The sequence below is a fragment of the Microcaecilia unicolor genome, chromosome 2, assembly GCF_901765095.1.
Source record: "Microcaecilia unicolor chromosome 2, aMicUni1.1, whole genome shotgun sequence".
Taxonomy (NCBI): Eukaryota; Metazoa; Chordata; class Amphibia; order Gymnophiona; family Siphonopidae; genus Microcaecilia; species Microcaecilia unicolor.
The window spans coordinates 293,934,878-294,899,943 of record NC_044032.1 but is presented as its reverse complement, the minus strand read 5'-3'; the positions used below and the strand labels follow the sequence as shown (position 1 = coordinate 294,899,943).

Below are 965,066 nucleotides of genomic sequence, written 5' to 3'. Positions count from 1 at the left end.
CATGCTCAGTGGGGCAAAGGCGCTACATCCCCAGTCGTAACACCACTACGGCTGTCTTCCCTGATCGCCCCTTTACTCCTCGGTCCAAACCAATCTTTTGCCAGCTTCCTGCTTTAAATATACCTAAAAAGTTTTTACTATGTGTTTTGGCCTCCAACGCAATCTTTTTTTCGAAGTCCCTCTTAGCGTTCCTTATCAGCGCTTTGCATTTGACTTGACATTCCTTATGCTGTTTCTTATTATTTTCAGTCGGTTCCTTCTTCCATTTTCTTAAGGATTTTCTTTTAGCTCTAATAGCTTCCTTCACCTCACTTTTTAAAACAAAGACTTAAGCCATTGTGCTCATCACTGCTTTGAAAGCAGATGCCTATATGCCACCAGTACTAGCTTGTATCTCACTTTCCCTTTCCTGAGCTTCTCTTCATGATTCTAATCCATTTTCTGAAAATAAAGCAGATTTGGAATCCAACCGAAACTAGGAAAACTTCCTCCTATTGTATCTGCAGGGCCAAATTTGCTACCTGCTGTGACGGAGTCAAACCGAGGTTGCTGCGGCCACAACGCAGAGTACAAACCACTATACGATCACAGCCAGCCACCTTACAGCGGGCCATAAATCAGTGGCGTAGCCAAGGGTGGGCCCAAGGCCCAACCAACATATCATGATTTTTTCTTTCCCTCCTGGTTCTATTAATTCCAATTTGAATATTGTTCTTTGGTCTCCAAGGGACCTTTTTACTAAGCCACACTAAAAAGTGTCCTGTGTTAATTTTAGCATGTGTGTTTCCCACATGCTGAGGCCACTTTTAGCACGGCTGTAAAATGGTTGCAATTTATTTATTTTTTCATTAATAGCCATGTGTTAATTTCCCAATTAGCGCATGGCCATTAGCGTGGGAGCCCTCACTGCGACCTATTTACGAGGTGGAAAGGGCTCCTATGCTAAACCCACATTAATCAGCAGAGCTTGGCAATTTGCCAATTAGCACAGACCACACCTACTCTCCACCTCCAAACATTCTCCCCACGCTAAAAAATATTTAACATTTTTAGCGTGAGATTGGCACGCGCCAATGCCAGAACTACCACAGGATGCCTGAGCATTTTTCCATGTATTGCCTTCTAGCATGCAATAAGCATGCATCAGTGTTTATCTCCACTTAGTAAAAGGACCCCTAGTCTTGTTTGCCCTAATATATTTTGTATTATTTTTGTCCCTTTTGCATAATCTCAGTTTTAATTATACCCTTCTCGTTTAAAAATGGCCCTTCTCTGACTCCACTCTTCAGATATTTCAAGCTCTGTTCATGCTTTATGTGTGTCGTGTGATGCCTGCTTGGGATTTCAAGATCAGTACAGTAGAACCCTAATTTATCTAGGGCCCTGTTTACTAAGGTGTGTTAGCATTTTTTAACGCATCTACAATTAACACACAAGATAACCGTTTAGGCACCTACAGGGATATTATAGTCGCATACACGGTTAACGCTCATACATGGTTAACACACATTAAAAACGCTAACACGCCTATAACACAGCTAGTCAACAGGACCCCTAGATTCTTAATGGTAAGAGTGACAAGGAAGAAACCACTTAAAGAACGTTAAATACTCATTTCATACCAGGAATATAATATGAACCAGAAGCTAAGAGTGAGAGATTTAATGATTTTGTTGTAACTACTAACTAAATTATCCAAGAAAAATCCTTTATTGTTGTTTTAATAGGCAGCTATTCACTTCTAAATAAAGACAGGGTTGCCTAATTCTTCCTGAATTTCAGTTCCTGAAAGCTTTTTCCTCGCTATTTCTGCCAGGATGTACTAGTTCCACTAGTGCCTGTCCCAGAACAACATGGAAACCAAGTGTCCCTGGCAGCAGAGTGAGGATTTTACTGTAGCACGGTAGGTTTCAGCCAGATTAGCCTGTGGCTATAATTTTTGAAAAATTATCTATACATATGCAAATGCTTGTGTTTGGCATGGCCATTGTTAGTGTTAAACACTCTGGATTAATACACAGGCAGAGAGAAAGAGGGTGAGCGATAAGAGATGCAAATGCATATTCACAGCAGAGTAGAGTAGCACCATTAACCCAAAATGAAATACTGACTGATTAGAGCCAATCAAATTCAAATTATGTTATTTATAAAATTTCCTCTCAACAAAATTATATGTTTGTATACCCTAGGAATTGTCCCTCTATAAGTAAAATGTGGAACATTCTGGAATCCCTTTGCCTAATGTGACCTATGAGTGCTGTGATATAATAGAGGATGAGCCTTTATGGCCGTCACTGGACAGAGGTGTATCCTTTTAAGATTTAGAGGGAGTTATGTAAGGCCCTGTATCTTGGGGCCGGTAGCTCTTCCAGAAATGGAATTCTGAGATGTGGAGATTCAGCAGAAAGCTGCCTCTCTTCAAGGATGGTCAGGCCTGTTCACAGAGAGAGGAGTTGCCCTAGTTTGGCTTGAACTAATGAACAGAATTTAGAAGAGATCTAGACCTAAGGGAGTATCTGGAAAGAAGAGAACCAGTGTAATTTTAAGCATCCCACAGGAAGTAAGTGGGATCAGTACAATACATCCAATCTTAACCCCTGTGAAATCCAGTCTGAGTGTAAGAGATTGAATCCCTGTTCATCCCGAATACCCATGGACTATTGAGAGACTTCTGTTAATTTTGTCTTTTGGTAATTTTCCTTATTTTGTACCTTCCCAAAGGAAGTTTCAATTCCTTCTTGAGCAGCCATCTAGGTATAACCTGAAAAAAATAAAACCATTTTATAAAAATGGTCAGCTTAAATAAATTAGCTACTTACAGGACCAGAAATAATTTGTTAACTTTCAGAAACGCAGAGAATAATCTCAATTCTTTCTTCCAGAACACAAATTTCAGAAAGGGAAACAAGTCTTCCCATTTAGGAAGTATTTGAGAGAAGTCCTGTTATATCCCCAGGTTTACTCTGGGATTTTATCTAATATCTACCTACAAGTCCAGGAAAGGTAATGGAGTAGGAGGGCTGGGGATATGAATCCTATTTCCTTTAGTGATAGCTTGGAATTATGTCTTCCTGGACACCTCTCAGGATGATATTCCAATGCGTCTCTACAATCTGAGATGGTGAAGAGAATTTGAATCTTTATTTTGCAAAGAAAAAGTGTTCCTTTTTTTGCAGCCAGAACATTGATATCTTTCCTGATATGGCCAGACTTAGATAATTTCATAGGAAAACATTTCTGGAACTGTGTTTTAGCTCTGAGGGCTACTTTTTTTTTTTTCAATTCCCTGTGTCTGATCACATATGAAGGGAATAGATATATTTGTTCTGGATCCTACTCATGTGGATAAACATTATTAATAAGAAACACGGCTGCAAGACTTATTTTGGGCAAATCGAAATTCGAAAGTGCATCACCTCTTCGAGCAAAGCTTCACTGGCTCCCATCAAAGAAAGAATACATTTTAAGATCAACACAATGACCCACAAGATCATCCAGGGCGAATCCCCTGGCTATATGAATGAATTGATCGACCTCCCTGCTAGAAACAGATCTAATTCTTCACGAACTTATCTTAACCTACACCTTCCCAATTGTAGAGGAATTAAGTACAAGACCTACTACGCATCCAGTTTCTCCTTTTTGGGCAGCCAGCTTTGGAACACTATACCCAGACCAATCCAATTAATAAACGACTTCTTGCCCTTTAGAAAAATGCTGAAAGCTCATCTCTTTAAGCAAGCCTACCCAAATGCCCCAACCTAATCTTGCCAACTTCCACCCCCAATTCTGTTCTGACTTAAATACCAACCTCCCATCCTTCTCTTTCCATCTCTCCTTAATTTTTTCCCTCCTTACCCTTTCTCCCAAATTACACTATCCTATCCTGTCTACCCTCTTTTATCCTAGTCATATATTATCTAGCTCAACTTATCATACACTACTAAGCCCAACTTTATATTGTTTTACTACTGTTTTATTAAAATTCTATTAACTTTGTATTTCAAATTACTATGTAAGCCACATTGGGCCTGCATTATGTGGGAAAGCGTGGGGTACAAATGTAATAATAATAATAATATTAGTACTGTTGCTAATGCTGCTGCTGTTACTTGGGGCTTCTTTTACAAAGCCATGCTACTGATTCTTGGTGTGGCAAATGAGAGGAAGCCCATTCAATTCGTATGGGCTTCCTCTCATTTGCTGCGCGGGAATCGCTAGCGCGGCTTTGTAAAAGAAGCCCTTAATTTCTCCTTTGTTTCTTGGGCAGGGATAGCAAAAGTGGGTCTATAATGATAATCATAGGATGTGGGTTGCTCCATCTTTTTCTTTTGTTGATATTTGATTCTGTTTTTCTTTGAATACAGGCTGTTTGTCCGCATAATATGCACTAGATGATGTAATCGGTTTTCTTTTGTTGTATTTCTTATTTTGTTTGTTTCTTTGCTTTTCCTGCATTTATAATCTAATATAATAAAACGCACCGTGAACGTTCTGAAGACAACGTTCTGAAGTCACTCAAACACTCCCTGGCTGTAGGGTTCGTGGATTCATGGTGTGAAGCCAGCCAGCCGTCTCTGCCCCGTCCTCGCGTCAAACGTCATGACGTCGAGGGCGGAAAAAAAAACAAACAAACGGATTTACCTACGTGGTGGCGGTTCCGGCAGCATCAGGGAAGGAGGCGGCGCTCCTGACGTCTCTAGCCTTCCCTTCGCTGTGTTCCGCCTTCTTCTGACATCAAGGATGACGTCAGAAGAAGGCGGAACACAGCGAAGGGAAGGCTAGACGTCGGGATCGCCGCCTCCTTCCCTGACGCTGCGCTGCCGGAACCGCCACGGAGGTAAATTTAAAAAGAAAAAAAAAAAGGGATGTTGAGGGGAGAGAAGAGGGTGGGCAGTAAAGTTGAACAATGGGAGCGGGAGGGCAGGGGAGAAACGACAGCATGGATGCGAAGGGGGGGCATGGATGCGAAGGGGGGGAAAAGAGGGCTGGCCAGGCTGGGACATGGGAGAGAGAGGAGCATGGATGCGAGGGGGGTCATGGAAGGGAGAGAGGGGAATTGCTGGAAAAGGATGAATGGAGGGGGCAGGGGACAGAGGAGCATGGATGGGCATGGATTGGGAGGGCAGGGCTCAGGGAGAGAGGGGAATTGCTGGATAGGGATGAATGGAGGGGCAGGGGACAGAGGAGCATGGATGGGCATGGATTGGGAGGGCAGGGCTCAGGGAGAGAGGGGAATTGCTGGATAGGGATGAATGGAGGGGGCAGGGGACAGAGGAGCATGGATGGGCATGGATTGGGAGGGCAGGGCTCAGGGAGAGAGGGGAATTGCTGGATAGGGATGAATGGAGGGGGCAGGGGACAGAGGAGCATGGATGGGCATGGATTGGGAGGACAGGGCTCAAGGAGAGAGGGGAATTGCTGGAAAGGGATGAATGGAGGGGGCAGGGGACAGAGGAGCATGGATGGGCATGGATTGGGAGGACAGGGCTCAGGGAGAGAGGGGAATTGCTGGATAGGGATGAATGGAGTGGACAGATGGGCATGGATGGATATGGATTGCAGGGCAGGGCTCAGGGAGAGAGGGGAACTGCTGGATAGGGATGAATGGAGGGGGCAGGTGACAGAGGAGCATGGATGGACATGGATTGAGAGGGCAGAGCTCAGGGAGAGAGGGGAATTGCTGGAAAAGGATGAATGGAGGGGGCAGGGGACGGGCATGGATTGGGAAGGCAGGGCTCACACTCTCTCTCTCATATACAATGTCTTTCTGACTCACACTCTCACACACTCTGTCTCACAATGTATCACATTCACTCTCTATGTGCCACACAGTCACTCACACACTCGCTTGGTCTCATACACTCACTCTCACAGAGAATCTGTGTCTCACACACACACTCTCTCTCTTGCACACACACACACACTCTCTCTCAAACTGTGTCTCACATACACACTTGCACACACTCTCATTCTCACACACACACTATCTCACAAACACACTCACACCCAGACTCACTCTCTCTCACACACACACACACTCACACTTTCACTCTGTCTCTCACACAGTCACTCTCACATACACTCTCCCAAACATACATACTCCGAGGAAAACCTTGCTAGCGCCCGTTTCATTTGTGTCAGAAACGGGCCTTTTTTACTAGTTGATATATAAATCCATTTCAAATTTATGAAATAAAACAAATGTAGCAGCTTGGTTAAATCCATGTTGGCTCCATCCCATTAAACCATGTTTGTCTATGAGCTTGGTAATTTTCTTCTTTATAATAGTTTCTATCATTTTGCCTGGCATTGACATCAACGGAAAAAACTGTTGCTTGTTGGTTCTCTGGCTCTTTTTCACCTCCTTCTGCTCCTATGCAATTCTTTGGAACCCCATTTACCCCAGTATTTAGCTTCCATTACCTCAATGTCATTCTTGACTCTTTTCAGCCTCAAATCTCACATCTGTCAAAAGTTAGCTTTCTTCTTTTCCATCAGTTATGGATGATTCGCCATTTCTTCAACCGTAATCAATTTCACGCTGATTCTCGCTTTCTTCACTTCTCGGCTTGATTACTGCAACATTATCTATGCAGGCCTATTCCAGATAGCTCTAAAAAAAAACTTCAAACGCTCCAAAATATGGCCATAAGATTACTATCAGGCTTATTTTCGAAAGTGATTGCCGGCCATCTTCCAACATAAATCGGGAGATGGCCGGCGATTTCTCAAAAGCGGCAAAATCAGTATAATCGAAAGAGGCATTTTTTACACCATCGCCGCTTTCCCGTTGCCGCGCCGGCAAAAGTGCAAGGGGGCATGTCGGCGGCGAAGCGAAGGCGGGACATGGGCGGGCATGGGCATGGCTACCAGATGGCCAGCTTTCGCTGATAATGGAAAAAAAAAAGTGGCGTTAAGCAGTATTTTGCCGGGTTTACTTGGTCCTTTAATTTTCACGACCAAGCCTCAAAAGAGTGCCCCAATTGACCAGATGACCACCGGAGGGAATGGGGATGACCTCCCCATACTCCCCCAGTGGTCACCAACCCCCTCCCACACTAAAAAAATAAAAATGAAACACTTTTTTGCCAGCCTGTATGCCAGCCTCAAATGTCATACCCAGCTCCCTGACAGCAGTATGCAGATCCCTGGAGCAGTTTTTAATGGGTGCAGTGGACTTCAGGCAGGCAGACCCAGGTCCATCCCCGCCCTACCTGTTACACTTGTGGTGCTAAGTGTTAAGCCCTACAACCCCCCCAAAACCCACTATACCCACATGTAGGTGCCCCCCTTTGCCCATAAGGGCTATGGTAATGGTTTAGAGTTGTGGGGAGTGGGTTTTGGGGGGATTTGGGGGGGCTCAGCACCCAAGGTAAGGGAGCTATGGACCTGGGAGCTATTTGTATATATTTTTTTAATTTTTAGAAGTGCCCCCTAGAGTACCCAGTTGGTGTCCTGGCATGTCAGGGGGACCAGTGCACTACAAATGCTGGCTCCTCCCACAACCAAATGCCTTGGATTTCGCCGGGTTTGAGATGGCCGGCATTTTTTTTCCATTATCGCTGAAAAACAAACCCGGCGATCTCAAACCCGGCGAACTCTGGCATTTGGCCGGCCTAAACCGTATTATCGAAAAAAAGGATGGCCGGCCATCTTTTTCGAAAATACGGTTCCGGCCAGCTGTTGCGCCGCCGCCAAAATAGATCGCCGGCGACGTTCGATTATGCCCCTCCACGTCACGCTTGTCATTTTGACCACACAACATCCCTTTTGAAACAATATCACTGGCTCCCGGTTCAACAATGCATTATTTATAAAGTGGCAACTTTAGCGTTTAAAGCTTTCAGGCTAGATTCCCCTAGTTATCTCTCCTGTCTCACTATTCCATATTCTCCAGCTTTTTCTCCCGGGTACAAAACTTGCCTGTCTCCAATTAACCAGGCACAGTGTCTTTTTCTTGCTGTAAGCCCATATTTGGAATAGTGTCTCTCTCTCCATCTCTGGGGTAACCTTTCTTTCAAAAGTTTTGTCAGAACTAAAGACATGACTCTTCAAACAAGCCTTTGGAGCAACAGACCAGCAATGTCTTAAAACCTAGAACTCCAGCACCAAACCCCCCAATCAACCAACTGGATTTATTTTATTTTGTTTCTCCTCTTCCTTTGTCCCTCCTACTCCTTACTGCTTTTGCTTCTTTTTCGTATGATCGCTCAGCTTTCCTGTCTTGAATTGGAGTTCTTTTTCTTGTTTCTCACTCTTTAGTATGTGCACCGCTCTGTTCTGCTCATCAGTTAGAGCGGTATAGTAAGTGTTAATAATCTGTAAACTGTAAACTGTCAATACCGGGTTACACTAATATTTTATTTTAAAAAAAACCTGGGTGCCCAGATGCAGATGAAGAGTAGATCTCCTACTGCACATCCTCAGGACACCTAAATGAAGGTGTCCAGGTGTAGAATTGCCCCCTTAGGGGAAAATCCTATAAATGGCACCTAATGTTAGATGCTAATTCTGCACCCAAATTTAGGCACGGAAACACATTCCAACAGATGCAAGGTGCCAAAACAGGGCTGAAATAGCATATCGGCATGGAAATGTAATCTTTACAGCATTCCTCTCAAACCATTCCTACACTGTGGTCACAGACTCATCCAGGGCCACTCCGTGGTCACTGCCCTGTGGTGTCTCACAAAATTCTGTGCTTTCTCCTATTTAACATATTACTTAGTCCTTTGGCAACCTTAATTCAATACACAGGTATTTCTTTTCACTTACTTGCAGATGATATTCCCTTACTCTATCCCACTAATCCCAATAACCCTTCTTTAGGACCCCTACAGGACTGTCTTCAACTCATCTCTGATTGGCTCTCCAGTCACAAACTTGTTCTCAACAAAGACAAGACTATAACATGCTGGTTCACAGGGGGTCCTACTGTCCCCTCCATTCCACTTCAGCTTTTCAGGTCTATCGTTCATCCAGTTGATTAATTTTGGTACCTTGGGATCGTACTTGATTTATCTCAGATTTCAAATATTTATAAAACATGGGTTTTTTTTGTACTTCGCCAGCTTCATGCTATCCATCATTATATCAGTTGTGATACCTTTCAGTCTCTTATTCTATCTCTGTTGACTATGAGATTGGACTATTGCAATATCATATACTTAGAATGTACACAGACTTCTATTAAAAGGCTTCAATGTCTCCAGAATACAGCCATTCAGCTGTTCTGCCACACCCACAGCTATGACCATGCATCCCCATTACTTCAGAAATACCATTGGCTACCAATTCATCATTTTTAACCTGTTGGCCCTTACATACAAATCCTATACATTCAGTCTTTCACACTATCTGTTCTCCCTCACTATTCCATACTCCCCGGCCCGTCTCCTTCGTTGGCTAAATGATCATCATTTAGTTCTACCCAGCCCCAAATCTGCCTAGTTAGAGTCTACTCACCACCATGCTTTCTTTTTGGTTGCCCCCTCTCACTGGAACATCCTCTCACTTCACATCCATTCTGAAACCTCTTTCAAAACATTCAAATCAAAATTAAAGACTTGGCTCTTTGTTAAAGCTTTCATCACAGCTTTATGTTTTGGCAAACTTTTCCTACTTTCTCCTTAGTTCTCTGTTTCTCCGACTTTCCCTTCCCTCTTAGGTTTTCTGCTCTATCCATTGTCCAATTCAATTTTATAGTTCCTTTCATGTTCTAATGAAAGTTTGTTTTATTGTATTGTAAACCGCGAGAACTGTCAATCAGTCATGGCAGTATAGCAAATCTAAATAAACCATAAACCATGTAACGTAATATGGCTCTTGTATCCCACTAACTCCCACTAAATAAAGGTTCAGAGTGGGTAACAAAAAGACATAAATATAAAAAAGAAACAGTACTTTCAACTAATCAAATCAGAAATTTTTTTAAATACCTATGTTTTCAGCTTCTTATGAAAACAATAATAATAATAATAATAAGAGGCTCATAAATATAAAGGTAAAGAAAGCCAAATATGATCTACCTGATAACAGAACAAATCTTCCAAAATTTTCTTATACCTCGACTCCAGAAAAAGATTTCACTGTTAGAAGAAAATGAGAGCAAACCAATAAGATATTTTTGACTAGTTCCATCAAACATCTTAAAAACCAAACAAGCTAATTAAAAACAATTGTAGGCTTGAGCTGGAAATCAGTGGAGGGAGATCAGTACTGGGGTAACCCTATCAAATTTTTTCAGGTGAAAAATAAGTTTTGCAGTCGTATTCTGCAAAATCTGGAGTTTAGTATGTGAGTTTAGATGAAAAAAGACTATTGCAATAATCTAGGTGGGATAAGATAAAAGTCTGAACCAGTAAAATAAAATGCCTTTCATTAAAATAATGATGAATATTATGCACTTGCCACAGTTTGAAAAACACAGTCTGAACAATATGATAAACATGTGGTTCAAAAGAAAGAGTAGTATCTAAAATAATACCCAGAACCTTAGAGGTGTGCTCAACCTTGAAAGAAAAATCTAATCTGAAGCAACTAATAATTCAGTAGGAATTAAACTTCCAGAATGATCCAGTCAAAGCAATACACTTACACACCCAGTGATAGGATAGTGCCCATGGGAGGGGGCATTCCCATGGGAGGGGCATGAGCGGATTGAGGCGTTCTGGAAAATTGTGCACAGTATTAATAGAATACTGCAAATCCACGCTCAGTTTGCATACCAGGATTTACACCTGATTTCAGTTGGTGTGAGTGGTCATGGAATTCAGTGGCCAAAAGTATTTTCTAAAGAATGCTCATCCTAGTGCGGCCTTTATAAAATAGCACCCATATTTGGAAGCCATTTACTAAATTAAGGCCCTTTTTAAATTATTAAAGTCAATGTACGTGATATTCATCCGGCATTTGTCTCACCACTGATGGAGTTATTTCCTATCAGTGCATGCAAATTAATTTAAGTGCCATTATGCTATGATTTAATGTACATAAAGTTGATTTCACTTGTTAAAAAGTCTAATGCATGGTTAAAAAAATTTAATTGACACAAATTTGAGTGGCGGAAGCCCTTAGTTATCATTTTTGCAGCAAAGGCTGTACTATAGCATGTCATCCATAGTGGTAGTTCAGAATCAAAACCAAAGCTTTAGAAAATTCATCAGATATGAGTCATTTCAATAACACATTAGAGAGCCCTTTTACTAAGGTGCATAGGAAAGAAAATTATCAGGTTATACATAATTTTACCTTCCTTAGCGTAGCAGCAGATACATCCAGAAAATGATGGTATGTACAAAAGCAGTTCCTAAATAGGGAGGGAAGCTGCTGCTCCCTTGGAAAGCACAACCACCTCAAAACTGGCATCCGACCATGTAGCCACATCCAAATGGAAATGTCAAGATAAGGTATGCAGGGATACCCAAGTAGCTGCCTTACAGATCTCCTCCAGAGAAAAAGCCTGTACCTCCTCCCAGGAGATCACTAGCAAATGAGTGAAATGTACCCACAGCGAAATTGGAGCGCTATGCCCTGCCAGGAGATATACCAAGGCAATCGCGTCCTGAATCCACCGCACAATTGTCACTTTTGACGCACCATTGCCCCTATTGGGCCCTGGCAACAGCAAATCATTGGTCACCTGAATGTAGCACAGTAAAGCCCTGCGAATATCCAAGCACCGCAGGACCCCAAAGTTCACCTGGTGGTCCTCCTCCCGAAAGGAAGGCAAGAAAATGGGCTGATTGACATGAAATGCCGAAGCTACCTTTGAAAAAAGATGGAACCGTCCATCATTACCCCCGATTCCGTGAACTGAAGGAAAGGCTTCCAGCACAAGGCCTGGAGTTCTGAGACTCTCTGAGCTGATGCCATAGCAACCAGAAACACCATTTTCAGAGTGAGGTCCCTTTCCAAAGCCTTGTGTAGCAGCTCAAATGGAGCCTGCTGCATGGCCCAAAGCACAAAGTTAAGGCTCCATTCTGGGGAAGGCCAGTGAAGCGGTGGTTTAGGCAATTGACTTCCCTTAGAAACTGCATCACATACAGATGAGAAGCCAGAGAGGACCCTGCTACGTGCCCCCAATAACAGGCAAGAGCCGCGACCTGCAACCAGAGCGAGTGATAGGCCTGACCTTTCCGCAGATCTTCCTGCAAAAAAGCTAACAACTGTGGCAAGGTATCCCATGCCCAAGTAGAGCATCACGTACACCATAATCGTAGACCACTTCTGCGCCTGCAACAATGTTGCAATGACCAGCTCTGAATAACCTTTCCGTCTCAGTCTAGACCTCTCAAAGGCCAAGCCTTAAGACCAAAGCAGAAGGCGTCCTCCATCTGTATTGGTCCCTGGTACAGCAGGTCGGGAGTTCCAGACAAATACAGCGGAGCGCCTGCCAGAAAATGAATCAAGTCTACTACCATGGACAATGAGGGTAGTCCGGAGCCACCAGCACAACCAGGTCCCTATGATGCCCGATCCTGTGAAGAGCCCTGCCTATCAACAGCCAAGGGGGAATACATCTTTCCCCCTTGGCTGTTGATAGGCAGGGTTCTTCACAGGAGCACCCCTCCCGTTGGCCAAGGCTGAAGCAGTGCATCCAGATCCTCCAACCTGACCTCTCTCCTGCTACTGAAAAATTGGTCTACCTTTGCATTGGCCCTGGTCGCCATGAGATCCATTACCGGAGAGCCCCATGTCCTTTTGATCATGTGGAAGGCCTTTGATGACAGTTCCCACTCTGCATGGACCAGAACATGCCTACTGAGGAAATCCACCCTCATATTGAGGTGGCCCACAATGTGCGCCGCTGAAAGGCACAACAGCTGGAGCTCCACCCACTGCAAGAGCTGCTGAGTCTCTGCCACCAAGAACACACTCCATGTGCCACCCTGCCTTTTGATTCAGGCCACTGCCATCGTGTTGTCTGACATGACCCAAACCAGCCTGTCCTCAATTAAGGACTGGAAGGAGCACAGGACACAAGCTATTATCTGGAGTTTCAGCCGATCAAACACCACACCCCTGCAAGTGACTGGTGAAGACAATGAGCCCCCCAGCCAGAAAGTCTGCAATCCATCACCACCACCACCCACTGGGGGGATGCCAAGTGCACACCTGGCTCAGGTTGGTGGGATGCAGCTACATGCTACGCCTCGCCAACAGTAACCACCGGAGATTATCCTGGTAGTCCTGTGATACAGGTGACCAGTGACTCAACAGAACCTTCTGCAAAGGACACATGTGTGCCTTCACCCAGGGACCCACATCCAGCGTCACCATCATAGACCCTAGAACCTGAACATAATCCCTTGCGCAAGGACTCAACACACTCAACAGCTGGCCAACCTGCCCCTGTAGCTTGGCTATCCAGTGCTCTTGCAGGAACACCTTCCATAGCGACATGTTGAAAACAGACTCCCCAGATGTTCCAAGGTCTGAGAAGGGTTCAGATAAATCTTGGAGAAGTTGATCACCCATCCCAGAGACTATAGGAGAGCAATCACCCTGGAAGTGGCCACTCGACTCTCCTGCTCTGACACCACGCATATCAACCACTTTGAGGTAGGGATGTGCCCTGATTCCCTCCTTGTGCAGAAATTCCGCCTCCACTGTCATGACCTTCGAGATGGGAAGCCATGGCAAGATCAAACAGAAGCACTTGAAATTGAAAGTGGCAACCTGGGCCAGCAAACTGAAGAAACTTCTGGTGTTGTGACCAGATGGGGATATGGAGGTAGGCCTCCTTGACATCCAGGGCTGTAAGAAACTCCTCCAGCTAAACCACCACCAGCACAGACCCTAGTATCTCCATGCGGAAATCCTGGATTTTCAAAAACTGATTCACCCCTTTCAAGTCCAATACCAGCAAAAGCCATACTTGCTGGGCACCATGAAATAGATGGAATACCGGTCCCGGCCTCTCTCATGGGAGGGTACCAGCATCACTGCCCCTAGATCCAAGGAATGGAGGATGGAATCAACTGCCAAACACTTCGAGGAAGCACGGTACAGGGACTCCAAGAAAAAATCTCCAATGGGAGAGGAGAATTCTAACTTGTAACTATCTCTGTTAATATCCAGGACCCACTGATCTGTAGTGATGTTGGTCCACTCCTCATAAAAGACAGCCTACCGGCCTCCTACCCTGAGGATGGAAGAGTGGACCTGTGCCCCATCATTGGGAAGAACTGGCTGCCTGGTCTGGGCAGGGAGAGACCTTCGGCATCCTGCTTCTCCTTCCAAAAGGAGGAATTCTAATGGACCACTGAAAGGCAACTGAGAACCTACCTGATTGGTACCACCGCACATCCTGGAGGGGCGATCTCGATATACCTCAGCGGAAAGAAGGTTTAGGCTTGTCCTCCAGGAGTCAATGTGATTTGGTATACTCCAAGACCTTCACCAGCTTCTTCAAATCTTCCCCAAATAACAACTTACCCCAAAATGGCTGCCTGGTGAGTCACTGCTTAGAGCAGGAATCCATCACCCAGTGGCACAGTCACAACAAACAACAAGAAGTGACCACCAATGCCATCTGCTTTGTTGAGGCAAGCACCAAATCATAAAGTGAGTCTGCCAAATACACAAGAGGAGGTTCCATTTGCAGAAGAGGGGCCAAGACCAGATGCACAGTTCAATCACCTGCAGCACCCAGCTAAGGCACACCCAAGCCATGTAGGATCTACAAATCGAGGCCTGGAGGGCAAAAGCAGAGACCTCAAAGGAGTGCTTCAACAAAGCCTCCAACTTTCTATCCTTCACTATCAATGGGGAGAGTGGTGTTCTTGGTGACAGCCACCACCAAGGCATCCACCATAGGTAAGGCAAACAACTCCAGAGAGTCCGCCAACACGGTGACTCATTGTCTTAGCTACTTTGAGCCCCATGTCTGGGGTAGTCCACTGAGCCTTAGTAAGCTCATGAATAGACACATGCATGGGAGTACTAAGGGTACTACGAGTACTACGGATACTAGCCATTTTCGGGTTCACCAGAGGAGTCACCTGAGCCTCTGGATCTGTAATATTGAGGGCTTCCAGGGTCCTAGAAATTAGGGAGGGCAACTCTTACTGTTAAAAAATGCAAACCACATCAGGAACCTCCAGAAGTTCCCCCCTCTTCCATCTCATCCAGCCAAGAAGGACACAGAGACGCCACTGAAAGTCCCTCCGAGTGAGTGGGGGATAGGAGCCCCAACAACCCAACCTCAGAAGCAGCCACCACCTGACATCGCTTCTACATTGGGTCCACGGAAGACAGCATCCCCGAAGGGTCCAGCCCCCTGCCCCCCTACCAGGGGGGCCAGAAAAGAGGCTGATACTGGGGGCAAGACCACTTTAATAAGTAGGCCTGCACAGACCCATGTCCCCCTGTTGACCTCCGAGGAGGTAGCACATCTGTGAGGGAAAATAGGTCCAAACAGGCTGGTTTTTCACAAACCGCGGGCTCCTGCACAGCTGACTCACCGGCGGGAAGGTCAAAGCATGCCAACATGCCATGCAGTCCCACACAAGAAATAGTCTGGTTGGTGGGAATAGAGGCCTCCGCACTACCCCCCATATCAGAGCACCCACCTGGGCAAAAAACAGCTGCCGATCACTGTTTATCACAATGGAAGCATCTCTTTACAGCTTCCATTCCCATTTCAAACTGGCCCTGCAGCTGTGACCTGACAGTGCCATAAAATGGGGCATGCACCCCAAAACTCACCAACAGCAACACTACCTCAGATCTCTGTCCCAACTATGGATCTGCTCCAGGGAAGCCTCTTACGTCATCCTCCCAGGCTCAGCTGCCTCCAACAAGGGGTCCAGCTGCTCCAATTGCCCTGTTTGGTTGTTTGTTTGTTTTGGATGCAATCTATGAGGATGTGCCAAGCACAAAACAGGCAATTGACACTGGGGGAAGGGGAACACAGGGTGGGGTAGGGACCTGAGACCACCAGATATACCCCCAAAGATAGCACTGCTCAGTCAATCACCCCTAGGCTCAGTTGAGCTAGCCAAGTTAGGACAGGAGCACCCCAAGCAGAAGAATCCAGGAGCTGGTTTGAGGCCATCCACTGCCTGCTGGAGATAGATATATACTGATTAAGGGAAGAGCTGAATATTCTCTAAGGCTGAATTCAGCTCAGTGATTTCTATCTCCATCTGCTGGTAGATTGACACAACCCATCAGTTTGTGGTACGCTAATGAACACAGGATTAGCACGTGAGCCCTTACCGCTTAGAAAATATATGTTGGTAACTGCTCACATGCTAATGTTCACACCCTAATGGGAAAATTAGTTTGTGGCCATTATTTCAGAGATATGAAAATTGTCCATTTACCGACAGCACTAAAAGTGGCATTAGTGGATGGGAAAGACCCACGCTGGGGATAGCAGAGGCCACTTTTAAACACTGCTTAGTAAAATAGCCTGTTACTGTTGGATTAACCCACACTAAAATGGCACTTACTGGAGGACAACTGAGGGTGTCCCCACGATATGCCATTTTAAGGTGAATTAGGTGGACGTCAGTGCCTAACGTAGCTTAGTAAAAGTAGGGATACCATATGGCTCCAGAAAAAGGAGGACAGATTGAGCCGGTCTGGGTTTTACTTCCATCGCTTTCAATGGAAGCAAAACCCGGACTGGATCAATGTGTCCTCCTTTTTCTGGAGCCATATGGTAACCCCAAGTAAAAGGGCCCCTTTGTTTGGATGATTTTCTATTTGATAAGGTTTTCTGAAAGACACTTTATTCATATTACTTAACTCCTTGAAAAGGCAGACATAATTCATCCTGGTTAGATGTGAACTCGAATCCAGTCTTCCAACAAAATCACTTAACATCCCCTGCATTCCTAGAATCAAGAGCAGTCAATTTAACTTCATCAAATCCCTGACAAGAAGCACTGATAAAAGAAAGGAGAGAAAATAAAGTAAGGGCAGTGAAATAGCCAAAGCCTTACAGTCTATGTCACGATTAAAACCAGATGTTTCATTCAATGGTCAGTTCTGATAAACACGCCAGTCATGTTGACCACAGGATGTTAGTGTTTTTCAGGGCATAAAATCCCATTCATAAATGTTTTCTTTTTATTGTCATTCACAAAGACAGAAATTATACAGCTTGTTAACATATAAGGGCTTTTTAGAAATACTTCAGTTGTTTGCACCCCTTTATCTGCTTGTTTAAATAGGTTGCTGCAGCTTAGCAGTTTCTGCTGCGTTTGCTATGGCAACATTTATCCGATATAAACAAAGCACAGTGCTTTTATTCTTGAAGTAATCGTCCTGGAATTAAGACAATGATTTATGTAGTGCTATTCAAACATTCTAGCATATATAATGCTTTAATTGAGGGTATTGTTCCAATACCAAACTTCCTTGAGTCGATACACTCTGCCCTCAAAAAGGCACATTTTTTCTCTCCTCTTCCAGGTATAACCACCTGCACTTACCCTTCTATAAACAGGGCCGCCGAGAGGGGGGGACAGGGGGGACAAAAGTCCCGGGGCCTGGGCCTCCAGGGGGGCCCAGCGCCGCCGCCGCCTGGCCCGCCCTCTGTTGCCGCCTGGCCTGCCCTCCGTCACTCCTGGAACTAACCTTAAGCCTCCTTTCACTTCGCAGCAAGCAGCAGCAGGTCAGGCCACTCCTTCCTTCCATGTCCCGCCCTCGCCTGATGTAACGTCCGCGATGGCTGGGCACGGAAGGAAGGAGGAGAGGTCTGCCCTGCCGCTGCTTGCTGCGAAGTGAAAGGACGCGTAAGGTTAGTTCCGAGGGCCTGGCCCGATAGCGGGTGGAGGGGGGCCCGGCGACCTCGGGTGGGTGGACGGCGGGGGGGCCCGGCGATCTCAGGTGGGTGGCGACCTTGGGTGGGCGGGGCCTGGCGATCTCGAGTAAGCGGCGACCTCGGGTGGGAGGGGGCCCGGGGGCGGCATTGTCCCAGGCCCGGCTCCAGCTCTCGGTAGCCCTGTCTATAAACATATGAAATACAACTGCTTTATACCTTTATTGAAAAAGAACAAATCGGCTACAGTTTTTTACACATCAATCAATAACTTTCCTAAACATGTTGCTGAAACTTCACTGTTGTAAACTAGTCACCAAACAAATTCCTTTGCTTGTAGCATGTGAGGGAGCACCACAGGACACACCACCCTTAAGACAGCTGACTGCCCACTCTGTTTTTGTATCCTCTACTGCTGCTCCACCACCCCCATCACCAAATGGTCCCTTAACTCTTCCTTACATCTTATGGGTGGAGCTTCTGTTCTTAGGTGTTTCCAGCTAATTTGAGATTCTTTGAGGAGTCAAAAAATGGTGTTTATCTATGGACTTGCACCACATATGCTGTTGTTTGGTACCTTTTCTAGAAGAATCTCCTGAATCTCTTCTGGCATTTGTGGTCAAATTTAGTGGTACTCAAAAGACACCACTCCCAACCAAAATGTCACATTACTAATGCTAATATATGACAACTATGATGTTAACCTTAGAACCACAAATACATTTTTAGGGACCCTTCTACCAAGTTACGGTAGTTTTGGTGCGTGGATTTGCCATGCACCGAGGCCCCCTTTTACCACGGCAGGTAAAAGATCTAAAAAAAAAATAGGAAATGGCCGTACAGTAAGTTAAACACTTGCTGTGTGGCCATTTCCTGGGAAAGCCCTTATTACCACTTATTTAAGAGGCGGTAAGGGCTCCTGCGCTAACCCAGAAATAACTAAGTATTTTTTAAGCACTGGAAAAGATGATACGTTATCTCCAAAATTCTCTCTCTCTATCAGAATCTGTCTGTTTATCTGCATCTCTTTCTGTGTGCCAAAAGCTCCACCCCAGAAATTTATAGTTCTTTCATTGTTATTGCTGTCCATCTGATTCTATAAAGGTCGCTGAAAATTGTGTGCAGACACGATTCCAAGTTGCTTGTGTAATCTAATTAAATAACAAGCCAATTAACTCCCAATAATTGGCTTTTTAACTAGCAATTATTGCCACTAATTAAATTTAACTGGGTGATACGCACCTACCATTAGGCGCGTGATACGCATCTACAATTTACGCAGAGCTCAAAAAAGGGGGCATGAAAAGGGGACAGTCATGGGCATTTCAGGGCAGAGTAGTAGCGGAGTTTTCAGTTACACGCATAGGACCCTGTTTACTAAGATGCTAGCATTTTTAGTACGCGCTAAAAATTAGCGCACTTTAATGCTAGAGACACCCAAATATTCTTATGGGTGTCTCTAGTGTTAATGAGCGCTAATTTTTAGCGTCCACTAAAAAAGTTAGTGCAAATACAGCGCGGCTTAGTATACAGGGCCCATTATTACAGAATAAAGGCCCTCCACATGTGAATTTAGGCATGGGCATTTGCACCATGTTTTTGTTGGTGTAAATGGTAGCACCTACATTTACACAAAACGATAATGCTTAAGTGTTATTCTATAACCTGCACCTAACTTTAGGTGCGGCTTATAGAATATGCTTAAGGAGTTTTTTCGGCGCCTATTTTTAGGTGCCATATATAGAATTTATCCCAATTTCCCAAATTCTATATATCGCTCCTTAATTTCCACATGGAAATCGAATCATATTTAACAACAATACGTGCAACTTAATTGGTTAATTAGCTAATCAGTACTGTTAATTAGATGTTAACAAGCAATTATCAGTACTAATTGGTATGAATTTTTACACGCATAACTTGCTAGTGTATTCTGTAACATGATGCATGTACATTCCAAAACAACCAAAAAGGAGAAAAAACACCTCACGAAGCTGTGAGAAGTAAAAAAGAGACAGTGAGGTAAATCCAAGGAGGATGACAAAGAAGTCTTTATTGAAGATACTTAAAAACTAACCCGACATCATTTACATCAGCCAACAACTTGGCAACTATTATTCAGCAATTTTACAAGACAGAGAATAAAACGAAGGATTTTGACTACCAGATCCGCATATTAAATTTCTCTGTTGTAGAGTGCTATACTGCAACACCAGAGATTTACCAAGACCCCTGAGGCAGGCCTTCGGGCCGAAACACGGCCGTGTCAGGTCGGTTTTTAAGTATCTTCAATAAAGACTTCTTTGTCATCCTCCTTGGATTTACCTCACTGTCACTTTTTCACTTTGCATGTACATTCCAAGTCACATAGTTGAAAAGGTGGTGTGGTTATGGGTATGGAATGGGAAGGTTGTGGGTGTTTCGAAAATCTATGTGCCTTATTATAGGATACAACTGCTCTGTACCTAATTTAAGTGTCAGGATTTATATCATGTAAAATATGACCAAAATGGACAGGACCAAATTTGGTGACGTGGAGAGGCGCTCGGTGTATTCTATATACCGCATGGAAACGTAAGCCGATTCTATAAAATTTAGGTGTACTTTAGAGAATATTTTTTTACCATGCAGATTTTTCAGGTGCCATATATAGAATCTAGTACTATATAGATAATTTTTTCATTTTTTTCTTCTCTCCACCTGTTCACTATACAAATACCCACTCATTCTATTTCTTTAGGTCCTAAATTTAAGTGCCATTTCTGTGTTAATATTATAGAACACTAGCAATAACATGGGTAAGTGCTAGATGCACAATTTGTTAGCGTGTAAATGCAAGAATGCTCTAAGTAATGTGCTAAATTGCTGCATTAATGCACACACATGTACACCTGCTATTGATGTGGTATAAGTGACTGCACATAATTGTAGGTGAATAGATGCCAGTTTACACTACTATTCTCTAATGGAATCTTGCTGGCCAATATTCAGCCTGCAATGAACAGTATTTGTTTTGTCTGCCGCTGGTATTAAAACCAGAAATTCTATGTCAGGCCCTGTGTGGGCTTCGGCATTGAATTTCAGGGTTTTTTTTTTAAAGCCAGGTAGCACATGTGTCCGCACATTGAGTATAGCATTCAATTCTGGTTGCCATATCTCAAAAAAGATATAGCAGAATTAGAAAAGGTTCAAAGAAGAGTGACCAAAATGATAAAGGGGATGAAACTCCGCTTGTATGAGGAAAGGCTAAAGAGGTTAGGGCTCTTCAGCTTGGAAAAGAGATGAATGAGGGGAGATATGACTGAGGTCTACAAAATCCTGAGTGGTGTAGAACAAGTAGAAGTAAATCGATTTTTTACTTGTTCCAAAAGTACAAAGACTAGGGGACACTTGAGGAAGTTACATGGAAATACTTTAAAAACAAATAGGTGGAAATATTTTTTTCACTCAACACATAGTTAAGCTCTGAAACTCTGCCGGAGGATGTTCTAACAGCGGTTGGTGTATCTGGGTTTTGGAAAATCACTTTTATTGAAGACTGCCAGACATTATATAATTACCATAAGATCAAGTAAAAATAATTAACAGTCAGTCCTCCAAGTTTTTTGTCTTTACTATATCATCTGGTTCAAAGTCTAAGAGATAATATACCCCCAGATCCACTCTAAAACATGAACAAATCTTAGCCCAGTAAACCCCTCCCCCGGGTTCCCTCCCCAATTCCCCTTCCCCCCTCCCCTAGTAATAAAGGACGGGGGCAGTAAACATATTTGCAAGTAATATCCGCTCAAGGAAGGGAAAGGGAAATGGGACTTGATATATCGCCTTTCTGAGGTTTTTGCAACTACATTCAAAGCGGTTTACATATATTCAGATACTTATTTTGTACCAAGGGCAATGGAGGGTTAAGTAACTTGCCCAGAGTCACAAGGAGCTGCAGTGGGAATCGAAGAGAAAGAAAAACAAAAACCATAGCACTAGATCCAATATATATGAAGAGCTTGGACTGTTTTAGCTCGCCACTAAGATATGGCAACTCTGAGTAATCATATCAACAACACTCTACCCCCTTACCCTAATTAACATCCTCCTCCCTCTAAGCTCACCCTCTTCCCATTCAGTGACCTATACCAGCATTCCTACAAGCCTACAAAAGGGTTTGGTTCATTAGGAGACTATCCTGCTTATAATCGAACGAGAAAAACGCCCAAGTTCCGACCTAAATCGGGAGATGGACGTTTATTGCACAAAAACGAATAACACAGTATAATCGAAAGCCGAACTTGGACGTTTTCAACTGCACTCCATCGCGGAAGCGTACAAAGTTGACGGGGGCGTGTCGGAGGCATGGTGAAGGCGGGACTGGGGCATGGTTATCACCCGAACAGAGATGAGCGCCTTTCGCCGATAATGGAAAAAAAGTATGCGTTTGTAGCTAGAATTTAGGGCACTTTTCCTGGACCCTGTTTTTTCACGAATAAGGCCCCAAAAAGTGCCCTAAATGACCAGATTATCCCCAGAGGGAATCGGGGATGACCTCCCCTGACTCCCTCAGTGGTCACTATCCCCCTCCCACCACAAAAAAATGATGTTTCACAACTTTTTATTTTCACCCTCAAATGTCATACCCACCTCCCTGGCAGCACTATGCAGGTCCCTGGAGCAGTTGTTAGGGGGTGCAGTGGACTTCAGGCAGGTGGACCCAGGCCCTTCCCCCCCCTACCTGTTACAATTGTGCTGCTTAATGCTTAGTCGTCCAACCCCCCCACTGTACCCACCTCTTAGGGCTATAGTAATGGTGTAGACTTGTGGGCAGTGGGTTTTGAGGGGGATTTGGGGGGCTCAACACACAAGGGAAGGGTGCTATGCACCTGGGAGCTCTTTTACCTTTTTTTTTGTTTTTGTAAAAGTGCCCCCTAGGGTGCCCGGTTGGTGTCCTGGCATGTGAGGGGGACCAGTGCACTACGAATCCTGGCTCCTCCCACGAACAAATGCCTTGGATTTATTCGTTTTTGAGCTGGGCGCTTTCATTTTCCATTATCGCTGAAAAGCAAAAATGCCCAACTCACAAATTGTCGAATAAAACATGGACGTCTATTTTTTTCGAAAATACGGTTCGGTCCGCCCCTTCACGGACCCGTTCTCGGATATAAACGCCCATGGAGATAGACGTTTTCGTTTGATTATGCCCCTCCAAGTACTCTAGGGGATAATGCCATAATGTAACATTCCCAAATAGACCAACATTTTTGTTTATGTTTCGGGGTCAATAGGTGCAATTATTGATACATGTAATTTTTAATGAAATATTATACGTACCCCAGCTTTCTTCCCTCGTGCCGGAGCTTCAACATAATCCCCGACCCACCAGGCTTGTAATTTACAATGCTCCCCACCCTGTACCCCTCTACCCATCCCTGACTAACCCTACCCAATCCCTCTTCTAAACCAAACAGCTCTTAGGAATTATCACGTAATGATCACCCCCTCCCATGAACCAGATTCCCATCCTCCCATTACATCAGAACAAAACATCAAAATATAAACATATGAACAAGTTTCCCATATCCCTCTAACAGTCCATGGAAAATTTATAGCAACCCAAATGACATGATCAGGTATTCAGAAATACATAACAATAACACCCAACCTGTTTATCCAGGAAGCCGTCGAATAGAATAAAAGCTACCTCATTGAGTGCCAACATACTGACCCCCTCCTCTCATAGGGAGGGGCATTTTCGAAAGGTCATCCAAGTCTGAATTTGGACGTCCTCACAAAGTCATCCAAAACCAGGTAGGTATAATCGAAAAATAGTATGGACGTCCTTAGACATTCCAAAATCGCAGTGCGAAACGTTCAAATCAAGGACATCCAAAGTGTAGTAAAGAGGATGTGTTTATCGCGAAACTGTAGAAGGACATCCATCTTACAGAACCGCCGTCCTTCGGCAGTTCTGAAAGAAACACGTCCTTTTTAATGTACTTTGCACTATGAATGTTATTTATATTTCCCGTACTTGGATGTTCTGCAACTACATTTACTGTACTTGCGGAACATCCAGGTATTAGAAATATTCAGAACATTCATATTTTATTGTATATATGAAGAGGTTCACACACTTGATAATGATCTATTTAAAGAAGGGTCCGCACGTATGAACACGTACTCATCCATATAAGGCCCCGCACGCGTGACGACGGTCCATACACGTCATGGACATCCATGCGTGATGGTCATCCACATGCAGACCCATCATATATGGGCTAGGATGTCCACATGCTGACCCGTCCATATATGGAACTGTGCATGTAAGGACGTCACTCACGTATGGACGTCCATATAAGGCGATGCACGTTTTCCAACAGTTATTCACTGAGAAACATGGTGCTCCGACGAGAACCAACTTCAGCGTTACTGAAAGCCTGGTTCTCGTCCAGCTATGCCTAAGGCACCATCGCACTTTGTTTATGCACCGCCATCACCTGCCCCTCAGGACTGTCTGTATTCAAGCCTGGACTCAAATAAGAGAGGTTGCAAACGTAACTGTTTGTTCCCCACCCCCTGTCCTGGGCTATCAGGTCCACCTCCTGTAGCTACACATATAAGAGCTCCCTCAGCAATGTAATCACTAACTGTAGTCTGCATTCAAGGGTAACCAGTATGTGCACACGCATATTAATTAATTAATTTATTTATTTATTTTAGTACATTTATATCCCGCTTTTTGCCACTGAAAGCAGCGTCAGAGCGGTTTACCATGAACTGGGTAAAATTACAATTTCAAAGATGGGGAAGAGAAAGAGGAAGAGGGACAGGGAAGAAGGGGAAAGGAAGGGAGGTGAAATCAATTACAATTGCATTAGATAGGGGCAAAAAGGACAGGGAAGAAGAGAGAGGGGAAGGGAATCAATGTACTAGAAAGGAAAACCATACCCACTTCCCAACAATACTGCACACAAACGGTACTCTCTGTCCTCATGTCCACCTCAATGACATCACCTGTACCAATGTAATGTTCTCCCCACCCCCCCCCCCCACCCCCAATCATCAGTGTTGTGTCTCTACAATTTGGCTGCCAAATGAATTTATGTTGTGAAGGCAAAAAGGGCCATCCCCTGACTCCTGGTGTACAAACTTGTATCTTGCAGACGTTTTGGCAGACGTCAGGACCTCGAGTCCCTGAGGTGACATCATTCGGAGCATCCGACGGCACCTCAGGGCTCCACGTAAGTATTACAAACAGGTCACCTGTAGTCCTTTGTAAATGTTTTTATTGAATAATGCAAATTTCATGTACAATATCAGTTTCCTTGTGGCTAATAGGCAAATAGTAAGTCATAACACTTCTGTCCCAGATCAAGGCCTGAGGTTGCAGCTACCCTCCCATGAGTGTGGCTGCAACTTCCAACTAACCTCCTCTGAGATGAATGAGATGACATAAAAAGGAATGGCTGACATTGCAACAACTACAGCAGGGAAGGGTGGGTGCCTCACTTCTGTATCCCCCTTTCGGGAGTGGATACTGTTTCATGGTATTCCTGCTTGAGATCCTGCTCTTAGTGGATGTCATAGCATGATTTTAAGTAAAGTAAATCAATAGTGCTTACACCCCCCTCCCTCCCCCCCCCCAAAAAAAACCCACTGGTCATCCAACCATAGTCACAACTCAAAATGCTAACATGCTGCTGAGGATTGAGTGTGCCCTGCCAACACATGTTGTGTACTCTGTGTCAGACCAGCTTCCAGGGCTCCCTGTCATGTCATCTCATGCATCTCACACCCCATGTGTCTAGCCCAGGGCTCACCACTGACCCCACCTTTCCCCATCCCTGCCTCTTGCCAGCCAGCCAGCTCCTGCACTATGCAAGCCATGTTGAATGTGCTAATCTGAAGGAAAATCCTTTTATATACACAGGGCGGCAGCAGCAGCAGGAGGAGGAGGAGGAGGCTGAGGCTGAGGCTGAAGCAGCACTGGTGGTGGAGTTAGAGGAGCAGGAGGAGGAGGAGGCAGTTGTGGCAACACCGGGGGAGAAGGAGAAGGAGGCAATGGGGGTGGAGCCAGGCCAATGGGAGGTTCCCCATGTGGCTGACCCCTGGCATGATATGCCCCCCCTTGAGGGGGATGAGGAGGAGGAAGAGGCTGAAATACAGGCATCTACACCACCAGCCCTATCCACACCATCACCACCACCACCATCACCACCAGCAGCACAGCAGTATAATGCTGCTGTATTGCACCTCCTGCAGCAACTGGTTGATACCCAAAACCAGTTGCTGCAGGAGGTGGCAGCGATGCTGTAGGCTAACGAGCAGCACTTTGGGGCACAGAGGCAGCTCCTGGTGCTGCTCATTAGCCTGCTGCAAAGGTCCATGCAGGGAGGAGGACAAGGCCTCCCTTGAGAGACTTAAAAAAATACTTGTACATAGTTCTATTTTTTTTTTTTTTTTGTTAAATACATGTTTGATATTTTTGATATAACAGGGTGTGTGTCTCTACTTTGTGCACTACATATTATCAAATGCTGGGGTTGATGTGAGAGGAGGCAGCAATCTGGGTTGCATGACAGGTGAACTGTGGCAGAGACACTTTGATACATATGTGTCATAAGTGTGGCCATACAGAAAGCCACCTGTTCCTTCCAAATTGCATGGCTGTATGGTAAGGGGGGGGGGGGGGGGGGCTGGGTGGGCATTTCTGTTCAGGAACAGAAATGCCCATCCAGCCTCTCCTCCCTTACCATAGAACCCCACAGCACAGAGTTGTGTAAATAATAGGTATGTTGTCTAGCACTAGTGATCTGCAAAGTACAAACTTGCAGATAACCATAGGTAGCACCTAGACTATGTTTGCTCTGTGATCATCATACACCCTTACCCACAACCAAACCACATTGGTGAGGGCCAGGAAGGAGCTACAGACAGCTGGGTCATCTTTTCACATTCAATGTATCAGCAATGGTATATAGTGCTGAGGAGAAAAGGGAAAACAATAGTAAATAGATGTAAGATTTGAAGGCAGAGAACATACAGAGAATGGGGAGCCCTTGACCATGAGGAATGCACACATCCATTCTCAGGGCCTCTTCCCCTCCTCCACCCCCACCTCCACCCCACAGGCAGCCACAACTGAGTGTGTTCAATAGAGAACAAGACATCTGTACAATGAATTGGGTAGAAACAATCATCATTATCAAAGCCCAGTGTATTAGAGTCCACTGCTGTCCCTTGCAATCCTCTTGACCAGCTGCAGTGCAAGATGCAAGAAGTGTTTGTTTAGCACCTACATAGCAGAAGGAGAAGAGGTGGCTGAGAGAAATATGAGCTTACCTTGAACTTGTGGTGCCAGAAATTGCCAAAAGGAACACCAATCTGTTTGCTCCAAGGGGCCAGAGGCTGGCTGCTTCAACTAAGGAGAGAGAATGGGGGTCAGTGAGGGATCGCATCAAACACAGCAAGCAGTTCCTGGAGAATTGGTCAGATGCAGAAAATGCAAAGTATATGCTAAGCTGCCAGCTAATACCCAGTCAGAAATTTTTTGAAAGGAAAGGTACACAGCCCACAAAAAAAAAAAAAAAAAAATTTAAACCCAAAAATACAAACAGGTATACAAAAGCATACAGTGGCAAAAACAAGGTTTACTATAACTGAAGTTAAAATGCTTTGAAATACCACCCCATAATCTAAAGAAAAACCTCTAAAGTGCAAGCACAGAGAAAGCTGTTTTAAAGAGGCGCCAATAAAGGGAATGCAAACTTCCAAACCGGAAGAGCAGCTGGGGACATTTATCATTTCCACCCATAATCGAAATTAGGGCGTCCAAAACACAGAGCAGCTGGGGACGCCCATAGTTCCCACACATAATGGAAATGAGGATGCCCAAATCGGAGGGAGCAGCTGGGGACTTTTAGGGATTTTGCCCATAACTGAAATTAGGACGTCCATCTTGGGGATGCCCATCCTGCTCTTACATGGGCGTCCTTGGGATGTCCTCAGTATTTTCGAAGTTTTGCATCCCATTGTCAGAATGACACCAAAACAGTCACCCACCCGCAAAGGTAATTTCACTGTGTGCTCTGCACTCCTTCCACAGTTCTATGTCTACCCACCTGCCTATGTGGCTCTCTTGCACATCAGTCTATAAAGTGCACTCTACTCATCGTCTCCAGCTCTGTACCATCTACAATCAGATCTGTGATTACCTGCTAATACCATTCTTCACTATCTGTTTCCTGGGTCTTCACATATGGGCCTATGCATATAAATGCTGCAAAACAAAACTGGGTTATTTTGACCAACACACTTCCGCCCCTTTTGCTATGCAGGTGATGACACCAGTCAGACACAGAAGCTGGTCTTAGTTGCCACCAGCCCCAGCATACTGAAGGGCATATAGAGCAGCAAACCAGGCACACAGACAAATGTAACAGGGCACTGAACAACTCTAAACTTTCTCTCCCAACAACGATCTCGCCACTCTCCAACTCCACAAGATCGCTAATGGGTCTAAAGACTTCCCTCTTACCCTAGTCGCTTTTATTTCAGGTCTAACTAAAGACGCCCATGTTCCCGCCCATGCAAAACCATTTTGCTATCCGTTATACGTTGGAGGCGCCACCCATAACACGCCTCTAACACACACCCCCTGTGGGGACGTCCATAGATGGGCCTCCTCGCGCTGAGGACATCTTTACATAGTAACATAGTAGATGACGGCAGAAAAAGACCTGCACGGTCCATCCAGTCTGTCCAACAAGATAAACTCATATGTGCTACTTTTTGTGTATATCCTACCTTGATTTGTACCTGTCCTCTTCAGGGCACAGACCATACAAGTCTGCCCAGTACTATCCCCGCCTCCCAACCACCAGCCCCGCCTCCCACCACCAGCTCTGGCACAGACCGTATAAGTCTGCCCAGCACTATCCCCGCCTCCCAACCACCAGCCCCGGCACAGACCGTATAAGTCTGCTCAGCACTATCCCCGCCTCCCAACCACCAGCCCCGCCTCCCACCACTGGCTCTGCCACCCAATTTCGGCTAAACTCCTGAGGATCCATTCCTTCTGAACAGGATTCCTTTATGTTTATCCCATGCATGTTTGAATTCCGTTACCGTTTTCATTTCCACCACCTCCCGCGGGAGAGCATTCCAAGCATCCACCACTCTCTCCGTGAATAAATACTTCCTGACATTTTTCTTGAGTCTGCCCCCCTTCAATCTCATTTCATGTCCTCTCGTTCTACCGCCTTTCCCTCTCCGGAAAAGGTTCGTTTGCGGATTAATACCTTTCAAATATTTGAACGTCTGTATCATATCACCCCTGTTTCTCCTTTCCTCCAGGGTATACATGTTCAGGTCAACAAGTCTCTCCTCATACATCTTGTAACGCAAATTCCATACCATTTTCCTAGCTTTTCTTTGCACCGCTTCCATTTTTTTAACATCCTTCGCAAGATACGGCCTCCAAAACTGAACACAATACTCCAGGTGGGGCCTCACCAACGTCTTATACAGGGGTATTAAAACCTCTTTTCTTCTGCTGGTCACACCTCTCTCTATACAGCCTAGCAATCTTCTAGCTATGGCCACCGCCTTGTCACACTGTTTTTCGTCGCCTTCAGGTCCTCAGATACTATCACCCCAAGATCCTTCTCCCCGTCCGTACCTATCAGACTCTCCCCGCCTAACACATACGTCTCCCTTGGATTTCTACTCCCTAAATACATCACTTTGCATTTCTTCGCATTGAATTTTAATTGCCAAACGTTAGACCATTCTTCTAGCTTCCGCAGATCTTTTTTCATGTTTTCCACTCCCTCCGGGGTGTCCACTCTGTTGCAAATCTTGGTGTCATCCGCAAAAAGGCAAACTTTACCTTGTAACCCTTCGGCAATGTCACTCACAAATATATTGAATAGAATCGGCCCCAGCACCGATCCCTGAGGCACTCCACTACTCACCTTTCCCTCCTCCGAGCGAACTCCATTTACCACCACCCTCTGGCGTCTGCCCGTTAACCAGTTCCTAATCCAGTTCACCACTTTGGGACCTATCTTTAGCCCGTCTAGTTTATTCAAGAGCCTCCTGTGGGGAACCGTGTCAAAAGCTTTGCTGAAATCTAAGTAGATTATGTCCATAGCATGTCCTTGATTTAATTCTCCGGTCACCCAGTCAAAGAATTCAATGAGATTCGTTTGGCATGATTTCCCTTTGGTGAAACCATGTTGTCTCGGATCTTGCAACTCATTTTCTTCTAGGAAATTCACTATCCTTTCCTTCAGCATCGCTTCCATTACTTTTCCAATAATCGAAGTGAGGCTTACCGGCCTGTAGTTTCCGGCTTCTTCCCTATCACCACTTTTGTGAAGAGGGACCACCTCCGCCGTTCTCCAATCCCACGGAACCTGTCCCGTCTCCAAGGATTTATTAAACAAATCTTTAAGAGGACCCGCCAGAACCTCTCTGAGCTCCCTCAATATCCTGGGGTGTATCTGTTGGAATGTATTGTATTTTACATGCATTGCCTGTCACCTATTATTTCTCTGTGATTACTCTGTGACCTCTGATGTGAATTACTTAGAGAGGTCACATAGCTATGCAACTTCCTGTGGGGGTTAGATGCAGCAGATGCAGCACATGGAGCACATGGAGCTCATGATCTCTCCTAACCTGAGAGGATCTATGGTGGTGTGAGCATCCATTACCATCTAAGCACATGGAAGGAGCTGATAATACAAATGTATAGTAATATGTATATATAAGCCTGTCTGATTATAATCTAACTACAAACTGTGAGTAAACAGATGTTTTGTTACTTCAACTTTAAAGTGACTCAGCAGTGAATTATTCAGGGGTGAATGAGAGAGAGATGAAGAAAGAAATTAACATTTCTAAAGCTGAAGCTGTGTGTACTAAAATCTGCTAATTATTTACTACAAATAATCCAACAAAAGGGTTATGGGCCCAGGGTCAGGAATTGAAAAAGAAGAGAAATATTACCAGGCAGAAAAAAAGGCCACATTTTTTCTCTTAAGTTTTAAAGGAAAGATTCAGTCTGTCTCTCTCTCCCCCCACACAGCAGACAGAAGGCTAAGAAAATGGCTGAGGGAGAAAATTCACCATTTTTCTATTCTCTCAAGGTGCCTAAATTAACTGAGTTTAATTATCAGCAGTGGGAACTAAGATTCATATGTCTCCTTCGAGCAAAAAGATTAAATATATGCTTAGACCAAGACAGAACAGCTGAAAATATGGCTGAATGGGACAATGCAAACTATTATGTAAAGTGCATGCTTTTGGAAGCTCTCTCAGAGAAACAAGCCATATTAGTGGAGGGAAAAGATACACCAAAGGACATTTTATATAAACTGAGAACTATGTATGCAACTACATATGCAAAGCAGCAACCAATTTGGTTGGCAGAGTTGAATGAAACCAAATTAAGGGATAAAAGTAAATGTAATGATCACATTATGCATCTTATGTCTTCATTTCAAAAGTTAGAACTTTCTGGAATTCCCATGTGTGATGCATTGAAAAGAGCATTTCTTTTTACCTCACTATCAAAGAAGTTTGATGTTTTTAGGTCTGTAAATGAGGCCATTGAAGGGCAATCTTTTGAACAGGCAACATCAAAACTAAGGCAGGAATGCATAATAAATGATTCTGAGGAGATGTGTTCTCAAAGCAAGTCAGAGAGAAATGAAACAAATTTCTTGGCAAAGAACAGAGGAAGGCGGAGCTACGGGAAAACTCCACCCAAAGGCAAGCTGATTTGCTACTCATGTGGAAAGGAGGGACATGTATCTAAATGGTGTAAGGAAACACAAAACACTCCCTCTAGCTCACCTAAGCCAATGGAACTAAAGAATTTTCAAACCAGGAAATGTATGAAGGACAAAGATAAACACAAGGGCTTTCTAATGGCAGAAAAATCTTTGACTATGGTAAATAATAATTCAAATGAAAGTACTTGGATTTTGGATTCAGGGAGCACATGCCATTTAACCAATTGTAAGGATTTCTTTCAGGAAATGTGTCCAGAGGAAGGTATTCTTAAAACTGCAAACGCAGGGACTGCTAAGATCCAAGCAAAAGGTATTGGATTCTTAAAATGCAAAGTGTCTAACGAAGTTAAAGAAATTCCTGTAAGTGATGTCTTGTATATTCCCCAAGCAGTTTGCAATATGCTTAGTGTATCTACATTAGATAAGAAGGGATTTGTGATTCATTTTGAAAACAGTAAGTGCACAATCTCTAAAAATGATGAAGTGTATGCTGAAGCTTTTATGCATAATGATGTTTATAAACTGAGCATTTCAGGTGAAGCCTCACATATGGCGCAAGTAAGGAAGAATGATGGTAAATGTAGTCTGGAAATCTGGCACCGCCGCCTGGGACATCGTGATTTTAAGGTGATCCAGGATCTTTACAGTAAGCAACTGGCCACCGGCATTCAGATAAGTGCAGATGCTGGTAAAATGGAGAAATGCATAGACTGTGTTACTCAAAAAGGTGTGAGACCCTCATTTCCTGCATACACAGGAAATAGGAGTAATAAAGTGCTGGACTTAATACACAGTGACTTATGTGGACCGTTTAATATCCCATCATTGGGAAATAACAGATTTGTGCTAATATTCTTGGATGATTTCTCTAGATACTGTGTGGCCTATTTGCTGAAAGAGAAAAGTCAAGTCACAGACATGCTGAAGAAATACGTAGCCATGGTGAGCAATAAATTTGAAAGAAAACCAAAGGTTCTTCAGACCGACAATGGTGGTGAGTTCACTTCACAAAGCATGCGCACATTTCTAGAACAAGAAGGCATTCAGCATATCACAACAGTAGCTTATACACCAGAGCAAAATTCTGTTGCAGAGAGAAAATTTAGGTCACTTGTGGAAATGACCAGATGTATGCTGTCAGATAGCAATCTCCCTAAAAGACTATGGGGAGAAGCCATTCTCACAGCAGTGTACCTACAAAACAGAATGCCAACTAAAGGCGCTGAGCGCACACCACATGAGACATGGCATGGTAGGAAGCCAAACCTGTCACACATAAGAACATTTGGAAGTACAGCATATGCTCATGTACCAAAGCAAAGAAGGCATAAGCTGGATTCCACAACAGAAAGGGGCATTTTAGTTGGCTATGCTCCAGGACACAAAGGATATAGAATTTTGAATCTGAAAACTGGCATTGTTGGCATAAGACATGTTACATATTTTGATGAAAACAAAAGGGTTGATAAAGGCTGGATTATCCCAGATGAGCCTTATCATCCAGAATATGAAACTAGAACCATAATAGACATGCCAGTGTATATAAATGCCATACCAAGGCAGATGTCTGAAAGCAACTCACCTGTATCTAACGAGGAACAGACAGAGGAAGCAGACACAGAAAGGATCATTGAAGAAGACAGTACAGTTGGAGAAGGGGAATCAATTGGAGAAGAACTCTCAGATTTAGAGGATGCGGAAAGGTCAGACCAACCTGTTGTCAGACGCTCATCCAGGGAAAACAAAGGTGTTCCACCCCCAAGACTGTCTTACCTAACAAAGTCAGCAGAAGCTCAAGAGCCCTTAACATGGGATGAGATTGAGAAAATGCCAGCAGAAGAAGCTGCTGAATGGCATAAAGCTGCACAAGAAGAAATTGATGCATTGGATAAAAATAATACTTGGATTCTTACAAAATTACCTCCTGGCAAGAAAGCTATAGGATGCAAATGGGTATTCAAGTTAAAAAGGAATGCACAAGGAAAAGTGGAAAGGTATAAAGCCAGATTAGTGGCAAAGGGATATCTTCAAAAATATGGAGAAGATTTTGATGAAGTGTTTGCACCTGTAGTGAAACACACGACAATCAGAACACTTCTGAGCATTGCAGTCTCAAAAGGCATGCAAGTCAACCACATTGATGTGAAAACAGCGTTTCTTCACGGAGATATAACTGAAGACTTGTACATGGAACAGCCAACAGGTTTCATAAATACAAAACAAAGACAGCTAGTGTGTAAATTAAACAAAGGTCTTTATGGATTAAAGCAAAGTGCAAAATGTTGGAATGAAAAATTGCATGAAATATTGACAAATTTAGGATTTAAGCAAGGTGAAGCAGATAAATGTTTGTACACTAGGTGCACAAATGGACAATATGCATACATTTTAGCTTTTGTTGATGATCTGCTCATTGCAAGCGAAAGTGAGCAAGAGTACAAGGACATTGTAAAATGTTTAAACCAGAATGTTGAGATAAAAGAACTTGGTAATGTGTCATACTATCTTGGTATAGAAATTGAGAAACAAAATGATGGTTCTTATCTTCTAAGCCAGAAGCAGAAAATAAATGAGCTTATTGAAAGTTTAGGTATGCAAGATGCCCAAGTTGTAAGCACTCCCATGATCACTGATTTTCTGAAGGATGAAACAGTAAGAGAACCTTTACCAGATAACATCCAATATAGATCAGCCATAGGTAAGCTTTTATATCTAGCTACCACATACAGGGCTGATATAGCAAATGCAGTAGGAATTTTGAGCAGAAGGGTCAGCTCACCTACCAAATCAGATTGGACTGCAGTTAAAAGGATGGTAAGGTATTTAAAGGGTACCATTGATTGTAAATTAAAGATTTCAGCCAATAGTAATCCAAAACTAATATGTTACTGTGATTCAGATTGGGCAGGGGATCATTCTAATTATAAATCCACAAGTGGATATGTGTTTATGTATGGAAATGTACAAATTTCATGGGCCAGTCATAAACAAAGTATTGTGAGTCTGTCTTCTACAGAAGCTGAATATGTGGCCGTATCGGAAGCGTGCAGAGAACTGATATGGATTGAAAAACTTTTGCTGGATTTTGGAATAGCTGAACAGAGACCAATCCAGATAATGGAAGATAATCAGAGCTGCATCCGACTGTCACAGAATGACAAGGTTCAGTCACGCACCAAGCACATCGCAACGAAATACCACAACGTGCGAGAGTTGGCGAAAGAAGGGGTCATCAGTCTACACTATTGTCACACCAGTGAGATGACAGCTGACATCATGACCAAACCGTTACCCAGAGAACATTTTGTGAATCTGCGTATAAAGCTTGGACTTTGTATGAATAAATAATTGCATGACAGTTATGCATGAGAAGGGGTTTGTTGGAATGTATTGTATTTTACATGCATTGCCTGTCACCTATTATTTCTCTGTGATTACTCTGTGACCTCTGATGTGAATTACTTAGAGAGGTCACATAGCTATGCAACTTCCTGTGGGGGTTAGATGCAGCAGATGCAGCACATGGAGCACATGGAGCTCATGATCTCTCCTAACCTGAGAGGATCTATGGTGGTGTGAGCATCCATTACCATCTAAGCACATGGAAGGAGCTGATAATACAAATGTATAGTAATATGTATATATAAGCCTGTCTGATTATAATCTAACTGCAAACTGTGAGTAAACAGATGTTTTGTTACTTCAACTTTAAAGTGACTCAGCAGTGAATTATTCAGGGGTGAATGAGAGAGAGATGAAGAAAGAAATTAACATTTCTAAAGCTGAAGCTGTGTGTACTAAAATCTGCTAATTATTTACTACAAATAATCCAACAGTATCCCGTCCAGTCCCACTGCTTTGTCCACCTTTAGATTTTTAAGTTGTTCATAGACACTCTCTTCTGTGAACGGTGCTATATCCACTCCATTCTCACATGTACTTTTGCCAGTCCATCGCGGTCCTGCTCCTGGATTTTCTTCTGTGAAAACAGAACAAAAGTATCTATTTAGCAAATTAGCTTTTTCTTCATCATTATCTACATAGCGGTTTGCAGCATCTTTCAGTCTCACAATTCCCTTTTTTGTCTTCCTCCTTTAACTAATATACCTGAAGAAATTTTTGTCACCCCTCCTTAAATTTCTAGCCATTTGTTCTTCCACATGCGCTTTCGCCAGACGTATCTCTGTCTTGGCTTCTTTCAGTTTCATCTGGTATTCCTCCCTGTGTTTCTCTTCTTGAGTTTTTCTGTATTTCAGAAATGCCAACTCTTTAGTCTTTATTTTCCCAGCCACTTGTTTGGAGAACCATATCGGTTTCCTTTTTCTCTTGCTTTTATTTACTCTCCTTACATAAAGGTTTGTGGCCCTATTTATAGCTTCTTTCAGCTTGGACCACTGTCCTTCCACTTCTAGTTCATCCTCCCATCCCATCAGCTCCTTCCTCAAGTATTCCCCCATTTTACGAAAGTCAGCATGCTTGAAATCCAGGACTTTGATTTTTGAGTGGCCGCCCTCCACTTTAGCCGTCATATCAAACCAAACCGTTTGATGGTCACTGCTGCCCAGGTGGGCACCCACTCGGACATTTGACACACTATCCCCATTTGTGAGCACCCTATTTCGATTATTGGATTTGGACAACCTTCTTTCATGGGGATTTCCATGTGCCTTGTGTGTCACTTTTTGGACACCCTTCTCTTTCGAAAATGAGCCCAAGGGTATCCCTAGATTATACAACATTGCTTTCACATCCCCACTAATATGAAGACAATAACTCTGAGAGGAAAAAAAAAATAAACACACTTTCCCTCCTCAGAGAAAACACATTAATAATCAAATTCCTCTCATCCTCATCCCACCAAAAATAGAGGGATAACTCCACCCACATATGTTAACCCACCACAAAAACTTCTACAAGATAATAGTGGGAGTGGTATCATGTATTCTATTAAACAAGACAGGATGAGTCTACAGCCAAAATGTACATATATGCAACATCTTGGTTCTAAGATGTCTCATATAGGAAAAAATAAAAAGGAGGGGGGGCAGAAAGTTTAACAACAGGTAGTAATAATCCAATAATAAGGATAATCGCATCCCCTCTCAATTTTAGCTGAGGCACCGGGTACTGAGATAACAGTTAGTAGAGCTCGATTGCCCAGGGTTCCAAATTAAGCATTAATGGCCAACATATGATGAATAAGCCAATTGCCTCAGGATACTGTCCTCAGTAAAGAAGGAGACTGCTGCAAGAATTCCAAGAAGGCAAGGGCTTCTCCAGGTGTAGCGAAAAAATGAGTTTGACCCCCATGAGTAACCCAGAGTTTTGCCGGGTAGAGCAAGGCCAAGCGTATATGCTGCTGAACCATCGAGGCACACACTGAGGCAAAAGTTTTCCTTTTGCTGTTGAACCTGTAAAGAATAATCTTGAAAACAAAGTACCTTGTGATTCTGATGTTGTAGAACCGTCCCTCCGCGAATAGAACGTAGAATCAGCATTTTCTGAGAGTACTTCAAAAACTTCATAATCACCACTCTGGGTTTATCTCTCGATACTGCCTGTCTGTGGTTACAATTAAAGCAGTTTATATATTATATACAGGTACTTATTGCATCTGGGGCAAAGGAGGGATATGTGATTTACCCAGAGTCACAAGGAACTGTAGTGGGAATTGAACGCACTTCCCCTGGTTCATAGGCCACTGCACTAACTAGTAGGCTACTCCTCCACTCAGACAAACTGCACTGGCTCCCAATCAAAGAACATATTGCTTTCAAAATCTGCACCCTGGTTCATAAAATCATCTAAGGCGAAGCCCCAGGATACATGACAGACCTCATAGACCTACCAACCAGAAACACAACAGGATCAACACGAACATACCTAAATCTCCACTACCCAAGCTGCAAAGGACTTAAATACAAATCACCCTATGCATCCAGCTTTTCCTACATAAGCACACAACTATGGAACGCATTATCAAAAGACGTGAAAACAACTTATGATCACCTAAACTTCTGGAAATCATTAAAAACTAACCTGTTCAGAAAGGCATACCCTACCGACCCAACTTAAATGCCTGTACCTTCAACACAACGAAACCAAAACTCGTAATGGACATATAATAACTCTTCCTCTCTATGATTCTCTTCCTCTCTACAATTCCCTAATGTGTCTGTACACACGAACCTTATTTTACCACAACATTACTGTATTTGTTCATACCAGAATTGGCGAACGCCTTTATGGTACTATGTAAGCCACATTGAGCCTGCAAATAGGTGGGAAAATGTGGGATACAAATGTAACAAATAAATAAAATAAATAAATAAAGTAGAGTAAAACAACTTAAATTCACTGTAACTATCCAGGGCATATTGTGACTGTAATTCTCCAAAGCTTGCCTAAAGTTAAGCGCTGAGATGATGTACACTAAGGGCTAGATTCTATAAACAGCATAGCACTTAAGTCCCAGGAGTAGCACTTAAATTTAGGTGCTTCCATTTCCACCAACAAAAACTTGGTGCAAATACCCATGCTCAGATTTAGGCATGGAGTCCCCTTATTCTATAATTGTGCATTTAACCAAAAACCACACCTACGATCCGCCAATGACCCTCCCATTTCTGTGTCCTCTTTTTCAGGATGTGCATAAAAGTTAGGCACTGGTCATGCACCTAAATTTATGTGCGCAAATTAATGCCAATAATAGTTTGTTAAAAAGCTATTTATTGGTGTTAATTGGCTAATTATTCAATTAAGATGCATGCCCAATTTGGACACATGCCCACATTTGCGCACGGAACTCAAAGAGGGGCATAATCGAACGCGAATGCCCATCTCCATGGGTGTCTATCTCCGAGAACGGGTACGTGAAGGGACGGGACAAACCGTATTTTCAAAAAAAAATGGGCGTCCATGTTTTTCCAATAATACGGTTTGTGCTGGGCAAATGCATCGGATTTGATCTGGGCAGTATCGGTTTTCAGCGATATTGGAAACCGAAGGTGCCCAGCTCAAAAACGAACAAATCCAAGGCATTAGGTCGTGGGAGGAGCCAGTATTCGTAGTGCAGTGGTCCCCCTCACATGCCAGGACACCAACCGGGCACCCTAAGGGGCACTTGTAACAATTAAAAAACAAAAAGTAAAATACCTCCCAAGTCCATAGCTCCTTCCCTTGGGTGCTGAGCCCCCCAAATCCCCCCCCCCCAAAACCCACTGCCCACAACTGTACACCATTACCATAGCACTTATGGCTGAAGGGGGCACCTAGATGTGGGTACAGTGGGTTTTGGGGGCGGTTTGGAGGGCTCCCATTTACCACCACAAGTGTAACAGGTGGGGGGGGGGATGGGCCTGGGTCCACCTGGCTGAAGTCCACTGCACCCACTAACAACTGCTCCAGGGACCTGCATACTGCTGTGATGGCATTTGAGGCATTTAGCATACAGGCTGGAAAAAAAGTTGTTAAAGTTGTTTTTTGTTTGGCGGTTTGTTAGTGACCACTGGGGGAGTCAGGGGTGGTCTTCCCTGATTCCCTCCGGTGGTCATCTGGTCATTTAGGGCACTTTTTTGGGACTTGTTCATAAAAAAAAGGGTCCAAAAAAGTGACCCAAATTCGCGCTAAAAACGCCTTTCTTTTTTTGATTATCGGCCGAGGATGCTCATCTCTCCTCAGCTGATAAACACGCCCCAGTCCCGCCTTCACCATGCCTCTGACACGCCCCCGTCAACTTTGGCCATTTCCACGACGGAGTGCAGTTGAAGACACCCAAAATCAGCTTTTGATTATACCGATTTGGGCGCCCACGGGAGAAAGACACCCATCTCCCGATTTGGGTCAAAATATGGGCGTCTTTCTCTTTTGAAAATAAGGTGGATAGTGTCCCTTATAGAATTGTAGGCTAAGCGCCAATTCTGTAATGGCAGTTACATGTTTAACTGCCATTATAGAATACTAGCATAGTCCAAAGTTGCAGCCCTAACTTTAGACACAATGGCTGGTGTAAATTCTTAGGCAGTTAGATACATACCTGTTTTCTATAACCCATGTGCATAAGTACTATGCACACCCCTGACCCTCTCATGCTCCTCCCAGGTCCACCCCCCTTGCAGTTGCCCACTTTGAATTTTGCACACATAATTTTCAGAATCTGAACTTAAAGCAACTATACGTGTAACTACTAATTAGCACCAATTAACACCAAGTATAGCCAATAATTGGATGTTAATGCCAATTAGCTGCTACTTATCATATTAACTTACATGTACAACTGACCATATTCTATAACTTGCGCATGCAACTTTGTATGCTAACTCTCAAATTTATTTATTTATTTATTTATATTTATTTTAAACACTTCTAGCCCGACTATAAACTAGGTGGGTTCTATAAAAACATACATACCAATGTAAAACAAAACATTATCAATTAACAAAAATATAACATAAAATACTACTAACATAATTCAAAACAAAAGGTGCTTCTGTCTTAAATACCAAAATTGCACTGTATCAATAGTATGCTTGAAGAAACAGCTATGTGTTTAATAAATGCTTAAATTGCTGGAAACTAGTAGTTAAGCGAAGCTGACCTGGCAAGGCATTCCACATTAACGCTCCTGCTATAGAAAAAGCAGAAACCTGAGTAAAGACATAATGTACTGAAGACACCAATTGCAAAATTCTTAAGCGTACAGTTGTGTGCACAAGTGTAAGCATATGAAGCACAGACGTTTAAATGCCATTTCAAAACAGGGACTATTCATAGATGTCAAAAATCATTACAATTAAATGGCAAGGGGACAGGTGTAGGACAGGGAGAGGTCAAGGCAAAAGCTAATCTGAATACATGGGGTTTGAGTGCAGTTTTGAAGTATCGAAGAAGGGTTCCGAGCGAATCTGCGGAAGGAAGGAATTCCAGAGCACAGGACTGATATAACTGAAAGAAGAGGCACGAGTGACATCCAGACGAATGACAGGAGGAGGAGATAGGGAGAGGAGACCAGTATTAGAGGTTTGAAGTGTATGAGGGGGAAAGTAGGGAATGAGTAGATATTGTAAATAAAGCAAGTAGCAAAATGAGAAGGCCCACAAATGCAGACAAACACACCAGAGTAGCAAAAGCACAAAAGGGCCTTCAGGAGTGGAATAATCAAGAGTCCTTTAATCATAAAACTAGACATGGGCTGTGTTTTGGCACTCATGCTCCTGCATGGGTCAAATGGAGATCAATTCTCTTAAACAAGACTGTAAAAGAAATGCCATTGGATTCTATCAAAAAGAAATGAAAACCGTGTCTCAAGCTGACACGTCTTCAGTAATCAATGTCTAGTGAAACCACGTTGTTATAGAATACATCCCATTTAGTCACGGGCAGTTGCACCATAAATTTTAGAAATGCTCAGAACCCTCTCATTCCACCTCCATGGCCACACCCCTTTTTCAACTAGGCGACTTAGAATTTACACACATCACATTGACGAATATGCTTAGACAACTGTGCATGTAAATTCTAATTAATACCAATTAGTGTCAATGATTGCTTGTTAATTGGCAAGTATTGGCACTGATTGGCTTGTTTCGATAATTAAGTTGCACACGCAGATCCAGAATATGACTGGATTAGCACACAACTTATGTCACACAATATAGGATGCAGTGGATGATGCTTTTTCGTGTCCTGCAATTATGCCATTTTTGCTGTGTTAGGTGTGCATTAGTGCAGTTTAAAAAATGACCCCTAAGCTTTTTCCTATTGACACAGAATGATGGAAAAGGTGTTTGGCGGAGTAATGAAAGACAAAATGAAAATGATTTCTCCAGATTCCCTTAATGGTTCAATCCATTATTCAATAAGCATTAACTGTAAACTGTAGAAACTGGCAGAATAAATGAATCTGGGCAGTGGAAAATGTGCTTGTCAAGAAAAAAATATATATATGTTATTAAAGAAGCGAGGATGGCTTTCACTTTTACGTAGTTTTAAGTGAATGCAATTAAAACATTGCTTGGGGAACCATTAAAAAAGAGTTAAAGGAGAAAAATGAAGAACCGGAGGTGATTGGGGTGCATGAGAAAACTGTGACTAGTAGCCATTGAGGTTTGAAATACTATAAATTACTAAAAGCTAAGGTTAACACATGCTGTAGTGGAGTGAAAAGGATATAAGGGGATATAAATTATAGAAAAGTGCATTCGGTTAGTGTTTTTGGCTTGGAAAATATTATGCACATAAAGAATTATTGGGCATCAGATTGATTTATGTATTTTTAAACATTTGTATACACTTTAATCAAGTTTTACAAACATTCATTTCTGGAACAAACCAAAACTGTCCAAAAATCACCCAACAAACCTGAAAATTATCTGTAAATGAACCCCCCCCCCCCCCAAAAAAAAAAAAAAAAATTTCTGTGCACTCTCCTAATAAATTAAATTAAATTAAATGAATCCCTACAAAAGGAAATAGTTTGGTGCCAAGGTTTGTGAAATTTGCTGTCTGTATCTTTAACATAGGTCTTGATTTTTATTTCACACCCAACAATTTGGACCTCAGTTAAAATTCATAAATTGAATTCATCTAAGTCAAATCTCATCATGGTTGTTCGTGTATTGAAATGGGACACCTTGTCTGCAAGTATGCACCTTTTTCTTCCATACATATATTGCATCTCAGATGTGTGTGGAGGCACTTTCAAGGTGGGGTTAATTTGAGGGATGCAATTAGATGCATAATCAGGGCCGGCTCAACCTATGGACTAGGCGAGGCACTGGCCCAGGGCACCAGTGATAAAGGGCATCAAAATCCCAGTCTGGTCTACCTTCAGACTCCTAGAGAGATAGATGCCAGACTGGGATGTTGGCACCCTTTATCACAAGCACCCTGATCCAGTGCCTTACCTGGTCCAGCAGGAGGGAGGGGTTTGAGAAAGAGGAGGAGATACTGGATCACATATGGAGGGGAGAGGGGAAGAGTGGAGGGAGAGATACCAGATTGTGGGTGGGGGATGGCACCAAAGCAAAAGTTAGCTCAGAAAGCCATAGTCCCTTGAACTGGCCCTAAGCATAATTTTGCATTTTCAAAATTATACACATTAAAAATAGGTGCAGTTCTATAAAGTGGTTGCTCACAGTTACACCATGATTATGGGGCCCTTTTACTAAGCCCCGTAAGCGTCTATGCACGCCTAAATGGAGTTATCGCCCAGCTACTATGTGGCTCTTGTGGTAATTTCATTTTTGCCGCGCGTCCAATACGCGTGTCCGAAAAATAATTTTTATTTTTGGACACGCGTATCAGACTCGCACTATGTGGCATTTCACATGCATAGGTCATTACCACCCGCTTACCACATGAGACTTTACCGCTAGGTCAATGGCTGGCTGTAAGGTCCCAGACCCAAAATGGACGCGCGGCAATTTTCATTTTCAGCAAATTTTTTAAAAAGGCATTTTTTACAGGTGCACTGAAAAATGATTCTGTGCATGCCTAAAACACACGTCTACACTACTGCAAGCCATTTTTCAGTGTGCCTTTGTAAAAGGGCCCCTATGTACGTAAATATTTAGAATAATGACACATATACATGTGTATGTATGCACATAGGTGTGTAAATGCCACTTAAGTGCATACATATCTTAAACAGCATATATTTTACAAATTGATGTACATAGAAGTGTAGTCTTGATGGAATGTGAGCAGGACTCACACACACAATGTATAAAATACTATGGTGGTTATGTTAGAAGCTCTATTCCTATTTTGGATATCTGAAAACTGGTATTTAGGCATTCATATTGCATGGACATCCAAATCCAGATTTTATAAAGCCAGGATATGGATGTTTAAAACTGTTGTACATCCATATGGCAAGGAGGCGTGGTCTGGGCGTGTTTTGGGAATAGCTAGGAAGGGGACTAAAGATGGACGTTGAATGTCAACTGCAGAAGGGGAAGGGATGACCATGTCCAAAAACATGGACATCCATATTTGGAACTGGTACTTGGCATATCCAAGATACAGAAAGGTGCTCTGACTGAGCAGTTCTCTACTAGAGGGAGTAAGGGAAGTCACTGTAGGTATTTTTCTGCCCATTGAGGGCTCACAATTTAAACAATATAAAAAGAAAAGAAAATTACAAACAGCTACAGTGGGATTTCAAGCTGTGACTTTCAGATCTCTGCTGTGGTTCTCAGTGGGCTGCTGTAACCTTTAGGCTACTCCTTACGTTGGCATCTGTGTGGCCATTTTATGATATGGATGTTCCTATGCTGCCACAAAGACGTTTATGTCTCTTGTTTAGCCTGGTTCATAGTTTGAATGTGTCAATTTTGTAAAATGGAGGTTCATGCTTGATGTATCCAGAACTTGGACGTCCATGTTTCAGTATTTTAGAGCAGGCTGTATATCAGCAAGTCCTGTTCTTAAATTACATGAGAAACGGACACCCAGATCTGAAGGACAGACTTGGAAGTCCACATTCTGAGTTGGATGTCCTTTCTAAAATTCTGATCTATATTATATCTGCTGCATTAAGATGACTGGCATAAGTGCTCATTCCTACTACTACTACTTATCATTTCTATAGCACTACTAGATGTACGTAGTGCTGTACACTTGAACGCGAAGAGACAGTCCCTGCTCAACAGAGCTTACAATCTAATCAGGACAGACAAACAGGACAAATAAGGGATAAGGGGATTACTAAGGTAAGAATAAAACAGACTTGGTACTGAACACGTGAATAGGGTCAGGAGTTAAAACCAGCCTCAAAAAGGTGGACTTTTAGCCTAGATTTGATGGTGAGAGATGACGCTTGATGTACTGAAGCATGTATTTCCACTGCCAAGCTAGTATTCTAGAAACAAAAGTAGCTATCTACTTGCATTATAGGATAGGCACCACATAGGCACCTGATTATAGAATTACCCCCATTATTTTTCATAACAAAAAGTACCCACAGAAAGTATGCCATACTCTCTTTTAGAAAACTGGTGCAAAATCTGTGGACTTAGTGTCACAGCTTAGGGTGAGTGATTCCTTGGGCTGCAGTCTTGTTTATGCTGCCTACTCAACCTGAAGGCTAGTTGGGCCCCAGCTGGCGGCAGGTGAGTCATGCCCTGACAAAGACCAGATTAGACTGTGGCTCTTAAGAGAGCCCTTGGGGGTGCCCTGGCAAATCAAGGTGGAGGGTGGCTCTTAAGAGAGCCCTTTGGGGCTGGCCTGATGGAGCCAAGGCCAGGATGTACCTAGAACAAAGCTGGAACAAGACTGAAAGCACAGAAAAGAACAGGACTAGAACAAGGCTGGAACAAGGCTGAAGGCATGGATTGGAAAAGGACTAGAACACAGGCTCGAACAGGACTGGAGACATAGATAGGAACAAAGCTGGAACAAGGCTACAATACGCTAGACCAGGCTAGATGACCCATAGCAAAGGCACTGGTATAGAGTCAGGAACTTCCTTATATACCACAAGATAGGAAGTGATGATATCAGTCAGCTCAATCTTGCAGGGCTATAAAAGAAAGTGCAAAAGTTCCAGAAAGTTAAACAGATTCTTTGGGCACAGAATGCTGCTGGAGACCATAGAAAATAGGTGAGGGGCGTGACAGTACCCCCTCCTTGAAGCCCCCTACCAGATCCATATGTTCAGGTTTGAGAAGATAAAGGCGATGAAACAGTGGCGTTCCTAGAGTGGCTGACACCCGGGGCGGATCACCAATGCGCCCCCCCGGGTACAGCACGCCCCCCCCCAGCGAAAGGACACCTCCCCCCGGTGAAAGGACAGACACCTCCCCCGGTGAAAGGGCACCCCCCCCCCAGGTGCATTTTTACCTGCTGGGGGGGTGCCGCGCGTCTGTCGGCTTCGCTCGTTCCCTGCTCCCTCTGCCCCGGAACAGGAAGTAACTGTTCCGGGGCAGAGGGAGCAGGGAATGAGCAGAGCCGACAGGCGCACAGCACCCCCCCCCCCAGCGGCGTGCACCCCCTTGGTAAGCCACTGCGATGAAAACACTTTATAAGTGCAGGGGCAAGAACATTGATAGCATGTTTCCATGTATTATCTTCAGGTCTAATGCCCTTCCAAGCAAGAAAATAGTATAGTCTCCCCCTTATCCTTCTGACATCTAGAATATCTGGCATACCATAAGACATTTGGGGCACCAGTTTTGACGTACCCCCAATTGAAGGGTTTTCTTTTTTCCTGGGCATCCTGTAGACTTAAAGATATGTGTGCAGCACAAGGCCCGCTTTCTTGACCTCTTGGGGACTGGAGGTTTCCCTGGAGGTACAGTGATCTGGAAGACAGCAAGAATCTTTGCAAGGGCCAAAATGGGTCGGGATTCCGAGGTGGAAAGCAAGGAAGCCTTTTCCTCGGGTGTCATCTTACCTTGCTAAAGGTAGTTAGGGCGGTCACACTTCCGATGAGGAAGTAGTTTCATGGCTTGCTTCTTGCCATAAATGTCTGCATTGGAGGCAGAGGTGAATCCATCTTGGGTGGGGTTAGCTGAGGGTAAATAGGTGTGAAGCAAGACTGAGAACAGGTTGGGCTGTAGGCTAGAATATCTCCGGAGCACCAGTCAATACGAGGTTCATGTTTCTGCAACCAGGGAAGCCCCAAAATGACCTGATGGACAGATCTGGGGAGTACTTGAAACTCAATCATTTCTTGATGCTGGGGACCCACCTGAAGGGAAATAGGTTGAGTAATAGCCCACAGATGCCTGGCAGTGGGTCTCTATATTCCAAGGAGATACAGAGAGGCTTTCTGAGGGGATTCATAGAAATATCATACTGGCTTATTAGCCATTCATCCACAAAGTTCCCGGCTGCACCAGAATCAAAGAGAGCTTGGACAATGATTTGTTTATCTTCCCACTCACAGGTGACAGGTAGAGTAATAAGGGAGGTCGTAACAACTTGGGAAGGACCTAGGGAAGTCTTCCCTACTACTCCTAGGCCTTGAAGTTTTCCTGGTTTCTTTGGATCTCAGCATAATGTCCCAGGTTCACACAGTATAGACAGAGTGCTTGTTTTCTCGGATGCCTTTTCTCCTTCTCTGGAAGTCGCAAATGTCCTATCTGCATGAGAGTGTCTTCCTCCAGAGTGGCAGGAGGAGCTGGTGTCTGTGAGTCTGTGGGGTCCAGAAACTGGGGTGTCAACCATGTAGAGCAGCATTTGCCTCCACATTCCTTAGCCCTCTCTTGAAAGTGGATGTTCACCTTGATGCATAGGGGAACCATGTCATTCAAACTGGTGGGGAGATTCTGTCTCCCCAGTTCATCCTTAATGTGTCCTGCCAGACCCTGTCAAAAGATGGCCATCTGAGATTCCTGATTCCATTGCAGCTCTGAAACCAGGGTCTGGAATTGGATGACTTATTGGCCCACAGTAAGTGTCCCTTATTGAAGGCGCAGAAGCTAGGAAACTACCGAGGATAGATGTCCCAGCTCATCAAATACCTGCTGGAAGTGTGTGAGGAAGGCCACCAGATTAGACGTTAGTGGGACATTCTGCTCTCACAGGGGAAATGCCAAAGCCAGCACTTGCCTGGAAAGGAGAGAGATAATAAAGGTGATCTTGACCCAGTCAGATGGAAAGCTGGAGGATTGTAGTTCAAAGTTCATCAAGCACTGGTTAATAAATCCTCAACATGCTTGGGGTTTCCATCAAAGTGCAGTGAGGTCAAGACTCAAGACTGAGGCACCAGGTAAGCTGGAGTTGGTACCACTGGAGTGGGTCCCTGAGGGGGATTTGGAGCCGGAGGCCCTGCAGTTTGCATTGCCACAAGCTGAGAACAAACCCCCTGAAGGGTTTCCATATCTGTCAAAGTTGAGTCCGTTGTTGCTGGGCCTCTTGGGCAAGGTCCTGGAGAAGCTTGAGGTGGTCCATATGGGTAGACAGGTTCTGAACAGAACCAGAAAGTTGGTGGAGTTGGAGGGCAAGCTGCTGGAGCCTGCGTCAGGGATCTGTGCATAGCTACCATCTGTCCTCAACCGGGAAACTGTGGATTGAGCTATTTTGGGGTGATTGTATATTGTGGAAAATTTGTGACAGCAAAACATACCAACAGTGTCACCCAGTGTGTATATACAGTGCCACAGACTGATCAAATGTATATTTAAGATTCTTGAGTTCAGTATTTGGCAATGAAATGGTTAAACTAACTATCTGAAGAATGCCAGCTTGAGGTCCAACATCCCTGGAAGGATCTAGTTTCAGCAACTGAGTTCTAAGTTTAGAAGATGCTATAAACACGAGCTGAAAGGCTAGATGTTAACCGCACAAGAACTTAAATGAACCCTCTAAACCCATGTCCCATTGCATTAGCTTTTTTCTTTTTTTAATTATATTTTAAACTTTGTCTACTGCAAAAACATGATGATCAGAATAGAAAATAAAAATATTTCTAATATAAACAGAACACTATATATTTGCTTCTAGTCCACATTGTGAGATACAGTACATCGACTTTGGATAAAAGGCATGGAAAAAGAAAAAGAAATAAAATAAAGAAAACAAAGGCACAATTCAGGGGAACTTTTACTAAAGGTTAGCGGAAGTTATTTGCCACAGGATCTATTTTAATCTTAAGGGCCCTGCTACAGATAATGAGGGGCATTTCTGATGTGATGTCTAAATCTGATTTTGGGAAGAACTTAGAGATTTTCGTACCAGAAAAATGTCTATTTTTTTGTTTCAAATAGTCATTTCATAGACATTTGTAGACATTTTATGCTCAGTATGTTTTACTTTTGTGACCATTTTTGAAAACAAAAATACGTCCAAGGGAAAAACATACTAAAACAAACCATTGTGATATATGGAGGGCAGCATTCTTAGTAGCTGGCCACACAGACATCCTCATAGTCTCCATTTTTAAAGTTCAATGCTAACGTATTTGATTTCCACTCCTGCTTATAATCGAACGAGAAAAACGCCCAAGTTCCGACCTAAATCGGGAGATGGATGTTTATCTCACAAAAACGAATAACGCGGTATAATCGAAAGCCGAACTTGGACATTTTCAACTGCACTCCATCACGGAAGTGTACAAAGTTGACAGGGGCGTGTAGGAGGCGTGGTGAAGGCGGGACTGGGGCATGGTTATCACCCGAAAGGAGATGGGCGCCTTTCGCCGATAATGGAAAAAAAGTATGCATTTGTAGCTAGAATTTAGGGCACTTTTCCTGGACCCTGTTTTTTCACGAATAAGGCCCCAAAAAGTGCCCTAAATGACCAGATTACCACCAGAGGGAATCGGGGATGACCTCCCCTGACTCCCCCAGTGGTCACTAACCCCCTCCCACCACAAAAAATGATGTTTCACAGCTTTTTATTTTCACCCTCAAATGTCATACCCACCTCCCTGGCAGCAGTATGCAGGTCCCTGGAGCAGTTGTTAGGGGGTGCAGTGGACTTCAGGCAGGTGGACCCAGGCCCATCCCCCCCTACCTGTTACAATTGTGCTGCTTAATGCTTAGTCGTCCAACCCCCCCAAACCCACTGTACCCACATGTAGGTGCCCCCCTTTACTCCTTAGGGCTCTAGTAATGGTGTAGACTTGTGGGCAGTGGGTTTTGAGGGGGATTTGGGGGGCTCAACACACAAGGGAAGGGTGCTATGCACCTGGGAGCTCTTTTACCTTTTTTTTTTGTTGTTGTAAAAGTGCCCCCTAGGGTGCCCGGTTGGTGTCCTGGCATGTGAGGGGGACCAGTGCACTACGAATCCTGGCCCCTCCCACGAACAAATGCCTTGGATTTATTCGTTTTTGAGCCGGGCGCTTTCATTTTCCATTATCGCTGAAAAGCAAAAACGCCCAGCTCACAAATTGTCGAATAAAACATGGACGTCTATTTTTTTCGAAAATACTGTTCGGTCCGCCCCTTCACGGACCCATTCTCGGAGATAAACGCCCATGGAGATGGACGTTTTCGTTCGATTATACTTACTTCAATGCTAGTATCAAATCCGAACATATTATGTTCACTGTTATCAAGCGGCCCCAGCACCATTACCTCCTTCACCAGATCATACGTTCCACTAAGGACTAGGTCTAGAATTTTTCCTTCTCTCGTCGGCTCCTGTACCAGCTGCTCCATAAAGCAGTCCTTGATTTCATCAAGGAATTTGACCTCCCTAGCGTGCCCCGATGTTACATTACCCAGTCAATATTGGGGTAATTGAAATCACCCATTATTATTGTGTTGCCCAGTTTGTTTGTGTCCCTTTAACATTTCTGCATCTGTCTGTTCCTCCTGGCCAGGTGGACAGTAGTACACTCCTATCACTATCCTTTTCCCCTTTATACATGGAATTTCAATCCACAGTGATTTCAAAAAGTGTTTTGTTTCCTGCAGAATTTTCAATCTATTTGATTCAAGGCTCTCCTTACTATACAATGCTACCCCTCCACCAATTTGATCCACCCTAAAAAGCAGGAAGCCGGCAAAAGAATTGGTTGGACCGCTAGATGACCGAGGAGTAAAAGGGGCGATCAGGGAAGACAAAGCCGTAGCGGAGAGATTAAATGAATTCTTGTTTTGATCTTCACCGAGGAAGATTTGAGTGGGATACCGGTGCCAGAAATGGCATTCGAAGCTGATGAGTTGGAGAAACTGAATGAATTCTCTGTAAACCTGTAGGATGTAATGGGACAGTTCTACAAAGTGAAGAGTAGCAAATCTCCTGGACCGGATGGTATTCATCCCAGAGTACTGATAGAACTGAAAAATGAACTTGCGGAGTTGTTGTTAGCAATATGTAATTTATCCTTAAAATCGATTGTGGTACTGGAAGATTGGAAGGTGGCCAATGTAACACCAATTTTTAAAAAAGGTTCCAGAGGAGACCTGGGAAATTATAGACCGGTGAGTCTGATGTCCACCCTATCACTACACTATCATTTGTACCCCGGTATGACAGTGTCCCACTAGTTATCCTCCTTCCACAAGGTCTCAAAGATGCCTATTATATCTAATTTTTCATTTAGTGCAATATATACTAACTCTCCCATCTTATTTCTTAGGCTCTTGGCATTCACATATAGACATTTCAAACTATGTTTGTTGTTCCTATTTACATCATGCTCAGTACTTGACAGTATTAATTTGCAATCTTTTCAATGTTTTTTATTTTTATTTAAGGACACCTGATCTACTATGGTCTCTTTTGCAACCTCACTGTCAGGATACCCTATCTTCCCTGTTTTGGTGATATCTTTGAAAGATACCTTATACCATGTGCTTTTGAGTGACTGTCGGACTTCCCCCCGTTTCTAGTTTAAAAGCTGCTCTATTTCCTTTTTAAATGCCGATGCGAGCAGCCTGGTACCACCCTGGTTAAGGTGGAGCCCATCCTTTCAGAATAGGCTCCACCTTCCCCAGAATGTTGCCCAGTTCCTAACAAATCTAAAACCCTCCTCCCTGCACCATCATCTCATCCACGCATTGAGACTCCGGAGCTCTGCCTGTCTCTTTGGCCCTGCGCGTGGAACAGGTAGCATTTCAGAAAATGCTACCCTAGAGGTTCTTGATTTGAGCTTTCTACCTAAGAGTCTAAATTTGGCTTCCAGAACCTCTCTCCCACATTTTCCTATGTCATTGGTACCCACATGTACCAAGACAGTGGACTCCTTCCCAGCACTATCTAAAATCCTATCTAGGTGACGTGCGAGGTCTGCCACCTTCTAAGCAGGCAAGTCACCAGGCGATCCTCACGTCCAACAGCCACCCAGTTATCTATATGCCTAGAGTCTATCTGTTAATGCTGTGGTACAAAGTTAAAAACTAAGGGAAAAAGACTATGGAGATTAGTTGATAAAATTTGCTTTTTTATATTTTTATTTTGCCTATTACTAACCTACAATTCCTCATTTAAACCCCAATCTTTAAGTTTCCAAAGCACAAAGCAAAATAGTGTTCACTTACCAGAGAAATGTCCTCTTCTCTCAAAACTTCTCAGAAAGGTTGCCACATCGCTTACAACCTTCTATTAGTCTTGCTGCAGCGTTCTGAATCAATTGGAGCTGGTGCAAACCCTTTGTAGTCAGACCAGTGTGGAGTGCCTTACAATAATCCAGTCTTGATGTTATCATGGCGCACAACTGAGACAAAGCTTGCCTTCTCAATGTAAGGGGAGAGGCAGTGTAGTTGTCGCAAATGATAGAAGCTGCTCTTGAAGGCTGCTTGGATTTTGGGATCAGAGTAAGTGTTGAATCAAGCTGCATTCCAAGGTTCCTGACTTGAGATTTGAGGGGGGGGGGGGGTCATATTTCCAAAAAGTTATTCAAAGTTATTAAATCACAAAAGGACTGTGAAAAATTGCAAGACGACCTTACGAGACTGGGAGACTGGGCATCCAAATGGCAGATTATGTTTAATGTGAGCAAGTGTAAAGTGATGCATGAGGGAAGGAGAAACCTGAAATATAGCTACGTGATGCAAGGTTCCGCATTAGGAGTCACGGACCAGGAAAAGGATCTAGGAGTCATCATTGATGATACTTTGAAACCCTCTTCTCAGTGTGCTGCGGCAGCAAAGAAAGCAAATAGAATGTTAGGTATTATTAAGAAAGGAATGGAAAATAAAAATGGGGATTTTATAATGCCTTTGTATTGCACCATGGTGCAACTGCACCTTGAATACTGTGTGCAATTCTGGTCACCGCATCTCAAAAAAGATATAGTGGAATTAGAAAAGGTACAGAGAAGGGCGACAGAAATGATAAAGGGGATGGGACGACTTCCCTATGAGGAAAGGCTGAAACAGCTAGGGCTCTTCAGTTTGGAGAAAAGATGGATGAGGGGAGATACGATAGAGGTCTATAACATAATGAGTGGTTAGAATGGGTAGACGTGAATCACTTGTTTACTCTTTCCAAAAATACTAGGACTATGGGGCATGCAACGAAGCTACAAATTAGTAAATTTAGAATGATTCGGAGAAAATATTTCTTCACTCAATGTGTGATTAAACTCTGGAATTCGTTGCCAGTGAATGTGGTAAAAGCAGTTAGCTTAGTGGAGTTTTAAAAAGGTTTGTCTAGCTTCCTAAAAGAAAAGTCCATAAGCCATTATTTTTTTCTTTATTTACGAAATTTTAACAAATAAAATCCAAGCAATTTCACTTGTACAGAAAAGTGTTTCTAAAGGTAACGTGGAGGAGCATATTCGACGTCCAAGTTTTGCTGAGGACGTCCTCACAAAACTTCCTGGTGGAGGGGCGGGGAAACCCGTATTATCGAAACAAGATGGACATCCATCTTTCATTTCGATAATACGTTCGGGGACACCAAAATTTAGGTCGTCCTTAGAGATGGTGGTCCCTACACTTGGTCATTTCTGATTTTCGGCGATAATGGAAACCAAGGACACTCATCTCAGAAATGACCAATTGCAAGCCATTTGGTCATGGCAGGAGTCAGCATTTGTAGTGCACTGGTCCCCCTGGCATGCCAGAACACCAACCAGGCACCCTAGGGGGCACTGCAGTGGACTTCAGAAATTGCTCCCAGGTATATAGCTCCCTTACTTTGTGTGCTGAGCCCTCCCAACCCCCCCCCCCCCCCAAAATCCACTACCCACAACTGTACACCACTACCATAGCCCTTACGGGTGAAGGGGAGAACCTAGATGTGGGTACAGTGGGTTTCTGATGGGTTTTGGAGGGCTCACATTTGCCACCACAAGTATTACAGGTGGGGGGGATGGGCCTGGGTCCGCCTGCCTGAAGTGCACTGCACCCACTAAAACTGCTCCAGAGACCTGCATACAGCTGTGATGGACCTGAGTATGACATTTGAGGCTGGCATTGAGGCTGGCACAAAATATTTTTAAATATGTTTGAGGGTGGGACTACTGGAGGAGTAAGGGGAAGTGATCCCCGATTCTCTCCGGTGGTCATCTGGTCAGTTCGGGCACCTATTTGTGGCTTGGTCGTAAGAAAAACAGAACCAGGTAGTCATCCAAGTGCTCATCAGGGACACCCTTTTTTTCCATTATGGGTCGAGGACACCCATGTGTTAGGCACGCCCAAGTCCCGCCTTTGCTACGCCTCTGACACCCCCCCCCCCCCCCGTGAACTTTGGCTGTCCCCGCGACAGAAAGCAGTTGTGGACGCCCAAAATCGGCTTTCGATTATGCCGATGTGGGCGACCCTGTGAGAAGGACTCCCATCTTCCAATTTGTTTTGAAAGATTTATTTATTTATTGCATTTGTATCCCACATTTTCCCACCTATTTGCAGTCTCAATGTGGCTTACAGAGTTTGTTATGACATTGAGCCTGATAATCTTTTACAAAGAAATTCTCAAAAAAGGAAATATGATTTACACTCAAGTCCACAATGTTGGATCCAAGACTTAATAAAGAGGAAAAATAAGAAAAATTATACCTGAGGAACATGAGCTAGATATTTACTTTATGAAGAGCTCTATTCATTCTCCTGATGTTCTCTTAGTTGTCACAAATGCTGACAAGTGAGCAGATTCAAAGAAAAAATATTTAACATCTTTCTATCTAATGGTACATTTACATGGGTAACTTAGAAAAAAGGTTCCACCTATTTGTAGAACCCCAGGTTTCAGCAAAAGAAACTGCTTACGTCCACGCTGGGTATCTCTTGATACATCAGGAAATAATTGAATCTTAAAGCCTAGATATAATTTCTCTCTATTTTTAAAGAACATCCTCAATAACCATTGTTTATCAGGGGATAATGCCACCGAAGCAACCAATGTCACTGCGGTGGCTATTTCTGAGTCAGAAGTTTCTAATATTGTAGAAACATCCAAAAGGTTCTTGCAGGTGCTCCACTGCTTTCCTCGGCAGATAGTAAACTTGTGAAAAAGGAGGAAACTTGTTTTCCATTAAACCCTAAATTTCTTTCATATAGTGCTTCAACATTTCCAGGGGCCTAACTGTATGCACCCTCGGAAAATTCAGAAAGTGAAGGTTAGTACTTCTTGCAAAATTTTCAAAAGTCTCACATTTAGTTCTCAAATTAGTCAAATCTTTAACCAAAGAGGTCTGTAAGTGTTGAACAGTAGAAAGGTCTTTATCAATTTGATTTACTCAAGAGAGTAACTCCTTCGCTTCTGTTTCGGGTTTTTTCTACTCTCATCTCTGCTTGAGAAAGCTTCTATGTAAGAACACCAGTTTGTGAAAAGAGAGTCTTACCTAAGTCAGAAATTAAATGTCATAAAGAATCTAACATTACCTCAGAGGGTTTCTTTTGCAAAAATTCAGGAAATGTGACACTCACAGATTCAAAAGACTCACTTATCAGTCCAATTTCAGGCATTCTTCGCTCCCCTGTTTTAGTCGCTGCAATGTTGTTCACTCAAGGATACGCTTCCAATTCCTCTCCTCCAGTCTCCCCTTTCATTAAATGAGCCTCACTCATGGTAGTACCCTGCAAATTTCCCGCAGAAGGTACCACCGTCTCTAGAAGGGGAGAACTCGATCCTTGTGGCTAGGGGAGAGGGGCTCTTCTGTCGGGGCTCAAAGACGTTTCTAGCCCTGGAGATGCCGCCATTTCCTCTGTCAGAGCCGGCGACTCCACTGGGACCGCACCTGACCTCTGCTCCAGACCCTGACTTCTCAAATGGCGGTCCATCAGACCTATAGTGGGTTTAAGCGGCTGGAAGGCTCGAGCAGCCACCTTTCCCCAACGCTTAGGCATTTCCAGAAGAGCGGAGTGGAGTCAGTTGCACTTCAGGTACGTGTGGCCATCTTGGATCCTACCATAAGCCATTATTAAAATGACTTGGGAAAATCCACTGCTTATTTCTAGGATAAGTAGCATACAATGTATTGTACTGTTTTGGGAACTTGTCAGGTACTTGTGACCTGGATTGGCCACTGTTGGAAACAGAATAGTGGGCTTGATGGAATTTCGGTCTATCCCAGTATGGCAACATTTATGTACTTATGAGATTTTGATATCAGGTATGTCCCCACTTGTGTTAGGGACCCATAGAAGTTCATTTTTACTTGGGTTCAGGCAAATTTTATTGTTTTTAGCCCATTCTTGAATTGATTTTAGACAGGTGGTCAGCTTATTCAGGGCTATGGGTAAGTCAGGTTCAATGGGTATGAGTAACTGCACATCATCCTCATAGACGTAGAATCAAGTGTCCATTGAGTGAATTAGCTTGGGAAGTGGCTTGAGGTAGATATTGAATAGAATAGGTGACAGTATCATTATATCACAATGATAGAGTGGGTCAAATTGTAGGGGCATTGCGCTATATGTTAAAGAGGGAATTGAGTCAAATAAAATAAATATTCTACATTAAACAGATAGCAGCATGGAATCCTTGTGGATAGAAATTCCGTGTGTGAAAGGAGTGAGTATACAGGTAGGGCTGTACTACCATCTGCCAGGACAGAACAAACAGACGGATAAACAAATGTTTACAGAAATTAGGAATGCTAGCAAATTGGGCAACATTATAATAATGGGTGATTTCAATTACCAAAATATCATTCAAAAATTCTACTAGATAAAACCCTGTATTGCAGGTGTTAATTCACGTATATTCATGAAAAAATGTGGAGACAAAAAGACTTCAGAAACCATGGAGAAATCTCTTTAAAGGAACACCTTTCAAAGTTTAGAGAACTCCTCTTCAATCACTAGTCTTCACAAAAAAACCTCCACTCTTCTTATTCATGAAATACTTGTACACACACCTTTAACAGTACAATAAGGTAGAGGCTAATTTCTACGCCATATGTGCGGTGAAATACACTTTCATATAATACTTAGCTTGAGTAATCTTAGTATCACCAGTCTGTGTTCTATTCCCCAGTGTCCAGTGATCATAAGCCTAACAGGAGAACCCTGTTTCGCCGCAACCTGGCTGTTTCAAGGGCTAAACAATCCTTCCAATTTCCAAGCTTCTCACATTCACCAAGAGTAATGCCTCTTCTTGATTTCAATTACCCCAATATTGACTGGATAAATGCTACATCAGGGAGCACTATGGAGGTAAAATTCTTAGATGTAATAGATGACTGTTTCTTGGCTTAACTGCTATCATTATTCCTGTATTTATTTATTTATTTTTCATGCTCATAATACTTAATATATTTATTCAATGTATTTATTTTCTTTCATAATTGTTCTGAAGGCTTTTAGCATTCTGTACTCCATGTTTATGTGTAGCTGAGCTCCTTTCGTTCCAATGGTGTCATATGCATCATTGGGACACTTAAGTTTTTCGTCAGTTTTCAGCAGTATTTTTAAGTAATAATCAGCGATTTTAGGTGGGCATAACATGTAGATTTTGTATCTACCCTCGGTTTTTCATTTTTGGAGTAGCGCTGAAAATGTGTTTTTAAACCACTTTTAATTGGTTTTACAATTTTTCATTTCTGCCATTAATAAGGGTCTTTTGAGCTTTTAGTCATTTTAAGATGTTTTAGCAATCTTCTTTTTCTAGGTTTTGTTTTTATAAGTTGTAGTAACCTCTCTCTCCCCCCCCCCCCCCCCCCCCCCCCAGTGTGCATAATAAGTACTTTGAAATTCAACATGGCTGGTTCCATTGTGGGAGTGAGAGGAGAAGCTGTTGCCCTGCGTCTAATTGCCTTTGTGTTTTTAAAGAGCTGCTGATGGTGAGTACGCCTTTTTACTTACATTTTTCCTTTTCTTTTAGTACAGCCCCACTTTTTCAAGATTTTTAATTTTTGATTTTATTTTCTAACTAATCTTTTATGCCCCATACTGTTTTTAGGTAGTCTTGGATACACATTTATCAGCCAGGGGAAGCATAGCTTTGACCCCTGGTTAGGTATGTGTCCTTTTAGATTGGTTATATATTTGGAATGTGTGTTTAGTCACATCTAAGTACTGTTTGTTTTACTTTATCACTTACATTATGCTCTATTATGAACACAAGATGTGCACGCTGTGTTCTCATAGTTGTTTGTGACTCATACTTGGTAGATATTCTCACCTGCTTCACATTGTGATGTTGTCAAATCACTTTGTTTGTAGTCATTGGTTTTAACATAATTTTACTCTTGGATTTAGATCACCATATGTCATTAAGCATTGTTTGCACATATTTATAGTGCAAGTATTTATTTATTTTCCTCACACCTTTTTCAGTAGTAGCTCAAGGTGAGTTACATTCAGGTACACTGGATATTTCCTTGTCCTTGGAGGGCTCACAATCTAATTTTGTACCTGAGGGAAAAGAAGGTTAAGTGACTTGCCCAAGATCACAAGGAGCAGCAGCAGCAGGATTTATTAATATTTATTATTATTACTGCAGTCTTATAACCCACAAAGCACCACAAAGTTTGCTGCAGGTAACAACAGACAAGAACTGAACAAACATCAAGAATTACAAAGTTTAAACCACATTATACAATAATTTCCAAAAAAAACTCAGTTACCACAAATTAATAAGTTTCTTTGAATGTTCACTAGCGTGGATTTTATCATGTATTTTTAACCATTGTTTATGAGTTTTTATTCATTGTATTTGTATGTTTTGTTAGTGTTTTGACAAACTCCTAATACAGCCATTTTGGCAAAACATAGCCACGCCAAGTCTATTTTAATAAAGAATTTCCTGGACTCCATGTCTACTTTGTGCTCTACTTCTTGCTGTTTACTGCGGACCTGAATAGCCTCTTTGTTTGGTACTTAGTAGAATGCAGGGCATGGTATGAGACATAACAGTGTTGGAATCACAGGGAAATAGTGATCATAACATTATCACATTTGAGCTGATATCTGGAGTGAAGTCACCAAAGAAATCTATTGTAGCAGCATTCAATTTTTGAAAGGGTGACTATGACAAAATGAGGAAAATGGTTAAAAAGAAAGGGTCAGCTACAAAGGTTAGGACTTTAAATCAGGCATGGATGTTGTTTAAAAAAAAACATTGTGGAAGCCCAGACCAGATGTATTCCATATATTAACAAAGATGGAAAGAAGAGCAAACCTGGAAGATGTACTGAGCCAAATTGACAAGTTAAAGAGTGATAAATCACCTGGACTGGGTGGCATTTATCCCAGGGTACTGAAAGAACTAAAACATGAAATAGATGATCGTTTGTTAGTGATCTGTAACCTGTCATTAAAATCATCCATAGTACCTGAAGATTGGACGGTGGCCAATGTAACGCCAATTTTTAAAAAGGGTTCAAGGGGTGATCCTGAAAAATTACAGACCGGTAAGCCTGACTTCAGTGCTGGGCAAAATAGTGGAAGCTATTATAAAGAATAAAATTATGGAGCACATAGACAAACATGGCTTAATGGGACAAAGTCAGCATGGATGATTCAGCCAAGGGAAGTCTTGCCTCACCAATTTGCTTCATTTCTTTGAAGGCGTAAATAAATATGTGAATAAAAGTGAATTGGTTGATGTAGTGTGTCTGGATTTTCAGAATGCTTTTGACAAAGTATGAAGCTGTTGGATGCTCAATTTTACTACCAGGGCTAAGTCTTGTGTGTCCCTGGTTAGTTGTTTATGTTTTACCCCTGATGCAGCCTAATTGGCGAAACGTGGCCACGTCAGGATTGTTTGAATAAAGACCTTTTGGACTTCATAGTGTCTGCTTTGGTGTCACTTCTTTCTATTGTTGCAAGACACTCAGTGCCTCTGTTTTAATCTTGTTTTTGACAAAGTTCCTCATGAGAGACACATGAGAAAATTAAAAAGTCATGGGATAAGAGGCAATGTTCTATTGTGGATTAGGAATTGATTATTGGACAGAAAACAGAAGGTAGGGTTAAATTGTCATTTTTTTTCAATGAAGAACATAAGAGTAGCCAAACTGGGTCAGACCAATAGTCCATCTAGCCCAGTATCCTGCTTTCAACAGTGGCCAAGCCAGGTCACAAGTACCTGGCAGAAACCTAAATTGCGGCAACATTCCATGCTCAAAATCCCAGGGCAAGCAGTTGCTTCCCCATGTCTGTCTCAGTAGCAGACTATGAACTTTTCCTCCAGGAACTTGTAATGCAGGCACAGGTAAAGTCAATATGCAGGCAGCAGGCAAGAGAGTAATCCATGTATAGGCAAAGTCAGCAACGAGGGACAAAGTAGAGAAGAAGCAAACTACTGAGCAAGTAACACCTACCAAAGTAGAAGCCAAAGCATGGAGTCCAGGAAGAGCTCACCTGATAAGTGCTGGCATCTGACATCAGCAGCAACTAGCAGGGAGAAGGAGCACAGCAATAGGACAAGAGCAGGGGAAGGAGGAACCGGAAGACCAATAGGAGAGAAGCAAGGGAAGCCAGGCAGAAGGAGAGCAGACACAGTTTTTCTTCCTCTTCTTTTTGTTTGTGGCCTCTGTGTATGTGTGTGCTGGTTGTAACCAGCGTGTCCTTGATTGCTTCTCTGCAGTGCAACTGGGTCTGTCCTCTGCCTCATTTCTCCCTGCCTCTGTTAGGCAGCCTTTCTATCTGTGGTAAACTTATTCCTGCTTTGTTTGTTTAGTTTCCCTTTACTCAGTGTTAACCCTTTATGTGCAAAGCTTGGTATTTGCCTTCTGTGAGCCCTGCCTCTGTTAGAAAGCCTTTCTGTCCATGGGAATCTCATTCCTGCTTTGTTTGTTTAGTTTTCCTTTACTCGGTATTAACCCTTTATGTGCAGTGCTTGGTATTTGCCTTCTGTGAGCTCTGCCTCTTTTAGGCAACCTTTCTCTGGATGTCTGCCTTATCCTTTCTGTAATCTTGTGAGCCTGCTTCTTTCCTGTCCTTATATTTGAAAGCAGCCTTTCCTTCAGTCTGTTTTTCCCTGTTCAGCCATTCCTGTGGAGCTTCGCACTTGTAGGTTCCATGTCTATAGTGTCCCATTCTGACCCCAACTTTCCATTTTTCTTTGTGGTTTTGCCCTCCGCTACCTGAGTTACTATGTAGCCTTTGTTTGTATTCTCTCCCTCTGGTCGTAGTCTGTATCCACCAATTTTGTCTGTCGCCCTTCCCTTTGTGTCACTGACTGGTGCTGTGTGCGCTGCTTGGGCGCCAGTCCCTTCGGGGACCCCTTGTTGTTCTTTTCCCTTCCCTAGTGTATGATTTGGTTCCAGTTTGGCCTTGTGGTCCATATGCTTGGACTCTGTATGAGTGGGTTCCAGATCGGCCTTGCGTCCCACCTAAGTGATCTATCTCCCTTTTCTGGTGGTGCTTGTTGATTGTCCTGATTGTGCAGGACTTTGTAGCCCGTGGTATTGCTTAGTGCCTGATTGGTCTACCCTAGGCCTGGGCCAAAGTCCTTCCTAAGCCTCGGCCTAGGCACAAGGGTTCACGATCAGATTAACATTAATTTTCACAGGAGTCTCTCATGAGGAACTTTTATCAAAAGCTTTCTAAAAATCTAGATACACTACATCAGTGCTTTTTTTGTAGAAAAAAAGGTGCCGGTACTCATTATGGGCGGGGTCACCACATATGGCTCCACCCCTATGATAGCCACACCCACATTAACCACACACCCTATACCAGCCATGGCGCATATAAACAGACATCATTGAAAATATTACAGTACTATAGGAGAAAAAAATAACGTGATTTGCTAAGTAGTAGCAGTAAATAAGACAGCCAATGTAAATTCTCAAATTGGACATATTACAAACACTAAAATGAAAATAAAATGATTTTTTTCTACCTTTGTTGTCTGGTGACTGTTTTTCTTTCCATATTGGTCCCAGTCTGTGATTCTGCTTTCCTTTGTTTTCGCTTAACTCTTCTGTGCCATTTGTCATTTTTTGTCTCCTTTTTCTTTGCTTTCTTCAATATTTTTCAGGCTCTCTCTCTGTCCAGATTTAATTCATTCTTACTATCCATTCTTTAATTTCCTTCATCTACCCGTGGCTTTTCATCTTTTCCTCACCCTTGTTCTCCGCATGCCCCTTCCTCTTATTCTCCAATCTTTCTCTATTCCCCTTTTCCATCCAGCAGCTCTGCTTTCTCTCCCCATCCTTCCAGTGTCTCCCCTATTTCTTTCTGCATTCTTCCATCCAGCGTCTTCCCTCTTTCTCTCCCTATCCTTCCGTTTTCCCTCTCTCTCTCCCCATCCTTCCGTTTTTCCCTCTCTCTCTCTCCCCATCCTTCCATCTGTTTTCCCCCTCTCTCTCCCCATCCTTCCATCTGTTTTCCCTCTCTCTTTCCCCATCCTTCCATCTGTTTTTCCCTCTCTCCCCAATCCTTCCCTCTGTTGTTTTCCCTCTTTCTCTAACTCCCCAATCCTTCCCTCTGTTGGTTTCCCTCTTTCTCTCTCTCCCCAATCCTTCCCTCTGTTGGTTTCCCTCTTTCTATCTCTCCCCAATCCTTCCCTCTGTTGTTTCCCTCTCTCTCTCTCCCCAATCCTTCCCTCTGTTGTTTTCCCTCTCTCCCCAATCCTTCCCTCTGTTTTCCCTCTTTCTCTCTCTCCCCAATCCTTCCCTCTGTTGTTTTCCCTCTCTCCCCAATCCTTCCCTCTGTTGTTTTCCCTCTTTCTCTCTCTCCCCAATCCTTCCCTCTGTTATTTTCCCTCTTTCTCTCTCTCCCCAATCCTTCCCTCTGTTGGTTTCCCTCTTTCTCTCTCTCCCCAATCCTTCCCTCTGTTGTTTTCCCTCTCTCTCTCCCCAATCCTTCCCTCTGTTGTTTTCCCTCTTTCTCTAACTCCCCAATCCTTCCCTCTGTTGTTTTCCCTCTTCTCTCTCTCCCCAATTCTTCCCTCTGTTGTTTTCCCTCTCTCTCTCTCCCCAATCCTTCCCTCTGTTGTTTTCCCTCTCTCTCTCTCCCCAATCCTTCCCTCTGTTGTTTTCCCTCTTTCTCTAACTCCCCAATCCTTCCCTCTGTTGGTTTCCCTCTTTCTCTCTCTCCCCAATCCTTCCCTCTGTTGTTTTCCCTCTCTCTCTCTCCCCAATCCTTCCCTCTGTTGTTTTCCCTCTCTCCCCAATCCTTCCCTCTGTTTTCCCTCTTTCTCTCTCTCCCCAATCCTTCCCTCTGTTGTTTTCCCTCTTTCTCTCTCTCCCCAATCCTTCCCTCTGTTGTTTTCCCTCTTTCTCTCTCTCCCCAATCCTTCCCTCTGTTGTTTTCCCTCTCTCTCTCTCCCCAATCCTTCCCTCTGTTGTTTTCCCTCTCTCTCTCTCTCTCTCTCTCCCCAATCCTTCCCTCTGTTGGTTTCCCTCTTTCTCTCTCTCTCCCCAATCCTTCCCTCTGTTGGTTTCCCTCTTTCTCTCTCTCCCCAATCCTTCCCTCTGTTGGTTTCCCTCTTTCTCTCTCTCCCCATTCCTTCCTCTGTTGGTTTCCCTCTTTCTCTCTCTCCCCCCCAATCCTTCCTCTGTTGGTTTCCCTCTTTCTCTCTCCCCCCCCCAATCCTTCCCTGTTTTGGTTTCCCTCTTTCTCTCTCTCCCCCCAATCCTTCCTCTGTTGGTTTCCCTCTTTCTCTCTCCCCCCTCCCCCCCCAATCCTTCCCTGTGTTGGTTTCCCTCTTTCTCTCTCTCCCCAATCCTTCCCTCTGTTGTTTTCCCTCTTTCTCTCTCTCCCCAATCCTTCCCTCTGTTGGTTTCCCTCTTTCTCTCTCTCCCCAATCCTTCCCTCTTTCTCTCTCTCCCCAATCCTTCCCTCTGTTGGTTTCCCTCTTTCTCTCTCACCACAATCCTTCCCTCTGTTGGTTTCCCTCTTTTTCTCTCTCCCCAATCCTTCCCTCTGTTGGTTTCCCTCTTTCTCTCTCTCTCCCCAATCCTTCCCTCTGTTGGTTTCCCTCTTCTCTCTCTCCCCAATCCTTCCCTCTTTCTCTCTCTCCCCAATCCTTCCCTCTGTTGGTTTCCCTCTTTCTCTCTCACCACAATCCTTCCCTCTGTTGGTTTCCCTCTTTTTCTCTCTCCCCAATCCTTCCCTCTGTTGGTTTCCCTCTTTTTCTCTCTCCCCAATCCTTCCCTCTGTTCTTTTCCCTCTTTCTCTCTCTCCCCAATCCTTCCCTCTGTTGGTTTCCCTCTTTCTCTCTCTCCACAATCCTTCCCTCTGTTGGTTTCCCTCTTTTTCTCTCTCCCCAATCCTTCCCTCTGTTGGTTTCCCTCTTTTCTCTCTCTCCCCAATCCTTCCCTCTGTTGGTTTCCCCCTTTCTCTCTCTCCCCAATCCTTCCCTCTTTCTCTCTCTCCCCAATCCTTCCCTCTGTTGGTTTCCCTCTTTCTCTCTCACCACAATCCTTCCCTCTGTTGGTTTCCCTCTTTTTCTCTCTCCCCAATCCTTCCCTCTGTTGGTTTCCCTCTTTCTCTCTCTCCCCAATCCTTCCCTCTGTTGGTTTCCCTCTTTCTATCTCTCCCCAATCCTTCCCTCTGTTGTTTTCCCTCTCTCTCTCTCCCCAATCCTTCCCTCTGTTGTTTTCCCTCTCTCCCCAATCCTTCCCTCTGTTTTCCCTCTTTCTCTCTCTCCCCAATCCTTCCCTCTGTTGTTTTCCCTCTTTCTCTCTCTCCCCAATCCTTCCCTCTGTTGTTTTCCCTCTCTCTCTCCCCAATCCTTCCCTCTGTTGTTTTCCCTCTCTCTCTCTCTCTCTCTCTCTCCCCAATCCTTCCCTCTGTTGGTTTCCCTCTTTCTCTCTCTCTCCCCCAATCCTTCCCTCTGTTGGTTTCCCTCTTTCTCTCTCTCCCCAATCCTTCCCTCTGTTGGTTTCCCTCTTTCTCTCTCTCCCCAATCCTTCCTCTGTTGGTTTCCCTCTTTCTCTCTCTCCCCCCAATCCTTCCTCTGTTGGTTTCCCTCTTTCTCTCTCCCCCCCCCCCCCAATCCTTCCCTGTTTTGGTTTCCCTCTTTCTCTCTCTCCCCCCAATCCTTCCTCTGTTGGTTTCCCTCTTTCTCTCTCCCCCCTCCCCCCCCAATCCTTCCCTGTGTTGGTTTCCCTCTTTCTCTCTCTCCCCAATCCTTCCCTCTGTTGTTTTCCCTCTTTCTCTCTCTCCCCAATCCTTCCCTCTGTTGGTTTCCCTCTTTCTCTCTCTCCCCAATCCTTCCCTCTTTCTCTCTCTCCCCAATCCTTCCCTCTGTTGGTTTCCCTCTTTCTCTCTCACCACAATCCTTCCCTCTGTTGGTTTCCCTCTTTTTCTCTCTCCCCAATCCTTCCCTCTGTTGGTTTCCCTCTTTCTCTCTCTCTCCCCAATCCTTCCCTCTGTTGGTTTCCCTCTTTCTCTCTCTCCCCAATCCTTCCCTCTGTTGGTTTCCCTCTTTCTCTCTCTCCCCAATCCTTCCTCTGTTGGTTTCCCTCTTTCTCTCTCCCCCCTCCCCCCCCCCAATCCTTCCCTGTGTTGGTTTCCCTCTTTCTCTCTCTCCCCAATCCTTCCCTCTGTTGTTTTCCCTCTTTCTCTCTCTCCCCAATCCTTCCCTCTGTTGGTTTCCCACTTTCTCTCTCTCCCCAATCCTTCCCTCTTTCTCTCTCTCCCCAATCCTTCCCTCTGTTGGTTTCCCTCTTTCTCTCTCACCACAATCCTTCCCTCTGTTGGTTTCCCTCTTTTCTCTCTCCCAATCCTTCCCTCTGTTGGTTTCCCTCTTTTTCTCTCTCCCCAATCCTTCCCTCTGTTCTTTTCCCTCTTTCTCTCTCTCCCCAATCCTTCCCTCTGTTGGTTTCCCTCTTTCTCTCTCTCCACAATCCTTCCCTCTGTTGGTTTCCCTCTTTTTCTCTCTCCCCAATCCTTCCCTCTGTTGGTTTCCCTCTTTCTCTCTCTCCCCAATCCTTCCCTCTGTTGGTTTCCCTCTTTCTCTCTCTCCCCAATCCTTCCCTCTTTCTCTCTCTCCCCCAATCCTTCCCTCTGTTGGTTTCCCTCTTTCTCTCTCACCACAATCCTTCCCTCTGTTGGTTTCCCTCTTTTTCTCTCTCCCCAATCCTTCCCTCTGTTGGTTTCCCTCTTTCTCTCTCTCCCCAATCCTTCCCTCTGTTGGTTTCCCTCTTTCTATCTCTCCCCAATCCTTCCCTCTGTTGTTTTCCCTCTCTCTCTCCTCCCCAATCCTTCCCTCTGTTGTTTTCCCTCTCTCCCCAATCCTTCCCTCTGTTTTCCCTCTTTCTCTCTCTCCCCAATCCTTCCCTCTGTTGTTTTCCCTCTTTCTCTCTCTCCCCAGTCCTTCCCTCTGTTGTTTTCCCTCTCTCTCTCCCCAATCCTTCCCTCTGTTGGGTTCCCTCTTTCTCTCTCTCCCCAATCCTTCCCTCTGTTGTTTTCCCTCTTTCTCTCTCTCCCCAATTCTTCCCTCTGTTGTTTTCCCTCTCTCTCTCTCCCCAATCCTTCCCTCTGTTGTTTTCCCTCTTTCTCTAACTCCCCAATCCTTCCCTCTGTTGGTTTCCCTCTTTCTCTCTCTCTCCCCAATCCTTCCTTCTGTTGGTTTCCCTCTTTCTATCTCTCCCCAATACTTCCCTCTGTTGTTTTCCCTCTCTCTCTCTCCCCAATCCTTCCCTCTGTTGTTTTCCCTCTCTCCCCAATCCTTCCCTCTGTTTTCCCTCTTTCTCTCTCTCCCCAATCCTTCCCTCTGTTGTTTTCCCCTCTTTCTCTCTCCCCCCAATCCTTCCCTCTGTTGTTTTCCCTCTTTCTCTCTCTCCCCAATCCTTCCCTCTGTTGGTTTCCCTCTTTCTCTCTCTCCCCCAATCCTTCCCTCTGTTGTTTTCCCTCTCTCTCTCCCCAATCCTTCCCTCTGTTGTTTTCCCTCTTTCTCTAACTCCCCAATCCTTCCCTCTGTTATTTTCCCTCTTTCTCTCTCTCCCCAATTCTTCCCTCTGTTGTTTTCCCTCTCTCTCTCTCCCCCAATCCTTCCCTCTGTTGTTTTCCCTCTCTCTCTCTCCCCAATCCTTCCCTCTGTTGTTTTCCCTCTTTCTCTAACTCCCCAAGCCTTCCCTCTGTTGGTTTCCCTCTTTCTCTCTCTCCCCAATCCTTCCCTCTGTTGGTTTCCCTCTTTCTATCTCTCCCCAATCCTTCCCTCTGTTGTTTTCCCTCTCTCTCTCTCCCCAATCCTTCCCTCTGTTGTTTTCCCTCTCTCCCCAATCCTTCCCTCTGTTTTCCCTCTTTCTCTCTCTCCCCAATCCTTCCCTCTGTTGTTTTCCCTCTTTCTCTCTCTCCCCAATCCTTCCCTCTGTTGTTTTCCCTCTTTCTCTCTCTCCCCAATCCTTCCCTCTGTTGTTTTCCCTCTTTCTTTCTCTCCCCAATCCTTCCCTCTGTTGTTTTCCCTCTTTCTCTCTCTCCCCAATCCTTCCCTCTGTTGGTTTCCCTCTCTCTCTCTCCCCAACCCTTCTCTCTGTTGGTTTCCCTCTTTCTATCTCTCCCTAATCCTTCCCTCTGTTGTTTTCCCTCTCTCTCTCTCCCCAATCCTTCCCTCTGTTGTTTTCCCTCTCTCTCTCTCTCTCTCTCTCTCTCTCTCTCTCTCTCTCTCTCCCCAATCCTTCCCTCTGTTGGTTTCCCTCTTTCTCTCTCTCCCCAATCCTTCCCTCTGTTGGTTTCCCTCTTTCTCTCTCTCCCCAATCCTTCCCTCTGTTGGTTTCCCTCTTTCTCTCTCTCCCCAATCCTTCCCTCTGTTGGTTTCCCTCTTTCTCTCTCTCCCCAATCCTTCCCTCTGTTGGTTTCCCTCTTTTTCTCTCTCCCCAATCCTTCCCTCTGTTGTTTTCCCTCTTTCTCTCTCTCCCCAATCCTTCCCTCTGTTGGTTTCCCTCTTTCTCTCTCTCCACAATCCTTCCCTCTGTTGGTTTCCCTCTTTTTCTCTCTCCCCAATCCTTCCCTCTGTTGGTTTCCCTCTTTCTCTCTCTCCCCAATCCTTCCCTCTGTTGGATTCCCTCTTTTTCTTTCTCCCCAATCCTTCCCTCTGTTGGTTTCCCTCTCCCTGCCAAGTTTCCCGCGAACGGCGCGAAGTCGCGACGCACGCGGCACCAGCCCCTATTTCCGGCCGCTGCTGCTTCTCCTGTTGAGCAGCAGCGGCCGCTACACAAAGAAAAAGAAGATTTTTAAAAAAAAATTGAAACCTGGCTGAAACGCGGCACCCCGGCACTGTAGACAGCCATTAGGCATTGGCTGTTGCCCCACAGCCGCTCCTCCTCTTTCCTCTTCGTCACTGCCCCTGGAGGAAGACCCCGGAGGAGCGCAGTGACGTAGAGGCAAGAGGAGGAGCAGCTACGGGACAACAGCCAATGCCTAATGGCTGTCTACAGTGCCGGGGTGCCGCGTTTCAGCCAGGTTTGAAGTTTTTAAAAATCTTTTTCTTTGTGTAGCGGCCGCTGCTGCTCAACAGGAGAAGCAGCAGCGGCCGGAAATGGGGGCTGGCACTGCGTCCGTCACGGGGCGGGGGGAGCAAAAAAAAAAAAGGTGCCGGTACGCCGTACCGTTGCGTACCGGCACAAAAAAAGCACTGCACTACATCAACCAGTTCACCTCTATCCACATGTTTATTCACACCTTCAAAGAAATGAAGCAAATTGGTGAGGTAAGACTTCCCTTGGCTGAACCCATGCTGACTCGGTTCCATTAAACTATGTTTGTCTACGTGTTCCATAATTTTATTCTTTATAATAGTTTCCACTATTTTTCCCAGCACTGAAGTCAGGCTTACTGGTCTGTAATTTCCTGGATCATTCCTGGAACCCTTTTTAAAAATTGGCATCATGTTGGTCACCCTCCAATTTTCAGGTACTATGCATGATTTTAAAGACATGCTTGAGTTCTTTTAGTCCCCTGGGGTGTATGCCATCTGGTCCAGGTGATTTACTACTCTTTAATTTGGCTCAGTACATCTTCCAGGTTCACAAAAGTTTCTTTTAGTTCCTCTGCATCATCACCTTTGAAAACCATTTCCAGTACAGACAGATCTCTTATATAGAGACCAAAGTTTCTCCACTATGGCCTTGTCCTCCCTGAGCACCCACAGATTCCCTCACAGGCTTACTGCTTCTGATGTACCTGAAAAAGTTGTTACTGTGAGTTTTAGCCTCTGTGGCAAGTTTCTATTCATATTCTCTTTTAGCCTTCTTTATTAATGCTTTGCATCTGACTTGCCAGTGCTTATCTTGCTTCTTACTTTCTTCATTTGGGTCCATTTTCCATTCTTTGAAGGACAATCTTTTGGCTGTAATGGCCTCTTTTACTTCATCTTTTAGCCATGCTGGCTGTCGTTTTCTCTTCTTTTCACCTTTGCAAATATGCGGAATGCATCTGGTCTGGGCTTCCAAGATAGTATTTTTGAGTAACATCCACGCCCGATTTAGTGTCCAAACCTTAGCAACTGATCCTTTTAGCTTCTTTTTAATCATTTTCCTCATTTTATTATAGTGCCCTTTCGAAAATTAAATGCAGCTACAGTAGATTTCCTCTGTGGGTTCATCCCAGATAGTAGCACAAACCAAGGAGATGGGTCAAGTCTGGAGCCAAATAACTCCCAGGGGTTTTGCAAATCTATCTCATGCATAGTCATTATGAGTGTCCTTGAAAGCCTGACTGCGTAATCATGTCCCATGGACTGGGTTGAAGACCCATGATCTATGCAGTATGGTTCTTTACTGAAGGCATGTAAAGGTCACACAGATGTATTATTGTTAACAATATATAGTGCAGATTTATCATAGTTCCCCTCTATTTCCCAGGCAAAGGATGTCTGAATAGAATCTAGTGCTGCAAAAGAAAAAAAACCAAATACACCCCTAAACCACCACAATGACAGGATCAACATTTGTTGCCCTAAACTTAAAAGGAGCAGGTATACTCTTTAATATATACTTGAGCCACTACAATCTGACGTTTATCCTCTACATTCATCAGAAACAGCCCTTGCTAAAGTTTCCCGTGACCTGTTCCTGTCCAGATCAAGAGCCTTTACTCAATCCTCATGCTTCTTTATCTATTTACTGCTTTTGACACTGTTGATCACCACCTACTCCTACGTACACTGTCCTCACTGACTTCCAGATCTCTTTCTCCACATCAGAAATTTCAGCAGGAATACAGGCTCAAGTCTCAGCCTGCTTGTCTAATATTGTTGCCTGGATGTCTCACCAGCATCTGAAACTAAACATGGCCAAGAATGAACTTCTTATCTTTACCCCTAAACCAACCTCTGCTCTTTCCCTATTCTCTGTTTCTGTGGCTAATACTCTCATTCTCCGTGTCTCATCAGCTTGTAACTTTGGGTTCACCTTTGACTCCTGTCTATTTTTCTCTGCATATATCCAACAGACTGCTAAAACCTGTTGTTTCTTTCTCTATAACATCACCAAAACTCATTTCTTCCTTTCTGAGCAACTACCAAAATCCTTAGCTAAATTTTCATCAGCCCATATTTAGATTACTGCAACTTGCTTCTCACCAGGGGTGTAGCTACCATAGAGCAAGACCAGCAAAATGCCCAGAGCTGCTCAATGGTAGGGGCCACCTGCTGTGCCACTCCTCCTTATATTTTTCCTGATCTGTGGGCCAGGCATGCTCTCTTCCTTCCCTGCTCCTCTTTCAGGTCCAGTATCCTTCCCTCTACCTTGCCTAACACCCACCCATGTCGTGGCACTGCAAATATACAGCTGGCACTCAGCACAGCAGTTCAGATATACGGATACAAATATGCTGCTGTTGCTTCTTATCATCAGACCCTGCTGTCTTTCTTCTTCCGTATCCTGCCCAAAGGAAGTTGCATCAGAAGAGGCAGGACTTGAAAGGAGGAAGACTGTGGGGTCTGCCAATCAGGAGCAGCATGTCTGTATCTGCATCGCTGCTCTGAATGCCGGCTGTAAGTTTGCAAGGTAGAGGGAAAAGTACTGGACCCACGGGAGAAGCAGGGAAGGGAGAGAACTTGCTGGATATGTTAGAGAGGGGGGAGTAAATGAGACATGCTAGACCCATGGGATGGAGGGTGTGAGAGTGTGACATGCCAGACTCATTGGGAGGGATAGGGAAGAAAGAGAGAGATGCTGGGCTCCATGGGCAAAGGGGGAAGAGAGGGAGAGGCCAAATGGGGGGAGGGGAGGAAGAGAGATGCTGGCTTGGAGGGAGCAGAGGGAAAACATATAGAAAGACCGAAACCTGGGGTGGGTAGAGATGCTGGACCAATGGAGGGAAGGGAGGGAGAGGTGCTGGCCTCAAGGTGGGGTGTGCAGAAGGAGGGGGCATGAAAGGGCACAAGCTGGGTAAGGAAAGGGAAAGGGACATAGAAGAGATGCAGGGCATGGAGGGAGTATAGAGGACAAGAACAGTGAGTGTTAATGCTAGACACAAGAAGAGGGATAGGGACACTGAGAGGATGGATGCTGAACATTGGAGGGGTGGAGACAAGAACACAGAGAGGAGATACTGGACAGGACAGATAAGAGATGCAGAAGGAAGAAGGATAGTGGACATGGAGAGAGCAGAAATGTTAAATGAACAGGAGACCCCAGAGAAGAGGAGAAATCAAGAAAAGGAGAAAAGAGACACTTGGACCAAAACAAATGGAAAAATAAAATGCTTAGACAGTCAAGGTAGAAAAAAGTTTACATTCTGGCTGTATTAATTAGAATATGTAATCCTCTTTATATTCACCTCACTTCTGTGTTTGATGCTATTTAAACCTGACTCAGAAAGAAAAATCCCTCCCCCCACCCATAAGTTTATAACACCATATTATCAGCCAAGCAGAAAAAGTAAAATCCATATTCATAGTCAGTATTTTTATAGGATACTGGAAATTTAAAAGAAAGAGTAGTACCAACCGTAAGCATTCTAGGCTTTAACTGTAGAACGTTTTTAGGCTAAACTCGCTTAGGTTTAGCCACATCAGGAAATAACCGCATACGCTGGCCACAAAATCGGAATCTTTTTTCTTAAATTGAGTCTTCATAACCCAGGATTTATCTTGGTCAGACAAAAATGTGACTGAGAGGGTAGCACGGGTTTCAATAACATCTGGAGAAATGTCAAGGAAATTAGTAAGATTAAAGGAATTAGATGAATTCAAGACATTCAAGGCAGTCTGTCCCATTTTGCTGAACACTGGCAACAGGAAGATAGTAACAGTTTCCAACAGCAATAGTATCTACATTAGCTAATAATAGCCCTCCTTAAAGAATTTCCTAAGCAGAATTTCTGCAGATAGAAGATGACAGATAGGAAAATTCAAGACATGCAAATTCTTTCAGCTACACATTTTCTAATGCTTCCAACTTCCTATGCCTATCTTTAACTGCAGATGGTCCAGCCCCTTGTAGAGTAGAAACCTGGGCTTCAACCCGAGTCATCTAAGCTTCTGTAGCAGAAAGCAGTTTGCTTTGAAAATTTATCCATTTGACTAATAGAAGTCTTCAATATGTTTTCAGTTCTAGTAACCACAGACCAAATATCTGCAAAAAAAAAAAAAAAAAAAAAGCTCAGCTCCTGCTTGGTTCCTGAAGACTGAGCCAAAGTAATAGAGGACAATTCAGCAATCTCCACAGGAACAGGAGCCTTAACATGGGCCATAGAACGTGGCATAAAATCAGAATTTATAACGCTGGCAGAATTAGATAACAGAGAAGCTATTATAGGGAGTCCTATTAGCATGCTTAAGGAGTAAGATAAGGGATGTTGGCGTAATTTGAACCCAGATCTTAATGAGACCCTGAGGCAACTTGATCATCCAAAGTAGCAGGGAACCTATTACAGGGAGTCCCGTTAGCATGCATAGGAGTAATTCCCCACAGGTCACCTAAAGTTAGGTGCTGGGATGATGTGCACAAAACGTGAATTCTATATAGGTAATTATAGCTAATTATAGGTTGTTGATGCTAATTAGCAGTGAATTTAACAATTAAGTTATGAGTGAAATTGGCACTGCTCTATAATTTGCACATGCAACTTTGTGCACTAAGGCGCTCATTTTCGAAGCAGATGGAAGTCTGAAATCATCAGAATTTGGATGTTTTACACTGCATTTCATCCAAATAGCAAGGGGGCATGTTGGAGGTGTGTTTTGGACAAGACTAGGACGTCTTTCAGCAATAATGGAATGGGAAGAAATGTTCAAGGCCAAAAACAAAAAAGGATGTTTTTATCTAGACCTGTTTCAATCTTGCCCAGGGTAACAAAAGGTGCCCTTGATTGAGCAGCTGACACTGGAGGGATGAAGGCATGGTCCCTCCTTCATCTTTCAGTGGTTATTGACCCTCTCTCACTCTCCTGAGAAAGTGAAAGTGACAGTGGATACCAGGCTGTATGACTGCTTCAGGTATTATGGCCATTTCTCTTTCCGCTACTTGGGGGTAATCCTCGATTCACATCTAACATAACATAAGAACATACAGTGGGGGAAATAAGTATTTGATCCCTTGCTGATTTTGTAAGTTTGCCCACTGACAAAGACATGAGCAGCCCATAATTGAAGGGTAGGTTATTGGTAACAGTGAGAGATAGCACATCACAAATTAAATCCGGAAAATCACATTGTGGAAAGTATATGAATTTATTTGCATTCTGCAGAGGGAAATAAGTATTTGATCCCCCACCAACCAGTAAGAGATCTGGCCCCTACAGACCAGGTAGATGCTCCAAATCAACTCGTTACCTGCATGACAGACAGCTGTCGGCAATGGTCACCTGTATGAAAGACACCTGTCCACAGACTCAGTGAATCAGTCAGACTCTAACCTCTACAAAATGGCCAAGAGCAAGGAGCTGTCTAAGGATGTCAGGGACAAGAGCATACACCTGCACAAGGCTGGAATGGGCTACAAAACCATCAGTAAGACGCTGGGCGAGAAGGAGACAACTGTTGGTGCCATAGTAAGAAAATGGAAGAAGTACAAAATGACTGTCAATCGACAAAGATCTGGGGCTCCACGCAAAATCTCACCTCGTGGGTATCCTTGATCATGAGGAAGGTTAGAAATCAGCCTACAACTACAAGGGGGGAACTTGTCAATGATCTCAAGCCAGCTGGGACCACTGTCACCACGAAAACCATTGGTAACACATTACGACATAACGGATTGCAATCCTGCAGTGCCCGCAAGGTCCCCCTGCTCCGGAAGGCACATGTGACGGCCCGTCTGAAGTTTGCCAGTGAACACCTGGATGATGCCGAGAGTGATTGGGAGAAGGTGCTGTGGTCAGATGAGACAAAAATTGAGCTCTTTGGCATGAACTCAACTCGCCGTGTTTGGAGGAAGAGAAATGCTGCCTATGACCCAAAGAACACCGTCCCCACTGTCAAGCATGGAGGTGGAAATGTTATGTTTTGGGGGTGTTTCTCTGCTAAGGGCACAGGACTACTTCACCACATCAATGGGAGAATGGATGGGGCCATGTACCGTACAATTCTGAGTGACAACCTCCTTCCCTCCGCCAGGGCCTTAAAAATGGGTCGTGGCTGGGTCTTCCAGCACGACAATGACCCAAAACATACAGCCAAGGCAACAAAGGAGTGGCTCAGGAAGAAGCACATTAGGGTCATGGAGTGGCCTAGCCAGTCACCAGACCTTAATCCCATTGAAAACTTATGGAGGGAGCTGAAGCTGCGAGTTGCCAAGCGACAGCCCAGAACTCTTAATGATTTAGAGATGATCTGCAAAGAGGAGTGGACCAAAATTCCTCCTGACATGTGTGCAAACCTCATCATCAACTACAGAAGACGTCTGACCGCTGTGCTTGCCAACAAGGGTTTTGCCACCAAGTATTAGGTCTTTTTTGCCAGAGGGATTAAATACTTATTTCCCTCTGCAGAATGCAAATAAATTCATATACTTTCCACAATGTGATTTTCCGGATTTAATTTGTGATGTGCTATCTCTCACTGTTACCAATAACCTACCCTTCAATTATGGGCTGCTCATGTCTTTGTCAGTGGGCAAACTTACAAAATCAGCAAGGGATCAAATACTTATTTCCCCCACTGTAACATAAGAGTAGCCATACTGGGTCAGATCAATGGTCCATCTAGCTCAGTTTCCTGTTTCCAACAGTGGCCAAGCCAGATCTCAAGTACCTGGCAGAAACCCAAATCGTGGCAACATTCCATGTCACAAATCCCAAAGCAAGCAGTTACTTCCCCATGTCTGTCTCAGTAGCAGACTATGGACTTTTCCTTCAGGAACTTGTCCAAACCTTTTTAAAACCCAGATATGCTAACTGCTGTTACCCTATTCTTTGTACTTTTGGAATGAGTAAAAAATCAATTTACTTCTATTTGTTCTACACCACTCAGGATTTTGTAGACCTCAATCATATCTCCCCTCATCCGTCTTTTTTCCAAGCTGAAGAGCCATAAACTCTGTAGCCTTTCCTCATATGAGAGGCATTCCATCCCCATTGTCATTTTGGTCACTCTTCTTTGAACCTTTTCTAATTCTGCTATATCTTTTTTGAGATACAGTGACCAGAATTGAATGCAATACTCAAGGTGTGGTTGCACCATGGAGCGATACAGAAGCATTATAGTATTTTTGGTCTTATTCACTATCCATTTCCTAATAATTCCTAGCATCCCATTTGTTTTTTTTTTTGGCTGCCACCATACACTGAGCAGAAGATTTCAGCGTATTATCTACAACGACACCTAGATCTTTTTCTTGAGTGCTGACCCCCAAGGTGGACCCTAGCATCAGGTAACCATGATTCGTATTATCCTTTCAAATGTGCATAACCTTGCATTTGTCCACATTAAATTTCATCTGCCATTTGGATGCCCAGTCTTCCAGTTTCCTAAATTCTTCCTGCAATATTTCACAGTATGCATGTGTTTTAACAGCCTTGAATAGTTTTCTATCATCTGCAAATTTGATCACCTCTCTCATCTTTCCGATTTCCATATTATTTATAAATACATTAAATAGCACTGGTCCCAGTACTTATCCCTTTGGCACTCCATTGAGAGAAATGACCATTTAACCCTACCATCTGTTTTCTGTCCAATAACCAATTCCTAATTCACACCAGAACACTGCCTCCTATCCCATGACACTTTAATTTTCTCAGGAGTCTCTCATGAGGAACTTTATCAAAAGCTTTCTGAAAATCTAGATACACTACATAAATGGACTCACCTTTATCCACATGTTTATTCACACCTTCTAAGAAATGAAGCACATTAGTCAGGCTTACTGGTCTGTAATTTCCTGGATCATTCCTGGAACCCTTTAAAAAAATTGGCATCATAATTAGTCACCCTCTAATCTTCAGGTATTATGGATGATTTTAATGACAGGTCGCATATTACTAATAGCAGACCAGCAAATTTTATGCTTGAGTTCTTTGAGCACCCTTGGATGTATGCCATCTGGTCCAGGTGAGTTACTACTCTTTAATTTTTCAATTTGGCTCAGTACATATGCATCATCACCCTTGAAACCCATTTCTGGTAAAGGCAGATCTCTTACATCATCTTCCGTAAAGACTGAAGCAAAGAATTCATTCAATTTCTCCACCATGGCCTTGTTCTCCCTGAATGCCACTTTGCTCCTTCATGATCTATCGGTCACATGGATTCCCTCACTGACTTTCTGCTTCTGATATACCTGAAAAAGTTGTTACTGTGAGTTTTAGCCTCTATGGCAAGTTTCTCTTCATATTCTTTTTTAGCCTTCTTTATTAATGCTTTGCATCTGACTTGCCTGTTCTTATGCTGCTTCTTATTTTCTTCATTTGAGTCCTTTTTTCATTCTTGGAAGGAGAATCCTTTGGCTGTAATAGCCACTTTTTCTTCACCTTTTAACCATGCTGGCTGTCATTTTCTCTTCTTTCCACCTTTGCAAATACATGGAATGCATCTGGTCTGGGCTTCCAAGTTGGTATTTTTGAATAACATCCATGCCTTATTAAGTGTCCTAATCATAGCACCTGATCTTTTTAGCTTCTTTTTAACCATTTTCCTCATTTTATTATAGTTGCCCTTTCAAAAATGAATTACAGCTACAGTGGATTTCTTTTGCGGGTTCATTCTAGATAGTAGGTCAGGCTTGATCATGTTATGATCACTGTTGCCCAGGGCACCCAACATCACTACCTCTCACACTATGCCCTGCATGCCACCAAGGACCAGATCCAAAATGGCTCCCCCTCTCATCGGTTCCTAAACCAGTTGCTCCAAGAAGCAGTTGTTTATTATATCTAAAAATTTTATCTCCCTGTGAACTCCCTGATGTAACATTTATCAAGTCAATATCAGGGTAATTGAAATCACCCATTATTATAGCATTGCCCAATTTGCCAGCTTTTCTAATCTCTGTAAACATTTCTTCATCCGTCTGTTCATTTTGTCCTGGCAGACGACAGTACAGCCCTACAAGAATACTCTTTCCTTTCACACATGGAATTTCTATCCATAATGATTCCATGCTGCTATCTTTTTCATGTGGAATGTTTATTTTATTTGACTCAATTCCCTCTTTAACATGTAGCATAACCCTCCCCCTCCTGCAATTTGATCCTCTCTATCATTTTTATGCAATTAGTACCCTGATAACACAGTATCCCATTGATTGTCCTCTTTCCACCAAGTTTCTGAGATGCCTATTATATCTACCTCATCATTTAGTGCTATATATTTTAACTCTTCCATCTTATTTTTTAGGCTTCTAGCATTTGTATACAGGCACTTCAAATTGTGTTTTTTCCTTGGATCTACAAACTGCTTAGAAGTTGAAGGGGATAATGTGCATCTTTTAAACTGCTCTCTCATTAAGCACAACTGGCTTACTTTCAACATTGTTGAAACCTCTGTACTGGGATTCCCTAAATGTCTTGTTTCAATAGTATCTTTCAAGGACACTCCATACCGATCCATGCACTACTGGGCGACTGTTGACTCCCCCCCCCCCCCCCCCCCCCCCCCCCCCCCCCCATTCTACTTTAAAAGCTGTTCTATCTCCTTTTTAAAAGTTAGCACCAGCAGCCTGGTTCCATCCTGGTTAAGATGGAGTCCATCCTTTCTGAACAGTTTCCCCTCGCCCCTCCCCCCCCCCCCCCCCCCCCCCCATATATCAACTGTTTGAAAAGCTGGATTTTCATCCTCAGACAGCTTACGTTCAGTCCGCCGTTACTTTAATTTCCAATCTTTTCTTTCACTTATACTGTCCCTTCTTATTACTAGACTCGACTACTGCAATATAATCTGTTCAGGCTCTCCTCACTATCAATTTAAAAAGTTATAATCCTTACAGAACACTGCCATTTGACTTTTATGTAATGCACTTAGGTTTGTGCACTTTTCTTCCTTACATAGGTTTACCACTGGCTCCCTGGTAAGCAGAGGATCACATTCAAACTCCTAGTCCTAACTTTTAAGGTCTTCCAGCAGGGTCTTCCATACTACCTTTCTATCCTTAGTATTCCTTACTCTCCCGCTCGCACCCTCCGCTCGGTCAATGACCACCATCTAGTTCTTCCTTGACCTAAGTAGATTAATTTGGAATCAACACGTCACTGCACTTTCTTTTTTACTGCTCTCTCTATGTGGAACTCACTCCCAAAAGAAATTAGGGCTGAATTGTCTCTTGAGAAATTTAAGTCAGCCGTAAAATTTGGCTGTTTAATTTAGCATTCAGTGTTACTTAAACAGGTTGTTTGACCTTTTCATTACTGGAGCACCTTATACCCTTCCCCCTCCCCCAGGGCCACCAAGAGACAGATCTGGGCCTGAGGTGGGGCCCTGGACAGGGCCACTGCCGCCACCACCACCACCACAGCCCATCCCAATCAGGTCGCCGTCAACACCCCGCCACTCAGGCTGCTGCTACTGCCGCAGCCCCCTGCTCCCTTACCTTCCTGCATTTGCTCTTTGCTCAGTCTGTCACTCTCCTACTCCTGTGTAACGGAACCCAGGTTATCTTGTAAACACAATCACCCAGATCCCAACACACAAGAGCAGGAGAGAGACAGACCAAGGGAGCAGAATCTTCTGGCGCCGGGACCTCCTTGGAGACCCACCCAGGGAATCATGCCTCCCTGCCCCCCTACTCTCTTCTCCCTATTCTCCTCAATATTCTTGTGTATGAATGGCCCCTTCTTTCCTTTATTATTGTAGTTCCTTTCTGATTATTGTAGTTCCTTTCTGATTTCCTAAATCTTATTATGTTAACCGCTTTGATGTGCTGAGTTATCAAAGGCGGGATATCAAATACCAATAAACTAAACTAAATTAGATTAGATTAGCAAGCAAGTGTAAGGAGTAGACTAGCGGTCAGTGCAGTGAACTTTGAACAATGAGATCCAGGTGTACCTCCCACTTTAACTCTTATATTTGCACAGATACGTAAGCCCTCTTGGAACATAGAAATACCTACTGTACCTAAATTTATAAGACACCTGCAAGCTACTGTAGGGGTGTACTTTTTGGTAAAGTAGGTTTTTATTTGTTTCTGGAGGGTTCACAATAACATTTAAATTAAAGTCCACTGCACTGACCACTAGGCTGCCGCTCTGCTGTGCAGGGACTTCTGTGTGGCCATTTTTGTACAAATTATCCCAGATAGATGTTTTTGTGCCTGCTTTTTTGGTATTCATATTTTGGACATTTCATTTTGGAAAAAAGTTCTCCATTTTGGACATGTTCAGAAATCCTAAATTTTCCCTGTTTGAAAATGGCTGTGAGATGGGTGGGTGCATTTTTGGATGTTATGAGCTGGATGTCCCAGATCTGACTTGAACATCCTATCGAAAATGCCTCCTTAAGTGTCAAATTATGCTCCAAACATTATAGAATTAGGGAGTTAAGGTGGAAGACATAGCGGGCAGCAGGGTAGGTCAATGCCCAGATCTTAATGAGACCCTGAAGTAACCAAAGAAACCCACTAAATGTAACCCAGCCAATATTCAGCTGGCAATGGTCAGCATTTTTAAATACTGACCTCTGCTGGCTATATTAGCCCCCGATTTTCAATACCAGTCCGTGTCTGGAAACCAGCATTGAATATCCAGTGGTATTCACACAAGCAATGGCTGTTGGAGCTCATGCAGATCCCAGCTGCTATTCAGTTATGTGAGTGCCGACAATATTCAGAGCCGGCACCTGCATAGATAACTGAGCAGGACCACACATCAATAATAGAGATATGAAGGCAAAAAACTGAACTGGAACCCTCAAAAAAGTTGGATGCGCATATACAACAACACTAGTGGAATAGAAACTAAAATTTAAGATATCAAAGAAATGCATTTATCAAAATTGACATATTCCAATTAATAAATTTAGAAGAAATATTGTTTTCTATCTTTGTTGTCTGAGTATTTTACTTTTCTATTTGCTTTGGTCCCAGGTCTCTCTTCTGGTTTTCTCTTGTCTGGGTCTCCTGTCCATTTCAAATTTCATCTCGCTAAGCGGCATAATTTAGGATAACTTTTGAGCTGTCCTAAGTAGGCTTCTTAGCAATGTGGGTGCCGGCAGTGAATGTTGCCAGTACCCGCATAACCCTGGGCCCCTCCCTAATGCTTCTCCCTGTACCGCCCCTGACCTGCCCAGAGGCAATATTTAGAGGCACTGCCCAGTTTAATGGGTTAGGTGGCCCCAGGGGATTTAAGCGGGCAAGAGCCTCTCAACTTGTCAAGTTAACAAGTCTTGCATCTCCAAATCACCATTCCTCTAGACTCACAGACAACCTCACAGTAGGACACTGCCAGGTTTCCCTATCTAGCAGCTTGCAGATAATGTATGCTCTTTTAATTGCACTCTCATTTCATCTGGTCAAGCCTGCCATTCTAGAGCACCAGACCAAGCCTCAGAGTTCCACCCAAAGGTAAAGATTGTGTAAATATATTTATGATTGACTTACTTTGGAAGCGCCTGCTACTGGTAAGTATGGGAATGCAAACAGATTTCCTGTTTCACTGCAGTTGTACATGTGTCTTGGCCTAGCCTGCAGTTCCTTGGTTTGGATTCTGCTGTAGGTGTTGTAATGAAGTTTCTACTTCTTTGTCATAGAATCATGTATTTTATAGAACTTAGTTTACAGTAACTTATGTATTTCAACTGGTGCTGCAGTATTGAAAGAGCAGCATACTATTTGGTTTTTGCATTCTTGAATAGAACGAGTTTAAGTTGCGTACTCCCACTAAAAGTACACATATGGGAGTGACATTCTTGTAGTCACAGCAATCACCCCTTCAGATCAAGATGCTGAACTCCCATCTGTCTCCTCTATTAGCCTCCATGCCCTTGACAACATGTCTCTGTCACTGTAAGTCTTAAAACACAGAACAGGATGGCAGATAAAGACCATATGGCTCATCTAGTCTGCCCATCCACACCTCCTGCTCAGTTCTGCAATTCCTTTCTCTCTCTCAGAGACCCACTATTCTTATTCCGTGCTTTCTTGAATTCTGATACTGCCCTTCTCTCTACCACTGTCATTGGTAGATTATTCCATGTGTCCATTACCCTTTCTGTAAAGAAATAATTCTGCAGATTATGCCTGAATCTACTCCCTTTCAGGCTAATCCCATTGCCTTTCATTCCAGAGCCTCTTTTCTACTTCCAAAACATTTATTATGTGGCGTTAAAAGTCTCCACCATATCGACCCTTTCTCTTCTTTACTCTGGGAAATACATGTTTAGATCTTTAAGTACCTATCCTAAAAATTCTGTACAGATCAACCAAAGTTTGGCATGAAATCTTGGGCATGGAAAAGTAATTAGCTAAATTGGTAATAACAATCATAATTGGCCTTAACAAGTGCTAATTGGCACTAATTATAGGTTACATGTGTATCTGAGATCCACGCCTATCCTATAACCTGCATACCCAATTCATCTTGAGTATAGTTCCAAAGGGTGTGTGGCTAGGAAGGGGCATGGGTAGGTCAAGGATACTTCCAAGATTTCAGTGCAGAGATGACTGAGGGAAGATATGATAGAGGTCTATAAAATACTGAGTGGAGTGGAATGGGTAGACGTGAATCGCACATAATTCACACATAACTCCTAATTACTACCAATTAAGTGCTTGTTAACTCCAGTAATTGATTGTTATCACCTAATTGACTAATACATGTATGTGCATTTCTGGGATCTGCACTGAAATTTGGGCGCTCACATTTGGGTGACCTATACACAGCCCAGGTGATATTGTATAAAAGTAGGAGTTACATTTTCCTAGCTCCTATTTTTATGCATCTAGATAACAGGGTCAGTTTATAAGCGTTTCCTTGAGTATGTAAAACACCGTTATACACTCAAGCAAACTGCCACCACCTAGCTCAGCATTTAAAATAAAATAGATTCATCATGTTTGCTAGTAAATTCTCCCATTACACTCAATGTTTAGCTAAGACTCATAAAACAAGCAAACATTCACCAGATTGCCCTAAAAGTGATGGTCTGGGATTTATTTTAGAAACTCTATTCTAATAAACAGATTATTGTCTTAAATCACTGCCCCTTCATGTATGGCATATATTCAGGGTACTGCAGAGATTATGAAACATCTATACTATTTTTATTGGCACAAAGCTTACTGTTGGCTTCCAATAAATAAATCTTCACTCTGTACTTGTACCCCACAATACGTGGAGGTTGCAGCAACTAAATGACATCCTGAGAAGCGAGTGAATGAGTTTTGTAACTTGCATGTGAATTTTATGTTAGTGACAAAGAGGGGCATTTGTGAAAGAAACGTCCAAGTTGGGATTTGGACGTCTTTGTAAAAAGTTGAAATCCAGGGGCGGGGAAAACCGTATTTTCAAAAAAAGATGGACGTCCATCTTTCGTTTCAAAAATACCAAAGACGGATTTAGATGTTCTTAGAGATTTTTTTATTTTTTTGTTACATGTGTACCCCGCGCTTTCCCACTCACGGCAGGCTCAATGCGACTTACATGGGGCAATGGAGGGTTAAGTGACTTGCCCAGAGTCACAAAGAGCTGCCTGTGCCTAAAGTGGGAATCGAACTCAGTTCCTCAGTTCCCCAGGACCAAAGTCCACCACCCTAACCAAGACGTCCTTAGACACGGACATCTTTGACTTTTGGTGATTTTCAAAACCAAAGACGTCCATGTCAAAAATGTCCAAATGCAAGCCATTTGGATGTGGGAGGAGCCAGTGTTTGTAGTGTACTGGTCCCCCTGACATGCCAGGTGTTAATCCATTCGTGAGCCCTTGAGCCGAGGCCGAGGCTTAGGAAGAATCTTGGCCAAGGCCTAGGGGGGACCAAACAGGCGCTACGCAAACCCACAGCCACAAAGCCCCGCACACTCAGAATACTCAACCAGCACCAGCAGAAAAGGGAGATAGACCACTCAAGCGGGCCTCACGGCTGAACAGGAACCCACTCGTACAGAGTCCAAGCGTACGGGCCTCACGGCCGATCAGAACAAAGTCACACTAGGGAAGGGAAAAAGAACAACAAGGGGTCCTCGGAGGGACTGGAGCACATGCAGCGCACAAAGCACTAGCTAGACACAAGGGAAGGGTGACAGACAAGGACAAGCCGCCTTTGACACTGTCAATCATGAGACACTGTCAATCATGATTTACTTCTTGCCACACTGTCCTCATTTGGGTTCCAGGACTCTGTCCTCTCCTGGTTCTCCTCCTATCTCTCCCACCGCACCTTCAGAGTCCACTCTCATGGATCCTCCTCCACCCCCATCCCGCTATCTGTTGGTGTTCCCCAGGGATCTGTCCTTGGACCCCTTCTCATCTCAATCTATACCTCTTCCCTGGGCTCCCTGATCTCATCCCATGGTTTCCAGTATCATCTCTATGCTGATGACACCCAGCTGTATCTCTCCACACCAGACATCACCGCCGAGACCCAGGCAAAGGTATCAGCCTGCTTATCCGACATTGCTGCCTGGATGTCCACCTGCCATCTGAAACTGAACATGTCCAAGACCGAGCTCATCGTCTCACCAAAACCCACTTCTCCTCTTCCTCCACTTTCTGTCTCAGTTGATAACACCCTCATACTCCCCGTCTCATCTGCCCGCAACCTCGGAGTCATCTTTGACTCCTCCCTCTCCTTCTCTGCGCATATCCAGCAGATAGCCAAGACCTGTCGCTTCTTCCTCTTTAACATCAGCAAAATTCGCCCTTTCCTCTCTGAACACACCACCCGAACTCTCGTCCATGCTCTCATTACCTCTCGCCTTGATTACTGCAACTTACTCCTCACCGGCCTCCCACTTAGCCACTTATCCCTCCTTCAATCTGTTCAGAACTCTGCTGCACGTCTTATATTCCACCAGAACCGATATACTCATATCACCCCTCTCCTCAGGTCACTTCACTGGCTTCCAATCAGATACCACATTCAGTTCAAGCTTCTCCTTCTTACCTATAAATGCACTCAGTCTGCTGCCCCTCACTACCTCTCTACCCTCATCTCCCCTTACGTTCCCACCCGAAACCTCCGTTCAAAGGACAAATCCCTCCTCTCATTACCCTTCTCCACCACTGCCAACTCCAGGCTCCGCTCATTCTGCCTCGCCTCACCCTATGCCTGGAACAACCTTCCCGTGCCCATACGCCAAGCCCCCTCCCTGCCCATCTTCAAGTCTTTGCTTAAAGACCACCTCTTCAATGCTGCGTTCGGCACCTAACTCTTTCAGGAAATACAGACTGTCCCATTTTGACCGCCCCTATCAGACTTACTGTTCACGTGTCCTTTAGATTGTAAGCTCTTTGAGCAGGGACTGTCCTTCTATGTTAAATTGTACAACGCTGCGTAACCCTAGTAGCGCTTTAGAAATGTTAAGTAGTAGTAGTAGAACTGGCAGGTACAGGCTACGGCCAGGGGAAGAGAAAACCACGGACAGAATGGGACACAGACTCTATAAGAGTGAAGCTCCACAGGAACACTCTAGGCTGTACCAAACAGCACACATATACACTAGGCTGTGCCACACAGCACCCAAGGGAAAAAGGAAGCCACCTATAGGAATACACAAGGCTGGGCTACACAGCGCTCAAAGATAAAGGGAAACCACTTCTAGGAATACACAGGACTGTGCCACACAGCACTCAAGGGTCAAGGGAATCCACACACAAGAGTACACAAGGCTGTGCCACAGAGTCAAATAACAGACACTAGAGACAAGGAAAAAGCAAGCAAACAGGGAAAGCTGCCTTTACATACACAAGTCAGATAAGGAGGAAAGCTCACAAGAATCCGGAGACAGACACAGCAGACAAGAAGTTAAAGCAGGCTAAAGGGAAGGGTTGCTTCTAAAATACATCAGAAAGAAGCAGAGCTTTCACTGCAGTCAAAGGTTTAAAGCAAACAATCTACAGTGGCCTCAAGTATAAAACCACTTACACCACCACCTTCTCCTAGATTAGAGCACAACTGTGGAATGGCCTACCTAGATTCATGAAAGTTATCCCTGATCATCCGACCTTCAAAGGATACCTTAAGACCTACTTATTTGGAAAGGCTTACGCTCTTGACCCACCCCGCACCGCTACCCATTGAATTCTATTTTCTATCCCTATTTTCCCACCTCTGCTATTACTCACTTGCTCCTTTCCCTACAATGCCATTGACTGTTTGTTTGAAGATTTGATGTATGCTTTTGTAAATTACTGTAAGCCACATTGGGCATACCCATGGGTGGGAAAATGTGGGATATAAATGCTGTAAATAAATAAATAAACAAACAAACAATGTTCCTACCAGAACTCAGCAGAACACAGAGACAGAGCAGCACTGAGCACCCTCGGGTGAAGGGAAGCAAGGTAATCAGAAAAAGCAGCTTAGCTAGGTAAACAAACAAGCATACGCTGGGAAACCAGCACACAGAGAAGCTACGAGCAAAGAGAGGAGAAACAACTCCCAAGAAAGCACAGGCAGAGAGAAGGTAACAGGCTTCAGATGACCGGGATCAACGCTAAAGCATGGACTATAGGGAAAGGTAGGTTTAAATAGCTCTGACTTCTGGCGTATGCTGCCTCAGACGTCAGCTCAATCCTTTCCCTGCCTGTCTAGCAGAATCATAACACCAGGACACCAACCGGGCACCCTAGGGGGCACTGCAGTGGACTTCATAAATTGTTCACAGGTACATAGCTCCCTTACCGTGTGTGCTAAGCCCCCCAAAACCTACTACCCCCAACTGTACACCACTACCATAACCCTTACGGGTGAAAGGGGGCACCTAGATGTGGGTACAGTGGGTTTGTGGTGGGTTTTGGAAAGCTCACTATTTCCTCCACAAACATAACAGGTAGGAGGGGTATGGGCCTGGGTCCGCCTGTCTGAAGTGCACTGCACCCACTAAAACTGCTCCAGGGACCTGTATGAGCTGTCATGGACCTGAGAATGACATCTGAGGCTGGCATAGAGGCTGGCACAAAATATTTTTAAAGATGGTTTTTGAGGGTGGGAGGGGGTTAGTGACCACTGGAGGAGTAACAAGAGGTCATCCCCGATTCCCTCTGGTGGTCATCTGGTCATTTCGGGCACCTTTTTGTACCTTATTCGTAAAAAAAACACGCCCGGGTGAAAACGTCCAAGTTTTAATTTAGGATGTCCCAGCTTTTTTCAATTATGGCTCAAAGACGTCCGAGTGTTATTTATTTATTTATTTATTTGTAGCATTTGTATCCCACATTTTCCCACCTATTTGCAGGCTCAATGTGGCCTACGTTTTCCATAATGGTGATCACCAATTCCGGAAGAAAATTACATATTTAAGGTGAAAGTGACAGAGAGGATTAGGTATACAGTTATAGAAAGTGCATTTTTGTAATCAGAAAATAAAAGGTGTTGGATTAACTTCAATCGTAATAGATTAATTTGGACAATCAGGAATGTTAAACTTCAATCTTGTTGATTAATATAGATAATCGGGAAGTACAGAATTATGTTTAGTGAAGGTTCACCATGCCTCCTTGAAATTTGGACGTCTTGATCTTTCAAAGAGATTCCTTTGTCTAGGACTAGGGTTAGAAGGTATGTCAGCCTAACATAACAGATAAATTTAGGAGCCCTTTTACTAAGGCACACCCAAAAGTAGCCTGTGCTGGTGTGGGTGCATGTTTTGGATGCAATCTAGTCCATTTCCTGAGCACATCTGGAAAAAAAGGGGTTCGTTTTAATGTGCTGGAAAATGGACGTGCGGCAAAATGAAAACCAGCACATGCCCATTTTTGGCCTGAGACCTTAACACCACCCATTGACTTAGCAGTAAGGTCTCACGCCCTAATTGGGTGGTAAGCGTCCAGCACACGCCAACTGCTGGTTAACGCCAGGTAAGCATCCTGCGATAGACAATAGAAAATAGTTTCTACTGTGTGTTTTGGGCACATGCCAAAAATTGAATTACCGCCCGGGGCACGTGGTAGCCAAATGGTAGTGCCAATTTTACGCATATTGGACACATGTAGGTGCCTACACGCCTTTGTAAAAGGGCCCCTTAATTTCCTGCTAGCCTGGTAAGATATTGGTTTGGATGGAACTAAAAAGGGAACCACTCAAAGGCAATTGAAAGGTCCATGACTTACAATGACTCTGAAATAAGGGAAGTCCATATGATATGGATTCAAATTGGGCATCATTAGTGTACTTTTGTTCTATGAATTATAAGGAAGTTGCAATTTAAGTCAGAAATAATTGTGAAGCTCTTCTAGAAGAGTTTCAGCTACATAAGAGTTGAGATTTCAAATGAGGCATTCTACTTGAGTTTTCACTTGCATACTTGTCTTCTTTTTGCTTTCAGTTCTTTTTACAAACATAAAGCAAAGCTCTTGGGGCAACTTTGCCCTTCACATGCTGGTCTGTTCATGGCTTGATGGGAACACGTTTTGACTATCAATGGCCAACAGGATTCTTTCCAGAAATATATACATTTATTTAGAAGTTATTTTGGCATCTGATTAATTTGACCTCAATTTAATGATCCATCCTATACACATTTTCTGGATGTTTTGTTCCTGACAAAGCCTGAGGGAGAAACATGGCTACGTTGGGTATAATTTTAATAAATGTTGATATCTTCATTGTGATAATACTTGTGCTTTGCTTGTTAGAACTTGTTATCACCCAGCCTCTCTGTCTTGCCTGTCCAAGGATGACCTTCATAACAACCTATATTTTTCAAAAGGAAACTTCATGCAGCTCAGTATTGAGAATGGACTCGGACCTGTGTGAGGCTGGTGGTGACAAGGGAGATAAGGCAGTAGGAAGGCAAAGGAAAGAAAACCCTCCCATTGTAGTGCCAGAATCTCTTGCGAGTAAACCCTCTATCATGACACCTGGAATCTATATGGTATGCAATGTCAGAACTTTGCTGAAACTATCCAGCCCACAGTGCAAAGTTTGTTGACTCAAATAAATGATTCAGGGCTCCTTTTACAAAGGTGCGGTATCATTTTTAGTGCATGCTAAAAATTAGTGCATGCTAACTGCTGGATTCTGTATATCGTGCCTAGCATTCTACGCCTAAACCTAAGCATATTCTATACCAATGCATGTAATTTAATTGGCTTAACAAACCAATCAGCGTTAACAGCGCAATAATGAACACTAATTGGCAATAATTAGAATATACGCACATAACTTGCTAAGTGTGTGCTTTAATGAACTGCGCCTAAATTCTAAAGTGTGCAGTTCAAAAGGAGCATGGCTATGGGTGGGGAAATGGGTGTTTTGTGAGCATTCCAAAATTTATACACATTGTTATAGAATACGGCCCAGTGCATGTAAATCTACGTGCAGGGATTTATGTCACATTTTCATTGGTGTAAATGGAGGTGCGTAGTTTTAGATGCTGTGATATCAACTAAGCATATTCTATATACTGCACCTAAATCTTATAGAATATGCTTAGGTGAAAATTATTTCCATGCGGATTTTCCAGGCACTATGTATAGAATCTCCCCCTGTATAGATGCCCATAGGAATATTATGGACATCTAGATGGTTAGTGCGTGATAAAAACGCTAGCACACCTTTGTAAAAGACCCCCTTAGAGAGGAGTGGCCTAGTGGTTAGGGTGGTGGACTTTGGCCCTGGGGAACTGAGGAACTGAGTTCAATTCCCAATTCAGGCACAGGCAGCTCCTTGTGACTCTGGCCAAGTCACTTAACCCTCCATTGCCCCATGTAAGCTGCATTGAGCCTGCCATGAGTGGGAAAGCACGGGGTACAAATGTAACAAAAAAAAAACAAAACTTGTGCATTATGAATCTGAGTTAAAGAAGCTTAAAACTGAAGTTGTTATGATGACATTGCCTGATCAAAAGATATCCCAATTACGAACAGTACAAAATAGGATTTGTCTGGGATATGTCAGCAATTAGAAATGGTTGAGAATTCATCAAGGAGTTCCAGCATAAGAATGGTGAACTTTCCAAGAGATATAATATTTTCAAGAAGCTCTTCAACTGAATTTACAACTCATTTGCCAACAATGTTGGAAGCATTTTTTCTCCCCTCAAAGAAAAGGGGGGATAATATTGTTATAGGGGAACTTACGTTAGACTCTTTGGTACCACAGGCTTATGTGTTAGGAAAGAGAGGACAAGCTTCTTCAACTTTAATTGTGACTTTGGGTAGTAAATTTGAACATTACAAACGCCTTGGTTATTATTTTCAAACATAGGGATAGGCTTTTCAAGGGGACTAAAGTGATTTTTTTTCCCTGACTTGTGCCGTACAGAAAAAAGGCAAAGACGATTTGTTTCACTACGCCCTGGTATGCTCCAATTAGGGGCCTACTTTCTTCTAAAGTTCCCCTGTAAATTCATTATAGTGTTTTAATCTACTAAGTATATTTTTGGGACCTTTCCCACTTATCTTTCTTGTCTTCCAAGGGTATAACGAGGTCTCATCTCAGCTGCAATGATGGAACTGTATAGGTGTTCTCTCTTCCTTCGGTGACTTGTGCCTGTATTTCCTTTTAGAGTTTAACTTTTACCTTTTTTGTTCAAACTGTTTGGTATTGGACCCTATTTTGGAGTTATGATAGCAATATAAGTAATCTGGTTATCCTTTATTTCCTATGATTAGTTTCCTAATATTAATTATGAATGTGATATCTTTCACTTGTTAACTTTTCCATTCAAGTATTTGATGGTTGATTTTTTTTTGTTTGTAGAGACTTATAAACGTAAAATAAAGGGAATGAACATTTATCATTCTTGCCTCTTGATCAGAAATATATACAATAAGTAAATCCAAGAAAAGGAATGTCATGGAAGGGCTAAAAAGTATTATCAATCCTTTAAAGTAAAGGCAGCTGCTAATTATATTGGATTAATGGGTAAAATGACAACTCTGACCATTTATATCTTAAATCAGCTTGCTGTGGTCCAGTGGATATTGATGGTATACAATGGTTGATACTCATTTTCCCATGCCAGATAGCCAAGCAAATTCTCAATCTTAAAACTAATTCCAAAATAATCCTAATAGTAATAATAATACATCCTGCTTGAAATTACATTCTGACTCCTGTTGTTTCCTAGTGATGTACATTCATTAGAGCACATTTATTTTGTGAATTTTATAAGTGCAAAAGTGTACATAGAGAATTAATGGGTTGTAACCAACTAATTATGCAAAGAAACTTTTCTACATGCATTACAAGGTTTTTAAACTTTAAAAAGTTTGAAATAAACCAAAAAGAGTTCAAAAATCAGCATGACACAAAATTGTTTTCTGTATATCCCTACTATTCTATTTGGTGTAAAACAAAATTAAAAAAAATTGAATTATTGTCTGATTTAATTTCTATATGCACCTATATTGAAAAAAAATCTTTTGATAGCAATGCTGGAAATCAAGTTTGCAGGCACGGTACATGGATTTTTTTCCTCTCCACCATCCTAGATATCTGATGTATGTACCAGTAATGTCCCATCTAAGAGCTCTTCAAGTAGGCTAGTGTTTTCCAAGTTGGTCCTGGAGTACCCCTTTGCCAGTCAGGTTTTCAGGATATTCACAATGAAATATGTATGAGATTGATTTGCATACACTGCCTCCATTGTATGCAAATCTCTTCATGTATATTCATTTTGGATATCCTGAAAGCCTGACTGGCAAGGGGGTACACCAGGACTGACTTAAGTATTCTTATAAGTATTTTTATCATTGTTTTCTTTACTGGAATAGGTTTTCTTGATTTAGTATAGGAAAAAAGCAACATGGAAGAACTATAAAGATTTTGCAAAATAAATACAAAAACACACACATGAGGCCAGTATCTGTAGCATAGCTCATTTTATTGTTTAGACAGTTTTTGCATAGGAAATATATCCGCTTCCAGTAATTGACTGCAGTATGAGCAGCTGCTAGCAGTATAGGCTGCATATAACAGTAACAATCACATTAAAGTCAAGCTTGATTTACACCATTCAAAAACTTGTGGCAATTCAGGGTTCACTGGTCTACCCAAAAGAACATAAATGTCCTTCAACCAGGCACTATAAAACCTTTGCTAATATTCTGGCAAAAGCCAGATTCTTGATGGTAGAGGCTCAGGTTGCAAAAAGAGAGGTTACCTCTAGTGTAATATATCCTATCACTAATGGCTGTTACACTGAGGTTGGGCATGCACCTTCTTTTTGTCTTTTTTCCCCCCTTATATAATAAAAACATCAGTATTTATGGCCTTGAGGGGTAGGAAATGCCAAAAGTTTGAGAATGGATCAACCCTGGTGTGTAGCTAGCAAGCAATAACTGACTACTTTGTCACGTACAGTTGTACTAAATGTAACTAGAGAAACACACAGCCCTACGAAGGATGTTCTCAGAGAAGTATCATTGAGATGGGGCACCTTTTCCCAGTTTACTAGAAGTTCTATATGATATAAGCACAAATTAACAGCATAATGAAGACATAATCTAAATGCAGCTTTTTGAGAAGCCTATGCCTGGGATCGAGTTACCCCTCACATTCTACATGTTGTAGATACTCATTTTTTTTCTCGAAAATGTTATCTGAAACATATTTACAACTGAACTCAACAGAGACTGTGAAATTGAACAGGCACTGCTCATTAGTTTGAGTTTTTTGGTAAACATTTTGCTGGTTTTTTTTTTTTGTTTCTTTCTTGTTTTGCATCAACTTTTATCAGTCCATGCAACTTCAATGCCCTCAATGAAGGATGCATATTAGCCCACACTGCTTTTCTTGAACAAAAAAAATAAAAAATAACTTCCTTCTGCATAAAGAGATACATTTGTCACATCAGTCCCTGTAGCAGTTTCAAACCCATTCTGTCAAAAATACAGTAATATAAAGACTGGCTTTAGTGTCACTAGCTTGCACTGCTTTCCATTCTGTGTAGGCCACCTTTAATGTATTTTACCATGCAAAAAAAATAGTATATCAGGCTTAGTTTGACACACTAATATGCTAGTGACACTGAAGCCTGTTTCATAAATTCAACATACATTACAATTGCAACACACAAATATTTCTAAAGAGTAATAACTAGTGAACCATTTTATTATAAAAAAAAAAAAACTACTTACAACCGTTGAAGAAAATAAATGCAACAAAACTGTGTAAAAATTGACCATTACCAACTCATCCCCCTCCCCTATTTTACCGTCAACAATGTGACCAACAGAAGTGTGGCATGGAAACAGCACAAAGAGTTGTCATGGCAATAAGTTTGGCTGATGCAAAGGTCATTGTACAGGGTCAAAGGCAAAAATCAGTGGTCCAAGCTAGCCTCCAACTGCAGTGCTCCACCATGCCCACACAATTATTTGTGAAATTAGAAACAATAAAAAAAATAAAAATAAAAGCAAGAAACAGGGGAATTAGCAGAAAGTGCAAAGAAGGCGGCATTCAATTTTTGTATGGCTCCTTCTATACAAATGAATGTTCAGTTTGAGCTTTTCCTGTTGAACTTGTTTAGCCTGTACATTTAAACATTTTCTAGGAAAACCAATAAAATTAATATAAACAAAGAGTCCAGGAAGCATGCAGCTGGTTATTGAAGACCTTGCTAGAAAATATGGACTATACTGGATGTCGTGCTCAGGGCCTAACTGCCAGCAACATTATAGAGTTGTATTTTTCTCTTGTTAATGAATACTGTACACTGAATATGGGATAGCGCTTTGCGGGCCTTCATAATTTCACACAGTACATACAATTTAGAATCTAGGTAAAGAACACACACTGGTGTCACAGCTGAATACATCCCTATACAAACTCTTTCCATGAAGTCCTTATCAAGCAACAAGGTTCGAATCCAAAAACCCTTCTCCCTGAGGACATGGTGATATGAGACACATAATTACTGGTTTAAGTTCTTTGCTTTCTCATGAATGCTCTGTGAACCTAATCTTAAATACCACATGTAACAATCACAAAATGTTTTCTTTCTAAAGGCCACATATACTAATAAAAAGACAGTGTTGTTTCCAACGTCCCAAAATGTTCTGAAAACCAACCTTTCCAATACTAAATACAACAAAATAACCTTCATAAAATATAATTTTTCTCCATTTACAATTTCTTTTCAAGGATTAGAAACCTATACTTTTCAAGTATAGGAACCTGTGAAATAATTCCTAAGAAGGACAGGATTTTTCAATACATAAATTAAGAGACTGGAGAGTTTTAACTCAAGTCCAGTTTCTATGCAAGGAATATTCTTGTCTTACTTTTAAAAAATGGAAATAAAATATATCCCCATTACAAATGTTAAAAAGTTAGCTTTACAAACAAGGGTACTTTAATTAAAAAAAAGTTCTTAACAAAACTATACAGCATACAAATTACTGTCTACCAGATAGGCGGTTCATTAAAAGGAGCATTTGCTCTCTCTCTGCTTGCAGCTACATAGACTCACTCGCAAATTGTAATGAAGCTGCCCACCCGAACATCACCCCACAACCATATTGCTATAATTAATATTGTTTTCGCCATGTCTTTATGTACAGTTTCCTTCACTGCTTTATTTTTGTTTTCCTCAGTTAAGCCTCAAATTTTCATGTCACTCCAGGGGAAACACGCTTCAGTGGCACTGCCAAATGACCAGGGCTGCAAAGCAACTGAACAAAGCAAAACAGTGCACATAGAACGGGGTGACTTGATTTAGTCAGAATACACTTCCTAGTGAAGGAGGAGGCGGAAGACTGGATTTGAGCTGCTTGAACACCTTGCTTAGGGCCCCCGTTTACTAAGCCAGGCTAGAGGTCCGTTAGTGCTTTTAGCGTGTGCTAACCATTAGTGCACGCTGTGTAGGCGTCCACAGTATTCCTATGGGCGCCTACACAGTTAGTATGTGCTAATTTTGTGCATGTGCTAAAAACGCTAGCGCACCTTAGTAAACAGGGCCCTTAATCAGATGAGGGTACAGAGAAGGGGAGGAGTCAAATTACCATTTTTTGTTTGTTTTCTATTTTCTCTAAATCGAAGCAGGCTTTGCTACTGGAGAGTAAAAAAAAAAATAAGAAGAATCCCATAGAGGAAGAAAGAGCCCTGTTCAATAATGCTTTTTCTCAATTTTAGATTATAGGACACCATGAAAAGTAGTGAACTAAATGGTCCTGCCATATATCTCACCAGACAAATTTTGCCTGTCATAGCCTTCCTTGTTTTTATTTGAGTGAATCAAATATTTAATTAGGAGCACTGATTATTACACTTACAAATGGAACTGTGATAGCCTGATTCTGCAACAAAACTTTGGAATATTAGACTGAAAGCAGAGGCAGCGAAATGGGGTGGGCTACTGAGGCCATGGCCCAACCAATATTGTGCCCAACACAGAATTAGCAACTTGAGTGCTAGGAGAGGGACCAGAAATTTCTTTCTGTGGTCCCTCCAATCAAAATTCTATTCTGCTGCCTCTGACTGAGAGTTAATCAAATACAGTTCTTCAGCACATAATCCTGGTTCATAAAAAATGTTCATCATTAAATGATGTGCTTTATTGAAACCAAAAGTTCAAACTGGTAGGGGCTCATATTAAGATCCACCACGCCTCAGTTATTCTCACATCCCATTTACTGAATGAAAGCACAGATTGTAGGGTTCAAAAAAAGAGCACATTACATAAAATTGCTTTCATTTGAGGCATACTTTCATCTAAATTAATTATGTTTCTTTCTTCTTTCATTATTGAATTGCATATATTCACAACATTCTTAAAAAAAAAAATTAAGTGCCCTTATGTATGTGTCAACATTTCAAGGGTACATACAAGTAACAATTCACACCTTAAGGTCATTATTTGTTAAATTGTTTCAGATGCTCTACTGTGTTCCCTTGGAGACAGTACATTAACTATTGAATGACAACCTTCAAGCTTCATCTGATTTTGTTCATGTTCTCACTGACATCACATATGACCTGAAGCATTCCGCATGAAGCACGAAGATACCAGAATCTGCCTATGATGTCAAATCTGAGTCTCTTGCTACCAAGGCCAAATTTAGGCCCCAAGGTGAACCAATTAAAGAATGTTAGATGCAATTAAGTACATTTTAAACAATGTCTCTTTTGTATTTTTTGCATTCAAATCATGGCCTCCTCTATAATGAACAAATAACAAATTAACTAAGAAAGAGAGGAATACTGGAATATGTCCACAGGGCACGTAAACTGTGGAAATTTAAATATCTTATCCCAAATGTTGCAAGGTTCTTTCTTCCTCACCTGAGACTTGATTTGTACAAAACAAAATGCAAACAAAATGGAAACAATACACATATTAAAAATGTACTTCCTCAAGTCAAGTCTGCCTCCAGTGGAATTCATTCATTTTATTTAAAAAAATGTTTTTTTAATCCAGAATTGAGTTCATCTTGCACCCCAGGTGGAAAATTGAAAGGAGGAAACCAATCTGAGATATTCTCACAGTAGGGCAAAAAAGTTGCTTTGCAGCCAGTGCCTGGCTAGAAGGTGTATGGCTTCACAGTTATACTGTAAAGAATTTCAATATCTTCCCACCTCCCATCTATCCCAACAATACATATATATACACTCACACACACATATATATATATACATATACATGTGTGTGTTTTTATGTATGTATTTATGTATATAAAACTCTTCTTGCCATCCCTTAGTACACAAAAGGACCTCATCACACTGCAAAAATAGCAGTACCCACTTTGGTCAATTAAAACAAAATTAACAAAAATGCATACAACATTCTTTTTTTCTTTTTTTTTTTCTTTTATATGCGAACTTACCTAGAATAACCAATACAGCTAAAAGCACTACCTACATAGGCAAAACTTGGTATTGCATAATTCGTATAAATTGGAATCTACCCCCTCTCTTTTTTTTCTCCCCACCCCTTTCCCTGCCCTCCCAAATATTAATTGGAAGATGAAAAACATGAAAGGTAAATAGAAAAAACACCAAAATACTGAAAATATTGCTGGTCGATTACAATTTTTTTTCTCTTAAGCAGTAACTATACACAGCCATGATATGCTTTTTATAAATTTGAGATAAAGGTATAACTGTTTTAAAAAAATCCAGGATGTCGCATAGGCTTTTTATTTAATACCCTCTGGAGTACAAAATATTTTGTCATAAAAATGGTAAAAGATTTTAAATGATAATAAATGCAGCAAAACAAGTGTAGTGACGTCACTTTTTTAATATTTCAAGGCAAGGCACGTAATGTGGACATTATATCTTCGTGCAAATTAGGATTACTGGAAAGAATAATTGTAATTGTTTTTGTTCTCAGCTATTTTATTTTGTTTTAAAGAGACAGAGAGGCAAAGTGTGTCAGATCATGCTCGTTACAATTCTGTCAATGCTAGAAACTTGTTGAACAAGGCTCATTTTCAGAAAGCACCATGCAAGTTTTTTTAAGCACCCCTGCAATTACATTTCCTTCAGAGTGCATTTATATATATATATTTCATATATATCTCCTATATATTTTTAGTTATCTTTATTTTTTTTCATAGATCTGGTATTCCCAGTCTGCAAGCTGTAAGCTTTTCTCTTGCTACAATGGCTTTGCCTCTTTTTTTAAAATGTATTTTGCCTCTGTAATGCAGATTTTCATAGAAATCTTTTTTTTTGTATGTGCTACAAGCTCTTCTTGCAACCAGTAAATTTTAAATAAATAAATCCTGCCTCAGCAGAGCCCAGATGCTAAACCAATATAAGTGCTATATCCGCCATTCATCTCATCCTCTAAAGTACATGATTTGTCTGGGTTCAATGCCATTCAGATCCTCTCAAAAGTGAGAGAAAAAATACATTTGTTCAAAATTCTTCAAAAATTTTATATTAGTCCCCTCTATTTAGAGTCCAAGAGGACAGGTGGACTTATAGTGATTCCCCAATATACTTCGTAAATGGCACTTGCCTGTTCTAAATGTTTTTATTGTGGGGAAGTGGAGCATAGAAGTGACTTATACTGTTGCATGAGGAGGTAACACTGTACCTACACTGAAGCTTTTCCTCAGAAGAGCCTTAACTTTGAACTCATTTTGCAATTCATACTGGGTCGTATACTAAGAAAGGCTGGGTTAAGGGCAAATGTTTGATACTCTGTTTCTTAAAATCTGTATTGGTAACTAAAAGACTATATAAACTCCATTTTCTTTTCACTTTGTAAAAATGTGAACGTTTACAAAATGGCTGCCCAGGAGCCCTATGGCCTCTTTAGCTCTGCTGCCACCTCCTAACCTTTGTTTTATGAGAATAGAACCAGGAATAGTGATCCCATGCGTAAACAACAAGAATACTAGACCGATAAAACTAGCTTATCATGCAAATATTAAGGCATCTAGAAAGTCAGTTAAAATATATTGTCATAAGAGACTGAACATCTATATCCCAGTAGACTTCAGATAACAAAGGCTAGTTTAGCAGGAGCTGTATTCTACCCATCAGTGAAAAACCATTGACCCTTTCTTGTGTCACAAAAGAGTTTCAACCGTAAAGGGAAATTAGTGATTGTAAGTGCTGCAATTGCTGGTCTGTTTTTCTTCTCTTTCTTAATTTTTTTTTTTAAATGTCCAGTCTCACTTTCTTTCTTTCTTTCTTTTTTCACTCCCATTCTTTCTCCTTCAGATTTTTCTCAGTTGCTTGTTTCTGCTTGAAGGAAAGGTTCTCCAATTAGGTTCAGTCCATAATTTTGGACATTTGTTGGCAAGATTGGAGTCCTGTTTGATACTTGAAAAGGGACTAAGCTAGCCCAGGTACCAGGACTGAAAAAGAAGAAAATAAACACTTGCTGGTTAGTTATATGACAGAACAATATTCTATTATTCTCTTGTCAACAGTGATTCTTCACTATGATTGTACTGGTCGAACATTGCAGGACATGTTTACTAAAGTGTGCTCAGCAGTTAGCATTTCAATGCACATAAGTGCGGTAACATATTGCTCAGACAGTTAGCTCACACTAATACAAATACTAACTGCGTATTGGGGCAGGAAAATGGATGCTATGGAGTGCAAAAGGGCACAGACTGTGCATTGCAGTTATTCTATGGTGCTCTTCTGCATACTGTCACTTGTGCAATTAGGGGGCAATTGTATTCCTGGGTACTTATAATAAACAGAGAAGGCACTTGGTAGGAGCCTATAATATAAAGGAACACGGCACCTACTTTCTTTATAGAAATATACACCTAAAACGTATACACAAGCACTTATACCAGCCAGTATTCTATAAGTTACACACCTGAGTCCTGCCCACACTCTGACCAGACTCTGCCTATGTGTATGCCCACCTGTAAAATACAGGCTATGGAAAATATGTGTGCATTTACAGAATAGCACTTAGGCAGAATGTTGTAATTTATGTGCATATGTGCACACATATGTGCACACATGCTATTAGTATAATGAATTACATGCATAATCAGTGTATAACTGTTTACGCATACTTTGGAGAATTACCCTGTTACCCTCGGATTCTATATAGGGCGCCTAGAGTTCCGTGCGGTTCCGCGTGTAAATCTAGGTACATTCTACAACTACGCATGTAGATTAATTGTTTTAACAAGCTAAGTGTTAACAGCTCTTAACAAGCAATAACGAGCACTAATTGGCAAAACTTTGAATTTACGTGCATACGTTGTTAGTGTATTCTGTAATGTACTGTGCCTAAATTCCAACATGCACAGGTAAAAAGTGCATGCTTAGGGGCGTGGAAATGGGTATTTTGTGAGTGTTCCAAAATGTATGCACATTGTTATAAAATATGGGCCAGTGTGCATAAATCTATGCACAGGAATTTATGCCAGATTTAGTTGCATGAACTATGCCTAAGTGTATTCTAAATACCATGTGTAGATTTATAAGTGCTATTTAGAATACACTTAGGCGTGATTGCCTAATGCGTGTTAATTTTAGGTGCCATATATAGAATTGGGCCCTTAGTGTGGGTGTTGAGAACACATGTAACATGCAGTAAAGAACTTTTTTTGTGTAGTAACTGTATGGAGAGATGCTGGGAAGTTCCCCTACGGCTAGCACACAAGCTTAGCACTTACCACATGTTAAGTTTTGTATTTAACATTCAGTAAATGCAAAACTTTACTGCACTTTAGTAATGAGGGTCCCAGTATGTTTTATACCTTAACAGGGCCGGCCCTCCTGCAGTCTATTAGTCGGCGCCCCTACCCATCCCGAGGCAGGATCACTATGGCTCCGCCCCCACAGTAGACACACCCCTTTTACCAGCCATGGCATCATTGAAAATATTACACCAGTATAGAAGAAAAATAACTTAGCACACAGACCAGGAATTAGAAGAACAGACAGCCTTGCCAACTCTGAAAAACAATGTGTTATCAACATTTCAGAATCTAACAAACCGATCCCTATTCAGACACTTGGCCTTGCAGTCACACATGTAGCACAGAGATAGCCCCTCTTCAAATTCTTCAAAAATTAACCTGAAATCCTAAGAAGTTAGACTCTGCATGCAGCACAATAACCTTCCCATCGAGCACAGCTTTGGATCTAGCTAGGACAGACTTAATCAGCATAAACTAACATATTCTACAATCTGAGTTGGACAGACTAACAGGAGTTACTGAAGTGGGAATGAGAAATAGGTGATGGTTAGGAATTGAAAGCAGGCATCTAGCCCTCCTGTCCTGTCAGTTGCTGTGTTGGGGGGGGGGGGTGGAAAAGGGTGGGTCAGGTGCAGCACTAAACAGCAGTCTCTGACAAAACAAGGGTCCAGGCTCTGCTGTGCTGTCCAGTGTTGCCAGGTGGGCGTTTTTACCGCCCAATTGGGCGGTTTTCCGTGACCCGCCACGGGAAAATTTTGCCCGTGGCGGGTTGCGTTTTTTTGGGCTCCTTTTGGGTCTTTTGGGCGGTTTTAAAAGCGTTTTTTTCGGCCGCGGGGGCGGGGTTAGTGACGTTTTGGGCGGGGTTAGTGACGTTTTGGGCGGGGCCGATGACGGGGGAGGCGGGGCCGATGACGGGGGAGGCGGGGCCAGTGACGGGGGAGGTGGGGCCGATAATGGCAGGGGTGGGGTTTGACTTTGGGCGGGTTTTGGGCTGGATTTGGGCTCGATTGGGTGGGAAAAATTTTTTCCACCTGGCAACCCTGGTGCTGTCTCTGTCTGAGCCCTCTCTGGGCAGAGGACAGAGGTTAGCTGAGCTCCCACAAGTTATTTCAGAGCCAGATTCATTTGGAGTAGTGACAGTGATGTCCTCTGACAAACACAAAGAGGATATTTCTCTGCTTGGGAGGGGGGAGGGGACGGGACAGAAAGCTGACAGCTTTGGAGCCAGACTGAGATGAGCAGCAGAGATTAGATACTCAGCAGAGCTTGATTGCTTGCAAAGTGGCGCCCTTGAAGGCAAGCGCCCCCCTGCAGTACCCTGCTTACACAGTTTGACCGGCCCTGTACCTTAAGAAGTTCCTAACAACCAGTTAGCTTTCAGCTTTAATGGATACTTCATTTTAGTAGAGTGCAAGTTGGCACTGAAAAAATGGTCAAAGGGAAAAAAAACTTTTAAAACATGCTGTTTCTTAGATGTTTTGATGGAGAACCGTCTTGCACTACAGGCCCCCAATGCCACTACAGCAGACATAAACAGAACACGGTACAAAACAACATGGTTTCATTTGTGTTTTGTCACATATTCCTTTTTCCCACTGGAACAAAAAAAAAAAATAGCAAAACAATAAATGTTAAATCTTTTAGAATATGTTCTTTTTCAAATAAATACTCAAAACCAGTGCTTCTCACCCCAGTCCTCAGGGTACAGCCAGCCAATTGGGTTTTCTAGATAGCCACAATAAATTTTCATGAGATAGGTTTACAAGTACAGCCTCCTTGGTATACAAATCTATCTCATACATATTCACTGTGGAAATCTTAAAAGCCCAACTGGCTGGGTATGCCAAGGACTAGGTTGAAGAACACTGCTCTAAGCAAAGAATATCAGCAAACATCCATCGGGGCCTTTTTGCTAAGCTGCTTTAGCTGTTTAATGCGGGCATTAGCATGAGATAACGGTTAACATAGGGGTCCTTTTACTAAGCCACAGCAAAAAAAAGTGGCCTTTGGCAGTGCAAGCACATATTTTGGGTGTGTGCCGGGCCAGTTTTTGTTGCATCCTGGAAAAGGGCCTTTTTTTAAGGGTCCAGAAAATAGACGTGTGGCAAAGTAAAAACCAACGCGCGTCCATTTTTGACCTGAGACCTGACCTCCACCCATTGATTTAGTGGTAAGGTCTCACATGCTGCCCAGGCATTAGGCATGCAGCGTGTGCACATCTTTCTAACATGTATGTAAGCAATATTACTGAAGGGCTGTCTGGCAAGGTTTGCCTCTTTGCAGATGATACCAAAATCTGCAATAGGGTAGACACCCCTGATGATGTGTATAACATGAGGAAGGACTTAGCAAAGCTAGAGGAATGGTCTGGAATTTGGCAGCATAGATTTAATGCTAAAAAATACAGGGTCATGCATTTGGGCTGCAAATACATGAGGAAACGGTACAGATAAGGAGGTGAAGAACTTTTGGGCATGAAAGAGGATCGGGACTTGAGTGTGATCATATGTAATGATCTTAAAGTGGGCAAACAGATAGAAAAGGTGACAGGGAAAGCTAGAAGGATGCTTTGGATCACAGGAAAAGGAACGGCCAGTAGGAAAAAGATGGTGATGATGTCCCTATATAAGACTCTGGTGAGACCTCATTTAGAATATTGTGTACAATTCTGAAGATTGCACCATCAAAAAGAAATAAACAGAATGGAGCTGGTCCAGCAGGCGGCTACTTTAACAGTCAGTAGTCTTCATCATAAAGCGTATGGGGTCAGAAAGATCACAATATACATACTTTGGAAGAAAGGCAGAAGAGTGGAAATATGATAGAGATGTTTAAATATCTATGTGGCATAAATGCACAGGAAGCGAGTCTCTTTCAATTGAAAGGAAGCTCTGGAATGAGAAGGCATAGGATGAAGATGAAAGGGATAGACTCAGAAGTAACCTGAGGAAATACTTCTTCACGGAAAGGGTGGTGAATTCATGGAACGGCCTCCCGGCGGAAGTGGTGGAGATGAAAACAGTATCTGAATTCAAGAGAGCTTGGGACAAGTACATAGGACCTCTTAGGGAGAGTAGATGGCATGGATGGGCAGGTTTCCTTTTACTAAGCTGCAGTAAGCACTAGTGCATGCTTATCACAACTTAAAATGGCTTACTTAATGGATGCACACTAATTGCAACATTACTGTATGGCCGTTAATAGGTAAAATAGAAAATTGGCTATATTTTGGCTGCAGTAAAAATGGTCTTAGCACGTGGGAAAGACCTGCATAAGGGCACACTAAGACTACGATCTACCACAGCTTAGTAAAAGGACCCCTTAGCTGTCCTGAGTGAATTTATCACCTATTTCTAATCAAACCTAAGGGATTCTTTTACTGAGCTGCTGTAAAAATTGGCCTTAGTGTGTCCTTATGCAGGTCTTTCCCATGTGCTAAGACCATTTTTACCGCAGCTGAAAAAAATGCCCATTTTCCATTTTCTCTATTAATGGCCATACATAATGTTGCCATTAACAGGCAGCCATTACCAAAAATTAGCAGATAAGCACTTACCAGTATCCATTAGTAGGCAATAAGGGGTCATGCGCTAATCCCACGCTAATCAGTTAGCCTGCAGTAATGTGACTATGCTAACGGATTCACGCTATCATGCCCACCCTCCACCCCCAGAAATGTCCCCTCTAAGAAAAATAAAGAAAACATTTTAGTGCATGGTTTATGTGCGTACATTGGGTTTTTACCGTACGATGCCTCTGCACATCCTGCAGTAAACCCTTTTAAGCTGCAGTAAACATAGGCCAGCACTTACCAAAGCTCAGTAAAAGGAGCCTTAAGTTTTCTACTGAATATATTCACCTAAATTTCAGAGTTTAAAAGTTATGCTCTTAAATTTAGGCCTGCCATTCATTTGGCTGGATTTATGAGCCTAAGGGGTTCTTTTACCAAGTTGGCCTTAGCATGCCCTTACACGGGTTTTCCCATGTGCTAATGCTATTTTTCCACAAAGAAAAAAGCACAACTGGTCCTTCAAGACTGAGACAACAGGAGTCCTTTATTGAAAAGAGACCCGACACGGGCCGTGTTTCGGCGTCGACGCCTGCCTCAGGGGTCCAATTTTAATTGCAAAGAGTGCAAAGTTGGAAATTCAATTCCCCAATCAGATGAATTATGGTATTGTTGCAAAACGTTGTCTCAGCTACAACAGTCAAATGCTTCGTTAAACTCCTGTCAAAACGCCATCGGTCAGATAAAAAACTGATGGCGTTTTGACAGGAGCTTAATGAAGCATTTGACTGTTGTAGCTGAGACAACGTTTTGCAACAATACCATACTTTATCTGATTGTGGAATTGAATTTCCAACTTTGCACACTTTGCAATTAAAATTGGACCCATGAGGCAGGTATCGTTGATGCCGAAACACGGCCCGTGTCGGGTCTGTTTTCAATAAAGGACTCCTGTTGTCTCAGCCTTGAAGGCCCAGTTGTGCTTTTTTCTTTGTATACTTTTTGTGTATGCTGTAAATTCCCTCTCTGTTTGCTTTGCCTCAATGCTATTTTTACCATAGCCAGAAAATGGCCAAGTTTCCAATTAATGGCCATAAGCTAATGTTGCCATGAGTGTGTGGCCACTAAAAACAATCCTGTGGGAGCACTTACCAATACCTATTTTGTAGTCAATAAGGGCTCCCACGGTAATCCTGTGGTAATCAGTTAGCCTGTGGTAATGCAGATGCTCTAACTGATTAGCGCTGGAACAACCACTCTCCACCCACAGACCGGTAGCGTAGCTAGGTGGGGCCACAGGAATCTGGGCCCTCCAAATTTGCTCTGGGTCCCTGATTGGCTGAAGACTTCATCAAGTGCTGGTCTGTGGCAGTGCCACTGCATTACCTTGCCTGCTCTCTCTTCCCCTCACGTCAGGCACGCTCCTTTTAGTGAAATTGAGAATACTCAGTTTCACTAAAAGGAGCGTGTGTCAGACATGAGGAGAATTCTTCAGCTGGTGGGGGTTCCTAAATTTAAAAGTTTAGGGAAATTTTGAGAATTAATTTAGTAACTCAACCCTAGTAAATTTTCAAAGAGGCCAATTTAAAAGACAAACTGTTAATTTAGAAGAATAAACCCCTTAAATATCAGCCTCTCAGGCTCTTTCATTGGCTTAAAATTAGATCAGCTTTTATTTTGAAATATTCGGCCCCCAGTTTATTCAGGAAATGTTTACGGAGAAGGAAAACAAGAGAAGAGGGAGAAATGGCAGTAAAGAGAAAAGGCAGAGGAAAAAAGGTTAAACAACAGTGAAATTCATCACATGGGTCCCTTTTACTAGTGCACCAAAAAGCACTGCCTCGGGATAAGTCAATCAGAGCAAGCTAATCCTGCGCTAAAAAAATAGGGGATTTTTGGAACCGGGGCGTGTCTATGGACAGAAAGAAGAAATGTCCTGTGCGAATCGAGTAGCATGGGTGCACTGCCACAGACTGCCTGATTACCGTGGGACTAGTGTGGGAGCCCTTACTGCCTAATAAAAAGGTAGCGGTATGGGCTCCTGTGGTAATGGCCATGCGCTAATTGGGAAATTAGTGTGTGGCCATTACAGGAAAAATACTGCCATGTCATAAGTGACCGCAGTATGTGGTAATCCATGTGCTACAAACAGCGCCAGCCACTTTCAAGTGTGGCTTAGTAAATGGGCCCCATAGTTTTCTTCACTTTTTTTCAGAGTCAAATTTGGATTTTTCTTTCAAGTAGTACAAACCCTAGCCTCTCAGGATGGGAATTTTATTAAATAGAGGGTTCAATATCTTTTAAATTTAGGTTAACGATGTACCAGTACTCTTCTGGTTTGTTCAGCATGTCCATCTTCCCAAATGTTATAGTAATTTAGAGGTTTCCAATGGCACTATTACATCAGGGCAGTGAAGAAGGGCATCTGTCTACAGCATGCCTGTGACAAATTCTTTACAGAAATGTATATGTAGTATATTATTGTCATCTTCTTTCCAACTTCTGTCCATTCTTATTTATGTATTTATTTTCTTCCTTTTAAAAAAAGGAAGGATGGCCTAGCATTAGAGTACCAACATTTTTTTGCTAGAAAACATAACGAAACAGAAAATCAATGTAGAAAACTATGCAATACTTGCATATAAATCATTAAAATCTCCAACTCCCTTATATAGTCACAATTCGCCTGCCACAAGGCCCCAAATCTCCACCTCCAACTAAAAACTAGAAGGCATCACCAAATTATAATGTTTCTTCAAACTGCTACAGTCTGACACATTTCTAATCCTTCCTGGCTTCAGCATCCACCACTGTAAAAGCTCTTTCTGTTAGCCATATACCAGACCAAATAATGAGGTCTTAACATGTTTCCTAAAAGTTCTGCACTCTGATACCCCTTTAATATCTCTCCAGAGAAAGTTCCACAATGCCACACACATACACACACAGCCACTTTGACATATTCTAAATCAGCATTTTTTAAGCAGTGTGCCACGGTCCCATCCCCAGTCAGTGACCTGGAAGATTTCTTCTGTAGCGACTGGCAGCAGCAGGCAGCAATTCAGACAGCCTGCTAGACCACCGAGTCTTCTTTCTGACATAACTTCCCACTTTCACGTAGACAGGAAGTGTCAGAGAGGGGGCTCAGGTTAGTGCGAGCAGGCTGTCTGAATCGCTACCTGCTGCCGCCAACCTACAGAAAAAAAGGTGAGGCACACATATTCTGTTTTATGGCAATAATTATGCAGGTTTACAGTAGGAACATATAGCACTACTGTATAACAAAAGTACACTGATTGACTGTGCTAGAGCACTCTGCATACCTATTCCTCAGGATCGTTTATTGGTTTTTTCATACCATCTTTGCAAAGCAAGTTGAAACAATTTACAATACAATATATAAAAAATTCAGTAGACTGAGAAAAGAGCTCCCTAAATTATAGGACAGAAAACACACTCTCCAATCACACAAGAGACAAAGAGGGGCATTTTCAAAAGAAACGTCTAAGTTGGGATTTGGATGTCTTTGTAAAACGTCCAGATCCGGAGGCGGGGAAAAGCATATTTTTGAAAAAAGATGGACGTCCTTCTTTTGTTTAGAAAATACCAAGGGCGTCCTTAGATTTGGACATGTTTGAGTTTCAGCGATTTTCGAAACCAAAGACATCTAAGTAAAAAAAAAGTCCAAATGCAAGCCATTTGGATGTGGGAGGAGCCAGCATTTCTAGTGCACTGGTTCCTCTGACATGCCAGGACAGCAATTGGGCACCCAAGGGGGCACTGCAGTGAACTTCATAAAATGCTCCAAGGTACATAGCTCCTTGTGTGCTGAGCCCCCCAAAACCCACTACTCCCAACTGTACACCACTACCATAGCCCTTAGGGGTGAAGTGGGGCACCTATATGTGGGTACAGAGGGTTTCTGGTGGGTTTTGGAAGGCTCACTGTTTCCTCCACAAATGTAACAGGTAGGGAGGGTATGGGCCTGGGCTGCCTGTCTGAAATGCACTGCACCCACTAAAACTGCTCCAGAGACCTGCATGCGCTGTCATGGACCTGAGTATGACATCTGATTCTGGCATAGAGGCTGGCAAGTAATATTTTTAATGAAGTTTTTGAGGGTGGGAGGGGGTTAGTGACCACTGGGTGAGTAACGGGAGGTCATCCCCAATTCCCTCCAGTGGTAATCTGGGGCACCTTTTTGTGCCTTATTCGTAATAAAAACACGTCCGGGTGAAAACGTCCAAGTGTTAGTCATGAACATCTCTGTGTTTTTCCATTAAGGCTCAAAGACATCCAAGTCTTAGGAACACCCAAGTCCCGCCTTCACCACGCCTCCGATACGCCCCCTTGAGATTTGGACATCCTTGTGACAGACTTTCGCTAGGGACGTCCAAAATCGGGTTTCGATTATACCGATTTGGACATCTCTGAGAGATGGACATCCAAGTACCGATTTATGTCAGAAGATGGACATCCATCTCTTTCGAAAATGAGTCTGAAAATCACACAATCAAAAAAAATCATAATAGATCAATTAAAACAAATTAAAATAATATATAAATTGAGATATTCCTCCCACTGCAGAAAACCCTGCTCAAAGAGTGTCAAATGCTAACTGAAAAAAATATGTTTTAAGAATTGTCCGAAAGAGGGGATAAGATGGTGTTTTGTCATCTTCTGTTGATATCTCTAGCTCTGTGGTCCACCATGGACAGGAACGTATGTACAGAAACACTGCAACTAGCATGTGTTATTGTATTGATAATCTACTATAATAAAACTCACCCTCAACGTTCTGAAGACAACGTTCTGAAGTCACTCAGTCACTCCCTGAAGGGTTCATGGATTCATGGTGGTGAAGCCACAACACTGACCATGTCTCTCTGTCCCACCCTCGCATGACGGAACAATCAGAAAAAACACCCTCAACATTCTGAAACACAAAGGACCATCACAACACCGTTCCCAGGCAACACTAGGCAATGTAAGACGGACCAATCAGAGGAAACTACGTGACAATAAGGGAGGAACATTCCCCAGCAGAATGGCTCATTATCTGTGCAGCACGGAGAGCACAGAACCACCGCTGGAACGAGAGAAGAATATTCCTGCTGTGGGTATGTGCAAAAATAGACCGGGGGAGGGGGAGGGAGAGAAATTTTTAAATGCCTAATGCCAGTACTGAAGAGTGCCAGAGGGCCTATAGCACAGACTATATTTGGGATCGCTTGACATGGAGTCAGAGGAGCCGGAAAACAACGTGCCCATCACCATCTGGGACGTGGGCAAACAGGACAAGCTGCGGCCCAGCTGGAAGGATTACCCGCGACCCAGCCAGCAGCAAACAGCGACCAAGGAAGGGGGAGGAGTACTCCATCCCTGCCTACGAATCGCTGGAGAATGGCTGCCAAACTAACGAAACAACCGCACACCGACGCACCACCTCCATCATTCGAAAGGCATTCACTCTTTCTTCAACAGAAATGCAAACTAATAATACAAAACAAACAAAGAATACATGGTTTCTCAGGCGGCTGCAGATAACTCCTCACCCCCTTCCTCTTCCCCTTTTGCCGAAGCGGCCAAGGACGTGCCCAACCATCCCCAGCCTCAGGTAAGCTGTCTCCCACCTCGGGGATTCCCCGAGCACCCGGAAAAAGGCGGCGCTGATTCCTGCAGCACATAAATGTACCAGCATTCCCCTGCAGCCAGCCTGAAATGGACCAAACATACCGGATCACCCCCCAACGGCACGAGACTGTGCTCTTCTCCCTTCCGCCAACTTAAAACAACCATCCCCGTCCTCAGGCAAGCCATCACCCACCTCCAGGATGCCCAGAACCCCAGCCCAATGGAAAAAAATGGCGCTGCTTCCAACAGCACATTTCTCTTTCAGCATTCCCCTACAGCAGCCCTGAAACGGCCAAAAAATACAGACAAAGAACGTGCTCCTCTACCTTCCGCCCATCTAAAACAACACTGCTGCCTCAGCACAACACAAAAAAAAAAACCTGGAAAAAAAAACAACACTCAGCAAAAGCTAACCCCCCTACAACCACATTTACATTTCACCAACAGAAAGACCCCCCTCCACAAACCTCCTTGACAGACAAAACCACACACACACACAATACAACAGAAACACACCCTCAAAGCCACACACCAATCCAACCCACTTTGCCAGCACAGCACATCCCCCAACCCCCAAACAAAAAACAAACAAAAAAAGACACACATCAACAACCTGCACACACACCGCACCCTCACACACTCACACACACACACACACACACACACAAAATTACTCTGTGACACATACACACACACACACACACAAAAAGCCACATGCTAGCGCCCGTTTCATTGGTTTCGGAAATGGGCCTTTTTTACTAGTATCTTTATAAACAGTAGCAAATGTTTGTTAAATGATAAAATATATCCTTAAAAAAACTGATGGTGTGCCTTGACAATTTTTGTGCCTTGTAAGTGTGCCGTGAGATGAAAACGGTTAAAAACTCACAACTCTAGATAACCCTGCCACGACAACCTCTGGAATAAACAGCAACCTAGCATGTGATGAATGGAGCTTCCTTCCCAGTACAGACTGGGCTAAAGTCTGAGATAAACACAACAGCCTCATACTGGGCAATACCTTAGAGGTCAGCATCAAGATCTTGAAAACAAAGTTGGCAAGCAATGAAAATGATTGCACAAAATGCCTTTGGAAAAGAGCTCAGCAGCTGTGTTTTGGATCAGCTGAAACTTAGCCAGTAATGGTTTAGGCAGCCCCAGGTACAAAGCATCATTCTAACTTACTAATCACTCATCAACACCTGTGCCATTGCTGCTAGATCTTTCGCCCTTAAAAACAGCCTGATTTGCTGAATTAATTGTAGCTGGAAAAACGCAGCTGGACAGATTTCCAAAATCTGAGGGCCATAGAAAGAGTGGAATCAGCTACTAAGAAGAAAAGGTAGCTTTATTCTGGCTCTGTATTTATTAGTTTTTCTTTCTGTTGAAAAACTATTGAGCATATTGCTATAGCTCTGCTCTGCCCGTCTTCAGCTCTGGAAAGATCTATGCGGATATCTCATTAAAATAGATGATAGGTTTCCTAAGAATGCACTTTTAACGCATGTAATCTCCCTGGGCAATTATATAAGCATCTACTAGAGCATGTAATTTGCGTTTTATAGACTCTAGTGGCTTATAAAATTACCCCTCCCCCTCCCCATTAGTCAATGTGTATAAAAGTGGGGTGTATATGCAAAAACAAAAATCTTTGTTTCATTTAAGAATAAACTGAAGACACATCTTCTTCAGAAAGCTTTTGGAGTCCCAGATACTGGGAGATGAATGGCAATAACATTTTTAACATGCTTTGTTGTTTCTTTGTTTTTTGTTTATTACTATATATTTTGTAGGATTGGCCTTGAAATGGTTGTTCTGTCCTATATATTATTCGAGTTCCTTTTCAGTGTTATTTTGTGTTGGTTAGCTTAGATCAGTGAACCAGTAAATTTTAAACAAACATAAACAAATAGACATAAATATTTCATTTTCACTTTCTTTCTTTTTTTATCCCTAGATTTATATTGAATATTTTTAATATAACAAAACCAAAAAAATCTCAGTACAAAAGCCCCCTCATTCTATAAAGTGCACAAAAGAATTTTTAAAATAGTTGTATTCTTGTATTAATATTGTCTTATAATGCTTCTTCTTAATTTGACACTGAGCTTTCTTGGAAAATGTGGGGTAGAAATGTCATACTAAATAAATAAATAAATAAAATGTGAGGAATTTAACAAATAAGTTCAATTAGACCAAGGCGTTACACGTAGGTATGCACATAAGTTCACTTACTGCCCTGTTTACTAAGCTGCACTGTACACGCGCAAACATTTTAGCGTGTGCTAAAAATTAGCATGCACTAATGCTAGAGACATCCATAGGAATATAATGAGTGTCTCTATCATTAGCGCCCACTAAAAAGTTTGCACGTCTATAGCGTGACTTAATAAACAGGGCACTTAAGCACCTAACGCCTATGTTTACTAAGAGGCACTATGGGCGTGTTAGCATTTTTAGTGCATGTAAATGGTTTACGTGTGTTAAATGCTAATGTGCCCATAGAAATGTATAGGTGTGTTAGCGTTTAACGTGCCTTAACTTTACAGGTGCGTTAAAAACACTAACGCACCTTAGTAAACATACCCCTAAGAGATCTAGAAATTTACTGAAGACATTTCTTTTTAGAAAGTAGTTTTAGGAGCTTAAATTAATGATTTGTTTTGGGCTGGTTTGGTTTGGGGGTAAATTTCTGGAGAATACTTCAGATTCTTTTTTGTTATGCGCATTGGACTTGGTGGTTACTGCGGGATATAAGACTGTAATGTAACTGTAAGAGGGGCATTTGCATCAGGCCATGGACATCTTGCCAAGCAACACGCGTAACTTATAGAATACTGCACATTTCATGCACAAGATGCCACATAACTGCCAACTTAAGCTAATATTCTATTAACATCTGGCATGTAAAGTTGCAGTTACAGAATACCAGCATAGTGCTCAGATTTTTTGCACCTAATTTTTAGCACCCTTTGTAGATTTGCCTCCTAAGTCTACAATAAGCCCATTCTCCCACAGTGAGTTGAAAAGAAACTATGGGCCCCTTTTACTAAGCAGTGGTAAGCCCAACGTGGGCTTACCGCTCGCTAAACAGGAAGTACCACCAGACTACTGCAGCAGCCTGGCGGTACTTTCCACCCCTAACACACTGTCATATCTGACGCTACAAAAATATATTTATGGGCCCCTTTTACCAAGCTGCAGCAAAAGGGGGCCTGCACTGGTGCCAGAGAGAGCCCCTATATTTTTGTAGCGCCAGAGTGTACCCAGCGATAATCGGGGCAGTGATGTGCGCTGCCCAGTTACATAAGTACATAAGTACATAAGTAGTGCCATACTGGGAAAGACCAAAGGTCCATCTAGCCCAGCATCCTGTCACCGACAGTGGCCAATCCAGGTCAAGGGCACCTGGCACGCTCCCCAAACGTAAAAACATTCCAGACAAGTTATACCTAAAAATGCGGTTAGTGTGAGAGCCCTTACTGCCACCTCAGTGGGTGGTGGTAAGGGCTCCCCCCCCCCCTGAAATGGCCGCGTGGCAAGTGCTTTACTTGCCGTGCGGCCATTTTTTACAGGAAAGAGAGACTTTCCTTTTACCCGCTGCGGTTAAAGGGAGCCTCGGCACGTGTGAAAAACACACACCGACGTCAGCGCAGGCCCCCTTTTGCCGCAGCTTGGTAAAAGGGGCCCTATATATTCAGAAAGAACACAATCTACCTATGTATTTCTCTGGGTAGAATCTTAAGATCCAAGGCAAATTCCATTTAGAAGAGATGCAGAAAACGCACCACTGTCACTGCTTCACGCTGAAGTTTCAGATCTGCATTTACTGTTACATTTCTGTCAAGAACTGAAAGATTCTACTCTTTGGAAAGAAAGTGTGGTAGTTATCCTTAATCTCTGATTTTGGCCAATCCAACCTGCGTTGTTGTCTGCTCTTTGCATGAAATCCCTCTGCTTGAAATTCAATAATATTAGAGGTCCCCAACTGGTAGTGTAGTCAGATGGAACTGAAGCCAGTTCATACATGAAAAATTACCCAATGTGATCTAAAGAAAGGACTGTGGTTCATAAAAAAAAAAAAAAAAGCAAAAAACTGACAAAATCCCTCATCAAAAAGGTTTAATTATTTCACCATATCCCTTCATGTTCCCGCACTGGTAATCTTGAACAATGAAAGGTTTGTTCATTATTTCATATTACCTCCATTTTGGGCAGTATTGAGTAAAACGCTGAGAAGGAATCATTGCTAAGACTAAGCCAAAAGGTAACAGAGAAAATGTATTATGAGTGCAGTTGCCCAAGATATGTTATGTTCGTTAGGGATATGCAGAGGGCAAAATGTTTCGGTTTGTTTCAGTTCATTTGGGCTTTTTTTCTCGCTTTTTAATATTTTTCTCAATTTGGTTCAAACATTTGTTTTAAGAAACACTTTGAATATATATTAATCAATTTGCTCCTGTTAATTCATAGGCAAATATATGTTAAATCATTTAGTGCTCACTGAGGAGTCCTTTTAGTTAACATAAATTAATGTGCCCTCACTGAGTACAGTAAGTATTACCGTGGTGGTGTGACCTTTAAGTGCGCTACTTTACACATTAACTGCATGCTGTGTTGGGTAGTAGGAACTGGGTGGGTTATGGGTGGCAAATGGGAACGGATTGCACACTGCAGTTAGCAGTGGAAGCAACTTGGGGAATCAAAAGTAGAGTCAGTCAATAAAAGTTGGAACCAGGAGAATCAAAAAAGCTGGCTCTGTATTCAATAATTCACTTGGAAGCAACTTCAGTGAAGCTCAGCGAGACGCCCTGTGACTTACGTCTTTTTTAGGATTTTTACTCACTGAGCTTCACTGAAGTTGCTTCCAAGTGAATTATTGAATACAGAACCACTACTACTACTACTACTATTTAGCATTTCTATAGCGCTACAAGGCGTTCACAGCACTGCACAAACATAGAAGAAAGACAGTCCCTGCTCAAAGAGCTTACAATCTAATAGACAAAAAATAAAGTAAGAAAATCAATCAATTAATGTGTACAGGAAGGAGGAGAGGAGGGTAGGTGGAGGCGAGTGGTTACAAGTGGTTACGAGTCAAAAGCAATGTTAAAGAGGTGGGCTTTCAGTCTAGATTTAAAGGTGGCCAAGGATGGGGCAAGACGTAGGGGCTCAGGAAGTTTATTCCAGGCGTAGGGTGCAGCGAGACAGAAGGCGCGAAGTCTGGAGTTGGCAGTAGTGGAGAAGGGAACAGATAAGAAGGATTTATCCATGGAGCGGAGTGCATGGGAAGGGGTGTAGGGAAGGACGAGTGTGGAGAGATACTGGGGAGCAGCAGAGTGAGTACATTTATAGGTTAGTAGAAGAAGTTTGAACAGGATGCAAAAGCGGATAGGGAGCCAGTGAAGGGACTTGAGGAGAGGGGTAGTATGAGTAAAGCGACCCTGGCGGAAGACGAGACAGGCAGCAGAGTTTTGAACTGACTGGAGAGGGGAGAGGTGACTAAGTGGGAGGCCAGCAAGAAGCATTTGCAGTAGTCTAAGCGAGAGGTGACAAGGGTGTGGATGAGGGTTTGGTAGAGTGCTCGGAAAGAAAGGGGGCGGATTTTACGGATGTTGTAAAGAAAGAAACGACAGGTCTTGGCAATCTGCTGGATATGAGCAGAGAAGGAGATAGAAGAGTCAAAGATGACCTCAAGGTTTCGAGCTTAGGAGACAGGGAGAATGAGAGAGCCATCAACAGAAATAGAAAACGGGGGGAGCGGGGAGGTGGGTTTGGGGGGGGGGGGGAAATGAGAAGCTCGGTTTTGGTCATATTTAATTTCAGGTGGTGTTGAGACATCCAGACAGCAATGTCAGACACCATGCTGAAACGTTGGTTTGGTGCAAGGTGAGATATCAGGGGTAGAAAGTGTAGATTTGGGAGTCATCAGCATAGAGATGGTAGGAAAGCCATTGGGATGATTGATGAACCAAGGGAAGAAGTGTAGATAGAAAAGAGGAGGGGACCAAGAACAGAACACTGAGGTATGCCGACAGCAGAGGGATAGAAGTAGAAGAGATCCACCAGAGTGAACATTAAAGGTGCGGAGGGAGAGGTAGGAAGAGAACCAGAAAGGACAGAGCCCTGGAATCCAAGTGAGGACAGGGTATCGAGAAGTATGCTGTGATCGACAGTGTCAAAAGCAGCGGAAAGGTCAAGAAGAATGAGGATGGAATATTGACCTCTGGATTTAGCCAGTAATAGGTCATTGGAGACTTTAGTAAGCGCAGTTTCGGTTTGAGTGGAGAGGGCGAAAACCAGATTGTAGTGGGTCAAGAATAGCATATGAGGAGAGAAAATCAAGGCAGCGGCGGTGAACAGCATGCTCAAGTAATTTGGAGAGGAAAGGAAGGAGGGAGATGGGTCGGTAATTAGAGGGACAAGTAGGGTCGAGTGAAGGCTTCTTAAGGAGAGGTGTGACCACAGCATGTTTAAAGGCAGCAGGGACAGTCGCAGTGGAAAGTGAGAGGTTGAGAATGTGACAGATAAAAGGAATAAGAGCAGGTGAGATGGCATTAAGAAGGTGGGTGGGAATGGGATCAGAGGAACAGGTGGTACATTTTGAGGAAGAAAGGAGAAGTGTAGTTTCCTCAATAGTAACTTCAACACCCGCAATTTTTATACAAGAGATCTTACCCCTGAAGCAGGTGTTGTTGTATGCCAGAAACACAGCGTGTCGGGTTTTCCCCTCATTTACAGTTGATGAGTCAAATAAAGAATCATCTGTTTCCAACTTTTATTGACTGACTCTACTATTTGATTGACCATATGAGTATATGGCAAAGAGGCATAGTCTGATGTGTTTTGAGTGGGGCTAAGTGAAGCCATAAAACATGCATGTATTTCCCATTTCAGACGGGGAATGTATGTCTATGATCTCTGACGTCAACACTGGGATTGACACCTGCTGCCTAGGCTTTGTAAAGGTGCTTGTTTTGAGCAGATGGATTAGGGGAAGTCACCTCCTTAATCCCCTACTGCCCCCCCCCCCCCACACACACACACACACATACACTAAATTGATAATGCCACATGATTGCAGGCTCTGCACCTAATTGTGAGAACATAGAAGTATAAGTTTCCAAAATGACATAAATATACATCTTAGGGAGTCTTTTAATAAACTGCATGAAGCATCTGGTATGAGTTTATTGTGCAGTAGACTATTAGTGGGGGGCCCGTGCTAACCGCTACTGTGCTTTAAAACTAGCAGCATGGTAAAATAAAATGTGAACTAACTTCTTAACATGGGTAAGGTATAGAAGCCAGGAGTGAGGTCAGAGGAGTGGCTAATTGTGACAACTAGCATGTGATCAGTACCAGGTGCTAGTTGCCATGACTGATGATAGTATGGTTGCACTTGGTGCCAATTTATGATTTTTGACTTCTTATTTTGATGTAATTAAAAAAAAAAACATATGGGGTTTATTGTTACCTGAATTAGCCACTGCTAATAGTTATTGTAGAATGGGTGGGAAATGGGGTGGAATTGCATCTTACAGTTAATGCTGATGTAGTAGTGTTAGCTAAAGCACATCACTGTCAGAAGCGGAGCCAGGTTGACAGTGCAAGGGGAGCGAAAGTGGTGCAAGAGCGGACTTCTGCTGGTGCACGTTGAGAAAAAATAGGCGCCGGCAGAACTCCGTTTGGGGGAGCAGCCGCTCCCCTGGTGCCCTCCCTAGCTATGCCACTGATCACTGTATGTCTAGAAACCAGATCAAATTGACAAACTCAAGAGCAAGCAGAGGACAAGATGTCATTCACGTCAGAATCCAAAAAGAGCACAATCATAAATTTATTAATGGTTCCTTCAATTTCAGGGTTTAATTGATAAACACTGATATTGGGTTCCGAAATGGCCAATGGCTGATGGTTGAGCTAGATGAGAAATTGGGGACTGAACACCTGTATAGTTGTAGATAAGGGGTCTGAGAGATGTATCCCCAGTAGGGGGCAGTTACAATTAAGATGGAAGTTCATAAATGGAAAAACTGCCAGAGGTAAAAAAAGGAGTAACCATATTGATGTATGATGAAATGTGTATTTTTTTCTCTTAGATTTTAGGAACATGGCTTGATTTTTGTGCCTGTAGGAGTCTGAAAATTTTTTTTTAACTGGATGGACATCAATGAATATTTGGGGCACTTCTAAAAGGATTCTATGTAACAAAATGCCTTGAAGGGTTGTAGTAAATGTGTTATTGATTTGCCTGTTTACGATCCTCCAAATTCTATAAATGGTGCCTTAGGTTGAGATCGCACGCACAACTTAATTAACAAGCCATTCAGCACTGATAATTGGTACTTAACAACCAATTAGTGGAACTAATTGGCTTTAATTAGAATTTACATGCACAACTTCCTAATCATATTCTATAACGTGGTGCATGTAAATTATAATGTGCACAGCTGAAAAGGGGCATGGCCATGTGCGTGGAATGGGGGGGGGGTCATGGGCATTTACAAAAAACTACAGCTACTGTTATGGAATACCCTGATCTGCGCCTAACTTAGGCACAAGTATTTAAGCCTGGTTTTAGGTGGTCTAAATGGGTGTGCCTAAACTTTAGTTGCAGAACGACATGTAAGAATATTCTCTATAAAATGTGCCAAGCTAAGCACGTGGTTTTTGGCATCGATTTTAAGGTGTCATTTATAAAATTGGTCCTATGCCAAAGGAAATTAAAAGAAAATTGCATTGATAGATTTAGAAATTTAGGAATTATTTGTTACTTCTAGACATTCCTAGATTATATAGCTTCAGGACATTTTACAATAGACAAACCCCCCCCCCATAAAAACACAATAATAATAAAGCAATAATCTACAAATGTCATATGAATGGCATAAAAGATCAGTTTTGCTAGAACCACTGCTTTATTATTTCATATGGGTATAATGATGACATCAAATCTTGCACCAAAATAAAGCTGCTCTGTATGATTATTGTTTGTTTATGAATGAAGCAAGTTAATGCTTATATTTAAGTAGGTTAATTATTTGGTTAACTCACTGATGGATAGCAGCAGGTAATGGGCTTGATTAGTTGACAGAACTATGGGTCCTTTTATTAGGCTGCGGCAAAAAAACGGTCCTGCGGTAGTAGCGGGGGCTGTTTTTCCTGTGTGCCAGGGCCCTTTTACCACAGCGGATAAAAAGCCCCCAAATAACTCTTACCGCATGGCCATGTGTGGGGAGCACTTGACGTCACCTATTGAGGTGGTAGTAAGGGCTCCTGCTGGGTTAGCACCAGAAATGATACGCACTCAACCTGGAATTACTGCCGACGGCCGCATTGCCCCGGCGGCAGTTTTAATGTGCAGTAAGCCCGCGTTGGGCTTACCGCAGCTTTGTAAAAGGGCCCCTATAATTGAAAAGAACTAGCATATGCTTTATAACCATATATTGTAGGCTTTATTGACATACTAGTAAAAAAAGGCCCCGTTTCTGATGCAAATGAAACGGGGGCTAGCAATGTTTTCTTCTGTGTGCATGTGGGAGTGTGTGTGTTCCTCTGGCCTCTCTCCCCTCCCCCCCTCTGAGTCCTCACTGTTACAGAGCCAGAGATTTGATTTCGTGCTCTGCTGTTTTCCTTCCACTGACTGTGTTACAGAGAGGGCGGGGCCAGTACACTCATAGGGAAACTGGATATCTCGCCCCCTTCACACCTCCGGCTGAGGCTTCATAGAACGTTGGTGTTGCCTTTTATATAGAGAGATTATCCAAAAGAAGAAAGTAAGCGCATTGATGGGGCACTCTCCATGTAATATGAATAATGCATCAGTATCTACCCAACTATTCAAATGTATATGTATATATAGGGGATCATTTTATAAAGGGTATTTCATAGTAAAAAGACTTTCATAAACATATGCATGGTATGAAGAAGGCATGCGCTTTTATACAATCTGAGGGTAATTCTATGACTGCAAACCTAGGTTAAGAGGGCCAGCAGGTGCTATTTCAAGCTAAGCACCTACTTTTCTTACAGAATACTGGCATGAATGGAAGAACATGCTTATATTTAAAATGTGATCACTTAAGCCAACCCTATTCTGTTGGAAATGCCTTTGCCTTGATACTAGCAACAATATCGTATATTATAATATACTAGAATTTGTTTATGGGCACAAGGATTTACGCCTGATGAAACCTGGTGTAATCCTGGCACACAAGTTCTATAGCACCACGCCTAACTCTTGTGAATGCCTCAGACCTGTCCATATCCCTCCCATGGCCATGCCCTCTTTTGAGTTCCGAGCAATCCAATTTAGGCATCCATTGTCATAGAATAGCGCAGCTAGATCCACGTGCAAATCATAATGAGAGGCCAATTAAGTGCACATTAACTCCAATAATTAAATAATTGGGGCTCATTAACTAATTGCACAGCCCAGTTTTGGATGCCTTTAGAGAATCTGGGGGTATACACATAAATGTCAATCCTGTCCATGTTCCACTTGTATGCTTCCCTGTCTCTGTTTTTATGTGCTCATAGCTCTAAGTATACAACAGCTTACTTGAGTGCATAAAATACTGTTCTACACAAACTGATATATGGATAAATCAAATACATTTTTCTCAGCACATACATGTTCTCTTTAAATTGTTGGCAGTTTAAACAAAAAGAAATATGCAAGCTGTGGTAAACAAATTTAAGTTATAAATAATGGGAGATAAAAAGACTTAAGCTTATTTCATAAAGAACTCATTACTGTTGCCAATATATTTCTCACCTGGGGCTCTTATGCAGTAGACATGCATCTTTTCCCTTATTTATTGTGCAAAATGTTCAATAAAAATAAATCATGGTTAATGATTAATAGGTCTGTTGGTACAGTCTAACAAATTAATTGAAATGTTTATTTAAACCGTTCAGACCTCCCGTGTTATATTATTACAGCGTCAAAACTGCAGTGTGCAATATATTCGTCAATAATTCATTCTTCTTGATGAGTCCGAGGAAGGGGGTTAGGGGGGACAAATCTGGCATATGCATTAACAATATTCAGGCCCTATGGATAAGTTATATAAGGGCTTGCCACCAGCATGGAGGTCAAGAACAGAGCTGGAAGGTATGTGAATTTGCTGTGATGGATATTTTAGACTATTCTATGCTAGGAGTTTCTTGACTTTTTGGTTTCCTATTGCAGAAATTTCAAAAGTAAGATTCGCAGTTGTGTTTAAATTCTACAGTAGAAATGGAGCAGTTTGGCCATGGAATTCCAGCAAATCATACTGTAACCTACGGGGCTCATTTTCAAAAGAGAAAAACATCCAAAAAATGTCATAAAGCACCATTTGGATGGATTTTTTCTTAAAATGTCAAAATCGGTATTTTCGAAACCTATTTTGCAGACATTTATCTATGAATTTTGTCTGCAATGCATCCAGATTACAAGGGGGACATTTTGAAGGCAGGATTAGAGTGGGCTTAGGGCGTGCCTGTGGATGTTTTACAGCCATAATGGAACAATACAAAAACGTCAAGGTGAAAACGTCAACGTTTTGGCCTAGGCCTGTTTTTATAACGAATAAGGCAACAAAAAGGTGCCATTAATGACCATATGACCACTGCAGGGAATCAGGGATGACCCCCCCCCCTTTTTCCCCCGTGGTCATCAACCCCCTCCCACCTCTAAAAAAATGTGAATAAAAACAGTACTCACCATCCTCTAAGACAGCCTCAGATGTTATAGCCAGATCAATTAGAGCAGCATGCGGGTCCCTGGAGTAGTGTAGTGATTGATGCAGTACACTGTAGACAGGTGGACCCAGGTCCATACCTCCCCCTACCTGTTACACTTGTGGTGGAAACTTTCAGCCCTCCAAAACTGACCAGAAACTCATTGTACCCATATATAGGTGCTCCTTTCACCCATAATGCTACTGTAGTACTGTACAGTTGGGGGTAGTGGGTTTGGGATGGGTTTTGGAGGGCTCAGAAGACAAGAGAAGGGAGAACAGTGAGATGTGTACCTGGGAGCATTATATTAAGTCCACAGCGGTGCTCCTAGGTTATCCCATGCTCTCCTGTGATGTTTGGGGGACCTAGTCTGCTAAAATGCTGGCCCCTCCTACATCCCAATGGCTTTAATTTCTATTTTTTCCACTCGTACAGGGTTTTTTTTTAGGGGGGGGGGGAATGGCCTGAAAAAATAAACGCATAGAGCACAACACCTTCTTACAAATGGTATTTTCGAAAAAAAAATAGACTTTATCGTTTTTTTGAAAATGGTCACTGGTTTCTATTCTGATTTGGGATGTTTAGTGCAAGACATTCAAAGTCCTACTTAGATGTAATATCGAAAATACTCCACCACATGTCTATGTTTGCTAGAATATTTGCATCCCTGAAATGTTTTATATAACAGATATCCAGAGAAATCACCATACAGATAGATGTGGCCAGGTAGCTCACACTACTTCAGTGCCAGGTAAAAACAGGCACTAAGTCTGTTAATGCAATTAGGTGAATGTGTCTGGTTGCACCATCTCATGAAGACCCAAGACAGAATGAGAGTAAATCTTCCCATAGTGTATAAATATCTGTCCTGTATGCAATCTACATATATCTATATACTCACATACATAAGACTAGATTCTGTAAATGGAACCCAAATTTGAACACTGAAAAAATGAGCACTGAGCACTATTCTATAAACAACGCTATGAGCTGGCATTACAAACCATACGAGGAGAGACTTGCCGACCTGAACATGTATACCTTGGAGGAAAGGAGAAACAGGAGTGACATGATACAGATGTTCAAATATTTGAAAGTATTAATCCACAAACGAACCTTATTCGGAGACAGGAAGGTGGTAGAACTAGAGGACATGAATTGAGGTTGAAGAGGCGCAGACTCAGGAGTAATGTCAGGAAGTATTTTTTCACGGAAAGGGTGGTAGATACATGGAATGGCCTCCCGCGAGAGGTGGTGGAAATGAAAACGGTAATGGAATTCAAACATAAGTGGGATAAACACAAAGGAATCCTGTTAGAAGGAATGGATCTACAGAATCAGATTGGGTGGCGATGTCAGTAATTGGGAAGCAAAACCGGTGCTGGGCAGACTTCTACGGTCTACACCCTTATCGTAACTGAATAGATATGGAAAGTTCAAGAACAGCGCTTGACTTACAGTCTGTGCCCCTGAGAAAGGCAAGGACAAATCAAACTCGGGTATACATATAAAGTATCACATACCAGGTAAATGAGTTTATCTTGTTGGGCAGACTGGATGGGCCATACAGGTCTTATCTGCCATCATTACTATGTTACTGTGTTACACCAACCAAAACTTGATGTAAATCCTCAGATGTGAATTAGACATGGATCCCCCCCCCCCCCCCCCAAAATAAATAGTGCATGCATTTTTAGTGAATGCTCTGATCCGCCCATGCTCCTCCCATGGCCACTCCCCCTTTTCAGTTGCGCTAAAAAGATTTATGCTTGTATATAGAATCTTTTTAGCAAGTTGCATGTGTCAATCTAAATTGTTGTCAATTAACACCAATAATTGATTGCTAGTGCCCAATTATTGGCACTAATTGCCTCATTCCTCAATTAAATTGGGTGCACAATTTTGAGTGCCATGTATAGAATCTGGGGAATAATATATAGGGGTTGATATTCAGCATGTGTGGTTTAAGTAGACAGGAGAGGCTCCTGCCCGCTTAAACCATGCTTAGCAACCTAGCCAGGGTGATCCATGGGTGGAGTCGGAGAACAGCAGTTATGCGGGCACTGGCTATACTCAATGCCGGCACTGAATAGCAGCTGGCACCCGCATAACTTTCGGGTCTGCGGGTGACCCTGAATATTCAATGCTGGTGCCCATACATGGCCGAGCATTGAATATATAGGCTTAATTCCGCTCACAGCTGTCTGTGGATTAAAAAACGCTGACCTCTGTGAGCTGAGTATTGGTCATATATCTGTATCTATATCTATCTATACATAGACAGATGGATGAGATGAATTTTAGGGATTTGTTGCATGTCTTAAAAAATTAACTGTGCATAAAATCTATTTAATGTGTATTAATTTCATTGATGAATTAATCCATGTATAATTGATTTACACGCATTAAATGTGTTCTAATGTGCTTTGGAAAACTGAAAACAAAAGTGCCTGAAAATAAAACAATTTCTGAAAATTCTGTATTCTCTCTCACTATAGAAAGAGAGAGGAAACATATACGTGTTATGTGTGTGTATATCTCTAATATGTATTCTCTCTCTCTCTCTCTCTCTCTCTCTCTCTGGTAGTAACTTGTCATTGCCTTTCAGAGGTTTCTACTTTTTTTCTCATGTATCTGATATCCGTCATCATGATATGACTTTCTAATCATTATTCTTTCCATCTAGAAAAAAAAAAAGCTTCAGTAGTGGGTTGATATTCAAAACAGTTATTTGTTTACTGATGACCAGTGAATGTATAACATGTCTATTTTGTATAGATAATATCTAGCTATTTAAGAGAGGCAGGCACTAACAAGCATTAGAGGATTAATACATGTTAACTGCAAAAGTGTGTGTTATTTACCCTTAATGCACATTGTGGCAGTGTAATATGAGTAATAATGAGATGTACAGCATACAAATGCATGCAAAGCACCTCATTATCATGCAAACTGAATAACTCAGCTTGCACTTAACTTCACAAGCTTATTTTGTGGAAAGATAATGCCAGCTGCTCTTTCCTTCCGTGGAGTTTTGGGCCCCTACTGTATGGCATGATGCTCCTAGGAAGCATTTTGAAGGGGCTGGTGCCTGCTCTTGTTCCCAACACCTAGTTATTTTCCTGGCAGTCCAATTTTATCCCCCCATCGCCCAAACCTGAGCCCTTCAGGCATCTACCATGTGGTTCCCTGGTGGCTTCTGTGGTGCCATGAATGACTTGCCTACTTGATTCATAGCAGTAGAGTTTGAGAAGTGTCATTCTGAGACCACCAGCTGAAGCAGCAGGAGGGTCTGGGTGTCACTCCTGCCCCTTCCCTACTAGCCACCAGGAAACCCCTAGTAAGTACCAGTTAGGTGTCAGAGGATCGATGGTTGGGACTGGATTGTTTGAATGTGTTGGGGGATTGGATTTAACTATTGAGGGGTGTCGGGGATAGGAGGATTTATTCCACCACTGGGCCCCTTTAAAAGATAGTAGGTTCAGCTTAAGACTTGGTATTGTTTTGTTACTGAATCCAGGAAAGCATGATGTTCCTTGTTGCAGCAATACAAAAAGAAATTTATCACAGAAGTTCCTAACCTATGATATGAGGGTACCACAGATTAGTGACACTTGCAGTAAAATGAGCTGTTGTAAAATGTGTAACCAGTTTCTAAGTGCTTACAATGTAGGGGCTTGCACTTATGCCAGCCATAGAGCTGGTGTAAGTGAATGTGCATAAGTGTGGTAGTGACACGAGTAACTTTACTATGTCCCATTCATGCTCTGCCCCTGTGCTCACCCCTGCAAATACATGCTATGAACGTTAAATGGGAAGCTGAAGAATTGAGCTTAGGCATCATACTAGCATTTACACATGTAAGTTTGCACATACAAGTATAAATGCTAGCATTCTAAACATTTACACACATAGGACTAGATTCTATATATGGCGCCTGAAAAATCGGCGCCAAAAATATTTCTGCCTAGGCGTATTCCATAAACCGTGCCTAGATTTAGGTACGGTTTATAGAATATGCATAATTGGTTATACCTACCGGCCATGCCTAACTCTAGGTGCATCCATTTATGCCAAGTGAAAACTTGGTGTAAATACCGGCGCCTAATTTAGGCACGGAGCAGGTGTATTCTACAACCCTGTTTGTAGATTTTCAGAACGCCAGCAGCCCACCCATTCCATGCCCATGCAGTGTACATTAGAATTTACGAGCACCACTTTAAAGAATATGCTTAGTGAGTTGTGCATGTAAATTCTAATTAAAGACAATTAGTGTCAGTAAATGCTTGTTAAGTGGCAATTATTGACACTGATTGGCTTAAGTAATTAAATTGCACATGCAAACCCAGAATACAACCAGATTTGCACGCGCAATTTTGGTCATGCTATATAGTATCTGGAGGATGGGGAAATTTCTGTAAATGGCGCTACAAAATGAGTACCGGAACAGATCGGCGCTAAGCACTGTTCTAAAAGGGCACACACCCTTAACAGAATAACACTTAGTGCCGACTGCTGTGGCCCAGATCTTGGTGCCAGACTTACACCTGCTGAAACCTAGTGTAAATTCTGGTACCTATGTTGGATGTGGAGGTCAAGTATTCTGTAACACTGTTGGAATGCCCTTGACCTATCCATGCTCCTCCCATGGCCACGCCCCTTTTTGGGTTGCCCTCAGAGTTATAGAATAGTGCGTAGCCAGATGCATACACAAATTCTAATTGGTTCCAATTGACATTAATTGGTTTGTTAGCATCCAATTATTGCTGGCCAACAGCTCGTTAGCCAACTAAGTTGTGTGCACATCTTGAAAGCGTGCCATATATAGATAAGGGATAATGTGTGTGTACTGTGAATACCTAGATCATAGAATTGCCCTTATAGGAAGCAACTCTATAACAGGGCATCAATGTTTAGGGGCCATATTTACGTGGGCAGTGAGCCTACCCTATAAGAACACTTATGCACACAAATGCTCTTATAGCATAATTGCATAAACCAGCGTTGGCTTGCATAAATGCACCCTTTATGCACGTAACTTACACTATTCTGTAAACAGCCCATGCAAATGTTGGTCATGACTATTGCACAGTCTTACCTCATCCCTCTAAACGCCCTCCCCCCTTTGCATTTACACCTTAAGCCATTTTATCACGTAATTACAAACTAGTGGTTAGACATGCTACTCCTATTTATGCATGTAAATATACCTTTGCCTGTGTGAATGGCCATATTGTAAAAAATTAAGGGCCCTGTTTACTAACATGCACTAGAATTTTTAGGATGTGCTAATGCTAGAGACACCCATAGGAATATATGGGTGTCTTTAGCATTAGCATGCACTAATTTTTAGTGCACACCAAAAATGCTAGTGCACCTAAATTTAAGTGACTTTTGCGCACTTAGGGTCCTTTTACAAAGGCACGCTAGTGTTTTTAGTGAGCGCTAAAAAGAAGGACGCACTAAACACTAGAGACACCCATAGGAATATATAGGTGTCTCTGGCGTTTAGTGTGTACTAAAGATGCTAGTGCGCCTTTGTAAAAGACCCCCTAAGTGCACAAAAGTCACTTAAATTTAGGTGACCCGTTATAGAATGAGGGGGATAGTCCTAGTGCAATCACTTGGAGTAATTTTATAACAGATCCTCTAGGTTGGGAGGTCAAGCAGGTGCCTATGAGTCATTATAAAACTGTCCCAGCAAAGCTGCAGAAATCACAGCTGTAAAGAAGCCACATATATTTACACCAGCTCTCAAGCGGTGCTGAATATATGAATGAACTTAAGCTTCTGTCCTAGTGCTTTTAGTAACAGTAACTGCACCAGCTGAATACTGACCCCTAGAATGGTTCCTTTCTTTTTCTTGCTATATCCTATAGTCTGACCACCATCAAAACTCTATTGTGATGAAACCCAGCAGCCTTCACCCCCAAGACAGAAAGAAACTGTCTTTGTTTTTTGTCTCTGTGTCCCATGCTATATCTGTGGGGCTAAGCCTAGTTTTGTACTAGCCAGACTGGTAGAGAGCTATTTGGCCATCTTCATGTCACTGGTTGCACTCATCATGAAATGTCAGAGGAAACATTCCCCCAGAAGGTTAATATTTTCCACTTCTGGTTGTACATGCTGGTTCAGTCAAACTATCTATCATATTTCCTTTTCCAAGATAAGTAGCAGCTCCTCACAAGTACTTCTGATAAAGCCACTAATGAGACCTGGACAAAACTAGAACTGTACAATCTCAAATACTGTGTTTTGAGTGATCAGCATCTAGAGGCTATTTAGGTTTAAAAAACAAAATGATGAATGAATCTAATAGAAACTCCTATTATCTAGAAGAGCCTGTATCTAGGAATATTTTTGCTCTGAACAACAATCTCTTTAAAAAATAATTTTTAAAATTAAATTGGTTAGGATAATATGCCGATTGTGTAAACCTCAGCAGCACACACAGTTTTTCTTCAATAAAACTCTTCACAGAAAGTGAAACAAAACCTTCACAACAGATCGGATTAGTTAGTCCTGGTCTGCAGGCCTCTACTTGCAGATTAATGCCACATTGCAGCTGGCAGGGTTTGTGGGATTTTCTTTCAGCCCATGGGATCTACTGCATTTTAAGATGCACTAAAAAAACTTTTTTCACTACAATTTGCAAGGAGGGTTCTGCATTTTGGATCAATATACATTTGAGTCCTGCTAAGCCTTCCAATTTGTAGGCAAGAAGCTGTCCAAATACAATGTATGAGGAAGAGAGAGAATAAATGTGGACCCCCTCCTCTTAAACCCACAAAGGGTTACAGTGGGAGAATTTTTGTACACGATGCTCCTCCCTCTCTCACAGCACAGCCAGAAATCATCTGACAGGAAACATAAGATTAAGTTTGTCCTACCTAAAGTGAACAAAGAAAGCTCAGAGCAGGCTGTGTGCGAAGCGGGAAATCTTTTTTTTTTTTCCTAATCCTGCTGGAATCTGCCGTGCTGTTCAGAAAATATTACTGACCAAAAAAGAAAGAAAGAAAGAAAAAAGTTGCTCCTCTTTACTCTCACATCTTGTCTCTGGATCATCTCACTTTGGTCACACTGACAGATCCTGCTGCTCTCTTCCATAAGTCCAAGCATAATCATGTGGAAAATGGACATTATTGATTCCTATAGTCCATTGTTCCCCCATTCTAAGTCCCCGAAGTTCAAGTTCAATCTGGAATTACATCATGTCTGGTTTCTCCTGGTTACCAGACGGCTTGAGACGTGACCACAGTTACAGAAAAAAAGCAAAAAAACAAAACAAAACAGCCTTCTTTACGCTTCAGCTCTCCTATCGATTCAAATGTAAACTTTTTTTTTCCATTGCTCTCAAGTAGGTTTCGAGTATGGAGCATGGTTAATTTAGAGATTAAGTTCTAAATTAGATTATCTAATGGCATCTTAATGGATTGCTGACCAATTTCCTGTGGGATGGCAGCATGCAAGTCTGGCTAGAATGCAATTAATTTCTTAGGAAAGGATCTGAAGACACTAGCCCGGCTGGAAAGGAAACATTATGTGCTCCTGTGCTTCTTTCTTTATTTATGACCCGTTGGGTGAAACAGTAATAGGGAGATCTACTGAAGCTGATAAAGGGCAAATAACTTCTTGTATTTATTCACAGAAGTCAGTTTAGCGCAGCTCCAGGGCACTAAATTATATTTGCTTTGCCAAGTTCAGCTTGAAGGGACTCCGCTTACAAGCTGAGATCATAGAGTACTGAAATGATCATGGTGGGGAAAAAAGGAAATCTCAAGTTTTAGACAAGAATTTGTACCTACAAAACTATTCAGTTTATATCTGTGGAAGCAACTGGCGGTAGAAATACCAGGACCCACTCTTGATTACTAGCAAGTCTCTAAGAAGCCCTGGGTTACAGCTAACTCCAACCTTATCCTGCACACTGTTAACTGCAGCAGTTAAATTTCATTAGGGTTTAGCCTCCCTTACAACAAAGAAATCCCATGGACCCCCAACCATTTGCTGTAAAGCTGGACCAATGTACTTAGAAGTAATTAATTTGTATACCCAGCCCTGTTTGAAAATCTGCTTTACCTGAACACCAAAGAGTAATTTCTACCGTTCTAAAAATCTTTATTTATTTATTTATTTATTTTTTTTGGGGGGGGGGGGTCCTAAACAAATTGTTCCAACCTCCTATTTTATCTGCATTTTATCATAGTCTGAAAGTAATGCCCCCCATAGGTTGGGCAAACAGATGAATAATAAAAATAATAAAACAGTTTTGGTATTATGTACACCCCTAAGAGCTGAAACCTGAAAAGGAAATTCAGCACTGGGAGTATAAAGCTGCCCTCAGGAACCCCAGGCACAAACCAGCTGCTGTAGTGTACTTATATGTCAAGATAAGCTGAAAGCAGGAAATGCTGACCTCCTGTTTTTGCCTGGGCAGGGTCTAACACTGCAGCTCTGCAGGAAACATTAACCCTTTAACAGCCCTGAAGTGTTAACAAAAAAATAAAATAAAAAAAAACAAACAAGTGATACCTTTTTACTGGGCTAACTGAATAAAAGGAAAACATTTTGGACAGAGCCAGTTTAAACATGAAGCAGTCGAAGCAGTTGCCTACAGCAGCAACTTTTGAGGGGCAGTAAAGATCCTGGCAGGGGCAAAGAAAAGATCCTGACAGCCACACAAACTCAGAAACACCAGTGCACAGTTTTCCAAACAATCCACTGACCCAGATAAATGCCTTCTGGAATATTTTTTTAAAGTATAATATCCAATTATGCACTTTTACAGGACTGTTTTAGAAGAGCTTGTGTTGGGATGATCGTACTTTTTGTTCAGTTTTCGAAGTTGCTTCCGGTTAACTGTTGTCTGATCTCTAACTTACCATTCAAAGCTAAATTTGTGGAGAAGGTAGTGATTCTACAAATTGATAGATTATCTTCGGTGTACTACAGTGCTATGTACAAGGCAATTCAGATTTTGGAGAGGTTATAGCACAGAGAGTACAGTGACAGCACTGCTAAGGGCCCCTTTTATCAAACTGCGGTGAAAGGGGCCCTGTGGTAGAGTCAGCGCGTGGATTTGTCATGCTCCGAGGCCCCTTTTACTGCCATGGGTTAAAGGTAAAAAAACAAGGTAATGGCTGTGTGGTAAATGCACATTCGCCACATGGCCATTTCCGGATGGAGCCCTTACCATCATCTATTTTTTTGGTACCAGGTAAGCCCCCAGCACCAAAAGAAAATTTGTCGTGCCAGAAAATGGCACAGTGGGGGGCGGCACTGTTGCCAGTTCCTGCGGTGGGCCGTGGTAGTGCCAAAATGATGCATGGCAAAGCAGCGGTATGCATACTGCTGCTTTGTAAAGGGGGTCCTTAGTGAGGTAAGAAACCATTTGGACTTGGGATGGTGTTCAATGCTGTATCCCTGAATTTACCACTGGCGTTCAATAAGATGGATCATGCCATTTATTCTGTGGGATTACAGGATACAGTACTGAAATAGTTTGTTTCTCTTCTTTCAGAGAGATCATTCTCTGTTGCTGTTGTGTCCTCAAGTTCTTCTGATCACTGTTTGCCTTGTGGAGTTCTGTGAGATTCAGCCTTATTGCCAATTTTGTTTAATGTTTGGCTTTGGTTTATTTTGTGCAGCCCCTGGCTACTCTGATGCGATCATTTGGGATCAGTACGTATATTTATGCTGATGATATTCTTTAGGTGGTTCCCGTGATTGAGCCAGTCCTGATTTTCTGCCACTGCAAACCTGTTTGGAGGCAGTGGCTTCATGACTGTGGGATCAGGGTTTGGTCAATACGGAGAAAACCAAAATCTGCATGTTATTCAAAGCGATATATGTGCCCACTTAAATCACTTGGAGCAGCACAACCACCGATATTCAGTGGCACTTAACCAGGCAGTGCAACTGAATATCGGCTCTGACTGCCGATGTAGAAAGTGGCCATGTTAGGGATGGTATAGTGGGCAGCATTGGGAAGGAGCCGGTAGTTATGCGGGTGCTGGCAATATTCAATGTCAGCACCCATATAACTAACCCTAAATCAGCCAGTTAGCCAGGGCTAACTGGGGAGGGGGGGGGGGCAGTGGAGCAAAATTCCCCGGGCCCAGGCCTCCAAAGGGGGCCCAGTGCTGGGGTCTCTCTCTCTCTCCTGCTCCTGACGAGACCCAGGTGATTGCATTCCGTCAGGAGCAGAAGAAAACTCCGGTGCTGAGGAGGACCTGGAGAAGAAGACCCAGCAGGACCTCTGGTTTGCCTGGCGGGGCTCCCCCCCAGTCCCTGCCAGCAGAAGAGGTCTTCCTCCAGTGCTGCTCTTTCCTTTGTCACATTGCTTGCCAAGCCAAAACTGAGCCGCAGGAACAGACAATGTAGCAGAGGAAAAAGCAGTGCTGAAGGAAGATCTCTTCTGCTGACGGAGCCTCAGGATCCCTGCCAGCCAAGGTTATTTGCAGTTCCAGTGGGGGAGGGAGGCAGCAGCGGAGAGCCTGGGAGGGCGGCAGTGGTGGTGATCCTGGGGGATGCGGCAGCCCTGGCCCTGTGGTGGCCCTGCCCCGGGCCTGGATCAGTCTCTTGGTGGCCCTGCAGTTAGCTATGCAGGCCCCAGCACTGAATACCGGCCAGCACCCACATTAAAAAAGAAATCTAGTTTTCGTCCGATCTCCCCCGCCCACATTCTGATGAGGTCTTCCGCCTTCTAACCCACCCATAAGAAGACAAGATCCCCCCCCACATGTACATCTCCCCTCCCATTCCCCCCCCCCCCCCCCCCCCCCCCCGCGCCTATCTGAAGTCCCTTGTGGTCCAGTGAGGTGACAGGGGCAGGAAAGAACCTCTCTCACCCCTGTCCCTAGTGGCTGCCTTTACAGAATAGTTGCTTCAATTTCTACAGGCTGAATATTGGCCAGGACCCGCATATGCTCTGGTGGTCACTACCATGTCAGTTAGGCCCAGATGTTCAATGCCTGTGCCTGGACTTGATCCATCACTGAATATCTGGGGCTGAATATTACTCACAATCTGTTGGTTAATGCGCTATCTCCCCCGATCCACTCAGATTCCTACATTGTTTGGTCGACTACTTAGAAGCCATTATGAACTAACAACTAGTTTTCACTGCCCAAATTTCTGTGGTGGTGAAACAGGGTTTTCGATCATATGCAGGTTAAGATCAATGCGGTTAAGATCTTGGCGACTCTCACGGGCGTTTCTGTGTTCTTTACTGTTATAGCGTATTGACTATTGTAATGATGTCTATGCAGGAGTGATGACCGCTAATCTGAGGCATTTGCGAACACTCCAAAATGTGTCAGTTTGTCTCCTGTATAAGATTTGTAAATATGACCATTATCATTGGTTGCCGGTTTCATACCGAGTGAAGTTTAAAATCTTGATGTTGGTTCATACAGTTTTGTACTAGGCTGTACCAGATTATTTGTCAGTTTTATTGGTTCCTCGTGTACCAGACAAGTCTCTTAGGGTGGTACATGACTTAAACTGGTGATTCCTCTTCCATCTATGGCACACTTACTGTTCACTAGGGAGGGTACACTTTTTGTCAAGCCCCAGTGTTGACAGATGCACAGAATTGTCTGTTAAGAAATTCAGGAGCCCTTTTATAAAGTTTCAGCACAAAGTGGCCTTACCACGTTGTTACATAGGTCTTTCCCATGTGCTTAGACCCCTCTTTGCCACGGTTAGAAAATGGCTGATTTTCTATTTTTGGCATCAATGGCCATATGCTAATGTTGCCATTGGCATGTAGGGCCTTACTGCCACCCACTACATGCTTTTCAATAAACAGAATAGGGCTTACTGCCGATGCTTTATGGCACCCATTTTTGAGTGGTATTTATAGAATTCCCTCCTGTGAGCTCCCACCAGTCACATAAACATATGCCAGTAGAGTTCTTGGGTGAAACACCCTCCACTATCATAACTCCTTCCTCAAAATATAACGTTTGACTGCCTTCAATCTATAATTCTGTAACCTTCAAATTAATTTGCTACTTTCTGTGCTAACAGGTGATGGACACAAACTGCATGTGAGATGTTCCTTTTTTATTTTTTTTTTTAATATTCATCATGAGTTCCTAAAAGGGAGAAAGGAGAGAGTATTGGCCTCCAAAACCAATTTGGATTTTAGAAAGCAAATTTTGAAAAAAAAAAATCTGATATGGGTACAATAAGAATGGCACACTTTTAATGCAACATATTTGTAAATATGTGAAAAATAAAAAAGATTATAATAATAAATGAAGACCCAGGAATAAAAATGATCAGAGAGATTATTGAAATGTCAGGTGATAGTTTGAGCAATCTAACTAATGTTGCAGGTTATGTGCCTCAGTACATTGACTGGTTTGCAAAATATCAACTCATCACGTGTCTTTCTGAACTGCACTCTCTAGTTTCCCGCATCTTCTCTGTCACGAAACTGGAGACAGAAGATATGAGAAACTGCAGGCCTGTAACCTTTACTTCAGTGGTTGGAAAGGTAATAGAAGCACTGAATTTCCTGGAATCCAATGGATTACAAGATCTGAGGAACCATGGCTTTTCCACAGGAAAATCATGTCAAATGAATCTGATTGATTTCTTTGACTGGGTGACCAGAGAATTGGATCATGGGCGTGTGCTAGATGTAGTCTGCTTAGATTTCAGCAATGCCTTTGACACAGTTCCTCATAGGAGGAGTTTGATGATTTATTGAGGCCAATGATAATATCTGGGAATTCCTTTGGGAAAACTGACACATTTGCTCAGAACAATGCTCTTTGAGCTTTGAGGCCTTGTTTATTTCATTTTGAGATGTTTGTAGCCACCACCCCCCCAATAGTATGTGTTAGCCGTTTTGTTATCAAACTGCATGTTTCATGCTTTTTGAGGATATTTTGAAAATTTGCTACCCCTTGTGTATTTTCTCATCATAGAAGAATCATGAATAAACTCAGCAGGCTAAAGTTAGGACCTAAAAGTGGTAAACTGGATTGGAAACTGATTACTGATGGACAACAGAAGGTGATTTTAAATGGCATTTACTTGAGGAGTACTGGAGTATCTCAGGGATTGATACTGGGCCAATTCTATTCAACATATTTGTGAAAGGCATTGCTGAAGAGTTACAAGCAAATGTTTGCCTGTTTGTGGATGACACCAAGATTTGTAACAGAGTGGACACCCCGGAGATCGTGGACAACAAGACAAGGGATCAACAAAAATTAGAAAAATGGTCTAATGTTTGGCAGTTTGGCATGCACTGGCGTTCCTGTTGGAGGAGTGGAGGTTGAGCTGTTCCCGCTTCAGCATAACGTTCCCCTGATGATGCTCCCTGCGAAACATGCACGCATGTAGGGAACTACAAACATAACGCAGACAGGGAACATCCTTTGAATCACGGCTATTTTACTGCACATTATTAGGAGTGCTGGGGCCCGAACTGGACTGAGTTGAACTAACCTCATAGCACTAACATAAGTACTCCACCTCATGCTGTACTTGATGTGAAAACATGAGTTTTGGATATGTGTTGTGGAATTTAACCTTATACAAAGCCTGCTAATGCACAACAACTGTTGACAACAACAACATTAATGAACTACAGGTAGGAGGTAGGGGGTGCTATGATGTTAAGTTGGGTATAAAACAATTTGGGACTGCCAGTCAGCCTAGTGAAAGCTACCTAGTCACTGAGCACCATTAAAATTAAAAAAAAAAAAATTAAAAAAATGTACACTGGAGCACTATCATTAGTTTAATATGGTTTTTTGGTAGGCAACACTGAGTTCAAATGTAATGCCAAGAACTGCAAAGTGATGCATTTGGGGTGTAGAAATCCAAAAGAGCAGTATGCACTAAGGGGCGAGAGACTGATGTGCATGGATCAGGAGAGGGACCTGGAGATTATGTTATCGGATGATCTCAAGGTGGTGAAACAATGTGACAAGTCAGTGGCAAAAGCCAGGAGAATGCTAGGCTGTATAAAGAGAAGTATAGGACCCACTTGGAGTACTGTGTTTAATTTTGGCGCTTATATCTCTCCAAAGACATAACAAGACTTGAGGAAGTTTAGAGGAAGACAAAAACAAATGGTACAGGGGTTGTGCCAAAAGACTTTTGAGAAGAAACTGGAAGACCTGACTACTGGCCTCATTTTCGAAAGAGAAGGGTGCCTATCTTTCGACACAAATCAGGAGATGGAAGTCCTTCTCCCAGGGTCGCCCAAATTGGCATAATCAAAAGCCAATTTTGGGCGTCCTCAACTGTTTTCCGTCGTGGGAACGACCAAAGTTCACGGGGGGGGGGGGGGGGGGGGTCAGAAGCATAGTGAAGGCAGGAATGGGGCATGCCTAACACATGGGTGTCCTCAACCGATAATGGAAAAAAGAAGGGCACCCCTGACGAGCACTTCGCCGACTTTACTTGGTCCATGTTTTTCTTAGGACCAAGCCTCAAAAAGGTGCCCAAACTGACCAGATGACCACCAGAGGGAATCGGGGATGACCTCCCCTTACTCCCCCAGTGGTCACCAACCCCCTCCCACTCTAAAAAAATGTCATACCCAACTCTATGACAGCAGTATACAGGTCCCTGGAGCAGTTTTAGTGGGTGCAGTGCACTTCAGGCAGGCGGACCCAGGCCCACCCCACCCCCCACCTGTTAAACTTGTGGTGGTAAATGTGAGCCTGGGAGCTTTTTCTGAAGTCCACTGCAGTGCCCCCTAGGGTGCCCAGTTGGTGTCCTGGCATGTCAGGGGGACCAGTGCACTACGAATGCTGGCTCCTCCCACGACCAAAGGGCTTGGATTTGGTCATTTTTTAGTAGGCGTCCTCAGGTTCCATTATCGCCGAAAATCAGGGACGACCATCTCTAGGGATGACCATCTCTAAGGTCGACCTAAATGTGGAGATTTGGGCATCCCCGACCGTATTATCGAAACGAAAGATGGCCACCCATCTTGTTTCGATAATACGGTTTCCCTGCCCCTTCGCCGGGATGTCCTGCGAGGATGCACTCAGGAAAACTTGGGTGATTATGCCCCTCCACGTATACACTAGAGGAAAGGAGAGATAGAGGAAATATGATACAGACATTTAAGTACTTGAAAGGTGTTAATATACAAACCAATCTCTTCCAGAGACATGGAGGTGCTAGAACTAGAGGACATAAATTTACGTCTTGCCCCATCCTTGGCCACCTTTAAATCCAGACTGAAAGCCCACCTCTTTAACATTGCTTTTGACTCGTAACCACTTGTAACCACTCGCCTCCACCTACTCTCCTCTCCTCCTTCCTGTACACATTAATTGATTTGATCTGCTTACTTTATTTTTTGTCTATTAGATTGTAAGCTCTTTGAGCAGGGACTGTCTTTCTTCTATGTTTGTGCAGCGCTGCGTACGCCTTGTAGCGCTATAGAAATGCTAAATAGTAGTAGTAGTAGGTTGCAGGATGGAAGACTTAGGAGTAACATCAGGAAATAATTTTTCACATAGAGGGTAGTTGATGCCTAGAATGCCCTTCCAGTAGAAATGGTGAAGCCAGAAAAGGTGAGGGAATTCAAAAGTTCATGGATAAATGCAGGAGATGCCTAAATAGAAAGAGGATAGCAGCAAAACATGGATGTTGAGGCATTATGTTGGGTAATAGTAGTTAGGAACTAAGGCCAGTGCTAGACAAACTTCTATAGTTTGTGTCCTGCAAATGGCAAAAGACAAATATAGATTCAGTAACTCCAGTAGTTGGAAAGAAAGACCAATGCCGGAGAGACTTCTACAGTCTGTGTCCTGCAAATAGCAAAAGACAGATAAGATCAAATCTGTATATTGTATATTACTTTATAATATCATGCTATCAGTGAGGGTGCTGTGCATCTCAAGGGGGAGGTGAAGACATCTTAATTTTGAAATTTACAAGCTAAATACTGTTAGCAAATACTTTTGGTGTTAGCATATATTATCACAAGACTGCATCATATTTAGCTGCCTATATGTGGTTGGCATGATGACAAATTGACAACCGGTATTAAATCATGAATGATTATAACTTGCACAGAGTGGTGGACAGCTCTGGCTGCTTTGTTGGTTATACTGGATGGACCATGCAGGTCTTTATCTGCCATCTATACTATGTTACTGTATGTTAGTCTTTTAACTAAAGAACAAAGCTGGATATGGACATGCCATAAAGACCAATAAAGAATCCTTTATTTCAGCACAAGTCCATATCCATTTAAGGGACCTTCATCAGGGACAATGTTTCTGATGTTATTTTGAGTAGAAAATAATCTCCACTCATGAAGCCTCAACCATCTCTGTTGTATTATTATGCTGTTTGAGTGCTTTTCAATTCCAGGTCTTCCCTTTCTATCTCTTTCTCTCCCAACTCCTTTCCTGCCCAACAGGTTAGGTTTTTGGGGAGTATGCAAACTCACCCCATCAATATTCAATGTAGTTATCCCCAAAACAAGACTTGCTGGGGGATTCCTGAGGACTGGGTTTGGGAGCTACTGTGTCAGAAAAACCAAGGTGACAGCACAGGTACAAATGTTGATGATCAGCATAACCACAAGGGGGCAATTCTATAACAGGGCCCTTCAACTTCGGTGCCCAAATTACACAGGCTGTGAGCCTATTCTATAAGAGTAGGAATGCACGTAAGAGCCCTTATAGAATTCTAGCAATAGTTTGGCATCAGCATGCCTAAATTTAGGTGCACACACTTACACCATAAATATGCGTGCATAAATTAACAGTTGTGCAACTTACAGTGAATGGAGGCTTTGCCGATGCCCCACCCAAGCTTCTCCCCTTCTGAATGCCCCCTTGCATGCATGCTTATGTTATATTATTATTATTAGCATTTGTATAGCGCTACCAGGCGCACGCAGCGCTGAACACCTGACATAAAGAGACAGTCCCTGCTCAAAAGAGCTTACAATCTAAATAATACAGACAGACAGTTACGGGTGAGGGACGTAATGGGTGAGAAGAAAGGAAGGGACAAGTGGAGGGCAATTGAGTATTGGCTAGGAGCTAAAGGCAGCAGTGAAAAGGTGGGTTTTCAGCATAGATTTGAAAACAGGTAGAGATGGAGCTAGACGTATAGGTTCAGGAAGTTTATTCCAGGCATAAGGTGCCGCGAGAGAAAAGGAGCAAAGCCTTGAGTTAGCAGTGGAGGAGAAGGGGGACGACAAGAGAGATTTGTCCAGTGAACGGAGTTCACGGGGAGGAATGTAGGGAGAGATGAGAGTGGAGAGGTAATGGGGGGCTGCAGAGCGGATGCATTTAAAGGTCAGTACAAGAAGTTTAAACTGTATGCGGAAGTGAAGTGACCTGAGGAATGGGTTAGTGTGGGTAAAACGATTCTGGCGGAAAATAAGTCGTGCTGCAGAATTTTGGACAGATTGGAGAGGAGAGTGTGTGCATGACCAGCACTTATGGGTGTAACTGTAACAGTCATGCATGTAAGTGCTAGTACTCTATACCCTATGTGCACATTTGCCCCCTGATTCTATATATTGCACCTAAAAATCCATGCGGAAATTGAAGCGTATTCTATAACAGTATGCATAACTTAATTGATTAACTAGCTAATCAGCACTGTTAATTGGATATTTAGGCATTGGGATTTACACCAAGTAAAACGATGTAAATGGCCACTACTAAATTTGGTTGCATGGAGAGGTGATCGGCATATTCTATATACCGCATGGAAATTTAATCCTATTCTATAAAATATAGCCATGCTTTAGAGAATATGCCTTGGCCTAAGGTGCTTAATATTAGAGAACCTATTATAGAGTGATGGGGAAGGTGCAATATCGATGATCAGCATAGCCACATGAATTAATGTACACAGTTAGATAAAAGAGGCAGGAATGACAATATGCAGAGCTTCGAAAAATGATAAGCCATGTGCTTTACTTCAATGTTGAAATGAAAGTCAAAATAGAAAGCAGTGTTTTAATGAGCATGGTTCTTCTAAGCAATAATGAAAGTATGTAGGGTGTTTTATACAATGTTCCTTCTTTAAGAGGTAAACTAATTTAATATCTATAGTATTTAAGTGATTATTAATATGTGGCTCAAGGGCTTTCACTACAGGGCAGCTAGAAATGGAAGGTACCGTGTAAAATCCTTTCAGTGAAGCCTTTCGTTATCAGTGCTATTGAACAGATGGTATTTATACACTTTGCCCTCAATGTTACTCGCATATTTGAAACATCTGAAACCTTCACTTTAGTTTATATAAATATAATCTCTCACTTGGCACCTTCAAAGCTTCATGAATCTGCTGTCTTGCCTTGCATTCCAATTGTTTCATTTTTTGTCTCCTTTAATAATGTTTCTGGAAGATGCTAAGGCTAGATTTGTTTCCGGGGACACTTTCAAATCTTAGAGCTCCTTTTACAAAGCCACAGTAGTGATTAGCAATCTACCAAATGCGACGAAGCCCATTCAGTTCCTATGGACTTTGTTGCATTTGGTGCAGGAATTACTACCACAGCTTTGTAAAAGGAACCCTTAGATTTTAGTAAATCCTTTAACACAGTTCCACATAGAAAACGTATAAATGAGCTGAGGGCCCTTGGTATGGCCCCTAAAATGACTGGGTTAGGAACTGATGGAGTGGAAGATGGCAAAGCGTAATGATAAATGGAGCTCACTGAGGAAAGGGTGGTGTGCTGCAAGGATCAGTTCTTGGACCGCTTCTTATAAGTGATATTGCAGAAAGGCTACCTGGTAAGGTTTGCCTCTTTGCAGATGATACCAAAATCTGTAATAGAGTACACACCCCTGATGGTGCAGATAACATGAAGAGGGATCTAGAAAAGCTTGAAGAATGATTCAGTATTTGGCAGCTAATATTTAATGCTAAAAAATGCAGGGTTATGCATTTTGGCTACAAAAACCAAAGGGAGCAGTATTGTATAAGGTGTGAAGTACTTCTGTGTACAAAAGAGGAGTGGGACTTGGAATGATCATATGTGATGATCTTAAAGTGGCCAAACAGGTAGAAAAGGCAATGGCAAAATCCAGAAGGGTGCTTGGGTGCATAGGGAGAGGAATTGCCAGCAGGAAAAATGAGGTAATAGTGCCTCTGTATAAGTCTCTGGTGAGACCTTATTTCTAGAGAACGCACCTTAAAAATGATAGAAACAGAATGTAGTTAGCCCAAAGGGTGGCTACTAAAATGGTCAGTGATCTTCATCATAAAGAACAATTCTGCAAATGGCACCCAAATTGGAGCACCAAAAATATGCACACTAAGCAGCATTCTATAAATGACACTGAAAGTTGGGCGCCTTTTATAGAATAGTGCTTAGTGTTGGGATCCTTGCTCAGTTCTGGGAATGAGGCTTTACACCAACTGAACTCTAGTGTAAATCCCTGTGGTTAAATTAGGCACAGATGACCCCCGGCCCCAATTCTATAACACTGCATGCAAATCCAACAAATGCCCTGACCTGCCGATGCCCTTCCCATGGCCATGCCCCCTTTTCAGATCCACAAGGAAGAACTTGCATGCACATCTTTATAGAACAGCAACTATACAGATGTGCATGTAAATTCCAATTAGGGCCAATAAATGATTGTTGGCCAATTACAGGTGCCTAATTAGCTCATTAAGCAATTAAATTGTGCACACAATTTGGGCATGTGCCCAAATTTGTGCATGCAATTTTAAGTGCTAAATATGGAATTAAGAGGAAAGTATATGGGGACAAACTTAAAGATCTCAATATATGTACATTGGAAGAAAGGCGGGAGAGGAGAGATATGATGAGACATTTAAATACCTCTGCAGCATAAATGCACAGGAGGTGAGTCTCTTTTAAATGAAGAGAAGCTCTGGAATGAGGGAGCATAGGATGAATGTGAAAGGGGACAGACTGAAGAGCAACTTAAGGAAATACTTCTTCATAGAAAGGATGGTGAATGTGTGGAATGGCTTCCCAGTGGAAGTGGTGGAGACAAAGACTGTATGTGAATTCAAGAAAATTTGAGAGACGTACATAGGATTTCTAAGGGAGAGGAAGGGATAGTAGATGGCATGGATGGGCAAGACTGAATGGACCATGTGGTCTTTATCTTTTATTTATTTATTGGGATTTATTAACCGCCTTTATGAAGAGATTCACCCAAGGCGGTGTACAGCAGGTACAGTTTAACATAAAACTTACAATTTTGTTAACAGCATAACAATGGTAAAATAACCAAGAATAAACATAAATACAATAAATGAGATACACTTGAAAACAGTAAATTGAAACCTAATAATAGAACTACCGTGAAACAGTGTCAAAAATATACGCATTTAAGAGCATATAATGCAATGTTAGCAGGATACTAATGATATGCCTAATAAGCATACATTAGAACATTCAACTAACATATCTGCCTTCATTTTCTCTGTTTCTACATTTTAATGTTAAATCTATGCATGTTAGCATAGGAAACTACTAGTCAGGGAAGTGAAACAAGGGTACAAGGGTAATACATGAAAAAAATGTTCTATAAAAGTTCCATGTATGCAGAACTGTATGCAAAGCTTGAAACCTTCACATCGTGATTTCCTTTTGGGGCAGGGAGAGGAAAGAACAAGAGTGGGTCAAAGCCCAAACAGCAGTTCTTTGTTTGTGCAGCGCTGCGTACGCTTTGTAGCGCTATAAAAATGCTAAATAGTAGTAGTAGTAGTAATGCTTCAGTTTTCAGATGAGAAAACCCACATATTTCAAAAATTAATTGCTTCTACTCCTTTATCTGCAAGATTTGGGAAAGGAAAGAACATTTCAGATTCAGGCTAATGAAAGCTTTTCTTGGATGTATCCAAATCAGATCTGTCTGTGGCACGGTGACTATGGAAGTACCACTTTGATCACTGTTTAGCCTCATGAAGGTGACCCTCCGAGCCGTGGCCCAAGTCATAGTTAAGACCCTACTAGGTTTTTAGAGCCGTTACCACCTGATCTTAATGCAAAAGAATCCACTTTTCACACTCTGCTGATATTTACTGAATAAGGGGAAAGAAACTCATCACAGTAATGCTGCACTGCAGTCGAAAGAGAACTTTCTATTGCAGACAGCAACTCTTTGATTATAAAACTGTTAACATGGAACACTGAAACTCTCCTGAAAAACACGGGCCTGAAGAATTGCTGAGGAAAGAATGAAAAAGAAGAAAGTAACCAATGAAAACATAAGGGGTCCATTTTCAGCCAGCACTGACAGCTAACTTTAATCTGTATATTCCGTGTAATCTGTATATTCGTGGAGCCACATTGAATAAATGGATAGCGCAGTGACCACACATGCACTATGCATGTAGCTTAGGCTACATAAATGGAGAATTTTTCAGCCCGCCCTCATTCCTCCTCTAACCTGGCCCCCCGAAAAATATATATGAAATATCTGGCAGTTTAGCAATTGAGATGGCCTAATGTTATGTGTATATTTTTTGAAAATGCATGTATATCAAAATTATGAATTCTGCAATTGCTTAACACATGATTGACTTTTAATATTGGTTCAACAGTTTTCAATGTAAGATATAAAGAGTGCTGACTGCATGAATTTTCCTCCTTGAAATATTACATCAGGTTCTGATTTCTCCTTGTATTAACAGACAAACCAACTGCAAAGAATCACCTCTCTGTTGCTTTGAACTTTAGGATTCTTTGGTATAGATGGAGGGATCAAAGCTAGGAAAGCAAATTCCAAAAAACTAATAACTTTCTCCGTGTCCCCAGAAACAGTATCAGTTTTTTTCAGCCATGCCTCAAAACAAATACTGTAGATGGAAGGAAAAACAGGTAGGTACATGAACGAAGGTCTGAACCCTGCATGTGTTCTGTGTAGAAGCCTCTGAGGTGTCTTTTCCATGCTGCTGTAAGAATGCAAAGCTAATCTTTCTAGAAGGAAGGTCATTTACTTCCTGTGCTAGCTCTGACATGGATGTTCCCTAACAGCTAGGAAGAAGAGACTGCAATCTCTGCCAAAAAGATATCTGGAGGTGGAGGGGAGTATGTGTTGTGGAGAATGTAATATGAACTGGTGCACTCTAAGGACTGAATGAAACCACTGTATTATCCCTTGAGACTATTTAATGTTTCATGCGAAAGGGGATGAAGAAATTCTTCATTCACACACCCCTGGCTTCTTCCACCTGAATTTTTTTTTTTAGCATGTTCCCCACTTCCAAATTTTTATTCATTTACACAGTTAAGTCTAAGAAGTGCATGTGAATTACTAGAATTAAAAACAGTATTAAAATGAAGATGATCTGTTTACACAATGTTGAACGTTGTCATCTTAACTGTGAAGTTTATTATTTACAAGGCTTGCTGTACTTATAACATTAATGGAAAGAAAGCTCACAATGGAGCTGTAACCTTTTCTGGCTTCTGTTCTAAGGTGAGAGCCCCCAGGTTCCTGTTGCAGCTCAGGGGTCAGGAATTATATGGTACAGTGGGATGTGTGAAATAGCCCTGAGATGGCTTCCCAATGCATGATGCTCTTCCAACAATATCATTGGTTCCACTAAGTTACAGAATTATTCCATATTTTAGTGATCACATTTAGATCAATGAGGGTTGGCTTGCCTGCACCTCTTTTTGATGAAATTATCCTGCAGATTTCTTCTCATCTTTTGTGCTCCAATAATGACAAGTTGTTATCAATTCCCCCTCCATCACAAGCATGATGGGTCTCTGCACTAAGCACTAAGTTACTCCAAAGGAACTGTACACAGTAAAGGGAAGAGAGTGCATGACCAAGAAAGAATTTGGGGTGATAGTGGCTGATGATCTCAGTAGCAAAACAATGTGATAAGGTAAAGACCATCGGAGGGAGGGGAGGAAGAGGGGGAAGTAGGTGGTATTCCAGGTACCACAGAGAGAAACACAACCAGCAGATGACAGGAGGTAATAATGGCCAATAAGTGAATACAAGGCTAACACAGGAGTTCTTCACTCTATATCGCGGTCTGTCCACCCTGACAGGCGAGCTTGGTTTTCACAGATTTTCCCCATTCATTTTGGGAGATATTGGACATAAATACAATTCTAAACAAATTACATTTAGACCCTGACCCCTAAGGCAGGCGTTTTTTAATGCCGAAACACGGCCCGTGTCGGGTCACTTGTCAATAAAATACTCCTGTTGTTCCAGTCTTGAAGGCCCAGTGTTGCTTTTTTTTGTTTGTGTACTTTCTATGTATGCTGTTTACCCTCTCTGTTTGGTTTGTACAATCCAGATAGCATCAGGACATTCTGGAGTAGAGTTGGAACTTATCCGGGATAAGTTCTGAAGGTCAGGCTATGTCCAGATGTTCAGCACTAGAATTCATGTACTGGCCGGCAATGAATATCCAGGTATAACTTTCAAGTGCACAACTGGTGTTTAAAAACAATACTCACCAAGGACTTTAAATATCGGGCAGTCCATTTTTACAGTTTTACCCAATAGGATTAACTGATCTCTTTCTTCAGTTAAACTACACCTATTAGCCCATCTTGCAGATTTAAATCCTTTCCCTGATTCAGCCAAACTCCTTTGTGTCTTTATATCTGTCTCTTAACTAGATTGTAAGCTCCATAAAGCAAGTTCTTATTCTTCTGTGCATTTGTACAGTGCTGCATACATCTTGCAGTGCTATTGAGGTGTTTCATAGTTGGAGGAGGAGGCGGAGGAGACAGTGGTGTCACTCCTCTGCTTCCAGTCGTGTTCACCCTCACAATTCCCACCCTTTCTCTCCCTCTCTCTATAGGTCTTCCTTACTGTATATTCTATTTCTCTTTTTCTCTTCCTGCTCTGCTTGTTCAACCTCCCCAACCCAAGTACTTCTTCTATCCCTCCCTGTCCTCATCCCACATGCCTAGATACACAAACGTATGTACATTCATCCTTTCCTAGCTCCTATTTCATACAGAGCATCATCCCTAGAGAATGACCCGGGGACGGGGGCCCATGGTAACCGAGGGGATGGGGACGGGGACAGAGCTCGCAGGGACGGGGTGGGAACAGATCCCATGGGGACAGAGCCGACGATGGGGACAAAGTTTGTCCCTGTGTCATTTTCTACTTTGAAGTCTGTTGATGAACTGGACTGTTATTTATGTTTGAGTGATGCAGACAACGTTATTTTGATTTTTTGGAAAAATAAGCAAACGTGTTGGCCACAACTAGCAAAATTTGCATGGGGTATCCTATACATCCTGCTACCAGCACATCTTCTTAGAAGACATATTTGATTGCAGGAAGGACTGTGGAAGACAGGAGAGATAGACTGAATCCTGAGATTGTTGATGACTTATTCATCTACAGAATAAAAAACCATAGGGCACATTTCTCCCCTCTAGGGCATACAGAACAGGTTGCATTTTGTGCCCCTGGACATTTTAACAGGGTGGATTAGGATTCCTTGGGATAGTATATCAGCTATTGTTGGGGTTGGAAGGATAGAGGGTGATGGTGTGGTGGGGAGAGGGTTATTATAGTTTCTCATTGTTATTATTGTTTTCTATTTGTAATTTATAAACAACAGTTGCTAGGCATATTGTTGCTTTTTATACTTTAATAAAAAGATTTAAATATAAAATTATGTGTTCGAGGCTTCTGCAGATGATGACAGGGTCCATGGGGACGGGGTAGGGATGGGGATAGAACCTGCAGGAACAGGGCAGGGATGGAGACATGGACTGCAGGGATGGGGCGGGGATGGAGACAGAACCTGCGGGGATGGGGTGGGGATGGAGGCAGAACCCATGGGGCCTGTGTCAATCTCTAGTCATCCCTCAGGCTCCTTTCACACATACGCTATCCCCTAAACCTTCTCTCATTCCTCCACTCTACTATCGCATACCTCCCTCACCCCAAAGCCCTTTTCACTCTAAATCCCCCTACTGCAGTCTTCAATGCCTACCCTCACCCTCACCTCCTCTGCTACTCAGACCTTCACAGCTATTTAGAAACAGAAGAAACTCTGTGCTCCCTGTATTCAAAGCAGCAGATGAGGCTGGAGCCCAAGGTTTGCTCACTCTCTCCCTCTTCCAGAACCTGATCAATTCAAAGGGGAATGCTCATGAGAGGAAGCTGTAAGCCCTTCACAACTCAATGGCTGCTTACTGAACTCAGTTTGGCCCCTGGTCTACTGCAGTGATTCTACAGGGGATCAGCAAATTCTGCAGGAAGAGCCAAATTCTGAAACTCTTATGTTACCACGGAAGCCTTGGAGACTAGGGGCAGTACCATAGGCTCCTTTGACTGTAATTACATCCAACTGGAGAGGGTGGTTCCATGCTCTCTGTTTATTCCTCCTAACATCAAAAAAAAAAAAGATTTGAAACAAGAAAAGAAATTGAATCAGTCCAGAAGTATTTTAGTATGAGTTTTTTTTTTAATGTAATTGTTTTTTATTTGGGATACCTGGATGTTTCAGATGTACTAAGCAGGTTAGCAAGCATAATAATGTTTCTGGGCCCTTGGGGAAAACATGGTAACTATGTACATTGGCCGCTGCGTGAGAGTAAACAAAGCATAAGAGCTAAAGCTCGCAGATGTCTGTCTTTCAAATCTATGCAACAGTGCTGTTTTTAGCACGGTCTAAGTTGCAGCCATGTTATTTTAACAAGTATGTTAAGATGATCTTGAACTATACCAATTTTTCAGCATAATATTCACAGCCTCTGGCTTCCTGCAGCTGATTTTTTTCAAAATCTGCAGCAATTATGCAGACAATCTACTTCTGTCTCGCTTCCCTATATTGATCCCTTCATTCAAACTCCGCATACCCTTCGCCACCCCTACTCTCTCACATTCCCATTTGATCTTCTTACTCTTTTCCCATAGCAACTCTGATCCCCTCACTCACTCACTCTCACCCCTCAATGCTCTTATACCCCACAACTCTTTCAGTCCCCTCACTTACTCTCCTTTGTCTCCATGCCATACTCAGTCACTTTTCCCTTACACCTATCTACTCATTGCCACCTCAATACCCAATCAATCTCCCTCTCCTTACCCTTTCCATCCCCAGAGAACCTCTTACGTATCCCCCATCCCCAGAAAAGCTCATTCTTCCTTCTTGCCATCTCTTGCCCTGAACCCTTCACTCACCCTCACAGACACAGAAAGAGGACACCACTGTCAGCTTGGCATCTCAGACCTTATCCTTCCGAGCGTCACTACTCTGAGCCACTATATCCTTTGGCAATTTTATAGGAAACATGGAATTCCAAGGGAAGGGTTGGACTTTGCAGATCTTCCCAGTTCCCGTAGCTGCAAAATGCAGGAGGCTGGAGGTCCTAATAACATTGATATATGAAACCTAATCTATAGACTTCATAAATCATGAGTCTTTATTGACCTGTGTTTCCTTTCCATATTCCATGAAAATCTATCTAATCAATTGCAAGGCACCTAAATCAAGGTTTGGTGTTGTTCAAGTCTACTGTACTGCACAGTTACCAAAACAGAAAAACTATAACAGCTAGACAGAAGGCAAATTGTTTAAAAGACTGTTCTGGAGTTTATATGAGGAGTAAAATCAAAATTCACTGAGTAATAATAGCAAAAAGACTTTTCTTGGGAGAGGATCAGGGAGTGCAATGTTACAGTAAGGATAAATCTGAACAAGGATGTTTGACTTTGCCTCGTGAACTCACCTCCCAGGCATCATCATAAAACTACAGAACCTGCAGCAAATACTCATCAGACACCATCCTGGAACCACATTTAATACAAAATCATTTAATGCAAAACTGGGAGGGACTTTCAAAGGGAAGCAACAGAAAAAAAGGAATAATCTATACTGAAAAGGTTCTGGGGCGTTATTGATTGTTTTTCTCCTGAGTTTGTGGTCTGGAAATTTATTATGTTTTAAATCTGGTCTTTCTACATCAATATTTATAAATTAGTCAGACAAAGATGATTTAGAGACAACTAAATCAAGATGTCATCAAGTATGTCATCTGAGCTTTTGAACCAGGGAAGCCCCATAAGAAATTAAGATGTTGAATATTTCTACCTATAAATTGTAGGTTTGTTACACAATTCCTACTTGATTCTAACTATAATTCAATAATTATGCTAAAAAAAAAAACCTCCTATCAAAACTGTTTTCAGTATAGCAGCAGATGCCTTACATAGTGTAGATAATGCATGTAACTAGATGTCAATAAGATTTCCAGATAGTCTTGTTAGAAAAGCTAGGCTAAGCCAGTCCTGGTTTCGACCCACGCTATGTATGAGCCTGTGGCCCTCCATGTCATATTGAAAGCAAGACTGCAAGTACATCTGTATGTTTTTGGAAAACTTTTCTTACCCCAGGATTATAAGATAATGCTTACAGTTCTGCAGTCTACAGATTTCATGCCATGCAGTTTGTTTGTTTGTTTCTTTCTTTCTTTCTTTCTTTCTTCTCATTAACAGACAGCCCTGTTTACTACCTATTCCTGTCTTTCTTACATGCAAAGAGAGAAACAAAATATAACTTTTTAATCAGTTATGAACTTTAAAAATGCTACTTGAAGATATAACACAGGGTATACTTTTTTCTTAGCTTCCTTACCACATTTCTAATTGATTCAGAAATTAGTTAGTCAGTTAGTTAAGTTGTTTGTTAGTTAATGACTGCTCCTATGGAGAGACAAATGATCTAGTCAAGATAAAGGCCTAAAGATTGTGGGACCTGCTACACACCACACATTCACTTTCTAGCATAAGTAGATTCTCTCTAACCTCTATAATAAACATGTGGCATTTAAAATGCAAAGGCCCAAAACAGACAAAGCTTTAAGTTTGTAAAACAACCTTGATGTTTCGCAGAGGCTGGAGCCTGCAGTTCCTTTAGATTATAAACTCTACACATTTGACAGTAACTGTCTGCTGTAGCCTACATAACTAGAAGATCCAGAACCTTCAATTTATATCCAGAGATACACTTGAACTCTGCAAAAGCACATGGATGTGTTTCTAGGAGATATTGTACAGATATGTTTTCTTTAACTTTGAGATTTATCTCAAAATGAAACAAAACCTTTTCTCTGGGGAAAGATAAAACAGATATTGCAACTCAAATGTAATTTCTACAATTTATAGATGGAGTGTAGGGTTGGAAATAATTAAAATGTTACCTTTGCCAAGTAATTCCCAATGTATCCTCACTGGCACTGGGGTATAAATGCCTGCCGTTTTGATTCATGGTCCAGTCACAAATCCTCAGCTGTCAATTGAAACCTAGCAGTCAGATATGGATCGAGCAGTACTACACGTTTTCTTTTTAGTATTTAAATGAACACATGCAACGCCCACAAATCTTTCCAAGAGGCAACTTAATCTAAGAATCAAAGTTCCTCCTGATTATTTTTTTTAATTTGTTTTTGTTTTAAGGCTTTTTTAATGTGCTTTGTAATTAATGAAAGCAAATGAGAGTAACTTAGCATTTAAGCACATAACAATTAGCTATTAATAAAGTACAAACTGAGCTGTAATAAAAGAAAATGTTAATAGTGAATAATAATGTCAATAGTGCAATAGTTTAGAAAGTAAATCAAAACTGGTTTCTTAAGGGTTCTATTCAATGTACCATATTGTCTATAGGACGGAAAAGAGCAGATCAATACGACTTGGAGGCATGCATTTGTGAAACTTAGAAGACATGCAGTTCATAGAGGGGGGGGGGGGGGTAAAAGTGTTTCCAAAATATTCAATGCACTGCAGCTCTACTTCCATTAGTTTGCAAAGGAAAGGAATTTCAGAGCAGAACCTTTACCAGTTTAGTGATACTGAAAAGCAATCCAATGTGATAAGCCAAGCTTACTCTGGATTTCGAACAGGTTGCTTCCAATCTTTTATTGCATCTGATCCAAATGTGAAATACTTCCCAGATCTCCAAAGGCCAAGCACTGCCCTATATCAATTGTTTCAGTAACTTCACTCAACCCTGTTTATTAGCTGGCCTCCTGCACTAGCAGAATTTGTTGAAAAAGTGCAGCACTCTTTAATATGTTTTGAGTAAAAATACATCTCACAATTGTGGGGGCAAATACATGACATTTGTGATTTTTATCTATTTGCCTTGCTGTCCTATTAATGAGTTATGTTAGGCAAGTAAACTGCTTTCCATAGAAAATGAAATATAGTCTACTCTATAGTCAGTGTTTTCTTGTAGGTTTCATTTTTAAGGGAAATGTGAGTGTTACGGAGATAGAGACATAGATAAACAGGGAGATCTGTGTCAGACAAGATTATTTGCTACACACAGTTGGCTATTTTGCAGAAAGAATGCCAACTTGCATGCTATGAATTCCATTCTCATCTGACTGATAGTTGCTGGATGTGTGGAGAGTAATTCTAGAACAGGGGGTCTAGGATAAGAGGGTAAGCAGGTGACTATTTGAAGCCTCTGCTACAGGGGGCTATTTTTCTTTATAAAATACTTGCTCAAGTGACAGTAAACATGCAGACATTTAGAATGCTATCACTTATACAAACCCTATAGCTGGTGTAAATGCCCACATCTAGACATTAGCCAGAATGTGTGTAAATGAAAGTATTCCATAATTTACACACATATTTGTGTTTCACCCAGGGGCGTAGCTGGGTGGGGTCACGGGGGCATGGGCCTCCGCAGATTTAGCCCGCCCTGCTTTCACCCCCCCACCCACCGCCAACCCTCACCCGCCACATTCAACCCTCCCCTGCCTCCGTCAGGTACCTTTGCTGGCAGTGGTCCCCAACCCCCGCCAGTTGAAGTCCTCTTCAGCACCGGTCTCCGGTTCGTTGCTGATCTAGATTCTGTTTCTGTGAGTCCTGACATCCTGCACATAGGAACGTGCAGGACGTCAGGACTCACAGAAACAGAATCCAGATCAGCGAACGCGCCTGACTGGGAGACCAGCGCTGAAGGGGACTTCGGCTGGTGGGGGTTAGGGACCTCCGCCAGCAAAGATACCTGGCGGTGGCGGGTTGGCGGCGGGTCGAAAGGTACGGGGAGGGGCAGTGGCGCCAAGGGGGGGCAAAAGTGGCGGAGGGTGGCAGCGGGAGAGGGCTAAAATATGCCCCATCACCTTGGGCTCTAGACCCCCCTCCCGCCGAAGTCTGGCTATGCCCCTGGTTTCACCCATGCGTTCCCAAACTTCTTCCATGTGCACACCCACTGGCAAAGTATACACCATCAAGATATGGAAGGGAATTCAATAAATGGCTCCTAAAATTTGTCACTGAAGAAACTGAGTGCTAAGTGCTATTCTATACAGGGAGCGCATGCTTTATACAACAGCATTTGGCATGGATCCGGCACCTAACGGCCTGCTAAAAAATAGTGTAAATGCCGGCACCCAACTTAGACGAACTTTGGGCAAATTCTGTAAATCCATGCACAAGTATTTGGAATGCCCCTGACACGCCTCTGGCCACACCCCCTTTTCAGATACACATGATTGAAGTTAGGCTCTGTGCTTTACAGAATAACGTATAGCGAGATGTGCCTGCAAATATTTAAGACTGTCAATTAACATCAATAATTGATTGTTAGCACCCAATTACTGATGTTTCTGAGCTCATTAGTCAATTAATTTGTGCATGCACCTCTGATGTGTGCACAAAGTTGGGTGCGGAAATTTGAGTATGATATTTTGAATCTGAGGGATGGTGTGTACTTTTCTGCTAGTCAGGATGCTATGAGAGCCACCTACATGTACGTAAGTGACTAGAATGCTGCCATTTATGCTCTTGATATCTAAAACTAGGTGGCTCCTTATAGACTGGCCCTCTTTCTTTCTAAAACCCCTGGAGGACTTTTCTTTAGTCAGCTGACTGTGTGCAACAAGGAGGTTTGATTGACAGGAGACAGCATCACGTGACAAGGCTGATGCCGTTTACATCCAAGGAAGTTTAATTGGTTCCCTAAGCAGCAGCTGCCATGTTGATCCACTCACAATACATTACTTTGTATGGCAGAAAGCTCCGCCTACTGGCTTCAGGCCAAGCATGCTGCCATCCTCTCCTGTTAATTAAACCTCCTTTGTGTGCAAGAATGCCATGTTGAGTATCAGTACACATTTTGGCATTTTTCTTCCCATGTGATTAACATAATAGGCGTAGATTTCACCGAGCACAAATAACTTCAACAGTTGTTATCATAGGCGTAGACTGGGGGGGGCGAGGGGGGGGGCAATGCCCCCCCAAACGACGATGACGTGGACTGGCGCTAGAATGAAAAAAAAACAAAAAAACAAGCAGGCACGCGCTCGTCTCCGTCCTCTTCGCTGCTTCCCTGCCCTCTCTGTCTGCGTCCCGCCTTCCTCTGATGTCATTTCCTTTTGGGTGGGACGCAGACAGAGAGGGCAGGGAAGCAGCGAAGCAGACGGAGACGAGCGTGTCTATAATCTACCCCCTCTCTTCCTACCCTCCGGCGCAGGCAGCACCAATCTTCTCTAAGTCTTTCTTGTTCCTGGCAGCGGTAGCGACGTACACGCTGCCTTCAGCTCTGCCCCGAAGCCTTCTCTTCAAGTTCCTGTTCCCGCATAGGTGGGAACAGGAACTTGAAGAGAAGGCTTCCGGGGCAGACCGAAGGCAGCGTGTACGTCGCTACCGCTGCCAGGAACACAGAAAGGCTGAAGAAGACTGCTGCCTGCACCGGAGGGAGGGAGGAAGAGAGGGGGTAAACGGAGTCACGATCCTGGACCTCGCGGGGGGGGAGGGGGGCAGCAGAGGGAAGATGAATGGGACTGGGAGGGTGGAGAGCAGAGGGAAGGAGTAAGAGATGGATGGGACTGGGAGGGGTGGGTGGGGAGCAGAGGGAAGGACCAGGAATTGGATTGGACTGGACTGGGAAAGGAGGTCAGAGGGAAGGAGCAGGAGATGGATGGGACTGGGAGGGGTGGGAAGCAGAGGGAAGGACCAGGAATTGGATTGGACTGGACTGGGAAAGGAGGTCAGAGGGAAGGAGCAAGAGATGGATGGGACTGGGAGGGGTGGGTGGGGAGCAGAGGGAAGGACCAGGAATTGGATTGGACTGGACTGGGAAAGGAGGTCAGAGGGAAGGAGCAGGAGATGGATGGGACTGGGAGGGGTGGGAAGCAGAGGGAAGGAGCAAGATATGGATGGGACTGGGAGGGGTGGGTGGGTGGGTGGGGAGCAGAGGGAAGGAGTAAGAGATGGATGGGACTGGGAGGGGTGGGTGGGGAGCAGAGGGAAGGACCAGGAATTGGATGGGACTGGACTGGGAAAGGAGGTCAGAGGGAAGGAGCAGGAGATGGATGGGACTGGGAGGGGTGGGAAGCAGAGGGAAGGACCAGGAATTGGATTGGACTGGACTGGGAAAGGAGGTCAGAGGGAAGGAGCAAGAGATGGATGGGACTGGGAGGGGTGGGTGGGGAGCAGAGGGAAGGACCAGGAATTGGATTGGACTGGACTGGGAAAGGAGGTCAGAGGGAAGGAGCAGGAGATGGATGGGACTGGGAGGGGTGGGAAGCAGAGGGAAGGAGCAAGAGATGGATGGGACTGGGAGGGGTGGGTGGGTGGGTGGGGAGCAGAGGGAAGGAGTAAGAGATGGATGGGACTGGGAGGGGTGGGTGGGGAGCAGAGGGAAGGACCAGGAATTGGATTGGACTGGACTGGGAAAGGAGGTCAGAGGGAAGGAGCAGGAGATGGATGGGACTGGGAGGGGTGGGAAGCAGAGGGAAGGACCAGGAATTGGATTGGACTGGACTGGGAAAGGAGGTCAGAGGGAAGGAGCAAGAGATGGATGGGACTGGGAGGGGTGGGTGGGGAGCAGAGGGAAGGACCAGGAATTGGATTGGACTGGACTGGGAAAGGAGGTCAGAGAGAAGGAGCAGGATATGGATGGGACTGGGAGGGGTGGGAAACAGAGGGAAGGAGGAAGAGATGGATGGGACTGGGAGGGGTGGGTGGGTGAGTGGGGAGCAGAGGGAAGGACCAGGAATTGGATTGGACTGGGAAAGGAGGTGAGCAGAGGGAAGGAGCAAGAGATGGATGGGACTGCGAGGGGTGGGGAGCAGAGGGATGGACCAGGAGATGGATGGGATTTGGAGAGGTCAGGCACAGCAGAGGGAAGGAGCAAGAGATGGATGGGATGGAGGGATGGTGAGCAGAGGGAAGGAACAGAAGATGGATGGGACTGCGAGGGGTGGGGAGCAGAGGGATGGACCAGGAGATGGATGGGATTTGGAGAGGTCAGGCACAGCAGAGGGAAGGAGCAAGAGATGGATGGGACGGAGGGATGGTGAGCAGAGGGAAGGAACAGAAGATGGATGGGACTGGGAGGGGTGGGGAGCAGCGGGAAGGAGCAAGAGATGGATGGGACTGCGAGGGGTGGGGAGCAGAGGGATGGACCAGGAGATGGATGGGATTTGGAGAGGTCAGGCACAGCAGAGGGAAGGAGCAAGAGATGGATGGGACGGAGGGATGGTGAGCAGAGGGAAGGAACAGAAGATGGATGGGACTGCGAGGGGTGGGGAGCAGAGGGATGGACCAGGAGATGGATGGGACTGCGAGGGGTGGGGAGCAGAGGGATGGACCAGGAGATGGATTGGACTGGACTGGGAAAGGAGGTCAGAGGGAAGGAGCAGGAGATGGATGGGACTGGGAGGGGTGGGAAGCAGAGGGAAGGACCAGGAATTGGATTGGACTGGACGGGGAAAGGAGGTCAGAGGGAAGGAGCAAGAGATGGATGGGACTGGGAGGGGGGGGTGGGGAGCAGAGGGAAGGACCAGGAATTGGATTGGACTGGACTGGGAAAGGAGGTCAGAGGGAAGGAGCAGGAGATGGATGGGACTGGGAGGGGTGGGAAGCAGAGGGAAGGAGCAAGAGATGGATGGGACTGGGAGGGGTGGGTGGGTGGGTGGGGAGCAGAGGGAAGGAGTAAGAGATGGATGGGACTGGGAGGGGTGGGTGGGGAGCAGAGGGAAGGACCAGGAATTGGATTGGACTGGACTGGGAAAGGAGGTCAGAGGGAAGGAGCAGGAGATGGATGGGACTGGGAGGGGTGGGAAGCAGAGGGAAGGACCAGGAATTGGATTGGACTGGACTGGGAAAGGAGGTCAGAGGGAAGGAGCAAGAGATGGATGGGACTGGGAGGGGTGGGTGGGGAGCAGAGGGAAGGACCAGGAATTGGATTGGACTGGACTGGGAAAGGAGGTCAGAGGGAAGGAGCAGGAGATGGATGGGACTGGGAGGGGTGGGAAGCAGAGGGAAGGCGCAAGAGATGGATGGGACTGGGAGGGGTGGGTGGGTGGGTGGGGAGCAGAGGGAAGGAGTAAGAGATGGATGGGACTGGGAGGGGTGGGTGGGGAGCAGAGGGAAGGACCAGGAATTGGATTGGACTGGGAAAGGAGGTGAGCAGAGGGAAGGAGCAAGAGATGGATGGGACTGCGAGGGGTGGGGATCAGAGGGATGGACCAGGAGATGGATGGGATTTGGAGAGGTCAGGCACAGCAGAGGGAAGGAGCAAGAGATGGATGGGACGGAGGGATGGTGAGCAGAGGGAAGGAACAGAAGATGGATGGGACTGCGAGGGGTGGGGAGCAGAGGGATGGACCAGGAGATGGATGGGATTTGGAGAGGTCAGGCACAGCAGAGGGAAGGAGCAAGAGATGGATGGGACGGAGGGATGGTGAGCAGAGGGAAGGAACAGAAGATGGATGGGACTGGGAGGGGTGGTGAGCAGCGGGAAGGAGCAAGAGATGGTTGGGACTGGGAGGGGTGGGGAGCAGAGGGAAGGAGCAAGAGATGGATGGGACTGGGAGGGTGGGGAGCAGAGGGAAGCCTACTGGAAAGAAGACACTGCATAAAACAGAAGACACTGGGATCAAAGCGAATAGAAAAACTAAATGATCAGACAACAAAGGTAAATAAAAGTTTATTTTATTCATAATTTATTAATTGAAATGTGTCAGCTTTTTGAAATGTGCATCTGTGATATTTTGCCTGTAAATTTCATTTCCTTCCTCCATATTAGCATATTCATTTGCATATGTATATATGCAAATGATATGCTAATATGCTCCGCCCATTCTTTGCCCCCCCAAATGAAACAGTCAAACTACGCCTATGGTTGTTATCCTTTAAAAATATTACAGGCTGTCCCCCTTATTCCATAAAAGGTCGCTTACATTTACACGCTGATTGCATGTGTACATTTATAGAATACTAGAGTACACTTACCCACCTAAATAGCAGTATTGCACCTAATTATTGTTCTGCAATTCCATGCTGATATTGCATAGTATGGAACTGTTAGAAGGATGTTCATAGGGAAGAAGCATAGGGTGGGCACAGGCAACTCTGACATTTATGTGGTCAACTTACAGCATTTAGGCGCAAGCCATAAACCTGTCTTAAATGTTCAGATGTACATTTTGCCACACTGATGCCAGCTTTATACTAGTATTCTATAAGGAAATATGCATGCACAAGGATCCTTATAGAATAGGATCAGTATCCACATTATCCAGCCACCTAAATGGAGGTGCTCTGTTACAGAATTGTCTCTGCTGTGTATTTTTTAAGACCTTTGTGATAGCACAGAGACATTAAAGCTGCACTCCATACCCCTGTCTCTACCCTATACACCCACCTGCTGACAAGTTGGAGCAGGTATGCAATAATCCGAGCTAGTCTGAGCCCTTCCTGTCCAGACTCACCTCCACTTTGGACTTTCATGATGATGACCCTGGCAAAAATCTATGCTGTGCTCCTCAGAAAACAAAATCGTTTGCCTCCTCCCTCAAAATCTTTACACCCTTTTGCATTCTTTTCATAGTTGGTTATTAATAATAACTATGGGGTCGATATTCAAAACAATTTAACTGGCCAGAAATGACTCCTGACTGGTTAAATTGCTTTTTCAGGACTAACTGCTAATTTTCAGTGGCACTTAACCGGTTAGTAAGTCTGCAAATGAGTGGTTACTACCTATCTCAAAACCAGCTAATTGGGGGGGGGGGGGCATTCCGGGGGTGGAGTCAGCACTTGACCAGTTAAAAGTCGATATTCAGCACTTAACCAGCCAGGTTAACTGCATAAATAGGACCACATAAAAATCAGTCCTATCTTTATGTAGTAACTGCTTTTAGTGGGAAAGTGCGGGATACAAATGTAATAAATAAATAATAAATAAACTGATAGCTGGTTAAGTGGTGATAATTGCACTTGACTGGCTATGGTGCAGCTAGCTTTGTAAACCCAGAAGTTCAATGCCAAAGCTCGGACTTGGGCCAAAATTGAATTCACGGTCATAATGCTGGTGGCAGTCAGCAGAACACTGAGCACCGCCAGCTAAATATCGACCCCTGAAATGAATACTTTCATGTGGCACTTACCCCCGATTCGATATCTGGGCACCTGCATTTATGCATTGCTTGTGCATGTAAATTTAGAGAATACTAGCACTTTGGTAGGTAAGTGTACACTTACACACAAGTACAAGCAGGGCAACTAATTGCTGTTCTATAAGGACATGAAGAAGTGGCATAGGGCCAGATTTTATAAATGGCACTTTAAAAAACCACGCTTAGCACTATTCTATAAACTTCACCTAAAGTTAGGTGCGGTTTATAGAACATGCATAGCACCCATCCCCACGACTACAATTTAGGTGTGACCATTTATGCCAACTAAAACCTGGTCTAAATGGCCACGCCTAACTTAGGCGCAGATCAGACATATTCTATAGCTGTGTACATACTTTTTAGGAATGCCAATGACCCGTCCATGCCACTCCTATGGCCACACCCCTTTTGAGATCCATGCATTAGAATTTATCTGCACCACTTTTACAGAATACACTTAGAAAGTTGTGCGTGCAAATTCTAATCAGTGCCAATAATTGCTTGTTATTGCCCAATTATCAGCACCAATTGGCTTGGTAATCAATGAAGTTGAGCGTGCATTTTGGCTACACTGCCAAATTTGCGCACACAACTTTAGTCGCCATATATAGAATCCGGACCATAGTGTGTAACTACAAAGGGCCATTCACATGGATGGAGCACGAAAGGGGAATGGGTAGGACTCCCACTTATGTGCATAACAGACAGACTACTGGTGTAACTGCAGGTGTGTAAATGTAGAGCATATCAAAGTTAGGTTACGCTACCTTTCTGTAAGGCAGAGTTGTCCGACCTCAGCCCTCGCCAGGTTGGGGTTTCAGAATTTCCACAATGAATGTTCATGACATCTGTTTGCATACAATGGATGCAATGCATGCAAATAGATCTCATGCATATTCATTGCTCTTTATTATTTATCACAAATATCAAAACCTTTAAACCCCTGAGAATTGTAGTACTCCATACGCATGCGTCGGCGTTTTCGCTGGGGCATGGCCGCATGGAAGTACTGTGAGTTCCTGTCTGCCCGATATCCATGAATGAGGTGGAATCAACAACTGTAAGTTGGGAAATGTTATGCTGTGAGTGTGAGAATAGGAGATACATTTGCATTATGGTGGTTAATGTGTTTTAGGAATCCGACCCCTGATGACGCTCTTGTAGCGAAACACAGACTGTGTAGGGTACGGGAAACTGTGTGTGATGAAGGGTTGATTTGTGAAGATTTGCTTGAAGGATCCAGATGTTACAATTGAATACCTGCCAAACTACAGAGAAGTCTGTCGATTTTGATTTTGAACAGTCAAACGTGGAGTTGAGGAGAATGCTCCGTAAGTAGTAACGAGAACAGTAATAACAGTGTGGGCTGATAATATGGACAATCAGTGAAACTACTTTAAGGAAATTTTTTGAAAGAACTTTTAATTGAAACAAGAGTTTACTGCTATGGTTTAATATTGCAGGCAGACATATGCAACGTATTAGATAGGTTTATTTATTTTTTATTTTATTTATTGCATTTGTATCCTACATTCCCCCACCTAATTGCAGACTCAATGTTTGGTCTAAGGTTTGGATGAATGTGGGTTTGTGTATATCTGGTTTATTTTTGACATATGATTTTAAAAGGTTTTGATATTTGTGATATATAATAAAGTGCAATTAAAAAAATATTTGATATATGGTTGAGTATTGACATACAGAGTACTGCTATTAATATATTTTACCCAGTCTAGTGATTTATGCATATTCATTGGGGAAATCCTGAAAACCTGACTAGACTGTGGCCCTCAAGGTCGGACCCCCCCTGCTATAAGGAAATGCGGGTGCCCTAATGCTGTTATAGACTAGGCTCTCACTGCACAACATCAGGGCTAAAGCTACACTGTGGAAACCAATCCTGCCGCTGTTCCTTGTGACCCTGGGTAAATCACTTAGGGGCCATTTTACAGAGCGGCAGTAAACCCAACGCGGGTTTACTGCATGCTAATCTGGAGCTACCTCTGGCCCAACATGGGCACTGGCAGTAGTTCCAGCCCCATCGTGTGCCATTTCCTACGCTGGGGGAAAATAGGGCTGTATTTTTTAGCGCAGTGCTAACCTGGCAGTAATCGGGCAGCACTACGTGCTACCCAGTTACTGCTGGGTTAGTGTGGAAGCCTTTACCACCACCTCAATGGATGGCAATAAGTGCTCCACCTCACATGGCCACATGATAAGAGCAATCTTACTGCATAACCATGGTTAATTTCTGACTTTTTTACTCGCTGTGGTAAAAAGTGCCACAGTGGTCATTCCATGTCAAGTGGTCTGGTGGTCCCTGCGCGACCATCACGGATTTCGATGAAATTTTCTGTGAACATTCATACATGTCCCCAATGAACATTGGTAAAGTTTTATATTCGCCAATGCAATACTTGCTGAGATATAGTAATCTGTTTGACCCCATACTGCAGCCTTCGCACAGGGACCACCAGACCACTTGACATGGAATGACCAAAATGGCCCTTGCCACTAGCGCAGGGCCCTTTTTACCGAAGCTTGGTAAAAGGACCTCTTAGCCCTCCATTTCCTCAGGTAGAATTCAAAGTGCCTTTTACTAAAGTGCATTAAGCGGTTAGGGGTCCTTTTACTAAGCTGCGGTAAGTGCTAGTGCATGATAACCGCTGGTTAGGAAGGCTTAACAAACGTCCAACAGTAAATTTGCAATCTGTGCCCATAAACTACACACTAATAAATTATTTTTATTTCTCTGAAAAAGGGGATGGTGTCGGGAGGGGGCGGAGAGTGGGCATGACAGCATGAACCAGTCAATTCAGCTACATTATCACACACTAACTGTGATTTTCTTGCTGGGTGCTTCGCCTTTACCTGCTCCTTCGATGAGATAAGGTAGACAGACACTGCCCAGTAACTTTCTCTCCCCTGCTACTCATAAGGACATGGGGAGGTGGGGGGGGGGGGGGGGGGGGAGCGAGATCCCTATTATCAAGTGGGAAAATGTTTTCATAATTTGGCATAAACCAAGTGATGCTCAATGTAATAAAAAAATAGACATTCATATTAAAATGTATATAAGTTTAATACTAAATGTTAATGTTATATTGCACTATTGATAAGCCTGACAAATATATGGAAATGTTTCATAACCAGCGCAATAAAAAATGTGCTCTCTCTGTTTAGTGCATAAACTCCTAAGTGATAAAGAAATTCTAAGCAATTATAAAGAATATCCGCCACTTAGAGCTTGTGGTTTTGTTATGGCTGTGTTTAACAATATGGATCCTTCTCAAGTAGACACATTTTATTGTAAAAGTTTATATTTATATCTATCTATCTATATCTATCTATATACATATTTTTTTTCTTTGAAGTGAATAACATTTTTCACGTTTGTGGTCATTCCTAGCCCATAATATATTCTCCTTCAAGACTAGAAAAAGACAGGTAACTTGTTGATAAAATGATAACAGGCAACAGAAGGCAGAAAGCACAATACTTTTGACTTTTTACTTTCTAGAGTAACAAGTTGTTGTATCTTCCTTTAAATGTGTTTCCTTCAGTTAGTGTATATGAGTGGTGACCTTTATTCCATTTACATACCACTCTTACGGTCATGTAAGTTGGTTTTACATGATAAGATGTACAATATGAGCAGTCTGAAAGCTGATAGTTGGTCTCCTGGCTTTATGGAGACGTTTTACTTGAAACTGGTTTTCAGAATCCACTTCTCTTCTTACTGCTGACCCCTTTCTGTCAAGTTAAAATCTCATCTTTCAGAAGGTTTGAAAGTGTTACCAGTGCTCTCAGGGGCCCTTTTACTAAGAGGTGGTAAGCCTACTGCGGGCTTACAACACACCAATTTGGAGTTACTGCTGGCCCAACGCATGCGCCGGCGGTATTTCCAAGCCCAGCATGCTGCATTTCGATGGTAGCGGAAATATTAAAAAAATATTTCCACAGGGGGTTACCCGGTGGTAATTGGGCAGTCCCTCGTGCTACCTGGTTATCGCCAGCTTAGAATGGGAGCCCTCAATGGGTGGTGTGGTAAGAGCTCCCCCCCCCCCTCACATGGCCATGCAGTAAGAGCAATTTTATTGCATGACCATGTCTTTTTTTTCAATCTCAACACGCAGCAAAAATGTCACACACACCGCCCCCCCCACCGCTACCACAGAGCCCTTTTTTACTGCAGCATAAAAGGGCCCCGAAGTTTGGCTTATGCTTCTGGATAATTAAATGGTTAGTTTTAAAGTTATGAGATAAAACATGCATCCTGAGCACCCATGCCTCTAGACCCCAGTACAGGCATGCTAACCAAAGCAACGATCTTCAAAGCAAATCACATGAGCAGTACATAAAGAAGAAAGAAGACCAGATTTTAATACCAGCTTGCTATTTTAGGGAAGACTAACAGACCAAAATATTGACCTTCCTGGAAGAAATTTATGGCATGCGTGAACACATACTGTGCAATATGGTGGCCAAGAGTGGGCTTCTGGCTTACATAAATTATTAACAACTTGTTGGTGGTTCACAGTATGGCCAAACCTGCAAACCTTCAATGCATGCTCCCTTCCTGGAAAGCCCAACCCTGGAGATTCTGCTAGCATCAGCATTCCAGGAGGAAAATGAATTAAGATAATCAGAATCAATAGAATAGAATGGATCATTTATAACTTTGGGGACTTTCCTATTTAGTGGTGTCAGCATGATGTGAACAGAATAAGAATGAGGAGCACTATGATTCTCCCACAGTATAGTACTGACACTGACATCCACTTATGTGTCACACAGTTGATTATCACACTAATTGAATGTATTCATTATCAAGATTGCTTTTTTTTTTTTTAATTTTGATCATTTCTGAAGTGCTCTGTAGTTATCATTTTTACATGGGCCACTCATGAATGCTCTCTTCATGCTACCCTACTGCTACCAAATTAGTCATTTTGTAGTCTTCCCCTCTCTTGGAAACCTCTCATAAGACATTTCTTAGCAAAGACAAGAGTATTGAAGGCCTCAAAGCATAGTTCATTAGTTCATCACACCACCACCACAAATTTTAAAAGCAAAGTGAAAAAAATTTAACTTTTGGCTCAGTTAATTGCAAAGTGAAATTTTCACCAGGAATGGGAAATAAAGCAATAAACCTGAAGACAGTAGTCTATGACAAGTGGTTAATAACATTTATACTGGTTATAACAGATTTAATGCTGCAACTTGGTAAACATTGGCATTTTGTAATACATGTAACCTAAGTTATCAAGAGAAATCCCCTGTTACATTCCTGCAGAATAAAATATATCCTGATAAAGCTGACCCATACGTGTTCAATAGTAAAGCATGTTGCATTGATTTTTGGCTTTGGATAGTGGTCTAACTTGACCTTATTATCAGCACAATTAGCATGAGAATGTCATTAGGCCTGCACTACCTGGCATTCTGAGGCACAGGGACAGAACTACAGATTAACCCCTCCTTCAGAGCTATCCTGTGACAAATAACACATATGTTGGCAAATCTTTCACTAGATTTACATTGGGGATCGGGTATCAGGTCAGGTTCCATGTAGGATCGCTGTTGGGCATCTTTATTACTGTTCACTGTGTTACTCTAATTAGTACACGTAAATATATTACTCCCACGGTTCATGAATGTGATTCTGTGTTATACCCTAACCATTTTCAACCACAATTTATAGGATCTCTGCACACAATAGAGTAATGGATTCTTTTATGGGAAGTTATCCTGAGCTATCAGTCTGTAGAAAGGCTATTTATGAGATATAGCTGCAAACTATCCATTTTTCATGATATTTACAGAGGGTGCTAAAATTTATGTCAGCTATTTATTTTTTTTTTTCAGAAAAATAAAAAGCACTCAACAATGCAAGTCAATATATCTCATAACCGAAGAGGATAAATCTTTATGAATGCTCCTTCCAAGAAAGTAAAGAATGCTACCTGTAATGATATTGATTTTGAAGGGGTCAGTGTATATTAAAAAGTATACTTGGCTAATACCACCAACATTCCAATTTAGAAACTCTCCTAGCTCATATAAAATGATTGATGGTTTTTCTTTCATGTACCCCCTTGATTTTCTATTTCATTCATCATGGGCTGCTTTAAAACAAATGCATTTAGAACCTGCCACCAGAAGAGTGGCCTCTTTTCAATCTTTGTAAAGTAATCAAAGGACATAGTAAATCAATCTCATTCCTGTCTCACCAAGGGATAACCTTTACACTACCAAAGTAAGTTAAGCAATTTCTAGGGACAGTTTCCCCTTTCTTGGCTGGGTAATTAACATGCAAAGATTAACATTTTTGCAATCTTCTACATGTTAAAATTGACGAGGGGCAACTCCGGCAATTATGTTGGTCTGTATGCTCAGATTTTTCTGCACGATTCAAAATATTTGCTATTTTTTTAAGGATAGTGTTTGGTACAATTAAATTGCAATAGCGCTAGGTATTCACAAGATAATGATTTACATCAGAAATCATAGCCCAGACAGAAAGAAGTATACATACCAGCTGCCATTTTAACATGGTGCTGTTACACCATGAATATCAGACTTGATCCAGTGTAACTAAATACGTTTTACTTTGGAATGTACAATGTTTAGGTCACAGGGATAGTTTTATGTGTGAATAGAGCATGCAATTTTGAAAGGAATGTGCGCAGATGGTTTCATTTACAATTTACAGTTTTTATGTTAGAAATTACCGATATTCAGTAATCATGCATTAAATGGACCTAAATTGATCTATTCCACAATTGGTGGTATATCAAGCTTTAATAAACCACATAAACTATAAACCATAAATTATTTTGTTTCTTTTCAAATTAGGGTAAGCGACAAACTCAAATATGCTGACAATCCGCTGCCCACATTGCTTTTAAAATATTTGCAGGCTTATTTTCGAAAGAGAAGGGCGCCCATCTTTCGACACAAATCGGGAGATGGGCGTCCTTCTCCCAGGGTCGCCAAATCGGCATAATCGAAAGCATCCTTAACTGCTTTCTGTCGCGGGGACGACCAAAGTTCACGGGGGCGTGTTGGAAGCATAGCGAAGGCGGGACTGGGGCGTGCCTAACACACGGGCATCCTCGACCAATAATGGAAAAAAGAAGGGCGTCCCTGACGAGCACTTGGCCGACTTTACTTGGTCCATTTTTTTCTTAGGACCAAGCCTCAAAAAGGTGCCCGACTGACAGATGATCACCGGAGGGAATTGGGGATGACCTCCCCTTACTCCCTCAGTGGTCACTAACCCCCTCCCACCCTAAAAAAAAACTTCAAAACACTTTTTTGCCAGCCTCTATGCCAGCCTCAAATGTCATACCCAGCTCCATGACAGCAGTATGCAAGTCCCTGGAGCAGTTTTAGTGGGTGTAGTGCATTTCAGGCAGGCTGACCAAGGCCCACCCCCCCCCCCCCCCACACACCTTTTGCACTTGTGGTAGTAAATGTGAGCCCTTCAAAACCTACCAGAAACCCACTGTACCCACATGTAGGCGCCCCCATCACCCCTTAGGGCTATGGTAGTGTTGTACAGTTGTGGGTAGGGGGTTTTGGGAGGCTCAGCACCCAAGGTAAGGGAGCTATGCAACTGGGAGCAATTTCTGAAGTCCACTGCAGTGCCCTCTAGGGTGCCCGGTTGGTGTCTTGGCATGTCAGGGGGACCAGTGCACTACAAATGCTGGTTCCTCCCATGGCCAAATGGCTTGGATTTGGTAGTTTCTGAGATGGGCGTCCTCGGTTTCCATTATCGCCAAAAATCGGGGACGACCATCTCTAAGGTCGACCTAATTTTGCGATTTGGGCGTCCCAGGCCGTATTATTGAAATGACAGTTGGACGCCCATCTTGTTTTAATAATATGGGTTTCCCCACCCTTTTGCCGGGACGTCCTGCGAGGACATCCTCAGGAAAACGGACGCCCCTTTTGATTATGCCCCTCTAAGTGTACTGGACAAACAAGACCTATAGTTGTTTAAATTCTGTACACCGGGAAAGGAAGGGAAAGGAGGATATACATAGCTGCTGTTTGTATCTTTTCAGATTCAGTTGCGTGACAAATTTGTCAAGCAACATGATGTATTCAAGAACAAAAGTGAATGAAATTTTTGAAAACTGCCTCTGGGTGCCCCCATATGTGGTAGGAATTTTCTTTCTAAAAATTTTAAAATTTCAACTTTCAGCACAGGAAACTGAGGGGCTGGTTATGTTGGTTAAAGCCAGCAATGTCATAGATTTGTTCTGTTCCGATTTCTCAGCATGGCTCTGACCTGTGTTGCACCCTATTGCTCTGGTCCCTGGCCTGTCTTGAACAAGGAACATCAGTAATGCCAGTCCGTGCAGTGGCTTTGCAACAGAGACAGATGCCAGGCAGGGACTAGGTGTAGAAATGTCAAGTTCTTTTCATTTGCAATGTCATAATAGACACAATCCTGGGTCCCTACAATGAAAATTAAAGCTCTAACCTATCTCGTCATGCCCTTTCCTAAATGTATTTTTTTTTTTAAAAAAGTAGCAGGATATTACAGCTGAAATCCCACAAATAACATCTCTGCAAGCTATTTGTAATAATTTAAAAAAAAAAGTTCCAAATCTATAAATCCCTGCTCAAGTTTTAAAAATACACTGAGCATACGCATGTGTCAAGCAGGAACATAGTACAATAATTATAACACATTTCATATTGCAACAATTTTAAATGGGAAGGGGGAGGAGGAAGCAACACACCAGAAAATTATACTGCAATGCAAATGACTGGCAAAACCCACTAATTATTATTTGGTATTTTCATAACCATGTACAGATGGTGTCAGTTAGTTCTCCCTCGTAAAGAAAGCTGGCACAACGTCAACTATGTTGAATAAAGTAGTGTCTTTATGATTTTCTCTAAACTCTCTCCATGTGGTGACCTGTAATGTGCACACACTGTCACACTAAGCTTGGACTTACAGTTTCACATTTGGGAAATATGTAAAATTTGACTGGTAATATGAGTGAGGTTGCTGGGGTGAGATGATTAGGGAAGGAGACAGCATTTTGGGTTGTCTCTAGTAGTTCTACTTGCCAATTATCTTGCATTGTTTTATGTGAGTGTTCTAACACTGTATATAATGATCGCTCTTAGTATTTTGTTTGAAAATCACTCAATGACTTTTGTGTGAGGCGATTTCTAAGTGGAATAGATTGAAATGAATTGAGTTGATTGGATAAGGATTGGGTGGTCCTAGATACAGTGAAGTTTAGCTATCTCACGGAAAACATACATGAGGAAAAAAATTGATAGGAGCCACAGACACCACCAGAATGGCCAGCTAACATATTGCACTTCTGAGTTTCCTAAATGCAAGCTGGATTAAAAACATGATTCTGCTGTTAATCAGACTGCGGCAAGTAAAAACACCTTAAATATTTAGGGCCCCTCTGACAAAGCAGCAGTACCTGTAACGCCGCTTTGACGTGCGCCAATCTGGCACTAATGCTGGGCTACCGCAGGAGCCTGGTGGTAGTGCCTGCCCCCAATGCACGCCATTTCCAGTGCTGAAAAAAATACTTTTATTGTTTTAGTGCTGGGGGCTTATCTGGTAGTAATCGGGCAGCCCTGTGCACTGCCCGGTTACTGCCAGGTTAGCGCTGGAGCCCTTACTGCTTTCTAAATATGTGGCGGTAAGGGCTCCCCTGGGAAATGGCCACACAGCGAGTGTTTCACTTACTGTATGGCCTTTAAAAAAAAAAGCCTTTTACCTTTTACTGCTTTAGTAAAAGGGGGCCTCGGCATGCAGCAGGGCCCTTAGTTCATCAACAAGACTGAATTTATATGTTTTGCTTGGAATTTCCTCTAGTGCCATTGCATAGCCCTGCTGTTGACTGTGGCTCATATGTTTAATCCGCTATAAATCCTGGCTGTATATTTTCACACCCGGAGTAAATACTTCATTTGCATTAAATTTACAGCATGGATGAGATGTGAAATGTAAAATGTTACTTGAAACATCAATGATGCAATGGAACAATTTTTTCTTTATCACCCGGTCAGAAATCAGCAAACCAATTTAAACCTCTTACACTAGGAATGATGATGACGTGTTTTAATGAGAATGCAGCAACAGAATGTAGATTTCTTGAACTGAAATGCAACAATTTAAATAAATATTTGGGAAGGAATAAAGAGCCGAAGGTCGACAAGCCCTCGGTCTTGAGTTTCTTAATAGGATGGATTGCAAATTGGTTCTCAGATTTCTCTCTTGGGCCCCTTTTAACAAGCTGCAGCAAAAGGGAGTCGACGCGTGTTTTACACAAGCGCCAAGGCCCCCTTTTACCGTAGCTAGTAAAAGGGAAGTCTCATCTTCCTACAGGAAATGGCTGGGTGGCAAGTAAAGCACATGCCGTGCAGCCATTTTGGGGGAGAGCCCTTACCACCACCCATTGAGGTGGCAGTAAGGGTTCCTGCGGTAACCCTGCAGTAACCGGGCAGCGATTACCGTTGGGTACACTCCGGCGCTACAAAAATAAATACATTTTTGTAGCACCAGACATGACGGCATGCTAGGGGTGGGAAGGACTGCCGGGCTGCTGCTGTAGCCCAGCGGTTCTTCCTGTACAGCGAGCGGTAAGCTCGCTTAAGCTTACCGCCACTTAGTAAAAGGAGTCCTTATATTCCTTTTACATATAGAGAGCAGTCCATTTTCAGTTGCACTAATAAATCTTTGTTCATTTTACCTTGCTACACTTTATCATAGAGATTCTGTTTAAATGTTCTTGCTGAACAAACAGGAAATAAATTTGTCTTTATGGTCCACACAGTTCCAGGAACCTGGGGACATTCTATGCTAGTGCATTTCAGTTCAGGAAAATTGAAGGTTATTTAACAAGTTTGGTCTTGGTCTGAATACAGCAGGAGCCCATACTAATCAAAGCTCTCAGTGGCAGCATGCAGGGAGGTACTAACAGAACACATTTCCAGATCACTATACCTATGTGAAACGTGCCCACCTGTTGCTGGTGAAGGAAGGCTGGATCTCTTGGACTTAATCCCACATATCGATTGGCTTGAGATGTGCCTGAGGCTGTGTAGGCTGGTTAAGGAAGAAGGAAGGGATCGATTAATACAAGTACCTCTTTCAAAAACGAGCTTTCCTAATGTATGAGTTACACAATCAGCTCGCCTTTGCTTTCCTCAAATTTTAGGTCAAGGACGCTACCAGAGAGAATGGCACATGCTATGGATCCCCTAATTATCATCAAATTTGAAGAGAAGGCGGGCTTGTGAGATCTTGACTAGAAACACTGGATTCAATCTACATTCATTGGAATGCCTGTGAATAGTAAGGAGGAATTTACAAAGATAATAAATGCAACATATGATTTGATTCTATAATAGAAAATTAAAATGTCTTTTCAAAGGCAAGTATCATATCATCATCCAAGGGATGTCACTTATAAAAATATTCTAAAATACAATAAAACTCTAAAAAGACTTTTCTGCATCATCTTAGCAGCAACATGGGCCAATAGCTCTTTTGACTAGAAAAAAAAAAGATCTTTAAAGTAGAAATTCTCCAGTGATGTCTCTGATTTCACCTATCCCAAAGCAACTTGTGGAGCTGAGTGACTGCTGCTTTAGCAAGACATGATCTGACTTGGTAAATTCATGGTTTTGATCTCTCGTCTATCTTCTTTATGAAGCCAATTTCAACTTTAAAAAAATTGGAAAACTGAATCTATGTGAAGGCATTCTCCAGTTTCTAGAGGTCAAAAATTAATTTGTTAAAATTCATCGGCTTAATGTTTGCTAAAAATCAAACAATAAAATCCTCTTCTACAAATACTTGCTTTCACTCACTGAAGTAGGGGTTCAGCATTTCCAGATAGCTAAAAAAGCCGCAATGATATGTTGAGATACAAAGCAGTGAGTGTCATTCACTTGGTCATGGAAAGAATACCTACCAATGTGGGTATCATTAACACAATAATTACAATCGATGATACACTCTGTTTGCTAAGGAAGCTGTTTTAAGTCAACTTTCCTACAGTTAATGAACCTGAGGCTTTATTTGCAATAACAGATTTTCCTTCAAGAGATATCTTTCCATTAAAATACTACCAATTGATATTTTGACTCTCAAGACAGCACTTTCTCTTCAGTTCTCATAATTACGCAAATCTAATTATTTATCAGTGAATTGCTAAACAATCTCTCCCTTCTGCCTTCTTTGTAATGATAATTCCTTTGCAATTTTTCCTACTTGTGTTGCATGCGGAGCCTTCATTGAGCCTCGTTTTCATTTTTTCTAGTTATGGGTTTCAGGAACTATTAGCTACTTAGGAAACAAACACTTACAGGGCTTGATTAAATGTAATCAGCTATCTAGGGCTGACATTTTAATTTTGCATACTAATACATCTAAAATGAGTACATTTTGATGTACTGGAACTGCCCCAAACTGAAATTCATATTCATGAATATACATTCAGTGTCTTTGCTTAGCTTATTTTGTGACAGTCAAAGGAGATATGCATGGCTGGAGTGGTATCCTCTATACAGATAGTTCACTTCATGCTGCTTCACCTAGCTCCTTTTACTGCTTGGCTAAAATCTTGAAATTTGCTTTAGGAGGAGAAGGTTTGACTACCAGTAAAATGCAGATTGTTTTCCATTTTTATTTTTCACAATGAAACAAAAGTTGGAAAGAATGATATGAATGCAGCTGAGAATGCTTTTCTGTTTGTCTGTCTATCTGCCTGGGAGCAAAATAATTCTCCAAAAATTTAACGGAATGGGATGAAACTTGGCATAAGGGAAAAACCAGTGAAAAGATTCAATAATTTTTCAAATTGTTCAATTCAGACTGGGAATTCTGGGGAAACAACCCCCCCTCCTCCTCCCAAAAATGGTTCAGTGCATTTCTAAGGGAGAAAGAATTCCAGCTTATGTGGCATAGAAACTTGGACAGAGTGAAGTGGAGCAGTCAGAAAACAGGGCAAGATAGTCTATAAGGTGGAATTCTCTACTCTTCCAAATCCCCAACTACCCCCACACCCAAAAACTATATTTGAATGCCCATTGAACACATACATGTTTAGAATAATAGCATATGTGTGTTTAGCTGTGTACTTATGCGCATATAAGACAGTATTCCATCTAAGCACTATTCTGTAAATACGTGCCTCTCTTGCATTGTGCATATTTACAAGAAGGGTATACGCATGGGTGGATAATGGGCAGGACATAGGAGGGTTAAGCCTCATCCCTGCTGCATTTAAGTGCTGGAAGTTCCACCAGCTCTATGGCTAATGTGTGGTTGCCTAAATATTAGGCATGACAATACTATGTAATGCTAGTATTCTGTAACAGAAGCCAGGCACTGCGCCATCTGTTCAACTAATACTATTAAAAAGTCCAATAATCCAGGCAGGTATTAGAACCCACCTACTCACAAAAAGCTACATTTTATGTTTATTTATTTTATTTGTTACATTTGTATCCCACATTTTCCCACCTATTTGTAGACTCAACGTGGCTTACAAAGTACTGGAGCGGCGTTTGCAGACTCCGGTGTAAGCAAATACAAGGTGATGTTGTGGTAAGATAAAGTTCATGTGGCAGAGCCACATTAGGGAATCATACAACGGAAGTGTTGTGTTATGTCCTTTACGTATTTTAGTATTAGTGTGTTGTAGAAATCGGCATTTATGCAGGGTTGGTAGGGTATGCCTTTTTATACAGGTTAGTTTTTAGTGATTTCCGGAAGTTTAGGTGGTCATACGTAGTTTTCAAGGCTTTTGGTAATGCGTTACACAGTTGTGTGCTTATGTAGGAGAAATTGGATGCGTAGGTAGATTTGTATTTGAGTCCTTTGCAGCTTATTTGAAAATTGGATACAAAGGGCTCCTTTTGCTAAGGTGTGCTAACGGATTTAGCATGTGCTAAACGATTAGCACATAGGGATAAAATGGGCTTCTTAGCATTTATCCCCAGATTTTATATATCATGCCTAGTGTTCCGTGCTGAAATCCAAGCATATTCTACAATGCATGTAAATTAATTGGCTTAACAAACTAATCAGCGATGATAACAGCACTTAACAAGCAATAATGAGCACTAATTGGCAATAATTAGAAAGTAGTACACAACTTGTTAAGTGTATTCTGTAATGCAGGCAAAACGAAGCATGGTTATGAGTGGGGAAATGGACGTTTCATGGGCGTTTCATGGGCGTTCCAAAATGTACACATGCCCCTCTGTGCCTAAATCTATGCACCAGTATTTATGCCATGTTTTCCTTGGTGTAAATGGATGTGTATAGCTCTAGGATATCAACTAAGCGCATTCTATATACTGCGCCTAAATCAAGGTGCTGCTTATAGAATAGGCTTAGGCAGAAATGTGTTCCGTGTGGATTTTGCAGGCGTCATATAGAGAGTTTGGCCTTTAGTGGGCACTAATAGTTAGCACTCGCTAAATTCAATAGTGCACCTTAGTAAAAGGAGCCCAAAAGCTGTAGGCAAAAATAGAGTCTAATCCCACTGCAGGTTCAGTACCAAGGAAACAAAAAAACAAGGTGATATTTTAACAGTAGTCAAACCAGCTAGGTAAAATAATTCATTTCAAGCTCATTTAATTGCATCAACTTGTTCATTAAAAAAGACTATTTCTGAATCAAATGCCCAACATGTTTCTGTGATGAGCCTGCCCCAGGGCTTGCAATAAAATGTTTTAGCTAGGCAGATAGTTGGAAAATTACCCCTACAATTATCATATATGGTAGTGAGGGAAGGCAAAATAGAGCAACTAGTCTTTTACGGTCTGTACCCTGAGAAAGGCAGGGACAAATCAAACTCGGGTATACATATAAAGTATCACAAACCATGTAAAATGAGTTATCTTGTTGGGCAGACTGGATGGACAGTTCAGGTCTTTATCTGCCGTCATTTACTATGTTACTATGTTACTAGTAACTGTAGGAGGCTCCCTATATCCTTGAGTAAAGATGCCTTAAGAAAAAGGGAAGGGTAAAGCCCTAGCAATAGACAGAACCCTAACTGAAAGTCATGAGACAGCTAAAATGGCAAAGCATTATGGGTTGAGAGGAAGAGCAGCAGTTTCACTGGCAACATATAAAATATACAGTGGTGGAAATAAGTATTTGATCCCTTGCTGATTTTGTAAGTTTGCCCACTGACAAAGACATGAGCAGCCCATAATTGAAGGGTAGGTTATTGGTAACAGTGAGAGATAGCACATCACAAATTAAATCCGGAAAATCACATTGTGGAAAGTATATGAATTTATTTGCATTCTGCAGAGGGAAATAAGTATTTGATCCCCCACCAACCAGTAAGAGATCTGGCCCCTACAGACCAGGTAGATGCTCCAAATCAACTCGTTACCTGCATGACAGACAGCTGTCGGCAATGGTCACCTGTATGAAAGACACCTGTCCACAGACTCAGTGAATCAGTCAGACTCTAACCTCTACAAAATGGCCAAGAGCAAGGAGCTGTCTAAGGATGTCAGGGACAAGATCATACACCTGCACAAGGCTGGAATGGGCTACAAAACCATCAGTAAGACGCTGGGCGAGAAGGAGACAACTGTTGGTGCCATAGTAAGAAAATGGAAGAAGTACAAAATGACTGTCAATCGACAAAGATCTGGGGCTCCACGCAAAATCTCACCTCGTGGGGTATCCTTGATCATGAGGAAGGTTAGAAATCAGCCTACAACTACAAGGGGGGAACTTGTCAATGATCTCAAGGCAGCTGGGACCACTGTCACCACGAAAACCATTGGTAACACATTATGACATAACGGATTGCAATCCTGCAGTGCCCGCAAGGTCCCCCTGCTCCGGAAGGCACATGTGACGGCCCGTCTGAAGTTTGCCAGTGAACACCTGGATGATGCCGAGAGTGATTGGGAGAAGGTGCTGTGGTCAGATGAGACAAAAATTGAGCTCTTTGGCATGAACTCAACTCGCCGTGTTTGGAGGAAGAGAAATGCTGCCTATGACCCAAAGAACACCGTCCCCACTGTCAAGCATGGAGGTGGAAATGTTATGTTTTGGGGGTGTTCTCTGCTAAGGGCACAGGACTACTTCACCGCATCAATGGGAGAATGGATGGGGCCATGTACCGTACAATTCTGAGTGACAACCTCCTTCCCTCCGCCAGGGCCTTAAAAATGGGTCGTGGCTGGGTCTTCCAGCACGACAATGACCCAAAACATACAGCCAAGGCAACAAAGGAGTGGCTCAGGAAGAAGCACATTAGGGTCATGGAGTGGCCTAGCCAGTCACCAGACCTTAATCCCATTGAAAACTTATGGAGGGAGCTGATGCTGCGAGTTGCCAAGCGACAGCCTAGAACTCTTAATGATTTAGAGATGATCTGCAAAGAGGAGTGGACCAAAATTCCTCCTGACATGTGTGCAAACCTCATCATCAACTACAGAAGACGTCTGACCGCTGTGCTTGCCAACAAGGGTTTTGCCACCAAGTATTAGGTCTTGTTTGCCAGAGGGATTAAATACTTATTTCCCTCTGCAGAATGCAAATAAATTCATATACTTTCCACAATGTGATTTTCCGGATTTAATTTGTGATGTGCTATCTCTCACTGTTACCAATAACCTACCCTTCAATTATGGGCTGCTCATGTCTTTGTCAGTGGGCAAACTTACAAAATCAGCAAGGGATCAAATACTTATTTCCACCACTGTACATTAGTCATGCAGGGGCTGAGAAGGTCCTCCAGAATAGAGAATGACACGGGGACGGAAAAACGCAGTACCCAAGTGGATGGGATGGGGACAGAGCTTGTGGGGACGGGGTGGGGGCAGATCCTACGGGGACGGGATGGGGGCAGAGCCCTCAGGGATGGGGACAAACTTTGTCCCCATGTCATTTTCTAGTTGGAAGGGTAGAGGGTGGTGGTGGGAAGGAGGGTTATTATAGCTGCTCATTGTTATTATTGTTTTCTATTTGTAATTTATACACAACAGTTGCACAGCATATTGTTCCTTTGTATACTTTAATAAAAAGCTTTAAATATAAAATCATAAGTGTTCAAGGCTTCTGTAGATGAGGACAGAGCCCACGGGGACAGGGACAGAACCTGCGGGGATGGGGCGGGGATGGAGAAGGGCGCGCGGGGATGGGGCAGGGACGGAGATAGAACCTGCGGGGACGGGGTGGGGATAGAGACAGAACCCACAGGGACAGGGACAAACTTTGTCCCCGTGTCATTCTCTACTCCAGCAGAGCCTGAATCCTAGAGATCAACAGGAGAGAAGGAAGATAGCTTGGATATAGATACAGAGTTTTTAGAGCCTGTTGCTCCTAACCCTGATGAGGTGGAATATATAGAATAAGTTACTTGGTTTTTCTAATAGCTCTGTGCTAAGACTTTTACAATTTGTTATTGGCAAAGCAAGTGGTTATAGCACTTTGTGTTGTTCTATGGACAGTGGTATGCATATAAACCTAAGCTTCTGACCAAATATTTGGACTGTCTGAAGGAACCGTGAGTGAAATCACTGAAAACCATATTCTTGTTTTATAATCTAACTTTTTTTTTCCTTGCTGGACGAATAGAGGTGCAAGACTACAGATCTGAATGTAGCCCTAGTGTAAAAGTGGAAGCTTTTCTTGCTACTCGGTTGAGGTGGTGCCTGGATGTAAGAGGTAGCTGAAATAGTTTAAGAAACATTGTGCCTCCCATACTATTTGGAATGCACTGCTTAGAAGCAGCATCAGACACTGAGGAGGAAAGTTATCAACATGGGCTATCATTAAGACAGACAATTTTACTGTTAACCTAGGTTATTAGTAACTAGGTCTCATTGCATAAAATGGGACCAGTGCTAAAACAGCACAAGTTCTGGTAAAATAACCCATCTTAACAGAAGTCCACATTGATAACTTCCCACCTTAAAGAGACAGCAACCTGGCTATGAAAGGAAAGATATGGACTGAGTCTAGCCACTTAAACTAGTAACTGGTATTTTGGGAGCTCATCATAAGTACGTAAGTACATAAGTATTGTCATACTGGGCCAGACCGAAGGTCCATCAAGCCCAGCATCCTGTTTCCAACATTGGCCAATCCAAGTCACAAATACCTGGCAAGATCCCAAAAAAGTACAATACATTTTATTGTCCGTTTTAATAATGGTCTATGGACTTTTCCTTTAGGAAGACATCCAAACCTTTTTTAAACCCCGCTAAGCTAACTGCTTTTACTACATTCTCTGGTAATGAATTCCTGAGTTTAATTACATGTTCAGTGAAGAAACATTTTCTCTGATTCATTTTAAATTTCCTAGTTTGTAGGTTCATTTCATGCCCCCTAGTCCTAGTATTTTTGGAAAGAGTAAACAAGCAATTGACATCTACCCATTCCCCTCCACTCATTATTTTATAGACCTCTATCATATCTCCCCTCAGCCGTCTTTTCTCCAAGCTGAAAAGCCCTAGGCGCTTTAGCCTTTCCTCACAGGGAAGTCGTCCTATCCCCTTTATCATTTTGTCGCCCTTCTCTGTGCCTTGGAAATTCTGGCTTTATTATTGGGGAGGGGAGGGGAAAAGGGAGTTATCAATGTGGGCTACCTTTAAGATGTGTTAACTCCAGCTATTAGTAACTAGGTTTCTTTTCATAAACTGAGACCTGTGCTAAAATAGTATGAGTTGCTGGTAAAATAATCCATCTTAATGGTAGCACATGTTGATAATCACCCCTGAGACTGTGACTCCTGCAGGACAATTGCCTATGAGTTCCCACAGCAGCTCTGCCCAGGCTCCATGGACATGTACATCATGATGAACACTACAGGTAACACTCCAGTAAGCAGTCAGTCAGTGTTTAGGGGTGTAGTTATCAATGTGGGCTACTGTTAAGATGGCTTATTTTATCAAAACTCATGCTATTTTAGCACAGGTCCCATTTTACGTAGTGAAATCTAGTTACTAATAACTGGGGTTAACAGTAAAATGACACATCTTAACGGTAGACCACATTGACAACTTCTCCTATTAATGCTCCTTGTAAACCTCTATCTACAGAGATTAATATCTCTTCTAAATTTGGGGGTAAAAGACATCACTGAAAACCATCCACATTTCAATAACTCCTAATGAATGCCATCTTCCTAAATATCTGACAAGTAGAAAAATTAGAACCAGGCTGCACTACGCTTGATATATAAAATGGTAATACCTCCTTCCTTTTTATCTTTAGTCTTTTTTATGGCTTAACACAGTTCAGTTCTTTTCCTATTAACTAGTGCATGCTGTCTAGCAAAGCCATTGGACAGTGAAATTCACTCTATTTTTGAGGACTGTCATCCCTTTGGCCAGGTTTTCAGGATATCCCTATGTTTGTAAGAGATTTGCATACAAAGAAGGTAGTAAACATGCAAATTTTTATCAATCAAATTCATTAGGGATATCAGGAAAACCAGACCCTCTGACTGCCCTTGTGGACTGGGAGTGAATAATAATCCTAAAGGAGAGTATACCCCCAAAATATAGCCACATGAAATGAACAATCCAGAAAATCCAGAAACTAGTTATGGAAATTATATTCATCAGTACGGTGCTTCTTGTTTGATCAGCTACAGATGATTGGGCTTGGGCGTGTCTATAAAATTAAAAATTCATTAGCGCGCCTTTTAAAAATATAGTTGCTGTACCACATATGCTCATAATGCTTTTCCAATGTGGTGCAATTGTATTATATAAGGGGCATAATTTTAAAAGAGGAAGGCCTTGTATTCAGATCACATACCTGATAACAGGTCGGACAATGAGAATCCACTGATTCCAAAGCTTGAAGCAGTTTAAATGGACACTAAGGGCCTCTTTTACTAAACCGTGCTAACGATTCCCAGCGTGGCAAATGAGAGGAAGCTCATTCAATTCCTCTCATTTGCTACACGGGAATTGCTAGTGCGGTTTTGTAAAAGAGGCCCTATAATATTGATCCTTTAAGGACCACGTTCCTTATCCTATCTAAAATACTTACTGGTTGCTGTTGGTGAAGCTGCCTCACCTTCAGTGGATGTAGTGATGGGCTTCGTGTCTGTCATGGTCAGAGTCACAGGCCGCACTGCTCCATGATGGGGAGAAGGTGCCAACACTGGAGTAAAATGGCCAGGCACTTTTCCTACTACTTGACCACTGCTATTAGGCTGCAAAGAAAACCACATCATTCATAAAAAATCATACATGTTGCATGCTATATTAAATAATAAAATAAAATTACCCCCTCCCCCTGTTTACTAAGCCACATTAGCAGCTGCTGTGTGTTAATGCTGATACAACCTATTTACTTTGAATGGGCTGTGTTGACATTGCTGCACTGCTTTGTAAACAGGGACGTAATATTATAAGCATTTAACCAGGGTTAGAAAAATTTCAGACCCCCTGGGACAGCCTAGTAACTCAGTAATCATGCTCTGCATTGCCATATTGAAGAGTCCTGATTCGATCCCCTAGTCAAGTCTTTTGGTCTTGGTTGACTGGAGCTGGAGCTGGGGAAAGAGTGATGGTCATTAGTCAAGGGTGACTCCAAATGGCTATATTTAAGGCCCATGATTTCAACAATCCAGAAAGGGCCCTGGAGCATTGCCCCTACACCAAGGTCTGTTGAACCAATTATTACATTTGTAACACGGGTGATAAGACTGGAGGAGTTGAATAAATTATTAGTGGGGTATTGTATGATCCTCTTGATTATACCACAGTATCAAATGGAGTTGTAATAATGTAAAATAATACAAAACCCAATATCAACACCTACACATTATAAACAAGTTCTAAGACTCACTTTGTGCTACTAAATACTTATTAAAACAGCGTTGAGTATTTTTTTTAAGAAAAGATTTTTTATGGAGAAAATGGAGACCTCAGAGATTTGATTGAGTGAAGGAGCTATATGAAAAAAGAACTTGTAAAGAATCAGCGATTGACACAATTTATGCAATAACAGCACAAGTTAAGAATGTTTAAGAATTGCACATCACATGTAAAAAGAGTTTTTTGGAGATCAATGAAAGAAATTGGACACCGGCATTGTTCTAAACAGAGCTTGAAGTGCCTGGGGTTGGTTCTTGTGAATCTCTGAGGTCTCCATTTTCTCCATAAAAAATTTTTCGTGAAAAAAATATTCAAGACTCTTTTAATAAGTATTTAGTAGCACAAAGTGAGTCTTAGAACTCGTTGTTTCACAACTGTGGAACATTTGCAATGTGTAGGTGTTGATTTGGGGGTTTGTATTGTGTGGTCCTCTCAAGTTTTTAGCTACTTGGGGAGATTTTATTTTTAAGCGTTCATATTTGTGGAGGTCAGCACCATATGAGCCTATAAATGATGAATCTGAATAAATGAGGATGACCTGTGCATTAGAGGGGAAGACTTATACATTAGGAGTTGTTTTATTGGTTTGCTTAATATTTTTATGTTTTACAGGATGTAGCAATGAGCTCCGAGTGGCTCAGTATAAGTAACCATACTTGTGATTGAATGGTCCTATTTGAGTAAAAAAACATTTTTGGTATGTGATTTAGCATATCTTTTCCTTACTAAGATACAAACCCTCTCATTCTATACAGTGCATCAAACGTTGGGCACCAATTCAGCACATAACTTCTGTGCTACAATGACAGTTCCATGCCAAAATGGGGGTGAAACAGCAGGAATGCTCATAAGTGCACTTAGGAGCTCTTCCGTAAATTGGTGCCTAAGAGATCCTTTTACTAAAGAATATAATGGGCTTCTTATCATTTAGCACACTCTAAATCCATTAGAAACACCTTAGTAAAAGGACCCCTAAGTGTTCTGGTGTATGCAAGGGGGCATTCATGTGGGAGGGGCATGGGCAAGCCATGGGTGTGTTACCAAATGATGCTTCCAACTTATGGAACACAGAGGGGTCCTTTCACTAGCACATGTTTTTGATATGTGCCGAGGCCCTCTTTTACCGCAGTGGGTAAAGGACTGTCTTTTTTTCTCAAAAAGAAACGGCTGTGCAGTAAGTGAACCACTTGCTTTGCAGCCATTTCTGGGAAGAGTACTTATTACCATCACCCATTGAGGTGGCGATAAGGGCTCCAGTGCTAACCTGATTACCGCTGGGTAAGCACCGGTGCTACTTGGCCGGCAGTAATCAGGTTAGCACTGGAGCCCTTATCGCCACCTCAATGGGTGATGGTAAGTACTCTTCCCAGAAATGGCCTCGGCACATATCAAAAACATGTGCTGATGCTAGCACAGGCCCCCTTTTGCCACAGCTTGGTGAAAGGACCCCTCTGTGTTCCATAAGTTGCAAGCATCATTTGGTGACACACCCATGGCTTGCCCATGCCCCTCCCACATGAATGCCTCCTTAAATACACCAGAACACTTGTTTTGTAGGTAAGGGCTCATGTGATAATCCTGTGCTTAACAATTAACATGCAGACATGCTAATTGATTAGCATAGGAATGCCTACTCTCCACCCCCAGACAAGCCCTCTGCAACAAAAAACTATATTTTTCACGAATGGTTAGTGCATGCCAATTTGAAACTTACCGCAGGATTCCTGAGTGCGTCCCACAGTAAGATATTTTAAGCTGCAGTAAGTACGTGCTAGCACTTATGCAGCTTAATAAAAAGACCCCTTAACCCTCCATTACCTCAGGTACAAACTTAGGGATCCTTTTACTAAGCGGCGATAATCCCAACGCGGACTTACCGCTCGCTATATAGGAAGTACCACCGGGCTAATGCAGCAGCCTAGTGGTACTTCCCACTCCTAGCTCGTCGTCATTTCCAGTGCCACAAAAATGTAGTTATTTTTGTAGCACTGGAGTGTACCCAGCGGTAATCGGGCCGTGCAACGCTGCCCGGTTACCACCGGGTTAATGCGGGAGCCCTTACCACCATCTCAATGGGTAGCAGTAATGGCTGCATGGCAAGTGCTTTACTTGCACTGCAGCCATTTCCTGTAGGAAAGTGAGACTTCCCTTTTACCAGCTGTGGTAAAGGGGGCCTCGACACAACTGTACAACACACACCAATGCTAGTTTCAGTCCCCTTTTGCCGTAGCTTGGTAAAAGGGGACTTAGGGCCCTGTTTACTAAGGTGTGCTAGTGTTTTTAGCGCATGTTAAAAATTAGCACATGCTAACCGTGTAGGCACCTATAGGAATATTATGGGCATTTACATGGGTAATACACGCTAGCACACCACCTCTAGTGCAGTTTTGTAAACAGAATCCTAAGATCATAAGTTGGAATTTGCTTTACAAGACTGCACAACAGTGGCGTAGCTACGTGGGGCCTGAGGGGGCCGGGGCCCCCGCAGATTCACCCCAGGACCCCCCTCCCGGTGAACCAGCCCCCGCCGCCGCCTACCTTTACTTTTGCTGGCGGGGGATCCCACTCCCCGCCAGCCGACGTCTTCTCAGTCCTTCCTGCTCTTCAATTTGTTTGCTGACGTCCTGCACGTACAACGTGCAGGACGTCAGCAAACAAATTGAAGAGCAGGAAGCGACTAAGAAGAAGACGTCGGCTGGCGGGGAGTGGGATCCCCCGGCAGCAAAAGTAAAGGTAGGCTGCAGAGGCGGCGGGTTCGCGGCGGGAGGGGGGGGCGGCAATGTCGGCGGTGGGGGGGGGGGCGGCGCCGGGGGGAGGGCTAAAATGTGCCCCCTCCCCCCGGGCTCTGGCCCCCTCCCCCACGGAAGGCTGGCTACGCCCCTGCTGCACAAAGAGAAAAGAATGGTTGGAGAGAAGTGGATTAAAGACAAAGTGACTACATAGGAAAGAGCAAAAATAAGTAAAAAGGAAGCTGGAAGGAGATAAGGGGACATGCGGCTAAAAGTGAAGAAAAGAAGCTGAAGTATGGGAAAGAAAGAACAAAGAATAAAGAAAAGTTTTTTTTTAAAAAGAAGAACCCAAGAACTATAAGCAGACAACAAAAACCCATAAATAGATTTTTTTTTAAAAACTTGAATTAAAAAAAATAAAATAAAACGTTAAATTGTAAGAATTTGTTTCCATGGATTCTAAAAATTTTGACTGGCATCCAAGTCTTCTAAATATTTTCCACCTGTTGGCACAAATTAGCATAAAGTACTCAGGGGTCCTTTTGCAAAGCTGCGGTAGAAAGTAGCGTGCAGGTCTTTTCTGTGAACAAAGGCCATTTTTATTGCTGCTAGAAAATGGCCAATTTTCCATTTTCTGAATTAATGAGCATGCACCAATGTCACTATTAGCATGAGACCATAACCAAAAATTAGCCCATGAGCCCTTACCCCCACTTATTTTGTAGGCATTAAAGGCTCATATGCTAATCGCACACTAGAATTAGCATATGAAAATGTAGATGCGCTAACTGATTAGCATAGAAATACCCACTCTTCACCCCACACATCCCCCCCCTGAAAAATTGTACATTTTTTAGCATGTGGTTTGCGCGCACACATTTCGAACTTACCACAGGACACCTCAGCGCATCCCATTGTAAGCCCTTTGAAGCTGTGGTAAGTACACGCTACAAAAAGGAATTCTTAAACTAGTGGCTTGGCACTTCTACAAAGCAACTTATCCTTATAAAAACTAATCACACTTATTTTGGCATGTTTGATGTATCTAAGGTACTATTACAGTTGGTCACCAAGACTTGAAAATGTAGAGTCTCTTTCCCAGGTAAAATTATGTACATGCTACCAATTCATGCCCACTTTAACTGATGAATGGGTAGGCAGAGGGAGAACATTTTTAAAAGTATGCATCCATTTTAATCAGAAAATGAATGCATACAAATAAGTAGATGTAAATGAGAGTAGACAGTTTTTTTCTGGGATAATTTTTAAAGTCTATGGAGTGAAAAGCACGTACGCATGTGTCACCAGTGAAGACAGTTATAAAATGACCTGCTATGTGGGAAATGAAGCAAGATGTGATCACAGAAATCTAAGACATTTTGCTTTTTTGCATCTATATTATACAAGTATTTTTCATCAGTGAAAATGGGTTTTCTTTATAAATAGTCTGTCCCAAAATGGCTTTCTAGAACAATTCCTCAGTTATTATATCTCAGTAGATACAAAGTTTAAAAAAAAATAGAAGCACTGTCAATGCCTCTCTCTGGGTTCTCATATTCATACAGAAATACAAAACATGACATGACAGTGCTTGGCAATACATTGATAAACTAGCTATCACCATCTGTTATAGAAGGATAAAATGGCTAAGGAACTGCACCATCTATACAAAATTCATAAACTATATTCAGTTCCCCCCCACCACCACCAAACTATTTACAAACCACTGAATGTTCTGGCACATTTCATATTTCAGCAAGGCCTCCTGTTTTTAACATTTTGACCAAGAAAAAAGAATAATCTAAACCATACACAGGTTGAAAGCGCCACTATTTACCACAAATTACCCCTGAAACTTGGTATCTAATTATTCCTTAATTGTATTTCCTCCCAAAAACTGAGGGTAATTCTTCAGTGGTGAAAACAACCATAATATTTTAAACGCTGACAGACTCAGATGTAAATTTATAAAGAAGGTGCAAAGATTTAGACACCAGGAATGTGTGTAAGTGACCAGAATACCGGCATATACGTGCATGTTTTTAACTTTATTTTATAAACTATTTATAGTTTTCACAATCTAGAAATCCTCAGAGATTACAATTAATATATACATAATTTAAAATAACATTTAAATACATAAGAACAATACATAATAAAAACAATTAATTTTACTCCATCATTATCAAACTCCAACTGAAAAAACTGTACTAATCACTGTAAGCTGGCTGAAACAACATTTGTTTTTAATTCTTTTTTTAAATGTCTCCATATTTTCTATCACTCTCAACTTTAATGGCAAAGGGGGTCATTTACAAAGGCACGCTAGCAGTTTTAGGGCACACTAAATGCTAGCGATACCCATAGAAATACATGGGGGACTCTAATGTTTAGCATGCAGTAAAAATGCTAACACGCCTTTGTAAACGAACCCCAAAGAGTTCCAGAGCTTTAGGCCAGTCTTACAAAATGACATGTGGGAACCTCCAACAATGCCATCTTGGCTGATCTTATCGCCCTAGGTGGCTAGTAAATATGTAGGTTTGCAGAAATAATCACAGAGATATTATTATTCAGTATTTTGAATACCAACAATAATATCTTAAATCTAATTCTCTGTTCTATCGGTAGCCAATGAAGTTTCTTTAGAACTGGCTGGGGAAATGTGAGCCTGTAAGAATTCTTGCAGTAGCATTATGTGCTATTTGTAATGCTTGTAATGTGTTCACAGAGGAACATAAAATGCCATTTTATAAAGACATGCCTAGTTAATGACCTTTTTAACTTTATCAAAATTTCACAAAAGTTTAACATATTTTAATCCACATGGGATATCACAGAAATAAAACTAAACACCACAATCAAAAAGGAAAAGAATCAAACATTTGTCCACAAGTAAGGAAATATAGATCCAAGAATTAGGCAATTACCAAACATAAGAAATAAAATAAAAAATTATGAAAACTGCCACCCCAGAAAGACCCTCCCCCAGCCTGCCCCTGGCAGCATGCATATAGGTTACACAATAGCAATTATTTCCTCTTTAGCATTTAGAAATTCTTCTAATTGTTTAGGTTCCAAAAACTTGGGAGGGGGGGGGGATCCTAAGGTGCGCTGAAAAATGACTTGTGGTAGTGTAGGTGCGGGTTTTGGGCACGCGCCAATCCATTTTTCAGTGCGCCTGTAAAAAGCCCTCTTTTTTGCCGAAAATGGACGTGCAACAAAATCAAAATTGCCGCGCATCCATTTTGGGTCTGCAACCTTACCGCCAGCCATTGACCTAGCGGTAAAGAATCCGGCCAGCTGGGGGGCAGAATTACTGCTGGGCTGCTGCAGTTGACCGGCAGTAATTCCAGACTGGCGTGTGGCAAGCCTATTGCTGTGTGCCAACCCTTTAATAAAAGGGCCCCATAATGACTTTCTTTACGTTTAATGGAGGCCTGCCTTTGTGCAGGTCTAAAGTAAATGCATAGACTATTTGAATAGCTGCTGAATATGGCCACTATCAGTATAATTTTTAAAATAATTGCCCTTTCTAGTAACACACAAAGAAGATGACTGTCCCCCTTGTTTACTAAGCCACACTAGGCGGCTGCCACACAGTAATGCTGGCACAGCCCATTCAGAGGTTTTTTTTACAAAGTTGTGCTAGCGGTTTTAGTGCGCACTAATGATTAGCGTGCGCTAAATGCTAGAGATGCCCATAGAAATATATAGGTATCTTTAACGTTTAGAGTGTGCATATTTTTAGTGCACACTAAAAACGCTAGCGCGCTTTTGTAATAGGATCCCTCAAAGTGAAATGGCTGTTTCAGCTCTAGCGTGGCTTAGCAAACGGGGAAGTATGTTCAGGGCTTTTTTGAGGGGGTACTTGGGGGTTCTGAGTACAGGCACCTTTTCCACTGTCTGCTAAAATTGACCCATGGACCCCAAGTTTTAATGAAAGAGCTCAGGCTCTACACACCAATTCTGCCTTGTCATAGATTCTGTGACTAGTTGCAGAGGGCCTAGCTATTGTGGGATGGGTCCATCAGTGATCACCTCACCCCTGAAGGGTGGCCTTAGCATTTCAGTACCGGCACCTTTTTTGCTAGTAAAAACACACTGTGAATGTTAGCTCACAAGACAAAACTGTACTAAGTCAACCATCTTTCTTTGTATTGCCATATAACTCATAAATCAGAAGCATTTTTCTTTATATGGACAAGCTGTTTATGTTTTTGCTATAAGGACTTATAAATGTTGTATATTTTAAATGGTAGGACCCCGTTTGAGATTACATACTGCATGATCACTGCAAAGAACAACTGGTGTCAATTGTTTCCTGGGGGTAAGTAATAACCATGAACTCCGCAACAAACTGCTGAATTGCACTGGTTTCACCTCGATTCCATTGGAGCCGACTCTGTGGGTGCTGTGGGTGTTTGAGCACCCCCAATATTGAGAACATTCCTTGTATGTGTCCAGGGAGGGGTTATTTCCATTGAGTTTAGCACCCCCAATAATTTTGAAAAGTTGGCTCCTATGCTCGATTCTATTGGATTGTTAAATTCCATCTGAAAATCAGCATAACTTTTTTTCTTTTGGAGAAATGTCCAGATAGAGGTCTGCCTGATTTGACTTGTAACCAGTAGATTCAAAATACTGACCCAGCTTTCATTTCTCTATCATAGGGTTTTTCCTACTTTTCAAATTAGAAGATTTAATTTTACAAGACAGGGTTATTCTCTCTTCTCTCTACTAATAACATATACAGACACAGACAGACACATACTAGGCATGTACTTTTATTTGAAAGGACATAGGAACTGTTAACACAATGTCCTATGTTGATTTGTGTCATTTTCTTTACCCCAAACAAAAGGAAGAACCTTGAAATTTGGGGGGTTTTCTTGTGTCATAAGCGGTGTGTAATTATGTCAGGAAGAATGCGTACTATTCTCAGAGTGTGCACTATTACAAAATAGTGTATTTTCCTTTGAAAGAATACACGCTCTTGGAAGAATTCACACTCTTTTATGATACAGCACACATGCACACGCTATTTGTGCATGTATGACTAGTGCACTTATGCGCACACTGTTGGAAAACAGTGTTCGCTCTTCTGAAAGAGTGCACCCATTGGTGTACTCTCTTCAAAAATAGTGCACACTATGGGAGAAATTCTATATATGGTGCCGAACATTAGACACTAAGGGCACCTTTTACCAAGCTGCGGCAAAAGGGGGCCGGCGCTGGCATCGGCACGTGTTTTACACTTGCGCTGAGGCCCCTTTTTACCACAGCAGGTAAAAGGGAAGTCTCGCTTTCCTACAGGAAATGGTCAAGCGGCAAGTGGCGATAAGGGCACCCACATTACCAGGCGGTAACCGGGCAGCACTGCCCGATTACTGCCGGATACACTCAGGCACTACAAAAATAGATACATTTTTGTAGAACTGGAAATGATAGAGTGTTAGGAGTGGGACGTATCGCCGGGCTGCTGTGGCAGCCTAGCAGTACTTCTTGTATAGGGAGCAGTAAGCCCGCCTTGAGCTTACCACTGCTTAGTAGGGGAACCCTAAAAGTGTTTTAATGGATGCAAGGTACCGAAACAGGGCAAAAACAGCAGATCCATGTGAAACCACACTTATGTGCCCATTTATAGAATAGCATGTGTTTCTGCAAGGATCTGCAAAATGGGTGTGGCCATGGGAAGGACATGGGTGGGGTGAGGCGTTCCCTTAAAATGCGTGAAGTGTTACAGAATTCGGGGGATCCATACCCAACTTGCATGCCAGGATTTACACCTGGTTTCAGTTGGTATAACTCCTCACTCCCAAAGTTGCACACGGATCCCATTACTATGCATTATTCTTTAAAGGCCGCAGATCCTGGAACATTCACTATAGAATACCATTCGGCACCAATTTTTGAGCACCATTTATAGAATTTTCCCATGTTTCCCAATACTGCACAATCTTTCGGAAGACTACTTACTCTTTCCAAAAGAGTGTGCAATACTAACAATATTACTCTTAAAATGAAAAAAGGTTAAAAAAAAAAAGAAGAAGAAAATTCCTGTAAATGACATGGAAACTAAACAAAACAAAAATCTTTGGGTTCCACACTCCTAACACATACACAGAAATACACATCTATGCACCATTCACATCCAACACAGCTGCAAATTTATTCTCACCACATTCACAGCTCTGTTCCTCAGCCTTCTGTTGTCTCATAGGTCATCACAAAACCCAGGAGCAAAGCTTTGGCATGTATTCGACCAAGAATGGCATCTGGCTACTTGGCAAGCTCTTTAGCCCAGTTGTGTTGCCAGAGCTGGAGCTGCCTCAGGGCCTGTCATTTGTTTAAAATGCTAATGGGCTTTATGATCCATTTCTCACCTTTAATATGTAAATGTCATTTAGGGGGTAATTTTGTAAAGGTTTTTCCATGTATACAGCCAGGTTTACATGAAGGAAAGGTTAAAAAAATAATAAAAGTGTGCAATTGCATACACTCTCAAAAAAGTGTGCACAGAGACAGAGGGTGATTTTATAACAAGTCACCTAGGTTGGAAGGCAAAGTAGGTGCCTATTTTGAAGCTGTTAAAAGACACATAAGCACCCAGGTATTTTTCAGGGGGTACTTGGTGGTAATAAGTATCAGCATGTTTTCCTGTGGTGCCCAAGTATTATTGAAAGAGACCAGACTGCACGCTTCAAATACACACACAGAGATCCCCCCCCCCCCCCACACACACACACACACATAGAGGAGCAGTGTCTTTAGCCAATCCCTGCGAGTCCAAAGGAAAATATAAAGATACATGCTGCAGCCAGCACATAATAGCTCAGCCCCTGTAAAATGTGGGATCCACTCATTAGAAAGACTGAGCTGTCAAGGCAAAGGTAGAAAAAAAAATAGTTTTGATTTAGTGATTTGAATATGCCAGCTTTGGGACTCAATGTGCAGCATCTCTGATATCTCTACTTTGCACCGTACAGAGGGAAATTTCTGTTTCTATTTCTACCGTGTTGTACTGCAGGCAGAGTTCATCTCCTGTAGATGTTCAGTTCAGTTTTTGTCTACACCATATATTGCTAACAAAACTATTTGACCATCCACTAAAGGAAATCCAGGCATGCTGATGCAAACGTTTCTCATGGAAGATAGGACAGGGTATTACAGAAGCAATTCCTGGTCACCTTGATACATGGATTTCTGCTATCAGACTCTAAAATGTCAGAGAGCATCTTAATTTTCAGAATTCAAAAGAAGTAAAAGACATAATCTGATTCATAACATTTTGGGTTAGGGTGGTGGACTTTGGTCCTGGGGAACTGAGGAACTGAGTTCAATTCCCACTTCAGGCACAGGCAGCTCCTTGTGACTTTGAGCAAGTCATTTAACCCTCCATTGCCCCATGTAAGCCGCATTGAGCCTGCCATGAGTGGGAAAGCGCGGGGTACAAATGTAACAAAAAATATAAAAAAAAAATATGATTGAATTATAGTGAAGTTGGAGGAAGTATCTCATAGGTTAGTGCAGCAGGCTGAGAACCAAGGAAGCCACTGTTCAAATGCCACCGATGCTCCTTATGAATTTGGGCATCACTTAACCCTCCATTGTCTCAGTTACAAAATTAGATTGTAAGTCTTCAGCAACAAGGAAAATCCCTACTGTAACCCACCTTCAACTACAATTGACAAGGCATGAGCTAAACTGTTTAACTGTACTTGCCTTTAGTTTAGCCACCCTTCTATTTATCCCAACTGCCTCTGTACCACCCATCTAGTCCCCTCAGCTATATGGTAAGCTGTATTGCAGAAAAGCATTAGTATCATAGCATTATTATTTCAATGCTCTAATGCGAGCTTATTAGACATTTCGTTAGTATTATGCTGACATCATATTGTATCTTTTTATTGAATTTCACTGCTGTTAAATGTGTATATTTTTGATAATGTTTCATGGCCGTTCTATTATTAGATTTTAATTTGCTGTTTTCAAGTTTACCTCATTTATTGTATTTATGTTTATATTTGGTCATTTTACTATTGTTATGCTGTTAACAAAATTGTAAGTTTTATGTTAAACTGTATCTGCTATACACCGCCTTGGGTGAATCTCTTCATGAAGACTGTTAATAAATCCCAATAAATAAATAAGGGCTCCTTTTACAAACAGAGGTAAGCCCACAGCAGCCCAGCGGTAGTTCCCACCCTCAGCACACCGTCATATCCGGTGCTACAAAAATATATTTATTTTTGTATTGTAGGTGTGTACCCAGCAGTAATCTGCCAATGCTGTGTGCTGCCTGGTTACTGCTGGGTTAGCGCAAGAGCCCTTAGCACCACCTCAATGGGTGGCAGTAAGGGCTGCCCCCGAAATGGCCACATGGCACGTGTTTCACCTGCCGCATGGCCATTTCTTTTTAAAAAAAGAAAGACCTACCTTTTACCCACTGCGGTAAAATATGGCCTCGGCGTGCATCAACAACACTCACCGATGCCAGTGCAGGCCCCCTTTTGCCACAGCTTGGTAAAAGGGGCCTTAAATGAATAAATTAAAAAACAATGAAACATCAAGGGCCCTGTTTACTAAGATGCGCTAGAGGTGCGTTAGCGTTTTTTAGTGCGTGCTAGCCATGTACAGGCCCATAATATTCCTATGGGTGTCTACACGGTTGGTGCATGCTAATTTTTGGCACATGCTAAAACCACTAGCGCATCTTAGTAAACAGGGCCCAAGTTTCTGAGATGTCATGAGCGTCTTCATCAAAACTATCACAAACAATAGAGTTTGACTGTTTGAGGGCAACAAAGAAGATGGAAGAGGGAAGGAAACTGGGTATTTAGGACAATAAGGGGGTTGTTTTCTAAAGCTTAACTCCAGTTATCTGCAGCAGGGCCCATAAGAATAATGGGCCCTGCTGCAGATAACTCGAGCTAAGCTTTAGTAAAACAGAGGGGTAAGTTTTCTAGAGGGAAGAAATGTGACACAGAAATTGTCTTCAGAAAACAGGCTGGGAAGAAGAGCCCATTTAAAAAAATATGTATATTATTTATTGAGAATTTCCAAATATATAAGCTAGATAAAGTCTTGCATAAAGAAGTACAATGGACTTTAGTCAAAAAAATAGTAAATAAGAAAACAAAAATATAAAGAGAATAAGTTGAAAAATGTAGTTACAGAGAAACCAAATAGTGTATTTCGTTTTTCTCCATTCACAAACTCATGCATGTGTGTTCCAGGAGGGGTGTGAAAAGATGGAGTCTCCCCAACAGGCACTATCGCTTGGGTGAAACATGCCTAAAAACTCATCTCTTATCATATGAAAACTAAAATTCCATTTATAAGAGCATCAGAAGGGGGGGCAAAAAGTCAAAAGAGTGAAAAGTTATGGACATCCTGTCACATAAAGAAGCAAAAAGAAATAAAAATATGAGAAATCAACAGACCCCAGCTAATCCTATAGGAGCCAATCCTCAAACCCCCAACACAAAGTAGCAACAGACATTAAATCACAGGAATTCTATCCTGAAGAAAAGTTAGTGGTCTGGAGTGATAGAAAATATACTTTACACCCTTCAACTTAACACAGAAACACAAAAATCACAACAGAAAGGGAACTCCCAAGAAACAACACGTGGGCACTCATTTTCAAAGCTTATGGATGTCTCAAAATGCCCAAATGGAAGTCCATATGTTTGAAATATTCAAATATCAATTTTGAAAAGGCAGAAAAGGGACCTCCGATAACTGCAGCACATCCAAATAGCATGAGGAAGTGTTGTGGACGTGTTTTGGGCAGGACTAGGGAGGGTCCAAAATCAGGACATCCAACAGTGATTACTGAATGGGAAGAAATGTTTCAATCATGTCCAGGGTACAAAAAGGTGTTCTGATTGAGCAGCTGACCACTGGAGGAATGAAGGGCAGCTGCTCAGAGCTTAATTCCCCAATGGTTGTTGTCCCCCTCCCTTGCCCCTGACAATGAAACTGAAAGGGTATACCAGGGCCTATGATAGTGTCAGGTATTATAGACATTCTTACCAAAACACAAAGCAAGTCTGAGGAGTAGCCCAGTGGTTAGTGGAGTGGACAGTTAGTCAAAGGGCCCAGGTTTAACTCCCATTTTAACTCTTTTTTCTTTTTTTTATTTAAATTGTGAGCCCTCCAGGAGCAGAAAAATAATTACTGTACTTGAATATATAAGCCACCTGTAAGCCAGAAGGCTATCGAAGTGGTGTACATTCAAGTACAGTATACATTTTTCTGTTCCTGGAAGGCTCACAGTTACTAAATAAAAAAAGTTAAAGTGGGATTTGCATTTGGGTCTTTTGGTTCATAGTCCACTGCACTAACCACTAGGCTGCCCCTCTGCTTTGCATAGACATCTGTACAGCCATTTGCTAAGAGTGCTGCCATACTGACTTCCATGTCCCTTGTTTCTCACTGTTCACAATTTGGACATTCAAGTTAGTAAAATGGCTGTTCATGCTGGACATCTCCATCACACGGAAGTCTATCTCATGTATTTTCAAACAGAAAATCTTGACCTATTTCCTGTTTTGAGATGGACATCTGTTTTGGACATTATGACCTGGACGTCCCTATTCTGACTTGGCCATCTTTTCGAAAATATCCATCTTTGCCTTGTAGCCAGGAAAGCCTTACACCATTCTTGAGAGGCCTCAAATATATCAGAAAATACAGATATTATAGATCCCAGAACACTGACACCTTTAAACTTAAAATTTGTCTCGAGGGGGGCTCTAGAGGGTCTTGGCCTGAATGGCTGCCTAATTGAGTTGCTCCTCAGCAGTCCTTCTTTGATCCCTTTAATAGTGGCTTATTTAATTTGAGTTTTAGTTAAATTTTCCTTGGAAGGTTTGTCAAAACCAGCATGTTTAGAGTTCACTAATACCTGTTTCCAATTGTCTAGCAAGATGGCAACAACAAAACATCCTGAGCTGACAATGAAGTCCTTAATGAACAAACTCCTGCAGATTAAAGAAATTGTGCAAGAGAACAAGGGAAGCACTTGGAAGTATGCGGCAGGAAATCAGTGATATTGACACTAAACTGCATTCATTTACACAAAGAACAGACTATGGACTCATTTTCAAAGCACTTAGACTTACAAAGTTCCATAAGTTACTATGCAAATTTGTAAATCTAAGCGCTTTGAAAATAAACCACTAAAAGACTTAAATCAGGGCTTAAAAGAAACCTTTTTAGCTACAATGAAATCTTGACTTAAATAATAGTAGTTGGAGGAACAACTTGAGAATCCTTTCCATGGCAGAGTGGGCAGAGGGTACAGATATGATTACTGTTCTGAAGCATTTGCTTACAATACTCCCAAGACCTGGAAATTTTTGTCTCTTTTGAGATGGAGCTCATTGCTTTCCAGGAGTCAGAACTCCTGTCACTTGTGTCCAATGTACTTAAGATTCTTCAGTACTTGCAGGTTGCTGTGATTTTACAAAAGGCTATACTGAAGCTTGAAGGTCAGTTGGTTCTTATTTTTGCTGATTTGCATAAGGACTGAGGCTGGTGCCTCATCAAAACCATCCACAGGAATGGAACATATTTAGGGGGCTGATTTGGAACAGCCTCTGAGCCCCTATGTATAATTTGCTGCCTACTTAATGTTCTAGAATGCTGCACAATGTGTTTGTTTTGCTCTGTTTACTGTTATTGGGTTGTGAAACTAGTAAAGGTATTTGAACAAATAGGTGACCAACAGCCTTGCTCTTGCCCAGGGCTCTAGCTGGAAATCTTACAACAGTCCAGAAACATCAAGGCTGTCAGCAAACACCTTCATTTCTTGCTCACTTACCGTATTTTTCGGACTATAAGACACACTTTTTTCCCCCAAAATTTGGGAGGAAAATGGGGGTGCGTCTTATAGTCCGAAGGTAGCGTTTTTGGACCGCCGTCCCGTACTTACACGATTCCATGTTCCCTGGTGGTCTAGTGACGTCGGGGCAGGAAAGAGCCCCCTCTTTCCTGCCCATCGCGCTGCTCTCCGTGCTCCTCACTGCTTTTCTGGTGGTCTCGGCGAGATTCAAAATGGCCGCCGAGAATCTCGGCGGCCATTTTGAATATCGCCGAGACCGTCAGAAAGCAGTGAGGAGCACGGAGAACAGCGCGATGGGCCTGCCCCGACGTCACTAGACCACCAGGGAACATGGAATCGTGTAAGTACGGGACGGCGGTCCAAAACTCGGACAAGACGCACCGGAGCACCTAGGTTTTAGAGGAGGGAAAAAGGAAAAAAAATTTTTTTCCTATTTCCCTCCTCTAAAACCTAGGTGCGTCTTATGGTCCGGTGCGTCTTATAGTCCGAAAAATACGGTATCTCTTTTCTCCCATCTGCTGAACTCTGGGGTGAATATATAGCCCTGGTCTTTGGTGGAAATGATTTAGGGGAGACCTGAAGTACCTTTCTATAATATCTCCTAATCTATCAGAGATAACAATACGAATTGGGGAAAGTTTAAAAATCTCAAACAGAGTCTAAGTATAGTTCTCAAACTTTTACATTTTACTCTGCACCACTCTGACATCTTTATTAGAGCACTATCACACTTCTTCATCTCTTCCATTTGATTCCCCATCGCAACAAATCTGGCCTCCAAGCTCACACACTCTTAATTCCATCCACTGCTCTTCCAATTTAGGGGTCCTTTCAGTAAGGTGCCCCGAAAAAAGGCCTGCACTGGTGTAGACGCATGTATTGGATGTGCGCAGGTCCATTTTTCTGCGTACCTGCAAAAAAAGCCTTTTGGCCAAAAATGGACATGCGCCAAAATGAAAATTGGCGCACGTCCATTTTGGGCCTGAGACCTTACCACCACCCACTGACTTAGTGGTAAGGTCTCATGCGTTAACCGGGTGGTAATCATAAGCGTGCTTACAATGCCGATTACCTCCCGGTTAGCACCGCGCGCCGGAAACTTTTCCAGTGCACGTAGCGGGCAACAACCATTGCGGAATTAAGCTCTGAGCGAAAAAAATGAAATTACTGCCCGGACAAAGTGGTAGTTCAAAATTGATTCATGTAGGACGCGCGTACACGCCTATGCGGCTTAGTAAAAGGGCCCCTTAGTGATACATCCAAAAATGCCATCAAAATGCTGTACAATTGATTCCTTCACACTGACAATGGCTGACCAAATACAGTCCAAAGTCACTTTCTCAGGTTGACTAGAACTAGTGTAAGCAAGGTGGTTACTCAGCAGAGCGACATCCTCCAGCATCTTGCTTCTCCAGGATACCTTTTTCCAGGTGGCTGTAAAAGGGGGACTCGACGAGCAGCAAACCTGCACACCGAACACCACTAAGTGGCCCTTTTACTAAGCTGCATAAGGGCCTACGCGCTTACAGCATGCACCAAATTCTGAATTTTGCATGTGCCAAATCCCACGGTAGAAAATAATTTTCTGTTTTCCACCACGGGCCACTTACCCGGCTGTAAACAGCAGTTGGTACATGCTGCATGCTTACCACGTGGGTCAATGGGTGGCGGTAAGGTCTCAGGCCGAAAATGGATGCGCGCTGGTTTCAATTTTAGCGCACATTCATTTTCCGGCCCCTTTACAAAAAAGGCCCTTTTCCCTAGACATGGTAAAAAATGGCCCAGTGCATGCCCAAAAGATGCACTCGGCCATTTTTTACCGCGGCTTAGTAAAAAGATCCCTCACTGATTTGTCCAGTGTTACAAGAAGCCACATAGGATCGGAACCCCCCCCCCAAAAAAAAAACCCAGACACCCCTAGTTTGTAGCCCACTACCCTTAACCATTAGGCTGCTCCTCCACTTATTTAGAAAAAGTATTACTAATTCAGCGTTAAAATTAATAAAGTGTAATGAGCAAGTAATGAAAGAGTGGTCAGTATGGTAATGCTAATAGGTGTCTTGGTGAGAAGGGAAGGTGGGTAGGTAGGGGGGTGGGGCGGGTTGAGGGAGGGGGATTTACCGTTATATAAAACCTTAAACAATTTTGAAGTTTATTGAGGTTAAAATATGGATGTTACAGATGTAGAAAGGGGGTGCGCTGGGTGTTTCTTGTGTGATTGTATGCCTTATGAAACAGTGCATCATTCTTTTTGTTACCGGAGCAATCCTGTTTTGTTCTCTTGTTTAATAAAGACTTCATGCAAATTAAAAAAAAATTAATAAAGTAAAAAAAATAAATTCCTCAGTTGAAATAAATCTATTTCCAATGAAATTTTAAATTATACATAGAAAACAAGCACATGTGGATTGCACACTCTCTCCTGAAGAAATGGGCAGCAGCAGTTTCAGTGAAAACACAATAGCAGCAGTTTGCAGTACCTATCACCCCTGAAGTTAACACAGTTTTGTTTTGTTTTAACAGACAAGCTCTCTGTTCTTGTTTGACATAAAAAAACATATGCCTTCCATCATATGAAAGCATGAATTGTTTGTGGAAATGACAGTTATGAGATGCCAAAACTTAAAGGCAGCTCGGTTTAGTGTAAAACACTCGAAAACAGAAATTTAACTCTTTCTCAGGGGCATCTAGCAGTCACTCAGTTGCCCCCAACTTTCCAAAATGATCAAAAGCAGTGAAAATATGTATGAAAAAATGTTGGAAATAAAAAGTAAACGCTGTTTTTTTTCTTTCTAACATTGTTGCTGGGTGTTTTCTGTTAAAGCATTGGTTAATTTAACAGCTTATTAACTAATAAGGATTTTGAGGTATAGGTACAGATATGAAGGACTACCAAAGACTGAATTAAGATGTCAAAGATTTATGCATAGGGCCAGAAAATTCTCTCAGCCCTTCAGAAATGGTTCCCTCAGTCTTGCCCATTTTACCTACCACTGAATACAAGTTTGGCAAATAGGAGACAATATATAGAAATATGTTAATGCTACTACATGCATTAAAGAGTGAACTAACTTTGCAAAAGTGTGCTTTCCATGAAAAATAGCACAAAATACCTGAAAGCATGCAAAAAACAAAAGCGCCACATTTCATTATACACCATTTTCCAACAAAGTATACTTTTCTGAAGTCAAACTCATTTTGCAAAAGCATACTTTGCAGTAATAAGCTTTCACATGAAGTCCGTTTTTCACAAAAGCTTGTACACATTCATTAATGAAATGCTGTGATGCATATTCATGCAAAGCAGCTCATGAATGATGAATTTAGTGAAAACAAACATGCAAAAAAAGGCTTTGTGAGCCTGTTATTGCTAAAATAACAATAGCTCAAGAGCTCTAATTATTTTCCCCAGTGTCTCAAAAAGACCCTTCATCTGGTGGCAGTTTAGTTTAAAGGGCTCAGATGGCCTGTTTCAGAGTCCCTCTGTGGCACCCACAAACCTCCTTCCTCTGCCCTGATGCAGGACATAAATGAATACAAAACCCTAAAACCTCCCCTCCCCTTCCCCAGAGGTGGACCTCAAAACTTTGATGGTCTACTGTGCAGCAACTCTCCCAGCCCCATCATAGGGTATAAACGGCTAAATAATTCCCCCTGCCCCCCAATCTCAATATGAAAAAAAATCTGAAGGCCAGCTCCAACCCCAGGACTCCAACTCACTCAGAGGATATGAGAAGAAGTGATCCCTACTTGCTCAGGTCATGACAGCTTCTGCTTCTTAAATGGAACTGCCTGAGCCCTAGTGGCATAGATTTTTTTGAGAGTGGGATTTTGGTGGGGAGGGGGTTCTTTGGCCATTAATAATTGATATCAGGAATGGGGAGAGGGTTGCAGCACACTACACTACCAAGGCTTTGAGATCTTCCAGGGAGGTCAAGGGGACACCTTCTATATTCATTTATGCTCCATGTTGAGGCTGAAGAAAGAGGTTGCTGGTCTATCTAAGAAGCCCCCAGAGACCTTCAAACTAGGCTATTGGCCCCTTTAAGTTGTATTGCTGCTCCAGAAAATGCGTGGGCTTTTTTCGTGAAAATGTTTCTGTAACGCCATAGCTGGGAATGTTCAAAACGCCCAGTTGTGGAACCAGATGAAAAATGACTTGCAGAATTAAGCTCTGGGTTGGATATGAGCCAGGAACTCATTTGCATTTAATAACTAAATTTTCCAAAAGTAGGCACTAACTTGTGAACATTTGCACAGCTTAGCATGAGAGGGCTGTTGAATGCTACCACCATCAGATGGATGGCAGTTCTATTGCAGTGCAGATACAGGTAGAAAAACAGGTAGAATATGCATCTATCCTTTAGCCATAAGCAGTGCATTTTTTCTAGCGAAAAAGGTGCCGGTACTCAAATGCCAGGTCACCTTTCAGGGGTGGAGTGATCAGTGAGGGACCCACCCCAAAATAGCCAAGCCCCCAGCAACCAGTCACAGAATCTATGACAACACTGAATTGGTGTGTATAGAGCCTAAGCTCTTTCATTAAAACTTGGGGGACCATGGATCAATTTTAGCAGACAATGGAAGGTGCCGGTACTCAGTACCCCCAAGTACCCCCTCAAAAAAAAACCCTGGCCATAAGTGCTTATACCAGCTGTAGAGCTAGCAAAAGTGCTCTCGCCTTAATGTCAGAGATATGCGTGTAACTTGTAGCATTCTATAAGTTACTCACATAAGTGCTGCACTCTATCCATGTGTATGCATACCTGTAAAATATACATTATAGGGCTCATTTTTGAAAGAGAAGGACGCCCATCTTTCGACATAAATCGGAAGATGGACATCCTTCTCCCAGGGTCGTCCAAATCGGTATAATTGAAAGCCGATTTTGGACATCCCCAACTGCTTTCCGTCACAGGGACGGCCAGAGTTCACGGGGGTATGTCGGAGGCATAACAAATGCGGGACTTGGGTGTGCTTAACACTTGGACGTCCTTGACCCATAATCGAAAGAAATAAGGACATCTCTGATGAACACTTGGACGACTTTACCTGGTCATGTTTTTCTTACGACCAAGGCACAAAAAGGTGCCTGAAATGACCAGATGACCACCGGAGAGAATCAGGGGGTGACCTCCCCTTACTCCCCCAGTGGTCATTAACTCCTTCTCACCCTAAAAAAATATCTTAAAAAATATTGATTGCCAGCCTCTGTGCCAGCCTCAGATGTCATACTCAGGTCCATCACAGCAGTATGCAGGGCCCTGGAGCAGTTTTAGTGCGTGCAATGCACTTCAGGCAGGTGGACCTAGGCCCATACCTGTTATGTTTGTGGAGGAAACAGTGAGCCCTCCAAAACCCACCAGAAACCCACTGTACCCACATCTAGGTGCCCCCTTCACCCATAAGGGCTATGGTAGTGGTATACAGTTGTGGGTAGTGGGTTTGGGGGGGAGGTTGGGGGGCTCAACACACAAGGTAAGGGAGCTGTGTACCTGGGAGAATTTTATGAAGTCCACTGCAGTGCCCCCTAGGGTGCCCAGTTGGTGTCCTGACATGTCAGGGGGACCAGTGCAGTACAAAGGTGGTTCCTCCCATGACCAAATGGCTTGCATTTGGTTGCTTCTGAGATGGACGTCCTTGGTTTCGATTATCACCGAAAATCAGAAACGACCAAGTCTAGGAAAGACCAAATCTAGGGACGACCAAATTTAAGGATTTGGACGTCCCTGGCGATATTTTCAAAATGAAAGATGGACATCCATCTTGTTTTGAAAATACGGGTTTCCCCACCCCTGGATCAGGACGTTTTACGAGGACGTCCATATCAAAACATGGACGTCCCTTTCGAAAATGCCCCTCTATGTAGCATATATGCATATTTAAAAATAACGCTTAGGCAAAATGTTTTAGTATTTATACATATATGTGCAGACATATGTATATATGCCAGTATTCCAATCATTAAAGACAGGAAAATGAAGCACAGAAACCAAATAATTCCAGTGTCCATCCATATTTTGCACTTGAGGCAATACATTATTTGGAATTTTGTATCCATTGTCCACATTTCCAAACTACAACAGTTTGCTATTGGTTACTTTTTAAAATCAAAGAAGATTGCTGATGCACACACGATTCGCTATAAGATATTGTACTGAGAATCTTCAATGAAGAATTGATGATCTTTGTAAATTCTTGGTTTCTGTGCTTCACTGTCCTCTCTTTGTTGCTGTATCTGTGAGGCTTTCACCTCCTTTCTGTGCACTACCAGTATACCAATCATTTACATGCATAGTCTACACATAAATGTTAGCACCTGCTTTATAGAATTACCTGTTTAATACACATTAACAGTGCTGTAAACAGATGGAAGCTATTTTACTCACAATAACTGTGCTAACGAGCAAACCAACTTGCAATAATGTTGGCAAAATCTATGCTGAGACAATGAGATGAAAAGTTATGCAAAATATCTCATTACCTTTTAGCACAGCAAAAAACAAATAAAAGCAATACATGGGCAAGCACATTGATGCAAAAGCTTATTTAATGTATGATTTTTTAACATTGCATTCACACTGGTCATTATTTCGAGCATACTAATGATCAATACTGGTGCATTTAATTCATTGGCCTTTAAGAATTAATTCACAAAAGTGATCAGTCATGTATTTGGTGTACAAAAATCCAATAGGGTTATATCAAGTGTAACAAAATGAACACTGGTTACCAATAGCTAGTGCATTACCAATGTGGAGCGTCTGTTTACGCTTTCCAAAAATACTAGGACAAGGGGGCATGCGATGAAGCTGCAGATCAGCAATTTCATATTTGAGTTCTTTCAATACCCTGGGGTGTATACCATATGGTGGGGAACTGAGTTCGATTCCCACTGTAGCTCTTTGTGACTCTGGGCAAGTCACTTAAGCCTCCTTTGCCCCTGGTACAAAATAAGTACCTGAATATATGTAAACCTCTTTGAATGTAGTTGCAAAAACCTCAGAAAGGCGGTATATCAAGTCCCATTTCCCTTTCCTGGTGATTTATCACTCTAAATTGTGAATTTGGCTCAGTACATCTTCCATGAAGGTTTGGCATTAATTAACCAGAAGTGATCATGCGATCACGATAGTGTAGAGAACAGAGTGTTTTGAGTGAAAGCGGCAAGTGATTGAGAGTTCCGAGGACTTAAGCAAGATATAGGTATATGTACAATCAATAAATAAATTGAAGAAATTAATGCTTTAAGGAGTACTTTATGTATAGATAGTGCCAAGGATAATCAGAAATTATTTTCAGATGCATTATCTGAAAACATGAATATGGCCCGAGAGAGTGTCACTTATGTCTATAGGGGCAACGATTACCACCAGGCGTGCCACCGCCACTCAGAAAAATAAACAATTTTGTCATGCCAGAAATGGTGGGCAGTAGGGGCAGGAACTACTGCTGAGCCCAGCAGTAGAGCCAAATTTCCATTCGGCAAGCCTACAATAGGCTTGCTGTGCTTCTGTAAAAGGGCCCCTTGGTGAGTTGCAGAATATAAATCCATTGTATTGTGTTGTATGTGTACCAATAAATATTGGGTCCTTAGTGGATCATCTTCAAAATCTGCACCTTAGTCCACAAAATCTTATACGGCGCAGTCCCAGGATACATGACAGACCTTATAGACTTACCAATAAGAAACAAAGTCAGATTGTCAAGATCCTACCTAAACCTACACTACCCAAATTGCAAAGGACTGAAATATAAAACAACTTACGCATCCAACTTCTCCTGCATAAGCACAAAACTATGGAATGGCCTCCCAAAAGCTGTGAAAACAATCCACGACCATCTGAACTTCAGGAAATCACTAAAAACCAACCTCTTCAAAAAGGCCTACCACAACGACTCCACGTAACCCTCTTCACCTACCAACACAGCATATCTCTGATCAAACAGGACAACACACAATCTTCACCCCTTCCGACCCTCCACTTATACCGCATTCGCTCACTATACAACTATGTTATCAACCGACTGCGCAAACGCCTCTGACGGTACTATGTAAGCCACATTGAGCCTGCAAATAGGTGGGAAAATGTGGGGTACAAATGCAACAAATAAATAAATAAATCGTATCAGCTTCCTAGTCCATCCCTGCCTCTCAAGCCAATCATTTTCCTCTTTAAATCTCAACTTAATACTGCCCCTTACATTTCATCATGAGACCTCCTAAAGGAGCTCTGCCGTTATACCCAGATTTACTTCAACTTTACGTGGAGGGGCATAATCGAACAGAAACGCCTATCTCCATGGGCGTTTATCTCCGAGAACGGGTCCGTGAAGGGGCGGGCCGAACCGTATTTTCGAAAAAATGGACGTTTTTGAGCTGGGCGTTTGTTTTTTTTAGCGATAATGGAACTAAAAACGCCCAGCTCAAAAACGTCCTAATCCGAGCCATTTGGTCGTGGGAGGGGCCAGGATTGGTAGTACACAGGCCCCCCTGATATGCCAGGACACCAACTGGGCACCCTAGGTTAGTGCGGTGGACTTCAGAAAAAGCTCCCACATGCATAGCTCCCTTACCACGGGTGCTGAGCTCCCAACCCCCCTCCCCCAAAACCCACTACCCACAAATGTACAACACTACCATAGCTCTTAGGGGTGAAGGGGGCACCTACATGTGGGTACAGTGGGTTTTGGAGGCCTCCCATTTACCAGCACAAGTGTTACAGGTGGGGGGGGGGGGATGGGCCTGGGGCCACCTGGCTGAAGTGCACTGCGGTACCCACTAAAAGTGCTCCAGGGACCTGCATACACGCAGGCCTCTAGGACTGGCTGCTGCTATATAACATTGGCACACCAGTTGACACCTGAAGACTAATCTCTCCGAAAACGTACTTTATTGGAATAACCGCCTTTACTCACAGTTAACTGCAGATCAGAGGTTGTGCCCCACTGGCAACGAGTCTCCCTGGTACTGAGATGAGCAGTAGGTCAGAGCTGGCAGAATGCTGTACAATGCCCTCTTTCAGCCACATTCAAGGGAAGAACTAATTTGTATAACGTGGCTAACACAGGAAAGGGAACTAAAACTGGCTTACAAAAATGGCCACTACCGCATGGACTACAACAGGAAACACAACAGGGCACACTCTGACCCAGTAGGCAGGGGGAAAAGCACCATGGGAGAAGAGCCTACCAACTACCAATATTGTGAGACTGTAACACAAGCTAATGAAATCACGGAGCCCAATACCCTACACCCACCACAATGCAATTCTGATGTGACCCTGTAGTGCACCCGAGAGCCATATCTGACCCAGGGAAAGGCTGTGAGAGGATCAAACACATTCTGCTGTCATGGAGGTGGGTACGGCATTTGAGACTGGGGTTTATTTGGTGGGAGGGGGTTAGTGACCACTGGGGGTGTCCGGGGAGGTCATCCCCGATTCCCTCCAGTGGTCATCTGGGCAGTTGGAGCACTTTTTTGGGACTTGTTCGTGGAAAAAAAAGTGACCCAAAATCGCGCCTTTTTTTTTCGATTATCAGCTAAAGACGCCCATCTCTCCTCAGCTGATAATCACGCCCCAGTTCCGCCTCCACCACGCCTCCGACACGCCCCCGTCAACTTTATTCGTTTCTGCGACGGAGTGCAGTTGGAAACGCCCAAAATCAGCTTTTGATAGTAAAGTAAGGTATTTAAAAAAAATTTTTTTAATTGGTATGAATGCTTATGAAAGATGCATGGATGGAAAGTAGCTAGGAGCTTTGAGGAATGGCACTACAAGTTTCATACATATTCTAATTCAACCCCTTTGTTTGTGTGCTACCTTCTACTGTGCTGTAAATCACATAGAACGGTTTAACAGTCTTGCTGAAGTTTGTAAAACTGGGTTTTATTTTCAAAAAACTCATTTTTGGATTTTGCTCACACCTTTTTTGGTAGTAGCTTAAGGTAAGTTGTATTCAAGTGGATGGGGTATTTCCCTATCACGGGACCGCACCTTGAGTATTGTGTTCAATTCTGGTCGCCACATCTCAAGAAAGATATAGTAGAACTGGAAAAGGTGCAGCGAAGGGCGACAAAAATTATAGCGGGGATGGGAAGACTTCCCTATGAAGAAAGACTAAGGAGGCTAGGGCTTTTCAGTTTGGAGAAGAGAGGGCTGAGGGGAGAAATGATAGAGGTATATAAAATAATGAGTGGAGTAGAACAGGTGGATGTGAAGCGTCTGTTCACACTTTCCAAAAATACTAGGACTAGGGAGCATGCGATGAAACTACAGTGTAGTAAATTTAAAACAAATAGAAGAAAATTTTTCTTCAGCCAACACATAATTAAACTCTGAAAATCATTGCCGGAGAACGTAGTGAAGGCGGTTAGCTTGGCAGAGTTTAAAAAGGGGTTGGACGGTTTCCTAAAGGACAAGTCCATAGACCGCTACTAAATGAACTTGGGAAAAATCCACCATTTCGGGAATAACATGTATAAAATGTTTGTACATTTGGGTAGCTTACCAGGTGCCCTTGACCTGGATTGGCCGCTGTCGGGGACAGGATACTGGGCTCGATGGACCTTTGGTCTTTTCCCAGTATGGCATTACTTATGTACTTTTTACTAAAGCTTAGCGCACACGCTAAGAAGCCCATTTTATACCTAAGTATAAGGGCCCCCAAGTTTGTAGCAGAGGCAGTAGGGGGGTTAAGGGGCCCCTTTACTACGCCATAGTAAAACCTGGCCTGTGCTAGTTTTGGTGTGTGAAATTGGTGCACACTTGGGCCATTTTTTATCGTGGTGGGGAAAAGGCCTTTTTTTAAATGGGGCAGTAAATGGCCATACGCTAATATTAAAATTAACATGCGGCTATTTACTTACTGCCACCTATTTAGAAAGCGGTAAGGGCTCACACGCTACTTGTGCGGTAATCAGGCAGTGCACAGCAATGAGGCCGCACTGCCGACAGGATCGTAGCCAGACTTCGGCGGGAGGGGGGTCCAGAGCCCGAGGTGAGGGGACACATTTTAGCCAACCGGCGCTGCCAACCCCCCTCCCCCGCCATTTTTGACCTCCCAGCCGCCACCACCACTTTTGACCCCCTCTTCCCACCACTGCCAACCCTCCCCCACCGTCAGGTAACTTTGCTGTCGGGGGTCCCCAACTCCCGCCAGCCGAAGTCCTCTTCTTCGGCGCGGCTGCGTTGCTGATCTGCAAGGGTAGGCTTCTGTTTCTGTGAGTCTGTGACGTATGTGCAGGATGTCAGACTCACAGAAACAGAAGCCTGCCCTTGCAGATCAGCAGCGCAGCCGCGCTGAAGAAGAGGACTTCGGCTGGCGGGAGTTGGGGACCCCCGACAGCAAAGGTACCCGATGGCGGTGGGGGAGGGTTGACGGCGAGAGGGGGGGTCAAAGGGGTTGGCGGCGGGGGGGGGGGGCCAGGGCCAAATCTACAGGGGCCATGCCCCCGTGGCCCCAATTAGCTACGCCCCTGGCTGCCGATTACCACCCGGAATGCCCCCCATGGTAGAAAATAGAAAATTATTTTCTACTGCAGGATATTGCGCGCACCAACTTCAGAACTACCACCGGGCGCCTGCACTACCCTGGCAGTAGGGTCGATTTGGCGCATGCTACCCGCATGGTAGCCCTACCGCAGCTTAGTAAAAGGGTCACTAAGTGACTTGCCCAAGATCACAAAGAGCAGCAGTGAGATTTGAAGCAGGCTTTCCTGGTTATCAGCTCCAACCACTAGGTTACTCCTGCACACTTACAATCTCTGCGCATTTTTTTTTTGATACATACAAGAGAATCCATCCCAGATTTTTACTTTTAAAATCTAAACAATGGGATACTTTAAAGTGGGTAAGGCTAATTTCATGTGATATGTTATTCATTCTACTGTAACTGATACAAGAGCAACCTATGGTTTACTAGATCCTTGTCCTTTGAGGTTGATTAAGCTGTTACCTGAGACAATCTTAAAACATCTCTGAGGGACTGTCAGTGGTTCACTGAGGGAAAACCATTTTCCTATCTATCTTCACTGGGCAATTGTGATTCCTGCACTAAAATCACCTTCTGACTGAGTGAATTACAGGCACAAATATTCTTTTCTTTGCTAAACTGTTTGAGAGAGCAGTCATTAGACAGCTAACTTCTTTTCTTGACAATAATGATAGCTTAAATCATTATCAAGCAGCTTTTTTAGTGGGTCACAATACCCAGACAGGGAGACAGTGTTAGCTATGGTGAACAAAGACCCTTTAAGATGGGCATATAGGAAGGGACTTGTACATTTTGTTAACTGTAGCCTCTGTTTTTCATCTAGTGGATCAAGACATTCTCCTATACAGATGTAGATTGGTTATTGGTTTAGTTCTACAGCCAATTTCATCATTCTTTCCAGGTAAATTAGCATCTGTAAAAGTGGAGGGCATGCTAAAAGCATCAATGAGTTTTGCATGTGGAATTGCTACAAAAGTCATCATTGTTCCTGCTGGTCTTTAACATTTTCATGGAGTCACAAGGAAGAGGGCTGCTTTGTTCACAAAAGGAAGAGTTGGTTGTATGTGGATTTTATTCAAAATTATAATGCCAACAGATAAAAATATAGACTTGGCTCTCTCTCTCAACTAAACCAGAGAGTAGGGAGCAAGTTTTTGTTTTTTGTAATTATTTGAATACTGCAATATTGATTAAATACCATTCTAAGGGCCCTTAAATACCATTCTAAGGGCCCTGTTTACTAAGGCGTGCTAGCATTTTTTGCACATGCTAAAAGTTAACACGCACTAACGCTAGAGACACCCATATATTCCTATGGGTGTCTCTAGAATTAGCGCACTAAAAATGAAAGCGCACCTACAGCACAGCTTAGTAAACAGGGCCCTAAACGGTTTATAACATATTACGCCTTATTCCATAAAGGTTATGCTCCTAAATGTGTGCTAAATCTATGAACATAATAGGCCCTAAATTAGGGGCATAAATTTAGGAGCATAGATTACGCTCATAATTCAGGAGTGTAATTTTAGGAGCGTAGCCTTTATAGAACAAGGTATTGATCCAGAAATGTGGTCACTTACCCTGGGCATGGAAACTGATGGCATGTCTTCTGTTTTGGAGATGAAAACTCTGATGGTAAATTAGGACTCTATGTCCAGTTGAGAGAAGCATATCTCATAAATAGTGTATAATTCTTTTGTTTTAAATCAAATTAAGAGCAGTTGGAAGGCATCATCACTTCCTAGATCAGAAGTCTTTTGGGTCAGTGATTCATGCAGTCGTTATATCACAATTAGACTTCTGTATTAGCCTGTAACACTAGAAGTAGTCCAACATGCTGCAGCCAGTGTAATAAAGAAATGTTCAAAAACACATGAGCTCAGTAACTAATTGCTTCTGGGTTTTTGTGAATTTTTAACTTTTTGATTTTTTTTTTTTTTCAATTTGTAATTTTTTTCAATTTTATTTTATTTTAAGTTTTATTCTCTAGGGTATTGTGTAGCTTGTATGATGTACTACTGTTTTTATTTCTCACACTAGGGTCCTTTTACTACATTGAGTTATGCATTAACATAAGCCTAAGGTAGCAAAAAAAAAAATGTTTAACAAGGGACACACTAAAGCACCCTGCATTAGTTTTGGTATGTGTGTGCGCTGTATGATAATAATTTTTGTGGAACTGTTTATTGAGGGGGCGTGTCAGGGGCTTAGAATAGGCATTCCTGCACTGACTGCATCTACATTACCACATGCTGTTAGTACATGGCTAATGCAGGAGCCCTTACAGGTAAGTGCTCTCCTGGTAATTTTTTTAAATGGCCATGCAGTAATGGTAACATTAAGGCACTGCAATTAATGAAAATAAAAGATAAAAATAAGGCCCTTGCCAGCCATGGTAAAAAATGGCCTTAGTGTGCGGGAAAGACCCAGGGAAGGGCGTATTAAGGCCAATTGTTGCCACAGCTTTGTCAAAGGACCCCATTATTTGTTTCATTACATTTTGTACATTGCTTTGGGCTGTCTTGTGAAAGACTGGGAATGTGGTTTAAAAGAACCACAAATAAATAAATACTGTAACTGTCTAGTCTGAAGTAACTGTTTGATTAAACAATAATAATGATATCCTATTTAGAAGAGTAAACCTGGCCTTGAATCACGGGATACTATTGTTTCAGAACAATTGCCCATTGTCAGTCAAATCCTTCAGTCAACTGCACTGTTTAAATGCACACACACACATGGATACCTCTTTTCTTTCCTATATGGTGTGTATCTATGATTTTTAAACAAAACATGTTGCAGTGAAGAGAAAGTCTAGACAGAATGCACTACAGGAGTCTCTCCTGGAAGAGGATCAAGTTTAAGCTTAAGTGACGAATATTCTCCTAAAGAAAAAAAAGGCATATCCACACTACGTCATTAAGGAAATATGTTTTAGCTACTACTCCACTAGCAACATCAAACTTTAGAAAGGTTTTCTTTTTATATATTATTTTCTTCCTGTTTAAAGTGATCCATGAAAGGTTCTCAGATGTATACTAATCTGAATTTATTTATATTTAAAATATTAGTCACTGTCCCTAGGATTCTATATTTTGCGCTGAGAATTTTGTGTGGAAATCAAAGCGTAGTCTATAAGACCATGCATAACTTAATTAGTTAACAAGCTAATCAGCACTGATAATTGGATGTTAACAAGCAATTATCAGCACTATTTGGAATTAATTAAAATTTACACGCACTACTTGCTAAGCGTATTTTGTAATGTGGTATGCGTAAATTCAAAGTCACATAGTTGAAAAATGGGCATGGTTATGGGCATGGAATGGGCTGATTGAGAGTGTTTCTAAAATCTATGCTCATTGTTATAGAATACACCTGCTCCGCACTTAATTTAGGTGTCGGGATTTACACCAGGTTTTGGTTGGCTTAATTGATCGTGACTAACTTTAGTCGTGTGGACCAGTGCTCAGCGCATTTTATAAAGTACCCCTAAATTAAAGCGTACTTTATAGAATACGCTTCAGTTTCCATGTGGAAATCTTGACACTTTATATAGAATCTAGCTCTGTATCACCAATTCTAGGCAGGGAACAACATTACATACAGAATAGAATATGTCTTCAAAATGGGCACAACATGAGCATAAGCAATGATGATCAAGTTCAGAGCTTATGATGACATTTCTGATTGCCAATGACAATAACTCTATGTCCCTTCCACAGTTTACATTTACATTTTCGTGTATATTTACAGGGGAACCTCAGCACAATGAATTAAAGTTAAAATTGTACACCTTAGCAATACAATGATCTGTTCACCATGTCCTACACAAAACTGACAACATTTTGCACTACCTGTCCTGGAGAATGGTAACAAGTAATGTTATGCATTTTCATTTCCAGTGATTGAGGCCAGACAAAACAAGTGCCTGAACCAAAGCCTGCAGATTTCCTAAATCCTAATACCTGTAATATTTCAATCTATATGGTAACGTTTAATTTTTTTTAATGTATTTTTAACAAAAGCCCAGTGGTAGTCCCAGCCTCTGGTGCTAGAAAATGCATTTTTATTTACCTCCAGGTGAGCGCAAGAGCCCTTACTGCCTCCTCAATGGGTGGCAGTAAGTGGTCCCTCAGGAAATGTCTGCACAGCAAGTGGTTCACTTACCGCAGGGCCATTTCCTTTAAAAATAAAAAGCCTTTTACCCGCTATGGTAAAAGGGGGCCTCGGCAGGCAGCAAATCCATGTGCTGATGCTACTGCAGGGCCTCTTTTTACCGCAGTTTGATAAAAGGGGCCCTATGTGACAAACAGTGTTGAAGCAAGTGTTAATTATTCTATGAACATGTGAGAACACGCCAAATACTTATTTTGAAAAATTCTATTCCATAAAATAGTTAAATCACAAAGGTACCTCAATTGTTCCAAAAAAAAAACCCCGAATGAAACAATAAGAGGCCTGCGAATAACTAAAACAAAGAAAGAAAAACTGAAATGTATAGAATGAACTTGCAAAAATTACTGTTGGTATAACTGCTGAATGAGAGTGGGCTCAGAATCACCAAAATCAAAAAATACTGCATATGCATTCACCCTCGGAATCTATATAGCGAGCCTAGAGATCCGTGCTAAAATCCACGCGAATTGTATATCAACGTGCATAACTTAACTGACTTAACAAGCTAATCAACTTATCATCAACGATGTCACCAAGATCCCTTTCCTGGTCGGTGATTCCTAATGTGGAACCTTGTATTACATAGCTATAGTTTGGGTTTATACTTCCCACATATATCACTTTGCACTTTCTCGCATTAAATGTCATCTGCCATTTGGATGCCTAGTCTCGTAAGATCCTCTTGCAAATTTTCACAATCCATTTGTGATTTAACAACTTTGAATAACTTTGTGTCATCAGCAAATTTAATTACCTCACTAGTTATTCCCATCTCTAGATCATTTATAAATATGTTAAAAAGCAGCGGTCCTGAAACAAACCTCTGGGGATCCCCACTATCTACTCTTCTCCATTGAGAATGCTGACCATTTAACCCTACTCTCTGTTTTCTATCTTTTAACCAGCTTTTAATCCACAAGAAGGAGGGGGAAAGAGGAGTGGGAAAGGGGGGAGAGGGAAAGGAGGAGAAGAAGTAAGGAAAAGAAGAGAAAAAGAAATGGGAGGGGAAGGGAAGGGAAGAGATGGGGAATGGGAAGGGGAGGGAGAAAGCAGAAAGAGAAGGGAGAGGAGGGATGGGAAAGAAAGAAGGGGGAGAAGGGGAGGGGAAGAGGAAAAGTAAAGGAAGTAGATAGGAGGGGAAAAGGAAGGGAAGAGGGGGGGGGAAGAGAACAGAAACATAATTAGACAAGGGGGATTGAACAATGTATGTCACAACATTTAACGAAATAAAAAGAAAATGATTATGTTAACCATATTTATTTATTTATTGCATTTGTATCCCACATTTTCCCACCTTTTTGCAGGCTCAATGTGGCTTACAATACATCATGAATGCTGAAGATATATTAGAAAATAGACATTTAGTGTTACAGAAGAATCATGGGTAACATGATAATGATACCCATGAACTGTCATAAATGAATATCAAATATGTATTTAGGGATTACAAGAACTACATTATGATCATTAATAACTTTACATTTCAAAAACAATAAAAATAGTTATGAACAAATAATATCAGATAAAAATTTTGATTGAATATATGTTCATATATAATGTATCAGAAAAAAGAGCAGGGAAAGGGGGACGGGAAGAGGAGCGAGGGAGAAAAAAGGAGAGGGAAGGGGCGAAGGGGAATGAAAAAGGTGGGAGGAGGATGAGGGGAGGTAGGGATGGAAGAAAAGGATGGAAGGGGGAGGGGAGGGAAAAAAGAAAGGGGAAAACAATGTACATTGTGTGAGAAAAGGCGGAAAGAATAAATGTATCCCAACAATGAATATGGAAAGATGTAAACAAATTCTTATAAAAAAGGCTTCAAATCTAGTTCTGCATGGACTCACTATATTAAGATAAAAAAATAAGGCATTGTTCTTCATGTAACAGAACTGAGTCTACTTCTCCACCTCGCTATCTCATCAGAATCAACTTAATGACAAATATACGTAAATATCTACTGAATGATTAGCAGAATTATCAGTGTGCGACAATTGGAGTAGTTTGTACATTCCTCACAATGCAACTTCTATGCTCAATAATCCTTGTCTTTGCCATCCTTTTTGTTTTACTGACATACATAAGTTGCCAAGGACATATAAGTCACCTGTTCAGCATGGCAAATAGTAGAATGTCTCAACTGGTTGGTCTGTTTAAGAAGTCTAAACTCAGACATCACGAAATGTTTACAAACCGAACAGGATCCACATTGTGAGTTTCCCATAAATGTGTTAGTCCCTGTGTGAGCTCTGGTAAAGCTGATGGTATAAATCTTTCTCTTAAGATTTTTATGTCACATGTAGGCTACTACTGACTTTTTATTCTGAAAACAGGCATGAATTTCAAGAATATGCCGTTTCATGATGACTCATTGAATATCTCTTGCATAGTGGGAAAACTTCAAAGTCCGTACAACATCAGGTTTGACATTCTCTGTTCTACTCTTTAAAAGAGAATCCCTACATTGTAGTCTTGCTTTCCCCCAAACATTCATTGGGATACTCTCTTTGTGCAAAATGCTTAGCCATAATTACTGTCTTAGATTTAAACTCCTCCATATCTGTGCACAATCTACGCAACCTTAGAAACTGAGAAAAGGGTAAATTAGTCTTCAAACTCCTATTATAGAAACTGCTAAAATGTAACTTGTAGTAATTAAATGGTATCTTGTTTTCCTAATCAGTATAGCCAAATAATGAACTGTTTGGCAACACCAGTAATTGGAAAGCAAAGCCAGTGTTGGGCAGACTTCTACGGCCTGTGCCCTGATCGTGGCTGAATAAATTTGGATAGGTTGGAGTGGAGCTTTTCAGGGGCTTCTATGACAACTTCAGAAGTTTTAGAACAAGGACAGTGCTGGGCAGACTTCTATGGTCTGTGCCCTGATCGTGGCTGGACAGGTTCAGCTTCAGAAGCTGAAGAATAAGGCCAGTACTGGGCAGACTTCTACGGTCTGTGCCCTGATTGTGGCTGAACAGATTCAGCTTCAGAAGTTGGAGAACAAGGCCAGTGCTAGGGAAACCTCTACAGTTTGTACCCTGATCGTGGCTGAATAGATTTGAATGGGCTGGAGTGGAGCTTTTCAGGGGATTCGATGACAACTTCAGAAGTTTTAGAACAAGGACAGTGCTAGGCAGACTTCTACGGTTTATGCCCTAAAAATGGCAAGGACAAATCAAGATCAGCTATACATGTAAAGCATCACTCTATATCTTATGTATCAGATTTATCTTGTTGGGCAGACAGGAGGACCATACAGGTCTTTATCTGCCAACATCTACTATGTCACTAGTATGTGATACTGCATCTTAAAATGCAAATTGGAATAGAATTATATTTGTATTGTATTGCATTTGTATGCTTCTATTTTGCTTTTAACATGAATTACAAAGCAGATTACAATATAAACTTCTGCATTCAGAGGAATTTAAATACGATCTTAAAATCAATACATCAAACACTAAAAGTTATATATAATTCTAATTACAAATTCTGCTCAGAAAAGAAGAAAAAGTTTTCAAATTTTTTCTAAATAAAACATATGAATTAATCTTTCGAAGACTGATAGGTAAACTGTCCCAGAACCTTATGCTTTGAAAATCTATTGATCAGTCCCTAATAAATTTACAATTTACTCATTTTAAATGGGGGAAATCCAACATTAATCATTGCTTAATTCTTGAATGGGGTCTATTACTAGGAATGATCATTAGCTGGCTAACAGTATCTGGATTAAGCCCCAATAAACTTTAAAAAGCCAAACAGGCAAGTAAAAAAAAAATCAACTCTCAAATTTTAACCAGAGTAATTTGTTCAATAATCAGTGGCGTACCAAGGGGGGGCGGTGGGGGCGGTCCGCCCTGGGTGCACACCGCTGGGGGGTGCCGCGGCACGTGTCTGGCTCCGAGTTCGCTATCTTCGCTCGTTCGCTGCAGCTCCCTCTGCCCCGGAACAGGTTACTTCCTGTTCCGGGGCAGAGGGAGCTGCAGCGATCGAGTGAAGTTAGTGAACTTTTCGGAGCCGACAGGCGCATGCCGCGGCACCCCCCTCAGCAGCGTGCACCCGGGGGGGTGTCATTTTGCCGGGGGGGGGGGCACATCGGTGATCCGCCCCGGGTGCCATGCAGGCTAGGAACGCCACTGTCAATAATGGAGTGGCTTCAGTATATTTTCCCTTTCCAAAAATCAACTGGGCTGCAGTATTCTGGAGCAATTGATGTCTCTTTTATTCAATCCCTTGTATTCAACCATTCATAAAACTCCAACAATCTGTCAATTTCCCCTTTCCATAAAAGAAAAATATCACTTATATAACATTTATAAAATTTGACCTCACTCTTAAATGGGTAATCTATTTGAAATTTGCCACATACAAGTTGGCTATGTTAGGACCCATAGAAATGCAGTTCATGGCAGTTGAAAAAACCTGTTGAAAAAAAACTTTATCGGGAAACAGAAGTAATTCTGAGTCAATGCTATTGTAGCTAACGTGGTTATAAAATGATTCTCTATTACTCCTTCAATAATTACCAAAGCCTCTACCTGTGGTATGCTGGTATACAGTGCCTTTATATCAAGTGTAACCAAATATGCATTTTTTAGATCACCATCAAAATGCTCTAACAAATTGATCATATGGGAGGAATCTCTAATGTAAGACTCAATATATACAGTATAACAAAGGGTCTAAGGAAATAATTGACAAATCTGAACAAGGGTTCAAGAACAGAACCATTTCCTGATATAATTAGACATCCATGAGGATCCACAAGGAATTTATAGGCTTTTGGTAATACATAAATAGTCAGGATGATTGGATTCTTAACTATCAATAAGTCTTTCTTTTTTGCAGTAATATATCTAGCTTTGAAAGCAAAATCTACTAATTGTCCAATCTCTATCTAGGGACTTTCTGTAGGATTTCTATCAAATCACATGCAATACTGAGTGTCCAGGATCTGTCTTTCAACTTCCTTAACATATTGATCTCTGTCTAGTATGACAATACCTCTAACCTTGTCTGCCAGTTTCATCACAATTTTACGATTACGCGATAGAGTTGTTAAGGCATTGTACTCATCTTTAGTTAGGTTATGAAACATTTTATGATGATTTTTCTCTTCTAACTTTTTTATGTCTCCTAGAACACACTGATTAAATGTAGAATGAGTGCATTTGGTGATCCAAGAGGCATCCATTTTGAATTATTGTTAAGTATGGACTTGTCAGTGCAATTCATTGAGTTCTTGGCAAAATATTGCATTATCTGAAGTTTCCTATTAAATCAAAACAAATGTATCCATGTTTATAAGGGGTCATATCTAGTTGAGTACTTGTATCTACATCTTAGAAAGTGTGATCTGTAAGAGATTAATGATAGGGATATCGCTCATCAATATAGTCGATAAGGATGGCCTCTGCCTCTGCCCAACCCTCTTCCCCTGTCAGATAGAATGAGTATGGGTGCTGAAAATTGCTGTACTGTACATAATGTAAAGATAATGGGCTTGATATTCAGCCAGCGGCAGGCAGCATATTTGCTGTCCGCTGCCAGTGTTAACCCCGAATATTCAATGCTAGGCCATATCAAGCAACTGGCATTGAATATCTCAGTTTATTTTGTCCACTATAAAGTTAACCTGCCATGCTGATATTCAGTGCTAACCAGTTAACTTTTTAGCTGTCAAAGATAAACCTGCTATTTAAGCGTCTCATTTTGACTGATCAACATGCTTCCATGTGCCACCTCCATCCTCTAGTTTAAACATCTACAAATAGTTTATAGTATATATTTTATTAAATACTTACTATACCACTTTACTACTACTACTACTACTACTTATCATTTCTATAGCACTACTAGATGTACGCAGCGCTGTACACTTGAACATAAAGAGACAGTCCCTGCTCGACAGAGCTTACAATCTAATTAACTGACAAAGCAGGGCAAAGCTGTGTACATGCTACAACAACATATAAGAAAAAGGAACTCCATTATTTGATAGTAAAGCAAAAATTATTTACTCTAGAACTGGACAAAGAGACAAACAAATGGAAAGGTAACTGGAAGGGGGAAGGGGGAAACAATATCATTGTGTCAAAAGGATAGAAACAAACGGAAAAGGGATAATCAGCAAACCATACATATCCGGGGATCCGAACGCCTGTGTGAAAAGCCAAGTCTTGAGGTCGGATTTGAACTGTTTAAAAAAGGAGTTACCATGAACAGATAGGAGAAGGCTATTCTATATGAACGGAAAGAGGAAGAAAAAAGCAGAATGCCTTGTGGATTCTAAAAATGTGGCTTTGCCTTTGACATCTCCTCCTAAAGCTGTAAATCCAGGATATGCTATCTACAGAAACACATACACATACTTTCCTTAGGTTAGAACTCCAGCATCCCACCAGCCCCGCAATACACACACACACACATCTCCCCCACCCCCATTCCTCAGGTTAGAACTCCAGCATCCCACCAGCCCCGCAATGCACACGCACACACATCTCCCCCACCCCCATTCCTCAGGTTAGAACTCCAGCATCCCACCAGCCCCGCAATGCACACGCACACACATCTCCCCCACCCCCACCCCCATTCGGCCACCTAAGAAAATCTCATTGTCACCTTCCACTTGAACCAGGCTCCAACATATTCCTTGACCTAGTGGTTATCCACCCTCATGCTTTCATCTCAGTGGTTTACAGAAATGTTGTTGGTTATCCAATCTGCCCTCTCAGAACAAACAAGTAAAAAAACAGAAATAATTAAAATAAATTCATTTCACTCATAACCAAAATGTTAATTTGCATATTTCTTTTGCCTTAGTAAAATCTAATTAAGACATCAGTTTCAAAAATGCAGTCAAACTCAGTAAGAGTTTCTACACTGAATTAGGGTTTAGGCATTTTAATGGCTGTCCTAATTTGACTTTGCTGTTCAAGATTTTTTTTTTTTGCACAAATTAAAATCGGGCCCCATGCATATTGTTCCCAGCTGAATCTCATGAAAACACATGTGGCAGGGGAGGAGATGTTTAATCAGCACACCAAACTATAATTTGTAGTCCAAAGCTACTCTAACGTAACCCAATTCCACTGCTTTTGTTTAACCAGCCTCACAATTAATGGCTATAAAAAATAATCCCACTATTGACATTTTTCCCACAGTGGGTTGCAGATTTATGGCCCCCACTGTATATTTTCAAAATGTGGAAAAACTATGCAGTTGAGGCAGGAGGCTAGCCAACAAGGGGCCCCATAACCAGAACTGACTTTTTGAACAGCCCTGAGGGAGCGTGATCTGTTATTTCAGAGAAAAACTTTGATTCAGTCCCAGGCACCATTGCTACAGTGGCTGAAAATGAACCCTGGAAAGATTTCCTCTGTTCGATGATCTCACCATATTCAGCACATCAACTTCTCAGTGTGCCTCTCTGCTGAAAATGCCAGCTTTCAGACAATAAATAGAAATATATATTTATATATTCAAATGTACAGAATGAAAGAGAGAGAAGTAAAAGTATTTCTTTTAAAAAAAAATTGAGAGGCTGAACTTTGCAAGGAATGGCCTGCACACCTCCCTCTCCCTTCAAAACTGTTTGAGAAAATAAAAGAGTTCTACATGCAGGACAAGAAGCTTTAAGGCAAGGCAGCAAAACCAGAAACTAGAGCGGGCCCCTGAGGATTATATTACACTGACCCTGGAAACAGTCCAAGAGCTCAAAGAGCCCAGGCTGGGCCGTAGCCCCTCCTCCTACAGCACAGATCTCAAGTTAAGACTGCAGGCACAGACAGATCCTGGGCGAAAGGAAACAAGGCCCTCCTAGCAACCCTCTCCTTTGAATGATTATTTCTCCTTTACCCAAACCGAGAAATGAAAGAAAGTCAAAATTCACAGTAACAAGCTTTCAGTGGTATTTCTTTGTGCTACAGGCTGAAAAAAAAAACTCCAAGGCTTATGATATAAGAAGTTTACCAAATCCACAAGTGTTTTCCTACCAGCACAAAATTACAGCTGAGGTGTCATCAGCATGGCGGCCATTCATCCTGGCAAGGCTCACATTAATTCTTCTTTAGTTGACCTATAACGAGCTCTTACAGTGTTTATTTAAGTGCATTTTTAGACTCCCGCAAGCACTTTGTCACTATATACACATTGCCACATCATGTAAAACCAAGAAGTGAGATGATAGTTTTCATTCAGCACAACGACATTAAAAGCTACAGTACTAATTGTATAGATAAAATGTTTTATGCCAGTGCAGAAATGCATCTCTTCATATACTCAAAGTAGGTTCACTAAGGTTAGGATTCAGATTCATCTAACTTTATTTGACAAGCCAATTTTATATATGCTGCCCATAGTACAAAAGAGTATTAGATGTTTAATGTGGGAATTAATGTATGCTAATAGTTAGCATAGCTCTGCATTAATGGGCCTATTTTCTAAGCTACATTAGCTGTTAATGGGGCAGTTTGTGCATGTTAACAGTTAATGTGGTGCCTTATAAGTTAGTTCTAATTTCTGTGTTTACTTCCTGATGGGAAGGGATGTGGGGAAGGAGGAGAATGTGCCTTACAGTTAATGCAATAGTAATTACCACACTTAACTGTTAAAATGGCAGATAGCATGTCACAGTTAACACTACCTGAATACTACTACTACTACTACTATAAATCATTTCTGTAGCAATACCAGTCATACGCAGCGCTTCACAATTTAACATGAAGAGGTGTACTTTCCGAGCACTCTACCAAAACCCTCATCCACACCCTTGTCACCTCTTGTTTAGACTACTGCAATCTGCTTCTTGCTGGCATCCCACTTAGTCACCTCTCCCCTCTCCAATCGGTTCAAAACTCTGCTGCCCGTCTCGTCTTCCGCCAGGGTCGCTTTACTCATACTACCCCTCTCCTCAAGTCGCTTCACTGGCTCCCTATCCGTTTTCACATCCTGTTCAAACTTCTCCTACTAACCTATAAATGTACTCACTCTGCTGCTCCCCAGTATCTCTCCACACTCGTCCTTCCCTACAGCCCTTCCCGTGCACTCCGCTCCATGGATAAATCCTTCTTATCTGTTCCCTTCTCCACTACTGCCAACTCCAGACTTTGCGCCTTCTGTCTCGCTGCACCCTACGCCTGGAATAAACTTCCTGAGCCCCTACGTCTTGCCCCTTCCTTGGCCACCTTTAAATCTAGACTGAAAGCCCACCTCTTTAACATTGCTTTTGACTCGTAACCACTTGTAACCACTCGCCTCCACCTACCCTCCTCCTTCCTGTACACAATAATTGATTTGATTACTTTATTTTTTGTCTATTATATTGTAAGCTCTTTGTGCAGGGACTGTCTTTCTTCTATGTTTGTGCAGCGCTGCGTATGCCTTGTAGCGCTATAGAAATGCTAAATAGTAGTAGTAGTAGTGTACTAGGCCATACTTTGTATTGTTGTTTGAATATTTTTACTGCTATAACTGCCTATTGCTCATGTTTGTTCAATTCTTACTGAACACCGCCTTGAGCGAATTCCTTCAAAAAGGCGGTAAATAAATAAATAAATAAAATTGCTGCATCACGTTATCAGAAATAGTTTTAGAATACATTAACACATTTTTTTCTGCATTAACTGAATAGGACTATGTTGGAAGCTTCCCCATCAATTAAAGTGGAGGCTTTACAGTTACTGTGCATTAATTTTGGCCAGTATTTATTTATTTATTTAGATTTTGCTCACGCCTTTTTCAGTAGTAGCTCAAGGTGAGTTACATTCAGGTACACTGGATATTTCTCTGTCCCAGGAGGGCTCACAATCTAAGTTTGTACCTGAGCAATGGAGGGTTAAGTGACTTGCCCAAGATCACAAGGTTTAGGTTCTTTCATACATGTTTTGAGCTAGGGGATAGAATGACCAGGTTTAGTTTCTGGGGCTAGTACTTTGCGGTGAGATCACTGATGGAGATTTTGAAAAGAATAGTGCTCAGGCTACATCCTTGTCTCACCCCTTGTTTTTCTCTGGAGCTCTACGCCTGTCTGTGTGTTCTTTATGTTTAATTTACAGCTGATGGATAAATACGTTTATGATCCAAGATGGCGCCATGAGCAGGCATATGTGTGCATCCTCTCCATCTCCCTTGCTGAAGGCAGGCCTTCCCTGATGACTATGGGGAAGAAGAGGTGAGCTAAGACCAGAGATTATCTCCCCATTACTGTTCGAGTACTTATCTCAGACCAGACGACCTTGGTAGCTTTCGGGTCACTCCTGTAAATGTGACACAAACTTTAGTGTCTCCCTCACCAACAAAGAAGAGTTTTGAAGGGGTATCATTAAGCCCTGTAATTAGCCCCCCCCCCCCCCACGATCTGGAGGCATTGCTGGGATACCAGGGTGTGATGCCACAGATAGGCGGAGAGGGAGTCCCGACAGTATTTTCCACCCCTTGAATGCCAGCTGGAAGAACTGGGGTGGTACCCCAACTACCCCAACTTGACATTTCGTCCTTTAGATTGTAAGCTCTTCTGAGCAGGGACCGTCCTTAGTTATTAATTTGTACAGCGCTGCGTAACCCTAGTAGCGCTCTAGAAATGTTAAGTAGCAGTAGTAGTAGTGGTAAGTGAAGGAGCAATTGCTGCTAGTGTAGAGTCAGGAAATTTGACCATCATGAACCTTGAAGCATTAAGGGGCATTGTGGAGGAGTGGCCTAGTGGTTAGGGTGGTAGACTTTGGTCCTGAGGAACTGAGTTCAATTCCCAGCACAGGCAAGTCACTTAACCCTCCATTGCCCCATGTAAGCCACATTGAGCCTGCCATGAGTGGGAAAGCACAGGGTACAAATGTAACAAAAAAAAAGGGATGCCATTAAAGGTTTGGAATCTTCTCTGTCTAATTTTTCTTTAAAACGTTTCTGAAGATTTAAACAAGGTTAGTGAACTGATTCATAAACAACATCCTCAACATTTAAACCAAGTAGAAGTGATCTTGAAACACCTGCAGTCCATGTCATTTCGTTGTATCTTGTGGCTCTACTAATTTCCTGTTCTATTAGCCTAAGCAGTTATCAGATTTTCTTGTGTCTAGAGAAGGTAATTCTAACGTCAATGGTTAATGAAATATAATATCTACCTCAGCCAGCTGTATTATGTCCCTTTTACCACACCTGATATTAAGGGCTCTTCTTTTTCGAACCCTATTTCCTTATCATCTTGGATCCTAATAACAGTGGACTAAGGGGGTCTTTTACTAAAGATTAGCACATGTTATCTGCAGCAGGGCCCATAATAAGAAAATGGATCCTGTGGCAGATAGCATGTGCTAACCTTTAGTAAAAGACCCCCTAAATTTGTTGTTCCATTTCCATATTGATTTCATTGTGGTGTTATTTTTTTTTCTATTTCCTTTCATATATAAATTGTATTTTTAATCTGTACTGTTGAAATTGAAATAAAAATAAAATTAAAAAAAAATATATATATATATTTATTTAATTATATCAAAGGTTATACACAATTCCAGTTTACATTAGTTTAAAGTTAAGGCCAAGGTGCTAGATAGAATCCAATGCTTTCATAAATCCAATAAAATAAGAGAACTTTCTCTTTGAGAAGGAGTTTTTAAATGTTTATTAATCAGTGTTTATAAGGGAAAGATGTGGTCAGCATTTGCTCCCAAATTCTCTATATGGTTTATGGATTATGGGTTATTTAAAATTTTACATACCGCCCTTTTTTGTGCACAGATTTCAGTGTCTAAATTTGGGCATGATCTTGGGATGTACAACTTAATTGGTGTTATTGGAATCAGTTAGGATTTGTGCATGCGTCTGGCTACACGCTATTCTCTACTGCCTGGAAGCCCAAATCCCATAGTGCACAACTCAAAAACGGGCGTTCCAAAAAATGTGTGCTTTGTTACAGAATAATGGGTCAGCACGTCCAACTTGGGCACCAGCATTTACACCAGGTTTCAGCAGGCGTAAACCTGGCACCCAACAATAGGGCATGGGCATTAGTGCTAAGCATGTCTATAAAGGGAACACACTCTTTATAGATACACGCTCAGCCTGTCTTTTCTGGCACCCATTATTGAACATCATTTATAGAATCTGGCCCTTGGTTCTTTGGAAGGAACCCAACCTGACTTCTGTGCACACCTTCATTAATGACTATGCATTTTAATATTCATTTGTTGAGGACATTACATCACAGTTTGATAATGTTACTGTTGACACAGAAGCAACTATACTTACTTGGGTTATCATTGCAACTATGTTTATAGATTGATCTCTCTCTGTCTTATGTAAATGGCCATGAAGCAGAATCAGGTGAAATAGATTTAATACTGATGCCTAGATTTGTATATTGGTGTATTTGAGCATAGTTTTGGGTATTCTATAAGGGTTACATGATTCTTCTGGGCTTAAGTGTCTGGAAGTATTCTTCAATTTAACTTTCCTTTCGTCAAGTCTGTTTCGATAATATGAGGCACTCTTTCTTTAGTGTCCTTGCTCCCACATTCTGAAATAGCCTCCCATTAGACATTCCTCTTAAGATGTCGCCTCCAAAATTCAAATCTGCTTTCAAAAACATACTATTTTACTTTAGCATTTCAGTAACCATAAGGAATTCATCTCTAGTTATGGTCAAGGAAGTAGGCCATTGTTTAAGGAATAATGTTCATTTGTTTAGCACATTTGTTTTAGATAATTGTAATACTAATATTGTAACCTAGGCCTCCTTTTTGTGGGCTGTCTTTGGCTTGTTGGTCATTACTCCCCTATATATCATTTTATTATACATTGTAAACCACCTTGATATAGTTTTCATTAGTGGTACATCAAATAAAGATGATACTTGATAGATTATATAGTAGAGTTCAATATTCTTTGATTACCTTTTCCAGCTGTTTAATTCTTTTGAGAGTGTTTTTTTGTTTTTGTTTTCTTGTTTGAGATCTTCAGCTTTGATTCCTCTTTAAAGGGTAGGAACAATGTGTTCTAGATTTTGCTTCCTGCAATGTCATAAACTTGTGGAGAAGCATAGAGATTTGTTGCATGGGAAACTGAAGGTCTGTAAGCACCCACTGCTACCAACCGCAGCTAGAATGGACTATGGTGGTTCAAGTTTCCCCTAACTTTCCCACCCATATGTGTAAACCCTGTACTAGAAGGATAATCTTCAGGATTTGTTTGTTTTTTAAGACCTAATATTCAATTACAGCTTAGTCACTCTGAGAGAAGTAAACTGGAAGTCCAGTTGTGAGACTGGTTTTAAAAAGGCATATTTAGTTGGCAATTAAACAAAACCATTATGATCCTCAGTCCCTTGTTTTAATTTATTTTTGAGAAGACAGTAGTGCAATCAGAACCCTTGAAAACTTCTCCCACTTATGCCAATTCTTCATTTTGTGAATCTCAGTCAGAGAGTGGAACTTACGGCCTTCAGGCTGCATCCATCCTGCACCAAAATCTCATCTGACCCCTGGCTTTTCTGGCTACTTCCTGCCCTTTCCATTTAAATCAGCTGTTCACAGCTATATTGTTTGCTCTCCCTGCTCCTGAAATAGCCATACTGGGTCAGACCAATGATCCATCTAGCCCAGTATCCTGCTTCCAACAGTGGCCAGAAACAAATAAGTTGAGCATTCCATGCTACCATTCCCTTGGCAATCAGTGGCTTCCCCATATCTATCTTTATTTTTTTATTACATTTGTACCCTGTGCTTTCCCACTCATGGCAGGCTCAATGTGGCGGACAATGGAGGGTTAAGTGATTTGCCCAGAGTCACAAGGAGCTGCCTGTGCTGAGAATCAAACTCAGTTCCTCAGTTCCCCAGGACCAAAGTCCACCACCCTAACCACTAGGCCACTCCTCCTCCTGGTTGTTGACTATGGAATTTTCCTCCAGGAACTTGTAAAAACTTTTTTAAACTTAGATACACTAAGGGCTAGATTCTATATATGGTGCCTGAAAGTTCCTAAAGGAAAAAAATACAACTAGGCATATTCTATAAAGTATGTCTATATTTTAAAGAATAGGCTTCAATTTCCATGCAGTATATAGAATACGCTGAGCACCTTTCCTCATCACCAAATTTAGTTACAGCCATTTATGCCATGTTTGACTTGGTGTAAATCCTGATGCCTAAATTAGGCACAGAGCAGGTGTATTCTACAACAACGTGTATAGATTTAGAAATGCCACACCCCACCCATGGCCATGCCCCCTTTTCAACTATGCAACTTAGAATTTAACCGCATCACATTACAGAATACACGTAGCAAGTTGTGCGTGTAACTCTTAATTAAAGCTAATGTGTGCTGCTAATTGCTTGTTAACATCCAATTAGCAGCACTGAATAGCTAGTTTACCAATTAAGTTACATGCATTGTTATAAAATACACTTCAATTTCTGCATGGAAATTAAGGCACCATATATAGAAAACGGGATAACTGCTGTTCCCATATCTTCCGGCAGCAAGTTCTAAAGCTTAACTATTCTATGAGTGAAAAAATATTTCCTCCTATTTGATTTAAAAGTATTTCCAAGCAATCTCATTGAGTGACCCCTGGTCTTCATACTTTTTGAAAAAGATTTATTCACTTTTACCTGTTCTGCACTACTCAGGATTTTATAGACCTCAATCATATCCCCCCTCAGCAGTCTATTTTCCAAGCTGAAGAGCCCTAACCTCTTTAGCCTTTCCTCATATGGAAGGAGTTCCATCCCCTTTATCATTTTGGTTGTTCTTCTTTGAACCTTTCCAAATTCAACTATATCTTTTTTTGAGATACGGCGACCAGAACTGAACACAATTCTCAAGGTGAGGTTGCACCATAGAGTGATACAGAGGCATTATAGTACAGAAACTGCGTTTTTTGTTCCTTCCTGCCCTTCTCAGTCTGTTCTTCTACAATCTGCAGTTGATGAGGTATGAGTTCCTGCCAAATTTCACACTCCTCCAGGCAAATGAGAGCAAAGTAACAGCACCGCTGACATTTCTTTCCTCCTCATTGAATGAATGTAGCTTAGTTTTCTCTCTCTTCCTCTCAGCTATTACATCACAGGAGGACCCATTGCAGGTAAGAATACCAGAAGTCTACATTTTCATTGTAGAAAACTCCACCCCCCTGGAAACCAGCAAAGTTTCCCCTTGCGGAGCTCATGACTCCACACTTTTGATCTAAGTTATTAGGGCCTTACCATAGCAAACCTTGTCAGAACCTCTTTCAGGAAGGAATTAGATATATACAATGCATGAATACAGCACAAACAAGCAAAAAGTGACAGATGATTTCTCTTCTAAAGAGGGGTTCATAAATTACATGCCAAAATAATGTTAAAATGTAAAATAAAATGAAATAGGTTGGAAATTATAGCTAGTACTTCTTTAATTCATGTTTCCTCTTGCAAGAAATTTAAGTAAGATGACCATCTAGGGACTGTAAAAGAAAAACCTTGGTAGATTACAAAAAAGGGTGAAGCACAGAAGGTAAAGGACTAAATTCCATCTCCCATCTGTCACCCATCCTAAATGTTTCTTTTACCTTTCATTTTCATAATATACACATTTTCTCTCATTAGGTAACTGGTACATAGGTACATCTGAATGTTCTGCCAGACGTGTTTGTTACCTGGCTAGTTTGTGGACTGGATGGGTCGTAAGAAGGTACATAACTCTTCAGGGAGTCCTGTGGATTCAGGTGTGGGGGATATCTGATCGTCGGGTGGGAGAAGTAGCTAGATGGGGCAGGAGGAAGAATAGCTTGTGCGGAAAAAGGCAACGGTGAGGGTGAAGCCCTGGTTGAGATGACTGTGGAGATAACAATAATAAAAATATTCAGTTTCTGGTTTATTTGAGTATACAATTATTACTTACCTTTTCTGTCATGGGGAAAGAATAATGAATTCATGATTTGGCATCTTTCTATGTTATTGCATTATATTTTACAAGATTTAATACAAAACCCCTATATTTTAAAAACATCAGTCACCACCCCACCCCCTTCCCTCACTTCTTGAGAAAAGACAACACAACTTTCTCGGAGCTACCAATTACTAAGTTTCATTCAGCTATCCACAAATTTGATTTGATTTTGCTTCAAATGAAGCAGTAATACCCAGAGGAAAATAAAAACTATTTATTTTACACAGTATTTCTCTTAAAAGCTCTAACACACACACACACACACTCAAGCCTGCATATTTTTAACTGTGTCCTGGGAGACTGCTGGTGATGCTTCAGTGTACTGTATTCTTGTATACCTGGGTGTCTGGGAGAGGCAAGCCTACAGTGATTACCCAGGCAATAATGACTTGAATAATTAGCTAACTATTGTGAAAATGCTAATGAACATTCAACCAGAGGGCCTGGGAAAGCACTCCTCCCAGGCAAAAATATGCCTAGAAAACAAAAGAGAACCTTATCCCATCTGCAGTCTCCCTGCGTGTTCTCTCTCTGTGTGACTAAATATATTAAAGTTGATGCAGTCCTTTAAGTATAAGTGTGTGTGTGTATGTGTGTGTGTGTGTGTGTGTGTGATCCATTATATCAAAGCTCAAGTAGTTTGTACACTGTCACCAAATCCTATGATGCTACTATTTGCCTGAGGTTCACATGTAGAGCAGGTGGTGATGGTGCTATTTATTTAAACAACATTTAAAGTCTACCATCTTGTTCTCTTCTCCCTTCCCCTGCTGTTCCCCCTTACTATGTCTTCTTATCTCTGCCTCCCTTCCTCTGCCATGCTTAACTCTTAGCTCTAAGACAGGATCCACATGGCAACACAGTATGTAGAAGTGTTTTGTTTTCCTCCTTTGTAGGGAGGAAAAAATTGCAGTGGAAAGAAGTCAGAAGGGATGAAAAAATGTATTCTTTGTGTGGTGAGGATGGGCTGAAAGAGCTACTAAACTGTGATGCAAGGAAATGATATGCTTGCAAAACTATAACATCTGTAGGTATGGTGGGATAGGTGAAGCAAGAATAATGACATCTCACCATACATTACTACTATGCAAATCTGTTGTGCCATTTTTAAAATATGGACTGCACTTAGCAGCCTAGACTATATCAAGATAAAATATGTGTAAAATAACAGAAAAAAACAACATGTCAACAAGATAGTGACAGGACATGGCAGCTTTCACAAGGGTTGCATTATAACACAGCAGTCTTTTGCTTGAAGTGTAATAGTCCAAACAAACAGAAACACCTGGATTAAAATTTGACATTCAACTGTTTTTATAGTTTCACATCTCAAATGAGGTTCCATAAACTATGGCCAGATGTATATCACCACTGAAACCATGGTTAATGTGTAAAATATTTTGGCTTAGATAGTGGATATGTATTAGCCATAGAACTGCATGCGCTATAAGGAGCAAAGGCTAAGCAACATTTGCTCATACATAGGGCTTACGTTGTGAAAGTTGACTGCAATAAGCAACCAAAGCTTAGCTCCATCCCCAAACTATCCAGATGAGCTCAGAGAAGCTTCTATCCTTTTGTGAGGCTGCCACATGAGGTTGCAATGGCCATTTTGAGGATGGCACTGCAGTGGGCAGGAGCATTAACCAAGACCATAGACTCCCTGGACCACCAGAGACACCACAGATAGGCCTGGGAAGGTCTACAGGTGTGGAGGATGGCCTGTTCAGGGGGCTCAACTTGTTTTCAGTGTGAGAGGAAATCAGGATTGTGGAGAGGGAGGGGGCACCAGAAACCCCTCAGCTGCTATTCAGAAGTTAACTGGACACCGGACAATATTCAGACCAATGCCTGGTTAGCTCGGCTGCAAACTTTTGAACAGCCTTTTTGCTGCCCTGTCTTTAGCCACTTTACTTAACTGTTAGTGGTCTGCATATCACTGCTAACTGCTTCAGTACCAGCTCCACCCTAGCTCTAGCCAAGCTCCGCCCACGGACTGTCCCAGCACTAATCAGACAGTGCAGAGGCAGTTTGTGCTGATATTCAGCGATACTGTTTGCTTAAATGCCGCTAAATATCAGTGGATAGTTAAGCACAAATGATTTAACCAAGTTGGATTCTAGGCAGTGTACAGAAAAAACATTCATAATTCAACTTAACAACACAATACTTTCCTTTATAAAACACCAGCAAAGCAGGGTAACTACACAAGCATATTTTTGGCACAACCACTCAGACCAGTCATAGAACTGGCGTAAATGCTCATGCCTAAATTGCTAAAAAATGCACATAAATGATAGCATTCTATAATTTATGTGTATAACTGTGTGCTTCTCCCATGCTGTGCTCTGACTTCACCCATGTGTACATTCGCCTTGAAGCTATGCGCCATTACATTTTGGCTTCATCATATCAAGAAGCGTGTAGCCAGAATATTGGAATTTACATACGTGCATATATGCTGGTATTCTGGTCATTTACATGCATTCTTGGCACCTACATATTGACGCCCTCCTTAAAATATTCTGCCCAAAATGGCTAATTTATAATTTTGTTGACAGTAGGACAATGTAATGTGAAAAATTGCCTGCTATGGTATGGGATGAGGAAGGAGCGAGGGTGATTTAGCTTTCACGACTATGAAAAAGTTGTAGGTTGATCCCAACTGTCTGAATTCAGGTCTTGGCTATTAGACACTTTAAGGCGAACTTTATAATCTAGATGCTCATATTTACTCACCCGTCGCAAACGTAAATGTGTAGAATACTAACTTTTACGCATATGTGTGTACACTTAACCCCAAAAGTGTCAGCAGAGATTCTAAGTGCAATTCTATAATGGAACACGGAAATGACATAGAATCCGATATTCAGACCACAAGAATTAGCTGGGCTGCCTCCCGCGGTCACCACTGAGACCAGATATTCAATGCCGGGCTGTTTCCAGTGGCTGGCATCGAATATCCGGTTTATTTTGGGCTGGTTTCAACTTAACTGGCCAAGACAACATTCAGCGCTGGTCGTTAAGTTGAAACTGGCCAAAGATATCCCTGCTATTTTGGTGGCTAAATATAGCCACCAAACTCACACTGAAAATCGATGGATAGCTGTTTGTATCACTTGTTACAACCAGATATCCGCTAGGCGCTATCCGGCGATATTCAGCAGGAGACAGCTGGCTATCTCCTGCTGAATATCGCCGGATAGCTGGCTAAGTACCAGTAAATCAGCCAAGTGCTGCTCCTGTCCGGTTTTGAACATCAGGGGGGATAGTGCATAAATGTAAGGGCTGTACACATGGGCGAGACATGGGTGAGGCTCCCAGTTATACCTGCATCTGATATGCTGCCATTCACCTTTTGACAGGGGTTTCACGCTTTGATTATGTGGCACCACGTCTCGGTGATGAGCTCTGGTTACTATTCACATATAGGATCTCATATAAACTACTCCTCCTAGTTTACAAGATTCTAGAATCCGGCCAGCCCCCCGATTTATGCCATCACTTGAGTTCTTAATTTCCTGCCAGGCCTCTTCAGTCTTCACAGAACTCTTTGCTATATGTCCCCATCCTTCATTCTGTTCATCTCTCATCTATCCGCCCTCGTACATTTAGCGTGATGGGACCCACTCTTTGGAATATACGCCCCCAGAACTTATGATTGGAATCCTCTATACCTGTCTTCAATGTCCAACTTAAGGCTCACATATTTGCCATTGCCTTTGGCCCCAGCTCTACTTTGCTGACTGCTGCTTAGATGAGGCTACATAGCAGCATCTCTGCACTCTTGCCTTCCAGCCCTCTACCACTATCTACACCCTCCTCTCTGGCTCTCTTGCTTGTCACCATTGTAATTCCATTTCTTTTCTACTATGATGAAATGTTTTTTTTTATATATTGTAAACTGCTTTGATGGGTTGTCCCCCAGGTGGAACATCAAGTGTTAATAAACTTGGAAACTTGAAAACTTTAATTTTAGAACCTCTCAATTCAGGCCTGTTGCCTAATTTGCATATCTTAGCTGCTGTACCACAGAGAATGATGCAAAAAATAACTTGCAAAATAATCCAATCACTATAAAAGCACCGGATTAAAATTTACATTTAGACTGCTATGAAAATTAAAAAGGAGTTAAAATAATATTTCTGTTCCCTGGTTTACTTGTGCTACAGCAATCAGTGATAAGCAAATTGAAGCTAGCGCATCCTGCTGGTCCTGTACCCAGTGGGCTGCATCTGAGTTTCTCTTGAATTAGTTTGCCCATCTTTTCTGTTGTAACATAGCTTACAAACAAATCTCATCCATACCCACTTTGTCAGTCCTTACAATGTCACTTTGAATTTTCCATGAATGTATGTATGGCAAAACATATCAACTCAAATGTATAGAAAGTAAAAGACATTCTGAAATTAAGCTGTACATATAGTGAATGTTTAGTATTCATTTACTTGATAGAACCACTTGCTGTGCAATAAAAGAATGATACAGTACAATTTATAACATCAATAATTATAAAAATTGGGTAGCCAATTTAAGATTACTTGGCATGCAATTCCTAGTTTTGAAGTAGAGTCTAATATATTATTATTTGCTGTGCTATTTTTATTCTGTACATTTGTCATCTTAATGCCGAGATTCTAAATAGAATTCTTATGTTTGACACAAATAAAAAAGAATGTAATGGAGAATATGTGAGAACTGCTCTGCAGAAGGAGGCAATGAATGTGTTTAGAGTCATGCAAGACTCAATCCCCTCATCCTATAGTTTGGCGACTACATTTACACATCAAGGACCAAATTCTTTATATGGTGCAAAAAATCAGTGCTGATAAAATTATTGCTAAGCGCTATTCTATAAATGGTGCTCAGAGTTGTTGGGTACTGTTTATGGAATAGCATTTGGTGCCGGGATCTGTGCCCAATTTGGGCATGAGAATGTACACCAACTGAAACCTGGTGCAAATTCTCACTCCTAAATTAGGTGCAGATTTCCTTTATTTAGTAATACTGTGCACAAATTCAAGAAATGCCACTGACCCGCCCATACTCCTCCCATGGCCGTGTCCCCTTTGAGGATCTGTGCATCAAATTTATGCACAGATCCTGGAGCCTACAGATGCTCACATCAATTTTAATTAATGCCAATTCACACCAATGATTGATAATTGGCATCCAATTATCAGTGCTAATTGGCTTGTTTGTCAATTAAATTACATGCACAAATTGGGTGTTACTAGTTACCATACAGCTAACTGAACACCTAGAGAAATTTGATATCCTACACTACTCTCAGTTGGGGTTTCGAGCAAACTTTACCGAAACCATACTGTGCACCTTAGTAAACAATATAAACACACTACTTGTGGAAGGAAAGAAGGAACTCATCATGCAATTTGACCTATCGAGTGCCTTCGATGTAGTCTACCATGAGCTTTACTAACCATACTAAACAACAATGGGCTTACATGCCAAGTCTTTAAATTGTTTATAGGATTCCTTACTCACTGATCTTAGCTGGTAAAAATGAACAGATCTCACTCTGAAAGATGGAATGCAGACAGTGGGGTCCTGCAAGCTTACCACTCTCACCCATTCTGTTCAATGTTCTCAAGGCTTCACTGGGGTATGTTCTGGAAACTGCTGGTTTCCATTATTTTATCTATATGGATGATATTGCAGTCTTAATCCCAACTCCTGACAATATACAAACAATAATACCCCGCATAAAACACTGCATCTCTCAAATCACCAACTGGATGACCAACAATCACTTAAAACCACAATAGACCAGAATCTAACCTGGAAAGTGCAGGTAAATTGGACAGTAAAGAAATATTTTTTTTTCTCATGCACAGCCTTAGATGATTTAGAAAATACTTCACACAAAATCACTTCAGACTCATGGTTCAGGCCCTAATATTAACCAAACTGGACTACTGCAACATTATCTACCTAGTTTGCCCAAAGAACTTACTGCACAAACTAAAAACAGTTCAAAACTCAGCCATCAGAATTATTGGTGGCTTGAAAAAAGTTGACAGTGTATCCTACTTATAGAAACAGCTCCACTGGCTATGCATAGAGGCCAGAATTATTTATAAGCTCTGCTGCTTTATTTTCAAAATTATCCAGGGTTTCTCCCCACCTTATATGTTCCCTCTTGTTACAATTCTGAGCTCAGGTTACAGTACAAAAAATATCCACAAACCTTTGTTTCAATTTTACAAAGACTTCCCCTTCAAGACAGTCTTCTACATAGTAACATAGTAGATGATGGCAGAAAAAGACCTGCATGGTCCATCCAGTCTGCCCAAGAAGATAAATTCATATGTGCTACTTTTTTATTTGTACTGTCTTCTTCAGGGCACAGACCGTATAAGTCTGGCCAGCCCTATCCCCACCTCCCAACTACCAACCCCGCCTCCCAACACCAGCTCTGGCACAGACTGTATAAGTCTGCCCAGCACTATCCTCGCCTCCCAACTACCAGTCCCGCCTCCCACCACCAGCTCTGGCACAGACCGTATAAGTCTGCCCAGCACTATCCCTGCCTCCCACCACCGGCTCTGGCACAGACCGTATAAGTCTGCCCAGCACTATCCCCGCCGCCCAACCACCAGCCCCGGCACAGACCGTATAAGTCTGCCCAGCACTGGTCCCGCCTCCCAACCACTAGCCCCGGCACAGACCGTATAAGTCTACCCAGCACAAGCCCCGCCTCCCAACCACCAGCTCTGCCACCCATTCTAGGCTAAGCTCCTTATGTCTATTCTCATACCAAGCCGCCCAGATCTGGAACACCCTGTCTACATCGATGCTGAACATCACATCCTATATTTGGTTTCACAAAACTATGAAAACTACGCTATTCAAGAAACATGTGCTGTCATAAAATAACATTTTTCTCAAAACTTCATTACCCTAGTAACAAATACAGTCACAAAAAAACACTACCCCAGAAGCATATACTTTTCATAACCCTTCTAACTCTGCTCACTCACTAATAAACCAAAACACATAAGAACATCAGAATAACCATACTGGGTCACATGGGAGCCAACTTTTCAAAATTATTGGGGGTGCTAAGCCCAGTGGAAATAAACCCTCCCTGGACACATACAAGGAATTTTCTCAACATTGGGGGTGCTCAAGAACCCACAGAGCCGGCGCCTATGCTGGGTCAAACCAATGGTTCATCTAGCCCAGTATCCTGCTTCCAACAGTGGCCAATCCAGGCCACAAGTATCTGGCAGAAACTCAATTAGTAGCAACACTCCATGCTACCAATCCTGGGGCAAGCAGTGGCTTCCTCCCTTGTCCATCTCAATAACAGACTATGGACATTTCCTCCAGGAACTTGTCCAAACCTGTTTTAAACCCAGATATGCTAACTGCTGTTACCATATCCTCCAGCAACAAATTCCAGAGCTTAACTATTCATTAAGTGAAAAAATAGTTCCTCTTATTTGTTTTAAAAGTATTTTTGTGTAATTTCATTGAATGTCCCCTGGTCTTTGTACTTTTTGAAAGAGTGAAAAAACAATTCCCTTCTACCCGTTCCCTCTTCAGCTGTCTCTTTTCCAAGCTGAGGAACCCTAACCTCTTTAGGCTTTCCTCATACAGGAGGAGTTCCATACCCTTTATCATTCCCTGAAACTGTTCTCTGTATTATCCCGTTAATCTTATATGTTAACTTCTGCTATTTTATGTAAATTGTCCCAGTTATAATTGTTACTTGTTCTTTCTTCTGTAATCTACTCCAAACATTTTGAGGTGTGAGTGAAATATTAGCCTCAAGTATAGTAAAGAAAAGCAGAGTGTGTGCCCAACTTTTTGCATGCAATTTTGAGCACCATATATAGAATTAGGATGCATGTATGTGCATAGAATATGGTTTATGGTTTATTAAGATTAGTATACCACCATTTAATGAATACAGAGCCAGGTGGTTCACAAATCAATTAAAAATGATAGAGGAAACAAGAACTCCAATTTGCCATAAAAGATTAAAAGAACACTTAAAAACCCCAGCAGGTTTTCACAATCCTGGTCCGAGCCACCATCATACCCTAACAAATGGAAATGGCTAATTTAGATAAATGTGTCTTTAGGGTCATTTTAAATCTCAGGAAAGAAAGATACACAATGAATGGGGCAACAAATTCCACAATAAGGAAGCCGTGCTAGAAAAGGCACACTGTCGTGTGGCATCCAGGAACATAGACCGAGTGGATGGAAAACTTAACCGACCATCAACTAATGATCTTAAGTCCCTAAAAAGGGCGTGAAACAAGAGTTTAGAGGCAAGATAAGAGAGGTCATTATGATAAAGCACCTTATGGGCCATGGTCAAAATCTTAAACTGGATACGATATTGTACTGGGAACCATTAATGGTCCTGTAGTAAAAGAGTGACATGATTATGATGGGTGGCATTATTGAGGAGTCTAATAAACAGTATTTGGCAGCTGATAAAGTGTGTAGTTCAATAAACCTGCATACATTATATTACAGTAATTTAAATGAGATGCTAGTAAAGCGTAAAGTCTTTCAAGAAGAAACATCTGAGTAAGAATAGAGACAGTGAAATTGTCTAAGAGAAAAGAAGCATTTGTTAAGGAGGTCATTAATCTGGGCCTCAAAACTGAGATGTTGATCAATTATCACCCCTAAGTATTTAAATTAGTTTTCCAAGGAAACAGGTGAACTGTTAAGAATTAATACTAAGCTAGTACTAAGCTAGGCATAGATTACTTATTGAAAAGCCATATGGCCACTGTTTTTGTTGAATTTAGTATTAAACATTTGTCAGATAACCAGTTAGCAACAGAGTCCAAGCAGGTATGGATTCTAGTAAGAATGATATTTTGATACTAGCACTTAGGCGTGTTACTGTTACATGTTTGCCAGTTGGGCGATGAGTGGTATTCTATAACTTTAGAGCGTAACTCACTTGGCATGTATATGCAAGAGGGCTTAAACAGAGGGAGGTGCTTGGTAGGACATAGGCGTGTCCAACATTTATGCATACAATTTACAGAATGCTGTAAGTTACGCGCTAAAATGCCGCATTTAAGTGCACACATTTATGCCTGCTATGGACATGGCGTCTGTGAGTCACTTAAATGAAGACACATAGATGCTGACTTATCCTAGTATTCTGTAATGGAATCTGGGCACCCAGATGTCGTTATAGAATTAGTGCTCAGTGTCCTTTATTTCAATGGCAAATTTATGGCACTCCGTTATAGACTTGCTCATTATCAACTTATGAGCTGTGAGTAAAGGTTCCACAAACCAACTTTTCCCCAAAGATTTTACATCCTTACCACTGTGTCCTACTCCTGGGATTCCTGGATGGTGATGCTGGGGAAAAGTGCTCAGTCTCGGCGAAGAATCCTGGGGGGACGTAGGATTAAACAATGGCTTTTCAGGCTTCTTCATTGTAGGAGAGGACATATCTGTTAAAGACATTTAACATATGATCAGCATGAATATGGACATTTTTTTTCCAGTTTAAATATGTGAGATGTTGAACTGTAAAAAGTTATCTCCATTACCTTTCAGTAACACAATATTGGAATTTTCCATATAGCTGTTATAGCCATAGAATATTATGTCCTTGATTTAACTTAATCACTCATTTATAACATGCTTAACCATCAACATAACTCAAGATGGGGAACAAAGTACAAAAAAAATTCAACAAAAAGCACCAAGAGCCTTCAGAAACAGGACACAGTTCCTTTAATTGTCAAAATCAATATTCCAGTATATGACTTCTGTTAGCTGGAAGTTGAAAAAAGAAGCACGGTAGCTACCCTGCCCAATACAACACCTACCACTCCAGTTTGGAGCACTTATCCTGATGTCACACTGGAGATTTTGCGCGCCAGGTTTGAATGTTATTTGGCGGCGATGAAGATGGTGGTAGTACTGTTTTAGAGAGTGGGCAATTGAGAGCAGCTGTGTTGAAATAATGACAGTAACTACACCAAGGAAAAGAAACCAGAGTTCTCTTAGGCCAGATAGATCCCTGATGCAGGCGCTGTGCGCCGAAACACGGCCCATGTTGGGTCTATACTGGAATATTTATTTTGACAATTAAAGGAACCGTGTCCTGTTTCTGAAGGCTCTTGGTTATTTTGTTGAATTTTGGACCCTGTTTTGTTCTTTGAACCCTCTCTGTACTATTTCAGAAGAATAACTTCACCTCACAAATATTAGAATAATTAAACTAGGTAGAAGTGCTGTCTTCCTACCCAATCAACAAGAACCTTGACTTTGAAAGTAGAGTACATAACAATACCATAAGCTATATAACTTCTTAAACAGCCAAGCCTTTAAATCATGGAAGAAACTTCTTATAGTGTTATTGTGACCATAAATGTAAAGGCAAAGAGTTTCGTAATTGAGGACTAGTACCTACTATACTATTTTTCCTCCAGGCTACTAAATTGAACAGAAGGTAAAGTAACTTTCCATTGATTATCAGAACATAAACTTTATCCAGGAACATACCAAGACAACCAAGCGATCGTGTAAAATGGATCTAAAAATTAAAGGGCTCCTTTTACAAAGCCGCACTAGCAATTCTGGTGCAGCAAATGCGATGAAGCCCATTCATTTCCTAAGGGCTTCATCGCATTTGCCACACAGGAATCACTAGCGGAGCTTTGTAAAAGGAGCCCAAAGAATTTAAAAAATAAGAATAGAACTTTAAATGTATAAGGGCCCTGTTTACTAAGCTGCACTAGCGTTTTTAGCATGTACTACTACTACTACTTACTACTACTTAGCATTTCTATAGCGCTGCCAGGGTTACGCAGCGCTGTACAAGTTTAACATGGGGAAGAACCGTCCCTGCTCAAAAGAGCTTCCAATCTAAAGGTTACAAACTATGTAGTCAGTGTAGGTATCATGAGTGGGGAAGGTGGTTATGCGGCAAAAGCAAGGGAGAAGAGATGGGCTTTGAGTAAGGACTTGAAGATGGGCAGGGAAGGCGCATGACGTATGGGCTCGGGAAGGCTGTTCCAGGCATATGGTGATGCGAGGCAGAAGGGGCGGAGTCTGGAGTTAGCGGTGGTGGAGAAGGGTACAGATAGGAGTGATTTGTCCTGGGAGCGGAGGTTACGGGTGGGAACATACGGGGAGAGGAGGGTAGAGAGGTAATGGGGGGCTGCAGATTGAGTGCATTTGAAGGTTAAAAGGAGAAGCTTGAACTGTATACGGTAGCAGATCGGGAGCCAGTGAAGTGACTTGAGGAGAGGGGTGATATGAGAGTATCGGTTCACGCGGTAGATAAGACGTGCGGCAGAATTTTGGACAGATTGAAGGGGGGATAGATGGTTAAGCGGGAGGCCAGTGAGAAGAAGGTTGCAATAGTCAAGACGAGAGGTGACGAGCGAGTGGACAAGGGTTCGGGTGGTCTGTTCAGAGAGGAATGGGCGAATTTTGCTAATATTATAGAGGAAGAAGCGACAGGTCTTAGCTGTCTGCTGGATATGGGCAGAGGAGAGGGAGGAGTCGAAGATGACTCCGAGATTGCGGGCTGAAGCGACAGGGAGGATGAGGGTGTTGTCAACAGAGACGGAGAGTGGGGGAAGAGGAGAAGAGGGTTTGGGTGGAAAGACAAGGAGCTCAGTCTTTGCCATGTTCAGTTTCAGATGCCGGTTGGACATCCAGGCAGCGATGTCTGAAAGGCAGGCCGAAACTTTGGCCTGGGTTTCGACCGTGATGTCGGGAGTGGAGAGATAAAGCTGGGTGTCATCAGCATAGAGATGGTACTGGAAACCATGTGATGAGATCAGCGAGCCCATTAGTGCATGCTAAGTTTTAGCATGTGCTAAAAATGTTAGCACACCTTAGTAAACAGGGCCCTAAATGTATTCTTGCTTGAATGGACAATGCATCTACCGCTGTCCATTTGGTAAATTTGGGGTTTGATGGCCTAGTTGAGACAGAAGTGATTGGCTTGAAGCAGAGTCACAATGAATAAAAAGTCAATCTGTCTTTACTCATATTAAGTGATACTTCATTCTTTTCATTCCAGATAAGCATAGCACTCTTGAAACACCTGCACTGTATCCACTAGCACTCAGTCATTTTTGAACTCACTTGAAGAAATCAATCTTTACTTTTATTTCTATTTTCCCTTTCCTGAAAAGCTGAAACCTCCTGTGGGCAACATAATCCTGGCACAAATTAAAAATGATAATTACAATAAATAATATCTTTAAAATTCATGCATGGAATTGAGACTTGGGATATTCTGTTCAGTGCAGAGGCAATGCGAAGAATGGATTTCTTTGTTTTACTCCCAGAGTTGAAAGAAGGCCTCATTGCGTCTCCTTTCCTTTCAGTTCCTAGCTTATACCTTGTCAGGAAAAAATATTACATAAAGAGAAAAAACAGCTGCAATTTAAAGATGTCTTGTTTCCCTCCTTAAAATGCGTAATAACTGTCTTCTCAAAATGTTTAAGTAGTGGTGCCACTATGGTGTATCATTTGATCAGTAAAAGGCACACAAACATTAGTTACCTGACATTGTATAACCCAGTATGAAAACTATACTTTATCCCATTCTCCACACACAGAAACACAACTTTATTTAAGGGGTCAAACAACCTTAGTACTAAGTGTATGGCAAGATGTGCTAGAGGATACCTGAAAAGGTACATTTTCATTTTATTGATATTATATTTTTGGAATATTTGATGCACTAAAACATAAAACAAATGATTTAACATGTTGGTTTGGGCACAACACTGGTGAAGAAACTTGCTCAAAATCACAGTAAGGATGTGTGCAGGTCAAAAGGTTTTTGGTTCATTTTAGAATTTTTTGGATGTTTCTCTTTCAGCCATTTTTTGGGTATGTTTAAGATGTTTTAATAAATAGATTTATGCACACTTGAAGCTTGTTACACACAAAAATAGATCGATGCACGTTAGATTGATTTTGCACATACTAAAATTGTTAAGGCTCATGAATGTGGTAGATAAGAAAACCAAACCAGCAGTTTGACCTTTGCTAGCCAGTGTAATACCAATTAGGCTTTCATCAACGTAAATGTCTCTGTTCCTTGGGGCTATCATGAATAGACTCAAATGTCAGAACAGTTATGCTGTTCTGCAACTATTACAGCAGCTACACTGGTTACCCATTTAGGAAAGATATTACCTTAAAATTTTATGCCAATAATGCCCCCCCCCCCCCCGAAAAAAAAATCCTTTGCCATGAAACTCAATATCATATCCAAAATAACACACCTTAGTCTTTAAGGCAATTAATACTGGAAAACCAATGTACTTAAGAAAAAGACTTGTTCTATATGTACCTAACCAGCCTTCACAGTAGCAACATACACGATTACTGGTAGTACTAAAAAGTGATATGATTAAACAAGCTTCCTGGTCGAGGAGAGCAACGCTAATAGTTACCTTTGCTCTAGAGATTGATAGGGATGCAGTTCTGAGGCTCTCATTAAGACACTTGGATTCAAACTTTTTGGGGTCTAAAATAAGAATTTATCCTGACTTATCAAGAGAAACTCAAAAACGACGTAAAGCCTTTTTGGCTTTGCGTACAAGAACTTTGGCAATAGGAGCTAGTTTCCTGTTGAAATTCCCTTCTGTTTGTAGAATTGTATTTCAATCTAAACAATTTCAATTCTTTGATCCCAAACAGTTGGAGGAATTTGTAACAAGTAGGGAGGAAGTAAATGTCAAGGTGTAATCCTATATGTACACTGATTAACCGGAGCTGGTGGAACTACCCAAGTCGGGCGCACCATTGTAAACTGTGTTATTGATTTATTTCTTTTTAGGTTATTTGAATAATCTTTCCTCTTGGATCATTTTTTTTAATTTGTGGTCGATATAAAGTTTGTAACTTGCGTTTAGAAATTATTTCTGTTGGATATTTCTATATAGTGTATTATCATTCATAAATGTGAAATTATGTTTGTTAAAAGTTTAATAAAATAATAAATAAAAAAAAAAAAAAAAATAAAAAAAAAAAACAAGCTTCCTGGTGTGCAAAGGCTTTTTAGGGTCCTTTCACTAAGAAACATTAACGGATTTACAGTTATACCTCGGTTTTCGTCGATAATCAGTCTGAAAACAATCGTCGAAATCCGAAACCGACGAAAACCGAGGCAATTATTTCCATATGAATCAATGTAAATCCAATTAATTCGTTCTAGACACTCCTAAATACATACCAAAAACACATTATATAGAGAATAAATATAGTGTTTAATACTAAAAACAATAAGAAATTAATATAAAATGAATATAAAAGTCTAATGTAAAGAATAAACGAACACTTAACATGGAATTGTTTGGCTAGACGCACGGGGTGATGCTCACACAACGATAAACAATGCCACACTGAGCAGGAGAACGCGTGGATCATCCTTTGTTTTCCCAAAATTAGAAGCGAGGTCACATGGGCACGCCGACGAAATCCAAGACAAATGTTTTGTGGGAAAAAATCGACAAAAACCGAAACTGACGATCACCGAAGTGAACAAAATCTGAGGTACTACTGTACTCCCCTGTTTACTAAGCCGCACTAGTGGCTGCAGGGCACTAATGCCAACACAGCTCATTCACTTTGAATGCAGCATTACCATGTGGCAACCGCTAGCGTGGCTAAGCAAACAGGGGGGCTAGCGTTAATGAATTAGTATGCGTTAACCCCCTAATTCTATAAAAGTTGTCATATATTTACCACATGCAAATTCAGGCACATGTGCAATTTAATAGAATGAGCTAATTAATGCTAATAATTGGCTTTTTAAGAAGTAATTATTGGCACTAATTAGATTAAATTGGAACTTGCATACATTTAGGCCCAGGATCCACACCTAAATTTTACACACGAGTAAAAAAGAGGGGTACAGAAATAGAAGGGTCATGGGCAGAATGGGGGCATTCCTAGCATTTACACACATTGTTATAGAATTTGCACCATGTTTCAGTTGGTGCAAATGGCCGTACCTAAAGTTAAGCGCTAGTCCTGGGTGTAAGCACTATTCTATAAACCACACCTAATTTTAAGTGTGGCTTACAGAATAGCACTTTCTTTGGCACCGATCTTTTTAGTAACATATATAAAATTCACTCCTAGGTGCTATGCAGCCCACATATGCATGATGGGATGCATGGCATTTAGCACACACTAACTGTTAGCGCACGCTAAATCTGTTAGAACACCTTAGTAAAAGAATCCCTTAGTGTGGTGAGTTCAGTAAATTGGAATGACCTACCAATAAATTTAAAAAATGAGACTAACCTGCTATTGTTTCAAAAGACTTTGAAGATATGCCCCCCCCCCCCCCCCAATGGTTAATAATTAGACTGTAGGTTTGTGGGTAAAGTATTTAAAAAGGGAAGATAAAATTAACTGTCATAAGATTATGATTCTATTCTGTAAATGAAGGATCGATATGTAAATCACTTTGGTTGTACCACAGAAAGGCGGTATGTCAAATTCATGACCCTTTACTCTTTATGTCTGTTGTGTTATTGTAAATCATTTTGAATGAATACCTGGCATTCCATAAGATGGTATATAAAACCTGCTAAATAAATTAGATTCTTAGGTCAGATGTATGCAAATCCATCTGAGCAACATTCATTATGTATACCATGAAATAAAACAGATCTCTTTATGACTCTTCAGAACTATGTATGAGTACCCTTTGGCTAACCTATGGGCATCACATTTTTTATTTGGCACTGTGCAAATGCCACATGCAAGTTTGGTTTCATTTAAACTTATTGTGATTTAGGCTTGTCTGAAGCATGAACACTGTCTAACAGAGCGTTGCAATAATCAAGTTGGTTAGTGACAAAAGAGTATACAAGAATTCTTGTATACTCTTTTGTCACTAACCAACTTGTTTATCGCAACGCTCTGTTAAACAGTGGTCATGCTTCAGACATTAGACGGCTAGAAATAGTACAGAACAAATTCAACCATGTGACCCTTTTACTCCATTAGGAATACTGGCTACCGATTAATCATAGAATAACATTCAAAATTCTGATGATGGCACATAAAGTTCACTATTCCAGATTGCTGCCCTATTTATCACCACTATTGACTCCCTTTGTCCCCACTACATCATTAAGATCCTCACAACACAATTGTCTAATGATTCCATCATTCCATATCACTTGCTTTGATACCATTAGAACTAAGATCTTCAGTGTAACTGGTCCCTCCCTCTGGAATGCTCTTCCCATATCGCTGAGGTTAGAACGCTTGCTCCTTGAGTGAATAGATATCTGAGTATAACATCTGAAATTTGTAAAAACAGGAGCACAGAGAGTTAGATATATGTGATCTGAAGGTCAAGTGCTGATCAAGAAGTATGCCCAGAACTTTGACAGATTGGCCAAAGCAGACCTTCATGTCTGTAATCATGATGTGGGCTGCGAGTTCAGGAATGCAATTCTGGGCAACACATGATCTATTTAATTTACTCATCCACACCAGTTGCTCAGCTCCACAATCCCTTCTCCCTCAGTTACTCTGTGCTTTTCCATACTTCCATGAATTCAGATAATGCCCTTGCTTCCATCACTTCCACTGGGAGGCTGCTCTATTCAATGCCAGGCCATGTACAGGCACCAGGCTTGAGTAACAAGGTATGACCAGACATGTGCTGGCTGCCTAGATTTATGTGAGTCCCAGTCAATAATTAGTCAGAGCCACATAAAATATGGTTCCCGGCAGAACTCACATGAGGGGATCACCAATTCCCCTCCCCCCTCCCCCCTCCCAACAAACACACCCACTGATTCTGATTCTCCTTCAGCAGTGCCCCCTCCCAGTCCCCCCTTCCCCCAAGAACCTTTATTATGTCCTGGAACACAGTTATTAAGGATGACATTATGGTCTGACTAGCTTTCATATCATACAATAAATGGTTATCATCTCTTACCAAAAAGTAACAATGATACCATGTAATATTTGTTGGGGGTATTTTAGAAGCTTCATATATAATATGGATTTAGCAAGCCTTTTCATTTGTATTCTAGGCAAGTCAACCACTGTAACTTTTCAAAATTAGCATTCTTGAGTACTTCCACCTTACAGACTGTCATAAAACCAGCAGAAACATAATGTCTTCACAGGATTCCTATGGAACTAATAATTTGTCCTGTTCGTCAGTGTGATAAATTAGAGGGGTTTATTTTAATGTTAAGAAAAATTTGAATTTCATTCCAGATCAGAAACAAGAACAAGAACTTTAGTGCACTATTATAAATAAAAAGTAAGGTACAACTTTCAAATTTTGTGAAATGTAGCAATAGGTATAAAGGGGTCCTTTTATTAAACTGCATTAGGTATTAACATGTGCCTAATGCAGCAAAAAATGGAGTACTGTGAGACACACTCGGGTGTCCTGCGGTAACACTGAAATCTGCATGCGTTAACCACATGCTAAAAAAATGTTGGGCGGAGAGTGGGTATTCCTGTGCTATCTACATTACTTAATGCAAACTGGTTATTGCATGGACAATGCAGAAGCCCTTACTGCCTACAAAATGGGTGGCAGCATGCTAGTGGCAACATTAGCACATGCCTATAATACAAAAAAATAGAAAAAAAGCAATTTTATGGCTATAGTAAAAATGGCCTTAGCATGTGGGAAAGACCCATGTAAGGGAATGCTAAGGCCACTTTTTACCTCAGCTTAGTAAAAGGACTCCAAGAAAGGATTACTAAGGGGCCAATGTTCAGCCCAGTGGCGTAGCCAGACTGTCAATTTTGGGTGGGCCTGAACCCAAAGTGGGTGGGCACAAAATTTTCTCTCTACCCCCCTCCCCCAGCAAAATTTAGTCACACTTTTCAGTGAGCTTTCAGAGGCCAAAACCTCCTGCCTCAGGTCAATATAATGCTGTAACGATATCCTCTCCTGACCTAAGGAAGGAAGTATTGGTCTCTGAAACTTTATTAACACAGGTACCATATTACTTTATCCTAAATTAAAAATAAAATTATTTTCTTTACCTTTGTTGTAAGGCCATTTACTTTTTCTCATTGTGTTGCTCCCAGTCTCTAGATTCTGCTTTCCTTCGTCTTTCTCTTGCCAGGGTTTTCCTGTCCGTTCATCACCTATGGCTTTTCATCTTTTCCTCACCATTGTACTCCACATGCCCCTTCCTCTTATTCTCCAGTCTTTCCCTACTCTGTCCTCTCCCTCTTTCCATCCAGCAGCTCCCCTCTTTCTCTCCCCATCCTTCCAGTGTCTCCCCTCTTTCTTTTGCATCCAGCGTCTCCTTTTTCTCCCTACCCTTCCATCCAGTGTCTTCCCTCTTTCTCTCCTTATCCTTCCACTCATCTACCCTCTCTCCTGATCCTTCCATCTAGTGTCTCTATCTCCCCTCTCCTTCTATCCAGTGTCTATCTCTCTACCCTTTTCTGTTCAGTCTCCTCCCTCTCTCCACATCCTTCTAGTTTCTCCCCTTTCTCTCTGCATCCTATCATCCATCTCCCCTCTTTCTCTCCCTATCCTCCCATGTCCAGCAGCTCTGTTCCCTCTAGTCCTTTCTTCCTCTTCCTTCCTTGTCCAGCAGCTCTCCAGCCCCTTCCTCCTCTCCCTCCCATGTCCAGTAGCTCTCTCCCTTCCCGCCAGTCCCTCCCATGTCCCAGCAGCTCTCCCTTCCCGTCAGTCCCTTCTTCCTCTCCCTCCCATGTCCCAGACGCTCTCTCCCTTCCCTCCAGTCCCTTCTTCCTCTCCCTCCCATGTCCCAGCAGCTCTCCCTTCCCGTCAGTCCCTTCTCCCTTCCCTCCAGTCCCTTCTTCCTCTCCCTCCCATGTCCAGTAGCTCTCTCCCATCCAATCCCCTCCTCCTCTCCATCCCATGTCCAGCAGCTCTCTCCCTTCCCTCCAGTCCCTTATTCCTCTCCCTCCCATGTCCAGTAGCTCTCTCCCTTCCATGTCCCAGTAGCTCTCTCCCTTCCTCCTCTCCCTCCCATGTCCCAGTAGCTCCCTCCCTTCCCTCCAGTCCCTTCTTCCTCTCCCTCCCGTCCAGTAGCTCTCTCCCATCCAATCCCCTCCTCCTCTCCATCCCATGTCCAGCAGCTCTCTCCCTTCCCTCCAGTCCCTTATTCCTCTCCCTCCCATGTCCAGTAGCTCTCTCCCTTCCCTCAAGTCCCTTCCTCCTCTCCCTCCCATGTCCCAGTAGCTCTCTCCCTTCCTCCTCTCCCTCCCATGTCCCAGTAGCTCTCTCCCTTCCTCCTCTCCCTCCCATGTCCCAGTAGCTCTCTCCCTTCCTCTTCTCCCTCCCATGTCCCAGTAGCTCTCTCCCTTCCATGTCCCAGCAGCTCAGCCATTTTCCCTCCAGCCCGCCCATCCACAACCTTCCCACTGCCCTTTTGTCCCGCGGAGGCAGCGTTCAGATAGAAGACACTGTTGCTAGGTTTTTGCCCTTGACAAAGCTTGAGACCGCGAAACAGGGTCCTGTCGGGCTTACCACAACAACGGAGTTGCCTATAAGGGCTCCACAAATTTGGGATTCAAACTGTTGAACTTTCACTACCGAAGACAACACATAAAGTCTGGAGCCCTTAAGTTAAGTCGAATTGGTGCATTATTTGCTTTTTATGTGTGCAATAATGTTAAGTTTTTGAGACAGCAGTACGTTTCAATTAAAAGTCTAAATATAACACGAAACTACTGGCTGGCTGGAGGTAGTCTATGATTACAATTGCAGACGTGTGAGGCATATGATACGCTGATATACACAGTCGCTAAAAATGCTATGAGATAACCTCTACAGCCTATAAGATATATATTGCCACATACAAGTTTTGTCCCACTATTGTTGTGTATTCATACAGAGCCCCCTTGGGAACAAAACATAGCCATTAATTTTGTATTTGTATATATTTGTAGGATAAGCAGCATAAAATGTATTGTACTGTTTTGGGATCTTGACAGGTACTTGTAACTTGGATTGGCCACTGTTGAAAACAGGATGCTGGGCTTGATGGACCTTTGGAGGGGCATTTTCGAAAAGGACGTCCAAGTTTTGATTTGGATGTCCTTGCAAAACATCCCAATCCAGGGGTGGGGAAACCCATCTTTGGTTTCGAAAATAACATCAGGGATGTCCAAATCCTTAAATTTTGCCGTCCCTAGACATGGACATTTCTGATTTTCAGCGATTTTCGAAACCAAGGACGTCCATCTCAGAAACGACCAAATGCAAGCCATTTGGTCATGGGAGGAGCCAACATTTCTAATGCACTGGTCCCCCTGACATGCCAGGACACTACCCGGGCACCCTAGGGGGCACTGCAGTGGACTTCATAAAATGCTCCCAGGAATATAGCTCCCTTACCTTGTGTGCTGAGCGCCCCCCCCCCCCAAAACCCACTACCCCCAACTGTACACCACTACCATAGCCCTTATGGGTGAAGGGGGCACCTAGATGTGGGTACAGTGGGTTTGTGGTGGGTTTTGGAGGGCTCGCTGTTTCCTCCACAAATGTAACAGGTTGGGGGAGGGGGGAATGGTGCTGGGTCCACCTGTCTGAAGTGCACTGCACCCACTAAAACTGCTCCAGGGATCTACATACTGCTGTCATGGACCTGAGTATGACATCTGAAGCTGGCATAGAGGCTGGCACAAAATATTTTTACAGATGTATTTTGAGGGTGGGATAGGGTTAGTGACCACCGGGGGAGTAACGGGAGGTCATCTCCGATTCTCTCCGATGGTCATCTGGTCATTTCGGGCACCTTTATGTGCCTTAGGCGTGATAAAAACAGGTCCAAGTGAAAACATCCAAGTGCTCGTCAGGGATGTCCTTCTTTTTTTCAATTATGGGTCAAGGACGTCCAAGTATTAGGCATGTCCAAGTCCCGCCTTCGCTATGCCTCTGACACGCCCCCTTGAACTTTGGCCGTTCCTGCGACGGAGTGCAGTTGGGGACGTCCAAAATCGGTTTTCGATTATACCGATTTGGATGTTTCTGAGAGAAGGACGTCCATCTTCCGATTTATGTCGAAAGATGGGCGTCCTTCTCTTTTGAAAATGAGCCCATTGGTCTGTCCCAGTATGGCAATACTTATGTACTTATGTAATGCATGCTAAGCTAATATTCCTAAAAGGCTGTTCCATGCAGAGCATCCTTTTCAGAATACTAGCTTAGCATGAATCATCCTGGCGCCTAACTTTGGGTGCCATTTATGGAATCTACCCCCTAGTTTCTGAAATGCGAACATAAGCGTGTACATTTCAACACTTCGTGTGTGTTGCCAAATTGTCTCTGTTGATGTTTTAGGTGTTGGCACTTGTAAAATGGTTGCTCCTGTTGCATGTGGCTGGTACACACATGTGCGTTCATGCATGTATTTTAGAAAAGGCTGTATTTCAGCAGATCCTTTTCTAAAATATCATTGGAATTTGACACATTCTGACATGGTCTTCTCAATTCTAATTTCTATGTGCTATCTAAAATGAGGCTTATAATTTTTTTGTCTATTAGATTGTAAGCTCTTTGAGCAGGGACTGTCTTTCTTCTATGTTTGTGCAGCGCTGCGTATGCCTTGTAGCGCTATAGAAATGCTAAATAGTAGTAGTAGTAATAATTTATTATCAGAAAATGGGACATGGTTTGGAGTCTTCTGGGCATAGCAATAGCAGGACATATAGGGGGTCTTTCACAAAGACACGATAGCATTTTTAGCGTGCGCTAATCATTATCATGCACTAAATGCAAGAGACGCCCATAGGAAAATAAGGGAGTCTCTAGAATTTAGCGCACACTTATTTTTATTGTGCACTCCTTTTGTTTTTTTCATTTTTCTTACCCTATTTAATTTGCTATGCAAACCACTTAGATAATTTTATTTGCGGTATATGAAATATAAGTGAAACCTGAAATGTTAAATGTGAACGAATTAAAATAGGTGTTTATTGGATATTTATTAAACCTAAAGTCAGAAGCCCTACATGTAGGACTAAATTCAGTAAATGGACCCAAATTTAGGTGGCGGAAAAAATAAGTACTGAATACTGTTCTATAAACAGCTCTCCAAGTTAGGCACCGTTTATAGCACAATGCTTAGAGCCAGGATCCGTGCCCAATTTTGGACATGAGGATTGACAACAACTGAAACCTAGTGTAAATCCTCATGCTTAAATTGGGCACGGATCCCGGCTAATATATTGATCTAAGCGTTTATTGTACTGTTATATGTACTAGACTTCTATAAATCTAAACTTTGTAACCGCCTTTGTAACTATATGTAAGCCACATTGAATCTGCCATACGGTGGGAAAATGTGGGATACAAATGCAATAAATTAATTAATTAATTAAGCACAGATCTCCCGTATTCCGTAATAGTGCACTCATCTACAATGAATGCCCCTGATCCACCCACGGCCATGCCCCTTTTCAGTTGTGTGTTGAAAACTTTATACTGTATGCACATCTTTATAGAGTAGCACCTATTAAGATGCACACATAAAATATCACATTTTTGCCAATTAGCACCAATAATTGATTGTTAGTGTCCAATTATTGGCACTAATTGGCTTGTTACACAATTAAATTGTGCACTCAAATTGAGAATGCCCAAATTTGCACACACAGTTTTGAGCACCATTTATAGAATTAGAGGGATAATCTATACATTTACACCGCAATATTCAGCTGCTAAAACGCCAGATGAAAAGCAGATATAAGCTGGAATGTCTAATATGGGTGTTCCATTTATACCTCAATATTTAGCAGCATTGACTAAAATAGATTGCCACTGAATATATGTGTAATTTGAAACTTCAGCAATGGATGTTCCAAATTATATATTGCTGAACATCAGCCTCCAGATCTCATGGTCAATGATCTGGCAATGCCCTGAAGTGGTCTAAAATAGAGCATAACTGTAGCTATCACATTGCATCAATGGGCAAAACAGACCTCAGTGTAATACCAGATTCAGATTTCACTTTCTTTTTACCCAAAATCTTACAGTCTTTCTTGTTCTTGTGCTCCAAAATTGTGCTCCTGGATTAATATTTGGATCTCATAGATGCAAGAGTATATTTCCCCTGTTGATTCAGTTACACCAGTTTCCTGTTTAGCTGTGTGTTACTTTTAAACTGGCATGTCTTTATTAATAAATACGTTAAGGATTCAGCACCAAAATATATGATTTTAACAATTTAATTTTTTTTCTTTGTTAAATAGAGATGTGTACTCTAAGAATTTAGAAGTGTTGCATTTTCCATCAGCTGTTGGCCTTCAATATATACAGTGGTGGAAATAAGTATTTGATCCCTTGCTGATTTTGTAAGTTTGCCCACTGACAAAGACATGAGCAGCCCATAATTGAAGGGTAGGTTATTGGTAACAGTGAGAGATAGCACATCACAAATTAAATCCGGAAAATCACATTGTGGAAAGTATATGAATTTATTTGCATTCTGCAGAGGGAAATAAGTATTTGATCCCCCACCAACCAGTAAGAGATCTGGCCCCTACAGACCAGGTAGATGCTCCAAATCAACTCGTTACCTGCATGACAGACAGCTGTCGGCAATGGTCACCTGTATGAAAGACACCTGTCCACAGACTCAGTGAATCAGTCAGACTCTAACCTCTACAAAATGGCCAAGAGCAAGGAGCTGTCTAAGGATGTCAGGGACAAGATCATACACCTGCACAAGGCTGGAATGGGCTACAAAACCATCAGTAAGACGCTGGGCGAGAAGGAGACAACTGTTGGTGCCATAGTAAGAAAATGGAAGAAGTACAAAATGACTGTCAATCGACAAAGATCTGGGGCTCCACGCAAAATCTCACCTCGTGGGGTATCCTTGATCATGAGGAAGGTTAGAAATCAGCCTACAACTACAAGGGGGGAACTTGTCAATGATCTCAAGGCAGCTGGGACCACTGTCACCACGAAAACCATTGGTAACACATTACGACATAACGGATTGCAATCCTGCAGTGCCCGCAAGGTCCCCCTGCTCCGGAAGGCACATGTGACGGCCCGTCTGAAGTTTGCCAGTGAACACCTGGATGATGCCGAGAGTGATTGGGAGAAGGTGCTGTGGTCAGATGAGACAAAAATTGAGCTCTTTGGCATGAACTCAACTCGCCGTGTTTGGAGGAAGAGAAATGCTGCCTATGACCCAAAGAACACCGTCCCCACTGTCAAGCATGGAGGTGGAAATGTTATGTTTTGGGGGTGTTTCTCTGCTAAGGGCACAGGACTACTTCACCGCATCAATGGGAGAATGGATGGGGCCATGTACCGTACAATTCTGAGTGACAACCTCCTTCCCTCCGCCAGGGCCTTAAAAATGGGTCGTGGCTGGGTCTTCCAGCACGACAATGACCCAAAACATACAGCCAAGGCAACAAAGGAGTGGCTCAGGAAGAAGCACATTAGGGTCATGGAGTGGCCTAGCCAGTCACCAGACCTTAATCCCATTGAAAACTTATGGAGGGAGCTGAAGCTGCGAGTTGCCAAGCGACAGCCCAGAACTCTTAATGATTTAGAGATGATCTGCAAAGAGGAGTGGACCAAAATTCCTCCTGACATGTGTGCAAACCTCATCATCAACTACAGAAGACGTCTGACCGCTGTGCTTGCCAACAAGGGTTTTGCCACCAAGTATTAGGTCTTGTTTGCCAGAGGGATTAAATACTTATTTCCCTCTGCAGAATGCAAATAAATTCATATACTTTCCACAATGTGATTTTCCGGATTTAATTTGTGATGTGCTATCTCTCACTGTTACTAATAACCTACCCTTCAATTATGGGCTGCTCATGTCTTTGTCAGTGGGCAAACTTAAAAATCAGCAAGGGATCAAATACTTATTTCCACCACTGTAATGAAATATAAATCTGTCAGATTTGATTATATTAGATTTTAATTATTAAGAAGCCTATGCAATAAAGCTTAGTATGCAATAAAAGGTTAAATGCATAGTAATTCATGAAATGCTAAAATAACATGCTATGCAATATGTCCTTCTTGAGCACATAACACAGTCTACCCAGAATGCTAAGTGTAAATAAGGGAGCATCACATGCAAATTATATTTACTGGGTGACATGGAATGACTGCTCTGGCTTTCCAAAAAGGCACTGAGGCAACCAGACCAGGCAGTGATCATGGTCCTAACAGTAGAGGTATGGATGTACCAGATTTTCAAGAAGTCATTATGGTAACCTGCAAGGAATGGCCATACTTGAAACCCAAATGCAATTAACATTCAGATGTTCAATGGTTTTAACAATGTTTTTGCTACTTTTACTGGCTCTATGGATTATTATAAAACTTGGTAATGACACTTTAGATGACCTGGATGCTGGATTTAGTACTGGTATTGTAAGAATCATAGAAGAAGTTGCCAAGGCCTGAAGTGGCCTCCCAATGGAGGTGGTAGAGGCCAATACTTTAATACTCTGGGCACATTTAGGACAGATATGGAGAGTGATGGTTTGAGTGGTCAGACAAAAATCTAGATAGGGTGGAATTAGCTGGTATTGGATTGCACATGATTATTTATAAGTTGATCTACTCCAAGTGGAACAATCTCAACTGGGCAGACTAGATGGACAAATTTTGTCTTTTCCAGACAAAATTTAACGTATTTACCATGGACCAACAAAAGAAAAATGTTAACACCTGCCTTAGACCAGCCACATTGAGCTTGCCAAAAGGTGGGAAAATGTGGGATACAAATGCAACAAATAAATAAATAAAATGTTAACAGGAGTGAAGAAACAGCCTCATGGATAAAGTAACAGACTCAGAACCAGAGGCGCCGGCATTCAAATCCCACTATCCCCCCCTTGTGATCTTGGGCAAGGCAGCTAACCCTCCATTGCCCAGGTGCAAAACTTAAAATTTGAACTCACTAGGGACCGAGAAAATATAGTAGATGCATATAATATGTGAAAGCCCTTATCCAGACCCTCCCCATAGTACAGTATTGCATTGCCACTAAACCACCACATGAAAATATATTAGTAATTTTAAAATGCAATGTAAGGGCTAATTTTGAGCAACTCACCTTCCCCTATCAAACTATAAATATGGCTATCTCTGTTTTGATCTAAATGTACAGGTACAATATAAAGAGTTGTAAAGTTTCTGCAATCAGCTTATGATTCACGATACAAAGTATAGTACAGTATATACACCGCTTTATCCTACTTGGTCAGTTTAAGCAGTATAGTACGCAAACAGTACTGCTCAGTACAATGTGACTGGCCTCCTCTCCCAGACTCAGAGGATAACAACATTCTAGTTCCTCTATATCATCCTTAGAGACCACAGTCTCACTACAAGCGAGAGGAAAGGGCCAGAGAGCTAGACATCACAACAAGACATCTGTTATTCCTGGCTGAACCTCCACATTCTAGCCAGCTTAAACCAAATGAAAGAAATTGTACAGATGTTAATGCTTTTCACATGCCATACACTGCACAGCAATCTATTACAAAAACATCCCACTTGTCCCACTGTAAAAGCTGCATATTTGAAATACATGCAGTCGTGATAACTCCTCTATAAATATAAGTACAAACAAACATTTAGGAGCACACAGCCGTTCAGATGGTTTGCTTCATATCCTCCTCCCCCTTTTGAGTGCTGACATCATGGTGTCATGTATCATAAATGGTGCATTCATGTTCCACACAGAGAAGGATCACAGATGCTCCAGCTCACAGAGCAGCTGGAACAGAAACTATTTGTTTAAGTTATGGAGGAGGACTGTGGCACTCCCATTGAGGAAAACAAAATGCAGCCCTGTTAAGCCTTTCATTTTAGATTGAATATCTACAAAAGTAATGCACAGTATCGGTCGGCCCTCCCCCCCCCCCCCCCTTATTGTCCAAATGTGTAGCAGTTTATAAATCTGTAGCCATGCTTTAGGTTTGTCTCTTCTGCATAAAACCCACATGTTATACAGATTTCATTGTGTATTTGTTTAAGAAAATGTATAGGCTGCCATTCCAGAGTTTCACTTACTGTAAAATCTATATTTAACCCCTCCCCCCCCCCCCCCACAAAACAGACAGAACACATAGATAGCAAAACAGCACCTCACAGATCCCTTTATCAACCACTCTCAACTCTTTTCCCACTAACTGCAGAAGATTCCTGATAAACTAGTGCTTTCAGATTGTTCCTAAAATCTAAGTAATTACACTTCAATCCTACTTGAACAGGGAGTGCAATCCACAACAAAGGCCCCGATACTCAGAAGCAAATGTGGGGTGCTAGAGGCCATTACCGCTGGACTAGCGTCCACATTTGCTACTGCAAAATGTTCAGTCAGAGAGCATGTGAAATAACGAGCTCGCCGGCTCTGAATGCATTGAGCATGCAAATGCATGCTAAGCAGGGTCCTCATTATTCCTCCCCATTGTTCAGCAGACAGCGCGCCAAACAAGGGTGCTGCTTTCACGGAAACTCAATGCCAGTTTGGAGCTGGTGTTAAGGTTTGCCAGAACATTGGGGAAGGATAAGGACACTCTGTTCAGAATGCATTTGCATGTTTCCAGCCCCCCCCCCCCCCACTCCCCAAACAGAAGAGTCTGGAGGCCGGGTGGACCTTCAGACCCCCCCACCCCCTCACACACAAGGGCCTGGAGATCCAGGTAGTTAACCCCCATCCAGCACATCCCACGGTGCACTCGTTAAGGCAGGGTGCTGCCAACTTGAGGCAGCACCCATAGGAGGAGGGAAAGAGTGCTAGTCCCTCCTCCTCTTTGAAGCTAGGAAACTTTTAAAGGTACGAGGGGGCTTGGGAGGGGGGAACAACATAGACCACCAAGGCTATCTTTTGGGGGGGGCAGGCCAGGCAAGGGTCCCACTGGACCACCAGATTCAATGTATTTGCAGTTGGGGTTTATGAGCTTGGGGGGTGAGGGGTCTGGGGTTTCCTACGGGGGGGGATCTGGATTTGTTTTACAGGTCTGGGCTTTTCTCCTGCCCAGACCTATCAAACATCTTGTCTGAAGGATGGTGCCTTGAACACATGCCTAGGCACAATCCTCCTGCACTTTCCCCCCATGATCAATGCTAATAATGCACCTATATTTGCATGCTATTAGCATAGATAATAAGGGTATTCTTTCCCCATGCTGTTCTGGCAGTAATTTTATGGCGCTGTTGATCATCAGCTCTCAAGCTCATAATCTCCCCCCCCCCCCCCCCCCCCCCCCCCAGTGGGATACTTGCCTGGCCTGAGAAACTCCCTTACATGATAGTTAAGCTCTGCCCAGCACATCCCAAGATGTTCTGGGCAGGGCACTGCCATTTTGAGGTGGCATCTGCAGGAAGAGGAAGTGCTAGTCCCTCATCCTGTTTGAAGCTAGGAGACTCTTTTAAAGGTACAATGGGGCTTGGGGGTGACAATGCTAGACTATGGAGGGGAGGCCGGGCCAGACTAGACCATGCCCGGCTAGGCCAGACCCAGGCCCCCAGGGTTCAATGTATTTGTAGTGGGGTCTGAGGGTCCACCAGACCTCCAGACCCTTGTGTTTGGGGGAGGCCTGGAAGCATGCAAATGCATGCTGAACAGAGTCTCCTCATCCTTCCCCAATGTCCTGGCAAACCCTGAAACCAGCTCTGAGCTGGCGTAGGGTTTGCTACAAGAGTAGCACCCTTGTTTTGCACGCTGCCCCCTGAGCATTGGGGAGGAATAGTAATAATACTACCAATACAATGTAGCAGATCTAGTGTCTAAAATATGGTAAATCTTTACAAATCCAAACCCCAACATCACTAGAGAAAAATCCACTGACTGTGTGTATTTTTTTAAGAAGAATCCCTCAGAAACCTCTCAGGCTCAAGGTCTTAGGTTGACGAGTATATAATGTCGTTGATCAGTCTCTCTCATGGGGATTCTAGAAACTTCTTTGAAAATTAGCTGATCTTGATTGATCTATATACAGAACAGGCATGGCGTGTGATGCGCCAGCGCCATTTTCTTTTGTTGAAAGCAATCTGTAAGGTAGTATACCGGTGTCTTTAAGCTTTTCTGCTTTTTAAAAAATTGTGTTTGTGAGCTGATCGAATTTAATTTCTTCTAGAAAATTGAACCAATATCTGCAACACAAGTCCCTGAAGAAGCCATGAGAAGGTGAAACGGTGGTACCGTTGGGCTTAAGTTAAGTGTTGCTCTATCTTTCATTGGCGCTGTTTCAGCAGAATGTATTCTTCAGATGTGAAATGTTAAAATGCTAATTATAAAATACAGCATTCAGCACATATTGAATAGATAAAAAAAATTTTAAAAGAAGAAGTTTTTAGAATCCCCATGATAGAGACTGATCAACGACATTAAATACTCGTTGTCAACCGAAGACCTTGAGTCTGAGAGGTTTCTGAGGGATTCTTTTCTTCTTAAAAAAATACACACAGTCAGTGGATTTTTCTCTAGTGATCTTGGGGTTTGGATTTGTAAAGAATAGTGATAACTCTGTTTAGCATGCATCTGCATGCTCATTGCATTCAGAACTGGCGGGCTCATTATTCCACATGCACATGCCAGCTCCGAACATTTTGTAGTAGCAAATACCGGCGCTAGTCTGGCACTAATGGCCTCTAGTGCCTGCATTTACTTCTGAGCATCAATAGAAATCAAACAAAATAAAACATGGAAAAGAAAATAAGATAATACCTTTTTTATTGGACATAACTTAATACATTTCTTGATTAGCTTTCGAAGGTTGCCCTTCTTCGTCAGATCGGAAATAAGCAAATGTGCTAGCTGACAGTGTAAATAAGTGAAAACATTCAAGCATTACTATGACAGTCTGACAGGGTGGGAGGATGGGGGTGGGTAGGAGGTATGCATGGGGACATCAAAGCATATCATTGATATTCTAACAGGATGGGTGTGGATAGGTGAGGGGTGAGGTGATCAACAGAGACATACAGCTTTATGGTTTATAATGGGCTAGGAACCCCAGATCCTTGTTAAGTCCTTTCTGTTGGGTGTTAAAATATTCAATCATTCTGATTTCAAAGGTCTTACGTTCTTGTATGGTTTTAAAGTTACCTTCCAGGATTCACACTGTGAAGTCACTGGTACAGTGTCCTGGTCCTGTAAAATGTTGACCAACAGGTGTGGGAACCCTACTGGCACCAGCATTGTTCATGTGATGTCTATGTAAATTGAATCTTGTCTTAAGCATCTGGCCTGTTTCTCCAATATAGCATCCTTCCTTACATTTTTTACACTGAATGATATATACCACATTGGAAGATGAGCAAGTGAAAGATCCCTTTATGTTGAATATCTTTCCTTTGTGGATGACTTTGGGGTCCTGTGAAATATTTTGGCATAGTTTGCAACTGGATAAATTACAGGGAAGTGTGCCCTTCTGTTCCTTTTCAGTCTGTGATGGAAGTTTACTTCTGATTAGCTTGTGTTTTAAGTTGGGTGGCTGTCAGAAGGCCAGTACTGGTGGGGATGGGAATATCTCTTTCAGTAATTCATCCTCCTGGAGTATAGGTTGTAGATCTCTTATGATTTTCCTCAGTTTTTCCAGCTCTGGATTGTATGTCACTACAAGGAGGATTCTGTCTGTAGATTTTTTCTCCTTGTACTGTAGCAGATTCTCCCTGGGTGTTTTGAGGGAGGAGGCAATATTCTTGGAGATTATTTGGGGGTAGCAGCCTTTCTGTTTGAAGGATGCAGTCAGGCTTTTAAGGTGTCTGTCTCTGTCCCCTGGGTCAGAGCAGATACGGTGGTATCTTGTGGCTTGGCTGTAAATGATGGATCTTTTTGTATGTGAAGGATGGAAGCTGGAGTTGTGGAGGTAGCTGCATCTGTCTGTGGGTTTCTTGTATATAGATGTTTGTATACAGCCATCACTGATTGAGACCGTGGTGTCCAAAAAATTGACTTTTTCTGGGGAGTAGTCAATTTTGAATCTGATTGTAGGATGGTATGTATTGAAGGCAGAATAAAATTGTTTCAGAGTTTCTTCACCCTCCGTCCAAATCACAAAAATGTCATCGATGTACCGGTAGTATTTTAGAGGTCTGGTCTGGTGTGTATTCAGAAATGTCTCTTCCAGCTCAGCCATAAAAAGGTTGGCATATTGGGGTGCTGTCCTGGTGCCCATCGCAGTGCCCATTATTTGTAGATAGATATCATTGTTAAAGCGGAAGTAGTTGTGAGTTAAAATGAATTTGATTAATTTTGTAATAGTTTCTGGTGAGTATTGATGGTCCAGTGTGGATTTTTTTAGGAGTCTTCCACATGCAGCTATGCCATCCGCATGTGGAATGTTGCTGTATAGTGATTCTACATCCATCGTGACCAGAAGGGTGTTAGGTGGTAGTTGCTTGATATTTTTCAATTTATTCAGAAAGTCTGTGGTGTCTTGTATGAAGCTGTTAGTTTTGTGTATGAGAGGTTTCAGAATTCCCTCTATGAATCCAGATATTTCTTCCGTGAGTGTGCCAATACCTGATATGATTGGTCTGCCAGGGTTTCCCGGTTTGTGGATCTTGGGTAGCATGTAGAATGTGCCCACAGCAGGCTGGTTTGGTATGAGTTTCTTCAGGTGAGGTTGCGCTTGTGTAGGAAATGTTTTGATACGGTCTTTCAGCTGTTTTCTGTAATCCTGTGTGGGGTCCTCAGTTAGTTTCCTGTAGTATTTATTGTCTGAGAGTTGTCTGTGCCCCTCTTCAATGTATTTTTGTATGTCCATAATTACCACTGCGCCTCCTTTGTCTGCGGGTTTGATGATAATGCGTTCGTTAGTTTGTAGCGTTCTTATGGCCGCTCTTTCTGGTGGGGTAAGATTGTACAGGATTCTCTTTTGTTTGTTGGAAAGTTGGGATTTCACCCTATGTCTGAAACTTTCTATGTAATTATCCAGCTTGTAGTTTTGTCCCTCCTGTGGGGTGAAATAAGTGTTCTTTTGTTTAAGACTGTATTCCGGTCTGTTTGGTGTCCCTTTATTATAGAAATGTGTTTTAAGGCGCATTTTTCTAAAGAATTCTTCTAGGTCTGAGTATAGTTGGAGTTCATCTAGTTTCCTGGATGGGCAGAATGAGAGCCCTTTGGATAGCACAGATACCTCATGCTGTGATAACTGATGGTTCGAGAGGTTTATTATCCCCATTTGGTTTGCATCTGTAAAGGTGTGATCAGTATTCCCTGGTTTGTTTGGGCTCTGATTTTCACATGCCTCAGATGTGTATCCAAGTGTCTCCAAGGTGTCTGGGGATGTTGGTTCTGCAGAGCTGTAGCTATTCAAGGATAAGCAGTTTCTCTCTCTTTGATTTTGAAGAAGAGAATATAGCTTTATTTCCTTTTTGCGGAACAGAAAGGACTTAACAAGGATCTGGGGTTCCTAGCCCATTATAAACCATAAAGTTGTATGTCTCTGTCGATCACCCCACCCCTCACCTATCCACACCCATCCTGTTAGAATATCAATGATATGCTTTGATGTCCCCATGCATACCTCCTACCCACCCCCATCCTCCCACCCTGTCAGACTGTCATAGTAATGCTTGAATGTTTTCACTTATATACACTGTCAGCTAGCACATTTGCTTATTTCCGATCTGATGAAGAAGGGCAACCTTCGAAAGCTAATACTACTATTTAGCATTTCTATAGCGCTACAAGGCATACACAGCGCTGCATAAACATAGAAGAAAGACAGTCCCTGCTCAAAGAGCTTACAATCTAATAGACAAAAAATAAATAAAGAAATGTATTAAGTTATGTCCAATAAAAAAGGTATTATCTTATTTTCTTTTCCATGTTTTATTTTGTTTGATTTCTATTGATAACCTTAAGAGTGGACTAACACGGCTACCACACTCCTCTACTTCTGAGCATCAAAACCGGAGGGATCTAGGACCCTCTCCATTTAAGGACTGATAAATCATAGTACTTTTAACTTGATTCAGTATTCTACAGGTACCAGTGCAATGCTCTTATATATGGAAAATTGTGGTCTTTTGTTTTACTGAGCATCCCATAATGATTCCTGCTACTGCATTCTGTGACATTTCTAAAGAAGTAGCATTGCAGGATTACAGGCCCATCAATGCCAGGGCCTGAACCACAGCATGGAAATCGGACTTCAACAACAGACAATGAAGCCAAGACATCATCCTTTAATTAAAGAATGCCATATAAACCACATTCTCTACCTGCCAGTGTAAGGACAGCAAGGAGATAATATTACAACTAAGGATTTCACTTTTTGCAATAATGGGCAAGACATCATCCAATTGCAAGAAATTCCAAAGGACTCCCAGTTTCTTTTTTTCACATTCAAAGCCAACATATTAGTGGCTAATCATCTACTAATCATCTTAAAAGACCTTCATTAACTTATTTTTAGCCCCCGAAGAGTACTGGAATAAAAACGTAGCTGATTATCATCATCATGTAATGAATTCACAGCTCCCTCAGTAGCTAACAGTCTAAGGAGCACATAAAAGGAAAGAGAAAGGGGATGAGAATTGACATACTGCCTTTCTGTGGTTACAATCAAAGAAGTTTACATATTATATGCAGGTACTTATTTTGTACCTAGTGCAATGGAAGGTTAAGTGACCTGCCCGGAATCACAAGGAGCTGCAGTGGGAATCTAACCTAGTTCCCCAGGTTCCCAGGCTGTTCCTCCACTCTAACCCTCGTGGGATTCTGGATTCCACCAATTGCCAGCTTGATTCTTCCTTACCCTTCTAATTTGCACCTTCTCAGACAGAAAATACTGGAACCATTACAAAATTTCAGTTTCGCATGGAGCTGGTAGGCAGATTCCAAGATGGCGCTGTGAATAGACGCTCCTGTGTTTGCTCCTGGAGGCTGCTGTGTTTGTGAGTTTCTCTCAGTGCCTCTGTAGCCTCGTTAACCATGGGGAAGCGGAGGGGGAAGGTAAAGGAATTTCCCTCGGTTCCTGTGACCTCCTCGACGATGAAACAAACAACCCTGCAATTTCCCAGGCAGCAACCGGGTCCTCAGGGAACTTCGACCCCCACTGCAGCTCTCTGCCCTTCGGAGTTGATTGAAAGTGGAAACGGGGCTTCCTTGAGCCCTGTGGAGCGAATTGCACCTCCCCAGCCTGGAAGAGAGTTGCTGGCTGTTCAAACAGAGACAGACGCCGAAGTGGCTCAGCTGGTCCTGTCTGAGGGTGTGACTGCACCAACGGAGATAGATTCTCAACTTCGGGAAACATTACTACAACAGGCTTCAAAGGTATTGCCTCAAGCTATTGTTTCCAAGTTAGCTCAGGCTGATAGTCTACCTCAATCTCCTCCTGTGGCTAGTGGAGTGATTAGACCAGCAATTGTGACGCTGGAGTCACTATGGGATATGGTTTACAATATCCAAACCTCTATGCAAACTACTTTAAAGCAGAATTCTTCTGATATTGAAGTTCTTTCTGAGGCTGCCCTGCTTCAAGCACAAGTGACTGCACAGCAAACCCAGAAATTGGAATGTGTGGATATCAAAATTCAAGAAATGGGATCTATAGAAACAGCTTTGGTTAAAGACAATAATTTCCTACATAAACGACTTGAATACCTTGAAAATCAGACTAAAAGGCTTAACCTTAGGTTTCTTAATTTTCCCAAATCGCCGTTAATTTCTCCTTTGGAGATGGTTAAAAAATATTTGGTGGACATCCTGGGAATGGATAAGGACTCACTTTCTCCCATTACACGGGCTTATTACATCGGGAGTACTGGAGTGGTGGTGGGAAATCCCCCCGTAATAGGGGAGGGAATTAATCTTACCTCATTCCTAGAAAGCTCATTAGAAATAGTTACTCAGAGGTTAACTCTGCTTGCCACTTTCGCGTTGGAGCCTGATAGGAATGCCGTACTACGGCTTTCGTTGAGACACTTAGAAAATCTGTTTTTGGGCTCAAAGGTCCGTATCTTTCCAGATCTCTCACGGCCTACACAGATGAGACGAAGGGCCTTTTTGGAACTTCGCCCCCAGGGTGGTGGCATTGGGAGCAAATTTTGTTTTGCGATTTCCTTGTTTTTGTAATGTGGTGCTTGAGGGTAAACATTTAAAGTTTGTAGATCCAAAACAGTTGAAAGAGTTTATTGATGCAAGAGTTGATGTGAATATAGTAAACCTTCCCTAATTTAGCAGGCTGGGGTCTGAACCAGAGGAAGCATCTATTGATTATTAATTTTTGTATCTTTTTTCTTTTTTAATTTCCTTAATCTTGGAATCAAATTTCTTTAACTTGTGGACAAATGGGCTGTAAAGATATATACTTATCATTTTTGTTTCCTAATGTTAAATAATGCCGATTGCATATTCACTTTATGTGGTGATATATTGGAAAATTTAAATAATAAAAATTAAAAAAAAAAATTCAGTTTCCAATCCCACTCTTCATAACTGATTTAACAACAGTGAGTTGATGAGCATCTCAAATGCTGATGTCATAATAAGGAGAGTCATTCCTACTGCTGTACCCCCAACTATTCACTTCTAACCATATCCAGACCACCAGTAAGGTCTTGATTCCCTAGTCTTTGTGGATCCCACACTGAAACTGATCTAACATGGACAGTTCCACCACAAATTCTGTTGACTTCTCAAAATGGACCACTCCAAACTTCTCTCCAAAACTGACAAGTTTATAACAGGCCATTAACTTGCTAAAGTGGATAGATCCTGCGGAAGCAATCTCAAGGTTTCAAGACAGGGCACTGCAAAGTCCTTTTGAGACGAGAAGCACAAAACCCTCAAACAATGAAGCACGAATCATTTTTGCCACAGTGCCACAAAAATACCTCTTATAGAATTAATTACACTGGCCAGAACTGGATTTTTAAAGTGTAAATAGGGACCTTTAGATCTACCTAAATGCATATCACAAATGCCAACACCATTTTACACTGTTCTCAATGCATAGTCTGATGGCACCATTCAAATCTTTCTGATCTTGCTACCCTCCACTGCTTCTATAAATGATGCACATGGGTCTAGTACATTACTTACTCCTAAAAAATTGTGCAAGTGCCCACAGTCCACCAACCCTTCTTGGTTTCACATTCCCTTACCTCACTCTACCAATCCTCATACAAAAGAGAAAAGTTATTCCAACTGGTTAATAGAGAAGGAATCTTATTTGATGAAAAACCTGCATTCACTTTATCCCTATAGACATTTAACAACCTCAAATAATCCTTCCTAACCTTGTCATTTGCTGTAACTCTCCAGTTGCTTTCCACTCCAGAGAATTTCCTCCTCCTCACTTCTAATTCATTCTTATATTACAGGGCCATTCTCTTAACAATAACTCCTCCTGTCATCTTCACAGACCTCGGCTGACTCTTGCGATGAACCGTATCAGCAATCTAACAATTGGATAAAACTATAATGAAACAGTGTCTAAAAGGTCCTTCTGTCAACTTTAGATCTTCTTTTCCAACCACTGTTCCCCCTCCTCCATTATTCACCGTCCCTTCCATAAAGTCTATACCAAAGCATGATCTATTCATGGCACATGTATCACCTGAAGATCCTCCATAGTGCCTGGGTCAACCATAAAGACCAAATCTAAGACATGGTCTGTCAAATGATTTCGTATCTGCATTAGCTGAATAATCCCAAAACTCTCACAGTTTCCAGGAATTGACCCATCTTACTATGGGATACATTTTCCACATTTACAATAAAATCTCCCATAATTAATAAATTCCTGGAAGACATGTTCAAAGTCACACAGGATTTGTTCCTATTACGTTGAACAAACAGTAAATCAAACATATTTCCCAGTCTTCCATAGAAACCTGCAGGCATTCACAACCCAGTTCACAGGAAAGGAGGATCTAGTCAGTTCCAAAGAAATCTTAAAATGACCTAAAACACCCCCTCTTCCACTTATTATGATAAAGCTGATGTTTCCATCCATGGCTGGGGTGGTCACAGCTGATCAAATATAACATCATGTAACTGGAGTTCAGTAACTGATGATTCTGTAATCCCCAAAATGTCCTCAGTATTATCAATCAACATATTGTAGATCAGGGAATTTTGTCTCAAAATGAATACATGTTAAAAATGATAATTCCTCTCCAGTCCACGTGAACCTGCAAAAGTTGAGGAACCAGCTGTGACTTTACAAATACAGCCATTCTTTGATGCTGATATCTCTTCATTATACTTCCCTTGTCACTGTAACAGTCAGGACAGCAAACCCCACACATTCAACCTCATTACACTACCACACAGAAGAAAACAGACAAATCACCACACACCCAACAGCCCCCCTAAACCAATACATAAAATCCCAGAAAACGCTCCAAAAATCAGCTCCACCCCTTCTGTCACTTCATCTCTACTCAATAACCTTAGTTTGCTCTGTTGTGCCCAAGGAGCATTTCTTTAGTGGTATAACTTGACCCCACTTTAGCTTAAACACTTCTCCAGCATCTCCGTCAAATGATGCATGGAGCCTAGAATGAAGGTGTCTGTCCTCTGTCCATAGGTATAAAAAAAAATCAATAAGGTGTACTGTGTGTTCAAGCAACTGCTGCTAAACTCTTCCTAGATATCTCAAATGAATATACATTTTGCAGGATGGATCCAGTGTTACATTTATAAGGTTTCTCTTTTTCTGTAAAAGTTATGGTCAACACATATTTCTCCTAAGTATGTTTCTCCTAAACATTTTTGTCAAAATAAGACTTCCAATCTTCTGTCTGCATTAAGGGTTATGCTCTCTGTCACTGCAAACTGGAAATGGTGTGTCAACTTCCAGCTGTCTTGCTTGCATCTTCTCACTTCACCATGCAACATTAATTTGTTGGAAATTGTATGATGATGCTGTGGAACAGAGGAATATGACACAAAAGTTTCTTCATTGCAGTGACAGAGAAGGTAAAACAAGCAATTTCATATGGAAGGTTGGATAAGCTTGTTCTAAAAGCAGTGGGAGTATGCTTTCCAGTTTTAGTGCCAAGGATTTACTCCATCATGAGAGGATATTGGATACTGGCCAGATTTCGAATTGCGTGGACTTATTTTAGGCCAAAAAAACCCATCATCAATGCCTTTAAGGAAATGTGAATATAAGGACCCTGTTTAGTAAGCTGCGCTAGAGGCGTGCTAGTGTTTTTACCGTGCACTAAAAATTAGCATGTGCTAACACTAGAGACACCCATAGGAATATATGGAGGGGCATAATCGAATGAAAACGTCTATCTCCATGGGCATTTAACTCCGAGAATGGGTCTGTGAAGGGGAGGGCCGAACCGTATTTTCGAAAAAAAAAAAATAGACGTCCATGTTTTATTCAACAATTTGTGAGCTGGGCGTTTTTGCTTTTCAGCAATGGCGGAAAATGAAAGCGCCTGGCTCAAAAACGAATAAATCCAAGGCATTTGTTCGTGGGAGGGGCCAGGATTCGTAGTGCACTGGTCCCCCTCACATGCCAGGACACCAACCGGGCACCCTAGGGGCACTTTTACAAAAACAAAAAAAAAAGGTAAAAGAGCTCCCAGGTGTATAGCACCCTTCCCTTGTGTGTTGAACCCCCCAAATCCCCCTCAAAACCCACTGCCCACAAGTCTACACCATTACTATAGCCCTAAGGGGTGAAGGGGGCACCTACATGTGGGTACAGTGGGTTTGGGGGGGTTGGACGACTAAGCATTAAGCAGCACAACTGTAACAGGTAGGGGGGGATGGCCTGGGTCCACCTGCCTGAAGTCCACTGCACCCCCTAACAACTGCTCCAGGGACCTGCATACTGCTGCCAGGGAGGTGGGTATGACATTTGAGGGTGAAAATAAAAAGTTGTGAAACATCATTTTTTGTGGTGGGAGGGGGTCAGGAGAGGTCATCCCCGATTCCCTCTGGTGGTAATCTGGTCATTTAGGGCACCTTTTGGGGCCTTATTCGTGAAAAAAACAGGGTCCATGAAAAGTGCCCTAAATTCTAGCTACAAACGCATACTTTTTTTCCATTATCGGCGAAAGGCGCCCATCTCTGTTCGGGTGATAACCATGCCCCAGTCTCACCTTCACCACGCCTCCGACACGCCCCCGTCAACTTTGTATGCTTCCGCGATGGAGTGCCGTTGAAAACGTCCAAGTTCGGCTTTCGATTATACCGTGTTATTCGTTTTTGTGAGATAAACGTCCATCTCCCGATTTAGGTCGGAACTTGGGCGTTTTTCTCGTTCGATTATAAGCAGGATGGGCATCTCTAGCATTTAGCATGTGCTAATTTTAGCACACGCTAAAAACGCTAGCACAGCTTAGTAAACAAGGCTCTAAGTGTCCATATTATTTATTGATTACATTTGATGACACATTTCATTAAAAACAACTAGGCAAGAGTTACCAATAATCTACATATCAATAGCACTACATTAAAAAAACAGTAAAAATTAAATTAATGAAACATATCATAAAATAAAAAGAAATATGTCCTCCAACAAAAGTGACAATTCTATTCTAAACTCCCAGCTCCCAGGCCAATGAGCATGCATTTAGAGGTTTTTTTTTTTAATAAAGGTGTCTTCATATACATGGAAGTATACACATGTAATATGCTTATAAAATTATCCCACATACACAAGTATGTATTATGACAAGTACATGCACAATTGTATGCAATTTTGTAGTAAGCCTAACAACAGATTCTGGATGGAACATGGATGAAGCAGCCATTTAAATGCATACTTTATCAAATACAGGGTGTATCCTTTCACACGCACAATTGAGGAGCCATAGGCTTAATCATTGTGTGTAAAGTGAACCGCAAGGAATGGGGACCATATTGTTGCTAAAATACTTTTAAAAATTTACAGACCACCACTAGTTATTACATTACATTACCAAGAATTTATATTCCGCTCACATCAAGATTGCTTCATAGCGATTCACAGCCAAATTAAACCAGCAAACATAAGGTGGGAATTACAAAGGCAATAAAATAATAATCCTCTACATACACATCATAGCAAGCTTGACTGATTTTACTTCATTTTTTAAAAGGAGGAAAAGACCTCAGATGCTCGGCTTGTTGTTATGATACGTTCAACAAAACTGCCGTGCGAACTTCCTCACCGGTCTATTGAACCTCCTTACAGTCCATTTTTAAAAGTTTTAAAAATATTCTTATTAATCCTTTTCTTTTCTTTTCTTTACTTTAAATCTTGATTATTATTCTTCGTTCTTAAGGTTCCCAATAGATCGGTGAAGAAATTTGCACAGCAGTTTTGTTGAACAAATCACAACAACAAGCCGAGCATCTGAGGTCTTTTCCTCCTCTTAAAAAATGAAGTAAAATCAGTAAAATCAGTCAAGCTTGCTATTATGTGTATGTAGAAAATTCTTTTCAGCAAGATATTTGCCATATAACATTTTCAATAAAATAATAATAAAATCTTAAAAACAACGAATTATCGTGTAAGAACAAATTTCCTAACTAAAGTGACCTTACAAAAAGGGTAGTAAGCTAGAAAAATAATTGATGTTGACAAAGCATTCCAATGTTTAGCTACTTGATAAGAGAATGGACAGGGAAAAATATGTTTTGACCACAAACTCTTAAATCTTGGACATGATAATCTTAAAGTACTGTGAGTATTAATTCCTGAACCTAGCACTTTAACCAGAGAAAACATATAAGCTGGCACATATCCTTGCACGATTTTATAAACAACACCGCACAGTTAAAAAATTATTCTACCTTCTAAGGTTCTAATGCTATGAAAACAAGGAATATTGCCCCATGTTAAAGAATACCTTGCATTATACTCTCTAGGTTAGGATCCATGTGACTTCTGCATGTTATGTGATACTACTTATTAAAAATGAACTGTATCAACCTTGACGTGTACTTTATGTGCAAATATTTACACTATTGCAGCTTTTATAAAGGGCTCCCATATTTTGACACCTAGAAATACATGCAGTTAACCAGAGCATGCACTTAACCGTTGTGACCCAAAGAAGCTTGACATCTGATAAACATATGTACAGTACTGTTTATTATACGACAGTATACAGTCTCCGTTAACTGACGTTATACAGTCTCCGTTAACTGACATTAGGCTTACTTGAAGTAATCAGTCATAGTCCTCTGTACACTCTTGTGTCTGTGAGTTCCATAGACTACATCTGCCAGACGGTAAAAACTGTCATAGCACTGACATCCAGTGGCCTCCAAATAGGCCCGCACTGTGTTGAGACTCTCCAGCGCTCTTGCAAAAGTGACAGGAGGTTGTTGAATTTCGTCAGCATGTGCCTCGCTGCTCATTTCATCATCTGTTTCATCATCAGCCATTGCCTGTGTGTAGGCGCATACCTCGACATCAGTGCTGTCGTCAGCTGTTTGTAGATCGTACTCAACAGCTACGTAGTGATGAAACTCCTCTTCAGTAACACTGGCTGGGATGTCAATAGCCTGTTCATCTGACGCGTTTGCAACAGCTGCTTCTGTTTCATCCCTCTCCACATCCCTAACAAAGCTTGCCCACTTGTAGCAGTTCACAATGGTTGCCTGTAAAACATGATTCCAGGCTTCTTTCTGCATATGTAGGGAATCCAACAGTGCTAGATTACAAGCCAGTTCAAAAGCACGTTTATCCTTTGCAGTCTGGTCATCCATAACGCTCATCAGACGACGTAGCACAAGACCCAATAATGTTGTTTGAAATTGACTATTATGCCCTGATCCATAGGTTGGATCAGAGAGGTAGTGTTTGGTGGCAGGAAGACCACCTTGACGTTAGACAGCCTGACATCAGCACTGTGTGCAGCACAATTATCACAAAGCAACAAAATCTGACGCTTTTGTGCCCACATTCTAGTGTCTAACTTCTTTAGCCACTGCTTCCAAATTTCCCCAGTCATCCATGAATTTGTGTTAGCCTCGTATGACACAGGAAGTCGCTTAACATTCTTGAAACAACGGGGCTGTTTGCTCTTTCCAGAGATGAGTGGTTCCAACTTCTCACTTCCATCCATATTGCAGCAAAGGAGGATCATCAGTCGATCCGTCAATGTTTTACTTCCTGTAGTTTTGGCTTGTTTGAATGCAAGTGTTCCATCAGGAATCGCTCGCCAGTAGAGACCGTTTTCGTCAGCATTGAAAATGTCACGAGGTGCAAACTTGTTCAAGATGGTAGGAAGAACTGAAACAACCCAATTTTCAGCACCAAAGTCATCAGTGTCTTGTTTTTCACCATGCTGTTTCTTGAATTTTATGTTGTTGTTCCTCACCTTCCCTCTTTCCAACCATCCAACAGTGGCTTTGAATTCAGTTAGTCCAAGACTTTCAGCTAGCTGATTAGCTTTCTCCATAAGCAGTGGATCACTGACAGGAAACTTTCTGCTCCTGACTTGAGAGAACCACTGAAGAAGAGCATCTTCTACATCCTCAGCTTCTCCCGCCCATTTACATTTCCGGTGTGGATTTGTATTGTTTTGCCAGTCTTCCAGAAGCTGGTATTTCTGCTTCAAGATATGTAAAATTTGACTGGCATTGACACCATATTCTTTAGCAATAGATGCTTGACTTTGTTTGTTTTCTAATTTTTTTAAGAACTTCTATTCGTTCAGCCAGTGTTAAAGTCTTACAGTTGCACGACGACGACTCCAATGTACATTCTAACAACATTCTTTCTCTTATTCTGCCTGTGGCAGTTAACCAACGAGATTTCAAATTTACCTCCCCTTTGTCATGCACCAATCGGCTTCCATATTCCGTTTGTGTGCTTATGCAGAGTCTTTCCTGCAGAGGAGTGGTCTTAAACCATGCATATAAGCGAATCTTGCACTTATCAGTGGTGTGCTAAACCAAAGTTTGTCCCCATAGAAATTGATGGTGCCAAAAATGGGACCGAAGTACGGCATGCAGTTAAACAGAGCATGCGCTTATCCGACGTGCGCAGAAGCCCCCTGCGCACGTAAAAGGTGCGCAGGGGGGTAAAAGGTAGGTCTTTCTTTTTTTTGAGGAAATGGTCTGGTGGCAAGTGAAGCCATTGGGGTGGGAGTGGGGTTCCTTACTGCCACCCATTGAGGTGGTGGTAAGGGCTCCCGCACTGATTACTGCTGGGTACACACCGGCGCTACAAAAATAAATATATATTTGTAGCACCAGATATGATAGCGGGCTGGGGGTGGGAACCTGGGAGGCAGTCTGGCTAACTCCCACAGTCGGCAGTGAGACCGGATATTCAATGTTGGGCTGCTTTCAGGGACCGGCATCGAATATCTGGTTTATTTTTGGCTGGTTTAAATTTAACCGGCCAAGCCAATATTCAGCACTTGCCGGATAAGTTTAAACCAAAGACAGACCTGCTATTTGGGCAGCATGATTTGGCCGCCAAACTTAGCCAGTGTTGTGCTGAATATGTCATGTCCCCTATCTCAACGCAAGTGGCATCCTTGGGCTGCGCGGGGTCCCGTTGACAAGCACGCTTGACTGGCATAGCCCTGAGCCATGTGTGTATAGTTCTTCTCTGGCTGCAGCTCCTTGATTGCTTTGCTTCCATATACCTGGTTCTGCTCTCTCTCTCTGCCTGGCTTCCAGGCTCCTTGATTGCTTTGCTTCCACGCACCTGAGTCTGCTCTCTCTCTCTCTCTCTCTCTCTGCCTGGCTTCCCTTGCTTCTCTCCTATTGGTCTTCTGGTTCCTCCTTCCCCTGCTCTTGTCCTATGGCTGTGCCCCTTCTCCCTGCTGGTCCCTGCTGATATCAGATGCCAGCACTTTATCAGTTGAGCTCTTCTTGGACTTCATGCTTCAGCTTCTACTTTGGTAGGTGTTACTTGCTCAGTACTGTGCTTCTTCTCTACTTTGTCCCTCGTTGCTGACTTTGCCTGTGCCTGGATTACTCTCTTGCCTGCTGCCTGCCTGTTAACATTGCCTGTTCCTGGCTTACTCCCTTGCCTGCTGCCTGCCTATTGACTTTGCCTGTACCTGGATCACTCTCTTACCTGCTGCCTGTCTGGTCATTATGTTCACCACCCCACTTTCTGCTCCGTCCCGTAAGCCCTGTAGGCCACCCGCACCTAGGGGCTCAACCTCTGGGGAATTGCGGTCAGCGCAGGTGAAACTCAAGGTTGTCCGGCCGCCAAGCAGAACCTGGTTTGAGTACCGGGCTCAGCAGCGCTCTACTTGGTAGAAGAACTCACAGCTATGTGTGATATTTAACCTTAATCAGCTAAGGTGACCCACATAAAGATAATATGCATTTTATATGGTCCTATTTATACAGTTATCCTAGCCAGTTAAGTGCCAATTCCACCCCCAGAATGCCCACAAAATATCTGGTTTCGACTTGGGCACTAACTGGGCATTTTCAGCAGCATGATCCAGTTAAGTACTGTTGATTATGCCCGGTTAGTCCTGGCAGGTGATTTAAACAGCCAGGAGCATCTCCTGGCCATTTAAATAATTTTGAATATCAGTCCTTTCATGTTCAGAAGACCTTTTCATAAAATACTGATGGAATTAAGTCCTAACTTGGATGACTCAATTCCTAACTCTACAACTTATATAAAATGGGACTTTATATGTGCTACTACCACCCCAAACCCAAAAGGATCATTAGTGACCCAATGGTGTAGGTGAAAGAGTGATCGACAAGGACTAGACACGATGCATAACTGTCTATAACTCAAGTTGTTTATTATGTAATTGTGTAAACCAATAAGCAATATGCTTTTCTGCACTATCAAATTTCACAGCCTTTATCATGAAAGAACTCATTCCAAGGCATGTATGCCATTATTTTCTGCTCCATGATTAAAAGATTTCCCCTTCAGCACCAGGGCCATATGTTAAGTCTAGCCTGGATATGCACATAAGGAGGGGCATTTTCAAAAATGTATCTAAGTCAGATTTTGGATGTTTAGCGCTAAACGTACCAAATCTGAATAGGAAACATACCCATTTTCGAAAAAAGAAAGACATCTATCTTTTTTTTTTAATACTGTTTTGAACAAGATTTTGTGTGTTTATCTTTTCAGGCAATTTTCTAAAAAAAATAAAAAATAACGCACAAGTTAAAAACACACAAAATCAAGCCATTGGAATATAGAAGGGGCCAGCATTTTTAGCAGCCTGGTCTCCCAGACATCCCAGGAGAGCAATGGGGCACCCTAGGGGCACTGCTGTAGACTTCATATAAATGATCCCAGGTACACATCTCACCATTGCCCCATTATTTTCTCTTCTGAGCTCTCCAAAGTTCACCCAAAACCCACTACGCCCAACTGTACACCACTACACTAGCCCTTATAGGTGAAGGGGGGCACCTATATGTGGATACAGTTAGTTTCTGGTCTGTTTTGGAGGGCTCCCAGTTTCTACCATAAGTGTAACTGGTAGAGGGAGGTATGGGCCTTGGTCCACCTGCTTACAGTGCACTGCACCCACCACTACACTACTCCAGGGACCTGCATGCTGCTCTAATGGACCTGGCTATAATATCTGACACTGGCATAGAGGCAGGTACGTACTATTTTTATTCATATTTTTGGGAGGTAGGAGGGGATCAGCGACCATTGGGGGAGTAAGGGGGGTCATCCCTGAATCCCTCCAGTGGTTATCTGGTCATTTAGGGCACCTTTTTGTGTCTTATTCATTAGAAAAACAGGTCTAGACAAAAACGTTGAAGTTTTCATCCTAGACATTTTTGTTTTGTTCCATTATGGTTGTAAACATTCCATTACGGCATGCCCTAATCTCGCTTTTGTAATACTCCTGACATGATCTCTTCTGATTTGGAGAAATCGCAAATGAAATGCATAGATGGACATCTGCAAAACAGATTTTGAAAATACTGATTTGGACGTTTTAAGAAGGAATCCATCAAAATGGTGCTTTATGGCACTTTTTGGATGTTTTTTTTCTTTTGAAAATGAGCCCCACAGTCTATTCTGGAAAAATTAAAGCAGTTTATTAAAAGCATTGACATACTGACTGTGGTTTGGCCTTGATCCATTCAAGGTAAAAATTAAATTTTGTAATAACATGGCTGTCTGAAGACTAGCCATACAATGAGTTTTCCCCAGAAGACACCCAGAAGGGCAACCTTCGAAAGCTAATCAAGAAATGTATTAAGTTATGTCCAATAAAAAATGGTATCATCTTATTTTCTTTTCCATGTTTTATTTTGTTTGATTTCTATTGATAACCCCAGAGAGTTAAAATGGGGGAAAACTCTCTCATACAGCCAACCTTTAGTTCAGACATTATTGTGAATGTACATGCTCATACTTTGGTAGATTACAACTTTTCAAGCACCACATCAACAAGACAATGGCATATATAACTAATTTAAAAATAAAATTAAGTCAGATAAACTGATCACCCAAAAAGGTAAGTCTGTCAATGAAGGAGACCAGAAAGAGTCATTGCCAAGTTCAGTATGTACCCTGTTCACTGACAGCTTGCAGAAATTGTACTCCAGATGTATATCTGCTTGAGTTAACCCTGGGCAACAATTTTGATCAATTCTAATGTGATAACATGCTGCAGAGGAGACCATGCATTGATGTGTTTACATCAGCTGTTAATTAAACTGTCGTTTAGTTCCAAGGATTCTTAGGAAACACTAAAGAGCTATGTTTTTGGCAATTTCCTCATCAAAGTAAGTGACTTCTCCTTCTTATCTATAGTCACCTGTCACCCAGGCAACTCCCCAAATTAGCGTCAGCTGGTCCATCAATTGTGATAGCCAACTGTTAACATAACTTCTGTTGAGTCAACCAGTGATCCACGGCAAGTTCAGATATCCAGCAAAACACCTGCTTGTCCCAGACACCTGCTCAGGTTTTACATACATTACGGCATATGTCCTCTCTTTTTTTTTAACTGCTGCCTGTGGTGGGTTTCAGGTTTATAAATAAGATTCCTAGAAGCAGTCTGTGAGAAAGAAAGCATATGTGCTATCTCTCCTATTTAACTTGAGAAATTTTGATTTTGTACTTTACTTTTTTTTATTATTGAAGCTTTTTAATCATTTTAAAAATTAATGTAGATTGTTATCAGTGTGGGCTACCATTAAGTTATCAATGTGGGCTACAATTATGAGGGAAATTATTAATGTAGGCTACCATTTAGATGTGTTATATTTCCACCAACTTATGCTATTTTTGCAGAGGTCCCAATTTATGCAAAGAGACCTAGAGGGGAAATTATCAACGTGGGCTATTAAGATGGGTTATTTTACCATAAGACATGTTACTGTAATAACCCAACCTAACATTAATAATTTCCCCTTTAGTTTCTAATAACTCAGATTAAGAGTAAAATAACCCATTTTAACAGTAGCTCATATGGATAACTTCCCCCATTAGTAGCAAAATAACATGTTTTAGGGGAAATTTATCCACATGGGCTACTGTTGGGTCAGAATATTTTAGCACAGGGTCTCATTGTGGTAAAATAGCCCAAGTTAACAGAAGCCCATATTGATAACTTTGGCACAGGTCCTATTTTATGCAGTGAGACCTAGTTACTAATAACCCAGGTTAAGCCCATCTTAACGGTAGCACAAGACAATAACTTCCCCTCTAAGTTTCATTGAATAAAATGGGACCTGTGCAAAAATAGCATGAATTAGTGGTACAATAATACATCTTAAAGTAGCCCATATTGATTACTATACCCCTAAATATATGTGGAGTGATATTTTAGAAAGGACATCCAAATTTGAATTTAGATGTCAAATTCAGGACATCTGAACTTAGTTATGCTGGTATCTATAAAAATAATGAGTGGAGTGGAGTGGAATGGGTAGATGTGAATCATTTGTTTACTCTTTCCAAAAATACTAGGACTAGGGGGCACAGAATGAAGCTACAAAGTAGTAAATTTAAAAAGAACTGGAGAAAATATTTCTTCACTCACTGTGGAATTCATTGCCAGAGAATGTAGTAAAAGCAGTTTGCTTAGTGGGGTTTTAAAAAGGTTTGGATAGCTTCCTAAAAGAAAAGTCCATAAGTCATTATTAAAATGGACAGGGAAAATCCACTGCTTATTTCTAGGATAGACAGCATAAAATGTATTGTACTGTTTTGAGATCTTACCAGGTACTTGCAACCTGGATTGGCCACTGTTTGAAACAGGATGCTAGGCTTGATGGACCTTTGGTCTGTCCCAGTATGGCAATACTTATGTTCTTATGTACCTTAGAATAGCATCTGTAGACGTAGAGCCTATTCTAAAATATATGGAATTGTGTATACGTATGGCTGGTGACATGTAGCATGAACATCTACTTTAGAAAAACAGACATCTAAAATATCAGTGGAGCAATACAGGATCATAAACATCTCTGTGGCAGCATATGAATGTTTATGTTATGAAAAGGCAACATAGACATTTATGTGCTGGAACATAAATGGTTATGTCAGCCATTTTAGAAACAGAGGTCTGTGTCTCCTGAAGCAGTCACAGAGCTCAGTATCCCTTGCCAGTTTTGCTTTCAGGGTGGACATCAACCACTGGAAATGGAGGAGGTGATCCCTTCTATTCCTTCCAGTGAAGTACTGGTCAATAGGAGCACTTTTCAGAAAACTAGACATCACGAGTAGCAGGTCTATCTCCTGACGTCCATCTTTTTGGACATATATGTCCATTCCCCTTCTGAAATGGGGAATAAATGTCTATTTTCTTGGTCTGTCCTAGTCCTGCCCAAAACCCACTCAGAACACCCTCCCTTGCCACTTGGATAGCCTTCATTTTTAGATGTCCATATGCCAGCTTTGTAAATTCGAAACTCAGACATCCTTTCATGATAGATGTCTAAGTGCCTGTTTGTGTACATCCAAAATGCAAATGATGCTTCTAAAAACACCATAGACAAATTAGTAATACATTCCTCAAATTTCTCCCAAAAAGAAGCAAAGCTCACTCCCTAAAGAATAAGCCTTTAATAAATCATAAGCATAGTTTACATCATGGAGAATAAATAGTATTAGAAGGCCATATTTTCTTATTTTAATGGATGTTTCTGATTCCAGGAAACAGAAACAGTTGTTTCAAAAACCATTTGTTTATTCAGACTTACTACACCTTCATAAAAATTATTTAAAAAGGAGAACATAGAAGGCATCATTATTTTTGATGATAACTGTATATGATTCGCTCCTTTGGAGTGGGGGGGGGAGCTGACTTTTAACCATCCAAAATTTTAATCCTCTTTCCCCAAAGAGCATACCCAGAAAGCACTATGAACCTTTTCTAGTCTGACAGCAGCTGTCTTCCTTTCCTCCTCAGTCCTAAGTGCATCACCTCTGTGGCATGCACTGCCCTTGATAGATCAGGAACTTAAACCTTGATCCCTGGTGCTACAATGCATACCACAGCACGTTGAGTCATATGGTTGACTCTGAAACTTCTAATTAATTTATCAAATGAAAAAATCAGATTGGTAACACATCAATCAATTTTTGTTGTGGAAAACAAAACAAAGTGCCTCAAAAACTTATTAAGACTATTAGGCACATTTTTAAAAGAGATGGACGTCCATCTTTTGACATAAATCGGCACTTGGACATCCATCTCTCAGAAACATCCAAATCGGTATAATTGAAACCTGATTTTGGACATCTCTAACTGAAGTCCGTCACAAGGACATCCAAATTTCAAGGGGATGTATCGGAGGCATGGTGAAGGCGGGACTTGGGCGTTCCTAAGACTTGGACGTCTTTGAGCCATAATGGAAAAAAGCAGAGATATCCATGACTAACACTTGGACGTTTAACCTGGACGTGTTTTTATTATGAATGAGGTATAAAAAGGTGCCTGAAATGACCAGATGACCACTGGAGGGAAATCGGGGATGACCTCCCGTTACTCACCCACTAACACTCTCCCACCCTCAAGAAATATCATTAAAAATATTACATGCCAGCCTCTATGCCAACTTCAGATGTCATACTCAGGTACATGACAGCGCATGCAGGTCCCTGGAGCAGTTTTAGTGGGTACCGTGCACTTCAGACAGGCGGGCCCAGGCTCATACCCCCCCTACCTGTTACATTTGTGGAGGAAACAGCAAGCTCTCAAAAACCCACTGTACCCATATATAGGTGCCCCCTTCACCCCTAAGGGTTATGGTAGTGGTGTACAATTGTGGGTAGTGGGTTTTTTTTTTGGGGGGGGGGGTTGGGGGCTCAACACACAAGGTAAGGGAGCTGTGTACCTGGGAGCATTTTATGAAGTCCACTGCTGTGCCCCCTAGGGTGCCCAACTGCTGTCCTGGCATGTCAGGTGGACCAGTGCCCTAGAAATGCTGTCTCCTCCCACGTCCAAGTGGCTTGCATTTGGACATTTTTGACTTGGACATCTTTGGTTTCGAAAATTGCTGAAACTCAGAGACGTCCAAATCTAAGGACGTCCTTGGTATTTTCTAAACGAAAGAAGGGCGTCCATCTTTTTTCGAAAATATGCTTTTCCCCTCCTCCAGATTTGGACATTTTACAAGATGTCCAAATCCCAACTTAGATGTTTTTTTTCGAAAATGCTCCTCCATGTCATGCTGTTCCCTATTTAGGGGGCATTTTACTATAGCTTAAACTCATTAGATAAAGATTTACAGTTTAGGGAAAAAGTGGATTGTAATAATTATTTGCAGTTTTAGAGTTATTTTTTCCCCTCTACGCTCAAATGCTCAATTTACTTATCCTTTACCCTATTATTATTACATTTACAATAATTCGTATAATCGCCTTTAAGACTTTGTAATTCTATTTACATTTTTTTACTATGTAAGCAGCATTGAGCCTGCTATATGTGGGAAAGTGTGGGGTACAAATGTAATAAATTAATAATTAATTTAATTAAAATTAATTAATTATCCATATCACTTGAAAACCAGATTATAAAGAAGCTCTTAGGTTTCCGTGGCTGACATCATGATTGTTACAATTTTCCAGGTCTTGCTGCATCCAAGTAAGTGGAACTGTTTCAGCCATTGTGTGGGTCCAAAGTACAGAACAAAGTCCAAATATCAAAAAAGCACCAAGAATCTTCAAAATCGAGACATAGTTCCTTTAATCGTATAACTTAAACTTCCATAAATGACCCAACATAGGCCCTGTTCTGCATCAGGGGTCAGATATGCTGTGACGTCTAATTAATACAGTGTGCAGTAACAGGAATTCATCCCTTACACATATATTCGGAGCAAAGACAGTCCCTTTGTAATCAATGATTAGACATCACAACACAGCTGACCCCTGACGCTGGTGCCGTGCACCGAAACAAGGCCCGTGTCGGGTCATTTATGGAAGTTTCAGTCATTGTGTGGACACAGTAAGATCTGAACAACCACAACAATTAGATTAGATTACCAATAAGCTACTTTCTACAACTTTGGAGGATATACTCCTCTTTTGCATCTTTTCATCTTCAAGCAAAAGAACCGACTGTTCGATTTTCACAGAGATAATATCCTCAATATGTGAATAAAGAGGCTTCTAAAAGAGCTATATATGCTCAGCAGGAATTATTATTACAGTTTAATATTCTGATGGATGACGATCAAATAATTTATATATTTCTGTATTCTAAGTCGTCTTTTGCCATTTCATATCTGTATATAAACATTAGGAAGTTCTGATGTTACACTCACTTTTTGAAGATCTCCCTACTATTGCCTCAAAATGTGGGTGGATTTGTGTTGCATAAATGTGATGTCTTGGCCACTTTCTTGAAGGAACTACCAATGATGTAAAAATACTATTGAAAGCACTCAATGATTAGACCCTCCAACTGATCAGCTGTTGTAGAACTACTATAGCACGATTGTGAATCTATGTTTTATATTTATATCTAAATCTATCTATCTATCTATCATTGTACCTGTCCTCTGTTTTATGTGGGTAAAACTAAATGCAAAGTCTGCTTAAGGCTAAGGGGAATAGGGGTACTTTTACTGAGCTGCAGTAATAAATGGGCTTTACATGCCTTTAGACGGGTCTTTCCTGTGCACTAAGCCCATTTCTGACATGGCCATAAAGAAGCTTGTTTTCTAATTATTAAATTTCTGCTGTGCATTAAAATTACTATTAGTGTGTGGCCATTTTAAAAAATCAATATGGGAGCATTTACCACCTTCTATTTTGGAGGCAGTAAAGGCTCTTGTGTTATTCAGTGAGCCACAGTAATAGCATGCTAGTTGAAACACATATCTACGTCCATTCTCCACCCCTAGCAAGCCCCCTCCAAATTTTTTAAAGCACACAGAATATATGCGAATGCACAAATTTACATCTGTTTCGAGGTAGCATAAACATGGGCATATACTCTTGCATGTATATGTGTATTTTATGATGTATGTGCAGTCATCACAATTCTACCCCCAGGAATGCCTACATGGAGCATGAGTATAAGTACACAAATCATGATTAGCACATATATACAAGTCTGGCTATATGGTTGTATGGCAAAATTTTTGAAATGGTACTGGGCTCAAGTCACCCAACACCATTACTGCACCTGAAGAGAGACTCAAGGGAACAGGAGTTGATGTGGTAGTTTTTTTCACAGTAAGGTCAAACGTGACATTTATTTGACATAGAAATAAAACTCCAAAAAAGACACAAAATAAACCGAAAAGAAATATCTGTGGCCACCCTAAAATAAGGGGTTTGCTGCAAGAAAAAACAAGAATGGAAATATCCCATGCCGACTGCAAGACCTTGCAGCTAATGTCTACTTTTACTCATAAGGAAAACATCTGTCAGAAAATTCATTCAAGCAATAGGATAGCCTTGATATTTCTTCACCGTGACTCAAAGTGACAATGACACAGATAAGTATTTCATCCGCATGCTGAAGATACCATAAAGAACACTTCATTCGAAAATACATGAGACGGACATCCGTGTGCTGAGGACGTCCAGCATGAACAGCTATTTTACAAACTGGAATATCCAACATATGAATGGCAAAAACGCATGGCCAAGGATGTCTGTCTGGCAGCATTCTTAGAGAACGGCCACACATATATCCCTACAGAGAGCAGAGGGGTAGCCTAGTGGTTGGTGCTGTAGACTTTAAGCCAAGGCACGCAGGTTCAAATCCCATTTTAACTCATTATTTTGTAATTGTGAGACCTCCAGGAATAGAAAAATACATACTGTACCTGAGTGTACACCACTTCAAAAGCCTTCAGGCTTTCAGGTGGCTTATATATTTAGATACAGTAAGTATTTTTCTGTTTCTGGAGGGCTCACAACATTAAAAAAGGAGCTAAAGTGAAATTTGAATGAGTCCCTTGGTACTGGCTACTCCTCAGGCTGGCTTTCTCTTTTGCTAGGCATGCCCATAATACCTGAAGCTGTCATAGAACCTGGTATCCCCTTTCAGTTTCACTTTCAAGGGAGAAAAGGGGGGACAGCAACCACTGGGGGATTAAGGAGGTGTCATGGCTTAATCCCTCCAGTGGTCAGCTGCTCAATCAAAGCACTTTTTTTGTACCCTAGGCGTGATTAAAACAGGTCTATCTACAGACGTCCTTTTTAGTCTTGGCCATTTCTTACCATTCGGTAATTGCTGTTGGACTTCCTGATTTTGGGTCCTCCCTAGTCCCACTCAAAACACGGCCGCAACACACACCCTTGCTATTTGGATGAACTGCAATGTTGGATGTCCCTTTTCTGCCTTTGCAAAATCAAGATTTGGATGCTTCAAGGACATGGATGTCCATTTTAGCATTTTGAGACGTCCATATGCTTTGAAAATAATCTCCTTAGGCACCTATGTGTGTTTATAAAGTAGGCTAAAATTAGGAACCTACATGGATTTCAAACATAGGTGACCTGTTATAAAATTCTATAAGGTAGGTGCTAATATTTATGTGCCAGCTACACACGTAATGATCAGAATAGTAGCATATATGCACATATGGGCACACATAAACACATACATGCCAGATATGTGCTTATGCATTATTCTGTAAGTATGCACATGATGACATACATTTTACAAGTGAGTGTGCACATAAGTACAAAAGTACATAAGTATTGCCATACTGGGACAGACCGAAGGCCCATCAAGCCCAGCATCCTGTTTCCAACAGTGGTCAATCCAGGTCACAAGTACCTGGCAAGATCCCAAAACAGTACAATACATTTTATGCTGCATTTCCCCCAAGTCCATTTTAATAATGGCCTATGGACTTTTTCTTTACGAAGCCATCCAAACCTTTTTTTAAACCCCACTAAGCTAACTGCTTTTATTACATTCTCTGGCATCGAATTCCAGAGTTTAATTACACGTTGAGAAATATTTTCTCTGATTCGTTTTAAATTTACTACCGTATCCACCTCTATGACAGCAGAATGTGTTCTATCCTGTGACAGCCTTTCCCTGGCTCTGATGTGGCTTCCGGGTGAGTGTGACAACTTTTCTGTTATGCGCACTGCAGAGTCACATCAGCAATGCATTGTGGTGGGTGTAGGGTTTTGGGCTCCGTGATTCCACTAGCTTGTGGCAAATGCTCACGATGTTGGTAGTTGGTAGGCTCTACTCCCATGGTGCTTTTCCCCCTGCTTACTGGGTCAGAGTGTGCCCTGTTTTGTTTCCGGTAGTCCATGAGGTAGTGGCCATTTTTGTAAGCCAGTTTTAGATCCCTTTCACGTGTTAGCCACATTACAGAACTTAGTTCTTACCTTGAATGTGGCTGAAAGAGGGCATTGTACAGCATTTTGCCAGCTCTGACCTACTGCTTATCTCAGTACCAGGGAGACTCGTTGCCAGTGGGGCACAACCTCTGATCTGCAGTTAACTGTGAGTAAGCGTGCTCATTCCAATAAAGGAGGTTTTCGGAGAGCTTAGTCTTCAGGTGTCAACTGGTGTGCCAATGTTATATAGCAGCAACAAGTCCAGGTCCCTGGAGCACTTTTAGTGGGTACCGCAGTGCACTTCAGCCAGGTGGACCCAGGCCCATCCCCCCTACCTGTAACACTTGTGCTGGTAAATGGGAGGTCTCCAAAACCCACTGTACCCACATGTAGGTGCCCCCTTCACCCCTAAGAGCTATGGTAGTGTTGTACATTTGTGGGTAGTGGGTTTTGGGGGAGGGGGGTTGGGTGCTCAGCACCCGTGGTAAGGGAGCTTTGCATGTGGGAGCGTTGTCTGAAGTCCACCGCACTGACCTCTAGGGTGCCCAGTTGGTGTCCTGGCATGTCAGGGGGCGAGTGTACTACGAATCGTGGCCCCTCCCATGACCAAATGGCTCGGATTAGGACGTTTTTGAGCTGGGCGTTTTTAGTTTCCATTATCGCTAAAAAAAACAAACACCCAGCTGAAAAACGTCCATTTTTTCAAAAATGCTGTCTGTCCCTCCTCTTCACTTACTCGTTTTCAGACATAGACACCTATGGAGATAGGCATTCGCGTTCGATTATTCCCCTCCACATATGATAACAGGTGTCTACTTTCCTTTGTAGAATATTTAAAAAGCACACAGTTGTAGAATTACCCTCCACATGTTTTTTATAAACTGAATTTTTAATATTTTATGTTTTGTAATTTGTATTTATGACGTTATATTTCTTTTTTTTATATAAGCTGCTCTGGGTTGTCCCATTGAACTAAAAGGACAGGGTATATGTATTGTGTGTAACTCTGATTGATGCATCTCAAAAAAGATGCAGCAAAACTAGATAAGACAATAAAGGAGACAGAAGAGCTCTTCTATGAGAAATGACAAAAGAAGTTAGAACTTTTCAGCTTAGAGAAGAGACAATTGAGGAGAGATATGATATATTTCTTTAAAATCATGAGTGGAGTGGAACAGGTAAACAGCTAAAAAGAGGGGGCACATCATGAAATTACTAAGTAGTGCACTTAAATCAAATCAGATGAAATATTTTTTCATTCACACAAAATTAAACTCTGCAATTCATTGCTGGAGGATGCTGTATAAGCAGTTAGTAAAAGGTCTGGACAAGTTCCTGGAGGAAAAGCCTATATGCTGTTATTATAAAAGCATACTTGGAGAAAGCTACTGCTTATCCCTGGATGTAGTCAGCATGAAATCTATCAACTCTTTGGATTCTGCCAAGGACTTGTGACCTGAATTGGCCACTGTTGGGAATAGGATACTGCACTTCATGGACCTACTTCTGCCCCAATATGGCACTTCTTATGTTCATAAGATCAGGTGTACATGAGAAAAGATATGGAGAAGTATATAAAATGGGAATAAGCCAGATGTGTGGGTTTGCAGAACTTAACCTGGTAATAATACTGTCCAAAAACAAACTGATAGGTAAGGAAATAAAATGAGGACTGGTTGTCTCTGTAAGTCATGTTTGAGATTCTGTTCACCTACTAGAGACAGGAGACAGGTACCAGACGGAGGAGGAAATAGCTGGTATGTATGCTCTCTTCTGCGTACAGCAGTCTCTGTGCTACTGTTTCATTTCTGCATATTTTAAAATTCAGTATGTGTTCCAAATTCAGACTCCAGCAATACAATAAAATGATTTCTCCTTACATGAACACATAAACCACAGAGGAAGGAGCCTTTGGGAAAGTTTTAAATGACATATTTATATAAATTATACAAGAAACAAAATTCATCTTATTAAACAGAATTCCAGAAGTCTATACATTTCTAATAATGCCATAAGGAGTTTCACTTGCAAAATTTGGCTGTTTGGGAGGGTTCACATTTGGAGGGTAAATAGGGCACCCACTGCAGGTGCTGGATATGCTGCCTATTTTAAGCTAAGTAGGTGCCTATTTTTTCTTTACATTAAGGCTCAATGACTTACACCAGGCCTATAGTGGATGTAAATGCCCATGGTTAGATGTTAGCAGATTGTTTATCGTTTATTTACTATACCGTTTCTTATTGCATTCGCAAAACAGAACGGTTTACATCATAATAACTAAAGTTTATATTAAAAACATATAAGAAATCCATTAATTTGATAGAAAAGCACTGCAAAACACTAACATCCATATTAAAAAGTATGTAGACAATAGAAAACCATCCATAACAAAAATATAATGAAACATATTACCAGTTAATACATACTCATTCTGTCTGTTTTTTTCCCTTTCATCCCAGATTATTATCAAACGTATTTTGAAACAACTATGTTTTCAGAAACTTACGGAAATGAATATAGGACTCTTCTATTCTAATAGTTTTTGGAAGGCAGTTCCAGAGAGAAGGGGCTAGGAAAAAGAAAGCTGAGGTTCTGGTGGACTCCATTTATAGACCCCTGAGGCAGGCCCTTGTGGCCAAAACACGACTCGTGTCGGGTCATTTTATTGATTCTAATAAAGACCTTGTTTGGGAAACACCATTTGTGAGAGGAACGTTTTTTGGATCCACTGTTTGTACATTTGATATTCATTTATTTATTACATCTGTATCCCACATTTTCCCACCTATTTGTAGGCTCAATGTGGCTTACTTAGTGCCAGAGAGGTGTTTGCAGACTCCGGTGTAAACAAATACAAAGTGATATTGTGGTAAGATAAAGTTCATGTGGCACAGCCACATTAGGGGAGCACTTACAATCTGAGCTACCATTAAGGTGAGTTATTTTACAGTTAACCTGAGTTATTAGTAATTAGGTTTCATTAAATAAAATGGGACCTGTGCTAAAATAGCATGAGTTTGTGGTACAATAACACCTCTTAACAGTAGCCTACATTTATAACTGTACCCCTTAAATGTCTTGGCCTCTCCAAACATCATATATACTATCATTTACACATGGGGATGCTACTTAAAATAAGGGCCATAAGCTAGAGGCCTTTACTACGCATAAAAAAGGGTTACAAAAATTCCATAAAACATTTTTTTACAATGCACCAAAACCCCATATCTAAAATAAAAGCACAGCATCTAATAAACCTAACTTCAGCTAAAATGCAATGCAAATCATCAAGATAGGAATTTCCCATAGAATTAGGTCTTTGATTTCTTACGAAATGAGAAAGATGACATCATTTGTCCAAAGGCTATTCATTCCACAGCTATTGTGTCCTATCCTTCAAAGATCTCTCCCACGTGCGTGAGCTTTGCAGATCTTCACTGAGGGAATTTTTAATCTAATCTGCTTAGTAGACCTTGAAGCATAGTTTTGTGGTGTGTATATTTCTATCATAACTCCAAGGTAAGATAGTGCAAAGCCACAAATAATCTTAAAAACAGTGATTAACAATTTGAACACCTGTCTATATTGCATTGTGAAGCCAATGTTGGGAGATTAGAAGTGGTGTTCCTTTGCCCATTTTGTGCCCCCTAGAATTGCCTTCACTGCAATGGTTTTCTTGAGCAATCCCAAATAGCATAAAATACATTAATCTAACACAGTAACCTGGTAACATAGTACATGATAGCAGATAAAGACCTGAATGGTCCATCCAGTCTGCCCAACACGGTAAAACTCATTTTACCTGGTATGCGATACTTTATATGTATACCTGAGTTTGATTTGCACTTGCCATTTTCAGGGCACAGACTGTAGAAGTCTGTCCAGCACTGTTCTTGTACAAAAATGTCTGAAGTTAACATCGAAGCCCCTTAAAATGTACACTCCAGCCCATCCATATCTATTCAGTCATAATCAGGGCACAAACTGTAGAAGTCTGCCCCAGCACTGCCTGCTTCCCAATTACAGGTGTTACCACCCAATCTCTGATAAGATTCCATGGATCCATTCCTTCTAAACAGGAATCTAAATAGGAAAGAGGTGTAGCTTGCACAATTTGCAGAACATCAGTAGTTGACAATTAACAATAAATTTGATAGACCAATCTCATATTTAAAAACTCTTTACTCACTACAAAACCCACTTGTTTATCCCTCTGTAGCACTGAATACAATAAAACTCTCAAACTTGTCTGATTGCATAAGCAGATCACATCATCACCCAAATGAAGGGATTCTTGTGGCATTAATTTACCTGTTCATCTTACACATGAGACTGTTGTTATGGTTGGATTAAACTAATAAATTGCCCCTCTTCCATTGTGTGATAGCAAAGATCAAGCAAATCAAAAATCTGATCCAACAGTGAAAGAATTGGAACCTGAAGCTGCAGGTTGTCATCACATAAATAAAGTGACACATCTAAATTTTTGACAAGTTCCCCGAAGACTACATAAAAGCTTTAATAATTATTGGCAATCAGGGGAGCCATATTGTACACCGCAGTTCATAATGCACAGATCAGAAAATTGAGCACTTAGTTAAACTCTAACTGATCTATGTGTTAGAAAGGCAGCAAACCACTTTAGAAGCAGACGTTATCCCTAGTTCTCTTAGCTCAGCAAGCAGAAATTTGTGATGAGCTGTACCCTGGAGCACTACAAAACAGGTGTGAGCTAAATCCAAATCCCTTCCTTTCCTGTTCTCTTAGATCAAAAGGAGCAGAGAGATCTCATTGAACTATAAGTGCCCCACCCCCCAACCCATGTGTAAGATAGCCCTAAGCTCATCTACTAGGCCTCCTAGCATAGCTTCAATACTGTGCACGTGCAGGACAGCAGTACTAGGAAGGGAGTATTAACATGTTCCATGATCATACTTTCCCTTTGAGGTCCCGAGGCAGAAAGGCTTGTAGTAGAGCAGAGCGCAGATGTCTGGACGTGTGGCTTCTACAGTGACTATAATATTGCAGCATGCAAGAAACTAATTCCATGGAAATTCTATGTGCGGAAAAGCTGTGGCAAATCTGGGAGGATGTCCGACGCATGCACACAAGGTTTTATGGTAAGCGCAGCTTCTTGTGCGCATGTCCAAACAAAAAACAAAAGTGTCAGCACACATCAGCGCTTGTTCTTCTGAGCCTAAATATGAGCCTCACAAAAACTGCTTACACATGAAATTCTTCTGAAGCTTATATTTAGGCGCAGAAGAAGAAGCACCGACATGTGCTTTCACTTTCGGTTTTGTTCCAACATGTGCACATGTTTGTTACTTTCCATCTGCCTTTAAAATTTGCAGGGGCTTCCTTATGTTTGCAAAAGCAGACAAAAACAGCGGCAGTTACATTTGAAAGACTGACAAGAAATCCTCTCCACAAAAACTATGCCACCCCAGACCCTCGCAAAAAATTTCCTGTGTTCTGCCTGCATCAAAAGCGAGCGGCATACTCTCTACTTGGCAAGGAATACTTTAATTAGCTCATCAGCATACATTTTAATGAAACTGTGTCTTCCGTGTGAGTTAATATCCACGTACAAGTCCTCTCTGCATTGCTTGGCGCATACAACCTGCAGTAACTATAGAACTAAGCCCACAGTTGCTTTCTGCATCGGACCCTGAGTTAGTATAAGATACTGCAGAGACAGCCTAATTGATAAAAATCAAATTATGTTCTTTCTCTCTCATCCTAAACCATTACCAAGGATAAGAAGGAAAATAGTCCTGGTCTTCTCCACCTTTACACCCCTCCTCCCCCCCCCCCCCCCCCCCCCCCCAACTGAAAGAGAACAAACATAGTGAGAATTTCAATTTCATCAGTTGGAACAGCTCTCTCATTTCTGAAGCCAGCAGAAAGTTAGTAATTAATACATCATCCTTTCCCAGAGAAAACCTACACTGCAATTTCAAAGTTACTGGGTTCTCACCAGAGACCCAACTGAACAACTGCAGAGGTCACTGAGTGCTACATGTTGCATTCTTGCCTTTGCTCATCCCTCAATCATGCAGTCTTCCTAACAATAACACAGATAGTTCAGCACATTTTTTTTATTGTACTTTACCCAGGACCAATCTCTACATTTTATGTCACTATTAAACTGTTCTTGTATGTGAGAATACATCTGCACAATTCTCTAGCACCAGTGTCCCATTTTATGTAATGAGACCCTGTGCTAAAAATAATCTGTGGTAAAATAACCTGACTTAACAGTAGCCCGCATTGATAAATTCCCCCCTTAAACTTTTAAGTAATGTTATTAGATCATTAGGCCACCTGAGGCGGGGGCCTCAGGTGGCACTCTTCAGGGGCGGCATCCCTCCACTTGGTGTTTACCTGTTTTGTCACGTTCTAAACCGAGCCACGATAGCGATTCTCATATGCTGCCCTGCCGCTGGCACCCACTTTTTCCCTTTACTGCAGCTGCCTCTCTGATGTAACTTCCTGTTTCATCAGAGGCGAGTGCCGGCGGCAGGGCAGTGTATGGGAATTGCTGCCACTACTGGGTTTGGAACGTGACGAAACAGGTAAATGCTGCGAACGGGAGGGGGGGCGGCATCTCGGCATGGGAGGGTGGCATCTTAGCTCCACCTCAGGAGGCATCTTGCCTTGGGCCAGCACTGAGAAAACCTAATTAAAACTAAATGTACCGTATTCTTCGGACTATAAGACGCACTTTTTTCCCCCCAAATTTGGGAGGAAAATGGGGGGTGCGTCTTATAGTCCGAAGGTAGAGATTTGGCTGGCTGGCTAGCTGGCTGGCTGGCAGGCAGGCCGGCAGGCCGCCCGCCCTCCCTCCCTCCGAGTTCGGGACTACATATCTGCAAACCTTTATGCCAGAGGAGGCCTAACAGAGGGTTATTTTCCAAAATTTTGGCATGTAGTAGTTTAGGGCTATAAAATTGATGTGTTACTTTGGTGGATTTTCAGGAAAAGCCGAGAAATGATCCGGAACTTTCAGGAAACAAAATCAGTTGCTTGTGGTGGAAACAGACTGGAGCCCTATTGATCTCTTGTGGTTAGTGGGTTATGGGGAGAGGAGGGAAGTCAAAGAAAAATGCAGGTGGCATTAAAGTTATCAGCAGCTCAGGAAAGCTCAAATCATGCACAGTTTAGTTATAGCAAGCCATGAAAAAGGGATTGCAAACAGAACAGAAATAATAGTTTGAACTGAACCTGTTTTTTTCTTCCTTTCCTTTTCTCTTGCATTTCTTTTCCCTGCTTTCTTGCTTTCTTTCATCCCTTTCCTTCTCTTTCTTTCTCCTCTCTTTCCAAACTCTTTCCCTCCTCCCACCTCGCTTTGTCTTCTCCCTATCTTCACTTTTCTCCCTCTCCATCTTATCATTACCAGTACAATACAGGGCTAAATTTAAAACTCTATGTCTGATCTTCAAGGCCCTTAAAGGAAATGGCCCTGAGCACCTGAAGAATAGGATGATTCTCTACACACCACCAAGGACACTAAGGTCCTCCCAAGGAGTATCCCTAACCACACCCTCTCCAAAACACATTACACAATGTGATACTCGCAAGCGAGCCTTCTCTGGAGTAGCCCCCACATTCTGGAATGCACTCCCTGAAAGGTTCCACTTAACGCAAGACTATCTCTACTTCAGGAAGCAGGTCAAAGCTTGGCTCTTGGTCTTTAATGGAAGAAGTAACTAACTTGTTAGTCTCACTCACAAACACAAAGAGTGACACGGGCTGCACATACTGCAGATCTACCTCTCCACACCAGAAATCTCAGCCGAAATCCAGGCCAAAGTATCAGCCTGCCTGTCTGACATTGCGGCCTGGATGTCTCAGCACCATCTGAAACTAAACATGACCAAGACTGAGCTTCTCATCTTTCCCCCTAAACCAACCTCTCCCCCCATTCTCTATTTCTGTGGTTAACACTCTCATCCTTCCTGTCTCATCAGCTCGTAACCTTGGGGTCATCTTCGACTCCTCCCTCTCCTTCTCTGCACTTATTCAGCAGACTGATAAAACCTGTCATTTCTTTCTCTATAATATTACCAAAATTTGCCCTTTCCTTTCTGAGCACACTACCAGAACCCTCATCCACACTCTTATCACCTCTCACTTCTCACAACTTGCTTCTCACAGGTCTCCCACTTAGCCATCTCTCTCCTCTTCAATCTGTTCAAAATTCTGCTGCACCACTAATATTCCACCAGTGTCGTTATGCTCATATTAGCCCTCTCCTCAAGTCACTTCACTGGCTTCCTATCCATTTCCGCATACAGTTCAAACTCCTCTTATTGACCTATAAGTGCATTCACTCTGCAGCTCCTCAGTACCTCTCCACTCTCATCTCTCCCTACATTCCTCCCCGGGAACTCCATTCACTGGGTAAATTCTCTTATCTGCACCCTTCTCCTCCACTGCTAACTCCAGACTCCGTTCCTTTTATCTTGCTGCACCATATGCCTGGAATAGACTTCCTGAGCTGGTACTTCAAGCTCCATCTCTTGCCGTCTTCAAATCTAAGCTAAAAGCCCACCTTTTTGATGCTGCTTTTAACTCCTAACCCTTATTCACTTGTTCAGAACCCTTATTTTATCATCCTCACTTTAATATTCCCTTGTCTCTTGTTTGTCCTGTTTGTCTGTCCTATTAGATTGTAAGCTCGAACAGGGACTGTCTCATGTTCAAGTGTACAGTGCTGCGTATGTCTAGTAGCACTTTAGAAATGATAAGTAGTAGTAGTAGTAGTAGGACATGTTTATCCATACCTACCCTAGCTGAGATAATATTTAACCATCTGTCTGACCTCATGTGCACCTGTCTTTAAATTAGTCCCCTTATTTTCTAATTCCTCTTACTCTCTTACCTATCTATATGTCCCATCTTTGCTTATACCCTTTACTGTCAATCAAAAATGTTCTATTGCGTATTGTGTTGACATTGTAAGTAGTATACTATGCCATACTTTCTATTGTTATTTGAATGTTTTTACTATTGTAATTGTCTATTGCTCGCATTTGATTTATTCTTATTGTACACCGCCTTGAGTGAATTCCTTCAAAACGGTGGTAAATAAATCCTTATAAATAATAAAATAAATATCATTCCCCTTTTATGTACTCCTTCCAGTCCTCTTATTCTCTTTCCTCTTCCTCTATTTCCTTGTTTTTCTCTTTTCCTCTCCCTCTCCTTTATTCTCTCTTTCACTCTGACTCCTCTGTCTCTCACTTTTCTCTTGTTTCACTCAGTCTTTCCTCTTCCTCTCCTTTCCCTTTCCGACTATCTTTCACTTCCTGTCTTTTCTCTGTTTTTCACATTTTTTTCTTCCTCACTTCTTCCTCCTTCCTCTCCCTCTCTTTTCTTCCTTCCTTTCTGCTTCCTTCTCGCTTTTCCTCAGATGCAACAAACAGAGGGGAAAAGCAAGCCCTAGCATATAAAGCAATGAAAACAAGAGCTTGGGAAGATGCATTCATAACACAAATAGCTCAGGAAATCAATTAAAATTGATCAGGAACTGCCATATTCCTAAAAATCTTTATTTGGGATTAGACTAATTCAATTAAAGTAGAAATGAAATGAGTGTGGCTGAACAAAGCAAACCAATGAAAATACATTTTTAAAAATGAGCATGAGTCATAAAATTAGTGTAGCAACAAAAGAGGAAACTGTTTTGATGGTCTTGCTTTATTTATCACAGATTACCTTTAAGTTTTTGCCAACTTGCTTGAAAAACACCTAGGGGTGAATTCTATATATGACAAAAACAAAAAACAAACCTGGAACCAAAAAAAGTGCACTTAAAGTTAGGCATGACTTATAGAATAGCACTTACATCTAGGAATCATGCCTAACTTCAGGTGCAGCGATTTGCACCAACAAAAACGTGGTGCAAATACCTGTGCGTAAATTTAGGCACAGATGCCCATATTCTCTACGTCCATAACTTAAAGGAACACCCCCAAATCCACCCATTTCCAAACCCCCTTTTTGTGACTCACATGTAAAATTTAAGTGCAGATCCTGTATCTAAATTTACACGTCTACATTTAAATTAAATCTAATTAGTGCCAATAACTGCTTGTTAAAAAAATAACTATCAATGCCAATTAGCTCCTTATTCAGTTGAATTGCATGTGCAAATTGGGCGTGCACCCAAATTTGTGCACACAATTTTTTAGCGACTAGTTTTGATTGTGGAAGACTCTTGAGGTCTCTCCCTTATATATCTGACACTTCTACTGAATGTAGTGAAGGAACAACCAACACACCAGGTTAGCTCCTGTCCACAAACACAAAAAAGCGCCAAGAGCCTCCAATAAATGGGACAAAGATCTTTATTTGCACAGCCCCCGACACAGGCCGTGCTTCGGCACTAAGAACTTGCCTCAGGGGTCGTATATATTCATAAATTTTTTAAAGGAAGCTTGCCCACCAAAGGCACAACTAAAAAGTCCTTATCTAGCTAAGATAATCTAGTCAGTATTCGAGAAATAAACAACTGCTTGCTCCAACACTAGCAATGTAATGCATCGTAATAAGGTCACATGTGTTGGAGTGAGCAGTTGTTTATTTCTCAAATACCAACTAGACTATCTTAGCTGAATAAGGATCTTTTTCTTGTGCCTTTGGTGGGCAACCATCATTTAAGAATTTCTGAAGATATACGACCCCTGAGACAGACATTTAACGCTGAAACCCGGCCCATATCGGGTCATTATGTGATTCATCTATGCTGTGCAAGTAAAGATCTTTGTCCCATTTATTGAATGTTCTTGTTACTTTTTTGTGGTTCTGGACCTTCTCTGTGTTGTTTTCTGGCTTCTGTCCACAGCATGGAAAGTATTGCCTTTCTTGTGTATTACTAGACTACATTTGCTTCCATATCCCCTTAAACAAGGGTGTCAAATATATGGCCTGTGGGCTGTTTCCAGCCTGGGCAACATTTTAATATAGCCCACTCACTGCCCCCCCTCCCCAGTTCCTATGTCTTGCCCCAATCTTACTTCCTTCAAAAGAGAAGCAACAGGTGGTAGAATCTCCCCTAAAGACTCCTCATACCCTACCCCTAATTCAGCATTTTTCTCCCCCCCCCCCTCTTATGCCACTAACCCCATCTCACCAAACCTGTAGCTGCAATAAAAGAAACAGTAAGCTGATGCCTTGAGCCCATGCATGCAGCAGGTTTGGTGAAATGGGTTGGTGGCAGAAGAGAGGGGAGCAGACGTATGTTCATTCAAATCATTTCATTATTTATATATTGCTTAGACCTAAGACTGACCCTGGTTCCCCAGGATCTCAACCCACTGCCGACCATCCCATGTTCATGGGATGTGCCAATATACATCTGCCTGGTTATCCACAAGATGACTCCCCCATCCTCCCAAACTCCAGTCAGTCAGCCTAACATTAAAATGAGTTTGACACCCCTGTCCTAGGAAGATCAGATTCACATAGTTTTATTGACATGACAGATGTGTTGCCAAAGTAATACATTTAGTAGTAGTTCTGCAGTGTATTTTTTGAAATCTCATTTTCCAGGCGTTCCTGAGGGTGTTTGCTAAAGAACTGTGTGTAACATATTAGTGCTAAGTACTGGGTGAGCCACAGACAGACTCTAGTGACTGGGATTTCTAAAGGTTAAAGAAACAAAACCCATCAGTTCTTTAAGGCAGGGACTTGAGCCAACACTCCTGTAATTACCTCTGATTCTCCAGAGTGCACATATCTATGTCACCCAGCAATGCGTTTGGAGGATGCTGTACCGTGCCAGAGTTTTGATTGAAGAACATTTACTGTGAACTCCCCTTTGCACTGGATCCTGTAAATACCTTTACTCTTATAAATACACAGACTTTTGCTGGAACCACATCCACTTGCCTAAAGCCTGCCTTTATTATCTACAACTGTTCTATCAGCTTGGCAGCATTAGTAGGAGTTTCCTGAATTGAATGTTAAGTCTGTGTCTTAAAGAACAATAAATATCATCCACAGAGGGGCCTGGTCAGCTCTTACGATTAATATTTTATTCCCCATCTGATAGACAGACCCTGCTGTTAAGAACCCTAAAGCCATTCATATCTATTGCCCCTGACTACCTGGTTACACTACAAACAATTAATATCTTTAAACCCTTTGAAACACCGATTCTCTGGATGCACACAGATTCCAGGACAAATATCAAATGTTTTAAGTACTGGCAACAAAACTCACACAAAAATGTATTAAATAAGATCCTCTATGTGTTAAGAGGGTTGCAAAGGTCATGACTTACATATTATTTTATACATGGCAAAACTAACTTCCTACTCTATATGATTTTGTCCAATCCATTTTGCTTACCTTCTGGTATGTTGCAAAGACATTTATCACATGTCTACATTCATTTGTTGTGGGTCAAGTCTATTCTATTCTGCTTTTTTAAGAGTGATAAATCTATTTCAACTCATGAAGTATTTCAAGGACTAAAACAGAGTCGTAGAGCTGACTAGAGAACATTCGGTAAGAGGACACTACTATTGCTCGACTTCTGGTCCACAGCAAATCCGGATTCATTGCACAGATTGAGGTAAAAATTATGCAAATGTTGCACCCTATCAGTTTTCAGACCATACAGATCCCTGCTTCACAATTGACATCTGAAGTATGGAAAGGTTCCTGTGTGGTCTCAAAGTTTCATGATTATTAGGATGGTTATTATCATTTTATAAATGCAAGCTTGCATTTGTGACTTGCTGCGGACTTGAAGAACCTCTTTTTGTGTTGCTGCTATTATCATACCAAATGTACGCAGCACTGAACAGAGACACATGAAGGGTAATTCTATAAGGAGGGCACCAACATTTAGGTACCAAAGACAAGTATAAGTGAGCAGAATACTGGCTAATATTCAACAGTTTGAAAGATTTTTGAAAGCTCGCTGCTTTGTAAAGGCTTTTTTGGAGGGCTGAAGTTGATTGAACCTTAGTTGAGTTTTTGACTGTATCTAGAACTACTTCATTGATGTTGTTTGCCTGATTTTATATGATCTTAAATTATGTATGTTGAGCTGTTATCCACTTTGGTTAAAGCGGGATACAAATGTGATAAATAAAGAAATAAGTGTGCAGATCAAACATATAAATGGCGAGTGACCGTACTCACTCGCAAATGCGCAGTAGAGACTTCCCTCTCTGTCCCGCCCCCGCGTCAATATGTGATGACAGGGGCAGGACAGAGAGGGAAACTGCGCGAAGCCGCCGACATCGCTACCGCTCCCCCCCCCCCGAGGTCACCGCCGCCCCCCTCCACCCGGCCCGAGCCCTCTCTTCGGTATTGAACTTACATCGGCGAAACGCAGCACGCAGAACAGCTGAGCTCCCGTCGCCCTTTCTTCCCTGCCTGTGTCCCACCCTCACCGACGTTACGTCACACGAGGGCGGGACACAGGCAGAGAAGGAAGGCTGACAGGAGCTCAGCTGATCTGCGTGCTGCCTGCGTTTCGCCGATGTAAGTTCAATACCGAAGAGAGGGCCCAGGCCGGGTGCAGGGGTGGTGGTGGTGGTGACGACTCCGGGGGGGGGGGGGGTAGCGGCGAGGGGAGGGGGCCTTGCCAAAACCCCATACTAGCCCGTTTTAACAGGCTCAACAGCTAGTACAAATATAAATGCCAATACTCAGTCTACATGCTACATGGTGCCTAAGTGTAATGGCATATAGGTTGAAGGTGGGAGTATACATGGACAGAGTGTGAGCAGAGCATTATGGGACACACAGTTAGGTGCATAAATTATAGAATACTACCATTTGCTGTGCTAGTATTCTATAAAGGCTTAACAAACTGCAAAGAATCCAGGACAAAAAATTGTGCAGGCAAGCATGTGGTCATTACAATAACTTTTATCAGGTAATGAAGAATCAGGCTGAAGAAATGATACTAACCAAAATGTCAAACACAATCACTGAATACATAGCAATATATATATATTTTTTTTTTCATTAAAATGCAAAGTAACAAACACATAGAAATCCTGTTTTCCCCAATGGTTTTAATGATTTGTGAGACAGCAAATCATAGTTTCTGTTACTATTCAATGAGTCTAGGCATTCCTCAAGCTCCAAAAGTCGATACTCTGTTCCTTTTCACATGAAATAAAAGGTGTTGAATGAGGGGAGTGAAACCTTTTCACCTTTCTAACATGCACTTAACTTTGGCCATTAGGCATGTGTATCTATCTACTGAACAGCATTTAATATACTGCTATTCTTGGTATGGTAAATGCAATATATATGATAATCTATTATAAAATACCATAGAACTTCCCATCACATCCTACTTCCCTACATAATCAACAAGCAAAGGTACGCACCTGTCCCCTAGCTCCACCTAAATACATACATTTCTAAACCCCTCCATCAAAGACAGCCTACTTTGCCTACACATTAATCATACCTTGAATACAGGGCGGGCAGTTCTATAGTCGCCCATTCCCTTAGATAATACTCAAGCTTACTTGAGGAAATGGCTCTGAAAATTACTCTCAAAATGTGCTTACTATCAAAACTCTATAACTGAGGAAATAGATGACAAAAGTTGATTTAATTGTAAGAATGGCTTTTCTCATACTTTTTTTGTTTCTAGAGCTAAACAGCTTTCATGAGGCCTACTATGAAATGCAATGTCTGTACCATAAACATTGGTAAAAATGGGACAGGTTGGTAGTCAGAAGGATCTATGCACAGAGCGACAGCAGCTTTATGGAAAAGTTGCCTACCTGCCCATTTTCATTTGTACTATGGGGCTGTTGAAAATTCTTACAAACTGCCCTGACACTGTCCGGATACTGCTGGGACAGAGGGAGTGTAGACTGTGGGCATTTTGCCTTACTCTAGGGATAGTTCTCAATATTCATTCGCTATCCATGTAGCTAGACAGATAATTTTAGGTCCATAGCTTTATCCACTTTCAATTTTTCAAGTTGTTCATAAACACTTTCTTCCATAAACAATGTAATATCAACTTCATTTTCATATGTACCTTTTACTAGCATATCATCTACTATCTCTTCCTCCCCATTACAGATATAGACAACAGAACATTGAAGAATGACTCAAACTTTCTTGAATTCAGGTACAGTCTTCATCTCCACCACCTCCATCGGGAATTTACCACCCTTTCTGTGAAGTAGTATTTCCTTAGATTACTCCTGAGTTTGTGTCCTTTCACCTTCATCTACTGCTCATTCTAGAGTTTCCTTTCAATTTGAAAGAGACTGACCTCCAATGCATTTATGCCACAACAGTTTTTAAATGTTTCTATCATATCTCCCCTCTCCCACATTGAGATCTTTAAGTCTGTCTCCATATGCTTTATGACAAAGGCCACTAACCATTTTAGTAGTTGCCCTCTGGAATGACTTCATCCTGTTTATATTTTTTTTCAATGTTAAGTCTCCAGGATTGTACACAGTACTCTAAATGAGATCTCACCAGATACTTTTATAGAAGCATTATCACCTCCTTTTTCCTGCCTGACATTCCTCTCCTTATGCATTCAAGCATACTTCTGGCTTTTGCATTATTTTCATGTCTGCTTGGCAGTGACTGAATAGACCCCAAAGACAGCATGTATTAATCAGCATCAACAATAGTCCAGCTGTTCAGGTGTCCATGTTCAAAAATCCTTGCTGATGGAGATATGCTCTGAGATCTGAAGGATCATCAGAATTTTTGGAAATATTATTAATTGTTAATTTCACAGACCATATTAGACATTTACTTTTTTTTAAGTCCAAATCCGTACCCAGAAAGTGTTTTATATTGTTGGTGTGAGTTTGCTAATGTCCAGTGATACTATTATCTTTTGACCTTGTCATAAAAGAGGAGATTTTGAGCATGGTGCGGATAGAACATGCAATACTTGCTGATATTGTAGCCGTAAAAGGATGATAAGGTATGGATATTGTTGCAGTTGTGTTTACTTAGATGAGGGCACCCTATGAGCATGCTCAATTTGTAAAGGTCTATCAAACTGTAGAGCAAGGACTTCCAGAAGCAATTTTTCTCAGAACATGATCATATTGCCTGCCTCTAAATATTCCAGAATCTCAAGAAAACGTATTTCTATGACTACGTTTATTTGAATCCTCCATCTCAAACCTTAGTTGTAATATCCTTTTAGTATTAGAATCTACCACATGCTGCTTGCTTTCCAAGTGGGTAGGTCTTTTCTCTAGTTGGAGGAATTGCTGCTGGAAAGTCTGAATCTGCGTACTTTGTGATTCAAGCTCTTGCCATAAATCCATTAGTGCGGTGTGATAATAGTGATTAAATCTTTTATTACCTTGAGTTACTGTATGATTACTGAAGAGGATTGTGTGGCATCAGTCTTTCTCCTTCCCAGTGGCCATCTTAAGTGGAGATGGTGGATCTTGTTTCAACCTCTTAATGCCGGACGCAGCTGCAAAAGCTGCTTCAATTTTGGAACTTTTGCCAGTTGCCATCATCAATATAGATATCCAAATAGAGAACCAATCATTTTTAAGCAGATATGTGTACTCCAACCTAGTGAAATTGATGAAAATATGGAAAGCCCAGTGGGAGCTCCTGATTTCCATGTCTGCTCACATGCCTTGCTCAGCAGCGCCACCCAGTTCTACCCACTGAGGGGGGAGGGCTTTACCCACAGATAAACAGCTATTTATTCAAAGCTTTGAAAATTGCTCTCTTTATATACTATGATAGTTCATATTGAACACTTTTTAGAATGTAAGACAGACAAAACTCATGAAAGACCAAATGTAATGGGTTAAGGACTTGCCTGCTTAACTTTTGACACTGGTTATGAATTCAGATTCTTTATGATTGAGACCACCTTTTAAAAACTATTACTTTTTCTACCATATGCAATAGGTTTACATTTTCTACTACAGTTAGATGTTCCCTGTGAGTAGGGAATTTCTAAGAGAGGGCAGAGAGTTCAAATCAGTTCTTTGCTTCAGGCAGAACTCATCCGGGGACAAGAGAACATTGAAGAATGACACAAAAGAACTCTTAAGACAGGTTCTTATGTAAGTTCAGATACTCTTTCCAACTGACTTTCTCATGAGCCCCTGAAACTTTCTTTTATAATCTTTTTTCTAACTGTAATTTGGTAGTAATCATGTTAAAATCATCCTTGCATAGTCTGGATACCAAAAATAGGTAGATAATGCAACCGAAAATGGCCTCTGTGTGCTTCTCCACAGTACTGAACTGTGATGCGCACACTGGGAACCTACTTAGCAAACATAACATCTGTAAAACACATCCAGAGAAATGTGATGTATTGTTAAAAGGAACAAGCAAGAATCCAGCTCTTCAGTCTCTTTAGCTTAGCCACACTCAGTGGGTCCTTCAAGAACATCAATATCCAAAACCCGGGGAAGTGAGCAAGATGAAATAAAAATCAGAGCAGAGCTCTGGAATTATAATTCTGCAGGGAACTTTGAACAACACAGTCCTTTGTTAGTCAGGGCACAAGACACACCTAGCAATGGACTTTAATGGTAAATTCATGTTCATTATACTTAGATACAGCTCTGTGTATTGAGGGCCAGATGCACTAAACTTAACGAGCCCTTAACAAACAAGTAGTAAACACTGGCATGCACTAAATACTTTTTTCCAACGACAGTAGCAGCTAACGAAAACGGAATGCAGATAAGCAAATTGTGCAGAAACCAAATTGTAATGAGATGTACTAACCTTTTCCAATTGCCTTAATGGTGGAAAACGCTGGAAAATCTAACGAGAGCTTGTACCTCTCGTTGGGGCTGCGCTGGATTGAAAAACTGTCAAATACGCATGTCATATATGCCGCCAAAGACGCCGTGCTGCTCACCCCGCCCCCCCCCCCCGTTTTTCAATCAGCTGATATCAGAGAGTGCAGTTGAAAGTGTCCATCACAAAAATAGCCTTCCATTTTGGCCCAGTTTTCAATCAGCTGATATCAGAGAGTGCAGTTGAAAGCTCCATCACAAAAATAGCCTTCCATTTTGGCCACCCAAATAATAAAAACATCCTTTCTGCCCGTGCTTCAGTCAGCTGAGAGACCTGGAAGTCTCTGAGCCAATCACAGCGCATTTAGCTGAGCTAAACGCGCTGTGATTGGCTCAGAGACTTCCAGGTCTCTCAGCTGACTGAAGCATGGCCAAAAAAGACGTTTTTATTATTTGGATGTGAATAATGGCCAAAATGGAAGGCTATTTTTGTGATGGATGCTTTCAACTGCACTCTCCGATATCAGCTGATTGAAAAATGGGGGTGAGCGGCGTCTTCGGGCAACGTATTTGACATGCGCAGAGCAGACAGCATAACACTTTGCTGCTCTGCGCATGCTCGACCGGCCGATTGGTCGACAATTTTACGATGGAATACAGAATGCAAGTGAGCTACAACGAGTAGCTCATTTGCATTCCCTTTCCTTGATGCGTAGCCGTTCCCTACCGATTCGCTATGGAATTCGGTATGGAACGGCTCTAACGACGACTTTAGTGCATCTTGCCCTAAATGTTACCTTTATAAACTTTTACCCAAAGATGTTTTCCTCCCTGTTTATTAAGCTATGTGGCAATGCCGACACAGCCCATTCAAAGTGAATGGATTGTGTCGGCATTAGCACACGGCATCCACTAGAGCAGCTTAGTAAACAGGGGGGTTTGTTTGTTAGCACCATCTTCACAGTATGAGGTCTCTAAATGAATTAAAGAGTTATTTGAATGTGATTTACATTTAAACATGATCACAACATATGTACGAGATCCATGTTGCATTACTAAAGAGAATGCATTCCATCTCATTGGGGGAGGGGGGTTATCAACATGGGCTTCCATTAAGATGTTATTTTACTGTTAACCCCAGTTATTAATGTAACTAGATCTCACTGTATAAAATGGGACCTGTGCTAAAATAGCATGAGTTTGTGGTGAAATAATATGTCTTAATGGTAGTCCATGTAGATAAAAACACTTCTCAGGGTGCAAGTGTAAATGACATTCCTGATGCATTTACAGTTGTGCAGAGAAAAGGGATTTCTGCCTGCTGGTCCTCACCTTGATCTCTGTCATGCCATGTCCTGCTTCCAGCAGCTGGTGAGTTTGGAGAGGGGTAGAAGTCTCCTGTTGGGCTTGGTTCCATATTCTCATCTATGGAGATAGTCTTGGGTCTTTTGCTGTTGACAGGACAAAAGGATGTTGTGTTAGCTGATTGCTAATGAACAAGGCCATTGGAAGGGTCTTAGATGTCCTAGTTCAGAGGTAGGCAATTCCCATCCTCAAGAGCCCCAAGCAGGTCAGGTTTTCAGGATATTCTCAATGAATATGCATGAGATAGATTTGTATGCACTTCCTCCTTGGTATGCAAATCTAACTCCTGCATATTCATTGTGGATATCCTAAAAACCTGACCTGTCTAGGACTTTGAGGAACGAGATTGCCTACCCCTGCCCTATGTGAACTTACAGCCTTGTTCCCACCTCCACCCCTCATCATTGTTCACAACTTCAGGTCCCTCCTAAGATTGTCTTAATTAAACTGAAATCATGATAATTAGCCCAATATCATTCATCTCTGGAAAAATACATAAATGGATAGACATCACACTTAAAGTTTACATACATAATGAGGGAAATTTTGAAAATACATTTAGCTGTAATTTGGTATTAATTAGATATTTATTAGGAATAAAATGTGCCCTGCTGCAGATAACTAATTCATGAACAATACATCACATCTTTCGATCTAAGAAATGAACAATACCCCTTCCACATAATCCTATTACTTAAAACTGTACGAATTTTACCACTGCAGTTATAATTAAGTGTACTCCTACCCTTATCCTACTCTGTATTGCTCACTAGAAGCTGAGGTCCCATCCCTGGAGACTTATCAGCCTCATTGGGATTACTTCTCTCTATATACTACTATATATTAGTCCCAGAGTTGTATTGTCTTTTCCAAAACATTATCAGCTTCCTTGCACCTACTGTTACTCTATTTTCCACTCTGTATATATTCCCGGAGTTGGTACTCTCCTTTCTGGAACCTGTAAGCCACATTGAGCCTACTGCTATGCGGGAAAATATAGGATACAAATGTAATAAATAAATAACTCGAGCTAAGCTTTAGTAAAAGATCCCCTAAGATATTTATCCAGGTATATGGGCTATTTGAAAATTACTTACCCTCCTTTCAAGTAAAAGTATGTGTTGATGGCTCTTTGAGTTTCTGTGGCTGTCTTGACAAATTTTTGCTTTTACTACAGCTGTTCTTTGCTGTCCCACACCCCCACTCAGGAGCTGCCACCATAGGCAACCACCTGGTTTGCTTAAAAGTTAGGCCAGCCCTACTAAAGAGCTATTCCGCTCAAAAAATTTCCATTTAAACATACTTTACCAACTGTACCATATTAACTTGTGGATATTCAATGTCAGGCCATGTCCGGGCACTGACGTTGACTATTCGGATCTAACCGGCCAAGAGCTGGCCACTGGAGCTTATGTGGGTCCTGGCTGAATTCAGCCAGGACCCACATAAGATGCGGGTATTGCTGAAAATTTGCTGGGACCCATATAACAGTAAGTGCCAGTCTGACATGTCCATTCCCCATCATCTCCCTCAAAGCCACCCCTTAATCCCTAACACCCCCCCCCCCCCCCCCCATAGATCTGAACCTCCCGGATCCTTTACCAAACTGAAAAATCTGTCCACAATCCAAAACCCACTTTCCCCATACCCCCTGGACTTCCCCCTGGGAGATTTCTGGTGGCTAGTTGGATGGAGCAAGAGTGGTCCCCTTTCTCTGCTCCTGCCCCTTTGGCTCCAGCAATCAAGATGGTAGTCTTATGGTACTGTGAGACTACTACTAGGAGCACTGACCTTTTTATTGCCAGAGCCAATGGGGCAAGAGTGGAAAGGAGTAAAGTTATCAAGGGCTATTTTAGCTCAGGTCCCATTTTATGCAATGAGAGCTAGTTACTAATAACTGGGGTTAACACATCTTAATGGTAGCCCACATTGATAACTATTTCCTTAAGATGTGTTATTTCACTGTTATTAGTAACTATGTCTCTTGCCATACAATGAGACCTATGCTAAAGCAGCATAAGTTAGTGGTAAAATAATACATCTTAATAATAGCCTGCCTTGATAATTTTACCCCTGAATGTTGCCACTAACCATGTAAGTCTTGGGTCTACCCCGGCACTACCCTGATACAGTAGTGACAAAGCAGTCAGCTAAAATTCCGGGTATGGACAAGATGAATGGGACATGTCCTAGGTAGGAGCCATTCCTACTCGAATAAGTTCCAACATAATCACTGCAGTGTTGTTATAGCAGACTTCAGCACGTTCAAAGAAAATTCGACAAACAGAAGGACTCTTCAAGAGTAACAACTGCATAAAGCTGAAATATGTACCCAGCTAGATGACATTCGGATATAGGATTTTCCAGCAAAATAAGGTTCCTAATTTTTAGGGTTTCATGAAAATGTGTTACTGGTTAGTTTTAAAGTTCTTGCAACATAGGTGAAACTATGAATCATATTCAAAACATATCAGGTTCTAAGAGAAGCCAAAAGCAAGCTTGATATATTGATGAACCTAAAATTAAAGTTACCAGAATTATACCAAAGGTATCAGATTTAGACAATCAGACAAAGATTCAGAAAACTCTCAGTGTAAGAGGACAGTATCTCGATATTAGCATGAGGGTTAAAGAGAGCTTCACTGAATATAGTCAATCTTAGATTTGAGGTTAAGGATTTTCATGAGTTATAACATATGAGATGTTCCTAGACCTGTTATTTTGGTATATTGCAGTTTGTATATTGAATAAACTTTTGCACTTCTCTGGCCTTTGTTAACCACTTTGAGCTCTAGAGACACAGAGAAATATCAAGCTTAAATAAATAGCAAGGCTGCCTGGTTAATTAGTTTCAGGTCGATGAGAAGCAGTTAATGAAATAGAGATGTGCAAACAATCTGAAGTTAAACTCAAACAAGGTGAATTTCAAAACCATATGTGTATTTACCCCAATTCACCCTTACTAGCAAGTTTGGCAAAAAAAAAATCAAAAGAAAAAAATATGGAAATTTCACTGAAATAGAATTGCCAAGCTGATTAAATTCACGTCTGATTTATCAAAATTGCACAGAAGATTCTTTAAAAATATGCTTCTAAAGTGTTTCATCAGACCCAATATCATGAATTTTAAATTCTCTCCAGGCTGAGCAAATTGACAAAAATGTTTTGAAGTTCACACATCTCTAAAAACAATATGCTGAAGTTTATGAAGGCAATTTTCTAAACTATTTACATGGATAAGCATGTGTTTATCCACATAAAAAGGCTGCTTGGCTTGATGGATTACAGTTGCTCTGTGTTGGCCTCAATGAAGGGCTGAATTTGAAAACAAAAGGACAAAAGCAGAAATAAGAGAGCTGTGTAATAGCTTCAGCCTACAAACAGTTTATAGTAGGGATGGGCACCCAAAACTGTTTTGTTACTGTGGTATTGTGTGTGTGTATGTCCATGTATCACACCAAGATTTCCACGTGGAAATCAAAGTGTATTGTTTTTGTTTTTCCCACTCATGGCAGGCTCAATGTGGCTTACATATTGTATACAGGTACTTATTTGTACCTGGGGCAATGGAGGGTTAAGTGACTTGCCCAGAGTCACAAGGAGCTGCCTGTGCCTGAAGTGGGAATAGAACTCAGTTCCTCAGGACCAAAATCCACCACCCTAACCACTAGGCCACTCCTCCAGTCTACTCTTTTCTATAATAATGTGCATAACTTAATTTGTTAATAAGACAATCAGCATTGATAATTGGATGTTAACAAGCAATTATCAGCACTGACATTAATTAGAATTTAAGCACACTACTTGCTAAGTGTATTCTGTAATGTGGTGCGTGCAAATTGTAAGTCGCATAGTTGAAAAGTGGGTTTGGTTATGGGCATGGAATGGGCGGCTCGTAGACATTTCTAAAATCTATGCATGTTGTTATAGAATACACCCGCTCCATGCCTAATTTAGGCTTCAGCATTTAAATCAAATTTTAGTTGGCATAATTGAGCAAGACTTTCTCATTTAGTTGCATGGACCGACGCTCGGTGTATTCTATAAACTGCATGAAAATTTAGGCTAATTCTATAAAGTACGCCTAAATCAAAGCATACTTTATAGAATACGCCTAAGCAAATTTCCTTCTGGAGCCAAATTTATAAGCATGATATCCAGAATCTAGTCCTGTGTGCACATGAGGGAATTTTATAAATGGTGCTCAAAATTTGAAGCTATAAAAAATTGGTGCTAAGCATGATTATAAAGGGTATGCACCCATTATAGAATCATGATTAGCGCCGATTCCCATACCTAACTTTTGGAACCAGACTTAACACCTGCTGAAAGCTGGTGTAAATGCTAGAGCCCAAGTGAGGCACACTAACAGGGTTATTTTTGAAAGAGAAGGGCGCCCATTTTCGATACAAATCGGGAGATGGGCGTCCTTCTCCCAGGGTTGTCCAAATCGGCATAATCAAAAGCCAATTTTGGGCATCCTCAACTGCTTTCCGTCGCGGGGACAACCAAAATTCACGGGGGCGTGTCGGAAGCGTAGCGAAGGCAGGACTGGGACGTGCCTAACACATGGGCGTCCTCGACCGATAATGGAAAAAAGAAGGGCATCCCTGATGAGCACTTGGGCGACTTTACTTGGTCCATTTTTTGTTATGATCAAACCTCAAAAAGGTGCCCGAACTGACCAGATGACTACTGGAGGGAATCAGGGATGACCCCCCCCCCCTTACTCCCCCAGTGGTCACTAACCCCCTCCCACCCTAAAAAATAACTTTTTATATATTTTTTGCCAGCCTCGATGCCAGCCTCAAATGTCATATCCAGTTCCATGACAGCAGTATGCAGGTCTCTGGAGCAGTTTTAGTGGGTGCAGTGCACTTCAGGCAGGCAGATGCAGGCCCATCCTCCCCTACCTGTTACACTTGTGGTGGTAAATGTGAGCCCTTCAAAACCCACCAGAAACCCACTGTACCCACATGTAGGTGCCCCCCTTCACCCCTTAGGGCTATGGTAGTGGTGTACAGTTGTGAGGAGTGGGTTTTGGGGGGCTCAGCACACAAGGTAAGGGAGCTATGCACCTGGGAGCAATTTCTGAAGTCCACTGCAGTGCCCCCTAGGGTGCCCGGTGGTGTCCTGGCATGTCAGGGGGCCCAGTGCACTATGAATGCTGACTCCTCCCACGACCAAATGGCTTGAATTTGGTCGTTTCGGAGATGGGCGTCCTCGGTTTCCATTATCGCCGAAAATCGGGGACGACCATCTCTAAGAACGACCATCTCTAAGGACAACCCAAATGTCATGATTTGGGCATCCCTGACCGTATTATCGAAATGAAAGATGGATGCCCATCTTGTTTCGATAATACGGGTTTCCCCGCCCCTTTGCCGGGACGTCCTGCGAGGACGTCCTCGGGAAAACTTGGGTGCCCCTTGCAATTATGCCCCTCTAAGTCCCCTGCCATGCCCCCTTCTCCTTTATATACTAGTACATTTAGGTGCCATGTCTTTTAGAATACTGCGCAGCCAGATGTGCGTGCAAATTTTAATGGGTGCCAATTGTCAATAATTGGTTGTTAGCACCCAATTATTGATGTTAATTGGCTCGTTAGCCAATTAATTTGCATGTGCATCTTGGAGTGCGCCCGAATTTTGGTGCAGAAATCTAGGCACTATATATAGAATCCGGGGAGTGTATGCTATCCTTAAAGAGTGCACACTTTTTCCCGAAAGATGCGCCATGCACAACTATCATGCATGTGCACACATGTACGTTTTATTGTAAAAGAGTGTGCACTATGTGCAAATAACACACACTCTTTTTATTTTAAATTTATTAGATTTACAAGTGTGAACCAAGAAGTTAACCTTGTTCAGAAAGCAGAAAAAAATACACCTACTAGGAAAAAAGAAAAACTGCCCCTATCTCTTCCAAATTCAGAAAGATGGAAAGGTAATTAAGCATGCAGTCTTTAAGAAGAGCAAGCACTGTCCCTAAGAGTTTTTGCATAGGTCACCCAAAGCTGGGCACACATCACAGGTCTGTGTGCAAACTAATTAGCTAATTAGGTGATAAGAATCAATTATTGACTTTAACCAGCACTTAATTGGCACAAATTAGGAGTTATGTGCAGATGTGCCCTGCACCCTATTCTATAATGAGCGCCTTAATTTCATACTATGCAACTCCAAAGGGGGTGTGACCATGCGAGGGAGACGGGCAAGTCAGGGGTGTTCCCAGAAATTAGGCGCGATGTTATAGAATACCTGCATTTTCAACAGCTAACAACAAAGGAGAAGGAATACAAAAGCAAAGAAGCAAAAGTGAATGTCCAAAAAGGAGCACATGGAGCCTTCAAATATGACAGCGTCTCAGCTGCACTTTATTAATAGGACCTGACACGGTCCACATTTTGGTAGGGGTCTATTGATAGTATTTGATAATGAAAAACAAACTTGTCTTGAAAAAGACAGGCCCACTGCTAAATGCAGAAAGAGACACCAAAAACCACAGGAACAAATTCAAAACCTTGTAGCATGTTCCGTACTGTAAAAGTAGCAAATCTCGGACTTGTTTTTCATCATCAAATACCATCAATAGACCCCTGACACTGGCATCTGTTGCTGAAACGTGGACTACGTCAGGTCCTATTAGTAAAGTGAAGCTGATTCCGTGTGCTCCTTTTTGGACATTAGCTTTTGCTTCTTTGCTTTTGGATTCCCTCTCCTTTATTGCTAGCTTTTGAAAATGCATATCTCTGGTAATTTGCATTTCAGTTTCTATCTCTCTATTATTTCTTGTGTGCAGAGTCTGACTTTCTGAGGTTTCTTGTCTTCATACCTCTGTTACTGATGTGTGGTCCCTTCTTTCATATTTGTTGAAGGTCTATCTGGGTTTTGTGTGTTCAACTAAGGTAGTGATTTTTACTATGGCAGAACCCCTAAAATATGTTTTCATACACCATGGAACCCTCAATTTATGAAAACATATAACATAGTAGATGACGGCAGAAAAAGACCTGCACGGTCCATCCAGTCTGCCCAACAAGATAACTCATATTTGCTGCTTTTTGTGTATACCCTACTTTGATTTGTACCTGTGCTCTTCAGGGCACAGACCGTATAAGTCTGCCCAGCACTATCCCCGCCTCCCAAACACCAGCCCCGCCTCCCATCCACCGGCTCTGGCACAGATCGTATAAGTCTGCCCAGCACTATCCTCACCTCCCAACCACCAGCCCCGCCTCCCAACCACCGGCTCTGGCACAGACCGTATAAGTCTGCCCAGCACTATCCCCGCCTCCCAACCTTGACTAAGCTCCTGAGGATCCATTCCTTCTGCACAGGATTCCTTTATGCTTATCCCACGCATGTTTGAATTCCGTTACCGTTTTCATTTCCACCACCTCCCACGGGAGGGCATTCCAAGCATCCACTACTCTCTCCGTGAAAAAATACTTCCTGACATTTTTCTTGAGTCTGCCCCCCTTCAATCTCATTTCATGTCCTCTCGTTCTACCACCTTCCCATCTCCGGAAAAGGTTAGTTTGCGGATTAATACCTTTCAAATATTTGAATGTCTGTATCATATCACCCCTGTTTCTCCTTTCCTCCAGAGTATACATGTTTAGTTCAGCAAGTCTCTCCTCATATGTCTTGTAACGCAAATCCCATACCATTCTCGTAGCTTTTCTTTGCACCGCTTCAATTCTTTTTACATATAAGCATATTCTACAATCTAATATCTTAAGGAACCCCTGAAAATAATTTGAATCTAGGGTTTTGCGGAAACCAGTTTGGGAATCACTGGAATACGGTGCGGTACTCTGCTAGCATATAGTGCCTGTGTACAGATCTTGTTGTAGTCGTGCTTGTTTTGTGTTTTTTTTTTTTCAATAGGTAGTGTATTGGTGTTTTAGGGCATGGTATAATATTTACTGTGTTGCCTTTCCATGCATAAGGTTGTTGTTTTTTAAGTCTTGGGAGTTAGTGCTGTTAAGGTATGGCAAGGTTCTGCATGTGTACAAATTTCTATATAGTATTTTGTAGTGGAGGGATTGTGTGTTGGCCTTACCGAGGTGACACTGAAACTTTAATCTAATTTTAGTTTGTCATAATATCAGATGGGGTTTTAGAAAATGTTGCAGAATCTGTTGTATGTTGAAGTAGTTGTCTTTATAACAGACATGTATGTGATCAAGTTTAAATCATGAGATACTGCCAGATGAGGGATCTTTAAATACACTTGAATTGTTTCCATAGGTTTCTATGTGGTTTAGTGTTAAGCATTTGAAATAATTGTGTTTAAAATATGTAGCATGTCATCCATGAAGAAACATGAAGGCATTACTTTTCAATAAGTGTAGCCAGCAGCCCTTCCTTGGGCTTCAGTCCCTTCGCTACCATTTCAAATTTATAGATTGAATGCATTGTGAGAAAAACCTCACTCATTGACCTTCAATTTCACTTATTCGGGTGGTCCATGTCACTCTTCTGGATGGGCCTCCCTTGGCATTTCTGACAACAAAGCTAGAAAAAATAATTGTATTTTATATATTGGAATATATCAGTTTTTGGAATGTGCACCTGTCAGAACTAGTTTTAGACATGGATGTGGCCCAAGAGAAAAATCTCACTTATTTGACCTTCAATCTCCTGCATTTTAGTGGTAAATCTCCAGCACTGGGATGGGCCACCCTTGGCATCTCTGCCTTAGGGGTTAGAAATGACCAGGTTTTTGAGAATCAGAAGCCACTGGAAAGCATTAATCTAGGAATTAGACAAGGGGGTAACTTACCTACAAGAAGAAAGTGGAAATTTGGATCTTTTTCAATCATTAATGAGATGATATTCTGGTTAGATATGGCTTGTTCCTAAATTCAGGATAATCATGGACATTTGAGGTGGGGGCAGTAATTGTTCAGATTGTTTAGTTGGTTTTGACATTGTGGCTGAAGATTGTGACATCTATCTGGCAGGCAATGATGAATTACAGAATTGACAGTTGGATGGTATTCTAAAATTAGCTTGAATGGGTGTTGCTAGATGTTTATTGGGTTTTTATTTTGTTGTTCCAGTGGATATTGCTGATTTCTATATTATTATTAGGTGTGTTTTATTGTCTTATGTTGGTGATTACTTTTTAAGGTCCTTTTGAACACCACTTTGGTCAATCTTGTATCACCAGAAAGGTTTTATATATATGAAATAAATAAATAAATGACAAGTATCCCAGGCAAGAAACATGAAAAGGAGGGAGGATGATTATCCAGTCTACACATGTTGACAGACATTCATAAATGAAGATAATTAGCCCTTGAAAAGAATAATGGCAAACTGTTTTGCCCTGGGCTAATAATCATACCTTCACAAGGCAATAAAACCATAAGCCCCGTGCGCCAGGCACTGTATCCAACTGTCTGTCATTTAGCACAATTATGTCACTCATCTAGTCTAATATATTGCACAGTCCTTTTAAGTACTGCCATTCTTGTAAGCTTGCTAAGAATCATTGTTCATTCAAAGGTCCAAAATGATACTACTCCTCCTAAGAGTGGAGGAGTAGCTTAGTGGTTAGTTCAGTGGACTTTGATCTTGGGGAACTAGGTTCAATTCCCACTCCAGCTCCCTGTGACTCTGGGCAAGTCACTAAACCCTCCATTGCCCCCAGTACAAATAAGTACCTGTATATACCATGTAAACCCCTTTGAGACTAGTTGCAAAAACCACAGAAAGGTGGTATATCAAGTCTTATTCCCTTCCCTTCCTTATATACATTGGTCAACCTTTTCACAGCATAGGAACTAAGTGCTTCTTTCACTAAGGCATGCTCATGTTTTTAACGTGCGTTAAAACTGTGGGCACACTAAACATTAGAGACGCCCATAGGAATGCATTGGCAGCTCTAATGTTTAGCGCACCCACAATTTTAGCGTGCGCTAAAAACGTGAGTGCGCCTTAGTAAAAGATGCCCTAACTGAGGAAATTAGAAACATGTACCACAAATTAAGAGCAGGAAGATTCAGAACAAACCAGATTAATATCCTGCTTTGGTTACTCCATCAGTGCTTTTTCACTTTTCTGATCCATCTGAAATGTATTGATGCTTTACATCTCTGTCTGACGTTCACCCAGTGGTGTAGCTAGGTGGGGCACCAGGGGAGCAGCCACTCCCCCAAACAGAGTACTGCCAGTGCCTATTTTTTTCTCGTCATGTTTCATTGAAAATGTGCACCGGCGGAAGTCCGCTCTCACGCCGTTTTCGCTCCCCCTGTGCCATCAACCTGGCTCTGCTTCTGCGTTCAACCTCTTTATTAGATTACCTGCTTGGTGGAGAGGACAGTGACCGCTGCAGGCTAACACCTGAGTTCATATCATGGTAGTACGGCTGACTCAGAGGCTCTCCAATCGGGAAACTCACTGCAGCTCCATGGGTGATAGGGGCTAAAAAGGATTGAAATAGAAATGTCAGCACTGGATTTTTAAAAGGACAACAGTGTGTTCAACACAAAGCTACAAACTATGGCTACGTACAGTGTTCGCAAGCAACATTTCATTTAAAATCAAAAAGAAAAAAAAATGTGCATTCTCATGGGCCATCCCCCTGTTATTTTTGTGCAATTACACAAACATGACTGACTTGAAATATCCCCCAGAGAACAGACTTGCTTAAGTTAAGTGCTGTTATAGCATAAACCTGAAATAAGTGCGAGTATAAAGTTTGTATAAAGTTTATAGAAGGGATACACCCAATGGAGATATACCAATAGGTTTAATATAAAAATAAGAACAAAAACAAAATAAAAAGCATATTAGGGAGACCAATGACGATTGGAGAAGTGGCGGCTAAAACTATAAAGTGCTCCATGACTCCGGTAACTGAGGTCTTCAAAAATTATTCAAAAAAAAAGTATTCTAGTTTTAACAATATCACAAGTCCATATAAACTGTGAACGCTATTATTGTTTGGTCTTGTGTTGACTTTTAGAGCCTTAAGGGTGTTTATTGACTTGAAATAGTGACACCCCTGGTTTTCTGGAATTAACTTCAAAACCTATTGGTCAGTGATCTGCTTCACATTGGATGCCTGAGCTGAGCCTGGATTCTGTTCCTTGGCCAGATAAGCCTGTGTATACTGTTGAGACAGCAATCACTTCTTCTGCTAGGAGGGAGATGCTGGCCTTTGCAGGACAGTGACGCTTACATGTAAGGGCCCTTTTACTGAGCTGCAATAGGTGGTAATGCTAAAATGGCATAACACGTGACAAACTAAAGTGTTGAGTGTTAGCTTTGCCATGTGCATTTGCTATCTATGTGCTAAATGTTTGGGGGGGGAGGGTTGTCAGGGTGGAGAGTTACCATGTGCTAACTGGTTAGCACACAAATAATACAGGACCCCTTACCTCGTATAAAATAAATGGCTGTAAGTGTTGCTGCAGTCATAGGAGCCAACTTTACAAAATTATTGGGGGTGCTAAGCCCAATGGAAATAACCCCTCCTTGGACACACACAAGGAATTTTCTCAACATTGGGGGTGCTCAAGCACCCACAGAGTCGGCTCCTATGGCCGCAGTAAATATTTTAAATGGCCATTCACTAATGGCATGACTATTAATGCAAAAAAAAATGCACATTTACGGCTGCAGACAAAATGGCCTTAGAATGCAGGAAAAACCCATGAATGGGCACGCGAATGCCATTTCTTACCACAGCTTAGTAAAAAGAGCTCTAGTCTGATGCTCCTGGAGGGGGACTATTATTGGGACAATAAGGCCAGACTGAGGAGGTGGTGATGAAAAAGCAGAGAAAATCCCCAGGATTTGGAAATCAAAGCTTATAGTACTAGCCCTGCTTAGCTAGAACCCCGATACAAACAGAGGCTAAACTGCCAAGCCCAAAGTTCAAAAAAATAAAAATGATAAATTATTAGTTATATATATTGGCACTCACAAATAATGCAAAGCATTCATACTAGGCCAGAACATCATTTCATAATTATGCTACCAGGCAGTGCTATTATTGAATATGTCAACAAAATCTTTGCAACTGCTCATCTTTTCAAAATCATTCCAAAGCAGAAGAGTGCTGAAGGATGAGACTTTTCAAAACTGAACCCAACATGATCCTCTACCTGCACTGCCTTTTGGAAGAAGCCTATGGATGGTCAGGGTCTTTATTTAATAAGGAGCCTGCCACTGACGGTTTAAAAGATACCAACTGTATGCAAACGATTTGTTTTTCAGTCACCTTAAAATCATTAGTGCTAGCATGTCCGACCTTTCCCACCATTCCTAGCATGAAGGAATCAAACGAACAATCTTTATTTTCAATTTCTATAAACCTTTGGGCTACTAGAACTCTTTTTCAAGGTTTTCTCTTGAAAAATGGAGGGCACACTTTGAGCAGAGGCTTGACAACTCTGTGATCTTTCTAAATGGGGGGAAGCAACTTACTTCTAGACCTAAAGGGAGGAGATTTTTAGTCACCCAAATATCACCCTATTCATTTATGTTTCCATGATTGTTGAATAAAAAGAATTAAAAGAAAGAATGAATGAAAAAAAACATTGTTGTTCCAAAAATGAACAGAATGAAGCAATATAAAGTGGTAGCAATAACACAAATCCTCTTCCTGAATGACAGACTTTCAAAATCAAAAAAAGAAAGAGAGGAAGAAAGAAAAGTAGCAAAAATTCAATGTGTCCTTTTATGTTCTTTTGCCTCCAACACTTTTCTCACACAGCAAACAACACAGCCCCACTGCTAAAGGAGAACTCTGGATTTCAGATCAAGTAAACTTTTAAAAGCAAATCTCAGAAAGCAGGGGAGCGCACTTCTATACAGGAATGGCCTCCTATGTATCCTAATAGGAGGTTTATCCTCATCATCTTGGGGCCCGATTCCTACTATTTTCATGGCCCCACAATGGATGCACCTGTCAGCAATGGTCAAACTAGCTGATCTTAATGACCAATGTGGTTGTTCTCAGCAAATGGTGCAGAGCTGCATGGCCGGTATTCAGTCACAGAAGAACTGCACACCAGACGCTATGAGGGCAATTCTATAAGCAGGCACATGCACAGTGAAAACCTATAACACCATCTGAGCACCCCGATTCTAGTATAGAATACCAGCATGATCTGGTATCTGGCATGCTTTATATTTAAGTACATGCAGTTACACCAGCCCTAAAGCTGGCATGACTGCAGTCTCATGAATGACTCAGGGATGCTCATAAATTAAAGTAATGTATTCTGTAAGTTATGTGTATAGGTGGGAGACCTACCCCCTTGCATTTACACACTATGGGCTAGACTATGGGCTAGATTCTGTAAATTATGCCCAAAGATAGGTGCCAAAATAATGCTCTGCATGGAACCTTTACAGAATACTAACTTACAGGGCTGCCAAGAGACCAAGCCAAGCCTGGAGCAAACAATCGAGGGCAACCCTCCTGGGTTCTCCGACCCCCCACCTGGCAGTAGATTAGTGCTCATTCGGTCTCTCTCCTGCTCCTGTGTGCCTGGTTATCACGTTAACTCTGGTCTGCCAGCCATGGGTCCTTCCTGTCACGTCCCTCCCACCAATGAGGAAATAGGAAGTACTTCACATAAGAGGCAGGACGTGGCTGGCACAGCAAAGTTAATGTGATAACCCGGCACGCAGGAGCAGGAGACCAATCCGGCCTTCTGCCTGTGCCTGCCACCAGAAGCCTGAAGAAAGCAGCTTTTCTATTGCCACCTCCAAGCCCTCCTTGGAGGCTGGGCCCAGGGAAATCTTGCCCCCCCTGCCCCCCCCCCCAGCAGCCCTGCTAACTTAGGGGGTCTTTTACTAAAGCTTAGCTCGAGTTATCTGCAGCAGGGCCCGTTTTATTCCTATGGGCCCTGCTACAGATAACTCGAGCTAAGATTTTCTAAAAGACCCCCTTAATGCGCATTTCATGCCTAACTTTGGGTGACCTATACAGAGTTTCTCCCCCCCCCCCCCCCCCCCGTGCCACTTAAGTGCACCCTTAAAGAATAGCACTTAGGCATTCTGTTAGTGCTTACAGTAATGAACGCTTACCTATGAAATTGGTAGCATTCTGTACATTTATGCATGAAAGGGGTAGACAAATGACTCTTCACATGCCTGCAGAAATTCTGCTTAGTGACCTAGGGCTCCTCAGCAGAAGTCTTGTCATAAGCCTGTTCTTTTTAAAATCCTTTCTTAAGTAAGAGGCCTGTGCAATTTAGCCATTTCTAGTTCTTCAAGAACAGTTTTATATTGTATTGTACAACAAGCACAGTCTGCAGCAGAACACGATGAGTTGTGGCTTGAGGTATACTAAAGGTTAAAAACAAATCCAAGGTAAAGAATTCCACACTGACCACAGGCTTTCAAGTTTCTTATTAGCAGGGAAGCAAATCATGAATAATAGTGGAAACTAGAGAATGGTGATCAAACTAACAAAGGTGGCTTACTTTTGGACTCCATTCGACTTGGAAATAGTTCCACTAATAGTTCCTGTAATTTTAACTGGAAATTTGTAACAGATGCACAATCCTAATGACACCATAATACTTTGCACTAATGAACATAATCCTTTCAATCTGTTCCAAATTCATTTTGTACTGCTGATTCCGACTTTTAAAATAAGGGTATCATTGAGATGCGTGAGTCATTCTCACTGACCATAATCTGAGGGAAGGGATTTCTCTGACTCATGAACAGTACAGATTAGTCACAGAAACTCCAAAATTCATGAAATCTAAAAAACACTGGATTTATGAATTTTGTTTTGGGCGGGGGGGAATGGGGTTTTTCTTTCAGTTGTGTTTTGGGCATGCTGTTTTAATTAAGTCTCCGTGTACAGCAGCGGATACAACAGGAACTCTCAGCTTTATAGTGGCATGTCATCCAATTTTACTCTCTTTCACTGATGTTTGCACCATTAGATACAATGGGCAGTGGCATACCAAGGGGGGGGGGGCGGTGGGGGCGGTCCACCCCGGGTGCACGCCGCTGGGGGGGGTGCCGAGCACCGGTCAGCGTCGTTCATTTCCATGCTCCCTCTGCCCCGGAACAGGAAGTAACCTGTTCCAGGGCAGAGAGAGCATGGAAATGAACAATGCTGACCGGCGCACGGAACCCCCCCAGCAGCGTGCACCTGGGGGTGAGGGGGTTCTTTTGCTGGGGTGGGGGTGTCCTTTCGCCGGGGGGGGGTCACACTGCACGGGGGGGGGGGGTCACTGCACCCGGGGGGGGGCGGGGGGAATCGGCGATCCGCCCCGGGTGTCAGCGCCCCTAGGAACACCACTGACAATGGGGTCCGTTTACAAAGCTGTGCTAGCAGTTTTAGAGCATGCTAATCATTAGCACGCGGCTAGCGACACCCTTAGAAATATATGGATTACTCTAACATTTAACACATGCTTATTTTTAGTGCATGCTAAAAACGCTAGCATGCTTTTATAAAAGGACCCCAATGTTTGCAATGTTAGATACAATGAATGTTTAAAATAAAACTGCTGTCAATATTTTTGCTCTGCAGCTTTGATGGATTAATAGATGCTCTTTTGAGTCTTTAAAGATGGATGTCTCCACATCCTGAAGCAGTCATCGAAACATGATCATGTCGATTGTGGAGGTCCTTCTATAAAAACTAAGCGCTTATGATTATTAAGTTTGATGTTTTTGATAAATATATATAAAAAAGAAAAAGAAGAAATGATTTTTAAACATGAACTGAGCACTAAAAAGTTTATTTGGACAAATGGCAACAACATTAGAGTACTTGCTATGAAGATCCGCTGCCTCTTTATGTTGAAGTCCATTTTTATACATAAATATTTTTGATAAAATGGAGATATTTTATTTAATGTGAGTGTAAGTTTCTAATTAGTTCAGCGGATTGAAGATTACAGGCTTGCAGCACCTTTGAAACCAGAACAATAGCCTAACACTGTGACATAATTAAGCATATGAGAATTGAACATACATAACTTACAGTAGTCTGTAAGTCACAAATGTATGCGGGAGGAATGCCCATGCTCTGCCCATGTGTGCCTCCCTTGCATTTACACACTATCCTCCAGATTCTATAAAGATCCCCAAATCCGTGTGTGGATCCCAGATCTGCACCCAAACTAATTAGCTAATGAGCCATTGACAATCAACCGTTATTAATTGGCACTAATTAGCACACACATGGATCTGCCTATCCACTATTCTATAATACTGGGTGTCTAAATTGTCTTACACGCAACTAAAAAAGGGATGTGGCCAGGGAGGGGGCATAGGGGGGTCAGGGGCATTCCCAAACTTTAGGTGCAGTGTGATAGAATTGAGTCATTTATGTGCACAACTGCCAATAGTTCTGCAGCCGCATTTACATCAGGTTTCAGCAAGCTTAAGTCTTCATGCTCAAAGCTGAGCAGGGGAATCCGCTCTTAGTGCTATTCTACTAAGGTTATAGCGCTATAGAAATGATAAATAGTAGTAGTAGTTGTTGTTGTTGTTTAGTGCTAAGCGACCTTTATAGAATTGGCACTTAGCGCAGATCTTAATGGCACCTAACTTTAGGCACCATTTATTGAATCTGGCCCTATGAGGGCAATTTATTATTTACTTATTTAATTTATTTGTAACATTTGTTTACCACAGGGTCACAAAAAGTATTAGTGTGGTCTACAGTAATTATAATTAAACGGGGGAAATAAAATTCAATAACATCTAAGAAGGGAGTAATGAACAGCACAACATAATTGCCAGTACAATAAGGCAAGCTAAAACAAAAAACAGAGTACAAGGGGATCAAACAATTAAGTGAAAAAGTCATAGTGGAAAAGTCACAGGGAGAAAGTTTTCTTTAACGACCATGTCTTTAAAGCAAATTTACATCTCATGTAAGTAGGGTTAGAAATCAGGGTAATAGGGAGTTGGTTCCAAAGAGATGGGGCCACACAACCAAAGGAAGATGAGCGTTACGACGCAAATACCAATTTCCTGAAGGATGATACTACAACAAAACTGCAATCCAAGCACCATAATGTTTTTGATGATTGATAAATAAGCTGGGTGACCAGAATAGAAAGATTTATGTGCCAAAAGGAAGATCTTAAACTGGATTCTATTGGCCACAGGGACCCAATATTGCTCAATCAGTAAAGATATATGGTCGACATGGATTACTTTACAGAGTTGTCTAAGTGCAGTGTTTTCAAGCAGGATAAACACAAAGGAATCCTGTTTAGAAGGAATGGATCTACGGAATCTTAGTGGAGTTTGGGTGGCAACACCGGTAATTGGGAAGCAAAACCAGTGCTGGGCAGACTGGACAGACTTCTACGGTCTGTGCCCTGATCGTGACTGAATAGATATGGATGGGCTAGAGTAAATTTTAAGGGGCTTCAGCGTGAGCTTCAGAACTTTTAGTACAAGAACAGTGTTGGGCAGACTTCTATAGTCTGTGCCCTGAGAATGGCAAGGACAAATCAAACTCGGGTATACATATAAAGTATTGCATACCAGGTAAAATGAGTTTTATCATGCTGGGCAGACTGGATGGACCATACAGGTCTTTATCTGCCGTCATTTACTATGTCACTATGTAACCATCGGAAATAATACTGAGAAAGGCCAGAAAGAAGAGAGTTACAGTAACCCACGCAGTTCATAAACAGGGCGTGAATACAGGTTTTCAGAGCCACTTTCTCCAAATAGCGATTAATAGACTAATTCTGTAACCGGGCACCACAATTTAGATTCCCACTTTACGCAAGCTGTGAGTCTATTCTATAAGAAAACTTATGTGTGCAAATATGCTTATAGAATGCTAGCATACATCAGCATCAATACATCTGCATTTAGGTCCACCCACTGCTAGATCTATGGCTGCTGTAAGTGGGCACACTTAAATGCAGCACCAGCATGTGTAACTTACAGTTACATGCATACTAAGCTGTGCCAAAAAGTGGCTCTAGCATGCCTTTACACCGGTTTCTCCAGCATACTAAGACCGTTTTTTTACTGCAGCCAGAAAATGGCTGATTTTCCACTTTCCAAATTAATGGCCATGTGTTAATATTACCATTAGCGTGTGGCCATTTCTACAAATTAGCACATGAATCCTTACAAACACCTATTGTGTAGGTGGGAAGGGCTCATGCGCTAATCCTGCGCTAATCAGTTAGTGCACAGTAATGTGGCTGCACTGATTTGTGCTGTCACAACCACTCTCCACCACCAGCCTCCCCCACCACGAGAAAAATAAAGACAAATTTCTAAGCTGTGGTAAGTATGCTCTAGAACTTACTGCAGCTTAGTAAAAGGAGCCCTATGTGATCTTTATAGAGAAACTTTTGCAAGAGTTTTCCTTTCAAGCAGGAGATAAACACTAAGTTTAGTTATCTGTCAATCAAACCACAGTGATTAATTAAAGAAAAAAAATTCGAAAAGGCCCCACTGGCTCACTGATTGGCAGTGTAAATAATCAAGGAAGAACAAGCACATAAGTAAGGAAGGGCTGAGTCCATGCTATAAGAGGACTTCTAGGAAGGGAGAGATCTTCACTTAGCAAAGTGTGAGGAATAGTATTTCTTAGAATATAAAGAGGGGCATAATCGAAAGGGATGCCCAAGTTTTGCTAAGGATGTCCCGCAAAACGTCTCGGTGGAGGGGCGGGGAAACCCGTATTATCGAAACAAGATGGACGTCCATCTTCCGTTTTGATAATACGGTCGGGGACGCCCAAATCTTGAAATTTAGGTTGTCCTTAGAGATGGTTGTCCCTAGACTTGGTTGTTTCTGATTTTCTGCGATAATGGAAACCGAGGATGCCCATCTCAGAAACGACCAAATGCAAGACCTTTGGTCGTGGGAGTAGCCAGCATTCATAGTGCACTGATCTCCCTCACATGCCAGGACACCAGCCGGACACCCTAGGGCAGGGGTAGGCAACTCCGGTCCTCGAGAGCCGCAGGCAGGTCAGGTTTTCAGGATATCGACAATGAATATGCAGGAGATAGATTTGCATACCATGGAGGCAGTGCTTGCAAATCTATCTCCTGCATATTCATTGTGGATATCCTGAAAACCTGACCTGCCTGCGGCTCTCGAGGACCGGAGTTGCCTACCCCTGCCCTAGGGGGCACTGCAGTGGACTTCAGAAATTGCTCCCTGGTACATCTTACCTTGTGTGCTGAGCCCCCCAACCCCCCCCCCCAAAACCCAACTACCCACAACTGTACACCACTACCATAGCCCTTACGGGTGAAGAGGTCACCTAGATGTGAGTACAGTGGGTTTGTGGTGGGTTTTGGAGGGCTCACATTTACCACCACAAGTGTAACAGGTAGGGGGGGATGGGTCTGGGTCCACCTGCCTGAAGTGCACTGCACCCACTAAAACTGCTCCAGGGACCTGCATACTGCTGTGATGGACCTCAGTATGACATTTGAGGCTGGCACAAAATATTTTTAAAGATTTGTTTTGAGGGTGGGAGGGGGTTGGTGACTACTGGGGGAGTAAGGGGAGGTCATCCCCGATTCTCTCCGGTGGTCATCTGATCAGTTCGAGCACCTTTTTGTGCCTTGATCATAAGAAAAACAGGATCAGGTAAAGTCATCCAAGTGGTCATCAGGGACGCCCTTTTTTTTCCATTATGGGTCGAGGACGTCCATGTGTTAGACACGCCCAAGTCCCACCTTCGCTATGCCTCCAACACGCCCCCGGGAACTTTGGTCGTCCCTGTGACGGAAAGCAGTTGGGGATGCCCAAAATCGGCTTTTGATTATACCGATTTGGGCGACCCTGTGAGAAGGACGCCCATCTTCGGATTTGTGTCGAAAGATGGGCATCCTTCTCTTTCGAAAATGAGCCTGAGAGTCTCTGTTACAGTATAGGCTAGCATTTAAGGGGGCTATTTTTAAGTTAACATAGTATCAGTATAAAGCACAGCTAACAGACAAGAAAAGCCTCAGTTTAGACTCTAATTCCCTCCCTGCCACCCCTGGTCTGATCTCTGATTTATAGGACCATGAACCGGATGCTACAAATTTAATTAGGGCATCTCTATCAGCCACTAATTAGCTCTTAGAAGCAGTCTACCTAAATCCATAGAGGGGAACCTACCAATAAATTAAACAATAATAATAATCATAATTACTAAATATTACCATAGCCTAGCAATCTTAGGGGACTTTAGTTTACATATTCCCACTACATTAGCAATTTAATTAAGAAATTACAAATAATAAGATGCATATAAGTGAGAATAATTTTATAAAAGAGAATTTCCATGCATAAACTGGCACATAAGTGTGAAACCTCCTTTATAAATTTAGGGGCCCTTTCACTAAGCTGTGTTAAGCAGTTAGGGGGTCTTTTATAAAGGCATGCTAGCTTTTTTTAGCGTACACTAATGATTAGCATGTGCTAAATGCTAGAGATGCCCATAGGATTATATGGGCGTCTCTAGCGTTTTGCACAAGCATATTTAATGCACGTGCTAAAAATGCTAGTGCACCTGTAAAAGGACCCCTTAATGTGGTGTTATCAGTGCAGTTGACAGTGCAGGCCTGCACTACTGTCTACTGCAATAAACAGAAGCCTTTGTAGTAAAAATGCAATGTTAGCTGCCTAATGCAGGAGTGGGCTGGGTCTAGGCATGACAGGGGAGGGAGGAGGTGTGGTTTGCTCTAACAGCGAGCACATGGGTCTTTACTATGGGGTCGTGGAGGGTATAGCTCTGGCAGAGGGTGGGGTTGTACAGTGTAAGGGGTGGAGTTTCGGGAAAGAGGTGGGTTGGTTGTGCTAGTGTCCCATTTGATCAGGTGTCAGCCTTGTCATGGGGGGGAAAGTTTGGGTTGGAGTCAGGAGCAAAGTGATCTTGTTAGGGAGGGCCAGATTTGTGTTGGGGGAGGAATCATGTGATAAGGATGGTGTTGGAAGAGGATTTAGGTGATGATGGGGAGGAAAAAGGATCGGGGGAGCTCTAAAAACATTTAAAACATTATGCAGGTCCCTGCCAATATTTAGTGCAAGACCTGCAGAGCTAGCTTAGCTATGCGAGTGCTGGCACTGAATATTGCTGGCACCTGCATAACAACCAGTTCCTCCCTAACACCGTCCCCAGTGCTGCCCATGACCAGCCCACTTTTTTGTTGTGTGGTCTATGGGGATATTCAGTGGCACTGTCCAGTTAAGTGCCACTGCATATCCCCACTTAGATGGCAGAAATCAATTTAAGCAGCTCCTGTCCATTTAAATCACTTTGAAAATCGGTCACTTTTTGTTTATCCCATGCATCTTTGAAGTCTATTACCATTTTCGTCTCCACCACCTCCCACAGGAAGGCATTCCAGACATCCACCACTCTTTCAATGAAAAAGTTCTTCCTGGCATAACTGCTAAGTTGACCACCCCCCCCCCCCCCCCCCCCTGAAATCTGAGTTCAAGTCCTTTAGCTGAACCACTTCTACTGGAAAAGATTTGTTTGCATACTTACCTTTCACATATTTAAATGTCTGTATCATATCATCCCTATCCCTCCTCTAGGATACGCATATTCAGTTCTTCAAGGCTCATCTCATAGGCCTTTTGGTTTGGTCTGATTCACATACATTTGTCTCTCACCATCAGCACTTAGAGGCTTAGAGGGGCTTCCTTATGCTTTCAAATTAAATAAAACCCAGCAGATTTTAAAGAAAAAAATTGTGGGAAACCCTCTCTTCAAACACCCCAAAGCGTGCTCCAAGCTTGCATTAATTTTTCAGCAGTAAGGCAGCTTTTGTTTTGTATGCTGTTCTCTGAGCATTGGGAGGGAATATGAAATGACCTCATTAGCATCCATTTGACTACATTTGCATGCTATTTGCACTGATCTTTGGCTTGCACATTGTCTCCTGTAATTGAGCCCTCTGAGCATTCTACGCTCATTAACACCGGCGCTAGTCTGGCACTAATCACCTCTAGCACTGGCTTTAGGTTTTGAGCATTGGCCTATTAGTAAGATACAGCCTCCAAAATTGAGCACAGTACTCCAAGTGAGGCTTCACCAACGACTTGTACAGGGGCATCAACTCCTCTTTTCTTCTGCTGGTTATATCTCTTAATATGTAGCCTAGTATCCTTCCAGCTATGGACATCACCTTGTCATGTTGTTTCACCGCTTTGAGATTCTCAGACACATCCCAACTAAACAATCCTTGTGCTCTTTATTTTCCAGCTCTGCAGTTCAACACTGCGTACTCTTGCTTGTGTTTGTCCTTTTCGATGTTGTGTGTATGCAGTGTTATAATTCCCAGTCTCTGTTTTGGGTGTGGTTAGCTGCTTTATGAAAAAGCTAATAAATCATTTAAAAGGCACTAAGATTTCACAGTTTGGAATAAATAAGCAAACCTCAAACCCACATATCCAAACCACAAAACAGTTTTTTCAAAGACTTATTGTGGATATAGCCTAAATCATATTCATTAAAAATAAAGTATATTTTTTTAAATGACCATCAGAAACGGTACATAAAAGCAGACCATTGCACCAATGTACTTCAGACTGCTATATTCTTCATTGGTCATTTCTTATTTTCTTAATTTTAAATTAATATTCTTCAAATCTTCAAATCTGTCATGGCTCATTTTAAACTTATCTTGTGTATTAACAATAGAAGACCAGCTCTGATGCAGGTTGTGGCAAAATACGCATGTCAGCTTTGGTTTGTTCCAGTGGCATAGCTACAGGGGCCACGGGGGCCTGGGCCCCCCAAATTGGCTCTGGGGCCCACAGTTTGGCTGGCGAGGGTTCCCAATCTCCTTCAGCTAAAGCATTTGTCCCACGCTGGTCTCACATTTCCTGTCCTGTTTTTGGTCGCTGTTCAAGCTCGTTTTAATGAAACTGAGCATGTGCGTGCATAGCGACTGAAAACAAAACGGGGTGCCAGGCAATGTGAGACCAGCATAGGACAAACGCTTTAGCTGGTGGGGATTGGGGACCCATGCCAGCCAAGCAGCAGAAGGAGGGCAGCGATGGGGAAGCGGTAGCAGCTGTGGGGGGGGGGGGTGGAGGTGGCAGCAAGAGAGCAGCGGCGGGGAGGCGGGCCAAAATGTGCACCCCCTGGGCTCTGGCCCCCGTCCCGTCGAGATCTGGCTACGCCCCTGGTCTGTTCATCTTTCAAAGATACGTGCTTCATTTGTACATAGGAAATTCTATATACTGTGATATAGCAATTGCTATTGTTACTGTAGAAGAAAATCTAAAATGAGACATGAGAGATCTGAAGATTTGAAGAATATAAATTTGAAAATAAGAAATGGAGCACAGTGGTGCAATGGTCTGTTGGTAGTGTACCTTTATATACCACTTCTGATGGTCATTCAAAAAAAATTACTTTATTTTTAAGTGAATATGATTTAGGCTATATCCACAATGAGTCTTTGAAAAAACATTTTGTGGTTTGGATATGTGGGTTTGAGGTTTGCTTATGCAAAAGCTAAGCATCTGTTATCACTATGTAAAGTAAATCTGTTTACTGATATTGTTACAAGCTGTCTCATTTTTGTTACCTTTGCTATTATGTACATTCTACCTATCTTGTGTAACAGTTTCTACTTTTCAGTCCCGCATTTTTCCTTCTGTTCTGCAATGTGATTTTGAGGTCTGTACAGACACCCTGCAAGTGCTTTTCTAAAGGGCTGTTTCTGGCAATGAAGGTTTGATACTAACATGTATACATCGCGGTATCCACTGGACTGTTACTGATTAAGAGCTATATATGTGTGTACTATCTAGCTGAGCTCTTCATGGGGTCTCCTCTACTCTATGAGACTAAGCTGGGCCCGGAGCAAGGCCGCCCCTCCCCCACGACGACACCCTCGTCCCCATGCCGCCGCTGCATTCCCCGGTCTCACCTGCCTGCCCTTAGCTCCGTCCGCCACTGGGTCCCCTGCATTAAAATTGGCAGCGCCTCAGTTCCGTTTGGTAAAGCAGATCGCCTCCCTTTGGGCCTTCCCTCACTGTGTCCAGCCCTCGTATGACGTAACTTCCAGTTTCCGTGAGGGCGGGACACAGGGAGGGCCCGAAGGGAGATGGTGGATGGAGCCGAGAGCAGGCAGGTGAGACCGGGGACTGCAGCACTGGCAGCCTGACCCTGGCGCCGGGCCCCCCTTGGAAGCCTGGGGAATTTTGTCCCCCCTGCCTTCCACTCTCGGCAGCCCTGCTATGATGGAACAACAGGGAGTTCAAGCAGTGATTTATCTCTGCAAACCACACTGGTTCACCAGTTGAAGGAGGTCACCAAACACACAAAAAATAGCAGCTGTCTAACCACTTTTATTTAGAAGGGGGGGGGGGGTGAATTCTATGACTAACTAGGAACTAACACACCTCTGTATGTTGTGACAAACGTACACATGAAATTCACTTTTTCTGTGTGTTTTTCACATCCTTTTATTTAAATTCTCATTGGATGGCAGTCTGCTAATAGCACAGAGCAATTCTTTGAGCCCATTTCATTCTATTTGTTCATATGCATGCTAAGAGTTATGCGCAGATTACACACATAATTAATGAGAAAAATGGCATGTATACATGTATGTGCATGCGTACTCATGTATATGTCAAAATTTCACCTAAGCGCTCTTCTGTAAATATGTGCATATCTTATATATTAACAAAAGAGAGGGTAACAGCATACAAATATAAACAGAAACACAAAAAAAGCAAACACTGGGCCTTCAGGATTGAGAAAAATGTTGTCCTTTATTCTGACAATGACCCGACGCGGGCTGTGTTTCGGGTCATTGTCCACAGTATTATCACTGACGGCGTTTTTCACAGCGTATACAGGCTATTCACAGACATTGGGATACATATCCTGAGTGTTTATTCTATTTGACTTTATTAGTCCTTGAGCAGACCTATAGGACTTTTCTGACCCTGATGCAGGCATTTTCACGCCAAAACACGGCCCGTGTCGGGTCATTGTCAGAATAAAAGGACAGCATTTTTCTCAATCCTGAAGGCCCAGTGTTTGCTTTTTTTGTGTTCATATCTTATATAGCACGTGGTCTGCATACATAGAGGTAGGTAGAGTATGGACTTGGTTCAAAGCTATACAAACTTCTTATAGACTACTGTAATGCATACACATATCTCCGACACACAGATGCAAACATTTACACCAGATCCATGGCTGAGGTACATGCACATGCCTAAAATATAGGTGCATATATACCTAGTTATGCTAGTCCTATATAATAATTCTCACCTCCAACGTTCTGTGCTTGGGACCGTGGCTCCCTGGAGGTGGTGGTCTGCTAGGCAGAAACGCACTGACGTCACTGACGTCAGGACAGCTGATTCCAAGGCAAGGGGAGGAGTAGGGAAACACGCGCAGCATGTTTCCCTACTCCTCCCCCTGCCTCGGAATCATCTGTCACCCCCCATGCTACGGCCCCCTCGACCCCCCCCCCCGGCCCGCCGAAAACCGCCCCCCGCCGCCGTTGTGGACTACCTGTGCTGACGGGGAACCCAAACCCCTGACAGCCAAAGTGCTGTTGTGCCCTTCGCGTTGTTCATCTTCTCTGCAAGTTTCTCTACGTGCGTTTGACGTCAGATGCACGCAGAGGAACTTCCAGAGAAGATGAACAACGCGAAGGGCACAACAGCACTTTGGCTGTCAGGGGTTTGGGTCCCCCGTCAGCACAGGTAGTCCACAATGGCGGCGCCGCAGCGGGGGGCGGTTTTCGCCGGCATGGGGGGGGTCGAGGGGGCTGTAGCGCGGGGGGGAGGGGAGAAATTGCCTGCCTAGGGCCCATTTCCTTGCCTTCAGAAACGGGCCTTTTTTACTAGTATTCTATAAAGGATGATAGGCACCTACATTCCCTTATAGAAGAGGCTCCTATAAAATGCCTGGTTATAGAACTGCCCTCCTTTTCTGTACCTTGCATTATGACTTTCTTTACATGACACTTGAACTGCAGTTGATATGAAAAACTAAATACAGACCACAGTTTCCTTATTTCCTTACCCCTTTGAATCTACAAAGCCTACATTGTCTGGCATATGTTTATGGCAGCAGAATCAGCCTTGTCATCACACGAGATGAAATGTTTTATCAAGTTTACAAGTGGCTCTAACTGCAGGAATTTTACGTGAAGCATTTCAGTGTTTCCAGGCATACAATCTGCCACATTAGCTATCATTACAATCATTTTCAAAGAGATGCAGCCAGGACAGAGAGAGAGAAAGAGCTGAGCCACTTTAAAGACAAATTTTTTTTTATAATTTGAAGAGTGTGCTGGAGAAAAAAAAACGTGTCAGATGGACCAGGAGCACCTGTTTCTAACTTTAAAGAGTGGAGGAATAGGCTAGTGAGACTAGTGATTAGCAGAATGAGCTAAGAACTAGAGAAATCACGGTTCAAATCCTTTTGATCTTCCTTCTCACCTTGGGCAAGTCACTTATGGTGCAATTCTATAACTTTGATGCGCATATTTACATGTATGTGCGCTCACATATGCATAATTGCTAGCACAGTATTTAAGTTCTATTCTGAAAAAATATCCACTTAACTTATGTTACAAATATTTGCAAAGGAGCATGTACAGGGGTGAAGCATAGGCAGGGCTCCCACTTGTGCATATATCTTACAAAATACTGTACATTCCATGTGTACTTCCTGCACTTAGGTGATCATATTTACACTCATACTTGAGGACCTGAACATGTATACCCTGGAGGAAAGAAGGGACAGGGATGATATGATACAAACATTCAACTATTTGAAAGGTTTTAATCCATAAACAAACCTTTTCCAGAGACAGGAAAGTGGTAGAACTAGAGGACATGAACTGAGGTTGCAGGGGGACCAACTCAGGAACAATGTCAGGAAGTACTTTTTCTTGGAGAGGGTGGTAGATATCTGGCATGCCCTCCCACAGCAGGTGGTGGAGTGGAGGAGAGGCCTAGTGGATAGGGTGGTGGACTTTGGTCCTGAGCAACTGAGTTCAATTCCCACTTCAGGCACAGGCAGCTCCTTGTGACTCTGGGCAAGTCACTTAACCCTCCATTGCCCCAGGTACAAATAAGTACCTGTATACAATATGTAAGCCACATTGAGCCTGCCATGAGTGGGAAAGTGCAGGGTACAAATGTAACAATAAATAAATAAAATGGTAATGCAATTTTAAAAATGCGTGGGATAAACACAAATGAATCCTGTGTAGAAGACTTGGAACCAAACAAGCTTAGCAGTAATCAGATGGCAACACCAGTAATTGGGAAGCAAAGCCAGTGCCAGGCAGACTTCTACAGTCTGCACCCTGAAAATGGCAAGGAGAAATCAAGATCAAGTATATATATGAGGTATCACATCACATCTTATACTATGGTCTTTATCTGAGGTCACCTATAGGGTGATCTGGCAACATAGGGCTTCTTGTACAAAGCCATGCTACCGATTCTTGCTGCGGCAAATGAAAGGCAGTCCATTCGATTCCTATGGGCTTCCTCTCATTTGCTGTATGGGAATCGCTAGCACGGCTTTATAAAAAAAAGCCCTATGTTGCCAGCTCTATGAACAAGTGTGAGTGCCTAAACATTAAGTGCATTTATAGCCATTAACACTAGTATTCTATTAAGAAAAGTAGGCACCTACCACCCACACTCCAGGCACCTAATTAGAAAAACCCAATTATTGAATTGCCTCCTTAACCCTCAATTGGCCTACTCTGGGGACAGAGAAAAGTCTGAATGTATGGGTGCCTTGAGTTAGTACTGAAAAGATAAACCTAGTGAATGGGCACACTTTTGGCCATTTTATGAGCCAGCAGGAGGGACAATTGGGATATGGGTTTTAATAGTTGGGCGAGTAAGGGAATTAAATTATTACATCATAGAGGAGGATGAACTGGTAATGAGATCTTTTGAATCCTTCCAATAGCAGTATGGACTCACACCTCGAGACAGGTATACTTATAGACAACTTTACCATTATGTGCAGTCTTTATTTCAGAAATTTCATGTTGATTTCAAAAAGAATCCAGTTTTGATGAACATTGGCCACAGTTGGTAACTCATACTGGGCAGTTATTATGGCTTTCAGAAACTTCTAGGCCCTACTTATTTGTCAACTGTTTTGGATAAATGGATTACTGACACGTCTACAAGAGGGGCCCAGGTTAGCAGAGAGTATTACATTGCAAGAAGTGCACTATAAATGTTTGATGGGTGCTTATATACATTCTTCTCCTGCACAGAAGATTGGTCTTCCAACGGATGGAAAATGTCCAAAGTGCGGCACAATGAATGCAACATATAAACATTGTGTGTGGGATTGTCACTTCTAGAGCTCTTTATGGCAACAATTAAGTCAACTGTATGAAAGCCAGTGGGATTTGACCCCACAGCTTTGCCTCCTGGACAATATGGCCAATATAGAGGAGGGCACAGGAGTATCAGTTCTGTTTTTACATAAAGCTGTCCTAATCGCTAAATGTTGTATTCTGATCTAATGGATTAAAGATCAACCTCCAACACTCATGCAATGCAGGAATCAGATGTATGAACTCCTGCTCATGGAGCGCCACACAGTGGATAGAAAGGGCCCTAGAGTGAAGAAGCGCTTTCTAAAAATATGGCACGCATACTTGACAACTATGTTGATGAGAGTCCGTTCTACTTTACTGAAAACGTTAGAGGTATAACTATGTACTGATGGCTTGTTCCAGATTCCAAGCTTCTTCTGGTTTGTAAGGGTGCATACTGCATATTGAGGTGGGGTGGGATTAAGGGTTCAGTTGGGTGAATATGTATAAACCTTATGTTGGAGTTACACAATAGCAATGCTATATATTACAGTAGATTTGTGCATCTGTTTGCCTAAGTTGTATCTTTTGTGACTTCAATAAAATATATTTAGAAGTTAAAACTTAGGGCCAGCAGCCTGGTTCCATCCCGGTTAAGGTGGAGCTTATCCTTCCAGAACAGTCTCCCCCTTTCCGAGAATTTCACCCAGTTCCTAACAAATCTAAACCCTCATCCCTGCACCATTGTCTCAACCATGCATTGAGACTTCGGAGCTCTGCCTGCCTTTTGGGTCCTGCATGTAGAATGGGGAGCATTTCTGAAAATGCTACCCTGGAGGATCTGGACGTCTACCTAAGAGCCTAAATTTGGCTTCTAGAACCTCCCTCCCACATTTTCCTATGTCATTGGTACCCACATGTACCAAAGTAGCTGGCTCCTACCCAGCACTATCTAAGATCCTGTCTAGGTGAAGCGTGAGGTCTTCCACCTCCATACCAGGCAGGCAAGTGACCAGGAAGGACCTTCCATCATAGAATACCTAATTTTTTTATTCTTACATTCGCTACTATTGCTCTTACTAAGAACTATTTCCATTTTGAAGACCAACATTACTAACAAATAAAGGGCACTGCCATGGAGAGATCCTAGGGAGAGATAAAGTATAAGGGGTGTAGTACTTCTGTGTATGAAAGAAGAGCGAAACTCGGGAGTGATCGTATCTGACAATCTTAAAGTGACCAAACAGGTAGAAAAGATGATGAACAATGCTAGAAAGATGCTTGAGTGCATAGAGAGAGGAATGACCAGCAGGAAAAAGGAGGTGTTAGTGCTCTTGTATAAGTCTCCAGTAAGGCTCCATTTGTAGTATTCTGTACAATTCTAGAGACTGCAACTTCAAAAAAATATAAACAGGAAGGAGTCAGTCCACAGGGCAGCTACGAAAATGGTCAGTTGTCTCTGTTATAAAATGTATGGGACAGACTTAAAGATCTCAATATGTATACTCTGGAAGAAAGGTGGGAAAGAGGATGTATAATAGAGACATTTAAAATATCACTGTGGCATAAATGCATAGGAGACAAGTCTCAATTGAAAGAAAAGTCTAGAATGAGAGGGCATAGGATACAGTTAGAAGGTTTTAGACTCAGGAGTAATCTAAGGATGGAAGTGGTTGGGATGAAGACTGTATCTGAATCAGAGCCAGCTCAAGGGATTGGAGGGAGGCCAATGTAACGCCAATTTTTAAACAGGGGTGATCTGGGAAATTACAGACTGGTAAGCCTGATGTCGGTACCAGAAAAAATAATGGAAACTATTATAAAGAATAAAATTACGGAACACATTGACAAACATGGTTTAATGGGACAGAGTCAGCATGGTTTCAGCCAAGGGAAGTCTTGCCTCACCAATTTGCTTCATTTTTTTGAAGGCGTGAATAAACATGTCAATAAAGGTGAGCCAGTTGATGTAGTATATCTAGATTTTCAGAAAGCTTTTGATAAAGTTCCTCATGAGAGACTCCTGAGAAAATTAAAAATTCATGGGATAGGAAGCAATGTTCTGCTGTGGATTAGGAATTGGTTATTGTTGGACAGAAAAATGAGGGTAGGGTTAAATGGCCATTTCTCAATGGAGGAGGGTGAATAGTGGAGTGCCACAGGGATCTGTACTGGGACCAGTGCTATTTAACATATTTATAAATTGGAATGATGACAAGTGAGGTGATTAAATGTGCAGATGACACAAAACTATTCAAGGTTGTTAAAGCACATGCAGACTGTGAAAAATGCAGGAAGACCTTAGGAAATTGGAAGACTGGGCATCTAAATGGAGGATGAAATTTAATGTGGACAAATGCAATCTGATGACATTGGGAAGAACAATCCAGATCTTTGCTACCTGATGCTAGGGTCCTCACCTAGAGTATTGTGTTCAGTTCTGGTCACCGTATTTTTAAAAAGATATAGCGGAATTAGAAAAGGTTCAAAGAAGAGTGACCAAAATGATAAAGGGGATGGAACTCCTCCCATATGAGAAAAGACTAAAGAGGTTAGGGCTCTTCAGCTTGGAAAAAATGTTCTTATGGGACTGTGGCATCCTGAGCCAACTTTTGGTTTGGTGTGCTCCCATTGGCTTGCCCCCCAGGCCACCCCCCAGCATGCTTGTAAAGGCAGTTTTCCCCTCCTAAATATTGGAAGTGTTTCACCTAATGCTACCTGCCTCCGCCCCTGCATCTTTCCTCTATTGCACCCCTGTGAAAACAGGAAGTTATGTCAAAGGAGGGACATAACTCCCCCCCCCCCCCACCCAATAAATATGGAAGTTGTGAAGCACTACAATACTCCCATCTAACACCCAGAAGCAATAAAGTACCTCCACCTAATCCCCTGCCACCCACAATCAATTTTCTGGTACCTACCAAGGGCTCCCTCTGGAGGACTGGGGGGAGACAGTGATCTCCTGTCTCTCCTGTTTCATAGGGCTCCAAGTTCAAAATGGCACCAGTTGAGCCTTAGCAAGCAATCTGCCAAATAAGGGCTTATTTGCCCATGAGCCAGTGAAGTACCTCCACCTGACACCCCCAGGCCCTAAAGAAATATAGCACTCCCATCTGACTCCCCCTAAAACCTTGAGGTCCTAAAACAATACATACTCCCATCCGACCACCCCCTCCTCCACCAAATCTACAAAGGGCTTTGCCCTTAATTGACAGCTTTACCACAAGACTACTGCTAGACATTGACAAGCATCATACTGAACCTGAAGCCCTACAGAGTAGGAGCAACTTAGGACCACTCCAGCTATTTCTATTTCACCAGGAAGAGTCCCTCATCGGTGTTGCAGTTGCAAAAGGGGGTGCGGGAAGGTCTGCTTGAGGGCTAGGTGTGGCTGCTTTATTGCTTCTGGGCTTTGAGTGGTTAAATGAGATTACTGTATTGTTTCAGGACTCCATGACTCTGGGGACTAAGGTGAGGCACATCACTGGTGAAAGGGCTTTGTAGGGGCGGGGGTGGTGTTAGACTGGTGCAAGGGAGGGCACAGGTTGAGGGAGTGTATGGATGTTTGGAGCATTGATTTCAGAAAGCTCTTTCTCCTCACATGCAGCTTTTAAATTTGCTGCTCACTCTGTAAGTGATAGCAAATTTGATAGAGCCTTTATAAAATACAGGGGAACTGTGTCCATCCCAACCTGGATATTGCAATTGCCCTTCTCCACAACCTATCTAAAATGGGTCTTTAAACCTCCCAACTGCTTAAAAAACAGTCTCATATTCATTTTTGCAAACTATCATGTAGAAGCTGTACAATACAGTGGAAGCTGGTCTTGCTGAAATATTTTTTTTATAGAATTACTATATACACTGACATTTCATAAAGAGAGAGAAAAATCTAAAGTTTATGGTGTACGGTATATGATAATGAGTCTGATACATTCCAGATTTTTTTCTGGCTGTTCTGTAGCTCTGCAAATCACTCCCTATTAAAATATATCAGGCCTCATCTCATCACTTTGAAGGTCCTCCTACAGACTTGCTTCTCGGGAAGAAAGTCCATTAGTCTTCTCACCTGACACCAAGTTCCAGAAATCATTTCCTGTAGGGGGATGTGCATTCATTAGTTTGCCTTAACAAATTTAGTGCTCTTTCTATCGCCTTAATACAAGCTAACCTACAAATTAAATGTACATTCAAAAAATGTATTACAAATCTGAAAAACAGACCAAAAAATGGTCTGAAAATCAGGAAAAAACAAAAATAAGCCAAAATGTTTTGCCTTGTGCCCAGTCCTAGCTTTCTTCCTGTCATCCTTCTCCATTCCCAACAAGCAACATAAAGTGCAGTTTGTCCTCTTCTAAACCAATCCGTTCTTCCTTGTCTGATCCACTCCCTAGTTACACCTCATCTTGACTACTGCAATTCCTTATATCTAGGCCTGCCCAAAACTGAAATTAACTTATTTTAGCTTTTTCAGAATACTTCCAAGGTGTCACCAAGTATGGCAGAGTGTCTTTACCTTTGACCTCTGGCTCCCCTTCACCTATCATCTTCCCTTTGATTCTTATTGTGGCTTATCAATCATTTTATTCTGTTATGCAGCATTTATTTTCAGTTTCATGCCCCCCTCTCTTCACTCCATGTAGCATAATCTCATGGTTATCCCATTCTATCTTCAATCACACTGGATGATACTCGTAAATCCTGCTTCAGTGTGGTGGCCCTTTCCTAATGGAGTGGACTGCCACTCTACACTCACACTGAAGCTTCTTATTATTTTGGCTTGACTTTTTCCCCTGATTGTCCAGGTGCTGAGCCATTCCTATCCTCCCTGCCCTGTTTTTTGCCGTGTTTGCCCGTGCTCTGGCTACAGCATACCATTATTTGTATTATTTTCATGCTTGTATAGTCTTCTCACACCATCAATTTATGTGCATCGGACCAAATTCTATATATGGTGCCGAAAAAATTGGCACTGAAGGAAAACACACTTAGGCACATTCTGTAAACTGCATCTAAAATTAAGCACGGTTTACAGAATATGCCTAAATCCTTCCACATGACTAGAATTTAGGCGCATCCAATTATGCCAATGAAAACCTGGTATAAATGTCCACACCTAACTTTAGGTGCAGAGTGGGTTATTCTATAACAGTGCACGTAAATTTTTAGAATGTCCATGACCCGCCCATAATCCTCCCATAGCCATTGCCAATTAGTGCTGATAATTGCATATTACTATCCAGTTACCAGTGATGATTGGCAACCGTCCCTGACACCTTCAAGCACGCCGTAGTCACACCTCTCCTCAAAAAACCATCACTTGACCCTACCTGTCCCTCCAACCACCGCCCCATCTCCCTCCTACCCTTCCTCTCCAAAATACTTGAGCGTGCCATTCACAGCCGCTGTCTTGATTTTCTCTCCTCTCATGCCATCCTCGACCCTTCAATCCGGCTTTCGCCCCCTACACTCGACAGAAACAGCACTCTCTAGAGTCTGTAATGACCTGCTCCTGGCCAAATCCAGAGGCCACTACTCCATCCTCATCCTCCTCGATCTATCCGCCGCTTTTGACACTGTCAATCATGATTTAGTTCTTGCCACACTGTCCTCGCTTGGGTTCCGGGGCTCTGTCCTCTCCTGGTTCTCCTCCTATCTCTCCCACCGCACCTTCAGAGTGCACTCTCATGGATCTTCATCCACTCCCATCCCGCTATCTGTTGGAGTTCCCCAGGGATCTGTCCTTGGTCCCCTTCTCTTTTCAATCTACACCTCTTCCCTAGGCTCCCTGATCTCATCTCATGGTTTTCAGTATCATCTTTATGCTGACGACACCCAGCTTTATCTATCCACACCTGACATCACCGCGGAGACCCAGACCAAGGTATCGGCCTGCTTATCCAACATTGCTGCCTGGATGTCCAACCGCCACCTGAAGCTGAACATGTCCAAGACCGAGCTCATCTAAACCCACCTCTCCTCTTCCCCCACTCTCTATCTCAGTTGATAACACCCTCATCCTCCCCGTCTCATCTGCCCGCAACCTGGGGGTCATCTTCGACTCCTCCCTCTCCTTCTCAGTGCATATCCAGCAGACTGCCAAGACCTGTCGCTTCTTCCTCTTTAACATCAGCAAAATTCGCCCTTTCCTTTCTGAGCACACCACCTGAACTCTCGTCCATGCTCTCATTATCTCTCGCCTTGACTATTACAACCTACTCCTCACTGGCCTCCCACTTAGCCATCTATCCCCCCTCCAATCCATTCAGAACTCTGCCGCATGTCTTATATTCCGCCAGAACCGATATACTCATATCACCCCTCTCCTCAGGTCACTTCACTGGCTTCCGATCAGATACCGTATACAGTTCAAGCTTCTCCTCCTTACCTACAAATGCATTCAGTCTGCTGCTCCTCACTACCTCTCTACCCTCATCTCCCCCTACGTTCCCGCCCGTAACCTCTGCTCGCAGGACAAATCCTGCTTCTCAATACCCTTCTCCACCACCGCCAACTCCAGGCTCCGCTCTTTCTGCCTCGCCTCACCCTATGCCTGGAATAAACTTCCTGAACCCCTACGCCAAGCCCCCTCCCTACCCATCTTCAAATCTTTGCTCAAAGCTCACCTCTTCAATGCTGCCTTCGGGACCTAACCTTTTTGAAATCTAGATTGCCCCACTTTGTCTGTACACTTGTCTTTTAGATTGTAAGCTCGTTGAGCAGGGAATGTCCTTCTATGTTAAATTGTACAGCGCTGCGTAACCCTAGTAGCGCTTTAGAAATGTTACGTAGTAGTAATAGTAGTAAGTTAGGTTAGGTGTGCAAATTAACTACATGTGCCGATTTGCGCACATAACTCAAGGCACCATATACAGAATCTGGGAGATATAGAGGGGCATAATCGAACATCGCCGGCCAAATAGATCGCCGGTGATCTATTTTGGCGGCGGCACTACAGCTGGCCAGAACCGTATTATCGAAAAAGATGGCCGGACATCTTTTTTTTCGATAATATGGTTTAGCCCGGCCAAATGCCTTGGAGTTCGCCGGGTTTGAGATGGCCGGGTTTGTTTTTCAGCGATAATGGAAAAAAATGCCGGACATCTCCAACCCGGCGAAATCCAAGGCATTTGGTCATGGGAGGAGCCAGCATTTGTAGCACACTGGTCCCCCTGACATGCCAGGACACCAGCTGGGCACCCTAGGGGTCAGTGCGGTGGACTTCAGAAAAACCTCCCACATGCATAGCTCCCTTACTTTGCGTGCTGAGCCCCCCCTAACCCCTCCAAACCCACTACCCACAAATGTACAACACTAGCTCTTAGGGGTGAAGGGGACAACTACATGTGGGTACAGTGGGTTTTGGAGGGCTTCCATTACCAGCACAAGTGTAGGGGGGATGGGCCTGGGGCCGTCTGCCTTAAGTGCACTGCAGTACCCACTAAAAGTGCTCCAGGGACCTGAATACACGCAGGCCTCTAGGACTTGTTGCTGCTGTATAACCTTGGCACACCAGGTGACACCTGAAGACTAATCTCTTTGAAAAAGTTCTTTATTTGAATAAGCATGTTTACTCACAGTTAACTGCAGATCAGAGGTTGTGCCCCACTGGCAAAGAGTCTCCCTGGTACTGAGATTAGCAGTAGGTCAGAGCTGGCAGAATGGTGTACAATGCCCTCTTTCAGCCACATTCAAGGTAATAACTAAGTTCTCTAACGTGGGTAACACATGAAAGGGATCTAAAACTGGCTTACAAAAATGGCCACTACCTCATCGACTACCGGAAACAAAACTGCACACACTCTGACCCAGTTAGCAGGGGGAAAAGCACCATGGGAGTATCTATATTTTGGGTGGTAATCTATTTTTTATAGCAAGTTATCTTGTATTTTCCTTGGCATTTTGCTTCATAACTATTTATATATATATATATATATATATATATATATATATATATATATATATATATATTTCTTTACTTAATAAATAATATATATTTCATCTGTGACATTGTTCCTTTTTACAACAACTAGCTAGTCATTGGGATAAAGAGGTACACATCCCCTAGACACGAGTCCAGAATAATTGCTATTTAGTAGTGTTCTGACAGCTAAGTACCTCTGGATACCTACAGAGCCCAGAACTTATGCACTAATGTCTATATTTACTAAGGTGCACTATAGGTGTGTTAGCGTTGTTAATGCATGTTAATGGTTTATGCACGTTAAATACTAACGCATCCATAGAAATGTATAGGGGCATTAGCGTTTAACGTGCCTTAACTTTAAAGGTGCGTTAAAAATGCTAATGCACCTTTGTAAACATACCCCTAAGCGTAAATTCTATAAGTGGCACCTACAAATTAGCACTGAAATTTTTACATGCTGAAAACTATTCTATAAAGGGTATGCATTCTTTATAGGATACTGCTTAGGGCATAAACTGCACTCAAGTTTAGGCTCCATCAATTACGCCTGCTAAAAAACAGGTATAAATGCTGGCACCTAAATTAGGAGTAGTTCAGATGAATTCTGTATTCATGCACGTTAAATTTTGGAATGCCCCCAAAATGCCCCTACAAATTTACATGCATTAGGATTTACGTGCAGATCATTATGGAATACAATCTGTGCATAAATCCTAATTAAGGCCAATTAATGCCAATAATTGGTTGTTAGCAGCTAATTATTGACATTGATTGGGTTGTTAAGCAATTAAGTTGCATGCACAAATCAACCATGTGCACTAATCTGTGCATGCAACTTTATTCGCCGTATACAGTATCCAGCCCTATGGTTATAGAACGCAGACAGTTATGCGCATAACTGCAGCATATAGGCATGGACATTTACACCAGTCATTGACATAATGTAAACAGCTGAGCCTAAATGTTGGCACCTAAAGCACGTAACATAAGAACATATGAATAGCCATACTAGGTCAGACCAATGGTCTATCTAACCCAGCAGTGGCCAATCCAGGTCACATGTACCTGGCATAAACCCGAATAATAGCAAGATTCATGCAGCTAATCCCAGGGACAAGCAGTGGCTTTCCCCATGGCTATCTCAATAGCAGAGTATGGACTTTTCTTTCAGGAACTTTTTTAAAATCCAGATATGCTAACCGCTGTTACCAAGTTCCTAACTTTAGGCAATCTGTAGCGAATCACTTTATAATCACGACATTGACCTAGACTACTTCTACCACCTAATTTCCCTATGCTTATCCCATGTCTCATCATCCTCCGCCTCCTTTACCCCTCCTCAAATGCTCACTTTCCCTTGCTCATACCTCTCCTACTCCCTTCACTTTCACCCTTCTCTACCTACCTATTTCTTTTATTATTCTACTACACGTAACTTATATTTCTTCATCAAAACTCTGTAATCCCTGTTACTATGTAAGCCGCATTGAACCTGCTTTAAGTGGGAAAGCGCGTGGTATAAATGTAATATATATATATATATATATATATATATATATATATATATATATATATATGGAACTCCTCACCCAATAAGGTGTTGGATGACATCACTATTATATGAGAGGGAGTCCACACTTAATTCTGCTTTTTACTTCCTCTCTCCTGTTTTGTAGAACTTGATCCCTAAGTATATCCGGTTAGCAAGTTCTTATACTCTATTTCACACAGCCTTGAAAACACACTTTTATGAATTAGAATTTCGAATGCTTTGAGTCCTCTTTCTTTCCTCAGTTTTTCCAGATTCTGCAGCGGAAAGCTATATAGCCAGTCTCCCATAGGGTTGTGAGTGCTGTTGAAAATGACTGTTGTCCTGTCTTGCCCTGGTGTGAAGATCACAGTATAAGTAAGTGTCCTTTTTCTACTATGTATGTATAACATAGTACAGGTGTATGTTCTATGCCTACTATTTTTATATGTGTTTAACATGATTTTTATTTGTGTTTAATATGATATTTCACCTTTTTGTATTTTGACAAGTATGTATTACTATATATTTTATATTTTTAATGATTTGCTTTTAATCATCATTATTATTATTAATGTTTTATATGCATATATATATATGTTATACATATGTATATTGGTATTTACATGTCATGGTTTTCATGTTTTTAATCTTGTGATTATATGTGTAATTTTTGATTATTTATCATTTTGTAGCCCCTGACGCAGCCCCTTTGGGCAAAACGAGCCTGTGTCAGGCATTATATTAGATTGAAATTCTGCAATAAGGATTTGTTCGGATTTACCACTGATCTGCTTTGTTCGTTTCTACATTGGAGTTTGCGGATCGTCTGTCTTGTTGTTTTTTGGGTTCATATTCTTTCCATCCACCTCATGTGCCTTCCCCCACCCCCTCCTATCTTGGACCAGCGGAGACTCCCAATGGCTATGGTCAACACGAAGACAAGGAACAAGAAGGCATATATGATTTACATTTAAACCACCTCCAGCCCTTTTAAAATGATTTTTAAATCCTGCGGCACTGCAGCATAAGTACCATGAGTCCAAGTCTCTTGTGTGAAATTAGCAGGGCTCAATCACACTATCAAGACAACATGCTCTGTTTCTGGGGAGCAAGGCAAGGACACTGTTACTAAATCAGTAACTCCAGCTAGCACAAGAGTGGTGCTGAGGGTTAGTCACAAAGAGGATGTCCTTTCAGCCCTTGTTCAATGAGGGAGCTTATTCAGGCATCTGGGATGGGGGTTGTGAAGTAGAAGGAAAACAATCATTTCGCTTAAAATACTGGGCACTGTGTGCTGAAATGCTGACAGCTCATGTAAGTTAAGGACTATTTTCAGCCTATGTGGGTTCCTGCTCTACAATGAAAACCAAAATAGCCCAAGAAAAAAGGAAAAACAAATCTGCCCATGGTTAGAAGTCTTTGCCTTGGGTACTGCAGTGTTTTCACATGTCATGTAAAGGGGCTTTAAGTAAAATGAAGAAAAAAAGAACTAATTTTTTTAACTGGATTGCTTCAGCTCAGGAAATCTTTATCCCCGGGGCTCCCTGAGATCCGCTTGGACCAAGGAATGGGTCTACACACCCACTACAAAACACATTAATTGGATCCACCTACAATGGAATGGGTGTGCAGGAAATGCACAACACTGTTGCTCTTCATAGATTAAGTATGCCAAAAACATCTTGCTTGCTAAAAAGGCATTTCCAGAGCCACATTTAAAATGCTGGCACCAAGAGGCAATGGGGTATCCTCCTCAGAAATAAGTACAGGGCATCAGAGTGTTTATCCAGCGAGGTTTTAGAAGGTGTAGAAGACACAAGTTCCACCACCACTGGCCCCATATCTTCCCCCTCATCTCTGAACTGTGCTGCCGCTTGTCTTGTAGATTGACGTGAGCCCCACAGATGCTTTAGCAACTCAAGCCCAATAATTCAAGACAAAACCTGAAAGCCTCAAGCGTGGATAGACCCTGAGATGTCTTTCCAATCCCATAGGTTTCCATGGTAATTGGAACACAGGAAGGCTCAGGGCCTCCAGCAGCATGAGAGATCTCACAAACTCACCAGTGAATTAGCTGACTGGACACACTACTGCTGTGGGGCTGGCATCACCCTATAAAATAAATGATGCTGTTGCTGCAAGCCTAGGAAGAGGCATAGCAATAGTGGTGACACTCTGACATGTATAATAATTTTGTACACAAACAGTTGCTTATGTTAGCTATGCTTGAATTTGGATCTGGCCATTTCAAAACTGAATTCTAGTACACTCTCAAAAAGAGGAACACTTAAAGCAAGGGTCAGCCACATTCAAAGGAAATGACAGACATGTCTTACCTGCGCAGTCTGTCACAACCTAATTAAATAAGGTTTCAACTTACTTCTTGACACTCGCACAAGCTCTCCCACGTTGAAGACTCCGGACTTCACAAAACTGTCTTCAAGGTACACTGCAAAGAAAGATCAGAGTATGTCTGCTTACTTCATGAGAAAATATTGCATTTAGTAGCTGGGTTTGTTTAGACTGCCAATTGTTATTTTTGATTTAAAAAAATAAGAGTAGGCGTTACTTTTATATGTTTGATGTGGTCCAGCACAGTATTACATAGTAACATAGTTAATGACATCAGATAAAGACCTGAACGGTCCATCCAGTCTGCTCAAGATAAACTCATTTTACATGGTATGTGATACTTTATATGTATACTTGAGTTTGATTTGTCCTTTCCATTCTCAGGGCACAGACCGTAGAAGTCTGCCCAGCATTGTTCTTCTACTAAACGTTCTGAAGCTAACATTGAAGCCCCTTAAAATTTACATTCCAGCCCATCCCTTTCAGTTATGATCAGGGAATAGACCGCAGAAGTCTGCCCAACACTGGTTTTGATTCCAAATGACCAGCGTTGCCACCCAATCTCCAATAAGATTCGGTCACGGACCTTGGTCCAAGTGTATGTGAATGCATATATGCAAATGTTTTAGAATTTTTACAAACTCATACAAGCAAACTACTTTTACAAAAAATATACACAGTTATTACAGAAACAAACAACAACATTTTAAAGATGAAATATGGTAATTCTACAAGGGCCTGCCTAAATTTAGCCCTATTTCAAGCCCATTCTATAAAGAAAAGTAGATGATAGAAAACATTTGTTTTGTGTTATTTCCCTTGTCTTTTCTGGAAATGTTCATTTTATTCATTTTCGTTTGGACATTTTTTCATCACAGGAGCAAAGCTGTTGAGTGTGCACTCTTTTGGAAGATGGAATATTGCTGCATCCTATAAAGGTCACCCAAATTTGGGTGCTCAAAATTGGGCATGGATCCCAGATCTGCATGTAAAATAATTAGTTAATGGGCTCCAATGATTTAATTATTGGAGCTAGCAAGCACTTAATTGGAAGTAATTATGATCTGCATACCAATCTGGCTATGCGCTATTGAATCGTGCGCAACTCAAAAGGGGGTAGGACCATGAAAGGGGTATGGGCGGGTCAGCGGTGTTCACAAAAAATGTACAGTGTTAGAGAATAGCGGGGATCCATGCCCAACTTGTGTGCCACAATTTGCACCAGTTTTCAGGTGGTATAAGTCCTTGAGCCCAAAGTTGAGTGTGGAATTCGGCACTCAATGCTGATCTCATCCTGGCGTAACCTTTATAGAATAGCATTGAGTGTCCATTTTTGTCATCACCTAATTTTTGGCACTATTTATAGAATTTCCCCCGGATTGTGTACAGCGTGACTTAAGATGTGTGTGCAAATCCAGTATATTCTGCATTTGTGCATGCAACTTATTTAACAAGTCAATCAGTGCCAATAATTGCCAGAGAACAAGCAATTATTGACACTAATTGACATTAATTAGAATGTACGCACACAACTTTCTAAGCGTATTCTGTAACGTGATGCTTGTAAATTCTAAGTTGCATTGCTGAAAAGGGAGCATGGTCATGGGCTTGGAATGGGCAGGTCATGGGCATTTCTAAACTCTATGTGCATTGTTACAGGATATACCCGGTACATGCCTAATTTAGGTATCGGTATTTACGCCAAAACTTGGTGTAACTGCCCGTGACTAAATTTAGTCACGCAGACAGGTGCTCAATATATTCTATAAACCATGTGGAAATTTTGACTTATTCTATAAAGTACGCCTAAATTTAAGTGTACATTACAGAGTATGCCTAGGCATATTTCATTTCAGCACTGATTTTTTAAGAGTGTACACTATACATGCATGCATAGTGGTTTGCACATGTGTGATAGTACATGCATGCACAATGGACACCTGCTTTACAAACTGCGCTAACTCAAAAGAGTACACACTATTACCAGCAAACAAGAAAACCTAATTTTTTGTGTTTTTTCTGCACATTTACGTTTAATAATGACATGCAATGACAAAATATGATAGTGCTACATCTCTTTGCCTGAAACTGCATTGGCTCCCTATCATGTCCCGCATTACATTCAAACTTTGTACTCTAGTCCACAAGATACTCTACGGTGATGCCCCTGGTTATATGATTGGCCTAACTGATCTACCAGCCAGGAATAGTATCAGCTCATCTCATACTATATGAATCTTCACTATCCTAATTGCATTGGCCTTAAATATAAGACAACCTATGTGTCCAATTTCACCTATTTAAGTACGCAAATGTGGAATGCATTACCAAAAGCAGTGAAAACGATACATGACCATCTAAAATTCAGGCAAATTTTGAAGACCTATCTGTTTTGTAAGGCCTACCCTGCTGTTTCTGATTAGCAACCTCAACTCTGCACTGATTTAAAAGACAATGTTTTTTCTTATATCTTTGTCATTTACTGTTCCCATTTACCCCTACCTTCCCTTACCCTGATTCTACTTGTATTTGTTTATCATTGACCATATTGGAGCTCCCCAATATGGTGACTTGTAAGCCACATTGAGCCTGCTAATGTGTGGGAAAATGGGGGATACAAATGCTGCAAATAAATAAATAAATAAATAAATAAATAAGGAATGTCGTTGATATTTTCCCATATAGTTGGAAATGAATGCCCATCCCTGTACAATATAGCATACATGGCCAAAAACATGCCTATATTTAAGACACAATTACAACAGCCAAGAGTTGGTGTAAATGCTTGCATCTAGATTGCAAAAAGCCACGTATAGATTATAAAATTTTGTGCTCCACCCATGCTCTGCTAAACTCTACCCCTGTGAATGCCCACCTGCAAAGTATGCAGTGGCGTTCCTAGGGGGCTGACACCCGGGGCGGATCGCTGATGCGCCACGCCCCCCGGGTGCAGCGCCCCCCGGATGCAGTGTGACCCCCCCGGGACACCCCCGCGAAAGAACCCCCCCCCTCCGAGTGCACGCTGCTAGGGGGGGTGCCACGCACGCCTGTCCTACGTTCGCTCCATGCTTCTTCTGTGCCCCGGAACAGGAAGTAACCTGTTCCGGGGCAGAGAAGCATGGAACAAATGGAGGACAGGCGCGCTCGGCACCCCCCCAGCGGAGTGCACCCGGGGCGGACCGCACCCACTGCCCCCCCTCCCAGGAACACCACTGAAAGTATGCACCACTGCATCTAGACGTACACTTACAGAATACTGCTTATCCAGAAACTGCTCATTTACGGGGGAATTCTATATATGGGCACTGAACATTAGGCACTACTGAATGGAAAAGCATTCTAATGGATGCAAGGTACCGACATGGGGAAGAAATGGCAGATCCACAAAAAGACACATTTATGTGCCCATTTATAGAACAGTGCCTAAGTGTTTCCACGCGGATCTGCATAGGAGGGGAACGGGTGAGCGGGGCATTCCCTTAAAATGCATGCAGTATTAGAATATTAGGGGTACCCACTCCCAACTTGTGCACCAGGATTAAGAGGATTAATCCCTTGCATCCAAAGTTGAGCATGAATCCCAGTGCTACACGTTATTCGATAAAGGGAACTCATTCTGAAGCACTTGTTACAGAATATTTTTCAGCACCAAATTTTGAGTATTATTTACTGAATCCAGCCCTTAGCTCTTATGTGTTCACATACATTTATTTAGTTAGATTTTGTTCACACCTTTTTCAGTAGTAGCTGAAGGTGAGTTACATACAGGTACACTGGATATTTCTCTGTCCCAGGAGGGCTCACAATCTAAGTCTGTATCTGAGGCAATGGAGGATTAAGTGACTTGCCCAAGATCACAAGGAGCAGCAGCAGAGTTTGAACCGGCCACCTCTGGATTGCAAGACTGGTGCTCTAACCACTAGGCCACTCCACCACATGTCTAAATGACTAGTATATCGGCATTTATGCACATTAGTGCTGCCTTCATCTAGATGACTCCTTATGGAAGTATCCCCACAATATACAATTAGGAGATACTTTTATAGGGGAGTTCTTATCTAAAGCACTTTTCAAGGTGCTTAGTGAAGCCTATTTCAAAAAGACAAGTGGGTGCCTACTTATCTTTATAAAATAACAGTATAAGTTTCACACACAGCCATTTACACCAGCCAGTATTTGTAAATTATAGTATTTCATAATGTACATGTGTATTTGCATGCTCCACCATTGTACTACCCTTGTGCATGCTTGCCAGCAAATTACAAGCTATCATTTCAAAGTACATATTTTTGCAGCAGTCAGTATGTTATAAGAGATATGTGGCCACATCCGCACAAAATTGACTAAAATACACCAAACTGAGCACGTACTTTACCACTTAAGAACGCAGTCCCTTATAAAATTACCCTCCACGGGTCCATGCAAAAACGGCGAGTCCTCAAATTCAAGCGGGAGGGGAGCTTTTTATAAAGTAATGGTTAAAAAGATAAAAACAATCAATCATACAGAAAAATAGGGAGACTCGAAGGATACCTGGCTTTAGCTTCCAAATACATGTGAAGTTAACAATACATACCCCCACCCAACAGATACCAGAATGGGGCTTTTGGGGGGCAAAAATGGCTGATACTTGACAGCTATAATAGAATGTGCACAGGGCAACAATTTTCAGTTTGTTTCAGCTCAACTGGGCTTTTTTTCTAAATTTTCAAACTTTTTTTTTTCAATTGATTTTACTAATTAATTTTAATTTTAAAAAAATTGTTATGCACATTAAAAGTGCAATTCTTTAACTGTGCACCCACCTTTATGCATCTCTTGCAGACATAAATTTACTGAATTCCAGCACTTACGATTACACCGTTGCTTAAATCATTATACTGGCTTCCTATAATTGCTAGAATAGATTTTAAAATCTTGTGTTTGGTTCATAAAATTATCAATGGAAATTGTCTTGAATATTTGACCTCTTTAGTTTCAGTTAGAAGGAAAAGAGTCTTGTAGATCTATTCACAAAAATAAACTTGTTCTTTCAGCTTATTCTTTTAAGCTCAAATCATCATGCAAAAAAGCTTTTTCAGTTTCCTGCTGTTTCATCTTGGAATTTGATAGCTACCTGCGATTTTGTCAATCTTTAAAATTTTGCCTTTTTCAAACGTATTACAAATAATTATGGAAATCTTCAGCTCTGTTTATTAGTGAGGATAATACTATATAGTCAGTTGATTTGTTATTTACTTTTGTAACATTTTCTTTGATCTGTTGTAAAACTATCTAGAGTTATTGGTGAGAACGGTATATAAAAAGTATATGTTATGTTATGTCCAAACATATAACTTTATTGACAATTTCTCTGGATGATATATTGCACAGCGTTAATCGGGACACTTTGCTCAATTTTCACATAATGGTAGGTCTTAAGCTTACATTTAATAATCGGAAAAACATTGCTTTTTTTGGATGTTAATGAGTAGTGGAATACAGTTAGCCTACATTGTAAATATGAGAAGAATCATTACATGGACTTGCAGTCCAAGAGGTAGAAAAATCTTGACAACCAAATGTTGAGACAGAGATGAATATTATATATGACTAGTAAAAAAGGCCCGTTTCTGAAGGCAAGGAAATGGGCCCTAGGCAGGCAATTTCTCTCCCCCCCCCCCCCCCCCGGCGCTACGGTCCCCTCGACCCCCCCCCCCCCCCGTGCCGGCGAAAACCGTCCCCTGCCGCGCCACCGCCGTTGTGGACTACCTGTGCTGACGGGGGACCCAAACCCCCCGACAGCCGAAGTGCTGTTGTGCCCTTCGCGTTGTTCATCTTCTCTGGACGTTCCTCTGTGTTGTGTGCGTCTGACGCACGCAGAGAGATATACCCCTAAAATTTACACACAGCCCAAAAAGGAGGTGCAGAAAGGGGACGGTCATGGATACTTTGGGGCAGAATAGGGGCAGAGTTTTCAGTTACGTGTATAATTACAGGATAAAGTCCCTCCATGCCTAAATCTAGGCGTGAGCATTTGCACCACATTTTCGTTGGTGTAAATGGTGGTGTCTAAACTTATGCAGAATGATAATACTTAAGCATTATGCTATAATCCGTGCCTAACATTAGGTGCAGCTTATAGAGTAACAATTACGCGGGGGGAGGAGGTTCAGCCCCATATGTAGAATTTGCCCCTTAGTGTGCAACTGAAAAGGGAGCATGGCCTTGAAAGGAGCATAGGCAGGTCAGGGGCATTCAGTAAAGATGTGTGCAGTATTACAGAATTCAGGCAATCTCAGTTCAAGTCAGGTCTTATATACTGCTAATATCCCCTGTTTAGTGTTCAGTGCGGTTTACGGAGGTCGTTACGATATTACAAGTAGGACATTGTGTGAATACAATCTTGTTGGTTAGATTCAAAGTTATATATGGTTAGTGTTTCATTTGATAGTTCTCTACTCCGTCCAGATGATTAAGCAAGTTATGTTTGTTATGTAGAAGTCTTTGGAAAGAGGAAAGTCTTTAGCCTCTTCTGGAAGCTGAGGTAGTTAGTCTCTGTTCTGATGGCCAAAGGGAGTGAGTTCCAAAGCGAGATTCCTGATAGAGGGAAGAGTGAGTTAAAGATCTTTTGAAATCGGATTCCCTTGAGGAACAGTGGGGCTAAGATCAATTGTTCTTTCGTTTTGTTGGAGTGAACGGTGCAAAAGAGATGAGTTTTTAATCAGCAGTTCAGAGGTAGCACCTTGTAGAATCTGGAAGATTAAACAGGCCAATTTGAACCTAATTCTTATGTTTAAATCATTTTTATTGAAACTGCAATTACACTAATAACATGTACAACATACACAATTTTCTGTTTGCTGAACCCAGCCTGCTATGTTACAATCAATGTTTATAACATCTATCCAAAACAGTTACATGTCCCATGTGATTTGCTTTTTCTTTTTTACTAGATTCCTTCCCCACCCTTCCCTCCCTCTTCTCTAGCCCCCATGCTCATTCCTGTGTGTTCTTCACCCCCCTACATCCCTCCCCCTCCCCTCTTCCTGTATGTATCTCTTGTACATGTGCTCATCCATTTTCCTCCAAACCTCAGGGCAGCCCGTTGAGCACTTGACTACGCGCTCGGGGCGATATCTTGTTTATGTATTTCCCCCAGATACTTAGGAACCGTGTCCTTCTCTTTGGTGTCAGGCGTGCCCCTCTTGCCTCCCAAAGCATCAGTTGATGTAGTCTGTTCCTCCAATACCAATGAAAGGGAGGCACGTCCACCACCCAGTGGTTGAGAATGCACTTTTTCCCCACTATGCATGCTTTGCTCAGAAACATCCGCTCCCCTTGAGTCCCAACCCCCCACTGCCCAGGGATACCCAGTATCATTTTCGCAAAGGTGAGAGCAATTGGGTACCCCAGCACCTCTCCCACGTATCTGCCCAGTTTCCACCAGAAGGCTTTGAGAGATCTACACTGCCATAGGCAATGCACCAGTGTTGCACTGTTCTGTTTACATTTCAGGCAGCTGTCTGAAGACACTACTTTAGCATGGAAAGCCCTTCTAGGAGAGAAGTGCGCTCTGTGTAAAATTCTAAACTGACACTCTTGCAGTTCTGCACTATAGACCACCTTCGGTATACCCATCAGTGCTTGCTTTATATGATGCTCAGAAATTTGTTGTTGCGCTTCCGCGCTCCACCTCGTTGCCACCTCTGATACCTGCTTTTCTGGTTGCCCTTTCTCTAACTCTTTGCGGAACCAGGAGACTGAAACCTGCCCCAATGCATCCCCCTCCATAAATTCCCTGAGTTGTCTCCCAAATCTAAGGGACAACCCTGAACCTAATTCTTTCAGGTATGAGTAGCCAATGCAGTTTAGCAAGATATGATGAAACGCTAGTATATTTGTTGAGTTTGAAAATTGCCACATCTAATTTACACACAAGGATTTATACAAGGTTTCAGTTGATATAAACCCTCATGCCAAATGTTGGGTGTGGATCCCGGTACTACGTGCTAATCTATAACCGGCGCCAACTGAGTTATTGAGTAGAAGGGGAAGGGAAATGGGACTTGATATACCGCCTTTCTGTGGTATTTTGCAACTACATTCAAAGTGGTTTACATATATACAGGTACTTATTTTGTACCTGGGGCAATGGAGGGTTAAGTAACTTGCCCACAGTCACAAGGAGCTGCAGTGGGAATCAAACACAGTTCCCCAGGATCAAAGTTTGTTGCATGAACCACTGGAGCATTTGGATGCTTTTGTCAATGGTCCTCCAGTGGTACTGGTTTTGACCTGGACCCACCAACCAAAATGAATATTTTCTAAATAAAGTAACTCTCCTAGCTCTGATCCAGGAAAGAAAGGATTTCATTTACACAAAAAAGTAGGTTTCGAACCCAGAAGCTGATTGCTCATGTGTCGTTGTTTTGCTTCAGCAAGTACACCATGGCCCATTTGGAAGAAAAGTACTAGATGAAATCCAGTTATTCCCCTTAAGCTTAAGTAGACTTGAGCACTGTATATATCACTGTGGATGTCTGGCAAATGTGTAATCCAAATGTTCTGTTGCTCTATAAATCACATAACTGCAGGTAAATCCATATATTTTATGTCACAAAATAGTGTTCATTTTGCACTAAAGAGGCCATGTTTAATTTTTTTTGTTTGTTTTTAATGAGTCAAAAAGTCTGACCTTTGTGGTACACAGAAATTTACCAGAGCATTGTGACATGGGTACATATGATAAATGCAGAGACAGAGTTGTTACTTTTTAAAAGTACTGGCTTCAAAAGTAGTGCAGTAAAAGTAGAAAGTCTTATCCAAAATTTTTAAAAAAATACTAAAGTAAAAGTAATAAAGTACGGCTCTTAAAGCTACTTTTATACTACCTCACTTTGCCCCTCTACTGCCTCGCCTTGCCTCCTTGCTGCTTCCCCTCACAAACAAATACCTTTGCTAGTGGGGGTTTCCAACCCCCGCCAGCTGAAGCCTTCTTCAGCGCTGGTCTCCGGCGCAGCCGCGTTCGCTGCCCTGCTCTTCTTTCTTCTTGCTCCTCCTGTGCACACTGATGTTCCTTTACATTAAATTGAGAAGGAGCGTCAGCTTGCACAGGAGGAGCAAGAAAAAAGAAGAGCAGGGCAGTGAAGGCGGTTACGCCAGAGACCGGCACTAAAAAAGGCTTCGGCTGGCGGGGGTTGGGGACCCCCGCCAGCCAAACCAGGTGGCCGAGAAAACAGCAAGGCAGACGATCTGCAAACTCCAAGATGGAAAACAACAGAGCAGATCAGTGGAAAATCGACATGAATTTATTAATAAAACATTTAAAAGCCCGACACAGCAATCATTGATATATTTTATACTAGTAAAAAAAGCCAGTTTCTGACACAAATAAAATGGGCGCTAGCAAGGTTTTCCTCGGCTCCCCTGCAGCCACCCATGTCCAGCGACCCTCCTCTCCCCCTGCGCCCACTGCAGCCACCCATGTCCAGCGAACCTCCTCTCTCCCCTGCATCCCCTCCTGCCATCCATGTCCAGCAACCCTCCTCTCTCCCCTGCCCCCCCTGCAGCCACCCATGTCCAGCGAACCTCTTCTCTCCCCTGCCCCCTCTCCAGCCATCCATGTCCAGCGACCCTCCTCTCTCCCCTGCCCCCCTCCAGCCACCCATATCCAGTGACCCTTCTCTGGACATGGATCAGCTGTGAGGCATGGTTTTTTTTCCCCCGGGTTCTGAAGTTGACATCATAATGGCTACGGTGATGTCAGCCTGATCTACGGAACCTAGCAGACCAACTCGGAATGAGCCACGGTCCCAGGCAAGTCAGAACATTAGAGATGAGAATTATTATATAGGATTATTGATATATGCTTACTTTTATGGTTCTGTATTAGTTGCTACATATTTTTGCTGACATTACTTATTTACTATTTGCACTACATCTTATTTAGATTTTGCTACATCCTTTTGAATCAGTGTAACCTTTGACCTTTTAACTCACATATATAACATCAGGGTCAGACATCATAGTTTTTTCAGCAATCATTGAGTTCCAGCAGCAATTTTGTGTGAAACCGCTATGAGTTCCTGCGACAATCTCGTGAGATAGCTGCTGAAACTCATGGCAGCCATTTTCAGTATGGAGACTGCATGGGCAGGAGTGTAGAAGGGTGGCTCCTGCCCCAGCTCACCACTGGACCATCAGAGCTGTAAGGTAGGCCCAGAGAGGGACCTATAGTGGGTCCATGAGGGAGGGTTTCCTCTTTACAACAGGAGTGGGAGTTTCTAGTTGGGGGGGGGGGCTGGGGGCAGAGCCAGCTGCGGCAGGATACCTCGGGGAAGGGGAGGGAATGGTGGAGGCTACGGTGATGTCAGATGCTGGCTTGCAGCTGACTGGGCCCAAACTTCCAGTTGCAGCTCAGCTGTTTTTGGGACCGGAAGTTCGAGCCCAACCAGCTGTAAGAGTTATGGAAAATACTTTTTTTAAAATACTTTCTAATCTTGTAGTTCATTACTAAGTACAAAAGTACAGCTTACTTGTAACGAGTTACAAGTAAAAGTATTGCCAATTGTACTTAAGGACTGTAATGAAGTACAAGTACTATTACTAACCATCTTTGGATAAATGAAATAGTGTATTTTTCCCTACAGATATATTTGGCACCGACCACACTACAAAGAAGATAAACTGTTCAAATTATATGTTACCTGCTGTAGCCATACCCACATTCTTTACCTGGCAGACACCATACACAAGTAGAAATTAGAAAGACGTAAGAGAAAGCCATGTTCTAGTTTATAAACAATACAGATAATAATTTTCAAATGTATAAATAATACAGATAATAAGCAGGTATTCAGGACATTATCTGGAATAATTTATTTGTAGTGGTAACAGCTAGTGCAGAAATTATTTGGCCTAAACTAGGTAGAAGGTGAAAGCACAGGTTTGGATTCTAGCCTGATCCCTGTGGTTGACTAAAGTGCTGGTGGAAAGTGTTCAAAGAAGAAAGCCAAGGGCTGTTATCATTGCATAGTCTGGCTCTATGGGAGCCATGCCAAAGACGCTTCATTGGCATTTACTACTTGGCATCCATAAGGGCACTAATTCAGAGAAAAATTCTCTCTTTTTTACTGGACTATGGGATTTTATTTCTAACTCTCTCCTCTCCTATTTCTTCCCTGGAAAAAGTAGTATTTATTTATTTATTTATTTATTTTATTTTATTTATTTTAAAATTTATATATCACCTTAAAACCGAGGTGGTTTCCAAAATTACATACATAATAAGAACAAGACATAAAAAATATAAAACAACTCAATTATTACCCATTAGATTAAAGCAGATAAACAATATAGTAATCACTACTCATTAGAATGCTGCCACAAAAAGCTGTGTTTTAAGCTGCTTCTTAAATCGAAACACATCATTACATAAAAAGTGACCTTTCAGTATGATTGTTGTGTTAGTCCACTTTGCAAGTAAAAGAAATAAATCAAAACAAAAGAATGGAAAATAAGGTATTTCTATTTCTTTCCTCCCTGTCCTAAAGCAGTTTTGGATAAGCCAAACTCAAAGCAGTGAATTTCAGTCTGGTACAGTGGATCTCTTTAAAATTTGACATAAATCTTCATGCTGGGCAAAATACCATAGAGATCTAAAGCAGACTGGCTGTTTCCCAAAACTCTGCTGTGAGTTAAAATTTGCTGCAAAGGTTTGTGAATTAGAGAATCTGCAGAAGATTTCCAAGGATCCACCATGGACTTTTAATAGGTAGTTTAAAGAGTTTCTGACCAATGTAATAAATTAGTTCACAAAGGATTTTTTTTTAAACATAGGGGCCCTTTTACTAAGCTGTGTAAACATCTACGCACGCCTAACACACGCCAAAATGGAGTTACTGCCCAGCTACTGCGTGGCTTTTGCAGTAATTTCATTTTTGGCACGCAACCACAAAATAATTTTTATTTTTGGACATACATATCAGACACTCACCAAGTGGCATTTGATTCGTGTAGGTCATTACCGCCAGGTTAACATGTGAGAATTTAATGCTAGGTCAATGGCTGGCAGCAAGATCGCAGACCCAAAATGGATGCGCTGCAATTTTGATTTTGCCGCACATCCATTTTTGGCAAAAATTTTAAAAAGGCCTTTTTTACAGGTGCACTGAAAAATGGATCAGTGCGCGCCCAAAACCCGTGCCTACACTACCGCAAGCCATTTTTCAGCGCACCTTAGTAAAAGGACCCCATAAGTAGACCTTTCTTTAAAATGTCTACTTTTCCTACATCTTGGCTCTGTGTTTTTCCTGTTTGAGACCTTTTTTCCCATAATGCACTTTGAAGCCCTTATAGTGCATTAAGTAGTTAGGGATCAATTCTATAAATGACATTAAAAGGTGCCCAAAATATAGGCGCTAAGCTAGCAAATTTGTGTAACCTAGGAATTTGGTGCCTAAATTTATGCATCACCACTTATACTTGCTCTATGGCAGATAAAAATGTCATGTTCAATATGACATCCAAGTCCAACTTTGGACGTTTTGCTAAAAATGTGCAAAATTGAAGTGGGAAATATAGCTCAAAACAGAAAAACGTCTATCTTTTTTGTTCGAAAATGGCCATTTTCTAAATGTTTATGTGCTGTGTGCTTTTATCTTTTTGGTCCATTTTTGAAAAAAAAAAAAACTCCAAGTGAAAAATACACAAAATCAAGCCATTGGGATTTAAGAGGGGCCAGCATTCTTAGTAGTCTGGTCCCCCAGACATCCCAGGACAGCAATGGGGCAACCTAGGGGGGCACTTCATATCTTATATTGCTCCATTATCTTGTCTGCTGAACCCTCTAAAACCCACCCAAAACCCACTATCCCTGACCATACACCAATACAATAGCCCTAATGGGTGAAGGGGGGACTTATATGTGGGTACAGTAGGGTTTGAGTGAATTTTGTAGGGCTCAGTTTCCGCTACAAGTGTAGCAGGTAGGGGGGATGTATGGGCCTGGGTCCACCTCTCTGCAGTGCAGTTCACCCACCACTAGACTACTCCAGGGACCTGCATGCTGCTGTAATGGACCTGAGTATAACATCTGAGGCTGGCATATAGGCTGGTAATGTTTTTAATCACATTTTTTGGGGGTGGGAGGGGGTTACTGACCACTGGGGGATTAAGGGAAGGTCATCCCTGATTCCCTTCAGTGGTCATTTAGGGCACCATTTTTTGCCTTATTCATTACAAAAAGAGGTCTAGCTCAAAACGTCTTAGTTTTAGTCCTAGACATAAGTACATAAGTACATAAGTACATAAGTAGTGCCATACTGGGAAAGACCAAAGGTCCATCTAGCCCAGCATCCTGTCACCGACAGTGGCCAATCCAGGTCAAGGGCACCTGGCACGCTCCCCAAACGTAAAAACATTCCAGACAAGTTATACCTAAAAATGCGGAATTTTTCCAAGTCCATTTAATAGCGGTCTATGGACTTGTCCTTTAGGAATCTATCTAACCCCTTTTTAAACTCCGTCAAGCTAACCGCCCGTACCACGTTCTCCGGCAACGAATTCCAGAGTCTAATTACACGTTGGGTGAAGAAACATTTTCTCCGATTCGTTTTAAATTTACCACACTGTAGCTTCAACTCATGCCCTCTAGTCCTATTATTTTTGGATAGCGTGAACAGTCGCTTCACATCCACCCGATCCATTCCACTCATTATTTTATACACTTCTATCATATCTCCCCTCAGCCGTCTCTTCTCCAAGCTGAAAAGCCCTAGCCTTCTCAGCCTCTCTTCATAGGAAAGTCGTCCCATCCCCATTATCATTTTCGTCGCCCTTCGCTGTACCTTTTCCAATTCTACTATATCTTTTTTGAGATACGGAGACCAGTACTGAACACAATACTCCAGGTGCGGTCGCACCATGGAGCGATACAACGGCATTATAACATCCGCACACCTGGACTCCATACCCTTCCTAATAACACCCAACATTCTATTTGCTTTCCTAGCCGCAGCAGCACACTGAGCAGAAGGTTTCAGCGTATCATCGACGACGACACCCAGATCCCTATCTTGATCCGTAACTCCTAACGCGGAACCTTGCAAGACGTAGCTATAATTCGGGTTCCTCTTACCCACATGCATCACTTTGCACTTGTCAACATTGAACTTCATCTGCCACTTGCACGCCCATTCTCCCAGTCTCGCAAGGTCCTCCTGTAATCGTTCACATTCCTCCTGCGACTTGACGACCCTGAATAATTTTGTGTCATCGGCGAATTTAATTACCTCACTAGTTATTCCCATCTCTAGGTCATTTATAAATACATTAAAAAGCAACGGACCCAGCACAGACCCCTGCGGGACCCCACTAACTACCCTCCTCCACTGAGAATACTGGCCACGCAATCCTACTCTCTGCTTCCTATCTTTCAACCAGTTCTTAATCCATAATAATACCCTACCTCCGATTCCATGACTCTGCAATTTCTTCAGGAGTCTTTCGTGCGGCACTTTGTCAAACGCCTTCTGAAAATCCAGATATACAATATCAACCGGCTCCCCATTGTCCACATGTTTGCTTACCCCCTCAAAAAAATGCATTAGATTGGTGAGGCAAGACTTCCCTTCACTAAATCCGTGCTGACTTTGTCTCATCAGTCCATGTTTTTGTATATGCTCTGCAATTTTATTCTTAATAATAGCCTCCACCATCTTGCCCGGCACCGACGTCAGACTCACCGGTCTATAATTTCCCGGATCTCCTCTGGAACCTTTCTTAAAAATCGGAGTAACATTGGCTACCCTCCAGTCTTCCGGTATTACACTCGATTTTAGGGACAGATTGCATATTTCTAACAGTAGCTCCGCAAGTTCATTTTTTAGTTCTATTAATACTCTGGGATGAATACCATCAGGTCCCGGTGATTTACTACTCTTCAGCTTGCTGAACTGACCCATTACATCCTCCAAGGTTACAGAGAATTTGTTTAGTTTCTCCGACTCCCCCGCTTCAAATATTCTTTCCGGCACCGGTGTCCCCCCCAAATCCTCCTCGGTGAAGACCGAAGCAAAGAATTCATTTAATTTCTCCGCTACGGCTTTGTCCTCCTTGATCGCCCCTTTAACACCATTTTCGTCCAGCGGCCCAACCGACTCTTTGGCCGGTTTCCTGCTTTTAATGTATCTAAAAAAATTTTTACTATGTATTTTTGCTTCCAACGCTAATTTCTTCTCAAAGTCCTTTTTTGCCCTCCTTATCTCCGCTTTGCATTTGGCTTGGCATTCCTTATGATCTATCCTGTTACTTTCAGTTGGTTCTCTTCTCCACTTTCTGAAGGATTGTTTTTTGGCTCTAATGATTTCCTTTATCTTACTGTTTAGCCACGCCGGCTGACGTTTAGTCTTTTTTCCCTTTTTTCTAATACGTGGAATATATTTGTCCTGAACCTCCAGGATGGTGTTTTTAAACAGCATCCACGCCTGATGCAAGTTTTTTACTCTGCGAGCTGCTCCTTTCAGTCTTTTTTTCACCATTTTTCTCATTTTGTCGTAATCACCTTTTCTATAGTTAAACGCTAGCGTACTTGATTTCCTAGTTTCACTTCCTTCAATGCCAATATCAAAACCGATCATATTATGATCACTGTTATCAAGCGGCCCTCGTATCGTTACCCCCTGCACTAGATCATGAGCACAACTAAGGACTAAGTCTAGTATTTTTCCTTCTCTTGTCGGCTCCTGAACTAGCTGTTCCATGAAGCTGTCCTTGATTTCATCAAGAAATCTTATGTCCCTTGCGTGTACAGATGTTACATTACCCCAGTCTATATGCGGGTAATTGAAATCCCCCATTATTATTGTGTTGCCCAGTTTGTTTGTGTCCCTGATTTCCTTTAACATTTCCGCATCCGTCTGTTCGTCCTGTTTTATTCCATTGTGGCTGAAAAACGTCCAAGAATTAGGAATGCCCATATCCCACCCTTAACACATCCCTGGTATGCCCCCTTGTGATTTGAATGCACTTCTGATGGACTTCATAGAAAAATGTCAAAAAATTGGTTTCGAAAATACCAATTTGGACGTTTTTGTGAGAAAAACATCCAAAATGCAGAATTCAACAAAGCATGCATTCTAATATTCAAAATGCTCATGCCCCTCCCAAGTGAATGCCCCCTTTATAGTTACATGCTTGAACTTAAGTTATACGAGAGCAACTAAATGCACTTAGGGGCCCTTTTACTAAGCCGCGTAGGTGCCTTCGCACGCCCAACATGCGCCAAATTAGAGTTACCACCCGGTTACCGTGTGGCCCTTGCAGTAATTTGAATTTTGGTGTGCATCCGCTACATGTGTCTGAAAAATATTTTTTCTTTTGTGGGACACGGCAACTACGCGCGTCAAGTGGCATTTGCTTCACGTAGACCATTACCACCCAGTTACTGCATGAGGCCTTACCGCTAGGTCAATGGCTTACGGTAAGGTCTCATTTTGCTGCACATCCATTTTGGGGGAAGAAAGGGCATTTTTTGTAGGTGCGCTAAAATATAATTCTGCGCATACCCAAAACAAGCGTCTACACTACCGCATGCCATTTTTCAATGCTCCTTAGTAAATGAACCACATGGAGGGGCATAATCGAACGGGGCGCCCAAATTTTCCTGAGGGCGTCCTCGCAAGATGTCCCCGCAAATGGGCGTATTATCGAAACAAGATGGGCGGCCATCTTTCATTTCGATAATACGGTAGGAGATACCCAAATCTCCACATTTATGTTGACCTTAGAGATGGTCATCCCTAGAGATGGTCGTTCCCGATTTTCGGCAATAATGGAAACCGAGGACGCCCATCTCAGAAACGACCAAATCCAAGCCCTTTGGTCATGGGAGGAGCCAGCATTCGTATTGCACTGGTCCCCCTCACATGCCAGGACACCAACCGGGCACCCTAGGGGGCACTGCAATGGACTTCAGAAAAAGCTCCCAGGTGCATAGCGCCCTTACCTTGTGTGCTGAGCCCCCCCCAACCCCCCCCCCAACCCCCCCTCCCCCCCAAAACCCACTCCCCACAACTGTACACCACTACCACAGCCCTTAGGGATGAAGGGGGGCACCTAGATGTGGGTACAGTGGGTTTGTAGTGGGTTTTGGAGGGCTCACATTTACCACCACAAGTTTAACAGGTAGGGGGGGATGGGCCTGGGTCCACCTGCCTGAAGTGCACTGCTCCAGGGACCTGCATACTGCTGTCATGGAGCTGGGTATGACTTTAGTATATCCATAATGGTTTATGGTTTATTGGTCATTTGGTGTACTGCTTTTCACAGATAACCAATCAAAGCGGTTTACAATAAAATCAAACAAAAAAGGAAAGAACTAAAACATATCAATAGGAAAGAGGAAAAAAGAGCAGAGGTTTAAATCTGCATGTACTGGGACTCTAATGCATGCAAACACATCTCATGCATATTTATTGTGGATATCCTGACAACTAGACTGTTTTTGGAATGACTAACATAGGTTTGGGAAGCACAACTCTATTGAGTGAGCTGCAGTCAACATTGCTTGTCCTAATCCTGCCTGCTGCCCCGACTGTGCAGTCAGATCACTGTTTGCTATCAAAGTGGTACCTTTGTTCTCAAACATTGGTATAGCGTCAGTGTTCTGGAGCTCGTATTTACCTGGTGTATTCTTGGCAGGGTCATTGTGGCTTGGACTTCCTGATTGTCCAGAATCTGCTAAAAAAAATAAATGTATAATCATCAGGTTTTTGTCTAAGAATTTATGACTTGCAAGCGAGATAAGAAATTTTTAAAAACTGAACAAGGTTAAGGTGTTTTATTTTGGAAGTGTTATTCGCATTTTGGACCTGCATGGACCAGCATTTAGAGGCGTGTATTGCATGCACATCTAAATCCAGATTTAAGAAAGCTAGGATATACACCTGAAAAAAAATATGGAGACATGCCTCTAGCAAGGGGTCATGGTCTGGGCAGAAAAAGAGAAGAGCAAAATTTACAAGGGCATTCCTAGTTTCAGGAGGGGGATGCATGTATATGTCCGGCATCAGCTGGGGATGTCTACTTTTTAGAAAGTTGCTCGCTTTGTGCAACACTTCACTGGATGGATTAGGGCCGCTGAGAGACTGAACCAAGCTCGGGCCAGGGTCGCTGCACCCCTCCACAAATTGCCAATTGCTGTCACCACCCCCCATCACTGCTGCCTTCCCTCCCCCCCGATCGCTGCCGCTGCTGAACTGCCTTGGCTGGCGGGGATCCCAGGCCCCGCCAGCAGAAGACATCTTCTTCCTCCAGCGCTGACTGCCTGCCCCTGTGTCTACTTTTCCTCTCAGGACATGCTCGGTTTCAAAACCAAGCATGCAAACCTGAGAGAAAAAGCAGCCGCTCAGCAATGGGCAGAAGAGCAGTGCTGGAGGAAGCTCCGGGTCCTCCCCAGCCTCCAAAGGGGGTCTGGCGCTGGAGTTTTGTCTCTCCTGCTCCTGTCGGGATGCGATCACTCGGGTCCCATCAGGAGCAAGAGAGAGAGACCCCTGTGCCAGGCCCCCCTTGGAGGCCCGTGCCCGGGGAATTTTGCCCTCCCCCTCTCGGCGGCCCTGCTCCTCCATAATCCTCCAGTGTTCCCCCTGCCTCCCTGAAAGCAATACTGGCAAAGGATATCAGACTCTGTGACAGCTTTAGAAAAAAAACACATGTATGCACATGTATGTTCTGAGATATCAACATGCATGTGCATGTGCCAAGACATGCACCTCTATTTTGTCATGCTGACTGTATTGATCATTTAGACAGTGATGCTTGTGAAATGGATGTCCTGGTTATACATAATTGGTGCGTAAATGTCCATTCCTGGATGTATTTTAGAACAGGATCTACATCAGCATATCCTGTTCTAAAATACTAGTGGAATTTGACAGGGATTATCTATTGTATGTCCCTGTAAAGCACTGCATAGGTCTAATATACAAACCACAATAATTATTACTATTACTATAACATGAAGCATAAAATGCAAACATATCAAAAAGAACTAAGGAGCCCTTTTACTCACCCACATTAAACACCTAGGGGCACTTTTACAAAGGCAAGGTAAGCTCTACGCGTGTGCAGTGCGTTCAGCATGTGCCAAAATGAGACTACCACCAGGCTAGCCCCACTGGTGGTCATTTCAAATCTGGCATGTGCCCACAATGGCAGGACAACATTTTTTTTAACTTCCTACTGCGTGTGGCGTTTCTGGCGTCGGCAGTTGGCGCTTGCCAACCGGTCACTGCGTATGTAGCGCGGGAGTCCTTACCGCTAGATCAATGGGTGACGTTAAGGGCTCAGACTGTAAATAGGCGTGCGCTGGTTTCAATTTTACCACAGGCCCTTTTCCCAGCCCATTGGAAAAAAAAACCCTTTTTCCCAGACGTGGTAAAAACCGGCCCAGCACAAGCCAAAAATACACGCCAACACTACCGCAGGCCACTTTTTGCAGCGCCTTAGTAATAGGACCCCTTAATGAGCAGTTTACTGTGCAGTAACTGCTATCACAAAGTCATGTTAAGGGGCTTTGTGGTAACTTAGCAGTTACAGATCGGTAACCCACAAGTTAAGTGCTTTTTGTGTTAGGGGTGAGGCATGGGCAGAGAGTGGGCGTAGAAGTGTTCGCCAAGTAGCACGCTGCACTTACCGCGCAGTTAATGTGGGACCACTTACAGCCTCCTAAATAAGAGGTGCTAAGTGCTCCCACGTTAAGTGCAGCCTGGTACCACACACTAATGAGCAGTTTAACCTGAGACCTGCATATGAAAATGCTGGTTTCAGCCCCTCCCTCCCCCCACCCAGGTTGGCATGAACAATTTACAGCTACAACGCAGTAAAGCCACAGTAACTTCAAATGTACTTCATTTTAATGTAGGTTTACAACTAAGGGCTATCTGAATCAATCCTAGTATTGTTCCTTTTCATCTATACAGCTGTGCATTTACATTGTTTCATTTTGTGTTGATTTGTGGTTTATTTCATTTTTATTATTTATCTGAAATAAAATAAACAAAATGAATGAAAAAAAACAGAAAAACAATATGAAATGTGAAGTCCGGGCCACCCATTTTGTGTCATCAAAGTTTAAAAATCCAAGAACCTTCATGCCTGCTGGCATCTCTACAAATTCTTTTCCCTTGCCCATATTTTACCCATCCGGGGGTTCCACAGAACAAATATGTGAAGGAGCATTTCCTAGTCATCCATGCCCTGCCAATTTCATACTTGAAAATGATGTAATCATGCCTGGAGGTTGGCACCAGATTGGAGTATGCCAACATTCAAAACTGCCATGAATGGCTTTGTCAGCCATAATGGTGTTATATAAATTTTAATAAATGAAATCAGTCAATAGAAATAGAATAAAATAAAACATAGAAAAGAAAATAAGATAATACCATTTTATTGGACTAACAATACATTTTTTATTAGCTTTCAAAGGTGTCCCTTCTTCGTCAGATCAGAAATAAGTAAATTTTGATAATTAACAGCATATATAAGTGACACATTAAAGTATTTTTTTTAATTTTTATTTTATTCTATTTCTATTGACTGCTTTTAGAAGTGGACTAACACGGCTACCATATCTCTCTACTCAATAAATGAAATGAAACTTGCAAAGTCCTTGGGTTCAGTCAATGCCATTTTCAAATGAGGAAATGGAAGAGCTGGAGCCAAAAGTACCCCATCTAAAGGACTTGGAGAGGTAAAGTGTTTCCAAAACCCAAGCTAGCAGACAAGAGCAAAAGTTGATCATGTAGCACTGACAGTTCAGGCAGAGTAGAGAACAGGCATCAGGGTTGTGACAGGAAACCAGAGGAAGCTGTCTGCTTGTGTAGCTGTTAATTCCCCACCTCCTGCCTGATTGCCTCTGGAGAGGCAATGGTGGGGGCTGGGTAAGGGGGCTGGCACAGAAAGAATAGTGGCAAGAGAGTATTACAGCATGGACTGAGCCATGTTAGGTCTCACTTCAGAAGCATTTCTAGATCTTATTGTTGCTTGGTGAGTCACCAAGGAATGATAAGCTCTAGAAACGCTTCTGAAGTAAGACCTAACGTGGTTGGACGGTTGGACGCATTATATAGCTGGGCAGTTTTTCAGTAATCCAGAGAAAGCACTGGAAAGAGCCTAAAGACAGCAGGGTAGAAAGAGTTAACATGGAGAAGGCTGCTGTTCACTGTCTGGTAGGGTTATCACATGCTCCAGGGTGAATCATGGTAAAAGAAGTAAACTAATTCAAGGGCTGATGCTAGTGGCATTTGCTTTAGACCAGTTGTAGCCGGTCTAAAGCAAACATTATTTAGCGTCTAATGCACAAAGGGGTTCTGCGTCCCTTTTACCGCTCGCTGTAGCAGCTACCGATAACCCTATGCAAACGTATTACAACAAGCTCATCAGTATTAAAATTAGCATTCAGTGCTATGCACAGAAAGGAACGCCTACCTTTAACGTGCTATTTTTTCTGGCAGGTCTTTGTGTGACTTAATAATATGGAACAAGAAGGAGAGGGGAAAAGGCAAATTGGGATTCCTGGAAACGAGGTGAAATAGTTATTGTAATCAGAGCCAGGTAGAAAACTGAGTTTCTTTCAGTTCCTTCCTGCTGCCCCTCATTCTGGCCTGTATGAGAAAACAGCTTCCAGTCTCTATAAATGAGCACATAAGACTTTTCTGGGAATGTAATTGGTCTTTTTCACTTGAAAAATCATTCCACACTAGCTCACTGGCAGCAGCGATTCCTGGGCATGTGCAGAACATGGACTCTTACCGAGAGACTGTTCTACGCATGTGCTAGGTGTTTTCACTCACAGAATTTCTGTGCACCTCATTTGCATGCGGTTCCCATTGCGCATCAGTTGCAGATTAAGTTCACCCGCGGCTGCTGTATTTAATGGCGACGTTTGTGCATCAGCCCCTCGGTGTCTTACAAGGAGTGAGTTCTGTCTGTAAACCACAGATGACAAAGGTGCTATAACTACAGAGATGTGAATAACAAGTTTTCCTGAACCCTGTGAAAGCTGCTGGCTAGGAGACCTGACAAAGGTCAGAGTGTCAGCAAAGAATGCTAGAGAGGGTTGTTGGAGAAAAAAAAGCCAAGATTTGGGCAGAATGCCTAAGGAGAACCGTTGTTATCTGGTAAAGAGGCCAAGTGCTGGGCAAAATGCCTCAGGAGAACCTGGAGTTTCCTAGCACTGCTACTGTGTTTGTATGTGTTGGGTGGGGAGGGGAGGGGAGGGGAGGGGAAACAAGGTCTGGGCAAGGAGCCTGCAGATAACTTGGAAAACTCTAATAAAATTATGAGTGTGTGAAGAAGCTCCGACCTGGGCAGAAAGCCCAAAGAGAACCGAGAGAGGTTCAATAGTGCTGTTCCAGCAGAGGAGAAAAGCTGGGAAAATATCCATGAAGGTCTGATGCTCCAAACAGTCTATTCGGTGTTTGAATAGAATTCCTGTTTACAGAATGATGAAAGTGCTCAATCCATTCATAGTTATGTGGATTTCCAGCAGAGCTATGTGTTCAAGTGTGAACCCTGAAAATGCCAGCAGAATTTAAAGCAGATGACCTATCCATTTTTAATTATTCCTGCTATTGCTGCATTTAGACTTGACTATCACGTGATCTAAAAAGCAGCCAATTTTGTTGTTCTCTGTACAACTTTGATAACCCACAGATTGCTCCAAATCCTGCCCAAATTTAAAATACATATCTCTAGGAATATAGGGGGCAATTCTATAACCTCTGTGCTCACATTTATGCAGGTGTTCTGTGTGTAATATTAGCATATATTTATTTGGATTTTGCTCACACCTTCTTCAGTAGTAGCTTAAGGTGAGTTATATTCAGGTACACTGGATATTTCTCTGTCCCAGGAGGGCTCACAATCTAAGTTTGTACCTGAGGCAATAGAGAGTTAAGTGACTTGCTCAAGATCACAAGGACCAGCAGCAGGATTTGAACTGGCCACCTCTGGAATGCAAGACCAGTGCTCTAACCACTAGGCCACTCCTCCACATGTACACTCATACATGCCAGCCTGCCACCTAAGCGCTCTTCTGCAAATAGACATTTGAGATACATAGGGCCAGATACAGTAAATGATGCCCAAAGTTAGGTGCCTGGAAGAATCTGCACTGACCAGTATTACTCATGCTACCAATCATTTCTATATTGCTACTAGACATATGCAGCAAAGTATACATTATATGCAAGTACTTTCTCTGTCCCTAGAGAGCTCACTATCTAAGTTTTTGTACCTGGGGCAATGGAGGGTTAAATGACTTGGCCAAGGTGACAAGGAGATGCAGTGGGCATCAAACCAGAAGCAGAGCCAGGTTGAAGGCACGGGGGGAGCGAGAGCATTTTAAATGCAACACATTGAGTAAAAAATAGGCGCCATCGGAAGTCCGTTTGGGGTAGCAGCCGCTCCCTGGTGCCCCCCTCCTCCCTAACTATGCCACTGCATCAAACCCAGGTCGCCAGGATCAAAGACTGCTGCACTAACCATTAGGCTACTCTTCCAATCCTCCAGGATGAGCGCCATTTATTGAATAGCACCTAGCGTGGATTCCCTAACCAAACTATGGGTGCAAGGACTTACATCTGCTGAAACCTGGTGTAAATCCTGGCAAGTAAGTTGGGCGCGTAACCCAGGTGTTCTATAATACTGTGCCTACATTTTGGGAATGCCCTGACCCGCCCATGCTCCTCCCCTGTCCATGCCCCCTTTTGAGTTGCAAGTGAAACAATTTAGACATGCAGCGTTGTGTGGGAACAGTTTGCAGGCAGGATCTGTGTGCATACCCAATTAGTGCCAATCAATGTCGATAACTGATTGTTAATTGCTCATTAAGGGGTCCTTTTGCAAAGCCACGCTGAAAAATGGCTTGCGGTAGTGTAGGCGTGGGTTTTGGGCCTTTAAAACTTTTTTGCCAAAAATGGACATGCGACAAAATCAAAACTGCCACGTGTCCATTTCAGGTCTGAGACCTTACCGTCATTGACCTAGCGGTAAAGTCTCGTGCGGTAACAGGGCAGTAATGACCTACGCGCATCAAATGCCACTTGGCCCGTGTCCGATACACGCGACTGAAAATAAAAATTATTTTTCAGATGCGCGCAAAAAATGAAATTACCGCAAAAGCCATGCGGTAGTAGTGAGGTAACTCCATTTTGGCGCACGCTGGGTACGCGTAGATGCTTACGCGGCTTAGTAAAAGGGCCCCTAACTACTTTGCATGCAGATCTGAGATCTGCCCCCAGTTTTAGGCAACCTTTACAGAATCCGAAGGATAGTGCATATTTGCAAGGGGGGTTGTACACAAGGGAGGACCCTGGGCAGGACATGGGCAGTGCCTTACATATCCCTGCCACACTTAGGCGCTCATACTTCCACCAGCTCTATGGCTGTCAAAAACAGGAGGGCCTAAATGCAGGGACGTAGCAAGACAACAGCTTTTGGGTGGGCCTGGGCAAGAAGTGGGTGGGCACCAAGTGTTCTTCCCCCCACACACCACCACCAAGAAAATATCCCAGCTGGCGGGAAAACGCTTCTTTCTACCTTGGCAGTCTGCAGCAGGCATGCGCTGAAAACTGAGCATGCACAGGTGCCGGTATCATGGAGAGTAGCATTTTTGTTACCGTCTTCAGCTGGTGGAGCTTGGGATCCCCACCAGTTACCACTAAACGTGTGCTACTGTTGGGTGGGCCTGAGCCCTAAGTGAGTGGGCCCTGGCCCACCCAGGCCTACCTCTGGCTACGCCACTGCCTAAATGTTAGGTACGTCTAAACCAGGTTACACTAATATCCTATAACAGAACCTAAGCCCCTAGATTCCTTTATAGAAAAGGCAAGGCTCCTACCACGTGTACTTGGGGTGCATAAATGGATACATACAGGGACAGAATTGCTCTCATTCCAATTATATGGCCAGAAGTTACAAAACTTAGCAGCCTAGGAAATTTAAAGCAAAGTAGATATATGGTCGGCACCTGCTGCCTATCACATGCCTGCTCTTAAATAGTAACTCCCGCATTTGCATTGACTGGCTGTAATTATCTATTTCATAAAATGGCCACTTTGGAAGGATATAGTGGAAAACACTTGTCTTTGAAACCCTGAATATACAGCAAACAAAATTAGTGTCTAAAGCTCAGGAGAGGAAGAACTGACACCTCTTCCAAAAACTGTCTCCCAAGGGACACGTTCACACTTTGAGCTGATATATTTCAATACAGTTTCAGTCAAGTTACATGGATAGTACCATAGTATTGTAATCAGGCCTGCTTATTTATTTATTTATTTATTTATTTATTCAGATTTATTTACTACCTTTTTGAAGAATCTCGCCCAAGTGATCTGTATTTTCACCCTCATTGCCCCCCCCCCCCCCCCCTCTTCAAGAGAGGCCTTGACTGTCAAGTTTGAAAAACAACTCAAAAAGTATGCAGAATGGCCTGCCCCTCCCCTCCCCCTGCTATGCTCGCTCATTATGATTGTATGGAAATTAAAATTCTTGGTTTCATCCAGCTTTAATTTCTAACACAAAGTCTAAGGCTCTTCTTTCCTCTTCTCCTACTCTTTCCCCTTGTAGATCCTCATCAATGGCTTTAGTACACATGCTACACCATAAGGAGGGCTCTGGAGTTCCCCATCACGCAGAATGTAAGATACAGCAAACCACAGAAGGGTGGCATGCCAAAGAAAGGAAAATCACAGGAATGAAGGTAGAGGAAGCTAAGGACTAAGAGTACAGAAAGAACATTTTCAAAATGTAAGATGAGAGGGAGGGAGGAAGGGAGAAGAGAACAGTAAGCAACCACAAATAAAAAAGATCTGTTGTACTCCTTGAACAAATAAACAGCTTTGGACCGCCCCACCTCTTTACGCAATGTAGAAAACTTGTAGAAGAAAAGAGCAGAAGTACAATGAAATGTTCTTTTCCCGTGAAATCATAATCCAAGAGAGACTTTAAAAGTCTGTAAAGTGAACAGTGCACATAACTGCCTCCATTAATTAAAATTCCTCCTGTTGCTGGTTGTAGTCTGCAAACCCTCATTCTCAAAAGGGTTGGCACAGAACAGGTGACACGGCCGGCCGACTACTTTTGACAGTAATGTTTATTACCAGTAAAATGCGTGCTTTTGCTAACTGGATAGTACCTTAGCTGCTCTTAAAGATAAGTTGGCTGTGATAAAGATGAAATGTAATTGCAACTGAATTAAAGGTTTATAATGGGCAGTAAATCACTCAAAAATGAGAGCATTGTAAGTACATCAAATGGGCTCAAGAATCATCAGGTCAAAGTTCACAGTAGGCCTGATAACAGTTATTTTACGCCGACACCCTTTATGCGCTGACTTAGAGGAACACAGATACCAAAGGAGAATATAGGGTAGTCAGTTTGCCTGCAAACAGGAATAACTCCAGCATCAGTTGTTCTGATGATACTCGTCAAAGTCATTTCTTTAATTTTATACCTATCGTAAATTCACAAATAAATTCGCCAGGATCTTCTGCCAACCAAGAGTCCAGTCACCCAGACCTTCCACTGGCTCCTCCCAACTCTCTCTCCCCTTCTGAATTAAAATCCGTTCTATATAAATCTTCTCCCTGAGTCATGATTAGGCAGCCTGGATTGTGCTAATGAGATGTCTCACAGAACAACCACAGCAATATTAAAGACATAACAAGAGTGAGAAACAATGAGACAATGAGATAAAGACAGAGGAAGAGAAAGAAAAGGAGATTGACTTCAATCTTTTAGTATTTTGAGCCAACTGTACAGCTAAAGAAAATATTTCAATCCTTCTTTACAGTCAAGGGTCACACTCTTTATACAGGATTTCCCTTTTCCTCCTCCTGGTCTCTTGGCAGGGGACTATCAGGCAACCAAAAAAACCCTTATGTGCATAATTCCAACCTTTATTCCCTTTGTAACACCTCCTCCTTGTCATTCTCTACAAGAGCAACTAGTTTCCCCTATGTTCTGTTTCAAGACCACTCCCCATGGGCTGGGCCGCCCCCCCCCCCCCCCCAGAGACATCCTCCCACTCCAGCCCTCTAGCAGGGCCCTCCCTCCCCCCAAGGCTCTGGAAAAATCTATCACTTTAGTAATTCCCATTCCCATGGGGTATTACACTTGTGTAACTTTTAGTAGTCTATAAATTACCTGCATTGTAAGCTCTACCAATACTCCACCCATGTGAACACCCACCTGAAAAGTAGGTATTATCCAAGATGGGCTCTTAGTTACAGCATAGAGCAAATCAGCAGTGTACCGAGGGTTGGGCGGTGCAGGGAGGGTTCAAGGAGCAGCCGCGCGGCTGTCGGCTCAGCCGGTTCCCTGCTCCCTCTCATTTTACTTCCTCTTCTGGAGCAGAGGGAGCCAACAGCCACGTGCGGCTGCTTCCAGCACCCCAGAAGGTAAGAGCAATGCACTGGGGGGGGGGCTGTTTCAAGGTGATGCGCCGGAGGGGGGACGATGACGCTGCACCCAGAGGGAAGACGCTGCACCTGGGGGGCGGGGGATTGCGTAGCGGCGAACCGCCCCAGGTGGCAGCCAACCAAGGAACACCACTGGCACAGATCCAGATAATTGTTAGTTAAACACACAAATAGCGACTTATATGCGGAAATGAACACTAGCATTTATGCCCATATATACTACCTAACTTTAGGCTGTTTCCTTATACAGTTACCTTCTAAATGTTTAACTAGTAGTTACAGAAGATAACATAAATTTGCAGTGATAATAGTTGGGAGAAATATGCCCAGTTTAGGATTTATCTAGAGATCATTTTAAAATGCCTTAAGCTGACACCAGGAGGATGAGGAGGGAGTCACTTCTAAATGAAACAAGTTTCATTTCATATGTTTGTTATTACTCAACGTTAACATCATTTCAATTTGTTTATTCTTATTTAGCATTTTGAAAATTAGATACACATGGGTGGTACATTGATTTTTTTTTTTCTATCTACAGGAAGCACCTCATCCATTCTCAAATTTTGCAGATTGATTCAGTGATCCTGTTCCAGAACAGATAATTAATTAGTCCTGAATTTTAAATTAACATCCTAGTGTCCCGTGATATCTGTGGTTCTCCTTTTCTGTTTGTAAGAGAATCAAAATCCAGTGAGGAAGAGAGGTCTAGATTAAACTTTGCCATGCATGTCCCAAGCTGAACAATATATTTACTCTAAACTGGACTATAGCTAAACTTGTCTCTTTTGAAGATTTATTAAAGGGTATGTCCTGTGTAATACATAGGAAAGAAAGAAAGCAATCTGGTTAGGAATTAAGACAGTGTACGTACCTAGGGCCCTGTTTACTAAACTGTGCTAAGGGCGCACTAGCCTTTTTAGCGCTTAACCACTAAAGTCAACTATAGGAACATATGGGCGACTCTAGCATATAGAACATGCTAATTTTAGCATGCACTAAAAAGCCTAGCGCACCTTAGTAAACAGGAAACTAAAGGCCCTGTTTACTAAGGTGCGTTAGTATTTTTAGCGTATCTATACTTCACGCATGCACTAACCATTTAGGTGCCTACAGGGATATTGTAGACACGTACATGGTTAACGCGCATTAAAAATGTTACCACACCTATAACGCTGCTTAGTAAACAGGACCCTAAATGTTTCTATGTGACCAGTACACGAGGACTTGTGTAGCATATGTCCATACCACTCCAAAAATCCTTCCTAGGATTTCAGGGATCATTTTTTCACCTAAAGTGAAAAGGGTTTGTTTTTTTTCTAATCACACCGTAATACAATACCCATCAGTGATGTTCTATCTTATTTATGCATCACAACTCGAGGAAGAGTTTTTTATTTTCCCATTTACATGTTTAAGTTTTTAGATCCCATTTACACGTTTTTTTATTTTTACATTGTTTTCACAGGTTTTTTTCATTTATATATGAACCTGCTATGTGTGGGAAAGCTTGGGGTAAAAATGTAAATATATATATATATATATATATATATATATATATATATATATATATATATATAATCACACGTTTCTTTTGTCTTTGAAGGTTACTTATGCTTTGACACAGCATTATTTGCGAAACCTTGGCCGAAGTCGGTGTGTTGAACCGATGACCCACTTGTTGCTTTGTATATGCACTTTTAAGCTAAGTTACTCTTTTGACTTTCACATGCTATATGGATCCCGAGCTGATTCTGTCGAGCTTTAGCATCTCTTGTTACTTACTTTGGAATTAAAGGGGTTTTTTTTGCCTATGATGATATAATTTCCAACAAAAGTCTTCTCAACCCTTGTTATTACTAAATGTCTACTTGGGTTGGAGGTTGGGTTAAATTCAGAGGCTTTTCCCTTAATTCCCCTTAAATTAGATGCACTCCACAGAATCTATAGTCTACTGTTGAAATTACTATTTTTTGCCACTACATGAGAGAGTTCTTTTTTTGCTATCTTATTTATGCTACAAGAAGGTGTAATCTTTCTGCTTTGGCAATGGTTGTTACGGTCACATCCCTAGTAGGATTGAAGGGTAGGGCATTTACCCCCTCATAGTTAACAATTTTTCAATCTCAGCCAAAATTCCATGAAGGAATCATTCTCTGTTCATAGCTCAAATCATGTGTTTGGTCACACTATGGCCTTAGCCAAAATGCCAAGAGGAACCTTGGATTGCATCTTACATCTCAATTATTTAAAATGCTTTGAAGTAAATACATAGGAAACTGAGTTCCTGGCCAATGCAGTTTCACACCTTGGTGAGCTTTGGAAAGACGAACTGAATATTAACAATAAGTCATTTTACCCTCAGAGGAAAGGGAATGGGACTTGATATACCACCTTTCTGTGGTTTTTGAAACTACATTCAAAGTGGTTTACATAGTATATACACAGGTATTTATTTGTACCTGGGGAAATGAAGGGTTAAGTAACTTGCCCAGCGTCACAAGGAGCTGCAGTGAGAATTAAACCCAGCTCCCCAGAATCAAGGTCCACTGCACTAACCACTAGGCTACTCCTCCACTCCAAGCTATCCAAGGGACTGTTAAAACTGTCCATCAGCAAAAGAGTAGCTTAATAGTTAAAGCAATAGGCTAAGACCTGGGGAAGCTAGGGTTCAAATTTCACCGCTGTTCCTCGTGACCTTGGGCAAGTTACGTAATCTTTCATTACCTCAAGTATTCATTTAGACTGTAAGCCACCCAGAGACAAATAAATACCTAGTGGCACTAAATCCAAAATCCCTTCGTTGTCCTTGAAGAGAAAGTAGGACTACCCAGCAGCTTTATGATGATTCTGATTGTATACCCAAAGTTCACCAAAATATAAAAGTGTATGAGGTTGGTTTTCAGCTGTGTATAAAAAAAAGAACTTCATGTATACATGTGTAAAAGTGCATTCACAACTTTACATTTGAGCATTATAGATAAAGGCACCTAAAGCCAGCCAGGTTTCTTCTCCTGGCTGTTATTTGCACATTTACACTCTGCCCACCAAAAGCATAGGGCCTAAAAATAGTTATAACAAATCTTCAGCATGGCCTTCCTAAAGGGAGAGCAGGGCAGCTATAACAGCCCCTCAGGTAGAATTTATTGTCTTTCTTGAATTTCACTTTACAGCTTGTTACTTGAGATTGAGGCACCAACTGAGGCGAAATATGACAGACACAAAATTGTCCAACATACTCTTCTCCACGCACTTAGTCTGAAGTCACATATGAGAGATACCATGATTTTCTTTAGCCATGCCCAACGTATTCAGGCTAAGTGTACAATAATTGACTTGTATGCTGAATTTAAGCATCTCCAAGTGCCAGTTAAACTTTGCTTTGCAACAGCTAAAAATAAAGTCGAGGGTCAATCTTTACAAGTTACAACAGCCAACTCCAAGGGGGAAAAAAGACTGCAGGTGTTGATTTATGAGTGCAATATTTCTCAGAGGGCCAACATTACGTTGCCTGTTCCATTGCTGGCAGTCCAAATGCTGTCAACAAATGGCAAGACTAGTAATATGGAGAGTCTTTATTAAACAAAAATGTTATGTTCCTGGCTATAATTAAACATTAAATAAAACTAACCTTAAGAAATGGAGTACCCCAATGGGCAGGCTGGAAACCAAAGGAACCTGGCTCAAAAATCACACAGCAGCTCCCTGTAGCCTTGGCAAGCCATTTAACCTCCATTAGCTTGGAATGGCCAGGGGTGGAGCTGGCAATCTCACCCCACTGTGGAAACCATCACAACCTGTGGTAGCCCCTACAAGACACCCATAGCTTGGTGCTTGTGCTCAGGGGACAATGAGAGATAATCTGTGATCATTTGTTCACATTGCATACATATGCAATCATCATTTTAACCCCAGAGACTGCAGGATCTAGACTGTGTGAAGAAGGGCTATTTCTGCTACTGCTCTGTATACAAAACAAGCTTAAATGCTGCGGGGCTTTGTTCAGCAAAGCCTCTGCTCCCATTCTGTGTCTTTTTCCTTGAAGACCTGAGTTGCACCTTTACTGCTAGCAAAGCTTTAGGCACAGGGTGACTCATGTCTTAGTTACATAGTAGATGAAAGCAGATAAAGTCCTGTATGGTCCATCTAGTCTGCCCGAGTAGATAAACTCATTACATAAAGGTATGAGGTGATACAACATATGTATACCTGATCTTGATTTGTTCATGCTATTTTCAGGGCATAGACCGTAGAGGTTTGCCTGGCACTGTCCTTGTTCTAAAACTTCTGAAGATGTCATTGAAGCCCTTGAAAAGCTGCAGTCCAGCCCATTCATATCTATTTAGGCCAAGATCAGGGCACAGACCATAGAAGTCCAACTAACTCTGGCTCTCCTTCCCAATTACTAGTGTTGTGTGTTTCTTCTAGCAAAAAAGGTGCCGGTACTCAAATGCTAGGCCACCCTTCAGGGATGAGGTGATCACTGAGGGACCCACCCCACAATAGCCAGGCCCCCTGCAACCAGTCACAGAATCTATGACAAGGCAGAATTGGTGTGTAGAGCCTGAGCTCTTTCATTAAAACTTGGGGACCATGGGCCAATTTCAGCACACAATGGAAAAGGTGCTGGTACTCAGTACCCCCAAGTACCCCCTCAAAAAAAAGCCCTGGTTATCACCTAGTTTCCGCTAAGCTTCTTCGGTGCAATTCCTTCTAAACAGGATTCCTGTGTGCTTATCCTGTGCATTTTTGAATTCCGTTACAGTTTTCATCTCCACCACCTGCAGCGGGAGAGCATTCCAAGTATCTACCACACTCTTGGTGAAAAAATACTTCCTGACATTTTCAAATTGTTTTAAGAAGAATGACTTGTTTACAAGCAGTACACAGAGTGCTGAGGTGTGACCCAGGCCCTTACCCTGGGGTGGAATGACCATTGGGACTATAGGGCAGTACCCGAGGGCTCACAACAGAAGGGGGCCCAATCTCTTCTAACCCCCATCACTTTTAATAGGTGCTTAGGGGCCCATGACCTTTAGAGCCTGGGGGTCCAGATCACTGTCAGTCTATCCCTGCCTTTACCGAACAAGACACGAAGATACTGAGTTGCAATACAGTCCTCATTTTACTTTTCCCAAGAGATACCTCATCAAGTGAAATGGAGTGTGAAATGGCTTCTCTGATGACCAAAGACAGATCACTTTAACACTAGAAAAGTCAGATGTACTAAGCATTCAATGGGTGCCAGCATTCCGGCACTAAGAGCCAGATGCACAAAGGTCCCATTAAGAATCCGTCTGCATTTCCAACCGATTTAGAAACACAGAGGGATTCACAAAGAGAATCGCATACAAATGAGCTGTTCATTGCTTTTGTGACCCCGCTCATTTGCATGCGATATGGGGGAAGCCAGTCGGTGAGCTGAGCATGCGCAGAACAGTCAATCGCTATGCATGGCTGCTCAATAGCAGGCCTAAAATTAAACAGGCGGTAGCCACTTGATCACTGCTTATATGTATATTCAGCAGCTTTAAACATAGCACCATTAAATATATATCTAGGCATAGTGCTGGTGCTTCATTATATATGGAGGGGCATAATCAAACGCGAACGCCTATGTGTAAAAACGTCCATCTCTGAGAACGGGTCTGTGAAGGGGCGGGCCGAACTGTATTTTCGAAAAAAATGGACGTCCATCTTTTTTTTCAAAATACATTGGATTAGGGCGTTTTTTGAGCTGGGCGTTTTTGTTTTTTTAGCGATAATCGAAACCGAAGTGGCCCAGCTCAAAAACGACCAAATCCAAGGCATTTGGTCATGGGAGGGGCCAGTATTCGTAGTGCACTGGTCCCCCTGAGATGCCTCTATGCCAGCCTCAAATATCATACCTAGCTCCATGACTGCAGTATGCAGGTCCCCAGAGCAATTTTAGTTTAGTTGGTGCTGCGCGGGACCCATGCAGAGAGGAAAAATCGGAAGAAAAAAAAAAGCAAACAAGTGCAGTCAGGGACGTCCAAATTAAACCGATAGTAAAAGGGGGAATCAAACCAGCAACCTTCTGATTACAAGCACAGTGCTCTAGCCACGGCACCCTGCAGTGGTCATCTGGTCATTTAGAGCACTTTTTTGGGACCTGTTCGTGAAAAAAACGGGTCCAACAAAAGTGACCTAAATTCTCTCTAAAAACGCCTTTCTTTTTTCCATTATTGGCCGAGCACGCACATCTCTGCCCAGCCGATAACCACGCCTCAGTCCCGCCTTCACCACGCCTCCGACACGCCCCCATCAACTTTATTCGTTCCCGCAACGGAGTGCAGTTGGAAACGCCCAAAATCGGCTTTCGATTATACCGATTTGGGCACCCGCGTGAGAAAGACGTCCATGTCCCGATTTAGGTCGGAATATAGGCATTTTTCTCTTTTGATTATAAGCAGGATGGTGACTGCGTCCCTGATACACTTAGTGAGCACACTTACCCCTGCTCTGTTGCTGTGTTAATTGAGAGCATCTAAATTTTAAGCACATTGATAGCCAGCTACTCTAGTATTCTATAAAGAAAGCTAGGTGCTTACGCTCCATTATACAATTGACTCCTACTGCACATCCTCCGGGTACCTAAGGATTTTAATAGAAATAAGCAGAGCCAACAAAAGACACAGCCAGACCCGGGACAACACTAGACTGCCAGATCCAGGACAGAACCCCCCCCCCCCCACACACACACACACACTCACACACACACACTCGTGCCGCTGCTCCCTCCTGCCCGCCTGCCCCCTTACCTTTCCATCTCTGCCTCCATGGGGGGGGGCCTAGGCATGGCGCCGGCAAGCCTCTTCCTACCTGTCAGCTCCCACGGTCTGTCCTCTCCTGCTGCTGTCTGTGCCAGGAGTTGGGACCCAGATGATTGCATTAATGTGATATCGTGCTAATGCAATCATCCGGGTCCTGGGTGGCACGCAGAAGCAGGAAAGGACAGTCCCGGAAGCAGGCAGGCAGGCAGGCAGAAGCTCGCCAGTGGCAGGCCCAGGCCCAGGCACACCTCCCCTTGGAGGCCGGGCCTGGGGAATTTTGTCCCCTGCCCCCCTTGCCCCCCAGGGTAACCCTGGAAATAAGGGGGATATGTCAGATATGCAAGATGGCCGGGATACCGAAGGTCGGATAATCAAGACTATACTGTACTATCTACCTAGTCAGCTCATGACAAATGATGTAAAAGCCACAAAATCCAGCTAAGCTCTTTCTTAAACCCGCATCTACTAACCACGTTCTTGACTCCTTGACATCTTCTTTTGAATTTATTACTAGACTTTCCTTTCTTTTTAGATTGGATGATTTTTCTTGCATTTTTAATCCTTTCAAATTCAGGATTAAAAGATATGCATCTTTAGCAAATGCCTAATTTCTGTTGTTTTCCTTTTTTTCTTTTCCTGGGTCAACGTTGCAATTGCTGATGCTATACCAACATATTGCAGTGCTCAGTGTGGTGCCTACATGGACTCCAGATGAATAAAAGCAGTGCAGTGTTTAGAAACTTTGGACACTAATGACTCCTTGGGAATGTAATATAAATCTGAACTAAATAAACAGGATCTCAATAATTTCATTGGTTTCACTGTCAACTGAATTATCTATTTACAATACATTTGGGAAAGCATCCAACTCTTTGAAGAGAGCATAGTCCTGGTTAGACATGTCTCAGCAATCCTGCAAAGCTGCCAAGTTACTCAGTTCCAGGAGGGAAACTTTTTGCCCACTCCTGGTTTTGAATTTACATCCCAAAAGCAGTATGTAGTCCCCGATTCTTTCAACTGAATTCAGAGCTGCAGGACCCATAATGCATCAAGATGGGGTTGGCAGCGATCCAGGACTGGTAAAAATCTCCTTCCTGGAACTGAGTAACCTGGAAGCTCTGATCCTGCCCAAGATATGTCTGTGCTTCTTTATTAATTCAGTTCTGCCTAGGCCAGGAGTCAGAGATTCATATTTTAATACATAAGTAACCTTGATCCTAATTTCTGAAACATATCAGGGCAGTACAGATTGCAAAGAATTACAATGCTGCTCTTCCTGGGGCCACAACCAATGCTTTGTTTTATAGAGAAAGAGACAGACAGACAGGCAGACAGATACGTGTGTGTGCACATGACTTTCCTATTAAAAATGGCAATCCTTTCTTATCATGTTTTTAGTTAATGGTACACCATCTAGATTTGTTTTTAGATTATTTATATTTATTATTACATTTGTACCCCGCACTTTCCCACAAATGGCAGGCTCAATGCGGCTTACATAGTAACAATATAAATAATTACAAAGTCGTAGGAAGAATATACAGTTTGTGGTAAACGCAAAACTAATGGGGTTAACGGAAAGTAAGTTAAACATAGGAGGAATTGGGTTCAAAAGGAAAAGAGTGTTGGGAGGAAGGTGTAGAAAGATGGAAAGGAATGGATATGTGGTAACAGAAAGGATAATGGGGAACATGGTCAGAATATAGCTATTGTCAATAAGAATCGTATGAAATAGATTAAGTAGTATACAAATTTTTTAAGAAACTATAAAGTGTAAACTACCACATGCATTCTTTATGAGCAAAATAGGTAAGGAACGCTGTTCTCCTCTACACCTAGCTGGCAGGTCACCATCTCCCCTTAACAAGTTCTTTCCCTGTTACCCACAGATTCTGCAAATGGGGCTAGATTCTATATATGGCGCCTGAAAAATCGGCACCAACAAAATTTTGTGTCTAGGCATATTCTACAAACCTCGCCTAGAGCCCTTACACAGGCCTAAATCTAGTCACAGGAATTTATGCCAAGTAAAACCTGGTGTAAATACTGGCAACTAAGTTAGACGCAGTGCAGAGGTATTCTATAACCACGTGCATAATTTTTTGTAATGCCCATGATCCACCCATTCCACACCTATGGCTATACCCCCTTTTTAGCTGCGTGCTTTAGAATTTACGCACACCATTTTATATAATATGCCTAGCAAATTGCGCAAATAAATTCTAATTAAAGCCGGTGTCACTAATTGCCTGTTAAGTGGCAACTATCAGCGCTGATTGGCTTGCTAACTAATTAAATTGCATGTGCAAATATAGAATATACCGATTTACGTGTGCAATTTCGCTCACGCTATATAGAATCCGGGGTATGGCGCCCAAAGATAGCTGCCGAAATGATGCACTCTGTGCAGAACTACCTTTACAGAATACTAGCCTAGTGTGCATTTTGTGTCCACTTTTGGGTGCGAGCATTTACGTCTGCCAAAAGCTGATATAAATAAGTACATAAGTACATAAGCATCGCCATGCTGGGACTGACCAAGGGTCCATTGAGCCCAGCACCCTGTCACCGACAGCGGCCAAAAGAACAAGCAATTTGTCCCGCCCATCCTAGAAATACTGTATTATTCCCTCGTCCATTCAATAACATTCTATGGCTTTTTCCTCCAGAAAGCCGTCCAACCTTTTTTTGAAGTCCGCTAAGTTAACCGCCTTAACCACTTTTTCAGGCACCGAATTCCAGAGTCTAACTATGCGTTCAGTGAAGAAAATTTTCCTCCGATTCGTTTTAAATTTACCATAGTGCAGCTTCATCGCATGCCCCCTTGTCCTAGTATTTTTGGAAAGCGTAAACAGACGCTCCACATTGACCCGTTGCATTCATAAGTACATAAGTAGTGCCATACTGGGAAAGACCAAAGGTCCATCTAGCCCAGCATCCTGTCACCGACAGTGGCCAATCCAGGTCAAGGGCACCTGGCACGCTCCCCAAATGTAAAAACATTCCAGACAAGTTATACCTAAAAATGCGGAATTTTTCCAAGTCCATTTAATAGCGGTCTATGGACTTGTCCTTTAGGAATCTATCTAACCCCTTTTTAAACTCCGTCAAGCTAACCGCCCGTACCACGTTCTCCGGCAACGAATTCCAGAGTCTAATTACACGTTGGGTGAAGAAAAATTTTCTCCGATTCGTTTTAAATTTACCACACTGTAGCTTCAACTCATGCCCTCTAGTCCTAGTATTTTTGGATAGCGTGAACAGTCGCTTCACATCCACCCGATCCATTCCACTCATTATTTTATACACTTCTATCATATCTCCCCTCAGCCGTCTCTTCTCCAAGCTGAAAAGCCCTAGCCTTCTCAGCCTCTCTTCATAGGAAAGTCGTCCCATCCCCACTATCATTTTCGTCGCCCTTCGCTGTACCTTTTCCAATTCTACTATATCTTTTTTGAGATACGGAGACCAGTACTGAACACAATACTCCAGGTGCGGTCGCACCATGGAGCGATACAACGGCATTATAACATCCGCACACCTGGACTCCATACCCTTCCTAATAACACCCAACATTCTATTCGCTTTCCTAGCCGCAGCAGCACACTGAGCAGAAGGTTTCAGCGTATCATCGACGACGACACCCAGATCCCTTTCTTGATCCGTAACTCCTAACGCGGAACCTTGCAAGACGTAGCTATAATTCGGGTTCCTCTATTTATCTTATAGACCTCTCTCATATCTCCCCTCAGCCGCCTTTTCTCCAAGCTGAAGAGCCCCGGCCTCCTCAGCCTTTCCTCATAGGGAAGTCGTCCCATCCCCTGTATCATCTTTGTCTTACTGAAATGATGGCAGGTAGGTGCACAAATGTAGGCATTCTATAACACTGCACCTAAATTCCAGGAATATCCCCTGACCCGCCCATGCCCCTCCTATGGCCACACCCCCTTTGGAGTTGCACACTATGAAATTCAGGCGCTCTTATTATAGAATAGGGCGCAGAGCAGATCTGCACATAACTTCTAATTACAGCCATTTAAGTGCTTCTTAATAGTAATAATTGATTGTTATCGCCTAATTACCTAATTGTTTTGTATTTGGATCTATGATCTGTACCCAAAATTGCACGTCCAACTTTGGGTGACCTCTACAGAATCCAGGGAGAGAATGCGTAAAGAATGGAAGCACTGCTGCTTTAATGTTCCAGAACGTATTACCTGCCTGCAGCCCTCTACAACGGTGTCAGATTTATATAACATAATGTCCTAGAAGGGAGAAAATAAAAAAAAAAAAGAAAAGAAAATTAAAACTTTCCCACACATTAACTTGGTTGTGCAAGACCAGGAAACCAAGTACTGTACAAATGGTTCCCAGTGCCATGTTTACAGTATTATTTTAACAAACATTTAATAGAGGCAAAGAAAATGTTGTCAGACTTGTATAAGCAAGATCTTGGAACACCTGTGGCTGTAACAATAGGCTATTAAAAAACAAAGCCCAGGTAGTTTAAGGTCAACTCAAGTAAAGAGCAAAGGGCTGATGTACTTTTAATCTATATTAATTAAGTTCTACAAACATCAATGCAAAATCTATGCAATATAGGTAATGAGCTGGAAAATTATGCAAATCAGATCATTACCAGAGAATGCACGGTTAATTAATGTGCATTAACTATTTGAACATTAATACAGGGAGTTGTAGTGAAATAGTTGTTTTTCTTTTACATTAACATCAGCATTTGTGTGCTATCTTCAAAACAAGATAGTTAATGCAAAAGTTATTTGCATGTCATGTAACATAGGCTATTAAGGTGAACTAATTTACGTGTGTTAATGGTCCATGTTAACACACTCTAGGACACTGACCTTGTTACTACAGTCACAGTAATTTGCAGGGGGCTTGTTTAACTGAGCTGTGGCATGGCAAAAGTCATGGATGAGTAGAGTGTGTGTATATGGGTATCATCGTTGTTTACAAGAAATGAATTGATGAAGGGTTCGAAAATAATAAAGTTGCACGCAACTTTAGAAATAGTGATAATCACTTAGGATATACACTGTCACTGCAGATTATTTCAGAGGAGGGCAACGTTTATACATGAGGGCCACATGAATGTCAGTTCTATCACTGCCATGCTGCAACATTAAAAAGAAAGGCAATTTTAACTAAAAATGATAGAAAATATTTGTGAAATACAGTATTTAAAATCGCCCAAACTCTGGTTATTGACGTTTTCTGTGTATACTTTCCATAGTCTCATGGGCTGTATAAAATTCAATGAAGGGTCACATTTGGTCTGCGGGCCGTAGGTTGCCCACCTCTGCATTACTTAATGCACTGTGTACTTTTATAGTTTCTTACAGAAAATTAAATATGGGCAGTTTTGGCCAGCCCAGCATAAAAGAATTGAACTCTCACCTACAAGTATGTTCATGTTTAAAAAGCAGTTGAAGTCAGATAGGTAGAACATCTGGTCCTCGGTTCTTCCCCACCTATTTTTCAAGAGCACTCAGTCACTTGCAGTTAAACAGACCCTTGCACTCCATCCCGTTAAGCTGCATTGCTTTCTGGCTATCCCTCCCAGCCTCCAAAGCATTAACCTGAACATTTTGATATCCAGACATCCTTTGATTTCAGAATGTAAATGCTTCACCATAACAAACTACAAGCAAACGGCACTTTGAATGAAAATGGGACCACACTTTTTTGCTTTTTCTTTTATATAAGGCTAGATTCAGTACATAGCGCTCAAAAATCAGCGTGAAATAAAATTAGCGCTCAATGCTACTCTATAATGGGTACTCAAAGATGAGCGTCTATTATAGAGAGATACCGGACAGGAGGGGAGAGATTAGTAAGCTCGACTCAGGAGACACCTTGGGGTGTTGGTGTCTGAGGATCTAAAGGTGAAGAAACAATGCGACAAGGTGACGGCTGTGGCCAGAAGGATGCTAGGCTGCATAGAGAGGGGCATAACCAGCAGAAGAAAGGAGGTGTTGATGCCCCTCTACAAATCGTTGGTGAGGCCCCACTTCGAGTATTGTGTTCAGTTTTGGAGGCTGTATCTTGCTAAAGATGTAAAAAGACTAGAAGCTGTGCAAAGAAAAGCTACAAAAATGGTATGGGATTTGCATTGCAAACCGTATAAGGAGAGACTTGCTGACCTGAACACGTATACCTTGGAGGAAAGGATAAACAGGGGTGACATGATACAGACGTTCAAATATTTGAAAGGTATTAATCTGCAAATGAACCTTTTTCAGAGACTGGAAGGCTGTAGAACTAGAGGACATGAATTGAGGTTGAAGGGGGGACAGACTCAGGAGTAATGTCAGGAAGTATTTTTTCATCGAAAGGGTGGTAGATACGTGGAATGCCCTCCCGCGGGAGGTGGTGGAGATGAAAACGGTAATGGAATTCAAACATGAGTGAGATAAACACAAAGGAATCCTGTTTAGAAGGAATGGTTCCGTGGAATCTTAGCGAAAATTGGGTGGCGACGCCGGTAATTGGGAAACAAAACGGGAGCTGGGCAGACTTCTACGGTCTGTGCCCTGGTCGTGACTGAATAGATAGGGATGGGCTTGAGTGTATATTTTAAGGGGCTTCGACGTTAGCTTCAGAACTTAGTATAAGAACAGTGCTGGGCAGACTTCTACAGTCTGTGCCCTGAGAAAGGCAAGGACAAATCAAACTTGGGTATACATATAAATATCACATACCATGTAAATCAGTTTATCTTGTTGGACAGACTGGATGGACCATACAGGTCTTTATCTGCTGTCATTTACTATGTTATTATGAATAGGATTCAGTTCCGATTTTGGCGCACAAACTTGGTCTTCAGGACTGAACCTGAACCGCCCATGCGCCTTCCAAGACCATGCCCCCTTTTGAGTTGCTCGCTGTGGGATTTGGACATGCATTGTTATAGAACAGTGCCTAGCAAGATGTGCACTCAACTCCAAATTAGTTGCAATTAGCGCCCAATTAATGGCACTAATTGGCTCTTAGCCAATTTAGTTGGACACACATCTTGTATCGGCACCCAATTTTGGGCGACATATACAGAATCCAGAGGATAAAGTATATTCCTTTTATCCAGAAAAGTCAGAACTAGGGCCATTCTGGATAACAATTTTCTAGAAAATTGAAAATTCCTCCTGCCCCCATCCCCCAGCAGAAAATTATAGGTTGTACTGCACCTTGAATACTGATGAAAAAGCATGTCACATGAGATTAAATAAAGAATAAATAACCAGATGTCTTTTCCCTTCTCCCTCCCCGATTGTTTCTCAAACCTGCCCTTCAGTGCCTCTCCTTCCCACAGGGCTCACAATCTCTGCTCCACTGTTTGAACCGTGCAATGCTCTGTAGATAATCCATACAGCACCATGCAGTTGAAGCAGTTACACAGAGAATTTGAACCACATGGGAGAGAGAGGAACCAAAGTGAAAGATTTAAGACGTAGTGAGGATTTAGTATCTGGTCACATTGTGAAGTGGGGAATTGGGTTGGACCATGAGAGAGCAAAAGAAGACATAGCTGAAGCCAGGTGGCCATGAAAGTGTTAGAGCAAAAGGCAAAGCAGGTGCCAGAACAGCAGTATATCAAATCCATGGAACCAGAACCAGATAACAGACATTTTCCCAGATAATGGACTACAAACCTGGAATTGTGACTTTTTGTTGTTGTTGTTTATGAATAATGTATCTTTAAATAAAAAGAAATGCACTGGGCCATCTAAACACTGTTCAGAAAACCTAATGCCAAGCCAATGGCCATTTGTGACACTAGCAAAGCAAGTCCAGTGGTCAATCCATAGTGAACCTGTCACCGCAATGCTTCCTAACTTGTACATTATCCCCAGGATTCCATAAATGGTGTCCAGTGCACATGATCCTGAGAGCCACATGCAAATAAATTTGTTAATGGGCTTTTAACAATCAATTATTGATGTTAATTGGCTCTAATTTGGATTTCCTCTTGGATCTGGCTGAGCAAGATTCTATAATGATCTGCACCCGAATTCTCTTGTGCACAACCCCAATAGGTAGCATGGCTATGGGAAGAACATGGGTGGGTCAGGATCATGCTAAAGAATTATGTGCAGATTTATAGAATTTGAGGACTGCCCACCCAAATTGCATGCTGAGATTTACACCAGGCTTCAATTAGTGTACGTCCTATAAAGAGCGTTCAGCTCGGAACACCCTTTATAGAATGGCACCGCGCAGGGCCGCCGAGATGGGGGGGCAGGGGGGACAAAATTCCCTGGGCCCAAGCCTCCAAGGGGGGCCCGAGACCGGGGTCAGGCCGCCAGCGCTGCAGTCCCCGGTGTCACCTGCCTGCCTCCATGGCTCCGGGCCCCCTGCATTCGAAGCGGCAGTCACAGATCACCTCCCTTTGGGCCTTCCCTCCCTGTGTCCCGCCCTCACGGAAACCGGAAGTTACATCAGATGAGGGCGGGACACAGGGATGGAAGGTCAGAAGAGAGGCGATCTGCGACTGCCGCTTCGAATGCAGGAGGCCCGGAGCCATGGAGGCAGGCAGGTGAGACCGGGGATGGCAGTGATGGGGGGAGCGACAGGGGATGGCAGTGGCAGGGGGAGCGATGGGGGCGGGGGGCAGCAGCGGCGGGGGGGGGGGGGCAGCTTTGCCCCGGGGCCGGCCTAGTCTCTCGGCGGCCCTGGCACCAAGTAATTTTTCTTGACACCTACTTTTCAGCATCGTTTACTGAATCTGGCCCTAGATACACTGTTGCTTAGCTTTTCAACAAAGTAATCGAAAACATTACAACGAAATTAAATTCATATTGTGTGTATGTTTTTCATTTGTCATGCTCACTGAACATAATTAATCGTCTCATTCCTTGTTTTCATTTTGACATTGCCCCTGGCTTAAGAATGTAACCATAATGGTGGGATGAATTGGGAGGGGGATATAAAATATGAGGAAATCTTCTCTCAACTCCCCCCCCCCCCCCCACACACACACACACATACAAACACACACAGTGTTGTGAATGAAGGCTCATAGCTGGAAGTCCAAAGGACCAGAAGAAAACGGCTGAGCCAAAAATAAAGAGTCAATGAATTCAATTTTCATATGGCCTAATGAAATGCATCCCCCTATTAAAAAAAATTACTGAAACTGTCCCAACACAGTTGGCTGCATTAAAATCCTCTAACCAGAACATTAAAAAGTAATTAAAAAAAGATCCACTTTAATGTAAAATGTGCTGTTCTGATTATAGTCCTGCAAGCTAGACACTGAAACATTCATATTCTTTTGCCAGCTGTTATAAGAAATTTTCTGAAGATGATAAAGCTGTAATTGAAAATAATAATATTTGTCAGATCAAGGTTAATCTATGCTCAGCAGGTACACTATAAAGGCAGGTATGACTTGACATGCTTTGCACAGGTATCCGCTATGTGAAGGTAAAGGAGGTAACACTGGAAGGCAAGGGTGTGTGCTTATAATCGAAAGAGAAAAACGCCTATATTGTGACCCAAATCGGGAGATAGACGTTTATCTCCCAAAAACGAATAAAGCGGTATAATCAAAAGCCGAATTTGGACGTTTTCAACTGCACTCCGTCGCGGATGCGGACAACGTTGATGGGGGCGTGTCGAAGGCGTGGTGAAGGTGGAACTGGGGCGTGGTTATCTGCTGATCAGAGATGGGCGCCTTTCGCCGATAATGGAAAAAAAATATGCATTTTTAGCGAGAATTTAGGGCACTTTTCCTGGACCCTGTTTTTCCACGAATAAGGCCCCAAAAAGTGCCCTAAATGACCAGATGACCACTGGAGGGAATCGGGGATGACCTCCCCTGACTCCCCCAGTGGTCACGAACCCCCTCCCACCACAAAATATGCCGTTTCACCCTCAAATGTCATACCCACCTCCCTGGCAGCAGTATGCAGGTCACTGGAGCAGTGGACTTCAGGCAGGTGGACCCAGGCTCATCCCCCCCCCCCCACCTGTTACACTTGTGCTGGTAAATGGGAGCCCTCCAACCCGCCCCCCAAACCCACTGTACCCACGTGTAGGTGCCCCCCTTCACCCCTTAGGGCTATAGTAATGGTGTAGACTTGTGGGCAGTGGGTTTTGAGGGGGATTTCGGGGGCTCAACACCCAAGGGAAGGGTGCTATGCACCTGGGAGCTGTTTTACCTTTTTTTTTTTTTTTTGTAAAAGTGCCCCCTAGGGTGCCCGGTTGGTGTCCTGGCATGTGAGGTGGACCGGTGCAGTACGAATCCTGGCCCCTCCCACGAATAAATGTCTTGGAGTTATTCGTTTTTGAGCTGGGCGTTTTCGGTTTCCATTATCGCTGAAAAACAAAAACGCCCAGCTCAAAAAAAGATAAACGTCCATGTTTTTTCGAAAATACGATTCGGTCCGCCCCTTCACGGACCCGTTCTCGGAGATAAACGCCCATGGAGATAGGCGTTTCTGTTCGATTATGCCCCTCTATAAAGGCAGGTATGACTTGACATGCTTTGCACAGGTATCCGCTATGTGAAGGTAAAGGAGGTAACACTGGAAGGCAAGGGTGTGTGCTTGTTGCGTTATGTGTGTGTGAAGTAGATGTGTTGTTCCTGTAACAAAAAGCACACCCTGATGTCTATTATTATCTTATAAGAGGAGGCACAGATTGGTGCTCAGAAGTTGAAAAGTGAACAAGTCAACAGACCTGTAGGTAATTTGCACTTTCACATCCTGCTCACCTGCCAGCAACAGGTATGACCTTCAGGAAGTCACTGTAGAGCTGATGTTCTAAAGAGTAATAACATGTTTATCACATAGTACACACTTTGTCCTGTGTACTAACTGTATTTGCCTCTCTAGAGATGCGATAAATGGGGTTATCACAGCCATGATAAATTTTATCATGGTTGCCTATGTAAACATGGTGATGTTGAGCATGCTGCTGAAGAAAAACAAGCTGTTTTAGACATCCTAACTCTATGTAGTTATGGTGCTTATTTTAGAAGTGCTGTTTGGGTTTTGGACGTGGATACTCCAGCATGTAGACATTTATACTGTATAAACATCTAAATTCTGATTTTACAAAGCCGGGATATACATGTCTAAAACTGAAAAACGTACATCTGGGAAGGGGCCATGGTCTGGGTGTGTTTTGGGTGAGACCAGGGCAGGCCTAGAAAATAGACAAATTCCCCATCTCAGAAGGGGAATGCATGTCTATGTCCAAAAAGATTGACATTGGGATTTACACCTGATACATGGGACACCAAGGTTTCAGAAATATACTCTTACTGAGCAGAGCTCTACTGGAGGGAATAGGGGAGGTCACCCCCCTTAATCCCTCAGTGGTTATGTCTCCTCTGACCCCCACCCCCACTCAAAGTGAAACTGGCAAGTGATATCGGACTCTGTGATAGCTTTAGAAAAAATAAGTGATAATGTTTCTAAAATGGCTGATATAAACATATATGTTGCTATTCCACAACATAAAAGTTTATGTGCTGGAATATTAACATTTATGTGCCTGCTTTGATGCATTGATATTTTAGGTGTTTATATTTCTATAATAGATGCTCCTGCTACACTTTACTGGTACAAAAATGTCCATTTCTCCACGTATTATAGAACAGGTTCTACACCTGACAAGGAAAACTTCCTTCACTAACACAGTCAGCCAGAGGAGTACATAAAAATATAATCTTTGCCTTACTGGGAGAGACCGAAGGTCCATCAAGCCCAGCATCCTGTTTCCAACAGTGGCCAATCCAGGTACCTGGCAAGATCCCAAAACAGTACAATACATTTTATGCTGCTTATCCCAGAAATAAGCAGTGGATTTTCCCCAAGTCCATCTTAATAATGGCTTATGGACTTTTCTTTTAGGAAGTTATGCAAACCTTTTTTAAACCCCGCTAAGCTAACTGCTTTTACCACATTCTCTGCCAACGAATTCCAGAGTTTAATTACACATTGAGTGAAAAAATATTTTCTCCAATTTGTTTTAAATTTACTACTTTGTAGCTTCATTGCATGCCCCCTAGTCCTAGTATTTTTTGGAAAGAGTAAACAAACAATTCACATCTACCCATTCCAATCCACTCATTATTTTATAGACCTCTATCATATCTCCAAGCTGAAGAGCCCTAGCCACTTTAGCCTTTCCTCATAGGGAAGTAGTCCCATCCCTTTTATCATTTTTGTCATCCTTCTCTGTACCTTTTCTAATTCTACTATATCTTTTTTAAGATGCGGTGACCAGAATTGCACACAATATTCGAGGTGCAGTCGCACCATGGAGCGATACAAAGACATTATAACATCCTCATTTTTGTTTTCCTAACATTACCTAACATTCTATTTGCTTTCTTAGCCACCACCACACACTGAGCAGAGAGTTTCAACTTATCAACAATAACACCTAGATCCCTTTCCTGGTCGGTGACACCTAATGTGGAACCTAGCATAATCAACAGAACTCCTTCAATAATACCTATCCAAAAAAGCAGCAAGGTTTGAGTGATTCACACCACAGTCACTGCAACACACTTCTGTGGCGTCCTTTAGATCGATTGTCCTTTCAGACAAATTTGCGCCGCATTGGAATCAGTGCACTACCTTGGCGCTTTTTTTGGATAGTCTTTTTAAAGACTGTATCCATTCTTAGCACTTTTGCAAAGCATTGTTTTTGCTACATTTGGGTTCTATCATAATACTTAGACTCCTAAGGCAGGCGCTTTAGTCAAAACATGGTGCCGTGTTGAGTCATCATTTTTAACATTATCTTATTTATGGAATAAAGTGTATATGACACCTTCTATTTCCCTGGTATTATTGGAAGAGTTTTGTTGATCACGTTACTGCTCTGACTGACTTGTTGTGTTCGTAGTGGATCCTGTTCCTCTACCTTGGTGGTTAATCTCTTCACTAACATAGAACTTCTTAGGGTGCACTGGCTGCAGCAGCAGAAACAAAGGGAGAAAAGGGGTAAAGGAGGTAGTAAGTGAGGAAACAGGGAGACAGAGAATGGGCAGGTGAAATTATATAACAAGAACACAAGAAGAGAAACTTCAGACAGCAGAACTGCAAAGTAGGCCGCTCAGGAAATATAGAAGTCTGATGTTTAGGTTATCTAGAACAGAAGTTCTCAACCCAGTCAGTCAGGTTTTCATGATATCCAAAATGAATATGCATCAGATTGATTTGAATACAATGGAGGTTGTGTATGCAAACTTATCTAAAGCTTATTCATTGAGGATATCTTGAAAACCAGACTGGTTTGCTGTGTTCCAAGGACTGTGTTGAAAACTCCTGATCTAGACTAAGAAAGAGCCTGCAAAGTCAAGCCAGGAGTCAAATACATGCTCTCAAAATGGGGGGGTCATAAAGACTAAAGAGGCGTGCACCAAAGGGAGGAACAGCAGCAATGTGTAGCATTGAGGATGAATGATTTTGAGGTGGGACACACCACAGAGAGGCAGGCTGCACTGGTTGCGCCAACAGAGGCTTTGTATCCTGACAGTGGCAGTGACAATAAAAGCTGTGGTGTTGGGGGCTGCAGTTATTGTGCCATGAGGGAGGTGCCAGTGGAGGGAGAGACAGAGTTTGGGGAGTGTGAGTATGGGTATGCTGAGTGACTGGGTAAAAGAAGAATCAGTTAGAGGTGACAGTTAGTGGGGTGAAAAAGGAGATCAGTAAAGGGGAAGTTTACAGGCGAATGAAGGAAAAGAAAAAGTGTCAGGGGTACAGAAGGGATGTGACTTGAGATGATAGAGGAAGAAGGAATGGAGTTGAGGGAGGCACACCTCCCTCCCCTGCCCTTCCCGTCTACAATGTTCCTTTTCCTCCCATTCTAGTTCTTTCCCTGAAGTTTTGATTCTGTTAAAATCTCCAGTGAAAGAATAGCTACAAATCCTGTATTTACAGAAGTTTTGTTGCAATTAAGGTACTAATTTGACCACAAAGTCTTGCAGCTTTCAGCTTGTATTAGAAGTACTGTATAGCAGGAGAGAACACTTTAATAAGTTCAGTATTACACTAGCTCGTAGTTTTCATTTTGTATTTCTTCTTTTCTCCTGAAGAGGACACAGTGCAAAACTTTTATAAGCACTGTATCATAACCGCCTAATAATGCCATGTCATATTGCAGTGCGGGAAAAATGCATTCTTGGATGATCATGGCGAGCAGTAAACTAGTTTAAGGGCTATGAGGACCTTACCAAAGGTGGGATCTTCTAGAAAGATGTCAGAGGTAGAATCCATTATTTTGGTACCTCCCCCTCTGAGAGGCATGCACATAGCAATATAGAGAGAGTCACTGGAATGGGAGAGGCAGAGTGTTAGCTGGCTCAGGAGAGTAGGAGAAGGGAAGACTGCCTTCCCTCTCCAGTTTGGAGAACAGGATAAGGGACTCCTTAAAATCTCCCTTATGGGTATATAGGCAGTGCTACAAGCATAATGTTTCTTTTGTAACCAGCTCACAGCTCAGCTCATTTGCTTCTAGAAGGCATTCTGAACCCACATATACAAATTTTTGTTTCTATTTTAAACCGTTATTAAGATAGTCTTGGGAGAAAGCTACTGCTTATCCCTCAGAGCGAACAGCATAGCCTCTTACTACTCTTTGGGATCCTGCCACTGCTTGGCTTAATGGATCTTTGTCCTGACCCAGTATGGCCATTCTTAAGTTCTAAGATATATATTTCATTATGATGATCCGCATTATTATACTAAGTGGCTTTGTGATGTGATGACATTGGTCTGAGTTATGAAAGAGATGCTTTATACTCACCTCTCGTGGGAAGAAAACAAGCTGCTTGTTTGAACATTCATTGTTCCATCTTCCTGCAGTATAACAAGCTAGGAACAGTTTGATGCTAAAGAATACTTCTTCAGAGTAAGTTCTACAGGTATTTACAGGTATCCTGTTGGTTCTGAGTTCAGCATAAAAGGCATTAATAACAATGGCTCAGATAGTACAGTTCAAGGAGATGAGAAAGTCCCAATACTTTGCTGCTCATTTGGTGGCCTAGTGAATCTCAGAGGTCGAGCAGAATTGATCCAACATCGATCAAACTTTCTGGTATGCTGAAGCTCCACTTCAATGCCTGGCTTTGTCCATAGCTTGAATTCACTTGAATAAGTTAAAATGTTTAAAATTGGTAGCTGTGTTAGTCTAGTGCAACAAAATTGACGGAAGCAGGTGTCACCTTATAGACTAAACCAATTTATTGAGGAGTGAGCTTTCGAAGACCAGAATTCTCTTAAGTGACAGACCAAATACATAGGAAGAAGACGAATAAAAGGAAAGGCAATGACAACTCCCATAAGTTAACCGTCGAGACTTCTGTCAGGCATGATTGTTTACAGAACCGTAAAAAGAAATTGCTCTTCTGGCTAAGCTAAGAAATAAGTAAGATCATTCAGAAAAGATTCATTTTTGGGACAGGGGCTCTGAATTGCTCTGATGACAATATACTAACCGAAAATCTAAGCACCAATCAAAGGAAGAAGACTTATGAGACTCATGAAAAAAAAATATTGAAAAGCCTCTGTAAGATACACTCCCTTTCAAGAAGTTAACCCTCTCCAACCAGCATGTACTGCTAGTTCCGTGCAGAGTTACAGTACACAGAAGCAGATAAGAAGTGATTGGCCCACCCAGTTTTCCCTTCTGGGCTATCACAGGTCTTCTCTTTCCCTCTGCTATCAATGCCATAATTTTCAGTGTTAATATTCCATTGATTATGAAATGCCTTATTACAAATTTCATTTATACAAGGTATTCAATATTTATGATATTTTACTAATTGGTTCAAATATACAAAGTTAATCTCCAAACAAACATAACCTACAGTCCACCAAGCCATGATGCTATTAACTACTTATTGTCATTGTGTCCTTAAGGGTATGAGTGTTTAGAGACAGGCCCACTCAAATAAGGATTCTGGGAAGTACAGGCCAATGGGAGAACTAGATATAGCATGAGAATCCATGCTGCACAGGCCAACATTACAAAGGGGAAAAGGATAGTGATAAGAGTATACTACTGTCCACCTGGCCAGGATGAACAGACAGATGTAGAAATGTTATCAGAAATTAGGGAGGCTAGCAAACTGAGCAACACAATAATAGTGGGTGATTTCAATTATCCAGATATTGATTGGGTAAATGTAACATCAGGGCGTACTAGGGAGAGGTAAAGTTCCTTGACAAAATCAAGAACAGCTTTATGGAGCAGCTGGTTGAGGAACCAACAAGAGGAGAAACAATTCTAGACCTAGTCCTTAGTGGTGCACATGATCTGGTGCAGGAGGTAATGGTGCTAGGGCCACTTGACAACAGTCATCATAATATGATCAGATTTGGCATAATCTCTGGAGTACGTACACACAGGAAATCCAATATGTTAGCATTTAACTTTCAAAAAGGAGACTATGATAAAATGAGGAGAATTGTCAAAAAAAACTTAGAGGAGCAGCTGCAAAGGCGTGGATGGTATTCAAAACTATCATCCTGGAAGCCCAGACCAGATATATTCCATGTATTAAAAAAGGAGGAAGGAAAGCCAAACGACAGCCAGCATGATTAAAAAGTGAGGTGAAGGAAGCTATTAGAACTAAAAGAAAATCCTTCAGAAAATGGAAGAGGCTATGACTGAAAATAATTGGAAACAGTATAAGGAATGGCAAGTCAAATGCAAAGCTATACCACTTACATAGACAGATGGGGGAACATTTTTAAAAGGTTTACTTGTCTGTCTTTGGGAGTTAGGCACTTAAAGCAGCCTCTTTGAAAATGGACTTGGGTTGTACACCTAAATTTAGGTGCCTATTCTCACCTGGCAACAAAAATTAAGTGCTTATACTATAGTCCCCTCATTCTAGAATCTTCTGCGCAAATTTACACAGCATTGCATTTATATGCCTAGGTTATAGAATAGTAGCAGTTAATTGCTTAATTGGATGGAAATTGACACAACCAATAATTAGAAATAATGGGAGTTAATTAGCGTTAATTTACACTAATTTGCAGTTAAAAGCGTAACTGCACTTAGACACTATTCTGTAATCTTAGGGCTAAATTCTCTTTATGGCCCCTACAAAATTGGCATGGAAAAAAACGCACTTAGCATGATTCTATAAGGGGTATGCATCCTTTAAAGAACTGTACATAGTGCAAAATTGCGCCTAAATGTAGGCATCTGGAATTACGCCTGTTATGAGGAAGCCTTAATGCAGATGCCTACATTTAGGCGCAATTCTAGATTTATGCACACAAATCCTGGGAATGCCCTGAAACACCCCTAACTAGGCCCCCATACAGTTCCGTGCGATTGAAGTTAGGCATATATCGGATGTGTGCATAACATCATAGGTGCATATCCGATGTGCGCCTAACTCCTAATTAGTGCTAATTGGCCACCACCCAATTATCAGCACTGATTGACCCATTATTCAAATAAGTTAGGTGTGTAAATTGGGCGCGCACCCAATTTAACACATGCAACTCTAGGAGCAATATACAGAATTTGGAGGTTTGTGCCTAAATTCTACAGCACATAACAGTGAGAGGGGCATGGGCAGGGCAGGGGTGTGCCAAGCACTTACATGCTGAGGCTTTAGAATACTGTCAGTTATGAGCATAACGGCACCAGCATTTATGCGTAAGTGCTTGCATCAAATGTTACATACACTAGTATTCTACAAGAGCAATTACGCATGTAATTACATTACAGAATTTGCGCTTAGCTTGCAGCCTTTTGGCGCCTAACTTTAAATGACCTGTAGAGAATTACTCCCTAGGTGGCTACAGGGCCAGGGATAGGGCAGGGGAAAGAATTAGAGACTCTGTGCTAATTCTCAACATTAATATTTATGTTAGTACTGGATCTGTCGGATGCGCATGTCTCCACTATTCTAGCTCATTGTATCAAATAGCAGAGACATGCGCATCCGACAGATCCAGTAGTACTAACATAAATCTCTCTATATAAAAGGCACCACCAACGTTCTATGAAGCCTCCAGCCGGAAGTGTGAAGGGGGAGAGATATCCGGTTTCCCCATGAGTGTCTGCCCTGCCCTCTCTGTAACACAAACAAAGCACAAAATCAAATCACTCTCTCTGTAACAGTGAAGGACTCAGAGGGGGGAGGGGAGAGAGGGCAGAGGGCAGGGACACACACACTCCCACATGCACACAGAAGAAAACCTTGCTAGCCCCCGTTTCATTTGCATCAGAAACGGGGCTTTTTTACTAGTGTTATATATAAGATGAACCGAGTATTCATTTGGAGCTGGGTATTGTTATTGGTGGATATAGTAACCCCCTCCAGTAAGAAAAGTTACAGATACTGCAGTAATTGGAGAATTCTCAGCATTGGGCATTTAACTTAAGATCCCAAGTCTAGGCAAATGGATTTTTTCAAGGTATGTTTTTGGACTGGTATACAATAGACCTGAACTGATAAGTATTTTCAGCCACAAACTTAAGGGCCTAAATGAAAAACAAAACCTTTTTCTTCTGCATTGATTCAAGGTTCACACAGAAAAGTGATTGGTTAGTCTTACTCATGTTTCAGGACTTGAAAACATAGGACACAGTGCTGTGTGTTACCACTCAGCTACTTCTTCCCATAGTTGCATGTTAGAGAAGACAAGTCTGACTAAAAATGATATATTGCAGTTTCACCTCAAGAGTTTCAATGACTTTATTGGGTTTCTTCTAGTGAATAATCATTTGCACCAAAGCTGATAAAAGTTTCTTAATAAACTCACAAAGTACACCAGATAACATTTATTGAAAGCCAGAATAGTAACCTTTTTTTCTGGTTTGCACAGTCAATTGTTTTATGGATTTTGATGGTTCCTGGGCCACCAGATAATTCTGTATTATTAAAGCCGAAAACTGGAAGAGTAAAAAGAATTAAAAAAAAAAAAAAACAACCATATTGGAATTTCATTAAAGAAGAAAACAGATGGCAAGCAGCTCAACAGAGAGGTTAATGATATCAGATTTCTGTCCCTAGACATACAGATGGGAGGGAGAGCAATTAGTGGTGATTATATCCGAACTTCAGAGTCCCAAGGCTACATGGTTAGGATGGTCCCCAACCAATCATCCTCGTTGTTTGGAATCCCACACACAGATACGTGTTAGGATATTTAGGGAGACTTCTTCAGCAGTCTCAACTACGTAACTATGAAACTATACATGTGTGAAAGTTTGCCCTTCACAAGTCAGGCAACTCATAGTGAGGATATGCCATGACCCACCCAAAGTCGGAGAAAAGGATTTTGAGAAGAAACCAATTAACAGGAGAGAGATCATATGGAAGATATATAAAAGTATTGAAAAAAGAAACAAATACAGTCACACCCAATGTATTAAACAAGTGCAAAAAAGGAACTTATGTACAAGTGAAAGAGCCTTGACACAAGAAATACTGGCAAAGTGTTATAGGATATAAAAGCATAAAGTGCAAAAAAACAAACAAACATACTACTAGAAGAAAACACACAAACATACACATATAGATGCACTGTTAAATTCTCTTACTTGTGTGAAGGATATTCCACCTCTAAATGTTACCTTTTAGGTACCTGTTGTTGAAGATCTGTCCATCTGTCTATTGGTCAGTCTGTCGGTACATATGATATTGTGCTCTACTGTATACATACGCAACTGTGCAACTTTAAGCAGGCAGCTGCAAATGCCAGAGGAAAAAGTGGAATCCCATGGCCATAAATTGATAGTGTGACTGTTGGGCAGACTGGACGGACCATTCAGGTCTTTATCTGCCATTATCTACAATGTTATTAAGCATGTTACTTGACTCAGTCCTGATGGGAAGCAATGGAGTAACATATAGAAGAGGACCTGGTGCCCAAGCAGTAAATCATGGGGCTGCCAGAAAACCCAGGCCCTAACACCCTAAAAGGACCTGGCTTCCAGGCAGTGAGAAAGGACCAATGGAGCATTTAGGCCCCTCGAATAAAAGAAAAGAAGCACGTGATGATGGTCAAAGAAAGGGAAAAGGGGAATGGGGGAGGATAAGACTAGAGGAGGACTGGGAAAAAGGAGAGAGAGCAGAGGAGGTGGGTAGTACAATTGGAAAAGAGTGTTCTCTTACACCCACCCCACCTCCATCACACACACACGCACACACACAAATCAGTCACCCACACAATCAACTGCACATCGTCATTCATACACACACACCCCCAGGCCTTACCACACATACAAATTCCACCACCCACATGAACCCCAACAGCCACACATTACACCACGCAGCCACCCCCAACCATGCACACACACAGACACATTATCACCAGTCATTGAAACACGTTTTGTTAAATGCTAGAACATGTACTGTACAACTTGCTTGAACTTGTTTAATAAATACTTTCTAGCCAGTACTCTACTGAAAGGTACCCTGAAAAAATTATTTGCTATCTTTAACCAGATATTTATCAAGACAAGCCAGTGCTCCTGAATATAGTTAAATAAAGATATTCGGGTAACTTTAGCCAGACAACAGCAACATTTAGCCACTATCTGGTTAAAGTTTAAACCTAATCCTTATTATGCCTCTGATTCCTCCCCAATTTACTAATTTAAGCTACTCTAATTTTTGTAAACCACTCTGAATCCTCATAAGGAGATATTAGCGGTATATAAGACCTAACTTGACTCGAATTGAATTGAAAGATATGACAATATTTCCCATTGTTTGGGAGCCATAGGCCTATTTAAAAGGAATTTTTAAGCACACCTAGATAAGTTGCCTATATGTATTACATCTTACAAAGTCCAGAAGGAAGCTCTCTGGTGGAATGTAAGTACTACAGTAAGCATTAGCAGTAAATTTGAGATCATACTCCATATACCCTGGCTTAGGAGTGAGGTTAATTACTGTCTTGGTATGTGCAAAACTAACTGTTTTGAAGACAGTGCCCCTCCCCCAAAGAGAGGAATTACATCTCATCCAGAATTTTCTGGATAACAAACTAGCTGGAAGTAGCCTAGTGCTCAAAGCAATAGACTGACAAGAGGACAGACTGGGTTTAAATCCTGTTTTTGCCACCCACTCTCTTTGTGACCTTGGACAAGTCTTTCTCTCCCACTACCTCAGGTATCCACTTCAACTGTAAGCTCTTGGGAGCAGGGACACATTGTACCTTTATACTTATCACTGGTATACAGCACTCGGTACATGCAGGAGGGCTATAAAACTGATAGGCACTTTATTCCAGCCCCTTCAATAGGAAGAAATATTCTACAGTTAATGTCTGACCTGTGTTCTTATGTTCAGATCTTCTATAGCTAGTGAATGATTTGAGTGGACTAACATGCTGCATTCTTATTTACTTGTTCTTTAATTTGTGAAAAGCAGGATTGCAATACATAGAAATAAATTAAAGAGAAATTCTCACAGTTTAAAATTGGCTACTACGCAGGGAAGTTTTAAAAACATACACACATGCACAATTCAAATGGACTTTAATTTATTATTAACAAAATATATTCAGCAATAAAAGAGATAAGGCAGGATGTTTTTTCTTGTGAACTTTGATCAAATGAATAACATTCACCAATAAAAGATTTGTCCGAGATCTCCCTCTAATGTGTAGGAAGTGTGGGCGACACCTTCTATGGATTGAAGGAGCCTTCTTTCAATGTTCCATTCCAAATCCAGCTGAATCTCAAACCTTTGCCGACTTGAAGGGAATGAGTAAGCTCCTGACCTTTGCAAAGAGATTTGAGATGGGTGAACTGCGATTTCTTTGGCGAGGTTGGAATACAAACAGAGGCATAGATAAGCGGGCTGCACTCCGAGCTGGGTTGCCAGTGATTCCTCTACCCTGTCACTGAAACCTATTGTATAGGACAAGGGAGAGGCTGTACAATCTGTACATTCTTTCAGAGTAATAACTCTGCCCAAAGCAGACCTTTAGCAAGGATTAATTACTTCAGCTTCTGCATTTTTTACATCTTTTACTCTCATTCACCTTCAGGTCCCTCATAGCCCTGCTCCATTTAGATCTGTGAAGCTCGGTTCTTCACAACAGGTCTACTGAGTTTGCATATATCTTTCATGCTAGCTGCTTAACAGACAGATTTACAGCATGGGGTATTTTAAAGGTTAAATGCAGAAGCTGGGATCAATATGCGGTCAGGCTGTCTGTGACTCCTGTGACACCTGAGAAGCCAAGTGCCCAATCTTGGAAAGCCTACAGTCCCCAGGCTAAGCACCAATTCCACTTCAGTAACACTGGCTCTAAATAGTTCTGAGCGGCATTCACTTAGCATGCACTGTTAATGGAAGAAAGCAGACCAGAAGGAAACAGCAACATGAAACAAACAGCAACAAAGATGCAGTGAAGTAGGCCCAGATGGGAACAAAGAGTTGGAGCCTTGGATCGGAGGAAGCAAAAGTTTTATTGCTAGGACCTGACACGGCCTGTGTTTTGGCTCAGAGCCTGCATCAGAGGTTGTATCTTTCTGGGTTCTGTAAATCAACAAAATGGCTGCCGAGGCCTCCCCCAGCATTCTCGCAAGGCTGCCATTGTGACAATGCAGTGGCACAAGACAGGAATGAGTGGGGTTCATTCCTTCCCCTATAGAGACCACTAGTCTACCAGGGCTTCCTAAGCTAGGCCCAGGCTGGATGGGGGAGGCGAAGAATGATCGCAGGGAGGGGGGACGGAGAGTGAAGGCAGTGGCTGCTGGGGGAGTGCACTCAGGTGGGTATCTTTTTTGGTCAGGTGTGGGAGAGGGAGTTGGTAGCATTTTTTGATTTCAGTTTCTGCCAAAATCAAGTAGTCAATTATGGTCACAGAGTCGGTTTTGGCAGAATCAAAGATCCTGGGTTCAGCTGGGCTCTAGAATAAGTGCTCAGTGTGCTGTATCTAAGTGTCTATATTGTGCTGCCCAGTTATAAAATTACTTCCTCTACAGATAACTCTGGATAGATGGGTCAGAAAAATTGCTATGCTAACTTTCTCCAGAGTTATCTGGATAGCAGTCTGAATATCACTGTTATCTGGACAGTGGTGGCTCATCCCGCTCTACCTGCACATGTAGTGGTCTTCCATATTAGTAATTAATATAAATGTGGCCAGCATTTAAAAAACAAAAACTGCCAAGATGACATTTATCAGTATAAAGGAACTCTTTAAGATGTACTTCCAGTTATAAGGTAGACTAACAAATCTATAGATCTGTATTCTGCCACTTGATAACAACATGCACAATTGGATAGCACATTGTTGCATGTGTGGAGGCTCAAATAACCCCCGGGTTTCGAGTCTCCTTTTGAAAAGTAGTGGCTGAATAAGGATTTTGCTAAACACCTTTTCTCATTTAAAACAAAAGATAATACAGGACTATCTTTCAGTGCACGGAATGGAATAAAACCAGATAGGTAAGATAAAATGATGACTGTGTTATATCTACATTTTCAAGCTTATAGGGGAAAATTCTTTAATATAGGCACCAACAATTTTCAGGTCAATATTCAACACAATGGTTCCTGGCTAGGTTAAATTATCTTCTTCGTGTAACCATTAATGTTCACTGGCTCTTAACTTGTTAGTGCAAAATACAGGTTAACGCTGAACTGAAAACCAGCTAATTTTGGAGGTATTGCAGGGGCAGAGTTGGCACTTGGCCAGTTACATGCCAATATTTAGCACTTAACTGGTCAGTTTAACCACACAAATAGTCCTATCTTTATGCGGTAACTCATAGCCAGTTGACTGCTGAATATCACATTTAACTAGCTATGTGTTAGCCAGGTCTGGAAACCTGGAAATTCACCAGTTCTCAGACATGGCATGGCATTGAATTTCTGGGTTTAACACCGGCAGCAGTCAGCAAAACGCTGATCACTGCCGGCTAAATATCAGGCCCTTTGTGTCTATTACACACATAAATACTTATGAATAGCATTTAGGGGAAAGTTATCTACATAGACTACCATTAACATGTGCTATTTTGCTGTTAACCCCAGTTAATTAGATCTCATTACATAAAATGTGGACTAAGCTACAATAGCATGAGTTAGCCTACAATTGATAACTACATCCCTTATTTATGTCTGTGCACCTTATAGACCTAAATAGCAAATTCCACTTGAGTGCCATTGTATCAATATGTTCTTAAGTTACATAGGGGCCCTTTTACAAAGGCATGCCAAAAATTGGCCTGCGGCACTGTGAGCACATGTTTTTGGCATGCTCCGGACCCTTATTGTACCGCAACTGGAAAAAAAAGGGATTATTTTAATGGGCCAGAAAATGGACGTGTGGCAAAATGAAAAACAGTGTGTGTCTGTTTTTGGCCTGAGACCTTACCTTCACCCACTGACTTACCGGTAAGGTCTCATGCGCTGCCCGGGCGGTAAACGTGCAGCATGCGCCATCTGCCATTTACTGCCGGGTAGGTGCCCCGTGGTAGAAAATTTAAAATATTTTCTACCGCATGTTTTCAGCGCACACCAAATTCGGTATTACTTCCCAGGGCACGCGGTAGCTGGGCAGTAATGCCGATTTGGCATGTACTGGATGCTCGTAGGCCTTTACACGCTTTTGTAAAAGGGCCCCTCGGTGCATATTTGCAAGAGGCCCATGAACACTGATGTGAGTAACATATAGGTTACTATAAATGATATACTTATCTCTGTCATTTAAATGTATTCACACAAGCTCCATGGCTGGCATAACTGCTCATATCTAAATTATATGCATAAGCAGTATATACAGTAAATGCAGCAGCTAAATTAATTTTCCAAGCCCTTCATGTTGAACAAGTGACTCCATATTTGATTACACTTCACTGGTTACCTATATGAGCTCACTGCTTTTTCAAAATCTGTACTATGGTCTTTAGGGCCCTCCACACAATGGGTCCAAGTTATATGTACAAATCTCTCCTCCCTCTTCTCCCTAAAAGAAATTATCATACATAGAATGTTTTGCTTCTAAATTTGCCATCTCTAACAATGTTCGATATCAAAACTGTCTTAGCAGCCCATTTTCCTTTTAGGCCATGAGGTACTGGAATTTGTTACCTTTTCATATTTGTACAGAATTTTCTTACTTGCATTTTAGGAAGCTGCTGAAAAGACTTATTTTTGTTATCTTGATCTTTCTTTTTTATAACGTTAATTCTATTTCTCATTGTAATTTGTTTTTTGTTTGTTTTGTTTTTTTTGTTCCCCTATTTCAATTCTTTTGTAATCTGCACTAAACCTTCTGGAAATGTAGTGGACTAGAAGTCCATGTATTATATTCTATTCTAAATTATATGCATAAACTGTTGTACTGGTATTCGGTAAAGGAATGTAGGTGCCTACCTTCCTGTACAAACAGTGACATGACAATACGCATTTTTTAAATAAGCTTTTTTTTTTCACAGTTAGCTTTCTGGGTCTGCTCAGCAATGCTTTATTCTCAGGAGACTGAAGCGTGATGCACCATAGGATCCCAAATATCAACATTTATCCAAATTTTTATAAATCCACACATTTCCAAAGAATGATTCCCCCTGGCTACAAGATTTAGCTAGCTAACTTAGATTTTCAATTTAAGTTGACACTGAAGAATTCAATTCTCAAGGGTTTAAAAGAGTCCTTTCTGTTTGCCAGAAGAGCTGGTCTAGGAACCAAGTGTAAAGTGTTACAGTGCAAAGGCCTCTCCTTGTGACAGGCAAGGGAAGGACCTTCCAGATTAATGGCTGAAATCTCTGCAAAGCCTCCCCCACGGTGAAAAATCTCTTGCATTCCTGACATTCCATTAGGTACTATGGACAGGGTTGTACTGTAGGGGTGGGAATAGCGGAATTGCTGATGTGAACTGAGTGCACCTTGCCATTCTCATACACCTGTCAGTTTCATTCCACATGGATTGATCTACATTGATAAATTTCACGGGTAATAGCAATTCATTCCTTTGTGATCAGTACACTTATTTTTACCTAATCCACAAGGTGCACTATAGTGTGGTACTCTGCGCTAACATTCACAAGACTACATTTCCTTCTGATGTGAATAATTTCAAAACCTGAAGCACAGAGTATAATGCAGAATGTATGGGATTCTCACATCAGCAGAGACAAGAAAAGAGATAGCAAGATTATGAGATGGATTCAGTACAGTACAGATACTTTGTGGAATAAGCACTAGCCAGGACCCCAGTTCATAAAAGGAGGTTATAGGGTAAGGAGCTGCCTAGATTTAGGTGCCAAGAACATGTATGTATGCCATTATTCAAATCTCATATGTAAGTATGCTGTAAAGGAGCAGCCTAATAGTTACTACTGTGACCTTAGAACCAGGGGAGCCAGGTGCAATTCTCACTGTAGTCCTTGTGACTCTGGGCAAGTCACTTAACTCTTCATTCTCTTTTACTGTACTCTAGGCAAGTGGAGTAATGCCCAAGAAAAGTTTTATAATCTTAGATTGTATCATGCTTTAGACTCAGTCCATTGTATTGCTATGGGAGATTCAAACTTGTATTTGAAGGACTTCTTCCTTCTGTGCAGATATCCTCTACACCCCCACATCCATCCCTTCTCAGTTGATCTTTTCACCACCCACCCAAACCTCCAATGTAGAAATCACCTTTCCACCTCCCTACTTCATCTACCCCATCTATGCCACATAAATCTCCTCTTCACCACAATGCTGTCATCATCCTTGACTTAGCAAGATGAGCTGAAGCAACAGCATGGCTAATTGTGGGATTGAACTTTCTGTTAGTTAGCCATAGGCCCTGCACTTTCATGGGTTTCACTTTGATGGCCAAGGCCTACAAGTGGATGCTGGATAGTTCGGTACTTTTGAATACTGCATGCTGCCAGGTGAGAGGTTAGCCTCAACACCTCTTCATACTAGGTGCCAACCAAGGACTGGGGTGGACACTGGAAGTAGCAGAGATTTTGGAATGCAGCATAGAACTGGACAGAGCAACTATGTTAAAGTGAATGTGTGGGAACTGACCAATTCTGCAACAAGGTCTGGATTGACAAATTTTCCACGGTCTATAACTGGGTGGGTGTATCTCTGAACCTGAGGTGGGGGAGGGAGTGGGTCAGGAAGAGTTTGCGCAAGCTAGCCTAAGAAACAGCCTTCACCTTATTTCAACAGGTGCACAAATAGAGATTGGTCCAGCAGGGATAGAGGCAACATTATTAAGGTTGGCACCTCATGTCAAGTCAACAAATTAGATATGGATTTCTGATTTTCTTAGCAGAGAGCAATGGATGAATCAAAACTACTGTACAAATCCACACATGTCATGCAGCCATACTAGGACTAGATTAGCCCATAGGTTAAGTAAGCAACCCTACTGGCCCTGATAGCTAGGACAGGCTGGCACTTTGAAGGGGTAGGTCAAAAGGCAATAACCCTGGTACAATACTAGAGGGGAGGTGGAATACCTCAGTCTGTAAATTAGCAAACACGTAAGCCCAAAGGAGAAATGGAGCACTGAAAGCAACCCTTTCCTAAAGCAGCAATGATGGTATGAGCTTACTGTGGGATAAAGCAGTAGTGGTGGGGCAACATGGTACAAGCAGCTGGGGTGCAGGGTCTGGAGGTACAAGACTTGCAAGCCAGAAAGATGCAGAACCAGCCAGTAGCATCTTTCAACAGAAGTCTTTGGGGTGAGTAACAAGGGAGAAAGCTGGGTACAGAGAGAGGCAAGACACAGTAACATTTCTACACATCATACCCAAATCTATGGCAGGGCTCGCTGCCTTTAAATTAGCTAAGGATCTTCTAAGCCATAAAGAAACCCTCAGCCCAGGATAATACTGAGCTGGAATCGTATCCTGTGCAACCTGTAGTCTGGCACCCCCGCCTGCTGAGGTCAGGAAGAGGATACAATTGATGGAGAGAAATTTTGGTACCCCTGCCTCCCTTGCACCCTGAAAGGCACAGTCCTCAGTACAGCCCTACCTCCGCCAGTTTCAACTACTCAGTAAAGCCATCATTATAATTATTCTGCATCCACAGAAACTCCTTCAACAATGGGTGCAGAGCAGAACTAGGACATTTAATTTTATAATTCAACGTATAAAAAACAATTCTATTCACATACTGGCTTCACCCCAATAAAAGCCACACAAAATGTATCTACTGCTAGGCACTTTATGAACACAAAACCCTGAAACTTACTATATCATACCAACACCAACTCACAGACCTGACAAAAACCTACCCATGAAAAGGAAGCACTACAAATATTCTAAAACACTAATATACCTCCATCTGGGAAAAGAGAACAAGTTGGACTATCACACAAATTCCTACATGTTAACAGAATCCTTCATCCATGGAAAACACAAACAGATCATCACCTAATAAAGAATAGGAGATTGCAAATTAGGTACAGAAATATACAGAATAAAAGGAATGTAAACCTTGAGAACCCAACTGTGAGGAGAGGAACTCTAAAGAAAGAAAATGAAATGGATTTCCTCCTATGTTGAGTAAAATACAGAGAGATTTTTTTTAATGCACATTTTCAAAGTTGATATTCTACTCCCTATACCTGCCCTCTTGCTCTTCCACATTATCTGTCCTCCTGCTCATCAACTATTCCCCTGCCTGTTCTTCTCCACTATCAACTCTCCCTACCTCTCTTTCAGAAGCAGTACCCTACTAATCTCTCCTATCTCCTTCTCCCTTTTCCTACTTGTCTTTCCTCCACCTTCCCCCCAACATTCATTGTTCCTCCTTCTCCCTCAACCCCCTACAGTGACCTCTCTCCCTCCCTACCCGCACCCAACTTTCTCTCAGCATCTGCCAACATTGTTCCCCTTCATCCTTTCTACCCTCAGCATCTTACTGAATCGGCCTACAACTTTTTCAACCCATCTCCCACAGCTTTCTCTTCCTCTCTATCCCTTCCCCCATCTACCCCAGACATTGTCCTAGCAAATAGAAAATTGAACTTTTTAGTTCAAAACCTGGGATTTGGCCACCCTGTGATCTGATTTTGACCACAGAACTGCTAGAATCCAGAGACCCTGTTTACAGGTGCCTCACTGTTATGTGAAATTTCTGTAAAACCTAAAATAATCAATTATGCTATTAAAGTCATCCATTTCACATGCAAAACCTGGCTCAAATTTGAGATATGACTCAGATGTCAATAAAACCACTGCACCATTCATTATCATATGGTTTAATACTCCTATGTGCTTCCATCCCAGCTCCTATTCACGAGATGCACCTTAACGAGGGAATATGAACTTTCTGCACAAACATTAGTTCTCTTCAGAAATCCTTTTCAGTAATGCACTAACTCCTTCACAAGCTACTTGATAAATGAAATTGTTTGATTACATCAGTCTTCAATATCCATGATGACATAGGCTTTAGATCATTGTTCAGAAGTGTATTCACACTACCTGCAAACTATAGATGGATAGTAAAATTTGTTTTTAAAAATATGCCACTTGTGTAGAAGAAAATGTCAATGAAAATATCGCAGGTGTTCCTTTGATTTCAAGTCAATAGTTCCTGATGTTTCAGTAAATACAATTTGCAAAATCTCAGCATGAGACCTGATTTATCAGAAGTCTTCTCTCAGTCTGAATTTATGGGTAAAACTTTGGAAAAATCAGACAAATTATGTTATAAATTACAGAATTCTTTCATAATAAGGATGTGAAAATGTTTAGTTTGATGTGGTCAATCTTGAGTTATGTTAAAACTTTTCACAAAAAAAAAACTTTCTGATGCACAGAAATTAGCTTTCTGCATATTGATTTGTAAGCTCATGTGCATAAAATTGATTTTTGCATGTCATTTTTTTAATGAACGAATGTGCACAACAAATGCAGGGCCCTGTTTACTAAGCCGCACTGTGGACGCGCTAAGGTTTTTAGTGTAGCATTAGCGTGTGAAATTTTTAGCATGCACTAAAACGCTAGCGCACCTTAGAAAACAGGGCACATATCTGTTCACCAAGAATTGCAGCCAGCTTCCGCTTCATCTCGCTTTAAAGTGACCAGACTCATCACTGTTCTGTTTAGCTGGAGACTAGTAACCAGTTCAACAAACAAGGGGAACTCTATTGTGCTCATAGACTGTAATCCCTGTACACCAAAATTTAAGATGAGATGGTGCACTGTTTGTGTGATGAGGTTTGCAATTGCAAAATCCTGTTCCAGGTATTGCTGTTTCATTTGGTTTTTCTGAGGAATCATAATTTAGGTCTCTCTGCCACTTGTACTTTTTACTTTTAACTGCAAGCATCAGAAGTAAATATAAAAAATTATTACTTCGGTAAAAGTAACAAATTTTTCCTGTACTTCTTTGCAAGTAAAAGTAACAAAACTTTTACTTAAGTACAGTAACTAGTTACATTTACTTAGGGCCCCTTTTACCAGCTGCAGCAAAAGGGGGCCGGTGCTGGCGTCAGACCATGGTTACATGTGCACCGAGGCCCCCTTTTGCTGCAGCTGGTAAAAGGGAAGTCTCGCTTTCCTACAGGAAATGGCCACATGGCAAGTAAAGCACTTGCCAGGTGGCCATTTCAGGGGGGGAACCCTTACCGCTACCCATTGAGGTGGCGGTAAGGTCTCCTGCTTTAACCCGGCGGTAACCGGGCATCACATGGCACTGCCCGATTACTGCTGGGTACACTCTGGCACAACAAAAATAAAGAAATGATGGCATGCTAGGGGTGGGAAATACCGCCGGTACTTCCTGTATAGTGAGCGGTCAGCCCGCGTTGGGCTTATCGCCGCTTAATAAAAGGAGCCCTTACGTACTATACAACACTGACTAATGCTGATAGCATGGGAAATAAAGTTGCAGATCTAGAGGCAGGCATGCATGAGAGACTGACTTGGATTTAGTGGGTCGTAATCAATTAAGAAAGATAGGGTAAGATAAATGGAAGGAATAGCGGTGCTATCTACAAGAAATAATATTAAAGCAACAAAACGAAAGGGCTTATGAGGTAAGAAAGAGGCACTGTGAGTTAATTTGGAAAGACGAATTGGAATGTCCATTTATGTTGGTATGACCGTTTAATTGAAGACAGTCATAAAACTTGCTATGCAAGGATAGATTCTGATTTAATTTAGCTAATATTGACTGGAACATCCTGGCTGTAGTGTCATCTAAAAACAAGGACAACCTAGATTCTCAGCAAGGAAAGCTGTTTCAAGCAAGTGGTAACAAAACGCACATGAGAGGGGATGACATTGGACTGGGTGCTTACAAATGGGAGATTGTTTTTGAGGTCATGGTGAGTGATCAGCTGGGATTCAATGATCACTAGATAATATGGTTCAGAATCAGTCAAAGACAGTGATGGCTCATTCAAAGGCCAGAGTCCTGGACATCAGAAAAACTGACTTTATTAAGATGGGGGAGAGCCTCAAGGAGTTATTAGCTACCCTGTTTCCCCGAAAGTAAGACATCCCCCGAAAATAAGACCTAGTAGAGGTTTTCCTGAATTGGTAGATATAAGGCCTCCCCCGAAAGTAAGACCTAGCAAATTTTTGTTTGAAAGCAGGGCTGCCGAGAGCCGGACAAGGCCGCCCCCCCCCCCACCCAAGGTCGCCGGGCCGCCCCTCCACCCACCCTCCGTCGCTCCCAGAACTAACCTTAAACGCCTCCTTTCACCTTCGCAGCAAGCAGCAGCAGGGCAGACCTCTCCTTCCTTCCGTGCCCCGCCCTCGAGGATGTTACGTCAGGCGAGGGCGGGACACGGAAGGAAGGAGTGGCCTGCCCTGCTGCTGCTTGCTGTGAAGGTGAAAGGAGGCGTTAAAGGTTAGTTCCGGGAGCGACGGAGGGCGGGCAGGCCAAACCCGATCCAACCCCGATGTTTCCCCGAAAAATAAGACAGTCCCTGAAAATAAGACCTAGCGCATTTTTGGGGGCAAAAATTAATATAAGACAGTGTCTTATTTTCAGGGAAACACGGTAGATGAGAAAATCTGGAAGAAAACAGAAGAGACAGCTGAGGGGGCTGAAGTCTATAAAATCCTGAATGGACTAAAATGGTTAAACATAAAAGTTTACTCTTTCAAAAGAAACAAAGACTAGGAGAAATGCCATCAAGTTACAAAGTAGTACATGTAAAACAAATAAGAGTAAATGTTTTTTTTTTCCAACTCAACACATAGTTAAGAACTGGAATTTGCTGCTGGAAGTTGTGATAAAAGCAGTTAGCATAGCTGCTTATTAAAGTTGAGCTGGGAAAAGCTTCTGCTTACCACTGGGTTAGAATCTGATTGAGTGAGAAGCACAAAAAGTAGAGGTAAATAGAAATTAATCTTTGGTCTTGCTTTTCACAACAGCTTTAAAAGCAATACTGAGGAATCGCTATCGGGAAATGTTTACCTTTTTGCAAATTATACCAAAATCTGCAACACAAAAAACACTTTGGAAGATGTGAAAAACATGAAGAGGGTTCTAGGAAGGTTTGAATGGTCTTGTGCCAGCAATGATTTAAAGATAAAAACACGCAGGGTCAAGCATGTGAGTTGCAAAAAGTAAGAGAGCAGTGTGATAAAGAAATTAAATTTCTTCCATGCGCACAAGTCAAGAGTGGCTAATCTATCTGGCCAAACAGGTAGATTACGCAACAGCAAAAGCTTGGGAGCAGAGGGAGAAGAATAGCCAACAAGAAAAATACAAAATACTACTTTTGTTTAAAGTTTTATATTTTTCTATATTTCTATATTCATTTCTTATGTTTCTGTATTTAATGTTGATTTGTAGTGATATTACCTCTGTTTTACACAATCTGGTCCATTTTTTAAAGAGTTCCAGCAGTTTGCTGTCTTTACTCCCTTGCTGGCTTTTGGTACATTGCAAAGGGAATTTATCTTCCTCATTTTCCCTAGACAAAGCCAACACAAAGAAAGGCAGACACACATGCTTGACTCCATGATGCTTAATGACAAAGAACACAGGAAACTTCTCACAGTGTGGATCTCTTCCTCTTTCTAGGGTTGGTCTTCCAGACTTTTTTTGTACTGATGAGGGTCCTCTGTGAGACATTACATTCCTTTCCAGTCTTAAAATAGGTGCATCAGTTCCAACAAGAAGAAACTAGTGAAATACTGACATAAAGTAATTTCAGTCTTGGCTTGGCAGAACTTAAACTTTGGCACCTATGACTTGGAAAGCTTCAGTGAAGGCCAGCCAGGACAAAGAGGAATATAGGAAGTGTCGAGCTAGTTAGGTCTCCTTGGCAGCAGGGTGAACAATCACATCATCGCCAAACCAGTAACTGTGAGGAAACCCAGCTTGCTGGCAATTGACACACTGATGTTGCATTGTACATCAACAAACTCAAAATGACTAGTAAATTAAAATGCTGTTCCAGGCCCCAACCATTTTAAACCATTGATTAATTAGGAAAACATATATTCATAGTATTCTTTATCTTTAGATGTGGTAAACTAATCTGTTCATAGGAGATATCAATGATCAATTACTATTTTGGGCATAATCTTTGAGATTTTGCTGGATACTTTTGAACTGGATTGGCCAGACTGGGTGCAGGGTTCATTGGACGTTTGATCTGACCCAGCACGATTTATCTTGAGAGTTATTCTATAACAAGAGGCCCATTACAGTCACTGATTATAGCACCTACTTTTCTTTATAGAATATTAGCACAATGTTCATACATTAAGGTGTAATCACTTACATCAGCCCTAGATGTTAGCACTTGTACACATAAATGACTAGAGTACAACCTTTTACCCCACTTCCTGCTGCCTAAAACTAGTTGGTTCCTTTTAGAATTATCTCACCCCCCCCCCCCCCACTAATATCTTTATGTTCTTACTGTAATAAGCCCGGCAGATTCTGTACTATTACTCTTCAATAAGTTTCCTTTTGGCATACAGGTATTCAACAAAAGTTTATAAAGTCACTTTAAAAGTCGCTTTAATGCATATGTGGCTACATGCACAAATAAAATGACATTTATAAAATTAGGATGGGCATAAAAGTAAGCATGTTATTGTTAATACATGTTACTGGGGGCACAGTCTGGCCAAAATGTAGGTGGGGTTGTTAAATATGCAGATTGATTCTAAAATTCGCTCATCTTTGCACATTCTTGACTCACCTCGATTCTAGTGCTGCTGGATTTCTCAGCAGTCTTCGACACTGTGGACTTGGATCTTGGCTCCTTTGCCTTCTAAGGGCAGCAGCGGAGGGGGACTCCTGTGTCCTAGAACCACTAATGATCATGATCTACATCGTTGGTGGGTCTCAGGTCATGGGGGAGAGGGATTGGAGGGATGAGAGTAGGGGTGTCCTGCTTCCTTTATCCTGGGCAGAAATAGGAATCACAGCTCAGGGCAGAGGGTCAGGAGGGGGATCAGAGCTTGAGGGGGGGGGGGGTTGTGTGGCTGCCTGTGTCATTATGAACATCTATGTTGCTATTTCACGCAGTGGCGTACCAAGGGGGGGCGGTGGGGGCGGTCCACCCCGGGTGCATGCTGCTGGGGGGGGTGCCGCGTGCGCGCCTGTCCTTCGTTCATTCCATGCTCCCTCTGCCCCGGGGCAGAGGGAGCATGGAACGAACGAAGGACAGGCGCTCGCGGCACCCCCCCCAGCGGCGTGCACCCGGGAGGGGTTCTTTCGCGGGGGGTGTCCTTTCGCCAGGGGGGGCGCTGCACCCGGGGGCGGGGCACATCGGCGATCTGCCCCCGGTGTCAGCCCCCCTAGGAACGCCACTGATTTCACAACATACACGTTCATGTACTGTGAGAGCGATGACTATGTGCCAGCTGTTTGGCAGTCCATATTTTGGATGACTTCTTTTTGTAAATTGTATACTCCTTCCACACCTAGCTGGCCACAGGAATCCATTTCACCAAGTATTTTAGAACAGCCTCTAGGTCAGAAGATCCTGTTCTAAATACTAGTGGAATGTCAGATATCCAGGCTTGAATGTCTATTTTTAGGTTTAGACGCCCTATCTAAAATGCCCTTCCATATGTCTCAACTGTGCTTGCCCTCTCAGCTGCCTATTAAGATGTTTCATTGTATTGTATGGACAGCATTAACATCACAACTACATTATTTGAATGTTCTAAGGCATCCTGTGAGGGAGTGGATGGTATAGGGAAGTGCACTCCCTCACTGTTGAAACAGTTCAGTCACCTTGCAGGAGGTGGCACTAGTTTGCTAAGGCTGAGCCTGGGTCAGAGGGGTGGGGTTCAAGCCAGGCGGGCATTAAATTCACTGAGCCAGAATAGTTCAGGGAGGCCCCAATACAGAGGTTTCCACTAGGGAGGCCCCGATACAGAAGTTTCCAACAGGGAGGCCCTGGGAGGAGAGAAGCCGCCCTGGAGTGAGGGTCTCCATAGCTTGTAAGTAAGCTACCAGAACCTGATACAAGGTAGGCTAAGCTTGACTTTTAAGCTACATAAGGATACTGTCGAGGTCTGGTGGGAGGCAGACCCGAGTGGTAAAACCTGGCAAAGAAAGGTGTATATGTGTACGTACTGTGGGGTTAAATCCAGTAGTTTACAAGCCTACACAACTGACTCTGGAGTAAAAGAGCCTATACTAGTTGTTTCACTTCCCCTTGGTCTGGCGGTACATTTACGATGACCTCCTGCCCAACTTGGTTCAAGCAATCACACATCCTTATTAAGGTGTTTTATTTGCATTGTTCCATGCTGCCTATTATGGTGTTTACTTGTATTCTGCTGGCATTTATCATATTTCTGTTATATGAATGTTCTACTGTGCTGTTTTAATATGTATACTTCTGAAACGCTATCATAGTATTGCTTTTACTAGGATTTAATATTTTTTTATCTCTAAGTTTACCTTATTGATTTTATTTTATGTTTATACTTGGCCATTTTACTATTGTTAACACTGTTAATACAACTGTAAGTTGTTTATGTCAATACTGTAAACATAAGACCTTCGATCTGTCCCAGTATGGCAACATTTATGTTCTAATAAAAGTTGTGCTGAGTATAAAGCCTAGCTGACACACAGAAAAGGGCTCTTATTAAACAGTGCGGCGTTATACTCGTATATAAGAGCTAACCAGAGGACATATACTCATACATGTTTTCCACATAGGCATTCCTGGGAGTATAGCTTCGGAGAAGAAAGACCAAGGTTTCATGGATGTGCAAACTTTAAATAAGATATACATCCACATACAGAATAGGACACACATCTACATCTGCCTTGGAGATAGAGTAAATTGGTACATGCTCATTTCTGGAGCTGGTTTTGGGTGCTTGTTTAATAAATGTAAATAGATGTCTACATTGCCTTTATAAAATGCAGTTATAGTTACAGAGCATACAAATAGAATATAAATATGGGAGACAGGCAAAACTCACAATCGAAACAAACACATCCCTTCATGAGAAATGTTATATATAAATATGCTGTACAGTCAAACATTGAGGGAGCTCACAAAGCCCTATCAGCTTTAAATCACATTAATCTAACCCTCAGTGTTTCAAAACAGTCCTTTCATCAATGTTATTAGCAAATAAACCAATCTTAGTAAGAACCATGAAAATATAGTGCACTTATCTGAAAAACACTGACTGCCATAGCCTGAATATTGAACAGAAAGCCTTTTAGCTTGTGCCATTATTAAATACTAATATATCTGTTGTATGCTATATTGTATTTTGGTAGGAGCATTATTTCTATTCATTTTATCAATTAAAAAGAATGTAGTACAAATACCAGCTACAGAATATCAACAAAACTAAACATCAAAGCACATGCTTGTATATGTACGACAGAGAACAAGGAATAAGTGGAATGGAGAATTATTTAGAAATAATGGGCCCAATATTTTAAATGATTAAATTTAAATCACCAGTCCAGGGCTAACTGGACAGTGCCACTGAATATCCATGGTTAGCACTTAAGACAACTCTGGCTAATTTGTAGCTGGTCTGTGAGCAGACTCGGCACTTATGTGGTTAATTGCCGATATTCAGCACAACCACATAAGATAACTGAACACATTGGGCTGCGTAAAAGGCAGTCCTATCTTTATGTGGTTCACCTTATGCAGTTAAGTGCTGAACAGTGCACTTAACCACATAAGTGTCAGCCAGCCACATATGCCTGGATATTCAATGCTGGCGCCTGGACGTGGCCTGGCATTGAATATCAGGGGTTAATGCTGGCAGTGACCAAAAAACACTAACCACTGACGACTGAATATTTACCTCTGAAGGTTTTCTCCTGCTATGTGGCTGTGGATTAAATACTGGAAGGAAATCCAGAAGAGGAAAACAAAAGTTCTACAGAAAGAGCAGTACAGTCCACAAAAGCAGAACACATGACTTCTAACAGTTAAAAAGGCTTTTTATTCTTGCCACTTTAAAACACAACCCGACATAGCCACGTTTCGGCAGACAACATACAAATCTGCCTCAGAATGACATTTCCTATTGCTATATTTGCCTATAAAATGCAAGAACACCAGTCAGTCTAAAAGCAGGACCTGTAATTTGCAAAAATATTGGACCTAGCAAGGGGCCACATCTGATCTTAAGTCCCAAATCAAACATTCAAAACAGCCAGTTCAGTGTTTCTACACACCGAGTGCCCTGACATTCACCAGTGAGACTGGGTGGTTCTCATTTCGTTTCTACCAGATGGGGAAGAACTTACTAGTAGTTATGAAAGGAACAAATTCAAAGGGAATTCACCACTTCAAAACCAATAATAACCCAGTGTCACGTAGATTTGCAGATAGAATTAAAAATCAAGCTATCATATTAACATGGTAAGATTCAGGACCCTCATTTGCTAACTGCGCTTTAAGCAACTTGCTTGTGAATGACCACCACACATTTACAATCATGAACTTTATATATTTGTTTTTACTTCCTTGTTTGCATACAAAAGAAATCACTAACACACAAACTCCACAGCAAGCTACTTATCTTAGCAAATAGCCTTCAATATTATCTACACCTCGTCAACTCAAAGCAACAGTTGAGACTATGCAAATGCTGGAACAACATGCAAACTAGAAACTCAAAACTTTTATACAGGAAAATGTGTGGGGATCATTTAGGGTTTGAGTTTATAACAGGACATCTATGTTCGAAGTCCAGAAAGGTTCCTATTTTATAAAGACAAATTAGGTGCCTATCAGGCTCATTTTCGAAAGAGATGGACGTCTATATTTCAACATAAACCGGAACATGGACGTCCATCTCCCAGAGACGTCCAAATCGGTATAATCGAAACCCGCTTTTGGATGTCTCCAACTGAAGTCCGTTGCAAGGACGTCCAAATTTCAAGGGGGCGTATCGGAGGCGTGAAGGTGGGACTTGGGCGTTCCTAAGACCTGGATGTCTTTGACTCATAATCGAAAAAAGCAGAGACGCCCATGTCTAACACTTGGACGTTTTCACCAGGACGTGTTTTTATTACGAATAAGGCACAAAAAGGTGCCCGAAATGACCAGATGACCACAGGATGGAATCAGGGATGACATCCCCTTACTCCCCCAGTGGTCACTAACCCCCTGCCACCCTCAAAAAACATAATTAAAAACATTACGTGTCAGCCTCTATGCCAGCCTCAAATGTCATACTCAGCTCCATGACAGCACATGCAGGTCCCTGGAGCAGTTTTAGTGGGTGTAGTGCACTTCAGCCAGGCGGACCAAGGCCCATCCCCCCTACCTGTTACACTTGTGGAGGAAACAGCAAGCCCTCCAAAACCCACCACAAACCCACTGTACCTACATATAGGTGCCCGCCTTCACCCGTAAGAGCTATGGTAGTGGTGTACAGTTGGGGGTAATGGGTTTTGTGGGGGCTAGCACACAAGGTAAGGGAGGTATGTACCTTGGAGCATTTTATGAAGTCCACTGCAATACCCCCTAGGGTGCCCAATTGCTGTCCTGGCATGTCAGGGGGACCAGTGCACTAGAAATGCTGGCTCCTCCCACGTCCAAATGGCTTGCATTTGGACGTTTTTGACTTGGACATCTTTGGTTTCGAAAATCGCCGGAACTCAAGGACATCCAAATCTAGGGACGACCTTGGTATTTTCAAAATGAAAGATGGATGTCCATCTTTTTTCGAAAATACGCTTTTCCCCGCCTCTGGATTTGGATGTTTTACAAAGATGTCCAAATCCCAACTTAGACATTTATTTTGAAAATGCCCCTCTATGTGCTTTTATGAAACAGGCTCCCAGCACTGGCCCCAGTGCTGTGCAGATGCTGAAGCTGGTGTAAATGTGTGTATGAACTTTATGCATGCACTTGTTTATCCTATGGTATATAATTCTTACATTCCGCTATGTTCCTGTTAAATTATAAGCAGATTACATCAAGAGGTCCTTCATTTTAGGAGAATTACATCATATCTTAATCATCTATACAGAAAACCTCGCCTTCACAATAAACAAGTCTTAGAGCCTTTCTAAATACAATATATAATCTGAATTTCCTTAATGCCCAGTGTGATAACTTATTCCAAATTTTCCCTCCTTGATACAAAAATGAAGACTCTAAAAATGATTTGCTACATCTCATTCTCACAGATGGAAAATTTAACTTCCAGCTTTGTTCTTTGTGAACTGAACAGAAAGATGATGGGAAAAAGGAAAATGAACTAGGTGACTAGAATTGTCTCCATTTTATAAAATCCACATGTACATTGCAGCTTCACTTCTATCCCACCCAAACTAAGCCCTGTTGCACTCAGTGTGCGCATAAATACACTCTGTCTTACTGCCACACTTACATATAGGCTTATATGCCATTGTGCAATTCCATAAAAGGCCTTTTCCATATGCAAAACAGGGTTTACATGTAGTTACAAAAAATACCCCCCACTACTCAAGTTGCTTGAGGTACTGTTAACAAGTTATAGATCCTGAATTTTAGCATAGTTGTAGATACCTTGATTTTTGATTCTCTCTCTAAACTATTGTGGTGCTGGGGTTCTCTATGTTTATTGCACACTTGGTATACTGCCTTTCAGGGTGCGAATCAAGGTGGTTTACAAATTTAAAAGCAAAAGCCAAGAAGAAGAAAGGAACTACTACATTCAACAGGACAGAGAAAAAAAAAGAGGAGAGGGAGGGGGAGGGGAGGGGTAACAGCTGACTAGGAGCTGTGTCTTCGCCCTAACACCAGCTAGGGAAATGCTAAGGAAAAGAGATGGAAAGTTCAGATCTAAGGTTTGGAGGGGAGTGCATTCCAGAGAGAGGGGGAGGTGGTTAGCACAGTGAGATGAGAACCAGGAGAACTGGATTTACTTTCCACTGCAGCTCCTTGTGACCCTGGGCAAGTCAATTAATACGCCATTGCCCCAGGTACACACCATTGTGAGCCACTAGGGACAGAGAAGGTACCTGCATATAATCTGTAAATCACTTTGACTGTACCACAGAAAAGCGGTATATCAAATGCATGACCCTTACCCTTTAATATATTATTGGTATTGAAGGAATGTAGTGAACAGAACCTTTAGTTATTCTAACAAAGCACAACATCATTAACTCACAACACAAACAAGAGAATTGTTTAGATAAAAATAAAAGCTGGAATCAGTCTTTTAATTTTTAACTTGCTCTGCCTATTTCACTACTTCAATACTATCAGCTGTACTCTTTCTATCTATAGAAAACAAATCAGCACAAGAGCAATCCAGTACTTGCACTAGTGTCTAATTCATTTAAGTAAGCATTTGGGAAATTCATATGACAGCAGCATTTCCAAATTTATTATATTTACCATCTGTATACATCAAACCCAACGCAATCCACAATCTGAACAAATTCTCCCTACATAACATAATCATTCTGTACTCTTCTTCCACCCAGCCCAGATCACTTCCCAACCTGCTACCCTCCTTCCAGCCAGCACTCTCCAATCCCATCCCTTGTGAGTTTTATTACAGCACTTTTACTACCCTATACACTCGGGAACATAATCATGATGTATTCTCCCTCTTCCTGAAATGCATATAGTCTCTGCAGTTCTAAATCTCTCCATTCCAACAGACATTGCTCCTATCAAAAAGCCCTATTCCTCATACATTCTCTCAAGAAAGGCTCCTTAGAAATTAGTCATTGGATAGGAAGCAATGCTCTTCTATGGATTTCAGACTGGCTATAAAGACAGAAAACAGAGGGTAAACCTGGGTGGTAATTTATGCACACCGAAAAAAAAGTCACTAGTTGAATGCTTCAATGTTCTGTAAGAGGGCCTGTACCCATTTAACATATTCATAAATGATCTGGAGATAGGAATGATGTGTGAAGTGATGAAATTGATGGATGATATAATGTGACAAGGTGGTGGCCATGGCCAGAAGGATGTTAGGCTACAAAAGAGGGGTATAACCAGCAGAAGAAATGAGATATTGATGGCCCTGTACAAGTCATTGGTGAGGCCTCACTTGGAGTACTGTGTTCAGTTTTGGAGGCCATATGTTGCTAATGATTTAAAAAGACTGAAGTGGTTCAGAGAAAAGTGATAAAAATAGTATGGGGTCTGCGTAGCAAGACGTATGAGAAGAGAGTTGTTTACCTGAAGATATATATCTTAGAGTAAAGGAAGGATAAGGATGATATGATACAGACATTTACATAAGGTATTAATATACTAAACAAGCTTTTTTCCAGAAACTGGAGGCAGTAGAACTAGAGGAAATGAATTGAGGTTGCAAAAGTCTGACTAATGAATAATGTAATGAAGCACTTTTTCACGGAGAGGGTGGTAGATACTAGAAATGCCCTCCTGCGGGAGGTGGTAGAGATGACAATGGCAACGTAATTAAAAAATGTATAGGACAAACAGAAAGGTATCCTGTATAGAAAGAGAATGGAACCAAAGAAATTAGTGGTGCTTAGATGGCAACTCCAGTAATTGGGAAATAAAGCCAGTGCTGGGCAGACCTCTATGACCTGTGCCTGGAAAACAGCAAGGACAAATCAACATAGTAGCATACAGCGGCGTAGCCAGACTTGACATTTTGGGTGGGCCCAGAGTTAATATGGGTGGGCACTATGTATATAGGTATGAGTAGTGTTTCTTGGGATACTACAAAATAAGGCCTTATAATGCACTTGATGATGGATTTCTAAGTAGTCTCCCCCTAACAGCTGCATCAGCGTAAACCACATACATAACAGAAAAACCAATTTTTTAAAATATAATTACATTTTCCCATATCTTAAAATTGACCCGACATAAGTCTACTACAGTGGTAAACCTCTCAACACACAACAGGATCTTGCAATATAAATACACAGGAAAGATGTATTCAAATTCTGGTAGCACCTCAATAATAGCAATACAAAATCCCTTAACTGTCAGGTACTTTGTGAAGTAACACTAAATCCTGCAAAGAAACTTCTTAGAGCCTATGTTGCAAATCTCAACACCAATTCTGAACACGAATACCAATAACAGTACTTTTATAAATGCAGCAGTGCATATACATAACAGCAATACACTTCCCATTGGAAAAGTCAGACAAGTCAGACTCATACAACCCGACACAACCTACAGTGGTGGAAATAAGTATTTGATCCCTTGCTGATTTTGTAAGTTTGCCCACTGACAAAGACATGAGCAGCCCATAATTGAAGGGTAGGTTATTGGTAACAGTGAGAGATAGCACATCACAAATTAAATCCGGAAAATCACATTGTGGAAAGTATATGAATTTATTTGCATTCTGCAGAGGGAAATAAGTATTTAATCCCTCTGGCAAACAAGACCTAATACTTGGTGGCAAAACCCTTGTTGGCAAGCACAGCGGTCAGACGTCTTCTGTAGTTGATGATGAGGTTTGCACACATGTCAGGAGGAATTTTGGTCCACTCCTCTTTGCAGATCATCTCTAAATCATTAAGAGTTCTGGGCTGTCGCTTGGCAACTCGCAGCTTCAGCTCCCTCCATAAGTTTTCAATGGGATTAAGGTCTGGTGACTGGCTAGGCCACTCCATGACCCTAATGTGCTTCTTCCTGAGCCACTCCTTTGTTGCCTTGGCTGTATGTTTGGGTCATTGTCGTGCTGGAAGACCCAGCCACGACCCATTTTTAAGGCCCTGGCGGAGGGAAGGAGGTTGTCACTCAGAATTGTACGGTACATGGCCCCATCCATTCTCCCATTGATGCGGTGAAGTAGTCCTGTGCCCTTAGCAGAGAAACACCCCCAAAACATAACATTTCCACCTCCATGCTTGACAGTGGGGACGGTGTTCTTTGGGTCATAGGCAGCATTTCTCTTCCTCCAAACACGGCGAGTTGAGTTCATGCCAAAGAGCTCAATTTTTGTCTCATCTGACCACAGCACCTTCTCCCAATCACTCTCGGCATCATCCAGGTGTTCACTGGCAAACTTCAGACGGGCCGTCACATGTGCCTTCTGGAGCAGGGGGACCTTGCGGGCACTGCAGGATTGCAATCCGTTATGTCGTAATGTGTTACCAATGGTTTTCGTGGTGACAGTGGTCCCAGCTGCCTTGAGATCATTGACAAGTTCCCCCCTTGTAGTTGTAGGCTGATTTCTAACCTTCCTCATGATCAAGGATACCCCACGAGGTGAGATTTTGCGTGGAGCCCCAGATCTTTGTCGATTGACAGTCATTTTGTACTTCTTCCATTTTTTTACTATGGCACCAACAGTTGTCTCCTTCTCGCCCAGCGTCTTACTGATGGTTTTGTAGCCCATTCCAGCCTTGTGCAGGTGTATGATCTTGTCCCTGACATCCTTAGACAGCTCCTTGCTCTTGGCCATTTTGTAGAGGTTAGAGTCTGACTGATTCACTGAGTCTGTGGACAGGTGTCTTTCATACAGGTGACCATTGCCGACAGCTGTCTGTCATGCAGGTAACGAGTTAATTTGGAGCATCTACCTGGTCTGTAGGGGCCAGATCTCTTACTGGTTGGTGGGGGATCAAATACTTATTTCCCTCTGCAGAATGCAAATAAATTCATATACTTTCCACAATGTGATTTTCCGGATTTAATTTGTGATGTGCTATCTCTCACTGTTACCAATAACCTACCCTTCAATTATGGGCTGCTCATGTCTTTGTCAGTGGGCAAACTTACAAAATCAGCAAGGGATCAAATACTTATTTCCACCACTGTACATGCCAGCAGAATCTCTCACCTTGGTCACATGCAGAGCACATACCAACTCTCATCAATTACAGAATAGAGGACCAAACATTAGCAATTGTCCTGTAGACTGGCATCAGTCCATCCCTGCCCTTCAGCCTGGCATCGGCTTTTCCCTTCCCTAGCCCACCCCACCATCCATCTCCATAGCCCAGCATCAGCCCTTCCTACCTTACCCTCTTCCCCATTTTTCCCCGGAGCACTGTATCAGCCCTTCCCAATCATTCATCCCATAGATAAGCCCTACCATAACCCCCCACCCCGCCCTTTAGCCTAGCATTAGCCTTGTCCTACCCCCTACCCATCCTCTCACGGTCTGGGATCTCTTCCCCCAACCATGAAGGACACCAGCATTAAATATAAGACTTTTTTTTATGTCCTGGGCACTGCAGAGCCCACCTCCATCCAGAAACCTGCCTATATTAAATTTAAAACATTTTTTTTTTTAATTTGTAACCTGGGCCCTGCAGAGAACAACCCCCCAAACTCATCAACATGAAAAATATACCTCTTTTAGATTGCAACCTGAGCATTATAACAAATTTATTGTTGGTGGGCTTCTGGGTGGGGGTGGGCTCTTCTCTGCCTAGTGAAAAAAGGTATATGAAAATCATTAAATATGCCTTTTTTTTTTTTAACTAGGCAGTGAAGAGCACACCCCCACCCACCATTACATTGTACAGGATGTTAAAATTAAAAAAAATAAACTTGTTTTACCTGGCCTGGGCAGCTGGGCTTTGGTGGTGTTGGAAGATAGTGGAGCAGACTCAGAGCGCAATAATTGTGCTCTTGCTCTATGTGTTTTGTTGTGGGGCCACGGGGGAGTGCTGCTGAGGCAGGGCAGAGTGGAGGAATAGGAACCGCGACTATAGCCGGCACAGACTCCCCTCCCATGCAGCACTGCGGTGCCGTTGCGCATGAGGGAGGGGAGGAGCAGAGCTCAGGGAGTGAGGTGAGCGACAGAGTAGCGGCGCTAGCGTCTAACAGTACAATGGCTGCAGCCGCTGCACTAAAAACAAAATTAGGCAGAGGAGGACCGGACAGCTGCCGGCTGCCTGGGTGGGCCTGAGCTGAGATTGGGCGGGCCTGGGCCCACCCAGGCCCACCCGTAGCTACGCCCCTGGTAGCATAGTAAATGATGGCAGATAAAGACCTGAACAGTCCATCCAGTCTGCCCAACAAGATAAACTCATTTTACATGGTATATGATATTTTATATGAATACCCGAGTTTGATTTGTCCATATGCAAATGTATGCATATGTAATATCGCATTATCTTCTTGGGCAGACTGGATGGACCATACAGGTCTTTATCTACCATCATCTACTATGTTACCACATAACTACAGGTTAAAAAAATGCTAGTTTCTAATAGGAATGACCACTGAAGAAAAAGATCTTGGACTTCATGTGGATAAGTAAGCCACGTTGAGCCTACAAATAGGTGGGAAATGTGGGATACAAATGTAACAAATAAGTACAATAAAATAAATAAATATGTTAACATTTTCAGCCCAGTGTACTGCAGCTTCTAAAAAAGTAAACTGAATTTTAGGGATTATCTAAAAAGGGACAGAAAACAAAACTGAGAATATCATTATGCCTGTGTATCTGAACCTTCAGGAGCATGTTAAGTTCTCATCGCCCCATCTCAAAAGGGATATAGTGCAAATAGAAAAGGTCAAGAAAGGTGACAAAAATGATAAAGAAGATGAGAACACCTTCTTTATGAAGAGATGGTAAATAGGTTACGGCTTTTCAGTTTGGAGAAAATATGACTGAGAGAGGATAAGTTTCTAAAATTATGAGGTGGGTGAAACAGTTAAATAAGGGAAAAAAACTGGCTACTGTCTGAGACAGGATTCTAGACTAGATGGACCTTGCCTTTGAATTGCAACCTGATCCCTAGCGGTAGTATCTCAAGACTATTGCTAAGAACCTCAGTGCCATTTTGAACCCAGCGCCAACAGGGGTAGAAAAGACTGGAGATTGCTCCTGCCACACAATCCTTAGATCACCAATAATTACTTCAGGCAGGCCCTACTGAAGGGGAAGTTAAGGGTTCCAGGAGGGGGCAACAAGGGTTAGGGTGAAGCTTCACTCTTCACAACATGTCTCTTTGGAGGGTGGGGTGTCATGGGAGTTATCTTCGGAGGTCTTTGCTAGGAGATAGGAGTACCCCCAGATCATACATAATTTTTACAGTGCCAGATCCTTTTAGATGGCACCAGAAGCATCAGGTAGTATGTTACTAGACCAATGCTACTGGACAGGAAAATTAATGCTGGCTTTGGGAAGGGATTATTTTTCCTGGAATAATGCAACTTGTGAAATTCAAGACAAGTTGTGTACAGACAGGCAGACAAAGATTCTGAACCCTTTTGAATAATTCTTTCAACTTTGAATGTAAAGAATACAAATAAAAGCTTTGAGCCTCTAGTGCCACGTTTGCCTCTGATCATCTGGGCCTCAGAACTTCTTAGAAAAAAAGTTACCTGGGACCTTTCCTGTCTATATATATAGTTTTGATTCTAAGGGAGCTACTTTAAACAGACCCTTTGAAGCTAACACAGTAATCAGGTTGCCCTAGTAACCTTTGCAGCTATACTGTCCTCACACCTTAATTAATTAACACCCTAATTCAGGTCAGTAGCACTGTTACCTCTCCTCCAGGCAAAAAAACAGAAAGTAACTTTCTTTTAAGACAAATTTATGCCCTGCTACTATTCTTTTTAATGCTTTTGGCTGTTACAGTTAAGTTTCTACCTCTAGAAGAAAGTTTCAGTTTAAAACTATATCATTGTTGTTGAGGTCCACGTTAAAAATTACAATTCATCTGTAAACCAAACAGCTCTTTTATCTTTTTCTCTTCATACTGATTTCTGTGGGGCTGATTTCCTGAAAGCTCCTACTAATTCAGGATTCCATATATCTACTACAGGAAACACATATGACCCATCTTAACTCTGAGGCATGTCCCAACAACTCCTTTGTCATCTTAGTCTGAAACCCTACATATGAACTTAAATAAAGTAATTGAGTCACAGTGTTTCTACGTAAACTCTTTTCATCTAACCAACAATAAATCACCCTATGATTAGACACTGGCATTGCTAGAACATACAGATCTCTAATCAATCCTCAATAATCATCTTCATGACTGAAAATAAGATTTAATTTGTTTCCTGCACAATGTGCTGGTTCCAAAACCAACTTTTTCAAATGCAACATTATGCTTACCTCTAAAAGATGTCTACTTTTACCATCTCCTTCCTCTTGCCATAGTGCTTTCAAATGCAAATTGTGTTGCCTCTTCTTATGTCAATCCCAACAGTTCCTCCAACATTTCCCTTGACTCCACTGAGTCCCTAAGTAGTAGCAATACTCCCAAGCTCACTCTTCCTATATCTGAAAACACAAGCAATTGGCACTTTCCACCTCATATAGGAAGCTGTCTAATGATTATTTTCAATTGGGATTCTTGACTTTTATACTACCTAAATCCCTCCGCTCTCCACCCCTGCCAAAGTACATGTGATTCTCCATAGCCCTCTGAACATAACTGCCATCTGTTTCCAAATCAGCCATCCATGATTCAGTTATGAAAAATAAAGCTCAACAAGGATCCATCATTACGGGGCCTGTTTTCTAATGTATGCTAAGCAGTTAATGTATGAATTATTTTATTTATTTATTTATTTATTTTATTTATTAGGATTTATTTACCGCCTTTATGAAAGAATTCACGCAAGGCAGTGTACAGTAAGAATAAAACAAGCATAAGGAATAGACAGAGCAGTAAAAATATTCAAATAACAATACAAAGTATGGCACAGTATACTAGTTACAATGTCAACACAATGCATAATAAAATATTTTCATAGACGGCATAGGGTATAAGCTAAGATGGAACATATAAACACACACTACTTGCTAGTACATGAGCATGGTAACTGTTACTCTGCAAAAATGATAGGGTGCGCTAATTTGCACCCTATCTGCAGGTTAAGGTGTAGGGGAGTAATGGGTGGGTTATGGGCAGAGAATGGGCATGGACTACACAGTTAATTAGCGCATGGTACTTTACCACATGCTGTCATGGCTGCCAATAGTATGAGTTTATATAATACTTCACCTTTATTTGGAAGTTTGTCCCTAAAGGTAATATGGCTAGATTATCCCTAGGGATCAGAACCACTATGTTGAATATGGGCACGCAAAGGTATCTGGGATCCAGTGGCATAGTCAACATTGGATGGATGGCTACTGGGGATGCCCAAGCCCTGCCAACTGAAAAGATTCACTGCCTGAGCAGCAAGAAAGTCAACAGGTGCTCCAGTCACTGATGCCAGAACTTTTGCACATGCTCAGTTCAATTGAGCATGCGTGGACGTGCCATCAATGGCTGCAGCAGCAGTTGGAACACCCCACAACTTCCTCACTACTCAGGCAGCATGGGTGGGAGGCTCCAGCAGCGAATCTCTTTGGTTGGCAGGGCTTAGGAATTGCTTTCAATGGAAGTAATTGAGCCAGCCGGGTTTTACTTCCATTGCTTTCAATGGAAAGCAATGGAAGTAAAACCCGGCTGGCTCAATCCGTCCTCCTTTTTCTGGAGCCATATGGTAACCCTAGGTGAAGCAGAGCTGCTAAGTTATCCAATTCCAAGACTTTTACCAGTCCTGATTTTGAACTTACACCCCAAAAGCAACGTGGGATTTGTAGTTCCGGATTCTACCCATTGAAATCAGTGCTGCAGTACCATAATGGATCAGGATGCTTAAAAATCTCCTTTCTAGAACTGGGTACACTTGACAGCTATGAGCGCAGAAGATGAGGGAAGGGGAAGTGGGTGTTGGTTTCCATATGGGCACCTGAAAGGTGCATTTATGCAAAGTGGAAAACATGCTGTTGGGCACACTGGATAGACCATTTTGGTAATTATCTGCCATAATTTACTATTTTACTATGTTATAGTGCAAACTCACTTTATATATGGGAAAAAAAAATCAAAATTTTTCCTTCTCTAAATAATCTCAGATCCTTTTAGTTCAATAACCTTATTGCCTTCCACACAGGTATTGTATATTGTGTTGCCTGTAGCATATTATACCATACTTTGGGTATTGTTTTGAATATTTTTACTACTATAATTGTCTATAGCTTATGTTTGAGTTATTCTTTCTGTACACCGCCTTGAGTAAAAGCATTCAAAAAGGCCATAAATAAAACCTAATGAAAAAAAAAAAATATATATATACATATACAAATTTGCATCAATATAATTTCCAACGTTGATGTATATTGACTGTTCTAAATATCCATATCCCACTCAAAATCAAACTGCAGCAATCCTCTTAAATCGGAGGCTCTTATTTGTTTTTTGTTTTTTTTTGTAATTCTGCTAATTCAAAACAATCAAACTGTTTCTGACCTGCCTTGGCTTCTGCCCTTCACACACACAGGACGACACTGGGTTGACGACATTTCAGGATAACTCTTTGGCAGCCATTTTAGATACTTGCAGGCGCTGCAAGCACTCTGACTGCCAAAATTACAGACGTTCTGTGCCAAAACACTCTTGGCAGTAGAGATAAACTTTGTAGAGATACACAGTCCAGAAATATCTTATAATTACAAAGTGCGGGGGGGAGGGGTGGCAGGAGGGGGCAGAGTGTTTTTACAATACAGCTGTGCTAATGTAAACATTTAATTTGGCATCATCCTCCACCCACTTTTCAATTAACTGGCTTTAAGCAGATACTTTTTGGTCTGTAATAAACTTTATTGCTACTTCTCTTCGAGTACGGTACCGTTTATGAAATAGTACAGACATGAGGGTTGTTGTTTTTGTTTTTTTCCCTTCGAGCATTCCAGCCATCTAATGCAGCACACTGGGGATCCTGCCCTGTCACAGAGGGGAAGTGTGTCGGTTCCTATTTCGCTATTGCCATGACTTGGCTGAGCTGAAAGCTTCACTTTGAAACATTCTGCAGCGGGGCTGCCTTCCAAGGCAAGCAGCAGGATATTAATAGCCATAGGTGAAAGAGAACCCTTTGCTGCCCAAGAGGGACAATGAAAAAGAAAATGAGAAACGGTCGGTTAGGCAGGGAGAGTAAGGTAGCTCTTGGGGGAAAAAAAACATCTATTTCCGTGAGTTAGCCTCAGTTTATGCACCTCTAAGCTAGTTTTCAATCTGCTGCTGGTTAATAACTTTGTTGCATTCTCTTTAAATCTTATTCCTAGCCCCCCCCCCCCCCCCCCCCCTCCTGTTTTATCTCTATATATTAAACTTTTTGGATTTCTAAAGTTTTCAGGTGTAGAATTTTTATTATGATCATACTGCCTGGTTTTAAAGGGGAAAGGGAAATGGGACTTGATATACTGCCTTTGTGGGGGTTTTGCAACTACATTCAAGGTGGTTTACATATATTCAGGTACTTATTTTTGTACCAGGGGCAATGGAGGGTTAGGTGACTTGCCCAGAGTCACAAAGAGTTGCACTAACCACTAGGCTACTCTTCAGGTGTCAGTAATGGACTTGTACATGTTTCTGATGACAAACAGTGGCTTAGTTCACTTTGCAGTAAGACCATGGGAGGAAAGTTCAAAACAGTCAATACTACTACCTCTTTAGGAATGAGAAACCAACCTGGGAGTCATACCAATTCAGCTTGTTTTAAATTACCCAAAAGCATTTTCTTAGGAATGCGGCTTTCAATAATGCCTAAATAGTAATCACGTCTGAAATTCATTCCTGTTAGTATGCATAAATATTTTTAATCAGAAACCCTCTATCACAAAACAGGGAAAATCAAACTTAATCAATGAATATTCTACCTCAATTAGAAGTTTGAACTATGAAATAAAGTTTGTGGGTGTCTCCCAATTATATGATAAAGTTTCCAACCAGGAAATCATAAATAACCACTTATATAAATTGGAACCTCAAAGCTCCTCGAAGGGAAAATACTTCTGTATTTTCCCTTCGAGGAGCTTTGAGGTTCCAATTTATATAAGTGGTTTTCTAAATATTTTTAATGTCATTCTTACATTACTAAAAGCAAGCATTATTGAGTAGAAGGGTGGGCTCCCATGATGTCAGCAGCATTTGATGTTAAACAAGCACTAAGCAGCCCCTTTACTACACTGGGCTAAGCTGTTAGGAACCGATTCTATATCTGGTGGCAAAACATCACCACAGCTAGCGCCCCTCCATTATCTAATTGTTTGGTCACCCAGTCAAAGAAGCCAATCAGATTTGTCTGACATAATCTGCCTCTAGGGAAGTCATGCTGCCTCGAGTCCTGCAGGCCATGCGATTCAAGAAATCTCATGATCTTCCACTTTAGAAGCGTTTCTATTAGTTTACTGACCAGTCTGTAATTCCCAACCTCGTCCTTCTGCTCTTGTGCAAGGGGACCACATTCGCCCTCCTCCAGTCTTCTGGGACCACTCCAGATTCTACGGATGCATTGAAGAGGTCATATCACCTCTTAGTTATCTATGCTGAACTAACATTTCAGCCAGTTCATCACATCCTCAACAAAGACCAAACCAAAGTCTTCAGAAGAGAAGGTCAATTAAAGTATAATACATACTTTTTATCATAGTACCCTCAGCAACATTCCCTTTCTTACACAGCATAATCAGTGCAGCAGATTCATAAACCTCAAAGATCAGTTCACTGAGTCACAAAGTTGCACAAACTATCTAGTCCAGGGTTGTCCAAATTTGCGGGCTGCAATCCAGTCAGGCTTTCAGGATATCCACAATTAATATTTGAGAGATCTGCATGCTTTCTCATGAATGTTGCACTCTCATTGTGGGGTATCCTGAAAACCTGACTGGCTGGGGAGCCCCCAGGACAGGTTTGGGAACAGAGGCATCAGTATAACTGCTGAATGTAGGCAGCATCATGTTCTCCTTCTTTGGACACTAGAGTATGAACAAAGGAGTTGCCAATTGGCTCTATACTGAACCCCAACAAATCTAAAAACTTTTTATTAACAGAAGGTGATGGTAAAGTACTTGTATCCCCACTTCTTCTCTGTGGTATACCAATTCCTCCTGTTCCATCTTTGAAGGTACTAGGAGTCATACCTATTAATCCCTATTCCTAGAATTGAGTTTGATCTGAGGACCACAGCTGAATATTGTGTTAATATAGTAGAAAATGGGTTACAAAACCATGCTAGAGGCTGCTGCATAGCAATGCCGACGCAGCCCATACAAAGTGAATGGGCTATGTGTGTGTCAGCATTATCACACCAGCAACTGCTAGTGCAGCTTTGTATATAGGGGGGTAAGTTCTTTATTTCGCATTCAGTGCATCAATCTGCCCTATATCAGAGCTTCATTATTAACTCAACTAATTTTGTTTTGGTTCCTGAAATGAAGGTTTTAGGTATAATTTTAGATAGTACACTATCTTTCGACAAACATATTACCCAACTTGTGAAAAGGATTTTTTTATGTTTTACTCATGAAAAGGTTTTTTTTTTTATGTTTATGACAACTAGGTAGAATTTACAGTTGCTTTCAATATCCTTAGTTTAAGCTTTTAACACAATCGTTAATTTTGAGCCAACAAGATTTTTGCAACTCTCTTTATGTAGGTTGCAATAAATCATTTTTGAATAAGCTACAAACTTTACAGAATATGGCAGTTAGGCTGATTTTTTCAGCTGGAAAATTTGATAGTGTGACCTCCCTTTTGATCAGAGCTCACTGGCTACCCATCAAGATTAGTACAATGGTATTTAGATACTGTACAGATCTGCTCCACAATATATGCTTTCTTTAATTATTCATTCTTCTATTGAAATGTTATCCAAATTATGTGATCCCTTGATCCTCCATTTACCATCATCAAAAGGTATTAAATATTTAGCCAATTTAAAGCTTCATTCACTTATATGTTAGCCAGTGTTTGGAACAATTTATCTAAGGACCTTAGAGGTCAAGCAGTATATTTGAATTTTAGGAAACAGCTTAAAATGTGGTTATTTAAACATCACCTCAGTTAATTTACCTACTTTATTTTCTGGCCCTATGGTATGCTAATTTTATGCTATTGGAATTGTAACTTCTTGAGCTATTCTCAGTTTTTCTTCCTTTTGATCTTGTTATCCGTATTGAACTTACAAAGTTATACACAGAATATAAGTGATGATAATGATATTTCACTGTAGTCTCGATTTTCATTCCCAAATCTATTTGATTGTTCAGCGCAGCTTTTCTAAACTACATATGATATGATCAATTATGCCTTTACTCCAACAATCAGCTGTTAATATCCCAGTTCACCATTTGGTCATTAGTCAGGTTGATTACTGAAATGCTCTCTACAAGATCCAGAAAGCTATAATGTCTAGTTAATATACAATTGATTGTGGGAGCCAAGAATTTGACCATGTCATCCCCCTGCTCAGTGCAGCACATTGGTTACCTATCCCACAGAATCACCTATAAAATCTTGTTACTGGTCTTAAAAGATTCAACATTCTGGGTTCCCACTCTTCCTTGATCATCTGCTAATCCCATATGTACCAGCACAAGCCCATAGAGACTCACAACACAATCATTTGGTTATCCCTTCGTTCCAGCAGATTAAATTCAATACTACCCATTACCACATATTTTTAAGTCACTGGTCCTAGTCTATGGAATACATTGCCTCTTCATCTACGGTTGGAAACCAAGATTTAAGTTTGTGCTGAAGATCTTCTTATTCAATGATATGTTTGGCTGATAGTGTCTTTACCTCCCCTACAGATGCCTTAGTGGGGTGTCTCCAGTGTCAGCCTGCGGAACATGGCTCTCTCCCTTCCTTCCTTCCTTTCTTTCTCTTCTCACTTCCCATCTTTACTATCAATGATTGTAGCTCCTCTTGAGCTCTTCTGCCACTTTTCCTTTCTTTTATTAATGCTCTTAGCTACTCCTTAATTTTGGCATTGTAAAATCCTCAGACATTCCCTCAATGGGAGGTATAACAAATACATAATAAACTTGGAGACTACCACCTTTGATGCCCCATTTTATACTATGAGAAAGTTAAGGGTTATTCGCAAATATTTGTCGGTAGATCTATTTCAACTAGTGGTACAGTCTCTGATTCTTAGTAAGCTCGATTATTGTAACATTACCTATTTGGGTAAACCAAAATATCTGTTGAGAAAAATTCAAACAGTCCACCTAATATTTTCCCTTAAGAAAACAGATATAATTACTGCCTACTTTGTTAAGCATCACTGGTTAACTGTTGAGGCCAGGATACTTTTTAAGCTGGGTTGCTTGTTATGGAAAATTGCATTTGGACAAGTTCCATTATATATGATTTCTCCTGTGCATTACTGATTGGTGAGTTATTTATTACACTTTCGAAAGCTGGCAGTATTTGATTTCCTGAGTCCCCAAGGTATTACTTCAAAGAAATTTTTAAATTATCTGTTTGCCTTTCAAACTGCTAAATTTTGGAAATTTATACCAGTTAATTTACAACTTATTACTGACTATATTATGTTTAAGTAAGGCTTAAAGACATTGTTGTTTCAGATATATGTGACTAAGAAATAATTGATTGCAGTTACCTTTATTATCAATCCCTGAATCAGTGCCGTAGCGAGGGCAGCTGACACCCGGGGCAGGTTGCTGCTGCGCACCCCCCCTCCCCGGGTGCAGCACGGTGTACCCTCCCCCTCCGGAGCACACCCCCCCCCCCCCCCGCAGCGTGTATTTATGAGGGAAAGTGACGAGGGAAAGCGGCAAGGGATGGGCAGGAGGGCCGAACCGCCCCGAGTGCATGTCGCTGGGAGCTGCGTCGGCTCTGCTGGCTCCCTGCTCTCTCTGCCCCGGAACAGGAAGTAACCTGTTCCGGGGCAGATGGAGCAGGGAACCAGCGGAGCCGACACCCCCACAGCGGCATGCACCCAGGGCGGACCACCCCCCTTCCTACGCCACTATATTTATATTTTTTTACATTTGTACCCCGCGCTTTCCCACTCATGGTAGGCTCAATGCGGCTTACATGGGGCAATGGAGAGTTAAGTGACTTGCCCAGAGTCACAAGGAGCTGCCTGTGCCGGGAATCGAACTCAGTTCCCCAGGACCAAAGTCCACCACCCTAACCACTAGGCCACTCCTCCAGAATAACCATTGTAGAATACCATTCAGTGCCAATTCTTTTCAGTGAATTTTGAACACTATTTACTGAATCCAGCCCCTACCTCTGGATTCTATATATAATGCAGGCACAATTGTGTGCACAAATCAGCGCAAGTAGCCAATTTGCACATTCAACAATTGATTAATGAGCCAATCAGTGGCAAATATTGGCTGCTAACAACAGATTATTGACATTAATTGGCCTTAATTGGGAGTTAAGTGCACATCATGTTCTATAGGGATGTGCTTGTAACTCGCATAGCATATAATTTCAAGGGGGCATGTTTAGGGGGCATTTCTATGAGTTACACACATTTTTATAGAATGCGCCTCATTTGTGCCTCATTTAGGTGCCAGTAGGGCCGCCAAGAGACTAGGCTGGGCCCGGGGCAAGGCCGCCTCACCTCTGCTGCCCCATCTCCGCCCCTGCCGCTTTGACGTTTTGGTGCAATTTACTGAATCTACTTCATAGTGAGTAAATGCAAGGGGGTGTATACATGAATGCAGTACGGATGGGACATTGGTGGGACTCTCACTTATGCATACTTATAGAAAAATAAGTTACACACATCCCTGCCACATTTACCTAACCTCAGACATGCCAGGCCTATGACTGGTGTAACCATGGTCATGTAAATATAACACATGCTAGTAGTCAATAATGGAATCTGGAATGCTGTTATAGACAAGGGTCTCACTGTGCAGCATCGGGGCATCTAAATAGAACTGCCCCCACAATGGATTTTCTATATAGCACCATACCTAGAAGGCCCCTAAACATTTATTTAAAATGCAGTTGATTATAAATTTGGAGATAGGTTGCACCTTTTTTGTTTCAGCAGTAGCTCAAGGCAAGTTACATTCAGACACAGTGGTATTTCTCTATTCCCAGAAGCATCATAATCTAAGTTTGTACCTGAAGCAATGGAGGGTTAAGTGACTTTGCCCAAGATGACAAGGCGCAGTAGTGGGATTTGAACCTGATTTTGCTGGTTATCAGCTTGGTGCACTAACAACTAAAACAGTGGTCCCGGGTGCTCCCCAGCCAGTCAGATGTTTAGGATAACCACAATGAATATTCATGAGAAAGATCTGCGTGCAGTGCAGAAGCCAACTTTTCAAAATGATTGGGAGGTGCTAAACCCAGTGGAAATTACCTCTCCCTTGACAAAGTCAAGGAGTTTATCCAATATTGGGAGTGCTGGCCAGTGGCGTAGGAAGGGGGGGCGGTGGGGCGGGCCGCCCCCGGTTGCACGCCACTGGGGGGGTGTCGTCTCCGTTGGTTCCTTGCTCCCTCTGCCCCATTTCCCTTCTAGGCAGGTCAGAGTTTTATTTCCTAGTCCAGAGCCTATTCCCCAGGGAAATATACTCCCCCCCCCCCCAACTGTATAAGAATCTTTCTTTCTCTCCTTTTTCTCAGCTTTGTGACCTTTATATGATAGTTACTATGTATCATGCTCTGTAAAACTGCGAATGCTCAGAGCTAGTGATATTTCCTGTTATTGGTGAGTAGTAAACATTCCTTTCTTTCTTTCTCTCTGAGTTCAGTCTCATTCTTTGCATTTCTGAGAGTAGCAGAAACCCATGCAGCACAGCACCTAAGTGTTCTCACACATAACTGCAAAGGAGGCATTCCCATGGGAGAGGCATGGGCAGATCATGGCTGTTCCCACTATTCTTGCATGCACTTTGTAGAATACTCACATTTAGGTGTCATCATTTACACCAACCACAGACATGGCATAAGTGGCCATGCCAACAGTTAAGCACAAACCCGGAACTTGCACTAGTATTCTATAACAGCTCAGCACCCAAACATGCCGTCACAGAATGTTAGCTTAGTGCCTAGATTTGAACACCTAACTTTTAGTGCCTCAAACACTTCAGAGTGGAGGAGTAGATAGTGGTTAGTGCAGTGGACTTTGATTCTGGGGAACTGAGTTCAATTCCTACTACAGCTCCTTGTGACTCTGGGTAAATCACTTAACCCTCCATTGCTCCTGGTACAAAACAAGTACCTGAATATATGTAAACTGCTTTGAATGTAGTTGCAAAAACCTCAGAAAGGCTGTATATCAAGTCCCATTTCCCTTCCCTTTTATAGCATTGACCCCAAAATGTATAAGTGCTGTTTGAATATTGACCTGATATGTTTTCATTAAGCATGTTGACTAACAAATAACATGGCCTCAATTTGCATGAAAAAAATCTCTCAAACGCTTTGGAAGGGAGCCAGCACAGTGTATAAACTCCCTGCAAAGTTGTTAAATACGATAAAGCCATTTCAGGCAAATGTGTGGTTATGAATGAAACAGCAGGCAGCCTACATGGGAATGTCATTTGAAGACTTCGCCACTCAGTCAAAGTAGGATGGGAATAAGTCAGTACTCTTTGTCTTGACACAACCATCCCTATGTCCCCATGCACTGCACTCTTCATTTTGCCTATAAGTGGAAGGCAAATAGCAGAATTTGAGTAAAGAAGCTCTGTTTATTTTGCTAATAGGCTCTCTCACAGCATCTGGGCAAAGTCGTCTGCTGTTAAAGCAAAATAAATAAATAAATAAACAAACCATGTGGAATGCTTCCAGTGATGAGCTAGGTTGTTCTTGGACAAGTCCCTATGAAAACCCGCTAGGTTGGAGCCTCCTATTAAAGCTACATATGGAACATGGAAAAAATCTTGTTGTATTCTTGAAATGAGGTACATAAATGACATCAACAATGGGTGATTAAGTGGCTGTCCTTAATTTTGTCTCTTGATTCGCTTGAAAGCTCTACATCTCCCCATTCAGCTTTTATAATGCCATCTGTTCTCCTTTCCTTTAAATTATTTAGAAAAATAAAAGACAGAAGGTAAACTTCTGTGGAACTATGTATGCTATAAGCACAGAGACACTGAGCCATAAGCACTAAATGGTCATAGTACAGGGCTTCCGAAACCTGTCCTTAGACAAAATGTGCATACATCATGTAATTACTGGATGCAGATTTCATTTCAGGCTAATTTGTTGTGGGTATGTTAAAAATCCAATTGCCTGCATGCCCATCCAAACCAACTAATAAGTTCTACAATCCTTTCTTCACCAAGAGGGAGCCTCTGTGATTGTCCCATGCTTTCTTGAATTCAGATACAGTCCTTGTCTCCACCACCTCCACTGGGAGGGCATTCCATGCATCTACCAGACTTTCTGTGAAGAAGTATTTCCTTAGAGTGCTCCTGAATCTATCCACTTTCACTTTCATCTTATGCCCCTATACCAGAGCTTTCATTCATTTGAGTGAGGCTTCCCTCCTGTGCATTTATACAATGGAGATATTTAAATGTCTCTATCATATCTTCCCTTTCCCATCTTTTTTCCAGAATTAAGTCTGTCATATTAAGTCTGTCCCCATATGCTTTATGATGAAGGCCACTGACCATTTTAGTAGCCGCCCTCATAGCATCCTGTTTACCTTTTTGATGGTGCAGTCTCCAGAATTGCACACAATGGACTAGATTCTATATCATGCCTAGAAAATTGCCTCTAAAATGAAATACTCCTAGGCGTATTCCATAAAGTATGCCTAAATGGATGTAAATGGACGCATGCAGTTCTATATACTGTGCCTAAATCTAGGCGCCTAAATTTAGGCACAGTATGTAGCAAAGTCATGCTGCATTGAATCCTTCTACTCTTTGGTTTTCAGAAACTGTACTGTTCTCTTTTTTAGCAGCACTTACATTACTTTACTCACCACAGAGATCAGACTAACTCGCCTGTATTTCCCAACCTCCTCCTTACTTCCGTTTTTCTCATTTTATCAAGTCATACCTAATCAATCTAATCTTCAGTTTAATCATGCTAAGGGAGGCTACAGAACTGTGTTCTATAGAATTTGAGTCATCTGTCTATTGTGAACCAGCTGGATGCCCTGCACAGGTAGCACATTTGATCCAGAGGAAGGAGGAAAGGAACAAGACCTGAGTTAGCAAGAGTGCAAAAAGGGCAGCTGCTCTGGGTCCTCATGTCACAGGGAGCCCCAATCCTGTCCAAATGTGAAGTGGACACAACCTGCCAATAGGCTTTGGGACTCCTCAAATATCTGCCTTATGTCTCTACATCTCTAACAGCAGCCCTGGAAGGGAAGGTGGTTATCCCTACTCTAGCAGTCTCTCCCTGGATGCTTTGTTTGTGCTATCCTATCAGAAAATGGATTTCCTAGTTTAAATTATATACTCTGTTACTGTATATTTTTAGATGTGTAAACTGTTCTGATTTGCAATACAATAAATGACGGTATAGTAAACAAATAAACGATAAAGAATGGCATTGAGGGCATTTTGCCTATTCCTAGTATAAAATTGTCAATAAATATATTGAACTAAAAATAAAAAGAATGGATTACCCCAGATGAAGCACCCTTCTAGCCATCAGGGCCAAAATGAGTTCACATTGTCACACAGGCATGCCATAAGGGGTGGAGTAGAGGGGTATCATTACTACACTAATTTTCAAGACCATATAGCTTGAGTTGACAAATATGGTCTCAAAAGTATATTACCCAACAATGTCTTTGGACAAACCTTGTGGTGATCCAATAAATGGATTCACAACCTGAAAAGAACCCCCTTTAAACTCTAGACCTTGACAATACCTTCTTTGAACTAAATGTACAATTAAGCAGGCTTTAATGGGGGGAATGATAGGAAAACTCCCTCAGGGCTTAAATATATTTCTATTTGCAAATCCTCTGTTTCCCTAGACCATGATAAATGAGATGACATACTTGGTTCCATCCAGTGCAATTACTCGTGTTTCTGAAGAGCAGATCTCAGCTTGTTTATACAGAGTGGTGTATTATTACAGTGAACAACTGAGTGAAAAGGGAAATATGGTTTCTAGGTACAGAGCAAAGAAGCTTTTTGCACTTAATAATTTTATTCAGGGATTACCCCTTGCTTTTGAACAGTCATTGAAATTATTTCCATTGGAGCAAAATGAAAGTTGTTAAATACCACTGAAGATTTCAGAAAGAAGGGAGACATGATTTAGAATTTTTAACCAGATAAGAAGAAAACGCAAAGAACAAGCACATTAAAAGATAAAGCAATTTTAAGTATATTCGCAGGGGAAACTCCTTTAACTTTTTGGTTTGGTCATTACCCTATTGCCTTTTCTCTAAACTGTCAGTTGCACTGTGGGTAGGGCTTCTGATTATATCAGTTAACACCAATAAAGCCTGAGTGAACATGCCTGATGTGAAAACTTGGGGATCAGTTCTGATCAATAAAACCACCAGTAGATAGGGTGGTAAATACCACCTTCCCCAGCCCCTCTGCCTCTTTCCCATGGCCTTTTTGTATTAATGCTATGGTCAGTCCAACATCCAACATCCAACTGCGGTGGTGGTAGCAGTAGTAGCTATGCACACGGAAAACATGTGGGCCAGAGACTCACCTAGTGCAAGCTCTGCTCCCAGATCCCACCTTCTGTATGGAAGCTAGGACAGAGAGGGGCCAGCACAGGGCCTGGAAGCAGACCTTATACAGACTCACTTCTCAGCCCGTATACCTTCAGTGTGTGAGGTTGTCACGACCAAGCCTCGTACCAGCTCCAGCTTTGATAGAAAATGTCCACAGAAGATTGCTGGGGCTGGGAGACATGGGAGTGTTGGCTGTGGCCAGAAGATGATGGGACTTTGGGGGACTCTGTTGGGATTATTGCTGGATGGGGGTATGAGTACCGAAATTGCAGTAGGGAATTCTTTGTTATAGCTTGTGAGCATTGGAGCAATGGGGGACTCTTATGAGCCACTGCTGACTATAAGGAGCTGTGCTGTGGGAGGGAGAGGAGGAAGAGTGCTGTGACTGTGGAAGATAGATAAAGAAAAATATCAACAGAAAAGGATAGCTTTGACCCACATAGACACCCATTTGTATCTATCTGGTGTTTGTCTCAAGACTTACTAGGTTTGTTGTCTTTCCTCTCACTCCACTATTAAGGGATCTATTAGAGTAATTCTATGAGGTGCATACCAAAAATTATGCACCAATTAGAATAATGATATATATGCTTCCCAAGCAGGCATAAATATCTGTGGCTTCAATCTGGTTTTAATTTCTTCTACTTTTGCCCTACTATTTTATAAGCACATATTGGCACCTTTATAACATAGGTTGGAAATAGGCATCAACTTAATATAGATACATAGAAAAAGACAGCAGATAAAGGCCACATGGCCCATCCAGTTTGCCCATCCACATCTTCCACTATCTCTTCCCACTCCTAAGAGATCCCAAATGCCTGTCCCGTGCTATCTTGAATTTAGATTCAGTCCTCATCTCCACCACCACCTACACTGGGAGGTCATTCCACTCATCCACCATCCTTTCCATAAAGAAGTATTTCCTTAGATTACTTTTGAATGTATTCCCCTTCAACTTCATCGTATGCCCTCTTGTTCCAGAGCTTCCTTTCAGTTGAAAGAAACCTACTTGACCTTCACACATAGGCAACCAGTTATAAAATCACCCTCCACACATCACTACCAGTTTCTCTTCTTCATCCAAAAAAATGGTAAATGGTCATTGGTCCTAAAGACTGCTGTGTAAGGGTAGTAAATCAATGAATAGACCACCTACAACAGAGACCCACCCCGGACAAAGCACTAAAACTGGGAAGAGCATCCAGAGCCTCTTAGAGCAGGGGTTCTCTTCCATATCCTTGGAACATACCAAGCTAGTCTGATTTTCAAGATATCCACTGTATTCAAACGTGGCTGGGGAGACCCCAGGACAGGTTTGGGAATCACTGGCTTAGCGTGCTTTAAATTTTAACATGTGTGAAATGCTATTTAGTTTCACTGCACACTAAAATGTAACAAAACAAAATGAAACTAAAAACTTGAAGTGAAAACACAAATACAAAACTTTTGCGTGCACACTCTTACCACCTGGCAAAATTTCCAGTGAATGATTTATCCAGACAGGAGCATCGAATTAGCAAATAGTGCTGTTTGATTCATTCTGATTAAAATATTCAGTCAGGCTGAAGATTAAACACAGCTCGTTCTAAAAGGGGAGATGGATGCATTTTCCAAAAGGCCACGAACTGGCCAGTACTGCTTCCCCCACTAGTGTATGCACTTACCCCAGAGCAAAGAGTTCAGCATGATTTATTTTGAAATAAATCATCACAGTGAAGCTGGAAATAAAATGACTGCTTATCCTTGGGGTATTTGTGGTTTAAAAGCTTGGCATTTACAAGGAAAATTTGTTTTATGAAAAATAACATGGGAACGCCATGGCAGCTTATAAAACATAAACTATTAAATAGGGGGAAAAAAGAATATGCTTCCCAGGCCTAAGAAAAGGCAAACAGTAGGGCTGCCAACCATTTTATAATTGAATCACACATTTAAGCTGTCCCCACATTATCCCCCAATTTTATAAATGTCACTATAACTTGCATGTGCAAATCTGGGTACACCCCCACCCAATTTACATGTGCAATTTAATTGAATAATAAGCTAATTAGCATCGATAATTGGCTTGTTAATCGCACATAAATTTAGGTACAGAATCCATGCCTACATTTTACACTCAAGTTCAAAAAGGGGGCGCAGAAATGTGAGGGTCATGGGCGGAATGGGGGCATTTCTAACATTTACACACGTTGTTACAGAATGAGGAGGAATACTCGTCTTGCTTAGGTGTATGCATTTGCAGCACGTTTCAATTGGTGCAAATTGCCATGCCTAAAGTTAGATGCGATTCCCAGACATAACAGCTGTTCTATAAACCATGCTTAAGTTTAAGTGTGGCTTATAGAATAGCACTTTTTTTCAGTGCCATATATAGAATTCACCTCTTAATACACAAAGCACTGGAATAAGTCATGCAAATCTATATTAAAGCTTGACTCCTAGACTTTGGGTTCTGCTAATTCAGTATATTTCCATAACTTTACTCTTTCTCAAATGGGGAGTAAGGCCAATCGCTGTCTCGCAAGCCTCTAAAATGTGCCATAGTGTGATCAAGATCAGGAAGAGTGTGCAGTTGCAATACAAGTATTGTTAATGTGTAGATTAGATCATTGCACTTATCACCCCTACCACTGCAATTTCCCCACCCCTAGCTGTCTGTTCGTCTGTCCAATTTAGATTGTAAGCTCTGTTGAGCAGGGACTGTCTTTTCATGTTGATTTGTACAGCGCTGCGTAAGTCTAGTAGCGCTATAGAAATGTTTAATAGTAGTAGTAGTAGTAGTAGTAATTGCAAAGTCCTACATGAGGGGCTTCCTTGGAAATGGTTGTGTCAGTTACAAATTATTTAAAATGCTGCAGCTTGTCTTTTACTGAATGGAAAAAGTTGGGAAAGTGCTCACTGTTTAACACATTACATTGGTCACCAGTTGAGCAAATATGTTTATTTAAACTCATTGTGTTGGGTTTCAAAGAAGGGCTGTCCTAGCCACTAAACACACTAGGCAACAGCCTAGAGTGGCAGAATTTAAGGGATGGTAGCACAGCTCTGCATTACTCAACCTTCCCCCACTTTCCTTCTCGCTGCTGGGCCTACTGCTGCTGCTCCCTACCTCTTTCTGGGCTGGCCAGAAGATTAAAGAGGCATCGCCACTGCATGGTCCTGGTTTAAGGTTCTGAGGTATCAAAAACCCACTTAAGATAATCAAAAGGTTACTTTGTGAGAACCACAAAGATCTCCCAGAAGTATAAGTATTATATACTCCTAGGAGACCTTTGCAGTTCTCACAGAGTACATGCTTGCAGACACCACTTTTTTAAAAGGTAATTGGACAGATGGCATTTAGGGTGAGTGTCCAACCCATAAAAATTGAGACAGTCCTCTTTATCATTTAGGAGAAGTTTGAAGATCTTGTTTCTTCTAGGAGACTAGCTAAATTGCTGTTCAGAAATTATTTTATTGTCATTCTCTTTTATTCTATATATCTTATTTTTATCTTTATTGTTTTATTTATTTATTTGTGACATTTATATCCCACATTATCCCAAACAAGTTTCAGTTCAATCACAAAGGTGATATAATCCTAAATAAATAAATGAATGCATAAGGCTTTGGGCTGGGTTCTATAAAGTTGCACGGCCAAATTTCCGACTAGTGTGCGAATTTGAGCATGCAAGTTATAGAATAGCACCAATCGTGTGCCTAAATTGTTAAATTATTTTTATTTTTGTTACATTTGTACCCCGTGCTTTCCCACTCATGGCAGGCTCAATGTGGCGGGCAATGGAGGGTTAAGTGACTTGCCCAGAGTCACAAGGAGCTGCCTTTGCTGGGAATTGAACTCAGTTCCTCAGTTCCCCAGAACCAAAGTCCACCACCCTAACCACTAGGCCACTCCTAGGCACCAATTGGCCTTAAATAGCAATAATAGTCCTTAAGTGGTGTTAATTGATACTAATTTGTAGTTACGCTTGTCACTGCACATAGACACCATTCTACAAACATAGCACCTAAATGCTGTAACGCATAAATACAAAGAGGGTGTGCACATGGGCAGGTCAGGGGTATGACTTGCAGTTGCACACCTCAGTTATGTTCACAACTGCCAACTTTAGGCAAGACCATTTATAGCAGCCTTTGACATGCTGTAAGTGCTTGCGTCTAAAGTCAGATGCACACATGCCAACTTACGTTCTATTCTATAATGGTAATTACACATCCAATTGCCTTAATAGAATTGTCTCTTAGTTTGTATTTTTCATGCTTACTTCTTGGCAATCTTTCTTGAATCTACCCTTTTATGCGTGGGGCAAGTAGCATCTGAGCAGCGTTATGAATGACCAATGATACCACAGGCTGCTGTCTACACTTCACCTGTAGCTGTAAAACTGAACAATTGCCATCATACCATCAGATTTGAAGCCCAACAAACATTTCTCATATTTTCAGTACGATAATATCTTACACTATATAGATAGATATTTATATGTGTTTCAACTGGATTCTTGCCACAAATAAGGATGTGTGTTGTGTGTGTGTGTGTGTGTGTGTGTGTGTGTGTGTGTCTTCTATCTCTATGTATATGCATAGGGCAAACAGATAGACATATATATGGAAAGAAAGAAAACGAGATAGACAGATTATACCCAAATACACATACACAAACATTCTGGGTTTTGGCAACTTTCCAAACCAGAGCCTGTATTCTTTTGATGCAGACTTTCACCATTCAAAAAAAAAAAAAACCCCGAAAAAGAAAAGAGGTTTGTGGTTTGGCTCTTGCATAGTGTTTGAGTGCTTGTTGGCTGACAGCACTAATTTGCTTAGTGTCTTTCATTGTGATTATATACTACACCATAGAGAACACTTTTATCACTAATTTTTAACATTGACTGTCATTTGGTGCATGAATAAGCATTAGTTTCCAAACTTACCAAAATGGAACTTAAAATAAAAAAGGTCAATGGCATATCATTGCAGATGGCATCATTTCATACATTCTGTGCTTAGTCTTTCTGATAGAAAGATTAAGTTCTATCTTAAAACCCATGCACAGATCAAAAAAATAACCAGATTGCGCTTCTTGCACTAACTTTCCTTCCTCCCAAGCTGCCGCCCATCTTGGTGGCATTCTCATCTACAAGAATTGGGGCAGCACCCAGTCAGGCAACAGGAAGAAAAGCAGTACCACCGAAACACAATGGCGCTAAAAGCAAATTACCCTTAGGTGAGATATGTTAGATCAACCAAGATAAACACTGAAAATATGTGCCTGTCTAAAAACCCACCATTCTGGGGTTGCTTTTTAATCTTAAGCCCTGGATCTCCCTGATCTCAGCCTTGTCAAGTTTAACCATGTTTTCAAGAAACAATTCCTGACGTTTCTTGTTTGCCTGTGTGTCCCCTCTTTTGGAAGTTCAACGGTAAAGGGACTGTTGCTTATGTTGCAGTACTATGTATGTCCAGTAACACTATGGAAATGGCACAGTTGTTTTTTTTAAGTACCTTTACTGGTCCCACCTTATGACAACTTTTTGATAACATAATAAATACATCTTGACTGTAACTAACTGAAGTATTGCCTGCCAAAGGAAAGGTATACATGGCAATGGTCACAGCCAACAGATTCTACCTTGGCATCAGAAATGTCTTCTTGGATTCTGAGCTGATTATTTGTTAAAGAGAAGAGCCACTGTATGTTCCTTTAAGTGGAATAAAACTACCCTAGAAGAAAATTATTTCCTTGTCTTCTACTGTAAAAATTAGCTTCCTGGCACTTGGTTCTTTCTAAGGTGTGTTTTCCGCTCCTCCATATTATTTAATTCAGTGGGTAGTTTCCAAAAGGAAGGGAGCTTAGTTGAGAAAATTTTCTTTCTGGACAAGTGCTGTAATTGTATGTCTTATGACAATCTACATAAATGATGTACTGTATGCAAAGGTAAGGTACAGATGCTAGTTTAATCCCTTTGCACAACACAGGCACATATCAGTATACACACAGAGGACTAGATTTAGTAAATGGTGCCCAAATTTGGGCAATGAAAAAATTGCCTGCCGAGCACTATTCTAGAAATGGCGGACCGAGTTGGGCAACTTTTATAGAACAGTGCATAGTGCCATGATCCGCACCCAACTTTGGACACAAGAATTTACATCTACTGAAACCTGGTGTAAATCCTCACATGGAAATTAGGCGTGGATCTCCTAAATTCTATAGTACTGCGTACATCTTCAGTGAATGCCCCTAACCCTTCCATGGCCACATCCTCTTTTCAGTTATGCAGTAAAAGATCTGAGTACATATCTTTATAGAATAGTGTATAGCAAGATGCATGCGCAAATCCATATTGTTGCCAATTAATGCCAATAATTGATTATCACCAATTATTGGTACTAATTGACTTGTTATTCAATTAAATTGTGTGCACAAATTGGGCATGTGCCCAAATTTGGACGAACAACTATGGGCACCATATATAGGATCCAGGGAAGAATGTTTTCCTACCTGATATATCTTTTTCAAAAATTAAAAAAAAAACCTCTCACTTTCCTGACCCATTCAAATATGGGACAGGACAAAACATTAGACAGGACTAGGCAATTGTCTAAGGTAGCAGCTTCTTGGGGGGGCACCAAGGAACAATTGCAGTCAAAGCAACCTATGAGTCTTGACAACCACACACAATGAATCAACAGGAAGTACTTTTACCAGCTAGAAGGGCTGATAGTTCTCAAATAGCCCATTCATTCAGATTATTTTGAGAAGGGTGGTGTTGGGATGATCATGATTGGGGGCGATGCTTAAAAATTGCAGGGGAAGGCTAAAGGTTTGCCTAGGATACCAATGCAGTGTCTCTGATCAAGAATAGTAGAGTCATAAACACTAAAGGGTTTTAGCAATGGCCATTGTGCTACCAAGTTGCACAGGAAGATACCAAGGAGATTTTCGCAACCATATTTACAGTCCACCATGCATCAATCAATATCTTTGGGGTATCCCCGGCTACCAATTCACAAAGAACTAGAATAACAGAGTGAGAATGTCAGGAAGGGAGAGAAAATGAGATTCTTCAGTTTGATAAAAAGAAATTAATAAAGTCAGTCAATAGATTGATATGGTTGTAAGAGCGAGAATGTAGACTTTAGGTAACCGTTCATCCTTTTAAAAAGCAAATTAAAACTAATGTAAAAAAAAACAAAAAAGTAAGCAAGGGAAGCAGTAGCAGGCAAGTCAGTAGAGTTTGTGCTTTTTCTGCATGAGTGCATTTTCTCATATAAGAGCCACTTCTGGTCAATAATGAGTCTCCTGTCAAGCATCTGCTGAGGGATTAGGGAACCTAGGAGACTTTGAATATTTAGCCAAATGGAAATCCATCACTGACTTAACTCTTTGCCACCTGAGATCTTGATTACTAGATAAAAGGCCACTTGTCTGTTTTAAGTAGGGAAAATGCTTGGGGGGGGAGGGGGTTCCATTATATGAACATGTTTATTTTCATTTCTTTAATTTATGACCTTTTTTAGGAGGGTGTCATAAAAGTATCTCTTTCAAGTTGCATCAGTGTCCTTACTGACATGGAGCTCAAGTCAGAGAGAAGGTGTTTGTCATATCTCAGACACTCCTCATGAGGAGATGTCTTCCGAAGCATATAAGTCAACTTCATAAACAATTGGAGGTTCAAAACTCAGTAGAATGTCTCCCTGAAAGCAATGGAGTCTGTTCAGCACTGAGGGTGCTCAATCACCCACTGCACCCATCAAACTGGCACCTATGTTTCAAAGAAAGTGTTTCTATGGCTTTTCTTTCTCTATTTTTTTTCTTCTCCTGCCTCTTATCCTAGGAATGTGTTGGGGGCTCAAGGAAGCAGCTTTTGGGGACTCAGGAGAGAGGATGTATTTGGGATTTGAGAGGCTCCAAGAGAATATTTGAAGATTATAGGGCCAGAGATGGTGAGGGTGAAAGGAGAGCTAGCCCCATACTCCTTGTTTTCATTCCAGAGTTGATGTCCAATAAAGTAGATTTGATAGCAGACGTCAGAAGAGAACACTTTCAGATTTGTAAAACTTGTAAAAGTATGTAGAGTTGCTACGTATCAGAGGTGACATCAGGGGCTCATCTGCAGTAGGTTCAGGTGAAGTATCAATCAATCTGTGCAGGTAACAATACTGGTGCTGGTTAATCTGGGTTTGAGGTGATGTGATAGGATCTTCTTCTTTATACGAGGAGTACTGTATGGGGATTTTTCCCCCCTGATTTCTTCTAGCTGGTTAATTGCCTATTTGGGTTTCTCTCTTTTTCCCCCCCTTAATGTTGGCTATATAGACTATTTTCACTGTATTAGATTTCATCAATTAGGAGCCTTTTACTAAAGGGTGTTAAGCACTTAACGCACAGTTAATGCACAGAAACAGGCTACCATGGGACCGTGTTAAGGGGGTTTGTAGTAATTTGCCTGTTTCTGTGTGTTATTGAATTTTTCAAAACTTTTATGTCAGGGAGCATATCGTGGGTGGAGAGCGTGGCATAGTACACTTACCTCGTGCTAATTGGATATCGCAGAATTAACACAGAACCACTTACCACTTCCTAAACAGGAGATGCTAAAAGCTTCTGCGTTAAGCAAGAGCAGGTACCATGTGTTAGTCTGAATGTTAACGCATGACCTGCAATACAAAATACTGAGAAGACTCCTTCTTGATGCAGTCTTCCCAGTCTTGATGCTTGCTGTGCATTAAAATCCTGCATTATAGTGCATTCAACCCTAAACGTCATAGAAAGGCCCCTTAATTTTAATGTTTTTGTATTATAGCTCATTAGTATAATCCTTCAGATTCTATATATGGTGTCGAGATTTCAGTGCCAAAATTCGCATGTGGATCAAATATCCATCTGCAAATTAATTAGCTTATGAGCCAATTAATTGCAATTAATTGATGTTAACAATGAAATATTGTAGTTAATTGGAAGTAATTGAAATTTGTGCGTGCATCTCCCTGTACCCAATTCTATAACCCCGAGTGCCTAACTTCCCTAGTGCACAGCTCAAAAGAAGGCATGGCCAGGAGAGTGGCAGAGGCATTCCTAAAAGTTGCATGAGGAGTTATAGAACAGCCCTATTTCCACGCCTGAAAGCCCAGAGCTGGGTGCTGGCATTTACACCAGGTTTCAGCTGGCATAAATACTAGAGCCCAACATTTGGTGCAGAAATAGGCTCTAAGCACTGCTCTATAAATGGATGTTTATAGAATAGTGCTCTGCACTAACTTTTTTGGGTGCCGAAATCTTGGTGCCATTTATAGAATTCCCTCCAATATGTCTTATACTTGATTGTGCTTTAAAAATTGTGAAAATAAAGTTTAAAAAAAAACAATGCTGAGAAAAGGTCCCTCTTCAAAGAGAACCTTCACAATGGAGTGGTTGGCAAGGAAACCCCTACAGCATACAAATTTCCAGTGACTACCCTGGGCCATATAGACTTTTGGTTTTTCTGTATAGATTGCATGGGACGTAAATGTAGTGTTTGACAAATGTTTCCTCTGCCTTGAGCACCTCAATAAACTGCTTCATTTCAGAATAAACTCATCTAGAGTGATTGTGGGTTTCTATGTTTTGTTTTGTTTTGTTTTGTTTTACTAGGAAGTGCCTAGTAAAGGGCCTTGAAAGACTTTCTTTCTTTCTTTAAAACATTTATATTCCACTGATTCAACAAATTGTGTCCTCTGCTGATTACAGATGTTGCAAAAAACACAATACATCAAAACAAACTACAGTCAATCTAAACAGAAGCAACCATGAAAATATACATGTGCAAAGTCAGACATGACTGACATAAATCTAAAACAGAGGGCAGAGATTATACCTTATAATAAAAATATAAATTAATAAAAGAATTAGGAAAACCTAAAGGCTTGAGGAAAAAGTATTCCCCCCCCCCAAAAAAAAAAAAACAAATAAAACCAAAGTCTGTGGGGTTCTGTGGGCAAATTATTTCACAAAACAGGACCAGCAACCATCAAAGCTCATGGGCAGGTTTCCATACGATGTGTTTGGCCCCACCTCGAAGCACAGGTTATGAGATAGCTCCTTAATCAGATGATCCCGCACCTAAATTTGCATGTGTATATGCCAATTAAATCTAATTAGTGCAAATAATTGCTTCTTATTCAATTAAATTGTGCACACACAATTTTTGACGACTTATACAGAATTAAGGGGTTCCTGCGGGAAAATCAGATTTCCTGCGAACTTGTTAAAGCATTTTGCGGTAACCTGCCTGTCAGCACACACTAATTGCATGCTTTTGAATTTTTTTTTCAGGAGGGGGTATGTCATGGGTGGAGAATGGGCATGGAAGCGTTATCTAGCAAGCACGCTCACCATTAGTGCTTTCTAACTAGATAATGTGAACAATGCAGGAGCATTTAATGCCTCTGAAATAGGAAGTGGTAAGTGCTCCTGCATTATGTTTTGCAAGTCCCAAGCCCTAATAGAAAAATTAACGTGAGACCTGCCAAAAAAAAATCGGAAAAATCCTTAATATACTGCTGTGGAAAATACGGGCTTAGTTTATGGAAAAGTCCCGCATTAGCATACACTAAGGCCAAATTTTTCCTTGGCTTAGTAAAAGAGCCCCAAAGAGAAGGGAGCACAATTTGAACTACAAGAATGACTCTTGGCCATTCAAAAGTGATTGCATTAAGTGCAAACACCATTCCACCATCCCACAAGGAACATAAAGCTTCAAAAACAGCCCTGGTACTCTAATTGCTGCGAGAGCTGGGAAAATTCACGAGGTAGGAGAAAGTGACCCACATCAGCACAGCTTTAATAACAGTTTCAGCTATATAAAAAAAATGGAAAATAAAATATGAGAACATTATTTGTTCATTTAGCTGCCGACAGATTTTATTTATGAGCTCTTTTAAAGCTATATATAATATTTGCTTATGATACAATGCCTACTTTAAGGGACTCGAGGGATTTTGTTTTGGGGAGTAAGTACTTTTCTATTTTTCCAGTCCAAGTGGTAATGTCACATATAAAAGACCTATAAGTCTAATTGCCCATAATATTTACTCCTTAATGAACAGCCTTCAACGTCTGCCTGTACTGCTTTTAAAGGGATGCTTGCTATGGACCATAAATGAAATGCTTGTTAGAAAATGTTTGATGCAAAATGGCCTAGTTTCCAAGTGAGCAAGACTGGCTCTATCATTGAGTGTGCTTTTCGTACCTTACCCTGCTGATTGGCCCCAATTTTCAACCTTTACTGATTTACACAAATAAGGCCCACGGTGAAGTTCTGCAAAAGGCTCTGCATCCCTTCACAGCGCCCAAGGGCTGCTTCTGTGAGATAGTGACTAAAAGAATCAAACACATAGGTGACCTTTGCTCTCTGCTAATCAGTCTATGCGTTACTTGCTGGTTAGATTTCCTACCCAGTGTTAAGAAACTGCCCAAATAAACATGATAAATAATAAAACAATGACACTACATGAACCACCCCTTCCACATCCTCATTCACTCAACAGATTGCACTGTATCAGAGGCCACTGAACTGAGAAACCAGGAAGGTAGATAGAAACTTAGGGGCTCTTTTACTAAGTAGCAGTGGCGTAGCTACTATGGGGCCACGGGGGCCTAGGCCCCCGTAGATTTGGCCCTGGACCCTTCTGCTGACGACCATCTCAACCCCCTCTCCCGCCGCCAACCCACCGTCAACTCGCCGTCTGCTACCTTTGCTGGCGGGGGACCCCAACCCCCGCCAGCTAAAGTCTTCTTCCTTCGTTTGGTTTCCGAGTCTGTCTCAGGGGGTATTGGACCTTCTTTCACTTTGTATAAACTTGCTCACTCTGGCTTACTGAGCACTTTTCAAAAGGGGAGAGGAGGGAAGAGTGGAGAAAGGAGCGAGGTGAGAGGGTCTCTCTGTGAACAGCGGAGAAGAATGGGCTGATAGGTCAGAATATGGAGAAGGAGGAGCACTGGGATGATAACTGCAGTGAGGGACGCTGGAGCGAAGAGGGATTCAAAACATAAATATGGTAGTTCCATCCTGTGAAATCTGGTGAAATTTTTGTTTTGAAAAATGAACAGTAAGCCAGAGTGAGCAAGTTTATATAAAGTGAAAAAAACATCCAATATCCCCTGAGGCAGCAGTTTGGAACTGTGAAACGGTGGCCAGTGTCAGGGAGACCTTTGCACATATTTTTTGAAGCCAAGTAGCTGGATATTGTAGCATGTTGTTTAAAATGTTAAAAGTTTTTTTGAGCTGATGATTGACGTGAGCAGGGTTTGAACACTGAATATTATGCCTGCATTTTTCTGAGGCTTTTTCCTTCCTGTATTAATAATTTAAAAATGTTTTTGCCTTTAAATTACTGGACACTGATCTGGTGAAGTTTTAATAGTGTGAATTTGATTGTACTTCTCTCCTCTTTTTTGGTGATTTCTTAGTTCACACTTCTATACCCACCATGCACACAACCATACACACTCCATCCAACAATGCACATACATCATCCCACACCCAACCCCAGAGGCAGGGGCTAATTCTATAGGTTCATAACTTTATAGGACTGCCCCTATAATACACTTCTCCACATACCCCACTACAGTCCCCACAAGCATCTATGCATATCACACTTATAAACATACCTCAACTCCCCCCCCCCCCCCCTCCCATACCACATTTATTTCCACCTTTTACAAAGTTATGTTGGAAAACATTTCTAGTGCCTTGCCTCTGCTTGCTTTCACATCTTGTTCTTGATTTTTAAGAATATAAATATAGTAGAAGGTCTTGGGCTACTGTTACAGTTTAATCAAACAAATATTGTGAAGGCCATCACTGATATCATGCAATACACAAGATAATAAAGAGAGAAAATACAATTTTAAAAACCCACTGGGAAAAGTTTATATCTCATCACAACATCTGCCCACAAGTATTAGTGCTGTTGTGTTTTTATGACTTCTCATCTATGTATATTTGATTTTGAATAACAAGCAATAAAAAATGAATTCCCAGATATTAGAGAATTGGTCTGTGTGTCCCTGATGTAAGCTGTTCATTTTGCCATCTCCATATTGTTCCAGGTTGCTTGAAACCTGTTAGCAAAGGAAAAGAGTTGAATGTCCTTCCATTCACTAGCAAAAGCTCATCCTCCAGACAGGAATGGGCACTTCAAGAAAATATTACTAACAAATTTTTCTTTCATGTATTTTAACAGGGGTGGGTGGACTGATTGTGGTCTGGGCCCCCCGCCCAGCCACTGCCTGATACCCCCTGCCGCCCTTGCCACCACAGCCAATGCCCCCACTGCCCCAGTCTTATCTAAGGGGTCCTAGTAGTCTGGGGGGTATATTCTTTCCTGCTCGCTGCGGTATCACTATTCTCTCACCTGCCGGCACAGCCATATTTTCAAAATGGAGGCTGAGACTTCCCACGGTAGTCTCATGGGTCTCGACAGTCTCGCGAGACTTCTACAGGGAGTCTCAGCCGCCATTTTTAAAATACGGTGATGCCTGGTGGGGGGAAATAGCAGCAGTCCAGCAGGCCGGGCAAGAAAGAATATGTCCCTCCCCCCCACTGAGGCCACTATATCGCCAGTGGCATACTGGGCATCCGGGCATCACCTCTGGACCCTCGGGCACTGCCCAGTTGCCCAAATGGTCAGTCCGCCACTGTATTTTAACACTAAAACAGAAATGAGCAGGCACTGAGCAGTTAAACCAGAAGCATTATAAATACAAACATTAGTAGCAATTTGTGAAGTTTTTTAGAATTAAAAAAAAGTCATTCTGTAGGACCCTGCAGCATAATTTAAGGGCTTTTTTGGTAAGCTGTGCAAGACGCTAACACATGCCTAATGCATTTAAAAATGGCATACTGCTGTAAGTGCCAATTTACCGTGCGCTAATCCATGCACTGGACATGTCAGAGCAGCTACATTACCACACGCTAATTGGTTAGTGCAGGATTAACGTATGAGCCCTTACTGCCTACCAAATGGGTGGTGATAAGTGCTCACATGGTTAGCTCCGGACAGGCGATTTAAACAGCCAGGAGCCTCTACTGGCCATTTAAATCATTTAAAATCTAGGGTCCCACTGTTTTTCTTTTATGCTGTAAACTGCTTTGCAACTTCTTTGGGATAGGCAGTCTCCTCCATTAAATCTGATACATAAGTAAATAAGTAGATACCGTAGATAAATAAAAATAAGCATACTCCTCCCGTGAAATCTGCTACAGCAAAAGGCAGAAAGTGCAACAGTGACTTGTACATTTCCAGTAGAAATTAGTGCTTAAACAACTTTCAGATACCCAATACAGACCAAAGGCATTTCCTTCCATGAAACCCTGCCAATAAGGGCTGACATCCGCCAGGTCCAATCAACTCATTTCCAAACAAAGGTAGGAAACGGCTGAATCCTCCATCACTGGGACCACATGAGTCAGTGTTTTGGAACTCCTATCCATTATTTTGTCAGTGCTGACAACCTCTAAAAAAAGCACGAAGAAAAACACTGGTATGCGTTTTAGCAAGAACAGCCTCTAAACTATAGCTAAATTACTTGGAATTGCAGATTTCTTAGGCCCCTGATTTTTACCATTTTGCTTCCCTGGTCAATCCCTCTTCTTAAAGTTTCAGTATCCCCTAGCAGGAGAAGCTGCTATGAATCAGCTGAAAACTATACTTGAAAACAGTTGGGGCACATAAGTCATTAAAGTATCATACCATAATTAGGTGTCATACCCAATCAATCATTTGAAATCATCAATTCTAAACTAATTTTGTAAGTTATTAATGTTTAACCCCTGCTTGCATAGTAATACTATTTATAAAAATTCTCCCAAATTTTATGGGTTTTTTTTTGAAAGTGGAACCTACAAATGTTCAACCCTTTAAAGATACTACATGCATGAGAAGTGGTCCACCACAATTAGAAGCATGACTGAATGCTTGGCAGTGAAGTTTTAATGTGAAGAAATGTAGAATGATGCATTTGGGGTGCAGAAACCTAAAGGAAGCTGCATGCGATAGGAGGTGAGGTGCTGATGTACATGGGCCAGAACAGGGACCATGGGGTGATAGTGTCTGAGGGTTCAAGGTGGCAAAACAAGGTGGTGGCCAAAGCCAGATGGATGCTTGGCTGTGCTGAGAGAGACACAGTGGCGTACCAAGGGGGGGCGGTCCGCCCCGTGTGCACGCCGCTGGGGGGGTGCCGCGCGCCTGTCAGCTCTGCTCATTCTCTGCTCCCTCTGCCCCGGAACAGGTTACTTCCTGTTCCGGGGCAGAGGGAGCAGGGAACGAGCGAAGCCGACAGGCGCACGGCACCCCCCCCCCCAGCAGGTAAAAATGCACCCGGGGATGTCCTTTCGCCGGGGGTGGGGGGGTCATGCTGCACCCGGGGGGGACGCGTCGGTGATCCGCCCCAGGTGTCAGCCACCCTAGGAACGCCACTGGAGAGACATAACCAGCAGCTGAAAGGCGATGATAAAGCCCCTAAAGAAGTCACTGGGGAGACCACACTTGAAGAGCTGTGTTCAGTTTTGGTATCTACGAAAAGACTCAAAGTGATTCAGAGGAAAGTGAGTGACCAAAATGGTATGGTGTCTGCCAGCAAACATATGATTGGAGACTTGAAGACTTGAATAGACATACCTTGAAGGAGAAGAAGGAGAGGGGAGATATGATACAGACTTTTAAATATTTGAAAGATATAAATCAACAAACAAACCTCTTCCGAAAATGGAGAGACTATAGAACTAAAGGATATGAAATGAAGCTGCAAAGGAGAAAACTGAAAAGCAACATCAGGAAATACTTTTTCACAGAGGGTGGTGGATGCTTTTCCATGGTAGGTGTTTTAAAAATGAGCCTCATAGCGTATTTCCACTCAAAGCACAAAAAATAAGAAGCTCACACACAAAAAAACAGCATAGAGAGGTAACTTGCACGGAGTGGCAAGTTCAATCCTACCCACTTTCCTGCCAGACTGGATGGACCATACTGATCTTTATCTGACCTCATTCACTATGTTACTGTAGGGTCCATTTACTGAGGTACATAGGTGCGTACGTGTGTCCAACATTTGTCAAATTCGCATTACTGCCCGGCTACCATGTGCCCCAGGCAGTAATTCCATTTTTGCTGCGCACCCAAAACACACAGTAGAAAATATTTTCTATTTTCTACTGCGGGACCCTTACCCAGCTGTAATCGGCAGTTGATGCATTCTAGACACTTACCGCCTAGTTAGCACGTGAGAACTTACCGCTAAGTCAATGGGTGGTGTGGTAAGGTCTCAGGAAGAAAATGGCCACACGCTAGTTTTCATTTTGCCGCACATTCATTTTCCGGCACTTTTTTTAAAAAAATGTCTTTTTTTCAAGGCGCGCTGAGGAAATGGACCAGCGTGCATCCAAAACACACACCTACCCCAACGCAGACCACTTTTGGGTGTGCCTTAGTAAAAGGGCCCCTATATATTTTCTGGTAGTAGAAAAATAGTTTCTCATATTCCAAGACCTAGAGGCAGTACAGCTGATCTTTTTTGTCAATTGTTTTTCCAGTAGTGTCTCATTAAGGCACAGCAGGTTCTATGCGCGTGCAGCATGTGCCAAAATGAGACTACCGCCAGGCTAGCAAGCCCCTCTGGTGGTAATTTTGGATTTTGCGCATGCCCATACCGCCAGGACAAATTCTTTTTTTATTTCCTACCGTGTGCTGACAGGTCACTGCACGTGCAGTGCGTGAGCCCTTACTGCTAGATCAATGGATGGCATTGAGGGCTTAGGCCATAAATAGGTATGCACTGGTTTCAATTTTACCACATACCCTTTTCCCGGCCCATTGAAATAAAGCCCTTTTTCCCAGATGCGGTAAAAACTGGCCCGGCACATGCTAAAAACATGCGCCCACCAGTGACGTAGCTATGTGGGGCCACAGGGGCCTGGGCCCCCGTAGATTTGTCCCAGGACCCCCCTGCCGATGACCCTCTCGACCCCCCTCCCGCCACCAACCCTCCCCCGCCACCGCTGTCGCCTACATTTGCTGGCGGGGGACCCCAACCCCTGCCAGCCGAGGTCCTCTCCGAGATGAATGAACAATATACTTCTTTAAAGTCTTTGAAGGAAGGAGTTCTGAGTGACGCTACAGATAGAGCTAAGTGCTTATGTTTTAAGATATAAAAGAAACAAAGAAAAAAGAAAAAAAAAATTTTGGGGATTTAATTGGTATTAAAATTTATGGATCAAATGAGGAATACCTACCCACCATAAAAGTGCCTGGCTCACAATATTAGCCTGTGTGGTGGTGTTAGGAGAATTCTGAAGGATCCTATATCATGGAATAGATGTCTTTAAATACCCTTGACTAGAAATGTAGTTTAATGATATCTATGTGAGCTGGGTAATATTTATATGAAATGTCAAATTAGTGGCAGCAGGGACTACAAATACCATGATTCATTGGGATTAAAGGTCAAAACCCAGAACTGACTAAAAGTCTCCTACCAGCAATTGTGCCACTGGGCAGATCTGGACATAAGAATAATAGGAAGGAAAACATAAATAGTTCAGGACAGTTCTCACACATAATTGCAGCAATTAAAAAAAACTGAAGGGCTGCTTAACTTCAGTTCCAAGGCAGGAAACAAATTTTATGATCACGAGATCAGTGCTGTGTGCAAAAGAAACGTTTAGAGAGAAAAAGTAACTATCATTGCAAACTCTTGGCAGCATGTCCAAACCACAAAGGTGAAGACAGTGATCCGATATGTGACATACACTTCCCAGAAGTAATCCTTTAGTCCTCAACCCCATTTCACTTGGCTACAGCCCCACACACTCATCTCATCCTCCCTCACCTGATTCCACATAGCGTTGGCAACCAGCTCCAATTTTCAGGGTCTACAGCCGTGCATCACAACCCAGTCTTTCAGACACACCTAGCCAGTCAGGCTTTCAGGATTACCACAATAAATATGCATCAATTAGATTTCAATAGAATGAGTCATAAGTACATAAGTAATGCCACACTGGGAAAAGACCAAGGGTCCATCGAGCCCAGCATCCTGTCCATGACAGCGGCCAATCCAGGCCAAGGGCACCTGGCAAGCTTCCCAAGCTTCCTAAGGGCACCTGGCAAGCTTCCCAAACATACAAACATTCATTGTGGAAATCCTAAAAACCTGACTGGCTATGTGTGCCTTTCAGCACAGGGTCAAAAAACACTGGTCTCTATGAATTTGTATGTTGGCATCCCTATTGATTTCAGCGAGGAAAAGCAAGACTACAAGTACATGCCTGCAGTGGGGTAAACCCAGGACAGGGTCAACCTCTCTGGAAAATCTGGAGCCAGAAAGCTATTGTCACTCTACATCAGGGGGTTCTGAACCCAGTCCTCGAGACACACATGCGTATTCATTGTGGGTAACCTGAAACCAGACTGACTAAGTATGTCTGAGGACTGGGTTGAGAACCCCTGGTTTAATAGAAAAAGTACCCAATAAAACAATGGGAGAACTTTATTATGGGTCCTAGCTTGTATACAGATACATCTATCCTGAAAATGTCATTGATGTAAGTTGCCTGGTTCAAGAGACAATGTACATTACTCAGTCAGACAGACAAATCTAATACATAAGTGATTGTTAAATAAACAACAAAAATAAACCCATAAAAATTTAGAAAAACCCCAAGCAACTAAAAAATGCTTGAAGAAGAAGAAAGACACAGCATTCACTTTACACTGTGACCCTGTGTTTGTGAGATATGTACAGTAATTTGTCTTCTAGTCCCATCCTTCACCCTGGAACCAGAATTTGTCCCAGAATTAAGTAACATGCAGGCAGTCATCTCTTCAGTATTCTGATTATAAAGTAGCACACTGGGATTCTGTTGGAAAGAAAGACAGCCTGCAAATACATATTATTATTATCCTGTCTGCCATGAACAATTAAAGTATGAAAAAAAAGGCATACGACAATACCAAATACAAGGCAAAAGAAATACAAAGCAAGAAGTGAAATGTACTTTCCTTAAAATGTGTAATTAAGTTCCTATTTATTAAGAAAAAAAATCTAAAAAGCTCTGCACCATGTTTCCATTTGTCCTAGATGGGGCTTCCTCACATGCTGGCATTTAGTCAGAGAGTTTGGATTGAGAGGATATAATAAGCCCCAAACTAAGAACCGGTTAAGTAAGGTTGTCATAAGCCTTCCTGCAATTAAAGCTAAAGTATGCAATGTGACATTTATTTCAAACAAAATGTGAGGAGGGGAGGAGTAGGCAGCACTGCCCAGCAGGCACTCCATATAAAGGGGCCTTATTCTATGAGGATATAATCCCGGAACCGTTTTCAGAGCCTAAGGAAAGGTGTTCACCTAACGCACATCAATTTGAACTTCAACAGACCGAAGCAAGCAAAAGTGATTGTAAATAGGATTTAGGGGAATTTCGCTATGTTTCATCCTGTGCCGCCCGTCTGGCTTTTATATCAGCTGCATAGGTTGTGACTTTTGAAATTGTGGACAAAAGGAAGAAAGTGCAGGAGCCAGGGAGAGGTTAGGATGTCATATTTCTGACTAATGAAGCTACAATAAGATGAAGATCATTTACCCTCCTCCCCCAACCTCCAACCCCCCCCCCCCCCATCACTTTCATAGTAGCCTCACTCACCGGTGAACTGCAAATGGCCTACAGAAACCAAACTGCTCCGGCAACCCCCCCCCCCCCTATTAAAAAGAAAGGTAATGTGACAAGAACTAGGGTCTTGCTCCTTCCACTCTCCATAAGCAACATTCCAGCTATCTCCCCCTCCCCACCCCCGTTCAAAGCATCACTGAGGTCTACAGAAAATAAATCTGTGATGAAAGCCAAGTTTTAATTTAGAATTTAATAAAAATTGATTGAGCATCACAGAGCACAAACAAAGCTGCTCCATAAATCTTTCAGCTGTTTTTTTTTTTGGTACAGGAATAAAAGAAAACACTGTCTGCTGAAGCAGATGACAGATGCTGGCTTAAAGATAAGTATTATTTATATTTTTCTAGCAGATTTCTTCTCTTATGCTCTTATCATGTGTGGGTATGCAATCCGCAGCATAATTAGGCTGTATCAGTGAAAGGCCTTACTAACCACCATTTACACTACACTAATTCATTGTAAAGGTGTTTGGAGCTAATGCGGGTTCTTAAAGTTTGAAACAGAGAAGTTCCACAGCAAATTTTCAATGTTTCCTGGCTGGTAAGAGATCCTCACATGGACTCCATTCGCACGTGACAGGAACGGAGAACTGGGCAAAACTGTTGTGAGGCCTCTTTTAGAGAAGGTTCCCTTTCATTCCTTTGATGACAGGGAAAAGCCTTGAGTTCATAAATTAGGCCCTCTTATCTTTTGGATGTGAAAAATTAGCATCAGCCTTTTGGATCTAAGAGAAATACTATAGCTACTACTGTAATTTGGATAGTAAGAATAATAATACTGGTGACAAGGTGACTCTTTTTGAGATGATTGGGGGTGCTAAACACAATACAAATTACACATTCACCTTACATGTATTGAAAGAGCTTGTGAAATATTTCAGGTGCTCAGGACCCACTGAACCCACAGAATAGTGTAGAGATGCAAAGCTTAAGAAAATAGAGATGTTTCGGACTTTTACATAATTTTCTTTTCATAAATTATTACAAAATGATTCTACAACTTGACCCGGCCCGGTTTTTCAAGTTGTATTTATTTATTTGTTACATTTGTATCCCACATTTTCCCGCATATTTGTAGGCTCAACGTGGCTTACAGGGTACCGGAGAGGCGTTTGCAGACTCCGGTGAGAACAAATACAAAGTGGTGCTATGGTAAGATAAAGTTTGTGTGGCACGGCCACAAATGGGAGTCGTACTGCGGAAGGGTTGAGTTATGTCCATTACGTGCTTTAGTTTTGTTGTGTCGCAGAGATCAGACATTTAGGTTGGGTCAGTAGAGTATGCCTTTTTAAACAGGATAGTTTTTAGTGATTTCCGGAAGTTTAGATGGTCGTGTGATGTTTTCAAGGCTTTTGGTAATGCGTTCTACAATTGTGTAGGAAAAGCTGGATGCGTAAGTTGATTTATATTTGAGGCCTTTGCAGCTGGGATAATGCAGATTTAGGTATGTTCGTGTTAATTTTGATGTGTTCCTAGATGGTAGGTCGATCAAGTCTGTCATGTAACCTGGGGCTTCACCGTAGATAATTTTGTGAACCAGGGTGCAGATTTTGAAGGCGATGCGTTCTTTCATTGGGAGGCAATGCAGTTTTTCGCGGAGGGGTTTTGCACTTTCGAATCGTGTTTTTCCAAATATGAGCCTGGCTGCCGTGTTTTGAGGGGTCTGAAGTTTCTTTAAGGTCTGTTCCTTGCATCCCGCATAAATGCCATTACAGTAGTCTGCGTGGCTTAGTACCATTGATTGTACCAGGTTGCGAAATGTTTCCCACGGGAATAATTGCTTCAGGCGTTTGAGATTCCACATTGAGTGGAACATTTTCTTAGTTGTGGATGCCACTTGACTCATAAAAAAAGAAAAACCACACACACACACAAACAAACAACAAAGAGCAGTTCTTCCATTTTTAAAGATAGGCACTATAAGCAGGGCTGGCCCAAGGATACATATATATTTTTGCGTTTTCATTAGTGTTGATGTATATGAACTTTATAATAAATACAATTATTATAAAGTTCATATACATCAACACTAATGAAAATGCAAAAATAAAAAAATAAATAGTTAAATACAGTTCTCTTTTTTATAAAAAGCATTGGACTCATATTTGGACGCATATTTTCAAAGCACTTAGCCTTCCAAAGTTCCATACTATAGCGGCATACAAGAGCTGTATTGATATATGTGCCACATTAGGGGAACCGTCAGCCATTTGTCCCCACCTCGCCCATAGTCCAGAATCGCCCCTTGCCTATCCCTTTGTTTGGTGTTCTGCATCTCCTCTACCCACACGTTGAGGTGTCCAGAACTTCTCTCTTTCTCCCCCCCCCCCCCCCCCCCGGTGTTCAGCATGTCTCTCTTTTCTTCCCTCCCTCTCACCTTCTTCTTCTTCTTCTTCTCCACCTGCCACCACTATTGTTGCTGCTGTCCCTGAAGCCAAGTCTGCAGTGGCAGACTTCTCAGCATCTGTGTGCATTAAGGTCAACCACATCCCACCCGCTCCAAATGATGTGGCTGGCCTTAAGCACATGCCTATGGGGATACTGAAATATGAAAACTGCAAACACAGAAGCAACTCTCGTGGAGATTTTACTCAGTTTTTATTTTGCGTTTTAGCATTCAGGCTATTCTCCCTGCATTATATATGTGGTCACAGGACCCCTGAGGAAGGCTTCATAGCAAAAACACGGCCCATGTTGGGTCAAATGTTCCAACGCATCCTGTTTTCAATAATGGAGAATAAACCTTTAAAACGCTTTTGGTCATTTTGGGACTCTGCTTTCTGGATCTTCCACCTTTTTCAGTTCATCTTATGGTTGGGCCAGTCCTGACTATAAATTACTGCTTTTGGCTTTATCAGGAATGAATACTGTATTCAGTTTAACATGCATAAATGAAAGAGCTGTGACTCAGCAAATTCTGCAGGGTAAGGGTATCTGATGTTCTAGGAGAACCATCAACCATTTGCCCTCACTCAACCCTGCCTGTAGTCCATCATTTCCCTTCCCTACCTCTTCCACAGGTGTCCACAATCTCTCTCCTTCCCTTCTCCCCTCCAAGATATTCAGCATCTCCCACTCTTCCCCTCCAGACCTTCCCCCATCTATCCAGCATTCTCCCCCCTCTTCTCTTTCCTTACTAAGGTGTCTAGCATCTCTTCCTCTTCCCTTCCACCCCCAGTGTGTCCAGCATCTCCCCCATCTTCCCTATCCTCTGTCATTGCTGCTGTTACCAATACCACCCTATCTCCACAGGAGCCCTGAGGAAATACAGCTTAATATCATACCTTTGAACATCTTCACAAGTGTGCTTGCTCAAGTCCTGCTGCACCTCACTCCTTTCAACGTACTGTCAGAAGGGGTGAGATGCAGCAGGACTTCAGCACATATGCGCAGATGCTCACATGCTTACTGCCGACTGTGGCTTTAAATAACTACTTTGCTACTGTCTTTGGCAGATACCTAGACTGCCTAGTGGTATGGTCTGCCCTGACACTGGGCAAAGAGTTCATAATCCCAGTTACATTGTGACGTAGGTCTAACAGTTTGGAGGCAACATTCCAACAAATTGCCTTAAACCTGGCATGACATGACCCATCTGGAATCACCAAGAAACAGTCTACTGACACAGATTGTCTGAATAGAGTTGAGAACTCCTTAATCAGGGAAAAAAGTCAGTCAATCTTGTGAATTTCCTGGTCTTTCGAAGAGTAAACTTGTTTTTTAAAAACCACCTCATCTTTGATGCCTTCAGTTTTTTGTGATGTTTTGCAGATTCTTATGATAGCATACTGAAAAGATATGCTAACATTCCTGAAACTTGCCAGGAAAGTCTCTGAAACTCAGCCACGTGTGCCTGTGCAGAATGCAGTTATGCTCCTACATGGAAGCCTCAGCAGGTCACTAGCTGGGAGCGTACATAAATGAAACAAAAGCAGGGGAACTCCCACTTTGCAGTGTCTCTGTGTCCAGCACTGTTTCCAGCCAGTTACCCGCCTGATTAAACATTACAACAGGAGCCACAAGCTCTGAATAGCTGCTGTGGTCATCGTAGGAGCTGGGTGATCCTTCTCCCTTTAGCACTTTTAACCGCAAGCAAAAGCCCGATTAAAGCTACTCTGTGCCTCCTCTGGGCTTTGGGAGCTCTTTTTTGACTTTGGAAAACCACAAGAGCAAAGGCTGTGCCCTTAATGAAAAGAAAGCTGGAAGCAAAAAAAAAAAAAAAGCTTTTATAAGACAGCTAGCTCTGACTGTAAACAAGGATATTCCAGCCTAATTTTGTGGTCAGTGAAATGAGTCAAGCAGTAATAAAACAATCCTGTGATCAAATAAAAAAAAATGAGAAATCCCATACATAAGAAAATCTAGAGAGTGCAACATTACAAACCTTGCCTACGTAATAGCAAAGATGTAGTGATGGGCTGATATTCAACAAGAACAGGTAATCCACCTGGGTGGATAAACAACAAAATCCCACAGAGAAAATGAACAGCAAAAAGGAGTGGGAAGTGGACCAATGACCGGGATTTTGGGACAGTGGGGTCAAACAAAGAAATTTTATTACAGACTCGACACAGATCCGTGTTTCGGCCACAGGCCTACCTCAGGAGTCTCTGTAATATGTGGTCAAATTAGATGCCGCTGGGAGATAAGTGGGTCTTGAAAAAGACCTGGAAATTTAAAATCCCAATGACACATCGTACAGCTCTGTCTGTGGAGCCAAAATGCTATAACAAGACTTATCCACATCACAGCCATTCCTATCTGGATAAGTCCCAATTATCAGGACCATACCCTGATTTTCAGTGGCATTAGCCAGATAACACTCCTTCTGCCAGGTCCGGGCACTGCCAGGGAAGTCTGGGAGCAGAGCCTGATTTTATCTAGGTATCAGCTCTCCTGTTAACTTAGGACAGCACAAAAGCTGAAAGCTATCCAGGTTTGGGTGCTGAATATCGTTGATACCCAGATAATGGCACCAGGTATCTCCATACCCAGATTTTCATACAGCACTATCCGAATAGTGACTGGCACTGAAAATCTGGGCATTTAAGAGAAATTCTGATCGCAGAGTTTAAATATCAGGAGGATATCTTTAACATTGGACATTTGGAGCTAATTGTCCTATGCATTAACCCCTTTCCCCCAGATTCTATATAGTGCACCTAAGGATCTGCGCTGAAATTAGCATGGATTCTATGACAATACATGTAACTTAACATGCTTAAGAAGCTAACGAACGCTGATAACAGAATTTAACAAGCAATAATGAGCATTAATTGGCATTGATTAGAATGTAGGTGCACAATTCGCTTAGTGTATTCTGTAACGATCTGCGCTGAACTTTTAATGTGCACAGGTAAAAAGGGGCATAGTTATAGGCAGGGAAATGAGCATTTCATGGATGTTCCAAAATTTATGCGCCTGGTTGTAGAATATGGCCTAGTGCGCATAAATCTTTGTGCAGGGATTTACACCAGGTTTTTGCTGGTGTAAATGGATGTGATTAGATTTAGGCACTGAAATATGAACTAAGCATATTCTATAATCGGTGCCTAAATCTAAGCGCTTAGTCAGCACTGATTTCAGTGCCGATTTCTTCTCTCCTGAACACCAGGGGCATAGCCAGACTTTGGTGGGAGGGGGGTCCAGAGCCCGAGGTAAGGGAGCACATTTTAGTCCCCCCCCCCAGCGTAGATGACCCCCCCCCCCGCCGCCACCACCACCACCAACAACAACTTAGCCCCCCCCTGCCGATGACCCTCTCGACTCCCCTCCTGCCACCAACCCTCCCCTGCCGCCGCTGTCGCCTACCTTTGCTGACAGGAGACCCCAACCCCCGCCAGCCAAAGGTTCTCTTCTTCCGGTGTAAGGCTTTGTTCTGTTTCTGTGAGTCTGACATCCTGCAGGACATCAGACTCATGGAAACAGAACGAAGCCTTGCGCTGGAAGAAGAGGACCTCGGCTGGCGGGGGTTGGGGGTCCCCCGTCAGCAAAGGTAGGCGACGGCAGCGGCGGGGGAGGATTGGCGGTGGGAGGGGGGGTCAAGAGGGTCATCAGCAGGGGGGTCCAGGGCCAAATCTACAGGGGCCCAGGCCCCCAGGCCCCACGTAGCTACGCAACTGCTGAACACAATACTTCGGTGAGGCCTCACCAATAACCTGTACAGAGGCATTACCATCTCTTTCTTTCTGCTGGTTATTAGAGGTTTCAATGGGGAAAAAAGATTCTATTCATTTTTGACCCATTTTCATTTATATATACTATATTTATATATAGAGGGGCATAATCGAACAGAAACGCCTATCTCCATGGGCGTTTATCTCCGAGAACGGGTCCGTGAAGGGGCGGACCGAATCGTATTTTCGAAAAAACATGGACGTTTATCTTTTTTTGAGCTGGGCGTTTTTGTTTTTCAGCGATAATGGAAACCAAAAACGCCCAGCTCAAAAACGAATAACTCCAAGACATTTATTCGTGGGAGGGGCCAGGATTCGTACTGCACCGGTCCACCTCACATGCCAGGACACCAACCGGGCACCCTAGGGGGCACTTTTACAAAAAAAAAAAAAAAAAAGGTAAAACAGCTCCCAGGTGCATAGCACCCTTCCCTTGGGTGTTGAGCCCCCAAAATCCCCCTCAAAACCCACTGCCCACAAGTCTACACCATTACTATAGCCCTAAGGGGTGAAGGGGGGCACCTACACGTGGGTACAGTGGGTTTGGGGGGCGGTTTGGAGGGCTCCCATTTACCAGCACAAGTGTAACAGGTGGGGGGGGGGGATGAGCCTGGGTCCACCTGCCTGAAGTCCACTGCTCCAGTGACCTGCATACTGCTGCCAGGGAGGTGGGTATGACATTTGAGGGTGAAAATAAAAAGTTGTGAAACGGCATATTTTGTGGTGGGAGGGGGTTCGTGACCACTGGGGGAGTCAGGGGAGGTCATCCCCGATTCCCTCCAGTGGTCATCTGGTCATTTAGGGCACTTTTTGGGGCCTTATTCGTGGAAAAACAGGGTCCAGGAAAAGTGCCCTAAATTCTCGCTAAAAACGCATATTTTTTTTCCATTATCGGCAAAAGGCGCCCATCTCTGATCGGCAGATAACCACGCCCAAGTTCCACCTTCACCACGCCTTCGACACGCCCCCATCAACGTTGTCCGCATCTGCGACGGAGTGCAGTTGAAAACGTCTAAATTCGGCTTTTGATTATACCGCTTTATTCGTTTTTGGGAGATAAACGTCTATCTCCCGATTTGGGTCACAATATAGGCGTTTTTGTCTTTCGATTATAAGCAGGATAATGCACTTAAACATTTTAGAATCTCCTCCTTTGTGTCTATGTGGAGATTTTATAAAGTTTTGTCTGCATGTAATACCTGTTTTTTTTTTATTAAGTTACTCGATGGTGAGTGGTAACAAGACAGCGCGTCCTTATACATGCAATCCCAGAGGTGGAGTTTGGGCAGAGCTGGGGCAAAGGTCGATGAAGCTGTACATTTTAGAAATCACGTGTAAATGTGTGCTTCGACTTTTATGTGCTGTAGGGGCTGGTTCTAGCAGCCTATTTTGTGCAGGCACATTGGTGCCTATGATGTCTTTATAAAACAGACGCCTCTTTGGATTTTTTGCATTTAGGGGTCCTGTTATAAAATTACCCTTAAACTCCTTTGTTGGCCTATTGGACCACTAATATCTAGCAGGGGTCCAGTGGTGGGGCTGAGCTCTTTCCGGTGTGTCACTCCTTACACGTGATTGACAACACATCTGAGTGGTTAATCTTTGGCAACTCAGCTGAAGAGCACTAATGGCAGGTTGCCCATCATCCTCTGAAGCAGAGCTCAACAGAGATGGAGGGCAGCCAGTCCAGCTTAGCTTCCAGACTGATTAGCAGTGAACTCAATGAGACTCCCAGCCAACCTCCGAGTCTGGGGCCAGGCCCTTGGGTACTCTAAAAAAACAAACAAAAAAAACAGATTCTAAGTGTGATTTATTTCTGCCAGAATCATGTGTTTCTGCCTTGACCAGAATAACCTGTCATTCAAGTTGTTGCCAGCGTTAAGAAAACAGGTGAGAAATGGTCTGCATTTTAGTCCAGGATGACTGCATGCTTCCCACAGCACAGGAAGAAAGAGTCCACAGGAGAAAAGGAACAATTTCTTTGGAGTGGAGGGTGATAAAGTGAACTCACATGTCATCTGTGGGATCCCCCCCCCCCCCATGCCACTGTAAAAGTTAAGGAGCAGAAGATCACACACAGTCACTGGGATGGGTAGGGTGAAAGGGTTTTCTGCAATCAGCCATCAGTGCAGAAAACTGGGGATGTGGATGATGGCAAAAAAAGACCAAGTGGATCATTTAGTCTGCTTAGTTCTTCCTGTCTGTTTTGCTGTAGGGTTGTGATGCTCACAGCATTTTGGGGCCATTCTGATGCAATCTCAAGTCAACACTCATGAGGGAGTGATGAGCAACGTGGGGAAAAAACTGGAGGTGGGGACTGAAGGTGGGCATTCATGCATCGATATTTGACTGTAAGTTCTTGACAGTCAAAGTTTGTTAATGAACAGTCATGTCGATGACAAAAATTTCTTCGCTAAAATAAATTATTCTGACAGGATTGCCTCTGCATTTTTTAAGCCCTTCCGCAAATCACACAAGTATCCTCTCAATGCTTCAGGATGAAAAGCTCAGTTTGGCATTTCGGTTGGTATATCATCGGTATTCTTCATTAGTTTCGGAACAAGAGCCCCACGCAGAACTTCTAGAGTCACGATAGCCAATGCCACCGCTTGTGCAGCTCAACAGTAGGTGTTAGGACTAAGCTTTTGCTGGGCTGCTTTCCACAATGACTGCACCTTGGAGGAAGGGAAGGGCCCAGAAATAGGGGGAAAGCATCCTTAGTACCTCTGCAGCATCTATAAACAAGCAGAGCACTAAGGGATAATTCTCTAAAATAGGCACTACCATTTACACACCTATTGTACACATAAATGTTCATCAGAATAATGGCATATGTGCACAGATAAATGCCAAATATGCACTTGTGGAAAACATGACTAAAGTCACTAAAAACTCTCTAACAGTACTTAATAAAAAAGACCTCCACCCCCCCTATATTCAGCCAGTGGCAGGCAGTACAATTAGATGCTGGTGCCGACCCCAGATATCCAATGCTGAGCTATTTCCGGTGACTGGCATTGAATATCTGGGGAGTTTTGGCTGGCTTTAACTTAACCGGCTAAATGAATATTCAGGGCTGGCCGGTTAAGTTAACCTAGGACTGCTATTCATGCAGTTTGATTTGCCTGCCAAACTTAGCTGGCCAACGCTTGAATATTTGCAGATAGCCAGCTTTATCAGATGATATGGCCGATTAGCCACTATACGCTAAGTGCTAATATTCAGTGGCGATAACCAGCTATCTCACGTTGAATATTAGCAAATAACCATCTAAGCGCTATTTAACCAGTCAGGAGCCGTTCCTGGCCAGTTAAATAGCGCTGAATATTGGGCCCTTTGAGTTCATTTTTATTACACAGGAGGTTAAAAATTGCAGATTAGATAACAAATTAAGCACAGGGCTCATTAACTCAATTTTGATTTGGACTCATGATGTGACAATCAGCTGTTCTCAACATTTTGGGTCTGTGACTTTAGCCACATTTTTCCAGAGATGGTCATATATCTTACCCAGCGCATAGACATAGGTAGAGTGTGGGTGGGAGTCATGCTTACACACATAAATTTACAAAATAGTTGTCCGACTGAGGGAAAAGGGGGCAGGAAAATGAGAGATGAGGGCAGAACACTAGTCAGGGGAGAGGAATGATACTTTTGAATGTGAGTTAGGTTTATACAGTTTGAGAATAGAGAATCAAAATTAATTTCTAACAAATGATTAAAAGATTGTGGGGGGGGGGGGATTGAGGGCTGGCTGGCCTGATGGCACGCATAGTAAGTGCTGTGCACTGCCATGCTGAAGGTACCCAACTCAATCCCCAATCAAAGGTCCTCTACTTCCTGGATCAATTGTTGCTGGGGATTCCAATTGGGAAGGGGTGAGGAATTATTGTCATTCCTTAAGGGTGACACCTAGCAATAGAAGTCAGCATCCAAGAGTGCAGAAATCCAGAAGAAGTCCTGGTTCATGGCTTCCAGCCCAGCTCCATTGCTGCAATGACCAAACTACGTATGTTGAGGGAAGAAGTTGTAGTAAATGAAGTCTCATACTGTTAGATCCCACCCCTGCTCCCTATTGAGCTGGAAAAACAGGGAACCAGGAGAAAACTGCTAAGTCCAAAATATATACACACAAGTATTTTGGGGTGGGCCAAGGTAGAACGTCCTTTTTTTCTGGAACAGTGATTGGTCCTTCCTAGATGGTGCACAATTAGACAAGTGTCATCTATAGGCAGTGACTCCCCTGTCAGATAATTCAGCATCCTGAAAGTCACTGGTCCACAGCGGAAAAGGAGACCAAAGAGCACCAAAAGCAAACATCCTGCAGCAGATCCTGCTGAAAAGGAAACTAGAACTAGGGCAGGCCACTTTCAAAATTCTGTAGTTTTTGCATTTTTGTCCAGAATCAGGGCACATAGATTCAGCAGGTTCCCATCAATGGATGTGCTCTCCGCTGAGTGCCCAGCACAAAACCACAGATGTGTGGAACAAAAAAACAAATCTAGCTGTCATTTTCCCTCAACATGTCCTGATAAATTTGGAGTATATAGGACACCACACACAAACAGTTAGGTAGTTGCACTCACACATACATATATGCACAGGCAGAACTATACTACTACTACTACCCTCAGAAAATAGTTTAAGAAGGACACCATCAGCTAAACCGCTGAATAAGTGGCCTAGTGGTTAGAGCACCGGTCTTGCAATCCAGAGGTGGCTGGTTCAAATCCCACTGCTACTTCTTGTGATCTTGGGCAAGTCACTTAACCCTCCATTGCCTCAGGTACAAACTTAGATTGTGAGCCCTCCTGGGACAGAGAAATATCCAGTGTACCTGAATGTAACTCACCTTGAGCTACTACTGAAAAAGGTGTGAGAAAAATCTAAATAAATAAATAAAATAAACCAGAATTTCCATCCAGAACTAAAGGAGTCTGCTCTCCAGATGTGTACGTGTGCAGTTACACATTAATCTGAAAACTCCACCCTGGCAGTCCTCATGTCCCCCCCCCCCCCCCCCCCCCCCCCCCCCCCCCCCCCCCCCCCCGCCATTTCCTGAAAGTCTGGTGTGAACAGGACACAAAATAAAAAAGTGACTGTGGGGAGACAAACACATACACGCACCCATAATGCAGCAAATCTCCAAAACCTTCTGTCCCTTTGGAAATGAGGACAATGAAAGCCCAAATGATTATGCAAGGAAAAAGCAGAAAAGCTTCAGAGAAGCCCGGAAAACTGCAGACTTTTCATCGTAAAATGGTGACATAGCAAATGATGGCAGATAAAGATCAAAGTTGCCCATCCAGTCTGCCCAGCATGGTGATTAGGATTGTAACTGCTGCTCCAGGCAGGTAACTCTCCCCCCCCACACACACACCTCACTCCCCCATGCCTTCCTAGAAGTGTAAAAACGTCATTTAACAGCTGTTTTGAGATAAAGTTCCCCATTGCTTCTATAACAGATGAATGATCAGAAGCAAACGCTGGCGCTAGAGGCTGATAGAGTCAATCTAGCGTCGGCGTTTGCTACAGCCCCATGATCAGAGTCCCCGAGCGCATGAAACAACACGCTCGAGGTCTCTGAACGCAACTAGCATGCAAATGCATGCAAAACAGGGCTAAACCTATTCATCCTCAATGATCAGCAACCAGCGCGCCAAAGATTGGGTTGCTGGCTGCGGCAAGCCCTACGCCAGCTCTGAGCTGATGTTAGGGTTTGCAGACCATTGGAGAGGAATGGTGAGCCTTGTCCAGCATGTATTTGCATGCTAGCAGGCCCCCATTGCCCGCAACGAAGCAAACCCCCCCAACCGAAGACCCTCCCCAGCGTCAGGGGGCTGGAGGTCCAGTGGGCCTCCGGTCCCCCCAACACAGTTCAGGGAGGGCTGGAGATCCAGTGGGTCTCCAGCCCCCCCTAACATTAACCAGGGGTCCCTGGTCATCCAGTGTCAATCCCCCTACTCCCACCACCCCCTACCTTGAGTTGGAGGAGGGAGGTAGCCTGCCTCCCTCCTCTTCCTTCAACAATGATGTCTGCAAAATGGCGGTGCCAAGCCCTGCCCTGTGTGTCCTGGGATGTGCTGGGTGGGGCTTCACACCATATAAGGGACCTTCAGTCCTTGTGTTTGAGAGGTCTGGGCTTTTGACAGCCCAGACCTGTCAAACAAGTGCAAGAGGATTGTGCTGAGCGCATGCTCAGGCACAATTCTCCTGCATTTCTACCCCACGATCAGAGATAATTGCGTGCTTAGATTTGCATGTCATTATCTCTGATCATAGGTCTAATAATGCCCTGCGCTGTTTCAGTGCTATTTTTAGAGCGCTGTTTGGAACAGTGTGGGGCTTTTGATCATCTGCCTGCAAGGGAGGTATTCCACATTCCAGACATCCACCAGCTTTCTATGAAAAGCTATTTCCTAACATTGCTTCTGAGCTTACTTCCTGCTGCTTCTTACATCCGCTTGTTCTACAGCTCCCTTTCCTTTAGAAAACAGCGCTGCGTACATCTAGTAGCACTATAGAAATGATAAGTAGTAGTAGTAAAAGGTCTGTGCATTCATTTTCTTTGTGTCCTCTGGCACACATCTACACAATTTTGGTTGCTTTCTTCTGGAGCACCTCCGACCTTTTTCTGTCCTGAACACAATGCTCCAGTGAGGCCTCACCAACAACCTGTACAGATGCATTACTACCTCTTTCTTTCTGCTGGTTAGTGTCAATGACAAAATCTATTCATTTTTGACCCATTTTCATTTATATATACTGTATTTGACTAGTGCGCTTAAACATTTTAGCACATGTAAAATCAACTTGAACACACATTCATTCAGAAGCTTTATGGGCACAATTCTATAACAGGGCACCCGTCCCAGTAGGAGGTTACTTTACAAGGAACATAAGTGCCTACATTCCATTGCCCCAGATACAAAATCAGTACCTGTATATAATATGTGAACTGCTTTGATTGTAACCACAGAAAGGTGTTATATCAAATCCCTTCCCTTTATAGAATTCCAGCATAACTGAGTATATACACGCCTAAAAGACACAAGCATTTGCATCAGCCATATATATGGTGTGAGGACTCACATCTAAATGTCACTGATACATGTGTAATTTACAGTAACTTTGAGCTAAACCCATATGTACATCCCCCTTGCCAATGTAATGGTATCAGTTTATTACTGAAATATGTAGCATATTTGCTGGATTATATATACACCAATATATTTGTGTATCTTTTAAAAATATATATTTGACACGGCAGCAGAGAGAATGGTTTCATTTCAAGCCCCTCTCTCTCCATTCCTTTTTCTGGGAACTTCTGAGAGCAGGGATGGTTAGTCACAAACACTTAACAAGCACAAAAGAGCTTCCTCTGCCCTCCCACCTAACAAAAGATGGACTAAGGTGGACACCTGAATAAAACAAAGAACTCAGGAGAAGCATAAACAGGACATTTGCTTGTCAAAGGTATACCTGCCCCTCCCATCAGCTTCCAGATATGTGCAGAAAGGAAGGACTTGTAATGTGTATCTGCCCCAGAGACTGAACAGGACATCAAAAGACCATTTGCCAGACAGCAAGTCTCGTGATGTCATAAGACATGAGACCAACTCAGGGGTCGTGTGCAGACATGAGACCAAGATACCACAATGCTTTGCAAATGCTCAGGGGTCGTGTGGAAACCAGGAAATCAGGACAAAGATCCACATGGCATATCCTCCTGCAGCTTGCAAGATATAAAAGCAAAAGCTGTTTCCCCAAGACTCAGATTCTCTTCACTGCAAGCAACTCAGATTCTCTTCAGCTGCAGAAGCCCTCCTGTCCTCAACATGTGCTCATCAATCAGCTGGACCACAGCATGCTTGTAACAAGGACTTGTAAGTTAACCTACCTGCTACTTTGTTCTATTTTATGCACAGATTACCTGTAAAGATCTCTTAAAACCTACCTCTCGTGTGCAATTGTATATTAAATCAACCTTTTTGAAGCTAAAAATACGGTCTCTTTGTGTTCTGAGTATACTTAATTTATTTAATTTATTGCAATTATCACCTTTGGTGATTGGTGGAGAAATCAATATAAATACAGCACCTGCTCTTAAATTATAAGCAGTGGCGAGTTGCTCTAGAGCTATTTTCCCCAAAATAAATAATTTCTTGTAACACCAATACATGCTATGTACGTTAAAGCAGGAGAGCGCTTAAGAGGACTTTTGACATTTCTGTACATACGTGTGTAACACATGCACAAACTTCATTATTCTAAACATTTACGTTCAGAATGAGCAAGCAGATGTTAGCATCTATGTGATAGAGAGGGGCATTTTTGATATCACGTCTAAGTCCGACTTTGGAAGTTTTGTATAGGAAAGAAGGCCATTTTCAAAAAAGAAAAATGTCTATCTTTTTTTTTATTTTTTGAAAATACTGTTTGAACAAGGTTTTGTGATTTGGATGTTTTGTTTTTTTTGGTCCATTTTTGAAAAAAAAACAAAACATTCAAGTGCAAAACGCACAAAAGCCATTGGGATGTAGGAGGAGCAAGCATTGTTAGTAGACTGGTCCCCCAGACATCCCAGGAAAGCAATAGGGCACCCTAGGGGGCACTGCAGTGGACTTAAAATGCTCCCAGGTATACATCTCACCATTGCTCCCTTACCTTGTCTGCTGAGCCCCAGAAAACCCTCCCAAAACCCACTACTTCCAACTGTACACCACTATCATAGCCCTTACGGGTGAAAGGGGCACCTATATGTGGGTAAAGTGGGTTTCTGGTGAGTTTTGGAGGGCTTACAATTTCATCCACAAGTGTGACAGGTAGGAGGAGGTAAGAGCCTGTGTCCACCTGTCTGCAGTGCACTGCACCCAACACTAGACTACTCCAGGGACCTGCATGCTCTTCTAATGGACCTCAGTATAACATCTGAGGCTGGCATAGAGACTGGTAAGCAGGGGCGTATCTGCGTGGGGCCTCAGGGGCCTGGGCCCCCGCAGATTTTGCCCTGGCCCCCCCTACCGCCATCAACCCTCCCCCGTGCCCGTTCTTACTTTTGCTGGCGGGGGACCCCAACCCCCACCAGCCGAGGTCTGCTTCCACCTGCCGCTGCCTTCAAAACTTCTTCTTCAGCCGGCGGGGGACCCCAAACCCCCGCCAGCCGCCCCGCGCTGTTTAAAATTCATCTTCGGCCTCCGTGGCCGTGCTGCTGGGATAGGCGGCGCTGTTGAAATCCACTTCGGAGTCTGACGTCGCAGCACGTACAACGTACAACGACGTCAGACTCCGAAGTGGATTTCAACAGCGCCGCCTATCCCAGCAGCACGGCCACGGAGGCCGAAGATGAATTTTAAACAGCGCGGGGCGGCTGGCGGGGGTTTGGGGTCCCCCGCCGGCTGAAGAAGAAGGTTTGAAGGCAGCGGCAGGTGGAAGCAGACCTCGGCTGGCGGGGGTTGGGGTCCCCCGCCAGCAAAAGTAAGAACGGCAGCGGGGGAGGGTTGGCGGCGGGAGGGGGGTGGAGAGACTAAGTCATTGGTGGCGGTGGGGGCTCGGCGGCGGGGGGGGCGGGGGGGGGGGCGCTAAAATGTGCCCCCTCCCTCTGGCTCTGGCCCCCCCTACCGCCGGAGTCCAGATACGCCCCTGCTGGTAAGTAATGTTTTTCATCACATTTTGGGGGGGGGGGGTGGGAGGGGGTTAGTGACCACTGGGGGAATAAGGGGAGGTCATCCCTGATTCCATCCAGTGGTCATCTGGGTATTTAGGGCACCTTTTTGTGCCTTATTCGTTATAAAAAAAACAGGTCTAGCTCAAAACATCTTCAGTTTTAGTCCTGAATGATTTTGTTTTGTTCCATTAAGGTTGAAAAATGTCTAAGTCTTAGGAACGCCCAAGTCCAGGCCTGAACATGCCCTTGACAGGCCTCCTTGAGATTTGGATGCACGTCTGACGGACTTCATAGAAAAAATGTCTAAAAATAGGTTTCAAAAATACTGATTTGGACGTTTTTGTGAGAAAAATGTCCAAATGCTGCTTTATGCCAGTTTTAGATGTTTTTCTGTTTTGAAAATGAGCCCAAGAATCACACATCCCTACTAGTTATGCCCCTCTCTAGGCAGCCAAGCATCCTTCTGGCACTGGCCACCATCTGTTCACATTGTTCCGCCACTTTGAGATTTTCGGATGCTATTGCCCCAAGCTCTCTCGCCTGCTCTGGGCATATCAGTCTCTCCCCTCCTATTGCATACAGTTCCTTTCAATTTCTGTAGCACAAATGCAGCACTCTGTACTGCTTCATGTTAAAGCTGAACTGCCAAGTATTCAACTAGTCTTCTCATTTTTGTACATCACTTTTCATTTTGTCTACTCCCTCAGGGATGTCCACTTTTTAGTCTAGGAATTACATCTGCCCCTCATCTGCAGCTTCACAAATAAGACTGCAAAACATATTTCCGACGTAAACAGCTGCAGCAGACCTCCGGAGAGAAAGAGATGATGTGTAATGAGTGCACACTTAGTATAAAAATGTAAGAAATTAAAAATAAAAAAACAATAGGGAAAACAGAGAACAGGATTAACAGAAAGAGTCAGAACAGAGGAAAGTTTCTATTCCAAATGTAAGGCAGGATACAGCAGTGCTGCTTACTTTTGGTTGATGGTTATGTTCATACCACCAAAAGACATGGTAATAGGTAAAAAAAAAAGAGTGGATTACCATGAGAAAAACAATACAAGCCGATGACATGTTGCCCATAACTGGAAAACGGTCAGCTATTTTAGATTCGCCCAGTATACACTTGCTATTCACTAAAGAAGGATACTTGTTTCAGGAGCATCATATATGAAAAAGCATTTCTGATACACCCAAAACTAGAAAAGTAGCAAGAGGCACCAATATGTTGCTTTTTTAAGGAGGAGACTATTTGCTGTGCATTCAGATCATTGGTGAACTTTCAGCACACACACACACACTCTCCAAACAAACAAACCAAAACCAAAAAAACATATACGTATGAATAGAGCAAGCCCAGCCACCATGACGTGGACACAGTTTCCACGCTTTGTGCTTCTCTGACTGCCAAGCTATATTTGAACAGTCCATCGCATTTCCAGTGCAACGTGTTTATATGACTTTAGGTGGCTTTGTGCCATTTAAATGACTGAGCATTCCAAGTACCATAATAGCTGCCAATAAGATTTTATTGCCGTTATTAATTCCATAGATAGTGTTATTGAACTTCTGCCATCATGCTAATGTTTCACTGCAGATTGCAGGGTCGGAGTGCCTTTATCATCCTCTGTTTTGTTCGAGCTCTTCTAGTTGGCTAGGCTAAACACATTGACGTCCTGTATGATGGGGAGGGGGAGGGACATTCCATGTGGATCAGGACTGGAAAAGAATTGCATTTGACCATATACTGCACACTGCTGTAGCACCTTTGATTGGCTGACTGCCAGAAAGCATTCCAGGCTCAAGTGGAACAAAGAGGATCAGAAATGGAATGCAGTGTTTCCCCTTCTGCTCTTTTGCCTAGTTTTTTTTTTTTAACCATTTGATTTTGATTTTTAGTGACACAAACCCCAGGCAGCAGGACTAGTTTCAAGACTAGTTAATTCCTTCAGGAACAAGAAAGCAACCAAAGGACACCAGAAACCAGCTGGGTGAAAGAGAAGAGCAAACTCAAACGAGAATTGAACTGATACATGACTTTTGGTGGCTTCTGTTTGGGTTCTCAGCACATGTGGCCCATCTAACACAGGTTAGCACCGTTCAGCTGGCAGAACATTGCTCAGAATTAAAAAGATGGGGAGCTTTGTTTTTCTAATATAAGGTTCTATACAGTTCTGTTTGACTTAGCATTACCCCATCATCAGAATCAAAGTCACTTATTTTGCTTGTGCAAATATGCCCTTTGTTCAAATATGCCCCTGCTTTCTTTTGTAAAAGTGGGGGCATGCACACTGCGGCCAGAGTGAATAGATCCAGCTTCTTGCTCAAACATGGGTGTGGCGAGAGGCAAGATGGTGCCTATCATTGCTAAAAGCTCAGTGTGACAGGTTCCCTGCAGATTTACTACTGTCATGATTGAGCTGACCTGACACAGTATTTTGTTCCAGCATGTAATTTTATCAACATGCTATTTACTTTTCACCGCATACTGTGAACTGACAACAAGTTCATGTTAAAACAAGACCATTTAACCTTTCTACAAAAAGGAGAGAAGGTTCCCAGATATGAAATAAATATAGAGTATCAGTTAAGGATGTTCCTCCTGCTGACTGTCAAGGGCTTTCTTGTCATTATGGAGGAAAGAAGTGCAAGATCTGCTACATTCCGGGTGAGGCAGTCACAGCAGAATGCAGAGTTCCAATAAAATTGGAATGAATGCTTGTTTAAAGCTCTCTGTTTTATATGAGTAAAGATCTTCCAAGAGCTATGTGGGACAATGTCATCAGGAATAAAGGAGAGCATACAGTTCAAGCTTCTCCTACTAACCTACAAATGCACTCAATCTGCAGCCCCTCATTACCTCTCTACCCTTATCTCCCCTTACGCTGCTACCAGAAACCTCCGCTCACAGGACAAATCCCTCCTCTCTGTACCCTTCTCCACCACCGCCAATTCCAGGCTCCGCCCTTCCTGCCTCGCCTCACCCCACCCCACGCTTGGAATAAACTCCCTGAGCCCATACGCCAAGCCCCCTCCCTGCCCATCTTCAAATCCTTGCTCAAAGCCCACCTCTTCAATGTCGCCTTCGGCACCTAACCATTATACCTCTATTCAGGAAATCTAGACTGACTGCACATTTTGTCCATTAGATTGTAAGCTCCTTTGAGCAGGGACTGTCCTTCTTCGTTAAACTGTACAGCGCTGTGTAACCCTAGTAGCGCTTTAGAAATGTTAAGTAGTAGTAGCATGGAAGAGGAAATCTACGGGGTCTTTTACCAAAGCTTAGCTCGAGTTATCTCCAGCAGGACTCATAGGAATAAAATGCACCCTGCCGTAGATAACTCGAAGTAAGCTTTAGTAAAAGACCCCCGTGGAATCTGGATGCTCTGATTTAGAAGGGCACTGATATCTGACCATTCTTCCTTCTACAACCAGCCCATATTGTTGACACCAATAGCAGCACCACACAGTCTGCCAGAGCCTCAAAGCTCAGAGACATGAGCCCTGCACTCAAACTAAAAAGATCTTTCATGGCTGATTGCTATTTAGCCTCTGACTATATACAGTGGTCTTTGGCTTTACAAACAATATCAATAACAGCAAAGACCCTTTATGTTCTGAAAAGTAGTGCATGAAATACATTTTAATCTTGTAAAGAAGGATTTATTATTGATGTGTTCAAGCGTGTGTTAGTGTGTCTCCTCTATCACTACCCTCTTATTGTCTGTCTTATCCTTTCCTTCAGTTCCATGTCTCCCCAGTCCTACTGCTGCCCTGCAACAGCTTTTATTTTCCTGCTATATTTATGAAGTATAGAAGAAGCATAGAGGATCCTTTTGGCAAAAGAAAAAAAAAGAGCAGAACGTCTCTGGTGAGACCTCATTTAGAATACTGTGTGCAATTCTAGAATCCACACTTTCAAAGGATGTAAACTGGATGGACGGAGTCAGTCCACAGGGCATCTTGAAGTCAAGTCATGTCAATGATCTAGCACCAATACGGCAGACCCTTAGGGGCCTTTTTACAAAGGCGTGTAGGTGCGTATGCATGTCCAACGCACATCAAATTCGCACTACTGCCCGGCTACCATGTGCTTCGGACAGTAATTCCATTTTTGGCGCAAGCCCAAAACACGCGGTAGAAAATATTTTTTATTTTCTACTACTGGGCGCTTACCCGGCAGTAATTGGCAGTTGGTGCACGCTGGACACTTACTGAACAGTTAACGTATTAGACCCTACCGCTAAGTCAATGGGTGGAGTTAAGGTCTCAGGCCAAAAATGGATGCACACTGGTTTTCATTTTGCTGCACGTCCATTTTCTGGCACATTAAAAAAAATAAATATTTTCCAGGCACACTCAGGAAATGGACCAGCGTGCATCCAAAACACACACCTACGCCAGCGCAGGCCACTTTGGGGCGCACCTTAGTAAAAGGGCCCCTTAGGACCGTATTATCGAAACGAAAGATGGACGCCCATCTTGTTTTGATAATATGGGTTTCCCCACCCCTTCGCGGGGCCGCCCTGCGAGGACGCCCTCATGAAAACTTGGTTCGATTATGCCCCTCAATGTGTATCACAATACAAAAGACTTGACTTTGATTCCTGGGCCAACCTTCTATTGACCAGACCAGTCAGGGCAAGAGATGCCATGGAGACAGTGTTTACAAACACTGAGGGAGCAATGCATTTCAGTCGTGGTTCAGTAACAGACTAAGGGCTGTAGTTATCAACATGGGCTACTGTTAAGGTGTGTTATTTTACCACTAGCTCATGCTATTTTATTTCATGTCCCATTTTATGTAATAAGGTCTAGCTATTGCTAATTGGGGTTCACAGTGAAATAACTTCCACCTTAAGGGTTCATGCTACTTGGGTTCATAGAAAGCCACAACTTGTGGCCCTCAGGAACTCTTGCCATAATAGCCTGGCTAATTTAGTAGTTAGGGGGAGGGGCAGAATATGAAAATAAAGACAAAAATTTTGACAGTTCTGTAAAGAAGCTTTCCCCATTTACAAACACAGGTTTTTGCTTTTTTAGGAAATGCTTTAAGATTATCACTAATCAATATTCTGAGGATGGACATAGTTAATATATTTTGGCAGATAGTATTTATTTATAAGCCTATGGAATATTGTTAGCTCTTTCATTTAGCTTCAAACAATTTACAATGATTTTTTTTGTTTTTAGATTTTTGTGTATGGCAGGGCCACTAAGGGATCCTTTTACTTAGCTATGCTAAAAAGTAGCATACCCTCACACAGGTCTTTCCTGCATGCTAAGGCCATTTTTAGTTGAATTTCTATGTTCTGAATTAATGGCCATGCGCTAATGTTGCTATTAGCACACGTTGATTAACAAAAATTAGCATGTGAGCACTTCCAACACCTATTTTGTAGGCCATAAGGGCTCATGTGCAAATCCTGCACTAATCAGCGCACAGTAATGCAGATGGACTAACTGATTAGCGCAGAAAAGCCCACTCTCCACCCCGACACATCCCCTCTGTGAACAAATTTAAATTATTTTTTAGTGCGTGCTTTGTGCACAGATTGCAATATTACTGCAGGACGCCTCAGCGTTTCCCAAGTAAGCCCTTTTAAGCTGCAGTAAGCACGAACTAGTGCTGAGCTGTAAACTTCTCTTTAATTATATAGTTCAGCATTATCACTGGCTTTGCTGATAGCAGGGGTGGACTGACAGTGCTCTGAGCCCCCGAGCAGTAAGGATCATTGGGCCCCCGCGGGCACTACCTACACCTGTGCCCCCCCCCCCCATCCTCACTTCCACCCCTCACACAGTAGTGCACCCTCTCCAGTCCTACCTTGTAGGGCCCTGGTGGTCTAGCAGTCTGTTCCAGGGCAGGAAAGAACCCTACTCTTTCCTGCCCACTGCTTCTGCTCTGCATGATGTCACCATTTTTTTCAAAATGGCTGCCGGGACTCCCCTGTGGCAGAGTAGTGGCAGCAGGCAGAAAAGAGTAGGGTTCTTTCCTGCCTCCGAAGAGGCCGCTAGACCACCAGGGCCCTTCATGGTAGGACCGAGGTGGACGCACTAGTGTATGGGGGGCCAAGGTGACGGTGTGCAGATGGGGGGCATGGGCGGTGTGCAGATGGAGGGGCATGGGCAGTGCCCGTGGGGGCCCAATGACCTTTATTGCTCGGGGGCCCAGAGAACTGTCAGTCCACCCCTGGGGTTCTTTCCTGACCCCAAAGAAGTTGATAGACCACCAGGGCCCTTCAAGGTGGGACTGGGGAGGGTCTGCCGAGGCTCGGGGTGCTGTAGTTTGTAGGAGGGAGAGAGCCTCTGGGCCCTTGAGTACTGCCCTGTTGCCCATATGGTCAGTCTGTCCCTTGCTGATAGTACGTGGCAGAGGGAGGTAATATTTAAACATGTTATCCCTGTGGGTGTAGAAGTGAGTATAAAGCCCTGTGTTGTGAGAATGGTTTTGTACTTCATTTTTCTAACCTTCTTTGGAGGTGCCAGAACTTAGGGAGAGTGTGTTAGTTCCTAAGAGAAGGTCCTGAAGACCAAAGTGGTCTAGGGATAGGACAGGAACTGTCCACTATGTTTAAGACCTGTCTCCCAACAGATCACTTGCAAGAAGGCTTAAGATTTCGAGTTACTGGAGAGAGCTTGAAGAGCTAAGTGCTGAAGAGAGGTTCAGGATAGGTGAAGAGGAAGAAAGCTGATGTGGAAGTCTGGCTACTAGCCAAGTGAGAAGACACAAAATTCTGAGAGGTTCCTGTGTGTTAGAAGGATTTGGAGTCTACAGAGAGGAGTGTGAAGATTCCAGAAGGCCAACCAATCATCTTTGTGTTTCTAAAAGGAATGGGAAGCCATTTGAAATGAATTTTATTCACTGATAAGAGGGTACACTATTTGCACATAAGCACGCTTTCCTGATAGTCCGTGCATGTGCATACAGGTATAATGGTTTGCACTTATGTAATAGTTCTCACACGCACACTATTGGGAACAAAATGCACAGTATGTACATACAGGGCTAGATTCAGTAAATGGCGCTAAAAAATGAGCGCAGGAAAAGATTGGCTCTAAGCGTGATTCTATAAAGGGTGTGCACCCTTTATAGTAACGCTTTTAAGTGCCAATATCGCTCCTAACTTTGGGTGCCAGACTTACGCTAGCTGAAACCACATGTAAATGCTGGTGCACGTGTTAGGTACGCTCAGGCAGCATTCTGTAATTGCACACGTAACGTTTTGGAATGCCCATGGCCGTGCTTCCTTTTCAGATATGTGTCATGGGATTTAGATGCCGTCCTTATAGAATAGTGCACAGCCAGATGTGCACCCAAATCCTGATTCATGCCAATTAACTATAATAATTGGTTGTTAGCACCCAATCACTGCTAGTTAAGGGCTTATAAATCAATTAACTTGTGCGCACATCTTGGGTGTGCACCCAAATTTAGGCATGCAAATTAGGGCATCATATATAGAATTTGGGGATAGTGTACACTCTTTATGAAAAGTGCACACTATCCCTAAAATTCTATATATATGGCGCTATAAATTGCTCACACAAATATGGCCATACGTCCCATTTGTGTGCACAATTAATTGAACAGCAAGCTAATTAGCACTGACAACTGGGTGCTAATAATTATCGGTGCTAATTGGCATTAATTAAAATTTGCACACACAAGTTTAGGCACTAGGATTTGCACATAAATTTTATGTATGGCTCCAAAAAGAGGGGTGCAGCCATGGGAGACTCATGGGCAGATTGAGGGCATTCCTGCAGTTTATGTGCACTGTTATAGAATAAGGAGGATCTGCTCCTAATTTAGGAATGAGGATTTACACCAGGGTTTAGTTGGTGTAAATCCTTGTGCCTAAAGTTAGGTGTGGATTCTTATGTGTACCTTACCTTGCACGCTTGTGATGACTAGGTATTTAATAAATAAATGAATAAATAACATTTCATGGCAATGTAACCTACCCGACAGAGCACAGTTATGACTAAGCTGGAAACCCAAAGGACGAGAAGGAAACTGCCATGCAAAAAAGAAAGAAATTAAGGGTGTTTAGTCTGCAGGGCCGGACGGTAAGTAAAATATCCTTAGTCCTGTATAAGACGTTGGAAGTTAAAAGCAATGGTTTCTTAGCTACAGCAATGAAAATAAAACATCTGGCAATAGATTTTACAAGGGTAGACTTTACCCACACTGACTAGCCATCACAGCCTTCTGAGAAGGTAAACAGATGTATCCAATTTAAATTAGATCTGCTATTATGGCTGAAATGAGAAGCTTCATTTCAGTCCACATAATTCAGTCTGACTTGAACTTCTAAGCGCTTTAATGGCACTTGAAAAATAGCCATGCAGCATGTGCCAAGCTGTCTTCAGAGCTAAAAACCAATGATGTCTCTGCGCTCAATTATTCAAAAGCCAGGACTCTTTCAGAGAGCCCCAGTGTTGAAATCTATGACTCCCTAAGCCCCATTTTGCATGAAATGTGTCAGTCAGAAAAGAGACATTCAAGTTGGGGCATTCATAATGTCTGAGATATTTTAGAAAAGACTGGCTGAACTTGGAGCCTTTAGTTAAAAATATATAAGGGTATGCAGGAGTACACAGGGATTTGCCAGCACATATAGCCACCCCCCTCCCCCCAAAAAACAAAAAAATGCATGTAAAAAGACTGGCTTTACTTGGGGTGTTAAATGTGTAAGTAACACATTGCTAGAGATGGACAGCCAGTAAGTTTTTGTTTTGTGTCATTACCTGTGTCATAAAGGAGAATGTTAATTTTGTTTGGGGGTCTCCCCCCACCCACACACACACATTTTTTAATCAAATGACACAAAATGAAAATTTTCAGGGCCCCTTTCCCATGACTCCCCCCTATGCCAAGAGTAGAAAACAAACCCTTCCTGTGCCTCCCATCACTTCCTGTAAGCCTCCCCTCCCCCAGGCCTATCTGAAACTCCATGCTGATCCAGTGGGGTCCACTGGGGTGGCCATAACCTTCTCCACTATAGTCTTGTGGGTACTACCATATCCCCTAGCTGTATTGTGAGACTATGGTGAAAGGTCTCAGTCACCATATTAAATGCAGCCACGGCCATGGACAGAAGTGAATGGGCAGCACTCCTGCCTCAATGGACTCTGCTAGACACTATGGATATTCAGGAAGGTCTGAGGGACCTATGGAGAGTGGGGATGGGCTGTGGGGAGAGGGGGTTTGGATCACAGGGGGATCCGGAAGCTTCTTGTCATTGGCAAACAAAATTCTGCCATTTTTGTTTGCCAACAAGAGAAAATTACAGAGGAAATGTTGTTAACAACTGTCCAGCCCTGGTACTTGCACATTTAAGTTCTGGATTTCACAAAACTCTACATGTATATGCCAACTAAGGTACTGAATTCTAATCTTAATCCTCAAATTTTTGGCTTTTTGAATGGATTATAGTCAAAGCAATAAGCACAACTGCAATGTGATTCATAAGAGTTTTAAATGTCAACAGGGAATTTTTTTGAAATATATATATGTATTCTCCTTGTAAAATGGGAAGTACATGTATATTTTTAAAAATCCGCCCCACACCATACCCTCTGGGAATCTGTAAATTGTGGATATGCAATTGAAAGTTGCGGCTTTTCTAAATTCACACCTTTTTCCAGTAGTTTATAGTCTTATTGAATTTACTATACCGCTCTAAGTGGTTAGCAGAGCGGTGTACAGACTAAAGCGAAGTTAGTTACCTGTAGCAGGTGTTCTCCAAGGACAGCCAGCCTTATATTCTCACAATTGGCCTGCATTGCCCACTTGAGAGAATAGATAGGCCTGCTTGTCTTTGGAGAAATATAATAAAAAAAACAATTAAAGGGAAAGAAAGGAATTACAATATCAATAGGACAGCACACCAATCACACAGAGTAGAAGGAAAAAGGGCAGGGGAGGAAGGGTTAAACAGCATAAAAAGCAGGAGAGCTAGACTGCGATTACAACCTTAGAGTACCATCCTCATAGGTCTGAGTAAAAAGCCAAGCTTTTAATTTACTTTTAAACTTTTTGAAAGAAAGATTACTACGAAATGATAGAGGGAGCCCATTGCAAACAAAAGGTGCAAGAAAAAAGAAAGCAGATCATCTAGTAGATTCAAGTTGAGCAAACGTAGAACCTGGGAGAACCAAGCGGTAGTCATTCAGTGATCGCAAAAGCCTAACCGGTGAATATGGAATGGTAAGGCAAGATAAATATTCAGGAGTGCCTATCCAAAACGCTTTGAATGTGAAGAGTTGCTACTTTATTGGTGATCCATTGATTAACCGGTAGCCAATGTTGGGCTTTCAAAAGTGGAATAATGTGGTCGCTACAATGATCATGACAAAGAATACAAACGGATGTATTCTGTAATGATTGAAGTTTCTTTAATGAAGAGCAGGGAAGGCCAGCATAGATGATGTTGCAATAGCCGAGATGTGTCATAAACAGAGAGAGAATCAATGCATGAATGGTATTGTGATTGAAGAAATGACATATTGCTTGTAGCTGGCGAAAGACAAAAAAAACTAACTTTGGTCAGGCGTGAAATCTGAGGTAAAAATGTCAAAGCAGAATCCAGACTAATGCCTAAATACTGAAAGTGCGATAGAGGTACCAAAGAGGATAATAGGGACAGACGATGGAGAATAATTCCCTGAAAACCAACAAGCAACAGTTATTTCTTTATTTAGTACTAACTTATGATGAACTAACAAGGCAGAAACCAATTCAAGGCTCTGCTGAAAGGAAGGGGGGGGGGGAGGTATTGAAAACACATGAAGAGAAGTAGGATAAATAAGAAGAATTGTCATCAGCATAAAAACAAGCAGAAATACTGGTGGATTGTATAAGGGCAGCTAATGGACTCTGGATAATAGAGGTGGATGTTTGAGTTACTTTGAAGAGAGTGATGGGACAAAAAAGATGAAAACCAAGAGAAAACTGTACCGGAAATACCAAGAAAGGATAGTAATGTAAGGTGAGTTACATTCAGGTATTTGTCCCAAGACAGCTTCCAATTTAAGATTGTACCTGAAGCAATGGAGGGTTACATGACTTGTCTAAGATCATACTGAGCAGCAGTGGTCTTTGAACTGGGCTCCCCTGGTTATCAGCCTGCTGCTCTAACCACTAGGCTGTTCCTGCACTCCTACACTTAAATATGTACGCTCATTTACACCTGTAAATGCTTCCTATTCCTTTTTAAATGGTCTCCTATGTGTTCCCCAGAACAATGCAATCAAAGGAAATGAGGCACACGGACCTCCCTTCTAATTCCAATTAAATTACTTTCTTTTCTCTCACCCGCTGACCCTTGCAGTTAGACTCTAGTTCATGTTGTCTTTGTCAATTTCTTTTCAAGACCTTCCCTCTCCATTTGTAGCTGAGATTAAAAGAGGGAAAATTAGTAGCATCCTCTCAGTTTAGTTAGTAATTATGTTCTATTGAAGTGGTTCTCAACCTAGTCCTCAGGACACATCAAGCCAGACAGGTTTTCATGATATCCACAATGAAAATGCATGAGATAGATTTGCATATAATAGAGGCTGTACATGCAAATTTATCTCATCATAGTCATTGTAGATATCCTAAAAATCTGACTGTCTGGGTGTGCCCTGAGGACTGGGTTGAGATCCCCTGTTCTATTGTAAACTAGGTAACCTTTTGTCTCATTTCTTCCTGCTTCCACTATTAATTTACTATTTTAGTTTATGTCAACCACTTACATAATTGTTTTATTTGTAGTATATTAAATACACCTGAAATCTGAAATATCTCAAGACCAGGGTGGTACTATTTAATACTGGAATTTCACTTAACTACAAATACTACCATTTTGAAAGAGCACTATAGAAAATGATACATCTGCAGAATTCCAGCCTTGGAAGATAGGAAGCCTGGCTTCTCCCAGAGAAGCTGCAAAACTAGTCTATGGGAAATGTTATGGTTTTAATTATTGTGCTTCAACTTGCCCCTCCTTGTGTGTCTTGTTCTATCTCTTATCCATTTCTTAATTTTACACTGGCTATTCATATTTTGGATTGTACATCACAGAGGTGCAAAGACTATTTGAGTGATCTGCAGTGTAGCACATGTCCAATAAATAAATAATTAGACAAATAAAAATGTCATTAGAGCACCACCTGGTAGAGGATCAATACCAGGCAAAATCTCTGTTTTCCACAAAGGGAGTGCTGGGAAAACATGAACTCCAAACTCTAATTCATCCTTTGGTTTTCCAACAGATTGATTACTATAATGCCGTGGTTCTCAAACCTGTCCTGTGAGACCACCAGCCAGTCAGGATATCCCTAATAAATATGCACGAGAGAGACTGGCATATATTTGAGATAATAGGCATGCAAACCTCTCTCATGGATATTCATTACGGATGTCCTGACCGGGTGGTTGTCCTTCAGAACAGATTTGAGAACCACTGTTGTGATGCACTTTATACCAGTATCAGAGGTACAATCTTGAAGCAGCTTCAACTGCTTCAGAATACTTTTGGCTGTTATAAGTATGAACACGTAACTCCCTTGCTCATTCAACATCACTAGCTCCCAACATCTTTCAGAATCAGGTTTAAAACTGGTGTACCGCATGTTCCGAACAGGGGCGCCACTCTATCTCTCTTATCATATAGTGCCTAACTGTCCCATGAGAGCTTTCCAATCTCACAATGCCAATCTGTTATATGTTCCCCCCTCCTACAATTATTTCTCCTGAGGGTACATGTCGGTCTGCTTTCCCTATCTAGCACCTAAGGTTTGAAACTCTGTGCCACTGCACTAACCCTAACAGCAGTCCTTATCTAACTTTAAAAGTGGTCTCAAGACATTTCTTCTTCTACAAGCTTATCAGTAGTGCCAAGGTTGCTGAGTGTGGGCAGCAGTAACTGGTGTGGGTAACCGAGCTGTATTTTGTTTTTGTGTTTCATCCATTGTTGTAAGCTGTCAGCCCTCTGTGTATTAATGAATATAATTAATATCCCTATTAATGAAGCTATGTGCGTGTGTAAATACTTTTACTGCTTTGTTGGGTTAGACCACATTTATGTATGTGGATGATAGCCAGATTATCTGCCCAGTTGGTCAAAAGAGCGGAGATGCTGTACAAAAACATGCCTTAAAGAAACAGCCCCTTGTCTCAAATTTGGGGCTCAGTTCAACAAAGGTTGTACTGTAGATTAGAGCACTCCTTTTTGTCCTGGTCTCCCTTTGATTGAGATGGAAGGGCTATGTGTGCTGATTATTGCTTCCTCTCTAAACATGGAAGAGCAAATTTCAGCAGTGGTAACATTTAGTTTTTTATATCTCCCTCTGACTCATTTCAATCATGTGCATTCATTTGAAACATAGGTAGAAGAGTAGAGAATGCAACACGAGCTTCAATGCAGTGAGTGTTGAACAAAACAACTTTATTAGCACCAAACAGAGGCCTGACACAAGGCTGTGTCTGTGGTGCAGCTATCCTAGTATGATTGCATGTAGTTGGATCACCCAGATCAGAAAACGCTAGCATAAAGTTGCCTTGGTGCCAAAAACGCCACTGCATCATGATGGACCATGACAATAACAGTTCCCCTGTTGTTTCATGTCAACACTGTTGCTCAAATAGTGTGCACATTATTGAGGAACAGGGTGCAGTACTAAGCGATAGAGTACACCATTTGAGCATGAGTGTGCACTGTGGACAACACTGACCCAAAATAAAAACAAATAATAATGTTCAAGAAGAACCTTAAAAAGAAATGAAAAATACAGTAAATAACATGGCAAAGTAAACAAAAATATTTACTCCTGCACACTACTAATATTTATCTTGAGAAGATTTGCTTATCCATATAACAGTCTTGTCAAGGATTGACCACTGTAAAGGGCTGTACTCTGGTTTGACTGGAAAAGAGGTGGAAAGGTTGCAGTGCATACAATGGTTAAGATCATATCTCATCTGTCCTATGGGCTGGCCACATTACATTTATAGTCATGTCCTTGTACCACACATGCCTCAAAAGGCTAAAATTCAGAGGCTTAGCAAAGATCTGTGCAGTATGAACAGCATCTTTGCCTTCCTTCACTGAAAGAGATGACATTCTGAAGAAATAAAGAGACCCTTTTACTGAGTTGTGCACCTAATGCAGCAAAAGAAACACCTGCCGTGTTAGTTTTGGGATGTGCGTGTGCTAACCATTTGCTAAGTATTTATTTATTTTTTTGAGGGGACGTGTCAAGGGCAGAGAGTGGGCATTCCTGTGCTAACCAGTTAGTGCGTCTACATTACTGAGCACTAACTGGTCAGCACACGACTAATGCAGGGAGCCCTACCTCCTCCTTAATAGGTGGTGGAAAATGCTCGAATGTTTGTTTGGTTTTTTTAATGGCCACACACTATGGTAACATTAATGCATGGCCTTAAATGAAATAAAAAGAAAGTAGAAGTATTTTTACAACCTTAGCATATGGGAAAGACCCGCGTAAGGGCGCACTGAGGCCAATTCTTACTACTGCCTTGAAAAAGGAACCTCAAAGTGTTTTCCAACACTGGGTCAGAACTTTGGAACTCCTTGTGCACAATGATCCAGGAAATAGTAGATTCTGCTCTTTTTAGTAAAATGGTAAAGACCTAAGTCTTCAAAATAATGTGGCATTAATGTTTTCTCGGCCTTAATTCCTGTTTATGTTTTGCTTTTAGTTATGATTCATTGTTTTACTGTGTGTGTGTGTAAATAAAGTTATAACATTTAGGAAGAGCTACTTGGCCTCCCCTCTGAAAGAATGAAAGTTCTGAATTCTCAGACAATGAAGGAAAATTTAAACAAGAATTATGTTTAGTTTGGAAGAAATTTGTTTACAAGTACTGAAATTACAAAACTCAGGGACTGTGGCTTTCTATATCCTATGCTCTGACAGGCCTACCAGCGAGCACCAACCTGCTGCCCTGTACAACAGTGCATGCCAGGGGGCTCAGGAATGCTTCAGCTTAAATAAAAATAACATTTTAAATCATTGCTTTACTTTAAAAGCAATGCTAAGAGGTTTACAATAGAACTAAAGCCTTTCACATAAAGACAAGGGGTTTGGGTAGGAATCAACACTCTTACACCCGGATTCTATATATTGCGCCGAGATTTCCATGTGGAAATCGAAGCGTATTCCATAATGATGCACATAACTTAATTAGTTAACAAGCTAATCAGTGCCGATAATTGGATGTTAACAAACAATTATCAGCACTAATTGGCATTAAGTAGAATTTATGCAAACTACCTGCTAAGCATTATTCTGCAAAGCAGTGTGTGTAAATTCTAATGTGCGCTGCTGAAAAGGGGGCGTTGCAATGGGGGTGGAATGGGTGGGTCATGGGAGTTCCGGAAAACTACACACAGGGTTATCTGCGCCCAACTTAGGTGCCGGTATTTACAGCAAGTTCTACTTGTCATAAATGGCCACACCTAGATTTTGGCACTGTCACTGCTACTCAGCATGGAGGAGTAGCCTAGTGGTTAGTGCAGTGGACTTTGATCCTGGGGAACTGAGTTCAATTCCCACTGCAGCTCCTTGTGACTCTGGGCAAGTCACATAACCCTCCATTGCCCCAGGTACAAAATAAGTACCTGAATATATGTAAACCGCTTTGAATGTAGTTGCAAAATACCACAGAAAGGCAGTATAGCAAGTCCTGTTTCCCTTTCTCTATATACCATGCAGAAGTTTAGGCTTATTCTATAAAGTATGCCTAAATTAAGGTGCAATGTAAAGAATACACTTAGGCAAATTTCATTCTGGTGCCAAAGTTTTAGGTGTGATGCATAGAATCTAGTCCTTAAGGGGCCTCAGTTGACCACAGTTTTTTCCTTTTTACAGGAACTGAATTGAAAAGTAGTTCTTGGTGTCACCGCAATGGTTTTTCAGTCCCTCCTGTCATGTTATCAGAGAGAAAGTCCAGTGTGCTGGGCTCTATTGCTTTTCTTCAGGCATGAAACAGATTTAGCTGACTGGAACATGCTCTGAGGATTAACTGTTCTATTTGGTCTTTGCATTGCAATGGAAACTTCACCTACATACTGAAGAATACTTTCTACACTTTAAACAAAAGGCTTTAATGAGCGGAGGTCACCGTGACAGGTAGTTGGTTTCTGTACAAACTGAGAGCATTTACAGTCTTCCTGCAGGATCATTATCAGAGATGCCATCGCAACAGAACCTACGCAATTAGTTTTCACAGGTGGCTGTTTCGCCTCCAGTAAAACTGCTTCTCTTTCTTCTCCTGCAAGTCATAGCATAGCTAATGTATATAAAAACATTTCAGATATGAAATAAACACAGCTATAAAGACAGCTGTGATGCAATCTTTCATCTCTGTCAGATCTGGACTCCAGAACAGACTGTGCATGCTAGGAGTGAAGTTAGTTGGGTTCTGTTGGTGCTTTTTTTCTGTTTTGGAGGAACAGCACAGAAGGGGATCACCTATTCACAAAGAGCAAAGGGACTGAAATTAACAAATAACCAGGTACATCAATTTCAATTGATTCAAAACAATTCAAAACCAAGGTTGTTGGTTTTTTTTTCAGACGTGGCCTAATGGTTCCAGCAGCAGGCTGAGAACCAGGAAGCCAGGGTTCAAATCCCACTGCAGCTCCTCCTGTCCTTGGGCAAGTCACTTAACCCTCCACTGCCTCAGGTACAGACTCTGGGGACAGGGCAATAACTATTGTACCTGCATGTACCTCACCATGAACTACTGAAAAAAGCAGGAGCTAAATCCAAATCCAGATCCACAGCACTCATTCTCACTTTGCCAGGTCCGTAGCAATGGTTTGCTGGCCCAAAGAATGGAGCATTGCGTGTTTCATGAGGAAAACATTTTCTGTTAGCCCGTATACAGCTCTGCAAGTTGATCTTTTCTTGCACAGCTTTTCTTGGCTACCACACAGCTAAATATATTTGATTTGAAATATGGAAGGGGTTTTCAACCCAGTCACCAGGATTTACAAAGCCACTTGTTCAGGATACTCACAATGAAAATGCATGAGATAAATTTCCATGCACTGCCTCCACTGTATGTAAAACTGTTTCATGCATATTCATTGGAACATAATTCACTATCACTTAACAATGTGTAAATCTTTATTTACAAACCTACAAAAACTCTTTTAATATATAGTATTACAAATAGAAAATATTAAAACAATCTGCCCAATACACTCAATAAATTGACGATCCTGTTGACTTGCATAACCCAAGTCCCTAGATGTTCCGATATCAAAATTTAACAAACCATGTTATGTTCTCAGTGAAAGATGAATAAATCCAAAATGTTGATAAAAGGACTCCAACTTGCATGTAATGTTTGTTCCTCTTTCAAAAACACAATTCATTTAGATGTTGGCAACTGCCAATCAGCCAAGCTTTGGCTGAAACATACAAACTTGCCTGCAGTATATTCAAAACCCAACAGACCGTGAATACTTTGAAGAAAAAGTCACTTCTGGGATGCAGAAATGACAATGCTCTCTATCACATCAGAAGATAAATAACCAACTGTCCAAGCTCGACATGACATCATGTTTCGCCACTAGGTGTTCTCAAGAGCCACAACCGCAAAAAGAGAGAAAAAAAAGAAAAGAAAACACACACTAATTTGAGCACAACATCTTAAAATCCTCTTACTAAAACCCCTTAATATGCCATAAAACATATTCCAAAAGGCTTACCTCAAAGAATTTCACAAATTATTTAGACCACACTGCGATGAGGTACCCTGGCAAGTGGTTGCACCACCCACTGCCAAAGTCTGAATAAGCCTACCAGAAAACTGCTACTCATATCCCCCTCCCAATCAAACTAAAGACCAATCAATTTCCTTATTTAACCCTACCGGTTCTACTGTGTTCCACTTATTCTCTGCTCTTTTAGCGAGAGCACCTGTGACATATCCTGACCTCTCACAGACTGCACATGCAAAAACACAACAAACCCTAAATCATCTAGTTTATGACTCACCATCAACCAATGAGCAACTAAAAGCACCTCAACATGCTGCAGGCGCAAGTTGCTCTAATGTTGAGCGATCCTATATTTTATCGAACTCACCATTTGCCCTATGTACCATTTGTAACAAGGGCATACTATACCATAAACTACATGCTTGGTGGTGCAATCCATATTAGACCTAAATAAAATTGTCTTTGGGTGTGAGGAATCTATGCATATGTGACAATAAACACATTTGCCACACCTATGATGACCCATCTCTTTAGGAACCAATGAACAAATGTCCCTATTTCTACCAAACATTTCCATTAAATTAGAACTCCATGTGTAGGTGAACCTTGGTTGATTCATGGACTGCCTATGCAAAGACAACACTGGCCAGTGTTTACGAACAATTTTGCAAAGAAGCTGAACCTTGTCAAAATAAGGCAATACACAAGTTAACTGCTGATCACCTGAAACCTCCCTAGCATTAACCAACCAATTCCTATTCACATTAATGGCTCATTTGTATGCTTTATCAATAACTCTAGGAGGTTGGCCCCTCTCCTGAAACCTCTTCCTCATACTCCTTGCCTGGGTCCTAAAGGTATTTTCTTCAGTGCACGATCGTTTTAAATGAAGAAGGGATGTTTTCCTTTAACTGCTTAGGGTGATAGCTCCTAAAATGAAGACGCGTATTTCGGTCTGTGGTTTTGCGAAAAGACAGGGTGATAAACCTATTCTCCTCATATTTTATACTGATATCTAAAAAATCAATCACCTCGCTAAACAAACCAATCACCTTGCTAAACACCACATTGGATCGCATTCATTTAAATATACTATAAACTGATGGAGGGCTTCAACATCACCTGTTCATATTAACAACACATTGTCAATAAAGCGTGTCCATAGCAGAATATTATTGCTAAAAATGGTGTTATAAACAAACTTCCTCTCAAACTCAGTCATAAATAAGCAAGCCACCGTGTGGGCTACAGTGGCCCCCAATGGCAACTCCCTTGGTCTGCAAAAAATATTTCCCTTGAAACGTGAAATAGTTTTTAGTGATGACAAATTTGGCTAATTCATTCAAAAACCTTATATGTTGGACAGACTTTGAAGAAGATCGTAAATGATGATCAATTATATGGAGCACTGATCCCTGCAGGACATTGGTGTATAGGGCATTGACACCCAAGGACACTAAAATGATATCACCCTCCCCTCCGCCCCCCCCCCCCCCCCCCCACAATCCTGCTGCACATTCTCTAATTATTGTAGGATATGTGAAGAATCCCGCACAAAAGACAGTGTCTTTCTGACTTATGGTTGTATATAAAAATCTAAACACAGTGAAGGGGGTTCAAAAACCGAACCGCGGCCAGACACAACTTGCCTGCCGGGTGGATTCTGTAAATCTTTATGTATTTTGAGAACAAAATAAATTGATGGAATATTGGGATGTGCTCTATACAAATATTTATGTTCTTTTGGAGTAATGATACCCTGGTTTTGCACCTCAACTAACCTCTGCTATATCATAATCACATAATCCCCTACTGGATCAGTCTCCATAGGCGTATAAAAATGCTCATCTAGTAATTGCCTGTTTGCTTCCTTGAACATATGTTGTTCTATTTTGAACCACCATACCGCTGCCCTTATCTGCTTGCATGATGATAATACTGTCATCATTCAATAACTCATAAAGTGCCTCTCTTTGTCTAAATGACAAGTTGCTTCTACCAGACATTAAGCACCCCTGCATATTTTCTAAATCACGTAAAACTAATTTTTGAAAAGTTTCTATTCCTGCATCAGTTGGACCAGGGGGAACCCAAGTCGAAGGCAAATGATAACACTTAGAAAAAGTTTGTTCCTTAGAGATCTGAAAGTTATCAGCCCTATATTTGTCATCATCAAAAAGCACCTGCAATCTCAACTTCCTGAAAAATGTATTTAAGTACATGCGCAAATCAAAAGTGTCATACTTATGAGACAGAGCATATGACAGACCAAGCTGAAGAACCTGAACTTGCAATTCTGTCAGAGGCCTTAAGGATAAATTGAAAACAACACTCATGTTTTCTTTGCATTGCGCCTGGGCCTGGCTCCTCCTCTGCCTGCTGTGGCCAGACCCCCTGTTTGTATTTGTGTTGGCATGCCCCCCACCCCCATCCCTGTAGGCAAAAATGAGGAAGAAGAATAGGCAGAGGAGGTCAAGAGAAGAGCTAAAGCCCCAGTAATATTACCCCCTCCCCACCACCACCACCACTCCACTAGTAGAAACAACAACATTATCACTACCATTTATGTCATCTTCCCCTGAGGATTCACTTGAGGATTAATAAAACCCACTCTCCTTGCTTTACAATTCCTATGAGAGTGTCTATTCTTAGCCATCCAAGGGAAGATGAAACCCTTCATATAATCCTGTTCATTTCACTTGTATTTACACACATTCTGTGCCCGAATTTCCAATTTATATTTATCAATAACGCCAAGATGTTCGAATACTGTTTCTGTCCATATTTATTTCAAAACATTTAATTTAGAATCAAATTCTACTCTTAGTTCCTGGATCATGGTGCTTAGTTTATCTATATTAATCAACATCAAATCAAGAGAACAACGAGAAATAGTATCATTCCATTGTCCTACATAAACCGAATCATCCAGGAACCTAGGTTCTTTATATATTTGGAATCCCAGTGGTACATGCTGGATATGACAGTATTCAACTAGCATGGTTGAATGGAACTCTGTACACACAGTATATTTATGCAAGTGCATCACATCAGACCAATTCACCATCAAACCCTCTGGAGTGGAATTAAACAGACGGATGACCGCCGTTAATGAGGAAATCTTCTTCAGAGGCAATCCAGATTTGGAGCTCCAACCCACTGTAGTCATCTTGCCCTGTGTTTACCAAAAATGTAACAACAAAACCTGGGTTCACAATTTATAAAGTGATAGCACATATCAATACAACATAATTGATTATAACTTAACAATGTTTAAATCTTTATTCACAAGCCTACATTGTGGATAACTTGAAAACCAGAGTTGATTACTGTGTCCCAAGGACTGGGTTGAGAACCCATGCTTTATGATGACCCCATTCACCACCATGGAAAGGACTGGTAACAAGCATTGAGAACAAGCAACCATGTGTCTGTCTCTCCAATAACTATCAGTACTGAAAAGTGATTGGCCCATATTGGACCAGGGAAATGGAGGAAGAAGATAGAGAAGAACAAGAAGAAAGAGCAGTCTTTTTCGCTTCGGTTAGAGTCTCAGGCATTTTCTATTTCAAATATCACAAATTTGCCCCCTCCTGAGCCCCCTCAGAACACTCTCCATGTCTGAAAATGGAAACAGGTTACTGTACCCTCAACTACGTAAATCAGCACCAAGACATAGGGGTCCTTTTACTAAGCTGCGATAAAAAAGTGCCCTGAGGTAGTGTAGGCACGTGTATTGGGCATCTGCCAAGCCAGTTTTTACTGCATCTGCAAAAAAGGGCTTTTTTTAATGGGACGGGAAAAGGGTGTGCGGTAAAACTGAAACAGGTGCACGTCCAAAACCGGCTTGAGCCCTTAACGCTACCCACTGATCTAGCAGTAAGGGCTCACGCGCTACATGTGCAGGTGACTGATCAGCGAATGGCAACTGACAATTACTTCCAGAAATGACGCGCAAGTGAGGAAATAAATAAATCATCCATGCACACCAAATATAAAATTACCACAAGGAGGGTGCAGTAGCCTGGCGGCAGTCTCATTTAGGCGCACGCTGCACGCGCATAACGCTTAACAAGCCTTTGTAAAAGGGCCCCTCAATTAGCTAGGTACAGTTGTTCAAAGGTTATAAGTTGGAGGGTGCACACACACAGATACAAACCTCAACGCATAGAAAATCTGCATGATCCAGTAAACCTGTCTTCATATCAAAACAAAGCTAAAAACAGTCAGGCCAATAATAAAATGAATAGAAACATGACGGCAGATAAAGGCCACATGACCCATCCAGTCTGCCCATCCTCTCTGTAACCCCTAATTCTTCCTGTTCCTAAGCGATCCCACATGCTTATCCCATGCCTTTTAAAATTCTGGAACAGTCCTCGACTCCACCACGTCCATTCGCCAGTAGCCAGTAAACCAAACCAAAAATCTGTCTGAATGGCCTGATAATGGCCAGGGCTGAGGCAGAGCAGGGACGTCCTTTAAAATTATCTGGAAAACAGCAATATTCAGACTGTATATGGATACCTTATCTGTTTAGTTTAGTATGCAATATGCTGTAGGCTGAAATGAAATGGGCGGTACCAGTATGGTGACCACAATATACATATATTCAGCACCTCCACTTATAGACCGAGTGACATTGAACATATGTATTAAAGTAAGCACTGATGCTTAAATTCATACAGTCATCCAGCTTGCTGAATATTGACCCTAATCATTTTAACATCTTTTCATTTTAAGAAATGCATTTCTAAAATAAAATTCAACAGAAATGTCATCTGTTCAAACTGTTTCAAGGTCAGAGGTCTCCATTGGTTAAATAGTAGGGGATTTTAAGAGCCATAGCATAACCAAGTTATTGTCATATTTTTAAAAAATTTGTTAAGCTTATATACTGAAAATCTAGATAGTTTTAATGTTTAATGCACATTGGTGTCATATACAATGTAAATATTGACATAAACTTCTTAAGTGTTACTTTAAAAGCATTAAAACAACAAGTAAAACTTGGATGTCTCTGATATTGGTTCTTTGATCAGAACCCATAAGAAACATGGGGCTTTAATTCAAAGTAAACACTGAAATTAAACCTAACAAACTGCCAAGAGGACTACTGAGTTGGATGATCAGTAATTTCCTGCAAAAAGTGATGATTGTGCTCTTGTATGCACCCTGTAGCTTTTTCTCAGCGCGAAAGACTTACTATCCAGCTTATTTTCGAAGGAGATCGCTGGCAATCTTCTGACACAAATCTGGAGATGGCCGGCGATCTCCTGAAGTCGGCCAAATAGGTATAATTGAAAGCCGATTTTGGCCGGCTTCAAATGCTTTCCTTCGCGGAGCCGGCCAAACTTCAAGGGGGCGTGTCGGTAGGGTACTGAAGGCGGGACAGGGGCGTGCTCACGAGATGGCTGGCTTCGCCCAATAATGGAAAAAAGAAAGCTGGCCTTGAAGAGCATTTTGCTGGCTTTACTTGGTCCCTTTTTTTTCACAACCAAGCTTCAAAAAGGATCCCCAACTGACCACTGGAGGGAATCAGGGATGGCCTCCCCTTACTCCCCCAGTGGTCACCAACCTCCTCCCACCCCCCAAAAAAATTGTTTTTAATATTTTTTGCCAGCCTCTATGCCAGCCTCAAATGTCATACCCAGCTCCCTGACAGCAGTATGCAGGTCCCTAGAACAGTTTTAGTGAGTGCAGTGCACTTCAGGCAGGTGGACCCAGGCCCATCCCCCCCTACCTGTTACACATGTGGTGGTAAATATTGAGCTCTCCAAACCCCCCCAAAACCCACTGTACCCACATCTAGGGCCCCCCCTTCATCCCTAAGGGCTATGGTAGTGGTGTACAGTTGTGGGGAGTGGGTTTTGGGGGGAATTTGGGGGGCTCAGCACCCAAGGTAAGGAAGCTATGCATCTGGGAGCTATTTTTGAAGTCCACTGCAGTGCCCCCTAGGGTGCCCGGTTGGTGTCCTGGCATGTCAGGGGGACCAGTGCACTACAAATGCTGGCTCCTCCCACGACCAAGTGGTTTGGATTTGGCCGGGTCTGAGATGGCCGGCGTCAGTTTCCATTATGGGCGAAAACCGAAGCCGGCCATCTCAAACCCGGCGATCTCAACATTTATGTCAAGATTTGGCCAGCCCCAACCATATTATCAGAAAAAAAGATGGCCGCCATCTTTTTCGAAAATACGGTTGGCTCCGCCCATTTACGGAGCCGGCCCCGGAGATGGCCGCCCATAGAAATGGCCGGCCCCGTTCAATTATGCTCCTCCACCTGACACATGAAGGCAAAAAGATGTGGAGCCCCATCTTACATAAAGGGCCAGATTCTATAAATGGCATCTAAAATATAGACACATCAAAAAAAAGCACTTAGCGCTATTCTACAAATCACGCCTAAAGTTAGATGCAGTTTATAGAATAGCACAAAAGGCCAGGGAACCTGCCTACATTTAGGAGTGGCCATTTACGCCACTGATAGCCTGGTGTAAATACTCATACCTAAATGTAGGCGAGTCACATGAGTAAATTTGAGGAACGCCCCCAACATGCTTATACTCTTCTCATGGCCGCGCCCTCTTTTCAGCTACATGCATTAGAATTTACATGCACCTCTTTTTAGAATATGCCTATTGCCAATTATAGTGATAATTGGTTGTTATCAGCCAATTATAGAAACATAGAAACATGATGGCAGATAAAGGCCATATGGCCCATCCAGTCTGCCCATCCTCTGTAACCCCTAACTCTTCCTTTTCCTAAATGATCCCACATGATCAAGTTTGAGCTACTATCTGGGATGAACCCGCAAAGGAAATCTACTGTAGCTGCATTTAATTTTCGAAAGGGCAACTATAATAAAATGAGGAAAATGGTTAAAAAGAAACTAAAAGAAATCGGCTGCTAAGGTTAGGACACTGAATCAAGCGTGGACATTATTCAAAAATACCATCTTGGAAGCCCAGTCCAGATGCATTCCACATATTTGCAAAGGTGGAAAGAAGAGAAAACAACAGCTAGCATGGTTAAAAGGTGAAGTAAAAGAGGCTATTATAGCCAAATGATTGTCTTTCAAAATATGAAAAAAGGACCCAAATGAAGAAAATAAGAAGCAACATAAGCACTGGCAAGTCAGATGCAAAGCATTAATAAAGAAGACTAACAGAGATTATATGAAAGTCTTCTTTATTAATGCTTTGCATCTGACTTGCCAGTGCTTATGTTGCTTCTTATTTTCTTATGAAGAGAGACTTGCCGCAGAGGCTAAAACTCACAGTAACAACTTTTTCAGGTGCATCAGATACAGAAAGCTTGTGTTGTTATGCACGTAAGGGGTGACACATCCATAAGCAGATACCCCATTTTACAAACCTACACATACAGGTGTCACCAATTAAGTAGTGAGGCTGCTTCATTTTGGAGACAGAAATAAATTACATGAGATTAAGGAGAATGACTTGCTTAATCCCTTGTGTAAAGTGCAGGCTGAAGCAAACACTTGTTGAAAACCTACGTGTGCCTGTGAGCTGGTGTAAAACCTGATAATAGGAATTTTTCCCCTTGCAAGTGTATTCTTTTCATAAAAAGGAGAATGCACACTTTATAATTTAGTCCTGTCCAAGCCACACCCAGGGCAGGTCTTAGGCAGAGGCAACCAAGGCGGCCGCATAGGGCCCGCGCCTAAGGGGGCCCCGCTCAGCGTGCCTCAACTCTGCCTCGTGCCTCCGCTCCGACCCGGACCGGGACCGCATCGAGTCACTCAACCTCTCTCCAACCATAGGCAGATAAAGCATTCCTGACATACCTTGTACACTGTAGCACTGTGCTGGATCTTTTCTTAACATTTTTCCTTATTTTCTCCTTTGTTATGAGAATTGGAACTACTAATTGTAGTGGACTTGAACTGAATAATTTCTGGGGAGGGGGGGTTTCATGATAGCATTGCGCTTATTATTTCAATCAGTTTTTTTGTACAAGTTTAGCTTCATTTGTCTTTATTTGAAATTTCATAAATAAAAAACATTTCTAAAAATGGAATAATCTTATCAATGGGGTGGAGCTAGGGTGGGGGCGGGGCTAGGATGGGGCCCCATCAAATTGGTCTGCACAGGGCCCCTCACTTGCTAAGACCGGCCCTGGCCACACCCCTTGAAATCTCTGCATGGTTTGGATCTCCACATGTACGTAATATATATGTGTGCAAATACTGCTATTTACCCATTTCTACAATAATGGTCCTAGAGTATGATAATTAAAAGGAGAGAATTCTAAATCTGAAGATTTTGTATCAGTATACAGGTTTTGATTCATATGAACCCTTCTCAGGTGACTTGGGACAGGGAAGATAGGAAGGGGACAGTAAATATAGCTCAACTATCAACACAGGAATATTTGTTTCTATCTGAAATAAGCAATTTTATGTGGCAGGGCACCAAAATTGTTCTTTTGGGTTTAATGTGATAACTTTCTGGAGTACTTGTGCCTAGCTTGATTTGTGTCTAGAAGAAGATGGAATGGAAGATGTGTTAAGAGATCCATCACTGTCGGCTAGTGTTTCCCATCCTGTGTTTTGGAGGGAACTAGTAGTCAGAGTCTCTTGTCACTGTAGAGCTGGGACTGCTCCAAGCTGTTGAATAGCAGCTGTCTTTCTGCATGACCAATAGGCCTTGAGAGAGGACAGGAAGTCCACTAGACCAACTTGGCCTGACCAGAAAATAAAGAGACTGGAGTTTAGCACCAGCTCAGAGCAGATATAGAAAAGCAGGAGAGAACTGAGGGGACTCAGTCATGTGTTCCTGATGCAGTCCAGGAATTCTTTTTGTGGTTTATCTCAAGACATGAATGAGACCACCATGGTATCTGGAGAATCTAGTCCATGGTGTGGTGGACCCAACCCCACTGCATCCCAAGCACACAGAGGGGAGTATTTTTAGCAGTGGTTATGGCAGGGAGATGGGCATTTCGTGGGCATGCCAAAATTTACAAGCCTAGTTATAGAATATGGCCTAGTACGTCTAAATCTACGCGCAGGGATTTACACCTAGTTTTTGTTGCTGTAAATGGATGCGCATAGATTTAGGCACTGAAAAATGAACTAAACATATTATATAATCAGTGCCTAAATCTAGACACCAATTACAGAATATGCGCTGATTTTTTAGGTGCCATATATTGAGTCTCCTCCAGAGCGGGCATATTCTGTTTGTTTATTTGGATTTTGCTCACATCTTTTTCAGTAGTAGCTCAAGGTAAGTTACATTTAGGTACACTGGCTATTTCCCTGTCCCTGGAGGGCTTACAATCTATCTATAACACTGTGTGTAAATTTTAGGAATGCCCATGCTCCTTAAACCTTTGTATAATTTTCTGGTATTGACTCCTGAGGCAGGCCTTATGGCCGAAACACGGCTCGTGTTGAGTCATTTATACCTTATCAATAAAACTCTGCACCGCACCATTGAACTGGGACCTTTGTTTGCTACTACTACTACTACTCTACTTATCATTTCTATAGTGCTACTAGACGTATGCAGCACTATACACTGGACATAAAGAGATAGTCCCTGCTCAAAAGAGCTTACAATCTAAGTAGAACAGACAAATAAGTGATAAGAGAATGATAAAAATGGGTTTTGAACAAGTGAGCAAGGGTTAGGAGCTAAAAGCAACATCAAAAAGGTGGGCTTTTAGCCTAGATTTAAAGACAGCCAGAGATGGAGCTTAACGTACAGGCTCAGGAAGTCTATTCCAGGCATATGGTGCAGCAAGATAAAAGGAACGGAGTCTGGAGTTAGCAGTGGAGAAGAAGGGTGCAGAAAAGAGAGATTTACCCAGTGAACGGAGTTCCCGGGGAGGAGTGTAGGGAGAGAGAAGAGTGAAGAGGTACTGAGGAGCTGCAGAGCGAATGCACTTGTAAGTCAATAAGAGGAGTTTGAACTGTATGCGGAAATGGATAGAGAGCCAATGAAGTGACTTGAGGATAGGGCTAATATGAGAATAGCGACACTGGCGGACTATGAGTTTGTCACCTTTGCTGTTTGTGTGCTTCTTTTGCTTTGTGCAAAGGTTGTTTTCTCCCCTTTTTGTTTCTGCCCATGCTCCTCTCATGACCTAGCCCATTTTTGGGATCCTCGCAGTAGAATTTACGTGGACCAGTTTATAGAATATGCTTAACAATTTGTGTGCACAAATTCTAATTAAAGCCAATTAGCATCAACAATTGCCTGTTAAGTGGCAATTATCAGTGCTGATTGGCTTGTTAAACAATTAAGTTGCATATGCAAATCCAGAATAAGCCTGGATTTGCACGTGTAACTCAAGTCACACTATATAGAATCCAGGGGTAAATATACTTGGCCTAAGTACTGGTAAAGATATTATGGTTTTGTAATAGTATCCTTAAGGAAAAAAAAGGAAGATTGAGGACATTAGTGTATCCAGCCCAGGACTCATAAAACGAGAAGAAGGGTGTCCACCAAGGACCTTAGAATTATTGAGGATACTAGAAGAAAAGATGTGTTAGGTGCCAACAGAGAAAGAAGTTTTTAAAAATGATTTGCCAGATGATTAATAGAGAATCATGCTGTTCTGACAAGTCCTACTTTTGAACTATATCCAATTGATTCATACACTTTCTCTTTGTGGTTTTGATTATGTAAGTCTCTTATTTTTAGGGATGTATACTAAAGGTGTTTTAGAAAAAGTCTCTCCAGGAGTGGACGAGAATTTTTGAGTGTATGAGGAGTTTTGCACATTTTCCTATGAGTCAACTAGTGAGGCTCTTAGGGCATCTGCCTCCTCCTATCCACTGGAATACCTTTATTTTCAGAGTTTTCCACTACTTTTGTGTATCCTGCAGGGCAGCCATACTTCCACCATAAGTAGGGGCTATACTTGTATGAATGTTACATAGTAACATAGTAAATGATGGCAGATAAAGACCTGAACAGTCCATCCAGTCTGCCCAACAAGATAAACTCATTTTATATGGTATGTAATACTTTATTTGTATAGCCGAGTTTGATTTGTCCCTGCCTTTCTCAGGGAACAAACCGTAAAAGTCTGCCCAGCCCTGTTCTTGTACTAAAAGTTCTGAAGCTAACGTTGAAGCCCCTTAAAATTTACACTCCAGCCCATCCATATCTATTCAGTCACGATCAGGGCACAGACCGTAGAAGTCCGCACTGCACCGATTTTACTCTCCAAATACTGGTGTCACCACCCAATCTCTGCTGAGATTCTGTAGATCCATTCCTTCTAAACAGAATTCCTTTGTGTTTATCCCTCGCACGTTTGAATTCTATTACCATTTTCATCTCCACCACCTCCCGCAAGAGGGCATTCCACGTATCTACCACCCTTTCCGTAAAAAAATACTTCCTGACATTACTCCTTCAACCTCAATTTATGTCCTCTAGTTCTACCACCTTCCTATCTCAAAAGGTTTGTTTGCGGATTAATACCTTTCAAATATTTGAATGTCTGTATCACATTACTCCTGTTTCTCCTTTCCTCCAAGGTATACATGTTCAGGTCGGTAAGTCTCTCCTCGTATGGTTTGCAACGCAAATCCCATACCATTTTTGTAGCTTTTCTTTGCACCGCTTCCAGTCTTTTTACATCTTTAGCAAGATACAGCCTCCAAAACTGAACACAATACTCGAAGTGGGGCCTCACCAATGACTTGTAGAGGGGCATCAGCACCTTCTTTCTTCTGCTGGTTATACCCCTCTCTATGCAGCCTAGCATCCTTCTGGCCACGGCCATTGCCTTGCCACATTGTTTCTTCACCTTCATATCCTCGGACCCCAACACCCCAAGGTCTCTCTCCTGAGTCGAGCTTACTAATCTCTCCCATCCTATTCGGTATCTCTCTTTTGGGTTTCTACACCCCAAATGCATCACTCTGCACTTCTTGGCATTAAATTTTAACTGCAGACCCTCGACCATTCTTCTAACTTTTGGAGATCCCTTCTCATTGTTTTTATTCCCTTCAGAGTATCCACTCTATTGGCTATCTTCATGTCATCCGCAAAAAGGCAAACCTTTCCTTCCAACCCTTCAGCAATATCTCTCACAAATATATTAAACAAAATAGGCCCCAGCACCGACTACTGAGGAACCCCACTGCTCACCATCCTTTCCTCCGAGCGGATTCCATTTACTACCACCCTCTGCCACTTGTTGGTCAACCAGTTTTCTATCCAGTTCACCACTTTCGGTCCTAAGTTCAGCCCTTTCAGCTTATTCACAAGTCCTCTGTGGGGGACCGTATCAAAGGCTTTGCTGACATCCAAGTAGATTTCTGTGTACGGCCTTCATCCATTTCTTTTGCCACCCAAAGAAGTCAATGAGATTTGTTTGGCAGGATTTTCCTTTGATAAAGCCATGTTGCCTCAGGTCCTGTAACCCGTTGGCTTCTAGAAAGTTAACTATCCTTTCTTTCATCAGCGACTCCATTATTTTTCCTACCACTGATGTGAGACTTATCGGTCTGTAGTTTCCCACTTCTTTCCTGTCTCTTGTGAAGAGGTACCACATCCGCTCATCTCCAATCTCGTGGAACCTCTCCCGTCTCTAAAGATCTATTAACTAAATCTTTAAGAGGTCCTGCCCGGACCTCCCTGAACTCCCTCAGTATCCTGGGATGTATCCCATATGGCCCCATAGCCTTGTCCACCTTCAGATTCTCAAGCTTTTTATAAACTCTTTCTTCTGAAAACGGCGCAGTATCCATTCCATTTCCCAGATATTCCTTTGGCAGCCAACCACGGTCCTTCACAAGGATTTTCCTCCATTAACATAGAAGTAATTGTTTAGCACATTCACTTTATCCTCCTCACTCGCCACATAACCATTCTCATTATCTTTCAGTCTCGCAATTCCATTCCTATCCTTTCTCCTTTCTCCAATATATCTGAAAAAGGTCTTGTTACCTCTCTTTACATCTTTAGCCATTTTTTCTTCCGCTCACGCTTTCAGTAGCCATATTTCCCTCTTTGCTTCTTTGAGTTTAATCCAATAATCTTTTCTGTGATACTCTCGTTTTTTTGTCAATTTGACATTTACTCTCAAGGTGTGCGTGAGCTCAATATTGTATGACATATGGAGGAATACATTTATAGACAACTTTGAAAATCAACAGATGTTCTGAATTTGTCTGTATAAGCCTCCCTGTCATTGGTGTGACCCCTGACACAGGTGCGGTAGCACCAGTGGCGTAGGAAGGGGGGGAGGGGCGGTCCGCCCCGGGTGCACGCGCTCGGGGGGGTGCCGGCCCCGCTGGTTCCCTGCTCTCTCTGCCCCGGAACAGGTTACTTCCTGTTCCGGGGCAGAGAGAGCAGGGAACCAGCGGGGCCGACGCAGCTCTGAGTGACGTGCACTCAGGGCGGATCGGCCCTCCCGCAGGTAAGAATGCGGTCTGGGCGGGTTCGCTCTGGAGGGGGGGTGCGCCGCAGAGGGGGGGTTGCGCCGTGCTGCATCCGGGGGGGGGTGCGCAGCAGCGGCCCGCCCCGGGTGTCATTAGCCCTCGCTATGGCACTGGGTAGCACCGAAACACGGCCCGTGTCGGGTCTCCCTTCATTCAAATTTGATCATTAAAAGGTTTTTAATATAAGTATTGTGTCCCTTTTGTTTTTAAAGGCTCTTTGTGCTGTTTTTTTTGCTTCCAATATATCTGAAAAAGGTCTTGTCACCTCTCTTTACATCTTTAGCCATTTTTTCTTCCGCTCACGCTTTCAGTAGCCATATTTCCCTCTTTGCTTCTTTGAGTTTAATCCAATAATCTTTTCCATGATACTCTCGTTGTGTTCTTTTTTATTTCTTGAACAAAGCCTCTTGTGCTCTTATTTTTTCAGCTACTTGTTTGTTTGCATAACCATATAGGCTTCCTGTTTCTCTTGTTTTTGTTTACTTTCCTCGCGTAAAGATCAGTCGCCATATTTATAGCAGCCTTCAGCTTTGACCACTGATTTTCCACTTCTCCTATGCCTTCTCACTCCAACAGCTCCTTCTTCAGGTATTCCCCCATTTTATCATCATCATTATGTCTGAAATCCAGTAATCTGAGTTTTGTGAGTTAGGAATGGCAGGATGTGTAGCTGTAGCTATTTACAGTAAGATTTCCAATCAGACTTTTGATATGTTATGTAGCTCACCCACAGAGGGAATTTCTGAAACAGAAAATGGTGAATCAATTAACAAGCTTTGTAAATTTAGCCTTTATTTCTCTTGTGCGAAAATCCCAGTGGACTCAAGGTCTAAAATACACACTAAGATTTAACTTGAGGATTTTGTATCTAAGTCAAAAAGTTTTAACTGAACAGGGCAATTAAGCTCTTCCAATGGTCAAGCAAGAACAATTTAGCATGTTGTCCTTTTATCAATCACGGACACAAAACAAATGACTTGGGTGGTGTCCTTGCTTACAGTCGTCTCTGAGAAACCTGGATTCAGTGAATCCAAATTAATAAATGACAGAAATGATGAACAATTTAGATCTACTAAGTGTAAAAGTTCCTATCTGTAAAATGTAGGAGTCAAACATTTATACTTTTTAAACTATGCACAACTATGATCAAAATCATAATAGTGCTACAGTGGCCATATATACTGCAGGACAGAGGTAAATGATTTGTCCAAGCCAATTGTAAAATATAAAATTATTCAGCCAACTATTTTGCCCATCACAGCATCAACAAATTAAGAGCTTGGAGGTGAGTCTGTAGAATAGCTTGTTTTGGTCCCTCCAACCAAAAAGATGTTCTACTGTTCATGGCTACAGGAGTGTCACTGCTGTCATAGTTACTTGATAGGTAATAAATAGAAATAAAACAAAATGCAACAAAGGAAAATAAGATGATACCTTTTTCATTGGACTAACAATATATTTTTTGACTAGCTTTTGAAGGTCAGAACTTCTTCTGTGCATAAATAAGGTTATCAGTAAGCAGTGGCGTTCCTAGCCTCGACGGCACCCGGGGCGGATCGCCGATGCGCCCCCCCCCCCCGGGTGCAGCGTGCCCCCCTCCCCCCCGCAAAATGACCCCCAACCCCGGGTGCACGCCGCTGGGGGGGTGCCGCAGCGCGCGCCTGTCTGCTCCCAGTTTGCTATGCTCGCTAAATTCTCTCGTTCGCTGCAGCTCCCTCCCTCTGCCCCGGAACAGGAAGTAACCTGTTCCGGGGCAGAAGGAGGGAGCTGCAGCGAACGAGAGAATTTAGCGAGCGTAGCGAACTGGGAGCAGACAGGCGTGCGCTGCGGCACCCCCCCAGCAGTGTGCACCCGGGGCGGACCGCCCCCACCGCCCCCCCCCTTGGTACGCCACTGTCAGTAAGAATCTGGAGGACCATTCATTAAGAAAGCATTCATGAGATGGCAACCCTGATATTCTCCCAAGATAATACTGTTAATGATCTGATCCATTGAAAAATCTTTATATCTATTGAGATTGATATGGGGGAAGCCACTGCTTGCTCTGGGATTGGTAGTATGGAATGTTGTTACTATTTGAGTTTCTGCCAGGTACTTGTGACCTGGATTTGCCATTGTTGGAAGCTGGATATTGGACTAGCTGGACCATTTGGTCAGACCCAGTATGGCTATTCTTATGTTCTTAATATGCTTATCAGGAAGTGATGTCTGCTAGCAAGCAGCAGAGTGCACATGCTGACACTACTGAGGTGCACCAGGATGAGACAGCTTCTGGAGATACCTACAAATAACTTGCAGCACTCCCAGCACTGGCCCCTCACCTGATGCCACTGCTGCTACTGCGTGGATTGAAGAACCCAGAAGACAGCTGGATCACCTCATACAGGCTGGAGCACAGGGAGAGTGGAAGAAAGAGGACAGCGGCAGAAGTGCCATGAACTGGAAGAAGGCTGCTGGGGCTGCCACAAGTGTTTTGCAGGGTATCTGTTTGTCATTGTATTCTCATTACTGGTTGCTCAAGGTGAGTTACATTTAGGTACAGTAGATATTTACTTGTCCCTAGAGAGTTCGCAGTCTAAGGGCCTCATTTACTAACCTACATTAACCATTTAAGGCACATTACTGTAATCTAATGCACACCCTGTTGTTTTCAATTATAAATTAAATGAGGATAAATCTATATAGTGTGCCAAAAGTTACATGCCAATTTGGCACCTAACCTTTGGCACTCAAATAGAAGTTAACAGAGGTTAAGTGCCAAAACAGGGGCAATAGGGCAGTTAGACACTATTTGGCTCCTATTTGTTCTATCTCGTAACTGCAAAGGGGGCCTTCTCAGGTATTTAAGCATACACTTTATTGAATGTGCCAGGTAGGCTCCTAATTGTTGCACTTAGACAGAGCCATTTACACCTGCCATAGAGCCAGTGTAAGTGCCACAGAGCCAGTGTAAGTGTGGGTGCCTAATTTCTTTAATTGGTTTATTTATTTATTTAGATTTTGCTCACACCTTTTTCAGTAGTAGCTCAAAGTGAGTTACATTCAGGTACTCTGGATATTTCTCTGTCCCAGGAGGGCTCACAATCTAAGTTTGTACCTGAAGCAATGGAGGGTTAAGTGACTTGCCCAAGATCACAAGAAGCAGCAGCAGGATTTGAACTGGCCACCTCTGGATTGCAAGACTGGTGCTCTAACCACTAGGCCACTCCTCCACTCCAGTTAGAATAGTGCTAAGTACCAGTTCCAGTGCCCAACTCTGGGCACCAGACTGATGCCAGCTGAAACCTGGTACAAATCCTTGCACCCAAGTTGGGCGCAGAGACCCATTATTCTATAACCTGCGTGCAACTTTTTGGAATGCCCATAACCGGCCATTCCCCTTCCCATGAAAACGCCCCCTTTTGAGTTGTGCTATGGGATTTAGGTGCCCAGCATTTTAGGATTGCACACTGCCAGATGTGTGTGCAAATCTTAATTGGTGCCAATTAACATCAATTAGTTATTACAATGCAATTATTGATGGTTAACAGCTCGTTAGCCAATTAAGTTGCTTCTGCATCTCGGAAGCTTGCCCAAATCTGGGCGCCATATATAGAATTTGAGGGATTGTTCTAATTCTAAGGGCGAAAGGACCTAAGCCTGGACTCAAAATGCAAACAGCCTATATCTTTTGCATTGAAATACATCCAAATGACACCGCCATTTTTATAGGCTTTTTTCTTGATCAGTGCTACATGCAGAAGCCAAAAACATATTGCCACACAATCAGAAGAAAGTGTAATCCACAGCAATAGGGACTAATTAATGGTTCCACCTCTGCGGTCCAGTGTCTCAGGTCATACTTTCCCTTTCACTAAGGGGTTCTTTTACTAAGGTGCGCTGAAAAATGGCCTGCGGTAGTGCAGACACATGTTTTGGGCATGCGCAGAATTAGTTTTCAGCGCACCTACAAAAAAATGCCTTTTTAAAAACTTTTACCGAAAATGGACGTGTGGCAAAATGAAAATTGCCGTGTGTCCATTTTGGGTCTGAGACCTTACTGCCAGCTATTGACCTAGTGGTAAAGTCTCACGCGGTAACTGGATGATAATGGCCTACGTGTGTCAAATGCCACTTGGCACGCATTCCGATATGCGCGTCCAAAAATAAAAATTGCTTTTCGGATGCACACCAAAATAAAATTACCACAAGAGCCACGCAGTAGCCGGGCGGTAACTCCATTTTGGCACGTGTTTGGCGCACATAGATGCTTATGCGGCTTAGTAAAAGAGCTCCTGATTTTAATTAACACAAAAGGGCCCTTTTTACTAAGGTGTACTAAGCAGTTAGCACATGAATTAGTGCACAAGTGTGACAACCACTACCATACTGGCATGACAGATAGTGCGTGATAATTCATTCACTAACTGCATAGGCAATTGTGTGTGTGGGGGGGGGGGGGGGAATGGATGTGGACTGTGCACTGCAGTTAGTACATAGTGGGGGAGTGGCCTAGTGGTTACAACACTGATCTTGCAATCCAGCTGTGGCTGGTTCAAATCCCACTACTGCTCCTTGTGATCTTGGGCAAGTCACTTAACCCTCCATTGCCTCAGGTACAAACTTACATTGTGAGCCCTCCTGGGACAGAGCAATATCCAGTGTACCTGAATGTAACTCACCTTGAGGTACTACTGAAAAAGGTGTGAGCAAAATCTAAATAAATAATAATCATCACTGTTGCGGGGAGTGTGAATGCATTTACCACCTCATAAGTACATCCACCCTTACGTGAATACACTTAACATGTGGTAAAGAACTTGTCTATGCAGTAAATCTATGGAAACAACCTGGGAATTCTCCCAGGACTTAATGCACAGGCTTAGCACTTACCATGCATTAATGTTTGCAACTAACAAGCGGGAAGTGTAAACTTCACTGCTCTTTAGTAAATGTTTCTAAGTACCCCCAGTGCAAATTGAAGACAGAGAGTTAGATATTTCTGGTCTGCTTAGGAAGATTTAATGTGCTGATAAAGGTCAAGCCAGTACAATCTGCTTTGGCTTTTTGGCTCCTTTATGTAGCAACCTCTGCATAAAAACAGTGTGCACACATAAAGGTGATGTGAGACTCTTTCATCAGTGGTGTTCATGAGCCAGATCTAGGTAAGATATTTATGACTCTTAATATAAAATGTTAGTTATTGATATAACAACCTACCCACTCACAGCTATGATATTGGTGAGCTATTTCAGTGCTTTCATTTAGGCAAAATAAAACAGACTGGCTAATCTCTCTTAGAAGGGAATTGACCACATCTGGATAACCTTGCTTATTTTTCGGTTTATGTCCAGAACTCATTTCCAGTTGGGCATCTAACTGGTAATCTTTGCTTTCAAATGCATCCAATTTTCAAAAGGAAAGCACTCATGGTCAGTGTCTATGAAGATCAGTGTGATTATTTATTTATTTATTGCATTTGTATCCCACATTTTCCCACCTATTTGCAGGCTCAATGTGGCTTACAGAGTTTTGTTATGACATAGTCATTAAGTGATATCAGATACAATTAGTAATGTACAAAGAATGTACAAAGAATAAGTAAGGGAAGAGAGAAGGAAGGTGTTATGGAGGATGGTATAGAAGGTGGACTTTAATAACTGGGTGGATTGGTGTGTTAGGCTACCCAAGTACATTTTTGAAAACCATATGTATGTACACAGGGGCCCTTTTGCTAAACTGCGGCTTATGTCACACTGTAGCATGTGCTAATGTGCGACTTTCCTGCACACTAAGCCCAAATTTACCACAGCAGTATATTAAGGATGTTTCTAATTTGTGTGTTTTTTGCAGGTCCATTAGTGCATCCTGGCGCCTAACTTTAGGAGACCTTTCGAGAATTACCTGCTATGTGCAAAGTGAGTGCAGTCTTCTTAAAGAATGTACACTCTTTCTTGATAGTGCACACATGGACATGCAAGTGTGACGGTTCATACATGTGTGTTGGTTTGTGTATACGTGCACTATCGGAAAAAGCATGCCCACTCTCTAAGAAAAGTATGCCCTCTTTACACATCAGACTAAATTCAGTAAATGGTGCACAAATTTGGGCACCAAAGAAATCTGAGCAGAATGCGATTCTATGAAAAGTGCTCCCAGTTGTGCGCCATTTATAGAACAGCACTTAGAGCCGATTTCTACGCCAAACTTTAGGCACAAAGATTTGCACCAACTGAAACCTGGTGTAAATTCTGGCATGTAAGTTAGGCGCAAATCCCTGATATTTAGTTATACTGCGTGCATCCTTATGGACACCCTGACCCACCCATGCCCCTTCCATGGCCACACCCCATTTTGAGTTGTGCACTATAAGATTGGCATGCTGATCTTTATAGAATAGCATGTAGCAAGATACACACACAAATCTAAGCTGTGACCAATTAATGCCAATTAGTGGTGCTAATTGGCTTGTTAGGCAATTTATTGTACGCCCATCTCAGAATAACGTGCAACTTTGCACATATAAATTTGCAAGCCATTTAAAGAATCTGTGGACTCTTGCCAACAATCGCTCTGAAAAGAAAAAAAAAAACAATCAACACAACCGTTTTTTGACTCCCATCCCTACCGTGCGTGCGTGGCAGACTTTGCTAATCTTGAACAAAGGCAGACGTCAACGGGTCAAATTTCCCAAGGGGTTCTCCCCTGTCACAGACACATATTCTTAGGAAGCCCTTAGGTACCCTTTCCTTCTGCATTACCTGTTAAACTCACCAGAAGGCCAATAGCAATGCACTGCCAGGAAATTATTTTGAAAGAATTGCTGCACATAGGCAGGCATCGATTTTTCAGAGAAAAAGGTGATCATTTTTCTAGGAGGCAGGACTAATTATGAAATGAAGGAGAGTATTTTGACCTTTTTTTTTTTTTACTCGGATAATCATGACATTTTATAGTTATGCATGTTACACACTCTTAATTCTAATCTGTTAGAGCTTACTGGCAAGGTGAAACCGATTTATTGTCACTCACACTCCCACGCAGACATACACACAGCCACTGTGCAGCTCATTGCCAGTTGGCTGTCAGTGAGTGGCCTGGAGGTTAGGAGCCTGCTCACAACTTATCTGGCAACGCAGGGTCAATGCAATGGCTAGGAAAAAAAAAAATTCCAAGAATCCTACATCGCACATACCGAGGTTTTGTGGTGCTGGGCTTACACTGTACTTTGTTGACTGTGGATACTCATTAACTTTACATGACATACTTCAGAAGGAAAACACGCAGTATTGACACAGGTGTGTTCTCTGTTCAGTCATTATTAATTTTTTAACCAATACAATGCAACGGTAAAGAGCTGGGCAGGTAACGTGGTTGGCTATATCAGATTATTCAGAACTCCAGCTATTACCTAACTGACAGTCCAATATTCCATGAAGTCCTTTCTCTAAAGCCTTCTGCAGTTCATTTTTGGGCCTGTGAATACGTAACATCCCATCTGAGCTCCTCTCCCACTAGCATCACCAGTGTGAGACAAAATCTCCTGATCTTCTGAGGACAATCACCAATTTCAGGGCCAAGGGTAATTAAGCAAAATGTATAATGTCCTGTGGAACCAAAGCTGGTTCTGTTTACTGTATGCACTGATTTGCCATTTGGGGGTGGGGAGAGTTGTGGATGGCTTTGTTTTTTTGTATTTCAGGAAAGCCTTACTCTGGACCCTCAAAGCAGTGCAAACATGACAATTACACCAGCCAGTCCCATTGTTGGCTTCTTTCGGGTTTTAGAAAACTTATATGGCACACACATGAAAAATGGGCTAAAGCCCTCCAAATGTTGGAAAGTGTATTATTCCTTAGCCCTCGTATTCTTCCCCCCTCCCTGAGCACACCAGATCATCAGCTTTAGATCATCTTAGAAAATAATTGTATAATATTTAACCCCCTAGAGAGAGAGACAGGATTCTCAAAATAAAATTTAAAAAGAAAATGAAAAAAAGGAAAAAAAACAGGGCCTAAATACACCAAACAACAGGTCTGCAAAAGAGATCAATATAATGAAAAATAAAATCCTCATTTCCTTTTCTTACTGATAAATAGTATCCCTCAGATACAGCACATTCCTTCTTTAACATTCTTTCAGGCGAGATAAGTTTGCAGCAAAAAAAAAGTCTTGAACCCTCATGGAATGCACAAACACCCTGTTTCAAATGCATTACAGGAAAACTGAACTCAACCTGTGTCGAGTCTCCTTTTAATCTCAGAGGCTTCATGGATTTTCGTTTTGTGTGTGTATAGAAATTAAAAAGAAAAGGCCATTCCAACAGAAAAAAATTACAGACATACACATACAAAGGTGAAAGAAAACAAAAGAGCATTTTGTCTTAAAATTTGCAGACCCTAATTTACAGTAACAAAGGGCAAAAAAAAAAAAAAACCTCCATGTTCTGGAAAATGTCAGGGTGATTGAACTCATTCTGTACGCTGAGAGGTATTAAGCAAAGCCTCTGGGCCTTGAGAAATTGCACACAGGCGATTTAATGCAAACCAGAAGTCAGAGGAACACTCAACTGCCACTCCAATGTGGATATTTAAAGAACCCTCCCCTCCCCCCACCCTCACTCATTTATTAACAGTTAGTGGAAGGGCCTTGGGAAAGAAGCGGGAGGTAGTCCCACAGGGTCTTTGGCTGATGAGAAGAGAGTTTCCCTGACCCCTCTTTCCTCCTTTGCCGCCACCACCCCACACTCAATCTGCTGCAGAGAAAGCAGGTTTAAGTTCTGCATAACCTCCGTCTCCCCACCCCCACCCCAGCTAGCATCTGCTTTGCCCAATCTCGCCTGGGCCAGCTCCAATAACAACATCTGCTTGGCAGCAGTTCAAACCCATGGATAGTTATCTAACTGAGGCTTTTGTGCTGCAGTGTTTACTCTATGTGCAGAAATGCCTCCTTGGTTGAAAGAGTACTTTAGCAAAAACCGTGCAGCTATTAGCAACTCCAGCACAAGGCTAATAACCCCCACCTGCTCATCAAATTAATTATGACATCTGAGTCATTATAAGTCGGAATGAAAACATGACTGCAGGCCTGGCCTATGTAGAAACAGACGTGCATTAGAACCAAAATAACTCCACAAAAAAACCCACTCCAAGGAAATACCAGACCAAAATGTACAGAACATAAGCCTCCAACCTTCTGATCTTTCTTTCTAATGCTGCTTTTCTTTTTTTTCTTTTTTAAAATTTTTATAGTGCCGCTTGCTATGTCTTCCCTGGTGAAATAAGGAGCGCTGAAAGAGCATGGACCAGATGGATCTCATCAGCGCTGGAAAATGTGGCAAGTAAAAGGAAGAAATAAAAAGCAGAATGGTGCACAGCGTCTTCCCAAAGCAAAGTGTGCTGCAGAAGGTGTGAAATTTCACACCCACAGGATTGGGGGTACCAGGCCCGCACTGGTGCATGGGCAATGGATAACTGGATAGGACATCAAATTTGAAGATGGCACATACTTCAGTTGAAGTGGAGCCTTCTTCCCCCCCTGCTTTACAAATTCTATGGAGAACTCCTCTGCTATCTGGTCCAGCTAACAGATTAGGAGGTACCTTATAGAATAACCAATTTTTTGAGACATGAACTTTTGAGGACAGAAGCGTGAACTTTCAAGGCCCAGATAAAGTGGACTCTGGTTCTTGAAAGCGCACACCTCAGTAAATTGGTGCCACCACTGTCAGTTTTGTTACACCAGATTAACATGGCTGCCCCTTTTAAAGCTAAAGTAAGTGGACTGGATGCCAGAATCTTAAATCTGGCCCTGGGAGAGATGCAGAACACAGCACATAGTAACATAGTAACATAGTAGATGACGGCAGAAAAAGACCTGCATGGTCCATCCAGTCTGCCCAACAAGATAAACTCATATGTGTATACCTTACCTTGATTTGTACCTTTCGTTTTCAGGGCACAGACCGTACAAGTCTGCCCAGCAGTATTTCCCGCCTCCCAACCACCAGTCCCGCCTCTACTACTACTACTATTTAGCATTTCTAGTAGTAGTAGTAGTAGAGGCGGGACTGGTGGTTGGGAGGCGGGAAATACTGCTGGGCATCACCGGGAAATACTGCCATCACCGGCTCTGGCACAGACCGTATAAGTCTGCCCTCCACTATCCTCGCCTCCCAACCACCAACCTCTCTTCCCCCACCTGCTCCGCCACCCAATTTCGGCTAAGCTTCTGAGGATCCATTCCTACTGCACAGGATTCCTTTATGCATATCCCACGCATGTTTGAATTCCGTTACCGTTTTCATCTCCACCACCTCCCGCGGGAGGGCATTCCAAGCATCCACCACCCTCTCCGTGAAAAAATACTTCCTGACATCTTTTTTGAGTCTGCCCCCCTTCAATCTCATTTCATGTCCTCTCGTTCTACCACCTTCCCATCTCCGGGAGGCTCTCTCATTTTTCTCTATGAAACAGTATGGTCTCTCTCTCTCTCTCTCTCTCTCTTTTTCTCTTCTTCCTCCTCCAGAGCCTCCTTTATCCTGGGAAATTACAGGATGGGCAGTAGAAAATTAGGCCCAGGCCAGAAGTAAATCTCCACAGGAGGGGACCCAGTTGACTTTTTCATAGCAACATGGGAAAAAAAGGTTGATGTCCTGGAAGAGTGGAATTTGCAGATACAAGGCTGTTTATGTAGCTCAGGAATTTTGCTGAACTGCGGCTTTAAGCGTCCTTTTCCCCTTAGCAATGTAAAACAATGGAGAGCTGAAATAAAAAGTGCCCAAAAGTTGCTGTAAGAATATCCCAGGCTCCTCCAGAAACATATTTCTTATTTTCATCATTCACTTAGGGGATGGGGAAAAACAAAAAGCCACTTTTGGTTCAGTATGTAACGATACAAGTAAAATAAAATGAAGAAAAAAAACTCCCTTGTTGAAAGGCAAATTCCACAGAGTTGCCTTGGACACTAAAGAGAAACACATTGCTACACTTAATGTTGAGGCCCCGTGTATGAAATCTGATTATCAATGCTGCTGGATTAACATTCCACATCTCCAACAGACGGCAGGTTCCCTCTTTTAATTGTAAGCATGTACTCCACAGAAAAGTGAGGTCAGATCATGCAACGGTTTGTTGATCCTCTCCCTCTTAGACCGGTACAGGCAGCTGCGGCATACAGGGCTTATCAAGGGTTACATTTCAGAAGAGAATTACCCTCTTGTGTTGCGTGAAGGCATTTGTACTGCATTTGAGTTTCCTAAATTCTTAATTATTACATACAAACACATTACAGAGAGCACAATTAAGAAATTAACAGAAAAAATAATATAATCAAACATGAGCTGTCAGAGGTGGGAAGCCCTGGGAGTGTGCTCATATCGCACTGGGGTGGGGTGGGGAGGGGGGTTGGGGGGGAATGGTTGCATCCATCGATGAATGTTCAACCTCAGGAAAGACTACCTCAAAGCTGTATGAGGTAATTCTATACAGCTGAACACCAATTTTAGCTCCCCTTTGATGCATGTGGAGCATAAATTTTGTTTTAAATCATTATTATTATTATTTTGTTTTAGTATGATGACTTTGATTTTGTATTGTTCATCTTGATTTTTACTGTGTATGTTGATAGCGTAACTTGCCAAGAATTGTTTAGCTCGTGCGGAATGTAAATATTTTAAATAAATAAACAATAGTGGGACTTTGGTGCCCAGATACTGTTATAGAATAGTAGTGCAAGCCGCCACTGGTGCTCCAAAAATGTAACTCACTATAAATTAGAACTTCCATAGACATGGTACAACTTGTTGGTTTGTTAGTTCAGAAAGGGTGCGTGTAACTTCCAGAATTATGGGCCCCTTTTACTAAGCTGCGAAGGCGCCTACATGTGCCAAACACACGCCAAATTGAAGCTACCGCCCGGTTATCGCATGGCCCTTGCAGTAATTTCAATTTTGGTGTGTGTCCGCTACGCGCATCTGAAAAATATTTTTTATTTTCTGGCGGGGTGGCATTTGACTTGCATAGGTCATTACCACCCAGATTCTTTACCGCTAGGTCTATGGCTGGCGGTAAGGTCTCAGACCCAAAATGGACGCGCGGCAATTTTGATTTTGCTTCACATCCATTTTCAGCAAAAAAAAAAGAGGCCTTTTTTTACGGGTTCACTAAAAAATGGATTGGCACGCGCCCAAAACCTGCGCCTACACTACTGCAAGCCATTTTTCAGCCCTCCTTTGTAAAATGACCCCTATGTAAGGTACAGACGACAAGTAACACCCCACCCATGCTCCACCCACTGGCACACCCTCTAGTACTTACACACCAAAGTAGTCACGTGCATATTTATAGAATGGTGCTTAGCACACTTGGGGACTCATTTTCACAGCACTTAGACTTACAAAGTTCCACAGGTTACCATGTACACCACTGTGATCTGCGAGTTAATTAATGGCGGTATAGCAAACCCAAATAAACTATAACTATATAACTTTGTAAGTCTACGTGCTTTGAAAATACACATCTTAGGCACTTAACTGCCAATTTTTCTCAGCAGTGACGTGCATAAGTGGCACCAATTTATAGAATAGCTTCCTATAAGTTTTTTACAGGTCATCAGTAAAGTTAGTTGGAACAATCCATATGAATCTCTGAGTGGTGAAGGGGCAACCTACGCCTGAACCTTGAAGGGAAATCTCTTCCCGTCAGACATAATCTACGTCCGTGGAGAAGAACGTACATGCTTTCAGTGAAAGAGGGGCAGAGAACTGGGAGGAAATAAAATGTTCTGAGGGCCCTTGGGGTGAGAGCTGCCAGATGGAGTGCCTCAAGACAAGGTAACCCTTACACTTACATGGAGACCTACATTGGGTGGGGAGGGGCAGGAGGAGTAAGACAACATTGGTCAGGGAAAGGGAGACCTACATAAAATGGTGTGGAGGCAGGGAGAATGAAACTGTACCTGAGATGATGTAGAGAGGATGGAAAGTGAGGATAGGGAGACAGGATTCAGGATGAGGGAATGAAAAGGAGAGAAGACCCAGAACAGAAGAGGAAAGAGACTGGAGCTGGAAAGAAGGTGAGCAAAGGGAAGGAGCATGAATTGTTGAGAGGATGAAAGGCAGAAGAAAGTAGATGAAGGACTGGAAGGTAGAAATGGGGGACAAGGGAATGTCTGAAAGTCAGAGGGGGGTAAAATTAGACTGGGGAAGGACTGAATGGGGAATGGAAGGGCTGGAGAGATGGTAAGAAAGGAGAAATATAAAGGAGAAGGAATAGAAAACAGAGAGGAGAGCATCAGAAAAAAAGAAGGTGCCACTTAAAGCAGAAGAAAAATACACCAACTTGACTAGAAAAATAAAATGCCCAGATAATAAAGGTAAAAAAACACATAAAACTGTTATTTTAAATGTATTGATTAAAATGTCTTGTCTGAGAATCAGCATCTCTGGTGTCCTTGTATTTTGCACAGTAACATTTCTGTTTCTCTTTCTCCAGTGTTGCACTACATACAGAACATGTCTTCCTATTTATATGGGGGTTTATTTGGTGCGATTGCCAATTGGCTGAAGATTTTCAGGATAGGCTAACTCTGCTCTGGGTTTAGTCCGCTGCATGCAGGGACCTGCAGTCTCACCTATTTTAGGAAATGCAGCAGGGAAACCAAAATGAACATCAGGTAAAACCAGGACTGGATCCACTTGTTGTGAAAATCTGGAGCCAGTTGGTAACCCTATTTTGTGAGGGTTTCTCTATGTTCTGCATAGGCGACAGAACTGAGCTATTATATTAGAACTTTGTTTTTGTGTAGGAATGTATTTTTGCATCTGACCTGTTCTGTTTTCCCAATAGGAGGTGTATTGGTTTTCTAGGGTCTGGTGCGACAGGAGTTTTTTGTATTTGAGTTACTGCTGTTTTTGTATGGCAGCTTTGCTGTGTAGGTTTGCACTATATATTTGTTGAGTTTTGTGTTCTCTCCAAAATGCCTGGCAGTGGAGGTTACTGACGTCAGACAGGGGCAGGTCCAGGAGGAGAGAGACACGTGACCGAAGCTGGGCGAAGACAGGCATCAGCTTTTCTTCTTGCCCGTGCAGCGCCTTCGGACAGAGGAGAGAGGCACTGCACGGGCCCGGTAAGAGGGAGGGGGGCCCGGTGGAGGGGGGGAATGGCGGCAACGACCCCAAGAGGGGGCGGGGCACAGGGCGGAGGATGTCGGGAGGCGGAGTTGAGGGGAGACAGAGTAGTGAGGAAGGGAAGGGGGCCGGGGCTGCTAAAGGTATGTTTTGCTTTTTAATTTATAATGCAGGGGGAAGCGGGGGGGGGGGGGGGAACGGCGACCTCGGGCGGGGGGGGGGAAGGACGGCCATACAGGACGCTCCTGACAAGCGCCTTTGCCCCCTCCCAACCCTTTTTTTATTTTTGTTTTGATTTGGGAGCCACGTGCTTGTGTTTTGACTGTTTGTGGCATGCGCAGAGCAGCTAACATAACGCTTGTCTGCTCGTCGCATGATTTAGGGGTCGATTACCGACGTGTATTACGATTCTTTGATACATTGTACTTTTCAATACCGATAAGAGCATGTGTGACTTGTTTTTTTGGTGCATTCTTCATTTTTTTAAAATCGTTAGGGACTTTAACGATTTAGATTTTTTAACGTTTGCTTGATGCATCTGCCTCTGAGTTTGATTCCCACCTCAGGCACAAGCAGCTCCTTGTGACTCTGGGCAAGTCACTTAACCCTCCATTGCCCCATGTAAGCCGCATTGAGCCTGCCATGAGTGGGAAAGTGTGAGGTACAAATGTAACAAAAAAAAATTATTTATTCATTCATTCGTGGCCTTAAAGTAATCAAGAGCTGGCCCCTTTTGGTCCCTAGGCAGTTGTCTACACTGGCTATGCCTGAATGCTGCAAAAGTATTCTTCCTGCTAATCCTAAACAACACAGGCATAATAAGACACTGAGTGGTGAAATAAGTCACAGTTAAGTCACCTTCAATTCTGATCAGCACTTAGCAAGTGCATGGTGCCTACTGCTGTAAAGTTAATCCTCTCCTGATAGAGCATGCTGTGAAATCTGCATGCCAAATCAGGATGATCAAAAACATCATTTTCATTGATTTAACAAAAGAAACAGGAACGCCTGAAAGATTGGCTGTCTGGGACAGACTGTTTAAACAGGTGCACGGTACTCCAGTCAAGAGGAAGGGAATCTGAACTCCCCCTCTCTGAGTGGCTGTAAAATAAAAGTGATTCAAGCTAGGAAAATACAGTCAGTGCTCATTTGTACACACCCAGCTCAAGCTTTAGCAGCCCTACAAGAATGCTACAAAAAAAAAAAAAGGAAATAGAAAAACCAAGTTGAAAAGTGCACACATGGACTGTGGCATAATGGTGTGTTCCTTTCCTGCGTTCACAGAATCAGGCATGTTTGTGTGAAGAAGTCAGCGGGAAGAGACAGAGTAAATTGTTTCTCCATAGGGTGGTAGGGGCTGTGTGAGTTGGTACATTTGGGGGGGGGGGGGCTCTATAAGAACTGTGTAAGTGTTGTGATGTACATATTTGTGTTTATGTGAAAAGTATATGTATATATCTATGGCAATATGCATGTGCAATGTCTAGATCTGTGTGTATCTGTGTGTGTATTATGCAGTGTACTGCTCACTGTAGGCATATATACATTCTTTCCCCCCTGCCCCCCCCCCCCACACACACACACACACCTGCAAAGGCATAGCTACCACTGAGCGAGATGCAAAATGTCCAGGGTTGTCCAATGGTAGGGGCTTCCTGCTGTGGAATCACTGCTCTCCATCCCCACTGTCTGGTATAGATAGATAGATAGATAGATAGATAGATAGATAGATAGATAGATAGATAGATAGATAGATAGATAGATAGAAATCCCTTCATACTCTGCCCCCTTTTCACCAGTTTGGCATTTCTCTCTGCCTCCCCTCCCCTCCTCTCCCCTTGTGGTCCTCCAAAACCATACTAGCAGCAGCAATGAAAAGAAACAGCCTGCAGATGATCTGATATTTCCTCTCTCGTGCTCTGCCTCCTCTGATGTAACTTCCTGTGGGTAGGATATGGCAGAGAAAAAGCCTCCCCCCTTTCCTTACCCCTCTCCCTTCTTCCTTGCACTCATTCTTTCCTCTCCCCCTCCCTATAGTTGTCAGTCACTCTGTCATCTCTTTCATCCCACCTTTCCTCCCTCTTGTAGCCACCCACCCTTTCCTTTCCTGTGTCCCCCTTCCAACTACTCACCTTTCTTCATCCCCTCCCCCTAGCTACCACTTACCTTTTCCTCTCCATCTCTTCTGTTCTCTGTCCCTCTTGCACTCTTCCTTCTTCTACTATTGTCCTCCTTCTCCTCTCCACCTTCCCCCACTCTTGCAGCTCCCTATCATTCCCAGTACCTATTTCTCTCTTCTTGTGCCGCCAAGGGTTGGGTCTCTGACAGCAATCAATACCCTTGTTGCAGCTCCTCTCCTTTTTGGTTACTGGAGTTAAGTCTCCAATGACAGACTGAAATGGCAAAACTGCCACTTTTGTCAGTTTTTTAGGAAATGGGCTCCTTATGGAACCAGATGTTTTCCCCATCAACTCATCAAACCTTTCTGTGTGTTCCTTATTCTCTCCTTACCACTATCTTTAAATTTGTTTGCAGATGGACAGGCAAAGGGATAGTCCATCCCAAATAGATGCTATCTTATAAACGAAACACACCTAGAAAATCTACACAAAATGTAGATAAGACCATGCTTTGTTCAGAAGAATCTGCAGCCAAGCGGAGAACTCGAACTCCCCACGGGAGAACCACCATTAAAAAATTAAGCAAGAGATGTCAGCTCTAACCCTATTCCTGGGCATCCAGTGCTTGAATGTTGATATAGAAAGTAATAGGCCACCAAATACCAGCCAGAGACAGTGTCAGGACCTTTAAAGATGGTTTAACATCTTTTTTGTGTTTCCCCATTTTTCAAGAATTCTTAAAATAGGTACAAATAGATAACTTTTATTTACTCACTATTATATGCATATCCTGCACAGCTTTTCCAAACTGGACCTTGCAAAACTGCCAAGTTACCTAGTTCCAAGGAGGCAACTTTTTGGCCAATCTTACTTTTTCACGTACACCCCAAAGAGTTATACTATTGGTAGTTCTTCATTCCACCCATTGAAATCAGTGCTACAGGTCATTAACAAAATTCAAATATGGCTCTTTACACAGGCATTTGTTCCTTCTTAGGTAGTTCACAGAGGTATTATGGCTGGGCCCACTGTTTTTCTGCCTCATTTCCCCTCCTTCTTTTTCCTGGTAGATAATAAATGTTCCTGGATGTGTGTGTGGAGCCCTTTCCTATCCGATATTGTAGTTTCTTTTCTTACATTGATTACTTTGGTATTTATTATTTCGGGTTTGGGTTTTTTTTTTAAGGGCGGTTACACCGCTTAGGTCTGCCAGTTAGGTTAGACAGTATAGCAAATATTAATAAACTATAAACTACAGTGCATCAAGATAAGGTTGTTAGAAATCCAGGAGCAGCCTAATGTCAAGGCTAGCGCTTCCAGGTGAACTGGGCTGTTGCCTAGAATGCTGTGATTTGGAGGGCAGCAAAATAGTAGGCAACCCAAACAAATATTAAATTCTCTTCCAATCAGTTGCTATCAGGGCAGCAGAAACAAGCAAGCAAGCTGGCAGCTAAACAAGGATGCACAGGGCCTCAACACATGCACACTGAAGGCCTACAGTGTCCCATCTGTTATGGCATTGATTTCCACAGCTGTCCTGGGGGAACCCCAACTGGTCAGGTTTTTAGGATATCCACAATGAATATTCATGAGTTAGATCTGCATGCAATGGAGGCAGTGCATGCAAATCTAACGCATGAATATACAGATATCCTGAAAATCACACTCACTGTGGTTTTCTCAGGACAGGTTTGGGAACCACTGTGTCATGGAATGGATAGGGAAGTAGCAGGCTTTCCTACACACATGTGCTGAAGCTCTATGCTTCCTTGTTCTTTAGCTACTCTGCCTTGCCTGCTCATTCCCACTGTTCCATCTGCTGCAGCACTGACATAGCAGCAAGGGACAGAAGAGGAGAAAGGAGAGAGGCTGGACCCACAGGTAAGAGGAATACAGGATGCTAGACTGCCAGAAGGAAGGAGAAAGAGAAAGAGAGTGGATTGCTGATTCATTGAGAGGTGGATAGGAAGATGATGGACTATGGGGATAGAGAGGGAACAATGAGATGTTGAATTGTGGAGGAGGGTTTGTGGGTGTGCAAGATTAAAGGTTCATCTAATGTTCTTGATATCCTTATACCAGCCCTGCCTAAAATCCCTCCTGGAACTGGGTAACTTGGTAGCTTTGGGCTTATTTTCTCTGCGTGGTTAATCACTCAACCATGATCCTACAAGAAGCAGCCAGTCATACTACCTTATCTAACCTGTTTCCTCTGGGCTTTTATCTCTTCAAATATCTTTAAAGCAACAGCAGGATTGACTAGTGGTTAACTTTTGTCCATCAAATGTTTATGTCGCCATTAAGTTTGTGTCTACAACAGCAAGAACAGTGCAGAAGTCAAACAAGATAAATATGGGACACAGGCCCTGTCTGGACAGGACAGTTTTCCTCTGAACAGTACCACAGGCACTGCAGGAGATCTGCCATGGCCTTCCTGATGCTTTCACTACATTGTTGCAAGAATAAGATAGGCTATTCACATTTGGAAAACATATAGCTTTCTTTGATGGGGGTTTGTTCTTTTGGATGGTTTGCAGAGATGCCAAGTGACCCAGTTCAAGGAAGTTTTGAGGCCGATCCTGGATTTCTGACAGCCACATCCTGTTTTTTTTTATTCAAATCATAATGCACTCCCGGCCTTTCTCAATTGAAATCAGCAGCCAACTGGATCCAGATCCGCAGGACAGGATTGATCCAGTCCTGGGTTTACCCCATTGCATACAGGGACTTGTAGTTCTGATTTCCCCATTGCATTCCCTAAGAAAATGAAGAATACAAGTCCCAGCATGTCCTATGGATCTGGATCCAGTTGGCAGTCTTATTTTACTATCCTTTTGTGCTGATTTCAAATGAGAAAGGCCAGGAGTGCATTATGATTTGAATTCAAAAACCAGGATGGGCCAAAAATCTCCTTCCATGACAAGGGCAGCCCAAAGGGGATGTGAAGGTATTCAGCAGAGATGCCAAGTTATCTACTACTAATCATTTCTATAGCACTACTAGATGTATGCAGTGCTGTACATATTATATGCCAGTACTATCTCTGGCCCTAGAAGGCTCACAATCTAAGATTTTTTTGTACCTGGGGCAATGGAGGGTTAAGTGACTTACTCAAGATCAGAAGGAGCTACAGGAGGAATCAAGCCCAGGTTACCAGGATGAAAGTCCCCTGAATTAACCCTTAGGCTACCCCTTACCTAGTTCAAGCTTATAGATTTTGGAATAGTCCTGGAATTCTGACCATTCCATCCTGGTACATTATAGGACTTGCAGCACTGATATCAATGGGCAGGATGAGGCACTGCAATGTTAAATTCAAAACAGAACCGGTCAAAAAGTGTCTTGCCTGGAATTGGATAACTTGGCATCTCTGCCCACATGGACATGTAGTTCTGATTTCCCTAGGAAAAGAAGTGCAAGTGCATGTGTGCAATGACAGAAATATGAGAAGTGGATCAGTTGGTTCTGAAAAACAGAGCTGGTTACTAACCCTAGTCCAGGCCTTCTCAAACCAGTCCTCGGGGCACACCAAGACCCATCAGGTTTTTTTGGATATCCACCATGAAAATGCACGAGATAGATTTGAATTCCAAGGAGGAAGTGCATGCCAATCTATCTCATGAATACTCATGGTGGATATCCTGAAAACTAGATGGGACTTGGTGTACCCCAAGATCTGAGATGAGAAGCCCTGTCCTAGACATAAAATTGTCTGCAAAGGTGGTCATTATTACCACATAGGGCTTTTTAGAGGCGAAGGGACAGTAAGTGCTCTGTACACCACTGAAATTCTCTCATCACAAGAGCCCAAGAGCCAAATTCAGAATATTTTCTAGAGCAGGGATGTAGGAGTTCAATCCTTGAGTGCAGGAAACAGGCCAGGATATCCCTAAGGAATTATGCATAATAGATTTGTATATAATGGAGGTACTATCCATGCAGATCTATTTAATGCATATTCATTAAGGATATCTTGAAAACCTGGCCTGTTTATCAAGGCCTGAGCAACTTGCATCCCTGTTCTAGAGACTAAAAAAACAGCGCTACACAGACCAAAAGAAAAGTGTGAGAAAGAAACACATGGGGGGGGGGGGGGAGAGACTGGTGAATGAGAAACTGAAAGAGAACAATAGGAACAGAGAGAAAGAGTGAGAGAGAATCAATTTCCTCAGAAATTTCCTGCTCTCCCAGGCGAGGCCCTGCAGCTCCCTGCTTTTTAGAGATGCTTGATCTCAGCAAACATCCCCACCCATAACTTCCTTTCCAATGGTATGCAGTCTTGAAAACAAAACTGGTTGGGAGTTTCCTGAAGCTGAGTTTAAGAGAAAAAGTCCAGCTCCCTGGAAGCCTGAACCTATAATAGACTTGTTCTGCACCCCCAAATATTTCAGCTACAGTGCATCCCCTCACCACAACTAGCTGCAGGAACACCACTCTATGAGCCATGGTGACACGTAGCAGATACAGCTGGAAATATTAAATTATCACTTATAGATTTTTAGCTTATGTTTGTGTTTTTATATTTTGTTGGGAATCTGGAGGTGGAAAAATGTAATTCTGTGGGTTGCAAATAATTCCCAATAGGAAATCAGCATGTTGATCTGCTTCATAACCTTCTGGGGACAGGGAAATACCTACTGCACCTGAATGTAACTCACCTTGAGCTACTATTTAAAGAGGTGTGGGCTAAATCTCTTCATACACAGAGCAAAGAAGCACAGTTAACAAAGGTCTTCCTAATGTGCTGCTGAATGGGACAGCAGAGGTCCTGAATCCTGCCATTGGGTCAAGGCAACACACTCATGGACTCCAGATAAGGAGGATTGTAGTATCATTGTAGATGCCCTCATGTACAGTGCTGGCACCTGAGCCAGTGTCCTCTGAAGCCTCCAATCTGTGCTGCATCTGGTTTGCAAGGAGCTCCCCACTGCAGCCTTGGTGGGTGAGGCCCTAGTGGCCCACCCCATGCAGCTGCCTTTTTGCACTCCAATATCTCACTTTACCAGTAATGACAAAAATCTCTCCAGACCCAGATTAACAGTGCCTTCCACTAACAGGGACCACCCACTCTTTTTTATGAACATGTAAAGAACAATACTATAATCTAGGTGCACACATTTATGAGTGCATTATGCACATGAATGTCTAGAATTCTAGCACTTATGTGTGCACAGACCTGTGTAAACACCAGCAGGGCACTAAGGCACAAATCTGCAAATAACCACATAATCTTCACTGTGCATATTTGCAAGAGGGCATACACAGGAGAAGAGCATGGGTAATACTTAGAATACTGCCAGTTATGTGCATCCCTGCCACATTTAGGGACCCCCCACTTATGCCAGCTCTATGGCTGGTGTTACTGCAGGCACCTGAGTGTTAGGTTATGCTTGAATTCTATAATGGAACCTAGGCACCCTGGTTCCATTATAGAATAGACTTCTACCGCACAGCCTTGTGGTGTCTAAATGAAAGCACCCAATTATATGACTGCCTGCAAAGGCCCTACGTCTACATCACATTAATACAAACACAGACTAGAAGCAGGGGCTCCAGAAATTTTCACACTCTTAAGGAAGACAAAGGAACATTTTGGGGTACTGCTACAAATAGCTTCTGACAATCACACTGGCTCAGAAAATCATAAGCAGTTTTCAAATATCCTATATATGCAGGTAAAGAGCTCTTGGAAATTGCCATGGCTGGAGATGATTTTATATTGTTAACCTGCTGGTATTTGATTGGCCTAGCCAGTTTTATGTCAGGGAGACCGGAGGCTGGCAGTCAGCAAACTGACCAATCTAAGCGTTAGTTTTCTGCCAATTGCTGACTTAGGGCTGGTTCTGTCCAGTATCTCCCTTTCTCAACTACCAGCCAACCAGACAATTAAATCTAGACTGAAAGCCCACCTCTTTAACATTGCTTTTGACTAGTAACCTATTGTAACCACTCGCCTCCACCTACCCTCCTCTCCTCCTTCCTGTACACATTAATTGATTTGATTTGCTTACTTTATTTTTTGTCTATTAGATTGTAAGCTCTTTGAGCAGGGACTGTCTTTCTTCTATTTTTGTGCAGCGCTGCATACGCCTTGTAGCGCTATAGAAATGCTAAATAGTAGTAGTAGTACTATGCTTTCATGGTCACATCACCCAACTGCCTGGGACTTGTAACAACATCAGTGTTAATAACAGAAAAAAATATTGGCCCTTGTTGAGCTCATGAGCTTTCTGAAGTCTCTGCCATGTCCTTCCCCTCTAAAGCAGACTTCCTATTTCTGTGGTTTTATGTTGCTGGTACTGGGCTGACACCAAAATCAGAATTTTTTTCTTGTATGGTAAGTTCTATGGGGAAATGCCCTAGCTCTTCTCTGCACCCACTGTTGGGGGAGCAGCTGGGGCCATTCTGTAGATGTAGAATATATATATTTGTATTTAACACTGTATAGGGGAGCATATGTATGTTGGAGGACTGAGAAGAAGACTGTGGTGCAATGGATGATAAGGATTGTAACATCTTGTAGCCACCCCCCCCCCCCCTTCTCACCACCTCGGCGTGGCCTGCAGATACTGAACTTTGCACTGCTGCCACCACTGTAGTTATTTATTGGAGTAGGGGGTATAGCAAGGCCAGAGCATGGGTAGAGGCAGGTGGCGGGTTATCCTCATTTAGAAAGTTGGAAAACCTAAATAGGATACCTGGGTAAGAAGGTCCAAAAAGATACCTATTTTATAAAGCCAACATAGGCATATATGTGCCTTTATAAAATAGGTTCCCAGAACCAGTCCTTGTAGTGTGAAAAGCCAACAGACACTTTACACCTGCTCCTAAGCGGAGATATGTATGCATGTACTCTATTGGTGCACTCGTGTTTCATAATATAGGCATATTGGAGGAGTGGCCTAGTGGTTAGAGCACCGGCCTTGCAATCCAGAGGTGGCCAGTTCAAATCCTGCTGCTGCTCCTTGTGATCTTGGGCAAGTTGCTTAACCCTCAATTGCCTGAGGTACAAACTTAGATTGTGAGCCCTCCTGGGACAGAGAAATATCCAGAATACCTGTATGTAACTCACCTTGAGCTACTACTGAAAAAGGTGTGAGTAACATCTAAATAAATAGAAATACATGGCAACTGATTGCAGATCCCTCACATCCCATGAAATTACCCCATCAGAATCTTAATCTTTGCCACAACTGGTCCTGAAAATATGGTGTGGATCAGATGGAAAACAACATAATTATTAGGTTGTGTAATTTCCAAAAAGTTAGTAGGTGGAGCAGTTCCACATGCATATCCATGGAGTATGTAGATTCCAAAAACATAGCCTTCATGATCCATGTGAACCATGTCATATGTTGGATCAAAGAAAACCACCCCATCAGAATCCCCTAAAAAGCTGGAGTGGATAAATGCAAACTGAGACAGCTATTACTGCAGGACAGATATAAACACACAAGGTAATTACATCAGCCTCCCTCTCTTCAGAAATAAGGCTAAAGCTGAGGAACACTCTTTGGGTGCTTTCTTGCTCAGATGAAAGGATCGGGGTGTTTGTGTGTGTATGCGTGTACATGTGATCATTTCAGCTTCTGAGAAGTGCTTCCTCACTGATGCAGTGTTGAAGCTCACAGTACAGCCCTTCCTGGCTTCCCAGGAAAATCTCACCCAGGCGTCAAGCTTATCAAGAGCTGTGATCTGAAAAAAGGGGGCTGGAGGACAGTCACATGCTCAAGCCATAGGGAGGTTTGTCAGGCTCTGATTATCTCCAGATGTCTAGAACCATTGCTTCATGGGAGATTTTTTTTATTATTATTATTTATTTATATATACATATCTTTCTCCTTCTTTTTTTCTTTTTTTTTTGCCTGTAAATGGCCCTTGCACATTGCTGCCAAGAAATACTTTTCTAAAGCCACTGTGTACCTTTAGATGACACAAGCTGTCTCTCAAGGAGGAGGGTCAGCTTTGCTTTATTTAACATAAAGATCGGTGGGGTGAGCATAAACTCAGAACTATGAGAATACACACGATCGCAATTAGGGAGGGGATGTAAAATTCTGATATGCAGTCATCTTGGTCCACATGTCAAATGTTTCCTTTCCTATTATTTTGCTGGAGAAAACATTCCTTTCTTGATTGCTAGCACATGTAATAGCGCTGGCCTCGGATGCACAGCCTTCCTTTCAGATTTCCCATGCACAGAGCTTTGGTCTATCAATGACTCTCTTCCATTCTTGTACCTATGTGGGGAAAACATCTTGGGTCCTTTGTTTTAACCCATTTGATACTACTTCATCTCTAACAGCTGTTGAAAAAGTCACCTCTTTAATGCTAAATGACAATTTGGAATCCTGGGTCAAGTCAAGAATGTCCAGTTTACATAAGAAAAGGATGCCAGTCTCCATTTTTACTATTTTGCTATTTTTTTTAATGTTAGTTGTACGATTTTTATTATTCCCTCACACCAGATGTTGAGCAACTCCTTCCACAAGTCCTCTCTTCAGTTGTACATGTCTGCTTAACATTTGATATCTACACGTGGGACACAGAGGACAGCAATACACTATGGAGGCAGTTTTAAAACAGGGCACCTCCATTTAGATGCCCCAATAACACAGAGTGAGAGTCTAAGCTGTTCATATAGAATACCAGTGTACGTTTGGGTGCCCAATTTTAGTGTACATTTAGATGCCCCCATTTGCACCAGCCATAGACTTAGCATAAATGGGGACACCTAAATGTAGCAGTCATACAGGCAATTAACAGGCTTCTATAAGTTGCCCACCTAAATGTCTGCCCTGCCTTTGGTCTACCCATGTGAATACCCTTTTACAAATACAAGCTATACCATTTGAGAACACCACTTAGGCGTCCAAATGTAATTGTACACTTAAGTGCCTAAATGTCTGTATTCTGTACCTTTAGGTGCATAGAATTGCCCTTTATGGGCCCCAGGGGTAAGTTTTCATGCCTATATTTAGACGCATAAATGCAGAGTTCATGATCCCAGCACTTAACTGTGGATGAGCTATACTGAGTTACCCCCTAGATCCCTGACACAGGCGCTGTGCGCCAAAACATGGCCCATGTCGGGTCTTTATTGAAACATTGATCATTAAAGGAATTGTGTCCCGTTTTTGAAGGCTCTTGGTGCTTTTTGCTGTATTTTTGACCCTGTCTTATACTTTGTACCCTCTCTGCACTATGACATTGAATAACATAGTGTGGCATTTTAAAGAATGTCTAGCTCAGAATACGAATGTCCAAGTCTGTACATCAGATATGGACATCTATTCCTCATGTATTTTAGAAAAAGATCTGCTGACATCAGCCTGTATATATTCAATTCAATTATATACATGAGATGAATCCTTGTAGCTCTCCCTTCTGAAGCTTTGGTGTCTGTTTTTGAGGCTCTGCTCTTTTTCCTTTACGTACCACAGACTAAAAGGACCTCTGGGTGCTGCAGCTTCTAGAATATGTAGTAGCCTCTTCCAAACACCAGATTCCAGACTCCTTCACTCCTTCTGCTTCTTCTAGGTCTGCTGAATGCCTTGGGGAAGTCAGGGAGACCAAGATCCCATAAAATATCCCTTTGTCACTAGTTCCCATAGCCACCACGAGCAGTGAGATTTGCCCCAACAGTCTCAAAAATTTCAAACACATCTGTTCTTTTGCTCTTCAATCCCTCAGTCACCTTGACTCTCAGGACCCTCTGCTGCTAGTTTAGCTTCTCACACTAAGGAAGGTTTTTAGAGCAAAAGACACAAGCTCTTTGGACTTCTTCCAATCAGTAGCTACCTGACCACAGGATCTCACTTCAGTGAGTCTGGCAGCTCCAGATATGAGCTTCAACCATTACCTGGAGAGGAAAGAAATTATACACTTTCTCTCTTTCCTTTGTCCTGCAACTGATTTGGGGCTTAGATACAACACTATTAGGACACAGAATCCTCCTGAATTCTGTGCCCTCTGAAAAACTGCAGGGGAACAGGAAAGACAAAAATCCTACCCACTCAATAGGTCATATACTTTTACATGACATCATCACATTTTAATATCTCCCTGTAGCCATAAGTTTGCTACTAGAACCATTGATCACTCTGAAGCACCTGCACAATACTAGCAGAATCTGGATAGATTGCTGAGATTTTTGATTTGTAGAATCAGAAAGGGACTTCCTTTACTCCTATTCACAGACAATAGGAGAAACCTTTTAGCAAATATGTTTCCTGAGGCACCTATTATATCATATGGTTGTATGATTCCTTTATGCAAACAGCAACCTCCTGAGAACCCAGTGTGTCTCAAAGCCCTATGCCACATACTGTATATGTGGTTTTTGGCCACCTCCCTAGCCCAAAACATTATCTATTACCTGCCAGATGCACCCATCCTTTACTCTAATAAAAGTATGTACTTTTATTAGAGTAAAGGATGAACCCATGTGTGTTTATGGACCTTTACCTTCTTCTTCTTGTATTTGCTTTCTGAGGTCTGCCAGAAAAAACCTGCCTTGTCCTCCTTCAAGACCTCTATGTACTTCTTTATGCCAGTTGTTCTGAGGAAAAACTGTCACTTTTGGCAATCTTCAATATAGAACACAATATCTGTAGGTCACCCATGTGTGGAATGGGATACTAGATCAATGCAGTGGCATATCTCTGCTCTCCAAAACTGATTCTGCACTTTGAGAAGGCAGCCTTACAGAGTCGCAGGCTATGGGTGAACCTTTACACATGGCAAATGAAAAACAGACAAGACTTTAAATTCAGCCAGTTTATCCTTTTCCTAGTGTAGAAAGCCTAGAATCCTGCTATGGAGTGCTAGTGGTGACACCTACAGTGTACTAAAACAATAAACTTTTACTTTACCATGAGGTTGGTTGATAGAAAGAAGGCGCTTCCACAATGCCCAGTATTATAATAAGGGGAGGAGACTTGTTTTAGAGGAAACTTCACTGGGATATAAAACCCTATGCTCATTTCAAATTCATGTCTTTGGCTCTATGGCTCCCCAGCTGAACAACCTGCATGTTAGGGGAGAGCCATCCGGTGCAAAGGCCTTAGTCACCTAAGCCCACGCAGATAAAGGAGATGGAGACACCTGACTACCCTAGTTAACACAGGCTGTACAAATAAGTCTGGAACATTTACAGTGACAGTAACTGCTTAAGCTCTGTGCTGTGAACCAGTAGTAACAGGGAACTTGCTGCAGCTACTCCTGGGGCTAAGAAGTAAAGGAAAAGCTGGGCATAGTTGTGTATTTCCAGCAGGGTGACCAGGACCACCAGCCACCTATACATGTTCCAAAAACAGCTCCTAGAACATAAGAATAGCCATTCTGAGTCAGACCAGTGTTCCATCTAGCCCAGTATCCTGTTTCCAACAGTGGCCAAGCTAGGTCACAAGTACCTGCCAGAAACCCAAATAGTGGCAACATGATACCAATCCTGGGGCAAGCAGTAGCTTCCCCACATCTGTCTCAATAGCAAACTATGGACTTTTCCTCCAGGAACTTTTCCAAATCTTTTTTAAACCCAGATACGCTAACTGCTGTTACTACATCCTCCGGCAAAGAGTTCCAGAGCTTAACTATTCGTTGAGTGAAAAAATATTTCCTCCTATTTGTTTTAAAAGTATTTCCATGTAACTTCCTTGAGTGTCCCCTAGTCTTTGTACTTTTGGAATGAGTAAAAAATCAATTCACTTCTACTTGTTCTACACCACTCAGGATCTTGTAGATCACAATCATCATATCTCCCCTCATCCGTCTCTTTTTCCAAGATGAATAGCCTAACCTCTTTAGCCTTTCCTCATACGAAAGGAGTCCTATCCCCTTTACTATTTTGGTTGCTCTTCTTTGAACATTTTCTAATTCCGCTATATCTTTCTTGAGATACAGCGACCAGAACTGAACACGATACTTAAGGTGAGATCGCACCATGGAGTGATACAGAGGCATTATACAATTCTTGGTCTTATATTGCTCCAGAGTTGGCGAGTGCGGATGGTACAGCTGTTGCGAACTGAATGATGGTAAAAGAAGGAAACCCGCATGAGTTTGACAAATTCCGCTTGAGATGGGGCCTGTTTTTGGACTCTTTGCCCCCAAGAGCTAAAAGCTCCCTTTTGAACATATGACTGATAGAGCGGCCCAGGACGTTGTCCCAATGACCAATACTTAGAGCTTTGGAAGGGGAGGGGAGGGGGAGGGGGTGGGGACAGATGATAATGTGTCGACCTGGGGGGGGGGGATCTCGGAGGGCCATCAGAGTTCGGGCCCTTTGGGGTCCACTCTCCCGGTTGAAGTTTAGTGACATAATTGTAAAAGGGGGGGGAGGTGGGGTATAAAATGATAAAAGAATTGATGATAATGATTGGAGAATCAAAATGTGGAAATATTTTTCTGTTTCTTGTGATTTGCATTTGATTGTTTCCTAAATATTCATACTGGCTAATTTTTTAAGTCATCAATAAAAAATTATTGAAACATAAAATTCTTGGTCTTATTTTGCATCCTTTTCCTAATAATTCCTAGCATCCTGTTTGCCTTTTTGGCTGCCACCGCACACTGAGCAAAAGATTTAATCGTATTATCTACAACAATACCTAGATTTTTTGCTTGGGTGCTGACCCCCAAAGTGGACCCCAGCAACAGGTAAGTATGATTCAGATTATTCTTTCCAATGTGCATCACTTTGCAATTGTCCCCATTAAATTTCATCGGCCATTTGGATGCCCAGTCTTCCAATTTCCTAAGGTCTTCCTATATGTGTTTAACAGCCTTGAATAGTTTTGTGTCATCTGAAAATGTAATCACCTCACTTGTTGTTCCGATTTCCATATCATTAATAAATATGTTAAACAGCACCGGTCCCAGTACTGATCCCTGAGGCACTCCACTATTCACCCTCTTCCATTGAGAGAAATGACCATTTAATCCTACCCTCTGTTTTCTGTTCAATAACCAATTCCTACTCCACACCAGAACATTGCCTCCTATCCCATGACTCTTTAATTTTCTCAGGAGTCTCTCATGAGGAACTTTGTCAAATGCTTTCTGAAAACCTGCATACACTACATCAACCAGCAAACCTTTATCCACATGTCACACATATTCATGCCTTCATTCAAAGAAATGAAGCAAATTGGTGAGGCAAGAGTTCCCTTTGCTGAACCCATGCTGATTCTGTCCAATTAAAACCCATGTTTACTTATGTTTTCCATAATTTTATTCTTTATAATAGTTTCCACTATTTTACCTGGTACCAATGTCAGGCTTACCAGTCTGTAATTTCCCGTATCACCCTGGAACCCTTTTTAAAAATTGGTATTACATTGGCCATCCTCCAATCTTCAGGTACTATGGATGATTTTAATGACAGGTTACATATTACTAACAGCAGATTAGGAATTTCATGCTTAAGGCAGAGGGAGCAAGAACCAATTACAAGCCTCCTGGGGACCATCACATTTCCTACCAAGCTCAAGCCACCTATGCACTGCCTTGGATCCTCAGAACCCCTGTATCTTCCAACACACTTAGCAACAAAGACTGTAAGTGACAACTTATTTAAAACATACCTTTTGCTTTTGATACACTGTTATTAAAGAGAGTTAAGGAGAGCATATTCACATTATTTTCCACAAAGAGTAAAGGATACAAGGGAGGTAAGGAGACTTCGTAAATACTGTTTGAATACTGCCTCTGCCAAAGTATACTACTCCTGCTATTTTGATTGTCCCAGGTATTTACTAACAGAAGACTTTTAAGCATTGATTTTTTTGTAGGAAAAAAAAAGATGTAGGTACTCATGCAGAGCCAACCTTAGGGGGCAGGGTAACCGGTGCTTTTTTTTCAGCCAGTGTGATGCATGTCACCATTTGACCCAGAATGGCTCTTCCTAGAAGGTGGTTGCTGGGGGTCTGAAGGTCACATGTTAGAGGCTGGCTGGAGCACCCTGGGGGGGGGGGGGGGGGGAATAGCCTGGAGATTTTGAGTAAGGGATGGATGGATAGGACACTTTTGGAAGGCAGGAAAAAAGGTGCAGTATCATCATGTAGCCAATTTTACTTTATATTTTCTTTATAATTATAACAGTTTCTCAAAAGTTAAAGAGGAAAAACGTAATTTTAGCCCTAGAAGGAGAATTGATAATGATAGCTTTTGATCTTAACTAATTTTACATCTGGATTTTGTAGATGCTGATTCTTTCATATTGTTAAGAAATTGGGTGTCTAGTGTTATTAAAACACTACATCAATTTCCTATAGAAAAAATAGAATGGTAACCCTTGAGGTAAGAAGTTGCCCTGATTTAGTGAACCATTGAGGGATCTACATAGATCATGTAGAAGATTGGAAAGGGTGTGGAGGAAAACTAAAAGTGATGATATACTACTACTACTACTACTACTATTTATGAAACCAGATGATAAGAACTTATAAAGCTGCAGCAACTGAGGCTAAGAAAATTTATTTTTAGAAACTAATAGGATCAGAAATAGACTACAAAATATTATTTAAATCTTTAGATCTCTTACAAACTTGTTATTTTTAACTCAAATATCTGAAGAATTACAACCTTCAGCGGAGGAGTTGGCTAGTTTTTTTAGATATAAGATTGAAAATATAAGAACTACATTATTACGTATAGGTCCAATATTATAGTAGACTCAATCAATTTGTTATGAACTTGGGACCAAAGTAGATCTAGTTTGGTCTGAATTTACTGCTGTTACTTCAAGAGAGGCTGAACCTATTTTTAAAAAGTTAGCTAGCACGTTTTGTATGCTTGATCACTGCCCTTCATATTTGCTAAGAAAAGAACCCCCCCCCCCCCCCCAATAATAACTTGGATAACACAGTTAGTAAATGTATTATTTACAGATGGAAAATTTCCTTAGGATTTTGGTATCATAGTTTTCACTCTAATTCCCAAATCTAGTGATGCTGATTTGACAATTACAGCCAATTTTCGACCAGTTGTCAGTATCCTTTGGTTTGCTAAGTTAATAGAATCATTAGCTGCAAAATAACTACAGTCCTATTTAGATTTACATCATTGTCTTCATGAGTCCCAATTTGGATTTAGCGCAAGGTATAGTACTGAGGCATTACTAGACTTTGGTTACTAAGGTTAAGAACTTGTTTAGTCAAAACATCCCCTCAGTTCTATTACAATTTGACGTCTCGGGTGCTTTTGATACTGTCAATCATCTGTTATTACTAAATAGTTTGAGTGATTTGGGCTTCACTGGCACTGTTTTGGAATGTTTTAAAGGTTTTCTTAAAAACAGATAATACAGTGTTAGAATGGGAAGCTGTCTAAATCATGGAGCTCTGTATTTGGAGTACCTCAGGGCTCCCCTATTTTGCCCTTATTGTTCAATGTTTTTATAAGTTCATTAGTAAATTTTTTAAGTTCTTCATTGTTTTATGTAGTTTCCTATGCAGATATTTTTATTTTGTTACCACTATCTACTGAAATATTGGATTTTGAGACCACTATTTCCGACTGTATTTTTAGAACTAAAAAAATGGGCTTCTGCAAATCTATTAATGTTAAATACAGCAAAAACTAGGTTATTATATTTTGATAATTCATTGACTAGAATGCCACAAAATTTGACCCTTAAAACTGGGGAGAGTTTGGCTTTCAAAAAATCGAGTATTAGATTTTACACAATTAGCGTTGAAAAATCAAGTTGATAATTTATGTAAAAGAGTATTTTTTAAATTGAGACAGTTTAGAGCTATACGATCCTCATTTTCCCCAGCACAATTTAAATTACTTGTTCAGGTGACCACCTTGCCACAGTTGGATTACTGCAACTAATTGTATGCAGGATCAATCAAATATATTTAAAAAGGCTTCAAATGTTGCAGAATTGTGCTGCAAGATTAATTTTTAGGAAGAAAAAGTTTGATCATGTAACACCATTGCTTAGAGAACTACACTAATTACTGGTCAGCTTGAGGATCAAATATAAGTTGGTCTCCTTAGTCCATAAGATTTTTTATGGTTGCTGTCCAGCTGATCATATTTCTTTAATTTCATATCCTACTTCATTACATTCTATACGTAAATGTTATGCATTAAATCTAGCTTTTCCTGCAGTTAGCAAGATTCGATCTGAGGTATTTTGATAGCTCATTTATTTATGTATTAGTCAAAGTATGGAATTAAATTCCTTCACGTCTTCGTGAAATTATAGATTATGCATCATTTAGGAAGGCTTTTTATTTGAGAGATATTTTCATGTTTGATATCTGACTGTGTAGTTGATGGTTTCTTGTTACTCGCTATGATTCCTAAGGAAAATTAGCAGGTTAGAAATTTCGGGAATAGCGTAGAATAGAACAGAATAGACTGTAACATCCTTGTCCCTTCTTCACCCACATGTGCCTTATCTATGCAGGAAGCAACAGATCTTTGCATGGGCTTTGGAGGTCCAGTGGACACTGTGCTATCTGCCATTTTCTAGGTATAGCAGGCCTTCCTGTTGAAGCACCATTTTGGCCAGCTTTAAAGTCTTCTCTGTACTGAAATTGGGCTCTCTTCTGTGAGGGGTTAGGGCAACTAACACCCAGAACATACAGGAGACACCAACTGCTGTACTAGCTGCTTTCCAAACAAGTGTGACTCCACATGGATTTTTTAAAAAACGCATATAGTATCATCTACACATACACTAGACCGACCCATGCTGTGCACATTGTATGTAAATATTGGGTCATGGACATTGCATGCACTTTCTATGTATTTTAGCATATGTACATATACATATCCTATACTTTTACATATGTACATGGTATACGTCATGCACTGTTTACATCAACCATGTGCACATTGATTGCACATTTGGTGGTCAATGCCAAAAGCTCCCTCCTCAAACTTCAAGGACCTCCCCACCCACCTCAAAAGAAGATAGGAAAAAATTCCTCTTGCTCCTGCCTCCAATGTCTCTGTCATTCAAAATGGCAGTCGTCTGACCCCTAGCAATGTGTCCTGACCCCTAGTGGGCCGTGCCACATTGCTAAAGGTCAGCTTACTAAATAAGGCAATGCTTATTGCCTTATTTGGTAGAGTGACCCCTACCAGTGTGTCAGGATGCATCACTACAGTTCAGGCACTGCCATTTTGAATGGTGTTGACGCCAGAGGCAGGAGTGAATGGGCATCACTCCTACCTTTCCTCTTTATGAGGTGGATCAGAAAGGTCTGGGCAGAGGAGGGGGATCCACTAGACTACTGAGGATTAATTTTTTTATATTGGGAACAGGAGGGGTCAGGTCGGGGATAGAGAGGAAGGAAGGGAGGGAGAGATGGGGGCTCAATATACTGCAAGGGCTTTCTTGTGAATCGGGGCAGGGGGGTTGGGTTGGAGCAGAGGGAGAGAGGAGGGTCAGTCCACTAGATCACTGAGGATTTGGGGAAATCTGAGGTGAAGTGTCACACTATCTCAGATGACCCTCAGAGCTTGTTGCAGCAGAGATCAAGGCGGGCTCTACGCTACCTCAGCTCTGCCATTGTGCTCAGCCTGTCAGCCTTCTGCGTATGTCTCAGCATCACTGCGGTTTATCTTATTAGCTACATTTCCAGAGGGGTTTTTTTTAGCTCTAAAGTAAGGCTTTTCACAGGGTTAGCTGCTGACAAAACCTCTTTCTGCATTGTGTTCTCGCAAAATTGTACACACAAGTCAGCTAACCCTGTGCAAGATCTAGCCACACTTTTCTGCATTGAGCCCTATGCATGTATTTTAATATTTATATGTGCTTCTAGCTCCAGTTAAGAGATTTATGTCTTGAAGGTGTAGGCAGCTCCTTATGCATTCCTCTTCAGTTTAATCATCCCACTGATGTTGGCCTCTTTGTTATTTGGATGCAAATTGGTGGAAGTGACTGAATATAATGAGCTATCAAATGCTGCAAACCATAACTTCTCTAAAAGTAAAAAGGAGGGGTGAGAGAGGATTCCCTTTCAATCAGTTTGCCTGCTATGCCATTGTATTCTCTCATTTTCTGTAGTGCTGTTGCTTTAAGGCTGTGTGCCACTCTTTGAGCAAGAATTAAAACTAGTCAGCAATTGTAGGGTAAAGGCCTTAATGTCTGTAGTCCAGGAGGACAGTCAGATTAGTCAGTAACAGAACTCTCTCTCTCTCTCTCTTTTACATAATGATTTGCAGACAAACTTCTAGAGAAGATGAACTGCAAAATCCTATATCTCTTACAGTTAGAGCTTGCCAAGGATTTTCGTTTTGTTAAGAGCTTCTTGCTCAGCTCAGTCCCATCACATTTGTATAATTAAAGGTGGCAGCAACTAGACAAATAAAACCATGCAGTTTTTGCTTTTTCACAGCTGGTATTAAACACAGGCTGGAAACTTTAGAGACCTTTTTCTACTTGATTCACTGCTGTTGTTATGAACCTCAGGAAAAGAGAGAGGACTTCTTTAGTTACCATTATCAGAAATCTATGTTAGCACTGCAGGAAGTGAGGCAATAACAAAATGTGCATCCCCTTTCCAAACAGTCATTAAAAAGTATTAGAAACTAACATTTCTTCAGACAAAACATCAAAAAAAAGATAGACGGGCTACAAAGAAGCCTCAATGAAGGAGTCACCATGGCAAGAAAAATATATAAGATGATGTTCTGAGCAAAGCAGCCCACATTAATTCAAAGAACTTTGACCAAACATCTGAGCAGGAGCACATTCAAAGCCTTGGGGAGGTGCTCTATGGTCCCCATCATGACTGGAGCATTGAAGGAAGTTCCCCTATACAGACCTTTGAAGCATTTTTGAAATGTGGCAGCACTGAATGCCTCTAACATAAATCAAGAGATACATGGCCTGAAGATTGCGTCCAATGATGAAGCAGCTGCCTTGATCAGATGGTTCATCAAACTTATGCATACAGAAAGAACACATGGTTTTCTGGTACAACTTACTGCAACCTGTGCTAGGTAGGTTGCATACACACACCTGCATGCACATAGAAAGAACTTTCAACTGGAAAGGATCTCCACTCCAGCAGAAGTGTGCTCTGGCATGTTTCTGGTGTGGTGCCAAATTATGTGCTTCTGTTTTGTGGCTTTCAAATCTGGATTAGGCAGATGCAGAGGCATGTACTGTTTGGCAAGTAGCGACAACGGTCTAGCCTGAATTTTGTAATTTAAGCTCTTCCTCAGCCTTTCTAGGTGAAGAGAAGAATTAGCAAAAACTTGTTTAAGCTCTATCTTTACATCCTTTTATCATCCGTTCTTGCTAATTTGCCACAGCCGCAGGGTGTTTAGACATCCTCGCTACACTGCACTTTAAGTCTAAAGTTGGTTTGCAAACAAAGCAATGCCAGACGTTGAAAGCAGGGCCCCTGTTTTGTGGGCTGTTTTCTAAATTCATTGCATCATGTCCCCACGTTTCCTTTTGGCATTCACATGTATCATGTGATCTGTGTTTCCAGTCAACATTGAGAAACAAGCATTATACTGAAGAAAAGAACATCAGTGCATCTGGAATTTCAGCGTTTCCCCTATTCATAATGAACCCAAGAATAGCAAGAGAGTTGAGTATGAGCCTGAAAACATGCTACGGGTCACCATGTCTGCCTGAACTGGTGTACACTCGTGGAGTCCCCATTTCTGGTTTCCTGTTATTCCTCTAGCCCCCCTTTCAGAAACACAAAGAAAGCAATTGAATAAATTGGCACCTCGTTTTAACAAAGGGGAGCGCCTGGTGCCAATTCTAGAACAGCTTAAGGGCACATCTACACTGTTATGGAATTCTAGTGCAAAGCCACACTGGTGCATCATGGCTGGTGTAAATGGGCATACGTGAGTGCACCATACAAAGGGCACAACTGATAATATTCTAGACGTTACCTGCGTCACTCGATGAAGCCCATGATATGTCCATTCTGCAGCACAAAACAAAGGCGGTCAAAACAACCCTATATGCAAACAGTCCAAACAAAAAAAAAAAGAAGTAGGGATGAATGAATGGTCTTCTGGTAAAATGCAGAGGACACTCTTGAAAGTAGAGAGGATAAGATAATCTCTTTATTGCTAGTGTCAGCTGTATCAGGATTCTACACACATAAGGACTCGACAGGGAGCCATGTTTTGGTGCCTCTGCACCCGCCTCTGGAGTTGATCAATCTTATGAGAATCCTGCTTGAAAGATGGACATCAATAAAAGTGTCAAAAAATAGCAGCTAATTGAAGCAACAAATATGTTGGACGCTTGTGGAATAAAATCATAGGCGGTTGGTGGCCCGACTGTTTGGGGAGGCTAAAGGGGGCGGGGTTAGGGGTGGGGCCAGGGGTGGAGCTTAAATCCATAATTGTCTGATAACACACAGAAAAAAATAAAAATAAAAGTCACAATTAATACCTTTTATTAAATTTAGATATTAGATATGTATCATCTGTCAAAGAATAAAGTGGTTGCTCAAAGCATATACTAACCACAATCGCTCAGCTGCAAAACACTATGCACAACTTTGTGCAAAAACACACTCAGAACCTTACTGTACCATAAATATTACACTGGGCAGAACCTAATACACCATTAGGGTCTTATAGCCCATTTAGTTATGTTTAAACAAAAGAGATCTGCAAGGGGAGAGGTGGAATGCTTTGTGAGGGGATGGGATAGTTAAGAAAATGGACAGGGAAGGAGAATGGAAATGATGAACAAGGAGAGTAAAGAGATGCTGGAAGCTGGGGGGGGGGGGCTGAACATAGTGGTGGGAGGTAATAGGAAAGATGATAGACACTGGGGGAAGGAAGTTGGATGCTGGGCACAGAAAGAAAGAGGGAGAATGGACATGGGGGAGTGGGATAGAGAAGGTGGGATCCTGAACCTTGAGGGGAGATATTAGTGTGTGGTGGAGAATGGAAATGGGGAGCTGCTGGACACACACAGGTGGTGGTGGTGTTGAGTACAGATACAGATGCTGGACATTCAGGGGGAGTGTGGTAGAGAAAGAGGAAATAGTAAAGGAGAAAGGGGCATGGTTAACATGGAGGAGAGCAGAATGGAGGCTGGCTGATGCTGGACACGGAGGAGGAGAGGGTGGTTGATGCTGAGCACGAAGGAGGAAGGGAAGCTGGACCCATGGAGTAGAGATGTTGGACATGGGGGGATGGGAGTGAGGTAGAGGATGGTTGATGCTGGACATGGGGGGGTTGTGGGGGATGTTGGATAGAGAGCGAAGTATGGTACAGGATTGGAGGGTGATTGTTGGACCTGTGGGGTTGTGAGAGGAAGTTGCTGAACATGAGGGGGGGGGGGGAAGATGGTGGTTTTTGCAAGACATGGAGAGGGAGGGAGGGGGTAGAGGATTTGAGAGTGATTGTTGCTAGATCTGTGGGGTAGAAAGACGGAATTGCTGGGTATGGGGGGGAGGGGGGAGAGGACATCCTGGATATGGAAAAGAGAAGTGGAGAGTGGCTGGTGCTAGATGGGGGGGAGGGGAGGGGAGGGAGGGAGGGAGGCGCACAGCTGGAGGATCGGATCGGAGCCATACAAACATATTCAGGCCAGATCTCCCCTCTCCCCCGTGGGGCCTCCAGCCGATCCAGCTCTGAATAAACCCGCTGAGAGGCTGCCAGTACCTTCATGCGCTCCAGCTGCTTCACGATGTGCTCCTTCCACCGCCATTTCTTCCCGCTTCCACCGCCTCGGTACAATTTCGAGCTAGGCGCCATTTTCCCCGCTGCTCACCGCTTCCGCAATTCAATCACAGTCAGCCTTGTTCTGCCAGTGTCAGGGCTTCTCCTCAGGCGCGTCCTGGATGGTCTCCCGCCTACTCTAATGCAACTTCCTCTTTTCCGCAGAGGTGGAAGTGAGACGTGCCTGAAGAGAAAACCCCGACGCTGGCAGAACAAGGCTGACTGTGATTGAATCGCCGGTGCCAAGGCAGAACTCTTCAGGGCACTAAAAATGACGGCGGGCAGCAGAAGAAACACAAGGAGATGCAAGACTATGTGGCAGGCGGCGGTCACCATTGGGCTGGGGAGGCTTAGCCTCCCCAAGCCTCTTATACGGGGCGCCTATGAATAAAATCCTCCAAGATCAGACTCTGGCCTATACTTTTCAGCCACCTTCTTACTTCCACTTGTGAAGAGGAGCAACACTTCCCTTGTCTCCAATCCTTGGCATCACATCCAAGTCAACCGGGAAAGTCTTCACTGCTACTTCTGGCCCAGACCATTCCCAGGATTAACAACCCTGTTTAAAGTCCCAAATCTCACTCCACGTGTGTTTCACTTCTAAGCTGTCTGCCCTTTCCTTTCCTCCCCCTTTCCCTCTAGTTGCTGTTGGCTCAGGGTAACACCTGCTCCCTCTGCTTCTCAATTAGGAAAGCACCAATGCCCATTCTGCACCCGTGTGTATGCCCCCTGACAGTTGCACACTAAGAGATTTAGCTGCAATGTTTATAGAATTGTGCCTAGCACTTACACGCAAAACTGCCAATAACCTAAGCACTACCATTCTATAAATTAGGCACGCTATTGCCACCAAACTTTAAGCACTAGCTTATAGAATTGTCTTTAAAGCCTTCCACTGCACTGTGCTTTAAAGTACAGCTTATAGGGTTTCCCAAGGACGTTAATCTTAAATACTATGATTGTTCTGGTGTTTTCCCAAGTGTCAGGTATTTCATTCTAATCTAAGCCTACCAAAAATGCAGGCACAGTTGGCATGCCTACCATAAATCTTCTATAAAAATGTCATACTGGTTCAATCCGTTTACCGTCTCAGACATTTAGAGGGCCTGCTGATAGTCAGGAATAGCAGGAAGGTCATATAGGAAAAAAGTGTGTGAGCATCAGGAGTCTAAAAAAGAGAGGGTGGGGTGAAGGGGATTAGAGCATTGACAGTGGCCCATTGTTAATTGAGTCCCATGTGTGAAAGCTGCAGAAAGATTAGTTTGTACAGCTGCTGGTGTCTGTCATAACACTGCTAACAAGGTGCACATGTTAAATTTGAGACTTTCCTTTCAGACGAACAGGGGCTAACTGCCCAAATTCTGTTTCATAAATTGCAAATGACCAGTAATAACATTAGTTGATAAGACAGTAGCAACACACAGCATAGTCAGGGAGAACACATGGGTACAAGTCCAGGACTCATCTCCGACTCAAGGTATTGAGTCAGGTATTGTCCTCGACCAAAACCAATTGCTTGACAAATCCCTGAGCAGGATATGCTGCAGTTGCTCAATAGAGACACCTGCTGGTTGACATAAGAGTGAATGTTATAATGTCCTCACCCTCCCCATATAGAGGATTGATAATGTGAAGGTTGAGCTGGTACAGAAAGGATTTAAAATAGAGGAGAATGACATAGTTGCAAATAAGGATTCAGGAATTTAGGGGTAGGTTAGTGGTTAGAGAAATAGGTTGGAAAGCTGGAGTTCAGATCATACTTCTCACTTCAACTTCCATTGCCTCAACTACAAATAACTCATGTAACTCACCTTAAGTTCTAATTTGGAAAATCCAAGTAATAAATCTAACAAAGAAAAGAAGTCCAATCCCTGCAGGGTTGCCATTTATCAAGAAATTTACTGAGAGGCATAGACATGAGCTCCTTATCTGATGTGATGTAACGAGTGACAGGGGCCTGTGTATCCAGAAAATGGCACCTAAGCACAGGAACCTGTCTTTCATGCCATGAGCTAAGGCTCTACAAGACTGCAGCACTTGGGAGTCAAGAGCTAAGTCTCAGCTGCTCTGCCTGTGATTTCAGTTCTCTCTACTCACCTGCTCTGCATCTTAGGCCTTCTGTGACTACAAGAAAGTACAGGGTTACGAAAAGCAAGAGTGGATCTTGCAGCAGCATTCACCAAGTTCCCAGACTGTTCTCTTGCCTTTTCTCTCTCTCTCTTTTCTATCTCTCTATCACTAGAATTGTAAGCTGCTCACATATTTGTTTGATGTGTGGGGTAGTAAGTGCTTAATAAATTTGGAAACATACTGTAAGAATCCTGAAGACTAAGAAACCATCTATACCTCTGTGGCTGGGTTTGCAATTAGTGGTGGTTGGTCTGAGCCCACCAATGAGTCAAGTCGACACATGGCATGGGGAAGTGGGCCTACCGGACCACTGTAGGACCTTCTATGCATCCAAGAGTTACCTTTGACTGAAACGCAATCCTGAATACTCATGAAGTAGGCAGAGTTAACCCCACAGTTCATAAAGAGTTGAACCTCAGCAGAAAAAGTCTAGTTGTGCACAGAACGAAGAAGGGGGGTCATGGGTTTGATATACCACCTTTCTGTGGTACAACCAAAGCAGTTCACAGCTATTATCTGCAGGGCTCATCACAATTAAAGTTTTGTACCTGGGGCAATGGAAGCCCAGAGTCACAAGGAGCTGCAGTGGGAATTTAACGCAGTTCCCCTGGTTCTGAGCCACTACACTAACTATAAGGCTCCTAAAATCTAGGCTACGTTTAATAATCATGTAGTCTTTCAGTAAAATATGTTTTTCATAAGTTGGCAACCTCGGCCCATGGCTGATCACATGATCACATGGGCAGGGGGAGCAGGTTTGGGATAGGTATTGAACAGCCTGGAAGTATAAGACTAAGAGGCAGTGACCAAACACATCGGAGAAGGCAGGGCTTTGTGGGGGAGGGGGAAGAAAAGAGAGAGTAAACATGGGCATCTTCTCTCTAGCACGTGCCACTGCTTTAAAAAGCCCTGTTAGTTGAATCTTTAACTCCCCACCAGGCAGCCTTCCAGCCCTGTTCTCCTGCCCTTGGGCAAGGAGCCAGTAATCCATTTCAACTTTTTTTCAAAGACAGGAATAAGTTTGTCTCTAATTGAGCAATGCTGAATTTGTATATTTCTCAACCCAGATGTTTATTAGGCTTGGCCGGATTTTGATTAAGGCTTTTCGCAGCAAGCAGTTCTGCTCTGTTACACTTTATGACAACGCAACTTTTCTTGTTTTTTTTTTCCCCCTCCAAACATTGACAGAGTTGAAATGGCTTTGGTTAAAAGAGAAACTTCAAGACTAATAAAATAAAGGCAAAGGTCATTCTTACCTCTTGAATAAAAAGAAAAAGCTGTAGCATCCAAAGAGAAGTCTGAAACTGGTTAGAGGAGAGGGAGGCACCTACAGTACATATTCCTAGTGTATTTTCACCCTCAGATGACCTGGAAGCCTATTCAGTCTCATAGGAAAGCACCTTGGCAGTTTGGGGCTCATTTGGATTTGGGTTTCAGATTCCTTTGAGGTAGAAATACAAGGACAGTACTGTATACCTTTCTTCCATTTTCCCTAATAATTGCCTCCCCCTTCCCTTACTGTAGCATCTCTCCAGAACCCTCATGGAGTCAAGACTTCATATGCTTCAATGCTTCTCATGTGCCTGGGGTGTACACATTTCAGTTCTTAAGGTTCCTCCAAAATTATCCATCCCTACAGCAACATTTACATTGCAAGACTGTGGATCTGGGCTCCGCTCCTCAAGCAGGTGTGGCTTCCAAGGCAACCCAAAGTATGACAATCACCATCAATATTAAGTTAACCATTCCATTTTTTTTTTTCAAATATATCTCACGCGTATTCTTTGTAGATATCCCAAAACCCAGACCTGCCTAAGGGCTTCAGCAACCAAACTGAGAAGCAGTGAACCTGAGAATGTAGTGGTGAGATGGCTATCCAAAAAAACCCTGAAAGAGCAAAGAAACCTGCAGATTAGAACCTCCATTTGAAACCATCTTACCATGGGGAGAAAAGTAGACTGACCCTCAGTTCTTTTGCACTCACAGAAGATATATCTGCATATACCTGGATAGCAAGGCAGGTTCTTTCGTATAGTTTTGTTATCATGAACAACATATTGAAATCCATTGTCTTCCCAAGGTTTTCTAGAACAATGTTTCTCAAGTTGTTCCTGGAGTACTCACTAGCCAATCTGGTGTTCTGGATATCCATAGTGAATATACATGACAGAAATTTGTTCACGCTGCCTCTCTCATGTATATTTCATTGATGTTATCCTGAAAACCAGACTGGCTAGGGCAGAGATGGGCAACCTTTGTACACAGAAGGCCTCATGAATATCAGTACTACCGCTAGCAGGCTGCAACATTACATAATGTCAGAACCAGAAATGCATATAGACCTTCTGCGATAAATAAATAAATGAGTAAAAATGTAATGGAAGACAACTGCTAGAGTGACTATTCTGACAATATTTGTGCAATATAGTATTTAAAATCACCTAAACTCTGGTTAATGATGCTTTCATTGTATTCTTCCCATGGTCTCATGGGCCACATAAAATTCAATGGCGGGCCACGGGATACCCTCTCCTGGGCTAGGAGGTACTTCAGGAACAGCTTGAGAAACACTGTTGTAGAACAGTAGTTCTCAGCCTAGTCCTCAGGAAACACCTAGCCAGTCAGTTTTTCAGGGTACGCACAATTAATATGCATGAGGTAGATTTGCATACAGTAGAGGTAGTGATGCAAAGAAGCAGATCACAATAGGAGAAAATCTTACAAAAGTCTTTATTCATGTGAGGTTTAGGAATAAAAGATGCCCATATTAAGGTCCTTGAGAGAGAGAGAGTTCCAAAATCAAAAATGAACCTTTGTTCCATCCTGAGCAGCAAATCATCTAAAGAGCCTCCTCTCCATGCTCTCCTTAGTGCTGCAAGTACACAGCACTTGTATTCTTCAAAAGTATGTTGTTTCCTTGGGCCTTGCCTATTGGACATTTTAATGCTTGCCATGTCATTTCCTTCTACAATAGAGGTAGTACAAGCAAGTTTATCTTATGCATATTCTTTGTGGCTCTCCTGAAAACCTGACTGCCTGGGTGTGTCCCAAGAACTGAACTGAGAACTCTGTTCTAAAATGACTGTTCTTAAACTGCACCTTCAGGCACCCTCCACCAAGCCTGCTTTTTAGGATACCCACAATGGAAATTCATCAGGTATATTTATGTATCTTTCATCTACACATTATTCTAGTCTACTTATTTACAGGATGCACTTCACTTTCTGGGTCGTTGTGTACCTGTGCAGCCCATAAAAAGTGTTAATGCAAAATGAAACAAAGGCAAAAGTAAGAAGGGAGAAAAAAACATAAAAAAAAGAAGACAAAAGACAAGACAGCTGCTGAGACTATAAACTGAAGAATTCAATTATCAAAAGGATAATTGTGCACCTAAACAGAAAGCTGCCAGAGATTCCAGGCCGCATGAAATCTGTGGCAAATGGGAGGGCTAGCACAGGTGCAAACTGTGAGAGGAAGGTGGCCCTTTGGTGTTAACTGGACAATTTGGATTTTGAGGAAGCTGTGGCCTAAGGCTGCCAACTGGATCCAGATTTGCAGGACAGGGTTGATCCAGCCCTGGGTTTATCACAGTAAATGCTGGGGCTTTTACTAGGGAATGCAAAGGGGAAATCAGAACTACAAGTCCCTCCATACAGCAGGGTAAACCCAGGACTGGATCCCGTCCTGTGAATCTGCATCCAGTTGGCAGCCATACTGTGACCCGTTTTGAAGGAGGGGGGGGGAGATGCTTTGTGCAAAATGCTCTGACAATTTCATGCATGCCTCTGTGAATGTGTGTATATCTTTTTACATAATTTCCAAAACAAACCTGAGAGTGCTGGGAGGGGTACGCAGTCCCTTCGCGGTCTCTTTTCTGCCCCATATTACTCAGAGAACTGCTATTTTCATAACACACACAGTTCTACTCAGTCTGAAGAAAGTGAAATGAGAACGGGTGAGCACGTATAACAAAACAAAAAATAGTAATAATAATGTCAAGAAACACAGAACTTAACCACTATTTATGTGGTTACATAAACACAAGAGACAGTGGTAAAATCCCAGAAACCAACTTCAAGCAACAATTATTGTGAAACCAAAAGAATGCCTTGCCGTGCCTCGAGCTGTGTCGCTCTTTGGGGAATACGATATATCCAAGGCATCCTTTCCTCTCACTTGCTCCTAAGTGGGAAACATGGATGTAATTATAGTTGTTGGCTTTTGACTCTGTCTGTAAACCATGCCGAGATAAACTGCTATTAGGGAACAGAGCAACTCCAAATAATTGTGTTTTGACATTATAGGTAGAAACAGCTCAGTGCAGCAATTACAGAAGAGTGCTAAAGGGCACACCAGGTCACCGGTGACCTTAACTGGGCCTGCAGCAGTTCCTCTCACTCTTGCACAGACATACACACACATTCCTGGCAGACAGACTGCAAGTGTTATCCCTGTTATTTTTGCCCAAAGAAAAAAAAATTTCTGACCAAAAGAGCACTAGAAGATAAATGCAGTACAAAGCCAGCCAGCCAGCCAGCCATACACTTCTGTTAAAATCCTACATCTTCTACCTTTAAAAAACGCAAACTGTATTTTTATAACTGAGAATCTGTGTTGAGGCCCTCCCTACATTCTTCTTTTTGCGCCCTGAATCTTTCAGGATTTTCAAAGTTGTCACTGGGATCTTGCCAGGTACTTGTAACCTGGATTGGCCACTGTTGGAAACAGGATACTGGGCTTGATGCACCTTTGGTCTGTTCCAGTATGGCAACACTTAATGTACTTATATAGGTTCAGACAAAGTTGCCTTCCTTTGAGGCACCTCTGAGGAACCTGAGGAACCTGCCAGGAACAGCAGTTTCAGATGCCGGTGTGAGATGGACCAGGAGGGAAAAAGGGAAAGTGCAGGCTATTTTGTTATGGTGTGGAAAGCTTCTGCAGCTGAAAAAAAGGGGGAATGTTGTGTTTATTGTAGTTATTGTCCTCTGTTAGGGTATGAATGTTTACAAAGAAGAGAAAGCCAAAACCTATTAAGAAAAAAGACAGCAAATTAGCCTGCAATGTAATGTTTTCTAGGGACAGAAAGCCAGAAATTTTTTGTGCTAGCTTTTTTTTGTTTGCTTGTTTTTTTTAAATTTTGGAACAAATGTGGTTTTGAATGCTCACTTTAAAGCAGGTCTGTGCATAGTTTTCTGTGCCTTTGTGGTGCTCTGTGTTTAGAGGAGTTTAGCACACAAGAAAACTGTGTGCAAAGACTCAGGTAGACATCAGCGTACATTTAAATCCAAAGTAATGGAAGCATTAACTATTAAACCTGGATGCAAGGAAGTGTGCGTGAGATACAAAGGCTTGTTTTCTAATGCTGATAATTGAGCGCATAATCTGATAAGGAGTTAAAAATTGGCTTGATTGTCTGTAGCTAGTACTAGTAAGGGTTTTCTGTCAGTTTCCTTTCATGTACCAGCATGAACTACCCACAATTATTTTTCTTGTTTTATGCAAGGGGATGTATGGACAACCTACTGAATAAAGTAAAAAAGAAAATGGCAGGTTGATGAGATTAGTATATTTTTAGGAAGGCAATAAAAACGTATTTGTTTCAGAAGTATGTGTTAGCAAATGGCGGCTATAGCAATCGTTCAACACGTGGATAAAATTGGGGAAGTTCATTATGATCTATTATTTTGAAATTCTTAATTAGGCGGGAGTTTATGGAATTTTATTTTGTGTTCTTTTTTTTTTTTTTATTTCTTTATTTATAGTTTTAAATTACATTATTCAAGGATAACCTTGTGCAGAAATACAGGAAGAAATAAAATAATATCCAGTCATTCATATTTCTCAAGCATTATAATAACTTATATACACATTTGCACATACACGTATACATATACATATATATACATACTTATGTACTTAGACTGGTTAATTATCTTTAGGAATTATATAACAAATAAACCTTTCTTAGACCCCAATTTAAATGAGGGGGGAAAAGAGTAAGAGAAGTTTTTATAAACTTATATTCAAATTAAGGAAAAAGCTGCTTTTTCTCCAGAAAAAAAAACAATTTCATTTCACTTGTTTCAATTCTACAAATGATTTAAGTTGTTCCGGTGAAAAGAAAATATATTTAGTTTGACCCAATTTAACTACACATTTACACGGGTAAGCAAGAAAAAAGGAAGCGCCAATATCTATTGTCTTTTGTTTTAAAGCAAGAAATAATTTCCTTTTTTGTTGAGTGGACTTGGTGACGTCTGGGTATATCCACACTTTTGAGCCATAGAATTGAGCTTTCAAATTTCTAAAATAGAGTCTTAGAATAGCATTGTAGTCCTGCTCAAAAACCATAGAAACAACCAATGTAGCTCTGTTCATTATAATGTCCGAGGATTGTTCCAGAATATCAGAAATATTTTGTAAGTCAGGAATACTTTTCTCAGAGCCTTGCCCTCCTTCTCTTGTTTTAGGAATATAATATATTTTATTTAATGGGGGTATTGTCTCAGCAGAGAAATTCAAAATTTCTATCAGGTATTTCTTAAAGGTATCTATCAAAGTTACCCCCGCAATTATAGGAAAATTTAAGAGACGGAGATTTAGGCGTCTGTTAAAGTTCTCAATCTGTTCAATCTTACGTCTAAGGTCTATAGAGTCCTTAGTGGAAACATTTTTAAAGGCATTTAAAGTATCTACCTCTTGTTGTAAAGATTGCACTTTTGTTGTTAAATCATTTTTAACAGAGTCTACGGTGTTTTTCAAGTCTTCAAACTTAGTATTAAGATTAAGCACATCACCTAAAGTCTTCTGCAAATTGGTAGCAATCCGGTCTAACATCACCTTTAGTGTTTGTAGAGTCACCTCTGAGGTCTGTGTTACAGAAGCAATGCTTCCTCCAGCTCCCCGAGTCGTAGCCTGCATACCTGGGTCCTCACTGGAAGCCTCTATCGACACATCGTCAGAGTCGATGGGGTTTCCCTCCAGGGCTGCTCTCGACGCCGGGCTGAGAGGGATCTGTGAAAGAGATGGTGGAGACAGGGAGACTTCCTCTCCCGGCAGGGGGGCTGCTTCTCCAGTCCTTCCCGCAATGGGATCCTCTCCCCATATAGTTCTGGAGGCACCGGAGAGGAAACGGTCCAGCGATGTTTGAGCCGTGGAGGGGGTTGAGGTAGGTGGAGGCACTAATCTCAACACTCCCTTACGTTTAGTATGAGGCATTTTACCAAGGAAAAAAGAGTGTTTTCAGCTCATAACATCCAGAGCGCTTCAACAATCGTCCGGTGCGGCAGCCATCTTGAATTCCCCCCTTCTATTTTGTGTTCTTATCACTGTATTTCCCTGGTATTGTCCAAGCCTTCTTTCATGTTATCCACACAGAACCTGGATAAGGTGATTGCGAGCTATAAGAATTATGATGTAATGTAACGTAATGTAACCATGTCATTGAATGCAGGTTAAGAGGGGAAGTGCCACAACTGCAGAAATTCACATGATATCATACCAATAATATTTCTGAATGGAATGTACATTTGACACCTATGGGGTAGTTCTGTAAAGCAGACACTAACATCTGCATGCTGATTGCATGTGTAAATGTTTAGAAAACCAGCAAATACATGCCTAGAGATTCACATATGTGTGTAAACGCTGAAAATCCACCTTAACGCTAGTCTGTCCATAACGGGCAGGTGTACAGGTGGGCGGAGTCTGAGCAGAGCATGGGTTGGACTCCCATTTACACACATAACAGAGAATACAATAAGGTACATGCATACCTCCGTAGTAAGTGCTTGCACCTAACCACATATGCGCAAATATATCCGGTTATACTAGTATTCTAGAAGGGAAAGTAGGGTACATATGTTCCTTTATAGAGCATGCTCCTATCAGGCAGGGCCAGTACTACGGTTTCTGGCACCCGTATGCAACCTATAAATCGGTGTTGGCTTCTTCCCCCTCCCCCCCCCCCCCCAGTGCTGCATCTCCCTTTTCTTTTCTCTTATCTTCTCATCGATCCCTCCCTCACCCATCCAGCATCACCTCTCTCTCCCCTCCCCTCATCCAACATTTCCCTTACTCTCTTCATTCCCTCCTCCATTCATCATTTTCCCTGAAACCTCCCTAACTCCCTCCCTTCTGTTATTGCTGCTCTGGTTGCTGCTGCCTCCCACTGCCATGTCTCCAAACCCATAGGCTCGCAGTGGCAACCAAAACACCAATATGCACAGGAGAGCCTTCTAGCCCATGTGCCTGCAGTTGTGAAGGTCCTGTCTCTTCTGACACATACTTACATACTTCACATTGTCAGGGAGTGGGACCAGAGGGGTATTCACAAGCTGTGCACACACATGCTGGAAGGCTCTCCTGCATATATTGGTATTTTGGTTGTTGCTGTGAGCTGAACGGCCTGGAAGGCATGGCAGTAGTGTCTGTATACAGAAATATTTGCAGGCACAACCCTCCCCCCCCCCACACGCATACATACTTTAAAATTAGTAATATAAGACACAAAAGCCTTCTATGTATAAAGAAGCCCTCCCCTTCCAGGTAGTTTCAGCTACCACATAAAACTTCTATCATAACTGATAGCATCATTCAACAAATTGTTCTGTGTGGGAATGAAGTTTGGCTCTTCTATAAGATTGGACAGAAAATATAAAATCTGCACCTCCAGTTCTGTATCACAAACTCCATATTCCCCAAATATGGAGCTATCCCCTTACAACTCACCATACAAAAATTATTCAAAATGTGATCATCACCTTAGTAACGGCAAATACTCTTTCCACTGCCAGACACTTTGATTAAATCAGATGGGTTACTGTTTGTGTGGTGATTCTACAGTATGTGGAGATCTCTAGTCTGGAGCATTTTTATCATGCTGGGCCCTAGGGCAGCCAAATACCTACTACTTGGAAACTAGAACAAGCTGTACTATTACAGATTCCTACATAGACACCACATGCTAGCAGAATCCTTCACCTTAGTTGCACATGCAGAAAATGGATAGACCCTCACCTGATACAAAATGGGGGACCACCAAGAACATGCAGAAAAAACTAAAATGAGAGACCTCTCCTCTCCTACCCTCCTCCCAAGAAAGACAGACTCAATTTTGTACAAGAGAAACAGAAATGCATTTTCTCCTGTACTCTGCTAAACGCACAAATAGAAAAGATCTTCATTTCCCAAAGTGGACACATCCCAATCCTTAAAAAGAATTAAATAATATTTTTATATTCTATCTTTGTTGCTAGGACATTTTATTTTTCTAACTGGGTTGTTTTCATTACAAAATTTCAATTACGTTTCATTAATTTCTAAGAAACAAACACTAAATAAATCACACAAAATATACCATATAATCTTAAGGTGCTTCATATTAGTCTAATATCCCTAATAGCTAATATTCGTAGTACCTTAACAAGTTTTAATTAATTAAACAACTCAATAATGTTAAAATGCAGAAAGCAGTCCAGTAGCAATAAGAGTGCTGTCCAGTGTTTTCCACTTAATGTCACATATATGACTATCTCTCAGTTGGTGACAGGTTATATGTATGTGCTTGATGCAAAGAGCTCCTGGCTTTCAGAGAATGAGTCTGTTCTCTAGAGGCTAGAGCAGTAGAATAGGAGGAGTTGAGGGAGACAGAGAGATACATAGTGGAGACCTACAGGGATGTTGTAGAGTCCTGGCAGCCCCTGTGCTGCCTTGGAGAAGGGAGGTCTCCTAAAAGGAGAACATCACCCTGGTAAAGTAAGAAGTAATCCTGTAACCAATTCTTGCCCACCATGGGATTCAATATCCTCTCACACCAAGGATGTGTCTCCAGGAGCTTCTGCCCAGGAGGGAAGGGTTAGGATATCTGTTGTAGTTGGTTATTAGATTGTTAGGTATGTAGATAGCTGGATGGCTGGTGGATGTGAGAGTTGCCTGGTCACTTGCCTGCCTGGTGTGAAGGTGGTGGACCTCATATGTCACCTAGATTACATTTTAGATAGTGATGAGGTGGAGCCTGATGTCTTGGAAAATGTGGGTACAATGACATTGGAAAATGTGGGAGGGATGTTTGGAAGCCAAATGTAGGCTGTTAGTTAGAAAGCTGAAATCCAGATCCTCCAGGGTAGCATTTTCGGAAATGCTCCCCATTTCACACATAGGACCCAAGAGGCAGGCACAGCCCTGAAGTCTCAATGCGTGGTTGAGATGATGGTATAGGAAAGAGGGATTTAGATTAGATAGGAACTGCACAACATTCTGCACAACATTCTAGGAAAGGGGGAGCCTATTCCAAAAGGTTGGACTCCACCTTAACCAGGATGGAACTAGACTGCTGGCAATAACATTTTAAAAGGAGACAGAGATGAGATAGAAACCAACAGTTGCCCAGGAACACATGGTTCAATGTGGAGCATCCTTGAAGGATACTATTGAAACAGGGAATTTAGGGAATCCCAATAGAGAGGTTTCAACAATGGTGAAAGCAAACCAGGAGTGTTTAAGGGGAGAACAGAATAAAGGATGCCAATTAATCCTGACAACTTCTAAGCAGCTTGTGGATGCAGGGAAAAAGCACAATTTAAAGTGTCTGTATACAAATGCATGCTAGAAGGATTGGAGAGGGGGTTCCACGCGATCAGGGAAGGGGCAACGATCAGGGGGCTCACATGTCAGGGTAAAATGTTTGTGAACCCCCTAGGACAATCAGTATTGAGTGTAATTTATACTGAAAACACAATTACATCCTAATCTAAACCCTGATAAAAGAGAAAGAAAACCCCATTGAATAAATAAAAGGGTGTATTTTGAGTTTTATTCAACAAAAAGATTTAATAGTAAGTATTATTGTGTGGAAAAGTATGTGAACTATTCATTCAATAACTGGTGGCTCTTTCTTGAGCAGCAAAAACCTCAGTTAAACATTTGCTGTACCTGTTGATCAGTCTCATATTTTTCTTGTGAAACTTTGGCCCATTCTTCTGTACAGAACTGTTCCAGGTATAACTTTTGAGGGCTTCCTTGCATGAATAGCTTCATGACTTGCCACAACATTTCAATAAAAATTGGGTCAGGACATTAACTTGACCAATCCAAAACATGACATTCCTTCTTTTTCAGCCATTCTGTATTAGATTTACTTGAATGTTTATGGATATTGTCTTGGGCCATGACCTGCTTTCAACTGATAAAAATGATTCTGTCAAAGACAGAAATTCATCCAGATCCTGATGGAATAAGGCAGCATCAAACCATTATATCTCCACCACCATACTTGAAAGTCAGGATGAGGTTCATACTTTGGAAAGAAGTGTTTGGTTTTCACCAAACAAAGCACTTGTTATTGTGACTGATATAGATAGATAGATAGATAGATAGATAGATAGATAGATAGATAGATAGATAGATAGATAGATAGATAGATAGATAGATAGATAGATAGATTTGACTCTTCTGTCCAGAGAACTTTATTCCAGGCCACTTAGAGTCGAGTCATCCAGATGTTCTTTGGAGAAATTTAAGAGAGCAGCAATGTTTCAGTGGAGTCAGGAGAGGGGAGGGGAGGGGAGGGTGGACTGGGGACAGGAGCATCAGGAGAAGATGGCTGAATCAGGGAATACAATGACTCTGCTCCAGGATCACTCTCTCCCCTCCTCTTCCCTGCAGGCTGACAAGGGCAGAGCTGGAGGAGGACACCTTGGCTGCTCTGAAATATGAAAAGAAGTGACAGAACTCCATTCAAAACTGTTCCTCCAAAATTAAGCCCTCTTCCTTACAGGAATACTATTCCCATGTATTTTTTCCAAATGATCAACACATGAACCTTCACATCATCCACAGCAAAATCTTTTTAACTTGAGGTGATCTCAATAGGCTCATGATTCCTAAGTAGAATCACCATAGTCTTCCATTTTTTTTCAATTTGTAGACACTCTTTGTCTTCTGGTGGATGGACAAAGCCCCAAATGTTTATAAATGGTCTTGTTACCCAGAACAAAAAGATGAGCATCAACTACTCTTTATATATATATATATGCCCTCTAACACTTCTTTTGGTTCCACTAACTTTTACAGTAAACACCAATGACAAAAATACTTATATAGGAGAGGATGTCCAAACATAGTTAAATAGATTTCTCTGCAGGGTGGTTTACTTATTACCCAATATTTAAAGTAACTGGTTCTAATTAGCCAAGTTATTGCACTAAGGAAACTAGGGTTTCACTTACCATTTCACACTCTGATTCTGAATAAGATTTCTTGTTCCTACTTTGCACAAAAAATACTTTGTCTCAAAAACACAGAAGTGATCACTTATTTCCTATTTATTCCATAGAACTTGTAATTTTCATTATTATGCTTGGGCTTCACAGACATATTCTCAATACTACAGACACAGAATGGGAGAAAAGGCTTAGGGGCCCTTTTACCAAACAGCGGTAAAAAGTGGTCTTAGTGCACCCACACACAGGTCTTTTCTGTGTGCTAAGGCCATTTTTACTGCTGGGGTAAAATGGCAGAATTTCCTTTTTATTATTATTTTTTGTTATTAATGGGCATGTGCTAATTTTTACAAACTAGCCAGAGAGGGTATACAGCATACATAGAAAGTGTACAAACAAAAAAAGCAACACTGGGCCTTCAAGACTGAGACAACAATCGTTTTCTTTAAAGAAAAGGGCTTTCATAGGAGTTCATTTCCTACATCACAGCTATCTGTCTTGACAGAATCGCTTGGCTGTAAGGATTTTTTTCATTATTCGAGGCATTGGATATATATACATTTTTCATATTTCACAATCAAACCCTGGCCCCTGAGGCAGGCGTTGTTTAACGCCGAAACACGGCCCATGTCGGGTCACTTGTGAAATAAAGACTCCTGTTGTCTCAGTCTTGAAAGCCCAGTGTTGCTTTTTTTGTTTGCATGTGCTAATTTTGCCATCAGTGCGTGGCCATTAAAACAGATTACAGAATTAGCCCTTACCACCAACCTATTATATAGGCGGTAAGGGCTCACGTACTGATCACATGGTAGTTGGTTAGCATACAGCAATGTAGCTGTGCTAACCAATTACCCAGAACACACCCACTCGCCATCCCCACCACAAAAAAAAAAATTTTCAGCTCCTTTTACAAAGTTGCATTACCGATTAGCGGTACGCTAAATGTGAAGAAGCCCATGGGAATACAACGGGCTTCGTCACATTCAGCACACTGCTAATCAGTAGCTCAGCTTGTAAATGGAGCCTTTTATTTTTTAATGCATGGGTAGTGTGCACATATCCCAAAATTACCGAGGGACGCCTCAGCGTGCCCCACTGTATGCCATTTTTTTGCTGAGGTAAGCACATGTTAGCACTTACCGCAGCTTTGTAAAAGGGCATCTTAGTGAATTATGTCACAAACAACAGTGGTCTAAATGAAAGTGAGCTCTTGAGTATTCTATGCAGAAGTTTACTGTTTTGTTGAAAGGTGATAAAACAAGGATATCAGCAGGCCACCTTAGACTCGGGTAGATAAAATGTAGTAGGAAATCTGTTCTTTGCAAGGGTCACTTCAGTTTCACCAGGCTTCTCTTTAGCAGAACTTTATCTGATAAACCAAGGTCATGGTGCATGGCCTACAGTAAGTGCAAATTCAACTTGCACAACCAAATAAAAGCACATTCTCAAGTCACAAGGTCCAAGATAAATATAGGTGGGTCCCATGTCAGGATCTTTAATTAACTATATTCTGTTTACTTGGTGCAATATTAACCATTTTCAGCACGTGGACTAACAACAGAGCTGCCAAGTTACCCAGACTCAGGAGGAAGATTTTTTTAGCCAGTCCTGGGTTTGAACTTGCATCCCAACGCAATGTGGAACTTGTAGTCCCTGATTATATGCAGTGAAATCAGTGCTGCAGGTCCTGTAATGCATCACAATACAGTTGTCAGAAATCCAGAACTGGCCCACAATCTCCTTCATGGGTAACTTCATCAGTTATAGCTTTATGTAATATTTATGATCTACACATGGGTATCAGTGCTGCCCTGTCCTCATATCATTCATTTAACTAGAGCACCTTCATCCAAACACACACCCCCAAACCAAAAATCCAAAAGAAGTAGGCTCAAAGCAAAGACATTTAAATACTTTTTCTTCAAAACACAATTAATATGAAAGAAAAGTCTGAATCTGAGGCAACCCCTAAGAAAGAGGAACCCCTGCAAAATATGGAGAGGACACCCCTTCATGCTAAATACAAGATCGCCCCCTAATTTACATGATGCTTTGAATAAAAGATTTCTCTGTTTTTCAGACTCCATCTCTCTCCTTCTCTGACCTGGCCTCGCCCCCGTCTGACGTAAGAAACCTACGTCAGACGGGGGCGGGCCCAGGTCAGGGAAGACGAAGGAGAGAGACGTCCTGAAGACTGCAGCGATCTGATGGTCTTCTTGCCCATGCAGCGCCTTCATACAGAGGTGAGAGGTGCTGCACGGGCCCGGTAATGCAGGGGGGGCGGTGGAGGGGGGGCGGTGGAGGGGGGGAGCGGCGGCGACGATCTCGGGGGGGGGGGCGGGGGCGGGGCACGGGCGGAGGATGGCGGGAAGCGGAGCTGTGTGCAGAAAGAAAGAGTTGAGAAACAGGAAGGGAGGGGGGCCGGGGCTCTTAAAGCTTTGATTTTTGTTTTCTTTATTTAATGCTTGTGGAGGAAGTGGGGAGCAGCAGCGGCGACCACGGGCGTGGGGGGGGGGGGGCAAGGCCGTCCATACAGGATGCTCCTGACGAGCGCCTTTGCCCCCTCCCGATCCACGTGTTTGTGTTCTGTTTTTTTGACGTTTGTGGCATGCGCAGAGCAGCCAGCATAACGCTGGGCTGCTCTGTGCATGCTTTAGGAGCCGATTACCGACTGGATTACACCAGTTTGATGCATTGTTCTTTACAATACCGCACTGAACATGTGCGACTTTTTTTTTTTTGGAGCATCGTACGTTTTTTAAAATTCGGTAATGGCTTTTACGTTTTTGCTTTTTTTTACATTTGGTTGATGCATCTGGGCCCTGGTGTCAAGGTATGCTGCAAGGAATCATGGGATAAGCACAACAGATCCTAAGCTCCAGAGGAATGAAGGGAACAATATATACATAAAGGAGGGTCTGTGATACTGCACTGGGGAGAGAAAAAGGGCAGAGGAGAGAAGGGCTTTTTCTTTTTGTCTGTCATGGTATTCTAGGTGCCTTTTTCTTCTCTGCCTTGCAGCACAAGTTCTATAAAAGGCTGGAAATTCCCAAATTAATCTACTGGATTGTCCAATACTGATTTCCCCAATACATAGAGATTCACACTGCATGCCAAGAAAAAAAATTAACTAATTGAGCCATTCTACATGCAGGAACCTGTCCTCCAATATTCTTCATTATTAGCAACCCATTATTCTAATTTCAAACCATGTGTCAGAAGGACCAGTAGGGCCTTTGCAAGCATATGAGCTCTGACTTCCAGATGCTTATTACTGGAGGCACCTGCAGCAAAAGGAGGAAGAAAGGTAGGTTTAAATTTGAGGTAAAATGCTGGAATGGCAGAGAGAGGAGTGATGCTGAATAGGTGGGTGGGACAGAAGGGAAGATGCTGGAGGGAGAAGGGATGGGGAGAGAGGAGGCTGATGATGGATGGGTGGGTGGGTGAGTGGGAAGAAAGAAGGGGTGATGTTGGATAAGAGTATGAAAAAGGGGGTGATGCTGAACAGGTGGATTGGAGAGGAGGGAAGAGAGAAGGTGATGCTAGACTGAGGGGAGAGGGGAGAGAGAATGGGTGATACTGTATGGGTGGGTGGAAAAAAGTGAGAAGGGGTGATATCGTACTAGGAGGGGTCAGAAGAGATGATGCTGTACAGGTGGGTGGCAGGGAGGGAAGGGCAATGCAGGACAGGGGAAACGGGAGGAAGAGGGAATAATGCTGGATAGGTGGATGGCAGGGATAGGACTGAAGAGAAAATAGAGATGCTAGGCGGTGGGTAGCCTGAAGGGGAAGTAAGAACAGAGGGAGATGCTGGACAGATACAGATACAGGTACTCAGGGTAGTAGAAAGGGCTAATTTTGTGCTTGGGGGCTGATGTGGGAGCCAAAGCAGCTAATCCAGATGGCTACAGGAAATCAGGCATAGATTAAGCTAGTCTAATTTAATATATCTGGCTTTCCTACCAGTGACCCCATCAGTCTCCTATTTTGTCCCTCTCCCAACCCCATTGTTCTCCCCTTCTTCTCATTGCTGAGCCCAATGTGGTCCCAATGCAGCTGTGAGGGCAGGAATAAGTAGGAATCTCTCTTATTCCCATCACCTCCAGGACCCCTGCAGCCAGTTAGGGTATGCAGGTGGGCAGAGAAAGCTGGCTGGAAGGCAGCTGTTGAGGGTAGGGAAAAGCTAGCTAGTTGGGAGTCAATGTGGATAGGCTGGCAGGTTGGAAGGGAGCTGCAGGGGGTGCCAAAGTGTGTGTGCATGCCGGGGGGTCCAATACAAGTAGAGCAAAGTGGGTAGTGGTGGAGTGCACCAAAGTGAGCGAGGTTGGGGGTGCATATATGAAGAGGACACTGATGCAATGGAGAACACAAATGCAGAAATTGGCTTAGGGTGTTACAGTCTCTTGAGCCGGCCCTGGTGTGACCTTACATTTTTTTAGCATTAAATCTTAGGCTATGCTTCCCTAAGTGCATCCTCATGTTAACCATACCTTGCAGGGCGTCTACCCTGCTGCAGATTATCTACAAACAGGCAAACCATACCTGACAGCCTTTCCAGAACATGTTACAAAGAACTGGACCAAGGACCAACCAGTGAGTCACACAACAGATAACATCCTTATTCTCAGAGTAAACTCCATTTACTACTACCCTTTGCTGCTTCCACTCAACCAGTTTCTAACCCAATCAGTCACTTCAGGGCCTAAACCAAGAGTGCTCAGTTTATTTATAAGTCATCTATATGAAACTATGTCAAAGGCTTTGGTAAAATCTAAGTATACCATATCCAGCACGCTCCTTCAACCCAACTCTCTGGTCACCCAGTCAAAGAATGTAATCAAATTCATCTGACAAGACCTACCTCTACTAAAGCCATGTAACCTGGGATCCAGAAACCACACTATCTTCTATTTTAGAAGTGTTTCCATTAATTTAATGACCACAGAGATCAGACTAACCAGCCTATAGGGCCAGCTTCTAAAGAGTAGGATGTTTCTGCTTTATTGGAGTCTTCAGATACTGACTTGGTTGTGGCGTCAACTCTGATAGCCACTGTAGCGCTGACACCTGATAAGAACTGGTTGTTGAAAATGTTTTTTAAGAATAAGGATAAGACTTTCATGGGACTGAAAATTCAAATTTTTCCAGACATCTCTAAGGATACCCAGAAGAGGCGTCAACAATTTTTGTTGATGAAGCCAGGGGTTCTTCAAACAGGGGCAACTTTCTTTTTGAGATATCCTTGTAAATGTGTTATTAAGTACCAATCGGTAAAATATGTCTTTTATGACCCTTCCAAACTTACAGCTTTTTTGTCAGCTAAAAGAATTATTGGGATATCCCAATAATAGCTCTTTTTATGATTTAAATTTACAGGAATCTTTTGGTTAGTCAGATGAAGAAAATTCTTTTACTTTTTCCTAAAATTGAATTTCCATTGTTTAACATCTTGGATCCAAAATTGTGGACTTGAGTTATTACTGACAGAAAATGTTTTCTTCCCTTTTCTTTTTTTTCTTCTTTTTAGCATAATTCCATTGTGTTGTATTCAAGTCATACTTTTCCGTACAAGTATTTTTTGTGCTTGTTTAATTTAGAAATTTCAATAAATAAATAAATAAATAAATAAATTATGGCACCAATAAAATTTGGCACGCAACAGTATTCTATAAAGGGTGGTTTTATAAATGGAATTGAGCACCCAATTTGGTGCTCTTGAGCAGGGACTGTCCTTCCCCATGTTTAAACTTGTACAGCGCTGCGTAACCCTGGCAGCACTATAGAAATGCTAAGTAGTAGTAGTAGTAGTGCTCAACTTTGGGCCCACGGACTTACGCCACCTGAAACCTGGTGTAAATCGTGGCGCACAAAGTGGGTGCTGATTCTCGCTATTTTGTAACAGTGCATGCAACTTTTGTGAATGTCCCTGCTCCGCCCCTGCCTCTCCCGTGGCCACACCCACTTTTGAGTTGCAATTTAGGCACCCATTGTTATAGAATAGCACATAGTAAAATTGGTGCCCAAATCATAATTAGTGCCAATTAAGTGCTTGTTAACTCCAATAATAAAATTATTGGATCCTATTAACTAATTATTTGGGGAGCCAATCTGGGATCCACACCCAATTTTGGACAAACTTTTATGGAATCCAGGGGATAATTGCCAACTTCTTTCTTACTTCCACTTTTGTGGAAAAGTATCACATCTGCCCTTTCCAGGCCTCTGGGACCACTCCCAACTCTAAAGAACCAAAGAAAAAGTCACACAACAGAGTTGCAATCCATTGCTTTGATCAACCATGTGCTTTTTTTCAATGCTTCACATAGATGCCCTGTTATGAAATTACCTCCTGTAATTTTGTGTGTGTGTGTATGTGTATGCATGTATGTATTTATATATTTATTTATTTAAGATTAGCCTTCAAGGCATCAGTTTGTCTTGTTGCATTTCTATGGGCAAAGCTTCCCGTCTAACCCGAACCCCATCACAGGCATTCAACTTATATCTGGAAGATTTAAGATGGAATTTAAGTCTACTCTCTTACTTATATTTCCCTAAATGCTTTCAAATGTGTATAAGCCAGTGGGGGTCTGGCAATGCTTTGGTATGCACCATAAACCTTTCCAGCACTGAGTAGGAGGGAATCAATCACCTTGGAAGATCTAAATGATAAAAATAGGAGGATTTTTATATATGGTATAGATTACTTTAAATTTATGTGACTGCTCCCAGAATGCCTGGTTACCCTTTAACTAAAACACAAACCAAAGATCTGTTTCACGTTAACCCTCAGTGTGCAGAAAGCCTGATGTTGGGACATTTCTTCACTGTACTGCTCATTCCAGGAACGGAAAAGCTACTCTTCTCTCAGAAAGTTTATGTGCCACAAGGTCTATAAGGTGCCACCCATTTCTGTGTTCTTTTTACAATTACAGACTAACTCAGATCCTTTCCCTAGTCAATGGTGGTGGGCATTTGTGAGCACGCATTCAGTTCGTATGGACATCTAACAATTTTAAGCGCATGCAAATCACTTGTGCGCACATAGAGCTATAAATTAACATGTGCACAATTTCCATGCATGGTACACACATGGCCAAATTCTATATATGGCGCCTAGAGTTATGCGTGTCAAATTGGGTCTGCGCCGAATTTAATGCGCATAACTTAAATGAATTGCAAGCCAATCAGTGCTAATAGGTGATAACCAATTATCAGCACTAATTGGCCTTAATTAAGACTTATATCACATTCTTTAATAATCTGTATGTAACTCCTAATGCACGTAACTATTTTAGGGCATGGCTAGGGGGCATTCCGGGAGTGTTCCTAAATTTTTTATGCATACATATAGAATCGGGCCTAACTGTAGGTGACTACAGTAAGCACAGTTATGCACTATGTGTGATTCTATAAAGGATGTATACCCCGTATAGAATCGCACTTAGCATTAAACTTTCAGCGCTGATGTTTAGGCACTACTTAAAGAATTTGGCCCACAAGGCACAAAAAACACAAATAGATGCAAAAACAAAACACAAAACATTTTCTAAAACACGGGGTAAATATTCAGTTGTTGGTGGTGAGTGTTTTGCAGACCTCCGCTGGCATTATTCTCACATATGCAGCTTCAGCACTGAATATCTAGTTTATGCAGCCCTGGCTCATAGCTGCTGAGAGGGGGGGGGGGGGGGGGCAGGGGGGACAAAATTCCCCAGGTCTGGGCCTCCAAGAAGGACCTGGCGACGCAGTCCCACCCACCCTCTGTCGTCAACCATCTGACCCCTGCATTGAAATCGCAGTCTCACCTCCGTGAAAGCAGCGCTGCAGGCAGCATAACGCCTCCCTTCGGCCCTCCTTCCCTCCCTGTGTCCCATCCTCTTCTGACGTAACTTCCGCAAGGGCGGGACACAAAGAGGGAAGGAGGGCCGAAGGGAGGCGTTCTGCTGCCTGCAGCGCTGCTTTCACGGAGGTGAGACTGCGATTTCAATGCAGGGGGCCCGGCCCGGTGGCGGACGGAGGAGGGAGAGGCAGCAGCGACCTCGGTTGGGGTGGAGGGGGGAGCAGCAGCAGTGACCTTGTGGGGTGGAGGGGGGAGCAGTGGCTGCAGCGATCTCAGGGGGGGGAGCGGTGGCGACCTTGGGGGAGATGGAGGGGGGGAGTGGCAGCGGTAACCTCGGGGGCAGCCTTGCCCCGGGCCCGGCCCAGTCTCTCGGCGGCCCTGCATTGGCTACACATTGTCGGTTAAGTCAATATTCAGAACTTTATGGTTCTTTCATGCCCAGATAAATTTCTGCTCTTAGGTCAACCAAATGAAATATGGAATGATTCCATCTTGAAATTAAGTAACCCAGATTTCAGATTTGAACCTAACTTGAAACTATTAGGTATAACAACATCCAATTCTCTATCACCAGAACAACATATAAAATCTGTGGTTAAAAAGTATATTATGATATTGAGAACATTAAGAAGAATAAGAGGCTATCTAAAATTATCAAGCTTTAGAATAGTTGGCCAAAGCTTCATTCATTCTCTGTTGGATTATTGCAATGTGATATATATCGGTTGTCCCAAGTTTTTAGTATAAAAGCTACAAACTATTTAAAATGTTGCTGTGAAATTGATTTTCTATGCTCATAAAACAGATTGAGGTACACCATTGTTGATGCACTTGTATTGTCTGCCAGTAGAGGCTAGGATTCAGTTTTAAGTTATATGTGCTGATCTTTAAAATTCTCTATGGTTTCGCTCCTCTTTATTTGACCACTCAGATTGGCTCTCTTTCCATGGCACTACGCAATTCGCTTGCTTTACAGTTCTCTAATCTTAAGGGTTTGAGATTAAGAGTAATTTTTTTCTTGTAGATTTAACTATCAAGTCTCTCAAATATGGAATGCCTTGCCAAAATAAATTCAAACTATTACAGTTTATCTTATATTTTGTAAAATGTTGAAAGCACATCTTTTTAAAATTCATGTATTAGACTAGATTGTCGAAGCAGCAAATCCACTGAGGTGGAAAAGAACAGCAATATCCCACGGAAAGTCTCAGGAGCAAGGAAGGTGTGGGAATGGAACCAGGCTCTTCAAAAAACAGACCTGAGACGTCCAATATTTCAAATATAAAATTTATTGAGGAACGACTCTACAGGGGACTTTGTTTTGGCATGTAAAGTGTCTTCTTCAGGAGTCTTGGTACTTTGTGTCTGAGAGTAAGTTGACAAGACTTATGCTGGAATAGAGTCTCTGGTGAATCACGTATTGGTCTTGAAAAAGACCCTTGGTGCACAGTTGAAAATGTAGCTGCTAGACACCGCTAGCTAAATCTTATCAACTTATTCTCAGACACAAAGTACCAAGACTCCTGAAGAAGGCACTTTACGTGCCGAAACAGGGTATTTTGTAGAGTCGTTCCTCAATAAGCTTCATATTTGAAATATTGGACGCCTTCGGTCTATTTTTTGAAGAGCCTGGTTCCATTCCTACTCCTTCCTTGCTCTTTAGATTAGATTGTCTTCATTTAGTTCCCAGGAATTTTCTGGGTTCTTGTTTTTTAATTGGCTTGGAACTCTAGAGGGTATAGCGGAATATAAGAATACATAGACACAGACATTAGGAAATGTCCACTCACGATATAGTCTCTTCCACAACCTTTCTCACTTGCAATTGGAGGTAGACTCTGCTGGAGCTGCATCGGTTCTCTTGGACAAAGGAAGCCTGTGCACTACCTTGGTTTCCATGTGGGAGAAAAGTGACGGGAAAACACAGGGTGACACATTCCTACAGGTTTCAAGAGGAAAGCAAGGCAGGAAATTTTGCAGTGAAGCATAAAGAGAGAAGGAAATATACAGCTTATGTGCTTCAGAGTGCACTACCTGTGAGATAAGTAAGCAAAGAGCTGGAGGCAGGGGAGTGCTGTGCAGTGTGCACGCCTGCAAATACAGAGAGGCCAAGCAAAGAAAACTGGGCACAAAGGGAAAGGCAGTGAAAAGCAAAACGTGGCCATTGCTGGGAATTCAAAGCAGCTCAGGTTACTAATTGAATTTTTTTTTTTTTTTTTTTTTTTATGGTTTCACATCTGGTAATGGGTCACACACTTGACCTGCCATTTGTTTAAATAGTGACATTATATTATTTTAGATAAATTAAATAAGTGACTTGCCCTATCTTTTTGGCCAAATGGGTAATGAAAGCAGGGGCCATGCTGAATGTGCAGGTTAGCGGAAGCCCATGAAGCACTCACAAGTCACTTTTAACCTTAGGAGCTTTCCTTAGTACTGGGTTCCTTTTATAGCAGCATGTATACCCCCTCCCCCCCCACCCCAACCTCCTTTTAAGTGGCAATTCCAGGACTACAGAACATTATGAGCATCATATGTATATTATTTGAGTTAATGCATACCTATTAAGGTGTCATTTGTACTGTACTACCATCATGTTTATCATATATGTGTTATTTGACTGTTCTAATGTATTCCTTATTAAAATGTTTCATTTGTATTGTCCTGATAGTAAGTATCATATCTATGTTTTATGAAAGTTCCTCCATGCTGCCTGTTGCACCCTGCTGACAGTTATCATGGTTTTGTTATAGCATTGCTCTACTATACAGGGGCATAGCTACGGGTGGGCCTGGGTAGGCCCAGGCCCACCCAATTTCAGCTCTGGCCCGCCCACCCACTTTTCCTTCAGGCCCGCGCTAGCCCCAGCTCCCATTGCCGGCCACTGCTGCTTTTCCTGATGAGCAGCAGGGCCGGCGCTACAAAAAGAAGAAGCGCTCAGCTGACTGAGCTGAGCGCCAATGCAAACGGCGACTCGACGAGAAAAAATGTTTTTAAAAAAACGCAGCACCGCAGGCAGCCTCGAAGCATTGACTGCTGGCTCTGCAGGTTCCGCTACCAAGGCTTGAAATACCCCTGAATGTTAGCACAGAAAATAATAAATAAATATCTGCTTCAGGGGCTGTTAATGACACCTCAGTCACATTTCAACAGGTAACGGAATGGGGTGTGTCCAACTACTAACATAGCATGAACACCTAGAAAACTTCAGGATGGAAGTTAGTTTGTCTGGCTCCCCCTCTTCCAAAACGTGATCTGTTTCCCCTTGCTCCTTCTTTTGCTTCCCTTCTTCAGAGAGATGTTTGATATTTCTTTTTCCCTAGCGAGAAAGAGGAACTTGGTTTCACACTCCTAGCCAACAAAGCCAGATTTATCTGTGTACAACATGTTACCCATCCTGCTACTTTGTTTCCAGTCAGCCATTTTTACCTTCATTCTGTACAGATGGAGGTGGTGGGATTGGGGTAGATCCAAGAAAAATCAACAGCTTTATCTGCAACAGGCTTACACTACAAACACAGCCCCCGGTTTCCTGTGGCACTTTGGGGTTAGATTCTGCGACAAGAAGAAGCAAATTCTACAGCATGATTTCTGAAATTGTGCAGCAACTATGTGGTGCATTTGTATAAAATTGAATTATTTTGCATATTAAATAATGTGAACTTTATTTTGCATAATAAAAATAAACGGGTCAATATTCAAATGTGCTTATCCGAACAACAGCACCTGCTATCCTTGTTGCTGACTGATATATTGGGAGCACCATTCAGATAGTGTCACTGGAATTTATCCAGTGATGCCAAGTTACCCAATTTTAGATTGAAGACTTTTGATCAGCCCTGCTTTTCATCTTACATCCCAAAGCAGTGTGGGATTTGTAGTGCCTGATTCTGCCCATTGAAATCAGTGCTGCAAATCTCATAATGCAACAGGATGGAGTGGTTAGAAATCCTGGCCCAAAATTTCCAGGCTGGAACTGGTTAACTTGGCATATCTGATTTATCCTGATGGTGGTACCCACTCTGTAGACAGTGGTCCTGAATATCTGATGATTTTCAGAGGACTGTGTTTGTGAGGAGCTGGCTAGACTAAAGGTGGACAAAGCAAAGGGGCCGGATAGCATATATCTGAGGGTACTGATGGAACTTAGGGAATGGCTGACCTTTTCAATGCTCCTCTAGAGTCAGGAATGGTCACGGAGGACTGGAGAAGAGCAGATGTGGTCCCACTCCAAAAAGCAAAAGTTAGGAAGATGTTGGGAACTACAGGCCGGTAAGTCTGACTTCTGTGGTAAGTAAATTCATGGAAAAACTCTTTTAAAACAGAAAATAGTAAAGTTTTTGGAATCCAATGGATTACAGGACCTGAGGGAACATGCTTTCACTAGAGGCAGGTCTTGTCATACAAATCTGATTAATTTGACTGGGTGACCAGAGAGTTGGATCAAGGGAGAGCGCTAGATGCGGTGCTTTTAGATGTTAACAAAGCCTTTGAAATGAAAACATTGGGGATGGGCAAGCAGTATGAGAGGCAATGGGGAAAGAGAAAGAAAGTTGGAAGGTTCTGGGATCTTGGTGGAGGGCATTGGGAGGAGAAGTGAGGTTATAGAGTCTTAGAGGTGATGCAGATATCCACAGAGTGGGAGAAGGAGGTATTCCTCCCCTGGATTTCCCTCTTCATACCCTGCACCCTTAACTCCTCTCGCCCTCATTTTTCTATCCCAAACCTCTTTTTCTCCATTCCACTCTCTACCTCAAGCCCTTTTTCTGCCCCTTCCTGTCCCCATCGTGAGTGGCCCCCGCACACATATCTCATCAACCCACTTCCATTCTTTTTCACATACAAGCCATTCACTCATTCATGCAGCGTCCACCCTATAATTTTCTTCTCTTGCCCATATTTTACAACCCCTAACCCCTTTATTCTCAGTCCTTCATCCCTCTTTCACGTTCCCCTAATCCTCAAGCTAACCCTTACCCCAGGTCATTTCACACAATCCCACACATCAGTCCTTCTTTCAAACAATTGCCCCTTTCACAACCCCAGCTCCTTTAATGTCACACCCCTCAACCATTGTTTTACAGAATGTCTCCCCCCACCCACCTGCATGCTATACTGCAATATTGTAGGAAGAGGAAAAGTAGAATGATAGACCGACCACATTCTCCTCCTCTGGTATCTGCAGTCAACCAATATTATAGGCCATGCATTTCAAAGAAACAGGGGTGCCCTGAGCAGATAAAGAGGACATAGCTTGTCATGCTGATGTTCTCCTTCTCCTCTTCCAACAGAACAAGCTGTGTGGGAGATGAAGAATCATGTAAGGGAGTGAGGAGGGAACAAGAACATGCTGCAAGGAAAGCTCTCTGACCTGGCTTGGACCCCCAATCGCCAATGGCAATTCTGTGGGAAGGGAAAGATTCTGAGGCCTTCCCATGGATGCAAAGTTGCAGGAGACTAGAGTCCCTGCAGGGCCATACCAAGGTCTGTGTAAGTAGTGTGGCTGCAAAATTGTTCTCCATCCATTGTCTCTTGTTCTTGGCCGTAGTTCAGTGGATAGGGCAGGGGAACTAGGTGGTGTGTTATACAGAGCACAATTGAGGCTTGGTACAGTCCTGGGTCCCAGACTATAATGGTATCGCAACACTGAACTCCATTCTTTTTTATATGATTCTTTATTGGATTTTATAAAGAACAAATAGAAAATATATTAATGAATGAATAAGCAAACAATTAACAATAACAAACTGGAAAGTACTGCAACAACTACAATGCTAGAGTTTGTAAAATTGCTGGACAAATATAAAGAAGATAAATAGAATAATTAAAGCTTTTTGCAGAAGTCATCGAAAGGTGACCAGAGTTTCTTAAAGCTGAAAAAGTTACGAACTCCAGTTTTAAAAAGAAAGCTGATGGGACTTATGTACAAACCATTACTCCGATCAACACAAATGTCATTCAGGCTCATACCTTTTCACAACAGTATTACAGACATACTGGACAAGATCAAAGAAGGCCTGGACCTCATGGAAGAATGAACAACAACATTCAAACTCAAACTGAACAGAGACAAAACCAAATTCCTAGTATTACCCAGCCCACACAAACCCACATCTTACCAAAACTTTACAATCAACCAACAAACATACCACATCGAAACACAACTAAAAATACTAGGAATCATCCTTGACAAGCACCTAACACTGGAAAATCAAACATCAGCAGTAACATCAAAATGCTTCAGAACATTATGAAAATTGAAAAGGATAAGTACTTCCCTAGATGTTGGTCCAATCGATGATACTTTCTCAACTAGACTATTATAACGCAGAATACTTAGGTTGCGAAGAAAACACACTAAAATCACTGCAAACAGTCCAAAACACGGCAGCAAGACTGATCTTCAAGAATTTGAAATACGAAAGAGCAACCCCACTGCTTGAAACACTACACTGACTACCAATCAAAGGAAGACTAATTTTCAAGGTGAGCACCCTAATCTTTAAGATACTATTTGGAATGGCTCCCGAATATATGCTAGACATGATCAAACTATCCCTAAGAAATGCAAGCCAAGAAACCAGAAGCTACCTACTTCTACATTTACTCAACTGCAGAAACACTACCATCTACACAATTGGGTTTAGTTGCCTGAGTTCCAAATGGTGGAACTCGATACCAAAAACCATAAGAAGCATCATAAATCCACTTCAGTTCAGGAAAGAAATTAAAACCTATCTGTTCAAAAAATTATACAGCTAATTACTTATGCTATCATCACCTTCATCCTCAAATTTCCCTCTGCTAAAACCAAAAGAACAAATATCTCCAAAACCTATCCCGTCAAAAAACTCTACAGCTAATTACAAAAGCGATCGTCACCCTCCTATTTAAATCTACCTCTTCACAACTATATGAAAAATCTTGAAAACTCTACAACCAATCACAAAGCTACCGTAGCCTTTCCCCTCCAAATCTATTTATTCAAAAACTCTAAGAATAAACACACGAACTTCAGATGCCCTCTCCATACTGTTAAAGCACTATTGTAATTCCACCAAAATGTAAATTGTAAGCCACTTTGAACTAGAGAGCTGCACGGCTTCCGTCCCCGCGGGAATCCCGCGGAACCCGCGGGATTCCCGCGGGGACGGGGGCAGTGCCTGTGGGGTTCCCGCGGGGATGGAAGCAGTTCTGTGGGGTTCCCGTGGGGACGGAGGCAGTTCCTGCGGGGTTCCCGTGGGGATGGAACCAGTTCTGTGGGCTTCCTGTGGAAGTGTAAGCTGCACCTGCACCAGCCTCTCATCTACCGAATACCAATTGATTTGAGTGCTGTCTCCTCCTCCTCTTCTTCCTTGCTTTAACAGCATAAATGTGGAAAGTCTTCCATTAAGGAGGTGGTAGAGTCACAAATGATGACGGAATTCAAAAAGGCGTGGGATGAACACAGAGGATCTCTAATTAGAAAATGGAAGTTATATAAAAGCTAACTTTAAATGGCTGCATGTGTGTGGATATGTCAAGTGACACTTAGATGGCAACTCTGACTGTGATGAACTAGAGCTGATACCTGGCAGACTTGTATGGTCTGTGTCTCATACATGGCAATCTGGTGTAGGATGGGCTGGAAAGGGCTTAGACAGCAACTTCAGTGGCTGGAACATGAGGACAGTGCTGGACAGACCTTTACGGTCTGTGTCCCACAAATGAGAACATGAATAGGCTGGAGTGGGCTTCGATGGCAACTCCAGCAGTTGGAACATAAGGATGGGGCCAGATAGACTTCTGTGGTCTTTGTTCCAGAAACACGAAAGAAAGACCATAATCAAGTATATAATATCACACTCGTTGATTTAATGATGAATTGATCATGAGTGTGACTATTGGGCAGAGTGGATGGACCGTTCAGGTCTATTTGTTTTCACTTACTATGTTACTATTAATCCTCTTTGCTCCCAGGCTGGTGCACAGACCTCAGCTCTGACACAGGCACGAGAATCAGATGTCACCTGACCTACTGGCGCGTGCATGTGGCGGCCTCTCAGCACACACTGCCAGTGAATCAGAGACAAATCTTACATGTGCGCACCAGAGTGTTCCAAGTTCCAACTTCCGTTCCTTCCTTGCCTACAGTGCTGTGGCTCAAATCCAGAAAGAGACTGAGGGAGCTGACTGGATCTTTCTTTTATGTACTATTAAATTCTTACGGGGATGGGTGGGGATGGGTTAAATTCTTACGGGGATGGGTGGGGATGGGTTAAATTCTTGCGGGGATGGGTGGGGATGGGTTGGGATGGTTTAAATTTTTGCGGGGATGGGTGGGGATGGGTAAGATTCCAGTGGGGATGGGTGGGGACGGGTAAGATTCCAGCAGGGACGGGCGGGGATGGGTAAGATTTCTGTCCCCGTGCAACTCTCTACTTTGAACTGAAACTTGTTTTTGGATAATAGTGGGATACAAAAATGCATCAATCAATAAATAAATAATATGGGCTACAGTACCTATGTATATTTGATGGGATATTTGATTTATTTTGCCTTGTAAATACCTTTGTAATGGTGCATTTTCTTTGTATATTATAGTTACATATAGTTTGATTTCTTTAATTTAAAAAAACACAAAGGGGGGAACTCTATAAATGTCACTGAAAAAACAGATGCTAAGCGCTGTTCTAAAAAAAGCACTCTGGATGAGCATCTTTTATAAAATAGCACTCAGAGCCAATTCCCATGCCGAAAGTAGAGTCCTGGGATTTTTTACCAGTTGAAACCTAGTATAAATGTCAGCACTCAACTCATGGTATTTCAGCAAACAAATAGTGCTATTCTATAATAATGCGTGCAACTCTCAGCATGCCCCTAACTCACCCAATCGTCTCCTCTGGCCACACCCCTTTCTTAGCTATGCGCTATGGGATTTAGGCGCCCTGTCTTATAGAATAGTACACAGGCAAATGTGTACACAAATGCAAATTAGTGCCAATTAACTTCAATAATTGATTGTTAAGGTCAATTAATTGATAATTAATGGCTCATTAACCAATTGTTTGTGCATCTTGGATCTGCAGCAAAATTTTGGTGCTACAATTTCAGCATCATATATAGAATCTGGAGAAAAATGCATAATTGGGAAAATGTGTAATTAAATCGAGCCCTTAGTTTGCAAAATAGATTAACAAATATGATTTAAATTTTTAATGCCCCTCAGGGAGGCTCATTCCCCATCCTTAAAATTACACACTTTTGGTTTTCTAACTTTCCTGTGTTTCGGGTACTTAGATTGTTAATATGCTAAGTTGCATTTCCATGCTTGCTTTTGAAGGTTATTTGTTTATTTAAAATATTTATATCCTGCCCATCTGACCATTCTAGGCTATCTTGGTTGAACTTATACGTGTAAAAAGTAGAAAACAGTGTGCTTGCCCCACCTCTTTTGGATAAGGTCGTGTGGTTGCTGTTTTAGTCCACTTGAATATACAGAAATAAAGGTCACCTCTTGTCACTCAGAGCCTTGTTTTGGCTGTCTGTGAAGAATGGAGCCCTTATTAACTTCTGAAATCAGTCCTCAGACTTAAGGAGGAATAAACCAGTAACAAAAGAATCAAGACTATTTTTACTAGTAGGACCGAGCCAACTAATTGATCTGCACATGTTAGCTCACAATACTCCTGAAAAGGAACTTGTGATAAATTTAAGCTGTTACAACCTAACCCTTTGGTTCTTAAATCTCAATGTACGTATCAGGGGTCTTAAATTTATGGATCATGGTTTGGGATTCATGATTTATGCCTTTCTGTGTCTAATTTATTAATAGGATTGGCAACTTTTGAAAAGAGAAAAACCTGCCACCTGCTGCTGCCCATTCTCTGCCCAACCTTGTCCCATGCTCTGCCCCTGCCTGACCCCAACAAATAACAGCAGTAAAGACAGCAGTGCAGACATTGAAGTAAAAGAGGTTGCACTCTTTGGCCCCCATTAAGCCACAGTCACCTCTTCAATCCCCCAACACACATATGCCTCCCCCCACGCATATATTCTGTATCCATAGAACCCCTAACCCAACAATGGTTGCAGAGCAGAGCTAGGACATTTCCCCATAAAACTCACCATACTAAAAACATTTCTGATTCCAGCATAATCTCAGTAACAACAACATAAATCTTCTCAGTACCAGGCATATTGTGAAGTAATACAAATCTCTACAAAAAATGTATTCAGGATCTAAAGCAAATCTGCCATGCCAGCACTAACTTCTAAAACTCACCTAATAAGAACTCTACCTAGGAAAAAGCAGCAATGATAAATATTGCAGTGGGCCTTCGAACATCAATATACCTATTGAGAAACCTGAACAAACTGGATTACTACAGATTACACTAGAAAATTCATGCTAACAGAATTCCTGGCCTTAGTCGCATGTGGAACATGGAGACCCTCACCAATGCAGAATATGTGACCACAAAATGGAAATAGAAATATGTAGATAATAAAATGAAAACCCAAGATTCCGCACTCTGCATACAGTGCAACACTACAGAAACAGAAAGAGATGCACCTTCTCCTTGTACTGTGCAAAATACAACAGCAGATGTCAGAGCCAGCCTAGGAGGAGGGCAATGAGGGCATCTACCCTGGGCCTCCAGGCCAGAGAGAACCCCAAGCCTACATGAAGCTGAAGAAGTCACAGTCTGTTGGTGGGATTTATTTATGACATTTATATCCCTCACAAAGGCCAAAGAAAGAAGATGGAGAATCACAAATATACAACTCCAGGAATAACAGGACAAGCAAATTTCAAATTTCTCAAATTTCTGCCCTAGGCTCCAGCCATGTCTAACACCAGCTCTGGTAAAAATACATTCCAAATGTCGTCTGATTGTCTTATTTTTCTAATAGTGTTGGGCTCAGGTTTTGCTTTCTGCTTTCCCTTTTCTTCTGTTAACTCTATTTCCAGGATCTCCTGTGCATTTCTTTCTCTCCATGACCACCATCCATCCTCCCTCTGTGTCCTTATCATTATCCTATCCCCCAAGTCCAGCATCTCCCTTCCCTATCTCTCTTCTTATCTCATCCCCTTCTCTGGTGCTCCAGCATCTCCCATCACAGTGTCCTTTCACCCCTCCTTCCCTTTGTCCATCCCTCCTCTAGGACCCAACCATACTGTGGGTCTACAAGCTGCGGCAGTGAGATAGGAAATTGACAGTGTGGAGTCTGCCTAGAGTCTCTGCATACTCTAAGGCAGCTCTGGTGCATCCCACCCCCTCTAATGTCAACGTCAGAGGGGTCAGGACACAGCAAAGCTGCCTCGGAGCATGCAAGAACTCAAGGCAGGTCCTGGATTCTCTTTTCATTTCTTGGTCTGAAGCTGCTTGCTGCCACATGTTGTTGACATGTCCCAGCAATGTTTGGTAGCAGTGGCATCCACTGGAAGAGATGGAGGTGGAGGTGAAATCTGGGAGAGATTAGCAGTGGACAGAAAACTGACACTTATATTGGCAGATTTTATGTCCTGCCAGCCACCGGTCTCTCCTTTGCAATATCCAGTCAGTTGCTAACCCCATGTTGACTTATTTAAAGTGGGTTTGTAGAAAGCATAAGTGTGATCAAAGTTCTCTTTATTTGGACTGATATTTTAGGCTAGAAAGGAAACGCAAGCCAAAATTTGGAAAACACCCATCTAATGACCTGCAGTTCATTTTGGTGATTTGCAATATTATCCTGTGACTGCAGTTCAAAGCCTTGTTCTCCCACTGATGCTCCTTTTGACCTTGGGAAAGTCACTTCACCCTCCATTCCCTCAGGTACAAACTTATAGTTTCATTTACTAACCTACACTAATTCACTCTAAGGCAAATTAACACGTTATTTATTTCAAGTCCCACTGCTTTCAAAGAGGACCCTATGGAGAAGTAGCCTAATGGTTAGCGCAGCAAGCTATGATTCAGGAAAACCAGGGTTTGAATCCCACTGCTGCTCCTTGTGACCCTGAGCAAATCACTTAAGGTGACTTTTACTAAGGTGCGCTCACATTTTTAGCACACGCTAAAATTTGGGTGTGCTAAGGCATCTCTAACATTTAGCACACCCACAATTTTAGCGTGTGCTAAAAACGTGAGTGTGCCTTAGTAAAAGACCCCCCCCCCTTAACCTTCCATTGCCTCAGGAACAGTTGTAAGCCCTCCAGGGCCAGAAAAATACCCACTGTACCTTCAGCTATAACTAAAAAGCCATGAGCTACTGTAAATCCAAACAAAGGGGGTCATTTTCTTACAGTTCGTAAATGGGTTCCATGATAGGTAAAGGCGCTCATTTTCAAAACAAAAGCCCATCATAAGGTGGTAGATGGAGATTTTTTTCTCAAAAACATCCAAGTTGTCATTTTTGACACTCCAATTTTAGACATTTTTCTCCATCCAAATTTCAAGGAGGCACATTTTGGGTGAGACCTGGGCAGGACCTGGGTGGCACCAAAAGATAGACATTTTTCTGCAATAATGAAATAAAATGCAAACGTCTAGGGCCAAAATTAAGATGTTTTTGGCTAGACCTATTTCAATCATGAATAAGTGACCAAAATGTTCCCTAAATGACCAGATGACCACTGGAGGGATTAAGGCATAATCCCCATTGTTCCCCCAGTGGCCACAGACCCCTCTCCTATCCCCCTAAGATGTGACAGTGACAGTACATACCAGACTCTATGACAGCTTCAGATATGATGTCCATTCCTGTTAGAGCAGCAGGCAGGTCCCAGGAGTAGCTTTATGGTCAGTGCAGTGGACTGCAGAGAAGGGGAACCAGGCCCATATCCCACTCTAACTAGTATAATTATAGTGTGATATGTAAGCCCTCCAATAAAAACCACTAAATACCTACGGTACCTACATATAGGTGACATCTGCAAGCTCGAGGGCTATTGTAGTAGTGTACAGTGAGGTACAGTAGGTTTTCTCTGTTCCTGGAGGGCTCACCATACAATATAAGGGGTACCTGGGACCTTTTATGTGAAGCCCACTGCAATGCTCCAACAGTGCCCCACTGCTCTGCTGGCATGTCAATGTGGCCAGTCTACCGAGAATGATGCCCCCCCCCCCCCCCCCCCAGACATCCCAATGGCTAGTTTTGGGGTATTTTACTTTAGGATGTGATTTTTCCCAAAAGAAAAACACACTGAGCACAAAACATCTAGAAAAAGACGATTCTCAAACTGAAAAGACACATTTTTCAGGCTTGAAAATGGCTATGTTCGTCACTCAATTTTTTGACATTTTTACCAGAATATCACCTTAGATATTTTATCAAAAATGCTCTTCAATGTTTGATAATAGCATTAGCACACACTGTTATTAAATGATCCACTAGGAGCACAATTTCTATTAATCTGCATAACATTTTTAACAGGTTAGTAACTGAGGTCCTTTGATTGTAAGCCCTCGAGGGACAGGGAAATACCTAGCATACCTGAATGTAACTCATGCTAATAACTGCAAAAGGTGTGAGTGAAATCTAAATAAAATAAAGGAGTTCAGAGGAATACGAAATAGTCTAAGCAATTGCAAGTCTACAGAAATGTATATACCATGAATGTGTATAGCTCACAAATGTGACCATCCCTGGAAAAAGGTGACTAAATTCTCAGAAACAAAAAATAAATGAGATTTTAATAAATTATGTTAGCGCAAACAAATTTGTAATACAACAGTCCAACCCCCATCATTTTATGTGAAAATATTTAAAAAGTTACAAAAGTCAAACGTCACATTTTCAGACCACTTAAGGACCCATGACATTGTTGATATTTTAAATCTCCTACTTTAGCCACCTTTTCCCAGAGAGAGTCACATATTTCATGCCTAAAAAGCATGCATACTACATCTAGCACATACGCATAACACACACACATCTCTAGAGCTCACACAGCAAAAACAGGACTAAAAATGAATCCAATCTGTAAAAGAACAAAAAGATCACAGAACATTGGAATCTGTTCCAGGTGACGTCTTTCTTTCTGCCCCTATATGCGTCATGCTAGTTTATTGTGTAATTGTTTTTTAATTTTTTTGTTTTGAAGTGTCAATGGCCCTGCGATGTGGCTATTATCATCCATCATCCTTCCAGTTAGTGGTACTGGGGCTCCCCAAATTATTCAGCCTTCATTCACTATCTTTCATATTCTCTAGTACCCCATTGTGAGACATTAGGAAAGAGCATGAAAGAAAATCATGTGTCCCTACCCCTCCTTTAAATGTTGGTAAACTCTAAAATCAACTTAGGAGTGGATGGTATGTGGTTTGAAGCCATGGTCAAACCCAATACTTGAGGTGTTTTCAAGGACAGTTACAGAGAACAAATGCCGTATGTTTTTCCTACATCCATCCACTAGTCTTAAACATTTCTATTTTGCAAAAGAAATGCCTAGATTTTGGAGGGTCTACCCATTTTGGGCTTTAAGTAATGTGGAGGTAAAGGGCCTTGATTCTGTTAAGTCATTCTCAAATTTTTTGGTACAATCAGGTTCAGTTCCCTGGGCTTGGAAACAGGTGGTGATAAAACCTACTTTGAAGGCACCATCAGGAGATAGGATGTGCTGTGCAAATTATAGACCAGGGACAAATCTGCCAGTTTGGCAAAGATGCTGGATAAGGTAATATGCTCTCATTTTCCTGAGTTTTTAGAGGACCATGTGAGGTTGGATAACTGTCAATCAGGGATCAGGAGCCTCAGAATGGAAACAGTGCTGTAGTGTCAGATTCAGTTTTAAGGTGTTTCAATAAGATTTTTAATATTATTGGGCCTCTTCTCAGTTTTTGATTTAGTTATTTATTTTTTGTCTATTAGATTGTAAGCTCTTTGAGCAGGGACTGTCTTTCTTCTATGTTTGTGCAGCGCTGCGTATGCCTTGTAGCGCTATAGAAATGCTAAATAGTAGTAGTAGTAGTAGTAGTAGAGTCTTGGGCTGAGTGGACTGGTTCTGGCCTGGATTTATTCACTTTTGGATTGCAGTAGTTATGTGGTTGAAGCTGAAGGGGGGGTCTTTGTCCAGGCAGGATGTGAGCATGGGTGTCCATCAAGACTCCTCCCTCTTTTTATTGCTTTTTAAATGTTTACTTATATTCATTAGAAGATATTTTTACAAGTGGTTTTGAGGGTCATATACATGCAGTTGATTATATTGTTAGGGTAGTTGAACCTATGACTTAGCAATATATGGTCAGAATTTTAGAATGGCTTGGGCAAAATGGGTTGTCAGTAAATATGAAAAACAATTGAAGCGATGAGAGCCAGTAAAGACAGGGAAGTTGCCATGAACCCAATTTTCCTTATAGGGGCTACAGGAAGGGGTGCAGAAGGATATTAGTAACTTGGAGAAACTGCAGTCACACTAGCTAGACTTTGAATCACATGTTCAACAGCTAGCAGAGAAAGATATGGAAAGCTATGTTGGATCCAAGGATTGTGCTTTAAAGAGAGCAATGATCTCTTCTGTGTTTTGATCTTTGGATTATTGCAACTCCCTTTCTGCTAGGGTTACCAAAAGGGTTGTTTAGACAAGTACATCTAGTTCAGAATGCTGCAGCTAGAAAGCTAGTGGTAAATCCCAAAGAGAGAGGGTTTCATTCTTATTGAAAGACCTGCACAGGCTTCTGGTATGAACCAGGGTAAAGTTTAAAATATTAGCATTGATCTTCATGTTGGTTAAGGACTTTGATGCTAAGTATCTGGAAGGAAGGTTGGAAAGATATAGATCAAATCACCAGCTAAAATCTAGTCTGACCAACTCCATCAACTGCTCAGCTGAGAAGCCCAGAATTCCCATGGGCCGTTTAAATGCAAGACCCGCTTCTTGAAGGTTTGGACTCCCTACCTACAGTCGCTGCCACAGAAGGGAAGAAGTTTGATTCTGAAAACTTTGTGATTATCTCTCAGTTGTGAAACCTGTTTTTAGTATGTCAGTAAGGTTTTTGGGTGCTCTAGTACTCAGTCTTGGTTGAGGTGTGTTTCTTTTCTTGGGCGGTGGGAGGAGTTGTTGTCTAGGGGGCCATATGAGTCCAGGCCTCCTTGGTTGATGGTTCTCTATGTTTGTTTCTGGATACTGCTGCTAGGGGTTGGGGGGGCATGGGGTGGGAGTGATTCATTGGTGGGGTTGCGATGCCGTCTTATACTGTTTTTTTTCCCCTTTTGGAGAGTGTCTTGTTTGTTTGAAACTTAATAAAAATTGTTTTAAAATCTAATCTAGACTGAACTTTCTTTGGAAACTCCCATGGTAAAGATGGTAAAAAGGAAAAGGATTAGGGAAGATTTTTAACAGCAGTACCTGCAACCTTTGGGAGTGTGGGAAGAGGTCAAATGGGTGTGGAGAAGGGTCTAGAAACCTGAGGCAATTTAGTGAAACTTTCTAGGCAGAGTGAAGACAGTTATTAGGACAGTTATTGGTAGTATAACTGTGTACTACTATAATTTTAGTGATGTATTAGCAATGTGATTTTGTGAGTTGATTTGGTGAGGGAGGCCTTCAATAAATACTTTTCAGTCAGGGATTAAAGCTGAAAGGAAAATATTTATTTACATGCAGAGAAATGTGTAACCTGTTCTCCCCACAGGTCAGAGGTAAATAAACATGCAAAATCTCTTCTTATAGTCACAAATTTTCTCTTCCCAGTCTGCCCCTGTACACCCACAGCATATGCTTGGTCACCCCTCCATCAGGCAACCCAACTACCTTGTTTCTTCCTGGAATCCCCACTGTGCCACGTTCACTGACTTCCTAAGCCACACTGTTTACAAGGTTGCAAGACACACTTGTCCTACCTCAATCCTCACTCTCTGCTTCTTCCCCAAGCTCTTACATAAGTACATAAGTATTGCCATACTGGGAAAGACTAAAGGTCCATCAAGCCCAGCATCCTGTTTCTAACAGTGGCAAATCCAGGTCACAAATACCTGGCAAGATCACAAAAGGAACAAAACATTTTATACTGCTTATCCCAGAAATAGTGGATTTTCCCCTAGTCCATTTAATAATTGTCTATGGACTTTTCCTTTAGGAAGCTGTCCAAACTTTTTTAAAACTCCGCTAAGCTAACTGCCTTTACCACATTCTCTGGCAATGAATTTCAGAGTTTAATTACACGTTGAGTGAAGAAAAGGTTTCTCTGATTCGTTTTAAATTTACTACATTGTAGCTTCATCGCATGCCCCCTAGTCCTAGTATTTTTGGAAAGCGAAAACAGATGCTTCACATCTACCCGTTCAACTCCACTCATTATTTTATAGACCTCTATCATATCTCCCCTAAGCCGCCTTTTCTCCAAGCTGAAGAGCCCTAGCCACTTTAGCCTTTCCTCATAGGGAAGTCGTCCCATCCCCTTTATCATTTTTGTCACCCTTCTCTGCACCTTTTCTAATTCCACTATATCTTTTTTGAGATGCGGCGACCAGAATTGAACACAATATTCGAGGTGCGGTCGCACCATGGAGTGATACAAAGGCATTATAACATCCTCATTTTTGTTTTCCATTCCTTTCCTAATAATACCTAACATTCTATTTGGTTTCTTAGCTGCAGCAGCACACTGAGCAGAAGGTTTCAACGTATCATCAACGTCGACACCGAGATCCCTTTCTTGGTCTGTGACTCCTAATGTGGAACCATGCACGACGTAACTATAATTCGGGTTCCTCTTTCCTACATGCATCACTTTGCACTTGCTCACATTAAACGTCATCTGTCATTTAGATGACCAGTCTCCCAGTCTCGTAAGGTCTTCTTGTAATTTTTCACAATCCTCCCGCGATTTAACGACTTTTAATAACTTTGTGTCATCAGCAAATTTAATTACCTCACTAGTTAGTCCCATCTCTAAGTCATTTATAAATATGTTAAAAAGCAGTGGTCCCAGCACAGACCCCTGGGGAACCCCAATAACTACCCAGGTACTGCAGCCCTGCTTGCCACCCTTGGATCCTCTGCACTCAGGGCCTCTCTCTCTCTTTCCCTCTTTTACTGTCTTAGGGAATTTACTGCCATCCTGGACTGAGCCCTGCCTGTCTGACAGCCTCAGTCTCAGCAGATTAGCACCACCTGCTGAATGGTGGTTGCACTGTAACCTCAGTGAGGGAGTGTTTCTACAGATGCCTGCAACTATGTCACTCACTCCCTCACAAGCAGTTAGCATTGTTAGAGGCTAAGAGCAATATATGTAGTTGTCAGTAGTCACTAATGGACACGTGTTTTAAGAAGGGGGTGAGAGTGTTTCATTGATCAGTTAAAGGGATGCAAAAGCCAAAAATGGTTAAGAACCCCTGGATTAGTGAGAGGATGTTTCAAGTTTCAAATGTATTTGATATTCTGTCTGATTAGAGGACTATCTAGTCAGATTACATTTAAACTACAAAAAAATATAGTCAATACAGAACAGATATAAATTTCAAAGGGAAAGAGAGAAGGGAAGGAAAGAGAAATTACAATCTTCAACAGGAAAGAAAAGTAACATTAACCTTGTTATTGCTGATTCCAGGTCAAAGAAATCCCCATGCTCCCCACCGAGCACTCTACAAACAGAGACTTAAAGTTCAAAGGCCTTACCAAAGAAAATTATTTTTAATGCAGCCTTAAATTTTTAGTGGAAGGGATCTAACCCTATATGATGGAACGAATTATCAAAGCAAACGACAGTGGGAATGTGGAGATGGCTTGAGAAGAGCCAGATACACAGGTTGGTCATCAACAACTAAAACACTTTATTTCTTGTACTTGTAATGACACATAACACCCAACACAGTACCATGTTTCAGCACTGAGTGCCTGCCTCAGGGGTCAGGAAATGTAATGCATCCAGGAACAGTGTTTGACTATAGCGCTAACAAATCCCATTAAAAGAATTGTCACTGTAATAATCGCGTCCATAAAGGTCAATAAAGGTCCATAAAAGTCTTTTTAAAGACCAGTCATATGATTATTACAGTGACAATTCTTTTAAAGCAATTTTTTTTAGTGCTATATTCAAACACTGTTCCTGGACGCATGACATTTTCTGACCCTTGAAGCAGGCACTCCATGCCAAAACACGGTACTGTGTCAGGTGTTACATATCATTGCAAGTACAAAAAATTAACTGTTTTAGTTGTTTATGACCAACCAGCGTAACTGGTTCTTCTCAAGCCATCTCCACTTTCTCACTGTCGTTTGTTTTGTTACATTCTGCATGCGATCCTTTTCCGTTATTCTCTTCTCTTCAATTATTGAAGACCATTCGTATGGAACAGGTTTTGAAAAAAAATTCTGGAAAATGATAAAAACTTGGTAGTTTCCTACATAAGAGATTTTTTAGTAGATGGGGAGAAAGCAAATTCAGAAGTGGGTTTTATTGAGAAATTAGGAAAATGCTAAATTGTGTTATTTCCTGTTTAATAAAAGTTTAGGGGGAGATGTGAATCTCTGGAGGGTGGAGGAAGTTAGTGGGTTTTTAACTGTGGAATCCGTACATGTTTTTATTGTTATGTTCCTCTGATTTATGTACATTTACTTGTAAACAGCTCTAAACAAGTAATCAGTTAATTGTTGGTATAACTGGTTTATGCATTTTAAAATACAGACATGGCAACGTGCTCACATTTACAAGTCTTCAGTATCTATTTGAAAAATACCCCCTCCCCCCTCTCAAACACACACACACACACACACACACATTCTAGAACATTCTGGGTTAACTTTCAAAGACTTATTTGCTTGTTATCAGATTTAAAAATAGTTAAGTGGTGTAAGTTACCTGCCTGTGGCTAGGTGAATTTTCAGTCACATTAAATGGATGTGCATACTTTCCTAACATGTGCAAGCCTGTCTGGATTGTTACAGAGCTGTGTATGAGATATACTTGTCTACCCTACGTTTCTGAAAAGGTATGAGTGTATCCAGTATGGGTGGAATCCAATAGTGCGCATGATCTTACTCTCTCATTTCCATACACCTAAATGTATGCACATGCATTTAGCAACATAGCACCCCATTTTTCAAACTCAGTTAAAGTGATATTCCACCCTTACTGGATACACACATAGGACAAGATTCAGCAAATAGTGCCCAGATTTGGACACCGAATAAAATGAGCACTGAACACTTTTCTGTAAACAGTGCTCCAAGCTGGACGCTGTTTATAGAATAGTGCTTAGCGCTGGGATCTATCTACACCCAAATTCGGGTGTGAGGGTTTACACCAACTGAAACCTGGTGTAAAATCCTTGCACCTAAATTCGGTGCAGATCTCCTGTATTCTATAATTCTGTATGCATCTTTAGTGAATGCCCCTGACTCGCCTATAGTCCAACCATGGCCGCGCCCCCTTTTCGGTTCCACGCTGAAGAATTTATTTGCACATTTTTATAGAATAGCACCTAGCAAGATGCACGTATAGATTCATACTGCTGCCAATTAGCACCCATAATTGATAATTAGTGCCCAATTATTGATGTTAATTGGCACATTACTCAATTAAATTGCCTGCACAAATTGAGCACATGCCAAAATTTGCATGCACAATTTTGAGTGCCATTTACAGAATCTGGTGGATAATGTTTGAAAAACCTAGGGTATATAAGTATATATCATAACCAGCTCTGTAACAATAAAGACAAGCTTACACATGTTAGGAAAGTATGCACATACATTTAATGTGACCGAAAATCCACTTAGCCACAGGTAGGTAATTTGCACAACTTAAAGAAACATTACGCTTGTAATTAAATTCTGGAATTAGTTGCCAGCGAATGTGGTAAAAGCAGTTAGCTTAGCGGGGTTTAAAAAAGGTTTGGATGGCTTCCTAAAAGTCTATAAGCCATTATTAAAATGGACTTGGGAAAATCCACTGCTTATTTCTGGGATAAGCAGCATAAAATGTATTGTACTGTTTTGGGATCTTGCCAGGTGCTTGTGACCTGGATTGACCACTGTTAGAAACAGGATACTGGGCTTGATGGACCTTCGGTCTGTACCAGTATGGCAATATTTATGTACTTATGTCTTACCAGATAATTTTCTTTCCTTTAGTCACAGCAGACAAATTCAAAGACTTGTGGGTAATGACCATCTACCAGCAGTGGAGATAAAGAGTACCAAACTGAACTCATGGTATACTCCTTGGTCAGTCAGTATTTCTCATAACAAAGTAGAAGGAATAATAAGGCAAACATTTCTCCCTCCTCACAGAAATGAGGCATAAACCTGTCAACTAGAACAACTATGCACAGGCAACCACAGCAAGAAACCAAAGCAGACTGAACTGACAGCATCAACCTCGTGAAAGAGTGACTAAAAGAAAGAAAATTATCAAGTAAGACATAATTTTTCCTTCCTTGTAATCAGCAGTAGATGAATCCAGAGACTTGTGGGATGTAGCAAAGCAGTCCGTAAGTAGGATGGGAACTAGACACAGCCACAGAAAGAACTGTTGCCCAGTAGGATGCCTTAGACCTAGCTGAAACCATCAATTGGACAAGTTCTGGAAAATGTGTGTCCCAAGGACCACAAAAGGGACCTTCATAAAAGAGAATGAAGAGGAGACGAACCCAGAGGACATATGCCCAAGCAATAGGCACCTGACTCCGGTGAGTTATGACTACATATGAGGCTGCATTGCACTGATTGGGGCCCATTCATAGCAGGAAGGGAGACTACACACAGACATCCATTGGTGGCCTGAAGGTACCAGAAAGGCCCATAGCGACTGCGATATAAAGCAGCAGATGGAAACGATGACTTTCCTCCCGAAGAATGGAGGAAACAACAGATGATTAATGGAAATAGAAATGTGGATACCACCACAGGTAACAATGGCAGGACCATGCTGAGAATCACTCTTGTCTCCGAGAGACGAATAAGGGATCAGCACAGAACACTGTCAGGATTTCCAATTAGCAATGGGACCAAGCAAAAAAAATCTGAGCTGGAGTTACACTGATCATGTGAGAGAGTACATAAGTACATAAGTATTGCCATACTGGGAAAGACCAAAGGTCCATCAAGCCCAGCATCCTGTTTCCAACAGTGGAGCGATACAAAGGCAATAACATCCTCATTTTTGTTTTCCATTCCTTTCCTAATAATACCTAACATTCTATTTGCTTTCTTAGCCACAGCACCACACTGAGCAGATGGTTTCAACGTATCATTGACGACACCTAGATTATTTTCTTGGTCGGTGACTCCTAACGTGGAACCTTGCAAGACGTAGCTATAATTCGGGTTCCTCTTTCCCACATGCATCACTTTGCACTTGCTCACATTAAACGTCATCTGCCATTTAAACGCCCAGTCTCCCAGTCTCGTAAGGTCCTCTTGTAATTTTTCACAATCCTCCCGCGATTTAACGACTTTGAATAACTTTGTGTCATCAGCAAATTTAATTACCTCATTAGTTACTCCCATCTCTAGGTCATTTATAAATATGTCAAAAAGCAGCGGTCCCAGCACAGACCCCTGGGAACCCCACTAACTACCCTTCTCCATTGAGAATACTGACCATTTAACCCTACTCTCTGTTTTCTATCTTTTAACCAGTTTTTAATCCACAATAGAACACTACCTCCTATCCCATGCCTCTCCAATTTCCTCTGGAGTCTTTCATGAGGTACTTTGTCAAATGCCTTCTGAAAATCCAGATACACAATATCAACCAGCTCACCTTTATCCACATGTTTGTTCACCCCTTCAAAGGAATGTAGTAGATTGGTGAGGCAAGATTTCCCTTCACTAAATCCAGAGCGAGAGAGAGAGAGAGACATACAGAGATGATACAGAGACATTCAGAGATGGCGATGCACTCACCAGGCAAAAATGGATCTGTGCCCACTGGTATATATGAAGCTGAGCTTCATATCTGAATGGGGAACAAACCCCTCCTTTTTTCAGTGTGGTTTGCCTCCCTAGTCCTGACTCTGAACATGACCACCTGTTCCTGGTGGCTGCGGCTCCTTTGTGATGACTGGGCGCATCTCCATTTCTGATGACTGGGCTCATCTCCATCTCTGCGTAATGGGACCAGCTCCATTGCTGCCTGTTGAGGGCTGCTTCATCTTTATGTGCCGAGTCTTTTATGCCTTGTGAGTGCAACTCCACCTATGACTGTTGAGTTGCACTCACCAGGCATAAAAGACTTGGCACATAAATATGAAGCAGCCCTCGACAGGCAGCAATGGAGCTGACCTGCACATGGACAGGTCATGGGCATGTCTTGCAAATGTGCAACTGCCAACTTTAGGCTCGATCATCTCACACATGCCAACTTACTCTACATTCTATAATGGCAATTTCAAATGCAATTTCCATTATACAACTGACACTTAGCACCCATATTTTTGCACCTAATTTCTTGCTCACTTTCTTTACCCCTATGTGCCCAGAAAATTATGTGCAGATGTCACACTAACTACACACTACTGTCTCTGCTAGCTTTCTGCAGGTACAAGGAATCTTGTGTTGGAATATCACCTTGATCTCTGCAGGCTTTTAAGTATTCATGTAGTTTTGCCATTAACTTACTGCACCTTACCCCAATAAAACTCCTGGGAACAGGAATCCCACACTTAACCTTTTACTTATTCCCCTGCTGCCTTGTCTTGTAGAAAAAATTCCCCCTGCCCATTCTGAGTCAGCTTTTCAATATAAATTTTGTGACATTTTCATTACATAGTTTCAGGTGGAAGGCTTATAAAAGTTCTGGGCATCTTGCTGAATGCCACTAACAGCAAATTCCCTTCATGTCGGTCTTTCTTACTTACATAATACTACAAGGGTATACCTAAGAAAAAGATAAACAGATTGGGAACCAGAGATTGCAGCTACATGAGGCAAACTAATGATGACACGAAAAACTGCACATCAACAGCACTGGCAAATGCAAATAGAAATTTAAAATAATATGATGAATTCATTGAGATGCTACAGTTGCTTCACTGGAGGAACATGAGGTAGGGCACACAATGGAAAAACTTGGGAAATTTATTCTTAAAATCCAAAGACCTTCTGCAATCCAATATTCCTCTTACACCCTGGAAGAGCTGCTCATTATGTAGTGATGTGCACAGGGCAAAGTTTTGGGGTTGTTTTCAGATTGTTTAAGCTTATTCTCAGTTTTCATACATTTTTCAGTTACCGGTAGTTTCAGATATTCATCTTAATAGAAAAATTTTAAAGCATATTAGAGCTTTTTAACACAGGCTAATTGACTTAATTCACATTAATTCATAGGTTAATTTATGCTAAATCAAGTTAGCGTACACTAAATTTTTTAAGGCACACTAATGAGTGTACACCCCTACCAATTTGTCTACATTACTGTCAGCCAATCAGGCAGGCCATAACTCATAGAAGACACAGCTCCTCTCAGGAGATGCCTACAATCCACTGGGGTGGAAAGTCAGGGCTAAGGCCTTCTTGTCAGCTCTAACCACAGAAAAATACCAGTGGAAACAGTGACACTACTCAACAATGCAAAGGTCAAGCAATTGGCAGCCCTTCTGTGATCCTGACAGCTCCAGGTCAAAGGACTCAGGTAGCAACATGGCTCAGGCCTAAGTTCCAGCACAAATGAATTGTTTTAACAATTCGGCTTTGGTCAATTAAACCTAACAAGACATGTTGCATCACTTAGCAGGGTTTCTGACACTAAGGCAAGAAGCTGAGGCAGCCCTCATAAAACAAGGCTCTTAACATAGCATAACAAATTTAAAGTAATCCATCCTGAAATGTCAGGTGGCAAAATAACAACACTGAAATTGTCCTGACAGGTGAAGTCGTTTGTACTTTTTATCCATGGACTTTGCCTCCAAAACCTATATGGTACCTAAAACTTTAATAGACTTTCACTGGGAATTTAATCACAAACTGAGACCACACTTCATTTTAATCTATACAGTATTTGCCAAGTGTGGTCAATAGCATTTTTATCCCACTCACTCAACCCAGATAATTTAGATTCATGGTCACAGAAAAATGTATATTTCAAATGGTTGCCCATGACTTTTCTGCTTTGTGATAGACTTTAAATAAATCTTGTGCAGTTGGGCATGAGACAAATAAAAAAAAAATCAAATGAACTAGGATTATTTATAAAGAATCATAATTTTTGCCCTTTTTTTCTGCAGGTGTTATTGGGCTCTTTGTTGGGAAATTTATGACTGGGGTAATAAACTGCATGTACTTTGCATAGTAATGAGCAGTGTTTGCTTATCTCTGATACTCTTAGCTGTTTCATTTCTCACTTGTTTAAACATATCCCCTGTGCTACAGACTGATGCCTCTATCAAAAGACTACAGCATGCTCTGCACCACTTTATATGTGATTCTCAATTTGACAGCCCCTAGGGCAACTTTCAGCTCCCAGCCTGCCATCATCTGCCACCCCATACTGACAGCCATACAAGGCCTCATGCTTTACTCTCCCATGCATCTCTGTTTTTCTATGATTTCATGTTTTATGCAGCAGCATGGCACGGTTCCTCTAAATATCCCCACACTCATTCCTTGGCTATTGATTCTTTTGCTAAGTCTATTCCTAAGTCTCTTTTGTTCCCCCACTCTCTTTCCTGAACGTTTTCAAATTCTCCATACACCCTGTCCTCTAAAATCCTCTTCCTCGAGTCTCTGCGATACTTGCTCTACTGGGTGTGATGCCTGCTCAAGATTCTGAGATGAATGGTTGATGTAGATTTGAAACATAGAAATATAGAAACATAGGAAATGATGACAGATAATATAATCTATCCAGTCTGCCTATCCATGCTGACTACTATTCTCTACTATCACTCACTTCAGAGGCGGACTGAGAGTGGTCTGGGTTCCCAGGCACTGAGGGTGGTTTGGGCCCCCCACCTGGCCACTGCCCAACACCCTCCCTACCGCCGACGCCCCCGCTGCCCTGGTCCTACCTGAAGGGCCCTGGTGGTCTAGTGGTCTCTGCGGAGGGGGAGCATGTTCTTTCCTGACCACTGCACTGCCACTATTCCCCCGCCTGCCAGCGCTGCCTTGTTTTCAAAATGGTGGCTGAGATTTCCCGCGGTAGTCTCACTGGTCTCAACAGTCTCGCGAGATTTCTGCAGGGAGTCTCAGACACCATTTTTAAAGTATGGTGGTGCTGGGCAGGAAAGAATATATGCCCCCCCCCCCACACACACACACACACACAGAGATCACTAGATCAGCAGCGACACGCCTTTAAAGGCTGGGGAGGGCTGTAGTGTGCAGTGGGCATCCGGGCAGAGCCTCCGGGCCCCCTAGAGCCTCTGGGCCCTCAGGCACTGCCTGGTTGCCCGAATGGTCAGTCCGCCCCTGCCTGACTTACAGATCCTCTGGTCTTGTTCCATTCTGTCTTGAATTCAGATACAGTCCTTATCTCCACCACCAATGCATCAATGCACCCACCACTCTTCTGTACATATTTCCTTATATTACTCCTGTGTTTATCCCCTTTCACCTTCATCCTATGCCCCCTCATTCCAGAGCTTCTTTTCAATTGAAAGAGACTTGCCTCCTGTGCTTTTATGTCACACAAGTATTTAAATGTCTCTGTCATACATCCCCGCTCCTGCCTCTCTACCAAAGTTCACACTACATATTCAGATCTTTGTCTGTCCCCATATACTTTATGACAAAGACCATTTTAGTAGCCAAAATCTGCACTGACTCCATCCTGTTTATATTTTTTCAGAAAGTGTAGTGTCCAGTATTACTCACAGCCCTCTAAGGTCTGACCAGTGATTTATTCAGAGACACTATCACCTCTTTTGTTCTATATATATCTACAAAGTAAAAGCAATACAGCTTGAGTAGTCTTCTGAACTGGAAACATGTATGTCAGCTTAGACCTGAAAAAAATGTTGAATGAAAAAGGCTATTGGGCCAATATTCAGACCACAGGAGGTAGCCAGGCTGCCTCCCTTGGTCAGCACTGAGTCCAGATATTCAATGTCAGGCCATTTCCAGCGTCTGGCATTGAATATCTGGTTTAATTTTGGCCAGTTCCAACCTAACTGACCAAGCCGATATTCAGCGCTGGCTGGTTACATTTGAACCAGCCAAAGATATTCCAGGTATTGATGTGGCCATATCTGGCCACCAAACTTGGCTGATAACGTGCTGAAAATCGGCAGATAGCCAGTAATATTATGTGATATAACTGGCTATCCGCCAGGCGCTAACAGGCAATATTCAGTGGGAGACAGGCGGCTATCTCTTGCTTAATATTGCCGGATAGCCGGCTAAGTACCATGTAACCGGCCAGGTGCCATTCCTGGCAGGTTAAATGGTTTTGAATGTCAGCTGCATTGAGGGGCATAATCGAAAGGGACGCCCAAGTTTTCCTGAGGACGTCCTCGCAGGACATCTCAGCGAAGGGGCAGGGAAACCCGTATTATCAAAACAAGATGGATGCCCATCTTTCGATTCGATAATACGGTCGGGGACGCCCCAATTCTGAACATTTAGGTAGACCTTAGAGACGGTCGTTCTTAGGTGGTCCTTAGAGATGGTCGTGCCCGGTTTTTGGTGATAATGGAAACCGAGGATGCCTATCTCAGGAACGACCAAATCCAAGCCATTTGGTTGTGGGAGGAGCCAGCATTCGTAGTGCACTGGTCCCCCTGACATGCCAGGACACCAATCGGACACCCTAGGGGCCCTGCAGTGGACTTCAGAAATTGCTCCCAGGTGCATAGCTCCCTTACATTGGGTGCTGAGCCCCCCAACCCCCCAAAAAAAAACCCACTCCCCACAACTGTACACTACTACCATAACCCTTAGGGGTGAAGGGGGGCACCTACATGTGGGTACAGTGGGTTTCTGGTGGGTTTTTAAGGGCTCACATTTACCACCACAAGTGTAACAGGTAGGGGGGGGGTCTGGGTCCGCCTGCCTGAAGTGCACTGCACCCACTAAAACTGCCCCAGGGACCTGCATACTACTGTCATGGAGCTGGGTATAATATATGAGGCTGGCATAGAGGCTGGAAAAAATATTTTTTTAAATTTTTTTTGAGGGTGGGAAGCGGTTAGTGACCACTGGGGGAGTAAGGGGAGGTCATCCCCGATTCCCTCCGGTGGTCATCTGGTCATTTAGGGCACATTTTTGTGACTTGGTCATAAGAAAAAAAGTACCAGGTAAAGTCGTCCAAGTGTTCGTCAGGTACGCCCTTCTTTTTTCGATTATCGGTCAAGGACGCCCATGTGTTAGGCACGCCCCAGTCTCGCCTTCGCTGTGCCTCTGACACGCCCCTGTGAACTTTGGTCGTCCCCACGACGGAAAGCAGTTGAGAGGACGTCCAAAATCAGTTTTCGATTATGCCAATTTGGGCGACCCTGTGATAAGGACGCCCATCTTGCGATTTCTGTCGAAAGATGGGTGTCCTTCTCTTTCGAAAATAAGCCTGATTGTGTCTAAATGTTTCTCTCCAAGTACTGTCGCTTTAAAACCTGGCATCAGCCAGTCATTCACAGAAGAGACGGGAGACCTTTTAGTGAACAGGAACTTATACTGTGAACTAGGGATGTGCATTTGTTTGAAATGACATTCACATCATTTCTCTTGTCATGTCTAACCCAAAACAACAAGAATAAACCCCAGAATGGCAGGTTTCTTTCCAGTGTTGTTAAATTTTCAGCCTTCCCCCCCCCCCCCCCCCCCCCCCCAGTTTTAATAGCTGTCAGGAACCAGCCAGCCTTCAGCCTGTGGCATTCAGGTTGGAAGGCAGCTGCTATGCCTAGCTGTGTCTTCTATTTTCCATTAATCATAGTCCCTGTTTCCTGATTGGTTCATTGCTTTCAGTAATCCCTGTGTGCCCATTTGTGCTGGATGCACTTCTTGCAGTACAATCACATGAGACAAACCTTGAGTGATCCTAATTCTTGTCTTGATCTAGTTTTTCATGGATCTATGAGGGAGAAATTGTTGTACAGACTGGACTGCTGGTTTGTTGGTTTGTATGGGCAGACTGCATAGGCCATATGTTGGGTTGTTTTTTTGGTTTTTTTTGTCCTGCTGTCCTTTGTATGCAAAAGGTAGTACTGCCTGGAATTTAGGTCCTACTTTAAATCAAGCAAAAGATATTTGTTGAGTTTTGTATACTACTGTGAAGCTTTAGCCTTTTCATGTAGAAGAAGCAAAAATAAACACTAAGGCGGCAATTCTATAAAGGGCACCTCCTTGAAGGCAAACTGAAACCATGCAGGGAGTGCTTATTCTATTCCAGCATCCAGGCATCCCAGATTCTGTTATAGAATATTAGTATAGCCCAATATCAGTGCCCCTGGCGTAACTGGGTGTGCTATATGCAGCAAGGGTACATGTAACATAACTGGGAGACACACCCACATGCTCTGCCCACATGCCTGTCATTTAAGGGCTTCTTTTAAAAAGCCGCGCTAGCTATTTCTATGTGGCAAATGAGAGGACGCCCATAGGAACTGAATGGGCTTCCTCTCATTTGCCGTACCGAGAACTGGTAGCACGACTTTGTAAAAGAAGCCCTAAAAGAATAGCTAAGCTCTGGAACTTGTTGCCAGAGGATGTGATAACAGCAGTGTTTTTAAAAGGGTTGGACCAGTTCCTGGAGGAAAAGTCCATAGTCTGCTATTGAGACATATATGGGGAAGCCATGCTTGCCCTGGGATTGGTCGCATAGAATGGTGCTACTAATTTAGCTTCTGCCTGGTACTTGTGACCTGGATTGGTCACTATTGGAAACAGGATACTGAGCTAGATGGACCATTGGTCTGACCCAGTATGGCTATTCCTATGTTCTTATGAATATTGCCCCTTGCAGCTGTGCACCATAGCATTTATACACTCCCTTATAGAATGGAGCTTTGGGCACTTAATGCGTGCAAGTGCTACTTTTTGCCACATACAAACATGCTAATGGGTGCCTAACTACAGGCCCCTAGCTATAGAATTGCCCTTTTCATATTGTATGCCTCCCCCTCCCCAGCTTTCCTCAATGGCCTCAACCTATATTTGTGAATTCAATTTGGCATTTCCCACATTGTGCTGACCAATGTGAGAATGTGGTCAAATAACACTTCAGGATATTCTGAGTGAAAAACCACAGGGCTATTGGATTTAAGTACTCCAGAGACTCTTCATCTTTGATCAGCTATTACTTACCAAATAATAAAAGTGCCGCACTTAATCAGAGAAATCTGATATGGAGTTTTGTGATTTGGGAGGGAGGGATGAGAGACAACAGAACAGCTCAGTTCACACTGCCACGTTACTGCCATGTTAGTACCCTGTGGGGTTTGATCTCACTCTAGTTCTTGCAAGATATGTATTGAAAGGAGCTTTTATATTTCCTTCTCTTGTTAAGAAATGGTATCCCAACCAGTGTATATGTGCCCTTTGGTCCATACTGCACCCAAGACCATATGAGCCAGCTCTATAGGTACCAATGGGTGCTCAGCACCTCCAACAGTGAGCAAGCTCCTTCACTGTGTCCAGGAAGGGGTAATTTGTATTTTGTTTGCCACCCCCAATCAAATGTTGGTGCCTATGCACTGCATTCAGTTTCATATAGAGTCCTGTTCCATGGCTCCAGTCTGAGGAATTTTAAATAGTCCAATCTTTCTAGTACAGGTAGCTATCAAACATAGTTTATTTAAAGGTCCAGTGCTACAATTTATTTTAAGATAAAATCTGTATAATCTAACTTCAAGGTACAGGAGCAGATTATACCACAGAGCCTCAGCTGGTGCCTCGTTTCACGCAGGGACCTCACCATCACATTTCACCATCAATTGTTATTGGCTGTTCCCTCACAATCTTAAAATTTTTACTCAAATATCAAATTTTATTTAATTAGGGTATATTTTTCAGAAACCTTTTTTAAAAAATGAGCAGTATAAATTATCTTCAGGACCGGTGGCCAAACGCCGACATAGGCCGTGTTTTCCTTAAACAGGCTGCTTCAGGACTGTAAAAGTTTTGAGTAAAATTTTAAAGATAGTGAGGGAGGAGCCGATGACGATTGACAGTGAAATGCGGTGGTGAAGTCCCCGCGTGGAACGAGTCACCAGCTGAGGCTCTATGGTGTAATCTGCTCCTGTACCTTGATGTGAGATTATACAGATTTTATATAAAAAACATTTTTGTAGCACTGGGCCTTTAGATAATTCCAGTCTGAGGAATGGCACAGGGGACACTGGGAGGCAGAGAAGGAGGAGACTCATAGTACAATTAATGAAGGTCAGTGGTACCATCTTTAGGGTGACATGGTTATGTGCAGGGCATGAGTAGGTTCTTATTGGTCTTGAAGTTCTGGAGCACGGAGGAAAGCAAACTTGCCAGTTAATCAAGACAAATTTTATAAACCAGGCCATGTCAGTGGTAGCTCTGATGAAAAGATCTCAAATGGACCACCATAATACTTGCCAAAATAAATCAGCAATATTAATATTCAGCCTATAAACCCTCACTAATATACTGCATAATACTTCTCAAAATGTATAGCAATGAAACTCCTATTATATCTTTTGGCAAACTAGTTATAATTAAAATTTAATTTCAAGAAAGACAGCTCTATAAAACCCAGTGGATACACGGGATTATTGTATCATCCGCATTGCTTACCTTATTGCATATAGTTTTCAGAAATATTAATTTGTGAAAACAGAATGAATGTATCAAAAATTTGTCATATTATAGTGGGGGTAATGCTAGATACTCAGCATACTGTCAAGATATTTCACCTGGAAAGTAGGGGCCTCCAGTTGTCCTTCGTAAGGGCTTTGATTTAAGCATTTTCCTTATATTCCCCCTAATTCTATAAAAAGTGCTAAATAATGCACACACAAATTTGGGCACATGCCCAATTTGCATGCACATTTTAATTGAATAATAACTATGGGCACTAATTAGATTCTTTTTTTCTTTTTGTTAAAGCTTTATTGAAAATGTAATCAAAGACAATAACATTAATATTATAACAACAGCAAAGTCACCTACCAGCTACCATCCCCTCCTTCCTCCCACCTCCCCCCCCCCCCCCTGAGGCACTAGATTCAATTAACATCTATGCACAAATGTAGGCATAGAGTGTGCAACTAAATTTTATGCATGAGTCAGATAAGGGGGTGTGGAAATGGGAGGGCCATGGGCAGAATGGGGGCATGACTTTTAGTTACACACATAATTATAGAATAAGGGGGTTCTGTGTCTAAATATAGGCATGAGCACTTGAACCATGTTTTTGTTTGTGGAAATGACTGCGTCTGAATGTAGGCTCAATCCCTGGGCTTATGCGCTATTTTATAAACCGCATCAAATTTTTGGTGTCGTTTATAGAATACCACTACTTGCTTTATTTTGGCGCAAATTGTTTTACGCACCATTAATAGAATTCTCCCATGGTGTACTTCTTCCTTTCAACTTTCGTGGCATGGTTTCAAGAAGGCTGTGGTCGGCTGCTGTATTAGTATGTTTCAGGTCCTATTTCCTCATTTTTACCTGATGTCTACAAGAAGTTGGCTCTTGGTTATTTTCTTGAGAAATTTCATAAAAATAAAATGGGAAAAACATTATAGAGGACATGTTCAAGAATTAAAAGGGTCCTTTTACTAAAGAGTGCTAACAGACATTAGGATACACAACATTTAGCACAAAACTAACGTCCATTACCACATGCTAAGGTCCCCAAAGAATGCTGAGGGAAGTTTATGAACACAAGTCGTGTGTCATACAACAGTGAGATAAAGTTCTAAACAGCACATACTTTTTCTTTTCTTTTTATTAGATTTTTCAAAAATAACAGGAAAAAAACACAATACACCAAAAACCCAATATAGTAACTCCCAAGGAAAAAGAACAATTAATATAGACCACATAATGGAGAACTTGCTATTGTTTCTGGGGTCAAAAGCATAAGCAGCACATAATTTAAGGGGTCCTTTTACTTAACTGTGCTAATGAATTTAGCACACACTAACAAATCAGTGTGCAGAAAGTACCATGTAGCTCATAAGTATACAATGGGATGCATAACATTTTGCTCACACTAATCATTAGAGCACATTAAACCTATTACTGCACTTTAGTAAAAGGACCCCTAAATGATTTACTCATTTCTCTTTGGTGATGTGATGTTTATTACAGCAAAATTCAGTGAAATGCAGTGGTGAGGTCCCTGCATGGAACGAGTCACCAGCTGACTCACACATAAATTTAAGTACAGGATCCATGCCTACATTTTACGCATAAGTCGGAAATGGGGGTGCAGAAATGGAAGGACCATGGGCGGATCGAGGTGGATCAGGGACATAGTTACGCACATAATTATAGAATAAGGGAGTTCTACGCCTAAATATAGGCACAGGCATTTGTACCACATTTTTGTTGGTGTAAATGGCCATGCCTAAATGTAGGCTTGATCTTTGGCTTAAGCGATATTCTATAAACTGCACCGAACTTTAGGTGTGGTTTATAGAATACCGCTACATGCTTTTTTGGCGCCTGTCTTTTAGGCACCATTAATAGAATTCCCTCCATTGTGTACTTCTTCCTGTATTTATTTGCAGCATTTGTAGCCCCCATTTTCCCACACAATAGGAGGCTCAATGTGGCTTACAAGTCACCGTATTTGGGAGCTCCAATACGGCCAATGTTAAACAAATACAAATTTGTTATCATTTCATATCCATTTTTACTTGGGAGGAGTAGTCTAGTGGTTAGTGCAGCAGGCTTTGATCCTGGTGAACCAGATTCAATTCCCACTACAGCTCCATGTGACTCTAAGCAAGTCATGTAACTCTCCATTACCATAAGCACAAAATAAATACCTGTATATAATATGCAAACTGCTTTGACTGTATCCACCGAAAGGTGGTTTGTCAACTCCCATCACAGCTAAAATGCATATGCATAAGGATTTAAACTTCAATGTGGGTGAGTTTTATGGATATGATCCAAGTAAAGATCATGATATCATAGAAGAAGTGTCAACAGTAATTGCAGAAAATTTACTAGCAGCACAATTATATGTTGTTAATTTGGGGATCATGTTTAAAATTTCATTTTAAATCCAATATAGCACTAAGGAAAGCAATGATGATGAAATGATAATCCTGTGTATCAATTAGAGAGCAATAATGAGTGGATGGATTATATTTTATTTGCAATTCTTAGTTTAATTATAATTATAATAAGTTTTCCAAAAGGTATAATAGAAGTTTCACATCTATAAACTTTGACAACTTTCTTCTATTATAATACTCTAATACTTGCCATTTTAAAGCACTACTAAAAATAAATATGATCACATCACCTCTCTTTTCTTGCAGTTACATTGGTTGCTCATAAAGTTCCAAATTTGGTTCAAAATCCTAACTGTCACTCACAAGGTCTTGCACACAGGATCCCATCTCCATCCTTCCTCACTGATTATTCCATATACCTTGAATTGTTCCCTCCATTCCTAGGATGCTCATCGATTGGTTCTCCAATCATTGAAATCTGCAAATTACGAATCCACTAGATCATCAAAGTTCTTCTATTTGGCACCGAGTCTTTAGAGCAATCTTCTGTCCAATATTAGAGTAAAACTTTCTTTGTCAAGATTTAAATCACTATTAAAACCCCACTTTTTTCAGCAGGCATTTGATTTGCCTAGCACCTAAATGCCACTGCTTTCAGCCCACGCAGATCCACAGAGAAGTATCCCCCCTTTTTTGTTTTTCTTATCTGTTTATATACTTTATGTGACTGTGTGTTCTAGGCTAAGCGAATTCTAGGCTCTCAACATCCAAGCTGTGAGAGCCAGAGATTGGATGCTGAGATTTAGAAATGACCCCTCGTTCTGTGCAATGAGGGTCTGAAAACACTGCAATCTCCACGATTCTTCGGAGGATAATTCCAGAAGAAGAGGGAACCAAATCTGCCACGGCCAGTATGGCACGATCAGAGTCATGGCTCTGTGGTCTTGCTTGAGTTTCAATAATGTTTTTGCCACTAAAGGTAGCGGAGGACAAGCATACAGAAGACCTGTTCCCCAATTGAGGAGGAAGGCATTTGACGCTAGTCTGCCAAACAGAACTGAGAGACCTTGTGGTGATCTGAGTGGCAAAAAGATCTACCAAGGAGATGCCCCACGCTCGGAAGATCTAGTGGGCTGTACCCATATTGAGAGATCACTCGTGCGATTGCATTATCCTGCCCAACATGTCGGCCATAGTATTGTTTGCACCTGTCAGATAAGTGGCTCGAAGAAACATGCTGTGTTGGCAAGCCCAATCCCACATCCGGATGGCCTCCTGAAACAGAGAACGTGATCCGGTGCCCCACTGCTTGTTGGGGTAATACATTTCAACCTGATTGACATGAGCTCCCTGTCCCAGGAGAGATACATCCATCGTCAGCACTTTTTGTGGCTGAGTAATTTGGAATGGAAGTCCCAGAGTCAAATTGGATCAAATTGTCCACCACTAAAGAGAGCATACAAGCTTATACAAGCTCCAGGGACACTTGAATGATATCTTCTAGACTCCCCGTGGCTTAATACTACTGAGAAGCCAGGGACCATTGAGGTGATCTCATGTGAAGATGTGTCATGGGTGCAACGTACACTGTGGAAGCCATGTGGCCCAGCAATCTCAACATCTGCTGAGCTGTGACCTGCTGAGAGGCATGAACCTTGGACACCAGTGAGAAAATATTGTCTGCTCTCATCTCCAGGAGGTAGGCTCAAACCCTTTGTGTGTAGAGCAGGGCTCTTATGAACTCTAATGACTGGACAGGATGTAGATGTGACGTGGGGTAGTTTAAATGAACCCTAGTAGCTCTAGCATCTGAATAGTCATCTACATGGACTCCTGAGCACCATGCGCTGAGGTGCTCTTTACCAGCCAATCATCGAGATGTGGGAACACATGGAGCCCCAGTATTCATAGCGATGCTGCAACTACCGCTATGCGGAGGTGAAGACTTTGGGAGCTGACACGAGGCCAAAAGGCAACACGCGATACTGAAAGTGATGTGTTTCCAGTCGAAAACAAAGATACTTCTGGAGGTCTGGAAGTATCAAAATGTGAATATATGCATCCTTTCAGTTCAGAGAGCATAGTTCTGAATAATTGGGAGAAGGGTGCCCAGGGAAACCATCCTGAACTTTTCTTGAACTAAAAATTTGTTCAGGGCCCTGACGTTTTCAGCAGAAGGAAGTACCTGGAATAGAATCCCTGCCTTTCTTCCCCTGGTGGAATGGGTTCAACCGAAAGGGCCTTTATAAGGGCAGAGAGTTCCTCTGCAAGTACCTGCCTGTGCTGAGAGCTGAATGAGTAAGCTCTTAGTGGGCAATCTGGAGGTTTGAGATATCAATTGAGGGCATATCCGAGATGGACTAGTTGAAGAACCCACCGGTCGGAGGTTAAGAGGCCACCTGTTGAAAAAATGTTTGCCTCCCCCTGACCGGCAAGTCATCCAGGATGGACACTTTAACTGTGGCTGTGCTCTGCTGGAGCCAGACAACAACTCGTCCCTTGCTTTGACTGGGGAACAGCAGGGGCCTTAAGCACACGCTGTTGACATGAACGAGTGCACTGGGGCTGAGCCTGAGTAGGATGGCGAACCAAAGGAGTGTACCACACTAGAACAGTAGTAGGGACCACTCCTTGGCTTGCCAAAAACCCTCCTAGCTGAGGAAGCAGGTGCAGAATGCACCCAGCAGGAGAGAGAAGAAATTGTATCAGTATGCTTCTTGATTTGGTCAGCAACCTCCTCAACCTTCTCTCCAAAAATGTTATCCTCCCAGTAAGAAGCATCTGCCAATCACTGTTGAACAGTGTTCCAAGTAGAAAAACGTACCCATGAGATTCTGCACATTGCTATACTTAGAGCAGAGATCCTAGATGCCACATCAAAAGTGTATTAAGTGCCACTGGCCAAGAACTTTTGACATGCCTTCTGCTACTTGACAAACTGGCGAAAAGGCTCAGCCTGTTCTGGAGGGAGCCAAATCCAACAGCTCCCGTGAGAGCTCCTCCTCTGTGTTGGACAGTATCTCCCTAAAGGGATTGCCGAGACCGAACCTGCCTCGATGCTGAGGAACTGTGCTGAGAGCAGCGTCAAGAAGTTGGCTCCCTCTCAACACTGGCAAAGCTTCCTTCACTGATGTTGAGGGGGTACCGGTTTGGGTGGCAGTCAACACCATGGCCACAAGCGGTGTCGGAGGCCACACCACAGGCTTAGTGCCAGGCGGGGCCACAACGGGAGGTATGGCAGGTGCAAGCACCAGCGATACTGATGCACACCACTGCATGAGGGCATCCAGCAGCTCTGGAAGGCCCAGATGCGGTCATCGAGGGCTGACACTGGGAAAAGCTGTGGTGCCGGTAGAGGGGCAGGTGGCAAAACCACTGGGGTTGACGCAGGAACAGAATCTCGGCTGCGTGGAGACAGGTGCATCGGTACCTCCTGTATGAAGGGAGAGCGATCCTCCCGGCATTGACACTTCTCAGGTGCCGAATCCTTCGACGCCCCGGAACTCCCAGCACCATGTGTCAAAGGTGACCAACGACCAGGGCTTTTTTTGAGGGGGTACTTGGGTGTACTGTGTACTGGCACCTTTTCCATTGTCTGTTAAAATTGACCCATGGACCCCAAATTTTAATGAAAGAGCTCAGGCTCTACACACCAATTCTGCCTTGTCATAGATTCTGTGACTGGTTGTAGGGGGCCTAGGTATTGTGAGGTGAGTCCCTCAGTGATCACCCCACTCCAGAAGAGTGGCCTAGCATTTGAGTACCGGCACCTTTTTTCTAGAAAAAATGCACTGCCAACGACAATACCTTCTGCCGAATCATGTAACAAAGGCTCCTCAGTGCCGATGAGGACAATGTCAACATTGCCTCAGGGTCGAGTCTGAAGCATGTCAACAAAGCTCCTCAGTGCCAATGAGGACGACACCATCGGGGTCGAGTTCAATGATGGATGGTCCCGAGGGGCCTGCACAGCAGGAGGCCTCAAGACAGGTTGAGTCTCACTTGACACCTTAATGGTCCCAGTGTCCAAGGGTCTAGAAGGAGCCATGCTTACCGATACTCCCGATATTGATGCAATGCTCTACGTCAATGCTGACGCCTCCAATGGCAATGTCGATGCCAACGTCAAGGAACCAGACTTGGTTCAAAAAATCCTCTCTTGTTGAGCTTCTCAGGAAGCCTGCAAGGCCATGCTCAGGCCCAAGACACTGCAGACATCAAGAATGGGTGTCCTTTCCCAAGACAATCCGATTGCACTAGGTACACAACACTGGGAATCGTCATGGACATGGATGGAAAAACTTCATCAATGGTCCCTGAAAAAGTCATGGAGAAAAAGAAAGGGAAAGACATGACCAAGGTCAGGGTCTAAAAACAGCCTAAAGATGACGGAAATTAAAGAAAAACTTAAAGAAAACTAAAACCTGGCAAAATAAAACAAGGAAAAATAAAGGACGGGTTTGTAAGGCCCAAGAAAAAGAGCCACAAGAGAAGCAAAAAGAATACTGAAAGGCACTAACAGCTCTCAAAAATAGCGGATGAGTGAGGCAAGTACAAAAATATGCACCTTCTTCTCATGCGGACAAAAAGAAAACTGAGATGGCATTCACGCGATGGGCAAGAAGGCACTCGCGCATGTGCGGTGGAAGCTCTCTCTTTTTTACTATAGCAAAAGCCGGACTGTGTGACATGGATCGGCGTCACCCACTTGTGAGAATACAGAAGCCTGCTTGTTCTCGGAGAAACAATGGTATGTATTTGGATATGATATGTTCCTTTCTCAAACATCTCGCTTTCTGAGCTGGTATCAGAAACAAAAGAAGATAAAGAGGGGCTTTTTTGAAATGATGACTAAGTCAGACTTTAGACGTTTTCAACCATGTCAAAATCCAAGCATATTCTATAATAATGTGTGTAAATGAATTGGCTTAACAAGCCAATCAGCATTTTGAACAGCACTTAACAAGCAATAATGAGCACTAATTGGCAATAATTAGAATTTACACACATAACTCACTAAGCATATTCTGTAATGCACAATGCCTAAATTCTAATACATGGAGCTAAAAAAAGGGGCATGTTTATGGGTGGCGACATGGGCATTTCAAAATTTACATGCATTTTTATAGAATATGCCCCTCTGCACCTAAATCTACACTTTGGTATTTATGCCACATTTCCCTTGGTGTAAATGGATGCATGTAGTTATAAGCGTTGTGATATCAACTAAGCATATTCTATATGCCGTGCCTAAATATAGGTGCCACTTACAGAATATGCTTAGGTGGAAATTTACTCTGCGCCGATTTTTAAGGTGCCATATATAGAATCTAGCCCTAAACATCCCAAATCAGAATAGCAAATGTAACCATTTTTGAAAAAAGCAAAATGTCTATTTAAAAAAAAAAAAATCTTTTGTAACAAGGTTTTGAGCTCTGTGCATTTATCTTTTCAGGCCATTTTTGGGAAACAAAATGCACTTAAAAAACATAGAAAATCAAGCCATTGGGATGTAGGATGTGCTAGCATTTTTACCCTGTTTCCCCGAAAATAAGACATCCCCTGAAAATAAGACCTAGTAGAGGTTTTCCTGAATTGCTAAATATAAGGCCTCCCCCGAAAGTAAGACCTAGCTCCAAATTATATCTTCCACCCCCCCCCCCCCCCCCCCCCCGGCTGAGCCCGTCCTCAACTCCCCGACATATTACCTTCCATTCCGTTCCAGACACGCCGCCCTGTAAAGTTCAGCTGTTAAGTCGCTGCGGCAGCTCGGGTCCAGTCTCTCCCGTCAGTGTCCCGCCTTCCTCTGATGAGGTATTTCCTGTTTCGGCGAGGGACATTGAAGGGAAAGATTGAAGTCGAGCCGTCGCTGCCCTTCCCCACAGATGTTCGGCAGCCTCCTGACATCTTTAAAACTGGATGAGTGTCCCAACAGAAGGTATATGGGGGGAAGGGGGAGAAGGGGGTATTAGGAACCCTAAGGACTAAGCTTACTTAGAATGCTGTACTTATCTTACGGTAGGTAAATGGAGATTCTGTGCACTGTATTGCTCAGTCTCCTTCTTTTTCGTTGTAGGGGGATTGTTGTGCCGACTCGTGTTTCACCAAGCTGTATCAAGGCTTCCCCTTAATTTACTTAATGCTGACTTCTTGTCCTGCTGCTGTGAAATTAAAAGGGCTGCTGAAATTCTAGGAAGCTACTGCTAAAAGTTGCAGTGGCCATTTTCTCTAAGAAGCTGCAATTTTACTGTAGTACAGAATTTTGAACAGCTTGTAGCCTCTGCAGCTGACATTGAGGTAAGCCTTGGAGTAAAGAACTGCAATAATCCAATCATGTTACCGTGTTTCCCCGAAAATAAGACATCCCCTGAAAATAAGACCTATTGCATCTTTGTGAGCAAAAATTAATATAAGACACTGTCTTATTTTCGGGGAAACAGGGTAGCAGACTGGTCCCCTAAACAGCCCAGGAGTGCAAAGGGGCACCCTAGGGGGCACTGCTGTGGACTTCATATAAATGCTTCCAAGTACACATCTCACCGTTGCTCCCTTATCTTCCCTGCTGAGCCCTCCAAAACCCACTACCCCCAACTGTACACCACTACAATAGTCCTTATGGGTGAAGGGGGCACCTATATGTGGGTACAGTGAGTGTCTGCTCAGTTTTGGAGGGCTCACAGTTTCCATCACAAGTGTAACAGGTAAGGGGAGGTATGGGCCTGGCTCCACCTGTTTACAGTGCACTACACCCACCAGTAGACTAATCCAGGGACCTGCATGCTGCTCTAATGAACTTGGCAATAACATCTGAAGCTGTCATAGAGGCTGGTGACTACTATTTTTATTCACATTTTTTGGGGGGTGGAGGGGGTCACTGACCACTGGGAGAGTAAGGGGGGTCATCCCTGAATCCCTCAGTGGTCATCTGGTCATTTAGGGCACCTTTTTGTGTCTTATTTGTTAGAAAAACAGGTCTAGACCAAAACGTTGAAGTTTTCGGCCTAGACATTTTGGTTTTGTTCTATTATGGCTGTAAAACGTCAAAGTGTTAGGCACGCCCTAAACCTGCCCTAATCCCACCTTCAAAACGCCCCAACATGCCCCCCTTATGATTTGGATGCACTATAGATGAAATGCATAGATATTCGCCTGCAAGACAGGTTTCAAAAATACTGATTTGGACGTTTTGAGTAGAAATTCGTCCAAATAGTGCTTTATGACACTTTATGGACGTTTTACTGTTTCAAAAATTAGCCCCACTGTGACTTTCCCAAAGTCACAGGGAGCATCAGTGAGGGGAACAGGACTTGAGTAGTGCCTTTACTGGGTCTTAGCCTCTAACCATTAACCCGCTAATTCAATATAAGTAGCCAAAAATTGTGCGCATAAATTTGGGTGTGCTCCCAATTTGAGTGTGATATTTAATTAAATAATGAGTTAATTAGCGCCAACAACTGGCTTTTTAACAAGCAATCACTAGCACTAATTAATTTAATTAGAAGAATTTATGCACATAAATTTAGGTGCAGGATCCGTGTCTAAATTTTATGCATGAGTAAAAAAATGGGGGTGCAGAAATGAGAGGGTCATGGGCAGAATGGGGTTGTTCCTAGAATTTATGTGCATTGTTATAGAATAAAAGGCGAATACACGTCTAATTTAGGTATGTACATTTTCCTAACTGTAAGTGCAGCTTATAGAATAGTGCTTTTTCAGCGCCATATATAGAATTCACCCCTAAGCCACTTATTTAGCATTTCTTTTTATTTTATGCTGTACAATGAAGGTTGGGTGAGACTGCAGAATGAAAATTAGTCTGATTCTGGCTCAGATTAAATTCAATTCAATTCCATTCTGCGCTTTACAGTCTGACCTCTGCTGAAGGTTGTAAAATGTTATGTAAACCTTGAAGCCAATATACTATCTAGTATTAATGCAAGCTATTTTTCTAGCAGAAATTACATGCAAATACAGTAACTTTACATCTCATTGAGGTGGGCTCTCTCTTTTTTTTTTTTTTTTGTTAAGTTGCATTTCTAAAGCTTTTTTTTTTTTGCATGTAATGTAGCTATATAGTAGCGCTCTAGAAATGTTAAATAGTAGTAGTATTATATATTCATAACTAATGAGTTGTTTTGCGAAATTATGTGTCACAGACACTAATTAGTAATGAATTAGAATTAAGCTTTGCCAAAATAAGAATGCAAAAAAATCTTATTTACTTAATGTATGCATGTAAAATGGCCAGTAGTGTTGCCTATGCTTTTGTGAAAATGATAACACATGCTATTAGCCATATTAATGTGTATAATGTGCACTTTGTTAGCCATATTGAGCCCGCACATGCTGGGAAAATGTGGGATACAAGTGAACCAAATAAATAAATAAATAATCATTTTTTGTGAAGCCAAAAGTAGAATAATGCAGCACTCTCCTTGAATTTTACCTGTCCCAGTGGAATCGCTATTTTCAAATTCATACGTAGAAACCATCTTCAAAGCTCACAAAACTTTCCAAAATGCCCCAGTTTTGGAAAATGCTTCAGGACAGCAGCTTTGCAACCCGCCTTCAGTAAGGTTAGGGAAAAGAAGTATGGCCGAGTCTAATGGGAGGGACTGGCTGACTTGTAAGTCCTTGCCAGAATGTGAGCCTCAAATACCAGAGACACAATTTTTCTTTAGAACATCTTCCCAATACTTCAAAAACATTGTCTGCAGTAGAACAGAAGGTGGTTTTGGTAGCACGTTCTATGAGGTACTTAGACCGAGTCCTCATGGCCGACTCAGATCAAATCTGAGTGTAGGCTTTTCTCTAGCTGATCCTTGTTGCACAAAATTATTCCCATCAGACCTGTAGGTAGCTCTTATTTTATTTATGAAAGGTAATGCCAGGCCATCCCCACCCCTCCCTTAGGTTGTACCAACCTACTATGGTTAACTATGCTTGTTAATCCAGTATGATTACATTCACTATGATCATTGCTGTTCAGCCTCAGTGAATCTGTTTCTGTAATTTAAAAAAAATATATATATGCATCCTAAACAAATTCGTGCCAATTACAGTTGGCACCAACACTTTGTTGGAGACCTCATGCAAACTGCTTTCTACCCCCCCCCCACACACACACACACACATACAAACAACTAAAGCTTTCGCTCCATCGACAGTGGAAGGGGAGGATACTGCAGCTCTCTGGAAGTCTCCTGAATTGTTATGCTTGGCACTGAGCAATGTTGCTGTAATAACCTAAGCAAGTTTCCGACAGCAAAACCACTAGCCCTTCTGATTTCCTCTAAGTCAGCCTTCCACCACAGAAAAGGAAAAAACAGATTTGGAAAATGCAGCCTCTCACAGTTATTCAGCTTCTGCCTTGCAACTCTGTGCACTGCATGGCTATGCAAAGTCTCTCTCTCTCTCTCTCCCTCTAACACCTCTATCACCCAACCAACACATACTAAAGAATAAGGTTTGGAATGGGCATTTATCCAGTTCGGGCAAATAGCTTCAATTACACAAGGGCTTTGACTAGGGCTAGACCTAACTTTATCTTGGTGACAAATTGCTTCACTCGAATGTGGGGAGATCTGACCGAGTCACATGACTAAAGACAGGGTGTTTCCACAGCATACACTGGACTCCACGGCCTTTGTTGTGATTTATTTAGAATTGGCTGTTTTTTTCTTCAGTTGATTGACTCACACATTTCTTACACTTATCTTTTCGTATTTCCCTAACACAAGCTTTATTCCACCAAGGGTTTCTGTGGCATGCAAATCTCTTTTATATGAGTGATGCATGCCCACACAGGAAGCACAACGAGTTACACACACACCCTTTACAGAAAGCTCAGCTTTATCTGAACTTTGCTCAGGTTAGTCTTAGGGCTTTGTGACTGACAAGGCAGCAAAATGTGCTAATATTGTAGGGGGTACCACCACCGTCACGTTTAGGGAAAGAAGACCCTTCAGTTCTATGGGGGAGACTTCTCTTGCTCTTCTGCTTGCAGAAGGCATCACCAAGGCTAAGGTCAGCCATGACTGTGCAATATCTTAAAAATACTCACTTTCATCATAGTAAGCTACAGCATTATTTAAGCTGCTCCACTGTAATTCACCTGAGCACAAGGGCGCAGATACATTTGAAAAGGTGCCACAATGACAGTACAGAGAATAGGGACAATTGGTTCATACAATGTGTGCAGTATCATTTGTGATATCATATCTGATATGATGGGCACCCAGAACGTTTTTACTTTATGTATTTTTTAAATGTGGAAACGAATGTTGATAACACATGGCTATGTGCACATAGTGAGAACTCTCCTTAAAAAGTATGCACTATTTGCATATAGAGGGGGAATTCTAGAAATGGTGCTTAAAATTCAGCACCAGAAAAAATTGGCACTAAGCATTTCTGGAAGTAGAAAGTGAGTGCAGTGAATGATTCCTGGTCTTAACAGACTCTCAAGCCTAGTGTGTCCCATCCCACAAATCTTGTAACCCAGCAGAGAGTTACCTCCTCTAAATTGTATAGCCCTGGTTTCCCCATAGAGTGAGGTAGTCTATGAGGGGCAACAGATCCAGGGGGCTATACTAGCATGACTGATTCCCTAACTTACAGAGAATTGGTGGGTGATTCTTTTGAGTCAGTAAAATGATCTATAAATATTGTAAATAAATTGCAAGAGAGCAGCACAAAACATTGTTTGAAAAGTGGTAACTGAGCATTATTTGATAGGCTTCTGCCCGGAGAGTACTGTTCTACAGATGGTCTGTCAGCCTACTGCCTTTCATAAGTAATTTACTTAAAAATGTTATGTAAAGGAGTGATTCTGGTAAGGTGAGGTATAACACACACACATTCAAATATTTGCACACTTCAGTTACGTATCAAAACTCACCTTGCCACAGAATGAAAAGCTCAAGGATAGTGGGTCATCATATGAAGCTGAAAGGAGGAAAACTCTCTATAGGAACATGAGAAGAAACTTTTTCATGGAGAGGGTGGCAGACTCCTAGAGAAGTCTTGCAATGGGAATAGGGAAATGGCAGGAGCCAAAACAGTGTCAGAATTCAAATATGCATGGGATAGATGCAAAGGTTCCTAGTGGAAGAGATGAGGATGGGGGGTGGGGAGACCATAGGCTAAGACATTTGAAAGAGGGTAAGAATAGATAAGTAGACTGGGTGAATCACCTGGTCTTTAGCTACCAACTTCTAGGTTTCTATGGTGGTTATTTTAGAAGTTCTATTTGCATTTTGGATGTCCTAACATTTGGATGTCTAAAGTACAGGAATGTCCAAATGTAAATTTTACATTACTCGGATAGGGCCATCCAAAACAGTAGAACATCCGAATGGTAAGGAGGTGTGTTCTGGGCAAGTTTTGAGTGGGACAAAGGAGGGGCTGACACTTGGATGTCCATGTCCCAGCCATTTTCTATTACAGAAGGGGGCTGAACATCTATGGCCATAAAGATAGATGTGGGTATTTAGTCCTGTTTCTGGAAACATCCAGGTTACCAAAAGATGCACAGAATCAGCAATGCTTCACTGGAAGTAATCGAGGAGGTCACCCCTTTTATCCCCACATGGTTGCTGTCCCCCCAAAAGTAATACAAGAAAAATGGGGCTAGGTCACAGCTCGAGAAAGATGGGTATTCATGGTACTAAAATGGCTCACATGAACATTCATGTCCTGGCACCTGGATGTACATGTGGCCACTTTAGAACATGAGGGTTAATGTTGATGTCTATGTTCCGGTTTAGCTGTGTCCATTGTTTAGACATTCAAGATTGTAAAATGGCTGTTCATGCTGAACGATATTAAGGTACCACTGGAGGCATACTGATTTGGATTTGGATGTCTCTTTTCCAACTTGAACATCCTTTCTAAACTGACGTTGCATATAACTACTTGCTGCATGTGGATTTGAAAAGTACACAGTTAACAGAGGGGAAACCTAGCTTTTATACCTGAAGAATGTCACAAAAACTCCTATCCCATATCATCTCAGGATAGACTTTATGTGGGCCCCGTACACAATATCACAGCCTGCAAAGAATTCTATTTTTCATCCTTCCCCACACCATCTAGCTTGTAACAATGGACACATTTTAGTACAAGTTCCCTCTCAAACTGGAGCCCTGGGAAATGTTTTCCATGTGTAGGATCTAAAGTCTTAAAAGTAAGGAAGGCAAATAGTGCCCTTGTAATGATGGCTTTGCATCTTAGTATAAGAAAAACAAGAACAAGCACAGTTTGAATTGGTACATGTTTCATCCAAACAGGATCACAAACTCTCTGTAGTATAACCTTACGAACCTCTCAAGGATCATCACTATCTGTACCCTCAACAAAAGAAATTGTACAATGTGATGCCCACCAGCAAGCCTTCTCAAGAGTAGCCCCATGCTCTGGAATTCACTTCCAGAGGGGCTACGTATAACTTGAGACTACTTCAGGAAGCAGGTGAAAGCTTGGCTCTTCTCCCAAGCCTTAAATCATAGGGTGACTGACAATACACCCATTCTGCACCTGGACTAGCTCGCTACACATAATGTAACTTAGTTCAGTTCCTTATCTCTTGCTTAACTATACAAAGAACCTGCCTTGATTTTAGCTGACCATCAAATTATCTCAACTGACTCTGTACAATGCATCTTGTTCCCATCATATATCTGCTCTTGGTCCCTCAGCTATACGGTAAGCCATATTGTAGAAAATCTTTAGAATCATATCTATGTTAGTTGAATGTTCGAATGCATGATTATTAGGTGTATCATTAGTATTATGCTAACATTGTATTTATAATATCTCTGGTATTTGAATTCCAGTGCTGTTAAATGTGTATATTTTTGATACTGTTTCACAGTAGTTCTATTATTAGGTTTCAATTTACTGTTTTCAAGTTTACCTCATTTATTATATTTATATTCTTGGTTATTTTACTATTGTGATGCTGATAACAAAATTGTAAGTTTTATGCTAAATTGTACCTGCTGTACACCATCATGGGTGAATCTCTTCATAAAGGTAGATAATAAATCCCAATAAATAAATAAGCCCAGTGACCCCTGGGATGGATGACCATGTAACACATTTCAAGATTCTGGAAAGGGGAAAGGAACACTGTCATTGCTGTTATCCAATTAAAGTTGGGTGAACTGAGATAGGGAGGGAAAGTGACTTACCTAAGGTCACACAGGGAGCTGGTAGGAGGGCACAATTTGAACTCACATTCCAGGACTTCTCCTGATTGCCAGCTCAATGTTCTCTAGCAGCTGGGGAACACCTCCTCCTCCTTCACCCTGCAGTAATTGTTGCTATAAAACCTCTTCACAGCAGTGTTGGCCAATTAAAACCTGCAATGGAATGGGGAGGGGGAAATGCTCCATATTTCAAAGGAGTTTCTGAAGTGAAGTAGGTTTTCATGGGCAAAGGGAGCTTAAATGAGAAATGTGGCTTCCTTTTGCTCTTTCTGCTTTTGATCTGTGCAGGGGGGTTTGAATAAGGCTTCTGCATGGAAATGAGGGAAGGGGCTTCCTCTCATGTGAAAGGATCACAGAGCAAGTCTTCTATGGAAACTGAAGAATTTAGATGAAATTTAAAATGGTACTATGAATTCTTCAGCCAGGGAAACATGATCCTCCCACTTGAGAGTGTTAAATAGCGACTCACAAGTTCAACTCCCAGCCTGGCTTACTCAACCATCCAGTGAGCAGCTACTGCTTGTTATGCCTGCAAAGAATGTTGGTCGTAGGTGCTGTACAAAAACCACTTGGGTCCTGGAGGCACCCTAGCCAGTCAGGTTTTCAGGATACCCATAATAAATATTCATAAGAGAGATCTGCATGCATGGCCTCCACTGCATGCAAATCTAGCTCATGAATATTCATTATGGATATACTGACGGGCAGGGTTTGGGAACCACTGCACTATATTATTATTATCACATAGCCACAACACACAAATATTCCGTGTGGTGGGTTGTCTCCCCAGAAAATTTTAATGTAAAATACAATTCTCCATCAGGCTGACACTGCAAGAAGTATGAAGTTACAGTCACTATCTTTACTCCTCTTCTCTTTAATAAACACGCACATACACATGTTTATTAATAATAAATCATCTCTATGCCCTAAACATGCCTCACTATGTAACCATGATTCCTAGGAATAACAGGCAGACCCACTTTCAAAGCTGTGTACCTTGGTAAATGGATCTTGGCCTTGCTCAAAATGGCTTCCCTCATTAAAACTTAGAATTCATGCTGGTTGTCATATCATGCATTAGCCATAGTAAAAATAGATGTTCCAGAGCAGGGAGGTCAAGGAAGAAAAAAGTCTGTGTATATCTGATTTTCAAATGTATGTAAGCTATATAACTTCCAATCAGCCGCCATCACAAACAGGAAGTAAAAATGTAAAGAGTTACATATAGCACATGCCCATTGTAGGCCCTTCAAAAATTAGCTACATTATCTATGAACTATAAGTGGTAGCAGCACCATAAATGAGTGGAGGAGTAGCTTAATGGTTCCACCAACAGGCCTAGAACCAGGAGAGCCCTAAATTCAAATCCCACTGCTGTTCCATTTGTCCTTGGGCAAATCACTTAACACTCCATGGCCACAGGCACAGGATTCATTGTAAACTCCATGGAGACAGGACAATACCCACTGTACTTGAATACGCCTTGCCTTGAGGTACAAATGAAAAAGGTGTGAGCAAAATCCCAAATCCCAAAATAGCCCCTGATTCTCAGGATGCAGCAGGACTCACGCTCATCAAACTTGGATCATTTTGGTGTCACCAAAGCATCCTACAAATAATCAGAACTGAGGGGTTCATTACTTTTTCTTTTTTATCTTTTGCAATTATTACAAGGAACCTAGTTTTCTTCAGCTTTAAATAAATCTACATTTTCAAAAGTCTGAAAAAGAAAAGTAACATGTGAGTAAACAAAACTTGCCTTGTTTTTCTACACAGAATGTTACACGCTGCTCGCATAAATTTTCACCCACATTTTCTAGAACTGTTAGGTGGTGTGACCACACAGCTGCTTCTTAGAGTCAGCGCTACAGACAACAACCTGTTGGAAACCCAGGTATAGATAGGGGTGACGCTACCAGTAGGTGAACCAGGCAGTCAATTAGGAAGCCAAACTTTGAAAGGGGGAGGGTGGCAGAAAGTGCCCCCAATAAAGTCCCTTTAGTGGCAGCCTTTGATCTCCCAACCTCACTCACTATTACTGCAGCCACATCTCCCCTGCACCTGTGGCGACCATGCCTTTCAAAGAGAAAAGTGTGGTGCAGGTCCTCTGAACCCCTGCCTGCTGCACTCTGAAAGCCCAGCCCTGCTCTGCCCCCATGCAAACAGAAAATCTTCATTGGAGGAGGCAGGATGCAGTTGGGGATTCAGTGTATATGGGTTCAAAGGTCCCCACGTTGCATTTCCTTTCTGTTTTACAGCCATTACCGCTGCTGCAGCTCCAGACAAATGTAATAATGGTGGCGGTAAGGGCGTGGGTGGTAGAAGGTTGGAGGAAAGATGCTGAACAGGTGGAGGGTGAGAATAAAAATGGAGGTTCCCCTATGGCATTTAATATTCTTGCACTGGTCCTGGATGTGGACAGTTTTCAGATTTCTAGAAGCCCAGGTGCAGGACATAACTCAGCAGCTCCTGTAGAAATGTGTCCTTCAGCATTCACAGCCAGGCAGTGCTTCCACCAGTGAGGAGGGAAAGGGGTAGTGTGGAGAGCACAGTGTGCTAAAATAAAACAAACAAAAAAGCTAAAGGAAATGTGGATATATTGAAGCTGCCCTGGATGACCCTTGTTTTCCTTTCTTTTCCTTTAAGGGGTAGAAAAAGGTCCCACTTAAAAAGAACAAGATGCGTTTTAAGGTAAGCAAATATATATACTGTACACCGCCTTGAGGGAGTTCTTTCAAGAAGGCGGTAAATAAATCCTAATAAATAATAATTATATATAGAAAAGACTTTAAAAGGTGAACAAAGGTGTTTGGAAAATGTAATGAATCTCTCTTCCACAAATGACCCAGAGGGCCAGATAAAAAATGTTCTTATGAACAGAATGTTCCTGTGGTATGCATGTTATCAAGCCTCTGAATGCATTATCAGTTCAGGGCTCAGGAATGAAACTCCTGGTAGTGTAAACTTCAGAATACTCTAGGGTGTGGCCACAGCATTGTATTGGTGTGGCCTATACCAGTACAATGCCGTGTGTTCTTACTGAAACACAGAAACTGCTTCCACACCACTAAGGAACACAAGAGTGCAAAAAAAATGTAAAAGAAAATTCTTTTCTAAACAGTGCATTTCTAACAAGCACTTCAGAGGCATGCAGTTACCACATCGCACATGGTTACCAGTTCTGGTTTTCAGGTTATCACCAATTAATTTTCATGAAAGATACTTGAATATAAGAATCTGGGTTAATTGTGGCAGACTTGTGTCACCCCTGAACATCAAAGCCATTGGAGGCAGTGGCGTAGCCAAAAGGCAATTTTTGGGTGGGCCAACAGGTTGGATGGGTGGGCACTAGACAGTGGTGTGCTGGTAAATGTTTAACAACAGGCTCTCTCCCCGGTCCAGCTGTGTGCTCCCCCCCTCATCCACCTCTGTGCCTCTCGTCCACCTCTGCGCCTCCCCTCAAAATTGCAGAGCTGGCTATAGCCGGGGAGAGAGCCTGGGGGGGGGGGGGGCAATGCATTACTCTCTCCAGGAAAAAAAAAAATTAAATGATCCCAGGTTCCAATCTAATTCATGTTTAATGTGGGATAAAATGCCATAAATACGTAAATAAATATAAACTTTAATGTTGAGCACCTGATTCTCAAAGTGGACATATTTCACACACTATAATGAAAATAAAATGATTTTTTTCTACCTTTGTTGTCTGGTGACTTTGTTTTTCTGATCATGCTGGCCCAGTATCTGATTCTGCTGTTATCTGTCCTCTTAACTCCGTTTCCAGGGCTTCCTTTCCATTTATTTCTTAACTTTCCTCCTTTCTTCTTCATTTCTTGCCCTACATCAGTAAGTAAAAGCTGGGTCCTCCGCAGACTTGACTTTCCAGTGGATCCAGCTTCTGCCTATTTTCTCCATCCATGAACAGTTTTTCTCCTCTCTTCCTTTTCCCTCATCTCATCTTCTTCCTCTCACTTCCCTCCCCTCCATCCATGTCCAGCATTTCTTCTCTCCCTTCCCTCTCCTCCATCCATGTCCAGCATTTTTCCTCTCCCCCCTCCATCCATGTCCAGCATTTCTCCTCTCTACCCTCTATTCATGTTCATCTCACTTCCTCTCTCTTCCCTCCCCTCCATCCATGTCCAGCATTTCTTCTCTCTCCCTTCCCCTCCATCCATGTGCATCTCCTTCCTCTGTCTTCCCTCTCCTCCATCCATGTCCAGAATTTCTTCTCTCTCCCCTCCATCCATGTGCGTCTCCTTCCTGTTATACCCTTCCATCCCCTCCATCCATGTCCAACAATTCTCCTCTCTCCCTGCCCTCCATCCACCCATGTCCAGCAACTCTCCTCTCCTCTCCATCCACCTATGTCCAGCAACTCTCCTCTCCCCTGCCCTCCATCCATCCATACCCAGCAATTCTCTTCTCTCCCCTGCCCCCCTCTATCCATCCATACCCAGCGATTCTCCTCTCTCCCCTGCCCTCCCCTCCCACTCCCATCCATATCCAGCGATTCTCCTTCGTCCCCATCCTCCCTTCCCATTCATATCCACCTGCCCGTCCTCTTCTCCCCCCAACATTCCCCTTTTTCTTCCTGCCACAGTGCCACCCTGCATGGTTTAAATCTTTTTTACCTCCGTCGAAGCGGCCGCATCATTGAAAGCCCTGCCCATCAAGCCTTCCCTTCATGAGTTCGTTCCCTCAGAGTCCCGCACAAGGAAGTATCTGGAATAGAATCCCAGCCCTTCTTCCCCTGGTGGAACGGGTTCGACCGCTTGAGCCTTTAGAAGGGTGGAGAGTTCCTCTGCAAGTACCTGCTTGTGCTGGGAACTGTATGAATGAGCTCCTGGTGAGCAATTTGGAGGTTTGGATTCCAGATTGAGGATGTATCCTAACCGGACTATTTGAAGAACCCACCGGTCGGAGGTTATAAGAGGCCACCTTTGGTGAAAAAATATCAACCTCCCTCCAAACAGCAAGTTGTCCGGTACAGACACTTTTATTGAGGCTATGCTTAACAGGAGCCAGTCAAAAGTCCATCCCTTGCTTTTGCTGGGGAGCAGTATGGCCCTTAGGTGCATGCTGTTGACGAGAACGAGCGCGCTGGGACTGAGCCTGGGCAGGCTGCCGAGAAGCAGGAGTGTACCTATGCCTAGGATAGGAATAGGGAGCACTCCTCTTCCCCCCAAAATACCTCCTAGATGAGGATGCAGTAGCAGAAGGCGCCCGGTGGGAGAGATAATCCATAGCATCATTATGCTTCTTGATCTGATCAACAAGATCCTCTACTTTTTCACCAAAAAGGTTGTCCCCCGGCAAGGAACATCCGCCATTCGCTGCTGGACAGAATGATCCAGGTCAGAGACACGCAGCCACGAGAGTCTGCGCATCACTATGCCTTGAGCAGCGATCCTGGATGCTACATCAAAAGTGACAAAATGTGCCCCTGGCCAGGAACTTTCAACACGCCTTCTGCTGCCTGACCACCTGGCGAAAAGGCTCGGCCAGCTCCGTAGAGAGTGCAGCAACTAAGCTCAACAGTTGCCATATCGAGTCCCGCAAGTGCACGCTCGTGAAGAGCTGGTATGACTGAATCTTGGTGGCGAGCATAGCGGCCTGATACGTCTTTCTCCCAAAAGAATCAATTGTTCTAGCGTCTCTGCCTAGGGTGGCCGAAGCACAGTCCTGGAGCATAGTCTCTAGTACTCTTGGCTCTCTTGAGGGTGGAGTCCACCACCATGGAATTGTGGGGTAACTGGGACCTCATCAATCCAGGTTCACCGTGGATCCGATACTGGGATTCAGCTTTCTTCGGGACCACAGGGCCAGACAGAGGGGCCGACCAGTTTCGCATGACTTCCTTCAGTACCTTATGCAGAGGAACTGTTACAGCCTCTTTAGGTAGAGAATAATCCAGGACCTCGAGCATCTCAGCCCTGGGCTCATCCTCAACCTCCACAGGGAAGGGAATAGCCGTAGCCATTTCCCGGACAAAAGAGGAAAAAGACAGACTCTCCGGTGGAGATAGTCTCCTCTCTGGTGGAGGGGAAGGATCAGAGGGAATCCCAAAGGACTCATCAGAAGAAAAGTACCTGGGATCTTCCTCTGACTCTCATGAACGCTCCTGCTCAATGTCAGATGAAGCCTGTGTCAAGGTACTTCGACACTGAATCTGCCTCAACGCCAATAAACAATGTCCTCTATGGCGATGTTGAGAGGCCAACGCCCAGTCTGACTGCGGCGAAGCTCCCTCCACCGACGTCAAAGGGGAGTCGACCTGGGTGGCAGCCGACGCCAATACTGCAGGCGGCACCGCAATCGGAGACCTCACCGCAGGAAAAGGGCCAGACACAGCTGCAGCAGATGGTACAGAATGTGCAAGCACCCCCGACACCGAAGCTGACTGCCGTAGCAGTCCCTCCAGAAGTTCTGGAAACAAGACCCGGATGCGCTCGTCGAGAGCCGCCATCGGAGAAGACTGCAGGGTTGGTGAAACATGTGGTGTCAGAATCTGTGGAGGCTTGGGAGCAGGCATCAGGCTGCTAGGAGACCGACACATTTGCACCTCCTGTATCAAGGGGGAGCGATCCTCTCGGCGCTGACACTTCTCGGGTGCTGACTCTCTCGACGCCCCAGAGCTCCCAGTACCGTGCATCGAAGGAGAACGATGACGGCGCTTCTTTGCCTTCGCTTGATGCCCGTCATCGAGACTCCTTGGTACCGCAGGACGTGGAATCCTCACGTCTCCTCGGGGCCGCGTTCGACGAAGGTCGGTCCTGGGGGGCCTGCATAACAGGAGGCCTCGATGCAGATGGAGACCCACTCGATGCCTCACTGCTCCCAGCGAAAGTTGGTCTCTCAGCAGCCATTACCTCTGCTCCCGACATCGATGCTCCTGTCGATGTCGACGCCAACGCCCTCGGTATTGAAGTCGATGTCGACGTCAAAGCACTGGACCGAGCTCCAAAAAGATTTTCTTGTTGGGTTTCTCGAGACGCTTGGGTCCGTTTCTTCATACGAAGACACAGACTACAAGCGTCTCAGCTATGATCGGGCCCAAGGCACTGGATGCACCAGGCGTGGGTATCGGTACCTGAGATGGTCTGGTTGCACCGAGTACAACGTTTGAAGCCGCTGGGTGTCTTCGATGACATGGAAGGAAAACGGCTTTGGCGAAATCAAAATACATGATTGTGCCTGTTAAAAGAAAAGAGGCACAAAAATAAGGGCAAAAACCCGACCGCGCAGCCGTCGAAAAAGAAAGGAAACTTTAAAAAGGAGAAAAAACTAAAGATAGTAAAGGTACTCTCTTTTTTTTTTTTTTTAAACCGATAATAAAAGAAAAAGAAGAAAAAACGAAGACTCTTTCCTGGGCCTGAGAGGAGCATAGAAAGAAAACACAGCACCTCAATGCGGAGAAAAAACAACTGAGGAGGCATGCTCACGTGACGGGCGGGAAGTTGTCCGCGCATGCACGGTGCACGCGGTTCGCGCGCCAGAAGGCTCTGGCAAAACTTTTTAATTTTGCTGGTGGAAAATTTGCCGTTTCCTGGGCCAACGTGGACGTCGACCCACATGTGAGAACAAGCAGCCTGCTTGTCCTCGGAGAACAGCTGGGACCTAACTTTTCTGAGTATTCACTGCCCCTACTTGGCACGGCCTGACCACTGCTAAAACTCCTAGGAAAATGAATGTGTTCAAAAAAGCTGTTATTCATATATATACTACAGACCACACAGCTCTGAAGTCTTTTTTTTTAATAATACAAGAATATGCTGATTTTGCCATCAGTATAAAAAAAAGAAGAAGGAAAACTAGCACAGAAAAATCTGCTAAATTGATCTAATGGTTTTTTTTTGTTTGTTTGTTTGTTTGGTTATGGAATGGACTAAGAAATTGCCCATAATACCTTCCATTTTAACCTCCATCTACAGCATTTCTCTTATGCCTTGTGATAGCTTTTACAACCTACTATGAAATTAGTATCCAGTGCCTGGAAAAAGCTACGTCCATATTCAGTGCACAGCCTGAGCAGCAATACACAGGCACTTGGAAGTGTCTCGAAAATGTGTCTGTAGATAGAAGACCAGGTAAAGCATGTATAGATGAGCTCCTGCTTTGCACATGGCCCGCCTGAATCCATTTGGCAGAGTAGTCGGGCACAGATGCTGAAGGAGATGGTCTTATTATTGGATTTCCTCCATTCATTCCCCTCCCCTTTGGAAAAGCCAGCTGCATCCAGTGTTCCTGCTGCTTGCTCTTCAGATGCCCATTCCTGCTGCAGTTCAGGAGAGGAAGCTTTTGCATTGTCAGGATTAGGGGATCCGATGGACAGGCCTGGATCCTGGGGCAGTTTCAGGAGCTTCATTCATCCTTCAAGCATACCCGTAAAGAAGTATCAGTGGACACAATTAGAAACCTGACCATAGCAAAACATGAAGAGTCTTTCCTAGACAGATGTGAGTAATTGTTAAGATTTGAATTAAATGTCTAGGCCCAGCAAAGGGCCTGTTATAGAGTGGTCATTTATGTGGTAGAAAAGGTCAAATCTTCTATTATTGTGGTCAGTTAGAAGGAGAATGCCAGCTCTTGAGGTCTGGCTCAAGTCCCACTTAATATTTTCAGTGATTCTCAGTTCAGTTCTATAAAATCCCTCAATAGCTCTGATTTCAGGACTTGCTTAACACACATTGGCCCAGTTAACTAGTAAATTCTGTTTTCCTTTAAAACCAGATCTGCCATGGAGCCTGTAGGATCAGTTTAAAACTAACTGCTTGAAAAAGAAAATCCATTATCTTTTTTGGGTCCAGCTTGCTTTTATACCATTAGTCACATCCTTGCTGGGTACAAGCAACAGGGGCTCCAGAATAGCCAATGGAAATGTTATTTAAAAATGTAATGCAAAAGTGCAGTATGAACCTACAGAAAACAGAAGAAGCCTCTTTATGTACTCCCTTCGACTCACCAAAGCTTGAAATCAAAGTCCATAGCTTGTTACTGAGTTTGAAGGCCCTTTGCAATCTGTTTTACGACAAAATTCTCTTTGGAGGTCTAAAAGCAGCACCTGTCATCTCATTTTTAAAGTAAATTATTTTCATTTACAAAAACTTTATTAAAAACAAAATCAGTGGTGCTCAGCACTATTTCGCAGGGTGTTTTGCAAATATTAAAAATTTGAAGGTTAGGGTTGAGAAAGGAAGGTGTTTTCAACCCTACCATGCCCAATACGTACAGCACTGAGATTTGTTGATGTTGAGGAGAATGCATAAGGAAGCCCAAACATTTTATCCTCTCTGCACATGAAAGATCAGCATGACGTGCTTCCACCAAAGGCTCATACCTGCTGTTCCTTCACTCTGCCTCACATTCCTTGCTTTGCTGGCTTTGCTCCTGGTCAGGTCCACCTCTTTTGACACACCCAGACATTTAGCTTTGTCTTCACACTATACTGTGGTAAGTGCCTTTGGATCAAAGTTATGCCTTAACCTCTATTTTTGGCAGTCACAATTCAGTCTATTGGAATTAATGTTTATACAATGGCAATGTTGCCACCCTCAGTGGCCAGCCAAGAGGAGAATTCCAAGATTTCAAACACTACATTCACTTCAGAAATGAAACAGAATCTAAAAGGAAAAGGAAGTGGATTAATGTTTCTGTTTGTTCTGTCGACTGACTATTTTAGAAAGAATTTTTGTTTTATTTTTGGTAATGTGGTTTCTCCCATAGCATTCAGCCAATGGGCATGACTGCTTTACCATTTAAGTACCAAATGCTACCGTGAAGCCTACCTTAGCAAAGGCTTAGCACCACTGCTTTCATCTGTATTTGACATGTGCAGGTCAATTAAACACTACTTTTGTCCTCATGCAGACTAAAAAGCAAAATACGACTGTGTACATTTCAGAATCTATAGGTTTTCTTTTAACAATACGCTTGCAGTCCTAACTGGTGCAATGACAGAGAACCTCTGCTTTTCCTGCCTTCTGACCGCTCGTCTCCTCCCATAGCACTGCCAGGTCTGAGAATAACAAAAGAGTTTGAGTTTGCTTTTCAAGGCACAGAAGCCAGGCTGCCTGAATGACATCTGGACCCTCCATCTCTCACCATTAATGCCCAGCCTGTCACCACATGGCCTCAGTGCCAGGGGACCAGGAGGTTTGTGTTGTGCGCCCTCAACAACATCTCCCTGCTACCTTGCCACAGTCATACAGAAGATTTTCCATAAGCCCCTTATTCCGGTTCTTGTATCTAGAGCTTGATACATCCAGATAAATGCAGAAAGAATTTCATTTTAACTCCCTTCTCATATTTGTGTTCCTTCATATCACAGGAGGGATGTGCTTTCGTTAGTGTACATTTGGCTTTTTTTTAGCATGCAATCATTTCAATGTGCACTAATCTAGTAATTAATTAATCTGAATGCAACCAATCTGGGTACATTAAAAAAGTTATTATATGCATTAAATATTTGTGTATTACATTGAATAGTTGAAACAGACCAAAAAATTCACCTGAAAAATTAAGGCATTTCTGAAAATTCAGAAAACAAAACCAAAGTTTGTTTTGCCTGTGCATGTCTCTAAGAGTCAGCCACAAGATCGCTCAGACAGGACTAGTAAGCTTACCCTATTCCACATCCAGCTGCAATCTTTCATAGCTATTATATCTATGTATGAATACAGATACACAGACTGGGAGAGAGAGATTTATGTAAAACATATTAGCTAGAATTCTACTGGGCTGATTAAAAACTCCCTCTGCACCTGAGCAAATACACCAACCCAGAAAGGAGCCTCCTTGGCTTATCCTCCTTCCCAACTCTTTATGCTGTTGTATACTGGCTTTTGATTATCCTGAACATTTGGGTTTATATCAATTATCCATAAAAATAAATATATCTCTACCTATAAAGAGACATACATACATACATATACAAACACACACACAGAAGGGTATGTTTACTAAGGTGCGTTAGCGTTTTTAATGCGCCTGTAAATTTAAGGCACGTTAAACACTAACACACCTATACATTTCTATGGGTGTGTTAGCGTTTAATGCGCATAAAACATTTACGAGTGTTAAAAATGCCAACGCGCCCACAGCACCGCTTAGTAAACATAGGTCATAGATAGATAGATAGATCACCCCATATGTACAGGGACTAATAATTTGATGATTCTGTAACACTGAACTTGGAGTCCCAATTGGTTCAGTGAATGTGAAACCCCACTTCTCCTTTCTGGCTGATTGTCTTATTCATATTACCAAAATACTTTGGATTTATTTGAATATTTTATTCCTATATTTCTGTATGATTTACAACATGACAAATCATTTAAATGCAATTAAAAAACAACAACAACAACAAGGGGATAAGAAATAGAAAAGTGATGTAAAACCTCTGCATAATTTTTCCCCAACATGGAGGACTCATAGGTTTCCATTTGCCATGAATTTGTTTAGGAAGACAGGACACCTATGGGGACTTTTACTAAATATTAACATATGTTATCTACCACAGGACCCATTTTATTTTTACACACCCTACTGCAGATAGCACACACTAATCTTTAGTAAAAGACCCCCCTCTCATCAGGGCCACTGAGAGACAAGCCTGGGCTCAGTGCACACACCCTGCCAGGCCCGTGCACCCCTCCTCCTTGGGCGCACACGCAGCGCATCCCCCGGGCCTGCTTACTTGCTTCTCTTCTCCCCTAGCTCCACTCTGCTGCACAGGTCCTTCTACATGCTGTGTCCACACAGGAAATACTTTACACAGGAGGCGTCAGGAAGAAGGACCTGTGGCCGGTAGAGCAGAGTTAAGGCAATAACTCTGCTATGCGGCACACAGGAGCATGAGAGCCATGCTACTGTCGGGTGGGCGCTGGGCACCCCTTGGAGGCCGAGACCTGGGAAATTTTGCCTCCCCCCCCCCGCTCCCCCTCTCAGTGGCCCTGCCTCCCATAGTTCTTTTTTTTTAGTGACGTTATTTTAACATGTTCTGCAAAAACTTTCAGAAAAATAGGATGCACAATTTTTACCAAAAAAAAAAAAAATTCCTCACACAAGTCAATTTGATGTTACTTTCTTTTGAATGACACATTACATTTCCTTGCAGAAAACAGTTTATTACAAACAAATATAACACCAAACTATGTTCCCACTGTACAGAAAGAACATGCAGCTATCAAATTTAAGAAAAAAAAATGAAACTAAACTGCAACTATTTCCTGTCAGAGTGCCTGAACTGGACAGGGTCTGCTGCTTTTTCTGCTATTACTCAGATAATCCAAATATGCACTGCATCACTGATAATAGGGGCCTAGCCAGCAAGCCTCTGCAACCTCGGGCTCTCGGAGCCATGTGGCCTCTGCCCTGCCAACATATAATAAATTCTATCTCCCAAGACCTCAAAACTTCCTAGTATGCTTCTGGGACACGCAAGATTTGATGCACATACGCTCTCCTTGAAAGACAGTTGAAAGAAATACCTTTTGAAGAGTTTTTGTTTTGTTTTGTCCTTTTGTCTCGTGTTTTCAAACAGTCAGGGCATGGTGGAGCAATTTGGGGATGCAGACAGAGCAGTCATCCCTGCCCCACAGCTGCAGAGGGTTGAATCTGTAGCCCTTTCTAGAGATTGATAGAAACGTGACAGGTCACCAGAAAGAAACAGAAATGGAGGCTTTCTAGGAAAACTTCAGGAGGAATGATTAAGCTTTGTTTGTTGTCTTTTTCTTAATGAGATAATTATGTTCCCATGAATTTAAAAACACTCACTAGTTTCCTATTTTTAGACAGGTGAAGCCCAAAGAATATCAACTAGATTGATTCTAACGAGGTGTCTCTGCTTTCCGTGAAGAGCTAATGGGGTGGTGTCAAGGAGGAGAGAGACATTTATCCCCCAAGTGCTTCAGTGCTTATCTAGGGGAGAAGAAGGGCCACGGCAGAAGGTGGAGGGGGGGCATTTTGTTATCAAACCAAAATTACCAAAGCTCTCAAAAATATGGGCTTATTGAAACTTGAAAAAAATTATATCAAATTTTAAATGTCAAAGATTTTTTTTTTATTTAGGATTGTGAAATCGTAATTCCACTCCCGGGCACCAAAAACATCTCACTGCTATGCCAATGTCTGCAGATCCTTGCGATTTAATGACGACACCTCGTGCGACTTTTGTGGCAATGTATATGGCTCACTGAGATAAAAGCAAGTTTGTGAATTACACCATGGCAAATGCAAGAGAACAGAACTGGGGGCGACAGGGCTGGCATTAAAAAAAGGCAGTAGATCTGTGACAGAAAAAAAGAGAAGAGAAATGTCCTGTTCAAATGATTTCTGCATCTACCATTACTTGGATGTACTGCCCATGCTGAGCTTTTCAGAAAGTGCATGTCAGCCTGTGTGTGAGACTATCTAGCCCAATGTGTGTTGGTAGGGAGATAACTCCGGCTGAATTGGAAAACAATATGCCAGGAACCTAGGAGAGGCTGAGGGATGCAGAAGACAAGAGACCAGTGCTCAGTATATTTTATTACAATTAAAATAAACCAACCTCTGTCTCTATAAAAATACATACACTATCTAGAAGCAGGGAGGGGGGGGGGGGGGTGAGAGAGAGAGAAGCAGACAGATGCACATGCACACAAGATAAAAAACTGGATTTGTTGTACCCAAGCTTTTCCTGCAGCAAACAAGTGCAGCGGCTTTCATTCCATGATCATCAGAAAGTTTCCAACGTGCCCACTGCAATGCGGATGCCAACCAACGAATCAAAGCCATTCAGCTACTAAACAAAGAGGGTCTGATGCCAACATCGGTGCCACTGGCAACCATTATTGGCATCAAGCAGATTCTCTGCCCCTCTCTCTCTCCCCCTCTCCCTTTCTTGGCACTTGACAAACAAAATGGCGGTTCTTGTAGTAACGGCACACAGCAAAAGCGCTGCAGTGACAGAATCAAATATTCTCAAAAAGGATTCTACATGCTGAGGCAGGCCAGGCCATTCTGTACCAAATACGACTCTAATGACAGAAGAAGGATTTTGCCGACAGCTGTACAAAAGCAGAAACTCCACTGCAGTCAAATGAAAACATCGGGATTTATAAATTTAGAAAATATATACCTTGTTAGGCAGTAAGACATGGAAAGCAAGAAGAACACATTTGAAATCCTGCTGCAATGTCATTTTGCCTTCACTATGTGGATACTGAAAATAATCTAAAGTTAGAAGTTGGTTCTTTTTGTTTTTTTTAAAGCACTATGGGCTGCAATGTTTTATGTAAATTCTCTCCCAACTTTGTTCCTTCACTAGAACAGAAGAAGACCTGTTCTTACTGGACACGGCAATGGGCTGGATTTTTAAAAGAGAAGGACATACAGACTGCACGGACCAGATGCGGTTGGTCCTTGGAAGACTTTAGAACTCCATGTTTTAAATTTTTGGACAGAGGTGCAACATTTTCAACAAAGACCCCTTTTATTGCACATTTTCTTTTTTTTTAAAAAAAAGGGATTATTCACATTTCTAGATCTGGATCTTGTCAATATATTCTAACATCCTTCCACACTGCAATGCGGATGCCAACCAACGAATCACAAGCCTCCAAAGCTAAACAAAGAGGGTCTGATGCCAATCCTAGTGCCACTGGCAACCATCATTGGCACTCTCGCAATTCTTCCTCATGTTTTCTCCGAGTAAATTAAAAAAAGCTTCCCCTCCATCTCCCTCACCCACGCTCTCGCTTATTTCCATCCCTTCTCTTCCCCTTTCTCTCTAAGATGAGCTGTGGTGTATTCCACACCTCGCTTCCATGAGCATACTTTTGGCAGATTTTATTACAGGAAAGATAAAATTAGTTAGAAGCAAACAAGAGTTGGGTGAAAAAGATACTGTCATGACGCTAACAGATATTCAGTGATGTAGGATACATTTTTTTTTTTCTGCTGTACAAGGGCTGGAGGCTGAAATGGGTCCATGAAAAACAAAATGTGGCTAGGTTATGTACATCAAGGACAAAATTCTTCGACATATTTTAGGTCCTATTCTGCGACACATTTCAGGTTTACAGCAGCTCTCCCTACTGGTGGCAAATTTGCTTGGATCATGATTTCCCCCGTGCAGTATCCCAGTTACGGTGAATGTGGCTACAGACTCTGCATGGCATCAAATACTTTTCCTTTGCAGGGTGCCCACAGAGCAAGGAAATATTAGCAGCAGATTGCTTAGTACAGAGTAGCACTATAGAAATGAAAAGGAGTAGTGGTAGTAGTAGTATTTAGATACATAAAACATGAGACTGCTATTATGCAAGATATGAATCTTGAGAGCAGTATGTAGCTTATTGCGCCGGCTTCATATATTACATACATAGGTAGAGAGAAAATGGGCTGTACAGATATAAAACCCTTTGCCTGCTTGAAGCACAAGAGCTACAGGGTTTGAATATGGGATGCTGTTGATTAAAGATGCCTGTGAACCATCCATATGAAATGTACTAAAGGCTCATCACCTAGAATATGGAAATCACAGCTGCTAATATCAAACTATTCCATCACACACTAAAACCTAATAAAAAGAAAAATTGTTCAGATAAAGTTAAGATTCACCTGCTGATCTGACCAAGGCACAACTCTCATTCTTAATGCATAGAAGATTGGGTTTCCCTTTCTATGGAACTCTGTAAGAACCTACCATATGCCTTTCTCAAAAGAACCGAGCATCTTGATCTACCTCATGCCTATCTCATATGAACTTGGCATCCCGATATGACTGCACTGTAACCCACTTTGAATAGATTGTTTCTTGGAAGCGGTATATAAGCTTATTAAAACAATGAAATAAAATAGAATTTTGGCTACAAAACAAAACAAAAAAATTTTAACCCTAAAACTTAGACAATAAGTGAGAGCTAATGGTGTTTATTTCAAATGAAACAGCTCTCCAGGTGTTGGAAGGATGCTAATAAGAAATTGTAAAACTGGAAGTCAGTCAGACAGAAATACATGATGCCCTATTAGCCAAAAGGTTCGCCTGTGATGACACTGGACACAGTAACCTAACTTCGATTTAATGTTTAACACCGTTCATTGTTCCAGTGTTTCCTTTGGAAATATGAGGTTTCATCCTATAGGGAGATTTTCTCTCTTCTCCCTAGAATGACAGCAGTTGCGATATTGTCCATTTACGGAGTGCCAGAAGACAGGTATATCTTACAATGACCCCCATCTATTATTACACATCATGGACTAGATTCTATATATCACACCTAAAAAAACAGCGCAAAAACAAAATACGCCTAGGCATATTCTATAAAGCATGCCTAAATATTAGCAGCAGATTGCTTAGTTCAGATTTAGACATGCTTTATAGAATAAGCCTAAATTTCCACGCAGTTTATACAATATGGTGAGCACCCGTCTGCATAATTAAATTTAGTTGCAGGCACTTACGCCAAGTAAAACTTAGTGTAAATGGTGACAGCTAAATTATGTGCGGACCAGGTGTATTCTATAACCACACACATAGAATTTAGAAATGCCCGTGACCTGCCCATTCTACATCCATGGTCACACCCCTTTTCAACTAGAATTTACGCACATCACGTTATAGAATACGCTTACACAGTTCTGCACGTAAATTCTAATTAATGCCAATTAGTGTCAATTCATTGTTCAGTAGCAATTATCGGCTCATTAACTAATTAAGTTGCGTGCACAAATCCAGAAAATGACCGGATTGGTGCTCACAACTTAAGTCACATTATATAGAATCCAGGGACATGTGTGTTCTTCCACCACATTTTCAACACACCAAAAACAAAGCAAACAAAACCTGCATGTAGAAAGTTCCTTTCCTCTTCATTTTCTGCATATATCTCACTGCAATTTTGACATTCCTGCTCATTTTCAAGATGATGGCTGAATGTTCAGATGCAATTGTATCAGTTTGAAGACAATGAGCAAAAACTCTTATCGCGCCTGTGCTCACAGAACCGGATGGGAAAAGTAAAATGATTAAACTGTATTTGCTGATGGCAATATACCTTACAAATGCCTGTGCTGCATTCTGTTATGTTTCTATGGATTTCTCTCTTCTCTCTTGCTCGTTGGAACCATTGTCCCATTCCTACCTACCCTCCGACAACTATTATTAATGTCAGAATCTAAGCCCACCTGCCTAAACCGCTGACTATTAAACAAAACCAAATAAACATTATGGGTATTCTAAGGATCTCAGTTCCTAACTTAATTTGGAACAAACAAGACTGGCAAAGAAACACTTGGAAATCCAAGACAAGCACATTAAAAAGTTTAAAAGACAGCGGATGTCTCAAATTGCTAAACACAGGAAAAAAAAGTAGATAGGTATCAAGCTTTAACCAATACGTGCACTGGAGGGCCATCATGTCTTTGTTCTCTGACTAATAAACATCATCTTTTAACTGATCTCATAGAATAAAATGATCAAAATAGCTGTGTGCAAGGCATCACATCCCACCAAATGCTCTGTCGTCTCTTTCTCTTTTGATTTTGTCTACTTTTTCCCCTTTAAAGGCCCTTTTTGCTCATTGCCAGACAAGTTATGAAATAGCCACCCCTGGCAACTCCAGCATCAGGTCAAGTCTGATCTGCCTTAATAAAAAGAATGTTGGCTTACATAGGTCATATCTTAATTTAAACTATTACTGGGGGAAGGGTGTGGGTTCAGGGTCGGTGGGAGGAGGGGGGGGGGGGGGAAACCAAGACCTTGTGTTAACTATTTAGACCCATGCTAAGCTGAAAGCCAGAAGAGACTAATTCTTCATGCAGTTACGTCCTCTGTCTCCTTCACCCCCACCTAAAAAAGGAAAAAAAAACTAATGCAAAAAACTTGTGGCTATTGACCTTAATGAACAAAAGTACTCTTGTTCTAAGATACCGTTGTATACTGTAACAAATGAGGACAGACCAAAAGCTGTAAGGATTTCCCCCCTTCTGTGCACAGGAGGAAAAAAAAATAAAGAAACCTTATTGTGTAATACTGTATAAGGCCCTGTAGGATGCAAAGTTCTTTATATTATGCTACAGGCCTGCAATGGTAAAGCTTTTATTATCTTTTAAAAAATGGTTAATTGCATAAATATCTCCAATTCCAAACCCAGCTACAGGCTGCAAAATGGGTACACTTGTCTTGAGCTGCATGACCCCTTAAAAAAAAAAAAATTAAATGTCGGCAGACAGCCTTTCACTATTGCAGCATTCCGAGTAAAGTTAGATGTAATACTGTTTTAGATTAATTCTGTTTGTGTATATTATTTATGAGTGTGTATTTGTAACCCGCCTTGTTAAAGGTGAGATATACATTTTAAAATAAATACATAAATACAAAGCGTCCAGAAATGCAAGACGTCTGAGCTATTGCATCGTACATAACAAGTCTGTGAACTGCACGTCTGGTCAGTATGAGGCCTGGCCTGGCTTATTATTGTCATACTATTAAATCTGGGTTACGTTTGCTTTTTTTTTTTTTTTGCACGTCTGTGTTTTGTTTGTGATGAATGCAGCAGCATATTCAGCTCCCAGAGTTTGTTTTATCTGTATTTGCAGCCTGAGCACACATCAGTAACAAAAACAAGCATGAACACACGTGCGGTTGCACACATAGAGAAGCACACGTCATAGATGACTGCTTCCATGTGGACAAGCACATATATACATGCACATCTGTGCAGTGACTGTCTTCAGGTGACCTAGCAGGAAAGAAAATACAGCACATACAAAATGGTTTATTACTGACTGCAAGTTTGCCAGGATAAATTTGATCCTTCTAAGGTGTGCCAAAGAGCTATATTTGTGTCTTCCCCTTTCTAGCCAATACATGTCTGTTTATCCTATGCCAAACTATGCCAATACAATTCCATGTGTGTGTGTGTGTGTGTGTGTGTGTGTCTAGGTCTGTATCTGGTGCATGTACGTACACAGTGTACTTCCCCCAGAGGAGAGATCTGCTAGCAGCCTCCACCCCTCAATGCTTCTGGGAAGACGGATAGCGCCCAGAAACACAGACACTAGGGAAACGCAGCCATGAACTCCTACCTGGCTCTTGCACATAGTATGCCAAGAAGAGATCCAGCTCCTTGACCGAGACAGTGATGTGATGCGGCTGGACACAGAGTGCCGCGTTGGTGCAGTGTGGTGACTTCATGAGCCTCTCGCCGTCCGTACTTTCCAAGGGGATGCCCTTGAAGAGGATCACCATGACTAGATCCAGGCGCCAGACCTTGTCCGCCTGCCGCAGGCAGTCGATCCTCCGGATCTTGCCTTTCTGATCAGGGTTGGACAGCACACAGCAGGGGTGCTTTTTCCCTGTGACGGTCAACACAAAGTCCTCCCGGTATTCCTGGCGGATGTCCTTGCGTAGCTTGGCGAGCAGCCTGGATGCCCACTTCTGTTTGATCTCTGGCTTCTCACTGAGCAGCTCATCCTTCACCGCCCTCTCCTCATCTTTGGACATCCGCTTCTCGTGCTTCTTGAAATACTTGCGCTTTCGGGCTTGGAGGTTAAACCAAGTGTAGGCAATGGCGCGGACGTGGGGAAGAAGTGCTTCAATGAATGGATGGAATTCATCCTGGGGAGAGGAGGCAAGAGAAAAATGCAAAACAGAAAAGTCAGTTTGGGCTCTTAAGTATGGTACAAATGCCAGGACACTTTCACTTCTGCTCCCCTCTTTCCCTCCCCCAAGAAAATTTACACTTTCTAGCACGCACTCAGCAAGGTACTGGCCCAGAAATAGCCACAAAGAGCTCAGTTCCTTTATTCTTCAAATAAACAGAATCGAGAGAAACAGGCATTGGAACATTATTCGGTTCTCTCTATCCAAACAAACATAAAGGTTTTTGTTTTGCCTGGCCCCTTCCTCCCCCCCCCCCAAAAAAAAAAGTCCTCAGCAGCCAAGTTGTGCAGTGCGGTTTGATCATACAGCTCTAAGATATCTAACCGGCTGGCCAACACTGAGAAGTACCATTTTTGATGTATTTTGTTTCACAAAGAGCAAGCAGCTCGGAGAACAGGAATCCAAGCTGAAGTGTTCAGGAGGTGGGTGCGGATGCCACAGCTCATTTCTCTGCTCTGTGGCACAGGAACACAAAGCGTATGCATGCTCAGTGCAACGCCACCACGGTTCCCGCTTTCTGAGCATGCTCTCAGCAAGAAGCTGCTGGCGGCAACACAGAGCATGCGCCACCAGACTCACTTTGGGTCCCCTCCTCCCCCCCCCCCCATTATGGAACACCACAGCATTCCAGTACTGGGACAATACCATTCCAACAGTGGAAACTAGAAACTAGGGGTTCAAGCAAGGAGAGGAGGCAGACAACAAAATAGCCGACGGCGTAAAACCCCCCTGTAAAAGGGGTGCTATATTTTGTGTCCTGCAGAATTTTTGGAAGCCTCATTTGTGTCCATTTATAGGCACATTTTTAAAACACATTTCGAACATATTTTTGCTTTAAATAAAGATACTTTTTCAACAGCGCCGGGGAAGGGGATTTGAGGCACCCAGAGAACGGGTTAATTTGTTTACTGATCACATGGCTGCAGCAATTATTCCAAAACCCCTGAAAAAAAAAAAGAAATCAGTCGGGAGCTGGACAATGAAAATGGCAAGTTGGCACAAAGTTTACATTCTTTCTGCTTCTGCATGCTGTGGCAGGGTGACATTAGGAGTGCATCATCGCTCAAGCACTGCTTCTGTGCAAGCCATGCAAGTCTCATGGAGGCTCCCACAGAAACAAAGTCCTCTCCTACCATGGAACACTACCTGCTTCTGGGTTTGGTGTTTTCACCCCTTCCCCCAATCCTATTGCACACTACAAGATGGCCTAAGCCCATATTCTGTTTGCTAAAAAGATATTTTGTGTTTTTTTTGCAATGCTTAATTCATTGCTGCCAGCTCTCGAGAGGTAGCTTGTGCCATTTAGGTATTACGACCTTGGATTATGCAAAAATAAAAGCTACACATATTTCCTGAGCTGCATAAATGAGGGAATTATCTGGAGATATTTACCCTGTGGCCTTTTTGCACAAGCCATAAAGAAAAATAAATTAAAACTATTCAGGTCTGCTTAGAAAAGTAGGTAAAATGGTGAGAGGGAGTATTTGGCCCTTTCCTAGACAGGTTTACTCCAGTGCGAGATTGCCTGTATACCACTGAGTTTTTCAGACTAGTGCCCTTACACATGGACAAGATTGTACAATCAGAGCAAACATAAATCGAACAGCCCTATTATATCAAACTGCAAAGAAAACTACATAGCAAAACTAGCCCTTAACTATTTCACTTGGACTAGGCAACTTAGCCCCCACTGATTGACTCCAACATACAAACCATAATAAGTCCAGCCCACGGACTTTGCATCCCATCTTCTGATTTATGACTTAGGTTTATTTAAAAAGATTCAAATGCATTCATTAACAGATAGATGCATTGTACTAACGTGAAAATGCTGGATGTTCCACTGTCAATTTCATAAAATTAAATGTTTATAAGGGGATGTTAACTACAGAATATCACTCAATCTTCATAAGCAAAATCCTTTAACAACACATCCGCATTTTGCTATTTAGATGAATGGGCAAGAGGACAGTGCTGTGGCCAAACTAACAACCCAGCATCCGTAAGAGCCTGAAACAAGCTTCCTCAGCTCCGATGAGCACATTTCGGCACCATACCAATTGCAAGAGTGGCAGGGAGGAAGCTGCTTCTAGCAGGGACTTATACAGGCTCAGTCAGGGTACTCCTACACCTCACCAACTAGCAAAGAGTTAAACCACAATCTCTCCTTTGTGTGGGAAGGCAGTCTTGCACTGACAAACCACAGGCCCATGATAAGAGTTTCCCTAGCTCTGCACTCTTTCCTGGTGCCATATTTTTAATTTTCACTTGCTTTTCTCATTGGAAAAAAACTATGCCAAGTTGTTAGGGGGTTCCCCCTTTTCTTCATAGAATAATTTTTCCAGAAGATTCCTTAATAAATATATGAATTTTGGTTCTTTATATCCATATCATATAAAGAATCTATCAATTTGTTTTCCATAATGCAGTTTCACAATAGACTTGAAAAATAAGTATATGAAACATACTAGATGGTGAGAAAAAGCTCTTATTCAGAGTAAGTACAATCTTTTTAAAGCTTTTTTTTTTTTCGAGTATCAGACACCATACTTCTTGTTTAAACAACAGGCCCATGTATTAGTTTTGTACCAGTTTGCAAAAAGCTTTCACATTTATCAACCAAGAAATCTCATCATTACAGTGGGGGAAAGCAGTGGCCGAATCATAATACAGGAGGACCTCTGTGCTTCAGATCCTAACAGTACGAGGATGTGCCTGGCCATCTTGGATATACTTCTAAAACTTTCAGAGGACCTTCTCTACCAATTTTAGATTTAGGCAACACAGAAATTATTATTCTGTTAATGACTGGCTGACAAAATGTTTAGATTGTTTGCTATCCTTTGAACGCAGCTATCACTGTGTCAGCTCTTACTGATTGCACTCCTTTATACGAATGAAAAAGAAATGAGACTCAAATTCATTGTATTTACTAATATCGGTATGGTATGCATAAGATTTCACCGTATCTGTCCTAAAATCTGTTTCTGCCACTGTTTTCTATTATATATACGCAAACATAAATTTAAACATAAACATGTGAACTTTATCTCATCATAAATATTTTTTTCAGAGCTTCTCTGTGAATCTGGATTCCTTACTAATGAAAAACTACTTGCCAAGAAGCACCTCATTAAGAAAAAAAGAAATAAAATCCTAAATAATGTTTTGGTATCTCTCACTCACATTTTTCATAAAAATGTTAAAAACAAATACCCACACCTTGAATGTGATAGGTATATTTATACGCATGGTAAGGGTTAAGGCAATATTAGCAATGATTATTCAAATTGCACACACTCTTCTTAGATGGGTCTTTTACAAGATGTTAACATCCTGATTTACAAATAAATGTTTCTTTTTAATTTCTGTATGAGACTCACATGTATCTGTACATATAGTTATGCCACGCACATGAGGATGAGGATGATGACACAGCATATTCACCTACATGTGCTGCTGTTAATGAAGATTTTTTTTAATTCAGCTTATAATACCTTAAAATATTATATTTAGTATCAGCGCACATACAGGAGTTTTCAGGGATTTTTATAAGGGAGATTCTAAGAAAAGACATTGAACTTTTTACTTCTTTGTTCTCCACTGGCCTCCCATTATCTTTACATTGCGGAAGTGTAATGTAAGAAACTACGCACCTAGGCCAATCGATGTTCACAAGCGATCTACAATTCCTGCTTTTACTAGATGGCTGCATTCCACAAAAAAAAATAATAAAAAAAAATTAAAAAGTAGTGCTGGGCCACCAGAAAGAAAAATATCGTTAACATTAGTTTAATAATGTATTTGCCTCTGATAGACAAAGAAATGCCCTTGCTTGATGTTCAGAACAAGAGACCCTGGCAATCCTGAAAGTTTGCATTATTAAACATTTCTGAACTTTAGAAAACTATCACCTCTTTCCATGCCCTGGTTTTCTTTCAATATACTGTGCCTGTACGTACAGAGCGTTTTCTCTGGGACATATGGACAGACAGGATCACAGCTGACTAGTGGATTCCTTTGCTCGATGCAAGAAAAAATTAGGCAACGATAAAGGGTCTAAAGAAATTTATAATCATAAGCAAAAACAAACCAGCTCCTCTCATGCTCCAACTAGCAAACAAACAAAAAAAAGTTCTATAAAGTGTTAGTTCAAATCCATATTCAGAACAACACAAAAAAACCTGAAATCATCCCCCATATTGTATCTTACTAGTAGTATACCCTTGCTGACAGGCTTGCTTTCTGGTCACTTAAATGTTTTCAATGTGTACTGAGCTATGGCTCAGTGGTTACTGAGACTCAATAATTGTATACATCTGCCCCATTCTGAAAGGAAGATATCACACCGAATTGTTAGAAACAAAAGCACTGGAATTAGGAGACCAGATACAGATATCTCAGCGACAACATTTTTCCCATTTATGCGTAAGAAAATGTGTTGGCACATCTGGCCTTATAACTGACAAATAGTTGCAAGGTTTCTAAAATATTTTAATATGGAACATCCAATGGAAAGCTGCAAATAAAAGGTTAACGTTTAAATGTACCAAAGCTAGATCCATTCTTGACCCCCCCACCCCCAGCCTTTTTTAATGAATAATTTCAAATCATGATGCATAAATCCCTATCTTTTAACCTGTTTTTGAACTTGTCGTCAGAACCTGCACAATATAATGACAGCTTGCTGAGGCTGTTTTAAAAAAATAAAATCTAGAATGTAAGAAATCTGCTGATTAAATGTACACTGGAACTTTGTAAATCATGTGAAGTACTCCTCCAGTCACACAGAACATAAATAATATCAGATGGCTGTAACCACACCAAAGAATTACTAGAATTACATATAAATTTGAGGACACATTAAAAATGTTTTCACTGCAGGTTTTCTTTTGGGGGTGGTGAGAAAGAGAAACCCTTAACATGTACAACTAAGGGTATAAAATTATTTTCAACTAATGATTTATTTTAAAACACCCTAACAAGCCCAACTGATTAAAAAAAAAAAATTGGACCAAATGAAGACAGTTTGAACTGAAAGAAGAAGATTTACATTAGGGGCCACTGCACAGAACAGAATGGATGCAAGTCAATACTTAAGACACCCACTGCCATGTCCATTACTCCCAGATCAAAGATGATAGTAATGCTTCATAAAAATAATGATCAATCTGTGCTCCTAAGTATATGCTCTGAAAAATAAATCAGGAGTGTACAAACCAAGCTGGGCAAAATTAGTGCATTATCAAAATATACACTCCTGTTTTACTTTTAAACAAAAAAAGGGGGAGGGCATCTGGGTGCTACTCCTTTGCATACAACTAAAATAAAGTTCATGCTCACTTGGTGAAAGTATATGTAAGTCAATCACATTCAGATGCCAAACAAAATATAAACAGTACAAAAAAAAAGTGTCAGCCAAAAAAGCTACAGGACTGCATCCAATCACTGAATAAGCCTTATCATTGTTTTCATCTTCATTCACAATTCATGAACGCCTCGGCTTTTCGGAAAACAGAACGCTTTCTAATTATCAGGGCATTTAAATGTCAATGATTCCGCGCACTAAAAATACTAAACATTTCTTAATAAAGAAAATGCCAGCGGATCAGCCTCTGCCCCCCGATCCCTCGGCGACTGCGTGGTTTGCTGGTGGGTAAGTTGGCAGTTTGTTTGACAAGCTTGCTGGTTATAAGCGATCCCACACATATAGTTTTGGAAGAGGTGCAGAGCTGATCTACTCTTTCCAATCGTTAAGAACTGTTGCACTAACTTCTTAATTTGGCAATCAGAAAAGACACCTACAAGCACACTCTATGAACTTTCCCTGTGACTTCTTCATATTTTTAACTGGAGCTTTAAGGCAGCCTGTGTTGTGTCCAGCTTCATCAAGCAAATGACATAGCAAAAGTCTTTGGACTGGATCGAGCAACATTGGCTATCAGAGGCCAAAGTAATAGGGTTCCCCAGCTATTTCATTTTGCCTACACTGTATTACGGACCACAGCGTCAAACTCGCAAAATACCCTCCCTAAGATAGAAATAGGGAGACTGTACTTAAAAAGTATATATTATCAATTGTTTTATGGAAACAGTTATGGCAGCTGGTTCACGTTTACGGAACTGCAAAACAGGAAGTCTCGTCCAAGCGATTACCCCGCCGTTAGTAAAGGCTATTCTCAAATTAAGCTTTTACAGTATGTGGCAGGACACATTGGTCGCTCTCGTGGATTAGATCCCAGATGGAAATCAGCAAAGGATCGTCAAAACCCGAGAGTCTGGACACGCACACAATGCAGGGAGCTTAAGCCACATGTTTGCACGTTTATCCAGTAGATTTAAAAAAAAAAAAAGCCTCCATGTCTTTTAGGACAAACAAAAGCCACTGAACACGTTAATGGATCGGGATATTTGGTGGTAAGTGATTATTTTGGAAACACTAATGCATCCCTGTGATGTTTCCTGAAGACCCTCTCCATGCATAGGTATGGACGGGCCCCCTTCACCCCTCCCCCCCCCCTCAGGATTGCATTCTTTCACAATATTTTGCTGCAAGAATGATCAGCAACCTTTCAATGAGTCAAGAAAGCCCGCATGTGCTGCAGAAACTTTGTCCTGACTATATCCTTGGTATAAGATATATAGATACAAAGATTTATACCTGAGTGAGACAGATAGGAGAATACATCCTCGCTTCTCTTTGAAACGCACTTCCACAGCTCCCAAGAACCATGAAGAGGAATGCTTTCACCTATTCATTTTACAGTCATCTGAGACTAAAGCCGAAATCAATCGGGAAAGGGGGGGGGGGGGAGACTGGGGTGGAGAGGCAGATAATTTCACAACACCAAGGTTGCCTACAAAGGAAAAAAAATCCACAGCAGGAAAATATAATCAGTTTGCTGTCCTATACGCAGAAAACGCAGGTCCCCTCTTCTTAAACGTGAGCCTCAGCCTCCTCTTGCCGGAGCCGCTCTGTGCAGGTCGCTGTCACACTAAGGTGGGGGAGGGGTAAGGTAAAGTGAGAGGTGAAGCCAAATAGCCCCCCCAAGAAAGTAGATGATCCTAGAGCAAATCCAAAATCGGGGGGGAAAAATCAAATAATCCAAGTAATTCCTCCTCCACCGCCACCCCCGCATTAAAAAAAAAAGTGTTTTGTTTTGTTAGAGCCCCATGTGGTGGCGACTGGAGTTCCCGGGCAGCCACCTCTCCTCCTCCTGTCATATAGCAAGAAATGATCGTTGGAGGTTTTCAAAGCCTAAACCTGCCCCCACCCACACCCTGCATTCTCCTGCTTCCTTCGCTCTCCCTCTCTCTCTCTCTGCCCTCCGCCTCCCTCCCTTCTCTGCTGCTCAACCTGTACGAGCTCCACCCTCCCCAGCGCTCCAGCTCTCCCAGTCAGCATCTAGGATTTATTACTATTAGTATTTATCATCATCATTTAATTACACGATCAACCTTCCACTCCTTCCTCTTCGGCTCCTCCTTTCTGTCGCCAGTGCCCCTGCCCCAGGGATTCCGCTTTCCTCTCATTCACACACTCACGTATATATATGTATGTGTACAGTGCAAGCGGGCAGGGAAAGCCCGTTCGAGTACACGGGCCTGGGACGCGCTTCTTCCTATTTTGCTCAAACTCCCGAGATAGACAAAGCAAAAGAAAGTTGGGAAAATAATAGTGATCTACTCGTTCCCCAAGGAGGCAAACAGAAACCCAGTCACAAAATAGAATAAAGGAGGGAGGGGGAGGGTCTGTCTCCCCCCCCCCCCCCCCCCCCCCCCCCCCACCCCAATCCCAGTCTCTGCCTGCCATCTCCTTGGGCAGTTGCAGGGCAGCCAGGGTATGAAGTGTTAACCGAGGGCACGTGTGTGCAAAAGGCAGCTGAGCAAAAAAGGGACGTGGACTGCACTTTATTGTATTTTATTTATTCATTCATTTTGCAGGAGAGTTAAAAAAAAAAAAAAAAAAAAGGAAAAGTTGGTTTGTTTTTCATCTGTGCTCGGGTCCCGTAATGGAAATAAGGAGACCCTCCGCGGCCACCAGAGCCGGAGAAATGAACCTTTTGCGCTGCGGCTGCTGCACCCTCCTCCCACCCCACCCCTTCGGCTGGTACCGCGCGCGGCTCGTTTTACACATCCTCCAGACTCCCAGAACAAAAAGCCAGAGAGACAGACGGAGCAGTGGCCGAAGAGCGCCGTGAGTAGCCGAAGCTTTCAGAAATCGGGGAGGGGGAGGGCGCCTCACGCACCACAAGGTGACACCGGGGTTCCCCGCTCTTCTTCTCGACAGGGCTGTGTGGCGGGGAGGGGGGGGGGACGGGAAGACAGAGGACACGAGTCTGTGCAGCTTGCAAGTAGAAGAAGAGACTTCAAGAGAGGAAACTGGCGAGGAAAGCTGGAAGCTGAAGGCCGAAAAAAAAACCCGAATGATAGTAATCATCCTAAACATAAAGTGAACCCCCCGACCCGAGTCTGTGCCCCCCTCCCCCCCCCCCCCCCCCCAGTCCCTTGCACGCTGCAGCCTCTCCTCGTGAGTTTTCTTTCTGGGACCTGGTGCTCTAAAAACTTTTCTGCTGCCCTGGGCCTCACATATTCAGATCAAACCTCTTCTGCGCAAATCTGTCTCACATCACACCTTGCAAGGGAGGGGTCACTGTTTCATCCCCACTTCGCCTGGGGCGACTAAAACCTGCTCTGCAATCGTCCCAAAATTATAGCAACCCCCGTCCCCCACCCCAGAAAAGGAAGCGGGATGGGCCAATTATATCATGTATAAATATCCTTTTGGCACCCTATATTCAAGCCCTGTGTAATAGCGCCCGAACGGACTTCCTACAAACCTTGCTTCTGAAAGTTTACAAATAGGATCAATTTCACTTGCTTTCAGGGACAGAAAAAGAAAAAAAAATCCTGTTCTGAAAAATTAGCTAACGCAAATGTTTTTTTTAATGATTTTTAAAATAACTGTACATATTTGAACCCATTCTCCTAGGTTTTTTTGTTTGTTGAAGGACAAAAATACACACAAAGAAAAAGTGAGAGAAAGAACGAAGCGCGGTCCTATTTTGGTAGGTTATCAGGGGTGGAAAAGGCCCACCTATTATAGACGCTCAGATTCTGACATAGGCTGATAACGTAAACTTTTAAAGCAACCCCTGGATGGGAAAGAGCCCAGTATAAAAGTAAAGGTACTAAGGTACCAAAGTACCAAGCCCTGAAGACTTTGTGTGACTTTATTCATTTATTTATGTATTTATTTTGGCAGGCTGTCGGTGGAGTGAAAGTTTGTCTTCCCCATTCATTCAGCCTCCACCCCTAGCCCTCCGGTTAAGGTCGGGTACTCAGTTACCTACAGTGGATGGACGGCTGAGTTGACCAGAGGCCGGCTAGATCTCATCAGTCTACATCTCTCCCTAGTGTACACCCACACACGAGGGTATGAAGAGCAGGGGAAGACTTGTTCTTTACAATTTGTGCCATTTAATTGGGGGGGAAAAATTCAAAGCAATGCAAGTTCTGGCTGAGAATGAATTAGGACCCAAGGCCAAGGCTAGAGGCCAGCGCTGAAGTCATAGATTCAGCTTTCAAGCAGGCAGGGCTTTCCTGTCCGGCTTTTTTTTATTTTTTTTTAGTTCTGTCCAACTCCCCCCCCCCCCCCCCCCATTTCCACACAGAAAGCAAAGAGCAAAGCTGACGGCCCAGCTCGAAAGACAATGTAAATTTACTCAGCTTTGCAACCCATTTTTATACTGTTCCACCACTTCCTAAAATACATTCTTGACTCTGGCATTTCCTTTTCCAGAAACAATCATACCAGGGTGGTGGAGAAAATACCTTGGCGGAAACAGGGAGTCGATGGAGATTTACCGTTAAGACGCTCCCCAAATAAAATATGCCCCCACTCTCTTCCGCAGCTCTTAACTCCGAGCTCCTTGAGACAGGAAATAGCGAGGGGAAAAGACCCCCCCCCCCCCTCCTTTTTGCAGTGCGCACTCCCTGGTTAATGGGCTCTTTTGCTGTAGCAAGCGAAAAGCAGGCTACTTAGAAAAATATTTGATTTAGAGGGGAGGGTGGTTTTTTTGTAGACGAAACATTAATAAAACAGCTCATTTCCCTGAATACGAACAATGACGGCATTTCTTAGCAAATAAAAAGTTATCTTTAATGATATCCTTTTGGTATCCTATTTTCAAAAGGGTCCCGTCAGTATCTGAATGGAAAATGGCTTTCGAAAACAGCGACTGTTTTCTATTTGCTTTGGGGAAAAAAATGAGTCGCTAATTTATGCTAAATATTTAGACTTTAAGGATTCTTAAGAGTATTTTATCAGATGTTATATATGTTGATATTGGATTTTTCGACTTATACTGTTTACATTTGCATGCACTAACTTTTTTAGTACCCAAATATAAATAGTAAAATGAAACCTAATAGATATTTAAAATTCTGACCAATCAAACTTTTGAATAATGTTTACAGATGTTCTATTCTGCATGAAATCTTAATTCCAAGATTCCAAGTATGTGCGTTTTTATTATTATTATTATACACACACCACACACACACAATCTATAAAAAATGAACCAGATTCTAAAATTATAGCAAGTTGCACTGCACAACACATTTCCAAATACTGCTAGTTTTGGTACACAGGTATAATAATAAGTCACACACACTACATATCAACACCACCTATGTATTGTATTTATACAAAGGCCAAACAGACTCCAAAAATAAAGTCCCAAGTTCAGGATGCCAGAAGTCTATTTCAAGACAAAACGTGATTCAGTGAATCAGCCCCTACCCCTGCCAAAGAATGGAAGCAAAAGTCTTAGGAGTCCATTTTCTAAGTGGCAGTAAGCGCTACCACGTGCTTCCCACATGCCAAAACGCACTACCACCAGGAGTTCAGCTCAAGCATCTGCACATACTTTCTTGGTGCTAAAAAATACTTTATATTTCTCAGTGCCAAGGGTGTCTTCGGGGGGGGGGGGGGTGCTAATCGGTTAACACAGCTACATTGCCGCATGCCTACCGATTAGCACATGGTTAGCGTATGAACCCTTTCCGCCTACTAAATAGGTTTTGATAAGGACTCACACGTTAATGGCCACAAGCTAATTTGGAAATTAGCACCTGGTCATTAAAAGAAAAATGGAAATGAAGCCATTTTACAGCTGTCTCAAAAATGGCCTCAGCATGTGGGTTAATCCTAGAGCATGGCCCCTTTTAACGCAGCTTAGTAAAAGGGCTCCTCAGTGAATCAGGGCCCACAGGAACAGGGGCAGATGGGGCAATTTTATAACAGATCACCTAAAAATTTCCCAAAACATGCCTCTTTTATAATGGCTCCTGCAATAGTTAAGACCCAGTAGGGCACAAATGCTCTCAGCAAGTTTACACCTGCTTCAAGACAGGTGCAACTATGAGTATGGGAATATGCACCTACATCACAGCTCTCTTCCAGCCAAAGGCAACCTGTGCAAATCCCTAGCTCTTGTGGACATGCCTACTTGTAAGCATTTATTCAATGCAATTTTCACTGCCAAACATGCTTTACCCACAGAAATTGATTTATAAAATGACCCTCTAATATCCTGAAATAGCAGAACACTGAGGTCTGCACCAAGGACCCAAATTTAGCACTGAGATACTAATGAATGATAGGGCACACTACAGAAAAAGAGTTGGCCCTGGTGCCCCATGATAAATACTGCCAGTATTGTCCTGGGATCTATGGCTGAGAAATTTCTCAGAAAAATAACCTAACAGGAAGTGTACAGAATTTTATCCAGTTTTGTATGAAAACTCTCAAACTTTGAAAAAAAAATATTTTTTTTTTCCAAAGCTGAAGAGAATTTCTAAAGCAAGTCACCAAACTGACCTCCCACTACTTTTCAGATGTGGTAAATTTGGAACAGAATTTGTCTTTTTGCATTGTCATATTTGTAAATAGCAGCTTTGCCCTTCCCCCTGTAATTGCTTTTTCTTACCATTAGAAAATTATGACCTCCCATTTCCAAATAGAAATAAAGACACTGGGCGTTGGACAGATAGGGCAGCATTATTAGCCTGGAGCCTGATTTTTCCCATATCCCACAGACACAGAATGGGAGAAAGCCTTATAAATCAAGCACAAAAGGAGGGAACTTGTCACAGTATATCTGGACTTAGGAAGCGCAGAAAGAAAGAGAGAAATATTTGTAGCGCCAAATGATAGCTCAGCTTTATAAATATAATCTCAGAGACTTGATTATTCACTTTTTACTCCACTTTTGCAAGACCTACACAAGGAAAAAATTAGAGAAAAGCATTAGCAGAAAACGGATGCGATTTTTTTTCCGTCCCTCCATGCTAACGGTCTAGTGCTGTAAATGAATCACATTTTAAATGTACCAAAACTTCTACCTTTTCCGTAAAGAAAAAAAAATCGGAGAGAAAAAAAAAGACCTAACAGTACCATCTCTCTCTGGTCCAACTGCATTAGAGGCTCGTCTGAAGAGCCCACGGCTGCCCCCAGGGTGGAAGAGGGGCGACGGGGTTCGATCCACTTTAGGGATTACCCCACTCTTAGGAGAGAAATCCGCAACGACTCCAGCATAAAACTCTCAGCTCAGAAAGTTCCTGCTGCATACAAACAAACGAACGCTACTTTCAGCCGAAGCTTTCTCCAGTCCCTGAAGCAGTATCCTAGCACCACCATAATGAATTGGGCGATTAATTTACTGCCCACGGACTGCCCTGCTATCACCGAGGCCATAAACAGCGCTCTCAAGTCAGCCCAGGCTTTTCCTTTGTATAGTATAAAGTCAAGCACCCGCCACCACCACCCCAGCCTAACTTCATTTCACCTTATTTCAATTCGCCCTCTTTTTTTGGTGGGTTCACCTTCTCAAAATTAGCTCAGGGAGCCCTGAGCTTGTAAGGTGTTTCTTGCCTATGCTGGCAACATCCCTCTTTTTTCGGAGTCTTTAGGCCTGAAAACATTCAATAACTTTTTTTTCCCCTTTCAAGTGGATGTCAGCACCAGCTCTTTTTCATCTGCACCTCCAAAAAAGTTTTGCTTTTCAACTCAAAACCTACACGTGCGGTAGAAAATAATAATAGTACCTATCAACATTGGGTGTAATGTGGCACAAATAATAATAATAATAATAATAATACGTTGTCATCTATCTAGCCTGATAATTTGTCGCCTGCCTCTGTATCCCTTGTTGCATTCCTTTATCTATGCAAACTCCACTAATGCTGTTACTGAAACCAAAGAAATGGGTGAAAGTTAAACAATTGTAGCCACATCAAAGCCAGCTATATTTTATTTTGCCAGGCTCAATTAAATAGAAAAATAGGTTACCTATCCAACACAGCTTTTGAAACTATAACAGCAAATATGTATATATATATATATATATATATATATATATATATATACACAGCATTACATTAGATATACAACAGCAAACGTTTGCAGTGCGATTGTAACCCCATTGAGCAGAAACATTATTCAATACTTGTATCACAGTGCAAAAAAGAAAACCCCACAGGATTTTGTGTTATTAAAGTTTTAATACCCATCTCTCTTGACTTTCTGCCAGGAATGCTATTATTTCTAGGATGGTATTTTATAACCCGATCCATTTTATTGTTTCAAATTTACATTTAAGTGCAAGCTAAAAAAAAAAAATTGCGTTAACATAACTCCCTGAACACAAAGTAAGCCTTAAAAAAAAAAAAAAAAAAAGCAATGTCTAACTATTTGCTCGACCCGGCGCTTTTATTGGATCAGTTTTTTTTTAAATTTAAAGTTAACTTCTCCATAGAGTTTTAAATTTTAAAGCAGGCAGAAGCGCAAGATAGGTTTAAAAAAGTTAGAATTAATCTTGTGTGTTTTGGCGCCCTTTCCAGGCCAGCTACTGTAAAAATGAAGAGAGAGAGAGAGAGAGACGTGGAGGTCTTGTCTGTCCCGTCTCAAGTTCAATGCCAACTCTTCCAAGAGGAGGAGGAGACGGCCGTGTTCACAGCCCTTAATAAGAATTCAGATCACGCCACATCGGCATCTTGTGTCAAAGTCGAAAACTGCCTTCCCCGCCCCCTTTCAGTCCCAGAGATGCCAAATCCGCACACACCGCGCTCTCAACCACAACCTATGGATGGGACACTGTGCTTTAGAATGTGGTCGGATACTGACACACACACACGGTCAGACGGTGAATACTACTGCTGCACACATGCATCTCAACAGAAAAACCAACAGAAGAGAAAGATCAGCAATGTTGGAGGTGGGGGGAGGGGGATCTAGGGCACGTACATGAAACACCACCTCTATAAGGTAAAACGCGGGGCGCCAGATAACCAGACACAGTGTAAAATCACATAGTGGCTGAGCAAAACGTTATAACTACAGCGAGATCGATTGCTTTAGAATAAGAAAAGCCTAGATTAGCAGGAAGAAGGGGTGAGAAGTGACAATCAGAAATGTTAGGGAAATGGCAGGAAGGGGGGGGGGGAGAGGAAAGAAAACTAGTTCCAAAGGAAAGCCGAAGTCACATTTCCATAGATCTTGCAGCGTTTCACTGCTCTTTGGCTGCCAGAAGAGGGAAAGAAAGAGAAAGGGAAAGATGGGAGGGGGAGGGGAGAGTCAAAGTAGGAAATGTGCCAAGTTCAGCACTTTTGGACGCCAGCTTTATCAACTGATTCCTTGGCAGAAAAGAACGATCCCGATCCAAAAGCTGCCAAGAAAAAAAAAAACCACAAACACAAACAGTTCTACTCCCTCTTCTAGTTCAGCCTACAGAGTCCTAGAAGCATTTGGGGAGGGTTCAACGAGACAGACACATATCCACTGAGTGAGACAGCAGAGAAACAGAGACCAAAGCTTATAGAGTTGCTGGAAAGGCGATCCACAAGTCGAATTCAAGAAAACTAAAAAATAAATAAATCGAAATATGTAAACCAATAAAGAAGGCGAAGAAAAGTCATTATTTCAATAGCACATACCATTGCACTGTATTGCATTAAATTAATGGGCTCCTGAAATCTGTGCACAACACTGGGCCGTTGACTTCACATTTCTCAGGTAACAATTTATTCTTTTCTCAAGGACTTTTTTGTTTGATTTTTAATTCCAGGAGTGTGTCCTTCAAGTCTTTTGTGTGTGTTTGAGCTACTTTTTATTTTATTATTATTATTATAAACAACAAAAACAAACAAAAGAAAACCCATAAAAGCACCAACACCAGTGCCGCCTCCACCACAGCAGGCTAAAAAAAAAAAAAAGAGTTGAGTTCTTGCCAACAGAAAAGGGGGGGAAAAAGGCGGTAAAGTGAAAAAGAAGGCAAACAAGCCCCCGCTCCGGCCCTCTCCCTCCTTGGGCTCAGTCTTCCTTCCTTCCTCTCTGATCTGAGGTGCTGCAGGGTGGCTTTTGCCGGCTCACTTGAACGCGATCCAGAAGAGGCTGATCCCTGCTCTTATTATTATTATTTTTTTTTTTCTTGGCTGCTCCTGGACGGCTCTGCGCACTGTCGGCTGCTGCTGCGGGCGCCTCTGGCTCTGCCCCTCTCCCTCGCCCCGTCGGCCCCCCTCTCGCTCTGGCGGCGCTCTGCAGATCCGGCTCCAGATAGCAGCGCCGGCCCAGCTCCTGGACGCCTTCCACTGCTCCTCTGATTGGTCGAGTCGTCGGCGCCCTAGAACCGCCCCTCCTCCTCTTCCCCCAGGGGGAGGGGGAAGGGGCTCCACTGCGGCAGCCGCTTATAGGAAGCCCCCGGCTCTGCCTCGCTGTTGCCCCAGGAAGCAGGTTGAATTTGCATATTCATCACAGGCCAGCCAATAACGGAGAGGAACAAAGAAAGAGGCGTGGTGGGGAGAGCGGACACGCCGGGCCGGGCGCAGGCACTGTCGCACATGTGCAATGGTTGGTTATGGGGCTGTTGCAGGCTCCTTCTTAGACTATCCCGCTATTAAGTCTTTCTTAAGACGTTTTCGGCAGGAACATTTGTTTCCTCTAGAAATTATATGGACTCTCCAATGCTCATTGTTTTTGTGGAAAAGTATTTTCTTTTATCAGCTTTGGGGAAATGTGCAACCTCTTCTCTCTTTTTATTTTGCCCTATAGAGGAGGGTATGCATTTCTTTTTCAGTTTCTCCGGTGTTGACTGGCAAGCAGAGTCTTGCTTCTGGGGCTGTACGTTTCAACTTTTCTATTTCTAATTAATCTCTCTTTTTCTATCTCCCTCTTACCCACCCAACCTATATTGTGTGCCGGGCGTCAAAGTACGCACACTACAAAGCCGCAAGGAAAATCGGGACAGAGAAAGATGAAGTAATTTAACGATATACTGTGCACACCGTGCCCTAAAAACCTTCTGCAATCTGTAACCACTTACTATAGTTGACCTGGCTTTATATGAGAAACAGAGCCAGCCTCAAATCCATCCACTTATCAATAATTCGTGCAACCGAAATAAGTGAATAAGGCCAATAGAAAAATATTTCTTGTCTGAGGCATCGAACAATGAGCAGGACGCCCCTTCCCCCCTCCACTTTGGTATGGCTAAGCATGTGCACTGCCGCTTTTGAAAAGGATTGGCACCCGCTCAACTGAGTGGGTAGCAATTCTTTTTCCCATGCCAAGAGAGGTCTGTGGGTTTTTTTTTTTTTTTTTTTTTTTTTTTTGCTGTGTGGCATTCAGGCTTTGATTGAGAGAACTCCACATTGTGGGTTGCAGATAGACTAGGGCTGATTCAGAAAAAAAAATAGAAAAAGGATCTCATCCTATAGCTGATATCAGTTAAATATTATGTTAGTAAGGTTTGGTTAGATATATAATCTTCAATCCTTATCTTCCCTCAAAGTAACCGTTAACCATAGAAGTTACTGTATTAGATGGCATCCCGATTTTTCATTGTTTTATAAATATTGGGTACCTTTAAAATTTGACTAGTAAAATAATACATCTTTATAAACAAAATCGGTATATCAAAGCTGGTGAGGTCTCATTCTTTAGTACCCAAAAAGATCTGTTTTACAAGATAACCAAATTATGTACATTATCCTGGATATCCATGGTAACAGCTTTAAAAAAAACCCAATTAAAAAAAACTGTAGATAAACAACCATGGTGGCCTATCCAGTCTGCCTAGAAAGGCACCCAGGGTTGTTGTGTATGTGACTCTGTATGGGTTACCCCCTTAGTTTTCTGTGAGTAGAAAGAAACTACACTTTTAGTGCATCTTCATGTATATAAGAAACCTATGTATTTATCCTATACCTTTTTGAATTCCATCATTGTTTTCAACTCCATCACTTCCATGCATCCACCACCTTCTCTGTGAAAAAAGTCTTTCCTGATTTTGCTTTAGGTTTGCCTCCTTTCAACTTCATTTAATGCCTTCTAGTTGTATAGCCCCTCTGTTTTTGGAAAATGTTTTCTTCCTTACTATCTTTCATTGTATAAATTCAGAGAGTATGGCCTGTTTTCAGCTCACAACATCAGACTTCCAGGTTATAAAAAAAAACTGTAGACTCCCTGGCATGCTAAAATAGTCACACCTTAGCCAGTACATTCCCTCATTCTAGGTTAACAGTGTTGAAATCTGCCTTTGAACTGTGTTAGTCTTACATGCACCTGGTATAATTTTATCAGCTTTCACTTATATCTATTTTCCCTATCTTCCTATATGGGGTGGGGTGGGGGAGAACACACACACAAAACCCACAGTATTTCTTTTAAAAACACCAGGCAGATTTCACGCCAATTGATGTAAAACTGATTTTCAGATGATTGCCACTTTGAGAGAATGCCAGCCTATGGCAGCCTGGCCTTTCTCTGCATTACTGGAAGTTTTCTTCAGAGGACTGCATCTTATGAAGCCTTTGCTTTCAACCCTCCAAGGACCACTTCTGCAATGTGACTTACAGGGCAGAGACACACCTGTCATCCAGTGAATGATTTTCTTGGACAACGGTTTGTATCTTTGTTCAACATGACTGTTTTTTAATTCAATTTGTTGATTTGTGGAGTCTAATTTTAAATGTTTGTTTTGAACAGCTCTATAGGCACAAGCAAACCTTTATCAATAATACTTAATAATGGTTTATTATATTCCACCTTTGTTGTATTGTCTGTACACCTACAATAGGCAGGCAGAACCAAGTTTCCATTTATGCATTTCTATTTCTTTTACAGTTTGTTCAAGTCCTCTGTGTACTCGCTGCTAGGGTGGGAGCAAGGCTGATTTCAGAATTCTCTGTGGGGGAAATAAAGAATAAGAGCTCCCAACTCTTCCAGAAACCCAGTTAAAAGCTATATAGCCTGAAGAAAAAAAAATTACATAATGCTGTCAGACACCCTCTCTACATGCCTCATTGCTGGGGAGTAAAGCATACACACAAAGCTGCTTTAGTGAAAAAAAATCAACATTAAAAATATGTATTGGTTATCCACTCAGATCTCTATTATGCACTAGACTACATTACAAAGTAAGTCATAGTACGCAATATTGAGAGATAGATGTCTCTTTTATACAGAGTATATTCTGTTAGGGCTAGATTAACTAAAGTGTGTTACTGCATTAGTCTGCAGTAATCAGCATCAATAAGCATCATCACAGGTCCACCCATTTGGTAATAACATACATTAATGGTGTTAGCATACATTAATGCAGTAGCACACTTTGGGTAAATGTAGCCCTTAGCATATAAAGCTTTAGTGTTACATCTGATTTAACGTTGGCTAAAATTAACACAATAACATGTCCAAGGACTGAACTACAGGAAAAGTCCAAAGCAGCTAAGGGCTTGCAGGGAGATTTGTAGGATGTTGAGTTTAAATCTGAAATCAGGCAGGTTTATTTTCAGAAATAAAAATACCTAAAAATGGGAGTCAGTGCTGAGATAGCTTTAAATGAATATGCATGGGATCTGGACACAACAGAGGTCATGAATGCAAATCTGTTTCATACATATTCACTGTGGATATCTAAATAAAACTAGACTGGTCTGGTGTGCCTGAGCTACCAATCACTGGTCTACACCAAAGACGCAAAGTAGTAATAAGAATAGAAACAAAATGCTACCACTTTTACTTTCAAGGGAGGACTGGGCCCTCAAATTTAGGGCTTCTTTTACAAAGCCACGCTAGCGATTTCTGCACGGTGAATGAGAGGAAGCCTATTCAATTCCTGTGAGCTTCCTCTTATTAGCCACATGGGAATCGCTAGTGCAGCTTTGTAGAAGAAGCCCTTAGTTGAAAAATTGTTCTACCAAATTGGACAAAATTGTATATTGGTAGTTTTTGAAGATTAATGATTCCGAATCTGAAATCAGATTTTTTTTTTTTTTGTAAACTAAGGGACCCTTTTACTAAGCAGTAGTAGGCACTATTCCTTGCCTATCATGCTCCAAAAAGCACTGCCATGGGACATGCTGAGGCATCCTGTGGTACTTTGCTGATCTGCAAAATAAAACTGTGTGAACCCCTGAAGGTGCGGAATAATGATGCACCTATGGAGAGCCCACCTAGGTCAGAACCTTAAAGGCAGGTTTTGTGACCCTCATTTGGGGTCCTGGCCCACAATTTGGAAGGCTCTGTGATATGGACAAAAAGATGGAAAATGCATTTGTTCTTAAAATATGCGTGCGTGCATATTTATCTATAGCAGGTATATATATATAACCTGCAACCAGAATTGATAAAACAATAATAATAATCATAAATTATTTCAATTAATAAACTGAGCTAATTGGAATTCACAACAAAAACATGATGATGATGGATACTTATAGCCTGCTTCTACCCCTAAATTTAGGTTCAGAGTGGATTAACAACTACAAAAAAGGACATCAGAACTACAATGATAAATAATTGTAACACAAATAAAATTGCTATAGTTTCATACAAAAATTTTGAAAACATAAGATTTCAACTGTTTATGAAAATGAATACACGAAGGACATAATCTAACTTCTACTGGGCGCATATTCCAAAGTTTTGCTATTTGAAAGTTAACAAACGTCTCCTGAAAACCTTTCAATTTCACACCTCTAAAGGAGGGAAATTGTAATATGAGCTACATACAGGTTCATTGATCACTAAAGTCACCCAACAAAGTAATTCATAATGTCAGATCAGTGGGACAGTAACTGTCTAAAATTTTAAAAGCAAGGCAACATATTTTGAAAACTAGCCATGCTTTTACAGGGAGTGAAGATCAATCAGCAATGGAGAGACATGATTGAATTTGACTTTACAAAAAATAAGCCTAGTTGCTGTGTTCTGAATCAACTGCAATCTCTATAATTGCTTTTGATTAATTCTAATATACAAGGAATTACAGTAGTCCAATTGTGCAATAGTACCTTAAAGTGATTAGGAATAAAATAAGAATGAACTAGTTGAAGTTGTTTCGACTTGAAGAAAGCCTTCTGAAATAAATGTTTAAGCATTTATTGTTAAAGCAGAATCTAGAATAACACCCAAAATTCTTGAATTTCTATTCACCATCAACTGAGAACCATCTGAACAAATAATATATCTGGGAATACTATCTACATTTACATTGAACCAAATAACCTTTCTCTTATCTGTATTTAACTTAAACATAACAGAAAAGGACCAATGTCTAATTTTCTCCATACAGTAGTTGATTATAGAGAAATAGGAGACCTCTATGGGATTCCACAAGGAGATCACCAAGGAAAAGGAGATACACTATCCTTAATAACAGAGTATTGCCTATTTAAAAAAAAAAAAAAAAAAGCTGAACCATTGAAGTACAGTAGCAGTGTAACCTAATTCTGATAACATAAATCAACATGATATAAATAAGGATAAACTCTAGATTCGTTTATACCTTTAGATTAGATTATGTTGTTTTTCTTTCCATTGTATCTGGTTGTTTGATACTGACCTCTCTTTCAATCTCTTAGTGGACAACCACACATTTTCATTTTAGGGGCTAGATAATAAACAATTTCCCCATAGACATAAATGGAAAAAAAATACCTTTTAGGATATAAAGGGATCTTTCTCATGCTTCTCCTCTAATATAGTATATATTATCATTCGCTGTATAAATCATACCCTGGACACATAATGACACTGGTCTGTGCCTACTAACCCAGAGCTTCCATTAGTATAATACAGCCTGTTTGATAAATCTTGGTGTGATGAACTCAATTTATACTGACTCATATTAAGTCATACCTTTTATTAAAGGCCATCAGTAAACTGACACAGCTACCTGCAAGTCAGTAACAAATTTTCTCTTTCTCTAGACAGATAGGCACTTATTACTTGAAGGAATAGAAAGAAAGAAGAAAAAAAAAAAAAAGGAAAGGACAATGCAGTCACTTTAAAGTTCTTGTGAACACATTTTTCCATAATGTGAAAACAGATTTCTTTTTTAGGATGCATCTGTTGCAATTATAATATTAGCACTATATCCACTACAAAATTAATTACATGCAAAGACAAAATAACTAGAATTAATACATACGTGTGTGTAATTCCTGCCATTTATCATAGAAGTTAATATTGCAGTTGCACCAGATACATCCTAAAATAGCCATTTTTGTTCACAACATGGACAGGAACACTATTTCTTACATTTACATTATATTGCCAGAGATTTTAAATTTGAAAGCCAAATGTCATTATTAACTATAGGCTATACTGCTGTGCCTATATAATCTACAGTCAGAAATTATGGGCAAAAATAAAGAGTAAACAAAAAAAAACCAGTAGATAAAGACCAGCATGATCTATCCAGTCTGCCCAGAACCTGTGACTCTGTATGGGTTGCCCTTTTCCCCTTTGTCTTTAGGGCCATAACTAAAATCCAGTGTGTGTCTAGATAGATAGATAAAAACAGAGAAATTTCTACATACTGAGCTGACCCTTCCATTTTGTGTCCAAGGAGAAATATTTAGTAGGTCTGAACCAGTGTAGAAAAAAAAAACAGAGAGTACTTTGGCTACTATTGAATAAGACTCATTTTCCCTTACCATGTTTTAGAAAACTCTTCCATATAAATTTTGTGACCAATATTAACAACACTATACATTCTATGTACACAACATATCGGTCAAGAACAGGAAATGGTCCATATCCTGAAAGTTTATTTACTGGTCCTTTAAATTAAAAGGGGGCGGGGGAGGGGGAGGGAGAGAGAGGAGATTTATAAAGATGTATAAAGAGCTATATAGACATTGCCATCTAATTTTGGAAATACACACACTTCCAACAAGCCACAGAATACAGAAGAGACAGGGATGAACAGGCATTCCACCTTGTAGTTATAGACAATCCTCAGCTAGAAAAAAAAGAGAACTATCATAAAATCTTTCTATAGGCACTATTCCTAGAGGATGAGTCACATGGAAGAGATATTCCCCTGCTCTGCTAATACTGGCCTTCTGACAATCACCATAGGAAAAAAACAAACTTAGAAACACAGAAAGAAAAGAATGCCACACTTCCCTGCAATATACCAAGCTGCAAACTACAAGTACATATCACAGGACTCCATTGTTACTCCCATGGTAAAAACATAAAGGGATCTTAATCATGTACCTCCTCTAAAGTACAGTATATTCAATGCAGAAAATGTGAAGAGCGATGGTAAACTGGCCAGACAGACCAGCTGTTAAAAGACAAGAATCGTTCACTCTCCCTAACATTAGATGTCATAAGATGAAACCTTCATGAAGGATCACGTTTCAGGTTCAGATCAGTGCACCAATGGTCTTATAATTAGGATACTGAAAGAAAATTTTAAAGCAATCCAGGAACTTAAGATTTTTCAAGTTAAAGTGATCAGACATTTTGGAATTACCAAGAAATTATGTAAATACCTCGGGTTTCTAAAAAATTCTTAGGTGAACATAGTAAGTTTTTTCACTCTCTAATCACCCATGAACTCCACCCCCCCCCCCCCCCACCAAACACACACACCCTTTTCCTCATTCTGTCCTGACCTGAGAAAGTGACTTTAGAAATGTGTTAGATTAGTTCAATATAAAGGTTTCACTTTATATATTTTTTTACATGTTTTGTTTATTAGTTAACATTTCTGTCCATCATTTCTGAGTGTGGATTGTACAACAATATAGCCCATTTGATTAATAACATCTTGGTTTTAATTTTATATATTGCTACTACTTTCGTTGTGGCTTAGTGAACAGGTATTAGAATGGTAGATGAAAAAGAAAAATCTTTAGGAAAACAGAACCGTAATGTTTCTCTGTGTTCTTTGTTTTGTATCTCCTGGGTCCTTCCATTGTATATTCAAACATCATTCATCCTTCCCTATCTCCCCCCACCAAAAAAAAAGTCTATAAAACTAGTTTGACGGTCTAGTTATGGGTATTATTTGGGAAGGGGGCAACTATTCTACGCAAATCAGCAAAATATAAAATAAAACCCCAAATAATAAAACCTTCACCCGACCTTTAAAAGATACACATAAATAAATGGCATCTTAGACTACTTTTTGTTGTTGTTGTACAGAGATTGTTCGGTCTCCGTTTTCTGTAGTATGAACCGGATTTGGGAGAGCTGGCGCAGCAGCAAGGACTAGAAATCTTTAGCTATGAATTGGTTGTCCTTGGCTGTGAACAAAACGGGCCAAGACAAAATCTGTTCCAGAGACACCTTTGTACTTTTTCTTTGCAATACTTTCGCTACGCATTTTGGCTGCACAAAATACTCCAACCATGTATGCAATGGACTCGTCGCGCTTTTCTTCCCAGTATAGGAAAATAATTGGTTTTCTCATGCAGTTTATATATTTAAAAATAAGCAAATAATTAATTACATAAATAAAATACATACATATGCCTATCCACAAACAAAACAGCCTCCAAATATAGGAAAAAGAGTATAAGAAGAAGGAGTTGGAGAAGGGTACAATATGTCCGCGTAGAATCTGCCACTAGAAAGGCACGAAGGGACATCTTTAAGTTTTAGATTGAAAATCCTGTCTGATATTATCAACGGGCTGTTTGTTTTATTTATTTATTTATTTATTTATTTAGAGGCGTTCGTGAGATTAATTGACCTTAAACAGCTTCAGTTCACTTCTCTCTGTATGCGTGTGTGTGTATAGACGGGCACGTACAGACCAACACACCCACAGTACAGAATACGTACTGTTCCTTTCTGAGAAACTTGACAGAGCCCTGACTACTCTCAGATCTATGCACACAAAGAAGACCATCCCTCCCTCTAATTCCTTATGTCCTGATAATCCAGATGAAGTCGAATTTACCTAAATGGAGCACCGTGCTTACACCTGTTATTTTAGTTGAGTTTTTATTCAATTCTATGTTCCTTTAATGCAAATCTCACAGTCACTATACTTTGCTGAAAACCGTATGATGTTAATAGTGCAGAAGAGTCACAAAAAGTGCAATCTTGCCTCTCACAACATTATGACTTATTGGTGCACAGCCTTAATATTACGCACAGTTTAATCATCTGGAAGAGAAGCAAAGATAATCAGCTTTCTGTTTAATTTCAGTCCACACCTGAAATCCCTTTCCGTTTGCAAACTGGCGATTCAGTGTATTTTTTTTTTTTTTTTTTTTTTTTTGTGCATGATTTTCCACTTCTTGCCGAGTAACTCTGCCCTCTTCTGCTCCTTTAACGAGGTGGCTGCGCTTACGCTCATCCTACTTTTGGCCGAGGGTCTGGCCTTGCCTGGGACGTGAGGTGGGGATCAGGTTCAGGATATGCTATGCCGATGGCGAAAAGCAGTTCTTCCTTGGCAGGCTTCACTTACGGCAGGAAGTATAGAGCTGTCAAGTTAGCATGGGCTTTGGAGTTAAAATAACTGTTAAAGCAAAAGAATAGACATGGAAGTACCGAGTCCAGTTGCCGAGCAGCCTCTCACACACAGCTTGACAGGGTCACCACGCAAAGTCCAGCAGCTTGCTGAAGTAAACTTTACTGTCATTCGGTCTCAGCCCAGCACCTACTTCTATTTAAAGCTGCCTGCAAGCTGCAGTCTAGATGCACGGTTTGCCAATAACTTTTTTTTTCTTGGCAAAGTTATTTTTGGCTGCATCTCTAGCTCTCTATAGAACAAATCGTGCCTATGGAGCACCCAGCATCCTGGGGAGGTTGGCAGGCTTCCTTCTGCCCACTCTACTCCTTTCAAACTTTCTCACCACCAAGCTCTGTTCTATTCACATGAATTGACCCCCCTCAACACACACACACACATATACACAAAAAAATCCATCATCATCATCATAATAATAGTTTGAACTAAGAGCTGCTTGGAGTTATATAGATGTAAAAAATGAGGAGATGAAAAATTATATGACCCATTGTGGATTGGTTTTGCTGGTAAAATCAAATGGTTAGCTTTTCAATATGGCAAAAGGTGATTAAAAAAAAGTCTGTCCCGTGTGACTGCTATGGATATATATTTTTCAAGACAGTTTGCTTTGCGGTAATTTTGTGTTTTACTTGCCTAACTGTAATATATTTGGACATATGTAAATTAAAATTAATTACGCTCCCTTGGGCGTATTGACGCCATCAATTATACAGCAGTAAATCCGCTTAAAATTGGGTCTTAACCATGAAAACAGCTGGATTTTCACTAGCTAAAAAGTCCTTGACTTTTCCCACTTCTCTCCAGTTGCAGAATGTGTCAGAAAGATGAGTTAGTTATGCGTTCATATGATGTAAAAAGTACAGGAACACTACAATTTCTTACATTTCCTTTACTGCAGTAACAGAGATTTGTTTATTAAATACAACTGATACCATGCGATTCTCTGTGTGTTCTGCAAAATCTTTCATTTCCTTAAGTCAACTATCCAATAAACAGTTTATAAATTATGCCCATTTACTATATTAACGAATTTACATTAGAGTATATATATATATATATATATATATATATATATATATATATATATACCGAAATTTCAATACCTATTTGCCATGTTGTGCTCTTTCCTAATGTAGAGAGAGAGAGAGAGAGAGAGAGAGAGAGAGAGAGAACCTTGTTCACAAATAACTTTTCCCCATTCTATACTTGTGGGAAAAGTATTAAAGCCTATAGCTCTAGAAGTCTATGTTGACACAGAAGTTCATATGACTATTCAAATGCACATATTTATATTTCTACAAGGCCATGCCACTTTCCTACTTTTTGTTGGGTCCTAGTCTAGCCCGCGTGAAATAGACAATTTGAAGGTCTGATAGAAAGCTAGACATAGATAATACAATGATAATCCATGCAGAAAGAGATGTGGTGAGCATACACAATGGGATGAATGCTGTGCCAGGTCCCCTTTTGAACGGGCACACACATTCCCCGAGTACTCTGAACGGTCTGCTCAGTGCCCACATCTCTTTTCTTGGCAGCCATTCCTAGAAGACATAAGGGGGTGCTAGTTTGGAACGATTTCCTCAGTTGGGTCCCTTGGTGGGAGTGAGGGACTCCAGCTCCTTGGAGCGGGTACAAAAGATTGTTAGAGCAGGGAACAAGCAGCCACAAGTGTAAAGGGGACAACTCCCGCCCCTCTTTCCCTTGAAGGATTGAGTGGCAATTTAAGGGAGACAATGGTTCAGGGGCAGGTAGTCATGGATTTTCCCAAGAAACTGGAGATCAGAAAAAAAAAATTAATTAAAAAAAAAATCAGTGTTTAGGGATCAAACAAAAATAAAGTGTGAACAAAACTAGACGCTGAGACAGCACGTTCATCTCTGTCCAGCTAGACAGGAAAGCTGGGAGGCAAGAACTCACTTCACAGAGCAACCACCAGCAATGCTTTGTGTGGGGATAAGAATAATCGCTAAACATTACTGCCGCATCTTCTTTGGCTCAATGGGCATTTGGATTAAACACTAATCATCCATCCTGGGCGTATTTGACAGGCTTAGATATACTTTTGTTGTTTTCTTTTTAAATCTTTGAACGCGGTACCCCTAAGTGAAGGAGTTTCAAGCCCTGGAAGGAGGGCGGAGGAAAAAAAAAAAAACCCCGAGAGCTGTAACTTTCTCAGCGAACTTTTGGAGCCGGTTTGCTTTAGTTGCAAGGAACTATAGAAATGAGGCGCTGGGTAACGTAATATATTTCTGTACACTTTTGAGAGACAGTCTGGTTGGAGAGTAAATAAGAGGCGTCAAGTATTTTGTAAATGTTTTAAAAGAAGACTACCGACATTGAGGTTTTGCAGAAACACAAGACTTTATTTGTGAATCAAACTGAGGGGGTGTGGGGAAGGGGGGCGGGGAAGAAATGAAGTGGACGAAAGTCTCCCGTTTATCGCAGCATGGTTATCTTCATAAACGGACTGCCAATAGGAGTAGTGAGAAAAGGAGGGGGGTCACAAGGAGGGGGAACAGAGAGGGGATAGGGAGCTTGACTTCGTTTAACAGAAAGACTTTATAAGTAGAAACAATTCCATATAACAACCGGGTGAACTGCCTATAAAACGATATATCAAATATAAATCATCATTTTTTTAAATGCAGAAAAATACAAATTCTAGGTTTAGAGGGGATTACCTATCTAGACGTATAACTATTGGTTCCTCTATGTCTTTTACCAGCCACTTTAAAGATTTTCTTCTGCCCTTATACACACCCATTAGTTGGATGCTAAATGAACATCACTCAATAGAGGAGAACGATTTTCTATTACACGTTAAAACGTGTATAGTCGTTTTTCCCTTGCAGATACCAGAGCATTTTGCCTTTACAATGTATATATAACTCCTTAGCCATAAGGAGTACAGTACAGTAGGGAGGAAATCGCGAGCACCTGGATCTAATTTCCAGTTTTAAGTTTTGATATATAATATCCTCTTTTTCCCTCAGGAAAAAGCTGTAATGCAACAATTCAGGGGGAAAAAGACAGACAGGTGCCTTTCCCTTTTGCAATGCCTGACCAAATATGTCATAAAACTGACAGACCAATTATCTGTTCTACAATCATCTCATTCTGAGAGCTTAGAGTAGCGTCCATTTTAATAGCTAAAATGAAGGACAAAATGAAAATAATATTTTCCTTCGTGGTTCCTGCATCTTTATTCATCCGCAATTATGCATCTAAAATCTTCAGCTTTTGCAAAGGACCAATTATACTGAACGGTTTTCCCCATTTTGTATCTACTGGAAAATAGTTTAGTACCTCTGGCCCTTAAGTTGAATGAAACTTTATTAAACATCAAACATTTACAATTTACAGTGTAAAAGCACTGAGAGCAGAGCATATTGGAGTCGCTGGGAAAATATTTACAATAAAAAGATATAATAGATTTATGCAGGGCAGTTGAGGTGTTACTAAATAGCCATGCCCAGGCTATTTATAGCGCCTGGCATCAGCCGCAGTGCTACAGACTAGTGACTGGTGCGAGTCTAACCTTTGCTGAACCTTGTCTAATCAGATAAGGGGGCTACAAAATTCCCCCAAGATACCAACCTTCAAGCCTAGAAAAAAAGGTTTTCGAAGCTGTGCTGCTTTTGTTTGTTTGTTTTAACGCGACCGTATTGGTCCCCTGCTTTTCTGCAGTGGTAGACCGGTAAGCCGCAAAAGTGGAGGCAAGGAATGTTATTTCTTATTTACATATTTAGAAAATAGTATTACTCTGCCTGCTTTCTTGTTCCATCTTTTATGGAAATGTAACCTCCTATTTGGGTCTAAGAGAAAACACTTTAAATGGTAAAGGTTATGTGAGCGCTGACTTGTAAATATAATTTCTATTTTTGGCCCTTTTGCACAACATGGCCATCCTCCAGTTTCACTAGCACAAGGAAGAAAGAAAAGACAATGAATGAGAACTTACATAAACTTTTCAAAATGTGTATTTGGTTTTTCAATTAATTAACAGGGCAAACGCATTAAAGGAAACCCCAGAAGATTTCATTGTTGGAAACTCAAAAAATTCCATGGATCCAAAATTAGAGTGACTCTCATATTTCCGAAAGTCGAAATAATAAAGCCCCTTGGAAAGGACTTGGTTTTTCTACATTAATTTTCTTTCTTGGACGGCAGTGATTTCCACCCCCATATTTTTTTCTGCGTATTTTCGTTGGTCTAAACCTCTCCAAACTGTACTCAAACGAACCAGTACAGCTAGCAAAATCATACACACATCCTACTGTATAATGCACCCTTTCAGACAGCAACTGAGCCAGGAATTTGTGTCAGTCGCCCTGTTATGAACGGTTAAGCCCCTGGGCGTTTGCACCTTGCACCTGGATATACATATCTTGCTCGGGGAAGCACAATTTCTGTTCAACCTTCCAGAACTGAGATCAGCTGTCAGATCTTAGTTGTAAGTTTTGGGCAAACCGTTACACTGTGTGGCTGATTACTTAAAGGAAGGTGTGACCTACCAGTCTCATCTCGCCCCAACACCCTCACTGAAAGGCATCAGTGTATCTTCTTCTCCTCTTGTTCCCCCCCCCCCCCCCATGCAAACACTCATACGTTTTTCTTTATTGCTGAGATGAAAGGATAGTTGTTTTGTATATGTATGTCGGTGGGAAAGATTCTGGGAAGAAAAAGCACCTTATCTTAACCTATCTCATAGTTTCTGCTTTCCTAAAATAATTCTGGTGAAGCGAGTCATTTTATTAATATTACTGGGGAGCGATTTTGGGTTTTGCTAATGGATCAATAAACTAAAAGTTTAATATTTCCTTCCCGCAACTAGCTAATTCTGTTCCTTCACTTACAAAAAGTGTGGGAAAATAATACATTCTGCAGAATTATACTGAGGAAAGATTAACATCCACATCTCCCACAAGCTGGAAATACAGTATTCATGAAAATGTAAAGAAAAGTCGAGCCAGTTTGGTTTTATTTATTAATTTAGTATATCTCTTTCAAGAAAAAACTTCAACGTACCCAGGCAACTCTTCTTCCCTGGGAATTGATTTTAGATTTAAAAATATATGGGGAAGTATTTCAGATGACAATATCTGACAGGTGAATTTCTGCATACACCCATCTATGCTGTAATATTCGTTATTTCTGTTATGTGTGCGTTTCTGCTGTTTCTCACTTTCTTTCAAAAGCTATTTTTTAACTTATCAGTCGAATGAATTTGAGTTTTAATGCATTATTTAATTACATGAGAGACGCACATATGTATGCGCATTCTTTCTTCCACAGCTGGTTATTAAAAACAATTTGAGGCTCAAGTATTAACTCACTTGCCGTACTCTATTTAGCCCGGTGCTGTTCAGGGCTCAATCGAGCTGTTATTTGAGCGCTGAGCACCCCAACAAAGTAAAGGACTGGGATGACAGCCTAACAGTAAATTTACTGACAGTTAACAAAAAAAAAAAAAAAAAGAAAGAAAAGAAAAATAACTGAAAAAGAAGAACCAAAAGACAATAAAAAACAATTTAATGTCAATAAAATTGTGATAAGCGAGAGCCTGTGCCTCCGGTGCCATGGGCTCAAACATCTCCACCGATAAATAGGCGGAATTTCGCCACAATAAACTAGCAATGACATAAAAAAAGCATGGCACTTAAAAAAAATGTAAGTTTTATTTTATTTGTGTATTTTTGTCAGTTTTCCTCAAAACATTCTCAAGGTAGGGACGATCAATATTCAATAGGTGGTCCGTAAAAAATCAGAAAGACGCCTAAATGCAAAGCTTTTGCGCACTGTTGGAACTTGGCCAGAGCACAATCTAAAAAAGCTCCTGTTCAGGGAGGTCGCAATTGGCCATAGCTTTTCATATTAAAATCAAGGTAGACAGATCTAAGCACATATGTATTTATCACTCCTACTAAAAAAGTTCGAAACCATCTCCAAGGAAACGAATCATCTTAAAAACAAAATATTAACGTGATGCAACTATAAAATAAAATAACTAATGTTTAGCCCTTTTTCCCCCAACTGCCACTGAAAAGCAAGCGCAAATATAGCTGCTAAGGTATTAAAAATAAAAAAAAGAAGAAGAAGATCCCTAGTTGGAAACTTGGCGCTTTTATTCCAAGTGTGAAGTTTACACTACTAAATCCTGTAATCCGAACAAACTTTCTCTCTTTTTAGATATCCCCCTACCCCCTTTTTTCCATTAATATTTGATCTACAGGACACGCTTCGCTATTTACTGCGCCTCCCTTGGACCCAGCTCTGACCATATTATTAATTACCTTCTCCGCTGTAAATTGTTCTGGTGCTGAATTTAGCGCCCTGGCGCACTGTGCTCGGACGCTTTCCAAGCCAATTTGTTTATAGGTGATAACTAAGCACCTGAAATGGCACTAAATTTAATAATAACGCATATGGTACTGAAATTAATAACACAAAAGAAGACAGGGCAAGCTGGTAATGAATTTTTAAAAAGTAGAAAAGAATAGTGAGGCCACATTAAGAAAAAATTATTTTAGCTTGCATAATATTTGCATTTTTAATGGCCCATGCTTATATTTATCGCCAGGAAAATGATAATCACTACATAATTATTTTAAAAAGCAATAACAACTTTTTATGTAAGGGCCTGGCAGCTGGGAAAAATGGCTAGCCTAGGGCTTTACAAACTTGTCCTGGCCACAACCAGTGGGGTTATCAGATAAATACATCCAATAGGCATGAGGTAAATTTGCATACCTTGGAGTTCCACTGTATGCACATTTGTTTCTTGCATATTTATTGTGGATATCCTGGTCAGATTTGGGAAGCTCAGGACTACCCTAGGGGGGGGGGGGGGGGGAGCCTTAACATGAAGCCCTAACTCTTGGATCAAACAACTGCTGCTTTTACATTTTTTTTTTTTTGGCAAATTGTTAATCAACTACAGCACGTTTATTTAGAGTACTGTAATGCTAGAAATGTGAGGGCTCCATCCCAAGGACCCCCTTTAACAGGGAGCTGTGGTGTCAGGATTCACTGGTAGTGCCCAGATTGGGGGTTGGGGGGGGGGGTCTCAAGTGCAGGAGTTGTAGAATCTGGAGGGTATGATGTCCTAGGAGAAGATGAGTTGGTCCCCCAATTGGTGTTCTTACCCTTATGGCACAAAGAAATCTGTATTTGTATTGGATGCTTGTTTGGTGGCAGAGAACAAATGGAAGCCTTCTTAGACCAGTGCCCTGAGACCCAGGTTGGTTCCTTATCCTCAGAGGTTCTCTGATTGGTTTCTGCATATTGCTGATTTGATAGCACTGACTCCTGAGGCAGGCATGTTTTATACTGAAATGCAGGACAGCATCAAGTCAATGTTTTAGGGGTTTTGGTTTTTTTTGTATTTTTTAATAAACTTGCCCTTCTGTTGAAATTTCTGTGGTCACTCCCAAATTTTCTGATGTTTTCAATGTTTTTTTGTGGGATCTGGGTTGTTGCAGCTAGCAGTCACCCAAGCTATTTTGGCTCTTTGAGGGGGGTATTTAAGTTGAGATCCTTAATTTTCACTCTGCAGTGCAACTATATCATTCTGCACTGAAAATTAAGGCACAACTGATGGGACATTCAACCCAGCAATTTGACAAGAAGGTCCCTGCGTGTTCGTTAAGCCTGTGAATGGTGAGAAGCAGTAGGGATGATACACAATTTATTTTTGTTTATTTATTTATTGGATTTATTAACCGCCTTTATGAAGAGATTCAGCCAAGGTGATGTACGGTTTAACATAATCTTACAATTTTAACAGCATAACAATAGTAAAATAACCAAGAATAAACAAATAAAAAAACAATAAATTGAAACCTAATAATAGAACTACTGTGAAACAGTATAAAAAAATATACACTTTTAACAGCACTGGAATTCAAATATCAGAGATATAATAAAATGTTAGTATAATACTAATGATACACCTAATAAGCATGCATTATTCAACTAACATAGACATGATGCTAAAGAGTTTCTACAATACAGTTTACCATATAGCTGAGGGACCAAGAGCAGATATATGATGGGAACAAGATGCATAGTACAGAGTCAGTTGAGATAATTTGATGGTTAGTTAAACTCAAGGCAAGTTCATTGTATAGTTAAGCAAGAGATAAGAAACTGATCTAAGTTACAGTATATGTAGCAAGCTAGTCCAGGTGCAGAATGAGTGTATAGTCAGTCACCCTATGTATTAAAGGCTTGGGAGAAGTCAAGCTTTCACCTGCTTCCTGAAGTAGAGGTAGTCTCAAGTTATACGTAGCCCCTCTGGGAGTAAATTCCAGAGCATGGGGGCTACTCCTGAGAAGGCTCATCATTTGATGAGGGTACAGATAGTGATGCTCCTTGAAAGGACCTTAGAAGTTTCAAAGGTGTGTAAAGGACTAACTTATTCTTTGAGTACTCTGGCTCATTTTGTCTGAGGACCTTGAAAATCAAACAGAGAGTTTTAAATTTAGCCCTGTAAGGTACTAACAGCCAGTGTGGCTTTTGCAGGAAGGGTATGATATGGTCACGCCACTTGCAGCCTTCTATCAATCATGCTGCAGCATTTTTAATTAGTTGGAGCTGATACAAACTCTTTTTGGTTTGACCAGTGTACAGGGCATGACAGTAGTCAAGTGCTGGGGCTAGCTTCTTTGCTATTATGGTGGGTAGCACTGACAACTTTGGATACAAATGCTGTTATTTGCAATTGTTCCTATCTTCAGCTTGAGTGTTTCTACATAGTCTCATTATGATGTCTTCTGGTTTCAATAAACAAAACTGAGGTCAATTAGTTTCTACATTGTTGTTTGGTGTATTTGTTGGTGTCTATTTATTAACTGACAATGGTTCTGGGGGTTATGTTGAGAGGAGGGAGGGCTTACAGGGGAGAGACGGGGTAAACTGGGCAGTGTCAACTCCCCATGTTAATTCAGTACATGACTAGGTCATTTTTACAAAAATATCGTTTACTGTCCACATGGCTACCTTATGGTCCCATTGATCCTGCTAGTGCTACATTTCAGCAATGGGTTTTACAAGATCTTGAAAATTTGGAAAAGAATTCGGGTAAGCAGTACAGTAATTTGTCCGTGATACAGCGTAAAGCTGTGGCAAAGTTACAAAATGATGATAGTATAATCATTTTGAGGGCAGACAAGGGGGGTGGAGTGGTAGTACAAGATGCATGCAAATATGAAATTGAGGACCTTAAGCAATTAAGGGATCAAACGTTTTATAGAGCGCTAGGGGAGGATCCTACAGTACAGTAGCAAACTCAGGTATATGTTGTTGAAAAAAGCTTCTGAAGAAAGAGTAATATCCATTCAGGTATTTCGGTATTTGTTCAAACAATTTCCAAAAACACCAGCAATATATTTTACACCTAAGATACATAAGAGTTTGATTGATCCCCCTGGATGCCCTGTTGTTTCGGGCTGTGATTCGTTATTTGAACCACTCTCACAATTTTTAGACTTCTACCTGCAACCTTGTTTAGGATCCATAACCTCGTTTGTGAGAGATTCAGATCACTTACTTCAAATTTTAGAATCATTACAAGTGAATGCTAATCAATGTATATGTCTAGTGACGCTTGACGTCACAGCATTATACACTAACATTCCTCAAAAGGAAGCAGTGATCTTAATTAAGGGATTGTTAGAAACCTTATCTCTGCCAGCTCAATTGAGGAAAAATAGGAAAAATAGCCGAGTTAGTTATCTATCATAACTTCTTTAAATTTCAAGACAAATGTTTTCACCAAATAAAGGGTGTTGCGATGGGGGCTACAGTTGCCCCCACAATAGCATGCCTTTTTATGGACCAGTTTGAGAGACAATCAGTATATACAGATCAGTATTTTGTTGAGATGAAGAAATGGTTACATTATATAGATGACATTTTGTTGGTATGGCAGGGGACAGAAGAAAATTTACTGAAGTTTTTGAATAACCTAAATTTAGTAAGCCCTCATATCAAATTTGTACATCAGATTGGTCATCAGGAGGTCAATTTCCTAGATGTAAATATTAGATGGGATACTAAAAAATTTGTCACTAAAATTTACTGTAAGGAAACGGATCGTAATGCGATACTTCACTATCGTAGCCATCACCCTACAACATTAAAAAACAGTATTCCGGCTAATCAATTGCTCCAGGTCCGAAGGTTATGTTGTTCCTGGCAAGAGTACACATTAGAAGCACAACAAATGATTATGAGGTTTCAACAGAGGGGTTATCCGGACAGAATATTAAAGAGAGCTTCTAAGATAGCGTATAATTATCATAATGAACGGCAACATCAGTGAACAGATAAACAGGAGAATCAGTTGTTGACGTGTATATTACCATACACTAAATTGTCTAGTAGAATCACACAAATTATAAAACGTCACTGGTCAATATTAGGGATTCATGAGATTTTTCAAAAACCTCCACGTTTTGCGTTTTCACGTGGCATGATCAATTAACCCATTGTAGCAATAGAATGATTGAGGGGCCTGAGGAATTTGGCCATGTGATATGTAATCATTCTGTGTATTGTCGATATGCAATGCAAGTAAAGGAAGTTGCTACCCCATATTCGGGAAGAATATATCAACTACAAGGACGAACTAATTGTGATACTATGAATTGTGCTTATGGGATAAAATGCCCATGCGATTTATGGTATATTGATTTAACCACCAGGAAAATCAAACTCAGGATAGCTCAACATTTGAGCAATCTTCAAACTAGCCGATTGGAAGGCCGCTTGTCTCCCATTGGTTGGATCAGAAGCATGAAATACAAGATCTTCAATTTGTAGTACTAAGTCAGATTAAACCGGATAGGGGTGGCAATATACCTTTAATGTTATTAAAGAAAGAACAGCGCCTAATATTCCTCTGGAATACTGTGAGTCCACATGGTCTTAATAAGGAAATTGAATGGCTGAGTGTGTAGGGTGGTATTTAAACCCTGTGATCCTGAAGCACGGTATGCGCATGTGTGGGCATCCTTGCAGACATTACCACAAGCACATCAGATGCTGTTGAGAGCTCGGCAACTTGGCAGAGCCAGTAAATATTTTGTAGTTTGTTTTTATGGGGTGGGATAAGCATTGAATGTGTGTGAAGATATGTTGTTGTCTGTTGTAGATCTAATGACCTCTGAAGACGCTTTAAAAAGCAAAACACGATCGTGTAGGGTCTGAATGAGATTGCCTTAATGGGCAGAGGAAAGAAAAGTTATTTGTTGTAAGGGTACGGTAGTACCTTACGAAGATAAATTTTGTAATAAAGAATATAGAGAACCCATCCCATAATGATTATGGCCACATAATTGAAGAACATTCCATATCAGAGTTAGTTGTGGAGTATGAAGTTATATGGATCCGTTTGAGTCAGAAATGCTTTAAATACTGTGTAAGCTTTCTGTGGAAAACAACGAGCACTTATAAGAGAAGAGATATAGAGTGATTTAGGACTGTTGACGAACTTGGATGGATCAACAACATCCTCCAAAGATGTTGCAATGTTTATTGTGGGAAATTAGTGTGTGCCTATAAACAATAGAATTGTAGAAGAGTTTACAGATATTGAGCTCCTTGAGCAATCAGAGCCCAGAACAACAAGTTTCAAAAATAGCTCGCCAAATCACTGCAGGTCTTTTCTCTGTAACGGCTTTAAACATAAACATGCATCAACTTCTGGCCAAACTGGAGAAATACACTTCAAGAAATAATGAATACAAGTTACAGGCTTAAATCCCTTGTTTTATCACAGCTTCCTCATCCTCCATTTAGCAATTGCACCAGAACTATCACTCATCTGTTTCTCCACTACAACCATACAGTGGTACAAGGATAGTACAGAGAATAGAAGTCAGTACAGATATTATAAATCAATGAAACCAGGAGGACAAAAAAAAAAGTAGTTACCCAGATGTCCTTAAAAGGGGGAGTCCAAATGTATCTCATCAGAAAAAAAAGTGTCCAAAGAATCCGCTCTAGGATACAGCAGTACACCAACTACCATTTGCAACACCTAGCCCGCACCAAAGGCCAAGAAGAGTAGTTCATGGTGGCATCAATGAGGGTTCCAGTTGCTTAGCAAACTGTAAGGCCTCCTAGGCCAATGTGAAGAAATGTGTCATGCCTGCATGTTGGAATTGTAAACGGGCTGGATAAAGCAATGCAGATTGTATCTTCTTTAAATAAAACAGCTGACATGTTTCACTAAATGCCTTTCGTTGCATGGAGACGGCAGCTGAGAAGTCCTGGAAACAAAGAATTTAATGATTTTCATATTGTAAAGGTCCAATCTTTCTCAGGGCTCACAGAATTTCTTGTTTGTGCATAATGTTGAGCAGTTTGAAGATAACAATTCTAGGGTGTGAGTCCTTAGGTCTGACCGGTCCCAGGTGGTTAGCCCGCTCAATGCGCATAGGACCCACTTCAGATTGCAATCGCAAGGCCTTGGGAAGCCAGCCTTCCAAGAAGACCCAAAGGTCAGAATCCTTAATGGTCTGTGTGAGCCTGACCAGTAGGAGATTACTCTGGCATGATCGGTTCTCCAGATCTTCTAGTTTATCCTCCAGTTGTTTAGTCTTCTTCTGCATTTCATGTGTTTCTTATCTTGTTTTTGAAGTGCATCCCCCGTGTCTAGAACCGTTGCTGATAAACTGAGAGGTCAGTGAATAGGTTTCCCAACTTGCCATCCATCGCCTCTAATTTGTCTGTGATTTTTTGAAGTTTAATGTCCACAGAAGATTCCAACAATGCTGAAACTTCTGCCGCAATTTCGGCTGCCCACATGGAGCCTACCGACTTCAGGCTTGCAGAATCTCCATCTGCCATTTTTTTTGTCTCCTGTGCAGCCTCATGCTCCTTTCCTTGGAGGTTTGGACATTTGTAAAGCAATCCTGAAGGAAACCACAGCTCACCGGTGCCAAAAGACTCCAGCTAGCAACACAGTAAGTGAAAAGAGCAAAACTAGATCACTGCAGTGACGTAGGGGTTAGATGGTAAATGAGGGGTTCGGGAGCTCAGCTCGGCAACACCCGCTTGCTAGCTCAGTATCACGTGATCCCTTAAAGTAAGTTTGTTTTCCTTTGGTTCTTTAATGGAGAGAAAAGCTTGAGCTGCAGTTATGCACTTTCATTCCATAACAAGCTGAAGACAAGGCAGTAGAAGCAGCACACTTTTCACACTGGTTGATAGAAATTGCAAAGTTGTTTGGCTTAGCCACTTTCCAAAATTAATTTGTAGAAGTAACGCAAATAATAGAATTAAAGACCAAAGGTGGAAGGCGCCTCGGGATCTAACGGTGGCAGTAAATAATTTTGTTTCAGATATAATTTTATTAGAGAGTTACATGGACAATTTAACTGAACCCTTTGAGAGTGAAAAATTGATATAACAAATGATTCTACATGAGCAAGAAATGTTATGATTTTGAAAATGATAATAGACCAGAAACTTTGAATAATAAAATGAATATTATTATAGATGATTAATATCGAGATTATTGTTTTTCCCAGAGTTCCGGGTATGACTCCTAAAGTTTTCCTCAGAAATATTTCCTCAATTATTACTTTAAAAGGATTGAAGCCTGTGAAAACTGGGATTACTTTAATCAGTGGGATTTGAATTAGAGACTTAAGTATATGTATTGTTAAATAACTTCTGGTTTTTAAAAGAGAAAGAATGTAATCAGATATATTATTTCTAACTAATATTGGACAATAAGTATGTTTTCAATGAAATGATTTGACTATACACCGTATTGGCCTTGAAGAAGCCAACCAGATGATCAATGTGGAATAATGAATTAGATGAATAATATCTGGGGATAATCAGGTTAATACCACTTTTTTTTCTGTTTACTGTTTAATTGATCTTCTTGTCTTGTTTCACTCTCCCTATTTAGTGGTCTAAGGAAGAGAATAGAATTACCTGACTGAACTAATTCCTCTATAATACTTTCTCTATATTTCAGGCAAGTTGTTTTATCACTTGTAAAAATTTTAATGGTTTTAAATAAACATTTTTTTTTTTAAAAGACCAAAGGCATGGAGCTCTGGAGATGGCATGATATGATTCCTTCTTGAGTCCTTATTCAGTGTTTGAATTTAAAGGTAAAGCGGTAGAGGAATGTTCAATGAGATCCCCAAGCCGGACATGGTGGAGTTGGAGAGATCTAAGCAGAAGGGGCTGCTATGGGACTAGAAGACCCTTGAATAGAGCTTGGGGAGCCATATATGTACCAAATAAATACAAATAAATAAATATCACTGACTTCTTATAGGCTAATAAAAGCCAGTAGCCATAAAGTCCATAAAAATGGAGGAGGGGGAGAGGATGTGGGCTCATTGGGCCTTACCATATTATGGCCCTATGCTTTTAGCACTTAGGTGCTTTTTTACTGTTGTAGCAATATACTAAGGGTGCTAACTCAGCATGTAGAGTAATAAACGTTTTTTTTAAGTCATAAATGGATTAATATGAAAATTATGGTGGGTAATCACTGGGGTTACCATGTAGATTCATGTCTGTCGGGACAGGTTGAGCCAGTCCCGGGTTTCCACTAACTACATATATGAATTAATTGATTGATTTGGACTTAACTGCCTTTATGAAGAAATTCGCCCAAGGTAGTGTACAGCTTGATACAAAACTTACAATTTTGTTAACAGCATAACAATGTTATAACATAGGTATGCTACATTCACTCACGCTCCCGACCTGCACACAGTGATGGAGCAGAATGCAAGTTTTGGGAAATAAATGGCCCACAGCTTTATTAAACACATCAACATAGAACACCTAGGAAGCACCCAAGCCTAGAGTCCAATGTAGTAGAGGCTTTCTCTCCCCACCATGCCTTTCCAGCTAGGAAGCATGACTCACTGATCCATGTGGCGGCTAGCCATATCCTCACCGTGGCCACGGGTCCCTCCACTTTGTACTGTACCCCAGTCCAGCATTCCACCTGCCATTTAGAACCAGCTAGATGATCAGTCTGCCACCAGTGAGTGTTCTTGTCCTTGCCTCAAGCGACCGAACTCCCTTTTGTCCACTGCTCCAACACCTCCAGCAGTCCATTGGCTCAGCTGCCTCTGCCAGAACTTGGAGTTGCGAGACATTCCCTGGGTCGTTCCCCCCACCCCCAAAGCCTGAGTATTTTAAACAATGTGCTCAGAAATGCTGCTCTTGGGCCTGCTTATGTTGCTTCTTATTTTCTTCATTTGGATCCTTTTTCCATTCTTTGAAAGATGCTCTTTTGGCTCTAATAGCCTCTTTCACTTCACCTTTTAACCATGCTGGCTGTCATCTGCTCTTCTTTCCACCTTTGTTAATATGTGGAATACATCTGGTCTGGGCTTCCACAATAGAATTTTTAAAACACGTCCATGCCTGATTTAAAGTCTTAACCTTTATAGCCAACCCTTTCAGTTTCTTTTTCCTCATTTTGTCATAGTAACCCTTTCAAAAATTAAATGCTGCTACAGTAGATTTCTTTAGTGACTTCACTCCAGATATCAGCTCAAATTTGATCATGTTATGAACACTGTTTTCCAGCAGATCCAACACTGTTACCTCTCATAGCATGCCCTATATTCCACTAAGGACTAGATCTAAAATAGCTCCCCCTCTTGTCAGTTTTTGGGCCAGTTGTTCCAAGAAGCAGTCATTTATTACATCTAAGAATTTTACTTCCCTAGCGCTTCCTGATGCAGCATTTTGTCCAGTCAATATTGGGGTAACTGAAATCACACATTATTTTGTATTGTTTCATTTTGTAGATTGTAAATAATGACAGCTAAAAATGAAATGAAACAAACATATTGCTTTATTAAAAAAAAAATAAAAACAACAAGCCTGTTGCATTGTATTTTTCATTTTATTACCAAATGAATATACATCCCTATCAATTTTACCTGCACAAAGGACAAACAAGGATTTATTGAAGTTTTCCTATGTGTTTCTATTATCAGCATTTCAGCAGCTCATTTATGTAAGCATTGAGATTAAGTTGACACTCAGGGAACACCCTGGGAGCTTATGTGAGGCCAAAAGACAACATTCAGTACTGGAAATGAAATGCCCACAAAGAAAATCAGATATTTCTTGTGCATAAACATCCTTCAAGTCCAGAGAGTAGAGTCCATCATTGCCCTGAACCATGGGGAGTAGGGTGTCTAGTGAAACCATCCTGAAGTGTTCTTTGATCAGAACGTTGTGTAGGGACCTTAGGCATAGGATGAAATGCATCATCTGAGCCTTTCTTGGCACAAGGAAAGACCTGTTATAGAATCCCAACCCTCTTCCTCTGGTGGTAGGGGCTCAACCACATGGGCCTTCAGAAGGGCAGACAGAACCTCCTTAAGGAGCTGCTTGAGCTGAGAGTTGATGTGAGTTGCTGGGTGAAAGTACTGTTTATCAAGCAATTTACTTCCATCAAGTATAACAGTATATTGGGGTTGTATTGGGGTCCTAAAGGCCCTGAAGGACTCTTCCTGCCTCTCTCCTCCACCCCATCACAAAAGTGAGAACATAGGGTGCCCAGTGGCTTCACAGCTCCCAGAAGTGCTACTGGAGAGTGGAGTATGGGCTACATACCCTTTTGAATTTCTGAGGGATATCATTTTCCTAATAGTGAAATAGGTGACCAGAAGGTAAAGAGGTGGCAGTTTTAGTTCTTTGTGTGCAACAGTCCAGTATATCTGGAGGAATATGCACAGTGCCTTCTAAAAATTTTCTGTCCCTGAGCCTTTACACTTTCAATGTGAAAAATAGAAACACAGAAACATGATGGCAGATAAAGGCCATCCATCTTATTTTCGAAAGTGATAGCCGGCCATCTTCTGACACAAATCGGGAGATGGCCGGCCATCTTCTAAAAGCGGCCAAATCTGTATAATCGAAAGCCGATTTTTGGCCGCGTTTAACTGAACTCCGTCGCGGAGCCGGCCAAAATTGATGAGGCCGTGTCAGAGGTGTGGTGAAGGCGGAACTGGGGCGTGGTTATGGGCTGGACAGAAATGGCCGGCTTTCGTCGATAATCGAAAAAAATTAGCCGTGTTTAGTGAACATTTAGGTCACTTTCTTTGGACCTTTTTTTTCACGACCAAGTCCCAAAAAAGTGCCCTAAATGACCAGATGACCACCGGAGGGAATCGGGGATCACCTGCCCATACTCCCCCTGTGGTCACCAATCCCCCCCCATACTAAAAATATAAAAACATAAACCTTTTTTGCCAGCCTGTATGCCAGCCTCAAATGTCATACCCACCTCCATGAGAGCAGAATGTGTTGTATGGGCTTTTGGTGGGGGTTTGGTGGGGTCAGCTCCCAAAGTAAAGGAGCTATGCACGTGGGAGCTTTCTGAAGGCCACCGCAGTGACCCCTATGGTGGCCGTTTGTTGTCCTGGCATGTCAGGGGGCCACTGCACTGAAAATACTAGCTCCTCCCACAGCCAAATGCCTTGAATTTGGCTGGCTTTGAGATGGCCGACATAACTTTCCATTATCGCTAAAAAAAGAAACCGGCCATCTCAAACCCCGGCCAAATCCAATGCATTTGGCCAGTTAAAACAGTATTATCGAAAACGATGGCCGACCATCGTTTTCGATAATACAGTTCCGGCCAGCTTTAGTGCTGTGCCTAAAATAGATGGCCGCCAATCCATTTCAATATATAACAAATCAGTATATGTTCTGTCTTATTCCACTGCTTGCATTGTTTTATTATGTCAGTAATACAGTATTCTTGGTTTACCTCATGTAAACCATGGGGCTGGGGATGGGGGTGGGGATGGGGTGGAGACTGCAGGGGGGGTGGGCCCCTCATCATCCCCTTCAAGGGGAGGCATGTAAGCCACATTGAACCTGCATCCAGTGGGAAAATGTGGGATATAAATGCTACAAATAAATACATTATGTTTGGTACATTTGTACCTCTACCTTTACCACTCATGGCAGGTTTGATGCAGCTTACATATTATATACAGGTACTTATTTGTACCTGCAACAATGGAGGATTAAGTGACTTACTCTATGCCTGCAGTGGGAAATCCAGCACCCTAGCCACTAGGCCACTTCTCAGCAATACATATGCCTTGAATGTCTTTTCCATATTATTCAACACAGTCCTATAATCCTCCATAAGTATGGAACAACAACATTAAACATTCTAGCCTGCAAACTATTTTCAAGGTGGCCACAGGTAGGTGCCTACTGAGCCCTTAAGTCATAGTGAGAGAAAGGGTTTATTGTTACAGTTCCTACTCCAAATTACCTGCAGGTGACTACAGCTTGGTGGCTGGAGTGGCCTAGTGGTTAGAGCACTGGTCTTGTAATCCAGAGGTTGTGGGTTTAAATCCTGTCTGTTCCTAGTGACCTTAGACAAGTCACTTAACCCACCATTACCTCAGATGCAAACTCAAAGCCTTCCTGGCACCGAGAAATATGCAGAGTACCTGAATATAACTCACTGTGAGCTACTACTGAAAAAGCTGTCATCAAAATAAAAAATGCATATTTATGTGGCCTTCTGTACCTGTTGTACTTTATTGCAATTGTGATGACGTAAACATCCATCTAATGCTTTTACCATTGTTTTCCATTTTCTCCTCAGCACTATATACCATTGCTCAATGTGAAAAGATGACCCAGCTGTTTGTAGCTCCTTCCTTGCCCTCACCAATGAGGATTGGTTGTGGGTAAGGGTGTCTGGCGATCACAGAGCAAACATCGTCTATGTGCTACCTATGGGTATCTGCTAGTGTAATGGTATCAGTTTAAATTATCAGAATTATTGAGCAGATTATGCTGAATCAGATATACCAATATAAAAATGCAGCTTTTAAAAGATGTATTGAAACTGCATTTCAATACCTTCTTTCCCCTTTTCCCTGGGAAATTCTGGTAGCAGGGCTAGGCAATTACAAACACTTAACAGAGACAAAAGGTAGCTTTCTTCTCCTCCCATCTGAAACAAAGCATGACTAGGTGGATACCTGAAGGCTCATCAGGACATCTCCGAAAACCAAAGACCCAAGAGACAGAAAGTCTGGAGAACCCATTGACAACAAAGAACTCAGAGGAAAACCATAAACAAAACATTTGCCTATCATCAGAGGTATACCTGCCCCCTCCCATCAGCTATCACACAAATGGACGCCAGGACATCTGCAGAAAGGAAAGACTTATAATGTGACCATGTGAACAGACTACAATAACCATAATGCCTTGCAAGTTATCCAGTGCAAACCAGGAAGCAGGTGCTGGGACTCTGTGATCATATCCTCCTGCAGCTTGCAAGATGCAAAAGCTGTTTCCCCAAGAAGCAGATTCGCTCTTCAGCTGCAAGCAACTCAGATCCATTCACTGCAGAAGCCCTGCTCCCTGCTCCTGACCACATGGCTCATCACAGCATGCTTGTGACAAAGACTCTCCTGTAAGTTAAACTGTAACCTTAACTTTTAAACTGGCTACCTTACTTAAGTACAGATTATCTGTAAAGATCTCTTAAAAGAACTATCTCTCATTTGTAACCTTATTTATATAATTGCATTAATCATATTGTAACTTAATAAACCTTTTTGAAGCTAAAAATATAGTCTCTTTGTGTCCTGGGTGCATAACTTTACATCTGGAAATGCAGGACACTGCATTTCAACAGAGATAATATTTAATTCATTGCAATTGTGATTATTGTTGCTTTAATTAGCAACTGGTGGAGAATATACATATATATATTAAATTATAAACATTAGCAAGTGCTCTAGATCTCTTTCCCCCAAGATAAATCATTTCTTGTGACACTAGTTTCTACTTGGCAGATCACTAGTGTTAGACAACATACCTATTATTTACCCAACTCTGTGCTGTGGGGCTGTATGGTAAGGGGGGGGGGGAGAGTCTGGATGGGCATTTGTGTTCCTCAACAGAAACGCCCACCCAGCCTCCCCCCTTACCATACAGTCATGCAGTTTGGTTGGAACAGGTGGCCTTCTGTATGGCCACACATCACACCTATGTACCAACGTTTATCTGTCACAGGTCACCTGTCATGCAATTCATATTGCTGCCTCCTCTCACATCAACCCCAGCATTTGAAAATATGTAGTGCACAAAGAGAGACACACACCCTGTTATATCAAAAGTATCAAATGTGTATTCAAATGTAACAATGCAATCAAACTGTACAATATTTCCCCCCTCCCTCCCCCCCAAATGTTCCTCAATGGTGCCCATGTCGTCCACCCGTAATGGCCATGCACAGCAGGCTAATGAGCAGCACCAGGAGCACTCTCACTGCACTAAGGTGCTGCTCATTAGCCTGCTGCATTGCCCCCATCTCTTGCCTCATTGCTGACACCTCCTGCAGCAACTGGGTTTGGCCATCAACCAGTTGCTGCAGGAGGTGCAGTACTGGGGCAAGGGATGGGGGTGAGCAAAGGATGGGGGTAGGAATGGGGGTGGGGATGGGGTGGAGACTGCAGGGGGGTGGGCCCCTCATCACCCCCCTCAAGGGGAGGCATGTCTTCCCAGGCTTCCTCCTCCTGGCCCTCCTCCTGCGTCTCCAGGGCCTCCTCCTCCTGGGCTTCCTCCTCCGTCTCCTGGCCCTCCTCCTCCTCCTGGGCCTCCTCCTCCATCTCCTGGGCCTCCTCCTCCTGGCCCTCCTCCTCCGTCTCCAGGGCCTCCTCCTCCTGGCCCTCCTCCTCCATCTCCAGGGCCTCCACCTGCTCCTGGTCCTCCTCCTGCTGCCGCTCTGTGTATGTAACAGGATTGTGTTTGAGATCAGCACATCCAACATAGCTTACGTAGCTGGCCTGAGGAGCTGGCTGGCCTGAGGCAGGGGATGGGGTGTGAGATGCATGAGATGAGATGACAGGGAACCCTGGATGCTGGTCTGACTCAGACTACACAGGCAGACCACACTCATTGCTGAGCAGCATGTTTGCATAATGATTTGTGATTCTGCTTGGCTGACCATTTTGGGGTTTCCTTCATATTTGTTTGGGGGGGGGGGGGGGGAAGCGCATCACTTTAATATGAGGCAATGACATCCAGTAAGAGTAGGACCAGAGGCAGCACTACCATGAACAAGTATCCACCCCAGAAAGGGGGATACAGAAGTGAGGCATGTCATCTCATTCATCTCATCTCAGAACAGGTGAGTTGGAAGTTGCAGCCACACTCACGGGAGGGTAGCGGCAACCTCAGGCCTTGATCTGGGACAGAGGTGTTTTGACTTACTAGTTGCCTATTAGCCACTTGGAACGTGATATTGTACAGGACATATGCATTATGAAGTCATTTAGAAATGAGTACAGGTGCTCTGTTTATAATACTTACACTGATCTCTGATCCGCCATCTCATGGCCCGGATCATGTCGGGCCTTTGCAGCCGGATGCGACGGTACCTACGGCGGAGGGACTCCAAGTCCCTCCTGATGCCAAATCTTCTGCAAGATATAAGTTTGTAAACCAGGCGTTAGGGGATGGGCCTTCTTGCCTTCAGCACACAAATAATCATTTGTACATCAAATAGAAGACATTCTGAACACTTCTTGGGGGGGGGGGGGGGGACATAACATTGGTACAGATGATGTCATACAGGTAGACGTGAGAACAGAGAAATTTTTGTGTGCAGTATTGTAGGGATGTGGGAATGTTGTTTATTTCTACTACCTGGATTCTATTAATGAATGGGCATGTATACATATCAGTGATGACCCTTGAATGCAGACTAGAGTTTGTTGTTACACTGCTTAGGGAGCTCTTAGATGTATAGCTGCAGGAGGGGGGGGGGGGGGGGGGGACACCTACCTCTCTATCTGGTCTCTGATGTAACCCCAGGCTTGTATGCACCAATTCCTGGGGGGCAGATGGTGGTGCCTGGGGAAAAGAACACGCCTGTGCCTTAGGCACAGGGTCACCAATAGCAGGTTTTCTGCCACAGAGAAGTTGGGCTCCCTTCTCATCACCATATTTTTAATTGAATACAGGAAAACGTGCCTCGCCTTATAGGGCCGGCCATGCCGTGATGGCCGGCCTTAGGCTCCATATATGGTTCGCCATTCCATATATGGATAGGTTAGTACGTGCACGTCCACATGGCCGGCTGTGACGCATGGCCGGCTGTGACGCATGGCCGTCATGCGTGCGGGGCCTACGTGTGGAGTTTTCCTTATATGGGATTTTTCATTTATGGATCATTATCAAATTTGCGAACTTCATCCACAATATATTTCCCGTACCTGCATGTTCTGCAAGTACACTGCATGTAGTTGCGAACATCCAGATAGAGGGAACATTTAAGGAACAGTGAAAACTATCAAGTACAGTAACGTATTATTTGTCACCACTACCGTATTCTTCGTATACTTTGGCCATCCCTGATTTGGCCGGTTTGAACCGTAATAATGGAATGTTTAATGGCGGCCTTTTTGCTATGCTTTAGCTGGATTTAATTTGGCTGGCTTCTACCACGATAATGGTATATCTATGGCCGCCCTTATGGCCGGCCATCTCGTTCGAAAATACGGTTTGCTCCTGTTTCTCAGAGCCGGCCATAGCGATGGCCGGCCATCTATTTGGCCGGCGCTGTTCGATTATGACCCTCCATATGACCCATCCAGTCTGCCCATCCTCTGTAACCCCTAATTCTTCCTGTTCCAGTCCACATGCTTATCCCATGCCTTTTTAAATTCTGGAACAGTCCTATACTCCACCACCTCCACCGGGAGGCCATTCCATGCCTCCACCACCCTTTCTGTGAAATAGTACTTCCTTAGGTTACTCCTAAGCCTATTCCCTCTTAACTTTGTCATATGCCCCCTCATTCCAGAGCTCTCCTTCATTTGAAAAAGGCTCTCTTCCTGTACATAAATGCCCTTGAGATATTTAAATGTTTCTATCATGTCTCCTCTCTCCCTCCTCTCTTCCAGCGTATACATGTTGAGGTTCATAAGCCTGTCCCTATAATTTTTGCATTCAAGACCGCTTACTAATTTCGTAGCCGCCCTCTGGACCGACTCCATCCTGTTTATATCTTTCCGTAGGTGCAGTCTCCAGACCTCTTTGTTTTTCATTTTTGGCCATTGAAATCTACCCACTGTCCCATGTGATTATCCTCATGGTCATGCAACAGAGAGTTAGTGTTTACTGTACTTGTGTCTTCCTCCTCTAGTTCTTTTAGGTCTCCATCCCCGCTTCACCTCAGGATAGTGAACCGCAGATCTCTTTGTACAAAAACAGTCCAGGTACATGACCTTCTCCTTTTACATTAATTTGATATTTTATGTCTCACTGAGACACTCTCATCTCTCCCTATATTCCTCCCCGGGAACTCCGTTCACTGGGCAAATCTTTCTTATCTGCACCCTTCTCCTCCACTGCTAACTCCAGACTCCATTTCTTTTATCTTGCTGCACCATATGCCTGGAATAGACTTCCTGAGCCGGTACATCAAGCTCCATCTCTGGCCATCTTCAAATCTAGGCTAAAAGCCCACCTTTTTGATGCTGCTTTTAACTCCTAACCCTTATTCACTTGTTCAGAACCCTTATTTTATCACCCTCACTTTAATATTCCCTTATCTCTTGTTTGTCCTGTTTTTCTGTCCTAATTAGATTGTAAGCTCTGTCGAGCAGGGACTGTCTCTTCATGTTCAAGTACGTCTAGTAGCGCTTTAGAAATGATAAGTAGTAGTAGTAGTAGTAGTAGACTTAGCTTAAGGATGGTGAGGAGTCTTATCTCTATCAAATTTTGCCACCAAATTTTGTGGCTTTTCACTCAGCCCACTGTTCCAAAAAGGGCAGGGCACTGGCTATTTGTCTTGCTGTTCATTTTGTTGTCTCGGAATTACCATCTATTGAGTTTTCTTATCCTGAGCTATTAGCCTTACTTGTTACTGCTCCTTTGTGCTGGTTCCTTCCCACAGGTCATTCACAATCTGCCTGGGAATCTCTGTTGCAGCCTTTGGCTGATGCATCTATTTGCTATAAGAACTTGTTAGTTGCTGGATACTTCAATATTCATGTTGATACCCCTTCTCTTCCTTGTTCTTCTGCCTTTCTTTCCTTCCTAGAGGATACTAATTTAACCCAATGTATTCATTTTTCAACACGCATTGCGGGTCATACTTTGGATTTGCTTCTATTGCAGCATGTTACTTCACTTTCTATTTCTAATCTCCAGTCTCTCCCTCTTCCGTGGACAGACCATTTCCTTCTTCTCTCAACTATGTTGTCATTCTCCTCTCCTTAGGTTGATGATAGCCATGTTCTTCTCCCAGCTTTATCTGGGTCTATGCCCAAAGTTTCTGTTTTTACAAGTCTGAACTGACTACTCACTCCCCGTTATTTTCTCTCCTGCCAGAGAATTTCCTCAATCTTGACCTTGAAAGTGCAGTTTTCACCTGGAACTCTACTTCTACTTCCCTAAGTGCTGCCTCTCCAGCATCCACTTCCTCTCATTCATCTTACAACCTTTAGTATCACAGGGGTTTTTTCCTCTTACGGAAGCAATACATAGGGCGGAATGTATATGGCGTAAGTTACGGGATTCATCTTCTCTTACAAGCTATAAAAATGCAATTCATCAATATTCGCATCAGATCAAGCTTGCCAAAAAATCCTATTATTCCAACCAATTAGCTAAGTCTAACAATTGCACAAAGTCACTATTTGCCATGGTTTCATCTCTCACTAGCACAGGATCACCAGCTGATTTGTCTCCCCTTCCAGAGGGGAACATTTTGGCCTCTTATTTTGCTAATAAGGTCGCTAACCTTCGGGCTCTTACGTGCTCTCATACTCCTCCCAGTACTGTTCCAACTCCAGATAATATCTCTTTGGATGATTCTGTTTCCTTAAGCTCAGCTGCTTCAAAGGCGGATGTCTGGGATGCATTTACTCTTCCCTCTCTCATCCAGTTTGAAAAAGTTATCACATTTATGCATCCAACTACTTAACAACTTGATCCTTTCCCCTCATCTTGTATCAAAATTAACAGGCATGGACTTTCTTCCTTTATCTTGCATTTAGTTAACCTCAGTCTTTCAAAGGGACAGGTTCCTGTACTGTGGAAAACAGCAGTTGTTTGTCTCATACTTAAGAATGCCTCTTTGGATCCTGCTCTTCCTGAACATTATAGACCTGTTTCTATTCTCTGTATTCTTTTAAAAATGACAGACAAAATTGTTTTTCAGCAACTGCTTCAGTTCATGGATAGTCATTTCATCCTTCATCCTAGACAAACAGGGTTTTGTGCGCTTCAAATCACTGAAACTACTGTAACATCTTTCGCTTATCTTGATTCTCTAATAGTTCCATTAGATCTTTCTGCAGCCTTTGACCTTGTTGATCACTCTGCTTCTCTCTCATCTTAAGCCCATTGGAGTCTTGGGCACAGTATTTCAGTGGTTTTCCTCCTTCCTTACCAATAGGAGTTTTACAGTTTCTACAGCATTATCAGTGACTTCCCATAGTTCACTGCAATGAGGTGTCCCTTAGGGGTCAGTCCTGTCTCCTCTTTTATTTAACATCTTTCTTAGTCCTCTGGTTCTTCTTATCCAAGAACATAACATAAAATTTTTCATTCACGCAGATGACATCCTATTGATTTTTCCAGTTCCACATTGACTTCCGGATATCTCCTGGTTACAAACTTGTCTTTTAGCCATTTCTCATTGGCTTTTCCATGACAGAATGGTTCTTAATCTGTAAAAAATGGTAGTGTGCTGGATTTCTGGTTCCCTATCAGTTCTGCCTATTCCACCTTATTTGTTCAACACAGTAGTTACCTGTGTCACTTCATTCCGTTATCTTGGGGTCACTTTTGATTCAAGATTGTTTTTTCAATTTCATGTCTCTCAGACAGCCAAAAAAGGTTTCTATTGGCTTTGTCAGATTCAGTCTACCAGCCAGTATTTAGATTTTGCTGCTCTTCACACTCTGATTCATGCATTTTCCATTATGTGTACTGACTACTGTAATACTGATTTCTGTGGGGTCCCATCCTTTGTTCTTTGACGTCTGCAATCCCTACACAATCCGGCTGCCTGATTTGTGTGTCATGCAAAACATTTTGATCATGTTACGCCATCTTTATTCAATTACATTGGCTTCCAGTCCAATTTAGATGCTGGTTTAAGGTATTTTGTTTGGCTCACAGGTCATTTCACCAGGGCTGCCCACTCTTATCTTTTGACTGTTACGATTCCTTATACGCCTTCTCGGTCTCTCCATTCTCTTGATTCTAATAGATTAGTAATTCCTTCACCTAAAAATGTGCACTATGAAACCACCCATTGTTCCACTTTTTTTTTTGCCTCCTTCCCTCTGGAACAACTTGCCTCCTTAATGGAGTTGTCTTTTGTTAAATTTAAATCACTTCTTAAGCTATTTTTTTTTAATTGGCATTTGGCCTTAAATTACCAGGGCCCAGGTGACCTGCTCTTCACTCTGCATTTGGTGATAAGATTATATTATTACTGGGTTTTGGTTTTTTTTTTAACTTGTATGCTTTTGCTTGTTTTAGTTGTAGCTTTGGTGGTATTTGCTGTTTGAATGAGTACTCTGTCCTATTTGATTTTGGCATTCATTTCTGATTTTCGTATTGTTTTTAGAATTGTAAACCACCTAGATCCATCTTTTGGAATTTTGGTAGGTTATCAAGTACCTAATAAACAAACATAAACATATCAGTTTGGAATAATATTTGTAGTTTTTGAGATCTCCAATTATATTTGTCATTAACCAATCCACTTTTTTGCCAAACATGTTCCAATAGTCTACACCGCTGTTTTAGCAGCTGCAACTCTTCATTAAACCATGGGTTAATTTTGTCTCTTTTCCTGATCTTCTTCTTCAAAGGAGAAATATCATCCAGAGTACAAAGACAATGTTGATTCAATTTTTTTACACTGCACAACTGGATCTTTGGGCATATCATCTAAGTAATCATGCGCTATCTTCCAAAAATTCTCACTATTGATTTTCCTACTGGAGTCATGATATTTAAGCTGTATCTATATGTTAAACTTCTGTGATGCTAATTTCCAGTACTGGGTACATTCCTATTTATAATGATGTGACCAAATAACAGGACTCCAGCTCCAATCATCAAATTTCCAAGTTGTAGATGAGTCTGCTGTAAACATGAATAAATCTAACTGATGGTCCTTCTCATGAGTAACAATTTTTCAGCTTGACAAATTCTAAAGATTCTAAAAATGTGAATAACCTATATGTTGTATAGTTATTCTCCTTATACAAATTGATATCTCCCACCAATAGGCAACACTTTGCATTAAGAACCTCATTAAAAATAAAGTCATAAAAGGACTGTTCAACAATGGACCGATTACCTGGAGGTTAGCAGAACACAGGATACATTTTCAGAACATCCTGCAATGAGTCTTCCACTGAAAAGGAAAATATTTCTAATTTCGACAACCTTAACATATTACATAAGGACAATTTTTAAAAGTCTTTGTAAATTTCTGCCTGACCACCCCCCTCTCCCTGGAAACATACAATGCCTTATAACCTACAAAACACATCTCACCGATACTTGAGTCATTCTGTGACTGGAACCAAGTTTCAGTCAGAAAAACTGGTCCTGTGTGACTATCACTCAACCAGGCCCAGATGCACCTGGAACTCTACTTCTACTTCCCTAAGTGCTGCCTCTCCAGCATCCACTTCCTCTCATTCATCTTACAACCTTTAGTATCACAGGGGTTTTTTCCTCTTACGGAAGCAATACATAGGGCGGAATGTATATGGCGTAAGTTACGGGATTCATCTTCTCTTACAAGCTATAAAAATGCAATTCATCAATATTCGCATCAGATCAAGCTTGCCAAAAAATCCTATTATTCCAACCAATTAGCTAAGTCTAACAATTGCACAAAGTCACTATTTGCCATGGTTTCATCTCTCACTAGCACAGGATCACCAGCTGATTTGTCTCCCCTTCCAGAGGGGAACATTTTGGCCTCTTATTTTGCTAATAAGGTCGCTAACCTTCGGGCTCTTACGTGCTCTCATACTCCTCCCAGTACTGTTCCAACTCCAGATAATATCTCTTTGGATGATTCTGTTTCCTTAAGCTCAGCTGCTTCAAAGGCGGATGTCTGGGATGCATTTACTCTTCCCTCTCTCATCCAGTTTGAAAAAGTTATCACATTTATGCATCCAACTACTTAACAACTTGATCCTTTCCCCTCATCTTGTATCAAAATTAACAGGCATGGACTTTCTTCCTTTATCTTGCATTTAGTTAACCTCAGTCTTTCAAAGGGACAGGTTCCTGTACTGTGGAAAACAGCAGTTGTTTGTCTCATACTTAAGAATGCCTCTTTGGATCCTGCTCTTCCTGAACATTATAGACCTGTTTCTATTCTCTGTATTCTTTTAAAATGACAGACAAAATTGTTTTTCAGCAACTGCTTCAGTTCATGGATAGTCATTTCATCCTTCATCCTAGACAAACAGGGTTTTGTGCGCTTCAAATCACTGAAACTACTGTAACATCTTTCGCTTATCTTGATTCTCTAATAGTTCCATTAGATCTTTCTGCAGCCTTTGACCTTGTTGATCACTCTGCTTCTCTCTCATCTTAAGCCCATTGGAGTCTTGGGCACAGTATTTCAGTGGTTTTCCTCCTTCCTTACCAATAGGAGTTTTACAGTTTCTACAGCATTATCAGTGACTTCCCATAGTTCACTGCAATGAGGTGTCCCTTAGGGGTCAGTCCTGTCTCCTCTTTTATTTAACATCTTTCTTAGTCCTCTGGTTCTTCTTATCCAAGAACATAACATAAAATTTTTCATTCACGCAGATGACATCCTATTGATTTTTCCAGTTCCACATTGACTTCCGGATATCTCCTGGTTACAAACTTGTCTTTTAGCCATTTCTCATTGGCTTTTCCATGACAGAATGGTTCTTAATCTGTAAAAAATGGTAGTGTGCTGGATTTCTGGTTCCCTATCAGTTCTGCCTATTCCACCTTATTTGTTCAACACAGTAGTTACCTGTGTCACTTCATTCCGTTATCTTGGGGTCACTTTTGATTCAAGATTGTTTTTTCAATTTCATGTCTCTCAGACAGCCAAAAAAGGTTTCTATTGGCTTTGTCAGATTCAGTCTACCAGCCAGTATTTAGATTTTGCTGCTCTTCACACTCTGATTCATGCATTTTCCATTATGTGTACTGACTACTGTAATACTGATTTCTGTGGGGTCCCATCCTTTGTTCTTTGACGTCTGCAATCCCTACACAATCCGGCTGCCTGATTTGTGTGTCATGCAAAACATTTTGATCATGTTACGCCATCTTTATTCAATTACATTGGCTTCCAGTCCAATTTAGATGCTGGTTTAAGGTATTTTGTTTGGCTCACAGGTCATTTCACCAGGGCTGCCCACTCTTATCTTTTGACTGTTACGATTCCTTATACGCCTTCTCGGTCTCTCCATTCTCTTGATTCTAATAGATTAGTAATTCCTTCACCTAAAAATGTGCACTATGAAACCACCCATTGTTCCACTTTTTTTTTTGCCTCCTTCCCTCTGGAACAACTTGCCTCCTTAATGGAGTTGTCTTTTGTTAAATTTAAATCACTTCTTAAGCTATTTTTTTTAATTGGCATTTGGCCTTAAATTACCAGGGCCCAGGTGACCTGCTCTTCACTCTGCATTTGGTGATAAGATTATATTATTACTGGGTTTTGGTTTTTTTTTTAACTTGTATGCTTTTGCTTGTTTTAGTTGTAGCTTTGGTGGTATTGCTGTTTGAATGAGTACTCTGTCCTATTTGATTTTGGCATTCATTTCTGATTTTCGTATTGTTTTTAGAATTGTAAACCACCTAGATCCATCTTTTGGAATTTTGGTAGGTTATCAAGTACCTAATAAACAAACATAAACATATCAGTTTGGAATAATATTTGTAGTTTTTGAGATCTCCAATTATATTTGTCATTAACCAATCCACTTTTTTGCCAAACATGTTCCAATAGTCTACACCGCTGTTTTAGCAGCTGCAACTCTTCATTAAACCATGGGTTAATTTTGTCTCTTTTCCTGATCTTCTTCTTCAAAGGAGAAATATCATCCAGAGTACAAAGACAATGTTGATTCAATTTTTTACACTGCACAACTGGATCTTTGGGCATATCATCTAAGTAATCATGCGCTATCTTCCAAAAATTCTCACTATTGATTTTCCTACTGGAGTCATGATATTTAAGCTGTATCTATATGTTAAACTTCTGTGATGCTAATTTCCAGTACTGGGTACATTCCTATTTATAATGATGTGACCAAATAACAGGACTCCAGCTCCAATCATCAAATTTCCAAGTTGTAGATGAGTCTGCTGTAAACATGAATAAATCTAACTGATGGTCCTTCTCATGAGTAACAATTTTTCAGCTTGACAAATTCTAAAGATTCTAAAAATGTGAATAACCTATATGTTGTATAGTTATTCTCCTTATACAAATTGATATCTCCCACCAATAGGCAACACTTTGCATTAAGAACCTCATTAAAAATAAAGTCATAAAAGGACTGTTCAACAATGGACCGATTACCTGGAGGTTAGCAGAACACAGGATACATTTTCAGAACATCCTGCAATGAGTCTTCCACTGAAAAGGAAAATATTTCTAATTTCGACAACCTTAACATATTACATAAGGACAATTTTTAAAAGTCTTTGTAAATTTCTGCCTGACCACCCCCCTCTCCCTGGAAACATACAATGCCTTATAACCTACAAAACACATCTCACCGATACTTGAGTCATTCTGTGACTGGAACCAAGTTTCAGTCAGAAAAACTGGTCCTGTGTGACTATCACTCAACCAGGCCCAGATGCACAAAAATTCATGATCCAGCTATGTGCGTTTTATACTGGTTGTAGCCAGTTAAGCAAGCAAGGAGTTCATCGAGACATGCACAAATGGGTTCTGCGGGCTCTTTTCCTGTCATGGTAGCAGCTAATGATAATTGCATGCTAAGTTATTTAAATGAGCTACTTACTGTTCAAATGTATATTCCGAGTAATGCACGGCCATTTTCCTAGTGATGCACAGAAAGGACTGCCTCCTCTAATGATGAAGTATTAATGAGTGGTCAGGAGCTGTCGGTACTGGCTGGCTGAGGAGAGCTGAGCTGTGAACCAGCCAGTCCTGCCTAAGCATGTCAGCTGAAACAACTGTGGAGGGAAGAATCCATTTGGGGAACCAAGTAAATGAGAAAGCATAAGTGAAAAAAAAAATTGCCAGAGAAAATGAAACTGGGAAAACAGAGAGAAGTTCCTGTTCTGCATCTTGTCAGACTCACATGCAAGAATACAACAGCTAAGAGCTCCCAGAGAAGGCAGTCCACTTCATAGAGAACAAATCCTCTGAGAAGCAGAGGAAAACAGATGGACAAAGGAGTCTCTGGGAAACATCCTGATGGCTCTGAAATTCTGGAAAACAAAAAAAAGGCTACCAGCTGCTTTCATAAACGCAGCTTGTTTGCATGTATGAAAGACGTCTGTAGTTTGGGCAGAGCAGCCATGCTTAGCAATTGGCTGTTCTGCACATACTTGGCAGACTGATTGGCTCCTTCCCCTACTGAGCTGCTCATTGTTCTTGTGAGCAGTTCATATGCATCCCATTTCTTCTGAGCATCGCTAGCTATTTCCAACTCAGTAATTTTTACCGAGTTGGAAATAGTGATCGGTGCTTTAACGGGTCTTTAGTGCATTGAGGTCCCAATCTCTAATGATCCAAGTTTTATTGCAGGGTGATCTAACATTGAGGTAGATACAAGGAATGGTAAGTATGAAATTAAGAAGGTGAAATGTGCTGAAGGGCAATTTAAAATGAGGCACTCAGGAAGTCAATGCTATCAGTTGAGCCAGCAAAAGTGCTCACAAATGATTAAGCAGGAGAAACAATTTTCCTACTTAAGAGGGCATGCAGGAACTTTTTGGAAACTGAACTCAACCATATTTACATTTTTCAACACAGGTATAAACCTGGAGTGCAAAAAAGCTTATATGCGGTGCTTTCTTTTTGTTTTTTTTTAAATCCCATTAGAATGCCTGGGGAGTTTAACCCTTTCCTTACATTTCCTTATCATTAGAATATGCTTTTACATCCATTTTAGCATGGATTTTTTTGTGCTAATGGACATGTTTACTAAATTGTGCAAAAGTTAGAGTACAGTAAGTGCAAAGACTGTGTGATAAATGAGGAGGGCCTATGGCCAGGATCTGCCCTGCATTTACTGCACAGAACAGATGCTCACTGCATAGGCACTGTTACATACAGTGTCATAGTGTGGGAACATCCCTGCTATAAGGGACTGCATGTAATTCAGTGCCAGCAACTTCCTGCTATGACAATACAATCCCCAAATCCATCCCCCAAAGATCATGACCCCCATCTAACCCCTGACCAATATTTTATAATCAACCCCTCATCCAACCCCCAGAAAGCAAATAGAATGTTATGTTAGGAAAGGAAAACAAAAATAAGGACATTATAATGCCTTTGGGAGGCGGGGATAGTGCTGGGCAGACCTACACGGTCTGTGCCCTGAAAAGGACAGGTACAAATCAAGGTAAAGGTATACACAAAAAGTAGCACATATGAGTTTATCTTGTAGGGCAGACTGGATGGACCATGCAGGTCTTTTTCTGCTGTCATTTACTATGTTACTATGTATCGCTCTATGGTACTACTGCACCTTTAATACTGTACACAATTTTGGTCAACACATCTCAAAAAAGATATAGTGGAATTAGAAAAAGTACAGATTAGGGTGACAAAAATGATAGATGGGATGACTTCTCTATGAGGAAAGGTTAAAGTGGCTAGGGCTCTTCAGCTTGGAGAAAAGATGGCTGAGGAGCGATACGATAGAGATCTATAAAATAATGAGTGGAGTGGAACGAGTAGACGTGAATCGCTTCTTTACTCTTTCCAAAAATTCTAGGACTAGGGGGCACCCACTTAAGCTACAATGTAGTAAATTTCAAATAAATCAGAGAAAATATTTCTATACTCAACGTGTAATTAAACTCTGGAATTCATTGCCAGAGAATGTGGTATAAGCAGTTAACTTAGAAGGGTTTAAAAAAGGTTTGCATAACTTCCTAAAAGAAAAGTCCATAAGCCATTATTAAGATGGATTTGGGGAATATCCACTGCTTTTTTCTAGGATAAGCAGCATAACATATATTGTACTGTTTTGCAATCTTGCTAGGTATTTGTAACCTGGATTTGCCACTGTTGGAAACAGAATGCTGGGCTTGATGGACCTTTGGTCTGCCCCAGTATGGAAATGCTTATGTTCTAATGTTCTTAACACTCCCCAAATTTCAAGACTCCTCTTCTGTAATTAACCCCCCAACTGACCCCATCCTCCCTCAAGTTCAAGACTCCTCTTCCTTAATCAACCCCCCCAAACCAGGCCATTCCCCCTAAGATCATGACTCACCACTTGATCCCTACCTGACCCTCCTCTACTCCTGGACCAACCCATGAGACCTTCAGGAGTTACTCATGGGGCATCCATGGTGGGCTAGGCCTGAGCAGGAGCATTACCCTCTGTTATGATTGGGGTCTGAACCCCTCTCAAACTTACCTCTTTCCTGGGGGTCAGCTTCTTAGCTGGCTTCTGTTTCTTTTCTCTGTCCTTTCTGAGCTGGCTCTGTCTCTCTGTGCTGGCAGCTTCCAGCAGCATGGGGTTAATTGTTTTACTTTACTACAGCTGTGTGTTGCCTGAGTTGCTCTAACTCTCTTTGGGTGTACTGGCTTCAAGGGTTTCACGGTTTTGCATTGGTGTGGGTTGGGCCTCTCTGGGTCAGTGTGCTTTTGCCTAGGTCTAGGGAGTGTGACATCATCAGGGAGGGCCTTGATAAGGAAGTGGTCTTGTTTCCTTCAGGGCCTTTGCAACAGTGGTGTTTGCTGTAGGTAGGGTGGTGCAGTGTGCACTTCTGACTCTGTGTCTAGTTTCCCTGCTTGCTTTTGCTAAGGTCCAGGTTAGTGTTAGTGCAGTGTGCACTGGTGTTTGTGTGTTTGGTCCCCCTGCTTTTCTCTCTTGGTTTTGGAAGCATTGCTGTGTGTAGGGCTTTGGAAGCTCTGTTGCTGATAGAAGTACTTCAGGGTTTGGTGTTGTTAGGAACACTGCAGAGTTTGCTGTTAGAAGTACTTCTGGTGTTTGTGCTATTGGGAGCATTGCAGTCTTTGCTGTTGGTGTTTGGTGATTTAGAATCACTTTTGGCTTATGTGTTAGCTTCCCTTCTTTTTCCTTGTGGCTCCCCTGTCTTCCCTTTTAGTGCTAGGAGCTCTTCTGGTTGCTTGCCAGAGTAGTGCTTAGGAAGCACCTTGTTAGTTGTATCTAGCTTGCTAGAGCAGTGCTTAGGTAGCTGGTTAGTTCTCTGTTTAGCTTATTAGTGTAAAGCTCTGCTTGTAGCTTGGTGCTTAGTAGCACCTGTGTTAGCTTTGTGTTTAGTTCCCTGCTCTGTTAGTTTAGGGCTTAGGAAGTCCCTTTCTTGAGCAGGGATTAGGAGCTCCTGTTTAGTATAGGGCTTAGGAAGTCCTTTTGTCAGTTTACTGTTAGGAACACTCCTGCTGGTTTAGGGCTTGGGAGCAAGTAGATCAGTTTAGGTTTAGGAGCACTTCTGTTTCCAGTCCTGGTCCCTATGTCATCCGGTATCCAGTAAGTCCTGTCGGCTACTCGAACCCAGGAGCTCAACTTCTGGGGGGCTTAGTAGCTAAGTGCAGGTGAAGCTGTGTGGACCAGTCCAGTGTGCTCCAGTCCCGTGTTCCAGTCCTGTGTCCTCCAGTCCGGGGGACCAGTCCAGTGTGCTCCAGTCCCGTGTTCCAGTCCTTTGTCCTCCAGTCCGGGGGACCAGTCCAGTGTGCTCCAGTCCAGTGTGTTCCGATCCTGTGGGTGTTCCAGTCTGGTGTGCTCCAGTCCAGTGTGTTCCGGTCCGGTGTGTGTTCCAGTCCGGGGGATTCCAGTCCATGTGTTCCGGTTCGCTGGGCAGTGCCTGCAGTCCCTGCTGGTGTGCTTACCCAGTGTTGGTTGGTGGGTTTTGCCTACTGCTGTCGCTCCTCGTCAGCAGCCCAAGGGCTCACGTTTGCTCCAGAGCCCAGCCCCGCGGGCTCTGAACCTGAGAACCTGACAGATTGCAAAGGCCATGAGCCCGGCAAGAACCCCCGCCCAGCTGACCCAGCTGGGGTCCAGCTCCATTGTTGTTCTTGATCCTTCTATGACTCTTCGTCAGTATCGTGGGAAACTGTTGTCTCATCCTGTTTTGAAGAAGACCCCTGAAGCGGCAGCTGAGAGAAAACGTGTCCGGTGGCTTGGAATCACTGAAAGCCCAGTTTCAGATATGGACCCTTTCATCACGCTCTCAGAGTATCGCCGCAGCCTTGTCCTGAATCCAGCTTTGTGGGATACTCCGGAAGCTGTCGCTGAGAGGAGACGTCTTGGGAATTCCACGCTCTGGGCCCAGCAGGGGTCCAGTCCCGTTCAAGCAGTGCGCCCAGACAAGCCTCTGATTCCAGTCCAAGCAGCGCTTCAAGCCAAGTCTCTGCGTCCAGTTCAAGTGGCCCTTCAAACCAAGCCTCCTCGTACCAGTTTGGATCCCAGTTCCAACCCCATTTTTGATCTGGATCCGTTTCTGACACTCCAGGATTACCGGGTTGCACTTTTGTCTGATCCAGCCCTGAAGAATACTCCTGAAGCTGCAGCGGAAAGAAGGCGTGTCTCCTGGCTTGGGTTCGAAGAAAACCCAGTTTCTGCTATTGATCCCTCTACCAAGCTGTTCTTTTACCGCTTCCAACTCCTCTCGGAGCCAACCCTACGGGATACTCCTGAAGCCCAAGCTGAAAGAAGGTGGCTTCCTGATTTTTCCCAACAAACTTCTGAGTCCAGCCTGAAGGGCTTTGCCTGCCAAGATGCTGAGTCCGGATCGAGTGGCAGCAGTGGCAGCCGAGAGGCTGAGTCTGGGTCGAGTTGGAGTTCCAGGCAAGATGCTGAGTCTGGGTCAAGTTGGAGTTCCAGTCAAGATGCTGAGTCTGGATCGAGTTGCAGTTCCAGTCAAGATGCTGAGCCTGGATCGAGTTGCAGTTCCAGTCAAGATGCTGAGCCTGGATCGAGTTGGAGTTCCAGTCAAGATGCTGAGTCTGGGTCGAGTTGCAGTTCCAGTCAAGATGCTGAGTCTGGATTGAGTTGCAGTTCCAGTCAAGATGCTGAGTCTGGATCGAGTTGCAGTCCCAGCCGGGATGCGGAGTCTACACCGAGTGATGAGTCCACGATGGGTGCTGAGTCTGCACCGAGTGCAGAGCCCAGCCGAGATGATGAGTTCACGATGAGTGCTGAGTCTGCACCGAGTGCAGAGTTCAGCCGAGATGCCGAATCAGAATTGAGTTGCAGTTCCAGTCAAGATGCTGAGTCTGGATTGAGTTGCAGTTCCAGTCAAGGTGCTGAGTCTGGATCGAGTTGTAGTTCCAGTCAAGATGCTGAGTCTGGATGGAGTTGCAGTTCCAGTCAAGATGCTGAGTCTGGATCGAGTTGCAGTTCCAGTCAAGATGCTGAGTCTGGATCGAGTTGCAGTTCCAGTCAAGATGCTGAGTCTGGATCGAGTTGTAGTTCCAGTCAAGATGCTGAGTCTGGATCGAGTTGTAGTTCCAGTCAAGATGCTGAGTCTGGATCGAGTTGTAGTTCCAGTCAAGATGCTGAGTCTGGATCGAGTTGCAGTTCCAGTCAAGATGCTGAGTCTGGATCGAGTTGTAGTTCCAGTCAAGATGCTGAGTCTGGATCGAGTGGTAGTTCCAGTCAAGATGCTGAGTCTGGATCGAGTTGCAGTCCCAGCCGGGATTTTGAGTTTACATCGAGTGCAGAGCCCAGCCGAGATATTGAGTCCATGATGAGTGCTGAGTCTACACCGAGTGCAGAGTTCAGCCGAGATGCCGAATCAGAATTGAGTTACAGTCCCGGGCAAGATGCTGAGTCCGGGTCAAATTACAGGCCCGGCCAAGATGCTGAGTCTGGTGAGAGTTGCCGTCCCGGTCAAGATGCTGAGTCCGGGTCAAGTTGGAGTTCCAGTCCCAGGCAAGATGCTGAGTCCGGGTCGAGTCGGAGTTCCAGTCCCAGGCAAGATGCTGAGTCCGGGTCGAGTCGGAGTTCCAGTCCCAGGCAAGATGCTGAGTCCGGTGAGAGTTGCCATCCCGGTCAAGATGCTGAGTCCGGGTCAAGTTGGAGTTCCAGTCCCAGGCAAGATGCTGAGTCCGGGTCGAGTTGGAGTGCCAGTTCCAGGCAAGATGCTGAGTCTGGTGAGAGTTGCCATCCCGGTCAAGATGCTGAGTCCGGGTCAAGTTGGAGTTCCAGTCCCAGGCAAGATGCTGAGTCCAGGTCAAGTTGCAGTCCTGGCCAAGATGCTGAGTCCGGGTCAAGTTGGAGTTGCAGTCCCGGTCAAGATGCTGAGTCTGGGTCAAGTTGCAGTCCCGGTCAAGATGCTAAGTCCGGGTCAAGTTGCAGTTCCGGCCAAGATGCTGAGTCCGGAGCGAGTTCTAGTGCCAGCCGAGATGCTGAGTCTACGCTGAGTACCGAGTCCAGCCAAGAGGCTGAGTCAGAATTGAGTGGCAGTTCCGGCCAAGATGCTGAGGCCGGATCAGATTGCAGTCTCAGGCAAGATGCTGAGTCTACTCTGAGTTCCAACTTCAACCAAGATGTTGAACTCCTCCTGAGTTCCAGCTCCAGCCAAGAGGCAAGGTCCAGTCTGAAGTCCTGTTCGAGTTCCTGTCCGGCTTCAGATTCCAGGATGGGTGTGGGCTCTAGCCCAGTTCTGGCTGCTACAGTGGAGTGCCAGGAAGTCAAAGAAGTTGTGGACTCCTTCAGGAAATGGTTCCTGTTGAATAGAACTCCACTTGTTGCATCCAAGATTCTGATCCTGCCTAGCAGCCATCCTAAAGAGCCTCGTGGCGGCCAAAGCCATTCTGGTTTCCTAGTTTCAGATGTACTTGTCACGTCCTGCCCAGCCGCCCAGATTTATGTTGTGAAACCCATTGGGAGATTTCATCACAGCTACCCATGGAGACCTAAATTGTCTTTTGAGACCTGGAGCTCCCGTGGGGACACGGGAGCCTTGAGGGGGAGGTGCTGTTATGATTGGGGTCTGAACCCCTCTCAAACTTACCTCTTTCCTGGGGGTCAGCTTCTTAGCTGGCTTCTGTTTCTTTTCTCTGTCCTTTCTGAGCTGGCTCTGTCTCTCTGTGCTGGCAGCTTCCAGCAGCATGGGGTTAATTGTTTTACTTTACTACAGCTGTGTGTTGCCTGAGTTGCTCTAACTCTCTTTGGGTGTACTGGCTTCAAGGGTTTCACGGTTTTGCATTGGTGTGGGTTGGGCCTCTCTGGGTCAGTGTGCTTTTGCCTAGGTCTAGGGAGTGTGACATCATCAGGGAGGGCCTTGATAAGGAAGTGGTCTTGTTTCCTTCAGGGCCTTTGCAACAGTGGTGTTTGCTGTAGGTAGGGTGGTGCAGTGTGCACTTCTGACTCTGTGTCTAGTTTCCCTGCTTGCTTTTGCTAAGGTCCAGGTTAGTGTTAGTGCAGTGTGCACTGGTGTTTGTGTGTTTGGTCCCCCTGCTTTTCTCTCTTGGTTTTGGAAGCATTGCTGTGTGTAGGGCTTTGGAAGCTCTGTTGCTGATAGAAGTACTTCAGGGTTTGGTGTTGTTAGGAACACTGCAGAGTTTGCTGTTAGAAGTACTTCTGGTGTTTGTGCTATTGGGAGCATTGCAGTCTTTGCTGTTGGTGTTTGGTGATTTAGAATCACTTTTGGCTTATGTGTTAGCTTCCCTTCTTTTTCCTTGTGGCTCCCCTGTCTTCCCTTTTAGTGCTAGGAGCTCTTCTGGTTGCTTGCCAGAGTAGTGCTTAGGAAGCACCTTGTTAGTTGTATCTAGCTTGCTAGAGCAGTGCTTAGGTAGCTGGTTAGTTCTCTGTTTAGCTTATTAGTGTAAAGCTCTGCTTGTAGCTTGGTGCTTAGTAGCACCTGTGTTAGCTTTGTGTTTAGTTCCCTGCTCTGTTAGTTTAGGGCTTAGGAAGTCCCTTTCTTGAGCAGGGATTAGGAGCTCCTGTTTAGTATAGGGCTTAGGAAGTCCTTTTGTCAGTTTACTGTTAGGAACACTCCTGCTGGTTTAGGGCTTGGGAGCAAGTAGATCAGTTTAGGTTTAGGAGCACTTCTGTTTCCAGTCCTGGTCCCTATGTCATCCGGTATCCAGTAAGTCCTGTCGGCTACTCGAACCCAGGAGCTCAACTTCTGGGGGGCTTAGTAGCTAAGTGCAGGTGAAGCTGTGTGGACCAGTCCAGTGTGCTCCAGTCCCGTGTTCCAGTCCTGTGTCCTCCAGTCCGGGGGACCAGTCCAGTGTGCTCCAGTCCCGTGTTCCAGTCCTTTGTCCTCCAGTCCGGGGGACCAGTCCAGTGTGCTCCAGTCCAGTGTGTTCCGATCCTGTGGGTGTTCCAGTCTGGTGTGCTCCAGTCCAGTGTGTTCCGGTCCGGTGTGTGTTCCAGTCCGGGGGATTCCAGTCCATGTGTTCCGGTTCGCTGGGCAGTGCCTGCAGTCCCTGCCGGTGTGCTTACCCAGTGTTGGTTGGTGGGTTTTGCCTACTGCTGTCGCTCCTCGTCAGCAGCCCAAGGGCTCACGTTTGCTCCAGAGCCCAGCCCCGCGGGCTCTGAACCTGAGAACCTGACACCCTCTCTGCTCCTTTTCAGCTTGGCTATAGGTTCAAATTGGTGGCCCTTGATCTCAAGGCTGATACCATGAGACTATCCCTAGGGGTCAGCAGCTATCATTTTGAAACCGGATCCAGGCTGCCACCCAGGCCCACTTGCCCACCATGGATGGCTCCCAGGTAAGCCGTAGAAGCTTTGTGGAAGTCTTGTATGGGGGGGAGGAGTATTTTTATTTTTATTATGTTATGGTATAAGCCAATCATCAGAATTAAATGTGTAGCATGATGTTGTGTTGGATCAGATACATATATATACACCAATATATTTGTGCAGCTTTTAAATAGAAAATAGTTTCATTTCAAGCCCCTCTGTCTCCATTCCTTTTTCTGGGAACTTCTGATAGCAGGGATAGTTAATTACAAACACTTAACAAAGACAAAAGAGAGATATATAACTCTCTCTGCCCTCCCACCTAAAAGAACTGAACAAAAGGATGACTAAGGTGGGTACCTGGACTCTCATCAGGACATCTCTGAAAACCAAAGACCCAAGAGACAGAAAGTCTGGAGAACCCATTGAAGACAAAGACTTCAGAGGGGAGACCATAAACAGGACATTTGCTTGTCAAAGGTATACCTGCCCCTCCCATCAGCTTTCAGACATGTGCAGAAGGACTTATAATGTGGTCATGTGAACAGACTACATTAACCATAATGCCTTGCAAAATATCCAGGACATGCACACACCATGCTTCTCTGCTAACAGGCCTGGAAACAGCCCAGCTCGTCCTCTTGAAACCTGCCTCCTCTTGGGACCTGCTGCTCTCTTTGGGGTCTGCTGACGCCTTGCCCCTCAACATGTGCTCATCAATCAGCTGGACCACAGCATGCTTGTAACAAGGACTTGTAAGTTAACCTACCTGCTACTTTGTTCTATTTTATGCACAGATTACTACTACTGTAAAGATCTCTTAAAACCTACCTCTTGTGTGCAATTGTATATTAAATCAATCTTTTTGAAGCTAAAAATATGGTCTCTTTGTGTTCTGAGTATATATATACTTAATATATTTAATTTATTGCAATTATCACCTTTGGTGATTGGTGGAGAAATTAATATCCTAAAACTTATAAATACAGCACCTGCTCTTAAATTATAAACAGTGGCGAGTTGCTCTAGAGCTATTTTCCCCAAAATAAATCATTTCTTGTAACATATTAATTTGTAGAGAATGTGGGTAGAAATATTGTGCCAAAATAGCAGTGTTCTTAAATTATATTTTTGTATTTTGCTGCTTTATAGAGAACTGAGTATCAGGTTTCATTAATTAAATTTCTGATTGATAAATTGATAAGGTTTTCAGGGCATTTAGAATATTTAGAATGCTGTGCTGGATGGATGTTTGGTCTTATTTAGGTACTTATGCACTCATGTACTTTATGTATTTCATAATCAAATCTTTAGGCATGCTCTGGCATAAAATAAAAACCAATTTTGCAGTTTCTTTTGAGAAGGACATAGATAACCCCACTTTGCCTAAGCAATGCGTAGAATCCTCTGGCCCTAATCCTTGGACCCGTAATGTAACTGATGATATTTCCATCCCCTCTGATATTGAAACAAAATGTGATTTATATTCAATTAAGGAAGGGAGCAAGAGAATTTCTGCATGCACTTGGTTAATGTGGACCATATATAAGAAAGCCTTAAGGGAACATGCAGAATTGAATGAGAAGTTACTAGCCAAAGAGAGAGAATGCATGCAGGTAAACACAGAAAAGGATTTTTTGATCACAATGGCTAATTGCTTAAATTATCAATTAGACTATTCTAAGCAGCAGATAGAGCACCAGCAAACTCAGGAAAATAAAATGAAGGCCCAAATTTTAGCTTTAGAAATGCAGGCCAGCCAGGTTCCAGACTTGAAGCATTTATTCAGGGAATTAACACTGCAGACACCACATATAGATGAGAACATTGATCATGTACAGGATTCACATTTGCAGGGGTCAGCCATTACGGGTCTCCCATGTGCTCCTCCAGACCCAAATACAGCTACAGCCATGCCTGTTTCAGCTATGGTAACAGTATCACAGTCCACACCCGTAGCAGGAGGTTCAACTAGAACCATTAGTTCTCAGACCCCCTCACAGCAGGGGCGTAGCTACGGGTGGGCCTGGGTGGGCCCAGGCCCACCCAATTCCAGCCCAGGCCCGCCCAGCGCCAGCGCCAGCTCCCATTGCCGCGGCGCGCGGCGCTACAAAAAGAAGAAGCGCTCAGCTGACTGAGCTGAGCGCCAACGCATCGCTAAGAACAAGAAAAAATGTTTTTAAAAAAATGCGGCACCGCAGGCAGCCTCGAAGCATTGGCTGCTGGCTCTGTGCAGGCTCCTCCCGTCTCTTACATCACTGCCCCTGTAGCGAAGCAGGGGCAGTGACGTAAGAGACGGAAGGAGCCTGCAGAGCCAGCAGCCAATGCTTCGAGGCTGCCTGCAGTGCCGCGTTTTTTTTTAAACATTTTTTCTCGTCGGGTTAGCGACGCGTTGGCGCTCAGCTCAGTCAGCTGAGCGCTTCTTCTTTTTGTAGCGCCAGCCCTGCTGCTCATCAGGAAAAGCAGCAGTGGCCGGCAATGGGAGCTGGGGCTGGTGGGCCTGAATGGGAGAGGGAAAATGGATGGCAGGATGGGGAGAAAGAGGAAAAATGGAAGGATGGGGAGAGAAAGAGGGAAAACAGATGGGAGGATGGCAGAGAAAGAGGGAAAACAGATGGGAGGATGGCAGAGAAAGAGGGAAAATGGAAGGATGGGGAGAGAAAGAGGGAAAACAGATGGGAGGATGGCAGAGAAAGAGGGAAAATGGAAGGATGTGGAGAGAGAGGGAAAACAGATGGCAAGATGGCAGAGAAAGAGGGAAAACGGAGGATGGGGAGAGAAAGAGGAAAAACAGATGGGAGGATGGCAGAGAAAGAGGGGAGATGGATGAAAGGATGCAGAGAAAAAGGGGAGAGTGGAAGGATGTGGAGAGAGAAGGGACACTGAACAGAAAAGGGTAGAGAGATAGACACTGGTTAGAAGGAGGGAGAGAGACATTAGATGGAAGGATCAGGAGAGAGGGTAGATGGGTGGAAGGATGGGGAGAGAAAGAGGGAAGACACTGGATGGAAGGGTAGGGAGAAAGAGGTGACACTGGATGGAAGGATGCAGAAAGAAAGAGGGGAGACTATTGGAAGGATGGGGAGAGAGAGGGGAGACACTGGAAGGATGGGGAGAGAAAGAGGAGAGCTGCTGCATGGAAAGGGGGAGTAGTGAAAGATTGGAGAATAAAAGGAAGGGGCATGGGGAGAACAAGGGTGAGAAAAAGATGAAAAGCCATAAGTAGATGAAGGAAATTAAAGAATGGATAGTAAGAATGAATTAAATCTGGACACAGAGAGAGGCAGAAAAATATTGAAGAAAGCAAAGAAAAAGGAGAGAAAAATGACAAATGGTCAGGAAACCCTGGCAGAAGAGTCAAGCAAAAACGAAGGAAAGCAGAATCTAGAGACTGGGAGCAACACAATGAGAAAAAGTAAATGGCCATACAACAAAGGTAAAGAAAATAATTTTATTTTTAATTTAGGATAAAGTAATATGGTGTTAATAAAGTTTCAGAGACCAATACTTCCTTCCTTAGGTCAGGAGAGGATACCGTAACAGCATTATACTGACCTGAGGCAGGAGGTTTTGGCCTCTGAAAGCTCACTGAAAAGGGTGTTAAGGCTATTAAATAAATTGTCTGAAATCTGATGCACTGAAAAGCAGCACTTTACCCTGTGTGACAAATGCATCTGAGTGTGACTACATTTTGCTGGGGGGGGGGGGGGGGGTAGAGAGAAAATTTTGTGCCCACCCACTTTGGGTTCAGGCCCACCCAAAATTGGCAGTCTGGCTACGCCACTGCCTCACAGCATCCAAAACCTCAGCACATATATGCACAACCTGTTCTGCAGTCTGATTTAAATGCTCATGATTCAGCTCCTCAGAACACAGATGCACCACCTGGGCTGCATTCTGATCTAAGCTCCCATGGAAGGGAATGTCTAATAAAAGAATCAGCTCCTCAGTATGTAGATACTGAAAACCGCCAGCAAGCATGTGACATTTTAAAATCTCATGGAGCCTTGCAGATATTGCAGATAGCTAACAATAAAAAGAGAAATTTGCCACCAGATAAACAGAAACTTATAACTGCAAGTCCTGCTGGACCAGAAACTGACATTCTGTCAGCCCTTCCTGCAATTTAATTCCTACTAAAAATGAGGAGACGCATCCAGCCTGGACTGGACTTCTCCACAGCATGACCCACTCTGCAGATGGCAGGGAAATCCAGGTGCTAATTTTTAAAATATGTTGGACAGGAAAATAGAAAAAGTTTTTGCTATAAACCTTTTGAACCCTGATAAGAATTTAAAATGTAGCTTCTATTGTTCTTTTGATTTAAAATGTAGCTTCTTTTGTTCTTTTAATTAAAAATGTAGCGTCTATTGTTCTTTTGAACATTTAAGAATTAATAATGTCTCTTTGCAATAAGTAAGATTTAAAATGTCTCTCTGTGATAGCTTCTGTTGTAATTTGTTTTTGATAATATTGTTGAAGGATTTAGAAATGTCTTTTTTCTGATGAGTGACTCCCACTGGAGTTGAAACTAAAATACTGGGTAAGAAGTTTTAAAAATGCCTCCTTATAATAGGTAATTCCCGCTGGAGCTGAAACTTAATATTGTGCTTTAATGTGAATTAACAAGATATGCTATTTTTATAGAAAAGAAACTAAAGCTTAAGAAAATAAAGCCTGTCTGCACTGCACGCTGCTCGCATACAATGGTCTCAGATTATGGGAAGGAACTGTGAACAAGAGAGGGATCCCACACCAGAACCAGCCATGTGACCTGCTAAAATTAATGTGAAAGTGTTTTTATTTTTCTTGTCTTTTTCAGAGTTCGAGTTCTACTTATGAGATATTAATATTTTTATGGCGCTAGTAATTAATACATACATGGCTATCTCAGATACTTTTCTAAATAAATAGATCTGATTCTATTCTACTTAAGAGATTAATATTTTTATGGTGCTAGGAATTGATATATATATGGCTCTCTCAGATATATTTCTATATTTTAAAGATAAACAGATCTATGTTGTTCTACTTATGAGATAGTAAATAAAACTGCTGTGGTAATCCAAGATGGATGCCACAGATGATGCTTTTGTGCTTTATTAATTTTGCTAATTGTTGCTTAGTTCTAAATGAATGAAAATGCTTTGGCAAATCCAAGATGGATGCTGCGTACGTTGCTTCTGTGCTTTTTGTGTTCTACGTGCAGGTTAAGCTCAATCCTGGATCTGGAATGGACGATCGGAGACCTAAAGGCCTAATAGAGTTCCTTGTTTGTTTGTCATGTGGTCTCCATGTTACATGTTTGTTTTATGTTATGGGGTACCCAAGAAACTATAAGCAGACATTAATAGACCCTCCCTACTAACAGTCCCTCCATTAGTTCACATTGTCCAAGAAAGAAAAAAAAAAAGAGACCATTTTCACTGGCAGGCGAGCTATAGAAAAGAAAACCATGTTCACTATTATTGAAGCTATGGCTACAGATATATATTAAGTTCTACCAATTGCTATCTAAGGTTATATATTCACATGTGTATATTTGAAATTATGAGCAAAGGTTTCTCTTTACATGATCTATCAGGTACAATCAGTACAGGGAATGTTTCTGACCTTTTTAGTTTATTCTACATCACAGCCAGTACGTGCAAAATGCTCTCTCTGGAATGAAATATTGGCTGTGTGAAAAGCACAATTAACATATCTTTTCTAAATTCTTTACAACATTAAACACATGAGTATTGTCTATTAATTTGCTACATTAAACACTGCTAAAGTAGATAAATATGGTAACCTTTGACCACACTCATTACCCATAAAAGGTTTCTCTCTGAAGAATAAAAAGTTTCTCTCTGAAAGGTAGTTCATGGCACTATACCATGACTCTGTTTTTGTTTATTTGGTCAATGATTAAGTAAATATTATTGCATAGGATTGATAGGAATAATTGTTTTGTGTGTAATAGTAACCTAGGAAATTATTATAATTGCATACATATGTCTTTCTTGTTTCTAATGAAACAGTAGTATAATAGCTCCACATTTACACTCTTGCTTAACTATCTGTCCTTTTATCACTGCTGTGAATACCTCAGTTAGTCTCTGAAATAGAGAATATAGGGAAACATTCAGTGTTAGGAAACATTCATAGAATATTTTTCCTTGGAATGTCAAACGCTGAAAATATGACTGAATAGATTGTTCCACCCCATTGCGGTGGTAAATTGGTCAATTGCTCACTCTCATGCTATTGATTTGGCTAGCATACTGGGTAAGATATCCTGTGGCATAAACTTGGGAGCAGCCTACGCCCCTGAGCAGGTGACACAAAAAGAGGTGGTCTCTGGAAATAGAGCAAAATGACGCTTGTGTGGCTGAAGTAATATAAAGTGTACTTGCAATCCTATTTTAAACCAGAGCAAAGCCATACTCTGCCACCTGACTGAATGGAAGCCTAATGAAACTGACCACAGAAAACTTAACCCTAGCTACCTAAATGTAAGTCATGAGTAAACAAAAGTAATAATGATGAGTCTTTTTGCTTATAACAGTCATATTCCAGCTAAGGACATATTCCAAGATTCATAGTGATGTGACATAGTAGATGACGGCAGGAAAAGACCTGCATGGTCCAGTCTGTTCAAGGTCCACTATTAAAAGATTCACCTCTCCCAATACACATGCCCATGTAAACAGTTCAGTATCTTTGCTATTGTTCTTTTGAAATTATGCTACTGTACTAGGTTAGAGTTAGAGTTTCTTTTTAGTCTTTAATTTTTATGGTTCCTCGCTCCAATATATTAAAAAATTTTTGTATCTCGGAACCAAGAGAGGGACTGTTATGGTATAAGCCAATCATCAGAATTAAATGTGTAGCATGATGTTGTGTTGGATCAGATACATATATATATACACCAATATATTTGTACAGCTTTTAAATAGAAAATAGTTTCATTTCAAGCCCCTCTCTCTCCATTCCTTTTTCTGGGAACTTCTGATAGCAGGGATAGTTAATTACAAACACTTAACAAAGACAAAAGAGAGATATATAACTCTCTCTGCCCTCCCACCTAAAAGAACTGAACAAAAGGATGACTAAGGTGGGTACCTGGACTCTCATCAGGACATCTCTGAAAACCAAAGACCCAAGAGACAGAAAGTCTGGAGAACCCATTGAAGACAAAGACTTCAGAGGGGAGACCATAAACAGGACATTTGCTTGTCAAAGGTATACCTGCCCCTCCCATCAGCTTTCAGACATGTGCAGAAGGACTTATAATGTGGTCATGTGAACAGACTACATTAACCATAATGCCTTGCAAAATATCCAGGACATGCACACACCATGCTTCTCTGCTAACATTATAAAAGGCCTGGAAACAGCCCAGCTCGTCCTCTTGAAACCTGCCTCCTCTTGGGAACTGCCTCTTCTTGGGACCTGCTGCTCTCTTTGGGGTCTGCTGACGCCTTACCCCTCAACATGTGCTCATCAATCAGCTGGACCACAGCATGCTTGTAACAAGGACTTGTAAGTTAACCTACCTGCTACTTTGTTCTATTTTATGCACAGATTACTACTACTGTAAAGATCTCTTAAAACCTACCTCTTGTGTGCAATTGTATATTAAATCAATCTTTTTGAAGCTAAAAAATGGTCTCTTTGTGTTCTGAGTATATATATATACTTAATATATTTAATTTATTGCAATTATCACCTTTGGTGATTGGTGGAGAAATTAATATCCTAAAACTTATAAATACAGCACCTGCTCTTAAATTATAAACAGTGGCGAGTTGCTCTAGAGCTATTTTCCCCAAAATAAATCATTTCTTGTAACAATTACATTTGTACCCCGCACTTTCCCACTCATGGCAGGCTCAATGCGGCTTACATGGGGCAATGGAGGGTTAAGTGACTTGCCCAGAGTCACAAGGAGCTGCCTGTGCCTGAAGTGGGAATTGAATTCAGTTCCTCAGGACCAAAGGAGGAATGGATTGGTTAAGGATTGGATGGGGGAGTCTTGGTCTGGACAGGATGGCTGAGTAAGGTGGTGCTGATTTTAGGAGTCTTGAATTTGGGGGTGAGGGAGGTTGATTGGGGAGTGATCAAGGGGCGATATCAAGGGGGCCTGGATGATGGAAGCAGAAAGGACAAGCAGCCTATGGCAGCAATACTATTGAACTGACAAAGCTGTGATGTACCTACTGCCTCCTCTTGAAGTAGGTGTATTTGCAATAACACTGTTGGCAGTTATGACAGATAGTGCACGGTCACGACCCATGCACTATTTGTCACAGACAGCCACTCCTCTGCTCTATCCAGGTCATGCCCATGCTCCACCCATTCAAACGTTAAAAAGCCAGGGCAGGATTTTTACTGTGCTGGCTGCTTTAGCGCATGCAAAATTGGATCTACGCAAATGTTTAACCTGCAATAACACCTGCACTAGTTATTCAATGCAGTGTAGTAAACATGCCCCTAAGATAATTTACCATGTAGCAAGGGTTTTAGTTTACTGCACAGAAAACCACAAATTTTAGCACAATTAGCATGCAAAATGGCCCTACACACAGAATTATTTCCAAAGCATTAAACTGAAGGTTTTATTTATTTATTTTACTTCCACTATACCGCTGGTGAAGGAAAGTTGTAACTTCCTGTTAACTTCTCTAGAAGCTAATTGGGTGGGCAGGGGTTTGGTTACTGAGCAGGTGGGTAGCATCTTACATTCTACAAAGCACACATTTTTGCAAGGAAAGGAAAATTATGGAAATTAGATTTAGATAGTTATAGTTGAACTATTAGGGAATTAAATGAAACTATATTTTGTTGGAGGTGCGGCTACTCCCCCCTGTGTCTAAAAGATGAAAAGCAGGAACCAGGAGAGAGGGAATGGAGCAAACATCCAGTATGGATGGGATGGGATGGGATGGGGCCAAGGCCAGATACACTGTAGCAGCTGTCTCCCCAGAAAGCTTCACTCCCTATTTCCCCTGTGTCTTCTCTGCAAAAACAAGGTGAAAGGGGGAGGAACTGTGATGTATACCCTGCTTCCCAAGACAAGAAAGGCAAAAGGAGACAGTAGAGAGATAAAATGTCTCTGCCCTTGCTTTACAACTCTTTGATGAGGCTAAGAGAAGGTAGGAAGTGTAAGAAGCTGGTTAAACAGTTTGTAGCTGTAAAGGGTGAGGTACTGGGGTGGGGGGGGGGGGGGGGGTTGTCAATTTCTCCAGCTCAAAGCTTATACAAGTGAGCTTCCTTTGCAGTTGAGTACCCTAAGAAACCCTCTGCTTTAACAAGATTGGACAGCAGCTGGAAATCCTTCATTTGTCTCAACACTGTTCCATTTACAAAAGCTGCCAGAGAAGTGTGCATGGTTCTTTTGTAGACACTTTCTCTGTCTGACTGCACAGCACACAGAGCTGCAAAGCTTGACTTTGTATCTGTGACGTTTATGCAAAGAAAAGCTCCAGCACAGAAGTGGGAATGTCACAGTTCTGTAGCTTCTACTCTGTGGCAGTGTTTCAACATCTTTTTTTTTACTTTAACTGCTAAATGAATTATTTGGGTAACACACGTAAAAGTGTCATGCTAGTAAAGTTATGTGAATCTGCACCAGAGACATCGTTTTCTCCATTGCCTGGCTCTAGCACAGCTAAGACCTCACAACCAGGCAGGATGGGTTTGCCGGTGTTTGCAAGATAGATTGAGCTAGCCCTAGTTTTGTTCCAACTTTATCTTTTCTTTTCTTTTCTTTTCTTTCTTATTTTTTTTAGTTCAAATGTTTTATTGAGAACTTTTTGAATGAAATAGAACAAGAAAGAAAAAACTAACAACAAATAAAAGAGTAATTACAAGTCTGAGTGTGGGAAAATCATTAATGAAAAGGCAGAAAAGTACTTAATGAAAAGAGGGCAGCGGTTGCTTATTTAGGCTAAGAGTTAGCTAAAAGTGCACAAAGTAAATGGCATTACACCGAGCCAAAAATGTTTCAAAGTGTTTCCAAATTTTAAGATCTGTTTTTGTTTTTCTTTTTCAGCAGCTTTTAATTCAAGTTTATGTACTTGGCAAATTTTATGCCACCAAAAAATTACATTAAGATTAGTTGAATGTTTCCAATTCTTAAAATGATTTCAGTAGCAAGTGATATGAGATATCAAAACAAGAAATATTGAAAGTCATTTAACCAGGGTGAAGCTTAACCCCCCCTCCCCCGGCTCCTGAGCTGCCGGTCGCCCTCAAAATCAAACAGTGGATATGAAACTATTCGCCTTCCGTGGTCAAATTTTTAACATGCATCTATAGCAATATGGTTAATTATTAAAGAAATAGACTTATTTGGAATATAAGAAGGCTGCAGCTTTGCTTTATTGGTGTAATACAAAAATTATTAACCCGAGCAGTGAATAAGAATTAAACTCAAGCAATACGAAATTATGGACAGCCTGCCATACACAGCTAGGTGTCCAAAGTAAACTTAAAACTAGCAAAAACCTTCTACTCAGCCACACCAGCTAGAACAAGTACAGGCTTGATATGCCAGGCCTGAGCTTGTGAGCGTAGGCCTAACATTGACCGCCTGGTGAATGTTAAGGCCTTGTTCAAAGTACCTCCTTTGAATGTGCTCCTAGCTTGAGTTCCCCCTCCTTCCTAAGCTGTGATGATACAATATGGTAACCTTTGCAGTAAAAATGAGTGGGTCAGGTAAGCAAGAAGCCTCTGAGGAATAGGAAAAATCCTGCTTCCTGAAGGCACCACCTTGGGAATCCCTGACCCAACCCCTCCCCCTCTTCCAAGTGAAAGGAAGTCTCTGGTTGTGTGTCACTTCCCATGGTATCCCAAATTTAAATTATTACCCAATCTCGTGGCCCCTTGCCCAGAGCAGCAGAGATTTGTGGGACCTCCACCATTCTGGCGGCTTGCAACTTTTTGGCTTCTCAGTCCCCCTCCCCCCCCCCCCCCCATGACCTGGGTGAACAAGGCTCCTCTTAAAGTCTGCTGTGATCGCCCATGATGGTGCCAGGGTGAAGCTCATCCTTCGTTAAGACTGAGCTCCAGATCCGCTGGTCACCCTCAAAATCTAACAGTGGATATGAGACTATTCACCCTTCCGTGATCAATTCTTTGAACATGCATCTATAGCAATATGTTTAATTAATAAAGAAACAGAATTATTTGGAATATAACAAGGCCACACTTTTGCTTTTTAGGTGTAATAACAAAATTATTAACCCAAACAGTGAATAAGAATTAAACTCAACCCATACTAAATTATGGACATCCTGCCATACACAGCTAGGTGTCCAAAATAAGCTTTAAATAAAACCAGCAAAAAACCCTTACTCTTCCATACCAGCTGGAGCAAGGACAGCTTGTGAGCGTAGGCCTAACACTGACTGCTTGGTGAATGTTAAGGCCTTGTTCAAAGGACCTTCCTTCATGTGCTCCCAGCTCGGGTGCCCCCCACAAGGGAGACCTTCAAACCAGTGGTTCTCCCCCCCCCCCCCCCCCCCCCCAACTACACACAAACCATAAAATGAATCTGCTGGCCATGAAATCTGCTCTACTGCCTCTTAAAAATTGTTGAGCAACAAATCCAGCCCAACATCCAACAAATGGACACCATCTGGGCCGTAAAGTCCTCAGCAAGCAACATCAGCCCAAGCATGTTGAATCTAGTGCCCCCCCCCCCCCCCCCCCCCCGGACAGCAGCCATTTGGCCACCTGACAATACACTTTGTTTTTTAAATTTCCAAATATCAACCAAGTAAATACTTGTACAGCAAAGTGATAGAAGCAAGACAATGATACACAAAAGATCACATTTCAATAATCTAAATATAAAGAAATATCACTCAAGTCCACATAGATTGATCCAAGACTACAGAAAAGAGAGGACCTAAATAAAAAGAAACTATCAAGACAAAAAAATAACCAGAAGTGACATTGTATACAACTATATTCATATTGAGGTAGTACCCTACATGTTTAGCAACTAAAAAAGCAGAGAGATGAGAAGGCTCAAAGTAAACATACTTCACAGATTGGTATCTAACAATGCAGTTACAGGGGTATCTAAGAAAAAGGTGGCGCTGAGCTGAAGTACACCTGGTCTCATCAATAGGAACTGATTACGTCTTTCTTGAGTATCTCTGGCTACACCTGGGAAAATCTGGACTTTAAGACCCCCAAAAATCTTATTTCTATTCATGAGCCAGCTTTTGTCTGATGCTAGACCATAAACTTAATCAGTCCTCTGATACTAAATACTAAAAACAGTCTTCCATTTGCACAATTTTACGCTGTCGAAGTATTTGTGATTCTCCAAGCAAGTATAAACAAGCTGCTACTCAACTAAAGTGCTAAGTTATATACAAGGGGATATCCTAAAAAAATAGTCAAGCATGCTTATAAAAGAACAATATTTAACCATCGGGATCATCTTTTGGCTGAAAAATTACATAAAGCCCCAGAATTAAATATATCTTGCATTTTACAATATACTGTTCTGTCTCCAAAAATAGCTAAAGTAATTCGTAAAAATTGGAAGATTTTAACCACCCATGAAGTGTTTGCACAGAATGATTGTAGGATTGCTTACTCTAGGAGATCTAATTTTTCTGATATACTATCCAGCTCATTTTCGAAAGTGATCGCCGGCCATCTTCCGACACAAATCGGGAGATGGCCGGCAATCTCGCAACGGCAGCCAAATCGGTATAATCAAAAGCCGCTATTTTGACACCATCGCCGCTTTCCTGTCGCAGAGCCGGCGAAAGTTCAAGGGGGTGTGTTGGCAGTGACGCGAAGGCGGGACATGGGCGTGGTTATGAAATGGCCGGCTTTAGCCCATAATGGAAAAAAAAAGGCGGCGATGAAGAGCATTTGGCCGCTTTTACTTTGTCCCTTTTTTTTTCAGGTCAAAGATTCAAAAAGGTGCCCGAACTGACCACATGACCACTGGAAGGAAGCGGAGATGACCTCCCCGTACTCCCCCAGTGGTCACTAACCCCCTCCCACCAAAAAAACCCCACTTTAAACACTTTTTTTCCAGCCTGTATGCCAGCCTCAAATGCCGTACCCACCTCCATGACAGCAGAATGTGTTCTGTCCTCCGACAGCCTTTTCCTGCTTGTGATGTGGCTCTGGGGTGATTGTGATACCTTTTCTGTTATTTGCACTACAGAGTCACATCAGCAATGCATTGTGGTGGGTGTAGGTATTGGTAGTTGGTAAGCTCTACTTCCCTGGTGCTTTCCCCCTGCTTACTGGGTCAGAGTGTGCCCTGTTTTGTTTCCTGTTGTAGTCCATGCGGTAGTGGCCATTTTTGTAAGCCAGTTTTAGTTCCCTTTCCTGTGTTACCCACGTTAGAGAATGTAGTTCTTACCTTGAATGGTGCTGAAAGAGGGCATTGTGCACCATTGTGCCAGCTCTGACCTACTGCTCATCTTAGTACCAGGGGACTCGTTGCCAGTGGGGCACAACCTCTGATCTGCAGTTAACTGTGAGTAAATGTGCTTATTTCAAGGAAGGACTTTTTCAGAGAGATTAGTCTTCAGATGTGAACTGGTGTGCCAAAGTTATACAGCAGCAATAATTCCTAGAGGCTGTATGAAGGTCCCTGGAGCAGTTTTAGTGGGTGCAGTACATTTGTGGGTAGTGGGTTTGGGGGGGGTTGGGGGGCTCAGCTCCCAAAGTAAGGGACTTTGCATGTGGGAGCTTTTCTGAAGTCCACCGCAGTGACCCCTAGGGAGCCCGGTTGGTGTCCTGGCATGTCAGGGGGGCCAGTGCACTAAAAATGCTGGCTCCTCCCACGGCCAAATGTCTTGAATTTGGCCGGGGTTTGAGATGGCCGACATAACTTTCCATTATCGCTAAAAAACGAAGCCGGCCATCTCAAACCCCAGCCAAATCCAAGGCATTTGGCTGGCCGGAACTGTATTATCGAAACAAAAGATGGCCAGCCATCTTTTTCGAATATACATAGTAACATAGTAGATGACGGCAGAAAAAGACCTGCAAGGTCCATCCAGTCTGCCCAACAAGATAAACTCATATGTGCTACTTTTTCTGTATACCTTACCTTGATTTGTACCTGTCCTTTTCAGGGCACAGACCGTATAAGTCTGCCCAGCACTATCCCCGCCTCCCAACCACCAGCCCCGCCTCCCACCACCGGTTCTGGCACAGGCCGTATAAGTCTGCCCAGCACCATCCCCACCTCCCGCCACTGGCTCTGCCACCCAATCTCGGCTAAGCTCCTTAGGATCCATTCCTTCTGAACAGGATTCCTTTATGTTTATCCCATGCATGTTTGAATTCCGTTACCGTTTTCATTTCCACCACCTCCCGCGGGAGGGCATTCCAAGCATCCACTACTCTCTCTGTGAAAAAATACTTCCTGACATTTTTCTTGAGTCTGCCCCCTTTCAATCTCAAAGGGTCTGGCCAGCTGTTTGCAATGCCGCTAAAATACATCGCCGGCCATGTATTTCGCCGGCGCCGTTCGATTATTCCCCTCCACGTCATTCTGATGTATGGTCCAATAAACACATTCAAGAGCCTGGCCATGCTAAATGTGGCAACTGCATATATGTGATGTCATGGAAGAAACAGACAGACTGTGGAAGAATTATAATAATAAGTGGGTTTACATTAAAGGTGCAACTAATTGCCTTTCTACAAGAGACCTGCATGGGAATGGGGTTCGTGGGAATCCTGCGGAACCTGTGGGATTTCCATGGGGACGGAAGCAGTTCCTACAGGGTTCCCATGGGGAAAGAAGCAGTTTGTGCAGGGTTCCCATGGAAGTGTATGCTGCACTTGCGCCAGCCTCTCACCTACCGAGTACCAGGTTCTTTGAGTGCTGCCTCCTCCTTCTTAATTTAACAGCACAGATATGGAAAGTTTCCATTAAGGAGGTTGTAGAGAAACAAATGGTGATGAAATTCAAAAAGGCATGGAATAAACACAGAGGATCTCTGTTAGAAAATGAAAGTTATAAAATACCTAAACTTAAATGGCTGCATGTGTGTGGATGTGTCGAGTGACACTTAGATGGCGACTCTGGCTGTGATGAACTAGGGCCGATACTGGGAGACCTGTACGGTCTGTGTCTCATATATGGCAATCTGGTTTAGGATTGGCTGGAAAGGGCTTAGACAGAAACGGTAGTGGTTGGAATATGAGGACAGTGCTGGATAGACTTTTACAGTCTGTGCCCCGCAAATGAAAAGATGAATAGGCTGGAGTGGGCTTCGAGGCAACTCCAGCAGTTGGAACATAAAGATAGGGCCAGGCAAACTTCTATGGTCTATGTCCCAGAAACTCCACAGAAAGACCATAATCAAGTATATAATATCACATTCATTGTTGATTTATTCATGAATTGATAATGATTATGACTATTGGGCAGACTGGATGGACCGTTCCATTTTTTATCTGCTGTCATTTACTATGGTACTATTAATCCTCTCCCGGGCTGATGCACAGACCTCAGCTCTGACATATAGGCAGGAGCATCAGATGTCACCTGACCTACTGGCATGTGCATGTGGCAATCTCTTAGCACACAATGCTAGTGAATCAGAGAAGTCTTATATGTGCGCACCAGAGTGTTCCATCTTCCAACTTCCATTCCTTCCTTGCCTGCAGTGCTGCAGCTCAAACCTAGAGACAGACTGAGAGAGTCAACAGGAATTTTTTAAAATGTACCATTAAATTTTTGCAGGACTGGGTAGGGATTGGCTAAATTCTTGCGGGGACGGGTTAGATACCCCATGGGGATGGACGGGGATGGGTTAGATTCCCTACGAGGACAGATGGGGACAGGTTAGATTCTAGCGGGAACAGGCAGAGACAGGTTGGATTTCTGTCCCTGTCCAACTCTCTACTTTCTAAAGCAGTGATTTATCTTATTCGCTGTCCTTGTGGGCTGAAATATATAGGACAGACTAAACGGAAATTAAAAACCAGGTTAATAGAGCATAAACATTGCATTAACAGTGGAAAGATACACATGCCTCTCGTAAAACATTGTGCATTAAAAAACATTCTTTTGAACAACTACGCTGTTTGGTGATTGAGCATTTGTGTGAAAATGGAAGGAGGGATGATCTATCTTGATGTTTACATCAGAAAGAACAACGGTGAATTTTCAGTTTCCATACGGTACATTTTGATGGTTTGAATGGCCCTTTGGAGTGGGAAGCATTTTATTGATTAAAGTCGATCTTGGTTCTTTGAGAGTTCTTATGAGTGAATGAGGTAATTTATGTGGGCAGTCCTTGAGTTGGCATCTGCATATACTGAGTCGCCATTTTGTTGCCTTTCTAAGCTTGAAAGTTTCCTCTGTTTTAGTCCTCCTGAGGCAGATACGAAACAGGGGGTCCCTCTGTCAAGGATATTGCATTGCGTTACAGCAAAACTTTGAAGTGAGTCCTGGTTGAATGCATGAAGAGTTCAGATATGGCGACAACCACCCGGGTGGTTATGTTCAGTTTTTGATTCTGTTTTCGTTCTGTGCATAGGTTTGCATTTTTTGATATTGTGGATCTTTCTAGTAATATATTGACTCTTACTCATGACATTACATGCTTTGAAGATTTGATTGGTCCTCTGTTTTTTTCACTGCATAGTTTTTTCTTCTTGTGAGTTGTTTTCCTTGCAGTTGGGTTCAGAGGATCTTTTGAAACCAGTGATAGTAGCCGTTATTGGGGGTTAGCCATTTTCCTGGACACTCCAGGTAGTTGAGGTTTCTTTTTGTTAATTTTTTGGATCATCTGTATGTTCTGAGTTGGAGCCAATATTACAGCAAATTTACCTAATTATATTTAGTTACTATAAAGATAGTGCCATTAAAAATTTGTTTTAAATATTCTGCTAGGACAGAGCAAAAGTATTTTATCTAGGTATATGTTCAGTAGTGATATTCAGCTGCTCACTATATAACTAAGGAGTTTAATTTAGGCAAGAAAAAAAGCTATCCTAAATTACACTGCTTAGCAATAGGTATAGCAGTTGAAAACCATAGCAATATGTTATATATAGCTGTCAGTGGCTTACACATATATTCAGTGCCACTGACTATCTGGATATTGGTATTTATACCTGGCTTTACAAATGTTGCATCCAGCATTTATATAAATCAACCCCCAACTGCCACCAATATTGACCCAAATGTATGTCATGGATGTAGCAAATTTAAAGCTTGAACAAAACATTGTTTGAAATCTTCTTCAAAACCACTATTATAAAAAACAACTGCACACTTCCCACTCAGTCCTCCAAAGATGCCATAAATCATTCTGCTTTTGCAGTTTTGAAATTAGTTTTCTCTGAGTCATAAGTTAGGCTCTAGCTGGTAAAAGGTGCTAAAATAATGTTGTGGGCCTTCTTGCCAGACCTTACATAACCAGTCCATTCTGTTTAATCTTAACTTCTATTAATATATTCAGCTAATGGTTTCCACATTTCAGTGAAATTCTGAAGCGGCTTCAGTTTTTCCGCCACAATTGCTTTATATAAACTAATCTTCTTCGTATTCATGGGAAAGTAATTTTATAGAGGCTTTTCTGTGTAAAGCCTGTTTTACATGTTCAAAAAGCCTTTTATATAATTATGCAAACAGCATACGTACAGAGAAGTACGCATGGTGACAAGATGGTACATACTTAGATGTGTCCACAAGCCAACACAAAGAGGGTCTAAAGTACAGAACAAAGTCCAAGTAGCCAAGAAAAAGCACTAGGAGCCTTCAAAATTGGGACACAGATCCTTTAATCATATAACTTGAACACCAATCTTTCCTTAATGACCTGACACGGACTGTGTTTCGGCATCTGCGTCAGGGGTCAATACTGTTTGTCCAATATGACTGTGGAAAAAACAGCTATGTCTGTATTCAGAATGCGAAGGACTATTTTGCTCCGATTGTGTGGAGCACGAAGAATTAAGGAAAGATTGTTGTTCAAGTTATATGATTAAAGGATCTGTGTCCCAATTTTGGAGGCTCCTAGTGCTTTTTCTTGACTACTTGGACATACTTAGATATGTGTCATCTGTAGGTATTCCTGAGGGTGCATTTATGACAGAGAAAAGGTGGAGTTATGATGTATGCTTTATGAGCAATAAGCAATACTTGAGTTATTGTGGTGGAAAAGAAAGTACAAGGAAACAACCTGTGTGCTTGAATTTAACTGGCCTGCAGTTTGGATTTGGAATAGGTGAGTCCTATTCAATCCAAACCATTATTTATTGTATCAAAATGTTGCCCAGCTGGAATTATCCAGCAAGCCATATGAAATATCGCTGGTGATTACCAGCGATATTTCATATAGGACTCTCTGATTCTGCAATAGTTGTACAGAGGTCCCACTTTTTGATTTGACATAAGAGTACTAAACACTACGTTGATTCTTACTAGTGCTGTCCAATTCACGTTTGAATAGATTTGCAGATTTGTTTTGGGCAAATCAATTCAAATTGATTTGTTTTCACAAAAAATTGGGAGTCTCGATTCAGGACAACAGCAGCTGCAACAAATAAGGTAAACTCACAGCGGGGCCGGACTGACTCTGTACTGGCACAGGCTACTGGCTCTGCCCTGTAACAGGAAGTGACATCGAGGGGGCAGGACCAGCAGCTGAGACAATAGAGAGTCCAGCTCTGCAGAGAGTTTAGCTTTTTTACTGCTGCTGCAACAGCGAGCAGCAGCGGCAGGACTGTCAGTGTAGGAGGGGGAACAGAGGAGGCAGATGCTGGATTGGTGGGGAACAGAGATGGAATGGTGGCTGGCTAGATGAAGTAGGGGGAGAGAGAGATAAAGCAGAGGCTAGATGGAAAAGGGGCAGAGAAGAAGGGCAGAGGCTGGATTGAAGAGGAGAGGAGAGCAGACCGTAGATGTAAGGAGGGAGAGACTGGATGAAAAGGGAGCAGAGGATGGATTGAAGGGGAAGAGAAAGAAGGCACACCCTGGATGAAATGGGGAGGGAAGGAGGAAAGACACTGGATGGAAAGGAGAGAGGAGGGCAGGAGTTGGATGGAAGAAGGGAGAGAAGGACAGAGGCAGGATGGGGGAATAGAAAGAAGATACACCCTGGATGGAAGGGGCAGAGAGGGAGGGTAGAGGATGGATGGAAAGGGGGCAGAGGAGAGCAGACCATGGATGTAAGCAGAAGAGAGGAGGAGGGCAGATGCTAGTGGAAGGGGGAGAGGAGGAGGGCAGAGGCTGGATGGGAGAGAGGAAGAGCAGACTATGAACGGAAGGAGGAGAGAGAAGGAGGGCAGATACTGGATGGAAGGAGGAAAGGACAAAAGAGAAGGAAGAGAGATGGTGGTCCTGGGGGAGGAAAGGAGGAATAAGGGGTGAAGCTGAACATAAGGAGGGATAGGGACAAGGACATAGAGATGCGATGCTGGAGATGAGGAGGGAGGAGGGGGGATAGGGGCTCAGGGGATATTGCTGGACAGGGCAAGAATAACAATAAAGAGAGGGAAGGTACTCAACATAGCAGGAAGATAGGGGCAGGGACACAAAGGGGAGTTCAATGATTTATTTATTTTATTTTCAGGCAAATTGAACCTGTATAGGCAACTAGGTGGTTAACAACAATAAAACAAAATTCTTCTCATTCTGAGCTGTGGGTGGGGACAAGAAAGAGGAAGGGGAATGGAGGGAAGGGGAAAACTTGATAGCAGGGTAGGGTTAAAAAAAAAAAAGGTGGTAGAGACGAAACCTGAGAAAATTTAAGCAGAAGGAAAGGCAGGGGAAAAGAGAAAGTTTTCAAAAGCACTTTAAGTACTGAAGAGGCACATCAGCTCTAAGAGAGGGGGGAAGATCATTCTACAAGTTAGGGCCTAAATAATTGAATGATGTATCACAGGAAAGAGACAAGTGGAGAATAGTAGGTGAAGGGACACAGAGCAGATTGCCTGAAGAAGATCGGAGTGAGCGTGATGGGGTATAAAGAACAAGGAGTTTACGCAGATAAGCAGGAGCAGTGGGAACTCAAAACAAGCATAAGAAGCTTATACTGAATACATGAGGAGACTGCATTTAAGTGTTCTAAACAAAGAACACAGTCAAAATAATGTGTACGATGAATTAGTTTGATAGCTGTTTTAAGCCCGCATACAGAGAATTACAATAATCTAACCTGGTTATTACAAGCGCCAAAATGAGTGAACGAATATATTGAGTTGACAAAAAAGGCTGAACTGAGTTGTATACAGGATAGAGCAAAAAAGGAAGATTGTCACATTATTGATCTGCATCTTGAAAGTCAGTTTAGTGTCAAACACATGATGGACATGGACAGAGGAAAAATGCCAAATGGACCGGGAGACCCTGGCAAAAGAGTTAAGAGAAGACTGAGGAAAGTGGAAACCAGAGACATGATTACAAAAATGAAAAGACCAGACAACAAAGATAGAAAAATTAATTTTATTTTCTATTTATTGATAGTAGTCTTAACGAACTGAATCAAATGAAAACATTTATTCATATAAATGAATCAAATCGAAAACATTTTGGGCAAATTGGACAGCACTAATTCTTACAGATATTTTGGACTCCTGTTGCAGGCCATTAGGCCAAAACATGGCACATGTAGGGTTCTTCATTGTTCTTAATAAATAAATATTTTTACTGCACAGTCCACTATGTGATTGTTTTTTTCTCTACACTGTTTGGTTTCTCTGGTCTGTTTTGTGAAGTTTTGGTCTTCCTCTGTGTTCAGTATTATTCAGCAAGCACCAGGAATCTCTCCATTCCTATCCATGTATTATTGTAGCCTGAATTAATGAGTTTATAGAAATGCCATTTACCATACACTTTGTTCTTAATATGCTCAACTTCTCTACTTGATTTTAAACCGATGTATATACACAGGTCAAAACAAGATCAGCAGGTCATAATAGGATCCATCAGATCAGCGGGCACACCTCTTAATTGGCTAGGAACTAATTATACCCTTATTGACAAATTGTGCCCTAGAGTTCACCCAGCAACTGATGTCTAGGTAGACCGTAACAATCATGTATCATGGCAACATTTTAAAATACTTTAAACTCAATTATTTCAAGATTAGAACAACACCAAAGCAGATACACACTTAGGGAGACAGATTCAATATATTTACACACTAGTAAAAAAAGGCCCGTTTCTGAGACCAATGAAACGGGCGCTAGCAAGGTTTTCAGCGGAGTGTGTATGTGTGAGAGTGACTGTGTGAGAGAGAGAGAGACGGAGTGAATGTGCGAGTGTGTGTGTGACATAGTTTGAGGCTGTCTGTGTGAGAGTGTGTGTGTGTGAGAAAGAATGAGAGTGTGCGGCAGGGGCCCCCCCTCCGTCAAGGTGTTTTGGAAAAGAAGCAGGAGATCCCAAGGGGTCATATTGTGACACGAGGGCGGGGCAGACACTCATGGAGAAAAAGCGATCTACACCATGACACATTTAGAATGTTGGGAAACTTGAGGCTTCATTAGAATGTTGGAGGTGCGTTTTATATAGAGAGATTTCTCACGAGGCAGTGTTCCATGGCTTAATTTTGACTATACTACTACTACTACTACTATTTAACATTTCTAAAGCGCTACCAGGGTTATGCAGTGCTGTAAAATCTAACAAAGAAGGACAGTCCCTGCTCAAAGGAGCTTACAATCTAAAGGACAAAAAGTGCAGTCAATCAAATTGGGGGCAGTCTAGATTTCCTGGATAGAAGTACAATGGTTAGGTGCCGAAAGCGACATTGAAGAGGTGGGCTTTGAGCAAGGATTTGAAGATGGGCAGGGAGGGGGCTTGGTGTATGGGCTCAGGGAGTTTATTCCAAGCATAGGGTGAGGCGAGGCAGAAAGGGCGGAGCCTGGAGTTGGCAGTGGTGGAGAAGGGTACTGAGAGGAGGGATTTGTCCTGTGAGCGGAGGTTACGGGTAGGAGCGTAAGGGGAGATGAGGGTAGAGAGGTAATGAGGGGCTGCAGATTGAGTGCATTTGTAGGTTAGTAGGAGAAGCTTGAACTGTATGCGGTACCTGATCAGAAGCCAGTGAAGTGACTTGAGGAGAGGGGTGATATGAGCATATCGGTCTAGGTGGAAGATAAGATGGGCAGCAGAGTTCTGAATGGATTGAAGGGGGGATAGATGGTTAAGTGGGAGGCCAGTGAGGAGTAGGTTGCAGTAGTCAAGGCGAGAGGTGATGAGAGAGTGGATGAGAGTTTGGGTGGTGTGCTCGGAGAGGAAGGGGCAAATTTTGCTGATGTTATAGAGAAAGAAGCGACAGGTCTTGGCTGTGTGCTGGATATGGGCAGAGAAGGAGAGGGAGGAGTCGAAGATGACTCCGAGGTTGCGGGCAGATGAGACGGGGAGGATGAGGATGACGTTGTCGACTGAAATAGAGAGTGGAGGAAGAGGAGAAGTGGGTTTGGGTGGAAAGACAATGAGCTCGGTCTTGGCCATGTTCAATTTCAGGTGGCGGTTAGACATCCAGGCAGCAATGTCAGATAAGCAGGCTGATACTTTGGCCTGGGTTTCTGCAGTGATTTCTAGTGTGGAGAGGTAAAGCTGGGTATCGTCAGCATAAAGATGGTATTGGAAACCATGAAATGAGATCAGGGAGCCCAGGGAAGAGGTGTAGATTGAAAAAAAGAAGGGGCCCAAGGACAGATCCCTGAGGAACTCCACAAAGAGTGGGATGGGGGTGGAGGAAGATCCATGAGAATGTACTCTGAAGGTACGGTGGGAGAGATAAGAGGAGAACCAGGAGAGGACAGAGCCCTGGAACCCAAATGAGGATAGTGCAACAAGAAGTAAATTATGATTAACAGTGTCAAAAGAGGCGGATATGTCGAGGAGGATGAGGACGGAGTAGTGACCTTTGGATTTGGCAAGGAACAGGTCATTACAGACTATAAAGACAAACATCTCAATGCATATCAAAATATCCAGTAAGGTGCTCTAAAACACTGTCTCATGTTATAGGAAAATAATTGCCATGATTTAGCACATATTCTTCAAATTTATTTTATAACAAATGTCTTATTAATCTGGGTTTAAAAACAGGTAAGTACCTCTAAAGTAATATGTACCTTGCAGTTTATAAATACACAAGAAGGATATTGTGTAAAAAAAAGCAAACAACACACTACACACACATCATATCCAGCCAATACAATATACCAAATATCAATGGGTTATTACCAGAATGTTCAATGAGAAGAACAAATAACTATGGTAAGACAGCAATAATCATAATAATCATAAGAAAATAGAGGCTCTTTTACTAAAGTGCAGTAAATTTTGCACCTACCACACATTTACTGCAAAACTTAATGTGCAGTAAATGCAAAACTTGTGCAGTAAATGCAGGGGATTTGCCCCACATCTGCCCTGCATTTACTGTACAGAGCACGCAGCACATGAGCACTGCATTACATGCTTTGACCGATTGTGTATGGGCCCAGGCATGTAAGGCAGCTCAGGATGCTGTCAGAATATAGAAGGATGACCCCTAGTGGTAGTACCATGACACTCCCACTAAGGGACATCAGCACTATTTTGGACGACAGCGCCAACCTGGGCGACAACAAGGGGGATCACTACCACCCAGGACCCCACTGACACCAGTGCTGATGCTTGGGAAGGGTCATGGGGGTGGGGGGAGGGTAGAACTCTAGCAGTGGGTGGGGTTGAGGAAGAGAATGGACTTGTTGTGCTGGCTCCCCATTTGATCAGGGGTTGGCCCTATCATCGGGAAGGGGGGTTGTTGGAGAGGTCGGTGGTGTCATGGGAAGGTTTGGGTGATGCATTGGGGGTCAAATTGGTGTTAGGAAAGGGTTTGGGTGATGTTGGAGGGGGTCAGGCTGGTGTGGGGAAAGGATCAGGTGACGCATTAGGGGTTGGGTTGGTGTTGGGTTTGGGTGATGGATCAAGGGGTTGAGTTGGTTGCAGGAGGAGGATCAGGTGATGCACTAGCACTATTAGCCAACTCACTACCAGACTGCTGGTAGCGCAGTGGCACTTACCACCTATTAAGGTGGTGCAAAGTTCAGATGTGCTATCGACAGTTGGGACAACTAGCACACAGTAGACTCATGTGCTAGCTGTCAGAGCTGGCCATATCTCCTCCCAACCTTGTCAAATTCAGATAGCTCACTCTTACATTAGGCAACTAACATGGCATTTTTACTGCAAAGTTCCCTATTTTAGCATAGTAGACAGTAGTGCAGGCCTGCGTACTGTCTACTGCACTGATAGTGCTGTGTTAGCTACTTAATACAGCTTAGTAAAAGAGCTGCATAAGAAGAGAAATACGTGCAGAGCAGAAAAAAAGGATACTTCACTTTACCACCTAACAAACAAAACAATTATATTCAAGTTCTGGTGTCATCTCAATAACAATAACAAACTCCCTCCACTGCCAGATACTCTGTGAAGGAATTAAAAAAAACCTGCAAAAAAGATACTCAGAACCAAACTCTACTTTACCATGCCAGCACTAATCACATGCAAGCAGCAACAACCCTTCCTAGGAAAAAGCAGCAATTCAAATATTACACCAGTATACTATGGGGCTCATTTTCAAAAGAAAAAAAAACATCTAAAAAGGGGCATAAAATAGCATTTGGACATTCTGCTTGCCATATTGTTCAAATTGCTATTTTTGAAACCTATTTTGCAGATGTTTATCTATGCAATTCATCTGCAATGCATCCAGATCACATTGGGGCTTCCATAGGCGCCCGGTATTGGAGGCTTGGAGAGGCTAAGCCTCCCCAGCCGCAGCGACGGTGGTGTGCTAATTCTTCGGGGCAGTCTTGCCTGCCTGCCCGCCCCGCTGCCAGCGCTGATTCCCCCGCTGGTGCTGCGCTGCCGGCGTTCGCGCTTTAAAAATGGCCGCCGAGACTTCCAGCGGCCTCGCGAGACTTCTGTAAGTCTCGGCGGCCATTTTGAAGCGTGAACGCCGGCAGTGGCAGCGCCAGTGGGGGAGAGTCAGCGCTCGCAGTGGGCAGGCAGGCACTGCCTGCCCGCCCGGAACCCGCCCCAAAGAATTTGAAGTCAGGATCCGGAGGGAGGGAGGAGGATAATTCATGCAGGGCAGGGGAGGGTCACTGCTGGACATGGGTGGACGGACGGCAGGGGAAGGAGGGTCACTGGACATGGGTGGATGGAGGGCAGGGGAAGGAGGGTCACTGGGCATGGGTGCATGCAGGGCAGGGGAGAGGAGGGTCACTGCTGGACATCGGTGGATGGAGGGCAGGGGAGAGGAGGGTCACTGCTGGACATGGGTGGATGGAGGGCAGGGGAGAGGAGGGTCGCTGGACATGGGTGGATGGAGGGCAGGGGAGAGGAGGGTCACTGCTGGACATGGGTGGATGGAGGGCAGGGGAGAGAAGGGTCGCTGGACATGGGTGGATGGAGGGCAGGGGATAGGAGGGGAGAGAGAAGAAATGCTGGACATGGATGGAGGAGAGGGAAAAGCGAGGAAGGAGATGAGATGAGGGAAAAGGAAGAGAGGAGAAAAACTGCACATGGATGAAGAAAATAGGCAGAAGCTGAGGACCAGAAATGAAGGAGAAAGGCGGAAAGTAAAAGAAATAAATGGAAAGGAAGCCCTGGAAACGGAGTTAAGAGGACAGATAGTAGCAGAATCGGATATTGGGCCAGCATGATCAGAAAAACAAAGTTACCAGACAACAAAGGTAGAAAAAAATCATTTTATTTTCATTATAGTGTTTGGAATATGTCCACTTTGAGAATCAGGTGCTCAACATTAAAAGTTTATACTTATTTACTTATGTATGGCATTTTATCCCACATTAAACATGAATTAGGATGTTTTGTGGCTCTACATGAGAATTGTGATATTATGATCCCTTGTTTCATATTGTTGACAGTCTGCATTTTCCGTATGGGTGGTATATTGGTGTATTAGGTTCTGCCCAGTGTAATATTTATGGTACAGTAAGGTTCTGTGTGTGTTTTTGCACAAAGTTGTGCATAGTGTTTTGCAGTTGAGCGATTGTGGTTAGTATATGCTTTGAGCAACCACTTTATTCTTTGACATATGATACATAGCTAATATCTAAATTTAATAAAAGGTATTAATTGTGACTTTTATTTATTTATTTTTTCTGTGTTATCAGACAATTATGGATTTAAGCTCCACCCCTGGCCCCACCCCTAACCCCACCCCCTTTAGCCTCCCCAAACAGTTGGGCCACCGACCGCCTATGGGGGCATCTAAGACTTAGGGTCATTTGGGGGGTGAGATTAAGGCACTTAGATGTTTTTCTGCCATAATGGAACGAAACAAAAACATCCATGACTAAAACTAAGATGTTTTGAGCTAGTCCTGTTTTAATAATGACTAAGCCACAAAAAAAGTGCCCTAAATGACCATCTGACCACTGGAGGGAAGAAGGAAAGACCCCCCTTACTCCCCCAGTGGTCACTGACCCCTCCTGCCCCCAGAGATGTGAAAGAAACAGTACATTCCAGCTTCTATGACAGCCTCAGATGTTATGGCCAGTCCTATTAGAGCAGCAAGCAGGTCCCTGGAGTAGCCTAGTTGTCGGTGCAGTACACAGTAGAGTAGGGGACCCAGACCCACAATCCACTCTGTTACACTTGTAGTGGAATGTGTCAGTCCCCCAAATCCACCAAAACCTACTGTACCCTCATAAAGGTGACTCCTGCAGCCAAAAGGGCTATTGTGCAGTGTACAGTTGGGTACGGTAGGTTTTTTGGTGGGTTTTGGAGGGCTCACCATACAATACAAGGAGCTAATGGTAAGATGCATACCTGGGAGCTTTTAGGTGAAGTCCACTGCAGTGCTCCCTAGGGTGCCCCATTGCTCTGCTGGGATGTATGTGTGGCATGCCTTGATTTTGTGCATTTTTCACTTGGCCTTTTTTTTTCTTCGAAAATGGACCAAAAAGATAAACGCGCAGAGCACAAAAACATCTAGCAAATAACCATTAAAAAAAAAAAGATAGACTTTTTGCAGTTTTGAAATGGCTATATTCGCAACCTGGATTCTGGACGTTTTGAGCAAAATGTCCAAAGTCGGACTCAGACATCATACCAAAAATGTCTCTCCACATTTACTAGATACTATATTTTTCTATTATTAAATATATACTATATGTTTGCTATTGTTAAAATATAAAAATATGTACTGTTACAAATCTCTACAGAGAAACTACCCACTAGTAGAATACCTCTTTTAATGCACGCAGACACAGAATAACAGAACGAAGAAGACAAAACTTGAAACAGAGAGCCTGATAAAACAGATTCTCTCAGTACTAAGATACTGAAGAAAGAGAAACATAAATGCATTTTCTGCTGTATCAAGCAAAGCACAAAGATATCAGAAATACACATTCACAATCCTGACATGTTCCCACCACAAAAACTCAAAAGAAAATACTTTTTAGTGCTTTTTTCTACTGTTCTCTGATCCTTTTTTTTTTTTTTTTAATAGATTAGTCTTGGTCTCTTTTTCTACTTTCCCCGTCAGTCCTTTCATATTCTAAGGTCTCTTTTTCCATTTTTCTGTTTCATCTCTATCCCTGTTTGCTTTCCTTCTTCCCCTCTATCACGAAACACCTAGCCACCACTTGGGGCTAACCCTGCGGCCACTTAGAGGGTCTATCCCCAGCACAGCTCAGGTCTGCCTGCACCTGCTGCTTGTGCTCTACACTAGAACTATCCACCCCACCAACTGGGTCCCACTTGCCTCTGGGCGAGTCTCCTACTCACAAGGTATTCCCCGGTGATTTCTATGTCACAGGGATCACACTCTCAGGGATCCCACAAACCACCAGGATTCTTAGTCCAGACAAGCAGAGTCAATAAACTACAAAAAGGTTTATTGTCATAAAAATATTGAACACTGAACCATAAAAACAGATGGAACAAAAACAGCACACAATAACAGGTAACTGAATTTGGATCAATATTTAAACTATCTAAACATTTAGTCACTACCTGGATAGTACCTGGGGAGTACAGGAAATGTAGCTGCTCACAGGTTACCGAATATAACTGCTCACAGGGTCTCAGTGAAGAGGAAGAGATCTTTCTCTCTCTACTTCCAAACTGAGACTGGAGAAAATTCTAGTATTTCCAAACTGGATTTGAACTCCTGGGCCAATCAGAACCCAGAAAAGCACATTTTAAAAGTATTCTGCAGGTTACTTCCTCTCTGTGCAAAATTAATGAGAGAACAGTCACTTTCTGCCGCAGCTTTACATTACAACAAGAAAACACCACCTGCTGGCCAAACTAGAGAAATACATTTCAAGAAATAATACAGTTTACAAAAGTGGCGTAGTCATTTGGACTCAGGCCCACCCAAAATTGTGGCACACTTTCTTTGACTGGCAGAGATCCTCAAACCCCACCAGCTGAAGATTTCCTCCTCAGGCAGCTGGTGCTCTTCCAAACGGCAGCTGGCAGCACTTACCTCGAGCTGACACCGACATCAGCCCATCTGCACATGCTTAGTTTTCATGTATTCACAGCCTGCTGGCCGTGGCTTCAGCTTGAGGAAAGTGCTGCTGGCTGCTGTTTGGAAGAGCGCTGACTGCCAGAGCAGGAGGAAATCTTCAGCTGGCAAGGTTTGTATATCCCGCCTGCTCAGGTATTTAATATTTTGGGCTTGCAGGAGGAGGGAGGGACAAAGAGCAGAGAGCAGAGCAAAGCAGAGCAGAGGGGGACTAGGGACGGGGGGTCATGAATTCCATGCCCACCCACCTTGGACTCAGGCCCACCCAAAACTGGCTGTGTGGCTACGCCCCTGGTTTACAGACTTAAAAACCCACTGTTTTGTCACACCCTCCATCTGATGATTTCTCCTTTGTCTCTTTTCTTTGTTGCTATCCATCCATAACTAGACTTTACTCATTCTCCCCTTCTGTAACCTCCAGTCTTAAATCTCTTTCTCTTCACTTTTTACCTATCTAATAACTATCTCCGATTCTCAGTTTTCCCATTCCCTCCTCTATTTTTCATTCCTTCTCCAGTCTTCTATGCCCCCCTTTTCAGCCACTCTCAACTACCCTATTTCTATCCACTGTACTCACCCTCTTCCTAGCACTCATGTACCTTCTTCTGCCTTACATCATCTCACCAACGTTGGTTCCTTCCTTTTCATTTATCCAGTTCCTTACCTCTGGCTCATTTCTCCTGTATCTTACCTCTTACTCAGCTTCCTTTTCACCTCTGTCATTTCCACCCTCTTTCACCCCCTTCAAAGAGCTGCCCTTTTCCTGTGTCTTTTGCTCACATGTTTCATAGCCTCCTGTCCCTTTCTATTATCTCCCAACCAGGGGACCTTCAACTCTACTCCCCCCCCTCCACACTCTGCAGGTAGCTCAAGCCCCCCCCCCCCCCACACACACACACCAGTAGTTCATCTCTTCCCCGTCTCTTCCCCTCAGGTTGTATCTCCCCTTCCCTCTAACCCACTGACCCAATTGCACAGTGTCTCATCTCATCTCTCCTTCCCTACCCTCACCTCGCATCTCCCCCCATCTTTCACTGCTTCCGGGCCACTGCTGATCTCCTATCTCCTCTTGCACTGGTCCCAATTTAAAGAAGATTGAGTGCTGGGTGGATCTCGTAAGTACAGACTTGTGATGAAGTTCTGCCATGTCCTCCTCCCCCCCCCCCCCAACAGGAAGTCTGCCTCACGGAGAAGCAGGACATAGCAGCACTTCAGCACAGGCCTGTAATTACAGGGCACATATAGCACTGGCTTAGTGTTAACTTAGGGCAGGTGCAGGAGGAGGTAGGAGGCAGCAGGAGCAGGTCCATCAGGAAGAAGGTTTTAATGTGTGCTAGAGCTGTGTTGCTCCCCTCTAATTCTGCTGCTCAGATTGATGCCTAGTCTGCTTAACAGCAGAGCTAACCCTGCTCCCAACTCCTTTTCAGTTCCTCCAGGCCCTTCATACCATCTTCCTAACCTTCCTCAGACCATTTAATACACCCCTATTCATATTTCCCACTCAATTACTTATTCATTCTCTCTCCACCTTTGACTCAAGGACTATTTCCCACCCTACACAATCATCACTCAAGCCCTGCAATCCCACTCTCCTTACAATCCCCAGAAAGTCAGTTTGTGTACTTTTGCTCTCCTACTCAATCCTTGAATACCCATGTAATTCTGAGTTCCATCTCTCCCCTAATTCCCATAACCACATTATCTGCCTCCCTACCTACTTGACTCCTTCCCCACCCCCATCCTCCCTTTTGCTCTTCTCCCTTTTCCTAGCATGTATTTCCTTACATTTCCTTCTCCATCTTTCCCAGCATCTGCTATTTTATCTTTTTTCCACCACAGTATTCAGCCCCTCATTTCCCTTATCCCAGTATCAATCTCTTGCCTCTTCCTCCCTTTTCCACAGCATATGCCCTCTTCTCTTCCATCCCTTAACTAGCATATGCCCCATTCTTCCTGCTTCACCACTCAACCTCCCTCTGATAAACTCCTTTACACCCCACCACTCAGTCTCCTGTGTAACTTTGCCATCACTACCAGTACTTTCAAAACTTGTGTGGTGATCTAGAGCTTCCTGATACTGTTCTTACAGTTCTCATGAGATCAGCATTAGTAAGTGTTCCCTACAAATACTGAATGTTCATGGTGCTGGATTGGCAGCACAAAAGACTAAGTAGCTATCGCAGAGGGACAGACTCCTGATGCAACTCCTGCCAATTGAAGAGGCAGTAGTTCTGACTCTGGACCTAAGCTGCTGAGGCTTGCTAGATCTGTGTGATGTGGTCTGGCTGGAGGAGCCTGAGCCAAAATTAGGGGACCCATGCCTCTGAGCCCACCCCCCCACACACACACTCCAGTAGCTATACTCCAATATAAGCAAAAACAAAGGAGAGGGGTAAGAGTTATCTCTGGTATGGTAATGAAATGCATACCATCCCCCCCCCCCCCCCCCAACTCACTTTACCTCACCAGGACCCCTTCCTTCCCAAAATATTTAGTCTTCTGGTCAAAGTCTGAGGATTGTCATACAATAGTGGCCATGCTGGAAGACTTTTGTACATTTGCTATTTGATTATTTTGCTACCAGTCTGTCACCTGGCACTGCTTATTATGGGAGCATCAGACCCTGCTCTTATTTAACAGTGCCTCAGTATCATGAAGCATGTCCTTCAACAGTGCATCACTTTTGTATTTGTCATTTTTAAATAAAACACATTGCTTTAAAGTTTTGCTATAGAAACATTTGCATTATTGGCACGTGACCATGTATTTCCATTTTTTCCTCCTTTGAATTACCCTGGATCGCTTGTGATTTCTCTTCTTTCCTTTTGGCATATCATTGGGCTTCCTGCCTGTAAGCCAAGAGCACCCACTCAGCACAAATTCTCTGTGAAATTAAAAAAAGAAAAAAAAAACTGCCCTGCAAATATATTCCACACAGCCGGACTGTAAATCTTGCAAGCTTTGTTTATCTGCAGAGTAAGGATCCCACCCAAATGTGATGTCTCACTGACCATGGCTAATAAACAATTATCAAAATCCTTATAACAAGTTGGGGAAAGAATCAGGAGGAGCTAGATGGGAAACGAGCAGTTAGGGAATGCAGACCACAAAATGAAATTATAGTAGAAAGTTAAGGCCTCAAGCATGCAATAGTTTTCCCATAGATAGAAAAAGGGAAATAACCTTTAGGCCATCTGGTCCTGGTGCAGGATGAACTAAGGAGACTCCACTGCACTGTAAGAGGCCAGTGATATGGGAGACCAGCCAAATCTGCTAGAGAGAGAGTGATGATGTTATACTTACAGCCATACTGCATCAGGTCTGATTCACACAACCCATTATTTACCCCCATTTAAACATAATCTTGGTGGTAAATTTGTTAAATTAAGTCATACTGTCAGCAGTCTAAATCTGAGGCAGAAATGTAGTTTAGCTCCTACAGTCTAAATTTAATTCCACAGCTGGTTTGTTATCAGGTATTAGAGAAGCTGTTCTGTGGTTACTATCTTGTGCTCAGCCAAGAAGTAACATCTTTGTCTGGTGACAGAGGAACAGAGACAGCATGGAATAAATGTAGGTACTTGGTGCATTAATTAATTTACTAAAATCTACTCTTTTTTTTTTTTGTTACATTTGTACCCTGCACTTTCCCACTCATGGCAGGCTCTATGTGGCGGGCAATGGAGGGTTAAGTGACTTGCCCAGAGTCACAAGGAGCTGCCTGTGCTGGGAATTGAACTCAGTTTGTCAGTTCCCCAGGACCAAAGTCCACCACCCTAACCACCCTAACCACTAGGCCACTCCTCCACTCTTTCAGAGAGATTAAGGTGGGTTACAAGACACAGTAACACATGGATAGTACAATCATGTACATATTTCATAGAAAGTGACCCTCACTTTTTATTTATTTATTTATTTATTACATTTGTATCCCACATTTCCCACATACTTGTAGGCTCAATGTGGCTTACATAGTACCGGAGGGCGTTTGCCGGCTCCGGTGAGAACAAATACAAAGTGATGTTGGGGTGGATAAAGTTCATGTGGCACAGTCAATGTTTATTTCTAACCTTTAGGGGATATTTATTTGTGAATTTAGGTTGAGGCTCATATTGGCCCAACCATGCAGCAAGACTAGGAAGCTACCTAGGGCAGCAGCTTTCAGGGAGCAACAAATAGCAGCTGCAGCCAAAGCAAAACAGTAGATCCTGACAGCCACATAAATACATAGACCCATCAGTGTATATCTTTTACTTCAGGAAGAATGGACAATTTTTAAATAGCCCATTTACCCGTTTATTTAATAGCATGATATCTAGGGGGAAGGAGGCAGATTAGGGGCTTGAAGGTTAATTGAGGGTTACATAAGGCTAAAGGTTTGATTAGGGCACCCAGTACTCTTGTACTGGTCCTGAGTTGTGATCTTCCTGTTGCTTGTTGGATGAGGGAGATGCAGAGATTCCAAGACACCCAGTTAGCGTTGCAGTGGTCACAGGGCAGCCACCTGAAGTTGAATGGGGCTAATGTAGTTGTGATGTGCCTCTTACATTTGAAGGTTAGAGATTTGGGAGTGGAGTTTTCTAATGCATCTGATGTGGATAGCTAAGTGTCTTTGGTTGTTTAGAGGGTCTATTTTAAGCTGCAGTTGATTAGAGGATGAAAACCATATTTAACCAGAGAGTGATATTAGCCTTTGTAACCTCTGATTTAGATTATTGCAATGCATTGCTGGTAGGGTTGCCACTAAATTGATAAGAAAGAATCAGATGATGCATAAAGCTGCAGCCAAGATGATGTTAGGGAGGTGAAAAAAAAGCATATTAATCACATGTTGCGCTTGACTCTCTCAGCTCATGTAAAATTGAAGACCTTGATTTCAGCATTTAGGGCATTGTGGGAGGGCAAACCTGTGTGTATTTGACTAATAGGTTAAAATGGTCCTTGCTTGCAATCAAGTCAGGGAGGATTATTGGTGATCCATATGATAAAGAAGGTTCATAAGGAAAAGTTGCAGACATGCTTGATTTTGATGAAAGTGCCAAAATGGTGGAACGAGGTGGCTGCTGAGTTAAGGCCGGAATTAAGACTATGAAAAGGAGGAAAACAAAAACTTTCCACACAAGTCGAAGGTGGAAAGTAGATGCAAACCCCACACAGTGAAGTGTGCAAGCAAAGATGTTAGAGTTCATTTATTAAAATATCACAGGAACTGACATGACCCATGTTTCGGCCTAAAAGGCCTGCATCAGGAGTCCAGAATGTCTGTACATGCTGATATGGTGTTAAATATCTTATTTTCCCAAATCAAAACAGGAATAACTCTATACAATTTCTGCAGTGTCAACAAATCGCTGATGATCTTGACATGAAACTGCATTGGCACCAACCCAGTTTCATGTTAAGATCACCAGCAGTATTCTAGATACGATTTGGTGACACTGCAGAATGTTGGTTCCTCTCTTGCTCATGGCCAGCAGCAAACTCTATGGGAGGAGTCACTGGCTCCACCAACATGTTGTTGTCCTCAGGCAATGCATCGTCCTCCCCACATGTTGGCTGTTCTGCATGTTCCTCCTCATTATTTTCTTGTGCATCATTCTGTTTTGGTGGCTGGTTCTCCAGCTGACAGCTGTGCCCCTCCTCTTCATCAGACTGTAATGGGTCATCTGCAGATCAGAACAAGAATAGAAATCATGAGTGGCTCATGATGTGTTCTCTGTTATATTACCCTTAAAAGGCTGCATCACTGTCCCCCTAAGTGTGATACTATAACATAGAAACAGAGAAAAATGTAGGCAAAGACCATATGACCTATCCAATCTAACCATCCATGCCATCTACTCTCCCTATCACCTCCTTAGAGATCATATGTACTTGTACCAAGCTCTCTTGAATTCAGACACTATTTTCATATCCACACTTCCACCAAGAGGCCATTCAATTCACCACCCTTTCCGTGAAGAAGTATTTCCTCAGGTTACTTCTGAGTCTATTCCCTTTCACCCTCATCCTATGCCCCCTCATTTCAGAGCTTCCTTTCCTGGGTGGCAATTGGGGGGGGCAGCACCCGGCGGCCTCGGTGGGGGGGGGAGCAACGGCGGCCTTATATGGTCAGGAAGACCCACCCAGTACATCCCAGGATGCACTGGGCAGGGCTGTGCGCCACCATTTTGAAGGCGGCACTGGAAAGAGGAAGGAGTTTACTACTCTATCCTCCAAAATGTAGGTATGTGGAGGGGTCTGCTACACCACCAAGGTGGGTGAGGGGTTGGTGTGGCAACCCACTTGGGCAACCAGGGATTTTGGGGGGGATTTAGGGGGGGGGGTTAGGGGGCTGGAGATCCAATGGACCTCCAGCCATCATGCCCTCATGTTGGATGGGTCAGGGGGCTGGAGGTCTGCCAGACCTCTAGCCCCCCATGTCACTGTTTGGGGGGGCATGGGGGCTTGGGGGCACCTTGGGTCACCAGGGTAACCCTTTTGGAGAGGGTCTGGGGGTCCAAAGGACCCCTAGGACATGGTAGCAGCCTAGAGCCTTAACCCTAATGCCAGCTCTGAACTAGAGTAGGGTTAAGACGCTATTCCGACCCTACAATCAGAGCGCTGTTCTCTGATCATAGAGGCGGAATACAAGCAGAGCTCATTTGGATCTAATTTAAGTGAGCTCTGCGCTATTGTTTCACTCGGGCACTGTCAGGTAAATGCGGGCACTAGTCCGGCACAAGTGGCCTCTAGCGCCTGCATTTACCTTTGATCATTGGGCTGTGAGTATCTAAATGGCAAGTGAAATTTAATGTGGGCAAGTGTAAAGTGATGCATATAGGGAAAAATAATTCCAGCTATGGGTACAACATGCTCGATGTGGAGTTAGGAGTCTCCACCCAAGAAAAAGGTTCTGGAGTCATTGTTCAATAATATGCTGAGCAGCAGGCCGAAGACCGTATCTTGCGTCAGGAGGATTGAGCTGAAACAGTGGACACGAGATTAGCAGTGCTAGAGGGGCAATATAAGCAGCTTGCGCAGCAGGTCGATGACCAAGAGAATCGCAGCAGGTGCAACAATCTAAAGTGCACCTTTTACACGATAACAAGACCCTTTACTTCTCTGACCCAAAAGAATTAGGTGCATTTGTGGATAAGCTACCTTGAGACAGTGAGGAGAGAACTGAGATCAGTTGGTTGTCCTTTGTAACTTTCAGGCATGCCATTTGCAAGAGGCTTTTTGGAGTGGCCCACGAGTGGGCTGAAGATTTGCTGGACTTCTCAACTTTTGCTTATTTTGTATATTTACAAACCCCTATTCATGCAGTAGAGCACTGATGTGTATGGTTGTCAACTGATTGATGTTTAGCAGGGGTGGTATTCGGGAGTGATAGTTCAGGGGAAGGGACGTGCTCCCCAGTCAGTGTTTCTTTTTTTCTTTGCTATTGAATAGTGGCTGGAGAGCGACGGAAGGTGGGAGACGGGCAGGGTTAGTGGTGGGGAGAGGGAATGAATGGTGAGAAGGTGTGTAGGATATATGTGTGGGTCATCTTAGTGATTGTGGTGGGAGGAGCAGTCTGGGGGGCGGGGATGGGATTGCAAGGGGTCCAGGTGGAGGGGGGTAGTAGTGGGTGGGAAGTGATAGGGTGGGGTTGCTTTGTCCAGAACTTCTTGAGGCAAGGGTTGTGGTTGGGCTGTGCATTAATGTCTTTCTTTTCTGGTGGGGGGGGGGGGGGGGCGCTGGGCTGGTCCCACGCTTCTCTGATGGTACTGGGTGTCCACGGAGGGTCCAGCTGGGAGTCTCTCTGGAAATATTTTTGTTTTTGTTTCCTATTATTATAATTTTTTTGCTAACGGAGAGTCCTGACTACACCACAAGAACTTTATCCTATCGCACGTGGCAATACCACATGCACTTTATCTATCTCTACATCACTATGTATTTGTTTACACCGGAGTCTGCAATTGCATCTCCGGCAATATGTAAGCCATATTGAGCCTGCAAATAGTTGGGAAAATGTGGGATACAAATGTAACAAATAAATAAATTGAAAGAGACTCGCCTCTTGTGCATTTTATGCCACATAGATAATGTCACTATCATATCTCCCCTCTCCCACCTTCCTTCCAAAGTATATATATTGAGATCTTTAAGTCTGTCCATACATACTTCATAACATAGACCACTGACCATTTCAATATCTGCCCTCTGCACCGACTCCATCCTATTTATAACTTTGTGAAGGTGCAGTCTCCAGAATTGTACACAATATTCTAAATGAGATCTCACTGGAGTCTTTTACAGGGGCATTATCACCTCCTTTTTCCTACTGGCTATTCCTCTTCCTATGCACCCATACATCCTTCTACTTTTTGCCATCACCTTTTCTACCTGTTTGCCCATCTTAAGATCATCACATACAATCACACCCAAGTCCCGCTCCTCTTTCGTGCACAAAAGTTCTTCACCTCCTAAACTGTACTATTCCCTCAGGTTTTGCAGCCCTAATGCATGCCCTCCACTTTTTAGCATTAAATCTTAGCTGCCAAATACACCATTCCTCTAGCTTCCTTATGTTCCACACCAGTGACGTTCCTGGGGGGGTGGACACCCGGGGCAGCGCCCCGCCCCCCCGGGTGCAGCGCCCCCCCGATGCAGCGCAGACCCCCTCCCCCAGTGAAAGACCCCCCCGCGAAAGAGTCCCCCCCCGGGTGCATGCCGCTGGGGGGGGTGCCGCAGTGCGCGCCTGCTGCGAGTTTACTAACTTTGCTCGTTCGCTGCAGCTCCCTCTGCCCTGGAACAGGAAGTAACCTGTTCCGGGGCAGAGGGAGCTGCAGCGAACGAGAGAAGTTAGCGAACTCTCGCAGCAGGCGCGCGCCACAGCACCCCCCAGTGGCGTGCACCCGGGGTGGACCGCCCCCACTGCCCCCACCGCCCCCCCCCCCCTTGGTACACCACTGTTCCACACCATCAGGGGTGTCTACCCTATTGCAGATTTTGGTAACATCTCCAAAGAGGCAAACCTTACCAGACAGCCCTTCAGCAATATCGCTTACAAAAATGTTAAAAAGAACAACCAACGAACCGAACCTTGCGGCACACTACTGGTAACATCCTTTTCCTTAGAATGAGCTCCATTTACCACTGTCACCTTCCATTCATTTAGTTCCTAACCCAATCAGTCACTTTAGACTCATACTGAGGGAACTCAGTTTATTTATCAGTCGTCAATGTGGAACCGTGTCAAAGGTGTTGCTACAATCTAAATACACCACACCTGGCGCTCTCCTTCAATCCAACTCTCTGGTCACCCAGTCAAAGAAATTAATCAGATTGGTCTTACAAAATCTGCCTCTAGTGAAACCATGTTACCTTGGGTCCTGCAATCCATTGGATTCCATAAACTTTACTATTCTCTGTTTTAAAAGTGTTTCCATTAATTTACTTACCACAGAAATCAGACACTGGCCTGTAGCTCCCAACCTATTCCTTACTTCCACTTTTGTGGAGGGGTCCACATCTGGTCTTCTACAGTCCTCCGGGACCACTCCTGACTAAAGAGGCATTGAAAATGTCAGCCAGCAAAGCTTCTAGAACTTCCCTAAGTTCTTTTATTATTATTATTATTAACATTTGTATAGCGCTACCAGACACACGCAGCGCTGAAAACCTGACACAGAGAGACAGATGTATGCCATCCAGCCCCATCCACCTTTAGTTTAGCCAGATCCTCACAAACAAAGTCCTCTGAACATTGTTCAGGGACTACCACCCCTCCATTTGTCTTCTGTGGTCCTGCTCCCAGCCCTTCATCTGTGAACACAGAACAAAATATTTGTTAAGCAATTCCACCGTATCTTTATCAGCTTCTACATATTCCTCCCCTTCACCTTTGAATCTCACAATGCCACTTTTGCACTTCCCCCACCACTATGCCTTGTACCCCCATTTTACTGTATTGGCTATTTTTTTTCTCCCATTTGCATCTTTGCTTTCCTAACTACTCTATTAGCTTCTCTTAGCTTTTCCAGATATTGTCACCTATCTTTCTTTTTCCGCGATCTCTTGTACTTTATAAAGGCTAACCTCTTTTTCCTTACCTTTTCAGCTACTACTTTTGAGTACCAAAGCAGCCTTTTTCCTCTTAATTTACTTTCCTTACAAAAAGGATTTTTGCCCTTACCATAGCTCCTTTCAGTTTTGCTCACTGCTTTCCAATTCCTTCCAGATGTTCCCATCCAGACAGCAAGTCCTTCAGGTAATCCCCCATCTGTACAAAGTTAGGTTTTTTTGAAGTCTAGAACCTTCACTTTTAAATGAACCCTCTCCACATCTATCTTAATATAAACCATACCATCTGTTCATCACTGGATATCAGATGATCATCTACTATAACATCAGAAATACTCTCCCCATTAGTAAGTACTAAGTTCAATATGGTCCTATCCTGTGTGGGTTTCATTACCAACTGCTGGAATAGTTCCCCACATATAGAATCCAGAATCTCCATGCTTCTAAAAGATCCCACAATAGGGATCCCAATTAATACCTGGCATATTAAAATCACCTATTTGTAGTACTTCCCCTTTCAGAGCCATACTTCGAATGTCTTCAATTAAATCTCTGTTCATTTCTTCTGTGTGTGAACGAGGCCTGTTTATCACACCTATGTAAATTTATTTGCCATTCCCTCTTTCCATATTGACCCACAGTGCCTCTTTCTTCCCTGTAGATCCTGCAATTGTGTGGCTTTAATATTATTTTTAATATATAATACCACTCAACCTCTCTTTCTTACTACCCTGTCTTTTCTGAACAGATGCTTTATAAATGTGAATGTCACATGCCATACTAGGTGTTGCATTCCATGCTCATCCTGCACATTGGCAAGGTGAAATTCCCTTGCGCATCTCAGGTGATGACTACATGCATGTGCACACCACTAGCTGCATCCACAAGAAGGAATGTTCATTGAGAGCTATGAGGTTCAGTGTCTATACATCAGGAGCCAATAACAATGGTGGAGGGGGGGAGGGTATAGATCCACACAAGTCATACCTATGGCTCTACAGAGCAAGAAAGGCTTGCCTGTTAGCGAGCTCTGACATCCCACTGCTGTGACTGAGACACCATTCAGGGTCAAGAGTGTAGCACATGCAATTAGCTACACATATGGAGGCCCAGGGGGATGTGTGAAAGACCTTTTTTTTTTTTTGCAACATCTTATGATATCGTGGAAAAACCATCAATGAGTTATGTAGCAATGCAGCAATCGATGAGTTATGTAGCAGTGCAGCATCACATATAGCTGCAGCCATATTCCTGGCATAGACACTATGAAGTCTAGACCCTGATAGCAGCAGGGTGTCAATGGTGGCAGGGTAACACACCACACTGTAAGTACCCTGTTCTCAGACCAGGGGAATCTCTAACTACTCACATATGCATGGTACCTGGTGGCTGACACTTTCAGTTCTCTGGAGTGTACAATGGTAGAATGGTCCAAGTCAGCAAAAAAATGTTAAAATGTTTGAGGAAACATACAGCCTATATCTCCATTGTGTATCACAGGTCATATACCTGTGTCCTTTGATCATGAGACCACTCATTGCCACTGTACTTCTCATGGAAGGTGGACTTTGTCCAAAACAGTACATGGACACGTGGATGACCAGTAAGAGTGTAGTGTTTATACTCACTGGTGGCCTCTGGTTGGCCAGATATGTCCTGTGCCCCAACTACATGTTTAGCCTCTTCCATCACAGTTTCTAGGACCATTCTTTCCAAGAGTATGAGGTTTGTCTCCTGGCCAGGTTGGCCTCTGCCACAGGCATTGTTTTTAGCATATCTCTGCAGTTGTCTCCACTTCCTTTCCACATCTTCTATATCACAGTTATTGAGATGGATGGCGATCTGCCACTACTTAGTAAAAGCACTAATGCGCTCCTGTGGTCTCCCAAACAGGGTTCTGTGGTGAGCAACAAACTCCCCTACCAGCAGCTCAGCTTCTAAGGGCAAAAGGTTCCCTTTGTCGGTTAGAACCTCCCTTCTCAAAGATATTTCGGCTGCTGCCACAATATAACTTGCAAGTCCAAAATGGCCACAAAGATGGTTATATAAGCTGGGATGGAGCATCTTAAATGGTGTCCTTTGGACATTTTTATTTATTTTGTACTTATTTCTGTATTTGTACCCCATATTTTCCCACCTATTGGTAGGTTCAATGTGGTTTACAGGTGTTTAGGGTGAGTTGGTTACATTTTAAATAGTTATAGTTTAAATAGAATAGTGTTATATTCATCCCAGAGTATTAATAGAACTAAAAAATGAACTTGCGGAGCTACTGTTAGAAATATGCAATCTGTCCCTAAAATCGAGTGTAGTACCGGAAGACTGGAGGGTAGCCAATGTTACTCTGATTTTTAAGAAGGGTTCCAGAGGAGATCCGGGAAATTATAGACCGGTGAGTCTGACGTCGGTGCCGGGCAAGATGGTGGAGGCTATTATTAAGAATAAAATTGCAGAGCATATACAAAAACATGGACTGATGAGACAAAGTCAGCACGGATTTAGTGAAGGGAAGTCTTGCCTCACCAATCTAATGCATTTTTTTGAGGGGGTAAGCAAACATGTGGACAATGGGGAGCCGGTTGATATTGTATATCTGGATTTTCAGAAGGCGTTTGACAAAGTGCCGCACGAAAGACTCCTGAAGAAATTGCAGAGTCATGGAATCAGAGGTAGGGTATTATTATGGATTAAGAACTGGTTGAAAGATAGGAAGCAGAGAGTAGGATTGCGTGGCCAGTATTCTCAGTGGAGGAGGGTAGTTAGTGGGGTCCCGCAGGGGTCTGTGCTGGGTCCGTTGCTTTTTAATGTATTTATAAATGACCTAGAGATGGGAATAACTAGTGAGGTAATTAAATTCGCCGATGACACAAAATTATTCAGGGTCGTCAAGTCGCAGGAGGAATGTGAACGATTACAGGAGGACCTTGCGAGACTGGGAGAATGGGCGTGCAAGTGGCAGATGAAGTTCAATGTTGACAAGTGCAAAGTGATGCATGTGGGTAAGAGGAACCCGAATTATAGCTACGTCTTGCAAGGTTCCGCGTTAGGAGTTACGGATCAAGAAAGAGATCTGGGTGTCGTCGTCGATGATACGCTGAAACCTTCTGCTCAGTGTGCTGCTGCAGCTAGGAAAGCGAATAGAATGTTGGGTGTTATTAGGAAGGGTATGGAGTCCAGGTGTGCGGATGTTATAATGCCGTTGTATCGCTCCATGGTGCGACCGCACCTGGAGTATTGTGTTCAGTACTGGTCTCCATATCTCAAAAAAGATATAGTAGAATTGGAAAAGGTACAGCGAAGGGCGACGAAAATGATAGTGGGGATGGGACGACTTTCCTATGAAGAGAGGCTGAGAAGGCTAGGGCTTTTCAGCTTGGAGAAGAGACGGCTGAGGGGAGATATGATAGAAGTGTATAAAATAATGAGTGGAATGGATCAGGTGGATGTGAAGCGACTGTTCACGCTATCCAAAAATACTAGGACTAGAGGGCATGAGTTGAAGCTACAGTGTGGTAAATTTAAAACGAATCGGAGAAAATTTTTCTTCACCCAACGTGTAATTAGACTCTGGAATTCGTTGCCGGAGAACGTGGTATGGGCGGTTAGCTTGACGGAGTTTAAAAAGGGGTTAGATAGATTCCTAAAGGACAAGTCCATAGACCGCTATTAAATGGACTTGGAAAAATTCCGCATTTTTAGGTATAACTTGTCTGGAATGTTTTTACGTTTGGGGAGCGTGCCAGGTGCCCTTGACCTGGATTGGCCACTGTCGGTGACAGGATGCTGGGCTAGATGGACCTTTGGTCTTTCCCAGTATGGCACTACTTATGTACTTATGTACTTATGTAGTTTATATAGAACTAGTAAAAAAGGCCCGTTTCTGACACAAATGAAACGGGCGCTAGCAAGGTTTTCCTCAGAGTTTGTATGTTTAAGAGAGTGTTTGAGAGAGTGTATGCGAGAGTGACTGTGTGTGAGAGACAGAGAGTGAATGTGTGTGTGTGTGTGTGTGTGAGAGAGAGAGTGAGTCTGGGTGCGAGTGTGTCTGTGAGAGAGAGAGTGTGTGTGTGAGAATGAGAGTGTGTACAAGTGCGTATGTGAGACACAGTGTGAGACAGAGAGTGTGTGTTTCACACAGATACAGTGAGTGCGAGAGAGAGTGTGTGTGAGACACAGACTCTCTGTGAGACTGAGTGTATGAGACCAAGAGAGTGTGTGAGTGACTGTGACACATAGATAGTGAATGTGAAACAGTGTGAGACAGAGTGTGTGAGAGACAGTGTGTGAGAGTGAGAGAGAGAAAGACATTGACTGTGAGAGAGAGTGTGTGTGACAGAGATACCTCCCCCCCCCCCCCTCTCTGGTGTCAGGCCCCCCTCCCTCCCTCTCTCTGGTGTCAGGCCCCCTCTCTCTCTCTGGTGTCTGAGCATTACTGTGCAGGACGCTGAGCTTTGGCTGTGCTTCAAGGAACTGACCAATCCTATTTAATATAATGCACCTCCAACATTCTGAAGCCGAGAAACCTCGTGTGGTTAGTCATTTCTGCTTGTGACGAACCCGGAAGTACGTGATGCCAATTCAGGAGATGGATACAGAGAGCAGGAATGCCTCAGCCATGCAGTCAGCTTCAGAATGTTGGAGGTGCGTTTTATTATATAGGATAGTGAGGTTTATGGTTGTCATGTATTTGATAGGCCATATGTGGTTTATACATGCCTTTAGTGAATATGTGGGGTGTTTGGGGAATTTGGGATGTTGGAAACCTATTTCAGTTCTGCCCATAGTCGTATTCATTTAGTATTTTCCCATGATCTGTGTGGTTAGGTTGGTTCAGTAGAAAGGAAGTTTCTGAATAAATCATCTTTCAGGTGTTTTCAGTAGGTCAGGTAGTTGTTCATGAGTTTTAGGTCTTTTGGTAGTGTGTTCCAGAGCTTGGTGCAAATGTAAGAGAAGCCGGTAGCGAATGCCGACTTGTATTTAAGTCCTTTGAGTTTAGGGAAGTTTAAGATTATGTAAGATCTTGCTGAAAAATACATAAGTATAATGTTGATGGTAAGACAGGTCAGTAGAAAAAAATATCTCATGGACAGAGGCCCAGACTTAGAAATATAGAAAACAATATAATGCAAGTGAAACAAAGTCAGAAACCCTATGCTACACTACCACAATAAGCACAATTTCCACTGTAATGCACAAACATAAAGCAAAAGTCCTCAAATCAAAATATACTCAGCAGTGCTGTCTTCATTCACACTGTTCCAAGGTGCAAAGAAGAGCTACCAAAATGATAAAGGAACTCCTCTCATATAAGGAAAGGCTACAGAGGTTAGGGCTCTTTAGCTTGGAAAAGAGACAGATGAAGGGAGATATGATTGAAGTCTACAAAATCTGGAGTGGTGTAAAATGAGTAGAAGTGAATCGATTTTTTTTACTTGTTCCAAAAGTACAAAGACTAGGAGACACTCAGGGAAGTTACATGGAAATACTTTTAAAACAAATAGGAGGAAATATTTTTTTCACTTAACAAATAGTTAAGCTCTGGAACTCTTTGCCAGAGGATGTAGTAGCAGTGGCTAGAATATCTGGGTTTAAAAAAGGCTTGGACAAGTTCCTGGAGGAAAAGTCCATAGTCTGCTATTGAGTCAGACTTGGGGAAGCTACTGCTTGCACTGGGATTGGTTGCATGGAATGTTGCCACTATTTGGGTTTCTGCTAGGTACTTGTGACCTGGCTTGGCCACTGTTGGAAACAGGATACTGGGATAGATGGGTCATTGGTCTGACCCAGTATGACTATTCTTATGTTATATTCTTATGTTATATTTAGAATGATCCACACCTGTGGACATCCATTATGCATGGACGTTGTTATCAGCCATTTTTTAATCTAAAGTTTTGACATGCTAGGGTTTGTTTTGGCATATGGATGTGTCTAAGCTTTCAAAATATATTTTATACATTTACAAAAAAAGTTACAACATATGTTATCTCTCATTTGTTGAAGCTGCTTCAACTGTCAGGAAACTTCATTATGTGACAAGATAGTTACAGTGTGTTCTGATTTTGGAGGCATGTGGCAAAATCAATGATATGGTGCAATGGACAGAGTCATCACATTTGAAACAGTTCAGGACATGACAGGGGCATCCCAGTATGAGTCTGTTGGATGCCTTCTGATCATTGTTTGTTTGTAGAATCCTGTCTACCTGATACAGTGTGGTTAAATGGCATATGTCCCAATAGCATTCAGGTATGCACTTGTTCACCTTCCCTCTAGGCTCATGCCTGATGACATGTTCACCATTACTGTGGCCTCTGCAGCTGTACCTCATGACCTGATGCTACTCTCTATTGACTATGCAATAGCACAGCCAGGATGTACGGTACATATTTCAGGTATTAGATTCCCAAAACAATGCCTATATCTTTTGGTATATTACAGGGACCATGATGTCTGAAATGGCTAATGTGAGCAATCTGGCTACATTATATCCAACTCTGTTTGACAAAGGGTGTACATGGGGGTGTAATGGCATTAAATGGCTTATGGGCATTGTAGTGCTCCCAAATGCATAATGAGGTGATATACAACACTTGTTCATTGTGCAGCTGTGCCTGCCATGTATCCCTGACAGACAGAGATGGGCATATGGTAAATGCTGTGGATATCTAGCAAGGCTTAAACAGCATTTGACATTTACAAAGTATCAGTATAGCAGAAATATGGAATTGCCAATAGGAAAGTGTTTGTGCTGCTTGTCCCCAGCTGTTAGATGCCCCCTCATTATATGTTTGTCCATATGTAGGCCTGTGGTCACAATATCAACGTTACTATTTGCACTGGGGTGATAACAATTTGCTGTGTGTCCCGTCTATGCCGAAACCATAGAGGTTTTCCTTGAATCAGTTAGGGTCCTCTGCTGTGATACTTCATGCCTGTCTCCCAAAGTAGACACTTCTGGGAATTGTTCTCCTGACAATAGTGGTCTACATGGCAATACAAACTGGGATGAGGAACTGTGATATACCTTTGCTTTAGCTAACAAGCAATGAGGAGCTGCCCTCTATAACAGTAATGTGGTATGAGCTTCACTGACACCGCTGTTCATCCCAGTCACCAGAGAATGTGAGTAGCAGAATGGATGATGTGAAGATAGGCACTGTAGAATATGTATATAACTAGATTTGACAGTTACGGTGAAACCAATGGAACTGTGATGTTACTGTTATGGAGGATACATTTATGATTTTACAGCGATTTGTTAAAAGGTCAGGTCATATGCATATATGTGGATAACACACGTAATATCTAGGCAATGTTAACTCAAACTGGTTCCAGGAAAATATCCCCTACCCCTACAGTATCATGTAAAAATGTAACTACCTACATCCCCACATTAAATTTCAAAATCTGCAAATAGGCAGTGTAGCCTAATGGTTACAGCAGCTTAAAGCAAACCATGGGTATCCAAGTTTGAATTCTGCTATTGCTCCCTGTGATGTATAAGAAACTGAACCACCAATGACTTAGGTAAGGAGTTAGATTGTGCTCCCACAAGGACAGCAATATTCCGAATATGGCAGCATTTATACACCATCCATTGTCATTTGTCTAGCATGCTAGGTACAAGGCAAAATCAATAAAATTACATGTGCATTGTGATAAAGAGCTCTTGTGTCTAGAAATATGCATCTGTAAGCTTTACAGCACCAAAACCTCACTCTACCATCAACCTATATGCCACCATCTGTTCCCATACTCATATCCCTTATGGCCCAGGGCCGTCTTCTGGTAGACCAGAGGGTACCATTTGCACATTGTATACCCCCCAACCACCCATATATATGTCAATATCTATCTATGTATATACAAAACAATATATACACATAAACACACACATACATAATACATATCTATCTATATATACACACACACACACACGTACGGAGAGTGTAAGTGAGAGAGAGAAAGCTCAATAAATGTCTTCTTGCCCTTGGTAACAGGCTTCCACCAAACTACTGCTGTTGGCCATCTGAGTGTGGCGTTGTGATGGAATGGGATTCTACCCTTGCAATATAAGGTGTGGGATATGGTGTGGTACACACTGACCACACACCCCTCTCCCACAACCCCACCCCCACTCCTCTACATATCCTAGCGACCGAAGATACAGAGCAGAGGTATAAACAATTTTAAAATTTATATCAAGCAGTATTTTAAAATACATTTACATAACAATTATCATATCAATACCATAGACCCTTAACATCAAGCTCACCCCATCCACTCACCACCCCAGCATATCCCTCTTACCCCTGCTCACCCACCACCCAAGTGTATCCCTCCTACCCCGATCCACCAGTCCCTTGACCTCCACACCCCATGCATGACATACAAAACAGTTCTAACACTCTCCCCCACAAACCACAAGCCTTCCTGCCCCAGTACTTCTGTCCTGTGCAGCAGCTATTCATTAAGGCAATCATGAGTTGCTCTCATAGCGGCCACATTTCCATGGCCAAGAGGAACAGTGCCTGGTGAAGCTCTGCCACATCTCAATATGCACTGCATTGAGCCAGTGCAGGACCTTACGAAGACTAGCAGATGTCTGACCCCAGGCTGCTATTCCCCTGATGCTGCATAGGTGTAAGAGGTCTGCTGCTGGATCCAGGTTGGCAAGGTCATTGGTATGGACCTGAAGTCCAGTGGTGTTGCTGCAACCCCACAGCCCTGAACAATGCATTCACTGTCCTTCTGGGGAGGCATGTCAGCATAGGGATCCACCTCTATGCCAACATCTACTGTACTGTGTCCAGCTGGGGAACTACTTTCAGCTGCAGGATCTGGGGGACCCTCTGGAATGTCTGTATTGAGGGGAGGGCAGCTGGTAGTTCCACATGTACTGGATGCCCAGTTGCAACTCTTCCTTCTCCTCCTCCTCCTCTCCCACATCTGCTTCCTGTGGCTGGCCCTCTTCTGCCTCCTGCTCTTCATTGTCTGCATTACTATCTGTGTGGTTGACACAGGAATCCTCTAGTTAGCAAGTGTATCTACAGCGAATGATACATACCTGTAGCAGGTGTTCTCCGAGGACAGAAGGCTGATTGTTCTCACGACTGGGTTGACGTCCATGGCAGCCCCCAGCAACCGGAAGAAAACTTTGCGGGCGGTCCCGCACGCAGGGCACGCCTACCGCGCAAGCGCGGCCGTCTTCCCGCCTGTGCGCGACCATTCCCACTCAGTTGAATGACAAGCAAAGGAATGAGTAAAACGCAACTCCAAAGGGGAGGAGGGAGGGTAGGTGAGAACAATCAGCCTGCTGTCCTCGGAGAACACCTGCTACAAGTATGTATCATTCGCTTTCTCCGAGGACAAGCAGGCTGCTTGTTCTCACGACTGGGGTATCCCTAGCTCTCAGGCTCACTCAAAACAAGAACCCAGGTCAATTGAACCTCGCAACAGCGAGGGCATAACAGAAATTTGACCTACGAAGAACAACTAACTGAGAGTGCAGCCTGAACAGAATAAAATCGGGTCCTGGAGGGTGGAGTTGGATTCAAACCCCAAACAGATTCTGCAGCACCGACTGCCCGAACCGACTGTCGCGTCGGGTATCCTGCTGGAGGCAGTAATGTGATGTGAATGTGTGGACCGAAGACCACGTCGCAGCCTTGCAAATCTCTTCAATAGTGGCTGACTTCAAGTGGGCCACTGACGCCGCCATGGCTCTAACACTATGAGCCGTGACATGACCCTCAAGAGTCAGCCCAGCCTGGGCGTAAGTGAAGGAAATGCAATCTGCTAGCCAATTGGAGATGGTGCGTTTCCCGACAGCGACCCCCTTCCTATTGGGGTCGAAAGAAATAAACAATTGGGTGGACTGTCTGTGGGGCTGTGTCCGCTCCAGATAGAAGGCCAACGCTCGCTTGCAGTCCAATGTGTGCAACTGACGTTCAGCAGGGTGGGTATGCGGTCTGGGAAAGAATGTTGGCAAGATGATTGACTGGTTAAGATGGAACTCCGACACCACCTTTGGCAGGAACTTAGGGTGAGTGCGGAGTACTACTCTGTTATGATGAAATTTGGTATAAGGAGCATGAGCTACCAGGGCCTGCAGCTCACTGAGTCTACAAGCTGAAGTAACTGCCACCAAGAAAATGACCTTCCAGGTCAAGTACTTCAGATGGCAAGAATTCAGTGGCTCAAAAGGAGGCTTCATCAAATGGGTGAGGACGACGTTGAGATCCCATGACACTGCAGGAGGCTTGACTGGGGGCCTTGACAAAAGCAAGCCTCTCATGAAGCGAACGACTAAAGGCTCTCCAGAGATGGCTTTACCCTCTACACGATAATGGTAAGCACTAATCGCACTAAGGTGATTCCTTACTGAGACCAGACTCTGATAAGTGCAGAAGGTATTCAAGCAGGTTCTGTGCAGGACAAGAACAAGGTTCTAGGGCCTTGCTCTCACACCAGACGACAAACATCCTCCACTTGAAAAAGTAACTTTTCTTAGTGGAATCTTTCCTGGAGGCAAGCAAGACACGGGAGACACCCTCAGACAGACCCAACGAAACAAAATCTATGCCCTCAACATCCAGGCCGGGAGAGCCAGAGACTGAAGGTTGGGGTGCAGAAGTGCTCCGTCGTTCTGCGATATGAGAGTCGGAAAACACTCCAAACTCCATGGTTCTTCGGAGGACAACTCCAGAAGTAGAGGGAACCAGATCTGACGGGGCCAAAAAGGCGCTATCAGAATCATGGTGCCGTGGTCTTGCTTGAGCTTCAGCAAGGTCTTCCCCACCAAAGGTATGGGAGGATAAGCATACAGGAGGCCGTTCCCCCAATGGAGGAGAAAGGCATCCGACGCCAGTCTGCCATGTGCCTGTAATCTGGAACAGAACAGAGGCAGCTTGTGGTTGGTCTGAGAGGCGAAAAGGTCCACCGAGGGGATGCCCCACTCTCGGAAGATCTTGCGTACCACTCTGGAATGGAGCGACCACTTGTGCGGTTGCATGACTCTGCTCAGCCTGTCGGTCAGACTGTTGTTTACGCCTGCCAGGTATGTGGCTTGGAGAAGCATGCCAAACTGGCAAGCCCAACGCCACATCCTGACAGCTTCCTGACACAGGGGGCGAGATCCGGTGCCCCCCTGCTTGTTGATGTAATACATTGCAACCTGATTGTCTGTCCGAATTTGGATGATTTGGTAGGACAGCCGATCCCTGAAGGCCTTCAGTGCGTTCCAGACCGCTCGGATGTCACATCCGTCGCTCCCTCCGGCTGCTCCTCCGCCGGAAGCGGGAGCCGATGTCCACCACGGCGAAGGCTGGCCTTCTTGAGGCCGCGGCGATAGCCGCCCATTCCGGGGCTGAGGCCGTAGGCCGGCGATTGCGGCTGCCGGGCTCTCGATAGCCGGCTATGATGGCCGTACTCGCGCCATTAAGGAGAATGGCGCCGAGATGCGATGGCCGGCGTCTCCTTCACTTTCGGGCGCGGGTACCCGAAGCTCCGCCTCTGAAGAGTTAGATTGGGAGGCCGGTGATGTAGTCCCGCCTGGGAGCTCGGACACAGCCAATCAGAAGGATTCTGTCTGTTACCAGGTTCTGATTGGCCGGCCATGTCAGCTGGGGCTGGGTGGTTGAATGCGGACTGTATTTTAGGAGCAGGTCTGGGATAGAACATTGCTTCAGGTTCTGTTTCCCGAGGCTTGTCTCCGTGTGTTCCAGTTCTCAGTTTGTTTTCCTTGCTCTCCTGGTCTTGACCTTTGCATTGTTTTTGGACTTCTCTGCTAGCTGCCCGCCTTGACCTATTGCCTGTATCGACTACGCTGTGAGCCGCCTGCCCTGACCTATTGCCTGTTTCGACTACGCTGTGAGCTGCCTGCCCTGACCTGTTGCCTGTTTTGGTCTCCTTTGTTTTCCTCCTGCCCTCCTGGCTCCTGGTTCCAGTATTGGGTCAGTTCGTCAACCCCGCGGTTCCGGAAGTCCTGTTGGCCGCCTGCAGCTGGGGGCTCAATCCTCGGTGAACGGCGGTCACCGCGGGTGAAGACTTGGGGTTGCACGGCTGTCCTCTGAGGTCCTTCGGGGCCTTGCGGGACCTAAGGGCTCACCCTCTCTTCAGACAAGACAGGAACCTGAAGCCATGAGATTGCCTATGCAACCCGACCTACGGGACCTGGCTAAAATTTTCCAGCAGCAGCAGGAGCAGTTGAACGCCCTGTCGGGGGCCCTGCAGAATGTCTGCTCTCAGTTAACCACGGTCTAGGTCCAGAACCAGGCCGCTGCGGCACACCAGGCCGCTGCAGCGGCTCCCCGTCCGGGAGGGTCCTTCCCGGGACCTCGGCTCCCTGAGCCTACTCAGTTTGATGGTGTCCCTGGAAGTTGCCGGGGGTTTCTCAACCAGTGCAACTTATACTTCAAGATGCAACCAGAGGCCTTTGCTCAGACCAGGTAAGAGTGGCCTATGTTATTTCCTTGCTAACGGGACGAGCACTAGCCTGGGCGTCCCCGCTTTGTGAACAACAAGATCCGCTTTTGGACAACTACGCGGAGTTCCAGCACCGGTTCTGCATGGTATTTGATCTCCCCGGAAGGCCATCTTCCGCCGCCTCCGAGCTGCTGCGGATCCAACAGGGCGAAGAGACTGTGGCGGATTATGCTATCCGGTTTTGAACCCTGGCGACAGAGTTGCGCTGGAATCAAGAGTCCCTATCCGCTATCTTCCTGGAAGGGCTTCAGGATCGAATCAAGGACGAGCTGGCCGGGCGGGAGGTTCCGGGGCAGCTGGACGCCTTGATCTCTCTCTGTGTCCGGGTGGATATCTGTTTCCAGGAGAGGGCTAGAGCCCGTGCGGATCGGCGGAGAGGGTCCGGAGGCGGATCCCGGCCTAGTCGGGTACTTTCCCCCCGACGGGACTCCAGAGGGCCTAGGGAGGCCTCCGAGGAACCCATGGTCATCGGCCGTCAACGATTAACCCCGTCTGAGAGGACTCAATGCCTTCGGGGAGGCCTTTGCCTGTTTTACGGCGAGGCCGGCCACTTCATCAGCTCTTGCCCCGCACGGCCGGGAAACGCCACTCCCAAGGCGCCCTGAGGGGAGGGGTCTTGGGGCACTCTAATCCCCTACCGGACAACCTGATTACTCTCCCAGTGACCCTGCGGTGGCAGGAGACGGTGGTCCACACCCGAGCTTTATTGGATTCCGGGGCCGGGGGAAATTTCATTTGTCAGGAACTCCTGCGGCAGATGGGATGGCCTATACTGCCCTATCGGCCCGCTTTGCAAGTGACGTCCATCCAGGGGACAGCGTTACCCCAGCCTATCACGGAGGTGACTCCATTTTTAGGGCTCCAGATGGGGGAAGACCACCATGAGGAGGCTCAATTTTTGATTTTGCCCCGTACCATTCATCCCGTGGTACTGGGTCTGCCCTGGTTACGGCGTCACACCCCTGTAATAGATTGGACTTTAGGGAAGATTCAAGCCTGGGGTGGCGCCTGCACCGAGACCTGTTTGAAGGGTCGGGAATCCAGCTGCCCCGCGGTAGTGGCTACTCCTAGAACTGTGCCAGCTTGTCAGGCTGCTCTGCCAGAGGAGTACTAGGATTTTGCTGATGTGTTTAGTCCCGTGGAAGCAGACGTGCTACCTCCACATCGGTCCTTTGATTGCGCTATTAATCTGATGACCGGCAAGATGCCACCACGGGGTCGACGCTATACCCTGTCCCGAGAGGAATCGAAGGTCATGCAAACTTACATCCAAGAGAATCTCTAGAAAGGGTTCATTTGCCCCTCCACGTCCCCTGCCGGAGCAGGATTCTTTTTTGTGACCAAAAAAATGGCTCCTTGAGGCCCTGCATTGACTACCGGGGCCTGAATGCCATCACTATAAAGGACCGATATCCTTTGCCCCTTATTCCTGAGCTGTTTGATCGACTGCAGGGGGCCCAGATCTTCACCAAATTGGACCTCCATGGAGCCTACAACTTGGTTCGTATCCGGCAGGGGGACGAATGGAAAACTGCGTTTAATACACATGAAGGGCACTTTGAATACCGGGTGATGCCCTTCGGCCTGTGTAACGCTCCAGCGGTGTTCCAGAGGTTCATAAACTTCGCCCTTGAAGACCTGCTTTATTCTACGGTAATTGTATACCTAGATGACATTCTGATTTTTTCCAAAGATCCCCAGGAGCATGTGGCTCACGTTCGGACTGTCCTCCAGCGCTTGCAGCAGTATCGCCTGTTTGCTAAACTCAGCAAATGTGCCTTTCATCAGCAGACTCTGCCTTTTTTGGGACATATTCTACTACCTGGGGGTCTGCGAATGGATCCAGACAAACTCCGCGCTATCCGGGAGTGGCCGCAACCCGAAGGCCTGAAGGCGCTGCAATGGTTCCTGGGGTTCGCCAATTACTATCGGCAATTTATTCCCCATTATTCTCAACTGACAGCTCCGCTGACAGCGCTCACTAAGAAGCATGCGGATGTTAGGAACTGGCCGGCCGAGGCGCTAACGGCATTCAGTCAGTTGAAGAAAGCATTTGAATCCGCTCCTATCCTTCAGGCCCCGGATCCGGACAAACCTTTTGTGGTAGAGGTGGATGCCTCTGCTTTGGGCCCCGGGGCAGTCCTCTCTCAAGTTAACGCCAAGGGCCGGCGTCAACCTTGTTTCTTTTTCTCCCGGAAGTTTTCCCCAGCGTAACGCAATTATACTGTAGGAGATAGAGAACTGCTAGCTTTGAAGTTAGCTCTGCAAGAGTGGAGACATCTGCTGGAAGGGGCAGAGCATCGATTTACAGTGATTACTGATCACAAGAATCTCTTGTATCTGCAGGAGGCCCAAAGGCTGAATCCGCGGCAAGCCCGCTGGTCGTTGTTCTTCGCCAGGTTCCGGTTTCAACCTGTGTTCCGGTCGGGTGCGCAGAATACCCCTGCAGACTCCCTCTCCAGAGCCTTCAAAGTTCCTGAGGATATTGAGGAACCTCATCCTATGTTGGATCCGGCCTGCCTCAGTGCAGCCCCGGGTGGGGTCACTCCGACACGAGAATTTGTGCCTCCGCAGAACCGGGAAAAGGTAATGCATTGGGGACATTCTTCTGTATGGGCCGGACACTTTGGGTTTCAGAAAACCCTCCGTCTAATTTCTCGACAGTACCGATGGCCTCGTATGAATCAAGATATCCTTCGGTTTATCACGACCTGCCCCACCTGTGCCCGGACTAAGTCATTGGTGGGGCGCCCCTGGGGGGATCTGCAGCCCTTGCCCATTCCTGCAGCCCCCTTGGAGGAATTGTCCATGGACTTCATTACAGATCTTCCCCGCTCCCAGGGGCATACTGTGATTTGGGTGGTGGTAGACCGGTTCTCTCGTATGGCACACTTCGTTCCCCTGCCAGGGCTTCCTTCAGCAGCACAGTTATCCCAGCAGTTCATCCAGCATATTTTCCGGCTCCATGGGCTACCAGTCAGGATCATCAGTGACCGAGGAGCCCAGTTCACTTCTCGATTCTGGAGAGCCCTGTGTTCCGCCCTGGGGGTTGTTACCCATTTCTCCTCTGCCTACCATCCTCAGACCAACGGGATGGTTGAGAGGATTAACCAGACGTTGAAGGGGTTCTTGCGGGCTTTCGTCAACGGGCGGCAAGATAACTGGGCATCCCTTCTCCTGTGGGCCGAGTTCGCCTATAACCACAGTGAACACTCCGCCTCTGGGCAATCTCCATTCTTCATGGTATATGGACAGCATCCGCGGCTGCCTCCGCCCATTCTCTCTGACTCCTCTACGCCCATGGTTACTCAAACTCTTGCTGACCTGCGGGAAGTCTGGAACATGGCCCGAGAGCAACTACAGAAAGCAGCCGCCAGGTATAAGTCATTTGCAGACCGGCACTGGCGCCCCGCCCCGGTTTTGCAGCCGGGGCAAAAGGTATGGCTGAGTACCAAATACCTGAGGCTCCGGGTGCCCTCTCGGAGGCTGGGGCCACGGTACATCGGGCCCTTTGTGATCCAGTCTCGGATCGGAGCAGTGACATACCGCCTGCGGCTACCTGGAACTCTACGGATCCATAACGCCTTCCATGTCTCTCTATTGAAGGTCTTTCGGGGGTCTAAGTGGCATCCTCAGAGTAAGGAGTCAGTTGTTCCAGAGGCTGACCCCGATCCCGAGTACGAGGTCGAAGAAATCATAGACTCCAAGAGGCGCCGGGGAAAGCTGCTGTACCTGTTATCATGGAAGCATTTTGGTCCCGAGGATAACTCCTGGGAGCCGGCCACCAATGTACATGCCCCAGAGTTGGTACGGGCCTTCCATGATCGCTATCCTCAAAAACCTGGACCCAGGAGGAAGGGGGCATCCGGGGGGATAGTGTCACATCCATCGCTCCCTCCGGCTGCTCCTCCGCCGGAAGCGGGAGCCGATGTCCACCGCGGCGAAGGCCGGCCTTCTTGAGGCCACGGCGGAGAAGGCCATTCTGGGGCCGAGGCCGTAGATCACGGCTGCCGGGCTCTCGATAGCCGGCTATGATGGCCGTACTCGTGCCATTAAGGAGAATGGCGCCGAGATGCGATGGCCGGTGTCTCCTTCACTTTCGGGCGCGGGTACCCGAAGCTCCGCCTCTGAGGAGTTAGATTGGGAGGCCGGCGATGTAGTCCCGCCTGGGAGCTCGGACACAGCCAATCAGAAGGATTCTGTCTGTTACCAGGTTCTGATTGGCCGGCCATGTCAGCTGGGGCTGGGTGGTTGAATGCGGACTGTATTTTAGGAGCAGGTCTGGGATAGAACATTGCTTCAGGTTCTGTTTCCCGAGGCTTGTCTCCATGTGTTCCAGTTCTCAGTTTGTTTTCCTTGCTCTCCTGGTCTTGACCTTTGCATTGTTTTTGGACTTCTCTGCTAGCTGCCCGCCTTGACCTATTGCCTGTATCGACTACGCTGTGAGCCGCCTGCCCTGACCTATTGCCTATTTCGACTACGCTGTGAGCTGCCTGCCCTGACCTGTTGCCTGTTTTGGTCTCCTTGGTTTTCCTCCTGCCCTCCTGGCTCCTGGTTCCAGTATTGGGTCAGTTTGTCAACCCCGCGGTTCCGGAAGTCCTGTTGGCCACCTGCAGCTGGGGGCTCAACCCTCGGTGAACGGCGGTCGCTGCGGGTGAAGACTTGGGGTTGCACGGCTGTCCTCTGAGGTCCTTCGGGGCCTTGCGGGACCTAAGGGCTCACCCTCTCTTCAGACAAGACATCAGAGCTCCAGGAGGTTGATCTGAAGATCTTGTTCCTGGAGGGACCACACCCCCTGGGTGTGGAGCCCATCGACATGAGCTCCCCACCCCAGGCGAGATGCATCCATCGTCAGCACCTTCGTGGGCTGTGGAATTTGGAATGGACGTCCCAGGGTCAAATTGGTCCGAATTGTCCACCAGTGCAGCGAATTGCGGCAACTGGCAGACAGGCGGATGACATCTTCTAGATTCCCGGTGGCTTGGCACCACTGGGAAGCTAGGATCTAATGTGAAGACGAGCCATGGGAGTCACATGGACCGTAGAGGCCATATGGCCCAGGAGTTTCAACATCTGCCGAGCTGTGATCTGCTGAGACGCTCTGGTCTGGGAAGCGAGGGACAGGAGATTCTGCACCCTCGCCTCAGGAAGGAAGGCCTGAGCCGTCTGAGAATTCAGCAGAGCTCCTATGAATTCCAGAGATTGGACTGGCTGGAGATGGGACTTCGGGTAATTTATGACAAACCCCTGCAGCTCCAGAAGGTGAATAGTGCACTGCATAGACCGAAGAGCTCCTGCCTCTGAGGTGCTCTTGACCAGCCAATCGTCGAGATATGGGAACACTTGCACTCCCAGCTTGCGTAGATACGCTGCAACCACCACAAGACACTTCGCGAACACCCGTGGTGCAGAGGCGAACCCAAAGGGCAGCACACAATACTGAAAGTGCCGTGTCCCCAGACGGAATCAAAGATACTGTCTGTGAGCTGGCAGTATCGGGATGTGAGTGTAAGCATCCTTTAAATCCAGGGAACATAGCCAATCGTCTTTCTGAATCATGGGTAGAAGGGTGCCCAAGGAAAGCATCCTGAACTTTTCTTGGACCAGATATTTGTTCAGGCCTCTCAGGTCTAGGATGGGGCGCATCCCCCCTGTTTTCTTTTCCACAAGGAAGTAACTGGAATAGAATCCTAGCCCTTCCTGCCCGGGTGGTACGGGCTCGACCGCACTGGCGCTGAGAAGGGCGGAGAGTTCCTCCGCAAGTACCTGCTTGTGAAGGGAGCTAAAGGATTGGGCTCCCGGTGGGCAATTTGGTGGAGTGGAGACCAAATTCAGGGTGTATCCGCACCGCACTATTTGGAGAACCCACTGGTCAGAGGTTATAAGAGGCCACCTTTGGTGAAAAACTTTCAACCTCCCCCCGGCCGGCAGGTCGTCTGGCACGGTTATTTTGATGGCGGCTATGTTCCCATGGATCCAGTCAAAAGCCCGTCCCCTGCTTTTGCTGCGGAGGCACAGGGGGCTGAGACTGTCCCTGTGCCTGAGGAGGCCTTCGGGCCGGCTGGGAGTACCTACGCTTGCTGTAGGCATAGGGAGCAGCCTGCCGGGCCCGGGAAAAACGTCCACCTGCTGAGGTGGATGCTGAAGGTGCCCGGTGGGAGAGCTTGTCGAGAGCGGTTTCCCGCTGGTGTAGTTGATCCACCAACTGCTCGACCTTCTCGTCGAAAATGTTATCCCCTCGGCAAGGGACATCCGCCAGCCGCTGCTGGGTGCGGTTGTCCAGGTCAGAGGCACGCAGCCAGGAGAGTCTGCACATCACTATACCTTGGGCCGCAGCTCGAGATGCCACATCACAGGTGTCATAGATACCCCTGGACAGGAACTTTCTGCATGCCTTCAGCTGCCTGACCACCTCCTGAAAAGGCCTGGACTGCTCCGGAGGGAGCTTGTCGACCAGGTCCGCCAGTTGCCGCACGTTATTCCGCATGTGAATGCTCGTGTAGAGCTGGTATGATTGGATGCGGGTCACGAGCATGGAAGATTGGTAGGCCTTCCTCCCAAACGAGTCCAGAGTGCGAGACTCCTGCCCAGGGGGCGCCGCGGCGGTATCCCTCGAACTCCGTGCTCTCTTGAGAGCAGAGTCCACGACCGCCATGAGGCAATTGAGGCCGCATCAACTCTGGATCTGAGTGGATCCTGTATTGGGACTCCGCTTTCTTGGGGACAGTGGGATTAGATAGTGGCTTCAACCAGTTCCGAAGCAGTGTCTCATTAAGGACATTGTGCAACGGCACCGTGGAAGACTCTCTAGGTGGTGATGGATAGTCGAGGACTTCGAGTATCTCCGCCCTCAGCTCATCCACAGTAACCACGGGGAAGGGAATGCTGATAGACATATCCCTGACAAAAGAGGCAAAGGAGAGTCTCTCAGGAGGCGAGAGCTTCCTCTCCAGTGAAGGAGTGGGGTCGGAGGGAAGGCCCACAGACTCCTCTGAGGAGAAATATCTGGGGTTCTCCTCCTCCCCCCATGAGGCCTCCTCCTCGGTGTCGGACATGAGCTCTCTCAGCTCAGACCTCAACCGGGCCCGTCTCGACTGCGAGGAACCACGTCCTCGATGATGGCATCAAGCGGTGGACTCCCGCGCCGGCGGGGACGAAGCTCCCTCCATCGACGTCGACAGGGACTCCACCTGAGTGGCGGTCGACACCGGTGCTGCAAGCGGCGTCGGCGTCGGAGGCCTCAACATCAGGCCAGAGCCCGCCGGCGCCTCTATCAATGGTGCCGCGGGCGCAAGCATCCCTGGTGCTGGCAGAGCCTGGCGCATCAGTCCTTCCAGGATCCCGGGAAGGATGGCTCGGAGGCACTCATCAAGGCCCGCTGTCGGGAAAGGCAGGGGGGCCGGTGTGGGTGCCGGAAGCTGTTCGGGTCCAGGAGACGGTACCGAGATACCCGCGGACCCATGCAGCGACACCTCTTCGACTGAGGGGGAACGCTCCTCCCTGCACTGCCGCTTCCTGGGCATCAAGTCGTCCCTTGATGTCCTGGAGCTGGCAGTCCAGTGCGCCGTGGGCGACCGATGACGGTGCTTCTTGGCTTTCTTGTGATGCCCGTCATCGGCGCTCCGCGGAAGAGACGAGGAGGAGGTGGAGCCCCCCCCGGCCTCGAGGTATCGGATCCAACAGGGTTCGGTCCCGATGGCCCTGAGCAGCGAGAGTGGCCAGGGCAGACTGCCTGCGCGGCCGCTCACCACCGCCGTCACCGGCAGGCCAGCGGGCCAAAGGTACCTGTGCTCCTGGGGTCAATGCCATAGTCGGCGCCGACATCGTCGACATCGGTACCGGTACCGAAGACCCGGCCGTCGACACCGATGCCGTCGAGGTCGACGTCGAAGGGCCGGCGCAAGTTCCAAAAAGACGGTCCCGCAGAACTTGCCTCGCCACCTGTGTCCGCTTTCTTAAGCCGAGACACAAGGTGCACATCTTGGAATTATGCTCCAGGCCGAGGCACCAAGCGTGAGTATCGGTCTGCGAGATCTGCCGGCCGCACTGACCACACTTCTTGAATCCGTTCAGGACCTTCGAGGACATCGACGGAAAAATCGCATCGGCGAAGTCAAAATCATCGATGGTGGCGGTGAAAAGCACACCCGAAAAAGAAGAAACGATCGCGCAGCCACAAGGCCGCGACGACGTGCCCTTGCGGCTAAGAACGACGAGGAAAACTCTTTTTCGCTTTTTTTTTTTAATTTTAGAAAGAACAGTGTGTTACGGAATGGAGCATAGGAGGTGGTTAGTGTCAGCTTTGGCAGATTACAGTTCTAGATTCAGTATAATGCTATGAGATGCTTAAACATTTCAATGCTACAATGATTCAATGATTTTACCCTGTATAGATTACATAGGTAGTTAGTGTCAGCTTTAGCAGATTACAGTTCTAAATTCAGTATAATGCTATGAGATGCATAAACAATTCAATGCTGTAGTGATTCAATGATTTTACCCTGCGTAGATTACATAGAGTATTGAGCTAGAAAGGTAGATGCATAAAAAACATTTAATTTCTCAAGGAAGAGTTAGTTGAATGGGAGCAGCTGAAGGAAGTAGATCAGCAGTGAGTAAAACTGAAAGGAGCCATTTTAAAGGCAAGGTGACAAACCTTTATGTTAGAAAATTACATAAAAGTAAGAGAAAAAGAAGACCGCTCTGGTTCACAAATGTAGTTGCTGAAAAGATAAGGGAAAAAAGGATAGCCTTCATACAATACAAGACAACTGAGTAAGACGAACACAGGCAAAAATACCTAGAAAAGCAAAAGGAAGCTGGAAAAGCTGTCAAGGAAGTCAAGAGGCTATTGGAGGAAAAGATAGCTGATACAGTAAAATTGGGGGACAAGACTTTTTTCAGATATGTAAGTGACAGGAGGAAGTGCCATAATAGCATTGTGAGGCTCAAAGCTGAGAGGGAGGAATATGTAGAATCCGATAAGGATAAAGGGGAAATTAGGTTCTTACCTTGGTAATTTTCTTTCCTTTAGTCATAGCAGATGAAGCCATTACGTATGGGTTGTGTCCATCAACCAGCAGGGGGAGATAGAGAGCACTGAACTTTTCACAGTGCCTCATGGCCAGCCAGCTCCACTGCCTCTTCAGTATTTGAAGCTTCCAAAGCAGTATGGCAAACCGCAATGGGAATAACATGAACTTTCCTCACAGCGAACGATGGCCCCTTAACAAGGGCATGAACTCAAAAGGAGGGAATGAACACATCCTCCTGGAGGGAATAAACTCATCCTCCTTATTGTATAACTGGAGGGGATACACGCAACCTCCTGGAGGGAATAAACTCATCCTCCAAAACATAAACTGGAGAGAATGGACTCATCCCCCTATAAGTGAACATGAATCCTGAAGACTGTTTTCCAACTTTCTCCCAAGGAAGGAACTTCAGGAAACAAGAACAGAACCTGAAACAGATTCACAGCATACAGACAATCATACAGGGAGGGCTCATGGCTTCATCTGCTATAACTAAAGGAAAGAAAATTACCAAGGTAAGAACCTAATTTTCCCTTCCTTGTCATCAAGCAGATGAAGCCATTACGTATGGGATGTAACAAAGCAATCCCTATATAGGGTGGGAACAGGTCACACCACGCGCTAGCACTTGTGCTCCAAAACGCGCATCCCTCCTAGCAGCCACATCCAGCCTGTAATGTCGGGCAAAAGAGAGCTTAGAAGCCCATGTTGCTGCACTGCATATCTCTTGACGAGAGAGTGCTCCAGTTTCAGCCCAAGAGGAAGAAATCGCTCTGGTAGAATGCGCCTTAAAGGCTACAGGCGGAGACCGGCCGGCAAGCAGATAAGCTGAAAAGATAGTTTCTTTGAGCCAGCGGGCAATAGTGGCTTTAGACGCTGGAGACCCTCTGCGAGGACCTGATAGCAAAACAAACAGATGATCATAGATCCTGAAAGAGATAGTAACTCGCAGATACTGCAGTAGAGTCCTGCGCACATCCAACAGGTGCAACTGCCCAAAAGATTCTGGAAACTCCTCCTTATCAAAGGAGGGCAAGAAAATAGGCTGGTTTAGGAGAAACGCTGAAACCACCTTAGGCATGAAGGAAGGCACGGTCCGAACCGTGACCCCGGACTCTGAGAACTGCATAAATGGGTCTCTACAGGACAGCGCCTGGAACTCCAAGAAGCTGCAGCCACCCTGCTTGGGGAGATAGAGAATACTGGAGAGGCAGTGGAGCTGGTTGGCCATGAGGCACTGTGAAAAGTTCAGTGCTCTCTATCTCCCCCTGCTGGTTGATGGACACAACCCATACATAATGGCTTCATCTGCTTGATGACAAGGAAGCTGAACTGCTTAACAATTATTTCTGTTCACGGATGAAAAGCCGGGGGTAGGACCACAAAACAAATGCTAATATGGATGATACTAAAGAGGAGGATTGTGAGGTTTCTCAAATTGAATGGCCTGCAGGACCCAAGGCAGCATGGCTTCACCAGAGGTAGGTCGGATCTGATTGATTTCTTTGACTAGGTGGTCAAACAGTTAGATGTGGGAGGTGCTAAATGTGGTGTACTTGGATTTTAGTAAAGTCTTTGACACAGTTCCTCATAGGCGACTGACCAATAAACTGAGTGCACTCAGTATGGGACCTAAAGTAACTGACTGGGTTAGAAACTGGTTAAATGGGAGGAAAAAGAGGGTAGTGGTAAATGGAGCTTGTTCCAAGTATAGGGATGTTATCAATAGTGTACTGCAGGGATCAGTCCTTGGACCGGCTCTTAACATCTTCATGAGTGATATTACAGGACTGTCTGGTAAGGTTTGTCTCTTTGCAGATGATACCAAACTCTGTAATAGGGTGGACACCCTGGAGGGTATGGATGACATGAGGAAAGATCTGACAAAACTTGAAGAATGGTCCGATAATTGGCAACTAAAATTTAATGCTAAGAAATGCAAGGTTATGCACTTGGGTTACAAGAATCCAAAGGCACGGTACCATATCAGAGGTAAAGTGCTTCTGTGTAGAAAGAAGAGTGGAACTTGGGGGTGATTGTGTCTGATGACATTAAGGTGGCCTAACAGATAGAAAAGGCGATGGTCAAAGCCAGAAGGATGCTTGGATGCATAAGGAGAGAGATGGCCAGCAGGAAAAAAAGAGGTGATAGTGCCCCTGTATAAGTCTCTGGTTAGACCCCATTTAGAGTACTGCATGCTATTCTGGAGACTGCACCTATGGAAAGATATAAACAGGATGGAGTCGGTCCAGAGGGCGGCTACAAAATTGGTAAGCGGTCCCGTCATAAAACATATGAACCTCAACATATATACGTTGGAAAAGAGGCGGGAGAGAGGGGATATGATGGAGACATTTAAATACTTCAGTGGCATCAATGTAAAGGAGGTGAGACTTTTTCAAATAAAGGAAAACTCTAGAATGAGAGGGCATAGGAAGAAGTTGTGAGGAAATACACTTAGGAGGAATCTAAGAAAATACTCCTTCACGGAAAGGGTGGTGGATGCATAGAATGGCCTCCAGGTGGAGATAGTGGAGACGAAGTCTGTGTCAGAATTTAACCCATTAGGAATGTGGGATCCCTTAGGAAAAGGAGGAGATACTGGTTACTGAGGAAGGACAGACTGGATGGGCCATTTCGCCCTTATCTGCTGTCATGTTTCTCTGTCTTGCAGCTACTAGTCTAGTGGAACAGAGCCAGAGTCTGCTGGAGGACAACAAGCTGCATGAGTGTGAGCTATTGTTCCTAAAGTGTTTAGAGGACCTGGAGGAAGCATCCAGGCATCCTCCCAACCTACCTTATTTATTTATTTATTTGTAGCATTTGTATCCCACATTTTCCCAACAATTTGCCGGCTCAATGTGGCTTACATTTGCCGTAATGGCGGTTGCCATTGCCGGGTAACAGAATTACAAATGGTAATGTGTTTAGTTGCATACATACATGGTAACATACATGTAACACAACATACGTGAACAGATCATGGTATAGATATATATCATGTGCATATATATGTTAAGGAAGAATAAATTGTAGTAATGCATGAACGTTCCTGAGTATGAAATTGGGTTGTATCATTCTTTAGGTCATCGACTATGGAGAGACCATATTCGACATAAAGATTGAAGTCTAGCCTGTACTGTGAAGATCAAACCCCAGTACATCCCAAAAAGAAAAGAGGGAAGATTTTGGAATCTTTTCAAATTTTGGACTAGATTTATTAACATTCATTATTTACTACAGGTCCCATTTTATGCAATGTAACCTATCTACTAGTGAGGCACACTAATATTACTGCATGCTAGTCTTTTGTGTGTTCTGTGTGCAAAATTGGAGGATTCTAGAAAAGAGATTGAACACCCTAGATCTCTTTTATAGTACTCAAACATGGCTGACTGAACAACCAGTTTGAGTACTATAAAGGTGTTTGAGACTCCTGTGGAGAAATATCTGTTTTGCGTATGTTTCAAAGAAAGTTTATAGAATCTGGATGACTCCCCCCCTCCAAATCCAAAGTAAAGGTACAGGAAGACTTACAAAGAAAAGAGAATCATCCAGATCATTACTGTAATTGGCCCAAGGAACCAGGAGATAACACAGAGAGGAAGAACTATCTGCTGTACAGTATATGATAATTCTATAATGATCTCTTATAGAATAACAACTAGTGGAAACATACACATGGGTAGAGTTTGAGCAGAGCATGTAAATTATAGAATTCTATCATTTATATGTGTACATGTTAATATTCAGGTGTGAGTACCTTGGGACAAGTTCATAGAATCTCTAAGAGTAGATGGTATGGATGGGCAGACTGGATAGCCTGGGGTCTTTATCTGCTTTCATTTTTCTTTGTTTCTATGTTTCTATTTACCCCAACTATAGGGCTGCTGTTAGTGATCACACCTTAATGGATGCATACTTTTGGCCATTTGCACTAGTATTTCATAAAGAAAAACAGGCACCTACTTTTCTTTATAGGCTTATAATGAGCACCATAACTAACAAAAATCCTGGGTGCTCTGTTACAGAATTACTCCCTAACAGTGTGCATTTATTTGTGCCCATTCAGGGCATAGTTACTACCTTTAAGATGTATTATTTTACTATTAACCCCAGTTATTAGTAACTAGGTTTTTCTGCATAAGTTGGGATCTATGTTAAAATTGCATGAGTTAGTGGTAAAATAAGCCATCTTAACAGTAGCAAACGTTAGTAACTATACCCCTTAGTTTTTTAAGCAAGTACAATTTTTGTGCATGCAAATCACTTACATGTGTATATCTATGACTTAATGTATGTGCAATAAGTTCTAGCACACATGCAATACACACATTTAAAATGGATATATGAAAAGATGAAAAAACACAATTGGGAAAATTTCAGAAAACATGACAATGAATAGAACTTTTTTTTGGGGGGGGGGGGGGGCTATGCACATCACTGCTACAGAAAAGGCACAATTTACAAATTAAACTGGCTTCTTGAACTTTTTTCTTTGGGCTCACATTCTCCCCTGTTTACTAAGCTGCGCTAGTGGCTGCCAGTGCACTAATACTGACATGGCCCATTCACTTTGAATGGGCTGTGTCAGCACTGATGTGCAGCAGTCGCTAGCGTGGCTTAGTAAATGGGGATTATTTTTACTTCGGTGTCTTTGTGTTTGGGGAAAATACCAATAAAGGTGATTTTTAGGATAATACCCAGCTTTCTGTTTTTTTTAAATTATGATTATTATTTTGAAGTTGCTTGGAAGTGGGGGGTTTTTTTTCAGATCAAGCTGAAAGGACCAAGTGACTCTTGTCTCCCACACTTACCAGGACCCATGAAAGATCGTTAATCAGAGTGATAATTTCTAGTCATTACAATCCAACTCAGTGTGACACATGTAATCCGGCACCCTGACATAATAACCCTGACAAAAGAGCCCTGACCAAACAGCCTTGTAACAAAATAGCCCTTGATAAAATGGCCCCTCCCATAAAATAACCCTTGACAAAATAGCTCCCTAGAAAAAAAACACATCACAAAAAAAGATGATAAACTACAAGTGAAATCTTCACCGATAAAGACTCCTACCAGCATTGCAGTGTATAAAGCATATATAAATAAACAAAATTATATAGCTACCAATTGGTATTCAGGATCTGTTCTGCTGTTAAAGGAAACTATTCTTCCATCAACATGCTGATAAAAAAAACAAAACAATATTGTCATCATTTTCATAGCCTTACCAACCTTATCCTATTTGGCAAGGTAAGATTATTAGGAAAAAAATGTAGTGCCATATCCTGGGCAGCCTAATCGGGTTCTTTTGTCAGGAGGCTAATTTGTCAAGAGCTATATTGTGGGCAGGCCATTTTGACAGTGGCTGTTATGTCATGGGTTATTATGTCAGGAGCTTTTTTGTTGGGCTATTTTGACCGGGCACCATGTAATCCGCATAACATGGAGTACTGAGCCACCTATCCATGTGTGTTATCACATGCTTTTATTTCATAAGCAATCAGAACTGATGCAAATGTATTAGGTCCTTCCTTCCCCAGCATTGTCCTCCTGCTTCCTTCCCCTCTTCCCCAGCATCTACTCTTCAGCTCCTGTCTCCTTCCTCATCTACTCCCTTTCCAAGAATCTATTCCCCCTTCTTACATCCTTTTCCCCCTTTCAGCAGCATCTGTCCTTTGATTCTTCCCCTCAGTATCTGCTGTCTCTTTCTTCCCCTTTTTCCTTAAGCATCTCCACCCTTCCTCAGCATTTATCCCCAGAGCCTCTCTTTTGTTACTTCCTCCTTCAGGTCAACTGAGCAGCAGAAATCTCTACTTTCCCCCACTGCTTTGTGTTGGCACTGAAAGAATGTTCAACCATGGGCTGTGGGCTGGCACTTCCTGCTGCACAAGATCATCAGTTGCAAGTGTTGATCATCAAATTAAAAAAAAAAAAAAAAGCTCACAATGCTGACCCACAGTAGAAAGGGCAGTGGTGACCAGTGGTGGAGACTTCTGCTAATACAGCCACTGGCAGCTCCTTCAGCTAACAGCATCCATGTCCAGCACTTCTCCTCTCTCCTCCCCTCCATCCATGTCCAGCATTTCTCCTCTCTCTTCCCTCCCCTTTATTCATATAAAGCAATAATTCTCTCTCCCCTCTCCTCCATCCAGCATTTCTCCTCTCTCCCCGCCAACTCCTCCATCCGTCCATGTTCAGCAAGTCTCCTCTATCTCCTGCTCTCCTCTCCATCCATTTCCAGCATTTCTCCTCTCTCCCTTGCCCTCCACTCCCATCCATGTGCATCTCCTTCCTGTCTTCCCTCCATTCAGGTCCAGCATGTCTCCTCTCTCTCCTGCCCTCCCCTCCCATGTCCAGTGATTCTCCTTTATCCCCTGTCTTCCCCTGCCATCCATGTCCAGCAATTCTCCTCTCTCCCCTTTCCTCCCCTCTCATCCATGCCTGATTCTCCTCTCTCCCCTGCCTTCCCCTTCCATCCATGTCCAGCGAATCTCTCTTCACTGACCTTCCCTCCCATCCATGTACAGTATATCTCCTCTCTCCCCTTCCCTCCCCTCTCATCCATATCCAGCGATTCTCCTCTCTCCCCTGCCCTCTCCTCCCATCCATGTCCAGCAATTCTCTCTTCTCTGCCCTCCCCTCCCATCCATGTCCAGCATGTCTCCTCTCACCCCTGCCCTCCCCTCTCATCCTTGTCCAGCAATTCTCCTCTGCCCCTGTCCTCCCCTGCCATCCATGTCCAGTGATTCTCCTCTCCCCTGCCCTCCCCTCCATGTCCAGCAATTCTCCTCTCTCCCCTGCCCTACCCTCCCATCCATGTCCAGCAATTCTCTCTTCCCTGCCCTCCCATCCCATCCCATCCATGTCCAGCGATTTTCCTCTCTCCCCTGCCCTCCCCTCCTATCCATGTCCAACAATTCTCTCTTCCCTGCCTGCCCTTCAAATCCATGTCCAGCGATTCGTTCAAACCCCAGACCCCCCGACTTTCCGTTCAAACCCCAGCCCCCCCAACTTTCCGTTCGTGCACCCGTGTTCCCTGCTTTGAAATCATTTGTTTAGCTGAAGTCGCGGCGAACCGCCAGTAAAAGCAGCAGGCAGGCAGGCACTGGCAGGCAAGCTTGCCTCCTCATCGCATCCCTTCCCTCTCAGCGTGTCCCACCTTCCTCTGATATAATTTCCTTTCCATGAGGGCAGGATGCACTGAGAGGGAAGGGAAGCGACGAGGAGGCAAGCTTGCCTGCCAGAGCCTGCCTGCCTGCTGCTTTTACTGCCGGTTTGCCGCCACTTCGGCTAAACAAACGATTTCAAAGCAGGGAGCACGGGTGCACGAACGGAAGGGAGCGGGCAGGTGAGCTGGACCTCAAAAAAGGTGCCGGTACACCGTACCGGCGCATACCGGCATAAAAAAAGCACTGGCTCTGGACCCCCCTCCTGCCGAGGTCTGGCTACACCCCTGCCAAATACTAACTGATTACTGCAAAACACGCCCACTCTCCACCCCCCGTCCCACCCCAGCACTAAAAAATACATTTTATTTTTTAGCACATGGGTAGTATGTACACATTTCCAAATTACTGGGGGACTCCTCAGTATGCTCCATGGTAAGATACTTTTTGCTGTGACAAGCATGTGTTAGTACTTACCATAGCTTTGTAAAAGGGCCCTATAATTTTTTATGGGTCCGAGTTCTTGAATGTTTGTGTCATGCTGGAAAAAGTACATTTGCTGTGACTTTTAGGGACATGTGGTGATAAATTTCCCCAAATTTCCCTTTAGGAATGTGAATTATGAAGAAATGAAATAAAAATGATTTGGGCATTTTACACAGTTCCTACAGATCTGGAGTCATGTGCATACTCAAACCAGCCCTACTATTGAGCAACTGTGTTTTTCACATATGGCCCCACTTTTCTAGCCTACATTTCATCCTTTGCTGACTTATACAAATGAGACCCCACAATAAGTCTCTGTACATGGTCCCAGATTTCTCTGCATCCCTTGCGGGCAGCCCCTGCATATCCTTAAACTATGTATCACTCTGTGGGTGAAAGCATAAGCACTACTACTACTACTACTACTACTATTTAGCATTTCTATAGCGCTACAAGGCATACGCAGCGCTGCACAAACATAGAAGAAAGACAGTCCCTGCTCAAAGAGCTTACAATCTAATAGACAAAAAATAAATAAAGTAAGCAAATCAAATCAATTAATGTGATTGGGAAGGAAGAGAGGAGATATGCTGCAAGAGGCAAATACGGTCTGTGTCAGGTGCAGAAACCATATGGAGAGTTCTGTGTCTGCTCTACTTGCCTAGATGCTGTTTTAAGTGTGTGTCTCCATTGGTTTAAAATAAAATGCTTTTACATTTAACTGCAAGGAGGGGATAACCCAGAAATTAAGTTTGTATTCTCAGAATACAATTCATGTAGTAATTTGTACAGAGTGTACTGTGCCCTATAAAGACATAGTTGGTAAGGAGACATTTCCTGTTCCTGCCAGTAGATGGCAGGACTATGTATAAAAAGGAAGCCTGCTTTTAGGAGAGAGTGGCTGATTTAATAAGCTGTGTATTAGAAATAATGAGCTTTATTATACAGCATGCTAATGCCTGCACTGAAAAAAACTTTTATTCTAGATGCAGTAATGGGAGGCAAATTACCATGACATTAAATATATATGCTGATATATTAAAAAATAATAATAATTAAAAAAAAACACCATAGCACACACCGTAATGGCACTCTGCCTTTCTTTCTTGCTTTAGGCATAGAAGTTGTGCCCCTTCCTCTCAGTACATGACAGGAAGGGAGACAGAAAAAAAAAAGACCAGTAAAAAGTCCTTAGTGGAGCTTCAAAGACTTAGAGGATGGGGTGTAGATCAGTGGTTCACAAACCTGGTCCTGGAGGAACCCCAGCCAATCAGGTTTTCAGGATACTTACAATGAATATTAATAAGAGAGATATGCATGCATTTCCTCCACTGATGCAATAAAACTACTAGGAGTCTGATCCTCAATCTAATTTTTTACATATATAGGGCAACTGAGAATCTGGCAGTTAGTGATGTCTGCTCAGATCCCTTTAGCCAATGGGATCAAACCTCAGTGGTAGGCAGGCAGAGTCTAGTGCAGTGCCTCTCAACCCAGTTCTCGGGAACATCAAGCCAGTCAGGTTGTCAGGATATCCACAATTAATATGCATGAGAGAGATTTGCTCAACAAGGAGGCAGTGCATGTAAATTTATCTCGTGCATATTCATTTTGGATATCCTGAAAACCTGACTGGCTGGGTGTGCCTGAGGATTGGGTTGAGAAGCATTGGTCTACTGCATTCAGGGAACCTTCTGACCTTTTCCAGAAAAGGACAGAAGCTAACAAAAATTAGGAAAATATGGGAGCATCTGTTATGATCAGTGGGAAGAACTGGTGGCAGCAGAAGACCTCCTCTGTCTATAAAACAGGAGCACAGTACTGAGATCATGCCTCTGGTTTCGATCCTCCCTAGCCTGTGACCTTTTCCTATTAGAGGGGGGCCTTCCAGCCAATGACTTAGCAATATAGATCCCAGCAATAGGAGCTTGCATGCTCTAAGCCACCCAAGTAGCATCTCCACCTCTCTCCTCCTCTTCCAGTCCAGTATCTCTACCTCTCTTTCTTTCTCTTCTCTACTTCTGGTCCAGCATCTCTACCACTCTCTTCTTTCCCCTTCCCCTTCCAGACCAGCATCTTCACCTCTCTTCGTTTCTGCTTCCCATTTCTGGTCCAGCATTTCTACCCCTTTCTATTCTCCCCTTCTGCTTCCTGTCAACTATTCTCCCCTACTTGTCCCCTCCCCTTTCTGCCCCTCCTCTTAAACCTTTCATAGCTTCCTGTTGGATCCAGTGTCAACATTAACAAAAAGCGGCACATTCCTGAGTCTCCATTTAAGCACACTGCCAGTCTTTGCCGGGTCCTGCCCCCACAAAAACAGGAAATGTACATCAGAGGGGCTCCTTTGAGCAGGGACTGTTCTCTGTGTTAAATTGTACAGCGCTGCCTGGTAGCGCTTTAGAAATGTTAAGTAGTAGTAGTAGGGGGTAGGACCTGGCAGAGACTGACAAAACGTCATATGATAAAGCAAACTTATTTGTGTGGAATGTTGATCTCTGGTAACAGCAGCTCACTGAGTGTATCACTGAAGTAGTATATGGAAACTTTACCAGAAAATGTTCCTGATCATGCATGGGGAGAGATCCATGCAATATCATAATCATTTAGTTTAATCATTAGCAAATGGACAATATGCCATAATTAAAAGCAGGGAGAGAGGTCTTGTCTGAGGCTTCCGTGAGAGCCCAGGAGGGCTCAGGGTTTGTGCTTCTTCCAGGCAGCAGAAGGGCGCTGACTGTTCATGCCCCACGCTAGCTTGGCCTAAGAGAGCATAAAGAGAAATTTTGGTGGGAGTATGGACGATAGAGGTCCTGGAGATTTTTTTTGTTTTAGCAAGTGCTTTCCAGTAAGAAGTCTGGAGAGATTTAGCCAGGGTAGTCCAGAAGCTTCAAGCCATGTGTTTTGGATATTCCTGGAGGGTCTGGAAGGTGCATCCTTTTAAATGGCCATGTACATTCTAGCCTAACTGGTGTAACACCATTCCTAGTGCTTCTCATACCAAAAGGAAGAAAGATCCTGGGAATATTTTTTTTCTTTGTATGTTTGCACCTGCTGTTCAACATATATATATATCTCCACTTTGTTGTTTACTGAAAGATCTGAATATTTATTATTGATTATATGTTAACAACAGACAGTTGATTGTTCCTATATTGGAGTCACAGGAGAAAACAACCTATTTGAGTACTATTTGGATAAAATGTTGCTGGCTTAAGCAGAATCAGCTCTTAATGTCTCTAAACTAGAATTCTGGGTGTTTCCCATCATATATAAGATGTCTTCACTGAAGACGGACTGAAAGATTTCAGAGGAGCTAAGGAGTTTTGGTTTTCTGTTGGATATTTTCTTAACAATGAGGTACAGTAGTGTGTGTTGCATCTTTAAAGTCATGTCTTCTGTAGAAGCTGAGCTATTGTTTGCCAAGGTCCAGTTTCTTTACAGTTTTATGGGTGTGTCTGGATTATTTTAATTCAGTTTACAGAGATTTACCATATGCCTCTCTGAGAGTATTATAATTGATACAGAATACAGGAGCAAGACTTGTTATTAGATATTATTTTGACATCACCACACATTTGCAGGAATTCCACTATACTTAGTTTACCATTTTCTTGCAGTAAAATAATGGTGTAACATGCTGTTTTCATAGCTGCCAAGTTATCCAGTTTAAGGAAGGAGATTTTCTAACATCTACTATTTGGGTTTCTAAATTAAACTGAACTCCCAAGAAGCCAGATTCTGCATACAATGCAACACCACAAAAAGAGTGATGCATGTCTCCTAGTACTATGCAAAATCTACTATAATAAAACGCACCCTCAACGTTCTGAAGCTGACTCCGTGGCTTCAGTGAAGGGTTCGTAATGGTGAAGCCATCCGACTCACCATGTCTCTCTGCCCCGCCCTCGCATCACAACGTCATGACGTCGAGGACGGAACACTGACAGACACGACACACCTTCCCAGCTCGCCAACAACGCTACCCCCCCCCCCCACGCGCTCAACAGCCTCCCTCCCATGCCTCCCGAATTAGTCGCCCTCCTGACCCAAACAGGTAAGTGAAGGAGTGAAGATGACTGACTTAAAAACTTCGTAGGCAGGGGGCCTATCTGTAGACACAATTCCACTTCTTCAAACACAGCCCTTCAGGAACGGCAGCGGAGATTTCACAAATGTGTGGGGATGGCGGCAGAGGGCGACCCCACGGAAATACACGCAACAAGCGTCTCCGTAGAACCGGGCCGGCCCATCCTCCACAAAATAACACGCGCCGCCTGACTGTCAGGAACCGCCCATACCCAGCGGAGCCTGCCCTCATGCTAGCCTACTATTACCCGCCGATAACCCCATGCTTGGCCAACCCACTAAAAAGCAAAGAATTGCCTAAACCTCCTCCCTCCTGCCGCCAACGCACCACCGGGACACCGCCTCCAGCCCATTCAACCCTGTACTGGGTTTTGGCATCATAAGGAGGGGATGACCCTGAAACTCGGAGGGAGGGGAGAGGGGAGGGCGGGGGAAGAGAGGGGAGGGGGAGAGGGGAGGGGGGAGAGAGGGGAGAGGGGAGGGTGGAGAGAGGGGAGGGGGAGGAGGGAGGGCCCCTGGCAAACACACTCTCATTCTCACACAGACACACTCGCACCCAGTCTCACTCTCTCTCTGTCACACACACACACTCGCACATTCACTCTCTCTCAAACGTACACACTCTGAGGAAAACCTTGCTAGCGCCCATTTCATTTGCGTCAGAAACGGGCCTTTTTTACTAGTATAAATATAAAGATAGCACATGTAAATTTGAAAAAAAATTGTCAAATACCAACCGCTACTTTACAAATTAACAAACAGAAATAAGGCCCCATCCATATCCGTATCCATATCCATCTTCTGTTTTCCAGTATCTCCTTTCTATTTGATTTTTTTTCTCTCTTCATGTCCACTATCATTCCCTCTGGCTCCCTATCTCTCCTGTCCATAATCTCCCCTCGGTGTCCCTGTCCCTATTTCCCCCATGTTCAGCATCTGCCCTCTGTGTCCCCATCCCTCCCCCCTCTGTTCCCATGTTGCTCCGCCTTCTTTCTCCTGAACTCCCACCCCATGTCCAGCATTTCTCCCTTTTCTCTCCCCTGCCTCATTGTACTGCATCTTGTTCTCCCCCTCACCAGACCCAGCTTTTTCACAGTCATGCATCCCACCTTTATCTCCACACTCCTCCCCCCTGGTGAGTCCAGCTTCCACCCCCCTCCCCACACACCTTCCTCAACTCTTCTTCCTGGCTCTCGCTTCCTCCTTCCTCTTTGGTCTGGCATCACTCTCCCTCCTCTCTCTACCCCCCTTTCCCCTTCCCCTGTGGTGTGGCATCTCTCTCCCATTCCCTTCCTCTCTCCCTTTCCTTTCCCTGTGGTCTGGCATCGCTTTCCCTCCTCTCTCCACCCCCCTTTCCCCTTTCCCTTTCCTTGTGGTCTGGCATCGCTCTCCCTCCTCTCTCCACCCCTTTCTCCTTCAGTCTGGCATTGCATCATCCTCTCTCCACGCCCCCCCCCCCTTCCCTTTCCCTTTCCCTGTGGTCTGGCATCACATTCCCTCATCTCTCCACCCCCACCCTGCTCTGCAGGCTTCCAAGCCAACCAGCAGCATCAAAGATGTAAGTGCTGCCTTTGACCTGCCCCGGAAGCCTTCTCTGTACAGCATCCCACTTAGGTGGGACGCTGTACAGAGAAGGTTTCTGGGGATGGCCAAAGGCAGAGCTTAAATCACTGATGCTTCCAGAGGCCTGGAAGTTTAAAGGCCTGTAGTGGGTGGGGGGGGGGGGGTGAAGAAAGGAGAGAGTGCAATACCGCAGCAATCGAGGGGATGGGGACACCCATGGCAGCACAGCACAAGTCGTAGGGTGGGGGGGGGAGTGAAACGTCCATGACAGCACTCCACCAATTGGGAGAGGGGGAGATACACATGGAGGCACCCCCGTATGATCTGCGCCCGAGGTGGGCTGCCCTCACCGCCCTGCCCTTGGTACGCCACTGACTGGGAGGTTATGGAGGAGGCCTCCCCTAATCCCTCTAGTGAATGCTCACAAAATGAGCACCTTTTTGTAAACTAGAAAACCTGGGTAGCAGGTGTAAATCCTGAAGTTGATCTTTTTGGATGTAGAAATATGAATACATATTAATATTTTTAGACTGCCTTAATCCCACTTAAAACACGCCTGGCCCAAGCCCCTTGCAATATGTATATGCTTTAATTTTAGATGTGCTTATCCCAGCTTCTAAACATTGGGCTTAAGACATTTATACAGTATAAAGGAAGGGAGGAGTGGCCTAATGGTTTGTGCAGCAGGCTTTGATCCTGGCAACCTGGATTCAATTCCCAAAGCAGCTCCTTGTGACCTTGAGCAAGTCATTTAACCCTCCATTGCCCCAGGTACAAAAATACTTAGATTGTGAGCCCTCTAGGGACAGAGAAAGCACCTTCATATAATGTATACAGCGCTGCATATGTCTAGTAGTACTATAGAAATGATTAGTAGTAGTAGTAGTGGTATAAACATCTAACTTATCAATGTGGGCTACTATTAAGACATATTATTTTTACCAATAACTTATGCTGTTTTAGCATAAGTCCTATTTTATGTAATGAGACATAGAAACTAATAACTGGGGTTAACAGTAATATAACACAGCTTAACAGTGGTCCAAGTTGATAACTTCATCTATAAATTCCAGCTTATGTTCATCTACAAGGTGACTACTGCTTCTAAAATAAGTGCCATATTGTACATCATGTGTTCTATGTTCAGTTTGTTCCAACCCAGTTTGAGCAATACTTTGGAACTAAAAGGACACTTTTAGGGTTCCTTTTACTAAGCGGCGGTAAGTCCAATGCAGGTTTACTGATCGCTATACAGGAAGTACTGCCGGGCTACTGCAGCAGTCCGGCGGTACTTTCCACCTCTAGCGCACCATCATTTCCGGTGCTACAAAAATGTATTTATTTTTGTAGCACCAGAGTGTACCCGGCGGTAATCGGGCATGGGAGGCGGTATGGGCTCTCCCCTGAAATGACCGCGTGGCAAATGCTTTACTTGCCACACGGCCATTTCCTGCAGGAAGGCAACACTTCCCTTTTACCAGCTGCGGTAAAGGGGTCCTCAGTGCGCATGTAAAACACATGCCGACGCCAGCCCCCTTTTGCCTTATCTTGGTAAAAGGGGTCCTTAGTTTGACTTTAGTGCGACCGCACCTCGAATACTCTATATACGGTGCTGTAAAAATTCAGGCCCAAAAACATTACGCCTAGGCATATTTTATAAACCGTGCCTAACTTTAGGTGCAGTTTATAGAATACGCTTAGGGCCCGTCCACACGACTAAATCTAGTAGTAGTAATTTACATCAAGTAAAAATTGTCGTAAATGCCGGCGACTAAGTTAGGCATGGAGGGAGTGTATTCTATAACAGCATATAAATTTTAGTACCGCTCATGATCCACCCATGGTCATGCCCCCTTTTTGGCAGCGCACATTAGAATTTACACGCATCACTTTGTAGAATACACTTAGCAAGTTGTGCATTTAAATTTAAATTAAAGTCAATTCATGTCAATAATTGCCTGTTAACTGGCAATTATCAGCACTGATTGGCTTGTTAAGATAATTATGTTGTGCATGCACTACAGAATACAACCTGAAATAAGCGTGTAACTCAAGTCACACAATACAGAATCTGGGAGATAAGCTGCAGCAAATACTCATTTTTATATTTTCACTAGAGGAGTTGCAGCTACAAGGGTACAGTTTATTTATGTTCCTGTTTACATAAACACAGCTCTTGTGCGCATAGCCAGATAAAAACGGAAGTGTCAGCACATATCGATGCCTGTTCTTCTGCACCTAAATATGTGTGCTTTCACTTTCAGTTTTGTTCAGACATGCACATATGTTTGTTGCTTACTATCGGCCTTATTTTTGAAAGTGATGGGCGCCCATATTTCGACCCAAATCAGGAGATGGGCGCCCACCTCGCAAAGGCGCCCAAATCGGTATAATCGAAAGCCGATTTTGAGCGTCTTCAACTGCAATCTGTCGCAGAAACGGGCAAAGTTGACGGGGGCATGTCGGAGGCGTGGTGAAGGCGGGACTGGGGCGTGTTTATCGGCCGAGGAGAGAGGGGCGCCCTCGGCCGATAATCAAAAAAAGAAAGGCATTTTTAGCGCAAATTTAGGTCACTTTATTGGGCCCTTTTTTTTCCACGAACAAGTCCCAAAAAAGTGCCCTAAATGACCAGATGACCAACGGAGGGAATCGGGGATGACCACCCCTGACTCCCCCAGTGGTCACTAACTCCTGCCCACCAAAAAAAAAAAGAACTTTAACAACTTTTTTTTCCAGCCTGTATGCCAGCCTCAAATGCCATACCCAGCTCCAGCACAGCAGTATGCAGGTCCCTGGAGCAGTTGTAAGTGGGTGCAGTGGACGTCAGCCAGGTGGACCCAGGCCCATCCCCCCCTACCTGTTACACTTGTAAATGGGAGCCCTCCAAACTGCCCCCAAAACCCACTGTACCCACATCTACTACTACTTGACATTTCTAGGTGCCCCCCTTCAGCCATAAGGGCTATGGTAATGGTGTACAGTTGTGGGCAGTGGGTTTGGCGGGGGGGGAATTGAGGGGTTCAGTACCCAAGGTAAGGGAGCTATGGACTTGGGAGGTATTTTACTTTTTTTTTTAATTGTTACAAGTGCCCCCCTAGGGTGCCCGGTTGGTGTCCTGGCATGTGAGGGGGACCAGTGCACTAAGAATCCTGGCCCCTGCCACGACCAAATGCCTTGGATTTGTTCGTTTTTTAGCTAGGCGCCTTCAGTTTCCATTATCGCTGAAAAACGAAACCGCCCAGCTTAAATCCGCACAAATCCGATGCATTTGCCTGGCAAAAACCGTATTATCGAAAAAAAGATGGGCGCCCATTTTTTTCAAAAATACGGTCTGTCCCGCCCCTTCACATACCCGTTCTCGGACATAGACGCCCATAGAGATGAGCGATCGCGTTCAATTATGCCCCTCCATTTTGCGGCCATCTGTACAGCACACATTAACACTTGTGCTCGAGCATTCGGCACACAATAACACACACACACATCCGAGAGGCAGCTATACAGCAGGAGGCCGTTGAATAAATTCACCACCCTTTCCATGAAGAAGTATTTCTTCAAGTTACTCCTGAGTCTGTCCCCTTTCACCTTCATCCTATGTCTCCTCATTCCAGAGCTTCCTTTCAATTGACAGAGACTCGCATCCTATGCATTTATGCCACGGTATTTTTTTTTTAGATATTTTATTTATAATTTTCATCCAAATTTAACACCTCACAAGAGAAGATTACAATATGAGAAAATTTACAATATCTCTAATATCTATTACAATTGAAATGTTTACACTTTACTTTCGACCTGAAATATAAAGTAATAGGATCCAAGAAGAGAACAGGAAAAAAAAAAAAGGACAAAGTTTTTACAGTGGGGTTGCTGTTACCAAGTAAACCTTCCCTAAGCATATCATACAGTATGGTCTGGTAATCCTACTACTACATTCACATCCTCTTTTGAAACTAAAAACTCCTCTAACTGTTTAGGATCAAAAAACTGAAATGATTTGGCTTGATATAATACTCTGCATATACAAGGAAATTTTAACATATAGTTTGCTCCAAGTGCCAGAGTCCTCTGACGTAGTGCTAAAAAAGCACTACGTCTTTTTTGGGTCTCTCTAGCCATATCAGGGAATATTCTTATTTTAGATCCAAAAAAAAGTAGATTCTAAATGTCTAAATGAAAGTCTTACCACGGTGATATTTAAACATCAAAACCATATCTCCTCTCTCCCACATTTTTTCCAAATATATATTATGTTTCTAGAGGAGTTAGGCAAGTGGCTGCAGATGATGGGGCTTTTGAGTCTATTGTTACTCCACCTATTTTGGATGTTCCAGCATGATTGAAATCACCTCAGGATAATACAGAGACTCATGCAACTCTTGTTGTGCCCTTTCAAACAGAGGACCAAAAGAGATCAGTTTTTTTTTTTTGCAAAGAAGAATGTATTGTTCAACAAACTAATGTGTTTCCTTATGTGATTCAAGGGGTAAGCTATCATTGTGAGTTACTGTTAAGACACATTATTCTTCTATTAACCTTAATTATAAGTAACCAGGTCTCAGTGTATAAAATGGGATTTATGCTAAAACAGGGATAAAATAACAGGTCTTAATGGCAGCCCACATTGATAACTATGCCCCTCAGGAACATACTAAAGGCATTCCTCATTCTGAAGCCTTGTGCTTTAGAGCTGGGAGCAGTTTTTCTCAGTGTCCTTGCAAGTGCCTAGTCAGTATTGAAGATACTAGATAAATATTTAGAAATCCTTCACATCTGGAAAATTTTCCTAAGAATGCTGGAGCATCTATTTATTTAACAACTTCTGATATAACACCCTTCCAGGAAAGCCTAAATCTAAGTGGTTTACAAAGGAATGAAGGTGCATGGCTGTGGGAATGAGGCTTTAATTATCTTGTTGGTGAGGAATATAATTGAGGATAAAGTATTTTATAGAAATTGCCTTTCTTATTATGAGTTTAGTTTCATAGTTATTGGAAAATGTACCCTGTGATGTAGATTAGAAGCAATTTGTGGTGTTACAATTGTAAAAAAAAAAAAATCCTGGCATTTACAACATGTGATGCAGCATCTCTTCTCCCCTCTCCTTGCCCTTCCAGAAAAAGAGACCTTATTTAGACCCATGATAAGAGGAATGAATTAGAACAGACAAGAGGAACAGATAACTGTCGTTTCCCCTACTTCTGGGTGATCTTTACCTTAGCTTTTGTATTTATTTATAAAATTTTATATCCCATCTATCCAAAACTTCTACGTAGGTTACACTAAAACATGCATAAAATCAGCAACATGATGACAAAGGGGTCTTTTTACTAAAGCTTAGTACACACTAAAGAATTAGCGCTTGCTAAATGTTAACAACCCGATATTCAACACTATTTAACCGGTCAGAATGGCTGCTGACTGGTTAAATAGTGCTCAATGGGGGATAACCGGGTATACCCCGCTGAATATCCCCGGGTTTAGCGGCCATATTTGGCCACGTCAAATAGTTGAATATCTTTGGCCGGTTTGAAGATAACTGGCTATGTCTGAACATCGACTTACCCAGTTATCTTTAAACCGGCCCAAAACAAACCTAATAGTCAATGCTGGTCACCGGAAATGGCAAGGCATTGAATATTCTGGCTTGGTGCCTTCTGCTATAGTCTGAATATCAGCCTCTAAGAAGCCCATTTTATACCTATGGGCTTTTTAGCATTTAATGTGCACTAAGGGGTCCTTTAACCATGCTGTGGTAAAAAGGGCCCTGCGCTAGTGCTGCGGCCCTTTTTACCACAGCGGGTAAAAAAAGGCTGAAAATATCCATGGCCATTTGGTAATGTTGCTCTTACCAAGCTGGCAGTAAGGGCTCCTGCGCTAACCTGACAGTAACCGGGTAGTGTGCGGTGCAGCCTGTTTACTGCCAGGTTAGCACTGCACTAAAAATGACAGCTCTAGTTTCCCCAATGTGGGAAATGGTGCACGTTGAGGCTGGAACTACTGTCAGCAGCTGCTTTGGGCCAGCAGTAGCTCCAGATTATCATGCAGTAAACCTGCGTTGGGCTTACCGCCACTTTATAAAAGGGCCCCAAAATAATTTCACAATAACAAAAGTAACAATACACATTATCAAACAAATAAAAAAAGAACTCTTCTAGATCTCATTATAAGGCCCATGCTGCTAATAAATTCTTCCTCAATTTGGTACCCAACCCTGGAATTGTTGGAACAGATGGGCTTTCATGAGCTTCTAGAAGGCTACAAAATTAGCAACTTTCTAGTAGAGTGTGCCAGAGTTTTGGCCCCACCACATAAAAAACAGATTGATATTCTTCTAATCTCACTTGTTTATACATAGGGATTTCTAAAATTAACTTGTCCATTGACCTTAAAGATCTTTGAGGTCAGTATATTCTTAAGGTGGAAGAAACAGGTAACAGTATGGAATCATTTAATGCACAATATACCAAAGAAAGAATTTTAAATTGGGTATGCCAAAAAAACAGCAGCCAGTGCAACTTGATAAGAGAAGAAGAGATATGTCATACACGCGAAACTCCAGTTAGTAACTGTGCTGCTGAATTTTGAGCAATCTGTAATGCTCAAAAACAATACAAAAAAGTACATTATAATAATTAAAATAAAATTAAAATTAGTTACCTTTAGTTAAATGTTTCTATGCTCCTTCTAAAAGAGTCTCACAAAATTTGTTAGAAGGGGAGGTTGAAGAATTAGTCCCATCTAATAGTGTAGATTTAACTGACAGTATTCCCACAAGAGCAACTTTTTGGTGACATTTCTGAATGAAAAGGATAAGAATATAGTTTTAAAGTCATACTTAAAAAAAAATAGAAATGCTGTTTTGTGGTATAACTATACAAATATTTCTGGACATTTCTAGGGTTATTCAGATATCCAGGAAGGCTGATGGTGTGGATATCATGAGGAAGGACTTAGTGAAGTTAAAGGAATGGTCTAGAATTAGGCAGCTTAAATGTAATGCCCAAAAATGCACGGTCATGCGTTTGGTTTTCAAAAGCTTGAGGGAACAGTACAGTTTAGGGAGTTATGAACTTTTGTGCACAAAAGAGGAGTGGGACTTGGGTATCATCGTATGTGATAATTTGTTTTTTAACTTGTACATTTTTTATTAGAAAGAGAACAAAAACATACAAATAGGCAAAAACTACACAGGCAGAACTATACACAACTGGTATATTCCCTCCCCCCCTTCCCCAGCTACCCCGTGCCCTCCAAAACCTCCTCCACCCTTGTGGCCTATATTCAATAACACCGTGTAAATAGATATAAAAGTCTAAAAGACTAACTGAGATGACAAAAATAAAATGTCCACTCCCTGAGTATTAGGGTTTAAAGTTCTCCATATATCAGTAAGCTTCAGATCCCTGGCCAATTTATGAAAGGCCTTCTCCAGACCATCATTCAAAGCCCAATTACCAGGTTGAGTGTCTACCTTAGGATTAGGGACAAAATTAAAGTCCCCTGCCATTAGTATGTGGCCATGTGCCTGTGCCAAAATGGTTCCACTCTCTGTCCTCCAAAAGGTTCTGTGTCTTCAAAAGGTATTGTGACTATCATTGGGTCCACAGATATTAATCAGAGTGATAACCTTCCCATGTAAAGTGCCATTAATAAGCAAAAATCTACCCTCTTCATCCATATACAGATTATCAACCTGGAAAGCTAGGTGGCGATGAATCAAGATAGCCATCCCCCTCTTTTTATTCCCATCCTTTGATGAGCTAAAGAATATGTGAGGAAAGTCTGAGCAGAAGCAATTTTTCCCCATTGTTTTAAATGAGTTTCCTGGAGAAGTACAATTCCCAAACTTAACCGTTTGCATTCTTTGAACATAAGGTCCCTCTTTAAAGGGGAATTAAGGCTTTAAAGAATGATAGTGCCTATAAGTATATTGGTTTTAGCTAGACCCCTGCTTTTGTGATAAGGCCATCACCCCATCCAGTATATTTTCTACTTGAAGTTGTTGTAGTGCCCACCATATGTCCTCCAGGGTTTGGGTTTGCTTAGTAATACCATTAACTGTAAAAAATCAGGCTAAAAGGGAAGCCCCATTTATATTTAATATTAGCCTTACACAACAACTTTGTCACTCCTGAAAAGTCACGCAGTCTCCTCAGCCTGATAGCAAATATATCTTGAAAGATTTCTGTTAAGAAATCCTTCTACTGGATTGGACTCTGTGTCCTGCTCAACCCTCAATATCTTTTCATTTAGAGGAAACTTAGAAAAGTACACCACTGTATCACATGGCATATTTTCTCACTTGGAGCACAGTGACCTGTGCACCCTATCAATTTTGATTTCTGTGCTCTCCCATGTCTCGGGCTCAGCAGAATGTAGAAGATATTTAATAATGTCCTGCACCATCACAGTGCTATGTGCATACACAGTCTCTTTTGGCATGCCCTAAAACTATAGATTGTGTCTGCGAGCCCTATTTTCAAGGTCCTCTACACAATCGCAAAGTATTATTTATTATTATTATTTATTGCATTTGTATCCCACATTCCCCCACCTATTTGCAGGCTCAATGTGGCTTACATAGATTTGATAACATTGTCATAACAGGATATCGGATACAGTTAGTAATGTGTAGCGATTAAGGAAGGGGTGAGGGAGGAAGGAAGAGAGTTGTTAGGGTAATTATGGAAGGTGTGTGTTCCTAGTTGAGTGGACTTAGTGAGGTTATAGATTCTCATTGTAGGCCTTGTTGAAGAAGAATGTTTTCAGAGATTTTCGGAAGATAGATGTTTCTTTGATTGCTTTCAGGTCTGTAGGTAATGCATTCCAGTACTTTTGTGTCAGTGCTCTGGGAGTCGTAGTAGGCTTGTATATCTTCCACCTTCTCTTCACATTGTGCAACTCACTCCTCCAACTCTTCCTGCTTGTTCAATAGAACCCCAATTTCTCTTTTGATACCCTCCAATGTCCCTTCAAGGTCTTGCCATACCAATTTAAAATCCACTTTCAAGTTCAGCATCCATTTCTTGATATTTCGGCCATGTACTACTCCCACCGCTGTATCCAGCACTGAGGCTGATTCTCCATCTGCCTCCAAATCTGCCAGTGCCATCTTGGAAGTGCCAGAGTCAGCCATACAAGCTTTACTGCTGCCTTTTTCTCGCTGAGGCAAAGCAAATTTTGCTGATTCCAATTTTCAGCGTGATGCCATCTTATTTACAAGCCTCCCAGTGTGAAAAATCGAAGAAGAGATGGGTGCAGAGAGGAGATAAAGCTCTAAATATATGCAACCCCCATGGAGCATCAGTCCCAGGCTGCCATCAATGGTGTTGACGACACTTCCTCCCATATGTGATAATCTTAAGGATGCTAAACAGGTAGAAAAGGTGACGACAAAAGCTAAAAAGATGCTTTGGTGCATAGGGAGAAGAATAGCCAGTAAGAAATATGAAGCGATGATGCCCCTGTATAAGGGTGGAGACCACACCTTCAAAAATATATAACAGGATGAAGTCGGTCCAGAAGGCAGCTAATAAAATGATCAGTGATCATCATCATAAAGCGTATGGGGACAGACTTAAAGATCTCAATATGTATACTTGGAAGAAAGGTGGGAGGGGGGAGATATGATAGTGACATTTAAATACCTACATAGCATAAATGCACAGGAGGCATGTCTCTTTCAACTGAAAAGAAGCTCTGGAATGAGGGGGGCACAGCAGGGGCATAGCTACGGGTGGGCCTGGATGGGTCCAGGCCCACCCAGAAGCAGAGTCCCAACACCTCCGTGTCTTCCAATCTTCACCCTCTCCCACCCCCGCCGCAGCGCTTGCATTTAATGCTGTCGGCGCTGCCAGTGGCAGCACCTCACAGATGCAGCATCCTGCTCCTGTACCTCTAAGTCTCCCACCCCTGCGGCAGTACTTGCACTTTGCTATTGGCGCTGCTTGACAGCAACTCACAAACACTCCGGGGCCTTCCCTATGCCTTGCTGTTGCAACTTCCTGTTTACGCAGGGCAGGATGTGGGAGAGGGAAGACCCCAGAGCAGGACATCAGCGCCGCCTCTGTGACTTGCTGTCAGGCAGCGCCGATAGCAAAGTGCAAGCGCTGCCGCGGAGGTAGGAATGTGAGGTGCAGGAGCAGGACGCTGCGTCTGTGAGTGGCAGCGCCAATAGCGTTAAATGCAAGTACTGTGACGGGGATGGGAGAGGGTGAGGAAGACAATGGGGTGCTGTTCCTGCAAAGGGAGGGGGCTGAAGGGAAGGGAGAGGTGCTGGACTTACGGAGGGGTGAGGAAGACAGTGGGGTGCTGGTCATGCAAGGGGAGTGGGCTGAAGGGAAGGGAGAGGTGCTGGACTTGGGAGGGGGGGGTAAGGAAGATGTGCTGGCCTGGGGAGGGGCCTGAAGGGAAGAGAAAGGTGCTGGACTTGCGAGGGGCAGGGGGTTGGAGGGAAGGGAAGGGAGAGAGGTACTGGACTTGCAGGAGGGAGGTTAGAGGGGAGGAGGGAGGTGCTGGATTTGCAGGGGGGTTGGAGGGAAGGAGAGAGGTGCTGGATATGCAGGGGGTGTTGGAGGGAAAGGGGAGCTGTGCTGGATATGCAGAGGATTGAATTGAAGGGGAGAGGTGCTGGACATGAAGGGGGGCTGGATGAAAGGGAGAGAGGTGCTGAACATGTAGGGGAGGGACTGGAGGAGAGGTGCTGGATATGCAGGGGATGGCTGAAGGGAAAGGAGAGAGATGTGGACCTGCAAGGATGGCTGGAGCAAAGGAAGAAAGGTGCTGGACCTATGGGAGGGGTTAGAGGGAAGGGAGAGAGATGCTGGACAAGGGGATAAAGGAAGAGGGGATCAAATGCTGAACCCACAGTAGGAGAAAGAGTCAGATGCATAAGGGGAAAGAAAGAGAGAGGAAGAGAAGCTGGTTGGGATGGGATCAGAGAGGAGAGGGACACATTGGTGTGGAGGAGGGAGAAAGAGGACATAGGGAGGTGTACAGATACAGAAGGGAGATTATGGGTATTAGGTGGAAGCATGGGGACAGGGACAAAAATGTGAGATGCTGTATGGGGATGGCATATGGGCACAGAGGGGCAATGCCTCACAAGGGGGGAAGGGAGATATGGAATAGAGATACAATGCTGGACACTGGAGAGGGGGGTATATGGGCATAGAGGTGGGGAGATACCAGACAAGGGGGAGAATAGGAACATAGAAGGGATATGCTGGACAGGGGGTGCATAGGTGCACAGAGGAATGATGATGGATGAGGGGATATGAACACAGGGGAGATACTGGACAAGGAAATATAGGAAAACAGAGATGGGAGATGGATGATGGACATGGAGAAAGAAGAAATGTCAAATAGACAGGAAAGCCTGGCAAGTGAGTTAAGATAAGACAGAGGGAAGCAGAAACCAGAGACTGGAACCAATATGATTTGAAAAATAACATGACCAGACAACTAAAAGGTACAAAAAATTATTTTATTTTCAATGTTGTAAATATAATATGTTGGATTTGGAATGTATATCTTGACAGAGTTGATGTTAAACATGGCTGGGGTCTAGGACATAAATCTAGGAAAAGACTCCAAAGTCCATTACCAGGCTGTGCCTTCAGCTTCCAGCAGGTGGGCTTTCTCTGGCCAGGGAACCAAGCACAATTGCCCTAGTTGCAACCCCTAACACCATCCCTGGCATGTGCTATATTTATATTTTGCACAGGAGGAAATGCCTTTCTTTCTTGTTTCTCTGGTGTTGTACTACATGCAAGGTCTGGTTTCTTGGGGTTTCTGTTTAATTTATATTTGTAGAGTTTGTAGTCACATATTCTGTAATTGGCATTTGTGTTCTCTGTGTGTGACTGAGGTATTCTGTTAGCATGAAGTTTCTATGTAGCATTCTGTAGTAATTTGGCTTGTTCAGCTTTCCTGTTAAAGTGCCTTAAATAATATTCCTTTTCATAGGTAGGATCCTTGTTTTTGAAAGTTAGTGTTGGCATGGTATATTTGCTCTAGGTTCTGAGTGAGTTTTGTTTTAAAGATTTTTTAAAAATTAATTTATAATTTGTCTGTTATTGAGATTACACTAGAAACCAAAATTTCTTTGTATGATGAGTTTTATGGGAAAATGTCCTTGCTGTGCTCTGTATCCATTGTTGGTGGAGGGCCAGGAGGTTCTCTGGATGCAGAATGTGTTTGGCTTCAACACCATATGTGTGTTGGAGGACCATGGCTCAATGGGGCTGAAGAGTGCAGTCTATTGTGCTTCCCTTAGCTCTCAATTGGCCTGCAGCCACTGAAGTCTGCACTGCAACCCTCATTGAAGTTATGGAGAGTGAGGTAGAGGTCGAGTATGGAGTGGGGTAGGGACAGAGCATGGGTGCATCAGGCTGCTGTTTTTTCTCTTTCAAAAAAGTTGGCAACTCTAGTGCCCACCCATCCAACCTGTTGGTCCACCCAAAAATTGCCTTCTGGCTATACCACTGGGGCATAGGTTGAAGGTTAAAGGGGATAGACTCAGAAGTAACCTGAGGAAATACTTTTTTATGGAAAGGGTGGTGAATTTGTGGAACGGCCTCCCAGTGGAAGTGGTGGAGATGAAAACAATGTCTGAATTCAAGAGAGGTTGGGACAAGTACAAAGGATCTCAAAGGGAGAGTAGACGGCATGGATGGGCAGACTGGATAGGCCATGTGACCTGCCTACATTTTTCTCTGTTTCTATGAAATCTTCTGTGCTGAAATTGGGTGGGACTTTTTTTTTTCTAAGATTTCCCTGTAAATGTTTGATTACCTTTCAGGGAAAAAAAAATATTTTCTCTGATTCTCAACATCTTGAGACATTTTTGGCAGAGCATAATGATGCATTGAGACAATGAATAAGGGCAGAAATGAGTTTATAATTAGATAGCTGTCGTATTGATAAGGAGTTATCCTTAAAACCTTTCTTTATATTTTGCTATTTATTTTTTAGGTCTATTCTTCCCCATGATATGGGCTATAAGTTCTTATTTATTCTTCTTTATGGAATTGTTCTGTCTGCCTTGTGATTGTTTTCTGATAATTACCTGTTCCATTATTTGAATGTAATGTTATAAAATCTTTAATTTAAAAAAAGTGAAATAACAAGACTAAGGAGCTCATTTTCGAAAGGAAAAAATACATCCAAAAAGTGTCATAAAGCACCATTTGGACAGATTTCTTCTCAAAACGTCCAAATTGATATTTTCTAAACCTGTTTTGACGATGTCTATCTATGCATTTCATCTGCAGTGCATCCAAATCACAAGATGGGGCATTTCGAAGGAGGGGGCGTTTCGAAGGCAGGATTAGGGCAAGCTTAGGGTGTACCTAACACTTGGACATTTTACAGCCATAATGGAACAAAACCAAAACTTCTAGGGTGAAAACTTCTACGTTTTAGTCTAGACCTGTTTTTCTAATGAATAAGACACAAAAATGTGCCCTAAATGACCAGATGACCACCAGAGGAATTCAAGGATGACCTCCTTGCTCTTCCAGTGGTTACTGACCCCCTCCATCCCCCCAAAATGTGAATAAAAGTAGTACTACTCACCAGCGTCTATTGCAGCCTCAGATATTATAGCCAGGTTCATTAGACAGGTGGACCCAGGCCCATACCTCCCTCTACCTGTTACACTTGTGTTGGAAACTGTGAGCCCTCCAAAACTCACCAGAAACCCATACCCACATACTGTATGGGTGCCCCCTTTACCCATAAGGGCTATTGTAGTGGTGTCCAGTTGGGGTAGTGGGTTTAGGTGGGTTTTAAAGGGTTCAGCAGACAAGGTAACAATGGTGAGATGTGTACCTGGGAGCATTTATATGAAATCCTCAGCAGTGCTCCACATTGCTGTTCTAAGATGTCTGGGGGACCAGTCTGTTAAAAATGCTTGCCCCTCTTACATCCCAATGCCTTGATTTTCTACGCTTTTCACTTGTGTGTTTTTTTCCAAAAATAGCCTAAAAAGATAAACGCACAGAGCACAAAACCTTGTTACAAATGGTATTTTCGGGAAAAAGAACCCAGATACACTTTTACTTTTCTGAAAATGGTTACATTTGCTATTCAGATTTGGGATGTTTTGACAACTAGTGCAAATGAGATCACATGAAATATACAAGTAACATACCTAAGTAATGTAGGGACCCTTTTACTAAGCTGTGTTAAGTGCTAGCACGCACTTAATGCATCTTCCTGTAGCAAGTATTCTCTGAGGACAACAGGCCTTATATTCTCGCAAGTGGTTGATGCCGACCTCATTGCCCAGTCTGGGACTTATGCCAAGCATAAGTAGAGCTTTGTGGAGCGTGAGACACGCTCTACTGTGCATGCATGAGTGCCTTCCCGCCTGCCGTGAGAACATGGTGAACTCAGTTATATACTACAGCAAAACAATAAAAATTAAAATTAAAAAATAGGAGACAACTGCAAGGGGAAGTATGAGAATATAAGGACTGCGGTCCTCAGAGAATACCTGCTACAGATTCTGCAACACTGTCTGCCTGAACCGACTGTCATATTACTACTACTACTTAGCATTTCTATAGCGCTACTAGGGTTACGCAGCGCTGTCAGGTATCCTGCTCAAGGCAGTAATAAGATGTGAATGTGTGGGCTGAAGACCATATCGCAGCCTTGAAAATTTATTCAATGAAGGCTGACCGCAAGTGGGCTACCGACACAGCCATAGCTCTGACATTGTGAGCCATGACATGACCCTCCAGGGTCAGTCCAGCCTGGGCATCAGTGAAGGAAATGCAATCTGTCAGCCAGTTAGAGATGGTGCATTTCCTGATGGCAACCCCCATCCTGTTGGGATCAAAAGAAATAAAACGTTGGTCAGGCTGTCTGTGGGATCTGGTCCGCTCCATGTCATAGGCCAGTGTGGGGCCACCTTACACTAAATTTCATCATAACAGAGTAGTTCTCCGAATGCACCCTAAGTTCCTGCCTAAAGTTGTGTCAGAGTTCCATCTGAACTAGTCGATCGCTCTCCCAACATTCTTTCCTAAGCCGCATGCCCATCCTGGTGAAAGCGCACTCCACACCTTGGGCTGCAAGCAAGCATTGGCCTTTTAGTTGGAGTGGACTAGGCCCTACTGACAGTTCACTCAGCTTTTTGTTTCTTTTGATCCCGATTGCCATTGGGAAATGCACACTCTCCATTTGGCTGACAGGTTGCATTTCATTCACTTTTACCCAGGCTGGGCTGACACTTGAGGTTCATGTCAAGGCTCACAATGTCAGAGTCATGGCTATGTCAGTAGCCCACTTGCAGTCAGCCTCCACTGAAGAAATTTGCAGGACTGCGATATGGTCTTCAATCCACATGTTCAGTGGCTGCTGATTTACTGGAAAACCAGAAATACAGCATACCTTACATCAAATCAATCATTGCTCATAAAAACTTCCCATATTTGTCAAATCATATTTTTAACCATAGTTAAAAACATTTCAAAACATATATTTTAAATGCAACAGTATAACAGAGGCAGGGAACTTATTTTAATAACCTTAGGGGTCAGGGTGAATGGGCTCTGCCCTAAAACAGCCACACCCTCAAAGTAGCCAAACCCCCTGCAACCAGTCATAGCATGGATCATATGAAAAGGAGAAGCAAAACCACCAGAGAGTGGACGAGAACAGCAGTGTCCCACGGAAGAACAGTACTAGGTACAGGGGTGGGAACAGAACCAGGCTCTTCAAGAAGTAGACCCAAGGCGTCCAATGTATAAAGTATGGTTTTATTGAAAAAAGACTCATATGAAAAGGCAGCATTGCAAATATTATACCAGTCCCTAGGACACACCAACACAGTAACAGCAACAGCAACATAATTCCTCTCCATATCGGGCATAATGTGATATAAAACGAAATTCTGCAAATTAAAAAAAAAATCCCACGACATGTCACTCAGGACCTAGAACAAATCTATCATGCCAGCACTAACTTCCAAAGAAGGTCCTTACCTACAAAAAAGCAGTACCTAGATATTACCATGAATCCTACAGCATCAATACATCTGTTGGAAAAACTGAACAATCTAGATTGCTACATATTGTAACACAAACACCTTGCATGTAGACCAGAAAAATATAAAGATGCATTTCTCTCTATACTGTGCTTACATGTTTCATCACAACTGTACCAGTTAGAGTGTAATGTGGGCTTGGGTCCCTTCTCTACAATCCACTGCACCGACCACTAGGCTACTCTAAGGGCCTGCTGGCTGCTCTAATAGGACTGGCCATGACATCTCAAGCCATCATAGAGGATGGTATGTACTGTTCTTTCACATCTTTGGGTCAGGGCCGCCAAGGGGAGGGGGGACTGAGGAGGGCAAAATTCCCCTGGCCTAGGCCTCCAAGGGGGGCTGGGCCCTGAGGTCTCTCTCTCTCTCCTCTCCTGCTCCTGATGGGACCCGGGTGATCACGTCCCGATAGGAGCAGGAGAGAGAAAACTCTGGCAGTGGGTCTCCCTTGGAGGCTGGGGAGGACCCGGAGGAGTAGACACAGCAGGACCTCTGGTTTGGCTGCCGGGGGTCTTCCCCAGACCCCACCAGCAAAAGAGATCTTCCTCCAGCACTGCTCTTTACTCTGCTGCATTGCCTGCCAAGTGGCTACTTTTCTCCTCAGGCCGCGCATGCTTGGTTTTGAAACTGCGAGTGTGTGACATGAGAGAAAAAGCAGCCGCAGGGGCAGGCAATGAGGCAGAGGAAAGAGCAGTGCTGGAGGAAGACCTCTTCTGCTGATGGGGCCTCTGGCTCCCTGCCAGCCAAGGTATTTGAAGTTCCGATCGACGGTAGCAACAGCGATCCTGGGGGGGGGGGGGGGGGGGGGCAGCAGCAGTGACAATCCTGGGGCTCAGCGACCCTGCCCTGGGCCCAGTAAAGTCTCTCGGCAGTCCTGCTTTGGGGGTGCGAGGAGGTCAATGATCTCTGGGGGAGTAAGGCAGAGTCATTCCTTTATTCCTCCAGTAGTCATCTGCTCATTTAGGGCACTTTTTTGTAACTTAGGCATGATTGAAACAGGTCTAGCAAAAACATTTAACTTTTAGCCATGGACATTTTTGCTTTGTTCCATTATGGCAGAAAAATGTCCAAGTTTTTGGAATGCCTAAATACCACCCCCAACATGCCCCTTGTGCAAGCACTGCAGAGAAAAACATCTTAGTGTATTTAATTGCAGAAACCGGAGGCTATCTTGGGAGGACTGCAAGGACTGCCCTGGGACATGTAAAGGCAAGAATTCTTTCAAGTGAAAAAGGCCACTCTATACTAACAAATTTCTAAATTGAATTCTGAAGCCACGGGAAGCACTATAGTCATGCAGCTTCAGCCCCATTAAAATTCTAGTGGCTGTGTTGTGTGTCTGTTGCAGTCTGGACTATTGTTTCTTTTGTATCCAAAAATAAAGCACTCTTCAATAGTTCAAGCAACAGAAAAAAGCATGAATAACAGTTGCTGAACTGTTCTGACGCAAATACCGTAATGTGAAATGCTTTGAATGAGAAGGCAAATGTTAGTAAGATATTTGAGAGTTTGAGATCATCTCCAACACACCCTGGCTCAGGAGTATGGTTCATGTCTGTCATGGTATATACAAAACAAACCCATCTGGTGACACTGCCCTAGAAAGAAACAATATCTAGCCTGCAGACTGTATGTGTAAGCCACTGTGTTGAGGGCTACACCTGGCAGGAGAGAGTGAAGCTTCCAGGTAGGATTTCAACATAGCTGTCAACTTACCCAGTTCAAGCAGGGACTGTAACTTAGATCAGCTCCTTATCTCTTGCTTAACTGTACAAAAAATCTTGCCTTGAGTTTAGCTAACCATCAAATTATTCAAACAGACTCTGTACCACGTATCTTGGTCCCTCCGCTATATGGTAAGCTATATTGCAGAAAATCTTTAGCATCATATCTATGTTAGTTGAATGTTCTAATGCATGCGTATTAGGTGTATCATTAGAATTATGCTAACATTGTATTATATCTGTGGTATTTGAATTCCAATGCTGTTAAATATGTATATTTTTGACACAGTTTCATAGTAGTTCTTTTATTATGTTTAAATTTAGTGTTTTCAAGTTTACCTCATTTATTATATTTAGTTTATCTTGGATATTTCACTATTGTTATGCTGTTAACAAAATTGTAAGTTTTATGTTAAACAGTACCTGCTATACACCACCTTGGGTGAATCTCATCATAAAGGCGGTTAATAAATCACAATAAATAAGTAAACAAATAATAAAATAAATGAATTTTTAGCTAATCCTGGATTTATGACAATTCTAACCTAACAGATTATCAGGCTTATTTTCGAAAGAGAAGGGCGTCCATCTTTCGACACAAATCGGAAGACGGGCATCCTTCTCCCAGGGTCACCCAAATCGGCATAATCGAAAGCCCGTTTGCATAGACACATCAACAAATATATAACTTTTTCTGCCGTACAGGTGGTCTGAGCTGTCAGGGGATGTATTTTACCAGTATGCACATCTATAAATTGACTAGAGACCCACATCACTAAACATGTCGAGCAGGAACCAAAGGATCTATGATAACCCTGGCCTTTTAGTGTCCTTATTTCTTGATTCCAAACTTCTGCTGTACATAACATATCTTTCAAATTGTTATTTCTATGAAAAGCGAAAAGAATCCTCAAGTCTTGAAAGCAAGGATAAACAGTGAGCATCGGTATGTGCTTTTTGATTGCTTTTACCAGGTTATTTGTGTGGGTATTATACTTAGTCACAAATGTCAGAACCTCCTTGTTTTCTTCACGTTTTCTTCGTGGAGTTAAGTAGAGAGGTGTGGTAGCCGTGTTAGTCCACTCTTAAAGGTTATCAATAGAAATCAAACAAAATAAAACATGGAAAAGAAAATAAGATGATACCTTTTTTATCTGACATAACTTAATACATTTCTTGATTAGCTTTCGAAGGTTGCCCTTCTTCGTCAGATTGGAAATAAGCAAATTTGTTAGTTGATAGAATATATAAGTGAAGCTTCAAAGCACTTCACTGACAGTCTAGCAAGGTGGGGGTGGGTAGGAGGTATGCATGGGTACATCAAAGCATTTCATTTCATTGATAGTCTAACAGGATGGGTGTTAACAACCATTCTCGATGATTACAAAAGGCCCTTTTTTTTTGCCTTCATCACTAAAGCAGCCATTATTATAGTGTGGCCCAATTTGCCATCTAATTTCTGTAAACATTTCTTCATCTGTCTGTTCATTCTGTCCTGACAGACGGTAGTATTTATTTATTTTATTTATTTTGTAGCATTTGTATCCCTATGAAGAAAGACTAAGGAGGCTAGGGCTTTTCAGCTGGGAGAAGAGACGGCTGAGGGGAGACATGATAGAGGTATATAAAATAATGGAACAGGTGGATGTGAAGCGTCTGTTCACGCTTTCCAAAAATACTAGGACTAGGGGGCATGCGATGAAACTACAGTGTAGTAAATTTAAAACAAATTGGAGAAAATTTTTCTTCACCCAATGCGTAATTATACTCTGGAATTCGTTGCCGGAGAACATGGTGAAGGCGGTTAGCTTGGCAGAGTTTAAAAGGGGGTTAGACAGTTTCCTAAAGGACAAGTCCATAAACCGCTACTAAATGGACTTTGGAAAAATCCACAATTCCGGGAATAACATGTATAGAATGTTTGTACGTTTGGGAAGCTTGCCAGGGGCCCTTGGCCTGGATTGGCCGCTATCGTGGACAGGATGCTGGGCTCAATGGATCCTTGGTCTTTTCCCAGTGTGGCATTACTTATATAGTTATGTACTTACTTATGTATCCCACATTTTCCCATCAATTTACAGGCTCAATGTGGCTTACATTTGCCGTAATGGCGGTTGCCATTTCCAGGTAACAGAATTACAAAGGCATTGCATTAAGGTGCATACATACATGGAAAAGAAGAATACGTTATAGTATTGTATATTGGTTCTTGAGTGATAGATTGGAATTGTAACATAAATTAGGTCATCAACTATAAAAAGGTGGTGCTTGTTTATTTATATCAGAGAGGTTAATCAGTCCATTGATAGGACTTTGGTGTTTCTATTTCATGTGCAGTCTTATTATTTAGTATTGAGGGCGAATGTTATTGGAATGCCTTCTTGAACAGATCAGTTTTCAGTAACCTTCGGAAGATAATTAGGTCTTGCATTGTTTTTATGGCCTTCGGTAATGCGTTCCATAGTTGCGTATGTGGATTTATATTTTAGTCCTTTACAGTTGGGGTAGTGGAGGTTGAGGAATGTGCATGCTGATCTTTTTGCATTCCTAGTAGGTAAGTCTATAAGGTCTGACATGTAGGTCGGGGCTTTCCCATGAACGATTTTGTGGACCAGGGTGCAAACTTTAAACGCAATTTGTTCTTTTAATGGGAGCCAGTGCAATTTTTCTCAGCCGCACACCCCAAAGCTCTACTGAACTGAGAGACCCAGAACAGGAGCCACCATCAGATAAAACCAGGAACTAGTGGGAGACAATACATCCGCCTTCTGGAGATAGAGAATACTGACTGAACAAGGTGCATCCCATCCTATAAGACAGTGCAGTTCAGTGCTCTCTATCTCCACCTGCTGGTAGATGGTTGCAACCTACAAGTCTCTGGATTCATCTGCTGCTGACGCTAAGGAACTACTGAATTCTATAATCAGGCTCAAGGGAATGCTCTGGAGTGGCCATCTCTTCGCTGCTAGTTTACCTGTGAGTTATTTTTATGCGATAGAACATATTCTTTAACTCTGTTGTTTACTTAGACTACACGATGGTAATACACATTTGGCTGATACCATGGTATATTATTTGTACAAAGGGATAATATGGGGCTCATGTTAGAAAGAGAAAAACATCTAAAATGTGGCATAAAGCAGCATTTGGATGTTTTTCTTACAAAAACATCCAAATCAGTATTTTCAAATCCTATTCTTTAGATGTTTTCCTATGCTGTTCATCTGCAGTGGGGACCATGGGTCAATTTTAGCAGACAATGGAAAAGGTGCCGGTACTCAGTACCCCCAAGTACCCCCTCAAAAAAAGCCCTGCCAGACCCTGGCATAGCTGCAGGGACCTAAATGCAGCAAAGTTGCATGTAACTTACAGCATTTTGCAGCACCACCCATCCCCTCCCATGTTCCACCCATGTGAATACCCCCTTGCATTTGCATACTATCCCCCAGATTCTATATAGTGCGCCTATAGATCTGTGCTAAAATCCAAGTGGATTCTAGAACAATGTGCATAATTTAACAAGCTAATCAGCGTTGATAACAGTACTTATCAAGCAATAATGAGCACTAATTGGCACTAATTAGAAATTACACGCACAACTTGCTAAGTGTATTCTGTAATGAAGTGCACCAAACGTCTAATGTATGTAGGCAAAAAGGGGTGTGGTTATGGGCATTTCATGGAAGTTCCAAAATTAGGATGCATAGTTATAGAATATGTCCGTTAGCCCCATTTATTCTGTGTTCACTACAAACTGTATATTCTTCTTACAAATTATAATTCTTTATATTGTTACTATGTAAGCCGCATTGAGCCTGCCATGTGTGGGAAAGCACGGGGTACAAATGTAATAATAATAATAATAATCTCTCTATATAAAACGCACCTCCAACGTTCTAATGAAGCCGGAAGCTGTAGTTGTGTAGATCGCTGTTTGCCCATGAGTGTCTGCCCCGCCCTCGCATCACAACGTGATGACGTTGAGGGCAGAGCACTGACACTCGGCGAATCGCGTCGCTCACCCGTTGCTACACGACGAAACGTTATGTCAGACGCATCATGGACCTTTCACAACGACGAGGGAGAGATCGCACAGCTTAGCCCTGCACAGCTTCGGCAGCTCCCAGCACCAGAGTAGCAAGTGCGCTCCGAACTGGTGGGTGTCTGGGGGAGGGTAAAAAGTCTCGTCTCTCCTCTTTGGGGCAATGTGATCCGCTCGGGCAGGTGCTCAACCCCTCCCCCAACCTGTGTTGTGGTAGCTTGGGATGTTCCTATACAAACGGCTGATGAAGTTACTATGCTCTCAGTTAACACAGACTGTGCACTCGCTCGCTTTCTGCTCTCTGCATCTCCGCCCTCTAAAGCCTGTTAGCAGCCTAGACTCTCCCGCAGCAACTGGTGATCAGTAACAGAAATGCTGCCTAGCCTTACACCCCCCCCCCCCAAAAAAAAGGAGGGCACATGGAGTATTATTTTTCCAAAAAGTACCTGCCCACCCTCAACCCTCCCTCATGCTATCACAGTAGGAGTATCAGGAGCTGCTGGAGGGAGGCAGGGAGGACTCTGGAACTTGGAGGGGGGACCCTCAAACTGGGGGAGGGGGACCCTGGAACTTGAAGGGAGCCAGGGGGACCCTGGAACTTGGAGGGAGGGAGGGGGGACCCAAGAACTTGGAGGGAAGGGGGACCCTGGAACTTAGAGGGAGGGAGGGAGGGAGGGAGGGGGGACCCTGCAACTTGCAGTGAAGGGGGACCTTGCAACTTGGAGGGAGGGGAGACCCTGGAACTGGGAGGGAGGGGACCACTCTCGAACTCGGACGGAGGGAGGGGGACACGGCCCTGCAACTCGGAGGGAGGGAGGGAGAGTGAGAACAAATTTAGCCTTACAATCCCTTTCACAATATTAATTGCAGAAAGGCAATACCTTGCTAGCGCCCGTTTCATTGGTTTCAAAAACAGGCCTTTTATCCTAATAATAAATAGATGTGCTGGGATTTACACCACATTTTCACTGATGTAAAAGGATGCACATAGTTTTAGGTGCTGAAATATCAACTAAACATATTCTATATACTACGCCTAAATCTAGGCACTGCTTATAGAATACAGTTAGTCGGCACTGATTTCTGCACCAATTTTTTAGGCGCCATATATAGAATCTCCCCCTATGTCCTTACAGAATTGCACTCAGTCACTTTGTTGACACTTATGCACATAATTGTCCACTTTGCTGCAAAAAAGTGCTGATACTCTATTTACACATACAACTAGCGTGGAAATATGGGTACCCAGTTATCGAATTGCACTTCACGAGGGCAGAGGCTGGTCTGCAACTTCTACAAAATGTTTCACTTAGCCATGCTATCATTTTGTAAAAACTATCCAGTCTATATAGTACACAAATAATTTTAAACAATTATTTATTTTAACAAGTCTTTTTCTTCTCCCATTCTATCAAACCCTTTAGATTTTTTGAAAGCCCCCATTACTCAGCTGCTCAAGTCAATATGGATTTGTGGGGAAAGAAGTGCTGTATTGATCATCATTAGAAATTCCAGCTACCATATTCTAATACAGGGGGGTTCTCAACCCTGTCCTCGGGTCACACCTAGCCAGTCAGGTTTTAAGGAATGAAGGTAGGACAAGCAAATCAATCTCATGAATATTCATTGTGGATATCCTGAAAACCTGTCTGGCTAGGTATGTCCCGAGGACAGGGTTGAGAACCCCTGTTCTAAACAGATTAAAATTGGAAGTAAGTAGATATTTTCATAACGGTACACTTTACCACCACTTTGCATGCCTGCAATGTGCTTGAAAATGAATGTGAACACAAAGAAGATAAAAACCTAAGAAAAGCCGTGCTAAGTCACAACAAAGTCCATCAAGACCGGCATCCTGCCTTTATGACAGTGGTCAGTCCAGGTCACAAGTACCTGGCAGCTGGCAGATCCCAAAATGTGCATCCAATTTTTCACAGCTCATTTCAAAGGATAAATGATTGTGTACCAAAATTTACCTAATATTTTTTGTGTCCTGTAGAGCTGCAATGTAACCCAGTTCCAAGAAGCAGATTTTAGGCCAGTCCTGGATTTTTGATAACCCCATCCTAATGCATTATGGGACCTGCAGCACTGAATTCAGTGGGTGGAATCAGGAGCTACAAGTACTGCACTGCTTTGGGAAGTTCAAAACCAGGACTGGACAAGAAGTCTCCTGGATTTGGGTAACTTGGCAACTCTGGTCCTGAGGACTACAGTACTTTGATGTTAGCATTGGTAGAATTTGCCCCCTCCCCTTTTATCTGGTGTCTGTACTGCAGAAAGACAGGTGTTGCTACTGCCAGTCAGTGATTCATATGTCCTTTGATGTAATGCAATGACACAGTAATCCCAGTGGTAGGATTACAGGCTGTGTTACAATCACGAGGAAGGTAGGTCAGAATATTTCAGCAGTGTTAAATGTTCTATGGTACATCAAAATCCATGCAATGGATATCAAGTGACCTAACTGATATTGTTAGTATTATTAAAAATAAGTCACAAGTCAATTAAAACAATTGAAGCAGTGTACATGATTATTCCTAGAAAGACAGATGGTCTGCCCAACAAGATAAACTCATAGCATAAGTTATGATGTGATACTGCATATGTATACTTGATCTTGTTTGTCCTTGCCATTTTCAGAGTACAGACCATAGAAGTCTGGCCAGCACTGGCCTTGTTCTGTAACTACTGAAGTTGTTATCGAAGCCCCACTACAGCCCATTCAAATCTATCCAGCCATGGTCAGGGCAGAAGCATAGCTAGGTTGAGGGTGTGGGGGGAGTGGAGAGCTAACATCTGCCCAGGACTGGCTTTGTTCTCCAGCTACTGAAGCTGTATCTGTCCAGCCATGCTCAGGGCACACACCATAGAAGTCTGCCCAGCGCTGGCTTTGCTTCCCAATTACTGGTGTTCCCATCTAATCAACTCTAAGCTTTTTGGTTCCATGCCTTCTATACAGGATTCCTTTTGTTTATCCCACTCATTTTTGAATTTCATTATCATTTTCATCTCTACCACCTCTTGCGGGACAGCATTCCAACACTCTCTGTGAAAAAATACTTCCTGACACTATTCCTGAGACAGCCCCATTGCAACCTCAATTCATGGCCTCTAGTTCTACCTCCTTCCCATCTCTGGAAATTTTGACTGTAGATTAATACCTTTCAAATATTTGAATATCTGTATCATATCACCCCGTCTTTCCTTTCCTCCAGGGTATATATGTTCAGGTCCTTAAGTCTCTCCTTGCATGTCTTGTGACTCAAACTCTATTCCATTTTTGTTGCTTTTCTTTGAATAGCTTCAAGTCTTTTTACATTCTTAGCAAGATACGGCCTCCAAAACATAACAAAATACTCCAAGTGAGGCCTCACCAATGACTTGTACAGGGGCATCAACATCTCCTTTCTTCTGCTGGTTCTACTTCTCTCCATGCAGCCTAGCATCCTTCTAGGCATGGCCACTGCCTTGTCACATTGTTTTGTCACCTTGAGATCCTCAGATACCATCACTCCAAGGTCCCTCTCCCTTGATAAGCACAGCTCAGGAGAGGGACCTTGAGGTTATGGTGTCTGAGGATCTCAAGATGACAAAACAATGTGACAAGGTGGTGGCCATGGTCAGAAGAATGCTAGGCTGCGTAGAGAAGGGTATAACCAGAATTGAAAGGTATTAATCTACAATCAATTTCCAGAGATGCAAAGGTGATAGAACTAGAGGCCATGAATTGAGGTTGTAGGGGGGCCGTCTCAGAATAATGTCAGGAAGTACTTTTTCACAGAGAGGATGGTACATACCTGGAATGCTTTCCTGCAAGAGGTGGAGGAGATGACAAAAGTAAAGGACTTCAAAAAGGCATGGGATAAACACAAAGAAATCCTCTATAGAGGGCATGGAACCAAACAAGCTTAGCAGTGATTAGATGGCAACACCAGTAATTGGGAAGCAAAGCCAGTGCTGGGTAGACTTCTAAAGTCTGTACTCTGACGTGACTGGACAGATTCATCTTCAGTAGCTGGAGAACAAGGCCAGTGCTAGGCCAATTTCTACAGTCTGTACCCTGATTGTGGGTGGACAGATTTGAATGGGCTGGAGTGGGGCTTTGATGACAATGACAGTAGTTGGAAAACAAGGCCAGTTCCGGGCAGACTTCTACAGTGTGTGCCCTGAAAATTGAACGGACAAATCAAGATCAAGCATACATATGTAATATCACATCATACCTTATTCTATGAGCTTATCTTGTTGGGCAGACTGGATGGACCACACAAAGCTGTATCTGCCATCATCTACTATGTTCCTATGTTACTATGGAGTTCATTTTCAAAGGAGAAAAAGTCCAAAAAGTGGCATAAATCTGCATTTGGATGTTTTTCTCACAAAAACGTCTAAATTGGTATTTTCAAAACCAATTTTTAGACGTTTTTCTATGAAGTCCGTCGAAAGTGCGTTCAAATCACAAGAGGGTGTGTCAGGGGCGTGTTAAAGGTGGGATCTGGGCATTCCTAGCACTCAGGCATTTTTCAGCCATAATGGAACAAAACAAAACCATCCAGAACTAAAACTAAGACGTTTTGAGCTAGACCTGTTTTTATAATGAATAAGGCACAAAAGAGTACCCTAAGTGACCAGATCAGTGGCGTAGCCAGACTGCCAATTTTGGGTGGGCCTGAACCCAAAGTGGGTGGGCACAAAATTTTCTCTCTACCCCCCCTCCCCCAGCAAAATGTAGTCACACTCAGATGCATTTGTCACACAGGGTAAAGGTCTGCTTTTCAGTGCATCAGATTTCAGACAATTTATTTAATAGCCTTAACACCCTTTTCAGTGAGCTTTCAGAGGCCAAAACCTCCTGCCTCAGGTCAGTATAATGCTGTTACGGTATCCTCTCCTGACCTAAGGAAGGAAGTATTGGTCTCTGAAACTTTATTAACACCATATTACTTTATCCTAAATTAAAAATAAAATTATTTTCTTTACCTTTGTTGTATGGCCATTTACTTTGTCTCATTGTGTCTCTAAATTCTGCTTTCTTTCGTTTAACTCTTCTGCCAGGGTTTCCTGGCCATTTGTCATTTTTCTCTCCTTTTTCTTTGCTTTCTTCAATATTTTTCTGCCTCTCTCTGTGTCCAGATTTAATTCATTCTTACTATCCATTCTTTAATTTCCTTCATCTACTTATGGCTTTTCATCTTTTTCTCACCCTTGTTCTCCCCATGCCCCTTCCTCTTATTCTCCAATCTTTCACTACTCCCCCTTTCCATGCAGCAGCTCTCCTCTTTCTCTCCCCATCCTTCCAGTGTCTCCCCTCTCTCTCCCCATCCTTCCAATAGTCTCCCCTCTTTCTTTCTGCATCCTTCCGTCCAGTGTCACCTCTTTCTCCCTAACCTTCCATCCAGCGTCTTCCCTCTTTCTCTCCCCATCCTTCCACCCATCTACCCTCTCTCCTGATCCTTCCATCTAATATCTCTCTCCCTCCTTCTAACCAGTGTCTATCTCTCTAACCTTTTCTGTTCAGTGTCCCTTCTCTCTCCACATCCTTCCACTCTCCCCTTTTTCTCTGCATCCTTTCATCCATCTCCCCTCTTTCTCTGCCATCCTCCCATCTGTTTTCCCTCTTTCTCTCCCCATCCTCCGTTTTCCCTCTTTCTCTGCCATCCTCCCATCTGTTTTCCCTCTTTCTCTCCCCATCCTTCCATTTTCCCTCTTTCTCTGCCATCCTCCCATCTGTTTTCCCTCTTTCTCTCCCCATCCTTCCATTTTCCCTCTTTCTCTCCCATCCTTCCATTTTCCCTCTTTCTCCCCATCCTGCCATCTGTTTTCCCTCTTTCTCTCCCCATCCTTCCATTTTCCCTCTTTCTCTCCCCATCCTTCCATTTTCCCTCTTTCTCTGCCATCCTCCCATCTGTTTTCCCTCTTTCTCTCCCCCATCCTCCGTTTTCCCTCTTTCTCTGCCATCCTCCCATCTGTTTTCCCTCTTTCTCTCCCCATCCTTCCATTTTCCCTCTTTCTCTCCCCATCCTTCCATTTTCCCTCTTTCTCCCCATCCTGCCATCTGTTTTCCCTCTTTCTCTCCCCATCCTTCCATTTTCCCTCTTTCTCTGCCATCCTCCCATCTGTACTGCCCCTGCTTCGCTACAGGGGCAGTGATGTAAGAGACGGGAGGAGCCTGCACAGAGCCAGCAGCCAATGCTTCGAGGCTGCCTGCGGTGCCGCATTTTTTTAAAAACATTTTTTCTTGTCCTTAGTGACGCGTTGGCGCTCAGCTCAGTCAGCTGAGCGGTTCTTCTTTTTGTAGCGCCGGGCGCCGGCCCTGCTGCTCATCAGGAAAAGCAGCAGTGGCCGGCAATGGGAGCTGGCGCTGGCGCTGGCGCTGGGCGGGCCTGGGCTGGAATTGGGTGGGCCTGGGCCCACCCAGGCCCACCCGTAGCTACGCCCCTGGACCAGATGACCACTGGAGGGAATCAGGGGTGACCCCCAATACCCCTCCAGCATTCACTGACCCCCTATTACCCCCTCCTACACACACACACACACACACACAAATGTGAATACAAACATGATTTATCAATCTCTATGACAGCTTCAGATGTTAGAGCCAGGTCTATTAGAGCAGCATGCAGATCCTTGGAGTAGTGTAGTGGTCAGTGCAGTGCACCATGGAGTAGGAAACTCTGGTCCCTATCTCCCTCCACTTGCCACATTTATAGTGGAAACTGTGAGCCCTCCAAAACTCACCAGAAACCCACTAAACCCACATATAGGTGCCCACTTCACCCCTAAGGGTTATTGTGTACAGCTGTGGGCAGTGGGTTTTGGGGTGGGTTTTGGGGAGCTCAGCAGACAAGATAAGGGAGCAATGGTGAGATATGTACCTGGAAGAATGTTTTTGAAGTCCACTGCAGTGCCCCCTAGGGTGCCCCATTTATCTTCTGGGATGTCTGGGAGACCAGTCTACTAAACATGCTGGCACCTCCTACATCCCAATGGCTTGATTTTCTACGTTTTTCACTTGGACATTTTTGGTTTTGAAAATGAACGAAAAAACAAAATGTCCAAAAGCACAAAACCTTGTTAGAAACCATATTTTCTAAAACAAAAGATAGACATTTTTCTTTTTGGATGGTTTTTTTTTCTTATTCAGATTTTGGATGGGTTTTTTTGCAAAACGTCTAACGTGGGACTTAAATGTCATATCAAAAATGCCCCTCCACATGTTATGAATGGATGAATAGGAGTGGCATAAAAACTGAGATTATTTGATAGATGCTGATGTAGACAAAAAAAATTGCATAGATGACCTGGAGAGATTACATGAACAATTATTTATTTTGTTACATTTGTACCCCATGCTATCCCACTCATGGTAGGCTCAATGCAGCTTACAGGGGGCAATGGAGGGTTAAGTGACTTGCCCAGAGTCACAAGGAGCTGCCTGTGCTGGGAATTGAACTCAGTTCCTCAGGACCAAAGTCCACCACCCTAACCACTAGGCCACTCCTCCACTTCATTTAGATTGAGTTACTGCAAAGATGAGATAGGCAGATGCACAGGTAGAAAGAGTGGTTATTAGAAGTTGTGAGTTTCTCATGTTCAGTGTTCCAGAACCCACATGCTGTCCGGTGATCCTCTCCTCCCCTCCATGTCTAGCGATTCTCCCCTCCCCTCCCCGTCCAGTGACGTCCCACCCTCAGCTGCCCCCCTTTTAAGCACCCGAGTTACAGTTCAACCCCAGCCCTCACCTGCCCGCCCTCTTCTCCCACAACAGCCCTCCTTTCCTTCCATTTTACCTGAAGTTGCAGCGGTGTCAGTGAAAGTGGAAGGCTCGGCTCGCCTCCAGCCTTCCCTTTCCTTCTCTCTCAGTGTCCCGCCCTCCTCTGATACAATTTCCTCTTTCCTCGAGGGCGGGACACTGAGAGAGAAGGGAAGGCTGGAGGCAAGCCGATTACGTATACGTCATTTGCATACAGTTACGAACCCAGCCAGTCAGCCATCCAGGGAGGCAGATTGACCAATTATTATATAGAGCTACGGCTAGGACTGTTCCTTCCCACATAGGGTTAAAGGCCTGGGAGACAATTAAACCAAAAGACAGATATGTCCATTTCTGGAAGAGGTTAGAATATCCAAATGTTATATAGTGCCCTGCCTGGAAACTACTGATGTCAGACAAGAAAATCATACTGCTAAAGTAGAGGATCTGATAATCTATGCAAGCACCCATACTGCAAAACTCTAGTGGCCCTACTTGTGGAAAATTTGTGAGCATGCCAGGCCTACAGCATTTTGCCTGCTTCAGCAAAGATTTCCCATTAAGTTCTGGCAGGCATAAAGCAGACAGAAAACTGGATAGACTGGAAAAGTGTTCAGCAAAAGACAAACAGACCCCTAGTTCCTGACCTCAACCATTTTTACAGATCTTTGCCCATGAGAAAGCAGGCTGCAGAGCTGCTGTGTTTGTGTACAAGGGCCATACATCAATCATCCAGTCAGGTTCCAGGTTCAAGTTCTATTTATTATTTGATCAAACAAATAATCAAACCAAGATTGTTTAAGCAGTTTACAAACACTTATTAAAAGTCAGGGGAGCAAGGAAGACAAATAGACTAATCACATGACAAATCACTATGTAAGGGAAACATGAGAGGACTGAATTACAATAGCAAATGTATGATGGATAAAGGGGGTGGGGAAGCCACAAAAGGAGAAAACTGCTTTCACCAAGTTAGACAGGTATCGACTGGGGTGGATGAGAGAAATGCATGAGCAAAAAGAAAAATTTTAAGAGCACATCTGAATATTTGATAGGAAAATTCAAGCCTCATAGCAAGAGGAAGATCATTCCAAAGTTTGGGAGCAATGACACTAAACAGGTGGTTCTAATACTATCCAACTAAATTAGATGTGGAAATGGCACAGTAAGAAGGTTCTGCTGAGATGAATGGATTAAAAGAATGGCTTCCAATCTGCAGCTCAAACTGTCTTCATTAAAGTTTCAATATCCCATCAAAGGAAGAGATGGTCAACCAGACAGAGAATTGGCTCATTTTCGAAAGAGAAGGACGCCCATCTTTCAACATAAATCGGAAGATGGACGTCCTTCTCACAGAAACATCAAAATCGGTATAATCGAAAGCCGATTTTGGACATCGCCAATTGCAGTCCGTCGCAGGGACAGCCAAAGTTCAAGGGGGTGTGTTGGAGGTGGGATTTGGACGTACCTAACACTTGGATGTCCTTGACCTATAATCGAAAAAAGGACGTCCCTTACAAGCACTTGGATGTTTTCATCCAGACCTGTTTTTCTTATGACTAAGGCATAGAAAGGTGCCCGAAATGACCAGATGACCACCAGAGAAAATCAAGGATGACCTCCTGTTACTCCCCCAGCGGTCACTAACCCCCTCCCATCCTCAAAAAACATCTGTAAAAATATGTCGTGCCAGCCTCTATGCCAGCCTCAGATGTCATACTCAGGTCCATGACAGCAGTATGCAGGTCCCTGGAGCACTTTTAATGGGTAAGTGCACTTCAGACAGGCAGACCTAGCACCATCCTCCCCTACCTGTTACGTTTGTGGAGGAAACAGCGAGCCCTCCAAAACCCACCACAAACCCACTATACCCCCATCTAGGTGCCCCCCTTCACCCACAAGGGCTATGGTAGTGGCGTACAGTTGGGGTAGTGGGTTTTGGGGGGGGGGGTTGGGGGGCTCAGCACACAAGGTAAGGAGGCTATGTTCCTAGGATCAATTTATGAAGTCCACTACAGTGCTCCCTAGGGTGCCCAGTTGGTGCCTGGCATGTCAAGGGGACCAGTGCACTACAAATGCTGGCTCCTCCCACAATCAAATGACTTGCATTTGGTCATTTCTGAGATGGACATCCTTAGTTTTGAAAATCGCCAAAAATCAGAAATGTCCATGTCTAGGGACGGCCAAATCTAGGGACGGCGAGATTTAAGGATTTGGATGTCCCTGACAGTATTTTCGAAACGAAAGATGGACGTCCATCTTGTTTCAAAAATACGGGTTTTCCCACTCCTGGATTGGGACGTTTTGCAAGGACGTCCAAATCAAAACTTGGATGTCCCTTACAAAAATGCCCCTCAATGTCACCCTACAGAAGTTTGCATGTATTAACAGAAGTAGTATTTTAAGATATTGCAATGCATGTGATTTTCAGACATGCAGGGGATATGTGATCAAAAAAGGATGCTCTGGAAAGTTCATGCAACTTCATCTTTTCTCATTGCTATACCAGTGTGATCAAAAGTTTCACAGCCTGCCAAGGATTTATAACAAACCAGGCAAAACTGACACTGATATTTCTACTGAGAAGGCAGGTTTAGCCCAAGGTAGCAGCTCCAATGGCACCCAAACCTGCCTCCATGGATGGAGACAGAAGATAAAAAATCACAAAAGAAACCCAGCTGTGGAGAATTGGTGTGGAATAATCTGCTCATGCCTTACAAAATATTATACATTTGCTGCAGGACTGACATGATCTCTCTCTCTTTCGTTTTTATTTTTAATTGTCCTTTCCAGTTTTGTTTCTAATTCCCTCCCTAGAATAACCAGGTTTTATGCCCCATAATGCTAGAAAGACTGTGAAATTTTGTGCCAGAACCTCTCCCTCCCTGTCCTGCGGTTTACCCAGCTGTCATATCATTACAGCTCTGCTCATCAATCTCTGCCCATGGACACAACAGAGCACTGACATTGAGCTCTGAATCAATCATTGCTTATTAACGCAGATGACTACAGAGTGGTTTTTAGCAAGGTGCTGCATAAAGTAGATTTTGTCTGCATGAAAGGTGCCATATAAGAAGAAATTACGATAGCTGTGCTATATATTGAGACCAGATCCAACATTTGGCTTTATAGAAGGAAACTGAAAAGGAAAAACAACAATAAGTCATTATAAGACAATGTGATGGAATCTCTTTCATTGTTTATTGGTTTAGGTTTGTACACTGCATTAATGAGAAGTCTCTTTCAAGCAAATGAACTCTGTACAGTACAGGAATTTGCACCTACATACACCGTACCCCTAGATCAGTGGTTCTCAACCTTTCTTCTGTTGTGACACACCTGACAGACAATGTTCATGTGTGTGGCACACTGAACATTAAAATTAACAGCTGAACAAAGCACTCCTAAATATTTCATTGTTTAACTGTCAGTTTAGTATGCATTTGCCTATCCCATATCAAAAATATTTTATGCAGTACATCAGTCCCAGATTTCTCACTTGTCATACAAAAACAAATATTTATTTATTTATGAAAAGGACATCATACAAATTCAAGGTCAGAACAGAGAATAAGGAATATCTTGGGAGGGGAGGAAACAGCAGGAGTTACAAACGAGGGCCGGAAGGAAGTGAAGTAACAGAAGAGTATGATTTTCCAAATAGATAAGGGACTTCTTGAACAGATTGTGGTCGGCAGTCTCCTTTAAAGTAGATGGCAGGGCATTCCAGTAACGGGGACTCACAAAGCAAAAGGAGGAGGTGAAGAGCAATTTGTATCTCAGATTCCTGCAGTTTGGATAGTGGAGAGTGAGATAGGTACGAGAAGGTTATATATATAAATATTCAAATTGTAATGTCACCTGAGTAACAGCAATCCATCCACTGCAAGATATTGTGAAACAACACAAAAACCTACAAATGAGCTACAGAAACCATATAGAAAACAGAACCCATGGACAGCAGGCCTGCAACGTTTTCAGTGGGGGCTGGTAGCAGCATTTATTATTGGAGGTAGTAGGGAAGCAGAAATAGGGATCAATTATGGGGATTCCAAAAACCTGACTCTCAAGAGTTTGCTGGTCTTTCCAGCTTGCAGGCACTGATGGTTGTGCAATGGAAACACAGGATTGCTGTCTATACCAAATTTTTTGTGACACATCTCCCACTTCCTGGGGACACAATGGTTGAGAACCACTGCCCTAGCCTGAAAGTGGGTATCTAAATACAACTGCTTCAGAAGTAACAACCCCTAAAATACAGAACAAATGTTCTTTATAACCATGGACAGATACCTATTTTATAATTTCCAGTTTGCCTGGCAATTCTATGGATGTTATGTAACCAGAGGTCTTGTCTTATAGAGAAAACAATTTCATTTTTAGAGACCAGCTCTTTGCTGGAGGTTGTGAAAGCAGATGCTGTTGTGGAAAGCAGCCAGTAGGTGGTGCTATTAATCTACTTGCAGTCTAGAAGAGAAGCAGGAGGACAAGGAGCAGTAACTGCTGCAGCCACTGCTCCCCATGAGGTTGCTGTGATTGTATAGTGGTTAGTACTCTGCATTGTGGCCACAAATCCAAGTCACGGCAGGAGAAACGTGCCTCTCCTCTCACAGCAGAGCTTACCTTTTGTTATTGAAAAAAATCTTTCTACTTTTGAGAAAAATATGACTGACCTGTCAAAACTTAATGTAATGCCCGAATGCAAGCGGCTTCATGTTGACCATGTAAAATGCCTCATGTTTTAGCAAGGCACATGCCTAAAAAAAATCTTTTAGTTTTTTTTTTTAATAAATGTAAGTGTGCCAGTGTTTGTGATGGAAAAAAAATACTACAAGCTTCACAGCTGGTTTCTAAGGCTGCCAACCAGTCGGAGTGAACAGATGCAGCTACTGAGCCTCAGTACTGAGCCTGGGAAGCACTGGTGAGCCCGAAGTGCTGTTTTACTTCTCTTTTCATTTATGTTAACACCTACCAGAGGTCAAAATTTTGTTGCGACCAGTGAGGATGGATACAGCAGAAAACTGAGCTGCCTACCTGCTCCAATGGAAAAGGAAAATTTCCGTTCAGTCCTGTGTGTGTGAGGGGGAGGGGAGGGGTGCTCTTTCAAATTTTTGTAAGGATTATAGCAAGATATCTTTTGGGGAGATTGTGTCCATCTGTCTGTTTGTAATCTTCTTTCACAGGGAAAATGACAGAGGGTAGAAACTTTCGTGTGATTTATCACTGCCGTATTTCACATGGGTCAGTTTGATAACTGTAGAGTTACAAGAACACTACTCCCACACTGTGCACTCTTGGTGGGAGGACTCTTTTGTACTTAATATACTAAATGCAAGAAGAAAGAAATACAAACAAACAAAAAAACCTTCCTGCTGCCCTGTGGTAGTCTATTTCAGGATCCCACTGTTGCCTGTGAAGAGGTAACATAGGAAACATCTGAAGGGACTCATGGAGGATGATAGGGAACTGATGGGTCAGTGCTCAGAACTGCTACCGTAAGCCAACAGAGCAGAAACCATACTGCTGGAACACTGCAGAAAATGGTATTCAAATTATATGTACACTGTAAAAGCGAAAGCAAGGGGGAGGGACATGCTTTGTGCATGTACAGAAGAGTTTTGCAGTAAACTCAGCTCCTGTGCACGTGCACCTGGCAAACCCAAAAGTGAAGCACACATTGGCATCTGTTTTCTACACCTTTAAATACCAATATTTCATTTTTTTTCTTTTTTACTTGGAAGACTTATATTTAAATGCCGGAAATAAGCGCCAATGTGTGCTTTCACTTGTGGGTTTCCTCCAACTCGAACACATTTATTTCTCGCTACCAGCACTTAGGGGCTTGCACAGGCTTCCTTCTGCTTCCAAATTATATAAAACCCAGCAGATTTTAAAGAAAGAATCATGAGAAATCCGCTCTTTAAACAACCTAGTACCTGCTCTGAGCAGGCATTATTTTTTCAGCAGTAAGGTGGCTTTGTTTTGTGTGCTGTTCTCTGAGCATTGGGAGGAAATAGGAAATTACTTCATTAATATCCGTTTGACTACATTAGCATGCTACTTGCACTAATCTTTGGTGTGCACATGGAGGGATATTTTCGATATGACATCTAAGTCCGACTTTGGACGTTTTACTCAAAACATCCAGAATCTGAATAGCAAATATATCCATTTTCAAAACAGCAAAAAGTCAATCTTTTTTTTTTTTTCGGAAATGGCCGCTTGCTAGATGTGTTTGTGCATTTATGTTTCTGTTCCACTCTGGGGGGGAAAAAAACATCCAAGTGAAAAACACACAAAATCAAGTCATTGGGATGTAGGAGGACCCAGCATTTTTAGTATACTGGCCACAAAGACATCCCAACAGTGGGGCACCCTAAGGGGCACTGCAGTGGACTCCACCATTGCTCTCTTATATTGTATAGTGAGCCTTCCAAAAACCACCAAAAACTTACTACCCAACTATACACCACTACAATAGCCCTTATGGCTACAGGTGTTGCCTATATTTATTTATTTATTGTGGACACTTGATATACCACACCAATGTGGGTACAGTAGGTGTTTGGGTCCCTTTCTCCATAGTGCACTGCAGCGGCCACTAGGCTACTCTAGGGACCTGCTTGCTGCTCTAATAGGACTGGCTATAACACAGAGGCTGGTATGTACTGTTTCTTTCAACTCTTTATGGTTGGGAGAGGGTCAGTGACCACTGGGGAAGTAAGGGGGTCATTTTTTTTTATTCCTCCAGTGGTCATCTGGTTATTTTTGTGGTTTAATCATTGTTAAAACAGGTCTAATTCAAAACATCTTAGTTTTAGTCCTGGACATTTTCAGCCATAATGGAACAAAACAAAAATGTCCAGGTCTTAGAAATGCCCAAATCCCGCCCTTAACATGCCCCCTTGAGATTTGGATGCACTACAGACAAACTACAAAGAAAAACATCTGTAAAATCGGTTTAAAAAAAATACAGATTAGGACATTTTGGTGAGAAAAATGTAAAAATGCTGCTTTAGCCACTTTTTAGACATCTCACACGCTAGAGCCTCTGAGCATTATGCATTTACTAATGCAGGCGCTAGTCTGCCACTAATCACCTCTAGCACCTGCATTTGGTTCTGAGCATTGGCCCATGAGAGTGTAATCACACCTTTTTTTTTTACACCGTAAAAATGCATTAAGAAAAAAACAGAAAGCCAGTATAAGAGTTTGAGGAAAAGGGCCATTCCTAAAAAGTCAGAACTACTGCATTAACAATTAAAAATCTCCTCTAACTTGTCAAAATATTCTTCATCAGCACAAAGCCATAACAGTATCAGATTAAAGCACGGGGCCTAAAACTCCCTGTTTCAAAACTGAAAATAAAAAAAAGAAGCCCCAATTCATGTTTAACTTGCTGTTTCTCAGAGGATCCTAAACATACAGCACAGTAAGGTTTCTGCTAGTATGAAATGGCAATTAGATGTTTTGGAAAGCAGTCAAGGTTTAGGACCTATTTTTCTTTTCATTCCTTTCAGGTGAACCTTGGGAAGTACCATCTTTCCATTCTCTGCAGGAATTCCCCAAGGTTCAATCTTAGCTCTGGTTCTATGTCATGTCTTTTTGGCATCATTGGCTATCCTAGTTCAGGATCTGGGCTTCTCTACTTATACTTACACAGACAACATCCAGCTATTAGATGTGTATGACACTAGGGACATTAATTTTCTAAAGAGTATCATCTCTAACTCAGAGGCAATAGCCACCTGGTTACCAAGTCATAAATTGAGGTCTTATGGTTTCTAAAAATTTCTTTCCACCATCATTTATTCCACCTATAAGCCAAATGCCATTGAAGATTCAGAATACCGTTAGATCATTAGGAGTTATATTTGACAGATCTTTGTCTTTTGGTTCACATATTTTGTATCTTACTCAAAGATTTTTTTCTGTTTTTGAAAATGGCTATATTCCCCACTTGAATTTTGGATGTTTTTAGCAAAATGTCTAAAGCTGGACTTAAAGTAAGAGGAAAAGTGGGATGTTTGACCATGGAAACCAAAGACTGGAGAGATGGATTTGGTTTCCGCGGTCAAACATCCCACTTTTCCTCTTACTTTGTGTTCTTCCGTGGGACGTTCGAGTTCTCCGCCTTAGGTGGATTATCCTAAAGCTGGACTTAGACATCATATAGAAAATGCACCTCATAGTAATATAGTAGATGATGGCAGATAAAGACCTATACGATCCATTCAGTCTGCCCAACAAGATAAACTCATTACATAAGGTATGATGTGAAACTTCATACGTATATCTGATCTTGATTTGTCCTTGTCATTTTCAGGGCTTAGACCATAGAAGTCTGCCCGGCATGGTTTTCTAAAACTTCAGATGTTGTCAATCGAAGCCCCTGAAAAGCTCCACTCCAACCCATCCCAATGTATTCAGCTACGATCAGGGCACAGACCGTAGAAGTCTGCCCAGCACTGGCTTTGCTTCCCAGTTACCGGCAGTGCCACTGAATCTCTGCTAAGCTTCTTTGGATCCATTCCTTCTAAACAAGATTCCTTTGTGTTTATCCCACGCATTTTTGAATTCTGTTACTGTTTTCATCTCCACCACCTCCTGCGGGAGGGCATTCCAGATATCTACCACTTTCTCAGTAAAAAAAATACTTCCTGACATTATTCTTGAGTCGGCTCCCCTTCAGCCTCAGTTCATGTTCTCTAGTTCTACAATCTTCTCATCTCTGGAAAAGGTTTGTCTGCGGATTAATACATTTCAAATATTTGAATGTCTGTATCATATCACTCCTGTTTCTCCTTTCTTCCAGGGTATACATGTTCAGGTCAAGTCTTTTCTCGTAAGTCTTACTACGCAAACCCCATAACATTTTCGCTGCTTTTCTTTTAACTGCTTCAAGCCTTTACATCCTTAGCAAAATACGGCCTCCAAAACTGAACACAATACTCCAAATGGGGCCTCAGCAATAACTTGTACAGGGGTTACAACACCTCCTTTCTTCTGCTGGTTATACCCCTCTTATTGTATCAGAAGTGTAGCCAGGTAGAGGGCATGGAGGGAGTGGAAAGCGAACTGCTGACGGTGCCAGCGTGTATTTGAAATGAAACGTATCATGTGAAAAATAGTCCCCAGCATCATCAGGTCCATTTGGGGGAGTGACCACTCCCCTGGCAACCCACCTAGCTATGCCTCTGCCTAGCATTCTTCTGGCCATGGCCACCGCCTTGTCTCATTGTTTCCTCAGCTTAAGATCCTCAGTCACCATCACCCCAAGGTCCCTCTTCTGAGATGAACTTACCAATCTCTCCCCCCTTCTATCTGGTAAATCTCTTTGGGATTTCTGCACTCCAAGTGCATCACTCTGTACTTTTTGGCATTAAATTTTAACTGAAGTAACAGACTCCGGGGTATATCTTCTCGTTCGGTTTTTATTATGTTACCTAAGTATACCTTACGAAAACCATTAATCTATATAAATTCTTAATACGTGATATTATTGTGCTGTATTTTTTTCTTTTTTTTTAAATATGCAATAGTGCTCAGTGAGAAAGGGCTGTCCTGCAGGACTTATACACAACATGGACTGTGTTATATCACCCAAAGTGACATCATAGCACTCCAACCTCCCTCTCTATGAGTCATCAATAAAATGTATTGGCATTACCATTCAATTTCACACTTTAGTGGTAAAAAAGTCAATAGTGTGCTGCCAATATGTCCTACAGGAGTCCTTATCTCAACATATGTGTGTCAATAAAACATTCTTTTGAACTTCAAGCGCATAAGGCTTGAAATCCGTCAGCTGCGGTTTTCCATTCTTTTTAAACTCCCCGTTCTCTACATGCGGGCATGTTTCGCACAAAGGCGTCTTCAGGGGAACGAACCGCTGATTCTGTGATGGGAAAGTTCACAGTCTCAACTTGACTCCTGCCGAACGCCAGCTCCCACATTAACCCCTCATTATCCAGTTAGTGTGTGCTAATTGGAACATTCTAGGCTTCCACCCCAATTTTCTGCCCAAGACACACTTCCTTCAAAAAATATTTTAAAAAAATAACATGCTAGCATGTGCTAACAGGCAAACTACCACAAAATGCTGTAACTTATTTTGTGGTAAGCCTTTTCTTGCACGCTAAACAAGTCTTAGGGCTTCACATCCTTTAGTGAAAGGCCCCTAAGTTCCTTACTTCTTATTGTCCATCAAAGATCACTTCATTCCTCCACTGCCTATCTGCTGACAGTCCCTTCTTTTGGAGTTCTTACACTTGATACTACCTGTTCTACTGCTTTCAGCTGTTTAGCTCCTATCCTTTGGAACCTACTACTAACTAATTTGCATTCTGATCCTTCCATTATCAGGTTTAAATCAGCTCTAAAAGTTTGGCTTTTTAATTTAACTTTTTCTCGGAGAACTTAGTTCATTTAACTGAGTCTTTTCTTGGGAGATTACAATTCTTCTTCAGTTTCCCCCTTCCTTTTGTGCTCTGCTTGTCTGATTAACATGTTTAATATTTAAACATCAGAAGCTGTCTTTTAGATTATATTGTTGTGCTATACTTTCCCAACTCATTGTTTCCTTATGTATTTATTGAAAAGCATTTATATTCTGCATTATCTCAAATTTAAGCTGAGCACAAAAAACAAGTGTAATGAAAATACATACAATAACACATAGACAATTACATATATCAGAGACTCATCAGCCTGCATAAAGAGTTCATTTTACAGTCCACACAATCCCTCAATAATCAAACTGCATTTATGCAGTAAGCCTGTTGAAAAAGAAATGTTATTAGAACTTTCTTGAACTCTTTTATAAGTACATAAGTAATACCACACTGGGAAAAGACCAAGGGTCCATCGAACCCAGCATCCTATCCACAACAGCGGCCAATCCAGGCCAAGGGCACCTGGCAAGCTTCCCAAACGTACAAACATTCTATACATGTTATTCCTGGAATTGTGGATTTTTCTCAAGTCCAATTAGTAGTGGCTTTTGGACTTGTGCTTTAGGAAACTGTCTAACCCCTTTATAAACTCTGCTAAGCTAACCGCCTTCACCACGTTCTCCGGCAATGAATTCCAGAGTTTAAATACACGTTGGGTGAAGAAACATTTTCTCTGATTTGTTTTAAATTTTCTACACTGTAGTTTCATTGCATGCCCCCTAGTCCTAGTATTTTTGGAAAGCGTGAACAGACGCTTCACATCCACCTGTTCCACTCCACTCATTATTTTATATACCTCTATCATGTCTCCCCTCAGCCATCTCTTCTCCAAGCTGAAAAGCCCTAGCCTCCTTAGTCTTTCTTCATAGGGAAGTCGTCCCATCCCCGCTATCATTTTAGTTGCCCTTCACTGCACCTTTTCCAATTCTACTATATCTTCCTTGAGATGCGGCGACCAGAATTGAACACAATACTCAAGGTGCGGTTGCACCATGGAGCGATACAATGGCATTATAACATCCTCACACCTGTTTTCCAAACCTTTCCTAATAATACCCAACATTCTAGTCACTATTTTATGTTGGTAATGTTGGTCTCCTTTGTACTGTTTTTCTTATATCATTTTAACAGTTTGGTTTGTTTTTGATAAGGATTGTATACCACATTGATGCTACAGCGATAATGTGGTTTAGCAAATATTCAGGTAAAGATAAATAAGAGGTCAATTTTCGGCCATTCACAAATTGTATAATTCAAAATGATTAGGGATCCTTTTACTAGGCTGTGGTAAAAGTTGGCCTTTCGCCCACTCCCGCATTCTAAGGCCATTTTTCTTGCAGCAAGAAAATGGACGATTTTCTATTTTTTTCAATTAATGGCCTGTGCTAATGTTGCCATTATCACGCAGCCATTAAAAATAATACCATGGGAGTACACACTGGTATCTATTTTGTAGGTGGTAAGGGCTCCAGGGCTCCTGTGGTAATCCTGTGCCAATCACTTAGTGGTCCTTTTAACAAGCTGTGGGAAAAAGGGCCCTTCGCTAGTGGCAGGGTCCGTTTTTCCCAAGCACCAGGGCCCTTTTTACCCTTGCAAGGGGCAAAAGTAAAGAGGGGAAGGGTAATAGAGTCCATGAGATCCATAAATAAATTGTATTCCAGGAGTTATGGATTTAAGACAGGGCCTTTAGGATAAGCCTTTCCAAATAAACTGGTCTGAAGAGATTTTCTGAAGTTCAGATGATCATGAGTAATTTTCACAGGTTTGGGTAATGCATTCCATAGTTGAGTGCCAATAAAGGAAAAGGTGGAAGCGTAAGTGGACATATTTGAGACCATTGCAGGTGGGGTGATGGAGGTTTAAATATGAACGGGATGATCTGCAAGAATTCCTAGATTTTAGATTGATAAGGGTATCCCTGTAACCTGGGGCTTCACCATAAAGAATTTTATGGACTAGGGTACAAATTTTTAAAGTAATTTGTTCCTTTACTGGAAGCCAGTGTAGTTTCTCTAGAAGGGGTCTAGAACTGTCAAATTTTGATTTTCCATAGATTAATCTGGCTGCTGTATTCTGGATGATTTGGAGTTTCTTTAGAAGTTGTTCTTTGCATCTGCTTATATTCCATTACAATAGTCTAGGTGGCTTAATACCAGTGATTGAACTAGGTTACAAAATATTTCTCTAGGGAAATAAGGTTTTATACGTTTGAGTTTCCATAAAGAGAAGAATATTTTCTTGGTGGTGGAGTTTGTTTGATTCACGAGTGATAAGTTACGATCAATAATTACACCAAGTATTTTTAGACTCTCAAAGACCGGAAGGGTAAGATCAGGAGTGATTAAGGTTGAGTGTTTGAATTTATTATAGGGAGAAGAGAGGATAAGGCAGTGAGTTTTCTCAGTATTAAGTTTTAATTTGAATGAATTTGCCCAAGTGGCCATGGTGTGTAATCCAAGCTTAATTACATTGGAGATTTCAGATAAATCATTTCTGAAAGGAATGTAGATAGTTACATCATCAGCACAGATGAACAGGTTAAGGCCAAGCTTGGATAGGGACTTGGCCAAAGGAATCAGCATTATGTTGAAGAGTGTAGGGGAGAGAGGCCAGCCTTGAGGGACACCACTGTCAGCTTTCCATGGCGGTGATAAGATTGAGTTGGATTTAACTTGATAATTTCTGGAGGTTAAAAAGCCCTTCAACCATCTTAATACATTTCTGCCAGTCCCGAAGTAATCAAGAAGTTTTAGAAGGATTTTATGGTTCACCATATCAAAAGCACTCGACATGTCGAATTGTAGGAGAAGAATACTTTTTCCTAAAGCTATTTCCTGTTTGAAGTTGGACAAGAGCGTGATGAGCACAGTTATATCAATTAACTAATACAAGGTGACCAAATGGGCTCTATCATGGGATGTCAAACATTTGATAATATTAGGAGAGTATTGCATGTTATACATACTGCTAATGAAACCAGAACCCCTCTGCTGATATTAGAGATTGTTGCAGAAAAAGCCTTTGATAGAGTGTCATAGCCCTATTTGCTGACAACTTTTTCGAAGGTGGGGCTCGCTGGGAGGTTTATGACATGGACAAAAATTATATATACATATATATATTGTAACCAGGTCCCCCTTCCAGGTGGGAGCCGGGGTTGACCCTGCTTAGCTTTCACTGGCTTCCGTCTGCTTTCCTAGCCAGCCACCGCACTTTCACTTACTCTCCCTCTCCACCTTGCCAGCTGCTGAAAAAATCAGTCCCACTCCAGCAGAAAGAGCAATCCAAGTTCTTTATTGTTACAGATGTCAGCCTTGTCTAAACACCTCCAACTATCAGCAAACTTTAATCCATTTTCAATTACAGGCTTTTGTTTTAAATTCTCCCTCCCCAAACCTCCAGCCACACTATCTTCACCGCAGATAGTTTTGGAGATTTAGCTGGAACCACCCCCTCTCTCACCTCCTACAGTTTTAAGTTCCCCCAAATGCACATGCCTTTCTGTCTTAAAACCCTTCCCCCCCTTCCACCGCACTACCTCTTGGGAACAGCCAATATGGTAGCCAGTTGTGCTTTCCAGTTGCTCCCCCACTGCTTTGCTCCCAGCTTCCCCCAACTCCACAACCGGGGCAATGCTGAGGCCACAAAAGCTCTCACCCTGTGTGCACGGGTTAGAGCCAAACCACCCACCTCCATACATTCCCCCTTACCTTCTCCTTCTACCTCTGCTTTATTCCACTCCATTTCCTCCTCCTCCCCAAGCTCCACCAGCTGTTCCCCATCTCCAGGATCAGACCTCATCTCCCAATCAGTCATTCCACCCTCCCCCTCCTGAGAGTTCAGCTGACCCTGCACTGGCTTCTGGGGAGTGTAGTTTTTCTCCTGCATTACAGCTTTCCCTGGCAGTTTGATCCCTAGAGGGCGCCCTGCTCTCCTAGCTGGGCTGAATGACCGGGGATGATGCCGGCTGAAAGAACCACTATCCCCTCTCCCTCGTACCAGCCCTCCAGAGTGCTCACAATATATACACACAAAACCCTTGGCTAACTTGCAAATTAATGGGGCTTATTTTGAAGCTTTGAGCTAGCCAGATGCATGAGACAAGGATGTGCACTATCCCTGCTTCTGTTTGCCATGGCTATGGAGCTATTCACCTTGAACATTCAGCAGAGGGCTATATCCAGGATATAGTGGGGGTATATCAACGTGCTCCTTACAATGGGAGACCATGTGAGTCTCTCCCTGGAATACTGTCAGTCCTAGTTGATTATGGAAAAGTGTCGGGATTCAAAGCAAATATGTTCAAGTTGGAAATTTTAAACATTTCGGTAGACATGGAGAATAAACTCTGGATACAGATCCATTGCCCTTTTCCATGGGCTGCTAAAACTCTGAAATACTTGGGAGTTCAGCTGAAGACATACTGAAAGGCTCTACATGAAGTAAACTATCCTCTTCTCTTGAAAGTATTGTGGGAGGCCTGGAAAAGTGTGAGAATTTACACATCACCTGGTTAGGTAGAGTCTATGTAGTAAAAATGATGATCCTACCCAAACTACTGTATTTAAATACTGTGCTCCCAATAACCCTGCCTGAGAGATTTTTTCATTCACTGCACTTGAAAGTTTTCCAATTTATTTGGAAGCACAAACCACCTACAGTGAGGAGGTCAGTGATGTTTCAGTTGAAAGGTAAGGGAGGGCTTGCGGTTCACATCATTACACAGTTTATTGGCATGGCACAGGGATGTACTGAAAAGCTGGGTCCAGACGAAGCAATGTCACATGGGAGAAATATCACTATATGGGATTCCTTGGCTCCCTGTGGGAGAGATTTGAACATTAGCACAGAAAGCTAACCCCTATATAAACCTTACTTTAACAGTACAGACCCAGAATCATTGCTTCAAGGGGAGGCTTTACTTTAAGGCAACCCCAATAGCAGAGGCAGATATGTCTGAGATATGTTTATGGCTTGAAAAACCCTGTTCTAGACTGTACCATTTTTTTTTTAGCTTTTGGAAACTATTATAGTAATAGAGCTCTTCACATTCATACTTTCAAAAACTATGTGGTGAATTTTAAGCAGCAGCTGTGAGTGGATTAATTTAATGCAATCACAAGTATTTACATTAATTTGTATATTCTGTTCCACTATACATATAGTCAGCAGTACTGAATATATTATTGCATGTTTGCTGCTGCTATCCTTTTAGTTTATGCCTAAATCAAACATATTTTGGTGTTCCTTTTCATCTATTGACAAGGATAAGATTAAACTTTTATTGACTAGGTTTTCCTTATAATCTTGTCTTTTGATAGTTGCCCTGTGTACCTTATGCTCTAGTGTATTGAGGGCGGGGCAGTGGGGGCGGTTCGCCCTGGGTGCAAGCAGCAAGGGGGTGCATGGAGCAGTTGTGCGGCTGTCAGCTCCACTGATTCCCTGCCCCCTCTGACATTACTTCCTGTTCTGGGGCAGGGGACCGGCGGAGCCGACACCCATGCGACTGCTCCATGCATCCCCAGGTGGTGAGGATCAAGGAGGTTAGGATGACGTGTTTTGGAAGAGGGGGAGGTGGGTGATGCACCAGGGGGCGTGACAGCCAACCTAGGTACGCCACTGAACTTATGAAAGACCCCCCCCCCCCCTCAGGTGTTAGATTGGATTAAATATTTTTTACATAGTAACATAGTACATGATGGCAGACAATGACCTGTACGGTCCATCCAGTCTGCCCAACAAGATAAACTTGTATGTATATGTATACCTGACCTTGATTTGTCCTTCCCATTTTCAGGGCACAGACCATAGAAGTCTACCCAGCACTAGCTTTGCTTCCCAATTACTGGTGTTGCCACCCAATCTCTGCTAAGCTTCTTTGGATCCATTCCTTCTGTACAGGATTCCTTTGTGTTTATCCCACACATTTTTGAATTCCGTTACTGTTTTCATCTCCACCACATCCCACAAGAGGGCACTCCAAGTATCCACCACTCTCTCCATGAAAAAATACTTCCTGACATTTTTCCTGAGTCTGCTCCCCTTCAACCTCAATTCATGTCCTCTAGTTCTACCGCCTTCCCGTCTCCGGAAAAAGTTTGTTTGCGGATTAATACCTTTCAAATATTTGAAGGTCTGTATCATATCACCCCTGTTTCTCCTTTCCTCCAGGGTACACATGTGCAGATCAGCAAGTCTCTCGCCGTACGTCTTGTAAAGCAAATCCCATACCATTTTTGTAGCTTTTCTTTGCATCGCTTCAAGTCTTTTTACACCCTTAGCACGATACAGCCTCCAAAACTGAACACAATACTCTAGGTGTGGCCTCACCAACGACTTGTACAGGGGCATCAACACCTCCTTTCTTCTGCTGGTTACACCTCTCTCTATACAGCCTAGCATCCTTTTGGCTACGGCCACTGCCTTGTCACACTGTTTCATTGCCTTCAGATCTTCAGATACTATCACCCCAAGCCCTCTACCTGTCTGTACATATCAGACTCTCACTGCCTAACACACGTCTCCCATGCTCCCTAAGTGCATCACTTTGCACTTCTTTGCATTGAATTTTAATTGTGAAACATTAGACCATTCTTCTAGTGTCTGCAGATTCTTTTTCATGTTTTTCACACCCTCCGGAGTGTCCACTCTTTTACAAGTCTTGGTATCATCTGCAAAAAGGCAAACTTTACCTTCTAACCCTTCAGCAATGTCACTCACAAATATATTGAACAGAATCGGCCCCAGCACCAATCCTTGAGGCACTCTGCTACTCATCTATCCCTCCTCCAACTGAATTCCATTAACCACCACCCTCTGGCATCTGTCTGTCAACCAGTTCCTAATCCACTTCACCTTGTTGGGTCCTATCTTCAGCCAGTCAAGTTTATTCAAGGCTTTGCTGAAATCTAAGTAGATTACATCTATCGCACATCCTCGATCCGATTCTCTGGTCACCCAGTCTAAGAATTTAATGAGATTCGTTTGGCACAATTTACCTTTGGTAAAACCATGCTGTCTTGGATCTTGCAACTTATTGGATTCCAGGAAATTCACTATCCTATCCTTCAGCATCACTTCCATTACTTTTCCAATAACTAAAAAGTAAGGCTTACTGGCCTGTAGTTTCCAGCTTCTTCTCTATCACCACTTTTGTGAAGAGGGACCACATCCGCCCTTCTCTAATCCCACAGAACCTCCCCCATCTCCAAGGATTTATTAAACAAATCTTTAAGAGGACCTGCCAGAACCTCTCTGAGCTCCCTCAGTATCCTGGGTTGGATCCCGTCCAGTCCCATGGCTTTGTCCACCTTTAGATTTTCAAGTTGCTCATAAACACTCTCTTTCGTGAATGGTGCTATATACACTCTTTTCTCATATGTAATTTTGCCAGTCAATTGTGGTCCTTGTCCAGGATTTTCTTCCATGAAAACAGAACAGAAGTATTTGTTTAGCACATTTGCTTTTTCTTCATCATTTTCTATACAGCGGTTTGCAGCATCTTTCAGTCTCACAATTCCATTTTTAGTCTTCCTCCTTTCACTAATATACCTGAAGAAATTTTTGTCACCCCTCCTTACATTTCTAGCCGTTTGTTCTTCCGCTTTCGCCAGACGTATCTCTCTCTCTCTCTCTTGGCTTCTTTCAGTTTCATCCGGTACTCCTCTCTGTGTTCCTCTTCTTGAGTTTTTCTGTATTTCATGAACGCCAATTCTTTAGCCTTTATTTTCTCAGCCACTTGCTTGGAGAACCATATCGGTTTCCTTTTTCTCTTGTTTCTATTTACTCTCCTTACATAAAGGTTTGTAACCATATTTATAGCTTCTTTCAGCCTGGACCACTGCACTTCCACTTCTCGTATGTCCTCCCAGTCCATCAGCCTCTTCCTCAGACATTCCCCCATTTTACTAAAGTCAGCATGCTTGACATCCAGGACTTTGAGTTTTGAATGGCTGCCCTCCACTTCAGCTGTTATATCAAATCAAATTGTTTGATGGTTACTGCTGTCCAGGTGGGCACCCACTCGGACATTTGACACACTTTCCCCATTTGTGAGCACCAGATCCAGCATCGCTCCCTCTTTCATGGGTTCTGTCACCATTTGTCTGAGCAGAGCACTTTGAAAAGCATCCGTGATCTCTCTACTTCTTTCTGATTCTGCAAATGGAACTTTCCAATCCACATCCAGCAGAGCAACAGCACCTCTTTTTTCTTTCTCAACTTTTGGATATCTGTAACCAGATCTTTATCTAGTTCATCCGATTATGTCGGAGGTCTGTAGACAACACCCATGTGGACAGAGGTTCCATCATCTCTTTTCAAGGTGATCCATATCACTTCTTCCTTTCCCCAGGCCTGTCATTTCAGTCGCTGTGATATTGTTTCTCACATACAGAGCTACTCCTCCAGCTTTACGACCATCTCTATCCTTCTTAAATAGATTATAGCCTGGTATTTTTGCATCCCATTCATGGGAATCATTGAGCCATGTTTCCGTGATTGCAACAATGTCTAAGTCTGCCTGTAACATCATGGTTTGCAGATCATGAAGTTTGTTGCTTAGACTGCGAGCATTTGTGGTCATTGCTTTCCATCTACACTTCAGCGGCATTTGTCTTCTGTTTAGTTTTTTTAGTCTCACTTCCTGTTGTATTGGTAAGAAGTAATTTGCTAAGATTGTTGTTTTCATTGCCTTCTTTTCTACTGTCACATCTTGTCTTTAGCTTTAGCTAAGGTGACCACTTGAAGTGACCTCTCTCCATATGCCACCCCTGCCTTCTTGTTTAAATGCCTAGAAATATATTGTCTAAATTTCTCCCCAAGGATCTTTTTTCCTGCCACAGTGAGATACAGCCCATCATTACAATATAGTCTTTTGTTTTTCCATGTATTGCCCCACTGTGTGCCCCCTAGTCCTTGTATTTTTGGAAAGAGTACACAAGCGATTTACGTCTACCCATACCACTCCATTCAGTATTTTATAGACCTCTATCATATATAGACCTCAACTGTCTTTTCTCCAGGTTGAAGAGCCCTAGCTTCTTTAGCCTTTCCCCATAGGGAAGTCATCCCATCCCCATTATCAACTCAATCCGAAAGGGTGGTCTGGCTTTAAGAAGCCAGCTAGCAATCAGCTTTTCTTTGGATGGTGATGCAATGCTGAGCCCTGAAATTCACCGCCAGCAGAATGCTTTCAGAGAGGATTTCAGGCACCAAATGCTTATTCGAGTGCTTTTGCTGATGTGAAGGCAATTCCCTGCTGTGAGCATCTGGCAAGTAAGGAGAGTGCTGCAGATCAGGGTGAACTTTCTTTACATGAGGGCTCTGAAGAGCTTAGAAAACAAGGGTGGAGAGGAAAAACAGAAGCAAGAACTGTAATGAGTGATTGCCCCTTGAGCTGCCTCCTGTACTGGCAGTACCTCCATTGGTTCAACCATCTGAAGTCACAGTGAAGGATATTTGGACTACAGTGGACTCAATATTTGCACAATTTTCTTCACAATTTGTAATAAAGTCTCAAGCTGAAGTGAGACTCTCTCAAGCACTTGCAGCAGGAAATGAATAAAATGAAGAATGTCCAAACTAATTTAGTATTGGACAAAGTTGTGGTACACCTTAAGCTTGAGAATATGGAAAATGCAGCTAAGTGTTTAAATATTTGCTGGTCGATATTAAAAATGACTTAACTGGCCAGAAACAGCCAATGGACATTTAAATCACTTGTTCAGGGCTATCTGCTAATTTTCAGCAGCACTTAACCAATGTGTGGTTGGTGCTTAAGTAAAAACCATCTATTTGGGGAGCATTCAAGGGACTATCAGCACTTAACTAGCCAGGGTAATCACATAAAACACTATTTTACCTTTATATGGTAACCCATAATCGCTTATGTTCTGAATATCGACTTAACTAGCTATGCATTAGCCGGCTTCGCATAAATCAGATACTCAATGCCAAAGACCAGACATGGCCCAGCAATGAATGTCCAGGAATAATGCCAGCAGCGGTCAGCACAACACTCATTCCACCGGCTGGATATTGACCTCTAGAATTATAAATTTTCCTCAAGTTCTCTCATTATCTCCAAAGAATCTGTTTTTGAAGGAAACTGAGTTTTCCTGATTCCACAATGCCTCCTATGAATAATATTTACTATGTTCCCTCTAAGAAAACAGAGAGAACTACAGGAATATCTGAAGATTCATTGGATGTTACTGGCTTATTGGAAACTTCCAAAGAACGGATGAGGAGAAAAAAAAATTACTTTGTCTCTTTTGTATTTGCTCAAGATCAAGACTCAATGATGCACTTCTATTTTCATCATATGGATTCTGAATTTTTGGGCAATAAACTTTGTATCCATCCAGATGTTTCTAGGAAAACTTAAGAAAGAAGGAAACAATTTCTTGCAATGAAGCAAGAAGTTTCCTCTCTGGTTGCCAAGTTTTTCCTTTCTTTTCCTTGCAAGTGCATACTTCAGTTTAAAGAGGCTTCATTTATATTTTTGAACCATCTCAGCTAGAAACATTTATTAGATCTAAACAAAAAGACTAAGTATTATTAATGAGATCAGAGGTAGTAGAGATATAGGATTAGGCTCAATGTAGTTTGTTCTTTTTCCTGATTATTTGTTAATTATTCCTCTCTAGGGTTTACCATGGATCTCCTCTCCCTTTTTTGAGGTCTGCAATTTTTCTTTGCCTTTATCAGGTGTTATATTCTTTATTATTGTTTTTTTATGTTATTTTGGAGAAATTTCAGGTCAAGATGATTTGACTTGTTTAAGAATTTAAACATTTCAATAATGATAAATTATTAAAAAATTAAAATAGTTCCCTGAGAACCAGAAGTACAAAGAAGCAGATGCTAGTTCCAAAATGTCCTTGGTATGTCCTGAATATTTTTTCAGTAAGCTGCCGCATGTTCTGCTTACTTTGTATTTCATCTATTTATGGATTTCATAATGTTGCTGTACTAGTGTATCTAGTTTTTATGCATGGCGCCACCTCAACATATGTGCTTTGTATGAGTTACATTGGGAGTTGTGTGCTAGGATCAGTTCAGTTCCTGTTTAGTTAAAGTGAAGTGTGTCTCTTTATCTAAGGAGCATTTACAGTTTAATAAATTTGGAGTTCAACTTATACAATGAAATTAATTTTGAATGCTCTCCACACACTTGTTTTCCAATGTCAATTGGTTAAGGTCACTGCTAGCCCACTACAGAAAGAATTAAGACCTTTGTGAGGCAGATAGAGGGTTATGAATGATTATCTTCTAATGTTTTTGCTATTCAATGTCCCATCCTTTCTCTTGGGATTTTATTCTGTAAGGTTATTTTCTTGCACCTCTGATCAAAGATCATTTCAATAATCCTATAATCTTATACCTGCAGTATCATAAAATTCTTGCCTGCCTTTTTTTCTTTTCACTTGCACATCATGCCAAAGGTATTATAAAATGTTGCTTTGTGCAAAGGGTTCAGCTTTAAACTTTTTAATGAATTTTTTTGAAGATCAAAGGAGCTTTAGTCAGCCAGTGCCAGCAGCAGAGGATTTACCTGCCATCATTCTCTGATGTTCCTTGAACACCACCCCCACCTCCTCCCATTCCCTCAAACAACAGAAGTGCCTGCAGCTTAATAGGTTCTTAGCTTAAGCTCCAATTGTGCCCTCTTGAATGAAGACACCTGAATAAAGTTAACTCAATTGGACATAAACACTTTAATGTCAATAGAGACATATGGTATGGAGACTGAATTAGGGAAGAGCTCTTCCTGAGCCATCTTTTTCCTGACTAAGCCACCTAGGGTTATTAATTTACTCCTTCATTTTCCAGCAATTTCAGTTGAGAGGATGAGCTCCTTAAACAATGGAATTAGCCTAATAATCATAACAAGCTTAAGGAATGGTATATATCCTGCAAGTATTGATTAAATCTCCCCTCCCCGTTCATCTTGAAAGAGGACTGTTGTTATAATGATCAATACTACTCTCTTATAAAAGCAAACTGTATAATGTAACATTAAATTCACTACTCCTGGTGAAGCAGGTGCTCTGTTCTTCCTTCTGCATATGGCTGGGTATGTTTAGTCAGAGAAGGCTTGTACACTACAGATGTTAAGAGATGCTTTCTACCAATGAGTAATAAAACATTGCTCTAATATTGTGCTCCTTTTTCATATGAGCTGATTTTAAAGGGCGCAACAGCATATCATCCTCAGGGGTTTTAATGGTCATTGGTCATTAACTGGTTGAGTTCCAGGCTATCCCTAATAGTTACAGTTTTTATTTGCTATACAGTTAAAGCTAACTAGCAGGTCTCAGTGGTTTACAATAAACAAAATATAAAATGTAGAAAGAGAAAAGAACTACAATTTGGATCGGAAAGATAACACATCCTAGCAAAAGCCAAACTTGCTACTTAAGTAAAGAACAGGAGGAAATAAAAAACCAAACATACATAAACAACAGATATCCAAAAGCAATGTCATACAGCCACAGAGTCCATCCTCAAGGGAACACACTTAGATAGTTTCAAAGGCTTGTGGAAAAAGCCAAGCCTTTAGTGCAGGTTTAAAAGCCTTGAAGGAAGATTCTGCACAGATATGGAGGGGTAGCGAGTTCCAAAAATAGGGCGATTTCGGGTGGATTCTAATTGAGCAAATTTAGGACCAGGTAAAACAAGTCAGTGATCGTTGAGAGAACAGAGCAGATGAGCATGAGAGTAAGGAATGGTAAGTAAATTCATGTAAAGAGCAAACCCTACCCTGTGTGTTTTAAAAGTAAGGGTCAGTAGTTTGAAAATTATCCTTTGATGAATAGGTAGCCAGTGAAACTTCTGAAATAGTAGAGATATATGGTCCCTATGCTGAGCATGGAAGAGTAATCTAATGGACATATTTTGCAGAGATTGAAGCCTTTTTATATTGGAACAAGTGCAACTCAAATATACAATACTACAATAATCTAATCGTGAGGTCAGTAGTGCGAGAATAAGTGAATGAAAAATACTGGTAGTGAATTAGCAGCAAATTGAACAAAGTTGCTGAAGAATGAAAAACCCTGTTTTACAAACACTAGAAATTTGAAAGGTAAATATAAGATAGAAATCAAGTATTACTCCAAATAATGGAAAGAATCCACTGGTTGGATAGATAACCCAAAGAGGATCAAAGGAGCTGAGGGATTGACAGCCCTCCAGTAAACCAGCAACTAACCATTTTCTCTTTATTAAGGACTAGCCTGTGATCAGTCAACCAACTGGAATTAAGATTTAGACAGTCATTTAATGGACCAAAAATAGGATTAAAATGGTTAGTGGGATAAAGAAGAACATCATCCATATAGGAGTGAAAAGATACCACGGTGGACTGAATAAGGGTGGCAAGAGAACTCAAAAATAAATTAAAGAGGAGAGGGGAAAGAACAGGATCCTGAGGAACACCACAGTTTAGGGAGTGATTTGGTGCCATGGAAGAAGAAGTGACAACTGTAAAGGATCTATTTTCAAGGAAAGAAGAGAACCAAGAGAGAACAGTGCCAGAAATCCCTAAAGTTGAGGACAGTGAATCAAAAAAGAGTGATCAACCAAATCAAATGCTGCAGAAAGATCTAAGGAAATAGCAAGAACTATCCTGTGGTTATCCTACTGAGAATAGACTTCATTCAGCACCACAGTAAGGACAGTCTGAGTACTGTGGTGTGACCTAAAGCAACATCTCCTGGTTGCTGTGTCCGACGTCTGGGTAGCTGGTGTGGTTGGTTGATGAGCAGCTTTCGTCATCTCCTGCAGCCTGCTGTTTCGAATCAGCAGCTCTCGTCTCCTCCTACCTCACTCGAAGTCATGGCCTTCTCATAGTCGGAGTTTGCACAGGCAGACTCAGAGATTCAGCCAATTCCTGAGCTTCATCATAACGTCTGCAGTCCTTTCGATCATCAGATTTGCAGACCATCTTTAAATTCTTTTTGTTGCCATTCATCTTATTCTCTATTTTTTCTGTTTCTTCCCCTCCCTTCTTCCTCTGTGCCTTCCTCTCTACTGACATTGTAATTGTTTCTTCAGTTCTTTGTAAGCCGCTTTGAGGCTGCTCTCAGCGGTATAAAGCGGGGTATAAATGTTCTGAATAAATAAATAAATAAATTGTTTCAGATGAAGGGCCAGTGATTTTGCTAAGAACTGAGATAATTGAGGAAAAAACTATGTGCTCCAAAATTGTAGAAAGATAACATAAATTGGAGACTGGTCGATAGTCAGCAAGAGTTTGAGGGTCAAGAGAAAGTTTTTTGAGTATAGGTTTCACAAGAGCGTTTTTCCATAGTTGCAGTATGCAACAAGAAGAAAGACTCAAGTTAATTAGAGGTAAGATTTGTGGTAATAAATTAAACTCGAGAATCTGCAGCCAAGAGGATGAGAAAGGATCCAAGGTATGGGATGTAGATTTTATTTGTATCATGACAATTAAAAGAGAACAAAGCATCTGGAACTGAACTTAAGGTCATGTAGATAAACCACTCATAGCAGACAATGGCTGTGAAAGTGGAGAGAATGAGGATGATGGCAGTAAAGAATCAATCAAATTTTGTACTTTGGCAGAGAAAAACTGGGAGAAAGAATCTGCACTAGGCATGACAGAAGGCCCTCTGTTAGTGGCTGACGAAGTAGTCAGATTGTGTAAAATAGAAAATGCTTCTCTAGTTAAGTTTGGGGCCTTTTTTATTCGATCTGCAAAATACTGGGATTTAGACTTATGTAGCTGGTAATTGTAGTCTCTCAATTTCACTCTGTATGCCAGAAGATCCGCTGCAGACTTTGATTTTCTCCAACCATATTCCTTGTTCTGAAGTTGTTGTTTGGAAAGCCTAAGACCTGCATGATACCAGGGTTGTTTAAATCTCGAGTTGGAGGGGGAGTGTTCTTTTAGGTTAGCAATTTGATCAAGTGCTTCTGATAGGCTTGTATGAAAAGAGTGCACTTGACTTTCAAGGTCCAGAAGTTCAATATTGGAAGCAAAGGAAAAAGAGAGGAAGAGATTTAGAAGGGGTCTATTTTTGAAAGATGCCTAGACCAATGGTTAGTAGTAGGCCTACAAGATGGGGTATTAGGGGCAGCAATAGAAAAATGAACTAGGTAATGATCCGGCCAAGGAAGACTTAGGGAACGCAAAGATGAAAAATTCAGAGCTGAATCAACAGGGGATAAAACAACATCCGAAGTATGTCATTTTTTGTGAGTTGGAAAGTGGACTTGCTGAATTAGGCTCAAATCAGATAATAAAGAAAGGAATGGTCTAGTACGTGGATGAGAAGGGTTATCAACATGAGTATTGAAGTCACCCAAAATCAGAATCTCTGGGTGACGGATAAAAGCTTCAGTAATCATCTGATAACACAAATCCCAACATGTCTGAGTTAGAGATGGTGGACAATAACAAAGTAGCAAAACTAAGGAAATTGGTGAAGAGATGCACACCATCAGTGCTTCAGTATATAGGAATTTGGGCGACAATTCAGAGATTTGGAATGTGGTGGAATAAAATATAGCCAGATCACCACCTGATTTAGAAGCCATTGCAAGCAAGAAAATCTCATATCCATCCTGTAGGCAATCATAAAGATAACTTTCCTCACCATTTTGAATCCAAGTCTCAGTCAGACAGAAGATGTCAAACTTCGAGGAAACAATAATAACCAGAATAAGACTGATTTTGGAATGGCGAGACCTACAATTTAACAAGCCAATCTTAATGGAGGATTTAGCAACCAAGGGGGAAGCAGTAGTGGCTGGTAAGTAGGAGAGTGTACGTACCCTGGGTTCCGTATGATGACTGACCGACTGACCAATCCAACTATGCGATGTCCAATAATAGTCAGAATTAGAAAAGTGTCTTGCATGACAGAGCCATCAGAAATGGTTATATAGTATCCTGTGATGGAATGGAAAGCAAGTAGAACCACCAACAAAAGAGCAAAGGTCCAAGATGACATGATGGCGACAGAGAACTAACCTGAAATAGCTAAAAGTACCAGAGTGACTAAAAAGACTGAAGTATATACAAGCCAGGAGACCAGATATCAGCAAAAACGGAGAAATTGTACAGCAGGAGTGAGAGGAAAATCTTGTAATGTTCCCAATGAGAAGGGTACTGCACTAGCAGCCAGGTATCTAAAATAAAGCACAAACACAACACAAACAGTGTTGTCCAGTACCAGAGTGATTACAAAGATTGAAGTATATTCAAGCAATCCGGTTCACAGGTGTGCTTACATCACCAAAAATTGAGAAATCGTATAGCGAGAATGAGAGGAAAATCTTGTAATGTCCACAATGAGAAGGTACTGCACTAGCAGCCAGTCACATCAGCAAAAATGGAGAAATTGTACAGTAAGAGTGAGAGGAAAATCTTGTAATATTCACAATTAAAAGGGAACTGCACTAGCAGCTAGGAATAGGAAGAGTGAGAGGAAAATCTTGTAATGTTCCCAATGAAAAGGGTACTGCACTAGCAACCAGGTATATCAGCAAAAACGGAGAAATCATACAGCAAGAGTGAAAGGAAAATCTTGTAATATTCCCAATCAGAAGGGTACTGCACCAGCAGCCAGGTATCTCCAGGGGCTGCCACTGTCCTAAAGTCTGCTGGAGAGAGCCTTAGGCTTTACCCGGCCTCTACCTAACACGCCCCAGCTTGCATAGCCAGTTCACTGGAAGAACAGTGTGAAACTCACGCCCAACACTACAGCCTGAAGCATAATACACATGCGACCTGCCTGTTTCCAGGACAAAAGGGCAGAGAATTGAGGCATGAGAGATTTGCATGCCCATTACCGCTAGTATATACAAATCTATCCCATGATTATTCATAGGGACAGCGCCACCAAGAGGGGAGTGGGGGGGGGGGGGGGGGGACAAGATTCCACGGGCATGGCCTCCAAGGTGAGGCTGGGCACCGACAAGGTTTCAAGGGAACAGGAGATTCTTCTTGCCTGCCTGTTTCCAGGTCTCTCTCCTTCTCCTGTGTGCCAGGACCTGGATAATTGCATTAACGCGATAACCCAGGTCCCGGAACACAGAAGCAGAAAATGACAGACCAAGGGAGGAGCAGACACAGGAAGATAAGGAGGCGGGGGCGGCATCCCAACTGTGTGTGTGTGGGGAGGCCCAAGTGCAGTGGGAGTACACGGCACAGTTGCAGCTCAGGTGGGGGGGGGGAGCCTGGCTCGATCTCTCCAACAAGAATGTTTTGGAGGCAAGAGTGAGTGGGCATCGCTCCTGCCTCCAAGCTTTGGAAATGGGTGAGTGGATGGGGAGGGGGAAGGGCCACACTGAAGTTTCTTTGGTCAAGGACCTCCCTGAACTGGGAAGAACAGGTCAGGAATGTCCAGGCTTGGGCATCCTGGGTCAAGAATGGGCTTAATCAAGCCAGCCTCTTGTGGAAGATGGGGGGACAGGGGTAGTCAAGAGTGTTATAGAGGGGTGAGGGTTAGATGTATGGGAGTCAGAAGTTCGGGACTCTGAGGCCTACTGAGCCACCAAGGAAATTTTGCAGGGTGGGAGCAGGGTATGGGGGTAGACATCAGGGAGTACAGCAGGCTTGTAAGTTTTATTTCTTTTATGTTTTCCTTCCTGTCAGTACTAGAGAGAGCCAAATCCTGTTCATGCACTGACAAGAAGGAAAACGTTTTACCCACAATACAGCAAACGGCTACAAATTACCACAGTGATTTGGCTGCTTTTTCTGACATTGCACTCTTTAACACACAATAATTTGACTGCCATTAGTTTACTGTATGAGGAGGAAATATTTATAATATGTGTATTGGAACAGTGTTTTCCAAGTCAGTGCTGAAGTACCTCCTTGCTAGTAAGGTTTTCAGGATATCCACAATGTAGTCTGGGTAGCCAAATAAGTATCCTTAGTACGTTGAGATGGGGGGCGGATAAATGCCTGTTTTGTGTGGCTCAACTGAGCTTACAAATTAAGTATGCCTGCTGCAATCTGCTTATTACGGAGGCTAGTATAATCAATAATGTTGCCACGCAAAACAGCCTTTGTTATATCCCAAAATAATGTAGGGTGATCCAGTTGTCTACTATTGTGGAACAAAAATGTTTCCTACCAATCTACTAAATATTTCAAAAAATCCTTATTATATCTCAAGTAGGATGGAAAATGCCACCCTCTGCCTGGCGGGATGATATACTGGGGCCTCCAAGTCTATCCAAACCATAGAGTGATCAGAAACACTCCCCCCTCCCCCCCCCCCCCCCCCCCCCCGAGCCTATTGCTGAAGCAATAGAGGCATACAAGCTCCGCCGAACAAACACATAGTCCAGGCGGGAAAATGTGCCATGGGACTGTGAGAGGTGAGTATAATCATGTTCGCCAGGGTGGAGGAGGCGTCAACAATCCACTAAATCCAGTTCCATAACAAAAGAAGACAACATTCCTGCACCAGGGCTCTGCTCCTTACCGCCGCACTCCTCCAGAGGATACATTGCCAAGTTTGTATCTCCCACTACTACCAACTCCCACTGTGCATACAGCAGGAGCTTTGCCAATAAAGATGGATAAAAAGCAGCAGAGTAGGGGGTAGGGCCATAAATTACCAATAGATAGAACTCTCTGCTATGAACCCAGACCTTTACCAATAAATAATAACCGTTATCATCTGCAAATACACACTTGGCCCCATAATGCAGGGTTTCCTAATTAAAATTGCCACACCACCTCTCCGGTTATCAGCAGAAGAATAAAATACATCACCCACCCATTGTCTTTGCGGTTTTTTTATGTTCAGAGTCTGTTAATTGGGTCTTTTGTAAATATGCGATATCTGCATGCTGACAGTTTAAAGCTGTTAACAACTTCGCCATTTAATTGGGGAAGTAATCCCACCCACATTTCAAGTAAGTAATTTACAACGGGGCATAGCCAAAGTGAGTAAAAAAAAAAAACAGGATGAAAGAGATAATCTGAACCAGATGCCCAGGGTGCCCAGCCCCCAAGCCGCAAGCCAAAGGTATCATACACAGTGCAGATACAATAAAAGAAAGAAAACAATAAACAAGCAGCAATCCCAGAAATCTGCCATTGTGCCATGACCCTCCCCAGCTCCCTCTCCTCCCCCCATCCCATGCATACAGAAAAATAGGACATATAGAGAGAGGGCATGCTGGGCTACATTTGATGTAAATGGAAACCTCCAACTCTCTCCCCCCCCCTCCCCCCCCAAAAGAAAATAAAAATAAGAGGAACTGTCTGTGGAGGAGTGGCCTAGTGGTTAGGGTGGTGGACTTTGGTCCTGGGGAACTGAGGAACTGAGTTCGATTCCTGGCACAGGCAGCTCCTTGTGACTCTGGACAAGTCATTTAACCCTCTATTGCCTGCCGCATTGAGTCTGCCATGAGTGGGAAAGTGTGGGGTACAAATGTAATAAAGATAAATAAATAAATAAAATAAAGCACCAATTCAGATAAACAACAACAGTACATGTGAAAAATAAACAGATTATCAACTGCAGGGCACAAGGCAGCCTAGTAGATGCCTAAAAACTGTCTATATCCTTGGCAACCTATCAGATGCCTAAACACTGTTTATATGTTTGGCAGCTAGTAGAGGTATAAACGCTTCAGATGCGATGCAAAGTGATGTAAGACCTCTAATGCCTCTTCCTACCTTGATCTAAGCGCACTGTTTATAATTGATTTAATTCTGCTCGCCCTGTTCTGAATATAATGCTATACTGACCTAGATTGCCAAACCCCTTATTCTAATCACACAAATTAACGTACATATTAACACTGATATGAACACCAATACAATACTCCTAACCATCTTCTGCCTCACCCTACTCATACACACACCTATAACTCCAGATACAGACAACAGTAGCCTCACAATTCTCAAACCACTAAAAAATCACGAACACATGTACACCCAAAAAGACAATGAATACCAGGAAAAAACCAATATCCTCGGACCCCATCAAAGATTGGGAAAGAAAGAATGACATCAAGGAGAAAGACAATTAATAAATATCATCCCAAACCCGATTCCAAAAGTACAACACCAATGAATTCAAATAGGTTACACTAATGCCAGATCAGTATTCAAGAAAACCACAACACTGACCGACTGGATCACGGAAGACCACCTTGATCTCCTACTTATTAGCGAAACCTGGATCCATGATTCCAAAGACCCAATTATCTTAGAACTATGTCCACCAGGATACAAAATTACCCATTGGACTAGAGAAGGAAAAAGAGGAGGAGGCATAGCAATAATCTATAAATCAAAATTCACAGTTTCTACAACTGCAGAATCCATCCTGCCCCAACTTGAAATAGACTCAGTTAGAATCGACCACCCTGATCTACTTGATCAACTTAACCTAATCATTTTTTACAGGCCCCCGGGCAACTGGCAAGCTTCACAAACACACTTTATGGACTTCATATCAAACACTTGCGTGTCCTCCCAGAACCTTCTCATAGCAGGGGACATTAACCTTCACCTTGAAGACACTAACATAAAGAACATAAACGAATGCAAGGAATTCATCCAACTAAGGGAGCTCCACTGGCCTAACATGCAACCTACCCACAAAAAAGGACACACACTAGACATTATATCTCACAAATTTTCATCAGAGCCCATCTTCACTATCACAGACACAAAATGGACAGCTACACCATGGTCAGACCACTACAAAGCACATATCTCCCTCTACTGGAAAAGAAAAGGGTCACATCGAAAACAAGAAAAAAGAACCTATACTACTAGAGGCAAAATAGACCCACTAACATTCTGGCAAGAACTATACACTGACGAATGGGCAACTCCTACAAACTCACCCCAATTTCTACAAGAATGGAACAACAGATGCACAGCAATACTAGACAGTATAGCACCGCTCCAAACTAGATCCTCAAAAAGAAACAACTCAATACCATGGTTTAACGAAGAACTGAAAGCCTTAAAAACACAGGTCAGAAGACTGGAAAGAATATGGAGCAAGTAAAAAGACGAAATCACTTTTAACGATTGGAAACAGTTGCAAAGAAAATACAAATATAAAATCAGACAAACCAAAAGAATGCACTACAAAACTATAATAGGACCAAACTAAAAGGATACACATAAGCTCTTCTCCTAAACACTACACCAGTTACCTCCAACAACACAGAAACCCCATCCACAACTAACTTAGCGAAATATTTCAACGAAAAAATTATAAAACTCAGACGCATGATACCTTCTAACACCACCGACTATACAAGCATCCTTGATTGCCTAGATCCAAAACCTGGGGAATACCCAGCAGATCGCTCATGGACCAACTTCGACATAATCTCAGTAGATGAACTCTCACAATGGCTTAAAAAATATGGCAAGTCTCAATGCAAACTAGACATCTGCCCTGTTAGCCTAATAAAAGCCGCCCCCAAACAATTCAAGAAAGACCTTACGGACCAAGTAAATTATAGACTCCAAAATGGTTTACTCCCCACGAATAAAGGAAACATCCTACTCACTCCTCTGCCAAAAGACGTCAAGAAAAGCACAATGGACCTAACGAATTATCGACCAGTTGCATCTATTCCGCTCATAACTAAAATAATAGAGGGCATAGTTACGAAACAACTCACTGATTATCTAACTAAACACTCAATTCTACACGAGTCACAATCAGGATTTCGATCAAATCACAGTACCGAAACTTTACTAGTGGCGGCAATGAACTCATTCAAAAAAACAATTGCTACTGGTAAGAACATACTCGTACTACAATTTCACATGTCAAGCACCTTCGACATGGTGGATCATGGAATACTACTTCATATATTAGAATACTTCAGAGTCGGAGGCCCAGTCCTCAAGTGGTTCGAGGGATTCCTCACCACCAGATCCTACCAAGTAATTACTGACGCCGAAAGATCACCTCCATGACCACCAGAATGCGGAGTCCCACAAGGCTCCCCCCTCTCACCAACCATCTTCAACCTAATGATAATACCTCTAGCCAAATTACTAGCCGATCAAAACCTTAACCCTTATATATATGCTGACGATGTCACGATCTACATCCCGTTTAAACACAACCTAAACGAAATCACCAACGAGATCAACCAAAGTTTCAGAACCATGCATAGTTGGGCAGACTTATTCCAGCTAAAACTCAATGCAGAAAAAACTCAATGCCTAGTACTCACTTCACAATACAACACAAACAATTACTCCACTATAACCACACCATACTGCACCCTACCTATATCAGAAAACCTGAAGATTCTTGGAGTCACCATCGATCGAAACCTCACTCTCAATACCCACGTGAAGAACACGACAAAAAAGATGTTCTACTCGATGTGGAAACTCAAAAGAGTTAAGCCTTTCTTCCCGAGAAATGTTTTCCGTACTTTGGTACAGTCTATGGTAATTAGTCACCTGGACTACTGCAACACTCTCTACGCTGGCTGCAAAGAACAAACTATTAAGAAACTCCAAACAGCCCAAAACACCGCAGCCAGACTCATATTTGGAAAACCCAAATACGAAAGTGCGAAACCCTTAAGAGAAAAACTTCACTGGCTTCCACTCAAGGAATGTATCGAATTCAAGATCTGCACGATCGTACACAAGATCATCAACGCAGATGCCCCACCGTACATGTCTAACCTTGTGGACCTACCGCCCAGGATCAGCCCGCAAATTCCTCAACTTGAATTTTCCCAGTTGTAAAGGACTTAAATATAAGCAGGCATACGCCTCTACCTTCTCCTTCAGAAGTACACAGATATGGAATGGGTTAGCCCTAAAAACCATGGACAATCTAAGCAATTTTTGCAAATCTCTGAAAACACATCTCTTCAATAAAGCCTACAAAAAGAACCCTTAAAGACACAAATTCACCCCTAATCTATCCTATCTAACACTATCCCCTCTAATTCCACATCCATTTTCTGCATACGTTCGATTGTATCCATTATTCTGTCATGGCTCTGTCATAACAACACTCTGTAAGCCACATTGAGCCTGCAAATAGGTGGGAAAATGTGGGGTACAAATGTAATAAATAATAATAATAATCATCATCATATCCAGGATCTATGGTATATTAGTTAACCAGCAGGGCTTCACCCCAAAAATATTACCACTATTACATGCCCAGTACAATACAACCAAGGTTCAGCCATTAGATATAGAGGGCGATCCTGGAACATTCAGTTGGTTCAATAACTCCTGCGCCTGTCAAGTGAATAAAATTGCTGCCATTTGACAGTGTGATAAATCTTTTAACTCCGTTCTCCACCAAGGTGGTACAAACAGTGGAATAGCGCTTCCTCTTCTCCATTAGAGCTGCAGAAAAATCCTGGAACATCCAAACACATTCCCTTCAAAGGAAAAAGTGTCTTTCTTGAGACAGAACGGCCACAAAACTTCCATGCAGTGTTGGAAACTGTGGAATTTCGCTATTATTATCCGTGGGCATAGATTGCCCTGCCGATGAGGACCCAGTCTATGCAGCCGATCAAAACGTTCAGGTCTCATTCCAGCAGGCAGTGGAAGTTCTTTCTGCAGCACCTGCTCCAACATCATTAAGATCAAAGCATCTGGCACAATTCAGGAAACCCATGAATCTCAAGTTGTCTCACCGAAAGCAATTTTCTAGCTCTTTGATGAGATCATAATGGAGCTGAGTTTGAGTTTGCAACGTCTCCGGCTGTTCCTGTATAGTATGAGCCCTTGTCTTCAAGCATGGAGACTCGGTTTTCTAACTCTGCAATTCTTGAGGTAATATCTGTGAATAAAGTCTCCAAATGTGACAGATGGGTAGAAAGGCACTCAAATTGTGGTTTCAATGTGGTGGCAACTACTGCGCTTAAATCAGTGCTCACCATCTGAGAGAAGGGCAAGTATTCTGCCCATGACCCTGCCACCATGTTAGATTCTGTGGGCTTCTCTTTGTCCCTTACTGGTCATAGTCATTGGAGAGCAATTTATATATTTGTCCATAGGCTGGAGGCACTGTAAAAAAGCAGTTCTCACTCCAAAGAGGATTTAGAGGCACAAGATGGAGGAAAGAGAATCAGAGGCCCCAAGAGTAGACAAGAAGCACATCCTCTCCTGCTCATCACATCATGTGACCTCCCACCCTGGCTCACATGATATGGAAGGATATGGGAGTAGCACACCACTATAACAGTACTCCCTCATTCATGGAGCCCTGCACAGCCACAGAGGTCACACACCCCAAAAGCTAGCCTGTAGCAGAGCTGTGCTGGGAGTGAGAATGGAAAGCCAGGGCTTAGTAGAGGAGCCAAGATGAAAACCAAACTGAGAACCCCTTACCCTCTTCCAAATTCCACCCATCTCTCCTGTAACCTCTTCCTGCTGCCACCATGATATTTCTTTGGGACAAATACAGCACAAGGAGTTCACTTAGTCCAATACCACTGTCTCCCATAAGATGTAACAAGGGAATGACTGTTTTATATTTGGGGGGGGGGGGAGGGAAGGGAGATGGTGTTACTCTCTATTCCCATTTCAATTTGAAACTCAATCATAGTTTTCTGCATTTCAGAGCTGCCAAAGAGAAGCAATATTAAAGATATTTTTCAGACTATGGCATACTGGCACAATCCCCTTCTGTTCCCCCATGTCCTTCCAGTAAAATAACATATTAATTCTGGTGACTACAGGGTTGGAGGAGAAGGGCAAAATATAGCTACTGCCTATCCTTGATCCAGCCCAGCTGGCACAAAAATCTTTACTAAAACAATTTTCTAACCTTTGTAGGGGCGTGTCTGGCTTCCGGCGGTAGGGGGGGCCAGAGCCAGAGGGAGGGGGCACATTTTACCCCCCTGCTGCCAACGACCCCCCCTCTGCCATTACCGGACCCCCCCCCCCCCCCCACTGCCACCAACGACTCTCTCCACCCCCCTCCCGCCGCTAGCCCTCCCCCGCTGCCGTTTCTTACTTTTGCGTCCGCTTCCTCCTGCGCCTTTAAAAATATTTCTTCAGCTGGCGGGGGACCCCAACTCCCGCCAGCCAACCCGAGGTGACAACTTGCAAGTTCTTCCTCCGCCGTGGCCAACATGCTGGAGTTGAGCGTCTGAATCCAGTTCGGAGTCTGACGTCCTCCGAACTGGATTCAGACGCTTTCAACTCCAGCATGTTGGCCACGGCGGAGGAAGAACTTGCAAGTTGTCACTTCGGGTTGGCTGGCGGGGGTTAGGGTCCCCCGCCAGCTGAAGAAATATTTTTAAAGGCGCGGGAGGAAGCGGACGCAAAAGTAAGAAACGGCAGCGGGGGAGGGCTGGCGGCGGGAGGGGGCCAGGGCGAAATCTGCGGGGGCCCAGGCCCCTGTGGCCCCATGCAGATACGCCCCTGGTATGGGTTACAGGCATGTTTGGGTAGACAAGTATGTTATAGGTCCTTTCGGTTCAGTTAGCCTTGTTCGGTTATGTCAATTTCTGAGACTGGAGCGTGTAACCTGGTAGTTCTTCTAGCTACATTGGGTCGTCAGAAAGGAATTTGCTAAATAAGTGAGCTTTCAGGTGTTTTCGGAAAATTAGGTAATTGTTTAAGAATTTGAGGTCTCTCGGTAGTGTGATCCAGAGTTTGGTGTAGACATATAAGAAGCTGATTGTGTAAGCAGACTTGTATTTTATATCTTGGCATATTGGGAAGTGGAGGATAAGGTAGGATCTTGTGCCTTTGGTAGCATTTCGAATTGGTAGATCTATTAGGCTACTCATGTAGTCCGGGAAGAGGCTGAAGATTATTCTGTAGACCAGGGAACCAAAGGATATACGTGCTTTAATTGGTAGCCAATGTAGTTTTTTGAGTAAAGGCCTTGCACTTTCAAATCATTTTTTTCTGAAAATGAGTCTTGCTGCTGTATTTTGTGCTGTTTGTAATTTCTTAAAGATTTGTACTTTGCATCCTGCGTAGATACCATTGCAGTAGTCGACAAGGGTGCAGAATGTATCTCTTGGGAAGTAGTGTTTAAGTTTCCACATTGTGTGGAACATTTCCTTTGTGGTATATGCTGCCTGGTTGATGAGGAATAAATAGCGATCTATGGTGATCCCTAGAATTTTCAGTCTGTCTGCTATTGGGAGAGAAGATCCCATGACTTTGATGGTTTCTTAGCGGTCAGTGTTTTGTGGTGATGTGAGCCTTGACTACTGCAACCTACTCCTCACTGGCCTCCCACTTAGCCATCTATCCCTCCTTCAGTCCGTTCAGAACCTTGCTGCACGTCTTATCTTCCGCCTCGACCAATATACTCACATCACCCCTCTCCTCAAGTCACTTCACTGGCTTCCGATCAGGTACCGCATACAGTTCAAGCTTCTGCTACTAACCTACAAATGCACTCGATCTGCAGCCCCTCCTTACCTCTCTACCTTCATCTCCCCTTACGTTCCTACCCGCAACCTCCGCTCCCAAGACAAATCCCTCCTATCAGTACCCTTCTCCACCACTGCCAACTCCAGGCTCCGCCCTTTCTGCCTCGCCTCACCCCATGCTTGGAACAAACTCCCTGAGCCCATACGCCAGGCCCCCTCCCTGCCCATCTTCAAGTCCTTGCTCAAAGCCCACCTCTTCAATGTCGCTTTCGGCACCTAACCACTACACCTCTACTCAGGAAATTTAGACTGCCCCAACTTGACATTTCGTCCTTTAGATTGTAAGTTCCTTTGAGCAGGGACCGTCCTTCTTTGTTAATTTGTACAGCGCTGCGTAACCCTAGTAGCGCTCTAGAAATGTTAAGTAGTAGTAGTATCAGATAGTGTGTTTTTTCCCTGTTCACCTTTAGCTTGAAGGCTGATGCCCAGGATTCTATAGTGTTTATGCTGTCTGTGATTCTGGGAGTAATTTTGGATAGTTTGTTCTTGAAGGGGATAAAGATTGTTATGTCGTCAGCATAAATGAAAGGGTTTAGGCCTTGTTTGGATAGAGATCTGGCTATGGGAACCATCATTAGGTTGAATAGTATTGGTGACATTGGTGAACCCTGAGGGACTCTGCATTCTGCTTTCCACATGATAATGGAGGGTTACATGACTTGCCCAGAGTCACAACGAGCTGCAGTGGGAATCAATCCCAGTTCCCCAGGTTCTCAGGCCAGAATTTGATCCAAGGGAATTGGGTTTGATTCCCACTGCAGCTCCTTGAGACTCTGGGCAAGTCACTTAACCCTCCATTGCCTCAGGTACAAAATAAGTACCTGTATGTGAGTTGGTTAATGAAACGGTTAGGGGGTGCTCTCATGATGTGGTTGGGGCACGTGTGCTGTGGAAAATTTTCTTATTGCATGGGTTACTATCTCATTGGTGAACTGGGCAAAGGTTGTCCATGACCTGTCCACTGGGAATTCCTCTGGTAGGTAGTCAAGTTTGTCTATGAAGGTTTCAAGAGTGCAGTCTTGAAACCTTCATAGAAACAGAAAGCAGGGCTGTCAAGGAGCTAAGGGCGGGCAGGTGGGGCTGGGGTACTGGAACTCGACAGGGGCTTAAAAGGAGGGCAGGTGGAGGATGGGCGAGTTACTGGACATGTAGGGGAGGATAGGGGACAAAGGAGAATCGCTGGACATGGAGGAAAGTGCAGAGGAGAATCGCTGGACATGGATGGGAGGGGAGGGCAGGGGAGAGAGGAGAAAATCGCTGTACATAGATGGGAGGGGAGGGCAGAGGAGAATCTGTGGACATGGAGGGCAGGGGAGAGAGGAGAATTGCTAGACATGGTTGGGAGGGGAGGATAGGGGCAAAGGAGAATCGCTGGACACAGATGGGAGGGGAGGACAAGGGGGAATCTGGACATGGATGGGAATGGAGGGTAGGTGAGACAGCAGAGTTGCTAGACATGGATGGATGGATGGATGGATGGATGGAAGGGCAGGAGAAATGCTGGGCATGGATGGAGGAGAGGGAAGACAGGAAGGAGATGCATGTGGATGGAGGGGAGAGAGGAGAAATGCTGGCCATGGATGGAGTGGAGGGAAAACAGGAAGGAGATGCACATGGGTGGAGGGGAGAGAGGAAAAATGCTGGACATGGATGGAGTGGAGGGCAGGGAAGAGAGAAGAAATGTTGGAGGGAAGGAAAGACAGAGGAAGGAGATGCACATGGTTGGAGGGGAAGGAAGAGAGGAGAAATACTGGACATGGATGGAGGGGAGGGAAGACAGAGGAAGTAGATGCACATGGATGGAGTGGAGGGGGAGAGAAGAAATGCTGGACATGGATGAAGGGGAGGGAAGACAGAGGAGGAGATGCACATGGATTTAGGGAAGAGAGGAGAAATTCTGGACATGGATGGGGGAAGGGAAAGAGTTGAAATGCTGGACATGGATGGAGGGGAGGGAAGAGAGAGGAAGTGAGATGAACATGGATGAAGGGGAGGAAAGAGGAGAAATGCTGGACATGGATGGAGGGGGAGAGGAAAAATGCTGGACGTGGATGGAAAGAGGAAGGAAATGCATACTGACAAGGGAAAGGGAAAAGAGGAGAAAAACTGTACATGGATGAATAAAATAGGCAAAAGCTAGATCCACTATATACCTCCTCCAGTCAAGTCTGTGGAGGACCCAGCTTTTACCTATGGATGTAGAGCAAGAAATGAAGAAGAAGAAAGGAGGAAAGTAAAAAATGGAAAGGAAGCCCTGGAAACGGAGTTAAGGGAACAGATAAAGAGCAGCAGAATCAGAGACTGGGACCAATATGATCAGAAAAACAAAGTCACTAGACAACAAAGGTAGAAAAAATCATTTTATTTTCATTTTAGTGTTTGGAAGATGTCCAATTTGAGAATTTATATCTGCTGTCTTATTTTGCACTGGGTATACTAGAGCTGTAAACAGTTTATAGGAATTATTTATAATGAAAAAAAATCACAAGTTATTTTTTTCTCTTATACTGATATAGTATTTTCAATGATACTGCTTATATGCGCCATGGCTGGTATAAGGGGTGTGGCTACTGAGGGTGTGGCTACCATAGGGGCAGAGCCATAGATAGTGACCCTGCCCATAATGAGTACCGGTAGCTTTTTTCCTACAAAAAAAGGCACTGGAGAGCACAGATATTCAGTACTTGTGCCCGGACATGGCCTGGTATTGAATATCAGGGCTAATTTTCCCTGCTGACCACCATGGCCGGAATATTGACCAATTACTTTTTTAGTGGGCACTAATTTTAGTGCACACTAAAACAAAACAATTGAAAAGAAAACAGAAATGCACATTCCTAATCTGGGTTAAGGTTACGTTAACTGGATAAAGATGTCTGGCTAACCTTAGAATATCTATTTATCAGCTCAGAGTTATCTTGATTACTTTGGCTGACTGACACTGAGTATTTTTGTACTAGGCTGCGCGTTTGGTCATGCTATTCTTACAAAAAACTCAGACTAAGTTAGAAGAAAAAAAGGAATCTTTATTACTCACCAGCAACAGCACAAGAAATATTATTGGCTCTTGGCATTAGTAGTTTTACAGAACAGTGTCTAACAATAGGAAGACAAGTTTTATTTCTCATACGAAGGTCACAGAACAGAGAGAAAGAAGAGAAAGAAAGAATCTTAGCTATAGAGAATTAGTTTCTACAAAGGGGGGTGGGAAGAGTACCCCCGCTGGAAATAGGTTGATACAAGGATATGAAACTCTCTTGCCATCAGGACTATTTCAGAGTCTCTTTAGATGAGCAGTTACTTATATACCCTTCCCATCACAAAGGACCACCTCATATATCACCCAATCAGCAATCCTGCAAGTACATAGGAGACCTGTGATAGGGCCTTAGTGTCCTTGACACACCTCTGGTTAGTAACAAACAGTTGGGATGTCATGACAATGGGGGGTCTGGTCAGTTTGTTTGTAACAAGACAGTTGGTTGGGATGTCAGTTTGTGGTCAGCCAGAAATTCCTGTCTTGTAACTATCAGTGGAAACTCACAGGAACACACAGAAATAAGCAGACCCAAAAGAAAAGACCAGAAAATTCCAGAACAGTATTCACATTGAACACACAAAATGAAACACAGCGTTGCCTTTTTTATCCAGATAAATTTTGTTCTACTCTTGTCTGTTCAAAATTACCTGGTCAACATGGTTGGAAATCTTATATCTCCCAAAATTAGCTAGACAAACCTTTTAAATATTGACCTATTAATGTTTAAAGACTTTGGGTCCCTTTTATTAATGCCTAGCATGTGCTAATAGACATTAGTGTGCGCTAAGTGCCACCTGAGCTATAGGTATAAAATATGACATACAGCAATTAACATGTACTCTGTTAGGGCCTGTTAAGCTTCAGTAAAAGGGCCCTTTTGAAAGCTAGTCAGCCAGTCCTATCTTTTACTGGTTTAATATGGCTAACTAGGAAGGGTTTTCCATAGCTTATAATGCTGCTGTCTCCTCAAGATTTAAATGTTTATGGAGTGGCTTGGTTTCCTTAAACTGACAACTGAAATATATAAAAACAGTTTATGTTGATATTGATGTTTTTAAAAAGTTTTTTTTAATTTCATGAGTTGAGGATCAGACTTAGGGGGTCTTTTTACAAATGCAGGCTAGTGTTTTTAGTGCACACTAATTTAGTTTGTGCTAAACGCTAAGACACCCATGGGAATATAATAGGCATCTTAGCATTTAGTGAACGCTAAAAATGCTAGCGTGCCTTTGTAAAAGGGACCCTTAGCCATCACAGTAGCCTTAAAATAAAAGGGATATTATTCAATTACTCCTTCTGAGTCCAGGCATGTACTGTCAAATAACGTTTCTAATTATTTGGTTTTAGCCTTTTTTTTTACTTCTTGGCATAATATAAAGCTTGCTGTTTTTTTATGAAATTGCAAAATCATTACCCAACTACTGGGTAAAGTGAATGATCACTGTGTATTTTGTAAATAAAAAAGGTTGAAATGTACACACCATGAGGCTCCTGATAAATTGCTTGCATTTATAATCTTGGAATCCAACTCAATGATATCATAATTGCATGGCATTATGTAAGCCTATGCAAATGAAATTATAATAATTAACATCTGAAATGTGATATGGCCCTTATGCAAGTACTGTTGATTGCCCATTTGGCTGTGCCTTTACAGAAATGTACCTATAGGCAAGTAGCCGTGGTATAAAAAGGGAACTGTACATGTGCACATACAATGTCTATAAACTCATGCCTTTGTTCTCTGAGTAACGGACAAGATAATTACATCCTGCTTCGCAAGCCGATAAAGAAAAAAAAAGCATTATTGCACATAATAGGAAAACTTCTGTGATAATATCAGAATGTTCTCGTTGCTAAATTCGATGATACCTGAACCATGAGGAAGAGAAAGGGGAGAGATGGAAGGGCAGCATATGGCTGGGAGAATCAATGAGGTCTTTGTTGCTACAGCTGCCTTTCAAATGAACAGTCTTGGGTAGGAAGGAATAGTCTCTCCAAGAACCCGATACCTCTGCCTTATTTTCTCTCTTTTTTTTTTAAATCCCCAAAATAGTTGATGGCTTTTTTTTTCTGTTTAAAAACAATGTTCCCATTCATACTGTTTAGTATTCAAAGTGTTTGTTTTTATCTTCAGTGCACCAGCATTTTGAAAGCAAGGTTATGATAAACTGAGGAAACACATCACTGTGAGTGGTTTTACAAAAAAGGATCTTAGTGTGGGCACTACTACTAATCATTTCTATGCAGGTACTTTCTCTGTCCCTAGAGGGCTCACAATCTAAGTTTTGGTATCTGGGGCAATGGGGGTTAGGTGATTTGCCCAAGGTCACAAGAAGCTGCAGTGGGCATTGAACCCAGTTCCCCAGGGTCAAAGTCTGCTATACTAACTACTAGGCTACTCCTCCACTCCTCGAGCAAACTAAAAAGAGAAAAAAAGCTGTTATCTACTTCAAGATTTGATATTAAAATATTCTAGTACTCAAACTAGCTGACATGCATGAAGTCATTGTGCTGAGTAATGATGTCACTGATGACAGTCTGGTCTCACAAGAGCCCTATTGAAACAGAAATGTCCTAAATACTTTTCTTTAGCTTCATTTGCCTTCATGCTTTGAAACTATATATCAGAGATGAATCATCATAAAAACATAAGTAAAATGCTGTTAGTTAAATGCAGTGGTACTGAATGAGATATAATTAACACTATTTAAAACGAATTTTTCTCATTTTGTCCATGTGGAAAAAATTATTTATTGAATAAAGCCTAATGTGTATTGTTGAGAGTGTTACAGATCAACAATAAGGAAAATAATCTAAAATGTCTAATACAGACATTTGCAATTGTCACTATATTCAGTGGAGCTATACATTTAGGCATTGGCATTGAACATAGAAGTATACAAAGATGTCTTGTCTATACTTATAAAGGTCAATTTTCAGTAAAAGATCATGGAAATAATTGGAAACATCTAATTTAGTTATTTCAAATAATTTCTGTACTCAGTCGGTACATTTGGTGTATAAATCTATTATGGTACAAAGGAGACAGAGATCCAAGCAATGGCTGCTGACTACTCTTATTGCACATAAAAACAGATTTCTATATTATGGATGATGTTACATATTTTAAACTCATTTATTTCAAGCACTTGCCAACACTAACCATATACACATCTATGAAAATAATTCAACTGTATTTATAGATCCCTGAAGAAGCAATACCCTATGCTGGGCAGCAGTTGACTACATAGTTAAACTACTTTTTGGCAGTTAATACAAAAAGTGTAACTACTCAAAAATAGTTGGTAGCTGCCCAGTAGTTTAACTACATTTTAAGTAATTAACAACTTTTCCTCCAGGAACTTCCCCAAGCCTTATTTAACACCCAAGCTAGTGCAGTTCTCTTCTGATATAATATCTTTGGTTCTGGAGCAAGTGATTGGATGGATAGGAAGAAAGCATTGTGATTGAATACAATGAGAAACTGCATTGTTACTGAATGGATAGGAAGGAAGTAATAGTCTGTGATTGGATAAAATAAGAAACTGCATTGCGGACATTTCATTTCTTTGGAGTGGAGGACTAGCCTAGTGGTTAGTGCAGTGGCCTTTGATCCTGGGGAACTGAGTTCGATTCCCACTGCAGCTCCTTGTGACACTGGGCAAGTCACTTAACCCTCCATTGCCCCTGGTACAAAATAAGTACCTGAATATATGTAAACCACTTTGAATGTAGTTACAAAAACCTCAGAAAGGCTGTATATCAAGTCCCATTTCCCCCTTTTGTGTTATGGTGTAGCTAATGTTTGTTGATTTAAGAATCAGTTACCGTTTAAATAAGCCAGAATAAATAGTTTAGTAGTGAGAAAATTTTATAAGAAACTGAGATTGATAAGTGATACACCGGATGAGAAATTTTGTAGCGAACTGTAAATTCTGTGTATGATGCGTGATCAGTGGCAATATCACTTCAAGCACATCAAGGTGAGTATTGTAGTCTACTAATGGACTGATTGTCCGCTTGTTAATGTCTCATTTGCATATAATTTTCAGTTATAAGGCAAGTTAAAATGTGGCAGCAGCACATATTTCACCAACTGCTGCAATTTGTTAAAATGCTGTTGGGAGGGGCTGCTTCCTGAAGAGTTGGGAATTCCTGAAAAGCACTACAAGCCTAAAAGCTAAGTTTTTCTGAATTTATGTATTTTCAGATTTTTGTGTTTGGTTTGATTCATAGATTCTCTACTGCTGTCTCTACTATTACTACTAATCATTTCTGTTTTCCAAACAGTGGCAAAGTCAGGTCACAAGTACCTGGCAGAAACCTAAATTGTGGCAACACTCCATACTACAAATCCCAGGGCAAGCAGTTTCTTCCCATGTCTGTCTCAGTAGCAAACTATGGACTTTTCCTCCAGGAATTTGTCCAAATCTTTTTAAAACCCAGATACACTAACCGCTGTTACCTTATCCTCCAGCAAAGAGTTCCAGAGCTTAACTATTCAAGGAGTGAAAAAATATTTCCTCCTATTTGTTTTAAAAGTATTTCCATGTAACTTCCTCGAGTGTCCACCTAGTTTTTGTACTTTTGGAATGAGTAAAAAATTGATTTACTTCTACTCGTTCTACACCACTAAGGATTTTGTAGACCTCAATCATATCTCCCCTCACCCATCTTTTTTCCAAGCTGAAGAGCCCTAACCTCTTTAGCCTTTCCTTATACAAGAGGAATTCCATCCTTTTTATCATTTTGGTTGCTCTTCTTTGAACCTTTTCTAATTCTACTATATATATATATTTTTTTTTTTTTACATACGGTGACCAGAAATGAACACAATACTCAAGGTGCAGAAGTACCATAGAGTGATACAAAGGCATTATAGTATTTTCTGTCTTGTCCTCCAATTCCCTAAGGTCTTCCTGCAATTTTTCACAGTCCGCATGTGTTTTAACAACCTAGAATAGTTTTGTATCATCTGCAAATTTGATCATCTCACTTGTCATCCCTATTTCCATATCATTATAAATATGTTAAATAGCACCGGTCCCAGTACAGATCCCTGCAGCACTCCACTGTTCACCCTCCTCCATTGAGAGAAATGACCATTTAACCCTACCCTCTGTTTTCTGTGCAATACCCAGTTCCTAATCCACACCAGAACCTTGCCACCTATCCCATGATGCTTTAATTTTCTCAGGAATCTCTCATGAGGAACTTTATCAAAAGCTTTCTGAAAATCTAGATACACTGCATCAACCAGCTCACCTTTATCCATATGTTTATTCACGCCTTCAAAGAAATGAAGCAAATTGGTGAGGCAAGACTTCCCTCGGCTGAACCCATGCTGACTCTGTCCCATTAAACTATGTTTGTTTATGTGTTCTGCACCAATGTCAGGCTTACCAGTCTATAATTTCCCAAATCATCCCTAGAACCCTTTTTCAAAAAATCAACATTATATTGGCCACCCTCCAATCTTTAGGTATTATGGACGATTTTAAAAACAGGTTACATATTACTAACAGCAGATCAGCAATTTCATGCTGAGTTCTTTGAGTACCTTTGGATGTATGCCATCCGGTCCAGGTGATTTACAATGCTTTAATTTGTCAATTTGGCTATGGTACATCTTCCAGGTTCACCGAGATTTCTTTCAGTTCCTCTGCATCATCACCCGTGCTAGTGGCTGTCAGTGCAGTAATGCAGACACAGCCCATTCACTCTGAATGGACTGTGTTGGCAATGCTGTGCGGCTTTGTAAACAGGGAGGTTAATAATCAAGATCCCAGTGCGGTATAGTTGAAAACGGCTTAGTCGCAAATTTTTGGACATGACTTTTGTATGTTTGTTTTAAATCATGTTGGCAGGGTTTCTTTAACAGAGATTGAAGGGATCTGGAGCTAGGGCAGTAGTTACCAAACCTGTTCCTGGAGGTACCCAAGCCAGTCAGGTTCTCAGGATATCCGCAATGATTATTCATGAGAGCAATTTGTATACAGTGAAGGCAGTGCATGCAAAGCTCTCTCATGAATATTCATTGTGGATATCCTGAAAACCTGACTGGCTGGGGTGCCTCCAGGACAACTTTTGGGAACCACTGAGCTAGCGCTTGTTTTCAGAGACAGGAGAATCCTGACAGGCTGGTTCACCACTGGTTTTGGCCTATTGTTTTTACAGATTTTTAGTGTTGCCTTTCCTAAATTGAAGCTGAAATCTATAATATGCAGTAGAGCAAAAGCAAAACTGGCCAGGTTCATATGGCATCTCAGAGTTCCTTTTGTTGTTTTTATTTTTAATTTGAAGGATATTGTTTGTACTATTTGGGAAAAGAAGAGAAGGAATATAATTGCAACCTCACATAAATTCTGCTTTCTAATACTCTTTGTTGCGCTTTTCGCTTTATGATCCCTCATACGTACTAAAGGCTAAATCCTTTTTGTTCTTATTTTTTTCCGTCATTTGTTTCAAACTTCATACTTATCTCACTGTATTTCTGCTTCTATTTGCCCCCACATGGACTTCTTTTGATTTTTTTTCCCACTAATCCTTCACCAGCACAATAAGAGCCCTTGACCATTTTCAACCTCAATCAAAAAATTAGCCTCTTATATTTTAACACTACCTACAGTAAAGCCTTTTCATTCTATACCTGTTTTTTCTGGCGTGTTTTCAATATAGAAGAGAACACTGGTAAAGCTTCTGCACATGTCTATCTCCCCTAAAAATTAAGTCCTGTAGAGATGAGAGTTAGAAGAGAACATCCTATATAATAATCCTATAAAATAATTTGCATCTCCAACATTCTACGTCTGGATGCCTGGGTTCGTAACATCCATTCCCACTCATTGCTCTGCCCTCGCGTCAAAACGTAATGATGTCAGAGGCAGGAACAGTGAGGGGGAAGGGAACGCTGGAGGCGAGATGATGTCAGGAGAAGAGAATCGTGGGACATCGAGGGGAGGGAGGGAGGAAGGGGAGAGCAGGGCAGAGGAGAATTGATGGACATGGATGGGATGGGAGGACAGCTCTTCCCCTCTCTTACATCATCTGATAACTTTCACACTTAAACACCCTCCTCCCCATAGGCGCCCAGTATAAGAGGCTTGGGGAGGCTAAGCCTCCCCAGCCCAACCATGACCTTCCCCTGGCTGCTGACCCCGAAACGCAGGGCTGCCTGGCGCAGCAGCGATGCAGCCAGGCAGCTCTCTGACAGTCCCTCCGCTCCTTCCCGCCCTCAGCTCCCCGATCGACAGCCCTCCTCTCTGTTCCTCCCCCCCTTGCGCGTGTTTAACCCTTTTACTTTCAGGTGCAGCAACAGCAGTGAAGAGGACAACACAGCAGGCTCACCTCCAGCTTCTCCCTTCCCTCACACACTGTCCTGCCTTCTGCGATGATGCATTTCCTGTTTCCGCGAGGGAGGGACACTATGTGAGAGAAGGGAGAATATGTGTTGTCCTCTTCACTGCAATTGCTGCACCTGAAAGTAAAAGGGTTAAATGCGCGGGGTAGGGGGGGAAGGAACAGAGAGGAGGGCTGTCAGGGAGCTGAGGGAGGGCAGGGAGAATCGCTGGACATGGATGTGAGGGCAGGGGGAGAAGAGATCGCTGGACAGGACAGGAGGGGAGGGCAGGGGAGAGAGGAGAATTGCTGGACATGGATGGATGGAGGGGAGGGCAGGGGAGAGAGGAGAATTGCTGGACATGGATGGATGGTGGGGGCAGGGGCCAGAGCAAATTTGCTGGATATGGATGGATGGAGGAGAGGGCAGGGGAGAATGGAGAGTTGCTGGACATGGATAGATGGAGGAGAGGGCAGGGGAGAATGGAGAGTTGCTAGACATGGATGGATGGAGGGGCAGGCAGGGGAGAGAGGAGAATTTCTGGATATGGGTGGATGGAGGAGAGGGCAGGGGAGAATGGAGAGTTCCTGGACATGGGTGGAGGGGAGGGCAGGGGAGAGAGGAGAATTGCTGAACATGGATGGATGAATGGAGGGGGCAATTTAGAGAGGAAATTTGCTGGATATGGGTGAATGGAGGTGAGGGCAGGGGAGAATGGAGAGTTGCTGGACATGGATGGATGGAGGGGAGGGAAGTCAGGAAGGAGATGCACATGGATGGAGGGGAGGGAAGAGAGGAGAAATGCTGGACATGGATTGAGGGGAGGGAAGAGAGGAGAAATGCTGGACATGGATGGAGTCTGCATACTCTTTATCTTTTAAAAAATACTATAAATAAAAATCACAAAAAAAGAAAGATTAAAAAAAAACATAGATAAAACAATCTGTATCTCATACCCCTCGAGCAGTGATGGTGAACCTTTCAGAGACCGAGTGCCCAAACAGCAACCCAAAATCTAATTATTTATCGCAAAGTGCCGGTACTCATTATGGGCGGGGTCACCACATAAGACTCCACCCCTATGATAGCCACACCCCTTACACCAGCCATGGCGCATATAAACAGACATCACTGAAAACATTATACTAGTATAGGAGAAAAAAAATAACATGATTTGTTTTCATTATAAATCATTTCTGTTAGCTGTTACAGCTCCAGTATACCCAGTGCAAACTAAGACAGCAGATGTAAATTCTCAAATTGGACATATTCCAAACAGTAAAATGAAAATAAAATGATTTTCCTACCTTTGTTGTTTGTTGTCTGGTGATATTGGTCCCAGTCTCTGATTCTGCTGCTCTCTATCTGTTCTCTTAACACCATTTCGAGGGCTTCCTTTTCATTTATTTCTTTACTTTCCTCCTTTCTTCTTCATTTCTTGCCCTCCATAAGTAAAAGCTGGGTCCTCCTATGTGGAATTGACTGGAGGAGGTATAATGTGGATCCAGCTTTTGCTGTTTTCTCCATCCATATGCAGTTTTCCTCCTCTCCCCTCCCAAACAGCAACCCAAATTCTAATTATTTAACGCAAAGTGCCAACAGGGTTATTTAACGCAAAGTGCCAACAGGGCAATTTAACCTGAACAACAGAACTTTAAAAGCATTTGGCATGCTTTTGAATAATTAATCTGATTTCTGCTGTTGCATGCATGCTGATAACTTGTCTAATCTTCGCTCATACTTTGTAAATTTGAAAGCAACACATGCAGCACTCAGGTCATCTGTTAGTCTTACTATCCAGTCTAAGCTTCTACTACTACTATTTAGCATTTCTATAGTGCTACAAGGCATACGCAGCGCTGCACAAACATAGAAGAAAGACAGTCCCTGCTCGAAGAGCTTACAATCTAATAGACAAAAAAAAAAGTAATCAAATCAATTAATGTGTACAGGAAGGAGGAGAGGAGGGTAGGTGGAGGCGAGTGGTTACAAGTGGTTACGAGTCACTTAGTCAGCCTTCTGCGAGCGTCAGGTCCTCTCTCTCAGACGCGTCCCACTTCTGCAGAAGACAGGAAGTTGCAGAAGGCGGGACGCGCCTGAGGAGAGGCTCCGACGCTGGCAGAAGGCTGGCTAAGTGAATCGCCGGTGTCGAAGGAGGAGGGAGAACGGAACGCCTCGGGGAGCCAATGATGAAACATGTAAGACCCGGGGGAGAGAGGGAGACCGGGTGGGGGTCCAGCGACGTTCAGTTGGTTGACGCCGGTTGCCAAGGGGGGGGGAGAGGGCCGTGACCCGGTCCAGGCTGCCTGAGCCAGCAGGGACAGGGAGGGAGCTAGGGAGGGGGGGGATGTCTCTGAGGGCAGGCGACAAGTGGGGCCGGGGGGGGTCCAGCTGCGGCGAGATGACTCGGAGCCGGGATCCGGAGCGGCGGGGGGTTAAATGAAAGTACTTACTCAGTGCTGCACAGTTAGAATTTGGGACAGGACGGGCGGCGAGCGATAAGACAAATTTGTCTGCTCTCTGGCGGTCCGGTCGGCGAATCCGATTGGGAGGGGGCGGGCCAGGAGTTTTAAACAACTTTGGTTGCCATGGTACTGCATTGAACGGGTCCATTTAGCTTCAGCCCGCATCCTTTAAAATTTGCGCCGCTGACCGAACAGCCAATGGCGCGATGGCTGCATGCGATGATTTTTTTTCACGATTCTTTTTTGTTTTGTTTTGTAGCACTGGGCGCGCGTGCCAGCAGAGAGGGCTCTGCATGCCCTCTCTGGCACGCATGCCATAGGTTCGCCATCGCTGCCCTAGAGCATATTATTCATTATACACCCTTCCCAATTATTACTTATCACGACAGAACATTTCTCCTAACGGTTCCCTTAAAAACATAATCGCCATTACATGATAACCTTGCTAGCACCCATTTCATTTGTGTGAGAAACAGGCCTTTTTTACTAGTTCATTTATAAAAATTTTGGTGGTTATTTTAGAAGCCCAATTCATAAACCAGCATTTAGACATGTATATTGTATATACTTCTAAATCCTGATTTTAGAAAGCCTAGGATTTAAAACTCAGATACATTAAATTGGCAAGGAGGCATATCTGAGTGTGCTATGAGCAAGACTAGGGCAGGGTGAAAAGATACGTGTGCATTCCCCATTTCAGAAGGGGAATGCACATGTATGTCTGGTGATATCAATGTGAGGATTTACACCTGCTCCCAAGGATGTCTAGTGAGAGAAAATTGTTCATTTTATACAGCACTCCACTGAAGAATTGGTGGTGGGTGTCCTCTTAATCCCCCAGTAATTCCCCCCCCCCAAAAAAAAAAAAAGTGATACTGGCAAGGGATAATGGGCTCTGAGAAAGTGTCAGAAATAAATACATGTGTATGCTTCTAAAATGGCTGGCATACAAGATTATTAAAAATGAGCATGCTTCATGAGCAAAGGGTCCTACAAAACCAGCCATATAAATGACTTCACTCCCAAATAATGGTAGCCATCAACTTAGTATGGGAAGCATCATATAACTGCTATAATTTATATGAATTGTATTAAAGCTTTTGATGTGGTACCACAAGAAGATTGATTTTCAAATTAAGAAAGATGGAGTTTAAGAATAACATTTACAAGCGGGTTACATACTAGCTAAAGGACTAAGAAAGTAAAAAAAATGATGGCAGATATTTCAATTGGAATAAGCTGACAAGTGGGTGTGGGTCCACAAGGGTTAATGACTGTTTAATATTTTTAAGAATGATTTAGAGAATGGAATGAACAGCAATATTGCTGGGGCTTAAATATAGAAACAACTCACAGCTATCTGAACTTTACAAAGGGGCTTATCACCCCTCAGCCGCCTTTTCTCCAAGCCGAAGAGCCCCAGCCGCTTTAGCCTTTCCTCATAGGAAAGTCGTCCCATCCCCTTAATCATCTTTGTCGCCCTTCTCTGCACCTTTTCTAATTCCACTATATCTTTTTTTAGGTGCAGTGACCAGAATTGAACACAATACTCTAGGTGCGGTAGCACCATGGACCGATACAGTGGCAACATAATATCCTCATTTTTGTTTTCCATCGCTTTCCTAATAATACCTAACATTCTATTTGCTTTCTTAGCTGCAGCAGCACACTGAGCAGAAGATTTCAACGTATCATCAATGATGACTCCCAGGTCCCTTTCTTGTTCCGTGACTCCTAACACTGAACCTTGCATGACGTAGCTATAGTTTGGGTTCCTCTTTCCCACATGCATCATTTCGCACTTGCTCACATTGAACGTCATCTGCCATTTAGACGCCCAGTCTCCTAGTCTCGCAATATCTTCTTGCAACTTTTCACAATCTTCCCACGATTTGATGACCTTAAACAACTTTGTGTCATCAGCAAATTTGATAACCTCGCTAGTTACCCCCACCTCCAGGTCATTTATGAAAATGTTAGAAAGAAACGGTCCCAGCACAGATCCCTGAGGGACCCCACTAACATGATAGAGGTATATAAAATAATGAGTGGAGTGGAACAGGTGGATGTGAAGTGTCTGTTCACGCTTTCCAAAAATACTAGGACTAGGGGGCATGCGATGAAACTACAGTGTAATAAATTTAAAACAAATCAGAGAAACTTTTTCTTCACCCAACGCAACTCTGGAATTCGTTGCCGGAGAACATGGTGAAGGCGGTTAGCTTAGCAGAGTTTAAAAAGGGGTTAGACGGTTTCCTAAAGGCCAAGTCCATAAACCGCTACTAAATGGACTTGGGAAAAATCCACAATTCCAGGAATAACATGTATAGAATGTTTGTACGCTTGGGAAGCTCGCCAGGTGCCCTTGGCCTGGATTGGCCGCTGTCGTGGACAGGATGCTAGGCTCGAGGACCCTTTGTCTTTTCCCAGTGTGGCATTACTTATGTACTTATGTACCCTTCTTCATTGCAAATAGTGACCATTTAAACCTACTTTCTGTTTCCTATCTTTCAACCAGTTTTTAATCCATAACAATACACTACCTCCAATCCCATGACTCTCTAATTTCCTCTGGAGCCTTTCATGAAGGACTTTGTCAAACACTTTCTGAAAATCCAGATACACAATATCCACCGGCTCACCTTTGTCGACATGTTTGTTTACCCCTTCAAAGAAATGCAGTAGATTGGTGAGGCAAGACTTCTCATCACTAAATCCATGCTGACTTTGTCTCATCAGTCCATGCTTTAGAATGTGCTCTGTTATTTTGTTCTTAATGATAGTCTCTACCATTTTGCCCGGTACCGACGTCAGACTCACCGGTCTATAATTCCCCGGATCTCCCCTGGAAGAGGAAAGTAAAGTACTTACAGTGGTGGAAATAAGTATTTGATCCCTTGCTGATTTTGTAAGTTTGCCCACTGACAAAGACATGAGCAGCCCATAATTGAAGGGTAGGTTATTGGTAACAGTGAGAGATAGCACATCACAAATTAAATCCGGAAAATCACATTGTGGAAAGTATATGAATTTATTTGCATTCTGCAGAGGGAAATAAGTATTTAATCCCTCTGGCAAACAAGACCTAATACTTGGTGGCAAAACCCTTGTTGGCAAGCACAGCGGTCAGACGTCTTCTGTAGTTGATGATGAGGTTTGCACACATGTCAGGAGGAATTTTGGTCCACTCCTCTTTGCAGATCATCTCTAAATCATTAAGAGTTCTGGGCTGTCGCTTGGCAACTCGCAGCTTCAGCTCCCTCCATAAGTTTTCAATGGGATTAAGGTCTGGTGACTGGCTAGGCCACTCCATGACCCTAATGTGCTTCTTCCTGAGCCACTCCTTTGTTGCCTTGGCTGTATGTTTTGGGTCATTGTCGTGCTGGAAGACCCAGCCACGACCCATTTTTAAGGCCCTGGCGGAGGGAAGGAGGTTGTCACTCAGAATTGTACGGTACATGGCCCCATCCATTCTCCCATTGATGCGGTGAAGTAGTCCTGTGCCCTTAGCAGAGAAACACCCCCAAAACATAACATTTCCACCTCCATGCTTGACAGTGGGGACGGTGTTCTTTGGGTCATAGGCAGCATTTCTCTTCCTCCAAACACGGCGAGTTGAGTTCATGCCAAAGAGCTCAATTTTTGTCTCATCTGACCACAGCACCTTCTCCCAATCACTCTCGGCATCATCCAGGTGTTCACTGGCAAACTTCAGACGGGCCGTCACATGTGCCTTCCGGAGCAGGGGGACCTTGCGGGCACTGCAGGATTGCAATCCGTTATGTCGTAATGTGTTACCAATGGTTTTCGTGGTGACAGTGGTCCCAGCTGCCTTGAGATCATTGACAAGTTCCCCCCTTGTAGTTGTAGGCTGATTTCTAACCTTCCTCATGATCAAGGATACCCCACGAGGTGAGATTTTGCGTGGAGCCCCAGATCTTTGTCGATTGACAGTCATTTTGTACTTCTTCCATTTTCTTACTATGGCACCAACAGTTGTCTCCTTCTCGCCCAGCGTCTTACTGATGGTTTTGTAGCCCATTCCAGCCTTGTGCAGGTGTATGATCTTGTCCCTGACATCCTTAGACAGCTCCTTGCTCTTGGCCATTTTGTAGAGGTTAGAGTCTGACTGATTCACTGAGTCTGTGGACAGGTGTCTTTCATACAGGTGACCATTGCCGACAGCTGTCTGTCATGCAGGTAACGAGTTGATTTGGAGCATCTACCTGGTCTGTAGGGGCCAGATCTCTTACTGGTTGGTGGGGGATCAAATACTTATTTCCCTCTGCAGAATGCAAATAAATTCATATACTTTCCACAATGTGATTTTCCGGATTTAATTTGTGATGTGCTATCTCTCACTGTTACCAATAACCTACCCTTCAATTATGGGCTGCTCATGTCTTTGTCAGTGGGCAAACTTACAAAATCAGCAAGGGATCAAATACTTATTTCCACCACTGTATGTGGAAGCGTTACATTGACGATATTCTGATTATCTGGGATGGCTCGGTGGAAGATCTGCAGCATTTTGTGACCTATATTAATGGTGTAGATGCTCATATGACTCTAAATGTATTAAAAGTGGGACTCTAAATGTATTAATGTTTTGGATGTCACCATTAGATTTGAGGAAGGAAGATAGCTTTCCTCCATTTATAGGAAAGACATGGATAGCAATATGATGCTACATTACTCCAGTTTTCATCCTAGACACCTACGTAACAACATTTCATCAGGGCAGTTTTAACGCTTGAAACGCCTCTGTTCCTCTAAGCAAGACTTTAAAGAATAGGCTGTTGTTATGCATCATCGATTTAGCCAGCGTGGCTATCCAGACAGAGTTGTCCGTAATGCCTACAAGAGAGCTGCCAATGCAGATCGACACTGGCTCCTTCAGCCTAAAGTTCAAGAGGAGCCCAAATCCCTGGTATGTGTACTCTCCCTCTCTCGAATGTCCAGCTCTATTAGCCAGGTGATTCATAAATACTGGCATATTTTGAAGGTTCATGCCCCTTTTCAAGATCCACCCTGTTTAGCATACAAGAGGAGAGGTAACCTAGGAGAGATGTTCTCTGGTCACAGAGAGGACCAGCATATTCATCCTGGTCATTACAAATGTGAGGGATGTATGTATTGCCAATATGTTCAAGAGGGAGATGTGATTCAGCCCCTCCGTAATATGCGTCAATTTTATATGCATAAAAGAACAAATTGTAATTCTCAGGGGGTCATCTACTGCATCTGGTGCCCGTGTAAATTATTTTACATTGGTCATATGACTCGAAAAATCAAAGCTCGCATTGGCGAGCATGTCAGTAACATTCGCACAAGTAAAGTGGAGGCATCCCTGTCGGCACATTGGCAGGAGTTCCACCACGATATCAATGACATAAGATATACTGTTCTTTTGCATATTGAATTGCAGAGAGGGGGCTCTCTAAGTAATATACTCATCCAGAAGGAACAACGTTTCATTTTCTCCTGGGATACAGTCCAACCTCATAGGCTAAATAGGGAGGTAGAGTGGCTGTGAATGAGTGAGCAGCTACGAGAGCATGCACCTTATGAGGACTGGCATACAATTCCTGGAATGTTTGTGTAATTCAAAGCAATGCGTTCATAATCTATGATGGGTAAAGCAAGTGAGGACTATAGCTTTATGGAATGGGAGGGGAGTAGACAGCTGTTTTTGTTCGACCAATGAGTGAGGCTGTGCAGGACTCATATGGGTATTTAAAGAGCACGGGAAATATGACGTCACACGCTCTGAGTTGTGAGAAGGAGGATCCCGGATGCGGACCCGCTCAGGGTTTGGTGTCTGTTACTGGTCTTGTAAAATGTTCTGTAAGTAGTTGCTTTTTGAGTTTTAGTTTTAGGAGGTCAAGGTAAAGAGTATGTTCCAGTGCATGTGGGGTTGGTTTTTGGTTAATGTTGATTCTGCTTGCAGATTCCCTTTCTGATGACGCTACGCGAAACTCGGCCAGAGTTAAAGGGAACCTTCATTGAAATTGCAAGAATAGAGAGGATGAATGGACTATGAGTGGAGTTTGTGAAATATACTGTAGACACGAGCATGTCATATCCTCAAGGGACATGATTCATATGTAACTTGCTTTGAATTTGCAAAATCTTTAATAGCATATGTATATGTGGGGATTCATATAGTACTTTCTGGCACAAGTTATAATGTACCTCCTTATGCTTTAATGTTTAGAAATCTGCATCATATTTATTTTGCATAAACATGCATATGCGATATCATGTACACTGTACAATATTGTGTTAGAATTTATAATTAACTACAGTATATATGTGCACATATAGTTGTATGTAGTGATACGTTATAGATCTATATTAGAGAAGCTATGGATGGCTTAGCTATATGTACATACACATTACAAGGAGGCGGAACACCTAATGTGTTATGATGGTTCCATCTGTGATACCACCACATATTCCTTTTGGGGATATAATGGTTGGAATGGGTATGGACTGAGCACATTAAAACACATATCACATCGTGAGAGATAGCTGTTGAGTGAGCTATTTCTTTTTGATTAATTTGTTCTTCTGAGATCTAGTAGTGAGTTAAAATTTAATGTCAAGAAGTGTAGAGTGATGCACTTGGGATGCAGAAACCCGAGAGATACCGAATACGAGGGGAGAGATTAGTAAGCTCGACTCAGGAGAGAGACCTTGGGGTGTTGGTATCTGAGGATCTAAAGGTGAAGAAACAAAGCGACAAGGCAACGGCCATGGCCAGAAGGATGCTAGGCTGTGTAGAGAGGGGCATAACCAGCAGAAGAAAGGAAGTGTTGATGCCCCTCTACAAGTTGTTGGTGAGGCCCCACTTGGAGTACTGTGTTCAGTTTTGGAGGCCGTATCTTGCTACAGATGTAAAAAGACTGGAAGCGGTGCAAAGAAAAGCTACAAAAATGGTATGGGATTTGCGTTGCAAACCATACAAGGAGAGACTTGCTGACCTGAACATGTATACCTTAGAGGAAAGGAGAAACAGGGGTGACATGATACACACGTTCAAATATTTAAAATGTATTAATCCGCAAATGAACCTTTTTCAGAGACGGGAAGGCGGTAGAACTAGAGGACATGAATTGAGGTTGAAGGGGGGCAGACTCTGGACTAATGTCAGGAAGTATTTTTTCACGGAGAGGGTGGTGGATATGTAAAATGCCCTCCCGCGGGAGGTGGTGGAGATGAAAACAGTAATGGAATTCATACATGCGTGGGATAAACACAAAGGAATCCTGTTTAGAAGGAATGGTTCCGCGGAATCTTAGCGGAGATTGGATGGCGATACCAGTAATTGGGAATCAAAATGGAAGCTGGGCAGACTTCTACAGTCTATGCTCTGATTGTGACAAATGTACTCGATCTGCAGCCCCTCCTTACCTCTCAACCCTCATCTCCCCTTACGTTCCTACCCGTAACCTCCGCTCTCAAGACAAATCCCTCCTTTCAGTACCCTTCTCCACCACCGCCAACTCCAGGCTCCGCCCTTTCTGTCTCGCCTCACCCAACGCGTGGAACAAACTCCCCGAGGCCATACGCCAGGCCCCCTCCCTGCCCATCTTCAAATCTCTGCTTAAAGCCCACCTCTTCAACGTCGCCTTCGGCACCTAACCTCTACACCTCTACCCAGGAAATCTAGACTGCCCAACTTGACATTTCGTTCTTTAGATTGTAAGCTCCTTTGAGCAGGGACCGTCCTTCTTTATTTATTTTGTACAGCGCTGCGTAACCCTAGTAGCGCTCTAGAAATGTTAAGTAGTAGTAGTAGTAGTAGTAGTAGTAGTAATAGTAGGATGGGCTGGAGTGTAAATTTTAAGGGGCTTCGACGTTAGCTCCAGAATTACCGATCACCATAAAAACAACACACGACTTGACAACCTTCCAAAAATTACTAAAGACTTACTTATTCATAAAGACGTACAAAAAAGATTCCCCATAACGATCTGACTCCCAAATTATTCCAATTACAACTATTATGGAACCCTCCTATTTGTTCATCTTAATTACATCCTCATGACTGCATATTATATCTTGTCCTGATATCATTATGTTATGTTTATCTACCAATCCACTTCCAATCCTACATGATTTACTTATGCACCCATCTTAATTACATCCTCATGACTGAATATTATATCTTGCCCTGATATCATTATGTTATGTTTATCTATCAATCCACTTCCAATCCTACATGATTTACTTATGCACTCTTATTTGTAACAATTGTAAAATTATTATTCCGTTAATATGATTGCTATGATATTCTTATGCACCTATCTGTATCTTTATTCTGAAATTCTTATTCTACAATGTGTATATTGTGAAAATGATGAGGCTATTGTGAAGAGGAAACTCCCACCTCAGGATCCCAGGTCCCTCTTTCACTCAGGGTGAGCTGGTTCTCAGTAGGCAGATTTTATGCAAATTAGTATCCTACCCCTTTCTACTCGGGGTGACCTGGTTCTCAAAAAGGCAAACATAGTCAGGTCTTATCAACAGGATTTTTCTCATACAAATCTTTATTCCTGCCTCTGGGGCACACTTCTTTTAGCTTAAAACATTCTTCTTGCACAGTTCAAACCCAACAGATTTCTTCCCCTGAGCCCTCTCACACAGGCATTTGGGCTCAGTACTAACTCAGTCCTGGACACACAGTCCCTCCTTGTAGCACACAGCTCTAGACACTCAGTCTTTTCATCTTGGACATACAGTCCCTCTTTGAACACACAGTTCTTATACTTGATACTCTAGGGCCTTCTTACCCAGCCAGCTTCCTTCTTGGTAACACACAGTTCTAGACACACAGTCTTAAGGGCACAGCCAGTACTTCTCATGGGGATCCTCCTGCTTCAGCTACCAGCCCTCTTCTTCAGCTGCCAGCTCTCCTCTGCAGCTGCTAGCTCTCCTCCTCCCTCACCACTCAGGTGGGGTATTAAGTGGTTAATGGCCAAACAGGACCCAGCCCATAACCTGCTGCACCTGTTTCTATCCCCAGGACTCCTCTCGGTCATAGCGACCTCCAGCTATACCTCCCCTTACTGGCTCCCTTCAGCGACTCACCCAGCCCTTCTCCCTGGACATTTTCAGGGGAACAGCGCCCTCTAGGGTCCTAACCAGGGTAGGACAGCCTCTTCCTTCTCACAATATGTTGTTGTAACATTTTGTAAGCCACATTGAGCCTGCAAATAGGTGGGAAAATGTGGGATACAAGTGCAGCAAATAAATAAATAAATAAACTTAGTACAAGAACAGTGCTGGGTAGACTTCTACGATCTGTGCCCTGAGAAAGGCAAGGACAAATCAAACTCGGGTATACATATAAAGTATCACATACCATGTAAATGAGTTTATCTTGTTGGGCAGACTGGATGGACCATACAGGTCTTTATCTGCTGTCCTTTACTATGTTACTATGTAACTTAAATGTATTTTATAAGTTACCTATGTCCTGTCTTGCTCCAGCCCTATGTACGCCCCCTTGCAAATACGTGTCATGTAAGTTAAGTAGGTATCGGCAGAAAAGCGCGTGGGTGCCATATAAGAACTTGCACAAGTAAATACTAGTATTCTAAGTATTTATACGCATAGCATACCTATAATATGTGAGCATCTAAGCTATAGAACTGCTCTTAATATATATAGATTCGGAGGAGCCAAGTTCCAAATGTATTCAGATGAACAAATGTGTGTGGAATTTGGCCCCAGGAGAGGATTGCCTAGTTCAGCGCTTCCCAGACTTTTGGCTGATGTGATTCCATTTAGCATTTGAAAGTTCAAATGACCATAGACAATCATTAGCAGCTGCAAGGCGGAAGCCACAATGAAATAATAATTAAGTTTCTTGAATTAATAGTTTTGCATACCAAAGAAATAAATCTATGTTTAAGTAATTGACAGAAACACAGATAAGTAGCTGTCTACTTGTCTTAAAGTTTCATTAGGACCTGCTTGTAATCCTACTCGATGATGATGTGACCTCGTTTGGGGTTGTGAAGCACTGATCTAGTTTAATTATATATTTTCCTTGTTATTTTGGGAGGGACTTTGTTGCCTTAGGAGGTCATCAACAACTGGGGAAAAACAAAGAAATCAATTTTGTTTCTGACTGATTTACCCTACTTTTCTGCTAATACCCACAAATATCCGTTGAGTTGTGGAAGAGCAAATTCCCACAGTAGTCTTACAAACAGAACAAGAAAGTTTGGTATTATGTGTATTGACTGTTTCTACACACTGGCTTGCTTTGCCTTGCTCTGCTCATCTCACAGTCCTCACCACCAAACCGCACTGTGATACTCTTAAACAGCAAGAAACACCTACAGAGCTGCCAAGTTACCCATTCCAGGAGGGAGACTTTTTGGCTGGTCCTGGTTTTAAACTTACATCCCAAAGCAGTGTAGTATTTGTAGTCCATGATTCTATCCATTGAAATCAGTGCACAGGTCCCATAATGCACCCAGGGACATAGCCATGGGTGGGCCTGGATGGGCCCAGGCCCAGCCACTTTTCCTCCAGAACCGCCCAACCAATGTCCGCCCCGGGTGTCAGCAGGTGGGGGGGGGGGGGTGCTCCACTGGCGCCGCAGTCCCCACCTGCCTACCAGCTCTGTCGATGGACGGAGAGATGACCCTCTTCTGCCACCCGGCACCCAGCCTTAAAAAGAAAACCGAAGAAGCGTCTGCTCTGCGCTGCTAAGGCAAGCAAATCGCCCCGTCGTGTCGGCCCTTCAATCACTGTGTCCCGCCCTCTGATGTAACTTCCTAATTTCCACGAGGGCGGGACACAGTGATTGAAGGGCCGATGCGACGAGGCGATTTGCTTGCCTTAGCAGAGCAGAGCAGACGTGAGGCGCTTCTTCGGTTTTCTTTTTTAAGGCTGGGTGCCGGGTGGCAGAAGAGGGTCATCTCTCCGTCCGTTGATGGAGCTGGTAGGCAGGTGGGGACTGGGTCGGGGAGGGGGGCTCAGATGGGAGAAGGGGTCGGGGTGGGGTGGGGAGAGGAGGGGCTCAGATGGTTGAAGGGTACGGGAACTGGGTCTGGGAGGGGAGGGGACGGACTCAGATGGAAGGGGACGGGGACGGGGTCTGGGTGAGGTGGGGCTCAGATGGGAGAAGGGGACGGGGTCTGGGTGGGGATGGGAGGGGCTCAGATAGGAGAAGGGGATGGGTCTGGGGTCTGAGAAGGGGGCAGGAGGGAGAATGGGGCCATGCCTGGGGCAGGTGGGAGAATGGGTCTGGGGCTGAAAAGGGGGGCCCTAATGCAAGGCATGTGGATGAAGGGAACTGGGGGTTGAAAAGGAGGGTAGGTGGGATAAGGGGGCTAGTACTGGAACTGGGGCTGAAAAAGGGCAGGGGCTGAAACTGTGCGGACTAGGGGCTGAAAAGGGGACAGGGAGAAGTGGCTGGGGCTGAATCTCAGGACTGGTGGGAGAAAAGTGCTGGGGTTGAAACTGGGGACTGGAGGCTGAAAAGGGGACAGGGAGAAGTGGCTGTGGGCTGAAGCAACGGATGGTGGGAGAAAAGGGCTGGGCCAGAAACTGGGGACTGGTGGGATAGGTTGATAACACCCTCATCGTCCCCGTCTCATCTGCCCGCAACCTCGGTGTCATCTTCGACTCCTCCCTCTCCTTCTCTGCGCATATCCAGCAGATAGCCAAGACCTGCCGCTTCTTCCTCTATAACATTAGTAAAATTCGCCCTTTCCTCTCTGAGCACACCACCTGAACTCTCATCCACTCTCTCATTACCCCTCACCTTGACTACTGCAACCTACTCCTCACTGGCCTCCCACTTAGCCATCTATCCCCCCTTCAGTCCGTTCAGAACTCTGCTGCACGTCTTATCTTCCACCTGGACCGATACACTAATATCACCCCTCTCCTCAAGTCACTTCATTAGCTTCCAATCAGGTACCGCATTCAGTTCAAGCTTCTGCTACTAACCTACAAATGCACTCGATCTGCAGCCCCTCCTTACCTCTCAACCCTCATCTCCCCTTACGTTCCTACCCGTAACCTCCGCTCTCAGGGCAAATCCCTCCTTTCAGTACCCTTCTCCACCACCGCCAACTCCAGGCTCCGGCCTTTCTGCCTCGCCTCACCCCATGCATGGAACGGACTCCCTGAACCCATACGCCAGGCCCCCTCCCTGCCCATCTTCAAATCATTGCTCAAAGCCCACCTCTTCAATGTCGCCTTCGGCACCTAACCACTACACCTCTACTCAGGAAATCTAGACTGCCCCAACTTGACATTTCATCCTTTAGATTGCAAGCTCCTTTGAGCAGGGACCGTCCTTCTTTGTTAATTTGCTGCATAACCCTAGTAGCGCTCTAGAAATGTTAAGTAGTAGTAGTAGTATAGTGGAGCTGAAACTGGGGGCTGAAAAGGCGCGGCAGGTGGGAGATGTGTGCTGGGGCTGGAACTAGGGGTAGGTGGGATAATGGGGCTGGAACAGGGGGCCGAAAAGAAGGCGCAGCGAGAGGGAAGGCAGACCCTGGATGGATGGGAGAGGGAGGGCAAATGGTGGATTGAAGGGGCAGAAAGAAAGGGCAAACAGTGGATGGAAGGGACGGCAGAGAGGGTAGACACTGGATGGCAGAGAGAGAGCGAAGACAGATGCTGGATGGAAGGAAGACGGTGAAAAGAAGATGAGGAAAGCAGAAACCAGAGACAACAAACTGTAAATAAAATATATATTTTTATTTTTTTGCTTTAGGATAAAGTAGTATTGTAGATGTGTTAATAAATGTTTATAAATAGAACATGTAAATAAGGTAATCATTTTATTGGACTAATTTTAATACATTTTGACTAATTTTTGGAGAACAAAACCCCCTTCCTCGGGTCAGGATAGGATACTGTAACAGCACTATATTGTATTGACCTGAGGACGGAGGTTTTGGCCTCTGAAAGCTAAATGCATTAGTCCAATAAAATGGTATTATTTTATTTTCTATATTTGTTTTATTTCTATTTGTTAATTTGTAAAGTGGTGATTGGTATTTGTTAGTTTTTTTCAAATTTACATCTGCTGTCTTTATATTTTGCACAGTACTAGGGGACATTTTCAGTTTCTGTGGTGTTGCATTGTATGCAGAGTCTGGCATCTTGGGGGTTCAGTTTAATTTTTGTCTAAATAGAAAGTTTATGATTACTTATTCTATAGTGGATTAGGGTGTATCTGTGTTTCTGAAAAAGACATGGCTTTCAGTTGGCATTGACTGTGCAGGATCAACGATCTGTACTATTCTGTCTGGTTTCATTTTACAATAGGTGAATTGATGTTCTAGTGCTCACTGTAGTGTTTAAGATGCTTTCCTTTTCCTTGTGTGACTTGTAGAAATTACTGTTTATTGAATGCTAGAATTGCTCTGTAGGTCCTGAGTGTTTTGTATTCTCGGTATGCCTAGTACTGGATTTTGGAGGGGGGTGTTAAAAAATGACCAGCCCCGGGTGTCAAATGCCCTAGGTACACCACTGCTTTGATCGCTGTTGCTGCCTTTTCTCCCGCGGCTGATACCAAACTATGGGGGAGGGGGAAGGGCAGGGTTGATGCCGGACTACAGTTCCAGGCTGGAGATTTTGGGACAGTCCTGCTTTTCTGACCACCCCATTGTTATGGGACTTGCAGCACTGATTTCCATGGGCAGAATCAGGCACTGCAAATCCCACACTGATTTGGGTTATAAAGTCTAAATCAGGATTGCACAAAAGCCTGGAACTGGGAAATTTGCCATCTCTGCGATTTCTAATTTTTTGTGTTTTATTCTGCAATTGGTAAGGGGTGGTCTGTGTTCTGCCTGTGACCGATGTAAAAGATTCTGTGTGCATGTAGTTCGTGTGGGGGACTATATGAGTCTGACTTCTCTGGCTTTTTAAATGGAAATGTCAGTTTCAGAATTTACCTGTTTTATGAATACAGCTTAATCAGGCATTTGCATTTGTTACAAAGCAAAGTTTGAAGGATATGTGCCATTGACATGTTTGCCTCATAGCAGTCATATTTGGTCAAGTTTAAGATATGGGATAAAATCACTATATTTAAAAACTAGTAAAAAAAGGCCCGTTTCTGGAGCCAATGAAACGGGCGCTAGCAAGGCTTTCCTGTGCCCCCCCCCCCCCCCACCCCCCACCGAACGCACCTTGGTTGTTAGTGACGGCATTGCGCCGCCTTGGCCGCCGTCGATGTGTGACTGTGGCCCCCCCACCCAACGCACCTTCGTCGTCAGTGGGTGGCCCATTGCGGCGCCCTGGCCGTCGTCGATGTGAGTGAATTGCTCCGCCTCCGCCCTCAACGTCATAACGTTTGACGCGAGGGCGGGGCCCTGAGGCTGTGAGTTTCTTGGCTTCAGAGCTTCGAACTTACGAACCTTGGCTTCAGTGACGTCATCCGACATTAGAACATTGAGGGTGAGTTTTATATATATAGATGTTGGTGTTCCATTATGTTAATGCAGGAGAGCTGTTGCACAGACTGTTTACTTAGAAATCCATCATCAAGTGCACTCTAAGGCATTATTAAGGAGTATCCCAAGAAACACTACTCACACCTTGTGCCCACCCATATTAGTTTTGGGCCCACCCAAAATGCCAGGTCTGGCTACGCCACTGATTATGCACCAGGATGAGGTTGGCAGAAATCCAGGACTGGCCAAATGTCTCCCTCCTGAAATGGGTAACTTGACAGTCCTGCACCCATAGAAATAAGAGCTGTACTCACATGTCCCACTGCTGCTTTATCCTAAATTAAAAATAAAATTATTTTCTTTACCTTTCTTGTATGGCCATTTACTTTTTCTCATTGTGTCGCTCCCAGTCTCTAGATTCTGCTTTCCTTCGTTTTCGCTTAACTCTTCTACCACGGTTTCCTGGCCATTTCTCATTTTTCTCTCCTTTTTCTTTGCTTTCTTCAATATTTTTCTGCCTCTCTCTCTCTCTCTGTCCTGATTTAATTCATTCTTACTATCCATTCTTTAATTTCCTTCATCTACTTATGGCTTTTCATCTTTTTCTCACCCTTGTTCTCCCCATGCCCCTTCCTCTTATTCTCCAGTCTTTCACTACTCTCCTTTCCATCCAGCAGCTCTCTTCTTTCTCTCCCCATCCTTCCAGTCTCCCCTCTCTCTCCCCATCCTTCCAGTAGTCTCCCCTCTTTCTTTCTGCATCCTTCCGTCCAGTGTCACCTCTTTCTCCCTACCCTTCCATCCAGCGTCTTCCCTCTTTCTCTCCCACATCCTTCCATCCATCTACCCTCTCTCCTGATCCTTCCATTTAATGTCTCTCTCTCCCTCTTCTAACAGTGTCTCTGTATCACTCTACCCTTTTCTGTTCAGTGTCCCTTCTCTCTCCACATCCTTCCAGTCTCTCCCCTTTCTCTCTGCATCCTTCCAGTCTCCCCCCTTTCTCTCCCCATCCTTCCATCCAGAGTCTCTCTCCCCATCCATCCGTTTTCCCCTCTTTCTCTCCCCATCCTTCCATCTGTTTTTCCCTCTTTCTCTGCCATCCTTCCATCTGTTTTCTATCTTGTCCTCCCCATCCTTCCATCTATTTTCCCTATTTCTCCCCATCCTTCCATGTTTTCCCTCTTTCCTCTGCACATCCTTCCATGTTTTCCCTCATTCTCTGCCATCCTTTATCTGTTTTCCCTCTTTTCTCCCTAATCTTCCATGTTTCTCTCTTTCTCCCATCCTTCCATGTTTTTCTCTCATTCTCTGCCACCCTTCCATCTGTTTTCCCTTTCTCTGCAATCCTTCCATCTGTTTTTCCCTCTTTTTCTCCCCATCCTTCCATGTTTTCCCTCTTCTCCCCATCCTTCCATGTTTCCCTCATTCTCTGCCATCCATGTTTTCCCTCATTCTCTGCCATCCTTCCATCTGTTTTCCCTTTCTCTGCCATCCTTTCCATCTGTTTTCCCTCTTTTTCTCCCCATCCTTCCAATCTGTTTTCCCTCTTTTTCTCCCCATCCTTCCATGTTTTCCCTCTTTTCTTCGACGAGGCCCGCCCTGCATGCCAGCGCCAGCCCCTTTGCCGGCCACTGCTGCTTTTCCTGTTGAGCAGCAGGGCCGGCGCTACAAAAAGAAGAAGCGCTAACGACACTAAGGACGAAAATGTTTAAAAAAAAAAAAGTGCGGCACCGGCAGGCACTGTCTAGGCAGCCTTGAGGCATTGGCTGCTGGCTCGCAGGCTCCTCCCGTCTCCTACGTCACTGCCCCTGGAGTGATGTAGGAGACGGGAGGAGCCCGCGAGCCAGCAGCCAATGCCTCAAGGCTGCCTAGACAGTGCCTGCCGGTGCCGCGCTTTTTTTTTTTAAACATTTTTCGTCCTTAGCGCCGTTAGTGCTTCTTCTTTTTGTAGCGCTGGCCCTGCTGCTCAACAGGAAAAGCAGCAGTGGCCAGCAATGGGTGCTGGGGCTAGCGCTGGGCGGGCCTGGGCTGAAATTGGGTGGGCCTGGGCCCACCCAGGCCCACCCGTAGCTACGCCCCTGCTCCACCCCCTCTACCACAAAGGCACCCAGCTCTCACTCCCTCCAACCCCTGTAGCACACAGACACCCAGCTCTCACTCCCACCCCCCACAGTTTTCTGGGGCTGGGGGGAGATTGTTGAAAAAGAGTAGGATTGAAGAAAGAGGGAAAGTATGATGGGTCTGCTGTCAGATGAGGAAAAGGACTGGCAACAGAGAATGAAATGACTTGCCCAGCTTCCCTGGTTCTCAGCCCAATGCTGCAGAGCTACCAAGTTATCCAGCTCTAGGAGGGAGATTTTTTTGGCCAGTCATATTTTTTGAACTATATCTCAAGAGTCAGTGTTCTTTTTGTAGCCTCTGATACCACCAACTGAAATCAACACTCTGGTCCATAATGTACCAAAATAGGGTTTGCAGAAATTCAGAACTGGCTCAGAATTTCCCTCCTGGAACTGGGTAACTTGACAGATCTCTAGCTCTACCCTTAAGCATCTCCATTCAAAGCATGTACTTTCGTAGTCCCTATGCTCACTCACAAACTATTACAGCTATCATACCCACAGCTATGCTCTGCACTTTTCCCTGCTACTTCGATAGAGATGAAATGATGATGGGGGATGGAGAAAGTGCACAAATATACTTTTCTATTTCTCCCCTTGACCAAACAGCACTCAGATACCTAGTGCTTTCTCTTTCCCCCCCCCCCCCCCCCCCCCCCCCCCACTGACCCCTGCACTGCACTCAGATACCCAGTTCTCTCTCAATCTCTCCTCCAACATAGTGTTTAATACAGCCTTGGAGACTATGTGGTTGCTTTGGAAGGGAATAGGTTTGCCCTGGTGAATGGGAGACTCTTTACACCCCAAAGACAATTATTATTGAAAGGGATCACAGACACAGATAAAGGAAGAGTTTTGAACATTATAGTGTTCATTCTATGCTGTAAACCTCAGAAAGACTCAAAGCAGTAATTTTTTTGCATGTATTTCCAGCAAAAGAGTTGGAATACCTCATATCTTTCTCTGAGTGATTGAGTGCCAGGTCCTTGAAGGGAAAATCCCTTCCCTCTTGAGGGAATATAGTCCCAGGGGATAACTGCATATGCTCTGATAAGCTTGGTGAACCAAAGAATCTTGAAAAATACTCTGTAGGGAAAAAGCAACGCAGTGAAGATGCAAAAATAATGGAGTGAACATGGTCAGAACGTTTAGCCAAACAAAGGAAACAAGCGGCAGAGTATGCAGTGTTCGGAGTCACTTCAACTGAATATTGGGTAAGCCAGCAAAGATAGAGTTACAGTAATCCAGCTTGGAGATGATGAAGACATGTACCAGAGAATGTAAAGAGGCAAAATCAAAATAAGAACAGACAGGCTGAAGTTTCGATCTGTAAAAAAAAAGGTGGGTGGAGGAGGCTGGAAAAAAGATGGAGGAGGGGACGTACATGGGGGGGAGGGAGGAAAAGAGGGAAATAAATAGAAGGAGATGGAGAGAAGAGGATGAGGGGGGGTATGCTACTCATGGATGGGAGGGAAAAGAACTACTACTACTACTACTTAACATTTCTAAAGTGCTACTAGGGTTACGCAGCACTGTACAGTTTAACAAAGAAGGACAGTCCCTGCTCAAAGGATTGCTTACAATCTAAAGGACAAAATGTCAAGTAGGGGCCAGTCTAGATATCCTGAATGGAGGTATAATGGTTATGTGCCGAAGGCGACATTGAAGAGGTGGGCTTTGAGTAAGGATTTGAAGATGGGCAGGGAGGGGCTTGGCGTATGGGCTCCGGGAGTTTATTCCAGGCCTAGGGTGAGGCGAGGCAAGAAAGGGCGGAGCCTGGAGTTGGCGGTGGTGGAGAAGGGTACTGAGAGGGGGGGATTTGACACTGTGAGCGGAGGTTTCGGGTAGGAACGTAAGGGGAGATGAGGGTAGAGAGTGATGAGGGGCTGCAGATCGAGTGCATTTGTAGGTAAGTAGGAGAAGCTTGAACTGTATGCGGTACCTGATCGGAAGCCAGTGAAGTGACTTGAGGAGAGGGGTTGATATGGGCATATCGGTCCTGGCAGAAGATAAGACGTGCAGCATGAGGTTCTGAACGGATTTAGGGGGGATAGATGGCTAAGTGGGAGGCCCAGTGAGGAGTAGGTTGCAGTAGTCTAGAGGGATATGCTCATGAAATGAAAAGATGTACATGATGACATGCTCATGAAATGCTTTAGAATGTACATTTCATGAACATGTCATCATGTACTCTTTTCATTTTGTATTTAGCAGAGTATGGAAAAATGTATTCTGTTACTTTACCAGCATTTTCACTGCTTACAGAATCTAGTTTTCTTGGGGGGGGGGGGGGGTCAAGGTGACTGATGCAGAGTGTGACAGGGCAGGGGCATGGCTGAATTTTATTTTCTGTCCTCTTTTTTGTCACTGCAAATATATTAACCCTATCTCCATAGGCGCCTGGTATAAGAGGCTTGGAGAGGCTAAGCCTCCCTGAGGGGTTTAATTGTTGATTTACCTCCATCCTCACAGCAGGAGCTGCAGTGAAAGCCCTCTAGCCTTGTGTAACCAGTTGTAGAAATTGGTTTATGGTTTAATATGTTTACCTTACTGCTGCGGAGAGCAAGGGGGGTTGGCTGGAGGTGTCCTGGGTTGCCAGGGAAATATTTAAGGAGGATGACTTCCTGACCTGCACTGCGGACAGATAGCAGCAGAATCAGATACTGGGCCAGCATGATCAGAAAAAGTCACCAGACAACAAAGGTAGAAAGATCATTTTATTTTCATTATAGTGTTTGGAATATGTCCACTTAGAGAATCAGGTGCTCAACATTAAAAGTTTATATTATTTACTTATTTATGGCATTTTATCCACATTAAACATGAATTAGGGTGTTTTGTGGCTCTACATGAGAATTGTGATGATATGATCCCTTGTTCATATTGTTGACGGTCTGCATTTTCTGTATGGGTGGTATATTGGTGTATTAGGTTCTGCCCAGTGTAATATTTATGGTACAGTAAGGTTCTGAGTGTGTTTTTGCACAAAGTTGTGCATAGTGTTTTGCAGTTGAGCGATTGTGGTTAGAATATGCTTTGAGCAACCACTTGTTCTTTGACATATGATACATAGCTAATATCTAAATTTAATAAAAGATATTAATTGTGACTTTTTATTTATTTTTCTGTGCGTTATCAGACAATTATGGATTTAAGCTCCACCCCTGGGCCCCACCCCTAACCCACGCCCACTTTAGCCTCCCCAAACAGTGGGCCAACCGACCGCCTATGCCTATCTCTGGGTGACCTTTGTAGCTATCTCACAATGACCATTCTACATAACTAAATCCCTTCTTACCTTTCTCAAGCTTTCTCTTCTGCCTCCATATGCCTTCCCAGCTCTTGCACCCGAAGACACAGACATTTTGTCTCTCTCCCTTCCTGCTGTACTCCCCAACCCCTGCAGCACACAAGCAGCCAGCTCCCACTCTCTCCACCCCTCTACCACAAAGGCACCCAGCTCTCACTCCCTCCAACCCCTGTAGCACACAGACACCCAGCTCTCACTCCCACCCCCACAGTACACAACGCACCCATCTTTCACTCACTCCTCCCCCCTCCCCACTGCAGCAACACAGGCATCCAGCTCTCACTCCCTCTCTCCCCTCTACCTTCATGGCAGGTACCCAGCTTCATCTCTCTCCCTTGACCCCTGCAACACACAGAAGCCAGTGCTCTCCCCACTGATCTCTGCAGCAAGGACGTAGCCAGACACACAATTTTGGTGGGCCTGGGCCCAAGATGGGTGGGCAGAAGGTGATTGGTCTCGCCTTCTCTCACCTGCATGCTATATGGTCTCTCAAAACATCCCCCCTCTCCCGCATATCTTTTAAATAGCAGATTTTCACCGGCAGTGAGCAGCAACTAATACACTCATGTTGGCCCCACAGCCTTCCACTGACACAACTTCCTGTTTCTGCATAGGCAGGAATACGTCAGAGGAAGGCTATGGGGCTGGTGTGAGTAGTATGTATCAGCTGCTGCTCGCTGCAGGCGAAGATCTGCTATTTACAGGTATGCAGGAGGGACAGTGTTGGGAGTTTTCAACTGGTGGGACTTGGAATCCCTGCAAGCCACATCATAGGTGTGCTGCTACTGGGTGGGGCCTGAGCCCAAAGTCCACCCAAGCCCACCCTTGGCTACGCCACTGCTCTGCAGCACATAGACACCAAGGGCCTGATGCACTAAGTTTAACATGCTTGCAACGTTTGCTTTAGACTGGTTGTAGCCAGTCTAAAGCAGAAGTTATTTAGAGTCTAATGCAGAAAGGGGTTCTATGTCCCTTTTACTGTTCACCGTAGCAGCTACCGATAACACTATGTAAATGTATTACAAGCAGCTAATCAGTAATAAAATGAGCATTCTTAGCAATGCACAGACGTTTCCTTTCTGTGCACCGCTCGGAAAGGAGCATGGTTCAGCAGACCCCTTCTCAACCCTCCCCCCCCCCCCCCACACACCACACAGGACACTTGTAACAGCCCTGGAGTTCAAGGATACACTGGCAGGGGCTGCAGGGGATGCACGGACAGGGGCTGGGTGCTGCCATTTTGAAGCAGGTGGGCCCAGAGGCAGGAGGGAGGAGGCAGTCCTCCTGCCACCAATGTCAAAAGTATGTAGGGGTCTGGGGGGTGGATGGGAATTCCACACACCACTAGGGCACTGTGGCAACTAGGGGGCTGGTCTGGCCGGACCACCATGGAGATTTGGGGGTGGTTGTGGGAGGGGGGTCGGGAGGTCCCACTGGACCCCACAAAGGATGTCCTTAGGTGTGTGGGGGGGTGGGAGTGGGGGTTGGGAAAGGGTTCACTGGGCCCTGGGGATATTTTTAGGTGTCAGGAGGGGGTCCACTGGACCCCCAGGGATTTTTTTTTATTCTGGGGGTTGGGAGGGGTCTGAGTGATCCTGGCCATACGTACAGGGGCGTGTCGGAGGCGTAGCGAAGGCAGGACTGGGGCGTGCCTAAGAGATGGGCGTCCTCGAGTGATAATGGAAAAAAGAAGGGCGTCCATGATGAGCACTTGGGTGACTTTACTTGGTCCATTTTTTCTTACGACCAAGCCTCAAAAAGGTGTGCGAACTGACCAAATGACCACCGGAGGGAATCAGGGATGATCTCCCCTGACTCCCCCAGTGGTGACTAAACCCCCTCCCACCCTGAAAAAACCAACTTTAAAAACTTTTTTTGCAGCCTGAAATGTCATACTAAGGTCCATCGCAGCAGTATGAAGGTCCCTGGGAGGGGAAGTATGTGTGTGTTAGCGGAGGCATAGTGAAGGCGTGGACATCCTTCTTTCAAACATTTTGGATATCCTGAACTGCCCCCCCACCCCCCACAGGGACGGCCAATTTCAGGGAGTGGCATGGAGGAGTGGCCTAGTGGTTAGAGCACTGGTCTTGCAATCCAGAGGTGGCCAAATCCCACTGCTGCTACTTGTGATCCAAAATCCAAATAAATAAAGGGGGTGTTGGAGGCATAGCAGGCATGGACATCCTTCTCACAGAAACATCCACATTTTGGGTATCCTCACCTGCCATCGCAGGGATGGAGGCATAGCAAAGGACACCCTCAACTGCCGTTACAGAGACATAGCAAAGGACGCCCTTCACCCATACTCTAAAAAAAAAAAAGACATCCCTGACGAGCACTTGGACGTTTTCACCTGGACTTGCATTTTTCTAAGGTTGAAGATGGCAATTTATTTAAGGTTGTAAACGGCTATTATACACGCAGCTTGTCTGCATGTATGAAGATGTTTTTGGCATGCGCAGAGCAGCCATGCATAATGCTTGGCTGCTCTGCACTGGCTTCCCCTCCTTAGGAAGGAAATCATGTGCAAATGAGCTAACAGTGAGCAGTTCATTTGTATGCAATTTCCTTCATGTATGCCCGTTCCTTTCCGAATCGCTAAGGGATCAGTAAGGGAAGGGCTTTTTCCATTCAATTAGTGCATTGGTTAGTCCACTGCAGTGCCCCCTAGGGTGCCCAGTTTGTGTCCTGGCATGTCAGGGGGATCAGTGCACTACGAATGCTGGCTCCTCCCACGACCAAATGAGTTGGATTTGGCCATTTTTGAGATGAGCAGTCCTTGGTTTCCATTATTGCCGAAAACCGGGGACGACCATCTCTAAGGTCGGTCATCTCAACATTTATGTCGACCATCTCTAAGGTCAACCTAAATGCTGAGATTTGAGCGTCCCTGACTGTATTATCGAGATGAAAGATGGACGCCCCATCTTGTTTCGATAATTACGGGTTTCCTCACCCCTTTGCGGGGACGTCCTGCGAGGACACCCTCACGAAAACTTGGGTGTCCCGTTCGATTATGCCCCTCCATGTGTTCCCTCTCTCTCCCACTATACCCCTGCATCACATAGACACCTAGAATTCTCTCTCTCCTCTCCGAACCCCCCCCCCCCCCCCCAACCCTTGCAGCACACACATAACCCAATGCTATCTCTTTCCCTCTCAACCTCTGCAGTACACAGGCACCCAACTTTCACTGTTTCATCCCCCTTCACAGTACACAGGCACTTAGCTCTCACTCCCTTCCAGCCCTCTCCCCCCCAGGCAAACAGGCAGTTACCCATCTCCATCTGCCCACAGAAACCCAGTGCTCTCTGCCCCTCCCAGCCCACCATATAGAGAAGTGGAAGGAAAGGAAAGCAGCTATATATCAGGCAGTAGCCTGACACCCAGTGCTAATGCAAAATTAGAACCACATGCTTTAAATTTTGCATTTAATGCTGGGCGTCAAAAGAGAGACTGCAGCTGCTGTCCTTTCTTACACGTATCTCTTTGACGGGCCTGGGCCTTAAGTGTGTATTGGGGGGGGGGGGGGGAGACATATGCTTTCGCATACATGTGTGCATCATACGTTCCATGGTGAGAGGTGGAGATGAAGCAGCGAAGAGATTGCTTGCTTTCTAAAGCTCCAACAGAGCTGCCTGCTATCTTTTAATGGTCCCTCAAAACTTAGGCGCCAAGTCTGATTTTTCAGTTGTCATGGTGACCTGGCACCTGGGGTTTGATGAGTCATACCAATGCTTCTTGGTAGCTGTGTTGCTATACACATGTGTTATAATTGCTAACACTGAAGGTGTGTGTCCACAGCACATTAGCTTCAGCGCTTTACCGATCAGATTTTGTGACTCCTTCGGCAGGCGACTCTCACTGAAACACAGCTCTATGTCGAGCCCATGTGCTGCATTTTTATATCCTCTGGTGAACACTGTTTTGCATATAGTTTTTATTTATACATTTTTTATTAAAAGTTTTTATGATACAGTTTTCAATGTCCTTTTTTGGGGGCATATCCTTGGTCCACCCTTACTTTTGTGGACTTGTTTGATACCGTATAAACTCTTTGGCCTACAAAAAACCCCAAAAATTGGGATCTCGGTTTATATTCGAGTTAGAAAAAAAATTCTGTGCTTCCCCCTCCCCCCATGGTGACCAGCACTTCTCTCTTGCTTCTTGCCCCCTTCCACAGTATACAGCATTTATTACAGTTCCCTCCTGGATGTGCTGCTGCTTCCACTGACAGGAAAGTAAAAACAAGCTGGGCGAGTATGGGGGCCTTTAGCATCTGTGCACGCTCAAGGCCTCCCAGTTCCTGCCCTCTACATATATACACACACACATGCATACATATATATTGATAGGGATTATTACCCCAAGATGATGTACAGCAGGTACAGCTTGACAGAAAGATTACAATTAGTTAGCATCATAATAATAGTAAAATGATCAATTATAACAAGTATTTATTTGTTTTAAACATTTATACACCACTTACAACCTAGCAGTTGAGTTTATACGGTATCAAACAAGTCCATAAAAATTAAAATCATAAAATCAAAAACAACACAAACACCTTACAATTTGTGGATATATCCATCCCAGCCTAAACATATTCATCAACACAAAGAAGCTTCCACAAAAAGCTAGTCTTCAACAACTTCTTAAATTGCAGCACACTCGCACATAAGCATATATGGCATGGAAGTGCGTTCCACATCTAAACTCCTGCCACCAAGAGTAAAATGAAACTCTCATATCAGAATAATGTAATTTGCAACTACATCCAAAGAAAGCCACATAGCAGTCTATGATCTCAATACTCTTACCAGATGGTAAACATATATTTTGTTTCCTTCAGGTACAACGGTGCAGGTAAATACAAAACTTGATGCACAAGAGATAACACCTTGTATTGAACTCCATATTGCACCTGCAACCAATGAAGACATTTCAAAATTGGTGATATAGCATTCCACACTATTTTGCAAGACCCTGATCCTGGCCTTAGATAATCCAAGATACAAGCCATTGCAAATTGCAGTAGTCCAGTTGTGACAATAGCCTTACTTTGTAGAACACTCTTGAAAATCATACAGCAGTAACACAGGTTTTACCTATGCAATAAATGAAGCTGCAAAAACAAGGACTAGATTACCTTAAAATGTGATCTATCATAGTGAAATTTGAATCTGACACCACACCCAACAATTTAATCTCTTTCTGAACTGGAAGGTGTTCATCATTCACATCAGTTTTTGGACAATTTAAGAGCAATCCATTGTGGAGGAGTGTGGCCCTACCGGTCTTTGCAATCCAGAGGTGGCTGGTTCAAATCCCACTGCGCCTTGTGATCTTGGGCAAGTCACTTAACCCTCCATTGCCTCAGGTACAAACTTAGATTGTGAGCCCTCCTGGGACAGAGAAATATCCAGTGTCCCTGAATGTAACTCACCTTGAGCTACTACTGAAAAAGGTTTGAGCAAATTCTAAATAAATAAAGTCATACATCCACTCACTGACCTTATCCATATAATACTGCAACTGAGAATTCAACCCATTCCCCCAAGAAACTACAAATGTACATCATCTGCATTCATATGATAGTATATTCCCAGTGCCTAGAACAATTCACCTCACCCAAAGATGACATATAAGGGCTGTTATTCAAAGTGATTTAAGCAGGCAGAAGCCTCTCCTGCCTGCTTAAATCACTTCCCAATGCCTAGCATTCAGCAGCACTTAACTGGAGAGTGCCGCTGAATATCCCCACTACCTGCCAAACAAAAGTGGGCAGGTCAGAGGTAGCACTGGTGAGGAGCCTAAGGTTATCCAGGTGCTGGAAGTATTCAGTGCTGGCACCTGCATAGCTAAGTGGCTTAATGTAGGACAGCTCAACAGCTGTCCTAATAAGGCTGTTTAGCTGTGGGTGCAGACACTGAATATTGCCGGCACCTGCATAACTAAAAAAAAAAATATGGAGCTCCCTTCCGCCCGTCCTTCCCTCTCCCGCCCCCTGCCATTGGCAATGAGAGACCCCCCCCCAAGAACTGCCCGCTGTCAGGGTGGACCTACCTGTAGCCCTGGTGTCCAGCAGTGGTCACTGAGGAGCAGAAGCCAGCCCCCCTCACTTCTGCCCTACCGCAAGCCATTTTGATAGGCACCGCAAGATGACAGGAGCAAGGGGCTGCACTGCTGTCTTCCAATCACACTGCTGGACACCAGGGCTACAGGTAGGCCTGGGGGGGCCTATCTGACAGCAGGGAATGGGGGTGTTCCATTGGGGCTTCTTATTGCTGAGGCTGAGGGGTGGGTTGAGGGAAAGAGAGGTCATTGTCAGGGGGCAGAAAGGGGCTCAGAGACTCTATTTGTTTAACAAAAAAAAGTTATGTGAGCCCCAGCCAATATTCAGCTGGGGCCATATAAACTCATGCAGGCCCCGCTCACACATGTTGCAGCACTCAGCCTGCCCAAAATTATCCTCCGATATTCAGTGCTAGTTCCCGGACATGGCCTGACATTGAATATCGGAAGATTATTTAGCTGGCGACATTAACATTTAAAAAACGCTGACTGGTGCTGGCTGAATATCGGAGGGATAGATATAAATAATAATGGTGATAGGGCAGACCCCTAAGGAACCCTCTTATTCAAAACAACCTCCCGAGACACCTGCCCACCACTGCGCACACACACTGACCTTCCTGTAAGATAAGACACAAACCCATTCATAAACCTGTCCACACACACCTAATCGCATCAACTTCAATAACAACAATCTATATCAACTGAATCAAATTCTCCAGAAACATCCAGAAACACAGACAAAAACAAACATTCTGATCCATCCCCTTTCTTAACTCATCTACTGTAGACAATAAAGTCTCAACCCCATGTGCCCACCGAAAACCAACTTGATAGGGATTAAGATATTCAATGTTTTCAACAAAATTTTCTAACTGTCTTAAAACCACCTTCACTATTACCTTACCCCAAAAGGGAACTATAGAAATTGGTCAATAATTACCCCAAATCAAAGGATCCAGCCCTACTTTTTTCAATAAAGGTCTAACACTCGCTTGCTTTTAAAGATCCGGAAAACATACCCTCATTCAATGATTTATTAACTATCCACATCACAACAGGTGTGACTTCATTTGCCAATTGATGGATCATTCCCAAGGAACATGGATCTGAAAGACACCATGTTGGATTCACCACATGAATAACTGATGTAATTTCCTCCACTACTACATCAGCAAACACAGTCCAGATAGGGGCATCAACCTCCATATTAGCCACACTATTCTCTTTTTAACCATAGTCCACAAATTCTTCAATGTATTTTCCAAAAAAATCAGCATATACAGAAGCATTTGGACCAAACACTCATCCAAGTCCTTATAACCATCCAACAAAATCTCACAGTATGGTACAATTCCTCTGATCTATTCAATGTGCTCTCAATTCTCTGTTTATAATATTTATTAAATTCCTCCTCACAAAGCCATAAATATTCAATCAGACATATCTTATAACTCTCATAATCATCAATATCATTTGATTTCCTCCATTTCCTTTCAGACTGTCTTAACTCACATTTCACCTGTAAAACTGCTTCCGTCCTCCAAAGACAGGTTTTATATCCATCACTCAAACTGATATCCCTCATAGATACTCTGTATCCAAAGCTGCACTTGAAGAATCATTCCACATATCAACAGCTCTATTCAAAGATCAAGAATCATTAATTATCAACTTTGGTAACCATTGCTCATATAAATCCTGAATCTCAAATTGAGAACAAACCTTCACCATACTCAATTTTCCCTTTCCCTGCACAATCACACCTACAAAACATAGAGAGAATAACAAAATGATCAACCACCCAACTGACCTCACCTCAACAAAACTACAAAGGTTATGTCATATATCTGGAGCCAAAAAATCAAATTTAAAGCGTGACCAGCCCGATGTGTGGCTACTTGAACTATCTGTTCTAAAAGAGAAGGCCGATAGCAAATGAAACAAAATATGGTCCGTTTCAAGAAAAGAGGATCACCAGGCCCAAAGTAAACATTAAAATCACTCAATAAACATAATTATCAAAATCAATAGATAACCCATTAAAAACGCCATAATGGAATATAATCTGCAACCCCCACACTCGGAGGTACATAAACTACACAAATATTTAAAAACCTATTTGAATTACCAAATCTTCACCCAGATCATTCACTTCTTCACTAACAAATGTAAATTCAGGTATGCCCTAAAAAAGACCACTATTCCACCACCCCTCTTCCTTTGATGACATTCCCATTTATAACCACACAGTATGTCATAGCTATCTACACCTCAATGATGTCTTATTCCAATTGATCTAGCATTAATATAATCAACTTTCAACCTACATTCTTTCAAACCATCCTTCCCCAGCAGCTGCTCAAACACTCCAAGAATATCCCACTTACAGCTCCTAACAGAAGTTAAGGTCCCGTACCTCCCTCTCCCCATCACAACTTCAATTATAGACATACTAAAAACTTATCTCTGCAAAATATCTTCCCAGGTTACCAACCCCTTCCCCTCGCAAATTCACCCAAAGGAGCACTCTAAAGAGCTTGGCTCCTTTGTCACACTCCTTTGCATGACAAAGGCAATGCACACTTCTCTGGCACGTAGCACCCTTCAACGCTGGCCTGGTCCTCCTAACCTTGCACCCTCGAATGATGTCATTCAAGGGGTGGGGTAAGCTCTAGTCCCAACCAGGCAGTTGTCACAAGTACGGAGGAGCTTCCAAACAGCTGACCCAGGAAGCAGTAGACACAGCATGCAGAAGGTAGATGTTCCCTTTCATGGAAAATCATGAAAACTGGTCTATGACACTCTATTTCCTTTTTACTTTATTTGATTCCATTGGAATAGAAATGAAAAAAAAAAAAGTAAGAAACCACAAAACAGAAGTTCAATTTGGAAATGTTTTTCAACACTACAGCCAACACAGCACATCACCGCCTTTGCCTCTTCAAAACTCTGATATTTCCATGATTTCATTTTGCGTATTATGCCACCTTTTGATATTAGATAAAAGGTTAGTTCAAATAGAATTTTTCTCCTGGTTGTGAAATAATACAATTAGACATGGCCAATATTATTTCTCTGTGTGTAGAAGGCATAACAAATTTGGGGCCCTGTTTATTAAGCCACGCTATATACGCACTAGCGTTTTTAGTGCGTGCTAACACTAGAGACACTCATAGGAATATATGGGTGTCTCTAGTGTTTAGCATGCTCTAATTTTAGTGCCCACGAAAAATGCTAGCGCATCTTAGTAAACAGGGCCCTTGGTCTCGAATGTGGTAAACTAGGTAAACAACCTGCTTGTTTTTTTTTTTATTACAATTTTTATAAAACAACTTGATCTTCTCTATGATGCGATACATCATCCTGAATGAATCGACACCTCAGATGAAAGCTGAAAAAGAAACCCATACTCTGCTTTTATTTATTGACAAACAGACTATGCAACTACATCCATCTGTCAAATCACTCAATATTTTACTGTAGTTATAAACTGTTTTTCATTTGCTTGTACAGACTATGTTTTAAAATAAAAACTTCATAACTCAAAAATCTTAACTAATATATTTTTTCTTCTAAAATCTGTGCTATTCAACTATCCATCTGTATTACTTTCCCCCCTGTTACAAAGCATTTCTCAGACCTGATGGAAGAGGATAACCAGTGGGACACTGTCATACTGGGGTACAAATTATATCGTAGTGATAGGGTGAATCGAATTGGTGGAGGGGTAGCATTGTATGTTAAGGAGGGCCTTGAATCAATTAGACTGAAAATTCTACAGAAACAAAACACATCTGGAATCCCTATGGATTGAAATTCCATGTGTTATGGGGTAAAGATAGTGATAGGAGTGTACTATGTCCACCTGACCAGGATGACAGACGGATGTAGAAATGTTATCAGAAATAAGGGAGGCTAACAAACTGGGCAACACAATAATAATGGGTGATTTCAATTACCCGATATTAAACTGGGTAAATATAATATCAGGGCATGCTAGGGAGGTAAATTCCTTGACAAAATCAAGAACTGCTTTATGGAGCAGCTGGTACAGGAGCCGATGAGAGAAGGAAAAATTCTAGACATAGTCCTTAGTGAGCGCAAGATCTGGTGCGGGAGGTAATGGTTTGGGGGCTGCTTGATAACGTGATCATAATATGATCATATTTGATATTGGTTTTGGAGTAAGTACTTTCAAAAAGGAGACTGTGATAAAAAAAAACTTAGAGGAGTGGCTGCGTAGGTAAAACATTTACATTATGTGTGGATGCTGTTCAAAAATACCATCCTGGAAGCCCAGGCCAAATATATTCCATGTATTAAAAAGGAGGAAGGAAGACCAAACGACAGACGGCATGGTTAAAAAGTGAGATGAAGGGAAGCTATTACAGCTAAAAAAAATCTTTAAGAAAATGGAAGAAGGAACTGACTGAAAATAATAAGAACAGCATAAGGAATGTCAAGTCAAATGCAAAGTGCTGATAAGGAAGGCAAAGAGGACTTTAAAAAAAGGTGCATTAGAGGCAAAAACACGTAGTAAAAGTTTTTCAGGTATATTAAAAGCAAGAACCCGGCAAAAGAATCTTTTGGACCACTAGATGACCGAGGGGGGAAAGGGGCAATCAGGGAAGACAAAGCCATAGCGGCGAGATTAAATTAATTCTTTGCTTCGGTCTTCACCAAGGAAGATTTGGGAGAGATACTGGTGCCAAAAATGGTATTTAAAGCTGACGAGTTGGAGAAACTGAATGAAATCTCTATAAACCTGGAGGTTGTAATAGGGCAACTTGACAAATTGAAGAGTAGCAAATCTCCAGACACCGGATGGTATTCATCCTAGAGTACTGATAGAATTGAAAATGAACTTGTGGAACTATTGTTAGTAATATGTAATTTATCTTTAAAATCAAGCATGGTACTGGAAGATTGGAGGGTGGCCAATATAACACCGATTTTTAAAAAAGAATCCAGAGGAAATCCGGGAAATTATAAACCGGTGAGCCTGATGTCAGTGCTGGGCAAAATGGTAGAGACTATTTAAAGAACAAAATTACAGAGCATAGTCAAAAGCATGGATTAATGAGACAAAACCAACATGGATTTAGTGAAGGGAAATCTTGCTCACCAGTCTATTACATTTCTTTGAAGGGGGTGAACAAACATGTGAGCTGGTCGATATTATGTATCTGGATTTTCAAAAGGCGTTTAACAAAAGTACCTCATGAAAGACTCCAGAGGAAATTGGAAAGTCATGGGATAGGAGGTAGTGTCCTATCGTGGATTAAAACTGGATAAAAGATAGAAAACAGAGATTAGGGTAATGGTCAGTATTCTCAATGGAGACGGATAGCTAGTGGGGTTCCCCAGGGGTCTGTGCTGGGACTGCTGCTTTTTAATGTATTTTATAAATGATCTAGAGATGGGAGTAACTAGTGGGGTAATTAAATTTGCTGACGACACAAAGTTATTCAAAGTTGTTAAATCGCAAGAGGACTGTGAAATATTACAAGAGGACTGGGAGACTGGGCATCTAAATGGCAGATGACGTTCAATGTGAGCAAATGTAAAGTGATGCATGTGGGAAAGAGGAACCAGAATTATAGCTACGTAATGAAGGTTCACGTTAGGAGTCACTGACTGGGAAAGGGATCTAGGCGTCGCTGTTGATGATAAGTTGAAACCCTCTGCTCAGTGTGCGGTGGCAGCTAAGAAAGCAAATAGAATGTTAGGTATTATTAGGAAAGGAATTGAAAACAAAAATGAGGACATTATAATGCCTTTGTAACACTCCATGGTGCGACCGCACCTCGAATATTGTGTTCAATTCTGGTCGCCACATCTCAAAAAATATATATTGGAATTAGAAAAGGTACAGAGAAGGGCAACAAAAAATGATAAAGGGGATGGGAAGATTTCCCTATGAGGAAGGCTGAAGTGACTAGTGGGCTCATTTTCGAAAGAGAAGGATGCCCAACTTTCAACATAAATTGGAAGATGGATATCCTTCTTCCAGGGTTGTCCAAATTGGTATAATCGAAAGCTGATTTTGGATGTCCCCAACTGCTTTCCATCACAGGATGGCCAAAGTTCAAGGGGGCGTATGAGAGGCATAGCGAAGGCGAGACTTCTGCGTGCCTAACACTAGGATGTCCTCGACCCATAATCGAAAGAAACAATGACGTCCCTGACGAACACTTGGATGACTTTACTTGATCGTGTTTTTCTTACGACCAAGGCACAAAATGGTGTTCAAAATTACCAGATGACCACTGGAGAGAATTGGGGATGACCTCCCCTTACTCCCCAGTGGTCACTAACTCCCTCCAACCCTCAAAAAACATCTTTAAAAATATTGATTGCCAGCCTCTATGCCAGCCTCATATGTCATACTTAGGTCCATCACAGCAGTATGCAGGTACCTGGAGCAGTTTTAGTGGGTGCAGTGCACTTCAGGCAGGCGGACCCAGGCCCATCTCCCACCCCACTACCTGTTATGTTTGTGGAGGAAACAGCGAGCCCTCCAAAACCCACCAGAAACCCACTGTAGCTACATCTAGGTGCCCCCCTTCACCCTTAAGGGCTATGGTAGTGGTGTACAGTTGTGGGGTTTGGGGGGCTCAGCACACAAGGTAAGGGAGCTATGTAACTGGGAGCAATTTATGAAGTCCACTGCAGTGCCCCCTAGGGTGCCCGGTTGGTGTCCTGGCATGTCAGGGGGACCAGTGCACTACAAATTCTGGCTCCTCCCATGACCAAATGGCTTGCATTTGGTTGTTTCTGAGATGGACGTCCTTGGTTTCCATTATCGCCAAAAATCAGAAACAACCAAGTCTAGGGACGACCATCTCTAAGGATGACCAAATTTCAGGATTTGGGCATCCCTGACCACATTATCGAAACAAAAGATGGACGTCCATTTTGTTTTGAAAATACAGGTTTCCCTGCTCCTGGATGGGGACGTTTTGCGAGGACGTCCAAATCAAAACGAGGATGTCCCTTTCAATTATGCCCCTCCACAGCTCTTCAGCTTGGAGAAGACGGCTGAGGGGAGATATGATAGAGGTCTATAACAGAGCCGTAGTGAGGGGAGCTGACACCCGGGGCGGGTTGCCGCTGCGCACCCCCCCCCCCCCCCGGGTGCAGCACGACGCACCCTCCTCCTGCTGGAGCGCACCCACCCCCCCGGAGTGCATACCTGTGGCGAGGGACGGGCGGGAGGGCCGATCTGCCCCGACTGCACGTTGCTGGGGTGTGTCGGCTCCGTGCTGGTTCACTGCTCTCTCTGTCCCGGAACAGGAAGTAACCTGTTCCGGGGCAGAGAGGGCAGTGCACCAGCGAGGAGCCGACACCCTCCAGCGGCGTGCACCCAGGGCAGACCGCCCCCCCCGCCCCCCTTCCTACGCCACTGGTCTATAAAATACTGAGTGGAGTGGAATGGGTAGACATGTATTGCTTGTTTATCTTTCCAAAATACTAGGGACTAGGGGGCACGCAATAAAGCTACAAAGTAGTAAATTTAAAACAAATCGGAGAAGAAACCTTTTCTTCACTCAACGTGTAATTAAACTCTGGAATTTGTTGCCAGAAAATTTAGTAACAGCAGTTAGCTTAGCAGGGTTTTAAAAAGGTTTGGCTGTCTTCCTAAAGAAGAAGTCTGTAGACCATTATTAAAATGGACCTGGGGAAATCCACTGCTTATTTCTAGGATTAGCAGCATAAAATGTATTGTACTTTTTAGGATCTTGCCAGGTACTTGGACCTGGATTGGCCACTGTTAGAAACAGAATGCTGGGCTTGATGGACCTTTGGTCTGTTCCAGTATGGCAATACTTATGTACTTATGTAGCAGCTGCTGGTGTGATAATGCCAACACAGCCCATTCACTTATGGGCTGTGTCGGCATTGCCACATGGATTTGTAAACAGGGGAGTTTGCGTTTTCTTGTTTTCCCACATGATCAGATTGAAGAGGCTTTATCACTTGCTTAAAACATGGTGAGTCCTTAGAAAATGTTAGGTTTTTTTTCTTGCAAATAGAATTTTTTTCTGAGTTTGAACACTTAAAAAAACATTTTTTAAAACCATCTTACTGTCAGTGAGGTTCACACTCACTGAACCTGGCTGCTGGTCGCACATATGTACGTTTATACTTGCATACACACACGCACTGCGAATATGTCTCCAAGAACTTCTGCTCAGTGGGAAGGTTTAGGATAGCTGTTGTAGTTGGTGACTCAATCATTAGGCATGTAGACAGCTGGGCGGCTGGTGGATGTGAGCATTGCCTGGTCACTTGCCTGCCTTGTGCGAAGGTGTCAGAACTCACGCGTCACCTAGATAGGACCTTAGATAGTGCGAGCCGGCTGTCTTGGTACATGTGGGTAGCAATGACATAGGAAAATGTGGGAGGGAAGTTCAGTTCTCTTAGGCAGAAAGCTGAAGTTCTTGTCCTCCAGGGTACCATCTCAGAAATGCTCCCGTTCCACGTGCAAGATCCAAGAGGCAGGCAGAGCTCCAAAGTCTCAATGCGTGGTTGAGGCGATGGTGCAGGGATGAGGGATTTAGATTTGTTAGGACCTGGGCAACATTCTGAGAAAGAGGGAGACTGTTCAGAAAGGATGGGCTCCATCTTACCGGGATGGACCAGGCTGCTGATGCTAACTTTTAAAAAGGAGATAGAATGGGAGGTGGGGGGGGGGGGGGGGGGGGGAAGCTGACAGTCACTGCATGTATCGATGTGAAGTATCCTTGAAGGATACCATTGAAATAGGACATTCAGGAGATCCCAGTAGAGAGGTTTCAACAATGATGAAAGAAAGCAAGGTGTGTTTAAGAAGAGAGCAAGGTAAAGGATGCACATTATCCTTGTCAACTTCTAAGCAGCTTATAGATCAAGGAAAAAACGCAATTTGAAGTGCCTGTACACAAATGCTAAAAGCCTAAAAAATAAGATGGGGAGAGTATATAGCACTAAATTATGAGATATATAGGCATCTCAGAGACTTTGTGCAAAGAGGACAATCAATGAGACTCTGTGCTAACAGGGTACAAATTGTATCGCAATGATAGAGAAGATCAAATTGCAGGGGGGTATGAGAGATAACAGTGTTGGGTCCCCTGGGAAACAGTGATCATAAGATGATCAAGTCTGAGCTACTTCTGGAATGAAGCCACAAAGGAAATCTACTGTAGCTGCATTTTTGAAAGGGTGACTGTAATAAAATAAGGAAAAAGGTTAAAAAGAAGCTAAAAGGATCGGCTGCAAAGGTTAGGACTCTAATTCAGGCTTGGGTGTTGTTCAAAATAACCATCTTGGAAGCCCAGACCACATTCATTCCATGTATTTACAAAGGTGGAAAGAAGAGAAACTGACAGCCAGCATGGCTAAAAGCTAAAGTGAAAGAGGCTATTAAAGCCAAAGAATATCCTTTACAGAATCGAAAAAAGATCCAAATAAGAAAACAAGAAGCATCATAAGCACTGGCAAGTCAGATGGAAAGCACTGATAAAGAAGGCTAAAAGAGAATATGAAGAGAAACTTACCACAGAGGCTAAAACTCAAAGTAACAACTTTTTCAGGTACATGAGAAACAGAAAGACTGTGAGGGAATCAGTGGGACCGTTAGATAACGAAGGAGCAAAAGGGACACTTATGGAGAAAAAGGCCAAAGTGGAGAAACTAAATGAATTCTTTGCTTCAGACTTTACGGAAGAAGATACAAGAGATCTACCTGTACCAAAAATGGTTTTCAAGGGTGGTGATACAGAAGAACTGAAAGAAATCTTGGTGAACCTGGAAGATGTACTGAGCCAAATCAACAAATTAATGAGTAGTAAATCACCTGCACCGGATGGCATACACCCAAGGGTACTCAAAGAACTCAAGCATGAAATTGTTGATATGTTGTTAGTAATATTTAACCTGTCATTAAAATCATCTGTAGTACTTGAAGATTAGAGGGTGGCAATGTAACGCCCGATTTTTACAACGGGTTCCAGGGGTGATTCGGGAAATTACAGACCGGTAAGCCCTGACTTCAGTGCTGGGTAAAATAATAGAAACTATTATAAAGAATAAATTACAGAACACACAAATAAAATTGGCTTTTGCACATTTCCCTAAATGTGACTGCACCCCATGAACTTTAATCCTACCACAATATCACTCTGTATTTGTTCTCACCGGAGCCGGCAAACGCCTCCGGTACTATGTAAGCCACATTGAGCCTACAATATGTGGGAAAATGTGGGATACAAATGCAACAAATAAATAAATAATGGGACAGACTCAGCATGGATTCAGCCAAGGGACGTCTTGCCTCACCAATTGCTTCATTTCTTTAAAGGAATGAATAAACATGTGGATAAAGGTGAGATGGTTGATGTAGTGTATCTAGATTTTCAGAAAGCTTTTGACAAAGTTCCTCATAAGAGACTCCTGAGAAATTAAAGAGTCATGGGATAGGAGGCAATGTTCTGGTGTGGATTAGGAATTGGTTATTGGACAGAAAACAGAGGGTAGGGTTAAATGGTCATTTCTCTCAGTGGAGGAGGGTGAATAGTGGAGTGCCTCAGGGATCTGTACTGGGACTGCTGCTATTTAACAAATTTATAAATGATATGGAAATTGGAACGACGAGTAAGGTGATTAAATTTGCAGATGATACAAAACTATTCAAGATTGTTAAAACACATGCGGACTGTGAAAAATTGCAGGAAGACTGGGCATCCAAATGGCAGATGAAATTTATTGTTGACAAATGCAAAGTGATGTACATTGGAAAGAATAAGCTGAATCATAGTTACCTGATGCTAGGGTCCACCTTGGGAGTCAGCACCCAAGAAAAGATCTAGGTGTAATTGTAGATAATACACAGTTTCTGGTCAATGTGCGGTGGCAGCCAAAAAAGGCAAACAGGATAGGGATGGTAAATAAGACCAAAAATGCTATAATGCCCGCCCACCACCTTGCTGCTTCCCCACCCACTGCTGCAGCAAATACCTTGGCTGGCAGGGGTCCCCAACTGAGCAGTTTAACTAAAAGGAGCGTGCCGGACGTGATGGGAAGATAGAGCAGATCAGGCAATGCAGCGGCGCCGGAGACTGCCACTGGACAATGCTTCAGCTGGCGGGGTTTGGGGACCCCTGCAACAAAACCAGGGGCCCACAGGATATTTGGGGGGGGGGCAAAGGCCCCCGTGGCCCCATGTAGCTATGCCACTGTCTTAATGGCACCTAACTTTGGGTGTTACTTACTGAATCTAGCCCATAGTGGCTGCATATTGGTGCTATATGCATAGTTATTGGTGGCCACCATAGTCTACATATATTCAGTGCAGGCCACATATTCATGTAACAGTGCAACTATATGTATTTTTGTAAACTACATGGCTTCATGTTGACCACCAGGTTTCAATAATGGCAGAATATCTGACAAATGTTGGATTTCCACATCTATTTTACATGTAGAGGCTACATATACCTTCTCATGCACTTGTTTCTTCCCTCAACCAAAATTTCCCTTCCCCCACACCAATTTGACTCATGGTTCACTACTCTTTTTTTTCATCTCTTTTTTTCTCAGGTTAGGGCATCACCCTTCCAAATGCGACCCAATGCTAATTGAGGCAACTCCACTTTACAAGCTAAGAGTGAATACCTCCTCTTTTTTATTATTATATTTTTGTATTTAAGTAGAGCTGCCAGAGCAGGGAATAATGTGTGGTGATGGTGGCAGAGAGCAGGGTGAAGGGGTCAAGTGGTAAGAGGCAGAAAGTGGATAGCAGAGAGAGGTGGTGGTCATGGGCAAGAGAAGGAGAAGCTGCTGGGCAAAAAAGTGCATGGGATAGAGAAGACTGGACATCATTGTTTAAATGGGGATAGAAGGATTATGCTAGGGCCAGTAAGCTCCTTTGTTTTATAGAGGTCCCATTTGTTATCTGGTTTGTATTTGGGGGGGGGGAGGCTGAGATAAACTAAAACTGTGCACAGGAAGGGAAAAGAGAGGGAGCCTAACTGTTCTAAGTGAAGGGACCTCAATCCACGCCCTAATTGAAGCTCTGAAGTAGTATCCTTTTTGTGGAGGGGGGAGAGTAAGGGGGGGAGGTTGGTATTTCATCTTTGTCTCTGTGATGGGGGTGTATATCCCATCACAGGGAACTGAGGCTCCTAGCTAAAAAAATATATAACAGGACTTGATCTTACAGAATGACAACTTCCCTAGTACTCTGTCTCTACTTTTCCTCTGAGTTTCTATTTAAATTGTAATTCTTTCTGCTTCCTTACTAATTTGTGTTTGTAAAACCGCTTTGATAAACTTGGAAACGTAGGTTAGTCCTATTCATACAGTTAGAGCAAAGGCATTGGGACCCTGGGTGGGAAGCTGTAGCCTGTCAGGAAAGCCTAAGTGAAAGGTGGCTGAGGGGGACTAAACCCATCTAGCTTCTATTCATACAATTCCCTGAGCTCTGGAAGCAAGGTAAGAATACCCAGATGGGAACTGGATAGACATTAGCATATGATTTGCATAGGAAGATGAACAATGGGGGCTGATAAAATCTGGGAAGGTGGAAAAGTCCTTGTTAGATGCCAGAGGGGAGCAGGGAAAGGGGGATACCTTTTTACCCAGGACTGAAATGACTAAAGGTTGATTGCTGGTGGCTATACTCACCATAACTGTAAAAGGGAGACCCAAATAAAGACCCTACAGCTAGTGAGCCCAAAATATTTGGAGACTGATCTCTCTCTAATCCTGAAGGTGAGAGGTTCTTCTCCTGGAGATAGTGGCCAAAGGAGAGTGCTGACTTTGTGGACTGAGCTTTTGCTGAATTACTACAGTGGACTTCGAACCGACTTCTGTTTTGAGGAACAAAGTATTTTCAACAGCCTCAGACAATAGAGTGCCTATTTAAAATCTTTTTTTATTACAAATGTATATTGGCATCTCCAATGTATAGTTTCATAGTTCAATCCAACCCCCCACCCACTGTAAACCTTGAGGATTACAAAATATACATCTCTGGGTCTTATGTAACCAAATAAACAGTATGGGATCTTCACTCTTCCAATTACCAAAGAAAGAATATCCTCCTTTATTGACCACACAAAGTCTCCATCCATCCCTCCCATATCCCACTAGAAGGCTAAGAACGAGCCCCATACTCTGGGAGAGTGGATGTTCATAGAATGGTAGGGTGTTTGGTGTTGGGATGGGAGAAAAATGCTGGTAACAGCAGTGGGCAGGAAAGAGGGGCATCTCACAGAGAAGAAAGAGACATTGAGCTTACATGAACCTTCAGTCTGACACAGTCTTATGGTATTGCATTGGCTTGAAGACAAACTGAGCAGGAAACCCAGGACTGCTATTTGTTTTTTCCTGTCAAATAAAAACTTCCTGTAATGGTCCCAAAATAAAGAAATAGAACAGAAAAGGATTCTTCATGTTGATGTGTCACAGCTGCTCACAGATATAATTTGCTAGATGTGTTTGTGCTCAGTGCATCTATCTTTTTGGATCATTAAAAATAAAAAAATGTCCAAGGAAAAATGCACAAAAACAAGCAGTTTGGGATGTATAGGCAGGGGTGTGCTGGTAAATTTTTAACAACAGGGGTCTTTCTCCGAACGAACGTAGCCAGCTCTGCAGTTGGAAGGGCCAGGGGTGGCCGGTGGAGGGGGGAGAGCAACCACTTGCCTCTCTCTCCTCCCTCCCTTCGTGTGGGCATGCTAGGCATATCTTTGCTGGCAACCAATAAATGGACTGCCACCACTCCCAATGTCTTGCTCTGAGCAGCATGCTGAAACTTCTCACACATGCTGGAGAAGTCCCAGCCTACTGCTCAGAGCTGGAAACAAGGAGCTGGGAGCAGCAACAGTCTATTTTTCTTGGCTGGCAGGGCTCAGCATCCCCACCAGCAAAGTAAAAGAGAATTCAGCAGGGGGCCCAAGCCCACATTTTGGGAGCCAGTTATTAAAGTAGCCATGGAGGGCCCTACTTAACAACCGGCTCTTGCGAGCCTGTGAGAGCCTGCTCCAGCACACCACTGTGTATAGGGAACCAGCAGTAGACTGGCCACACAGACATCCCAGCAGAGCAATAGGGCACCCTAGGGGGCACGGAAGTGGACTTCACATTTAAAGGTCCTAGTTACACATCTCACTGTTACTCCCTTATATTGTGTGGTGAGCCCTCCAAAATTCACCAAAAGCCTTCTGTACTCAACTGTACACCATTGCAATAGCCCTTATTGCTGAAGGTGTCACCTATATGTGGGTACAGAAGGTTTTTGTTGGGTTTTGGATGGCTCACACTTTCCAGCACAAGTAGAAGTGGCCTAGTGGTTAGAGCACTGGTCTTGAAATCCAGAGGTGGCTGGTTCAAATCCCACTGCTGCACCTTCTGATCTTGGGTAAGTCACTTAACTCTCCATTGCCTCAGGTACAAACTAAGATTGTGAGCCCTCCTGGGACAGAAAATATCTAATGTAACTCACCTTGAGCTACTACTGAAAAAGGTGTGAGCAAAAAATCCAAATAAAAGATAGAGGTGGTGCCTGGATCCTCTTCTCTATAGTGGACTGTACTGACCTCTGGGCTACTTGAGAGACCTGCTTGCTGCTCTAATAGGCCTGGACCATGGGTGTAGTTTGACTGTTTCATTTGGGGGGGGGGGGGGGCAAAGGATAGGGCATATATATATATGCAATTGAATATGCTAATATGGAGGAAGGGAAAAAGAGCTGACTTTTTTGAGAATAACCGTAATGATTATGTATGATCTCATACATATTCATTATGGTTATTCCCAAAAAAGCCAGCACTTTCTCCCTTCCTTCCTCCTTACCCAGCACTCCTTCCTCTCCAGTAGTATTTCCCCACCCCCTTTCCCATACCATGCCAGTGTAGACCTTAGAAATGCATAAGCTCTATATGTAGATCCTTCAAGAGGTAGTGGTGGCATGAGTTTAGGCTTTAAAAACCCTTTCTGATGTTTTGGTGCCACCTCAGTAAGGCCAACACATAATCTCTGCACTGCAAAACACTATACACAAACTTGTGCAAAACACACTCATAACCTTACCAAACCATAACAGCACTAATTCCAAGGACAGGACAAGCTACAACCTTGTGCGTGGAAAGGCAGCACTGTAATTACACCGGGCTCTAAAACACCAGTATACTACCTAGTGAAAAAAAACCAAAAAGGGCTGCAAATACTACACACTAGCAGAATACTGCACCTTGATCACACATGAAAAACACATGACACAACAGATATGACACAAGGAACTAGAAATAAAAAAAAAATATGAAGGCAAAATACTGAACTGGAAAGTTACCTCAAGAAATCAGACTCAGCATACAGCAATACCATGCAAAATATCACAGATGCACATTTCTAAAAGCTCGACATATTCCAATTAATAAATTCTGAATAATATACTTTTTTCTACCTTTGTTGTCTGATCATTTAGTTTTTCTATTTGCTGTGGTCCCAGTGTCTTCTGTTTTATGCAGTGTCTTCTTTCCATTTGATATTTTGTCACTCACCAAGTCCACCATCCTCCTGTGTCCTTATGCATCCTGTCTACCATCTGTAGCCCTGTCCCTATCCTTCCTCTGGTTTCAGTATCTGCCCTCAAAGTGTTCCGATCCAGCCCTTAAATTCAGCAGTTTTCCCTCCATCCATATCCAGCATTTCTCCTCTCTCCCTTCCACTCCATCTGTGTGCATCTCCTTCCTTTGTCTTTCCTTCCCTCCATCCTTGTCCAACATTTCTCCTCTCTTCCTGCTCTCCACTCCATCCATGTCCAGCATTTCTCCTCTCTTCCCTCCTCTCCATCCATGTGCATCTCCTTCCTGACTTCCCTCCCCTCCATCCATCCATGTCCAGCAACTCTCCATTCTCCCCTGCCCTCTCCTCCATCCACCCATATCCAGCAAATTTGCTCTCTCCCCTGCCCCCTCCGTTCATCCAACCATGCCCAGCAATTCTCCTCTCTCCCCTGCCCTCCCCTCCATCCATTCATGTGCATCTACTTCCTCTGTCTTCCCTCCCTCCATCCATGTCCAGCATTTCTCCTCTCTCCCTTCCACTCCATCTGTGTGCATCTCCTTCCTTTGTCCTTCCTTCCCTCCATCCTTGTCCAACATTTCTCCTCTCTTCCCTGCTCTCCACTCCATCCATGTCCAGCATTTCTCCTCTCTTCCCTCCTCTCCATCCATGTGCATCTCCTTCCTGACTTCCCTCCCCTCCATCCATCCATGTCCAGCAACTCTCCATTCTTCCCTGCCCTCTCCTCCATCCACCCATACCAAGCAAATTTGTTCTCTCCCCTGCCCCCTCCGTTCATCCATCCATGCCCAGCAATTCTCCTCTCTCCCCTGCCCTCCCCTCCATCCATCCATGTCCAGCAGCTCTCCATTCTTCCCTGCCCTCTCCTCCATTCACCCATATCCAGTAAATTTGGTCTCTCCCCTGCCCTCCCCTCCATCCATTCATCTCCAGCAATTCTCCTCTCCCCTGCCCTCCCTCTCCACATCCAACAATCTCTTCTTTCCCCCTGCCCTCCCCTCCTCTCCATGTCCAGCAATCTCTTCTCTCCCCTTCCCCTCCCATCCATGTCCAGTGATTCTCCCTGCCCTCCCTCAACTTCCTGACAGCCGTCCTCTCTGTGCCTTCCTGCCCCCTTGCGCATGTTTAAACCTTTTATTTTCCTTGCAGCGACGGCAGTGAAGCACACAACACAGTGAGCTCTTCTCTAGCCTTTCCCTTCCCTCACACAGTGTCCTACCCTCGTGAAAACAGGAAATACATCATCGCAAGAAGGCGGGACACTGAGTGAGGGAAGGGAAAGGCTGGAGGCGAGCCTGCTGTGTTGTGTGCTTCACTGCCGTCGCTGCGAGGAAAATAAAAGGTTTAAACGTTCACAAGGGGGGGGCAGCAGGAAGGAACAAAAAGGAAGCCTGTCCAGGAGCTGAGGGCGGGAAGAGCTGCCTGCAGCGTTGCGCCAGCCCTGCATTTGGGGGGGGGGCAATGCCCCCCTCGCCCCCCCCCCCAAACTACGTCCATGACCTAGCCGTAACATCTGAAGCTGTCATAAAGGCTGGTATGTATTGTTTCTTTCACATTTTTGAGGGTGGGAGAGAGTCAGAGACCAATGGGGAGTAAGTGGTAATTTAAGGCACCTGTTTGTGACTTAGTCGTGATTGAAACAGGTCTAAACCAAAACGTTTAACTTTTAGCCCTGGACATTTTTGCTTTGTTCCATTATGGCAGAAAAACATTCAAGTTTTCGGAATGCCTACATCCTGCCCCCAACACACTCTCAACACACTCCCGTGTGATTTGGGCACACTGCATACTAGCTGCATAGAAAACTATCTTAGAAAAAGGCTTTAAAAATAGTGATTTGTGCGTTTTAGCAAAAAAAAAGTCCATCTGTTGCTTTGTGCCATTTTTTGGATGTTGATTTTTGCCGCATGTCCATTTTTGGCAAAAAAATTTTAAAAGGCCTTTTTTAGAGGCACGCTGAAAAATGGATCAGCCCACGCCCAAAACCTGTGCCTACATTACTGCAAGCCATTTTTCAGCGCACATTAGTAAAAGGACCCCTTAGTGCCACCTATAGAAATCCCCATAAGGGTTTAACACCCTTTAGTAAAAGGGCCCCAAACTGATTTCCCCAAGATTATGGAAGAAACAGAAAGATTCCCATCCCTTCTCTCTTGCCAATTGAGTACCATCTCTCTCCATTATACTACTCTACTATCGCTACTAATGCTACAGTCAGTACTAATATGAGTAAACCTTAATTACGTAATCAGCATACACATTTCTTAGCGCACATTTGGTTCAATAGCATTTAGTGTGTGCAGAATCTATTTAACATGCATTAACCAATGAATTAGTGTGCAGAAATTTGGCTTGCACTTGTTTAAAAGCTCTAAAGCATATTAAATTTGAATTAAAAAAATGTTTTGAAGCAGACTGAAAAATAAAATCTAAAAATCATGGAAAATTTCTGAAAATGAACAGAAGGGGCCCTATTTACTAAGCTGTGCTGAAGGTGCGCTAGCATTTTTAATGCATGCTAAAAATTAGCATGTGCTAATGCTAAAGACACCCATATATTCCTCTAGGTGTTTCTAGCATTAGCAAATGCTAAAAACGTGAGCACACCTTGGTAAACAGGGCCCAAAATGTTTTCCCATGCCTGTTTTTATTATCTAACATTTACAGATCTTCAGCATTGTAACTTCAGAAAGGTATCAATGCTTTTGTAAGAAATTCATAACAGCATATAATACAGATGTCATTACATTTCCACCTCAAATACATTTAAAATACATTCCGCTGGAAAATTTGATTGCATACATTATAAAAGTCCAATGGAAAGAATTTCCAACTCTGAAAGAAAATTACACGAGGATTTGCACCGCACTAGTGAAAGGGTGTTGTATACTGATTCTTTAACAAACACATCATTGGCTTAATAAAACCTATGCTTTAAACTCCAAAATTAGAATCATTGAAGCACATTGATGAAAACAACGGCTATACCTGTAGCAGAGAGAAGATCTTTCTGCATCAGTCCCTTTCAATAGCCAACTGCAGGCGCTTTTTATTGTAAACATGCTTAGGAAACACTGGAAAAGTTACAGGTGCGTTGAGGACCAAAATATGCTACTACCATGTTATTAGATGTGTTAACACAGACATCTTCAAAATACACTTCTGCTTTGAAAAGGTAATTCACAAAACCATTCTCTCTGACAAGCTTGTCTTGATTACAAAAAAAAACCAGAAACCTTTTAGCAGCAGTCAGCCTACCAAAGTTTCTCCTTATCCTTCTCCTGATTTAAAGAAGCCACAAGTAAAACACAAGAAAGAGCTAGCATGAAGAATAGGAGACATCATTTTAAATAAAATACTCCCTTTCTGTACCAAAGCCCTCTGGTCAGCACAAGGTAGCACCCACCTCCTTCACAAAATATTAGAACAGTAATAAGATATACATACATAGATACATGTATGCTATAGAAATGCTAAATAGTAGTAGTAGTATGTATGTATAAAATTCCTTGCAAAAATATAGTGTAGAGAGGGCGGCAATGATCAGAGAGCTGCTTTCTGTCCACACAGACACTGGGACGTATGATTTACCGGTGTTCCCCATCCCCACCGGTCAAGAACAAAGTGCCCATTGTCTCAGCACTGTACTAATTGTGGAAAAGAAAAACCCAGCTCATGCAGTAAGCATAATAATTATTCAGACAAACAAGCAATGACAATCAAGGAAGGAATGAAAGGGGTCAAGAAAAAAAATTACACTGCCAAAGCAACCCAAGAATGAAATTAATATTCATAATGGAATGCCAGTCTGCAAAAGGTCCTCATTCATGGCAAGGCGATTTCATACAAGAAGTCATTGTCTATTCAAACAAGTCAGTATTAACAGGGGCAAAAAAAAAAATCGTGTAGGACTGGTGAAAAGAATAAAAGCTTTTTTTCCTAAACATCTTGCTCCTGGTTCCAGTATCTCCATCAAAGAAAGTTTCCAACTCTCTTCCTTCACTAGTAACATTTAAAGCAACTTCCCTAAGCCCATCCCTCTCTGAAGTTTATCTTTTCTTAATGGGTCAATTGCAGCTGCATAAATATGAACAAAAAAGTCACGCTTGGCCAAACAAAGACAAAACAAACTGGACTGAATATGCATAGCCTCATTAAGTAAATTTAATTATGCCAAGCAGCATATTAATCAGTGGTTGCTCCAGTTACTGTATTCATTGTACTGGAGGAGGACTCCAGATTAAGGGAAGCATGGAGGGACAGTCGCATACTGATTAGGAAAATGTTTGCAATGCAACACAATGCACTTTTACAATAATTATTTCAGAGCAAAACAGAGTAAAATGGCAGATTGCTCTTAAAGGTCAACTGAAGAACCATTAGTCAACAGAGTAATGACAAAACTGGCCTTTTTATTCCTAACTGCTTCCATCTTACATTTTACGTAGTATACACTGTATCACTTCCATTTTTCATGTCCTTTAAAGAAAACAAAAATCCATTGCACACTCTGCTTTTTTCTTGCCTTTGACAAGACCCATTGCCCCTCACAACAAGATAGAAACCCTAACAGGTTGCACATCACCGAGTCACCAGACACAAGCTCAGAACTTGCACAGATTGTGAACTTTCCAACATATGAGTGGCAACAATGAAGGAGGAGTTCAAAAAGTCAAACAAAACCCCCCCAATCTTTCAAAAGGAGGACGGAGTGGGAGACAGAGAAAGAGAGAGAAATTATCACACCAACTTACCATCCACCAGGTCCTGGCCGACATATCGTAACATAGCTGCCATTTTATGGAGCTGTCCGATGTTTTCCCAGCCATTATGCTGTCAGTGACCTTCATCAAAAGTAGCTCAATAGATGATAAGACACTTAAGGAAACATCAGTAGTGAGTTTCTGTGCTACATGTAGGCCAATCCTTATCACACTACATCACGGGAAAAGCTCCTTTAGCAGCAAAAACTCCAACTTCACAGATATAAAGACAAGCTATCAGTTCTTTTGTGTGTTTGTGTCTGAAGAGATTGAGAAAAAGTTTGCTAGTATATTTTGTGCATCATGTGCAGCACAGTTAAGAGTCTTGCAAGTGGGCGGCTAGTTGCCTTGCAGGGTCCAGGCGAACTAAAGTTTATTTGCATTTCTAGTCTGTTGTATATTGTTTGACGTGGTCCACTCTTAGATGAAAGGGGCTGAGGAGGGAGAGGCTGTAATTGCTCAGAATTAATATCTTGCTCAACAAAGACATAACAGTTCCATTGACACAAGGGGGACATGGTTCAGATGTCAGCATGGATGTGCCCGGTGGAACACACAGGTAGTAGCTGCAGCTGGGCTTCAGCGGAGGTTGCCAAAGGCTACAAACTCCATCCCAGCACTGGACATATGGAAACAGTTTAACTCTTTGCGATTTTTTTGTAAAAGTGTTCTGTGGTCTTGGAATTTGCAGCAGAAAAGGAAATGTGAACCCCCTTCTCATCCCCCAAATGATGTGGAGCTGTGGCAGCTTTCTCATTAGGGTGCCCAGCTCTCTGTCTGAGTTTGTGCAGAGTGTTAGCCTGTTACCTGGTTTAGGGGCCCTTTTACTAAGCTGCGGTAGGGCCTGTGTGTGCCTAAACAAGACTATTGCCAGGCTAGTATGCCCCCCTGGTGGTAATTTCAGAATTGGCGTATGCTCATTCTAGCGGTAGAAATTAATTTTTTATTTTCTACCGCATGCGGTGTTTCCGGTGGTAATCGGCAGTTGGCGCATGCCGAATGGTTACCGTGTGTGTAGTATGTGAGCTCTTACTGCTAGATCAATGGGTGGCAGTAAGGGCTCAGGCCGTAAATAAGCACTCGCTAGTTTTAATTTTAGTGCACGCCCATTTCCCATACCATTAAAAAAAATGCCCTTTTCCCAGACACGGTAAAAAAATGGCCCAGCGTGCGCCAAAAACACACGCCCACACTACCACAGGTCACTTTTTACCGCAGCTTAGTAAAAGGACCCCTTAGTTCCTAAGGCTGGTAAGTGGCTGCAGCGCAAGGGAAGAAAGTTTGTTAATCAAGTGAAGATGCCTGCAGAGGCATTGATCATTTACTGCATTGGAATGCTATGATAATATGGATCCACTGAGGCCACAAACACTCTGTCCATAGCAGAAATAAATGCAATCAATCCAGCGCTACGTTTTCTGGTCAACTGTCCATATGATTCAAAATTAACTAAACGAATTAATGGTGACAGCATGCTAATTAGACATTTTTTCTCAACTAGTTCATTTCAACTCTATGCCAAAAAAAACCTTGACAATGCAAGCCTGGTGAGTCAGTTACAATAGGTTCCCACAGACAGTTTTTTTTTTTTAATTAAGCTTTATTGAAGAAATGTTTCTAATAAACTAGAACAACGTATAATAAAATACTATTGCAATATAAAAACAAGACTACCCCTCCGAAGGGACACCACCTTGTAGTGGTGGAGGGGCTTCCATGTTTCAATGACTCAGAGGGCTATGCTGAAGGGTTACCCATATCAGACAGGCCTCTGAGGAGAAACCAGACAAAGAGTGTCCTAAACTGGAGGATCCAAGATGGCGTTGAGGGAGGACGTACGTTAGTTGAGCTCCCGTTTTATGCCAGAATACCTGAAGAAGTAGGCTCGCTCCCCAGAGAATGGGGAAGAGAAAAGGTAAAGCCGTGGTGTTGTCCTCCTCGAACACGGCTGGGGTTCCCACCACTTCTCAGCCTACTTTGGAGAGATTCGGGGTCATATCGTCGGGGATATCGGTTTCTGCTTTGGGGAACAGCAAGGCTTTATTGCCGAATCTCAGTGGAGAGGGAGTGACTTTGAGTCCCCCAGCTGGCACGACTCCTCCAAGACCCGGAAACAGTAACACTTCGCTATGGAAGTCGACAGTGGAAACGCCCAAAGTGGGTCAGGATTTTCACGAGACCCGAGGAGGTCCTGGCACAGCATCGCCTCCAGATAATAAACCAACTGGGGGATTGGAGAGTGAGTTCTCCCCCCTCCCCCCGAAGATATCTGGAGCGGTTTCTGTGGAGAAATTGGACCTGGTGAAGCCAAAAAATGTCACAATGGACGCATTATGAGAAGCACTGCAGAGTGTGAATAACTTTCTTCTTCAGATGTTTAAAATTTTTCAGGAATAAACATGTGAATTAAAGAATTTATATCAATACTTACCTAACAAAGTGGAAGTCCAAGATATAAAAATAGAGACTTTGACTATGGAATTGTTTCTTTTATTGAACTGTTGAAGAAATATTTCTCTGATAATTTGCAAACATTTTCTGATAGCCACCCTCCGGTGTCTAAAGCGATTTATATTTCCCCTAATCTTCTTTATCAGAGAAAAGAGATGTGAACTTAACTGATATTTTGTAAAAGCTACATTACTAGTGACTTTCGCCTTTGATTTAGATAGGAATAATGTTTTGAAATTGTATTTCCGACACATGGTTGATATTTTTTTGGGTTCAAAGATAAATATATTTCCTGACTTATCAGGGGAATCGCAGACTAGGAGGTGTGAACTCTTGGCTTTTAAGCCAAACATCATTGCCCTAAGTGGGACCTTCCTAGTGCGATTCCCTTGTAAGTGTTCTATTTCTTTGAATTTTAATAATTACTTATTTGTTGAACCTAAGAAATTACAAGAGCTTGTGGAGTTGAAAGAACAGATGAAGAACCCTCTGCAGCAACTTCCTTTAGTTACCACAGTACTGGCTGCAATTACCGATTAACCTTCCTCCCTCAGAAAATGTGAATTGTAAGATTAACCATTTTGAGTTTTTCTTATTTTCTTTGAGATTGTTTTCCTGATCTTGGATCTCCCAGTTGTGGACGATTATATAACATATATTGGTGGGAGAAAATGTTTTCTTTTTTAATATCAATTTCTGTTTTCCCTTACATTTATGTGATAAATGTGAATGTAATTAAGTAAAATGATAAATAAATAAAAAACAAAAAAACAAGACTAATTAGACAAACACCAACATCATCTTTATATCTAGGTCATATAAAAAAACCATACCCCTACCCCTCCCACTCCTTTTCCCCCTCAGTTTTTTCTAAGGTGCTGACTTTCAGCGACTGTGTCTTCTGAATATGTATCAGTGTGCAAAACATCTACTCAACTTTTTTTCAAGTGAAAATATGGGAATGAATCTTCAATGGCACTTAACTGGAGAGTGCCAGTGAATATCTGCTCCTACTACTACATCCAGGGCTGGCCCAAGGCAAACTGCTGCCTGAGGCGGAGCTTACATGCCACTCTCACAGGCCGAGATGCTGCCCTCCCCCAGGCATTTTACCTCATCACGGTGATGTTCCAAACCCGGCAGTGGCAGCGAAACAGAAAGTTACTTCAGGCGGCCACAGAAAAGGGAAGAGGTGGGTGCCAGCGGTGGCAGGGCAGCGTAAGGGAATCGCTGCCACTGCCAGGTTTGGAACGCCACCATGACAAGGTAAAACAATGCAAAGCCGCCCCCCAAGATGCCACTCCTGAAGAGTGCCGCCTGAGGCCCCCACCTCAGGTGCCCTAATGCTCGGGCTGCCCCTGACTACAGCACTCTGGTTAATGCCAGGTTAGTCCAGTGGTGGTGTTGAGTGGACCATGAACACTGTCAATATTCAATTCCAATGTTCAGATAACTATTTGGGCAAGTAGGACCACATAAAATGCAGTCCTAACCATATCTTGGCCTGGATAACTTCCAGTAGACACAAAATTCCTGGAGATTCAATGCCAGTACCTGGATTAGGCACTGAACTGAATATCCAGGCCTAACTCAGCCTTCAGCAGTTAGCACTTTCAAAAATGTTGACTGTCGCAGGCTGAATATCGGGGGCGATAGTTTATAGTGTGTGATTTGCCCTGGCATGAAAGCTTCTGGATGCACTTCCACTTTGAAATGACAAACGTAAAGTCCACTTTTGCCTAGGGGAAATAAATGGGACTTCCAGGTTGTAAAGCTCATATTTCCCCCATTATTTTACAAAAGGCTCTGCCAAATGTAGGAGTAGGAGTAGGAGTTCATGAATACTTGCCCACATGCACAGTGGGAACAGCCATTTTAGAAATATACACATGCAGAAAAGGGTGGCATCATATGTGCATACATTTACATGTGTAGCTTCTGATTTTAGAATGTATGCATGTACTAGCTAGTGTTTACACGCGTATATGTCACATTTTAGAAAGCTGAACATACAAGAGGAGCCAATTAAGAAGCCGAGGAAAATAACTCTTTCAGCTGAATTTTTGAGATGCTGTTAGACACCGCAGAGGTTAGTGCCTTGAATCACCAGTAGCTGGCACTTCGGTGTGCCTCTGATCAGGTGCAAAAGCCAGCATGTAAATGATCAAACTATCTGTGAATTCTAGTTGTAAAATCCTCATACATGTAGAATTTTTTCAACCCACCTAAGCTATGCCCCCTTGATGTCTTATCCATCTACACGTATAAAGAGCAGCGTGCTGAAATCGTCCTGTACACATTTGTAATCTACACATGTAAATCCTGCTATTTCTGTATGTAGAAACTTTGAAATGATCTCTTTTGTGTCTTTATTTTGTTTATGCTTTAGTATATACTAAAGCTATAGGATGATGATTGAATCCAACTCATACAACTTTCTGGACAGTTCAATGATGGAACATTCAGATTTTTCCGCTATATTGCATAGAAACATAGAAAATGACAGCAGACAAAGACAATATGCCTATCAAGTCTGCTCATCCATACCACTAATCTCGCCTATTCCATCCTCTCCCTTATAGATTCTCTGTGCTTCTTCCATGCTTTCTTGAATTCAGATACAGTCCTTGTCTCCACCAAATTCACCAAGAGGTTGTTCCATGCATCCACCACCCTTTTCCCCTAATTCTAAAAAAATTGGATACGCAACTTTACGCTTAGGAGAGAATTTAGTAAATGGTACTCAAAATTCTGCTCCCCAAAAAATCAGCGCTAAGCGCGATCCTATAAAAGGTGCACACACTTTATAGAATCGCACTTAGTTTTGGATCTGCACCTATTAGGCGTAGGACTTGTGCCTGCTAAAAGCAGGTGTAAATGCTGGCACCAAACTAGGGCGCAGGTCTACCTAATTCTATAATTTTGCGTGCCAACTTTTGGGGACGCCTCCAGCATGCCCCTGGCCACGCCCCTGTTCAGATATATGCTGTAAAAGTTGTGCCCGGATCTTTATAGAATAGCATGGAGCAAGATGCACATGCAACTGCCAATCAAAGCCAATGAAAGTGGAGGAGTGGCCTAATGGTTAGAGCAGCAGGCTTTGATCCTGGCTACCTGGGTTCAATTTCCACTGCAGCTCTATCTACTTATCATTTCTATAGTGCTACAAGGCATATGCAGCACTGTACACCATACACAGAAGACAGTCCCTGCTCAAAGAGCTTACAATCTAGATAAGACAGGTAAACAGACAGAACAATTAAGGGTAAGGGAATAAAGAGGTGAGGATAAAGGACAGGGTAAGTGAGTTAGGAGTCAAAAGCAGTGGTAAAGAGGTGGGGTTTGAGTTTGGACTTGAAAACGGCTAAAGAAGGGGCTAGACATACAGGCTCGGGAAGACTATTTCAGGCGTCAGGTGCAGCGAGATAAAAGGAATGGAGTCTTGAATTAGCAGTAGAGGAGAAAGGGACAGATAAGAGAGATTTATCTACAGAACGGAGTACTTGAGAGGGAACGTAGGGGGAGACAAGAGTGGAGAGGTACTGGGGAGCGGCAGAGTGAATGCACTTATAGGTCAATAGGAGAAGTTTGAATTGAATACGGAAACGGATAGGGAGCCAGTGAAGTGACTTTGGGCTAATGTGGGCATAGCGACTTTGGTGGAAAATGAGTCGCGCAGCAGAGTTTTGGATTGATTGAAGAGGAGAGAGATGGCTAAGAGGGAGTCCGGTGAGAAGTAGGTTACAATAATCAAGACGAGAGGTGATAAGAGTGTGGATAAGAGTTTTGGTAGAGTGCTCAGAGATGAAGGGACGGATTTTGCTGATTTTATAGAGAAAGAAACGACAGGTTTTGGCAATCTGTTGAATGTGAGCAGAAAAGGAGAGAGAGGAGTCAAAGATGACCCCAAGCAAAGATGACCTTGAGCAAGTCACTTAATCTTCCATTGCCTCGGGTACTAAAACGTAGATTCTGAGCCCTCTAGGGACAGATAAAGTACCTGCATATAATGTGTGCAGCGCTGTGTACATCTAGTAGCGCTATAGAAATGATTACTAGTAGTAGTATAATTGTTTGTTAGCGCCCAGTTATTGCTAGTTAAGGGCTCATTAATCAATTTAATTGTGCATGCGCCCAGAATTCATTGTGCAGCTTTCAGTGTGATATATAGAATCCGGGGGTTAGCGTACAAAATCAGGCACCCAATTTATAGAATAAGATCAGTTGCACACGCATCCATTAAATGTACAGCGCTCACCGCCTCAGGGGACGAAGGTGGTTGACACAGAGGTGTGTTAGTACTTCTCTGTCCTTGTGTATTAAGAAGAGCCCAATAGACAGTGAGGGGGATAGGCAAAGGGCTTGTCTTGTTAATAATGGCCTATACATAAATCCTGCCAGTTGGAAGGGCAGCTTTATAGGACTCTATTCATACCTAGGCACTAGTTGTACAATTTGCTACGCTCTAGAACCAGGGAAACAGCTTCAGCTTTGATTATTTTTCAGATTGCATGTAAATTCTAGATGCGGATCCCATATCTAAATTTATGCATGTAAAAGTCAAGTAAACCTAATTAGTGCCAATAATTGCTTGTTGAAAAGCCAATTATTGGTGCTAATTAGCATGTTATTCAATTAAATTGTGCATGCAAACTGGGAGTACACACAATTTTTGGCGAGTTTTATAGAATTAGGGGGTTAATAAGGATCCTATTTTTCTGGAAACCCTCAGTATGATGAGGACCAGTTTGAAACTCAGGGGGTCTTTTACTAAAGCTTAGCTTTAGTAAAAGACTCCTTCAGTGTGTCTTTTTACTAGTTTTTCAGCCAGCCCATATTTGGTCCTTTAATTTAAATGTTCAGAGTTATCTTACCCCCAGACAGATTTTCTGGACCACTTATCTGTAATTTTGTTCTAACATTTTGTTGGGTTGGAAAGAATATAAACAGACCATGCATACAAACTACAAAACAAGATATAGGGACTCAAGCAAGCCACCAGAGCATGAAACATAAAAATCAACATGCCACAAAAGGAAAGTTTGCAAGAAGTAAGACAGCCCCTTGTCTATGTTGAAAAAGACTGGATGACAGAGGGATTTTTGTGTTACTATATGTTGATGACCTGATAATATGTTCTGAGTGAGAAGAGTTGATTGTGGAATAATAAGAGCATTAAACCAAGATTTCGGGACAAAAGACCTGGAAACATGACTCCCATTCTTTTCTATTTCTACCTGTATCCCTAGGTAATGTGTTATCTTTTCAGCAAGACATAAAATAGAAGAAATAATTGAAGGTTTTGGGATGAAAGACTCGAAAGCGAAACCAGTCACCTGAAAGAGACCAAAATACAAAGCACATTTCTAGCAGATAGTCAATAATACAGAAAAGGGGTAATTTCATATCAGGGTGCCTATGTAAAATTTCCCCCCCAAAAAGGTACCTATTCTATGTCTATCAATAATTCCAAAAGAAACCTGTGCTATTAAAACAAAACAAAACTAAACTAATAATAATGATAATTCTTATAAATTTGTATAATCTTTTTTATTATTATTATTATTATTATGGTGGGACCATCATATAAGGAATTCTTGTGCTGCTTTGAAATGTTGCAACAGCATATAGCCATGTCCTAACTCAGAACTTTGGTTCGAAACGTGATCACGTCGGCTTTTGTGTACAATCGTATGCACTGAACCGTATTTTCAAGGAACAGTGATTGCCAGAGAAGTCCTTTATGTATCATTTTTAAAAGACTTTTTGCACAAAATGATATCGGAGGATCAGTGATCAAAGACTGTGTTAAATATGTATTTATAGAAAAATTGGGACTTATGATTACAACAAGATTTTACAAAGGCTCATAAGGGCTTATGCGTGTGTAGTGCACGTCAAATCAGCAATACCGCCCAGCTAGCACGTGCACCTGGCAGCAGTGGCATACCAGGGGGGGGGGCGGTGGGGGTGGTCCGCCCCGGGTGCATGCCGCTGGGGGGTGCTGCGGCGTGCACCTGTGGGCTCCGAGTTCGCTACACTAACTTCGCTGGTTCGCTGCAGCTCCCTCCCTCTGCCCCGGAACAGCGGCGTGTACCCGGGGGGGGGGGTGTCATTTCGCCGGGGGGGAGGTGTCATTTCGTGGGGGGGGGCGTGTTGCACCTGGGGGGGGGGCACATCGGCGATCCGCCCCGGGTGTCATAGAGGGTAGGAACGCCACTGCCTAGCAGTAATTCCAAGTTTGGTGTGTGCTAAAAACACACAGTAGAAAATAATTTTGTATTTTCTACCGTGGGGGTGTTCCCGGAGGTAATCGTCAGTTGGCGAGCGCATGAGCTCTTACCGCTAAGTCAATGGGTGGCAGGCTCAGGCTGTAAATAGAAGCGCGCCTGTTTTCATTTTGCTGCACTTCCTTTTCCTGGCTCCCCCTCCAAGAAAACCTCTTTTTTCCCAGACACGGTGGAGAAACAGTCCAGCGCACATCCAATACATGCATCCACACTACTGCAGGCCACTTTTTGGCATGCCTTTGTAAAAGGGCTGAAAGCAGTAAATGTGTGTGCTATATTCAGCACTAAGGGGCCCAACACGGGCTTACTGCATGCTGATCTGGAGCTACTGCCTGCCCAACGCGGACACCAGCATTAGTTCCAGCCCAGCACGGGTCATTTCCTGAGCTAGGGAAAATCAGCCCATATTTTTTTAGCAGGGTGCTAACCTTGCGGTAATCAGACAGTGCTGCATGTTACCCGGTTACTGCTGGGTTAGCGCAGGAGCTCTTACTGCCACCTTCCCCATGCATGGCCATGGCTATTGTTAGCCTTTTTCTACCCACTGCAGTAAAAAGCGCCACACAGCACATGGCAAAAATGGCCCCTGCTGCTAGCGCAGGGTTCTTTTTACCACAGCTTGGTAAAAGGACCCCTAAGTGCAGTGGCATGAAATAAAGCAGGGCAGAGTGAAGGAGTAGCCTAGTGGCTAGAGCACCAATCTTGGCATCCCAAGGTGCCTGGTTCAAATCCCACTGCTGCACCTTATAATCTTGAGCGTGTCACTTAGCCCTCCATTTTCTCAGGTACAAAATTAGATTGTGAGCCCAGGGAAATACCCAGTATAACTCACCTTGAGTTACCACTGAAAAAGGTGTGAGCAAATCCAAATAAACTGAATTTGCTACATTTATTGGGCATGACTCACTGTCACTTACATGATGGTCCTACCACACTAAAATAAAAGATGAAAAAAACAGATATAAGAATTATCATTATTATGATGGCTTTTTTTTTTAAATAGTAGAGGGTTTTTTGCTGGCGTGCTCTAGACTAAAACTGCACTGGCTCCCAATCAAAGAACGTATTGCTTTCAAAATCTGCACCCTGGTTCATAAAATTATCTACGGTGAAGCCCCAGGATACATGACAGACCTCATAGACCCACCAACCAGAAACACAACAAGATCAACACGAACATACCTAAATTTCCACTACCCAAGCTGCAAAGGACTCAAATACAAATCAACCTATGCATCTAGCTTTTCCTATATAAGCACACAACTATGGAACACATTACCAAAAGCCGTGAAAACAACTTATGATCACCTAAACTTCCGTAAATCATTAAAAACTAACCTGTTCAATGGTTTACAATATCCAAACCTCAATGCAAACTACTTTAAAGCAGAATTCTTTTGATATTGAAGTTCTTTCTGAGCCTGCCCTGCTTCAAGCACAAGTGACTGCACAGCAAACCCAGAAATTGGAACATGTGGATATCAAAATTCAAGAAATGGGATCTATAGAAACAGCTCTGGTTAAAGACAATAATTTCCTACATAAACGACTTGAATACTTGGAAAATCAGACTAAAAGACTTAACTTTAGGTTTCTTAATTTTCCCAAATCGCCGTTAATTTCTCCCTTGGAGATGGTTAAAAAATATTTGGTGGACATCCTAGGAATGGACAAGGACTCACTCCCTCCCATTACACGGGCTTATTACATCGGGAATACTGGAGAGGTGGGACACTCCCCCCCCCCCCCCCCCCCCCCCGTAATAGTGGAAGGAATGAATCTTACCTCATTCCTAGAAAGCTCATTAGAAATAGTTACTCAGAGGTTAACTCTGCTTGCCACTTTTGCGCTGGAGCCTGATAGGAATGCCGTACTACGGCTTTCGTTGAGACATTTAGAAAATCTGTTTTTGGGCTCAAAGGTCCGTATCTTTCCAGATCTCCCACGGCCTACACAGATGAGACGAAGGGCCTTTTTGGAACTTCGCCCCAGGGTGGTGGCATTGAGAGCAAATTTTGTCTTGCGATTTCCTTGTTTTTGTAATGTGATGCTTGAGGGTAAACATTTTCAGTTTGTAGATCCAAAACAGTTAAAAGAGTTTATTGATGCAAGAGTTGATGTGAATATAGTAAACCTTCCCTAACCAGCAGGCTGGGGTCTGAACCAGAGGAAGCATCTATTGATTGTTAATTTTTGTATTTTTTTTTCTTTCTTTTTTGAATTTCCTTAATCTTAGAATCAAATTTCTTTTTTTTGTTACATTTGTATGCTGCGCTTTCCCACTCTTGGCAGGCTCAATGCAGCTTACATATTGTATATAGGTACTTATTTGTACCTGGGGCAATGGAGGGTTAGGTGACTTGGCCAGAGTCACAAGGAGCTGCCTGTGCCGGGAATTGAACTCAGTTCCGCAGGACCAAAGTCCACCACCCTAACCACTAGGCCACTCCTCCACTCCCAACATTAACTTTAACTTGTGGACAAATGGGCTGTAAAGATATATACTTATTATTTTTGTTTCCTAATGTTAAATAATGCCGATTGCATATTCACTTTAAGTGGTGATGTATTGGAAAATTTAAATAATTAAAAAAAAAAACAAAAAAACTAACCTGTTCAAAAAGGCATACCCTATCAACCCAACTTAAATGCCTGTACCCTGCAACACAACGAAATCAAAGCTCGTAATGGACACATAATAACTCTTCCTCTATACGATTCTCTTCCTCTCTATGATTCCCTAATGTGTCTGTGCAAACGAACCTTATTCTACCACAACATTACTGTATTTGTTCATACCGGAATTGGCGAACTCCTTTACGGTTCTATGTAAGCCACATTGAGCCTGCAAATAGGTGGGAAAATGTGGGATACAAATGTAACAAACAAATAAATCAATAAAAATAAATAATAAATCTCTGCAAATGTCCTCCAAGAACCAGAGGAAAAGTCAATAAAACCATTTTTAAAATCAAAATTTAGAGTTTTCTAGTTTATCTTCTTAATTGACTCCTCTTGGACATTCGGTTTTGCAAAATCCACCACTGACATTTATAAGTGCAGTATCAGAGATGCCAACGGTGGTCCATTCCAAAGAGTCAGATTAAAGGTCAATGAGTGAGGTTTCTCTTGCGCTGCATTTAGGGTATAAATTTGGCATGGCATTGGAGGGTCTAAGGCTTAAGAAAGGGCTACTAACTTCCTCCCTCCCCCCCTCCCCCAGCAGAGCCTCCACCCAAGAGCAAGAAAATCAAGCACCCCACGCCACCAGTTCCAACCTGTGCTGCCCTGCAAAATGCACTGACTGGAGTGCTGTAGGGATTGTTATATATATTAGCAAATCACTCAGGGGATCTTTTACTAAAGCCTAGCTTGAGTTATCTGCAGCAGAGCCCATTTTATTCCTATGGGCCCTGCTGCAGATAACTCGAGCTAAGCTTTAGTAAAAGACCCCCTCAGGCAGCAATTACTCTGGACACGTTTAGCTAAGGATGACCAGTACCTAAATTGGCCCTTAGATTCATGTTAGACTGTCCACCAATGAAAGGAATAATGCCAAAATGGAAATATATTATTTATTATAGATATAAAAGAGAGAGAGAGAGAGAGAGAGAGACAAGCATTATTAACTAGTTGCCGTGGAGGGGCATAATCAAATGCAAACGTCCATGTGTAAGAACGTCCATCTCCGAGAACGGGTCGTGAAGGGATGGGCCGAATTGTATTTTTGAAAAAGATGGACGTTTATCTTTAGTCTCGAAAATACGGTTTGTACCAGGCAAATGCATTGGATGTGGGCGTTTTTGAAATGTGGGCATTTGTTTGAGCTGGGTATTTTCGTTTTTCAGCGATAATCGAAACTGAAGCATCCCAGCTCAAAAACAACCAAATCCAAGGCTTTGGGTCGTGGGAGGGGCCATGATTCGTAGTGCACTGGTCCCCCTCACATGCCAGGACACCAACCGGGCACCCTAGGGGGCACTTTTAAAAAATAGGAAAAAACATTAAATTACCTCCCAGGTGCATAGCTCCTTTACCTTGGGTGCTGAGACCCCCAAATCCCCCCAAAACCCACTCCCCACAACTCTACACCATTACCATAACACTTAATGGTGAAGGGGGCACCTACATATGGATACAGTGGGTTTTGGGGGGGGGTTAGAGGGCTCCCATTTACCACCACAAGTGGTACAGGTAGGGGGGATGGGCCTGGGTCCGCCTGCCTGAAGTGCAGTGGGATAGGAGGAAATGTCCTATTGTGGATTAAAAACTGGTTGAAGGATAGGAAACAGAGAGTGGGGTTAAATGGGCAGTATTCACAATGGAGAAGGGTAGTTAGTGGGGTTCCTCATGGGTCTGTGCTAGGACCGCTGCTTTTTAATATATTTATAAATGATTTTGAGATGGGAGTAACTAGTGAGGTAATTAAATTTGCTGATGACACAAAGTTATTCAAAGTTGTTAAATCGCGACAGGATTGTGAAAAATTACAAGAGGACCTTACGAGACTGGGAGACTGGGCGGCTAAATGGCAGATGACGTTTAATGTGAGCAAGTGCAAGGTGATGCATGTGGGAAAAAAGAACCCGAATTATAGCTACGTCATGCAAGGTTCCACATTAGGAGTTACGGACCAAGAAAGGGATCTGGGTGTCGTCGTCGATAATACACTGAAACCTTCTGCTCAGTGTGCTGCTGCGGCTAGGAAAGCGAATAGAATGTTGGGTATTATTAGGATAGGTATGGAAAAAAGGTGTGAGGATGTTATACATTATGGAACTCACTTCCTCTGGCTATGAGACTAGAGACAAACTACCTCAGTTTCCGGAAGAGGCTAAATACTTACCTCTTCCCAAAGTCTCCTACATAACAGTCACTACTCCTCAGTCCCCTGACGGACTAAACAACTACTACATGAAACAACTACTCCCTCACACCTGATAGTGTTATAGCATTGGTTAGATAACATTGAATGTAACCAACAAGATTGTATTCACCTAATATCCCACTAAAAATATTGTACTACCAAATATAACCAACAAGACTGTATTCACCCAATGTCCTACTTATAGTGGAGGAGTGGCCTAGTGGTTAGGGTGGTGGACTTTGGTCCTGAGGAACTGAGTTCGATTCCCACTTCAGGCACAGGCAGCTCCTTGTGACTCTGGTCAAGTCACCTAACCCTCCATTGCCCCAGGTACAAATAAGTACCTATATATAATATGTAAGCCGCATTGAGCCTGCCATGAGTGGGAAAGCGTGGGGTACAAATGTAACAAAAAATAAAATAATGCCATTGTATCGCTCCATGGTGTGACCGCATCTTGAGTATTGTGTTCAATTCTGGTTGCTGCATCTCAAGAAAGATATAGTAGAATTGGAAAAGGTGCAGAGAAGGGCGACTAAAATGATAGCGGGGATGGGACGACTTCCCTATGAAGAAAGACTAAGGAGGCTAGGGCTATTCAGCTTTGAGAAGAGACAGCTGAGGGGAGACATGATAGAGGTATATAAAATAATGAGTGGAGTGGAACAGGTGGATGTGAAGCGTCTGTTCACGCTTTCCAAAAATACTAGGACTAGGGGGCATGCGATGAAACTACAGTGTAGTAAATTTAAAACAAATCGGAGAAAATCTTTCTTCACCCAACGTATAATTAAAGTCTGGAATTTGTTGCCGGAGAAAGTGGTGAAGGTGGTTAGCTTAGCAGAGTTTAAAAAGGGGTTGGACGGTTTCCTAAAGGACAAGTCCATAAACCGCTACTAAATGGACTTGGGAAAAATCCACAATTCCAGGAATAACATGTATAGAATGTTTGCACGTTTGGGAAGCTTGCCAGGTGCCCTTGGCCTGGATTGGCCACTGTCGTGGACAGGATGCTGGACTCGATGGACCCTTGGTCTTTTCCCAGTATGGCATTACTTATGTACTTATGCATTACCCACTAAAACTGCTCCAGGGACAGGACTTGTTGCTGCTGTATAACCTTGGCACAGCAGTTCACACCGTAAGACTAATCTCGCTGAAAACGTCCTTTATTTCAATAACCACGTTTACTCACAGTTAACTGCAGATCAGAGGTTGTGCACCACTGGCAACGAGTCTCCCTGGTACTAAGATTAGCAGTAGGTCAGAGCTGGCAGAATGGTGTACAATGCCCTCTTTCAGCAACATTCAAGGTAAGAACTAAGTTCTGTAACGTGGCTAACACACGAAAGGGATCTAAAACGGACTTACAAAAATGGCCACTACCTCGTGGACTACCGGAAACAAAACAGGGCACACTCTGACCCAGTAAGCAGAGGGAAAAGCACCATGGGAGAAGAGCCTACCAACTACCAACATCGTGAGACTGTAACACAAGCTAGTGAAATCACGGAGCCCAATACCCTACACCCACCACAATGCAATGCTGATGTGACCCTGCAGTGCACCCGAGAGCCACATCTGACCCAGGGAAAGGCTGTGAGAGGATCGAACACATTCTGCTGTCATGGAGGTGGGTACGGAATTTGAGGGTGGCATAGAGGCTGGGAAATAAGGTTTTTGCAAGTAGGTTTTTTTGGTGGGAGGGGGTTAGTGACCACTGGGGGAGTCAGGTGAGGTGATTCCCGATTCCCTCCAGTGGTCATCTGGTCATTTAGGGCACTTTTTTTGGACCTGTTCATGAGAAAAAAGGGTCCAAAAAAGTGTCCTAAATTCTCGCTAACAACACCTTTCTTTTTTCCATTATCAGCTGAGCGCGCCCATCTTTGCTTGGCCGATAACCATGCCCCAGTCCCGCCTTCACCACGCCTCTGACATGCTCCCATCAATTTTATTCGTTCCCGCGATGGAGTGCAGTTGAAGACGACCAAAATCGGCTTTCGATTATACCGACTTGGCCGCCCACGGAAAATGGACGCCCATCTCCCGAACATGGATGTTTTTCTCCTTTCGAAAATAAGCAGGATAGTGTACAACCCTTTTCCCATAGTTTTAAACCAAAATTTTCTCTAGAAATAGGCATTTTCCCCATAGTTTAAACTGAAACCTTTTCTAGAGGTAGAAACTTAACAGTCAAAACTCTTGTTCTAAAAGGCAGTTATTTTCTCTTCTTTGGCTGATGGAGAGGTAGAAAGTCCAGCGACCTCAATTAGGTGCTAACTATGGTGTGGGGAAGTAGAATATTTGCATAGGTTGCTGAGTTAGCTTCAAAGAACCTGTTTAAAAAAAGGACCCTTAGATTCAAAACTATATAAAGAGGAAAGGTCCCACTGAACTTTCTTTCTGAGAAGTTCTCAGAGAAGAGGACATTTCTCTGGTAAGTGAACACTATTTTGCTTTGTGCTTTGGAAACTTAAAGATTGGGGGTTAAAGGAGGAATTGTAGGTTAGTGATCAAAATAAAAATATATAAAAAAGCAAATTTTATCAACTAATCTCCATAGTCTTTTCCCCTTAGTTTTAAAAACTTTGTACCACAGCATTAACAGATAAACTCTAGCAGGCACTGCAGGATCTAGTTTATGAGGAAAGGCTAAAGCGGCTAGGGCTCTTTAGTTTGGAGAAAAGGCGGCTGAGGGGAGATATGATAGATGTCTATAAAATAATGAGTGGAGTGGAACGGGTAGATGTGAAGTGTCTGTTTACAGTTTCCAAAAATACTAGGACTAGGGGGCATGCGGTGAAGCTACAATGTAATAAATTTAAAACGAATCGGAGAAAATCTTTCTTCATTCAACGTGTAATTATTTATTTATTTATTGCATTTGTATCCCACATTTTCCCACCTCTTTGCAGGCTCAATGTGGCTTACAATATATCATGAATAGTGGAAATAGAAGAGAATAGACGTTTGGTATTAGAGAAGGATTTTGGGTTACATGATAATGTTAGACCATGATAGTAATATACCAAGAAAACATTATGAGACAATTCTGGATACATGTGGGGGAGTTCACATGTGTTGATCTTTGTGGCATGTCTTGTTAAAGAGATGGGTCTTCAGTAGTTTGCGGAAGTTGGTTAGTTCATAGATCGTTCTTAGGTTGCGCGGCAGCGCGTTCCAGAGTTGTATACTCATGTAGGAAAAGGTTTATGCGTGCATTAGTTTGTATTTTAGACCTTTACAGTTGGGGAAGTGAAGGTTAAGGAATGTGCGAGATGATTTTTTTTAGCATTCCTGGGTGGTAAGTCTATCAGGTCTGACATGTAGGCTGGGGCTTCACCATGAATGATTTTGTGAACTAGGGTACATATTTTGAACGTGATGCGTTCTTTGAGTGGTAGCCAATGTAGCTTTTCTTGTAATGGTTTGGCACTTTCATATTTTGATTTTCTGAATATTAGTCTAGCTGCAGTATTCTGGGCTGTGTGGAGTTTTTTGAGTATTTGTTCTTTGCAGCCAGCGTATAATGCATTGCAATAGTCTAGATGACTAAGTACCAGTGATTGTACCAGGTTACGGAAGACGGTCCTTGGAAAGAATGGTCTTACTCTTTTTAATTTCTACATTGAGTGGAACATCTTTTTGGTTGTGTTCTTCGCGTGACTTTCAAGTGTTAGGTGTCGATCAATGGTAACTCCGAGAATTTTTAAGGTGTCCGAAATTGGTAGATTCAGTTTTGGTGTGTTGATGGTGGTGAATTTGTTTGTGTTGTGTTGAGAGGTGAGTATTAGGCATTGGGTTTTTTCTGCATTAAGTTTCAGATGAAATGTATCTGCCCATGAGTGCATGATTTGTAGACTTTGGTTGATGTCGTTGGAGATTTCTTTAAGTCTTGTTTGAATGGGATGTAGATCGTTAAGTCATCAGTGTATATGTATGGGTTGAGGTTTTGATTTGATAGTAGTTTGGCCAATGGTATCATCATTAGGTTGAATAAGGTTGGTGAGAGGGGGGATCCCTGTGGAACTCCACATTCAGGTGTCCATAAGGCTGATGTAATCGAATTTGATGTCACTTGGTATGATCGTGTAGTTAGGAACCCCTTGAACTAATTGAGCACGTTGCCTCCGATTCCAAAGAACTCAAGGATATGTAGTAGAATGCCATGATCAACCATGTCAAAGGTGCTAGACATGTCGAATTGTAGAAGTAGTATGTTCTTGCCGGTTGCAATCATTTGTTTGAATTTAGTCATGAGCGTAACTAGTACTGTTTCGGTACTGTGGTTAGATCGAAATCCTGATTGGGAGTCGTGTGGTATTGAGAACTTGTTTAAATAGTTTGTGAGTTGTATGGTCACCATCCCTTCCGTTATTTTGGTTATTAAGGGAATGGATGCTACTGGTCTATAGTTGGTTAGTTCACTGGTATTTTTCTTTGGATCTTTGGGTATGGGGGTGAGTAGAATGTTTCCTTTCTCCTTTGGGAAGAGTCCATTTTGTAGCATAAAGTTCAAGTGGTTTGTTAGGTCTTTTATAAATTGTTGAGGGATCGATGTCATAAGGTTGTTTGGGCATATGTCTAGTTTGCAATGAGATTTGGTGAATCTTTTGAGCGTTTGGGAGATCCTCCGATAGTGTCTCGAATTCGGTCCAAATTCTATCTGCTGGGTATACTCCAGGGTCTGGGTCTAGACAGTCTAGTAGTACGGCGTATTCGGTGGAGTTGACAGGTATTTTAAGTCGCAATTGTACAGTTTTCTCCTTGAAGTACTTCGCAAGGCTGTCAGCTCCTGGTGTGTCTTTACTGTTGTTTGTGATTGGTGTGTCTATTAGTTTATTCACGAGTTGGAAGAGTTTATGTGTGTCCTTGTAGTTTGGTCCAATTACAGTTTTGTAGTACAATCTTTTGGTTTGTCTTATGATATATTTATATTTTCTTTGAAGTTGTTTCCAGGCGTTGAGTGTGGGGTCGTCTTTCTTTTTATTCCACGCACATTCTAATCTTCTGACTTGTGTTTTGAGTTTTTTCAGTTCATCGTTGAACCATGGTATTGAGTTCTTTCTGTGTGAGGATCTGGTTTGAGTTGGGGCGATACTGTCTAGTATTGATTTGCATCTGTTGTCCCATTCTAAGAGGAATTGGTTTGTTTCTGCTTTTATTGTCCATCCATTGTGGTATATCTGTTGCCAGAATATAACCGGGTCTATTTTTCCTCTCGTGGTGTACGTCTTCCGTATTTGTTTGTTAGGTGAGTTTTTCGTTCGCCATTATACTCTGGAATTCATTGCCAGAGAATGTGGTAAAGGCGATTAGCTTAACAGAGTTTAAAAAAGGTCTGGACGGCTGCCTAAAGAAAAAGTTCATAGACCATTATTAAATGGACTTGGGGAAAATCCACTATTTCTGGGATAAGCAGTATAGAATGTTTTGTACTTTTTTGGGATCTTGCCAGGTATTTGTGACTTGGATTGGCCACTGTTGGAAACAGGATGCTGGGCTTGATGGACCTTTCGTCTTTCCCAGTATGGCAATACTTATGTACTTATGTAAGATCTCTACACAGAAACTATATGCTAGCAGAATACCATACCTTTGGCGCACACACACAAAACACAGAGCAGACAGACCCTCACCAAGGGGTCCTTTTACAAAGGCGCACTAACATTTTTAGTGCACACTAATGATTAGTGCACGCTAAACACTAGAGACACCATAGAAATATATGGGTGTCTCTAATGTTTAGCGCGTGCTTATTTTTAGTGCACCTTTGTAAAATGCGAAACAAGGGACTACAGATCAGTAATAGAGCTATGAATCCAAAACAAAAAACAAAACAAAACCTTAAGTTGGAAACCTCAAGAAGTCAGAGTTTGCATATTCAGCAATATTAAAGAAATAGAAACTGAAATGCAAGATATCAGATGTGCATTTCTAAAAGCTGACATATTCCAATTAATTAAATGAAATACTTTTTTTAATCTTTGTTGCTTGTGCATTTTATTTTTCCATTTGCTTTGGTCCCAGTGCCTCTTTTCTGCTTTTCTTTGTCTATTTTTAACCAACTCTCTTTCCAGGGTCTGCTGCCCATTTGCCACTTCTCCTCTATTCTCCTGTCTTCCCCCCCTCCCCCCACACATATATGTATCTGATATTACCTTTTCCTTAATTTCATTTTCTGCCTCTCCATCCACTCAAAATTTACCCTTGAATTTTTAGTCTCCCTCTTTACTTTTCACCTGCCTATCAACTTTCCATCTCCTTTTCTCACTTCCTTCCTAACCTATCTTCTGCTCTTACTCTCTCCCTAGGCCTTCAATTTCCCCTATTTGACTCCTTTCTCAGCCTTCTTTTATCCACTACCCATTACTGCATTGCAACCCTCTGAACTCATTCCTACCCCCAACTCTCATCTACATTCGGTTCCTCATTCCTTCACCATCCCCAGATCCTTCCCTGTTGTTATTCCCTCCAGTATCTTTCTCGTGCCTCTTAACCCCCCCCCCCCTTCCATATCAGACTTTTACCCGTTTACCACCTCTCCAGCTCTAATTCCATCATTCATATCCTCGCTAAGCCTCCCATCCCCATGGCCTCTCCCTTATGGCTCCACCATATCCTGCATCTCCCCTCTCCCTCCCCCACCCGTGTTTCTTAGTGTAGCATTTCCTCATCTTCCCTCCCTTTTTCAACCCCATGGTGCTGCATCTCCATGTTCTCTCTCCATTCCCCTCAGACCTCCATCCTAGTCCAATATCTCTAGCTTTTTCTCCTCTCACCTCCTCTTTCAGTCTAACATCTCCACTTCTCACTCTTTGCCACTACCAACCATCATCTCTACCTTCTCTCCCCTCAAAACCCACTCCTTGCAATGGCTTCTTTATCTAGCTAGGTAGCAAGTAAAGTAGAGGGCCACACATGAAACAATGAGGTGGAGCCAGGATATGGACGAAGCAACTTTATTCAAGTACCCGACACTGTCCATGTTTCAGTGAATTCCTGTGTCAGGGGTCAGGATACTGTTAGGACAATGAAAGTCTTCTGGTATAGGTTCTACAATCACAATGGTAAAAAGTCAATACACTTTCTCTAAACTTCTCTGGCTTTATCTAGGAAAGTTTCTGTGTGAGGTAGAGGCCACCTTTCTGACTGCAGGATTCAGTGAGGTGATACAATAGCATGTCTGCTTAAACAGCCATCTTGGCTCCAATTCCTGACCTGCATGGATTTCAAGTTGCTATTGTATCTCCACGCTGGATCTTGCAGGCAGAAAGGTGGCCTCTACTTCACACAGAAACCTTCCTAGATAAAGCCAGAGAAAGTTAAGAGGAAGTGTATTGACTTTTTACCATTGTGATTGTGGAACCTATACCGGAAGACTTTCATTGTCCTAACAACATCCTGACCCCTGACGCAGGTATTCACCGAAACATGGGCTGTGTTGGGTCTTTGAATAGGGCCGTGTTGGGTCTTTGAAAAAAGTTGCTTCCCCAATATCCTGGATCCACCTCATTGTTTCATCTATGGACCTCTACATAATTATTGCTCCACATTCTTCTGTGTTGTTGTTCCCTCTGATCTGCTTGATTTGTTTCACAGCAGAAAGAAAGACAGCACTAAGAGAAACATTAAGAGCCCCACAGAGGCTTCCAATACCTGTGTTCAATGACTTCTGCCAGCATCCCATTCCTGATGCACACTTCCTGTTGCCATGGTTGTGGGATGCCTGTTGAGCACTTGGGATGGAAGTCTCAGTGAAGAGCTTTAATATTGCTCTTAGTGCTATCCTTCTTTCTACCAATGCCTGGCTAGATAACAGAACCACCACAGGGAGGGAGCTAGCTTTGAGGGGAGATGTTGTACCTTGGGGGGAGACTGTGTGTCAAATGTGTGTTTCACATCCTTTATGCATGTGGCTTGGTGTATATGCAGCATCACTACTTAAATATATAGTGGGGGGGGGGGGAGTTATCAATGTGGGCTACTGTTTAGATGTTATTTTACTGGTAACCCCAGCTATTAGTAACTAGGTCTCATTGCGTAAATTGGCACCTGTGTTACAATAGCACAAATTAGTAGTAAAATAACACATCTTAATGATAGCCTGCATTGATAATTATGCCCCTAAGTACAACACTTATACGTTCAGAGCCCTGGGTGCTGCTATTCCTTACTTAAACTTGTTCCTTTCTAAAATGGCCAATCGTGCCACATGTGCTGCAAACAGAGGGGTAATTTTAGCATGGGATTTCCATGCACATATGCCTGTGTATGGGTATAAAATTTCCAGTATAAAATTACCTCATGAGAACAACTATGCACAGCGACAAGCAGGCATACAGTTGTATATGTCTCAGGTATAGGCTTGTTTAGAGAAGGAGTATGCATGGAGTGCAAGCAGAATCATGAGGTATACACAGTGGTGTGCTGGTAAATTTTTAACAACAGGCTCTCTCCCCGGTCCACCTCAGCGCCCCCCCCCCCCCCGTCCACCTTTGCGCCCCCCCAAAATTGCAGAGCTGGCTATAGCGGGGGAGGGGGGCAATGCATTACTCTCTCCAGGAAAAAAATTAAATGATCCCAGGTTCCAATCTAATTCATGTTTAATGTGGGATAAATGCCATAAATAAGTAAATAAATATAAACTTTTAATGTTGAGCACCTGATTCTCAAAGTGAACATATTCCAAACACTATAATGAAAATAAAATGATTTTTTTTCTACCTTTGTTGTCTGGTGACTGTTTTTCTGATCATGCTGGCCCAGTATCCGATTCTGCTGCTATCTGTCCTCTTAACTCCGTTTCCAGGGCTTCCTTTCCATTTCTTTCTTTCCTCCTTTCTTCTTCATTTCTGGTCCTCAGCTTCTGCCTATTTTCTTCATCCATGTGCAGTTTTTCTCCTCTCTTCCTTTTCCCTCATCTCATCTCCTTCCTCACTTTTCTCTCCCCTCCATCCATGTCCAGCATTTCTTCTCTCTCCCCTCCTCTCCCCTGCCCTGCATGCACCCATGTCCAGCAGTGACCCTCCTCTCCCATGCCCTGCATGCACCCATACCCAGCGACCCTCCTCTGCCCTGCCCTGCATGCACCCAGATGTCTAGCAGTGACCCTCCTCTCCCCTGCATGCACCCATGTGCAGCAGTGACCCTCCTTTCCCCTGCCCTGCATGCACCCATGTCCAGCAGTGTACCCTCCTCTCCCCTGCCCTGCATGCACCCATGTCCAGCAGTAACCCTCCTCTCCCCTGCATGCACCCATATACCCAGCGACCCTCCTCTGCCCTGCCCTGCATGCACCCAGATGTCTAGCAGTGACCCTCCTCTCCCCTGCATGCACCCATGTGCAGCAGTGACCCTCCTTTCCCCTGCCCTGCATGCACCCATGTGCAGCAGTGACCCTCCTTTCCCCTGCCCTGCATGCACCCATGTCCAGCAGTGTACCCTCCTCTCCCCTGCCCTGCATGCACCCATGTCCAGCAGTGACCCTCCTCTCCCCTGCATGCACCCATATACCCAGCGACCCTCCTCTGCCCTGCCCTGCATGCACCCAGATGTCTATCAGTGACCCTCCTCTCCCCTGCATGCAACCATGTGCAGCAGTGACCCTCCTTTCCCCTGCCCTGCATGCACCCATGTGCAGCAGTGACCCTCCTTTCCCCTGCCCTGCATGCACCCATGTCCAGCAGTGTACCCTCCTCTCCCCTGCCCTGCATGCACCCATGTCCAGCAGTGTACCCTCCTCTCCCCTGCCCTGCATGCACCCATGTCCAGCAGTGACCCTCCTCTCCCCTGCATGCACCCATATACCCAGCGACCCTCCTCTGCCCTGCCCTGCATGCACCCAGATGTCTAGCAGTGACCCTCCTCTCCCCTGCATGCACCCATGTGCAGCAGTGACCCTCCTTTCCCCTGCCCTGCATGCACCCATGTGCAGCAGTGACCCTCCTTTCCCCTGCCCTGCATGCACCCATGTCCAGCAGTGTACCCTCCTCTCCCCTGCCCTGCATGCACCCATGTCCAGCAGTGACCCTCCTCTCCCCTGCCCTGCATGCACCCATACCCAGCGACCCTCCTCTGCCCTGCCCTGCATGCACCCAGATGTCCAGCAGTGACCCTCCTCTCCCCTGCCCTGCATGCACCCATGTCCAGCGACCCCCTCCATCCACCCATGCCCAGCAGCGACTCTCTTTTCCCCCCTGCTACCCCCTCCCGAGCTGTTTTATGAAATTCTCCCGCCCTCCCGATCCGGTCTTTCACTGCGCGCCCGCTTGTTTTTTAAATTCTTTGCTTCCAGCGCCGAGTCGCCGACTGTCTGAGTCCTCCCTTGCCGATTCGCGCTTCAAAATGGCCGCCGAGTCGGTGGCCATTTTTAAAGCGCAAATCGGCAAGGGAGGACTCAGGACAGTCGGCGACTCGGCGCTGGAAGCCAAGAATTTAAAAAACAAGCGGGAGGTGAGGCAGATCCGAAGGGAGGGAGGAGAGCCAGAGCCGGCTCGCTATTTGCAACAACCGGCTCGCAAGCCGGAAGAAAATTTAACAACCGGATCTTGCGAGCCGGTGCGAGCCGGCTCCAGCACACCACTGGGTATACACATGGGTTATAAAACACACCAGTGGGCTTGCTTCAGTCGTGCACAGCTGCATTTTAGCTGTGATATCAGCTGCGTTTGTACTGGTATTTAAAAACACATGTAGGCCCTATGTGTCTCTCTAGGCCTAAAATAGATTTCTACTTGCCCCTGTCCAATGCAACCTGTTGTGAAATTATTCTTTAAAGAGGTAATTCTATACTGTGAGTCATGGATAGGCAACTTCGATCCTCAAGTACCACATGTAGGTCAGGTTTTCAGGATATCCACAATGAATATTCTGACATAGATTTGCATTCAATGGAGGTAGTGTATGCAAATGTATCTCATGCATATTAATTGTGGATATCCTGAAAACCTGTCCTATCTGTGGCACTCGAGGACTGGAGTTGCCTATCTATACTGTAAGTGAGCACCTCCATTTGGGTGCCCTGATGCCACATGTTGAAGGCCTAATCTATAATGGCATCTGATCACCTAGAGACCATTATAGAATACTAATCTAGTTTATGAGGAAAGGCTAAAGCGTCTAGGGCTCTTTGGTTTGGAGAAAAGGCGGCTGAGGGGAGATATGATAGAGGTCTATAAAATAATGAGTGGAGTGGAACGGGTAGATGTGACGCGTCTGTTTACGCTTTCCAAAAATGCTAGGACTAGGGGGCATGCGATGAAGCTACAATGTAGTAAATTTAAAGCGAATCGGTGAAAAAGTTTCTTCACTCAACATGTAATTAAGCTCTGGAATTCGTTGCCAGAGAATGTGGTAAAGGCGGTTAGCTTAACAGAGTTTAAAAAAGGTATGGACGGCTTCCTAAAGGAAAAGTCCATAGACCATTATTAAATGGACTTGGGAAAATCCACTATTTCTGGGATAAGCAGTATAAAATGTTTTGTACTTTTTTGGGATCTTGCCAAGTATTTGTGACCTGGATTGGCCACTGTTGGAAACAGGATGCTGGGCTTGATGGACCTTTGGTCTTTCCCAGTATGGCAATACTTATGTACTTATGTAAGACTTTGGTTATGATGCAGCAAATTTTAACGCTTTGTGTGGTGGGATCAGCCTCTTGCAGAGATTAAGATTTTCCCTTCCAAAGTCATTGGACACTAAGAAAAAATATCAGAGATGTTATGTTTCAGTATAGCATTATGATTGGGGTGATTACAGAGTGCAAAAACCTGGTTGTCATATAGTAACAAGTCAAAAAATGTGTTGATTTTATTAACTTTGGAGATATGATTTGAATATTTAATAAAGTGAGGATATCTGAACAAGTAACTATGTTTAATTAATGTAATATGTGTACTTTGATAAATAAAGATGGGAGAGGGGAGATATGATAGAGACATTTAAATACCTATGCAGCATAAATGCACAGGAGGTGACTCTCTTTCAATTGAAAGGATGCTCTGGAATGAGGAGGAATAGGAGGAAGGTGAAAGGGGATAGACTCAGAAGTAACCTGAGGAAATACTTCATCACTGAAAGGGTGGTGAATTTGTGGAATGGCCTCCCAGTGGAAATGGTGGAGATGAAAACAGTATCTGAATTCAAGAGAGCTTGGGACAAGTACATAGGATCTCTAAGGGAGTGATAGGAAGAGTAGATGGCATGGATGGGCAGACTGGATAGGCCATATGGTCTTTATCTGACTACATTTTTCTCTATTTCTATAGGGGTTCTAAATGAGAAATGGGACGTTTAAGTCAGAATGTTCATATGTACCTGGTATTATATAAAAGTCTCTACTGAATGAAAAGCCCTTTGTAGAATATGCTTAAGAACACTGGCAACTATTCCCCAGATTCTATATATGATGCTCAAATTTGTGTGTGCAAAACTGTGCACTATTCTTATTTGCATGTGTAAATCAATTGGCTAACAAGCCAATTAGTGTCAATAATTGGAGCTAACAATTATTGGCCTTGATTTGCATCAATTTGGATTTGCACACACATCTCGCTGAGCATCAAACATAAATGGCAAGTGACCGACTCACCTGCAAATGCGCAGTAGAGACTTCCCTCTCTGTCCCGCCCTCACGTGATGATGTCAGAGGGCGGAACAGAGAGGGAAATGGAGTCGGACTGTCGGACGCTGCCGCTGGAGCCTGGAAACGAACATCGCGCGCACCAACCTCCACCCTCCCCCATCCCCGCCGCCGCTCCCACCCCCCTCCGTATTGGGCCCCCTGCACTGACCTGACAGCGCCTCTCACCTCCGTGTGGAAGTGCTGCAGGCAGCAGCAGAACGATGTGCTGCTGCCTGCAGCGCTTTCACACGGAGGTGAGAGGCGCTGTCAGGTCAGTGCAGGGGGCCCGGCACAGAGGGGGGAGGGAACGGCGGCGAAAAGGGTAGCTGGAAATCTCGCCTGTTTTAACGGGCTTAACGGCTAGTTATACTATAAAGATCCATGTGCAAATTTTATAGCGTGCAACTCAAAAGGGTGCATTGGCCATGGGAAAGGCATGGGCAGGTGAGAGGCATTCACGAAAGATTTGCGCACAATTACAGAATTCAGAGGATCCACACCTAACTTACATGCCTGGTTTCAGTTGGTGTAAATCCTTGCACACAAACTTTAGCATGGATCCCGACACTATGTGCTGTTCTATGAAGGGAGTGCAACTCGGAACACCCTTTATAAGAATAGCGCTCCACATGGAATTTTTTTGGTGCCCATTTACTGAATCTAGTCCCATACAAGCATTCATTGGCATGTAAAGAAATACTCTATTTAGAAAACAGAAGTGGCATCATTTAGCAGCTTCCACATATATGTGCCAGCACTGATACATAGAGTTGTCTGATTTCACAAAAATGTACACATAAGTGGCAGCAATAAACTAGCAAAGATGTCAAAGATTTCTTTTCTTTACATTTGAGAGAGAAATAAACAATGGAGGATTAAGGATAATTACCCCCTTAATCCCTCATTTATAGCTCTGAACAAAAAGAGCACTTTTAACAAAATCTATGTGGGCTTCGGAGTTGGTGCAAAAGCTGACGGGGGGGGGGGGGGGGGGCAAGTTCTTTCAATTCATACACCCCAGACATCTGCATATGTAAAATAGTGGCTTTCTGAAACAGACATCTACATATGTATTCAACAGTGGTGTAAAGGAAAACACAAGAGCAGAGCTGGCCACAAACTGAGGGTCAGTCATTAATAAAGTTTCGGCATTTGGATCTCCGTTTGTGGCAAATCCGCTTTTCTGTTTTCATTTGCATATCCTGGGGAGATTTCTTTGTTTTGTTCCAACAGTGATGTAGCCATAGGTGAGCCTGAGTGGGCAGGGACTCACTCACTTTGGGATCAGGCCCAACCAGCAGTGGTGCACTCTTGTTGTTGGTGGCAGGGATCCCCAAGGCCTGCCAGCTGAAGTCCTCCTCTGAAGGCACCAGACCTCTCTGCTTCCAAGCTTGGCAGTCGGCAGCAGCATTCCTGAGACACCGATACTGGCAGCCTACTTATTATGCTAATTTTTTGTCCAGAATTTGCCATCTAGCTATTCAAGCTACATGCGTAAATGCTGCTAAAATAACCTCCTTAATCATAATAACCTCCTTAATCATCCAAGGACCCTAAGCCATTCAAGGCACTTCCGCTGAAGTAATTGGCTACATATCTAATATTCCCTTTCCTCATTTGAAACCATCATACATAACATGCCAGGAGTTCCAGACACAGCTGCATATGTGTTTATTATTCTGACTTCCAAAAACATGAGCATACTTTCAAAGCTTAAAATTAAAACTGAACCCAAGCCAACAATCCATTAAGTATATTATAGGGGGGGCGACGTATTTTCACTGATTGGTTAGAAATAGCCTTGTTTATTATGTAAGGATTCTTTTCCTTAACTTAATTATATCTGTTAACTCAAACTAGGGATGTGCTATAATCCTTTTACCCCTGTTGAGGTGCAGTCCAGCTCAGGGACTTCCTAGATGTATTTATTTATTGGGATTTATTAACCACCGTTATGCACAGATTCACCCAAGGTAGTTTACAGCAGGTCCAGTTTAATATAACAATTTTGTTAACATCGTAAACAATAGTAAAATGATCAACTATAAACAAATACAATAAATGAGGTAAATATGATATCAATACAATACAAACAATACCATAATAGATAGCATGGAAGAATATTTAAAAAACAGATATAATATGATGTCAGCATAATACCAATGAAACACCTTAATAAGCTGGCAATAGAACATTCAAATAACACAGATACTAAATAAAATAGGAGACAGTATGGATCCCTGTGGCACCCCACAGTTCAATGCCCAAGGTAATGATATGTTTTTCTGGAAGAGAACTGATTGTTGCCTGTCTGATAAATAGGATTTGAACCATGTAAATAGTGTGCCACTGATACCTGTTTCTGTTCAAGCTCTAAAACTGCATTATTATGGTGGAAATATGATTAGTTCTTCATTACTTGGCCCATGAGCCAACAGCAGCCCCCATAGACATCCAGCACAGCCCCCATCAACTCCCCCTCACCCCTTAGATAGTCCCCCGATCACCCTGACATCAACCCGGCACTCCCCCAATTTACGCCCCAAACACTCCTCTGACCTTCTATCTCTCCCCTCCCCCCAAGTTCCGAAGGAAGAAGCGATGCCCAACTGCATTCCTCTGACCTCCTAACTCCCCCCATCTCACATACACATTTCTGATGGAAGAAGCAACGCCAGATTGCTCCTTGAAGGAAGTTTCCAGGGATAACTTTTTCTGGAGAGCTGAGACAGTCACAGGAGTAAGAAAGCTTAAGGAATACTATTACCATTATTATTGATAAATGTTTATCTAGTGCAGCAAGTTGTACACAGCACTGTACAACACAATAATGAGAAAGTACCTACTTTGTAGAGCTTATAGTCTAGTGGCCAGATATTGAGGACTGCTGGATGCTAAGAACACATGGATATTGAGGTTCAAACATGACTCCTGAAGTGTAGTCAGGTGATTAGACCAGCATATTCTCTCACTCTCTTCATCTTCTTGTAAGATGGATGGCCACAGAGAAACCTGTATTGGAATTTGTAGTAGAATCTGTAAGATACACTTGATAATTTTTTTTTAATTCTGTCTGTGGTATGTTTTCCAGGTGTATGAAGAGTTTTAAAAAGATGAGTTTGCCTCTAGGTCTGGAAAGAGGAGCTTCCTATAGGAGTCAGCCTCTAGGTTAGCGAGGAGGAAGGAGTGTTTTCAAGTTTCCAAGTTTATTCAAAGATTTGATATGCTGCCTAAGGGAATAGACCATCAAGGGGTTTACAATAAAAGCTATAAGCATAGGGAAAGAGGAAAGGAAATACAATACAGGAGGTTCCTGGGACTTCAAAGAGCAACAAAAGCATGTCCCAGTGGTGAGATTGGTTAACTCAATTTGATATTCTCTTGCTTCAGTTCAGATAATCCTTTGGTTTTAGCTGTCAGTCTGCCTGCTGATTCCAGGTACTAGAGGCAGATCCTGCCTATGGGATATTTGAAATTTTTCACACTTGACTCCAGACAGCCAGATGATCCTGCAGTTGAGCTGGTTTGGGATTAAGGAAATAACTTATCAGGTAGCTAGCTTATTAGTTGGCATTTTGATGTAGAAAATGCTCCGTATCAGTAGAAAATCTCTCTATATTTTCCTTTGAACCAGTACTGTCCTCTAGGGTTGAGATTGGGAACCACTTTGAATTTGCTCACACTTTTATCAGGAAGAAGTGACGGTTTCTGTCAACAGTTTTATATGGAGTACAATAAACTGGGGGGGGGGGGGGGGTTCTGAAGCATATTATCCTCTGCTTTACATTTATGAAAGTAAAGATTCACTTATTATATGTGGCTGTAGTCACATATCTATGATATTGCCTCATAAAAGTGGTGACAAGAGTAATTATAATCTTGGGAATCTAAAAATCCGTATGGTTATTTTATCTCAGTGATTGGCATCAGGGGCATAGCCAGACACCCAATTTTGAGTGGGCCTGGACCCTAGATGGGTGGGCAGAACTCTGCCTTGTCCCACAAGTGATTTGGTCTTTCCCTCTCTCGTCTGCATACCATATGGTCTCTCAAACATCCCCCCCCCCCCCCGCATACCTTTTAAATAGCAGATTTTCACCGGCAGCGAGCAGCAACTAATACACACTGCTCATGTTGGCCCCACAGCATGTATCAGTCACTGCTTGCTGCAGGTGAAGATCTGCTATTTACAAGGTATGCAGGAGGGACAGTTGTTGGGAGTTTTCGGCTGGTGGGACTTGGAAAGAATCCCTGCCAGCCACATCATAGGAGTGCTGCTACTGGGTGGGCCTGGGCCCACCCTTGGCTACGCCACTGATTGGCATTACTTTTAAATGTTAAGCACAACACTTAAATATATACCTGAATATTCAATGCCAGGCAATATCCGGATATTGGAGCTAAATATCTGGATATAGCAATGACCATTGACATTAAATATCACCAAGTCCCTGTATTGCAGTGCTGTGTGGTAAGTGTTTGCTCTGTGCGGTAATTGCAGGGCAGATGCTGGACACATCCCCTACATTTACCGCCCAGGCTTTGCACTTACCATGCACCAGTTTTTGCAAATAATGCACAATAAGGGACAGAATCAGTAAACAGTGCTCAAATTTAGGGACTGGGAAAAATTCAAGCTAAGTGCAATTCTATAAAGGGCGCGCCAGGCTGAGTGCCCTTTACAGAATAGTGCTTAGAGCAGATTCCTGTGGCCAACTTTGGGCACGAGGAATTATGCCAGCTTAAACCTGATATAAATCCTGGCACACAAGTTGGGCACATAACCTCAGTATTTTATAATACTACACCTATTTTGAACCCGCCCATGCCCCTCCTATAGCCAAGCCTTCCTTTTAGGTTGCATGCAAGACATTTTGGAGTTATAAAATGGCGTGTAGGCAGATGTGTGCATAAATCCAAATTAGTGCCAATTGACTCTAATTAACCTAAGGTTGTTAACACCCAATTGACTAATTAGTTTAAGCACACATCTGGGCTCCACGCTCAACTTTGAGCAGCCTATATAGAATTCGGGGGTAAATGTAAAAACTCACCACATTTTAGTTAAAGAGCTGTCAAGTAAAATATAAACATTTCACTCAAATCTTTTGAAGATCTTCTACTACAAGGTGCAGAAACAGGAAGGGTGAGAAGACATTTGAGTCTTCTCGGCTTCTACCAGCAGAAATCTCATTTTAGAAAATTTTATTTCAAACAAACATGCTTTTAGATGTTTTTGTTTTTAATTGTATTTTTGTGTCACTAATATTTTAGTTGTATGGTTTTATCTGTATTTGTACTTATACATATATAAGATTGTATATATTTTGATATGTTATATTTTGTTTGATTTTAGACCCCTGAAGAAGGCCGTTTGGCTGAAACACGGACCGTGTAGGGTCCTAATAAAACTTTTTTGGTGCTCTTACTCTTTGTGGTTTTTATCTGGTCTATTTTGGTTTTCTTCTGCTTTCTTTGTTGCCTCAAATTAGGTGCCATAATGGGATGCAATGAGCGCCAAATTTATAACGGTACTTAAACACCCCGAAGAAGTCAGAGAATACTAGGATAAACTTACTTTGGAATGGCAAAAATTAGGCATGATCACTTATGCCAGGTCAATGGCTGGTGTAAGTGAGCTCTCCTATGTGCTGTATGAAACGTGTGCAACTGATAGTGTTCTGCATGCCACTTAGTGGGCCTTTTACTAAAGCTTAGCTCGAGTTATCTGCAGCAGGGCCCATAGGATTAAATGGGCCCTGCTGCACATAACTCAAGCTAAGCTTTAGTAAAAGACCTCCTTAGTGCCACATCCATACTTCATCCACATTTTCATCCCCTTTACAGTTACACGCTGTAGCACTTACATACTGCTTTATATAATGTATTTAATAGAATGTTGTACTTTGTTACGTCATTCTATATCTAGGGGACTATTTCATCTCTGGCTAAATACCTTAAAATTATAGTATTAGGATAGTATTTCACCTTTCTCTAGAGTTCCTTCCCAGTGCTTTGATGAGGATAAAGGGCTCTGGCATTCCAGGTGCTTTAGTTCAATGGCTCGCAACCTTTTGTGACTACCCTTTTCAAGAGTTTGCAATGTCTTACGTATCCTCCAGGTTCACAAAAATTCTCAATTCACCACAAATGCTATACTTGCATTGCAGTGTGATACTTAAGTCCATTCCTGCATTGAAAGGCTGGAAATTCTAGGAAGTAATGAGTACACAGCAACAATTAAGTCTTTTTTCATACTGAGTCGGTTTCTGCACTTTTGACATTATGGCAGTCACAGCAGAAAATGATACTTCACACAACTATGTCGACCCAAAGGGTAACCACACATATAAGGGTAAATTTTCAGAAGGATTTTCTTTCCTTTTTCTTACAAGGAGGTCATTTACTTTCCAAGTTATTGCAGCAGCCCCATCAGCACAGATGAATTTGCAGAACTGCCAACACAAATCACACAGAGGGAAAAAATGCTAATTAGCTTAAACATAACTGCACCAGTTGGCTTATCCTTATAGTTTTGCAAAATATTATTTGTTCCTTGATATCATCAGATTTGGAGGAGCGAACATAAGCAATGAGTTTCTCCACTAACATCTGTGAATTTATCATGTTGAAAGGCAAATATTTTCACTGTCTTAAGTTGCTCAACTGTGTGAGACCATAAGCGTAGTTTGCCTGCTGTTTTTTCAGGGGGGGGAGGCTGAGGGGGTGAACTTTTTCCCTCTCTTTTCAGATTGGCATATATTAGCTTTCAATTCCTCTTCTCCCCAACACTCACTTTCTTTCACACATACATACTCCCACACTATCACTCTCACTCCACTCCCTCCCTCCAGACGTTAAACTGCCACCATCTCAACCTTCCCATCTGTTTAGTTATAGCTGTAGCAGGGTGACATGATATGGTCAGAAGAAAAGAGCAGTGGAGGAGTAGCCTAGTGGTTAGAACATCAGTCTTGACATCCAGTGGTGGCCAGTTCAAATCCTACTGCTGCTCCTTGTGATCTTGGGTAAGTCACTTAACCCTCAATTGCCTCAGGTACAAACTTAGATTGTGAGCCCTACAGGGACAGAGAAGTACCCAGTGTACCTGAATATAACTCACCTTGAGCTACTACTGAAAAAGGTGTGAGCAAAATATAAATAAATAAGATCAGGAGAAAAGTCCATTAAAGATATTTATTTCAACACAACAATCAAAATAGGCAGTAGCCCAACACCACACCATGGGGGCTGTGTCAGGGGCTATTGAAACTGTTAATAAATACATAAAATCAATGTTAAAATCAAAACCTTATGTTAACCCCCCCAAGGATTAAATAAATATATATATATATATATAAATAATACCACTGACAAACAGAACATATAAAACTGAGAACACTAATAGTAAAATCAATCAATAAGATCACTCATAAATCCATACATGAATAGCAATAAATAAATAATCAATAAAGGTAGTGAAATAAGATCAGTACATACCCACTGGGTATAAAAGTCAGATGTCACCTATGTAATTGCTAGATAAAAACAGAGAATTCAGTGAGCGCAACCGCTTATAAAAATAAATCAATAAGAACCACTGCTTTAAAAAATAATTTTAAAAACCAATTTTAATAAAAGCAAGCAGCCCCAGGAACGGCACACACTTACCAATCCTCTATGCAGCAGATAGCACGTAGATCCTTGTTACACTGAGTCTAAAAAGACTCTTACCCATAACCAGTGGTGTAGCCAGACTCAGTATTTTGGATGGGCCCAGAGTTAGCTTAGATGGGCCCTTCCCCCTCCCAGAGATCTAAAAAAACGTAGGTTATTTTTTTCACCTACCTCATCAACATCTCTCCTCCTCCTCCGCGTCTCGGCATCCGCCTGCCCATCGCTGAACCCCGTCCTTCCCTAGTGCATCTTACAGGTGTACCCAGCACCTGCAGTGATCCATTATTGCTGCCTGCGCCAGCTCCGAATCTTCCAATCGGCCAGATCCTGCCAGACAGGAAGCAGGAAATGACATCAGTGAGGGCGGGACCCGGCCGGTGAAAGCCTGCAGGGCCGGCACAAGCAGAAATAATGGATTACTGCAGGCACTGTCTATTAGATTGTAAGCTCTTTGAGCAGGGACTGTCTTTCTTCTATGTTTGTGCAGCGCTGCATACGCCTTGTAGCGCTATAGAAATGCTAAATAGTAGTAGTAGTAGTAGCACTGGGGACATCTGTAAGGTACACCGGGGAGGGACAATGTTCAGCGACAGGCGGGTAGATGACCTGGTGCCACGGAGGAGAGATGTTGATATTGGGTTGCGCCGCTGGGTGGGTGGGCCTGAGCCAAGAATGAGTGCCCATAACGCATTTAGGGGCCCTTTTACCAAATGGTGGTAAAAGGATCCCTGCAGTGGCATTGGCACATGGGTTTGCCTTGCACTGAGGCCCCCTTTTAGTGCCACCGGTAAAAGGCTTTTTTTTCTTTTACAAAAGGAAATGGCCGTGTGATAAGTTAAACACTTGCCATGCGGCCATTTCCTGGGGGAGCCCTTACTGCCTCCTATTTAGGAGGTAATAGGGGCTCCGGTGGTAGCCCGGCGCTGACTGGTTACCGCTAGGCACGCCCCTTGCACTAGAAAATACAGAAGTATTTTCTAATGCTGTAATCACTGTGTGCCGGAAGCTAGAACTACCGCTGGGCTCCTGAGCAACCCAGTGGTAGGGCCGATTTGGTGCACAGCAACACAGTTGTACAGCTACTGTCACATCGTAAAAGGGCCCCTTATATACCATAGAGAGGAGGTAAATGGTGACATGCCCCCCCAAAAAGTTTAAAAACAAAATTACTTAAAAGGGAACATTCAACCAAAGTATGGGAACAATCCCTCACTAAGAACATAAGAATAGCCATACTGGGATGCAGAGCGGCAAGATGGCGTCCGAGTAGGAAGTTGGCGAAACAGCTCCGTTAACTCACCTTGTTTTTATGAGTTTTTGAGTCTTTGAAAAATAATTTTCATGCCTAAAAGACGGGGTAGACAGAGGGTAACCCCAGCTCCCCCTGTACGACCTCAGTTGGGTCCGATGGATCGTTTCGCTACCCGAGGAGGAATAACAGGGCAAAACACTTCGCTGCCGGGAGAAGCGGTGAGAGGTGAACCGCTCTCCCCGCTAGAAGGGGATATCACTTTGAGCCCTGAAACGCGGAGTCCTCCTGTGATGCCGGCAAAGCTGCAAGATGGATGTCGTGGACTGCCTAGACCCGGAACAGGGGAAGCCAGCCCGAGAGCAGGGGCAGACATGAGCAGTGGAGTGCCGATTCCAGCGATGCAGGAAAGCGTCGCTGTGAGTTCCACAGGAGGAGCAGGAGAGGTAACGGAAGAGGTGACGGCCAAGCCTAATGGAGAATTCCAGAAAATGAGCCAGTTACAGTTTAAAGTACTATCAACGGAGAAACCAGAAACTATTACCCTGGGGACAATATGGGACGCCTTGGTGAGTCTAGAAAATTCCTTTATTCAGAAAATTTCCTCGACCCTGGTAGCTACTCAAACACTCCCAGGTACAATGTTAGAGATGGAAGAACAATTGCAACAAACCAGAGTGTTTGAACAAACTATCAAAGCAGAGAATGACAAGATTAAAGGCTGCCAAGCAGCATTAATAAAAGAAAATTTATTACTACAAAGAAAAGTAGAAAATCTTGAGAATCAGCAGCGAATGAAAACTTTGAGACTCATAAATTTTCCTAAAGTGCCATCTGTAGCACCTTTGTTAACTTTTAAGAGATATCTCTCAGAAGTATTAAAAATTTCAGAACAATTGTACCCGCCGGTCTCAAGAATTTACTACTTGTTACCTTATAGTAAGAAACCCACTGGTCAAGCATTAACGACAAACTTGGAAACATCATTTGAGGAGTTAAATGTAAATCTTTCTCAGACAATAGAAAATGAGCTGTTGGGTGTACAACCAGCTACTCTGATAGTGGACTTTGTGTTGCAACCAGATCGGGATTGGATCTTAAAAACTTTTTTCTCTCATAGAGAGGAAAGTTTTCTGAATTGTAAAGTAAAAATATTTCCTGATATTTCTAGGCAAACACAGAAAAGGCGCCAGGCATTTTTGAAACTCCGTCCCCGAGTCCTCCAATTAGGAGGAATCTTTTGGCTCAATTTTCCATGTAAATGTGTGATAAAACTTTCTTCAGTTAAATATGTTTTTTATGAAAGTGAGCATTTGCAGAATTTCCTGGACTCTACCACTACCCCATCGTTTTGGCCACTACCCCATCGTTAGTAATCCCTGTAACATCTACTCCGTAAGAGAAACAAGCTCGGTTTATACTCCTACTAATTATCCTGAAATTATTGAATTATTGTTTGATGATATATTTTTAAAGTGTTTTTCTTTTTTCCTTTATATAAATGCTTAATGATAAATCCTTGAATTGTGCCTTGCCCGAATTGTGGACTTGAGATGTAATTGTCGTGGATAGATATATTTACTTAATAACTATTTCTTTAAGATGGTGACATTACTCTTTCTGTACAAGAAATTTCTTGTTGTTTATTTTGAAATTAATAAATAAAATATAAAAAAAAAGAATAGCCATACTGGGTCAGACCAATGATCCATCTAGCCAAGTATTCTGTTTTCAACTGTGGCCAACAGGTCACAAGTACCTGACAGAAACCCAAATAGTAGCAACATTCCATGTTACCAATCCCGGGGCAAGCAGTGGCTTCCCCATGTCTATCTCAATAGCAGACTATGGATCATTCCTTATATTATCTGCATTGCTGGGGAAAGCTTTAAAAAAATGTCTCACATGATTAAAAATGCTGGAAAAAAAACAAAACAGCAGTAAAACTCCAAAACAAGAGCAAAGAATTGTTCAGCATGCTCTAAATAGGTGAATCGCTGGATTTTTACAATTTTTTTTACTTAAAAATCAAATTAAAAAACTATAACAATCCCTTTCAAAAACAGATATCATATCTGGCATAAGTTTTGAATTTGCTCTAGCAATTGATACAATTACTCTGAAACACTAATAAACACATTGCATAGATGGTACATTTTACATTTCTCTTTCAGCTTCATCTGCTTTGAGGAAATACTTTTGTAAGCCAAGCTGAAACACCACCTCTAACCATCAGATATATATGTTGCTTTACAGCTTTAACTTCTCTCATCTCTTTAAGCATGTAAGTAAAATACATTTCTTTAAATCTTTTATTCTTTCTCTTCAAGTAAGAATCACCTCTCGGATACCGGATACCTTGTGCAGGTAAGTATTATCACACATTTGTGTATTTCAGTGCCTCTATCTTTGTGTTTCTGTTTTTCTTTTTGTCTGTGTCCCTATCTGTACTGAAGAATGCCACCAAAGTGGAGGAACAGAAGAACCATTGCAGATGTCTTGGAAAGGATGGGAAGGGAACTGGAGTTGTAGATGAACCATCCAAACACACGCAAAGAGGTTCGCCAGGAGTATTTATTATGAAATTACCACTGAGGCTCGACACAGACCGTGTTTTGGCGTAACCGCATACCCTCAGGAGTCTGATGATATATCTGAGACAACTCTCTCTTCTTTTAAAACATGAATGCAAAGAAGCTTAGCAGTGATGAGATGCCAATACCTGTAATTGGGAAGCAAAGACAGTGCTATGCAGACTTCTACAGTCTCTGCCTTCAGATGTTGGAGAACAAGAACTGTGCCAGGCAGATTTCTACAGTCTATGCCCTTTAAATGGCAAGGACAAATCAAGATCAAGTATACATCTATAGTATCACATCATACCTTATGCTATGAGCTTATCTTGCTGGGCAGACTGGATGGACCGTATAGGTCTTTCTCTGCCATCACCTACTATATTACTATGTTTTGGTGTTCGGAGATTTAGCATCTTGATTTCTGTACTGAAAACCTATGAGATTGTTTATCAGTTCACAGTATACTCAGGCTTTATTCTGAGTTACTTTTCTACCCCTTTTTTAAGAGAAAAGAGATTTGATTAGAGAATTCAGGGGAGCGCACTTAGATTTAGGTGCATGCATTTATACCAGATTTTCACTGCATAAATGGCTGTGCCTAAATCTAGGCAAATCCACTTGGCCTATGTGCTCTTCTATAAATCACATCTGAATGTAGACATGGCTTATAGAATACCACTAGGCATGTAAATCAGGTGCACCTAGATTTTACTTGCCATATATAGAATCTAGCCCTATATACATTCTGCATAACACTGATCATCAAACACCTTTATAAGCCTCTGCAGCTTTTTTTTTTTTTTTTCCAGAACTTACTCTCTGACTTCATTGGGGGCTGCTGTTGCTCCTGGAACTAGGGTTGAAGGTGGACCAGAAGATAAAAGGCCAAAGGTATCCCTCACCCTCTCTACTACCTGTTCTATTTATGGTGTGCTCTCGGCCCTGGCACTATCACTTCCTATGTCCTCGCTGCTTAGCATGCTAACAACTAGCTCTTCCAGACCCTCTTCAGTGACAAAAACATTCCATACCTGATCATTCCAGAAATTCCTCACGATGATTCATCAGAAACTATACCTGACAAAACATTCCCTATACTAGTGGTTCTCAACCAAGAGGTGGGAGGTGTGTCACAAAAACTTTGGGGTAGACAGCAAGCCTGTGTTTCCTTTACAACCATCAGTGCCTGTAAGCTGGGAAGAACAGCAATCTTGAGAGTCAGGTTCTTGAAATCCCCGTAACTGGTCTCTAGTTCTGCTTCTCCACTATCCCCAATAATAACTATTGCCTTCAGCTCCAACCGAAAATATTGCAGATCTGCTGTCCATTGATTCTGTTTGCTAAATAGTTTCTGAATAGTATATTTTCAGGTTTTTGTATTGCTTCACAGTATCTGGCAGTGGAAGGATTTTGTGTTGCTGTTACTGAGGTGACACTACAATTTGAATATATATTTGTTTTGTTGTATGACAAGTGAGAAATCTGGGACTGATGTGTTGCATACAGCTTTTTGATATGGGATAGGCAAATGCATACTAAACTGACAGTTAATGAAATATTTAGGCGTGCTTTGTTCAGCTATGAATTTTAATGTTCAGTGTGCCACATACATGAACCTCGTCTGTCAGGTGTGTCACAACAGAAGAAAGGTTAAGACCCACTGCACTATACACTTCTCAGCAGGGAACAAAGTACACCGGATACCCTACTCAGGTCACTTTAACTGCTGCTAGTCTTCTGCCCACCTAACCTGAATTGCCTCTGCCTTCTGTTGCCCCTTTAGAGACACTAGATCAGACAACAGGCCTTTTTTTATTTCACTGAACTGCAGCAATTGGTACTCTTCCCTTACAGAAATCTCTCTTCAGCTTGGCTGGTGGACTAGGAGACTGGAGATCATCCTTTATTGGTTGGTTTTCTCTTTCTTAAATAATAGATCTTTTCAGGTTGCTGTTAGTGCACATACATCTTGGAAATTTTCATTAGAATGCGGGGTGCCCCAGGCAGGGGCATAGCCAGACACCCAATTTTGGGTGGGCCTGGGCTCAAGATGGGTGGGCAGAAGAACCTCGCTCCGTCCTACAGGTGATTTGGTCTCTCCTTCTCTCACCTGCATGCTATATGGTCTCTCAAACATCCCCCCTCTCCTGTATACCTTTTAAATAGCAGATTTTCAACAGCAGCAAGCAGCAACTAATACACACTACTCATGTTGGCCCCACACCCTTCCCTCTGATGCAACTTCCTGTTTCCGCCTAGGCAGAAATACATCAGAGGGAAGGCTGTGAGGCCGGTGCAAGCAGTATGTATGTCACTGCTCACTGCAGGCGAAGATCTGCTACTTACAAGGTATGCAGGAGGGACCCGTTGGGAGTTTTCGGCTGGTGGGGCTTGGGGATCCCTGCCAGCCACATCATAGGTATGCTGCTACTGGGTGGGCCTGAACCCAAAGTGGGTGGGCCTGGGCTTAGTGTCTATTGTTATGCTGATGATATTTTGATCACAGTAAGAGTTTTCCCACAAACCCTGGATCTAACTTGTTTGCATCAGGGATTAGATACAATTTCAGAAGGTTAATAGTACATCGATTACTATTAAATGTGGAGAAAACTTTGTTGGGTTACTGGGCACCAAGAATACCAACAGGAATGCCTTTATTATTTGGTGTCCCAATTAAACCGGTGACATGTTTTAGATATCTAGGGGTCCTTATTGATTCTAAACTGACATTTGAGAATCAGCTTAACAAAGTGGTGAAAAATGGTTTCATGATATTAAGAAAATTGCGTTGATTAAGACACTTATTCAATAATTCAGCTACAATTAGCTACCAGAGGATTTGAGAGCTGAGGCTAGTTTGAGAAAGTTTAAAACCTTGCTCAAAACGCTTTTCTTTTGTCAAGCGTTTAACTTGTCTGATGAAACTTTATTGAGTTTGTTGCAATTTAAGAAATATTAACTCTTTGTCTTCTTGTGAGTGTGCATGAATTTTGGGGTTAGGCCTTTCCTATTGAAAAACAGCATTCTTTTCTAATTTTATGTTATTGTATTTTAAATTGTTAACCGCCTAGATCTGGCAAGGCTTGGCGGTATATAAAATTTTAATAAAACATAAAATATTTCTTTCCACTAGTGCTTCTGTGGGCACTAGAGCTGTTGGAAGTATCAACTATCTTCCGTCCTCTGCTTCAACAATTTCATTGCCTACACCTTCCAAGCATTGTGATTTGATCAAACTCATAAGCTCTACGGAGAAGGGATTGTCTCTCTTTTTGTTTCTGCATAGCATTGCATATGCCTAGTTGTGCTTTAGAAATAATAAGTAGCAGATGACAGTTTCCTGCCTCTGCCTATTTACCCCATCTGTGCTCTTTAGGTTCCTTTTCTTTCTGAATTGGCTATACAGTCTCTCCAGCTCTGAACCCACATAACTTGAGATATTTTAAAACTATTTTTCTCTGATATTGTGACAAAAACAATGTTGCTTGTCTCTCTTCAGACCCTCATCATATTTGGATAATTTCTCTTCTTTTTATACCTTTTTGACTTCAACAAAGTCATTTTGAGAAGCCACCATCATTCTACCACATTTTCTGAATGCAGGAGAAAAATGCTGAGTAGTTGACATTATCAAGCATGGGATTTCAGAGAAGCAAGATAGGGATAGGCTTGTTTGGCTTCTTGTGAAAAAGTTAATCAATAGAAATAACACAAAATAAAACATGGAAAAGAAAATAAGATGATACCTTTTTTTTTTTTTAGTTCCAATATTTTTATTGTGTTTTATAAATGATAACAAATGGCTAAAATAAAGCAATTAGCCAGCTTAACAAGTTAATAGTAACAAGCATCAGCATACATGTTCAAGTTAGGGCAAGTCCGGGATTATTTCGATAACAGATTATTTATCATGGTGGAATGCTGTGTGTATTTTAGCTAAATATGAATATGCTGCGGCTGAAAAACATAACTCACTTGTTAAGTACAACAAAATATGGTCTCCTTTACTAAACTCACTACGTAATAACCTTTGTCAGAATTGAAAGATGATACCTTTTTAATTGGACATAACTTAATACATTTCTTGATTAGCTTTCGAAGGTTGCCCTTCTTCATCAGACCGGAAATAAGCAAATGTTGGTAGATGACAGTATATACAAGTGAAATATCAAAGCATTTCAGTGACAGTCTAACAGGATGGGGGTAGGTAGGTGAGAGATATGCATGGAAACATCAAAGCATTTCAGTGACAGTCTAACAGGATGGGGGTGGGTGGGTGAGAGACAAGTAGATATGCATGGAGACAAACAGAGCATTACAACTTTATGGTTTATAATGGGCTAGAAAGCCCAGATCTTTGTTAAGTCCTGTCTGGTGGGTGTCAAAATTTTTGATCATTCTGACTTCAAAGGTCTTATGTTCCTGTATTGTTTTAAAGTTACCTTTCAGGATTCTTACTATGAAGTCACTGGTACAGTGATCTGGTTTTGTAAAGTGCTTGTCTGGAATGTTTTTACGTTTGGGGAGCGTGCCAGGTGCCCTTGACCTGGATTGGCCACTGTCGGTGACAGGATGCTGGGCTAGATGGACCTTTGGTCTTTCCCAGTATGGCACTACTTATGTACTTATGTACTTATGCCCCACAGGCGTGGCATCTTGGCTGGCACTGGCATTTTTCATGTGATGTCTATGTAAATTAAATCTTGTCTTTAGCATCTGGCTCATTTCTCCAATATAGCATCCTTCATCATATTTTTTACACTGAATGATGTAAACCACATTGGAAGATGAGCATGGAAGGATTACTTTATGTTGAATATTTTTCCTTTGTGCATGACTATGGGGTCCTGTGAAATGTTTTAGCATAGTCTGCAGCTGGATATATTGCAAGGATGTGTGCCATTTTCTTCTTTTTGAGTCTGTGTTGGGAGCTTACTTTTAATCAGCTTGTGTTTTTGAAATAACACTTCTTCTTTCTCCCCCCTCTTATAGTAGTTGTGTTGTGCCTGGGCCCATTCACCACAATAATGTCAAAACAAATGAGAATTTGGCTTATTTTGATCCTTGGTGATTCAGTTTGTTTAAATGTACACAAACTGAAAATGCTCTCATTTGTTCTGTTTTAAGATTAATTTTAAAATGAATGCAAATCCCTACCAGAAACACACAAAATTTCCCTACAGGATGAGTAAAAGCTTTAAATAGCAAAAGAAAAATGAAGCAGTTGTTTTTCCTCTATATGATTATTATTGTTTTCGTTGTATTTATATCTTTCATATTTTCTTTTAGCAATGCTCAATCTTTGCTTGCTCAGTGTACTTGGGGATATGGATGGCTGCTGTAACCTGAAGTTATGTGTTTTTGAGCAACACCAATAGAAACTAGTAAGATCCTAAATTTCCCTGCTTGGTTATTTCATATGCAATGCCCTGCTTCTGAATTAGTTCAGGTTTTAGGGTAGTAAGCATATGACCAAAAACCAAAGCGACAGCCAGCCAGTTATTGCATACCAAAAAGGTCAACCACAGCAGAAGAAAGGGTAGAGAACAGCTTTATTTGATGTTTCAAATTAGGCAAATAGATTGCCTTCAGAAAATGCCAGGATCAAATATGTACTGCTGAACTATGAGCCTGTCTCTATAACTATTATAGAAGAATTATTTTTTTTTGTGGGCAAGGGGGAATTGCTGAGGAATGCTATGAAAATAGAGAGATCTTACAAAAAAAACTATGATGTCATTCATACTAGCTTTTGTCTGTTATTTTAATTAGCACAGTTGTATTTTATTCAATTCAGCACACATCCTTTATCCTCTTTCAGCCCTGTTTACTCAGCTGGATGTCCACAGGGTTCAATTTTCCCTCCAATTGCCCTTGCAGCTAATATAATTGCTGCTTATATGGGTAATTGGTCAGCAGCCCACCACAGATTTCGCAATGCATTAATGCAGGACATCTGCAGTATCTGGCAGCCTTTCCGACGATTCTACTGATTGCACTACAGTGGATTCCAAACATATGGGTTCTTACTATAAGAACAGTCTGCTTAGAACATCTTTTCAAAGTCCAAAATGTAGCAGCAACTCCTGTTACAAAATCATTAAACTCAAAAACCATTTTAATCTAGTGTCAGGGCTGATACTGTAAAATAAATTTAGATACCACTTAAAGAGAATTGTCATCCTACCCTTGTGCACTGCTCCTACTCAACCATCTTTAAAGGGATGCATTTGTAAAATTTGTAAGAAGATATAAAAAAGAAACACTGTTCTTTTAAATAAAAGAAAGGTAACTCTGAACTTAATAATATGCCTTTCCATTTATGCAAAATTAGAAGTGACATGGCAAAAATATCATTGGTAAGCTGAGTGCTGTAACGATGGAATACATGCTTTGGAAATTAAAATTAAATTTCCATATGTCAAAGATGAATCCTAATTTCAGCTGGAAAGATGAAAAAACAATAAAAAGGTCAATACCGGCAAAAGGGCAAAACATGAGGGCAACATAATGGCATATCAGTGTTAAATAATGTGATTCTGTCTGCAGTGAGGTTAGAGATAGCCCATGCTTGGAGCCCAGTTTTGCAGCACAGAAAAAAGTGCAAATTTGGCAGGTGGTTTGATACCACTAGTAACTTCTCCAGCCCTACATGGACTGTAGAGACTGAGGAACCACTTCTTTCAAAAACATAAGTAAATGTTCCATCTAATGGTACAACCAATAGGGTGCTGCAGCCTGAGTCTATGACAATTTTTCCATTTGTTAATCCTGTGCCTAAGGTGACAAAATTCTATACAGAAGTTGTCCATGTACAACAAAATAATCATTCACACAAATGAATACCATCATTTGACAATGCTGACAGAAAAGGATGTCAAGTCTCTCCCTGATATTTGCTCTCTGAGTACCAACCTCCTGAAGCGTGGGTCATGTGACCATCCCCTAAGCAGGCTAACCCGGAAACTATCTTCAACAGTACTATAATTAGAACACTCTGTTAACTTCACTGTGCAGGCTGATGTATTCATCTCCTTTATAGTTGATCCCGCTGCTGAAATATGGCCTTCAAGCCTTTACTATTGGTCAGCATTTTGCTGATTTTGTATAGTCAATTCTCTGATTGTTTCTCTGCCTTTACCTGTACTGCACTGCTAGAATTTCCCATCCCAGGTCTTATGGGGAACTGACAAGAATCTACTTCTAAGGTGCACCTCCCTCCCCAGGTTCACACAATCCCCTGTTTGAACAAACCATTCAAGTCTGTCTCCGCTGTTGCACTGCTAAATTGCCATTTGCTATGCTCAAAGTCTTCCCTTATCCATGACCTCATCATTTCTAATTCTTTAGACATCCTCTGCCTTGGATTTGGAATAAGGAGGAATCCTTTCTTTATGATTGCCTCCCTTTCGAGGTATGCTCCCTAGCCAAGCCTTTGAGGATAGGCTGGGGGGGGGGGGGGGGGGGGGGCTGGTCCTCTTTTTTTTTTCTACTAAGTTGCAGGTTGTTAAAATTCCTCTCCCTGTTACATACCCTGAAGTGCTAGATGTGCGTCTTGGTGGTTCGACACCCTTAGTTCACCTCCTATTCTATTGTCCCCCTTCTCTTACCCAGTTGCAATGGAAATCTTACTACCATGCTTTAGCTGATGCTACCACTCCCTTTCCTAATGTACTCATCCTGGGTGATTTTAACACATATGGGGACAACCCTGGGTTACCTCACTCGAAAAACTCTTTGTCCCTTTTAAATAATCTCAGACTCTCTCAGTGGGTGTCCTTTCCCACCCATTGAGCGGGCCGTATCCTTGATCTGGTTCTCTCACTATCTGACTCTTTATTTCTTCCATCTTCATTCTCTTCTCTACAGATTCCCTGGTTTGATCATCTGTCCCTTGTCTCTCTCTCTCTCCACTGGCCTCATTAATTCGGAAATGGGCTAGATGTCTATCTAAAGTTGATACTAAATCTCTCATGCTACCTTTTTTCCTTTCCTGCAGATTTTGACACCCTTCCTCTAGATAAACAAGCAGACTCGTTGCACTCTACTTTTTTTGGATGCTTTTGACCATATTGCCCCTTGTCAACCCATTAGACCACCTCCATCTCGGCAAAGAAAGCTCTGGTTTCACAGCGGACTGCATTTGCTTAAACAACAGCTCTGCAAAGCAGAGCAGGTCTGGAGGAAAACTAGATCAGCAGAATCCTATAAACTGCTTCTTAGGGACTTCAATTTCCACCTTAGGAAGAGAAGAAACAATATTTTTCTAACCATTTAAAACAGGTTCCCAATCCATCAAAGGAGCTGTACTCCATTTTTAATTCACTAACTGCTCCTTCACTGAGTACTCCAGATAAATTAGCCCCCTCTGTTGAAATCCTTGACAGTTCTTTACTTCTAAAGTGATAAATCTTCTCCAGTCCTTCCCATCCCCTCCCTCACCCAGCTTTCTGTTCCCCCTTCACTCCCTCAGGTTACTTTGACTCCTCAATCTCCTCCTAGTACTACACCTCCTCATGTATCTGTGTCTTCCTTATCATCCTTCCAGCCTCAGACGCTTGTTTCCCTCTCCAAGGTCTTTCAGTCAATGAGAACTACCTCTTGCCCCCTTCCCTGCCCAATGGCTTACAATACTGGAATTGGACCTTCTTCCCCAAATTCTTTTTCTCATTAACCATAGCCTTTCTTCTGGTCAAGTCTCCACCCACTGGAAAGCCATAGTTGTTTGTCCATTACTCAAAAAACCTTCTCTGGATCCCGAAGACCCGGTGCATTATTGCCCGGTTTCTAATCAGTTTCCTTTCTAAGCTTCTTGAAAAAATTGTTCACTCACAAGTTTCAATTTATATAGATAAGACATTCACACTCCATCTTAAACAATCAGGTTTTAGGTCCCACTATAGCACAGAAACAGTAATGGCTGCTTTACTCAGCAAAGTTTAATCCCATCGCGACAAACACAATGTGGTTCTTGCTGTTTTACTCGATCTGTCTGCAGCTTTCAATTTGGTTGATACTCTCTTCTACTTTCTTGTCTCAGATCTCTTGGTGTGTCAGGAACTGTTTTTGCTTGGTTCATCCCTTTCTTAGCTAACTGTTCATTTCAGGTCCAAATTGCAACTTCTTCTTCTTCTTTGCATCACCTAGGCTGTGGAGTACTGCAAAGGTCAGTTCTGTTTCCCCTTCTTTTCAATCTCTTTGAGAGTCCTTTGGCAGCCCTCATTCAATCTACAGGGTTCTCTTTTCACTTCTATGCCTATGACATCCTTCTGATTTACCCCACTAGTTCAGTTACACCATCTATCCAGCCATCTATCTTAGCCTCGTTTCAAACTGTATTATGTCACACAGATTAGTACTTAACAGGGATAAAACAGTGGCATGTTGGTCTACTGGTGGTCTCTCTCCTCTTTCATTACCCTTGACTCTTTTTGGGCACATCATCTTCCTGGTGGATTCTTTCTGCTATCTTGGTATTATGTTAGACTCACAACTTACTTTCTCTCACCAGATCGAAGGGTTATGCAAAACTGGCTTCTTTAATCTCTGTCAACTCTGTTCGGTTTGTATGTTTTTTGATCACGATACCTTTCATTCCCAAACATTCTCTCTTCTTGTCACTAGACTACTGTAATATTGTTTACCTTGGCTGTTCTCATTCAAACTTTAAGAGACTTCAGACTCTTTAAAACACTGCCAAACTGCTTTATCATGCCCGGAAATATGACCATGTTTCTCCCCTCTTCGTTAAATCTCATTGGCTCCCAGCTGACAAATGGATTATCTTTAAGACTCACACACTTACCTTCAAAGCATTTAGACTAGACCATCCTTTATACTTATCCAGCTTTACTATTCCCTATTCCCTAATGCATCTTTTCCAATCAATTAATTATCACTGTCACTGTATCTGAAGCCCCCGTTTTGCTCAACTGGAATTTACCCAGCATCGGGCCTTCTATTTTGCAGCCCCTTTTCTTTGGAAATCCATACTACTCCCCATCCATGCCAAATTGTTTCAAGAAGTTCAAAATAGTCTTAAAAACCTGGTTGTTTCATCAAACTTTAAATTCCACATGAGACTTCATCCGTCTTCCACCACTGTTCATAGATTGTCATTCTTTCCCCCTCCTCCTCTCTCTCCCCCCATCTCTGTTCCTCAAGACTAACTTTTCTTCTTGTAGCTGTGTGATTTGAACCTTTCTTATACGTGTTGTAGTTCCTTTCTGCCTTTTGCTTGGTTTTTAGAATTGTACAGTGTTCTGATCTGCCAGTTAATTAATGGTGGTATAACAAATCCAAATATACTATAAACTATAGCATGTACAGGACTTCCTACCCAGCCATAGTTATATGGCGTCTCCTCAGATTTATATAAATGAATTAAGAAGCCAACTCCAAGGGAAGGAGGAATGGAATGTGTGGCTGATAGTCCTGCTGTCTGCAGAGAACACATGCTACAATCAAGTAACTCTGTTTTCGTTATAAAAAAAAACAGGACAAATCTGTCCCACAATTGAGAATCCCTAGCTATGGGTTGTCTTCCAACAAAAAAAAGTGAAATAGCAAGAAACAACTGCTAATAAACAGTGAATATATTCTACAGAAATAAAATGGGCTCCAGTGAGACAGAGTTGGGTTCTACTTATCAAAGAGACCTTGGAGGAAAAACTGCCTAAACCTAATGGCACTTTGGGAGTTCATGTCCAAACAGTAATAGGGTATAAAAATGTGGGGACAGAGGTCCACTTTGTAGTTTGGCTAATGATATCAATTGGGGGGAGGGGGGGACATGCCTGGATGTAACAAAAGGAGTAAGAATCTATTATCCATTTAGGTAGAATTTGTTAACAGCAGTCCCCCAGACTGTTAGAATAAGAAGAGACAAAAAGTTGAGTTGTCCACCTATAGACAATGCTCTGCTTCATGGCGACAGCAACAGCTCTTTTACAATCCACAGTGTGTGGAGCTCAATCACTACATCTTCAAAGATCTCCTGTGTGTGCCTTGTTTGCTGCTTCTTGGCGTTTGGCCTCTGCTAGTCTCTCTGCAGTGAATCTGCTTTGTCTGCTTTGACTGATCAAAGCACATAGAAAAGAGTCAAACTCCAGCAGACACAGACTCTGAGACAATGAGATGGATCCATAAAGCACACTGGAAGCAGCATGGCACACCATAGATTTTATTGTAAATTAAAACACCTGACTGACACAGCTGAGTTTTGGCCTATGCCTGCATCAGGGGTATGCTGATCTATAAAATACATAAACAAATATAGAAGCTTGTGCTTGAAGTCCTGGTAACCTCTGGATTCAACTTGAAGAGGCTCTTACAGGTGAAGAGGCATGTCCATGGTGCTCTTGAGAGTGTAGCTGACCATGAAAAATGGGGTCATGGCCTAACTTTGGGAAGGACAGAATGTCATAAATTGGACTATTTCCCAAACTGCAAGAGCTCTTTCATGTACAAAAGTGTTTTCTCATCTTTGCAGGAATCCCACACCACAAAGTTTGGTTAGGCACAATCCTCCCCAACTCCTGTCTGAAGAGAATCATCGTCTTTGAGAAGGTATGCTCCCTTCCCTTCAGGTGATTGTTTCCGTTCTGAGCTACCAATCCATAACAATGTTATCAATGGACTGTTCTACAGAATCCCAGGAGCTGCAGCAGCCATTGTGACCACCAGCACTCCTCTGCTTTCCCCTATTACTGCTTGAATGTGGAGATGTAGAAATCAGGAAGAAGTTTATAAAAAGTGGGGTGTGTGTAAGTAGAAAAGAGATGAAGTGGGAAAAGAGAGAGGGAAGAGAGAGAAACAGGAGGAAGCGAGAAGGTCTGGGTATAGTTCAAGAAACAGAGGAGGAAGCTGGGATGTGAAAAGCACTGAAAATGGGGGCAAGAGGAGATAAAGGAGAGAAGCTAGATCCGGAAGGGACAGAGTCACAGAAGAAAGGCTGGGGGCAGGAGGAAGGAAAGAGAGAGATGAAGGAAGAGCCGGGGAACAGGAAGGGAGAGGAACGGAAAGGAAGGGACCAGTGGTGATATCCTGTCTACTAGTTGGTTCTGGTCATGTGGAAGGTAAGTGGCCTGCAGTGCTGACCCCACAGAGGTTGCTAGGTACTATATCATTACTGCTTCTCTGCAAATTCTGAGGGAGCCCGAGCATCCTTGCTTGTTGATGTAGATCATGGGAACTTGACTGTCAGTGAGGATAAGGATCATAGTTTGCAATTCACTTCTTGAATGTCCAAAGTGTATAGTAAACAATTTTTCCTCTAAGTTGCACGGCTGTGCAGCAGTTGTGGCCCGCCCAGGAGAAATGAGACCTGCCCCACCTTCCTCCTGCCTTAAAACCTTAAAAAATTACCTAGTGGTCTAATGGTTCCCCCAGCCCTCTCCCTCCCTCCCCTTCAAGTCACGTAATGCCATGGTCGTCCAGTGCCCCCCTGGCCCAGCCCCTTCCCCAGTGGTCCACTGGAAGCCACTCCCACGGACTCCCATACCTCATAGGAAGGAGGTGTGATGCCCTCTCACTCCTGCTTCTCTGGGTGCCATCTTCAAAATGGTGGTACCCTGCCCCATATGGTGCATCCTGGGATGCACTAGGCAGGGCCTATCTATCATATAAGGGAGAAACTCAGGAAGCCCAGGCATCGCTCTTACCTCCTACAATGTATGTGGGGGGGGGGGGGGGATTTGTGACTGGGGGGAGGGCTATGCCAAGCTGGGAGGGCCACTGCACCATCAGGGCACTGTGTGACTGGGGGGGACACTGGACCACTAGGCTATTTTTTTCATATAATAGGGGAAGCAGTCAAGGGCATGGTGGTCTGGTTGGAAGGAGAGAGGGAGTGCCACTAGACCCTTCTCAACCAACCCTTCTATGGTCATGGTCGTAGATTTGATATACCACCTTTCTGTGGTACAGCCAAAGCGGTTTACATATATTATACGCAGGTATGTTTTTCTGTCCCTAGTAAGCTCACAATCAAGGTTTTAAGAGGAAAGTGGATGGGATTTGATATACCACCTTAAGAATAGCCAAACTGGATTAGACTTATGGTCCATCTAGCCCAGTATCTTGCTTCCAACAGTGGCCAATCCAGGTCACAAGTACCTGGCAGAAACATAATTAGTAGAAATCCCAGGGCAAGCAGTGGCTTTCCCCATGTCCATCTCAAGAACAGACTATGGACTTTCCTTCAGGAACTTGTCCAAACCTTTTTTAAACCCAGATATGCTAACCGCTGTTACCACATCCTCCAGCAAAGACTTCCAGAGCTTCACTATTCTTACAGTGAAAAAATATTTCCTCCTATTGTTTTAAAAGTATTTCCATGTAATTTCATTGAGTGTCCCCTGGTCTTTGCACTTTTTGAAGGAGTGAAAGATCAATTCATTTTTACCAGTTCTACACCACTCATGATTTTGTAGATCTCAATGATAATCCGCCTCAGCCATCTCTTTTCCAAACTGAAAAGCCCTAACCTCTTAAGCCTTTCCTCATATGGGAGGAGTTCCATCCTTTTATCATTTTGGTTGCTCTTCTTTGAACCTTTTCTAATTCTGCTATTTCGTTTTTGAGATATGGCAACCAGAATTGAATACAATAGTGTGGTTACAATCAAAGTGGTTTACATATTATATACAGGTACTGATTTTGTATCTGGGGCAATGGAAGGTTAAGTCACAAGGAGCTGCAGTGGGAATCAAACTCAGTTCCCCAGGTTCTCAGTCTACTGCAAGAACCATTAGGTTACTCCTCCACTTCTAACACTGCCTATGGCTGTGGCAGCAGCAAGCAAAAGGCAGGCACAGTGGCATTCCCCTCTGCATGCTGCTGCTGGCTCTACGGGAGCCAGAAACAGGATGTTACTACTGCTTGATGTAACTTCCTGTTTCTGGGTCCTGTTCTGGGAAACACCCCTGAGCCTGCCTTTTGCTTGCTACTGCTGCTGCTGCTGCTACCACACCCACGGTGAAGACAAGCAGTGGGCTAGTGCAAGAGCTTCATCCCACCTAAAATGAGTGAGCCAACGAGTGGGAGACAGGATGGGGCAATGCAGAGTATGGGGGAGGAGGGAAGAGATGGGCAAAGCTGGATATGAGGGTTGGGGAGAGACAGAGCAGTGCAGGCTATGGGGTGGGGAAAGTTGGGGGTATGGGGCAATACAGGATATGGAGGGTGCAGAGAGATGGAGCAGTGTAGATCATGGGGTTGGGGAAGAGATGGAGCAATTTATGATATGGGGGTGGGGAAAGAAAGCAATGCATAATATGATGGAGAAGAGATGTGGCAGTGCAGAATATAGGGGGGGGGGGGGTGAAGACAGAAACACAATGCAGAATATGGGGAGATAGGGCAATATAGGATATAGGAGGAGACAAGGCAATACATCCAGGGATGATGGTTTTGTTTTTGTGGTAGTGGTGGTGAGGATAGGAAGATAGACTGAGTGATACTAGATGGTTGGGGATGGGCAGGTCCAAGAGATAGAATAATGCTGGATGGTGATGGTGTGTGAGGGAAGAGATGGCTGATACTGGATGGTGTGGGGGAAGAGAGAGAGATGAGTCAATGGTGGATGATGGAGTGAGAGGAGTAATGCTAGATGGTTAGGGAAGAGAGAGAAAGCGGAGATGTTGAATGGCAGGGGAAGAGAGGGAAAGATGTCAGAAATGGGGGATGGAAGAAAGAAGAGAGAGAAAGAAAGAAAGAAGGGAGATGTGGATATTAACAGAGGGTATGAGAAGGGACAGCATAGACAGCAGGGAATGGAAGAGGAGAGAGAAGGGAGGAAATGCCGCCCATGGATGGAGGAAAAAATGAAGAGCTGGAAACTAGATAGAGTTGAGAAGGAAACAAAAAAAATGGAAGAAAGTTGGATGTGAAAGATGGATATAGGGCAGGGAGTGAAGAAAAAAGGAGGAGAGAAAAGAAATAGAGAATGGACAGAGGGCCCTGGAAACAGAGCACAGAGAGAGGGAAGCAGAACCAGGGAACAAAGTAGTTAGAAAATAAAAATCACCAAAGGTAAGAAAAATGATTTTATTTTCAGTTTAGTAATTAAAATGTCAGTCCTGAAAATTTACTTCTGTTGTCTATATTCTGTACTGTATAGGAGGAAATGTGAGGGGTGGGGACACTTTATGTGATTAATCGATCGATTAAAATTTTTTAATTGTGATTAATTGTGAAATTAAAATTATCAATCAATGTGCTGCCCTAATTTTATTACTACTGCTGATTATTAGCTATATTTTTAAAGTTTTTGCTTTTATTTAGTTTTATTTTATGCATTTTAATTATGATGTATTAAAGATTTTTCAGTATTTAAATCATGATTAGTATGTAGTTTTAAGTTCCTCCCATTACAATGACATCATCCATGTCATTGGAATACATCCAAGATGGCCACTGGCACACTTAGCGTTGTTCATTTTTTTAAGCGATTTTCACTGCAATTTATAATAAAAATTAGCATTTCGAGAAGGCTATCATATGTAGATGCTGGATCCATCCTCCTTTTCAATATTTGAATTTTCAACAGAAATGTTTTTATGACTTTCCAAATTTTTTGAGTGGTTTATTTTTGGTTGGATTCATTGTTTTTGAGAGTTCACAGACATTTTGAACAAGTTCAGCAACTCTACTTCAGGTTTTGTATGAAAATATATCTTTTTTTTATTCAAAACTGCAGTCACCTTTGACTTCTGCAGCCTGCATATTAACTAGTTGGTTTTTCAATATGGCTGATTCCACATTTACTCCTGTGAGACTGAGGTGAGAAGCTGCTGCTGCTCTGCACTAGACTGCTTTCCTTGGGCATTCAGGAGCTGCTAAATTTAAAAGAATTTTTAAAGAAAGGAAGTTGTTTTAGTTTGATTTTTTACTTTTCAATTTTAGGAGGCACTCCTGGATGCACAGTTGCTAGCTAGGAGAAACAAGGCTTTAACCCCTTGTTAGGTATGTGTCCTTTTTGGTCTATAATCCGTCTGTGCTCACACATATCCACAATGCAGTTTCCAATTCACACTATCCACATGTTTTGTTATAAGCGCACACATTGTTATTGGTTAGATATTTTATAACTGGGCTGTTGTCTGTATACTTGGCATGCTTCATCCTCTTTGTTCACTGGTCTGGCACTTTTTATTTATTTATTGCATTTGTATCCCACATTTTCCCACCTATTTGCAGGCTCAATGTGGCTTACATAGTACCGTGATGGCGATCGCCAATTCCAGTAACAGAAATACAGAGTGGTCAAGTGTTAATGTTCATAGATGACAGAGTATTAAGTATTCAAGGAGAGAGAGAGAGAGAGAGAAGTTTTGTCCAGGTCTGGTGAGAGTTTCGATTGGGTTGCAGGGTTCAGGTATTTAGGTTGGATCATTCTTATATTTCATGCTTGTCTTTTTGAAAAGACGTTTAGGTTTTCATGACATTATCAGGCTTATTTTCGAAAGAGAAGGGCGCCCATCTTCCGACACAAATCGGGAGATGGGTGTCCTTCTCTCAGGGTCACCCAAATCAGCATAAATGAAAGCCGATTTTGGGCATCCTCAACTGCTTTCCATCGCGGGGACAACCAAAGTTCATGAGGCATGTCAGTAGCGTAACAAAGGCGGGACTGGGGCGTGTTTAAGAGATGGGCGTCCTCGGTCGATAATGGAAAAAAAGAAGAGCGTCCCTGACGAGCACTTGGACGACTTTACTTGGTCCATTTGTTTCTTGCGACCAATCCTCAAAAAAGTGCCCGAACTGACCAGATGACCACCAGAGGAAATTGGGGATAACCTCCCCTTACTCCCCCAGTGGTCACCAACCCCCTCCCACCCTAAAAGAAAACATAAAAGTTGTTTTTGTCAGCCTCAAATGTCATACCCAGCTCCATGACAACAATATGCAGGTCCCTGGAGCAGTTTTAGTGGGTGCAGTGCACTTCAGGCAGGTGGACCCAGGCCCATCCCCCCACCACCACCTGTTACACTTGTGGTGGTAAAATGTGAGCCCTTCAAAACGCACCAGAAACCCACTGTACCCACATGTAGGTGCCCCCGTTCACACCTTAGGCCTATGGTACTGGTGTACAGTTGTGGGGAGTGGGTTTCTTTTTTTGGTGGGGGGGGGGGGGGGGTTGGAGGGCTCAGCACACAAGGTAAAGGAGCCATGCACCTGGGAGCAAATTATGAAGTCCACTACAGTGCCCCCTAGGGTGCCCGGTTGGTGTCCTGGCATGTGAAGGGGACCAGTGCACTAGGAATGCTGGCTTCTCCCATGACCAAATGGCTTGGATTTGGTCGTTTCTGAGATGGGCGTCCTCAGTTTCCATTATCGCCAAAAACCCTGGATGACCATCTCTAAATGTTGAGATTTGGGCGTCCCCGACCGTATTATCGAAACGAAAGATGAACGCCCATCTTGTTTTGATAATACGGGTTTCCCCGCCCCTTCACGGAGCCGTCCTGCAAGGACAGCCCCAGGAAAACTTGGGCACCCCGTTCGATTATGCCCCTCCACGTTTTTTAGAATTTGAATATGCCTATAAATTTATTATCACAACAGCATCAAGCCTATCTACTATATATTCAAAAAGTTCTCTTTGTAAAACAGTTATTGAAATATTGTTGGATCTATCAGACACACATACTTCAACCCTAAGGCTATATTATTTGAGCCAAACATACAGTGGGGGAAATAAGTATTTGATCCCTTGCTGATTTTGTAAGTTTGCCCACTGACAAAGACATGAGCAGCCCATAATTGAAGGGTAGGTTATTGGTAACAGTGAGAGATAGCACATCACAAATTAAATCCGGAAAATCACATTGTGGAAAGTATATGAATTTATTTGCATTCTGCAGAGGGAAATAAGTATTTAATCCCTCTGGCAAACAAGACCTAATACTTGGTGGCAAAACCCTTGTTGGCAAGCACAGCGGTCAGACGTCTTCTGTAGTTGATGATGAGGTTTGCACACATGTCAGGAGGAATTTTGGTCCACTCCTCTTTGCAGATCATCTCTAAATCATTAAGAGTTCTGGGCTGTCGCTTGGCAACTCGCAGCTTCAGCTCCCTCCATAAGTTTTCAATGGGATTAAGGTCTGGTGACTGGCTAGGCCACTCCATGACCCTAATGTGCTTCTTCCTGAGCCACTCCTTTGTTGCCTTGGCTGTATGTTTTGGGTCATTGTCATGCTGGAAGACCCAGCCACGACCCATTTTTAAGGCCCTGGCGGAGGGAAGGAGGTTGTCACTCAGAATTGTACGGTACATGGCCCCATCCATTCTCCCATTGATGCGGTGAAGTAGTCCTGTGCCCTTAGCAGAGAAACACCCCCAAAACATAACATTTCCACCTCCATGCTTGACAGTGGGGACGGTGTTCTTTGGGTCATAGGCAGCATTTCTCTTCCTCCAAACACGGCGAGTTGAGTTCATGCCAAAGAGCTCAATTTTTGTCTCATCTGACCACAGCACCTTCTCCCAATCACTCTCGGCATCATCCAGGTGTTCACTGGCAAACTTCAGACGGGCCGTCACATGTGCCTTCCGGAGCAGGGGGACCTTGCGGGCACTGCAGGATTGCAATCCGTTATGTCGTAATGTGTTACCAATGGTTTTCGTGGTGACAGTGGTCCCAGCTGCCTTGAGATCATTGACAAGTTCCCCCCTTGTAGTTGTAGGCTGATTTCTAACCTTCCTCATGATCAAGGATACCCCACGAGGTGAGATTTTGCGTGGAGCCCCAGATCTTTGTCGATTGACAGTCATTTTGTACTTCTTCCATTTTCTTACTATGGCACCAACAGTTGTCTCCTTCTCGCCCAGCGTCTTACTGATGGTTTTGTAGCCCATTCCAGCCTTGTGCAGGTGTATGATCTTGTCCCTGACATCCTTAGACAGCTCCTTGCTCTTGGCCATTTTGTAGAGGTTAGAGTCTGACTGATTCACTGAGTCTGTGGACAGGTGTCTTTCATACAGGTGACCATTGCCGACAGCTGTCTGTCATGCAGGTAACGAGTTGATTTGGAGCATCTACCTGGTCTGTAGGGGCCAGATCTCTTACTGGTTGGTGGGGGATCAAATACTTATTTCCCTCTGCAGAATGCAAATAAATTCATATACTTTCCACAATGTGATTTTCCGGATTTAATTTGTGATGTGCTATCTCTCACTGTTACCAATAACCTACCCTTCAATTATGGGCTGCTCATGTCTTTGTCAGTGGGCAAACTTACAAAATCAGCAAGGGATCAAATACTTATTTCCCCCACTGTATATATTGGGTGAGCATGTAATCTTCATCGATCCTTCAACTACAAATTTTTCATATCTGCGAAAGAGAACCTCTATGGAGAATGACCTTGACACAGCCACTGGCAAAACGTGAATTCATGTCGGTTTTGAAGTGCTCAAGGGTTGGTGTTTGGGCCAATTCTGTTTACTATATTTGTGGGAGATATTGCTGAAGGGTTGGAAGGAAAGGTTTGCCTTTTTTGCGGATGACACAAAGATAGCCAATAGATTGGATACCCTTGAGGGAGTAGAAACAATGAGAAGGGATCCCCAAATGTTAAAAGAATGGTCGAGGGTCTGGCAGTTAAAATTTAATTTATCTACAAACAGCACACTATAAATTTAATTAACTCATTCATCAACTACTTATACACAAACTGGAGTGGAGGAGTGGCCTAGTGGTTAGGGTGGTGGACTTTGGTCCTGGGGAACTGAGGACCTGAGTTTGATTCCCGGCACAGGCAGCTCCTTGTGACTCTGGGCAAGTCACTTAACCCTCCATTGCCTGCCGCATTGAGCCTGCCATGAGTGGGAAAGCGCGGGGTACAAATGTAACAAAAATAAATAAAAAAAATAATACAGACACATTTATGTCACAACAAAGACTTTTTCAATAGCATACAAAAAAATGTTTGGCATGCAGCTCTGTATTACGTAAACATAAATTTTATTTAATTAAAGAATACCCCATTCATCAACTACTTATACACAAACTATAACACAAACACATTCATATCACAACAAAGACTTTTTCAATAGCATACAAAAAATGTTTGGCATGCAGTTCTTTATTACATAAACATAGCAGCAAGAAACATCTGGATACATATCAAAACAAATTATCTTGACAAACTCCAGTTAGTCCATATCAAGATAATAGTGTCCAAATAGTACAATTCTCCTTCACTGTTGTTTGCGAATTTTGCACTTTGCAAAACCCTGCATGAGTTAAGGAAACGCCTTGGTGGTTTTAAGGAAATACGCTATTGCAAAAAATCTTTTTGTGACAAAGTAATATCCAGGATTTGTTTCAGTAATGGTAAAGGACAAACAACAGTCACCACAGGATATAGCTATATTTTGTAAAAGAACTTCATTAAAGAACTTGTTTATTGTCAATGAGTGACTGTGGATTCATCTGGGATGGGTCGCATATCTTCACCATTTAGTATGCTAATAGTATTGGATATTTGAAAAGTAAATTTCATCAATATAGAGATGAAGGAGAATTATACTATTTGGGCATTATTATCTTCATATGGACTACCTGGAATTTGTCAAGATATTTTTTGGATAAGTATCCGGATGTTCCTTGCTGCTATGTTTATGTAATAAAGAACTGCATGCCAAACATTTTTTGTATGCTATTGAAAAAGTCTTTGTTGTGACATGAATGTGTTTGTGTTATAGTTTGTGTATAAGTAGTTGATGAATGGGGTATTCTTTAATTAAATAAAATTTATAGTGTGCTGTTTGTAGAGAAATATACTTGAGCACATAATCATAAGTATTAGATTCACAGGTATAGTGATTAGTTAAAATGTAATGTCAAGAAGTGCATCACTCTGCAGAAACCTAAAAGAGAGATATCGAATAGGAGGGGGAGACATTAGTAAGCTCGACTCAGGAGAGAGACCTGTGGGTGTTGGTGTCCGAGGATCTGAAGGTGAAGAAACAATGTGACAAAGCAACAGTCGTGGCCAGAAGGATGCTATGCTGCATAGAGAGGAGTATAACCAACAGAAGAAAGGAGGTGTTAATGCCCTACAAGTCGTTGGTGAGGCCCCACTTGGAATATTGTGTTCAGTTTTGGAGGCCATAATTTGCTAAAGATGTAAAAAGACTTGAAGCAGTGCAAAGAAAAGCTACAAAAATGGTATGGGATTTGCATTGCAAACCGTACGAGAAACTTGCCGACCTGAACATATATACCTTGCAGGAAAGGAGAAACTGGGGTGACATGATATAGACGTCCGCAAACAAACCTTTTCCGGAGATGGAAAGGCAGTAGAACTAGAGGACATGGAAGTATGTTTTCACAGACAGGATGGTGTATACATGGAATTGTGTGGTGTGTGGTGTGTGTGTGTGTGGACGATATGGAAAATTTGTAGATGAACATTACTTGATCAGTGCGGCTTAGTAAACAGGGCCCTAGCTCTACCATGCCCCATCTCCTCTAGTCTTCCATTCCCTTTCATCTTTAATCTACTCCCCATTACCATATTTCTACCCCCTGTAATAATTACTCTCAACTCATTCATTTCCTTAACAACCCCTGCTGGCCTCTCCCACATGGTAAACGCAAACACAGTGAAGTAGACTGAAAACAATGCCCGACAATGTGAAAATATCAAATGTTTATTAGCATCTAAGACTCAACACAAGTTGTGTTTCGATGTAATAGGCCTGCATCAGGAGTCTTAAAAGGATATGAGTAAGAAAATGCATCTGGTATTTGATTCCAATGTTTGAACACACACTGTAGAAATTCTGAAACTATGGCGTATAGTCAATCCTGCTACATAGTAAGTGAACGCTGGTCTGATAGCCGAATGTGATTAAAAGGTTTCTACAAAAGCTCAACCCTTCTATCCTACTATCTGCTTCCTCTTTCTCCTCTCTCCACCCGTATAGCCCATTTTCCTGTCCCTTCTCCATGGTCCAGTAGTCCTCCCTCTCTTCCCCCATGCCCATTGTCCAGCATCTCTCCCTCACGCCCTTCTGACGCTAGATCCAACATCTCCCTTCTCTCTCCACCCCAAGTCCAACATTTCTCTCTCCCTCCCTTGTGCCCCGGGACAATATCTCTCTACTCCCCCTTCCAATGCAGCATTTTGCCATCCCCTCCATCATCATGCCCAATATTTCTCCCTCTCTTATCCCTCTGCCCCCTCCACTCCCATGTCCTCTATCTCTTCCTCCCTTCTCCACCCCATGTCCAACATTTCTCCCTCTGACCTTTCCCCTCCCTATGCAACAGCTTTTTTTTTTTTTTTTAAATCACCACCACAGCTATCTCCTCTAATGTAAACAGCACTCAATTTCCAGGGCGTGCAGCCAGACCTGCCTGATCTGCCCCTCGGCAGCAGTACAGCCAGGAAACCAGTGTCAACTCTGCAAGGAGGTAGGGAGGGAAGAAAGGGAGAGTGAGGCAAAGGAGAGAGTGAGGGCTGTGTGCATGGATGCTTGTCAAGTGGGGGGAAGGATCTAGAGATACTGCAACTCTCCTCAGCCATCCAGTCAGCTGCAGCCAAGGGTAGAATTTCTGCAGTAATGGAAAGGAAAACAGCAAATTTCATCCTAAAAGGTAAGCAGTCCTTTCTGTTCATCGCTAAGAAAACAGCTGTGCTTCACTCAAGAATGCACGTTTGAATAGTAATTAACTCATTAAAATGACCTTGCATACAATTCTTGTTAGCTGCTACTGTGACAGGAAAAAAACCCTGCAGAATCCCTCTGTGCATGCCTCGCTCAACTCTATGCTTGCTATACCGGCTAGAACCAGTCTAAAAAGCACATTGCTGGCTCGTTTTTTGTGCATCTGGGCCTTAGAAAGATTCTGGCTGATCCTCTTAAAGACTGGTTTAATAAATCCTTAGAGATAGGGGAAGTTCCATGGGATTGGAGGAGAGTGGATGTGGTCCCTCGTCACAAAAATGGAGATAGAGAAGACGTAGGAAGTTGCAGGCTGATAAGTCTTATTCTGGTGGTGGGAAAGATAATAGCGGTACTGCTCAAGGAAAAGATAGTGAATTTCCTGGAATTCAGTGGGTTACAAGATCCAAGACAACACGGTTTACCAAAGGAAAATCATGCCAAATTAATCTGATTATTTCTTTAACTGGGTGGATGTTGTAACAGCAGTTAGCGTACCTGGGTTTAAAATAGGTTTAGACAAGTTCCTAGACGAAAAGTCCATAATCTCTTATTGAGATGAACATGGGGGAAGCCACTGCTTACTCTGGGATTGGCCACCGTAAGAAGGATACTGGGCTAGATAGACCATTGGTCTGACCCACTGTGGCTATTCTTACGTGTGACCAGAGAACTGGACAGTGGACATGCGCTAGAATACAGTATATTTGGATTTCAGTAAAGCCTTTGATACAGTTCCTCATTGGAGGCTCACGAACAAACTCAATGGGCTTACATTAAACCCAAAGTTTACTCAGGGCCAAATTCTATAAGTAGCGCCTAAAAATTGGTGCTAAAAATTTAATGCGAGATTCTATAAGGAGTATGCATCCATTATAGAATTGTGCTTAGCGCATAACTGAGCCTAGCTCTAGGCCCTGTAATTAGGCATGCTATGAGCAGGTCTAGTTGTAGGCACCTACAGTTAGGTGCAACTCTATATATACACACATAAAATTTAGGAATGCCCGTAGCTACACCCCTGTTACACGCATTAGGATTTAGACGCAGATCATTATAAGAATACAATATGCACGTAAATACGTAAATCCTAATTAGGGCCAATTAGTGCTGATAAATATCAACAAATATCAGCACTGATTGGCTATTAAGTTATGCGCATTAAATTGGGTATGTGCCCAATTTAACATGCATAATTCTAGGCACCATATATAGAATTTGGGCATCAGAGGATATAACTACATAAATACTTTTGTACTTAGAAAGGTAAGTGGCAAAGTGCCACAGGGATTGGTACTGGGGCTGATTCTATTCAACATATTTGTAAGTGGCATCACTGAACAGTTTGAAGAAATTAAGTTTGCCTTCTTGCCAATGACACCAAGATTTGCAAGAGTGGACAACATGAGAAGAGATCTACAAAATTTAGAAGAATGGTCTAATGTTTGTCAGCTAAAATTTAATGCAAAGCGATACACTTGGGATGTAAAAATTCAAAATAGCAGTATGTGCTAGGAGTCGAGAGACTGGTGTGCACAGATCAGGAGACACACATTGGGGTGATAGTGGCAGAGGAACTCAAGATGGCATAAGAGAAGATAAAGGAAGACCTGAATATGTATACCCTGGAGCAGCCATTCCCAACCCAGTCCTCAGGGCACACCTAGTCCTACTGGGTTTTCCGAATATCTACAATGAATTTAATTAGATTTGCATGCAATTGAGGCAGTGCATGCACATCGCTCTCATGCATATTCGTTGTGGATATCCTGAAAACCCAATGGGACTAAATGTGCCCTGAGGACTGGGTTGGGAATGGCTGTGCTAGAGGAAAGGAGCAAGAGATTTGATACAGACATTTAAGTACTTGAAAGGTATTAATAAACAAACAAATCTCTTCCAGAGACATTAAAGTGGTAGAACTAGAAGACATGAATGGAGGCTGCAGGGCAGTAGACTTAGGAGTAATGCCAGGAAATGCTTTGTCACAGAGAGGGTAGTGGATGCCTGGCACATCCTTCCAGTAAAGGTAATGGAGTCAAACAGGGAAGGGCTTCAAATATATATGGGATAAGTACAAGGAATCCCTAAATAAGAGGACGGAAACAAAACATGCCTGTTGAGGTTTTATGGAGTAGAGTAGCTGGGAACTAAGGCCAATGCTAGACAGACTTCTACAATTTGTCTCTCGCAAAATGGCAAAAAATAGATGAAGATCACGTGTGCATATTGTATATAGCTATCATCATATGCTACGAGTAAGGGTGCTGCGCATCTCAAGGGGGAGAGGAAAAATCTTAATATTGAGATTAGCAAGTACTGTTAGCAATACTTTTGGTTATAAAATATTGTCACAGGACTATCATATTTAACTACCTATATACGGTAGTCAAATTGGCAACCAAGGTTTAAGCATGAATGACTATAACCTGCACAGAGTGGTGAGTGCAGCTTCACCTTTGTTGGGCAGACTGGATGTGTAACACAATAAATGACAGCAGATAATGTGTTAGATATGAAATATATGTTTCTGGTTCCTCTACTCATGTCATCTGTTCCATACCAATCACCTCTCATATCTTTTGTAAACATTTCATTTTAGAGTGGGAACCCTCATCTTCCAGTATTGTGTCACTACACTCCTGGCAGCCACCAAAAGCCCTTCTACCATATACAAATATTTATGGGGCAACACATGTGTACTGTCCTTCAATAAGACACCTGTGAAAGTATATGGGAAATTTATTGCTACAATTTGGTTGAAAAGGGTATACACTCGTTTCCAAAACAATCGAATATGAGGGGAATTCCACTACATGGATAGAAAAGTGCCTATCTGACCACTTCAAACAGTTTGTTCCCAATCTGGCCAACATTGCAATATTCCTGGGCTATATACTCTACAGTACATCAAAAACATGTTCTTCATTTTGACTAGTTGTCATTTGTGACTTTGCCCTTCTATAGCTATGAGGGTGTAACCATGAACTGAAATGTTGATGGATGAAGAATAGCACTGCCACTCTGAAGGAAAAAACCCCAGACATTGTAGGCTGATGACAAAAGAAAGATGTACCCTTAAAGCAGCTGGTATATGTAACACGGATGCAATTTAAAGTTATTCAGCATGAAAAAGGAAGTGTTCTTCATTTACTTATAAACTGCAATGGAAAAGTGTATTAAAATCTAACAACTGTCAAACCTATGAACAGAGGGCAAAGAACCCCATCAATGACTTCCTTTATTTAATTAAACTGTGTTTAGTTATGGATTTGTATGAAGAGTAAACTCAGAGCTTGATCTTATGTGTGTTTATTGTTATACCATATAGTGGTTGCCAACTTCTGTTTATCTTAGGGTAAGTGTTCTCAATCCAGTCAGGCTTTCAGATAGCCGCAATGGATATGCAACAGAGGCAGTGCATACAAATTTATCTCATGCATATTCATTGTGGATGTCTTGAAAACTAGATTGGCTTGGTGCATCCCGAGGACTGGATTGAGAACCCTGCCTTAGGGATTCACCAAAATACACAATATTGACCAGGGGTGCCTGAATTTTTGCACAAAACTGTAGCTTGGGGCTGTTGCTGCAGCAAATGTGCTAAATTAGTAGGAAGGGAACGTAAAATAGGGGGGAAAACATCCAGGTAGTTGTGAATGCTTACAGTATCTCAGCTCAACAGAAGCTGCTTCCAACCGAGTGGAAAGCCTAAAGAAGCCAGAAGAGGCAGCCAGGTCTCTGAAAAATTATCCCTGAGTCAAGTGGTTAGCAATAGATTTATTGTATGCATTTCTTAGTATTGTCTTCTCATATACACTAAGACCGTGGTTATTAACCCAGTCCTCAGGATGCACCTAGCCAATCATTTTTTCAGGATACCTACAATGAATATGCATCAGATAGATTTGCATACAATGAAAATGCCCTCTTAATATACCAAACACGAGGAAAGAAAAAAAAAAAAAAACACATCCTCGTCAGTACTTTTAAAAAATATATATATTTAAAAATAGGTTTTCTAAAAATACAGTACATAATATATCAATAAAACAAAACAAATTCACAATTACATTAAATCATCCTGGAAAGAAAAATAGATATATTACATAAGACCATCACAAAAATAAATACAAAGTAATGGTTTACATTTTAGATATACCATTACCTTAAGATTTATTGTATGCCAGTGCACATTTCACCATTTTGGTTATTTCTTTAAACATAGGTTCTATACCCTTGGTTGTCCTTCAGACCATTCCCTTCCCTGCCGTTTACATATTTTTGAGGATCAACACTAACTACCTAAGCCTCCTGTCTGCAAAATTTGAGTGTGTGAAAAAAAACCCATTAAAAAAACAGGAGTAAATCTCCTGAGTTGGAATAATATTTTGTTGTACTATTAGGAAAAAATATTGTGGGCTTATGTCCAAATATCTGTCCATATATAGAAATCAATACTTTTGCAGAAAGGAGGCCATACAGTCAGTGGTGTGCTGGAGCAGGCTCTCAAGAGCCGTTTGTTAAGTTTTTAAGAATTTTGGGAGCCGGTTCTCCATGGCTACTTTAACAAATGGATCCCAAAATGTGGGCTTGGGCCCCTCCTGAATTTTCTTTTACTTTGCTGGCGAGAGAGAGCCCCCTGTTAACAATTTACCAGCACACCCCTGCATACAGTACATCAAGAGACACTCTAAAGCAACACAGATAGAGAAAAGCAAAATAAAATTGTTATCTTACAGTTCATAGGAGACAAATACATATACATTCACATCAGTAGCATTAAAAAGCTTATAATGCTAGTTAGAAAACAGGATATATATTTTGTTAAAGTGGTCATTTTAGGTATGGCACGTAAATTTGCTAAGATAATATGCATGTTCTATAACTATGTGCATTTACAAGTAGACATTAAATTGTACATCTAGTATAGTTTAACAAGCCAATTTGTGAAGATAAAAAACTATTGATCATTTTACCACAATTCAGATTTCAGTGGCCAGTGCAAGGAAAAATAGCCTAAAAGAGTTGAGAATGAAACAGAAATTGCTCTTACATGAAACCAAGCTTTTAGAAAGAATGAGAGGCAGAGCAATTCTACTTGGATCCACAAATAAGTAATTCTGTTTTAAGTGATCAGACTTGTAAATGTTCATGTGTGCAATAGATTCATATAGAAACACAGAAATGGACTAAGCCTGTTCAATTAGCTTACTTTTATTGTAAAATGATGCTCAGTATGTTAGCATAATTTAGCCACTAATACTATCAAGAGATTTAAAGATTCCATACAAAAACAAAAAACTGTACAATGAATAAAGAGGTACACAGTATGAGAGAGTGAAATCATTTATTCATACATATATTCTATATGCAACATCTCTCCTAGAAATATAAACCACTTGCACACACAAAGAAATGAAAACGGCTGGCCTGGGGGCTTAGTGGCAGTGCCGCACACTGCTATGTGGTTAGTCCCTGGCTTAAATCTCAGATGAGGGATTCTGCACAATGGGATGTCTGGAGATACTGCAGCAGCAATAGTGCTCACAACCTCTGGAAAACGTTATGCCATCATTAAGGGTGACACTTAATGTTGAAATTTAGAGTCCTTGATATCTGGTGGCCCTAGGCCCCTGGATCCCTCACCCTCATTTTAAAAAAACAATGGTGGACCAAATAGACTTTCCTGACATTCCCACCCACCCCTAAAATTGGAGGCAGGAGTGAAGACCTCCTCCTGTGCTATCTTCCAAAATAGTAGCACTTGACCCTAAGCACCTCACCCTGTATAATCTGATGCACAAACAGCTTGAAATAAAAACATACTCATTATGTGCAAGCCAACAAATCTATCTCCTTATTTAAACCATGTGGGTGTACTGTATTAAAACTGAAAAAAATCAGTCTCTGCTTCATCCTCACAAGGATCTTACCAAAATTTATTTTTATTTTTGTTACATTTGTACCCCGCGCTTTCCCACTCATGGCAGGCTCAATGCAGCTTACATGGGGCAATGGAGGGTTAAGTGACTTGCCCAGAGTCACAAGGAGCTGCCTGTGCCTGAAGTGGGAATCGAACTCAGTTCCTCAGTTCCCCAGGACCAAAGTCCACCACCCTAACCACTAGATCACTCCTCCACCACACCAGGGTAGTTTAGGTTTCTGAATCACACAGAACTTATAGTCCTCAAATCTGTGATTAAACCTTACAAAGTGTTCTACCAAGGCCTTTTCCAAAGCTCGTCTCTTAATGGCACATGGTTAAAATAAGGAGATAGATTTGTTGGACTGCATATAAAGAATATGTTTTTATACAGGTTTCTTAGACATCTTTCTCCCAGCTTGTTTTATTATTATTATATGTGTTTTAGTATTTATTTATACAATTTTCACATACACATTGTTTTTACATTAGGTTTTGAAGCTGTGTATGCCTTTAAGGTTTTCCTGTTCCAGTGACGCCTGATGACGTCATTGGAACACATCACAATTTCGTTTTCAGCAGTTTTTTTTAGTTTATTTTGTGGCAAAATTTATAAGTATTATATAATTCAAGAGGATATGACTCAAAAAACATGAATCCATCATTATTTTTGGATTTCAAATTTGGCCAAAACCCCCCCCCCACCGATTTCTAGCATTCTGCCATGAAGATATTTAAAAGAGTTTTTAAGTTTAGGGACGCATATTGTGTTTGATTCCAGCTTTTTACTTCCCCTATTTGTGGTTGCTATGTTTTTTGGAGCTGTAATAGTAATTGCTTCCAAGTACAGTATAAATAGTGAGATCTAAGATGGAGGATTTCCATACAGATAGTTGAAGCTGTTGCTCTGTCCTCCGTTGGTAAGAAGTTGAATTCAAGTAAGTTTTCACTTTTTTCTTAACTTTCCTTTCTTTATTTTTTTGGACAATTTTGAGCTTTGTAATTTACTTCTTTCTCAATTGAAAGCACAGAGTTCTAAGAGCATATTTTTATGCATTTCTTCAGTTCATCTCGTATGTTCAGAGCCATCACCAGAGTAAAGCCTTTGAAACCGGTTAAATATGTGCTTCATATCGGACCAATATTCTCTCTTTTATTGCTTATATTTCTTTGTACATATGTTGGTTTTAATTATTTTAATTTTGCAATATGTTATACATATGTATGTTCTAATTATCATTTTATGATTATTTAAATCTTTGGATTTTTTAAATATACGTTTTCTCTGTTCATGAAGATGAATGTGATTAATTTAGCTTTAATTGTCCATTTCTGATTTTGTAATTTTATATTTAGATGTTTTAATTATTTTTTTACCAGTTGTTTATGTTTAATCCTGATGCAGCCTTATTGGCAAAACGTGGCCATGTCAGGACTTGTTTGAATAAAGACTTGTTTTGGACGTCACATTATCTCCTTGGATATTGTTCTACTGTCCACCTAGCCAGGATGAACAGACAGATGCAAAATTTTTATGAGAAATTAGGGAGTGTAAAGCAAACTCAATATTGAAGCACCAGATTCATACACAGCATTTCAAACAAAATGGCACCATTTTGTTTGAAGTTTAGCTGCAAATATGTAAAAGTTGATAGAAACAGCACACGTTCCTGAAGAAGCCAAGTACAGGTGAAACGGTGGCCCCGTTGAACATAAAGCTGCTGTTGTTTATGACTCTGGAACTTCAATATTGAGTTTGCTTTGCACATAGATGTTCGCACACTGACATTTGTAGAACACTTTAAAAAGAAGATTGCATATAAAAGATATGAAAAAAACAAGGAGTTTTTTAAATCCCTATGATAGAAACTAATCAACGGCAAAAGTCTGTGCCAGTTGCAATCTAGGATTTTCAATCCGATAGGTTTCTGAGGGATTCTTTTCTCCTTTCTCAATAATTGAATAAGCTTCAGAGTTTAGGAAGCTTACTATTAACTAGTGATTTCAAGAAGTTTGTATAGATTTACCTTATTTTTGCACTCGTTTTACTGCATATTTAAATTAGTGAGTGTAAAACTGGGGAACACAATAATGGGTGATTTCAATTATCCCAATATTGACTGGGATATAACATCAGGGCACGTCAGTGAGGTAAAATTCCTTGATGAAATCAAGGACTGTTTTATGGAAAACTGGTTCAGGAACCAACAAGAAGAGGGGGAACAATTCTAGACCTAGTCCTTAGTGGAGTGCATGATCTGATGCAGAAGGTAATGGTGTTGGGGCCACTTGACAACAGTGATAACAGGATCAGATTTGATTTAACTTCTGAAGTACATACAGGAATCCAATACATTAGCATTTAACTTTCAAAAAGGAGACTATGATAAAATAAGAAGAATGCTGAAAAAAAAATGTAGAGGAGAAGCTGCGAAGGTCAAGAATTTACATCAGGCGTGGATTCTGTTTAAATACCATCCTGGATGCCCAGGCCAGATATATTCCATGTATTAAAAAAGGAGGAAGGAAGACCAAACGACAGCCAGAATGGTTAAAAAGTGATGTGAAGGAAACTATTAGAGCTAAAAGAAAATCCTTCAGAAAAGGGAAGGAGGATCCAACTGAAAATAATAGGAAACAGAATAAGGAATGGCAAATCAAATGCAAAGCACTGATAAGGAACGCAAAGAAAGACTTTGAAAAGAAGACTGCACTGGAGGCAAAAACACATAGTAAAAACTTTTTTAGGTATATTAGAAGCAAGAAGCCAGCAAAAGAATCAGTTGGACCGCTAGATGACAGAGGGATAAAAGGGGAACTCGGGGAAGACAAGGCCATAGCGGACAGATTAAATGAATTTTTTGCTTCGGTTTTCACAGAGGAAGATGTGGGGGAGATTCCAGTGCCAGAAATGGTATTCACTACTATCAAGTCAGAGAAACTGAATCAAATCTCTGTGAAACTGGAAGATGTAATGGGGCAATCTGACAAATTGAAGAGTAGCAAATTGCCTGGACTTGACAGTATACATCCCAGAGTACTGTTAGAAATGAAAAATGAACTTGCAGAATTATTGTTAGTAATATGTAAAATCAAGCATAGTACCAGATGATTGGAGGGTGGCCAATATAACGCCTATTTTTAAAAAGGGATCCAGAGGTGATCCGGGAAATTATAGAACAGTGAACCAGGCATCGGTGGTGGAAAAAATTGTAGAGATATTATAAAGAACAAAATTAGAGAGCATATACAAAAGCATAGATTAATGAGACAAAAGCCCATGAAGGGAAATCTTGCTTCACCAATAATTACATTTTTTGAAGGGATGAACAAACGTGGATAAAGGTGAGCCAGTTGATATTCTATGATTTTCAAAAGGCGTTTGACAAAATACCTCATGAAAGACTCCAGTGGAAATTAGATAGTCATAGGATAGAAGGTAATCTCCTATTGTGGATTAAAACTGGTTAAAAGATACAAAACAGAGAGTAGGGTTAAATGGTCAGTATTCTCAATGGAGAAGGGTAGATAGTGTGGTTCCGCAAGGGTCTGTGCTGGGACCGCTGCGTTTTAACATATCAAGTTCAAGTTTTATTAGGGTTTACTACCCCGTCCATCGTGGATACACCTAGGTGGCTTACATTCTAAAAAAAAAGTACATAAAGCAAGAAGGAAAGTGAAAAAGGGAGAGGAGAAAACTAAACTAGAAACATAAAAAGGGAAAGGGTAGAACTACAATGTCAATAGAATAGCAAGGGGAACACAAAAAGTAGGAGGAACTCTAATCCAAATGATCTAGAGATGGGAGTAACTAGTGAGGTAATTAAATTTGCTGATGTCGCAACGTTATTCAAAGTTGTTAAATCAAAAGCTGATAGTGAAAATTATAAGAGGACCTTACAAGACTGGGCATCCAAATGGCAGAAGACATTTAATGTGAGCAAGTGCAAAAAGCGGTGACTCCTAATGTGGAACTTTGCATCACATAGCTATAGTTTGGGTTGCTCTTTCCCACATGCATCAATCAGGAAAATGATCTAAGAGTCATCATTGATGATACTTTGAAACCCTCTGCTCAGTGTGCAGCGGTGGCTAAGCAAATAGAATGTTAGCTTTATTAGGAAAGGAAAGCAAAATGAGATTGTTATGCCTACGTACTGCTCCATAGTGCGACTGCACCTCGACTACTGTGTACAATTCTGGTCACCGCATCTCAGAAAAGATACAGAGAAGGGCGACGAAAATGATAAAGGGGATGGGACGACTTCTCTATGAGGAAAGTCTCTTCAGCATAGAGAAGAGAAGGCTTTTCGCACAATTGATCTCGGATAACTGCGTTCTTGAAAGCGCTTTGTCATCGCTAATGCTTGGGTTTCAAATACATTGTTATTTGAACAAATTATTTTTATTCTTAAAAACTGGGTAATCGGTAAGCTAGCTTTCAAGTGGTAGGGATGGGAGTTGGAAAAATGCAATAAAGTATTATGTGTAGCAGGTTTCTGAAAGAGAGTAGTGTCAAGAATTCCAATCCTTGAGCATGATGATGAAAAGTAAACCTCAACTGTGTACTATTTAAATTAAACGTTGGTGCCGAGATGCCGCAGCCATTTTTTAAAAATTTTTTTAGGAGCATGACTATTCTGTAGCTATATACACACACAAGGGGAGAAACATCTTTATATTATATAGATGGAAGTAGAAGTAATTACATTATGTTATTATTATTATTATTACATTTGTACCCCGCGCTTTCCCACACAATGCAGGCTCAATGCGGCTTACATAGTAATTTGAAATACAAAGTTAATAGAATTTTAATAAAACAGTAGTTTTATGTTAACAGCTTATCTTATGTTTTTGTAGAGAACCTCTTCCCTGAGGAAGTTATCGAAACCTGGCCATGTTGGCGGAGGTTCTCCTGCTGTTAAAATTGCTGCCGATGTAAAAGATAAGTGCTGTTGTCGTTTTTCAGTTTTTAAGAAAAATGCTGAAAGAATTCCAAAAATAAGCAGAAAGAATTTTTAAAAAAAAGTAAAACGGGTTGATCCATGACAATTTGCGCCTCAACGATTTTCTCTTAATGAACATTGAGTTTGCATGGTGTGAGCTGCATTAATATCTGAAGATCCCCAAAGTATGAAAACATTGTATGAGAGTGGCTGTAATACTGCTTGAGAATCTTTGCTACAGAGGATTATTATTATGAAGTGAATATATGAAAAGAATGCTGTACAAAATATGGGTGTTTCTGACAAGTTATAAATCATATTATTTCTGGGATAAGCAGCATAAAACGTTTTGTACTTTTTGGGGGATCTTGCCAGGTATTTGTGACCTGGATTGGCCACTGTTGGAAACAGGATGCTGGGCTTGATGGACCTTTGGTCTGTCCCAGTATGGCAATACTTATGTACTTATGACTCTCTTGTCTCTTCTAGTTATCAATAGAAATCAAACAAAATAAAACATGGAAAAGAAAATAAGATGATACCTTTTTTATTGGACATAACTTAATACATAAGTTATGTCCAATAAAAGGTATCATAACATAACTTAATACATAAGTTATGTCCAATAAAAAAGGTATCATCTTATTTTCTTTTCCATGTTTTATTTTGTTTGATTTCTATTGATAACCTTAAGAGTGGACTAACACGGCTACCACACTCCTCTACTTGTCTCTTCTAGAAAGAGGAAGAAGTGTAATTGGAAGAAGGAACTGGTTCTAAGGATCAGCTCCGCTTAACCATAACACCTTAACTATTGTTGAAACCTTGTCTGATTTTTTTCCTGTTCCTCACCAGCCATTGATCCTAGTTGCTAGGGGACAGCCTTTATACCCAAGACTTATTTCATAGGTCAGACATTATATAGACTGGTGATGTACTATCCAGGCCAGTACACTAACAGTCAAAGGCACAGAACTGCTTAAGCTGCTACCCCCTATTGGATGGCAGAAGGTGGGGGTTCCATGTACCATCCTTTTCACTTTCTATGGAGAAGGGGGAAACTGGTCTTTGTGTGTATCTAGTACAGCAAAGCAACCTGGATTCCATCCCATCTACTGCTGCTCCAGAAAATCACAAGGCTGAAGGACAGACATCTACAAATTTGTTCATGAGGATCTCAGCACAGCCTCTGGGATGCCACGTTTAAAGAAAGAACCAGCAGTTGAACTTCAGATGTCCCTTGAGTCTCAAGGCAACCAGCTCCTGAACTTCACTGAAATCCTGAGTGAACTGTAATTGTACTAGCCAGTGCACCAGAAAGTAACAAAAGGGAAATGTAGTTAATCCCCTGCTACCATTTGTAGTTGGACTGAGTAGCTAAGGAGATTGGGAAACTCTCTCTGGGAAGGTGGTGGGAGTGAAGACACTGTATACACCTAATATTACTGTTACCATTTTATTTATTGCTTCTGCCATTGGGACACTGCGAATGCCTTTAAGTAACTAAGTAAATAGTTGGTTCAGAACACCATATCTGGAATCAGCTGAGTTCCTGTGATTAGAAGTCCATTTATCAATCTCCTGGTGTTCAACAGCCCCAGCCCTGGTCCCATCCATCACATAAACCTGTTTATGTACTAAGGAATAATACATCTATTTACTATGCACCTGCCTAGTAACTTCTGGAGCAGGCAGGGCAAAGCCATAAGTGTTGGGCGGTAACAACCCTGAGATAGGAGCAGCAACATGGTCTAGATATTTGCATGATTCCCTTGTACATCTGAAGAGTCCGAGAAAGAATGGACAAAGCTGACATACAAGAATTAATTGGTCAATCAGGCCCAATGCTTCTACCACAACTTGGTGTGTCTGCTTCCTGGCCGTGCACAAATTGGTAGTTCAAATTATTTTATTACCTATTGACTGAAAATAAAAATGGGAGTGAAGGGTTGCTAGGTGTGAACCAAACAGTGGATTTTACGTGGCCTGCTACCCAGGAGGGTGGTATATAACGGAAGAAGACAACAAAATCTGTCCTGAACAAGGAGCTATATCCTTTAGGCAGTCACGCCCTATGGCTGAGTGCTGGAACTTATCCTTAGAAGTGGATAAATGGCTGGTCTTTTTTATGCCATCATATACACAAAGAAAAAGGGAAAGTTCATGCACAAAAGAGGTACAAAGAAAAGCAAGAATGACAAAAGGGAAGGAACCTCAGAGAAAATTAAAAAAATAATTAAATGTAAACCACAAAACTGTACAAAATCATAAAATCCAACAGGGCCATATTTTGGTGAACATCTGCATCAGGGGTATAAATATATAAAACAGTAGTTGTCATAAAACCTATGTACCTGAAAAACAAAAAATATTTCAGCTATTGAACGCCTTGGGACAAAGGAGAAATTCCTCTATTGATGATTCTGGAAAAAGAATACTCAGTCAAAGGGTGGGGAGATTAAATATTTTGAATTACACTCTGGTATTGTAAGTTATGAAGAAAATCATTAATGATACAATATTCTAGCTGAGCACTACAATAATGTCTTAAAATACAATATATGTACAAAAACTAGCATTCTTCAAGGTAACTAATACAGGGCTGAATATTTAACAGCACTTATGTGGATAGAGGCAGCCATTATGCATATAATTGCTCTATCAAGGCCATATCTGAACATTCAGTTGTACTATGTGGACACTGCCAGGATGGAATGTGGCAGTTTTGCCTAACTGCCTGATAGCAATATTTGGCCACACTTTATACTGCTATGCAGATAAGTAAGGAAAACGCAAAGGCTGCCCTAACGAACTCATCTATCCAGATGGAGGCTGAATATTGACATTATCCACACAGCTAGCGTTGGCCTCTGCTGAATATGTATATTTAGTAAAACCACTGCTAGAGGTGATCTCCTATACCACTCTACTAAACGTTCAAGAATAACAGGAGATTCTATATGTAGAGTATTGGTTTACTGAGCTAGAACATTTGATATCTAGATGTCATATAAGTAATAGAGGAAAAAAGCCTCGAGAAGATCTACCTTTTTTAGGGGATTCCAGAGGAGAAGAGGCAGAGGACAAAGAGGAAGGTCCCGGAGGGGCAGAAGAGGATTACGGCGAACAGACCAACAAGAGTTTCAAACCAGGCAAGGCCAGATGTAGGTCTAATTGATGAACCAAAAGAAACAACTGTTATAAATCTTTCCAAGGTGACCTTATCTCCAGTAGAGAAATCCTTATCGAAAGGATTACCCTTTGTGCCATCGCAACAACATGATCTGTTTCAATGTAGGGTTGATCTTGAAAGATTCCTACGGACACTTCAGTTGAAAGTATTTTTTAAAGATCAGATAAATAATTCTGTAGATGTTTCCAGAGTTAAACCTAAATCGACCTGGTTTCCCCCAGGTCCACCAGATCCCACAGTCTCGATCTTCAGACATGCAATAAACGACATAGAGAGGATGGAACATGCAGAAATGGACAACTGGTACAATTTGTTAAAACAAGAACATGAGGCAATTGGAAAATTAAAAAGTAACTTGGAACTAGTTATCCGAAAAGCTGATAAAGGCGGGGCGGTGGTGTGTCAGGACCGGTTAAGCTATGAAGAAGAAATCTACCGTCAACTTAATAATCCCTTGGAGTACATACCACTAGAAATAGACCCAACGGAAGATCTTAAGGCATGTATATTCCAGCTGACAGGAACAGCTTATGCCAATAGTCTGATCACACAAAAATAATTTCAGTTTTTGAATCAAAACACCCCTACTGTACCTGTTTTTTATACTTTGTCAAAGGTGCATAAAACTTTAGTTAACCCACCGGGACACCCCATTGTACCTGGAAGAGGTTTGGTACTTGAACCACGCTTGATCTATATTGACACATTTCTTCGACCACTAGTACCTTTAGAAAAATCTTATATAAGGGACTCTACACATTTTATGCAGTTGCTGGAAACATGGAAAACATCTCTATAAGACATCATGCTAGTTACTTTAGATGTAGTCTCACTTTATACATCTATACCTCAAGATGAGGCCCTAGAAATTATTGAGTTATCATTATTAGATCAGTACGGAGAGCAATTAACCACATTCGTTGTGAAACTGGCAACATTAGCAATGAAGAACTACAGTGCACTCCATTTAAGTGCACGTCGGATAAGCGCATGTTCTGCATGAGGTCCTTCGGTCCCATTTTTGAAGCATTGAAGAGGGAACTAGTAACGGAGTCTGGTAAAGCCATTTGGGAGGACACTTTAAAGCAGACACAGGCAGTGGTCGCAAGCCA

At 42.6% G+C, this 965,066-nt stretch overlaps 1 protein-coding gene and 2 long non-coding RNA genes across 9 annotated transcripts; 2 read left to right on the top strand and 1 right to left on the bottom strand.

The window, feature by feature from the left end:
- Positions 1-93,689: 93,689 nt before the first annotated feature.
- Positions 93,690-640,916, bottom strand: NFIB (nuclear factor I B). Of its 7 annotated transcripts, none has more exons than XM_030194287.1 (12): positions 640,732-640,916; positions 625,158-625,689; positions 354,650-354,706; positions 337,014-337,082; positions 307,215-307,335; positions 296,864-296,982; positions 232,484-232,615; positions 222,862-223,040; positions 176,149-176,314; positions 167,120-167,202; positions 147,882-147,970; positions 93,690-97,548 (listed from the first exon to the last, which is right to left on the bottom strand). In XM_030194287.1, the coding sequence occupies exons 1-12, from the start codon at positions 640,747-640,749 to the stop codon at positions 97,419-97,421; spliced, it is 1,695 nt and encodes a 564-aa protein (XP_030050147.1). In that variant the 5' UTR covers positions 640,750-640,916; the 3' UTR covers positions 93,690-97,418. The 7 variants fall into 7 exon arrangements, with proteins under 7 accessions (XP_030050147.1, XP_030050143.1, XP_030050145.1 ...); XM_030194283.1 differs by lacking the exon at positions 640,732-640,916 and adding an exon at positions 632,396-633,040; XM_030194285.1 differs by lacking the exon at positions 640,732-640,916 and adding an exon at positions 632,396-633,040 and having other exon boundaries at positions 176,176-176,314.
- Positions 640,917-759,350: 118,434 nt separating this feature from the next.
- LOC115463610 lies at positions 759,351-780,911 on the top strand. The gene is made up of 4 exons (XR_003941041.1): positions 759,351-759,362; positions 759,755-759,758; positions 761,154-761,163; positions 780,838-780,911. It is a non-coding gene; the product is annotated as an uncharacterized LOC115463610 (long non-coding RNA).
- LOC115463611 lies at positions 770,644-776,434 on the top strand. Its single transcript, XR_003941042.1, has 3 exons — positions 770,644-770,708; positions 770,948-770,950; positions 776,424-776,434. It is a non-coding gene; the product is annotated as an uncharacterized LOC115463611 (long non-coding RNA).
- Positions 780,912-965,066: the final 184,155 nt, after the last annotated feature.

Coding starts and splice junctions, on each gene's coding strand:
- NFIB (XM_030194283.1), bottom strand. CDS start 632,467: ATGGTTCTTGGGAGCTGTGGAAGTGCGTTTCAAAGAGAAGCGAGGATG. Junction 223,041..232,483: donor CCCAGGAGTAGGACACAGTG/GTAAGGATGTAA, acceptor TTATCTCCACAG/TCATCTCAACCAGGGCTTCA. Junction 176,315..222,861: donor CCAGTCCACAAACTAGCCAG/GTAACAAACACG, acceptor TTTTCTTTGCAG/CCTAATAGCAGTGGTCAAGT.